General features: G+C 44.4%; 1 protein-coding gene and 1 pseudogene across 2 annotated transcripts; one reads left to right on the top strand and one right to left on the bottom strand.

Annotated features, from left to right (window-relative positions):
- The first annotated feature begins 290,319 nt into the window (after positions 1-290,319).
- Positions 290,320-792,132, top strand: KLHL1 (kelch like family member 1). 2 transcript variants are annotated; one of them, XM_074982860.1, is made up of 11 exons: positions 290,320-290,759; positions 441,792-441,974; positions 465,886-466,022; positions 501,752-501,948; positions 572,058-572,270; positions 662,442-662,628; positions 715,176-715,400; positions 742,235-742,397; positions 768,398-768,610; positions 786,777-786,948; positions 792,073-792,132. In XM_074982860.1, exons 1-11 carry the CDS (start codon positions 290,320-290,322, stop codon positions 792,130-792,132), a joined length of 2,190 nt encoding a protein of 729 aa, XP_074838961.1. The 2 variants fall into 2 exon arrangements, with proteins under 2 accessions (XP_074838961.1, XP_074838962.1); XM_074982861.1 differs by lacking the exon at positions 441,792-441,974.
- A 112,180-nt stretch (positions 792,133-904,312) lies between these two features.
- Positions 904,313-905,104, bottom strand: LOC142008209 (uncharacterized; annotated as a pseudogene).
- Between the last annotated feature and the right edge of the window lie 248,329 nt (positions 905,105-1,153,433).

The following is a 1,153,433-nucleotide window of genomic DNA, read 5'->3' as shown; positions in this document are numbered from 1 at the left end:
CATACCTTCCGGTCCAGCCCACTCCCACCCAGCCACGGACCAGGCTGCAAGCGCGGCGGGGCTCCCGGCCGGCCACGCCCAGTGCCGGGATATAGGGGCGAGGGGCCCGGGACGTGGCCCCCCCCTTGTATATAGTTGGACCCTGTTTTTTTGGTCCCCCCGTTTGCCCCGTCCCCCCCATGTAAATAGTTGTCCCCTTTATGCTCCCTGGTTTTCTTTTTATTATTTATGGCACACAGTTGTTTCTTTGGATTGTTTTATTTTTGTACATATTGCTTTTGTTGAACGTTTGTACCTAGTTTTCTGTTTGTGGTTCACATATTTATTTACATCCAAAAAAAAAAAAGGTTCGGAAAGAAAAAACAAAATTTATTTTCAGCCACAAGTGCGTGCTGTCATTTGTCCAGGACAAGTGGCGGGGGAGGGGGCGGTGGGGTGCTCCATGGTGTGGGCGTTGGGGCAGGAGTGTGGGGGAGGAAGGGGCGGGCAGTAGGGGGCCTGGGCAGAGTTCACCCCGCGGCCTGTTCGTCGAAGTGGGCCCGCAGGGCCTCCCGGACCCGGGTCCCCTCGGGGTCCACCTGCCGACTGGGGGCAGCAGGTGGCTGGACGTGTGCCCTGCCGGCCTCCGCAGCCCAGCCCTGGAGAAAGGTCTCCCCCTTGCTCTACACCGAATTGTGCAGGGCGCAGCAGGCACCCACAATCTGGAGGATGTTGTTGGGGCCCGCATCCAGGCGGGTCAGGAGACATCTCCAGCGTCCCTTCAGGCGGCCAAATGAGCGCTCCACCACCTGGCGCGCACGGTTCAGGCGCTGGTTGAAGCGCTCCTGGCTAGCGGAGAGATGGCCCGTGTAGGGGTGCATGAGCCACGGCCGGAGGGGGTAGGCCGCATCTGCGATGACGCAGAAGGGCATGGTGGTGTCCCCCAGAGGGATCTCCCACTGGGGGATATAGGTCCCTGCCTCCAGCCAGCGGCACAGGCCCGAGTTCCGGAAAACCCGGGCTTCGTGGGTGCTGCCAGGCCAGCCCACGTAAATGTCCTGGAAACATCCCCGGCTGTCCACCAAGGCCTGCAGGACGACTGAATGGTAGCCCTTGCGATTGAGGTATCGTCCGCCACTGTGATGTGGGGCGCGGATGGGGATGTGAGTCCCATCCAGAGCCCCGAAGCAGTTGGGGAAGCCCAGGGTGGCAAAGGCGGCGATGGTGGCATCTGGGTCCCCCAGCCTCACGAGCCTGTGCAGGAGCATGGCGTTGATGGCACGCACAACCTGCAGAGAAAGCACATGGGACGGCACCAATGAGGGGTGAGCAGGGTGTGCGTGGCCCTGCCCTGCCCTGCCCTACCCTGCTCTGGCCCCCCTGCCCTGGCCCCCCTGCCCTTCTCTGGCCTGCCCTGCCCTGCTCTGGCCCCCCTGCTCTGGCCCCCATGCCCTGCCCTGCCCTGCTCTGGCCCCCCTGCCCTGGCCCCCCTGCCCTGGCCTCCCCCCGTGGGTTCTCTTACCTCCATGAAGACAGCCCTGACGGTGGCCTTGCCGACACCAAACTGCTGTCCCACGGATCGGTAGCTGTCCGGAGTGGCCAGCTTCCAGACAGCGATGCCGACCCGTTTGTGCACTGTGAGGGCACGCCGCATGGCAGTGTCCTGGTGCCTGAGTGCGGGGGTGAGCCACTGGCACAGCTCCAGGAATGTCTGCTGGGTCATCTTGAAGTTCCTGAGCCAGTGGTCGTCGTCCCACTCCCCAAGCACCAGCCGCTCCCACCAGTCGGTGCTGGTGGTGTAGCTCCACAGCCGCCGGCGTGTGAGGCGGGGGGTGGAGCGGGGTGCTGCAGGGGTAGGGGTTGAGCCCTGCTGCCCTGGGGGCATCTCCTCCCCTGGGGCAAGGAGGTGCTCAGCTGCCTCCCACATAGCATGGGTCAGGGCAAGCCCTGCTCCTGCTGGGAGGGCTGGGTGGACCTCTAGCTGCTGCTGCTGCTGCTGGGGGTCCATGACTGCGGCGCCCGGGGTCTGTGTGCCTATGGCTCCTCAGACCGCGTGCTGTGCAGGCTGAGTGTGTCTGGGAGGGGCCCTTTAAGGGAGCGGCTAGCTGTTGCCCCAGAAGCGCTAGTCCGCCCTGTGACCCTGTGTGCAGCTGTGCCTGGCAGCCCTATTTCGATGTGTGCTACTTTGGCTTGTAGACGTTCCCTCTCTGCGCCTATTTCGATGTTGGGCTGCGCAACGTCGAAGTTGAACATCGACGTTGCCGGCCCTGGAGGACGTGTAGATGCTATTCATCGAAATAGCCTATTTCGATGTCGCAACATCGAAATAGACTACTTCGATGTAGGCTTCACATGTAGACTTAGCCTGTGTGAGATAAACTAGCTCTTGTAGGGTTCACTGTTATATATTCAGAATTATTTTCTTATCGTTAAGCAAAGTCAGGGAATATTTATTTAAGGTTGTCGTAGAAGAAACTGTGATTTCACCTTCTTCAGAAGAAATCACTTGACCTAATAAGCAAAAGATATATGGCTTTAAATATATAGCTGATGCTGTGATGGACGCTCATGTCTCTTCATCAATTTGTGACTGCCATGTACTATTTGTGTTTCATGGACAGCTAACAGATAATTCTGAGCCCTGCTGTCTTAAATTTATTTCAGTTGTCTTCTAAAAAGAGCCGTAAGGGTGGGAAGTAAAGAGTTCTATCAACATTAATCATATGTATAAGAAACCTCTGTCTTAAAAATTTGAATTATGGCATTAGTGAACAAAAGCCTGGCTGAGATTTTTTTGGTCCTCTTCTTTTTAAGCTACCAAAGCAGTGAAGCCTATCATTGTGTTATAGATTCTTTGGAATTGACTTTCCATTACACATTGTACCAAATTAGAGGCCCTTGTGCAATAACTGTATTTGATGTCACTGTTACAGGTTTATATTTTTACTCATAAATCAAATCTATTTTCTTCAGGGCAGGCTCTGGGGCACTAGTAAAGGAAAAAAAGCCTTGCCAAAGGTCAGCAAGAAAGTATATTGCTGTTATATGAGGAAATCTCCAGTGCTGTGATAGCCTTGTTAAAAAGTCAAAGCTATTACAAAAGTGATACTAGTTAATGTCTGTTATATTATATTTTTCAAATTATGTTCTCATGACATGTGACACTAGCTTCCTTATACCCACTGTAGTTTGATAAAGCATTCAGATAGATCTGTAACAAAAGTATAATTTGTATTCTTTAAAATATATAATGTTTTAACTGTTTATTAATATGTACATAGTTCTGTACCAGGAGCAGGCCACAGAACAAAACTGTGACTTAGTTCCATTTCCCTCCCCAGCTATTTTAGGTCAACCATAAAAACGTTGACATATTGTGGAGCCATGCAAGTGCCCATAGCAGTACCACTAACTTGTAGGTATAAATTGTCCCCAGTTGGAAATAGTTATGAATGAGGATGAAGTCATATAACTCAGTCCCCAGATGTACCATAGCATCATCAGTGATGGTGTTCTTGATGGCTTGTCCATCCTCGTGTGGAATATTGGTGTAGAGAGCTTCTATATTCATGGTGGAAAGGATGGTGTTTTGAGGAAGGTAAGTAAAGTTCTGTAGTTTCTTCAGAAAAACAGTGGTGTCTCTGAGACAGGTAGGAGTGCTGGTAGCATAGAGTCTGAGGAGAGAGTTAGCATAACAGGCTAGTGCTGCTGCAAGGGGCCAATATCTGAAATGACAGGATGCCCAGGGTTTCCAGGTTTATGGCTCTTGGGTAGCAAATAGAATAATTGTGGTCCCAAGGAGAGGCAGTGAGTTTCTTTAGCAGGTGGTGTAGTTTCTTCTGATATTCCTCAATGGGATCAGAGGAAAGAGGCCTGCAGAATGTGGTGTTGGAGAGTTACCTGGCCATCTCCTCTTCATAGTATGACTCATTCATGATGACTACAGCACCCCCTTTGTCAGACTCTTTGATTATACTGTCAGAGATGTTTTGGAGGCTGTGGATAGCATTGCATTCAGCATGGCTGAGGTTATGTGTCACAAGGTGATGTTTGTGCACAATGTCAACCTGTGCACATTTGCTGAAGTATTCAGTGTAGAAGACCAGACTGCATTATGATCATTACTATGCAGAATTCTTCTTGTGGTGTTGATAGGAGGGATTTAGTGGATCAGTGCAATGTTCATTGGTGTGTTTGAAGAATTCCCATGGACAGAGATGGCAAAAAAAGGCTTCCAGGTCAAACAGAAGTGTGCATGAGTGGTGGGGCAGAAAAAGAATCCCCCAGATAGGACTGACTCCTCTGCCAGGCTAAGTCTGTAACTGGAAAGATTAACAATGTTTTCCAGTGAGTTGGGACTGTCTAACACATAACTGTCGTTGCCTGTGGCAGGAAGGAGTTTAGATAGCTTATTGCCCTTTTTCTTCTGTGGGGAGGTAAAGTGAACATTGTAAACAGCTTGTCTTATGTTAATAAAGTCACGGTGATTTGAATAAGTCAGCTCAGCTGCCTCTGATTACTATCTCAACAACAGGAATAAAATTCTTTGCTGCAGTCCCTGGAAACTCTGGTATCATGGTAAGAAGTGTATAATAAATCCTGGACATAGATTAGATCTAGGCAAATCAGTGCAGAAGTTAGCATCATATAATTGCAGCTGGGGTACCAGATGTCATGCTTTCAAATACAATCAGCAAAACTAGTAACTTTTGCCTAAAGTAACTCCTAAGAGAACAAAACAAATACAAGTGTCAATTGTTCCAATTCTGCTACTTTTGTGCCTGTTGAATGAGGCAGAGGGAAACTGCCCATGTGTCCCTAGGACAGTGGTGTTCAACATATGCTCCACAGACCCCTGGCAGTCCATCAACAAGGTCTAACATTTCCAAAGGGATCCGCACCTCCATTCCAAGTGTTTTAGGGTCTTCAAATGAGAGAAGGTTGAAAACCATTGCCCTGTCATGGCAAGCTTCTACAGGATACACTGTGGTTCAAGAGTAGTGTCAGGAGCCCTGAGAGGGTTTGGTTAGAGTACACTCTGCTAGAGTTATCCCCAGACGAAAGCCAGTCAATTTAGTGAGACGTTAAAACACAAAACACAACTTTCAATAAGCTTGCCAGAAGTTTATCTCCTTCCAACTTATTCCCACAGCTGGTGAATGAAACGAATCCCGTTGTTCAATGGGAGGCACTCAGATACTACAGAGCGTCATATAAGCAGATGGATGCTAGGAAGTAGATCTCCATTTGCACTAGTCTTATTTAAAATATAACACAACTTTTTTTGTTTACTCTTTTAAAGGCTTTTATTTTTCTTTACCAGGTTTAATAAGAGGTTTAAAAGTTCCCAGTAAAACAGGAAGCTATATATGTCTAACCTTTTATTCTTTAGACCTTTAAAGGAAAAATCTTGCTGCAGGACTAATGTCAATGAGAGTTTTGCTTAAGTAATGACATTTATTGCTGAATCTCTCAATGATGTGGCAATGTATTCTTTTTGCAGAAGCTATCTTTGTTACAGTACTTGCTGATTTGAATCATTTCTTCTTTGCTTTCTATAAAATTGAAACACTGCCACAGAAAAACAAGACAAAATGGAATAGTTTGACTAATGGATACACATTGGAAGATTTGGTAATGAGGTAACCCAGACTGTCTGGCCAGTGACCAGAGGAGAATAGGCTGAAAGTACACTTCTGCAGCTAAGCAAAACACAAATATACCTAATAACATAAAATAAACCCTGTTTACTGGATTTAATTAATCACTACATTTCACTGTATAATCAGGAATATTGATTCCAGAAGAAAATTGCAACCCTTTGGAGTATTTATCTTTCCATCCACCTTCTGTCTCTTGTATTATACAAGTTGAATCTCTGAAATTTGGGACAATCTCTGGTCCAACAACATCCAAGGTCCAGCAACATCCAGAGAGCCACAGTGGCCATGAGCTGGGAGCAGCTGAGAGCCCTGGCCAGTTTGTGCAGTTGCAGCCAGGGCAGGTTTTTGAGGACTGGAAAGGTGACGGTGGCCCACGAGCTGCAGCCTGGGCTGAGGAATGGGAGCTGGGGCCAGAGCTGGGGCCAGGAAGCCAGTGGCTGCAGGGGAACAGAAGCCTTGGCTAGGGCTAAGCCTGGACACCTGGGTGCCTAAGAATAGGGCCAGTGGAGTCCCAGAGCTGATTTTGAGGGTGCCAAACCAGGGAAATCCAAACAGTACTTAAACTGTAAGCTCTAAGGGTCGGGACTTTACCTTTTCTTCAGGAGGTGAGTATATGTGTGTAGAATGTGTACAACATGAAGCGTAGATCTCATTTCTTGACTGGGGCATTCAGGGACTATTGCAATGCAAAGCATGATTTTGATTTTTCAAAACATTGAGAGTTGAGGGTTGTAGTCATCATCATCAATAACCATGGGCTCAGCGCCCATTGGTGTCTGATGCCTATCTCACTATTTCCTTGCATCTTTCCATATCCAGTGCAGAGTGGTTTAGTTTCTGTACACTAGCTCCACACCAATCTAGTATATTATCTATCCATTCTGTGTGGGGTCTGCCCCTCCTATTCGAAACATCCATTATGCCAAAGACTAGGGTCTTGATTTTTCGTTCGTCATTCATTCTGCAAATATGTCCAAATACTTGTAGCTTCCATTTCATAACCTTCTGCAGCAGGTTCTCTTTTGGCTGTATCTTCCTACATAATTCCTCATTGGTGACCTTCTGCATCCATCCTGTTTTCAGAATCTTTCTATAACAACTCCTTTCGAACACCAATATTCTTCTTTTTGAATCTTTTGTTATCACCCATGTCTTAATCCCTACAACATGCTGCTGAATACACACGTTTTCAAGACACCCAGCTTCGTTCTTAAGCTAATTGCTTTTCTTTTCCAGATCTTATCCGTCGCCTTCAAACTTGCTCTTGCTTTCGCTATTCTAGTCGCTATTTCCTTCTTACAGTCTAGATCATATGCTATGTTGCTCCCCAGATATGTGAACTTCTCTACATTTTCTAGTCAATACCATCCACGCTGATCTTCCTTCCTATTTTCTTATCTCCAAATACCAACAAGAGCCCTGGAAATGATAAGATCACGGGAGAGATGATCAAATATGGCGGAGAATGCATGATACAGGAAATACACTGACTATGTAATATAACATGGAAAGAAGGGAAGGCATCTAAGGAATGGACAAGATCTGTGTTAGTGACAATACCCAAAAAAGGAAGTACATTGGAGTGCAAGAACTACAGAACAATTGCGCTAAAGAGTCATCTAGGTAAGGTGCTGATTATGATACTGACTGAGAGATTAAGATCGCAGAGAGAAGAACATATATCAGATGAGCAAGGAGGCTTCAGAAAAGATAGAAGTACCATACAGCAGATACTGTCACTAAGACTGATAGCGGAGAAAGCTCGACAAAAGAAGAAAAATGTATACACTTGCTTTGTGGACTTCCAAAAGGCATTTGACAGTATAGATCAGAAAGTGACTTGTGCAGTGTTGCAGTCATATGGAGTGGATAGCAGACTAATACGGTTGTTGAAAGATATCAATGATAATGCAGAGGCAGAGGTGAGAAGTTGGTTTAAAATAAGTAGAGTTGTGGGTTGTTTTTTAGTACCAACATCTAGGGTAATTTTCAAGCCTATCTTTTCTAATCTTCCTGTTTAATGAGTGTGGAAATGCTTCAGGATCTGTCAGATTTTTTCATTAAGTACATGAATATACCCTATTGCATATATTTGAGATGTCCATTTGCATTGGTTCACTGAGTTCTTCAGCAATATATGAAGTAGCCAGCTGAAAGATCTTTCTGACCAGTATTCTATAACTCACTTTAAAGAAGGATGTTTTACACTAATTCTTATTTTTTGCTCTCTTGCCTTTTATGATAAGTACAATAAGTACTTTCTCAGATATTCTATCAATAATCATGCCACAGATCTTCAGAAAAATGTTTTGACATAACTAGTTTTTTTAATACAAATACCATTTACCCTTATCTCCAGAAATGTTCTCTTGTTACCTATGAATTCCCTTTCTTGCATCTGCTTTTACTTCCACCACTCCCAGGACATGCCAAAAAATGATTAGATGATCATTAGATGGTCCTGGACTACAGGAAGCTTGTTTCTGATTATTAGCTTACAGGAATAGGGAACTGTTTGAAGGCCCAAACAGGGAAGTTCAGGAAAAAAATCTTTGAGTATAGGTTATAGTTTTTTGATGATGTCTGCATTGGTTCCTGTGCAGGGAAACCACAATTAGAGATGTGAGGTCAGAGCGGCATTTATTTGTGTAATGAAGCAGATTCTCTCACATATTTGGCTTGTCCATTCCATGATGTGATCTACCTCTATAACATAAAGAGAAAGTAGATCACAGTACCCAAATACCCTGAGAGAACCTGCTTCAGTACAGCTTGTCTCTCACTAACCAAAGTGGCTCAGTAAAAGGAATTACTTCCCCCACATTGTCTCACTTTCAAAAATTGAAAATCAAATCCTACTGGGAAAAGAATATAAACTTTGGCAAGTCAAATGTAAAAGCAGGGCTTTTTTTGTGCCAGTAATTGCCAGTACTCAGTACCGGCACCTTGGCAGCCCTGGCCATGGGATTTGCTGAGTGGAGGTAGCGGGGAGCTGGCTGAATACCAGCACCTCTTTTTTCACAAAAAAACTCTGTAAAAGTATAACTACATGGGCCAAAAAATTATGTGAAGAGCATCTAGCAAAAACTATACAAACTAACAGCAAACAAACAAACAAAAAAGTTAAGTACACGAGACTCATTGGAGCCACGGGCTGATTAGCGTGCTAAAAAGTATTCAGGGAAGACAAGGTCACTGAGGAGAAAGTAAATACATTCTTTGCATCTGTCTTCACTGCTAAATAAGTGAGGGAGATTCCCACACCTGAGCCATTCTTTTTAGTTAGCAAATCTGGGAAGTATTCAAAATTGAGGCATCAATAGAACAGGTTTTGGAACAAATAGAGTTATAAATCACCTGGACAAGGAGGTATTCACCCAAGACTTCTCAAAGAACTCAGAAAAAAACCTAAGAATTTACTAATTTGTGCTATGTAACTTGGGGCACCTGGCATTGGCTACTGTTGGCAGACAGGATACTGGGCTAGATGGACCTTTGGTCTGACCCAGTATGGCTGTTCTTATGTTCTTATGATGAAGTGATCTGATGAAGTGAGTCTGCGCTCACAAAAGCTCATGCTCAAAACTTTTCTGTTAGTCTATATGGTGCCACAGGACCCTTCGTTGCTGTTACAGATCCAAACTAACACGGCTACCCCTCCGATAATGTCATTATATGAATCCAAGTTAGGACCACACTTTGAATACTGTCTGCAGTTCTGGTGTCCATATCTAAAAATATTAGAACTGGTAAAGCTAAAGAGAAGGGCAACAAAGTGATTGGCAGTATGAGAAACCTTCATATAAGAAGAGATTAAAAGACTAGTACTTTTCAGCTTCAATAAAAAGACATAACAAAGGGTAGAGATCTTAGAGGTCCATATAATCATGAATAATGTGTAGAAAGTGAATTGGGAAGTATTAAATTTCTCTTTCACCTAACACAAGAGTGCAGGATCACCAATGTAATTCATAGGTGGCAGACTTAAAACAAAGAAAAAAGTTCATACAACACACAGTCAATATGTGGAACTCATTGCCAGTTATATTGTGAAGTCCAAAATTATAACTTGGTGTAAAAAAAAGGAATTACATAAGTTCCTGGGGCATGTCTATCACTGGCTATTAAACAAAATTTTCTGAGATGGGACACCAGGTTCTAGGTGTCCCTAAGCATCTGAATATTGAGACAGAACAATAGATCAGGCTATAATTACATTGTTCTTTTTCTTTCCCTTTGAAGATTTCAGCATTGGACAGCATCAGAAGACAGATTATTGGGCTAGATGGACCATTGGTCTGAGCAACTAGGGCCACTGTTACGTTCTAACTGTTCATACTCTACTGGTGAAATGGTTCTCTCATTTTCACCTTATTTCTCTTGGGTCAACAATTGTCCACAGCCAATCACAGCATTGGACATATTACAGTAATCAGACCTGGAAAACTGACACAACAGCTTAATTAGCTAAATGATTTGTGAACAGGTGATTGCATACAGGAGGGAGTTTTGAGAAGGTTGCTTTCCACAAGAAGGATGAGCAAATCACAGGACCTCGGGGTCAATGGCAGTCTGGAATGTGTGTTTTTGTGCTTGGGGGTTACTTGTGACTGTGTACGGGGCTTGTTTGTTTGCTTGCGTGTGTTTGGAGATACATGTGGTGAGCTGTTTGTTTGTTTGAAAGACTGCATACTGAGGCTGCCAATTAGGGTTTGAAATCTAGAACTCTCTGATCAGAGGTCAGGCTGTAGTCGGGGGCAGGGCTACCAATCAGGAAGGCCAGATCCTATAAAGCCTGCTAGTAAGTGACAAGGGGAGCATACGAACAGGTGATTGCAAACAAGAGGGAGTTTTGATAAGGGAGTTGACAGGGGAGCTAGCTCCATTTTTTCATTGACTAGAACTTTTATACAAAAAACTATATCCCAAACTACCATGTCAAGATTGTCTGTTAATATTTTGATTTCTGAGTGCAGGTGATTTCAGTTTCAGTTACTGTGGCAGTTGAGAATGTGTGTCTGGGAGGGTTGGAACCTTTTTGATCCCTTGTTTCCTTGATTGCCTTTGATCAGCCTCAGGATCAGCTTTTCCCTCTGTGACTAGAGGGGGAGGTCTGAATGAGGTTTGCAAGTTTTAAAAGCCAGAGTTGGAGACATCAGGGGAGAAAAGTGGGCAGGGGGCTGCAGACAGGTCAGTTTTAAGAGGGAGTTTGATAGAGGGGTTCCACTACCATTAGGAAGACCCACAACACATGTGCCAGCATTGCTCCTGTCTCCTCCACCTGCACCTGCAGTCAGACAGACCTCCTGGCCAGAGATGCCTCTCCCAAGACCCTGGTGTGGTTTTGCAAGGACTGTGACTTGCAGTTCCCACCTACTGAAGTCCAGGCTGGGGAGAGCATCCAACATGGAAGGTGTCTTCTGACAAAAGCTCTCAAGAAGCAGGTGGTGGAGCTACAGGAAGAGGTAGCTAGGCTTAGGAGTATTAAACTCCATAAGCAATTCCTGGACAGTATTGAGACAGCTGAGGTTAAGATAGCTGCCCAACACAACAGAATGCTAGCACACCATCAGCGGAGGTTGAGATGGCTTGGGGGGACATTGGCAGCTGGTCACTTCTGGCAGCAGATAGTCCTCTACTTCTTCTCCCAACACTCCCACTGTGGCACTGGGAAATCATTATGCCATTCTGGATATGGGAGATACAGGAGGTAAGGAATCACCCCCTACAGGTGAATCAGAGAAGCCTTGTACCGCCAAGGCTGAGAGGTCTGCTGCCACCACTATGAGAACGGAATGTAGAGTAGTAGTGGTAGGAGACTCTTTTCTGAGGAGGACAGAGGCACCCATCTGTCACCCTGACATGTCATCCTGGGGGCGTATACTGCCTGCCAGAAGCCCATATCTGAGATGTTACAGATGCATTGTTGAGGATTATTGGGCCTACTGACTACTACCCCATGCTACTTATCCATGTGGGCATGAATGATACTGCAAGGTGTAACCTTGAGCAGATCAAGCATGACTACAGGGCTCTGGGAGTATGGGTGAAGAAGTTGGGAGTGCAGGTGATGTTCTCCTCAACCCTTCCTGTCCAGGGCAGGAGTCCAGGCAGAGACGGGTGCATTCTGGAGGTGAATGCCTGGCTGTGAGGATGGTGTCACCAGGACTGCTTTGGCTTCCTCTATCACAGGATGCTGTTCCATGAAGGAAAGGGAAGGATGTATTTGGATTGAGACTGGCTAAACTAGCGAGGAGGCCTTTAAAGTAGGTTCAATGGGGACAGGTGACCAAAGATCACAGGTAAGTAAAAAACCTGAAGACCTGCGAGTTGGGTTGAAAATAGGAGAGTTCATGGGCTATAATAGCAGAGAAAAAAGAGGGACTAGGCAGAACTGGGGGACAAAAGCAAGTCAGTATCTTAGATGCCTATATACAAATGCAAGAAGCATGGGTAATAGGCAGAAAGAAATTGAAATCCTAATAAATAAACACAACTATGACAGAACTGGTATCACAGAAACTTGGTAGGATAATATGCATGATTGGAATATTGGGGTAGAAGCATACAACTTACTCAGGAATTATAGGCATGGTAAACAAACAGGAGGTGTTGCCCTATATATCAAAAATGTGTGCACCTGGACTGAGGAGGAGATGGATGCAGGATACAGACATGTTGAGACTTTCTGGGTTAAGTTAAAAAGGGTAAAAAAACAAATGTGATGTCATGATAGGGGTCTACTACAGACCACCTAGCCAGGTAGAAGAGGTGGATGAGACTTTCTTGAAACAATTAACAAAATTATCCAAAGCATAGGACTTGGTGGTGATGGGGGACTTCAACTATCCAGACATATGTCGGGAAACTAACACAGTGAGACACAGAATATCCAGAAAATTTGTGGACTGCATGGATGACAATTTTTTTTTACTTCAGAAGGTGGAGAAAGCTACTGGGGGGAAGCAGTTTTAGATTTGATTTTAGCTAATAGGGAGGAACTCGTTGAGAATTTGAAAGCGGAAGGTAGCTTGGGAGAAAGTGACCATGACATCATAGCGTTCATGATTCCAAATAATAGGAGAAGGGAAAGGGAGAACAGCAAAATAGAGACAATGGATTTCAGAAAAGCAAATTTTGGTAAGCTGAGAAAGCTGGTAGGTAAGGTCCCATGGGAAGCAAGATTATGAGAAAAAAACAGCAGAGGAGAGTTGGCAGTTTTTCAAAAGGACATTATTAAGGTCCCCAAAACAAACTATACTTCTGCATAGGAAAGCTAAAAAGTATGGTAAAAGACTGCCTTGGCTTAGCCAGGAGATCTTGTATGATCTCAACATCAAAAAGGAGTCTTATAAAAAGTGGAAAGTAGAACAATTTACAAAAGATGTATATGAGCAAACAATGCATGTATTCAGGGGCAAGATTACAAAGGCCAAGGCACAGAACGAGCTCAGATTAGCTGGAGACATAACAGGGTAACAATAAGTTATTCTATAAATATATTAGAAGCCAGTGGAAGATCCAGGACAGGGTAGGTCCATTACTCAAAGAAGAGAGAGAAACAATATCAGGAAACTTGGAACTAGCAGAAGTGCTTAATGACTTCTTTATTTTGGTCTTCACCAAGAAGGCTAATGCAGAAATGCCTGATACAATGCATGCTAGCGGGAAGGGAGTAAGTTTAGAGGATAACATACATGAAGAACAAATTAAAAATTACTTCGAAAAATTAGATGTCTTCAGGTCACTAGGACCTGATGAAATGCATCCCAGAATACTTAAGGAGCTGATAGAGGAGGTTTCGGAGCCTTTAGCTATCATCTTTGAAAAGTCCTGGAAGTTGGGAGAGATTCCAGAAGACTGGAAAATGCAAACATAGTGCCCATCTATAAAAAGGGAAAAAAGAGCATCTCAGGAACAACAAACCAGTCAGTTTATCTTCTGTGCCAGGAAAGATAATGGAGAAAATACTTAAGGAATTCACCTGCAAACATCTGAACTAAAATAAGGTAATAGGTAACAGCCAGCATGGATTTGTAAAGAACAAATCATGCCAGACCAATCTGATAATTTTTTTAACAGGATAACAAGTCTTGTGGACATGGGAGAGGCGGTGGATGTGGTATGCCTAGACTTTAGTAAGGCATTTGACATGGTCTCACATGATCTTCTTATCAGTAAACTAAGCAAATACAATGGGGCCGCTATCAGGAGGATGAATAACTGACTGGATAACCATTCTCAGAGAATGGCTGCTGTTACAGATCCAGACTAACACAGCTACCCCTCCGATACATTCTCAGAGAGTAGTTATTAATTGTTCACAGTCACTCTGGAAGGACAAAACAAGTGGGGTTCTGCAGGGATTTGTTTTGGGACCAGTGCTATTCAATATCTTCATCAACAATTTAGATACTGGCATACAGAGTACACTTTTTGAGTTTGCAGATGATACCAAGCTGGGAGGAGTTGCAACTGCTTTGAAAGATAGGCTCATAATTCAGAATGATCTCGACTAATTGGTGAAATAGTGTGAGGTAAACAGGTTGAATTGTAATAGGGACAAATGCAAAGTACTCCACTTAGGAAGAAACAATCAGCTTCATACATATGGAATGGGAAGTGACTGTCTAGGAAGGAGTACAGTGGAAAGGGACTTAGGGTCATAGTGGACAACAAGCTAAATATATGTCAACAGTATGATGCTGTTGCAAGAAAAGCAAACATGATTCTGGGATGTATTAACAAGAGTACAGTGAGCAAGACATGAGAAGTCATTCTTCTGCTCTGCTCAGCACTCATTAGGCCTCAACTGGAGTATTGTGTCCAGTTCTGGGCATCGCATTCCAAGGAAGATGTGGAAGAAGTCCAGAGAAGAGTAACAGGAATGTTTAAAGGTCTAGAGAACATGAGCTATGAGAGAAGACTGAAAGAACTGGGCTTGTTTAGTTTAGAAAAGAGAAGATTTAGATGGGACATGATAGTGGTTTTCAAGTACCTCTAAGAGGGTTACAAGGAGGAGGGAGAAAAACTGTTCTTGTTCACCTCTGAGGATAGGACAAGGAGCAATGGGCTTAAACTGCAGCAAGGGAGGTTTAAATTAGACATTAGGAAAATCTTCCTAACTGTCAGGACGGTTAAACACTGCAATACGTTACCTGGGGAGGTTGTGGAATCTCCATCACTGGAGATATTTAAGCGCAGGTTAGATGTATGCTTTCCAGGAATGATCTGGATGGTGTTTGATGCTGCCAAGAGGGCAGGGAACTGGACTTGAAGACCTCTTGAGGTTCCTTCCAGTTCTAGTGTTCTATGATTCTATGAGTATTCCTGAACTCCCAGTCCCATGGAAAGTTTTAATTCTAGGCATTTAACTAAGTGAAACTTGTCAAAGCTGTCTTGTGGATGAATTTCTTTCAGACACAGGCCTTTAGTCTTTAAACAGCCAAAGAAAGCAGAACTCTCTTACAACCTTTCTTTACAGAGACACATCTCTTAATAAAGGCAAAAGCTTTCCTTAAAGACACAATAATGCAGAAATCAACTCCACTGAAGGACTCATTACTCCAAAATAACTTCCTGGCGGGGCCAATTCGTTTTCTTGTCATCATTCAGCAGCTCTGCTGTAGCACAACAGGAAGAAAAATTACAGCAAGGAGATAGAAAATCACTTCCCAATTAGAGTGAAATTCAGGCTTCAGTGAAATCAATGACAAAACTCCCATTGACTTCAATAGGGCCAAGATTTGACCTTCGGTCTTGTAATTGGCATCTGACTTGCCTTATAGATAGCTCAGCAGTGACACACCTTTATAAGTGTTTTGCACAGGCTACAGAATGAAACTGTGAATCAAAGCACTCCAGTACAAAAGAGAAAATCCAGTTTGGGAAACCTAATAAATGTGAGGCAGATGTTTCACAGTAAAGAAAATAACAGATTAAAGGGGTCTTGATGTTTTTGGAGACATGGCCTTAATGGATGATGAAGAGAAGTAAATTTCATTTCCCTCAGACTCAGGTTGGCAGGTAAGACTCAAAGGTGGGATCCTTGAAAAGTGTGTGGTGATAGACAGCAGATGATCTGCCATGCGGAGATCAAGAAGTATAAGTTAGAGGACTTTAAAAGGACATTAACATCTAAAATCTCCATTCTATTGTTGTACTGGTGATTGAGTAATCACACCATCTCACTGAAGCTATTGGGTGTGATATCTGCCTTCCACTGAGGCTAAATGGAACACTGAAACCTTATCTTTGTTTATTGACAGATGAAAGAATGGTGGGGTGCTTTGAAGGACAAGGCCACATGCCAACTTGAGGGACAACCTGAGGCCTCAAGGGGTTTTCCAGGTGTTCTGATAACAAACACAGGATTGATCATCTGTGTCTGTGTGTAGCCGCGTCTACACTAGTCGGCTATTTCGAAGTAGCTGTGCCAACTTAGAAATAGCGCCCGCCGCGTCTACACGTGCCGAGCACTATTTCGAAGTTGAAATCGACATAAGGCGGCGAGACGTCGAAGTCGCTATCCTCATGAGGAGATGGGAATAGCGCCCTACTTCGAAGTTGAACGTCGAAGTAGGGCACGTGTAGACGATCCGCGTCCCGCAACATCGAAATAGCGGGGTCCTCCATGGTGGCCATCAGCTGAGGGGTTGAGAGACGCTCTCTCCAGCCCCTGAGCTCTATGGTGGCAGTGTGCAGCGGCCCCTTAAAGCTCCCCACTCCCTTATTTCCTGTGCAGGAAGCTGAGAGCTCGTGCAGGCAGCAGCACTGCCACGTGCACAGCCTGCATGGACCTCAGCAGCCCCAGCCCACACCCTGCACCTCATGGTAGCCAGCCAGCCCCCCAAGCGCCCACAGGGTACCCCTCCCAAGGGGACTCAGGGCTCCCAGCCTGCCAGCCAGAGGGGGAAGAGGCAGTGGGGCCCGTCCTGGACGGAGGCCGAGATCCGGGACCTGTAGGGGCTCTGGGGCAAGGAGGATGTGCTCCAGGTAATGGGGAGCAAGAGGAGGAATGCGGATGCATTCGCTCGGCTGGCTGAGGGCCTGGCTGCCCAGGGTCACCCTGCCTGCACTCCTGACCACATCAGGAGTAAGGTGAAGGAGCTGCACCAGGGTTACGCCCAGGCTCGGGACGTGGCCAGCCGATCTGGGGCTGCCCCCACCACTTGCCTCTTTTACAGGGAGCTCAGGTCCATCCTGGGCCCCCGGCACACCTCCTCCCCCCCGGCCACTCTTGACACATCGGCCGATGAGCCCCAGCAGGCCCCAGAGACGGAGTCTGCCCGGGAGGCAAGCCCCGCACCCCAGGGCCCCCCCCAGGAGCCCACCCCTGGGATGCCGGAGGAGGAGGAGGGGGAGTCCTCCAGCGACGGGGGGGGGGGGGGGCGCTCCACATCGCCCTCCCATCCCACAGCTCCAGCAGGGCATCCGCCCAATGGGTGTCCCCTGAACGTGGGAGCGGACCATCAGGTATGTACCCCGCCCCCGGTGCACACCCCCGGGATTAAGGGGTGGGGACAAGAGACATGACCAGGGCCCTCCACATGCCCAGATGACCATGGCCCCAAGGACAGCAGTGGCATGTCCCTCAGAAGAGTGCATCAGCCCCTGCCCCCCAGCAGGACAGCACCATGCCCCATCCCTGGGGATGTGGGGGGAGTGGAACCTCGGGTCCCACGTGGGGGGGGACACCCATCAGCAGCAGCAGCATCTCCGGGGGATGGGGATGGGGAACCAGCAGCAGAGGGGTGGGAGGACAAAGGCCACGGGTCAGGGCCCAGACTAACGGCTGTCTCCAATCTTTTTCCCCCCCGTGTTCCACAGCGGCACTATCGGAGGGCCCGGAGAGCGCCGGCGAGGTGTCCGTGGTCCTGGAGAGCCCACTGGGGCCATCCCAGCAGGCCAGCCCCTCGGCGGAGCACAGACCAGCCCCAGGACGAGGCCGACAGAGGAGGAACCTCCCGCGGATGGCCACGGACCCCCAGCTGCTCACAACCCTCTGCCATCAGCTGGAGGTGTTGGAGTGGCTCCTGCGGGTGGAGGAGCAGCGGCTAGAGCTCCAGGAGCGAGAGCTGGCCTGGCGCCAGGAGGCTTGGGGGGCCTTCACGCACACATTCCACCAGACTGTGCAGCACCTGCCCCCCCCTGCCGCTTTGCCCACCGCTCTGCCCACCGCGCCACCCGCTGCTCCACCCACCGCTCCACCTGCCGTCCCTCCACCGTCTGCCACCCTGGGGCCTGACGTTGAGGGGGACCATGGGCCTGCAGACACTGGCCAGCCCTATTTGCTGGTTCTCCCGGCCCCCACCCAGCCTTGACCAGGGGTCTGGCCGAGACGTGGGTCATGCCCCCCCAACACCAGGCACTGGACAATAGGGTGCGGGGCCGAGGACGTTGTCCTCCCCTTTGGTACATATTCCCCCCTTGTTTGAAAATAGTTTTTGTTCTGCCCCCCCATGTACATAGTTCCCCCCTTCCTTCTGTTAATAATAATGTTGCACTATTTTGTTTCAAACAACATTTCCATTTATTTCAAAGAAAAGTGTGTGTGTGTGTGTGCTCTCGGGTGCTCTGTGGTGTGGGCATGGGGGCAGGGAGTGTTGTGGAGGATGGGAGGGTGCAGTGGGTGGCTCACCAGCAGCTGGCCCTGCCAGAGTTCACCCTGCAACCTGGTCAAAATGGGCCCACAGGGGCTCCTGGACCCGGATCCCCTCAGGGTTGACCTGGTGACTGGGGGCAGCGGGTGGCTGGACGTCGGCCCTGCCAGCCTCCACAGCCCAGCCCTGGAAGAAGGCCTCTCCCTTGCTCTCCACCAGGTTGTGGAGTGCGCTGCACGTGCCCACAACCTGGGGGATGTTGGTGAGGCCTGCATCCAGGCGGGTGAGGAGACACCTCCATCATCCTTTGAGGTGGCCGAAAGTGCGCTCGACCACCTGGCGCGCATGGTTCAACTGCATGTTGAATCGTTCCTGGCTGGCTGTGACATGGCCCATGTAGGGGTGCATGAGCCAGGGCCGGAGAGGGTACACCATGTCTGCGATGATGCAGAGGGGCAGGGTGGTATCCCCCACGGGTATCTCCCACTGGGGGATGTAGGTCCCCACCTCCAGCCGGCGGCACAGGCCCGAATTTCTGAACACCAGGGCGTCATGGGTGCTGCCAGGCCAGCCAACATAAGTGTCCAACAGGCAGCCCCGGCTGTCCACCAAGGCCTGCAGGACCACAGAATGGTATCCCTTCCTATCAAGGAAGTGTCCTCCGCTGTGCTCCGGGGCATGGATAGGGATATGGGTCCCATCCAGAGCCCCAAAGCAATTTGAGAAGCCCAGGCTGGCAAACCCCGCAATGGTGGCATCCGGGTCTCCAAGCCGCACGAGCCTGTGGAGGAGCAGGGCATTGATTGCGCGGACGACCTGCAGGGGAAGGACATGAGAGAGCACTGGTGAGCGGTGTGAAGGGTGTGTCTGGCCCTTCCCACAGGGCTCCCCCCGTCCCCACAGGGCTCCCTCCCTCCCCACAGGGCTCCCCCATCCGCACAGGGCTCCCCCATCCGCACAGGGCTCCCTCTCCCCATCCCCCTGGGTCCTCTTACCTCCACGAGGACAGCTCCAACGGTGGCCTTGCTCACGCCGAACTGCTGCCCTACAGATCGGTAGCTGTCTGGAGTGGCCAGCTTCCAGACAGCGATGCCGACCTGTTTCTCTACACTCAGGGCACATCGCATTGGGTGTCCTGGTGCCGTAAGGCAGGGGTGAGCCACTGTCAGAGCTCCAGGAATGTCTGCCGGCTCATCCGGAAGTTCTGGAGCCGGCGGTCGTTGTCCCACTCGCCGAGCACCAACCGCTCCCACCAGTCTGTGCTTGTGGGGTATCTCCACAGCCAGTGGCATGTTCGGCGGGGGGCGGGCGGGGAGGGTAGCAAGGTCTGGGGTTGCTTCCTCATCCCCTGGGGGCAGCTCCTCTTCTACAAATAAAAGATGGTCAGCTGCTTCCTGCATAGCACTGAGCAGGGCAGCCACTGGTCCTGCAGGGGCGGGTGTGGGGGCCTCTGGCTGCTGCTGCTACTGCTGCTGGGGGTCCATGCTGCTTCCACAGGGTGTGCGAGCTTGTGGCTCTGCAGACTGCATGCTGTGCAGGCTGAGTGTATCTGGGAGGGGCCCTTTAAGTCAGTGGCTAGCTGTTGCCCTGGAAATGCTAGTCCGCCCTGTGACCCTGTCTGCAGCTGTTCCTGGCACCCTTATTTCGATTTGGGCTGCTTTGGTGTGTAGACGCTCCCCTGCAGCGCCTACTTCGATGTAGTGCTGCCCAACATCGACGTTGAACGTCGATGGCACCAGCCCTGGAGGACATGTAGACGCTATTCATCGAAATAGCTTATTTTGATTTCGCTACATCGAAATAAGGTATTTCAAGGTAGGTTCCCAGTGTAGACGTAGCTTATGTCAGATAAACTGAAGAAACACCACAGAGGCAGACAGAAAGGCAGCAAAGAATGCAAGAAACATTTGCAGTGTGACCCTAAGAAAAGTTAAAAGAATTTTTGGGCAACATGCTAGCTGGAAAGAGGCTTGGGACTGGGAACAATTTGTTGATTGAATCCTGCTGCATTCATATAAACAGGACTTTACATGCTTTCTTTGTAAATAAACAGGAATGCATGAATGAAATACCTGGCTTCATCATCATTTTCTGCATCTAATAGAAAACAGACCCTTAATTTTGGCTAACTGCTTGGACCATAAGGAATAGCTCTATTTTCCAGGCAGCCAATATATATAAGGAGGGAGGATGAAATTCTTTCTAATGCATAAAGGATGACAAGGCTATTTTACCATGTAAGTTTTAAAGTGTTCAACAAATTGGTGTGCAGGCTTTTGGCAGCTCTCCACAAGAGTGGCAGCAGAGGGAAGGTTGGGAGAAGGGGACAGGACAGGCCCCTGCAGTGCTGGCAAAGAAGAGACACAACAAGCTCCTAGATTTTCCTGATGAAGTGGCTGTGCACCACCCTGACCCTCCCCACCCAACCTGCTGAGAACTGGTTTATGGGTGCCTCAGGCCCGGGTCCCACTCAGAGACACAGGCTACCCACACCCCACATACTGTTCTGTGTTGGCGATTAGTGCAGCTAGGCGCATGCGTGAAGGAGGTGACTCATTTCCATGTGAGGAGCAGGGATCCTAGCAACTCTGGGAGCTGCTCTGCTCTGACAGCTCCCACTTCCCATCCCCCTCTCAAGATACTCACTCTGCCTCCATTCTGCCTCTTGCCACACTCCCTGCTGTCTTTCACCCCTACTCCCAGGTCTTGTTCTGCTTCCTTTTTCCCTGCACAGCTCTGTTCCCTCTTTGTTCATCTGTGCTCTTCCCCACTCCCCCCCTCACCACTCCAGATAGTTTTCTGGGCAGACTCAAGTAAAATCCAGATCATGGATTATGGACTGGATGGTGAGTTGAGCCTGGCAGATGCAGCGTGGATGTGGCTCCATGAGTCTGTATCTGTGCAGGGCTCTGATGAGCTGAGCTCAGTGGGCATGAACTTTGTTGAAGCAAGTGCATGAGCAGCCTTAACAACTGAGACACAGATGAAGATTTTATTTCTATAGATTCTTTTCTATTCTTTGCAACAGCTTGGTGGACAATTTGAAGGGAAGTTAATTGGGCAGGAAGGATGCTGCCCTTTTTGCTAGCCATTTAAAATTTTAATGGTTTTACAACCTTACTCTCTGACTGATAACTAGGACAGAAAGGGACAGAAGAAAGAGGCTTTCAATATCACCATTAGTTCATAATAATCATTGATCACCCAGTCTTAGCACTATAAGAGAAGAAAAATAAATTAAACATTCCACAAACAGCCTTCCCCTCTACTAGAGTCACAAGCATCACAAGAAAACCACAACAAACCAGTGCAGATAACAAGCCACCATAAAATCTGCAACTCAATTCTGGAATCTTTTGAACCATCAATGCATCACTAGTGTAGTTGAGAAGAGTAATTAAGTGTGTGTCACTGTCCAAATTGCAGCAAAAGAAGGCAGTATCCTTTGCTGTACATCCTGCAGGTTGCACTGTTAATGTCATCACAATGATGCCCTTGTATACATTCTACAGATGGAATGAAACCCAACAGCATTAGAAGGAATGACAATAGTCTTATTCCCTCACCCAGCTTTGCATGCATAACTTCAAGAACCCATTGAAAATACAGAAGGTCAGAACCTAACAATATTACTACAGTTAGATATCCCTCTTTTTTTTTTCATTACCTAAGATATTTTGCAGCCAAGGTTTAATACAGACTATTGACATATGGCTGTGGCTAGAAAGAGAAGAGACTACATGGGGATAGTAAATATATATTACACATCCACTTTATATTACACACAGTACCCATAATTTGGTCTTTAGATTCACAAGTTTAATGATGTTGCTTGTGTTGTGCATATGTAGCGCCATGAAATTACTACTTAAATTTGCCTGAAGAAAATAGAACTAATTCTTTCATTCATTTCTTCCTCCTTTATTATCACTAAAGCACCCAACTGTCAGCTCTGTGTCATTTGCCTTTCCTATCCACTCAAGTGCAGAATAGCAGAAACAAAACAAAACAAAAATAACCACTGAAGTCTAATAAAAGGAGTTAACTCAGTGTGCACCGTGTATTTTACCTACCTCTGCAGAGGCCTCAGATAAAAAAAAAAGGCTCCCTGAAAACATTTTTTTCCTTATTGCTAACTTATCAAAACCTAATGACTTTATAGAAACAATTCAGCAAGGTGTAACAGGGTATAAAGTGAAAATTCCTGCTCAACCAGTGCTAACTATGGCTGCGTCTACACTATGAACTAAAAATGATTTTCTTAACATCGATTTATAAATGTTGGGTTTTATCAATTTGATTTTGAGCATCCTCACTTTCCCACATGCTCCTCACAAAATCAACTTATTGCTGCCACACACAAGTATCTTACATAGAGTACTGCAGTAGTATATTGATGGAACCTATCCCACAGTTCCCGGAGCCCCATAGCATTCTGTCTATTTTCACTGGTGCAGCATGGGAAAAAATGCTCCTCAAGTAGATGTGGGTGTCTGACAACATCTTCCCACATTCCTTTCCCCTCTTTCTCCTGACATGTTGAACAAACATCCCTGTTTCCAGACAGTGTCTGGCTTGTCTTTATAAGAGATGTGATTTTTATAACTGAGGAGAGGGGAAGGGTAGTAAAGCACTTTGGTATGGTTAGAAAAAAGATTTTGGGTTTCCCAACTGACAGGTTTTAGAAAAGAGGATGCCAAAGCATTGGATCTTTGCAGGCTTGGATCTGCATTTAGACCTCCTGGCAAAGAAGACCCTCAGAAGAAGAATTTGTTTAAGTAGACGTGGGTGCTACACTGAAACTGCAATGAATCGTTGAAATAGTTATGACTTGGATCAGCTAAAAGACCCCTGGTTACAGCCAGCCCCAAAAATTGTGACCGCCCAGGCAGACCAACCAGCTGCCCCTATTAACAGCATGCGTAGGCTTGGATCTAGGTTTGGACCTGCATCTGGATTTCGACCTGTTGGGAAAGGAGACCCTTAGAAGAAGAATATGTTTAAATAGACATGGGTGCTACACTGACTCTTCAAAGAATCATTGAAACAGTTCCAATTCGGAGAGGCTAGAAGACCCCAAACTATAGACAGCTCTGGAAACTGTGACTGCCAAGGGAGACTTCCCTTGGGTGGCTGAAAGACCCCCTACTACCTCCAGCCCTGACAATCATGACCACCGAGGGAGACTTCCCCGAGGGAGACCTCTCCATGGCAGTTAAAAAAAACCTGACTATATCTAGCCCCTTGTTCTTTGGCTAAAGCCCATCCAAAAATTTCCTCCCAGAGGACAGCCAAGCTAGTGACAAAGTATTTTCTTCTGTTGAACAAAAATTGCGACTGATTTGGGAGACTTCCGCTAGTGGCTACAGGACCTTCACCATATGAATCTGCCTGGAACCTTGAGCAGAATGTTATTTTATTAGTTCAGGGTCAAGCCACATGATGCAACTGGGCACGGAAAAGTTCCAGACTGTGTGGCACCTCCAGGGAGAGGGAAAAGAGGGAATGTGGGGGTCAGGACAAAATGTAAGTGGCTGAAATGAAGTCTCTCATCCAAGCATGACCCCCATGCCCAGACTAGCTGCCATGTGATGCAGGTGAGGGAAAGATCCAGAATGCATGGTGCCTCTCAGGGAGGGAAGGGAGGGGATGTGGGGAGCAGGAGAAAATATAAATAGCTGAAAAGAAGTTTGTCGTTCTAACAGACAAGCACAATCCCCAACCCTACCTGTCATGTGGTGTGTGTGGGAGTGGACAGCAGCTGGTTCCAGGCAGTGCAGAAAAAAAGGACAGCTAGCAGGGGTATACACAGAACCACACACCCCACAGCCACACTACGAGCAAACAAAAAGAAAGATTTTTCAGCATCTCATGACCCTACAGCCACGGGCTTCTAGGTGCCTGTAACAAGTCCAGAGACGCCCAGCCCCTTGGCCTAGGGCGGGCGGCAGCAAAAAGGGGGTTAGAGCACCAGCCCGTACTCAGTTCGGGTGGTCAGCGGCTCACCGCTACAACACCATACAGGCCCCAGCCCTCAACCGAGGGCGGGGCCGCAGTTCACAAGAGTTGTATAGTTCTGGGCCCAGCCCTCAGTCCAGGGCAGGGCAGCAGTTCACAGGTAATAGTACAACTCTAGGCCCAGCCCTCAGTCCAGGGTAGGGCAGCAGTCCCCAAGTACTAGCACAGTTCTGGGCCCAGCCCTTAGTTTGGGGCGGGGCAGCAACCCAAGGGTTTAAGTGCAGGCCCAGCCCTCAGTTTGGGGCAGGGCAGCAACACAAGGGTATAAACCCAAGCCCAGCCCTCAGTTTGGGGCGGGGCAGCAACACAAGGTTATAAACCCAAGCCCAGCCCTCAGTTTGGGGTGGGGCAGCAACACAAGGGCTTAAGCGCAGGCCCAGCACAGGCTGGCCCTGTCAAGGACGGGGGTAGGGAGTCGCAGGCCCTCCCACTCCACTGCGACCCAGCCCGGGGCCCTGGGGGTCGCTCACACGCAACTCCGGCAGTGGGGATCCAGACCGCAACACACTGCCTGTGGTTCATGAGCATCGTTCCCCGGGCCACTTCCTACCTCAACCTCTGCTGGAGGAAGGTCCCAGTCCATCTGGTCAAGGGGTCTCCCTAGGTCGGTCTCCTCCAGGTCATCCCCCTTCGGGGGCTCCGGCCAGTCGTCCATAACAATGTCATTAGGGTAGTCGGGCGGCGGTAATACAGGAGATCCGAGGCAATCCTGGGTCTGAGTGCTGTAAGGATCCGCTGGGACTCTGGGGCAGCCCGCTCCTGGGGCCTCTTCCAAGGCAAGGGGTCTCCGCCGGCGTGAAGGTCCTGGTAGGTCTGTGAAGTCCGGGTAGTCCCCTTGGGGCATATGGACCCGGGATTGCTCTGAGCCTCTGGGGGCTTGCTCCTCTGGCCTGGCTGGGCGGCAGCAGGCCCTCTCCCTTTGGTGCCGAGGAGCTCGTGCAGGCACGTCCTCCCTGCCCGGAGGCCCAGGCCCAAATGGGTCCTGAGTCCCGCCTTTGGCTCTTCTAGCCCTTGGCCCCGCCCTCTGAGGGGCGGGCCTCTGGTCTCCTGGCTCCGGCCCCGCCCACCAGGGCCTCTGCATAGTCTCCCCTGCCTCCAGGTCTGCAGGAGGCCATACTGACTCACTACAGTGCCAAATTCAAACAATCCTCCTGTTGCCTAATTCCTCCACACCTGGGAGCAGTGGAGATGGAAAACTGGAGAACTGTGGGGCATTTTGTGGCACATACGGGACATCCCTGAAGGCTAACAAATTCGATTTAAAGATATGATGCTTCCTCACTACCCTTCATTCAGAATTTTAAATTTGAACTGAATGCTTTACCCACCAGGTTACTACAACATTAGAATTTCGATATTATATTGATTTTGGTGCTCCATAAATCAAGCTAATGGAATATACATTGAAGACCGGCACTTGGAAAAACTGGGCTAAATGACTTACAATTGATATTAGCTCGTAGTGTAGACCTAGCTGTAAACTAAAAATAGTTCTTTTTAGTTACTGTATATAAAGTATGCTGCCCTAGCCTTCAGTACAGGGGCAGGAGATGGATGGCAGGAGATAAATCACTTGATCATTGTCTTCTGTTCTCCATCTCTGGGGCACCTGGCATTGGCCACTGTCGGCAGACGGGATACTGGGCTGGATGGACCTTTGGTCTGACCCAGTATGGCCATTCTTATGTTCTTATGTTCTTCTTATGTTGTGCTACTTTTCATAACAAGAATTTGCCCTAAGATTCATATTGCATATGGAGCTGATGCAGGAGCAAAAGGTTGTCTTGCAGATGTGGTATGTTTTTTGTTGGCTGATTTTGCACTTCTTCCTTACTCGAGAGCTATTAACACAGGCAAATACTGAGGGGTAGGTTAGTGCTACACACTGATTATTTTTCTCCCACTGAGCAGCAACTTACTCATCAAGCAGTCATTTTGTTCAGCCAGCGGGTTATTCTATGTGAGTACAGGGTGAGAAAGTCTCTTCATTTGTGGGCTAGTTTGCCCATTCTTTTCAAATACACTTCCTGCCTCTGTTCTAAATATAGACTTTATTTTTCAAATCTACAGAATTAGCAGGAAAAACAATGAGCTCAGTCCTTCTGTCATTACATGGTGGAGTTGAGTGTACACAATTGTTGGGTGAAGCCCTAACGTGCTTTTGAACTATGGAGTTTTTTCACAAGCATTTTCTACATGAGAGAACTCAGTGATATTTTACTCAGGATACTCAGGAAATCTGCACAAAGATGATGGCAGTTCAGTCTACTGTTTCTCAGAATTCCTCCTCATGACTCCATAGTAATGGGAACTGGATGATGAAAAGGAGAGATCCTTTTCGTCTTCCAATATTTACAAATTTGCAAATGGAAAACTTGATTAGTATTAGACACTTGTTTTAATGTATATTTTCCCTCAGGCTTATTACACAGGTAAACTGTCTTTCTAAAGTCATGACAAGTGTTAATTTCATAAGGATTCTGCCCTATCATAAGCACTGGGTCAATGATTTAGTGCTGTCAAGTAAGCATTTCATTATGGTCCTTATTTTCACACATTCCTGTGTATTCAGGCTCATCACAGTAAAAGAAAAGGCAGATAATGATTTCTCCAATTTATTACTGCATTTGTCTGGAGGCAATTTTCTGATTGAAATGACACTAAATCCACTGGGAAGTAGAAACTGTGGACCTTATAAATATGCAGCCATCACTTCTATGATCACCCTTTTGACGGTGCTGCTATAACTGTCATAATAATCAGGAGCTCAATGGAGAAAGAGTTTTCAGCTTTAAATTCCATGGAGAGTTCCTAGCTCCTCACCAAAACTGATATACATTTTAGTCATTCCAGAAGCTAAAAAAAAATTAATGCACCCACTGTTGCCAGTTGCTGTCAGCTAAGACTGCAGTTATCCACTTCAGAATGTCACAGTTAATATTTAAGAATCTAATATTGCTGCATATACTTCTGTGTATTATGTTAATGAAGATGATTTGGGCAAATTATTTTCTTTTGCTGTCTATCGGCTTCAGAGGGTGTGCTCCAGCATTCTCCTCTTTCTTTTTTCCTATTTAACAAAGAAAACAAATGTTATATATAGATAAAATCTCCAAGGGAATAATAGAAAAAATGACTTTCTGCTGCACAGACTACAAGCAACAATTTTCTGCTACCTGTAGGTTCATCACTAATAGATTTTTATTTATCTAACTACAATTTCTGTAAGCCAAGATCCTCAGACTCTACAAATAACATGCTGCAACCATCACACTGCACCTCCCTCAGTGAACATGGCTGGAGACAGGGAAAGCTATACACATTCTAGTTTCTGTTAACAAGAGTGTGAGTTGGTGAAGAAGGTGTCAACCAATCAGAAGTGACTGCAAGTTAAACATCTGTCCCTTTGCACTACATTTTGACAGCTAACTGGACAGGAGCACAGCTGGCTCTGTTATAAATCTGGTCTTGTACATGCCTTTCCTAAGGCATGCAAATTGACCAAGCCACTTCGGAACTAGGCAAACACTTGTTCCAAAAAGGAAAGCTGTTTGGAGGCTCATTAATAGATTTATCATTTGTCATACATACGAGAGCAAAACTTGAACAGGAACAGGGTCACTAGCACAGTATGTTTTCTGCTGTTTTGGTACTTGCTCCCCAGGATTTAAGTTTTGTGTTTGTGAGCTCTTTTCTGTGTGTCTGTAGGTTGGATTCTGAACAAAGTGTAGTTGTCGGTGACCATAGCTCACAGGCCTTGCTCTGTAGTCCACTGGTGAATGAGCAAGTTCCATCTCACCACAATGGCATACCTACAGAATCCCAGCAGAATATTTTAGTTCTTGAATCTGATGAGCATGGGTCTTGACTGGTTCACAGCTACTACGTAAACATGGCACCCAAACAGCAACTTGTCCATATAATTGTGTTTTCCTTGCTTGGTGTTGTTTCCCATGCTACTCCTGTTCCTAATCACCTGGTAACCCTGTCTTTGCCTGATATGTGACTCTGTTTTACCCTGGGATTCTGAACTCCTTGTATCTGACCTGGTATGACTTTTGCTCTGACTGGCTTAGCACCAATTAATCTTTTCCCCCAAGCTGAATCCCTAGAGTCAGAAAAAAGAGATGCTCAAAGGAGCATCAAAGTCCCATCAGAACATTTCAGCCTAAAGAAAACCATATGAGTTGGATATCTGACCTCTTTAAAGAGGAGCTAAGCCCAAAGAGCTCAGCAGGACACCCTTGATGATGATGTTTTGAATGTCTGCACATTATGTTGTTTATAGTTTCTCAATTGCACATCTCGAATAGGTTTGTAGGCAGAACCTGGAAGAGCACCATTTTTTCTCCAGCTTAATCCTTTAATCACAGAAGGAAGATTACTGTTTATACTGGCACCTTTTTGAGAAATATCTCAAACACAATTTCTACCCAGAAGCAGAAGTTATTCTGGGAAGTTTCCAATATCAGTCACAAATCCTTCACTTCCAGAGAGCGACTCAGTGGGAGTTCTGCCTGAATAAGAAAAAAACAGGCTTTGATCAAAATGTGTCTTCAAAAGACTAGACATTTATTTGCATTCAGGTTTTTCTTTTTCATTTGGTAGCTTTCTAATGCTGTTATCTGATTTCAGAAGATAAGGAGGAAGGAAAGCCAGAATTTAATGTCTCCGTACTCCCCTTTCCTCCCAGGCCGTTTCTACACAGGCCACGTCCTTCGGAAGTGGCATGCTAATACACGGAGCAAAAGATGCTAATGAGGCACATATGAAAATTCCCCTTGCCTCATTAGCATAACATCATGTGATTTGGAGTCTGGAAGATCATTCTTCTGGACTCCAAAACGCCAAGTAGAATCACGGCCACTGGGGGGCTTCCAGAGGGAAGTCCTCCTTCCGGAGGCCCCTTCTTCCCAAAAATTTTCGGGAAGAAGGGGCCTCCGGACGAAGGACTTCTTTCCACACGCCCCCCTGGGACCACACTTCTCCATGGCATTTTGGCGTCCAGAAGAATGGTCTTCTGGATTCCAAATCATGTGATGTTATGCTAATGAGGCGTGGGGATTTTGCATATGTGCATCATTAGCATCTTTCGCTCCATGTATTTGCATGCCACTTCCGAGGGGAAGTGGCCTGTGTAGAAACAGCCCCAGTGCCTACAATGTGCAGCATACACCAGTAAAGCAAAAGCAGTACAACTGAAAAAAATGTTACTGTCTGTCTCACGATAGAGTCAAACAAAATGAAAGAGTGTAGAGAGCAGGAAGTGATACCAAGGTCACACGTTCAATTGTAGAGCCAGGCGTAACACTGAACACACATTTTGCAATTCAACCTTCTGTTTCTCATTCTGAACTTCAAGTTGTAGCCTACACTTAGCTTAACTTAGTTGTAGTATGTGGTTCATGCTATAACTTATTGCATTATAGTGATAGACATTGAGAAGCCATGACAGTCTAGCTAACTGAGGCCTAGAAAGGCCTAAGCCTACCTAGCTTTCCTGTCAGTGGAAATGCAAGTAGCCTGCCAGTTAAACCCAGCATGAGACGTAGGAGGAAGCCTTGTGCTGGACATTTTCCCTAAGTAGGTTTAAGGTCAGACTAGTAACTGTGTGTGTATCGGTCTTTGCTATCTAGGACATGTCTCTGTATGCCTAAGTTTCCCCCCACCTAAAGGAAGAAATATGAAATTGTCCATTAGATTTGGGTTAAGGCCCCTTGACAGTATTTCCCCTTGGCCTTTTCTCAGAACTGGAAAACCTGTTAGGTTAAGATCATCAGAAAATATGGGATCTCAGCAGCTGTCAAAGATTCTATGAGGCCCTAATTTAGTCAGTATAGGGAAAATGGGCATAAAAAAAAACCTTGGTGTATGGGGAGAAAGGCGAAGCAAAGTGACGAAGAAATGTTCAATGCTGCGCTGTATTCAGCTGTGCCAGACAGATCTGCACCTTTGGGGTGTCTACCACCCCAATTCTATAATTCTCTGTCTCTTTCTCCATTCTTCCTCTCTCTCTGTTATTTCGTGATCATTGCTATCTTTCTGGAACACTGTTCTGTTTTTTCTTCCTTTTACGTAACTTCTGCAATAACTCTTTCCTGACTGATTAGTCTCAGTTTCTAGAGAGTTCAAAAGGAGTCAATGAGTATTGCATCCTGTTTACTTAGCACAGATTTAAACCATAAGTGCAGTTGGTAAAGCAGTAAGTACTGCTTTTGAAATATTGTGAAGTAAAATCTTCTAATTGTAACCCAAATACTGACCGTGTTATACACCTGTAGTTTGTATTGGTTAAGAGCTGCATATATATCATTATGCAGTTAAATAAACATACCAAAAGAGCTGCTAAAATTTATGGTCTGTGTAATCACTCGAAATCCCGAAAACTCACCTCTAGTCTGAGCCTGAGGCTCTGCCACAGATTTAACCATTAACTCCGAAGAGGTGCCAACCTATAACCTTCAACTCTAAGTCAGATTGGCAAGCCTTCCCAATCCATATCTCCATATATCCTACTACCTTTCACCTGGGTCAACATGATGAGAATTGGCTATCTTGTTTCTTCTCCTCTGTACTTTGATTCCTTCTACTGTGCAGCTTTTATTTCCTCTCTTCTCTGCTTAACTGGTGTTTGCTGTACATTTTAGGCACTGAAAGAAAAGTAGAGGCCAAAGACTTTAGCTGTAGTTGTGGATGAACCATAGAAAGGCCAGCCAACCTAAATTTGTGACTGGAGAATATGATGTCGATTCATTAGAGAACATAGTCAGAATTCAGAGGAGAGTTCACTGTAGCCATAACATTGTTATACATTGTCCAGATGTCTCCCTCACCTTTTAATTAGTTGGGGAGCTTCACAAATCTGAAGCAGGCTCTAACAAGTGATGGAATGAGTGTCTTAAAAACCTTAATATTATTTAAATCCAGTGTTTACTTTCTCTAGTTTTTTATTCATTTATGCACAGATTTGTTCTTCAATCTTAGAACACGTAGGAAAAAAAAGCAGGTAAGAATTTCCTCCCACGGACCCTTTTCACCATCAAATTTCAATTTTTTGGCAAAAATGTAAACCTAAGATTATCATCTGACAACCTTTGAGGAAAACTGGAAGTCTACATTTAGAAATGCTAGTACAGAACAGTACCTCATAAGGGTTATAGTTTAAGTCCCTCAAGCTTTTAACCTCATCTACAGCCCAGATTCCCTGGCTGGACTGCATGTCCTATAAAACATTCTTGTTTCTCCTCTTCCCAAGCCATCACAATTCATCATCTGTGGCTTCAGTTTATAGCAGAAAATGTGGTCTGGCTGCCCCAACCAGCCCTTGGAAGAGAATGGCAGCATGAAATATCTGAACTACAATTCTTTGGGGCACCTCATCAAAGTTTCTCTATTGCAATTTTTTCAGTTTTCTAGGAGAAAGGTCTGTTTTCAGACAGATATTCACTTTAACAAGAAAGTTTAAAAAAAGAAAAAAATCCATGACAGACAGGCAGTTCTCATGAAAGACTTAGTTTAGTCAAAACACAATTTTTAACATGTCCTAATGGCAATCTTCTGATATTATCTGCTTATAAGGTTTCAGGCACATTCCTTTCACAGCTGACATTAACTAGGTTTCTAAAGTGTTACTTTTCCAAGTGATGTTTAACTTACAGTAAATCTAAAACTAAGAGAAGTGTGCCAACTGCAAACATATCACTGCTCTGCTCCAGATGTAGGTTCCAGGTTCAATACACAGTAGATACATTCTTTTCCTGATTACATGAGCATGGATCAAGAGTAATTCCATTGAAGCAAATGGAATTATGTAAAGCTGATGAGATTCAGAATCAGAGGCCGTGTCTACACTGCAAAAATAACTTTGAAGTTGCTTACTTCGAAGTACAACTTCAAAGTAAGGAACTTCAGATTTGAGCGTCTACACACACCCTACTTTGCAATTAAACTTTGAAGTAGGTCACTACTCCATTCCTGAGCATGGAGTAAGGACTTTGATGTGGGGCTCCCTACTTTGAAGTTAACTTCCAAGAAAAGGAAAACGTGTGTAGACTCGCTGCTGGCTACATCAAAGTAGTGCATCACTTCTAAGTTAACTTCAAAGTTAGTTCTTTGTGTAGATACACTCAGTGTGGTTTTGCTGTCTCCTCTTTCTATCTCCTGGTGTTCTCAGACCTCACTGGTTTCCATGATTACTTAAATGAGCTTTCCACAAAATACTGTTCCTCAAATCACCAGTAGCTCGGATACAATACTCTCTAGCTGTGTGTACACGTGCACAAAATGTTGAAATAAGTGGTCCTCTTTCAAAAGAACAGGAGGAGCATCTGCACATGCAATACCTTCTTTTAAAAGAAAATTGAACGAATAGGGTGCAGACATTGAAATCTGAACTCTGATCCTGTATCAGGAAGACTGTCCCCTTTTGAAAAACTAAATCGAAAGAATACACATGTAGACACTCCATATTCCGCTTTTTCAAAAGAGAGGTCTGCCATGGTGCCAGTCAGCTGGAGTCGGGGGGCCACTCCAGCCGGCAGCAGTGTGGCTGTATTATCCCTCCATCTGGCCGCCATAAAGCAGCATGCACGCAAGAACCCCGTGAGAGGAAGCTGTGAGCGTGCTTGGAGCATCTTCCACACATGGCCCAGCCCCACACTTCCAGTGCCGAAACCATGGTCAGTAGCCAGCCCCTGTACAAGCCCTATGGCCCCCCCTCTGAGCCCCCGCAGGGCTCCCAGGTTTCTAGGGGAAGAAAAAAAGGGGCACCTTCCTGGACAGAGCAGGAACTGTGGAGCATCCTGGGCCTGTGGAAGGAGGAGGAGGTGCTCCATGAGATGGGGGTGAAGCAGTGCAATGTCACTGCCTGCAGCCACCTGGTTCAGGGCCTCCTCATGAGGGGTCACCTGGAGCGTACCTCAGAACAGGTACACTCCAAGGTGAAGGAGGAGAGGCAGGGCTCTATCCAGGCCAGGAACCAGGCCGGTCACTCCGGGGCAGCCCCAGCCACCTGTCTCTACTTCCAGGAGCTTGAGGGCATCCTAGAGCCCTGGGACAGCTTCTCACCTTCGCACTCCTGGACACATCTGCCAACAGGCCACATCTGGAGGCAGAAGAGCAGCCCGGATTAGGGTCTCAGGAGGGTGAGGGCACCACCAAGTGGTCGAGCAAGGAGGGGGACCTTGCCATCGACATCTCCTCCTGCTCATCCAGTCAGGCGACCACAGGCTGAGCATTCCCAGACGTCACCAAGGGACCCTCCAGTACATACATAGCAGGACATGCACCTGTTCCGTAGCATGGCATTGACACACCAGCCACACACAGGAACAGTGGTCCTGGGCCACACACATACCAGCCAACCATGGTATACAGCACCCTGTGGTGACCCACCAGTGATGCCCAGCGCCTACCCCCAGCAGACAGTGCCGCAAGCCTCACACTGGGTGACAGCCAGTCAATGCTGGACAGTACCCAGGGACCATGCACCACTGGCTGGGAAGGCCCACCCATGTGAGAGGCCCCCAGATGCATCGCCATCGGATGGGATGCCCAGCTTGTGGGGGGTGGGTTGGTGCCCCATGGGGGGCAAGTGTCTCAGAAGGGATTTGTCTCCCCATGAGGGGGTGGGTGAATCAGAAAGGGGGGTAGTGCCCTGTGGGAGGGTGGGTGTCTCAGGAGGGGGGTTAGTACCCTGTGGGGGGCCCTATAGGGGGGCCCCATGGGGGTGGGCCATGGCCAGACCTCCTCCTGGCTGTGGCACATTATTGACATGTTGTCCCCCACTCCATACAGCTGCACCATCCGTGGTCCAGGAGAACCCAGGGCTAACGCTCATCCCCGAGAGCCCCCCCAGCAGACATTGGAGGTGGCCAGGCACAACCCCACACCACGCATTGTCAGAGCTGCAGCCAGAGGGCCCACCACCAGGCCGAGGAGGACCCAGCAAGCCAGCACCAGGCTGAGGTGGCCGAGCAGCACGTGCAGCTTGCAGAGGCTGAGCTTGATTGGCAGAAGGTGGCATGGGAGAGACTGCTGCAAATGCTGGAGGACATTGGCCAGATGCTCCAGGAGCATGTGGCTAATGTTGCCTGCCTCCTGCCCCCCCCGGCAACTCCTCCCACCAAGCCTGTTCCCACTGCCCCTGCTCAGCCCCTCCCAGCCTTGCCTGCTGGTGCTCCCTGCTTCCTCCTCTCCTCACTAGGAACCCCACACCTGAGGAGACAGGGAACTCAGGAGCTGAAGCAGCTCATGGCCCACCACCCTTGCCCTGGAATGAGCCCTACCCTGCTCCTTCCAGATTAGGTGTCCCCCACCCCCCTCACACCTCCTCTCCCCACCTGTACATAGTTCAACACACTGTCCCATTCTTGATAAATGTTTATTTACCATACACCTGCTCATGCTGTGATCCTCAGGGAGGTATGGTGGGTGGCAGATGTGTGGGTGCAGTGCTGGTGGGGATGATGCTGCTGGGGATGGTGGGTGGTGGATGTGCATGGGGGTGGGGGTTGGTGCAGGTCACAGGCGGCCATGAACAAAGGCCTGCCAGGAGGCCTCCCTAATATGGTGGCCGTCCTGGTGGGCCTGGCAGATGGGTCAGTGCCTGGCTGCTCATAGCCAGAGACAGATGCAGAGCTCCCCCACTGGGGACATAAGCATTCTCCTTTCCCTCCACAACATTGTGGAGGATGCAACAGGGGCTCAACACTTGGGACACATTGAGGACCCCGACCTCCAACCACATGTGGAGGCACCTCCACTGCCCCTTTAGGGGCCTGAAGGCCCACTCCATCACATTGCAGGCTTGGCTGAAGTGCTGGATGAATGCCTCCGGGTGGGTCGAGGTGTCCCGTGCACAGCTGTATGAGCTACGGCTGCAGGGGTACACTGCATCTGCCACTATGCAGAGGAACATGGTGACATCCTGCCCCACTGTGATCTCCCACTGGGGGATAACATGCCAGCCACCATTCATCAGCAGAGCACAGAGTTCTGGAAGACCTGAGCATCGTGGGTGCGCCCGGCCCAGCCCCCGTAGATGTCTGTGAACTGGCCCCTAGCATCCACCAGGACCTGGAGCATCACTGAATGGTAGACCTTCCTGTTGACATACTGGCTGGTCCTGTGTGGCAGAGCATTGATGGGAATGTGTGTGCCATACATAGCGCTGACGCAGTTCAGGAAACCCAGGTCCTGGAAGCTTGTGACGGTGGTATCTGGACCCCCAGGAAGAAGACCCTGTGCAGCAGAATTTTGTTGATAGCTCTGCTTACCTGCATGGGGGAGAGGGAGACATGTTCTAGAGCAGGTGTGGTGTGCCGTCTCTCTCCCCCAACCCCAGCCCCATCCGGCCACCTGCCTCCTCCTGTCCTGTCCCCTGCCCCCACACCCAGTCCTGTCCTGCCCCATCCTGTCCTGCCCCCTCCTCCTACCTATGCTGCAGCCCTGTCTTTCCACCTCCTGTCCCGCCCCCTTCAGCCAGGGGTTCCCCTAGCACCAGCTCTCCACCCATCTGTGAGGGACATGGGACCCAGCCCTGCCATACCTCCATATGTACAGCCCTGATGGTGGCCTTGCTCAACCCGAACTGTTGTCTGATGGAGCTGTAGGAGTCCAGGGTGGCCAGTTTCCATATGGTGATTGCAACCCATTTCTCCAGGGGGAGAGTGGGCCAAATGCAGGTGTCCTGGTGCCAGAGTGAGAGGACAAGCCAGTGGCAGATCTCCTCACAAGTCTGCCTCAAGAGTTCTGCAGACACCTTTCCTTGTCCTACTCCCCCAGCACCAGGCTCTCCCGCCAGTTGGTTCTGCTGTGGTAGGTCCAGAGGAGCCAGGGCACCTGTGAGGGGGAACCCCCTGGTGCCCTGGGTGGGGACGGGGCCTGGATCCAAGTGGACCATCCAGCCACCCAAGCAGATCAGGTGCTGCTGTGGCAATGGTGCAGAGCACTGACAGCAGGGTCTCCAGGATGAGGGTGTCCTCCTGCAGGAGCTGCTACTGTGCCTCCATTATGGAGCACGAGTGGGCTCTGCTGGGCTGGGGACAGCTGGGCAGAACTCAGAGTGGAGAGTGAAAGGAGGGGCCCTTAACAAGAGCAGCTGGCTGCGGCCCCGGAAGGGATTGTCAGCCTTGGGACCCCAGCCACTGTGTTTCCTGCCTCCCTTCTTTCAAAGGAGGGCTTGGAGCCATGTGGAAGCTCCCTTTCAAAAGATCATGGCAGCGCTTCGAAAGGGCAGATCGACCTGTCAATCCAGTAAGGGTGTGCAGTCGCTCCTTTTCGATGGCCACTATTTCAACCACCGAACGTTGATTTTTGCCCTTGCAAAAGGGTGCTCGTGTAGACCCAGATTTAATGACCTGGTCAAAGGGGAACGATTTAGAAGATTTGGCAGCTCTTTAGCTTCTAGCAATTCCTCTCAAGTCACAGAACTTGATTCACTTAGCAGACTGCAGATGAACTATCAGAGAAAAATAGCATTCTTATCATAGAATCATAGAATGCTAGGACAGGAAGGAACCTTGAGAGGTCATCGAGTCCAGCCCCCTGCCCTCATGGCAGGACCAAGTACTGTCTAGACCATCCCTCAAAGACATTTATCTAAACTGTTTTTAAATGTCTCCAGAAATGGAGATTCCACAACTTCCCTAGGCAATTTATTCCAGAGTTTGACCGCCCTGACAGTTAGGAACTTTTTCCTAATGTCCAACCTAAACCTCCCTTGCTGCAGTTTAAGATCTTTGATTCTTGTTCTATCCTCAGAGGCCAAGACGACCAAGTTTTCTCCCTCCTCCTTATGACACCCTTTTAGATACTTGAAAACAGTTATCATGTCCCCACTTAATCTTCTTTTTTCCAAACTAAACAAGCCCAATTCTTTTAGCCTTTTTTCATAGGTCACATTCTCTAGACCTTTGATCATTCTTGTTGCTCTTTTCTGGACCCCTTCCAATTTCTCCACATCTTTCTTGAAATGCAGCACCCAGAACTGGACACAGTACTCCAACTGAGGCCTAACCAGCACAGAGTAGAGCAGAGATATGACTTATGTCTTGTTCACAGCACACCTGTTAATGTAGCGTCTTGTAACATTCCAGAAGAATACTTGCTCCCACTCAAATGTTGATAGGTATCAGCGGGGTAGCCATGTTAGTCTGCATCCACAAAAACAAAGAGAAGTCCTGTGACACCCTTATATTCTAACAGATAAACTGGAGCACAGACTTTCAGGGGCAAAGACCCACTTCGTCAAATGTTGATGTTTCTCCTTTTTTTTTGTTTCTTTTCCAGTCTTGGATGCAGACAGCTAGAAGAAGCTTGTTTGCTCAACTCTTGACCTCTTTTTCCAGCTTCAGACACAATCTTTCCAGAGGAAAGTTCTCCTATTTTGTTACTTACTCTTATTCACTGTCTAACAAGACATCTGTCCTTTTTTTCAGAGATTTCTCTGAGAGCAATTCTCTGCTTTAAGGTTTAATATCCAAATTCTATGCTCTCTAATGGCCTAAGAAATTCCACTCAAACCTAATTGGTAGCCCAGGTTTATGTCAGGGGATAATCTGATCCTACATGTCCCAAAACACCTCTAAGCTGATTCTGTCACTTCTTTTCCCAGATGGTTTTCTCGTCTATTTTCATTCACAACGAAGTAAGCCTACCCTAAGAAGAATAGGAAGGTGTTGCATAATGTTTTCTCAAGAGCGTAGGCTTCATGAAAAGAGTCACGTTAACTCATTCAATTAATCAATTTTTTGACAATCTTTTGTTTTTCGTTTTGTTGTGTGGGAAAGGGTTTATCCAGAAGTCTAAATATTAGTCTAGATTCACGTCATCAAAGATAAACCCACAGTCAAGTAGCACTTTAAAGACTAACAAAATAATTTATTAGATGATTAGTTTTCGTCGGGCAGACCCACTTCTTCAGATCTGGACTTATTTCCAGTACTGCACTAATGGCTTTATAATACAGAGATTAAAAAAAAATCTTTTTGGATCTCTGTATTACAAAACCGTCGGTGCTGCCCTGGAAATGTTAGATCTACAGACTCGAGGAAGTGGGCTGCCCCACGGAAGCTCATCGCTTCATATATTATTTTGCTAGTCTTTAAAGTGCTACATGATGGCTGGTTTGTTTTGTTAGAATGCAGACTAACACAGCTACCTCTCGGTTACAAATCATCAAAGGTGGAGTCGTCAACTTGGGGAGGAGAGTGTGGGATTTGGACGACAGTGCAGTTCTTCAATGAGTTTTCACTATAAAGGTCTGGTGCACCAGACCTTTTCCAATACTAAGCATGTGATCTACAAGTTGCTTCAGTTGCCTTTTGTCATTTTCCATTTGTACCGAAAATTTTCAGGAATCACCCATCTTAGAGGGCCAAGCGTACCGCAGGCTGTCATAGTGCTGTCTGCTGCTCACTGGAAAATAGGTCCCAAAGAGACAGCAGCAGACAGCACTATGAAAAGAATGAACCAAAAACAAAACAAACCAGGTGTACATGTAAAGGCCGGCATAAAGCATACAGGTTAGTACCTGTTTGTTTTTCTGCACTTTGACACAATTACTTGGACTTGCGTTGAAGTAACAAATGCCAAGGATTTGGAGCTGTATCATTGAAATTTGAAGTTTTTTAAAATTGAGGGTCCAATTTTCACCCATTTTTAATAGACAAATTAATTTGTCACACTTTAATTTGAGCTCTGTTTTAGCTACTTCATAAAAACACACTAATGTTCTTGAAAATAAGAACTAGTTCGAGATTCAAGTAGAATTTGGTAAACTTTGGTATATCACTTTCTAGCAGAGCAAGCTGAATTCTTGAGCTTATTTATTTGCTTCTTCCATCTTTAATACACAGATATGCATATTCATTTGTATGTTAATGAAAACATTAAGGCTTTTGTCTTCATTCTGTCTAATGGTATTAAAACAAACATGTTCCATCCTGCCATACAGAGAAAGAAACTGTTATGCATTGGAACAACAAAAGTTTAATGAATTCAATGTATAATTAAATATTAATAAGAAATTAGTTTATTTTTCTTCATATGAAAGTCAGTTGTTTCAGTTTTGCTAATGTCAAAAAGTCACAGAGGAGCTAAAAATCCTTGAGAAGAGTTGTAAAGGAAATTCAAAATCCTAAATTATACTTATTAGTATGTCAATACAAAGATTTCTTCTCTGGGGAAAGAGACAGTGTCATACATAGTTTGCAGGAAGATTTAAGCATATAATTCCTAATAGGCCGTGTCTACACGTGCCCCAAACTTCGAAATGGCCACGCAAATGGCCATTTCGAAGTTTACTAATGAAGCGCTGAAATGCATATTCAGCGCTTCATTAGCATGCGGGCGACCGCAGCACTTCGAAATTGGCACGGCTCGCCGCCGCGTGTCTTGTTCAGACGGGGCTCCTTTTCAAAAGGACACCGCCTACTTCAAAGTCCCCTTATTCTTATGAGCTCATGGGAATAAGGGGACTTCGAAGTAGGTGGGGTCCTTTCGAAAAGGAGCCCCGTCTGGACGAGATGCACAGCGGCAAGCCGCATCAATTTCGAAGCGTGGCAGCCGCCCGCATGCTAATGAAGCTCTGAATATGCATTTCAGTGCTTCATTAGTAAACTTCGAAATGGCCATTTGCGTGGCCATTTCGAAGTTTGGGACACGTGTAGACGTAGCCATACTGTATTAGCCGATGGCCAGGTAAATGAGTGGTCTGTGAGCCTAGTTACATCTGAGTCTTTGACTGCTATGACTGACAGTCCCTTTCAGCAGGCAGGCAGAATGTCTGACGGGTGCCCCAAAGATCCATCCGAGTCTTTAACTGCTAGGACAGGCAGTCCCTTCGCAGCAGGCAGCCAGTGTGGCTGACAGGTGCCCCAAATGTTGGTGCAGAGAGCTTATTTCACCCGAGCCTTTTAACTGCTAGGACAGACTGTCCCTTTGCAGAGGGCAGAAAGGGATGCTGATGGGTGTCCCAGGAGTCTGTCTCATGGAGGCGACACGACTCAGCGCTCAGCTTTTACTGCACCTTACCGCTGACCAGGCTGATATAGCCCAACGGCTGAGGTTCTTTGTTTTGTGTTTGGCTGAGTTACAGTAACTGGAAGGAGTCAGGCTGAAAGCTTAAATGGTTACTATTTATTAAAAGGCAGGAATAAGAATCTTAGTTGTTACAAGGTTATTGCTCTATCTTCTTAACTGCTAGTAGGATGATACATATGGTATACCAATTAGATTACAAGTGAAAGTTACACATTTGAAGACAAAGCACCTCAGTTTACAGAACTCTTACTATTAAATGTGCACAAAGTACATCACAGGTATAATTCTCACCCCTGTGTACTTCAACTCCGGCGTAGCCAGGTCTGTCACTCAATCCCTCAGGAAGAAAGATATGTGAGGAGGGTGTCCCCTGGGACCTCGGGAGGCAAAGACCTTACCCGACCGGCAGGTATAGGTAATTGGAGCTCAGTTAGAGTGGTCTGCCAGACCCTTCTTTGTACCCCTTGGGTTATGCACACTCTTCCTTATCTGTTAGATGCCAATTATGCTGGTTTGCCTTTTTTGATGCCACTTCTTACAAGACAGTTGCAATTTAATTTACACTTGTAAGATAAAGGTACCTAAATCACTAAGGCAGGACATTCTTTTGTAGGGGTGCGAGGTTCCTCTTTCTGGGATGATTCTCTGGGCATTCCAATTAACAATACCAGCCGAGGGCAATTTAAGGCCCTGTGGTCATCAGCTGGCTTGTTAGCCCTCTTATCTGTGTTCTTCCCGTTATCCAGGGTCATGATCGGGTCAGCACATCTTGTGTTCTTCAAGCATCAAAAGACTGTGCGTGAGATAAGCACATCTGTGCTTTCAAGCATTCTAAGATTGTCCTGTTTTCTTTTTTGTCCTTCGTGCTTTGAGGCACCTAAGAGGGGCAAGATGGAGTAAAGCAGGGGGATTCTGTCTGGCTACGTACTGATAGAAAGTCTAAATACCCCCACTATTACATTGTTTACCTTCTTTTTTCTCTTAAGGTACGGTATCAATTAAAGTTTCTTCTTGGGAGCCCTCCATAAGCCACAATTTCCATTGTATAGCCTCTTATCCAAAGTGCCTAAACCTATTAAAAACAATGGTCCACCCTTTTATTGCATGCACCAGCTGTAGCAGTACCTAACACCATTGCCTGTGACAGCAAATGGAAAGGGAGGGAAAAAAAGACAAAAAAACAGTGGCCAAATTGAAGTGCCAAGCAGTTTTCCCATTTACTTTTCTGGAGTTGAGATTTCTTCCATTGAGTGAAATTATATTCCTGTTGTTGACAGCGCTGTGTCAGAAGAAGGAATGTGATCTATTGGGAAAGACATGTGGTAGAAGGTAAAAGGTAAGCATTTTTTTTAAATTAAAAAGTCACAGAGTATAGAAACAAAGAGCAATGCATAGGCTTTAATCTTACAGGGTTAATATTTGATCTGCCCTCCCTCCTACATGAGTCTCTCTCCTGGGCCAGCTATGGGCTTTCAGAACTGCTGCTGCTATCACAGAATACCCAGTTGGACAAAAACTGCCAATTCATCCTGCCCTCCACTCAGAGACTAAACTAGTGCAATCTTAAGGTCAGACAGCTCTAAACTGAAATTCGTACAATATCCACATTCATAAAGAGAAAGAAAAAAATCAGTGTTCTGGGAATCTTTTGATTTATCCCCTCAGCTGTACTGCCCCAGACAATTCAAGGCAATAATTACATTCCCTGGTTTTGGTGTTATTTTGAGTGGGTTTTTGTTTGTTTGTTTCTTTGTTCCTTTCCCAGGTGCTCTTTGAGCCAACAGGATGACTTCAAATTCTAGCTATTCTATTGACAGCAAATAAGAATCATGTGCTCTCATTTCAATAAATCCTGTACACTGTACTTACCATATAGCTCACAAAAGGTGAAGCTGGGAATAAGTAATGCAGATTGCTCCAGAGAAGTGCTACTGATGTTTTTATACTCCACATCACACATTTCATTTATGCCACACTTAACAGAAAAGCCATTCAATAGAACCAAAAATAATGAATTCTCTAGCAGTCTCCTGCCCTGCCCTTTCATCTGCACCACTAAACTCTCTCTTGCTTCTTATAATTATTTTATACTGATCTCAATGAGAAAATTCTCTCTGTACTCCTTTCAGATCTTTCACTTTCCATTACTGTCTCCTTCTACTTTTCCATAGTTCTTCTTCTTCTGTTTTTGTTGTTGTTCCACATCTTATCAGAAGGGCCACACTGAGTCAAATCAATGGTCCCTCTAGTCCAGTATACTGTCTTCTGACCACAGGAAGAGGGAATGAAAAGAAAAGTCTGTTGAGCAATCCATCCCCAATCAGATTTTTTTCTGCATGAAGACATGGTTAAACACATATTGGCCATGGCTACACTAGCTACTGCCTTTCAGAAGGGGCAAGCTAATGAGTCACTTTGGCAGATGTTAATGAGACACTTCCATGAATATGCAGCACCTCATTAGCATAATGGCTGCCACAAGTGCTTTGAAAGAGCTGCTTTCAAAACGTACGCTTCCCGTGTAGACAGGCGCCTTTCAAAATGAGCCCATAATTTCAAAAGCCCCTTCTTTCCATTTGGTTTTGGGAGGAAAAGGGCTTTCAAAGTCTGTGGGGGTCCTTTCAAAAGACCCCTCTCTACATGGGCAGCATGTGTTTTGAAAGTGGCACTTTCGAAACGCATGTGGCTGCCATTATGTTAATAAGGCACTGCATATTTATGGTAGCTCCTCATTAGCATCTGCTGAAGTGGTTCATTAGCACGCCCCTTCCAAAAGGTGGGGGTTAGTTCAGCCATGGCCATTCAGTCTTCTAAAGCATCTCATTATTTTCCCAGTCAAATTTGTTGAGCTGCTTTTGGCTGAAGGTGTTGCTCAATTAGGAAACGTCCTTCACGGTTATGTTATTTTTTTAGGGTAGGTAGTCAAATCTAGCTCCTTGAGTTTTCCTATAATAGATATCTCTGATGTAACAGTATTTCTTATTGGATTCCAGGCTTCTGATACTCTGCACTGTCTTCAGAAATTTTAGTCTAAGATCAAAGGCTTTCTTCCTTAATGATTATAAATGTTCAGCTAAAATATTTAGAAATCACAGAAGTGGTGTACATGCTTCAAAACAAGGCTATATGGAAGCTATGGAAAGCCAGGAAGTTAAACTACTCCCTGCTCACTCACAGCTTTCACTATTTCAGGTATGAAGTGGCCTAAACCTAAGATAACAACGTCATTGGGAATTTTGCACTTGATCTCTATTAGCATGAGATAAGACCCCTTAAGGGCAACTTTTCAAAGGGCTTATAAAATGTACCCTTACATTTTTGAATCTACTTTGTGTGGTCACTGATGCATATAAGTGCAAGTGGTCAGTTAGTGATAGCTCTGTTTTATGTGTACACACATTTATTAGTGCAACAGCAAATGTTGGGCAAAAGTTGTCAGAAGCCTTTTATAATTCATTCTTTACAATTACTACATTCAGGGTAAGTCTACACTAGCCAGCTACTTTGAAGTAGCCAGCACAATGTCGAAAAGACATTGAAATTGACGTTAGGCGGCGAGACGTCAAAATCGCTATTCCAATCTGAAGATGTGAATAGTGCCCTACTTCAATGTTCAATGTCGAAGGAGGGCGTGTGTAGACAATCTGCATCCCGCTACTTCGAAATAGCAGGGTCCTCCATGGTGGCCATCAGCTGAGGGGTTGAGACGCTCTGTCCAACCCCTGTGGTGCTTTATGTTCCCCATGCGCAGCAGCCTTTACAGCACCCCAGACCCGGATTTCCTGTGCCAGAAAGCTGAGAGTGTGCAGGCAGCAGCACATGCACGTGCTAGCCCTGCATGCCCTTCGGAGGCCCCAAACTACCACCCACTACCCATGGCAATGAGTCAGCCACCTGAGCGCCCCCAGGACTCCCACCCTGAGGGGATCCAGGCACCCCCGGCAGCCAAATGGGGGGCATTCCTGGTCAGAGGCCGAGCTCCAAGACCTGCTGGGTCTCTGGGGTGAGGAGGAGGTGTTCCATGTAATGGGGAGCAAGCAGCAGAATGCAGAAGCTTTCGCCTGACTGGCCGAGGGCCTGGCCACCCAGGGTCACCCTGCCTGCCCTCCGGATCACATCCAGAGCAAGGTGAAGGAGTTGCGGCAGGGTTAAGCCTGGGCCCGGGACTTGGCCAGCCAGTCTGGGGCCGCCCTCACCACTTGCTACTATTACAGGGAGCTCAGGGTCATCCTGGGCCCCCAGGACACCTCCTTCCCCCCAGCCACCCTTGACACCACAGCTGGCGAGCCCCAGCTGGCCTCAGAGCTGGAGTCCGGCCCGGAGGCCAGCCCCACATCCCAGGGCACACCCGAGGAGCCCCCCCCTCTGAATGGTGGAGGAGGGGTCCAGCAGATAGGAGGGGAGGCTCCTCATGGACCTCCCCTCCCAGAACACCAGCCAGGCATCCACCCACTGGGGTTCCCCTGACCACGGCAATGGGCAATGGATGGTCAGGTACATACCCCACAGGGCATGCACCCCCGGGCCATGGGGCGGGGCCACCAAACGTGACTGGGAGCCCCACACACACCCAGCAGACCCTGGCCCGCAACTGCCCAGACACAGCATGTTCCGAGGATGGCGGCATGGCCATCAGCACCTGTCAGCACCCAAATCTGTGCCCTAACCCTGGGGGCGGAGGGACCATGCAATCAGGACACCCAATAGGGACGTCACACCCACTGACAGAGACAGAGACCCAGCACCCAAGAGGGAGGCGGGGGAACGGGCCATGGGCCAGGGCACAGTACTAACCTGAAGAACTAACTAAGAACTAACTAACTAAGAACCTGAGACCTGTGCTTGTTGGGGGGATGGTGTGCAGGCAGTGTGGATGGTGTGTAGGGGGTCCCTCCAGGGAAGGCCAGTGAGGTGCTCAGGGGTCTCCCTGATCAAAATGGGCCTGCAGGGCCTTGCGGACCCGTACCCCCTCGCAGTGGGACTGGCAACTGGGTGCGGTGGTCGGCTGGGGTAAGCCCATGCCGGCATCGACTGCCCACCCCTGGACGAAGGCCTCCCCCATTGCTCTCCACAATGTTGTGGAGCATGCAACACACACCCACAACCTGGGCGATGTTCTGGAGGCCGATGTTCAGACGGGCAGGAAGGCATCACCAATGGCCCTTCAGGCAGCCGAAGGTCCTCTCCACCACCTGGCAGGCATGGTTAAGGTGGGCGTTGGACTGCTCCTGGCTGGCGTTGAGGTGGCTGATGTACGGGTGTATGAGCCAGGGCTGGAGTGGGTAGGCCGCATCTGCCATGAGGCAGAGGGGCACGGTGGTGTCCCCCAGCGGGATCTCCCTCTGGGGGAAGTAGGTCCCTGTCTCCAGCTGGTGGCATAGGCCCGAGTTCCAGAATATGCGGGCATTGTGTGTGCAGCTGGGCCAGCCCATGTAGATATCCTGGAAGCTGCCCCAGCTGTCTACCATGGCCTGCAGGACCACGGAGTGGTAGCCCTTCTGGTTGATGTATGTTCCCCCACCGTGGTCTGGGGCATGTATGGGGATGTGGGTCTCGTCCACAGCCCCGAAGCAGTTCGGGAACCCCATGGCAGCAAATCTGGTGACAGCTGCGTCCAGGTCCCCAACTCAGATGACCCTCTGCAGCAGCATTGCATTGAGTGCACAGATTACCTGTGGGGAGGGAACACAAGCACCCATAAGGGTATGAAAGGTGCTCCAGGCTCCTCTCCCCAGGCACCCCTCTGGGCACCTCCCCGGGTACCCCCCCACCCAGCCTCTCCCTCCCCAGCACCCCTCCCTCTTCAGCCCCACACCCAGCCCCTCCTTCCCCAGCATCCCTCCCTCCCCAGCCCTACACTCAGCCCCTCCCTCCCGGGCACCCCTCCCTCCACAGCCCCCACAGCCCCACAGCCCCCCCAACCCTCAGTGGGTGCGTGCCCAGGCCTCCTTACCTCCATGACGACAGCCCCGACTGTGGCCTTTCCCACTCCAAACTGGTGTCCCACGGAGAGGTAACTGTCTGGAGTGGCCAGGTTCCAGACAGCTATTGCGACCTTCTTCTCCATGGGGAGGGCACGCCACATCTGTGTGTCCTGGTACCTCAGTGCAGAGGTTAGCCACTGCCAGAGCTCCAGAAACGTCTTCTGGTGCATGTGGAAGTTCTGCAGCCGCTAGTCTTCATCCCACTACCCCATGATCAGCTGCTCCCACCACTTGGAGTTGGTGGGGTAGCTCCAGAGGCAGCGGAGCACCTGGCGGGGGAGAAAGAGGGGACCCGGTGGTCCGGGGGTCCCCATCTGCCCCCTGGGAGGGCCCCCTCCCAGGAGCTCCTGGGTGGCCTCCCGTGCAGCACCTAGCAGGGCACTTGCTCCCTGGGTGACTACCTGGACAGCTTCCAGGTGCTGCTGCTGCTGCTGCTGCTGCTGGGGGTCCATAGCTGATGTGTCTCAGTCTGCGAGAGTGTGGTTAGTGCTCTGCAGACGTCATGCTGTGCAGGCCAGGTGTGTCAGGGAGGGGCCCTTTAAAGAAGTGGCTTGCTGTTGCTCAGAAGGGTTAGTCCAGCCTGTGACCCCATCCGTAGATTACATGATCCAGACAAAAGGAAGAAAGGTGAGCAGTAACATACAGACCCTTGATTTCAGAAGAGCAGACTTTGACTCCCTGAGAGAAAGGATGAACAGGATCCCTTGGGAAATGAAAATGAAGGGGAAAAGAGTTGAAGAGAATGGCAGTATTTTAAAGAACTCTTACTGAAGGCACAGGAACAAACAACCCCACTGCATAGTATGAAATGCATACATGGTAGGCAACCAGCTTGTCTTAACAGGGAAATCCTTGGTCAGCTTAAATTCAAAAAGGATGCACACAAGAAATGGAAATGTGGACAGTTGACGAAGGAGGAGTATAAAAATACGGCTGGAGAATGCCGGGCAGTAATCAGGAAAGTGAAAGCACAATTGGAATTGCAGCTGGCAAGGGATGTGAAGAGTAACAAGAAGGGTTTCTACAGGCAAGTGAACAATAAACAGGTTATCAGAGAAGGTGTGGTGCCATTACTGGATGAGGAAGGCAACTTAGTGACAGATGATGCAGGAAAAGCTGAAGTACTTAATTTTTTTTTGCCTCAGTCTTCACGGACAAAGTCAACTTCCACATGACGGGCCTAGACGACACAGTATGGGAAAGTGGAGGGGAGCCAACTGTGGGGAAGGAACAAGTTCTGAGATATCTAGAAAAACTAGATGTGCACAAGTCCATGGGTCTGGATTTAATGCACCCCAGAGTACTGAGGAAATTGGCAGAGGTCATTGCTGAATTTTTGGCCATTATCCTTGAAGACTCTTGGAGATCAGGGGAGATACCGGATGACTGGAAGAAGGCAAACGTAGTGATCATCTTTACAAAAGGAAAGAAGGACAATCCAGGGAACTATAGACCTGTCAGCCTTACCTCAATCCCTGGGAAAATAATGGAGGGAATCCTCAAGGAATACATTTTGGAGCACTTGGAAGAGGGGAAAGTGATCAAAAGTAGCCAACATGGATTCACCAGGGGCAAGTTCTCCCTGACTAATCTGATTAGCTTCTATGATGAGGTGACAGGCTCTGTGGACATGAGGAAGTCAGTGGATGTGATATAACTTGACTTCAGCAAGGCTTATGGTACGGTCTCCCACAACATTCTTGTCCATAAGTTAAGGAAATATGGATTGGGTCCTTGGACTATAAGATGGATAGAAAGCTGGCTTGATGGTTGGTCCCAACAGGTAGTGGTCAATGGCTTAATATCTGGATGGCAGTCTGTTTCAAGTGGAGTTCCACAAAGCTCGGTTCTGGGGCTGGTGTTATTCGACATTTTTATTAATGGCCTGGATGAGGGACTGGATTGCACCCTCAGCAAGTTTGCAGATGACACAAAACTATGAGGAGAGGTAGATTCGCTGGAGGGTAGAGAGAGAATCCAGAGGGACCTGGATAAATTGGAGGACTGGGCCAAAAGAAATCTGATGTGGTTCAATAAGGAGACATGTAGAGTCCTGCACGTGGGGCAGAAGAATCCCAAACATTGTTGCAGGTTGTGGACCGACTGGCTCAGCAGCAGTATGATAGAAAGGGACCTAGGGGTTATGGTGGATGAAAGGCTGGATATGAGTAAACAGTGTGCCTTTGTAGCCAAGAAGGCTAACGGCATACTAGGGTACATTAGGAGGAGCATTTCAAGCAGATCTAGAGAAGTAGTTATTCCTCTTTATTCAGCACTGGAGAAGTCACATCTGGAATATTGTGTCCAGTTTTGGGCCCCCCAGTATAAAAAGGATGTGGATTTACTGGAGCAGGTTCAATAAAAGCATTGGAATGCGCTGCCTAGAGAGGTGGTGGATGGAGGTTTTTAAGTCCCAGCTGGACAAGGTCCTAGCTGGGATGACTTAGTGGGGGGTGATCCTGCTTGAAGCAGGGGGCTGAACTAGATGACCTCCTGAGGTCCCTTCCAGCCCAGGGATTCTGTGATTCTGTGATTTCCTTCTGGTGCAGCTCCTTTCGCTGTTCCCCATCGCTACTTTAACGTTGAACGTCAACAGCACCAGCCCTGGAGGATGTGTAGATGATATGCATCGAGGTAGCCTATTTTGATGTTCTTACTTCAAAATAGGCTACTTCAACATAGTGTGCTAGGGTAGATGTAGCCTCAGTGTCCTGAAACCTCTCACAGCCATAGACAAAAGGGTTGCATTAAGGATGGAATTTTCTTTAAATTCCCACACCAAATAGTTCATTTGTTCTGCAAACTTGAAAATGCTAATCTTGCATGGGTAAATGTACTCAGTATACTATTCCGTATTATGGTAATATCTATAGACCACAGGCACTGATCAAGACCCCAACACATAAGGCACTGTAAAAACTGTACAAGGTGCTAGCTCATGCCCTAAGGAACTCACAAATGATGCATGTTTGCTACTTTATTTGTGCTCAAAGAAAAAATATCTGAGTAATTGGGCAGCAAAATGGCAAATGAAATTTAATGTGGGTAAGTGTAAGGTAACGCACATTGGAAAAAATAACCCAAATTACACGTACAACATGTTGGGGTCAAATTTAGCTACGACAGATCAGGAAAGGGATCTTGGAGTTCTAGTGGATAGTTCTCTGAAGACATCCACGCAGTGTGCAGCGGCAGTTAGTAAGGCAAATAGGATGTTAGGAATTATTAAAAAAGGGATCGATAATAAGACAAAAGATATCATACTTCCCCTATATAAAACTATGGTACGCCCACATCTTGAGTACTGCGTGCAGATGTGGTCTCCTCACCTCAAAAAAGATATATTGGCATTAGAAAAGGTTCAGAAAAGGGCGACTAAGATGATTAGCGGTTTGGAACGGGTCCCATATGGAGAGAGGCTACAGAGACTGGGACTTTTCAGTCTGGAAAAGAGGCAATTGAGGGGCAACATGATAGAGGTATATAAAATCATGAATGGTGTGGAGAAAGTGAATATAGAAAAATTATTTACCTTTTCCCATAATACAAGAACTAGGGGACACCAAATGAAATTGATGGGTAGTAGGTTCAAAACTAATAAAAGGAAATTTTTCTTCACACAGCGCACAGTCAACCTGTGGAACTCCTTGCCGGAGGAGGCTGTGAAGGCCAGGACTCTATTAGGGTTTAAAAAAAGAGCTTGATAAATTTTTGCAGGTTAGGTCCATAAATGGCTATTAGCCAGGGGTAAAGTATGGTGCCCTAGCCTTCAGTACAGGGGCAGGAGATGGATGGCAGGAGATAAATCACTTGATCATTGTCTTCTGTTCTCCTTCTCTGGGGCACCTGGCATTGGCCACTGTCAGCAGACGGGATACTGGGCTGGATGGACCTTTGGTCTGACCCAGTATGGCCATGCTTATGTTCTTATCTGCAATGCAAACATGGTTCCTGCAATTTATATTACAGAAAATATGTTTCAATGGATAATACCTCACACTAGGCTACATGTCTTAGGGAGAAAAGAGATTATGGTTGCACCTTGAGCATGTTGCATATATAAAAGGGAAAATGGCGACGCGCATATCTGTGAAAATTATTTGCCATTTGTTACACTTCATATTTTTGTCAGGGACTGCATCTTGCTTTGTTTACTCATGTACCATATACAATTACACACATTCTGTACCTTATTGCATTTTAAATAACTTATATTATTTTAATAAAGACTGAAAAATGATGAGAAATTCTGAAGAATAGAAAATGTAATAGACTTACCTTGGTACTACTTTACATGCAAGCATTTCCATTATGTGCCACCAAGTTCAGATCTCATTCATCATATCATACTATCAGACACTGTCAATTCTTCTTGAGTGATAAGTCTTTGATCACGTTATTTTTCCAGGAAGGGCCTCGATAATCTTAATCATTAGAGAAAAATCCTGTTGAATGGAGAGTAACAAAATATATCCAATTCACTTGCAGAAATGAACACTGAAATTCCCAAGATAGAAAGGGACACGTGAAATGAGGCCAAACCGAGCTGAGCCCGCAAAAGACACATTCAAGACTCAACACCTCTTTCTCTGTCCACCTGTGCCTAGTACGAGAATGTTCAAATTATTCCTAGGTAATAAACAGGAGACAGAATCCTAGCAAGGTTATTTAAGTTGCCCAATAAACGTGTTTAAAGCATGTCGTTCTAACATGCTGTATAGACGTTGAAGCACAAGACTTGTCTGAGTTTAGGCAGCTGAAATGCAGCTTATTGAATTCAATAAGGCAACAGATGAGCCAAACTGTACACTAGTAAAAGCAGGTCCCATAAGGCTGCTTGATGCACCTAACTCTAGTATTTTATACCCTTACACAAACAAGCCCAGTGTCAGAGGCAATTAGTTAGAGAATTATAAATCACTTTCCAAAGAGAAACCATTATCAGCAAGGAAAAACAGGTACAAAGGAGCTGGATCCCCAACTCCAAACAGTTCATTAACGCATTCCATAGAGCTCATCCTCCCAGCCATTCCCAAACAGGTCAAGGAAAGGACAGGCTCTTGTGTGCATGAAGAGGTAAGGGATGTGAAATGGTTTCTATATAAGATGGCTTCAACAGACATTTCCACCACCTGAGAAGATAGAAAGAGTTCCTGGATAGAAGAACATTCTTTAGATAATCCAGTTTCCTTCCTTTGGTCTTTCCTGGGGTCAAAGTATTATCGCTGTTTCGTACAAATGTAGAACATTTGTATTCCATAATATTTACATTGTGCAATTGTAATTAAGAATTATTGAACCACAAGCCTTTTCTCCAAAGTGGCATTTCTTTATGCATCAAACTTGATATAAAACACTCAAGTTAACTGCACACCTAGTTATACAACTCAAAGAATAAAGCACATATATACTTTAGGAAGAATGTAATATTAAAGAGGTGGTGACTGAAGAGGACAGGAAACTAGGGATAGGTCTAAGAGTAGAAGAGGTTTATGAAGGGACTTGATCATGGTTTATCAGTACCTACTTAAGGATAAGATTTCTAATAGTAGTTGATTAGAATGACTGTCTATGTCTATCATAGAATCATAGAACACTAGGATTGGAAGGGACCTCAACAGGCCATCGAGTCCATTGTTTATGTAGGTGACTCCCCAGAGAGGTGATGAAAAACACACTTTGTTATTAGCTTCCATAGCTATTTTGTGACAGCAGAAGAATACCTGACCAGGATACCTTAGTCTAATTACATTTTGGCTGTGTCTACATTACTACCTTCCTTCGAAGGAAGGATGGTCATGAGGCTGTTTGGAGTTTACTACTGAAGCGCTGCTGTGCATAGGCAGCACTTCATTAAGCAAATTCTCCCCCGCGGCAACTCCGAAGTTTTAAACTTTGAAGTACCAGCACGCATCTAGCCATGGCGCACCAGCTGGTACTTTGAAGTGCCAGGGTATCTTCAAAGTCCCCTTACGCCTCAAAATTTTGAGGCGTAAGGGGACTTCAGAGATGTCCCGGCACTTTGAAGTACCGGCAGGTGCACCTCAGCTAGACATGTGCCGGTACTTCAAAATTTAAAACTTCAGAGTTGCCGCAGGGCTGGGCGGTGGAATTTGCTTAATGAAGTGCTGCCTATGCATGCCAGCACTTCAGTAGTAAACTCCAAACAGCCTCATGACCATCCTTCCTTCGAAGGAAGGTGGTAATGTAGACACAGCCATTGCGTAGAGGAATGTACTATAGGGATTTATTGACATTTCTTACCCTGTTTCCCACAGGGCCAGAACCTGACAGTAGGGAAGGGAAAATTGCAGAAGGGGGTTAGCAAGGTTGGAGACAACTCTTAAGACTGAAGGAAGCAGAAGCGTGTTTGAAGTTATATGAGCTGTAGGAGGAGGATACAGGAGCTGGAGGGTAGGAGTTGAATGGAAGGAAGGGAAAGAGCTAGTGCTGAGGTGAATTAGAAATGAGGCTAGAGGGAGAGAAAACAGAAAGTCTAGGGGCAACACAAAGGACTATACATCACTATGGTATATTTCCCTGCACAGCCTGGACTCAAACCTTGGTATGCAGGTATCTACAGTCTTCTGTTCTCAGCCAACTGCTATGGAAAATAAGAACAAACTCTGCGTTTCATCCACCTATGGCAATGACCTACTTCTATTTATGCCAGAGAAGAAGGTTAAATTTCCCACTATAAACAAGACTTTCCCAGATCTCTATCCATTCTTTTAACTCTTTTCTAAGCTCTCCAGTATGTCCACCTGTAACAAGTCCAGAGACGCCCAGCCCCTTGGCCTAGGGCGGGCGGCAGCAAAAAGGGGTTAGAGCACCAGCCCGTACTCAGTTCGGGTGGTCAGCGGCTCACCGCTACAACACCATACAGGCCCCAGCCCTCAACCTAGAGCGGGGCCGGAGTTCACAAGAGTAGTATAGTTCTGGGCCCAGCCCTCAGTCCAGAGCAGGGCAGCAGTTCACAGGTAATAGTACAGTTCTAGGCCCGGCCCTCAGTTCAGGGTAGGGCAGCAGTCCCCAAGTACTAGCACAGTTCTGGGCCCAGCACTCAGTTTGGGGCGGGGCAGAAACACAAGGTTTAACCACAAGCCCAGCCCTCAGTTTGGGGCGGGGCAGCAACCCAAGGGTTTAAGTGCAGGCCCAGCACAGGCTGGCCCTGTCAAGGAGGGCGGGGGTAGGGGGTCGCAGGCCCTCTCACTCCACTGCGACCCGGCCCGGGGCCCTGGGGGTCGCTCACATGCAACCCCGGCAGTGGGGATCCAGACCATAACACACTGCCATTGGTTCATGAGCGTCGTTCCCCGGGCCACTTCCTACCTCACCCTGGCGGAAGGTCCCAGTCCATCTGGTCAAGGGGTCCCCCGAAGTCGGTCTCCTCCGGGTCATCCACCTTCGGGGGCTCCAGCCAGTCGTCCATAACAATGTCGTTAGGGTAGTCGGGCGGCGGTAATACAGGAGACGAGGCGCTCCTGGGCCTGAGTGCTGTAAGGATCTGCCGGGACTCTGGGGCAGCCCGCTCCTGGGGCCTCTTCCAAGGCGGGGGGTCTCCGCCGGCGTGAAGGTCCTGGTAGGTCTGGGAAGTCCGGGTAGTCCCCTTGGGGCATATGGACCCAGGATTGCTTGGAGCCTCTGGGGGCCTGCTCCTCTGGCCTGGCCGGGCGGCCGCAGGCCCTCTCCCTTTGGTGCCGAGGAGCTCGTGCAGGCACGTCCTCCCTGCCTGGAGGCCCAGGCCCGAATGGGTCCTGAGTCCCGCCTTTGGCTCTTCTAGCCCTTGGCCCCGCCCTCTGAGGGGCGGGCCTCTGGTCTCCTGGCTCCGGCCCCGCCCACCAGGGCCTCTGCATAGTCTCCCCTGCCTCCGGGTCTGCAGGAGGCCATACTGACTCACTACACCACCTTATTCCGAAATGTTGGTACCAGAATGGAACATAGTTTTCCAGTAATGGTCGCACTAACACCATATGCAGTAATAATACCGTAACCCCATTCCAGGTCAATGCTTCCATTTCATTCACCTCATGGACCACAGCATTTCACTGAGTGCTCACTTTAGTGAGATACCTACTGTAACCCCTGCAGCCTTCCTAGTGTCACTGTATTCCAGGACAGTTTCTCTCATTTTCTATGTGTGACATATATGTTCACTAAAACGTTGTGTCAGATCCTTAGTTGCTGGATATCATCAAAACCTCATTGAACTCACTTGAGTTATTCTGGTTTATAATAATAAATTACAATAAAGATGTTACCTTTTTATAATATGACTTGTAATAATCCCATATATGACTAATATGTTCTTCAGTTATTAAACTATACTCTGTAGCTGGGGCTCAACGTAGGTGATGTGCCCCTTTGGTGGGATGTGACATTTCAGAAGTGGGGGTGCAGCCTGATTGGCCTCCCTTGGCCACATTGCACTGTATGAACCCTCATATTCAATGTAGCTTAAGAGGTTCCAAGATGGTACCAGCCCTGTGGCTCTGGAGGCAGAGAACTTTCTGGAGAGTTGGCACAGAGGAGCAGGAGGAGCAAAGCCACTCAGCAGGCTCCAGCAGCCAGGCCCAGGCCTAGGCACTGCGGTATGGAGCAGAGCTAGCAGGGTGGGACAGGCATCTGTCGAGGCAGTGAGGGAGCAACTGGTCATACTTATTCATAGCAGGGCTGGTTGACAGTTACGGCACTCGTGACAAGAAGTGCCCTGCTCAGGGTGAGCAATGGCAGGAAACTTTAGGGGAACTTTGTTCCCTGGGCGGGTGCCTGTGCCTGTCACATGTGTTCTTTCAATGTCACGTGGCTTCTGGACCATGCTTGGTCTTGCAGGAACAAGCTGTGGAGCACCACACTGCAAGTGCTGCTCATCCTGATGGATGCAAGTTCACAGAGTGATTGCACCCCTCGGACAAAAGGCACCTAAAGGTCAAACCATCCTTTTATCTGGCCTGTCTAACGTGAAGCCCAAGTTAAAAAAAAAAACAAAAAAAACCAAGCCTGCTGACAGCTGAGTAACACTTCAGAATAATAGGCTGCTGTTGCAAACTAGTTAACTCTGACTGACGCCTGGGCCAGAAGCTGCCTGGGAAAAGAACACTCCCACAGAACCTCTCTCCCACTCTGCAGAAGGCAGATCAATTACCCTACAGTATCTCCTATTGGTTATTCAGGGATATCAGGAAGAATTTGCTTGTACCTTGTTGTTCGTCAGTATTCTGTATTGTTAAGACATATGTGTAACAAGCTTTTGATCCATCCATGTTGACTGGCTAAATTCTAGTCAAGACACAATACACCAGTTTAAAGACATGCTTTTAAACCCAGGCAAAATCCTGGGCAGAGACTCTTCATTTTATTTAAACCTGAATTGTGTTGGTTGGTTTATCAATAGAGTATTTACACAGGGGGTTTTACCAGATTAGTGGAAGGTTTCTCCAGTGTAGGTGTTACAGCATGTTGTTAGCAGTGTTGAATTCGTACTGAAAGAAGCACCAGGGTAAAGCAATTGTTTTACTTTCACAACTGATGCAACAAGCCCAAAGTGCTATAACTATGAATTGCCAAGACTAGATGGCTCGAGGCTCAGTCCTGGCAAACAGTGGCACAAATTAAGCATTTGTTGTTGGCAATATTCCCTCTAATCTTTTCCATCTGTGTCCAGATTATTTCCATCCATGTGTGGAGTAAACTTTTTCTGTGTACTGAGGTATGTGTGAAAGTGCACGCGCCAGTAGACGCTCAAATCTAGCTGTGGGAGCTCTGCTAATCAGGTGGGCAGCATTTGGCTATCTCCTAGGCATCTGCACAAACACATAGCTTACAGCAGAGGTGCACCAAGTGAGGAGTGCGGGAGTGTAGAGCGATTGGCCTCCCCCCCATGGCCTCCACTGCTTTGTCTGCAGATTCTACTGGCTCCCCCATCCTCTGCTGTCTCCACTCCCATGGCCTCCACTCCCATCGTTGCCAAGGGAGTGTGGTGTATCACTGCCAGGAGACCGCCACTCACTTGCAGGGCTTTAGACAGGTTGGAGAGCCCTGCTAATTGCAGGGACAAAAAGTGGGGCCAAATGTAAAAAATCTGCTCACCCCTGCTTTATAGGAATATTAAAAATAAAATATCATCAGTTTCCACAAGCTATATTTTCTTTGAAGGGTAGTATGTGAAGGTGACTTATGTGTCACTGCATAGAGAGTACCCTGCAGTTAGACAGTCCTTACTGTGGCTAAACTAAACGCCTGTCTAATTTCTGCATACAAAATTGCGGCATGACCCAGTGTAGTGCTAAATCTAAATAGCTACTGTGCCCATGACTGTGTGATCAACCAACATTTAAATATGTGTCTCTTGAAATTCCCCTTAGCAACATATGCGCAACTCTGCATTTTAAATTTTGGAAAGAAAGTATGGTAGGTACTATAAGCACATTGAAAATTGCAAATTGCACAGGTCAATAAAAAGCAGGGTTATGAATGCACAATGAAAAGCTATGAATAGGTTAGGAAATAAATTTCAACAAATATGTTCTGGGAAAATTAGGCAACGAGTTAGTCATTAGAATTATCTGAATTAATTATCTGTGAAAGTTCATGAAGGAAATAAACAAGAAATCAGGCTGGTTGATAAAGTGCTCTTAGAAAAAAGTGTGAGAGTGAAGGATGTGTTGTGATGAGCAGCTATTGATTAAAAAAATAAGGAATGTTTCTCAACATGTAGTAATACACATAGTAAACTGACTACATAGTTTAGAGCTATGTCAGTTTACATGAGCTGAGCATCTGACCTCCGGTGTCTGAAGAAAGGGAGAAGTAAGAAAAATGATCAAAGCATTAGTATTACACGGTGAATGCTGAAGAGTATCAGGAATATCAAAAAATATTTGAGCTGAATAAGACTGATAGGAAATCACTCAGAAGTTCAAGGCAAGTTCCAAACAAATAGGGTTGTTATTATTTTTTTTCAATAGAACTGGCAGGATAAAATATTGACTTATTTTTCTTCAAGTTTCCAAATGCTGCAAAAATGGGCAGTTTATTAGCTTTTATATTGACTGGCAGTACATTCTAAGCATTGATAGATTGTATAATATTTATCCGTCTTGTATACTGCTAACACAGCCACATCGGCTGGGTCTACATAGAAGGGTATTAACAGCAGCTTCATGCTAATGAGCAGTCTGACAATTGCAAATGGCCACTCTTTAGCATAACTGCACAGCTAATTAGCATAGGCATGCAAGATCACACTGGCAGCAGAGAGGTCGTGTAGATGTGCATCTGCCAGCAAAAACCCCCTCTGTCACCAGCCCCTTATGCCTGAATGTTTTCAGGCATAAGGAGCTGTGACAGAGTGAGTTTTGCCAGCAGAAGCAGGCTTCAAGGCCTGTTTACTGTGGGTAGTGAGATCTCACATGGCTATGCTAATTAGCAGTACGTTATGCTAATGAGCACCCTTTCACAATTGTGAGACTGCTTTTTAGCATGAAGCTGCCAGCAATACCCCTCCATGTAAACCCAGCCTTTGAGAGTGGTCAATGGACCCCTTATACAACTCAGCTTGACATGCGAGTAAGTAAGATATTTTGTGTTCTCTCATAATTTTGTAGCTTTTTCCATGTATATTAATTACAATCTCTCTCTCTTGCTCGCTCACTCACTCTCATTTTTGTTTAACTTGTGTATATAAAACATTAGAAACAATGTGCAAGTATATCAGTTCTCCTTTTCTTCTACTTTGCTGGTCTCTCTCACTAGTCTTAACAGATTTTCCTAGCTGCCAATGAGATAAAATGGTAATTGCACATTTTGTTGCTCAGAAAGTACTGAGTGAAGAACTAACCTAGTTCTCTCATGCTCAATCAAAGGAGCGAAATCTTTATCAGCATTTCTCACAGTGGGGGTCCTGATACAAAAAGAGGTTGCAGGGCTGTTGTTGGAGGGTGGTTACAAGATTACTACTATGAGTATGCTCCTATGGTTATGTCTAGATTGCTGAGAACTGGTAGCAAAAGACACACAAGTTGCACAATGCATTTGTGTATCTCCCGCTGACAGTTCTGTCGGAAGAAGCTTTCCTAACATTTGGCCCATCATCACAGGGCCAAATGTCAGGAAAACCCCTCTCTGCTGAGACATCTCTTCTTCCTCATGGAATAAGGTATACAGGGATGTCAACAGAATGCTTCCATCCAGCAGCTCTCTACCAACTGGTCTGCAGTCTGGACACATGTTCTGTTGACAAAACCCACTGTTGATAGAAGCTTTGTCTACAGAAGCCTGCAGTATAAACATAGCTCATGGAATGAAGATGACCAGGATGTCAACAGAACGCTCCTGAAGTAGCAGACTTCTATTGAGAGACCTCCGGGATACTGACAGAAGCCTGCAGTTTAGATATAGCCTACGAATATGTACCATAATTTGCTCTTACTTTGGGAGGGGAGCATCACAGACTAAAGTATTGTCAAGGGGGGCAGGCAAAAATAAATGTTAGGAACCCCAATCAATATTATAAAGATAAAATCAAGAGAGACTACTTTAATGTTGTTAGACTGGTGAACAATTTTTAGCAAATTATTCCCACATCTTTTTCTCGTTCCATTTTTCGTCAGGTCTACTCAAAACAAGTCAACGTGAGTGTTTTGTTTCCTATTACATCCTGCATGACAATGTTTCCTTGTACCACCCAAACAAAACTGATCTCTGTTGAAATATGAAAAGGACAGCAGGACTCATCCTTTAATCAGCAAGCAGAAGGGTCTGCTTTCTTTCCTAGACTACGTCTACACGTGCACGCTACATCGAAATAGCTTATTTCGATGTAGCGACATCGAAATAGTCTATTTCGATGAATAACGTCTACACATCCTCCAGGGCTGGCAACGTCGACGTTCAACTTCGACGTTGGGCAGCACCACATCGAAGTAGGCGCTGCGAGGGAACATCTACATGCCAAAGTAGCACACATCGAAATAAGGGTGCCAGGAACAGCTGCAGACAGGGTCACAGGCCAGACTCAACAGCAAGCCGCTCCCTTAAAGGGCCCCTCCCAGACACAGTTGCACTGAACAACACAAGATCCACAGAGCCAACAACTGGTTGCAGACCCTGTGCATGCAGCATGGATCCCCAGCTGCCGCAGCAGCAGCCAGAAGCCCTGGGCTAAGGGCTGCTGCACACAATGACCACAGAGCCCCGTAGGGGCTGGAGAGAGAGCGTCTCTCAACCCCTCAGCTGATGGCCGCCATGGCGAACCCCACTATTTCGATGTTGCGGGACGTGGATCGTCTACACGTGCCCTACTTCGACGTTCCACTTCGAAGTAGGACGCTATTCCCATCCCCTCATGGGGTTAGCGACTTCGACGTCTCACCACCTAATGTCGATTTCAACTTCGAAATAGCGCCCAACACGTGTAGCTGTGACGGGCGCTATTTCGAAGTTGGCGCCGCTACTTCGAAATAGCGTGCACGTGTAGACGCGGCCCTAGTGGAAGAATTCGGGAGACGTTGAATGAAATTACATGTTCTAAACAAGAGCAAAAGATGCCACCTGGTAAACCTAAGGGTATACCTACACTGCAATTGGGAGTTGTGACTACAGCCCATGCAGACATAGTCAAAATAGCTTTGATTTAATTAGGGCCAAACTAGATCAAATAATAATAATAATAGTAAGGCTGTGAAGCACAGGTAGCAGCAGGTCAAGTGTGCTGTGTCCATATTGCACCACAAACCAAGAGGCCCACTGATATCTGTTAATAAGTTTCAACTCACCTGACAGTATATTACAACTCATTGGCTACGTCTACACGTGCAGCCAACATCGAAATAGCTTATTTCGATGTTGCAACATCGAAATAGTCTATTTCGATGAATAACGTCCACACGTCCTCCAGGGCCGGCAACGTCGATGTTCAACTTCGACGTTGCTCAGCCCAACATCGAAATAGGCGCAGCAAGGGAACGTCTACACGTCAAAGTAGCACACATCGAAATAGGGATGCCAGGCACAGCTGCAGACAGGGTCACAGGGCGGACTCAACAGCCAGCCGCTCCCTTAAAGGGCCCCTCCCAGACACAGTTGCACTAAACAACACAAGATACACAGAGCTGACAACTGGTTGCAGACCCTGTGCCTGCAGCATAGATTCCCAGCTGCCGCAGCAGCAGCCAGAAGCCCTGGGCTAAGGGCTGCTGCCCACGGTGACCATAGAGCCCCGCAGGGGCTGGAGAGAGAGCATCTCTCAACCCCCCAGCTGATGGCCGCCATGGAGGACCCAGCAATTTCGACGTTGCGGGACGCGGATCGTCTACACGGTCCCTACTTCGACGTTCAACGTCGAAGTAGGGCGCTATTCCTATCTCCTCATGAGGTTAGCGACTTCGACGTCTCGCCGCCTAACGTCGAAGTTAACTTCGAAATAGCGCCCTACGCGTGTAGACGAGACGGGCGCTATTTTGAAGTTGGTGCCGCTACTTCGAAGTAGCGTGCACGTGTAGACACAGCTGTGATAACCTGTCTCTAGAAACTGTTATGAAATGGAAATCTAACAGCATACAGATAATTACTATTATTGTGTGATATAAGTATGAGGACAAATTCAAAATTACATACATAAGAAATCATTTTATCAAAGTGTGTCTGCCAGGCAGAGCAGGTTTCACCCCACCCTAGACAAAGAAATATGGTCCTTTCTCTCAGAACATATTTCTAAAGTACATTAAGAAACAGCAAGCAATTCATTTGCATAGAAAGTAAACAGGACCATAAAGTCAACAAGGGAAAGAGATAAACTCGCTGGCTGTGTCTACACAGGCACAAATCTTCAAAAGAGCCATATTTCAAAGATTACTAATGAGGCGCTGAATTGAATATTCAGTGCCTCAGTAGCATTAGGACGCTTCTGGCCGCGGCGCTTTGAAAGCACCGCTTTCGAAAGTGCATGGCTCAGCGCAGCTACACAGGGGTCCTTTTCGAAAGGACCCGCATCTTTTGAAATCCCCTTATTCCACTCAGTGAGCAGGGTAAGAGGATTTCGAAAGGTGTCGGGTCCTTTCGAAAAGGACCCGCATGTAGCCACGCCAAGCCGCATGTTTTCGAAAGCAGCACTTTCAAAGCGCTGTAGCTGGAAGCATCCTAATACTAATGAGGTGCTGAATATTCAGTTCAGCGCCTCATTAGTAATCTTCGACATGGCTATTATCATGGCTATTTGGAAGATTTGTGCTTCTGTAGACACAGCCTGGCTACGTCTACACTAGCCCCAAACTTCGAAATGGCCAAGCAAATGGCCATTTCGAAGTTTACTAAAGAAGCGCTGAAATGCATATTCAGCACTTCATTAGCATGTGGGCGGCCGCAGCACTTCGAAATTGACGCGCCTCACCGCCACGCAGCTCGTCCCAACGGGGCTCCTTTTCGAAAGGACCCCACCTACTTTGAAGTCCCCTTATTCCCATCAGGTCATGGGAATAAGGGGACTTCGAAGTAAGCAGGGTCCTTTTGAAAAGAAGCCCCGTCTGGACAAGCCGCACGGCGGCGAGGCGCATCAATTTCAAAGTGTCACATCCGCCCGCATGCTAATGAAGCACTGAATATGCATTTCAGCGCTTCATTAGTAAACTTCGAAATGTCCATTTGCGTGGCCATTTCGAAGTTTGGGGCTAGTGTAGACACGGCCCCTCTGGGTGCATCTACACTAGGGACTAACTTCAAAGTTAACTTCGAAGTTAGGCACTACATCAAAGTAGCCAGCAGAGAGTCTACACACATTTTTCCCTTACTTCAAAGTTAACTTCAAAGTAGAAAGCCCAACTTCGAAGTCCTTACTCCACTCCCAGGAATGGAATAGTGCTCTAATTTGAAGTTTAACTTTCAAGTAGGGTGAGTGGAGATGCTCATCTTCAGAACACTACTGCACCGCCCTTCTAGAAGAATGCTAGTGAATGAGAGTGAAAATTCAAATGAGGCATGGATTTACGTCTTGCACCTTATTTGCATACTCTCACATAATCTCACTTCCAGAAAAGCCTTTTCCAGAAGCAAAAACAACCGTGTAGATGGGGTTCCCTCCAAAGAACCCCCCTTTCTGGAAGAACCCTTATTCTTCTTCCAGAAGCAAGTTTGTAGTTGCAACTTAGAAGTTACTTCTGTAGTGTAGACACAGCTTCAGTATAACAGCAAAACAGGAGATGCAGAAAATAGATCAGTTTGCACTTTAGAAAACATGAGGGAGAAAATAAGCCAGTAAGGAGATTCCTGAACCATCATACTTCATGTTACCTTCCTCTCAGCATCAATGAACTTTACTCTGTGCAGGGAGATCTTCAGAAGAATTCATTTCAAACATTCACTGGCCTATACATGGGGAGGGAAAGAACCCCATGTGATCTTTCACGTAAAAAGACAAAGGAATCAAGCACTCTAGACTTTGTGGACAATCCTGATTGAAGAGGTGGTCCGCCATCTTGCTGAAAGGCAGACTGAAAAGAAGCTATCTTGAACAATGGCTGCAGCTTGTTTTGTTAGGTCTTAACCTCTAGAAAGGGGGTTTCTTTTTATTTCTTTGTTACTATTTCTACTTCTGTCATTTATACTTGGACTGACTTAAAATCCTTATTTCTTTATGACAAAGGATTTGATTTACTTTTAATCTAAATCACCCTAGTGCTGTGTTTGATTCAAAGTGAATATCAACTCTAGTCAATGTGTCAGGTTGCTGGGTACTGTATCTTTGGAGAAACAAACCAATCTTATTATCTGAATGATTCAGCAGGGGGTTGAACACTGAAGAGCACATGGTTTTAGGAAGATTCAGATCGTGGGGTGTTGTGGTGAGGTGTAACCAAAGTTAAAGGAGGACAGAATGTGGCAGCAGTCTACATGAGCACAGCCTGCTGGAAACAGAGCTGCTTAGTACACAGACACTAGAGCCACATCTACACTGCTCCGCCCTTCCAAAAGAAGAATGCTAATGAGTGAGAGTGAAAATTCAAATGAGGCAGAGATTTACATATATTGCACCTCATTTACATACTCTGACATGATCTCGCTTCCAGAAGAGCCTTCTCCAGAAGCAAAAGCAGTCATGTAGACAGGATTCCCTCAGAAGAACATGCCCCGCCCCCCCGGAAGGACCCTTCTTCTTCTTCCAGAAGTTGTTTTTTTTCTGAGGGTACCCCCATCTACACAGCTGTTTTTGCTACCAGAAAAGGCTCTTGTGGAAGTGAGATCACACAAGAGTATGCAAAAGAGGCATGAGATATGTGAATGTGTACCTCATTTGAATTTTTATCTCTCTCTTTACCATGCCCTTTTTGGAAGGGTGGTGCAGTGTAGATGCAGCCTAAAAGAATATTTGTAGGCTAGCTGGAAGTATCCAATGACAGTACAGCAGATGAGCTTGTTGAGGTGCTCAAAGTTAAAGTATAGGCAATAAACAGTGCCTCACTGGTCTGGCCAGCATCCCAAATTATGACATATGTAGCCAAAGTCCTGTGAATGCAGAGATAATTCAGGCTGCTGCAGCTTCCCTTCTCTAGTTCACTGTTAAAGCTGTATTTGATCTACCTAAAACAAAGCTAGCTTGGGTTTGACTATACATGCTGTGGTCTCCTGAAAGCAGGGAAGGTATAGCCCTAGATCCACTTTGGGTGACCCCAGTCAGACATATAGGCTCTTTCCTTCATGGACCAAGGAACCAAGTTTCCATTAGTCTCCCTTCCAACGGGCAGAATGCCTGTTCTCGCTAGCTCATTTCCTTCTTCTTAGTAAAAGCTGCTATCTGTCTTCTTGTTCTTCTACCCAAAGGAGTCAAGAACCACAGACTCCAAAAGCCCTCTCTTGTCTCACTATTTTTAGAGACTCAGATCTTTTCTACCGTGTGTTATAAAATGAAAAGTTTTGTCTTTCTATATTTTAAGGTTGAAATGTAATCCCAGAACAGTTGTATGTTAATTACGAGGCAACCTGAGTATAGCATTAAATGCCTTGATGCCATAATTGTTTTAATGTTGTTTTAAATTAGGAAAATATTTTGTATACTGGCAGAAGCAAATGGTGCCAATGAGAGACAGGGTACATGTAGGGCCACCCAGAGGGACAGGAAGTGGGTATGAGAGGGCACCTAACTGAATAATTAAAATTTTGGCAGGAGGATAGAGGAATTTGGTATACCTCTGAAGTGCTACCATGAGTCAAACTGAATAGCCCATGGGCCTACAGGAAGGCTCATCCAGCCCTGCACATCAGCCAACTCCCTCAGCAGATGCAGCTGCATTAGATATGGCCCCATGTCCAGCTTTTTAAAAATAGTCCTTAAACTGTTCTTTTGTCACTGAGGACTGGGACCTCCTTTCCATAATGGCTGCCCAATGGAGCATCTGAGAGCTGACTTGTTTTGTGAAGACTGAAACCAAAAAGATCATAGAGTTCTTTGGCTTTTTCCACATTAACTGTCAGTGGGTTGCACCCAGTCAGCTAGCTTCCCCTGACCTTCTTGTTTATAACACATCAGTAAAAATCCTTCTTTTTACTTTTCACATTGTTTCATAGTCACAACGCCAGTTGCTGTTTGATTCTTCTGACTGCACACCTACATGCTCAAAAAATATTTTTATACTCCTCCCTGGCCAAGTTTTCACTTCTCGTAAGCTTCCGTTTTGTGGTGAAGTTCATCAAAGATTTCTCTGTCAAGCCAAGCAAGTCACCTGCCATATTTACTGTTCTTTCATTGGGATGCTTTGCTCCTGCAATCTAAACAAGACTTCTTTAAAATACAGCCAGCTGTCTTGGACTTCTCTTCCCCTCATTTTATCCTCCTAGGAGATCCTGCCATCAGTTCCCTGTGAAAGTCAGTCTGCTTTTCTGTAGTCCAAGGAGCATACTCTGCTGCTCTCCTCTTTTCTTTTTGTCAGGATCCTGAACTTGACCACCTTGTGGTCCCTGATTCCTAGGCTCCCACTTACTTCTATTTATCCTACCCATTTTTCCCTGTTTGTGAGCAGCAGCTCAAAAGGAGCATGTCTCCTAATTGATTCCTCCAGCGCTTGCACCAGGAAGTTATCCCACCTGTCTTCAAAAACTACCTGGATTTTCTGTGAACTGCTGTATTGCTCTCCCAGCAGATGTAATGGTAATTGAGAACTGGAGTCTGTGATCTTGAAGCTTCTCTTTGTTGTGTAAAGAAAGCCTCATGAAAAATACGCTTACCTGAGGAGTATAGTTAAGATGATGTCATCCCCAGCATAAACACCACTAGAATAGTTCAGTTCACCTACTTACTTCTTCCTGGGGAAGGGTCTTATCTACACTGAAGGAAGACACCCTCCCATCAGTGTCAGTGTCAATAGTGGGGCAGCGCAGCTGTGCCATATGGCATTTCAAATGTAAAGTAATAGAGCACAGTAAGGTTGCCAAATTGATGAACTAGGAGGTGGTAGACACCATTTGTGACAGGACAAATTGGTCAGACTTATTATTCCACCCAGCCTCAGCCTTCTGCAGGGTAAAAGGTTTCTTCATTGCCATTCCTGCTTTATTGCTGAAAGGCAATAAAGGACATGATGTCCAATCTTGTGCTATTGTGCTCCCTCCCCTCCATTACTGGACAGTCAAGGGTTCCTCATTAGAGAAGCTTGGTCTGAAGTTGAACCTGAGGGTAGAACTTGGGATGTTGGAGGAGCTGGACTGGGGCTAAAGGGGGAATGATGGCAGAGCAGGGCTGGGGGCAGAGCAGGATGTGGGTGGACCTAGGCTGGGGGTGAAGTAGAGTTGTGACTGTGGTTGAAACTGATCAGGGGGCACAGCGGCACTCCCTTCACGCCGCTGTATGGGCTGGCCCAAGCCTCACCCTGTGCCCTTTGAATGATCCTCCATTCCTTATGAGATGTGGAGGAGGCATACCACACAGTCTGGGAACCAGGGAAGTCTGAGCAGCGTGGATGGATAGACTGATAATTATAAATACACTTGAGATAGAGAAGTAGTTTCTTATATGCCCAAATTATTAAGAACTGTGTACATGAGTGAGTGCTAGTGGAAATATACTTAACAAACACAGAAAAATAAACCACTTAACTTAGAAATCAGCTCATGTACTACTGTGTAGGAGGTTGCTGATTACTGACACATGCTAAATGACAATTTCCAGCCATACACTTTTCATTCACTGAATACCCATTAATCTCTTACGAGGCAGGTATGGGAGCCTGTGTCATTAAATATTATTTAGAGTTTGCATTTGTCTTAAAATTCAATTGTGATTTAAATGGCATCATATTACCCTATCCATCTACTGAATACAACGGCTTAGCCTTTTACTTCTAGCTTTAACTATTAAGGGTATTTTTGCCAGCAGACATCACATGCATCTTTACTTGCTTTCTTTATTACTATTCCTGCTAAAGTAATTTTATATTGTATTATTATGCATGGAACAAAATATAACACTTCTTCCTCCAAAGATCTCCAGTGGCTTGTGAAAGTTAATGGAGTTAGTGGTTGAATACTCTTATGAAGTTTTCCTTTGTTTACATATGAGGCACAAAACTAAGTGTAGGCCCCTCTGTACATGACAGCCTCCATATGCTGCTGTGTGCGGCAATGTGGCTCTAGAGACCACAACTCCCATGAAGCTTTCGGAGGAAGAAGGGGACTCTTTGGGCAAGGCTCGAAAGAGAAGAGGGTGTTCTCCTGTTGTTGGAGAGAGAATGCTGATTGAACAGACTGCTTCAAGGCAAGGGTGAAGTATCTCCCAGCCAGGAACTGCTTTGGGGATCTACTGGCTGCTAATGAGAGACCCTGCAGGAAAGGAGCTTGATCTGTGTGTGTTAGAGTGCTGCAGAGGCCAGTCAGAGGCCCTGTTCAGTTGGTTGCTTTGCCTGGATTGACACACAGAACCCTGCTCAAGCTGTCTGCAAGCCAGTGAACAAGAGATGCATGCCACCGCAAGCAACTGGAACTCTGATAATTAAGGAATGTACACTTTCAGATGGAGGAACTGAGGGCAGTGTATGTGCCAGTTATGTTTCATTTACTTCGGTGTATGTTGTTAATTGATTTCATTCATGTTTAGTTTGTAGCCCTGTCTCCTTAAGTTGTTAAATAAAAGTGTGTGTTCATGATTACTATACTACATATACTATATTATATACACTAGATATACTATACTATATACACTTACTATACTTACATATACTATTTATACTGTTTTGGAATTACATCCAGACTATAACTGAAATTAATTCCCTGGAGGTTTCCAAAGGCACACCATTAAGTGTGTACAGGGGCCAGCCAGGTGGAGCCACTGCCCTTTTTCAGACGTTTAGAAATCAGGGGTGGAAAGGGGATTCCCAACTACCAAATATCACCACTGGGACACTCAGGATGTCCTTTAATATAGAACCAATCAGGCACATAGACACACAACTGAGTGTGGCCTGCTCCTGAGTAATCCAAGAAGGAGAGAAATAAGTGACTTAAGCAATGTCAAACAAGAAATCCATATTAGTAGATCAAACATGTTGATTCTGAAACCATGCTTTCTCATGGGGATAGCATATTGGTTATTTATCTATTTAATGAGTATATTTCTAAAATAACTTCCAGTTTTAATGGTGCTAAGTGTCAGGAGATATTCCCTGTTCTTGGCAACCCAGTGAGAAAGTCAAACTTACAAACTAAAAATATTTCACTTCTTTTTTTCCCCATACACTCTTCCTATCTTTTTCTACTTGTCATGTATTTTGTTTGTTGTCCAGTAATGTCTGGTCAATTAATCCAGAAAATCACTTTTTGCCTTTTTTTCCTAATATCTCTCAATAGTTTAAAATATCAGCTATTAATTTTCCAAAGTTCTGACTGCCTCATTTGCACTCCTTCTGATGGAAGATAGGGAGAGACCGTTGTGTCACAATCTATAGCGCTGCAAAAAGAGGTACTGCAATAACACAGATCTGTTTTGAAGCTATTTAATCTAGAAGAGAGTCAACACAAATTATGTTTACTCTGAGCCTGCTGGTGGGTTGGGAGCAGTTGTAATGGACCTTCATCAAGTCACAGATTTCAAAAGTCGCTTATTTTAGAAAAGTCTAGATCCAGATTTGAATTTAACAGACTCTCTAAGATATGTAATCGTAGTTTAGAGTGACCATATTTGTACCAGCATTAATATGAGTTAACATTTTGAGTCACTTTTCTTCTAATAGAATGAGTAGCTTCTAGTTAACACATCCAAGCAGTCTCCAATAAGTAAAGGGTGGAAAAAATCTAGTCACAAGTGTATTTCAGATCTAGCAAATCTCTGCTTAAAATTATTCCCAGTGAGGGACACTCCTTAAGTGTATCACACCATCAGTGCTGAAAGCTTTCCTAATTTGAAAAAAAAATGTAGAATGCGGAGGGAGGAGAGGGAACCAGGGGAAGTTCATAGATTTAATATTTCATAAATCTTCATCCCTTGCACAGGGGGACTATTATCCACATTGTAACAATGGTGTGGAGTCAGCTGCATGAATGCAATTCCTGCCCTGAATACACAAAATCCTGGTTATTAAAACCATGCCATGCTAAAGAGAGAAGTCAACCTTGGATTATTTTTTTTAAAAAAAGATTTTCAAATGTGTTTGATTTTTTTTGACATTAGAATCTGAAAAAAAGTCCTATTCTGGCCCTACTGCAGTCAATGGGATAAAAAAAGCATTCAAGCTAGCATTGCACAGCTAGAAATAAATAAAAGATTTACTACTTTATTGTGTGTATTCTGCCCATAAGGTCTGTCTGATGGAAATCCCACTGCAATCAGTGGGAGTCTTCTGACTGACTCCAATAGACTTTGGGCTGAACTAAAAGACAGAAGCAAAATATCTACAATTCTACAGCAACATCTGTGCTTGTCCAGTTGGCACACTATACAGAGGCTGGCTGTGGATTCAACTGTAACTAACCTCTACTCATTTCCAAAGATTTACACTGATTGCTTCCCCATTTGCAAAGCAAATCCTAGTTGCTAAAGGTAACAATATGCATGTTTCTTGCAACCTTGGAGGGATCATCTCTTTTTGTGCAGTTCCTTGAAAGTCATTACATAAACTGCATTGTGCGACATATGTAACTGTGATCTTCTCCCTCCCTGCTCTCCAGTACAAAGTGGGTGCATGTTTCAGAGTCACAGCCTGATCGCAGGCACTCCAGTGTAAATCAGTGTGGCTATGTCTAGACTAGAAGGTTTTGTTGACAAAACACCTGTTTTGTCAACAAAACCCATGGAGCATCCAGATTCCCAAGAGGGTTCTGTTGACAGTAAATCAACAGAACACAGCCACAAGGAAGAACGTCTCTGTCAACAGAGATCTGTCAACAAAAAGCTGGTCTGGATGTTCTGGGGATGCCTTCTTCCAGGACACTGGGAAGCCCTGTCTGTTGTGTTTCCAGTTGGCCATTTTGCTGATAGAATGTCCAGGCAGTCTATCTGCTCTCTGTCAACAGAGTGGATTGTTCTTGCTGTCCTCTTTGGCGTTCTGGATATGATCTATCAACAGAAGTTTTGTCACAAAATACTTCTGTTGACAAAGTTTTGTCACTAAAATCTTCTGTCGACAAAGCATTGTAATCAAGGCATAGCCTGAGAAACTGGTGGAGTTAATTTGGATTTATACTGGGGTGACTTAATATGTAATCTGACTCAGTCTATTCACTATAACTTGGCAAGTTTTCCGAGGCATATAAATACCACACATTAAATTTCTGACCAGCTTGTGGATACTCAAGCAATATGTAAACTATTAGTTAGTGTGATGAATACAGAGGCTTCTTTTTGCTTGGAGTGCACAGTATCTAAACAGCATGACCCCCTCATGGGTTTTATAAATCCTATAGGCCGTGTCTACACGTGCACGCTACTTCGAAGTAGCGGCGCCAACTTCGAAATAGCACCCATCACGGCTACACGTGTTGGGCGCTATTTCGAAGTTGAAATCGACGTTAGGTGGTGAGACGTCGAAGTCGCTAACCCCATGAGGGGATGGGAATAGTGCCCTACTTCGAAGCTGAACGTCAAAGGAGGGCACGTGTAGACGATCTGTGTCCCGCAACATCGAAATAGCGGGGTCCGCCATGGCAGCCATCAGCTGAGGGGTTGAGAGACGCTTTCTCTCCAGCCCCTGAGGGGCTCTATGGTCATCGTGTGCAGCAGCCCTTAGCCCAGGGCTTCTGGCTGCTGCTGCTGCAGCTGGGGATCCATGCTGCATGCACAGGGTCTGCAACCAGTTGTCGGCTCTGTGGATCTTGTGTTGTTTAGTGCAACTGTATCTGGGAGGGGCCCTTTAAGGGAGCGGCTTGCTGTTGAGTCTGCCCTGTGACCCTGTCTGCAGCTGTTCCTGGCACCCTTATTTCAATGTGTGCTACTTTGGCGTGTAGACGTTCCCTCGCAGTGCCTATTTCGATATGGTGCTGCCCAACGTCGAAGTGGAACATCAATGTTGCCAGCCCTGGAGGACGTGTAGACGTTATTTGTTGCTACATCGAAATAAGCTATTTTGATGTAGCGTGCACGTGTAGACATAGCCATATTGACCATAGGCAGAAGGAAGAGGAGAATCTTGTCGGCTTTCAGATCATGAGGCTGACCAGATATGCCAGTTGTGGAGACATGCACCCAAGACTGGGACAAATAAAGAATCCAAGGCAAGCTATGAAAGAAGGAAGGAAGGAAGGAGAAGTGAGATAAGAAGGCAGAAATGCCTTACACAGTGGACGGGTGACAGCCCCACACCCGGTTACTTCTAAGACAATGACAGGAGAAAAAAGAAGATTGAAGTCCAAGGGCTGATTGACTCATTGTAAATTTTGATGATAGCCTGAGCTAATTTGACATTAGTAGAAGGAGACTAGTTAGGAGAAAGCTGCGGCCTCTAGAATCCACTCTGCTTCTGAAGTTATCTTCAGCTCTTCAGTATCCTCATCCATAATAGACTTGGCTCCTATTAGGAGTACTGCTTGGGTTGTCACCTACAGTGGAGCATCCATAGGGACACTATGCAAAGAAGAAGGGGAAGTTATCTTATAAGTTATCTTACTTATCTTGGGCTCCTCTACATTAGCCCCCCTCCTTCAAAGTTCCCTTACTCCCAAAATGCTTTGGAAGTAAGGGAACTTGGAAGTTGCATGGGTACTTCAAAGTGCTAGTGCTTTGAAGTTAGCAACTTGGAAGTTCATGTGGCAAGAATTATGCTAATGAGGTGCTAGACATTCAGCACACTTCACTGCTATTCACTGATTGGGCTCGTTAACGTGCCCTCTTCAAGGTAGTGGAAAACTACTGTAGACGAGTCCCTTGTGCAGTAAGGATGGTTCTTCAAGATGCATATATCTACCGGCGTTCCATGATCCACCCCCCTCGTCTTTACTTCAGAGTTCTTGTTAAGGTCTTTGCAATAGAGAAGGAACTCAGGGGAGTTCCCTTCCCCAACATGGTAGAAACACATCAAGGCAAACAGGTATGGTTTTAAATTTCTTTTAATTCTACTAATTTACAAAGAAAAATTGATTCTCAGCAACCTCTGAAATTCAACTCATTTGTACGGAGGGCTTGAGTCTCCAGATTCTCGTCTGGTACCCTGCAGAGGCACTAGGTGATTGTGTTCCAGTGTTATGTCTGTGTCAGTGCCTACTTAAGGCATAAGCAGCTAAGCTACAGCTTAAGGCCTCACAATACCAGGGGCTTCTAAAAAAGATAAAAATAACTCCATTTCAAATTGTATCAAAACCAATTGATAAATAAAGGAGATATGGGGAAAGAACAAGGTTCTCTCTACATATAGATATTTTTGTTTAGATGTGACAAAAATAGACACATTTGGCTACACAAATACCCTTACCGTTTGCTAATTGTTCATTATTGACAGGTGGGAGGCCAGGGCTGAAATATAAAAAAAAAATTGCACTTGTAAAATTAGTATTTCTACGAGTATGTATGTTATGAATCTCCTGAGGCAGCATTTTGGGTCCAGCAGTTACCAGTAAAATTCTGCCCTCACCTTCATAAATTATTTAAATAAATAATCTCACTGCTGATAAAATTGGGGAAAATGTGATACCAGAGATGGCAGTGTAATGAAGCCATCCTGCCAAGTTCATGTTTGTATGGGACGTGTCTGTTAGCCGGCGGCCAGGTAATGTGCGGTGAGGTACTCCCCTGGGTCCTAAACAACCCAGTTTTTTACTGTTAGAGCAGGCAGCTCCTAGCACACTCACCCACGGCCAGGCTGTAGTAACCAAACGGTTAAAGTTCTTTTGTTGTGCCGGCTGTGTTGCAGTGACAAAAGGGTTAACAAAATATTTAGGCTCAGAGCTTAACTAGTTACAAGTTTATTTAAGCTACAGTTATAAGCGTGCGGTTACAAAAGGCTATTGTTTACTTCTTATATGCTAGCAAAGTACAGGTGTTGACAAGTTACGTTACAATCCAATACAAAGATATCTGTTATCATCTAACACAATGATATCTTGGCACAATGACATCTAGTTACAGAGCTCTAATTCTTTAGCTGTGCACAAAAAAAGTCAGAGACCTAGCATGGGTGTATCTTACCCTCTCTGCGTCTCTCGATACCAGCGTAGCCAAGCTGGGTCGGTCACTCAATTCCGCGGAAAGACAAATACGAGGTTGGGCGTCCCCAGTAGTGGACCTCGGGAGGCAATCACCTGACCCGACCAGCAGGTAGTTGGTTGAAATGCACTCAAAGTTAGAGTTCTGCTGGACCCATCTTTTATACCCCTTTTGGGTTATGTATTCTCTTTCTTATCTATGGTGCCAGATCATACTGGTTTGTCTTTGTGACTCCAGTTTGTTACAAGGGCATTTCTACTTAGTTTGCACTTGTAAGACAAGAGATAAACAATTTAGGAGTACAGGACATTCTTTTGTGCGGGCGGGGCACGTCCCCTTCTGGGTGATTGTGTGTGCATCATATTGATCAATGCCAGCTGGGGTGATTTCTTGAGGGTTCACCCCCCTCTCTCATGTTGACAGTCTGGCCTGTTAGCCTTCTAGCTGTACTTTCTGCTTCTCAGGGTCACGATAAGCTAGCATATCTGGGCCTCAATGAGGGCATCAAAGACTGTGCTGTCAGCAGCCATTTCCATGCCCTGTGTGCTCCTCAGTGGGGGGGGGGCAACGAGCAAGCTGGCTTGTAAGCGGGAGACTCTGTCTGGCTACAGTGTCCTAGCAATGATCTCATGCAGAGCATCTTCCTTGGCTTGTAATAGCGAGAAGGCCCCAATGTTTTGTTTATGGTCCAGCACGCTCCCTTGATGCTCCTGTTTTAATTTGTTTTCTTAAAGGTTAGCATGTTCTCTCTTCTTTTGATCTTTGCATGTATACCATTGTGTATTATCCATAATAATGCATGACTGAGTTTGCAGGTGATAGTCTGAAGGACTTGGGTCCAGTGGATTTCGAGGAGGATAAGTTCTGTCTTCCCTCCATCAGTTCCAGAACCTTCACTTTATTGTTATAATATGGTAAAAGGAAAAAAAGGGGCAATTCATTGCCTCTTAGTGAAAATTAAATCAGAATAAACATTTGTAAGCTTATTTTATATATAAATTAAAATTTAATGAAAGTTTTTTTTCATTTATTCATACTAAAATAAGGGAACTTTTCCTTAATCATGGTGTAAACCAACTCTTTTCTGTGTTTCCTGTGAAAACATTAAGCTTTTGTGTTTATATATTCAATGTCCATTCTGTGAAAATAATGAATTCATTTTTATGATACAGGGACTCTTACACTTGACAGAGCTTAGGGCCAGAATGTCATAATTCAGCCCTTATCTGAGCTGAGGCCAAATACAAGCACAAGAAAAGCTAAGTACTGAATGCAGTCTTCCATGCTCAAGAATCTCAAGTACCATTTGTTCCAGCCTTTTTGCCCCTAAATCCACAATGCAGAAAAAGGGCAGTGACTGGATGATTCTGACGTATGCTTAAGGGTGATCCTGATCATACTAATAAGTTGTTTAGTTCTGTGTGTTTTCCTTTGCTGTCTTTCATCTGTTACTGACCAAATGACTAGGCAGTTCCCTGGACTCACTTCTTGCTCACCAAAATGAGGAATGATCCAGGCAACTTACATGAGTTAGCCCACAATACTAGTATTCTATGGATGTGCTGTTCATCTAGTAACATGTAAGATGTTATTTGATCCGGTATAGCAATAATTGAGCTTCACAGTCATTTAAATTCCTAAAAGAATTTGTATAACAAGAGAGGGGGATTGATTACAGAATTTTTATTGGCAGGGAATCAAAATAAATACAACTATGTACCAATATAAGACTGGCATTTGGCCAAATGTAAAACCCATAGATAAGCATGGATTTTAGATATTTAAAGAAGAAAGCCTCATATTTAGCCCAGCAAAATTACTGGGAGCCTACATCTCCACTGCAGCTAATAATTGCCTTTTGTACTATGCATAGCAGGTATAAGCCCCCACATTGCAATTGATTAACAGGTGGAAGGCAATGGAGGATCAATCACAGTAAAGCTGTGTCTACATGTGCACGCTACTTCGAAGTAGCGGCACTAACTTCAACATAGCGCCCGTCGCGGCTACACGCGTCGGGCGCTATTTCGAAGTTAACTTCGACGTTAGGCGGTGAGACGTCGAAGTCGCTAACCTCATGAGGGGATCGCAATAGCGCCCTACTTCGACGTTCAACGTCGAAGTAGGGAACGTGTAGACGATCCGCGTCCCGCAATGTCGAAATTGCCGGGTCCTCCATGGCGGCCATCAGCTGGGGGGTTGAGAGATGCTCTCTCTCCAGCCCCTGCGGGGCTCTATGGTCACCGTGGGCAGCAGCCCTTAGCCCAGGGTTTCTGGCTGCTGCTGCAGCAGCTGGGGATCCATGCTGCATGCACAGGGTCTGCAACCAGTTGTCGGCTCTGTGTATCTTGTGTTGTTTAGTGCAACTGTGTCTGGGAGGGGCCCTTTAAGGGAGCGGCTTGCTGTTGAGTCCGCCCTGTGACCCTGTCTGCAGCTGTGCCTGGCACCCTTATTTCGATGTGTGCTACTTTGGCATGTAGACGTTCCCTCGCAGCGCCTATTTCGATGTGGTGCCGCGCAACGTCGAAGTTGAACATCGACGTTGCCAGCCCTGGAGGATGTGTAGACGTTATTCATCGAAATAGCCTATTTTGATGTTGTTACATCGAAATAAGCTATTTCGATGTTGGCTTCACGTGTAGACGTAGCCTAAAAGTGTAAAAATCTTAGCCAAAGCCCAAATTACCTATGCTGTCCTCCCACTCCTACCTCCCCCTGCCCCTTGGCCTGGGAGTTGTGTCTGAAGTGTGAACGGAAGAGGTTCTTCATCTGGAGTGTTGCTGGATCCATGGCTGATGTAATGGTTTCCAGGAGCACATGTAACTTAGGCTGTGTCTATACTACAAGATAAAATCGATTTTAAGTCAGTTAGCCCGATGTTTCCCAGTGCCTGTCCACACTCTGAATTCCATTAGCTCGATTTAGGGAGCACTAAAATCGACATGATATCAAAATCCTAAAATTGCAGTAACCCGATGGGTGTAGCGTTCTACTTGAATTTAAGAATGCAAATGAAAGTTAGTGAGGATGCTGCATGTCTTTATGTTGAATTCATTAGCCTCCACAGATGTCCCATACGTGCCCCACAATGCACCACAGTTCTCTGCTCTAGCATCTTACATCTCCATTCCTGTCAAGTGCATCGGAATCAGGCAAAAGAATCGTTACAATTCGGCACCTGCAAGCCAATGGCAGTAGGGTCATGAGAAGCGAAAAAATCTTCTTTATTTTTCTTTGCTAGGAGCGCAGCTGTGGGGTCTGTGCTTCTGCACATACCCCTGCTAGGTGCCTTTTTTTTCTACACAGCCTGGCACCTGCAGCTGGCCCCCCTATACCATGTGCTAGATAGACTGTGGGTGGGAATCGTGCTAATCAGGCAGTATGAGAAACTTCTTTTCAGCAATTTACTTGTTGTCCTGAAACCCACATCCTTTCCCTTCCCTCCTGCTGGAGGCGACACATCCTCTGCCTTCCCCCCCGCCAGAGGCGACACACAGTCTGGAGCATTCCCACGCCCAGCCACATCACGTGGCTTTGCCCTGAACCAATAAAAGGATGTGCTGCGCAAGATGCCAGGCAGATCGTGCACAGTGAGGGTCAAGATTTTCAGGGGCTGAGTGTAGATGGGGCCTCTTTAGCTGTCCAGGGGACATCTCCCTTGGCAGTCATGATTTCAAGTGGCTGGCTATAGCTGGGCTCTTTTAGCTGAACAAGGGATGTTTCCTTCAGCAGTCATGATTTTCAGAGCCTGTCTGTAGCTGAAGCTCTTTTAGCCACCTGGAGAATGTCTCCCTCAGTGGTCATGATTTTGAGGGACTGACTGTAGCTGGGGATATTTTAGCCACATGGGGGATGTCTGCCTTGGTGGTCATGATTTTGAGGGGCTGGCTGTAGCTGGGGCTCTTTTAGCCACCCAGGGGGCATCTGCCTTGGTGGTCACAATTTTTAGGGCCTGGCTGTAGCAAGGGCTCTTTTAGCCACTGGGGGGCACATCCCCCTTGGCAGTCGCAATTTGGAGGGACCCGCTGTAGTTAGGGCCTTTTAGTGACCCGGGGGATGTCTCCCTTGGCAGTCATGATTTTGAGGGACTAGCTGTAGTATTATGCTTAAATGAAGCACAGGAGGTCTTTTATAGGGGAAAAGGCAGTACGCTGCATTTATTGAGACTATAACAGTACCATATGCTTTTCAGTCACACACACACACACACCATCCACACAGTCCCACCAAATGATGTTATAGTTACCAATCCAGAGCCTGGATCAATCTAGTGGCCAGCTAGACTGATAACAGACAGGGAGCAAGGCCTTGTCGGTCGTGGTCCGATGCTCTCCTGGAGTTGGTGGCAAGACAAAACCAAAGTCCCATGACAAAGCACCCTGCTTTTATAATCCTTTCCTCCATTGAGGTTTGCTGTGCCAGTCTGTGACTGATATGTTATCTTTTGATACCAATGGTTCTCAAAACATCTGCAAAAGGGTCATCCTGTAATCAATTGTCATTAAGGGTGCCTGCTCCACGCTTTAGAGTCATCAATCTGCCAATCCAATCACTTCTTGACTGGGGTATGCACTGATTTTCCTTCTCTGACACCGTGGAGTCTGTCTTCACCCACACTTTGCCCCTCCTTCCTTGGCCATCTGGCTCTGGGTATAACCTTCACACCTTTATCTCAACACAGACATACCACTGTTACACAGAAACAACTCTTACAAGGACTGTCAAAGAAAAGCAGAGTAAAGGCATTGTAAAACAATTAGGCTTTCTTCTTCAACATCATCCTGTAATCTCATTAACATAGACACAATACCAAACTGTCTCTTACTTACTTACTAAATTCACTGAACTCTAAAACAGGAGGCATATATTCAATTAAAGAACTTAATCAATAAAATCAATAAGTGTTACATGTGTTAATATGTTACCTTACATTGCTACCTTCTTAAGCTTAAAATTCAAAGTTTAAAAGAGACTAAAAGAGAATAAAACTTTCAACTCCAACAGTAACCAGGGCTCTTTTAGCCACCCATGGGACATCTCCCTCGGTGGCCATGATTTTGAGGTGCTGGCTGTAGCCAGGCATCTTACAGCTGCCCTGAAGCATACATGTCTCAATGAAGGGCATGTATTAACTATGCAGTTACCACAGTTGTTGAAATAAGACCTGCAGCAAGGAATATTCACGTCCTAAGGGTCTGCTTTTCCATGTGCAAACCTGGCTGTAGTCTGGGATCTTTTAGTCTGATGAATCATTCGCGTTTTAGTGCAACAATTGTGTCTACTTTCACATAAGGGTCTTCTTTTTCAGGTGGCCTATATCCAAATTCAGGTCTGAGAGAGGAACTCTGTGGGCAGTCATGATTTGCGTGGCTGTCAACTGCGTACCATTTTTAGCCGCAGAGGGCCATTCCTGATGATTCATTCGCATTTCAGTGTAACAACTGTGTCTACTTAAACATACTTAACATGGCAGGGGAAAGAGGGGAATGAAATGTGGGAAGATGGGGTCATATACCCACATCTACTTGTGGGGTCAGAATGCAACAGGGCTCGGAGAACTGTGGGATGAGTTCCCACTATACACAGCACTCAATTTAAGCTACGTGTGTGTGTCACCAATAAGTCGATTTTGTAGTGAGCATGTGGGAAGGTGAAGAGGCTCTAAATCGAATGGGTAAAACCCAGCATTAAATTACTGATTTGAATAAAATCAATTTTATCTCATAGTGTAGACACAGCCTCAGAGTATTCCACAGTCTGCTGAAAGCTGTGCCAGGGATCTTGGGGCCTCTGGGTGCTCTCGACTTCTGGGCCTCTGGGTACGATCTTTCCTCAGTGCTCATGTTCCACATTGAAAGCAGTACTGATGAAACCAAAATCTGCACTGTGGAGTTTATTTATTCACAATACTCAATGGCATAGGTGTACAAAACGTACAGTCATGAAAGTGTATTTAAACAGTTCATTAAATAAGTGGCCCTTTTAGGCTACATCTACACGTGCCCCAAACTTCAAAATGGCCACGCAAATGGCCATTTCAAAGTTTACTAATGAAGCGCTGAAATGCATATTCAGCGCTTCATTAGCATGCGGGCTGCCGTGGCACTTCGAAATTGACGCTCCTTGCCGCCGCTCAGGGTGTCCAGACGGGGCTCCTTTTTGAAAGGACCCCACCTACTTCGAAGTCCCCTTATTCCCATCTGCTCACAGGAATAAGGGGACTTCGAAGTAGGCGGGGTCCTTTCGAAAAGGAGCCCCGTCTGGACGCGCCGCGCGGCGGCGAGGCGCATCAATTTTGAAGCGCTGCGGCAGCCCGCATGCTAATGAAGCGCTGAATATGCATTTCAGCACTTCATTAGTAAACTTCAAAATGGCCATTTGCGTGGCCATTTCGAAGTTTGGGGCACGTGTAGACATAGCCCCAGTATATGTAGAAGATAGGTAAGTAAATTCTAAACAGCCAACTTCTTACCTTAGAACTGCAGTTATAGTGTTTCTTTCTAGGAGATAATTTGGGTGCAGGAGAGGACTCAAGCTTGGGGCAGAGTGTTGGAGTTCAGGAGAGGGTTGGAGCACAGGCAAGGGCATGGGGTCTAGGAGGGAGTTTGGGTGCAGGAGGAGATTCTGACTTGGGACAGGAGGTTGGGGTTCAGGAGGTAAGCAATTTCATGCTCCGGGCAGCACGTGCTTACTGGATGGTGGTGCAGCAGGTCTCAGCAGTTTTCTTGAATTCCATGGGCTCACACTGGTCCCAAGGCACTGCATTTAGCCGTATGGAATGGAAATCTATCTACCTCACAAGGAAGCTTGCACAAACTCAGACAGGTATCATTTTTCTCTCCAAATGCAAACGAATGGACATCACACCAAATGGACTAAAGGTGAAAAATCCTTTGCAATCTACATACTGCACAGACTACAGTGAGAGATTATGCCATACAGTCTTGAAGAAACTGAGGACCCACCTAATCAGCATCCTGTACAACAAACAGGAGAACATCAAAAAAGAGCTCTCAAATCTGGAGTCTTTCATAAAAATCCAACCTCAACACAAACTTCCACACCACTGAACTTTACTAAAATAAGACAGGAGATTTACATTAGACACTTCACTCTCTATAGAGGAAAAAGGACTGCAAGCTGTCTAAACTCCTGCCTGCCACACAGAGCCACAGCAGTGGTACCACTAACTCAACCAGCAATATCATCAATCTGTCCAGCTACACACTCAGCTCAGCAGAAGAGTCTGCTCTTTCTCGGGGACTCTCTTTTTGCCCCATCACCCACACAAACGTAATACATTTCTGCGGTGATGTGGACGCCTACTTTTGCCGTCTCAGACTCAAAGAATACTTTCAACACAACACTGACCAGCACACCATTACACAGACACCCTCCCAGCAGCACAAGAAGACTAACTCCACGTGGACTCCTCCTGAGGGTACAAATAACAGTCTGGACCTATATATAGAATGCTTTCGCTGACGCGCACAGGCAGAAATTGTGGAGAGACAGCATCGTTTGCCTCACAACCTCAGTTGTGCGGAATGCAATGCCATCCACAGCCTCAGAAACAACCCTGACAATATAATCAAAGAGGCAGATAAAGGAGGAGCTACTGTCATCATGAACAGGTCTGATTACCAGAAGGAGGCTTCCAGACAACTCTCCAATACCAAATTTTACAGGCTACTTTCCTCAGATCCCACCGAGGAATACACTAAGAAACTACTCCATCTGCTCAGGACACTCCCTACACAAGCACAAGAACAGATTTATACCAACACACCTCTAGAGCCCCATCCGGGGCTATTCTACCTACTACCCAAGATCCACAAACCTGGAAATCCTGGACACCCCATCATCTCAGGCATTGGTGCTCTCACTGAAGGACTGTCTGGTTGTGTGGACTCTGTCCTCAGACCCTATGCCACCAGCACTCCCAGATATCTCCGAGACACCAGTGACTTCCTGAGAAAACTACAAGACATTGATGACCTACCAGAAAACACTATCCTAGCCACCATGGATGTAGAGGCTCTCTATACCAACATCCCACACAAAGATGGAATAAATGCTCTCCAGAACAGTATCCCTGATGATGCTACAGCACATCTGATGGCTGAGCTCTGTAACTTTATCCTCACACACAACTATTTCAGGTTTGGCGACGACACATACCTTCAAATCAGCGGCACAGCTATGGGTACCTTCATGGCCCCTCAATATGCCAATATTTTCATGGCTGACCTGGAACAGCACTTCCTTAGCTCTCATCCACTAACAGCCCATCTCTACTTACGCTACATTGATGATATCTTCATCATCTGGACCCATGGGAAGGAGACTCTGGAGGAATTCCACCAGGACTTCAACAACTTTCACCCCAACATCAACTTCAGCCTGGAACAGTCCACACAGAAGATCCACTTCCTGGACACCACGGTGCTAATACACGATGGCCACATCAATACCACCCTGTACCGTAAACCCACTGACCACTACGCCTACCTTCATGCCTCCAGCTTCCATCCCAGACACACCACACGATCCATTGTCTACAGCCAAGCACTAAGATATAACCGCATTTGCTCCAACCCCTCCGACAGAGACAAACACCTACAGGATCTCTACCAAGCATTCTTGAAACTGCAATACCCACCTGAGGAAGTGAAAAAACAGATCAACAGAGCCAGACATGTGCCACGAAGCCTCTTACTACAGGACAAGCCCAAGAGAGAACCCAACAGAACACCACCAGCCATCACCTACAGTCCTCAGCTAAAACCTCTACAGAGCATCATCAGGGATTTACAGCCCATCCTGGACAATGATCCCCCTCTTTCACAGGCCTTGGGAGGCAGACCAGTCCTTGCCCACAGACAACCTGCCAACCTGAAGCAAATCCTAACCAGCAACTATACACCGGACCATAGTCATGCTAACTCAGGGACCCATCCGTGCAACAAACCTCATTGCCAGCTCTGCCCACATATCTACACCAGCAACACCACTACAGGACCTAACCAGATCAGCCACACCATCGTGGCTTCATTCAGCTGCACATCTACCAATATAATTTATGCCATCATGTGCCAGCAATGTTCCTCTGCTATACACATTGGACAAACTGGACAGTCTCTACGTAAAAGAATAAATGCACACAAATCAGACATCAGAAATGGAAATATACAAAAACCCATAGGAGAGTACTTCAATCTCCCAGGCCACACAGTAGCAGACTTAAAAGTAGCTATCCTACAGCAAAGAAATTTCAGGACCAGACTCCAAAGAGAAATTTCTGAGCTACAATTCATCTGCAAATTCGATGCCCTCAGCTCTGGCTTAAACAAAGACTGCGAATGGCTGGCTAAATACAGAAGCAGCTTCCCCTCCCTTGGTATTCACACCCCAGATCAACTGCTGGTAGTAAGCCTCACCCTTGCTGACTGAGCTAACCTTGTTATCTCCACCTTTGCTCTGGCTTATTTATACCTGGCCCTCCAGATTTCCAAGACCAGCATCTGATGAAGTGAGTCTGTGCTCACGAAAGCTCATGCTCAAAACTTTTCTGTTAGTCTATAAGGTGCCACAGGACCCCTCGTTGCTATTACTGGTCCCAGAAGCATCTGACTGCTGTCACATCTCTGCATGCCACTGTGGAGGGCGACAGCTTGTCTATGTGGGTTGACTGTACCTGCATGAGCCATCCCTGCAGCCCCCATTAGCTAGTTCCTGGTACGGGTGCTGGTGATGGGGACAGAATATGCAGCTACCTCCTCAGCTCAGCCAGGGGCCTGAGAGATAGGCTAGCTGACAGCTCCTTACAGGAGTTTTGTGGGACCATGACATGTAGGCAGCCTGCCTGCGCTCTTCAGCATTTGAATTTCTCCTGGGAGGGCCACACAAACATACAGATTACAGGAACACTCTTGGCCCGTTGGTCATGACTGATAGCTTGGTGACTACTGATATATAATTATATATGTATTTTTGTCAAATTTTCCTTAGCCAGAGACCCTGGGTTGCAGCCCCTAAAGCCGCTACATTAATCCAGCCATGCTGATATGATTGCAGAGCCATTGGCCATTATGTCTGAAAACTTGTGATGATCAGGGGAGGTTCCGAGCACTTGGAAGAAGACAAATATAATGTCTCTCTTCTAGAAAGGGGAGAAAGAGAATCTGAGGAAATACATGCCAATCAGCCTTACCTCAGCCCCTGGAAAAATCATGGAAAAATGGTTCTGTAAGGAACCCATTTTGAAACACTTGGACCGTGGCCACACTTGGCCAAAACTTCAAAATGGCCATTTGCATTGCCATTTCAAAGATTACTAATGAGGTGCTGAATTGAATATTCAGCACCTCATTAACATTGGGATGCTTCTGGCCATAGCGCTTCGAAAGACTACTTTCGAACATTCACAGTTCGGTGCAGCTACACGGGGGTCCTTTTCGAAAGGACCCCGCACCTTTCAAATCCCCTTATTCCCCTCATCTGAGAGGAATAAGCGGATTTTGAAAGGTGCGGGGTCCTTTCGAGAAGGACCCCTGTGTAGCTGCGCCAAGCCGTGAGCATTTGAAAGCAGTGCTTTTGAAACATCGCAGCCGGAAGCATCCTCATGCTAATGAGGTCCTGAATATTCAATTCAGTGTCTCATTAGTAATATTCAAAATAGCCATTTGCATGGCCATTTTGAAGTTTTGGCCAAGTGTGGCCACAGCCTTGGAGTAGAGGAAGATGATTAGGAATCTTCAACATGAATTCACCTTGGGCAAGTCAAGCCTGACCAGCCTAATTGCCTTCTATGATGAGACAATTACCTCTGTAGATGGACAGAAAGCTGACTAGATCATCAGGCTCAACAGGTAGTGATCAATGTCTCAATGTCTAGTTGAAAGCCAGAATCAAGCAGAGTGCCCCTGTGGTTAGTCCTGGAGCCATTTTTGTTCAACATCTTCATTAATGATCTCAGTGATGGGATGGATTGGACCCTCAGAAATTTTGTGGATGACAATAAGCTAGAGGGATACTGGATACACATACTGGAGGTAGGGGTAGGGATAATATTGACCCTACATAATTTAAATAAGGAGTTATATATTTTTGTAGAAATTATAGACTAATTTATTAAATTAAAAATTGTATTATATCTCTCATGTAATTTAATAAATTAATGTAAAATGTCTACGGAATATACTCTCTCCATTAAATGCTAGCAGAATTTTCTATAAGAAATATACTTCTGATAATCTTCTTTGAACTTACAATGCACTATTTATGCATTAAAATATATTCATATAAGCTGTGTCTACATGTGAATGCCCTTTTGAAAGGATGAAAATCAAAGTCCAGCAGTCAAAATAGCAGCCATCGAAAGGGAGCACCCGGTGCCATTTTTCAGGTTGGCACTTTGATCCGCTCTTTTGAAGTGTCGTCGAGGTCTTTCGAAAGAGAGCGTCCACATGGCTCCAAGCACTCTTTCAAAAGAAGGGAGGCAGGAAACGCCACAGACGGAGTCCCATGGCCAACAAGCCCTTCTGGGGCCACAGCCAGCAGCCTACTTTAAAGGGCCCCTCCCTCCACCTTCCCCTCTGCACGAGCTGAGTGCTGCCCAGCCTTTCCCAGCCCAGCAGAGACCTCTTGTGCCCACCATGGCTGCCCAGCGACAGCTCCTGCTAGAGGACGCCCTCATCATGGACGCCCTGCTGGCAGTGCTGTGCACCATTGCCGCAGCTGCACCCGAGCTCATTGGGTGGCTGGGCAGTCCCCACAGGGCCACGGGGCTCCTCCCCCCGGCGGCACCGCCGGGCACCCCCCAAGGTGTCCCAATGCCTCTGGACCCACCCCAGCAGCAGTGACTTGTGGGAGTGTGTCATGATAGGGGAGTGGGGCGAGGAAAGGTGGCTGTGGAACTTCTGCATGTCAAGGCAGATCTTCAACGAGATCTGCCACTGGCTTGCTGTGCACTCTGGCACCAGGACACCTGCATGCAGCCAGCCCTTGCCCTGGAGAAATGGGTTGCAACTGCCATATGGAAACCAGCCACGCTGGACTCCTACCACTCCATGGGACAGCAGTTCAGGGTGGGCAAGGCCACCATCGGGGCGGTACTTATGGAGGTAAAGTGGGGCCGGATGGGTGGTGGGGGCTGGGGCAAGGGGAACTCTTTGCTGCAAGTGTCCAGATGGGGCAGGGGCTGGATGGGTGGGGGGCAGGGGGCTGGACAGGGCGGGGTCTGGATGGGGTGGGGGCTGGAAGGGAGGGGGGCAGGGCCTGAGGTGGGGGGAGAAGGCTCCCATACCTGTACTAGAGCACATTCCCCCTTCCACCCCTGCAGGTCATCAGGGCCGTCAATGCTATGCTGCTCCATAGGGTCGTCCACCTGGGAGATCTGGACAACATCATCACCAGCTTCCAGGGCCTGGGCTTCCTGAACTATATTGGAGCTTTGGATGGTATGCACATCCCCATCTGCACCCCGCCACACAGTGCCAGCCAGTACATCAACCAAAAGGGCTACCACTCAGTGGTGCTCCAGGCCCTGGTGGATGTGAGGGGCTGGTTCTCCAACCTCTACGTGTGCTGGGCTGGCCGCACTCACGATGCCCGGGTCTTCCAGAACTTCGGCCTCTGCCAGCGCAGGGGGGCCAGCACCTTCATCCCCCAGCGGGAGATCCTGGTAACGGAGGACGTCATCATGCCGCTCTGCATGGTGGCAGATGCGGCATACCCACTGCAGTTGTGGCTCATGAGGCCGTACATGGGACACCTCGACCCCACCCAGGAGGCATTCAATGAGCGCCTCAACCATGCCCGCAACATGGTGGAGTGGGCCTTTGGGTGCCTCAAGGGGTAGTGGAGGTGCCTCCTTACAAGGTTGGAGGTCGGGCTCCTCTATGTGCCCCAGGTGGTGGGCGCCTGTTGCATCCTCCACAACATCACAGAGGGAAAGGGGGATGCTCATGTCCCCCGGGGGGGGCCCTATGGCCAGTGCCGTCTATGAGCAGCCGGGCATTGCCCCCATCTGCCAGGCCCACCGGGATGGCCACCGTACCTGGGAGGCCCTCAGGCAGGCCTTTGCCGGAGGCCACCTCTGACCCGCATGCACATCCATATCCCACACACATCTGCCACCCACCGTCCCCGCCACCCCCACCCCACCAGCACCTCACCCGCACATCCACCACCCACCGTCCGCCTGAGGAGCACAGCATGGAGTGGTGGTGAACAATAAAGAAACCTTTATCTAACTATTTTTGTTGGTAACTGTGTACAGGGGGGAAACCTAACTTGGAGCGGGGTGAGGCGCTCATTCCGAGGCAGGCGTGGTGGGCCGCGAGTGCTGTCGGCCCCTAGAGCCCCTGCCTCCCTGGGTGCAGGGTCCCCAGCAGGGAGGAGGGGGTGTGGGTAGCACTGGCAGTTATTGCCGGTGAGTGGGCCTGGTGGGGGCAGAGGGGGGCGGGCTCAGTGGGGGTGGAGGGCATGGGCTCAGTGGTGGCAGAGGGCGCGGGCTCGGTGGGGGCGGAGGGTACAGGCTTGGTTGGGAGGGCAGGCTCAAGGAGGGCGGGGGAGCAGGATCAGTGGGGGGAGCTTCCGGGGGGACCAGGAGGTAGGCAACAGTGGCTGTATGGTCACCGATGGCATGGCCAATGCCCTCCAAGGTGGACAGCAGCCTATCCCAGGCTGCCCTCCTCCACTCCATGTCGGCCTGGGTCAGCCTCAGGTGTTGCTCGGCCACCTCAGCCTGGCGCTGGCTGGCTGGGTCCTCCTCAGCCCGGCGGGGGGCCTTCTGGCCACGGCCCCAAAGGCATGTTGCCTGGGGTGGTGTCCGGACACCTTCGAGGGCTGTGGGCAGGTTCTCGGGGACGAGGGATGGTGCAGGGCTCTCCCGACCCATGGATAGTGAGGCTGTGTGGAGAGGAGGACAGCATGTCAGTAATGTGCACTGAATGGAGGGGACCTGTCTGTGGCCCACCCACCTGGACCCACTCCATGGGGTACCCACCCCTCCAAAGGACACTGACCCCCCAGGGGACACTGACCCACCCCCCATGGGCTGGGCATCCCAGCCTGGGAGTGCATCCAAGGTTCTCTCCTGCAGGTGTCCCTTCCCAGCCTGCAGTGTTCGGGCCCCAGGCACTGTCTGGCACTGACCGGCCACCACCCCTGTGCGGCTTGCGGCACTGCCCACTGAGGGTGGGTGATGGGTGTCACTGGTGTGCCGCCACGGGTTGCCGCATCCCATGTGGGGGTTGGCCTGGGTGCGGCCTGGGACCACCAGTCCTATGTGCAGACGACTAGTCATTGTGTCGTAGCAACCCTGTGGAGTAGGTGTGCGCTCCTTACTGTACTTACCGGAGGGTCCCTCGGTGACGTCTGGGGATGTCCAGATCCTGGTCGCCCAGCTGGAGTAGTGGGAGGGGATAACAATGGTGAGGTCCCCCTCCTCACTCAACCACTCGGTGGTCCCCTTGCCCTCCTGGGTTCCCAGTCTAGGCTGCTCCTCCTCCTCCTCCTCCAGCTGCAGCTCCTTGTCAGAGGTGTCCAGGAACACCGGGGGGTGGGGAGCTCTCCTGGGGCAGCAGGATGCCCCGGAGCTCCATGTAGAAGGAGCACCTCACAGGAGCTGCCCTGGAGCATCCGGCCTGGTCGCTGGCCCGGCCATAGCCCTGGCGCAGTTCTTTTACCTTGGACCATACCTGCTCCACGGTATTCTCCAAGTGGCCCCTGGTGTGGAGGCCCTGTGCCTGGGGCTGAAGGAAGAGGCATTCCACTGCTTGACCCCCATGTGGTGCAGGACCTCCTCGTCCTTCCACAGGCCAAGGAGGTCCCACAGCTCCTGCCCCATCCAGGAGGTGGCCAGTTTTTTTTCTCCCCCTGGGAGCCCTGTGGGGGATTGGGGGGGGGGGCTGTGGGGCTCGCGGGGGTGCTGGCTGCTGGCCATGCTGGTGCTGGAGCGTACAGCTGGAGCACATGCACAGGCTGCTCCTAGCACGCTGTAAGCTTCCTGCCACAGGTTTCCTGCATGCGTGCGGCTTTAAGGCAGCTGAACACAAGGAGCATAGAGTCCCACTGCTGCCAGCTGGAGCTGCTCCATGCTCCAGCTGACCAGCACTATGGCAGACCTGTATTTCGTGAGAGTGGACTGTGGTGTGTCCTTATGCGTACTCGTTTGATTTAGTATTTCAAAAGGGAGCACTCTTCCTGATACGGGATTGGGGTTCGGATTTCGAAGTCTGCTCCCCGTTGATTTGATTTTCTTTCAAAAGACAGGTTTACACGTGTGGACGCTCCTCCCACTCTTTCAAAAAAGGGCCACTTCTTTCGAATTTTTGTGCACATGTAGACACAGCTATAATGTACAATTATTTCTAAATTGGGTTTCAATATTTAACAATATTGTTTTAGGGAGGGATTCATTTGGAGAAAAAAAACCAACCCTCCTTCAGTAGAAAAGTCCAGTTTTGAACATTTCTGCTATCTTACCTAGATTTGCAGACTCTTTAGTCTACTGCATCTATTTTATAACTGCTCATCTTTTCCTTATTTTGGCAATATTGATCATATAAAACATCTTAATAATAAAGGAATAGTAAGTAGTAAAGAAAGATTCTGTCCAATACAGCCATTGAAAGAAGTCAAATAAATTCCATGGTCAGTGCATAATTCCATGCTTATTAATGCAAATTAAATCCCAGTTTCCAAAAATATTCGCCATCATAAGGCTTCTCCTTCATTTCACCTCTGTTTGCATCTGTCAATCTACATACTTCCTCCAATTAGGAATTCAGAAAAAAAAACATGTTGTAAAAGATATTCATTGAAAAGACACATACCCATACCGTGAGTGATGTTCAGGAAACCCAGAATAAAATAAATAATGTTGTATTTATATTTTACTGTATCTGCATGACATCAAAATGCCCTTGTCTGGAAAAAATATATAATTAACATGTAGAATATATTCAAGCAGGGGTATTCAGGAGACAGAGAGAATACATTCCAGGTACGGATCATTGATATTCACTTCCACTGACTCACTGCTCAGAAATACTCATGAAAATGATCCTCTTGAGCTTAGAAGATTTAACACAGGACTATTCTAAATTCTTAGGATAAAGGTAAAGCTTGATCTTTATGTGGCTATTTTGTTGCTCCATGCTTCTGTTCTGCCATTAGCATACTGGAAAGCCTTAGGTTATCACTTTCTGTTCCTCAGTTTTCAAACTGTATGAACTGGGCAATAATTTTCTATCATCTTTGAAAAATAATTTGAGAGCTGTGAACAGAAGTGTTAAATACTACGATGGCCCTCTGGTACCTGTCATTTGTACCTTTCTAAACTTAACCCCTCCACCGAAGAAAAGTCTGTGACTTCAGCTCTGTTCTTACATATGACAGTCAAGACAACAGGCAAAACAGGACAAAGGACCTGAGTTCCCCCATGCTCAGAGGTAGCTGTACAAGGAAGATCGAGAGACCTGTATGGACTAGAATCTATGGACCAAAATCTATAGCACGCCAAGGCCACTTTGCTTATGTGACAGAAAGTGACATTAAAGTGTTTTATTTATCTGTCTCTGTATCTATCCAACATACTCATTAAAGATAGCAGTAACGTCACATTAGAATGCAAAAATATCAAGAAAGGAGAACATTTCATCTACATGGGCAACACTATATTAGCCATAGGAGGCCTCCAGGATAGGAAACACATATGTGGCATTTACTAAACAATGCATGAAAATTGAAGCAATCCAGCACCAAAACAAACCTGATAATTTCAACTGAAGTCTAATCTCTGTGCTAACATAAATCTGTAGGAGTTGAAGATCAATTAAAACACTAGACAGGAAATTAGACATCTTCAAAAATAAGAGTCCATAAAAGATTCTGGGGATTGGTTGACAAAATTTTGTCACCAATTAAGAAATCTGAGAAATCTCCATCAAGCAGTTGGTTTCCACCAGAATCAGAAGGAAGTGCTGGGTATACCATGTCATGTACTCCAGATGCCAGCACATACACTTCCACACGAAATCATGTAGAAATCAATTGGTATGAAGAAATCGGGGCACACAAAAGAAAACTACGAAGAACCTTAAATGAGAAGGGCAGAAAGTTGATCCTGTCAGCATATATAGGGCAAACACAAGCAGCAACAAATGACAGAAGAGATAGGGCAGGACTGATTTCCACCATATGCAACAACTGTCCTCTCAAGGGAAGGATATATGTATATAGTTAACAGAATAAAGTTGAATGTAATTCCAAGGCTTTTCCCCCAACAATTTTGCTTATGGAGACTTTTGCATTTTGCTCAGTCTTTGCAAAGTTTCCCAGAAGACTATTGAGCTGGAAGATAATTCTCTCCAAAAGAGTTTTACATTTTTTAAATTTTTTGATACATTGAGCTACTCCGAATAGCATTAAAAAAAAAAAAAAGAATAACAACATTGGTAAAATATATGCAGTGTAACTCTGACTTTATCTCCTGTCTGCCAATATTATACTTTACCAACATTTGTAATTCACAAACTATTTAATGAATACATCTCTACTGGGAAAACATTATTATATTGATTCCCAGTCTCATAAAAGAACACTGTAAGCACAAGGCCATGCACTGCAAGTGATATTCCTGATGGAATTATAGACAGTATAGATTGAAATGAGCTGCTTTTCCCCTGCCATTCATAAATGGAAGGACTGCTGCCTCCTTTTCTTCCATAAAGCTTCACAAAATGAACCAATTCACCCACCACTAAATGGAATGTTAATTGGGCCTGGTTCCCGACTGCCTCACTTCAGTTTTACATTAGCACTATTTCAGTGAAACTGATGGAGTTACACCAAAGTATTCCTGAAGCCATCTGGTGCTGAATCTGGCCTGTTGTCTGTAATGCAGCTGTGTATGTATATATGCACACAGTGGGCAAATGGGCTTTTTCCATTGCACAGAAGAGATTCATTTTTATTAAATTTGTCACACTGCAAGTACATGCAAGCCATTTGTAATCTTTTCCTTGAAAATATGATAAGCAGTTCTAATTAGATGTATTATTTAATGCAAGGAATTCACTGTTAAGTTACTTCCAGCAAGGATTATTTTTTCCCTTGCACGGTTAACATTTTCTCTGCATTAACTCTAGTTTTAAAGCAGCTTTAAAAGCAAAGTTAAATCAGAAATCTTAAACTTCATATTCTGCACATAATAGCCTGAGTGGATAGTCTATGACTTTAATTATTTCAGTAACAAATAATATAATTGCTATATTTATTTTAACATGAGGTGTTCACTTATAAATGATAACAGTGCAAATCCAACACAGTTTTGAATCTCAAAACTGAGCAGAGACAATATGGATAGAAAAGAAAGGACAGGAGATTAGAAATTGATACAGCTATTAAAACAGCACAGGAGTTTGTGTTTTGTCTCTGTGGCTTAGCTCAATAAACATGGCACAACAAAGTTACAAAAAATGATTTCAGCATATAAAATTGGCATTCGAGTAAAGTACGACTCAGAAGAATGACATTTTATTATATTTACCTCAGTGGAAGAGCAGGAAAATGACAGTTTGTATTGATACGCTGCCATAAATGGTGACAAATGACAGGCAAAAAAGAATTCAGAAGGGAATGTATACAAATGGATAAACGAAATATTATGAATATTGGTGAAAATTTAATTACTGTGTATATCCCTGTAAAGAATATTTCTCTAAAAACAAGCATGTCTATTATAATTTAAAGCTTTTGTCAAATCCACACACACTAAGCAGAAAAGCAAGTACAGCTGTAAGCCTTAAAAGAGTTTTATTTATGCTTTGTTTGCTATCTGATAACAAAAAATAGTGTAATCTTCCTGTCTGTAGAAGATGAAATCAGAGAAGATAAATGTATATTTTTAAATCTCTCATTTAATAGACACAGTTACGTATTTGTTATTCCATTAACTAGATTAACAACTTATGGTATGAACATACCTCATTTATGACTTTTATTACTTGGTACATCTTGTGCATAGTAGTTGATAAATGGAGTAATAACCTGCTAGCAGTGCTGGGGCTGTCTATTCAGAATCACTTGAATTGCTTTTTTATCATTAATATTTAATAAATTAATTAATATGACCAAGTAACAGAATAAAAAACTTCCTCTACCTTATGATGTAGCAATGAAAAATTGCATTTTGGTCACTAACAATAAAATTACTAATACATGCATGAATTAGGCAACCTAATGAAAATAATGCAAAAAGTGCTTATACAGCAGTTGTTTGTAAATTCAGACACTTAAAATTAAATAAAAAATGACCCACACAAAACTTTTATACATATCAGTTACATTCTACACTGTCCAAGCCATTGCACTAAAAATGAAGATTTAATTTGTGTATTATTTTGATTAAATCTGGTGGGCTTATGCAAAATGTCAGTTGGCTAAACTAGTAATGTCTTTTGTTGAAAAGTTGCATCTGCAAAGACTATAAAGTGTCTTTGTATTCATTGGACTGCTGGACACAAAACCTGTAGTTCTCCCCAGCTCTTTGACATCCACACATAGCAGCTACGTCTACAGGTGAATGCTACATCGAAATAGCTTATTTCGATGTAGCAACATCAAAATAAGCTATTTCGATGACTAACGTCTACACGTCCTCCAGGGCTGGTGCCGTCGATGTTCAACGTCAACGTTGGGCAGCGCTACATTGAAGTAGGTGCTTCAGGGGAGCGTCTACACACCAAAGCGGCCCACATCGAAATAAGGTTGCCAGGAACAGCTGCAGACAGGGTCACAGGCCAGACTCAACAGCAAGCCGCTCCCTTAAAGGGCCCCTCCCAGACACACTTGCACTAAACAGCACAAGATCCACAGAGCCGACAACTGGTTGCAGACCCTGTGCATGCAGCATGGATCCCCAGCTGCAGCAGCAGCAGCCAGAAGCCCTGGGCTAAGGGCTGCTGCACACGGTGACCATAGAGCAACGCAGGGGCTGGAGAGAGCATCTCTCAACCCCTCCGCTGATGGCCGCCATGGTGGACCCTGCTATTTCGAAGTTGTGGGACGCGGATCGGCTACATGTGCCCTACTTCAATGTTCAACGTCGAAGTAGGGCGCTATTCCCATCTCCTCATGAGGATAGCGACTTCAACATCTCGCCGCCTTATGTCGATTTCAACTTCGAAATAGCGCTCGCCACGTGTAGACATGGCGGGCGCTATTTTGAAGTTGGCGCAGCTATTTTGAAGTAGCCGGCACATGTAGACGCGGCTAGGGTGTGATATGTTGGATCAAGCAGTCATGAAATGGATTATTGACTACCTGATCATGTAAATTTGCATGAAAGCTGGAGGTAAGCCACAGTGCACAGAACTAAATACTGATGTAGAAACAAAATCAATATCCTGACTTGAAGCCAGGGCATATAGGAAATATGCAGATGATTAACTTGATATAGGAAGGGGCACAGAATGAGCAAAGACGGCAGATTGACAAGCCTCCCCTGGCCAAAGTATATTGGCATACAATGTCTGAGACTGATATTGGCAAAAAAAAAAAAAAGATAGTGTAGCACATGGCATCTGTAAACAATACAACCCCACACACACATGCACACACAGTAAGGGACATATATACTTACTGTGCAGGTGGTTGATGCACTGAGATCGATCTTCCAGAGATTGATTTTGCCACGTCAGTGAAGATACAGCAAAATCGATCTCTCTGGGCTCGGCCATCAGCGCTAGACCAAAGAGCTCCGATCTACACCAGGGAACAAAGTCAATCCTGATACATCAGTCCTAGCTGCGCTAATGGTGTGACTAGAACTGCGTGTCTGGAATCGACTTTGATCCCTAGTATAGAGCAGGCATAAAGCTCTGGAGGTATGGAAGTTATGAAGGGTTGTCAGTGCAGATGCATATGAAGCAGCAGAGGAGCTAGCATTTGGGGAAGAAGATGGCACATGAACTGAATACCTTAGGGGCTGCATGTTTGGGTACTGCCCTGTTTACACCTGTATGCCTAATACATGTGAGCAGGGGAATGATGTCACTCTCTGCCAAGTGGGTATGTAGTGGTACTTAACCTCCAACAAGTTTAGTGAGGACAAACCAATTTCTTTTTCCATATGTCTACACAGTTGCTTTATTTCAAAATAAGCTGTTACAGAAGAGTTAGTCTGAGATAGCTTATTTTGAAATAACTGTGATACACACAAAATGCATTTCAAAATATCACTCAGTCATTTTGAAATACAGCATCTGCTTACATAGAGTCTATTTCAAAACAGAGCCATTGGACACATGATGGCTTATTCAAAATAGGCTCTCTTGCCTGTCTAAACAGGACCTATTCAGAAATAGCTACTTCAAAATCGGTTGAAATGGGCGCCGTTCTTCATAGAATGGGGTTTACCTATTTCAAAATAAGCCATCCACTATTTTGAAATTATTTCAAAAATAGCAGTTGTATTGTGTAAATGCTAGCAAAGTTATTTCGAAAAAAGCTACTGTTACCTTGAAATAACTTTGCGGTGTAGACATACTATTACTGTACTCCAGTCAGAGACTGAAAAAAAAAATTGTCCTCCACAATCTCTTCTAAGCACACAAAACTATTGCAGGATAAATGGAGTTAAGAGCTTATTCTGTGTGGGTGGCTACATCTGCATGGGAAACCTCGGTCGACAGAGGTAACTGGCGATAAAGAAACCATGACAATACTTCATCAACAGATTCCATCCACACACCAAAGTGGCTAGCAATAGGTGGCCGCTCTGTTGATGGAGAGCATCTACATGCATCCACCACTCTGTCAACAGAACTGGTCCCATAACCCCAGAAGCCAGGAGTGCATGGAAGGAAAGCCCTTCCTGGAACACAGCCTCCATGAGCCTCTGACCCATGCTACCTGCCCATGCCGAGGCTTGCCTACCTCTTGCAGGGAATGCTAAGTTCTTGTAGGGCCCCTTGCCATTTGTTAGAGATACTGCTCTTTCCAAAACTACTCTCTACCTTACTGACCACTCACCCTTCTGGATACCCCCCTCCCAACCACACACCCCTCCCTTACCAAACACTCCTCCGTCCTGCCTGATCCACACAGCCCCAAACCAACACCCCTTCACCTAACCTCCACCCTTCCCAACCTTAACCATGGCAGAGCAGCCCCTGGGTATGCCTGGGACCCCAGACCAGCTTCTGCTGGCCCTGCCACTGGTCATCATCGGACTCTACAACCACAGCTGCGTAGATGATGCCAAGAGACAGCCTTCAGAGCAGGCCCCTGACTATTTAATGCCACTGCTGCACTCACTCCCTCGGGTTACCAGATGGAGCTGTCAGCACCCCACCAACAACGGACAAAGAATTTCAGGATGCGTTCCTGAAACTGTGCAACAGGCTTGCCCCTGCACTGAGACATCATGACGTCAATTTGTGGCCATGGAGAAGAGGGTTGTGATCGCTGTCTGGAATCTGGCCACCCCCGACAGCTAGCACTCTGCAGATCACCAGTTCAGTGTCAGGGGGTCCACCACTGAGGTCATCATGATGTAGGTAAGGAAACCATCTGGCCACAGGCTGTGCAGAGTAGGAGCGGGGCAGAGGGGGAGGGGGACAGAGAACAGGGGAAGGGGGCAGGTGGACAGGAGGCAGAGGGAACAGGGGGCAGAGGGAGGGGGGACAGAGGGCAGAGAAACTTGGGGATCACAATAGCCCAGGGGCTCCATCCCCCACAGACTATCCTGGGTGTGTCTGGTCTCTCCCACCCACAGGTGGCATAAGCCATAAATGCCATCCTGCTGTGGAGGTTGGTGTGGATCAGCGGCATGGATGCCCTTGTTGCAACTTTGCCTGTATCAGCTTCCCCAACTGTTTTGGTTCAGCCCCTACGAACAGCCAGGTACCGTGGCTAGCCATCAGGTATATGCCAAGAGAGTCTGCACCCAGGAGGCACTGTGGGAGCTTCTCGCCCGTAGCCCCTGTAACCCTCCCCAGGTCACCTCTGGGGGCCATCCAGAGCCCACAGCTCTTCCAAACCACCACTGTCACCCCTTCCATCCCTCCGCAGAGCCCCCTTATCCAGACCCAAAAGGAAGCAGGTGGGTATGGCCTTAAAACAATCAAAGCTTTACATTAAAAAAAATGAAACCAATGAAACTAAATAATAGATAACTGTGAAAGACGTAAACCAACTAATAGTACAAAAATAAAAACCTTTATATGCACTATGTACACCTGCAAACTATATACATAACTCGGGGGTGGTTGGGATGGGGGGGCTCTGAACTGGGAGGGGGCACTGGGGAAGGGGTGGATGGCCTCAACCCGTGCTGGTCACAGGTTCCCCGTCTTCCTTGGGTCTGGGGGACAGGAGTACTGGGAGGTAGGGATGGGGAGGCAGCCCTGGAGTCAGGCTTGGCAGGAGGACTGGGGCCAGGGGACAGAAGGGGCATGGGCATGGGCTACCACCATTGCCCACCACAGGGCATATAATAGCACCTGGGGTATGGGCCCGGGGGCAGTGCGGATGGCAAGGGAGACATCTGTGGTGAGGTCAGGGGAGCAGCAGGGCTGTTGGGCCGTGGGCCAGCTGGGTCTAGACCAGGCCCAGGGTATGGTCCTCCCAGTCCAGTCACAGTTCTGAGGAGTGCACACAGGCCTGCAGCTGTTCCTGCTCCACCTGCAGCTGCTCCAGGTCCACTTGCAGCCACTTCTGGGCAATGGCATTCTGCTCCCAGACTGCAGCTGCCAATGCCCAGTGGCCGTCTTCTGCCAGGTGGCAATGGACCCTTGGACTTCAGGTGTGCACTGGGGGAGCAGTGACATGTGCTCCCTGGGCGACACTCATCCTAGTCCCACTGGCTTGGGCTCCTCACTGGGGTGGTCTGGCTGGATGGTGTCGCTGGCCTGGCCCCTGGATGGGGCAGCTGTAGGGTGGGAAGTAAGGGGAAGACTGGGGTCATATTGCTGCAAGACCCTGCAGCCCACTCCCCTTGAGCCCTGGGATGGATCCATCCAGGATGTATGCGCCCATGCCCCCTGGATGGTAGGCCATGTTAGATGGGTACAGTGTGGTGTCAAGGACACCAGCCTGACTACTGCCCTCAGTTGAGCCGGCCCCAGGGGCTGGTTCCCTTGGGGGAGGGAGCCAGCCATATAGTGGTTCCCATTTGTGTGCAGTGGGCATTCCAGGTGCAGCCAGAGCCTCCCCAGGCCTCCTTCTTCTGGCCTCTGCCTGTGGCTGCGCCCAATAGTGGGGAGCCCAGAGGTGGGGTGTGTGGGGTGACCGCATTTCCCTGGTAGATGGCTGCATCCCCCAAGATCCTAGGGTCAGGCAGCTTGTCACAGGGCTGTGAGTAGCCCAGCAGCCATGTCCAGGGCCAGCTGCAGGGTCCAGGTGGGATGCCCTGGTATTTGCATGGCACTGGTTCCAGAACCATGACATGGGTGCCTGGTGGGGCCATTTTGTCTGGACCATAGCTCACCCTGGCTCTCTCCTAGTGGGTGTATGCTCCCTGCAGGAGGGTTCAGCAGAGAGTGCCAGGAATAGGTCCAGGGACTCCTGTGCTGATGCTGTGGTGCTGCAGGGGCTGGAGGACAGGGGGATGGTCAACATGCCCTGGCTGGAGTTAGGGTCGGAGGCTGGGATGTCTTATGGCTCTGGGGACAATCCCAGGTCTGAGTTGAGGGCCTCACTGGTGGGTACCTCCTCACCAGCATCCACCATCTCCAGGCAAGGTAGTGTGTTATCTTCTGCCAGTGTGTGATGCAGGGCATCATAGCGGAGGCCGGAGGGCACCCCTGCTCCTAAGTGGTGCTGGGCATCCCAGGCCTGCATGTAGCCTAGACGTAACTCCTTGAGGTGCCTGTGCTGCAACAGGGCTCCAGTTCTGCAGCTGTAGCGGGGGGCGCTCTACAGCTTGGTGCTGGAGTCCAGGACAAACACCTTTTCCATCCAGAGGCTAGCAGGTCCCAGACCTCACCACTGGACCAAGGTGGTGCCCGCTTGCGAGTCGCACTGGCAGATTCCTGGTATGGCTTGTGGGGCTCCTGAGAGAGGCCAGAGCAGTCCGGGCAGCACGTGCCAAGTTTGTACAGGTTGGGGAGTGGCTGCTGAGGCATGAGACTGAGCACATGCTGGCAGTATGTGGACATGCCCCCAGCTTACTGCCTGGGGCTTCTTGTAGCCCTGTTGCTTTAAGCGCGGGTAGAAGCAGTAACCACAGAGTCCTGCAGGTTGTGGAAAGGGCATCTCCCTGCTACTGGTGCTGGCTGCCATGGAGGACCTGCTCTGGTGACAGAGCTGTCTACACGGGCACTCTGTTGACAAAGGACTGTCTACAGAGGCGTTATACCTGATCAGGGAGAGGTATAACACTGCTGACAGAACAGCTGCGTTTTGTCGACAGACAGTCAGTGCGTTAGCCATGTAGATGCTCGGGGTGTTCTGTTGACAGAGGGGCTCTTCTGTTGACAGAGGCAGCCTGTGTAGAGGCAGCCAGTATGTTTACACAGCCTAGAAAGCCCATGTCTGTGTGACTCATCCAGGCAGACTTAGTGTTTCTAAGCCTGTGTTTCAGCATCAAGGCTGTAACAGAAACCTCATCATCACAACCAGGTGGAGTGACTCTACTGCTCTACTTAGCCCTAAGTCAGAACTTCTGCTTCTTTAGAAGTATGTCATTGTATTCCAGTGTTCCTAGTGCCTTCATCAGGGCTTGGTCCTCAGTGAACTTATATGTCTGTCCCTCATGAGTTGACAGGAAGTGTTTTAAGTGATTTTAGTCTGGCAAGACATTCTGCACACTCCCTAAAGCCCCAGCCATCAATATGGCCCCTGACCCAGGGGAACAACTTCTCCACCTCACACTAATTCTTATTTTACCATTTGGAATCACACAGAACATCTGTGAAAGGCTGGTGGAGGTTTCAGTGGGGACTCCTAATGCAGTCAGATTACCTCTGCTTTAATTTGAACTCTAATTGAAGGCATTTATGGACAAAATACACACTCCATTACAGTTTCAACTAATAGCAGCCAAAGTTTTTGTTTGTTTGTTTGTTTGTTTGTTTTTGGATGGGGGGACTCCTTTGACAGGCAGTGTGGGAATGGCTGATTTTTAGGTGTGCTTTGCTAGACAGGAGGGTATGTGAAGCGGACGAAAACCAAAACCCCAGTTTGTACCCTACCAAACCCATAAACCGTGTATCCCTCCCATCCACATATTAGTGACCACAAATAGGGTGGCAGAAACTTGTCAGGCTCTGGCTTGGTACTTGCTTTGATAGTTCCTCTGCAGCAAGCTTCTCCCCAGATTTCCTCCGATTACAGGCCCAGGATGTTCTGTAGAAGGTAGGTAGTCCAGCAGTGTAGCCTCTTTGGTTAGCAGCCCGAGAAACAGGATTACTTCTCGACTTCTACTGGTGGCTGGCTCTCTTCTGGTAGTGCTTGGGCATGAGATACTGGGTACAAACATACCATCTCTACTCAGTGGATCTTCATACATCTATGTGGACTAAGTACTCACTACATTTTCCAGTACATGGTTCCTCATAAAAAAACCAGGATGTCCCCATAGGTGTAATTAAAATATTTGATTTTGAAGTACTCTTCAGTTGTAGTCTTCAGCCACTTGACACATTTCCTGCATTGTCCTGCTGTCTGGCTGATCCCAAGAGCCACCAGCCACTTAGCTACAGCTTCTTAAATATAATAATTTCTTGTGCCCTTACTGAAGTGAAATATCTTGCTTGCCTTACTCGGGATTTTAACCAGAATCTAGCTGTGTTCCTTTGGACAGATAGCATCATGGCCATGTGCAGGCTAACTGTGTTTCCACTTAAGGTGTCTGTGTGGAAATGAAAAGTTAAATGCCAAGCAGCTGCATTTAAACCAGGAGGTTGCTTCCAGTTCCTAGTTCCAGGGCTAGCATCAATTCATAGGCAGCCCTCACGCATGGGTTAGCTACCAAGCTCTTGTCAGAAGATGTACAGCAGAGGCCAATTCAAGCTGCATCAGGAAGCCAGCAAGGCATGGTCAGGTGCTGGGCTCCATAAAGATGGGATGCAAGTAGCAGAGTCAGAGTCAAGCTGGGATTAGAAGCTGGAGTTTGGAGTAAATAAATTCATTAGCTCAACTAGAGCTTCTATTGTTCTCTGATAACTTATTTATATTTTGTGACATTAACTTCTCCTGGCTGTATGTTTTTCCATGCCCTTTAAAGGTGACGCTGTGTTTTTTCCACGTCCTTTAAAGGTGAATTGATGTACCTTATAGTGAATGTCAAAATGTACAGTGGAGGTTTGACTAATAACTTGTTTACTAAAATATTATTACTTCAGTGCTGCATTCTACCGTGGTTTTGAGGTTCTAATATAAAAATAATAACCACTTCTGTGTAGCACCAGACTGCATCAATTATGAAATACTGGCACTTTGACAAGAATATGAGGCATCAGTGGAAATGCCTTTTCCTCATGGCATCTAAATTACATTGCATTTCTGCCAATAAAGTGGAAATAGCAAGAACAACTGCTTAGAAAGTTATGTACAAGGTTAAAATGCCTATCATAGGGGTGCCCAGATCTTGATCACAGGTTCTAGAAGCTAAATTATTATTAACATTAATAAAGACCCCGCTGAAAACATGCCACATCATTTGTCCACATGCATGTTTTATTTTCTTGCTTTAGATCACTGAGGCCAACAGACCAAAACCACTACTGGAGTTAAGTTACTTTTTTGAGGTGAAGTAGCTGGCTTTCTAAAGGTTCATACACTGCAGAAAAGCAATAATTAGAAAGGATCTCATAAGAAACAGGTATAAAGAGTTGCATTTATCTCTAACTTTACAGATAAGCAGGCATACAAAAATCCTTCTTTAGGAGATGCCATACTGGGCCATGTCTTCTTTCTCTGTGGACTTACTCCAGAAAAATCTAAAAAAGTCCTGGGGGTCTTTCCATTGACTTCACTGAGCCCTGTATAAGCAGACGGTCTCTGGCTATGTCTACACTAGCCAAAAACTTCAAAATGGCCATGCAAATGGCCATTTCGAAGTTTACTAATGAAGCAGATGGGAATAAGGGGACTTTGAAGTAGCCGGGATCCTTTTGAAAAGGAGCCCCATCTGGATGAGCTGCACAGCGGTGAGCCGCGTCAATTTCGAAATGCCGTGGCCGCCCGCATGCTAATGAGGTGCTGAATATGTATTTCAGTGCTTCATTAGTAAACTTTGAAATGGCCATTTGCATGGCAATTTCGAAGTTTTTGGCTAGTGTAGACACAGCCTCTATGATATGAAAGTATAGACTACTTTTCAAGACATGTAAGTCATTTTTATAGTTCTATGTTCTAAATCAGCTTTTCCTGCTATTGATTCATGGTTTTAGATACAGCAATGAGTCACAACTGGATATACATTAGTAGGCTATTGGCTGATGCCCTTGGTGGTAGAGTGCCTTCAAGCGCACCAACAGTGCCAGCTCATGAACAGCCTGGCATGACTTATCATTTCATCAAGTACTCTTCAAAGACTAGAGATTTTTTTTTTAAAGAAAAGAAAAATCTCTGTTTGAAATCTAAAAGGAACAGGCAGCCAAGCAAGAACACACATTCATTTAAAGCTCACAGTGAGAAAAAATAAGGTCAACAAAATAAGTAAATAAATAAATAAATGAGATGTTGCTAAACAAGGAGTAAAAAGAAATATTGTTATTGCTTTTTAATTAATAAATTGTTAACCTTCAGCCAACTGTTCAATCTCTGCCCTCATGCATGAAAGTAGGCCCTTTACAAACAAAATTAAAGAAACAACTGGTATGCCAGAGAACAAATGTCTGCATAAATGTGTCTTTAACAATAAAAACAGAAAACAAAACAAGTCAGGAAGTAACAGAAGCCCGGTCATATAAAAACTGATTAATAGAATCATTGGAGAATTAGAACAGCATAATTTCAACCCATTGGGATGATGTGTAGCTTAGAGCTGTTAACATGTTAGCTTAAAAGTCATACGAAGGAATATGGAGACACCAGAGAAATGAAACAAATGAAAACAAAAACCACAGGCTGTTGTCAAGGCTGATCCCCACTCTGACACTCCAAGTGCAGAAGGTGGGGGCCTGCAACAGACCTTAAAATACCTTGCTTTGATAGGCTCCTGCTTGAAAGCTTCCCCAGGTCACAGATTCCCTGGCCCTGGGAGGTAGCTGCCATCACCCAAGAGAGAAAACCCCTCTGTCAGACCCAGGAAGACACATTTCGGATGTCTTCCTGTGTGGGGCACAAGCTCTTACCCCTTCCTTCAGAGAGAGTGTGAAAACAAAGAGGAAGAAATTAAACTGAAATCTGATAGCTGACCTTTTGGTCTTGAGCATACCTATACACAGATTCTTCTGTAGGACACAGGAATCAAATCATTACCTCTTTGAAAAAGATGATTTAGTGAAAAACAAAAGAATTACACTTTAAAGCATTCTTGGTCACTAGGGCTACGTCTACACGTGCAGCCAACGTCGAAATAGCTTATTTCGATGTTGCGACATCAAAATAGTCTATTTCGATGAATAATGTCTACACGTCCTCCAGGGCCGGCAATGTCGATGTTCAACTTCGACATTGCTCAGCCCAACATCGAAATAGGCGCAGCGAGGGAACGTCTACACGTCAAAGTAGCACACATCGAAATAGGGATGCCAGGCACAGCTGCAGACAGGGTCACAGGGCGGACTCAACAGCAAGCCGCTCCCTTAAAGGGCCCCTCCCAGACACAGTTGCACTAAACAACACAAGATACACAGAGCTGACAACTGGTTGCAGACCCTGTGCCTGCAGCATAGATCCCCAGCTGCCGCAGAAGCAGCCAGAAGCCCTGGGCTAAGGGCTGCTGCCCACGGTGACCATAGAGCCCCGCAGGGGCTGGAGAGAGAGCATCTCTCAACCCCCCAGCTGATGGCCGCCATGGAGGACCCAGCAATTTCGACGTTGCGGGACGCGGATCGTCTACACGGTCCCTACTTCGACGTTGAACGTCGAAGTAGGGCGCTATTCCTATCTCCTCATGAGGTTAGCGACTTCGACGTCTCGCCGCCTAACGTTGAAGTTAACTTCGAAATAGCGCCTGACGCGTGTAGACTCGACGGGCGCTATTTCGAAGTTGGTGCTGCTACTTCGAAGTAGCATGCACGTGTAGACGCAGCTTAGGTGTTACAGAGCAACCAAAAAAAAAAAAAGTAGGTTAAAGCACATAGAATTACTTCCCTGGGATTCAGTTTAAAAGTTTCAGGATACAGGGGAATCAAACAGCCTAAGAAGTCCTGCACCAAACCCAAATTAAAAAACAAACAAACAAACAAAAAACTGACTGTATCTGAATAAGTAGTCACTTTCTATTTGCATATCTGTATACTCAGGTCTTCTTGTGGCCTGGGTATTTACGGAATTCCTTAAGCCTGCTCAGGGTTAAACACAAAAAAAGAACCCTCAGCGGGCAACTGCTTCAATTCATGAATCCCCCTCTCTCTTCCCACTGGTTCACCTGGCTGCTTGCCAACAGAGAACCCACTCTTTCTGGGCTTAACCCTTCACAAGCATTCGTTCCTGACACCTGTATGTCCAAGGTAGATAAAAATAGTAATTTTGGCAGTTAATGCCTGTCAAATCTCATTCTGATTATGCAAAACTATCAAAGGAAAAATATCACCAGCTAGTAAATGATGTAATTATTAGTGATAAAGAATAAATTACATTAGTGGAAATGTTCATTTTGCTTTTTTTAATACACAATAACAATGAATCAGTGAAGGGAATGAAGTAGGTACAAAACTGGATTTTAATAAATATATGAAAGTATCATACATTTGTATCATAAGCACCTTGGAGCACGGGCTGTTTTTCATTCTCTGGGAGAACAGTGCCTGGCTGATATGTAACTATTGCTGAAGCAAGTCTTTGTATCAGATGACCAGAAAATAGCTAATGCAATGCCTACTGAGGAAAAAGGGCTCTGCAAGTGACCCTGGCAGTTTCAAGCTAGTAAGCATAACTTCAATAACAGGAAAATCGGAAGAAATCATAGTAAAGAAAGGAATGATCAGACACACTAGTGAACTCCATTTGTTGAGAAACAATCAACATGGCTTTTGGAAAAATATGTCATGCCTCACCAGCCTATAAGAATTCTTTCAGAGTGCGAACAAGTACATAGGTAAGAGTTGATACAATGTCCTTGGATTTCAGGAAGCCTTTCACAAGGTCCCTGTGATAGGGTGTTCTCTTCACAGCAGTCCTGAAAGGGCGAAGGAAGCTGAGAATGGAATCAGTTAGTGAGATGGGGGAGCTGGAGAACAAACCCTGACTGGAAGATGGAGCTCAGCTGAGCCAGTGGGAAGCTGGCGACAGAAAGGACTGCAGTGAGCCAGTCTCTTGTTACCATCTGAGCATTGAGAGAAAAGGGGGGAAGTGAGGGAAAATTTGGATGTTTGCCTGCCTGGCGCTGAGGGAAGGGCATAGTTAGAAAAGAGAAGGTTAGAAAAGAACATAAGAATAGCCATACTGGGTCAGACCAGAGGTTCATGTAGATCAGTATCCTGTCTTCTGTTGGCAGCCAGTGCCAGATGCCACAGACGGAGTGAACAGAACAGATAATAATTGAGTGCTCCCTCTCCTGTCATCCATTTCCAGCCCCTGACAGAGGCTAGGGACACCCTTTCCCTTTTCTGAACCTTTCCTACCATCCTAGTTAATAGCCTTTGATGGACCTAACCTCCTGGAATTTACCTTGTTCTATTTTGAACCTTGTTAAAGTCCTGGTCTGCACAATATCCCTTGGCAAGGAGTTCCACGTATGTTCATGTAGGCATCCTTCAATCTACGTAGACTATGGATCGCGCCCTTCGTAGTTCGATTTGGGATCATCATTTGCAGCATCAACTGTGACTGTGAAGGCCCACACAAGAGTGACCATCCTTGCTGCATCTGTTGCATGTGTAATGGGTGTCTGGCTGGTCCTTACTGTGCTTTCTGTGGGCTCACTTCTCCTCTGCTAGCTGTCTGATCCTCATCTTGCCCTTCTGAAGGCCCTTGTGTAGTTCCTGCCTCCATCTGCTGCGATTGTCTGCCAGCTCCTCCCAGCTGTCTAGCTCGATGTCTAGCTCCCTGAGGTCCCTGTTGCAGACATCTTTGTAGTGCAATTGGGGGCGTCCAGGAGGTCTTTTGACAGAGGCTAGCTCATCATACAGGATACCTTTTGGGATCCTTCCATCATTCATCCTGTGGACGTGGCCAAGCCAGTGGAGCCGCCGCTGCCTGAGGAGGTTGTGCATGGTTGGGATTCCAGCTTGCTCAAGGACGGCGGTGTTGGGCACTCCATCCTTCCATGATATTCCAAGGATGCGCCTGAGGCAGCACGAGTGGAAGACGTTCAGCCTCTTTTCCTGGCAGGCGTACAGGGTCCAAGACTCACTGCTGTAAAGGAGGGTGCTGAGGATGCAGGCTCTGTAGACTTGCATTTTGGTGTGGGTGTATGACTTGATGTTATTCCACACTCTCTTGCTGAGTCTGGACAGAGTTGTGGCTGCTTTTCCGATCCTCCTGTTTAGCTCAGTCTCCAACGACAGGGTGTCAGTGATGGGCCGTGTCTACACTAGCCCCAAACTTCGAAATGGCCATGCAAATGCCCATTTTGAAGTTTATTAATGAAGCGCTGAAATGCATATTCAGCACCTCATTGGCATGCGGGCGGCAGCGGCACTTCGAAATTGATGTGCCTCACTGCCACGCAGCTCGTCCCAACGGGGCTCTTTTTCGAAAGGACCCCTCCTACTTCGAAATCCCCTTATTCCCATTAGCTCATAGGAATAAGGGGACTTCGAAGTAGGCAGGGTCCTTTTGAAAAGGAGCCCCGTCGGGATGACCTGGACGACGGCAAGGCACGTCAATTCGAAGTGCTGCGGCCACCTGCATGCTAATGAAGCGCTGAATATGCATTTCAGCGCTTCATTAATAGACTTCGAAATGGCCATTTGCATGGCCATTTCGAAGTTTGGGGCTAGTGTAGACGTAGCCATGGTGGACCCGAGGTAAACGAACTTGTGGATGACCTCGAACATGTAGTTGTCAATGCTGATTGATGGAGGTTCACCAATGTCCTGACCAAGTATGTTTGTCTTCTTTAGGCAGATGGAAAGCCCGAAGTCCTTGCATGCTTTGGAGAACTGATCCAGCAGTTTCTGAAGCTGGTCTTCTGTGTGTGACACTACAGCAGCATCATCTGCGAACAGCATATCTCTGATGAGGACTTCCCGCACCTTAGATTTCGCTTTCAGCTTTGCAAGATTAAACAGTTTCCCGTCAGATCTTGTGTGCAAAAAGATGCCCTCTGATGAAGAGCCAAAGGAGTGCTTCAGGAGGAGTGCGAAGAAGATCCCAAACAATGTCGGAGCAAGGACACATACTTGTTTGACGTCACTCCTGATGCTGAAAACATCCAATAATGTGCCATCATATTGGATGGTTCCTCTCATGTCTTCATGGAAAGACTGGATCATCTTGAGTAACCGTGGAGGACAGCCTATCCTGTGGAGCAGTTGGAACAGTCCATCCCTGCTGACCAAGTTGAAGGCCTTGGTCAGGTCGATGAAGGCTATATAGAGTGGTTTCCTCTGCTCCCTGCATTTCTCCTGCAGCTGCCTCAGAGAGAAGACCATGTCAACGGTAGATCTCCCTGCGCGGAATCCGCACTGTGATTCGGGATACACCCTCTCAGCAATCTTCTAGAGTCTGCCGAGGATGACGTGAGCTAACAGTTTACCAGTGATGCTTAGGAGGGAGATTCCATGGTAATTGTTGCAGTCGCTTCTGTCTCCTTTGTTCTTTTACAAGGTTACTATGTTAGCATTGTGCATATCTTGTGGAACCTCTCCCTCTCTTCAGCATAGGCACAGTAGCTCATGTAGGGGTTCCAGGAGGGTGTCCGTGGCACACGATTACCTCTGGTGGTATACCATCCTGGCCTGGGGCCTTTCCTACCACAATGCTGTCGATGGCTTTCTTCAGTTCATCCACAGTTGGTTCCTGATCCAGTTCATCCATTACTGGTAGGAGCTTGACGGCATTGAGGGTTGTATCAACAACAACGTTCTCACGTGAGTACAGCTTGGAGTAGTGCTCGACCCAGCGCTCCATCTGTTTGGCTTTGTCAGTGATGACTTCACCAGATTTGGATTTCAGAGGTGCCATCTTGTTCTGGGTGGGTTCTAATGCCTTCTTGATGCCCTCGTACATTCCCCTGAGATTACCAGAGTCAGCACTGGTCTGAATGCTGCTGCATAGCTCGAGCCAGTAGTTGTTGGCACAGCACCTGGCCATCTGCTGTACTGTTTTTCTGGCTGCTCTGAGTGCTTGCAGGCTACTCTGGCTCGGTGAGCATTTGTACTCCAGGAGTGCAGCACGCTTCTTTTCGATGACTGGAATCATCTCATCGGAGTTAGCTTTGAACCAGTCATTTGTGTTTCTAGCTCTTCTTCCAAACACCGACAAGGCCGTGTTGTAAATTGTATCCCTCAGATGCTGCCATATGGATGTCACATTGGCACCCCCAGGGCCGCTGCACAGATTCTCCTCAAGGGTCGCTTTGAACTTTTCGGCTCTCTCTGAGTTTGCCGTCTTTCTGGCATCAATGAGGGGCCTTCCAGTTGGTTTAGAGTGGTACAGCTTCTTGGGTCTCACCTTGAGTTTGGAGCAAACTAGTGAGTGATCTGTATCGCAGTTGGCACTATGATAGCTGCGTGTCAGACTGTGAAGACAAAGTCCCTTTTGTTAGCTTTAAACCTGCTACCCATTAATTTCATTTGCTGACCCCTGGCTCTTATGTTAAGGGAACAAATAACTTTTTCTTATTCTCGTTTTCCATACCTATGATGGTTTTATAGACCTCTTCCTGTACTCCCAGGACATCTCCAGCCCCTGGCCCGTGTGGGGGTCAGCCACTCACAGCAGATCCAGGGCAGGGCCTCAAGGGCTGTATGGCATGAAGGATTCAATGTCTCTCCATTTTGTCTCCCTTACAGCTGCACCATCAGAGGTCCAGGCCAGCTCCACCTCTCCACCAGGGCCAGCCATCCCCAGGGAGGAGCAGGAGCTGGAGCCAGAGCAGAGTGTGCCATCAGGACCACTGTTGCCAGGGCAGACCCATAGCTGGAGGGCCCATTTCTCGGGTGAGGAGTACCAGGGGACTCTCAAGCAGGTCGCTAACCTGATGGAGTGGCAGCTATGGGCTAATGAACCCTTGTGGGCCCAGGACTGGGAGTGGCAGGTGCAGTAATGGGACCAGATGATGCCCCACTGACAGTGGCATCTGGAGGGACCAGTTGGCCCAGCCACCTGCACCCACCAGCACTTTTGTCCCCACTCTCCCCACTGCACCACTTCCCTGACCCCTGCTCCCCTTGTCCCTGCTGCCATGCTCTTAATGGACATCACCCTGTATGTCCTGGACCTCACCTTGTGACTGATGGCCATGGCTGCTCCCCTATCCTCCAGGGTCCCCCACCATTCCTGACCCCAGTCCTCCAGGCCCCCACACCATACCTGCCCCCCTGTTCTGCAGCACCCCCACTCCACCCACCAAGCCTGACTCCACCACAACTCCCACCTATCCCTCCCCATGCTTCCATCCACATTCCAGCCCCGATGGGGACCCTGAATCTGTAATGAGAGGAGCTCCCATGACCAAGGTTGCTCAGGGTCCTGCTCACCCTCAGGATCATGCCTCCCTCCACCTCCCTGGACTTATGCCTCCCCATGCACTGTTCCATGCTCCCCTTTCAAGTTCAGATGCCCTCCCCCATCCCTAGCTCCCCCTTCTGCTATACATAGTTAAATTTTATTGCTCACTATAAATAGTTTCCGGTGACAACCTTTATTTTACATGTTTTTTCTATGTTGCAGTAAAACAGTTCTTGGTTCACCTCATATGCTTACCCTTTGTTGGAGAGGGTTTGGGAGCTGGGCAAAGGGAGGGGCTGTGGTGTGAACAAGGTGGAGCTGTGGGTCCAAGGTCTCCCTCTTTCTCGCTACAAAGTTGTGGAGGGCACAGAACACCCCCACAACTTGGGGAACATTCTGTTCTCTCACATCCAAGCAGGTGAGGAGATACCCTAACAATGCCTTCAGCTGCCAGAAGGCATACTCTACCTAGTTCCATGCCCAGCGGAAGCAGCAATTAAACAGTTCCTGGATGGGGTCCAAGTGGCCAGCATAGAAGATCAAAAGCCAGTGCATGAGAGTGTAGGTGGCATCCCCCACCAGGCACAATGACATGCCCACATCCCTGACAGCCAGCTCCCAGAGAAGGATGAAGGTGCCCTCCTCCATCCCCCAGAATAGTCTGGAGTTGCAGAACATACTGTGATCATGTGCCTGGCCCACCCACCTGATACACACATCAATGAACTGTCCCCAGTGATCAACCAAGGCCTGCAACATGATGGAGCAGTACCCCTTTCGACTGATGTACTGGCCTGCATGGCGCAAACTTATTGGTGCTGTCCAGTCCCTCTTCCAGATCATTAATAAAGATGTTGAACAACACCAGCTCCAGAACTGAGGCTTGTGGCACTCTGCTTGAAACCAACCGCCATACAGATATTGAGCCATTGGCCACTATCCCTTGGGCCCGACTGTCAAGCCAGCTTTCTATCCAACTTATAGTCCAAGGATCCAATCCATATTTTTTTAAACTTATGGGCAAGAATGTTGTGGGAGACTGTATCAAAAGCTTTTCTGAAGTCAAGTTGTGTTACATCCACTGACTTCCCCGTGTCCAAAGAGCCTGTTACCTCATCATTGAAGCTAATCAGATTGGTGAGGCACAACTTGCCCTTCATGAATTCATGTTGGCTACTTTTGATCACTTTCCCCTCTTCGAAGTGTGCCAAAATGGATTCCTTGATGGTCCCCTCCATTATTTCCCCAGGGATTGAGATAAAGCTGACCGGTCTATACCTGGATTGTCCTTTCCTTTTTTAAAGACAGGCACTACGTTTGCCTTTTTCCAGTCATCTGGGATCTCTCCCGATCTCCAAGAGTCTTCAAAGATTATGGCTAAAGGTTTGGAAATAACATCTGCCAGTTCCCTCAGTACCCTTGGGTGCATTAAATCCAGACCCACGGGTTTGTGTAGATCTAGTTTTTCTGGATAGCTCAGAACTTGTTCCATCCCTGCAGGGGGCTGCCCTCCACCTTTCCATACTGCATTGTCTAGCACCATTGTGTGGGAGTTGACTTTGTCCATGAAGACTGAGGCAAGAAAAGCATTGAGTACTTCAGCTCTTCTTACATCATCTCTGGCTGCCTTCTTATAAAGCTGCTAGCTGGTTAGGCCCATCTCAAAGCCTTTGCCTGCAATCTAATCAGCCCTTGAAGGTCCACCTGGAAAGAACAAAGCCCTCCCAATTCACACCTAGCAAACTTGTCAAACTGCCAGACACACTTTCCAACTGCCCCTTACTGTAAAACAAATGCTCAGACACACAGATAGAAATTCCACCCACCAGCTCACAACATAGTCCCGCAACTGCAACACTCACCTGAGCTCCTCTTGCATGCTTTCCCAGGCAGACTCTCTGTTAGCATCTCCTGTTCACTGCTTTAGTTAAGCCTTGAGCTGTATCCCCTTTTCTTGCCTTAAAAGACCTCTGTCCTTTGCCTCCTTTGTACATATGCATCCCTATACCTTCTTCCACATTGCCCCTTAAATCTTGAGTAGCCCCATCATGCATTCACCTAAAAGCTACCTTCTACTGGCTTACCTTCCACCATTTATCTCTGTTCTTCTCCATTGTTTGAGTATTGTGTGTATTATTATCTGCACGTGATAGCAACAGTTTTGGATTATAGTTACTGTAGAGATAATAAATTTAAAGATAAAATAGATATATAATGCAAGCCATGTATATAAGGATCAGATTCTGGCACATTTTTAAAATTACTGCTATGCAATCATAATAGGATAGGTAGGTTATAGGAGACAGCTAAAGGCAAGCAACTGAACCTGGAGGCATGTTTAGTTTATATTTTTAAGGAATTGACATGATTTGTTGACAAGAACCTCTGAGAAGATGTTTATAAAACAAAATTATTTTAAAAGACCGTTACAGCAAGTTGAATCTTACAAATTAATACTTTGAATAGCAAGATAAGTACAACAGTGCTATTATGCAACCTGAAATACATAATTCTTTGAGTACAATGGGTAAATTTGTCCTCTGAGTAATTCCATTGCACAGAACAAAAACTTCAGTAGCTGGAGAAATGTCTTTTAGCATTCATGGCCTATAGCAAGTCTCTGCACAATCTCAGATAGATGGTACATGCTAATATACTCAGTGAAATTCCACTCTATTACACAGCTTAACCAATTTAAACCTTATTCCTAAAGGCTAAGCACTAGAAAATGCTGAGCAACCTCAGTTCTCAATGACATCAGCTTATAGTTAATATTGGTTGAAAATGTGAAAGTTAAATCATAGTCTTACAGTTAATATTTGCACCATGCTGAATGATTCCAGAAAAAAATGCTGTTTATAACTGAAAATATAAATATTGTTAAGGTAAGACCTGAACTTAAAAGGTACAGAGGACTTTCTATAATGTGCTAAACAGCCTCAACTCTCACTGAAGTAAACGGCAGTTGAGAGCCCTCTGCACCTTGCAGAATCAGGCTTCAAATTGGCTGAAAGCTCAAGAGAGAAAGAACTACCTGTTAATTTGTGCTTTTCACCATCATTGAAGAATTGCCCGGTGGAACAAGGAAAAGAAGGGACCCTTGCATGTTTCCCACATCCTTTCATATACCTCTCCTTCTCCTCATCTCTTACCTCAACATTTCCCCCACCTTTGTAATGGGTTTAGTAGTCCACAGACTCCCACCTTGTGGGTGGAGTGGTTGATGTCAAGCAAGCAAATTGACTACTCCTTGATACAGCTTCTTTTCTTAATATGTGTCAAATGAAATCACTAAGCCTACATCTAGACTGCAGCTGTAGCTCGAAATAATGTATGCAATTTGCAAAACAAGTAGATTTCAAATAGCATCAATTATCTTGAGCTACCTTATTTCAAACTTGGTGCCATCCAAATAAGGGGCTATTTCAAGGATTCCACTACCCCTTTCATGACAAGGGGTAGCGGAAACAAAATGCCACACTTGAAATAGCGCCACAGTTTTGAGTGCGGCATGTAGCCCCAGTTTGCTATTTAGGATACATTTGCCCAGGCATAGGCTAAGAAATCAAGGAAGCCAGTAATCTCTAAATTGCACAATCATGTAAAGAAAGGCTATTCTGATATTAAAAACTTCTTTGCAAGCTGTCACAAAATACCAGAACAGCCAAAACATGAGCTCCCTGTGGGTCAACATACCACTCACAATGAGGAAAGACAAGTATGTGTTTGTCACAAAGGTAGTTAACAACTAATTATTTTCGCAAATAAGCTCAATGAAGCGTGGGATGCAAGCCAGCTTCAACAATAACTTGATGTTAGACGCAGTCACCAACATTCAATATTTTATCCCAAATATCAGATTATCCATATACTACAGCTTCAGCTTCTGAAATAGCTGATTACATGAGAATTTTAGCTTTCATTAAAAATGTCAACAAAATTTGAGAAGCGTCCACATCACATATGTGTTCTGTTGATAGTAAATACACAGAATGTGGTGCTTTTGTCAACAGCATTCTGCTTTTCCCCAGGAGGCAGAATGCCTCTGTCAACAGAATCTGTGTGACTGTATTGGAATTTTAAGTCAATTATGAAACCCATTTACGTTACCCTTGTATATAGTGGCACCAAACCTTGTCCTAGATAAGCCAAGTGAAGGGGTCTCATGAAACCTGGCAAAGCCCTGAATCTGTTTCTTGTTTGTCTGTGCTATGTGTGTCGGTGAAATTATGGATATTGGTTCTATAGCTATATTAGAAATGTTTTTGAGCCAAGAGTACACAATGGGAGGCATGATCTCCTCTGCAGCCAGGGTGATGGGCAAAACACAGGAACAGATTATCAGACATCCAATACATGTCTCAGGAATTTGGGACTGTCTCCTGGAATGCATGCAATGGCAGTTTGCCACACCAGCCTACCTGTGTCAGGTGACCATGACCCTCCAGTGCCTGATGGGAAGAAGAAAGGACATTTTTCCTCCCAAGAAAAAACTGTAACAGTGGCCCTGCCAAGGTCCATTTTGCTCTTTCAGTCCACACAATTTAAGCCTATCTGGAATGAGGGGCCCATACCGCAAAAGGATGCTTACTGAGACTTTCAATAATTCAGCTTATACCATCACTGGCCTGCATCAATAACTGTAATTGGTGTATGTAATGTATCATTTTCACAATTTCTCTCTCACCCTATTCTTTCTTTCTTAGTTGTAAAAACCTTTAGATTTTAGATCTGACAGATTGGCACATGTGGTGATTTGGGTAAGATCCAAGTATATATTGATCTGGGACTGTGGCTGGAACCTTTGGGGCCCAGAAGAATCTGTGTGGAATTGGTGAAATAGGTTTTAAGAACCTCTCACCTGAGTAGCAGGATGTTGGTCTGGGCATTTTGGAACAGGTGGAGAATCTGTGGGTTTATTTGTGTTGCTTTTGGCTGGCCAGTGGGGCTGGCAGAGGTACTTTAGTGGCTGGTTTGATTTGCCTTCTTGAGAAGGAAGTCAGTCTGGGCTGTAAGTGGCCCAGTTCTAAGCAAATATATGCAGGATTGGTTCCCTGAGCAGTGCCGGAAACCCCATCATAAAACAATCTGTCAACAGAAAGAAAGCAAGTGTGGATGCTCTGAGGGTGTGTGTGTGGGCGGTGGGGGAGGCTTTCTGCCAACAGAAAGGGCTTCTGGGACACCAGGCAGCTCTGTTTGCTGAGCTTCCATTTGTCCTTTTTGCCAAGAGAGCAGCTGGGCTGTCCAGCCACTCATGAAACAATAACAAAATGTTGCTTCAATGTTCGTGGCTGAAGACGTTAGGGAGATTTCCAGACCTAAGCCATCCTTTGTAGGGGACAAATCAGAGGGATTGTCCAAGATTTAGGTGTCATTAGAGAAGGTTTTGGAACTAATTTATAAACTTAACAGTAACAAGTCACCAGGACCAGATGGCATTCACCCAAGATCATAACATTGTCAGAAACATAGAAGAACATAATTTGATAGAATCATAGAACAATAGAGCTGGAAGAGACCTAAAAAAGCCATCAAGTCCAGCCCCTGCCCTAGGAAGGACTAAACCCATCAGATCAGCCCAGCCAGGAATTTGTCAAGGTGAGACTTAAACACCTTCAGGGATGGAAACTCCACTACTTCCCTGGGTAGACCATTCCAATGCTTCACCAACCTCCTAGTGAGAAAATTATTCCAAATGTTCAACCTGGACCTTCCCAACTTTAACTTGAGACCATTGTTCCATGTTCTGCCATTCGTGACCACTGTGAACAGCCTCTCTCCAGCCTCTTTGCAACCTCCCTTCAGTAAGTCGAAGGCTGTTATCAAATCCCCCCTCAGTCTTCTCTTCTGCAGACTAAACAGTCCCAATTCCCTCAGCCTTTCTTCACAGGTCATATGCTCCAGCCCCTAATTATTTTGGTCGCTCTCCGCTGGACCCTCTCCAGTGTATCCACATCTTTCCTATAACTGGGGGCTCAGAACTGGACACAGTACTCCAGATATGGCCTCACCAAAGCCAGATAAAGAGGAATAATCGCTTCTCTGGATCTACTGGCAATGCTCCTCTTGATGCAACTAAATAAGCCATTAGCCTTCTTGGTTACAATGGCACACTGTTGACTCATGTCCAGCTTCTCATCCGCTACAAATTCAGGTCATCTTCTGCAGAACTACTACTGAGCCAGTCGGACCCCAGCCTGTAACAATGCTTGGGATTCTTCTGGCCCAAGTGCAGGACTCTGCACTTGTCCTTATTGAACCTCATCAGATTTCTTGCAGCCCAGTCTTCCAATTTGTGTGATTCAGTCTGGACCCTATCCCTACCCTCCAGCATATCTACCTCTCCCCCTAGCTTGGTGTCATCCACCAAACTTGCTGAGGGTACAATCCAACCCCTCATCCAGGTCATTGATAAACATGTTGAACAGAACAGTACCCAGAACCAAACACTGGGACACTCCACTAGAAACTGACTGCCATCCTGACATCGAGCCGTTGATCACTACCTGCTGGGACCAACCTTCTAGAGAGCTTTCTATCCATCTTACCGTCCATTTATCCAATCCACATTCCTTTACCTTGCTGACAAGAATATTGTGGGAGACCGTATCAAAAGCTTTGCTAAAGTCAAGATAAATCACATCCATTGATTTTCCCCTAGCCACAGAGCCAGTTATCTCATTGCAGAAACTAATCAGATTGGTGAGGCATGACTTGCCCTTCATGAATACATGCTGACTATTCCTGATCACTCTCCCCTCCTCCAAGTGCCTGAAAATGACTTCCTTGAGGAGCCCCTCCATGATTTTTCCAGGGACTGATGTAAGACTGACTGATTTTTCTGGGGACTGATATAAGACTGACATGGTTTCTGTGAAAGAAAATCACGTCTTACTAATCTATTAGAGCTCCCTGAAGAGGTGAAAACATGTTGGCAAGGGAGGTCCAGTAGATACAGCATACTTAGATTTCCAGAAAGCCTTTGACAAGATCCCTCACCAGAGGCTCTTACATAAATTAAGCTGTCATGGGATAAGAGTGAAGACCCTTTCATGGCTTGAGAACAGGTTAAAAGATAGGAAACAAAGGGTAGGAATAAATGGTATATTTTCAGAATGGAGAGAGGTAACTAGTGGCATTCCCCAAGAGTCAGTTCTAGGACCAATCCTATTCAACTTATTCATAAATGATCTGGCAAGAGAAGTAAACTGTGATGTGGCAAAATTTACAGATAATACTAAACTGCTCAGGATAGTTAAGACCAGAGCAGACAGTAAAGAACTTTAAAAAAGGATCTCAGAAAACAGAGTGAGTGGGCAAGAAAATGGCAAATGAAATTTAATGTGGATAAAAGTAAAGTAAAGAGAGGTAGCTGAGTTAGCTTGTATCTTCAAAAACAACAAGAAGTCTTGTGGCACCTTATAAACTAACAGATTCTTTGGAGCAAAAGCTTTCATGGGCAAATATCTGCTGATGAAGTGGGTCTTTGCCCACAAAAGCTTATGCTCCAAAATATCTGTTAGTCTATAAGGTGCCACAGGACTTCTTGCTCTAATCAGGAAAGAGATCTCAGCATCATCATGGATAGTTCTCTGAAAACATTAATACAGTATACAATGGCAGTCAAAAACGCAAACAGGAGATAAGGAATCATTAAAAAAGGGATAGTCTCCATCTTATTATCTACCTTATTGCCCCTATAGAAAACCATGTTATGCTCACATCTTGATTGTTGTGTGCAGATGCGGTATCCTCATCTCAAAATAGATGTACACTCCTCCCTCTCTCTCTCTGAGCATAATTATTTCCCAACTTTGCACTCATAGGTGAAAAATCATAAGAGGGACACGAAATTCTCATTAAAATACACATGAAGTCTCTGATTGGTTCCTGGAGCTCAGCAAAGGACTTGCATCTGGTGGCACTGCTTTTGAAAGGTAAGTGAACCTTGGGTTTGGGGGTTGGAAAAGGTTAAAAGCTGGGGGCAGTTTGGGGCCATAAGGGGGAGGGAGGGTTAAAACCTAGTGGTCAGTTGGGTCCGTGGGGTAGGTGGGGGGTTCAGGCTGCTGAAGTTTGGGTGTGTGGTCAGGCAGGAGGCTGGGGTCAGGCTGCAGCAGGTTAGGTCTCCCGGGCTGGCAGGGAGGGGAGGCAGGGGTCAGGTTGCCACGGGGCCAGTCTGTGAGGCTGGTGGGAGGGGTTAAGGCTGCCATGGGTTGGGGCCATGGGGCTGGCTCAGGGGTCAGGCTGCTGCAGAGCTGGTCTGCAAGGCCAGCAGGGGAGGGGTCAGCCTGCCATGGGACTGGTGGAGGGCATGGGTCAGGCTGCCACAGGGCCAGCGGAGGGGGTGGTCAGGCTGCTGCGGGGCCGGCAGAGATGTGAGTGGGTTCAGGCTGCCGCGGGGCCATCAGAGGTCCAGGGGTGGCCGGTTAGGCTGCCGCAAGGCTGACGGGGGAGGTCAGGCTGCCGTGAGGCCAGCAGGGAGGTTTAGGCTGCTGCAGGTTGGGGCCACGGGGCAGGAAGCAGGGGTCAAGCGGCTGCGGGGCCAGCAGGGGCGGGGTGGTCTGGCTGCTGTGGGTTGGGGCCGCAGGGTTGGAGGGGGGTCAGACCAGGGAAGGTTGGAGCCACGGGGAGGGGATTAATCTCATATTAGCGGGGGGTGTACACTTGTAGAGTGAATTAAGGTAAGTAAATATGACCCTCATTAGTAAAGTACTCGTTTAACGAAGGATGAGTGTACTGGCATTAGAAAAGGTTCTGAACAGGGCAACTGAAATGATTAGGGAGTTTGGAGAAGGTCTCTTATTAAGAGAAATTAAAGAAACTAGGACTTTTCATTGTCAAAAAAGGAAACCAAGGGGAGTTATAATAGAGGTATGTAAAATTATGAGTGGTGTGAAGAAAGTGAACAAGGGAAAATATTTACATGTTTTCATAATATAACAACAGGGGACACCAAATGAAATTAATGGGCAGCAGGTTTAAAACAAGAGGTGCTTCTTTACACAGTGCACAGTCAACCTGTGGAACTCCTCGCCAGAGGAGGCTGTGAAGGTGGGGACTATAACAGATTGTAAGAAAAGAGCTCGATAAATTCATGGAGGTTCAGTCCTGTAATGGCTGTTAGCCAGGATGGGTAAGGAATGGAGTCTCTAACTTCTGTTTGTCAGAGGCTGGAGATGGATGGCAGGAGAGTGATCATTACTTGTTCAGTTCACTCTTTCTGGGGCACCTGGCATTGGCCACTGTTGACAGACAGGATACTGGGCTCGATGGAATTTTGGTCTGTCCCAATATGGATGTTCTTATATTCTTCAGGATTATTGTGTGTTGAAGAATTCTGCATGTTAATGAGTTAGTTTGTATGTGAATCTCAGGAGTTAGCCAATCCCTTGATGTACTTTGGGGCTTTGCTTATTTTGATGTGTGTGTATATATTGTATGTGTTGTTTTTCTTCTATTTCCTCCCCACTCCTTTTCTCCTAAATGAATATAATTGTAGTTCCATGTTACCAAGAATTGATTGCAGGTGGGGGAAAATGACCTGGAAAGGTGATCATACATATTTTAAATTCCCAGAACCAGAAGTGGTACAATTCTGGTGGTTAGCTAAGACAGTTTTATTTATTTTAGAAAATGAACAAGACAGGTTGAACCTGGTGTTTGCTTCTGCTGTTTGTACCTTGCAAAAGAAGAATCATACACACACACACACACACACACACACACACACACACATTGGATTCTCACATCTACAGCATGAAGGTCAATAGGGATGGGTAAACGAAAATATTCCTAAAAAGGTGGACACAAAAATAAACATAATTAGAAACAGCAGCAACTCATGGGTTCAGACAGAACTCAGTCCTAAACCAAAAAAATGTGTTATGTTGCATAAGCTCTGAAACAGACTCCAGAACACAGACAGATGGATTTCAACCAAGTGAAACCTGTGATAGTTTATTACTCCAAAACCCTTTAATCTCATAGTCGGCCAAGCAATGTTTTCTCAGATTGTGACTTTACCTATAATAGTGCAAAGATCATCTTGTTTTCTCATAATTTTGACCCCCCTCATCATTCTGTTTGCAACCATGAACTGGTTATCCTTTTCTAGAGCATGAAACATCAGTTACTTGTCTTCACTTTTATGGTCCTTCAAACCCTAGCACACCCTGGCTACTTCTACACGTGCCCCAAACTTCAAAATGGCCATGCAAATGGCCATTTCGAAGTTTACTAATGAAGCGCTGAAATGCATATTCAGCGCTTCATTAGCATGCGGGCGGCAGCGGCGCTTCGAAATTGACTCGCCTTGCCGCCGCGCGTCGCGTCCAGACAGGGCTCCTTTTCGAAAGGGCCCCGTCTACTTCGAAGTCCCCTTATTCCCATGAGCTGATGGGAATAAGGGGACTTCGAAGTAGACGGCGTCCTTTTGAAAAGGAGCCCCGTCGGGACGCGCCGCGCGGCGGCAAAGCGAGTCAATTTCGAAGCGCCGCTGCCGCCCGCATGCTAATGAAGCGCTGAATATGCATTTCAGCGCTTCATTAGTAAACTTCGAAATGGCCATTTGCATGGCCATTTCGAAGTTCGGGGCACGTGTAGACGTAGCCCCTATCTCCCTTAGACATCATTGAGAAGTTAACTGCTAACTCCTTTCTGCCAGTGTTGCTAGTGTTATTGCTCATTTGCTATATTTTCAAACTAAAATCTTTTTTGCTTTCTTCATGAATTTCAGATGCCCCTTGGAAACATCTGCAGATCCACCTTGCTGTCTTTTTTCCATCTTTCCTTTATGATGGTCTCCTCTGCCATGACAGAGTAAAAAAAAAAACCACTGCCACCAACAGCTAACCCCAGGCATGCACGCTGATGATCACTGTTGCAGCATTAGCTGGTGGTCCTCTGTTTATTGTACTCATTTGTTGCTGCTTGTCTTGTATGTAGATTATAAATTCTTTGAGAGGCAGATTATCTCATTGGTCTGTCTTTATGCAGTGCCTAGTAGATTGAGATTTTGATGCTTGACTGGGGCTCTGAGGTTCAACTGCAGTATAAATAATAATCATAATGAGGAAATCCTGGGTAGTTCACACAGTACTGTGCCTGTGAACTTCTGAGTAGGAGAAATCTTAGTTCCTCCCCTTCCCCCACCCACCACCCAGATGAGCAAGCCAGGCACACAGGTTAGTAAATACTGTTGCTATGTTTGTTTGTTTCCCCCTGCCCTCCACACACACACACACACACACACACAAGGTAGAGCAGTACAGGAACAGTGACACAATTTCTCCCAGGGCTATCACTAGCTTAGATCAAGGCTAGGAGTAAGAAGTATAGTCTATCTCAGCATGCACAGCTTTCTCTTCCTTAAGAACTCTCTTGTTTCACATGGAATGTGTTTTGTTAAATGGCCACATGTGTTTTGTTAAATGGCCACATGTGCATGCTTATGTATTTTCAACTTTTCAGTTCTAACCACAAGTTATAGTTTATCACCAAAGACAAACAATGAAGACATTCTCTCAGTGAAAACATGACAATCAGAAACCATTTGTTTTGGATCCAGTATTGTCCTATTGAAGTCAACAGGAGTTGACAAGACCTCACAGGAGTAGGATATGTCCCTGCAACAGCTAAATGCTAATATTTCTTACTGATTAGCTAACAAAATGTCAGTACATTACCAGAAGAATATAACTGAGTAAATCCTTAACGTATATATTGAACAAATCTAGAAAATGCTGAAGAATCCCTCAAAGAAAGTTAACTGTGTCAAAGCTATTGAAAGCCAGGTTGATGGGAACACAAAAGCTGCATCTACACTACAGCGCTCTTTTGAAAAAGGAGCTTCCAGAAGATATCCCCTGGAAGATCATCTTTTGAAAGAGCACATCTACACACACAGGATCCAGCCTTCAGTCTGCTCTTTAGAAAGGCTGCTCTGCGCTTTCGAAAGAGAGCATCTACACAGCTTTTTTGAGAGAATGGAGCAGGAAATACCAAGGATGGGGTCACATGGCAGACAAGCCCTTCTGGGGACCACAGCCAGCCAGTCCCTTAAAGGGCCCCTCCCAAGCACCCCTGCCCTGCACATGACAAGGCCATAAGCATCACAGAGCCTTTACAGGGACCACATGTCCAGCAATGCCCAATGGATGCCCACCAGCAACTTGTTGCACCAGAGATGGCCATCCTGGGTACTGTGGTCAGACAGTTGACCACGGTGGTCACAGCTGTCCTCCATCTACTTTGGTTGGCGAGGTCCACCCCAATCCGGGATCCCACCAGTGCCCCCACTCCCAAGTGTCCCAGCACATCTGGAGCCACCACAGAGTCTCTGGCTAGTGATGGGGGAGTGAGATGACACCAGATGGCTCCAGAATTTCAGAATGAGCAAGAGCACCTTCCTGGAGCTCTGCCACTTGCTCACCCCCACCCTCAGACACCAGGACTCTCTCATGTGGTCCACCCTCCCCCTCGAGAAGGGGATCACCGTTGCCATGTGGAAGCTGGCCACCCTGTATAGATACCAGTCTGTGGGGCATCAGTTCAGGGTGGGCAAAGCCACTGTTGGTACAGTCCTTGTGGAGATAAGGTATGCTTGGGTCACACACCTGCCATAGGTAGGGTTGAGGGGCTCCCAGGCAAGGAGGCCCTTGGCGGCAGGGGGAATGGGAATGGGGACATGGGGGAGGGGGCATGGCAGCAAGGGTATAGGGGAGGGAGCATGGGGGAAGGGGGTTGGGGTGGGAGCTGGGCACACCCTGTCACACTCACGAGAGAGCATGCCCTCCCTCCCATGCAGGTCATCTGCGTGATCAATGCTATGCTGTTCCACAGGGTCATCTGTGTGGGGGGATATGGATGCAGCCATCTCAGGATTCACCACAGTCAGCTTCCCAAATTGCTTTGGTGCCCTGGATGGGATGCACATCTCCATCCATGCCCTGGAACACAGGGCTTGCTACTACATAAACAGCAAAGGCAATCACTCGGTAGTGCTCTCGGCACTGGTGGATTTGGAGGGACAGTTCATGGGCATTTATGTGGGCTGGACACACAATTGGAACTCCAGCCTCTGCTGGCTCATGGAGGCTGGGATAAACATCCCCCAGCAAGAGCTCCCAGTCAGGGATGTCACCATGTCCCTCTGCATGGTGGTGGATGCTGCCTACCCCCTGCAGTCCTCGCTAATGCAGCCCTACACTGGCCACGCCGATTCCGCCCAGGACCTTTTCAATACCAGGCTCACCCAGTCCTACAACATGGCCGAGTGAGGGCCAGTTCAGCTGCATCCTCATGCACCTTGAGGTCAGGCTGCGGAACATCCCCCCAGTTGGCGGATGCCTGCTGCACCCTCTACAATATCGTGGAGGGCAAGGATGAGGCATTCATGCAGGGGTGTGCAGCTGAGTCCAGCCATGGGTACAAACAGCCAGCTGCAGCCCCAAGTTGCCAGGCCCATTGGGATGGGGTCTGTATTAGGGATGCTGTCTATGAAAGATTTACTCACAGGCCTCAACGACCCCCACTGACAGCCAACCCATGCAGACCTCACCCCCTGCACACACAGCCCTCACCATGAGCAAAGGACACAGGGTGGTGGAAAAATAAACTGTTTAACAAAAACATTAATGCTGGGATTCTTACAGTCAACAGAACTATTTACAGGGATGAACAGGGCAAACTATGTATATCATAGGGCTGGGGAAGGGGCTGGACAGCTCAAATGGTAGGAAACTCAACCTGTAGAGGGGAAGGTGATGGGGACCTCAACCGGGGAGGGGGGTGGGCATTAGTCCAGGGAAGGGGTGGATGGCCACGAGCCCTGTCGGCCCCAGGATCCCCTCCTACTCCAGTTCAGGGTCCCCAGTGGGGCTTGGATGGGGTGGGAAGCACACGGAGGTAGGGCCAGGGAAGGGCTTCAGGGAGGTGGACTCGATAAGGGGGATGGTGACAGAGTAGTGGGAGGCAGAAGGGCAGTGCAGGGGGACTAGGTGGCCAGGAGCTCCTACAGGACCCTGGTTATGTCCCTCAGGTTGGCCATGAGGTCTTCCCAGGCTACCCTCCACCAGGCCAGGCTGCCTCATACGGGCAGAAGTGTCACTTGGCCACCTCAGCCTGGCAGTGGATGTCATCATCATCCACTTACCACCACCATGCCTTCCTGCTGCAGGCCCGTCATGGTGCTCATGCAAGGGGTGACTGGGCCCTCTTCTCTGCCTCTGCCGGGTTGTCCAGACAACAGAGAGGATGGGGCTCTCCCAGCCTTCTTGTGGTGCAGCTGCAAAGATGGAGAGGAAGAGATGTTTGGCACCTCAGTCCGTCAGTACTGGCACAAGGCCACCCCACCTCTGATCCCCCACCCCCATGCAAAGGCACAGGGGCCATGGGGTATCACAAGCACTGAGGGGGTCGCCTCCCATATGAGGCTGGCCCCGGCTAAAGTCCAGACCCACACACTCCCTCGCTGAGCGTGCGACTCACTGTGCCATCCATGGGAGAGGGGGCTGAGCACTGGCAGCAGCCATTACAGCATGCCAGGAGCCATGGCCATCTGGAACGTCTGGCCCGGGTCCACTAGGTGTTTGGGTGGCCCACTGGTAGTTATGGTGCCCCACCCCACAAGCCAGAGGGTTAACCCCTCCAGATGCTTACTGATGGGTCCTTCACCAAGGTCTGGCAAAGCCCATCTGTCTGTCACCGGACTGGATGATCGTGAAGGGAGGTCCTCATCACTGGAGTCCTTGGCGGGTGTTTGGGTCAGTGTCTGGCAGAATCGGGCTGCCATGGGGTCTCTACTCCTCCTGGGCCTCAGGGTATGGTCCGTCCATTGCAGTGCCCAGGACGGCAGGTGGTGGCAAGGTGTCCTGGGGCCCAAGGAGGCTTCAGAGCTCCCAGTAGTAGGGACAGGTTGTCGGACCTGCCCCTGAACAGCTTGCTTCATCCTGGGCCTGGGCATAGCTCTTCCAGAGCTCCTTAACTTTGCTCCAAATTTGCTCCTATGTGTGGGCACGGTGTCCCTGGGTGGCCAGGCTGGTTGCAAGGCAGTTGAAGGCAGCTGCATTTCACCACTTGCCACCCATCTCCTGGAGGACCTCCTCCTCTTTCCACAGGCTGAGCAGGTCTCTGAGTTCCAGCTTGGTCCAAAAGGATGTCCTCTTTTTTGCTGGCTGGCTGGGCTCCTGCGAGCCCTCTGAGGCTCCTTGGGCTCCTGTGGAGGCTGGCTGCTGGCCATAGAGTTCAGTCGCAGTTGAGGGAGAAGCCCTGAGGGCAATAAGAAGGAGGCTTGTGCCTTTCTTGCCAGCATGCTCTCAGCTTTCTGCCATGGGGATTCTGTGTGGCCTTAAAAGCAGATGGACACAGGGGCTGCGTCTACACGTGCACGCTACTTCGAAGTAGCGGCAGTAACTTCGAAATAGCGCCCGTCACGTCTACACGTGTTGGGCGCTATTTCGAAGTTGAAATCGACGTTAGGCGGCGAGACGTCGAAGTCGCTAACCCCATGAGCGGATGGGAATAGCGCCCTACTTCGACGTTCAACATCGAAGTAGGGACGTGTAGACGATCCGCGTCCCGCAACATCGAAATAGCGGGGTCCTCCATGGCGGCCATCAGCTGGGGGGTTGAGAGATACTCTCTCTCCAGCCCTTGCGGGGCTCTGTGGTCACCGTGGGCAGCAGCCCTTAGCCCAGGGCTTCTGGCTGCTGCTGCTGCAGCTGGGGGTCCGTGCTGCATATACAGGGTCTGCAACTAGTTGTTGGCTCTGTGTATCTTGCACTGTTTAATGAAAGTGTGTCTGGGAGGGGCCCTTTAAGGGAGCGACTTGCTGTTGAGTCCGCCCCGTGACCCTGTCTGCAGCTGTGCCTGGCTCCCTTATTTCGATGTGTGCTACTTTGCCGTGTAGACGTTCCCTCGCTGTGCCTATTTCGATGTTGGGCTGAGCAACGTCGAAGTTGAACATCGACGTTGCCAGCCCTGGAGGACGTGTAGACGTTATTCATCGAAATAGCCTATTTCGATATCGCAACATCGAAATAAACTATTTCGAAGTTGGGTGCACGTGTAGACGTAGCCAGGGAGCCTAGAGCTCCGCTGTCTCCGGCCAGGGCATCTCTGAGCCCCAGCTGACTGGCACCATGGTAGACTTCTGTTTTGCAAGAGCAGCCTGTGGAGTGTCTACATGTTTGCTTCTGAAAGATTCTTTCGAAAGGGGACACTCCTCCTAATATGGGACCAGAGGAGCACTTTTGAGAGCTTCACCATCTTCTTTTGATTTTCTTTCCAAAGAGCACATTTGTGTGTAGACACTCCACGCACTCTTTTGAAAGAGGGACAGATTTCTGAATGTACTTGCTATTGTAGCTGGGGCTCACAAAAGGATGGCTTGAATGTCATATGAACATAAAGATCACTCCTGCTTTTATTTCAAATATTACAGTATTGACTTTGCTGAAAGATTCCTCATTCTGTAAAACTGAAATTGTCATTAATATGAATTGAAAAAAAAATCTCCATAAAAGCATTTTAGGATATATATATATAAAGGTTATCTGTAGCATCCACTATATTGATGTTATCTAATTGGAACCAAAGTAATTTAGAGTGATATGACAAGATCCCTGTTGGGCTTTGCAGAATGTGTTGTTTTCCCTTCCTTGGTCATGGGATGCAGTGCCAGGGATCAATATGTATTTAGCTGAGGGTAGCTTTGTCAAATTAATTGTTATCTGTGCTGCTATGGGAGAATTTTTTTTTTCATCTGGAAAGGTCTTATGGAGTGCCTTAAAGTTGGGTAAACTCCAAGCTAATCTTAGTTCTTCCTGGAAATCTCTTTAAATTGAGGTTGTGTAAAATGTGATGGATTCACTTCAAGCTGCCAGGTATTTTGAGATCTGAAGAAAGAGTAGAGAAGAAGTAGAAAGTGATAGACAATGGGATGGTGCAGATGTAGCTGGTATCTAATCTACTGATGACACTGAAGTTCAGGACCAAGAGTGATACTAGCAGCTGGCTGGCAGCTAATACAGAAAATGGAAGTTGTATGGAAATACTCCAATTCATATCATAGAGGAGTGGCAGTCACATTCTGTGTAAACTGCAATGCTTACACTTTCAGTGGAAATACAGTGGATAACTGTAACCTATTCAGGAGGTGATAAATGTGAATCACTGTGACCATATCCTCAAGAAGAAGTTGTCAAACTTGCTAACAAGCAGAAGTCAGAAGAAGAATGTTTTTTTGTCTTTGATGCTAACGATGAAATATTTTAGACAGAGTTCCCTAACAGTGCTTTCTAAACTAGCATTCCCACTGGTCAGATTTTCATGTGTACTGTAAACTACAAAGTAAAGTTTTAAAAAAACAATGTTATTAAGCAATAATCAGACATAGGTTCATATGCACTTTCACAGGGGTTGACGTGATTTAAGAAAAAGATTAAAAATATTTAGTTCTCAGTCTTAAGGGTTAAAATGTAAAGAATGGAACAATTTTATACAACAGCCTGTTCTAGCCTGGATAGCATATAGTAAAATAGAAAAAATGAAGACATCTAATTGCCATCTTCACCTATACAGTTAAAAGAAGTCTGCCATAAAAATTACATGTAATCAATATAAATGCAGCTATAAAAGGAATCACACATGGCACCCTGCAATTTAACTCTGTCTTTATTATTATTTAGTTCTAGTTTTGTATTTATAGTACACATAATGGCTGAATGCATTTTAAAACTAAGACAAAAAATAAAGCTGCTTTTTGACAGCTTTGGAATCAGCTACTTGTTTTTCTTAAATCTGCATTTAAATAAAGTTGTACTGGCTTAAGGTTGAATTGAGGAGGATCTGACATTGCTTTTAGCACAGTGAGGCTGCGTCTACACGTGCACGCTACTTCGAAGTAGCGGCAGTAACTTCGAAATAGCGCCCGTCACGTCTACACGTGTTGGGCGCTATTTCGAAGTTGAAATCGACGTTAGGCGGCGAGACGTCGAAGTCGCTAACCCCATGAGCGGATGGGAATAGCGCCCTACTTCGACGTTCAACATCGAAGTAGGGACGTGTAGACGATCCGCGTCCCGCAACATCGAAATAGCGGGGTCCTCCATGGCGGCCATCAGCTGGGGGGTTGAGAGATACTCTCTCTCCAGCCCTTGCGGGGCTCTGTGGTCACCATGGGCAGCAGCCCTTAGCCCAGGGCTTCTGGCTGCTGCTGCTGCAGCTGGGGATCCATGCTGCATATACAGGGTCTGCAACTAGTTGTTGGCTCTGTGTATCTTGCACTGTTTAATGAAAGTGTGTCTGGGAGGGGCCCTTTAAGGGAGCGACTTGCTGTTGAGTCCGCCCCGTGACCCTGTCTGCAGCTGTGCCTGGCTCCCTTATTTCGATGTGTGCTACTTTGCCGTGTAGACGTTCCCTCACTGTGCCTATTTCGATGTTGGGCTGAGCAACGTCGAAGTTGAACATCGACGTTGCCAGCCCTGGAGGACGTGTAGACGTTATTCATCGAAATAGCCTATTTCGATGTCGCAACATCGAAATAAGCTATTTCGAAGTTGGGTGCACGTGTAGACGTAGCCTGAGATAGCAGAGGCAGCCCTAAAATTAAGAGAAGAGTAATGTTTAATTATGTAAAGAAAAAACATCAGAGAAATAATACAAAATCAAAAGGGGCAAAATAACCAGGGGCAAATTAGCAGCCACTAACTGATTAAATGCAAAAAACCCTCAAAAACAAAAGTGCTTTTCAGATCACTTTGTCAATGGTTTTAAAAACGAGTGTTCTCCATTTAAAATTCACGTGCATTGAACATGATACATTTTATGTGAGAGAACTCTTTTTAATAAGTTGCTTCACTTCATTTCAATTCCCAAGTTCTCTTCCATCAGAAGATTATACAGTTCCATCCTATCTAATTTTGCATGCACTTTGAAGTCCCAGAAAGAGTTGGTGGGGATTAACGTTTGAGTCATGTACCCAACATTCTATATGACTACCTGCAGAGCATTTAGGTTTTCTGCACAAAATTTAATGGAAAAATAAGTGAGTTGAACAACAGGCAGTATCTGTGTATTTGACAACTGATTTCAGATATAAGTAGAAGAAAATAAAACGTGTAGCAACATATTTATCAACAATAAAATGAACCTCACTGGTGTCAAATGCATGGAGATTTGTTAGTTTGATAGCAAGGGAAGAAGAACTTCATTGTAATCAATGTTTATATGTGCATGATGATAGTCTTTGATAACAAAAACTTGTTTCTGAGAGCCACTATCCCTGTAGCAAATAAAAGGCTGAGGAATAAGGAGTCTTGCAGGTGTTAAGAGGTTCTGTTTTTTCTGGATGCAAACTCTTTTTAGCAGGCCTCCACAATCAACTGTTCGTAAATTTCCTCTTCCTCTCCTCTTAATGTTTTTATCTCACTCCTGTCAGAATTGAAATAAATTAATGAATGGAATGAACTGATTTACAATAAATAAAAACAACGAAACCAGCGCTTCATGTGCTAAACATAACAACTCAGTCACATTGCTTTTGTATTGAGAAACTTTGTTCCTATCCTTTGATGTTGGCTCTTTTTGGAATGTAATCCCTTCATATTTGTAAGCATCATATACACCTACGCCTCTATTCAGGTAATAGCATTCAGAAGAAACTTCATCAATTTTGATAGAAAATGGAAATGGAACTCTCAAAATATAAGACAAAATTTTGCAATTTGCACTGAATATCTTAACAAAGTATTCTGCACGTGTCATGTTTGCAGAACACCCACTGACATGAATAAATGTTCCCTTTATGGAAGAAAAATAATCAGATTATGATTAGAAATATGGATGAGGAAATTTTTGGACATGATATGATGAACAACACATAACATAATGACTTTAGTGTCATGCTTCAATACTTCAGCCATTCACCTGCAGGGGTTAGGAAGGAATTCCCTGTCCTTCTGCTCTCCTCTGATGTATAATTATAATCTTTTTGTTGTTCTTGTTTTCTCCAACATTCCTCTGAAGCATTAGGGATCTGCCGTGTCTAGAAATAGAATACCAGTTGGGTGCGGGGTGTGGCATGCTGAGCTATAACAGAACATCTTCTTTTGGATGTCTGGCTAATATGTTTTGCTCACATATGCAGGGCTCACTGATGGTCAGGTTTTTTTTTCTTGATCATATTGGCAGGATCTCATAGGATTTTCACCTTCCTCTGCAGTGTGGTATGTGTATTCCCAGGTATGGTAAGAATACTTCATTTACTCAATTATTTTCCATCTCAGAGGCCTGACATTGTTAATGTCTTGGTCTCGACTGTTCTGTCTGTGTCACTTTCCTGCTTAACTGTGGACAAACATGCTTTGGGGTAGCTGAAGTCATTAGGCTCAACATAAGGTTGTATGAGTGAAATTTAATTGCCTGTGATATGCAGATTGTCAGATTAAATTTTCTAATTATCCCTTTTGGACCTAGTATCTATGAAACAATAAAGAATTACAGACCTTATATCTACAATTCACATTCTCCTCTATAGAATGAGATCATGAACATGTCCTAAAATTTAATTGTTAACGATTTATCTTTTTCTCTCCTCTTTACATTTTCTTTTCACAACCACACAAGGCTACATATTGGTTAATTCTACATATTGTTAAACTATTAGCCAGTTCTAAAGGATGTCGAGATTGCAAGTCATGTATGGATTTATTTTAATTTTCAGCAAAAGGTAAGCTCTTTTTTGAAAAAAAAAATGTGTGACATCTGACTGTATTTTTAACCCTGGGGGAAAGACTGATTTTAGTGGGCAGGTATAGGATTTCAAAATGATGATTTGAGAACTTTTGGAATGCTAACAGAACACTGTATAGGCATCCCATGTGTGGGGCCCACATTCAGTTGTGAGGTAATGCAAGTGGGAAAAATTTCAAATGAGACCCAGTTATGCCAAAGCTGAATTGGGTCCATTGATTATTGAAAATTAATGATCTGGAATTGCTGAACTTGTTAATCAACTATATCTTGGTCTCTTTATTTAAGACATCTGGCCAAAACTCTTTTGCTGGGTCTACACTACAAAGTTCTGTGTACAGAAGTCCCTGTTGACAGAGTTTTGCGAACAGAACCTCTGGCTACAGAACACATCCCCACCTAATAGCAGCTCCCCTGCTGACACCTTCTGTTGACAGAGGGCAGCCAGACTGCCCAGGCTTCTGTCAAACGAACAGCCATCTGGAAGCTCTGCAAACAGGGCTGCAAGGTGAACTGGAAGCCCTTTCTGTTGACAGAAGGCTCCCTGGAATGTCTATGCTATTTTTCTGTCTACAGAATCTGTCTACAGAGGTGTTATGCCTTAAACTTTCAAGACATACCTCTGCTGGAAAAAGGTTGTGTTCTGTCGACAGATTCCAGACAGAACACATTTGTAGTGTGGGCACTTCCTAGGTTTGTTGACAGAAGGTCTCTTCTGCAGACAAAAGTTTGTAGTGTAGATCCAGCTTTTATAAGTAGCACAAAACCATGCTGAAACATTTACATGGAAAAAAATTAATATAAAAGTTTCTTATTAGTAAGTTTGAGAGCAATACACTCCAAGTTCAGACTTCTTAAAATAAATCAAATGTGTACTGCACATATGGACACGAAAAACTCTGCACCCAGGGTTCATAGTCAGTATAGCTTCTAAAAGAAACTTGGAAGTATTGGCAGAAAGCTTACATCACTAGTTTATCTGAAAAAAAATGAAGTGTAAATACTGATAATTATCTGCTTAATATCTGAATCACAGACTTTCACATCTCTTTCGCCCACATTGTTTGGGGTGTGTATTTCATTTCAATAACTGCTTTCTTGACAAACATAGAAAAGCCAAGTAATTGATTTCAGAGAAAAAGTTAAACAGAAAGAGACTAAATTGTCACAATTGTTAATGGCAATGTGCTATAACGAAGCATAGCAATTTGAATCTCAAGCAGTTTTAAAATGGAAACAATTATCTGGGTCTGATCTGAGCTAAATAGTATGTCATTTCTGATGCGTGCTGCATTGTACATTAAGGCCGCAATCCAGCAAAACACTTATGGCTTTAACTCCAACAGGCCTTAAGCACATTCTAAAAATTAAGTATGTAGTAAATTGATTTACCTCGATGAATCAGGGTCTGCAATACAATGAGAATTGAAAGTTTAAGGAAGTCCTGGACTCACTGATGTCAATGGCAGAAGTCTCACTGATGTCACCAAGGCCAGAATTTCATTTGGTTCATGTAGGACCTCAGCTATGTACTTGCAAAGTTCCATGGGTAAAAAATCTGCTCACATTAACTGTTGCTTATAGCCAATGGTAGCATATTTTAAATGAATTTAACATGAGTGCAACTTGTTTAAATTACTATAAATATGAAGTTGTTTATTGTGACCAGCCAAACTACAGAAAATATCCCCTCACATGACTATCTATGCCTCCCTCTATGCCACTTAAGGATTGTCTAAACAAGCAAAAGAATCACATTGCTTCCTTTACCAGCCTCTAGACTTTTACGTCTTCTGTCTGAAACACACATACATTTTGGCTATGTCTACACTAGCCCCAAACTTCGAAATGGCCATACAAATGGCCATTTAGAAGTTTACTAAAGAAGCGCTGAAATACATATTCAGCGCCTCATTAGCATGCGGGCAGCCGCGGCGATTCGAAATTGATGTGGCTCGCCGCCACTCAGCTCATTCAGATGGGGTGCTTTTTCCAAAGGACCCCGCCTACTTCAAAGTCCCCTTGTTCCCATCTGCTCATAGGAATAAGGGGACTTCGAAGTAGGTGGGGTCCTTTCGAAAAGGAGCCCTGTCTGGACGAGCCACGCGGCGGCAAGCCGCGTCAATTTTGAAGTGCTAAGGCCGCCCACATGCTAATGAGGCACTGAATATGTATTTCAGCACTTCATTAGTAAACTTCAAAATGGCCATTTGCATGGCCATTTCGAAGTTTGGGGCTAGTGTAGACACAGCCTTTATGTTGTACTGCGTGTGCACTATTTTCTAAGCCTTCTAGTTTAATCACTTTGATACCTCTTCATTTTGAGGGTCAAATTCTTCTTTCAGTTACACTGACATAAAGCAAAAATAACTCCACTGCCATATGATTTTGAGTTTTCTTTAGTACAACGTGATAATTTATCCCTGTATATTACATGTGAGTTTCTTTTACACAAAGGCTTCACCTCAGAATACTTAGGATGCCTGTTTAGGATTGGACAAGTCAGCACTTTTCAGCACATAATCATCTATAATTTTTTTCTTTCTTCTTTCTGCTTCAAATCTACAATATGCTTTGCAGACACTCTTACTCATTGCCTAGAGGTCTCCTGCTGTCCGTATGCTCTAGTTCTATAACTGCTCACACCTGCTCTTCCATTCACAAACTACTGACTCGCCTTTTCTCTTTGAAAATTGGAACTCTAGCCTCTATTTCCACAGGATGAGGACAAATCCTTCAAACAAGACAGCTCAATTGAGTAGAAAACCTTAGCTAAGCTGCTCTTACTATTGACTAGCTCTTTAAAACACTAGGTTACAAAAGTTTTGTTCAGTTCTATATCTTCTCCAAATTAACCTAATTCTTTCTATATATCTATTTCCATGAAATTATTATAACTTCTTAGTTAATCACTTGTGGCTAGATTGTGCCACCTTTACATAGGCCGTGTTTACACTAGCCCCAAACTTCGAAATGGCCACACAAATGGCCATTTCGAAGTTTAGTAATGAAGCGCTGAAATACATATTCAGTGCTTCATTAGCATGCGGGTGGCCACGGCACTTTGAAATTGATGCACCTCGCCGCCGCGCGGGTCGTCCCGACGGGGCTCCTTTTCGAAAGGACCCCACCTACTTCGAAGTCCCCTTATTCCCATCTGCTCATAGGAATAAGAGGACTTCGAAGTAGGCGGGATCCTTTTGAAAAGGAGCCCCGTTGGGACGAGCCACGCGGCGGGGAGGCACATCAATTTTGAAGTGCCACGGCCGCCCACATGCTAATGAAGCACTGAATATGTATTTCAGCGCTTCATTAGTAAACTTCGAAATGGCCATTTGCATGGCCATTTCAAAGTTTGGGGTTAGTGTAGACGTAGCCATAGAGTGATTATTACCCTTCTTTACAGCTAGCTCCACTAGTTTCAAAAGGACTAATCAGGGTAGATAATACTTTTCATTCCAGAATCCTTCTGAAATCTACAAATATATAGAAACAGGCAAAGTTCAAATAATTTTATATTTTCCCCAAATTCTGTAACCTTGCCTTCTTCTGATTATAAATAATTAATGCAAACTCCCAATACAGATATATGCTCCAAGTGCATGGTATATGTAATAAGAACACATATTTTTTTATTTATTCATGGCTGAGAATAGAGTTTAATTTAAAATAAATGTACTTAGTTGTAACACATTAATTTTATGTAGAATGTACAGACCCCTGGAAATTAAATATTAATAGCTGACAATGCAACAGCCATTTCCTTTTTTGGTGGCAGAGCTGGAAAGAAAGTAAAATTTAGCAAGTAGAGAATACCCCTTTTCCTGTGCCTTCCTGACTTCACTCCTGCATCTCTCACACAGATACTATGTAATGCAATGAAGCAAAATTAAATTATTCTCTAAATGGTCCCAGTTTCTCTCATATATGGCCTTTATCAGACTTTTCCATAGCTCTGATAGCATCATATCAAATAGGAAACCGAACAAAAATAACACATTCTGTTACAGAAATACAGCTGTGATTGGATAAGTACCTTCTATTTTAATTAATTTAGTATATGTGTATTTTAGGATACATTTCCTGCTGTATCTAATACACTGACTGTACATCCAATTTCCCATCGACTGCAGAAAGTCTCACTTTAACACAAAACCCACAACAATAGTTTTGTACAATAAAAGTGAATTCCTTATAGGAGAAAATATTTGTATTGATGTCAAAAGGAATCATATTAGGTATATGAGTTTTAAGGCAAGCCATAAAAAAATTTGGTCTGTAGCACTTTCTAAACATGTGGCAGCTTTGAGATTAATGAAGTGTGTTGATGTGCATTTGAACTTGACACATTTTGAAAAGTGCATCTGAATGTGCTTGGATTTGCAACTTCTCAGCAATGTTCTTTCTCATCCCTTCATGCTCCTGAGACCCCAAACTGCAGATATCAGCTCTCTAGCCTTTTTTTTTTTCCCCCTTTTTTGTTTCTCGTCAGAATAGTGGTTTACAATTTGGGGTGAAGTATCAGCTCTGCAGCTGCACTTAGTGCCCAATGCTGGAATTCAATGAAGGGATTCAATATCCTCATGGCATTGTTGCTGTAGGCTTTACACCATAATTAGAAGACTCACTACCTATGGTTATGCTAGAAACATCTGTTGACAGACATTTTTTTCAGAAGAGATTTTTTGACAAAACGTCTGTCAACAGAGTGTGGCAATACACTAAAGCAAATCGAAAAAGTGATCTGTTCTGTCAACAGAGAGCAGACTGCCTGGCCCTCACTTGACAGAATGGTGGGTCAGAAGCCCTATCTGTCAACAGAAAGTCCCCCCAGAGTGTCCATACAGCTTCCTTGTCAACAGAATCTGTTGACAAAGGCACTCTTCCTCATCTGGGAGAGGCAGAAGATTGTCAGCGAAAGGGCTGACTTTTGTCGACATACTGCTGACAGAAGCATTTTGTACGTGGATGCTCCACCAGCTTTGTTGACTAAACCAGGGTTTTGTCAACAAAACTCTCTAGAATATCCGTAGCCACTCTCCCCCACCACTCCCAAACAGCTGGAGTGGTTAATTCCCAAGCAAAGCTTATCAAAGATCTGGAAGAACTATGATGAGATTGGGAAGCCTCATGACCTCAGTTAAAGTGAATGAGATGGCAAATGATCACAGGGAAAGCAGAAGGATGGAAACAGGGCATATCACTCAATATAGAGGATGTCAGTCTGAATGTGTGCAGTACAAATCCACATACACCAAAACTGGAGTATCAGTACAGCAGCAGTAGAACCATATTTTTTCGATACAACAAAAACAGGTAAACGTAAGAAGCACAAGGCCATATTGAAAGAGTGGGTTCTGTCCCTAAGATCTATTATTTTCAATTGCTTTGTGTCGGTCTCATTAGGAGGAGCAGGATCCAATGCACCTGTGATTGAACACGTGCTGCCCAGTTGGATTTAAGGGAAGCTGTATGGGCCTTATAAAGACAGGAAGAAGGGAGGAGAAAAGGAAGATGGTGGGCCTGGTAAGAGGTACCTAGAGACTTGGGCTAAAGAAGCTCCACAGGGAGAAAACCCTGAGCAAGCACCACTTGAGAAAAGGGGGCACTATACATAATGTGCTGACAGAAGTTTATCCCCAGAGGAAGAGTGTGGAGAATTACCACCAGGCAAGGGCCTGGTGTCCAGTGAATGCACTGAGCAGCCTCATAGCAGAATACCCCATGAATGGGAGAATCAGAATCAGGACAGACTGCTATTGTCTCTGGACTCAAAGGTTTGGAATTAGATTAATTTTCTTGTCTGTAGGAGTGAAAGTGATTTTGTATCAATAATGAAGACCAGGTTGGGGATAAACATGGGTGAGACTGGTGTAATCCCTCACATGTGGAGAAATCAACGCACAAAAGATGCTGCAGTCTGCTCCTTGCCAGAATGGTATCGTATAGGGCTCGTTTCATGCTCTTTTACAAATTGTTACATGAACAAATCCCCTTTTCTTGGACTGAAGCCTGTTCAGCCACTGAGCGTATTGACAGTGCTCAACCATAAAGCATGGGTCTACTCTGAGAAATTAATTTTCAGTGACAGTGAGTTTTCTGTTCATTGGCTGTCAGAGATTCTCAAGGCAAATGAGTTTCACTGACAATTAAAAATATTTTTTCCTCCTAATTCTCAGTCCCATAAACTCAAACAGGGATCTGGACATCCAACCAGATTTGTTATTTTTTTGTGGGTTGCAGCTTTATCTATGCTTGTATATTATTTTAAACAAGTGCCTGTCTGAAGGGGTGCATGTACCCAAGCCACATGTTTCGAAACCAATTTCAAAAAGGGGTCAAATTTTGAAAGAGGCTGCAGAGCGTCTACACACACAACGGCCTCTTTCAGAATAGTTTTTGGCGAAAAGGGGCATGAATTTCAAAACCGCTCTTCACATACAATTTCAGGAAGAGTGACCCCTTTCAAAATCAAATTTCAAAATAGGGCACCTGTAGATGCTCTGGGGCCGCTATTTGGAAATAGTGGGGCTGCCATGGCGGTAGCCTCAGGTAACATGGAGATGCCCTAGCAAGCCCCACCGGGACTCTATGATCCCCAGGGCCAGCCTCTTCAAGCCACATGGCCCCAGAAACCCCATGCAAGATGCTGAGAGCACGCCCAGAGCTTCAGGAGCACAAGCTCTGCCTGGCAAAAGCCCCAGCAGCCCAGGCAGAGGTGCCACGCGGCCCACCAGCTGGATGGCAAGCCCCCCACACCCAGGGACCCCCAGGAGGCCCCCACCTCCCAGTCCGAGGAGTCAGCAGAGGAAAGCCAGGGCCAGAAGAGGAGAGGCCCCTCCTGGACAGAAGCTGAGGTTAAAGGAGGAGGAGGTGCTGTTGCACAGCATGAGGTGGCCCCATAATGCAGCAGCCTTCGAATGGCTGTCACTGGGGCCACCCCCAGCATACAGCCGATCCCAGGTCTGACCAAAGGTGAAGGAGCTGAGGCAGGTCTATCGATGAGCCAGGGACGTCTGCAGGTGATCAAGGGCAGGGGCCACCCTGAGGTGCCCACATTACCGGACACTAGAACAGCTCCTCGGCCTGAAGGATACCCCCGAGCCAGTAGCGGTGGTCGACACAGCTGGCCCTGAGACTGACATGGACACAGACCCGCACGACCAGCTGCTACCATCAGACCGGAGCAGAGTGGTGGAGCCAGGGAGCGGCTTGGAGGAGAAAGGACCCCTTGTCAGCCTTGGCACCTCTAGCCACGAGCCCTCAAGACTGGTGTCCCCTGATCTGTTCTCCAGAGCCCCAGGTAGGTAACGGGTGGACTGGGCAGCCCAGGGGGGTGGGGGCGGGGGAAACCTCATCCTGCATCCCCCAGCCATATCCCTGACCCAGGCCCGTCAGCATACAGCACCCGCACCCATGGACAGCACCCTGACGCCCCCCAAGCAGGAGGGGATGTGGAGGCCAGACCACAGCCAGCAGGCACCCCATGGATGCTGCCCCAGCGGCCATGCAGAACCCCACAGGGGGGTTGAGCTAGCAGACTCCACATTGAGGGGCAGTCAGCGGTATGGGGAGGTCATCTGGGGCCCCTGGGGCCAAGTGACAGCACTGATGGGTGGGCCCCTTCCCCTTGCATCTCCACAGACTCATCCTCTGGGACCTGGACCAGCCCTATCCCAGCTGCCAACTCACCAGTCCCACCATCCAATGGGGGTGGGTAACCCCCATCCCTGCCACCCAGGCCACTGCCCAGCCCCGGAGGGCTGGCCATTGTCATCGCATTGACCCAGAGGAGGTCGCAGTGGCCTATACTGTTGCTATCCAAGAGCAGACAGCCACCCTCCAGGAGTCGCTCCAGATGGAGTGGGAGGACAGGGCCTGGAAGAGGGAGGCCCGGGCCAAGACGGCCATGGGCCTCTGGCATCTTGCCCCCCTGGCTTCCCCCACTGCTCTCCCTGTTGCCTCTCCTGCCATCCCTCCTGATCCCCCTGCCACCCCTGTCCCCACTCCTGCTGCCCCCGAATTCACTGCCTTTATCCCACGCACCCTCTCCCCGATCACCCAGATCACCTTGGGCCACAGTCTGATCACCAGGGTGGTCGGGGGAGGCTTTCCCCTGCCCCGCCAGCACCTCAAACCCCACCAGCACCCCATCCCCCCCACCCAGTCCACCCAGTCCACCCAGTCCCCTAGCTCCTGTCTGAGCCTACCTCCCTATTCTGCCAGCCCCCTCCCAGACCTGATAGTGCACCCATACCCAGGGCAGCAGGGGGCCCCGTATCCACAGAGGTTCCACCCCTCCACCCCATGGAGGAATAGGCCAGTCTGTGCCTGTGGTCCCATGTACAGGTGTGTGCCCCCACCCCATTATGTACAGTTCTCCCCCAACCCCGCCATATTTACTTTTCAGTTAAGAAGACCCCACATCATTATGTTTTCAGGTGCAGTTTATTTACAAGTTTATCATTAGCTTCCATTTATTAAATCCTTTTATTGTGCACTCCAGTGTCCCCTGTGTGAGGGGGGCCATGCTGCGGGGTGGCCAAAGGGTGCCAGGTGGAGGTCAGTATGGCTCCTGCTCGAAGGCCTCCCAGACGCTAAAGCCATTGCAGTGTGTGTGGTGGCACAGAACCATGGGCAGCTGCTCATAGCCAGGACCACAGTCCACAGCCCATCCCAGCACAAAGTGCTCATCCTTGCCCTCTGCTATGTTGTGCAGCTCACAGTAAGCCATGACCATGCTGGGGACTTTGGGCAGGCTGATGTTCATCCGTGCATTCAAGCATCAAAAATGCCCCTTGAGGCATCCAAAGGCCTGCTCTACAGTATCGCAGGCATAGTTCAGATGGTTGTTAAAATGTCCTGGCTGGCAGTGGTGTGCCCTGTCTAGGGGTGCATCAGCCATGGCTGCAAAGTGTACAACTCATCGGCCACTACGTACAAATGTCACAGAACCATCCACGGGCATCAACGAGCACTTGGAGTACCACCAAGTGGTACCCCTTGCAGTTTACGTAGTTTTCCATGCTGTGGTACAGGGTGCAGATAGCTGTATGGGTGCCATTGAGTGTGACAAAGCATTTTGGGCAACCAATGGCTGCAAATCCCGCAATGGTGTTGTCCAAGTCACTGAAGTAGACAGCCCTCCACATGATGGTGTGACTGATGGTCTGGACCACTTGTGGAAGGGGAGAACTGACATGTGGGCCTGCACATCAGGGAGCCCTCTTCCCCTGCAGGCCCCCCACCCAGGGGCCCTCTGCCCCTTTCCCTGAAGAACCCCCACCCAAGGACCCCCCTTCCCCCTTCCTCTGCAGGGCCCCCCCACCCAGGGGCCTGCGCCTCCCTTCCCAGGGTAGGTGTGGGGCCCTGGTCTGACTTACCTCCAGGAGGACCGTTCCAATGGTGACCTTGCCCACCCCAATTGGTGCCCCACTGAATGGTGGCTGTCTGGAGTGGCCAGCTTCCAGATTGCGATCCCCAAACACTTCTCAATCGGGAGTGCCAGCCGCATGTGGGTGCTCATGTGCTGCAGGGCGGGTGTTAGCCACTGACACAGCTCCATGAATGTCTGGTTTGTCATTCTAAAGTTCTGGAGCCACCTTTCTTCCTCCTACTTGCCTAGTACCAGCCTCTCCCACCAGTCCCCGCTGCTGGGGTTGTTCCAGAGGTGATGTAGGGGGACAGGGAATGGGGAGCAGCAGTTGCCCTGTAGCCAGAGCCTGCAGGACCCCAGTGGGGGAGTTGGTGGGCCCCAGGGCTTCCACCATGCCCAGGATGGCAATCACCACCTGGGTCCTGGTGTGGGTGAAGGCATTAGCCTTGGGCAGCTGCTGTTGCTCCGTTCTCACCTACTGTTCTCAGAGGATGGACCCCACAGTCCTGCATGCTGCTCTGCAATGCTCTGTGTGTTCAGGGTGGGCGTGTTTAGGAGGGGACCTTTAAGGGATACGGTGGCTGTCGAACCCGGAAGGGCTTGTCGGCCATGTGAACCCATGCATGGTGTTTCCTGGTCTTCTGAAATAGAGGGCAGGTATGGCGATCTGATTTGTGTGTGCAGCTCCACTATTTCGTAACCCCTTATTTCTATTTTGATTTTTGATGTTTCCCCTTTTGAAATTTCTTTGTAGTGTAGACACAGCCAAGGTGAATATTTAAACCTACATCACTCTATGAGGCTATGTCTACACAGTGAGCACTAGCTCAGGATAAGGGATATCACAAAATAGCTTCCTCTCTCTGTGAAATGTGCCTATTGTCTCAAAACAGGAGAAGTACAAGGATGCCTTGAAATAGTGCTTTATTTCAGCATATGGTGCCATTTAGTCAGCACCACATGCCAAAATATCCTGTTTCAAAATCACATCAAAATGCCTTGAAATAAGCCACACAATTTGCATAGCACAAATTGTGTAGCTTATTCTGAGGTTAGGCTGTCTTGTAGACATAACCTGAGAGTTCAGTGCCCAAGATAGACAATAGGACAGTAGTTATCAATGGAGGGGAACCCCACAGAACATGGAATAAATAGTCTCTAGAGTAATTACTTTTATTAAGCAAGCAAACAATAAGCACACTGCAATATGGTAAAGGAAAAGAGAGACAAATATAGAATGCATAATATGTGCATAATGCATCCTACGTATTGTTGAAAAAAACCCAAAGTGTAAGTTTTCATCCTCAATCACAACATCCTTATCCCCACCAGGGGTTGTCATCTTGATGTCTCCCATCACCATGATAGGCAGACTTAGATAAAGTTTTATAAAGTGTTCGGATGACACAAGTGGGGTTCATAAATATTTCTGAAAGTTTATCCCCTTTTCCTTATATAGTCCAGAGGCAGCGAGAGGCCTGTTAAGTGGATGGTGACTTCTAACTCATGTGGCAGCGGCTCATAGCTTGAGCCTTTAAGGGTTCAGGTTCAATCCCACTTACAGAAGGCTCATGTGTATTGGCTTTAATCGTATTTGTCACATTCCATTATTGGGTGCCCTTTTTATAGGCTAACTCATTAATTCCCCTTATATATACATTAACATTTTTATCACCTTATCATCACAGAAACAGGAGTTATCTTAAAAAGTTTCTAACTTTTCACCTCAGCCATCAACCATCATCTTGTTTTGTCTGCTGATCTACAGTACACATTATTATCTAAACTCTGCAATCATAGAATCATAGAACAATAGAGCTGAAAGAGACCTAAAAAAAACATCAAGCCCAGCCCCCTGCCCTAAGCAGGACCAAACCCATCAGATCAGCCCAGTCAGGGCTTTGTTGAGGCAAGACTTAAACACCTCCAGGGATGAGGACTCCACTACTTCCCTGGGTAGACCATTCCTTTGCTTCACCATCCTCCTAATGAAAAAGTTTTTCCTAATGTTCAACCTGGACCTTCCCAACCACAACTTGAGACCATTGTTCTGTGTTCTGCAATCTGTGACCACTGTGAACAGCCTCTCTCCAGCCTCTTTGCAACCTCCCTGCAGTAAGTTGAAGGCTGTTATCAAGTCCCCCTTCAGTCTTCTCTTCTGCAGACTAAACAGTCCCAATTCACTCAACCTTTCTTCATAAGTCATATGCTCCAGCCCCCTAATTATTTTGGTCACCCTCCGCTGGACCCTGTCCTGTGTATCCACATCCTTCCTATAATTGGGGGCCCAGAACTGGACACAGTACTCCAAATGTGGCCTCACCAAAGCCAAATAAAGAGGAGCAATCACTTCTCCGGATCTACTGGCAATGCTTCTCTTGTTGCAACCTAATGGCCGTGTCTACACGTGCACGCTACTTCGAAGTAGCGGCGCCAACTTCAAAATAGCGCCCATCACGGCTACACGTGTTGGGCGCTATTTCGAAGTTGAAATCGACGTTAGGTGGCGAGACGTCGAAGTCACTAACCCCATGAGGGGATGGGAATAGCGCCCTACTTCGAAGTTGAACGTTGAAGGAGGGCACGTGTAGACAATCTGCGTCTCGCACCATCGAAATAGCGGGGTCCGCCATGGTGGCCATCAGCTGAGGGGTTGAGAGACGCTCTCTCTCCAGCCCCTGCAGGGCTCTATGGTCATAGTGTGCAGCAGCCCTTAGCCCAGGGCTTCTGGCTGCTGCTGCCGCAGCTGGGGATCCATGCTGCATGCACAGGGTCTGCAACCAGTTGTAGGCTCTGTGGATCTTGTGTTGTTCAGTGCAACTTTGTCTGGGAGGGGCCCTTTAAGGGAGTGGCTTGCTGTTGAGTCTGCCCTATGACCCTGTCTGCAGCTGTTCCTGGCACCCTTATTTCGATGTGTGCTACTTTGGCGTGTAGATGTTCCCTCGCAGCGCCTATTTCGATGTGGTGCTGCCCAACGTCGAAGTTGAACGTCGACGTTGCCAGCCCTGGAGGACGTGTAGATGTTATTCATCGAAATAGACTATTTTGAAATAAGCTATTTCGATGTAGCGTGCATGTGTAGACGTAGCCAATATGCCATTAGCCTTGGCTACAACGGCACACTGTTGACACTTGTCCAGCTTCTTGTCCACTACAACTCCCAGGTCCTTTTCTGCAGAGCTTCTACCAAGCCAGTTGGACCCCAGCCTGTAACAATGCTTGGGATTCTTCTGGCCCAAGTGCAGGACTCTGCATTTGTCCTTATTGAACCTCATCAGATTTCTTCCTCATCAGTCTTCCAATTTGTCTAAATCACTCTGGACCGTATCCCTATCCTCCAGCATACCTACCTCTCCCCCTATCTTAGTGTCATCTGCAAACTTGCTGAGGGTGCAATCCAACCCCTCATCTAGTTCATTGATAAATATGTTGAACAGAACAGGACCCAGAACTGAACCTTGGGGCACTCCACTAGAAACTGACCGCCATCCCGACATCGAGCTGTTGATCACTACATGCTGGGACAGACCTTCTAGCGAGCTTTCTATCCATCTTACCGTCCATTTATCCAATCCACATTCCTTTACCTTGTTGACAAGAATATTGTGGGAGACCCTATGAAAAGCTTTGCTAAAGTCAAGGTAAATCACATCCATTGATTTTCCCCTATCCACAGAGCCAGTTATCTCATTGCAGAAACTAATCAGATTGGTGAGGCATGACTTGCCCTTCATGAGTACATGCTGACTATTCCTGATCACTCTCCCCTCCTCCAAGTGCCTGAAAATGACTTCCTTGAGGAGCCCCTCCATGATTTTTCCAGGGACTGATGTAAGACTGACCTGCCTATAGCTCCCTGGATCATCCTTCTGCAAGTATGTTCAAGATATCAGCAACTTACTTTTGACAATTTATCCAAGGTAAAAAGATGTAAGTTTGCTAATCTACATATCTTAGTCCTGAGACCTGACAGACTTGTGCAACAACATTAAATATATCTGATACATTTTATCCTTGGCCACAGTATCACCTGGTAATAAAGGTTCTACAAGACAAATTATTTCCACACATACCTGTGGAATAAATTACATTATGTAAAATGATCGGCACTTCACACAAATGAAGTAGAATCTGATCTAGAAAATGTACAGCCTAGTTCACCCCTCTTAGCAGTGTTGGATTTGAGAGATTAAAAAAAAGTGAACAGTAAAGCTTATAATTTGCCTTTAAAGACAACAGAAAATATTTTGTATGCTGCCAGGGATCTAATTTGTTGAATGAGAAGGTGAATAAGGAACCACACCCAAAAAGTAGGTGAGGTATGATCTTGGATTTATTTCTGACTGTGAAAGAGAGAAGATTTGAGTTACACTGAGCTCTTGCTCAGAAGAGAAAATACAAGTCACTTTTATGGGTAGAAGTTCATTGTAAAGACTGCTCCAGGTCACTTGCAGCCAGAAGCATAGGGAATTGGCTACAATCCTTTCCAAATTCTTCAAGATCCAAACTCATTTGATCTGTAGATTTTTGGAGCTTACGTTTCTTACATTAATGGGAATAAGAGGTGCAAATTTTTCCCCAGAAGGATTCTGAGGAAGCAATTCAATTTTACTTAGATAGGCTCCCAAAAATTGGAAACATTTGCCTTCTGTTACTGACTGTAGAACCCAGTCCATCTGCATAGAAATAACACTGTTGCAGTTTATACTCTTCACCCACACATTTTTGGTCCCTTATATTAATGATGGGTAAAGCTGAGTCCATTCTTTTTACAATTATGCAACATCTTTGGTAACTGTATTACTGTTATTTTATTTTGATAGGTTTTCTTCACACCATTCATGAGCAATTAGCAAGTAGCAGAAGATGCTGTAGAAAGATTTTCTGAGAGCCAAAAAGCAAAGACATATTCTACTGTGTGTTTCTAGTTCTTACCAGGTACTTGCCTGCCAAAAAAATTCCACTTTTGTTATTGTATTATTGTCTTGTACGAATAGCTATATTTCACTGAATTATGATTTGGCTACATAACCTCAGGGCAACACATTCTTCTCCTAATAACCAATTTAATATCCTAGTGGTTGACAATGTGCCAACCTACTCTGGGTCCCGTGGGTGCGCGTGGGGTTTGATACAGCAGGGGGAGTCGGGTGGCCCAGGACCGACCACCCCACCACTATAACAGCCTTATATAGTGTAGCAGCAATATGTGCTTCAGTGTATCTACTTTGAAACCTAGGTTTCCACAGTATTATGAGTACCAGGAACAATAACAGTCCAGTTGTGAACACCACAATGCCCCGTGGCTGTTCTAAGTCCCAATTGTGGAAAAATCCTCCTCTGAGGTGCTTCATATGTCCCTGTACATGGGCTGTGGTGTCTGTGTGGTCCCTCTGCACCCTGACCAGATGGCCCAAGAAACCGAGCATTTAAATTAAAAAATCTGCTTTGTCAGCAGTGGTGACATGCTTCCCCTACAAACTCCAATAAAATCATCAAAGAATTTATTCAAAGTTCATTTGTTAATAGGTTTACAATAGGCCTTAGAATACTGTATAGGCAAAAGCATAGAGGGTAGCTGTTAGAAAATGACAGTTACAATTAATATTTGGCGGGCTATGAATATGTATGAAGTTATGGTTTGAAATGTTTCAAACTGATTGGTCAATTTAGAATCCTTATACATATGTAGTCGTCAAATGCCCCTTTGATACATTGTGGCACTGAGGAGGACCTAGCAGGCAGAAGTTGTCAAACAGGTCCACCCAGGCTGCATATATTCTGGGGAGCAGCCCTGCTTGGGACAGTGCAACGCCAACCCTGGAGAAGAGAAGATCAGAAGGAGGAAGACTGCAGCAAAGGACTGAGTTGAGAGCTGGACTTTGCCAGTGGCCGAACCATCGGGCGGAAGAGCCGAAGCTGAACCGTCGTGTCAGTCGTCGCTCGCTAGCCGCCGTGGGCCGCCGAAGAAAAGAAGAGAAGACCAGAAGAGCTCCAGCATCGAGAGCTAAAAATCACTGAAGGCTCCAGTGCTTCGCCTGGAGAGTTCGCCCGGCAGACCGCACCTTCCGGTGCCCTGCACGGGGGAACTGCAGCAGCAGCCCCGCCCTTTAAACCACCGACCCTTGCCTGGGCCGGTGGTTGAATTAAAGGCTGTTTTTCTCTTCCAAGGGGTTTTTTGTTAAACCAAGCCGGCCTTTTTCCCCTTGGCTTCTTTTTTCCTTCTTTCTGTCAGGCCTTGCGCGGCGCCGTACAAGCGCGCCTGTGCTGGCCATCACTTCCTAGCTCCTGTGCCAAGAGACCTGCAGGCCCAGCGCCTGGACACAGAGCGGGAAGAAAGAGGTATAAAAATACTGGTTAGAAATAGAAGTGATTAAGTTGTTGTAGAATATGAGTAAGCTAATGTGTATTTTTTATTGCTGCTGCTGTATTTTTGCATGCTGTTATATGTGCTAAGTGTTTGTATAGCAGACTATAGTATAGTGGGCTGGGACTTCCCCAGACTCTACTCATTGTGGCTTACATTCTGTAAACCCTGTATTCTAATACTTAATGTAAAACACAGGAGGCCAAATTCAACGGCCTAGCCTAAGAACAGTTCATGCAAATAGAAGACTAGAAAGGTTCATGTCTTGTTATTATTAAACTATATTAAATAACAGAGCTATTAGCTCCCCTCTGTATAGAAGGGTTGAGCGGCTAGGGATAACCCAATAAAGGGTAAACCCTGGTAAAACTTTAATCCCGTTTTGGGATAAAAAGGTCTGCAATAAAGGGCTGTTCATAAGAGGGCAGTCAAAATAGGCAGCACCTAAGGGGATAACCTCTCAGAAGGAAACCCCGCACTATTTTCAGGGCTCTCCCCTGCTAGGCCAGCAGGGCAACCCAATTAAATAAACGAGAGATAAATAGCTTAGCCAAAGGCAGGCAAATTTCTCTTATAAGAATAAGATCTGCTCCCCTGAGGTAGTCGGCCTAGGGTTGAGCAACCCAGCGAACCTAAGGAAGAGCTGGGGATAACTAAATAAATAAAGTATTAGCTCTGTTGTAATCTCTGCCCTTTCTAGCACAACAAGAAGACCATTCCCCTCGGTTCACTTTAGTGAGTGACAGGAAGGGGTTAGATAGATCATATTAATATCACTACATATTGTCTAAGGGCTAAACGCTGAAGAAGAATAAGAAATCCTGTGTTAGTGTTGGAATAGCAGAGGTAACCTTAGATTTGTAAGCTTGGATAGTAGTGTTCCACATATCCTCTTTTCTTGGCTCAAATAAATTCCCTTGTTTTTTGTTCAAGAATAAACTGGTCTGTCATTCTTTCCAGGGCAACTCGCTTAATTGCATTACGGTCCAGTCACACAACCTGAATAACCCCGTTGAGATCAGACCCATCGTGATACAGGGCAGGGTTGCGGGGTAAAAATCCTGGGAGCGCTGGGTAAAGGCCTTTAAGTCACTGGTGCTCCGGCCCGACAAGACTGATGCGTTATAATTTATTCATACATCACGCGGTCTTGCAGCTCCCATCACCAATAATTCTCTATACAGCCCCAGCTAGTCCAGCTAGTGGTATTTACCAATAGTGATTGATTCATTTATTCGTAACTACAATTACTTAACACTTGTCTTATATATATATTTTTATTTGGCATAGGCTAAACACTGGGTTACATATAGCTGTATATAATTGCATGTGACTTACCAATAACATCCAATGCTCCCACATCTCATGAACAACTACGTTACAGCGGCCCTTCAAGTCAGAGATACGGCTTGGGTGGGACCTTTCGTGGTGGTGACGTCCGTGTGATCAGGCCGGGCTCTGCTGTCTGGACTGGAAGTTGCTAGCCTCTGCCTCGTGTCCAGGAGCACACACCCTTGTCCCTGCTAAATCACGTTTTATACTGTTTCTTACTTGGGGGTTCAATACCTGGCCAATTAAAGCGTTTGTTACCTAATTTGGGCTTTCTGTCCTCCCGGCCTGTCAGAACATGTTACAAGATTTCCTCTGTCCTTGGTCATTTTCCGAACCTTCCCCCGGGACCCTCGGATGTTGCACAACCAAGATGTTCTCTTTGGGGGGCTTCTAGCTACTTGCCCCAGCTGTTCTCTTTGGGGACTTACTATCTGCTTGTCAGGATGTTCTCTTTGGGGACTCTCCAACTACTTGTCAACTTTCTGATTTCTTTCTCCTGGCCTGGCTTCAGATCTTCCCGCCGTTGTATGATAGCGTTCCAAGATGGAGTGTATGGTCATTCTGCCTTGCGAGTGAGGCCCGGCCACCAGGTGCTCGTGCTCCCACAGTGGTAAGCCTGTCTACATGGGGTTGGAAGCTTGAACCCCCTATGTACCAATTTTGTAGAATATACAGGATTAGCATTTTTCATAATATTTTACACAGATGTTTTCAGAACATTGGGTTGCAAAGCTTTTTCACAGTCGGTGTAATTATTTATTTATCCAACGTTATTACAGGAGTGCGTACCTCTTGAAGCACCTCCAATGCAAAACTATCCCAAGCCATTGAATTTACTGTATGGGTTAGAATGTGGAATTTAGGCAGGAACCTTGATTGTTTCATAAATTTCAAGAACATGGGACCATTGAGATCATTCAGTCTGATCTCCAGTATACCACAGAACTTCCTTAAAATAGTTCCTAAATTATTTTTTTTGGGAAAATAGAACATAGAACAGTCACTTGAGTGGAATTCCTTTCTGTAAATAACCTTTTTAGACTTTGAAAAAGCCTTCACCAGCATTGATAGAAACACTTTGGGGAAACTGCTGCAACACTGTGGCATCCTATCCAAAATTATTAACCTGGTCCATTTGACATATGAATCCTTGAGACGCCAAGTTGTTCACAATGGCATCTTGACAGAATCCGTCAGCATACTCTCAGGTGTGCAACAAGGGTGCCTATTGTCACCTTTTCTGTTCTTGATCACAATGGACTGGATTATGATCAGGACAACAGATGGCTATCAATGAGGCATTCAGTGGACAGTTTTCTAAAAGCTAGAGGACATTGATTTTGCTGACGATGTCTCCCTCCTTATACACTGACATGAAAGCATGGAAGAAAAGGTCACAACACTAGACAAAACTGCCTTGTGACTGGACTGGGCATTAGCAAGGAAAAGACCCAGAAAATGAGGATCATCCAGTTCAACAACAACAACACCACGCTAGAAGGGAATGACCTGGAATATGTGGAGGAGTTCACCTACTTGAAGAGTATTATGGGCAGAGATGGAAGAGCAGACAAGGATATCAATACCGGGATAGGGAAAGCAACAGCTGCATTCAAAACTCTTCATCCCATATGGAGTTCACAAATAATACCTGTGAAGGTGAAACTGTGGAACTTCAACACAAATGTGAACAGTGCTCTCTTGTATAGATGCAAAACCTGGTATACTAAAAAATCTTCAAATCACAAGGTACAGACTTTCATAAATAGATGCCTGAGACACATCCTTTGTATCTTTGTCACTAATAAGGAGCTTTGGAAGAGAACAGGAAAAGAACCACTCGATGTTCAAATCAAGATAAGAAAGTGGGGATGTCTAGGCCACATTTTCAGAAAACCATCATCCAGATTAGGCTGTCAAGCTCTTAAATGGAACTCTCACAGAAAATGCAAAAGAGGAAGACCTCAGACAATGTGGAGAAGCGCTGCTTAGATTAAAATACAACTGGGGTTCTCCTGGAGTCAGCTAGAAATTTTGTCCTGAGACAGAGTGAAGTGGCAGAGACTTGTAGATAACGTATGCTCCACACAGAGTTCAAGTCATCAAGCCAACTAAGTAAACTGTTCACTATTCCAAAATGTTCACCACCGAGGTTTTGTCTCAATGAAGTACAACCTTTTCTCATGTTACTACATGCAGGGGAGGTTGAAAAGCATGCAGCTTATGTTAGCCAATAGGCTGGTACAGAATGCTACCCACAGTGCACATTCCGTAGGCCAGTGCAGAGTGGTGAAGGGACGCATTGCGTAGGGAGTGATTTGCATATGAAGTACAAGAACTGCTATGGCATTCTGCCCTTTATGACTTGTGCAAGCTCTTGAATTCTAGACACCTTCCTGAAGCCCCTGCATAACCAACCAAGTACAGCACAACATAACTAATTCTTTAAGCTAATTTCAGACACCACTGAAATGCAGCCACGTCAGGGTTGAACCCAGGCTATTGTTCCACTCCAGCATATTATACCAAAGTTAGGAGAAGAAATGTGTATATGTACGTGTGTGTGTCTGTGTGTGTGTATGTATGAGAGAGAGAGAGTTCTGGTTTACTAAATGAATTGTCTTTAATGGTTTACAGTGCATACATAACATAATAATAAAAAAAATCCATACAGACATGGAGTCATTCTTGATGGCTCAGCGAGATACAAACTGAACTTCTATGCTCCCATCTAGTTCACTGTGTGCCAAGAGAATTTACACCCTCTGTTCTCTTTCAGTGTTTCTGTGGGATGGAAGGTAGAGGGCGGGGAATTTGCCATTAATTTCAATAATTGCTGGACTGAGCCCTGAATCAGTAAATCCCCAGGACTTTTTGCACACGCTTTTTCCTGTATGTCCTAGTTATCATCTGGGCCATGGAAGTCGAGTGCAAGTTAGTGCTCTTTTACTGCCACTTTCTCTTGTCACATTAGTATTTCTATTGCAATGTCTCTATAACAAGTGGCATATCAGGAGAACTCAAAGCAGACTCTGCCGTAATCTAGTCCATTATTTTCACTCACAAACATCAGAAAGGAAGCGACATTCCCCAGTACAGGCCCAAATAAACAATTCCTCCAATTCCTCTTCTACCACTGTTACTCCTTTACCCATGACACGAAAAAAAAACCAAAAACTTCCCTCCATATTGTACATATTGTAACTCTTAATGGGGACTGATGGGCACTGGTTCACTGGTTATGTTAGATTAGTGAGATAAGTGAATTCCAGAGCTGATGACCTTCTGTTGAGAAGGCCAGTTCAGCTGCCTCAGGAATGTAAAATCTGTATTCTGCAAGTTCAAACACTTCAGCCAATCTCCAGAGCCATGACAGCACAGGTTTCTGGGATAGCCACAGGAAACAAGCTCTACACATGAAAGCCAACACAATGAACTGCTCTCAGATGCAAAAAGAATGAGTGTAAAATGTTACTTCCTGATGATTCTGCTGATGAGGCAGACAGCCATCTGCTGCACCAGCTGAATCTTTTGAGTAGTCTGTGAATACTGTTCCATTTGTTACTGCATTGTATTAATCCAATCTCAAAGTCAGAAAGTTGATGATTCCTGCAGAGATCTGGCTTTGAAAGAAAAGATTTCAAACTCTATACCAGACATTGATGTTCATAGAGATCTTTGGCCACTTTCCATAACCAGTCAGAGGTCCAAGAGTACCATCAGAAGCACCATTCCCAGAATCTCAGGGTTCTTCCCTTAATTGCCTTTATCAGGATTCTTCTCTTAATTGTTTTATTGGATTAAACTTCAGATACCTCTGTTTCAGCCAGGAAATGAAGGAATAAAAAAGAATAAAACAACCTCTTATCGTAAGTTAAAACAACATAAAGATTTAATTGTGTCAGGAAAATGGGATGTGCCTGGAATGGGATTGCTTCTCAGAAAACCAGATAGAAAAGAAACAACTTCACCAAATCAAGTGCAATCCTCAAAGCTGGTATAACTGAGCAAATGTTGAAAGAAACTAATCAAGATGAATCAGAATAATAGGATGAACCTGAAATAAGATTGCTTTCCAATAAACCGTACAGAAAAGAGGGGAAAAAAGAGAGGAATTTGAAGTAATGCTCTTTTTAGCACAGCTAAATCAATGCTTAAGATTTGCAAGCTCGAAGAAAGCTTGATTATAAACTCGATAATAACTTGATTAAGACTTGATTATAAAACTTGGAGAACAACTTGATTATAGCCCTTTTTTATTTAAATATAGTGAATGGCAGTGCTTTTTTTGTGGCCGTACATGCCAGTACTACATACCTACACTTCTGCACCACTCTTCCCCGAGCTGGGGATCCAGCCAATGGGGCTGCCAGCAGGGCTTGACTCACAGCTGTGAGGCTGCAGGGTCCCCTGGCCCCTGGCTGGGGTTCCTGCTGGGCAGCCAGAGGGGCTTGGGGGCCCAGTTGGCTTCCAACCATGGGGCTGTACGGTCCCCTTGCTCTCAGCTGGGGTTTTCACAGCTGTGACACCAAAGTTAGGAGAAGATATGTGTGTACTTACATGAGTGTGTGTGTGTGTGACTGTCACTGGGGTTCCATGACCCAGCTGGCTTCCAGGTGTGGAGGTGCTGGACCCCCTTCTGGCCTCGCAGCAGTGCAGGGCTGGAGGACACAACCCTTGTTCCCTGTGGCAGAGTGCGGCCAAGAGCTGGAGCCCCCACTGTGGGCCCAGAGCTGGAGACACAGCCAGGCTGGCAACAGTGTGGGGCCAGAGCCAGATCCTCTGATGCAGGGCTGAAGCTGGAGGCCCTGGCAGCCCTATGAGAGTGCAGAGCCGCAGCCCCTTCCTGCCTATGAGCAGCATAGGCTGAAGCAGGAGCCCCAGACACAGTAACTCCACGGTGGGTCTGGGGGACAGGAAGCGTACTGGCTCCTGTTTTTTAGAAAAAAAAGCACTGGTGAATAATAAGAGTTTATAGGGATACTGAAAAATACACTTGATGGAATTCCCATTCATGAAAAAGTTACTAAAAATAAACAAGTGTACAGTGTACAATCCCTTTCTTAAGAAATCCAAACTAAAAATCAACTCCATAAAAATAATGCTATATTTTTGAAAAAATACATTGATTAGATAAAGCATGTACATTTTCCTTTTATTTCCAGCCCCCTTCAAAAAAAAGTAATTGAGTTGAAATAAAATTAAATGATGTTTCAAGAGAACTTTTACTTTGTTCACTTGAAAATTTTCAACAATCAAAATGAGTGTAGTGGCCTAAAAGCTGGCAATCGCAGGAAGATTCATACATCTGAGCAGATCCTGAGCTTCTTTATGACTCACCTATGTCTGACTTCTAGAAAAGCTTTTTGAAACATAAAAAGCCAATAGAAATTTTTACCAGATTACCTCAATATTAGTGTGTGGTGACCAGTCTGGCAAAAAGAGATCCTAAGATCTTGGGAATGCAAAGGTATTTATTGTCACCCATGTATCTGTTCAACTTAGATGTGCTATGTCCTCCTTGGCCATCTTTTCCACAGTTACACATACCAGAAAATAAATATGAGATATTGTCAGATACTGATATTTCAAAAGAACTGAAGGAATAAAATGAAAATTTAAACTGAAGTAAGTCAGCAGGACTGAATGGTATTAACCCAACATTTTTAAACAAAATGAAAAAAGTCTATAAAACAGTGTTTGAAAAACTGGATAGGTTTATAACTTGCCCAAAGTTTTGTTCTAGGCCATATATAGAGAAGTAAGTAGTCATGAAGAAAGTAAGTAGAGGGGAAACCTCTGTCAAGAATATTGAGCATGTTAAAAGAATATTTAATGGGAAAAGAAAGAGATAGATAATAAAAATGACTGTTTTTAACACTCAAGAGCTGTGTCTACACGTGCACGCTACTTCAAAGTAGCGGCACTAACTTCGAAATAGCGCCCGTCGCGGTTACACGCGTCGGGCGCTATTTCGAAGTTAACTTCGACGTTAGGCGGTGAGACGTCGAAGTCGCTAACCCCATGAGGGGATAGGAATAGTGCCCTACTTTGACGTTCAACGTCGAAGTAGGGACAGTGTAGACGATCCGCGTCCCACAACGTCGAAATTGCCGGGTCCTCCATGGCGGCCATCAGCTGGGGGGTTGAGAGACGCTCTCTCCAGCCCCTCAGCTCACTGGTGGCTGCCTGGAGCAGCCCCTTAAAGATCCCCTCCCCCTCCCTGCCTCTGCAGGAAGCTGAGGCAACGTGCAGGTTGCAGCCTGCACACGCGGGCAGCCTGCAGCACCCTCAGCCACCCACCCAGCGGCGATGGCTAGCCGGCAGCCCCCCCAGCGCCCCCAGGGGACCCCCCCCAAGGGGAGCCAGGGCAGCCAGGGCAGCCAGCCCAGCCAGAGGGGCAGCCAGTCTGGGAAGCGGCAGCGGGGCCCCTCCTGGACGGAGGCCGAGCTTCGGGACCTGCTGGGGCTCTGGAGTGAGGAGGAGGTGCTCCAGGTAATGGGGAGCAAGAGGCGGAATGCGGATGCGGATGCGTTCGCTCGGCTGGCCGACGGCCTGGCTGCCCGGGGTCACCCTGCCCGCACTCCTGACCACGTCAGGAGTAAGGTCAAGGAGCTGCGGCAGGGTTACTCCCGGGCCTGGGATTTGGCCAGCCGATCTGGGGCCGCCCCTGTCACTTGCCCCTTTTACAGGAAGCTCAGGGACATCCTGGGCTCCCAGCACACCTCCTCCCCTCCGGCCACCCTTGACACCTCGGCTGACGAGCCCCAGCAGGCCCTGCAGATGGAGTCCGCCCCGGAGGCAAGCCCCGCAACCCAGGGGCCCCCCCCGGAGGCCACCCCCGGGACATCGTGGCAGGAGGAGGAGGAGGAGGAGGAGGGGGGCTCCTCCTCCTCAAAATCCAGCCTGCAGATCCTCCTCCTGCCATCCTGGAGCAGCAGCAGGGCCTCCGACCCCCGGGGATCTCCGGACTGTGGGAGCGGACCCACAGGTAGGTACCCCTCTCTGGTGGACACCCCTGGGCTTGAGGGGCAGGGGTAAGAGATATGTGTCCTGGGCCCCCCACATGCTCACATGGCCATGGCCCCAAGGACACCAGGGCCATGGCCCTCACAGCACTGCAGCCATCAGCCCGTGCCCCCCCGCACCCCGCATGACAGTGCCATGCCCCATCCCCGGGCCAGGGGGGAGCGGAACCTCGAGGGGCCCCCGGGAGGAGGGGGTGGGACACCCCGCAGCAGCAGCATGTGATGGAGTGCGGGGAGTGCAAAAGGGAGACTCAGGCTACATATGAGCCACAAGAGCCGAATACCTCCCAGGGGCAAAGGAGGATCCTGGCGCTACAGCTGCCAGGTGACACCTCTGCCCTGAACCAACAGGAGGGAGGAGCCGAGCTGGCTTGGAATTGGGGGGCAAGGGCGGGGGCCACAGGTAGAGGCTAGGGGAAGGGAGAGCTGGTAAACAGCCAGCCTGAGGAGGGGGAAAGCTGCATCCCAGAGGGGCCCCCCTTGGGGTCTTCTCCCCACGACGGGTTGGAAGGACTGTCTCTTCCGACAGCTGGTGCTGTCACTCCTGCCAGAAACTGGCCATCTGTGGCCTTAGAAACCTCTCCTGCTCTCAGACCCTGCGGGGTGAAGTGAGAGTTGCTCCCACCAGGGGACGGGGTGCAGGCCGGGGGACCCCTGAACCCCATCCATCACAGCATCATCTCCCAGGGACGGAGATGGGGAACCTGCAGCACAGGGCGGGGGGGACAAAGGCCACGGCTCGGGGCCCACACTAACGCCTGTCTCCATTCTTCTTCCCCCCCTCCTCTTCTGTGTCCTGCACCTGCACCATCACAAGGACGGGAAGAGAGCGCCGGCGAGGCGTCAGTCGTCACGGAGAGCCCTCCGGGACCATCGCTCCAGGGCAGCCCCTCGGCCGAGGACCGACCGGCCCCGCGGCGAGCTAGACGGAGGGCCCCGCACCACCAACCACCACCGACGATGGACCCCCAGCTGCTGGCCATCCTCCGTCGGCAGCTGGAGGTCGCGGAGCAGCACCTCCAGCTGCAGGAGTGGGCGCTGGCCTGGCGCCAGGAGGCATGGGGGGCCTACATGCAGACATTTAACTGCCTGGTGGACTACCTGGCCCCCCATGCCGCGCCGGCCAAAACATCGCACGCCCTGCCCGCTCCTGCAGCCCCACCACCAGCTGCTCCGCCTGTCGCCGGCCCATCCGCCGTCACCCCGCCACCCACCCGCGAGGGCCAGAGCGCCGAGGAACCCCTGGAGCCACCTGACACTTGCCGGCCCTGATACCTTCCGGTCCAGCCCGCTCCCACCCAGCCGCGGACCAGGCTGCAAGCGTGGCGGGGCTCCCAGACGGCCACGCCCAGTGCCGGGCTATCGGGGCGAGGGGCCCTGGACGTGGCCCCCCCCTTTGTATATAGTTGCACCCTGTTTGTTTGGTCCCCCCGTTTGCCCCGTCCCCACCATGTAAATAGTTCTCCCCTTTATCCTCCCTGGTTTTCTTTTTATTATTTATTGCACACTGTTGTTTCTTTGCATAGTTTTATTGTTCTACATATTGCTTTTGTTGGACGTTTGTCCCTAGTTTTCTGTTTGTGGTTCACATATTTCTTTTTACATCCCAAAAAAAAAGGTTCTGAAAGACCAAAAAAAAGTTTACGTTCAGCCACAAGTGCGTGCTGTCATTTGTCCAGGACAAGTGTGGGGGGGGTGCTCCATGGTGTGGGCGTTGGGGCAGGAGTGTAGGGGAGGAAGGGGAGGGCAGTAGGGGGCCTGGGCAGAGTTCACCCTGCGGCCTGTTCGTCGAAGTGGGCCTGCAGGGCCTCCCGGACCCGGGTCCCCTCGGGGTCCGCCTGCCGACTGGGGGCAGCAGGTGGCTGGATGTGTGCCCTGCCGGCCTCCGCAGCCCAGCCCAGCCCAGGGATCTCCCGCTGGGGGATGTAGGTCCCCGCCTCCAGCCGGCGGCACAGGCCCGAGTTCCGGAAAACCCAGGCGTCGTGGGTGCTGCCAGGCCAGCCCACATAAATGTCCTGGAAACGTCCCCGGCTGTCCACCAAGGCCTGCAGGACGACAGAATGGTAGCCCTTGCGATTGAGGTATCGTCCGCCACTGTGATGCGGGGCGCGGATGGGGATGTGAGTCCCATCCAGAGCCCCGAAGCAGTTGGGGAAGCCCAGGGTGGCAAAGGCGGCGATGGTGGCATCTGGGTCCCCCAGCCTCACGAGCCTGTGCAGGAGCATGGCGTTGATGGCACGCACAACCTGCAGAGAAAGCACATGGGACGGCACCAATGAGGGGTGAGCACGGTGTGCGTGGCCCTGCCCTGCCCTGCCCTGGCCCCCCTGCCCTGCCCTGCCCTGGCCCCCCTGCTCTGGCCCCCCTGCCCTGCCCTAGCCCCCCTGCCCTGGCCTCCCCCCATGGGTTCGCTTACCTCCATGAAGACAGCCCCGACGGTGGCCTTTCCGACACCAAACTGCTGGCCCACGGATCGGTTGCTGTCCGGAGTGGCCAGCTTCCAGACAGCGATGCCGACCCATTTCTGCACCGTAAGGGCACGCCGCATGGCAGTGTCCTGGTGCCTGAGTGCGGGGGTGAGCCACTGGCACAGCTCCAGGAATGTCTGCCGGATCATCCTGAAGTTCCTGAGCCAGTGGTCGTCGTCCCACTCCCCAAGCACCAGCCGCTTCCACCAGTCGGTGCTGGTGGGGTAGCTCCACAGCCACCGGCGTGTGAGGCGGGGGGTGGAGTGGGGTGCTGCAGGGGTAGGGGTTGAGCCCTGCTGCCCTGGGGGCATCTCCTCCCTTGGGGCAAGGAGGCGCTCAGCTGCCTCCCACATGGCATGGGTCAGGGCAAGCCCTGCTCCTGCCGGGAGGGCTGGGTGGACCTCTAGCTGCTGCTGCTGCTGCTGCTGCTGCTGGGGGTCCATGACTGCGGCGCCCGGGGTCTGTGTGCCTATGGCTCCTCAGACTGCGTGCTGTGCAGGCTGAGTGTGTGTGGGAGGGGCCCTTTAAGGGAGCGGCTAGCTGTTGCCCCGGAAGCGCTAGTCCGCCCGGTGACCCTGTCTGCAGCTGTGCCTGGCATCCCTATTTTGATGTGTGCTACTTGGGTGTGTAGACGTTCCCTCGCTGCGCCTATTTCGATGTTGGGCTGCGCAACGTCGAAGTTGAACATCGACGTTGCCGGCCCTGGAGGACATGTAGACGCTATTCATCGAAATAGGCTATTTCGATGTCGCAACATTGAAATAGGTTACTTCGAAGTAGGCTTCACGTGTAGACGTAGCCAAGGAGGCAAATGGTGGGATGTACTTGTCATCTTCTATTAATTAGGCATGAAATTAAAGAAGGGCAAAATTTGCAGATTACAAAACAATTTAGATTAGTAACTGCTAAAAAGGAATTCTAAAATAACTAACCTAACAAATTGGACAAGCAAAGGATAGAAGATATTCATGTAAACAAATATAAGAGAATGTATTTTATCAGAATAAATGGAACTACTCACAAAAATTAATGTAGTGTAAAGTTCTGCAGGGAAATGACTTTGGCATTATTGGCTCAATGAAGCCATCTACTTAATACACCAAGAGGAAACAAAAGCAATCAAACAAATGAAAAACTCCCAGACAAAGAGGTTGTTGGGCCATATTAAAAATGTGAAATGCTCAATATATTCTAACCCCATTTTGTAAATCATTCCTACATTAACTTTACATAACAATCACTTTTGTTTCCACACTCAGCATGCCCATGACAAATAAGATATAGAAGAAGAAACAATATCAACAAAGATCATGAAAATAATTAGAATCATGGAGAAAACTTTACACTAGAAAAGATTTTAAAAGATTAGAATTATAGAAATTTCCTCAAATCCTATGCTTCCAGCATTCCTAGCTATCTCTGTGACACAGCTAATTTTCTGGGGAAACTACAGAACATCTAATTTTCCTGAAAACAACATCCTCGCTACCATGCGTGTAGAAGCTCCTTACACCATTGTTCTACATGAGGATGCACTACAAGCTGTCAGAAATACCAACTCCCATAATGCCATGGCACATCTAGTGGCTAAGCTATGTGACTTTGCCCTCACCCACAACTATTTCCAAACTGGGGACAATTTACACCTTCATGTCAGCGGCACTGATATGGACACCCACTTGGCCCCACAATATGCCAACATTTTTATGGTTGATCTAGAATGATGTTTCCTCAGATCCCGTCTCCTAGCACCTCTTCTCTAATTATGTTACATTTATCTTCATCCTGTGCACCCATGGTAAGGAGACCCTGAAGAATTCCACAGGGATTTCAACAATTTCCACCCCACCATCAACTTCAGCCAGGAGCATTCCATGCAAGAGATCTCCTTTCCTGGACACTGCAGCACAAATCAATGATGGTCACCTAAACACCACTCTATACCACACACTGACCACTTGTGACAGGGCAGTTGCCCTGCATTGGTATAGAAAGGATTAAAAACAGCTCTGGGAGAGTCCTGCCCCGGGAACCAATCAGAGGTAAGGCTTGTGGGAGCTAATCAGAGCCCAGGAGGGCGGTATGAAAGAAATGGCTGGCCAGGGTGTGAGCACACTTTTGGAAGGAGGGACTTAGCCACCTGCCAGAATTTGGTACCACAGATAGAACAGTGCTGGGGAAAGGCAGGGTGAGCCAGGGGAGCAATGGCCAGGCAAGCCGCAGGCTGCAGGGTCTATGACAAGGACTTAGGGCACTCGGGCAACAGAGAGGCAGCCAGAGCAGCAAAAGACAGCAGGTTCAACCCATTGCCCATGCAGAGCTACCATTTCAGACTGCAGTTTACCCCTGTGCTAAGACATCAGATGAAGACTGGCAGTGGGTCACTAAGGCAAAATGGGCATAGGAGGTTTGGGGTTCCCTGGCAGTGGAGGACCCCAAAGTGTGGGACACTGCAGTAAGACAGTAGCCTCAGGGAAAGGCTCTGTGATCCAGAAGGGATGTGAGTCTTGATAAAAGGCGGAGAACAAACTGATAGGCAACAGCAGGTTAGACACCAGCAAGAAGAGAGTACTCAGGAAGCTGGAAGACCTCATTCCCATGTGACCAGCAGGAGGCACAATAGTTGTGAGTTGTGCCAGTTAGACCACTGTTCTTACCAACAGGCCTCCAGCTTCTATCTAAGACACATCTTACCATTAATTGTTTACAGACAAGTCCTAAAACACAATGCCTGGGTCTACATGTGCCCCTTCCTTTCAAAAGAGGCATGTTAATGAGCAGTTTTGAAAGATGCTAATGAGGCACTGCAATGAATATGCAGCGCTTCATTAGCATAATGGCGGCCACTATGATTCGAAAGTGCGGCTTTTCGGATTGTGAGCTGCCCATGGAGACAGGACCTTCCGAAAGGACCCCCCCCTAATTTTCAAAAGCCCTTCTTACGATCACCAGATAGGAAGAAGGGCTTTTGAAAACTGGGGGGTCCTTAAGGAAGGTCCCGTCTCCATGGGTGGTGCACAATTCGAAAAGCCGCACTTTTGAATCGCCACAGCTGCCGTTATGCTAATGAGGCACTGCATATTCATTGCAGTGCCTCATTAGCACATTTCGAACCCGCTCATTAACATGCCCTTTTCGAGAGGAAGGGACACATGTAGACACAGGGAACAGCTTTTTGCTCCATTCCCACCAAGAGAGAGAAAAGCCTACACAATCTTTATCAAGCATTCTTAAAACTTAATTGCCGACCTTGGGAAGTAAAGAAACAGATTAACAGAGCCAAACACGTAACCAGAAGTCACCTACTTCATGATAGGCCCCGCAAGAAAAATAACAGAACATCACTTGACATCACCTACAGCCCTCAGCCTAAACTTCTCTAGTGCATTATTGACAATCTACAACCTATCCTGGAACATAATCTCTCACTCTTGCAGGCCAATCCTCCCCTACAGACAGCCACCCAACTTCATGACAATACTCACCAGCAGTCACACACCATACCCTAGAAACATGAACCCAGGAATCTATCCCTGCAACAAACCCCTTTGCCAACTCTATTCTGTCCACATATCTTTACAAGTGACGCCATCACAGGACCTAACCACATCAGTCACACCCTCAGAGTCTCGTACACCTGCACATGCACATATATATGGTGTCAAATACCAGCAATGCCCCTCTGCATTGGACAAAACAGACAGTCTTTTTGCCAAAGGATGAATGGACATCAATACAACATCAGAACTTTGAAAATGCACAAACTTGTAGGGGAACACTTTAACCTCCCTATATATTCAATAATGGATTTAAAAGTAGCATTCTTCTGCAGAAAATTTTTGCCACAAAATTACTGAGGAACATATCAGAATTGTAATTAATTTGCAAATTTGACACATTTAACTTAGGCCTGAACAGAGACTTAGCTATTTTATGCAATACAAGGGCAATTTTCCCACCTTTGATATTCACAGAGCTGAGACACATCCCATTTAACTTTATTGCTTTATCAAGTTGTCCCACTAGTAACAAACAACTCCCTTTTTTACGTTCTCCCTGCCTCCCTGTCATAGAAACCCTGGATTCTATTTTTTACTCCATTTTCATTTGACCAAGTGGCATGGAAGCTCAAGATCTAGTACATTTCTCAGTCTCTAAGGTGCTGCAGGACTGCTTGTTATTTGTAAAGCTACAGACTAACATAGCTATCCCCCTGAGATAAATTAGAAGTGACACAGCAGGGTAGAGCTGATCAAAAACACTTCTTTTTTCTTATAGAAAAATTCAAATAACCAAAAATTCAACCTTCATGGTTTTTCCTCTTCAAGAGGAAAAGCGGTGCATCATAGGAGTACCTGTCAATAGAGTCTATGGAAGATTTATTTCCACTGCAGAACCAGGCTCATAGAGGAGAATGGAAATGTCGGCACCTTTCAGTACCAAGCCCAGTTCCAACCAAGGGTGCTCAGCATCTCATAGAAGGCTCTCATTTTCATGCGATCAAGAGCTATAGCAGGATGACAAATTTACTATTAGACAGTCATATACAATGTATGTTATTTATTGGAGATAATGGGATGCCATAAGGACATTTTCCTTTTTCTTTGAGTGTGTTAGTTTAACAACATAATAAATTAACACATGTAAAGTATTTTTTGATATAATTAACCTTTAAAACAAGCTTTTTCTCAAAATGTCAAGATTTACTGTGTCTATTATAATGATTTATAGTTATTTTAATCTCATAAATAGGAAAATAATTGCTTTCACCCAAAATGTTGTATCCTCTAAAAAGATTTACAGTAAAATAATACTTGTCTGAAGCAGAGAAGTATGCTAATTAGAACAATACGTTGTCGCATACTTATCTGTTGAGTCCCTTGTTTATGTTCTTCATCCAGATACTTTAGCATTGTGTTATTCTTCAAGTTTAATTAATAGTGCCCTTGTACTGATGCAGCATCCTTGGAGGATTTCTTCATTTGTTGTTTTTTTCTTATTCCTGATTGGCAGATTTTCTGCTTTACCATCTGTCTGAATTCACAGCTACTGATAAGACATATTTCAAAGATGATGCCCGCCCATGACAAATTATATAAAAACAAATGTGCATTTCATTTGATTTGTTAATCCAGCACGATTGTTTCTGTGCATAATAGTAATATGTGGAAATAATAACAGGTTCAGTAACTGTGAAAATAATACACCCAGGACTATAACAATTATTGGAACCAATGCCAAACATATTCATTGTACACTCAATATTACCTTTAATGCAAATTACCCTAAAACTTAAAAAACAATGAATCATATTAGGTAAATTGAATTAAGCAATGTTGTTATGTAGATGAATGAAAAAAGACAGCTTTCATCATCCTATATGGTTTAAATGTATCTAATATTACTCACATTTTCAAAGCCAAGGTTTCTCATACCTTCACACACTTCAAATTGTGACAGGTTGGAGCAATTTTTGAAACTGATATAGGGCTAGATTCAATAAGAACTGCAGGGCCGGGCAAGTTTTCAATAATGTTGTGCAAATTATGGAACTGACTGCATTCAAAAAGCTAGTATGGTGACAGTAGTTTCTCTATTGCTACAGCGCTGACAGCAGGAGGTGGTGCACCATTATTGGTATAATGCTTCCTGGATATTAATCCAGCTGAAACTGCTCTATGCTGCATCATTTGCCATTTCAGTCCCCAAAGTAATCCTTTGTTGTCACTATCCAGTGCATGAGATGGGAGTGCAGCAACAGCCACTCTCCCACCCAAACATACCTCCCTCTGCCAATAGGCAATGCTGTGTACATGAGCTGGTTCTGGTATGCGTACACCCATACATAGGCAAGCAATTCATAGTTGACTGTTGCACAGATGCCAGGATGGAGGGAAAGAGCTCCTTATGACCCCCTGTAGTGAGTCAGTATGGCCTCCCGCAGACTCAGAGGCAGATGAGGCTGCGCAGAGGCCCTGGTGGGCGGGCCCGGAGCTAGGAAACCAGAGGCCCGCCCCTCAAAGGGCGGAGCCCAGGGCTAGAAGAGCCCATGGCGGGCCGCAGGGCTCATTAAAGGCTGGGCCTCCGGGCAGGGAGGACGCGCCTGCCCGAGCTCCCTGGCGCCAAGGGCAGAGGGCCTGTTGCCGCCCGGCCAGGCCGGAAGAGCAAGCCCCCAGCGGGTCCGAACAACCCCGGATCCAGATGCCCCAGGGGGACTACCCGGACTTCCCAGACCTGCCAGGACCTTCATGCCAGCAGAGATGCCCTGTCTTGGAAGAAGCCCCAGGAGTGGTCTGCCCCAGAGTCCCGGGGGACCCCTACAGCCCTCAGGCCCAGGATCGCCTTGGGTCCCCTGTGCTACCGCCGCCCGACTATCCCAATGACATTGACATGGGTGACTGGCCGGAGCCCCCGAAGGTGGATGACCTGGAGGAAACCGACCTAGAGGGACCCCCTGACCAGATGGACTGGGACCTTCCACCAGCGGAGGTAGAGGTAGGAAGTGGCCCGGGGAACGATGCTCCCGAACCCATGGCAGTGTGTTGCGGTCTGGATCCCCACTGCCGTGGTCGTGTGTGAGCGACCCCCAGGGCCCCGGGCCGGGTCGCAGTGGAGTGGGAGGGCCTGCGACCCCCCTACCCCCTCCTTGACAGGGCCAGCCTGTGCTGGGCCTGTGCTTAAACCTCCTTGTACTGCTGCCCTGCCCCAAACTGAGGGCTGGGCCTGTGCTTAAACCCTTGTGCTGGTGCCCCGCCCCAAACTGAGGACTGGGCCTGTGTTTAAACCCCTGTGCTGGTGCCCCGCCCCAAACTGAGGGCTGGCCCTGTGCTCAGACCTCTTGTGTTGCTGCCCCGCCCCAGACTGAGGGCTGGGCTGGAATTGTACTGCTATTGTGAACTGCTGCCCCGCCCTGGACTGAGGGCTGGGCCGGGCTTGTACTGCCATTGTGAACTCCTGCCCCGCCCTGGACTGAGGGCTGGGCTGGGATTGCACCGCTATTGTGAACTGCTGCCCTGCCCTGGACTGAGGGGCTGGGGCCTGTATTGTATTGTGGCAGTGAACTGCTAACTGCCCTGAACTGAGTGTGGGGCTGGTGTTCTAACCCCCTTTGGTTGCCGCCCGCCCTAGGCCAAGGGCTGGGCGTCTCAGGACTCTTTACACCCCCTTTCTCTACTCATATAGCTCAGATGTATTTTGTAGTTCATGGTATTCAGAGGCTTCTGCATTTCTTTGTTTGTTACATTACTTTTGTTTGTTGTATTATATATTTAATCTCATTTGTATAGACTGCAAATCTTTCTATATATGTCAGATAGATAGTCATGGAAATATTTCACACAATAGCCATATTTCACTAATTAATTCCTTGCACAGCACTGTGAAAACTTACTCTAAATGATTAATGGAAACTAGTATTCAGGTTAAGTTAGGATTGTGGAATATTATGTGAATAACTCATATACCTATGCAGGGTGGAACTCTTGAATACCTCCATGCAAATACTGAAATGCTCTAGCAAGGGGGTTGGGAGGGGAGAAGAGAGGAGATGAGTAATCATAATTTTTTCACTACAAAATTTTAGGGAAACAAATACAAAGAAATACACTTGGACACCATGAGCACAGTTACTCTAGCGAGTTTGTCGACAAAACTCAGTACTCCCACCGGCAGCTCTTTCGCCTCTCAGCCATGAAGTATAATGCTGCTGTTGACAAATTCTGTCAATTAAAAACTTGTATGGATGCTCTGAGGGACCTCCTCTCAACAGACAGGGCATCCAGAACAATGAGCAAGACTGTCTCCTGTGTTTCCAGGTGTCTGGTATGTTGAGAGAGCAGCTGGGCAGTCCAGCTGTTCTGTTGACAGAGCAGAGTGCTCTTTCGATTGGCTTTTATGTGTGGTCGCACTCTGTTAACAGAAGTTTCTTTGGGAAATCTCTTCAGATGGTGACTTCTGTTGACTGAGCACTGTAGTGTAACCATAGCCTTGAATTCCGAATGTTTGACAAAATGCACAGTGAGGTTATATTTGAAATGATGGAAAGTGAATGATTTATAATACTAGGTGGAAACTGGGGCAAGTAGAAAAAGTCCTGAGCAAGTTTCTCATACCTTGTCTATCAAAACTGCAGGTTGGGCTTGAAGAAATGTTCCTCCTAACTCAGTCCAGAGCCATACCAAAGAACAAAGGACTAGCTTCATAAGATGATTATTAGGTGTCTTGCTGCCTGGTGAAATCCTCAACTATTAGTTAAGCATTCAGGAATCCCATACAACACATGAGAAACAAGATGGATGAGATGATACCTGAAAGATCTGAAGAGCTCCATGTAGCTCATCTGTCTCACCAAAAGAAGTTAGACCAATAGAAGGTACCTCACCCACTTTATCTTTCCAAAATCCTGGGACCAGCACAGTGCCTGTGCATATGCCTAGGCCTTTCAGTTCATGCACATAGCATCCACAAGGGGGAGGAATTTTGTCTAGAGTAGATGTGAGCTTAAATGGCTCAGGCTATGGCTACAGTGCGAGATACACTTGATTTCCAATAAATTTGTTTTGTAACCTCATTCTTATGAATTCTAATGTAAGTGTCCACAAAGCTTCTTGAAATTCAGCCCACCATTTTTCTGTGTTGAGTTTCCACAACCCCATTGCCCTACACAAGTTCAGCAGCATGAGCAGTGCACTGTGGGTACTTATCCAACAGTGCCTTAACCCTGGTTGCTTGTGGGTGTTTCAGGTTTGAGTCCCAGAATGCAAAGCACTGTCCCAGAATTCAGAGCACCAAGTAACTGTGAAAATTAACTGGAGATCGTCACCATTTGCTGTGGCATTTTTTCCACTTCAACTCATAGCACACTTCTTTTCATCAACCACACTGGCTGTCACGCAATTTTGCTTCCAATTACAAATCCCAGTGGTGGTTCAGTATCATGATGATGATGGTGATGGTTTTGAAGAGGAAATCTCACAACTGTGGTCCAGGAACTCACAACTGCTGGCTGCCCTGGATGTATTGCTGAGAGTGGAGTGGTGGTTTTGGACTCATGAGACTAGTGCGCACTGGTGAGACCACATCGTTTTGGAGTCCTGGGATGACCAGCAGTGGCTGCAGAACTTTAGCATGTGCAAGTCGTCTTTTATGGAACTTTGTGATGTGCTGGCCCCCAACCTGCAAGCAGCAACACAAGAATGAGGCACGTTTTAACAGTTCAGAATAAAGTGGCAATTGCTCTGTGGAAGCTTGCTATGTCTGACAGTTACCAGTGAGTAGGAAATCAATTTGGAATGAGCAGGTCTACAGTGTGTGGTCTGTGGTGATGCAGGTGGCCCAAGCAATCTGTCAGCATCTCCTCAGGAAGACCATGACCCTGGGAGATAGAGATCGTGTATGGGTTTGCTGCCATGGGATTTCCTAACTGTGCTGAGGCAATAGATGGCATACACATCCCATCCTGGCCCCCAGCCACATGGCCTCTGAGTGTATAAACCAAAAAGAATACTTCTTCATGGTTTTGCAGGGGTTGGTAGAGCACAAAGTTTGCTTCACTGATATCAATGTTGGATGGTCAGGGCAGGTTCATGACCCATTCATCTTCCAGAATTCTGGGCTCTACAGAAGTCTCCTGGATGGGACATATTACCTAGACTGGAAAAAGCACAATTGGTAACATGGAGATGCCTACTGTAATATTGGGAGACCCTGATTACCCCCTGCTCCCTTGCCTTATGAAGCCTGACACAGGAGCCCTGGACCCCAGCAAGGAAAACTTCAATTACAGACTCAGCAAGTGCAGAATGGTGGTGGAATGCACCTTTGGCCATTTAAAAGTAAGGTTCAGATGCTTATTGACATGTTTGGACCTTTCTGAAACTAATGTCCCACTGTGATTACAATGTGTGTCATTTTGTATAACATTTGTGAATCCAGGTGGGAGCCTTTCCTGTCCATCTGGAATTCCAAAGCTGAGGTCATAGGTAGGGCTTACTCATAGCTACCTACACAACCATTCACCAATAACCACACTGAAGCAGCAATAAGGGACACTTTAAAACATAGCTTCACAAATTATCTGTAACACACATGCTACTGGTGCATTTCTCTGTCATAATACCAATAAATCAGACAGTGTCTTAATAAATGAATGCTTTTACTTGGTGGGAAGAGGTTAGGTTACTGTAAGTAGAATGCATGTGGTGGGCAGCTGTGCCTTCAGCCCACCCCCCTCAAAACCTGCCCATGTTCCCAGTGCCATGCATCCACTGCAGACCTGGACATAGCAGCAGGCAGCTGTGCCTTCAGCCCTCCTTCAAACCACCTGGTTCCATCATCCACACATCCACTACGGATCTGGGCATAGTGGTGGGCAGCTGTGCCTTCAGCCCTCCCCCAAAAACACCCGTGTTCCCTGTGGTGTGCAGCTGCTGCAGACCTGTGAGCAGCAGTGGGCAGCTGTGCTTTTAGCCCTCCCCCAACCTACCTGGTTCCTCACAATGATTTGTGTTCCCTACCACTCCTGCATGCCAAAAAAATCACACCAAGCTGAAAGGAATGATTTTATTTTGGTGGGAGAGGAGGGTTAAGTAGCAGGGTGCTTGCATAGCCTTTTGCAGTGGCCCTCGGGGCTAGAGTGGCAGGCTATCCTTGCTCTCCCTCCCCATGTTTGGGGACTGCGATGATGGGTGATTGGTGACCTCTGTTCAGGGACTCCAGGCAGTAGGGATCAGCTTTTGCAGTGCTGTGCTGGGAGTCCCTCTGCAGCTGCAGCAGGGAGCACAGGACCTCAATTTGTTCCAAAACTGCTGTTACAAGCTTTGCTGTGGCCTCACCCTGCTTTGCTGCTTGCTGTTGTGGAAATCATGCATTCTCGTTTGAAGGTCAGCTTGACTCTGATGCCACTGGGCTGTACTATGACACCACTGACCAGTGTCCTTTGTCAGCTTAGTTCATTCTGATTCATTACACTCCTTGTGCTTCTGGATGAGATCCTGCTTGAACCTTTCTCTCTTTCTCCCATTCTGAGTATGGCAGCTGGAAAGTGAAGATAAAAATGAAGATGCAGTTCACACAATGTGCTTTCAAATGGAATGAATGGGTCTCTGAGTCTGCTATCAGGGAAAGTTTCTTTTTGGAAGACCTCTAAAGACTTATTAAGGATGTGATTCTAAGCATGCATTGCACAATACATCAGTTATCATCACTTATCCAGCACATTTCTTTGTGGACGTGGCAAGCTATAAGCAGTTGTCTGCTATTTGGGGGGCAGGAGGAGGGCTGCAAAGCACAGGAAGCCTTTAGGTGTCCTGGGACAGGGCAGAGGATCCCTGTAAATTAAAAAGAAATTATTGGTGGACAAGGACAATGATAGAGGAGAGTCCAGCACAGTCTGCAACCCACATTGGGGGTGGAGAATGGAGCGCCTGCCAGCTGCTGCAGGAAAATATTAAAGAGCAGGAAACATGGTAAAAAAAAATCCAATGCAAATTTCCATGCTTCTGTATGTTGCCAAAGAAGACCTCACCCTCCTAAAACTAACCAATGTGGACAAAGAAGACCTGCTCATCCTGTGTGACCAGAAACCTGGAAAATTTGCTAAGAAGCTGTGTGGCACCATGACACCAGATCACCATCTGGTTGCTTGGTGTGGCAAGGTGTGCTACTGTGGAAGCTGCAACAAGTCAGGCCTGCCCAAGAACCTGAAAAAAACCCAGGTGTGACTGGTTGAGACCTTCAAGGAGACCTCCAAAAAGGAGAAGTGCTCCATCCCAAAAAACATTAACATGCTGTTCTGAGGGGCACAGATCCATAGCAACCCGTATCCATACTCAAACCTATACCTATACCCATACCCACTCACTCCCTCCTTCTAACATGCAGAATAAATACTCACCCAAACAGCTTGGTCCAGGCAATTTGAGGACCAGCATAGAGGGGACCGGTTTGGAGGTAACTGACATGAAGGGGACCAGTTCCAGGTCTGTAGTGAAGAGCTCTAGGCTGTCAGGAAGAACTTCCTTGGTCCCCTGCTCATTGTACCCTTCCTCCTCTCCATTGGCCTCTTCCCCCAGGGCACCCAGCTCCTCTCGGCTCACCCCGGCCTCTAGACCAGGGACTCCACAAGTGTTGTAACTCATGCCAGGCTCCGTGGTGGGGTCGCTTCCCATAAGCATGTAGAGCTCTTCATAACAGCAGCAGGTCTGTAGAGCTGCTTCTGACCACTGGTCGGCTTCTTAGACTTTTTTATAGGCCTGCTGGAGTTCTTTCACCTTCACCCAGAATTGCATAGAGTCCCATGAGTAACCCATGGTGGTCTTCTTGCATGACATCTTATCGAGCGACGTATTTCTCTTGGCCACCTGAAGTCTCTTCATCACTGATTGGTCTCCCCAAACTGCAAGAAGATCTAGAATCTCCTGATGTGTTCACATTGGAGCTCTCTTGTGAGTCTGAGAAGTACTAGGCAGAGCACTATCCTGAGTACTCATGATTGCAGGAGATGACTATTGATGCAATTGCTACTGATGTGGTGCAATGGCTACTGATGCGGTGTGATGCGATGGGCAAAGGAATTTTCATTATGGGTGCCCTTTATATTTGCAGGCCGCGGCACTGCTGAATTCAAATTCTAACTCAATAAAATATAAGCAGGCTTTCTGTGACCTTCTTCCTGCCCACCTTGATTAAGAGCAGAGGAGAAGGAAGCAGCTGTACCTGGAGGGTCACCATGCTGCTTTGTGGGATACATACAGAACACTTCTGGAGGCTAACAAATTTGAACTAAAGACACAGAGCTTCCACACTAGCATTTATTAGAAATTTTAAGTTCAAAATTGACGCTATACCTATCCATTAATATTGAAATTTCATTATAGGTATTAGGGCTCACTAAATCGAGCTAATGGTACTTACAGTGAAGAGAGCGACATTTTAATATCGAGCTAACTCCTTTAAATTTGATTTAAACTCATAGTGTAGTCACAGCCTCTGCAAGTGATCTGCAAAAGCCAATAAAGGAGGAAGATTCATAAGCACATCTGTAAATCTCATTACCTGATCATCTGCACCCCATTTGTTGCTTAAATACCTTTTGAAAATTTGGCCCTAAGAGACAGCACTCTTCCTCCGAAGGGCTACAGTCCAGCAAACATGGGAAGCAGGTATAATAAGGAAGGGGAGGTTCTGCCTCGTCTGGCATTGGCACTGCTACAGAGTTTATGCACAAGCCCTTGAAGCTTTGGCCCCTCTTCTACCCATAAACCAGCTGGAGACTAATCTTGTAGTGTACTTATCCATACCCTTTATTGTCAGTGTCATTTCCCAACACCTTCTGTGTGCAAAGTTTCAGACTTCTCAGCTCAGGGATTGCTAGCTTCTGCTGACACTGCTACAGCCCAGAGCCCAGACTGCTGGGCCTTCAGGGGAAGTTTTTGATTTATCGTGCCCCATGCGAACGCCACAGCAGCTAAGGAAGGACTATGTGATATTCAGCTTCCTGGGTTCATCAGTAATCTCCACAGAGTCCTCGGAGATTACTGATTAACCCAGGAAACTGAGTAGCACATACCCATTCCTCAGCTGCCCCAGAATCTGCAGGGAGGAGAGTCTGAGAGATGATTTTCTCTGGGTGGCTTGGGGCCTGGGAAACGGAGACATAGCAGAGCTACAGCTGGGCCAGGACTTCTCCAGGCAAGTGGGGGGTGTCTCAGGGCTCCAGCCATGGCAGACAGGAAGTGGCATTGGGACTTTTGCCCTGGGGTATCTCCAGGCACAGAGGGGACACAAGAATAAGAGGCAAAGCCAAGACTATCTCCCATAAAGAGGGCTCTACCGATCACCTATGTCAGCAAACCTCTGAAATATATGCCTGTGGCAGGCTCCTGGTCAGGAAGCCTGAACAAGACCCCTGTCACGTCAGCTCCAGCAGGAAAGGGTAATTGGAACTGGTTGAGTAAGCCCAAACCTGAGGGGTAAATGAGAAACAGTTGCTGGCCTCCTTAGCCAGGGAGAAATTAGAAAGGGAAGTGGAAGTGCCAGGGAGCAGAAGGCTGTGTTCCTCAGCTAGCAGTAGAAGCTTGTAATCCCTGTGCTGATAAGTCTGAAACTTTGTACATAGAAGGTGATGGGAACGGACACTGACAGTAAAGGGCATGGATAACTGAGACTACAAGATTAGTCTCCAGCTGATTTATGGACACAAAAGGGGCCAAATGTTCAGAGGCTTGTGCATAAACTCTATTACATGTGGGGACCTGTCTGGAATTCAAACCTAGCGAATGTGGTTGGTAGCCAGGGGATGGAGGAGACCATGCAATAGCTCATTAAGTAGTAAGAGGACATGCAGCAGGCTCTGCTAAACTGTTAGCTGTCCCACCAGGCTGAGAGACAGGCCTTACTAAACTGGCAGACAGAGGAACAACAAAGATTGAGAGACTTTGTCAGGGAGAAGAGCAGCGTGCAGCAGCATCTCCTGCAATGAGTGGTAAGTCCTGTGGAAGGAGATGGCACCCAGCCCTCTGGTTTGAGACTCTGCAGAATGGGTCTGGCAGATAACATTTGAGTGGCAAGCCATGAGTGCTAGATGGGAGAGGACATTCTAGGCCCTACACCTGGTTCCATACCTAGCAGAGGAGACTCAAACTGTATACATGGCTTTAAGCAATTAACCTAGCACCTTGAGCTATGAGATGGTGAGGGCAGCCATTCTACATTGGGTGAGCTTGGTGGCTGAAAATTATGATAGCAGGCTCACACCTCCTTCAACTGGAAAGAACCTTATCTAGTCCAGTCCCCTGCTTTCTCGGAGGGACCGAGAACCATTGCTGACATCTATATGCCCCAAATGGCCTTTTTAAGGATTGAACTCACACTGCTGAGTTTAAGAGACTGATGCTCAAACCACTGAGCTATACATCTCCCCTTTTACAAGTGCCAGTTTCAGTTATCCTGATGGATGGTGGCTGTGTGGGCCCAGACATTTATGAAGAGGCTTGTGGACTGGTCCACTTTCTGGCTGAAGCCCAAGGCACAAAGAGTGAGGAGAAAAAAGGGCAGACACACTTGCCCTTGAACAATCAATAGTTGCATGCTCTCCCCAAGAATATCCACATCTGGGTCTGATGTCACCGGTCCAACATGGTGGATGCAGCAGTCAAGTAGACAGACAAGAGCACAGAGGCAGATATTCCTTGGAATGGGTCATGACCTTATAAAGACAAAGAATTGGGAAGGAAACTGGGGGAACCCCATCCCAGGAAATCCCCAGAAAGGAAGGAGGCACTCTGAGGAGCACCTAGTGGGGCCAGCACAATAGTTTGCTGGCAGTGCAGGACGATGGGACAGAGAAAACAGGACTGCTGGGTATGGAATGTGGGTAGGCTGAATTTTGTGGCTGGACTCATGCTGGAGAATAGTAAAAAGGGCAGAAACTGGCTACCATCCTAGTGAGGGTTGGGAGGAAACCACAGATACCACCTCAGCTGTTCACTCATACACAGGGGGATGGTAAAACTACACTGGATGATTCCAGGTGCCCAGTTTTAACAAGAAGAGGGTCAGGGTGGTGGAGGGGTTGCTGTATCTGGTGGCGTTAGGTAAGGACTGAGGTCTGCAACCCAAAGAGAACAGGAGATCTACCCCAGAGAAAGGTGTGGAATCCCCTAGACTGGGGATCCACGGGGAAATAGAGGGGGAAAATCCTCATGGAGGTAAACAAGGGAACTCTACATAATAGAGTCCAAAGGGTGTAGACCAGAGGGAAGGATACATGGGGGAGATGGCCAGCCCAAGCCACTTGGAAGATCAGTCCACAACACAGTTCCCAGGGGAGGACACCAAGGCCTCAAGGGTCCCACACTAGAGGGTGACTGACCTGCAAACCCTTATCTAGAGTACAGCGGTATGGGGGGAGGCAGGCATGTGATTGGTGTGATAAGCTACAGGTGGAGGTAGAATTATGGGGGTGTCTTCCCCCAACTAATGTACTTTTTGTGGCTGATGTATTAAGGAAATTTCACCAGGGACCACCTGAAAAAGGGAGAGATCTTCCTCTGAGGGACTACATGAGCAGGGGGCATACAACAAAGCATTTCAGTTCAAATGAGACAATTAATGTATATATCCCACCTTCTTTTTCAGAAGCATATGCACAGTCTAAGGACTAAAATTTTTGTGAAGAAAATGACTAGACTAGAGTGTTTTGTCCACAGAATAGTCATTTTGTGGACAAAACCTGGGGAGCATCAAGCATCAAGATCACCAAGTGTGTTCTTTTGACAGTAAGTCAAGAGAAAGCAGTGCTTTTGTCAACAGCTCTACCCTGCTCCCCATAAGGTAAAACACCTCTGTCAACAGAGATCTGTTGACAAAATGGGGGTCTGGATGTTCCGGAGGGGTTGGGGGGAGGGCTTTTGTCAACAGAAAAGGCCTTAAAGTCACCTCACAGGTGACCTGGGGAACACCCTGTCCACAGCAATCAGTGATCTATGGTTCCTGCCTCCAGCCATTCTTAAAGCTGCAGGGAGCTTGGGAAATCCTGTAGCAGGATGCTGAGAGCATTCAAACAGCAGAGTAACACACAGCTGTGTCCCACACCCTCACAGCCGCTCCTGAACAGTTAGCGTTCCCTAGGGCTGAGCAGCAGGCAGCCTGTGACACTCCTTCCCTGGTCCCTGGAGGGGCCAGCCTGAGGGGGTTGCAGGAACCTCACCCGGGCAGCAAGAGGTGAGCCCCCTTCTGGACTATGGTCGAGGATCTGTGGGGGGAGGATGAGCCCTGCCAAGACCCCCAGGCAAAGCACCACAATACCCCCATCTACATCTGGATGGCCACTGTCCTCCCACAGAAGCATGGGGCAGGTGCAGATCAAGGTGAAGGAGCTTCATCAAAGTTATATTTGGGCCCAGGACACTGCCCAATGCTCAGTGGTAGGATACACCACCTGCCTCTATTACCTTGAGCTCCACATCATCTTTGGGAGGGGGGGCACATACCTGCCATGCAACAGCATGGACACAAAGATCCAGGCTCCTCCACTGTAGTGGGAGCCCCTACAGGAGGTGGAGGAGGAGGAGACCTCTGAGCCCCAAACCCCACTGGAGCCAAAGCTAGGCATGGGGTCAGAGGCCAGATACAGCCTCTTAATCATCCTCAAGCTGTTTCCCACTAGCCAGGCCATCTCCCAGGCATCTTCAGACCTAGGTGAAGGTCCCTGTGGTGAGTACACCACATCACACACCCCAGGCCATGGGAGGTGGTCACAAATGGGGCATGCTGTGAGCATTGCAGGTCTGGCTTAGGCAGGACCTTGTGCTGTCGTCCGTCCTGGTACATGGAACCATGTGCAAGATAGTGTGTGACACCCAGACCCACCAGACAGACTCTGGGCATGGGCGCCAGACTGCTGCCAGCCTCATGAGAGGCTGCACTAGCTCCAGGCCACAGCTGGAAGCAAGCTGGCAACAAGGATGCTGGCCTGACTCCAGACACATCACTCCAATGGATGGCACCATGAACCACAGCTGTGTGTGGGGGCGCCAGGGAGGGATAGGCTGCTCCTTGCTCACCTGCCACCCATGAGGGGACTCCTTTGGCTGGATACATACTTGGCTGCTAGCTCCTTGAGTGGGGGTGTGAGTGTTGTGTTCAGCCCAGTTGCAGCGGTACCATGTAGCCCTTGTGTGGCAGGGCCCATTCACCAGGACACTGCCTGTGCACCCAGGACTTTCCCATCCCTTGGCCCCATGGGGTGTTGGTTGCTCCACACAGGGGTGTAACCAGACAGAATCCCCCTGCTCTACTCCATCATGCCCCTCTTAGGTGCCTCAGAGCACAAAGTACAAAGGAAACAGCACAGTCTTAGACTGTCTGAAAGCACAGATCCGCTTATCTCAAGCACAGACTTTGATGCTTCAGAACACAGATGTGCTGCCTCATCATGACCCTGGACAAAAGAATACAGATAAGAGGGCTAACAGGCCAGCTGATGACCACTGGGCCTTAAACTGCCCTTGGCTGGTACTGATAATTTATACGCCTACATATCGTCCCAGAAAAGGAATCTTCCGCCCATACAAAAAGAATGTCCTGTCTTAATGATTTAGTTAACCTATCCTTTAAATCAGCTTCGGTACTCAATGACTGGAAGACAGCTAATGTAACCCCAATATTTAAAAAGGGCTCTAGAGGAGACCCTGGCAATTACAAGCTGTGTCTACACGTGCACGCTACTTCGAAGTAGCGGCACTAACTTCGAAATAGCACCCATCGCGGCTTTACGCGTCGGGCACTATTTCGAAGTTAACTTCGACGTTAGGCGGCGAGACGTCGAAGTCGCTAACCTCATGAGGGGATCGGAATAGCGCCCTACTTCGACGTTCAATGTCGAAGTAGGGACCGTGTAGACGATCCGCGTCCCGCAACGTCGAAATTGTGGGGTCCTCCATGGCAGCCATCAGCTGGGGGGTTGAGAGATGCTGTCTCTCCAGCCAGTGCGGGGCTCTATGGTCACCGTGTGCAGCAGCCTTTAGCCCAGGGCTTCTGGCTGCTGCTGCTGCAGCTGGGGATTCATGCTGCATGCACAGGTTCTGCAACTCGTTGTCGGCTCTGTGGATCTTGTGCTGTTTAGTGCAAGTGTGTCTGGGAGGGGCCCTTTAAGGGAGCGGCTGGCTGTTGAGTCCGCCCTGTGACCCTGTCTGCAGCTGTGCCTGGCACCCTTATTTCGATGTGTGCTACTGTGGCATGTAGACGTTCCCTCGCTGCGCCTATTTCGATGTGGTGCTGCTCAACGTCGATGTTGAACATCGACGTTGCCAGCCCTGGAGGACGTGTAGACGTTATTCATCGAAATAGCCTATTTCGATGTCGCCACATCGAAATAGGCTACTTCGATGTAGGCTTCACGTGTAGACGTAGCCACAGACCGGTAAGTCTAACGTCCATACCGAGCAAATTAGTAGAAACAATAGTAAAGAATAAAATTGTCAGACACTTAGAAGAACATGATTTGTTGGGCAAAAGTCAGCATGGTTTCTGTAGAGGGAAGTTGTGTCTTACTAATCTATTAGAGTTCTTTGAAGGGGTTAACAAACATGCAGACAGAGGGGATCCAGTGGACATAATATACTTAGATTTCCAGAAAGCCTTTGACAAGGTCCCTCACCACAGGCTCTTATGTAAATTAGGTGGTCATGGGATAGGAGGAAAGATCCTTTCATGGATTGGAAACTGGTTGAAAGACAGGAAACAAAGGGTTGGGATAAATGGTAAATTTTCACAATGGAGGGGGTAACTAGTGGTGTTCCCCAAGGGTCAATCCTGGGACAATTCCTGTTCAACTTGTTCATCAGTGATCTAGAGCATGGGGTAAGCAGTGAGGTGGCAAAGTTTGCAGATGATACCAAGCTGTTCAGGACAGTCAAAACCAAAGTAGATTGTGAAGAACTTCAAAAAGATCTCAGCAAACTGAGTAATTGGGCAGCAAAATGGCAAATGAAATTTAATGTGGGTAAGTGTAAGGTAATGCACATTGGGAAAAATAACCCCAATTATACATACAATGTGATGGGGCAAATTAGATACAACAGATCAGGAAAGGGATCTTGGAATTATAGTGCATAGTTCTCTGAAAACATCCACGCAGTGTGCAGCGGCAGTCAGTAAAGCAAATAGGATGTTAGGAATTATTAAAAAAGGGATAGATAATAAGACAAAAGATATCATACTTCCCCTATATAAAACTATGGTACGCCCACATCTTGAGTACTGCATGCAGATGTGCTCTCCTCACCTCAAAAAAGATATACTGGAGTTAGAAAAAGTTCAGAAAAGGGCAACTAAAATGATTAAGGGTTTGGAAAGGGTCCCATATGAGGAGAGGCTAGAGAGACTGGGACTTTTCAGTCTAGAAAAGAGGAGATTGAGGGGCGATATGACAGAGGTATATAAAATCATGAATGGTGTGGAGAAAGTGAATATTGAAAAGTTATTTACTTGTTCCCATAATATAAGAACTAGAGGACACCAAATGAAATTAATGGGTAGCAGGTTCAAAACTAATAAAAGAAAATTTTTCTTCAAACAGCGCACAGTCAACCCGTGGAACACCTTGCCGGAGGAGGCTGTGAAGTTCAGCACTCTAACAGAGTTTAAAATAGAGCTTGATAAATTTTTGGAGGTTAGGTCCATAAACGGCTATTAGCCAAGGGTAAAGTATGGTGCCCCTAGCCTTTAGTCAAAGGCTGGAGACAGATGGCAGGAGACAAATCGCTTGATCATTGTCCTCAGTCCACCTCCTCTGGGGCACCTGGCACTGGCCACTGTCGGCAGACAGGATACTGGGCTGGATGGACCTTTGGTCTGACCCAGTATGGCCGTTCTTATGTTCTTATGTTCTTATCTTACAAGTGTAAATTAAGTTGCAACTCCCTTGTAAGAACTGGTGTCACAAAGACGAACCAGTACAATTGGTACCTTTAGATAAGGACGAGTGTACGTGACCCAAGGGGTATAAAGAAGGGTCCAGCAGACCACTCTAACTGAGCTCCAATTACCTATACCTGACGGTTGGGTAAGGTCTTTGCCTCCCGAGGTCCCAGGGGACGCCTTCCTCGTACTGTTCTTCCTGAGGGATTCAGTGAACGACATTGGCTACGCCAGGAGTCGAAGGACACGGGGTGAGAATTATACCTGCAATGTATTTTGTGCACATTTAATAGTAAGAGCTCTTTAGGCTGAGGCTTCTGGGCCTCAAATGGGTAATTTTTCACTTGTAATCTAATTGACATGTCATATGTATCATCCTACTAGTAGTTAAGAAGATAGAGCAATAACCTTGTAACGATTAAGATTTTTGTTTCTGCTTTTAATAAATAGCAACCATTTAAGCTTTCAGCCTGACTCCTTCCAGTTACCGTAACTCGGCCGAACACAAAACAAAGAACCTCAGCCGTTGGGCTATATCAGCCTGGTCAGTGGTAAGGTGCAGTAAAAGCTGAGCGCTGAGTCGTGTCACCTCCATGTGACAGACTCCTGGGGCACCCGTCAGCCTCCCTGGCTGCCCGCTGAGAAGGGACAGTTTGTCCTGGCAGTTAAAGACTTGGGTGAAATAAGCTTTCTGCACCAACCTTTGGGGCATCCGTCAGCCACCCTGGCTGCCCACTGCGAAGGGACTACTGGTCTTAGCAGTTAAAGCCTCAGATGTAACTAGGCTCACAGACCACTCATTACCTGGCCATCGGCTAACAAGGGGGGTGGGCAGGGCCATAGGTGCTGCATTGCATGAATGACTTGCCATCTCTCCTCCTTGTCTCCACCTTGGGTTCATGGCCTCTTACCCCTCCATGTTTTGAGGGCCCCCAGTCCCTGCCCCAAGGCCCTCCCCTGCACTGTATGTAGTTCAAATACTTTTGCAGTTTGCTTTATTGTAAATAGCTTGTTATTACACTATTTCTTTTTGACACATTTTTCTTTGGTTAAGTAAAATAGTTACTTGTTTAACACACATGCATCCCTCTTTATTGAGCTAGGGTCAGGGAAGGAGAAGGGGTGAAGGGAGGGATCATGATGGGTGTGTGGTAGGGCTGTGGCCCTGAGGATACAGCTGGGGAGCCCTGGGGAGGGTTACTGGGGCCATCAAAGAAGGTCTCCCTCAGGGCCTTGTGGATCCACATCCTTTCCCAGTATGCCAGGCTACTCATAAGCATGGCCCTCACAGCCACTGTCCACCCCACAACCCTGTTGTGCAGGGCACAAGATGCCACCACAACTTGGGGGATGTTGTGATCCCCCCTACCCAGGAGAGTGAGCAAACACCTGAAGTGTGTCTTGAGGCAGCCAAAGTCACACTTGGCCTCCATTATAGCTCAGTTCATGTGTCCTCTGAATAGTTCCTGGCTGGGGTCTAGCTGGCCATTATAGAGCCCCATCAGCCACAGCATGAGAGAGTAGGCCACTTCCCCCATAATGCGAAGTGGCATTTGCACATCCCCAAACACCAGTTCATGGTCGGAGATGAATATGTCCACTTTCATCCTCCTGCACAGGCTGGAGTTGTGAAACATTGGAGTGTCGTTTGCCTGGCCTGACTACCCAATGTAAATGTCTGTGATCTCTCCACAGTGGTCGACCAGAGCCTGCAGCACTATTGAAAAGTATCCCTTGCACTATGCTCCAGGACACAGATCGTGATGTGAGTCTCATTGATGGGTCCAATGCAGTATGGGAACCCCAGAGTTGATGGCTGTCATGGCCTACAGAGGGAGAGCACTGAACATACACATTATGGACTGCGGGAGGGGGTCCAGGGGGGCTGCCCCCCTCCCATCTCCCCCCAAGCTCTTTAGTAGCCCCTGCCCGTATGAGGCCACCCCCCGCCTCTGGCAGTAGGGCTATGTAAGGGTGGGATGGCATAGTCCCCCAGGGATGGGGCTTCCCCCTTAACCCCACTGCTCACACCCTGACGCTACATCCTCAGGGTCCCCCGTGGGCAGGATGCCCACCCCTCTTCTCTGTGCATGGACTTCAGCTCAAGAGTGCCTTATCTCCATGAGGAGGGCCCCAACGGTGGACTTCCCCACACTGAACTGGTTGTCCACCAAGCAGTATCTGTTGGGGGCCGCGAGCTTCCAGAGGGCAAGTGTGACCCGCTTCTCCGGAGGGATGGCAGGCCACAGAAAGATGTCCTGTCTCCAGAGTGTGGGGTGAGCCAGGTACAGAGCTCCAGGAAGGTATCCTTCTGCATTTGGAAGTTCTGGAGACAGTGCTGGTCATCCCACTGCCCCATGACCTGCTGGTCCCACCAGTTGGAATTGGTGTGGTGCCTCCAGAGCCACCTGTGCACCCAGGGTAGGAAGGGCGGAGTGGGAGTATGTGTGACCATCCTACAGCCATGACAAGGTCCTCAAAGATGGTGAGGAAGAGGAGAACAGCTGTCAGGATGCAACAGGTACTGAATTACTTCTTTGTGGGGCCAGCACAAGCCCAGGGGCTGTTCTGGCACCTAGGCTCCCTGCAATGAGCTGTGTCTCCCAGAAAAAATCAAAGCCTTGCCCAATCTGTACTGTCCCTCAAGGAGGTAGACATGCCTGCAGCATGAGCAGGGAATGGGTGTCTGTGGGGGTAGTTTTAAGGGAGCATCTGCTGTGCTTCTGAGTGGCCATTTTGCCAGGTAGTCTGGCCACTCTCTGTCAACAGGGTGGTTTGCTCTTTCAATCCAATTTGCTGTCTGAACATGATCTGTCAGCAGAAGTTTTGTCACACAACAAAAGCTTCTCTCAACAAATCACTCTAATCTAGACATAGCCAAAAGCTCCTAGTGCAAATACTGGCCGCCCATTCCTGAACAGATGATATCTATGCAAGGTAACGCATGATGGTCATCCCACAAGGCAATGTGACTATAGGATTATTGTACAATTTCTACTGAAGGCTCAGTGCTATTGCTGCTTTTGATTATATACAACCCTTGTCAAAAGGAGAAAGGAATTGGCAGATGGGCCCACTGTTACTATTAGTATTAATGTAGTGACAAGTGGCTCTCCTCGTAGTCTAAGACCCCCATTATAATATGTCTTGTAGAAAAAAGAAGAAGAAAAAGACAAGGATCTTGTAATCTAAGACAAGAGACAGGTGGAGATAGACAAAGGGAAAGTACAAATAAACAAGGAGGCTATAATGGACAGCATGAGGAGGCAGTGGACTCTGCCTTCTCAAAAAATGTCAGTTTTTTGTTAGCATCACAGAAATTATAGACTTGAGGAATAACTGAATGTGAATAACAAGGTTGCTGTGTGGAGGTCTACAGGAGAACCGGCCTTCCAACCAAGCGGGATATACTGTGACAAAGAATGAAGGAGTTTGAAAGTATAACAAGGGGTCAGTCCAAGTTGGCATTGTGTGCTGATCTGAGATGATCATCATCAGCCTGACAGTGAATAAGAGATAGGGTAGGGTTTGTGGATGCATAGGAAAGTCCATATTTTAGAGATGTTATGAAGAAAAATATGGCACAATTTAGATTTAAATGAATGTGAGGACCTTGAGAGAGATCTGAGTGGAAAATGATGACTGAGTGACAGGCAGGATGGTGGTGGTGTCAGCCATGATGGAAGTATCTGCCAGTGCTTGTGAGGAGGAGATTAGAAGCTGTGTGTTAGCCATGTTTAGCTTGAGCTGGTGATAAACATCCATGGGAACTTTTCACATGGACATACTGAGATAGGCAGATTATGTCCTTTCATGCCTTATCTCCATGCTTCATGCACTGAGATACAGGGATCACCACAAAATACAGCTTCTTTACATGAAGGAGCATATTACTGGAATTCTGCACTGCAGAACCTTGCAAGGCCTTAGACCTTTCACATGCATATAAGGTTTGTGGGTGGAGAAATGCTTGAGTTCCAGTGAATCATACTAAAAACCTGTCACTGCTTAGCACGAGACAGGCAATAAAGTAAACATTGTAGATTACTCAAAATAGACATTACCTCTCATCTGCATGCCTAAGTACATATATGGCCCACGTTGCTACAGGATCTGAGCATCAATGAAGTATTTAAAAATAGGATTGGTTTTTCTTTCTCTTTCTTCCCACTCTACAGGTAAAATAGCTAAACTATAGTGTCCAGGGGTTTTTGTTTTGTTTTGGTTTGTGTTGTGTTGTGTTATGAGTGTATCTGAGTTCATGTGTGTGTGAAGGAATTGATAAAGAAATGCTAAATGGAAGAAGTGTGTTTGGAACAGTTTCCAAAGGTGTTAGTTTTATGTGATTATCTTATCTCTTAATGGAGTGAGTTCCACAGTCCAGGCCCAGCTCCAGGAAAACTTCTGTCCCTTCAATGCATGTGCCTCTATACATTGGTGAATAGTTTTATTGCTTCCTGAGATAGTGTTTTGGCTGGTGGGAGGATGCAGAGTCTGTAAGCGGCAGCCTCTGGGAAATGGCATGTGTGGTAAAGAGGAGGGATGTGGGGAGTAGTGAAGGCCTCACGGGGAGGAACAAGGACATGGAAGATAGTGGGCCTACAGAGGAACGGGGAGAGGAAAAGAGGAATTTGAAGACTCGATGAGGACAAGCTGAATAGGGAGAAGCAAAACAGGGGCAGGACCTGGGGCAGCAGGGGAACAGAATGTGGACAGGAGAAATGAACAAAAGAGGCAGAACAGTGCGATAGCCTCCCCCAGGGGAATCTTAACCTGCTGACCATGAATATGGCACTATATTTTTGGTTCAACTTGTGATGTTGTGCTACTCAGGAGTAAAGCCCCTCAGGAACTCTGTATTGGCCTGATTTAAATCGAGGACAGCAAGCTCTGTGGTCCACACAAAGAAAACCCACACCACAGGGACATCAGAGAATTCAGTTCTTCTCCCAGCAGCAATGTTGTCATAGGATGATTCTGAGGAAAGGCTGAGCCAGGAAGTGCATCTGAAGCTATCCTGGAGTTCCACACAATGACTTACGATAGGTGCATGGTTAGGCTGGGCCACAGATGGCTGGCTTGCTCTGAATCCACAAAATAAGTGAACGCTGTGTTACCAATAGTGAATAATTTGTCTACATTATTCTTCGGTGTTATGCAGTTTGATTTTTATCACAAGTTTGATTTATATATTTAGAAGCATTCCTGGCAAAACTGACATTGGTTGAGGGGTTTGAGGACAAGCAGCCTGTTATAATGGGGAGAAGTAGGCTAGAAAAGATTATATTTAGAATATATTTCTGTTAATGATGTTTAATGGGACAAATGAGAGATTTTCAGATAATATGCTATGATAGTCTTAAGAGAGATTACTTTAACTCTGGAGAATAACCCAATACAGGATTATTAATGGGACGCTCATACTGCCACATCTGCTATCTGTAATGCTCATCATGAATAGCTTTTTTCAAGTGCAATAAAACACAGACCAACAAATTCCCAAGATCAGATGAACGAGTCAGGTGTCTGGTATAGTCTTGTGTGGCAGAATAAAATCAAGAACTCAGGTATGAGGAAAATTATGAAATGAGGGAGTTTATGATACTTGTACAGTTCAGGATTAGCAATTAAGATAGAAAGAGCTCTTTGAAAGATGAGAGAGGGACATTTTTGTCCCTCTGTTCCATGTTCTGTAGGCTGAGTATATGCCACAGGGAAACATTATTTGTAGAGATTTTAGAAAGCATAGAGAAGTATAATATATGTTGAGGAGCTATTTATTCCATTAATTCCGATCCACTGAAAAGGGGGAGGCAAGACAACTTTTTTGTGAAGAAGAACATTGGTTTTCACAAAACTAGCAGAAAGACAATTTCAGACAAAAAATACAGAGTCCCACCCATTGAATTTTTTCACCTGGAAACAGCATGGAATTTACATATGGAATGTTATTCTCAGTGAGTGTTCAGCTTCCCCGTCAGCTTTGCCAGGTTTTCAGAGACATTAATTTGTCATCCCAGACTCTAGAAAAGAATATTTAATATTTAATATTTAATTCAGAGTTATGGGGAACAACTTATTTGATGAAGAAAAGCACTTGGAAATTCTTTAAATTAACTATCCCACCGTGCACCTATTGCTGCTTAGCTTCACCTTATTACTGAAAGAGCTTGCAAGAGACGAAAAGCCTTCATCATGTTTTCACTGGGTTTCCATAGAGGAAACACTGATGGAACATAGTTTGTTGTGTACTAGAGCAGATTTACCTCTAATAGGAGTAAGATTCTCCACAACTTCAGACTGCCAGATTCTGAGAGATGCTTTGTCTCTCTTGCACAGATCCTTCCTCCCTGTCCAGTTCACAGAATCCAATTTTCATCAAAGTATCTGCTACCTAGCATGACTCTTCCACTCAGCTCCAATCCCCCAGGAGTCCCTTCGGTGTCTAATTGCCACTTTAGGCACCACTGACATCCACAAAACTCTTTTTCAGCTGCTACTAATACTGTTTGCACCTAAAGTACCTCAGCACCTAAATTACTATCATAAAAGTACATTATATTTCAGCAGCTGGGCATGTGCTTAGTTTCCTTGCTCTTGACAACACAGAAATTTCGTGCCTAGGCTCCTAACTCAAAGGCTATGATTTCCACTAGGTGGCTACATACCTAAAACTTGCACCCTGTGTCTACATGTGCCCCTTCCTTTAGAAAAGGGCATGTTAATGAGTGTGTTCAAAAGATGCTAATGAGGCACTGCAATGAATATGTAGCGCCTCATTAGCATAACGGTGGCTGCAGAGATTCGAAAGTACAGCTTTTAAAATCGTGCGCCGCCCGTGGGGATGTGACCTTCCGAAAGGACCCCCCCCCAGTTTTTGAAAGCCCTTCTTCCAAACACCAGATAGGAAGAAGGACTTTCGCAAACTGTGGGGGGTCCTTTCGGGAGGTCCCGCCTCTATAGGCGGTTTGCAATTCAAAAAGCCTCACTTTTGAATCACTGCAGCCCCCATTATGCTAATGAGGAGCTACATATTCATTGCAGCGCCTCAGTGGCATCTTTTGAACTCGCTAGTTAACACACTCCTGTCAAAAGGAAGGGGCATGTGTAGACCCAGCCGCAGTGCCTAAATCACTTTGTGGATTTGGGCCTTTTCTTTTTCCCCTAAGGGCAGCCTATCCAAGACAGAACCTGCCAAGGGTCAGCCCAGCACTTGTGACACTAGTGCCAGGACCAGGTTCAGATCTCTTTTTTTTTTGACTGGATGGTGTGTTGCACAATGCTCCACTTTTAAAAGACATTTCTATACTATTATTTTATGAGAAATGCTGACTCTCTGAATTTAGTTGTAAAGGTCACCTATTCACAGTGATTGCAAAATTGCTGTGCGCAGTAACATCAAGAAAAGTGTGCTGATGCCAAATCTGTAAATGTCAAGTGAGCTGCTATTGGGATAAAAGAGTATCACTGTAATTGAAGATCTCTGCATAGTTATAAAAGAAACCAATTAGAAGATATTTATAATTTTTTCACCTGGAAGCAGCATGGAATTTACATATGGAATGTTATTCTCAGTGAGTGTTCAGCTTCCCAGCCAGCTTTGCCAGGTTTTCAGATACATTAATTTGTCATCCCAGACTCTAGACAAGAATATTTATCATGTTGAGATGCTGGTGTAGGAATGGGAAGAATGACATTTTTATATATCAGGCCAAACAATCCCTCTTTAGAGAAGCTATTCATCACTTTATTGATGCAACATTGCCCTAAGGACAGTTTCTTTGGTAACAGGAAGCTTATCCAAATATTATGGAATTTTTGTTTCATGAAGGGCTTCCAGAATGTCTTCTGTACAAACTCAGCTTACTTCATGTGGCTGTGATAGGAAGCTTGGCCAAATGAAGTAGACATTCCATAACAACCTCTTGGAGCACCTTCAAACTTTCCTAACTTTACTTTCCTAACATAAGGTCCCCCTTAGGCTTTGCCTAAAGACAGGTAATGCATGAAGAAAAGTAGTATCAGAGACCTTCATTTCAGTTTTTCATAGATATTTACCAAAAACTTCCCAGCTCTTCCTTACCCAGTTTCACACAACCATTAGAGAGCTCAAGTAGATGAAAGCACGATTATGTTAAGAAAATCAAATACATCACTTCATGTCAATGTCTTTACATTAATAATAAATAGTCTAAGTGTAAATATGAGCCTGTCTATTGAAGTAAAGCAATGTAGTGAAATGTGCACACATGCATGTGTATGCATATGTGTATAATAGTACAAAAAAGACATATGATTAAAGGAGTTGAAGCTGTATACAGGCAGAACTACTTAGAATATGACAAGAATGTAATTCATCTGAAGTAATATTACCATTTTAGTAGATCCAGTTTCCTACAGAATCCATAGCAGGACAATAAGAACTTTTAAACAACCCGATAAAACAATATCATGGCAGTCACTGACAATATATTAGTCGCTATAGTTCACAGAGGTTTACATAATAACAGAGTGGTGTTAGTCTGTACTCCAACAAAACAAAGCAGCAGAAATCTAGTACTTTAAAGATTAACAAAATGATTTATTCGGTGATGAGCTTTCATGGGACAGACTCATTTCATCAGATCAATCTAATGTCCAATACAGACTGACACTTATAAGCGCAGAGGACAAAAAAAAAATAAAAAAATAAAAAAAAAAACCTGGCAAAGAGCTTTACGTAGTTTTGTATACCTTGTATGTCTTGTAGTTACAGCTTTCTTTTTTAAAACTTTTATTTTAATTTTAGGATTCAGATCATTTGCAATGTTGAGTCATTCCAGGAACTGACAGTTTTCACTGGCAATCTTTTACAGGAAGGAGAAATTAACTTTGAGGAAAAAATAATTTTTTTGATTCCTATATTTTTCTACCTCATCTTCGTTGCTGGCTGTCCATTGTTGAAAACACACACTCTGTTAAGAATCTAATTATAGTAACAAACTTTTAACAAAATTTTTGGTAGTTTATAGTTTGGACATCTCTTTCACTATTTGTAGCCACGCTGCAGAAGGATTTTAAAGTATTTTCACAGGAGGGCATTTCTGAAGCGATTCACTTGTTACTGATTCAAAGTATTATAATAACAGTGAAATACTCTCTCTGCTGAATAACAGCATAAAAATAAAGTTATTCCAGGTTAATTTTATTTTTAAACCATGGGGTATATCTAATTCGTAATAAAAATGCATTCATTTTAAACTACTATTTTATAACTGCAATATCACATTTCAGTGAACAATTATAAAATAACTGCTTATTTTAGTCAGTTAAAACCACATGGCATTGGTTCATGGCTCATTACACATGCAAGGAAGGTATTTTTCCAATAAATGCTCATACGGTGTAACTAGTTATGTATCTAAAGTGGTGTGGTATTCTTTTTTAATTTTATTATGCTTTAAAATTCAGTTTTGTTCATTCAATTGAGTCTTTATAAGAGCAACGACCCGCACACTACATGAATGGGGAAATATAAATGGCACCCCATATGATCCTACAGCTATTCTTAAAAGACAATTATGGGGTCAATTCTGGCCCCTACCTAGGCCTCCATATACCATTCTGACAGTGTATAGGATCTGTACAAGAGCCACAGTTTATTGGGTGACTACCTTCCCAGCACAGGAGAAGCACAGGGCTGACACAAGGTCATGAGACCAGCTGTAAACGACATATGTCCAAAGCACTCAGTGCCAGTGGGATTCTGAGCACTCCCTGTAAAAACCCCTCCTAGGTAGGGAGAAAGCATAAGGCTGCAGACCGGTCCCCTAACAAACCAAACCCTTTGTTTGAGTCCTGTGACAGCCAGCGTCTATCAACAGGTGGCTGCGACCCAATAAATCAAATGGCTGATTTTTATGTGAACCAAATATATGGTAGGTTTCTTAATGGAAATTTACAATAGAGGATTCAGAGGGATATGCAAGAATAATTAAAACAAGTAGTAAATGGTATAATATCTCTTCCCAAACCCAAAAGGAAAAAAAGAGTAATTTTTGTCTGAGTCCAAATGATAAGGTAAAATAACCATAGTTTATAGCAACCTTCTTGCTAGTTCCCAGACAGTCGCTTAGGACCTCAATATCCTTTGCCTCATGGGGAGCCTCAGGAGAGGAACTCTGAGTGATCCCTTGTAGTCCTCCTCGGAGCTGATTGTAAGCAGTGGTCAGGGTGGCTGGTGCTTATCTCACTTGAGTCTCCTTAATGGCTGGAAATGTCCTCCATCAGGAGTCTGATGACCTGCAAAGGAAAACCCCACACACCTGGCTTCTAAGATGGGCAACCCCAAGCTGTACAGCTGTCAGCCTTTTATGCTCTCTAAGGCAAGAAACCCCTGTAAGAGAGACCCTGTACAATCTGCCCCTACTATGGAGACCCTGTAAAGATTTTCTGAGGTAACTCAGCTTCTCTGAGGTAAATCCAGTTTAAACTGGAACTCGTGTACCAATTTTTTTTTTTTTTGCCAAAGGCAGGAAAATCATAAACTGATAAACATAGGAAACATGACTTGGCATCCATTTTGTTTTACAAAATGGAGGACTGATAGACCAAACATTATTAACCAAACCTTAGGATTTTACCCCTAACACCCTTTAATGTAGTGCAGAGCAGCCTAGATGGGGTTACTATAAGGCTGGTGCATAACTGGCTGGATTATTGTTTTCAGAGAGTGGTTATTAATGGTTGACAGTTACACTGGAAGGGAATAACAACTAAGGTTCCACAGGGATCATTTTGGGACCAGTTCTATTTAATATCTTCCTAGATGATTTAGATGATGGCACAGTGTCTATACCTATAAAGTTTGTAGATGGTACCAAGCTGGGAGGGGTTGCAAGTGCTTTGCGGGGTAGGATCATAATTCAGAAGGATTTGGACAAAATGGAGAAATGGTCCGAGATAAATAGGAGAAGTTAAATAAGGACAAATGTGAAGTACTCCATAAGGAACAGGGGTATGCAAATTGTGGCTCCAGAGCCACATGTGGAGCGTTGAGGACTTCTTTGTGGCTGTCAATGTGACAATTGCAAAGTTAAAAAAAAAAACAAAAAAAAATCCTGATTATTTTCAATATTTTGGTGAATTTCTAAAAGCCCCACAATGAAGAACTAATATCTAAATAGCAAAAAAGGTTGGATAACACCCTCTTTAACGTGCACGTTGCCTTGTGGGATATGTGTGTGCACTGTTCTTAAAAGGGGGGTTACAAAAAGTATGGTTTGACATTATTTATCAAGGACCATTTTGTATTCACATGCATTGCAGCTTTTGAATTATTCCATTTTTTACTGAGTTTGAAAAAAATGGCGCTTGTTGCTCTTTGATTGTTGACCCCTGAGAAAGAACAATCATTTTCACACATACAAAATGGGAAGTGACTCTCTAGAAAACAGTACTGCCAAAAGGGATCTAGGGGTCATAGTGGACCACTAGTTAAATATGAGTCAACAGGATTCTGTGATGCATTCAAGGGAGTGTTATTAACAAGTTACAAGAAGTAATTCTTCCACTCTACTCTGCACTGGTTAGGTCTGAATTGGAGTATTGTGTAGACTTCTGGACACCACATTTCAAGAAAGATGTGGGGAAACTGGAGAGGGTCCTGAAAAGAGCAACAAAATGATTAAAGGTCTACAAAACATGACCTATGAGAAAAGACTGAAAGAACTGGGTTTGTTTAGTTTGGAAAGTAAAAGACTGAGAAGGGATATTGTCACAGTTTTCAAGTACCTAAAAGGGTCTGAGAAGGTGTAGGGAGAAAAACTGTTCTCCCTGACCTCTGATGATAGGACAAGAAGCAACGGGCTTAAATTGCAGCTCATGAGGTTTAGATTGGACATTAGGACAAACTTCCTAACTGTCAGGGTGGTTAAACGCTAGAATAAATTGTCTAGGGAAGTAGTGGAATCTCTATTACTGGAAATATTTAAAAACAGGTTTAATAAACATCTATTAGGTATGATCTGCATAGAGCCTGTTCCTGTAGTAAGGGTAGGGGGCTGGACATGATGACCTTTTGATGTCCCTTTCAGTTCTAGTATTCTATGATTTTACATAGAGGTGAGGACACTACCCAAAACTTTGATATACAACAAGATGTTTCTCAGGCTACCTACCAAAAAGCAGAAGACATGGCAAAAGTGAATTATCTTCTGTGCTATGCTCTGAGGAATCGCAGCATCAAAGCTTTCCCAGGCATGCATACAATAGCAAAATGAAGACTTCCATCACAATTAAATAAATCTAGAGTAAGGAACAATAAAATGTATTATTTCAATGACTAATAAAACCTATCCTATTGATAACATCCAAATGAATGTCCAATACACTCTGATACCATTAGTAACGTACAAAATGTTATTAATTCATGGCATGCTCTGGGGCACATTTCACATTTTGGAAGAAATTAAGCAGGATTTTTTGTCCTGTAGGTGTAATGTCATCTCCTATTAAGGCTGATATTTGGACACATCCTGTTTGTATTATTGTGAGATAGGAGGTTTTAAGTACATTGGTTAACCACAACATGGTCTTTTACTTTCCCATGGTTAGGTGGTTTGTTTGTCTCAATGACTCAGAGAAGGGTCACCCAAATTGGACAGGTCAAAGGGTAGAAACTAGATAAATTTGGATCACCTCTCCCTGAGGTAAAAGGAGTTGGCTTAAGTTTAACATCCCTATCCGTAAAAGCCAAAACCGACAGAAATATCTACAAAGAAATCTACAGCTACTCAAGTCTTGGGAGGAGCTAGTGGAAATAAGAACAAGATTTGGTAATTATAGCAGAACTATCAAGGCTGAAGAACTGCACTGTGTTGCAACAAAACAAAAAAGCAGTCAATAGCACTTTAAAGACAAACAAAATAATTTATTAGGTGGTGAGCTTTCGTGGGACAGACCCACTTCTTCAGACCATAGCCATGCCAGAACAGACTCAATATTTAAGGCACAAAGAACCAGAAATAGTAATCAAGGTTGCAACAGCTACTGAAAAGTATGGTTGTATAAAGCACTTTGAAAACTTGACCATCTCCTCATTTAAGAAAAGTGTTCTATGCAAAATAAAGAATACATGGTGATGAAGGATTTGCTGAAATAAGTTTGTGATGCACACATTATGCATGTCACCTGAAATGCTTCCCAGATAAATCTTTATCACGTACATGTCACATAGTTTAAAAGAAATAAAGAAGAAAACTGCCCTCCTCCATTTTACACTTCTTAAGAATTTTCCAATTTTTAGCATTGCCATTATTCAAACTCCCTCAGCCAATAAAATCAGGGTATTTTGATACTATTTGTGAAGTCCTAGTGGAGCCAGAGGAAAAAAAGTAAGTATTTTTAGTTAAATAGAAAAGGACTTTAGTTTTCACTGTGGACTAATAGCCAAATGCTCAATGTTTAGTGCCTTGTTCAACCAATTTTAGTTTATAACTGTGGACATGGATGAATAATAAACCCCTGGAAATAACTATTTATCTGTGAAAGCTGTGACTGTAAACTGCAAGAATCATTCTGCTTTGTTAGAGTTGTAAACTTTAAATGTATATTGAGAGAAGAAAATAAGTTTCACAAGATGATGATGACAAGTTAGAAATGGAAGATAGTAGATACAAACCAGAAACAGGAAAACCACTTAATAAATGGAGATTATAAACTGACTTTTCACAAAAAAATCTTATTTTTAATGAGAAAATGGAATTGTACATCAGATAGACACTTACACAATTATTATAAGGAATTTATGCAATGATAACATAAGCCAATTGTTTAAAATGTAGATATATACAAAATTACAAATAAACTTTTGGGCTGGGATTGAAGGACAATATCTGTTCCTTCAAATCAGTGGGAGTTTAGCCACTGACTTGAATAAGATTAGACTCAATCCTCAAAATGCATTTCACTTCAAAAATCACTTCATAAGATGGTATTGTATCTCTGTGTTTATTGTTTCTGAACTATAAATAAAACACATTTATTTTGTTAATAGAGAGATAATGTTTCTATCTGCCAGAACTGAATATTCTGCCTAGGATAGTAAACTCAGGCAATTTTTTCAGGGTCACATGTCATTACAAATTATATAGATTCTGCAGACCAAATTATGCCTTCATTTACATGTGTGCATATTATTTCAAGGGGGTTTGCAACTGTGGAAGTGAATATTGACTCTGACCTTGCAATTGAAAGTAAGAACCTTATGATTGGACCAGCACAGAATCCACTACAACCCATAGCATGAGTAATTAACTTTTCAAACACCAGTTTTCTGCCTTATTTCTCATCTGACTTTATCTTGCTTGAATTTTCAGCCATTGAGTATTTTTATGTCTTCGCCTGATAAATCACAGAGCTCAGCAATATCAGAATTAATTTTCCCAGCTAAGAACTTGTAGACAGAGAACAAGCCATTGCTTAATCTTCTGTTGAGAAAGTAGGAAAGCTAAGTAGACTGAACTTCTATGGCCTTTGACTATAAGGCATGGCTTGTAGACTTTTAATTATTCTCAAAGCACTTATCCGAATCCTTTCTGATTTTTCAACATCTGTGACATAGCATGAACACCGGCACTGAACAGAGTATAGCAGTTTCTGTCTTATTAATGTGACAGGCAAATGGAGCAGAGGAGATGTCAGCGAGCTTTATGGAATCTGAGTCCAAAGGGGTGCAGGAGCATCTCATGAAGTGGGTCTTTGACCACGAAAGTTTATGCTCCAAAATATCTGTTAGTCTATAAGGTGCCATGGGACTTCTTGTTGTTTTTGAAGATAGAGACTAACACGGCTACCTCTGATCCTGATTGTTAGAGAACTAGAACTGGATCCTGAGTTAACATAAACTCCTTAAAGTAACTCCTTTCACTTCAATGGAACTAAAACAGGACTGAGGTTTTACCCCATAAGTGATCCTACATAGAAAGGCACTTTTGTTTACAAAGTTTTTCTTTTTATTTTTCTTTCTTTCTTTTTTTTTCCTTTCAGTGCAATGTTGCTCAGATTAGAAATGAGAAAGTCTAACAGGTTTTACCCAGTAACACAGAGAAAAGCGTGCTAGTCTATATACTATCAAAACAAAAAAGCAGCCAAGTAGCTCTTTAAAGACTAACAAAATAATTTGTTAGGTGAGCTTTCATGGGACAGATCCACTTCTTAGCCATGTCTACACATGCACGCTACTTCGAAGTAGCGGCACTAACTTCGAAATAGCGCCCGTCACGGCTACACGTGCCGGGCGCTATTTCGAAGTTAACATCGACGTTAGGCGGTGAGACGTCGAAGCCGCTAACCCCATGAGGGGATAGGAATAGCGCCCTACTTCGACGTTCAACGTCGAAGTAGGGACCGTGTAGTCATTGCGCGTCCCGCAACATCGAAATTGCGGGGTCCGCCATGGCGGCCATCAGCTGAGGGGTTGAGAGACGCCCTCTCTCCAGCCCCTGCGGGGCTCTATGGTCACCGTGTGCAGCAGCCCTTAGCCCAGGGCTTCTGGCTGCTGCTGCTGCAGCTGGGGATCCATGCTGCATGCGCAGGGTCTGCAACCAGTTGTTGGCTCTGTGGATCTTGTGTTGTTTAGTGCAAGTGTGTCTGGGAGGGGCCCTTTAAGGGAGCAGCTTGCTGTTGGGTCCGCCCTGTGACCCTGTCTGCAGCTGTGCCTGGCACCCTTATTTCGATGTGTGCTACTTTGGCGTGTAGATGTTTCCTCGCAGCGCCTATTTCGATGTGGTGCTGCGCAACGTCGATGTTGAACGTCGACGTTGCCAGCCCTGGAGGACGTGTAGATGTTATTCATCGAAATAGCCTATAAGCCTATAAGAAATAGCCTATAAGAAATAAGCTACTTCGAAGTAGGCTTCACGTGTAGACGTAGCCCTTCAGACCAGAATTTGCTCTGGTATGGCTATGATCTGAAGAAGTGGGTCTGTCCCACGAAAGCTCACCTAATAAATTATTTTGTTAGTCTTTAAAGTGCTACTTGACCACTTTTTTGTTTTATTAGGTTTTACCCAGAATGTATAAGATTTTTCAGAGTAGGATCAAGACTTACCATAATATTAACTATGTGCTCTGGGATATTTTGGCGAAAGGAAATTCCTTATAATCCTTTTGCTTCACACATCTTAAAAAACTGAAAGCCAAGTAGAAGGATTATAGGAATCCTTTAACTGCATTTACCACACATGGGGATTTCTTCACCAATGAACTATTAGTAATTCATTTGGAATGATTAGTACTTCATTTTCAACAAAAAATGTAAAATGCATACATGGAATAATTAATTTACAGAATTTATTGCCAGAAGATTTCATTGCCTAGTAGTATCAGTGAGACCTAGATTGTAGTGGTATTCAAAAAAGTGTCAGACCTGTTTAAAGATATTGATAAGGTATACAATTATTATGTTATATTTTAGTGAAAAAAAATTGTTGCGTTAGTCATATCTACTCTCATACACCAGGGTATACATCTACTGATAACCAGATGGCAGATCATTCTATCGCTTTCCAATGTAAAATATCTTGCATCTTCCTCAGAAGCACCTGGTATTGTCAGAGACAGGATACAGAACTAGACAGGCCACTGGCTGGATCTGGTATAGTGCTTCTCCACCTATAATCCTAGCATGTGTTTGAAGAATAAATCTATGGTCCCAAACACTACCATTAAAAAATTGAAATGATAAATGTAGATGTCCATCAAGCAATGCTAGTGACAGGGAGAAGTGATGAAATTGGAAGCTTCATAATGGTACGTTTAAGGTCAGCCACTTGATTTTGAAGCTAGAACATAAAATTTCTAATTTGCTCTTTTGCTTGATTGTTTGGGCATCCTCTTGAAAATTATAAAAAGACAAACACTGTAAATACGGTATCTTGTGATCAGTTGTTGTAAATGGAGAGGTTGCAAGCCATGTAATTTTTATTTCTGTCATAATAAATCCCCTGCAAATGGATGTGTTTGCTTCCAAATGTCAGTAACTGTTTATATTAAGAATAACTCTCTCTATATTTTCCTCCCACATCCCACCCATACTTATTTAATCATACTTTAATCCTATAAATCCAGTATGTTACAGTTCTGCTTATGATTAGAAGAGTAGGCAATGCCAGTTAACTAGAGCTAAAATTCACATCAAATACCACTTTCAAGAGATGGTTCTCTTTGGAATGATAGTACTATAAATTATGATTAGCATGCTGAAGAGAAATTTTCACTTTCAAATACTTATTTGCTGAGTCTTACAGATCTGTGAGCCATTCTGCCATTGATAGGGATGTATGAAGATTTTGTAAGGAAATGAGCTTTTAATCCCAACCTTACATTACTTCTCAGGCTTGCTGAACAGTGTGCAGAGTTTCATAAACCTGGGACTGGCCCTAGTACCTATTCTGGGAAGTTGAGGGAGGACTAGGATTTGGTGTGGAACACATACAAAGTCTGTTTCAGTCACAGGCATTGACCCCATGGGTAAAAGTTAGCAGGTACTCAGCACTCACTATCAGCCAAGCTCCCCCTTCCACCAGTGTCTCTTGCCTGCTGGTGCCTCTGCCTCCACCCATTCCATCTCAGCACCTTCCACTTGCAGTTTCTTAGCATTTGGGACACTCAGGAAGGGCTTGGGGGAATATGAGGAAGAAGCAGGGCATGGGCAGGGGTTTGGGTAAACAGGTGAGCTGGGAGCAGGGCAGAGACAGAGCAGGGGTGGGGAGAAGCTGGGCAGAAGCCTGGGGCCAAGGGCCAAGGGGGGAGCAGGGAGGAGGGAAGGGTTGAGCACTCCCTGGCTAGATGGGAAGTCAGCACCCATGGTACTTTTGTCACTGAAGTCAATAGATACTGGCCCCTCGCAGACATTTGGGCTACAGGCATTTCTAATTTTGACTTACATCATGTGAGTGGATCAAATAAAGGCAGTCTAGCCTTTACTGGGACACATTTTATAACAGTTTTGTTCAAGTTATTTCTTGAAATTTTGTGACTGCTTGATCCCAAAAGAAACTAGAATTAAAATTCTGTTCTAAACTCCTGAGAAAGAGAATTTAAGGCAAACAATTCACTAAAACACCAGTGCTATGATCATCTCCCAAATTTGTCAGAATTCCTTTCATTATTATCCAATGTGATCCTTTTATATACTTTGGGCCAAACTTTTATTTATACTAGGTCCCTTTCCATACAATTCATGTAGAGATGGGTCCTTAAAGTATATAGCTATGTCTACACTACAAAGTTTTGTCAACAGAAGAGGCCGTGTATCGACAAAACTAGGGACTGTCCACACTACATATGAGTTGTGTCTAGAATCCATCAACAGAATGCAGCAGTTTTCCTGGCGGAGTTCTGTATTGAAAGTTTGAGGTATAGCATGTCTGTCGACAGAGTTTTTTGACAAGAAAAATAGTGTAAACACTCTTCTGTTGACAGAGATGTCCTCCCTGGTGTCACCCATCTGGGGCTGGGGGACACTCTGTCTACCTCAAGCACAGCTTTATGCTCTGCTCCTCCATCCAGCCTTAAAGATACAGCAGCCCTGGAAACTTCATACCAGGTGGTAGGAAGCAGGCGAGCAGCCCAGACAGCATGTGTGCTTGCAGCCTGTCCATAGCCACTCCCTGCAGACACTCCACAGCATTGGCAGCAGCCCAGCCCACCAGGGAGCAGGGAGAGGAGCTCCAGAGTACATCCCCAGCCAGGAGGAGGAATGCCCCAACCTGGACAGACCCTGAAGTCCAAGACCTGCTCAGCCTCTGGGCAGAGGGGACAGTCCTGCTGGACCTGGCAACCAAGAGGAGGAATGCCCCAGGCTACCGCCAGGTAGCCACAACCCTGGCAGACCAGGGATACTCAGCCTGGACCATGGAGCAGGTCCAGGAAAAAATTAAGGAACTTCAGCAGGGCTACACCCAAGCTCTGAATGACACCTGCCACTCAGGGTCAAAATTACCCAATCTGCCCCTGATACCAGGACCTACATGAGCTTCTTCAGGTGGAGCACACCTCCTCCCCTCTCGAGCTTCCTGGACACATCTGTGGACCCACTGTCCCTCCCGACCTGGAGTCCCACCAGGGGGAGCATCAGCTCAAGGTGAGGGTGACATTGCCACCCAGGCCAGCAAAAGGGCCCTGGCTATCAGCTGGGAGTTGGGCCCCTACTCCAGCTAGGACACCTCCAGGGCCTTGCTGGATCTTTTCAAGGTCCCTGCTGGTGAGTACCCCCTGGAGCACACACCCTGAGGCCTTGAGGGGCAGGAAGCAAGAGTAGGACATGCTGCAATCCCTAGTGGGCCAGTTTTGGTGGGATCCCACCCTGCAAACCTCACCCACCCTGCAAACCCAGCACCTGCACATGTGCTCAAGGCACCATGGTCCACCTTGTCCAACCATGCAGCTGCAGGACATAGGCACTAGCCCACTGCCAGTACCAGGGGAGGCTGACAAGGCCCCAGGGCCCCAAGAGGGGAGCCTGCCTGCTCTGACAAGTCTGGGAGTGGGACAGTCATATGGGCAATGGTCCAACCCCAGACACACCACCAGGGACCAGGACCCTCTACTTGCAGGCATGCCTGCAGGACTCAGGCAGAACCCAAACCCATAGACAGTGCCCCGGCTGCCTGTGTGTGGGAGTTGGGAGAGTGGGAGGGTCCTGGGGGCCAAGTGGGGGGAAGGACTTACTATCTTGTCTCCTTGTCTCCCCTCTAGCTGCACTGCCAGTGGACTGGGCCAGCCCTCACCTCTTCGATAGGGCCAGCCAGCCCCCAGGAGGAGTGAGAGCCAGAGCCAGGGCTGGATCCAGACCCAGAGCTGAGCACAGCTGCAGGACCACCTGCGCTGGGAAGGAAGTGCAGTGCCACAGTGGTTCAGGCAGGTCCATGGACAGAGGTCCTGTTGCTGGGTCAGGAAGGACCAGGGGCCCTCAGGCGGTTCACTGACATTGTGGAGCAGATGAGGGTTGGTGACATGCGGTGGGCAAGGGACTGGGAGTGGCACACACAGGCATGGGCCTAGCTGGTGTCTCACCTGGACAGTGCCACTGTCATCTGGCCCAGCCAACTGCATACTTGGCTTAATCTAATTCTTGACTCCCTCACCCCCCTTTCTGCCCCTCTAGTCTCTGATTTGCTCACCTTGATAATAATATTTTTCTGATTTGTCAACCTTGATTACTATCTTTGGTTCTCTGTGCCTTAAATATTGAGTCTGTTCTGCTATTGTTATGGTTTGAAGAAATGGGTCTGTCCCATGAAAGCTCATCTCCTAATAAGTTATTTTGTTAGTATTTAAAGTGCTACTAAACTACTTTTTTGTTTTGATAGTGTGTAGACTAGCACGGCTTCCTCTCTGTTACTACCAGAAGTTAAATTCCCTAATAGAAATTGCTAACATTGTAAAAAAGAGAAACAAGGGAAATAAGAGTGAAGGGGAGAAGTAGAATATGGAAACAAAGTGATCGGGGTGATGGTTGACAAAAATAATTTAAGTCAGAGGGGTAGCTGTGTTAGACTGTAGCTTCACAAAAAGCAAACAGTCCTGTATCACCTTAAAGACTAACAATTCATCAGATTTGGCCTTACCCATGAAAGCTCATTACCTAATAAATAAAATTGATAGTCTTTAAGGTGCGACAGGACTGCTTGTTCTTATAATTTGTCAGTTTCTGTTTCTTACTTATTCAATATTAAGTTGATATAGGGATAGGGAGAGTGGGAATGATAAGAGGTAGGTGAGTAAATAAGAGTAAAGGTGAGTAAATAAGAGCTATTATTTGGGGTGAGTTTTAAACTCACCAAAATGCACACATACCTCCAATGACTAGTACCACCTATCAGCCCTTCATCTTATCTGGGATATTGTTCTTTGCAAAATTTTTACCAATGTTGACATCTGTGCACAGAGTTAAGGTCTCAAGATTTCAGCATTCATATATTTATTGATTATTTAAAACTTTATTATAGATATTGTGTCCATGCTTACAATACATTAGGCATAGTCCAAATATGTAATGACACACAATCAATGACTTGAACTGTGCATAGTGTGAGAAAACAAGCAAGAATTTGAGGCTACAAAAGATAGAAAATAAAAAAAATAAAATATAAATGCAAAATAAAAAATAATAAAAAAGAGTCATCTTTTTTCTGTAATTATGAACCACTATCAACTAAGCTTTGACAAAGCTCTTGAAATCAGCCTAGAGAGCTAAACTGTCAGTTTCACAGTAGACATAGGTCTTGGAAATTAGAAAAGTCTGGTGTCCTCATGCAGCAATTCAGGGAATTCATTCCGTGTTTAAGATATGACATTAATGAATGTAATATGATGCTTGGTGGACAAATGGACAAATAGAGCTTTCAGGCCACAGAAATGCTGTGGTCTGATAAAAGATAAGAGTAGATGGGCAGGATGAAGGGGAAAGTTGCAGTATGTGTTATAGAATCATTTCACTACCCTTTCCCCCAGATTTCCAGTCCTGTGTACAAGGGTGTGAGCACAAATGCAAATATTTTGTAAACTCATGCAAATGTATTAAGGCTTGCTCACAAACCTTAAAGAATGGATAGCAAAAAGAAATACATCTTCTGACTTTAATGTTAGCAACTGACAAAAGGACTACCAAGACTTTGAGTTCTGGCTATATAATGTAAGCTAATACGGTTAAACAGCAACATCAATTAATGCATTATGGATGCTGTATGGTCATCACACTTCTTCTAATCATATTTTCATTTGCTCTACTCTTAATATAATTGGTTGCCGAGTGGAACACTGATATTAAAACTAATCTATTGGGAGAGGTACTTCCAGGAGTAAAACTAAAATCCTGACAAAGTGCACATCTCTTAGAAGACATGGTAGCAAAATATTTTCTGGCATTTGAATACTTCATTATATGAAGGCACCTTAATTATATTGGACCTGTTTAGCGCATACCTATAATAAATGTCCATTTTTATTTATATGATTAACTGATTTTACATTGCTGTATATTCCCTTCCAGATGAATTAATGCCTTTATACCTTAAATATAATATGCATGCTGCAATTATAGAGCTCAGTTTCTTTTATAATGCATTTTGCAGAGCTGACTGATAATTAAGTGACTTACTAGGCTGTGTTTTGAGATGGGCCACGCTGTATTACATCACTGTGCAGCTTAGGTCCATGGAACAATAGTTTCAGTCATTGTTTACTTTTCAGATTTAACCACAAACCTTTACATCAGAAGTCTAACAAGGTATAAAGGAACAGCTTAAGATATCTGCAGCTGCCTGGTTTCTGAGTTGTCTGACCTATCCAGAGGAAAGTTTGGACTACCATAGAAAGTAAAATGAAATCTTCCACAAAAGGGGAAATTCTTTGGGAAAGAGAGTTCTTACAAATGATCTTCCCACCCCCACTACACTGTAATGCCTTATCTATATCTATTTATCTCATGGCTCTGGCCTCACACTTTAAAAGTAATTCTACCTGAGTAGCTCCCAAATGGGAAGATTAGATCAGTTTGTCCTATAATTCATTAAAAATTATATAGCTCCTGGTAAGTTGGGATGCCTATCTCACTTATGATCCACTAACAGTTGGTGGAAGGCTTCCTTCCCTGAATATCTCCTTCTTGGTAAAGGGTTTTCTTTAATTTGGTATGAGCTTAGGCAGAGAGCTTTTATCCAGTGGCCTCCTCTCTTCTTCCTGAGTGATTTCCACAACAGAGAATTAGGACAGATTAAATTTTGACTATTACTTTTTAATATTCCTTCCATAGTTAACAGCCAGCTAGTGAGGGAAGAACTTGTCCCTCTCTTAAAAGTGCCACGGGTTTCTTAACTGTCTATTAATACAACTGATGAGAGCAGCTATATAGTCTGTGTGTAAGCGCTGCACAGTATTAGGCATGTGTTTAATGTTAAGCACAAGTTACATATTTTTGGAAAGCCGAAACCAGTAAAAATTCAGTCCTAGCTTACATAAGACATAAAGGCAGATACAGGCTGTGTCTACACTACAAGTTAAATTTGAAGTTAACTTTGAAGTAAGGGGCCTGCAGAGCGTCTACACACACTTTTCCTTACTTCTAAGTTAACATCGAAGTAAGGGAGGCTAACTTCGAAGTCACTACTCCATTCCTGGGACTGGAGTAGTGGCTTACTTCAACCTGTAACTTCAAAGTTAATGTGTGTAGATGATCTACACTCCTTACTTAGAAGTACGGAGTTCTCCAAGGAGGCTCCCCCCAGAGGATGGAGACAGTCTGGCCTAGCCCGGGCAGGGTTCTATGGTCCCTGCTGGCTGCCTTAAAGGAAGCAGCTCCCTGGCACCCCCAGGGAGGAAGCTGAGAGTGTGCCACAAGCAGGGGCAGCACGAGCTCTGCCCCGGACTGCCCCTGCTCGAAGCACCCACCAGCCTCTGCAGCCCCTACCCACCATGGCTGCATGGCAGGACCCCCCTCCCCCTCCAGGGGCTCCAGAGGAGGGGCCCCAGGAATCACAGGGCACAGGCAAGGGTGGTGCCAGGAGGGGGGAGGAGGAGGTCCTGTGGCAAGTTGGAACCCACCAGCACAATGCCAAGTCATTTGACTGGCTGCCCAGTGGTCTCGCCAACCGTGGACACCCCAACTGGCCCAGTTGCAGCATCCAAATTAAAGTAAAGGAGCTGAGCCAGGTATATATTAAGGCCCATGATGCTGCCAGCTGGTCGGGGCACAGCCCATCCACTGCCCCCACTACCAAGAGCTGCACAGGCTCCTGGGGTCAAGGGAGGTGGCCAGCCCAGAGCACGTAGTGGACACCTCCATTCCCCCTGTTCCCAGACAGCGGTGAGGAGGTGGGCCCCACCAGCCCCCCACGTGGAGACCAGCCCGCTGAGACTGAGGGTGATGACGGGGTGGCTCCAGGGATGAGACCCTCGTCGTCGCCCTCCCCTCTGGAACACCGAGCCGGGCATCATCCAGCTGGGCCTTACCCAAGCCCCAGGAGGTCACTGCCGATACACTTGGGGTGAGTGGGACATCGCAAGGGATGGGGACAGGGCCCCTCCCAGGATAGCCCCAGAGTCCACACGCCTGAGGATGGAGGTTGGGGGAGTATGGGCTGATCCTTGCCAAGTGAGAACCCCTGGACATCAGGGATCCCACGGGCCATTGGGTGGCAGGGAGGCAGGGCAGGGGGCAAGGGAGCTGGAGATCCAGCCTGCCCCCTCAACCCCGAGTCAGGAGCCAGCACTCACGGTCTGTCCTGCTGTCCCCTCCTGTCACCACAGGTCCCTCACCAGCCATCCATCCCTGAAGTCCTGAGCAGGCCATGGTTGCGGAAGGTCAGGAGGCTGCCCCATTCATCCAGCCCGAATGCCCCCACAGCTGTGGATGGGCCCTTGGAGATAGCAGTGGAGGGATGAGGAGGCAGCCACCAACGAGGTGGTCATGAGGGAGCTGACTGGCATGCTGTGGGAATGGCTGGAGGTGGAGCAGGACATGGCGGTGAGGCTGGACAACAGCATGGAAGCCATGCTACAGGCCTTGGCTGGCCCTCTCGCCCAGCCTCCCACCCCCTCACCAGCCCATCCTGTGGCCGCCCCTCCAGCCCCAGCTGCCCCTCCAGCCACCGCTCAACGTGTGGCCAACCTGTAGCCAGCTGAGTGGCTTGAGCTGGCCCGGTGGCTGCTGATGGAGGCAGGCACTCCTGGCCCAGCCCCAGTGGCCCCTCCTGTCTACCCCATGGGGGCAGAGCCCATGGCACCCTCACCCCAGCCCTACCTCCCCGTGGTCCTGGCCCTTTTACAGCCCCACAGGGAACCCCAGTCCTGGGGCGGCAGGGGCAGCCATGGCCAACATGACTCCAGGTCCCCCACGCCTCAGACCAACTGACCCAACCCCAGTTCCAGCCCCCCTCTCCAGTCCAGTCCCCCACCCAAACCCCTGCCTCCCCACTGCCAACCAGTCCCCCCGTGCACATGAAGGTTTCCACATTCTGTTCAGTATTGTATGTTAGTTTATTTCCCCCATTAAAGCTTCCCGTTCCCACCATAGCCCATGTCCATGGTGCTCCTTGGGGGGTGGTGTGGTGTGTGGCTGGGAGGGTCAGTACTGGCTCTGTGTGAAGGCCTGGCACAGGGCATCCCGGACCCTGACCCCATCCCACTGTGCCTCATGGTGTAGGGCAGCGGGCAGTTGCTCATAGCCGGCCCTCCCCAGTCCGCAGCCCAGCTGTGCATGATGGGCTCCCAGAGGCCCTCCACAAAGTTGTGGAGGGCACAGCAGGTGGCAATGACCATGGGGGCGTTCAGGAGGCTGACATCCAGCCTAGTGAGGAGGCACTGGAACCTCTTCTTTAGCCTCCCGAATGCCTGCTCGACTGTGCCCCTGGCATGGTTGAGGTGACCATTAAAGATGCCCTGGGCTGGCATGGTGTGGCCAGTATAGGGCCACATAAGCCACAGGTGCAGTGGGTATGTGGCGTCAGCCACGATGTGGGTGGAGGGGCATCGTGATGTCCCCAAGTGGGAGCTCCTACGGAGCTACATACATGCCCTCCTGCATCCGGCATCCCAGCCATGAATTCCAGAACACCTGGGTGATGTGGGCCATGCCTGGCCACCCCACTCACACATTCAGCAAATGGCTCCTCATGTCCACCAGGGCCTGTAGTACCACTGAGTGGTACCCCTTCCTGTTCATGTAGGCGCCCCCACTGTGGTCCGGAGCCCAGATCGCAATATGTGTCCTGTCCATGCCTCCAAAACAGTTGGGGAAGCCCTGGTCCATGAACCCAGCAAGGGTGGCATCCAGGTCCCCCAGGGTCACGACACGTTGCAGGACCACTGTGTTGATGGCTTGGATGACCTGTAGGGGGAAGAGGGGTATGTCCATGACCACCGGACTGGGGGCCTCATGCCCTCCACCAGGAGCCCTCCGCCTCCTGCCTGGTTGCCCCCTCCCCAAGGTAGGTTCATGGTGAGGGCTGGCCATACCTCCTTCCGCACTGTTCCAACGGTGGCTTTGCCTATGTCAAATTGGTGGCCGATGGATCTGTGGCTGTCGGGGGTGGCCAGCCGCCATAGTGTGATGGTCACCCTCTTCTGCACCGGGATCACTGGCCGCATACAGGTGTTCTGGTGCCGGAGGACTGGGGCAAGCCAATGGCAGAAGTCCTTGAATGTCTGCTGGGTCATCCTGAAATTCCTGAGCCACTGCTCATTGTCCCAGTCCTTCAGGACCAGCCAGTCCCACCATTCTGTACTGGTGGCATATGCCTACCAGCTCTGGATCAGGGGGGAACAAGGGAGGGGCAGGCTGAGCAGAACTGTGATAGCATCTTCCTTGCTGAGGTGGGGAGCTGGCATGGTCTCCCACTGTTCTGCTGTGTACATGCTGCTGCTGTCTTCAGGCTGTCAGCCTTGAGCACGTGTGGGCTGTGGGTGCTGGAAGTGGTTGGCTGGCTGGGAGCCCGGAAGAGTTTTTCAGCCATGCAACCCCACGCCTTTATCATTTCCTGTCTCCTTACTTCAAAGTAGGGAGTAGTTGTGTGTGGACGTTTAACTTCGAAGTAAGGGAAAGCCTCCTTCAAATAAGGGAGCATGCATTTTGTGTGTGGACGCTCTACTTTGAAGTTATTTTGTAGTGTAGACACAGCCATAATAAACTAGCAGATGCACCCAGCATTGCAGGGTAAATGAAATATTTTTTTTCAAATTAAAGGGAAAATGTACATGTTTATTTAAATAATGGTCTCATGCTTCATTTAAATAATGGGGCTTTGGGAAGGGTGTGTGGGGTGCAGAAGGTTTGTTTTAAGGGGCCTCAGGACACGCAGTTAGGTGTGTGGAGGGTTCAGGTCAAGGGGTGAAGGGTGCAAGATTGAGCGCAGGGACTGGGGGCAGATGACAGAGAGTGGAGAGCGCAGGTCTGGGTATGTGATGAGGCTTAAGGTGGGGTTAAGGGAGATGGGCAGGGGGCTCAGGGCTTGGAGCTGGGAGGTATGTGGGAAGCTTACCAGGGTGGTGCCCAGGACTGTTGATGTGGCCATGTCTCCCAGCACCCCTGCTTATCCCCAGGGAGAGGAATGGGTTAGTCTGCAGCTCCTGGCCTCTCCTTCCTGTCCTGGGGGGAGGAGACAGATTAGACTGTGGCTCTCTGGCCCCCTTCCTGTCCCCATGCAGAAGGGTGATTAGCTGGGCCTGTGGCCTCCAGCACCCCCAACACCTGTTTCAGAGAGGGGAGGTTTGGGGCACCTTGGCCTGTCCCTAAGAGAAGGTGGGGTTACAGTCCTTTGGCCTGTCTCCAGGGAGAGGCAGTTTGGGCCATGGCTCCCAGCCTGACTCCAGCTACAGCCCTGAAAGGTGGTGGGAGGGAGGATGTGCGGACTGGGGTTGGGCTGCAACAATGGGCCCAGACCTGGCTGTGGCCTGAGGCTGGGGCTCAGCCCTGGTGCTGGGCCTGGCCCCAGGGTGAGCCAGAATAGTTGACCAGCCCCCGCTCTGGGAGGCAGTGCAGAGGGGCTGTGGGGACCAGGGCTGGATTGTGACACTTAATACCCAGAGACCAGCTACTCCAAGATCGGCCCAAAAAAGCCAAGAACAGAACACCACTGGTTATCACCTACAGCCCCCAACTCAGACCACTGCAATGAATTATTAAAGACGTACAACCTATCCTTAATCAGGATGCCACACTCCACACTCCAGAAGGCCCTGGGTGACATGCCTGTTCTCTCCTACAGACAACCTCATGAGGATCCTCACTAACAGCCACAGTCTATACCCCAGGAATACCAGTCCTGGAACCTTTCCCTGCAACAAAGCCTGCTGCCAGCTTTGTCCACATATCTTCTCTGGAAATACCATCACTGGACCTAACCAGGTTACTCACAGAATCACGGGCAGTTTCTCATGCTCCTCTACTAACATCATATATGCCATCATGTGCCAACAATGCCCAGGTGCTTTGTATATGCGACAGACTTCTAACTCCCTTAGACAAAGGGTCAATGGGCACAAAACAGACATCAAAACACTCCAGATCCACAAACCAGTTAGTCAACATTTTAATGGAATGGGGCATTCTGTCAATGACCTCAAGGTATGTGTGTTACTAAAAAGGAATTATCGCACTGTTTTGGCAAGAGAAACAGCCGAGCTGGCTTTTATATTAAAATTCGGCATATTAACACATGGTTTAAATCGTGATGGGAACTTTCTGAGTCACTATAGGGGCTTGTCTGCATACTTGGCTCAATCTAATTCTTGACCTTCCCCCCCACCCCTCCACTCTCTGATTTGCTCACCTTGATTATCTTTTCTGATTTGTCCTCCTTGCTTACTGTTTTTGGTTCTCTGTGCCTTAAATATTGAGTCTGTTCTGGTCTGGCTATGGTCTGAAGAAGTGGGTCTGTCCCACGAAAGCTCACCTAATAAACCATTTTGCTAGTCTTTAAAGTGCTACTTGACTGCTTTTTGTTTTGATGGTGTATAGACTAGCACGGCTTCCTCTTTGTTACTAGTGAAGTCAGTACAATCTAAACTTTTGTTCAGACAATGACTTGCTTCTGATACTTCATGCGCTTTACGCTGAAATGTAAGTACAATATTTCTGTTGCAATTTGGTAGAAAGTCAGCAAGTTTTCAGTAATAGGCTTTGATATTTTTACATGGTTTTGGAAGTAAGCAGTTTTTAAGTAAAGTGTAACTTAAGTGGTATGCAAAGCAAATCTGACTCCTGAAAATTGCCTTAAGACCATATTTCTCAACTGGTGGTATGTGTACACTTAGGGGTACATGAGAGACATCTGGAGGATACTTGTATTTTATTCTATTTTTAAAGGGGTTCTTCATAAAAAAGGTTGAGAAACACTGATCTAGCTGATGAAATTTACATTTTGTAATAGTTATATAAAGGCAGTTACTGTAAGTCTCAACAGCCATTATGATGTTCAATATATAAAATACCCATGCTATTGCCTTTATTCCCCAGCAATCCACCTCCATTTGCTTTTTCTGTTGCACAGGGTAAGCAAGCCTTCTGTCACCAAGTACAGCTGCTGAAATAATCTCTGCTCAAACTGGCTCCCTGCATGCTAATCACGGTTTTTTTTTTTGGTTTTTTTTTATGCTAGTACATCTTTGGACAAAGCTTCTCTGCTCTCTGTTTTCTCTCTCTGAAAGGTCAAGATATTAAAGTTTGAGAAATAGGAGACTGAACATGCACAATTGCTGCTTTTCATAGTGTTCCTACATAACCTTTAAATATTCATAAGTGTTTTATGAAAGTTTGCAAAACCATAATCCCAACAGTTACTAAAATTCATATAAAATGTTATGGAGGTATACGCCATGCCTTTCTCAATTAAGATTGTAAATCTCCACGAATATTTCATCAAATATTTGATGAGTTGTTATATTGTAACAACTCATCAAATATTTGATGAAATATTCGTGGAGATTTACAATCTTAATTGAGAAAGGCATGGCATATACCTCCATAACATTTTATATGAATTTTATATACATGTGTGTGTGTGTATAATATTTTATAAATGATCATGAAGAGCTTATAAACTTCTCAGAACTGTTTAAAAATGAGAAAATACCTGTTTGTAAACTACTTGTTCCAAATCATATACCACTACAGTAGAACCTCAGACTTACAAACTGACCTGTCTGATTTGCAACCTCACATATGATATCAGGCAACAGCAGAGAGAAAATAAAATGAGTTCAAATATAGTACAATATAGTGTGTCAAATGTCAACTATTAAAAATAAGGGAAAAGCAGCATTTTTCTGTAGTAAATTTTCAAAGATGTGTTATAGAATCATAGAATCATAGAAGAGTAGGACTGGAAGGGACCTCGAGAGGCCATCGAGTTCAGCCTCCCGCCCTCATGGCAGGACCAAGCACTTTCTAGACCATCCCTGAAAGCCATCTATCTAACCTCTTCTTAAATAGCTCCAGTGATAGAGATTCTACCACCTCCCTTGGCAATTCGTTCCAGTGTTTGATCACCCTGACAGTTAGGAACTTTTTCCTAATGTCCAACCCGAACCTCCCCTGCTGCAATTTAAGTCCATTGCTTCTTGTCCTATCCTCAGAGGCAAGGAAGAACAAGTTCCCTCCCTCTGCCTTATGACACCCTTTTAGATACCTGAAAACTGCTATCATGTCCCCCCCTCAATCTTCTCTTTTCCAAACTAAACAAGCCCAATTCTTTCAGCCTTTCTTCATAGGTCATGTTCTCTAGACCTTTGATCATTCTCGTTGCTCTCTTCTGGATCCTCTCCAATTTCTCCACATCCTTCTTGAACTGCGGTGCCCAGAACTGGACACAATACTCCAGCTGAGGCCTAACCAGAGCAGAGTAGAGTGGGAGAATGACTTCTTGTGTCTTGTTCACAATACACCTGTTAATGCATCCTAGAATCATGTTTGCTTTTTTTGCAACAGCATCACACTGTTGACTCATATTTAGCTTGTGGTCCACTATAACCCCTAGATCCCTTTCTGCTGTACTCATTCCTAGGCAGTCCTTTCCCATTCTGTATGTGTGACACTGATTGTTCCTTCCTAAGTGGAGACTTTGCACTTGTCCTTATTAAACTTCATCCTGTTTACCTCAGCCCATTTCTCCAGTTTATCCAGATCCTTTTGAATATCCTTTTGTTATGTTAATATTTACTTATAAACTTTTGAAAGAACAACATTAAAGTTTACTTCAGAGTTACAAACATTTCAGCTACAGATAATTTCCATTCCTAAAGCGTTTGAAACTCTGAAGTCCTAGTGTAATGAAAATTAAAAATTCAGTTTTTCATTACAACTTCATGAAGACCACTGTTCAAAATCTGCAATATAATCAAATTTGCTTGACGAAATATGTAAGGTGGGGAAAAAAAAGAATGTTACATATTATACACTCCTGTAGTAAAACTGACAGGAGAGGAATAAAGAATTAATGAAACTCCACATAATTAACCTCAAGAGTATTCCTAAAAATATTCCTTTCAAAAGAGGTTTAGAGTAACAGGTTGCACAGTTTAACAGAGAGGGAAGTTCTATCAATTAGAGTTATGGAAATATAGGAATGTAGGGGAATTCAAAGGTCACCTAATCTAATCCCCTCCACAGCAGCAGGATTAAGTATTACCTAGACCATCCCTGACAGGTGTTTTTCTAACCTGTTCTTAAAACCCTCCAGTGATGGAGGTTTCACAATCTCCCTAGAATTTTTTTTTATCTTACCTGTCCTTGTAAATGGGACATTTTCCCTAATGTCTGACCTACATTTCTTCGAAATTTTGAGGAGCAAGATACTTCGAAGTACCCATGGTTAGACAGCTAGACTTCAAAATTGCCATGGGGGAGAATTTGCCTAATAAAGTGCTGCATATTCATTGCATTCATTAGTAATCTGACATCACCCTAATGCCCCTAATTCAAAGAAGGGGGCAAGTGTAGATGTAGTCTAAGCGTAATACTTTACATTGGTGCTTAGTGAATTTTACCTTCTTTACTTCAGACCATTTCTCCATGTTGCCAAGATTATTCTGAATTCTAATTCTGTCCTCTAAAGCACTTGTTGCCTCTTCCAGCTTGATATTATTCACAATTTTGTACCCTCTTACTATTTACTATGGAAAGTGTTTAGATTGTAAGCATTTTGGCACAGGCACCGTTTAGTATATTTTGTACTGCAGCTACCAGGGGAAGGGTCCTTGTCCACAACCGAAGTACCTAGAAATTATCTGCATACTAATAACTACAACAACAACACTCAGAATAGCTTATTTGTCACAGCACTACCCATGCCCAGAATCATGGCTTTCTTGGCTTCACTTCTGGATTCTTGGCCTGACTTTCCCCAGACTCCAGCATGCATCTTCCTGCTCATGTACAATGGGGGTAAAGAGGATTTTGTTCCTAGAAGAAAACATGAGTGCTGCTTCCTCTTCCTCCAGGCTTTTTACTCTATCTCGATGCATTTTTCCCACAAGAATGAAGGGAAGCAGCAAGCACTTAATTATGCCACTGTACCGCAAAAATATGCCACTGTATCCTAACCCTAACCCTCTAAATGCCTTGGAAAGCAAATGCCTGAGAAAAGTATGATGCATCAAATAGAATGGATTTATAACAAATGCCTCATCCACCTCTTCATTCCAGGTAGGTTGTCTGTTGTCTAACCATACCATAACATTATCCTTATTTTTTCCCTTGTATCCGTTACCCAGAGGCTTTCAATAAGTCTGCTTCCTATTTCCATCTCAACCGCAGTCCAAGAAAATACATTTTAATATAAAGGCAACACCTCGTCCCTTCTATCTGTCGGTCTTCCCTGCACAAGCTATACCCTTCTATACCAATCGTCCTGCTGTATTATGTCACCAAGGCTACATCTACAGTACATTCACCTTTCAGAAGAGGAATGAAAATGCAGCTGATCAGAAATGCAAAGGAGGTGCTATTTTGCATATTGTGCACCTCATTTGCATAATGAGGGCCACTCACTCTTCTGGAAGTGTTGTTTTCAGAAAAAAAATGGGTTCATTTGAAAGGAAACCCCACTTTCGAAATCACCCTTCTTTCTTGAAAAATATGAGGAAGAAGGATGCTTTCATAAGTGGGGTTTCCTTTTGAATGAACTCCATCTACATTGCTTGTTTTTTTTTCTGAAAACAATACTTCCAGAACAGCAAGTAGCCACTATTATGCAAATCAGGTGTATTGTATGCAAATTAGCACTAATTAGCATTTCTGATTGGCCGCATTTGCATTCCCCTTCCAAAAGGGTAAATGTAATATAGACGCAGCCCAAGTCTCCGTGATGTAAACTCAGTCACAGTTGTGTTCATTTACTAGCACTTTGAGTTCTTCCTGATTATTAATATGTAAAACAGACATACAATAATAGAATGCTCATTGAAGGTATTTTATTGATATATGACTTTAATTGTGCATTATTTATTTAATGTAGCCTTCAAGGATATTTTTATTTTATTTTTATTTCATTGTTTTATTTTAGTTTTGATCTTTATAGCGTTTGAGAGTCCAAAATGCTTCATTTTCACCCTGCCTCTGATCAGCTGGCAGATCTTTTTGTTACAAAAAGGATATATGGTTTATTTAAATAATTTCTGCTTTATTCATCTTTGAATCCAAGGAACTGTCCATCTAGAATAAGAGGCAAATAACTTTTTCTGTTACTTCTTTAACAAAAAAATGTAGAAAGTTAGCATATTTTAATACACAATTAAGAAATATTTTTCTTCAGAAATCATCTTTTTTCCAAGAAAGAGAGACGTTAATTCATAAATACTATTCTGGGGGCTATTTCATTTTAAGGCCAAAGAAAGAACTCATTTATTTCAGTGGGGGCTGGACTGGACCTAACTGGGAGGGGGAACCTCTGTCCTGTGAACTGGAAATGGTTCATCTGGACTAGGTACATGCAAGCCACCAGATGCCTTCTTTACTTGAGCATCCACAGACATGGAGCCCTGCAGCTCCCAATGGCAGTGGTTCACTGTTCTTGGCCAATGGGAGCTGTGGGAGATGGTAGCACAATCTGCACCACTTCCTGCAGCTCTCTGTGGCCTTTGGGAGCTGCAAGACTTGGTGCCTGTGGCTGCTCAAGAAACAAAACATCTTGCAGACTATCAGCAGTTCACCCTGACTACCTGTGTGTGGCCACTGCAATGGAAGTTCCCCCCTCTCTTTCTTCTCCTTCACCCTCCACACAATGTACCCTGTGGCAGGGAGAGGTGAGGTATGAGCCTGGAAGAAATCAGGATTCTGAGGTACCAGGAGGAAAAAAAAGATTTGAGATCCACTCCCTATGTCTGTGAGTGTATGGGATTGAATTTTTGCAAATCTGCCTAGTAGGGAGGAGTTAGAGAACCAGCACCACCCCTAGCTTTGCCAAGAATCCCGCACTGGCACCTCGAAAACCAAAAGAGGGCCAGGCTACTATTTTGAGGTGAAGGCTTGGCAGAGGTAGGAGCCACTCTCCTGACCTGATCTCCTCCTAAGATGACAGTTATCACTATCTAAATTAATGGGACTGGAAGTATCATTTAACCAGCTAAACCCAATTCATCCATCTCAGAGACAGAAACTTAACAGAAACACAGAATTCTTAGCCAATTACAGGAGATCTTCCTCAGAAGATGAGTGCTGCATTGAGCAGTCTCACTTCAAATTTGAAAATTGGGAGTGTTGGGATACGTAATCAGGAAAGAGATTTGACTAAGTTGTGTTCCTTTTTGCCAACTAACTTCCTTAAAGCCTGCCTTAGACATGTTTTATGAAACCAAGCTCATTAGATGCTTTGGTGAAACACTTCTGCAATACTGCAAGTTTTTTGGTATCAGATTGGCCCCGTCCCAAGACTAAATCTGGATGAAGTATTTAATAAACTGTTTGCTTATTTTAATATGAAACAAATCACCAAAAGGAGCTTAAGTTGTGTGCTGTGTTACAGGACATGCAAATACTGTAACATATTATGTCATCCAAAGGGCCGATAAAATCAGGTATTTAAAATGCATAGCAATGACAGCAAATTAAATCATATGTGCATTGTTTTTCTTTTTCATGGGTCACATTGGGATGTCCATAATGCAGACAAATGTCATAACAAATATAACTCAATCTTCTGTAATGCTTCACACTAAATATTGTAGAAAAGGAGGTATGGTGATAATCATTTTGCCTTTTTTATTCTAGATCTGGTTCTGAATATGTATCAATGGTGCATGCAGATTGCTTCTTTGGTTGTAATGAGATTTTAAATTATTTACATTGGCATATCGAGTTTTCATTTACAAGAGTACCCGCAAGAAGCAATCTCCTTTTCATTCAAATGTTGATAGATCAGATCCAGATGATGCAAACAGAGTAGTTTTACTGGAACAAGAAGAGCTATATTTCCGTTTTTTATTTTCATTTCCAAAAATGATAATGTCCTCTATCTTAGTGAGTGCTCTCTGAAGAAAAGTGGCACACCTGTATTTTATCTGTTAGTATTTGGCAAGGTTAAAGGAAAAAAGGAGCAGCAACAGCAGTGCAACATTTTGAAGGGAGTCTTCCACTCTGGGTGTACAGACTTGGGCTTCTAGGGCTCACACTATCAAGCTCAAAACAGGTCAATAGACAGCACTCTGAAGGGGCAGCTCGGGCTGGAGTTCAAACTATGAAACAGGGACACAATGCTATGACAATTTTATACCACTCAAGGGCTACGTCTACACGTGCCCCAAACTTCGAAATGGCCATGCAAATGGCCATTTCGAAGTTTACTAATGAAGCGCTGAAATGCATATTCAGCACTTCATTAGCATGCGGGCGGCAGCGGCGCTTCGAAATTGACGAGCCTTGCCGCCGCACGGCGCGTCCAGACGGGGCTCCTTTTCGAAAGCACGCCACCTACTTCGAAGTCCCCTTATTCCCGTGAGCTCATGGGAATAAGGGGACTTCGAAGAAGGTGGCGTCCTTTCGAAAAGGAGCCCCGTCTGGACGTGCCACGCGGCTGCAAGGCTCGTCAATTTCGAAGCGCCGCTGCCACCCGCATGCTAATGAAGCGCTGAATATGCATGTCAGCGCTTCATTAGTAAACTTCGAAATGGCCATTTGCATGGCCATTTCGAAGTTTGGGGCACGTGTAGACACAGCCATGGATTCCTAGTACTGTGGGGGCGGGCAGAGAGGGTAGGGGACTCCTATGAAGGCCAATTAAACCAGTTTTAGGTCTGTAACTAACAACTAACATGGTGCAAAACTGCCAAAACCCACCAAAAAATCTGGGCATGAAATATAAGCACCTGAGCTCACATATTGGCTATGGCTACACTACAGCTATCCTTCGAAAGAAGGTCTTCTGGAAAATCTCATCCAAAAAAACTTGAAAAAACTTCTCTTGAAAGAGCACGTCCATGCACAGAAAAAAGGTAGAAAAAGTCAGTTTGCTCTTTCGATACAGAGCATCCACACAACCCCTGCTCTTTCGAAAGAAAGGGCCAGAGATTGAAAAATCTGGCACCATGGCTGTTTCTACACATGCCACTTGTTCCAAAAGCAGCTTGCCAATGAACAGCCCAGAAAATGTTAATGAGGCACGGATGTAAATTTCCAGCACCTCATTAGCATACAGTCACATGATTTGGAGTCCGGAAGAAGCTCTTCCAGAGTCCAAAACAGCCATGTAGAAGTGCAGCCCCCAGGGATCTCCCTGAAGGAAATCCTCCTTCTGGAAGACCCGTCTTCCTAAAAATTTTCAGGAAGATGTGGCTTCCAGAATGAGGATTTCCTTCCAGGAGATCCCTGGGGACTGCACTTCTACACGTTTGTTTTGGTGTCTGGAAGAGCTTCTTCCAAACTCTGAATCATGTAACTGTATGCTAATGAGGTCCCAGAAATTTACATCCACACCTTATTAGCATTTTCCAGGCTGTTCATTTGCATACTGCTTTCAGAACAAGTGGCATGTGTAGAAATGGCTGATGAGTTCTGCTCTTTTGAAAAAAGGACCCCCGGGTTTGTATACACATTGTATACACATTTTTTCAAATAAGTCTTTTGGAAAATGGCACTTTTCCTCATCTGGGACAGGAAGTGGACCACTGGAAAAAGTAATGCATTCTTCCAACTTAATATCAAAACAACACATGTTGTGGGTAGATGCTTCATGGGATTTTTTGAAAGAGCCCAAGCTTTTTCAAAAAACTTACCAAGGTAGACATAGCCATGAGGTTCTAGTTCTCTGAACTTTGCTTGGTTTTAAAACTTATCAATTTTTTGAATGACATATATTCAAATACACAACTGTGAAAGGGTTAAACATTCTTCAAAATCATTCTTACTTGAGAAAAGTGATATTCTAAACTGAAGCTATCATGGCAGAGGACACATGCAGGTTTTATACAAATGATGGTGCCAGGTACAGAATTAACCCCAGTAGTGGTTTATTAGATCTCTCCATAATTTGTTCTGTATGACAAACAATTAGGGATACTGGAATAATTTCACAAAGTATTTCTGGTTGATACTCATTTTGTTTTGTTAACTTTAGGATGGTTTTGTTAGTATAGGTAAATAGATAGACAGATAATTTACTTTTACACATCTGTAAACTCAAATGGATCCTTTGTTTTAATATTTTTCCAACACGTTTTGTATATTTTAGTATACAGTATTCACTGTTAATATGTATGCCACAAATTCTATGAATATATCAATCCATAATGCAATATGAAAATATAATCATATCTGTTTATAAATATGTAGCATAATAATTGTAAACACTAGAAAACATAAATTAAATTAATTACTCTCAGATTGAGGTGGAATAATATAATAGACTATGTTAACAGTCAGAAAATACAGATACTGAAAATGAATTCTACTAATTACTCTCTAATATTGGCAGTAGGAGGAAACAATGTTAGAATAAGTATAAAAATATATCCAAGAACTTTTGCAATATTTCATTTTTCTCTTCTATATAGCCTCCATTTTGCCTTCATTCACTTGAATGCAACTTCAGGGAGTTGCTACTGTGCAAGTGTGGTGAAATTGGAACTAATTTGTTTATAAACTAATTACTATTCATTACAAGTATTGTTCATTTTAACTGTAGCTGTGGGTTGCTCAGAAAGACTGTATTTGGATTGTTTACAAATATTTTAATGAAGTAATATCTTTCTGAATATGAATCCAGACATTATTGTCTCTTAGAATACAGACATCCTTGAAATAACGCATTTTATAAGGGCATATTGTCTCCATCTAGCTCAATGGGTATTGACTCTGAAAACTAGTGATGAAACTATAACAACTAACTGTTAATAATATTGAAACAAAATACAGATGCTGCTCTTTATTATCCACTGCAGTACATTTTGTTCTTGATCAAAGTGAGGATAGGAACTTTTTTCACCTCTTTTCTCAAAATTAAGTGACTATATGCCACATGTCAAGTACAGAAAAATGGAAGGGAAGATAGGCTCTGATTTCAACAACAATCACCTTCATTGGATAGGGTTTTATTATTGTAGAGGCCATGCTATAATTCCAATAAACACCATTTGGTGAAAGTTCTAGCTGCACTTTCAGAAGCAGCAAACTCAAAAGTTACAAAAGAGATTTGTGCTGCATAGTTCTAATACTTTTCTAGAACTTCTTTTATTGACTTCCAGAGAGAAGAATATCCTTGTCTCCTCCCTGCACTGAATCTGTATCTACTGTGCAGCGTTCTGTCAACAGAAATCACTGTCGACAGACATTTCCCAACAGAACCTCTGTCTACAGGACACATCCACACCTGATGCAGGCTCCCTCTGTCGACTCCTTCTGTTGACAGAGAGCATCCACACACCCTGACTGCTCTGTGGACAGAGTGGGTTCTAATCACAAGGAAGTCACAGTTACATGGATGCTAAGCCCTTCCGGGAGCAACAGCCCAGCCTGCCCTTAAGGCCTCCCCAGGGATACTTTCCCTGCCCATGCAGAGGCTTGGAGGGTAGCAAAGCTAGTGCAGGGCTCCCAGGCTTACTGAGAGACACTTAGGACTTTCCAGTTAGCTATGCCTCCAGAGCAGCCCCTGGGCTTGCGCTGGCCACACCCATGGCTTCTGCAGCGTGTCATCCTTGCCTTCCTTCTCCTCCTCCTCCTCAGTAGGAGGGACGAGCCTGACCCCTCGCATGAGGAGAAAACCATCATCACTGCTGCCTTGCTGCGACAGCACCCACACCGCCAAGTCAGCAGGTGTGCCTGGGGCTGCACCACCAGCTCAGACTGGTGGGACTGGCTGGTGATGGGAGAGTGGGATGATCAGCACTGGATCCAGAATTTCTGCATGCGGAAGGACACACTTCTGGGGCTATGTGTCTGGCTCTCTCTCCTTCTCTGCAAGAAGGACATCCACCTCTGGTTTGCCATCCCCCTGCAGAAGAGGGTAGCCATCATCCTCTGGAAGCTGGCTACCCCTGACAGCTATTGATCTGTTGGAAACCAGCTTGGCATGGGGGAGGTCCACCATCGGCACCATCCTCATACAAGTAAGGCACTCACAGACTGCAGGCCCTGCCCAATGGGGTGAGGTGTCCCAGCCCAAGGGGACCACTGGGGAGCAGGGGCAGATGTGTGAGCGGGGGGGAATGGGAAGGGTGGAAGCCCCATCCCGAGGGCACCGTGGCATCCCACTCACTCATAGCCCTGCTGCCCAGGGGGTGACCTCCCAGGAGGGGGTGGGTTGAAGGGGATGGAGAACACCACGTGGCCAAGGGCCTGACCACACTTGTCACTAACCGGTGTGACCCACCTCCCCCCTCCCCCACAGGTTGTGAGGGTCTTCTACTCCCTGCTGCTGCGGAGCCTCATCTGTTTGCACAATATTGACACTGTGGTGGCCAGATTTGAGGCTCTGGGGTTCCCCAACTGATTCAGGGACATCAACGGGACCCATATTCCCATCCGTGCCCTGGACCACATTGCAGCTCAGTTCATCAATAGGAAAGGGTACCTGCTGCAGGCCCTGGTGGACCACCATGAGCACTCCACTGATGTGTACATCAGGTGGCTGCCTGGGCACACGATGCGAGGGTGTTCCAGAACTCCAGCTCCTTCATCTCCCACAAGCAACTGGCCCTCAGGGACGTGGACATGCATCTCTGCATGGTGGGGGAGGCTGCCTACCACCTAATGCCATGGCTCACGCAGCCCTGTACTGGACACCTGGACCCCACCCAGGAACTCTTCAATGTGCACCTGAACTGGGCCCATTTGCTCATGCAGCATGCCTTCAGCCATCTGAATATGTGGTTCCAGTGCTTGCTCTCACACTTGGATGTGTGGGGAGGGCAACATACCCCAAGTTGTGGGGGGCAGCTGTGCCCTCCACAAACTCTCGAGGGGAGAGAGGAACCTTGTTCCCACCGGGGTGCCTGCTGGCTGGCCATACCTATGAGGAGCCTGGCGCAGACCCCATTCACCAGGCACACCGAGACAGGCTGAGCATCTGGGAGGCCATACGGAAGCAATTCTTCCAGGGACACCAATAACCCTCTCCCTCTCATGGGGGGATTCAAGCCTGCTGGCCCACCCCTCCCCACCCTGACCCCTCCCTTTGCCCATCCAACCCTCCATGGCTGCTCCCCAATAACCAGAGACACTGGGGTTGTAAACAAATAAATCTTGACTTTTAACAGATGAATGTGTGTGCAAAAAAAAAACAGAAAAAGAACTATTTATGAAGTGTAGTGGTGCTGAACTACACACAATGAGGATGGGACTTGGAATGCCGTGAGGTGGGTCTCACCCTAGGCAGGGGGTAGTGGGCTATGACCCTACAGAGCTGTGTCTACACGTGCATGCTACTTCGAAGTAGCGGCACTAACTTCGAAATAGCGCCCGTCGTGGCTACACATGTCGGGCGCTATTTCGAAGTTAATTTCGACGTTAGGCGGCGAGACGTCGAAGTCGCTAACCTCATGAGGGGATCGGAATAGCGCCCTACTTCGACGTTCAATGTCGAAGTAGGGACCGTGTAGACGATCCGCGTCCCGCAACGTCGAAATTGTGGGGTCCTCCATGGCAGCCATCAGCTGGGGGGTTGAGAGACGCTGTCTCTCCAGCCTGTGCGGGGCTCTATGGTCACCGTGTGCAGCAGCCCTTAGCCCAGGGCTTCTGGCTGCTGCTGCTGCAGCGGGGGATTCATGCTGCATGCACAGGGTCTGCAACTCGTTGTCGGCTCTGTGGATCTTGTGGTGTTTAGTGCAAGTGTGTCTGGGAGGGGCCCTTTAAGGGAGCAGCTGGCTGTTGAGTCCGCCGTGTGACCCTGTCTGCAGCTGTGCCTGGCACCCTTATTTCGATGTGTGCTATTGTGGCGTGTAGACGTTCCCTCACTGCGCCTATTTCGATGTGGTGCTGCGCAACGTCGATGTTGAACATCGACGTTGCCAGCCCTGGAGGAAGTGTAGACGTCGCCACATCGAAATAGGCTACTTCGATGTAGGCTTCACGTGTAGACGTAGCCCAGGAGAGCAGGAACATTAGCAGCCCAGGCCAGAGGATCCCCTCCCACCAAGGGTTTGGAGTCCCTGTTGGGGCTGGGTAGGGGTCAGTGGCATGGGGAGGTGTGGGCAGCAAGGGGCCATGGTAGGGTCAGGCTCCACTGTAGGGGGCAAGGTGGTTGGGTGTGGCTGCAGGAGTGGGGGCTCTGTGGGGCAGGGGTTGGGATATGTCTGGGGGCAATGGGGGCACCTGAGGAGTAAGGGCCTGGACAGCAGGGGGAGGTCTGGTGGAGGAAGGGCAGCAGAGGCAGCTGGGATGAGGGAGTGGGGGCTGCAGGGGAGGGGGAGCAGTGGGGCAGGCAGGGGGGATGGGCACGGGTGGCTGGGCCAGCTGGTCCCGCCAGACAGCACTGGAGTTCTCCAGGAAGGACTTCAGCTTGTCCCATGCCTGCACCCGCCACTCTTGGTCCCTTGCCCACCGCACCTCATCAGCCCGCAGCCAACACTCCACAATGTCAGTGACCTGCCTAAGGGCCCCTTGGTCATCCTCAACCCAGTGAGGTGCCCTCCATCCACATGGCAGCCTGCACCATCATGGTGCTGCGCCGCGCCCCAGTACCGGTGTCTTGCGGCTGTGCCCAGCTCTGGCTCCAGGCCTGGCTTTGGCTCTGGCTCCTCCTGGTGGCTGGATGACTGGTCCCAGTGAAGAAGTGGGGTTGGCCTGGCCCAGCAACGGTTGAGGTGGAGTGGGGACAAACAGGTGAGATGGTAAGTCCTTCCCATCATGTGGCCCTCAGGGCCCTCCCACTGCCCCCTGCCTCCACATGCATGCGGCTCAGGGCACTGTTCATGGGTGTGAGTGCTGCCTGTGTTCTGCAGGCATGCCTGAGATTGGAGGGTTGCAATCCCCAGTGGTGTGTCTGGGGTTGGGCCCTTACCTGTGTGGCTGTCCCATCCGCTGCCACGTTGGGGCAGGTAGCCCCTACCCACCCCCACCCTGGGCTCTGTGGCCCTATCAGCCTCCATTGGGACTGACAGCAGCCCAGTGCCTGTGCCCTGCAGCTGCATGGTTGGGCTGGGTGGACCATGGTGTCTCGAGCACATGTGCAGGTGCTGGGTTCCCAGGGTGGGATCCTACCTGAGCTAGCCTAGTGAGGATCACAGCATGCCCCACCCTTGCCTGACCCACCCCACCCCCAGCTCAGGGTGTGTGCCCTGTGACGGACTCACCAACAGGACCTCAAAAAGGTCCAGAGAGGCCCAGGAGGTGTCCTGGCTGGAGGAGGGGCCTGACTCCAGGCTGATGGCCAGGGTCCCATCACTGGCCAGGGAGGTGGTGTTGCCCTCACCCTCAGGCTGCTGCTTCTCCTGATGGAACTCTGGATCTGTGGCAGGGAGACTTCCCCAGAGGTGTCCAGGAAGCTCATGGGGGTAGAAGTGTCCTTCACCTGAAGGAGGTCATGGAGCTCCCTATAATAGGGACAGCTGGGCCATCGAGCCCTCCAAGCATCAGGCATCATCCCAAGCCCAGGTATAGCCCTGCCAGAGTTCTTTTATTTTTGCTCGGACCTGTTCCATGGTCCAAGCAGGGTGTCCCTGATCTGCTGGGGCATTACAGATCTTGGCTGCCGGTTCTAGCAGTGCTGTGTCCTCTGCCCAGAGGCTTATGAGTTCTTGGACCTAGGGGTCTGTCCAGGATGGGGCATGCCTTCTTCTGGCCAGGGTGAGTCCAGGAGCTCCTCTCCCTGTTCCCTGGTGGGCCAGACTGCTGCCATCCCCATAGAGTGGCTGCAGGGAGTGGCTGTAGTCAGGCTGCTAGCACACTTAGAACATAAGAACATAAGAATGGCCATACTGGGTCAGACCAAAGGTCCCTCCAGCCCAGTATCCCGTCTGCCGACAGTGGCCAATGCCAGGTGCCCCACAGAAGGAGAACAGAAGACAATGATCAAGTGATTTATCTCCTGCCATCCATCTCTTGCCTTGTACTGAAGGCTAGGGAACCATACTTTACCCCTGGCTAATAGCCATTTATGGACCTAACCTGCAAAAATTTATCGAGCTCTTTCTTAAACCCTAATAGAGTCCTGGCCTTCACAGCCTCCTCCGGCAAGGAGTTCCACAGGTTGACTGTGCGCTGTGTGAAGAAAAATTTCCTTTTATTAGTTTTGAACCTACTACCCATCAATTTCATTTGGTGTCCCCTAGTTCTTGTATTATGGGAAAAGGTAAATAATTTTTCTATATTCACTTTCTCCACACCATTCATGATTTTATATACCTCTATCATATCACCCCTCAATCGCCTCTTTTCCAGACTGAAAAGTCCCAGTCTCTCTAGCCTCTTCCCATATGGTACCCGTTCCAAACCCTAATCATCTTAGTCACCCTTTTCTGAACCTTTTCTAATGCCAATATATCTTTTTTGAGGTGAGGAGACCACATCTGCACACAGTACTCAAGATGTGGGCGTACCATAGTTTTATATAGGGGAAGTATGATATCTTTTGTCTTATTATCTATCCCTTTTTTAATAATTCCTAACATCCTATTTGCTTTACTAACTGCCGCTGCGCACTGCGTGGATGTCTTCAGAGAACTATCCACTATAACTCCAAGATCCCTTTCCTGATCTGTCGTAGCTAAATTTGACCCCATCATGTTGTACGTGTAATTTGGGTTATTTTTTCCAATGTGCATTACCTTACATTTACCCACATTAAATTTCATTTGCCATTTTGCAGCCCAATCACTCAGTTTGCTGAGATCTTTTTGTAGTTCTTCACAATCCCTGGGGAACACCACTAGTCACCCCCCTCCATTGTGAAAAGTTACCATTTATTCCAACCCTTTGTTTTCTGTCTTTTAAAAAATTCCCGATCCATGAAAGGATCTTTCCTCCTATCCCATGACTGCCTAATTTACATAAAAGCCTTTGGTGTGGGACTGTGTCAAAGGCTTTCTGGAAATCTAGGTATATTATGTCCACTGGGTGCCCCTTGTCTGCATGTTTATTAACCCCTTCAAAGAATTCTAATAGATTAGTGAGACACGACTTCCCTCTGCAGAAACCATCCTGACTTTTGCCCAACAATTCGTGCTCTTCTACGTGCCTTGCAATTTTATTCTTTACTATTGTTTCTACTAATTTGGCTGGTACTGATGTTAGACTTATCGGTCTATAATTGCCAGGGTGTCCTCTGGAGCCTTTTTTAAATATTGGCGTTATATTGGCCATCTTCCAGTCATTGGGTACCGAAGCGGATTTAAAGGATAGGTTACAAACCACTGTTAATAACTCCGCAATTTCACATTTGAGTTCTTTCAGAACCCTTGGGTGAATACCATCTGGTCCTGGAGACTTGTTACTATTCAGCTTATCAATTAACTCCAAAACCTCCACTAATGTCACTTCAATCTGGGAAAGTTCCTCAGATTTGTCACCTAAAAAGGCTGGTTCAGATTTAGGAACCTCTGTAACATCCTCAGCCGTGAAGACTGAAGCAAAGAAATCATTTAATCGTTCCGCAATGGCACTTTCTTCCTTGATCGCTCCTTTCATATCTTTATCATCCAAGGGCCCCAGTGCTTCTTTAGCAGCCTTCCTGCTTCTAATGTATTTGAAAAACATTTTACTATCATTTTTTGAATTTTTGGCTAGCTGTTCCTCAAAATCTTTTTTGGCTTTTCTTACTACATTATGGCTACGTCTACACGTGAAGCCAACATCGAAATAGCTTATTTCGATGTTGCGACATCGAAATAGGCTATTTCGATGAATAACGTCTACACGTCCTCCAGGGCCGGCAACGTCGATGTTCAACTTCGACGTTGCTCAGCCCAACATCGAAATAGGCGCAGCGAGGGAACGTCTACACGTCAAAGTAGCACACATCGAAATAGGGATGCCAGGCACAGCTGCAGACAGGGTCACAGGGCGGACTCAACAGCCAGCCGCTCCCTTAAAGGGCCCCTCCCAGACACAGTTGCACTAAACAACACAGCTGCGTCTACACGTGCACGCTACTTCGAAGTAGCGGCACCAACTTCGAAATAGCGCCCCTCACGTCTACACGCGTCGGGCGCTATTTCGAAGTTAACTTCGACGTTAGGCGGCGAGACGTCGAAGTCGCTAACCTCATGAGGAGATAGGAATAGCGCCCTACTTCGACGTTCAACGTCGAAGTAGGGACAGTGTAGACAATCCGCGTCCCGCAACGTCGAAATTGACGGGTCCTCCATGGCGGCCATCAGCTGGGGGGTTGAGAGACGCTCTCTCCAGCCCCGCAGCTCACTGGTGGCCACGTGGAGCGGCCCCTTAAAGGGTCCCTCCCCCGCCCTCACTGCAGGAGGCTGAGGCAACGTGCAGGCTCCTGCCTGTACACGCGGCGGCGAGCCTGCACAGCCCTCAGCCCCTGACAGCAGCCATGGCTGCCCAACAGCCCCCCCAGCGCCCCCAGGGGACCTCCCCCAAGAGGAGCCACAGCAGCCAGAGCAGCCAGGGCAGCCAGAGGACCACGCAGTCTGGGAAGCGGCAGCGGGGCCCCTCTTGGACGGAGGCCGAGATGCGGGACCTGCTGGGGCTCTGGAGCGAGGAGGAGGTGCTCCAGGTAATGGGGAGCAAGAGGCGGAACGTGGATGCGTTCGCTCGGCTGGCCGATGGCCTGGCTGCCCGGGGTCACCCTGCCCGCACTCCGGACCATGTCCGGAGTAAGGTCAAGGAGCTGCGGCAGGGTTATGCCCGGGCCCGGGATGCGGCCAGCCGATCTGGGGCCGCCCCCGTCACTTGCCCCTTTTACAGGGAGCTCAGGGACATCCTGGGCTCCCGGCACACCTCCTCCCCTCCGGCCACCCTTGACACCTCGGCTGACGAGCCCCAGCAGGCCCTGCAGCCGGGCTCCGCCCCCGAGGTAAGCCCCACACCCCGGGGGTCCCCCCCGGAGGCCATCCCCGGGACATCACGGCAGGAGGAGGAGGAGGAGGAGGAGGGGGGCTCCTCCTCCACCGATTCCAGCCTGCAGATCCTCCTCCTGCCATCCCGGAGCAGCAGCAGGGCCTCCGACCCCCGGGGATCTCCGGACCGTGGGAGCGGACCCACAGGTAGGTACCCCTCTCTGGTGGACACCCCGGGGCTTGAGGGGCGGGGGGAACAAAGATGTGTCCAGGGCCCCCCACATGCTCACATGGCCATGGCCCCAAGGACACCAGGGCCATGGCCCTCACAGCACTGCAGCCATCAGCCCCTGACCCCCGCCACCCTGCATGACAGTGCCATGCCCCATCCCCGGGCCAGGGGGGAGCAGAACCTCGAGGGGCCCCCGGGCGGAGGGGGTCAGACACCCCGCAGCAGCAGCATGTGATGGAGTGGGGGGAGTGCCAAAGGGAGACTCAGGCTACATATGAGCCACCCGAGCCGAGGAGCTCCCAGGGCCAAAGGAGGATCCTGGCGCTACAGCTGGCAGGTGACACCTCTGCCCTGAACAAACAGGAGGGAGGAGCCGAGCTGGCTTGGAATTGGGGGGCGAGGGCAGGGGCCACAGGTAGAGGCTAGGGGAAGGGAGAGCTGGTAGGCAGCCAGCCAGAGGAGGGGGAAAGCTGCATCCCAGAGGGGCCCCCCTTGGGGTCTTCTCCCCACGACGGGTTGGAAGGACTGTCTCTTCCGACAGCTGGTGCTGTCACTCCTGCCAGAAAGTGGCCATCTGTGGCCTAAGAAACCTCTCCTGCTCTCAGACCCTGCGGGGTGAAGTGAGAGTCGCTCCCACCAGGGGACCGGCTGCAGGGCAGGGGGACCCCTGAACCCCATCCATCACAGCAGCATCTCCCGGGGACGGGGATGGGGAACCTGCAGCACAGGGCGGGGAGGACAAAGGCCACGGCTCGGGGCCCACACTAACGCCTGTCTCCATTCTTCTTTCCCCCCTCCTCTCCTGTGTCCTGCACCTGCACCTGCACCATCCGAAGGACCGGAAGAGAGCGCCGGCGAGGCATCGGTCGTCCCGGGGACCCCTCCGGGACCCTCGCTCCAGGGCAGCCCCTCAGCTGAGGAACGACCGGCCCCGCGGAGGGCCAGACGGCGGACCCTGCACCTGCTACCGGTGGCGGCCACAGACCCCCAGCTGCTGGCCATCCACCGCCGGCAGCTGGAGGTGTCGGAGCAGCACCTCCGGCTGCAGGAGCAGGCGCTGGCCTGGCGCAGAGGGGCATGGGGGGCCTTTCTAGATACCATCAATCGGCTGATTGATTCCCTGGCCCCCCATGCCGCGCCACCGCCCGCCATGCCCGCTCCTGCAGCCCCACCACCGGCTGCTCCAGCCGTCGCCGGGCCGTCCGCCGTCACCCCACCACCTCGCCGCGAGGGCCACCGCGCCGAGGGACCCCTGGAGCCACCCGTGACTCGCCGGCGCCGCTACCTTCCGGTGGAGCCCGCTCCCACCCAGCCGCGCACCAGACTGCAGGCCCGGCGGAGCTCCCGGCCGGGCACGCCCACTGCTGGGCTGTAGGGGCGAGGGGCCCAGGACGTGCCCCCCCCCTTGTTGGACAGACTTTGGGGACTGGGTGAGTGGTGTGGGTGTTTCCCCTGTTTGCCCCGTCCCCCCCTGTACATAGTTCTCCCCGTTCTCCTCCCTGCTTTTTGTTTTTCTTTTGATGGCGCACAGTGCTTTCATTTTTATTGTTGTACATAGTTTTATTTGTGCCCATCTTGGTTTTGTTGAACGTTTGTCCCTCCTTTTTGGTTTCTGTCTCACATATATATATTTTTTTATTTAAAAAAAAAAAAATTGTGAGGACAAAAAAAACATTTACGTTCACCCACAAGTTCGTGCTGTCATTTCTCCTGGACAAGTGGGGGGCGGCGGTGGGGTGCTCCATGGTGGTGTGGGCGTTGGGGCAGGAGTGTGGGGGAGGAAGGAGCGGGCAGTAGGGGGCCTGGGCACAGTTCACCCCACGGCCTGGTCGTCGAAGTGGGCCCGCAGGGCCTCCCGGACCCGGGTCCCCTCTGGGTCCACCTGCCGACTGGGGGCAGCAGGTGGCTGGAGGTGTGCCCTGCCGGCCTCGGCGGCCCAGCCCTGAAGAAAGCTCTCCCCCTTGCTCTCCACGAGGTTGTGCAGGGCGCAGCAGGCACCCACAATCTGGGGGATGTTGTTGGGGCTGGCATCCAGGCGGGTGAGGAGACATCGCCATTGTCCCTTAAGGTGGCCAAATGAGCGCTCCACCACCTGGCGCGCACGGTTCAGGCGCCCGTTGAAGTGCTCCTGGCTGGCGGAGAGGTGGCCCGTGTAGGGGCGCATGAGCCATGGCCGGAGGGGGTAGGCCGCATCCGCGATGATGCAGAAGGGCATGGTGGTGTCCCTCAGAGGGATCTCCTGCTGGGGGATGTAGGTCCCTGCCTCCAGCCGGCGGCACAGGCCCGAGTTGCGGAACACCCGGGCGTCGTGGGTGCTGCCAGGCCAGCCCACGTAAATGTCCTGGAGCCGTCCCCGGCTGTCCACCAAGGCCTGCAGGACGACTGAATGGTAGCCCTTCCGATTGACATATCGGCCTCCACTGTGGTCCGGGGCGCGGATGGGGATGTGAGTCCCATCCAGAGCCCCGAAGCAGTTGGGGAAGCCCAGGGTGGCAAAGGCGGCGACAGTGGCACGTGGGTCCCCCAGCCTCACGAGCCTGTGCAGGAGCATGGAGTTGATGGCACGCACGACCTGCAGAGAAAGCACATGGGACAGCCCCAATGAGGGGTGAGCAGGGTGTACATGGCCCTGCCCTGCCCTGCCCTGGCCCCCCTGCCCTGCTCTGCCCTGGCCCCCCTGGCCTGCTCTGTCCTGCCCTGCCCTGGCTCCCCTACCCTCCCCTGCCCTGCCCTGGCCCCCCTACCCTCCCCTACCCTGCCCTGGCCCCCCTGCCCTGCTCTGCCCTGGCCCCCCTGGCCTACTCTGCCCTGCCCTGCTCTGCCCTGGCCCCCCTGCTCTGCCCTGCCCTGGCCCCCCTGCCCTGCCCTGCCCTGGCTCCCCTGCCCTGCCCTGCCCTGGCTCCCCTGCCCTGCCCTGCTCTGCCCTGGCCCCCCTGCCCTGCCCTGCCCTGGCCCCCCTGCCCTGGCTCCCCTGCCCTGGCCCCCCTGCCCTGGCTCCCCTGCCCTGGCCCCCCTGCCCTGCTCTGCCCTGCCCTGGCCCCCCTGGCCTGCCCTGCCCTGGCTCCCCTGCCCTGCCCTGCTCTTCCCTGGCCCCCCTGCCCTGCCCTGCCCTGGCCCCCCTGCCCTGGCTCACCTGCCCTAGCCCCCCTGGCCTGCTCTGCCCTGCCCAGCCCTGCCCTGGCTCCCCTGCCCTGCCCTGCCCTGCCCTGCCCTGCCCTGCCCTGGCCCCCCTGGCCTGCCCTGGCCTCCCCCTGTGGGTTCTCTTACCTCCATGAACACAGCCCCGACGGTGGCCTTTCCGACGCCAAACTGCTGCCCCACGGATCGGTAGCTGTCCGGAGTGGCCAGCTTCCAGACAGCGATGCTGACCCGTTTCTCCACAGGGAGGGCACGCCACATGGCAGTGTCCCGGTGCCTGAGTGTGGGGCTGAGCCACTGGCACAGCTCCAGGAATGTCTGTCGGGTCATCCTGAAGTGGCGGACCCAGTGGTCGTCGTCCCACTCCCCAAGCACCAGCCGCTCCCACCAGTCGGTGCTGGTGGGGTAGCTCCACAGCCGCCGGCGTGTGAGGCGGGGGGTGGAGCAGGGTGCTGCAAGGGTAGGGGCTGAGCCCTGCTGCCCTGGGGGCATGTCCTCCCCTGGGGCAAGAAGGTGCTCAGCTGCCCCCAACATGACAAGAGCCAGGGCAAGCCCTGCTTCTGCCGGGAGGGCTGGGTGGACCTCTAGCTGCTGCTGCTGCTGCTGCTGGGGCTCCATGCCTGCGGCGCTCCGGGTCTGTGTGCCTATATGGCTCGTCAGACCGCGTGCTGTGCAGGCTGAGTGTATGTGGGAGGGGCCCTTTAAGGGAGCGGCTAGCTGTTGCCCCGGAAGCGCTAGTCCGCCCGTTGACCCTGTCCGCAGCTATGCCTGGCATCCCTATTTCGATGTGTGCTACTTTGATGTGTAGACGTTCCCTCACTGCGCCTATTTCGATGTCGGGCTGCGCAACGTCGAAGTTGAACATCGACGTTGCCGGCCCTGGAGGACGTGTAGACGTTATTCATCGAAATAGCCTATTTCGATGTCGCAACATCGAAATAAGCTACTTCGATGTAGGGTGCACGTGTAGACGTAGCCCACAAGATACACAGAGCTGACAACTGGTTGCAGACCCTGTGCCTGCAGCATAGACCCCCAGCTGCCGCAGAAGCAGCCAGAAGCCCTGGGCTAAGGGCTGCTGCCCACGGTGACCATAGAGCCCCGCAGGGGCTGGAGAGAGAGCATCTCTCAACCCCCCAGCTGATGGCCGCCATGGAGGACCCGTCAATTTCGACGTTGCGGGACGCGGATCGTCTACACGGTCCCTACTTCGACGTTGAACGTCGAAGTAGGGCGCTATTCCTATCTCCTCATGAGGTTAGCGACTTCGACGTCTCGCCGCCTAATGTCGAAGTTGGTGCCGCTACTTCGAAGTAGCGTGCACATGTAGACGCAGCTTTATTGTGTTTTTTTATTTGGGGTATACATTTAAGTTGGGCCTCTAGTATGTTGTCTTTAAACAGTTTCCATGCAGCTTCCAGGGATTTTAGTTTAGTTACTCTACCTTTTAGTTTCTGTTTAACTAGCTTCCTCATTTTAGTGTAATTCCCCTTTTTGAAATTAAATGCCAGAGTGTTTGACCACTTCGGTGTTCTTCCCAACACGGGAATATTAAAAGTTATTATATTGTGGTCACTATTTCCAAGTGGTCCAGTAACAGTTACCTCTTGGACCAGATCCTGCATTCCAGTCAGGACTAGATCGAGAATTGACTCTCCCCTTGTGGGTTCCTGTACTAGCTGCTCCAAGAAGCAGTCATTTAAGGCATCAAGAAATTTAATCTCTGAATCCCATCCTGAGGTGAGACGTACCCAGTCAATATGGGGATAATTGAAATCTCCTATTATTACTGTGTTTTTATTGTGATAGCCTCTTTAATCTCCCTTAACATTTCAGCATCACTATCACTGTCCTGGTTAGGTGGTCGGTAATATATTCCTAATGCCATATTCATATTAGAGGAATGAATTGTTATCCATAATGACTCTATGGAACATTTTGATTCCTTTAGGATTTTTGTTTCATTTGATTCTATATTATCCTTCACATATAGTACCACTCCACCACCCGCACGACCTGTTCTCTCTTTCCAATATACTTTATATCCCAGTATGATAGTGTCCCACTGATTGCCCTCATTCCACCATGTTTCTGTGATGCCTATTATGTCAACTTCCTCCTTTGATATGAGGCACTCCAGTTCACCCATCTTATTAGACAGACTCCTAGCATTTGTGTAAAAGCACTTTAAAAAACTACCACTATTTATATGTCCGCCTTTCACAGATGCCTTGGATTTTTTATATGCGATTGTTTCACATCTGATCTTGCCCATATATTATTTCCCACGTTCCCTATCTGACTAACTTCTAGGGAATCCCTATCTATGGAGCCTCGTGTAAGAGAAGTCTCCAGCCGATCCACATGCTCCCCCGCACCAATCGGCTTTCCCCCACCTCTTAGTTTAAAAACTGCTCTATGACCTTTTTAATGTTTAATGCCAGCAGTCTGGATCCACCTTGATTTAGGTGGAGCCCATCATTCCTATATAGGCTTCCCCTACCCCAAAAGTGTCCCCAGTTCCTAATAAATCTAAACCCCTCTTCCCTACACCATCGTCTCATCCACGCATTGAGACTCTGAAGTTCTGCCTGTCTATCTGGCCCTGCGCGTGGAACTGGAAGCATTTCAGAGAATGCCACCATAGACGTTCTGGATTTCAGTCTCTTTCCTAGTAACCTAAATTTGGCCTCCAGAACATCTCTTCTACCCTTCCCTATGTCATTGGTACCGACATGTACCACGACCACTGGCTCCTCCCCATCACTGCCCATAAGTCTGTCTAGATGCCTCGAGAGATCCGCAACCTTCGCACCAGGCAGGCAAGTCACCATACAGTTCTCCCGGTCATCACAAACCCAACTATCTATATTTCTAATGATCGAATCCCCCACTACTAAAACCTGCTTCTTCCTAACAGCTGGTGCTCCCTCCCCCAGAGAAGTATCCTCGGTGTGAGAGGATACCATAGCACCCTCTGGAAGGAGGGTCCCAACTATGGGATGGTTTCCCTCTGCTCCCATTGACTGCTCTCCTTCCCTGAGCCTTTCATCCTCCGTAACAGCATCAGGACTGTCAGATTGGAGGTGGGACAGCCCTACTATGTCCCGGAAAGTCTCATCAACAAACACCTCTGCCTTCCTTAGCTCCTCCAGTTCAGACACCCTGGCCTCCAAAGCACGCACTCGGTCTCTGGGGGGCAGGAGCTCCTTGCATCGAGCGCACACATACGCCACCCGCCCTCAGGGTAGGTAGTCATACATATTGCACTCAACACAATAAATAGGATAGCCCCCACTCTGCTGCTGGGCTTGTGCCTCCATTTCCTACTCCAATTATATATGAGGGTTTAATTAAATGTTTCAGATAGAGGTTGTTATAAAGGATTTAAGTTTAAGGGCAATAGAAATTCTTGCTGTATGGGCTGTTCTCATGCTTCCTCCTTCCTCGTATGGGGTTTCCAGGACTGCTGTACCTTTAAATCTGGCTAGAAGAGCAGAGCACAGAGCTCTGCTTGAGGTGGACAGAGCATCTCCTGGCCCCAGGTGGCCAACACCATGAAAGACTCCTCTATTGACAGAGGAGTGTCAACACTACTATTTTGTCAGCAGAATCTGTTGACAGAGGTGCTGTGCCTTGTACGATCAAGACAACTCTGCCAGGAAAACTGCTGCGTTCTGTTGACAGATTCTTGACAGAACACACTGTAGGGTGGACACTCCCTACTTTCACCAACAGAAGGCCTCTTCTGTCAACAAAATTTTGTAGCGTAGACACAGCTTCAGAGAAAACCGTCCTTTAAAACTCAATCTATGTAGGCTCATCTGTATTTCATTACAGCCACCTGGAAGTGCGTCTATAAATTGCCTCTGAATTCTAGCTGGGAACAGACTCCAGAAACCACAAGCTGTGGGGTACCATAGTGGAGCTTCCTATAGATATAACTGGGATGTGTCTGATGTGTTTATCTATTGTTGCTGATCTAGGTGCATAACTACCTGGAGATGGCTGGATCTATTTAAAAAATGCACTGCTATCATGGGGGAAGAATCCCCCTCCCCACATCCTTTCTCTCTCTTTTAGTGAATCTAAAAAGATTTCCAGGAAAGAATGACGATAGAGGGCAAATTTGCTTTGCTACCTCTTCTTGAGAAACTCTTATTTACATCCACTGGATTTGTGCTGTGGAATGAGGGCACTAATTTTGTAGACCAACAGCTCATGGTCCCTAATTAAAAGAACTATTCAGCTATTCAGCTGTTTCCATACAATGTGTGACATCCTAGTTCTGAGTCTTTTATTCTAAATTAAAGTTAGGAAGACATCTCATTTTTAATTAGTCCTTCCCATTTGGGAGATCATCTGATTTGACTTGCAGAATTAAAAAGTAAAATCATTTAAAAACTAGCAAGTGCATGTCCCTACCCCTAGGGTCTTACTATATTAAAAAAGTATCGTGTTAAGCTGGAAAAATATCAATGTTATTATTACTTTCAAGTGAGAACATCTGAAATTTGGGGAAAAGCATCACATTAAAGGAGTGATTTTGATATCTCTCTTGAACATTACTAAAGGGAAGGAAGTAGGCATGCAACTCTCTTGTTTATGCATAACATAAGAAACGCTCCCCCACACTTCCATCCACGCAGACTTTGTTTCAAATTCATATTATAGATAGTTCTGTGATCTTTACTGACAAATGAAAATGTATAGTGAATCAGTGTGCCTCTCAAAAATGCAAGTTTTTGCCACTTGATTTTATCTGATGATTCCCCTTTGTTGCCCTACCAGTAAACAGCAACTATAGTTTTAGCTGTATCTCTGTACAATCCATGGGACTGGTGTTGTGTGGCTAAATTTTCACATCATGTTACCCTTTTCCCCATATGCACATTGTTTGTCAACTCTGTGGTGTAAGTCATCTGTAACAGTCTCATCTGACTCTGTTAGAACAAATACTGACGATCTGTGTCCATATGGCATCTCTTCCACCTCAGGACTGGAACTGGCCAACAACTGTACTTCTAAACTTAGCCTGCCTAACCATTTGAGAATCAACACATTTTGATAAAAATCAAGGCAGCTATTCAATAGGTAAAATTGAACAGAAAAATATAATTTTGAATTATTTTATGAAAAAGAGACATTGGCTATGTCTACCCGTAGAAAAAAAACTTCTTAAGATCCATGCTAATAGCAAAATCGAAGAATACTAATGATGTGCTGAAATGAATACTCAGCACCTCATTAGCATGCCGCCAACCACGGCATTTCGAAAGCACTGTATTTTGCTCACGCATGGCTCGGCTACACATGGTCCTTTTCGAAATCAACCTGCAAACGTCGAAATCCCCTTTTTCCTATCAGCTGATAAGAAGAAGGGGATTTCAATGATTACAGGGTCCTTTCGAAAAGGACCCCTGTGTAGATGAGCCACACGTGAGTGAAATGGGGCACTACAGCCGAAGTGCTACAGCCGACGGCATGCTAATGAGGCACTGAATATTCATGCTCTATTTACTCACCCTTTATGAGTGTCTTTGTACCACGATCTTCCTGACATTCACTCCTGAATCTTCTCCTTCTCTGGAGGACACTAGATTCTGAACAGTTTTGTTTTCTCAGCAAGAATGCCACAAGCTTCCTTGTCCTTTTCAAAATCAAGATTTTATTAGCAACATGATCAAAACACAGATACAGTATCATATTCCACAATGCAGTGGACATATTAAAGGGGGACTTAATGAACACTTGGAGATTACATATTGTTGGTTACATAAATATTAGTTGTTCATTATTGGGCTTTTAGATGTTCACCATTTATTGAAAATAGTCAGGAGGATTTTTTTTAACTATGCAATTACCACATGGAGAGCCACAAAGAAGTCCTTAAAGAGATGCATGAGGCTCTGAAGCCACAGGTTGCAGACCCCTGAGCCAAGTCAAAAACTTCAAACATCTGTTGGGATATGACAAATAATACGAATGAATCTGATTAAATATTCTGCAGCCTTTGGGCTACTTAAGTCTTCTCCTTCTACTTAAAAAGCCCTATCTTGGGGCATCCCTTGCAGGAGACCATGCTGCCCCTTATGTATCTGTCGCTTACTGAGTCCTGAGCTTCTCTCAGCCAGAACATGACCTACTTAAATCTTCTTTTTATGACTTAGGTCCACCCCTCTGGGTGTGAACCAATTGGCTACTCATCTCTGCAGGTCAGAGCACATGACTTGCAAGTGAAGGGGGTTAAGTCTCGTCACAGATGATCGTGCTGATGTATAGACAAGAAGCATAAGTCGTATTTATGTTACACCTGCGGCAGATGGAGGACTTGAGCTCTGGGTTAATCAACTAATGAGTTTTTAAAGAAAAGTTGACCTCCTACACTGGGAAAAATAGTGTTTATAATCATGTTTATAATCATGTCAGCTACAGAATCATAGTTTCTAAGTTCAGAAGGAACCACTGTGATCATCTGGTTTGATCTCCTGTACAACAGAGGCCACAGAACTCTCCCAAGATAATAATCAGAGCATTTATTTTTAAATAAAATCCATTTTTTATTTAAAAGTGCCAATGATGAAGAATCCACTATAAATCTTGGTAAACTGTTTCACTGGTTAATGAATCTCACTGCTTAAAAACTAAACCTTGTTTCCAGCCTAAATTTGTCTACCTTCAGCTTGAAGCATTGGTTCACATTTACTTTTCTCTGTTAGACTGAAGAGCCCATTATCAAATATGTGTTCACTATGTAGATAATTCTTAACATTCTTTTTGTTAAGCTAAATAGATTGACTTCCTTGAATGTTCACTACAAGCATTTCCAGTCCATTAGTCATTCTCATTGTACTTCTCTGGCCCCTAAGCAATTTATCAACAACTGAGGACTTCAGAACTGGACACAGTATTCCAGCAGCAGTGGCACCAGTGACAGAAACAGAGATAAAAATAATATCTGCACTCCTACTTGACTTTCCCCTATTTACATATCTAAATATATTAAAAACTTTTGACTAAATGGTCACAGTGTTCTCTCACGTTAGACATGCTTGTTAACACTATTCATTATTTGACAATCTATTTTCCCCATCCAGATATGGCCCACATCACTACTTAGCTACAAAACTACCAAAAGCTGTAATATGGATCAGGGCAAATCTCTTCACAAGAACCACACAAAACATGTATTATATATCCCACAATTTTCAAATATTGTCAGTTCTCATATGAGTCTTCTGAGTAATACTGGCCTGATTCTGAGAAGTGCTGGGTATTCACAAACCTCTTTGACCTCAATGAGAATTGCAGGAGTCCAGAATGAAAATCAGACTTTTGTTTACCTTTCTGCTCTGTCAAATGTGGTACCACCCTAACCTAAATATCTTTTACAGCATCCTGAAAAAGTGAGAGAAAGCAAAGAACAGTCTCATAAAAAAACAATTATGTTCCAACATCCAAAAAGAATCATGCCAACAAAGAAGGCTACAAGAAGAAGGTTGAACAATGTATTAGAATAGCCAATTGTGCAAGAGTAACACATACATGTGCAGAAAATTCTGCAGAGATCAACAGAAACTAGGCGATTTCATCAAGGACAGTCTAATCCATCCCTGCACAAAACCAGGGGTATTTTCCTTTCCTAGTCATTGACAGTCATTTCCCTCCATAGTCATTGGTTGTGTCTACACTAGCACCCAACTTCGCAGGGAGCATAGTAAATAGGGTGTCAGGAGATTACTAATGAAGTGCTGCCATGCATATGCAGCACTTCATTAAGCTAATTCTCCTCCACAGCAACTTCAAAGCAGCATACTTTGAAGTGCAGTCTTGTGTTTTCCCGCGGCTAACCCGCTGGTACTTCAAAGTGCCCGGGTGACTTCAAAGTCCCTTCACTTCTCAAAATTTTGAGGAGTAAAAGGACTTTGAAGTAGCCCAGGCACTTTGAAGTACCAGCGGGTTAGCCGCGGCAAAACGCAAGCCGGCACTTCGAAGTTTGCTGCTTTGAAGTTGCCGCGGGGGAGAATTAGCTTAATGAAGTGCGGCATACGCACAGCAGCACTTCATTAGTAATCTCCCAACACTTTACTTACCATGTTGTCTTCGAAGTTGGCAGCTAGTGTAGACACAGCCATTGACAGTCATTTCATTAAAAGAAATGTGTAGGAATGAGAAAAATAATGAAAACAATTATGAGCAAGAAGGAACAGGAATATACAATGAAAATACATTTTATACTTAATATCGGCAAGATTGCTGTTAACTAATAACTCAGTTTTGCAAGAGATTGACCTAGAAACTGGATCAGATCCTCAGCTAATGTAAATAGGTATAGCTCCACTGAAATGAATGAACTTACACAATCTACACCAAATAAGGAGCATGTCTTTTTACTACTAATACAGCAACCAGTAATCATTTCCTCATGTCTAAACTGCAGTCTTCTGTTGGGAGATCGGAGGTCTCTCAGCAGAAGTCAGCCACGTCAGGAACATTCTGTCGATATCTCAGTCTTCCTCATTCATGAGGAAGAAGGTATGTCTTGGCAGAGGGGGTTTTCCTGACATTTTGCCCTGTGTGGTGTGCAATTTGTTTATCATTTGCTAACAGGTCTCAGCAATCTAGGTGCAGCCAAAAAGTCTGATTGCTAACACAGCAGGGTATGTTAACTTTATGTTTTCCATTTAAACTTGTCAGAAACATGGGAACTACTCTCCTTCCTGCACACACACGTACACACTCACACTCCTAGCTCCTCATGCATCTCCTGCACTGTATCTCAATAATAGGAAAGCCCCTCCCCCTTTTTTTCAATTAAAAAAAAACAAAACTTTTTTTAGTCATCTTTGGTTAAGACATTAATTTAACTTTCTCACCAATGCGAAAAATAAACACAATTTGAATGCAAATCCAAAGGAAAAAATCCTGCTGAGATGGTCTACAATTTAATTCTTGGCCCTGGGCAAGTAACCTGCTATCAAGATGACTCTTTCATCTGTGCACTTCAATGAACTCAAAGGAGGATGAGTCTATTTTTTAGAGAATTAATGGCTCCACAGTGTGAAACATCACCCTCTCAGAACACAAGAACCTCCTAACCTCCTATTCGACAAAGGGCTTGGTGCTGAAACATGCTGCACAGCCTGCTTGAACAGATGCTTATGTAAGTGAAGGTCCCTGGCCACCCGATTCCATTTCATGAACAATGTACAAATCACACACCATTCCTTGATTTGGTCTTTGCCAAGCACAGTAAACAAAGCACAGTAAACACCATGTCTGAGGACTGTTGTTGAGGGATTTCTCTCTGAAACAACAGATAATGTTTAAACCCAAATGAATGTCCACTAGTGAAACACTTAAGTTAATCTAACAAGTACTAAGGATATGTCTACACTACACACTTAAGTTGACCTATGTTATGTCAGCTTACAGACACCACAATAATTTCTGTGAAGGCTGATGTCCACACTGTGCTCCTTCTGTCCCTGGTGCATATCCTTCTCATGAGCACTTCCACTTACTGAAGATAGGCAGTGTGTAAGCTGAGAGCCAGTACACTTGGCTCCATGTTGTTCCCCACTGGGAGTCCAGTTGCCCTCCAGGATCATAGGGGCAGCTGCTTGGGCTTCTCGGCTCCCTAGGCATGGAGAGGAGATCTAAGTGGGGACAGGCTGACTGGGAGCAGTGAGCATATCTATTCACCTGTCTGAGCACAGAGCCCTGAAACTGATAACAGCCAAAAAAGCTGATGCAAGTAACTTAGTGTTTACAGAGACAATGTGTCATTCTAACTATATCAATATAAGTCCTATACCTCCCTTGGAGGTAGAGTCATTATGTTTGTGTAGTAGCATATTTACATTGGAGGGACAAGGTTATAGTGTACACTGGCCTAACTAGATCAAGGTAAACTGCATTATGGCAACCTAAATGTAATAGAGACTAGGCCGAATGATACTAATTAGCTGTAAACAACTGGAAACAGGCACTTCTTCCAGAAGCAAGATCTTGCAAGGATATGCTAATGAGGCATGAGATATTTTAATCCACACCTCATTAGCATCTTCCACTCTGCTCATTACCATGCCCTTCCAGAAGAGGGTGGTGGTGAGTGTAGATGCATCCTAGCAGACAATGTGAGAATATTCATTGATGAACCACACACAGAACTCTAATTCCAGCCAACAGTGGTAAGAAGAAACTGAGGGAGTGGGGTGCGTCAGAGGCATTTTATATAGCCAGGGGCATGACACAAGGCATGAGTGCCACCCTCCACTGGGTACTGCTAGGCAAAATTTTCTGGCTCTTGTGAACTAGGAGGGCACACATAGAAGTACAGTATATGGTTGCATCTACTTGTATAATTAAATACATCAGAATAAACTGTGATTGTTGCAGATCCTTTTGAACTCCCCCACTGGGTTCATTCAATGTCAGGACAAACATGTTGCCATACATTACAAAGCAATTCTTGCTTCTCAGACTGGCACCACTTTACGCTTCCTCCAAAAATAATTTGGTAATCCATATGAATAAAGAGCCATACTGCTCTTGAATATATAAGGTATTTATTCCCAAGGACATCCTACACCAAAAATAAAATAAAATAACAATTCCACACAAAATATTTTAAAATTCTTCAAGTTTCATTTTCCATTAAATAAATGCAGAGACTCCAGCACGGCAGTAGGAAGTGCATGCCGCTGGCTGCGTGAAAGTGAAAAATCATTTTGACCCCTCTTCCCCTGACCCCATCCCCCAGGCACAGAGTCAGTGTAAGCCTGCATTCATCCCTTATACAGTAAAGGGCCCTGGTCTACTCTGGGACCATCTGTGGCAGGTGCATCAAGTGTGGGTTGGGCCGGTCAATCCAGGCAGGATTTGAGTGTGAAGGAGCTCAGTGTGGAGATATCCAGGTACATGGTGAGATGGTTCTGTGCACAACAACCTGCATACACGCAGCTCAGTGGGGGCTGAACGTTTGTGTGGAACCTGATCACACAGAGACTTGTTGGAGATGAGATTCCAGGTGCAGTGGCATTTGGACTCTGCAACAGCTTCCAAGTGAAGATGGTTGGGGCTCAGCAGAGGGGTCTGGGTGTCACAACAGGGGGTCTGAGTGCTGGGGAAGTGGGCTTGGTGAAGTGAGGGTACAGTACAGCTTGTTGGGGGGCAACAGTGTGGGGTCTAGATGTGGGGGCTCAGGGTTTTCTAGGGGATGAGACTCATCAGGTTTGAGAGCAGGGAGCTCAGTGGGGGTGGATAGGGTGTGTGTGGGGGCAAATGCAGGGCTGAGGTTCAGTGGGGTGGGGTTCAGGTACCAAGGGCTGGGAGGGTCTGAAATGTACTGGGTGAGGCTTGGCAGGCATGCCTGTATACAGGAAATTTGGATGCATGAAGGTTGGGTGGATGGGGGAGGCCCATTTCCCCACCTCTGAAGAGTGATGGTGGCAGGAAGTAGGGGATGATGCTGAACTTCATGAAGCCGGGAAAGATTTCTACGGGTGGGACTAACAGCTGATCTCATCTTAGGGTAGATGTCCCTGGCTGAATTTTCTCATCCCTCTGGTAATTTACCCCTCTGCCAGTTACTCTAGATACCTGAAACAATGTACCTGCACTGCTAGAGAGCAGTGAATGAATGCTCCAGCAGCTTCTCTTTGCTTCCCTAACAGAAAGTCATTTTTCTGCAGGGAATCAATGAAATCTGTGGGGAGACATGAACTCTGTGCATGTGCAGTGGCACAGCATTCTCTCAGGAGAAGATATAACACAGGATTATGCCATGTAGAAATAAGGAAATGAATGTCTATATATAACCAAGCAAATCAGCTATAGTCCTCATGAGTTATCAGAAGTATGGTCTTGAGACAGAGAATTAAAACTTACATTTTTTGTAGAGAATAATACAAGTCTGAATAACAGTAGCTCTTTGGTATAAGCTATATGAAACTGCATTTAATAGGGCACATAGCTGTCCAACAATCTTTGAAAAAACAAAGTTCATTACCCTTCCAAAATGTTAGCTGGAGATGTAGAAAAAACAGGAATAAGCGGTTGTTCTAAATATTCGTTTTAACTGTTGGTAGATAAAACCCCTCTTCACAAACAGATGTGGGAAGGGCACAGGTGCTCATCTGTCATTGTCTTGTAATACAAAAATTTAAGAATAGCTCTGTCACTCCTACTTTCCCCCTTAAATCTTTCTTTCTTACACACACATTTCTCAAGGGCAGTATATCATATTATTTTCTGACTCTCTTTTCTCCAGAGTTTGAAGGTGACTGTTTACTTTCCTACATAGAGGAGGACAACAGATGTTCCATCTACTCTTCTTTCTTAAGCTCCAGACAGCTTGCATTTTTGTTGCTTCTATATATTCACATAGCTATATTATACACTCTACTAGCCATCTCTTTCACTTTGCAACTGAAGACTGCAATTTATAACTGAAGAGTTATAGCTTTTACAAACAAATATTAATACCCTCTGGCACCCTTAATAGGAAAAGCTCAGATCCTATGGGCTATGATTTTAACCCCTTATGATGAGAAGAGATTTTTCCTTGTCTTTTCTTTTGTATTGATTCAGCAAGGGGTTCTGTAAGGAAAAATAGAATGCGATCATGATGTTAAAGGCCATATCATAATGCAAACACACATGTGGGATGAAGTAAGACTGCATAAGCAACCTTAAATTCTGGCTTTCCCTAGCTTTTGAGCTCTTAACTTTTAAACCTTAATAGTCTTTTAAAGGATTTTTTTTTATCAGCAATGTCCTAGATTTTCAAAAAAACAAACAGAAAAAACACCACAAAAATGTTTATTATTGGCATTCCGTTGATGACTATTGACAGGTTATCTGAAAAGTTGGAAATTTTAGAGACACTGCACAGACATCGTAGCAATAGTAGGCTATCATCCTCCATATGGACCAGCACTAGATAGCACAAGACACTTTGCCACTGGTTTTCACTGCTGTCTGTGCATAGCTGATAAATGGTGTGGCTCATGACCTTGGGTTGGATTTCAGGTTTTCAGGAGGGGAGCATGTCCTAACTCTTACTTTTCAGATACTGATAAATTGTTTCCAAGAACAATTTTGACTGATATTTTCCAAAAAATTTAGTCTGAAGATTTCCAGCATGAAAAATTTAAATTTAATGGTTACATTTTAGGAAAGGTAGAAGCATTGAAAATAAGGATTTAATGGGAAGTGCTGCACAATTGTAATACCATGTGACCTGCTGCCAGCCCCAATAGAATAGAATAGAGGAGAAGACAATAGGCCTTGTCTACACACTCTTTTTGCACTGCCATATTTACATTGGTTAAAAAATGTACAATACCTTAGTATGGACACAGTTCTACTCCTACTATATATAGGTTCTTACATAATTATTGTTTATTTTAGTTTATGGAAATAAATCACTTCTACAGTGTTCTAACTTTGTCCACACCAGAGGTTTGTATCATTGCAACCATATTACAGGTTGAACCTCTCTAGTCAAGCACTCTTGGGTCCTAAAAGGTGCCACACTAGAAAGTTTGCCAAATCATGGGAGATCAATATTGTCTAGTAACATTACTAATACTTCTACTGCTTATTGGGCTCTCAGAAGACATTTAGGGGTACATCTGAGCTAAATAACAGCACAGAACACTGTGAGCGTGGTAGCTATAAACAAACTTTATGGGACCGTTGGAAACTTGGGCACACACATGATAAATAGACATCTGGCTAACTAAAATCATTCCAAGCCATGGATGTTGCCAGAACAGAGAGTGCTGGTCGAGAGAAGTTCAAGGCTTAGTTTCTGCAGACTAGCTCCACACCAATCTAATATATCATCTATCCATTCTCTGTGGGGTCTGCCTCTCCTATTCAACCCGTCCATTATGCTGAATACCAGGGTCTTGATTTTTCGTTCGTCCTTCCTTCTGCAAATATGCCCAAATAGTTGTAGCTTACGTTTTATAACCTTCTCCAGCAGGTTCTCTTTCGGCTGTATCTTTCCACATAATTCCTTATGGGTGTACTTCTGCATCCATCCTAGTCTCAGAATTTTTCTATAACAACTCCTTTTGAACTCCAACATTCTTTTCAAATCTTTCGTTATCACCCACGTCTCACATCCATACAACATGCTGCTGAATACATGCATTTTCAAGATGCTCAGCTTCGTTCTTAAGCGAATTGCTTTGCCTTTCTAGATCTTGCCCAATGCCTTCAAACTCACTCTTGCTTTCGCTATTCTAGTCTCTATATCCTTCTTACAGTTGAGATCATATGTTATGTTGCTCCCCAGATATGTGAACTTCTCTACATTTTCTAGTTCATTACCATCAACACTAATCTTCCTTCCTACTTCCTTATCTCCAAATACCATTTTTTTGTTTTATCAATGTTCATAATCAGTCTGTACCGCTTCCCTTCTTCATTTAACACCTGCACCATTTTCGCTAGCTTCCCCTCATCTTCCTCAATGATAAGTATATCATCCGCAAATCTCAAGTTGTTAATTCTTTTCCCGTGCACAGATACCCCTTCTACCTCTTCCTTGATCTTGTCCATCACTCTCTCCAGATGTGCGAAGAAGATACTTGGTGATATTGGATCTCCTTGTTTCACACCTCTACTTGTTTTAAACCAACTTCCCAACTCCCCGCATGTTCTCACCGCTGCCTCTGCATTATCATTGATATCTTTCAACAACCGTATCAGTCTGCTATCCACTCCATATGATTCCAGCACCACCCAAGTCACTTTCTGATCTATACTGTCAAATGCCTTTTGAAAATCGACGAAGAAAGTGTGTACATTCTTGTTCTTTCATCGAGCTTTTTCTGCTATCAGTCTTAATGCCAATATCTGCTGTATGGTACTTCTATCTTTTCTGAACCCTGCTTGCTCATCTGCTATATGTTCTTCTATCTGCTATCTTAGTCTCTCAGTCAGTATCATCACGAGCACCTTGCCTAGATGACTCATTAGGGCAATCGTTCTGTAGTTCTTGCACTCCAATGTATTTCCTTTCTTGGGTATTGTCACTAGCACAAATCTTGTCCATTCCTTAGGCACCTTCCCTTCTTTCCATGCTATATTACATCGTTGGTGTATTTCCTGAATCAGCTTTCTCTGCCATATTTGATCATCTCTCCCATGATTTTATCATTTCAAGGGCTCTTGTTGTTCTTTAGTCATTTAACTGCTTTTTCTACTTCCTCCTTCAAAATATCAGTCTCGATCTCAATGCTTGGGGGAGGTATCTCTCTCAATTCTTCAATCAATCTCTCTGAGACACTCGGGTCCAACTGTGCTTTGTATAGGTTGGCGCAATATCTTTTCCATCGCTGCACAATCTTCTTCCTGTTCAAGAGCACTTGTTCATTTTCATCTTTGATCGCCATCTGCTTCAGTTGCCATTTCCTATTAATATTCTTAATTGTCTTTTACACCTCCCTGGTCTTACATTCACCGTAATACCTCTCTATATCTTCACATTGCTCCTCTAACCATTTCTCCTTATCCTTTCTGGTTGCTTTCCTTACCTCATTGCATTTCACCCTATATTGCTGTTCTGCCATCTCAGAGACATCTCTTCTGATATTCAATGCTCTCTTCTCTTGAACCAAGTTCCGTGTCTCCTGGGTAATCCACTTCTTATTGATTTTTTCTTCTTCTGGAACAGTGTACTCAATTGCCTCTTCTATAGCAATGGCTATCCCTGCGACTCTCTTATCTCGGTGTTTTTCTGTGGTGATATTCTTAATCTTCTCTTTGAGCACTGCTCTGTATGCTTTCCCTGTTCCTTCCTCACGAAGCCCCGCTGCATCTCTTCTTTTCTTAACCTGTGTCTTACATTTTCTTTTGAGTTTTATCTTGATGTTTGCAATCACTAGACTGTCGTCTGAGTCTCTATCCACTCCTTGGAAAGCTCGGCACTGATGTACTGATGTTATCCATCTTCTTCTTACCAAAATCATACCTATCATGTTCTTGGACTTCCCATCATTCGATCATCACGTCCACTTCCTACAGTCCTTTTGTTGGAATCTCGTGTTGCAGATCACCATCTCATATTCTGTAGCAAAATCTAGTAGTTTGTCACCTTGTTTGTTTCTTTCTCCATATCCAGACCTTCATATGACTCTCTCCCAACCTTCATTATCTGTTCCAAGCTTCACATTACAATCTCCTCCCATGATCAACACATCTTTCTTCAGTATATCCTCCACCGTCTTGGCCAAGTCTTTATAGAATAGTCCAGTCTCTTCCTCCATACTCTCCGACATGGGTGGATAAAGCTGAATGATTGAGATGCTGAAAGGTTTTGGTTTGATTCTTGCTAGCATCATTCTTGCACTCACCAGTTTGTATCCTAATAATGCCTTTCTAACTGTTTTGCTAAGAAGGAATCCAACTCCTGCTTCATGCTTCATTTCATTTCCTGACCAAATGACTTTGCAACTGAATATCTCTCCTGATCCTGTCCAATGCATCTCTGCCAGTCCAAATTTATCTCATCAGTATTTCTCCATCTTCTTCCAAAGCAGCTCTAATTTTCCAGTTGCCCACAGTGTTTGGACGTTCCATGTTGCAATGGATAGCACATGTGTTAGTTGTAATTTTCTTTCGGTAGCCAACTTATCGACCCAGTCCTGATCGCTCGATTGGTATCCTGAACCTTGTTTATCCGGGCAATGTCCGAGCTGGCATCTTTTATCATTTAGTTGTACTGGCATCAAATTTCATTTGTATTGTTGTTTGACGGTCAATGCACTGACACACATCTGACCAACCTTCCTCCTTCATCCAGGCTTGGGACTGGTATGGAGCTCATAGAGGCTTCAAGGCGGAGTTCAGGCAATATTATATGATGTAAATAGATGAGAAAATAACAATAGCTCTATTTCTGCCACTGCTGAGCAAAGCAACAAAATAGCTTAAATTACACTAACCTTATACCACTGAAATCTCATTTGGACATGGATTTATCATGCATTAATTAGAAAACATAACTTGTTTATACTCACAAGTATATTATTAAGCACAACACAGCATAAAGTCCAGTGAACATATGGCAATTTCAAAAGCAGTACTGTCACAGAAACACATAACAGCTGTCATAGTTTGTTTATCTTATAATTAACTATCACTACATCATAACTATATAAACAGGATACTCAGCCAACAACATCATTATCTGAGCTCCAGTTTTTCTTTGAATCCCTTATAGTCTACAAGAGCTATTATTTTAAATGCATTGTTTAACTGCTTTTCATATAACGTAGGTACAGTGGGCCAAATCCTTTCCTGTTTTAACTCTACCAAAATAAAGGGATATTTAGCAGGGATGAATTTGGTCCCACGTATTTTATATTGTTTAAGTTTATACATAGTTTCTGGCACTGGTAATTAACTCTTGCTCTTTTGGTGAAGAGGTATTAAATTCAACAAGTGAGCTTACAGTGGCCTTAAAAGTACAACTTTCAAAATTACCTCTTATACATATTAAAGGCTAATCATTGTGCAAGTTAATAACTGCTATGTAAAACAGAGACATCCTAAAATGAGAAGAAATGTATCTTGGCAAGAGAATCAGTAACTGAAACACCTAACTAATAAAGTATTTTTGAGTAAGTACGAAATAGCATGTTAAAATTTAAATGCTAAAATTTTAAAATTTAAATGTTCTGGGGAAGATGGCAATGGCTAAAATAAATTGCCATGTTTTAAAAGGTTACTCTATATCCCTTGTCACTTGGTAAGTAATTTTGAAATACTGTGTGATCAAATAGCCTTCATGAAGCCTTTGATGCAAGTAAACAGAATAGAATATTTTAAAATAATTTGTTATTATTTGTTTTTATTTTCTTGTTGTTATTTTAGTATCAAATGGTGACATAATACTAATTTTCATGGTCAAGAATAAAAATGAATTAACTCTTAGTTTGACAAGATTATGTAAACTCACTGGCTGCACCTAAGTTTAGTGAATCAGAACTATTTTATCTCCAGGTGCCTATTTCACTAATAATTAGACCCATCAAAAGAAATGTCTTTACCCAATAAACTTGTCACTGATAAGTCAAATAAATGGCCTCCAGTATTTTTCAGATACTTAATATTTCAATTTATCATAGAATCGTGGAATGCTGAATTGGAATGGATATCAAGAGGTCCTCACGTCCAGGCCCCTGCACTCATGGTAGAACCAAGAACCATTTATATAATCTCTGACAGATGTTTGTCTACCCTGCTTTTAAAAATCTCCAATGATGGAGATTCCACAACCTCCCTAGGCAATTCATTCCAGAGCTTAACCACCTTGACAGTTAGGAAGATATTACTAATATCCACCTAAATCTCCCTTGTTGCAATTTAAGCCCATATCTTCTTGTTCTGTCACCAGAGGTTAAGGAGAATATTTTGCTTTCCTCCTCATAACAACCTTTAGGTATTTGAAAGCTGTTATCATGTCCTCTCTCAGCCTTCTCTTTTCCAAATTAAACAAACCCATTTTTTTAATCTTCCTTGGTCATATTTTTTAGATATTTAACCATTTTTGTTGCTCTTGTCTCTGGATCTTAAAATCATAGAATTCTAGAACCACACGGGAGCTCAAGACGTCATCAGGTACAAACGCATGCCTCATGACAGGACCAAGCACCATCTATATCTTCCCTGTAAGATATTTATCCAACCTCTTTTTAAATAACTACAATGATGGAGATTCTACAACCACCCTAGGCAATTTATTCCAGTACTTAACCACCCTTACAGTTGGGAAATCTTCCCTAATGTATAACCTAAACTTCACTTGCTGCATCTAAAGCCCATCACTTCTTGCCCTCTCATCAGAGGCAAGAGAGAATAATTGTTCTCCATCCTACTCGTAACACCCTTTTAAGTACTTGAAAGCTGCTATGATGTCTTCTGTCAGCCTTCTCTTTCCCAGTCTAAATAAACCCATTTTTTAATTCCTCATAGGTGATATTTTCCAGAATTTTAATCATTTAGTAATTCTTCTCTGCATCCTCTTCAATTTTTCCACATCTTTCTGAAAACGTGGTGCCCAGAATTGGGCACAGTACTCCAACTAAGATGTAATCATGGCAGAATAGAGCAGAAGAAATACTTCTTGCATCTTGTATCTTGCTCACAATGCTCCTGTTAATGCATTCCAGAATCATATTTGCTTTTTTTGCAACAGTGTCACCCTGTTGACTCATACATAGCTTATATTTCATTACGACACCTAGATCCCTTTTTAAAGTACTCCATCTTTGGGAGTCCCTTCCCATTTTGTATATGAAAAGCTGATTGTGCCTCCCTATGTGGTAGGGTGACAATATTCCCTATGCCAAATATAGGACACAGGTAAAATTGCACAGACTTCAGTGAGTTCAATGGCAATCAGATTTATGCACTACCTGCATTTAAAATAAAATTAAGGTTACTGAATACCCATTAACAATACATGTGACATTATTATAACTACAAATAATAGGTAAAAAAAAGTATATATACATATATATATATACACACACACACACAATTAAGAGGTTACTGCTCTTTAGGAGTGCCTGCCTTGTCCTCATCTCGCTGTCCTCCAGGGGAAGATGATTTTTGCAGACTGTCACATGAAACAGTTTTTCAAAGGATCCACTTGTTTTCATCAACCTCTCATAAAACTCAGCAGAATCTAGGTCAAAATTCACTTGCACAAACAAAATTGCCTTCATGGTAGAAACCGTGAGATGTGATTTTGAAGGTGAGCAAACTGCATTCACTTCTGAAAAGGTACATTTCACAGGGGCTATGGTGCTTGGCAAACACAAAGGCCATATCTACACTAGCCAAAAACTTCAAAGTGGCCATGCAAATGGCCATTTTGAAGTTTACTAAAGAAGCGGTGAAATACATATTCAGTGCCTCATTAGCATGCAGGTGGCCGTGGCACTTTGAAATTGATGCAGCTTGCCACCGCGCGGCTTGTCCAGACGGGGCTACTTTTCGAAAGGACCCCGACGACTTCGAAGTCCCCTTATCCCTATGAGCAGATAAGAATACGGGGACTTCAAAGTAGCCGGGGTCCTTTCAAAAAGGAGCCCCATCTGGACGAGCTGCGTGGCGGCGAGCCACATCAATTTCGAAGTGCTGCAGACGCCCGCATGCTAATGATGTGCTGAATATGTATTTCACTGCTTCATTAGTAAACTTCAAAATGGCCATTTGCATGGCTATTTCGAAGCTTTTGGCTAGTGTAGACGTAGCCAAAATGAATTCAACTGCCTTTGCCAGATTTGTCCATCTCTTAAAAAATATTCCTCCTTCTTTCAGAAATCAGTGTTTCCTGAGTGTTCCAGTCCGAGATTTCACAGGTTGTTATTGGTTTTGGATTTGTCCATTCACCAAAAGATTATTGTCATCTAACAAACTTAGGGTGGGACTTCTTGTGTGGCAAATGGCAAGACTGCTTTGTATGTCATTCCACATTGGCATGATTCTCAACAGGGCCTACTCAATTTTTTATGTGTTCTCAAAGGCAGATTTCCAGAGTTCCAAGTACAACAGAAGTGTTGAATAAATATTCTCATCTGCATTGTAAAATTCATGTTCATTAATTTCCCCACCCTCAATCAAAGATTGCAGCGGGATCTTTGTGCGTGATGTCCCAAATCTTTTTCTGTGCTTCTCTGCTAAATTATTTTGAAGGACACAAATATGCAGTGCAACTTCCATCACCAATGAGTCATTTTTCTCAGTTGCTTCCACTGTCTTCTGAAAGATGATTATTTGCTTAGCAGCAAAAGCAAGCCACAGTTTTGTGCAAGGGTCACTTGAGACTTTCTTGAATAGGATTGGACATTTGTCTTGAGCTCATAAAAATCAACAAAATTCTTTCTAGCACTGGTCCAACAGAGAGGAATTATGTATTACCATTCTCTAGAAATTTAGAATATTCAAAGGTTGACAAACTGGCAGAAACCTTTTGATTCTTCGACAGGAACTGTGTAAATGTAAAGTATTTATAAATTTCCAATTCAAAGGACTCCAAATCAATAGGGAGACAGTCAAAGTCAGCTGCTGTTTGCAGGAAATTATGAATGATGTGAGCAGCGCAATGAATACAAAAGATCTCTTTCCCTAGTTTGACTTGCAGTTTCCAACATGTGTTTTTCCTAGCACACTTAGCACCACCGAAATTTGTATTGGAGTTGTCTGCACAAAATCCAACAAGCTTTTCACTTAGGCCGTTTCTGCACAGGCCGCTTTCTTTGGGAGTGGCATGCTAATACACAGAGCAAAAGATGCTAATGAGGCGAGGATACAAATTCCCCGCACCTCATTAGCATAACATCACATGATTTGGAGTCCAGAAGACCGTTCTTCCGGACTCCAAAATGCCGTGTAGAAGCGCGGCCCCGGGGGGCCTTCCAGAAGGAAGTCCTCCTTTTGGAGGCCCCTTCTTCATGAACATTTTTGGGAAGAATGTTCCTTCCAGAAGCGCCCCCAAGGGGTGCACTTCTCCATGGCATTTTGGAGTCTGGAAGAACGGTCTTCCGGACTCCAAATCATGTGATGTTATGCTAATGAGGCGCGGATGTACTAATGAGGCACAGGGAATTTACATCTGAGCCTCATTAGCATCTTTTGCTCCGTGTATTAGCATGCCACTTCCAAAGGAAGTGGCCTGTGTAGAAACGGCCTTAGTCTATGTCCACACTAGCATTCCTCTTTCGAAAGAGGCTTGCAAATTAAGCAAATAAAAATGTAAATGAGGCACAAATTTACATAACTGGCAGCTTATTTGCATATTCTTCTTTATAAAAAACTTCTTGTGAAAGAAGAAAAGCAATGTGGAGGAGGCTCTTTTAGAACTAAACCCTATCGTCAAAAGAACCTTTCTTCCTATTTTTTTTCAGGAAGAAGGGTTCTTTCAAAGATAGGGTTTACTTTCGAAAAAGCTGTGTCTACCTTCCTTTTGTTCTTCCGAAAGATACTCTTTTGAAAGAATAATATGCAAATGAAGTGACAGATATATAAATCTGTTCCTCATTTGTATTTTCGATTTCCTTCATTTGGATGCCTATATTGAAAAAGTAATGCTAGTATAGACGTAGCCTAAGAGATTGTTTTTCAATCAATTGATACAGAAATTCACATCACACATCAGAAGTTTCACATGGTAGAGAAAAAAACTTGATAATATTTGTATGTATCCCTCTAACTGGATAAAAATAGCACACACGCACAGAGAATAGCTTTTGATTCTTTTTGTTTGATGCATCTATACTAAGTGTGATAAACGAGCACTTTTCCAAATTACACCGTAGTTCTTCTGTCGATATCGGAGGTAATACACTGCAAACTATTGCTTCAGATTTTGTATATGCAGATGAAAACTCAGGTTGGTAAACTATTTTTAATCAACTGTGAGGTACAAACACTAGATCTGGAACTATGTCTATGGTTCACAAAGTGGTAAACAAATGGTCCCTCATTTGCATGTAATTGATCAGCATCTGTGTTTTGCTTTACCAAAAATTCCAAAACACCTGGAGTTGCAAATTCAGTTAGTTCAGCACTCTTGTGGTTTTTTGTTTGAAGATGTTGAATAATGTCATAATGGCTACCAGAAGCAATTAAAAAATATGCTCCACTGTTTTAACTGACTGAAGAGTCCTTTTTCAAAAATTTAAACTGTTTTCATAGGTCATCATTAAAAGAACATACATGTTCTTTGTGACATTTTTAGTATATAGAGAGAATTTCACACCAAGCACTGATTCTGGTTCCTTACAGCTGCCATTGATACCTATCAGAAAATTGACCACAAAACCTTTTATTGTGAGCACAGTAAGATTTGGTTGTGTACATGTGTTACAACACTTCTATCCACTCCATGTTTACCCTTACTTTTGTTTCAGAAGAGCAGCCATTTTGTGAAATCCAGGGTCAAAGTAAGTTTTGTGGGCCTGGCACCAAATATATCTGTAAGTTCCCAGGAAGAATGAATGACAGATCAATACAGGGTTTGACACAACTGAAAATGTTTTACTTATCATATTTACAAGCTGCTGATGGAGGTGGCTACCAACAGGGTACCAACAATGGTAGCTGGAGTACAATTTATCATTGGTTTCACCTGAAAATAAAGATCTGGGAGAGAAATTAAATAAAATAGGAACCAGATATGTTCAAGTTTATATGTAAAATTGTCTCCTGATTGTCAATAAAGGTGATGTTTTCAAGAACATTGTTAGTGCCTTTTCTTCAGAACCTCGCAAAAGCAGTATATTGGTTCAGTCAGCAGCACATGCTAAAGCCATGAATTTTGTTTGCCTGACAACTTAGATTGGCTTAAAAATGATGACATGGTGTTTCAGATATGGAATACCATAACCCTGAGGACTCTGCCAGCTATGTAGTCGGGTCCTCCAGCCCTAAGGCTCTATGGATTGCGTGAACAAAACGGGTCAGGAGCTGAGGAGCAGCTTCAATCCCCTGTACCAGCAACCGAGGAAGGAACATGCTGGTGGCCAACTCTAGGGCACCAGACAGAGGAGCAGATGTCCCATGGCTCAAGCTCCTGCATCTGACCTGGCCAGGGAGCAGCAGAAGAAAGAGCTGTGGGGCTGTCCTCTGGACTACACTACACTTGCCTCTCTCCAAGGGGCAACATCCCAGTGAATCTCTGATTTTGGGAAACCTCTGCTTCCCGTCACCCAGCCCCTGCCTGCCTCCCCAGAGATGAGCTGCCTGGAAGTGGTGCAGAATTCTAGCCAGTCTTGGCCTGCTGTGTGGAGACAACTGTTATGGAGGGCTTGGCTGGGCCCTTCCAGGCAAATGTGTCTTGAGGAAACCTGCTGGGCACAGGCCTGGCTTGGCTGATTGCTCCATTCCCAAGGAGCTGGAGTGAGACCCCACTCCAGTACCAGCTCTGGCTATGCTGCTGGCTCAGCTTGGCAGACACAGTTACCACCCACCAGGGCTGGTGAATGCCTCCAGGAGGCAGCGTGTGAGGGAGTGGGTCTCCGGAAGCAGCATGGGGGAGGTGCTGGGATGTGAGGTGGCAGGAAAGAAGTGTGTGTTGGAGGACTAGGTAGCAGGGCAGTTGTGGTGGGGCTATGGGCATGGGTGATGTATAGGGTACTCTGCTTCTGGCTATAGGAAGTCTGGGGAGTACTGAGCAGGAGGGGCTATCCTATGGGGCATGGTATGGCCCTGCCTTTGAGGGAAAGGGGTATGCTGGCAGCACAGATCTGGGTGCCCAACTGGGGGTCTGACACCTGCCAGTTTATAAATAATGCCCTTGTATAGGGTTGGGTGGGGCAGGGCCACCCCTACCAAGTCCCTTTACCTCTAGCTGCACCTTGTTCTGGGGACTGACCTCCCTGAGTTGACCCTGTCTCTGAGCTGGGGCTGGACTTGATTGCTTTGTCTCCAGCTTAATGGGACAGCTGTCCCCAGAGCCCTGAAAGCCCTACCAGATCAGCTGGGTCCCACTTCCTGCATCCAGAGGAGGGAGGTGCCCAATTCCTTGTTGCTATGTAAAAGTCAATTATGTTTGGGGTCCAGTATAAGGACCCTCCCCAGATACTCAGCTAGGCCACAATAACATGTGATCCTGGGGGACAGGCACTGGCTGAGGTGGGGTCAGGGGAAGGACAAGAGGCCACTTTGTAAGGCTGCCCCCCAGAATACCACGTTTGGATCTGCTGCCATACAGTGAGGTCATATTGCTGAGGAGTGGAGGCTAGGGCAGCTGGTACAGACTGGCTGGGATGCGTAAATGTGGTGAAGTGTGTGTGGGGGGGTTAGTTCCCTTGTAAAGATTTTAGGGAGCTCTGTATTGCTGCATGTGATTTTTACTGCCCTATTGTAGCCAGTGTGCGTGCCTCAATTTACCAAATGCCCAAAAAGTGATGGGAATTTTGGGTGTGAATCTCACTGACTGAGGCTGTCCCAGAAGCCTCCCATGTAGACAATAATGGCCCATGCCCTTCATAACCTGAGCAGGGAGGTGTAACACCAAGTGCCCAGGAAGGAGAACAAAGAGAGAGGAGGGACTGGCCAGAGGGAGAAAGTAGGCTGCTGGGTGTGTGGGTCACTCTGGATTGGCTTGAAGTAGACGGAGGAGGGATCTTGGTCCTAGCCATCGGCCCCCCCTCACCCTAAGGTGGAATGTATTGACTGTCCTTGGTTCCTGGGCTGACAAGTCTCCTTCTAAGCTGTAACCCTGTCCAGCTGAGGCCTAATTAGCAGCCTCCCACCACACAGGAGGCTGAGCTCAGGGCTTCAGGGACAGGAGCTGTGAGGGTCAGAAAAAAAGCAGGGAGGCTGGTTGGGGAGCAGGTGAACTGAGCAGTGCAGCTGGCTGGAGATGTGAGCTGGGAGACGGACCATGAAGAAGTGGGGTCAGAACCTCTGGCCAGAGCTGTGCGCTGGGAAATGGAGCAGAGTGCTGGGGACCAGGAACTGGGCTGAAGGGTGAGGGAGCAGGGGGTGGACCAGGGCCTGGGGGGCCAGAGGATTGGGGTTTCTGGACCAGCACTGCCTGTTGCCACTGGAAGCCATAGGCATGCTCAGCATAGGACACTACTAATTTTGCCCCAAATATAATGGTGTCCGACACAGCTGAATTTGTTGCACATGCCTAAGGACAGCTCTGATGAAGAGGAACTAACCACAGAATTAAAAGTTAATGGTATCTGAGGTACAGATGATCATTTATAATGTGGAAGCAGAAAAATGTCGAGAATGGTAATATCTGTACTTGGTGCTTTAGTGTGGCCAATTTTGCAAAGCTGAAAACAATTTTGAGCCAAATCAGCTGGGAGGAAGAATTTAGTCAGAAAACATGTGAATGATAATTGGAATAATTTAAGAACACCTTACTGAATGCTTCCTGTAGTTTCCACTGGTTGATCCCTGCAGACATTTGTGTAAACAAACCATCTGGCGGCCTGCTAGTGTCTAACCCTGATGAGCCATGTGCAGTAGAGCACCCCAGAGGTTTCCCAACCTGCTATAAAATTTGGTTGATTACAGGTAATAATGTTGATGTGACATACTTTGACTTTTGTAAGTCACTTGTTTTGGTGTCGCATGACATTTTGATTAAAAAAGCTAGAATGATGTAAAATTGACATGGCATGCATAAAATGGATTAAAAACTGGCTGTTAGTTTTCCGACTGTAACTATAAATGAAGAATATCATCACATAGGTTTATTTCCAATGGGGTCCCCCTGCAATTGGTTTTTGACCCTGAATGATTTAATATTTTTATCAATGAACTGCAAAAAAAATACAATTCAATCCTGCTAATGTTGGAAGACCACAGGAAAATTTGGAGAGTGGTAGGGAATGAAGTAGGTGAACTTCTCCACACCTCCAGTTCATCCTCTCCCAATGTGATGGTGTTGATGCTGGACTGGTTGATCCTCATTGTCTTGTTCTTTCCCTTGTTAATGCGCAGTCCAGTCATTGCGGCAGTTTTGTCTAGTGTTGTGACCTTTTCTTCCATGATTTCATGTTGGTGTGAAAGGAGAGCAACATCATCAGCAAAATCAATGCCCTCTAACTATTTGAAAACTGTCCACTGAATGCCCCGTTGATGGCCATCTGTTGTCCTATTCATAATCCAATCCATTGTGATCAAGAACAGGAAAGGTGACAATAGGCACCCTTGTTGCACTCCTGACACTAAGCTGAAGATTTCTGTCAAGACACCAGTTTGAACAACTTGGCATGTTGAGGGTTCCTAAGATGAATGAATCAAGTTAATAATTTTGGATGGGATGCCACGGTGCTGAAGAGGTGGAGCATGAGATAAGGATATCAGTGCCAGGACAGGGAAAGCAACAGCTGCTTTCAAGACTCTCCACTCTGTATGGCGTTCACAAATAATATCTGCGAAGACCGAACTGCGGAGCTTCATCATAAACATGAAGAGTGTGCCCTTGTATGGATATGAAACCTGGCATACGAAAAAGTCTTAACATTACAGGCTACCAACATTCATAAACAGATGAACATCCTTCGCCTCAAATGGCAAGACTGTCACAGATGAGGAGCTTTGGAACAGAGCAGGACAAGCATCAATTGACATTCAAATCAAGAGAAGAAAGAGGGGTTGGCTAGGCCATACTCTCACAAAACCATCATCCAGCATCAAGCTCTCACATGCAACCCACAAGGAAAATGCAGAAAGAGGAAGACCTCAAACAACTTGAAGAAGATCTACTGAGACTGAAGGACAACAACTGGGGTACTCCTGGAGTCAACTAGAAGTTTTGTGCCAAGACAGAGTGAAGTGGAGGAGACTTGTACGTGACCTGTGCTCCACTTGTAGTACAAGGGTTACATAGTAGTAGTAGCAATAGGGAATGAAGAAGACAGGTCACTGATTCAGAGGAAACTGGAAACAAGGAAATAATAGGGCTGAACATGTGTACTCCATCACTCATGGTTTTTTAACAGAAGGTTAGACAAATACCTGTCAGGGATTGTCTAAAAAACATGATGTTTTGTCTTGCTTGAGTGCAGAGACCTATACTTGATGAACTCTTAAAGTTCCTTTTAAATTAAAATCATTACAGTTTAAATTTTTGAATCCTTCTTGCTAAAAATTCCTGTAACTTGAACTGCATTCTTTAAATTATATTAATAGTTGTAGTAGAAAAAAGTGAGAATCTGTAAATCTTTGAATGTCATGCCTCTGTTGAAATGGCATATGAAACCTAAATGACATGGCAAGATCCCAGGACATATGTAACACTTTGTCCTCCTATGCCAACTGATGTGAAGTATTCCCCATGTCCTCTCCTCCTTCTCCCGCCCATTCACACTCCTTGTTGGCTACATCTACACTACGGCAATCTGTTGACAGAAGTTACTGTCGGAAGAGATCTTCCTGCAAAACTTCTGTCAACAGATCACGTCAACACAGAAGAGTGGATCAAAAGACCAATATGCTCTGTGAACAGAAAGCAGCCAGACTGCCCAACCTGCTTGTGACAGAACAGCTGACTGGAAGATCAGCAAACAGGACTGCCCAGTGAGCTGGAAGCCCTGTTTGTTGACAGAGGGCCCCCTGGAGCATCTACATGACTTTTTGGGCCATCAGGAAACTGTCAACAAAGGTGTTATTCCTGAATAGAATGCAGAGAGACTCAGTGCTGCTGGTGGATGTGCTGGGTTTTGTCAACAGTCTGTTGACAAAGCGCATTTTGCAGTTAAGACGCTTCTTGGGTTTTTCTGACAAAAGCTCGGTTTTGTTAGACAAACCCTCTCATATAGACATAGCCAAAGTGAACAGACCTGTTCAAAAGTCAAAATTGTTTTAAGATTCATAAACCAGCCTCCACTAGGATCTCTCATCTCAAAAACAAAACAAAACAAAATTAAAAAAAAATTAACTAAGTGTCTCAGGTGAGCTGTATTAATGCACTTAACCACTGAACCCTATGTGGCTCATTAAAGCTAATGAACCTTAAATTTGTTGTTAAGAAAAGTAATTTTAAAAAAATCTGAAGAACTTTTTTAATTGATTGTACAAACAAAAAAGCTATGCCACAATGATTTTTCTTCAGTGATAAGCTGTAACATATAACACATAAGTACAATAAATACATCCATTTCAGGGTCCAGAAAATAATCAATTCCAGCAACATTTGCTGTAGTTAAAATGAAGATTATGAATGGACTTGGCTATACCATTTAAATTATAATTTACTTTTAAAATACACCCACTATAGACTACTTTTAGGAAGATTTTCCAGATATCTAATTTTTCTGTTCCATTTAGAGCCCTCATGCTGCTGCGTCTGGGTTCTTATTTACATTGATGTCAGATTGCAAGTGCTGCTTTCCCTTTTAATTACATGATTTCACACAGCAGGAAACTGTATCAGAATGTGAGTCTATTTGATATTTTGAAACATTCTTTAACAAAGGACATCGCTTGTTAACTTCCACTGTATTTCAAATAACTTTTATGATTAAACCACATAATCAATCTTGAGGTCAGATTTGAGGATTTATATAAACAGTTGTTTATATATAAATCTGACCGGTGAGGTTAGAAATAGACGTTTCTCACTGAACTCTTCTTCACAGAGAAATATTTTAATGGATGACTGGAGTTATTTTTTACCATATAACTAGAATTTGGTTGGAATAATGTCTAAATATGTCATAGCATAAGCAAACAAGCAGGCATGAAACACAAGACAAGATATAGTGGTAGAGGAATAGGTATTATAAGAATAAAAATATATGACTGTAAAGTAACCTTTATTACTTGCTTTTCTATTTAAACCAATAGAACAAAGAACACAAAGGAAAGGACAGGTGCTACTTAAACATAGTGACAAATAAAAAAGGCAGTCCAAACTTATTCTTCTTATAATGCCATTGATGTAAATCAAGTTACACTTGGGAAAAATCCGCTTCATATGTATATTTTATTCAGTGATTTTTCTTTGCCCTTTATCATAGTTGCATGCCAACTTACTTTCTAACAGCATTTTTAAAGGCTCTCACACAAAAATTAAATAGAAAGGAAGCACAAAGTGCTGAAAGATTTTGAAAATCTATACACTTTCTTTCTTTAGGTGAGATTTCCAGCTCCACTCCAGATCCTTTTCACCAGGTAAAATGCTGGAATGATATAAAATTACCCTTCAACCCTTGGATCCATCCAGCAATTAATTTATATGGTACTGTACAGAAGACAGCTTCAGACTGTCCTCTGAGAATACCTTTGGCTTTGGTTACACTACAGAAATCTTTTGAAGGAGGCCCTTCTGGAAGATCTCTTCTGAAAGAACTTCTTCCAAAGAGGGCATCCACACACCAAGAAGTGGCTCAAAAGAGTGACCTGCTCTTTTGAAAGAGAGCATCCACACAGGCCCTGCTCTTTCAAAAGAACGGACCAGGGATCAAAAAATCAGGTGCCATGAAGACTGCTCTTTTGAAAGAAGAGGAGGGCTTTAAACTAGGTTTGTCGGGGGAAGGTGACACAAGCTCTGATGTAAGTGGGGAAGGAGTGGGTTTCCTGGGTGAAGAGGAGAAAGTGGGCCAATCATCCCATTCTCTCAGATGCTGGTACACTAACGCCAGAAGCCTAGGGAACAAACAGGAAGAATTAGAGGCCCTGGCACAGTCAAAGTATGAGGTGGTTCGAATAACGGAGACTTGTGCCATGTCTACACTAGCCCCAAACTTCAAAATGGCTATGCAAATGGCCATTTCGAAGTTTACTAATGAAGCGCTGAAATGCATATTCAGCGCTTCATTAGCATGCGGGCGTCTGCAGCACTTCGAAATTGATGCGCCTCCCCGCCGCGCGGTTCGTCCCGACGGGGCTCCTTTTCGAAAGGAGCCCGCCTACTTCGAAGTTCCCTTATTCCCATCTGCTCATGGGAATAAGGGGACTTCGAAGTAGGCGGGCTCCTTTCGAAAAGGAGCGCCGTCGGGACGAGCCACATGGCGGCGAGGCACGTCAATTTCGAAGTGCCGCAGCCGCCCGCATGCTAATGAAGCGCTGAATATGCATTTCAGTGCTTCATTAGTAAACTTCGAAATGGCCATTTGCGTGGCCATTTCGAACTTTGGGGCTAGTGTAGACACGGCCTTGGTGGGACAATTCGCATAACTGGAGCACGGTCATGGTAGCTTATAAACTGTTGAGGAAGGACAGACGGGAGGAAAGGAGGAGTTGCACTCTGTGTGAGGGAGCAGTATGATTGCTCAGAGCTCCAGTATGAAGAAGGAGAAAATCCAGTTGAGTGTCTTTGGGTTAAACTTAGAAGTGGAAGTAACAGAGGTGATGTTGTAGTTGGTGTCTGCTATAGACCACCTGATCAGGGAGATGAGATAGATGAGGATTTCTACAGGCAGCTAAGTGAAGCTTCCAAATTACTGGCCCTGGTTCTCATGGGAGACTTTAATCATCTGGACATTTGTTGGGAGACTGATACCTCAGCACACAGACGATCCAGGAAGTTTCTGGAGAATGTTGGGGATAACTTCTTGGTACAAGTGCTGAAGGAACTGACCCAGGGTCATGTGCAACTTGACCTGCTGCCCACAAACAGGGAAGAACTAGAAGGAGAAACAGAAGTGGGAGGAAACCTGGGCTGCAGTGACCATGAGATCATAGATTTCAGGATCCAGACAAAAGGAAGAAAGGTGAGCAGTAACATACAGACTCTTGATTTCAAGAGAGCAGACTTTGACTCCCTGAGAGAATGGATGAGCAGGATCCCTTGGGAAATGAAGATGAAGGGGAAAAGAGTTGAAGAGAACTTCCATTATTTTAAAGAAGTCTTACTGAAGGCACAGGAACAAACCATTCCACTGCATAGTAAGAAATGCAAACATGGTAGGCAACCAGCTTGGCTTAACAGGGAAATCTTCAGTCAGCCTAAATTCAAAAAGGATGCATACAATAAATGGAAACACAGACAGATAACTAAGGAGGAGTATAAACATACGGCTAGAGATTGACAGGCAGTAAACAGGAAAGCAAAAGCACAATTGGAACTGCAGCTGGCAAGGGATGTGAAGAGTAACAAGAAGGGTTTCTACAGGCATGTTAACAATAAACGGGTTATCAGAGAAGGTTTGGGGCTGTTACTGGATGAGGGAGGTAACCTAGTGACAGTTGATGTAGGAAAAGCTGAAGTACTCAATGTTTTTTTTTGCCTCACTCTTCACGGACAAAGTAAACTTCCACATGACAGTCCCGGACGATGCAGTATGGGAAGGTGGAGGGCAGCCATCTGTGGGGAAGGAACAAGTTCTGAGCTATCTAGAAAAACTAGATGTACATGAGTCCATGGGTCTGGATTTAATGCACCCAAGGGTACTGAGGGAATTGGCAGAGGTCACTACTGAATCTTTGGCCATTATCCTTGAAGATTCTTCGAGATTGGGGGAGATACTAGATGACTGTAAGAAGGCAAACATAGTGCCCATCTTTGAAAAAGGAAAGAAGGACAATCCAGGGAACTGTAGACACGTCAGCCTTACCTCAATCCCTGGGAAAATAATGCAGGGAATCTTCAAGGAATCCATTCTGGAGCACTTGGAAAAGGGGAAAGTGATCGAAAGTAGCCAACATGGATTCACCAAGGGCAACTACTGCCTGACCAATCTGATTAGCTTCAATGATGAGGTAACAAGCTCTGCGGACATGGGGAAGTCAGTGGATGTGATATACCTTGACTTCAGCAAAGCTTTTGATACAGTCTCCCACAACATTCTTGTCCATAAGTTAAGGAAATATGGATTGGATACTTGGACAATAAGATGGATAGAAAACTGGCTTGATGGTCGGGCCCAATGGGTAGTGGTCAATGGCTCAATATCTGGATGGTGGTCAGTTTCAAGCGGAGTGCCGCAAGGCTCGGTTCTGGGGCCGGTGTTATTCAACATCTTTATTAATGACCTAGATGAGGGACTGGATTGCGCCCTCAGCAAGTTTGTGGATGACACAAAACTAGGGGTAGAGGTAGATATGTTGGAGGATAGAGAGAGAATCCAGAGTGACCAGGATAAAATGGAGGACTGGGCCAAAAGAAATCTGATGCAGTTCAACAAGGAGAAGTGTAGAGTCCTGCACCTAGGGCAGAAGAATCCCAAGCATTGTTACAGGCTGGGGACCGACTGGCTCAGTAGCAGTACAACAGAAAGGGACCTAGGGGTTATGGTGGATGAAAGGCTGTATATGAGTAAACAGTGTGCCCTTGTAGCCAAGAAGGCTAACAGCAAACTAGGGTGCCTTAGGAGGAGCATTTTGAGCAGAACTAGAGAAATAGTTATTCCCCTCTATTTGGCACTGGTGAGGCCACATCTTGAATACTGTGTTTAGTTTTTGGCCCCCCAGTATAAAAAGGATGTGGATTTGCTGGAGCAGGTTCAGTGAAGGGCAACAAAAATGATTAAGGGGCTGGAGCACAAGACCTATGAGGACAGGCTGAGGGATTTGGGCTTGTTTAGTTTACAGAAGAGAAGACAGCAGTGATTTAATAGCAGCCTTCAACATACTGAAGGCGAGCTCTAAAGAGGAGGGTGACAAACTGTTCTCAGTGGTGTCAGATGGCAGAACAAAGAGTAGTGGTCTGAAGTTGTGGAGGGAGAGCTGTAGGTTAGATATTAGGAAAAACTACTTCACCAGGCGGGTGGTGAAGCATTGGAATGCGTTGCCTAGAGAGGTGGTGGATTCTCCATCCCTTGAGGTTTTTAAGTTTCGCCTTGACAAAGTCCTGGTTTGGATGACTTAGTGGGGGCTGATCCTGGTTGAAGCAGGGGACTGGACTAGATGACCTCCTGAGGTCCCTTCCAGCCCTATGATTCTGTGAAGAGCCCCATGGAACATCTACACAGATTTTCTTTTGAAAGACGTTTTCAAAAGAAGGCATTCTTCTTGAAACAGGAGTGGAAGAGTGCTTTAAAAGCAGTGCTGCATTCTTTCAATTTACTTTCAAAAGAACACTTTTTTGTGTGTAGATGCTCCATGGGATCTTTTGAAAGAGCTCCCTTCTTTCAAAAAGTCTTTCAAAAGAACTTGCTAGTGTAGACACAGCCTCCATATGTACAGGCATAGACGGCAGGCAAGGGGTGGAACTGCATTTTGTAGCACTGCAGAGTTTGTGAGTGGCACTACTATGCATAGGAACGTGGGGAAAGTCTGCGATAAATTAATCCATAATGGGGAGGGCACAAATGTGGCTCCCCTTGGGCAATAAGTTCAGTGCTCTGCCTCTTTGTGATATGGCACAGAATGTTACTCTCAAATGGACTTGACCTCTTTATCCATTTCCTACTGTGCGTATTGAGCACCTTTGAAAATGTGGCCCTTTGTTGTTATTCCTTGGAATACAGTGAACAGAGAACTTGCAGTCTCTGGATTTTATGGGGATGCATATAAAGATTATTGAGATAGCAGTGCTGAACTTCGGTTTGTTAAATTGCTGGTTTTGTTATCTGATATTAGTAGAAATAATGTATGTTTTTAAATTACTTTGTATAATACAATTCTACCTTATTTCCTCAAGCTATTCTATTCATACAGTGGTCTCAGAAGTTAAAATACTCTCTTCTCACCAAACAGAAATGTCTTCATGGTACTAAATGTTAGTAATAGGCTAAATGTATACTTAATTTCGCCTCTCTGTAGATCCATAAAAACTATGTTATCACTGCATTGAGGTCCTCTACCTATTTAGGATTGTATCAGTAGCAACACATTTCAAATCTGATGTGCATGAAGTGTTCACCAATGTTCCTGTCAAGACTGTTCTATCCTATATTTTACAGCTCTATAAAGCCAATTTTCTACGCTTGTGGGTCCTTTTCTAAGTGCATAAGCCTTAGTGCACATTTTAACATAAGTAACCTTCAGAAATATAATTGCAATAAAAACACAGGCATCATAACAAAAATACAGACACAGTATGTCAAGTTTGGTTCCCTGTGCCTGCACTCCACATTGTCAACCATCTTCCTGCATATTTGTACATGTTCTATATATCAACCGATAGTATCTGAATGGCCAGAGACACTAAATAAGTACAGACTGAACTTCTCTAGTCAGGCACTCTCTAGTCAGGCAACGTGTAGTCTGGCATAATTTTAGTTAGTCAGATATACATTTATCAGTGTGGCCAAGTTTCCTGTGGTCCCATAAAGTTTCGTTACAGACAACAGCACTGGCTCTTGAGTGTTCTTTGCTGTTATTTATCTCTAATTTACCCCTAACTGTCTTCTTAGAGCCCAGTAAAGAGTAGAAGTGTTGGTCATGTTGCTAGACAATATTGACTTCCTCTGATTCAGCAAATTCTCTGGTTTGATACTGGTCAGGTCCCAAGGGTGCTGGACTTGAGAGGTTCATCCTGTATTATATCATTTTCTGCCTGACTTATTTTCTTTGGAATTGAATTCTTCATAAGGACATCCAAAAGAAATCTAAATTACAAGTTGTCTCAATAGAAACTGGATTAAGAAGAGAGAAAAAAATCACGTTAAAACAAAATGCATGCACATGTTTAATTTATATTCAGCAAATACTGAATTTAGATGGTTCAGCTTTGGTTAGTTGCAATGAAGAAACCTTCTCATAGCAGTATATCCTCACTGTGGATAGTGTTTTCTATTAAAACTCTACTTTTCACATGTAGTACTGATTATTCCTAGGCAAGCAGGAATATTAGCATTTGTTTCTTATATTAAATCTTAGTTTCTAATAAGTTTTGGAAATATGCAGTTTTGCATAATTGATGATGCAAAGCATGGGACTTACTTTCAATTTGGAGGATGTCATGGTTTAGATAACTGGTTATCAGATAATCAGGTTTACTTTTATATAGGTGTACACAGATAAAAAACTGTTAGTTTGATGGAATGTGTTTAAAAACTCAGGACGAATCATAAACTTATTATTAATAGCTATGTCTACACTAGAGCACATTTTTGAAAGGGTACCCTTAGAAAATGCAGAATTGAAAGACGCCCTTTCAAAAGATAGCATCCACACACAACCCAGGGCTGGCACTGCTGCTCTTCCCTTTTGAAAGGGTCATGCAGCCTTTCAAAAGGGGCCATCTGCTCTTTGGAAAAAGACGTCTATACTGTCCCAAGCTCTCTTTCAAAAGAAAGGGCCAGGAAATGCTGCAGACAGGTTTGCATGGCGGACAAGCCCACCCGGGGCTGCAGCCAGCCTTTCCTTTAAAGGGCCCCTCTCAAACATCCTCACCCTGCACAGCATGAGGCCTGTCATGCTGCCACAAGCCCTGCAGATGCAGTCCCCACAGGGCTACTCATGGAGCAGCAGCAGCTGGAGACCCTTCTGGATGCCACCAGCAGCGTTGTCACCCTGCTAGCCACAGCAGTGGTATCCACCCTGCACCTCATGCTGGGGGCCTCCCTCCCAGTTATAGCCGTGGACACCCTAGACCCACAGCTCCTTTGGTGCCCCCCCCCCGATGCTTCACCAACTCTGCAGCTAAACCACCAGCTCCGAGTGGAGCTCCTTGTCATGGGGGAGTGGGACAACGACTCTTGGCTCCAAAATTTCCAGATGAGGTGGCAGACCTTTCTGCAGCTATGCAAGCGGCCGTCCTCTGCCCTGAGACACAAGGACACCTGGACACTCCACCACCTCCACCTGGCACTGGATGGAGGCAGCAAGTTGAAGGTCCTCTGCAGCCCACCTCTGGCCCCTCCTGCAGCAGGGACACCCTGGTGCTGGCGCTGCCCAGACACCATCCCCCACTTCTGAGGGGCTGTCCAGGACCATGGAAGGTGCAAGTCTCTCCTGGCCCTCTGATGGTGCAGCTGCAAGAATGGGAGGGAAGAGAGAGACTGGGCGGCCATGGTGGTGGAGTGGGTCTCTGTAGCCCTAGGGGCAGTCCCCTTAGGCAGTCTGGCCCCACCCACTCCCTTCCCCTGGGAATAGGCCGCGGCACCATTCATGGGAGTGGATGCAGTCATGACACTGTTCCGAGGGTCCCAGCCTGGCTGGGCCTTGGCCAGCCAGGGTCTGCTGGGGAATGGGGGGGCCTGCAGGTGGGTACAGAACCCCTGCCATGTGATCTGGGTTGTGTGCCCTGTCGAGTATGTACCTGAGAGTCCATTGCAGAGGTCAGGGGATGCCCAGCTGGCTGATGCACCGCTGGAGGTGCAAACGGGAAGGTCTATGACCTGCTTGCCCTCCTCGCTCAATCACTAGGCAGCTGGTTCTGGCTCTGGTCCTGGTGTGGTCGGGCTAGCCGATGGTCCCAGCTCATCACTGCCCCCCAGCCTGGAGCTCCTCGGTAGACGTGCTGAGGACAGCAGGCAGGGAGGTGGTGTCCTGTGGTCCCAGGAGGCTCTGCAGCTCCTTGTAAAATGAGCACAAAGTGGACACTGCCCCAGACCAGCTGGCCAAGTCCCAAGCCCAGGCGTAGCCCTGCCTCAACTCCTTTACCTTGGTATTGACTTGGTGAGGAGTGTGGACAGTGTGGCCATGGGTACTCAGGCCCTTGGTCAGCCAGGCGAAAGTGGCCACATTCTGCTGCTTTGTGCCCATTTCACAAAAGACCTCCTCTTCCTGCCATAGGACCAAGAGGTCCCAGAGCTCATGCTCCATCCAGGAGGGACTTCTCTTTTTTCCCCCTTGGCTGGACTGCTGTGAGCCCTGGGTTTGCTCAGAGGTGGGGTCCTGGGCTTCCTGATATGGCTGGGTGCTGGCCATGCTGCTCTGGGAACTGCAGGGCGTCTTGCTGGGGCATGCAGGAGCACCACGTGCAATGGTTGCTGCCTGCACACTCTCAGCTTCCTGAAAGGGGGTTTCTGGGTCATGCAGCTTTAAGGACTTCTGCACACATGGACCATAGAGTCCCACAGACACTGGGCAGTATATCTCCTCATCCCAGCTGACTGGCACCATTGTGGACTCCACTCTTTTGAAAAAGCGGGCCGCAGAACATCTACATACATCTTTTTTTGAAAGAGCGTTTGAAAGGGAGGTCTTTTCCCATTCCAAGTTGGAAGAGCAGTTTTAAAAGCTGGAGCACGATCCTTTGATTTGCTTTTCAAAAGAGTGCATGACATGTGTAGATGCTCCGTGCTCTCTTTCGAAAAAGGGCCTCAAATTTCAAAACTGGTGGCTAGTGTAGATGAGGCTTACTTGTAACTTCCAATTATGTTGATTTCTTTTTGGAACTACATAGTTTAACGAAGGCTTTTTAGCAATAATAAATTACAGGACTAAGTTGGATAGAAGCACTTCTGTAATGAGATAATTTGGTTTGAGCACTGCCTAAGCATGAAAACCGATTCCAAAATGTTTTCAATACTGTGTTTGCTGACATGCTCTCTGATAGTGTAATCAAGGACAAATGATGACACAAATCAGTGAAAAACAAGGTTACTTATAATAACAAACACTCTATAGTTGGACTAGTATATCTACTATATACTTTAGAGTTTGTCTGTTTGTCTGTTTTATCAAGAACTCCTACTAATATGCAAGAGATATGACCACTAAATTAGGTATACAGCTTCCTTCGATCATAATTTAAAATTACATAAAGGTTTGGTTGTGCTAGAAATACAGGAAATGCATGGAATGGGATTGCTTCTCATAAACCAAAAGGAAAAGAGACAGAATCACTAAATCAAATACAGTCTGCAAAACTGATGTAACTGAGTGAATGCTGAAAGAAACTGAACCAAAATGAGCAGAAGAATAGGATGAACCTGTCAAAACAAAAAGCAGTCAAGTAGCACTCTTAAGACTGGCAAAATAATTTATTAGGTGAGCTTTCGTGGGACAGACTCACTTCTTCAGACCATAGCCAGTCTGAAGAAGTGGGTCTGTCCCACGAAAGCTCACCCAATAAATTATTTTGCTAGTATTTGAAGTGCTACTTGACTGCTTTTTGTTTTGATAGCATTGTGGTAAATCCGGTGGTAGACCCTTACATGGAAGCTTCCGGAGACTTCTAGAAGGACAGTATACTGAGATCTATTTGAAGGCTAGGGAGTGGGCGGGCACAGCCTGCCCACAACTAAAAGGCCCCTCTTAAAGGGAGAGGGAACCCATTAAAAAAAACATGGCCCCAACAAAGTACGGGGGACAACTAAACAGAAAACAGGGACGGGAGTGGAGGTCAAAGGTTTAAAATGAGGGAACCAGAAAGGGAAACCGAGCAGAGAACCCCGGACAGTGCCCACTGCCCCTCAAAGGTGTCGAGAGAGCCAGTGGACGCCACCCAAAGGAACTCTGCCCGGATTCGTGAGCGAAGAGCCGAACAGAAATAGGCCCCACAGTCACAGGCTTTCCCCCCGCCAGCCTCCTCTCCTGAGTGTTATAAATGGCTACCTTGGCCATAGCCACGAGGAGGCTCCTATTGGAGGTCCATGGAGTGGGCGGGTGCAGCCCGCCCACGACTAAAAGGCCTCTCTTAAAGGGAGAGGGAGCCCATTAAAAGACATGGCCCTAACAAAGTACGGGGGACAACTAAGGAGAAAACAGGGATGGGAGTGGAGGTCAAAGGTTTAAAACTAGGGAACCAGAAGGGGACACTGAGCAAAGAACCTTGGACAGCTCCCACTGCCCCTCGAAGGTGTCGAGAGAGCCAGTGGATGCCACCCAAAGGAACTTTGCCCGGATTCGTGAGCAGAGAGCGGAGCGGAAATAGGACCCACAGTCACAGGCCTCCCCCAAGGCCAGCCTCCTCTCCCGGGTGTTGTAAATGGCCACCTTGGCCGTGGCCAGGAGTAGGCTGACAAGGAGGTCCCGCGACTTAGTGGGGCCACGGATGGGGTGTGTCAGGATAAGAAGGTGTGGGGAAAAGTGCAGCCAGAATTTCAATAGAAGATTCTGGAGGAGCCGGAAGAGGGGCTGCAACCTGGCGCACTCAACGTAAATGTGTGCCAGGGTCTCCCTCATGCCGCAAAAGAAGCAAGTGTCGGGGAGGGGGGTGAACTGTGCCAGGTACACGCCCGTGCTCATCACCCCATGGAGGATTCTCCAGCCAATGTCCCCGGCAGGCTGCGGGACCAAGGTAGAATAAAGGCTGGCCCACCGGGGCTCCCCACCCTCCGAAGGTGGTAGAAGGTCCCGCCACTTGTGGTCTGGGCGGGACGTGAGGGTGGGGAAGTGGAGTGTGTGAAGCACGAGCATGTACGGGTGATGCCTGGGGGCAGTTCAAAAGGGGACCGGCTGCAAGGCGTGCAGCTGGCTGGCATGATGTGGGGGTGGGGTGCGGGGAGGCTCACGGAGCCGGGGGCCTACAGAGAGGTCTGGAGGGCCAGGAGTGAGAGGGGGGAGGGGTGCACCCTCTCGCAGGACCCAGCGTAGGTAGATGTGAGCAGCAGGTGGCAAGGGGCCTTCATCCAGTCTCCCCGGTCGTAGTCCAGGAGGTCTCCAACCCTGATGATTCCACTGAGGACCAGCCTCCGGCACACCACGGGGGACTCTGCTGCCTGCACACGGAGGTAGGGGTTGTGTAGCAGGGGCTCCGCGAGGAGGTCTTCCCCTGCAGCGGCCCTTAAGGAGCTGGAGACTGCGAGCAGCCGCCAGGTGCGGAGGAGGTCCTGGTGGAAGGCCAGCATCTCCAAGAGGTCTCGCGGATGGCCTCTCAAAGGCAAATAAAGGAGCTGCCGGTCTTATCGGAGCCCTCGGAAGTGACGGAGAAAAGCGTGCGCCAGCGTGCTCCACACCAGACTCTCTGCACTATTGCTGTTGAGGAGTCCCTGCAGGGCCCAGAGGAGGAAGACATGGACCTGAGTGTGGAGGCAGGTCAGGCCCTGTCCTCCCTCCTCTGGGGGGAGATGGAGAACCCCTGCAGGGACCCAGTGCAGTCCTGGCCAAAAGAACACCAGAACTACCTTCTGGAGGGCGGCCAGGAAACCCGGGGGTGAGACAAGGGTGTTGAGACAGGGCCAGAGCATGGACAGGACTAGTTGGTTAAGCACCAGTGCCCTCCCCCATAGGGAGAGGCACTGGAGCAGCCCCGCCCATCTCCGCAACCACTCAGCCACCCTGCCATCTAAATCCTGCCAGTTTTCTGGCGGAGAGGAGTGCGTGGCAGATAGAAAGACGCCCAGATAGGACAGCAGACCCACGCTCCACTGAATGGCCTGAAGCATGGGAGGGAGGCGGCCCGCCTGCCACCCAGCCCTGACCACCAGGCCAGAGCTCTTGACCCAGTTGACCTGGGTGGAGGACGCTGCCGAGTAAACAGCTTGGCAGACCTCCAACGGCGCCAGGTCTCCCAGGTCCTGGACCACGAGGAGTACGTCATGGGCGTACGCTGACAGAACCAGCCACAGCTCTGGCCCACGGAGCACCAACCCTGTCAACCTTTGTTGAAGGAGACAGAGGAAGGGCTCGATGGCCAGAGCGTAGAGCTGGCCTGACAGCGGGCAGCCTTGACGCACCCCTCGCCCGAAGCTGATCGGAGAGGTCAGGGTCCAGTTGAGCTTGACCAAACACTCTGAGGCAGCATACAGCACCAGGAGAAACCCGATGAAATGGGGTCCGAAGCCAAAGACCCGCAGAGTGCCCAGGAGATACCCGTGGTCCACCCTGTCAAACGCCTTCTCCTGATCCAGGGACAGGAGGGCGAACGACAGACCATCCCTACACCCGAGCTCCAAGAGATCCTGGACCAGATAAAGGTTGTCAAAGATGGTGTGGCCTGGGATGGTGTAGGTCTGGTAGGGGTGGACCACGTCCTGCAGCACAGACCCCAAGCGATGGGAGATGGCTTTAGCAATAATCTTGTAGTCTGTGCTGAGGAGCAAGATGGGACGCCGGTTCCGAAGGTCACGGGGGTCCCCCTTTTTGGGCAGCAGGGTGAGGACGGCCCGCCTGCATGACAGGGGGAGGACACCGCTTTGCAAGGACTCGGCCCAGATGCTGAGCAGGTCTGGGCCGAGGACATCCCAAAACATGCGGTAGAACTCCACGGTCAGCCCATCCATGCCAGGGGATTTGTTGGTGGGCATGAGACACAGGGCTTCCGAGAACTCAGCTACAGTGAGAAGAAGCTCTAGCCAGCCCCGGTCGCCTGTGCTGACTGAAGGGAGTTGGTCCCAAAGCACTCTGCAGGCGTCAGCGTCAGTCAGATCCAGGGAGAAAAGGGTGGCTTTGAAGGCGCGAGCCCTCTCGCGCATCTCCACCGGATCCGTAAGAGGGGTGCCGTCCTCCGCAAGGAGGCAGAGGATATGTTTCTTGGCACCTCTCTTTTTCTCCAGGGCATAGAAGAAGCGGGAGCCGCAGTCCATCTCCCGGAGTAGGTGGATCCGTGACCTCACAAAGGCCCTGTGTGCCCAAAGGGCGTTGAGGGCCCCGAGCTCCTCCCGCTTCTCCCGGTATGTGCCGCAGAGGGATGGATCTCTGGGGCTGGTGGCCAAGCGCCTCTCCAGCTCAAGAACCTTCCGCTCCAGCTGTCCTATCAACGCATCCCACCGCCGGCTGGCCCCCCCGGGCATAGTCGCGGCAGAAGATCCATGTGCACACCTTTCCCAGATCCCATCACCGCCGCGCCGAGGGAAAGGCGTGCTGTTGCCCACGCCAGGCCAGCCAGAACTCCCGGAAGGACGCCACGAAGCCCATATTCCCCATCAGGCTGTTGTTGAAGTGCCAGTAGGCCGACCCCCACTTCCCCGGAGAGAGAGAAGCCTTCATGGCCACCAGGTGGTGGTCCGAGAAAGGGGCCGGCCGCATACTGGAGGAGTGGGCCTGAGAGAGATGTTGCCAGGATATGTAGATGCGGTCCAACCAGGAGTGCATGGATTTGTGGTCCACTACCCGGACGTAGGGGAAGACGGTGTCCTCGTCCGGGTGGTGGCTGTGCCAGACGTCCACCAGGGAGCGATGATTGATGAGCTCCCTGAGGACTCCCGCAGCGGCCTGGCATTGCTCCATCCCCATACGGTCCTGCTCCTCAAGGGTGCAGTTAAAATCCCTGCCGAGGACCAGGCACTCGCAAGGATCGATGAAGTTGAGGAAGGCCGCTGCCTGCCGGAAGAAGGATGTTCTCTCCGGGCCAGATGTTGGGGCATAAACATTGATGAGGTGGAGTGGTAGCCCCTCCATCCATACCCGGAGATACAGCAGGTGGCCTGGAACAACCTCGATGCTCCCCAGCACCTTGGGCTGCAGGTCTGGGGAGAACAGGGTCGCTACCCCAGCCCGATGGGCTGAGAGGTGACTAAGATGGACCCCACCTCCCCACTCCAGCCACCAGCTGGCTTAGGCAGCCAGAGTCTCCTGTAAGAAGGTGACTGAGTACCCCCCCTCTCGGAGGAAGGAGAGCACACGGCACCCGCAGAGACCCGACCTCCAGCCCCTGGTGTTCAAGGTGGCAAAGATGATCGGCGGCATTTAGAGGGCTGGGGAGGATCCTCACCAGAGGGAACGCCAATGGTCCCCATGCGGCCGTGCAGCAAGCCGTGGCAGACGCCATAGATGATTAGAACATCACGGACGCCGCGGGCCCGTTGGTAGGCCACGGCGTCCCTCCTCTAGGTCCCCTTGCCCTCCTTTAGAAGGGCCCTCACGGACTCAAGGATGAAGTGAAAGTCACCCCAGCACTGGAGGGTGAGAGCTACTTTGTTCTTGGAGCCACGAACGTCCTCCAAGAACTCGCGCATCTTGTCCACCAGTGCGTGGGATGCCAGGGCCTCGGCGTCCCGAGTGCCCCTTGGCCTAGTATCTTTTTGGGCCCAACGGCCAGCAAGAAGGTTGGGGTGGGGGGCTGGGGCTTGGTTTTGGGAGGAGTAGGGGTGGTGGAGGGAGAGCAGCCCCAAAAGTGCTGGGAGAGGGCGAAGCAAAAGAGGCCTCCTGAGGGGTTGCAGCCTCGGGAGTGGTTATGAACAGACAGGGTCCAAGGGGGAGGGGCAGGAAGGAAAAGGATGGGGGCAGGAGGGGTAAAGTTTTTAGGGAAGGGGGAGGGGCCATGAGGGAAAGGGGGAGGTGGAGGAGGAGAAAGACGAGGAGGGAGGGAGGGTGGGGGAGGCGGCGGGGGGAGAGGGGGAGGGGGAGGGTCTGGAGGGGATAAGGGCACAGGTTCTGGAGCAAGGTATTGATTGGAATAGGGGGTGGGGGTGGGGACAGGGGCAGGGGCGTGAGTGGGGGCTAAGGTGGGAGTGGGGGTGGGAGTGCAAACAAGAGGGGTTTCAGGAGTGGGAGCTTTTCCAGGTGGTGAGAAGAGAGAGGGTGTAAAGGACAAGGTGCCAGTGCATTTGGCAGCAGGCACCGATGAGGTGGGAGGCTCAGCATTGGGGTTTTCGACTCCAGGATGGAAGGAAGAGCAAGGGGGGAACACAGATCCTCCCGGAGCATCCAGGGGCTGGGGAATTGCAGTTGGGAGCATGTCCCCAGCCAGGGGGGCGGTTGCACCCCGCGACATCCCTGAACAAGGAGGGGTAGTGGTCGGGGGATCGCCGGCAGGTGGGGAAAGTGAGGGGGACGGCTGAGTGTAGGCAGTTGGCCCGCAGGCTTCTAGTAGCAGGCCCGCTATGTCCACAGCAGCCGAGGTTAGGCCTAGGGCCTCGACCTCCTGTGAGAGAAGGGCGAGGCCGGGGCTCACCTCCTCCGGGCGCTCCGCGATGGTGGTCTGGGCGGTGGCTGGAGGGGTGTCGGAGGAGGGCACGGGCTCAGGACAGGCCTCCTCTGCCCCTTTGGACTTGGGCTCCGGGACAGAAGGCGTGGTATCCCCCATTGCCACCGCGGCGGCCTCAGTCACCCCCAGCAGATGGTCAGTAGCCGGGGGTTCAGCAGGTGGATCAGGGCTGGCGGCTCTCTTTAACGCCTTGCACGGCACATCCACCCCATCCTCCGACAGGGTGGAGTGCTGGGCATGTGCGTTTCTTTTTTTGCACTTCCCCCTTACTAGTAGCCAGTCCTCCAAAGAGGTGGGCTCGGTGGTAGAGGAGGAAGGACCAGGGGACGGAGGTAATGAGGAGGGAGGGAAGGAGAAGGAGGACAGGACAGCTAGGGAAAGGGACGGACCGCCCTGGGGTGGGCCCTGTCCAGGTCCTGTCGCCGGCCCTGCCTCCCTCTCCTCCACAGACCTGGCTTGAATGCCCGCTCAGACGCCAGCGCCTGCTTCTTCTTGCCATTTGCCATGTGCCTGGGTGTCTTCCAACGCCCGAGCAGAAATGGTTCCGTCCGGGGCAGGAAGAGGAGGGGCGGTCCCAGGGCCTGCCACGGTCGGGGTGTTGCCAGTCATGTGGCTGGAGCCCCCTGGCTCGGAGGAGGTCCCGGTCTCCCTTCTTTCGTGCCGGGCCAGGGAGCAATCCCTCTGGACATGCCCTGCCGCCCGACACACGAAGCACCGGGCCTTCCCCAAGGTGTAATAGACCTGGTACTGGGCCCCTTGATGAGGCACCAGTATAATCCCCTCCTGGGCCACCCTGCCCTGTGCTGTCGTTGGTGGCAGTTGGATTCGCGCCTGCCGGCGGAAGGAGAGCACGTGCCGTAGGGCAGGGTCTTTGCAGCCTAGGGGGAGGGGACTCAGGACCAACAAGGGCCGGCCCAGGGAGCTGAGGAAAGGCAGAAGGGTGGAACTGGGGAGGAAGGGAGGGAAGGAGGAGAAAATCACCCATACGCCCAGGTCCTCAAGTGGCTCCAGGGGCACGTGGACACCCCCGACCGCCAAGCCCCTCTCCACCGCCTCCTGCGCAGCAGCCTCCGACGCCAGGAAGAAGATGATCTTCCCGAACATTCGAGAGGCCGCCACCATGGCCACAGGCCCCACCACCTGCGCCAACGCCCGCATGTAGGTCTCGACGTGGGGCGAGGCAGACACTAGGAGGCAGCGGACTCTGTGCCTCCTCGTGCGGGTGGGGAATGGGCCGCGACTGTCGGGGATGGTATTCCGAGTGGAGGCAGAAGGAGCAGGATGCATGGTGACTGCCACTGCCTAGGCATACGAGCTGTGGGCCGGGGGATCAGAGCTCCCAGGATTGGTGGAGGGAACAGGGGGGTGGGAAGGAGGGGAAGCTGCAGCAGGTGTTTCGGCAGCTGGCGTGGAGGGCCCGGCTGTGGGAGGTTTGGCCTTCTGGGCAGGGCTCTTGCCCTTTTTTGGTCCCCTGGCCCTTCCTGCCCTTTCGGGGGGGTGGATTCGGGGCAGGGTTGCTGGAGGAGGGTGCCGTGGCGGAGGCAGCAGGAGCCCTGGAGCCCATGCCCGTGACCTCAACCAATGCAATGGCAAGATCCCCAGCAGCCCTGGACGAATGGGCCACCATTTCAAGGGTGGAAGGGGTAGTAGTGGAGGAAAGAGGGAGGGGGGCATCACCAGATGTCCCCCCGGTGGTTGTGGAGGTCATGATGAGGGGTGCAGGGCAAAGAGTTTTATAGAGGTAGGGCACTTTAAGAAGGAGTGGAGGAGGGGAGGAGGAAGGGAGGGAGGAAGTGGCTACCCCTCCCCCACTGGCCAGGCTGAGGACCTGGTCAGGTGGGGGTGGGGCAGGAGGAGAGAGGGAGGAAAGGGAATGCAAGAAGGCCACAACTCCCAGCACAAGATGGTAAACGGCTCTTACTACTGCACTGGGATGTTGGGGGGGGGGGTTCAATATATGTATGTGTGGGGAGATGAGTGTGAGAGAAGGGGAGGGACTCAGGCACCTAACAAACACAAAGAGATGGGGGACATAAAGGGAGGGGTAAGAAGGAGGGGTGGCAGAGCCAACCAGGAAGGGTAGGGGGGGTAGGGGAAAGGTGTGCCCACAGGTGCTTGAAGGAGGGCCCACAGCAGCTGCTGCTGCAGAGCCCCGCAGATGCAGGAACGAGGAAGGGGCAGATGGTTAGGATGGGGCCCAGTTGGAGAGGGCCCCGGTGGCAGCTGGGTGTTGTTGGGGGGTTAAAGGAGGCAGTGGCTGCAGGGGTGGGGCAGGGACCACACCCTAACACCCCACCCCCAACTATGCAGCCACCCCTCTAGAGCCCCAGCAGAGAGGGGGCCCCACCCAAATTCACCCTTCCCCAAACCACTCCACAGCAAGCTGTGGAGGGAAGCCCAGCAGCCACCCAAGAAAGCCCCTTACCTCCTCTGAAGCAGCAGGGATGCAGCAGCCAGTAGATGGTAAAGTGGGCCCCAGTAAGGGGCCAGCAAACTCCCCCGCAGAAGATGGAAAGGGGGGGTACCCCCTCCCTGCCAAAAGGCAGGGCAGCAGGAGCCCCCCCACACACCACCCACCCAGCAGTTCCAGAAAAAAACTAGCTGGGAGGGGTGGGGTGCGGGGGGAGAAGAAAGCAGCCTGCCCAGGGCAGGGAAGAGAAGCTGTCCCAGAAAGGGGGGCCAAAAGACAGCCCCAGGGGCGCCTGAAGCAGCCAAAGGCTGCCCACTCCCCAGCACCTCACCTCCCAACTGCAGGGCTCCCCAAATGGGATCCTCGCAGCAGCCCTGCAGCCTAGAGGACAGAGTGTTTCTGTTCCCTGCCTTGGCCCAGACCTTCAGTGGTCATATAGGCCCTGTGCTCCCTATAAAAGGCTCCCCATCTGGTAGCAGGGGGGAAGGTTTTGGGAGGAGCAGGAGCAGGAGCAGGAGCAGGAGCAGGAGCAGGAGCAGGAGCAGGAGCAGGAGCAGGAGCAGGAGCAGGAGCAAAAAGGTACTATGGGGAAGTGGTGGACGAAGTGGCCCAGGGTGAGGCTACTACTTTGGGGCAGGGGTAAAGGTCCTGCTGGTTGCCTCTTGTTCTCATAGGGACCCTGGGCTGGAGTCCAGGGTACAGGGTGGGTCTGGACTCCCCCCAACCTTCCCCCAAGGGATCTCTTTACTGGAGCACGCACGGGCCTGCAAGGGGACTGGTATTATTCTCCCTATACTGGTCCTGCCTATGAGGAGGATGGCTCGCTAAGCGGAGACGCCAGCCTTTGGAAGGGCCTAGGCAAAAGGGGGCCTCCAAGAGTCTCTGACGCAGCACAGATCTGCCAGGAAGCGCAGGGATCCACAGAGGCTGACAAGGGACTTTGTCACAGTATATAGACTAGCACAGCTCCCTCCCTGTTATTATTCAGGATGAACCTGAAATACGTTGCTTCTCAACGAACCTTATAGAAAAAAAACTAAAACAGATTTGAAATAGTGCTGTTTTGGAACAGCTAAATCATTTTTTAAGGTTTGAAAACTCCTATGTGGTAAAAGATAGGGCCACCAAATTTGGTACAGTGCTTCCTTATATAAAAACTTAAAGCAATGTAAGGGCTTGCTTGTGCCAAGAAAATGGGCTGCACCTAGAAAGGGATTGCTTCTCATGAAACCAAACACAGAAGAGACAGAAACATCAGATCAACTACTGTCCTCAAAATTAACATAACTCAGAGAATGTTGAAAGACACTAAGCCATGATGAGAGAGAACTTCATAAAAATAACACTGTGGCCATGTCTACACAAGCACAAATCTTCAAAATGGCCAAGGAAACAGCCATTTTGAAGATTACTAATGAGGCGCTGAAATGCATATTGAGCGCTTCATTAGCATGCCGCCAGCCACAGCTCTTCGAAATTGCCACGTTTGCTGCCGTGCAGCTTGTCCAGATGGAGGCCCTTTCCAAAAGGACCCCGTCAACTTTGAAATCCCCTTATTCCTATCAGCAGGAATAGGATTAGAGTTACGGTTAGGGTTAGGCTAGTGTAGATGTAGCCTGTATTATTAAAAAATCAGTCATTTTAGTAAAGCATGTGCATTTTCCTTTTATTTGTAAAACAGCCCCCCCCCCCTCAAAAATTAATTGAGTTAAGGACCTGAGCAACGCTGAATAAATCTGCTAGTACTCTAATAAACACTAGTGACAAGTGACTGTTTCCCCTAGAATTGGGGAGATATACTCCTCCTAAATTGCATCCTAGAAATATCCATATATGAATGTTGCAGGCAGATTTGCCATTCATAGGCAAGAAATGGATTTTTGTAAATGAATAAATAATTATCATCTGAGCTGGTACAGGTATTCTCAGAGAAGAGTTTGACAGCTCATGCTCAAGAAGGAGATTTGTGGAGCCAATGGAGCACCTGGATTATGAGACAGACCAACTTCTAATTCCCTTCTCTTGAAGGCTAAGCTTGAGTTTGGAAGGCAGAAGAACTGAAGCAAGTGAGCAGCTTGGAAGTAATGCTCAATATGTTGGATTTACTATGTGCAACTCCATCAGGCTATCTACTCCTCCCTCATGTTTTTGTTTCTCTTTTTGAGGGGCCAGAAATCTGGAAACTCAGTCTCACAAACTGTTATTGCTTACAGAAGCAGAGAAATAATGTTGGCATAAAGATTTTTTAATCAATTTAATTGCCTGACATATACAACATTTTTAGGTTGCTGCAGATTGAAAGAACATAGTAGCAGCAGCCTGCCTTCCATCTCATATATGTCATATACTGCTCTGTGATGCTGCTGACACGAGCAGTCTTCTTTCTAGAAAAAGAGAAGAAAATGTGATAGGGGCTCCAAACTATGCAAGTGGAAATACAAAATAATCATTTTCTTTAGAAATGAAAAAAAAGTTTGCAAATGTCCTTTTGAATATTTTTCTCTAAAAAATACCTACTGATATATCCTTAGTGCACCATCTTCCTCTAGTCTTTTTATTATCTGGTTTGATGTTTTCTTCTATCTGGAAACTTTTGTTTTCTTATCAAAACAAAAAGCAGTCAAGTAGCACTTTAAAGACTAGCAAAATGGTTTATTAGGTGAGCTAGTTTATCAGTTTACCTGTCTGATGACTGGCACTTCTTTCTTAAATTACTCCAAATATTTGCACTGTGCTTTAGTTTTGTCACACTGTAGAAGTTATTCTTTTCCTGTCATATGGCATTTCTAAATCAACGCTCTGGGATTATACTTAAATCTTGAGGTTTGAAAGCTGTTTTAATGTTTCTGGGATATGTAGATGGATCCCCCTTTCCACCACTGTTATGTATGAATGGGGGAAGCCTTCCTGGATGTGTCACATCATTTGTACCTCATCACAGATCATAATAATTCCCTGCCTATGGTGAAGGTACACTCGAAGGATTTCTTTAGTTGGTCAGGTCTTTATTTGGGATGACACAAGCAGCCTATATTTACCAGCAAGTGCTGGTAACTTTACAACTGGCCTGTAGCACAGATACATATATCCATTTGAGTAGAGTCTTTGTATGTTTGCAGATCTAGAGTGGCCAGGGTCATGTTATGCTCTTGCACTACAGCAGCATCTCACCTTATATTAGCTGGTCCAATATCTGGCAAAACTGGGAGCCATGGTATTAGTGTTGATTTGAGAGCCACTAGCAATCCTGGAAGTAGCATTAATGTCAGTGTCAATGACATTGGTGTGGGCGTTGTTGCAACAAACTGGTGTGACATGAATGGTAAAACTGCATTTAATCAGGACAGTATTTACCATAAATTCCATTTAATAAAATACAACTATCTTAAGACATGTATTTAAGTGGTGTTTAAACAGATGTTAAATAGGTCTGAAACTCTAACATCTATTCTTTAATATATAAGCTGTTAAACGAAAGGCTTATATTTCAGGATATTCAGTAGCCTTGGATGTCAGATGGTGGCTGCAACCAAAGGGCACCTAGGTTCTGATGGTATTAAGCCAAATATTTACAAATCATAGAAATTAGACGTGTAATGGAAACTTTCTTTCTTTCTTCTAAAGATAATTCCATGCAAATGTCTAGAAACGATACAATGTTGATTTTGAAAAATTAAGCATTTATTGATCAACAAAGAAAGAGTAAAGGCTACATGGTGAACTGAAAATCTTGCACATTTTACTTATACTTAATCTATACACTCCCTTTACCAAATTATATTAATTAAATAATACAATATAATCAAGCCACATTTGAAAAAAAAAACAGATTTAATAGTTTTAAAGTTATTAACATTTAAGACTGAATATTGAAGTTCTATTTCTAGATGATCTCCACTTGAAGATTGGGACAATAATCCTTGTGAGTTGGTCCAAAAAGAGTCAATATTAAATTATTGACTTTTCATTGAACGACATACTGGAAAAGATCCTAATCTGGAACCATTTCATTTATAAAAGATTTAGGTCCTGAAGTAAGACCAAGTAAGATCAACCCATTTACTTTTGTGATAAATAATTAACATGAAAATTAAAGAACATCGCTGTAATAGTTTTACTGAGTCTTCAGCATATATTTAGTTGCATTTTATAAATGTGGGTTATAATGTACATAGACTGTTTATTTGCTGCTTGCATTTTTAGGAGATGGAAATTAATTTCCAAAAATTAATAGTCAAAAATGTTTTCAAAGGAATATCACTGTTATATGTCATGTGTTCCATAATTAATTGCATTTTATAAGTGTAATTTTCCACTTATTCATTGTATCCAATTTTCAATGAAAAAATATAAACCAGACTCTCAAACATATGCTGCACCAACATTTTATCCAGCGATACAGAGTCAACAAAATGCTGTTATTAAGACAGTGATGTGTAAATATGGTCCTTCCCCTTTTAATCTTTCTTTCACAGCACAACATTCATGTTGATGAGCACTTAGCCAGGTTACAGACTACAGTGGGATGAGTCATACAAAATAAGTACACACAGGGCATATAAAATTTGAAAATTCAGTTTATTTTTTTTTCTCACTTTGGCACTGCAAAATCACAAAATCCAGCTGGAGTCTCAAAAGAGGTCAGAATCCTTCAAGAGATATGAAATATCAGTTCTTCTACAAATCTAATTCATACCTTTCTGCCTTATTTTCACCACCTTTTAACTTACCCAACTTACAGGGATGCAAAGGGTGGTAAAAATACTTCCATAATTACAAAGAACATGAGGAAATGACTGATTTCCTAAACTCCAAGAGGAAGCAAGAGATTGGTGAGCTATTACAACGTAGCAAACTATGCTTAAATTAGGAATTTACAGGGTTTCTTTTGTGATAGATCTCCACTTTAAGGCTATAGTTAGATTATAGTTGCTATTTCGGGACACAAATATAGCATGATACATTTGTATCCTGAAATAGCAGCTTACTGGCTACTCGCCATACTTGAAATAGCACAGCTATTTTGAGTGCAGTATTCCATTTCTGCCACCCTCATCGTGATAGAGGTAGTGGAAAACTCGAAATAGCCACTTATTTTGAACATCAGTGCCATTTGGATGGTACCAAGTCTGAAATAAGTTAACTCAACATAACTTATGCAAGTTGAAAGCACATGGTTGACTTGAACTCTTCCCCACAAAAGAACAAACAAGCAAAAATGTAAGCAAAAGACAGCTTCAAACAGTAATGTCTTGATAGTTGGGTCTGCACACCATAATCATACTATGAAATGTTAACAAAATGAACAATAAAAACAGACACACAAATATAAACAACATGTTTTTAGAGGCTGAACAGAAGTGGAAAAACAAATCAGACCCAGGAATTTCTGGAAAATTTTCTCTTCAGGAAAATATACCTTCTTATTACCAAAGGGCTATTAGCTAAAGCCCTCCATTGTCTATAACTCAAGCAACAACTCAAAACAACAACAACAACAACAAAACCCAAGCAAAGTGCAGAGGTATAGATTTCTGTTGCCAAATAGCACCTAGAGTAAGGGTGTGTGAATACACCTTCATTTGGAAGGTGAATTTGCCGCTAATGATAAACACCTACTGCATCTCCTCTAAAGGTAAAGGCATGGTAGGAATGTAAGAAAGGATTGTATCCAGTCGTATGTATGACAGCTCTTCACTTGGAAGCAGGATGGCCAAAATGCTGTTCCCAAAAGAAAATGTGAGGAGCCGAAGAAAATGACGAGAGACTTGCCTTCACCTTATAAGACTAACAGATATTTTGGAGCATAAGCTTTCATAGGCAAAGAGCCACTTCATCAGGTGCATGAGTAGGAGTTCTAGAGGAGGGTCTAAATATATAGGCTCATGAAAATAAGTGAGTCCCAGTGAAGAGGAGGGCCAGAGTTGACAAGGTCAGCTCAGTCACAGAGGATGTAGCCCATCATCAGTGGTTAATGTGTAGGTGTGAACATCAAGGCCACTTCCACATATGCCTCTTATGGTAATGAGTATCCCAGAAGATGCTAATGAGGTGCAGATATAAAAGTCCCATGCCTCATTAGCATATGGCCACGTGATTTGGAGCATGGAAGAAGCTCTTCTGAATTCCAAAATAGCCATGTAGATGCACAGCCCACGGGGATCCCCTGGAAGGAAACCTTCCTTCTGGCAGTCCCCTCTTTCTCAAAAGGTCCATTCAGTCATGGAGGATGTGGCCCATTATCATCAGCTAATGTGCAGGTGTGAACATCAAGAGAGGAGAAACCAGGTCAATTCAGCCAGGGAGGATACGACCCATTATCAGTAGCTACCATCAGTGGCTATTATCAGTGGTTGCTATCAGTAGCTACTGATAATGGGCCACATCCTCCCTGACTGAACTGACCTGGTTTCTCCTCTCTTGGGCCACTTCTACACATACCCCTTCCTATGGAAGGCGTATGGTAATGAGCAGCCCCAGAGGTGCTAATGAGGTGCAGATGTAAATTTCTGTACCTTATTAGCATATGGCCACGTGATTCAGAGTCTGGAAGAAACTCTTCCGGACTCCAAAATAGCTGTGTAGATGTGCAGCCCACGGGGATCCCTTGGAAGGAGAACCTACATCTGGCAGTCCCCTCTTTCTGAAAAGAGGAGGGCTCCTGGAAAGATTGTTTCCTTCTGGGGGATCCCTGCAGGCCACACATCTACACGGCTATTTTGGAATCCAGAGGAGCTTCTTCCATACTCTGAATCATGTGGCCATATGCTAATGAAGCATGGGTAATTTACATCTGTGCCTCATTAGCATATTCTGAGATGCTCATTACCATAAAAGACATGTGTAGAAGTGGCCTTGATGTTCACACCTACACATTAGCTACTGATAATGGGCCACATCCTCTGTGACTCAAATGACCGTGTCAACTCTGGCACCCCACTTGACTGGGATTCCCTCCTTTTCGCAAGCCTATAAATTTAGGCCCTCCTCCAGAACCCACACTTGTGCATCTGACAAAGCAGGTCTTTGCCCATGAAAGCTCATGCTCCAAAATATCTGCTGGTCTATAAGGTGCCACAGGACTTGTTGTTTTTGAAGATACAGACTAACTCAGCTACTCCTCTGATATCTATCTTCAGCTGGCCAGTTGAACATCCCATCTTGCTCAGCTGTCAGGCATTTAAGAGAGCTACAAAACTTATATCTTTCCCCTAATCATTTTTCTGTATCTAATATTTGGGGCACTTCCTGGATTTATCCCATTCATTTTAACCATACAGAATTTCTTAATATTTATCTTGTTCATGCTTTCAATAGTAAGAAAAAATAAAAGTTAATTTTTTGACAGTTGATTAAAACTTATTTGATTTTACTAGATCTGTAGTTTAATATAGTAACACATTGCAGAAGAAAAAGAGCATTTAGGAGCATACAACTTGCTAATGAAAGGCTTGATGTTTGCACTTTCCTCTTCATATTATTTTTCATACAACTGCAATTACAAGGGAAACAATTGCTTTTTAAGTCTGCAGACTCATTATTACAAGCTCTCTCAACTGTATTTCACATAATGTAGAGAAGAAACAAAATGATATGCATTTAACTGTTCCTTAAAACAAAGTAGCCTTATGCACCATGCATTTAATTCTACGTAGTGTCCTTCATAAAGCGTGTCGAGAAACACTTTATAAAGACTGTCATCTATGAATTAAAAATATTCAGATTAGATTAAAAGAAATCAAATGATTCAGCATCTCTGAATGTTTTTAAATTATGTGCCTATAAATAACTGTGGGTGGGAATATATACAATTAGAATATGTACAAATCTGGGCAGGCAAAATAATCCACAAGCTCCATTTCATCCATTCAGGAATGCAGAGATAACAAAAATACCACTTTCTGAACACAACACATCCACAGAAACCTGTGACAACAGAATTCCCAGGAATGTAATGAATTGTCAAGGTACTCAAGCAAAATACTTGAATTAGTTTCTCCCTTACCCCGTCACACAACTTCTTTCCCCCACCTGCCATGACTTCCCTATGTTCCTTCTGCCACATTCCAAGCTGCCCGCACTTAACTCCAAAGTATCTGCTTGTAGAGGGCAATTTTATAATCTTTCAGGGGTTCCAGATACTACAAATAGGTGATGCTGAATCAGTGCTTATGTTAGCTGTATTCCCTATATGACCTCATGGAGTGCTGCTGGTCCCTGGTAAGTGACCTGACATGGAGCGAGTTGTGGCCACTCTTTGACACTGCATCCAAAGATGAACCTCGATGATCATTAGCTCTATTCTTCTTTATTGTAATCTAAGCTTAACTACATGTATATACTGTAAACAAAAATATATGAATAACCTGTTTTGATGTATCTGATATTTTTCTTCACAGTGTTATATCACTTTCTTTTCCTGCAAAGAATTACACAGTTGTCAATAATCTATCAAACTTTATACATTTAAATGGAGTGCAAATTACTGTTTATAGATGATCAAGCACAATTAGAAAGATTAAAAGACAGATGTCTTTAATGTGACTCTGGACATTATGACCAATCAAGTAGGGTATCTAGGCTCACCTATCTCTCTCTCTCTATTTTTCCAGTAACATGCTTTCTCTATTTTTTTATGATTCAGCCAGCTTGTAGATAACAGCCTCAATTTTTCCTGTTGAATGCAAGGTTAGCCATCAACAACATCAAAATTTTTTGTGATTTCCTTTTGAGCGAGGTGCCTGGCAGTGATATCTTAAAGTGCCATTTAATCTAGTCTTCTCTGTTGTGGCCACGACAATGTCTGTTCTTTGCACTGCACATTGAAAGACCTTTGGCTGCTGTTTATCGAAATAATAAGAATTCATGAAGTTCTACTAGATTGTAAACTAAAACTACACTATCTTGTAGCACCAGTGGCAAAAACTGTCTCACATCAGCTTGTAGGTGTATTGTAGTTGTAGGTAGTCCATCATGTCTGACAATGAAGTCTTGAGCTTGCACAGGCTCATCGGTTGTGGACTCACATGTGATCATAGAATCATAGAACACTAGGACCAGAAGGGGCCTCGAGAGGCCATCGAGTCCAGTCCCCTGCCCCAACGGCAGGACCGACCACTATCTACACCATCCCTGATAGACATCTATCTAATCTGTTCTTAAATATCTCCAGCGAGGGAGATTCCACAACCTCCCTTGGCAACTTATTCCAGTACTTGACCACCCTGACAGTTAGGAACTTTTTCCTAATGTCCAACCTAAACTTCCCTTGCTGCAGCTTAAGTCCATTGCCTCTTGTTCTCTCCTCAGAGGCCAAGAAGAACAAGTTTTCTCCCTCCTCCTTATGACACCCTTTAAGATATCTGATAACCGCTATCATGTCCCCCCTCAATCTTCTTTTTTCCAAGCTAAACAAGCCCAATTCTTTCAGCCTTTCTTCATAAGTCATGTTCTCCAGACCTTTTATCATTCTAGTTGCTCTTCTCTGGACCTTCTCTAATTTCTCCACATCTTTCTTGAATTGGGGTGCCCAGAACTGGACACAATATTCCAGCTGAGGTCTAACCAGCGCAGAGTAGAGCGGTAGAATGATTTCTCGTGTCTTGTTCACAACACACCTGCTAATGCATCCCAGAATCATGTTTGCTTTTTTTGCAACAGCATCACACTGTTGACTCATATTTAACTTGTGATCTACTAGAACCCCTAGGTCCCTTTCTGCTGTACTCCTTCCTAGACCGTCTTTTCCCATTCTGTATGTGTGAAACAGATTATTCCTTTCTAAGTGCAGCACCTTACATTTATCTTTATTAAACTTCATCCTGTTTACTTCAGACCATTTCTCTAATTTATCTAGATCATTCTGAATTATGACCCTATCCTCCAAGGTAGTTGCAACCTCTCCCAGCTTGGTATCATCTGCAAACTTAATAAGCGTACTTTCTATGCCAATATCCAAATCATTAATGAAGATATTGAACAGAACTGGTCCCAAAACAGACCCCTGCGGAACCCCACTTGTTATGCTTTTCCAGCTGGATTGAGCACCATTAACAACTACTCTCTGGGTGCGATTAGCCAGCCAGTTATGCACCCACCTTATTGCAGCCCCATTTAAGTTGGACTTGCCTAGTTTGTCGATAAGAATATTATGCGAGACCGTATCAAATGCTTTACTAAAGTCTAGGTATACCACATCCACTGCTTCTCCCTTATCTACGAGTCTCGTTATCGTGTCAAAAAAAGCTATCAGGTTGGTTTGACATGATTTGTTTTTTACAAAACCATGCTGGCTGTTCCCTATCACTTTACTACCTTCCACATGCTTGCAGATCACTTCCTTAACTACCTGCTCCATTATCTTTCTTGGCACAGAAGTTAAGCTGACTGGCCTGTAATTTCCTGGGTTGTTCTTGTTCCCCTTTTTGTAGATGGGCACTATATTTGCCCTCTTCCAGTCTTCTGGAATCTCTCCTGTCTCCCATGACTTTCCAAAAATGAGAGCTAACAGCTCAGCTACCTCTTCTATCAGCTCCTTGAGGATTCTAGGATGCATTTCATCAGGCCCTGGTGACTTGCAGACATCTAATTTTTCCAAACGGTTTTTAACTTGTTCTTTTTTTATTTCAAAAACTAACTCTACCCCTTTTCCACCAGCATTCACTATGTCAGGCATTCCTTCAGACTTCTCTGTGAAGACCGAAACAAAGAAGTCATTAAGCATCTCTGCCATTTCCAAGTCCCCATTACTGTTTCTCCCTCCTCACTGAGCAATGGCCCTACCCTGTCCTTGGTCTTCCTCTTGTTTCTAATATATTTGTAAAAGGCCTTCTTGTTACCCTTTATGTGGCTGAGTCCAAGCTTTGAACGGCATGGGCGTTCACAGTGGAGGCAAGGGAATTGTCCTGGCTCTGTTTGTGCAGCTGCTGCTGTTGCCTTCTTCCTCTCACGAGCACCAATGAGGCTTACGCATCGCTGCTCTTCAAAGTTGCCATATGGATATCATACAAGAGCACACCAGTCTGTTTGGTCTTTTGCATGATGCTCTAGCTGATCTGGTTTTAAACCAATGTGAGCAATGTTGGCCTTCACGCAGTCTTTATACCTCTTGCGAGGCCTAACTTGATTCCTTTTGCCCTGGGAGAGTTCACCGTAGAGGAGTTGCTTAGGGATTCTTGACTCCTCCATTTGTATGTCATGCCCTGTCCAGCGAAGCTGGGCTTTCAGAATCATGGTGTTGATGCTTGTGTTTCCTGCTGTGTCCAGGACTTCCAGGTTAGTAACTCTGTCCTGCCATTGAATGTGCAGTGTTAACCTCAGGCTGCATGTGTGGAAGCGCTCCAGCAGTTTTATATGTTTTCTGTACAAGGTCTAGGTTTCACAGCCATACAGGAGTCTGGTCAGGACTACAGCCTTGTACACTTCAGATCAGCAGCTTCCTAGGAAACATCACCCTTTCCTCCCTGGTAAGAATCTAATCACAGCAACACATGATCAATCCCTTAAGACCAAATGGCTGCAACTCACTGTATATAAAATTGAATGTGAATGCAATACAGAGATTCATACACAATATAACTACCCATAAACTCAGTGAGTTATTCCACTATGAACACATGACTATGCTATGGGCTTGCCACTGGTTCACAGTGTTCAACTGCCACGTCAGGACTTGGTTCACGACCAACACAACTGCACACATCAGCTACAGCTATACTACAGTTATCTTTGGAAAGAAGCTCTGCTGGAAGATCTCTTCCGAAAAAACTTCTTTCAAAAGAGTGCGTCCACACACAAAAGAGTGGATGAAAAAAATCCATCCACTCTTTCACTGGAGAGCACGCACACAGCTCCCACTCTTTCAAAAGAGCAGAAGAGGGATTGAAAAATCTAGCACCATGAGGACTGCTTGTTCAAAAAAATGGCCTGTGGAGCAACTACACATGCCATTTTTGAACAAAGCTTTTGAAAGAAGAAACTCTTCCTGATCCAGGAGCAGAGCAGGCTTCCAGAAGAAGAACGATGTTCTTCTGATTTCGGATTGGAAGAACACATCTTGCATGTAGACGCCCTGCGTCTTGTTTCGAAAAAGGGCTGAATTTTCCAAAAGAATTTGCTAGCGTAGATGCAGCCATCTAGGACAATACAAATTGTAAAGCCCAAAATAAAACACATGAACCTTGAAATAAACAACTCAGAGACACAGTCAAAAGGGTTTTTAGTGGAATGAACTTCCACAAGAGTTTTAAGTTAATTCAGTATGACCCACTCTGATAATACCTTTCCACCACAACTGGAATGGTTTATGAAAAGAATACATATACCTGGGTAGATTTCCCTATGAACAGAAAAGAAATACAGGCACAAGACTGGATGAGAGACCCTGTCACCAGCACAAAATTTAGATATAAAGCCCGATAATGTGCATCTGAATGCAAAAGAGAGCTCTAAGTCTTGATCCTTGTATCATGTATTTTCATGTAACATGCATGAAGAATGAGCAACATGCCACTTCCACGTAAACTAAAGTAAAATGTTACCTAGCAAACTCTCCGATACTCATCCAAAATATGTGATAATGTGAAAAACAGAAAACGTAGAGAAGACGAAGTAATTTATTGTCACGGGGTAATCAGATGCAGAGGTAGTTAATTGAACAAAAAATGTAAATATGTATGTTAACCTTGCCCAACCCACATTTACAATACTGGGCAGATAACAGAAGCTTCCATTGACTTTGGGAGCTTATTATAGTGCGTGTTTTTGCAACATGACTTGTTCCTGAATAATTTCTCCAACGACTTAGGCACAAAGATGCTTTCCCTCCATTATCAGCCATGCTTGTCTTTTTTCTTTTCTTCATTAGCAAAACTAGTTATGGTCAATCTTAAAGAACTTTGAATCCGTTCATATGTAAAGTCTTCTACTGTACATCCCTTTTGTAATATCTCTAGGTCTCTGGTAGAGTACATAAATATGGCTTACTTGACGTAACTCTTGTAGTCAAAGTGGAGCATTAGTCATCTACAAGTCTCATCCACTTCACTCTGTCTTAGGACAAAACTTCTAGCTGACTCCAGGAGTATTCCAGTTTTTGTCATTCAGTCTCATTAGATCTTCTTCATGTTGTCTGAGGTCTTCCTCTTTTGTGTTCTCCTTGCAGGTTCCATGTGAGAGCTTGTTGGATTGTGCTGAATGATGGTTTTCTGAGAGTGTGGCCTAGCCATCCCTACTTTCTTCTCTTAATTTGTATGTCAAGTAGTTCTTGTCCTGCTCTGTTCCAAAGATCTTCATTTGTGACAAAATCTTGCCATTTGATTAGTAACAGAGAGAAAGCCATGCTAGTCTATATACTATCAAAACAAAAAAGCAGTAAAGTAGCACTTTAAAGACTAACAAAATAATTTATTAGGTGAGCTTTCGTGGGACAGACCCACTTCTTCAGACCATAGCCATACCAGAACACACTCAATATTTAAGACACGGAGAACCAAAAATAGTAATCAAGGTTGTGAAAGCAGAAAAAAAATATCAAGGTGAGCAAATCAGAGAGCAGAGGGGCTTGGGGGGAGTCAAGAATTAGGTTAAGCTAAGTAGGCAAAAGATTCCCGATAGTGTCCTACAAAATTTGCATCCCACTTCAAACCACGTGTTAATGTGTCAAATTTTGAATGGAGTGGGCCATTCTGTTAATGACTTAAGGGTTTGTGTCTTATTGAAGAAGAATTTTCACTTTGCTTTGGAAATGGAGACTGCTGAACTCTCTGTCATATTCAAATTCGGCATATTAACACGTGGTTTGAACTGGGATGCAAATTTTCTGGGACACTATAGGGGCTCTTTTGCATACTTGGCTTAATCTAATTCTTGACTTCCCCCACCCCGCCCCTCCGCTCTCTGATTTGCTCACCTTGATAATTTTTTTCTGATTTGTCAATCTTGATTACTAATTTTGGTTCTCTATGCCTTAAATATTGAGTGTGTTCTGGTATGGCTATGATCTGAAGAAGTGGGTCTGTCCCACGAAAGCTCATCTAATAAATTATTTTGTTAGTCTTTAAAGTGCTACTTTACTGCTTTTTTGTTTTGTCATTTGATGTGAAGGATATACCTCTGGCATCTGTTTATGAATGTCTGTAGCTTGTGATTTGAAGACTTTTTAGTACGCCAGGTCTCATCCACACAAGAACCCACTCTTCACATTTGTGTTGAAGGCCCACTGTTTTGTCTTAGCAGATATTATCTGCGAACTCCATATGGGACACACAGTTTTGAATACAGTTGTTGCTTTCCCTATCCTGATATTGATATCTTTGTTTGTTTCTCCCTCTCAGCCAATAATATTCCCTAAGTAGGTAAACTGCTCCACATTTTCCAGCTCATTTCCTTCCAGTGTGATGGTGTTGCAGTTGGACTGGCTGATACTCATTGTCTTGGTCTTTCCCTTGCTAATGCTCACTCCAGTAATTGTGGCAGTTTTGTCTAGTGTTGTGTGACCTTTTCTTCCATGCTTTCATGTTGGTGTGAAAGGAGAGCAACATCATCAGCAAAATCAATGCCCTCTAGCTGTTTGAAAACTCTCCACTGAGTGCCCTGTTGATGGCCATTTGTTGTGCTGCTCATAATCCAGTCCACTGTGATCAAGAATAGGATAAATGAAAATAGGCACCGTTGTCACAGTCCTGACAGTATGCTGAAGGATTCTGTCAAGACACATTGTGAACAACTTGACATGTCAAGGGTTCATACGTTGAATGAATCAGGTTAATAATTGTGGATGGGATGCCACAGTGTTGCAGCAGTATCCACAAGGTGTCTCTATCAACGCTGTCAAAGGCTTTTTCAAAATCTATGAAGTTTACATACAGGAAGGAGTTCCACTCAGGTGACTGTTCTGTGATCATTCTGAGAGTTGCTATTTGGTTAGCAGAAGATCTCTCACTTTGGAAGCCGGCCTGTTCTTCCCTCAACTGTCTATCAATTTCTGTCTTCATTCTCTCCAAGAGAATCCTGTTCAAATATATTTTTCACCAATTTCTTTCTGGTAGGTTTCCAGCTTTACAATACTAAGTCTACACAATATATGGCCTTGATAAGTTATTTTCTGCACACTAGTTTCCTCTACATAATAATATTTTAAAGGTATTTTGTATTTGTCTGGGCATATGATGATGTAGAGTGACACTTTGTCTTCCTTACATGAGAATGTCTAAAGGCACAATTTTATATGAAGCAGAAACACCACCAACAAAGACTTAAAAATGTAAGTAAAGGGAACTATTTTGACATAATTTTTTGCTTTGTGCTGGGACATTAACATGTTCCTGTATTATAACATGGGCTACTTCTTGCTTAATATAAAATGAGCAAGGTAATTTTGACACTGATGAATATGGAGCAAAGTAGCAAGCCTGTGTGGAATTTCCATCTCTACATGGTAAAAAATTACTTATCTCTGTTCGTAATTAAAATATACAGTGATCTGTATGGTGAGCTATACACTAGTAGATACCAAGACAAAAGGCAACACAGCCTGATTTGCATCCAACATTTGTACTCTGAGGAGCGGAGGATTCAAGTAACATAATCAGTACCTTCTAATTCTGTAAGCAAAACATTGACAACTTAGTTACAACAAAGCATTCAAGAACTTCCTATTTCACTATTGAGTTCAATGTCAGTGAAAGCATATACTTTGCTTAAAAATTTCTTTATAATTTTTCACATAGTTTGTGACAAAGCCTGATAGAATTTGTTACTTAAATAAAAAAAAAATCAGTGACTATGTCATTTTGTCAAGCTATGTTGGAAAGTTCTATTTAAAATAACATCTGAAAATATGGGTAGATTTGTTTACATAAATCATCCAAATTAGATTTATTGAGGTTTCCAAATGCAATAAACATATAGAAAAATATTACAGTGGAGTTGAGGTGATGATGTTTTAAAACCCATCAACTGTTTACATCACAGCAATCAAATAAATATTAATTATCAGATGTTGAGTACCTGTCTCTGAACTACGTAACATATTTGGTGACATACAATCCTGCTCAACTCCAGAGTGTTTTTTTCCCCCAAACTTTAGAGAACATGTTGTAAAAACAGTTATAAACAGAAAACTATCTGAAACTAATAGCACATTTTCATTTCAATTTTCTATGGACTGTTACCATGTGTTGAGGACATTTGGGGAACGCATATCTGACATTGATACCTTCACAAATAGTCTTGACACAAAATGTATGATGGCAAAGTTTCTAAAAGGATAAAGTTTTGTCTGTCTTATTACTTTTGGTACACGCTTTCCTCCACTAATCTCCCAATCGGGATGCATTTGGAGTTAAGATTTTGATAAAAATGATCTCAATCTCCTGTTCCATTTAAAGGATTTTTTAAATCTTTTTTTTTTTTAAACCACTGAATACTGAGAGCAAAATCAATGCACAAGGGACTTTGCAGTTCAGCTGTCATGGCATAAATCAATATTTAAAATGCATAGTAGTGATTTTTCTTCTGTTGAAAGTTAGGGCTTTGTGTCCTGCATTTCAGTTCTATTAAAATACATAAGTGTCTAAGCTAAAATAAAAACTCTGTCATTGACTTATAACTAGGTTTTACTAGCTCAATAATGATATAAAAGAGCAGTAATAGAACAGTAAATGTTTGACTTTTGCACTTTTCAGGATGATTACTCAAGCTGTCGCTTACTAAGTTAAGGAAACCATCTCTCTTCTTTTTCCACTTGTATTCACCAAGCCTTTGGTGTAATAGTCTTTTGAGGGCTCAGTAAAGAAGGGAAAAGCAGTCAAGTATCTGCAGGAAAACATACCCTTTTTATCATTGTTTCGAAAGAGAAAAACCTTTATTCTTCCAAACTAACTTCAACCAAGGAAATGCTCTGCAACTGTCCATTGTATTACCTACCGCCTTTCCTTATGCCTAAAGGGATTTATGAGCTAGAAGGTGAGGAAATCTAGCACAGTTCTGCCCGTTTCCCCCTCCTTGCCTTATCACCACGAAACCTGCCATTCTGTAATGATGTCCCAGTTACATAATGGCCTTTACATCACCTCTCCCGAGTGCCTAAGTACCCCTAAGCAAATTTCTCGGCTGTGAGTGACCCTCCCTGGGGCTCACCGCCCGAGTCCATTGCTGGGAGACAAAAGGTAAGAAGGAGCTGGGGGCAGTGCTATGCCTGTGTGCCAGGCAGCGGCCCTTCTCGCTCGTGTTTTCTCCCACTCCAAGCACAGGAGGCTCGGGAAGCCCCTCTGCCCGCCACCTTCCCCCAGCCGGCCCCCGCAGCCCTTGGAGTTCGCCCAGCCCGGCATCCCCGCGCGTTTGGGTACAGCGCCGCTGCTGCCTTTGTTGACGTCCCTTTCGGGCCGGGCAGCGGGCGCGCAGCCCCAGCGCAGAAGGCGGCCGGCAAGGGGACCCGCAGACTTACTTGCAGGAGGCAGGCGCCGGTGCACATCTGCGTCACTTGCGGGCTCGGGGGCGGCTCGGGGGGAGACGCCGAGATAGAGGGAAAATTGTACCGTGAGGACCTTGACAGCTTCCCAGGCGGGGGCGGGTGTCTTCCCCCTCCCCTGTCCCCCGGCCGCGTATATAACAGCGGCCCCGCTTGCTGCCTTCCCCAGCTCTCCGGCGTGGCTCGCCCGGCCGCCGCGCGCAGGGGCTCCCCCGGGGCGGAGAGGGACTGGACTCCGGCGGAGCGCGGCGAGGAGGAGGGAGACCCCCCCCCGCCCCCGCTCCTTGCAGGCGTTGTACCCCTGCTGCTGAGCCCGCTCGCGGCTGGCGCCCGTGACTCCGATTAGCGCCCCCCGCCTTCGCCAGCCGCTCGCCTGCCCCAGCCCCGGGCCGGGCTCCCAGCGCCGCGCTGTGCTGTGCGGGAGGGAGGGACGGAGAGAGGACGGCGCGGCGCGGCGCGTTGTGCAGCTGCCGGGGGCATCGGCTGAGAGGCGGGCTGGGCTCAGCAGCTCCGCGGGCGCCCTACTGCCTGGGCCCTTGTGCGCCTCGGGCTCCGCGTCTCGCCGCCCCGGCTGCATCCCCTTCCCGCCCAAAGCCGCGGCGGCGGCGGCGGCAGCGGCAGCATGTCGGGCTCGGGCCGGAAGGACTTTGACGTGAAGCACATCTTGCGCCTTCGCTGGAAACTGTTCAGCCACCCCTCGGCGCCCGCCGGGCCGGGCGGGGGCGGCTGCTTGCAGCCCGACGGCAGCTTCGAGCACTGGGGGCCCAGCCAGAGCCGCCTGGGGAAGAGCCAGGAGCGGAGCGGCAGCGCCTTCTGGAAGAAGCCCTCCTCCCCCGGCCCGCTGAACGGGACCCTGCTGCCCGCCAGCCGCCACGGGCTGGGCCAGCGCCCGGCGCCCAGGACCGTCTTCTACGTGCAGTCCCTGGAGGAGGCGGGCGGCCGCGGCGGGCCGGAGCTCACCCGCGAGCAGGAGAAGTCGCTGGTGCTGCAGGAGCTGAAGGAGGAGCCGGCGGGGGCCTCGGAGAGCAGCAGCCAGGCAACAGGTGAAGGATGTGGCCCCAGGTACAGTGAGTGACCCGCGCGGCGGGGCCCGTGGGGGCGGGGGCGGGGGCGGGGTTGATGCTGGCGGGGGCTGCCCGCGGGTTGTCGGCTTGTTGGGCGCGAGTTGTGTGGGGCTGAGCCTGGCCGGTCCGGGTGGAGGACTCTAGGCTGGGCTCAGCCGCACTGGGCTCCTCAGCGTGGGGGCTCCAGCCCTTGTGGACCCCGCATGCCTCGGGGTGAGTCACTGTCCCGCGCAGTGGCGCCTGGACCGCTTACACAGAGGAGTCTCCTCCGCAGCCTTAGCTGAGAGCTTCTCACTCACACTTGTAGAGGCGCCGGCACTAAGCTCCAGAGGTCCCAGTTGGATGCGCCTGTGGCTCCGCTGGGCTTTCAGCTGGGGCACTGCTTCCTCAGCTAGGGGAAGCATGTAACCCACACACCTAGCTGTGGGTCACTGTCCCTTGTAGTGGCACCTAGGCCACTTCACAGGGAAACAATAGGCGTCCTCTACAGCCTGGCCTGGGAGCCAGCTGGCCTTTTCCTCAAGCTTTGAAGTACCCGCACTGAGGTCCCAGGTTGGAATCTGCCTGTGGGCAGTTATATTTGCTCTTGTGTGACCAGGAGTGCCTGGGGTCCTGGCTTATGTCTGTCCTCTTTAACTTGATGGGCAAGGTAGATGTGCTGTCCCTCCCTTCCTCAAAAGGTTAGGGTCATGGGAAAGGTCAATCAAAACCAACTGACGGGGGGGAGGGAGGGTGGACTAACAATGTCATTGTGGAGGATTGAAATGGAAAAAAGACAAACAGCAACGAAGGGTCCTGTGGCACCTTAGGGACTAACAGAAATGTATGAGCATAAGTTTTTGTGGGCAACGAGCCACTTCGTCTTGCGTCTTTGCCCATGAAAGCTTATGCTCATACATTTCTGCTAGTCCCTAAGGTGCCACAGGACCCCTCCTTGCTTTTGCTGATCCAGACTAACACGACTACCCCTCTGATACTTTACAGCATACAGTATCTAAAAGTTGGATAGAAAAAAAGATGACCTGAAGCTATAGCTCTTTTTTTGCCCCCAATTTGTTAGCCACTTACTAAAGAATGTTGGCTCAGCATTTTCTCTTTCTATGAATCAATCTCTGTTACACTGCATAGGCAGGTCCGGTGAGATCATGGCATAAAGGGCAATGAGAAGCTGCCTTTCAAATAGAGAACTGTCCAGCTCAAAGAGAAAAAATCATTTTTCACCTAAGTACAAGTTAAGATAGTGGATTAGAAAGGGGATTTCAGGTCTGTGTTTTTCACAGTTTTTGCTGTTGTTCAAGGTATTTTGCTAATTTCTTATGGTAAGAAGAAGTGAAAAGTAAAATTAACAGTAAATTAATTAAGAGAGTGGAGTGTAATTCATGTTCATTGTAAAGGGGATAAGACTTTTTTTGGTTCAAATGAAGCTGAAGAGAAGGTCTCTGAGATCCATCACCACTGTATCTTTCCTCATTGTTTTAGTAACTTTCATTGTATTTCTTTGATCCATAATTTGTTTTTCTGTGGCAAGTAGATCTCCAGATTTACTTATAAACAGAGAGGCAAGTCCTAGTACTCTGTACCAAAGATCCTGTTCTCTGTATTGCAAATAACATTAAATATTTGAAGTGCAAAGACAACATTGTGTACGTTTTCTGGGATTCATATGATTGAAGATAAAACTTCATTTGACAGAAACTAGTGTAGAGTATGTAGGAGACTTTACAGGGGGAAGAAAAACATGTTCCGTCTACTTGAAAAAGTATTTTATAATTTTTATCCATTAGTGTAATTCATTTCTCAGTATCTACCTTGTTTAAATAAACATGGGCCATTCAGGGCATGAGTTAGAGTACTTTATTGAAGGAGAGGTCAGTGATGCTGGAATTTAATGTAACTTGGTGATTATCATTGAGAACATGTTGGGTGCTTAGAATTAAAGTTACAAATATTAGCAAGGTATATATTAAGAAAACCACCTATCTGTGCTACACATTAAAAGAATTAAATGACAGCTAGTTCTCTCTGCATGCATTTACTGTTAAGTGCATCATTGGTTTAAGGATCCTAAGAGATGGTTCATATTGACCAAAGAGAATTTGTTTTCCAGCCCACTGAATTTGAATAGAATTGCTCTGTCCATGAGAGTTGGTTTGATAAAATTGAGTTGCTCATTAGATATGCATTTTCTGAAATGAGGTATGTTTAATTATCATGTGCATTCTTGAATTCTCAGAGTTCATTGGTTCAATACTTTGTATTCATTGCTTCTTTAGTAACATACGCAGCCTTCCATTATTGCTATTGTGTTGTTTAATACAAATAATAAATTTGTTTTAAGTAGTTAAAATACTGAGATTTCAGAAGGGAAACAGTTTTATCAATAGAAAAAGAAAAACACTCTTTACAGAAAAGAAAAAAAATGATTAAAATAGATGTATTATAGAGAGGATTTTCGTAGGATAATTTGTTTTCAATACCATGTTGTGAGAGTATAAAGTATTGAAAAAACATTTTCCTGTGATACAATGTCATGGTCTTTTCTCTACTGACGTGTACTGTTCAGCACAGTGAGTCAAAGTTACTACATTCAAAAAACTTGGCATTTCGTTTACTGTTTAACATCTGGCTTGGGAGATACCGTGTGCTGCCAACAATCCCTGACCAGTTTAGTTTTGTTTTCTGTAGTATCTACACTTGCCGTAATGTAGTGTAAATTTTAGTGCTTGTGTACATCATTGTATCTGTAGGATATATGATCCATGATTCACTGTTGAATGACAACCTGATTCTCTCTAGGTCCGTGGCATGAATGCAGAACTGCTAACCATACACTAGTGTGTTTGGCCCGCTGAGTATGAAATTCTTCACATCTTTCATCTCTAGTGCCCATATTTTAATATGTGGTTCAAGAGTACTGTAGCACTTCAGAAGTTTTGAGTCTGGGAAATGAAATAGCAAACTTGTTTCGTACAAAAAAAAAAAGCAGCATCCAAGTGTTGAAATTGTTGGTGTACCTTTTGATGTTACTGCAAACAGATGGGAATGATGCTATTCCTAAAATGGTATATCTCACAGCAGCAATTTTAAGGAAGGTTAATATGTCTAAAAGTTTAAAGAAACAATGAAGAATAATGTGAGTGTAAACAAACATTATACCAGGAATAGGAAGGCAGTGTTTTTATGCGTGAGCCAAGGTATTATTCTACTTTGTATGAGTGAATATTAGTTATGTCTTCCCTTGAATTCTGATATCCATGCTCATGGGGTATAGAGAGATCTGTGTCTTGGTCCCTTCTGAGCATGAGTTTTACAGGCTGCCTCAGGGTGGAATAGTTTAAATCACCAAAAAAAAAAAAATCTATTTAAATCAGGTTACAAGAAACTGACGGGTTAGAAGACTGACTGTGCTTTGAGTGCACCTAATTTTCAGGTAAGCTTTTAACTCACTTGCGTGTACTTATGTTTCTTTGAGAAGACAAGTATAAAATGCGGTTCCCTTGGAAAAATGGACTTACGTGGAAGTAAAGTAGGTAATAGATTGACGGCTTCACCATTATGGTCTGTGGCCATGATGTTCCAAAATAAGAGGAATGTATTCTGTAATATAAAATAAGAAAATGTTACTGAGTGGCAAATGGCAGCTCTAGATTTCTCGTACTGCAGCTTTCTATATTAACTTGAGTAATAGATTCTAACTCTAGTTAACTAATTAAACGTATCATAAGGATTAGCTAAAGTGAACTTTTTTCTTTAGTAATAACCAACACATCAAACAGCTTGTGAATTCACTCCTCAAATCATACTTAGACTAAAAGACATAGAGAGAGCTTTTAAGAATGAAACATTGCAAAGTGAATCATCTAAATTACGAATTGGTTGATTCCACATCTTTTTCTCCCAGTAAACAGTTTTTCTTATGATGTTTCAATCTTGCAACTAGACCTCGCATCTCCTTCTGGCATCCCTTATAGTTGACACATCTTCCATTTTTTTACCCAAGGAGCAAAGTTCTTCAAACTTTTTTTTCAGTTACACCCTTACACTCTTACTCATTTAATTCCAGAACCTGGGACAGATTTCCTGTTGCAGAAGTGAGGGGGGAATATAGGAAGCTGCTCATGTGCACTAAATTATGTCTTTCCCTTTTCTTTCTAGTCCACTGCACTGTTCCTTTCTATGTTGCCTCTATCCTTTTCTATATATTGGCTCTCTGTCTTAAGACAATGAGTTAATTAACTCCTCTGTCATGCTTGGCCAAGGTTCACCATCATGTAAGCACAGAACAAAACCAATCCTATCCAGCTTATGTCTTTCTTCATTCGTGTTACTTTTTAGTCTGCTGAAAAACAGAAATTGAAAGCCCAGAACCTTGAAGAAATAAGAGTTGGTAGTTACGCTGGACAGGCTAAAGTCATAAATTCATTTTTATGTGACTGTAGGTGTATATGTATCATATTTGTGATGAGATTTAATTGTAACTGCTATTTTTAATTGAGAAATTTAGTGTTTGACTGATGATTTAAAATAAAAAAATTCTGATATAAGGAAAAAATCCAATTTAAAGAAAAAATACAATTTTTTTATTTTAAAAAATAATTGGTTTTTATTAATTGTGGGCTATTCAGCTGCCTGCCTATACTATGTTATTCTGAGCAGAGACAAATTGCCCAGGCATACCTGCTTGCTTTCTCTTCAAAGCTTGTTAATAGTATGATGGCCCTTGTTTATAGATAACACACAACTTTTCGTATGCAAACCTAATTTATTCTTAAGGTAAAAGAACTATTGAGAAACTGATTTAGGCTACGTCTACACGTGCACGCTACATCAAAATAGCTTATTTCGATGTAGCGACATCGAAATAGTCTATTCGATGAATAACGTCTACACGTCCTCCAGGGCTGGCAACGTCGACGTTCAACTTCGACGTTCGGCAGCACCACATCGAAATAGGAGCTGCGAGGGAACGTCTACACGCCAAAGTAGCACACATTGAAATAAGGGTGCCAGGAACAGCTGCAGACAGGGTCACAGGGCAGACTCAACAACAAGCCGCTCCCTTAAAGGGCCCCTCCCGGACACAGTTGCACTAAACAACACAAGATCCACAGAGCCGACAACTGGTTGCAGACCCTGTGCATGCAGCATGGATCCCCAGCTGCAGCAGCAGCAGCCAGAAGCCCTGGGCTAAGGGCTGCTGCACACGGTGACCATAGAGCCCCGCAGGGGCTGGAGAGAGAGCATCTCTCAACCCCTCAGCTGATGGCTGCCATGGCGGACCCCGCTATTTTGATGTTGCGGGACGCAGCTCGTCTACACGTGCCCTACTTCGACATTCAACTTCGAAGTAGGGTGCTATTCCCATCCCCTCATGGGGTTAGCGACTTTGACGTCTCGCTGCCTAACATCGATTTCAACTTTGAAATAGCGCCCAACACGTATAGCTGTGACGGGCGCTATTTCGAAGTTGGCGCCGCTACTTCGAAGTAGTGTGCGCGTGTAGACGCGGCCTTACAGTAATAACAGAACCTTATGAAAATGCTCATAAGCTTGCCAGATATCATTCCAGCTGTAAGATGGGGTCTGATAGAAGCAGTCCTTCAAAACCCCACAAGTCGGTTCTCTTCTGTGGCCACAAGTTCATACCATTTTCTACTCAGAACTATGGCTCAGTCTTATGAGTCTCAATAGGCCATGTCTTTCCAGCCTATCTCTAAAGACTGGGACCTACCTACCTTGGATGGTCCAGTCCATTGGTTGGATCAGGAAGAAAGCCTCAGCTAGTTTGAAACAAGGCTATTTATATAAAAAGAAGTCCTTTCTTTCTGTCTTGGTCCTTTCTGAACCCAGTTTTAACTAGTATATGTATATCTCTCCAGGAAGGTGGCTTTGAGGGTTTTTTATGAGGGAATTACATTAGTATCCCCCTCCTACTAGAGAAGATATACACAATTCCACAGTAATTCATGCACAATTGATTTTTTTTAATACACTGCACTTCAATTATATTAAATTTAATTCAACAGGGATTAATTGGATTTCATATATTTTATCTTAGTTCTATAAGGTTTGTCCAGGATATGGTTTGTGACAGTTCCCTTATATTGATGCGATAAGTCTGTGCTGACCGTTTTTAAAAGTACACCTTAGATTTGGAGCTCCATTTCCTTGATGATTCAGGACTCCTGGTACAGGCTCTGTATTTAGATCTGAGATAATGACTTCACTGTTTGGTGTTAATTATTTTAACTTCCAATATTAACTTTACTACTCTGTAATATATTGTGGAATGCATTTATGAAGGGCGTTGTACAAATGTCATTTTGATTGACTCATAAAAGGCACATTTCCTTGTGATCTGATTTTGTTCACTTGCAAAGAGCTATGTGGAGCTAACACCGTGAACACATATGTACTTTCATAAAGTTATATGGGCAGTCTCGTTGACGTGAATGACACTGCTTCAACAAATAAAGATGTTTGTGCACAAGATTTTGTGCAGGTTGGGCATCGTGTACTCTCAAAATTCTCTGTTTCTTGAATAACTACTATGGAAAACTTTAATTAAATAGATAAAACATGTGCATATACATTATGGTAAGATACTAGCTGATAAATGATTGTTTGATTTAGGATTCAGTCCTGGCTCAGAGGGGGCAATTGCCCCAGGGCTCAGCAGTTAAAAAGTCCCACAGCTCCTGACCACCACCAGCATTGGCCAGAGCCCTAGGTCCTTTAAATTGCTCCCACAGCACTACTTGTGCTTTTTGGATGATTTATTACCATAATAAACACACTGTTAAACAGAAGAATACTCACTAAAATTTATTAGATGTTTTTGGATGTTTTCTGCAATGTCAAATATATTGCTTTCAGTTACAGCACAAAATAAAAAGTTGAGATTGCTCACTTTATATTTTTTTACAAATATTTGAACTTATAAATCATAAGCAAAAGAAGCAGTATTTTTCAATTTACATCATATAAGTTCTGTAGTGCTATTGCCTTATAGTGAAAGAGTAACGCACAAATACAGATTATTACATAATTGCAGTCAAAAACAAACAAAAAAATTGAACTGTAGCCTCAGCAAGTCCACTCAGTTCTCCTGCTTATTCAGCCAATTGCTATGAGGAACAAGTTTGTTTATATTTATGGGAGATAATGTTTCCTGCTTCTTATTTAGAGTGTTACTTGAAAGTGAGAACAGACATTTGAATGGAATTTTTGTAGCTGGAATTGCAAGGTATTCAAGTGCTGGGTGTGCTAAACATTTGTATGATCCTTCATGCCACCATTGCAGAGGATAATGCTTTCATGCTGAGGATGCTCATTACAAAAATGCATTAATTAAATTTGTGATGGAACACTTTGGGGGAGAATTGTATGTCTTTTGCTCTATTTTAACCACATTCTGCCATATATTTCCTGTTAGTCTTGGATGTTGACAGAGTACATGTTATTCATTTAAAAACACTTTCACTGCATATTTGGCAAAACACAAAAGTACCAATGTGAGATTTCTAAAGATAGCTATAGCACTTGCCCTAAGGTTTAGGACTCTGAAGTGACTTCCAAAATCTGGGAAGGATGATATGTGGAATGTGCTTTCAGAAGTCTTAAAAGAGCAACACTCTGATGCAGAAATTACAGAAGCCAAATCACCAAAACAGAAAATCATCTTTCTTCTGGTGGCATCTGGTTAAAATGGACATGTGTTAGTTCACGCTGCTTTGGAGTGTTATTGAGCAGAACCTATTAGCATCATGGATGCACGTTCTCTGGAATAGAGGTTGAAATATGAAGTGGTATACAAATTTTAGTGCACCTGACATATAAATATCTTGTGACGCCAGCTACAATGTTCTCATGTTCAGTAGAAATTGTAACAATAAGCGGGCAGCATATTTCCTGCAAATGTAAACAAACTTGGTTGTTTGAGTGGACAAAAAATAGGACTGAATGTACTTGTAGTCTCTAAAGTTTTTACATTGTTTTATTTTTAGTGCATTTTTTGTACGTAATTCGACATTTGTAAGCTCAGGTTTCATGATGAAGAGTGTGCATTACCGTACTTGTATTAAGTGGACTGAAAAAAAATACTATTTCTGTTAATTGCTTGTCAGCCCTGGTTAACATATTAGTCTTTTCTGCCTCATCAAGAGCAGAAGATGAGCAATTAACAGCAGTTATTCCATATTTTGTTTTATGTTCATTATTCAATATGTAGCCCTAGACCTTATTTAAAACACACTATTGAAACCATTCTTTGAAGACAGAATTATTAATTTCCTCATGGTATTTTCTCTTGTTTCAATCACTAGTGTAGTGATTGCTTCACAAATATTAATTGTTTTGTCTTTAGAACATGTCTGTGAGGTGACAGGTGTTATCCCAGTTTTACAAGTGTGAGCTGAGGCACAGAGAGATAAAAGTGAAGAATAAATTAACTCATTTTAGGTGTGCAACTTGGGTCACTCAGGACATGTTTTTGAAGAACATTTAACATCTTGTATGTTCAAACCACATCTACCCTTGGCTTCATTTGAAGCTGTGAGCTGAATACTTCTATAAGTCAGAGATCAGGATCTCAAACCAAGTAGTTCTGCAAAGTTTGGTTTCAATTAGATGTCTGTCATTGTATAGAAACTCAGAGCTAAATGATGCATGAAAGTGTGTTAGACTTCACAGTGCATTGCACTGGTGGTCTTATTGTAGTATCTCCTAACTTTTTAATACTTGACTCTGTAGCTATAATAATGTTCATTCACTTATCTACAAGGTAAATCCTTGACTGGCTGATACATTCAGTCCAACTTCCTGTTCCTCTGGTTCCTGGACTCCTGCTTTGTCCCAGATCCTTGCTTCTGTGCCACTACTTCTGGCCAGGGACTTCATCTTTGCTTGATTTCTGACTCTAATACTGTCTCTGACTCTTGGCATGATCCCTAAATCTGTCTCTCTTTCTGTCTCTGTCTCAGATCTCTGGTTCCTAGCATCTGAATCTTGTTGTGACCACTAGGTATGACCACGAGGTTTAACATGCTTATATCCCAATTTAAACAATTTGCTCAGAGCATCAACCCCTCTAAATAAGGTGCAGCTGTGTATGGATCCAGCAGAGCTGTTCCCCCTCTCAAGGAGTACTAGTTCTCCATAAGCAAAATGACTTGCTTCCAGATAGACATCTGCTTAGTGAAAATTAAGTCCACCAATTTTATGCAGAAAACAATGCGCTTCAGGCATGGTCCACTGCATCACTCCTTAGGACATAACTGGGCATCTCTTATCAGAGTGCTACAGTGGGGATCATTGCAAATTTTGAGAGTTCATAAACCAATGTCACCTCTTGTTTTTGCTTCATCCTCACAGATGCTTATCTGACCAAGCGCAGGGATGCTGACTAGTCAGTCTGCTGGGTGGGAAGGCATTAGAATTAATCTCCATCCTGCTGGAGGCCAGCAGTGTAGTACTGTCTGGTTGTGATGCTTTCCAGTGTGCAATCTCAATCATCTTTGGTTTGGTGACCCAAGATGCACTTGCTCTGAAGAAGCCTACTTGCAGAAACTCTGATGGTGTCGGATACAGTTACCTGATATAGCATGCACTTCCATCAGCTCATATTAGACACAGAATGGAGTGAGGCAGATCAGCTGTTTTAGGTTTGATTGGACCTGATGGGTGAGATCAAGGACCTTTTGGCTAGAATTGAGATCTGAACAAATCTGGGCATGTTGATTAACCTTGTAATTGGAATTAATAATTGGCTGTATGAATGGGAATTAAGAAGATGAATGGCAGAAAATGGGATCACTGCTGTATGCTCCCATCAGTTGGGTCTCTCTGCACAAGGTGAACCTATACAGGTTGACCTGGCCAGCTGGCTGCTCATTCCCAAGAAAAAGGAATGCTGACAGTGTTTTAACCTGTGGTGATCTAAGTCATGGTGTTCACCTTATAGTTTTGGATCCTATGCATTTTAATTTTTAGCTTCTCTTTAACCACAAGTTGATCATGAATGTAGTTGGTCCAAATGGATGTCAGGTGGTAGTCAGCCCTCTGGGAATTAACAGGATGTTACCAGGGTGGTTTATCTGTGATCCACAGAGGACTCCACAGAGCAGTCTAATCCCGCTAACCTCTTGAGGACAAAGACACAGCCCTTTGTTCAAGGATTAATTGACAAAGAGTTATTCTTCAAAAACAGAATTTTTGTTTATTAAGAAAGAAGGGAGCACTTATAGAGTAATCGAGCGAGAGAGAAAGTAATATAGTATATAGTAAATAGTACAGAACAGTGGTATTATATTTAGAGATTACACAATAAAGCAGTTTGATAGAAATGCTCTTGTTTTATGGTTGTTACAATGTTGTAATACTAGCACTTTCTGACCCATTTTACATATGCATGAGACCCAGAAACAACATACATCATATAATACAACAGAAGTGGATTAAGAGACATAACTTGCTATAGTTACTGTCCATGATGATCTTTCATACGTATTGTCAAGGCTGTTCCCTACTCTGATATTCTGAGTGCAGAAGATGGGGGCCCACGAGGGACCTAAACAAGAGACCTTGCTTTTATAGGCTTCTGCTTAAAAACTTCCCAAGGTCACAGATTCCCTGACCTTTTTAGAACCCGGGAGGACACATTTGGGATGTCTCCCTGTAGGGTAACCCAAGTTCTTAACCCTCCCTTAGGAGAGAGCTTGAAAACAAAGAGGAGAACAGACTGCAATCTCTGATGGCTGACCTCTCAGTCATCTGGCATACAAACACACCCTCCTACAGGACTCAGGAATCAAATCTCCCACTTAAAAAGATGATTTTGTTAACGAAACAAAGAAGGTGTACTTGTTAACTACATTAGGTTCTTTGGTGTTATGGAACAAACTAAAAAGGTAGATTAAAACAAAAAATTACTTCCCTGAGATTCAGTTTAAAAGTTATGGTGTATGGTGAGGGCGTGTATCTGCTGATCTGAGAAGTCCCATAAGAAGTCCCTCCTCCAAAAAACCTGTTGACCATGCCTGACTAAAGATTAACTTTCTACTTACATATCTTTTATTCCAAGATTACTTTTGAGGCATGTATATTACTGAAATCTTCCAAGCCTGGTTTCAGATTTAAGACACTTTTGCGTCTCTCCTCTGGCTGCACAAAGGACATTCCCATCAGATAGCTTCTTCAGTTCAGAAATTCCCCTCTCTCTTCCCATTGGCTCACCTGGCTGCTTGCCATCACAGGATCCACTATCTCTGGGTTTAACCCTTTATAGGCCATTTAGTTAACTGAATATTTGGATTTCAGAAAAATAGTAGTAGCTCTCCCATTCATCATACATATCTATACAACCCTAGCAGAATGCTACGCTATTAATGATGGAACATACAGGGCTTTTATAAATATGCACGAAACAGAGAAAGTTACAATAAAAATAAATTTACTTAACTCTAACATTCTGTGGCCAGGCAGTCACAGAATGGGTGAGTTAGAACACTCAGAAATGCAAGTAATTACCTATCTCTGCCTTCAGATAGTTTTGGAGTGCTTTGGGCTGAAATTCTTGAATTTTGTTTGGCCTATATTCCTGGCTTGCTGTTGGATGTTTTTGTTTCTGTTTTCCATTTTCAGACTCTCTAACAGAAAATGATACTGGTGAACATGTTGGATTTTTAACTATAAACTATTATTAATTGTAATTTACCAAGTCATTCCTTGGTTGCTATTGGATGAGTTCATTTTAACCTTCCATATTGAGAATTGCCAATAAAAATTATAGTGGTGTCCATGTTGGATTTTTTATTGTATACCTTCATTAACTGTGAATTATTTAAAGTCTTAAATCTAAAACTATCTACAGTTTTATGCAAACCAAAAATCATCATACTGTCATCATCTTTTTAAAATTGATTAAAGAATATGAATATTTCAAAATTTTAAACCCACCAAAGTTTTTCCTTGCAAGCAGGTACATTCATTCACAGAATAACAGGATATTAGAACAGGAAGGGACCTCAGGAGGTCATCAAGTTCAGTCCCCTGCCCTCATGGTGGGACTGGGCGCTGTCTAGCTCATCTCAAATAGATGTTTATCTAATTTGATTTTAATATTTCCAATAATGGAGATTCCACAACCTTCCTGGGCAATTTATTTCAGTGTTTAACCACACTGACCATTCAGAAGATTTTCCTAATTTCCAACTTAAACTTCCTAGCTGCATTTTCAGCTCATTGCTTCTTGTCCTGTCATCAGAGGCTAAAGAGAATAATGTATCTCCTCCTTTCTTATACAGTAAACTCTTGTTTAACCACTATTTGATTAATTGACACACTCGAATAACCAGCATGGCTCACAGCTGGGCAGATCTAGTCAGCAGACACCGAGTGGGAACATAGAGATGTGGAGTCAACGCTGGGGTTTATGTGGAGAGAGGAAGAGCAACATCTTACCACCCTTTGTGTTTGCTGCTCATAGTGGTGATTCTGCAGTATATTACCCCTCCTCTTGGTACCTTTGCCTTTCCGTGTTCTGGAAGATCATTGGATTTTAGGCAATTCCCATTTTTTCTGGAAGAACCAAACCCAACCTTTGTTTAAGTTAGGGTAAGAGGAAGCCACACACCCAATTTGGTGGTCCTAGTTCTTACAGTTTAGGAGGAGTTTTGAACAAACAAACTCACAGAAGCACAGGAAGACATTCACTAAAATATCGATAGATAGACTGATAGACAGATAGATAGATTATATGGCAGTTATCGAAATAAATTGAAGTTAATTAAAAAAGAATAAACTGAAATAAAGGGTTTTCTTCCCACCTACCTGCTGTGCACTGTATTACCTCTCCTGAATCTAGGTTTAAATGTTGTGTTTGGTTCTGAAGGGTGAATGGAAGACTAGGACTCTTTGACCTAAGGAAATTACACTCAATTATTAGAAAGGGGAAGATTTATGTTCTGTATTTTCAGTGCCATTGTCCTTTTCTTGTCATCACATAATAACAGTGTCACACAAAGGTAATTCTATTTCTGGTCTATCAGAGGAAGCTTTGGGGTGATTTGAAGAGCCTATCTAATCATAACTTGAACAAGCTATTCCATCACAACCCTTCTTAGGTTATTCCAGAGCTAACATAGGATTCTGTCAATATTCTGTGCCAGGGGTCTGCAACCAAAATGGCATGAAGAATTTTTTTTTTCAAATTTAGTTACAATATCCATACTTTAAGATCCACAGTGCATGTGAATACAACCCAGTCCTTATTAAATAATGCCAAATCAGACTTTATGTAGCCTCCTTTTTAAGAACAGCGCACACACAATGATTTGTAACAGAAAGTTTAAGTTACTTTCACCCCTAGATTGTAGAGTAAATGAGGACAAGGAAAATGCTCCTCCTGGGGAAAGGTTCTTAGCTGGGAGGAACAATGTTCACATCAACTTCTAAACCCCCTCTCCCGCATTCCCAGGCTCTACCCACCCTTCAATCTGCAAACCCGCTGCTCATCTCCAAGCTTTACCAGCTTCAGCCCCCAAATCTGCTCCCTGTCCTCAAGCTTTACCCCTACATCCCACAAACTCGCCCCCCCTTTCCCAGGTTTAACTTCTCTTAGCCCCAAACCCTCCCCCCACCTAGGCTGAGCCCCTCTCACCCCAGGGTGAGTTAACCTTCCCTGAGGGTGTAATAAGATGAGGTTCCTGGGCACAGCTAGAGAACTCAGTCCAGGGTATCTATGCTTAAAATCCAGGCCACTCGAGGCTGGGCTTTACTTCTTGCTAAAGCAAATCTGACCAGACACAACAGTACTTCTGCCAGCCCTACCAGCCAGCCAGAAGCCACACAAGCAAACCGACACACTTTTCAGCTGTTATACTAGCCCAGTCCAACAACCCACAACTTAAGGTGAGAGGCTCTTAAGCCTGTTTCACCAAATACATACAGATTCTTCCAGACCTCAAAAAGCCCAGCACCAGGTCCCAGTCAATATATACTTGGATCTTACTCAAACAACATGCTCACCAATTCTTTAGACCTAATATCTAAAGATTTATTAACAGAAAAGGAAGAACAGGGTTAGAGAGAAGAATAGTAAAACAATACTTTACATGCATCACTCATAACTACAGATGCAGGCCAGCGATGTTATTTGCTGATTCTTGAAAGTCTCTGAAAGTTCATTTCAGTCATTGGAGCATTGTAGATCTGGCTCACTGGGGTCCACGTGCTGGCACATGGGCCCTCGGAGACAGCAAGAGAGAAGATCCAAGATGGACACTGCCAAATCCACATCATCTCTGTGAGGGATGGGCCCCCAATCCAGACAGGCTTAACTCATGAGGACTGAAGAACAAAGAAAGTACGTGCCAGGGCTCATCTTATGGCTTTTCATATATAAAGGGAAAATTCCATTCTTCTCCACAGGCCTTGGTCCACTCCCTGACCTGGTGGGTCTCTGTGCCAAGTTTCCATTCATTGCAGTCATGAGGGAAAATGCTACCATCACAAAAAGGGTGTTGGCGATCTGGGCCTTTGCTCAGTTTATTGCCCTGGCTGGGGTAGACCCCCATCTCCCTTTGTGAACCTCAGCACTGAAACATTTCTCACACAACTGCAGAGCTAAAATTTATAACTTTACATACATACATGATACAGACTTACGAGCAGAAAACATAGATTCAGGGCATTATCAGCTTTCGTTTGGCACCTCACATGGCACCCCAGCACAATGTTTGGGACCAATAGCCACATTGGATGTATAAAATGATTTCTAGACCCAACATAAAAGTCCACCTATGTGACAGAGGTCTAGCCAGCAGAACCACTGCCCCCCTGCCCTAGCAATGGGGGGACAAGAAACAGAAATGCCCACCATATGAACTCCATCCCAGCCTTTTAGGGGTGCTACCACAGACGAGCTCCTGGCTGGCCTGAGCAGGAGCAGCCACATCCTCAGGAGCTGGCAGTGCTGAGTTGTCCTGGGATGGGGTGTGGGCCTGACCAGACTGGCTGAACATACCAGCTGCCAGCAGAGTGGAGGCACTGGCTGCCTCAGAGGTGCAGTGAAAGCAGACCCAGGCTCTGTCCTGGAGGCAGCAAACTGGTGGGTCCCAGCTGGGCTGTACTGGGGGAAAACAGCTGGCACTCATGGCCCTGTACTCAATCCAGAAGGAGCAAGGCATTGCTCTGCTGCAGGGGCTGTCCACCCTAGGCAGTGTGCTGGCCATGCTGCCCTCCTGGCCAGTGCCGGACACAAGCTCTGCCGCTGCAAGAAAGGCCTTTCCAGGGGCTCTGCTCCTTTACCCGCACCTGGTGCTGGGGGACTCGCACCTCACTGGCACTGGGGGCTGAGGTGTTGGCTGGGCTGCGGCAGGGCCGGAAGCCACAAGAGGAGTCAGTGGCAGCAGCTCTCGTAGCCATAGGTTGCTGACCCCTGCTCCATGGGGTTAGGAAATCTGAAGGGAAGCTAGTGCAAAACGGCAAAAGGTCAAACAAAAAGAAGAATGGCCAAAAAGAGAACATATTTAAAAAATAACTCAACTAATATTAAATCCTGTCAATCATCACATGAAGCATAAGTGTTTTATTTTAAACCGGGTCTTAATAAATTGTAGAGTGCCCTCTATTATATTCTGTTTTCATTTTGGATGTACATTTTACGAAAGTCTGCCCTCGTACATGCTTTCTTCTTCTTCAATATTTTTAAATATAAAGTCTTAATTTTTTACATAAAAATAATTGAAAGGCACTCTATGTGCAGCTAACCAAATAGGTCCTGGAAAAATTTGTAATAAACAAAACACTTAGCATTAAACTCTTTTTTATATTTAAAGTGCTCTGGAATTTGAGCTCTTTTGCATTTAAGCTATTCTGGAATGAAGAACTACCACAGATGCAGCTGTTGTTAAATTGTAAGTACTGTACTCCATAGACACAGAAAAGACAATATTCAAAAACGCTTCCGCAGAAAGATCAAGAACTATTTATTCCATGTTTACATTAAAAAAAATATAGGCTGTGTATACACTACAAAAATACCTTTGAAGTTGAGCATCTACACACGCCCTACTTCAAAGTTAAACTTCAAAGTAGGGCACTACTCCATTCCTGGGCGTGGAGTAAGGACTTTGAAGTTGGGCTCCCTTTGAAGTAAGGGAAAAATGTGTGTAGACTCTCTGCTGGCTACTTAGATGTAGTCCCTAACTTTGAAGTTAACTTCAAAGTTAGTTCCTAGTGTAGATGCACCCATATGGTCTGTTGTGCTGCATGCCTCTAGTACTTTTATTTATTTTGTTTTGTTCTGAACTTCAATCAAAATAATTTAAAAAATGAAATGGTCACCATCACTAAATACAAAGAATAAATAATCCCAAAATAAAAATCTCAACAAAATAAACTAATTAAAAAGGTAAAATAAAAGGTGATGGGTAGCAGTACAAAATTATAGGATAAATATTCTATCAGAAAAACGTTTTATAGATCACAAAAATAATAGCCCAAATGCAAATCAATTATGCAAGATATATAATAATGTATTTTAATATATTTTAGCTGTAGTGAAATTAGCACTCAGGTTTTCTTTATAGTTGATATTTATATTTATATTTATAACTTATACTCAATCTTACTCTCATAGACATGGAGAATGTTTTGACTGTTATTAGCTGATACTGTATATTCAATAACATTATCTTAGATAGATTCAAACTGTTATCTTGTATAACTAGGCAATTAGTATGAAAATAAACATCCATGTTCAGATTTTTTCACAGAACCATACTCTCAACACCACTATATTCGTAAAAAGTTAATGTGCTACATTTCCAATATCATCATAGAGAGGAAGCTGTGCTAGTCTATACACTATCAAAACAAAAAGCAGTCAAGTAGCACTTTAAAGACTAGCAAAATAGTTTATTAGGTGAGCTTTCGTGGGACAGACCCACTTCTTCAGACCATAGCCAGACCAGAACAGATTTAAATATTGAGTCTTAAATATTCAGTCTGGTCTGGTCTGGCTATGGTCTGAAGAAGTGGGTCTGTCCCATGAAAGCTCACCTAATAAACTATTTTGCTCGTCTTTAAAGTGCTACTTGGCTGCTTTGTGTTCCAATATCATGTGATTTTTTTTTTTTTTTTGTCTTTTAAGTTTTCCTTCCATGGCTCATCTCCGAAGAACTTATTTCATCACCACAGAGCTTCTAATCAATCCAAGAAAGGTCTGTATGTGAACCATGATTCATATGGGAACTCCCAGAGACATCAGTGTGACAGGGAGTGCTGATCATACCACTGACACCCGCTTTCATGCTCTTCGGGACTCACCACCTTTCTTTCTTTCTTGCTGAGCCAGACCCTCTGTCATGATCATGAGGGATAGCCAGCAGCCTCGGAGTAAAAGGGTTAACCTCCTTCGCCAGGTAGGGTTGGCCTATAGGAATGTAGGTAAGAACAGAATGTTGGCTCCTCCCTTCTTCTGTTCTCTGTTCTTTCTTCTTTTTTCCAGCCATGAGGGAGAGAGACACAGAATATCTCTCTCCAAGAACAGCCCCTCCAATCTTTTGTAAGTAGGGTAAAGTTTAGATAGATCCATTAGGCTTTATTGTTTTATGGTCCGGGAAGTGGGATCTGATGTCTGTGCACTTTTTAGAAATGTTCTTTTACTCTCCTTGTAACTAAGTTCTAGGCCCATGGTGGAGACTCCCCATGTGTTTTACTTTGTGACTCTTCCATCTAGTCATAAAGCTTGCAACATGAATATTGTTGTAATAATAAAAGTTCTCTCTTTTTATTAACCTGGTATTGGTTAATGTTTGTGTCCTGGTTTTTACTTTTGGGGCTGAGATTTCCCAAGTAGTCTCTCCCTGGTTTCCTTATTATTACTTGGGTGGTGGCAGCGACTTTTATGCCCAAAATCTGAGGATTTTAGGATTTTTGGGGGGAAGTCTATACCAAAACCTGGTAGATAAGGTTTTGGAGGTACTTTTGCTGGCCCCCACTTCTGCATTTATCTTGCTAGAGTGGGGAAGGAGCCATGACATGGTGGCAGTGGTGGGATGGTCTGTGTCTGGCTAAAAGTTAACCTGTCTGCCCATCCCTGAGGCAGCACAGAAACAAAAGAAAAAAAAAAAACAAAGGGGAAAAGAAAAAAAAAGTTTCAAAGCTTGCAACACAAAAGAAAAACCTAACCTTCTGTCTGACCCTGCCTGAGGCAGCACAGAAAAACCTAACCTTCTGTCTGCCCCACCCTGAGGCAGAACAAAAACAAAGGGGAAAAAAGAAGAGAAAAAAATTGCAAAGCTTGCAGCACAAAAGAAAAACCTGTGTCCTTTTAAAAATCCTGGGTTCTCAACACTACTGCCACCATGTCATGGCTCCTTCCCCACTCTAGCAAGATAAATGCAGAAGTGGGGGCCAGCAAAAACTTTTATTATTACAACAATATTCGCGTTGCAAGCCTCATGACTAGATGGAAGAGTCACAAAGTAAAACACATGGGCAGTCTCCACCATGGGCCTAGAACTTAGTTATAAGGACTACTTCTACACTAGCCCCAAACTTCGAAATGGCCACACAAATGGCCATTTTGAAATTTACTAATGAAGCGCTGAAATGCATATTCAGCGCTTCATTAGCATGCAGGCAGCCGTGGCACTTCGAAATTGACGCGCCTCGCCGCTGCGCGTCTCATCCCAACTGGGCTTCTTTTCGAAAGGACCCCGCCTACTTTGAAGTCCCCTTATTCCCATCAGCTCATGGGAATAAGGGGACTTTGAAGTAGGCAGGGTCCTTTTGAAAAGGAGCCCCGTCGGGACGAGCCGCACAGAGGCGAGGCGTGTCAATTTCGAAGTGCCGCGGTTGCCTGCATGCTAATGAAGTGCTGAATATGCATTTCAGCGCTTCATTAGTAAACTTCAAAATGGCCATTTGCGTGGCCATTTCGAAGTCTGGGGCTAGTGTAGACACAGCGAAGGAGAGTAAAAGAACATTTCTAAAAAGGGCACAGACATCAGATCCCACTTCCCGAACCATAAAACAATAAAGCCTAATGGATCTATCTAAACTTTACCCTACTTACAGAAGATTGGAGGGGCTGTTCTTAGCGGGAGATATTCTGTGTCTCTCTCCCTCATGGCTGGAAAAAGGAAGAAAGAACAGAGAACAGAAGGAGGGAGGAGCCAACATTCAATTCTTACCTACATTTGTATAGGCCAACCCTACCTGGCAAAGGAGGCTAACCCTTTTACGCTGAGGCTGCTGGCTAACCCTCATGATCATGACACCCTCTGATTTCCCCCAGTCAAGATACAGAGTTGGAGTTACTACCCCCTGCCCCCAGCAGGACAATGTAGACACAGATTAAGCAGAGCTCTGGGTAAGTGCAGTTCGAGGGACAGCACATGGGAAATCAACCCCCAGAAGGGATCAAAAATGCAAATAGAACACCAATTTATCATTTGTGAAAAGAACTATGGCAGCGTTTGAAACATCTGACCCCAAATTCACCATATTCAATTACGTCTGCTATACAGTTTTTATCAAAAATTAGGGGTAACGAAATTGAAACGGATGAGTAAATGGTGTCCTTTGATGTCACTGCATTATTCGCATCCATTGACTTACAATTGGCCAAACAAACATGAAAAGAAGTTTTAAAGACTGACGAATCCCGTGTAACACAAACTATTGGTCAGAAGTCTTTAATGGATCTGGTCGATTTGTGTCTTAATACCAACTTTATATTTGATAGCCAGATATACAGGCAAGTCAAAGGAACTCCAATGGGATCACCACTTTCGGGGTTAATTGCAGAGGCAGTAATGCAACGCTTAGAACGGACTGCGCTACCAGCAATTAAACCAAGCGTTTGGTTATGCTGTGTAGCTGACACGTTTGTTACGATCGAACGTGCAGATGTAGAATGGGCGCACAGTGTTTTGAGTGATACAATTAAAGGCATCACATTTACCATTGAAAAGGAAAATAATTATAAACTTCCTTTCCTTGATGTACTGGTCAGTCGAAGTGAAACAGGGTACCTGGAAACATCAGTGTATAGAAAAGAAACACACACAGACCAAATTCTCAACTTCTTTAGTTATTATCCTGTCAGCCGTAAAAGAAGACGTGTAAGAACCCTCTTTGGGAGAATTAGTACACACTGTAGTACTGAATTGTCACATGAGTCGGAAGAGAAGTACCTCAGGAGTGTATTTAAATTGAATGGTTATCCAATTAACTTTATTAGAAGATGCTTATATAAGAAGCAAGAAACTACAATCATGGATCCCTCAGTTAAAAGAATAATGTTACCATATATTAGAAATATTTCTGAGATGACGTCACGATTATTAGAACCATTTGGGATTAAAATAGCACATAGACCAGTAAGTATGTTAAAGGATATTTTATTTAAACCAAAGGATGTGGTCAAGCATATGTATAAAACCAATATGAGTTATAAGATCCAATGTTTAAGTTGCTGTAAGTATTATATAGGACAAACAGGAAGAAAGCTAATTACCCGTATACAAGAACACCAGCTAGCTGTTAAACGACATGATCCCCTGTCACTAATTTCATTGCATGAGGACCACACTGGTCATAAGTTTGATTTTAGTAATGTGAAGGTAATAGGACAGGCTAGATCTAGGCAGGGAAGAGAATTTTTGGAAGCATGGATCTCTGGAAAGGAGGCAATTAATCGGCATATTGATTTAGATCTGGTGTTCGAACCCATGAGATTAAATGATAATAGAAGAAGAATGGCTAATAGGAGTGGGATTGTGTGCAGCCAGTCTCAAATTGAAGACACAAGTAACTAATTAAAGATCTAGTTTCTGATTCGGACCTCTTGCTCAAACTTAGACAATCAAAGGACTGCTAATCAGGGAGTGTTCAAGTGCAATTGGTCTTGAATAGAAGACACAAGTACCTAATTAAGAACCAGTCACTGATAAGATCTATGAGAAAGGACTATATCAACAACAGTTTGAAAAACTCTTACTAGGCACTGATGGTGTTACTCCTTTCAGTAAGGAAGCATCTGCAATTAAAGATTTTAAACCTGGCAAACCTTTTTAAAATTTTTAAATGGATCCTCCTGAGTTACCTGTTTTTATTTTCATTTTAAAAGGATTTGTCTTTCTTTGTACAAAAGACTTGCACAGGGAGGGCTCATTTGGTAAGCATTCTTGATCAATGAAAGGGAGATATGCACAGTGGTAGCCCTCCCCAGGTAATAACAATTTAAACTGGGCTTGATTATAAACAAAACAATATTTGTTAAGCAAAACAGTTGGATTTAAGTGGTTATAGATAAGAAGCAGATCAAACTCAATTACCAAATCAAACACAAGAGAAAATGCATAACTAATTTTGCCCCAAAAATCTGGTTACTTGTGAGTTCTTACCCTAAAAAGCTGCCTTTATATCATGTAAAATCTTCAGGTCAGAAATGTTCTTTTTCTGACCTGGATCTTCAGTAAAGTTCTCTGCCTCTCTTAGGCTGTGTCTACACTACTGCCTTCCTTCGAAGGAAGGATGGTAATTAGGGTGTTGGGAGTTTACTAAGGAAGTGGTGCCATGCATAGGCAGCACTTCATTAAGCAAATTCCCGCCCCCGTGGCATCTCCAAAGTTTTAAACTTCGAAGTACTGGCAAATGTCTAGCTGCGGCGCACTCACCGGTACTTCAAAGTGCTGGGGCAACTTCAAAGTCCCCCTTACTCCTCAAAACTCCTTTAAAACTTTGGAGTTGCCACGGGGTGTGTATGTGTGGAATTTGCTTAATGAAGTGCTGCCTATGAACTGCAGCACTTCATTAGTAAACTCCCAACACCCTAATTACCATCCTTCCTTTGAAGGAAAGTGGTAGTGTAGACAAATACTTACAGTATGTCAGGCAATTTCCAAGGCAGGCTGAAGACAAAAGATGGAGGAACCCCAGGGCCCTCTTTATACCTTTCCTCTGTGGAGGGAATTACATTATTCTCTTTAGCTGTGTCTACATGGACCCACACTTTTGGAAGGGGCATGCAAATGAGCGATATTGGAAATGCAAATGAGGCACAGATTTAAATATCTCATGCCTCATTTGTAGATCCCTACACGATCTGACTTCTGGAACAGTCAATTTCTGAAAAAAGGTAAGAAGAAAAGTGTTTTCCTTTCAAAGGAACCCTATCAACATGGCTGCTCTGGCTTCTGGAATTGGCTCTTCTGGAAGCCAGATCATGTGGTGATATTTCAATCATGCCTCATTTGCATTTCTGATCTCACTTATTTGCATGCCCTTCTAAAAGGGAGGGGCCAGTATAGATGCAGCTTTTGTGTAACAGTATCCTGCAAGATGGATGCAGTTGCATGAGTGAAATCCCTTCTCCCTATCCTTTTTTAGGCAATCAGCCATTGCCTACTCACTGGTTTAAACATAGAGGGTGTGTCTACGTTGCATTCCTCTTTCGAAAGAGGTATGCAAATGAGCTAAATTGAAAATGCCAATGAGGCATAAATTTACATATTTGGCACCTCGTTTGCATATTCTAATTTCAGAAGAGTTTCTTTTGAAAGAAGAAAGCCAGTGTAGATACTGTTCTTTCAAAAGTAAACCCCATCTTCGAAAGAATCCTTCTTCCAATTACTTTCGAAAGAGCATCGTCTACAGTGGCTTTCTTCTTTCGAAAGAAGCTCTTTTGAAATTAGAATATGCAAATGAGGCGCTAAATATGCAAATGTATACATCATTTACATTTTAAATTTACCTCATTTGCACGTCTCTTTCAAAAGAGGAATACAAGTGTAGACACACCAGACAGCAAAGTTCTTCAGATGTGGAATGCCCACCCTTTAAAGGCCCTTTGTTGACTGAGTACTGCTATCCTCTCACAATCCATAGTCCCACAATAAGGTAGCCACACCTCCTGTTCAGGTCTTCACAGAGAAGAACATTTGGAACACAAATATATAGACACTACTTATAACTTCTACTATAAAAATGATACATACACAAAAATAGAATTTATAGATCTAGCAGATTATGTCATTGAAAGTGATAGGTTGCAAGACATATTTTGTCCAAAGCGTTCCCGAGTTATGCCTATTTGTTTTTATAACCTCTTTTCCATAAATCATGGGAGGGTCCATCAATCACAATCACAATCCATCATAATCAGCAGGAGTTCTGCTCAGATTATACACTGATAAGACTCAAACACCTAAGAATTTCTTGAATGTTGAGTGTCAAGGAGGGAAGAGCTGAGGCAGGCACTTTTCCAGATCATAGATTCCGAAGAGACTACAGAGATCAAAATGGAGTATTAAAAGAAGATTGGTTTTAGGAGATGATCAATCACAAAACTGCTATAAACATTATTCGAGAGTGAATAATCTATTTATAAATTATTAGATGTATTGTATTTGTTCACACCTGAACATTTGCTTTTGTGAGGACAGAATAAATATACAGGAATACATTTATGTGCATATTTCCCCCCCAATTTCCAAGAGCATTTCCGCTTTTCTTTCAGCACTTCTCACCTAAGGATTCATAAAGCAAGTAAACTTTCAGCTGTGAGCAATGTTGCTGTGTGCTATTAAATATTGATTTACTTCATCCTCGATCACTACATAAACTAAATTTGGGATTTAACTAAAGCCATGATATGTTGAACCCTGACTTAGGAGAGTGGGACTCTGGAAGACAATTAAGCAGGTATATAAGTGCTTTCCAGAGGAAGGACACTTTTCTGAGCTAGGATGTATTCATTTAAACATACTATTTGAGGCAAAATTTATCATTTCCACTACTGTCTTCACTTGCTAACCAATGAAAGTCACCTGCCAAAATTTCAGAGCTACATATACAGACTTTTCAGGGCTACAAAGGACACACCTTCATTTAATTATTATTAAAATAATATTGGTATGTATTTATTTGCATTAGTATATTCAACTTACCATTGCATATTTGTTTTAAGGTTACCTGCAAATATGTTACTTGTGTGTGTTATCCAGGCATACTGCTATACTGCCATTCATTGGTCCAGAATATTCTGGAACCTGTCTTCAATGAAATGTTGAAATGTGCCATGGTCATTGGTTAATCTAAGATATTAGCAGGTTATATGCCCCTCAAAGATCCGATTGTGCGTGTAGCTGAGCAGCCCCCTCTGACTTTACCCAGGGTACATTCTGGGCAGATGCACAACTGTGTCCCCTCAATTCTCCAGCCTGGATTGCTTCTTACACTGTTTCCGTGTGAGAGCAACTGCTCCTGGTCTGCTCACACACCGCCATCAGCACTCCTAGCTATAGCCAGCCGCTCATAAATTACCTTGCAGGGCAACACAAGCAAACTCCTGGTGCCAGGCTTTTGTCCAGAAGTGTGGCTCTTATACTACCCAGCACCCTCTTGGGCAATTCTAGCTAAGACAAAGTCTATAATCTCATTAATAGAAAATTATATGAACAATCTCGTTATATCAAATTGAGTTTCCGTAACACTTCAATCCAAACATACACTAGTTTGGAGGAAACAATAAAACAAGTTTATTATCTGCAGAAAGACAGATGTGAATAATTTCAAATAATATGCATAAAAGTCGTAATTGATTGCAAAGAAATTACATTAATTCAAAACAAAGAGTTTATGTTGCCACATACTTACTGGCTGGATTTCTTTCAGCTAAAATCCCACCCCTAGTTTAGTGTTTCTTCTTTTTCTCCTTCAGGTTTGTTGATACCGTGTGCAGAGAGAAAGGGAGAAGTATATCTATTCCCCCTTCTTATAGATTTTTTTTTTTAATTTGAAAATCATCTGCAGCTGAGCCTCAGAAGACAGAAAATCTGTGGGGACAGGAACTTTCAGCTATTTCTTTGCCAAATTTATATTTCTCATTCAGACAATTTCTTCTGCTGAATAATACCCACTTAACTAGGTGATCGGCCATTTAATTTTGTCGACAACTGACTCAAGCATCAGTTTGCCTTTTGTTTTTGAGGAACTGCATTTCTAAACTTGTGGTAATGTCTTGCTAACATTATACTACCGAATCTTATAAATTTGCAGGGCAACAATGATTAGCAAATTATGAGTTTTCAGAAAGTATCTCTACAGGATGTACTTTATACAAAATCCATCATACTCTTGCAAAAGGTTGGAACACAAGCATACAGATTGTAACACACCCATGTGGTCCAACAGTTCAGGATTTAAAAACAGTAGGTTTGGTTTATATGGTCACCTCATTCAATGCTCAGAAGTTCATAAAAAGTTGGAGACTACCATCTTTTAAAGAGGAAGGAACTGAGGTGCAGGCATATTAATTAGATATTAAAGGAAGGAATTTGGGAACAAAAATATTAAATGACAGCAGGAGATTGATCAAACAGACTGTTGCAGAATCAAATTTGAACCCCAGATGTCCTGAGATCCAGATCTATGCAAGGCTCACCTGACAATCCTTTCCATCTCCTCATAAAATAAATATCATGCTAAAGTAATTTTTACCCACAGTTCTCACAAAAGGAATTCAGAGGAGGTTTGCATATTGCATCTCCTCTTATTTCAAAATTTAAATGGAAAAAAAACCCAACAACCTCATTTTCATGTTGCTTATTGTATTTGAATAAATGATGATCCACTATTGACTGTTTACTTATGGTTTTAAATATTATACTTTATGTTACATTTAATGAAGACATAATTAAGCTGGAAACAGAAGTAAGCCTCTCAAATTCTGCTTAGGTGTCTTTGTAGAAATGGAAAACATTCAGCATTAATTCAAACCCATACAACTAGTGAACAAAATTTGTGTTTGTTAGAGTTACATAATGTGACTTCCTGTCCCCACCCAGGTGTCTCTTATCTTGATTTTTTTTATTATCAGCTATTCAAATTAAGAGCAAAACCAAAAAACTGAAACAAACTACCACCAACAAAAGCTGCTTATTACATCATGTGGGTTGCTCTTCAGGGAGAGCTGTGAAAGTGGTGCTTTCTCCTCATGGCTTCTGTTGTCTTCCATAGTCTGGTGGCCAAAGTCTGATAGTCTGAGATGCTTCTCAAAGCATTTCTCCTTTCTGCGTGTTCTAGGTGATTATCCTTAGAATGACATAAAAACTCCAACATTATCATTGTATCAGCAAATAAAGTTTAAGAAACAAGAATTAACTTAAAAATATTAAAACTTAGGTTTGAGTTTTGAGAAGAACTAAAAATGCTTCAGACTGTTGTTTCAATAGCAACAAAGAAAATATCCAGCCTAATCTCACTACAAGTTGAAGTTGCAAAACTTCACTCAATGGGTTTTATTTTCTACCTTGCCTCTTTGTGTAATCAAAACAAAACCTTTTATGATACTTATTTTAAATCTTCCCCCACAGAAATTATTAGTGTTACTATTATTTTCTTTTTATGAGCATATTTAAATGGCAATGAAACAGCAGATGGTTTGTGCATTCTGTTCCATAGCCTACCAATATGCAGTTTGCAAATAGTTTAGAAAATCAGTACACCATGAAAAGATATTTTGATGTAAAAGAAGCATTAAATATCTCAATGTGTAAATTCTTCTCATCAGAGAATTCAGAACATATTAAACATATGAAAGGACAATGGGGAAGAAAGAATATTATTAACTGATTATTATTTGTCCTTTTTTTATATTTTGGTAGTGCCTAGAGGTATTAATTAAGATCAGGTCCATATTCTTTTAGGCACTATCAGGCTTATAAAAGATAGAAAATTCCGTAGAGAAAATAAACAATTTTTATAATCTGCTATATCCAGACCAAGAATTATGACATTAGGAATCACTTTTATAAATGTGTGAAAAAGTTAAAATAACCAAGCATGAAACCAGGAACATGACTTGAGAAAAGTTTTGACTATGCAGTTTTTTTTTTTCAAATATGTATATATTAATCATTTCAAAAAACACCTCAGCTTTCCTCAGATGTCATTAAAGGAATGAGGCAGTTACTGTAAACCCAACTATGCACACAAGTGCAACACAGGCTTTGTTCAGCTGTATATTGAAAAAAAAAAAAAAAAAGACAGGAGATGGTTGGGATACAATGGACAACTGCTTTTGGTCCAGGCAATCCAACCCAAAGCTCACAGGCCTGTGCCTAAACATCGCCCCAACTTACCTTTAATACCCAGAGACACAAGGACTCCAGGACACAGGGTAACCCTGGAGACTCCCAGTAACCACACCAATCATTTTAACAATATTCTGTTTTCTAGGCAGCAAGTTGGTTTGTACATACACTCAAACTGCACATCAGTGAATGCATGAGTTACACTGTATATGGATATGTAAATGTTACAGTGATAGCAATCACACATTTGCTTCAAAGATCCAGAGCTAGAGAGCTAGACTGTAGATGAATTAGTTATTAAAGTTAGTTTATTTGCTTTGAACCCTAGTAAGGATAGAGGTCACTTACTCCTCCCCGGTGGGGAAATCCGACAGAGACAAGATCAGCTCCACTCATTTGGCTGGCCGAAAGGAGGTTGTGGGTGAGGGAGGAGGTTGAAGAATAAGAAAAACTGGTATCAGGTAAGATAAGATAAAAAAAAAAAAAAGAAAAAAAAAGAAAGAAAAGTAGTTAGATAGTCCCTTTCAGGAAATCATGGAATTTGCAGCCTTTGTGTCTCTGTCTGGGGATTATATGCTTTTCTGATGTCACCTTTTGGTGTTTGCTCCCAAAATGCCAAAAATAGGCCCAATTTCAGAGGGGCACAACTGGTTGTCAGGGTTTCGGGAAGGGGTGGTCATGAATAGGCATGAGGTATGCCATGTCTCCCCGTGAATGAGCCTGTACTATGAACACCCACAGGCCCTGTGTCGACATGTGCCCCTTCCTTTTGAAAGGGGCATGTTAATGAGCAGGTTTGAAAAATGCTAATGAGGCGCTGCAATGAATATGCAGCACCTCATTAGCATAATATTGGCCACGGCGATTCAAAAGTGCTGATTTTTGAATCCTGCGCCTCCTGTGGAGACGGGACCTTTTGAAAGAACCCCCCGCCAGTTTTCGAAAGCCCTTCTTCTGATCACCAGATAGGAAGAAGGGCTTTTGAAAACTGAGGGGATCCTTTCGGAAAATCCCATCTCCACAGGCGGTGCTTGATTAGAAAAGCTGCACTTTTGAATTGCCGTGGCTGCCATTATGCTACTGAGGCTTTGCATATTCAGTGCAGTGCCTCATTAGCATCTTTCAAACCTGCTCATTAACATGCCTCTTTTGAAAGGAAGAGGAATGTGTAGACCCAGCCTCAATGTTCTATCATGACCCCAGAGTCAGTTCTATGTGATCAACAGAATGACTGTTACCTGCAAGAGGTCTTTGATGTTCCCCAGCATCTCTTGATTTGCTTGGAGATAACATGTAGCATGGGCTGATACATATGAAAAGGTCTGATCCAGGCAGATGTTGGCTTTTAACTGAACTCAGGGGATTCACGGCATTCTATTTCAAAGTGATTCATACAGGATATTGTTCCTGTAGGCTCTTGTATTGTCAGCATGATAGTGCAAAGTGAAAACAAGATACCACAATACCTTCCTTAAACTAGTATTCTCTCTAAATTAGCTCAGCAACTCTTTAGGCCTGCTACAGCCTTGACCAAGCTACTATAATACCAAACTAACTTTTAAGGTAGCTGGCTACAAACAAAATAATATATTTCTCATTTAAAAATAACAGTTACAATTAAATTTCCTCATAAACATGATAACACATACTTAAAGTCTCATAAAAATGAATTAAGAACTCTAGTCTGTCCAGCCTGACTACTTGCTCTTGCTTCTTGAAAGTTCTGGACTTTCAATTTCTGTTTCTCATCACACTAAAAATGAAGATTTGCAAAGAAACACACAAGCTGGATAGGGTTGGTTTTGTTCTGTGCTTATGTGATGGTGGACCTTGGCCAAGCATGGCAGACAACTTATTTAAGACATTGTCTAACAGATGGAGAGACAATAGACAGGAAAAGATGGAGGTAGCAGATAAAGGAACAGTGGAGAAGTCTGAAAAGAAAAAAAAGGAAGACATTATTCTGCACACATGAACTTCCTATAGTCGCATGGTAAAAAAGGAAAATGTGTCTACTGTAAGCAATGCAAGAAGATGATGCAGGGTCTAGTTGCAAGAATGAAACATCACCAGGAAAACTGTTTATTGGAAGAAAATGATATGGCTGAACATGCAGATATGGCTGAGTGATTCAATTGGTTAGTAACTTAAACAATTCACTTTCCAACTTTCTCCCTGCCTTTTACTATAAGGGTGATTTGATAAGTAAATTCCCAAGATGTTTGCTGTGTTGGCTGCTGCTCTTAAAAAAAAATAAAAATGAAAAAAGTGTAACTTAGCTAATCCTTACATCTTGTTTAATTAGTTAAACAGATTTAAAATCTGTCACTGAAGTATACAATACAAAGAACTGCAGTAAGAGAAATTTAGAGTTGCCAATGAATGCATGTCCCTTATTTTGGAACATTATAGCCATTGACGACCATGCCTCACACCACCCCCCCACAAAAGTGACTAATACAACTCCCACAGCCTGCTGCCCTTACTTTCATAGTGGGAGAGTCAGTGTGGCAAACCTAACACCACCCACCTTGTTGCCGCATTTTCTGACTTTGTTCCCCTCCTCTACTGCCACAAAACACCACCACTTTTTCCTGCAAGTTTGGATAATGGCCCAGTGTTTTCAGTGCGGAATAATCATTCTTTGATTTCTCTGTGCAGTACAGGGGCTAAGAAACTTATCTATAGAGTATGGCTACGTCTACACTAGCCAAAAACTTTGAAATAGCCATGCAAATGGCCATTTTGAAGTTTACTAATAAAGTGCTGAAATGCATATTCAGCGCCTCATTAGCATGTGGGCAGCTGCGGCACTTCGAAATTGACGAAGCTCACTGCCACGTGGCTCGTCCAGACGGGGCTCCTTTTCGAAAGGACCCTGGCTACTTTGAAGTCCCCATATTCCTATGAGCAGATGGAAATAAGGGGACTTCGAAGTAGCCGGGGTCCTTTCGAAAAGGAGCCCCCTCTGGACGAGCTGTGTGGTGGTGAGCTGCATCAATTTTGAAGTGGCGCAGCCGCCCTCATGCTAATGAGGCGCTGAATATGTATTTCAGCGCTTCATTAGTAAACTTCAAAATGGCCATTTGCGTGGCCATTTCGAAGTTTTTGGCTAGTGTAGACACGGCCTGTCTCATTTAAAAATCAGTCAGCCTGTTTATGCATTCAAATTTTGTTCTGTTTATTTGATAATTTGTAGTATATTGTGTACTTACAGTTTACTGCTTAGTTTTCATGTTCATGGCTTCAACAGACTGTGTCTGCTATACACAGAATAGTAACTAGTGTTCATCTTCATCATCAACTACAATGGGCTCAGTGCCCATTGGTATCTGATGCCTCCCTCACTATTTCCTTCCATTGTTCCCTGTCCAGTGTGGAATGACTTAGTTTCTGTAGACTAGCTCTGCACCAATCTACTGTATTATCTATCCATTCTCTGTGGGGTCTGCTTCTCCTATTCAAACCATCTATTATGTTGAATAGCAGGGTCTTGATTTTTCGTTTATTGTTCATTTTGCAGATACACCTGAATAGCTGTAACTTCCATTGTATAACCTTCTGTAGTAGATGCTCTTTCAGCTGTATCTTCCAATATAATTCCTTCTTAGTGACCTCTGCGTCCATCCTATTCACAGCATCTTTCTATAACAACTCCTCTCGAATGCCAATATCCTTTCTTCAGATCTTTTGTTATCACCCATGTCTCACACCTGTACAACATGCTGCTGAATGCACATGTTTTCAAGATGCTTAGTTTCATTCCGAAGTCAATTGCTTTGCTTTTTCCAGATCTTATCCATCGTCTTCCAACTCACTCTTGCTTTTGCTATTCTAGTCACTCTTTCCTTCTTACAGTCTAGATCATGTTATGTTGCTCCCAGATACATGAACCTCTCTAGGTTCTCTAGTTCGATCCTGTCTACAGTGATCTTCCTATTTATTTATCTCCAAATCCCATTGTTTTTGTTTTATCGATGTTCATAATCAATCCGTACTGCTTCCCTTCCTTTTTTTAGCACCTGCATCATTGGTGCTAGCTTCTCTTCATCTTCTTCAATGATAACTATATCATTCACAAACCTCAAGTTGTTGATTTTCAACCTATTCAATTAATCAAGGCTACCTGCAAGGTACAAGGAGTAGTCTGGCTGCAGCTGCCCTATGGCTGCACCACGTGGCTCTGGGTGGCATCTCGACCCTGGGGGATCCCCAGCAGCTGTGTGAGAGGTCAGGCCACTCTAGGGTTGCCAGAGTTTCAGAATGCTTATGCAGGACAATTCCGTACCATCCCCAAGATCCAGGCACCCCAACTCTATCCCAAACCCCCTGATCTTCCCTCCCCCACAGCCAGGCACCTCCTGCACCCCCACTCTAATCTCAGTCCTCTCCCTTCCCCCAGAGCCAGGCAACCCCAGTCCAGCCCCCAACTGTATATTCTGGTGACTTACTGGAGCTGGCACCAATGCAGCTGGGGACAGATCACTGCGCTGGACGTGCTGTGCCGGGATGGAGCCACCCATGCACAGGAAGCTTCAGGCCACAGGAGCTGCATGTGAGAAATGGCAGTGGCAGTGGCAGGGGGACCTTTTCTGCTGCTGCTGCACATTCACTTGTGGGACTTGTGTGCGGAGCTGCAGGAGGTAGCTCTTCCTGTGCTGCGTGCCCGGGGGCAGGGCAGGCACGCAGGTGGGTGGTGCGTGGCTGCCTGGCACAGGCTTAGGCTGTGACACATCTCTTAGCTGCCCTGGCCCGGCCATGCTCCCCACTCCCTGCCGGGACCTGCCACGCAGCCCCATGAGTGGGGCTCAGGACTGTAACAAAGGTGAGGGTGAGGGAGGCACTGGCCTGCGCCCCCTCAGCCCTGCACCTGAGTTGAGTGCCTCACTCGCCTCAGCCTTGTTATGGCCCTGTGCACATACACAGTATGCAGTTTTCAGTGGGTAATAACTTGATCTAATGAAGCCATATTATATGGGAACACACAAAAACACTTAGTTCAATCATTGCATTTTCATATGAAATATCAAATGTGTACCCTAGTCTTTTTTAGCTGTATGACTTATTTTAGAAAAGGTTGCAAGATGTATTCATAATTTAAAAAGTACATATTTTTCATTTTCCTCATTTAGATTCTAAACCAATGAAACTAATGTATTTCTATTCAAACTTAAAAAAAAATCTTTAGGCAAGAGACTAAGCCTGAAAAAAATAATCATCCTGAAAGTGAAAGTGTCGAAAAGTTTTGAGTGATTGAAAACATGGTTTCACGTGGGAAATCATTAAACTACCTTAACTGTTATACCATGGTTATTGCCAGTTCCATTGTAACAAATGAAAACACATCAGAAATATATACATAACACTATAGCAGAGTGTGTCAGAAAACACCTCTTTGATACATACATAGGTAATCTTATCTTCACAGCTGTGTATAATTTTCTGTAAATTAATCACTATCTTCTCTGAGCAAAAGCAATAACATTCTCTATACAATTCTGAAATATTTGAGTCACAGGATCCATAACTGTATGCGATATGGAGGGTAAAACTTCTGATCATCTCACTTGCTGTTTTAATCTATTTTTAAATATTTTGCATCTTTATTCTTTACTGTACTGTTATATTACAAGAAACTATAATATAATCACCTTAAATTTAAGCATGATATTGTAATCAGCTTATTATACACACTGGAAAAATAGCGTAAGCTCCTTCCTTTTTCTTACAAAGTTTTTTTAATATTACTTCATTTCTTCTTGCTCTAGGGTAAAACATCCGTCGTGTTCCAAGACTGCAAATGTTTTAAACAAAAGCTTTCTGTTCCATTTTTCTCCACTGTGTGTACACATTCTTGAGGCAGTAGTAGTATTGCATTAAATAGAGAAGCTTTACTTGCCTAGTGAAACCTTAGGCTTTAACTTAACTAATTTAGCAATTTCATTTGGCTAACTTGGGAGTTAAATGGAGAGAAGAATGTACTGAAAGGAAGAAAAGTGCAAATGTTGCCCATAGCTTGGAGGTGGCTACTTGGAAAAAGACTTTTCCTGTTTTCACAAGATTAATTCACTGGTGTGATCCCATTTGTAAACAAATGAGGAGCCTACAGAGTGATGAGTGTTTTGCAGAGCACACACCCTCACTCAGTAGTGTGTGCTATATTCTTAATCTTAAAATTTCACTGCTTGGACTTTTTCCAATTGTGCCACCATCTCAATGTTATTTAAATTGGTATATATTTTTTGTTGTAAAATTTTTTAAAGTTGGCTTATTGTATTACATATCATTTAGTACTGTGATTCTTTATGTCCTATTTACCTTTGATGGCTGCTAGGTATTTAAGAAACAGTAACCAACTTTAGATGGATATAATGTACAATAATCAGTGGCTGCTTAACAATTAGATTTAATTATTTTTGAATGACATTTTTATGTTGTGCTATCAACACTTTCGACCTTAAACTTTCTATGCATTTCCTTAATAGGATTTAGTGCTATTGGGTATTGAGCTATAGTAGTCTTACATCAAAAATACCATTATGGTTAAAAGCTTTAAATAAGGGTAAAAGATCAGTATCACTCTCCTGCTAAACCTTTTGGTACGTGCTATGCGCTGCCACTGTTTGACCTCTTCAAATTGCATTTTTTTGCAATTCTCTACACTGCATGGGAATTCATTTAACTAAACATACTGAAGCTTAGATTCTGGAATTTAAAAAGTATTCTTGAAGATCAGACTGTGTTAGAAAGGTTTAATTCAGGCAAAATGTGTTAGAGTAGATGCAAGGATATGAATTAACAGTAACCTATGAAGACTAATACTGTTGTATATAATCATGACTGTATATAACTTACAGTGGTTCCCTTAAATTCTAATTAAAATTTGCAAATGCATTAGTATTATTTATTTCACATAAGCCATTTTTCTAGTGTTTTGGAAATAATTATGTAGGTGTGTGGGAATGGAAGGCAACTTCAGAGGTTTGTCCAGTCCAGCAGGTCCTGAGGCATGACTAAAGCCATCATTAAATGTTTAGACTAAGAGCACATATTACAACTTAATTTCTTAATTCATTCATTCAGACAGTGTACCTGGATTGCAACAATGGATAATGCTGTAACATGCTGCTGTGTGGAAAGAAAATGGACCATTTGGTGACAATGAAGGTCGCAAATCAGGATCACATCCACCTTATGCTAGGCCAGTGGTTCCCAACCTTTTCCAGATTGTGACCCATTTTGACAGTGAAGTCAGACTTTGTGACCCATGGCAATTCAAAACCAGGAAATGGGGAGGGGGAAGTTCTCCCCTGGGATTTTTTTATTTTTTTTTTTATAAATCTCAATTCAACCCCACCCCGGCTTAAAACTTTTGCAGCCATAAAATGCCCCCCCCACCTACCTCACATGAGTGCCACTGCTGCCTCCCCCCCACTGCTGCTTGGCCAGGCAGCTGCCACCTCCTACGTGCAGCTCCCCCCAGTACTCCTACTCCCTTTCCCCACCTGCCCTGCCATGCTGAAATGGGACAGAGTTTAATTGTTTTAACAACTGGATCCCTCCTGCCAGCCATTAAACCAATTGAGTTCCATTTCAGTTCAGCAGGGCAGCGACTGGGAGCTGGAGGAGTGAGCAGTGGCAGTAGCAGGAATTGCAAATGGCTCCTTAAAGAGCCTCATGTGGCTTGGAGCCACCCACATGGTGACCCTTAGAAAATCTAATGGCAACCCATGTTTGGGTCCAAAACCGTAGGTTGGGGATCCCTGTACTAGACAAACATGCATCACAAACACACAGTAAGGATTGATTCTGAACAAGTAACAACTTACCTTTGAGCTGGAAAAGGCAGGAGGGTTGGAAATAGATACCATGAGCTCAGGGAATTGGCCAGTGAACTTACTGATGACAAGCAATAAGTGAGTTTTAAGATCTGTTTAAAAATAATAACGACAACAATAAAAACAAACAGACATCAGTGAGATGGGGTGGAATGTCTGTTACAGGTAGCTGGCAGAAAACAGGAAAAGGATGGACCTCCAAGATACATGCATGGAGATATACAACTCATAGAGGTGGGAAGGGACCTTGGGAGGTACTTGAGTCCAGTCCCCTGCCTTCTTGGCAGGATCAAGTGCCATTCCTGACAGATTATTTTTTTGTCCCTTTATTTGGCCCAAATCCCTTGGCCACCTCAAGGATGGAGCTCACAATCTTGGGTTTAGCAGGCGATGTGTGAACTACTGAGTTATCCCTCCCTGCCAATGAAAAAGGAGAGTAATTAAAGAAGGTCAGAACTTGCAATTATGACGTGAGGAAACAGGGGAATGTCTTCTGAGATCAAGAGAGTTAATTTCAGGGATAAGGCCACAGATTTTTGTCTTTTGTCTTTCATGATAAGGTGAAAGAGTTGTGTTTGCATATGTGGAGAATAGGGGTGAACTAGTTTTTGATCAGAATGAAGTTTGGTTATGAGTAATATTCTGAGGCTATAAATAAGGAAGTAGCATTAACTAAGATTTGATTATGGATGAATGAATGAGTCAGCCAATGTGGTAGAAAATGGGACTTACGTTGCAGAAGTGAATGTAGGCAGAATGCTGCAGTAGAAACGAGAATCTTTTGTTTAAGGACTTTGTGATTAAAAAAAAAAGAACAGTTAAAGGTAGATTTGTGCATATGATGGCCATCTTTTTGGTCAACACACCAGAGGTGTACTGGAGAACTCCAGAGGTTAAAACAAACTATGGCTACTTATGATTAAAACTGAACACCTAATAATTCTTATTTGCAAAATGGCACAGGGCAGGACTAGTAACACGCTGGTGATTTACAAGTGATTTACAAGTGCAGTAGACGCAATGCCAATAGGTGTTGAATTATTGATGCTAAATGATACAGCATGAAATAAATGGAGGGCTGAAAGTGATCTCAAGAAGTCACCTATTTTGGCCCCTTGCAGTGAGACGGCACTCAGTATAAACAGATCATTGCTGTTTTGTTTGGGGTTTTTTTTTTGTATCTTTGTGTGTTTGTTTGTTTGTTTGTTTTACTCACCTAAAATCCTCAGAAACTGAGGGCTCAACAGCCATCCTTGGAAGCCCATTCCCATGTTTGACTATACTTACATTTAGAAGTTTTACTATCTAATCCAAATCTCCCTTGCTGCAGATTAAAGACATTACTACTTGTTTGTCATGTCCACTGTAGGTACACAATTGATCACTCTTTATAGCAGTCCTTAACATGTTTGGAGATTATCAGGTTCCACTCAGTCTTATTTTCTCTACATTAAATATTCCTAATGTTAAACTTTTCCTCAGGTTTTCTAAACTTTCTACCATTTTTAAAACTAACTTCTGGCCCCTCTTTAGGTTGTCTCCACCTTTCTTCAAGTGTGTCATTGATAAACTGAATTCACTACTACAATTCTAAATAGATCAGAACAATATACGGATATTAACTCTTTTATCAACTGTGTTACATTGTTCATTTACTTTCAGTTTGGGATCCATGATAAACCCCACATTCTTGTCATCAATACTGCCACATAGACAGTTATTCCCAGTGTTTTTTGGTTAAAAAAAGAAGCGTGAGCCCTCCTCCCACCAGAGTTCCTGTACCTTGGGCTGCCAGTGGGGCTCCGTGCCCCAGCTGGCACCCAACCCCAAGGATACCAGGATTTCCCTTGCCCTGACCAGGGCCCTGGGGCTGGAGCTCCCAGTGGGGCTCCACACCACAGCTGGCTCCCAGCCCTGGTGCTGCTGAAGATTTTTTCTGGCTTGGCTGGCTATCTGGGGCTGCCCGTGGAGCTTCACACTCCTGCTGGCTCTCAGACCTAGGGTTGTCAGGGTTCCCCCCAGTCCTGGCTGTCTCCCGTCCTCCCAGCTCAGGATCCCAGCTGGGGCTGCTGAGGTGCCAATATAGTGTACTGGGCCATACCGTTACAAAAAAAACACTGGTTATTCCTCATTTTGTATTTGTAGCACCCCATTATTCAAGTCATTAAAACAAATGTTGTTGACTAAATACTTTTTCAGAGAAAGTGCTTTACAGCACAGAGACCCCAATATTTAAAGTTTTTTATGAACAATGTATGATCTTGCATATATCAGATGAGGACAGAATACCATGTGATCCAATTTCGTCTGACAGACTGACTTGCTCCATTGTTATTTATCATTCCACCAATTTTTATGTCTGCTATAAAATCATTGCTGGAAAAAATTGCATTTTCTTGTCAAAGTCAAGTGTCTGACAGAAGTCTGAGTATATTATGTCAGCAGTTACCTTTAACGATTAATCTTGTCCTCTCATGAAAGTTAATTTGTTTGCCACGACCATTTTTCACAAAATCATGTTGACTGACAGTAATTACGTTCAAATTATTAGATTTTTGTACATTACCATATTCCCATGATTTTGTCTGGGATTATCTTGAGGATAAGTGGTCTACAGCAGGGGTTCCCAACCTATGGATTGGAACCCAAACATGGATCATGATTAGATTTGTTAAGGGTCACCAGCAGCTTGGAACTGCATGTGGCTCTTAAAGGAGCCATTTGCAGCTCCTTAATGCTGCCACATCCAGCAGCTATCTCTATCAACAGAGAAGCAATTACGTATTACAAAGACAGTTTCTCTGTCTTTGACATTCATAGTCATCCTAGGCAAACCACTTAATAGACTCTCATAGTAAGTAATTTTGCCCCCTCCACTTCCCTGCTTGTGCCCCCCTCCTGTTTTATGTAGCTGATTTGTCAGTTTTCATTTTTTCATTTCATTTCCCTTCAGCCTCTCAGTATGACTTCCCCCCACTCTCTCCAGCCTCTGAGTGTGGGATTTAAGCTGGGGAAGAAGGGGTAAGGTGAGGGAGCAGTTTGGGAATTAGGGGTCTTTCACCCATGACAACTCAGATCCACTATAAAAATAAAATAATTAACTATAATAAACATAGTGCTATTATTTTATTATTTTGAATATATTTTCCCTTTTTCTATGAAATAACTACTATTAATATATAAACATAAGGAGGCACAATTTTATATTCTTGCCTCAGGCACAAAATTAGCTTGTTATGGCACTGCTCCCCCCAAGCCGCATTTTTGAATGGCCTTGGGTCACCAAGTCTTCCTGAATTGTCAGAATGGGTCCCTGTCTAGAAAAGGTTAGGAACAGGTGGTCTACAGTTATCTGATTATTCCCAATATTCCATGATTTCTTAAAAATTAACATTAATGTTTCAGAGAGATTTTATCTCAATTCTCTTGATACGAGAATGGGGAACTTCTGATGCACAGGATGCACAAGGTTCATCAGGGTTAGTTGCTGCCAGGCTGCCAGATTGTTTGTTTACTTGGGCATCTGCAGACATGGCTACTTGGAGCTCCCAGTGGCTGTGGTTTATTGTTCCTGGCCAATGGAAGCAGCACAGTCCAGGCCACCGCTTCCAAGATCTTCCTTTGGCCAGGAATTGTGACCTGCACCACTGGAAGCTTTGGGACTCTGTGGGTTGCCTCATGTGTTGTTCCATGCATCACCTCTTGCTTCTGAGAAGGGGAAGGTCACAGGGCTTCAGTCCTGTGGGGCGTACCTCCATGTTTCTGGAGGACTGGAGCCAAAGCTCTGAGCCTTGGCAAGTGCACCCTGGCTCTTAAACTTCTGAAGACTGTCATATATGGTTCAGCAGATCAGCAAGTTTGTTTAAATATTTCTTTTCAGTGAAACAAACTCAATTGTTTTCAGCTGTGCAAAATTGGACTTTTCTAAAGTACCAAATCTAGTTTTATTACTGATTGGGACTATTCTCTTTATGTGAAGAAAATGAAATTAGACTGGGATCAGGTGGGCAATCAGTTTTTAATTCAGTGACCAATTGAAGTTTATCTGTAAGAATCAAGTCTACTACAGCATTATCATCTGTTGATACTCTTTTATAATAGAATGGTCATCTGTGAGGTACAATTTTTAAACGTTTGACTCTACTGTAAACTAAAATGAGTTAGTGTTTTAAGAATATGATATACAAACTTAGGAGCAAAATATGCGTTTAAAACCCAACTGTAAATCTCAGAAAAAAATGTAAACTAATTGATATTGGAGCTATTTTAAGTACTAATCACCTGTTGTTATCGTTTAATGCTCTAAAAGTATATACTTTAGTTTTGCTTGCCTTCAATATTTCTATTGGCAGACATCCAAAAGATCCATATTTTGTTGCCTAAATGGGTTTATTAATAAAACGTTAAACTCTTTGCCTTTAAGGTGCCATTTTCCTGGCGTTATGGTCAAAAGGCTGCAGAATACTTGTTGGTAATGCTATCCTTTATTGGCAAGCTCATTGAAAATTTACAAAATGTCAACTAGCTTTATATGGCAGCTTGTTCTCTTGGAGCCTCTTTTACATTGACTGTTGCTTCCTCAAACCCCTCTTCCAGTTCTCTGCCACTTGTGGGGCCCAAGTCCAGGAAACCTTGCCAGTCCTGCTCATTTTGGTCTGGCAACTTTTTACCACTTGGGCAACAGCCTTCTTTCCATGTTCTCTGCTACTTCTCCTGCGCCCCCAATGGATCAAGTCCAATCCCTGGCTTTCTGTCCTCCACTCGCACTTCCTTCTGTACATGGACTTTCCCTATTTCCAAAGAATTGCTTCCTTGGTTTCCATGGTGCCTCTGCACCCATTTCTCCTCAGCTGAACCTCATTGTACTCTTCTTGTAAAATGAATAAGCCTCCCTTTACTTCCCAGATTATCTTTCACCTTATAGCTCTGAACCTCTTTTACCTGTGTTCTCACTGCAGCACCCCCCAATCTGCTGCTCTACTCCACTATTGTTTCCTGCAACAATTTCAATTGAGAGTCATTCTTGTGGAACATATTTTTTCATAATATAGGAGTAATCTTTTTGCTTGTTTTCCTTTTCTGTCTAAACTGACCTAAACTGACTAGGTCTGTTTCCTTTATCTTACAACTGAAGATATACAATCAACCAATGGAACTGCAGAGTTTTCAGGGTGGTTGTATTCCTCTCAGATTTGTTATATTTCCCAAAGTGTTGTGAGAGTGACTGAGAAAGTTAGGAAGAAAACTAATCAGTGCTATTTTTCTGATCTTAAGTGAAAAAAAAAACAGTTTGGGGGGCTTCTTTCCCACTGTGCTAAATTTTTCTGTGCTTGGCTAATCTCTGAGATCCTTGCTTATCTCATCTGTGGAGAGGAAAGGAAATAGCAGACCTCAAGAACTGAGCCCCTGTTGTTCTCACTAAGCATTTGATGGGATATAATAACAGACACAAATGCTGCTCCAACTTTTGTTAAAGCTGTTGTATCTTCCAGTCTTTATAAGATGAGGCCTTTTGTTCATAAGATTCTACAAAGAGTCAAATCTCCTTAGACAATGACCATTAAGATAATTTATCTTACTATTATTGGTATTTCTCTGATGGGTAAATTTTAATGCCCTGCATTTGACTTTATTGCCTGTCATATGAGTAATGTTTAGTTGCTTCTGAAATGCGTTTCTGGTTTTGAGTTATTGTAAAATATGTTTTCACTGTAGCTAAGAAAGAATGTGATTTTTCTTTCTCTAACCAATTTCATTTCCGGACTTGTCCATCAGCGGCAAAGGGAGGGGAACCAGGGGTTCAGCCTGTCAGTCCACAAGGCTCTGCAGCATCCGTTTGCTTCCTAAGAAGCCCCATTATGTCCTAGCACATTTCCATCTCAGGCTCAGGAGTCATTCTTCTGTCTGCTCTGTCATTTTCAATACAGTCTGCAATATTCATCCTCCAGGCTCTCTGGTAGTAGTCTGATGCAACAGTGGCTTGCAGGACCCTAAGTCCTCTTCTTTCTCCTTAAGTGTAATAGAGTGTGGAGGAGGAATCTTTCAAGGCACAATCTCAGTTGCTGCAGACACAAAAGCTTTGTCTACACGTGCACGCTACTTCAAAGTAGCGGCACTAACTTTGAAATAACGCCCGTCGCGGCTACATGCGTCGGGCGCTATTTCAAAGTTAACTTCGACGTTAGGCGGCAAGACGTTGAAGTCACTAACCTCATGAGGGGATCGGAATAGCGCCCTACTTCGACGTTCAACGTCGAAGTAGGGACCGTGTAGACGATCCGCGTCCCGCAATGTCGAAATTGCTGGGTCCTCCATGGCGGCCATCAGCTGGGGGGTTGAGAGACGCTCTCTCCAGCCCCTCAGCTCACTGGTGGCCGCGTGGAGCGGCCCCTTAAAGGTCCCCTCCCCCTCCCTTCCTCTGCAGGAAGCTGAGGGAACGTGCAGGCTGCAGCCTGCACACGTGGCCAGCCTGCACCACCCTCAGCCCCACACAGCTGCGATGGCTGGCCGGCAGCCCCCCCAGCGCCCCCAGGGGACCCCCCCCAAGGGAAGCCAGGGCAGCCAGGCTGGCAAGCGGCAGCGGGGCCCCTCCTGGATGGAGGCCGAGCTGCGGGACCTGCTGGGGCTCTGGAGCAAGGAGGAGGTGCTCCAGGTAATGGGGAGCAAGAGGCGGAACGCGGATGCGTTCGCTCGGCTGGCCGGCGGCCTGGCTGCCCGGGGTCACCCTGCCCGCACTCCTGACCACGTCAGGAGTAAGGTCAAGGAGCTGCGGCAGGGTTACTCCCGGGCCTGGGATGCGGCCAGCCGATCTGGGGCCGCCCCCATCACTTGCCGCTTTTACAGGGAGCTCAGGGACATCCTGGGCTCCCGGCACACCTCCTCCCCTCCGGCCACCCTTGACACCTCGGCTGACGAGCCCCAGCAGGCCCTGCAGCCGGAGTCCGCCCCGGAGGCAAGCCCCGCACGCCGGGGGCCCCCCCCGGAGGCCACCCCCGGGACATCGCGGCAGGAGGAGGAGGAGGAGGGGGGCTCCTCCTCCGCAGAATCCGGGCTGCAGATCCTCCTCCTGCCATCCCGGAGCAGCAGCAGGGCCTCCGCCCTCCGGGGATCTCCGGACCGTGGGAGCGGACCGACAGGTAGGTACCCCCCTCTGCTGGACACCCCTGGGCTTGAGGGGCGGGGGTAAGAGATATGTGTCTAGGGCCCCCCACATGCTCACATGGCCATGGCCCCAAGGACACCAGGGCCATGGCCCTCACAGCACTGCATCCATCAGCCCCTGCCCCCCCCCGACCCCGCATGACAGTGCCATGCCCCATCCCCGGGCCAGGGGAGAGCGGAACCTCGAGGGGCCCCCGGGAGGAGGGGGTGTGACACCCCGCAGCAGCAGCATGTGATGGAGTGGGGGGAGTGCCAAAGGGAGACTCAGGCTACATATGAGCACCAAGAGCCGAATAGCTCCCAGGGGCAAAGGAGGATCCTGGGGCTACAGCTGGCAGGTGACACCTCTGCCCTGAACTAACAAGAGGGAGGAGCCGAGCTGGCTTGGACTTGGGGGGCGAGGGTGGGGCCCACAGGTAGAGGCTAGGGGAAGGGAGAGCTGGAAGGCAGCCAGCCTGAGGAGGGGGAAAGCTGCATTCCCGAGGGGCACCCCTTGGGGTCTTCTCCCCACGACGGGTTGGAAGGACTGTCTCTTCCGACAGCTGGTGCTGTCACTCCTGGCAGAAACTGGGCATCTGTGGCCTAAGAAACCTCTGCTGCTCCTGCTCTCAGACCCTGCAGGGTGAAGTGAGAGTTGCTCCCACCAGGGGACGGGGTGCAGGGCAGGGGGACCCCTGATCCCCATCCATCAGAGCAGCATCTCCCGGGGACGGGGATGGGGAACCTGCAGCACAGGGCTGGGGGGACAAAGGCCACGGCTCGGGGCCCACAATAACGCCTGTCTCCATTCTTCTTCCCCCCCTCCTCTCCTGTGTCCTGCACCTGCACCATCAGAAGGACCGGAAGAGAGCGCCGGCGAGGCGTCAGTCGTCCCAGAGAGCCCTCCGGGACCATCGCTCCAGGGCAGCCCCTCGGCTGAGGACCGACCTGCCCCACGGCGGGCTGGACGGAGGACCCCGCGCCACCAACTGCCGACGGCGACGGACCCCCAGCTGCTGGCCATCCACTGTCGGCAGCTGGAGGTCGCGGAGCAGCACCTCCAGCTGCAGGAGCGGGCGCTGGCCTGGCGCCAGGAGGCATGGGGGGCCTACATGGACACATTTAACCGCCTAGTGGACTACCTGGCCCCCCCATGCTGCGCCGGCCGCAACATCGCCCGCCCTGCCTGCTCCTGCAGCCCCAACACCAGCTGCTCCGCCCGTCGCCGTCCCGTCCGCTGTCGCCCCGCCACCCACCGGTGAGGGCCGGAGCGCCGAGGGACCCCTGGAGCCACCTGACACTTGCCGGCCACCGTACCTTCTGGTCCAGCCCGCTCCCACCCAGCCACGGACCAGGCTGCGAGCGCGGCGGGGCTCCCGGCCGCCAACGCCCGGTGCCGGGCTATCGGGGCGAGGGGCCTGGGACGTGGCCCCCCCCTTGTATATAGTTGGACCCTGTTTTTTTCGGCCCCCAGTTTGCCCCGTCCCCCCCACGTAAATAGTTCTCCCCTTTATCCTCCCTGGTTTTCTTTTTATTACTGCGGACAGTTGTTTCTTTGTATTGTTTTATTTTTGTACATATTGCTTTTGTTCTACGTTTGTACATAGTTTTTGGTTTGTGGTTCACATATTTATTTACAATCATAAAAAAAAAGCTTCGGAAAGAAAAAAAAAGTTTACGTTCAGCCACAAGTGCATGCTGTCATTTGTCCAGGACAAGTGGGAGCGGGGGGCGGTGGGGTGCTCCCTGGTGTGGGCGTTGGGGCAGGAGTGTGGGGGAGGAAGGGGCGGGCAGTAGGGGGCCTGGGCAGAGTTCACCCCGCGGCCTGTTCATCGAAGTGGGCCCGCAGGGCCTCCCGGACCCGGGTCCCCTCGGGGTCCACCTGCCGACTGGGGGCAGCAGGTGGCTGGACGTCTGCCCTGCTGGCCTCCGCAGCCCAGCCCTGGAAAAAGGTCTCCCCCTTGCTCTCGACCAAATTGTGCAGGGCGCAGCAGGCACCCACAATCAGGGGGATGTTGTTGGGGCCCGCATCCAGGCGGGTCAGGAGACATCTCCAGCGTCCCTTCAGGCGGCCAAATGAGCGCTCCACCACCTGGCGCGCGTGGTTCAGGCGCTCGTTGAAGCGCTCCTGGCTAGCGGAGAGATGGCCCGTGTAGGGGTGCATGAGCCACGGCCGGAGGGGGTAGGCCGCATCTGCGATGACGCAGAAGGGCATGGTGGTGTCCCCCAGAGGGATCTCCCGCTGGGGGATGTAGGTCCCCGCCTCCAGCCGGCGGCACAGGCCCGAGTTCTGGAAAACCCGGGCGTCGTGGGTGCTGCCAGGCCAGCCCACGTAAATGTCCTGGAAACGTCCCCGGCTGTCCACCAAGGCCTGGAGGACGACAGAATGGTAGCCCTTTCAATTGAGGTATCGTCCTCCACTGTGATGCGGGGCGCGGATGGGGATGTGAGTCCCATCCAGAGCTCCGAAGCAGTTGGGGAAGCCCAGGGTGGCAAAGGCGGCGATGGTGGCATCTGGGTCCCCCAGCCTCACGAGCCTGTGCAGGAGCATGGTGTTGATGGCACGCACAACCTGCAGAGAAAGCACATGGGACAGCACCAATGAGGGGTGAGCAGGGTGTGTGTGGCCCTGCCCTGCCCTGCCCTGCCCTGCCCTGCTCTGCCCCCCCTGCCCTGCCCTGCCCTGCCCTGCCCTGCCCTACTCTGCTCTGGCCCCCCTGGCCTGCCCTGCCCTGGCCTGCCCTGCTCTGGCCCCCCTGCCTTGGCCCCCATGCCCTGCCCTGCCCTGGCCTCCCCTCCCCTGCCCTGCCCTCCCCCCGTGGGTTCGCTTACCTCCATGAAGACAGCCCCGACAGTGGCCTTGGTGACACCAAACTGCTGGCCCACGGATCGGTAGCTGTCTGGAGTGGCCAGCTTCCAGACAGCGATGCCGACCCGTTTCTGCACTGTGAGGGCACGCCGCATGGCGGTGTCCTGGTGCCTGAATGCGGGGGTGAGCCACTGGCACAGCTCCAGGAATGTCTGCCGGCTCATCCTGAAGTTCCTGAGCCAGCGGTCGTCGTCCCACTCCCCAAGCACCAGCCGCTCCCACCAGTCGGTGCTGGTGGGGTAGCTCCACAGCCGCCGGCGTGTGAGGCGGGGGTGGGGGCGAGGTGCTGCAGGGGTAGGGGTTGAGCCCTGCTGCCCTGGGGGCATCTCCTCCTCTGGGGCAAGGAGGTGCTCAGCTGCCTCCCGCATGGCACGGAGCAGGGCAAGCCCTGCTCCTGCCAGGAGGGCTGGATGGACCTCTAGCTGCTGCTGCTGCTGCTGCTGCTGCTGGGGGTCCATGACTGCGGCGCCCGGAGTCTGTGTGCCTATGGCTCCTCAGACCGCGTGCTGTGCAGGCTGAGTGTGTCTGGGAGGGGCCCTTTAAGGGAGTGGCTCGCTGTTGCCCCGGAAGCGCTAGTCCACCCGGTGACCCTGTCTGCAGCTGTGCCTGGCATCCCTATTTCGATGTGTGCTACTTGGCCGTGTAGACGTTCCCTCGCTGCGCCTATTTCGATGTTGGGCTGCGCAACGTCGAAGTTGAACATCGACGTTGCTGGCCCTGGAGGACGTGTAGACGCTATTCATCGAAATAGCCTATTTCGATGTCGCCACATCGAAATAGGCTACTTCGATGTAGGCTTCACGTGTAGACGTAGCCAAACACAGACATAACATTCTTACTCACAATGAAAGGGAAAAAGAAGGATTCAGAGCTCCCTTCCCTTGCTCTCCTATAGTTTTAAACAAGGCATGGTTATTGACATTTCTGGTTCAGGATATTTGTGTATTTTGCCACTCACCAGTCCACTCATGGTGCATATAGACCACCAGTGATGAAGGAAATAGAGAAAACTACTCAGTTGCATGAAAACAGAGGACATTCATGCTGAATACTGGCACTGTTTTCCTCCTGATGTCTCACAAAGTCAGAAAGAGCCCCCAATGGTAGTGTTACCCCAAGGCCACCCAGATCCACATTCTGCTAATCTGTTCATTGCAGTGTTGACTGCCAAAGTATTTGTCAAGTGACATGGTGATGTGTCCTACCATGAAAGAAAAAATAAGGTGTGCTGTCACAAGAAATATTTAGGAGAGTATTATGGAATATCTCCATGCAAGTTGCATTGACCTCTCTGGAGAATTCAAGGGACATCCCTGTGTGCATAAAGAAACTTCTCTATATGCCATCCTAACATTCCAGCCCTACACTGGCAAATTCTGCAAGGGAATGAAAAACAGATAGCAATACAGTATAACAAAGAAGTTGTGCTATTAACGCTTCTAATATGAATAAAAGTCAATAGCTGTGTCCTAAGTTGAGTGTGCCATGCCTGTAATGGGAAATATATTTACACACATACCTGAGGTTTCTTCCCCTGCCTTGGGATCTCTTACACAACTGCCCAGATGGACTGGACTTCGATTAAATCTCAAATAGGTCCTGGTTTGTGGCATAGCTGGATCCTCCAGTTGCAAGTTCTTCCTTCACCTCTTCTCTGTTCTTGGTGGATGCCTGTGACACTGATTTCTCAGACATATTTATGGTGATGTGAAGGGTAGTGGACTGGTGAGGCCTCCGCTAAGTATAGTGTGCAGCTCTTTGTAAAATGGGCAGTTCTGCATTAGATCAGGCTCCTGGTATGTCTGCTGCTGTTCCTTTGCTTTCACACATCTTTGCTGATCTCTTTCCAAACCTCCTTTTCCAAATGTCATGTGCAACCTGTTCACAGATGTCTACATTGCTGTTACTTGGTCTGTAGCTGTTTTTGTGTAGCCTCTTCTGCGCAAAGATCCAGGAGATCTAATGCTCCAAGATGAAGCACGCATGGAGTGTGCAGCTGAGGTGGTCAGCTGGGCAGTTGTGTACAACAGTGTGCCTCTGCGCTGGGCACTCAAGAGAAGGCATTTTAAAAATGTCGCAGAACTTTACAGGTGGGGAGGTCTTCTAGTCTCTGTGACTCTGAGCAGTAGAGCTCATAATTGTGGTTGGCAGTGTGCCCTCTAAGCTGTGAGCTTGGATGGTTGCCCAGGAGAGATTCAGATGCTGCCTAGCTGATTAGCAGATCACCCACAGCTGTCAGTAGCTGCCAGAATGTGTTTTAACAGGTGGTTCACATCTGCATGTGCCTTGGAAGTCAAGGGCGGCCTTGCATTCCGCTCCCAGGGATGTTTGTCTGAACAGGAGTCTGACATTCCTCACCTGAGATGGCAAAACACATCTTGCCCTTGGTTATTCAGCCCCCAGATCTCCTTACATGAACTGCTTTATTATCTCCTGAATAAGAAAGCTCCCAAAAATGTCTTTTTTGTTTGTGTTGCCAATAGACTGTGGGAATTTACAGTATTTACATGTCAGCACACGTCATACATGGGCACTTCTTTAAGAGCAAGAGACATTACTGTCTTGTCAATGTCTACTCAGTTATAAAGCAGTTTTTCAAAGCCTTTCTGATAAGCAGTGCCCCACACTGTGCTCTCCTTATTGCCCTGCTGTCTGGCTGCTCATCATAAGTGGCCAGGTGATCTGCCTCAGCCCTCCATCCTGGTATGAATATTTCCCCCTTACTTTCACATGTTATGGCACATACAGCAGGCTGCCACCATGAGGGGAATGTTGCTCTTCCTGAGATATAACCAACTTAGGAGATACCTGAACCTGGCTTTTAAATGGTCAAAGCACGTTCTCCTATAATTCTGCACTTGCTCAGACTTTAGTTAAACTGCTCCTTACTGCAGTCCAAGCTGCCTGTGCATGGCTTCATGAGCCAAGGGAGCAAACTGGATCTACCAGGAACATTATGGACATAGCCACATCTCCAATGGTGATTTTCTGCTCTGGGAAGAAAGTTCTATTTTGCAGCTTTCTGAACAGCTTTCAGCACAGTTCCTAAAGGTGCATGTGTCATGTGTCAGGCACCTTTCCTAATCATCCCATGTTGATGTCAGAGAAATAACCCTTGTGATCCACCAAAGCCTACGACACCATGAGATATGCCTTTTGGTTTATGTCCTCTGTGGCAAGGTGGTCTGGTGCCAGGATAGGCATGTGCATGCCATCTATTGCCTCACCACATTCACAAGGCACTCTTATTCAACTCAAATGTCCAAGTAACTTTTCAGCTCATAGGGAAAAGGGCCTTTGCCATTTTAGGACTGATATCTACTTTCTACCACCCTTACAATTGTCTCTGACTTAATCACAGCTTTTGCTTTTCAATGTTTCAATAATTACATAGCATTCCTATCACAATCAGTTTGAAATTATTTATCATTTTTTCCGCTTTGCTGTTCAACACGATTATGCTCATGTCTGTTATGTTCCTATATACTAAAATGAGAATCTCCCATGTTTTCTAGTATCTCTTCTCAGCTAACTGAGTAAAGGAGGTGGAATAACTGCAATTTTAGTTATAGTATCCTGTTTGGATCAAATGGTTACCCTTTGTGAAATGTTTCCACATCAAGCTTACACTGATACACTAGAAATCAATGAGACTGTTTTCCTGCATTCATTATGTCAATGAAACCATCCTAGTGCCAATGGCACTAGCACTTGCTGAAATAGATGACCTTATTTCATGATTATTCATTACTGTTATTTGTTTCCAGTACCCTCTACAATGGTCTAGGCACTGTACAAATATAAATGAAGGCAAAACACCTGCTGAAAGGACTAATCTAAAAGTGACAGGGTACAGGTAAGGGGCATGTCATGGAAATAAAGCAGCCAAAGTGATAAAAGTGCCATGTCCTGATATTTTGATAACAGATTTTTTTCATCAGTAATATGGACTTTGAGCAGCAACTGGGGAATCATCACATTATTAGTCCTATTAGTCTGCTAATTCGTGTAGATCTTGTTGGACAGATGAGCCTCTAGGTGAAGTTAGAATGCAGAGAGGATAGAAGACATGTATACTTGGGTTTTACATATGTAAGGATGCATGGAAAATGTATAATATGAAGGTCAGGGAGAAATCTATATTTGCTGCTTTGTTCTATGTCAGGAAAATGGGTACTTCATAGGACGGTTTTGAGGATAAAGGTTATGTAGTACTTAGATACTATGGTGAAGGGAGGCATAAAACATTAAACAGTACATGCATTATTTTGGTCACATTGCCATATAACCTATAAGAATTGGTCTTTAGCATGTTCTCCTGTCTTATTATTTCTTCTGCACATATTGCACCCCACAGTCTGCTTCTAACCTTGATCTTCCATTCCAAAGCAGCATTTCTGTGATGTGTGGTAGTTTAATTAAAGGGGCACAAAGATCTGCAATATTTAATGTAGTAATTTTTCATAAAGTTCATACTTGAATTTTAAGTTTGAAATGACAGTGTTCAAAAATGTTTGGTTAAGTCAACTTTGTACTTTTATGATAGTAAACTAGTCATTTTTTTCCATACAGAGAAATTGAATGTAACATTACTGGGAATTGCTATATGGCACTATTCCAGAAGGTCTTGCTAGCTCTATTTGGCTACAGTTACACTAGCAAGTTTTGCCAACAAAACCCCAGTTTTGTCAACAAAACTCCTGGAGTGTACACACACAAAATGCATTTTGTCAACGGTATTGGGACAATATACAGCACTTTTGCCCTCAGTGTTCTAAGTCAAAACTTTGATGCAGAACACTGCTGTCAACAGATTCTGTCGAAAAAAAATCTGTGTGGCTGCTCTGCAGGGGGCCTTCTCTTGACATACAGGGCATCCACAATAATGAGCAGCCCTGTCTGCCGTGCTTCCAGGTGCCTGTTTTGTTGAGAGAGCCGCCAAGCCGTCCAGCTGCTTTTTAGACAGTGCTGAACACTCTTGTGACTGTTTTTTGTGTGTGGCCATATTCTGTCAACAGAAGTCACTCTCAGGAGAGTTTTCCCGACAAAGCTTCTGTTGACAGAGAACTGTAGTGTAACTGTAGCTTGTGTTTTGAATTTGCTTTTGAAATAAGTGCTTATTAACTGTTGCGATACACTTAAAAAAAGCTGAGCATATGTCTAGTAAATTTTTTTCTGCTTGAGTCTGTCTCTAAGCATATTTTTCTCAGGTGTTATTGCTATTTTTGAATTATATTTAAACATGTAAACATTTGTACACTATGTAAAAATAGCACTGCAATGTTACATAAATGAACACATTTGAATTCTACTAGATGGAAGAAAAAAAGTAGACTCAAACATTCTCTAGAACCTGATAAAAAACAGAAAGCATCTTCAGAACAAATGGCTAGGTGTTAACAGACTCATGTGTAGTGCATTTATACAGATGAGAATCAAGTTTTCTTGCGCAGAGCAGCTAGGGTGCCCTGATGTTCTGTAGTACCCCGCTTTTTCCAAATTGTTTCAGCCTAAGCTCGCCCTTTATTCTACTCTGTAATACCCATCTCATGCCTATTTACAAAAGAAGGAATGTATATCCAATCTGATGAAAGCATCAGCCATCTAATGAGATCAACAGCTGTGCATAAAACAAAACAGAAGACATGTAGCACTTTAAAGGCTAACAAAATGATTTTTAGGTGATGAGCTTTCGTGGGACAGTCCCACTTCTTCGGATATATAGCATTTCCAGTCCAGATTCAGTTATATAGCACAGAGGTCCAAACAATTGCAGTAAAACTAACAAATCAAATACATGGAACTGAAGGGTGGGGGTGAGGGGTCGGGATAGTTAAGTGTCTTGCCTGAGATAATTACAAACATCAAAGAAAGGGAAGCAGTCTTTGTAATGTGTGGGATACTTTCTGTCTCTGGTTGCGCCAAGTGTTAATGTGTCGAATTTGAGTATGAACCCCAGTTCACAAATCTCCCTTTGTAATCTGCTTTTAAATTCTCTTTGTTGTAGGATGCATATTCTTAGGTCTTTAACAGAATGGCCCATTCCATTGAAATGCTCACTGACAGGCTTATGTGTACTGAGATTCCTCATTTCTGCTGTGTCCATTTATTCTTTGGCAACGTGTTTTTCCAGTTTGTCCAATGTGTATTGTAGAAGGGCATTGCTGGGACATGATTGCATATATAATATTGGTTGAGGTACAAGAGAATGAGCCCCTGATCTTGTAATTAATGTGGTTAGGTCCAGTGATGGTATGCCCGGAATAAATATGGGGACAAAGTTGGCAATGGGGTTTGTGGCAAGGAAAATTTTCAGGATTAATATTATTGTGGTGTAGACTTTGATTGATAGCGAGAATCTTCATTCGGTTAGGAGGTTGGCTATAGGAAAAAACAGGCCTGTCACCTAGGGCCGTCTGGAGTGTAGCATCATGGTCTAGAATAGCATGTAGGTTTTTAATGATGCATTGCAGGAGTTTGAGCGGGGGCCTATAGGTAATAACAAGCGGTGTTCTGTTACTGACCTCTTGGCCCTATCTTGAAATAAGTTGGTTTCTGGGTATTCGTCTGGCCCTGTCAGTTTTTTTTTTTTTACTCTTTATATTTTGAGAGAAGCCACCCGAAGGTGATATGGCATATGTCGAACAGAAAGATTGAGTCCCCTGGTCTTTCAGATGGACACAAGTAGTTAGTTTAATCAAAGAAATTAAAATGGCAAAAATGTACAGGAAGGAGGCTGGCTGAAACTGTTAAACACACAACCCCACAGTCTGCTTCTAACCTTGATTTTCCATTCCAAAGCAGCATTTCTGTGATGTGTGGTAGTTTAATTAAAGGGGCACAAAGGATTACAAGAAATGAGGGTGTGGAGTCAGGTTATATTTACCATTAAATATTTGTAAATTTTATGCATATTTTACATTAATTGTATTGCCGATATATCCTTTTATAATGAATTGTACCAGTGCTTAACAACCAGGTCTCAGGCTGGGCTGGCTATTAGCATCTGAATAAAATGGTGCATATTTTTTTGGAACACAGCATCTTATGTTCCAGAATGTCATAGTCCTTGTAAAACAAGTTTAATTTTAGGCCTTCGGGACTGTTCTCAATATGTGTGTAAACTGGTGCAGGATGTTTCTTCAGTATGCAGACATTTTGACCTAATAGTTCTGAGGTAGATGTGACCTGCTCCCCATAATAGAACATGAATATGGAAGTATATGTTTGATAATTTATGTGTCAACATTGGCAATCAAAATGATCAAGAAAGGAAGGGACTCTTAGCTGTATTGTATTAACCAGTATATCCTACATTTGAATAAGCTTTTGGTCTTATTCTTGCTGCATGGCATTTCCTGATTTTCTGGGGCAGCTATTTTACTGGTGGGATGAAGATAATCTCTACTCTGAGTGTCTCAGAAACAGAGAAAGGCAGATGAGAGAAGAAAGGGAGGTGTGCAGGAGCTGATGGAAATTTACAAATAAGGGAGGGGTGAAAAGGGTTGGTTTCTGTTGGTTTGACTTTTTCACAGAAAGGGAATGACCTTGCTCACTTTTCAGTTAACCAAAATATGGATATCTCATTCCCGGTTTTGAAAAGTGCTCAACATCTGCAGCTCCATATGAAGTTAATGCTATCTCTAAGTATCTCACACAGTGGTTATTTGGCATAGATTGCTATGGTTTCTGTCACATTTTATAGTAATATTAGGTGTTTGTAAGTGCTCCTGAAAAAAAACAAAAATCAAAAACAAAAGCAAAAACAAAAAAAAACACCAGACCTATTATGGTGTCATCACCTTTTTAATCAAGGAAAACATTTTTGTAATATTTGAACCTAAGCAAAGCAACTTTGAGAAGTCTGCAATGAAAATGACGGTAAACTAGAACAAAACTTATTTTACGATGGAAGAAGCAGGTAATGCAAAGTGCAAATAATAAATAGTACATCAGTATTTCTATGTTAGTAATTTAAAGTATTGTTAGGGATGTAAGAACATCCATACTGGGTCAGACCAAAGGTCCATCCAGCCCAGTAGCCTGTTCGCCAACAGTGGCCAGTGCCAGGTGCCTCAGAGGGGGTGGACCGAAGATAATGATCAAGCGATTTGTCTCCTGCCATCCATCTCCAGTCTCTGACAATCAGAGGCCAGGGATACCATTCCTACCTTTGGCTAATAGCCTTTTATGGACCTAACCTCCATGAATTTGTCTAGCTCTTTCCTAAATTCTGTTACAATCCTAGCCTTCACCATATCCTCTGGCAATGAGTTCCACAGGTTAACTCTGCTCTGAGTGACGAAGAACTTTGTTTTATTAGTTTTAAACCTGCTACCCGTTAATTTCATTTGCTGTCCTCTAGTTCTTATACTATGGGCACTAGTAAACAACTTCTCCTTTTTCACCCTCTCCACACCTTCATAATTTTACATACCTCTACCATGTCCCCCGCCCCAGTCTCCTCTTTTCTAAATTGAAAAGTCCCAATCTTTTCAGCCTCTCCTCATACGGGACCTGTTCCAAGCCCCCAATCATGTTAGTTTCCTTTTTCTGAACCTTTTCCAGTGCCAGGATATCTTTTTTTAGGTGAGGAGCATTTACGGCATTTACTTAACTGTGAAGTAAGATATGTAAACACTTCCTTTTCCTGAAGTGATGAGGGAACTAGGACACACAAAAACAGCATCTTATACTGTTGTCAGAGATCCTGAGCATCTTTAAATTACCATTGGTTCTCCTGGTGATGAGTGCTTCTGGAAATAAGGGGCATCATATCAGAAATGGGGAAGAAAACCTTGAGGTACCCAAGATCAGTGGGCTGAAAGTGACCAGTCAAACATCAAAACTCGAAATGGAACTCAGGTATCCTAACTGCCACTTTTATGATTTGACCATTAAATTTCCCAACTGAAGATTGTTCGGAAAGTTTGTATCAGGGTAAATTCATTACAACTCATATGTTTGTTGTTCTTTCTTTTACTACTTCATGCATTTACCAAAAATAATAATAATTACAAAAAGTCGGCTTCAAGAATATGGTGAGAGAGATTTTAAAGCACAATTGTCATAACATGTACATTTTGGTAGATAGATATTCATTTTTAAACTGTGCATAACAGGATCGAAGCCCTGGTCTTAATATTTTACAGACATAACCATATAAAATTTTAATACTGAAAGTAAAAATAATACATCAGCAGATGGTAGCTGCTAAATAAGAGTGTTTGAAAAGGTTTCTTAAGTACAGAGAAGAAAACATTAAAATAATTTGTGAATATTTCATTTAACAAGAAGCAGTTTCAATTAAAAGCTTCAGTTTTTTTGGCAAAAAGACCATTAAAAGATTCGGTATAGCATTTGGGAAAGGTTCTTCCATGAATAATAATGTAAAGTATGATAATAATACCAATCACAAAAGTACATGAAATGCTTGCTAGGCTTTGTTTTAAATATATTTCTTTGTAATGAATTAAAAATATAAGTAGTACAAAAGACATGTTCACCCTGAACAGATTATAAAGGCAGATAGAAAGGAATGCAATTTCATTTATGTACTTTAGTTTAATAAAGATATCTGAACACCCTATTTCAAATTGCAGTAGCTAAACTGATTTTAAATGATTTCAAAATGGCTGGAGGTTTTGACTGTTTGGTGATGATGCAGCAAAATTATTTGAAAACTGTGTTTAAAACTTGGCCCTCCGACATGATTTAATTAGGCCTGCTCTCTATACCAGAGATCCCTCTGTCAAGTGTTGTGGACTAAGGAGTCAAGATCTGCCCTACTAAAATGACCTCTTTGTAATCTTGAAAAGTTATGACCCACTTTGGCTGCGTCTACACGTGCACGCTACTTCGAAGTAGCGGCAGTAACTTCGAAATAGCGCCCGTCACGTCTACACGTGTTGGGCGCTATTTCGAAGTTGAAATCGACGTTAGGCGGCGAGACGTCGAAGTCGCTAACCCCATGAGCGGATGGGAATAGCGCCCTACTTCGACGTTCAACGTCGAAGTAGGGACAGTGTAGACGATCCGCGTCCCGCAACATCGAAATAGCGGGGTCCTCCATGGCGGCCATCAGCTGGGGGGTTGAGAGATACTCTCTCTCCAGCCCTTGCGGGGCTCTGTGGTCACCGTGGGCAGCAGCCCTTAGCCCAGGGCTTCTGGCTGCTGCTGCTGCAGCTGGGGGTCCGTGCTGCATATACAGGGTCTGCAACTAGTTGTTGGCTCTGTGTATCTTGCACTGTTTAATGAAAGTGTGTCTGGGAGGGGCCCTTTAAGGGAGCGACTTGCTGTTGAGTCCGCCCCGTGACCCTGTCTGCAGCTGTGCCTGGCTCCCTTATTTCGATGTGTGCTACTTTGCCGTGTAGACGTTCCCTCGCTGTGCCTATTTCGATGTTGGGCTGAGCAACGTCGAAGTTGAACATCGACGTTGCCAGCCCTGGAGGACGTGTAGACGTTATTCGTCGAAATAGCCTATTTCGATGTCGCAACATCGAAATAAGCTATTTCGAAGTTGGGTGCACGTGTAGACGTAGCCTTTGTGCCCCAGTTTTTTCATGAGGATAATGATATTTACTTGTAGTTGTAAAGACTTTGACATACATGTTCCTTATTCTAGTTTCTGAGCCTGCTCCTATTGATGAAGGAGATTTCTGCTTTACATTAGTATTATAGTTGCATGAAAATATAATGGTACTTGAAACCACAATTAAATCTGTAGTTTTCTTAGGGTTTTATTTTGTTTTGGCAACACTCCTTAGCTGCGTCTACATGGCTCCTCCCTTTCAGAAGGGCCATGTAAAGTCAGCCAATTGGAAATATAAATGAGGTGTGGATTAAAATATATCATGCCTCATTTGCATATTACCAAGTGAGCTGGTTTTGGAAGAGCCAATTCTGGACGCCAAAGCAGCCATGTGGACAGGGTTCCTTTGAAAGGAAATCCCCCTTTTTTCAAAAAGAAGGGTGCTTTCGAAAGGAGAGTTTCATTTTGAAGGAACCCCCCGTCCACATGGCTGCTTTGGCTTCTGGAAATGGCTCTTCTGGAAGCCAGATCACATGGAAATATGCAAATGAGGTTCAAGATACTTAAATCCATGCCTCATTTCCATTTCCAATCAGCTGTATTTGCATGTATCTTCTGAAAGGGAGATGCTGTGTAGATGCAGCTATTGAGTTCAAGCCCACAGAAAATGAAATTATAAAGAGGAGTCTCTTGAATCACTGCTCTTTGTCACACAGCTCTAGTTATAAATACAATATCTGAGAACACATTTCCATTTCTGATATTAATCTCAGCAAAGTTTTGTACAGTAAAAGGGGTGGGTGAAATCAGGAGGAGCTAGAACATGGATTCCATGTTCTTAAGAACCCTCTGTTCTCTTTGACCACTTGCTCTGCAGGGCAAAGAGCTGCAGGAGCAATTATGCCCTCTAAATGTGGCATGGTGGGATTATTCCTAAATTGTTTACAATTTTGGGCTGCCACTGAAATGCAAATTGAGAGAGATTTTATTGAATGTGAGCTTAAGGGAACCTCCTTTTGGTGAAGGATAATTATCTTTAATTAATATGTATTGTCGGTAAGCAGTTTCTACACACAGTTCTTGACAAAGGACAGATATTTCAAGTGATTCCTAACACCTATGTATTTTACATAGGTATTGTGAAATATATATTAATATTTCCAACTTCTTGCCCTGAATATAACCTTGTTCCTTTGAAGCTATCTTACCGCCCATAAAATATTTGATACGTTGAAAGGCTAAGACCACATCTGAGCCGCGTCTACGTGCGCCGGCTACTTCGAAGTAGCCATGCCAACTTCGAAATAGCGCCCTCCACGTCTACACGTGGCGAGCGCTATTTTGAAGTTGAAATCGACGTAAGGCGGCGAGACGTCGAAGTCACTATCCCCATCAGGGGATGGGAATAGTGCCCTACTTTGATGTTGAAGTCCCGCAACATCGAAAGAGCAGGGTCCACCATGGCGGCCATCAGCTGAGGGGTTGAGAGACGCTCTTTCCAGCCCCTGAGCTCTATGGTCGCCGTGTGCAGTGGCCCCTTAAAGCTCCCCGCCCCCTGCGTTCCTGTGCAGGAAGCTGAGAGCGCGTGCAGGCAGCAGCACTGCCACGCGGCCAGCCTGCACACCCCTCTGCAGCCCCTGTCCACCACCCCCGCAGTGATGGCCACCTGCCAGCCCCCGAAGTGCCCCCAGGGCACCCCCTCAAGGGGAGCCAGGGCTCCCAGGCAGCCAGCCAGCCTGGGAAAAGGCAGCGGGGCCCCTCCTGGATGGAGGCTGAGATCCGGGACATGCTGGGGCTCTGAGGTGAGGAGGAGGTACTCCAGGTAATGGGGAGCAAGAGGCGGAACGCGGATGCGTTCGCTTGGCTGGCCGAGGGCCTGGCTGCCCGGGGTCACCCTGCCTGCACTCCTGACCACATCAGGAGTAAGGTTAAGGAGCTGCGGCAGGGTTACACCTGGGCCTGGGATGCGGCCAGCCGATGTGGGGCCAACCCCCACTTGCCCCTTTTACAGGGAGCTCAGGGCCATCCTGGGCCCCTGGTACACCTCCTCCCCGCTGGCCACTCTTGACACTTTGGCCGACGAGCCCCAGCAGGCCCCGGAGGTGGAGTCCACCCCGGAGGCAAGCCCTGCACCCCAGAGGCCCCCCCAGGAGCCCACCCCTGGGATGCCGGAGGAGGAGGAGGGGGAATCCTCCTCCAGCAACGAGGGGCTCCACATCACCCTGCCGTCCTGGAGCTGCAGCAGGGTGTCTGCCCAGAGGGTGTCCCCCAAGTGTGGGAGCGGACCGTCAGGTATGTACCCCTCTGGTGCACACCCCCGGGGTTAAGGGGAGGGGACAAGAGACATGACCAGGGCCCTCCACATGCCCAGATGACCATGGCCCCAAGGACAGCAGTGGCATGTCCCTCAGAAGAGTGCACCAGCCCCTGCCCCCCAGCAGGACAGTGCCATGCCCCATCCCTGGGGATGGGGGGAGCGGAACCTAGGGTCCAGGGGGGGTGGGACACCCATCAGCAGCAGCAGCATCTCCCAGGGACAGGGATGGGGAACCAGCAGCAGAGGGGTAGGGGAACAAGGGCCACAGGTCGGGGCCCACACTAACGGCTGTCTCCACTCTTCTTCCTCCCTGTGTTCCACAGCTGCACCATCGGAGGGCCCAGAGAGCGCCGGCGAGGTCTCAGTGGTCCCAGAGAACCCACTGGGGCCATCCCAGCAGGTCAGCCCCTCGGTGGAGCACCAACCAGCCCCAGGATGAGGCTGGCAAAGGAGGAGCCACCAGAGGACGCCGACGGACCCCCAGCTGCTTGCAACCCTTCGGCTTCAGCTGGAGGTGTTGGAGAGGCACTTGCGGGTGGAGGAGCGGTGGCTGGAGCTCCAGGAGCGTGCACTGGCCTGGCGCCAGGAGGCATGGGGGGCCTTCATGCGCACGTTTGAGCGCACAGCGGAATACCTGGCCCCCCATGCCGCACTTCCCGCTGCTCCAACCACCGCTCCGACCGCCGTCCCACCACCGTCCGCCACCCTGGGGCCTTCCGCCGAGGGGGACCTGGGGCCTGCAGACACCCGCCGGCCGTTCCTGCCGGTTCGCCTGGCCCCCACCCAGCCTCAGCCAGGGCTCAGGCCGAGGCGAGGGTCGCGCCCTCCAACCCCGGGTGCTGGTCAGTAGAGGGGTGCGGGGCCGAGGACATGGCCCCCCTTCCCCCTTTGTACATATCTCCCATTATATTTGTGTATATAGTTTGTGTTAGACCCCTGTTCTTTTATGGTGCCTGCCCCCCCCATGTAAATAGTTCCCCCCTTTTGTTGTACTATATATATATATATATATATATATATATATATATATAGTGTATTAATAAGAGAATTCACTGTTTTTTGGTTTCAAAAACAACAGGTCCATTTTTATTTGCAAGAAAAGTTGGGGGTGTGCTCTTGGGTGCTCTGTGATGTGGGCGTGGGGGTAGGGAGTGTTGTGGAGGATGGGGGGATGCAGTGAGGGGCCTGCCAGCATTCACTCTGTGGCCTGGTCGAAATGGGCCCGCAGGGCCTCTCGGACCCGGATCCCCTCAGGGTCCACCTGCCAGCCTCCACAGCCCAGCCCTGGAAGAATGCCTCCCCCTTGCTCTCCACCAGGTTGTGGAGTGCATTGCACGCACCCACAACCTGGGGGATGTTGGTGGGGCCTGCATCAAGGTGGGTGAGGAGACACCTCCAGCGCCCTTTGAGGCGGCCAAAAGTGTGCTCAACCACCTGGCGTGCATGGTTCAAGCGCGTGTTGAAGCGCTCCTAGCTGGCTGAGAGATGGCCCGTGTAAGGGTGCATGAGGCAGGGCCGGAGGTGGTACGCCGCGTCTGCGACGATGCAGAGAGGCATGGTGGTGTCCCCCACAGGGATCTCCCGCTGGGGGGGATGTAGGTCCCCACCTCCAGCCGGCATCACAGGCCCGAATTCCTGAACACCTGGGCGTCGTGGGTGCTGCCAGGCCACCCAACATAAATGTCCAGGAAGTGGCCCCGGCTGTCCACCAAGGCCTGGAGGACCACCGAATGGTAGCCCTTCCTGTTCAGAAAGCGTCCTCCACTGTGCTCCGGAGCACGGATGGGGATATGGGTCCCATCCAGAGCCCCAAAGCAATTTGGGAAGCCCAGTCTGGCAAACCCCGTGATGGCAGCATCCGGGTCCCCAAGCTGCACGAGCCTGTGGAGGAGCAGGACATTGATGGCGCGGATGACCTGCAGGGGAAGGACATGGGAGAACACCAGTGAGGGGTGTGCTGGGTGTGTCTAGCCTGCCACCCCAGGGCTGCCCTCCACCCCAGGCCTCCCTCCCCCAGGGCTCCCTACCCCAGGGCTGCCCTCCACCCCAGGGCTCCCCCCACCCCTGGGTCCTCTTACCTCCATGAGGACAGCCCTGACGGTGGCCTTTCCCACGCCAAACTGCTGCCCCACGGATCTGTAGCTGTCCGGAGTGGCCAGCTTGCAGACAGCGATGCCGACCCGTTTCTCGACCATGAGGGCATGCTGCATGGAGGTGTCCTGGTGCCTCAGTGCAGGGGTGAGCCACTGGCAGAGCTCCAGGAGTGTCTACCGGCTCATGTGAAAGTTCTGGAGCCAGCGCTCGTTGTCCCACTCACCGAGCACCAGCCGCTCCCACCAGTCTGTGCTCATGGGGTAGCTCCACAGCCGGTGGTGTGTGCAGTGGGGGCGGGGGGGCGTCGGAGGGCAACAAGGTCTGGGGCTGCTTCCTCCTCCCCTGGGGGCAGCTCCTCTTCTGCGAATAGAAGGTGGTCAGCTGCCTCCTGCATAGCACTGAGCAGGGCAAGCACTGCTCCTGCAGGGGCGGGTGGGTGGACCTCTGGCTGCTGCTGCTGCTGCTGGTGGGGGTCCATACTGCTTCGCCGAGTTGTGCATGCCTGTGGCTCTGCACACCGCATGCTGTGCAGGCTGTGTGTGTCTGGGAGGGGCCCTTTAAGGGAGCGGCTAGCTGTTGCCCCGGAAGTGCTAGTTCGCCCTGTGACCCTGTCTGCAGCTGTTCCTGGCACCCTTATTTCGATGTGGGCCGCTTTGGCATGTAGACGCTCCCCTGCAGCGCCCACTTCGATGTAGTGCTGCCCAACGTCGACGTTGCATATCAACGGCACCAGCCCTGGAGAACTTGTAGAAGCTGTTCATCGAAATAGCTTATTTCGATGTAGCGAAATCGAAATAAGCTATTTCGATGTAGCATACACATGTAGATGTAGCTCTGATGTTGAACAATGGGTCAGTTCTTTGTCAGGAAATGTAATAGCTTGTTTCTGCTATATTCAGCAAATTGCAATTGTAGGATGAGCTTGAGCTATTGTAATTTAGAATAAAGCACAATAAGGCAGGAGGCTTTTAGCTCAATCTGTAGAGGCTTGTATACTAAGCTCTAGAGGTCCCAGGTCTGAGCCTGCCTGTAGGCAGCTACAGATGTGTTTAGAGAGGGTCCAGCAGTTGGCAACAAAAATGAATAGTGGACTGTGAGGAGAGGGTGAGGGATTGGGGCTTGTTTGGTCTGCAGAAGAGAAGAGCATTGTGGGGGAGAGAATTTGATATCATCCTTTCACTGTCTGAAGGGAGGTTTCAAAGAGAATGGAGAGAGGCTGTTATTTTCAGTGACCAGTGACAGAAAAAAGGAGCAGTGGGGGAGGTCTAGGCTGGATGGTAGGAAAAACTGTTTCACTAGGATAGTGGTTAAGCTATTCACCTAGAGAGATGGTAGAATTTCCATCTGTAAAAGTTTTTAAGTCCCAGCTTGACACAGTCCTGGCTGGGATGATGTAGCTAGGGTTGGTCCTGCTTTGGGCATGGGGCTGGACTCAATGACCTCCTGAGGTCTCATCCAGCCATTTGATTTTATGAAACCCATTTTAATAATAGTCTGTGGCATTAAAGTAACTACAAAATAACTATGATAAATAATACATATCCAGGCTGCATCTACACTATGAGATAAGTATAAATTTAAGGCAGTTAGCTCACTGTTACCACATGATGACTTCACTGTAAATACCATTAGCTCAATTTAGGAAGCAGGAATTTTAATATCATAATATTGTCGGTACCTGACAAAAGTTCTGTTAAAGGCCAGTGTGGAAGTGCAACATGTAAATGGAATTTATTAGCCTCCAGAGGTGTCCCGTATGTAACCCACAATGCCCCACGCTGCTCCGCTCTGTCTGCTGCTCTCCAGGTTTGCAGGAATAAGATAACAGGAAGACCGTGAATTTCACATCGGGACCAGGAAGCTTGTGGGGCTGTGGGGTCATGTTTGTGTGAGAGCCTGAGAAATGTTTTTTCTTTCTTTCTTTGCTATTAGACTGTAAGTGCATCTACAAATGGCCCCAGCATGGAGTTCATGGTTCTTTTATTTTTTTCTGCACCGCCTGGCACCAGCCATTGCCCCATCACAGCGCGTGGCAGCAAGACTGTTGTCGGGGTCGCACTTGAATAAGAAGCCAAGAAACTTCTCAGCAGTTTACATTTGTAGACAAACCCCCACCCTTCCCCACAGGTGCCATGCAGTTGGGGACTTTTCCACACTCAGCCACATCATGTGGGTAGCCCCCGGCCCAATAAAAGTATGTGACTGCTATTCAGTGCTGACAATGCTGCCAGACAGCACCATGTCCTGGCTTGCGTACAGTTAGGGCTCCAAGGGTGGGACAGATTTTGGGGGGCTTGCAGCCTCTGGGGGGAAATCTCCACTGGCAGCTAAGATATTCAGGGGGATTAATTCAACTAGCGCCCCCCACTGAAATACACCCGATCAAGGGATCCATAGTGCTTGCTGCTGCTGGGGGAAAGTCTCTCCCCTGTGGCTAAGATATATGGAGGGACTAATTCAACTGGCCTGCCCACTCATCCCCGCCCCATACCCCTAGGAAGGGACCAATGGGGATTACTGCCGCTGGGTGGGAAGTGTCCCTAATGGCTAAGATATTTGAGAGGACTAATTTAACTGGCCCCCCGCTGAACTCCCCCACACCCTTAGCAAGGAACTAGTGGAGATTGCTGCCTCTGGGTGGGAAGTCTCCCCCCATGGCTGACGTATTCAGGGGAACTACTTCAACTACTTGAAAATTTCAACTGGCTCTGCAGCCACAGACCATAATCTCTCCTTCCCAGCAATAATATTTTCGAGGGCTTGCTGTCCATTGCAGACACCTGCTGCTTTGATATTTCTGTTATAAAATCTTTTCTCTAACATTTCCTATCTTTCTTCATGCTTTGACCCCCCAAAACCACAGGGTGGAGGGCCAGTTGAGATTCCTGTGTCCATTATAAGTTCAGTGTATAAAATTTCACTGCCATTCCCTGTGTTCACAAAATCTCTGTAGTGAAAAGGGAAAACAAGGATCTTTTTTCCTAGACTGTTCTATCTGCTCTCTTCTAACTTTGAGAATACAGTCTGTCCCTGTGTTATTTTCAGGGATTGGATGGAATTATGGGACTGCAAACACCCAGTGGATGGCCAGTTGAAAACACAGCCTGTGCACAGAAGCCTTACAGTGCACTGGAAGGCCCACCCCCCACCCCTCAGCAACTCTCTTTTTTCGAAAACTTTCCTATCATTTAACTCTTCAAGCTATTCAGCGTCCTTGTATTATTTTTAGGGATTGGATGCAATCACTGGGCAGGAGGCGGGGAGTCACTGGGTAGCCCTTTGAAAATTTAGTTACAGAAGAAAGAGATTTCTATTAATTTTTTTGCCATCTCTGTGGATGCCCTGCTTTTCCTTCCTCCCAACAGGAAAAAAGGATGCTTGTTTAACACAGGAGGTGAATGAGGAAAATGCAACGTTAGGAAGATGATGTCAAAGACCAGGGAGCATACCCAGAATGCTAGGGAGATGAGGGAACTGTGGGATAGGTTCCCACAATGCACTACTGCAACAGTTGATGTTTGGCAGTTGTGTGTGGCAGCAATAAGTCAACGTTGTGAGGAGCATGTGGGGAGGTGAGGAAAGTCAAAATTCCAGAGTAACAAAATTAATATTAATAAATTTGATTTCTATCTCGTAGTGTAGATGAAGCTCTAGTGTACTTAAATTAGAATTAAAACATCTTTACTTAACCATTTAAAGAGGTGGGGTTTAACACATTAAGACTGAATGTCACTCCTAAATTAAATTCACAGTGTACAGTTGAGTAAAATCAATCAATAAATAAAGTGTACAGGAATACATTAAACTTAAATAGATGGCATTTACATTGCCACTGTTTACCCCAACTCAGAGGCTATGTCTACACTAGAAGTATCTGTCAACAGAAGTTACTGTCCACTGGGAAATCGCGGCAGAACCTCTGTCAACAGATTGCATCTATACACAACTTGCTCTGTTGACAGAGAACTGCCAGACTGCTCTGCGCTCTGGTGCCAGGAAGTGGAATGGCAGCTCTGCAAACAGCGCTGCCTGGCAGCTGGAAGCCCTCTTTGTCGATAGAAGCGTCTAACCTGCACTTCTGTTGACAATATCTGTCGAGAGATGCCTCAAATTTTGAGGGATAATACTGTCAAGGACAACACAGAGTTCTGTCGAGACTTTGTCGACAGAATGCTTTATGTAGACACTCCCTGAGTTACGTTGACAGAAGGCCCCTTCTGTCAACAAAACTCTCCAGTGTAGACCCAGCCATAGTGTTTGCTTATCTGGATTTCAAAGTTGCTGTCGCTTACGTGAGCATGCTTGAAGTTCTGCAGCTGGAGTAGAGACATGACTGTGCAGGGTCTGTGTGTCAGTCCAGTCAAGGTAGCATGCAGCACAAGCCCTCTGAACTGTAGCTGTCTAGTCCCAACAAATGCCAGTAGCTGTGGGTCCTGATTTACTGGAAAGACCACTCTGCCTGTCCTCAAACTCCATTTCTCTTTTGTGCTCCTTTATATGCAGTATTATCCCAAACGGCAGTCACAGTTACTCACAGTTCCTTTCTTGCAGGCCCTTCTCAATCAGCTCTGGGCACAGTGAGAGTCTTTCCCCCTTCAGAGAAAAATTACTAGAGAAACAACAATCTCTGTAGCTCCCTGCTTCATCGAAGTGCCAACAGGCTTTCAGCAGCATGCCCTAACTTCCCAGCAGTGGCTCCTGGTTTGGACAGAGTTGCACACTAGCAATCTCAGTCCTTTGTCCAAAATGCAGTCTATCACTTCCTCTCTGTGCTGTCTGAAAGAGAAGCAGGTTCTCTGTTTTTTTCCAGTTTATCAACGGAGTTGCACTCTTTCGCTATGGCTACACTAAAAGAATCTGTAAAAATACATTTCGCTTGGAAGAGATTTTCCGACAAAACATCTGTTGCGAGAGTGCGTCCATACACTAACGTGGATCAAAAGAGTGATCACCCTCCATAGTATTTATCTCTCTTTTATTTATAAACAGCAATCATATCTTCCCGCAGTATGCTTTTGATTAGGCTAAGCAAACCAAATTCTTCTAATCTTGTCCCAGAAAGTAGGTCTCCCATTCCTCTGATCATCCTAGTAATACCTGTTCCAATTTGAATTGGTCTTTCTTAAACATCGGGAACCAGAATTCAACACTGTGTCCTATACACGGCATGATGTGTGTCCTCCCTAGCCACCTGCTGGCCCACTACTCCAGCAGTTTCTCTGCCTCCATCCTTCCTCTTGTGCAGACTAAGTGGGGTCCAATGAAGTTGGATTCAGTGAAGTACAGATATATGAGTTCTCTCCTACACAAAGGGTAGGCGATCCACCTCAGGAGTACACTTTTTCACATAACATTGAGAAAGCAAGATCTAAACACAGACATTTTTAGCTGGAAAAAAATTAGCTGTGCTTAAGAAGAGTTTATATGTCCCCCCTCCTTGTGATTTAGTACACATGCCATATATGTAATCTAATATAAAATCTTTCTGGATTCTTCATAGTATGTACTCTTCTAAATAATGAACGTTTTTGTTTTCTTTTTATGAACAGGAAATTAGATGTGATTATATAATCCTCGAGATAGTACTTTAAATCTGGTCTATTATGTTTATGAAGTCTCTTTTATTCCCTTTAGTCAAAATAAAAACTATCAATAAAAGCAGTTAAGAATACAGGGAAATTACATCACTAAACATTCACACACACTTCAGGGATTTCTTCAGAACGTATTAAAGTAGATTTGAAAGGACATTGTGTGTGGTTTTGATCTCAAGTGGAAAAGCTGTTTTGTTAAATGAAAACAGGGAAATGTTAGTCACAGAACTCTTTATTTCCTCCACTGGTAATCACACAAAACAACAATTCCTAAAATTCATAACATTTCTAATCGCAGTTAACTTATGACTATCATGAACACAGGAACAAGTCCATATAAACTAGCCATTAAGTTTGCTTCAAATTACACAAAGATTTCTATCAGAGGAGTGAAATTCTGGACTAGCCTTCCACAGTGAGGGCAAAAATACCTGTACTGACTTTCTGACTTGTCTTGCATATGCCCCTCCTGCCCTCTCCCCGCACGGCCGTCCTCCCCCACCTCCCAAGTACCTACCAGGATATGGAAGAGAAATGAAAGAGAAGGAGTTCTGCATGTCACAGAGTGGGGAGTTGTCTTTCTGAGCTTTACCTCGGTTTGGATATGGCTTTTCCATTAGGAACTTGGATTGTCTCTGGGAGGAAGGTGCACTGTATTTTTTTTTAAGAAGTTGGTGAGGACAATCTAACCAATATTTTAGGGGAAAAATATAAACTATGTCTAGAACAATTATTGAAAAGTATGGAACGTATTCTCATTCTTTGTCGCATGTGTTGAGGTCTGAGCAAAAGCTTTTTGGAGTGAGTAGAAAAAGTCCCTTGGCTTTATATATTTTGGATCAGGCTTATTTACATTAATGGGAGTTATACACATGATGAGTGAAAAATGTATTATGATATATTTTTATTGCTTTAAAAGGGGGCATATAAAAGGCAATATTTAAATCAGTTAAACATTTTAAATATTTGTCTTCAAAATAATATAAAATCACAAACAATTGTAAGTCTGAATATGTGTAATTTTTGTCAATTTGTTCCTTAATTCATGAAATACTAGCAATATACTTCATGGAACTTGTATGTTTCCTGTTTTTTTGCTCAAATAAATCAATAAATAAGCTTCATACTACATAATATAAAATTGAATGATTCAGTTGTACATAGTAAAAACAGTTTCACAATTTCAGAACAGAAAAATTCCAGGTCTAAGAACCTCTGAATTTGTAGTTTTAGATTATTGAATAAGTGGTAAAGTATTAACTGGTTTTAATCTTCACAGATATACTATTGTATTGTAATGAAGTGACCCCTAATGTTACTGTTGTTAAAATTAGTAGAGAAACTTAACTGAGAGTAGGTTTATATCCCTGTTATCGTAAAATAGCGTACTATTTTTATAATGATGTGTATCTAAGTGTAACCAAATGGACTTGCTTAAAATGCACTGCAGAGAGGGAAATGTGATGCACAGCTCAAAGTATGTGATCCTTCCATATTTCTACTTTATTAGAATCTGCAGTTTGCTCTTTCTCAGATATTAGTCTTTTAAAATATTTTATCTTTTCACCTAGTACTATATTGCTGTTTCAGTACCAAAAGACGAAATGTAACTCAGCTGTGAATGCTCATTATTTCAAAATGATACTCCTCTGTACCAGCTGCACGATGCCATTTCAGGCCAGCTGAGGGCACAGTTTTTTTCAGAAGTGCAATCAGACTTCAATGGCTGTACATGTCAGGCAGACTCATGGGAATGATGTGGGAGGAAGCACTGAGCTTGCTCATTCACTTTCTCCTCATATTTTAATATATGTTCTGATCTTGCTCTAGAAATACATAATTCAACCATTTTAAAGGTACTGGCACTCACAGCTTCAGGACTCTTGTTCTGTTGTTGTTTTGGGTTTTTTATTTTTATTTTTATTTTTTTCTGGAGACCATGATATATATGCGGATATCGCTTGTGGTTGGCTTTCTCCTTTATTCAGCTTTCCCATATCTATTTTTGCATGATTAGATTGCTAATCCTGAAGGGAAGTCTGAAGTGGACCAATTTGGATGGAGGGAGAAGATATTTTTTTTGCTAAATTAAAAGGATCTTAAGGATTATCTGAATCCAATTCCATTATTTAAAGAATCATTTTTCTTTTTAAAAGAAAATCTCTGTGTGCATAGAACCCTGTACAGGTATACTTTTTATGCAATAAAATAAATGTTACCTATCTAGATATTTAAATGTGGCTACAGGCTACCTTTTCATGATGATAGACCTTGCAAAATCCGTGGATCAATGCAGGTAGTAATCTCTGTCTTCCACTCTTCTCAGATACAGACAGTAGCTTCAATTTGTATGTTCACTATATATAGCCCTCCCTTAATCACGACACAAACAAGGTTCATATATGTGTCCTATTAAAAGTAAGAAGACCCATTCAGGAAGGTACATGCCGAAATTTAAGCATGTCCTTGAATCCTATTGATTTAGGACTTAATTGCCTTTGCAGATCCAGGACTAAATAAGTTTTTCATCTACACCTCTCTTAAAGAATCTGAATAACAAAACTCTGATGTTTCTTCTGGACTGGATCCTCTGCCAGATAACACAAGCAAACCTTCCTTTGCTACCAAGAATAGCCAGTAACATTCATGAATGGACATACAGAAAATCAAGGGTTGCTTCCACACATGCCCCTTCCTGTGGAAGGGGCATGGTAATGAGCAGCCCAGAAAATGATGATGTAAATTTCCCACACCTCATTAGCATATGGCCACCAGGTTCAGAGTCCAGAAGAAGTTCATCTGGACTCTAAAATAGCTGTGAAGGAAATCCTCTTTTTGGAAGCCCCCTCTTCCTCGGAGGAAGGGACATGTGTAGTAGTGGCCAAGGAGAATTGAAAGTGCCAGTTGTGCTTCCACATGAGATACCTTTAGACAAGCAATGTTTAAAAAAGCAGCTAGTACATCATGAAGTATTTAGATTGTTGGTAATATTTGTACAGTCACCTAAATATACATAGTGCTTATGGAAAATTAAAAGTTCCTATCACAATATGTAAAGTTAAGGAACTGCATAGGTGTTTGTGAGTTTGAGACCTTCATGCTAAATCAAGGTTGGCTATTCTGGTGTGCAAAGAAGTGGGGAATACCATAAGTCATTCCTTTAGCATATCAAAACAAAGACCAGATGGAGTAGCAGCTCCCTTTGGACTCTTTGTGGAGCGCTCACAGAATTCCTGGTTCTCCACGTGTACCAAAAGTCCAGGACATTTTTTAAGAAGGATGCTTAATATAGGTGGGGACTTCTTGGTCAGGGAGTTCTGTAGCTACTAATTAAACATGATTCTTTGTATGTGTGTTTATGCTACAGTCGTTGCTAGCACTGCTGGCATGTAAAACTGCCTCAGAGTGATGGAAGAGAGGAAGAAAGTAAGACTATGGCATCACATCACCTCCATAATTTTCAACACAGAGATGAACACATTTCACTATCCTCAGACATGTAAAGGGTACACACTCAAGTTCTGTGGAGCTATGGAGGAACTGAGCACAATTCCTCCTAGGTCACTGATGAGGTTCAACAAGGACAAGTGCAGAATCTTGCACTTGGGATGGAAGAATCCCAAGCAGTTATGGGTTGGGGACTGACTGGCTAAGTAGCAGTGGAGCAGAAAAGGACCTGGGGATAAAAGTGGATGTGAAGCTGAAGTCAACATCTGATTAAGTGGGTCTTTGCCCAAGAAAGCTTATACTCCAAAAAATCTGTTATTTTTGTAAGGTGCCACAGGACTTCTCATTGTTTTTGTGGATACAGACTAACATGGCTTCCCCTCTGATTCAGTGTGCCCTTCTAGCCAAGAAGGCTAATAGCATATTGGGGTCCATTAGCAGATCTAGAAAAGTTATTGTTCTCCTTTATTCAGCACTGGTGAGGCCAGATCTGAAGTACTGCATCCAGTTCTGGATCCCCCACTATAGAAAAGATGGGGATGCATTGGAGAGGGTCCGGTAGAGGGAAACCAAAATGATTAGGGAGCTGAAGCACATGACCTATGAAGAAAGGCTGAGGGATTTGGGCTTTTTAGTTTACAGAAGAGAAGAATGAGAAGTGGTTTGATAGCACCTTTCATCTTCCTGAAGTGGGGTTCTAAAGAGGAGGGATAGAGGCTGTTTTCAGTAGTGACAGACAGAAGTACAAGGAGCGATGGTCACAAGTTACAGTGGGAGTGGTCTAGGTTGGATACTAGGAAAAACTATTTCACCAAGAGGGTGGTGAAGCACTGGAACAGATTACCTTGAAAGGTGGTGGAATCTCCATCCCTAGAAGTTTTTAAGCCCCAGCTGTACAAAGTCCTGTCTGGGATGATTTAATTAGACTTGTTTTTGCTTTGGGCAGGGAGCTGGACTCAATGACTTCCTGAAGTGTCTTCTAGCCCTAGGATTCTATGATTCTATGATACTGTGGTTATAGCCAGCACAGGACTGCCTGTTTCACCCAGTAGGGCCAACAGCCACTATGGGTCCTGGGCAAGATGGGAGGGCCACCAACTCTGTGCCTGGCAGGTGTGGGAACAGGGGAAGAAGGGATTGGGCAGTCAGCCTTCCTTCAGAGCCATTTGGAGTGGCAGAGCCATGCTGCCACTCCATTTCAAAGGGGCCTGGAGCACCAGGCCCCTTTGACTCATAGAATCATAGGGCTGGAAGAGACCTCAGGAGGTCACCTAGTCCAGCCCCTTGCTTCAAGCAGGATCAACCCCAACTAAGTCACCCCAGCCAGGACCTTGTCAAGCTGGGACTTAAAAACCTCTAGGGATGGAGAATCCACCACCTCTCTAGGCAACACGTTCCAGTGCTTCACCACCCTCCTGGTGAAATAGTTTTCCCTAATATTCAACCTACTCCTCTCCTTCTGTAACTTCAGACCATTGCTCCTTTTTCTGCCATCTGACACCACTGAGAACAGTTTCTCACCTTCTCATCTGCCTGTGCGTCTGAGCATTTGTTTTGCAGAGAGGGGAAGTTGGAAAGCATGTTTGGCAGTTTGTCAAGTTTGCAAGGTGTGAATTGGCAGAGCTTTGTTCCAGGTGGGCCTTCAAGGGCTGTTTAGACTGGAGGCAAAGGCTTTGAGCTGGGCCTAACCCGCTAGCAGCTTTATAAGAAGGCAGCCACAGCGAACCCTGTGAGCAGCGAACAAGAGCAGCTAACAGGGAGTTTGCCTGGGAAAGCATCCAAGGGGAGCTCAGGTGAGTATGGCATTTGGGGCGTTGCCGTTGTAAGCTTGTGGGCTGAATATCTGCCTGGCTGTGTCTACGCTACAAAAATAACTTTAAAGTTACATACTTCAAAATACAACTTCAAGGCAGAGCATCTGCACGTACCCTACTTCAAAGTTAAACTTCAAAGTAGGGCACTGCTCTAGTCGACTTCAAAACTGGGGGAAATGCATGTAGGCTCTGCTGGCTACTTAGATGTAGTGCCTAACTTAGAAATTAGCTCCTAGTGTAGACACACCATCTGTGTGTCTGAACATTTGTTTTGTTTTGCAGAGAGGGGCAGTTTGAATATCTACTTGTGTGCCCCACACCTTCTCTGATAACACACTTACTGTTAACATGCCTGTAGAAACCCTTCTTATTACCCTTCACATCCCTTGCCAGCTGCAGTTCCAATTGTGCTTTCACTTTCCTGATTACTCTGCGGCATTTTCCAGATATATGTTTATACTCCTCCTTAATCAACTGTCCACGTTTCCATTTCGTATACACATCCTTTTTTGAGTTCAAGCTCACCAAGGATTTCCCTGTTAAGCCAAGCTGGTTGCCTACCATATCTGCATTTCTTACTATGCAGCAGGATAGTTTGTTCCTGTGCCTTCAGTAAGGCTTCTTTAAAATAGTGCCAGTTCTCTTGAACTCTTTTCCCCTTCATCTTCATTTCCCAAGGGATCCTGCTCATCAGTTCTCCCAGGGAGTAGAAGTCTGCTCTTTTGAAATCAATTGAAGTCTGCTCCCCTACCTTCCATGACCATGCTCCAGTTATGCAAATCATCCCGCAAAGTCTCCATTATTCCAACCACCTAATACTTATTTGACTGTGCCAGGGACTCTAATTCTGCCTCTTTGTTCCCTAGGCATCTGGCATTTTCTCCTCTTTACCCAGGAAACCTACTTGATTGTTTGCTCCTCCTCCCCCACTTACCTCACGGCTTGTATCACCATCCCCTGATGAACCTAGTCTAAAGCCCTCCTCACTAGGTTTGCAAGCCTGCTCACAGAGATGCTCTTTCCTCTCTTCGTTAGGTGGATCCAATCTCTTCCCAGCAATCCCTGTTCACGAAAGAGAATCCCATGATCAACGAAACCAAATCCTTCTCTGTGACACCGCCTACACAGCCATGCATTTACGTCTGCAATTCGATGATCCTTACCCGGATCCCTTCCTTCCATAGAGAGGATGGACGAGAACACCACTTGTTCTCCATATTCCTTGATCTTCCTTCCTAGGGTTATGTAATCCACCATGATCTCATAAAGGTTGCTCTTGGCTGTATCATTGGTTCCTACATGGAGAAGAAGGAAGGGGTAATAGTCCACAGGTTTGATGATTTTTGGCAGATTCTGTAACATCCCGTATTCTTCTGACATTTTACATAATGTTGCCTAAAAACTGTCATATCCCATCTGAAGTTCAGTGCTCAGTCTGTTCATCTCACCAGTTAGTTGTCCATTTACAAGAGACTTTCCTTAAATCTTGTAGCAGATTTTCCTGGAACAAGTTACTTTGATTATATTTGCAAGCAGTAAAGTTATCGGTGAGGTCATTTATGACTAACTATTAAGAGTAATTTGAGTGAAGCAGACTGTAGATAAAAGCATGGAAGAATATGAAGTAAAAGAATTGATACTGCTTTAATCTAACAAGGGAAAATGGGAGAATAATATGCAGATTACTCAGAAAATAGTTTTCACCCTTAATTAAATGCATATGTGACTAAAATAGATGTCATATATATTTTATTTGGTAACTAATGCTGTAATAACTTAAACATAAGTTAAGGTTACTTGAAATTCCTAATCACCTTGCAGTGGAAGATTTCTGTGATTTTGTACTACTCTAAATGCAGACTCTTAAGAAAACACTGTTTTATTTTATAGGACAAAAATATTCAGATTTGTTTTCCAGTTTAAATCAATGTATTTGTCATTTTGTCAATGCTATTTTGCATGTTTTTTAAAAGTTGATTTCATTTTTTAAACATTTCAGAACTTGAAGTAAAATACTGTAATTAGAACTTACTGTAATCAGAACCATCCTAATTTCCATAAAAGATCTCTGAAAAGAAAGTGGTGGGGCAAATGGAAACGGGCCCTAATCTACTGTTGCGTATAAATCTGATCAGTTTGATATCTCATCTCCCTCTTTTCTCCATGTGTGTCTGACCCACAGTTTGGACTCTCCAAATTGACTTCAAATGTGTCTATATCTTTTGCCCTATTTATTATATCTTAGCTCCATCTGAATCTACCCATTTGAGACAGTATCATGGAATATATCCTTTTGTGGCTAAATTTGAAAAATTTTGTCAAATTATTATTCTTAGGAGATTTTGATGTGGAAAAAGTGGAATTTCTTCCAGAAGTGTTAACAAAAACAAATTGTTGCTAGTGTTGTTGCTTCTACAGAATCCCTTCTTACTTTCCTTAAGAGAATTACGATGAAGGCTTGTATTTCCAAATTCCTGGATCTTTAGTGCCATGTTTCTGAAGCAGAAAAGATAGTTTAATATTTTCCAGTTCTGCTGCCTATTAGAGCAGTCACCAAATAAGAGAACCACTGGCAGTGACACATAGAATGAAGGTTGTCTGACATTTCTCAGTGTAAGAGCTGACTTAACTCATTTGGCTGAAATTTTTCATATCAGGTTTCTGAAACAAACTGATTGTGTTTTGGAATATTTCCTCTTATCTGCACAATATTTCAGACTACAAATAGGAGTGGTAAGGTTTTTCTGGCAGTCAGAGTTTTCTTCATTTATCATTTCTGAGAGATCTCACTGAAACCAACAAACAAGTTTATTTTGTGTGTTTTGTAACGTGTGGAATCCATCCCATGGAGAGGCAAGTCAATGAGTCCATCTGTAGAGACAAAATAAGTGGGCCCTCAAAGACTCCCCTTTTCTCTGAATGCTCTCTGTCAGACAGATGCAAAGGAGGGTAAAGGAGCAAGAGATGTATGGGCACAATGGGAGTGCGGGGAAGCTGCCATACATCTGCAGAATGATTCTCACTGCAGGATTACTCCTATCTGAGGATAAAGGTAGGGAGTAGAGAGCAGCTGTTGACGTGTTTTAAGATGTACACCTGACCTCTCTTTATACTATCTTCAGTGTCTGCTCAAAGCACCTCTTTTATGTTCCTAACACAACTCACAGGTAGTTCAGTTGTGGGAAAGAACATGTTCCTTTCCTCCAGTCATCATGAACCCCTGTGATGAAAGAGTGGTAGATAATCTGCTAGAAAAAGAGGGAAAAAGAAAAAAAGAATAAAAACAGCAGAGATGGATATGAATGGGGAAGAGACCAAGTAGGGAAATGGAAAAAGAGAGTGTGGAAGGAACTGAGAGAGGGAAGGGAAAGGAAAGGAAAGGAAAAAAAAAGAAATAGAGAGGAGTCTGGAAAGAACTGAGAGGTATAAAATGGGAAAGGAAGAAAGGCAAGAGAGAGACAGAGAGAGAGAGAAAGAGACAAGAACAGAGGGAAATGTTGGAGAGAAAAACAAAATAGAAAAGAGAACCAGGAAATAAATAATGGAAGGCAAAACTTGCATAAATGAAGTGTGGAGGACGAATGAGGGGAGAAAAAACAAATAAGAAAAATACACAGGACTTCTGTTTTCAGAAAGTACCAGTTTATTTGAAACAAATGTCAGCAGCTGATGACATTGCGTGTATTGAGCGTATGATGACAATTAATACTCTCGAGATCATCACCTTGTCATGGTGAGTGGGCTTGTGTATTCCAATGAACCTGAGAGTAATGGTGCAGGGAGTCTCATGCTCCCAGCAGGGTCATCCATGGTGGCAAGATCGAGGGGAGAGGGGGTCCAGACAGAGAACGATCTTAAAAGTCCTCAAAAGCAGAACAGGCGGAGGATAGCAAAGGTAATGCTACAAAGTTGTGAAGGTGGATGAAGGCTGCAGTGGACAGGAGTTTTCTATCCGTCAAGAACCATGGGGCATCTGTAGTGCAACTGTCCCCCCATGTTAGAAGAAGACATACACAGGAGTCTTCAGCTGTGTACTACTCTCCTAAACATGAGCCCTACAGTCACTAGAGAGTGGTGACAGGAGCTGGAGTGTGAAATCTGGAAGCTTTTAGTCATGAATCAGCATGCAGGTGGTGGATTATGTATCAGTCGTTCTGTTTTTAGGACAAAGGCGGGAGAATGTTCTGGCTGCTACATCCACAACTGAGCAGCCCTATTTCAGATCCACTCTGCTCACCGCACATGGGAAGGGGGCTAGAAAAGGTGCCGTAAATATAGTCCACCTCAGTCCCCTGACTAGAAAACCATGTCCAGTGGGTTCACTTCCATGCAGTCAAAATTCATCGGTAAACTTTGGAACATGGAATATTTGGACTCTAATGGACGATCCAGACAGTGAGTGGCCCAAAAGATGCACGGCAATTATCACCCATCATTGGCGACAATTCAACATTGATATAACTGCCCTGCAGGACAAAAGGAGTACAGCTAAGAGAAGAAGGTGGAGGATGCATGTTTTTCTGGAAAGTAACCCCAAAGGAATAAAAATAAATTCATGGAGTAGGATTTGCCATAAAGAACGAACTATCAAAGATCCTATCTGAAGTCCCTGTTGGCATCAGTGACTATCTCATGACTCTCCACTTGAAGCTTGCCAAATACCAACAGGCAACTGTCATCAGTGCTTATGCACCAATTCTAGGCACCACAGATAATGTGAAGGAGAAGTTCTACACCCAATGCTAGGGTCAGAAGAGATGAGGATCTCTGGCAGACTACCACTGGGAAGGAAGGAGTTGGCAACAGCAACTCCAGTGGAGTGCTCCCCCTTACAAATTGTGTGGGACACGAGCTAGTCATTATGAATGCCCTCTTCTGCCAGAAAAACAAATTTAAGACGTCCTGGCAACATCCTTGATCGAAGCGCTGGCACCTCATGGACGATGTCCTCATCCACACTCGGGATCAACATGATGTCCTTCTCACATGTGCAATGACTAGTGCTGATGACTGCTGGACTGTTTACCACCGTATTTGATCCACAGTGGTGATTAGGATGGTCATGAAATTGAGAAGTCAGAGGAAATAGATCCGATGAAAGATCAATGTACAAGGCTTGAAGGACGCCATCAGATGAAGTGACTTCCAGATAGCGCTCCAGAGGAAGCTGCTGACAGTACACCCTGAAGATGTGGAAGAACACTGGCAGCAGTTGAAAAATTCAGTCATTGGAGAAACGATTGGCTACAACACCAGGAAGCATCAGGACTGATTTGATGAGAACAATGTGGAAGTTGAACGCTTGATTGCGGCAAAAAAGAAAGCCTTTAGGGCCTGACAAAGTGACATCAATTGCACAACATAAAGAGAAGTGCATGCCAAGGCCCAGGCAGAAGTCCAATGTAAAACAAGGACTCTGAAAAATCAGTGGTGGACCGAGAAGGCACGAGATCTCCAGCATCTTGCAGACATCAATGATACAAGAGGTTTCTTCCATGTTACCAAAGCTGTTTATGGATTGAGAAACCATGGAATCAACCCCCTGAAATCAAAGCATGGTACCCAGCTCTTGAAAGACAATGGAGCCATTACTTCGCACTGGGTGGAGCACTATAATGTGCTCTTGAACTCCCTGTCCATGGGGTCCTAGAATCCCTTGATCAAATCCCTCAGCAAGCACCTAGAAATTATCTTAGATCACTTCTACGCTGAGTGAGGTCCAAGCTGCCTTCAAAGTGATAAAGAGCAACAAGGCAACCGGACTAGATGGAATCCCCACCGAAGTCTTCAAAGAAGGTGGGCCAGAGCTCCACAAACAACTCCACTTCCTGATTCTCAAGATCTGGGGTAGGGAGAAGATGCCACAAGATTTCAGCAACATACTGACTGTCAATCTTTCAAGAAGGGTGACAAGTTGGAGTGTGGAAACTGTCATGCATCTCCCTCCTGGCAACAGCAAGGGCAGATCTCAGCTTGGATTCTTGCAAACTGACTCCTGCTACTCTCAGAAGAAATTCTCCCAGAATTCCAGTGTGGCTTCTGACTGTTCCAAGGAACAGTGGACATGATGTTTACGGCCCAGCAACTTCAAGAAAAATGTCATGAACACAACCAAGTTTATATATGAGTTTCATTGACCTAACCAAAGCATTCAACTCAGTCAATCGCAGTGCCCTGTGGATCAGCCTCTGAAAAATTCATTAGCATTTTAAGGCTGCTTCATGACAACATGACTGACACAGTATTGAGCAACAACAGATCCCAAAGTGACCCCTTTGAGGTCAAAAAGGGAGTCAAGCAAGGCTGCGTTATTGCCCCATCACAGTTCTGAATCCTCATCATCATGACCCTTCACCTCATTAGCTATGTCTACACTGGGATGCTACATCGACATAGCTTATTTCAATGTAGCGAAATCAAAATAAGCTATTTCGACGAATAACGTCCACACATCCTCCAGGGCTGGTGCCGTCGATGTTGTTGGACAGCACTACATCGAAATAGGCACTGCAGGGGAGTGTCTACACACCAAAGCGGCCCAAATCGAAATAAGGGTGCCAGGAACAGCTGCAGACAGGGTCACAGGGCGGACTAGCACTTCCGGAGCAACAGCAAGCCGCTCCCTTAAAGGGCCCCTCCCAGACACACTCAGCCTGCACAGCACACGGTCTGCAGAGCCATAGGCACGCACACCTCGGGCGATGCAGTCATGGACCCCCAGCAGCCAGAGGCCCACACACCCGCCCCTGCAGGAGCAGTGGTTGCCCTGCTCAGTGCCATGCAGGAGGCAGCTGACCATCTTTTATTTGAGGAAGATGAGCTGCCCCCAGGGGATGAGGAAGCAGCCCCAGACCTTGCTACCCTTCCAGCCTCCCCGCCCCGCCGCACACACTGCCGGCTGTGGAGATACCCCACAAGCACGGACTGGTGCTCGGCGAGAGGGACAACGACCGCTGGCTCCGGAACTTCCAAATGAGCCGGCAGACATTCCTGGAGCTCTGCCAGTGGCTCACCACTGCCTTACGGCACCAGGACACCCCCATACGACGTGCCCTCACTGTAGAGAAACGGATCGGCATCGCTGTCTGGAAGCTGGCCACTCCAGACAGCTACTGATCTGTAGGGCAGCAGTTTGGTGTGGGCAAGGCCATCATCGGGGCTGTCCTCATGGAGGTAAGAGGACCCAGGGAAGGGGGGGAGCCCGGGGGGAGGGAGGGAGCCCAGGGGGGAGGGCCAGAAACACCCTGCACACCCCTCACCAGTGCTATCTCATGTCCTTCCCCTGCAGGTCGTCTGCGCAATCAGTGCCCTGCTCCTCCACAGGCTCGTGTGGCTTGGGGACCCGGATGCTGCCATCATGGGGTTTGCCAGCCTGGGCTTCCCAAATTGCTTTGTGGCTCTAGATGGGACCCATATCCCCATCCGTGCCCCAGAATACCGCAGAGGATGGTTCCTGAATAGGAAGGGGTACCATTCAGTGGTCCTCCAGGCCTTGGTGGACAGCTGGGGCCGCCTCTTGGACATTTATGTTGGCTAGCCTGGCAGCACCCACGACGCCCGGGTGTTCAGAAATTCGGGCCTGTGATGCCGGCTGGAGGCGGGGACCTACATCCCCCAGCGGGAGATCCCTGTGGGGGACACCATCATGCCCCTCTGCCTCATCGCAGACGCGGCGTACGCCCTCTGGCCCTGGCTCATGCAACCCTACACGGGCCATGTCAGAGCCAGCGAGGAGCAGTTCAACACGTGCTTGAACCATGCGCGCCAGGTGGTTGAGCTCACTTTCGGCCACCTCAAAGGGCGCTGGAGGTGTCTCCTCACCCGCCTGGATGTAGGCCTCACCAACATCCCCCAGGTTGTGGGCGCGTGCAGCGCACTCCACAACCTGGTGGAGAGCAAGGGAGAGGCCTTCTTCCAGGGCTGGGCTGTGGAGGCTGGCAGGGCCGACGTGCAGCCACCCGCTGCCCCCAGTCGCCAGGTTGACCCTGAGGGGATCCAGGTCCGGGAGGCCCTGCAGGCCCATTTTGACCAGGCTGCGGGGTAAACACTGGCAGGGCCAGCTGCGGGTGAGCCACCCACTGCACCCCGCCATCCTCCACAACACTCCCTGCCCCCATGCCCACACCACAGAGAACCCGAGAGCACCCCCCCCACACGCTTCTGTGCAATAAATGGAATTTTTTTTTAAACAAAACCGTGCAACCTGTATTAATTATTAAAAGAAGACGGGGGGAACTATGTACATGGGGGGCAGGTACAAAACAGGGGTAGAACAAAAACTATTTACAAGGATGGGGGGAATATGTCCAAAAGACGGGGCCTTAGGTGGCAACGTCCTCGGCCACACCCCTCCTATTGTCCTGTATCTGGTGTGGGGGGGGCGCAACCCACATCTCGGCCGGAGGCCCTGTGGAGGCTGGGTGGGGGCTGGGAGAACCGGCAGATAGGGCCGGGCGGTGTGTGGAGGCCCATGGTACCCCTCGGCGGCAGGCCCCAGGACGGTGGATGGTGGAGGGACGGCGGGCGGAGCGGCGGGGGGGGCAAGTGCCGCGCAATGTCCTCGAAGGTGCGCATGAAGGCCCCCCAAGCCTCCTGGCGTCAGGCCAGCGCTCACTCCTGGAGATGGAGCCGCTGCTCCTCCACCTGCAGGCGCCACTCGGACATCTCCAGCTGACACCGGAGGGTGGCGAGCAGCTGAGGGTCCGTGGATGCCCGCGGATGGCTCCGCTGCTGTTGGGCTCATCCTGGGGCTGGTCCATGCTCCGCCAAGGGGCTGGCCTGGTGGGATGGCCCCGGTGGGCTGTCCGGGACCTCTGACACCGTGCCGGTGCTCTCCGGGCCCTCCGATGGTGCAGCTGCAGAACAGAGGGGGGAAGAAGAGTGGAGATAGCCGTTAGTCTGGGCCCTGACCCATGGCCCTTGTCCCCCCACCCCTCTGCTGCTGGTTCCCCATCCCCATCCCCCAGAGATGCTGCTGATGATGATGGGTGTCCAACCCCCGCCCCCATGGGGGACCCTAGGTTCTGCTCCCCCCATCCCCAGGGATGGGGCATGCGCTGTCCTGTTGGTGGGCAGGGGCTGATGGACTCTTCTGAGGGACATGCCACTGCTGTCCTCGGGGCCATGGTCATCTTGGTGTGTAGAGGGCCCTGATCATGTCTCTTGTTCCCTCCCCTTAACCCCGGGGGTGTGCACCAGGGTGGTACATACCTGACGGTCCGCTCCCACGGTTGGGGGATACCCATCGGGCAGACTCCCTGCTGGAGCTGCGGGAGGGGAGGGTGATTTGGAGCCCCCCATCACTGAAGGATTCCTCCTCCTCCTCTGGTGTCCCAGGGGTGGGCTCCTGGGGGGGGCCCTTGGGTGCTGGGCTGGCCTCCGGGGCGGACTCCATCTCCGAGCTTGCTGGGGCTCGTTGCCCGAGGTGTCAAGGGTGGCTGGCAGGGAGGAGGTGTACCGGGGGCCCAGGATGGCCATGAGCTCCCTGTAAAAGGGGCAAGCAGCGGGGGGCAGCCCCAGATCGGCTGGCCGTGTCCCGGGCCTGGACGTAACCCTGCCGCAGCTCCTTTACCTTACTCCCGACGTGGTCAGGAGTGCGGGCAGGGTGACCCCAGGCGGGCAGGCCCTCAGCCAGCTGAGCGAACACATCCGTGTTCCGCTTCTTGCTCCCCATTACCTGGAGCACCTCCTCCTCGCCCCAGAGCCCCAGCAGGTCCCAGATCTTGGCCTCCATCCAGGAGGGGCCCCACTGCCTCTTCTCCTGCTGGCTGCCAGGCTGGGAGCCCTGGATCCCCTTGGGGGGGTGCCCTGTTGGCGCGTGGGGGGCTGGCTAGATGCCATGGGTGCTGGGTGTTGGGCTGGGGCTGGTAAGGACGTGCAGGCTGGGCACGTGGCAGTACTGCTGCCTGCACGCGCTCTCAGCTTCCTGCACAGGAACTCAGGGGACGGAGAGCTTTAAGGGGCCACTGCACACGGCAACCATAGAGCTCAGGGGCTGGAGAGAGCGTCTGTCAACCCCTCAGCTGGTGGCCGCCATGGCAGACCCCGCTATTTTGATGTTGCAGGACACGGATTGTCTACACGTGCCCTACTTAGACGTTCAACGTGGAAGTAGGGCACTATTCCCATCTCCTGATGAGGATAACGACTTCGACGTCTTGCCGCCTTACATTGATTTCAACTTCGAAATAGCGCTCGGCACGTGTAGACGCGGCAGGTGCTATTTCGAAGTTCGTGTGGTTATTTCGAAATAGCTGGCTAGTGTAGATGCAGCTATTGATGCCAAGCTTCCAGATGGTGTGAAGATTGTGTATAGAATGAACAGGAAGCTTTTCAGTCTCAGGAGACTGGAGGCTGAAAGCAAGACCTCCACAACCTCGGTCATGGAGCTCTTTGTCCCACATCACTTCAGACAGTCTCTTGTGTTGGACAAGAAGACCAGGTAGGCCAGGGACTATTCACCAGCTAGAAAGATGGTGGTCCCCACACCTTGGTGTGTTGCTTGATGTGGCGCTCTAAGGACAGTTGGGGACCCCTTTCCCTAGTAACTCCAGTCTTAGGGGCGGAGAGCTGTCAAGTCCAGTCTCATTGTAGTCTCCAGTGCAGATTGTCCTGGAGAAGGACCTGTACCTCCTCTTCACACCATATATTTTCAAGGTCATGAGAGTGCTTAGTCAAATGATGGAGCGTGTGGCACTGGCTCCTGTGCAGGCACCGGCACAGTCTGTGGCCCTCACCCAGGCACCAATGCTGATTGTGGGGCATTATTTGACTCCTACTTTGGCTGTGTCCCAGCCAGAGGCATTATCAGTGGGACTTATGGCAGCACCAGTTTTGGTTGAGCACTGTGACAATCCCACCCTGGTGCAGTGTCACTTCCCATTTCCTCAGAACCATTCTCTAGCCCCATTGGACGTGACTGGTTCTGAGTATACCTTCGAGTCAGAGGCAGAGTCCTTTGTTTCCCACAGTGGCTGATACCTCTCCTGTTCTCAGCATAGCTCCTGGCACAGCCATTAGGATGCTCCCTGACCCCCCTGCCACCAACATCCCAAGAGCTAAGGCTACACTGTAGCCCTGTTTCGAAATAACTTACACAATACAGGCCATTGGGTCCTGTATACAGTAAAAGTGGGATATGTCGTTCAGTTCTCCACCTTCCCGCCCACTCCCTCCTCCCCTTTCCCGACCTCTTTAGGGCCCTTCTCATTAGCAGCTCCTCAGTCAGAAGGTACAGTCTCTCCTTCAACTGGGGGTGATAAAGTTGATCCCTCAGAAATTCAGGGGCAGGGCTTTTTATTGCCAGTAGTTTTTTATTCCCAAGGGAAAGGGCAGTCTCTAGGTTCATCATGGATTTTTTTATGAAAATATTTAAGTTCTGTATGGTTTCCCTGACCACCATCATTCCCTCAATAGATGTATGGGACAAATATGCCACCTTCTACAAGAAGGATGGATGCTTCCATATTTCCATCATTCCTGCCCACAGGAGGTTTCTCAGGTTCATTGTCAGCAGTGCCACTATCAATTCACAGTCCTCCTATTTGGCTTTGCCATGTTATCATGAGCACGAAGTGCATTGCTCTGGTGTCAGCATTTCTATCCAAGCAACTGACTCATCAAGGAGTGGTCCTATGAACAGGTCCCCCACCACGTGAAACTGACATTAGTGACATTTGCCAAACTATTCTGAATTTTTCCAAATCAAAACTTGTCCCAGAACAGCAAAACGATTTCATTAGGGCCCTCCTAGACTCTACACAAGCAAGAGCTTTCCTGTCCAAATCTCACTTCTGGAGTCTGATGGGAGTCTAATTCACACTCACCAAAGGTTCCCTACCTCTACTGCCAGAAACTGCATGAGGCTCCTGGGGCAGATGACAACTTCCATGTTAATAGTTCGGCACACTAGACTTTGTCTATGGCCTTGTCAAATCTGTTTTGCCCCATTTGTATGACCCATCATGAACCTGTTGGACAGTCTCGTCAGCCTCCTTACATTTGTTTTCTACTACCTAGGCTGGTGGTCACAGACCCAGGAGTTTTGTATACTTTCACCACCCCTCAACTCTTTCTGTCAGTGATGGGGAGTGCACATGGGTGAGTTCAACACTCAGGAGTCATAGTGTCCAAACAGAACTCTCATTGTACATCAAGATCAGGGGATTCAGGGCAATCCTCACCTGCCAGGTCTTTACCATCTACAGGGTTAGTGCATCACTGTGCTGATGGACAACACAGCTACAATATACAAACAGGGTGGTGCTCAGTTCTCTTCCCTTTATCTCCAAGTCCTCCACCTATTTGGGGCTCCTGTATCAAGCACCATATTCACCTGCAAATCTTCCACTTGCTGGGGACAGAACAAGATGGCCAACTGGTTCAGCTGCTTCTTCAATACCCACAAGTGGTTCCTCAGGTCAGATACTGCACTCTCCATTTTCCAGAAGTGGGTCTACCTCTACATGGACCTGTTCACAACAGAAAGTGCCACAGGTTCTACTTCTTTCAGAACTGCAGCTGTGGCTCTGTAGCAGATTCATTTCACATTTTGTGGTCAGATTACATGCTGTACCCATTCGTTTCCTTTAGTGGAGGAAGTCCTCCTCAAAATTCAGCAAAATAAGTGGACATCATCCTCATAGTGTCTGCATGGCCCTAGCATCACTGATTCACAATGCTGCTCAGTGCCACAGTAGGCGGCAAACCCATAGCCCTCCTCCTCTATCCTGACCTTCTCACCAAGAACCATGGCCAGATGCAATATCACAACCTCCAGTCCCTCCATCACATGGCATGCCATGGCTTAACCCAATGGAGTTTCAGATACCGTTGGGCAACAGAGATCCCTCTACTAGGGTAAAATACTTAGCCAAGTGGAAACACTTCTCCCTCTGGTTCTTCCAGAAGTACCTTCAACCTCAGGAGGTGGCCATGCCCTTGGGTTCTAGATTACCTTTTCCATCTAAGGCTCCAAGGGCTGGCTGTTTTATCCATTCTGGTCCACTTGGCTGCCATATCACCTTGCATCTTGGATGTGAAACAGATCCCTTTTTGCCTCTCCCACAGTAGGTCTCTTTCTTAAGAGGCTGGAAAAGTTATATTGCCAGGTCAAACATACTGTCCTTTAGTGGGACCTGAATTTGGTCCTAAACCAGCTCATGCCCTCTTCCCCCACTTTGAGGCCCTGGTCGCCTCCTCTTTGTCATACCTCTTTTGGAAGGTAGACTTCCTAATGGGCCATAGCCTCAGCCAGGTGGATTTCATGGTTTTGAGCCCTCACATCTGAACACCTGTATATGTATTTTTTTTGTTCTTTTTTTAACAAAGACAATGTACAACTTCATCTCTACCCACTCTTTCTGCCTAAGGTGGACTCCCATTTCCATTTTATTCAGAACATTTTTCTCTTTCCCTACATATCATGTATTCCCTAGCCTACTTTGAATGCACCAGCACACTTCATATTGCCCAAACTTTTTCGTAAAACAAAAAAGCAGTAAAGTAGCACTTTAAAGACTAACAAAATAATTTATTAGCTGAGCTTTCATGGGACAGACCCACTTCTTCAGACCAAGAAGAAGAAGAAGTGGTCTGAAGAAGTGGGTCTGTCCCACAAAAGCTCACCTGATAAATTAGTTTGTTAGTCTTTAAAGGTCTACTTCACTGCTTTTTTGTTTTGATAGTATATAGACTAGCACAGCTTTCTCTCTGTTACTATTTAACAAACTTTTTCTTGTGTTAGGAGAATGGATGAGGGGGTCTGCCCATTTCATCCCAGCACCTTGCTTCCTGGATCACAACCTGCATCAGCCAGGGTCCCAGCTCCAGCCCTACATGTTCACTTCATGAGGGCATGAGTTTCTACAACGGTATTCATCACACTAGATCCCATTCAGGACTTTTAGAGGGCAGTGATATGATCTTCCCCTCCCACATGTTTGCAGCGGTTTACACCATCATCCAACAGGCCTGGGATGATGTGGCATTGGGTAGAGTAGTCCTCTAGATGGCAGTATGTTGATCTCTGACCCCTCTGCCAGGTAGACTGCTTGCAAATAATCTATTGGACTGCACACAAGCAGTCACTTAAAGAAGAAAAAGAATGGGTACTTATCTTTTGTAACCATTCTTCAAGATATGTTGCTCATGTATGTTTCAAATCCCACCTAAAACCCCTCTGTCAGAAGGTCAGCAAGAAGAAACTGAGGGAGTGAAGCAGAACCCTGTATACTGCGTTATTCAGGCACCACTCCAGGGGGCTCTGCAGCTGATCCAACAGGTACCGCTCATGGAAGAAACTTACGATGATTGTGCACGTGGCACACAAGCACACATCTATTGGAATGAAAATGAGCAATATATCTTGAAGAACAATAGTTACAAAAGCTAAGTGACCATTTTTTCTCATTCAGTAGCTTCAGTGGATTTGTTTTAGTAATCAGTTCTTGTTCTCCTCTGATAATTTTCATGTTTTCTTTGTACCAAATCCTTTTACTTATTGTTTTCTGAAAATGTTAAATTTTGTTCTCATTTGTTTATCCCCCAGTTGATTTTGTTCAAGAGAGGTGCTCCCACTGACGTGAGCACAGATTTAATTATAATGCATCCAGTAAAACAAATATGCAGAGAGTAATGCCTTTATGTTTTTGCATATGTAAACTACTGTGATCCTGATACTGTTACATGAATTTTATATTTAGCCATCTCCAAATTTTGCTTGTGTGGCATTATAACATCTTAACTCTTACCCCCATAACAAAATAAAATGAAGTAAACATTTCAAATCAGTAAAACTATAAATAAGAAAAAATTGTAAGACAACATAAGACAACCTTTTTCTTCTTTTCCTCTAGGATAGTTGCAGGATATGATTGGCAAATAACATACTGGTGGTATGTTCTATTACTAGATTTCACCAAACCAATACCAAATGTTTTGCCATGAAACCACAGACAGTTCTATTAGGCCAGTGGTGTCCAGTTGAAATTTACTCAATAGCCATACCCCCACCACCACAGCCATGGTTTCCAAGGGGCCTCCCTCCTGCAGCCAGCCCCCTCCCCCGCAAGATCAGTCACATGGCACAAGCTGCACCGGGGCCAGAGTTACCACCACTGTGTGAGCCACACCAGGACTGGAGTCACCAGGGGCCAGAGCCACCATGGCCACATGAGTATGAAGTTTAATAAGGACAAATGCAAAGTGCTCCACTTAGGAAGGAACAGTCAGTGTCACACATACAGAATGGGAAAGGACTGCCTAGGAATGAGTACAGCAGAAAGGGATCTGGGGGTTATAGTGGACCACAAGCTAAATATGAGTCAACAGTGTGATGCTGTTGCAAAAAAAGCAAACATGATTCTAGGATGCATTAACAGGTGTGTTGTTAACAAGATACGAGAAGTCATTCTCCTGCTCTACTCTGCTCTGGTTAGGCCTCAGCTGGAGTATTGTGTCCAGTTCTGGGCACCGCAGTTCAGGAAGGATGTGGAGAAATTGGAGAGGGTCCAGAGGAGAGCAACGAGAATGATCAAAGGTCTAGAGAACATGACCTATGAAGAAAGGCTGAAAGAATTGGGCTTGTTTAGTTTGGAAAAGAGAAGATTGAGGGGGGACATGATAGCAGTTTTCAGGTATCTAAAAGGGTGTCATAAGGCAGAGGGAGGGAACTTGTTCTCCCTTGCCTCTGAGGATAGAAAAAGAGGCAATGGACTTAAATTGCAGCAGGGGAGGTTCAGGTTGGACATTAGGAAAAAGTTCCTAACTGTCAGGGTAATCAAACACTGGAACGAGTTGGCGAGGGAGGTGGTAGAATCTCCATCACTGGAGATAGTTAAGAGGTTAGATAGATGGCTTTCAGGGATGGTCTAGAAAGTGCTTGGTCCTGCCATGAGGGCAGGGGGCTAGACTCGATGGCCTCTCGAAGTCCCTTCCAGTCCTACTCTTCTATGATTCTATGATGGGGCCGGAACCACACTGCGGCTGGAGCTGCCATGTGAGATGCCCAGGGATGGAGCCATGCCTCGGCTGGTGGGGCACATGCGTGGAGCAGCCGGAGAAGTGCCCCATATGTGTGGCTCTCCCCAGTCACATTTGCCACACTACGCTGCCCTGTTTGCCACATCTGGCCAATGGTGGTGCATATTGGACACTGTGGCATTAGGCTCTCCAGCCCCTCTTTATCACTCAGACACACTGGACTTCATGATGAAGGGTTATTAAAAACAAAAATTACCTCACCTTAGGTTAGTCCCACCCCCAAGGAGCCAGGTCACTGGGAACTCAGGATTTCACATCAAAGGGACTGCTGTAGACATTTTTTTTCCTAGTAATTTAACCAAAGACATACTAACTTAAAAAAAACAATGAAAGATATTGGTGGGTTCTGTGTCTGGTGTTGTTTAGAACCTTTATTAATGACTTGGTTGTAAATATGGAGAGCCTGCTGGTGAAATTTGCACATGACACAAAGTTAGGGAAGTTGCCAAAGCTTTGGAAAAGATAGCTAAAATTCAGAGTGATCTTGGAGAAATAAATTGGAGAACTGGGCAATAGTGAACAAAATGAAATTCAACGAAGACTGGGAGACATCTGATTTGGTAGCACCACTTCTGAGAAGGATCTAGGACTTGCGGTGGATTGCAACCTGAACATAAGACAGAAATGCGATGCTATTGTAAAAACAAACAAACAGACAAACTAAATAAGATGCAATTTTAGATTCCATTAACTGAGGAATAGTATACAAATTCAGTGTTGAGTACTGCTTTGGAGTCACTTACAGCGTAGTACCCATCAGGACATTACAATAATAATAATAATAAGTTACTTAGCTTGTGAATTAACAATGGTTCTTTGAGACATGAGAACCTATGGGTGCTCCCACAGCCCCCCGTCATCCCTTCTACTTTGGAATTCTCTGTAGGGCTCTGCAGTGGTGAAGGAGGTGTGGGGCTTTGGCCTGTGCAGTGCTAGATAGCCTCTATGCAGATCACAAGGCAGGGAGAGCACATATGAGGGCTCAATGAACACTGCTACTACAAATCTCTGTTTAGGGGAGCAGGGGTGCAATACATGTGCAGTTGAAAACAGCGACACACGTCTCAAAACCATCATTGCTGAATAGCTTCCTCTTCTTTCCAGTTTTGCATATTTTATTTGTAAGGCAAAAGCAGCGTAGAGCAAACATACTAAAACTAATCAAAGAACCTACAGATGTGCGAGATCACTCCAATTGCAGCCTGGACTCTGGGAAGAGCAGCCCTTCAAACTCCACACAAGGTTTTCCTGTGTTTTCAAGTTCATCACACTCTGAAGAACACTCAGGAGTAGGAATCATTCATTTATCCAGTGTGACTCTTTGAAGAGAACATGAATAGGTAAAACAAAAAGGCTGTGTCTACAGTACAAAAAATAACTTCGAAGTTGCTTAAGTAAGCAACTTCGAAGATGAGCTTCTACACAATCCCTACTTCAAAGTTAAACTTCAAAGTAGGGCACTACTCCTTTTCTGGGAATGGAGTAAAGACTTCAAAGTTGGGCTTCCTACTTTGAAGTTAACTTCAAAGTAAGGGAAAAAAATGTGTGTAGACTCTCTGCTGGCTACTTCAAATAGTGCCTAACTTCGAAGTTAACTTCATAGTTAATTCCTAGTGTAGACAAACCCAAAGAGCAGTCCTTTAGCACCTTGAAAACTAACTATTATTTATTAGGTGATGAGCTTTCATGGGCCAGACCCACAGAAGTTCATCACCTAATAAATAAAGTTTATGAGCTTGTGTGTGTCTGGCCCACGAAAGCTCATCACCTAATAAGTAATATTGTTAGTGTTTAAGGTACTACACAACTGCATTGTTTTGTTTTGTGACTTTACATGCTAACATGGCTACCCATCTGAGACTATTCATGCATAGGTAATCAGCCATGTAATAGGTATTTGCTCAAAGTGAAACTTAAAAAGCCTGGATGTGAGGTGGATGCTTTGCATTCTGCTCAGTCTCAGTCATTTCCTAGGAAATTCACTTCACATCTATTGTTACCCAGTGTCCTTTGAATATTTTAATATCTTCCAAATATTGCATTAATTCTACTTTCATTTTGAGTAAGTTATAAATAAGTAGGACAGTGGAGAAGGAGGTAAGCAGTGAGGTGACAAAATTTGCAGGTGAAAAAAAAGCTGCTCAAAATAGCTGAGAACAAAGACTGTGAAGAGCTTCAAAACGCTCAAAAAATTAAGTGGCTAGCAAAGTGGCAAATAAACTTCAATGCTGATAAATGTAGAGTAAAGCACACTGAAAAAAATAATCCCAACCAAACACAAAATGATGGGGAGTAATTTAGTTATAACTACTCAAGAGAGAGATCTTGGAATCATAGTGTATAGTTTTCTGAAAACATACACTCAATGTGTAGCAGCAGTTAAAAAAGCAAACAGAATGTTAGTAATCGTTAAAAAGGGATAGAAAATAAGACAGAGAAAAACTTTTTGCTTCTATATAAATCCATGGTACTCCCACATCTTGAATACTGCATACAAATGAGGTTACCTCATCTAAAAAAAAGACATATAGGCATTGGAAAAGGTTCAGAAAAGGGCAACAAAAATGATTAGGGGACTTTTCATTTAAAAAAGAAAGAGGCTAAGGGGGATATGACAGAGGTTGGAGAGAATATAATAGCGGTTTATAAAATGATAGGTATGGAAAAAGTGAATAAGGAAAAAATATTGATTTGGTCCAATAATGTAAAAGTTAGGGGTCACCAAATGAACTTCATTGAATTCTAGGGCTGGAAGAGACCTCAGGAGGTCCTGGAATCCAGCTCCCTGCCCAAAGCAGGACTAATTAAATTATCCCAGCTTGGACTTTGTCAAGCTGGGACTTGATCTGATAAGGTGGCTAGTACTCTGTCCTGAGATGCACTTTCAAAACTCTGGTTTGGTTTGGTCAAGCCCTATTCCTGCCCTGGAAATAGCCAACATAGATGGCCAATAATTAAAGTTACACATTCTGAGGATGGCCTGTTTGTTGGCTTTTCTCAGCTGGAGGCCTCCTGCAGCTGTATAGCTTCCTTCTGAACAGACCCATGGGCTTAGCCTCCTTAGACATATGGGCTGGAGCCTATTGCTCCAGATGCACCTTCCCATTAACCACTAGGGAGCCTGGGTGTGGTGAGGAAAGAGGTACTTGTAGCCCATGGAAGGGACAAAGTACTTCCTCTCAGCTCAGTGTATTCTCCATCTAGTGTCCCATCACTAGCTATTGGAGACTTTTACTGCTAAGAATCATGAATTGGCTACATGACATTGTCCATAAACATATCAAGCTCAGTCTTGAAGCAAGTTAAGCTTTTTGCCCCAAATTCTTACTTTGGAAGGCAATTAAAAAACTTAATTCCTCTGATTGTTAGAAACCTTTGTCTAATTTCAAACCTAACTTGTTGATAGCCAGTTTATATCTATTTGTTTGTGTCTACATTGGCACTTAAATAGCTGATCTCCCTTCTTGGTATTTATCCCTTTGAGGGATTTATAGACAGCAATTATATTGCCCATCAGACTTCTTTCAGTTATGCTAAACAAGCAAAGTACTTTTAGTCTTTTTTCATAAGAGGAGTTTCTGTATCTTGGATCATTCTGGTAGTCCTTTTTTACACTTATTCCAGTTTGAATTCATTTTTATTAAACACAAGAGACCAGAATTACACACAGTATGCCAGCTGAGGTGTCACCAGTAGCTTGTATATTGGTGTTAACATTTCCCTATCTCTACTGGAAATACCGTGTCTGATTCCTCTTAGGACTGCGTTAGGATTTTTCACAGGTGCATCACTTTGATAGCTCATAGTCATTCTGTGATTGATCAATACTTATTTCTCCTATCACTTCCAACTGATACGCCACCAATTTATAGCTTTCATACTGTTTTCACTTTATTTTGTCGACTGCCTGTGATATCACTGCTGTGGGAGAGGGTACCATATTGCACTTGTTTGGTTCTTTCCTTTCTAAGAGACTCCCTTCCCCTTTGTTGGTTTTCAGTAATTTCCTGTCTTTCCTAAATTATATCTCCTGGGGCTCTATACTATTCTGGTCTGCCACTTCTTCTGTTGAAATCTATCTAAGCCCATTTGCCAGACAATGAAACTATTTCTGTTCTGACATCTCTAGTATGTGAATATCACGTAATACTCAATGGGCATTTTGATGAGAATAAGCTGTCTGAAATGGTGTTAGTGAGCTGTGGAGTACATCTACCAGCTGTGGTAGAGTTAATGATTGCCCTGACTACTGCAGGAAAATTTCTTGACTTTTTATCAAGAACCTTGCAATTTAAAGTGTTGTGTATCTTGTTGGTCATGAAATTCCCTACAGGCTCAGTGGCCAAAGTGTTGCAGTTCATCTACACCTACTGTAGTAAAGAGGTGCATTTTCTCTTTGTGACTTGAAAGTTTGATTATAGGAATGCACTCTATGGGGCTTTATAATATAACACAAAATCTTGCAGCAAGTCATTGGTTAGAGTTGTAGCTAGAATCTTGGTGTCCTGATTCCTTTTGTAAACTTTAGAAAACAATGGCTTATCTGATGCTGATACCTTCTATGTAAAACTCTGGGAATGATTTTTTGTTTGGAATTCTTCATATGTCCAAGTATGTGCTTTCCTTATTTAATGTGTCTCTCATTGCAGTATGTTTTGATCAATATTTATTTTGACTTGCACTCTAAAATATTCAATTTAAAATCAGACACAACTGTGCATTGTCCTGGAAAAAATATTGGTTTATGATTATATTTATTTTACATGTTTTGCGTTCATGAATTAAAATACTTAGATTTCAAATTCCTTTTAGTTAAATGTGTGTGTAAAATGCATAAAAATATGTATTATATATTTATATGCGTAAGTATAAATATAAATGGCTAACTACTGACTGAAAAGTCTGATAACAACAATATCTTACTTCATAATTTACTTCTCTCTCAGATTTTTTTCTCATGATGAGAACATTTTTCCTGGTACGGCTTTCCTGTGACTGGCCCTTTCAATTGGGCAGAGCCAAGTGGCTATAGCTCTTAAGTGGCTATGTTGCAGCCAGCTGCTGTTTATCTCTTTTTCCTAAGCATTTACTCTAGTTGTACTTTCTCCCCTATTTTCCCTTTCTTATGTCAGAGGGCAGCTACATTGTAACCAGCAGAGTACAGTAGGGTCTCGACATTTGCGAGAGTTCGGTGTTGAGAACCTTTGCGAATGATGAATTTCATGAATAGCATTTTTCTCCATGGAGGAGACAGAAATCTTGATGGAGGAATTGCATGCCCCACCCCCCATGCCCCATGGCAGCAGCATCTGGGGCTGAGCCCCTCCTTCTCTCCCTTAACAGAGGGATCACCTGGCCCCACTGCTGTCAAGGGTGAGAGAAGGAGCGTCTCAGCCCCAGCCACCACTCCCACAGTGGGGCCAGGCGATTCCCCTGCTCATGAATAATTGAACTTGTGAATGTTAAAGTCACAAATTTCACAACCTTATTGTATTATTTTACTATTTAATACACAATTCTTAGTTATGCAGGCTCACAAAAAATAAGATCAAGTTTTGGGTGCATGTATGCTTTGGTACAAGAGACCCAAATATTGTTCCCTCATAGCCAGCTGTGGAGTTCTGATACTTGTGTTGTAGGTAGGACAGAATGCAGGGAGCTCTTGTATGAGATAAGATGATCCCCTTTTTTTGTGAGTATCACAGACCATGGCCCAACTGTGTATGGACTTTCTTTGGGATCAGGTGCAAGGCTTTGTGGAGGTCCTCTGCCATGCTTCCCTCCTGAGCTCTGCTCCTCATTCCATGGGTTGTTACTAAGGTTGCAGAGTCTGTTTAGCCATTAGGCTGGATTTCTTGCAATGCAGTCACTAAACTCTCTCTGTGCCACCTGGATGTTGGGGGGATTAGGCTAAATTGCTAGGTTGAGTACAGGACTTGATCTGGACCAAAGTTAAGAGAATTTTTTTTAGGCTGAACTGAGGGGGATATATTTAAAAATAAGTATAGGATTATGTTCTAAAGGACTGGAAATCAAACTTTGTCAAGCTCCCTTCAGTTAACTGAGATTTTATAAGAGCTGCTTAATTAGGTCTAGTTTTCAGTTAGTAACTTGTAACTGAACCTTTGAAAACAACTGACATCTTTTGGCATAGTGAAAATGGGATTTTTACTTCAGGGTTTCCTATTTTGAATAGAAAGAAAAATTGCAGAACTGAAGAAAAGTTACAGATCAGGGATGGTAAGTAACTGTTTTGTAGCAGTGCTCATTATATTTGATAATCTATGAACTTTAAAAATGGGCTGTCAACAGCTGCATACTGAACCAGTGTGCTATCACTCAGAATCCTAAAATGATAGTAACCACTGACTCCGGTATTTGTAAAGGAGGAGAAAGGAGCATATGTCCAAAACAAACACTTTAAATGGTTTATCCAGGTAAATCACTAAGATACAATATAATATTTTCTTAATTTATTTTTAACCAAAAGATATTGTCAGTGGCCTCTGTGCATGTGGCACTTTCCTAGTAGTGTTTGACTGTGCTGTTAACCAAAGCAAGTAAAAATGAGCTTGTTATTAATATTTGTCCATAAGCATGTAAAATGCAGCAATATAGAGCATTTGTTCAGCTTCTAATTTAATAGCAGTGGGTATTATGAGCTTATCAATCAACCCTGCAGGTTACTCTTTTTACCAGCACTTCATTACAAAGCAGTCAAAATATATTCTTCCCAACATGTGGAGAAGACATCTGATGAGAAAAAACTAATAGGTGCTTCAAAGGATTTTGAACTAACTTATCATTCTCATTCTTAGTATGTTGTTGCCTGTGGACAAATAACCTTTTTTACTTTTTTTAACAGAAGTATTCAGATGGCACAAATTTATTGCCATGGAAAATAAATTCTTTGTTCCTTACTATTTAAATATTTGATTTCCCATAATAGTCAATGGAGTGTTATTAGTTAGTTTACAGTTTGTAATTGTATTAAGTTTTGGTAGCTCAAAAGAGTTAAAGAATGCTCTTTTCTGCTGTGAAACATTCCATATGAATTTAATGGTGAAAACTAGGTTTTTCTTTGTCTTATATCTAGGTATTTCTCAATTATTTTTCAAGGGCTCAGAATATAGTTTCAGAAACACTATTTCTTTATATCTACAATAAAATATTTTAATAGTCATACCAAACTACCTGTGAACATTGCAACTATTTGATAAGTTTAAGAAGATTTGAAAATAAATAATTCCCATCTGACAACTAGTAACATAATGTCTGGAGAGTGAGAATGAACGTGTGATGTGAGTATATAAGAACAACATGTAATGCTTAAATTTCTGACCCTGTAGTTTAATTTATGATTTGATCTGTCAAGAAGTAATACACCTAGACTACGTCTACACTACAGCAATCTTTCGAAAAAGTCCTTCCGGAAGATCTCTTCTGAAACAACTTCTTTCGAAAGGCTGCGTCCACACAAAAAAGCTGATCAAAAGTGTGATCTGCTCTTTCTGAAGAGAGTGTCCACACAGGACCCACTCTGTGGAAAGAGCGGGCCAGGGACAGAAAAACCAGGCGCCAAGAGGACTGCTTTTTCGAAAAAAAAAAAAAAAAAGGGGGCCTGCGAAGTCTCTACACAAATTTTCTTTCAAAAGAAGCTTTTGAAAGAAGGCACTCTTACTGAAACAGGAGTGGAAGAGTGCTTTCAAAGAGAGCACCACATTCTTTCAATTTAATTCCAAAAGAACACTTTTTGTGTGTAGATAGTGTGCTGGATATTTCATAAGAGCCCCTTCTTTTAAAAAATATTTAGAAAAAATTTCTAGTGTAGACACGGCCCTAGGGGCCAACCTTCAGAGTAGATGCCCATGAGGACTCTGAGTTAAATCTGAATGGAGTGATATTTTACTTAGACTTTCACAAATTTTCCTTAATCAAGAGAATACATTTCCCCTGCAAACTTTTATCCTGTGCTCTCAAAATGTATGAAATTATTCAATAAGTTATTTTCCTCACTTTCCTCTGCAAATATTTGCTTCAGTTATCTTGTCTCACACATATATTGGGACTAACACAGCTAGAAACCACTGCATATGCAGGAAAACAGGCCTTTTAGGGGTTCCCATTTTAATGTGTATGAGTTAGTATTGCATGGGACTTTTGAAAGTTATAATTATAAAAAAGTTTTTATTGCTGTATTATCCTTATCTGATAATAGATGTTACTGTGAGCTGTAATCATCCTGAACTTTATTTTTTTTTAAGTGAGAGCACTTGTGGTAAATTGTATCATGTTTGGATATGAAATAGAGAATGCCATAAGCAAAAATCATTGGAAATTAAGCTTTAGTCATTTGAGATGATCTAATATGTGTTTTAATATTGAATTATTACAATTATTGGAAATATGAGTGTTATGGCCCATTCAAACACTTAGAATAGTGTTTTACTGAAAATAAAAATGTGTCTGTCATGGAGTTAATTTCAATGGCATCCATGGAAAGGTTGTTGGTTTGCTTGGGTATGAGGCAGGAAGTATTGAGCTGTAACAGGTGATAGCTGTATGCTATGACTGAAGAAGAGGTAGAAAACAACAGTTTTGCATCTCTATGAATGGATGGATTATTTTGGGCACATACTAGAGACTTTAGGCAGGGGAAGGTCAGCAACATGGAGGTAGTCAGTTCTTTGCAGAGAATCAATAAGAAGCTTCTTGTAGCACTGAGGGTCCGCACACAATGGTTTGGCAACCAATGTATAACAAACATTTTCAGTATACTGACATGTTTAGCTCTGCATCACATTTAAAGTCTGACATACACCAGATCTCTGAGACATTATATCCATCAATAAGTAATGATATCATCACATTGATAGTTAAATATTGGATGGTCTTACCGCTGGATATAGTGGTTGAGCATATTCTGCCCTTCATTATAGCCTGTACAGGCTTCAGAAATAAACTCAAAAATCCTTATTGGCTTAAAAAAAAGGCGTACATTACTGTAGTATGTAATTGGAAATGCAATTGTCGTATTGTCATTTACACTTATGATAAATATACAGCTCTTATACCTTCATAAGTCTAAGTCATACTCTTGTTTAAAATGTGAAGTTAAATACACACTGCACTGCTTTAAGCTTTATGCTTAGACACTTTGGCTGTGTTCATACTGCACTGCCCTTCAGGAAAGGGCACGCTAATGAGTAAAGGGGAAACGTTCAAATGAGGCACAGATTTAAATATCTCATGCCTCATTTGCATATTCCCACAAGATCTCGCTTCCGGAAGAGCCATTTCTGGGAGCAGAAGATGCCATATAGATGGGGATCCTTTGGAAGGAGACCCCCCCCCTCTGGAAGAGCCTTTATTGCTCAAATGTTTGAAGAACAAGGATTCTTCCAGAAGTGGTGGTTTCCTTCCAAAGGAACCCTGTCTGTATAGCAACTTTTGTTTCTGGAAAAGGCTCTTCCGGAAGCAAGATCTTGCTGAAATATGCAAATGAGCTGTGAGGCATTTAAATCTGTGCCTCATTTGAACATTCCTCCTTCACTCATTAGCATGCCCCTTCTGGAGGGGCAGTGCAGTGTTGACATAGCATTTATTATGTAGTCATTGTCTTGTACATTAGAAGCAGAGAAAGGAAGATGATAGTTTGGTGCTATTTGTGCAGAGGGAAGTTTTTTTGAGTGTTGCACAGCAGAATGTTCTAATTAGTGTCTGTGAAATACGGAATGATATGTTAAGCTTGTGATTTTTTTTCTGTTTAATATATCTTCAGTTGAAAAATTACAAAACTATTTACTACTTTATACAGTGCAGTTTGTCTTCTTTAGTGTTTTGAGAGATGGATAACATATACACGTAGTAAAGGTCCTAGAACACATTTGCATTTGTTGAAAAACACTTAATAAGCTATAAAGCATCCTCATAGGCATCAGTTGATCTATTAAGTTTGCGTAAGTAAGATGCTCATGTGTGGAAAGAAAGTTGAAAATGAAAATGTCTCAAGTCAGCAGATATCCAAAGCCAACCAGCTGAGCTGTAATACTGTCAGACTGTCACATGGCTGTCCTCAAAAATTTGTAATATGGTACAATGTATTCAGATGGCAAAAACCTTTAATATGAATGGGTTTTATCAATCACAAAAAAGCAGAATTAATTACACTACCAAGATCTCACAACTATACAATATTTAAACTAGTAAATCCAGTATCAGTTTCACTGATGTAGAATTGTCCTGTCATTTTAGTGGTAGGTTGATGGTTCTGTCATTAACATCTCATTTCTACTTACTCTAGAGTGGCCAAAACAACTCTGTGGGAATATGTATACAAACCTAGCAAAATAACACGAACCAAATTTTTCAAGTAGGCGACGTTGTATGTCTGATGGAACAAATAAAAATTAAAAAAAAATGTTATGGGACACAATAATCTGGTGCATCCTCTATCACTAATGAGGCTGTTTTAAGGTGGACTGGACAGCCACTTAGGGATTTCCTCTGATAAAGGATATCCTAGTGCGCTTTGCTACTCTCCCACCATGCCCAAAAATAGACTCAGGCATGTATAGGGAAAAAGTGTTTGGAGTACGCTGCTTTGTGCCTATCTCTGAGTGCTACAATGGTCCTTCAGGAAGCATTGCAGATGGCCAAAAATTAAAGCTGAGTGCTGGCAGTTAAGATGGATCCAGGAATTATGCAAACACAGAGGTAGCATCATGTCATCATTGCCCTACTCCCCTTGGGCCTTGTGCCACCCAGGGTATGACCAGATATTAAGATTACAAGCCTGTTGTACTCGTTACATTGATGATTACAGTTAACCCTTGATTTAGCAGACCCCAATATAATGGACTTTGGAGATAACAGCCACTGTCTGCTTGTCACTGTCTCTACATCCTCCCCGTAAATAAATGCCAGAGACTCACCAGAGCTGCTGCTGGGGCTGGAGGAGCTGCCAGAATGGCTGGGGCTGCTAGGGCTGGAGGGGCTGTGGCAGGGGGCTGCAGTGGGGCGCAGGAGTTCTCCTAGAACAGCCCCGTATACGTGGAGCATGTCAGCACGCAGCTGCCACTGTCTCCAATGGCACTGAGCAAAAGCTGTGGTGTCGGAGGCTGCTGCCTGCTAGCAGGCTGGGGGCGGCAATGCTCTACCTTCATACAGGCAGCTCAGAGCCAGGGGCTGGGGGAGCTGCAGCGCTGAGAGCTGCAGGAGTTGGAAGGAGCCAGGCTGACATTCAGCTCCTCTCCCCAGCATCATCATACTGTATAACCATTCGGATATAATGGACTTCCAGCATTAATGGACACCTCTTCCTCCCTATGAGTCCATTAATTCGAGGGTTTACTGTAATTCCATTGCTGAAGTAGATAAGTAACTGTTCATAGCCTTGTGGTCCCAAAATATCTACATTGTGATAAGATCTGAATGACTGAAGTGTAATATTTCTTAATTTATCCTTCTGTACAGATATGAATTTAGTTACATCAGATTTTAGAAGTATTTCAATGTTGAATATTAATAACAGTTCTTTATGATCAGAACTTTGAAATGTTGAAGCGGTTGTAGAAAGGGTTGTTAAATTTAGGAGACATACACTGTTTATATCTAAAATAAACAAATGTTGATAAATATTCTAGAAGTAAATCCAAATAATCAGAAGGAAGCTCCTTTAATTATTTGTGTTTTAGTTTCTCTCTGTTCTGACTCTGGCTTCATATACCCAGAAATGAGTTTCTGAGAAGGAAGGGAGAAACATTAAAGGCATATTACTCTGAGAAGGCACAGTTTCATCATAGGTGCTGCTTTACATTAGGCAGCAGAACTGAAATATTTGTAAAGTGTCATTTATCTGCACCTAGTATGTATTCACCTAAAGATGCTTAAAAGAGTCCTGCTTAAATAATGTGATATATGGTTATATTAATTTTGCTTTGTAAGATAGTTTGGGTTTAATTCTGACTTTAGCATAGCCAAATGCTTAGCAGGTTAAGCACTCAATTGTATGGTACCATGACAGCATTTTATCTGAAGCGTGACTAAAATGTAATGCAAGTCACTTTTTAAAAAACATTGAGGTGTTGGGTCCACCACAGATTTTTTTTTCTTGAAGTCGTTTGATTGAAAGTACACAAGTGTACTATACCTCTCCATATTCATCTTCACCTTTCCAAAGAACATCACTTGGATTAGTGAAGAGAGGCTAATAAATCAAAATATCCACAGTTCACAAGTTATCCTTGAAGTAATTATAATTGGATATAATAGGTTTAATCCTATTTAACGTGTATAGCTGTGGGTCAAAAGAAATTCATTCTTTAGAATCATACAGTATTTTATCACAAATGTCTGGTGATTTTACTGCAATTTAAGAGATCATGTCACAAAGAATTCCTTTCAGATATTAACATTCAAACTTTCTCTTGAATCACACTTTTTCATGGATATTGGTCCCAATTGATTTTGTCTTTGTTATGCTATTGATTACACTTCGCAGTACTTTGAAGGACTTTCCTGTACCATGTAACAGAGTTATTCTGAAAGCTCTAGAAATGTGGTTCTTTTCTGAGCATTTGTCATGTCCACTTCATTCTGGGAGTGTGTGCTTTCCATATGCATTGGTACTAGAAGTTTTGCCTTCAGCAGTATCGGTAGGGGACCAATGCTGGCACCATCTAGAGTGTCATGCATACATTCTCGTGTCAGAGTGCTATCATCTTTCCCATCATTCCATTCAAGAAGTGTGTGTAGCATTCATTTATAGAGAGGCAATATATTTTCTGTCTTAATATTGATATCTTTCCTAATGATTTCCCAGCATTCTGTTAGCTCTTTGACTGCTGCTGCACATTGACTGGATGTTTTCTGAGAACTATCGACAAATGACAGTGATTGTTAGATGGTTAACTTCAGGATCTTGACCAATGGAAGAAAGTCGAGCGGCAAAATACAGACCTTGAACTTCAGAAAAATCAGAAATTAGACTGTGACTCCCTCAGGGAACTGATAAACAAGGTCCCTTGGAATTTTAACGTAAGGGGGAAAGGAGAGCTGGCTATATTTTAAAGAAACCTTGTTAAAGGGACAGGAATGAACAGAAATGAACCAGCCCAATGTACATTAAAAAAAAAGTAAATATAATAGGATATGTAGAGAAGAAGAAGAAGAAGAAGAGTGACCAGCTTGGATTAGCAGAGAAATCTTTGAGTTTATAAACAATAACAACACGAACAAAAAAAGAAACACAGTAAGTGGAAATTTGGACAGATGACTGGGGAAAAACATAAGGATATTGCTTGCATATGCAGCGTATAACCAAGAAGGCCAAAGCACAATTGGAGTTGCAGCTAGCAGGGGATGTGAAAGGAACCCATAAGGTTTCTACAGGCATGTTAGCAGTAAAAGGCTGGTCAAGGAAGTGTTGGACCCTTAGGCTGTGGCCACAGTTGGCCAAAACTTCGAAGTGGCTATGATGAGAGGAATAAGGGGATTTCAAAATGCGCGGGTCCTATGGAAAAGGACCCCCCCGTAGCCGCGCCAAGCCATGCACGTTCCAAGCAGTGCGGCTGGCAGCGTGCGAATGCTAATGGGGCACTGAATATTCAATTCACTGCCTCATTAGTATTCTTCGATTTGAACATTAGCATGGCCATTTCAAAGTTTTGGCCAAGCATGGCCACAGCCTTACTGAATGGGGGAGATGTTCTAATGACAAATGATGTGGAAAAAAGCTGAAGTAGATTTCTTTTTTTTTTTTTATTTGCCTCTGTCTTCACAGAGGAGGTCAATTACCATGGTGTTGTACTAGGCAGTACAGCATGGGAAGAAGCTGGGCAGCCCTCACTGGTGAAATACAGGTTAGGAGCTGTTTAGAAAAGGTGGACATACACAGATCCATGGGGTGGATCAAATGCATCTGAGGGAGTTGGCTGATATAATTGCAGAACCAGTGGCCATATCTTTGAAAACTCATGGGCTATGTCTATACTATACTATACTATTCTGTTGACAGAAGTTACTGTCAGATGGTATCTTCCAACAAAACAACTGTCAGCAGATCATGGCCACACACCAAAGCGGATCGCTTTTTCAGTTTGCTCTGTCAACAGAAAGCAGCCAGACTGCCTGGCTGATCTCTTGACAGAACAGCCCCCGGAACCCTATGAGACAGGGTTGCATATCCAGCAATCCCTTCCAGGAGCCCTGGCGAGATGCGTCCTTAAAAGCATGCTCCTCCAACACCCCTTCCTTGTCCAAGCTAAGGCTTGCATACCTCCACAAGGGACAGCACAGCCACTACAGTGGGGCTCACATGCTTTCTGAGACACAGTGCTTTACAGATAGCCATGGGCTGTGTCTACACGTGCCCCAAACTTTGAAATGGCCATGCAAATGGCCATTTTGAAGTTTACTAATGAAGCGCTGAAATGCATATTCAGTGCTTCATTAGCATGTGGGCAGCTGTGGCACTTCGAAATTGACGCGCCTCGCCGCCGCGCGTCTCGTCCAGACGGGGCTCCTTTTCGAAAGGACAACACCTACTTCAAAGTCTCCTTATTCCTATGAGCAGATGGGAATAAGGGGATTTTGAAGTAGGCGGGGTCCTTTCGAAAAGGAGCCCTGTCTGGATGAGCCGCGCGGCGGCGAGGCGCGTCAATTTCGAAGTGCCACAGCCACCCGCATGCTAATGAGGTGCTGAATATGTATTTCAGCGCTTCATTAGTAAACTTTGAAATGGCCGTTTGCATGGCCATTTCGAAGTTTGGGGCTAGTGTAGACACAGCCCACAAGGGCCAAAGGGAGAGCTTCTACCGCGGTCCCCAATGACCCTCCCCTGGGCACCCTGCAGCCCTACCGTGTCCCCACCACAACAACTCCCTGCACCCCCCACCTTTCCCTGACCCCTCACCAGTAAAGAGGGACATGGTAGTGGTGGTTGAATAACTTTTTTTACTTGAACAAGGATAAACATTTTGAATATAAACATTGAATAAAAGCTATTTACATACAGTGTGAAAACAGTCAACTACATACAGCAGTGGGGCTTGGGATGGTGTGGGAGACATCAGAACTTGGATGGGGGCTTGGACAGCGGTTGGGGGACATCAATCAATGGAAGAGATGGGGGGCCACAAACCTATGGGGAAGCAGGACCCTGAATGGTGTTGGCCTTGGAATCCCCTCCTGCCACCATTTCAGGGTCCCCGTTGGGGCTGGCTTGGGGCTGGGAGCACAGATGGGTATGGGGGTGGTGGGGCTGTGGCAGGGTCTGAGGTGGCAGGGTGAAGAGGGGGATCCTAGGGAGTGGGGAGGGGTAGGCATGACCCTCATCCATTGGCAAAAATTGAGGAGGGCTTGGGGGAGGGCTGGCAGGGCAGAGAAGCAGGGGTAGGGTGAGAGGAAACAGAGGTGACAGAAGAGTGTGGTCAGCAGCCATAGGTGGCTGGCCCAACAATGGGTTCTGCGCCCGCCACTCCTGATCCTGCACTTACCATTCCCAGTCATCCCCAGCCACTGCCACTCAAGGGAGTCAGTCAGCCTCCAGATGTTGGCAGTATGGGCCCTCTGGAGGTTGTCATCTGCCCAGTGACATCTCCTTTGGCCTCAGGCCTATCGTCTCAATAGAGGCAGGAGAGGTGCCAGCTCTCTCTGGTGCTGCCTTGAGGCTGGCTCACTCTGGTTTTGGGAAAAGCAGTCAAGTAGCACTTTAAGGACTAGCAAAATAGTTTATTAGGTGAGCTTTCGCGGGACAGATCCACTTCTTCAGACCATAGCCAGACCAGAACAGACTCAATATTTAAGACACAGAGAACCAAAAACAGTAAGCAAGGAGGACAAATCAGAAAAAGAAAATCAAGGTGAGCAAATCAGAGAGTGGAGGGGTGGGGGGGGGAAGATCAAGAATTAGATTGAGTCAAGTATGCAGATGAGCCCCTATAGGCCGTGTCTACACGTGCATGCTACTTCGAAGTAGCGGCGCCAACTTCGAAATAGCGCCCGTCACGGCTACACATGTTGGGCGCTATTTCGAAGTTGAAATCGACGTTAGGCGGCGAGACATCAAAGTCGCTAACCCCATGAGGGGATGGGAATAGCGTCCTACTTCGAAGTTGAACGTCGAAGTAGGGCACGTGTAGACGATCTGCATCCCGCAACATCGAAATAGTGGGGTCCGCCATGGCGGCCATCAGCTGAGGGGTTGAGAGACGCTCTCTCTCCAGCCCGTGCTGGGCTCTATGGTCATCGTGTGCAGCAGCCCTTAGCCCAGGGCTTCTGGCTGCTGCTGCGGCAGCTGGGGATCCATGCTGCATGCACAGGGTCTGCAACCAGTTGTCGGCTCTGTGGATCTTGTGTTGTTTAGTGCAAGTGTGTCTGGGAGGGGCCCTTTAAGGGAGCGGCTTGTTGTTGAGTCCGCCCTGTGACCCTGTCTGCAGCTGTTCCTGGCACCCTTATTTCGATGTGTGCTACTTTGGCGTGTAGACGTTCCCTCGCAGCGCCTATTTCGATGTGGTGCTGCCCAATGTCGAAGTTGAACGTCGACGTTGCCAGCCCTGGAGGACGTGTAGACGTTATTCATCGAAATAGCTTATTTCGATGTTGCTACATCAAAATAAGCTATTTCGATGTAGCGTGCACATGTAGACGTAGCCATAGTGACTCAGAAAGTTCCCATCACGATTTCAACCATGTGTTAATGTGCCGAATTTGAATATAACTGTCAGTTCATCCACTTATCTTTCTAAAACGGAGCGATAATTCCTCTTCAGTAACACACATACCTTTAGGTCATTGACAGAATGCCCCATTCCATTAAAATGTTGACTAACTGGTTTGTGGATGTGGAGTGTTTTGATGTTTGTTTTGTGCCTGTTGACCCTTTGTCTAAGGGAGTTAGAAGTCTGTCCAATATACAAAGCATCTGGTTATTGTTGGCACATGATGGCATATATGATGTTAGTAGAGGAGCATGAGAAAGTGGCCATGATTCTGTGAGTAACCTGGTTAGGTCCAGTGATGGTATTTCCAGAGAAGATATGTGGACAAAGCTGGCAGCGGGCTTTGTTGCAGGGAAGGGTTCCAGGACTGGTGTTCCTGGGGTATAGACTGTGGCTGTTAGTGAGGATCCTCATGAGGTTGGGAGGTTGTCTATAGGAGAGAATAGGCATGTTCTTCTCTGGTAATACCATCATGGATTGCTGTGGACAGGACATCACATAGGACAGCTGCCCGATGTCCTGGAGGCCTTTTCTGTTGACAGAGGCTCCTCCGCCCCCCCCGAAAATCCAGTCTGGTGTTCTGCCAAGAGAAGTGTTCTACCTCATGGGGGGATGGAAGAACACTTTCAACACAAGTGCCACATTCTGTTGATTTACTGTCAAGAGAATGCCTTGGTAACATGGATGCTCCCTTGGGTTTTGTCAACAAAATGCCAGTTTTGTCAATGAAACTGTCTAGTGTAGAAATAGCCATGTGAAACAGGAATGTCCTAGATGACTGGAAAAAAGACAAATGTAGTATCCATCTTTAAAAATAGGAAGGAGGAGCATCCAGGGAACTATAAATCAGTCAGCCTGACCCCAATCCTGGGAAAAGTTGTGGAGGGGATCCTCAAGGAATGCATTTTGAAGCGCTTGGAATAGAGGAAAGTGCTCATGAATAGTCAACATGGGTCTGCCAAAGTCAAATCAAGCATGACCAACCTGATTGCCTTCTAGCATGAGGTAACTGACACTGTGGATATGGGAAAGCTGGTGGACTAACTATATCTTGACTTTACCTTTTTGCTGTTACTTTTTCAGTCTTTAGCTAGCAGTTTTTTTGATTCTTGTTGGGCTATCATAATTTTTTTTATTCTTTATTTGACTTATGGATCTTTTTGTTATCCACATTAGGATTTAACTTCTGCTTTTTAATGGATGCATTTCTACCTGTCACTGTTAATTTTAGTTTCTGGTTTAACCCTGGTGGCTCTTTTTAGGTTCTATTACTATGCTTTAAAAAAACAAAAAAATGGGCATCTGCATTTAAGTTGGGACACTGTCATGGCATCTTTAAATTTTTCCATGAAACATGCAGGGATTTCCCTTGTTTCAAAAATGTATATTTTGATTTCTGTTTAACTAATTTGTTTTTCCTGTACCTCCATTTTTTAATGAAATGCTACAGGTGTAGTCTGCTGTGGTATTTTCTCCACCACAAGTATATTGAAGTGAATTACATTATGGTCACTATTACCCTGTGGTCCAGCTATATTAACCTGTTGGACAAGGTTCTTTGCTCACTGAGGACTAAATAAATAATTGTCTTTCCTCTTGTGGATACCAAGACCAGCTGCTTCAAGAAGCAGTTATTTAATGTGCCAAGAAACTTTATCTCTGCATCCCATCCATCTAGCTTGGGGTTGGCGGATGATGAGCTGACAACTCTGAATCCTTGTTTGATGTTTTAAGCACAGGATTCCCGTCCAAGGCAGCATTACCAGTTAACAAGGGAGAGGTAAAGCCAATCAAAGTTTTGTGTCAAAATCTCTCTTGCCTGCCCCCCATCTCCAAGTAGTTGGAGAGAAAGTGTTTCATCTTGTTTAAGGCATTTGAATACGTATATACATATCCTGTTCCAATCTCACTGGTGGTATCAGTAGCTCATAACTCTGATAGACATAGCCAACCAGAACTGACCCCTAAAAATAGGGAGCCAAAGAGTCTTGATCTCTTTGGCAGAAAAAAATACTCTATGTCCTGCCTCCAGTTAAAAGTGGCTAACTATCTGACCTTACTTGGCCATTGCAATTTTAACATTTGTCAGTCCATGGTCAAGTTTGCAGACTCAGTGCCAGAGGAGCGCAGAAAGAAGGTGCTGGCTTTTCTGTATGAGGACAGAGCTGTGGCAGGGCAGCTTCCCAAGTGGCCTCATATGTGGTGGACTCCACAGTCAAGACCATCGCTTCAGCCATTTCTAGGATGTGGGCATCCTGGTTGCAGGTATGAGTCTGTTGGTGGAGATTCAGCAGTCCTTCCAGGACCTCCCCTTTGATGGTGCATCACTGTTCATTGAACAAACAGACAGCAAGTTACACACTGTGAAAGACTTTCAAGCTGCCTTGCATGCACTGGGCCTTTACATGCTGGCATCCATGAGAAAGTCCAAATCCTGAATGGAGCCCTTCTTCCATACGGGAAAGAGCTCCAACCAATGGCATGTCTAACATCTGGCTTTTTTAGGTCATTTGAACTATATTTGTAACCAACCAGTTAATAATTAGGCATTTTGATGTTCTTCCACCCCATGTCTGGAATTCAGCATCTCTTTTTTATTTTTTTTTCCAATCACTTGTCTCCCTTTCTCCATGACTGGCCTCTGTACCACGAGAGGAGTGGATCTTCTGCACAGTAGCAGGACAATGTACACTCCAGTTTATTTGTACTCCTTCTACAGCCTCTCTCTTCTGCTTTTCAGGGACATGTGGAGCATTTGCTCCTTTACTAGGAATAAAGCCTTCTGCATGTTGGAGGCATGGCAAAAGTCCCTCTCACTTGAGGGGGAAAGAGTTTTAGCCCCTCTATTTTTAATCCCAAGAGTAAGGTCTATGTGTAACTGCCCTCAGGAAGGCTTGAACCTGGGACCTCTGGAGCTTAGTGCATGCACCTCTACAGTTTAAACTAAAAGGCAGCTTGTGCTCAGCTTAGGCAGTAAAGGGCTTGCTTGCTTTCTCTTGAAACAGTCTAACTGCCACTACACGGAACAGTGAACCACACATAGGTGTGTGGGTTACATATGCTCCACCCTCAACCTGCAGAGCTTCTTCTACATATATCTCAAAAAGTTGAAGCTCTGCATGGCCTCCCTGGCCTTCACAGCTCTCTCCCTGAAATTAGAAGGCTGGCATGCTGCCCTAGACCTGACAGACATTTGCTTTCACATATTGATACGTCACTCACAAGCTGTGTCTACACGTGCACGCTACTTCGAAGTAGCGGCACTAACTTCGAAATAGCGCCCGTCGCGGCTACATGCGTCGGGCACTATTTCGAAGTTAACTTCGACGTTAGGCGGTGAGACGTCGAAGTCGCTAACCTCATGAGGGGATCGGAATAGCGCCCTACTTCGACGTTCAACGTCGAAGTAGGGACCGTGTAGATGATCCGCGTCCCGCAACGTCGAAATTGCCGGGTCCTCCATGGCAGCCATCAGCTGGGGGGTTGAGAGATGCTCTCTCTCCAGCCCCTGCGGGGCTCTAAGGTCACCGTGGGCAGCAGCCCTTAGCCCAGGGCTTCTGGCTGCTGCTGCGGCAGCTGGGGATCCATGCTGCATGCACAGGGTCTGCAACCAGTTGTCGGCTCTGTGGATCTTGTGTTGTTTAGTGCAAGTGTGTCTGGGAGGGGCCCTTTAAGGGAGCGGCTTGCTGTTGAGTCCGCCCTGTGACCCTGTCTGCAGCTGTGCCTGGCACCCTTATTTCGATGTGTGCTACTTTGGCGTGTAGATGTACCCTCGCAGCGCCTATTTCGATGTGGTGCCGCGCAACGTCGAAGTTGAACATCGACGTTGCCAGCCCTGGAGGACGTGTAGACGTTATTCATCGAAATAGCCTATTTCGATGGTGCTACATCGAAATAAGCTATTTCGATGTTGGCTTCACGTGTAGACGTAGCCACAGAGACAGTTCCTATGTTTTGTATTTGTGACTTCCCACTACCAATTTGCAGTTCTCTTTTTTGGCCTAAAAATGCTTCCAAGGGTGTTTACAAAGTGCACATCAGGGGTTATTTAATTCAGATTTGGGGGTAAACAGATTTACCGGTACCTCATTAACTTGCTCATCAAAGGCTTCTCCAGGGTCCAGGTCCAACACCTTATTGAAATCTGGACCCTGTGAGACACTTTTCAAACTCTAGGCATCATCATAAAATCAATATTGGTCCCAGTCGAAAGGACAGAATATAGCAGAATGGTACTCTCCGAGCCAGAACATTTCTGCCAGAGACCAGGGTTGGGACAATATCAGATCTGACTGCCAGCATCACGGCCCATCTGTTCCACACTGTCGAGGTCTGTCTTGGACTGCTGGGGCACATGGCAGCATGCACATACATTGTCCAGCATGTGAGAATCAGTCTGCATCTCCTCCAGATGTTTCTGGCACTGGTATTTTTCCCAATCAGATGTTACTTGGACAGGTTCCTTAAAATCCAGCTGCAGATATTTACCACCTTGCAGTAGTGGTCCAGCCTGATTCTGATATTTAAATGTTTGTGGTTGTTATGCCTGTGGTCTGTGATCTCCCAGATTTCAGATAGCTATGACCTTAGTTGGGGAACACATCTCAATACACTCTAGGCTCATGGGTTATGGCCGTGAAAGGAGATCAGAGCCATCTGTCTGGGTTGTGGAGCATTCCTTCCACGATATAGTCTTGTGGTTCAGGTGTTGATGGACAACTTCATGTCCTGTGTCAACAGATGGGGGGAGCTCGTTTATCAGCTCTGTGCCTGGAGTCCGTCTAGTTTTTGTGTTTCTGCATTCAGTATGCAATTCACCTGGCAGACTTGTCATCAGTGTTATGAGTTCTGGTATGTGCAAGGCCCATCAAAGGTGCTATTGCACTTTCATTTGAACCAGACTTATCTTCCACCTATTGTTCTGCCCAAAACCTCATGACAATGAGAAGTATCTACAAAAGCTAGTTGTCAAGCACTCCTTGGCTTTATACTTGAAACACAATAAGCCTTTTCACAAATTTGCTCTGTTCTTTATTGGCAAGATGAAGGGCCATCCAGTGTCCTCTCAGATGATTTTGCCTTGGAGCACCACCTGCATCCATACTTATTACAAGCTGGTGGAGACACAGCTAGTTCAACAAGGACTCAGGTGTTTTTGGCTGCTTTTCAAGCACACACCCCTGACCAGGACACCTGCAGGACTGCAGCATGGTGCTTGGTATACACATTCTCAATGCAGCACCCAGCAAGCCAGCAGTGATGATGGATTTGTCAAAGCTGTATTGTGAAAGCTCACTGAGATCTTGGTCTGCACTAGAAAGTTGATTCAAGTGTCAGTCATACCACTTCCTATCTAATGCCACTTGTCACATTGATTGTTGCACTAAGTGCAATATTTAGCCCTACACAACTTATCAATATTTGAAACTGTACTTTGCAGTTAAATTTTCAGCTTTCCTGTCAGTTATCATTTGGAGTCACAAGCTGTTTTTTTTTTTTAAAGGGTGTGACGTGCTACTAACCCTGTGACATACCACTTGAAAAAAACAGTGGCTAACTTGTAATTTTTTTTCCCAAGGAATGCTGTATAGCACACATGCACATACACTATTTGAATGTATATGTAGCCCACTTAATTTTAATCGCAGAGGTACCTACTCAAATTCCATTTTACTGCAGAATAGTAAACACACAGGTTGTCTTATTACCAGTATCACTTCCACCTGCATATAATAATAAATAATATAAATATGCAAATATATACCTGTGGGCTGCCCATAACCTGAGTTTCTCCAGTTTGAAATAGATAACACAATGTAGTAAAGCTGCTCAAACAATACACATAACCTTCCAAGTATAAGAAAACAATTTGATTGAATTAAGATTCTTCATAAACCTAAACATAAGCATATCATTACACCAATATAGCATATACTATGTCAACAAAATGCTAGTATCAAATATATAGATTCTTCAGTACCAAAAGGTCACAAACCTTTTGTATGTAAACATGTTACTGATTTTGAATTTTTGTCACAATACCATATTAAGCTGAACAAACAGCAAGTTTCCTGTTCTTTGAACAGGCTGGCGTCTTTCTTTTGGTGTCTTCTTGATGTATTTAGTAAATGCAGGCCTTTGACCATCAGGTCTCAGGGCAGAGATCTTCATCTCCATCTGGTGTGGCTGCCTGCCTCTGTATATGGCTGTAATCACTAAGTTTGACACTTTAAAAAAAAATGGAGAATTCCATCTGCTGCTGAGGTGCCCTCCTAAGCGTATAGTCCCACAGACCATGACTTATGCTTTTTCCTGCTAATTCCAGATTAGCTGGAGTCAATGAATAGTTTCTCCACTCTTCTAGCAAACAAACAAACAAACAAATAACAACAGCACGATGAGCAATTGACTAATACTGTGTAAAGACATAGTCACAGAAGCATGGGCTTCACAGGGAGAAACTGAGTAACTGTACCAGCAAATATATTCCAATGTCAATATGCAGTTTTATTAATTTATCTGCCACCAACACATCTTTTGAGTGCACAAGTAGTCTTCTCCCTGTGAAAATTTGTTTCTTTATTGCATTATACCTGGAAAAGATACTGAATGAATCACACTGGCTAAAAGTTGAAGATCAAAAAAATGCACACTGGCAATGCATAGATTTTGAATAGAGTTATCAAACACTGGATCAGTTTTCTGTGGGTAGTAGTGGACTTTCTTTCAGTGATAAATTTTTAAAACAAGATTTGAAGTTTTTGTAAAAGACATGGTCTCGGACAGCAGTTGTAAAACTGTGGTTCAGGAGCCCAAAGTGGGACATTTTACAGTAATTACCAGCGGTTGGTGGCATTGCACTTGTTGGGCACCAAAGCTGAAGCCCAACTCCCCTAGACCTTGGCTGAAGTGAAATCTGAGCCCCACGACTTGGGGCCAAAGCCTAAGGGCTTCAGCTTGTGGTCATGGGTCTCCAGTTGTAGACTCCTTGGCTGAGGCTTTGCCTTCCCGCCGCAGGGAGCTGGGACTCAGGCTTTGGCTTTGGCCTCCCAACCTGGAGTGCTGGAGGGCTCAGGCTTTAGGTTCCCCTTGTGGGGGTCATGTAGTAAGTTTTGTTGTCAGAAGATCATGATGCTATGAAGTTTGAGAACCTGTGCTCTAGGAATTATTTTTGGGAAGTTCTGTGATTTGTGTTGTACTGAAGATCAGATGAGATAATCACAAAATTTTCTTTTGAATTTGGAAGCTTTAACATAACTATTATATCTTGATGAAAAAAAAATAGTTACCATAAAGGAATCAGAGCAATCTGTATGTCACTCTGTGAATTCACAATCCTTAGAGTGGCACAGATTCAATGTTCTTGATTGCTGGGTTTTATAGTTAGATCAGTTCTCCAAAGCATGCAAGGACTTTGGGCTCTCCATCAGCCTAGAGAAGACAAACGTACTCGGTCAGGATGTTGCTGAATCCCCATCAATCAGCATTGACAGCTATACGTTAGAGGCCGTCCACGAGTTCGTTTACCTCAGGTCCACCATCACTGACATCCTGTCCTTGGACACTGAGCTAAATAGGAGGATCAGAAAAGCGGCTGCAACTCTGTCCAGACTCAGCAAGGGAGTGTGGAATAACAACAAGCTGTACACTCACGCCAAAATGCAAGTCTACAGAGCCTGCATCCTCAGCACCCTCCTTTATGGCAGCGAGACTTGGACCCTGTATGCCCACCAGGAAAAGAGGCTAAACATCTTCCACTTGCGCTGCCTCAGGCGCATCCTTGGAATATCATGGAAGGACAGAGTGACCAACACCGCCGTCCTCGAGCAACCTGGAATCCCAACCATGCACACCCTCCTCAGGCAGCGTCGGCTCCGCTGGCTTGGCCACGTCCACAGGATGAATGATGGAAGGATTCCAAAAGACATCCTGTATGGTGAGCTAGCCTCTGGCAAAAGACCTCCCGGACGCCCCCAGTTGCGCTACAAAGATGTATGCAAGAGAGGCCTCAGAGAGGTAGACATTGAGCTGGACAACTGGGAAAAACTAGCAGATGACCGTGGCAGATGAAGGCAGGGGTTACACAAGGGCCTTCAGAAGGGCAAGATGAGGATCAGACAGCTAGCAGAGGAGAAGCGAGCACACAGAAAGTACACTAATGACTTGCCAGACACCCACCACATCTGCAAGAGATGCAGCAAGGACTGTCACTCTCATGTGGGTCTTCATAGTCACAGTAGATGCTGTAAATGAAGTCCTCAATTTAAACTATAAAGGGTGCGATCCATAGTCTATGCAGACTGAAGTATGCCTACTGCTGCCATATGTTAACTGATTCCTGGATGCTGTGATGCTATAGAATCAGGTGACCTAATCATCTGATATTAACCTCCATTGTGGACTGCTGCACTGTTGCATTGAGAGGTGAGGGGGAATGAAACAAAGGTTTCTCACCTTGTAAAAATTCTATATAAGCTGTGGAAGGAGAAAAAGAACTTCTGGAGCCAGTGTAAAAGATGCCTGGCCTATGAAGGACTCTGCCTCAACCATATCTAGGATGAATAATTATTATTTGTAGACAATTTCTTTAGTGAATCTAGCATTGTTTCCTTCCCTTGTATTATTTTCTTATTAATCTGTTTTTCCCTGTTTGACACCTCTTAAACCACTTAAAATACACCTTTCTGTAGTTCGTAAATCTATTTTTGGTTTACAATATTAAGCAGTTTTTGTCATTTCTAATGAGAGAAGAGGCAGTTGTACATAACTTCCTTCATAGTAAGGGAAAGGATGAATTTCATATAATTATAGGAGTTACTTTTATTCCAAAGAAAGTGGACATCCGGGTGTTGAAGGACTCTCTTAGGCACAGACTTCCCAGAACTAATCTCAGGGTATGTTTACACAGCAGCCTTACTCCAAAATAAGCCATATTGGCACGGCTTTTTCAATATAATGTTGTTACATGCAAAAATGCATTTTGAAATAGCAGTTTGCTATTTCAAAATATTTTGTCTTCACATACAGTACATCTTTCAAAAGACTTCTTGGCCGTGTCTACACTAGCCCAAAACTTCAAAATGACCATTTGCATGGCCATTTCAAAGTTTTGGACTCGTGTAGACATAGACCTTATGTCAAAAGAGATATTTCGAAATTAGTGCTGTTCCTTAGCTGTGTTTACATGTGCCCCCTCCTTTTGGAAGGAACACATTGATGAGGCAGTTCAGAAGATGCTAATCAGGCAGTGACATGAATATGCACTGCCTCATTAGCATAATGGCAGCTATGGAAGATTCGAAAGAGCCGCTTTTGGAACACATGCCGCCCATGTAGATGGTGGGGGGGGACTTTCGAAAGGACCCCCAGACTTTGAAAGCACTTTCTTCCCATTTGGTTTTAGGAAGAAGGGGTTTTTGAAGCCAGGGGGTCCTTTTGAAAGGCCCTCATCTACACAGGTGGTGTGCATTCCAAAAGTGGCACTTTCGAATTGCCCGCAGTTGCCATTATGCTAATGTTGTGCTACGTATTCATGTCAGCGCCTCATTAGCATCTTCCAAAGTGTCTCATTAACATGTCCCCTCTGAAAGGAAAGGGCATGTGTAGACACAGCTCTTGTCTTAACAGCACCTATTTAGAAATAGGAGCTATTCCTTGTAGAATAAGGGTTACCAACTTCAAAATAGCTCAGCCACTATTTCAAAATTATTTCAAAATATCAGTTGCTTTGTGTAAGTGTAAGGATAGCTTTTTCAAAATAACTGTGCTGTGCAGAGCTACCCTCAGGGTCTTTACCATTCTGCAGTTGGGTGTGGGCGTACCTTTTTTCTTGGATGGAAGAGGCTGGTCGGCCTAACGTAGCAAGACCACATAAACAAGACCAGGCTGGCAAAACAGGTGGGCTTAGTGTTATCTTCAAGACATCTTGGCTACATCTACATGTGCCCCAAACTTTGAAATGGCCACGCAAATGGCCATTTCGAAGTTTACTAATGAAGCGCGGAAAGGCCATGTGCTCAGGCTGGCCATGTGCTCAGGCTGCATGCCGAGTGGATGAGCGGTCATCAGAGGGAGGGGCTCTCTCAGGTAGGCCAGAGCTCTAAAGCCCTGCTGGCAAGCGACCAGGGAGCTTGCGACCGGGGGGTTGCGAACAGGGTGGTTGCTAACAGGAGGGAGTTTTGAGAGGGGCTCTCCTGGGGAAGGAGGGGGCAAACTACAGAACCTTTGGGTATGTGGCTCTCTGGAGGAATTAACATATGGAGCATCTGCAGAAAGGCCAAGCGTTTCCGCAGTTCTTTGTCCTCACTGATGGGCCATTAGGCCTGTCTGAGTTTTCCATTGTTGTGCCTGAAGCGTTAGCAGTGGGTATCAAATATTGTAGCATAGGTGAACTATAGATACATTAGTCAATATTCCTAACTTCAAATACCAAAATGATACATACATTCAAGTAGAATAATCATATTCAGTAATTTACAGAAAAGGAGTTCCTTGGATAAAGTACATCTCAATTAGGTTATATTCATATCATAAGCATGTATGATATACCTGAATTTTGTGTTTTCCAGACATTTACACATTTTGAATACACACAGTTGAATTGTGTGTACTATGTATAATTGTGATATCTAATATAAAAACAAACAAAATCCAATTTAGCATCTTCCTTACTCCCTTCTCTCTTTTCTCTCCAGAAACTCTCCACTGTCTCCGTAATCCCTCAGGCCATGGCTATACTAGCCCTGCCTTTCGAAAGGGGGATGCTAATAAGCTACTTTGGCAGATGCTAATGAGGCGCTGCCATGAATATGTAGCACCTCATTAGCATAATGGCAGCTGCACACGTTTCAAAAGTGCTGCTTTCAAAAGGCACACTGCTGGTGGGGACAGGGGCCTTTTGAAAGGATCCCCGGACTTTGAAAGCCCCTTCTTCCTATTTTATTTTGGGGTGAAGAGGCTGTCAAAATCCAGAGTGTCCTTTCTAAAGGCCCCTGTCTACACTGGCAGCATGCATTTCAAAAGTGGGACTTTTGAAACACACATGGCTGCTATTATGCTAATGAGGCACTGCATATTCATGGCAACTCCTCATTAGCATCTGCCACAGTGGCTCATTAACATGCCCCTTTCGAATGGCAGGGACTAGTGTAGCCACACCCTCAGTGTTATTTCCCCATAAAGCTGGCTTGCCCTTTCAGAAGTCTCTACTTTTTTTCACGTAACACAGGTTTGCATGTGCTAGGAATGTAGTATCCCGTTGGATTAGTCAAAAGGTTAAACATTTAGTTTAGCTGGTTAACTGATTAAACAGGGGTAGAGGGTGGCCCAGAGTACCAGGGGCTTATTTGTTTTGCTTCAGACCCCACTTGTAAATGATAATCACTTTAGGTAACCATTTAGGGTGAGGCTTACTTGTTAGCCGTTAACATCCCTGGCATGTGCTGACTCTAGTGACTATTCTTACAATGAGAACTGGGGAGAGGGGTGCATCTTTTTTGCATCTCTACACTGAGAGATTCATGTGTTCTGGATATTAGATATGGATCCAGGCATATACAGACCTATTAGATATGAGCAGCTGACACTCAGTGGGTAATGATGAATTTTTAATGTGACCTTTACTTTAATCAAGTGAGGTTGAGAGAAAATCCACAGCATTGCTAATAAACATAATTTTCACTGTGCTCTCTTTGTAGCCTTGTTTACTTATGTACATGCCCAGACAATCACTCTGAATGATGAGTGTGGGGTAGGAGTGTGGAAATCATAAAGGAATATTGTATTTCTGATAAACAGGTCAGGTACCACGTGCATGGCCCAAATCTTTTTCTAGTATCTGGAAAGATAATCTTGTCAGCAGCTCATAAGCTGTTTCTTCTAACAGAGGGTACTAAGGCAGATCATGCATAATGATATCCACTCATCCTTACCTTGAGGCTCAGATTTTCAGTCCTTTAAAAAACAAGGGCTGGTTATACAAGAAGTGCCAACATCCTAGGCTAATAGGAATCACTGAGGATGAAGAGAAATTATTTCAGCTTAGGAGGGTTAAAATCAGGGCTGTTTTCTCAGACCTTGTCAGAAAACGGAAACAAATCAACAAACAAAAAAGGCTTGGGGTCAGATCCCTATTTGGGGTCAGATCCCTAATTCAATATCACTTAGCTGATTGCGGGCACCTGCTATCCTGCATTCCTTGGGTTGCTAGGGGCCACTGGGACTCTGATGGAGTATTCTGCGGAAGGATCCCTCTTCTCTCCCTCTTGCTGTTGGAGCTGCCTTGGTCCCAGCTTGGTCTTTTTCTTACTCACAACCTGATGCGGGGGCAGTTTTGTAGTCTATGCATTTGGTTCCAAATACTGTACATGCAGAGTAAGGCAGGGAGGAACATCTCCAGTCCACCACCCATCCGTATCACTTCATGTATACCCTGCACTTTAATGCCAGTGCCCTACTCACACAGCAACCTTCCACCTAGTGTCACTAATCCCTTTATTTCACATGCTTTCTACTTGGCTGCACTGCCCCCACGCCTCTCAGAGCAAGACCTTTTACAGCTCATACATGCAATCTACTGGATACCACTTAACAAGCCATCATGAGCAGCACTGCCTTAGAGAGGATAGAATTTGACAGGTATCAAGTCCAAAAGTCGGTAAAGCTAGATCAGACCATTATTGCTAAATAAAATGGAACAATGAAACTTATGATAATATATGTGGAGGCTGTAGAAAGGGTAGATTTTATATTGTAAAAATTGTGAAATGGTCTGTAGGCGTATAGCTGCACAGCAAAGTTCTTCTTCGAGTGGTCCCCGTGGGTGCTCCACAATAGGTTTCGGGCTCACCCGCCGCTGCAGATTGGAATTCTTCTAGCAGTTTCTATTGGATCGCGCATGCGCCGATGCATGCCTCTCCCTTGCGCGCCCCCGGCCCCCGCCAGTTCCTTCTCAACCGCCATCAGCTGCAGACGGAATCTGCTCCGGCTAAAGCCAGAGACGGATAAGATAGTTGTTTTTATGTGTAGTTTGTTTGTTTTTGTCAGTATCAAAAAAAGAGAAGAGAAAGAAAGAGAATATTAGACAGCAGAAAGAAGAGGAACGAAGGAGAGGGGGCGGACAAGAAGGCTAGTTAAGCCGTCCACTGCCCCGCAGGCCGGTGAATGTTATTTTGGGTTAGAAAGCACTGATTAGTGGCTAAGTACCCTATTAACAGTAAAGACTCACCGCGATGGCCTCCTCGGGGTTTAAGAAGTGTGAGTCATGCCGCGAGGCTATGCCGGCCTCCGATGGGCATAGTGAATGCATTCGCTGCCTGGGAGAGTCACACGTTACCCAGAAGTGTTACCACTGCGCTAAGCTTACAGCCAGGGCCAGGAAAAACAGAGAGATGAGGCTCAAAATAATCTTGTTTGATAAGGTTCTCCAGCCGGAACCACTGGAGAAGCCTCACACAGAAGGGCCCTCTGGGTTGCATAAAAGGAAGGCAGCCTGTTTGACCCTCTCGGTGCAGAAGAGGAGGAAACTCTCCCCAGCTCGATCCTTGCTGGTGGGCCCAATGGGCAGGGTGAGCGGAACGCAAAGTCCCCAGCCGGGAGCTCATGAAAGCGGCAGCACAGCAGCGCACGTGGCAGAGGCTGAGCCTCTGATTACACAACAGGCGGCACAGAAGGCGCTGCAAGCGCCAGCGAGGCAAGCGCCGGAATTGGCGGCGCCGACGGCGCAGGGGCACCCAGCACGGAGCCTATCGGCGTCGGAGGAAGCTACCCACGTGGCACCGCCGCTGTGCTGAGCACGGCGCCGACAATGGGGCCGAGATCCCTGGCACGGGAAGGAGCGGCACCCACCCCGCAGGGGAGGGGCAAGGCAAAAACAAAAACTTGGCACCTCAGTCCATCTCCAGGCAGGGCCGTGCTGCCCTTATCTCCTAGTGCCCCCCCCCGCCCCGAGATACACACGCCACACCGACGGGCTGTAACTCCACAGCTTATTTAGGGCCTCCCTCTCCGTTCCTCCAACCAATTTTGCCGTGGCTTGGGCCATCTTCACCATTTCTGGGCACGGATCCCCTTGAGTACTATCACAAACCAGCTTCACCACTACCTATGTCGTCGCGGAGGTCCCGCTCTCCCAGACATCATGGGTACACTCCCCAATCGTAGTCCAGGTCTCCATCACTGGGCCTTTGCCCATGCTGCTATGGTTGTCCTCATCATGCTGAACACAGACATCGCAGGACATTCAAATAGCAGAGGTGCAGGAGAAGCATCATAAACTCCTGAAAAATTTGAGAACCCTGGCTTCATCTAAAATCGCTATCCCGCTGGATGAAGCCATTATGGAGTCAGCCACTAACATATGGCAGACCCCGGCCTCCATTCTGCCTACAAACAAGAGAGCGGATAAGAAGTACTTCGTCCCAGCCAAGGGCATGGAGTTCCTCTTTAGTCACCCGCAGCCCAATTCTTTGATGGTCGAATCGTCCCAGCAGAGGTCGAAGACATCTCAGTACAAGTCGGGGGGGTTGGATAAAGATGCTAAGAAGCTAGAGCTGTTTGGCAGGAAGGTATATTCCTCCTCTACCCTATTATTGAGAATGGCAAATTACGTGGCACATCTATCAAACCACAACTTTGACAATTACTCTAGACTCACTCCCCTCATGGATTCACTCCGGGAGGACAAGAAGCCAGTGTTAAAGGCGATTGTCTGAGAGGGCTATGTGGCGTCGTGGATGGGAGTCCAGATTGCCCTGGACGTGGCAGACACAGCGGCACTTTCAACAGCTGCAGAAGTGGTAATGCGTTGGGAATCCTGGCTCCAGAGGTCTGGTATCCCCAGGGACATGCAGGCGAAGATCGTGGATCTTCCCTTTGATAAGCAAAAGCTGTTTGCGGACTCAACCGACTCGGTCCTCCACTCCAGCAAAGACTCGAGGGCCACACTTAGGACCTTGGGTATTTATACTCCTCCATACAAGAAGAAGAAATTTTATCCTCAGCAAAGATGCTATGCTTACCAACCACAGCGTGCTCAATATCAGTGAGGCTACGACCAAGGGCGCCATCAACAGCAGCAGCAATATGGGACTCCCAGGCGACGTTCTCAACAAAGCCGTACACCCTTGGGGCAGGCCCAGAGACAGCAAGTTTGACAGGTATGTCGGGGGCTGCACTATCAACACCATCGCTCAATTTCACTCTCATCTCATGTTCCATCATCGCCTCAAACTGTTCCACTCCCAATGGCAAAAGATCACCACAGACAAATGGGTGCTAGAAATTATAGCCACGGGTTACACGATCCCTTTCCAGTCACTTCCACCGACGAAGCCTCCCACCAGGCCTCATCTCAGGGACGCTGCTCATGAGGCGAGGCTCAAGCAGGAGGTAGATCACCTCATGTTCATAGGGGTGGTGGAAAGAGTGCCGGAACAATTCCAAGGGAAAGGTTTTTACTCACACTACTTCCTAACAGAGAAGAAAACAGGAGGCTGGAGGCCGATCTTGGATCTATGGGGCCTCAACCGTTACTTGCGCAAGCAATGCTTTCAGATGATCACAGTTGCCTCCATACTTACATCACTGGACGATGGAGACCGGTTTGCAGCCCTCGACTTACAAGATGCTTACTTTCATATAACAATCCACCCGGCACACAGACGCTTCCTCCGCTTCACGGTTGGCAGGGAACATTTCCAGTACAGGGTTCTTCCGTTCGGCCTATCCTCGGCACCCAGAGTCTTTACCAAAACCCTGGTAGTGGTATCAGCCTACCTGCACAGACAGGGGGTGTTTATTTTCCCATATCTGGACGACTGTCTGCTGAAAGGGGCCTCAAAGGCAGAGGTCTTACGCATGATACACGTCACCGCGAACACGTTTACTTTGCTAGGCCTAGTTTATCAACCTCGCAAAGTCAAAGACCGAACTCACACAAGATATAGAGTTCATAGGGGCACGCATAAACTCTATCACAGCAAGAGTATACCTGCCTGACGCCCGCTTCCGCGCCATCAACTCCCTGGTGCAAGTCATGACGTACAGCCCCATGGTGGCGGTCCTAACGTGCCTGCAACTGTTGGGGCACATGGTGGCAGCGACGTTTGTGGTACAGAATGCCAGGTTACACATGCAAAGCCTGCAGCATTGGCTGGCGAGTGTTTACAAACCAGCATCCCACACTGTCCACAGGGTAGTGTCGCCCACGACGGAGGTGCGCAGATCCCTAGCGTGGTGTGAAAATCCCAAGAATCTGCTAGTGGGGGTGGCTTTTCACCAACCACAAATCTCTATCTTTCTTACTATTGACGCCTCCCACATAGGATGGGGAGCGCACATTGGCAGCAAGGTGACTCAAGGGCTATGGTCCCCTGCGGAACAGACACTGCACATAAACATACTGGAGCTCAGAGCAGTGTTCAATGCGTGCAGACATTTTCGAGATTACCTGCATGGCAAAGTAGTCGGGATCAATACCAACAATACCTCAACAATGTTCTACATCAGTTGACAAGGAGGGGCACGATCCCATGCGTTATGTGCGGAAGCAGTCCGATTGTGGAACTGGTGCATTGCCAACAACATAACGTTGAAAGCCTCGTACTTGTCGGGCGCTCACAACGTGAAGGCAGATCAGCTGAGCTGGCGCTTCGCACTCACGCATGAATGGCAGATCCACTCCAACCTGCTACGGTGGATATTTCGTACACGGGGGTTTCCCCAAGTCGATTTGTTTGCCACCTAGTACAACAAGAAGTGTCCCCAGTACTGCTCCAGAGCAAGAATAGGGCGGGGGTCCCTGGGGGACGCATTCATGATTTCATGGAAGGACCCTCTACTCTACGCGTTTCCCCCCACAATGCTTATCCAAAAGGTTCTGCAGAAAGCCAGAAGGGAGAGAGCTCGCATGATAACTCATAGTCCCAACTTGGGACCGGCAACAATGGTTTCCCTTGCTTCTGCGCATGTCGGATCGCGCACCACTTCCCCTACCGGTGGCGCCGGACTTACTCACGCAGGCTCAGGGGTCCATAGTGCACCCGCACCCTCAGGGTCTGCGCCTACAAGCATGGTTAATCCATGGCTCAGCGCCTTAGAGAGCATGTGTACAGAGGGAGTACAACAAGTCCTGGAGTGTAGCTGAAGGACCTCCACCAGGAGGACTTATGAACAGAAATGGACTTGATTTACAGCCTGGTGTTCCACCAAGCAGTTAGCTCCCCGTGACATTCCTATAACCATAATACTAGAATACCTATTGGACCTCAAACGAGATGGGCTTTCTCTATCCTTGCTAAAGGTCCACGTCGTTGGTATATCAGCTTTTTGGCATACAGAGGAAGGGCCCACTGTATTAGCCCACCCTATCGTCACAAGGTTCTTGAAGGGGCTGGTAAACCTTTACCCCCCTCGAAAACCGCTTCTGCCATCGTGGAATTTGGACTTTGTGCTCAGCACGCTATCGGGACCACCCTTCAAAACATTAGCCACGGTACCCCTCCGACTCCTTACGATGAAAACAACCTTCCTCCTTACGATTACGTCAGCCCGCAAGGTGAGCAAGCTCGCAGCAGTGATGGCAATGCCACCCTGCACAGTATTCTCAAAGGAGGCGGTAACCGTATGGTTACACCCAGCCTTCGTTTCAAAAGTTTCCTTGGAGTTCCATCTTAACGAACCAATAGTTTTACCCTCGTTTTACCCGAAGCCTCACAGCTCCAGCAAGGAGGCACGCCTACATCTCCTAGACGTGAGAAGGGCATTGGCCTTTTACATAGACAGAACTAAGTCCTTCCGAAAAACGGACAGGCTCCTAGTGTCTCTCGCTCCCAGGGCAAAAGGGGAAGGCCTCTCTTCACAGAGAATTTCAAAGCACATTGTGTCCTGTATAAAACTGTGCTACGAGCTTCGAAAGACCCCTTTGCTGGCCCCGCCTAGGGCTCACTCCACCAGGGTGGTGGCGGCGTCAACAGCCTTCTGCAAGGGCATCTCATTAAAAGACATCTGTAGAGCGGCGACCTGGTCATCCTATGACACCTTTGCCAAGCATTATGCCCTACATCGGGTATTCAAGGAGGATACCCGTCTTTCGACAGCATTCCTCTCAGGGGCAAGCTGCACATGAATTGATTACCCACCTCCTTACTTGGGTTACTGCTGGGTAGTCACCTATTGTGGAGCACCCACGGGGACCACTCGAAGAAGAAAGAGAAGTTACTCACCTGTAGTAACGATGGTTCTTCGAGATGTGTCCCCATGGGTGCTCCACCACCCGCCCATCCTCCCCGCTTCAGATCTCTGTCTGGTGTTTTTCAGGAGCATCCGAGGCGGTTGGTCAAGGAACTGGCAGGGACCGGATTGCGCACGTGGCTGGGGGCGCGCAAGGGAGCAGCGCGCGTTGGCGCATGCGCGATTCAATAGAAACTGCTAGAAGAATTCTGATCTGCGGCGCCGGGCGAGCCCAACACCTATTGTGGAGCACCCACGGGGACACATCTCGAAGAACCATCGTTACTACAGGTGAGTAACTTCTCTTTATTCAAAATAACTGTCATTATTTCAAAATAACTTTCCTAGCATCCAGCATCTACACAATGTGACCACTATTTCAAATTAATTTTAAAATAGCGGATACCTTATTTTGAAATAGATAAACCTCATTGCACAACAAATAGCACCTATTTTGAATAGCCATTTCAAAATAGAGCAAGAGATAAGCTTTCATGGGCCAAGACCCGCTTCGTCAAAATATCGTCTCCAAAATATCTGTTAGTCTATAAGGTGCCACAGGACTTCTTGTTCTTAAAGATAGACTAACATGGCTACCTCTCTGATATATTTCAAAATAGGTATTTCAAAATAGGATTTGTTTAGACAGCGAATAGAGCCTATTTCAAAACCAAGCCTTATTGCATCCAATGGCTCTATTTAGAAATATGCTCTGTTGTGTGCAGATACTATATTTTGAAATAGCTAAATGCTATTTCAAAATGCATTTTGTGTGTAGAAGTATTATTTTGAAATAAGCAATTCTGGAATATTTTTTCCGGAATAGCTTATTTTGAAATAATGCTGGTGTGTAGACATACTCTAGGTGAGCATGTCAGTAAGAGTATTAAGCTGTGTCTGAAGCAGTTTGTAAGATGTCAATGAGGTGCTGACAAGAATATGCAGCACCTCATTAGCATAATGGTGTCCAGGTGCAATTCAAAAGTGCTGCTTTTGCTACATACACCAACTGTGTAGACATGCCTTTCAAAAGGACCCCCCTGACTTTGAAAGCCCCTTCTTCCTATTTAGTTTTAGGAGGAGGGGACTTCTGAAGTCAGGGGGATGCTTTCGAAAGTCCCCGGCTACGTCTACACGTGAAGCCTACATCAAAATAGGCTATTTCGATGAATAACGTCTACACGTCCTCCAGGGCCGGCAACGTCGATGTTCAACTTCGACGTTGCGCAGCCCAACATCGAAATAGGCGCAGCGAGGGAACGTCTACACGCCAAAGTAGTACACGTCGAGATAGGGATGCCAGGCACAGCTGCAGACAGGGTCACAGGGCGGACTAGCGCTTCCGGGGCAACAGCTAGCCACTCCCTTAAAGGGCCCCTCCCAGACACACTCAGCCTGCACAGCACGCGGTCTGAGGAGCCATAGGCACACAGACCCCGGGCGACGCAGGCATGGACCCCCAGCAGCAGCAGCAGCAGCAGCAGCAGCAGCAGCAGCAGCAGCAGCAGCAGCAGCAGCCAGAGGTCCACCTAGCCCTCCCGGCAGGAGCAGGGCTTGCCCTGCTCCATGCCATGAGGGAGGCAGCTGAGCACCTCCTTGCTACACCGGAGAAGAAGCTGCCCCCAGGGCAGCAGGGCTCAACCCCCAACCCTGCAGCACCCCGCCCCCACCCCCGCCTCACATGCCAGCGGCTGTGGAGCTACCCCACCAGCACCGACTGGTGGGAGCGGCTGGTGCTTGGGGAGTGGGACGACGACCGCTGGCTCAGGAACTTCAGGATGAGCCGGCAGACATTTATGGAGCTGTGCCAGTGGCTCACCCCCGCACTCAGGCACCAGGACACTGCCATGTGGCGTACCCTCACAGTGGAGAAACGGGTCGGCATCGCTGTCTGGAAGCTGGCCACTCCCGACAGCTACCGATCCGTGGGGCAGCAGTTTGGTGTCGGCAAGGCCACCATCAGGGCTGTCCTCATGGAGGTAAGAGAACCCACGGGGGGAGGGCAGGGTAGAGGAGGGGGGCCCGGGCAGAGGAGGGCAGGGGAGGGGAGGGGAGGCCACGGCGGGGGAGGGCAGAGGAGGGCAGGGCAGGGGAAGGGGGCCCGGGCAGAGGAGGGCAGGGCAGGGCCACGCACACCCTGCTCACCCCTCATTGGTGCTGTCCCATGTGCTTTCTCTGCAGGTTGTGCGTGCCATCAACGCCATGCTCCTGCACAGGCTCGTGAGGCTGGGGGACCCAGATGCCACCATCGCGGCCTTTGCCACCCTGGGCTTCACCAACTGCTTCGGGGCTCTGGATGGGACTCACATCCCCATCTGCGCCCCACATCACAGTGGAGGACGATACCTGAATCGCAAGGGCTACCATTCTGTGGTCCTCCAGGCCTTGGTGGACAGCCGGGGACGTTTCCAGGACATTTATGTGGGCTGGCCTGGCAGCACCCACAACGCCCGGGTTTTCCGGAACTCGGGTCTGTGCCGCCGGCTGGAGGCGCGGACCTACATCCCCCCAGCGGGAGATCCCTCTGGGGGACACCACCATGCCCTTCTGCGTCATCGCAGATGCGGCATACCCCCTCCGGCCGTGGCTCATGCACCCCTACACGGGCCATCTCTCTGCTAGCCAGGAGCGCTTCAACGAGCGCCTGAACCATGCGCGCCAGGTGGTGGAGCGCTCATTTGGCTGCCTGAAGGGACGCTGGAGATGTCTCCTGACCCGCCTGGATGCGGGCCCCAACAACATCCCCCAGATTGTGGGTGCCTGCTGCGCCCTGCACAATTTGGTGGAGAGCAAGGGGGAGACCTTTTTCCAGGGCTGGGCTGCGGAGGCCGGCAGGGCAGACGTCCAGCCACCTGCTGCCCCCAGTCGGCAGGTGGACCCCGAAGGGACCTGAGTCCGGGAGGCCCTGCAGGCCCACTTCAATGATGAGGCCGCGGGGTGAACTCTGCCCAGGCCCCCCACTGCCCGCCCCTTCCTCCACCACACTCCTGCCCCAACTCCCACACCATGGAGCACCCCACCGTACCCCTCTCCCACTTTTACTGGACAAATGACAGCACACTCTTGTGGCTGAACTTAAACTTCTTTTTCTTTCAGAACTTCTTTTTTTAACTGTAAATATATGAAACAAGAACAAACTATATACAAACATGTGGAAACAAACTAATATGTACAAAAATAAAACAATACTAAGAAGCAACTGTCCTCATGAATAAAAAGAAAACCAGGGAGGATAAAGGGGAGAACTATTTACATGGGGGGGACGGGGCAAACGGGGGGCACCAAATAATAACTTTAAACTACATACAAGGGGGGGGGCCACGTCCCGGGCCCCTCGCCCCTATAGCCCGGCACTGGGCGTGGCCGGCCGGGAGCCTCACCGCGGTCGCAGCCCTGTCCAGGGCTGGCTGGGGGCGGGCCGGACCGGAAGATATGATGCCCAGCGAGTCTCAGGTGGCTCCAGGGGTCCCTCGGTGCTCCAGCCCTCGGCGGTGGGTGGCGGGGCGACGGCGGACGGGACGGCGACGGGCGGAGCAGCTGGTGGTGTGGCTGGTGGAGCAGGCAGGGCGGGCGCTGCGGTGGCTGGCGCGGCATGGGGGGCCAGGTAGTCCACCAGGCAGTTAAAAGTCTCCATGTAGGCCCCCCATGCCTCCTGGCGCCAGGCCTGCGCCCGCTCCTGCAGCTGTTGCTGCTGCTCCGCGACCTCCAGCTGCCGTCGGTGGATGGCCAGCAGCTGGGGGTCCGTCGCCTTCGGGTGTTGGTGGCGCGGGGTCCGCCGTCTAGCCCGCCATGGGGCCAGTCGGTCCTCGGCCGAGGGGCTGGCCTGGAGCGATGGTCCCGGAGAGCCCTCCGGGACCACTGAGGCCTCGCCGGCACTCTTTTCCGGTCCTTCTAATGGTGCAGGTGCGGGACACAGGAGAGGAGGCGGGGAAGAAGAATGGAGACAGGCGTTAGTGTGGGCCCCGAGCCGTGGCCTTTGTCCCCCCAGCCCTGTGCTTCAGGTTCCCCATCCCCGTGCCTGGGAGATGCTGCTGTGATGGATGGGGTTCAGGGGTCCCCCTGCCCTTCACCCCGTCCCCTGGTGGGAGCGACTCTCACTTCACCCCGCAGCGTCTGAGCGCAGGAGAGGTTTCTTAGGCCACAGATGCCCAATTTCTCCCAGGAGTGACAGCACCAGCTGTCGCAAGAGACAGTCCTTCCAACCCGTCGTGGGGAGAAGGCCCCAAGGGGGGCCCCTCTGGGATGCAGCTTTCCCCCTCCTCAGGCTGGCTGCCTTCCAGCTCTCCCTTCCCCTAGCCTCTACCTGTGGCCCCCGCCCTCCCCCCCAATTCCAAGCCAGCTCAGCTCCTCCCTCCTGTTTGTTCAGGGCAGAGGTGTCACCTGCCAGCTGTAGCCCCAGGATCCTCCTTTGCCCCTGGGAGCTATTCGGCTCTTGTTGCTCACATGTAGCCTGAGTGTCCCTTTTGCACTTCCCCCACTCCATCACATGCTGCTGCTGCGGGGTGTCCCACCCCCTCCTCCTGGGGGCCCCTCGAGGTTCCGCTCCCCCCTGGCCCGGGGATAGGGCATGGCACTGTCGTGCGGAGTGGCGGGGGGAGGGGCTGATGCAGTGCTGTGAGGGCCATGGCCCTGGTGTCCTTGGGGCCATGGCCATGTGAGCATGTGGGGGGCCCTGGACACATATCTATTACCCCCTGCCCCTCAAGCCCAGGGGTGTCCAGCAGAGGGGGGTACCTACCTGTCGGTCCGCTCCCACTGTACGGAGATCCCCGGGGGGCGGAGGCCCGGCTGCTGCTCCGGGATGGCAGGAGGAGGATCTGCAGCCCGGATTCTGCAGAGGAGGAGCCCCCCTCCTCCTCCTCCTCCTCCTCCTCCTCCTGCCGCGATGTCCCGGGGGTGGGCTCCGGATGGGGCCCCCGGGGTGCGGGGCTTACCTCTGGGGCGGACTCCGGCTGCAGGGCCTGCTGGGGCTCGTCGGCCGAAGTATCAAGGGTGGCTGGAGGGGAGGAGGTGTGCCGGGGGCCCAGGATGTCCCTGAGCTCCCTGTAAAAGGGCAAGTGACGGGCGCGGCCCCAGATCGGCTGGCCGCATCCCGGGCCCGGGAGTAACCCTGCCGCAGCTCCTTGACCTTACTCCTGACGTGATCAGGAGTGCGGGCAGGGTGACCCCGGGCAGCCAGGCCGTCGGCCAGCCGAGCGAACGTATCCGCCTTCCGCCTCTTTCTCCCCATTACCTGGAGCACCTCCTCCTCGCTCCAAAGCCCCAGCAGGTCCCGCAGCTCGGCCTCCGTCCAGGAGGGGCCCCGCTGCCGCTTGCCAGCCTGGCTGCCCCCCTGGCTGGGCTGGCTGCCCTGGCTCCCCTTGGGGGGGGTCCCCTGGGGGCGCTGGGGGCGGCTGCCGGGCAGCCATCGCAGCTGGGTGGGTGGCTGAGGAACGTGCAGGCTGGCCGCGTGTGTGGGCTGCCGCCTGCACGTTCCCTCAGCTTCCTGCACAGGAAGGGAGGGGGAGGGGACCTTTAAGGGGCTGCTCCATGCGGCCACCAATGAGCTGAGGGGCTGGAGAGAGCGTCTCTCAACCCCTCAGCTGATGGCCGCCATGGAGGACCCGGCAATTTCAACGTTGCAGGACGCGCAACGACTACACGGTCCCTACTTCGACCTTGAACGTCGAAGTAGGGCGCTATTCCTATCCCCTCATGGGGTTAGCGACTTCGACGTCTCGCCACCTAACTTCGAAGTTAACTTTGAAATAGCGCCCGATGCGTGTAGCCGTGACGGGCGCTATTTCGAAGTTAGTGCCGCTACTTCGAAGTAGCGTGCACGTGTAGACACGGCTTGTGTGTATTTAACTTTCATCTGTAGCTGCCTCATTTGCCTTATATTTGAAAACTTTCTGTTGCCTGTGCTCTCCAGGAATTAAAAAGCATTTGTTTGCAAACTGATGTATTCAATGAGATCAAAGAAAAACCTAGGTTACAGTCACAGTCAGTAAATCATTCATATGCTTAGATGTGTAACATAACCAGAGAGAAATGGTGGATACATTAACGGAAAGATTGATTTTAAAAAGAGATAAGAATTCTCTGAAGTAATAGGAGCATTATGTCCCATGAATGGTTGAAAAAGCAATGGATTCTCCATTCTTGGTACATAGGAGACGGAACAATCAAACAGGGAAACTCTGCAATCTTTTCACATTGAGAAGCACCACTCAGTGTCAATGCAGAAAGGATTGTTCAGCAGTTGGACAGAACAATGGAATGAGGATAGCTTAGCTGGTCTAGAAACTGTATTAATTAAATCAACAAAATGCCCATGTAAGGGTATTCTTGGACATGGTGTTAGATGAAGAAACTCCTGCATTTTGTTTCCCTTTGGGGGGGAAAAATGTTCTCTGAGTTTTCACAGATGACATGAACTTTGCTATAGAGGTCCATGAGATTAGAAAAAGAGCATTCAAGAGCTGGAATGAGTTCCAGGAAGAACAAGAAGACCAATTTTAGTGTAATGGGATTTTCTGATGAGGGCAGCTTTCAACATCTGAATGTGTTCTGGCTTGGAGAAAAAAAAATAAAATACAAGTAGCAAGAGGATCTAATTACATTTCCTGATTCTTTAAAAGAATGCCTTCATGTTTTAAAATGAAAAAAAACCCCTGAAAATGAAGATTAAACTTATAAAATTTCAAACTATGCTTTGGTATGTATGTAGAGACACATAATATTTGCTTTGCTGGGGTGGGTAACCTCTGGCACACTGGCCACAGGTGGTTTGTCAGGAGCAGCCAGATGATTTATTTACCTGAGAATACACATGCATGTTTGTTTGCAGTTCTGAGTGACCATGATTCACCGTTCAAGTCCAGTGAATGGTGCAAGGGAGCAGGTAACTCTGTATTCTTGTTGCAAAACAGTTGTGCCAGCTACTGTTCTGACTAAAGATTGAATTGAGTTTGAATGGGATTAACAAAAACTACAGAAAATATGTACTACTATTCTTGCCAGAGGGCTTTTGATGGATGACTAGGTCTTATGACTACCTCCTGTAAAAGAGTTCCAATAGAGAACAATTGGATGCACCACCCTTAGGGAGAAAGAACAAACATACCCAAAATTTTTTTGAAGGTATGAACATCTTTGGCTAACTACCTTTCCTATATGAAATTATATACTAAACATAATTGCCTGAACAGGCAATATTAACGTTTGAGCCTGTATGGTCCCATTGACATCCGTGGAGATGCTCAAGTGTAAAAGAGAGTAGAACTTGATAGTTCTAAATATATTATGGAAGAAAAATAAGAGCTAAGTCCTTTGGCTCTGTCAGTTATTTTCCTGAACAAGTGCACAGAAGTCACCTATTTCAAGCCGGGCCCAACAAGGAAAATAGCAGAAAACACTGGTTATCACCCACAGCCTACAGGTTAAACCACCCCAGTGCATCATTGACAATTTACAAACTATCTTAGAAAATGATCCCTCACACTCACAGACCTTAAGAGACAAGCCAGTCCTCATCTACAGACAGCCCCCCTCTTCTCCCCAGCCCATTTGAAGCAAATAGCCACCAGTAGCCACACCCCATACCACAGATGCATTTACCCAGGAGCCTATCCCTGCTACAAACCCCATTGCCAACTTTGTACACATATCTATACTAGTGACACCATCACAGTACCTAACCACATAAGCCACGGCATCAGGGACGCATACACCTGAACATACATGAATGTGATACGTGAAATTAAGTGCAGGAATGGTAATATGCATAAAACTATAGGGAACATATTAGCCTCCCTGAACTTTCAGTAATAGATTTAAAAGTAGCTATCCATCTACAAAAAAATGTTTGTCACCTGATACTGAGGGAGACATCTGAACTGGAGTTTGTTTACAAATTTCACACCATCAAGATAGTCTTGAATAAAGCACTTAACTGGTTAATGCACTACAAAGACAATTTCACTGCCTTTGATATTCATATTTCCACATCACGTACTGTGAACGAGGCAAAATTGGGCTTTTGTCGACAAAACTCACTGAGCACTCTGTCAAGAGTTTTTGACAAGCTCAGCTGTTCAGTCAGCAGCCTTATCCCTGTTCCCGGTCAGGTATAACACCTCTATCAACAGTGTGTGGTTGACAGAGTGCCCATGTAGACGCTTCTGTCAACAGAGAGGGCTTCTGGTTACCCAGGAAGCCCTGTTTGCAGAGATTCCAGTTAGCTGTTCTGTCAAGAGAGGGAGGGCAGTGTGGCTGCTCTCTGTTGACAGAGTGGCTTGCTCTTTCGATATGTTTTTGTGTGTAGATGCTATCTGTTGACAGATGTATGGCTGAGGTTTCTCTGTTGACAATGACCTCTGTTGAAAGGGGCTGCACATGTAGACGTGGCCATACAGCCTTCATTAACACTGGTCCTACAGTTGACAAGTAACTTTTACCCTGCATTCTATCATTTCCACTCCAAATCATCTGATTAAATGTTTTTTTTACCCACAAAATCTCATGACCTAATAAATTTGTTAGTCTCTAAAATGCCATAGGACTGCTATGTGTTTTTAATGTTACAGACTAACCCCTCTGAGGTACTTTATACCTTTAATTGTTTTCAATCTCTTTTTCCTTAGTTAAATTATTTAAAAATAATCATTAACCTACAGCCTGACATTACAGGAATACCAATTGCACATGCACATTACCAGAAGTGTTCCGATAACAAGGTCACTTGTGAATACAAGCATAAGAAATTTTTAACTGAATAAAAAGTTCTCATCTATCAATACTGGCAGAGGGGAAGGAAAATGATTACTGCCAAATTATTAACTATTAATTATTAATGTCTGAAAGAATGTTAAATGTATGAACTAGTCATCTCATTATACCAATATATATCAGCTGTGTCAAGAGATATTAACAATGAAGTCAAAATTTATAATTTTAAGAAGAAATTAGCTCTTTGAATAACTGATATTTTGCTCACTCTTTAGTATCAAGCACAGTCAATTTTGCAAGCATTACGCTTTAAAATTAAATCTGGTTAGTCAGTTTTGGCATTTTGGTTCACATTATTGAGGTGTTTTCGAACTGTCTATACATTGTCTTTTACTGAAATAAAGATGAATGTCATGTAATTTTGTCTGATTTAAACAAGAGAATTCAAACTAAGTTCTTTGATATGGTTTATATGAAACTGGAATTCAATGACAACAATCTGGGGTATGTGACACTGAATATCTTTAGATTATCTCTGCTAATTGTTGCGTGGGAATTAAAGTCTTTTGATAGCAATGGTCAAAATATTGCCAATAAATAGTTTTCTATCAGAAAATGCTGATTTAATGTAATTCAAACATTCTGTGGGAAAGATGAGATATTGTCAAAGCATATTTTGGTGACATTTAAGTAGTTCATTTTGACTTAAGTATTTTCAGTAAAATGTAGTTCATGTCCTTTGAGTTTATCCTTTTGAATTAGGTCATATAGAAAATCAAAAAAAAGTTTCATTCTTATTGTAAGCAAATGTTTTGATTTTTTGTGAATATTTCTGAGGTTTGAATTTTAGCCTCAAATCAAGATAAAAATAATCTTCAAAATCTTGTCTATTCCTAGGGTAGGGGAGTGTACAGAATCTTTTTCTTTTGTTTTTTGACCAGTTTCATTCTTTGCCTAATTCTGAGAGCTTGTTGGAAACCTTGTGACAAATCATTTTGCATAAGAAAATATTGGTGTTTTTTTTCTTTCAAAATGAAAATGTATAGGTTTGACAGAATTTTCAAGGGGAAGGTTTTTTAGCTCCAGTAAAGGAGATGGTGGCAGTGGGGAGAGACCCACCCAAGTATGTCTGGGCATGGGATGCTGCCCAATGCTCTTGGGCAGGACCACCATCATGCCCCTACTACAGGGAGCTGCAAACATCCTGAGGGGGGAACATCTCACCCCCTTGCCTGAACCTTAGCAACAGGCTCGAAGCTCCCCCAGAACAGCAGGAGCCCCCAGAGAAGGCAGAGGCAGCTGAGGCCCAGCCTCTGCTGGAGCTGGACTTGGAGGCCAGCAGCCTCATCCTCATGTTGGAGCCCGGTCCCTGGCAGCCAGGCCACATCCTGGGCATCCTCAGAGTTGGGCGAGGGTCCCTCTGGTGAGTAGCCTGTGAGTCACACACACCAGAGCGTGAGAGGAAAGCACGGGCAGGATGTGCTGCGAGCATCACTCGGCCATCGTGGGCGGGACCTCATGCTGTGGTCGCAGCATGTGGAACCACATGCAGTGGTGGTGTGTGCAACCCAGGCCTAGCAGACAGCCCTTCATGAGAGGGAGGGGAAGACTGTATTTTGCTTCACATGTGATTGAAAACAAATGTTGAAATATTTAAAAAATGCAAAACAAAATCCTTATTGTCCAGTCAGACCTATTGATGAGTCCTATGGCTCTGGCTTGGCTGAAAGTTCTGTTGCAGCTGTCAGTCTGGTAACATTTACAACCTGTTCAGGTACTTCCAAGTTGTTAACCAGACAACAGCCATACCTCACTCTTGGCTAAGGTGCTGCCCACTGACATGTTCTTTTGGAGGTCCGTGTTTATTAACACGGCACAGCTGTTTCAGTAAGTGTCTCTTTTTGGGGAAGAATTTATGTCTGCAATGGTGGCAGTTGTTGATCAGGAACACACTATGGTGCTTCTGAACTTTAGGCAATAATAAAAATAAAATACAGTATTTGTGCTCTCTTAACATTGTAGAATATTTTACAGAGGAAACAAGTCTTTTAAAAATATTTCTACTGAAAGTATCAGTTTATTTTGAAAACCATTACACCTCATAAACTCAGCTTCAGGGCTGGCTGCATATTTGGAAAACTTATTTCTTTTAGGATATGAATGTTATTTTAGAAAACAGATTTAGATAATCCAAAAATGAGAAGGTTATTAAAAACAGGACTTCTGACTTTAAATCCCACAGTCACTATTACAGGTCTTACAATTTGTCTGTCTGTGAACATTCTCTTTCTCAAGAGTGAAGGTATCTAAACTCTTCATCAGTGCTAATTAATTGCTCCTTTACTAGTGATGTGAGAAAATAAAGTGTAATTGTTCCCATTGTACTGATAAGGAATTGAGGCATGGACAGAACAAGGCCAGAAATTTTGGAGAAAAAAAGCTCACCTCTTTTGAAGATATCTCCATAAGTGTCACAATAGAAAGTTCTGAGTTCAGACCACTTTTTGATGTCTACATCACTAGCACTAGAACTGTTATGCATGGGATATTAGGGAAAATATGCTTTCTGCTTTTCAGCAAAAGAAACGTGTAGAATTCTTCTCCCCTCCTCTCAGAATAGATTCTGCCATGGAGTTGCTTAAATTACACTTTTTACCTACCAGAGGCCTCTGTGGCACCACAAGAGATGGAAGCTGCCTTACCACTGGAGAGAAAGCTGCACAAGCCAGGGACACATTTCAGCCTTGGTCCCAACCCTTGGGTTTGCATCTACACTATGAGATAAAGTCAATTGTATTGAAATCGATTTCTTAACACTAGGTTTTATCCTTTCAATTTTGAGCATCTTCACCTTCCCACATGCTCCCCACAAAATCAACTTACTGCTGCCACACACAAGTAGCTTAAATTGAGCTTAATTTGACTGTTGCAGCAGTGTGTTGTGGGAATCTATCCCACAGTTCCTTGAGCCCCTTTGCATTCTGGCCTCACAAGTAGATGTGGGTGTATGATGCCATCTTCCCACATTTCATTCCCCTCTTTCCCCTGCCATGTTAAGTATGTTTAAGTAAACATGCGTGCTACACTGAAACTAGAATGAATCATTCACAGTTATGGCTTCGGGGAGCTAAAAGACCCCAGCTACAGCCAGGTTTGTATCTGCAAAGAAAAAAGACCCTTATGACAAGAATATTCCCAGCTACAAGCCTTACTTCAAGAACTGTGATAATAGTATAGCTACAACATTGCCTTCGCTGAAACATGCATTGCTCAGGGTACCTAAAAGACCCCTGGCTATAGCCAGTTCCCCCCCAAAAATCGTGACATCTGACAGTCCTGAGAACCCTGACTACCCAGGGAGACCCACCACTTCTCCTATGAATAGCATGCCTGTGCTGTATTTTAGGCTTGGATATTGATTTAGGCCTTCTGGGAAAGAGGACTCTAAGTAGACACAGATCATCGTCATCATCATCAGTAATTGTGGGCTCAGTGCCCATTGTTGTCTGATGCCTCCGTCACTATTTCCTTCCATCTTTCCCTGTCCAGTGCAAGTGGCTTAGTTTCTGTAGACTAGCTCCGCACCAAGTATATCGTCTGTTCACTCTCTGTGGGGGTCTGCCTCTCCTATTTGAATCGTCCATTATGCTGAATACCAGGATCTTGAGTTTTCATTCATTGTTCATTCTGCAAATATGCCCAAATAGTTATAGCTTCCATTTTATAACCTTCTTCAGCAGGTTCTCTTTCAGATTTATTTTTCCATTTAATGCCTCATTGGTGACCTTCTGCATCTATCCTATTCTCAGAATCTTTCTGTAACAACTCGTTTCAAACATAAATATTCTTCTCTTCTAATCTTTCATTATCACCCATGTCTCACATCCGTACAACATGCTGCTGAATACACACGTTTTCAAGATGCTCAGCTTCATTCTTAAGCTAATCGCTTTGCTTTTCCAGATCTAATGCATCACCTTCAAACTTGCTCTTCCTTTCACTATTCTAGTTGCTATTTCCTTCTTACAGTCTAGATCATACATTAGGTTGCTCCCCAGATATGTGAACTTCTCTACATTTTCTAGTTCAATACCGTCCACATTGATCTTCCTTCCTATTTCCTTAGGTCCAAATACCATTGTTTTTGTTTTATCAATGTTTATAATCAGTCCGTACTGCTTCCCTTCTTCATTTAACACCTTCACCATTTTCACTAGCTTCTTCTTATCTTCTTCAATGATAACTATATCATCTGCAAACCTCAAGTTATTAATTCTTTTCCCTGGCAACAGATATCCCTTCTACCTCTTCCTTGATCTTGTCCATCGCTTTCTCCAGATGTGCAATGATGATACTTGGTGATATTGGATCTCCTTGTCTTGTACCTCTACTTGTTTTAAACCATCTTCCCAACTCCCCGCATGTTCTCACCACTGCCTCCGCATTTTCAGTGATGTCCTTCAACAACGGTATCAGTCTGCTATCCACTCCGTATGACTCCAACATCGCCCAAGTCACTTTCTGATCTATGCTGTCAAATGCCTTTTGAAAATCGATGAAGCAAGTGTATACATTCTTGTTCTTTGGTCAGGCTTTTTCTGCTATTAGTCTTAGAGCCAATATCTGCTGTATGGTTCTTCTATCTTTTCTGAACCCTGCTTGCTTGTCTGCTATATGTTCTTCTATCTGCGATCTTACTCAAATGAATCATCAGTAATGGCTTGGGACGGCTAAAAGACAGTATACTTTTGACAGCCATGAAAATTGTGACTGCAGATGAAGACCCTTTCAGTTGCCTGAATCTGGATTTAGGCCTCCTACAAAAAAAGACCCTCATGTTTAAGTAGATACGGTTGCTACACTGAAAACTCAAATGATTCATTGAAACAATTATGGCTCGGGGCAGATAAAAGAACCAAGCAGGGGCTGGGACCAGACTTGCTCTCCAGCGGATCATTGTTAAAGAATTTAAACTCTACTCAGTCCAATATGGCAGTCATTTCTTAGGCTCCCTCTCTGTAATTAACTCCTGGTTCCGCATTACTGATAGGCACAGAAGATGCCATTAAAAGGTGTTCGGGCAAACATTCAGTGTGTACTTAAATGTACATTTCTAAATTATGGATTGGGTGGAAGGGTTTTGCAGTTGTTGCAAGGATGAAGATTCTTTTTCTGAGGATCAGACCTCGCCTGGAAAAAGGGGCATTTTTTAACAGGGCGCAGGAATGAGGGAAATAAAATTTGGGAACATGTTATCAGATACCCACATCCACTTGCGGAGCATTCTTTTTCCCATGCTTTAGGCAGGGGGATGGACTTGATGACCTCCTGAGTTGCCTTCCAGCCGTAGGATTCTATGATTCTCTGTGCATGGGAAAGGAGGAGGAAAACACAGAAGTTTCCCCCTAGATCAATGAACTTGAAATTTCCTGCACAGTGCAGGTGATCTGCTGGGTAATTCCAGACATCTAATAATAAAGGTTCAGCTTGATTAAAGTGTCTCCTGTTCTTTCAGTACAACTGGACTATTTAGATTGGCCATTGGATATCCTTAAGTTTAAATGTTGTCTCATGATGACTAAGGAATGAGTTTGGTTACAAGTAGTTTGAGCCTCAAATTAGTTCCTGAAAGAAATTTAATTTTCAATTATACATTATGCAGATTTACCTGGAGTAAAGGAGTAGATGAACTTTGCAACCAGTAATCTTAGAAAAGTAGATCTGTACTTAACTTCATTGGGTGTGCATGCATATGTGTGTGTGAACATAGATAACAAAGATGTAACACAGTCTTTGAACAGCAAATAACTATTAATGTAACCTTCCAGAGAGGAAAATTTCCAAATATGTCACTTTGATTTAACATTCTGAATAACTTGGTTGTGATTAAATAAATTGATGACAAGTAAGCTGCATAAACTGCTGGCAGTGTATATAGTTATTACCATTGCTGGTGTCAGACTGGAAACCAAACCTTTGATCACAAACAAAACTACAATCATTGTGTTAGTATAAGCAAAAGTTTAGTAGCTGTATAAAATTCTTGTCTTCTTGAATTTCAGCAGGTAACCTCTGATATAGGTGATGGCTCTAGACAGACTGTTTTAGATGAGAAACTGCAGTCCCACAGATTAATGAACATAAAGCACCCTGTAAACAGTAGTTTAGGAAGAAATTTGTGTAAAGGGCTTTTTGTTTGCTTTTTTTTCTCTGCATGTAGAGTATTTATTATATGCCCCTTTTCCAATTATAACTAATACAATATAATATATAATATAATATTTAATATATATTTATTAAAGAAAAGTAAACATTTTATTTCTATAAAATATCTATTATAAAAGCTTAAAGTATAACATATTTTATACCAAATGAATCAGGTGGCAAATAACTGGATTTTTAGATGGCTGATCCCTTTATAAATTGGAAAAAAATAGAAAAAATATTATATACAAGAGGGCAAATAACTTGTTCCAATGACAGTGAGATGCTCTGATATATCCTGATTTAAGAGTTTTTCATCTGATGCCTGGGCTCTGGTTGGTGAACTGAAAAAGTGCATTCAAATTAGGTAGATAAAATGGGCAAGAATCTATCGTTAGTGTAAAATGGCAGTATTTAGTGTCCCGCCTTTTCTCCACCTCTGTTGCTATAAAATCTGAGCATCTATTTTACACAGGTATAAATATTTGCACTAGCTGAAAGGTAGTTGCATGTCACGCCATACCAATATTCATCCCATTTTACTTCAAATATCTTCCTCTTCTGTTCATTTTGAGCTTTTGCCTGTTGCACATTTTAAATACTGTTGTTTATTCTTTTCATGTTTGGCGATGAGCAACTAAATGGCTCCAGTGTCTCCATTTAATTGTTTAGAGAGAGCCAACAACACAGCTCTCTTCCATCTCTCTAGTAATTCTCCTGTTCCCTTTCTTGTTAGCTACAACCTACCAACAGCCTTTTTACTATATAAATCCCAGGTCTAGGTCTCCTATGCCATTATAGACACCTATTGAAAGTGCACCGGTGCAACTGCAGCTACAGTTCAAGAAGGATGCTTATAAACTGTAAATAATTAATGGAAGAGCAGCAAGAAGGATTAAAGGATTGTAAAACATGCCTTATAAAGTAAGCACAGCCTTCTGTGGGCTAACCAGATTGGCTGTGGCTACACTAGTCCCTCCTCCTCCTTTCAAAAGGGGGATGCTAATGAGCCGCTACGGCAGATGCTAGTGAGGCGCTGCCATGCATGTGCAGTCCCTCATTAGCATAATGGTGGCCGTGCACATTTCAAAAGTGCTGCTTTCGAAACGCACACCACTGGTGTACACGGGCCTTTTGAAAGGATCCCCCAGGTTTCAAAAGCCCCTTCTTCCCAAAATCAAATGGGAAGAAGGGGCTTTCAAAGTCCAGAGGTCCTTTCAAAAGGCAGCTGTCTACACCAGTGGTGTTAGGCTAATGAGGCACTGCATATGCATGACAGTGCCTCATTAGCATCTGCCAAAGTGCCTCATTAGCATCCCCCTTTTGAAAGTTGGGGGGGGGCTAGTGTAGCCACAGCCATTCTGAATATTTTAGTGAGATTTAAAAGTCACATATATTGATTTATATTTTAAGTTCACTTTTTTTCCATATGTGTTTTCCATAGGTATATTATCCATTTACACTTTTCTGTAAATTAAAAGGATGTTAAGTATCAGAGGGGTAGCCGTGTTAGTCTGAAGCCACAAAAACAATGAGAAGTCATCTGGCACCTTATAGACTAACAAATATATTGGAGCATAAGCTTTTGTGGGCAACGACCCAGTCCAATGCATCTGATGATGTGGATCTTTGCCTAAGAAAGCATATGCTCCAATATATCCGTTATTCTATAAGGTTCCACAGGACTTATTGTTTTTAAAGGGATGTTAACATATCTATGAAATGCTGATGAATCTAGATGTTTTGGGACAGTCTGCAAGCCCTATAAATTATTCTGATGGCCCATAGTTTGGGCAACCTGTCTCTTACAATGTTAGACTGAGCTCTTCATCCTATTGTAAAGCTTAATAAAGAAAGGGCTAAGAGGTGACTTGATTACAGTGTAAGTACATGTAAGGGGATCAAATAACAGGCTTTTCAATTTAGCTAAGAAAAGTATAATATAATCCAGTGCCTGGAAGCTGATAACAGGTAAATTTAGGCTGGAAATAAAGTATATGTTTCTGACTGAAGAAAATTAGTTATTGGAATAATTTCCTAAGTATCATGGTGGTCTGTGCATGGGTGATAACATTTAGCTTTCATGGTGGGATTTTTTCCCCTAAAAGAGGTGATCTAGGAGTTATTTTTGTGGGAAAAAATATGGTCTCTTATTTATGGTCACATCAGACCATGCCAATAGTCCTGTCAGGCCCTGGAATCTAGGACTTTTCCCAATACTAAAGATGCCCAGCTCTTTGTAACCTTTTCTCATAGGTTAGGTTTCCTTAACATTTATCATGTTTCCTGCCCTCCTCTGGTTGCTTATCCCTAAAATGGACATAATCCAGGTTCTCCCCCTCTATCGTCAAGTGTAGTGCCCAGATTTGAAGGAAAAAAAAAAAGTCCAGCTGTGGACTCACCAGTACTGAGCAAAGAAGGACAATTACCTCCAATGGTTTACATATGCTACTCCTGTTACTGTGCCCCAGAATTATTTTAGCCTTTTTTTTTTAAGCTTCATAGCATGGCTAATTCATTCAATTTGTTTTTTTTCTTTTTTGTTTTCTTTTTTGCAACTGCATAACATTGCTAATTTATTCAATTTGTCATTCACTATAACTCCCAGATCCTTTCCACCTAACTAGTTGTTCCCCATGTTGTGGATGTGAAGTTGATTTGTTTTTATTATTATTATTTCCTACATGTATTACTCTGCACTTATTTTTACTGCATTTTGTCTTTTGGATTTCAGAACAGTTATCTTATTTGGCAGGCGCTTTTGAATTATAATCCTGCCTCCCCAAGGTGCTTGCAGATACCCACCTGAGTTTGGTGTCCTCTGCAGATTTCATAAGTATGTTTCTAATTCAGTATCCAAATATTTCATCAATACTATTGAAATGCAAATATTGAATAGTACTGATTCCAGGATTGACCTCTGCTGGTTCCCACTAGATACACCCTCCCAGTCTGGCAGCAAACCGTTAATAACTACTGTTTGATTGCAGTCTTTAACTAGTCATGCACCATTTTTATAATTCTTTCATCTAGACCACAGTTTTTCTAATATACTTGCAAGAATGTCATGTAGGATGTTATTAAAAGCCTTACTAAAATCAAGATAGATTGTCTATTGGTTCCTCCCATCCACTAGGTCAGTAACTCTGTCAAAGAAAGAAATTAGGTTGGTTTGAAAATATTTGGTTTTTGTCAAATTCATGCTGACCATTCCTTAAAACTCTATTATCCTCTACATGCTTACAAATTGATTGTTTAATAATTTGTTCCAGAATCTTTCCAGGTGTTGAATTTAGGCTGACTGGTCTATAATTTCCTGGGTCCTCTGTTTTTTTTTTTCCCTCTTACAATAGGTACTATATTTGCCCTTTTAAAGTCCTCTGGGACATTGCCCATCTTTCATGAGTTCTCTGAGATAATTGCTAATGGTTCTGAGATTGCTTATTATAGTTCATGCATCTCTGGGTAGCTCTGTTTCAGGATTTCCTTTGAGAGCTCATCATCTACGTTAAATCCATCTCTCTCTTCCAAGGGGAATATTTTTCATTGACCCCTTCAGAATGGTGGGTGGTGGCAAAAGTCTAGCCCAGAGTGTATACAGACTGGCTTATTTATCTCCTGTGGTGGTACTTACATTCCTGAGGGGTTAGGGCAGCAGTTCCCAACTGTTTCAAGATGAGGAACCATTTTGAAAATTCAGGAAGACTTACTGACCCAAGGCAATTCAAAACAGGGTAGAATGTTTCTCCCCTGGGAAAAACACCCCACCATCTTAAATCCCTGTCAGATGCCCCCTCCAGCCACCCCCTACCACCCCACAGGCTTGCCAGATTTTTGGAAAACTTATGTGGGACAGGCAGAACCACCCACAGGATTCCCATTCCTGGCTGTCTGTCCAGTATAAGATTTCCAAAACCCAAGAGGGGGCAGACAGGTACCCTGCAGCCCCACAGAGTCTTGATAGAACTCTGCATTTGTCTCAACAGTGTCAACCCTCAAAATTTGAGGAATAGTGCTCTGTCAACAGTTATGTTGACAAAAGGGCAGTGCAGGCACTTCTGTTGACAGAGAGGGTTTCTGGTTCACTGGGCACCCCGTTTGCAGAACTTCCTGTCAGCCATTCTTTCGACAGGGCAGGGCCATCTGGTTGCTCTCTGTTGACAGATTGCTCTGTTGCTCTGCGTTTGTGTGTAGATGCACTCTGTCGAAAGATTAAAGGAATGGCTGTCTTACTGCAAAGGCATTTCCATTCCACCAGTACCCAAAGCACCCCGCCAACTGCTAGTACCCTCCATTTGTCACACTGCCAAGTTCCAGATGTGGAATTCAGTCATCTCCTCCCAGAAATAATATAATATAATATAATATAACATAATTAGCCAGACATACATATCTGAGGACAGTTTCACTTGGAAACCAGCTGTTCTGTCTATATCCTTCAGCTGCTCTCAGTTCAGTCTCACTCCTGACTTAGCCACTTTTGTGGTGTATCTCTTGAGCGTGAACTTGAGTTTTATTATGACTGACCTTCTTCTAGTGTGGACATCCTGCATCAATATTCTGAAATAACTGCTGATACAGATGTTATCATTCTGGTTTTCTGTCTGGTGAAACCCAAGTAATCTTATGGATCATTTTATGTGGAAAAATGTTACCACTTTTCACCAATCTGTTGACGGAACAAAAGTCAGTGAAGTGCTCTCCATTTTCATTCATGTTACATAGACTCTCTTTTTCCCATGGTCTGTTCTCTGCTTGTATTTATGCTTCCCATTTTTGCACTGAAATCGGCCATCAAAATCAATATATCCTTCTTTGCTTTCTGGTTCACAACACTTAGTAGTTTCTCATACAAGTCTGTTTTACATTCCTCAGCTGCTTCATTGGTTGGTAAATAACATTGCACAAATAGAACCTCCCACACTTTTGCGTAGAATCTGGCTGTGATGATGTGTGATGATACTGCTGTCCACTCTCTTGATAACATCAAACCCATGCCTTCTCTGCATGGTGCGTCTCATGTCCTGGGCAGATGAGAGATGCACCTGTTGCCAAGTGTTGCTGCCCATCTTGTCTCACACAAGCCCAGAACTGCAGGCTTGTACTGTTTCATCTCTGATTCAGTCTGTGCTGTCTTCTCCACTTGATACATAGTGAAAATATTCCTTGTCCCAAACTGGGTAGTTGTCCTGGGGGGAGAGAAGGGTCATCCGGGGGGCAGGTTCCTTTCAGCTTTCCTTACCATGCTTCATACTCAGTCTGAGTGGATTGCCAATTCCTCCCAAGACTTGTGTAGTTGTAGTGATCTTTGTAGCTTTTTTTTTCCAGATAGAGTTGTTAACCCTAAGACAACCCTTTTACCTAGGGGTGAGCTGATCCAGATTTGTCTGGTCTCTACCCTTTGACCTGTCCAGTTTGGGTGACCCTTCCAGGAGCTGTAGCTGTAGCTCCAGCTGGCATAGTGCTCCTGGTCCTTGAGACACACAGGCCACTTCATCACAACAATGAATGGACTATGAGGATACTGACAATTGATTCTGTTGATGATGTTACACTTCTTTCACATAGGCATGAAAGCATGGGAGAAAAGGTTACAACACTAAACAAAACTTCCTGGATAACTGGACTGAGTATTAACAATGGAAAGACCAATATAATGAGGTTCAACCAATCCAGCAAAGATGCCATTATGGTTGGGTGGGGATGACCTGGAAGATGTGGAGCAGTTCACCTACTTGGGGAGTATTATGAGCAGAGATGAAGGAACGGAAAAGGATATCAATGCCAGGATAGGGAAAGTAACAGCTGCATTCAAGAACTGCTGCTGGAAATGCTGGGGGCAGGCAGGCCAATCTTCCCTCCCCAAGGAGATGCTGCGGAGATGCTGAGGTCAGGAAGTGTGGCCTGCCTCCTTGAAGAAGATGCCCAGGCTGGTAACCATACCCCTCCCTCCCCACAAGAAGAACCAGTGCAGCCTGGCACGCCTGCCACATACTAGTGCCATCTTCACTGGTGCAGGCAGCCCCATTAAGCCCCCCACCCCCACCCCAGATCTCCCAGATATATTTTCCTTTTAATTAAAAAAGACTTCCCCAAAACATTAATATAATTAAGAACATGAACGACACTGGGTACATTTGCTAGTATTACTCATACTGGAAAATGTTGTGGGGTTCGTTGTTTTAGTGTAAATGACTTTATATTATCACCTTTATTTCATTATTTTTCATGTTTGGTATGAATGTTTTTCAGCTATAATATTTAAGAATATCAAATTTGTATAATGCTTGAGTAACTGTGTAACAAAACTGAGTGATATCCTTTCAGCCTCATCCAGTACTCAAGTCAAAACACAGTCTTGATCATTAGAGTTCCAGCAGAGTTGGGATGAATAGTTCCCCCTTCCTTCTGCTGATCATTGTACACAGAAGGATAGATGTATGTTTCTGCTCGATAAATATGATATTCCCCCTGGCTGTGGCCACACTAGCAGGTCATTTCAAAAGCAAATTCAGAATGAGGGGTGCTTTTTGAAATCAACTTCGAAATATAAAGGCATTCATTTCAAAGATGTTACTCCATTCCTGTGTTGGGATTAATGCCTCATTTCGATGTCGATTTGGAAATGAAATGTGTATAGTCGCTCCACCCGCTGCCATTTAAAAAATGAGAAGTCCTTTCCAGAGCCAGTCCATCCCCGGAGCACAGAGACACCCTGGCCAGTAACCAGAGATCTATGGCCTTAAACCTGTGGGGTCACTGAAGCCCTGTGCAGGAAGCTGAGAGTGTGCTGGCAGCCATAGGAGCACGTGCTCGCAGCTGCATACTCACCAGAGCCCCCCAGAATGGTAGAAAGGGATCCAGCTGGAGCCGTAGCAAGCAGACAAGACCCCCAGGAGACGCAGGGATATGAAGGTACCAGGTGGCACGGCCCCCAGGACCTTGGGCAACCACTGAAGAGGAGGAGCACCCTGTGGCTGGTGGCCTAGGTCTGGGACCTGCTGGCCATCTGGGGGACAAGGATGTCTTTCTGCAAATGGAGGGATGCAAGCAAAACGTGGCCATCTTTGCCTGCCTCACTGACAACCTGGCTGCAAAGGGGCACCCCTGCTGGATTCCTGACCAGGTCCATTCAAAAGTAAAGGAGCTGTGGCAGGGCTATGTGAAGGCAAAGGGCACAGCCTGGCAGTTGGAGGCAGCAGCCCCAACCTGCCCCTACTTCATGCAGTTCCACCAGCTGCTCGGCCCCAGGGAGGCCACCCCACTGGAGGAGACCCTGGACACCGTGTGGCCACAGGGGCAGGGCAAAGAACCACAGCCAGGACCCTCGACCATTCACCGATCCTGGGCCCTGAGCTGCCAGCTAACAACAGGGACGGTGATGGTGAGGGCAGGAGTGAGGGACCACTATACATAGCAGATCCTCATAGCAGAGGTTTCTGAGGGCACCAGCTGGGCCACCTCCACTCGGGCCTCTCCCGAACCACCTGAGGCACCCTAAGGTAAGACTGGGTGTGGGGTACCCCAAGTATGGGGGGGTGGTCCTCAACACTGCTGGCATGGGCCCAGGCATGTGGTCACAGGCCAGGGACCCAGGAATGGCTGTGATAGCTGTCTGGGGGCAGGACCATGCATGGGGGGCCTCCCCACGCTTGCGGGGTGTCCCTGCATGGGGCCATGGTCAGCCACATGGGACACATGCCTGGGGGGGGCAGATGAGCCCCACCAATGGCCCAGTGTGGACGGACCCCACAGCAGCCAGGCAGCCTCAGGGCCCCTCACCACAAACAAGGAAGGATGGTGGTGGGGACATGGCCACTGGCCCACTGTACCCATTCACATGATTGACAGGGTGCCACCCTCTCCCCTTATGTCTTCACACCCTCAACATCCACAAGCCACCCCAGTCCCTGGATGTGCCAGGGAGCCGTGCAGTGACCAAGGAAGGGGAAGGAGTGACACTCCCCCGCATGCCCCCCCCAGACTGAGCAGCATTCTGGATGGGCCCACTGCCGCAGATGACCCAATGAGCTGGCAGCAGCCCACATGGCCACATGGTGGGAGCAGAACTGTTTGCTGCAGGAATGTCTCTCCATGGAGCAGGCGGCCTGAGACTAGGTGGCAGGGGTACCCGGACAGCCTCACCCAGGCCTTTGTCAACTGCCTGACCCAGCCGCCTGCTCCATGGATGGCCTTTCCCACTGCCCCCCAACTCCTGCTCCCCTCTCTGCCCCTGTCCCCCTGCCCCTGTCCCTCCACCCCTCCTTCTTCCCCCAGGAGCTCGCATGGTGGCTGTGGATGGGTGGGCCTGTCCCATCCCTGGCTCCACTGCACCCGCCCCACAAGTCTGAACCTGCCCTACCTACCTGTTCTGCCCACGCCATCCCAGCCCTGCCATGGGCCCTGGACCTGGGGCGGTCATGGCACCAGGGGCTGCCATGTCTCACAGCCCACGACCCCAATGGATGACTGAGACCCCCCCACCCCCCAATGTAAATAGTTCACCCCTACCCCCCAGTGTAAATAGCATATAACAACATAGTTTTTCAACAACTAATGGTTACTTTTATTGAACAGTGTCCGTGTTGTGCCTCAGGTGGGGACGGTGAGAGAAGTCCTTGCATGCAGGGGTGCTGGGGGGTTGGAGACGGATGCAACAGCCCAGAGAGGGTTGTGTGGGGCAGGCCAGGGCCAGGTCTGGGGGGGGCAGGTGAAGGCCACAAGGAGGGCCTCCCACACGCACACCCCATCCTGGTGCACCTGGTGTCACGGGACTGTACCTGGCTGCTCATAGTGCTGCACAGCCTCAGCCTCCCAGTGTGCCACAAAGAGCTCCTGTTTGCTCTCCTTGAGGCTGTGGAGAGCACAGCAGGAGCCCATGACCACAGGCACATTGGGGAGGCCTACTTCCAGGAGTGGCAGCAGGCACCTGAAGAACGCCTTCAGATGCCCAAATGCCTGCTCCATCATGTTCCTGGCCTGATTGAGCTGGACGTTGTAGCAGTCCTGCTCTCAGTGGTGTGTCCCATGTAAGTGTGTATTTGTCAGGCCTGGAGAGGGTAGGCTGCAAAGCTACAATACATAGGGGCATGGTCATATCCCCCACCTGGAGTTCCCATGGGGGGATGTAGGTGCCATTGGCCATCCTGTGCCTGAGCCATGAGTTCCACAGGACATGGGCATCATGGGCCCTGCCTGACCAGCCCATGGATTTGTCCATAAACCATCTTCAGGTCTCCACAAGGGCTCGGAGGACAATGGAGTGGCACCCTTTCTGACTGATGTTACATCCTTGGCTATGTGGTGGGGCCTGGATGGCGATGTGGGTGCTGTCCAATGCACTCATGCAGTTGGGGAATCCCAGCTGCTGGAACCCAGCCATGGCAGCGTCCGTGTCCCCCACTCAGATAAGGTGGCGCAGGAGGATCCGTTGAAGACATCAACCTGCATGGGGTGGAATGTATGGGAACCTGTGCGGTGGCAAGCAGGGGGGATCCCCTCCCCGGGACACTCCTTGAGACCTCCCTTGGGGCTCCCTCCCTGGGACCCGCTCAGAACCACCTCCTCAGGACACCTGCCCTGGGCCCCACCGTGTGTGCATGGTCCCGGTTGACTTATCTCATGAAGGATGACCCTGACAGTGGCCTTTCCCACCCCAAATTGGTGGCCGACTGAACGGTCGCTGTCCAGACTGGCCAGCTTCCACACATGGATGCCCACTGTTTTCTCCAGTGGGAGTGCAGGCCACATGCGGGTATCCTGGTGGTGAAGTGCTGGTGCCAGCCAGCTCCATTAAGGTGGCCCAGGTCATCTGGATGTCGTGGAGCCACCGCTCGTCATCCCACTCCTCAAGGACAAGGTTGTTCCACCATTCCTTGCTAGTGGGGTACTGCCAGAGATGAGAGCGGGCCCAGGGAAGGGGGTGCTCAGGATGCACTGTGGGGGGGCGGGTGCAAGAGGGAGGCAATGTGGTGGTCAGCACAGAGCTTGAGGTGACACATTGCCAGGATGACCATCAGGCTGGAGATGATGTCCAGGACATCCCCATCTGTGAAGTGCTGTGGGTCCATGGCAGGCTGCAGGGTTGGGACTGAGCAGGGCTGTGCTGGTGCTGTGCTGGAGGTTGTGTGCTGCAAGCAGCCTGAGAACTCAGCATGTGCACGGTGGGGTGAGTGCTTGGGAGGGGTCCCTTAAGGGGGTGTCTGTCCAGTGCTCTTGGAGAGGCTTGCTGGCCGTTTGACCCTGCCCTCGCCATTTCCTGCCCCATTGTTTCGAAAGGGGGCTCTGGGCTGTGTAGCTGCTTCATTTCAAAATGACAGGGGATCTCTTTGATGTTGCAGATCGAAATGTCGATCTGCATTTTGTGTGTAGTCACTTCATTTTGGAGTGACTCACTTCAAAGGGATGGATAAGGATTACCCCTTTTGACATCACTTGCTAGTGTGGCCACAGCCTCTATGTGCAGTATAGGACACAATCAGTATTGTTCTGTCCCTAAGCAGCATTAGTTGGTTTCATTCTATTGAAGGGACATGTCTGACAATTCTACTTTGCATCACTTTTGTGTGTCTATGTTAGTGCATTTTCTAGGAGTTTAACCATCTGATAATGGTTTGGAGAAGTAGTCAGTACTTGGGCCTAGGTATTTACTTTAATTATGAACCCAAGTATGTGAAGTGAACAATAATTTATAAAATGTTGATGGGAAATGGTTCAAGAATGAAGAGATCACATTTTGCAAACAGACATGTGGGCCCAAAGAACAATTAACCCAAAATTGGTGTAACAGCAATTTAGCCTATTGGTGAACAAAATGATGAGGGGATGGGCTATTTAGACAATTGCCCCACTTTTGAGGCCCTTAAAATAAAAAGAACTGTGCAGAGGAAAATTGAGGATGAGCGATGCTGGCAAACTGAAAGATGGGAGACAGCAGGCATGAGCCTCATCATGATGGCTTCCACTCACACCATCTACTGGATCTTTGGTATCCAGAGTAACAATGTTGGGCCTTTGTTATCCTAATGATAATAATGAGTCTTCTCAAAAGATGGACCAAGATGACATGCTGTCTCCACAGGATCCAGTTAAATCCCAAACAACATGGGATATGAGACTTTGTGGTAACCCCCCACCATGTGTCCATTTCTTTGTCTTATTTTCTTTTTATCCCTCTTCTTTTTCCTTCTATGTAATATGAAATTGCCTTAGCTTGCTAAGACTGTATATTTTGCAATACAACTGCAAGACCAGAAATACAGCTAATACCAATGTGCAAAACAGACAGGCACTAATAAAATTTTGCTTGGTTTCAGACAAGCTGAAAAAAAATGTGTGTGTTGCGCTTGAGTTTTTGTAGCAGCAAGGTCAACACCAGAGAGCGATGTTACATTTTCTGTCCCTATTTGTCTCCTCTTTCCCCTTTTGTGTGCATGCTTTCTCTTTTTTTCCCCTTTACAAAATGAAATTGAACTTCTACAATTGAAACAAGAACTCCATCTCACCTCCGTTTGCTTCTTTCTCTCATTCTGCCTCCTCCTTTAATACTATTTAAAAGATTATGAAACAAGGTTGTTGCCTCTTTCCATAAAAGCTGTTTACAGAGAAAGGGAAAGTGAATAACAAATATGATTAAAATGAAAGCTTTCCTGAATACTTGACATTTCACATGTTTTAACTGTGTTTTCTTTTCTGTATCTTTAGTAAACCACACTGAGATTGTTAATAGCATGTTGGCTGTGGTACTAAAGTTTCTATTAGTAAAGTGAAGTTTCTGTATACCAAACTCAGAACCTTGCTTGAAACTCTTTAACACTGGACAGAGTGACAGTGTCATGTTAATGCTTTTGGTTCTTTGGGCTTTTATGTTCCATTTAACAGAATGAAACAACAGAGCTGTAGCTCTGCTCAGTTTTATCTTTTATCATATTCCACCTTATGTGGATTCTTTCTATTAATTGTTATGTGTAAGTTTTTTTTCTTTTTTCTTTTTAGATGTTGAGTTAAGCAAAATTAAATAAAAAGTATTTTATATGTTGATTCAGTTGAGAAGTATGTTCAGTAAAGTTCTGTCAGTTGTTTTCTAAAAATTCTTACTTTATATCAGGAAGTATAATTGGTTCAGGTTCACGTATATTGTTAAATATGGCTCAGTAGGGGAGGTGCTAAGCTTACTGTTTTCTGTGTTTTGAAACCTAGTAAGAACTGTGTGAAGTAATTCTTTTAGGCCAGCTCTACACACTGACTAGGCCTCATCAGGAGTTTTGTGTCCAGTTCTGGATACCACATTTCAATTAGAAGAAATTAGGAGAAGTCCAAAGAAGTACAACAAAAATGAAAGAAAACAAAACCTTTAAGAAAGACTGAAAGAATTGATATGTTTAGTCTGGAAAAGAGAAGACCAAGAATGCACATAAAAACAATTTTCAAGTACCAAAAAATTGTAATAAGGAACAGGGAGAAAAAAAATGTTCTCCTTAACCTCTGATGATAGGATGAGAAGTGATGGGTTTAAATTATGGCAAGGGAGGTTTAAGTTGGACATTAGGGAAAAACAAAACAAAACAAAAAACCAAAAACAAAACATTCCTAATTATCAGGGTGCTGAATAACTGGAATACATTAAAGGAGGAGGTGTGGAATCTCCATCATTGGAGATTTTTGAGAGTATCTGTTACATAAACACATGTTGGGAATGGTCTAAGTTAGGAGTCTGCAATCTGTGGCTCTGGAGCCACTTGAGGCCCTTTAAGGACTTCTTTATGGTTCTTGATGCTATAAAAGCAAAGGAAAAAAAACAGCATGATGATTTTAAAATTGAAAAGCTGTTTTAAAGTCTAAAAGCTCAACTATGAACAACTCCAGTCTAAATAGCAAACAATGTGTGATCTCCAAAAGTTGGATAACTCCCCCTTTTATATGTGCAGTGCATTGTGGAATGTTATACTGTCTGTGTTTTGATTGTGTTGCTAATAAAGTTTAACTTATATTCATTGTGGCTCTTGAAATATAGAGCTTTTTACTGAATTTGGGAAAAAAATGGCTCTTATTGCTCTTTTGGAGGCCAAATTCTGGTCTAAGATGTTTGGTCCAGCTATGAGAGTAGGAAACTAGACTTGATGACCTCTTAGGATCCCTTCCAAATGAACATTCTAGAATAGTCTGCAAGTTGTCTTACATTGTATTTTCTGCCAACCACTTCCCAAAGTCATCATGATATCCAAGAATCAATGTGTCATATGGAGCTTTTCTAGTTTTGCTCTCTTTTACCTGGCAACAAGAGGGGGATGTAGTAGAGAAATAGCACTGGATACTGTAAAATGTATTCTGAAAATATTAATAAAAATGGTAAATATATACAGAAAACCAGAAGTATTTTTAAGTTTTATAAGTGTAAAGAACAGTTGCAACCAGAGAAAAATAAACATTTTTTGAATGTGTTAGTGTTTATAAAAACTCTATTTCTGCTTTGACACATATTTTAATTACTTTCTTGATTTCAGTAAGATGTTTGCTGTTCTTGGGAATGGAAAACAAGCCTGTGTATTGTGCTGTTGACCTTTAAATAATGTCACTGGAATATTTTCATTAATCGATTAAACTTTTTCTTTGGAAAGGCTGTATCACTTATGTGTATCAATTATCGCTAATCACCATACATTATATTTAGCATTTTCCTTTTTGTGGTGTATATTCTTTGATTTTTATAGAAGTAATAATTTTTTACTTCAACTGGAAAAAAATACACTTTTCCAATGTTCCAGAAATAACAGTGGTTTTGTTAAACCATTGTTAGGCTATGTCTAGATTATAGTGCCTTGTTGGCAGAAGATTTTGTCAGAAGGTATTTTGCGACAAAATTTCTGTTGACAGATCACGACCAGACAGCACAGTGGATTGAAAAAGTGATCCACTCTGTTAAACAGAGAGTGGCTGGACTGCCCAGCCACTCTGTCAGCAAAACAGCCAATCAGAAGCACAGCAGACAGGATTGCATGGTGTTCTGGAAGCTCTTTCTGTCGACAGAAGGGCCCCCAGAACATCCAGACCGGCTTTTTGTCAACAGAAATCTGTCAGCAAAGGCATTCTTCCTCAGGGCAAGCAGGGTACAGCTGTCAACAAAAGTTCTGCCTTCTGGCAAGTTACTGTTGACAGAATTCCCTTGGGAATCAAGGTGCTCCATGGGTGTTGTCAACAAAATTGCTGTTGTGTGAACAAAACCCTCTTGTCTAGACATAGTCTTACACACGTTAGTTCTTTGTCTTTTTTGTGTTTCCAGTGATAGTAAGAAAACATGTATTGATTTATCTTTATCATCTGTGATTAAGTCTAGACAATAGATGACATTTCACAACTGTCTTTCCTTTATGTTCACAGGTTGTCAGCGACTGGACATCCCTTGACACCTGAATGTGATATGAACTCCAGTAGCTCTGAAGAGTTCTATCAGGCAGTACATCATGCTGAACAAACTTTCAGAAAGATGGAAAGCTACCTGAAACAACAACAACTCTGTGATGTTATCCTCATTGCTGGGAATCGTAGGATACCGGCACATAGGTAGGGCATAAAAACGTGCTATTGAAATGATTAAAAGAAACATCTGGTACCTGATTATCTTTGGACCTGTGCCTTGGAAAGTCACTTATGTACGTGCAAAATGGATGCAAAACTACCATTCTGATGTCTGTGCTTTACTTAATGCTAGGAATACTCTATTACTTGGACAGAATATCTTCATAATCGTGAAGTAATATGTGACTTACCAATTGATGATGCAGAGATATAATCTCTGTTCAAGTCCCCATCAGCATATATGAAAATGTCCCTGAGTTTTCCATCTCCTTCTTGTTGCTATTTCACCTTTCTTTGCTCCTGTTTCAGCATCTTCTTCTGATCTGGCTCCTCTTCTTCTAACCTCAGATATCTACATGAGCCTATATGCCAATTGTTAGCAAACTCCTCCACAATTTTACCCATTGAACTGACAATCATAGTCTCCCATCACTCTTCATGCTAACTGATTCAGCACCAGCATGTCCACCACCACTGAACACATACACCCTCCAGACATCCTGAGCCAGCGTGGGAATGGTAGTACTTAAACATAGCTGGGCTGTCCATATACTTTTCACTTGTAGGTGTGAATTGCACATGAGGAGAGACAATCACAGATGAATCTGTACTTCTCAACCATAGGTATGGGATTCCAATCCACTGGAATGGGCTCATACATACTGGATCCTGACCCAGAAGAATACTTATGGTTTGGTTATCATGTACAGTAAGGCACCACTAATTTATACCCACCTTAAAACTCTTTTCACTCTTAGCACTGTAAAAGGGCTTTAGAGTAAAAGAGTATGCAAGATGGGAAAAAAATCTCACTTAACATTTGACTCACATTTGGATTTCACAACAACAGCAAGAACAAAAAAAACAACAAAAGATATAGTCTCAGAAGGGTAGGTGTGTTAGTCTGTATCTTAGCAAAACAAAGCAATCTGAAGAAGTGGGTCTTTCCCATGTGAGCTCTTGACCCAATAAATAAAAGAAATAATGAAAGTATGGTCCCCCTTCAATAGACTGTTCATTTGCATCTGAGTTTGCAGCAGGAAGAGAAAACTTTCATAGTAGCTACTGCTAGTGGAGGACCAGCAACTACCACCTTGAAGCCTTATATTTCAGATTTCCTAGTTCCTTTACTCAGCATGAACTAATGAACTATATGTGGGTGGTATCCCATCAAAAATACAGAACTATAAAGAGAGAGGTAGAAGCCCTCTAAGTTATTTTTTACATTTTACAGGAGACAAATGAAATGATCTGGTCATGGTGAAGGGTTCTGTCCCACACAGCCAATAAAAGACTGCAAATGAGGCAGTGGGTATAAGAAAGAAAAAAATCTTGAATAATTTCCTTCTAAGCTAAGTTTTAGACTTTTAGATATGTGTTTTCACTTTCACTTGCTGATAACCATCTCTGGCTTTATTTTCTTTAACTCGGTACCACTTAATTCCTACCCATGTTATTAAACTTGTTTTGCTGTCATTATATATCATTAGTGCTGCGTAAGTTGAATAAAGTGTGTGCTTTTGTTATTGGAATATTATTGCATTGTTTCTGTAGAGGCAGCAAACCTCATATATATCTATCGGAGTCCTGTGAGTGTGATTGGACCCTTCAGGGAGGGCACATTTAGGACTGGAAAGCTACTAGGGTCAGCCTGCAAGGAGTATCCAAGTTGGTCAAAGCCAGGGTGAGGTTTGTGGTCTGTTGTCAAATTGTTCAGTCTGAAGCTCTGAAACAAAACTTCCCCATCACAAGGTTTATGGTGCAGATGTTGACCAAACCCCTTGTTGGCTGAGTTAATTCCAAATAGCACATCATCCAGTGCATTTTCTTGATGGTTTTAGATGCTTTACTAGATGATAGAGAAGTACTGGCAGAGGATTCTATTACTGGAAGGTCTTTAGTTAGTTCAGTGCCATCTTTCTTCTTGTTTTTTATTTTGAAGACAGATGTGCATATTTGTATTCATACTTGCCAGTGGTAAATTTGATTTCACATGTGTCATTCTGATTCTACAGCATATCTAAATCCCTTTGGAACTAGAAAACTATTCTAATAAATATAAAATTGACCATGAAATAAAATACAAAATCTTGTTTAAATTTACCAGGAAAGCTTCAGACAACCTTGTATATCATTTTTGCCTTCTCAGTTATCCACAGTCAAAGGCCCAAATGTGTTTCCCCCTGAAATGAATAGCAAAATGCTGTTAAATTAAATGGGAAGTGCCTCAGGCCCCCTTTGAAATCCCTTGTTTTGTTGTACAGGATAACGGTTCAGTGTTTTACAGATTCAGATAATTGTAACCCTCGCTTTCTGTGTAAGTGCAATATATGCATTGTCTGCCAATACAGTCAACATTTTTAATATTACAAAAATATTCTTTATATGTTATATGCTAAACGTAGAGATATCTAGACAGCTATCTATTTGGATACCTGTCTGTCTAGATGAATAGATGCATCATGTGAACACATGCACTTGCATGCACACAATTTATCTGAGCAAAGACACTAAACTCAGCCAAACCACAAGTGAGTTAAAATTCTTCTAATATTGGTCTGCATTTAAGGGGAGTGGGCTCATGTTTTTTTTTAATATATACCTGTAAAAAACAAGCTTGCAGACTACAGTATATGCTCAGTAGTTGCAAATTTTATAAACTGTTGATGACAGAAGAGCTTATATGTTCCTAAAATGTGGTGTGTATATCCGCATATCAAATAGAAAAGATACACACAGTCCTCCCTAAAAAGTCAGGCTGAAGTTGTTTGAATTATTTTGAATAATTTTATATCAGGTAACAAGCATTGGCACATTCTGGATATGCTGTGTTACAAATATATTTTGCAACAAATTAAAGTATTCAGAACTATAATCTAATAAATATTGGATTATTGGCAGCATCCATCTCTCTCTCTCTCTCTCTCTCTCTGTCTCTTTTCCTTATAAAAATGAAACTGAAGCAGTGCTTCTGTTTGACAGTCACTCAATAGCAAGTAGGATGTCTTCATGTCACCCTACTACTCATGAGTCCATTGATGGTTGATCAGCCCAATTCTGGAGCCACAGATCCTGTCACAGAAGAAGCAGGTGTTGGTAGCTGTTGGTGGGGCATGGGACAGTTTTTAATACTCTTTCTTCTTCTCCACCTGTCCTGGTCTGCACTTCAGAGGGATCTCTCAAATTGCGCCAACCCCTCACAGGTTATTATTCTCCACTGGGGATAGTATTGGACAAGGTTCTCCAAAGTGTCAGAAATGATGCTTTACTTTTTCATGTGGCCTTCACCAGGTTGTTATATCACTTCTGCTGGCACCCAATGCTCTGCTATCCTTCCTTCAACTCAGAAAACAGAATCTGTTTTGGGAGGAGCTGACCAGACATCCAAGCCATATGACCAGTCCAACAAAATTGTTGATGAATGATAATGGCTTCAATGATGGTCATGTTCTACTCTTCCAGGATGCTTATGTTCGTGCACCTATCCTTCCAAGAGATATTTAGGATTCTGCTGGGGCAACATTGATGATGTTGTCCAAGTGCCTTCAAATGGTGCTTGAGTGTTGTCCAATTTTATATGCATACAATAGCATTGGAACAGACAATGCATGGTATTCAAGGAGCTTTATCTTGGGATAGATGTCCCAGTTCTTGAAGACCCTTTGTCTCAGACAGGTGAAAGCAGATCTTGCATGGTCCAGATGATGCTGCATTTCCACATCATAAATATAGGGTGGTTGGTAGCATCCATCTCTCTCTCTCTCTCTCTCTCTCTCTTTTGCCTTATAGAAAAGCAAAGCAAGGCACTGAAATATACTAGTGTAAAACAAACTCCCTGAGAAGGAGCAGAAAATAGCCTTCCCTGTATTCTGAACTTTTACTGTATCTTACATGCTCAGGAAAGTAAAATCTTTTTTTTCTCCATTTTCCCCTCATTTATAACTATCTAGACAACCCAGATTAAAACAAAACACATTACTTTCATATGTTTATTTTATTATTATTATTATTATTATTAGTAGTAGTAGTAGTAGTAGTAATAAAACACCCATAACACTAATTAAATTCAGAATGAAAATAGGTTCTCATAGGAAGGCATTACTTCAAATTAAATGGAATAGATGTAAGGTAATGATCCTAGCATTGATTTCTTCTTGATCTTTGTGAATCCAACTTGTGGCCACTCTAGATGATATTCTCTGTTTTGTGTTTTATTCCTGGTAACATAATTATCCATCTTGATTATATATCTTGATTCTTTTTCATCATAACTCTTCCTGAGGTGGGAAAGCTGTTGCTGCTGCCCAGAGTCTCCAGTAACAGACCCACAGAGAGTAAGTGGCTGTCATGTAAATTTGCCATACACTGAGCAATGTTTCAAGAGTCATTCTTTGGGCTCTTTCCAAAGACGAAATATGTGATGCCAAAATAGAAAATCTTCTCTGATTTGAGCACATAATTCTTGTTATAGATGCTTCCCACTGCTCTGGTTTCTCAGGCAGCTTTGGCGTTAACATGCATGAGTGCTTTGCTGAATCTGGACCTGAGTATTTTATTTATATCTGAGCTGTATGGTGGCCTTTTTGACCGTGTTTTCTATCCCACCAAAAATACACAATGGATTTTCTGATGGATCTGCAGGAGGAGGAGAAGGAGGAGGAAGTACTCTGATGCTGCATGCTGTCATAGGTAGATGGTGCTCAGTATTATTGTCATAGCGACTGATGCTCCCTAGACAGACCACAGTTTCTGGTGTGGGGCTGTCAGCATGTAGCAAAGCCAGAAGAATCTCTGATTAATGGATTAATGCTAACATGATTGGCTGCTGTTCAAAAGGGCATGATGTTTCCATTTTAATTAGAGCGAATTGTAGATTCTTGGTAGAGGACTAAAGAAGTTGCCTCAAGGAATTGTGGGATACTGCTAGATGACTTGAGGGAGGTGAGTCAAACATGGCTGTGTCTACACTGCAAAGTAATAGGGCTTGGACACCGGGTCTCAGTTAACTCAAGTTTGGATGCTCCAGCCCTACAGGTTCCTGGGACGCTTTGTCCAAGCCTGGAATTAGCACAATGCTAATGTAAATACAAAGGTTCTTTGCCTTGATCCTGGGCTTGCAGACATGCCCTAAGGAATCAGTAACGTGCAAGGAGTACCATGTCTAAGAGACAAGTGCTGAATACACATCAGACCACAAACTTACAGGTATAGGCTCTGGTTGGTCCAAGTAACCACTCAGACTTGTGGCTAAAGTGAAGGGATGTCTTAATAGTGCTGGCAAGCAACATACATGTTTCAAGTACCTTAGATATTGTGGTTTAAGTGGCTCCAACTGAGTAACACAATAGTAGTTCTTATTTGTGTGCCTGGTGATGGTCAGGGACAGGCCAGTCAAGGATTAAGGCCATTCAAACTGACTGTCTGTGTTGCCCTCCCCCAATTCAAGCTTCTTTCAAAAGCGCATAGAGCTTGGAGGTTTCCAGGCCAGTCTCAGTTAGTGCTATGTCTCATTGGAGCTCACCTGCACTGCCTCTCTGTCCAGTCTTGCACCAGCAGTACTATCTGGCCATCACAACAAATGCCACACACTTTGCAGCTTCTGAACTGTCTGCTCTGTATCCAGCTCCTGAGTGTTTCTTTCTGCATCCACTTTCTCTGTTGTGATGGATGGGAGGGATACTACCCTTACCTGGACATCCCAGCATTCAGTTATAACTAAAATGCCTCTGAAGGATTAAACCCTGAAAATCTGCAGGAAGCATTGGCAAGGATTGGCAAGGTACCAGACAAACCAAAGGGAAGAGAGAAATTTTGGAACTGAAGCGGTGATCTGCTGCTGCAGTCTTTTGTGTGAGCAAAGGTAAGCTGAGCAAGATTAATTAAGTCAGGAACTAGGCATGGAGTTTTTCAGTAATACCCATACCTAGAGAGGAGTCTTGGAACAGCCAATATGTGACTAGCAAGAGAACGCTTAGTCAGAGATGCTCAGGCATTTATTTATTTGTCTTAATTTTGATTTGGTTTGTAGGAATTTTCAGGCTGATTTATGTATCCCTCTCCCCATCTGCTCCTGTACACTGTAACTTTTAAATTGAATCCCAGGGAAATAATTCTCTGTGTTCCCCCCCGCTCCAGTTGCTCTGTAACACCTGCCAACTGGACATACTTACCAAGTATATCTTTGTTTTGTTAACAACATCAACCTTTTAAAGATTGTGATCTGATTCTTGTGTCCTAGAAGGCACAAAGTTCTTTGTGCAATGCCTGTGACTGAAGGGTAATCTATTAAAAAAGTGCCACTTGTTTTTAGGCTCTCTCCTGAGGGAGGGTTAAGAGCTTGGAGCTAACCCCCAAACAGACATCCCAAGTGTGTCTTCCTGAGTTTTGGGACTTTTGTACTTGGGTGATGACAGGGTTTCTCCAGGGTCAGGAAATCTGTGACATTAGGGAGCTTTTTTTTTTATGAAAGATCCTTTAGTGGCAAGATACTTAAAAGTTATGTTAGGTCCCCACCTTCTGCACTCTAAGTATCAAAATGGGGATCAGCTTTCACAGTTGTTCTTGGCTTGCAAGTAAGTATCCACTGCTTCTACAGAAATACCCTTTTTTCTGTTTGTTTGTATGTTTGTTTTTTCCCCAAGGTCAGAATTATTCCTCTGGGACAGGAGAAAGAGGAGGGGATTGGTGTTAAGCAGTCTTCTGCTTAGCAGGTTCATCCTACTATTATTAGAAATATTTGCAACTGAAGCAGAGCATCAGTTAGCTCTGATGATAATTAAATGACCTTTAACCAAATTCTGCAGTGTTCCCCTGGATCAGTAATAAAGTATTTTTAAATCCCTCTTTAAATAATTGGGAATGATAAAAGTCCTAACACTTTAGTGCCTGTTTTTGAATACCAAATGTGGAAGACAGCCAATAAATAAACTTCCTATAATCAATTCTGTAAAAAGAAAAAAAAAAGCTGCAAATAAGTCCAAGAAAAAATCAATACTTGCAATAAATCTTTCGGATTTGCAAGGGAAGGGTCATTCCAAGCTTTAACCAAAATTTCTTTTATGCAATTTCCAGCTCTAAATGCAGACTGAAAGGGTAACACTGGTCATGATTGCAAAGAAATGACAGAATTTGACTTAGAACATTGTGTTTAAACTATACAAACACACACAAGTAAGGAATTTGGATGGAAAGAATTTACAATGGAGATAGGATTCATTAATCCACATTTAAATTCAATTAGGAAGGTCCTTGAAGCCAGTAAGGGTGGAATTATAATAAAAGAAACAAACTCATGTAATGTTTCTGGAAGAGGATGAGACTCTCAAGAGTAAATTTGGCTTTCACAGTGTTTGTGGTAACACTGATCTTGATTAAATCTAATTGTTTTTAGGGAAAAAAGATAAGTAATTTTATAGATCATACTGAATAAAGCTTCCTTATTTTCAAAGTCTTTAATATTTAAAATTTGAATTTATTTTTCTTTAATCGAAATTTCTGTTTACTTTCTACACCTGTATGGCTGTGTCTACACTACCACCTTCCTTCAAAGGCAGGACATCATTAAGCAAATTCCACCCCCCATGGCAACTTTGAAGTTTTAAACTTTGAAGTACCAGCACAAGTCTAGCTGCGGTTCACCCGCCAGTACTTTGAAGTGCCGGGGCAACTTCGAAGTCCATTTAATCCTCAAAATTTTCTGAGTTTTTGATTTGCTATGGCATGTTTGAATTTCTCTTTCCCTCTCCAGCTTCCCTAGAAGCTTCTGACATCCCTAGACATCTTATAAAACCACGTGCTTTTTATCTAGCTTATCATTTTGTTTATATATTTTTTCCTTGAATAAACATACCTGTCAATGGGCCTGAATGGTCAGGTTGATACTCCAGCTCACAGTTGAAGCAGTTTCTCAACCAGGGATATCTGTATCCTTGGGATTACACGGAGGTCTTCTAGGGGTACATTGACTCATTTAGGTACATGCCTAATTTTAAAACAGGCTATATAAAAACATTAGTAAAGTCAGTATAATATAAAAGTTCATTTAGGCAATAACTTGTTTCTACTGATTCATATACGTTAGGCTGAAATGTAAGTACAGTAGGGTCTCGACATTTGTGAATGCCACATTCGCAAAATCAATTGTTCACAAGTGGCCTCGCTTCCCTGGGGCTCTGGGGCTGAGAGTGCCGACGGCTGACACGGCTTCCCCAGGGATCTGGGTGGGGAGTGCTGGCAGCTGTTGCAGCTTTCCCAGGGCCAGGAATGGCAGTGGCTGCTGCAGCTTCCCCAGGGCTCCAGGTCCAGAGCACCAGCAGCCACCACTTCCCCAGGGCCCTGGGCAGGGAGTGCCAGCAGCCACCACTTCCCTGGGGCCCCAGGCATGAGGGCCAGCAGCTGCCACTTCCCCGGAGCCCTGGGTGGGGAGCGCCTGCAGCCATTGCTTCCCCGGGGCCCAAGGTGGGGAGTGCCGGCAGCCACTGCTTCTCAGGGCTCTGGGGCAGGAAGTGCTCGTGGATGCCGCTTCCCAGGGCTCCGAGCCCCGCCACCCCATTTGTGAAAGTCAGCATTCACAAGGGTTCTAAACACAGAACCCTCATGAATGTTGAGTCCCTACCGCACCATATTTCTATTCCAATTCATTTATTTAATAATAAGGTAGTAGAAATTCACCAAGTTTTTAGTAGTAGTCTTCTGTGATATTTGTGCATGTTTTTATAAGAAAGTAGTTTTTAAATGAAGTGTAACATGGTGGTATGCAAAACAAATGACTCCAGAAAAGGGTACAGAAGTCTGGAAGAGTTGAATGGCACTTGTTTCAAGACTGCAGGTTACCATAAGACCATGTTTCTCAATAAGTAGTACGCATACCCTTAGGGGTACATGAGAGAAGTCTTGGGGTACATATATATATATTTTTAAAAAGGGGCACTTTATAAAAATAGGTTGAGAAACATCAGATTAAAGTTTAGTCCACTGTATTTATTCTGCCCTTCCCCAAGTTGCTGGCAGCAGGGGCAAGAATAAGGATAAACACTACAGAATTATTAACCTTTAACAGCTAGAATAGCCAGGTATTAAAAAAGGTACTGATTTACTAGCCACCTGTCTCCTCATTCACTGTTTTTTTCTTCATCCAGTTTATAGTACAACTGAGAGGCCAGCCTCCTGAAACTGGGAAACTCCCAGTGGTTTGTTATTGTCAATTGTTTATGACCCTTACCAGCAGCTCCTGGTTCCAAGGTGCCAGTCTCTGTGTCCAAAATGAACTCAAGGGAAGAGAAAAGAGAAAGAAGCAGTCCAGACAGCCTCCCATTATACTGATCTGTCCTTCCTCAAAACACTGTTGGATCACTGTACCTCTGATAATAGGAAAGGCTTGGAGTTTTGGAAGGTTGGCAGACAGCAAGCACCCCAGTAGTGACCTGCAGTGCTTTTAAATAAAGTAGCGGCACTAACTTCGAAATAGCGCCCGTCACGGCTACACGCGTCTGGCGCTATTTCGAAGTTAACTTCGACGTTAGGTGGCGAGACGTCGAAGTCGCTAACCCCATGAGGGGATAGGAATAGCGCCCTACTTCGACGTTCAACGTCGAAGTAGGGACCGTGTAGTCATTGCGCGTCCCGCAACTTCGAAATAGTGGGGTCCGCCATGGCAGCCATCAGCTGAGGGGTTGAGAGATGCTCTCTCTTGAGCCCCTGCGGGGCTCTATGGTCACCGTGGGCAGCAGCCCTTAGCCCAGGGCTTCTGGCTGCTGCTGCCGCAGCTGGGGATCCATGCTGCATGCGCAGGGTCTGCAACCAGTTGTCGGCTCTGTGTATCTTGTGTTGTTTAGTGCAACTGTGTCTGGGAGGGGCCCTTTAAGGGAGTGGCTTGCTGTTGAGTCCGCCCTGTGACCCTGTCTGCAGCTGTGCCTGGCACCCTTATTTCGATGTGTGCTACTTTGGCGTGTAGACGTTCCCTCGCAGCGCCTATTTCGATGTGGTGCCGCGCAACATCGAAGTTGAACATCGACGTTGCCAGCCCTGGAGGACGTGTAGACGTTACTCATCGAAATAGCCTATTTCGATGTCACTACATCGAAATAAGCTATTTTGATGTAGCGTTCACGTGTAAACGTAGCCCTGGTCAGGGGTGCGGGCAGGGTGTATCTGTGTGCCCAGTCCTTTGGAAAGGTGGGCAAATGCAGCCACATTCAACTGCTTGCCCTCATCTCTCAGAGGACCTCCCCATCCTCCCAGAGGCCCAGGAGGTCATTTGAACTTTGTCTCAGTCTAGGAGAGAGCCCTTTTGGGGAGATTGAGGGGAGTGGCTAGGATCTGGGGCTCCTGGGGTGTCTGGTTGCTGGCCATGGCTGGAGATCAATGTTCTGGGGGATGGCCATGAGGTGTGCTGAATGCAGCTCATGGCTTTGCTGCCAGCAAGCTCTCAGCTTGCTGTCATGGGGTTTCTGTGTCTGTGCGGCTTTAAGGGTGGTCAGATGCAGAGATCATAGAGCCCTGCTGGCCAGCACCAATGGAGGACTCCTCTTTCGAAAGAGTGGTCCACCGAGCATCTACATATGTTCTCTTTTGAAAGAGTCTTTCAAAAGGGTACTCTTCCTAATACGGGACTGGAGGAGTGCTTTCAAAAGCAGCACCTTATTCTTTCAATTTCCTTGTGAAAGTGTGTTTTGTGTGGATGCTCCGCGTGCTATTTCAAAAGAGGACCAGGTTTTCCGAATTTACTTGCTAGTGTGGACGCAGTTCTTGAATTTGGCTTCCCTTTGAAAACAACTCTCCTGAGTTGCTAGGCTGCTTAGGTTTGGCACCTTGATGGGGACAGGGTGGGGAGCAGGAGTTGGTGTCACCCAAGCTCACTCAAAGTGCTCAGATGAGCTGGCACATTAAGTAGCTTGTGCAGATCTTTATATTACAGTAGTCCTTCTCCTTGCTTACTACACTGACATTTCTGATTTATTTTAATCAGATTTAGGTCAATATGTCTTTTATTTTACTAGTACTAGTTCATCCATTCATGATAGGGTGCATCATGATGCAAGACAAAACAATATTTCACAATCACTTTTACATCCTCAGAGCATTTCTGTAGGCAGCTGTATAAAAAAAGTTTCACATTTATTTTTGTAATGAATATTGTTCTTAGAAAATTCTAGACTAAGAGATATGCATGTTTCATGCACTATTTGGAATTGTTTGCTTTTGATATATTTAGGATTCCAAAAACATTTTTATTTAAGTTGTGTATCTTTGCATATATATTTTAGTTGTACATTTATAGCAGCAAAATTCAAAAAGGTGTGTTAGAGAATTTATCTTTCTTGCCTTCCTGTGAATCTGTTCACAAAAATGTTATTCTGGGTAGGTAGCTAATGTTTTGATTCATGTGCTGTATATCAGGGCATTTAAATGACAACTGCCTGATTTAAACTGCACAAACGGTAGCAATAAAAACAGCAGATGTTGGAGCAATCAAGCTGATTATTTAAAACAATGTATAAAGAGATGTAAATAAAACAGGAATTATAAGAGTACTGGCTTGTGAGTAGATATGCATTTTATCATGCCACCAACATTTTAACTTAAGCTATACAGAAAGTATCATGAGAAAGGTCAGATTTTTTCAGTTTGTAACTTTTTTGTGAACTGACAATTTTTAAAGCCATTTGTTTGTTTATTAAAAAGTCATTGAATAATTCTTGGTGGTTTAAAAATGACTGCAAATAGTTAAGATGTTTTGGTTGTTCAGATAAATCATGTTCTTCTTCGAGTGGTCCCCGTGGGTGCTCCACGGTAGGTGTCGGGCTCGCCCCGGCGCCGCAGCTCGGAAAATCTTCAGCAGTCTCCGTCGGGTTGCGCATGCACCGATGCGCGTCGGCTCTTCGTGCGCTTACGGTTACGTGCACGATCCGGTCCCCGCCAGTTCCTTCTCAACCGCCAACGGCTGCAGATGGAATCCTCTCCGTCTCCAACGCCCGAGACAGATAAATCCTTATTTTTTCTAGTGTTAATAGTTTTAACAGTTATAGTTAGCATTTCTATAGTTATTATAGTTAATCTCTCTGTTAAAGTTGTTTAAAACCTAAAGACTATCTTAGAACAGTAGCGGCTGCCTCTGGGCGGGCCCACCGCGTTTGTTGTCAGCCTTCAAAGGCCAACGGTTGTTTAACATCAACTAATAGACTGTTAAGTGCGCTATTAGCACATAAAGGACTCAGAGTTAAGTTTTAACAATGCCATCCCCTGGCTTTAAGAAGTGTGAATCTTGCCGGGAGGCCATGCCTGCTTCGGATGGCCATAGCAAATGCATACGGTGCCTCGGGGAGACACACGTTCCTCAGAAGTGCTCCCATTGTTCTAAGTTGACTAATAGAGCTAGAAAAGACAGAGAAATGAGGCTGAAGATGCTGTTAGTTGACAAAGCACTTCAGCCTGCCGCATTGGAGACAGTACATGTGGAAGGGTCTTCAGGAGCGCACAAGAGGAAGGCTGCCTCTTTGACCTCCTCTGCGCAGAAGAAAAGAAGAGCCTCACCTACTCGATCCCTGCCCCTGACTGTTGGGAGTGGGACGAGTGTAACAAAGGGCCCACGTACGCTGGCTTCCTCTACTGGTAAAGCCGTGGCGCATGCAACAACTCAAGGCCCTGCAGCGACTGGGGAGTCGGCACCGAGAGCCGTGCGGGCACTAATCAGCTCAGCACCGGCTACTGCGGCACCGATCGGGACTTCCCCAGAGGCACCGCAGACAGCGGCACTGAACACATTGGCACCGAAGACGACGGCACCCGGATCGCCGACACCGAGGACGATGGCACCGGGATCGGCGGCACCGAGGACGGCGGCACTGGGATCGGCAGCACCGGCGATGACGGCACCGGCGACGACGGCACCGACAGTAGCGGCACCAACAACAGTGGCACCGGGAGCAGTGGAAATCAGCATGACACCTGCTCCGGTACCAAGTTCACCAATAGGGCCACCCAAGAGGGTAGAGGCTAAAACGAAGACCAGGCACCACAGCCCCTCTCCTGAGGGAATTGCACTGCCTCTATCACCACGATCACCACCAGAGATTCGATGGGCAGCAACACCTTCAGCCTGCCACAGACGTCCTTCTCCTTTCCTTCAGAGCCCATCACAGGGATCTGCACGCTTTTCGCCAGCATCTAGCAGAGATCCCTACGAGTCTTCTCACAGAGGCTCTCCTCGCACGTCGGTATCATCTCGGAGGTCTCGTCATTCCAGGCACCACCCTTACATCCTTGGGTCATGGTCCAGGTCTCCATCGCCAGGCTCCTGTCCCTGTTGCTACGATCGCCATCATTATGCAGGGCGTCATCATAGGAGTTCGACGTCTCACTATGGATCCCCGTCGACTACTCCTCAACGCCAAGGTGTTCTGCTTCCACCTGGGGGAACACCACGGCTGCCCCAATCAGAGGCTGGGTCTAAGGACACTGAACTCAATGCGGCAGATACAGCGGCCCATGCCGTGGCCCCTGCAGTGGTAATGCGGAGAGAGTCATGGCTTCATACATCCGGCATTCCAAAGGAGTTGCAAGTCAAAATTGCAGACCTCCCCTTTGACAACATAAAATTGTTTGCTGAATTGACTGACTCAGTTCTACGCTCGAGCAAAGATTCCAGAGCGACGCTTCGGACCTTGGGGATATATACCCCACCGTTCAGAAGGAAGAAATTTTATCCTCAACAATGCCGTTGAAGAAGTGAAGTGCATCTGAAGAAGTGAGTTAACTCACGAAAGCTCATGCTCTAAACTTTTCTGTTAGTCTATAAGGTGCCACAGGACCCTTCGTTGCTGCTACAGATCCAGACTAACACGGCTACCCCTCTGATAAATGCCGTTATGGTTACCAACAACAACGTGCCCAATTTCAACGGGGGTATGATCAAAGGCGTCATCAACAAACACATTATAAAGGCCCTAGCACCGGCCTGAGCAGGGCAGCGCCCCCGCAAGGCAAAGTGCGAGACAGCAAGTTTGACGGGTATGTCGAGGGCAGCAAAGCCAAGACCGTACCTCAGTGCCTATCTCAGTACATGTTCCATCACCGACTCAAGCCATTCTACCCACAATGGGAAAGCATCACGTCGGACAAGTGGGTACTGGAGATTGTAAACACGGGATACACGATCCCCTTCCAGTCTTTACCTCCACCAAATCCTCCCACCGCACCTGTCCTCAGAGACCCCTCTCACCTACCGGAATTAAGGCGGGAGGTGGACCACCTGCTATTCATAGGGGTGGTGGAGAGGGTACCGGAACAGTTTCAAGGCAAAGGCTTCTACTCCAGGTATTTCCTGACAGAGAAGAAGACAGAGGGGTGGAGACCCATTTTGGATCTACGCGCACTGAACCAGTACCTACGCAAACAACGCTTCAAAATGACTACGATGGCTTCAATAATCACGGCACTAGACCAGGGCGATTGGTTTGCGGCCCTCGACTTGCAGGACGCGTATTTTCATATTGCGATTCAGCCAGCCCACAGGCGCTTCCTCCAGTTCCTTGTGGGTACAGATCATTTCCAGTACAGAGTCCTCCCATTCGGACTCTCTTCAGCACCCAGAGTTTTCACCAAGACCTTAGCGGTGGTGTCGGCATACCTACACAGACAGGGAGTTTTCATTTTCCCGTACCTGGACAATTGCCTGTTAAAGGGGACCTCCCGGGAGGAGGTACTACGGATGATACACATCACCACAAACACATTTACCTCACTGGGCCTCATCATCAATTTCTCAAAATCAAAGACCGACCCCACACAAAATATAGAGTTTATAGGGGCTCGAATAGACTCAGTCACGTCAAGCGTGTATTTACCCGAGGCACGTTTCCATGCCATCGAATCTCTCGTACAACTACTAACGTACACCCCACTGTTCCAGTTCTCACGTGCTTACAACTGTTGGGGCATATGGCAACCACCACGTTTGTGGTGCAAAACGCCAGGCTGCATATGCGAGGATTGCAGCATTGGTTGGCAACAGTATACAAACCCTCAATCCACAACGTCCACAAGATAGTGTCACTTACAACAGAGGCACGAAGCTCGCTAACATGGTGGGGAAACCCCAGGAATCTCCTGACAGGGGTGCCCTTCCGCCAACCGCAAATCACGGCGTTCATTACAACAGATGCCTCCCACATGGGATGGGGGGCTCACATGGATGACAAAACCACTCAAGGATTATGGTCCCCCACGGAGAAGACACTGCACATAAACATATTAGAGCTCAGGGCAGTGTTCAATGCATGCAGGCACTTTCTCAATTATCTGCGCGGAAAAGTAGTTGGCGTGAATACCGACAACACCACCACCATGTTTTATATAAACCGACGAGGGAGCCAGGTCTCGTACGCTTTGTGCAGAGGCGGTCCGTCTCTGGAACTGGTGCATCACCAACAATATAACTCTAAAGGCCTCATACCTACCGGGGATCCACAACGTCAAGGCGGACCAACTCAGCAGACACTTTGCGCCCACTCACGAGTGGCAGATCCGTCCAGATCTACTCCACCAAGTGTTCCGCAGATGGGGTTTTCCCAAAATCGACTTGTTCGCTACCCGAGAAAACAAGAGATGTCTCCAATACTGCTCCAGAGCGGGCATGGGACAGGGGTCTTTGGGGGACGCCTTCATGATCCCATGGAAGGGCCCTCTACTTTATGTGTTCCCTCCCACGACACTTATACACAAGGTCTTGGAGAAGACCAGAAGGGAGAAAGCACGCATGATACTCATAGTCCCAACATGGTACCGAAAACAGTGGTTCCCGTTGCTCTTGCGCATGGCTCAACATCAGCCATTTCTCCTACCAACAGTACTGGACATCCTGTCTCAGGCTCGGGGGTCAATACTGCTCCCGCACCCGAAGAGACTTCGGCTACAAGCCTGGCTAATCCATGGCTAAGCGCCCTAGAGACTACATGCTCAGAGGGAGTACAACAAGTCCTTGAATGTAGTCGGAGAACCTCCACCAGAAAGACTTATCAGCACAAATGGTTGCGTTTTTCCGAATGGTGTTCCTCCAGGCAACTAATATCCCGGGACGCCACCATACCTACGATTCTGGATTATTTGCTACAACTCAAACAAAATGGACTTTCGCTATCCTCTATAAAGGTGCATCTGGTGGCTATATCAGCGTTTCGGCATGAAAAGGATGGATCAGCCACATTTGCCCATCCTGTTGTCTCGCGTTTCCTAAAGGGGTTGGTGAATCTGTACCCCCCTTGGAAACCAATACCGCCGTCATGGAGTTTAGACCTAGTTCTGCACACCCTCTCTGGACCGCCCTTTGAACCATTGGATACGGTCCCCCTTCGACTACTTACTACTAAGACGACTTTCCTCCTGGAAATCACGTCAGCTCGCAGAGTGAGCGAGCTCACGGCCATAATGTCCACACCACCCTGCACGATTTTCTCAAAAGAAGCGGTGGTCTTACGATTACACCCAGCCTTCGTTCCGAAGGTCTCTTCAGACTTTCACATCAACGAACCAATAGTGCTGCCCTCGTTCTATCCTAAGCCTCACAACTCAAATGAAGAGGCACAGTTGCACTTACTTGACGTAAGAAGGGCACTGGCCTTCTACATTGATAGAACTAAACCTTTCCGGAAAACGGACACACTCCTGGTGTCCATTGCATCCAGGTCAAAAGGAGAAGCGCTACCTTCACAGAGGATTTCAAATCACATTGTGTCTTGCATAAGACTGTGTAACGAGATTCGCAAGACTCCTCTGCCAGTTCCGCCAAGAGCCCACTCTACTAGGGCAATGACGGCATCAACAGCCTTCTTCAAAGGCATCGCGCTGAGAGATATCTGCAGAGCAGTGACATGGTCTTCCTATGACACCTTCGCCAAGCACTACGCCATGCACAGGATGCTTGATGAGGATACACGCCTGTCGACAGCAGTCCTTTCACGGGCAAGCTGCGCATAAACCAGGTACCCACCTCCTTTTTCGGGGGGGGTTACTGCGGGGTAGTCACCTACTGTGGAGCACCCAGGGGGACCACTCGAAGAAGAAAGAGAAGTTACTCACCTGTGTAGTAACGATGGTTCTTCAAGATGTGTCCTCGTGGGTGCTCCACTACCCACCCGTTCCTCCCCACTTCGGAGCTCTGTTTGTGTGTTTTCAGGGGCGTCCAGAGCGGTTGATCAGGAACTGGCGGGGACCGGATCGCGCATGTGACCATAAGCGCACGAAGAGCCGATGCGCATCGGCGCATGCGCGACCCGACGGAGACTGCTGAAGATTTTCCGAGCTGTGGCGCCAGGGCGAGCCCGACACCTACTGTGGAGCACCCACGGGGACACATCTCGAAGAACCATCGTTACTACACAGGTGAGTAACTTCTCTTTTTTATTTTTCCCATATATTATGTAGCATAGTTTTTTTTTTACTTTCACCACTGTGAATTTCAAATCTTACAATAAATTATTAAATTCTAAATTTACTTGCAGTGAACAATTGAGCATTCATTTAGAAAACATTTGTTAGAATATAAATGAAAAGCAAATTCCAAAAGTGAGCAGATACCACTAAAGCAAATTCATTTGAAAAGTCAGTATTTGCTGAAAGTAAAATCATTCACTGTATTCATGTGTGTAGTCACATTTAATTCAGTCATTAAATACAACTTTTCATGGACACAAATGCTTATCGGATCAACACCTTTTATATTACCTAGCTCTCTCCTCCAGCTGTACACACAAATTTTCGGAAGCAGTTAAGGCTGTGATATAGTGACAATGTTTTTCCAAAAATCTTTTTGGAACAGTTTTTGAAGGCAGCGGAAAAGTAAGGGTGGCAATAACCTGATCCCTTTAAAATCACTATGTGACCACCTGGCTCTTCCTTTTGGATCATGAACCCCAATTTGAGACATACTAGTATCCCCCTCATGAAATTTGTATAGTATAAGCACACAAAAGACCAGATTTGACTGTCTGTCATGGTTTTTTTGTGGATGTGAATTTGGTAGGGTCCTAATTATGAGGGCACGTGTCCCAGGGTCCAATATGGGATTGAGAAAATTATGTGACTTCATCCCTAAGGGAGGTGATGTGTGAGACCCATGTTCAGAGGGAGATACACTTCAGATCAGGAGTTACTGTCAGCTAGTAAATATTACACTTCACTTGAGCAGTATCAGCAATAAGTTTTAAATTTTATGTTCATCTCCTCTGAAAGATTTAAATAGACTTGATTAGTGACTGATTATTGGCATATACTTTAAAAATGTGTCATTGCCATGCTATCTCTAAGATTTTCCCCCCTGAAGATGTAGATTTATGGCTAGATTTTGGACTTAGATGGAACCCTTAGTACAGGCTGGAACATAACTGCACAGCCAAAAAATAGCATAGGCTGAATCCTATGGTTTATGAATGCCCTTGTCCAGGTAATTGTCCTATCAGGGTGGCCCAGCTAAACCACCCAGTATACTGAAATCAATAACTATGACTATATCCATCCATGTTTTCTGAAAACATACACTCAATGTGCAGCAGCAGTCAAAAAAGCAAACAGAATGTTAGGAATCTTTAAAAAGGGACAGAGAATAAGACAAATAATATCTTATTGCCTCTATATAAATCCATGATATGCCCACATATTGAATACTGAGTGCAGATGGCATTGGAAAAAATTTAGGAAAGGGCAAGAAAAATTATCAGGGGTTTGGAATGGGTGCCATAGAAGAAAGATTCAAAAGACTGGGACTTCTCAGTTTAGAAAAGAAGAGAGTAAGTGGGATATGATAAAGTGTATACAATCATGACTGGTATGGAAAAAAGTGAATAAGGAAAAGTTATTTACTTGTTCCATAACATAAGGCCTAGGGGGTCACCCCATGAAAGTAATGGGTAGCAGGTTTTAAACTAACAAAAGATTTTCTTCACACAGTGCATCATAGGCATGTGGAACTCCTGGTGAGAGGAAGTTGTGAAGAACAGGACTTTAACAGGGTTTACGAAAGAGCTAGATACACTCATGGAAATTAGGTCCATCAATGGCTATTAGCCAGGATGGACAGGAGTGCTGTCCCTAGCTTCTGTTTATCAGACGTTGGAAAGGGTTAAGAGGAGAGGAGTCACTCACTGTTTTCTTCACTCCCTCTGGGGCTTTTGGCATTGGCTACTGTCAGAAGACAGGATACGAGCTAGATGGACCTTTGGTCTGACCCAGTATGGTTGTTTCTATGTTCTTATGTTCATCCCTCACCCATCTCTGCCAACTCACTAATATGGAGGAGAATGGGAAGATTTGGAGACATGGCTTCAGCTTCCCATCTAAATGTGCAGCAGAGAATGGGAAAGTTTTGGTGAGTAATGTGTTACTTTGCCTTGCATCGTATGTCAGCAAAACAAAGAAGCAGTCCTGTAGTACCTTGAAGACTAACACTTCTATTTATTAAATCATGAACTTTCATGGGTAAGACCCACTTCTTCAGGTTGGACCTCTGGGCTGACATTAAAGAAGGAGCTCTTCCACCCACTAAGCTATTTACATGCCTGACTCCAACATAGGGCTCAGAGCTGAGAATCCCAACCAGATATAGGTGCCAGACTGTACTCCCTAATGTGAGTGATACTTTATATACACATCCTTCATTGGCATCTTCTCTTAGGCATCTTAGATGGCTCTCAAGTTTGCATCTTGCTTTGCGAATCCTATTTTTAGGCACCTTTTTCCCTTCACTCAGTAGATAGTTCCATAGTTTTCATGTTTCAAAAAAGTTTCTTTGGTTCAGTAAATATTTTTTTTTCTGCAGCCCCATGTCCCTCATTAATGTGGGGGGGAATAGTGAAGGGTGGATGTGCAGGAGAGGTCATGGGAGTGGTGAGGGGTGGATGGATGTGGGAGGTCATGGTGAGGATAGGGTGGGGCCGTGCGCTGGAGAACCCTGCAGGGGTGCTTGGAGGAGGGTCACTGGGACCCATGAGTGAAGATCTCATGGAGGGCCTGCTGGATCTGCACCCTGTCATGATTGGCTTGGCGGTCAGGGGCTGCGACTGACTGTTCAGACCTGGAGCTGGCCTCAGCTGTCCACCCTGGGGAAGAAGATCTCCTGCTTGCCCTCCACAAAGTAGTGGCAGGCACAGCACACCCCCACAACCTGGGCGATATTGTGCACCCTGATGTCCAGGCAGATGAGAAGCACCTGAACAGTGCTTTAAGGTTTCAGAAAGCACACTCCACTGCATAACATGCCTGGATTAGGCAGCTGTTGAACAGCTCCTGGATGGGGTCTGGATGGCCTGTGTACAGCCACATGAGCCAGGGCTGAAGGGAGTAGGCCTCATCCCCCACCATGAACAAGGACATGGTGACATCCTAGACCATGAGCTCCCCTGGGGGGAGTTGTAGAAGATGCACAGGTCATGGGCCCAACCAGCCCATGTAAACATCCCCAATCAGCCACCAGTGCCTGCAGTATGACCAAGTGGTACCCCTTGTGGTTGATATAGCAGGCTGCGCTGTGGTCCAGGGCATGGATGGCAATGTGGCTGCCATCAGTGGTACTGAAGCAGTGAGGGAAGCTGAGGGTGCAAATCCATTGATGGCTACATCCAGGTCCCCAAAGTGGATGATCCTCTGGAGCAGGATGGTGTTGATTGCCCTCACAACTTGCAGGGGATGGAGAGTGGACACACTTGTGAGTGCATGAAGGGGTGCCCCGGCTCTGCTGGTCTCCCCAACCCCTCCTGGCGCGTTTCTCCCTACCTGAGTTCTCCACCCCTTCCCCCAACACGAGGCTGCCACTCTGGCAGTGGGCCTGTGTGGGGGTGGGGCATCATGGTCCCCTGGGACTAGGCCTCTCTGTCCCCCTACCCCAACCCCTCACACCGCCGACCCCAGTGCCTGAGGGTCCCCTTTGGCAGGAGCTCCCTACCCTCTCCTCATGCTAGGCTTGTGAGCTGAGTGTGCCTTACCTTCATGAGGACAGCCCCAGTTGTTGACTTGCCCACCCCAGATCACTGTCCCACAGAGCAGTAGCTGTCTGGGATGACCAGCTTCCAAACCATAATGTCTATGTGCTCCTTGAGGGGCAGGACAGGCCACATGTGGGTGGCATCAGAGAGTGGGGGCAAGCCAGCTGCAGAGCTCCAGGAACATCTCCTTCCTCATATGGAAGTTCTGGAGCCACTGCATGTAGTTCCCTCACCCATCACCAGCTGGTCCCACCAGTCAGAGCTTGTCAGGTAGCTCCAGATGTGGCTGATCATGTGGGTGAGGAGGTGGGCATGGCCAGGTCCCTGGGGGGTTGGGTTCATCAGCCCCTGCAGGGGGTCTCTGCCACCAGAGGAACTACAGTGTGAACACAGTGATGGTGGCCAGGAGCCCAACCAGGGCATGGCTGTGGTGCCAGCCCGGGAGCTGCTGTGGGGCCATAGCTGTAAGCTAACAGATTGTGATCCCTTCACTGGCTCTGCTTGGCTTTGGTCAGCTTGAGAGGCCTCAGCATGTGGAGGGTGGGGGTGTTTGGGAGGGGTCATTCAAGGGAGCACATGGCCAGAGCTCTCAGAAGGGCTTGTCAGACATTCAACCCCATCTGAGGTGTTTCCTGGCCCATTCTTTTGGAAGAAGGGCTGGGGATGTGAGGTCGCTTTCTATCAAAAGAGTGGATCGATTTTTCAATCCACTTTTTGTATGTGGCTGCAATCTTTCAAAAGAAGTTTTTTTGGAAGGGATCTTCCAAAAGAACTTCTTTTGAAGGACCGCTGTGGTGTAGCCCTGGGCAACGTGTTGCAAGTGAAAACAGGAACTTTTATATGGGTATTGTGAGTAGGTTGCAATTCCAGCTAATGCCTGGTACAATTAAGAAGTCAATCAACCTTGATTACATTCCTGTCCCCCAACTTTTTGTCTCTGTGAACCATCTTGGAGCTATCTGAAGAACAGAATGCAAAGATCTTGAAAAGAAGCAAAATTCATTAGTATATTCCCATGTCCAGAGCAATAGTTAGAAAATGTAAATGACATCCATGAGACAACTGACCTTTCTGCATGCCTCCAGGCCTAGATTTACAACTTCAGTCATGAGAGGTGCCGAAGGCAGCAGCTCACTATAAAATAATCTAGAACTTTGATATTTTCTTTAAAATATCCATTTGTAATATTGGATGTTCATGCAGCATGCATATGATTTAAAAAGTGTTACCTTTCAAATATAAACTTGATTAGGAGGTGATTTTTTTTCATTTGAATTTAATTTCCTTAATAAATATTAAGAGGAAGAACTTTTAGAATGCTGTAAATTATTGATATTTTCTAACACAGCTACTTTCATTATTAACTTATTACTCAAATGTTGCAGCACACTATTTTTAAAGAAATCCTAATGAGTCACTAGCCAAAATCTTGGCTTATTCATGTGAATGTGACAGTGTAGTTGGCTAATCCAAGTATCGTCTTCACATTGTCCTTGCTTGCCCTTAAAAAGTTTTGGCAAGAAAGACAAATAGCACTCCTGTCCTTCTCTGCTATGTTGTTTCCATTCGCTGCACTTCTGAGTTAAGTCAGGCATTTTCCCTTTATTTGGAAATTATATAAAACATATAATGTGTAACTATGTTATGAATGGTGAAAATTAGAGAAATTGTTCAGCTTTATTTAGCCAGTGCCTTTTTACACAGTATTTTTATCCATTGGAAGCCTATGATCCTGTGAGTAGCATTTTAGTGCAATAAAGTTTTCCTGTGAAGTTTAGCGAACCTTTTTTTTTGTTTAAATTAGCCATTACTTCAATATCTTATTGTCTAATTCACAACTAGAGTTTGAAATCGAAGACAATAAGAAATAAGAAACAATATGGCATTCATCACACAGGGACAAGGTTATGCTTTAGATGTTAGATTTAAATCAAAATGACTTGTCATCTACTACTTGAGAGAAGCTTCATATGACAGAATGTATGTATATGTCTTATTGTATTTAAAGGCCTGATTGAATAAGCGTGTAAATGTATCAGATCTGGATGTGGGTATTGGTACTGAATACACATCCTCATATGAGAGGAGTGAGCGTCTCCCAGGGCTGTTCCTGCCCCTTTAGCAGCTATGCACTTGTATATTGACTGTTCTGAGAATATCAGTCAAGGACTATTGTTACAGTTTACTAAAGTGTGTAGGACTTTTGTTTAGGTTCCGCCCAAAATATTTTCCGATTCTGTAATTTTCTTTAAGTGTCTGAGCCTGACAATGAGCCCACACATTTTTTTAGCATCTTAGTTTTATAAAAATAAAGTCCCCAGACAAACCAGCCATAGATGGTAGCAATTAGGCAGTGGATTTTCTAAACAGAGAGCATCTTAAATAAACACTTTGTTTGCACTAGATTTCAATGTGTTTTCTCATGTTTAATAGTACCTTGCAATACTAGTAATCCCACTGAAATCTAAATTGATATGTGTGGAGTTCAGATACTGCTTCTGTGAGTAGATACCACAATCAGGCCTTTTGGAAGATACTAATTTACCAGCCATTCTTATCTATGGTGCTAGTTTCTCTCATAATCTGGCTTTGACCCAAAATGGTGTAGGTCTTAACAAAAGTGACATCATTTCTAATACTGGCCTAAGAGTTAAAGACTGTAAACCAATTTGCCTGTTGTGCTTTTGGACTTCTTTACTTAGGCACCACTTGAGTTACACTGTGATGCAAAAACAAATTATAATGGGAAACAGTAGCCCACTTGTCATTTTATAACTACCTACAGATTTTAATGAAATAACATGGCTGCTTTGTTCTTAGAATAAAATTAACAGTTTCACAAAAAATGTGAGTGTTCTCAGTGTAAACATTTTAGAGCACTAATGGAAAAGGTAATTTAACTGACATCAATGTGATTTTTTTTATAGACTTGTTCTCAGTTCTGTCTCTGACTACTTTGCTGCAATGTTTACAAGTGATGTTTGTGAGGCCAAGCAAGAGGAGATCAAAATGGAAGGCATAGACCCTAATGCACTGTGGGATCTTGTTCAGTTTGCATACACAGGTACTGTAATATGTTCATTATATTCCCCAGAAAGAAAGATATTGACACTTTCCCTATGAGTTAACTGGAGATATATCTTATTTATTTTTCTTTATCGATATCAATTAAAAACCTTTCTTTAGCTGGGAGCAGCCAAGCCACTTGCCCTTTGGCCAGTCGTGGACCACAAACCAGCCAGAGACCTCTTCTTTGGTACAATCATCTGTGCTCTTGGGTGACAGCCTCAGTCATGGGCAGTGGGTATTGTAGTACCTCATCTGGCACTGCCCAGGCTCTTCTGGGGACAATGCTACAGCGCACACTGGCTCCCGGAGCCCTAGGGTAGTGGGGGGCTGCAGCCATGCCAACCAATGGAAGTCCAGAGCTCCAGGGCTGCACAATGCTGGGCTGGGGGGCTTGTGGTCCCATTGTGTGTGTGAGGGTGGGGGTGGGCAGAGGCCAGCACCGAAGTTGGGGCAGGGCCTCAGGTAGGGGTGGAGGGCATGGGGCAGCAAGTGCTTGCCTCGCCATGCTGTGGTATCGCCAACCAGCCATGATGTCAGTTCCCACCACCTTCTGTGTACAAAGTTCAGACCTGCAGCTTCAGGGACCACTAGCAAGGGAGCACAGACTCCTCCCTTTCATCCCCTTCTATTTTCCTTCCTGCCAGCCCTATGTAGCATCCTGGCTAATGAGGCCAGCTGCTATTCCCCATTTGCTCCTTAGTCTTTTGCTTACTTAGCCAGCTCCAATTAATCCTTCCTCCTGTGGCTGGCATGACAGAGGTCAGCTCATGCTCTCAAGCCAGTAGCCTGTCACACCATTTAAAATGTGTTTGGAATATTGAATGTCCTTCCGTTGTTTTATACATTATCATCTTGCACCTTAGACTGTGAACTCAAACTTCCAAATCCTAGTTAGGATAAGTCTTGGTGGAGAGTTGGAGACTCCAGGTAATGGCATTTTTAGATAGCTAATAAATGACATTCACTTAAATCAGCCAGCTGTGATCTAGTAAGGTATTTTCTATCACTTTTGGGAAGAGCACCATATACTGTATAACCTTAACACTCAGGTTCTTTAATGGACATATGAGGTCAGGGCATATGGCACTTCTTTAGAGTACAGGGGTGTCCTAATATCCTTGTCAAATTCCAGTTATGCAGCACCTTTTTCAAGATTTTCTTTTTGTCTGAATTGGATAAATCTCCATTTCCTGCCCTAGCCTTTCAGTGTGTTGTGTGGCATTTGTTCGTGTTACTTAACAGCTGTGTTTTTTTCTGAACAGCTGCTGTATTTCATTGCTGAGTTACATTAAATATCTATCTATCTATCTATCTCAATCACACTCTCACACAGAGAGACACACAAAAAACCTACCTTAAAAGAATGTTAAGGTTGCAAAGTCAAGCACCCAAAAGATGGGAAGTGCCAGAATTAAGGTATATATGTGACTTTAGTGTCCTGCTTTAAGTGTATGCATAAGACATAACCTTTAATCATGTGAATACGTGCTGGTTTTTTTCCTAACAGTATACCAGTCTTATTCAGTTACAGAATGAATGCTGCTGGTCACTGAATTTTTCCTTTGTTTTGTTTTTCCCCTCACTGTTCAATGTGGAGCCCCATGGAGCCCCAAGTAGCACTTTAAAGACTAGCAAAATAGTTTATTAGGTGAGCTTTTGTGGGACAGACCCACTTCTTCAAACCATAGCCAGACCAGAACAGACTCAGTATTTAAGGCACAGAGAACCAAAAACAGTAAGCAAGGAGGATAAATCAGAAAAAAAGATAATCAAGGTGAGCAAATCAGAGAGTGGAGGGGTGGGGGGGAAAGTCAAGAATTAGATTGAGCCAAGTATGCAGACGAGCCCCTATAGTGACTCAGAAAGTTCCCACCACGATTTAAACCATGTGTTAATGTGCCAAATTTGAATATAAAAGCCAGCTCGGCTGTTTCCCTTTCCAGAACGGTGCAATAATTCTTCTTCAGTAACGCACATACCTTTAGGTCATTGACAGAATGCCCCATTCCATTAAAATGTTGACTAACTGGTTTGTGGATCTGGAGTGTTTTGATGTCTGTTTTGTGCCCATTGACCCTTTGTCTAAGGGAGTTAGAAGTCTGTCCAATATACAAAGCATCTGGGCATTGTTGGCACATGAAGGCATATATGAATAGTAACAGAGAGGAAGCCGTGCTAGTCTATACACTATCAAAACAAAAAGCAGTCAAGTAGCACTTTAAAGACTAGCAAAATAGTTTATTAGGTCAGCTTTTGTGGGACAGACCCACTTCTTCAGACCATAGCCAGACCAGAACAGACTCAATATTTAAGACACAGAGAACGAAAAACAGTAAGCAAGGAGGACAAATCAGAAAAAGATAATCAAGGTGAGCAATCAGAGAGTGGAGGGGTGGGGGGGAAGGTCAAGAATCAAATTTTGCACATTAACACATGGTTTAAATCGTGATGGGAACTGTCTGAGTCATTATAGGGGCTCGTCTGCATACTTTTCTCAATCTAATTCTTGACCTTCCCCCCCACCCCTCCACTCTCTGATTTGCTCACCTTGATTATCTTTTTCTGATTTGTCCTCCTTGCTTACTGTTTTTGGTTCTCTGTGCCTTAAATATTGAGTCTGTTCTGGTCTGGCTATGGTCTGAAGAATTGGGTCTGTCCCACGAAAGCTCACCTAATCAACTATTTTGCTAGTCTTTCAAGTGCTACTTGCCTGCTTTTTGTTTTGATGGCATATATGATGTTAGTAGAGGAGCATGAGAAAGTGCCCGTGATTCTGTGAGTAACCTGGTTAGGTCCAGTGATGGTATTTCCAGAGAAGATATGTGGACAAAGCTGGCAGCGGGCTTTGTTGCAGGGAAAGGTTCCAGGACTGGTATTCCTGGGGTATAGACTGTGGCTGTTAGTGAGGATCCTCATGAGGTTGGGAGGTTGTCTGTAGGAGAGAACAGGCATGTCACCCTGGGCCTTCTGGAGTGTGGCATCCTGATTAAGGATAGGTTGTAGGTGTTCTGTTCTTGGCTTTTTTGGGCCGATCTTGGAGTAGCTGATCTCTGGGTATTCATCTGGCCCTGTCGATTTGTTTTTTTACTTCTCCTGGTGGGTAATTCAGGTTTATGAATATTTAGTAAAGTTCTTGTAGTTTTTGGTTTCTGTCAGTTGGATCAGAGCAAATGCGATTGTACCTAATAGCTTGGCTGTAAACAATGGATCTAGTCATGTGTGCAGGATGGAAACTAGAAGGGTGTAGATAAGTATAGCGATCAGTAGGTTTTCGGTACAGTGTGGTACTGATCAGGCCATCCTTGATTGGTACTGTAGTGTCCAGGAAATTTATCTCTTGCATGTTGTAATCAAGGCATAAGTTGATGGTGGGGTGTAGATTGTTAAAGTCTCTGTAGAATTCTTCTAGAGCCTCTGTACCATGGGTCCAAATCATAAAGATGTCATCAATGTATCTTAAGTAAAGGAGTGGTAATAGGGGACGAGAGCTGAGGAATCGTTGTTCCAGGTCAGCCATAAATATATTAGCATATTGTGGGGCCATGCGGGTGCCCATAGCATTTCCACTAATCTGGAGGTATAAATTGTCCCCAAAATGGAAATGATTGTGTGTGAGAACAAAGTTACAGAGTCAGACACCACATTGGCTGTGGTGGCATCAGGGATGGTATTCCTGATTGCTTGTAATCCGTCTTTATGTGGAATATTAGTGTACAGAGCCTCTACATCCATTGTGGCAAGGATGGCATTATCAGGAACTTTTCCGATGTTTTGTAATTTCCTCAGGAAGTCGGTGGTATCTTGGATATAGCTGGGAGCATTGGTGGCATAGGGTTGAGGAGGGAGTCCATATAACTGGATAGTCCGGTGGTAAGGGTGCCAATACCTGAAATGATAGGGCGTCCAGGGTTTCCAGGTTTGTGGATTTTGGGAAGTAAATAGAATAATCCAGGCTGCGGCTCAGATGGTGTGTCTGAGTGAATGAGGTCCCGAGTAGCAGCAGGGAGTTCCTTCAGTAGTTGTTGTAATTTCCTTTGGAATTCCAAAGTGGGATCAGTGGAGAGAGGTCTGTAAAATGTGGTGTTGGAGAGTTGTCTGGCTGCCTCCTGTTCATAGTCTGACTTTTTCAGGATGACAACAGCACCCCCTTTGTCATCTGGTGTGATTTTGATGTCTGGGTTATTTTTGAGACATTTGCTTGACATTTCCACTGAGGCCTGACAACCCCCTTTCCAAACAATCTCCTCTGGAGTATGCCAGGCTTTACTTTGTTTTGAAGGTTAACCATAAACGCACCCCAGTCTTTAAGTCTCTTTGAAGTGTAACCAATCTAGTGTCCAGCATCATCTCTACTGAATAGGTCACAGAAATACCACATTGGCTGTGCCAGTGTGAATGACCTACCTCAAGAGCAGCACCTTTTACAATAGCACCCCATGGAGATATATTTATAGTGAAAACAATCATATGTTTCTTCCAAAGAGGAAGATGCAAGAGTTTGTGAGTAAGGACAGAAACAGAGGGGGTTTACATGTAAAACAAAATCATACCATGATTCCTAGAAAGCAAACTGAGAAGGCCAAACACCAGTCTAAACTGGATTTATAACCTTAATTTCCTTGGCAGTATGTTAACCAGGGCTGGTTGTGATCTTATTTCCATGAATCCAAGCATACTGCCAGATTATTTCCTTGATGCAGGATAAAGGGTTGTCTTCCTTGCTTTTCTCTTGTATTTCCAAAATTAATTGTCATCCAATGCATGCAAACTCGAATTTTTCATTGTTTTATAACTTGGCCTAAGTTGTGCATTTTTGTCATGCAAACAACAGAAGACATATCCATACAGAAAACGGTAACCTTGCCTCATATTTCTAGCCCTCACACCAAAGGTTGGGGCTTCTAGAGGCTGGTGAATAAAACTGAAACTTTTTAGAAAAATTAAGCCTGGGGCACACAAATGATATGGAAAATTTCAGCTGAACAGTACAAATTTGGCAAAGGAGTGGGAAATGTCAAGCAAACCTGAGGATAACAGGTATTACCATCTCTGTTTACTAAACTAGCATATTAGAAATCAGATATGAGTGGAAAGGCAGATCCAAATTCTCTCAAACATTACGTAAGTTTAGCTCTGGATCTGAACTTTGAGGCTTGGGCACACCTCCATAAGCAGGGTCCAATCCTTGGTTCCAAAAACATTCTGACTTTCTAGAAAAGTGTACATAAATCAGGATTCCAACTCTACACCTTTGATCCATTTCAGGTGATAAGATATCATATGTTAAATGCTGGTAAATTGTCATTCACCATCTGAGTCAATTAACTTCAAGAATGACAAAATTTGTAAATGAAAGAAAATTATGCAAGATAGTTAAATCCCATGTAGACTGCAAAGAGCTACCAAATGATCTCTCAAAACTTGGTTACTGGGCAATAAAATAACAGAATCAATTTAATGTTGATAAAATCAAAGTAACACACATTTGAAAACATAACCCCAAGTATACATATAAAACAATGGCTGTAACCACTCAAGAAAGGGATCTGGGAGTTATTGTGGATGGTTGTCTGAAAACATCCACTCGATTTGCAGTGTGAGTCAAAAAAGCTTAACAATTTTGGGAATCATTAAGAAAGGGATAGATAATAAGATAAAAAGTATCATATTGCTTCTATATAAATTTGTGGTACGCCCACATCTTAATTACTTTGTGCAGATGTGGCTGTTCCATTTTAAAAATAGTTAAAAATATATTGTAATTGGAAAAGGTTCAGAAAATGGCAAGGAAAATTATTAGAGGTATGGAACAGCTTCTCTGTAAGGAGAGATTAATACGACTGGGACTTTTCATCTTGGAAAAGCGATGTCTAAGGGAGCGTCTCAATGAGATCTATAAAAACAAGACTGGCTAAGGAGCATATGGAAGGCAGTGCTATTTACTCCTCATAACACAGGAGCTTGGGGTCACCAAATGAAATAGGACACACATTTAAAACAAGCAAAACGAATTACTTCTTCACACAATGCAGTCAACCTGATGAACTCTTTCCCAGAGAATGTTGTGAGGGCCAAGACTATAACAGCATTCAAAAAAGCACGAGATAGAGTAATAGAGAATAAGTTGATCAATGGCCATTAGCCATGATGGGCAGGGAAGGTATTCCTAACCTCTTCTAGTGAGAAACTGGGAATGAGTGACAGTGAATGGATTACTTGAAGATAACCTATTCTGTACATCTGTGTCATCTGGCACTGGCCACTGTTGGAGGACAGAAAATACTGGGCTACGTGGACCTTTGTTCTGACCCATTACCACCATTCTTATGTTTTTATTTGTAATCAGTATTCTAGGGGAGTGGTGGGCAACCTGTTGACCACAAGTCACATGCAGACCCATCAGATTAAGCAGATTGTCAGACACAAGACATTTGCTTATGTTAGCCATCCATTAGCACCACACCCTGCAGCTCTCAGTGGCCATGACTCTTAGTTCTTGGCCAATGGGATTTGTGCAAAGTGGTAGCCAGCATGTCCCTGTGACACCTTCACTTTCAGGCACTACACGCACAGCACTCTTTACCCAGGAACAGAAAACTGGTGGCATGGAGAGCTGTGGGGATGGTGCCTCTAGGTGGTCAATGTCAGCAAAATGTCTTGTGGTCCACAATCATATTATCCTGATAGGCCTCATACAGCCCCAGAACTGCAAGTTGACCACCACTGTGATGGGGCAAACAAGTGCAAGGCATGAGGAAAGTTTGAAGTGTGAGCTTCCAGAAGAGACCACAAAAAGGACATCAGTATTTTGTAGAGTTACACCATTCTGGTGTCCTTACATCTACAATTTATAAACATACAAATTTCTTCTGTGGGATACACATAGTCCACGGTGCAGAGCAGGGGTGTCCAAACTTTTTTAATCGTGGGCCACATGGCAATTTTTACATGTTCCAGGTCTGAACACAAAATAGCCCCAAACAGCCCCCCCCAAGCCTTAAACCCCCCACAGACCCAAACCACACCCCAAACATCACAGCAGGGGCAGCTGCCTACTGCACTGAAATAAGAGGTTTCAGTTTAATTGGTTTAATGGCTGGATCCCTCCTGCTCTCTGTTTAACCAATTCAATTGAGTTCTACTCCAGTGCTTCTTGAACTTTTTATAAAGTAGCCCTTTAAAAATTGTAAGCACCCCAGTACGCACAATTTTCAGACACACAAAATCCCTAATCCTCCCCTGCCTTCCTCCAGAGCCAGGCACCCCCAGCCCTCCACTTTAACCCAGCCCCCTCTCCCCTCTCCAAAGCCAGGCAGCCCCAACCCTCTGCTTTAACCCAATCCCTCCTCTTTCCCTCCCGAGCCTGGCACCCCCAGTTCTCTGCTTTAATCCAATCCCCACTTCCATCCCCCAGAACCAGGCACCCCCTAATTCTCCTGCTTTAACCCAATCACCTCTCCCTTGCTGCAGAGCCAAGCATCCCCTTGCCCTATGATAATCCAATGCCTGCAACTCACCAGAGCCGCCACTGCCACCACCATCACCACTGCCACAGCACTCCTGCAGCTCTGAGCATTTTATTGCTCAAAGCGCCATAGAGCAGGGGTAGCTCTCAGTGCCCTGACATGCTGAAACAATAGGACTTAATTTAGTTGGTTTAATGGCCAATTAAATCAAGTGCTATGTTTTCAGGGTGGCAGGCAGAAGGAGTCAGGCACCAGTGGTGTGAGCTGCAAATGGCTTCTTAAAAAGCCACATGAAACTCAGAGCTACCCAGCTGCCTTTTAAAAATAGTGGTGTGGTTGGCAGCATGGGCCGGATAAAAAGGCTCCATGGGCCATGGGTTGGACACCCCTGGTATAGAGAAACAGTAAATCATTGTACTATCTATATTTGTCAGAATTTAGCCAAGGAGATCTCCATACTTATCACAGGATGTCTGACACCAAGAATTATGTTAATTTTGGATTTCGTTGCTGAGACAAAGTCTTTACCTGGAGGCTTTTGAGTGTTACAGTAAATTAATAATGATTAGGGGCTGATAGTATTCTTCAAAGAAACCAATCAGAACAGGAAAAAAAAGTGAGCTCACCCTACATACTACCTGCATAGCAATGCCCCCAGTTTTAAATAGGGGTAAACAATTATATAGCCTTGTTAAATTAAAGTAACCTGTTTGCCATTTTTACAATAATTTAGAATTTGGTGAAATTGTTTGCACTCTACAACACACTAAAAACAAAACAAAACAAGACAAAAGTACAAGTACTGTCACCAGATGCCTGAAAATCTGTATTTATATGTAAAAGATCAGCGATTGAGATAAAAACATACCACTATTGAATACAGGCTGCTCTCTTCAAATAAAGTACAAAAACCAAATAATGCTGCAACACCTGAAAACTGAACCTGCCCAAAACAAGCACTGAGATTGATAGCTACATCTGTCAAAAAGGGGGACAGCTGTCAGTTACATCCCATGATCAATAAAGAGATGCTTCTGTCTTAAACACAAGGCCTTGATTGGTCCTGGTATTTCTACTGATGTTCAGCTTCCTGCTAAAACTGTTTTTGACAGTAACAAATCCTTCTTTCTGAATTCTGCATGAGTCTGTCAAGGCCATGACTTTTTGGGCAGTGAAATCACTGGGGACTGCTGGGTGCTCAGCACTTTTGAAAATCAGAACACATATTTCTAAAAATTAAGAAATTTGCTCATACCTTGCACAAAGGCTGCATCTACATGGGCATCATCTGTTGACAGAATAGCTCTTTTGTTGACAAAACTTGCCAACTGTCTACACATCTAAAGTGCTCTTTCTAGAGATTGTGGACAAATCTCAGCTGTTCAGTTGGCAGCATTATCCCTGCTTCTGATCAGGAATGGTGCCTCTGTTGACAGTGTTTGTGTCAACAGAGTGCCTGTGTAGACACTTCTGTTGACAGAGAGGGCTTCCAGTTCCACATGGCAGCCCGGTTTGCAGAGCTACTGGTCAGCTATTCCGTGGAGAGGGCAGGTCTGGCTGCTGTCTATTCACAGAGTGGATTGCTCTTTCAATCTGCTTTTCCTTGTGTTGATCTGGAGTAAGATGGTAGTAAGCCTCCCCCTTGCTGACTGAGCTAACCTTGTTTTCCCCACCCTTGCTCTGGCTTATTTATACCTGGCCCCGCAGATTTCCATGACCAGCATCTGATGAAGTGAGTCTGTGCTCACGAAAGCTCATGCTCAAAACTTTTCTGTTAGTCTATGAGGTGCCACAGGACCCTTCGTTGCTGTTACAGATCTAGACTAACAAGGCTACCCCGCCGATACTTTACATTACTTTTTAATTTATAATTTGTCATGTTCTGCCAAGGAGTTCTAGAGCAGCTGCGTACCTTTTTTCAGTATTTTTACAAATCTTGATAATGAAATCCTGCAGGGGACAGGTTGGCCAGGAACATAAAATTTCAGTCTTTGACTTGTTAAATATTTATTAACCTCAAATCAAAATGCTACACTTCAGGTTTAGGATCTATTCTGTGCTTTCTGGAAGCTGTCCCATCTTCCTTAACTTAAGTGAATCTGTGGCCATTTCTTTGTAGTCTTGGCAAACAAGATTTTAATTTGCATTGGACATCTACCAAGTTTAAATACCAAGTGGTAAAATGAACAAATTATCTTAAAGATAAATCAGAAAAATGACAGTCTCCTATTTCCATTTGGGTCTATGGCTATTTAACTAAAATGAGCACACCATCAAATCTGTTTTTTAAGCTGTCTATGTATAAATGAAATGAGTGATTGAAATCCTTAGATCAAACAATTTTTGTGGAAGGGGAAGATACAAGAATCCAAGGAATAACTTTGGTAAGTTACATTTGTCCAGTGAAATAAGAGAAGAGTTCATGCTTTTCAGCTGGGCACTGACGATGCAGATTGTGATATTAACTTCTTCTAACCCCGATCCATGATTGATCAAGATATAATTTCTACAGTTAAAATGAGTTCTTTAATTTAATGATGTTATTATTTTCTGCATAAATGGACTTATGTTCCATTAACATAAACAGAGTATTTCATTACAAACACTGCAATCAGCATTACTGCCTTATGCCCTGTGTGATAGGGATAATTCTATCTCTTGAAATGGTACACATACACTTGACTTTGTAGACAGCTTTCATTCATAAGGAATGAAGGACAGAACCTTAACAACTGCAGTTCTTCAAGCAAACCTATGCACAACATTTGCTGAAGTATCCTAACTAAGAGCAGGCTATGATGTTGCATGATTTTGAAAGGTGCTGATTGTGTATTTGCAGTGTTACTGTCTCTTGACTTGCTGTTATTTTCCTGGTTTTTTAATTATGAATATTATCAGTCTAGCCAACACGTTGTTTTATTGTTAAATGTATTATTGTATTTAAAATAACTGCAGTGCTTGGATATAAAGTAAAAGCCCCCATTAAATTACCTTCACTGTGAATCTTCTGCACGGACAGACACTACTATTGTGAGATGCTGTGAAAATGTGCCATGTTCAGTGGTGCATAAGTAAATAAACTTCTAACAAATTTACAAATCAGAATTGAAAGGTTACTAAGAGAGCATCAAGTTCTGTACAGAACTGATAAGGCCATAACCTACATAAAGAGACCTATCCATCTAGGAGTAGTGCTAGACAGATGTGTAGGAGATTAATCTTCCAAAACAACAAGTCTTTAATGATAGTGAATTGTGTTAATATGGCTGTGAACAAGCAGTATCTGAAGCAAAATTAATTAAAATCTTAGTAAGTAATATGTACCCTTAAAATAGATCTCCCTTAGTGTATGAAAAAAATGAAGAAAATATATGGAAATATAACCTATAGTATTTGTATTTAGTAATTTTTTCACCAAGCAATTTAATTGAATAATTTAAATACATTTGGTACAAAAACCTATTTTAGAACACAGTCATTGTTCATTATTTAATGAACAATAATGGTGGTTAAACACTGGGATAAATTGCCTTGGGAGGTTATGGAATCTCCTTTACTGGAGATATTTAAGAGTAGGTTACATGGACATCTCTCAGGGGTGGTCTAGAAGGTGCTTGGTCCTGCTGTGAGGGCAGGGGATTGAACTCTGTAACCTCTCAAGATCCCTTCCAGGTCTAGTGTTCTATGATTCTGTGGTTCTATGATTTTATTATCTAAAATAAGATGAGTTTTCATTACAGATAAACTATATTATAGTTTTAATAGAACTGTGTAATTCAAATGATATGTATATGCAAAATCATTATGAAAATATTTCTGTAATTTTTATTTTTTCTGCAGAATTCCAATTACTCAGTCTTCAATTCATTAGCTTGTATTCAATTGGTTGCAGTTTTTAATGTTGGTGTTTTCTTCTACTATTTATGGCAATCATTCCTATTTAGGGGGAAAACAAGTTCCTAAAAGCAACATAACCTTTAACTTTTTATAAAATATATACTTGTCACAAAGAGAACGTAAAACTTTTAAGCTTGTTTTAAACTTAGAATTGATAGGTTTGATATTATTTAAACAGAAATTTTGGATGTGTTGTAGATGGGAGTATTCTGCATGTCATGTGATGTCATTAGATAATAATTTGTGTTATCTTTAAGCATAAGTTTTAAGTGAAGGGTAACTTCTGAGAATATCGCTAGACAATCTCCACATGTAAGAATGCTCTGAGAAGCAGAGTGGTTACATTGAATAAAGGCTAAACGCATTTTCCTGTAATCTAAAGATCTACATATTTTTTCTTAATTCTACACCTTCTGTCTCTGCATCTTATATGCAAACATAGTCTAGGCATTAACACTTGGTTAGATACATTGCTAACTCCATTTACCTGTGACTTTATTGTCTTTATTTCACAGACAATTGCCTATGAGCAATATTCTGGCTCTTTTATAGCTGGCCAGCTATCTTAAATGAAAAGGAGATATTACCATAGTAATTTGTCTATCTAGAATAACTGTGAATCCCACCAAGTATGGTGGAAAATGTTTTTTGACAAATTGTGCATTTATCTAAATGTGTATAGTATGTTGATCCCAGTATTCAAAAAAGTTTCTGTTTAAATTGGCCTAATCTTATAGGTTGTGTCTACACATGTCCCTCACTTTTGGAAGGGGTATTTAAATGATATGGGTTGGAACTGGTTAATAAGGTGCTCATATGAATATTCAACACCTCATTAGCATAATAGAACCCAGTTGCACTTCAAAAGTGCTGTTTTCAAAATGGAAACTGGCCATGTAGACGCGGGCACTTCAAAATAAACCCAGACTTTGAAATTCCCTTATTCCCAAAACACTGGGGAAAAGATTTTATGTGGGAGTGGAGGCATGTTCTCTGTAGGCTGAGCACTTGGGAAACCACCCAGGAGACTTTCAGGTACTATCCAGCTGATTAGCAAAGCATTCACAGCTACCCACAGAGGGTACCATTAGTGGTACACATCTGGAAGTGTCTTGGTGCACATAACAAAATTTATTCTGCCCATGCATGGAAAGAAATAGAGGGAACATTGGATTGAAGAGATATATAAGGCCTTATCTGGTACCTGTTCCAGCCTATAAGACTTGTGTTTTGATTCATTTGGAAGATAAAAATTGCCATGCTAGATGAAACCCAAGTGTGCACACTCTGGGATCCAGGGACAGACTGGATTTCAGAACTGAGATCAGACTCTGAACAAGTCATATCAGGATTGTATTCAGGTTGAGGAAGCAGGTCAAAGGCTGAAGACAGATTGCAGTGAGTTCATGGCTGTGTGTGTCAGGCGATGGGTGCAGGGTGGCAACTGGTCAGGGACATGTGTTGAGTAGGGTCAGGATGGGGCAAAGTAGTGCTCGTGCATAGACTACTAGCTCTAGCACAGCCAGTGAAATACTTTGGGAATAAGGTTGGGCATCTGACCCAGTCCCTGCCAATGAAGAGGTTACTGCAGCATGTCTGAAGCCTGAGGCATAGCAAACTCTGCTTGCAGGATGACTCCCTGCAGCTGAATCACTGCTGCACTTTACAAGCTGTGTTGAAGGGTGACTTTGGCTGTGGGTTTGCCTGACACAAGTTCTGTCTAGTTCAGTATCCCAGCTTTGACAAGAGTAATTAGAAGAGAAGGATAGGGACCATCCTTTATATCAAGTGATTTAGGGATTCTAAAAGCAGTTATGACCCTGATATGTTTTATCTATATCCTGTAAACTCTTTGGCTATGGTTACACTAGCAAGTTGTGCTGGCAAAACCCCAGTCTTGTGAACAAAACTCATGGAACGTGCACACGCAAAAGTAATTTTATCAACAGTATATGGACAAAACACACTTTTGCTGGCAGCATTCTGCCTCAAAGCTTTAAGCAACTCTGCTGTTGAAAGATTCTGTTGACAAAAAAGCTGTGTGGCCGTTCTTGTGGTGCCGTCTCTGGACAGACAGGACGTGCACAACAATGGGCAGCCTGTCTGCTGTGCTTCTGGGTACCTCTTTTGTTGAGAGAGCAACCAAGCAGTCTGACTACTTTGTTGACAGAGCTGAGCACTCTCCCCATTGGCTTTCGTGTGTGGCCACACTCTACTGACAGACATTTTGTAGGGAAAACTCTTCTGACAGTGACTTTTGGTTGACAGAGTGCTGTAGTGATAGTGCCTTTGATAGTAAATACAAGATACAAAAATTATAATGAAGGGGGGAAATATATGATCCAGATTTATTTCTGTCTGAATTTACAAGAAAAAAAACCTGAGTTTTACTTCTTATGTTAGGATTTAATTTGATCATTTGAAGTTAGCCTTATTACTACAGTACTAGTACCTTTTATAATGAGCTAGTACCTTTTATGATGAACGTGCATCTGAAGAAGTGGGTCTTTGCCCACAAAAGCTTACCCTCTAATAAATCTGTTAGGCTAAGGCTGCATCTACACTATGAGATAAAATCGATATATAATAAATTTGAATACTTAATCTCAATATTGAATTTGAATAAAGTGTCCACATAGCTCATTGATATTCGACCCACATTTTCTCCACATTGAATCTTTACATCCCTATTGCCCTGTGCAAGTTCAATAGCATGAGCACTGCATTATGGGTACCTATCCCACAGTGCCTTAGCCCCAGTTGCTTGTGGGTGTTTCCTGTTGGAATCTCAGAATTCCAAGCACTATCCCAGAATTCACTGCATCACTAACCATGCAAAAAAAGAACTGGAGAGTGTGCCATTCCCTGGTGCAGCATTCCAGCTCAAGCATGGATACATGAACACTCCGACTCATAGCATAGATCGTTTTGGCAGCCACAGCAAATGTCATGCAATTTGTCCTTAAATTCCAAAGCTCAATGATGCTTGGATATCGTCCTGGTGATGCTGCTGCTGATAATGATGATTATCAGGAGGAGGAGGAGGATGGTGGTTTGGACAAGCAACTTTGCCAACTGCTGTCCAAGAACTCAGAACTGGTGGCTGCCATGACTGCATTGCTGACAGTGGAGCGGCGATTTTGCATTTGAAAGACCAGCACACACTGGGGGATCACATAGTTTTGGAGTCCTGGGGCGACCATCAGTGGGTGCAGAACTTTTGCATGCACAAGTCCTCCTTTATGGAATTTCGTGATGCACTGGCGCTGACCCTGAAGCACATCAACACCAAAATGAGGCAAGCTTTAATGGTACAGAAGCAAGTGGCAATTGCACTGTGGAAGTTTGCAGCCCTCAACAGTTAGTGGTCCGTGGCAAATCAGTTTGGGGTGGGCAGATCTACAGTGGGGTCCATGGTGATGGAGATGGCCCATACAATCTGTAGGAATATCCTCAGGAAGACTGTGAATCTGGGAGATCTACAGGCCCTAGTGGATGGCTTTGCTGCTCAGGGCTCTCCTAACAGTAGTGGGGCAATAGATGGCACACACATCCCCATCATGACCCCAGCAAACCTGGCATCAGAGTATATTAATCAAAAGGGGTACATCTCCATGGTCATGCAGGGGTTGGTAGAGAACAAAGGTACCTCATCAAAGGCTCTTATGTAAATTAAGTTGTCATGGGATAAGAGGGAAGGTCCTGTCATGGATTGAGAACTGGTTAAAAGACAGGAAACAAAGGGGAGGCATAAATGGTAAATTTTCCAAATGGAGAGGGGTAACTAGTGGTGTCCCCCAAGGGTCAGTCCTAGGACCAATCCTGTTTAATTTATTCATAAATGATCTGGGGAAGGGAGTGAGCAGTGAGGTGGCAAAGTTTGCAGATGACAGTAAGCTGTTCAAGATAGTCAAGACAAAGGCAGACTGTGAAGAACTTCAAAAAGATCTCATCAAACTGAGTACTTGAGCAAAATGGCAAATGAAATTTAATGTGGATAAGTGTAAGGTATACAACTATATGTTAGAGGTCGTCCACGAGTTCGTTTACCTCGGGTCCACCATCACTGACACCCTGTCCTTGGACACTGAGCTAAATAGGAGGATCGGAAAAGCAGCCACAACTCTGTCCAGACTCAGCAAGAGAGTGTGGAATAACAACAAGCTGTACACTCACACCAAAATGCAAGTCTACAGAGCCTGCAGACTCAGCACCCTCCTTTATGGCAGTGAGACTTGGACCCTGTATGCCCGCCAGGGAAAGAGGCTGAACGTCTTCCACTTGCGCTGCCTCAGGCGCATCCTTGGAATATCATGGAAGGACAGAGTGACCAACACCGCCGTCCTCGAGCAAGCTGGAATCCCAACCATGCACACCCTCCTCAGGCAGCGTCGGCTCCGCTGGCTTGGTCATGTCCACAGGATGAATGACGGAAGGATTCCAAAAGACATCCTGTATGGTGAGCTAGCCTCTGGCAAAAGACCTCCCGGATGCCCCCAGCTGCACTACAAAGATGTCTGCAAGAGAGACCTCAGAGAGGTAGACATCGAGCTGGACAACTGGGAAGAACTAGCAGACGACCGCGGCAGATGAAGGCAGGGGTTACACAAGGGCCTTCAGAAGGGCGAGATGAAGATCAGACAGCTAGCAGAGGAGAAGCGAGCACACAGAAAGCACAATAAGGACTTGCCAGACACCCACTACATCTGCAAGAGAAGTCCTCAATTGAAACTTTAAAGGGCACGATCCATAGTGTATGCAGACTGAAGGATGCTTACTAAGTGTAAGGTAATGCACATTGGAAAAAAACAAACCCAACTATACTTAAAATATGATGGGGGCTAATTTATCTATAACTAATCAGGAAAGAGATCTTGGAGTTATCATGGATAGTTCCTTGAAAACATCCACACAGTCTGCAGAGGCAGTCAAAAAGGCAAATAGGATGTTAGGTATTAAAAAAAGAAAATAAGACAAGGGGTATCTTACTGCCCCTAAATAAATCTATGGTACGCCCACATCTTGAGTACTGTATACAGATGTAGTCTCCTCAGCTAAAGAAAGATATCCTGGTACTGGAAAAGGTTCAGAAAAGGGCAAGTAAAATGATTAGGGGCTTGGAACAGGTCCTGTATGAGGAAAGGCTAAAAAGATTGGAGCTTTTCAGTTTAGAGAAGAGGAGACTGAGCGGGGACATGAGAGAGGTATACAAAATTATGACAGGTGTGGAGAGGGTGAATAAGGAGAAGTTATTGACTTGTTCCCATAATACAAGAGCTAGAGGACAGCAAATGAAATTAAGGGGTAGCAGGTTTAAAACTAATAAAAGCAAGTTCTTCTTCACTCAGCACATAGTTAACCTGTGGAACTCCTTGCCAGAATTTAAGAAAGAGCTGGATAAATTCATGGAGATTAGGTCCACAAAAGGGACCTAATCTATCTGGAATTCTGAAGCAGAAGCAGTAGACAGGCTTACTCACAGCTGTCTACACTGCCATACACCAGTATTAATGCTCAGATTGCAGCAATAAGAGATGCTTTAATAAACAGCTTTATGATTGATCTATGACACACATGGTACCTAGGTATGTCTCTGCCATAATGCCAATAAATCAACCGTGCTGTAATGAATGAATGCTTTTACTTGGTGGGAAGGGGTTAAGTTGCAGTAAATAGAATGTGCTGCTCCTTCAGTGCTGCTCCCCCAACTCTCTTGGTTCCCTCAGCCACGAGTCTGTTGTAGATGAGGGAGTTTCACTGGGCAACTGTGCCTTCAGTGGCACTCACCCTCTCCCCACCTGCCCATTTTGATTTATGTTCCCTCCCGCTCCTGCAGGACAAGAAAGCATGCTGAGCTCAAATGAATGATTTTATTTTGCGGGGTAGGAGAGGTTCAAGTGGCTGGCAAAAGAAGCCTTCTCAAGGATGCTTGAATATCCTTTTGCAGTGGCCCTTGGGGCTGGAGTGGCAGGGTAGACTTACCCTCCCTCCCCACATGCAGGGGCCCCAATGACTTGGGGGTGGATGACCTCTCCTCAGGTGACTTGTGGGGACTGTGATGATGGTGGGTGGGTGCTCTCTCCTCAGTGGACTCTGGCCAGCAGGTATCAGCTGATGCCCTGCTGGGTTGGGAGTCCCTCTGCAGCTGCAGCAGGGAGTGCAGAAATTCCGTCTGCTCAGTAATGGCCTTTATGAGCTTTGCCGTGACCTCAGTCTGCTTTGCCACAACCTCACTCTCCTTTGTGTGGTGGGGAACAGAGTGCCTGCTGGCTGCTGCAACCAGTGTAAAGGGGCAGGAAGTCAGGCCTGCCCAAGAATCTCATGAAAAAAGTACAAGAGTGCCTGGATGAGACCTTTGAGGACATCTCCAAAAAGGAGAAGTGCTCCATCCCAACAAACATGAACACACTGTTCTGAGGGGCACAGAAGCACAGCTAGCAAACCTGTACCTATGCAAAACACTGTAGCTATACCCACCCCCAACCAATTTCTACCATGCAGAATAAAGACACATCCAAACTGCTTGCTCCAGAGGGCTTGGGGGCTGATATGGAGGTGACCGTCATGGAGGGGACTGCCGGGGAGGGTCCCGGTGTAGAGGGTCCTGGCATGAGGGGGACCAGTTCCAGGTCAATGGTGAACAGCTCCGGGCTGTCTGGAACAAATTCTTCTGTCCACTGCTCAGTGACCCCTTCCTACCTTCTGTTGCTCTCTTTCTCTGTGCTACCCTGGTTCTCTGGGCTCACCCTGAACTCCATACCAGGGCCTCCACAAGTGTCGTAATTCAGTCTGGGCTTCATAGTGGCGTCACTACCCATAAGCATGAGGAGCTGTTGATAATAGCAGCAGGTCTGTGGAGCCACCCCTGACCTCTAGTTGGCTTTCCGGACATTTTGATAGTCCTGAAGGAATTCTTTAACCTTCACCTGGGACTGCATAGAGTCTAGGGAGTAACCTTGGGCAGCCATCTTTTGTGCCATCTGATTATAGATGGCTGTGTTTCTCTTGGCCACTCAAAGTCTCTTCACCACTGATTGGTCTCCCCAAATGGCAATGAGATCCAGAATCTCCTGGTGGGTCCAAACTGGAGCTCTCTTGTGAGCCTGAGAAGTGCTAGTCAGATCAGTATCCTGATTGCTCATGATTCGAATAAAGGGCTACTGACAATTGCTACAGATGCGGTGCAACATGATGTGCAAAGGGTTTTTTTCATAATGGATGCCCTTTTTATTTGCAGGGCTGGGCTGTTAAATTCCAATTCAAATTTTAATGCAAATTCAAATTCTATCCAAACTTTGTGGGCTTACTTTGACTTTCTTCTTGCACACCTGACAGCAGGGCACACTGAAGCAGCCGTACTTGGAGAGTCACCACGTAGCTTTGTGGGATACATGCAGGACACTTCTGGAGGCTAACAAATTCAAATTAAGGACATGGTGCTTCCACACTTGTCTTGATTCAAGATTTTCAATTCAAAATAGACACTATACCCACCCCGTAATATCGATTTTCTGTAATAGGCATTATGGCTCAATAAACCAAGTTAACAGTGTTACATGTAAAGACAGTCACATTTTAATATCACACTAAAGCCTTCATATTTGAATTTATCTCATAATGTAGGTGCAGCCTATGTCTACATAGGCAGCCTCTGTCAACAAAATTGGGCTTTTGTCAACAAACTCACAGAACATGTACACAATTAAAGTGCTTTGTCGAGAGTTTGTTGGCAAAACTCAGCTGTTCATCTGGAAGTGTTATACCTCTTCCCGATAAGGTATAATGCTTCTGTCAATAGTGTTTTTTTCAACAGAGTGCCTGTGTTGACACTTTTGCTGACAGAGAGGGCTTCCAGTTCACCAGGCAGCCCTGTTTGCAGAGCTTCCAGTCAGCCATTCTGTCGAGAAAGGGCAGGGCAGTCCAGCTGCTCTATGTTCCCATATTGGCTTGCTCTTTTGAGTTGCTTTTATATGTAGACACAAACTGTCGACAGAGGTGCTGCCAAGGTTTCTCTGTCAACAGTGACCTCTGTTGACAGAGGCTGCCAGTGCAGACGTGGCCTTGGTCTATAAGGTGCCACAGGACTTCTTGCTTTTGCTGAAATTACAATAGAAAATGATTTATATAATATCTGGCAGGGGAGTAATAATGGCTGCATGCCATATTCTGATTAATCTGAAAATAAGACTTACTAGAATGCCTGTATTATCTCTCAGCTTCATCAGCAGCTTGCCAGAATACCTGTTGGTACAATCTCTTGAAGAATTTATAATACAACTGCATAGGTTATAGTACAACTGAAGTTTTAAAACATTAATTTGCAATCCTTGCACACCCAAAGGTCAGAGGATTTATTCTTCTCCTGAGCTTGTAGTTGATTCTGTATGGGTGGATTCCTATGAATGCTGGAAAGCTGTCCAAGAGTTCCTCTTCCCTCTTCCCTCAGAGGCAGTTGCATGATCATGGCCTGGAAAGGTAAGTATTTGAGCAGAAAATGTGTTTAAACCAATATAAGTTATTCAGAGAACAGGGCTAGCAAAGAAGGTAAGGGGCTACGGAATATTTATTCTGTAGTCATAAAGTCTTATATGACAAAGTAATACAAATTACATAAACATTCATTATAATGATGGAGCCTACAGGCTGACATTTTTATTTCTCCGTAATCAATGCATATACAATCTGACACAAATAAAACTTTAATTTAGAGTTGTGATTAGAAGCCATTAAACTTTCTATTGATTGTTTCCCATATATTTTTATTCATTTTAATTAATGTAATACAAAATGAGATTCTGAGCCTCAGTTAATTTGTTTTTAACTAGATTGGAGCAGTTGGTCAGGTACCTTATCGCATTTTGTAAAGCTGGTGAGGAAAAGGAAACATTAACTGAAAAAGAGTAGTCCCATTAAGAAATTTTGATTTCACAGATCTTACCAGATTGTCCAGAAATGCAGATCATTGTGTTGTGTTAACCGCCTGTATTTACTGAGCTCCTTTCAGCTTTCCTCTTTGACCATCCTGAGGTATTTGACATCACAGTAGAACTTTGGGCAAATGTGTTTTATTTTTTTAGATAGGATCCAAAGCATCATTTAAATAAGTGACTTAGTCACATAGGCTGTGTCTACACTAGCACCCTATTTTGAAGGGTGCATGGTAAGTAGGATGTCAGGAGATTATTAATGGAATGCTGTGGTGCATATGCAGCACTTCATTAAGCTAATTCTCCCCTGCAGCAACTTTGAAGTGTTAAACTTCCAAGTTCCGGCTTGCTCACCCGCCGGTACTTTGAAGTACCTGGGCAACTTCAAAGTCCCTTTACTCCTCAAAATTAGCTTCATTACATTGTTTCCATAATGTCGCTTTCATTAACTTTTATTGTTTATGCCTTTCTGAATCTATAAATTTCCCTGCACTATATTCCACTTTTCTCTGCTTCCCCCAAAAGTGCTGTGAGAGATGTTAACACCTGAAGACAGACAGAATGCTCCTGTCTTTCAGTCAGACATCATCTCTGTGTTCCGCCTACAGAAAATAAAGAGGGTATGAGCATGGGGGTGTTGCCGTGTTGAACAGATAGCAAGGATAACTCCCCTGATCAGTCTGTCCATGTTTAATAAGTGAGTGAACGACAGGAATGAACTGATGCAGAACTACAGAATGGCTTTTGTGGGTCATGGGACCAGAGGTTGCTACTGGGAGATTAGATAATGAGCAGGGGTAAATATCTCAAATTATGAGACTCCTTGTTCAAATGCTTTGGTGCGTGCAAAATTAGGTGTTTGCATGCATTCACATGAGCAAAACTATATTGGGTCGAGTACCTGTGTTGAGAGAGTCTTACATGTAATTGTGTCCACATGCCAATGTTTATATGAATGCAGGCCCTCTCAGAGGTCCAGACATTCCTGGGACATGTCCAGCATAGGCATCTAGCCATAATAAAAATAATAAAATGATGACACATGAAAACAAAATAAGCACCCCCCAAAAAGAGTTATCCTTTTTTTTCTAATCTAACAAGTGCTTTTCTTGTCTTTTTCTATGCAAATACACTAATCATTGAGGGATACACATTAAAAAGAAGCTGTGAAACTTGTCAAGTGCCACAAAAATTAACAAGGGTCTAAATTTCAGGTGTCCTTTGAGCTTGAGGCCAAAGCCAAATGTCCCTACTCCACGCGCCCCATCCATTGGCCCTGTGTGAATGGGTAGGTGCACAAGCATTCACACTTTAAGGATTCATGTTGTTTTACGGATAACCATTTTTATGTATAGAAGTCATCCAGTTAAGGAACACAAGCAATGCAATATTACTCTAGGTGACCATTCACAAAATGCAATTATGAATACCACGTATTTGAAGCATTCATTGTCTCAAGCTACTTATCAATTTGCAGCTGAAATATGTTGATATAATTTCTGTGTTGAATGTGTGAGTGTGTGTGTGTGTGTGTGTGTTTGCATGTGTATAAGCTTATTGATGTATAGTTTTATCACAAGATGGCTACATTTATCAAAGAAATTTTTGTCTCTAAATAGTTTGTTCATTTTTGTTTGTGTGTTTGTTTGTTTTTGTGGTGGGGGTTCAGTTTGTTTGTTTTTAATTAATACAGTGCCTTGAATTTCACCGATTGCTTCCATGGTTTTTGTTGTATGACGTGATTACAGTTGGATATAGGTGAGATGTTCAAGCAAATAGTTTTCTAATTTAATTGTCAGAAGTCCAGTGTCAGCTCATTCTATATGAAATATTCTGCGTCCTGGAATGCACCACTCCACTTTGGTCTGCTGGAGCTCAAGGCTATGTCCACACTAGTCAAAAACTTCAAAATTGCCGTCCAAATGGCCACTTTGAAGTTTACTAATGAAGCGCTGAAATACATATTCAGCGCCTCATTAGCATGCGGGCAGCCGTGGCACTTCGAAATTCTTATCTGTTCATAGGAATAAGGGGACTTTGAAGTAGCCAGGGTCCTTTCAAAAAGGAGCCCTATCTGGACGAGCCGTGCAGCAGCGAGCCACTTCAATTTCGAAGTGCTGCGGCCGCCCGCATCCTAATGAGGCGCTGAATATGTATTTCAGCGCTTCATTAGTAAACTTCAAAATGGCCATTTGCATGGCAATTTTGAAGTTTTTGGCTAGTGTAGAAATGGCCCAAGTGTGCAAGCCTTAACCGTTTTACACAAGAAGGGAAGAATTGTTTGAATTTAGGGTGATGATCAAAGGTTTTAGTCTTTTAGATGTTACTCCTATTTTGGAATTTCCTTAATATTTTTGCATATTCTCAGAGCTTTTGATGGGAACATTTTACCTGAATCTGGGGTGGAAAAAACTTCTTAGCTCCCTTTTATGTCAAGCCCTGATTGTGTTCAAAGAGAAGAAAGAGAGAAGGTCAAAAATTTTTACATTTCATACTATAACTAATGCATTTGTTTATATCAAAAATAAATATCATTTTACTGCTCTTTTGTTTTAAGATGCCAAGGTTTCTTGTTTTTTTTTTTTTTCAGAATTCCTCAACAGTAGATGGTAGAACTAAGTCTTATACATTTCTTTTTCCTTAATATGACAGTGAGCACAAATATTGTCTGTGGAAAGTCATGAAGTTCCCCTTCCTGGAGTGTTCCTGTGGTGCTCCACGTAAGGTGTCTTGGACACCTGCACTTAAATAGGAGATTTTTCAGCAGCAGTACCCCTGGCAGCAGTGAATGAATGGTACATGACTCATGCTTATAGAGGGCATTAATCAACGCATGCCATCTGACATGCCTCAGTTCTCTGTTCCTTTTCTACAGCCCTCAGCTTAGGTTGGTACCTCAGCAGCTCTGAGTCCACCTTCATTCAACCTCATTTTTTTCTACTCTAAACCTATTTTAGTTTACACCCATGCATCCTAATTAACTTCTAAAACAAAAACAAAACCATTTTGTTTTCCTCAATGCCCCTAGGCACCTATAACCAGCAAACATGCCTGACTCACTATGCTTTAAATGATGCTCATTGGCTGTCTATTCCCATCTCAGACAGCCACATACAATGCAATCATGCCTGGGTGTGGCATGTGTATCCCAAAAATGTGCCCACTGCAAAGAAACTTTGCACAAGATCTCTAAAAGCCTGGGATCTTCAACTGAAATTAATAGTCATTGAGAAGCCCCTTAGACCAGCATCAGACCCTGAGACTGGGCCCCTGCCAAGACAAACATCACCAGCAGCCACCTGTGACCAAGGGTGATCAAAAATACAGCTGGTGACAAAACATAGGATTCCAGCCTTGCCTTGTGGAGAACAGCCTAAGAAAAAGCATTTTGGGGTGAAAAAGACAGCCTCAGTACTGATGACACAGTCTGCTCTGTTCCAGACCTTGAGGCACTGGGCCCATCAGTCACTCAGATGGCTTGAGGGGAAAAGCCTAGAGACAAGCCTATCTCTGTCTCCAGGGTGAAGGCAAAGAAGCATACTACTAGTTTCACACATCTGGCACTGAAGACATCATTATCGACTGCTAACAAGCTACCACTGGTCAAATCAGCACTGGCACAGGCTGCTCTAGCACCTTTGCGATGGACCATGACAAGACTCCTGGGACCATGGGCTTTCAGAACTCCAGTACAATCACACACTACAGTACCAACTTTCGCAGTACTGCCACTGCAAACAACCCACTTGGACTTAGCGTTAACTTTTGTACCTAGCATGCCACTCTTTGGTACCAATGCTACTCCATTATGTCAGGTACCAAAAACGGTCACCACACCAGCTAGCTTGGTACCATCATATTTATCTGATGATTACTCAGAACTCAAACCAAAGCCATACGTTCCTCCGACACTCTTCCCCCAGGTAGCCCTCACAGACCTCACCAATACTAATGCAACAATGGCCACCATATTCCTGGATGCCTCCAGGACTGATGCCACAAACACGGACAAACTGGGACTCAACCTGGCCACACCACAATACACCTAACTGTACTCTGCATCACCCTCCTCTCATGCTGAACCAGAGAAGAATTAGATGACCAAGACAGGAACCTGAGCAGGACAACATCTTGCCAACTCATATCTCCTCCTTATCACCAGATGAGACAGTAATGCCCACCACCAACTGCAGGGGACAATGTCAAGTCCTTTCATGAACTTTTTAAAATTGCATCTGCCTCTTTAGAACTATCCTTGTCTGAGCTACCAAGCCCCAACATAAACTTACCAATATCCTACATGCCTCTCTATCCAGAAAGGTAGCCTTTCTGCTAAATGAAACCATCATGAACCCTGCCAAAGAAATACGGCAACCTACCACCTCAATACCATCCACCACTAAGAGGGCTGATAGAAAACATTATGTACCACCAAAAGGGGCAGAATGCATATTCACTCATCCCACTCCTAATTCTCTGGTGATTGAGGCTGTGTACCACAGGGCAAATAAACCCTGTTTGAGTCCACACCTTATGACAAGGGCTGGAGGAAATTAGATTTGTAGAGAAAAATTCCTACTCATCAGCATCCCTATATTTTCAAATTGCCAACTGTTATGCCCTCCTCACAAAATATACTTGCAATTTATTTGACAACATGAAATTTGTTATTGAAAATTTGCAAGAGGAACAAAAACATCAGTTTAAAGCCAATTTGGCAGAAGGCTTGCTCATGGCTAAAAGAGCTGTGGACGTGTCACTGGATTCCACAGACATGGCAGCCTGCTTATGGATACCTGCAGTCATGATGCACAGGGATTCCTGTCTTCATCTCTCTGGCTTTCCTCAGGAGATACAAAATAAAATTGAGGACCTCCCTTTGAAGGACAAAAACTCACAACTTCTATTGACAGTTCATTACATACACTAAAGGCCTCCTATATTACTCTAAAGACTTTAGGAATGTACATGCCACAAACCAAGAAAAAGCAAGGATGTTACTATACTCAGCATTTCTGTCCTTTGCCATTCCAACAACCACAGTCGTATGAGCAATGTAGGAGACAGAGACAACCCAGATGTTGACAGCAAGAACAATCTACATCACAACCATCAACGTCCCTTCAATCATTCTGAACCATTGATTGAGTGTTTGACAGATCTCCTCCATCAACAGCCCACAATTTATCAATGTTTCCACTGCTGACTTTTACTTTTTTACCACATCTGTCTCACCTGCTAGGTTCAGGACTCAAATATGTTGTTTCTTTATTGTTGAAAAGGAACCCCTACATATTGAACCCAACCCTAGTTACTACCAACTCCTCTGGGAAGAAGAGTTGTACATATAAGTAACAAAAGATGATAGAGTTCGGAGTAATATTAGTGATAAGGTTGTGAAATATGGATGACACAGAATCCCATATGCAATGTTCATGGTGGTGACTTGAATGCTACAATACATGAAATTGCCAAAGAGAAAGGAATCTGGTCTGCCTGGGTGTGTATCTTCAGGACGTTAGTATTTCATCCCTTAGATACAATAACACATCCCCTATAAATATTATCAATTCAATTAGATAAGAGAAGGAAGGTAAGACTGGGTGTGAGGAAAGGTTGTAAGCAGTGGAAACCCAGAAAGTATTTTGTTATATTGGACTAAACATTTCTATATCATCTGCGCTGTTATCACCTCACAGTGAAATCTACATCACCAGTCTCACTGGCTACAGTGGTACTGGACTGAGACTGTAGATTCTTACCTGCTGGAAAGTTCCCAGTGCACTGGCTTCAATGGGGTTATTCAGAATGCTTGAGTATTTGAAAGAATGGGTCCAAACATCCAACTATTTAAATGTTTGTTCATAGCTATAATTAAGAATGTGTGAAATGTAAGAACTTCAGAGTAAATTTTACATGAGCATACAAAATATACAAGCACAGACTTTTTAGATCATAAAGGTTTTTGGAGATCAACAAGGCCAGATATTAAAACTGATACAGCACTTGACATTAATCAAAAGGCCACTGTTTCAGTAATGGTGTACCATATTTATATGTTATTTCACAGTTCACTCTTTATCTTGTAATTGGAGTTCCACATCTCAGACAGCAATAAGTAGCAATAAGTAATGTTACATCATCGTAATGAAAATACTATTGGAAAATATTACCTAAATTATGGAATGCATATTGACCTTGCTGTTTAATATAATGCCACTATTAGATAACAGAAGATTAGTCACCTGTGCAGTAACTGACATTCTTTGAGATGGATGTCCCTGTGGGTTCTCCATGTAAGACGTCTCGGTGCCCTGCACTGATAATCTAAAATTTTTCAGCAGTGGTACCCATGGTAGTGGCACATATGTGGTATGTGTCCCATGTTTCTCATGGCTGTTAATTTTTACATGCTGCCCGCCATCCCTCAGTTCCTTCTCTAACACAGAAAAGTATCATAAATCTGAAGTAGAGGGATGGAGGGATGCATTGTGGAGCACCCACAAGTACACCTAGCTTGAAAAACATAATTTACTGCACAGGTAAGTAACCTCTTCTCCTTCAAGAAGTGTCCTTGCGGCTGCTCCACTTAAAGTGACTAAGACTGTGGTTTTCGTCCTGTGTGCCATGGCACACTGGTGTGCCATGAGAACTGTCCAAGTGTGCTGTGAAATTTTCTCACTTTCCCCTTGCTGTGGCTCTTTGCAGAGGGGAGAGGAAAAGCAAACTCTGCAGGACACAGTTTGCACTCGGAGCCTGCTGAAATGCTGCTTCCTGGCCCGAATGAGCTTGCAGGGGTGTCTCCCGCATTCTCTGCTGTGGGAACAGGCAGGGATTAAGTGAGGCAGGAGTCTGTTGGAGCTGGAATGTAGTTTAAATGCCATTTCCTGGTGCCAATGGGCTGGCTTGGAGGGGAGCCTGCGATCAGTTGTTACTCATTTATTTATCTTCCCTAGCGTGACGCTGAGCAGATTTTGAAAATGTGTCTCTGCTCTCTGTCTAAGGTATTCTGTGCTAGATTTGAAATATTAGTGCATATGATCCTTGTTTAGCTTGTTGTGTGCTCTACTATGTTCCAAACCTCTCTACTAATACTGTAACCACAGTAAATATATGTAAATGTGATATTTATAAGCAATTGAGTCAGCTGAAAAAGTGAGTGTGTTGTGGAATTGTTTGTCTCATTGAAGTGTGCCATGTTACTGAAAAGATTGGGAACCACTGGGCTAAGGACCAGTATCCTGTTGTCACTGGTAGGGCTCTAGAATATGATCTTGAAAAATGTGTAGGATGAACAGCCTGAAATAGATGTCTGCTGATGAGTGTTGCTCAGTTGCATAATGTTTTGTAAAAGTATATTGAGGTCCACATTGTTGCCTTAAAGATATCATCGACTGGGATGCCATGAAGGAATGAGCAGGTGGTGGTAGCAGCTGTGGTGGAGAGTTTGCATACCTCTTGTAGTATAGGTATGTTATTTAGTTCATAGCAAAGACTTAAAAACTGAGCTACCTATTTTGAGATCTTTTGCTTGGAAACTTGGTGTCCCTGTTGATATGAGCAGTCTGGGAGATTTTAAAAAAATATGTATTCTTAGCAGATGAAAAGTAAGAGCTCATCTGATATTGAGCGCATGGAATCATGTTCTGCATTCATATGTGGTTTGGGGGAAAAAACAGGTAGATATATTAGTTGATTCATGTGAAATGATGATGTGATTTTGGGGAAAAAATTGGATGTGGTCTCAATGTGACCTTGTCTTTTTGAAATAAGGTGGATCATCCATAACTGCTGCTGCTTCCCCCACTCTTCTGGCTGTAGTAAAGGCCATAAAAATGACACTTGCATTGAAAGACACCTCAATAAATATGTGGCCATAGGTTCAGATGGCTTACCCATAAGTGTCTGTAGTACCATATTTAAGTCCCGAGCTGGAGTGAGTAGTTTTACAGGTGGGAATGTAATTAAGGACTTTTATGAACTTTTTTTTATGACAGGATGTGTAAAAACTGTGCATCTGTCAATATTAGTGTGTCAAATGGAAATAGCAGCCAACTGTACTCGTACAGAGATGTTAGCTAGGCCCCGGTGTTTAAAATGTAAGATATAATCCAGAAGTCTCGGTATACTCATAGAATGAGAGAAGAGTGATTGTTGTATACACCATATCTGGAAACATTTCATTTTTGGGTAATAAGTTCTCCTTTTACTCATCTTCCTGGTGTTATTAGACTTATTGTGATCATTGTAGTTCTATTTCTGTTAACCCTGTAGAAACCAGGCTTTTGGTTGGAGCATCTTAAGAAGTGACTGGCTGAGTCAGTTGTTGCCATGAGGAACAAGAAGTGGAATTCAGCGAAGACATAGTAGAAGAGTTACAGACAATTGCATTAGAAATGGGTACCAGGTTTACCAAGGCCCTTGAGGTACAATTAGTGAGTTGTGCATCATCCAGTTGTACCTGGTGGATTACGCTGTGTAATATGGGATTGGGTAGAAACACATAAAGGAAGGCAGCATCCCACTTTATGGAGAATACAGCTTCCATGGATTTCTTCCTGAGTCTTGCTCAGGAGCAGTACTTCAGACATTTGGTATTGGTTGTTGTGGCAAACACATCTACAGTTGGAAAATGCCATTGTTGCAATATGGCATATAGCACTTGGGTCTCAATCTCCGATTTGTGATTTTGGTTGAACTGTCTGCTGAATGTATCTGCTAAGATGTTTTACTTCCCTGGAATATATACACTTGGGATATGTGATTATGCACCAATTCCAGACATGTATAACCTCTTTATACAGGTGGTAGGATTGTGCCCCACCTTGTTGACTGATGGCTTTCTCCTGGATTGTTAGAAATGTTCACAGGTTCTGTGTACTGCTCGTAGTTCTAGGATGTTTATATGGAGATGTGTGGTCCAGCATTCCTGTAAGGAGTACTGTGCCATGTGTGCTCTCCATCCTTAGAAGGATGTGTCCTGTATTATTGTAATTGTTGTGTCACGCTGGTTGAGAGGGATTCCTGTGCACACATTGGCTGGTTCTAGACACCATTTCAATGAAGGTTTTACTCTGAGGAGCATGCATATATTTTTTTGTTTATGGAGTGCCTGTGTGGCTTGTACCTTCCCTGTGTAGCCATCCTTGAAGGTGTTGCAAGTGTAGTCTTGAAAGTTTGACCACAAATGTTGTGGTGAACATGTGTCCCAAAAGCTGTGGGTATTCTCTTGCTGAAGAAGCTCCAAGTTGACATCACCACTTTTCAGGAGACGCGACTCGCAACTTCGGGATCCCTAAAGGAAAAGGACTACACCTTTTTCTGGCAGCGCAAAGCCCAAGAGGAACCCAGGGAGCACGGTGTTGGCTTTCCCATCAGAAACACCCTTCTGCAAATGGTGGAACTAGCCACGGGCGGATCAGAAAGACCCTTAAGGTCAAACTTCAAACCTACACTGGTCCCATCCACCTGATCAGTGTTTATGCTCCAACCCTGAACGCCACACCAGAAGCAAAGGACAAGTTCTATGATGAGCTCAGTGCTGCCATAGTGCAAATACCTGCTCGTGAACAATTGTACCTTCTGAGTGACTTCAGTGCAAGAGTTGGAGCCGATCGTGACTCATGGCTCTCTTGCCTAGGTCACTTCGGTGTGGGAAAAATGAATGACAATGGACAGCATCTCCTCTAACTTTGCACGTACCACAATGTGTGCATCACGAACACATTTTTCCAAACCAAGCCACAGCACAGAGTGTCATGGAGACACCGATGCTCGAAACACTGGCACCAATTAGACTTGGTTATCTCCAGATGCGACAACCTCAAAAACGTCCCCGACGCAGCTACCATAGTGCCGACTGTGATACAGATCATTTGCTAGTCTGCTCCAAGCTCAAGCTGAGACCCAAGAAGCTGCACCATTCTAAACCAACTGGAAGGCCCCTCATTGATGCCAGAAAGATGGTAAACTCAGAAAAAGCTGAAATGTTCAGAGAGACCCATGAGGAGAATCTGCACAGCAGCCCTGGGGGTGCTGATGCGACATCCAGATGGCAGAATCTGAGGGACACAATCTACAATATGGCCTTGTCAGTGTTTAGAAGAAGAGCTGGAAACACAAATGACTGGTTCAAAGCTAACTCCGATGAGATGATTTCAGTCATCAAAAAGAAGCGCGCTGCACTTCTGTAGTATAAACGCTCACCGAGTCAGAGTATCCAGCAAGCACTCAGAGCAGCCAGAAAAATAGTACAGCAGACAGCCAGGTGCTGTGCCAACAACTACTGGCTTAAGCTATGCAGCAATATCCAGACCAGTGCTGACTCTGGTAATCTCAGGGGAATGTACGAGGGCATAAAGAAGGCAATGGGACCCATCCAGAACAAGATGGCACCTCTGAAATCCAAATCTGGTGAAGTCTTCACTGACACAGCCAAACAGATGGAGCGATGGTTCGAGCACTACTCCGAACTATACTCATGCGAGAACACTGTGGTTGATACAGCCCTCAACGTTGTCGAGCTCCTGCCAGTCATGGACGAGATGGACGAGGAAGCAACTGTGGTCGAATTGAAGAAAGCTATTGACAGCTCTGCAGTAGGAAAGGCCCCAGGCCAGGATGGTATACCACCAGAGGTAATCAAGTGTGCCTTGGACACACTCCTGGAACTCATACATGAGCTGCTGTGCCTGTGCTGGAGAGAGGCTGAGGTTCCACAGGATATGTGGGATGCCAACATCGTAACCTTGTATAAGAACAAAGGAGACAGAAGTGACTGCAACAATTACCGTGGAATCTCCCTCCTAAGTATCACTGGTAAATTGTTTGCTCGTGTCATCCTCGGCAGACTCCAGAAGCTCACTGAGAGGGTGTATCCTGAATCCCAGTGCGGATTCCATGCCGAGAGACCTACCATTGACATGGTCTTCTCCCTGAGGCAGCTGCAGGAGAAATGCAGGGAGCAGAGGAAGCCAGTCTATGTTGCCTTCATTGACCTGACCAAGGCTTTCAACTCAGTCAGTAGGGATGGACTGTTTACATTGCTCCACAAGATAGGCTGTCCACCACGGCTACTCAAGAGGATCCAGTCTTTCCACAAAGACACGAGAGAAACCATGCAATACAACGGCACATCATCGGATGCCTTCAGCATCAGGAGTGGCATCAAACAAGGGTGAGTCCTTGCTCTGACATTGTTCGGGATCTTCTTTGCACTCCTCCTGAAGCATGCCTTTGGATCCTCAACAGAGGGCATCATTTTGTACACAAGATCTGACGGGAACCTGTTTAACCTTGCAAGGCTGAAGGCTTTGTCTAAGGTGTGGGAAGTGCTCATTAGAGACATTCTGTTCACAGACAACGCTGCTGTAGTGACACACACAGAAGGCCAACTTCAAAAACTGCTGGATCAGTTCTCTAAAGCATGCAAAGACTTCGGGCTTACCATCAGCCTAGAAAAGACAAATGTACTTGGTCAGGAGTTTTCTGAACCTCCATCAATCAGCATTGACAATTACACACTAGATGTCGTCCACAAGTTTACTTACCTTAGGTCCACCATCACCAACACCCTGTTGCTGGAGTCTGAGCTAAACAGGAGGATTGAAAATGCAGCCACAACTCTGTTCAGACTTAGCAAGAGAGTGTGGAACAACAATAAGCTGTACACTCACACCAAAATGCAAGTCCACAGAGCCTGCATCCTCAGCACCCTCCTCTACGGCAGCGAGTCTTGGACCTTGTACACCTGCCAGGAAAAGAGGCTGAATGTGTTCCACGTGCGCTGCCTCAGGCGCATTCTTGGGATATCATGGAAGGACAGAGTGCCCAACAATGCTATCCTCGTGCAAGCTGGAATTCCAACCATTCATACTCTCCTCAGGCGGCGGCGGCTCCGCTGGCTTGGTCATGTCCACAGGATGAATGATGGAAGGATCCCAAAAGACATCCTGTAGAGCGAGCTAGCCTCTGGCAAAAGACCTCCTGGATGCCCCAGTTGCGCTACAAAGACTTCTGTAAGAGGGACCTCAAGGAGGCAGACATCGACCCGGATAGTTGGGAACAGCTGGCAGATGACAACAGCAGCTGGAATTAGGAACTACACAAGGGCCTTCAGAAGGGCGAGATGAAGACCAGACAGCTGGCAGAGGAGAAGTGAGCACACAGAAAGGACAGCAAGGACCTGCCAGACACACACTATATATGCAGCAGATGTAGCAAGGACTGTCACTCTCATGTGGGCCTCCACAGTCACAGTCAATGCTGCAAATGACAATCTTAAATGGAGTTATGAAGGGCGCAATCCATAGTCTATGCACACTGAAGGATGCCTTGGATGGATGGATTCTCTTGCTGTGACTTGAGGGCTTTGCATGATTGTAGAATGATCTGTTTGAATGCTATAAAACAAGATGGTGGGAGCTTTGCTGTGGTCTGGATTATATCTAGATACCCCCATAAGAAGTTCAGCTGTTGAGAAGGTGAAAGGTGGGATTTTTGGAAGTTATTTGAAAACCTGTGTTGGTTAAGAACTTACTGTAGTTTGAGTCATGATAGTTGCCTCATTCGGTGAAGGTGCAACTATAAGGCAGTTGTTGAGGTCAGGAAATAACTTGATGCCTCATTTGCATAAATGGGCTGTTGAAACTTTGTATACCATTGTGAAAACTCTGGGTGCTATTGTGGCTCTGAACGGAAGGACTTAGTATTGATAATGTTTCTGACCCAGCGTAAATCTGAGAAACTTGGTATGTGCTGGATGTATAGGGACATGGAAGTAGGCATGCTGTAGAACCTGGGAAAATTACTCATTGCCTATGGATGCCTTTGTGAGGCAATACTTCCCCTCTCTCACACAAGCACAGAGTATGAATGTAGGAAAAAAAAAACGTTTAATGAACGGAGGGAAATCCCCTCACGTTAATTAGGACAAATGCCATAAACAGGGCTCATAAACATAAAACTGTGAGCAGAACACCCACCCCAGAATGCAGGGGGCATTGTCTTCTCCCTCATGTTCTTGAGATATACAATAAAAATATACAATATTTCTTGAGATATACAATAAAAATATACAATAAAAATACATGTTCTTGAGATATACAATAAAAAATACTTCTTTTACCGTGCCCCTCTGTGCTTCTCACTACGCCCCAGTAACTCTGGTTGTCTTGGAGGACCCAAGACAAATATACCCAGGAGGTGTATTTGGGTGAGTTCATCTCATACCTGGGACAGGGAGAGAGTATATTACTTCCACAGCCATCTGAACACTTTCTCTGGTTAGACATGCTGAAAGCCACCCCACCGCTTCCCAGCTCTGCTGCTGCCCCACCATTTGCCCCTCTCAGCATATCTGGCACTCTTGCCGCCATTTGGGATCCGGACAGTGGGGGCTTGCCCTGCTCCACTGTTCCAGCTGCAGAGAGGGGGTCAAGGGGCAGGGGCTTGCCCTGTTCCTTTCACCCAGCACTTCTGCCAGGCTCTCGAGTCAGTGTGTGGACCTGCCCTGCTCCACCTGCCTGGCACTGCAGCTGGGATTCGGAGATGGTGCATGGTGCTTGCTCTGCTGCATTTGCCTGGCGTGCTTGCTGGGGAGTGATATTGGGTTGTGGGGGATTGCAAGACCTTCAACCCCACTCCCCGGCTGCATCACTGCAGCAGTGCAAGACTCCTATGGGCTGACCTCACCCCTGAGTGGGAACCAGGCAGGTGGAGTGTGGTAAGCCCCATTGCCCTGATCCCGCTCCTCCATGGGAGTGCCAGTTGGATAGGGCTGGGCAAACCTCTGACTCTGGTTTGTGGATAGAGTGCTGGGCAGGGGGACAGCGAAGGTGTGGGTGTGCACTTTTCTTCCAGGGCCTCTGGCCAGAGTGGCTGTTGCTCCCCAAGAAGTTGGAAGGAGTGATGGGTGGCCCCCAACAGCTTGTACTCCTGCTTTCTTTTCATTGTCCACCCATCCTAATTCGAGGCCTACCGTGTTAGTCTGCCTTCACCACTGGTACACAGTCCTCCTCTGCCTCTTGCTTCTGTACTGCAACTTCTGTAGATCAGTTCCTTGAGGTTCCCCCCACCAGCTCTTCATGATTTTCAACTCTCAGTGACTGTGAGCTCCTAGCAGAGGAACTTAAACAGGCTGGGCAGAAACACCACATCCATAAGTGATTTCAGTTTTAGTGAACATTAACCCTAACTGAGCCTTACTTACTTCTGTTTTTTAAACAGTAAGTAGGGGAAGGTCACACAGTGTCTGGGTCTCTGATATATATCCCACCTCGTTGCATGGAACTCTGCTCAGCACCTCTGTCTTTCACAGGGGTCTGGAATTTGAGCTCTTGGCCTTAGTAAGCAAATACTTCTAAGTTAATGATGACCTTTCAGTCAGGATGGGCTAAGCACAGATCTGCTCCCCCATACTCATACAATGCCCAAAACATTGAAAACAACACGTCACTACCCCTGTATTTAGTAACCCAACACCAGTGAAAGTTGATCACTTTGGGCAACACAGCTCTGTCTGCTGAATGCCCATGCAGAGTAGGTGCGTTCATTTAATTACAGTCTGCTTCTAAATTCTGTTTTACTTCCCGATCTAACTGCCAGGGGAGAGCTCATTCACATCCTTTGTCCATATGTTTGGAAAAGTATTATAATTATTATTCTGAAAATCAGATTTTAATAATGCAAGATACTTCAAAGGTTAAGACGGCATATAATTTAGCAGACTTTCTTGAAGCCGTACTGATTCCATTGCATTAGCTTCAGATTTGACTGACCATGAAAATAGTTCGAAAGATCCTCCATGGCATCCCTACTTTTTCTCTCCATTCCACTTGGACTAAAAGTATCTGAGGTACAGTTTTCACTGGCATGGCTCCCTTATGTGTATGTGTGTGTATGCTTTCAAGTCTGAAAGTTATATTGGCCTAGCCTGAGGTTCTGTAAGAGCATGAAAGACTCTAACCTGAGCCTCAAGCATTTAATTTGCCAGATAGACATATTTTAGTGCTAGGCACAAATTTAAACATTCCCATTATGTGACCTTCCTTTACAACTGTCTGCAACCATTTAGTTCTGTTGCTGCTTGCAAATTGGCTGTTAATACCAAATGGAGAGTTAACTCTGATTCTCAGTATCAGAGGGGTATCCGCAAAAACAAGAAGTCCTGTGGTACCTCATAGACTAACAGATATATTGGAGCACAAGCTTTCATGGACAAAGACCCACTTAGTCAGATACTCTGATTCTCAGATGCACAAACTCAGGCTTCAGTAATAAATGTTTTGTGTTAAGGTTGACATGTGACCATTGTACGGCAGGATAGTGTTTATTTATTACTGGATTATTTGCTAAAATCTCTTTTGGTAATTATATTCTTATGTAGACATATACAGGTATATCTGTTTTTAATTGTATCTTAATCTCTTTTTCAGGTTGCTTGGAACTGAAGGAGGACACCATTGAAAATCTTCTGGCAGCTGCCTGCCTCCTCCAACTCCCACAAGTAGTAGAGGTTTGCTGCCATTTTCTAATGAAGCTTTTACATCCATCCAACTGCTTGGGAATACGCGCATTTGCTGATGCGCAAGGATGCACAGATCTTATGAAGGTGGCTCACAGCTACACCATGGTAAGGCAATTTCAGTATAGTTCAATTACACTAGTGTGAGTTACATACATTGTTTTAAGTATCTCACTGGCATTTGAGAGCCAAATTCTCTTGTCATTTCTCTTAATAGTGCCATTGGGGCTGCTTGGAAAGTGTGGTGAACTGGAATAAAGTCAACAGACTCTCACGCTGAATAGAGAACACATTGATTGCTAGGACACCATTCAGGACGTGCTGTAAATCGCACTAGAATATGGTGTTATTATGTTTATGTTTATACAGGGAAAATAAATCTTGAGGCCTCAAAATATTTCCACTAAGGGTTTCTGTTGTACCTGCTTTGGATATAGGAAAACTTTATACTTAATTATATTCTTTAGTGTGATTAAAAAAAATTGTTTTCAGCTTTTCTCTTCCCTCTCATGTGTGTTAATGATTAAATTGATCCTTTTAAAAAGTGTTACAGATTTTATATCATACAGTAATTTAAATGCAACTCACTACCACAAACAAGCTGGTATTGCATTAGCATTATTAGAAATTAATCAGAATCAGTGTAAAAAATGCTGCCTACTAAAATACTGGTATTTGTCAGTAGTCTTTTCATTCTGGTTTGCATCCATTAAGAACATCTGACCCATGAGATTAATATTAGGGCAGAGACAAGGTCACTGATCAACTCTAGAGATGATTGTCACTTCTGATAAAGACTGAAATTATTAGTGAAGAGGAAAGTTTTTGATTCAGCAGCTTGATTTCTCCAGCCAGTTCTTCATTTTAAAAGCATGCTTATTCTACTGCATGATCATTAAGTATCATATAAGTACACAGATTTTTTCAGGCTGATAATGTGGTTTGTATTATAATCATGTAAATATAAGGATGCTATTACAGAACTTTCTAAATATGTATTGAAACATCAGTGTCTTAGAATGTAAATTCCACAGGTCAAGAATCTGGAATTTATTTGTTTCGGATATTGGCCCTTGGAATAATCTACTGAAGATATGAAAACTAAATTCATTTAACTATAATTTGTTTTCTTGTCACACTTTCAGGGTTCCTGCTCCTCAAGTCATTAAGCAAACATTGAATTTCCTACAGTGGGAAAATTGCCCTAGAAAGGGACTTTAGGCCAATGAGGAAACTAATTGTAACTAATAAGCTCACCTTTATCTTAAGTTACTTTGTCTAGGTGGTAAACACTAGAAGTACATTTTGAAGGCCAGATTTTCAAAGCGAAGGACCAAGATGTATGTGTAATTTAATTGCATGTGTAACTATATTATTATGACTGGCTTTGCAGTCTTGATAAATATGCAAATGTATGCATGCCACAGAGTGCATTTTTCAGTATGAATAGATGATCCTCTAACCAATGGTATAATATCCTATACATGTCTAATTATTTGATACATGAAATGTATAATCACATTTTTGTATCATTGTTAAATCAGTTTTATTGCGAATAGTAATATATAAATCCTTTTCTATGGTATCATCTTATGTATTATTTTTGTTTGTCCATCTGTCTGTCTGGGCAAAGCTCTACCATATCCTGCCCCCAGCCTGCCTTGAGCACTGTGCCAGCCCCAGCCCCTGCCCCAGCCCCTCCCCCAGCCAGCGTGGGACCCAGCCCATTCCCCAGTTGAGCTTCTACCCTGGCTAGCACAGGGCCTGACCCAGACCCCTCCCCCAGCAATCCCCCCCAGACTGTGCCAGCCTCAGCCCCTTTCCCAGCCATCACAGGACCTGGCCCAGCCCCACCAATGGAGTGTCAGGGAAATTGTGGGCGCACTGCATTGGAGGGCAGACCAGACTTATAATGTATTATGAAAGTTTCTGACTCCAAGGCAGTGTTTATTTTTATTAAACCAAAATGTAATTTGAGGCATGAAGCATTATGAGAAACAGGTGAACTAACTTTCCTCTCATTAATTTTCTTAATTACAGAATCTAAGGAATTTCTTATATGACATACAGAACTGTCAAAATATCAAGTGTAAAACAAACAGTGGGGGAAAACCAGGGGGAAGGTTGGAAAGTACTCCAGACCGTCAAGGGTTTTTGAAAAGTTAAATAACACTTTTTTATTCTTTTTTTTCAAACTTCAGAAACATTGTGGATGCAAATGGATATTTATCCTTAAAAGTATATAATACCAACTCACTGAATCACAGCTCACTACATGGATACTTACAGAATATAGCAGTGGTAATGTGTATGCAATGTGTATGCAGCACTTCATAAGGCTAAATCTCCCCCACAGCAACTTTGAAGTGTGAAACTTCAAAGTGCCGGCTTGCATGTAGCCGTGGGTCAGCCATGGGTACTTTGAAGTCCCTATGCTACTTTGAAGTCCCTGGACTGATAGGAATAAGGGGATTTTGATGTTTGCAGGACCCATGTGTACACAAGCCATGCATGAACAACACACAGCACTTTTGAAGTGCCATGAATGGCAGCATGCTAATAAGGCACTGAATATTCATTTCAGTGCCTCACTAGTATTCTCTCATTTGGCCATTAGCATGGCCATTTTTAAGTTTTTTCCTAAGTGTAGATGTAGCCCTAGAGAAAGTGGAAGACGAAAGGATACCTTACGGAGGGCCAGTCTCACTGCAAATCTCTCCAAGGCTACGTCTACACGTGAAGCCTACATCAAAGTAGCTTATTTCGATGTTGCGACATCGAAATAGGCTATTTCGATGAATAGCGTCTACACGTCCTCCAGGGCCGGCAACGTCGATGTTCAACTTCGACGTTGCTCAGGCCAACATCGAAATAGGCGCAGCGAGGGAACATCTACATGCCCAAGGAGCACACATCGAAATAGGGATGCCAGGCACAGCTGCAGACAGGGTCAATGGGCGGACTAGCGCTTCCGGGGCAACAGCTAGCCGCTCCCTTAAAGGGCCCCTCCCACATACACTCAGCCTGCACAGCACGCGGTCTGAGGAGCCATAGGCACACAGACCCCGGGCACCACAGTCATGGACCCCCAGCAGCAGCAGCAGCAGCTAGAGGTCCACCCAGCCCTCCCGGCAGGAGCAGGGCTTGCCCTGACCCATGCCATGTGGGAGGCAGCTGAGCACCTCCTTGCCTCAGAGGAGGAGATGCCCCCAGGGCAGCAGGGCTCAACCCCTACACCTGCAGCACCCCGCTCCACCCCCCGCCTCACACGCTGGCAGCTGTGGAGCTACCCCACCAGCACCGACTGGTGGGAGCGGCTGGTGCTTGGGGAGTGGGACGACGACCACTGGCTCAGGAACTTCAGGATGACCTGGCAGACATTCCTGGAGCTGTGCCAGTGGCTCACCCCCGCACTCAGGCACCAGGACACTGCCATGCGGCGTGCCCTCACAGTGCAGAAACGGGTCGGCATCGCTGTCTGGAAGCTGGCCACTCCGGACAGCTACCGATCCGTGGAACAGCAGTTTGGTGTTGGAAAGGCCACCGTCGGGGCTGTCTTCATGGAGGTAAGAGGACCCACAGGGGGAGACCAGGGCAGGGCAGGGGGGCCAGAGCAGGGCAGGGGGGCCAGAGCAGGGGGGCCAGAGCAGGGCAGGCCAGGGCAGGGGGGCCAGAGCAGGCCAGGGCAGGGCAGGGCCGGGCCAGAGCAGGGCAGGGGGGCCAGGGCAGGGGGGCCAGAGCAGGGCAGGGGGACCAGAGCAGGGCAGGCCAGGGCAGGGCAGGGCAGGGCAGGGGGGCCAGAGCAGGGCAGGGGGGCCAGAGCAGGGCAGGGCAGGGGGGCCAGAGCAGGCCAGGGCAGGGCAGGGCCGGGCCAGAGCAGGGCAGGGGGGCCAAGCAGGGGGGCCAGAGCAGGGGGGCCAGAGCAGGGCAGGGCCACGCACACCCTGCTCACCCCTCATTGGGGCTGTCCCATGTGCTTTCTCTGCAGGTTGTGCGTGCCATCAACGCCAGGCTCCTGCACAGGCTCGTGAGGCTGGGGGACCCAGATGCCACCGTCGCCGCCTTTGCCACCCTGGGCTTCCCCAACTGCTTCGGGGCTCTGGATGGGACTCACATCCCCATCCACGCCCCGCATCACAGTGGCGGACGATACCTCAATCGAAAGGGCTACCATTCTGTCATCCTGCAGGCCTTGGTGGACAGCCGGGGACGTTTCCAGGACATTTACGTGGGCTGGCCTGGCAGCACCCACGACGCCCGGGTTTTCCGGAACTCGGTCCTGTGCCGCCGGCCGGAGGCGGGGACCTACATCCCCCAGCGGGAGATCCCTCTGGGGGACACCACCATGCCCTTCTGCGTCATCGCAGATGCGGCATACCCCCTCCGGCCGTGGCTCATGCACCCCTACACGGGCCATCTCTCTGCTAGCCAGGAGCGCTTCAACGAGCGCCTGAACCGTGCACGCCAGGTGGTGGAGCGCTCATTTGGCCGCCTCAAGGGACGCTGGAGATGTCTCCTGACCCGCCTGGATGCGGGCCCCAACAACATCCCCCAGATTGTGGGTGCCTGCTGCGCCCTGCACAACCTCGTGGAGAGCAAGGGGGAGACCTTTCTGCAGGGCTGGGCTGCGGAGGCCGGCAGGGCACACGTGCAGCCACCTGCTGCCCCCAGTCGGCAGGTGGACCCCGAGGGGACCCGGGTCTGGGAGGCCCTGTGGGCCCACTTCGATGAACAGGCCGCGGGGTGAACTCTGCCCAGGCCCCCTACTGCCCGCTCCTTCCTCCCCCACACTCCTGCCCCAACGCCCACACCATGGAGCACCCCACCGCCCCGCCCCCTTGTCCTGGACAAATGACAGCACGAACTTGTGGCTGAACGTAATTTTTTTTTTTCTGGCCGAACCTTTTTTTTGGGGTGTAAATAAATATGTGAAGCACAAACAGAAAACTAGGTACAAACGTTCAACCAAAGCAATATGTACACAAATAAAACAATCCAAAGAAACAACTGTGTGCCATAAATAATGAAAAGAAAACCAGGGAGGAGAAAGGGGAGAACTATTTACATGGGGGGGACGGGGCAAACGGGGGGACCAAAAAAACAGGGTCCAACTATATACAAGGGGGGGGCCACGTCCCGGGCCCCTCGCCCCTATAGCCCAGCACTGGGCGTGCCCGGCCGGGAGCCCTGCCGCGCTCGCAGCCTGGTCCGCGGCTGGGTGGGAGCGGGCTGGACCGGAAGGTATCGGGGCCGGCGAGTCTCAGGTGGCTCCAGGGGTCCCTCGGCGCTCTGGCCCTCGCGGGTGGGTGGTGGGGCGACGGCGGACGGGCCAGCGACAGGCGGAGCAGCTGGTGGTGGGGCTGCAGGAGCGGGCAGGGCGGGCGATGGGTCGGCCGGCGCGGCATGGGGGGCCAGGTAGTCCACGAGCCGGTTAAATGTCTGCATATAGGCCCCCCATGCCTCCTGGCGCCAGGCCAGCGCCCGCTCCTGCAGCTGGAGGTGCTGCTCCGAGACCTCCAGCTGCCGGAGGAGGATGGCCAGCAGCTGGGGGTCCGTCGCCGTCGGCGGTAGTAGGCGCAGGGTCCGCCGTCTAGCCCTCCGCGGGGCCGGTCGTTCCTCGGCCGAGGGGCTGCCCTGGAGCGATGGTCCCGGAGGGCTCTCCGGGACAACTGAGGCCTCGCCAGCGCTCTCTTCCGGTCCTTCTGATGGTGCAGGTGCAGGTGCAGGACACAGGAGAGGAGGGGGGAAAGAAGAATGGAGACAGGCGTTAGTGTGGGCCCCGAGCCGTGGCCTTTGTCCCCCCAGCCCTGTGCTGCAGGTTCCCCATCCCTGTCCCCGGGAGATGCTGCTGTGATGGATGAGGTTCAGGGGTCCCCCTGCCCTGCACTCCGTCCCCTGGTGGGAGCGACTCTCACTTCACCCCACAGGGTCTGAGAGCAGGAGAGGTTTCTTAGGCCACAGATGGCCAGTTTCTGGCAGGAGTGACAGCCCCAGCTGTCGGAAGAGACAGTCCTTCCAACCCGTCGTGGGGAGAAGACCCCAAGGGGGGCCCCTCTGGGATGCAGCTTTCCCCCTCCTCAGGCTGGCTGCCTACCAGCTCTCCCATCCCCTAGCCTCTACCTGTGGCCCCCGCCCTTGCCCCCCAATTCCAAGCCAGCTCGGCTCCTCCCTCCTGTTTGTTCAGGGCAGAGGTGCCACCTGCCAGCTGTAGCGCCAGGATCCTCCTTTGGCCCTGGGAGCTCTTCGGCTCTTGTGGCTCATATGTAGCCTGAGTCTCCCTATGGCACTCCCCCCACTCCATTACATGCTGCTGCTGTGGGGTGTCCCACCCACTCCGCCCGGGGGCCCCTCGAGGTTCCGCTCCCCCCTGGCCCAGAGATGGGGCATGGCACTGTCATGCAGGGTGTGGGGGGGCAGGGGCTGATGGCTGCAGTGCTGTGAGGGCCATGGCCCTGGTGTCCTTGGGGCCATGGCCATGTGAGCGTGTGGGGGGCCCTGGACACATCTCTGTTACCCCCCGCTCCTCAAGCCCAGGGGTGTCCACCAGAGAGGGGTACCTACCTGTGGGTCCGCTCCCACGGTCCGGAGATCCCCGGGGGTCGGAGGCCCTGCTGCTGCTCCGGGATGGCAGGAGGAGGATCTGCAGGCTGGATTCTGCGGAGGAGGAGCCCCCGTCCTCCTCCTCCTCCTCCTCCTCCTGCCGCGATGTCCCAGGGATGGCCTCCGGGGGGGGCCCCTGGGGTGCGGGGCTTGCCTCCGGGGCGGACTGCGGCTGCAGGGCCTGCTCGGGCTCGTCAGCCGAGGTGTCAAGGGTGGTCGGAGGGGAGGAGGTGTGCCGTGAGGGGCAAGTGACGGGGGGCGGCCCCAGATCGGCTGGTCACATCCTGGGCCCGGGCATAACCCTGCCGCAGCTCCTTCACCTTACTCCTCACATGATCAGGAGTGCGGGCAGGGTGACCCCGGGCAGCCAGGCCATCGGCCAGCTGAGCGAACGCATCCGCGTTCCGCCTCTTGCTCCCCATTACCTGGAGCACCTCCTCCTCGCTCCAGAGCCCCAGCAGGTCCCGCAGCTCGGCCTCCGTCCAGGAGGGGCCCCGCTGCCACTTCCCAGCCTGGCTGGCCCTCTGGCTGGGCTGGCTGCCCTGGCTCCCCTTGGGGGGGTCCCCTGGGGGCACTGGGGGGGCTGCCGGCTAGCCATCGCCGCTGGGTGGGTGGCTGAGGGTGCAGCAGGCTGCCCGCGTGTGCAGGCTGCAGCCTTCACGTTGCCTCAGCTTCCTGCAGAGGCAGGGAGGGGGAGGGGACCTTTAAGGGGCCGCTCCACGCGGCCACCAGTGAGCTGAGGGGCTGGAGAGAGCGTCTCTCAACCCCCCAGCTGATGGCCGCCATGGAGGACCCGGCAATTTCGACGTTGCGGGACGTGGATCGTCTACACTGTCCCTACATAGGGCGCTATTCCTATCCCCTCATGGGGTTAGCGACTTCGACGTCTCGCCGCCTAACGTCGAAGTTAACTTCGAAATAGCGCCCGACACATGTAGCCGCGACGGGCGCTATTTCGAAGTTAGTGCCGCTACTTTGAAGTAGCGTGCACGTGTAGACACAGCTCAAGTGTGCAATCACAGAGAGGTCGCTGTGTTAGTCTGTATCTTCACAAAACAAAAAATCAGTTGTAGCACTTTAAAAACTAACAAAATAAATAAATAAATAAATATGTTAGTTTTTAAAATGTTGTATGACAGCTCTTTTGTTTTACAAGTGTGCAGTAAGACTTGAAGAAGCCATGTACCTTGGATACGTCATGGGTAGGAACATAATGAAGCTCCAACTAAAAAAGTTAGGCTGTGGCCACACTTGGCCAAAATTTCAAAATGGCCATGCTGAGAGGAATAAGGGGATTTTGAAATACGTTGAGTCCTTTTGAAATAAAGAGATGCTAGGGCCATGAGGTTATTTCTGTCACTGCAGCCCTTCTACTTCAGAGTACAACTTAGGTCACTGAGCATGTGTGGCAAAAGTGATGTTTTGTCTGTGGTGCACTGCCTTGTGGCCCTAGTAGCCCAACCTCGTAGAATTGAGTGGGGGTAGTCACTCTATGACAAACTCAGGATGGCCAGCTGCAGGAGGGGCTGAGAAGGCAGGTATGTAAGCCCTAGAATGTTAAGGGCCCTCTTTTATATCAGCTGAGAAAGGATTACTTTAGATCAGTGAGGATCAGCTAAGAAGAGGTCAATGTAGATCAGCTGATAAGGGCTACAGGTGAATCTGGATCAGCTGAGGAGAAATCACTTCAGATAAATTAGAAATATCTCAGTCCAGTTAAAGGCTTCCTCAGACCTTTTTAAAGCCCCTCCCTTACCGAGAGCGGGAGAGTAGGAAAGAGGAGAGAGGCTGCTGGTTACTAGTCTACTGGCAGCAGGAAAGTAAACTTCTCTAGGAGGAGAAGCTGTGCTTCTTCACGCAGGGCAAACAGATAAGCCTGGGTGCCTGCCATGAGAAAGACTGTCTGTCCAGTGTAGAAGATAGGAGTTGATTTACCCATCTTGACAAAAGAAGAATTGCTGAGGTTGGTGAGACAAAGAAGGTGCCATGCCACACTACCCATATTTCTCTCAAAGCCACATATGAAGAGTAGACAATCCACACTAAATACTTTGGATATCCATAGGCATTTCACATTTATATCAACAGAATTAAATCAGTTTACAAGTCTCCAAAACTATTTCCCATCACCAATTAATCCAAAGGACACTTCGGGCTTGTCTACACTAGCTCCCTACTTAGAAGGGAGGATGGTAAGTGGGGTGTTGGGAGTTTATTAACAAAGTGCTGCCATGCATGTGCAGCACTTCATTAAGCAACCCTCACACACCCCGTGGCAACTCCAAAATTTTGAGGGGTAAAGGGACTTGGAAGTTGCCCAGGCACTTTGAAGTACCGGCAGGTGAGCCACAGCTACACATGATCTTCAAAGTTTAAAACTTCGGAGTTGCATTGGGGGGTTGGGGTGGAATTTGCTTAATGAAGTGCTGCATATGCAGCGCAGCACCTCGTTAATAATCTCCCAACACCCTGCTTACCATCCTTCCTTCGAAGTAGGGAGCTAGTGTAGACAAGCCCAAAGTACTCCAGTACAAGTAACAACAAATTCAGGGATCCACACATATACTACTTGGAATCTCTCATCACCAGTATCCTTTCTCAACAACATCTGCATTGTGGAAATTGGCAGACCCACAATCTGGACTTCACCCCAAACTTTTACACAGAACTCTGCATTGGTATGGCGCACATATTCTGATACAATGTTCATTCACATGGTGCTTTCATTCAGTATGATTTCAGTTCTGAAGCTCCTTCCATCCCCTCAAGGACACTGCTCTGACGTCACCTAAAGCGTAGCACCCACACTTGGGGAGAGAATCACAAGAAGAAGAGTTATGAGCTCAATTTTATTTATGTAGGCAGTGGCTTAAGTTGTTGTTGCCCACTTTATATTGTGACAGAACCTCTTTGGGACATGTGCCCCTGTGTATATTCCACTACCCAGCCATTGTTTTGATTACATAATGCTAACCTTGTATTGGCACAGGGTAGACAATCTCTTTCCTTCCTATCTGGGGGAAGCCTGTTTCACTGTATGTTTAAAGCATAGTATCAGCAAGTAGAGGATCAACCTCCCTGGTCCGGCATCCTTGAGACCTACACAGTCCAAGATCAAGGATTTTGCTGGATGAAGGGAAATCAGTGTCCCCCTATGGGCCTCTAGCTGCTGGCTCCAGGCCTCAGCCACCCCTCCCCACCTGCAGCTTGCCAGTGCTGTAGTTCCTGCCTGGATCTGGCTGCAGCTACCCCAGGCTGTGGCTTCCTGGCTAGCCATGGCCAAGAGCCTCTCCTTCCCAGCCTGGGCTGTCAGTTTCCCAGTCCTGGCCACTGCCCCCAGGGCAAGAGTTTCTTACTGCTGCTCCCAGGCTGGGCCTCTCTGGCTGCTGCTTGCCCCTCCCCCTCTTGCCGCCAACAAGGATGTGGCTTCCCAGCACTGAGTTCCAGCCACAGTTCTAGTGGGCCCCTCCTCCTCCCAACCCCAACTCTCTGTTCCTGGAAAAAGCCATGGTCTTGCCAGACTGTAGATGTTGCTGGACAAGAGAATGCCAGGATTCAGAGTTTCCTCATTAACACAGATTTCAGAGTTTCCTCATATTGTGTCAATATTTTATTTTGCAATCATATTTATTAAGATGTTACATTTTTATAATATAGTAATAGTATATATAATCAACTCCCTCATTTGCTAGGTGGATATTTTTATTGTCTTTTATGTAGATGTCATTAATTGTCTCCACTTGACAATCAGTTTGGTCAGACATGCAATTACACATTCTTCCTTCTAGGGAAGAATGGGCTCATTATTTGCCAAACGTATTTTAAGCCAATAATTATATCTCATATTTGTTATTCTTTGGCTGCATCTATACTACAAAATTACTTCGAAGTTAGAAACATTGAAGTAGAGTGTCTACACAAAAAAGCACCCCTCCCTTACTTCGAAGTAGGCTCCCTCTATTTCGAAGTAAAGCATCTACACAGCAATAGCACATGTTTGAAGTAAGGGGCCAGGAAATGATGTAGGCAGGGATCGTATGACCAAAAAGCCCTTCCGGGCTCGCAGCCAGCTGAACCCTTAAAGGACCCCTCCCAACACCCTCACCCTGCATGTGCTCAAGGGTGTCAGGCTGCACACAGCAGGGCAGACTGAATGTTGGAAAGCAAAGCTGCACACCATGCCTACCCAGATGCTCCTCGAGGAGGACCCCCTCAGCACTGTGGCCAGCCCGCTGGCCATGATGCTCACTGTGCTATTCCAGAAGTAGAGATGGGTCACCCGCACAGGCCCCACCCTCCAGGCCTTGGGCAGGGCCCTGCTGCCCCTCCCTCAGACCCTCTGATCCGGCGCCGATGGGCCTTCACCACCAGCACCAAATGATGGGACCGGCTGGTGCTGGGGAACTGAGACAATGAGTGGTGGCTGAGGAACTTCAGAATGACCTGGCAGACATTCAAGGACCTCTGCCACTGGCTTGCCTGAGTCCTCCAGCACCAGGACATCCGGATGTGGCCAGCACTCCCAGCACAGAAAAGGGTGGCAATTGCACTGTGGAGGCTGGCCAGACCCCGACAGCCACCGGTCCATCAGCCATGGAGTTGGCAAGGCCACCGTTGGAGTGGTGCTGATAGAGGTAAGCCTGGCCTACTTCACAGACCATGCTAGGGAGGGGGCTACTGGGCAGGGGGAAGGGGGTCCCTGGCAGAGAGGGGCAAAGGGGACGGCGGTCCCTCGTGGAGGGGAGGAAAGGGGAGGGGGCTTTGGTGGGGAGGGGGTAAAAGGGAGGAGGTCCTTGGCATGGAGGGGGGAAGGAGGAGGGGGCCCTGCCAGAGAGGGGCGATGTGGGGCCCTGCTGGGCAGAGGGGAACTGGGGTGGGGGGTCCTGGCAGGGAGGGAGCAAGGGTAAGGGGGCCCCCCAGTCTGGCATTCATGCACGTGTCTTCCTTCCCCCTCCCCCACCACAGGTCATCCGAGCCATCAACATGGTGATCCTGTGACGTGTCATCACCCTAGGGTACCTGGACACTGCCCTTGCTGGATTCTCAGAGCTGGGGTTCCCAAATTGATTTGGAGCCCTGGATGGGACACACATGGCAATCCAGGCCACGGACTACAGTGGGGGCACATACATTAACAGGAAGGGGTACCACTTGTTGGTACTCCAGACCCTAGTGGACATGAGAGGCCATTTCCTGACTGTGTGCATAGGGTGGCCGGGCTGGGCCCATGATGCCCAGGTGTTCTGGAATTCATGGCTAGGAAGCCAGATGCAGCAGGGCAAGTATGTCACCCAGTTGGAGCTCCCATTCAGGGACATCACGAGGCCCTCTGCATCATGCCCTTGCCACGTACCCACTGCACTTGTGGCTCATGCAGCCCTATACCGAATGTACCTCCCCGGCCCAGAACACCTTCAATGGCAGCCTCAACCATGCCAGGGGCACAGTAGAGCAAGCATTTGGGAGGCTGAAGGGGAAGTTTCAGAGCCTTCTCATGAGGCTGGATGTCAACCTCCCAAACATCCCCACAGTGGTGGCCAGGTGCTGTGTCCTCCACAATCTTGTGGAGGGAGGACTGGAGCCCTTCCTCCAGGACTGAGCTGCAGACCCAAGGGCCAGGTATGAAAAGCCATCTGCTGTCCCGTGCTGCCAGGCCCAGAGGGATGAGATCAGGGTCCAGGAAGACTTATGCCAGGCCTTTGTGCAGGGCCTTCTCTGGCCCTCCCAGCCACACTCCGACCACAGACCCGCCCCACTCCACCATTCCTCATGCTCCCCCACCAAACACACCTCCTTCCACTCACTCATTCACCACTCTCCCATCATGAACAAGGAACTCAGGGTTAGGGTGGGAATAATACACATATCTGTTGGACCAAACAAAACAGAATGTGTCAAACTGTGTACAGTGCACGGGGGAACCACTCTATTGAGGGGAAGCAGGGGTCTGAGTTGGGGGACCAAACTTGGAGGAGGGCTGGGTTGTGAGAGGGCTCAGTCACCTGGTGGTGTGGAGGACCAGGAGCCACAGCACCCACAGCTGCCTGTACTGCCTCAGGTCTGAGTGCCCCTGCAGAGGTGCGATGGGGCTGGGACCATGGGGAGGCAGGGATGAGGTGGGGGTGCAGCATGCTCAGCCTCTGAAGAGCATGCAGGAGGGCACTGGGGCTGGACAGGTGCACCTACTCTGGCCAGGAGCCACTGAGCCAGCTCAATGCGGGTGGCCAGGGACAGGTCCACCACAAGGTGGGCATCTTCTGGGGGGCACCTTCGGTGGGGGAAGCTGCGGGTTGAGCTGGCAATGGGGTGGGAGGATGGACGAGGGGATGCAGTCTGGGGCAGTGGGGTGGCTTCCCGGCTCCCTGTGGCTGTGGCCTGCTCAGCTGGGTTGTGATGGCTGCCCAATGGTGGACCTGAGGAGACAGAAGGAGACGGGGGTACAGCCCGTAAGTGCTGGGTCCCAAGTCAGGGGAGGGGTGGGCTGGGATCTCTGCTTCACTGGCCCCCTCCCTGCTCCCCTGCTGTGCAATGGCCCATGGGACCCTTGGGATCCCAGGTGCCTGGTGATGGTTGGGCCATGTTTGGTGCCCCTCCTCCTTCCCCAGGTCCAGCAGGGGACCTGTCCTTGGGCTCTGTAACATCCTGATCACCCTATATCTACCAGCTGCAACCTCCAGGAGCTTAGGCGAGGCTCGGGTGAACAAGGTTAGGCTGGTCGTCCTGGAGGGGAGGGCATTGCTGGAGCCCTTGTCATCGCCCTCGATCTCAGTGGGCTGGTCCCCATATGGGGGGCTGGTGGTGCCAGAGGGGCCCTCCTCCTCGTCAGTGTCTGCAGGCGGGGGAGGGGGGGTTGTGCTCCGAGCAGGTGCTTCGAGCAGCCACCTCCCTTAGCCTCAGGAGTCTATGCAGCTCCCTGCACTGGGGGCAGTGGGCAGGCCTTGCCCCTGACTGGATGGCAGCATCGTGGGCTTTGCAGTAGGCCTGCGTCAGCTACTTCACTTTGATCCACTCAAGCACAAGCCACCACAGCAGCATATCAGGAGCCCCCTACCCCCTCCCTGGAGGCCCTTGGGTGGCAAGACCAATGGCCAGTCTGTCATAGGTCTCCACATTCTGCTGCCAGGCACCTATTTGGCAAAGGACCTCCTCCTCAGCCCCTAGAGCAAGGAGGTCCTTGAGCTCCACCTCAGTCCAGGAGGGTCCCCTCTTGGCTTGCCCATTACCTGGGCACTGACAGCCCTCAGACTCGTCGTCCAGGGCTCCAGGGCGCAGGGAGGCACGAGCATCCTGCTGTGTTGCCATGGTGGCCGGATGGTGCAGGCAGTAGCTGGAGCTATGAGCAGGGGCAGTCCGAGCGGGAGCTTGTGCTGCCCCTGCTTGTGGCAAGCTCTCAGCTTCCTGCCTGGGGTTGCCGGGGAGCTGGTTCCTTTCAGGCAGCCAGCAGGGACCATAGAGCTGTGCCTGGGCTGTCCACAGTGTCTCCATGATCAGGGGTGGGGCACCACAATGGTGGACCCCCTTACTTCAAAGTAGTGTGTGCAGAACATCTACATACCACCTACTTTGAAGTTAAACTTTGAAGTAGGCAACTAATCCATTTCCAGGAGTGGAGTAATGACTTCAAAGTTAGTCTCCCTTACTTTGAATTTAACTTTGAAATAAGGAAAAGCGCATGTAGATGCTCTGCAGGCTACTTTGAAGTAACCCCTTACTTCGAAGTTAAATTCAAAGTTATTTTGTAGTGTAGACACAGCCTTTTTAACACCCCAAACATGTATTAAGTATATTGGGTATGTCACGTTTAACAAGAGTTGCTGGCATAGCAGAGTGAACCAACAATGAGCCTCTGTGTCACAAGTGCCCTACAACCTGCTTTCATCTGTTTGTGCCTATTAGCTTGAAGTACAAACATCACTGGAAGAATGATTTATCTGTTCTACATTCCCTTTGGCTAGACTTTCCTCTTTGCCCATTAGACTGTCTGAGCTCCTCTCTGTTCTTACCATTTTAGCCCCCAAACCTTTGTGCACACACCAGGTAGGTTACTTTAGAGACACCTGGGCGGTGTTATTTTATATTTCACTTGTGTGTGCTATACAGCTAAATTCTGAGATGGGCTATAAGATACTGTATGTTTTCAGTCACACTATCCTGTCTTGGAATACCACATCCCTTTTAGGGTTAAATTTCATTGGACATTTGATCAGTGTAAAGTAAAAGTACTGCCTTTTGGTGCTTTGTGTTCCTCTGTTTTCTTTTTGTTTGTTTTGTTTTCCTTTGTTCCTAGGCAGGGTCGCCTTATACTGTTCTCCATGCAGCACATGGGATGACAAAGCATTACATTTAATGTTTGCTGTGACTTCCATTATTGTGTTAGCTGTAGCACATTTGTATTTTTAAAGCACACAGTGAATCTCCAGATGTTCTTACTATCTGTAAGTAATGTGTTTACAAAATAAATTATTTTACAATGTGTACTGTAGGTAGAAAGTATAGAATTACAAAGTGCTTGTTGAAATTGAATGACATCTTGCACAAAATGGGTGAGCTCTAAGAGTATTTTTCTTTGGGTACATAATCCATAATAGAATACTCAAGGAACACAAGCAGCAGAACGCATCCCATTCATTTTTGTATGTATTGTATTATTATTTCTTGAAATGCCCTATTTTAAACTCTCCACCAGACAGCTAGATCTCTCTCACTTCAGAAGCAGGCTTGTTCTTCCCTGAGCTGTCTATGAATTTCCTCTTCGTTCTCTCCAAGAGAATCATATTGAACACTTTTCCTAGAAGAGGCAGTAACGTGATGACCCTCCAGTTCTTGCATTCCTTCAAGTTGCCTTTCTTTAGCAACTCTCAGACTGATCATAGAACAACTACTTGAATGGAACACCCCACCAGTAGATAATTTTATAGACTTTGAAAAAGCCTTAACAGTGTTAATAGACACCCCTAGGCATCCCATCAAAATCATTAACCTGATTCATTCAACATAGGCCAAGTTGTTTACAGTGGTATCTTGACAGAATCCTTCAGCATGCTGTCAGGAATATGACAAGGATGCCTATTGTAATCTTTCCTGTTCTTGATCACAGTGGATTGGATAACAGCAGGACAATAGATATCCATCAACTGGGCATTCAGCAGACATTCATTTTGCTGATGATGTCACCCCCTTTCACACCAACATGAAAGTATGGAAGAAAAGGTTGCAAGACTAGGCAAAACTGCCTCAATAGCTGGACTGAGGATTAACAATGGAAAGACCAAGGCAATGAGGATCAACCAGCCCAACAGCACCATCACATTGGGAGAGGATGAGCTGCAAGATGTGGAAAAGTTCACATGCTTGGGGAGTATTATGGGCAGAAACAGAGGAACAAACAGGGATATCAGTGCCAGGATACGAAAAGCAACAGCTGCATTCAAGATTCTTTGTCCCATATGGAGGTCAGAAATAACATCTGCAAAGATGAAACTGCAAATCTTCAACACAACGTGATGAATGTGCCCTTGTATAGATGTGAAACCTGGCAGACTAAGAAGTGTTCAGATCACAAGCTACAGACATTCATAAACAGATTCCTGAGGTACATCCTTTGCATCAAACAGCAAGACTTTGTCACAAATGAGCTTTTGAACAGAGTGGGACAAGAACTGCTTGACATTGAAATCAAGAGAAGAAAGTGGGGATGGTTAGGCTCTCTGAAAACCATCATCCAGCATAGGCCGTCAAGCTGTCACATGGAATCCACAAAGAAAACGCAAAAGAGGAAGACCTCGAACAATGTGGATGATATCTACTGAGACTGAAGGACAACAACTGGAGTACTCCTGGAGTCAGGTAGAAGTTTTATCTCATGACAGGGTGAAGTGAAGGAGACTTGTGGATGACATATGCTCCACTCAGGGTACAGGGTTTGAAGTTAAGTCAAGTCCAGGCAATTAGAAGCTAAGAGCTTAATAAATCCTACCATTCTGGCAAATGTGAAAACAAACTAATCATCTCACATAGTGACAGATAATGTTTCATTGAATGTAACTCACAATACTGAACCAGAGCTTGTCTAAATGTGTAATGCACTGTATTTTCAAAGCTCAGGACAAAATAAAGATAGTTATTCTTTTTAGTATAGTGTTTCAAAAGGTAACTTTTAAAGTATCTTTTCCTTTAGCACATACTGTACAATATAGGAAACAGAAGTCTTCATTGTTTACTTAGAACATTCTACTGCCAAACAAATATGGTTGATGAATACACACCCCACCTGAAGCTCTTCTCCAGTCTTTCAAAAGCATTCTGTTCATATGGCTGGATCAGGATTCCACTTGCCTTAAGGTTGAGAACCTGCAATCCAGCCGCCCCCAATCGGGTGTCCCAAGTTGTACCCGTCAGGCTATGCCTACACTGCAGCAAAAATTCTATTTTAAAGCAGTTTGATCCAATTTAAATTGTGACTCTTCACACAGCAAATACCATTAGTTCGATATTAAGGGGTGCTACAGCTGATATTCTTACTCCAACAACCCAAATGGGATTAATGGTAAATTTGAATGTAAGCATTCAGATTAATGGTAGTATGGAAACAGCTGTGATTTAAACCAGTTTTATTGGCCTCCAGAGGAATCCTGCATGAATCCAACAATGCCCCACAGTTGTCTGTTTTGGCTGCTTTCAGCTCTGATCCTCTCCAGGTACACAAGATTTGGCACCAGAAAGCCTGCAAATTTGGAATTCGAATTAATTTTCTTTCTGACCAGTGTGGGTAGCATACCTCAGTCATCCATTTCATCCAGCCATCATGAGTATTCAGAATTCTTGTCTGTATTCGAATTCTCATGAACAAATTGACATGGCACTCACCTGGGTGATTCCAGAGCACAAACACATTGTAGCATGGGGGCATGGCAGTTCCCTGGCACACTACTTGGCTCTATTATACAAAAGTAGTACGTGAAAGGAGTATTGCTCATTAGTTCAAATAGAAGGTGTTCTTTCAACAGAGGAAAAGCAGCTGAGTGACCAGTTTTCATAGTTCACTCACCTTTGGAAGCCAGCCTATTTGGTTTGGTTGGTTGGTTGGTTGGTTTTTTTTTCTTTTTTTGCCTGTGATTCCCTGCTTTTCCTTCTTTCCTTCTGAAAAAATAGCTGTTTGCTTTCCATGGGAGGGGAATGAAGGAAATGCAGTGTGGGAAGTTGACATCACATACCCACAACAACTTGAAGGGTATTTTTTTCCCATAGTGCACCAGAGAAAAAACCCAAAATGCTACGGGGCTGAGGAAGCTGTGGGATAGGTTTCCAAAATGCAATGCTTCAATAGTCGGTCTTTGTGATTTAGTGTGGCAGCACTAACTCAAATTTGTGAGGATTTGGTGGGGAGGTGAGGATCTTCAAATTGAAACTTATAAAACCCAGAGTTACAAAATCAAATTCAATAATTTCATGTTTATCTCATAGTACAGATGTAGCCTCAGTTACAAATCCTGATACCTAGAAAACCTAGCAGACTTGTCAGCTACATGCATGTCCCTTCCACAGCCTTTGAGTAATAACTATGCAGTGGCACAGAATCAGATTCTTCAAAACAGAATGAGTTATTTTGCCAAAAAAACACACAGCACTCAGAAAATTGATTTAAATTAACGAAGGCCAAGATTCTCACTTTGCTACCTACCTTGGGCATTCTTCCCAACTCCCTAGGTAGACATGACATAGTCTTCACTGCCCCCATTCTCTTCCAGACCAAATTGTAGCATCATTGCTGCAAATTTCTGACAGTCCATCAACCTGTTATCCTGCTGTTATCCTGCAGTAACTGATGACCCTTTTCCACCTCTCTTTAGGGTGGATGTTTCAGCTGGTCAGTGTCTTTTGCTTTCTAGTGTCTTATCTTGGGCAAAACAGCTATATCACTTTGGACTGGGTCTAACAAATCACCTCTTCACAGTTATAAACCTGACTATCAAATTTATATCTGCTGGGATGGTCAATATGTAGGCTACTGGTTTTTGGTTTTGGTTTTCTGCTTGATTTTTAAAACATCTCTTTTGATCTAACTCCATAACAAATAACCTATCATAACAAAAACAACAGAGGCATGTACAATATTCATACAAAATAGTACACATATTCCCAGTTCTCCACCTCATGCATCTCTATTGGGAGAAGCTGTTTCAAATACACTGATTAAGCATATCTCTTACTTTATATATGCTAATATTACAAATTGATTTGAATTTTTATATATGGGCATTTTTACCAGAGCTTAATGTGCTAGTTTGATGTAAACCACAGTCTCAGGACATAAGGAGTGAGGATGGCGAAGACAGGATATAGGGAGTTAAAAAACCTCAGTCACTCACCTCAGTAACTCAGAGACATAGATCAACAACTTCAGTGATGAAATATATGTATAACTAAAACCCATTTAATTTCAGGTAATAATAAATCAGTAAAACCATCTTTTTAGAGAGAAATGTAATAGCAGCCAACCTGTGCAAAAATGATCTTCAGCAAAATATAAAATCTAACTCAAATAGACATTTTATATTCATTACAATCTTTCTTCAGTGAGAAGACAGTGAGAGAAACACAGGAAAAAAATAGAATATTTGAGTAGTCAACATTCATAATGTTCTCTCTGACCAGATCTGGTTTTAAGCAGTCTTTATGGCATCAGAGGTGCGTCTACACGTGCACGCTACTTCGAAGTAGCGGCAGCAACTTCGACGTTAGGCGGCGAGACGTCAAAGTCGCTAACCTCATGAGGAGATAGGAATAGCGCCCTACTTCGACGTTGAACGTCGAAGTAGGGACCGTGTAGACGATCCGCGTCCCGCAACGTCGAAATTGCTGGGTCCTCCATGGCGGCCATCAGCTGGGGGGTTGAGAGATGCTCTCTCTCCAGCCCATGCGGGGCTCTATGGTCACCGTGGGCAGCAGCCCTTAGCCCAGGGCTTCTGGCTGCTTCTGCGGCAGCTGGGGATCTATGCTGCAGGCACAGGGTCTGCAACCAGTTGTCGGCTCTGTGGATCTTCTGTTGTTTAGTGCAACTGTGTCTGGGAGGGGCCCTTTAAAGGAGCGGCTGGCTGTTGAGTCCGCCCTGTGACCCTGTCTGCAGCTGTGCCTGGCATCCCTATTTCGATGTGTGCTACTTTGACGTGTAGATGTTCCCTCGCTGCGCCTATTTCGATGTTGGGCTGAGCAACGTCGAAGTTGAACATCGACGTTGCCGGCCCTGGAGAACGTGTAGACGTTATTCATCGAAATAGACTATTTCGATGTCGCAACATCGAAATAAGCTATTTCGATGTTGGCTGCACGTGTAGACGTAGCCCAGAGGAACACTTCATGTGAGAAGCTCAATTCTGTGGCTGAATCGATAACAGTGTTCATCAGGAATACATAATAAAACTTTTGAGAGTCACTTCATAAGAAATCTTTCTGTCCTGTCCACCTTTTTAAGCTCCTCATAAAACCCATCATATGTAGGTTCTTAATTTTACCTTCTTTTCCTGTATATTTAAAATTCATGTTTGGTCTTCTTTATAAATTCTGTTATATTAGATTATAGCCAACACCCAGCCCTGGAATGTGTCTGTATAGGTCTAACTTGGAAGTGAGAGCCAGGTCCTCCTGGCTGCTGCAGCTGCTTTGTACTTCATTGGCTTGCATACTTGAGTCATAAATATATTGTAACCAACATAGAGATCATTCCAATGTCAAGATAGTCCGCCAGTGGCATAAAAATGACATATGGGCTCTTATGCCAAGGATCAACTCTATTGTTATGCATCCAGATGTAAGAGGACTGAGTCGTAACCCTCCATGAACTATACTGTTTGTTGGTTGCTTTATTGTCTTGCTGTGGCTGTTGTAGCCTTGTGTTAGGTCATTCTGTTGCTTTATTGTCCTTCTGGGGCTGTTGCAGCCTTTGCTCATTTTGTACTGTGTTACAGTAGCCTAATCTGCACAGAGCAACAGAAGCATAAGCGTGTGTAAAGGTGAACTTTAAGCTGTTTTGTGCTCTGTGACACTGAGATACACCAAAGACTCTGACCTCCTGTCCTCAAAAGTTCTCTTTCTCTCTCTCTCTCATTATTCCTCTTCTTTCTGTCAAGTTTAGACTGTCTTTTGGATGTAGCCCAATGGGCCAGCTACACTGGCTAGAACAATATGATACTTACACTGAGGAGTTGGGAGCAGAAGTAAAATCTCTTCAGTCCACTAATTAACTTTCAATTTTGAAAATTGCTATTTTAATATGAAAGCTTTCTTTTTAAGCATTTTCTCTTACCCCAGGCATCAATAGGATAAACAAAGTGGGACAGTGGTGAAAATTCCTAAAAGAAAACAAGGTAAAGAATACTATCCACACAGAGAAGGAGAACCCTCTCCCCCCTCCACAGGCACACAATCTGCCCCATCCGTTCAGATTCAAACTTTTCCCATCTGACATACCTGCATGTTTGATTTTCTTAGTATTTGCTATATTATAGCAATTGAAGGCCCTGGGGAAAATATCCACAGTACAAAGAAGTGAAAAATAATCCAGTATAGCCAAAACTCTCAGACTACATCTACACTACAAAGTTATTCCAAGATAACAGCTGTTATTTCAAAGTAACTTTGCTAGTGTCTACACTGTGCATGTGGGATTTTGAAATAAATTTGAAATAGTGGGTACGTTATTTCAAAATCAGTAGTTCTCATTGCAGAAGGAATAATGCCTATTTTGAAATATATGTTTTGAAATAGGTGCTATTAAGACATGGAATAGCATGCTCTTTTGAAATAAGTTATAATGGTGCCCAATGGTACTATTTCAAAATAGCCCTATGTATCCAGAAATGCTACTTTGAAGTAACTGTGTGCATTTCAAAATGCATTTTGTGTGTAGCTGCATTATTTCAAATGTGTACTGTTACCACATTATATTCTTGGAGCATTCTACTCCAGCAGAGAGGTCTTAAGTAAGTATCGTTGGTTCTATGTAAGTGTACAGGTGAAGAGTGGTTGTTCAGGACCATTAAATTCCTGTGAAATAGGTTTTACATGCTTCCAATAATTGCATAACATGCATAACATAATTATGTATAACATATGCATAATAATTGCATAACATATTCTTTCTATAACAGAGTAACTCTGTTCAAGGGTATTTGTTTACTTAAGAAAGCAATAAGGTGATCCTTATTTTCTTCCCCTTCTTTCACCAGTACTGTTGATGCATCAGTGCATAATTCAAATATTTTGTCAATATCTGGATTTCTAGAATAGTTTTTTTCCTGCCAGGATTTTCTTCACTTTATCAAAACCTTTCTGCCAGGCTGCCATCCCCATGATGGGTTAGATTATTGGAGGAGTGTGTGTGTTTTTTTTCTTTTTTCTTTTTGTTTTTCTTTTGTTTTTAAACAAAGGTTTAAACACAGGTTTGTGAGGAGGCTTTTTAAACAGAGGTGTAGCATGGCGAGTTTAGTGGTTGGACTCCTAGGTTTGTAATGTGAGAGATGTGAGTTCAGCCCTTGAGGGGGACTTTGTCAAGGCTCTGGGACATGTTAGATTTTTTTTTTTTTTTGTTTTTAAATCTGTCTGGGTTGGTCATAGGTCCTGCTGTGAGTGCAGGGGACTGGACTTGATGACCTCTTAAGGTCTTTCCAGTTCTATAAGGTATGTATGTCTCCATATAAAAGGTCAGTGATTCAAAGATTTTCCAGGCCAGAAAGCATGGGGATCCTTATATTGACCTCCTGTATAGCACAGGCCATTAAATGTCTTCAAAATGAATTCTACAGCATATATGTTAAAAAAATCTATTCTTAAATTAAAAATTGTCAGTGATTGATAATCCACTATGACCTTTGGTAAATTGTTTCAGTGAGTAATTGCTCTAAACATTTAAAATGTATGCCTAAATTCCAGACTGAATTTCTAGCTTCAGCTACCAGCTATTGAACATGGTCCTTCCTACGCTATTCTGAAGATCCCATTACTAAATATTTGTTTCCCATTTACATGTTTATAGATTATGATCAAGTCACCCTTCTGATCTTCTCTTGTTAAAATAAACAGATTGAACCTTTGAATCTGACATTATCAGGCATGTTTTATAACTCTTTAATCATTCTCATAGCTGCTCTCTAAAACAACTTTAATTTGCCAACATCCTTCTTGAACCTTTGGCTCCAGAAATGGACATAATATTACATCAGTGGTTGCACCAGTGTTAAATATAGGGGTAAACTAACCTTTCAGCTTCTGTTCAAGATTCCTGTTTATGCATCACAGGATCGCATTAGCTTTTTTGGACACAAAGCTACATTGGGGGCTCATTTTCATCTGATTATCATTCACAACCTTTCATCTTTTACAGAGTCACCAATTCCCAGGACAGTCACCATTCTGTAAGTGTGATGTGTGCTGTTTACTCATAGGTGTGCCCATTAAAATTTAGCCAGATTAAAGCAAATGTTTTTTGCTTGTACCCATTTTACTTCATGATCCAGATCTTTATGAATCAGTCACATGTCCCTTTCATTGTTTACCAACAACTGCACTTTGTATAATCTACAAATTTTGTCCATGAGGATTTTATATGTTCTTTCACACCATTGATAAAAAAGTTAAACAGCATATGGACAAGAGTAGATCCTTGCAGAACTTATTTGATGATGACCACCCATTGATAGTTACATTTTAATACCCATTAGTTAGCCAATTTTAAATCAATTTAGGCTGTGTCTACACTAAAAAAATAAATTTGAAGTTGCTTACTTCAAAGTAAGCGAAGTAAGCAACTTCCAAGTTGAGCATCCAGACACACCCTACTTGGAAATTAATCTTCAAAGTAGGGCACTACTCCATTCCTGGGAATGGAGTAAGGACTTCAAAGTTGGGCTCCCTACTTTGAAGTTAACTTTGAAGTAAGCAAAAATGTGTGTAGACTCTCTGCTGGCTACTTTGATGTAGTGCCTAACTTCGAAGTTAACGTTGAAGTTAGTTCCTAGTGTAGACACACCCTTAATCTGTACCATGTTCATTTTACATCATTACAGGTTTTTTTAATTAAAAAGTACAATGCTGAGTCGAAGGCTTTGGAAAAGTCTTAAGATATTACATCTTTATTAACCAAGCTTGTGGTAAAAGACACAATGTCACGGATTTGCATGCAGAAACATATAATAATAATTAGCTATGCCTTTAAATGACCAATATTGCTTTTAGTTTTGAGGTATAAGCTAGCTAATGGTGGATTCCACAGTCAAGGAATCTGAGCAAATTTGGCTTCTGCATCTACAATATGATCTTAAATAAGCTGCCCCCTTCTTTGATTGGACACTTGAATGGTGAGACCTGTATCTTTAAGTCTCTGAAAGTTCCATTTGTTCTATACTCTCACCAGGATTTGCTGGAGATCACAAATGTCATCAATGTAGGCCTATGTAAAATCCTGCTGTCCGGTTAACATCTGATTTAATGACCCTTTGAAATATGGCTCCTACGTTAATTAACCCAAATGGCAACAGTTTAAGCTCAAAAAGTTCTGAACTGATAATGAATTCAGACTTTTTTTTTCTCTGTTGTGATCCTAAAATGTTATTTTATGGACAATTTAAGGTGTTAAGCCTGGCCTGTTGGAAAATATTTGCTGGTGACAATGGAAAAATCATAGTCATAACATCTTCGCTCTCAGTAATAACTCTTTGCATACATAAATACTCTCCAGTGTCAGGTACTGGGTGGAAAATCATAATGACATTCAGTCAGGAAGTCAACACGTTTTGCATTTTGTACCTGTATTACAGGGAGTAACACCAATCTCCTGAAGCAAGTGATGGGTCACAGATGTCAGAGTCATGCCATTCCTTTTAGTGGTGCTTGGCCATTTTATAAGGTTTTGTTGCTCAATTGTAGATTTTAAATCCTTCCTAAATCTGTGCATACATTCAGTCACTGTTTCCTGTTGTGCTTCAATGCAACCTCCCAGGAGTCTTGGAGATCCAGGGAATCCTGATTTTCTTCTCTACAAAAGGTAAAATGGGGGCAAACCATTGGGACATTACGGCTACGTCTACACGTGCAGCCAACATCGAAATAGCTTATTTCGATGTTGCGACATCGAAATAGTCTATTTCGATGAATAACGTCTACACGTCCTCCAGGGCCAGCAACGTCGATGTTCAACTTCGACGTTGCTCAGCCCAACATCGAAATAGGCGCAGCGAGGGAACGTCTACACGTCAAACTAGCACACATCGAAATAGGGATGCCAGGCACAGCTGCAGACAGGGTCACAGGGCGGACTCAACAGCAAGCCGCTCCTTTAAAGGGCCCCTCCCAGACACAGTTGCACTAAAGAACACAAGATACACAGAGCTGACAACTGGTTGCAGACCCTGTGCATGCAGCATAGATCCCCAGCTGCCGCAGAAGCAGCCAGAAGCCCTGGGCTAAGGGCTGCTGTCCACGGTGACCATAGAGTCCCGCAGGGGCTGGAGAGAGAGCATCTCTCAACCCCCCAGCTGATGGCCGCCATGGAGGACCCAGCAATTTCGACGTTGCGGGACGTGGATCGTCTACACGGTCCCTACTTCGACGTTGAACGTCGAAGTAGGGCGCTATTCCTATCTCCTCATGAGGTTAGCGACTTCGACGTCTCGCCGCCTAACGTCGAAGTTAACTTCGAAATAGCGCCCGACACGTGTAGACGCGACGGGCGCTATTTCGAAGTTGGTGCCGCTACTTCGAAGTAGCGTGCACGTGTAGACGCAGCTTACAGCTCCAGTGTTTCCACCATTCAAGCACTCTCCTCTGGACTATGCTAATTTTCTCTCAAAGTTTAGCAGTAGGTAAACCCAAATCCATAAGTATCTTTAAATAGTTCCTCTGTCATATCCATCCCCTGACGTTAGGTACTTAGAGCATTCAAAGCTGCAGTGTACTCCCATTTTACCTTAACCCCATCTGAGCACTTCAGGTAAAACAAAAAGGAAGTCCCACATGACAAAGGGTAGGGATTAAACTAGATGTGAGAGAAAGTGACTGAAGCAAATACTTAGCAGAGGAAAAAAAAGAATAACATGTGAACCTGGGTCTATACTTATCAATAGTTACCTTATATAAATGTTTTCCAACCAAAGTTCACTGTGTTGCAGAGCTGGCTTGTTTCTCAAGAAAAAGGATCTATGCATTCATGAAAGTTCCAAGGCCTTTAAGAGGTTTTCTCACTAAAAGAATGAACCCAGAGTGTTTTTTCCCTATGTTCCATTATACTGAGGCAGTCTTTTGCCATAGTCAAGGTGATCTCCTGCCTGTTATAATGTTCCATTTCACCTCCAAGTGGCTTTGATCATTTGAAGCTTTCTTTGATGGTTTTCAGTTGGCAGTTCTGAGATGCGGCAAGGGTAGACAACAGAAACTTGCAGTTTTTGAGTATTCACTGAGACATATTACCTCAATTTTCAGTACAAATACATTGTTCCATAATTACCCATACAAGGACAATTTCCCCACCTTTGATATTCTCAGGAATGAGACACACCCTGCTTAATTTACTTTATTAATTGATCCTGCTAGTGACAGGTAACTTCCCCGCCCCACATACCCCAACCATCTGCTATATAAACCCTGTATTGCCACTCCAAATCCTTCTGATGAAGTGGATTTACCTCATTACCTCATACATATGTAAGTGTCTAAGGTGCCAGAGGACTGCTTGCTATTCATTAAGTTAAAGCCTAACAAAGCTCCCCCTCTGAGACTTAGTACTTAGTGTGAGCAATCACTCCTAGTAGGATTTATGGCTACCATGGGACTCTGAAAACTGCTAGTTTTGTTTCCTACCAGTGGTGCAAAAAGACCAAAGTTCTTACTGGTATGGCAGGGAGCAGGGCACACCAGCTAAAGGGGAACATATGACCCAACACATGATCCCCCTAAGTGATTCTGCCCTGCCCCCAAACTGATTCCCCATGCTCTTCCTTTTCCCTTCCTGTACCTGAAGGGAGGTGGAACTAGGGGCATTATGGCACCTGAAGTAGTTGCTAGTAGTTCTGCACTATCAGTAGTTTCTCCAGCTACTGTAGCACTCTGAGCTCCAGCCCTCAGGCCCCAGCCCTGTATGCAGAGATACAGTACCCCAGTGGAGAAAGGGAGACTGGGAGTCTTTCTGGGTACTCTATACTGTATAGAATAATAACTTACAGTATGGTGCATCTGACAGTGCTGGCCCCCTTGCCACATTGTTACCAACAGACTGTATTACATTTGAAGGGACGTCCTTGTACAATATCTCACTAGAAAAGCACGAACAATTTCTGTGAGATGTTCTTATCTGCTCCTGGAATTTAAACGTTTGTACAAAGTAGAAGAAATGTAAAAAAAAGCGCATACTGGAAGACAAAATATAAATTTCACTCATGACTATATTTCTGCCAAGTATCTGGGACAAAGTGCAGAGGATGATATAGTGTCCAAGTGCTCCTTTTGTCCTTGCTAAAGCAAGGAGGGGTGTTGGATATTACACACCAATTTATAAACCAGCATTAGAATTCATTCTCAGAAAAGAAATAATTTGCTCACTGTTCCTGCTGAAATATATGGAAACCACAGTTATTTTCTGATAAATGTAAACAAATACTTGGCGTACTAATGGAGGAAATTAATGACTCAGATTGAAGATTGAAATAATTACAAGATAGGGTAAACAAGATATTTATTTTCTTCAACTTTTCCTCCATCTGCACAATTGTTTAGAAGAAAGAAAGCAACAGAATCTGTATATAAGACACAATGGGACAAAATATTTAGACTATGTCTACACTGCAAGATAATATCGATTTTAAATAATTTAACCTGATTTTGCCAAGTGCCTGTCTTCACTGTAAATTCATTAGCCCGATTTATGGTGCGCTAAAATTGGCATGATATCAATATCATAATATTGTAGTAACCTGATGGGTGTAGTGTTCAGGTCAAATTTCAAATTCTGAATGAAGGGTAGTGAGGAACTGCCATGTCTTTAAATTGAATTCACTAGCCTCCAGAGATGTCCTGTATGTGTCCCACAATGCCTTACCGTTTTCCAGTCTAGCTTCTTCCGTCTCCACTGCTCGCATATGCAAAAGAATTAGGCAACAGGAAGACCGTTTCAATTCAGCACATGGAAGCCCATGGCTGTAGGGTCAAGAGAGGCTGAAAAAATCTTCTTTTCTTTGCTATTAGCATGGCTGTGGGGTCTGTGGATCTGTGTCTAACTCTGCTAGCTGTTTTTCTTTTCCTGCACTGCCTGGCGCCAGCCCCCTCCCCCCCACCCCCAGCGCATGGCAGCTAGTCTGTGGGTGGGGTTTCCACTTGTGTAATAGGATAAGGAACTTCTTTTCAGCCATTTACATGTTGTCTTGCCCCCACATCCCATCCCTTCCCTCCCTGAGAGGCACCACGCATTCTGGAACTTTGTCTCACCTGCATCACATGGCAGCTAGTCTCTGGGTGGGGGCCGTGCTTGGACAAAAAACTTCTTTTCAGCCATTTGCATTTTGTCTTGACCCCCACATCTCCCCCCTACCCTCCCACCAGAGGCACCAAACAGTGTGGAACATTCGTGTGCCCATTCACATCACATGGCTTGACCCCGAACTAAAAAAAGGATGTGCTGCACAAAGTACTGGACAGCTTGCATGCGGTGAGGATCCTGTGGCGGGCCAGGGGAAGTCTCCCTTGGCAGACACAATTTTCAGTCAACAGAAGAAAATGCTTTGTCACTAGAGTGGCTGTCTTCTCAGAGCAAAAATTTTTGTATGGGCTTTATCCAGAGGCCAGGGGGCTGGCCATAGACAATGGTCTTTTTATCCATCCAAGGTAGATACTGTAAGTTATCCATAAGAGGGAAGTCTCCCTGGGTGATCATGATTTTTGGGGCTGGCGCTAGTCGTGAGTCTTTTATCCGTCCGAGGGAAGTCTCCCTTGGTGGAGACAATTTTCAGGGGCTGGCTATACTTGGGGGGTCTTTTATCTGTCCATGGGAAGTCTCTCTGGGTTGTCACAGTATTTGGGGCTGGCTGTTGTGGGTCTTTTATCCATTTGGGGGAAGTCTCCCTCAGCAGGCAAGGGATGGTTATAGTTAGGGGTCTTTCAGCCTCATGGGGGAAGTCTCCCATGGCAGTAATGATTTTTGGGGGCTGGCTATAGTTGTGTATGTTTCCCAAAGGCCATTGAAGGCAATGTAGGAGCTTTACAATTACCACAGTTCTCGAAGTAAGGCTTACAGAGACCGACAGAGCCATAACTGATTCTATGATATATTGCGTGTTCACTGTTGTGCTCATATCTACTACTTACACATGCATTTCCAGGTTTTGCAGGGGTTGCAAGGATGAACATTCTTGTTCTGAGGGTCTTCTTTGCCAGGTCTAAATATAGATCCAAGCCTGGGCATGCTGGTAATAGGGCAGGTGTTGGGTCCTGTCCTGGAGTGTCGGACAGCATCATGCATCCCAATGTGGCCTTACTAAAACTTCTTCACCTTTGCCAGGACTTCCTCTGGACTCCAAATCACATCATCATATGCAAATGAGGCACAGGAAATTTACATCCATGCCTCATTAGCATCTTCTGGGGTGCTCATCATCATGCCACTTCTAGAGGAAGAGGCGTGTGTAGACAAGACCTTATAGTCATAGTACTGCACTGAACCCTAAAATGGAGAGTTGTATGTAACATCTGATGATGGACGCATTTTATAAAACAAACAAACAAACATACAAACAAAAAACATTTATTATGATGATTTTTTTTCCTTCTGAAAAATCTTTCCACTGACTCAGGCCCAAATGTGATGCTTATTGAACAAACTATACTTTTTAAAAATTCTTTGAGGAATCAACACAGCTAAACAGTGTACAGAGAAAAAAATCATAAAAAGTTAAAATTTAGGTTTCTTGAAAATGATAGAGCAGCGTGTGCGTGTTTCTTAAAAAAAAGCCAAAAAAACCAAAATCAGATCCTTTATCATCAGTTGGACACATGGAATTCAGGTTGTTTACTGAGACCTTTCCAAAAATAAGGCAAGTTTCTGCCATCTAAGAATTAGTTAGTTGAGTTGATTTGTAACTTTAACTGGAAGAGACAAGGTAGATGAAGGTTCTTTTGTTAATTTGTTTTTGTTTTGTGTGTTTGTTTTTATCAGACCATTTTTTGTTGGTGAGAGAGACAAGCTTTTGAGCTACACAGTGCTCTTGTTCAGGTCAGTAGTTAGGAGAGTCACAAGAGCAATCTTGTTTTTAAGCTGTGACAGTCCTAACTAGAGAAGAAGCTGTATGTAGTTCAGTAGCTGGTCTCTCTCACAAGCAGAAGTTGGTCCAATAAAAAAATGTATTATTACATCTGCTTTGTCTCTCTGCGATCCTGAGACTGACATAACTACAGCAAGAATGGATACAATTTTATCTTGGAGTATTTTCTGACAAGTCATAAAAGATAAACTCTATTAATCTGACGAGGTTCAGAAAGTTCTATTAACATGCAAGAATGAAATAGACTTTCAATGGTTAGTAAGATGATTGCAAAATTCTGATTTCCCAGCAATTCATATGCACGTATCACAAGTTTGATACACACTTGATTGAATACATATTTAAATTGTATATTCGTATTTTTCTGAAATATGTTTTTCCAATCATTCACAATAATGGATGAAATTCTAGTGGAAATAATTGAAATAATTGATGACTTCTCAAATATTGTTATTAGGCTTCAGAGTTAACATTACACTGGGATGAAAGGGAAAATTCAGGTGTTTCATACAGCTTTTTAGCCTTTTTTTTTTCATCCTGAAGTATCAGAAAAGACAATCTTGTACTGACTCACATTCAGGAAGAGATTGTTACCTCCAGAAGGATTTGTATTGTTTCTTTACGATTAAAGCTTAAACTCTACAGAAAATAGTAGAACTAATTAAATTTAGGAGGAATTAACTCTGCACTGGAATATGGCATTTCTGAAAGGTATATGGAATGTTCAGGTTACAAACATTGCTGGGATGGTCCATGCAGATCCTTTGCTGAATAGCTATGCAGCTACGTTTTCTTTCCACTTTTGCCTTTTTCTGAGCTTCTTCCTTGCCCAGTTTAACTGACAGAGATGTAAATACTAGGCAAGGAGAAAAGACTCAAATGCATGTTTTAAAAAGTTCTCAAACGTATTGCCTGGGTGGTTCTTTCATAGACCTTGGGAGGAAATTTAAAGGTCCTAAAGTAGCATGCTCTCTAGAAAGATCAAAATGTGCTTTGAAGAATTAAAATACTTTTGAAACAGTACATGTGGAATAAAAATTAGTTAGAAATATGTAGGATGCTTAGTCCAAGAAGTTGTATATGAAATAAAGATTGAAAGAAAATTAGATGTTGAGATGAAATATCTAAAGGGCAAAATTTTGGGGTATCAGCCTTATTTTTACATGTTCACTCCTAGCACAATGGAGTCATTATTCATGATCGGGTTTCCTAGGTGCTAAATTAATAAATAATGATACAAAAAAAAACTTAAAGGGAGCCTTAAACACCCAATGGTGTCTAAAGTTGTGTCTACACTGGTCCTCTCCTTTTCGAGGGGGCATGTTAATGAGTTATTTAGGAAGAGGCTAGTAAGGTGCTGCCATGAATATGCAATGCCTCATTGGCATAATGATGGTCACGCGCAATTCAGAATTGTTGCTTTTGGAGTGCACGCTGCCCCTGTAGATGGGAGTCTTTCAAAAGGTTTTGGTTTTGGACAGAGTGCATTTCAAAAGCTCCCATTATATGTTCATGGCAGCACCTCATTAGCGTCTTCCAAAATACCCCATTAACATGCCCCCTTCGAAAGGAGGGGGGTAGTGTAGACACAGCCTAAGAGTGTTGCCAGTTTAAATAACTCATGTACTGCTCCAGTACGCTAAAATAATCCCCATTATCTAGTGGTTTTTTTGTTTTTGTTGTTGTTGTCTTTTTGTTTTTTGTAATTGAATTAGTTTTTGAAACTTCACTGAAGGTTATATTATTCAGGAACTACAGTAATTTTAAAAATTATACTTTTAAAAAGATTGCAATAACTTACTTTATGTTTACCTTCCACCTGTAATATATAGAGGCTGATAAGTAATGCTATTTTCAATAGTCATTTATATGTAAATTCATGAGAACTGATGATATAGTTTTTAAATAAAGAAGAGATGTTTCTTGAATTCAGATAATCTTATGGCAGGTATAGATCTTGTTAAAATGTCACTTCAGTCGTCAATGAGTCCTTTCCAACTGTATAAGGTATATTTTGTTTGCTGGACAAAAAATCAAAAACTAGTAAGTACAGTGAAATCTGAACAGATAGCAGAACAGAGAGCCAGTCTTGTTGGTCCGGTAAGATGCCAGTTATATCTCCCTTTTGTCAGTTTAGCTGGGTCTGTACTATGAGATAAAATAGATTTTAAGCCAGTGAGCCTGATTTTTCCCAATGTCTAACCTCCCTTTAAATTCCATTAGCTCAATTTATGGACCACTAAAATCTACATGATACAGAAATCCTAAAATTGTAGTAACATGAAAGTTGTAGCATTCAATTGGAATTTAAAATTCTGAGTGAAGGGCAGTAAGCATGTGACATGTCTTTAATTCGAATTCATTAGCCTCCACAGATGTCCCATATGTGCCCCAAAATGCACCAAGTTCTCCGCTCTGGCCTCTTACATCTCCACTGCTCTCAAATGCAGAGGAATTAGATAAGGGGACTGTTACAATTTGGCACCTGCAAGTCTGTGGCTGTAGGGTCATGAGAGGCTGAAAAATCTTATTTGTTTTTCCTTGCTAGGAGCTCAGCTGTGGGGTCCAGCTTCTGTATATATCAGCTTCTGTGTATATCCCTACTATCTGCCTTTTGCTCTGTGCTGCCTGGGACCAGCTGCTGGTCCCCCCATATCATGTGTCACCTCGGCTGTGGGTGGGGGTTTTTCTTGTCTGGTAGTATGAGAAACTTCTTTTCAGCCATCCACACGTTGTCCTGACACCCAGAACCCCTCCTTTCCCTTCTCTCAGAGGCGCCACACATTCTGGAATATTTCCATGCCCAGCTGCATCACATGTCTTGACCCTGAACTGATAAAAGGATGTGCTGCACAAGGTGCCAGGAATATTGCACATGGTGAGGGTCAAGATTTTCAGGGGCTGGCTGTAGCTAGGGATCTTGTAGCCATCCGGGGAACATCTCCCTCAGTGGTCACAATTTTCAGGGGCTGGCTGTGGCCAGTGATCTTTCAGCTGCCCGAGCCATACATGTCTCAATGAAGGCAATGTATCGGCTATATAATTACCACAGTTGTCGAAGTAAGGTTTCAGTGAGGAATATTCTTGTTCTGATGGTCATCTTTGACAGGTGCAATCCTGGCTGTAGTCTGGGGTCTTTTAGCCTGATGAATCATTCAGGTTTCAGTGCGGCAACTGTGTCTACTTAGACATAAAAGTCTTCTTTGGCAGGAGGCCTGAATCCAGATTCAGTTTCCTGAAAGGCCCTCCGTGGGTGGTCACAATTTTCATGGCTGTCAACAGTGTACTGTCTTTTAGTCACCCTGGCCCATTACTGATGAGTCAGTCAAGTTTCAGTGTAACAACCATGTCTTCTTAGACATAAGGGTCTTCTTTACCAGGTGTTCTAAATCCAGATTCAATATACTGAAAGGCCCTCCGTGGACAGTCACAGTTTTTGTGGCTGTCAACAGTGTCTGTCTTTTAGCTGCCCTTGCCCATTACTGATGATTCATTTGAGTTTCAGTATAACAACCATGTGTACCTAAGCATAGAGTCTTCTTTCATAAGTGGCCTAAATTCAGATTCAATGTCCTGAAAGGCCCTCCATGGATGATCACGATTTTCGTGGCTGCCAAAAGTGCACTGTCTTTTAGCTGCCCTGAGCTATTACTGGGGATTCATTCAAGTTTCAGTGTAGCACCTGTGTCTACTTAGAGTCCTCTTTCCCAGGAGCCATAAATCAAAATCAAATCCCAAAATAAAGCCTAGGCATGCTGTTTCAGTGTAGTGCCCATATCTACTTAAACATATTTAACATGGCAGGGGATAGAGGGGAATGAAGTGTGGGAAGATGGCATCATATACCCACATCTACTTGTGGGTCCTGAATGCAGCAGCACTCAATTTAAGCTACTTGAGTGTGGCAGCAGTAAGTTGATTTTGTGGGGAGCATGTGGGAAGGTGAAGATGCTCGAAATCAAATAGATAAAACCAAGCATTAAGAAATTAATTTTTGTAAAATCGATTTTATCCCTTAGTGTAGATTCAGCCCCTGATACTTTGCAGCTCAGAGGAATTTAATCAAGGAAAGCCGGGTGATAATACCACTGACAAACTCTTTGGATTTTCTACAGAGCAAATATCTCTAACTTGTGCCTGAAGTGTTTTCAGTGAGGATATACTCAATCTCCTTATTAATGCTTCTATTCAAGACCAAATTGGTTGATTCTGTCATCTTGGTTCCCCTTCCCCAGGTTACTTCATCTTAGAAGCCTTGAACAATGTCTATTAAAGGTCATTTTGATGAGAATTGCCCTAGAATTGATGGGCAAGTTTTCTTTACTTTAGGGCAGTGTTTCCCAAATGCTGTTCTGGAAGTGAAAATAAGGGTTCTGCAAGAAAATGATCAGGGGTCAACAATCTAAAGTGGAGCTGTTTGTGTTTCTAAGGAGTCATTTACTGACTCCTCTGTGGCTCCCTGCTCGACCACTTTAGTAGAACTAAATTTATTTGGTTTAACGGCCAGGAGGTCAGCGGGCGGTATTTGGCTGTTAAACCAAGTGAACGTAGTTCCAATATTTCAGCAGCAGCACGGCAGGGAGCTGCAGAGAGCCCCTCACTCGCAAAGTAGCTAGTGCGCATGCAATGGGGGTGGGGTGAGTGGAGCCAATGTCTATCCAGAAGGGAAGTCAGCTGGGTCCCATGGTTCCGGTGTCATCTCACATTTCATTGGCTGTGACTGGCCTCTCATATTGTCATAGGGCTGCCAATGAAACTGGGCTCTCAGGAATAGAGTTGGAGGAGCAGCGTTGTCAAAGGTAGGTTTGTCCACCATGTTGGGTGAGGTAACAGGAGGACCTAACTTGGGCAGAATTTGTTCAGGCAGGGTTAGGCTGGGGGACTCTTTGGGTGGATGAGTTAGTCCTGGGGGCCAGTTTGGGACTGAGGAGGGTTAATCTGGGGATGCGGGTGGGGGGGAGTGATTTGTGGCTGACAGGGGTTAAGCTGTGTATGACTATTATTAGGGGTCCCACAAAATTCTTTCGAGTTTAAAAGGATTCCATGGCCAAATAAAATTTGGAAACAGCGATTTAGGGATAACTTGTGCCCATGAGGAGTTTCACTCTTTTGAATCCCAATGTGTCCATTTTGTTGCATGTATCCTGCTTGTGGTTTTCTAACCCCTTTCAGTTACAATACCAGTGTCATGCTTTCTGCACTTACAGAATTTAGTGTTCTCTGTGTGTATTTCTGCCATAAAGCAGTACACTTAGTTTAAGGAGTTCCTTTTGTTCGGCACTACCTGTGCTTGTAGATGCTATAAAGCCCATAGTTGCCTGAATTTCGCTATCATGCAGGAATAGAAGGCACAGATTTCATCACTGTGCATGGCCACTCAGTACAAGGTTCTCCAGTTTGTAAATGAAGCAAAATACTCATTCATAAATGAGAAGAGTGACTTAAATCCTATAGCAGAATAGTTAGTTCTCAACAGAATAATGGCTGGGTTGAAGAAATAATGCATTGATATTTTCTGAGGTTGGTGAAATAAGATTTATATATGCTACATATGTGTTTAAATTAACATTGTTTTGATTTCGATGTGATTTTCTTCAACTGCTGCTCTTGTGCTCATAGCAGTGACAAAGAATATTTCCTTTACGAATAGCAAAAGGAATGGAAGGTTTAATTACAACTGAAAAGAACCATGCAAAATCAGTCCTTGCCTGAGGTGGAAACTAATATAATACTGGGTGTATATTACACTCATGATGAGGCAGGTAATTACCATGAAGAACAGTTCTCACAATTGTATTATATAACAATATAAAAATAGAAGTGAGTTCTGTCTTATTTTAATCAAGATTTGTCTTAAAAATAGATTTATGTGAGAAAGCAGGACAGAATGATTAATTTAAAAATGCTAGAGCATTAATCTGGTGAATATCTTAGATGCTGGGGTGAGTTTCTTTCTTCGCTCACAAACGTAATTGACTATATATTTAGAGAGTTTGTTTGTTTATCTGTTCATTTAATCAAGAAGTCCTCCCAAATGGTAAAAGCTAGGTCCGCCAAATTCAATATACAGCTCCCTCTTATCATAACTTAAAGCAGTGCAAGGTTTTGTGTTTGCCAGGAAAACAGGATGTGCCTGGAATGAGACTGCTTCTCATAAAACCAAACAGAAAAGAGACAGAATCACCAAATCAAGTGTAGTCCTCAAAACTGACATAGCTCAGTGGATGTTGAAAGGGACTGAACCAACATCAGCCAGAAAGGTAGGTTGAACCTGGAATAGGATTGTTCCTCAATAAATCATGCAGAAAAGAGATAGAATGGAGAAATTTGCTTAAAGATTGAAAACTACAAGAAAATGTTATTAGAAACCAAATTGACTGTAGCAATGTTTTGTTGTTGTTATAATCCAGCAAATGATAAGATTCTATTGGGAAAAATGTAAAAGCAATTGCACAATGAAATTACCATTTAAAATGATTACTAAAATATTTAAACAGAAAAAAATTAACACTCCCCTTTTAAGATATCCAAACTTAAAATTACCTTCATGAAAATAGCTCTGTAATTTTTTTGAAACATGCAGTAATTTAAATGATACATACACATTTTTCTTTTATTTTCCAAAGAAACCATTAATTAAGTACCCGAGCAACACAGGGTGAATCTCCTAATGCAATATAAAATGTACAATGTGTACAGTGTTTATTCAGTTAAGGTATCATTCTGTTGAAATATTTATATGGCAGACAATTCAACATGTTTAAGTCTGGGTTTTTTTAGGTAGGTAGGCATCCTTCAGTCTGCATAGACTATGGATTGCGCCCTTTAAAGTTTCAATTGAGGACTTCATTTACAGTGTCTATTGTGACTATGAAGACCCACATGAAAGTGACAGTTCTTGCTGCATCCCTTGCAGATGTAGTGGGTGTCTGGCAAGTCCTTATTGTGCTTTCTGTGCGCTCGCTTCTCCTCTGCTAACTGTCTGATCTTCATCTCGACCTTCTGAAGGCCCCTGTGTAACCCCTGCCTCCATCTGCCACAGTCGTCTGCTAGTTCTTCCCAGTTGTCCAGCTTGATGTCTACCTCTCTGAGGTCTCTCTTGCAGACATCTTTGTAATGCAACTGGGGGCGTCCGGGAGGTCTTCTGCCAGAGGCTAGCTCACCATACAGGATGTCTTTTGGAATCCTTCCATCATTCATCCTGTGGACGTGGCCAAGCCAGTGGAGCCGCCGCTGCCTGAGGAGGGTGTGCGTGGTTGGGATTCCAGCTTGCTCGAGGACGGCGGTGTTGGTCACTCTGTCCTTCCATGATATTCTAAGGATGCGCCTGAGGCAGCGCAAGTGGAAGACGTTCAGCCTCTTTTCCTGGAGGGCATAGAGGGTCCAAGTCTCGCTTCCATAAAGGAGGGTGCTGAGGATGCAGGCTCTGTAGACTTGCATTTTGGTGTGAGTGTACAGCTTGTTGTTATTCCACACTCTCTTGCTGAGTCTGGACAGAGTTGTGGCTGCTTTTCCGATCCTCCTATTTAGCTCAGTGTCCAAGGACAGGGTGTCAGTGATGGTGGACCCGAGGTGAACGAATTTGTGGACGACCTCTAACATATAGTTGTCAATGCTGATTGATGGGGATTCAGCAACATCCTGACTGAGTACGTTTGTCTTCTTTAGGCTGATGGTAAGCCCAAAGTCCTTGCACGCTTTGGAGAACTGATCCAGAAGCTTTTGAAGCTGGTCTTCTGTGTGAGACACTGCAGCAGCATCGTCTGTGAACAGCATGTCTCTGATGAGGACTTCTCGCACCTTAGACTTAGCTTTCAGCCTTGCAAGGTTAAACAGTTTCCCATCAGATCTTGTGTGCAGCAAGATGCCCTCTTGATCCAAAGGCATGCTTCAGGAGGAGTGCAAAGAAGATCCCGAACAATGTCAGAGCAAGCACGCATCCTTGTTTGACACCGCTCCTGATTCTGAAAGCATCCGATAATGCGCCGTCATATTGGATGGTTCCTCTCATGTCTTCGTGGAACGACTGGATCATCTTGAGTAACCGTGGAGGACAGCCTATTTTGTGGAGCAGTTTGAACAGACCATCCCTGCTGACCAAGTCAAAGGCCTTGGTCAGGTCGATGAAGGCTATGTATAGTGGCTTTCTCTGCTCCCTGCACTTCTCCTGCAGCTGCCTTAGAGAGAAGACCATGTCAACGGTAGACCTTTCTGCGTGGAATCCGCACTGCAATTCATGGTACACCCTCTCAGCAATCTTCTGGAGTCTGCCAAGGATGACACGAGTGAACAGTTTGCCAGTGACGCTTAGGAGGGAGATTCCATGGTAGTTGTTGCAGTCGCTTCTGTCTCCTTTGTTCTTATACAACGTTACAATGTTAGCGTCACGCATATCCTGTGGAACATCACCCTCTTTCCAGCACAGGCACAGTAGCTCATGTAGGGGTTCCAGGAGTGTGTCCGCAGCACATTTGATTACCTCTGGTGGTATACCAACCTGACCAGGGGCCTTTCCTGCTGCAGTGCTGTCAATGGCTCTCTTCAGCTCATCCACAGTTGGTTCTTGATCCAGTTTGTTCATTACTGGTAGGAGCTCAACGGCATTGACGGCTGCGTCAACCACAACGTTCTCGCGTGAGTACAGCTCGGAGTAGTGCTCAACCCAGCACGCCATCTGTTTGGCTTTGTCAGCAATGACTTCACCAGATTTGGATTTCAGAGGTGCCATCTTGTTCTAGGTGGGTCCTAATGCCTTCTTCATACCCTCATACATTCCTCTGAGATTACCAAAGTTGGCACAGGTCTGGATGCTGCTGCATAGCTGGAGCCAGTGGTTGTTGGCACAGCGCCTGGCTGTCTGCTGTACTGTTCTTCTGGCCTCTCTAAGTGCTTCCTGGGTACTCTGGCTCAGTGAGCGTTTGTACTCCAGGAGTGCAGCGTGCTTCTTTTCAATGATTGGAATCATCTCATCCGAGTTAGCTTCGAACCAGTCGTTCGTGTTTCTAGCTCTTCTTCCAAACACCGACAAGGCTGTGTTGTAAACTGTATCCCTCAGATGTTGTCATTTGGATGTTGCATCGGCGCCCCCAGGGCCGCTGCGCAGATTTTCCTGGACGGTCTCTCTGAACTTTTCAACTTTCTCCGAGTTTGCCGTCTTTCTGGCATCAATGTGGGGCCTTCCAGCAGGTTTAGAGCGATAGAGCTTCTTGGGTCCCAGCTTGAGCTTGGAGCAAACTAGTGAGTGATCTGTATCACAGTCAGCACTATGATAGCTGCGTGTCAGAAGGACGTTTTTGAGGTTATTACGCCTAGTTATGACCACATCTAGTTGATGCCAGTGCTTCGAGCGTGGGTGTCTCCACGACACTCTGTGCTGTGGCTTCGTTTGGAAGAATGTGTTTGTGATGTACAGATTGTGGTACGTGCACAGTTCAAGGAGACGCTGTCCATTGTCATTCATTTTTCCCACACCGAACTGTCCTAAGCAGGAAGGTCATGAGGCCCAATCAGCTCCAACTCTTGCATTGAAGTCTCCCAAATGTACAGTTGTTCACGAGCGGGTATTTGCACTACAGCAGCACTAAGCACGTCATAGAACTTGTCTTTTACTTCTGGTGTGGCGTACAGGGTTGGAGCATAAGCGCTGATCAGGTGGACAGAACCGGCTCAAGTTTGAAGCGTGATCCGAAGAAGTCTTTCTGATCCGCCCATGACTAAATCAACCATTTGTAGAAGGGTGTTGCTGACAGCAAAGCCAACACCATGTTCTCTGGGTTCTTCTTGGGCTTTACCCTGCCAGAAAAAGGTGTACTCCTTTTCCTTTAGAGATCCCGAATCTGCGAGTTGCATCTCTTGCAGTGACTCTTTCATTCTGTTGAAATATTTATATGGCAGACAATTCAACATGGTTAAGTCTGGTTTATTGTTGCACTAATATATGCATTTGAGATTCTATTTTAACCATTTTTGTACAGCCTTTATTTAAGACCCCAGCAATTTTAACCCATAATAGCAAATATTTTTTAATACTAAAACCAAGGCAACATGCTTCTATTAGATTTTTAACTGTCCCATCCCTTTTTCCTATCTCCTGATTCTCTCCCCCACTTCCTTTCTTATCTGTCAAGAAGGTTTTCATTAATCAGGTACATGTGTGACACAGAGGCACCCTGGCAGTTCAGTACTTTGTATCAGCTGCTCATATCTTGCCTCAAATGCTCACTATACCTAAACACATTTTTGTCATAATTTGTATCTAAAAAGAGTTGTGTAAGTATCATATAGGCTGTCTACCCTTGCATTCCTCTTTGCAAGGAGGAATACAAATGAGGAAAATCAAAATGAAAATGAGTCACTGATTTATATATCTCATGTTTCATTTGCATGATCTCTTTTTGGAAGAGATTTTTCCAAAAGAAAAAAAGCAGTGTAGATGGGGATCTTTCAAAAAAAACCCATCTTAAAAGAACCTTTCTTCTGATTTTCTTTCAGGAATAAGGGTTCTTTCCATGGTGGGGTTTAGTTTTGAAAGAGCCCTGTCTACAATGTTTTTTTTTTCCTTTCGAAAGAATGTCTTTCAAAAGGAGAATATGCAAATTAGGTGCCATGTATGTAAGTCATTGCTGCATTTGAATTTTTGATTTTCTTCATTTGCATGCATCTTTTGAAAGAGCAATGCAAGTGTAGACACAGTTAGAATGTATTTGCTTTCCTCACCAGCCTAGTAATCAAGCCAACACAAGGAAGGTATATAAAAAGCAATCAAATCCATCAACTGAACAAGTGGGGGATAAAGCTTCTTAACTATTACTAGGGGGTGTGGGTCTGTAAGTCTGCAAGGAAATCTCGAGTCTCCCTGGTGTCACAGCACCCACAAGTTTTTCCTGCTTTTTACGGCAGGGTCAATGATCTTGGGGAAGAATTACAGAGAGAGAGAGAAAAAGCAATTTGGGCATCCACCACTTCAGGGACTAAGGGGGCAGAAGTCTTGAAATCACATGTTAGATCCTTTTACCAAAGAGTTTGATGCCTTTGGGAACTGAGTACAGGAGATAAACCTGCTAAGGCAAAAACTTCATTTTGCTGTATTTTTTACTTTTTTTAATTTTAATTTGGTTTGTTTGTAACCATTTCTATCCTTATTTTTTTTTCTGATATAACTTAAGCTCCATGACTTTAGCTGTGTCTACACTAGCATTTCTCTTTCGAAAGAGGCATGTAAATCAGGGAAGTCAAACATGCAAATGAGGCACTTATTTCAACATCTGGCATCCCATCTGCATATTCTTCTTTCAGAAGTGCTTCTTTTGAAATAAGAAAAACAGCGTAGATGCAGCTCTTTTGAAAATAAACCCTGGTTTCGAAGGAACCCTTATTCCTATTTTTTTTTTTTTAAGGAATAAGGGTTCCTTCGAAAACAGGGTTTATTTTTGAAAGAGCCGCATCTACACTGCTTTTCTTATTTTGAAAGAAGCTCTTTCAAAAGAAGAGCATTGAAATGAGGTGCCAGATTTATAAATATGTGCCTCATTTACTTTTTCAATTTCCTGCATTTACATGCATCTTGTGAAAGAGGAATGCTAGTGTAAGTGTAACATTTTTGTTTTACCTGTAATATGCATCAGTTGAATGTGCTGATTGAAATAGTGTTTGTAAAATCATAGCTAAATTAACAAATTGATATTTGTGGCCTCTTCAAAGGAGAAGCAAACTGAATAACCTCTGTGAGAGTTCTAGGACAGGGCTGGACAAAACTTTTGGGGGAAATTTGGGACTGGGGTGTAAGGTGGTATCACTCTGTAAAACTGAATGGGTGGTAGAACCTGGAGTGTGACCTACATGCATATAGCCTGGCTGTTGGATCAGGGCTGTGAGTCATAACAGCATAGTATTTAAGGCATGCAAAACTGAAGGACAGATGGTGACTCAATCCCTTATCTGTTGGATTGAACTTCAAAGAGTCACAATATGACAGTTATGCCTTGCCAAACACAGTACTCATAATGACTTTATATAACATGCATTTTATATTTTATGTTGTTACTGTGAGAGAAAATAGGAAATATTTATAGATAAATACAACTATTTAAGATCCCACATTCAGTGCCCCACACTCTTTTTTTTAGATTGAGCTCTTAATCACATCTGTTAAGGTTGGCGTGATTGGTATGTGCTATAATTACAATTGTTCAATGCTCCCTTCCTCTTTACTTCTCATTTATAAGCAGATAACTTCACCACACTTCAGCCTTTTTTGACTGAAATGCTTCATTCTTGATGTTATTTCTGGAAAGTTTAAATAAAAGTAGTTCATCCATTTCCAAGCATGTGAATAAAAACTTCTCATTTTTTCAGTTTTGATTACATGTACAATCTAGGAAATTATATACAAAAATTATGCTAAATAAAAAGTAAGCTTATAAAGTCTAACAGTCAAAAGTTAGAAAATGACAGAATGAAGGCTATGTGTACAACCTGTATTCTTCCTGTTATGTTTATTCATTTTGATACAGCCTTAATTTACCTGATGACAGTCTATTTCTTCACAAGGCGGCTGCCGCATTTAGTCAACAGGATGAATCAGGGTTGAGTAGAGACATCCACAAACTACATTATTTGTGTAGTGCCCCATCAAAAAGGTGTGATTTCTCTGCTATTTAAGTCAACCCCTGCAAATAATAATACAGCTTGTCATATTTGAAGTATTCCTCTGCAGTTATGAAATTGGCTAAGATCTATTGTAATGTATACCAGCTATATTCAAATTTGTTCATTGAATGCAAAATAAATAAATGGAATGGCAGATAAAAGAACTTGAGTGGCACTCACATAAGCATGTGGAGTGGCATGGTATAGCAGTAATAATGGGAATATACAGGTTTTCTCCATGGTGCAGTAGCACAGTGCCACTGCCCTCATGCTCATTATTTCTGAGGGGGAGCTCACCTGTACATTCTTTCTCCTGCCCTGTAATCAAATATTTATCCGGTAAACAGCAGCAGCGGTGCTGAGGCTCTGTTAAAGGTGGTAGGAGCCTTTCTCCTTTTTTTCTGGTATTTCTGCACGAAGCCAAAAGCAACAGGAAGTGGTGGTGGCTCTGGAAGCTCCTACTGCCTCAGAAACCAAGAAAGAAGACCAGAAAGAAATGTTATTTACTGGTCCCAACCTAGGAGTTTAGAAGTTGGGAAAATGTATGTCAACGGTGCTGCTTTAGTGGCTTTTTACAGAATTCTGAGGGATGGGAAGAATGGAAAAGGAGGGGACATGCTCAAAATGTAAGAATCACCCTTTATCCAATGCTGAAAGACATTCCCAAGAGAAACAAATACAATTTTATTTAAAATGTAAGATAATACTTAGCATATATTGTGCTCTGTCAGAAACTAGATATTTTTAAAGAAACATCTATTTAAATATACTTAAACTGATTGTTCAAATATAGGTGAGACATCTTTACAATAACATAATGAACAACTGAATAATAGTTTGAACATGTGTAATGACAAAACAGCAGCCATGTAGCACTTTAAAGACTAACAAAATGATTTATTAGGTGATGAGCTTTTGTGGGACAATCAGATCAATCAGACAGTAGTAGGTCTGTTCCACAAAATTTCATCACATAGTAAATCATTTTGTTAGTCTTTAAAGTGCTACTTGACTGCTGGTGTGTTCTATTAAAATACAGATTAGCATAGCTACCTCTCTGTTACTGTGTATAATCACATGTAATTTGTAGTGATCATAGTGTAATCACACTATGGCTGTGTCTAGACTAGCCCCTAACTTTGAAGGGGGCATGGTAATTAGGGTGTTGGGAGATTACTAATGAAGTGCTGTGGTGCGTATGCAGCACTTCTTTAGGCTAAATCTCCCCTGCAGAAACTTCAAAGTGTGAAACTTCAAAGTGCCGGCATGCATGTAGCCACAGGAAAGGGACTTCAAAGTAGTGCAGGTACTTCAAAGTACCAGTGGCTGGCCGGTGGCTACACACAAGCTAGCACTTCAAAGTCACACTTTAAAGTTGCCGGGGGGGCAGGGGGGCTTAGCCTAATGGAGTGCTGCATATGCACCGCAGCACTTCATTAGTAATCTCTCAACACCCTAATTACCATGCCCCCCTTCAAAGCTGGGGGCTATTCTAGACACAGCCTATATGTTTCTTAACATAATTAATTATGGCTAGCAAAATGGTTAAAACAACTGATATTAGATAAAGTACCAATAAAAATAGCATTCTTTAAAATATGGACACTAAGTATATCTATCTGCATCCTATCTGCTCATAGGAATAAGGGGACTTCAGAGTAGCCGGAGTCCTTTCGAAAAGGAGCCCCATCTGGAAAAGCCGTGCGGCTGCGAGCCATGTCCATTTCAAAGTGCCATGGCTGCCCGCATGCTAATGAGGCGCTGAATATGTATTTCAACGCTTCATTAATAAACTTCAAAATGGCCATTTGCGTGGCCATTTCAAAGTTTTGGGCTAGTGTAGACACAGCCAACACATTATTTTGTTAGTCTTTAAAGTGCTACAGGAGTGCTGGTTTTTTTATGAAAAGGTTATTTTACTTCCATGTGGTTACAAAGATATCTGTGAACAGAATGTAGCTGATGTCTGATCTGCACAAGACTTGAAACGATATCTTGGAAGCATGAACTAATCCCTGAACCAGAACAGGATGTTAACTCCAAACTCTTTGCTCTGAGGGATTTTCTGTCATTGCCATCCCAGCCAAGGATCCTGTGCTTTGTAAGAGTGCAGTAGGTCTTGCCTTCCTGTGCATACACAATGTATCCTCTGGAGTACGTACTTGGGGGAGGTCCTTAGCTGCCTTTCTTGCCTGTCCAATGAGCAAGAAGAGGAAACTGCTGGTACTACTGGATCAGAAAGATGATGATTATTCCACATTCGTAGCTCATTCTTTGTGGTTTTAGTTGTCTACCAACACGAGTCAACCAAGGTTTCCCTCTTTTCCCTACTGCATTTGGGGGCCAACATTTTGTTTTGTTTTATTTTGTTGCTCTGAAGCATCAGGAATATTCATATCCACAGATGAGACTTATTGGATGGGGAGGGCCAGTCTTTTGAGGTGATACTATACTGAGCATTCTCTCTTTCTTGGGTGCTTGACTGGCTGGTTCTTGCTCAGATGTTCAGGGTCTAACTGATCCCCATGTCATAGTGATCTTAGAGGTTAGAAAGGGATTTTCCCCAAGTTACAGTGATCTTAGAGGTTATTTTCCTTTCTTTGCCTTTCCATAGGACATCTACCAGGTTTAATGAGTATATCTCACTTAGGTGTTTTCCTGCAATTATGGGGACCTTGTACACTGGTGACCCTAATTCCACCCTATTTTCCCGTGGTGGTACATAACAGCCTAAACTCTTGTTTAGTCCAATACATGGTTAAATTTTCAGTTTTGGGGATTAGTTTACATATGCTTGGTCATGTTGTCATCCTGTGATGTAGGAGGTCAGAGTAAATGATCTGGTGCACCTTTCTGATCATAAATGGGAGCAGGACCCCATGGGGTTATCATCATCATCACTAACCATGGGCTCAGCACACACTGGTGTCTGATGCCTCCTTCACTATTCCTTTCCATCTTTCCCTGTCTAGTTCAGAGTGGCTTAGTTTCTGTAGATTAGTTCTGCACCAATCTACTATATAATCTACCCATTCCCTGGGGTTCTGCCGCTCCTATTTGAACCATCCATTATGCCAAATACCAGGGTCTTGAGGGATAGAACCTGCAAGTGTAGGGTCTAAAGCCCTGTACTCTACCACATGAGCTAACTATGGTAGAGTGCAAGGCTTTAGACCCTACGCTCATAGGTTCTATCCCTCAGGCTAGCAACCTGGGTCTGTTGGCATTACACATAGATTTCTATGGGGGCAGTAAGATACTCCTTGTTTTATTATCTGTCCATCTTTTAATAATACCTAACATCCTATTTGCCTTTTTGATTGCCTCTGCACACTGTGTGGATATTTTCAAGGAACTATCCACGATAACTCCAAGATCTGTTTCCTGATTAGTCATAGCTAAATTAGCCCCCATCATATTGTAAATATAATTGGGGTTATTTTTTCCAAAGTTCATTACCTCACACTTATCCACATTACATTTCATTTGCCATTTTGTTGCCCAATCACTCAGTTTGATGAGATCTTTTTGAAGTTCTTCACGGTCTGCCTTTGTCTTGACTATCTTGAACAGTTTAGTGTCATCTGCAAACTTTGCCACCTCACTGCTCACCCCTTTCTCCAGATCATTTATGAATACATTGAACAGAATTGGTCCTAGGACTGACCCTTGGGGGGCACCACTAATTACCCCCTCCATTCGGAAAATTTACCATTTATGCCTACCCTCTGTTTCCTGTCTTTTAACCAGTTCTCACTCCATGAAAGGACCTTCCCTTTTATCCCATGACAACTTAATATACATAAGAGCCTTTGATAAAGTACTTTGTCAAAGGCTTTTTGGAAATGTAAGCATACTATATCCACTGGATCTACCCTGTCTGCATGTTTGTTAACCCCTTCAAAAAACTCTAATAGATCAGTAAGACATGATTTCCCTCTGCAGAAACCATGTTGACTTTTGCCCATCAAATTATCTTCTTCTACATGCCTGGCAATTTTATTCTTTACTGTTGTTTCAACTAATTTGCCTGGAACTGATGTTAAACTTACCTGTTTGTAATTGCCAGGGTCAACTCTAGAGCCCTTTTTAAATATTGGTGTCACATTAGCTATCTTCCAGTCATTAAGTACGGAAGCTCATCCAAAGGACAGGTTACAAACTAGTGTTAATTGTTCTACAATTTCCCATTTGAGTTCTTTTGGAACCCTTGGGTGAATGCCATCCGGTCCCGGTGACTTGTTAACGTTAAGTTTATCTATTTGTTCCAAAAACTCCTCTAATGAGACTTTAATCTGGGACAGTTCCACAGTTTCATTTCCCACAAAAAGCAGTGCAGGTTTGGGAATCTCCCCAACATCCTCAGCTGTGAAGACTGAAGCAAAGAAATCACTTAGTTTCTCTGCAATGGCTTTATCATCCTTGATTGCTCCTTTTGTATTTGGATCGTCTAGGGGATCCACTGGTTTTTTAGCAGGCTTCCTGCTTCTAATATATTTAAAAAATATTTTGTTATTACTTTTTGAGCTTTTGACTACTTGTTCCTTAAAATCTTTTTTGTCTTTCCTTATTACAATTTTACACTTAATTTGGTACTGTTTATATTCCTTTCTATTTACCTCACTAGGATTTGCCTTCCACTTTTTGAAAGATGCCTTTTTATCCCTCACTGCTTGTTTTACAGGGGTGTTAACCCATGGTGGCTCTTCTTTTAGTCTCTTAGTATGTTTTTTTTAATTTAGGGTATACATTTAAGTTAGGCCTCTATTATATTGTCTTTGAGAAGCTTCCATGCATCTTGCAGTGTTTTTGTTCTTGTTACTCTGGTTTTTAATTTCTGTTTAACTAACCTCCTCATTTTTGCATAATTCCCCCTTTTGAAATTAAATGCCAGAGTGTTGGACTGCTGAGGTGTTCTTCCCATCACTGGAATATTAAATGTTATTACATTATGATCACTAATCCCAAGCGGTCCTGTACAGTGACTTCGTGGACCACATCCTGCGCTTCTCTCAGTACTAAATCAAGAATTGCCCCTCCCCTTGTGGGTTCCCATACCAGCTGCTCCAAGAAGCAGTCTTTAACAGCATCAAGAAATCTTATTTCTGCATCTCGTCCTGATGTGACTTGTACCCAGTCAATATGGGGGTAATTGAAATCCCCCATTACTACTGAGTGTTTTATTTTTGTAGCCTCTGTAATCTCCCTAAGCATTTCAACATCACTATCACTGTCCTGATCAGGCAGTCGATAATATATCCCTACTGCTATATTCTTAGTAGAGCTTCGAATTACCATCCATAGTGATTCTAGGGAACATTTTGATTCATTTAAAATTTTATTTCATGTGATTCTACATTATCTTTCACATACAGTGCCATTCCACCACCCACACGGCCCATTCTATCCTTCCAATATATTTTATATCCTGGCATTATTATGTCCCATACATTGTCTTCGTTCCACCAGGTTTCCATGATTCCTATTATGCCTATTCTTCTTTTTGAATCTTTTGTTGTCATCCATGTCTCATGTCTGTACAATATGCTGCTGGAGACACATGTTTTCAAGATTGTCAGCTTCATTTCTAAGCTAATTGCTTTGCTTTTCCAGAGCTTATCCATTGCCTTCAAACTCGCTCTCACTTTCACTATTCTAGTCGTTATTTCCTTCTTCCTTCTTCTTAGATCATACATTATGCTGCTCCCCAAATATGTGAACTTCTCTTCTTTTTCTAGTCAATGCCATCTACACTGATATTCCTTCCCATTTCCATATCTCCAAATACCATTGTTTTTTGTTTTATCGATGTTCATAAGCAGTCTGTACCACTTCCCTTCTTTGTTTAGGCCCATGGGGTGGTGTAGTTTTTACAGGTGCTTGCATTGTGTTAATAGGATTGCGGAGACCTGTTCTCTCTAGGCATGATTTTTGGGGATACAATCTGCTTAGTGATGTTAATATAAATCTAATTATAGTTCACAGTAATTACTGACACAATTTATTTCAGTCTGAGTGCTTGTGTTTTGCTAACTAATGAATGGAACTGACGGAGAGATGTATTTTTTGCAAATGTATTTGTGTATGTCTATAGCTCCACAAGAAATGAACTGTGCACACAGTAGTGATTGGATTAACATAGTCTACTACGAAACCTCATGTAGGTCTATACCTGTCAGTTTTTTTTTCCTGCTCTAAAAACAATATTTTATGCCTGACAGAAGTACAATTGTTCACAAGGTGAACTTCTGCACAGTGCAGAGATTAATACAAGAACAATCTCACCCTGCAACCCTTTAGAATTGAGTTCTGGGCTAGTCAGTAACTGAGAGCTGTTTGCAGCTGTGGTAAGAATATTTCTTTTAGAAACAGAATCTTTGGATACTGTCATCGCTGTCAGACCATGGGTAAGAAAATGGCTTTTCTCAAGTATTCAGTCCTTCCTAAACGTGAGGAAGAATTTAGGAGATTCAGTTCTCCATTTTCTCAGAAGATTTCTTACATATATCATGCAGTTGTGCTTTTATTTATTCTAGCTACATCTGGGATTTTCAGGCTGTGAGCTACATGACCAAGTCAGAACCTATTTCATCATTAAATTAGTTGCACTGAAAGTGGCTGCTAGTGTTTTCTTTTACTTTCTAATAAATTAATCTAGATTGCAGATATTTAATTATATCTATTTCTATTGCACAATATGATAACTAATTGATTCCCATGTGCAGTGTCCATGGTCCAAAGGCTTTATTAGTTATGTACATGGAAATGGGTACATAACAGACAGACACTCACCTACAGGCAATTTTTGAAGCCTATCTACCCTGACACTGAAATACTAAAATTAACAAACAGTGGTTAACATGGATATACATTTGTAGGTCCAGATTCTCAGAACGCCTTAAGGCACTACCTGAAGATTTCTCTACCAGGAAGCTGGCATGTCAGGAGATGGCCACCTCCTATTTGGCTCCCCCCCCCCCACTGAAAGGGGTCACACCTGGGAGAGGGAGGGAGCCAGCATGCCATGCACTCTAGTGATTTCATCTGACAAATTGTTGTTTATGGAATATTTTGCACTGCTGTTAGTGGAAGCAGCTCTGAGGCCACTCAGACATGTGCCAGAGAACAATTCAGCCTCTAGTAACTCCCAGGAGTAGGTGACATGCCTCTTTCAGCCCCACCAGCTTCATTCGTTGTGTCTATTACTCCCTAAAACAAAACAAAACAAGACAAAACAAACACTCCCCCCAGCAACAATAAGGTAAGACACCAGCATCATCCCCACAAGTTAAAAAAAAATCCTTTTCTGGAGTCTTTATGTTTGTAAAACATTGTGGGTTCAATTCTGCAGTGAATGTGTATGAACAACTCCCATTGAAATAAACATGGTGTCAGTTGGCCAGATATGGGTATTCGTCTCTAAATAATATTGAACTGCACATTATACTTATTTTGGGTTTTTTTTTCCCTTCTGCGTTTCTCTGGACTATCAATTTATTTGTCACTTTTAATTATTGTGCACTAGAACTAGAAGTCAGTTGTAGATGTTTTCTTTCTAACATAACTCACCTGAAGCCATATGACTTCTATCCGCAACTACTATTGTCTTTAGAGGAAAAGATGAACAGGGCATGGTCTAGAAGTCTTTGCTGTTTGATGATGAAGATGTGTCATTTTTAATGTGAATGTAAGGAAGAAAGATGTTGGTGCGGGGGAGGAGAGGAAATAGGGAAAAGGAGAGAGTGAGAATTAAAGCATCTCCAAAAGTTGCAGGAAGTCTGTGCCTTTTGCTGCTTTCTTTATTTTTCCTGTGGATAGGAGAGGGAAGGTTAAAGTATGCTTAACTGTACTTAATTCATGATGCATAAGAATGGCACTGACAGTAAAAACAGAAACATTGTTGGATTTATTGCAAATTGATAAATACAGTAATGAAGATGGAGTGGAGGGAGGAAGATTTAATTGCTGTTCTTTTTTAATGATGTTAGCCAAATCTCTCCTTGGAAAAAATACCATTATTCAAGACATAATATCCTTTCTCTTTTAACATATAATAAACTGCCCTGTTGTGCCCAGTAAGTGATGAGGCAGCACTTGTCTAGTTAACTAGCACATAAGGGCAGTTAATTTGCAGGAAGAAATATTGTAGACTTTTTATGAATATATTCAAATTGAGCAGAGGTTATATTGGTTTTATGCTACTTTCTTATGCATGTGTGTTTAATGTTCTTGTTTTGATAGCACTAACTACTTTAGGGAACATTTCAGGAGGTTGATTAGTGTTTTTGTTTGTTACACTGCTGGGGGAGAGTGGAGACGGACTGTTGGTTCTCTCATTTATGAGTTTATCTATGTTCTTTGTAGAAGCTTTGTATCTTTTTGTGTAAGATAATTCCAAAACAGGTTATTCAATAAAAACTAAGTACAACTAGATTAACAAGGACAAATACATTGGTACAAGTGCAGAATTAGTTGCATATTAATACCAGGTCAAATATGTAGAGCAATATTTTAATTGTATTTTAATAAAACTTTGCCCTTCTATTGTATTTTAAGACATAGATCTTTTATTTACAATTTACATGAAAATCTCTATCTTAAAGATGCATTGTCTGCTTAGTAGCTTAATTACATAGAAGGAATTTCAGGCATTACACCAACAATGAACCCTGCAACCATTTGTTTTTGTAATGTGTGTGTGTGTTTGTGGAGTGGAAGAGATTAGGATATTCAAATTATTGTTTTCTTTCGTTTGTTTCTGTATGAAAAACACACGCAAACAGGAAGATTACAAAGTCATGGACCAAACCTGCAGACACCTGGAAGCTAGCTCCACAAAGGGTAGTTAGGCTCAGCATCACAACATCCAATATTATGTATCCTGCCTCTGAGGGCACCTCTGCACTGCCACTTACATTGATATAACTTAAGTGATTCTGGAGTGTGAAAAAGCCAGCACCACCCAAGCAACCCAAGTTACACCAATGTAAGTGCCAAGAGACACTGTCCTGCTGACATGGCTACTGTCTCTTGCGGAAGTGAAGTGACTATGCTGCCAGGCGAGTTCTCTTCCTTAGGCATAGTTTGTATTTATCAGATACATTACAATGGCACAGCCGTATTGATGCAGTTGACCACTGTAGCACTTCTAGTGTAGACTAGACCTGAATGGCATCTCAGTCCCCAAAGTGTTAGTAGTGATTGGTACAGTTTGAAGGTTTGGGAGAGCACATGATCACCCCATATATTACCTCTGAATCTGAAACAGAGGTGTTTGAACTGTGGGACATGCTTCCTATGGTCATGCACAGGAACACAGGGGAGAGCAATGAGCGATGCCAGGCAGCTCTGTCCAGTCTTGGTTGGCAGAGCCCAAGGAGGAAGCATCATCTGTACTCCCTGCCTCACCTCAATGGTGAGCAGATATCTTGGGGGCAAGTGACTTTTTTACCCCACCTCCCCATTCATCATAGAATCATAGACTCATAGGACACTAGAACTGGAAGGGACCTTCAGAGGTCATCAAGTCCAGTCACCTGCCCTCATGGCAGGACCAACCACCATCAGGACCATCCATGATAGATGTCTATCTAACTTGATCATAAATATCTCCAATGATGGAGATTTGGCAACCTCCCTAGGAAATGTATTCCAGAGTTTAACCACCTTGAGATTTAGGAAGTTTTTCCTAATGTCCAACATAAACCTCCATTGCTACAGTTTAAGCCCCTTGCTTCTTATCCTACCCTCAGAGGCCAAGGAGAACATTTTTTCCTTCCTCTTCCTTATAAACCTCTTTTAGGTACTTGAAAACTACTATCATGCCCCCTCTTGTAGTAGCATCCTTCAGTCTACGTAGACTATGGAATGCGCCCTTCGTAGTTCCGTTTGGCATCCTCATTAGCAGAGTTGGATATGACTGTGAAGACCCACACGAGAGTGACAGTCCTTGCTGCATCTGTTGCATATGTAATGGATGTCTGGCAGGTCCTTGCTGTGCTTTCTGTGGGCTCGCTTCTCCTTTGCTAGCTGTCTGATCCTCAACTCACCCTTTTGAAGGCCCTTGTATAGTTCCTGCCTCCATCTGCTGCGATCGTCTCCTCCCAGCTGTATGGCTTGATGTCTACTTCCCTGAGGTCTCTCTTGCAAACATCTTTGAAGTGCATCTGGGGGCGTCCAGGAGGTCTTTTGCCAGAGGCTAGCTTGCCATACAGGATGTCTTTTGGGATCCTTCCATCATTCATCCTGTGGACGTGGCCAAGCTAGTGGAGCCGCCACTCTGTTCTTCCATGATATTCCAAGGATGCGCCTGAGGCAGCGCAAGTGGAAGACGTTCAGCCTCTTTTCCTGGCAGGCGTACAGGGTCCAAATCTCGCTGCCATAAAGGAGGGTGCTGAGGATGCAGGCTCTGCAGACTTGCATTTTGGTGTGAATGTGCAGCTTGTTGTTATTCCACACTCTCTCACTGAGTCTGGACAGAGTTGTGGCTGCTTTTCTGATCCTCCTATTTAGCTCAGTGTCCAAGGACAGGGTGTGAGTGATGGTGGACCCGAGGTAAATGAACTCGTTGACGACCTCTAATGAACAGTTGTCAGTGCTGATTGATGGAGAATCAGCAATGTCCTGAGCAAGTACATTTGTCTTCTTTAGGCTGATGGAGAGCCCAAAGTCCTTGCATGCTTTGGAGAACTGATCCAGCAGCTTCTGAAGCTGGTCTTCTGTGTGTGACACGACAGCAGCGTCATCTGCAAACAGCATATCTCTGATGAGGACTTCCCACACCTTAGATTAAGCTTTCAGCCTTGCGAGATTAAACAGTTTCCCGTCAGATCTTGTGTGCAAAAAGATGCCCTGTGTTGAAGATCCAAAGGCGTTTAAGGAGGAGTGTGAAGAAGATCCCGAACAATGTCGGAGCAAGGACGCATCGTTGTTTGACGCCGCTCCTGATGCTGAAAGGATCCAATAATGTGCCATCGTATTGGACGGTTCCTCTCATGTCTTCATGGAAAGACTGGATCATCTTGAGTAACCGTGGTGGACAGCCTATCTTGCGGAGCAGTTTGAACAGACCATCCCTGCTGACCAAGTCAAAGGCCTTGGTTAGGTCGATGAAGGCAATATAAAGTGTCTTCCTCTGCTCCCTGCATTTCTCCTGCAGCTGCCTCAGAGAGAAGACCATGTTGACGGTAGATCTCTCTGCGCGGAATCCGCACTGTTATTCAGGATACACCCTCTCAGCAATCTTCTGGAGTCTGACGAGGATGACGCGAGCGAACAGTTCACCAGTGATGCTTAGGAGGGAGATTCCATGGTAATTGTTGCAGTTGCTTCTGTCTCCTTTGTTCTTATACAAGGTTATGATGTTAGCATCACGCATGTCCTGTGGAACCACTCCCTCTCTTCAGCACAGGCACAGTAGCTCATGTAGGGGTTCCAGGATAGTGTCTGTGGCACACTTGATTACCTCTGGTGTTATACCATCCTGGCCAGGGGCCTTTCCTACTGCACTGTTGTCAATAGCTTTCTTCAATTCATCCACAGTTGGTTCCTGGTCCAGTTCGTCCATTACTGGTAGGAGTTCGACGGCATCGAGGGCTGAGTCGACCACAATGTTCTCACGTGAGTACAGCTCGGAGTAGTGCTCAACCCAGTGCTCCATCTGTTTGGCTTTGTCAGTGATGACTTCACCAGATTTGGATTTCAGAGGTGCCATCTTGTTCTGGGTGGGCCCTAATGCCTTCTTGATGCTCTCGTATATTCCCCTGAGGTTACCAAAGTCAGCAATGGTCTGGATGCTGCTGCATAGCTCAAGCCAGTAGTTGTTGGCACAGTGCCTGGCCATCTGCTGTACTGTTTTTCTGGCTGCTCTGAGTGCTTACAGGGTATTCTGGCTCAGCGAACGTTTGTACTCCAGGAGCACAGCGTGCTTTTTTTTGGTGGCTGGAATCATCTCATCGGAGTTAGCTTTGAACTAGTCATTTGTGTTTCTAGGTCTTCTTCCAAACACTGACAAGGCCGTGTTGTACGTTGTATCCGTGAGATGCTGCCATCTGGATGTCACATCGGCACCCCCAGGGTTGCTGTGCAGATTCTCCTCAAGGGTCGCTCTGAACTTTTCAGCTCTCTCTGAGTTAGCCGTCTTTCTGGCATCGATGCAGGGCCTTCCAGCTCGTTTAGAGTGGTGCAGCTTCTTGGGAATCACCTTGAGTTTGGAGCAAACTAACGAGTGATCTGTATCTCAGTCAGCACTATGATAGCTGCGTGTCAGAAGGATGTTTTTGAGGTTATCACGTCTAGCAATGACCACGTCTAGTTGATGCCAGTGTTTTGAGTGTGGGTGTCTCCATGACACTCTGTGCTGTGGCTTGGTTTGGAAAAATGTGTTTGTGATGCACAGATTGTGGTACGTGCAAAGTTCGAGAAGACGCTGACCATTTTCCTTCATTTTTCCCACACCAAAGTGGCCTAGGCAGGAAGGCCACGAGTCACGATCGGCTCCAACTCTCGCATTGACGTCACCCAGAATGTACAGTTGTTCGCGAGCAGATACTTGCACTGTGGCAGCACTAAGCACGTCATAAAACTTGTCTTTTACTTCTGGTGCGGCGTACAGGGTTGGGGCGTAAGCGCTGATCAGGTGGACAGGACCAGAGTGAGTTTGAACTATGACCTGAAGGAGTCTTTCTGATCCACCCATGACTAATTCCACCATTTGTAGAAGGGTGTTACTGATGGCGAAGCCAACACCATGCTCCCTGGGTTCTTCTTGGCCTTTACCCTGCCAGAAAAAGGTGTAGTGCTTTTCCTTTAGAGATCCCGAATCTGCTAGACGTGTCTCTTGCAGAGCAGCAATGTCAGCTTGGAGCCTCTTCAGTTCCTCATCGATGACAGCGGTCTTTCGGGTGTCACTGATGTCCTGAAGATCTTCAATCAGACCTGTCAGCAAGGTCCGCATATTCCAGCAAGCAAGCTTAAAAAATTGATGGTTTCCTTTTCATGTTGATTTTCTTATTGGTTTACCTGGTGCTTGGATTTCAGGTCACTTGTCAGGTTTGGGAACCTTAAGCCTCATGCACCCAGTGAGGCAGGTGAACTGTGGTGGGACAGTAACCTATTGGCTGGGGGCTGCCCAGCTTGCGGCGGGCGGTGACTGTCCAGTGAGATGCGACGATCTCTCCCACCATTGGAGGCAACCCCTGGTGCTCGTTCTCTACACCAGTTGAGCAAGAGCTTATAACCGGTATCTGTTACCTTCCGTGTTGGTTCAGCGCTGTTAGCGATGCTGGAGTACCTCTCCAGGTGCGAGCTTGGGCAATTATTGGGACCCTGGGCTGCCCAGACACCAGTGTTCCCCTCTTGGCTTTACTGATATAGTCGAAAGGAGAGGATAACCTCTATGTCTGGTACCAGCTCAGCTGCAGGAGTTGCCGGGTCAATGCCAGAAGTTGGCAGAGAACCGCCTTAGGACTCCCCTCCGGGAGTCTGGGTTTTTCTGTCAGGGTTTACTCCCTTAGCCTTGCTCCTTTCCAAGATAACCCACAAGGCAGTGGCGCATAGAGAATGTGGGTACGGTCCCACTAACTCTTGCACCTCCCTGGCGCCACATGTCCCCAAAGCTCCTCGTGACTACCACCTTGCCTCCCCAGGACCCTCCTCTCCACCCCTCTGCCTCTCATCGGCTACCATCATCCCCCAGATCCTCCCTCCCTGTCCCCTTTTCCCCCATCCACTCCCATGTCTCCCGACTGCACCACACTGCCCCCTATCAGTTCTCATTGCCCCCAGGTTCCCCTTCCCCGGCCTCTCCGCATCTGACCACACGCTGCTGCAGCCCCACGTCTTCCAGGAAGGCGCCGATCTCGCAGCCCAGCCGCATCTTGGGTCCCAGCCAAAGCTACCAACTCTTCATCTGGCTACGGCTGTCCCTGGAGCCCCACAGATCTGGTGCGGCGCGTGCATGCAGGGAGTGCAGGACTGGGCCTGGAAGCTATGCAATCTAAGCCAGCACACCGCAAGCAGCCTCCGTGGGTGCTGCCATCCTCACAGCCGTACCAGGCGCCCCCAAACCACTTGCCCACCACTGACGTCCCTCGATCTTGCCCCCCCTGCCCCTCATGCTGCAGTGGGTCCCTCAGCTCCAGCCAGCAGTTGGGGATGATGCTGCCCCTTACACCTGAAGAAGCACTAGGTCCCTCTAAACTCCCCTCTCAAAACTCCCTCCTGTTAGCAACCACCCTGTTCGCAAGCACCCAGTCGCATAATCCCTGGTCACTTGCCAGCAAGGCTTTAGAGCTCTGGCCTACCTGAGAGAGCCCCTTCCTCTGACTACCACTCAGCCAATCGGCACGCAGCCTGAGCACATGGCCAGCCTGAGCACATGGCCTTTCAGACAAACAGACAGCTCAGCACTCCAAACACCAAATAAACAGACAAGCCCAGGCCCAGAATCCTCAAACCCAGGCACCCACACACTCCAGAGAGCCACTTACCCAAAGCTGCTGTAGTCTGCCCCCTCCTTCCCCAGGAGAGCCCCTCTCAAAACTCCCTCCTCTTAGTCTTCTCTTTTCTAAACAAACCCAGTTGTTTCAGTCTTCCCTCAGATCTCATGTTCTCTAGACCTTTATTAATTTTTTCCACCTCTTTGGACCTTTTCCAATTTCTCCACATCTTTCTTGAAATATAGTGCCCAGAATTGGACACAATACTCCAATTGAGGACTAATCAGCGCAAAGTAGAGTGGAAGAATGACTTCTCATATGTCTTTCTCACAGCACTCCTTTTGATGCATCACCTCTGCACATCCCCAAGTGTCCAATCTCATTATTCAATGCATAGAAAGATTTAGGTACCTAAGAGTGGTATTCAAAAATGCTACTACAATGAGTGGGGAGCCACCCAACCTAGCTTGTGAGAACTGTGGAGAAGAGGACCAGTGTCGAAAACCTGCCCCTCAAAAGAACTCAAGCAGCTGACTATGAGCTTGAGGAAAGTGCCTATCTAAGCATCCCATCCAAATCTGTCCTTTTTGGATTAAAAACAATAAATAAAGAAATAAAACCAGAGAAGTTCAGGTAATGCTGCCCATAAATGGTTAGGGCAGGGGTAGACAATTTTTTTATTTTGGTCCCCACTGTTTATCCCTGCAATTAGTAGAGCCTTCCCCAAACTGTCTAATGTAATCCAATTCAATGTAATCAATAAATATATAAATTTTGACATATGTAAGAAAATAAATACGTAGAAAGTAAAAGCTATTAATTGGTAATCTAAATGGGAATACACATTCCTGAAAACAGAGGCCAAGGATGGAGGGGGGAGACATAGCTCAGTGATTTGAGCATTGGCCTGCTAAATCCAGGGTTGTGAGCTCAATCTTTGAGGAGGCCATTTAGGAGTTGGGGCAAATAAATGTCAGGAATGGTAATCAGTCTTGCCAAGAGGGCAGGGGACTGGACTAGATGACCTCCCAAGGTCCCTTACAGTTCTAGGCAATGCATATCCCTAATTACATTTCAGCCTGTGGAACTCCTTGCCAGAGGAGACTGTGAAGGCTAGGACTATAACAGAATTTAAGAAAGAGATAGATAAATTCATGGATGTTAGGTCCATGAAGGCTATTAGCCAAGGGTAGGAATGGTGTCCCTGGCCTCTGATTGTCAGAGGCTGGAGATGGATGGCAGGAGACAAATCACTTGAGCATCATCTTCAGTCAACCCCTTTAGGGCACCTGGCACTGGTCACTGTCAGCAGACAGGCTACTGGGCTGGATGGACCTTTGGTCTGACCCACTGTGGCCATTCTTATGGAACATATTTCAACATTTTTAATGAGATAGATGAACCTAAGACCCAGCAGCTGATCATGCTGTGCCCCCCAATGAAATGTCATGCCCCCCAAGTGGCCTGTCCCCCACTTTGCACACCCCTGGGCTAGAGTACTCAGCTAGGATGGAGAGACACAATTTCAAATCCCTGTTGTGGCTTATTTGAAGAAGGAAGCTAAACTCAAATGTCCGAAATTCAGATGAATGTCCTAACTGCTGGACTCCAAGGAAAAAGGAGGATATCACCACCACATCTCTTCCCAAGCTGTGCCTTTTTCAGTTTGCTATCAGAAGGACATGCTTGTAGGCAGTGTTCAAAAACAGCTACCAGATCAGATGCTACAGGTGAGACTGGGTAGGAACACCTAGTTTCCCCCTGGGGTTCTGACAGGAGCAAAGCAACTTTGAAATGTAAGCAGAGTTGTGCATGCTGTGGTGCAATGTATTCACAGCTGGCACTGTCTTCATAGAATCAAAGAATCCGAGGGCTGGAAGGAACGGCAGGAGTCATCGAGTCTGCCCTGCTTCCTAAAGCAGGATCAACCTCAACTAAATCATCCCAGACATGACTATGTCAAGCTGGGACTTAAAAACCTCTAGGGATGGAAATTTCACCACCTTTCTAGGCAGTGCATTCCAGTGCTTCACCACCCTCCTGGTGAAAGTCTTTTTTTTCCCCCTAATATCCAACCTACACCTCTCCCTCTGTAGCTTCAGATCACTGCTTCTTGTTCTGCCATCTGTTACCACTGAGAACAGTCTCTCCCCATCCTCTTTAGAGCCCCCTTTCAGGAAGTTGAAAGCTGCTATCAAATTGCCCCCCAGTCTTCTCTTCTGCAAACTAAATAAACCTAAATCTATCTGCCTCTCCTAACAGATCATGTGCTCCAGCCCTTAATCATTTTTGTTGCCCTCTACTAAACCCTTTCCAATGTGTCCACATCTTTTCTGTACTGGAGGATCCAGAACTGGATACAATACTCAAGACGTGGCCTCACCAGCGCTGAGTACAGGAGAATAATAACCTCTCTAGATCTGCTGGAAATGATTCTCCTAATGCACTCCAATATACCATTAGACTTTTTGGCTACAAGGCCACACTGTTGACTAATAGCCAGCTTCTCATCCACTATAATCCCCAGATGCCTTTCTGCTGCACTGCTACTTAGCGAGTTGGTCCCCAGCCTGTAACAATGTTTGGAATTCTTCCCTCCCAAGTTGAAGACTCTGCACTTCTCCTTGTTGAAACTCAAATTTCTTTTGGCCCAATCTTCCAATTTGTCTAGGTCACTCTGGACCCTATTCCTGCCCTCTAATGTATGTACCTGACCACCTAGCTTTGTGGCATCTGGAAATTTGTTGAGTATACAATCCATCCCCTTATCCTGGTCATTAATAATGATGTTGAATAGTATTGGGCCTAGAACCAATCCTTGGGGCACTCCACTTGAATCCAACCACCAACCAGACATTTGAGACATTGACCACTACCCATTGGGCCCTTCTGTCAAGCCAGTTTTCTATCCGTCTTAAAGCCCATGTATCCAATCCATACTTCCTTAACTTATGGGCAGGAATATGGTGGGAGTCTGTATCAAAAGCTTTGTTAAAGTCAAGGTATATCACATCTATTGACTTCCTCATATGCACAAAGCCAGTTACCTCATCATAGAAGCTAATCAGATTGGTCAGGCATGATTTTCCCTGCGTGAATCCATGTTGACTATTATTGATCACTTTTCCCTCTTCCAAGTGCTCCAAAATGGATTCATTGAGGATCGCCTGCATGATCAGTCTATAGTTCCCTGGATAGCCCTTATTTCCTTTTTTTTAAAAAGATAGGGCACTACATTTCCCTTTTTCCAGTCATCCAGGATCTCTCCTGATCTCCATAAGTTTTCAAAGATAATGGCCAAAGGCTCTGCAATGACATCTGCCAGTGCCCTTAGTACCCTTGGATGCATTAAATCCAGACCCATGGATCTGTGTCCCACTAGCTTTTCTAAGTGCTTTTATACTGTCCTTTCCCCACTGAGGGCTGGCCACCTCCTTCCCATACTACATTGCCTAGTGCCAATATTCTCAACTAGCTTTTCACCCTCCATATACTGGAGCTCTGAGCAATAATACTACTCTCTCACATGCAGTACAACTCCTCCTTTTTTCCCCATCTGTCCTTCCTGAACAGTTTGTACCCTTCCATGACCGTGCTCCTTTTGAGTACCATCAATGGTATACATAACACACTTTCTTCTTTTGACTTACAGCTATGTAAATAAATAATATCAGGGACTAATTGTCTAGTGACAATGCAGCCGTAGCAATTATAGTGGAGGTCAAAAGACTGCTGTCCCACCTTGTTTTTTACAATAAGCCTTCCCATTAATAAAGGAGTTACACTGATGGATTTTAAAGGGAGTGAATAGAATGAGTCAACATGAGATGGGGCCTTGGGGAGGAGCAGGTAGTGAAGAACAAGCGATGAGATAATGATTCCTGAGTTCCTTTCCCACCACCCCAACACAAAATTGACCATGAGAAATTATTGCATGTTACAGTCAGTTGCTAGTATGAGATTACTGCTTGCTGTCATGCAACACCATAGACAAAGTAGAGCATAATGTCATTCCTTCAAAATATCCAATTTATACAACACGAATAAAACAAGAGTACCTGTCAGTTTAATCAATGTAATGTACACAATGACAAATGTTTTGCAATCTCACTTTACTGTGAAATTTGTCTTTTGGATTTCATATAGTACATTGATATATTTCCACCTTTAATTGAACAGCTTATAAGTGTTTTTATCAGGGCATAATAGCTTAATGTGAAAGCTTTTCAGTGACTTGCATTTTAACTATCCTTATTGAACAAAAAATAGTTCATTTCTGGTAACAGATGTTACAAAATGTGGAGCTATTTTGGTGGAAGAGATATTGTAGTCAGTAGTGCTGAGTATTGTAAGCCTTTCTGTGACTATTTTATGAGTTTTAGAACACCTTTGATGGCAAAACGATTGCTCCAATCTGAAGGTTGTTCTGGGGGGAAAGATGGGAGACTATTCTTAATTAAAATTAGGGTAACAAGGAAGAACTAAAAACGTTGCAGAGGGCCTGTAAAATACGTCTGGATTTAATAATTCACTCGAGTGCTCTTTATATTGTTAAGGAATAATTACCAAAACATTAATTTATAATGGGATTTTTGGAATCTCCTTGTAGTAGGAAAAATATTTTTTTTACCCCAGATTCAGTTTTGTATGGTCCCCGCACCCCATTTAAAATACATTCAATATTTCATAGACTCTTGGAATCCTAGGGCTGGAAGAGACCTCCGGAAGTCATCAAGTTCAGCCCCCTGCCCAAAGCAGGACCAACCTTAACTAAATCATCCCAGCTAGGACTTAGTCAAGCAAGGACTTAACTCTAGGTGTAAAGATTTCACCACCTTTCCATGTAACATATTCCAGTGCTTCACGGTCCTCTTAATGAAATAGAATGAAATATTTTTTTCTCCTAATATACAACCTAAACCTCCCGTAGTATAACTGGAGACCATTTCTCCTGGTTCTGCTGTCCATCACATTCCATCCTTTTTAGAACCACCCTGCTGGAAGTTGTAGGCTGCTGGCCAATCATCCCTTACTCTTCTCTTCTGCAGACTAAATAAGCCCAAATGCCTCAGCCTCTCCTTGTCGGTCATGTGCTCCAGCCCCCTAATCATTTTGGTTGCCTTCCACTGTACCCTCTCCAATTAATCCATATCCTTTTTATTTCCTAGAATCATAGTAAAATCATTCTAATTGGGACTCCTACTAAGGCTTCCAACATTATGTATGTAAATTAGGAAGTAGACTGGTGTGTTACGGAAGAGCATATGGTGCTACATTGTTTCTGAATGGCATGTAATTTCTTTTTGGCGAGAAATATATTTTCTAGAAGTGCTTTCTTATTATGAACATACATACTTTTCTATGCCAAGATGTATTATAAATGGAACATAAATGCTAAATCCTTTATACAGTTATGTTGTGCTCATTTTAAATTAATTGTTTTTATATTCAAATAGACCTAGGACTTGATAATATAAAATAGTTGTGGCTTTTTGTTTTATGTTTCACTCCTTTAAAAAACTGTAACTGAAATATATTCTCCAAAAGAAGCAGTTATTGCATTTGAGGGATATAGTTATCTATATTTTGAGATAAGTGACTAATGAAGACAGGGAGAAATCTTGTAAATCTCTGTAGTGTGGAAAATATGTTCAATAGATTTATGGAATAGAACATAATAATATGATTCCCCATGGTTAATTAGATACATTTTCATTTTAATGGCTGCTTATTTTTTAATTTAAATTTAATGTACAGGAATTTAATGTACAGGAATATGAAGACAACTTCACCATAATGCTGAGTTTCCAATTACCATTTTAACATTATATTAATTACAGTATGGATTAGCCATTTATGAAGGAAATTTATTTTAAAGTTATAGTTTTGCATATTCTGTGGGGTTTTTCTCCAATACCATTTCTGTTTTGCTTAGGCAGAACACCTTGTCCATTTCTGGGAGAAATCAATGCCAAAGCAGCATTCTCCATCCATGTATTGCCCATGTGCAACATGCGCTTTGCCTCATCTCTGCATTCCTCAAACATCTTGTCCACTGTTAGTGAATGGTTCCCGGGGTATTCTTTGTCTTATCTTGGCATTCTTAGACATTGTGGCTACATCTACACTACGGTGATACCTTGAAAGAAGTTCTATAAGAAGATCTGTTCTGACAAATCTTCTTTTGACAGATCACAGCCACACGCAAAAAAGAACTGAAAAATCAATCTGCTCCATCAATAGAGAGCAGCCACACAACCCCAGCCACTTTTTCAGAAGAACAAGCCCCAGAAACCCACAGACGGGTTTGCATGGCCAGCAAGCCCTTCTGCAATGTCCGGTCAGGCGCTCCTTTTAAGGGCCCCTCTCAAACACACCCTCCCTGTACATGCTGAAGCCTGCCTCAGAGCACAGCAGAGGCAGTGCAGGAACCAGAAGCTGCTAACCATGGACCCACAGCAGTCTCCCGGCCCCATGATGTGGTTGGCCACCCTACTGCCCACCCTCACACTGTCCTGACCCTGCCCAGACTTCTCCCAGGCTTCATGAACTTCATGTGCTGGCTGATGGCCATGGTTGGTGCCGAAATGCCAGCCCACCTGCCCCCTGCTCCTTCCCCGCCCCCCGTCATCCCCTTCTCCCCCTGCTGAGTCCAAGCCCCCTGCATCCCTTCCTTGATTGCAGCCACCCTCCATCTCTTCCAGTGGGACTGACCTTCCACTGGGGCTGAGGAGCCCCACCCCCTAGGGCCCAAACCACACCCCACCTGGGTGATCAGGTGAGTTTGGAGCTACCTGACCATTTTGGAGTGGTGGGATGGGCTGGTCATGGGTAAATGGGAAGACATGCATGGGCTCCAGACCTACTGCATGAGGAAGGAGATGTTTCTGGAGCCCTGCACATGGCTTACCCCCACCCTCCAATGCCAGTACACTCGCATGTAGCCCGTCCTCCCCACCCCCGCAAAAGAAGCATGTTGCCATTGTGGTGTATCATCTGGCCACCCTGGACAGCTACCAATCTGTGCAATACCAATTCAGGGTGGGCAAGCTGACCATTGCGGCTGTCCTCTTGGAGCTAAGTCACACTTAGGTCAAAGACCCTGCATGGGGAGGGGGCTCCTGGGCAAGGCATATCCTCAGGGGACCAAGCTGTCACACTCCCATATATGTTCACTGCCAGAGGGATGGTCTCATGGGAGTGGGGCTCCCAGAGGGCTCGGGAGGGGAAAGAGGTCTGGAAGGAGGCAGGGGAAGCTGCTGGGGCCCAGGGTCACCCCTGCATGCACTTATGAGTGTGTTCGCTCTCCATCACCATATGCCAAAATAAAGCACTATTTCGAGTCATCCCTGTATGCCTCAAGTAATGAGGTGTTCAGGGATTCAGGAATAGAGTGTCCATTATCTCAGAAGCTGTTTCAAGACAGCAGGACCACAGATGTTACCAGATCAGAAATTGTAGCTCAGAGGTTAGAAAGAAAATGGGGAGTGGCTGTGAGCCCTGCCTGGTGAGATCACAGTGACAGGGAGGCCGGCAACCCTGTGCAGGGGGTGCCAGGGGTTTGTGTCCCTCCTTCCAGCTCCCCTGCTGAGCCTGTAGCTGGAAGCTCAACTCCCTGGCTGGGGCTTGTGCTGACAGCTCAGCTCCCTGGGTGGGGCTGGTCCTGGTTCCCCAGCTGGGGCTGAAGCCACCTGCACAGTGGGGCCTGGCCCTGGTTCCCCAGCCAGGGATGGAGCTGGCCACCAAGGGGCCTGTGGAGCCAGGGACTGGCTGCAGATAAGAGAGCTGGTAGGGGTGGAGACAGCGGGGTGGCAAGGCTGGGGACCTCACTTCATCTTGCAAATTCCCTCATTCAAGACCGATCAGGTGCCGAGGGGCCTGGATGAGGGAGGTGGAGTGTGTCTACCCGGTTTTCAAAAAGGTCAAAAGATCATACTGAACTGTCCACTGTTAGACTGGAGGAAAGTTACTAGTAAAGTCCCTCAGGGATCAGTCTTCAGTCCAATCTTAACAATGCCATTCATGACCTTGGCAGAAAAAGCAGGAATGTGCTAATAAAGTTTGTGGGTGACACAAAGTTGGGAGGTATTCAAAGAATGGAGGAGGATTGCAATATCACACAATCTGTAGGACTGAAAACTTTGGTAATAGAAATGAGGTGAAATTTTAATAGTGCAATAGGTCATGGACTTAGGGATTAACTCCAAAGCTTTATTGCTTTTAAAAAGGTGTTTATCATATGAAAGTGACCGAAGAGGAGAAAGGCCTGGTACAATGGTTGATCACAGGAGGTCTATGATCATGGGTCGGGAACCTCTGGTCTGCAAGGTGGATGTGGTTCATTAAGTTTAGCCTCTGGCAGGCCATCAGATGATTGTGTACCTGAGTGCCTGCAGACATGGAGCCCCACATCTCCTAGTCGCTGCAGTTTACTTTTCCTAGCGAATCACAGCTTCAGGGATCACCATGGATTGGGACACTGCTTCCCACAGTTGCTGTTGGCCGAGAATGACAAACTTCAGCCACTGGGAGTTGCAGGGTTTCATACCTGCAGACACGCAGATAAACAACTGTCTGTTGGCCAGCCAGCAGCTAACCCTGATAAACCTCCTACAGCCAGCTTGGCAGAGGTTCCCCACTGCTGCAGCTGTGAAAAAGACTAATGGCATCCTAGGCTGCATCAGGCAAGATATTTTCAGCAGTCAAGTGCTAGGGAAGTGTTATTGCCGTTTTACAAGGCAATGGTAGCATTTCGTCTGGAATACTGTGTTCCATTCTGGTCTGCCATGCTTAAGAAAGATTAATATTCAAACTGGAATATGTGCAGAGAAGGGCTTATTAGAACAATCAGAGGACCAGAATACCTCTGTTACGATTGGAGGCTAGTTGTGCTTGGCGCATTCATCCTAACCAACTGAAGATGGAGGAGTAATATTACTGCTTTCTATAAAAAAAAACAGGGATAAATAAGAGACAGGCAGAGAAGTTGGTTAAATTAAACACTACTGCTGACTCCAGAGCAAATGGATATGATCAGTCCAGAAACAAGATTAGTCTTGAAATTCTTCCCCAGAGGAGTGAGGTTCTGTAACAACCATTCATGGGGATTTGTGGGGGCAAAACACCTAACCAGATTCATGATTGAGCTTGATAAATTTATGGAAGGGGTGGTTGATGAGACTGCCTACAATGTCACATGACTCATACGTGACTGCTAGTAGCAAATATTCCCCATGCTTGGAGATGTGGCTTTAGATGGGAAGAGGTGGCTTACTAAAGGGATTTGATCACAGGTGTTTGATAGGTGTATCTTGGCCACATGTTCAGGTTTCAATGATCACCATACTTGGGATTGGGAAGGAATCCCCTCCCACCCCTGGTCAGATTGGCAGAGACCCTGGGGAGAGGTTTTGACTTTTCCTGTATCAAGGGGTGATTGCTGGTTTAAACTACAGGAAATGGGTAGATTACGTGAAAACTGAAGTATTTAAATCATTATTTGAAATTTTCAGTGGTTCAGCCAGAGGTGATAAATCTATCATATAAGAGTGTGTGGGAGATTCTATATCTTATGATGTGCAGATCAGACTAGATCAGTGGTCACAAACCCATCCATCATGTTCAACTGGGTGATCCTTGGGACTCTCCCAGTTCATCATAATTTCTTGCAGGAAGGCAGACTTACTGATAAGCAGAGCTCCACAGCCAGCAGTCTATGCTCAGATGCTTCTCCTCCCACATCTCTCCCTCTTGCACGTGATCTTGGGAAGTACTCTCCTGGTGGCTGTGCAGAGTGAGAAGCTGAAAGGGGAACTGGTGTCCTGGTGTCTCCCTGCCACTGTATCTCATCTCCATGGAGCAGAGAAGAAGGAGGACAGCCTGAGTGTCTGGGACTCAGAGCACGCCCTGAGTGTGTAAGATCATTTGTGTTTCTTAAAGAGACAGAATACTTTCTTTCTTTCTTTCTTTCTTTCTTTGTTTCTTTCGTTCTTTCTTTCACACACACTCTCCCTGTCTCTCCCGCCCTCCATCCTTCTGCTCACACACCCCACCTCTGCAAAGAAGACAACAGAAGACATAGGCTGAGTCAGACAGGAGGACTGGGAGATCCTGTGGTCTAGGGAATACTCTGAATGGTGGGTGCCAGAGACAGTGTACTGGTTCTGAGATCTCCCCATCAACCAGCCTTCTCTCTCTCTCTCTCTCTCCCTCTCTCTCTCCCACATACACACACAGAGCGTTACATACACCATCTATTTCACACTCACCTCCCAACACATACAATGCAACAATACAAGTACATGCTTGTTTCAAGTCAACTTCAGTCTTCTTCATAATAGGGGTTAGATTTTATATTAAATTTATTGAAACTTCAAATAAGCTTTACTTACGAACCATTTTGATGAGAAACTATAGTGAAATTTCCAAGTTTTATGGTGTAATTTAAACATCCAAAAAAGTCAACTTGTGGTTAAATGTCTAAAAACTTCTTTTCCTTGATGTGTATGTCGGTACATGGGAGCTTATTCCCTTCAATGGAACTTAAAGACTTAAACCCCTGTAGTGGTTCAAAGAATTATAGATTCTGCAGAACAACCCAGCTGTCATCTCGCACTTTAAAGACTAACAAAATAGTTTATAAGGTGGTGAGTTTTCATGGGGGCAGACCCAGTTCCACAGGTCTGGAGATATAACATGTCCAGTATAGCACTGACAGTTTTGTAATACTGACATAAAAATATAATAAAAAACTGGCAAATTAGATACATAGAACTGAAGGAGGAGGGGAGGTGAAGGGTGCAAAATACTAAGAGTCCTGACTGAGATCATTACAAATATCAAAGGTAGAGAAACTGTCTTTCTAATGTATAAGGTAATTGTTATTTCTACTAATGTCGAGATTCAATGTTTAGAATTAGAGCATGAGCTCCAGTTCAAGTGTCTCCCTTTATATTCTGCTGTTAAAGTCTCTTTGTTGTAGGATGCATAATCTCAGGTCTTTAACAAAATGGCCCACTCCATTGAAATGCTCACTGACAGGTATATGTGTATTCAGATTCCTAATGTCTGGTCTGTGCCCATTAATTCTTGGTGAAGTGTTTTTCTAGTTTGTCCGGTATACATAGTAGAGGGACATTGCTGGCACCTAATGGTGTATAGAACATTGGTTGAAGTACAGGAGAATGAGCCCTTGATCTTGTACTTAACGTGATTAGGTCCAGAGATGGTATCTCCAGAATAAATATGTGGACAAAGTTGGCACTGGGGCTTCTTGCAAGGAAAAGTTTCAGGATTAGTATTACTGTGGTATGGCCTGTGGTTGCTAGTGAAAATTTTCCTGAAGTTAAATGGCTGTGTACAGGAGAGAACAGGCTTCTCACCTAGGGCCTCCAAGAGTGTAGTATCATATTCCAGCATAGGTTGTAGGTTTTTGATGATGCACAGCATGGATTTAAGCTGGGGTTATAGGTAATGAAAAGTGATGCTCTGTTATTGACCTTCTTGAGCCTATCTTGCAGTAGCTGGTTTCTGGGTATTCATCTGGCCCTGTCACTCTGTTTCATTTTTTGTTTGTTTGTTTGTTTGTTTTTGTTTTTTTTAACTTCTCCTGGTGGGCAATTAAGTTTTACAAATGCTTGGTAGAGATCTCGAAGTTTTCAGTCTCTGTCAGTAGGATCAGAACAGATGTGATTGTATCTAAGTGCTTGACTATAAGTGATGGTTCGTGTGGTGTATGCTGGATGGAAGTTGGAGGTGTGTGTAGGTAAGTGTAGCAGTCAGTGGGTTTCTGGTAGATGGTGGTGTTGATGCAGCCATCAGTGATTTATACTGTGGTATACAGAAACTAAGCCACACTGGACTGGATAGGGAAAGATGGAAGGAAATAGGGAGAGAGGCATCAGACACCAATGGGCACTAAGCCCACGGTTATTGATGATGATGATGATGATGATGATTCAGGAAATGTATTTCTCGTGTGAAATAGTCAAGGCTGAGATTGATGGTGGGGTGCAGGTTGTTAACATCTCTGTGGAATTATTCCAGAGTCTGTTTACCATGAGTTCAAATGATAAAGATGTCATCGATGTAGTGTAAATAAAGGAGAGGTAATAGGGGATGACAGCTGAGGAAACACTGTTCTAAGTCAGCCGTAAAAATATTAGCATACTGTGGGGCTATGCAGGTGCCCATAGCAGTGCTGCAAATCTAGAGGTATAGGTTGTCCCCATATTGGAAATAATAGTGGGTTAGAACAAAGTTACATGGGTCAGCCACCAGATTTGCCATGGTAGCATCAGGGATGGTGTTCCTGCTGCACTGTCCAGTTTCCCGGCTCCCCTGAGTGGCGGGCAGCCTGGATTCAGGTGCTAGCTCTCAGCCACTCAGAGTCGCATTAACCTGAGATTTGCACAACTTGAGTGCACACATCTCAGGGTTCTGCTGGAGCTTGACTCTTGTCTGTCGCCACTGACAGGAGCTGAGAAACTGACCAGGGAAGCAGCAGCACTGATCAGTTTTCTTTTTCCTGTGCGCAGCAGAGAGCTGGGAGCCAGGATTTCCTGGCTCCACCGAGAAATGCAAACTGACCCTTGAAGGCAAGACACGTGGGGGAGTACTGTGGTTAGAGTACTGAGCCTCTAGGGAGGCCAGCAGAGTTTTCCAGAGTTCCCTGGCTCCTCTGAGTAAATCAAAATTTGACATATGTGGGGTTGTGCAGGAATGCAACCTCCATGTAATTCGGATGTCTACTGTACAGCAGTCCTTCAAACAAAGTTCTTTCAGAAGATCTCTTCTGGAAAACCTCCTTTCAAAAGATCATGACCACACATAACAAAAAATGTGTTTTTTTCTTTATTTTTAAATACTTGATATACTCAATTGCTACAGTGATGAGACGTGTATGTGTGTTTGTGTGTGTGTGCAAATTGTCTTCTAAGATAATTTTTTTCTCTTTTTAACTTCCACAATTTCAGGTTGTTTATTGCTCTTTGTGGTCCTAACTGAGATCCATAATGTACCCACTGTCTTTGTATGCTGAATATATTCACATTTGAATGACAACTACTGTATAGCTTTATCTTCCTAACATTCTGTTTTTTTTTTTCCTCAAGGGTTGTATTAGGGTAAGTGTGAAGGTCATTGACTAATCTAGTTATTTTATTATTTTTTGTAGCTGTAACATCTGAATTAATTTTCCAGTTGGACTTACTCTAAAATACTTCTGTTTACATAGGAGAACATAATGGAAGTTATTAGAAATCAAGAGTTTTTACTACTGCCAGCAGAGGAATTACATAAACTTCTTGCTAGTGACGATGTGAATGTTCCTGATGAAGAAACTATTTTCCATGCCTTAATGATGTGGGTTAAATACGACACACCAAGAAGATGTAGTGATCTCAGTATGCTACTTGCCTATATCAGATTACCACTGCTTCCACCACAGGTAATGTATTCTATTTTTGTTTGCTTTATAAAGTGGCATATTATTATGAAAATAATTCATAATGTATTTTAATCAATTTTCTGATTGTTTAATATGGAATTCAAGGCACAGAATTCAAATTTTTCAGATAGTTTGGTGACAATTCCCTTATGTTCATAGTCTCTAGGTGAGAGTTCTCCATTCAGTTAACCTAGATTTTCCTAAGATAAGGGTTCATAATTATGGAAGGATTCACAATGGGTAAGTGGCTAAATCCAGATTTGGGGGCCACTGGCATTCATACAACTTCATTCAGCTAGTTTCCTCAGTAAGTTTCCAAGGTGCCTAAATATCATTTGTTTCTCTACAAGTACAGCTGCCTAAATTCTGACTTCACACAGTAGGCTGGTGCTTGACTCGCTGTGCACAAATTTGGCATTCACCCATCTGTCTTGCCTTCAAGGCGCAATCTGGTAGGCATGCTTTGAACAAGCTTAGCCCCAGATAAGTAATGACAAAGGCAGTGATGCCTTTCTCTGTCCCATTATAACCTTTACCAGTGTGATTAGAGTACTGAGCCTCTGGGGAGATGAACATTTAAGTCCTCCTTCTGCCTCATATGCAGTGGGGACTTCTACTTGGACTTCTCACCTCCTAGAAGAGTGCTTTAAACACTGAAGTACTTGATATTCAGCTGTAGGTTTCTCTGGCTCACCTGTTGGAGCTGTGCCACTGTGAATAAATACTTAATTCAACCCTCAGGATTTGTGTAGAATATTATCTCACTTGAACTTTACACAGGAGTTGTTAAATGTTTGTATGTTTGTATAGGTGTTGTAATTTATTCATTTGATTCTCGTATCTTGGACACCTGCCAAATATATGAAGTGAGCCAAGAAAAAGCCTATTTTAGTTATTTGTTGCCAAGTGATTGAATTCTGATTATTTTAAACTTTGACTCTTTGGGTTGTTATGCTCTTTACAGGTAGTTTTGACCAATACCTGCAGCTACCAATGATCATACCAGACATTATGTCTTCTTAGAACATTCAGCAGTCTTTTTATTTTAGCTGTATTTCCGAATGCATGTTACTATATTTTTTAATACTTAAAAGATTTTAACTAGGTTTTAATACAATAAAATCCAGAGTACTGCTTCCACAAAGCAACCCTAGGGGATTGGTGAAGGGACACTACAGTTTTTGGGTTAACTCTATAGAGAGGTTTTGGAACATGTTAGGGATAATCTTTGTTGCTTGAAGCTGATAAATGTACTATACCTTTGCTTTCCACTCATCTTCAAAGATAAAAGTTTTTCTTTTCTAAGAGTTGATAAGAAGAAAGTCATGTCTTATGCTGTCCCATGGAGACTTTAGTTTTGATGGTGATTGTTGGTTTATTAAAATGGAAATGAATGATGTAGACTCAATGTATGTTTTTCTCTTTGGCTACATCAACACTAGTGGCTTTTTTGACAAAACAGACATGTTATTGATATAACCTGCTGAGCGTCCACACTAAAAATGTGTTGTGTTGACCTGCTGTCAATAGAACTTGACACTTTTGTTGACAGCCTTCTGCCTCTCCCCGACAAGGCAGAATGCTTTTTTTGACAGAATCCATCAACAAAAGAGCTGTGTGGATGCTCCAGGGGCCCTCTGTTGACAGAGAGGGCTTCTGGGTCACCGGGCAGTGCTGTCTGCTGGGCTTCTGGTCAGCTGTTCTGTCGAGAGATGGCCAGGCAAGCCGCCACTCTTTGTCAACAGAGAGGATCACTTTTTCAATCCACTTTTGCATGTGGAGGCACTTTGTCAACAGAAGTGTAGATGCAGCCACCATGTGTAATGTAATATAAGATCAAAGCCTTTTTAAAAATCCTGTATGTGTTGTATTTCTTTTTTTTCAAGTCCAAAGTATAAATTTGTAGCTGAGTGATTTTAGTCTGTTAAGCATTAAGATTTTTAGAAAGTATAACAGGGTCACTTGAAACTAATGAGTGTAAAATAAGAATACAGATAATTGTTAAAAGCAACTTCTATATTTACAAATTTTTGGTGTTAAAAGGGACGCTGTCATATCAATTTTGCCTCCAAAATTAAATAAAATAAACAAACATTAATAATAAAAAAGAAAATACATAAACTACAAGAGAATGGTATTTTTTATCATTCCTGTAGTGTTTGTATAGCAGTTTATTCATAGCAGCCTTCTGTTAGTGTATGAGAACTCAGAAGGATTCAATGGGAAAAAGAGAAATTAAATATTTATTTAAAATATTTTTACTTTGCCTCTCTATTTCAAATATTCAAGATGGCTTACAATTATTTAAAAAACCCTACATCTCAATTGAAGGATCACACACACAAACACTAATAAAAGCCTGAGGAATACGTATAAATTAAAATAGAACAACTTGTCTAGTTAGTGAACTGTGAGTAATATTTTTTAAAAAATTATATTTTGAAATGTAATGTCAAAATGATGGAATATTAAATCCAGTGTGTAGTTGAAAGATGTTTATTCATCCTTGCAAATTACTTCAGAAATCTAAAATTCAAGTTGTAGATTATTACACATTATTATGGTTTTCTCCTCATAACTACAGAAGAGTAAAATCTGAATTTCCGTCCTATGGGCAATATTTCAATGTGTGTTTCCATCTCACAATAGGGCAAAACACTGAAGTAGCAACATTTTTCACATAATTAAATGTTAAGAATATTGTTTCTTACGGAATGAAAAGTTAAGGATAATTTTAATTTTTAAGTGTTGATTTTTGTTTGTTTTGCTTTGTTTAGAATCAATTTGACATTAAACTACATTGGTCTAAGGTGCTGTGGTGCCTTGGGGTTATTGTAGTTTGTGTGCCTTATGCCCTAATTCTTCCCTATGAGCTTGGTCACACTACATCTCCCATGGTGCACTACACGATTCAGTCAGAGGAAGCAGCATTTCATAAGATATGTATTCCAGTGAGGGAGCTTGGTCCATAGGAAAGAATAAGGCATGAGATACTTGAACTAGAACTGCCACTAGGCAATTTAATGTCAAACTAACTTGAAACATAATATTTTGGCTTATTTCAACAAATTGATATGTTTAGACTTGAGCCAAGCAAACCTGAAATAAAAATATTTTGTTTCATTCTTTCTCACTATCTCCAAGAGTTGATTTTTTTTTCCAGAATAAATCATTTAGACAGTTGTCATGATCATGAGGGTTAGCCAGCAGCCTGGGAGTAAAAGTGTTGACCTCCTTAGCCAGGTGGGGTTGGCCTATAGGAATGTAGGTAAGAATTGAATTTTGGCTCCTCCCTCTTCTGTTCTCTGCCTTCTTCTTCTTTCCAGCCATGAGGGGGAGAGAGACAGAATATCTTCCTCCAAGAACAGCCTCCCCCAATCTTCTGTAAGTAGGGTAAAGTTTAGATAGATCTGTTAGGCTTTATTGTTTTATGGTTCGGGAATTGGGATCTGATGTCTGTGCACTTTTTAGAAATGTTCTTTTATTGTCCTTGTAACTAAGTTCTAGGTCCATGGTGGAAACTCCCCATGTGTTTTACTTTGTGACTCTTCCATCTAGTCATAAGGCTTGCAACACGCATATTGTTGTAATAATAAAAGTTCTCTCTTTTTCTTTTTATTAACTTGGTCTTGGTTAATGTTTGGGTCCTGGTTTTTAATTTTGGGGCTGAGATTTCCCAAGTAGTCTCTCCCTGGTTTCCTTATTATTACGTGGGTGGTGGCAGCGAATTTTATCCTCAAAAATTTGAGGTTTTTAGGATTTTGGGGGGGGAGTTTATACCAAAACCTGGTAGATAAGGTTTTGGAGGTACTTTTGCTGGGCCCCACTTCTGCATTTATCTTGCTAGAGTGGGGAAGGAGCCATGACAACAGTGTATTTCCAACTGGCTGTACTCGTCACCAATAATAAGTAGTTTTAATTCACCATTACTGTTGATAGTACACAAGCCAGAAAAAAAAATCCAGCTCCCAGTCTCTAGTAAAAGGAAATAGAGCTATAAATGTTCATGACAAACTTGCTCATGCCTATTCATACCTTAAGTATCTTAAAATTAGAATGAGGTGAAGCTTTCTGAATTGGTGTTATTATTCTATATGTTCTGGCTGCCTTTTTGGCAGCAAAATGTCACTAAAAAGCAATAGGGTCAATATGACTAAAACTGAGGACTCTATGGGGAAAAATTAAACTACTTAAAAGGTCTTTGAGGGGTTCCTTGATCGAAAACATGTATAAATATTTAAATGAAACACAATAGACAATTGTTAGACCCCAAATTAATTGTTCAAGTGTTCCAGAATCAAATTGCTCTCTTTCTGAGGCAGCATTTTGATTTGGTTATATGACCCTTTTAGCATATTTATCTGAATAATTTTAGTGTTTATGTTGTTCAAAAAGGGCAATAAAGGAATCTTAAAGGTCAGTGAGACACAAGATTATATTTGCCTCATGTATATTTCAAGCTATCTTCCAGTACTTTGATTCTATAACTATATGATTAGGGAAAAAAATCCTGTCAGGCTGGTTAAGTACTGGAATAAATTGCCTAGATTGGTTGTAGAATCTTCTTCATTAGAGACATTTAAGAGCAGTTTGGATAAATATCTGACAGGAATGATATAGATGGTGTGCGGTCCTGCCATGATATTAGGGAATTGGACTTGGTCTCTTGAGTTCCCTTCCAGCTCAAGTGTTCTATGATTCTGTGAACCTCAAAAGAAGAACAAAATTGCTGCTATTATTGTTCATACATCATTTGCTAGGTGCTGTGGAATAAACTGCATAGGGAGTTTGTGGAATCAACATCGCTGTAGATTTTAAAGAGCTGGTTAGACAAATGCCTACCAGAGATGGTCTAGATAATATTTAGTCCTGTGTGGGTGCAGGAGGTTGTACTAGATGACCTCTCAAGGTCCCCTTTAGTCTTGTGGTTCTTTGATTCTGTCATTGCACTTGTCCAGCAACTGAATGTCCTTGAAGATAATACCTTCAAAATGATTTTTGTGGAAGCCTTCACTTCCTAAGAAAAGTTTCTGGGGAACTCACAATTGGTGTATACATTTTCTGTACTTGATGGATACTGTTGCTGGGGTGAAGACTCTTACTTCCATTAAACATACACATCACAGGTCTGAATGTATACATTGTTTGGATTTCATTGACTTGCACTTGGTCCAATTTTTGAGTAAGGGAAGTACTTTTTCTCAGGTGCCTGGTTACAGATATGTTGAAACCACTGATGCAGTAAAGGAATATTCCAGGTTTAACTCTGTCTACTGGGAATGCGGTATCTATTGAACTAGTGAACGGGAAGTAAGGAAAGGGGAAGAGGTTATATCTATTCCAGAGAATGAGACAGAAAATACATTTAAAATGTGCAAAGTATAAAAAATGGTATGTTTGAAACATGTCACCTATTTGCTTTGTTAGCACTAGTATGCCATTTGCTGCCACCTTGCTGTGTTTGTGACTTTTGTATTGTCGCTGTTTTATCTATCTATCTATCTATCTATCTATCTATCTGCTTGTCAGTTAGACCCCAACACAAGTGCTCTTCTTTTCAGTCTAGGGAAGTTTTAAGGGGTAGCTAGTGTCAGTCTGCCAGACACTTTGTTTACTGGGGTGCCCTCAATCATGGAGTCCCACAGCTCACAGTGTCCATTGTTTGCCTTTCCCTGGTGGCCTGACTTTGTGCTGCTTCCTGCAACTCCCATTGACCAGAAACAGCAAACTGCAGCTGCTGGGAGGGGCAAGCAGTCATGCCTGCAGATGCTTAGGTAAACAAACCTCCTCGCAGCCATTGGCTAACCCTTATGAACCCACTGCTGCCCTATACAGACTCTTCCCACATACAAATAAGGAAACTGAGTTCTCAGCAGCATGAAAAGGTAGGAGTGTTAATATACTTTAACTTCTGTTGCTGAGAGAGAAAAGCTTTTGAGCCACACTGAGCTCTTCTTCAGGTCTCAGAAAAGAACTCCCAGATTCAGAGCACTACGCAAGGAAGAAAAGATTGCTTAGCCTGAGTGTTTAGCACATTTTCCAGGTGGATGGCCCAGAAAGTCCTCCGCAATCATTGAACAAGAAGGAAGGTTGGTGGATACAGATTGTTGTAATATATTCAGTGTCTCAGTTCAGTCAATGACTTTTTGGTGTCTAGCAGAGTAATGAATTTAAGCTCCCAGTCATGTCTTTTGTAAGCATTACACAGTGTTCCTTTTAGGATGAGGAGTAATAGGTCAAATAAAAATCTCTGTATTGTATGAAAGTTTGTCTCTCTCACCAACAGAAATAAGTCGAATAAACTGTATTATCTCAACCATCTTCCCTCAGATCATGGGCAGTCCAGGAGGGTCAAGATGCCGGGTAAGAATATGATACTGCCAGTGGAACTGCCAGGTGCCTAAAACAATTGGAGCGTGACTCAAAGTGAGAGGTCCAGCCATCACCCCATGACTGGGCTCCCTCTCACCTCAGGAGGATGATATGGATGCCTGGCTGTTAATGTGCTTTTCTTATGGGCAGATATGACACAGAAAAAGGAAGTGCCCTTTTATGGCATGGAAATACGTCCGGAGCTGGACATCAGAAACCTAGGGAAAAAGACTCCCTAATTTGATTATATCAGTGATGGAGATAATTCAAGGACTTGTGCAGCCAGACAGTGGTCTGTGCCCCCATGATGAGAGCTGATGGTACTTCTAAGAGTACAATATGCCTGCCATGTAGCCATAGTGATATTAAAACATACCTCATCCAGTGTTTATAACTGACCGTGGAAGGCCATATTACAATGATAAAGTAGTCCTGTCAGAAAAATTAGCCTACCCCATAATCATAGGCTACAACTCACTTTTTTTTTCCCTGAAAATCATTAATATATGAGCCTGGTAGTGAGCAAGAAGTCAAGCCCATTGCAATACATAAACTCTGTTTTAACTGGTATTCAATCAACTGGTACTCTCGGATAACCAGCATTAACAATAAATACCACTAGGCGCTAACCTGGCACCTATGTTTTATCTTTCCAGGTGGCTGTGCTGCTCGCAGGCAGGAAAGAAATCCTGTCCCACCCAGAGCCATTGATGCCCCTTCCCCTTCTTAAGAAGGGAATGGTGCTGGGATGCGGGTGGGGTGCAAGGTGAGGCTGCTGAATTCACTGATCCCTGTCCCTCCCTGGGTCTGGGCTCCAGAGGCTCCAGAGCTGCTCAGCAACTGCTGCCGGTGGGAGTGAGAAAGGGGAGAGCATCATATGCCAGACCCCTGTGTGGCAGCTTGGATCAGGGTCTGATCCCCTGTGGGGGCTTACCCCTGTGAGAGGATGGCAGGAAGGGTGGCCAGAGCACAGGAAGCCAGCTCCCCTTCCCCATGCCACAGCATGGGCCAGGGCCTGAGCTGCTGGGAGCTTCTGAATCCCAGTGAGGAGTGCGAAGCAGGCTGCATGGCATGAGGCAGCACTCCAGGGGCAGGGCCGCTGAGGGCTTTGGGGAGGGAAGCGCTGTTGTAGAGCGGCCTCACTGTCGGAGAACTGGCAGTGAAAGGATGTATCTCTATTATCCATAACATTTTAACATCCGGCAATCTCCCAGGCCTGGGGCAGCTGGGTATGAAAGAGTTTACTTTAACCAGTTCCCTGGAGCTGGGGAGACCAATGGTCTTGAAGAGGGAGCATTCTAAGCAGCATGGCTGCCAGTCCCCAAGGAGAAAGAAGAGGCAAACAGTGAGAACTTGGCAGCTCTCCTGAAGGGTGGGAATTTCATACAAGAATAGATGAATGACGGATCTCAGCTGCAAATATGCATAAATGGTGCCTGTAAAGGGGGAACAAAGGTACTCCTAAGACCTCCCTGGTCTTTCTGCACTTGATTGAAGCTGTGTCTACACTACGAGGTAAAATCAAATTTATTAAAACTGATTTATTAACGCTGGGTTTTATCAATTTGATTTTTAGCATCCTCACATTACCACAGACTCTCCACAAAATCAACTTATTGCTGCCACAAAGTAGCTTAAATCGAGTGCTGCAGCAGTGGATTATGGAAACCTATGCCATAGTTCCCTGAGCCCTGTAGCATTCTGACTATTTTCACTGGTGCAGCATGAGAAAAAAATATCCTGCAAGTAGGTGTGGCTTTCTGTTGACATCTTCCCACATTTCATTCCTCTCTTTCCCCTGCCATGTTAAACAAACTTCCCTTTTTCCAGGAGTGGGGTCTGGCTTGCCTTTATAAGAGATGTGCTTTTAATAATTGAGGGGAGGGAAAGGGCAGTAAACCAGTCCCAAACTGACAGGTTTTTGAAAACGGGATGCAAAAGCATTGGATCTTTGCAGGCTTGGATCTCGATTTAGACCTCCTGGCAAAGAAGACCCTCAGAAGAGGAAGCCAGATAAAAGACCCCCAGCTACAGCCAGCCCCAAAAACTATGACCACCCAGGGAGACTCAGCTCCTGCCCCTATTAACAGTTTGGACCTGAGTCTGGATTTAGGCCTCCTGGAAAAGAAGAGCCTTAGAAGAAGAATGTTTAAGTAGACACAGGTGCTGTACTGAAACTGCAATGAATCATTGAAACAGTTACAGGTCAGAGCATCTAAAAGACCCCAGACTATAGCCAGCCCCAGAAAGCATGTGCACCAAAGGAGATTTCCTCCGGATGGCTAAAAGACCCCAGACTACAGCCAGGTATGGACCTGCCAAAAAAGACCCTCAGAACATGAATATTCTTTGCTGCAAGCCTTACTTAGAGAACTGCGGTAATTGTATAGCTACTACATTGTCTTTATTGAAACAGTTAAAGCCCCCTGCTACAGCCAGCCCCTTGGCCTTTGATTAAAGCCCATCCAAAAATTTCCTCTCAGAGGACAGCCATGCTAGTAACAAAGTATTTTCTTCTGTTGTCCAAAAATCCTGACTGACCAGAGAGACTTTCCCTGGCTAGCTACAGGACACTCACTTTTACCAAGCTGCCTGGCACCTTGCACAGCACATCATTCTATTGGTTCAGGGTCAAGTCATGTGACGGGCCTGGGCCCAGGAAAGTTGCAAGATTGTGTGGTGTCCGGGGGGAAGGGAGGGGATGTGGTGGTCAGGACAGAATGTAAGCAGCTGGAAAGAAGTTTCTTGTCCAAGCACGACCCCCACCCAGCCACAGACTAGCTGCCATGTGATGTGGGTGAGGGAAGTTTCAGAATGTGTGGCACCTTTCCGGGAGGGAAGGGAGGGGATGTGGGGGGCAAGACAACATGTAAATGACTGAAAAGAAGTTTCTTATCCTATCGTACAAGCTCAACCCCTACCCACAGTCTAGCAGTCACATGGTGTGGTGGGGCACCAGCTGGCACCAGGCAGCACAGAAAAAAAAAGGCAGCTAGCAGGGGTATAAAAAGAACCACAGACCCCACAGCTGTGCTCCTAGAAAAGAAAAAGTAGGAAGATTTTTCAGCCTCTCATGACCCTTCAGCCACGGTCTTTCAGGTCCTGAATTGAAACAGTCTTCCTGTTGCCTAGTTCCTCCACAGCTGAGAGCAGTGGAGAGGGAAGAGGCCAGAGCAGAGAACCGTGGGGCATTGTGGGGCACGTATGGGACATGTCTGGGGGTTAATTAATTCAATTTAATGACTGTGTGCTTCACTTGGAATTTTAAATTTGAACTGAACACTACATCAGTCAAGTTTCTGTGGTATTATAATATTGATATTATATCAATTTTAGTGTTCCACATATCAAGCTAATGGAATTTACAGTGAAGACAGGCACTTGGAAAAAATGGACTAAATGACTTAAAATTGATGTTATCTCTCAGTGTAGACACAGCCTGAGATACACTTTGAGAGGATTAGAGTGGACATGGTCAGACCCTTTAGAAATAACTGCATTGGAGCATCAGTATATATTATTGATTGTTAACTAGGCAACCAGGTTTTTAGAGGTTGTTCTTCATTTCACAAAAGCCACACCAATAGCTCCAGAGGTTTTTGGACTCTTCTTAAGCATGGGTTTTACCTGTGAAATGTGAACAAATCAGGTCAAGTCTCTGAAAACTGCAGTGTATCACCCTCAGACCAATGGCCTAGTAGAGCAGTTTAATAAGATCTGTCAATTTGAGTTGCTTTATGACTGTGAACCATGGGAAATTGGGGAATTGCTAAGAGAAGGTTGGGAAGAAGACATGGGAACCATAAATTCAAGTGTTGTGTTACAGACTTAAGGGAACATTAATGTGTTTGCAAAGGAGAAACTGAGAAGGGCCTAACACACACAGGAAAACAAATACTGAGACATGACTATGGGTTTTCCATTTTGGTGACCATGTCTTTCTGTGATTATCCTCCACTGAATATACATTAAGCCTCACAGTAAGGTCTATTTGAGGTGATCAAAATTAAAGGTCTGATGAATTATGAGATAAGACTACCTGGGAGGTCAAAAGACACCATGCCAATGTTCTCAAACTTTCAAAGATATGAGAGGCCATTCTGATAACTTCCTCTCCAAAAGAGCTTGAATTAGGGCCCTAAGTACTTAGCAGTCAGGATCTGGCAAAAGTACCAGCTGAGGGGTGAGGTGCTCTACCTTGCACAAAGAAAGCTGCTGCTCCAATTGATCAAGGACTTTGCAACTGAATGTAGTTGGGCCAACATAGTCAGGGAGATCCCTAGACCCAGGAGTCAGCAACTTTCGGCACATAACCCACCAAGATAATCCACTGGTGGGCCCCAAGGCAGTATGTTTACAATGAGTTTCCATAGGCATGCCCCCTCTCCAGTTCCCAGTGGCCATGGTTCACTGTTCCCAGCTTATGGGAGCTGCTGGAAGTGACATAGGCTTCGAGTATATGCTGGCCATGGCTTTTTGCAGCTCCCTTTGGCCAGGAAAAGTGAATCACAACCAGAGGGTAAGCAAAGCATCTGGAGGCCTGCCAGCAGCTAACCCTGATGAACCACGTGGAGCTGGCATGGCAGAGGTTCCCCATCCCAAGTACACCATTACATACATAAATACACATACAACAAAAAATTCTGTGGCACCTTATGGACTAACAGATATTTTGGAGCATGAGCTTTCATAGGCAAAGACCCACTTCATCAGATACATCTCATGGGTCTTTGACAACGAAAGCTTCTGCTCCAAAATATCTGTTAGTCTATAAGGTACCACAGGACTTGCTGGTTTTCAATATACAGACTAACTTGGCTACCCCTCTGATATAAATACACATATATTATGTTGGTACGTGTCACCAGGTAAGAAGGGCCCATGTTAATGCCAGTTTCTTTAATGGGATATTGAGCATGAAGACAGGACACTCCAGAATGGCCTTCCCCTTTTGAAGGTGGGAGATGTGAAAGGACACACCCCTTTCTATTAAAATATTGACCATACTGTGGTCTGGGATCCAGATGGGAATACGGGTCCCATCCAGGGCCCCAAAGCAGTTGGGGAAACCCAGACCAGTATCAAGGTCCATAAGGTGGACAACCCTCCACAGGAGGATGACATTGATAGCTCAGATGTCCTGCATGGGACAGAGGGCATGTGCACTGTAAATGCACATCAGGGTGCCCCTGCCTTTCCCCAGACCCCTCTCTTTTCCCCTTCCATATGCCCTCCCCTCTTACTTGCCCTGTCCCCTCCCTGGACCCCTCTCTGTGTCCCTCCCCCATCTCCAATGGTCACCATCTTCCAGGGGCCCCCATCCCCCAATGCAATGGGAATGTGACCCCAACATCACTTACCTCAAGCAGGAATACCCCGATGGTAACCTTGCTCACCCCGAACTGGTGGCCAACCGAGTGGTGGCTGTCCAGGGTGGCCAACTTCCAGGTTGTGATTGCCACACATTTCTCCAGGGGCAGCATGGGCCTCATCCACATGTCCTGGGGCTGAAGGATGTGGGGCAGGCAGTGGCACAGCTTGAGGAAGGTCTCCTTCCTCATGCGGAGGTTCTGGAGCCACTGCTCTTCATCCCACTCCCACACGACCTCTCGGGGTCCCACAACTTGGCACTGATGGGGTGGTGACACATGCACCAGATGGCACAAGGGATGGGGTGCAGGTGGTGCCCTGTGATGAGGGCCTGCAGGACCGGGACAGGGGAGTTGGACTCCGGAGGAGGAAGAGGGCTGTGGCAATTATTGTGGCCTGAACACATGCTGCTGCCATCCCTTCGAGGAGCTGTGTGGGATCCATTGGGTGCCCATGGAGTTGTGAGATCTCTCCAGGCACAGGGTCTGCATTGTTGTATATGCCAAACTGGCCCTCAGCGTGTGCAGGCCAGGGCGTTTTGGGAGGGGTCCATTAAGGGAGCAGCTGGGCTTTGTCCACCATGCGACTCCATCTGCAGCGTTTCCTGACTTGTTCTTTCGAAAGAGCTCCCAGGGCTGTGTGGATGCTCACTTTCAAAAGAGCACCACTCCCTTTTGAAAGACTGGATTGGTTGATTGATCTACCCTTTGGGTGCGTCTGCACTCCTTCGAAGCCTGTTCTTTCGAAAGGTGCCTTCTAGAAGCTTGCCTTTCAAAAGTGCCCTATAGCGTAGACACAGACTATATGTTTTTTTCTTATACAAATTAAAAATATTAATTATTCAGTAGCATCTATTCTTATTGTTAAGAACCAAGAAACATAATTGTTGTTAATTAATTATTTAATGCTCTTTGTGGCATGAACAAGTAGTAATTTTGTTTCCCTGATAATAATACTAACTATATAAAATACCTATTGCATGCTATTTTTTCATCAATACATCTAAAAATCTTCTACAAAGGGGGTCAGTGTCAGTAGTTCAGTCAGGGAATGTGGAAAGGATGACATGAGAAATATTTTCGACCTTCCAACATACTAGCATTTCACTCAGTGACCAGACACTCATACTGTAAGGTCTTTATTCATCAGAAAAAAATATAGCTGTAACTAAAGGACTCAAGGAAAATGCCAGCGGAATGATAGGAAAGTAATTAATATAAAAAGAGCAATCATAAATCACAATACCAAGATGTATACACTGTTACATAGTGAGGGTTTGGGATTTTTTAAAAATATTTCCTACATGAAGTTTCAGATAAAGGGAACATTGTCAAGATGACATATTAAAGGTCCATCTGTCACAAAAGTAGACTGTTCTTTTTTTTTTTAATCTCCCTGCACGATGCAGACAAATCTATCTTAGTGCATAATACTTTACATTTTTATAATACCATTCTTCTTACAAGCTCTTTGCACACAGTCAGTTCTCATTATAACCTCACATGGAAATATAAATTTTAATATTGGTACAAATGTAGAGATGAGGCTGGCTGGTTAAGGGACCCGATCTTGCCTTACTAGATAACAAGAAGACCTCTCCTTTAGACATTACTAGCTACTAGTTGTGTCAGTAAAGCATTAATCTCAATGAATCTACTCATGTGAGTAAAGTTGAACATGTCTGAGCTTTTGTGGTGTCTGGTTTTATCTGATTTACTCAAAGATATTTGAGTTGGGATCAGAACCCTGAGAAGACAGTTCCCAGCTGTCAGTCTTGTGTATAGATCAGATAATAGATTCATACATTCTAAAGCCAAATAAAGCACCATATCATTGTAATACGAATCAAAAGCCCTCTGGGGAACAGGAAGGTCAACATTAAGGACTAATCAGAGAACTTTGAGGAAGAAATTGATTTTCCTTTCTTTCAAATTGTCTTTTTTTTTTTAAAGCAAAACCTAAAACTGCCAGGGCTATTCCCAAATTGGAAAGATTGTTCTGAGAGCCTTCTAAAATGCCATTTTAAGATTGTAACTTACTTTTTAAGATACTTCATTTCAATTTCAAGGTACAGTGACAATCCTGGCAATATAGTCACTCTTTGTGTAATAGGATATCAAACAATATGATTCAGAATTCAGTGGAAAGAATTTAGGACAAACCAATCAAGTATTAACATATAAAAGGACAATTTCATGAAGGTGAAAATGATGTGTTGCCAAGGGAGTTTTAGTATTATTTTTTTCTCACTGTGATTTGTGTGAAGCCTTGTCTAAACCCACTAGGATTTTCTTGATTGAATTCATTATAAAAGTAAGAGGCACTTGAAAAACATAATAAAATATTTTCTGTTGAAATAAACAATCACAAAGTATGTGCATGAAATACTTCCATATTATACATATTCTGAATACTTAATGTTCTTTCTTCTGTATTTAACATATATATCTTAATTTCACGGGTATTAGAGGGGTAGACATGTTAGTCTATCCTCTAAAACAATGAGAAGTCCTGTGGCACCTTATAGACTAACAGATTTTTTGGAGCATAATCTTTTGTGGGCAAAGATGAAGTGGCAAGTAAGGCAAGATGGGGTCCCTTAACCAGCCAGCCTAATCTCTACATTTGTACCAATATTAAAATGTATATTTCCATGTGAGGTTATAATGAGAACTGACTGTGTGCAAAGAGCTTGTAAGAAGAACAGTATTATAAAAGTGCAAAGTATTATCCACTAACAGATAGATTTGTCTGCATTGTCTACAGTTCAGAAAAACAAAATCAAGGAATTTTGAGTACACACCCCAAAACCCTTTGATTTGATTTTGTTCAAATCTGTCTTGTTTTGCACATCTAATATAGAGATAAGGAGAAAGCCAAGGTTCAAGAAAATTTGTTTATTGTTTTTCTGAGTTTAATCATATTTGAAGAAATTCAGTGTGTGATGGGACATCTGCCCCAAATTAGCCCATGAAGGGTTAAAGCAAACCTTGGAAGGCTGCACAGGAGGCAGGCAGCCAGAAGAGAGCTTATAGTAATGCAGGGTGCTAGGAGTTTAGACTGTGCTGTGTAGGAAGGGCTTCTGAGCAGATCAGCACTAGTAATTCCCTAGAGCTCAAGGATGGAGGACCAGTTGCCTCAGAGAAGGAAGGAAGATAGCACCTGGGACAGAGCAGTGCTGGGCAGGACCAGTGGAGCAGGACTGAGTTCCTGGCTGCCTGTTGACAGGCTGTCACCCTGAGATAAGGGCAGAGAAGGTGCTAGGGAAGATGCAGAGAAGGTTGCAGGGTTGGAGGAGATGCAGGATATTGCTGTGCACTATAGGATCTATGTGCTAGGACCCAAAGTAGTGACAGGCCTGGGTCTCTCCCTCCCCTTTTGACACCACTCACCACTGAGGAGAAAGTTGCTTGACAGTGGATTATCAGTGGTCTGGAAGGGGGAGAACTGAATAATGTATGGCCAGAGAGCTGTGTTCAAAAGAAGATGCTCTGGACTTAGGTGCAAAATGGGTCATGAAGCAGAAGTGACAGTGATGAGAAGTCAGCTGTGAATGAGAAGCTGGACATGAGTCAACAGTGCAGCCAAGGAGGCTAATGGCATTTTGGGCTGTATTAGTAGGAGCATTGCCAGGAGATCTAGGGAAGGATTAGGAGGCTTGAGCACATGACTTATGAAAAGAGGCTAAGAGATTTAAGCTTATTTAGTCTACAGAAGAGAAGGGGATGGGGATTTGATAGCAGCCTTTAACTACCCAAAGGGAGATTACAAAGAAGACAGAGAGAGGTTGTTTTCAGTTGTAACAGATAACAGAACGTGGAGCTATGGTCTTATGTTGCGTGGGAGAGGTCTAGGTTGGACATTAGGAAAAACCATGTCACTAGGAGGGCGGTGAAGCACTTGAGTAGGCTGTCTACAGAGGTGTTGAGGTCTCCATTCCTACAGGTCTTTATGTCCTGGCTTGACAAAGCCCTGACTGATTGATTTAGTTGGGATTGGTCCTTCTTTGATCAGAGTGTCTGACTTAATGAACTCTTGAGGTCTCTTCCTACCCTGTGGTTCTATGAAGCAGAGCTAATTCCCATGACAGCCAGCAGGAGGCATTGAAAAGGTGAATTGCACTGTATCACACTCTGTATTTATGATAGAATTTGCTGTCAGGCTTTTGATTGAGGTAGTACATTAGTGTCTTAGAACCCCAGCAACTGTGTCATGGCCTTCAACTTTAGATTAATCTAAACCCTGAGTCCCAAATTGAATATTTGGGAATATCCAAACACTGAGGAAACACCTAAACTTAAGATTTTTGTTGACGAACTGGGGTTTTGTCAACAAAACTCATGGAGCATCTACACACAAAATGCATTTTGTCAACAGAAAATGTTGACAAAAAACATGTAGATTCTCCGGGGCGGGGTGGCTTTTGTTGACAGAACAGATGAAAAGATCGATCTGCTTTTATGCAATCTGTCTACAGAAGTTTTGTTGAAACATCTCTTTTGACAGTAACTCCTGTATACAGATGCTTCTAGTGTAGGCGTGGCCTGAGTCTGCAGCCTTCTAGAGGCTTGGATGTGAGGTTAAATATTATTTTGTTGGCGGTCCTTAGAAGACCGAGGATCCAAGTGGTAAATGTTTACCAGATGGTTAAGCGTTTGATTATCATCTACTGAAACATTCTGAAGGATTAGTGGAATATTATTACAATACATTAGCAATAAGCTTTAAAGCCTGGCATCTGGTCATTCTATCCCCTCACAGAATGCACTGGTTTACAGATAGCCTTTATCTGATGAAGCAATAAATGCAATATATAAAGCACTGGTGATGAATATGTCTTTTCTGGCCTGAGCCCACGTCCTTTGCAGTTAATGAAAAGAGCTTAATTGACTTCAGTGGGTGTTGGATCAGGCTCCAGTTGAGTAGCAGTGAGGCTACCTCTAGTATTTAAAGTTTGGGAGCCGAAGTTGTGAAGTTATTCAGGTGCCTAAAGATGGAGATATTTGCTTTCAGAAACAAAACAGTAAAAGTAACACACTTTTTCCCCTAGGAACACGGTGGGAGGTAGGCATCCGGGCACCTTGCAAAAATTCCTAGACATTAATCTTTATTGTTAGGTACTTTAATCCCTTTAAAGTCTGGCCTCTGGTGCTTTCTGAGTTGTATGAACATCCCTGATACTAACAATATTTTTGTGCTGTAAAAAAAGCTCCATGAATAGGGGTATCTCTTTGGGCTCTGAAAAAAGTTTGTGTGTATGTGTTTTTAGGATGAAGCCGTTGTTCAGGAATCAGGCCATAGGGCAATGCACAATCTAGTGATACTGAGGTCATACCTAATATGTCAAAAACTAAAAAATAAAAATAAAAATAAGTTGTGCTATCTCATCTCAGTTGGCCATGCATAGCCTCAATAAAGGCACATAATTAAATAAATCTCTCTTCAAATAATACTGTTCAGGAAATGGCAACTTCAAGAGCTCAAGTAACTTCCAAGAAAACAAAGTAATTTAAAATGAAAATGTCACTAGGCAAATAGTATTAAATTAATGTTTAATAAATGATTAATTTACAGAAATATTTAAGTTAAAACTTGGTCTTGTTCCACTAACCAGCTGTGCTCATGCTGAACATTTTTGTCCTGCTTAAGATAACAGAGGGATGGTGATACGGGAATGCTATTTAGCAGAATGTACAGCAGAGACACCATTCAATTTCTTTCTGGAGCACTTTTAATAAAATTATTTTGAAAGACTTGCTCCTGGTAGAATAATACCTTGTTTGAGAGTACAAAATGCATTGTGTGATCTTAAGGATTTGTATTAATTTGTACCTTTTTGGATAAGATGTAGAACTGCTTTCATGTCAGATGTCTTCTGGCACTGGTCTCAAGAGTAGAAGAGGACGGTCTAAATTCCACACTGAACAATTATAATAATCTCCTGCATACTGTAAATTCCATCTATAGTTTCAGATGAAAAAATTAGAGTTCTTGTCCTCCCTAAAAAGTAAATGTTATGAACCAATGCTTTGGCAGGACCCAGTTTGGGTGCTTTTTAATATCTTATTGGGCATGACTGAGAGTTTGAGATGCTGGTGTGATCACTAAGTCTACATCTACACGTACCCCACTTTGAAAGGAAATCCCAGTTTTGAAAGCACCCTTTTTCCCAGAAAAGTCGGGAAGGAGGCTGCTTTTGAAATCAGGATTTCCTTTTGGTGGAACCCCATCTACAGGCTAGTTTGCAATTGGAAAGCAGCACTTTCGACGATCCAGGTGGCTGCCATTATGAAAATGAGGCACTGAATATTCATATCAGTGCCTCATTAGTATTTTCACCTTGCTTCATTTACATGGGAGGGACATGTGTAGACGTAACCTGAGAATTTGTTTACCAAACATTTAACTGACCTTAATCCTGTAATTTGATATTACCCTCTCCTAACTTACCCAATAGGGATAACATTACTGAGATTGCAAAGAGAGGTATCTGTGTTTGTCTGTATCATCACAAAACAAACAAACAAACAAAAAAAAGTCTTGTAGCACCTTAAAGACTAACATTATTTATTAGGTGATAAATAATATTATTAGCCTTTAAGGAGCTACAGTACTTTTTTTTGTGATTATTGAGAAGGATGCATGAGAAAAATCTGGCAGAATCTGGAATCCTCCAATTTGTTCAGTCATTGTTAGTCTGTTTTCCAGCATGGACACAATAGCGATGGACCAGTTATCAAGTTTCATCATAGACTCATAGGACCAGCAGGGATCTCAGAAAATCTAGTCCAGTCCCTGCACACACAGCAGAACTAAGTGTTATATAGGACAAACCTGACAGATGTTTGTCTAACCTGCTCTTATTAACCTCAAGTGATGGAGTTTCCCCAATCACCCTAAGCAATTTAAGTTAGTTCTACAGAGCAAAGTTATTTTTAAAATAACAGCCCTCGTTTCAAAATAATTTTACTAGTGTCTATACAGTGCAACTACCATTTGGAAATACTGTCAAAATAGTGTTTGGTTTAGTTTGAAATAGGTAATCTTCATCCATGAGGAATACACCTATTTTGACCTTTTTCAAAATAGATATTTCAAAATAGGGTCTGTGTAGATAGCAAATTAAGACTATTTCAAAATAAGCCATAGTGCATTTGATGGCTCTGTTTCAAAATAGGCTCGGTTTTGTATAGATACCATATTTCATAATAGCTGAGGCTATTTCAAAAAACATTTTGTGTGTAGCAGCATTATTTCAAAATAAGTTCTTCTAGAATAGCATTTCTGGAATGCCTTTTTTCAAAACAAGGCTGCTGTGTAGACAAACTTATTCTACTCTTTTACTATCCTGAAAGGAAGTCCAACCTAAACCTCCCTTGAGCTACATCAATACTAAAGTGCTCTTCTGAAAGATGAGCTGCCAGAAGTTATCCCCTGGAAGATTGTCTTTCGAAAGAGCACATCCACACACAAAAAGTGGATCAAGCCTTTGATCCACTCTTTTGAAAGAGAGCATCCACACAGACATAGCCGCTCTTTCAAAAGAATGGAGTAGAAAACTCTGTAGGCCAGGTGAGCCAGATGCTTCCACAGGTCCACAGTTATGTCACAGAGGCTGGCACTGGAATCCTCCCAGGCTGCCCTCCACCAGTCCATGTCCACCTCCTCCATGTGAAGGTGCTGCTTGTCCACCTCTGCCTGGCAGTGGATGGCATTATTGTCCCTCAGCTGTCTCTGTGTCCTTCTGGTGTGGGCTTGTCATGGTGCTGGTGGGGAGTGTGTGCCTGGTCCCTCTTCTTCATCTCCAATTGGCTGTCTGGGATGATAGATGGGACAGGGCTCTCCCAGCCCTCTGACAGTGCAGCTGTATGGATGGAGAGGAAGATACAGATGTCATATCAATCCCCTAGTACCACCCTGAGTGCCATGGCCCTCCCTCCCTGTGGGCAGCAGCCCCCCACCCCCTTGTCGGCAGAAGCCCCCCCACCCCCATCCAATGGCATGGCATCCAGAGGTATTGCGGGTGCTGAGTGATCCCTGACCATATGGGGCAGGCCCTGGGCACAGTCTGGGCTTGTTCCCCCACCACATGTGAAGCTCACAGCATTGTCCGAGGGGGCAGGTGCTGAGTGTTGCTGGCAGACATTATGACATGCCGGTGGCCACGGCTCTCTAGGATGTGGCTGACCCAGGGCCACTGGGTGTGTGGGTGTCCCACTGGCGGCTGTGGCACCCCTCCCCTTGAGCTGGGGTGGGCACCCTGCTGCGTACTTACTTGAGGGACCCTCACCAAGGTCCAGAGATACCCAGCTGGCCATTGCCCTGATGGACAACCATGAAGGGAGGTCAATGATGATGTTTCTCTCCTCGATGGACCACTCTGTGTGGCTCCATTACTGGTTGCATTGTGCTGCCTTGGAGTCCCAGCTCCTCGTCAGCCTCGGGGTGCAGTTCATCCACCACGATATTGAGGATCTTGGGCAGCAGTAAGCTGTCCTGGGGTCCCAGGAGGCTCTGGAGCTCCCAGTAATAGGGGCATTTGCAGGACCTGCCTCTGACTGTCCAGCTTCTTCCTGGCCCTCCACATAGCCCTGCCAGAGCTCTTTTACCTTGCTTCCCATCTGCTCCTGGGTGTGAGCAGTGTATCCACAGATGGTCAGTCCAGTTCCCAGGTGGGCAACGGTGGCTGCATTTCACCGCTTGCCACCCATTTCCCTCAGGACCTCCTCCTCCTTCCACAGGCCAAGGAGGTCCCTGAGCTGTGGCTCACTCCAGGAGGGACCCCTTTTTTTGTCTGTGGCTAGCAAGGCTCCTATGAGCCCTGGGAGGGCTCTGAGAGGTTGGTTGGGTTGGGGCTTGGGGCTCTTGTGGAGGCTGGCTGCTGGCCATTTTTGGCTGTTGAAGTTTTAGGTGTGGCTGTGAGGGTGTGCAGTAGGAGGCTCAGGCCTTTGCTGCCAGCACACTTTCAGCTTCCTGCCACAGGGTTTTTGGGTCTCTGTGGCTTTAAACATGGCTGGACACAGGGAGCATAGAGCTCCACTGCTGTTGGCCAGGGCATCTCTGTGCCTCAGCTGGCCACCACCATGAAGGACTGCTCTTTCAAAATAGTGGCCTGTGGAGCACCTACATGCATTTTCTTTCAAAATTATCTTTCGAAAGAGGACACTCCTCCTATTATGGGACCAGAGGAGTGCTTTTGAAAGCAGTGCCATGTTCCTTCAATTTCCTTTTGAAAGAGTGAATTTTGCGTGTAGACACTCCCCATGCTCTTTTGATAAAGGGCCTTATTGTCCAAATGCATTTGTAAGTGTAGACACAGGTTTGGTGTAATTTAAGCCTACTACTTCTTGTACTATCCCCCAAGTTTAATAAGACAGTTTTTCTTCCTCCTCCTTGTAACAATCCTTTATGTACGTGAAAACTGTTATGTCTGCTCTCAGGTCTTCTCTTCTCCAGACTAAACAAATCCAAGTTTTCAATCTTCCTTCAAAGGACTTTTTTTCTATGCCTATAATAATCTTTACTGTTCTTCTCTGAACTTCCTCCAGTTTGCCCACATCGTCTCGAAAATGTGTTGCCCAGAACTGGACACAGTACTCCCACTGAAAGCATATCAGTGCTACATATATCAGAATGTTTTTTTTTTCCTAAGCAATCGTTTCCCATTTTGTATTTGTGCACGTGATTGTTCCTTCATAAATGGACTGCTTTGTGTTTGTCCTTATTAAATTTAATCCTATTTGCTTCAGACCATTTCTGTGGTTTATCCAGGTTAATTTTCATTTTATTCGTATCGTCCAATACACTTATAACCCTTCCCAGATTGGTATCACCACAAATATTATTGTTCAATGCCATTATATACATTTTTATGAAGATATTGAGCAGAATTGGGTCTAGAATTGATCCTCCAGGATCTCACCCAAGATGCCCTTCCAGCTTGAGTATGAACTACTAATAACTAGTCTGGAAACATTTTTTCCAACCAGTGATACACCCACTCCATAGTAGCTCCATGTAGGTTGTATTTCTGTAGTTTAAATTCTCTTTTCAGTGTTTGAATTCAGTTCCTGCTGGTTCTTTTAAATCTTTTTCTTTTAATATAATTGATGAAGGAGTTTTGTTGATTTGACTGCATGCTGTGGCAGGAGCCCATTAGGTTTTGAATGGCTCTGATTCTGACCTTTAAGAGAGATCATAGAGGTTATATTTTGTTCTCAGTACTTCATCATCAGAAATTACATTCGGTCATCTATCTTTTTCAATATTTATTGAGGTCTTGTAGAGCAGTTTTGACATAGTCTGTGTTGCCAGCAGAGAGGTAACATGCAGATGCAGTTGAGAAGACTAGTATTTGCTTTCTTTCTGCCTGGCTGAGATAGGGACTTGTGTGAGGCTCAGTCAGGACAAAGTGCAAGTGATGTTTTGTGGATTTGGGGAAAAAGATAGAGTTTTGACAGGAATTATGTCTCCTGACACCAATGACGGGTGGTCCAGATCCACCAAGAAGTTGAGAAATCAAGATTAAACCCTGTTTAAAGGAACTTCACAATTTTCGAGGTTATGTAAGCATACATTTCTTTTTTTTTTACAATTTTATATGGTTTAACTGAACATAAGTGTTATGGTTTTGCTGTTTATTTTCTTAGGCTATGTCTACACTAGAGGGTTTTGTTGAGAAACTGGCATTTTGTGGACAAAACATGGGGTGCATCCAGATTCCCAAGGTGTTCTGTCTACAGTAAGTCAACAGAATGCAACACTTTTGTCGACAGCGGTATTTAATTCCTCAGCTCGGTCTACACCAAAGAGTTTTGTCAACAAAAGGGGCCTTCTGTGGACATAATTCAGGGAACGTCCACCAATGAAAGCATTCTGCTGGCAGCTTCTTGACAGAACTCTGCATTTGCCTCGACAGTATTATCCCGCAAAAATGTGAAGCATAACAATCTTTCGACAGAGTACTGTCAACATACGTGCAGTGCAGACACCTCTGTCAACAGAGAAAGGGCTTCCGGTTGCTTGGTAGTCCTCTTTGCAGAGCTGCCATTCCACTTTCTGGCACCAGATAGCAATGCAGCCTGGCAGTTCTCTGTTGACAGAGCAAGTCGTGTGTAGATGCAATCTGTTGACAGAGGTTCTGTGGAGATTTCTCTGTTGACAGTAACTTCTATCGACAGATGCTTGTAGTGTAGACATAGCCCTCATGAGGCATAATGTCTCTGTCAACAGAGATTTGTCAAAAGAAAGCTAGTCTGGACTTTCCAGGGGGTCCTCTGTCAACAGACAGGGCTTTCAGGACCCCAGGCAGCCCTGTCTTCTTTGATTCCAGTTCGAAGTTTTGCCAATAATGTGGCTGGGCTGTCTGGGTGCTCTCTGTCAACAGAGCAGATTGTTCTTGTGATCCACGTGGCAGCATGACTGCGATCTGTTGACAGAAGATTTGTCAGAAGATATCTTCTGACAGAAAGTTCAGTCAACAAATTGCCATAATCTTGACAGATTTAGATTCAGCTGAAAACACTGATACCAAAGGATGTTGTTCAATGGAGAATCTGTTATATTTAATTTTTGCAGTATTTCATTTTTGATAATATGTAATTGTACATACACTTGGAGAAATATAAGTGGATAGCTTCTAAACATTGAAATATAAGTAAGAACAGTGGCTACAATGCCATAAATCAGTGTTTTCCAATTTTATTTGACACTAAAACCCTTTTAAACTCGAAAGAATTTTGCAGAATTCCTAATGGCAGTTTTACATCTGGAGCTGAAAAAGCAGACCACAAATAAGTTTAAGGATAACAGTAAATGCTAAATAAGGTCATGAGACAATATTTAGTTTAACTGCACATATTTAAAAACTAAAAGCATTTTTAACGTGTACCAAAAATAAAGCTAAAAACTAGTATGCATTATATTGGCCATTTTCAATGCAAAGAATCATAGAACATAGGACACTAGAACCGGAAGGGGCCTCGAGAGGCCATCGAGTCCAGTCCCCTGCCCCGATGGCAGGACCGACTACTATCTACACCATCCCTGATAGACATCTATCTAATCTGTTCTTAAATATCTCCAGCGAGGGAGATTCCACAACCTCCCTTGGCAATTTATTCCAGTACTTGACCACCCTGACAGTTAGGAACTTTTTCCTAATGTCCAACCTAAACTTCCCTTACTTCAGTTTAAGTCCATTGCTTCTTGTTCTCTCCTCAGAGGCCAAGAAGAATAAGTTTTCTCCCTCCTCCTTATGACACCCTTTAAGATATCTGAAAACCGCTATCATGCCCCCCCTCAATCTTCTTTTTTCCAAACTAAACAAGCCCAATTCTTTCAGCCTTTCTTCATAAGTCATGTTCTTTAGACCTTTAATCATTCTAGTTGCTCTTCTCTGGACCTTCTCTAATTTCTCCACATCTTTCTTGAATTGGGGTGCCCAGAACTGGACACAATATTCCAGCTGAGGTCTAACCAGCGCAGAGTAGAGCGGTAGAATGTTTTCTCGTGTCTTGTTCACAACACACCTGCTAATGCATCCCGGAATCATGTTTGCTTTTTTTGCAACAGCATCACACTGTTGACTCATATTTAACTTGTGATCTACTAGAACCCCTAGGTCCCTTTCTGCTGTACTCCTTCCTAGACCGTCTTTTCCCATTCTGTATGTGTGAAACAGATTATTCCTTCCTAAGTGCAGCACCTTACATTTATCTTTATTAAACTTCATCCTGTTTACTTCAGACCATTTCTCTAATTTATCTAGATCATTCTGAATTATGACCCTATCCTCCAAGGTAGTTGCAACCCCTCCCAGCTTGGTATGATCTACAAACTTAATAAGCGTACTTTCTATGCCAATATCCAAATCATTAATGAAGATATTGAACAGAACTGGTCCCAAAACAGACCCCTGTGGAACCCCACTTGTTATGCTTTTCCAGCTGGATTGAGCACCATTAACAACTACTCTCTGGGTGCGATTAGCCAGCCAGTTATGCACCCACCTTACTGCAGCGCAATTGAAGTTGGACTTGCCTAGTTTGTCGATAAGAATATTATGCGAGACCGTATCAAATGCTTTACTAAAGTCTAGGTATACCACATCCACTGCTTCTCCCTTATCTACGAATCTCGTTATTGTGTCAAAAAAAGCTATCAGGTTGGTTTGACATGATTTGTTTTTTACAAAACCATGCTGGCTGTTCCCTATCACTTTACTACCTTCCAAGTGCTTGCAGATGACTTCCTTAACTACCTGCTCCATTATCTTTCCTGGCACAGAAGTTAAGCTTACTGGCCTGTAATTTCCTGGGTTGTTCTTATTCCCCTTTTTGTAGATGGGCACTATATTTGCCCTCTTCCAGTCTTCTGGAATCTCTCCTGTCTCCCATGACTTTCCAAAAATGAGAGCTAACGGCTCAGCTACCTCTTCTATCAGCTCCTTGAGGATTCTAGGATGCATTTCTTCAGGCCCTGGTGACTTGCAGACATCTAATTTTTCCAAATGGTTTTTAACTTGTTCTTTTTTTATTTCAAAAACTAACTCTACCCCTTTTCCACCAGCATTCACTATGTCAGGCATTCCTTCAGATTTCTCTATGAAGACCGAAACAAAGAAGTCATTAAGCATCTCTGCCATTTCCAAGTTCCCCATTACTGTTTCTCCCTCCTCACTGAGCAATGGCCCTACCCTGTCCTTGGTCTTCCTCTTGTTTCTAATATATTTGTAAAAGGCCTTCTTGTTACCCTTTATGCCTGTAGCTAGTTGGAGCTCATTTTGTGCCTTAGCCCTTCTAATTTTACTCCTGCTTTTCTTCTTTTTTTGTTTTTTCTTCTTTTCTTGTCAAATTATTTTCATACAGTAGGGTCTCAAGATGCACAAACTTAATGTTTGCAAATTCAATTATTCACAAGTGGCCAAGTGGCCGCTTCACATGGGGCTCCAGGTAGAAGTGGTGGTAGCCACTGCTTTCCCCGGGGCCCCGGGCAGGACCGCCTTCAGCTGTCGCTTCCTCCATGGCCCCAGGCAGGAGCACCAGCAGCCACTGCCTCCGCTGGGGTCCTGGACAGAAGCACCGGCAGATGGGCTCCAGGTAGGAGCCATGTTCCCGAAATTCAACATTCGTGTGGGTTCTCAGCATGGAACCCTTACAAATGTTGAGACCCAACTGTCTTTGGTTTAATACTAGAAAATTGAATTTGGCATGGCATTCAGTTAATTTCTGTATTTCATTCTTGTTGCTGTGTAATTCAAGAACCCAGTTTCATGAAGATATGTGCTGGCAAAGGGTAACAACTGATGAAGTGCATATCTTGATAAAGCTGAATATTCTTGACATAAGCCACCCCAAAATGATCCATGCTCCTTGTGAGAGAGTACAGGGATTTAAAGTGGTATATAACAGGTGATCACACCCCTGAATGATGGCATGCACAGTGCTGAGTAGTGACATCATTGACACACTCTCTGGCTAAGCTGGTGTTACACAGGGACACATCATAGCAAACACAAATGAAAATTATTTTTAATAAAATTCACAGATGCTTAAAAATTATTGTTTTCAATCATAAAATGTTATTGTAATGGAATTTTCTTACAGAACCCTTGTTTTTTCTTTATGGAACCCCAGTGTTCCGCAGAACATCATTTTGGAAACATTACCTTAGGTAAAAGGCAGTTCCTTTCTCCTGAAAATACCCATTTTATTATTCATTACAAGATTCCAATCACCAGGTTACCTAGTGTAGAAAGAAAGATTGCACTTATAAAGAGAGCTAACGAATCCTCAAGTAACTCAGATAATTTATCTTAATCTTTGTAATTTTAGATCATGTTGCTATTTGAAATAATACATTCATTTCATACAGTTTTCATTACTCCTATTTAAAAGGTTAAACATATATTTATTAAAATTTGAATTAACATATTCTAAACATGAATTATTAAAATTTTCAGTAAAATATTTGGAAATTAAATAGCTCAATTATCAAGTCAAGGTCACAATCAAAAGCTAATCAATAAATCTAATAGTTAACTATTACAGCAGCTTAAATAATCAATTCATTGACTCATCAAATTAATATATTGGGTAATCAGACCATGAGAGAGCCATAACAGAGACTCCGTTATTAAGCCTGCATCAGGAGCTGCAGGAGACGTTCTGCTTAAATCTAATCGCCTTCCTTTGCCCCCCAGCAATTAAAAGATCCTTCCCCAAAGCAGTGCGATTGACTCAGCTAATTAAGAATATTTAGACCCTGACTAAGAATGATAACCTGAAGTCATAAAGCAAGGTATTCTTGAGGAAGTACAGAGAAAGAACAGTTTTTTAAATTAGCCCTCAATGCTGCACTGTTTCCCATTTAAACCACATGGTTGTTATGGAAACTGCCTTTCTTGTCTTCTTATTCCCATTCCCCCATGAGCATGCAAGTTTACCAATGTATTTCAGATTAGAGGATATTTTATTGGCTAGTGCTCAGATTTTACACTATTGTTCAGAAAACATTCTTCCTTTAACAAAAAAAATTCACAATGATCAAGGTCAGGACTAGGATTTAGGATTGGGAAATTGTTTCTGGTGCAATTTCCTAAAGTGATATGTGAACCTCTGTGTGTGCACACACAAGAACAGACTCCCTCAGTCCAGACATTTACACTTCAGAAGTGGTAGAGAAAAAGGATAATGGTGGGTGTCCCCAGTTGTGCTGGGGCAATTTTTGTAGTGGGGATGCTGAGAAATACTGAATCAAACTGTAAACGCTGTATATAATGGAAAGCACTTTCAAGCCAGGGGCACTGTAGCTTCCCCTGTTCCCCTAGTTTTAGCACCTCTGTGTGTCACTACTTAATAACAAAATAGAGCAAAAGAGTTTGAAATTCTGCTTTTTGGTCTTGTGATCTTCATCTCACATGTTGCTGGGCTTTTTCCACAGTTACTGGAAGCAGTTGATATAATGTATAGACAAGGATGTTTGACGCTAGAATGGGGGTCTTGTTCAGCAGAAAATCAGTCATCCTGGAGTAGAAGATAACTGAGGTTTCATCCTCTTCTGTCCAGGGATGGTCTGTGCAACAGGACTCAGAGAGGTGCCTTCTTCTCATGAAGTTAGTGAGCTGATAGAGCACACAGGCCTTCCATATGGTCTTCACTTTTACAGTGGCAACTCTCACTTTCCCTCACAGCTCCACATTCAGAGCTTTGAGACTAAGGGTGCATCTACACTAGCCAGCTACTTCGAAGTGGCTGGCACAACATCGAAATAGCACGTCGCGTCTACACGTGTCGCTAGTTCGACGTTGAAATCAACGTTAGGCGGCGAGATATCGAAATTGCTATTCCTATCCAAAGATGGGAATAGCACCCTACTTCGATGTTCAACAGCGAAGTAGGGCATGTGTAGACGATCCACGTCCCTCTATGTTGAAATAGCGCGGTCGTCCATGGTGCCCATCAGCTGAGGGGTTGAGAGACGCTCTGTCCAGCAGGGCTCTGTGGTCACCGCGTGCAGCAGCCCTTAGCCCAGGACTTCTGGCTGCTGCTGCTGCTGCAGCTGTGGCTCCATGCTGTGTGAACAGGGTCTGCAACCAGTTGTTGGCTCTGTGAACCTCGTGCTGTGCAGGCCGAGTGTGTCTGGGAGGGGCCCTTTAAGGGAGGGGCTTGCTCTTGCCCCAGAAGGGCTAGTCCAGCCTGTGACCCCATCCACAGGCTTTGCTGGCCCCTTATATCGACAGAGAGCGCTTATGTGTGTGGACGCTCTGCATTTCCTTCCAGGGCAGCTCCTATCGACGTTCCCCATCGCTACTTAGAAGTTGAATGTCAACACTACCAGCCCCAGAGGACGTGTAGATGATACGCATCAAAGTAGCCTATTTTGATGTTCTTACTTCGAAATAGGCTACTTTGACATAGGCCATGTCTACACTAGCCCCAAACTTCGAAATGGCCACGCAAATGGCCATTTCGAAGTTTACCAATGAAGCGCTGAAATGCATATTCATCTGTTCATTAGCATGCGGGCGGCTGCGGCACTTCAAAATTGATGCGTCTTGCTGCCGTGCGGCTCGTCGCGACGGGGCTCCTTTTCGAAAGGACCCCGCCTACTTCAAAGTCCCCTGATTCCCATGAGCCTATTTGTGTGGCCATTTCGAAGTTTGGGGCTAGTGTAGACGTAGCCATAGTGTGCTAGCATAGACGTAGGCTAAGTAGGTGGTCCAAAACTTTGACATGAAGCCTCTATGTGTTCCATGCCAGTGTCAAGCATGGATAAGGGAGGAAGGTTGGTCAGATGAGTGATGTTGTGCTGACTTGGAACAATACAAATGAAATCTGATTTCGGTATGACTAAATAATAAAAGATGCCAGCTTGGACATCACCCAGATAAACAAGGTTGATAGCACCAATTGAGCAATTGGGGTTGGGTCGATAAATTGGCTACAGAAAGAAAATTACAACCAACACATATACTATCAATTGAAAAGTGGAACATCTGAACACTGTGGGTGACTGGAAAAAGAGAGCTGCTTCAGAAGGAGATGGAGAGATACCGATGCAATATACTTGGACTGATGGAGATGTGTTGGATGGCACCAGGAGGATATGTACAGTTGCAAATTAATTTGATCAGGGATTGAAATGAAGCATGAGGCAGGAGTCAGATTCCTTCCTTGAAAGAGAGAGAGAGAGTAGTACCATTAGAATACAAATTAGTGAGTGAAAAAATGATGGTAGCAAGATTCAAAGCAAAACAACTCAACACCTCGTTCATTCAGGTCATTAAGTTATCCACCCACCACAAACAGTATGAAGGAAGATATTGAGCTATTCTACAAAGACTTGACAAACCCTCTGGAGGAGATACAGAAGAGAGACGTGTTAATCATCAGAAAATATAGGAAATTGAAGGTCATAACAGATAATGAAGGTTGGGAGAGAGTCATGGGAAGGTTTAGATATGGAGAAAGAAATGGATGAGGCAAGAAACTACTAGAGTTTGCTAGAGAGCACAAGATGGTGATCTGAAACACGAGATTCCAGCAAAAGGACTGTAGGAAGTGGAGATGGCAATTCAATGACAGGAAGTCCAAGAACATAATAGATATGATTTTGATAAGAAGATTGGTAGCGTCAGTACAGCACTGCTGACCTTTCCAAGGAGCTGATATAGATCTGGACCATAGTCTAGTGATCACAAACATCAAGATGAAACTCAAGAGAAGGTGTAAGACAGAGTTTAAGAAAAGAAGAGCCATGCTGAGGCTAGGAGAGGAAGAAATAGGGAATGCACACAGAACAGCATTTGAAGAGAAGATGAGGAATGCGACCACAGAGAAAGACCTAGATAGAAGAGTCAAAGGGATAGCCACAGTGCTAGAGAGGCAACTGAGCAGACTGTTCCAGAGGAAGAGAAGATCAATAAGAAGTGTATTACACAGGAGGCACAGAAGTTGGGTCAAGAGAAGAGAGCGTTGAAGATCAGAAGGGATGTTTCTGAGAGGGCGGAACAGCAATATACCATGAAATGCAGTGAGGTAAGGAAAGCAGCAAGAAAGGATAAGGCAAAATAATTAGAGGAGCAGTGTGAAGATATAGAGAGGTATTACAGTGAATGTAAGACTAAGGAAATGTATAAGAAGATTAAGAATATTAATAGGAAATGGCAGCCAAAGCAGATGGCTATCAAAATGAGAACAAAGAAATTCTCATGAACAAGGAGAAGATTTTGCAGCGATGGAAGAGATATTGCACTGATCTGTATGAAGCACAGTTGGACCCAAGTATCTCAGGGAGAGTGACTGAAGAGCTGAAAGAGATATCTCTGCTGAGCATCACGAGTAAAACCGATATTTTGAAGGAGGAAATAGAAAGAGCAGTGAAACAACAAAAAACCAAGAGCCCTTGAAATGATAAGATCATGGGAGAGATGATTAAATATGGCAGAGAAAGTATGATTCAGGAAATGCACCAACTGTGTAATACAGCATGGAATGAAGGAAAGGCACATAAGGAATGGACAAGGTCTGTGTAGTCACAATACACAGGAAAGGAAGTGCATTGGAATGCAAGAACTACAGAATTATTGCCCTGATGAGTCTTCTAGCCAAGGTGCTGATGAAGATACTGATGGAGAGTCTAAGATCACAGATAGAAGGACATCAGGCAGACAAGCAAGTAGGGTTCAGGAAAGATGGAAGTATCATACAGCAGATATTGGCGCTAAGATTGACAGTGGAGAAAGCTTGGTTAAAGAACAAGAACATCTACACTTGCTTCATCGATTTTCAGAAGGCATTTGACAGTATAAATAGGAAAGTGACTTGGATGGTATTGGAGTCATACAGAGTGCATTGCAGACTGATATGGTTGTTGAAGGATATCAATGACAATGTGGAGGCAGTAGTGAGAGTGTGTGGACCATTGGGAAGTTTGTTTAGAGCAAGTAGAGATACGAGAAAAGGAGATCCAACCTCACCAAATATCTTCATCATGTATCTAGAGAGAGATATGGACAAGATCAAGGAACAGATAGAAGGGATGTCTGTGCACAGGATAAGAATTAACAACTTGAGGTTCATGGATGATATAGTTTTCATTGAGGAAGATGAGGAGAAGCTAGTGAGAATGGTGCGGGTGCTAAATGAGGAAGAGAGCAGTAGGGACTGATTATGAACATCAATAAGGCAAAAATAATGGTATCTGGAGATAAAGAAATAGGAAGGAAGATCAGTGCAGATGGGCTTCAACTAGAGAATGTAGAGAAGTTTAAATATTAGGGGAGCAACATAACGTATGATCTAGACTGTAAGAAGGAAATAGCGACTAGAATAGTGAAAGCAAGAGCGAGTTTGAAAGCGATGGATAATATCTAGGAAAGCAAACTGATTATCTAAGAAATGAAGCTGAGCATCTTGATAATGTCTGTATTCAGCAGCATGTTGTACAGATTTGAGACATGGGTGATAACAAAAGATTCAAAAAGAAGAATATTGGTGTGGGAGAGGAGTTGTTACAGAAAGATCCTGAGATTAGGATGGCTGCAGAAGGTCACCAATGGGTACTTGTATAGGAAGATACAGAGGAAAGAACCTACTGCGGAAGGTTATATAATGCAAAATACAGCTATTTGGGCCTATTTACAGAATGAATGATTAATGAAAAATCAAGACCCTGGTATTCAGCATAATGGATGGTTTGAACAGGGAGGCAGACCCCACAGAAAATGGGGAGATGATATAGCAGATTGTTGTGAAGCTAGTCTACAGAAACTAAGCCACTCTGCACTGCACAGGGAAAGATGGAAGGAAATTGTGAGAGAGGCATCAGACACCAATGAGTGCTGAGCCCATGGTTTTTGTTGTTGATTATGATGATGATGACGATGATGATCTAAATATCTGGGGAAAATCAAATTTGGCACATTTTACTTTGATGTCTCTTTACAAAGTTCCCTTCTTGGCTTCCTGATGGTTGCTGTTTGTTAAAATTAAAAAGGCATGATTTCTGGTCCCTCAGAACCCCACCCCCACCCACTCCCCCCAAAGAAAACCCACGACCACCACCACCACCAACAACAACAACAACACAGGAGCTCTGCGGAGTCCACTCTGAGGAAGGTACCAACTGCCTTCCATCCAGCATAGAGTCAACATGGGGCATACAGTTAACATCAACATCTAGCATAGGCTTAAGCAGTTTATTAAAATTAGCTAATGGCTTAATCATCAATATATAGTCACATATTCATTCTCTGACCATAGTGGAAATAAATGTAATGAGCTGATAACAGTCTGTGACTTTCATGAAATGAATGAGGAAACTATGGAAGAAATCAGGGGGCCTCAGTAGACAGAGGTTAACATCTTATACCTATAAAACAAACCAGCAGTCATGTAGCACTCTAAAGACTAACAGAATAATATATTAGGTGATGAGCTTTTGTGGAACAAACCCACACTTCTTCAGATCAATAGCATTTCCAGTACAGGCTGACAGTTATATGGTCTGTTTTTATTTATATATATTTGGACCACTATGCAATATAGCTGTCAGACTGTACTGGAAATGCTATGGATGTGAAGTGGGTCTGTCTCACAAAAGCTCATCACCTATTATATTGTTTTGTAAATCTTTAAAGTGCTATATGACTGCTGGTTTGTTTTATTGGAATACAGACTAACACAGCTACCTCTGTTACCATTCAACTTATACCTAGTAACTTATTTAATCTAAAGCACTTGCTTTTACAATTGATGACAGGAAATTCCATTTAATATTAAACAATTACACTGTATGCCATTTTTTTTTTCTTTTCAGTTATGTCTCTTACACAGGGCATGTGTTTTACTACAGTTGATAAGTTACAAGAATATTATCACATACAATCAAAACAAAAAAGCAGTCCAGTAGCACTTTAAAGATTAACAAAATAATTTATTAGGTGATGAGCTTTCATTGGACAGACCCACTTCTTCAGACCATAGCCATACCAGAACACACTCAATATTTAAGGCACAGAGAACCAAAAATAGTAATCAAGGTTGTCAAATCAGAAAAATATATGAGTGAACTAGAAAATTACCATCCTGGCTCAAACCACATGTTAATGTGTTGAATTTGAATATAAAAGAGAGTTCAGCAGCCTCTCTTTCCAAACGGTTATGAAAATTCCTCTTTGGTAAAACACAGACTTTCAGGTCATGTACAGAATGGCCCACTGCAATAAGGTGCTGGCTGACAGGTTTGTGAATCAGGAGTGTTTTTATGTCTGTTTTATGCCCATTAATTCTTTGTCTAAGAGAGTTTGAAGTCTGTCCAGTATACAAAGCATGTGGCCATTGTTGGCACTTGATGGCATGTATGATGTTAGTTGAGGAACATGAGAATGTGCCCATGATTCTGTGAATAACCTGGTTAGGTCCAGTGATGGCATCTCCAGAATAGATATGTGGACAAAGCTGGCAACAGGCCTTGTTGCAAGGCAAAGTTCCAGGACTGGTGTTCCTGCGGTATAGACTGTGGTTGTGGGTGAGAATTCTTATAAGGTTGGGAGGTTGTCTGTAGGAGAGAATGGGCTTGTCACCAACGGCCTTCTGGAGTGTGGCATCCTGATTAAGGAAAGAGAGGCTGCTGCACTCTCTTTTATATTCAAATTTGACACATTAACACTTGGTTTGAGCTGGGATAGAAATTTTCTAGTTCATTATAGGGGCTCTTTTACATACTTTGCTTTATCTAATTCTTGACTTACCCCCAGCCCCCCCAACCCTTCTTCCCCTCTGCTCTCTGATTTGCAGACCTTGATAATATTTTTCTGGTTTGTCAACCTTGATTAATATTTTTGGTTCTCTGTGCCTTAAATATTGAGTCTGTTCTGGTATGTCTATGGTCTGAAGAAGTGGGTCTGTCCCACGAAAGCTCATCACCTAATAAATTATTTTGTTAGTCTGTAAACTGCTACTGGACTGCTTTCTTGTTCTGATAGTATATGGACTAGCTCGGCTATCTCTCTGTTAGTTATCACATACAGTGATCCTCCACAGGATCATAAGTACACTATTTTCAAGAGAAAACCCTGTTTGGAGGACAAGATCTTACAAAGCTTACCTGAACGTCTTTCAGTTTCGGTACTGACACATTGAAATTAACAGGGAATTTCATAGTTCTCAGCTATTGTTTCAAGTCATGTACTGAATGAAGAAGAGAACACTGCATTGTTTTATAGTCTCTTCAGATTTTTAAGCATAAAAGAAAACAAAAATTAAGAAGGGTCATAGTAGGTCAGACCAATTGTCCATCTAGCAATGTACTGTTTTCTGACAGTAGCCAGTGCAAGGCACATCAGAGGAAATGAACAAAACAGCAATTTTTGAGTGATCCATTCCTTGTCATCTAGACCTACCATATGACAGGCAAACACTAAGGCTGTGACCACACTAGCAGATCATTTTGAAAATTATTTCGAAATGAGGGGCAATTTCGAAATGAGCAGGAGAGCAACTACACAGCAATTGCTCATTTCGAAATTAATTTTGAAATTAAAAGGCGTTCATTTCAAAATGGCTATTCCACTCCCATGTTGGGAATAACGCCTCATTTCGATGTTAATTTCAAAATTAAATGTGTGTAGCTGCTCCCTGGCTGCCATTTCAAAATGAAAAGGCCTCCACAGAGCCGGCCCCTCCCACCAGCAGCCAGAGTTCTATGACTGTCAGCTGCGGGTGGCTTAAAGCTGCAGGGACACAGAAACCCTCTGCAGGAAGCTGAGAGTGTGCTGGTAGCCATAGAACATGAGGTGGCCAGATGACACTCCCTAACACCCCCAGAGAACAACACCCCACTGTGGCCAGACTGATGGCCAGCAGCCAAGACCCCCAGGGTCCCGGTGGAGCCAAGGGCTCCAGGCGGTGGGGCTCCCAGGGCTCTGGGCAGCCCCCAAAGTGGAGGGGGACCCTCTGCCTGGAACCTGAAGTTTGGGACCTGCTGACTGTCTGGGGGGAGGAGCACATCCTCCTCAAGATGGTGGGGTGGAAGAGAAACACAGACACCTTCGCCTGCCTCACCAGCAACCTCGTTGCAAGGGGCCACCCCCTCTGGACCCCCGACCAGGTCCGCTCCAAAGTCAAGGAGTTGCGGCAGGGCTATGCCCCAGCAAGGGATTCAGCCAGGCAGGCAGGCAGGGGCAGCATTGTCCACTTGCCCCTACTTCAGGGAGCTCCACCAGCTGCTGGGACCCAGGGAGGCTGCACCACCCAAGGAGAAGCTGGAGACAGTGGAGATGGAGGGGCAGGGTGAGGAGCCCCAGCCAGGACCCTCAATTCCCCCCTCCCCACTGCAGGCCCCGAAGTACGTGCTGGCACCAGAGACAGCAACAGTGGGAGCAAGGGACAGCTGTCCATTGCTGAGCCCTCCGAGGGCCCTAGCCCGGCTACCTCCACCCGGGCCTCCCCTGAACCACCCGAGCAACCCTGAGGTAGGACTGGGTATGGGGTGCCCTGGTCATGCGGGGAAGGTGGTGGTCCTGGTACGGGCCTGGGCACATGGCCACGGGCCTGGGCACACGGCCACAGGCCAGGGATCCAGGGACGGCCGTCATCGCTGCTGGTTGGGGCCCGCAAGGGGCCATGGGCTACCATGAGGGTCAGAAGCCTGGGAGGGCTGAGGCAACCACTCTAATGGCCCTGTGTTGACGGACCCCACAGAAAACGGGCCACCCCAGAACCCCTTACCACAAGTAGGGTGGGATGGCGGTGGGGACAAGGCTACTGGCCCATGGTACCCGAGCTCATGAATGATGGGGCACCACCCTCTCACCTTATAGCTTCACAGCCTCTGCATCTGCCAGCTGCCCCAGCCCCCTGGACAAGCCCAGAAGCCCTGCAGTAGCAGAGGAGGGCGAAGGGGTGACACCTCCCTGAACCGGGAGCCATGATGGGAGGAGCCACCGCCGCAGCTGGGCAGATGATCTGGCACCAGCCCACACGGCTGCATGGCGGGAGAAGAACTGCTTGCTGCGGCAATGGCTCTCCATGGAGCGGGCAGCCTGGGGCCGGGTGGCCAGGTATCTCGAAACCCTGACCCAGGCTGTCACCAACTGCCTGGCCTAGCTGCCTGCCCCATGGTTGGCCTTTCCCACAGCACCCCCTCTGCTCCAGCCCCCACTTCCTCCGCGGTCCCCTCCTCCTCCCCGACCCCTGCTCCACCGCAGTCTACCCCTGCTCCCCGCCACCCCCCCTTCCTCAGCTTCCCCTTCTTCCCCAGCCCCCCCATGCCCCTTCCACCCCCCCCTGCCCTTGCAGCTCTGCTTCCAGCCGACATGACCCCGGCTGAGCAGCAGGAGCTGGTGTGCTGGCTGTGCCCAGGTGAGCCCTGCCCGTCTGTGGCTATCCCCCCTCCCCACGAGTCTGAGCCCCCAGATACCCTGGTCCAGCCCTACCTGCCTGTTCCACCTGCCCCATCCCAGCCCCACTGTGGTCCCTGGAGCCGGGGCGGTCACGGCTCCAGGGGCTATCTTGGCTCCCAACCAGCTACTCTGACAGAGGATTGAGCCCCCCCACCTCCCCATGCATATAGTTCACCCCTGTCTCCAATGTAAATAGTTCACCCCCTCCGTAAATAGTACACGTTCTTTGTGTTCCAAAAATAGCAGTTGAATTTATTTAACGGTGCTATGTGTCCTGCTGTGCATGGGGGTGGCAAAGGGGGTGCTGGTGGGGCAGGTGTGAGAATGCGGGGGGGTTGTGTGGAGTGAGCCAGGCCAGGTCATGGGAGCCCTGGGGCAAAGGTCTCCCGGAGGGCCTCCCACATGTGCACCCCATCCCAGTGCACTTGGCAACATTGGGCCGCTCCTGGCTGCTCATAGTGCAGCCCAGCCTTGGCTGCCCAGTGTGCCACAAAGAGCTCCTGCTTGCTCTCCACAAGGTTGTGCAGTGCACAGCAGGTGCCCACGACCACAGGCATGCTGGGCAGGCCTACCTCCAGGGGCATCAGGAGGCACCTGAAACGTGCCTTCAGACGGCCGAATGCCCACTCCACGGTGTTCCTGGCCTGGTTGAAGTGGGCATTGAAGAGGTCCTGGCTCTCACTGGTGTGCCCATGTAGGGACACATTAGCCAGGCCTGGAGTGAGTAGGCAGCACCGGTGACGATGCAAAGGGGCATGGTCACATTCCCAATGGCAGCTCCTGTGGGGGGATGTAGGTGCCCTCTGCCATCCTGCAGCCAAGCCACGAGTTCCACAGGATGCAGGCATCGTGGGCCCTGCCCAGCCAGCCCACACAGATGTCCATGAAACATCCTCAGGCATCCATGAGGTCCTGGAGGACAACAGAGTGGTAGCCCTTTCAGTTGATGTACTGTCCTTGGCTGTGTGGTGGGGCCCAGATGGTGATGTGGGTGCTGTCCAATGCACTGATGCAGTTGGGGAATTCCAGCTGTTGGAAGTCGGCCATGGCAACGTCCACGTCCCCAAGGCGGATCAGGAGGTGCAGGAGGATCCTGTTGATGGCAGCGACAAGCTGTAGGGTAGTGGGCACAGGCGCCTGTGAGTGTGTGGTAGCATATGGGGGGCCCCCTCCCCAGGGCCTCACTCCCTGGGACCCCCCTCCCAGGGACCCCACTCCCCGGGGCCCCACACCTTGGGACTTCCCTCCCCTGGACCCTACTGTGGGTCTGTGGCCCTGGGTGACTTACCTCAAGGAGGACGACCCTGACAGTGGCCTTCCCCACCCTCAATTGGTGGCGAACCAAGTGGTTGCTCTCCAGGGTAGCCATCTTCGACAGCAATGGCCACTCATTTCTCCAGGGGGAGCGCGGACCTCATGTGGGTGTCCTGGTGGCGAAGTGCTGGTGCTAGCCAATGGCACAGCTCCATGAAGGTGACCCAAGTCATCTGGATGTTGTGGAGCCACTGGTTGTCATCCCACTCTCCTAGGACGATGTTGTCCCACCATTCCTCGCTGATGGGGTACTGCCAGAAGCGATGGCGAGGCTGGAACGGGGTGCTCCGAATGCACCATGGGGGGAGCCTGCAGGAGGCTGGCCATGTGTCGGGCAGCATGTAACCTCATATGGCATGCTGTCAGGATGGCCAACAGGCTGGCCATGATGTCCAAGGTGTCTCCGTCAGTGAAGTGCTGTAGGTCAATGGCCGGCAATGGTGTGGTGGCTAATCAAGGCTCGGCTGTGTGCTGTGCTGGCAGTCGCGTGCTGCAAGCAGCCAGGGTCCTCAGCATGTGCACGGGGGATATGTTTAGGAGGAGCCCTTTAAGGGGTTGGCTCACCTGTGCTCCAGGAAGGGCTTGTTGACCATTCAACACTGCCCTCGCCATTTTCTGCCCTGTTATTTTGAAATAAAGCTGTGGTTGTGTAGCCGCTCCATTTCAAAAGGACTGGGAGTCTTTTCGATGTTGTGGATTGCAACATCGATCTGCATTTCGTATGTAGTCACTTCCATGCCACTTATTTGGAAATAGCTTTTTTTGAAATAAAGGATAACGTTAAGCCATTTCGATGTCCCTCTCTAGTGTGGCCACAGCCTAAAAGTCAGTGAGAATGTAGGACCACATCCCTGACTATCTTGGCTAATATCCACAGAAGTACCTCTCCTCCGTGAACTTATTTTTTTTAACCCTCTTGTATTTTTGGCCTTCACAACATCGATTGCCAATCATTTCCACAGAATGACTGTATGTTGTGTGAAGAAATATTTCCTTTTGTTTTCTTAAATTTGGTGCCTATTAATTTTTAGGGTCACCTCTGGGTCTTGTGTGGTACGGGGGTGTAAATAATGTTTAAGTATTCACTTTCTTCACATCCTTCCTAATTTTATAGACCGCTATCATATCCCCCAGTAGTGGTCTCTTTTCCAAGCAGGAGTCTTCAATTCTTTTTTAAATTTAATCCCTTTGTGTAAATGCATTCAAAGTAGGGAATTAGATCACTGTATTTTGATATTCCTTATCATATAATCTAGTCCTTTTCTAACAGTCAATAATATTCTCTTGACTTTGACACTCACTCTACATTGGGCAGATGTTTTCAGAGAATTATCCACCATGACTCCAAGAGCTGTCTCTTGAGTGGTACAGTAAATTCTCTTTTAACTGGTAGTCATTCTACTGGAATTCTCGAAGAAGTGGTACCAGGCCCCATACCAGCACGTGGGCCTCCTCTGCCTCCTCCAGAGGACTGCACTGTTCACAGCCACCTCCCCATCCCACTCCTCTCTTACCCATAGGTCACATGGGGAGCAGAATCCAGCCATGGCCCACGGAGCGGTGCACGCTCAGGGGACCACAGCGATGGAACCCTCTGAGCCAGTGACCCGAGACAAGGCAGCCCTGCCAAGGGGGGTTGCTGTACTGTATGTGTGGGGGTGGACTTCTGTGGTTAGTGTGGGACCCTGAGGCCCCCATGAGCACCCCTGAGTGCATGGCTGCATTGAAGCTGGAGGTGGCTGCAGAGCAGTGCACTGACCTTGGAGCGGGGAAGCCCCACCATTTGGGTCAGGCGCAGTGGGAGCAGGAGCAGCACGGCATGGCCCCACCATGGGCTGCCCTTGAGAAAGTTGCTGGGGAAGGAAAAGGGCAGCCCTATGGTGCAGCTGGCAGTGGGAGAAGCTGCAGTGCCAGCTGAGCCACGAGCAAGAAGAGCTGCTGGCCCACCATGAGGCAGGGAAAAGGGAGCCAAGTGAGATCATCACACTGCAGCAGACACAGAGCCACGTCAGGGACCAGGGAACACACCTGTCCACCATCTGGCACATTTGAATATCTGGCAATTTCCCAGTCCAGGGGTGCTGGATATGAAAGAGGTTACTGTAATAGCTACTATAGATCCATCACTTTACAGATAGATAGATAGATAGAGTTGGGATTATGTTTTCCAGTGTGCATTTCTTTCACTTTACCACCCTCCTTTGTTGTAGCCCAGTTACCCTGTTCGGTGAGATCTCTTTGTAACTTTGTTCAGTCAGCTTTGAACTTAACTATCTAGAAGGGTTCTTTTGTCACACTGATATTTTGCCACCCCTTTCTTCACTCCTTTTATGAGTCATTTGTGACTATATAGAACAGCATAGGTCCCAGTACAGTTCCAGTGCCGCTTTCAAATTGTGCGCTGCCTGTGTAGATGCTGCCATTATGTTAATGAGGCACTGCATATTCATGGAGTGCCTCATTAGCATATCCCAAAGTGTCTCATTAGCATCCCCCTTTCGAAAGGCAGGGGCTAGTGTAGACATAGCCTATGTATCTGATACTTCTGTTCTTCAGCATAGTTTCAACCAATTTGCTTGATGCAGAAGTTATATTTATTTCTAAGATTGCCTCTGTAGCTTTGTGTTTGTTTGTTTGTTTTTGTTTGCTTTGTAATGGTTTTATATAAGCTATCCTTCAGTCATCTGATACAGAGGCTGATTTAAGTGATCGGTTACATATCACACTTAGTTCTGCCATTCATTTTTGAGTTTCCTTGCAGCTCTCAGGTGCATAACAACTGGTCCTGGTAATTCATTAAAATTTAATTTAGCACTTTACTCCAAAACTTCTTCCACTGACACATCCATCTGGGATAGTGGATAGTTCCTCAGATTTCTCAGTTAAAAAGAATATTTTAGCTGTGGGACTATCCCCAGCGTCTGCAGTGATGACCAATGTAGACAATTCATACAGCTTCTCTGCAATGACTTTAACAATTTTGACTGCACCTTTATCACCTCAGTCATTCAACCAATTGTTTAAGAAGTTTGACAGATTTGACAGGTTTCCTACTTTCAATATAGGTTTTGGTTTTTTAAGTTAGTTTTTGTCTTTTGCTAGTTTCTCGTTAAATTCTTGCTTGGTTTGCCTGATTATACTTTCCAACTCATCTTGCCAGAGTTTATGCTCCTTTTTATTTTCCTCTCTAGGGCTGTTTCTACACATGCCACTTTTTCCTAAAGTGACATGCTAGTAAAGGGCCCAAAATATGCTAATGAAGTGAATATGTAAATTCACAGTACCTCATTAGCATAAGGCCACATGATTTGGAGTCCGGAAGATGCTCTTCCGGACTCCAAAATGGTTTGTAGAAGCACGGCCCCTGGGGGGTCTTCCGGAAGGAAGTCCTCCTTCCAGAGGCCCCTTTTTCCCATAAATCATGTGACCTTATACTAATGAGACACCAGGAATTTACATACACACCTCATTAGCATACTTTGGGCCATTTATTAGCATGCCACTTTCTGTGTAGAAACAGCCTAGGATTTTACTTCAAATTTGTTTGTCCTTTTTGTTTTGTTTTGTTTTGTTTTGTTTTGTTTTGGGATTTTTTTTGGTCCTGTTACTAATTTTTTTTATTTGAGATATGCATTTAATTTTAGGCTTTATTATATTTTTTGCATGCATTTCATTCCTTTGACTGTTCCTTTTAATTTTCCTTTAACTATCCTCCTCATTTTTGTGTAGTTCCAATTTTTGAAGTTAAGAGCTACTGTGGTGGGTTTTATTGTATATGTTATCCTTTCCTGCCCACAAGTATGTTAAATTTAAGTACATTATGATTTCTCTTACCAAGTGGTAATAGCTTAGTTTGGCAGTTTAATGCTTTACATGTAGCATGCCTGTCTTTATCTTAATCTTTAGTACTAGAGTTTAAACATAATATTAATGGATTTAGCAAATATTCTGTTATGCAAAATATCGGTTTCCATTTTATACTATAGAGGGCTGCAAAGGGGTGGGAATTCCCCAGAATTCAAAGATAAGCAGTCGCCTTTGCATGAACTTCCCCCGCTCCACCTTTTCTTTCTATTAACCTTTAGAACCTCTAACATGCTTATCATTATGTAGATCTGAATGGGAGATGCCTGACTGAGAAATGGAGCCATTGCATTAAGCTTTCCTTCATTACCAATCAACTTACTAATAAAAATCTCTGCAATATTAATTGCTGTTTGAAAGAAAAAAGCAGGTTGAGGAAGGGGGGCTTCTGTAAGGAGGGTTTTCTTATGAAGATCCCTGCAGGCCACGCGTCCACACAGCTTTTTTGGAGTCTGGAAGAACTTTTTCCAGACTCTGAATCATATGGCCATATGCTAATGAGGCATGGGAAATTTACATCCATGCCTCATTGGCATATTCTGGGCTGCTCATTACTGTGCTGCTTCCAGAAGAAGTGGCATGTGTAGATACAGGCCTAGGTTTTTGGGATTTTTTCTCAGACTAATATGCATTTGAAAAAAAAAGGTGTAACTTAAAAACATAGCTCATAACATATTATTCAGATAAGCAATATTTACACTTCATTAGTTTAGTATTTGCTAATATGTTCTGTATAGGTTTGTATTGGATAATTTACTTTTTTCCAGCAAAAAAATTTATGTCTGTGGCTACCCTGCACAGTTAACCCATGTAATTAGTACCTCAGTACGGGAGTGTGGGTGTATCCCTGTCCAAGCATTCCCACAGCAAAGTCTGAGCAGTAGGATTGCATTTTTACTATTTCTGCATTCACCTGTGTGTCTTGGCACATTTACAATGATTCTTTATTTTCAAAGGGTATGGCTACACAGCAGTTATTCCAGAAGAGTTATTCCAGAACAGTGTATTTTTAAAATAATGCTGCTACAAACAAAGGCCATGGCTACACTACTCCTCCTTTTCGGAAGGGGCATGTAAATTATGGTAGTTCAAAATGCAAATGAGGCACATATATGAATATTCATGACCTCATTTGCATACCAGCAGCCACCCAGACCATCAAAAGTGCTGATTTTGAACTAAAAATAGCCTTGTAACCAGGAGTCCTTCGAAAGCGTGCCCCAATTTCAGAAGCAACCTTCTCCCCAAATATCAGCACCTCATTTGCATTTTTAAATGGCCATAATTTACATGCCCCTTCCAAAAGGGAGGGGTAGTGTAGCCATGGCCAAAATGAATTTCAAAATAGCACTTCATACTTAGCTATTTTGAAATACCCAATAGATTCTATTTCAAAATACAGCTATTTCTTGTTTTAAAATAGGCTTTATTTCCTATCTACACAGCCCCTATTTCAAAATAGCTGTTTCAAAATAGGCTGTAATAAGTGCTATTCCTTCTGGAATGATGTTTACCTACTTTGAAAAAAGCCAACCACTATTTCAAAATTATTTTGTATTTGCATTTTGCGAATGCTAGGAGAAATATTTCAAAATATTGGCTGTTATTTAGAAATAATTTGCTGTGTAGACATACCTAGGATTCTTTCTGTACCAATTGTGGGATTTTTTTTCCTTCCTTTGAGGGTAATTCTAGAAAAAAACATTGGAGCTGTATCAGCACTAATTTTGTTTATTTTCTCACTGCAAAATGTACAGAGTCCAGCCTGAGTTAGGGTGCAGTATGGGTTGTAATACAGTTCTGTCATATATCTAGCCATGTAAGCTACTCCATGCTTTAAAAACCTCCAAACAGGGACAGAGGAATTTCTGAGTGGACAGTAGGGGCTAAACCCTGGGTAAGAGCATGTGTTGTGTGCTGTGTAGACATAGCCTACGATGTACACTGAAATAAGTTTATATAAAAACAGTCCAGTGCTTGCCCTAAAGCAAACCAGACTGTAAGAACCACCTTTGAAACCCAAAGTCCCCTCCCACTGTTTCCTATGTAGAAGTAGCTTTCCTCAGCTTCTTTAGCTCTTCAGAGCCTCCACTTAAGGACACCTTGTACTAAAAGGGCTGATGTAGGCATCCTGACAATTATCAGAGATGTAGCAGTGTAGGTCTGTATCTGGAAAAGCAACGAGGAATCCTGTGACACCTAAAAGACTGACAGATTTCTTTTGGCATAAGCATTCATAGGCAAACACCCACTTTAACAGATGCATCCTGCAACTGATAGAAGATTTACATATGAGAAGAGACACCTGCCTCCTTCTTTCTAACACACACACACACACACACACACAAAAGTGACAGGGGACAATCTGACCTAGGGCTATAGGATGAAGTCCTAAACTAGGAAAAATAAGAAGTGTCTGATGTAAAACATTTAAACACCAAGGACTGGATTTTCAAAGAGGATTTAACTTTGTCTTATTCTGGGTACCTGCAACTTTCTGTGCAGGCATCTGCACATGTCACTTTGAAACAGTCGTCTGAGTAATGCTGTCAAAGTGTGGTGAAGAAATAACACTTACAAGTGGAAACCTCCTTTCTTCCAAGGACTCTGCTCTGGCAACATGTCGTTGTGTAAAGCATATTACAGAGGACATTTGGGAGCTACCTGAGAGGCTCTTTCCCAAAAGGCTGACTATACTTCTTCTGTGATACTCTCTGTTAATGACAGGTTGAGGACTGAGGAAATAAGTTTGAGACTGGAACTTCTGCCACCTGCATGCCATCACTTTGGGTTCATGCTAATCTAAAGCCCACCCAAGAGCTGCAGTTTCCCATTAAGTGAACTTCTCACTTGTCACTTGTGATGTTTGTTGACACGGGAATATTTATTTTTGTAATTAGCTCTAAAACCAACATGAGAGGAAATCAGCTATAAAAGACTTGTCAGAGGATGCCACCTTATGCAACTAGTATGCTACCAGTTGAAGATATGAGCTATATGATTCCCATTCTCTTGAATCAGTGTGAATTACTGATGCATTAAATAAATTGTTCAAAATCATCAGTAGTACAATTATCAAAGATATGCCCAACAGTACCCTTTAGCCCAGGGAAATTTACCAGTTGTCAAGAAGTGTGGACATATTAGAAATTAAGTTAAACTGAAGTTTAAACAGAATAGTAAAGTACAACAGGGGACCAGCTGTACAAAATAATACTGAGGATTTTAATAGATGGGCTCATTAAATTATAATCTTTAGGGAAGTGTTAATGCTGCGGAAATGATTTCAACACCACCATTTAATTACTTATCACAGATGCTACCAATGAATATTCTCAGTCCCAGTAGGTAGCTTTTTCATTTAAAAAAGAAAATTCTTCAGTTTTACAGAGTAAATAAGAAGCCTCAACCAATACTTTCTCTGCTCTAACGAAGGGTTAAAAGCACCACATTTTAGCATCACCCAGACAATGTTCTACCTCCAATTACTTTATTTTGTAATGAAATGATAAACTGGGGGCTTTTTTGGGAGGGGGGTATACTTCTTTTTTGTTTTGTTTTTGTCATTAAGAAACTGTTATGTGTACTGGTGATACTTTTAACACATGGAAAAAAGATTTGAAATGACAAATTATTTAGATGCTGCATATATTAAATATGGCATAAGGTTTAAAATAACATCAACGTTAACTGTGGGGAGCAGCTAGCCTTCGCAAAAGATATCATACTTGTAAAAGTAGGGTATAAAATGATCCACTGTAGCTTGGTTTAAAAGTGATATTCTTGAGACTTTTTTTTCTGATCAAGAAAATGTTTAGAGAGTCCACCCTGGTTGTAGTTTTTAGGTGCTTATGCAACATCTTACTAGAAATGATGGTACCTTTATAATGAGAGAGTGAAATTACACTGAAGATGAACTGCAATTTCACTGAGGTTATCTTGTTTGACAAGTAATTGCCCTTCATTCATTTAACTGAAGATTAACTTCATTAAAGCTTTTCTTCATATTATGACTATTTTCTGGGTACTCAGGTCTTTGAGTCCCCTTGTGACCACCATACCTCAAGTATGAGGAAGACTTGGTTTTTGCTTAACTGGAAGACATCCTGTGAGCCTTCCAAACATTCCTCTCTGGGGTGTGTCAGCCCTTAACTTGCCTTGCAAATTGATGACTGGTAAGTCCTAATCCCTGAGTGCACATGAAGCATTCCCCTCTAGTGTCTATTCTTTAAACCCTCACAGACTTTTGGAGGCAGGCCTGTCTTCTCCTATAGACAGCCTGCCAACCTTAAACAAAATCTCACCAGCAACTATAGACCACAACTCTCAACCTGGAACCAATCCGTGCAACAAACCTCGCTGCCAACTCTGCTCACATACCTACACCAGCGATATTGTCACAGGACCTAACATCAACCACAGTATGAGGGGCTCTTTCACCTGCACATCTACTAATATAATATATGCCATCATGTGCCAGCAATGCCCCACTGCAATTTACATTGGCCAAACTCGGCAGTCTGTGTGTAAAACAATAAATTGACATAAATCAGACCTCAGGAACGGTAACATACAAAAAACTGTAGGACAACACTACAATGTCCCTGAATACTCAGTAACAGATTTAAAAGTAGCAGTCCTACATAAAAAAAAAATCAAAAATAAAATGCAAAGAGAAATTTCAGAGCTGCAATTCATTTGCAAATTCAACGCCATCAACCAAGGATTGAACAGAGATTGTGAGTGGTTGGCCCATTACAAAAGCAGGTGTTCACACCTCCACATTAACTGCCAATAATGGGCCACATCCCCCCGACTGAACTGACTTTATTTCTTCTCTCTTCTCTTAATGTTAACAACTCCACATTACCTGTCAATAATGGCCCACAACCACCCTCACTGAATAGACCTTGTCAGCTCTGGCCCTCTTTAAATCCTCCTCTGAAACCTGCCCACTCATGCATTTGATGAAGTGGGTCTTTGCCCACGAAAGCTTACACTCCAAAATATTCACTAGTCTATAAGGTGCCTCGGAACTTCTTGTTGTTTTTGAAGATACAGACTAACTCAGCTACCTCTCTGATACTTGTCACAGAAATAGCAGGTCTGATGTCCCCAAGAGGGCACAGTATGCAGCAGCTTGTATGATTCTGTTCAGGATCACCTCCTTGTTTAATGCTGTTTGCAAAGATGTATTTATAGTGAAACCAGTAATAAGTTTATTATCAAGATTCAAAATTCAAGAGTCATTGAGTAAGGAAAATGAAAACAAAAGGCTTGCATATAAAACAAGACCACAACACATTTTCTGGAGACTAACTAACATTTACCTCTAACTTAACATTGACTAAACTTGCACTTAGCATAGCTTCCTGTCTAATGAAGTGTATCTTACCCAATTCTTTGGGAATATCTTCAACGAAGGCTGTTGTCATAACTGGAAATTCTGTCTAGTTATTTTCTAGTTACAAGATGGTGGGCTATCTTCTTTTTTCCCCCAAATATAGTCCAGCAAATCTTTGAAAAGTATCTCAAGATAAATTCTTCTCTCCTATTGTGTATTATTCCCTGTTGACTTCACATCTCTCTGCTAACTTGCCTAAATGAGCCTCCACTGGTTTGGCTGACAATACTGAATTTACATGGCAACATAAGAATCTGTTATAAGGCATCTAAGGCATCATAAGGCATCTAAGAACATATTTTTTTCAATATACATAGGTAAATTCATTTATAGTTCCAGTACACATATTTCATTGAAGGCATGACGTGACTTTCTTTGGTAAACGAGAATATCAAAGTCTAAGAGAAAAATTGCCATTATCCTATTTAAGGAGACACTCATAGAATAGAAGCAAGGTTGTGTGACTTAAGACACCAGGAACACAAATATTGAATTCTGTATTTTCAGTACAGGAAGTTATAAATAAAAATGCTTGGAAGTAATACCTATAATAAAAAGAGATTAGCTCAAAATCTTGATAAAACACAAATAACTAAAAGGCTGTGTCTACACGAGCCCCAAACTTTGAAATGGCCATGCAAATGGCCATTTCAAAGTTTACTAATGAAGCGCTGAAATGCATATTCAGCGCTTCATTAGCATATGGGCGGCCGCGGCTCTTCGAAATTGACGTGCCTCACCTCCGCGCATCTCCTGCCGACGGGGCTCCTTTTCGAAAGGACCCCACCTACTTCGAAGTCCCCTTATTCCCATGAGCTGATGGGAATAAGGGGACTTCAAAGTAGGCAGGGTCCTTTCGAAAAGGAGCCCCGTCAGGAGGAGACGCGCGGCGGCGAGGCGCATCAATTTCGAAGTGCCGCGGCCGCCCGCATGCTAATGAAGCGCTGAATAGGCATTTCAGTGTTTCATTAGTAAACTTCGAAATGGCCATTTGTGTGGCCATTTTGAAGTTTAGGGCTCGTGTAGACACGGCCAAAAAGATGCAGAATCCCTTCATGGACATTCTGCTAATTGGGAGTGAATGGGTGGATCATTTTAAAGGAGTCAAATGATTCCTTATAACTGTTTCCACACCTTCACTTTTAACAGAGACCATATATGAAAACTATTACATTAAAATATCCAAGCATAACAAGAAAAAACAGATTTAAACTTTCTATTAAAATTCAATTTAAGCTTGTGAGGGCTTCTAATTATAATATATTAAGATGGAGATTGGAGATAATTAGATTGGATTTTTCTCAATATATTCATTTGCTGGCAGAACTACCAGGCCTTTAAATAATATAGGAAAGATGGTGTTAGATAAAATGGATTTTGGCATGCACTTTGCACCTTAGATCTATACTTAATCAGTATGTGAGTAATAATGTATTGTTTGATCTTTAAATTCAAGGATGGGCTCAGACAGACATGGCAATTCAAGAAGGATGGACGGGAAGAGAGAGACTGGATGTCAGTCCCACACCCCAGCCCCAAGGGACATGCTCCCAAACCGCTATGGACAGCAGCCCCCACCACCAGTCCAAGGGACAGGGATGTTCCGGGATCCGTGGCATGAGTGCCCTGCACAGTGAGCCCTGCCGCACATAGACTCCACCGTGCCTTGGGAATAGGGCTGACCATTGAGAGTCCTCCCCACCAGATGTTCAGGCACAGTGGGTCCACATATGGGAGTCAGGTGAGCTGGGTGCAGCCCTAGCTCTTCCCAAATCCCTCCTACATGCATGTGGCCTGCAATGCTATCCACAGGGGTGGGTGTTTCCTGTCACTTCCAGTCATGCCCACATGCTGGAGTGCAGTCCTCGGTTCTGTGTCCGGGGTCATGCCATTGGCAAGGTGGCTGGCCTGCATCCATCTGTGGCAGGAGTGGGAACCCCCACGCATGCCCTGGGGTGTGTGACATACCAGGCACTTTCTGGAGGGTCCCTCAAAGATGTCCGGGGACGTCCTGCTGGAGGTTGCTTGGCTCGATGAACCCGAGGGAATGGCAATCACCAGGGTCCCATCAGATGACTCACCATCCAATGGGGCCTCTGTCTCCAGCTCCAGCTGCCTGGGCTGGATCAAGATTCCATAGCTGGTGCTGCCTCTTCCTTTGGCATTTCAGGGGGCTGCTTGGATGCTGTACCACAGAGGGTGCAGTGGGGTGGAGATGTCTTCACCCGCGAGGAGGCCATGCAGCTCCTTGTGAAAGGGGCAGGTGGCCAGCCATGCCTCCGAGCACCTGACCACATCTCTGTCACTGGTGCAACTCCTTAACTTTGGAGCACACCTGCTCCAATGTCCACACGTGGTGGTGTCTGTGGGCTGCGAGTCTGGTGGCCAGCCAACCACAGGGGGGACATTCCGCCTCTTCTACACTGTTGCCCTCAGGACCTCCTCATCTTCCCAGAGGCCCAGAAGGTCCCAGTGCTTGGGCTCAGTCCAGGAGGGGGCCCTTCTTTTTCTGCCTGGAGCAGGCTCCTGGGACCCTTTTGCTGGCTTCCTGGGAGCAGGGGGATCTGAGGGTTGCGGGGCATCTGGATCTTTCCCATAGTCGAGATCTGAACTGCAGGGGATGGCCACGGGGGTGTGGTGCTGCTGGGCTCAGAGACTTGCTGCCTCCATGCTCTCAGTTTCCTGCTGCAGGACCTCTGGGGCTCCCTGTGACTTTAAGGCAGCTGGACACAGGGAGCATAAAGATCTGATAGTGCTGGCCAGGGCATCTTCAGCTGGCCAGCACCATGGAGGACTCCTCTTTTGAACAAAGGGCCCCCTCAGCATCTACATGTGTCTTAAAAAAAAATAAAAAAAAACAAAACCTCACTAATGTATCTGTAGCCCATGAGCATAGAATGTAAATTATCATTATTGATTTTTTATCTGTTTAAATGTTATGTATTAATTGTTGATTGTACCCAGAAGTCCCATTCACACTGAATAATTATTTTGTTCCTGAGATGAGACATTGATTTTTTTCATCAATTTGAATTAATAGGAGCATCCATATATTTATTCTTGCATAGTGGTAACCATCAAGTATATTCTTAGTATTGTGGAATCTAGCTTTAAGGTCTGACTTAGGTTAAAAAGAAGTACTTAAGTTTTTGAATCAGGCTGTTGGTGAGAAAAAGACTAATGGTTTAAAATGCATTTCAGAGTTGGATCAAATACACAGGCTGTCCCCCAGACAATAAAGTATCTACCCAATTAACCTAAGATGAATATAACTGGAAACTAGCTGATCAACTGATTTTTTGCTGAGAAAGGTCAAATGAGGTGTTTTTGTTTTGTTTTAAGAAAACAGTGGAAATATTGGCAAAAGGAGAATATTGTATCAAGCCCTTAAGCTGACGCATATCCAGAACAGAAGCAACTAAAATCACTGCTTTTACTATCTGTCTACCTTGTTGATCTAAACATGTTCAGAAGAGATTAGGTAAAGATGGGGTGCTTAATGAGATTATTAAAGATCCATACATTATAGCTAATTTTTCCTGCCTAACAGAGAGAGGTCTGCCCCAGAGATTTTCTCTTTAAAACCTTTATAGATATTCATGACCCCATTCTCCTTAATGTTTGCATTCAAATCTATTTAACTGACACTGTTCAAAGAAATGTGTCAGACTTTGATCAGGGTAAGACTGAATAAATGTGTAATAATTATAGAGTCACTGCAATTTTGTGGTATTAAATAGTATAATATATTAGCCAACTGATTCCTTACAGTACAATGAATAGATGAATAAAAATGTGTTTATTCAGAGGTGAACACACTGTAATGTGAGTGATGCAAAGCATAATTTTTTGACTTTTGTTATCAGACTAAAAAGGAAGTATTCTAATAGCAGCCTTGTCCGCAGATATAGCTAGTACTTCTGATAGGCTTGATTCTGATAGTATCCTCCTATGCCTTAAGCATCATCTCTTATGATGGATCTCAGTCCACTATCATATTTTCCAGACATGAATATGGACCAATATGTTTTTGATTCTTCAGAAATATTTGTATGAAATACACAATGATAGACTTTCCTCCCATGTCCTGTTTGTGAACTTTTAACTTGTGTAGCATGGATATCAGTGGTAATTGATGACCACAACAAATGAAAATTCTAAACAATGTGCTAAATCTAACAATTCACAAAATAATTGCAGTACTTTTTTGGGAGGTGGGGGATGACAATACATCAAAGTGATTTAACAAAGTTTAGCTTTGAACACCTCAGAATTTAAAAGGTTTCATACTCTGTGTGTGTGAGAGAGAAATAGAGAGGGAGGATAGAATTTAATCTTTCAACCACCTCTACCTTTATCAGATCTCATGAGATAAACAGTGTCAATCTTGAGTTCCTGTCTGAGAGATTTCAGTGGAAAGTATAGCATTTGAAGAAAGTGCTTTTATTTCTGTAGGAGGTAGTCTTCCCTTTAAATTATTGTTGAGCCAATATCCCAGCGTGATTATGCTGCTGGAGATTGCCATCTTTGAGATGAAACATTAAATTGTGATTCAGCTTTAATTGTCACTAAGGCTTAAATAGTATTTTTCACAAGTGTGAATATTTTCAACTGGTTTTCTAGGTAAATTCCATTCTGAATAACACAATTGTGCCTATCTGATAATCCATAAAATATATTTGAATATTTTGGGGATAAAAGATAACATATAAACACTAGCTGATGATTAAAACCTGTTCTCTTTGTTTTGTAATAGTTCTGAAATCTTTGAATAGAAGGAAAGGTGTCTGTAATAAAACACCTGAAGATAACAGGCCATGCTATTCATTAGTCACCCTGGCATCTACTGAGATAGCAATACACCAGTGAATAGATAATATAGAAAGGTTTTGGAGAGTGCTGAGGACAACTTCCTGGTGCAGTTGCCATAGGAACCAACCTGGGATCATGCTCTTAATGATCTGTTGCTCATACACAAGGAAGAATTGATAGGGGAAGCAGAAGCAGGTGGCAACTTTGGCAGTAATGACCATGAGATGGTTGAGTTCAGGATCCTGCCAAAGGAAAGAAAAGAGAGCAGCAGAAAAGGACTTTAAAAAAGCAGGCTTTAACTCCCTGAGGAAACTGATGGGCAAGGTTTTAAAGAAGTCTTTTTGAGGTTGCAGGAACAAACCTCAATGTGCAGAGATAGCAACTGCTTGGCTTAACAGAGAGATCTTCTGTGAGCTTCAAAATAAAAAAGAAGTTTACAAGAAGTAGAAACTTGGAAAAATAATTAAGGAGGAATATAAAATGTTTGTTCAAGCATGCAAGTGTGTAATCAGGAAGGCCAACATTCAATTGGATCTGCAGCTTGCAAGAGATTTAAAAGCTAATCAGAAGGATTTTTATGTTAGCAACAAGAAATAGTTCAGGAAACCTAATGACAGATGATAAGGAAAAAGTCGAAATACACAATGTCGTTTTGGCCTCAGTCTTCACAGACAAGGTCAGCTCCCAGGCTGCTGTACTGGACAGCACAGCATGGGCAGGAGATGAACAACCTTCAGTAGTAACAGACTAGTCTAAGTCCCATACAGAGTATCTGAACATAGCAAAGGGTCAGATCAAGTGTATCTGAGGAGACTGAAAGAGTTGGCTGTGGAAACTGCAGTCATACAAACTTGTGCTTATTATGGGAGATCCTGGAGGGCTGGAAAAAAGGCAAATAGTGTGCCCATCATTAAAAAAGGAAAAACGAGGATATGGGGAACTACAGACTTGTCAGCCTTACCTCAATCCCAGGCAAAATCATGGAGCAGGCCCTCACTAAATATGTTTTGAAGGACTTGGAGGAGGGGAAGGTGATCAGGAATAGTCCACATGGATTCCACCACAGGCAAGTCTCGCCTAAGCAACCTTATTGCCTTCTATGATGATATATTTGGCTCTGTGGATATGGGGAAAGCAGTGGACATGGTATACTTTGATGTCAGCAAAACTTTTGGTAAGGTCTCCCACAGCATTCTTGCTAGCAGGTTAAAGAACTGTGGTTTGGATTCATAGAATATAAGCCAAATAGAAAACTGACTAGATAGTACAGTTCAACAGGTAGTGATCAATAGTTCAACATCCAATTGGCAGCAGGTATTAAGTGGAGTGCCCCAGAGATTGGGTTTTTTTGGGAGGTAAAGCTAAGTTGTTAGAGCACTCACCTTGTAAACCCCGTGTTGTGAGTTGGGTTGACAACAACTTGTCTTTGAGGGGACCTTCCAAGATTCTGGGCCAAGTTATATTTAGAGAAAATCTGTAAGGGATGGTAATAGGTCCTGCTGTGAGTGCAGGGGACTTGCCTCAATGACCTCTCAAGGTCCCTTCTAGTTCTATGAGATATGTCTGTCTCTGTGTTTCTGGGTCTGGTATTGTTTAACTTCTTCATTAACGATTGGGTGATGGGATGGATTGCATACTCAAGAGCTTTGCAGATAACACAGAGCAGTGGGAAGAAGTTGACATGCTGGAGGGTAGAGATAGGGTCCAGAGTGACCTAGACAAATAGGAGGATTGAGCCAAAACAAATCTGATGAAGTTCACCAAGGAGAAATGCAGATTCCTACACTTATGAAGGAAGAATCCCATATACTGCTACACACTGAGGACCAACTGGCTAATAGGCAGTTTTACAGAAAAGGACCTGAGGATTACAGTAGATGAGAAGCAGGATATGAGCCAATAGTGTGCCTTTGTTTCCAGAAAGATCAATGGAATATTGGGCTTCATTAATAGGAGCATTGCCAGCAGATTGAGGGAAGTGATTATTATTCTATATTCAGCGCTGGTGAGGCCACATCTGAAGTACTTCATCCAGTTCTGGGGTTTCCACTACAGAGAGAATGTGGACATAAGAACAAAAGAACAGCCATACTGTGTCAGACCATAGGTTCATCTAGCCCAGTATCCTGACTTCCAAGAGTGGCCAATGCATTGGCTGAGGTGTAATCAGGAAGGCCAAAGTGCAATTGGAGATACAGCTAGCAAGGGATTTAAAGAATAATAAGGAGGGTTTTTATGATGACCAGGTAAAATATGGGACCCATACTGAATGGGAAAGGAAACCTAATGATAGTTTATGTGGAAAAAGCTGAAGTACACAAGGCTTTTTTAGCCTCAGACTTCACAAACAAGGTCAGTTCCCAAACTGCTGCACTTAAATCCATGGACAAATTGAAAAGAGTCAAACAGAAGACAACAAAAATGATTGGTGGAATGGAACGCAACTTATGAGGAAAGGCTGGGTGGAAATGGGCTTATATACTACTGCAGAAGAGTAGAGTGAGGAGGGATTTGATACCAGCTTTCAAGTACCTGAAGCAGGGCTCAAAGAGGTTAGAGCCAGGTTGTCCTCACTGGTGGCAGATGACAGAACAAGGAGCAATGGTCTCAAGTTGTATGGGGAGGATTTATAGGTTGGATATAAGGAAACATTATTTTATGAGGGGCTTGTCAACACTTGCCCCCAGCTTCGAAGGGGATGTAATAATCAGGGCAATGGGAGATTACTAATTAAGTGCTGTAGTAAATTTGCAGTACTTCATTAAGCTAATTCTCCTCCATGGCAACTTCAAAGCATCAAACTTTGGAATGCTGGCATGCATGTAGATGTGGGCACTTCAAAGTGCTGGTGCTACTTCAAAGTCCCTCTACTCCTCAAAATTTTGTTCTGTCATCTGCCACCGTTGAGAACAGCCTGGCTCTATCCTTTTTGAGCCCAGCTTCAGGTAGTTGAAAGCCTTATGTACTTCATCTTTTTCGTTATCATCTATCATTAGGTTTCCTTTCCCATTCAGTAAGGGTCCTATACTTTACCTGAGCATCACAGAAAACCAAAATTGTGATGAGTAAAGGGACTTCGAAGTAGCACAGGAATTTCAAAGTTCCCTCAGCTACACACATGCTGGCACTTCAAAGTTTGATGCTTCAAAGTTGTCGTGGGGGTGAATTAGCCTGATGAAGAGCTGTGTATTCACCACAGCACTTCATTTGTAATCTCCCATTGCCCAGACTACGATGCACCCTTTGAAGCTGGGGCAAGTGTAGACCCAGCCTAGGAAGCTGCTAAAGCACTCAAATGGGTTGCTTGGGGAGGTGGTAGAAGCTCCATTCTGAGAGTTTTTAAGGCCAGGCTTGACAAAGTTGTGGCTGGAATGATTTATTTGGAGTTGGTCCTGCTCTGAGCAGTGGGTTGAACTAGATGACCTCTTGAGGCATCTCCCAAACTTTGTCTCATCCAATTGTATAATTATTTTAAGATTTTATGACCTTACACATTTTTTCAAAGTGAATGTGATTTCTACTGCCCACGTGACAGTCTTTAACTTTTTGATAATGGCGAACATAGGTAGTTCCATGGGGTATGTCTACACAGCAAAGTTATTTCAAAATAATTTCAAAATAATGGATGGGTTATTTCAAATTTGGTAAACTTCATTTTGGACATGTCTACACATCCCCTGCCTTTTAGAAGAGGTATTTAAATGACACCAAATGGAACTGGTTAACGAGACACTGATATGAATATTTAGTGCCTCATTAGCATAATGGGGGCCAGTTGCTCTTCAAAGGTGCTGCTTTCGAAACACAAACTGGATGTGTAGACATGGTCTCTTTGAAATAAATCCCTTATTCCCAATATTCACGGAAATATAATAGTCATTAAGCACCTCTGTCATAAGTTTCCTGATATTGTTTCTCCCTCTCCAGAGAGTAGTGGACCTACCCTATCCTTGGTTTTCTTCTTGATTCTAATATATGTATAGAATATCTTCTTCTTAACCTTTTTGTCTCTCGCTAGTTTCAACTCATTTTGTGCCTTTGCCTTTCTAATCTTGCCCCAGCATACGTGTATTGATTGCTTACCTTCATCCTTTGTAAATTCTCCTAGTTTCCACTTTTTATATTGTTCCTTTTTGATTTTGAGATCATGCAAGATCTCCTGGCTAAGCCAAGATGGTCTTTTACCATACTTTCTATCTTTCCTACGCTAGGGTTATTTCGAAATAAGATATTTCAGAATAACTTATTCAAAAATAATTCTGGTGTGTAGACACAGTATTTGAGATTAGAAATTAGTAATGTTTCCTGTGGGCTCTAATCCAAAGTAGGCTTTATTCTGGATTTTTTTTGAATAATAATTCAATGGGCTGTGTCTATACTACATTTCCTTTTGGCAGAGGAATTCAAATGAGGGAAAGCAAAAATGCAGATTAAGTGCTGATTTACATATCTCACACTTCATTTGCATAATCTTGTGCAATTGCGTTTCTGGAAGAGACTTTTCCAAAAGCAAAAACAGCCATGTAGATGGTGTTCCTTAGGAAAAAAAATCGAAAGAACAGTTACTCACCTTTTTATTTATTTTTTTTTTAGGAATAAGGGTTCTTTCAAAAATGCGTTTTGTTTTTCCAAATGAACCCCATCTACACGGATGTTTTTGCTTTCAGAAAAGTCTCTTCTGGAAGCATGATCATGTGAGATTATGCAAATGAAGTGTGAGATTTGTAAATCATCACTTTATTTGCATTTTTGCTCTCCCTAATTTTCATTCCTACTCTGAAAGGGGAATATAGTGTAGCTGTGGCCATGCTGTCCTTCCTGCCTTCCATATTCTTAAATGTTTTCTTAGAGTATCATAAAAACAGTGAATTTTGTACATATACTAAATGACAATACTACAGGTTGAACCCCTCTGGTCTGGCATCCTCTGGTTATGGCTTTTCCTGACCCAGGAGCTGCGTCTACACGTGCACGCTACTTCGAAGTAGCGGCACCAACTTCGACGTTAGGCGGCGAGACATCGAAGTCGCTAACCTCATGAGGAGATAGGAATAGCGCCCTACTTCAACGTTCAACGTCGAAGTAGGGACCGTGTAGATGATCCGCGTCCCGCAACGTCGAAATTGCTGGGTCCTCCATGGCGGCCATCAGCTGGGGGATTGAGAGATGCTCTCTCTCCAGCCCCTGCGGGGCTCTATGGTCACCGTGGGCAGCAGCCCTTAGCCCAGGGCTTCTGGCTGCTTCTGCGGCAGCTGGGGATCTATGCTGCAGGCACAGGGTCTGCAACCAGTTGTCAGCTCTGTGGATCTTGTGTTGTTTAGTGCAAGTGTGTCTGGGAGGGGCCCTTTAAGGGAGCGGCTTGCTGTTGAGTCCGCCCTGTGACCCTGTCTGCAGCTGTGCCTGGCATCCCTATTTCGATGTGTGCTACTTTGACGTGTAGACGTTCCCTCGCTGCGCCTATTTCGATGTTGGGCTGAGCAACGTCGAAGTTGAACATCGACGTTGCTGGCCCTGGAGGACGTGTAGACGTTATTCATCGAAATAGACTATTTCGATGTTGCCACATCAAAATAAGCTATTTCGATGTTGGCTGCACGTGTAGACGTAGCCAGGGAGTTTGCTGGACCAGGGAAGGTCAATGCCAGCGTCTCTGCTCCTGGAGACTGTCCACTAGGGCACTGGCCCTCTCTGCTCCACAGAGCATTACCCTCTTTTCCCCAGGGACTCTGCTGCCATCCCCAGTTGTAACAGGGGCCTGCTTCTGGCCACCTGCCCTCTGCTCCCTTGTCCTGCTGTTAGCACCACTGTTCCCTGTCCTACAATATTCCTGTGCTCAGCCCATCATTTTTTTTTCCTATTAGTATTCTAGCCCCAGACTGAGGATGTTTCCAGACTAGAGAAGTCCAGCTTAAGGAGGTTCAATTAGTATTATAAAAAGTAATTTACAAAAACAAGAATGCAGCTGTATTCAGTACATTATAGATGTCTCACTCTGCCATGGAATTGTGGGTACCAATACATACATTAAAATTGCTTATAAATGAAACAATAAGAAAAAGTGTAATTTTATACTACTACTAAGAAACTCCTATGTAATGTGGTCAAATCTAATATAATTTTAGAATGATTAAATTCATTTACCTGCAGTTTCAAACTTCACTATGTAACGTATGCAGAATATTATTAGAGGGTATCCTTATGGTTGTTTAAATACCTAATCTAAATATTGATATTCTGTTGTGGTTTTAAACCTTTGCTCTTGTGATTTTATGAATTTTGCTATAGTAACAGGTGACCATCAGGGTTATTTCACTATTTCCAACAGAAGACGCCATACAATTACCCTGGGTTTTTAAGTTAGCGAATCACCTACAAAATCAAAAGATCTTCTCATGGAAAGCTGATGCTGTGGCTGACAAAATCAGTGTTCTGTTGTTGAATCTCATTTGCAGATATCTCTGCTTTTCTCTCTTCCAAAAATATGTATTTAATTAACAAAGCAGTTAAGCTGGATGGTTAATTGGTAAACTGGCAAATGTTTTGATGAAATAAGCTACAATTTGCTCTAGCATATGAATTTCCGTACAATTTATTTATTCTAATTCATTTTTATAAAAATATTTTGAGCTTAGCCATGACACTTTGAGAAATACTAAAGTGATAATTTTGTTTGTAGAATTAATGAGGAGAAATAGATAGAAAGCAGTGCAAAGACAGAAAGACTAGATCAGGAAAAGAGGACAGAGAAGGAGCAGTTTTTTAAGGAAGAAAGGCTTGTGCAGGCAAGTTTCATAGAGAATGCAGAGGATACGATTTCCACACTTCGTGTGATGGGCAGGGTTCCCTCTATTTTTTTTTTCCATTTATGCTCAGAATAAATGTATTAAGTGCACCAGTGCATATGCGGGTGTGCCTCACCAGTAGAAACACGTTGCCCACTGTGGGTGGCTGAGGGCACTCTGTTAATCTTCTAGGTGACACCTAAAGCTCTCACGGGCAGCCACCCAAGTGCTCAGTTTACAGGAAATGCTGGTGAGAGGATATTAGCACCTTGATCAGACTGAGCTCAGCATAGGGCTAACCTTATATTAATATCAGCTGCTGTTGCTTCTTGTTAGTAGTAGGAATGCCATCTAGTCTGAAGGACCAGTATCTGTTCCAGGAGAGGCATTTGGTGGGGCTTCACCTTCAGCGTACTCTATCTGGAAAACTGGAGCACCTGCTCAGAGACTGGTTATGGAGAAATGACCTGGGGAGTTGGAGCATGTGTGGTGAATATTTTTTTTCTGGGGGTGGGGGAGGCAGGGGAAGGCAGATGGTGTGCAGCCTTTTTTCACTTAGAAGAGAGGGAAGAAAGGGGTTGTCTTTTCTCAGTGTTTACGTCCTTTCTGAGTTCTTCTTTCCATTGGAATGGAATGCTGTCTGCTCCCCTTGGTCATCCTGAATCTGAGAGTGAGCTCGCAAGAAATTATAGTCTACACAAGGGGTCAGCAACCCCCGGCACATGTGCCACTGGCACATGAGCCAATTTTCATTAACATGAGAGACAAGAGCTCAGCCTTGCCCCTCTTCCTCATTGCAGCTGTGAGCTTGCTCAAAGCCGTGCTGCCTGTGGATTAACAAAAGACTAGCTAATGCCAGAAACCAGCACTATCCAACTTTACTAAATGATGAAGCTCTGCATCTTAATTTATGTATTAATGAAGCTGTTGTGAGTAAAACTATTACTGACTTTAAGAAAGTATCACTGTCAATCGGACCATATATGGAGGTTAAAAGGTCAAATTTTAGCCCTCCGCCTCTGAAAGGTTGCTGTACCTTGGTCTACTCCATTTCCTTCAAGTACAAATTGCACCTATAAGAAAGGCTGAAGAGGGATTTGCTGGGACCCTGAACAAGGCGGGAGGGGTCCAACTCTATGCCCTCAGAAAGTGGGGGGGACTCAGGTAGAAGGGGTGGGGCTGTAGCTAGCTTTGGGGTGCCCAGAGGATGCTACATGAAGCTCTGGGGTCAATTTATACCTTCAACACACAACATTTTTGACACCAGCTTGATTTTAGCATTCTGGTCTTTTTAAATTTATTGAAGGAAAAAGAAACTGTAGGACATTCCCATCTAGTAATGTGGTTAATATGTATGCTAAATAGACTAATATTACGCTAATGAAAATTATATAAAATATCATTGTAATTAAAAAGTGTGAAAGAGATCAATTCAGCTTATTCACATATATTTCATTACCCTTTGGTTTATTTTAGTTAAGAACATCGATGTACAAATTCTGTTAGCACACAAATCAAACAGTGCATGACTGTGATGCGCATGCTGAAAGAATCCACTAAATATATATACCATTCAGTCTCAAAAATACATAATATTACAGTACAGGTTGAACCTCTCTTATCCAGCACCTTTGGGATCTTACTGGTGCCAGATGAGAGAATTTTCCAGACAACAGAAGGTCAATATTTTCTAGCATGTTACTAACACTTCCAAGGCTTACTGGGCTCTTAGAAACAGAGAGGGAGCCGTGTTAGTCTGTATTCTAACAAAAGAAACCAGCAGTCGTGTAGCACTTTAAAGACTAACAAAATAGTTTATTACTTGATGAGCTTTTGTGGGACAGACCCACTTCTTCAGATCAATAGCATTTCCAGTACAGACTGACAGTTATATAGCACAAAGGTCCAAAAATGAAATATATGTGTCTGAATTGTCAGTTTTTATTTAATTTTTGGACCTCTGCGCTATATAACTGTCAGTCTGTACTGAAAATGCTATAGAGCTGAAGAAGTGGGTCTGTTCCACGAAAGCTCATTACCTAATAAATTATTTTGTTAGTCTTTGAAGCGCAACATGACTGCTGGTTTGTTTTGTTGAGCTCATAGAAGACCTTTAGGGGTAAATTAAAGCTAAATAACAGCACACAGCACTGAGAGCCAGGACTGGTGGCTGTAAACAGTCATTATGTGACCACAGGAAACTTGGCCACACCCATGATAAATGGTTGTACAGCTAACTAAAATCAAGCTGGATTATGTATGTTGTCAGACAAGAGAATTCTGGATTAGAGAACTTCAACCTCAAGCATTTTTTTTCTTTCACAGCAAGCAGTCCTGTAGCACCTTGAACACCAACATTTTTATTTATTAGATAATGTGCTTTTGTGGGTAAGATCTACAGTAAATCTCTCAGCAAAGACTTGACTGAAGGGGGCCATAAATGAAAATGATCTTAAATGTCACAAAATCCTATCCTTTTGGCCTATCACCTTCAATCTCCAAAAAAGGTCTCTCTGACCCTCTGTGTGAGAGAATCAATGTCCCACTAATTGATCACGCCTTCAGCAATGCCACTATAAGTATCCAATAAGGGAATGTTTAAGACCAGCTATCTAAAGTGACATCAGAGTGATGGTAATGAATACCAAATTGTGAATGCAAGTGCTACTGGACTGCCTTTTTAATTTGGTATAATATAGACTAACACAACTGTCTCTCTGTTACTGGTGAACATAGTGTGTGAAAAATCCATTTGTTGAAATTTGTTCTCTTGAAACATTTGTCAAAAAAAAACTGAATAACAAATTACTACACACAAGGCTATTCCTGAACAGAACAGGAACAGAAAATATCAAACAAAACTTGTGGTACTAATAGGTTGCCCAGCTGTAATTGTGAATAGATATTTAATTTTACACATTGTGTTAAATATCCACAATGTTAAAATAGATATTGACAGAAAATTAAGTATACTTTCCTTGAATACTTCATCAAACTTACAGAGAAGATTTTAATTAAAGTGCTCAGAAAAGTTGCAAATGGAAAGAAAAGCTATGAAATGGAGCATAGGTTTACTAATCTTATTCTAAATAAATAAAATGCTGGTAGCTTTAAGATGAAAAATATTTTGCTTATCTGACAGGACAAGCCAAGCTGAATAATAGCACAATCAAAGTACCTGGAGCATGGAAAATAGGCCCATATGATATTACTCGTTAGTGACAACTGAACTTGGTTTCCTACTGCTTTAATTCATGTTTACCATTGATTTCCCAATGTAGGATTTCTAGATTTCTGAGTAGTTAAAAGACTTTATAGGTTTAAAAACATTCAAATTACCACTGATGCTACAGTGCTAATTTCCTCTGCATTTAACATAATTTTATTTGCAGACATACTGAATATTGCAACTTTCATTTGAATCACTTTTTTTCAATATATTTATATGGGCAGATAATATTTGCAAGCATATGAAAATACATCTTTCTACTTCTCAAAGATTGCCCAGTAAAATTAAAATAGGCCACTAAACGTAGATTTTGGTGTTATAGGTGTGAAAATTGATGGACAGGTCATTATTTTTTAATTTTCCAAAACAAAATTTCAAAATGCATGCTACATCCCATTATCCCTGTTTTATATATACTACTAGCTTTGTTATCCAGCATGCATGAGGAATGGGGGTGCCAGTTTATCAAATGTGCTGATTATTCAAGACACTTCAGCAAATGAAAAAATGTTTAAGAAATTACCTTACTTAACACTACACCTTTTAACACTATTAAGCTGGGTCTACACTCAAACAAAATAGGAAGAAGAGAGCTTTTGAAGATGTGATTTATTTTCAAAAGAACCCCGTCTGCACTGCTTTTTTTTCCTTTCAAAAGAATCTCTTCCAAAAAAGATTATGCAAATGAAGCATGAGATATGTAAATCAGTCCTCATTTGCACTTTTGATTTCCCTCATCTTCATTCCTCTTTTGAAAGAGGAATGCAAGGGTTGACGTAGCCTTCCAGAATAGTTTATTTTGAAATAAGGCTGCTGTGTAGACATACTCTAAGGGTACGTGTACATTACAGAGATCTTTCAAAAGAAGCTCTTCCAGAAGATCTCTTCTGAAAGAACTTTTTTGAAAGAGTGTGTCCACACATAAAAAAAGCGGATCAAAAGAGTGATCTGCTATTTTGAAAGAATGCATCCGCAAAGTCCCCACCCTTTTTGGAAGAATGGGCCAGGAATCCAAAAATCATGAGCCTGAGGACTGCTCTTTCGAAAAAAAGTTTCTGAGGAGTGTTTGCATGTTTTCTTTCAGAAGAAGCTTTCAAAAGGGGGCGCTCTTCCTGAAGCAGGAAAGGAAGAGCGATTTCAAAAGGAGCACTGCATTCTTTCAATTTACTTTTGAAAGAACACTTTTTGTGTGTAGATGCTCTGCAGGGATTTCTGAAAGAGCCCCCTTCTTTCAAAAAAATCTTTCAAAAGATCTTGCTAATGTAGAAACAGCCTAAGGGAGTGTCTACATGGCAAAGTTATTTCAGAATAATGGGCACTATGCAGCAAAACCACTATTTTGAAATAAAATGGCTTGTTTCAAACTCTGTAAACTTCATTCTTTGAGGAATAGCACCTATTCTGAAATAGGTATTTTGAAATAGGGGCTGTATAGTTAAGGAATACGGGCTATTTTGAAAAAAAATATTCCAGAATATCTTATTCTGAAGTAATGCTGTAGTGTAGACACGGTTATGTCAGATTGGAGCCTCTGGAAGTAGTGCATCCAGTGCTTCCAGGAGCTCTAACCCAAAATAGGCTCTACTATGTGTGGACACACTACATTTTGCTGATTCTGGAGCTTCCTTGGATTGTGGACAAATTATTCTGGACTATCTTATTTTGGAATAATAACTCCAGAATAAACTATTGTGGAATAACTCTGTAGTGTAGACATAACCGAAGAGGTAAAATGTTAAAATGGTGTTTTAAAATCTCACAGTTGTAACAATGAAATTCTTACCTTTATTCTTCCACTAGACTTACCTTCCAGATGTATTTCAGTGCGTTTCAGTGAAGTGTTTAAATTCCTTTATTTCATTCATATTAAACCTATTGGTTATGGTTACACTAGAAGCATTTGTCAATAGATGCTTCTATCAGAAGCGATTGACAAAACTCTGTTGACAGAGTGTGTCCATACACTAAAGAGGATCAAAAGAGTGATCCACTCTGTTTACAGAGAGTGGTTGGATTTCCCAGCCCTCTCTTGATGGAAGGGCAGACTGGAAGTTCAGCAAACAGAGCTGCCCAGTGAACCTGAAGCCCTCTCTGTTGACAGAAGGCCCTGCCAGAGTGTCAACACAGCTTTTATGTTGACAGAATCTGTTGACAAAGGTGCTCTTCCTCATCTGGGAGAGGCAGAAGGTTGTCAGTGAAAGTGCTGACTTTTGTTGACATACAGTCGACAAAACACACTTTGTGTGTCGCTGCTCCACCAGTTTTGTTAACGATACTGGAGTTTTGTTTACTAAACTCTCCAGTGTAGCCATAGCCATTGACTCACTACAGAGTTGCGATAAAGGTAACTGAGAATTCAGCTGAGAAAAGGATTCCTGGTTTGGCTTGAATTAAGTCCAAAAGTAATTGAAACAGAGAAGTACAGTATCACAAAGTAGCTGAGAAATCTCATGACACTGCCAGTCTGAAGAGTGTGAGCAATGCCTAGAAAGTAATAAACAGTTTTACTTCACTTAGCAACACTGGCAGTGGTCCTTGGAGAAGAGACAGATTATCAGAAGTTTCTGAGTATGACAAAGGTCAGAAATCTTTATTTCAGTGTGAATAAATTAGAATCCTAATTAAGCAGAAGTACTAACTATTAAGTATCACAGAGCTTAATATTATTCCCTGGGAAACATGCTGATTAACTGGATAACCTAATCAAGTACATCCTGATTAGTGGAAGTTTGCTGACTAGCCTGTTGTCATGGAGGAGACAGTAAGTACATAAAGGAAGGAAAAGAATACTGGAACTAGAGTAAATTCCTATTTGGCTTGATTTGCATTTTGTTTTCTCAATGCCACATTTTTATGATTTCATAAATAGTGTGGTTAATAGTATTGTATTTAAGAGATTTAACCCATTAAAATCAGGATATGTAGGGCTCAGTTAGAAACCATTCCAGGCACTAACACAACGGGGTGGAGTAAGGCAAAGGGAAGCTTACTACTTCACTTGCAGAGGTGAAAAGAAGTATGCAGTCAGCAACAGTCAATGGGCAGAGTCTTGTTATCACTTCCCACTTCTCAGTTCGTGCACCTTTGGCCCCCACCTGGCACCCAGCTCTCACTTGTGGCTCCAAGAAGCTGTAGCTTGCAGCGGCCACACCCTGATAAACCACTTCGACAGGCAGGCTAAACCAGGTGAAGGTAGCCGGCAAGTCTGAAACCTGTGGAGAGATAGGGAATTGCCTATCCCAGCATGCAAAGTCAGCCCTGGCAGATTGGACGGATCAGATCAACAGCAAGATCCAATGACCAGGAAGGCAGTTCTGCAATACTCTGTGGAGAGTGAAGGGTATGACAAGGCACCAAAGATGGCATGACCATCCTCTGCAGCCTAGGAAGTCCCAGCCATGACGACTTTTTGTATTACTGGAACCAGGTTTCTGAGGTCAAGAGAGTGGAACTGCCCCTGTGCAATGGATTTTCCACTTTAAACATTCTCCCGCACAGAGTGTTTGCACATTCTCATCACTTCTGTCTACCTCAAAGTTCTTCAGCGATGGCAGATGGGTGAAGCGACAGGTGGAGGTGACCCCTAGGTGTCATAGCTCTAAACCTGCACATAGGTGGCCGGTGGACTTTGGTCACTTGACTCTGATGCTAGGACGACAGAGGAGTTCGTCAGCATCCCAGGCAACTGAGCAGGCCTTTTTAGGAACAGCATTGCTCACCCTCAAAATGAGGGAGGGGACTAAAAAAGGTGTCCCAAAAATTGCTTGTCACAACTAAAATGGCCAGCATGCCGCAGCAGGCAGTTTTACCCTCACAGCACTCAAAAAACAGTGAAAAGAAAGATTATATTTGCAGCATGGAACGTTCGCACCCTCTTGGACAGGGAGAAAGCTATGAGGCCTGAGAGAATAATGGCTGTCATAGCAAGAGAACTGGCACATTATAACATTGACATAGCCACCGTGAGTGAAACCAGACTGGCAGAGGAAGGATCCATCTGCGAACCAAAAGGAGGTTACACCTTCTTCTGGAAAGGCAGTCAAGAAAATGAAGACAGAATCCATGGAGTGGGACTTGACATGAAGACATCACTTCTGCACCAGCTTCCTGACCTACCAACTTGCATCAGTGAGCGTCTGATCAAGCTCTCCTTCCCCCTCAACACGTCTCGCCGTGTTACAATCATCAGCGCTTATGCCCCCCCACACTGACTAGCAGCGATGAAGCAAAAGAAAGTTTCTATGAGGACCTTGACCAACTTGTGAAGCAACTCCTCCTAGTGACAAGCTTCTCCTGTTGGGTAACTTTAACGCCAGGGTCAGCAAGGACTGTAGGAACTGGAAAGGGGTGCTGGGGCATCATGGTGAATTGAACCTGGGCGTCTTGAAAACGTGTGTATTCAGCAGCATGTTGTACACATGTGAGACATGGGTGATAGTGAAAGATTCGAAAAGAAGAATATTGGAGTTCAAAAGGAGTTGTTATAGAAAGATTCTGACAATAGGATGGATGCAGAAGGTCACCAATGAGGAATTATATAGGAAGATACAGCCGAAAGAGAACCTGCTGCAGAAGGTTATAAAATGGAAGCTACAACTATTTGGACATATTTGCAGAATGAACGACGAACGAAAAATCAAGACCCTAGTATTCAGCATAATGGATGGTTCAAATATGAGAGGCAGACCCCACGGTCAGTGGATAGATGATATAGTAGATTGGTGTGGAGCTAGTCTACAGAAACTAAGCCACTCTGCGCTGGATAGGGAAAGATGGAAGGAAATAGTGAGAGAGGCATCAGACACCAGTGGGCGCTGAGCCCATGGCTATTGATGATGATGACTGCTTTGTAAAGAGTAGCAGAGAGATAGCTGTGCTAGTCTATATACTATCAAAACAAAAAAAGCAGTCCAGTAGCACTTTAAAGACTAACCGAATAATTTATTAGGTGGTGAGCTTTCGTGGGACAGACCCACTTCTTCACATCATAGCCATATGAGAACAGACTCAATATTTAAGGCATAGAGAATCAAAAATAGTAATCAAGGTTGACAAATCAGAAAAAATATTATCAAGGTGAGCAAATCAGAGAGCAGAGGGACAGAAGGGGTGTGTGTGTGTGTGTGTGTGTGTGTGTGTGTGTGTGAAGAATTAGATAAAGCCAAGTATGCATAAGAGCCCCTATAACAACCTGGAAAATTCCCATCCTGGTTCAAACCACATGTTAACATGTCATATTTGAATATAAAAGAGAGTTCAGCAGCCTCTCTTTCCAAACTGTTGTGAAAACACCTCTTCAGTAAGATACAAACTTTCAGGTCATGAACAGAATGGCCCACTCCGTTAAAGTGCTGGCTGACAGGTTTGTGAATCAGGAGTATTTTAATGTCTGTTTTATGCCCATTAATTCTTTGTCTAAGAGAATTTGAAGTTTGTCCAATATGCAAAGCATCTGAGCATTGTTGGCACATGATGGCATGTATGATGTTAGTTGAGGAACATGAAAATGTGCCCAGGATTCTGTGAATAAGTTGGTTAGGTCTAGTGATGGTATCTCCAGAAAAGATATGTGGACAAAATTGGCAATAGGCCTTGTTGAAAGGAAAAGTTCCAGGACTGGAGTTCCTGCGGTAGACTGTGGCTGTGGGTAAGAATCTTCATAAGGTTGGGAGGTTGTCTGAGAAGAGAACAGGCCTGTCACCCAGGGCCTTCTGGAGTGTGGCATCCTGATTAAGGATAGGTTGTAGGTCTTTAATAATGCATTGCGGTGATTTGAGTTGGGAGCTGTAGGTCATGACCAGTGGTGTTCTGGTCTTGGCTTGTTTGGGCCTATCTTGGAGTAGCTGGTCTCTGAGTATTCATCTGGCCCTGTCGATTTGTTTTATTTTCATTTCTCCTGGTGGGTAATTCAGGTTTATGAGTATTTGGTAAAGATCTTATGGTTTTCAGTCTCTGCCAGTAGGATCAGAGCAAATACGATTGTATCTAAGGGCTTGACTGTAAACAATGGATGTAGTTGTGTGTGCAGGATGGAAGCTAGAAGCATGTAGGTAAGTATAGCGATCAGTGGGTTTCCAGTAGAGTGTAGTAATGATCAGGCCATCCTTGATTTGTACTGCAGTGTCCAGGAAATGTATCTCTCACGTGGAATAGTCGAGGCATAAGATGATGGTGGGGTGCAGATTGTTAAAGTCTTGGTGGCATTCTTCTAGCATCTCTATACCATGGGTCCAAATCATAAAGATGTCATCAATGTATCATAAATAGAGGAGGTCTAATAGGGGATAAGAGCTGAGGAATCGTTGTTCCAGGTCAGCCATAAATATATTAGTATTTTGTGGAGCCATGCGGGTGCCCATAGCAGTTCCACTAATCTGGAGGTATAAATTGTCCCCAAATGGGAAATAATTATGGTTGAGAACAAAGTTACAGAGGTCAGACACCAAACTGGCTGTGGTGACATCAGGGATGGTATTGCTGATGGCTTGTAATCCCTCTTTGGCTACGTCTACACGTGCAGCCAACATCGAAATAGCTTATTTCGATGTTGCGACATCGAAATAGTCTATTTCGATGAATAACGTCTACACGTCCTCCAGGGCCAGCAACGTCGATGTTCAACTTCGACGTTGCTCAGCCCAACATCGAAATAGGCGCAGCGAGGGAACGTCTACACGTCAAAGTAGCACACATCGAAATAGGGATGCCAGGCACAGCTGCAGACAGGGTCACAGGGCGGACTCAACAGCAAGCCGCTCCCTTAAAGGGCCCCTCCCAGACACAGTTGCACTAAACAATACAAGATACACAGAGCTGACAACTGGTTGCAGACCCTGTGCCTGCAGCATAGATCCCCAGCTGCCGCAGAAGCAGCCAGAAGCCCTGGGCTAAGGGCTGCTGCCCACGGTGACCATAGAGCCCCGCAGGGGCTGGAGAGAGAGCATCTCTCAACCCCCCAGCTGATGGCCGCCATGGAGGACCCAGCAATTTCGACGTTGCGGGACGCGGATCGTCTACACGGTCCCTACTTCGACGTTGAACGTCGAAGTAGGGCGCTATTCCTATCTCCTCATGAGGTTAGCGACTTCGACGTCTCGCCACCTAACGTTGAAGTTAACTTCGAAATAGCGCCCGACGCGTCTACACGCGTCGGGCGCTATTTCGAAGTTGGTGCCGCTACTTCGAAGTAGCGTGCACGTGTAGACGCAGCTTTTGTGTGGAATGCAGAGCCTCTACATCCATGGTGGCAAGGATGGTGTTGTCAGGAACTTTTCCAATGATTTGTAATTTCCTCAGAAAGTCAGTGGTGTCTTGGAGATAGTTGAGAGTGCTGGTGGCATAGGGTATGAGGAGGGAGTCCATATAACTGGATAGTCTGGTGGTAAGGGTGCCAATACCCGAAATGATAGGGCGTCTGGGGTTTCCAGGTTTGTGGATTTTGGGAAGTAAATAGAATAATCCAGGATGGGGCTCAGACTGTGTGTCTGAGTGAATAAGGTCCCGAGTGGCAGCAGGGAGTTCCTTAAGTGGTTGTATTTCTTTTGGAATTCCAAAGTGGGATCAGTGGAGAAAGGTCTGTAAAATTTGGTTTTGGAGAGTTGTCTGTCTATCTCCTGTTCATAGACTTATTCATGATGACAACAACACCCCCTTTGTCAGCTGCTTTGATTATAATGTCTGGGTTATTTTTGAGACTCCGGACAGCATAGCGTTCAGCATAGTTGAGATTCTGTCTCATTTGGTATTGTTTGCATATAATGTCAGTCTGAGCGTGGTTGCAGAAGCGTTGTACATAGAAATCTGGACTTTCACTATGACTGTTGGGGGAGTCCACACAGAGTTCTTCTTCTTTAGGTGTTGGTAGAGGGTGTCGAGAGAGTCAGACTCTTGTTTGTAGGTGTGTTGGAAGAATTCCCTTAGATGGAGGCAGCGAAAGAAGGCTTCAGGGTCACCACAGAATTGTATTAAGTTGGTGGAGGAAGTGGGGCAGAAGCAAATACCCCTGGATAAGAGGGACTCTTCTGCTGGGCTAAGTTGGTAGCTGGAAAGGTTAACAGGATTGTTAGTTGAGCTGTTGTTGTTGTAGTTGTAGTATCCTGAGGTATGAAGTAATTTAGAAAATTTATTCTCTCTTCTTTTTTGTAGGAAGTGGAAGTGTGTTGTATAAATTTCTTGTCTAGAACAAGTAAAGCCTCATTCTGTGGGGTCTTTAAAAAGGGACAGAATGAAGCACAGTCCCAACACTGACTGCTTCGAAATGTAACTGCCCCATGGTGGCTTGTGGTAGGTGGCTTACCCTTATCAATGAGAAGTCGAGAAAACTTGATGAACAGCCTGCTCAAAAGCTTCAGTCTGCTGGGTGCTCTCAGAACGTGGTAACAAGGTCCATAATGCAGATGACTCAAACAATTTCTGTCACTGGGGAAAGAGACTTCTGAAAAATCGCCATTTGATTTCAATAGGAAGGGAATGAGGGCAATGCAATCTGGAAAGATGACATCACACACCCACAACTTGTGGGGCATTTCCCATAATGCACTAGCAAAAAACCCAGAATGCCATGGAGCTGAGGGAACTGTGGGATAGGTTCCCACAGGGCACAGCAGCAACAGTCAAAGTTTGGGTATTTAGTGAAGATGCACTAAGGCAACTTTGTGGGCAGCTGTGGATACTCAACTTTGACTTTATAAAATCCAGTGTTAAAGTCAACTTTAGTAAATTTGACTTTTTTTGTAGTGTAGATATAACCTGAGGTTTTTATCATCATCGACACCTGTTCTGAGCAAAAAGAATTATATTTGGAGAATAGCTAGGACTAGCTTTATTTTGTTATAAAATTTTATTGTGTAAGTACTGTGTAAAAGTGTAAAGAAAATAGATGTTTACAACTATTCATACATTTAGCTTTTTTTCTCTTTTTATAAAGGTCATTATATTCCACAAGATATTTCTCACTGGATACCAAAAATTCTAAAATACAAACACACTACACAATATTTAACCTCCAAATGAGATCTTCTTTTAAAAATGCTTTCACGTTTTCTGATAAAGGTGTTATATGTACACATTGTTTATAGTTACTGAAGTGCGTAACATTCTAAAAATTCCTAAACCACATCTCGTATACTTTCAGAGTTACTTAAATCAGTTTTCTTATTGATTTTTTTCTCTTTTCCTTGCTGTTCCTAATGCCATCATTTTACATGAGGCATGCAGACTTTAAAAAAGCCTTATACATTGGTGTACTGCTTTATAAAATATCCTACAAAGACTTGGTTTGGACTATGTCACCACTTCCTATAATAACATGTTTTACCTCAGGATGTATAGTAGAATACCTGCAATAACCAAACACATTATTAAATTATTTAACTGAATTAATATTCTGGAAAGTGAAAATACAGCTATATAAATGTTATAAAATGCACATCTGCAAGTGCTTTGAGAACCTTGCATGGAAGTATAAACAGTGTAAATTACTGTTATTAAATTAACTCATTTGTTTCCCCCTCCATTAAAAATGAAATTTTACTTCTGCCACCAATATAATAAGGCTTTTAAAACTATTTTAGCATGCTTTCCTGTCATACATAATATTTAAAAGTCTTGCACATAGGCTTAAAATGATTATTATGGTTCATTCAAGCTGCGTCTACACGTGCACGCTACTTCGAAGTAGCGGCACCAACTTCGACGTTAGGCGGCGAGACGTCGAAGTCGCTAACCTCATGAGGAGATAGGAATAGCGCCCTACTTCGACGTTCAACGTCGAAGTAGGAACCGTGTAGACGATCTGCGTCCCGCAACATCGAAATTGCTGGGTCCTCCATGGCGGCCATCAGCTGGGGGGTTGAGAGATGCTCTCTCTCCAGCCCCTGCGGGGCTCTATGGTCACTGTGGGCAGCAGCCCTTAGCTCAGGGCTTCTGGCTGCTTCTGCGGCAGCTGGGGATCTATGCTGCAGGCACAGGGTCTGCAACCACTTGTCAGCTCTGTGGATCTTGTGTTGTTTAGTGCAACTGTGTCTGGGAGGGGCCCTTTAAGGGAGCGGCTTGCTGTTGAGTCCGCCCTGTGACCCTGTCTGCAGCTGTGCCTGGCATCCCTATTTCGATGTGTGCTACTTTGACGTGTAGACGTTCCCTCGCTGCGCCTATTTCGATGTTGGGCTGAGCAACGTCGAAGTTGAACATCGACGTTGCCGGCCCTGGAGGACGTGTAGACGTTATTCATCGAAATAAGCTATTTCGATGTTGGCTGCACGTGTAGACGTAGCCTCAGATTGCTGACCAAATGCAGTTCCCCAGGCCCTTGTTAATGTGTCACCAGCTGAGCACCAAAAAAGTGGAGTGATGAGATGATAGGGTCAAGCCTGGTTTATTCTGGAAAACTAGGTTGGCACAACTATGGCTGTGGCCACACTTGGCCAAAATATGAAAATGGTCATTTCGAAGATTATTAATGAGGCGCTGAATTGAATATTCAGTGCCTCATTAGCATTAGGATACTTCCGGCCGGAGCACTTTGAAAGCACCGCTTTCTAACTCACAGGGTTTGTTATGGCTAGACGGGGGTCCTTCTCGAAAGGACCCCGCACATTTCAAAATCCCCTTATTCTCTCCACTGAGAGGAATAAGGGACTTTCAAAATGTTCAAGGTCCTTTTGAAAAGGACCCCTGTGTAGCTGCGCCAAGGCGCGAGTGTTCGAAAGCGGTGCTTTTGAAGCACTCTGGCCGGAAGCATCCTAATTCTAATGAGGTGCTGAATATTCAATTCAGTGCCTCATTAGTAATCTTCGAAATGGCCATTTGCATGGCCATTTCGAAGTTTTGGTCAAGTGTGGCCACAGCCTATGATATTCAGTGGTATTCAAAATTCACACCCTTGTGCAGCATAGGTAAATGCTCCTAAGTCCCCATGTAGACTGAGCTAAACTGATGGAACTATTTTGTTAACCAAGCTGTTGCCTCTTGTGGAGGTGAAGTAGCTACAATGGTGGATGAATGCCTTCTGTTTGCAAAGGTAATATCTACACCGAAGTGGTGCAATGGCACAGCTTTACCACTTCTATGCTTTAAATGTTGATAAGTCCTGAGTCTCATACATACTGGATTTTCTTCTGTTACAGAGGTTCCCCAGCCTTTACTACTGACTAAAGCACTGAATCGGGCAAAAACTTAAGTACATGTTTAAGACGACCCCTATTTTGGTTTAAATTGTAGGCATCTTCTGAAATCTCAAACTTCAATCTGATTTAAGTACTTGATTAAATGTTTTTATGAGTCAGAGCCTCCATTTGTATGGGGAATAAGAAGTAAGCTTGAATATAATTGAAAGAACAGAATGGACGGTTGTTGACAGGATCTTAAAAATATACTTAAAGCTAAGCCATTCAAGGTTTTCATAGTTAAAATATTTATTAATTTCAGTATTAGAGGAGAGAATACTGTGAGCAGTCTTGATATAACTTATGAAGATCCTTAATTTTCACTCTGTAAGTTTAACTGATAAAAAGTTATATTAGGGAATGCTGTTTTTAAATATGAGCTTTTAAGTAAGGAGAGAGAATCTGAAATTGCCAACAGGGAATTTGGAATAACAAGCATGTTTTGATACCTGATGCTTCCCAATACTAGTAGTAATGTACAGAAGAAAAATTAACTACCAACTCTCAAGATGCATGTTTCCTCAGTTCAGCTGTTTTGGCACTATGACCCTTGTTTATTTATATATTGCAAAAGGTGATCTTGCCGCTTTAAGTTCTTACTACAAAAGTTGTCAGATAACACAGAAATAGAAAATGGATCTCTATCTTTTTTTCTCTCTCTCTCACTCTCTCTCTCCCCACTGAGTTATGGGAAGCTGTGGCCAGCATTTCCCTGACGGGCCATGTGCCAAAGGTTGCCAACCCCGGTCCAATCAAAAATAACTTATTGTGGCTTCAAACAACTTTCCTGGGTGTCAATTTATACTAAGTACTCTCCAGCATTCATTATTTTCCTGACATTCAAGATATTTGCTTAATTTCATCCTGCTGCTCTTCAATTCATCTTCTTCTACACAATTCATTTTCCTTCATGGTAGTTTCACACTTCAGTGGTTATTTTTTATTTGTGTGGCAGTACAACCTCAGAGTCCCATCCCACAGATGAGGACTCTGAACTGCTAAAAGGTCCACAAATACAGAACATTAAGATAATTGATGTATTCCAATACCAGAAAGAGATCACTGTGACCATCTAATTCAACCTCTTGCAAAACACAGGCCATAGAATAGCCACAGAATAATTTCTAGAGGAAATCTTTTAAAATAACATTCAGTCTTGATTTTAAAATTGTCAGTGATGGAAAATCCAACATGACATTATGGCATTTCTCCCAAAATGTTAATTGCTCACACAGTTAAAGATGCATACCTGATTCATCATCTCAGTTTGTCCTGCTTCAATGTCCAGTCATTGGATTATGTTATATTTTACTCTGCTGTCCTGAAAAGCCCATAATTTAAACAAAATAAATTTTTCCCATGCAGCTATTTATAGGCCGTTATCAAGTCATGAAGTCTGTTTCTTAAATTAAATAGATTAGGCTCTTTTGAGTCTGTCAATTTAAGACACCTTGTCTTGTCTTTAATCGTTGTGGCTTTTCTCTGCATGCTCTCTAATTTATCAACCTCTTTTTTGAATTGTGGACATGACAACAGAACAGAGTATTGCAGCGGCAGTCATAATAGTGCCAAATTCAGAAGTAAAATAATGTTACATGACCAGTAAGTGAGTTATGCATCCTAGGATTGCATTAGTGTTTTTCACCATGACATTGCATTGAGAGCTCATATTCAACTGTGTATCCCTGATGATCCCAATATTCTTAAAAACTTCTAGACAATTACACTAAAGCTGGGTCAACGCTACAAAGTTCTGTCTACAGAAGTCATTGTTGACAGAGTTTTTTTGCCAACAGAACCTCTCTCTGCAGAACTCGTCCACACCTAATAGGGGCTCCCCGGCTGTGTCTACACTTGCATTCCTCTTTTGAAAGAGGAATGCATATGAGGGAAATTGAAAATGCAAATGAGGTGCAAACTTGCATATGTGGTACCTCATTTGCATATTCTTATTTTGAAATAGCTTCTTTTGAAAGAAGAAAACCAGTGTAGACACTGCTCTTTCAAAAGTAAACCCCATCTTCAAAAGAAGCCTTCTTCCCTTTTTTTATGAGAAGAAGGATTCTTTTGAAGATGGAGTTTACTTTCCAAAGAGCAGTGTCTACACTGGTTTTCTTCTTTCAAAAGAAGCTATTTTAAAATAAAAATATGCAAATGAGATGTCATATATTCAAATTTGCATCTCATTTGCATTTTCGATTTCCCTTATTTGCATACATCTTTTGAAAGAGGAATGCAAGTGTAGACACAGCCTCCCTGTTGATGCCCTCTCTCAACAGAGAGCAGCCAGACTGCCCAGCCTTCTGTTGACAGAAAAGCCAACTGGAGGGTTTGCAAACAGGGCTGCTGGATAATCTGGAAGCCCTCTCTGTTGACCATGTCTACACTACACCCCAGAATGTCTACACTATTTTTCTGTCTACAGAACCTACAGAGGCACTACGCCTCAAATTTCCAAGACATAACTCTGATGAGAAAAATGTTGTGTTCTGTCAACAGATTCTAGACAGAATGCATTTGTAGTGTGGACGCTCCCTAATTTTGTCAACAGAAGGCCTTCTCTCTAGAGAAAATTTGTAGTGTAGACACAGCTTTGCTGTTTAGGTGTTTGGGTTTATGCTTCTGAAATGAGGCCATGATGAAAATTAGGATCAAACTGGACCTTTAAAAGGATGTATGGATGTTGAGCACCCATCTGACTGTACCATGTCAACAGGTTGCTCAACTAGTTTTCCCCTGATGAAGAAACACCAAAGAGGTGGGCTTCAGAAGCTCATGCCCATGATACCCAAGTGGAACAAACTGGCTCCATGCAACTAGGGAAAGACTTCATATAATTCTCAAGGAAAGAAGATACCATGCAAAAGTGGTAGTGTATTGTTAGTGTATCTGACTGAAGGAGCCAGGTTTGAAGTTGAGAGAGAGAGAGAGAGAGAGAAATCTGTGAGTCTTCACCCCATAAAAGTGAAGAACACTCTAGGGAGGCCATTGCACTGATGTCTCCAACATGAGGTGAGGAGACCATTTGAAGTATTTGCTCCAGACTTATTATGAATTCCCAAGACTAAACAGAAGAGAAGGAAAGAATCCTAGAAGACGTTAGTGTCTAATGGCTACTGGAAGGAGCCATTATCCTGTCAGAAGTAGTAGTGGATAAAAAAGAGAAGGAAAAATTAAGGAAGCATTCGAAGATAGAAAAGGTGTGGAAAGAATGAAGGGATTGCCATGCCCTTTCTAGTAATAAAAAAGAGAAAGAGAGACCACAAACTCCATTCCATCATAGAAAATCCCCCAAGCCACACAATTTGGAAAGGGAGAGTACTGGCACCTTGAGGCAGAGAGAAGCCATGTAAAATGTTTGTAGTCCAGGGCCAGCCAGCCCCCATGGCACATGGTGCCTTGGGGGGCCAGCCCCCTAAAATTTTTGTGGCCCAAGCCATATCCCTAGCTCATGGTGCCTTGGGGAGGGGTCAGCCCTGGAGACTGTTGAGAAACCTGTTGACATGGTTTAATCAGTTGTGCACTGAGGGGCATGGGGGTGTGGCAGCCCTGTAAAATTTCTGACTCGGGGGCCAGTTCCCTGCCGCATGGTGTAAATTCCAGAGGTTTAAGCTTTTAAGAATGAGCCCTAGAAAATCTCAAAACAGTTCCTTGCAGGAAAGAAGCCTTTGCCTCATGCAGAACAGGACATTCCTCTATCTGGAAGCATGATCCACACTGCACAACTGCCATGTGTAGTGGTGGGGTGAGGGCTAGCCTGAGAGCCACATAGCACCTGGAGGAGGGGCTGCCACATACAAATAAGAAGTGTGGAAAAGAAGTTTCTCTGCCTCTCCGGCTATATCTTGTGCAGGGAAGAGGTCTTCACCCTGCTCAGGGAAGGACATGAAACTGTCTGTAAGCATGGTCCCCACAGCCCAGCTGCCACTTGGTGTGGTGTGGCAAGGGCTAGCCCACGAGGCAAAATGAGATCCTGGCTCCCCTCATGGCTCCATGAAAGGGCTCTGTTGAAACTCTGAGAAATCATGGCTAAATGCAATCAGCACACTGGCCAGAAAGAAAATGAATTCAAATTGCTGGACTTCCTGTTTCCTAGTTCTTGCATACCTGGAGGGCAGTGGAGGTGACAGAAACCAGAATGGACACTTTCAGAGGATTGTGGGATACACCTAGAGGCCAATAAAATTGATTTAACATCTCGGATGGAAATGTCTGAGGCAGGTTTTGGTATTCTGCTGAAGACCCCCTATATAAATCATAAAGTCTGGAGTAGGCCTGCAATGCTATAATTCAGAAACCCAGTTAGCATGAGTAGAAAGCTACCCCTGCTTGCCCCTGCCACCGGCTCCTCTCACTCACAAGTCTCAGGGAAGATCATACCACCTCGGACATCTTGGAGGTTGGAGGGCGGGATAGTTGACCCAGCAACCACTTTCCAAGAAGAAGCCATGCATGTGAGAGATAGGATATAGCACCATCCCATTTGCTGTCCCAGGCTGGTGCTCAAAACAAACATGTTATTACTCTATGCTGTTACTGTCTCTTTTGCTTTAATCCTCTAGATAATGCACCCCTAGATACACCCGTGTGAAGGCATCATTATTCCTAGAGACACATCATTAATCCAATTAGACACATAGATGTCATTAAATGTCTGCTTTGTTTAAGTAACTTGTTAAGGAAAAACACTTGTACTAGAGATAACGTGTTCTGTAAGCTATGGGCAGGGACACTCAGAAACCTTTTTAGATTATTGGCTTTTCATGCTGATTTTGTCTTGCTGCTAGAACCTATTCAGGCTTGGATAACACCCATCCTTTAGTGCTTGGATGACACCCATGCTTCTTTGCCCCTCCCCCCCGCCACCTATCAGCATCCTATATAATCAATTTTAACTTATTGTCTGGCAGTGCTCCACTGAGCCCTGATGGGCGAAGTGACACTCCACCAGTGCTGTGTGTAATAAACCCTCCTCCTTGCTTCATGGACAATGTCCAGACTTTGTTTCAACATAAAGTAACTCTGTTTCCAAACTAGCACTAATTTTTAAATTCAAACTTGGCATTACACCGCATCAGAGGGGGCCGGACAAGAAAGTCAATCTTAGCACCCATCAAAGTTGACCTAATGATATTTTCAGTGAAGACAGTCACGTTGTAAAATAGAGCTAACTGCCTTAAAATTGACTTTATGCTCTAGTGTAACAATAGCGGCAGTTTATTTTTTCAGAATATGTGGTATGCCCACTTGTGTATCTGAACAGGTTCTACAGCAATACTGGGAGACTTTCAGAGAAAAAAAAATCCTCTCCTAAGAGATTTTCAGATTTCTACGGATAGGGCCCTTGCAATCAATGCAAAAACTTTTGTTGTCTTTTAGCAAGAGTACAGTCAATCCTTAACTGAACATAGATTCACAGGGTTATATACAATGGCCATATAAAGTGTATTGAAGTGCTAATAATTTCATCAGGTATGATCTGATATAAGCATACAAATATTCCTGTTACATAACAACTTTGATGTGCTTTCTGAAGACATTAGAATAGTGTTTCCTCTTAACAGGCTTTGGGACAGGGAACCAGTAGCATAAGGGAAGGTAAACTGATAAGAAAAAAGAATCAGAACTTTTTTTTCTACTGCAGTTACCAAAGTCTGCATGTCAGCAAATCAGAGAGCAGAAGAGCCCCACTGAAACACCACTAAATCAAATCCTATCATTAAGAAACATGCGTTTTGATCTTTATTTTTTTCCCATACAGTCTGTTCTTCTCCTGCCTGCCTGTACTCAGAAGTTTTCAAATAGCTATCTCCTTAGTACAGTGCCACTGGCCCTTGGCTATATGGCACTTATGTTCTCAAATGCTACATACGGTTTAATTCAAGTCCTTCTGAACGATAACACTTCTTTTTGCAGTTGTTCTGTAACACAAAATAATTTTAGAAAGTCCAATGTCAGATGTGGTTTGCCCCCCTGCTAGTCCACTTCCAGGCAAAACAGGGTATTTAGTTCACAAAATTTCACATTTAACATCTTTTCAGCTACAGCTGCTGTAGCCAGCCCTCATGGGATGCTTGGGGCCAGGCCATGTTTTAACCTTTCCTTTGAAGATTTTCAAATTAAGAATTTAAATCAGTGATCTCCAAGGTGAATTTCAATTTCTTCAAATAATGGAGAATATACTGAAGAGAATAATAGAAATGAAATATAGAGAAGAGAAGCCATTCAGTCTCATGCGCACCATTTCAAATTTGGGGGGAGGATGCTAACTGTGATTGTAGGGATTACTTAGGCTACGAAAAGTCTAGGTTTCTTGTTTGGTTGTTTTGTTTTGTTTTTACGCTGACAGAAGCTCTATCTAATTCCTATATAAATAAAGAAAAATAAATATTAGATGCACTCAGCTCTAATACTGACAGGTTCTGATACCTGGTGGCAAGGTGTTTAAAGGAGGCTGGTTAAGTTCAAATTTTTATGTATAGTCTTTGTTACTAACTCTTGAATACAACAATTGAAACAGTTGTAGAAAAATCAATATAATGTTCTATCATTTAGGCAATATACTTTTTCCAGTTCACCCGGCATGGAATATATCATCTATCTTGTGGAAACATCTTACTATAGTAAGTACTCATGAGTTTATATTGCACTTGTCTGGGGCCTCTAAGAGATATTACGTTCTATGAAAAATAGTAGATTAGAAACTGACTTTAAACAGGAGTGAAACTGTCTCTTCCAAGTCAATTTTACTTTAGTATATGACAAAGATTAGTCATTTTCCATAAGACTCCACAATACTACAGTGACTGAGGTGTAGTTTTCACAAGTGTGTATTTTAAACCAAACACCAGAAAAAATCCGTATTTTAAACCTGAGGGGGAAAATGAGTCTTCTGAGCTACACCAAGACCATACAAGCAGGAAAGAGAATAAAACAGGTACAAGAGCTCTGGCAGCTCTTCTTCTTGAAGAAAAAAATGTTGAGTCAAATCTTTCAGTCCTTATTAAGATAAAATGTGTTTTTCTGTCCAGCACCTCCACTCAGAGATATTAACATATCCTGAATAACAATGCACTTCATAAGGAACTACCTGTGTCATCCTGTGTAGAGCTACTCTCAGGAGCATCAGAACCAGGATAAAAGCAGAGTGGGGGTTAGAAGGCCTGCCCTTCTCTTTCACCCTGCTCCTTGCACATCCTCTTGCCCTCGTGCTTCTCTTCTTACCGGGTGGCTCTTACCAGAGGAGGTAGGATCTCAGGGGTGAGGGAAGGAGAAGGGGCAGGGCCTCTGAAAGGGACCACGCCTTACTGCAAGGGGAATCTAAGGCCCACCTCAACTCCCACACACTAGCAGGGAGAGTGGCCACTAGCAGGGGCAGTGTCTTGCAACACAGGAGCTGATCACCTCATCAGTTTCCCCACCATGAAGCACAGAGTCCCATGCCCTGCCACAGCTGGAGCAGCCCAGCACTGAACCCCCTGCCCACTTGCCATTATTCCTCTTGCCACTCCCAGAGTGCCCTGGCTCAGCCTCAACCATGCTAAGAGGATCCACTACATTTCGGACGCACTTCCTGAGCTCCAAGCCAGCCCAAGCTGGAGCCTGACAGGGCCATGGGAGGGGCACCAAACATGCCACCCAAGCTCTGGAACTGCCTCACTGGGGACAGATGATTTTCCCACCCAGCCCAGGTGCTGCTATGATGAGAGAGAGAAGGGAGGAGTCCTTTGTCCTCACAGTAGTCCCAGAACACCCACCTTCACTCCAAACTTCACCCCTTGGCCAGAGCCCCAACACTTTGTCCCAACCCTGAGCCTTTCATTGCCCTCTCCACCCCAGAGCTTGCACCCCACGACCAGAGCCCTCACACCCCTGCACCCCAACCCTCTGTGCCGGGTGTGGACCCCTCACAAGCTCAGAACCCCTTCGTCCCACACCCACCACATTTATTTTGTAATGTTTACTAGTATGAAAGTGGTGCATCACCCTTCTGAGTTTCCATTGTAATGCGTGGGCTTACACATGTGTTCCATTTATGAGCTCAACTGTGAGAAATCAGCCAAAGTGTATAAAATATCACAATAACTTATACATTTTGGTGGGAAAAGATGCCAAAGGGAGATGAACTACATTTGTCCACAAATAAAAACACCTACTGATACAATTCAAGGACTTTTTTAAGATAATATATAAAGTGTGGCATTATAAATCAATACATCACAAATGGGGGCCAGGAATCAGGTCTACCTCTTCAATAAAATAGAGTAAACTCTGTTTCAACTGGCATTCAAATAACTGGACTAATTGAGCTAACTAAATAACTATTAACTGGCATTCCATCATGGCCCACAGCTATTCTGCTCTCCCGCCCACAGTGGCTCCTCATGCCACACAGCCATATGCTAAGCCACCCAGAGTGGATCCTGGCACAGGACGACCATGTGCCCAAAACAGCTCCTTGCGCTATGGACTTAGCCACATAGAGTGGCTCACACCACCCCACCACAGCGAGAATGGCTCCTCATGCAGCCATGCACCAAGCCTCGCAGAGCATATTGGCACCTCCAGCATATCTGGCATACTTGAATATCCAGCAACCTCCCAGTCCTGGGGTTGCTGGATATCAAAGCATTTACTGTAATGAGGGGATTATTCATTCTGCCTATCACTCTCCTTGTAGGGCCCTGAAAATATGACTTTTTTGTGGGATGTTGAGGGGGGGATCAAAAATAAGTTGTGTGCCAGCAATGTCTGACTATGTTGAGCTTCACCATCATGGCTGCAACTCCCACCATCTCCTGAGACCCTAGGATGTACCATCACACTGCTTGGCCCTTGTCATTCTGAGCCTGAAAGATCTCCTAGACAATCCAGGCCAGCCAGAGGGACCCAGATGACATTCCCACCTCCTGGTGGTTTGTCTAATTCCAAACCACAGTAGGGATCTGAGACTTTTCACATACGCAGTCTGTAGTACGTCATTTTCCTTCCATGCATGATTTTGATTTTTTTCTGTTTCTTGTCCTTTTTTTTTTTTTGCCTCATCTCAGACAGGACTGCGTGCTTTGCAACACTTCCATAAGTACGTGGTCAGAGACAGATAAATGTAGAGCCCTACGTGGTTTCATAGTGGTACAAATACACCAGATCTTAGAGTGGCTAATAAGGCATGTTCTGTACCTATGACGTTGCCCTCTGTTGCATTCCTGCTTCTCCATTTTAGTCCCCAGTGCTGCCACATATACAAGCGACATAGGTTTCCCTTTTCCTACTGTTTCAGAGCTCTTCTTAAAAGAGCAGAACAAGAGACAGGAAAAGGTGTTCTTTTCTGAGCTACCAGCACAGCTACTGTGGGCAGGAAGTAATTATTAGCACCAACCTGTGCACCAGCCATCTGCCCAGGACCACTCCCAAGTTCCTGATAACCAGCTGAAAAGGGAGCCCTAAATAAACCAACAACAAGCTGTTTTTAATTAAGACTACCAATAAAACTTACAGGAAATGTTTGACAACAAATTGTGAGCCCATTTTAGCCCAATTCAAGCATTGGTACATTTTGTAGACTTGGATAAAGGATGTTCATATATCTGCAAAATTGCCCCAGCAACTGCTTGTAAATTTCTCAGATGCACATCTCAAACATTTATGATGTTTATTTTCATTTTGTGGAGATAATGGGTTATGTTGCCTGAGAGAAGAAAATGAGGATCACAGAGGGAAGCTTCTTCCTCTCTCAATCTATCTATTTCCCTCTTTCTTTGTCCTTGGCAGAGGATGGAGGGGTTCCTAGTACAGATAGACAGACGTTCATCATAATTGAAACGAAAAGCAAACGTGCAAAGTTGGTTTGTCTACAGGTTACTTGAATCAAACTAAGGATGAAATCTGTAATCCCTTTTGGTTGAAATTAAACTTTCAGGGTTTACCCATTTAGATACTTACTAGGCTGAGGATTTGAAGTTAATGGATGATTGGGCTTTCAAATAAGCTATGTGGAGTTAGAATGATCTTGTTGATAGCAATTACGGCTCTATAGTTAGGTCTGGTATTGTGCATGGAATGTTTAACTGTGTATACTCTTTTGCTTATTTCAAAAATAAATCAAAGATATATGGTCATATTTAGTTGTAGAAACATCTGAACTCAGATTCGAGCAGTTTGACTTTGTCGTTCTGATTATTACACCTTCCATATGGAGAGAATCCATGTGGCTTGTGTAAAATGCCTCCCTCTCCTATCTGAGGCACAAAGTTACAGTTTTTGAGGATTCAGCTCAGCACAAACTGATGAATTTAGAATACATTTATTTTCTAGAAGACAGGAAACGAATCTATTTTATGAGAAAAACTATGACATCAGCTAATTTAGTTTCAGATATTCTACATGACACTTCTTGAAGATGTAATTTGCAGTGACAGAAACCTAATATTTGCTTTGCTGGGTTGTTCAATCAAAATTATGTTTTAATCTTCTGTATCTTGAAGAAACTTCTGCAGCATCATTGGCAGCTATAATTTCTAAATGTACAGTACAGTAAACTCATATCTAGCAGCCCCAGGACAGGAAGGTTGTTGGATATTCAAACATTCTGTATAATAGAGAGGTATAGATAGCAATGCAGAACATTAAAGAAAAACAAGATTGGATATTAAGAAACAAAAAATTATTCTGAGTACTTTATTTATGAACGACAATAATACTGTACACTGTAAACTGATACCATATTGCTGTATTTATTTGTATTTACTTTCACGATTCTTGTTCTTACAGAAAACATAACTAAAGCATAATTATGGTTAAAATGCCAGTTATCTGAGAGTTGTGAATAATAACATGCCAGATATGAAAGAGTTTGCTAGTCACTAAAACCTTTGATGCTAGGTCAGATTATTAGGAAATATACGAGTGAACCATTTGTGCTGTAGTTGTTAAATTTGTCATCCTATTTTGTTTCTAGTTGTCATATTTTTCATTTGGGAAAAACAGTTACACATAAAAGTTTATAACTTATGTTAGGTATCAGAATAAAAACAGCCAATATGCATTTAAAGTCTTGCTACTTTTGCAGTTATATCTAGTCTCAGAAAATATTTGCATTAATAATGAGAAAAAATCCTGAAATACAGGTAATACCAATAGCTTCTTACATGGATTCTTAAATGAGGAATACTCCGTACAAGCTAGTTTTCAAATACATTCAACTTAATAAGAGATCTAGGCTATGTCTACACTAGCCCCGCCTTTTGAAAGGGGGATGCTAATGAGACACGTTGGGATATGTTAATGAGGTGATGCCATGAACATGCAGCACCTCATTAGCATAATGCCAGCTGCACGTGCTTTGGAACTGCCGGTTTTGAAATGCATGCTGCCCGTGTAGTCGGAGGGCCTTTCGAAATGGACCCCTGATTTTGAAAGTTTCTTATTCCCAAAACCAAGTGGAAATAAGGGGCTTTCAAAATCAGGGGGTCATTTTGAAAGGCCCCGCAGCTACAAGGGCAGCATGCATTTCGAAACCGGCTGTTTTGAAGCGTGCGTGGCTGCCACTATGCTAATGAGGTGCTTCATATTCATGGTAGAGCCTCATTAGCATATTCCAAAGTGCCACATGACCATAACCCCTCTGAAAGGAGGGGCTAGGGTGGCCGTGGCCCTAGTGTTGCCTATCTTCGGGTAGCCCAGCTTTCCCAGTTTGTCGTCTTCTCCCTGGGTGATGAAAAGAAACTTCACTATGTAGAGAAGAGCAGGAGGAGCTTGTGTTGGCTGATAATGTCAAAGGGAGTGCATCCATTTCCGTATCCTTCTTTCTAGGGTAAAATCTTCCCATCCTCTGCCTCACTTTTCACCCAAAAGGAGAAGAAAGTGATTGCTAGAGTTAAACATTTAACATGAAGTATTTGTTTTGAAATAATTTAGTTTTCTTTTATATAGTAAATTGTACTTATAGAAAGGTTCATCAACATCCAGTGTACTACTGAGGGACATTATAGAGTTCAAAATAATTAAGCATCCTGCTCTCCACACATACACATCACAATAATGAAAACAAAAAGCAGTCAAGTAGCACTTTAAAGACTAGCAAAATGGTTTATTAGGTGAGCTTTCGTGGGACAGACCCACTTCTTCAAACCATAGCCAGACCAGAACAGACTCAATATTTAAGGCACAGAGAACCAAAAACGGTAAGCAAGGAGGACAAATCAGAAAAGGATAACAAAGGTGAGCAAATCAGAGAGTGGAGGGGTGGGGGGGAAGGTCAAGAATTAGATTGAGCCAAGTATGCAGACAAGCCCCTATAGTGACTCACCTTTATTATCTGTTTCTGATTTTTCCTCCTTGCTTACTGTTTTTCGTTCTCTGTGCCTTAAATATTGAGTCTGTTCTGGTCTGGCTATAGTCTGAAGAAGTGGGTCTGTCCCACGAAAGCTCACCTAATAAACAATTTTGCTAGTCTTTAAAGTGCTATTTGACTGCTTTTTGTTTTGATAGTGTATAGACTAACACGGCTTCCTCTTTGTTACTAATCACAATAATGAGTTATGCAAGGGAATTTCTACCATTAGCTGAGTTTCCAACTTAGAACATATAGTGGGAGAAGAATAAAACCCACAGGCTGCATCTCCAGTTGCCACTTCTTCTGGAAGAAGTGGCATGCTAATGAGTTAAACGGAAGATTCTCACGAGGCCTGGGTGGAAATTTTCCATGCCTTATTAGCATATCAGCACGTGGTTCAGAGTCCAGAAGAAGCTCTTCCGGACTCTGAATTACAAGTGGAGATGCACAGCCCACGGGGATCTTCCAGAAGGAAACCCTCTTTCCATTTGTACTTTGGAGTCTGAACTCTGGACCACGTGCTGATATGCTAATGAGGTGCAGAAAATTTGCATCCATGCCTCTTTAGCATCTTCCAGTTAGCAGCCACAAAAAGAAGAATATCTCTAACCTGTTTGGACTCTACAGCTATGTCTACACAGCAGCATTATTTTGTAATAAGCTATTCTGGAAGGCTGTGTCTACACTTGCATTCCTCTTTTGAAAGAGGCATGCAAATTATGGAAATTGAAAATGCAAATGAGGTGCAGATTTACCTATCTGGCACATCATTTGCATATTCTTTCAAAAGTGCTTCCCATAAATATGTACATATAATTCTGCACCTCATTTTCATTTTCGATTTCCCTCGTTTGCATTCCTCTTTGAACAGAGGAATGCAAGTGTAGACACAGCCCAGAGATGTCAAGGTTTTCTAGGGTTAAGCAAGATGTTCACAGTGGCTTAGTTTAGGTTAGACTTGAAGGGCTTGCTTCCTCAAGTTTCTACTAATTTTTGAAATTTAAGATTGTAAATAATTTGTATATATATGTTACCTGTTTTAATCTTGTAAGTAATTCCTTTTCCTATTAATTCATTGGTATGTAGGTTATTATAGGCTTGACTACAAGTGTTGTCTTTGATGTGAGATTTAAGGTATACTTTCGCTGGAGTAAGTTACTGGTCTTTTGCGGCTGGGGGTAACCATAATATTATGTGATTTTTGGTTTAAGGGATCATTTATCACAAAGGTATGCTTACCATTGTGACACAATAAATAATAGTTTCTACGGCCGTTTCTACACAGGCCACGTTCTTCAAAAGTGGCATGGTAATACTTGGCCCGAAATATGCTAATGAGGCGTGGATGCAAATTCCCCTCACCTCATTAGCATAATGTCACATGATTTGGAGTCCAGAAGACCATTCTTCTGGACTCCAAAATGCCATGTGGAAGCCTGGTCATCCTGAAGCTGCGCAGCCACTGGTCATCTGTCTGGTCCCCTAGCACAAGGCAGTCCCAGCTGTTGGTGCTGTTGGGAAAGCCCCAGTGTCCCAGATCACTGGGATGGGGCACAGCTGCTGCCCCTGTTAGAAGGCCTGCAGGAGGGGGCCTATGTGGCTGGTTCCTCAGCGTTTTAGATGGTATTATGCATATATAGAATATGAGTTAAGTAACATTTAGCACTTTCAAAATCTATATAAATTACATGTTCCCTTTGTGTTTGGAGGAAAATACCTTTATTGATTTTTAGATCACCAGTCACATCAAACGTGATGAAATCTCATCAGCCTCAGAATGGATGTTATCTTCTCTGGAAATGTGCCTTGTACTTAACAGGACACATTATATCATATGGTAGAGTTGTACACAATATGAAAATAATGATTTTCATATATTTGAGGATGAAACTGAACAATTGTTTTGTTGCACCTTTAGTAATGATTCTGTGTGAAATTTCTCCGGCAGTAACTTTATATCTGAACCAAATAACAGAATCCTGGAGGCATATTTTCAGCACATGCAGTTTATCATTTACATAACCTGAAGATCTTCCCCCAAAAGCAAAATTTCTACCAAACACTCCTCCTTGACTCTGGAATCATAATTATCTGAATCCCTCTCATGTTTCAAAGGGTGAACAAATAGGTTTTCTTTCCTACCCAAGCCAGTGGCACCTTGTTGCTCTCTCTTTAGCAAAAGAGAGAGAAATTAAATTTGCATTCATCTGATTGCACGATTCCTTTTGCAGTTTATGTTGCTTTTTTCTGAAGTTTAATGTCAGGTGCATGTTCTGTGTCCTTTTTCTCCCATTTTCTCTGAGTTCTGACCTCTTGACTTTCTAATTCTTTTACTATTATAATCTTTACAAAAATTAGCTCACTGTTCCTGCTTGCATAAAAAAACATTTATTCCAGAGCAGTTTATACATAATCAATCCATTGTTTCTAACCAGTTTTAATAGCCTGTTCTCTCCAAATTACTGGATTTTAACACTGGCATGTTTCTATTATTCTTTGAGAGGGAGAAAAAGACGAAGAGAAGAAAGTTGATGTGATAAACAGCATATAACAATCACTAGGATAGACATTTTTAAGAGGGCTGTACCTTTCAAGCAAGATGTATGAGTGTAAAAAGGAAAAGATTTGTTGCAGTCCCAGGAGCTTGCAATTTCTAAAACTAAAACACGCATGAGTAATGATGTGAGGATTTCCTTGCTTAATACTCATTTGTTAATTGACATAGTCAATTAATGGAAACATAAAATACATTTCAAAGATTTTGCAATTTGTTACCTTCTTTCTGGCTATCTACCCATTGTCTAAGATTGCAACACTTCTTATGCTCAATGGACCAAACAGCCAAAACTTACCCTTTGGGCAACTGTTCAGTAGAATTACATTAGCTCAGATATATAGAAACAGGTACTTAAATGGTGCCCCGTAACCCACAAACAGCAATATAAAATCACTACAGTAAATGTAGAGTAAACCTTGACTTCCCTAATTTCGGTTTTCTCAACATTGTTACTGTTCCCTGAATCTAAAGTTTTTATAGGAACCAAATTTCCATTTTTCTGAGTCTCCAATAATCAGAGGTTTACAAAGTCTTTAAACATTGCAATAATTGAATCTTACCTTTGTTAACTTATTCAAAGGGATACTTGTATTCTGTTATCTATTCTTTCATCTTCTAATGCATCTTTTGGTCCTGAGACAAGTGTGCTCAAAGACATCTTGGGGACAACTAAGACAAGGGACAGATATCTCAAATATGCTACTCAGTGCCCCCCCCCTTATAAAAATTTCTAGATCCTACCACACTAAAATATGTTTTTAAACTTACTTACTCATTTGGGCAAACAATTTCTTCAGGCATCTATTACCCATGGTTATTAATTGCAACTCCTGTTCTATTTTCAAGAGATGCAGTCATTTTATTAGTGTACATTGAGCAGAAAGTGGCATAGCTGTGTGCAGTGCTAAGTCAGATTGCTGCTTACATCTACAGCTGAAGCAGAAAAAATATCCAGAAAAGCCAGCAGAAACATTCAATTGAATAGCTAAATTATGTAACAGAAAATAATTACAGTGAATGTCTGTAAACCACAGTTTGGAATACTAGAGAATACTAACAAAGTGTAACCTACAAAGGCCACATCTACACCAGCAAGTTCTTTCAAAATAGTTTTCAAAAGAAGGGGCTGTTTCAAAATATCCAGCAGAACATCTACACACAAAAAGCATTCTTTCGAAATTAAGTAAAAAAACCACGTCTCTCCTTTCGAAAGCACTCTTCCACTCCTGTTTCAGGAAAATCACCTTCTTCTGAAAGCTTCTTTCGAAAGAAAATGTCTGTAAATGTTCTGTGGCAAAGAGCAATAATAGCGGCACCAGATTTTTCGATCCCTGACCCATTCTTTTGAAAGATTGGGTGCTGTGTGGACTCTCTCTTTCGAAAAAGCAGATCACTCTTTTGAACTCTTTTGATTTTTTGTGTGTAGATGCACTCTTTCTAAAGTTCTTTCAGAAGAGATCTTCCAGAAGGACTTCTTTCGAAAGATCACTGTCGTGTAGATGTAGCCAAAGTATATTGTCCCATCTAATGACATTGAGAGCACTTTTGCTGAGAATAATGAATCTGCTTTACAACCTTATCTAATGAGCAGCTGGCTTTTAGCTCATGTTCCAAGCTCCAACGATCCCAAGTCTGATGCCTTGTATGGAGACAAAAAGGCTCTGCTGGCCTTATAAAAGGATGTGAGCTAATAAGTATGTTTCTGATAATTTAAATATGAATGCTTTTTACCTACAATGGGAACCATTAGAAATAACATTTGTCCACTTACCATGCTGTGGTTTACAAGAGTGTTTCCCAAGTAGCAAATACCTCCCATATCTTTTATATTGTGAGCAAGTAGCTGTTCTAAATGTGTTTTCATGATTAACAAAGTATTGCCCATTTCTTGTATAAAACATTTGGAAATGGATGAGATTGACAGATGTTGTCTGCAACATGATGTTACATTTAGTGTTACTTTTGTAATCAATATTGTTATATTTCTGGTGTCTTTTCCTTTGCAAAGTGCTATTTATCCAGGATTACTGTGTGATTATTGATTCATGCTTCTGTCATTCACAGATATTGGCTGACCTAGAAAATCATGCACTTTTTAAGGATGACTTGGAATGTCAGAAACTCATTCTGGAAGCTATGAAATACCATCTTTTACCAGAAAGAAGAACTCTGATGCAAAGTCCAAGGACTAAACCTAGAAAATCTACAGTTGGAACACTGTATGCTGTTGGAGGAATGGACAACAACAAAGGTATTAGATGTTTGTTTGTTTTTGTTAGCTTGTTTGTTTCATTAAACAGTTTATGCTTTGGAGCTGTGGCTATATTCTGCCTGATGGCAAATAATGAAATAATTATATTCGACGGTTTTTGGTCTAATTCAGTTAGAAGTATATTTGAAGGTTTTTGGCCTGTAGAAACTCCACTAGTTTTCACAGGCAAAATGTGGCTCTCAGAGAGAATTTTCCATTTCTTACTGATGGGAAATGACTCATTTCCAACAAATGGATCTTGAAGTGCACCTAAATTTATGGTCATAAATATCACGTAAGACCTGGGAAATGATGTTTTGTATTCCACTGAGTACTATTTGAAAGTACTCTGCCCTAACACCGTCAAAACTGGTTCATCTCCTTTTATAAGGTACCACTTATAAATCTTTATTTTCAGTTGTTCACTTTTGAGACTAATAAAAATTTATCACCATTTTACACTATTTCATTTTATGAAGATTAAATTACTTCTTAATTGAGAAAATAAATGAAGTTCTACTGCCTTGTCTCATTATAAAAATTATACTTTCCAGAAATCATTTCATTTAAGTTGGAGAAATTAGAAAGCAATGAAAATTGGACCAGACTTACGGCACACGTTCCTATTCCATTATTCCTAGCTGGAGTAGTCCAGCAACCAGCCTGCTTTTGTCAAAGTAAACGCTTAAGAGCATCAAGGGAGCACCAAGAGGCAAGGGCTGGGACAGGTGGTAGTTCGATCCCAAGATCCAAATAAGAGCTTTTTAACTGCAGCAACTTCAATATACACTGTTCGAGCTGGAATCACCGTGGCTGCTAGCGCCAGACTTGCCCTCCAGTGGATCCTTGTTAAAGGATTTAAAGTGTACTCATTCCAATTACTTGAAAGAGTCCTGTCTTGTTATATTTTGTCAGTACTTCCTCGGATCAGAAGTAGGTAATTTGTGTGCCTGCTGCCTTTCTCGGATGTGGTAGCCAGATACAGCATGGATACCATCCCCCTTTCCAGCATCTTATCCCTCACACAAAAGGAGGGAGGTGGGGTCCTAACAATGGGACCAGGTTTGGAGCATGGAGAATTGATTGGAGCCCACATATAGCTGAAAGCGAGTAAGAAAGGAACAATAACCTGCATTATGTGGGTATTGCTGGATAGCTCCCAGATAAATTAAGTTTACAAAGTTATTACCTAAATAAACAAAATATTCCTCTATTGTCTTTTTTCCTGCATATTTGGGACAACAGTTATGCTTCTTCTAGAACAGAGTTTCTCAGACGTGTTTTCAACCCCTAAGTGGTTGATGCAGGGTGACACACAAAGGACATTTTGTAGGTTTTGATCAAAGTGATGCAATAATGTGAGAGACATGCAGAAAGGTGGGAAAAGAGAGGTTCTGAAAATATCTGAGAAGTGTAAGTGGATTAAGGAGGATATCAAATAGACTGTAAAAAGGCTCAGGAGAGATGTTCTTATCAGCTCTGGATATGTATATGTTTACACATATATTTACAAAAGTTGATTTTGAATATATGTATTTATATGTAGCTGTCAGCTATTGATTTGCATAGTAAATTCAGAGGCAGTAGAAAATATTGAAGTTTGACGTATATTTAAAAGTCACGAAGTCTTTGAATCCTAATTTAATTGTTCCCTAGAAATGTGTTTCTGCAAATTATGAATTTGGTAGCAGGAAAGCAAAGAAACCTTTGAAATGGCCTTGAAAGGACCTTTTGAATCCCATCTCTAATTAGATACTACAAGGTACACTTGGGGAGTGTGTGTGTGTGTGTGTGTGTGCGCGCACATGTTTTAAACACCTGCAGGATATAAATCCACAGCAATTTACTATGTTGCATATTAATGGTTTCCCTGGTTACAAATCTTCTGGACAATTCAGATTGTATGTTGATTTCTAGTCACATGACATTTAAGATGTAACCCAGAGGTGGGCAATAATTTTTGGTCAGGGGGACACTCCAGAATTTGTTAAGTGGTCAAGGGCTGCATGCTTCCGTGATATTAATGGAGGAGGTGTGGGATCTGGGATGGAGGTTCGGTGCATAAAGGAGACTGTGGGAAGGGACTGGCATGTAAGAGCGGGTGTGGGATCTGGCAGGGAGTGGAGAAGGGGGTTGTGACCTGGGGCAGAGGTGCAGTAGAGGATACAGGGACTTAGGTTTTTGACTTAGTGTAGCAGATTGGGGTGCATGGTCTGGGAGGTGGTTGTGATCTGGAGGAGGGGTGGAAGGATACAGGATCAGGGAAGGGGTATGAATGCAGGAGTGGGGGTGCAGAACTTGAAGCTGAGATGGAGCTGGGATGCAGGGGAGGGACAGAGGGCTAGGCAGGAGTCAGGGCCTGGGGTGCCAGAGACAGGCTCTAGCCAAGAGGCTTACCTGGGTGGCTCCCAGCCAACAGCCCAGCAGGTTCCTTAGTTAGAGTCTCTGTCCTCCATGCCCTGCACATGCTCAGAGCAGGTTCAGGAGCCATGTGTACTGTTCTGATTGCTCCAAGCCAGGGGAGGGGTACTTCATATGCTGCCTGTTGTGCAAACTGCCAACTTCTGTTGGCTCAAAAGTGACCAAAGGGAGATGCAAGATTTTGCTCGGTGCGGGGGCACAAAGCCATGCAGCCATTTTTTCTGGGGGGAGGTGAGACAGGAGGGGAGCTGGGTTCAGCAGCTTGGCAGCCCAAATTTGTCTGCGTGCTGTATTTTGCTTGGCCCTGGTACAACCTGTGCCTGCTTAGATATCGCAGTGGTTCACTAAAGATTTCCTCACAGTTGCAAATGTGTCTAATTCTTCAAGCTTGGCTAAAAATAAATGTTCGGAGTGGTGGGGAGGGCATGAAACCCCATTAAGGTACAACTGAGTATCTGTTGCTTTGCTCTACAAAGCTGTTTCTTTTGCATGTATCATTACATGAAAAGAATCAGAAAAAAGATGAAAACAAGTGAAAGTGGCATCAGTGCACGTAAACATGAGAGCAGGTTGTGTGTTTTGAGCAACTGATGTGACTTCATAAAGCAACTTTTAACCTTTCATCCGTATGATGATACTATCAGTGTATTTTCACCCCATCAAAGGTTTATGTGTGGAAGGGGAGTCATACTAATCTTCACTTTCTTCATGAAAATAATTGACTGTAACAGTGCACAGCTTGTTTACAAAGATGTACTTTAAAATGCCTGTGGCTGTTTCCCTCCGCAACTGAAACTGTTATTTAGATGAATTAGATGTACTAAGCAAGTAAGTAGTTCAGTAGCTGGCATATAACGAAGGAGGTTGGCCCTATGTACTACAAAATTATTTTAATGTTACCTCCTACACTATATAATAAAAGAGTAATATGGGCCAAAAACTTTATTTTGAAACCTCTGCTACAATTATTTTCTTCCTCATAAAAAGGGAACATTAAGCCCTATCAGTAAATGACTGGCATCATGAGTTAAAAAAACAAATCAATACTTCTACAGCATAGAAATATCTATAGAAATTATAAAAGAGCATATTTTATTGTATGTTAGCTCTCTTACTGAACAAAACTTCTATTTTCTCACATCCTACTCTAAAATATAGATGTTTTATCCAGATTTCAATGAAAAACTTATATGCATGTATGAAATTCATAGAGTCATAGAATCACGGAGCTGTATGGGATCTCAAAAGGTCATCAAGTCCAGCCCCTTGCCCCAACCAGGATCAACCCCAATGAAGTTATCCCAGCCATGAAGTCAAGCCAGGACTTCAAAAAACCTCCAGGGATGGAGATTCCAACACCTCCCTAGGCAACACATTCCAGTGCTTCGCCACCCTCCTAAAGAAGGAGTATTTCCTAATATCCAACCTACTCCTCTCCTTCTGTAAGTTCAGACCATTGCCCCTTGTTCTGCTGTCCATCATAATCGAGAAAAGTTTCTCTCCATACTTTTTAGAGCTCCCCTTCAGGAAGCTGAAGGCTGCTATTAAATCACCTGCCAACCTGCTCTTCTGAAAACTAAATGAGCCCAAATCCCTCAGCCTCTCCTCATAGGTCATATGCTCCAGCCCCTTAATAATTTTTGTAGCCCTCCACTGAACCTACTCCAGCACATCCACATCCATTCTATACTGAGGGACCCAAAACTCAACACAATACTCTAGATGTGGCCTCATCAGTGCCAAACAGAGGGGAACAACAACCTCTTTAGATCTGCTCAAAATGCTCCTTGTAATTCATCCCAATATGCCATTGGCCTTCTTGGTTACAAGGGCACACAGTTTACTCATATCCAGCCTTTCATCCTCTATAATCCCTAGGTCTCTTTCCTCTGTACTGCCTCTTAGAATAAGAATCCTTGGGATTTTTCAATCCCAGGTGCAGGACTCTACACTTCTCTTTGTTAAACCACATCAGATATCTTTTGGCCCAGTCTCCAATTTATCAGGTCGCTCCGGATCTTATCTCTCCCCTCCAGCATATCTACCTGTTACCCTAGCTTGTTGTCATCCACAGACTTGCTGAGTGTTCAATCCAGTCCCTCACCCAGATCATTAATAAAGATGTTGAACAACACTGTCCCCAGAACTAAGCCTTGGAGTACTCTACTTGAAACCAACCACCATCCAGATATTGAGCCATTGACCACTACCCCGACTGTCAAACCACCTTTCTATCCATCTTATAGTCCAAGGATCCAATCCATACTTTCCTAACTTATGGGCAAGAACGTTGTGGGAGACCGTATCAAAAGCTTTACTGAAGTCAAGGTATATCACATCCACTGACCGCCCCATGTCCACACAGCCAGTTACCTCATCATGGAAGCTAATCAGATTGGTCAGGCATGACTAGCCCTTGGTTAGTGGTTAGTCCATGTTGGCTACTTTTGATCACTTTCACCTCTTCCAAGTGCCCCAAAATGGATTTCTTGAGGATCCCTTACATTATTTTCCCAGGTACTGAGCTAAGGCTGACCGGTCTGTAGTTCCCTGTACTGCTCCTTACTTTTTTAAAGATGGACACTACATTTGCCTTTTTCTAATCATCCAGAATCTCTCCCAGTCTCCAAGAGTTTTCAAAGATAATGGTCAAAGGCTTGGCAACGACATCTGCCAATTCCCTCAGTACCCTTCGGTGTATTAAATCCAGACCCATGGATTTGTGTACATTTAGTTTTTTTCTAAGAGGCTGTTAAGTCATTCCTTCCCCACTGGTGTCTGCCCTCCATCTTCCCAAACTGCATTGTCTAGCACCATAGTGTGGGCACTGTCCTTGCATGTGAAGACTGAGGCAAAAAAAGCATTGAGTACTTCAGCTTTTCTGACATCATCTATCACTAGGTTACCTCTCTCATCGAGTGACTGCCCCACACCTTCCCTGATAACCCTCTTACTGTTACCATGCCTGTAGAAACCCTTCTTGTTACCCTTCACATCCCTTGCCAGTTGCAGTTCCAATTGTGCTCTTACTGTCCTGATTACTGCCTCACATTTTCCAGCCATATATTTATACTCCTCTTTAGTCATCTGTCCTAGTTTCCACTTCTTACATGCATCCTATTTGAGTTTAAGCTGACCAAGGATTTCCCTGTTAAGCCAAGCTGGTTGCCTCCCATATTTGTGTTTCTTGCTGTGCAGCAGGATTATTTGTTCTTGTGCCTTCAGCAAGACTTCTTTAAAATATTGACAGTTCTCTTGAACTCTTTTCCCCTTCATCTTTGTTTCCCAAGGGATCCTGCCCATTAGTACTCTCAGGCTATGTCTACACGTGCACGCTATATTGAAGTAGCTTATTTCGATGTAGCGACATTGAAATAGTCTATTTCGATGAATAAAGTCTACACGTCCTCCAGGGCTGGCAACGTCGGCATTCAACTTCGATGTTGGGCAGCACCACATCGAAATAGGCGCTGCGAGGGAATGTCTACACACCAAAGTAGCACACATGGAAATAAGGGTGCGAGGAACAGCTGCAGACAGGCTCAGAGGGCGGACTCAACAGCAAGCCACTCCCTTAAAGGGCCCCTCCCAGATACAGTTGCACTAAACAACACAAGATCCACAGAGCCGACAACTGGTTGCAGACCCTGTGCATGCAGCATGGATCCCCTGCTGCAGCAGCAGCAGCCAGAAGCCCTGGGCTAAGGGCTGCTGCACACGGTGACCATAGAGCCCCGCAGGGGCTGGAGAGAGCGTGTCTCTCAACCCCTCAGCTGATGGCCACCATGGCGGACCCCGCTATTTCGATGTTGCGGGACGCGGATTGTCTACACGTGCCCTATTTCGACTTTCAACTTCGAAGTAGGGCGCTATTTCCATCCCCTCATGGGGTTAGCGACTTCAATGTCTTGCCGCCTAACGTCGATTTCAACTTCGAAATAGCGCCCAACACGTGTAGCCGTGACGGGCGCTATTTCGAAGTTGGCACCACTACTTCGAAGTAGCATGCACGTGTAGACACGGCCTCAGGGAGTCAAAGTCTGCTTTTTTGAAATCAAGGGTCTGTATATTACTGCTCACCTTTCTTCCTTTTGTAAGGATCCTGAAATCTACCATCTCATGATCACTGCAGCCTAGGCTGTCACCCACTTCTATTTCTCCTTCTAGTTCTTCCCTGTTTGTGAGCAGGGAAACAAAGTCTATATATTGAAAAACAAGAGAACATCTTTGAAGAAAAAAAATAAGTTCAGTATCATTGGACACATGTATGGAAACAAAGAAAGTAATGTGGATCTTAGGGACATAAGTAGAACCAAATTTCATTAATCTTACCCTTAACTAGTGTCATTGATTGTGTGAGTCAGGCTAGCAAGATTAGGTCTCATTTTCTAGGTTCATGTGAGAAGGAGATACAAGACTGAAATAAATGCGTCTGAGTATAAGAGCTAGCATATATCTCTTTAGGGCTACGTCTACACGTGCAGCCAACATCGAAATAGCTTATTTCAATGTTGCGACATCGAAATAGTCTATTTCGATGAATAACGTCTACACGTCCTCCAGGGCCGGCAACGTCGATGTTCAACTTCGACGTTGCTCAGCCCAACATCGAAATAGGCGCAGCGAGGGAACGTCTACACGTCAAAGTAGCACACATCGAAATAGGGATGCCAGGCACAGCTGCAGACAGGGTCACAGGGCGGACTCAACAGCCAGCCGCTCCCTTAAAGGGCCCCTCCCAGACACAGTTGCACTAAACAACACAAGATACACAGAGCTGACAACTGGTTGCAGACCCTGTGCCTGCAGCATAGATCCCCAGCTGCCGCAGAAGCAGCCAGAAGCCCTGGGCTAAGGGCTGCTGCCCACGGTGACCATAGAGCCCCGCAGGGGCTGGAGAGAGAGCATCTCTCAACCCCCCAGCTGATGGCTGCCATGGAGGACCCAGCAATTTCGACGTTGCGGGACACGGATCGTCTACACGGTCCCTACTTCAACGTTGAACGTCGAAGTAGGGCACTATTCCTATCTCCTCATGAGGTTAGCGACTTCGACGTCTCGCCGCCTAACGTCGAAGTTGGTGCTGCTATTTCGAAGTAGCGTGCACGTGTAGACGCAGCTTAGGAGAGTAAAAAATATGTACTTATTATAGGGGTCTTAGAATCCCAAATGCAGAATACCATATGATATATCATGTCAGATAGTATATTATAAAATTATTAGGGGGAAATATCCTTGCTGAATAAAAGGAGATACTATAAATAATTGAATAGTGTTATAGAAAAGGCAGAATATTTACAGATCTCTGATCGAGTTTTCTAACATGCTTCACTTGTTCCAGCAGGTGCAGTATCAAGGGATTCTGTGAAACTGCAGGAAAAAAAGTAATACTATCAGAAGAACTGTGATTGAAATGTGTAAATATATGAAAGTCTTGGAACTAAAGTTTGGGGTTTTGAAGTGAACACAAGGAAAGACAAACTTAAAAATAACTCAATCAAGAATCACTCCTATAATAATCAGACAGGTTGGTAATGGAAACAGATAAAAAATCATCTCCTGAAACGATGGTTTCAAATGTATCTTTTCATGTAATCTAGATATCAAACATAATAATATCAACAAAATTACTTTTTGATTGGGAAGCATAGAAAATGCATTATCAGTGTGCACTAAATTAAATTAGAGAAAATAAATCTCCCATTACCATCTGTACTAGACAAATGTAAAAATCTATGGTATTAATCAGGGAAACTGCATTTTGGCTGAAATTCTGAGGTCCTCTTTCTCTTTGTATTTATTTAGCAAATTCCCATAGGCAGTATTCTGCATTCTGTATAACGCTTTTTTAATTATTAATCCATTTTCCTTTTAAGCTATATTCTTTCTCTGTAATAATGCTACAGTTGTATTATCTGACATGATATCAAAAGGATTTTATTATGCTCTGGGATTTCAAGACTCTTTAAAAGGCCAGTGTTTTGAATTGTTCTATATATGAAACACATGCTATATAGACTTTACTTATTTTGACCTTACAACTTGTTTCCATACATATAAAGACAAATTTTGTAAACAATTCCAGAACAAATATTGGTCATACTGTAAGCCTATGTCTACTTGAAAAGTTTTCCTAGCAAAACTGGGCTTCTGTTGTGAAAAAAACACGGAACATCTGCACACAAAATGTGCTTTGTCAACAGTTTGTTGGCAAAAACTGTCACATCCATCAACAGCATTCAGGTAGAATGTCTCTCTCAACAGTGTTCAGTCAATAAAACAGCTGTGCATATACTCCAGGGCCCTTTTGTTGACAGACGGGGCTTCCAGTTCACCTGGCAGCCTTGTTTGCTGAGCTTCTGGTGAGCTGTTCTGTCAAGACAGGGCCGGGCAGTCTGGCTGCTCTCTGTCGACATAGTGGATTGCTCTTTTGTTCTGCTTTTATGTATAGACACAATTAGTCAACAGAAGTTTTTCTGGGAAATCCCTTGTGACAGTCACTTCTGTTGACAGAGGACTCTCGTGTAGATGTGGCCTAAAAGTATAAGAAATATGTTTTTTCTATAATCATATTGAGAAGGCTGAAGCCTTCCTCTACAGCGACAACAAAAGAGCAGCATCCACGATTAACTGTAGCTACATCAGTCATATGCTCACATTCCATATAAATTTCATTAAAATAGTGTCACAACAGGCTGTTACGAGGGAGACCACATTCTAATGCCACCCTCTTTCAACAAATAAAATAAAGCAGACCTCAAGACAGAAAAAGAAAACTTAGTTAACAGCATTTTGTCTGGCAAGAAACTACTTATCAATAACTGAGAGTGTGGAATCCCCATTCTATGATGATTGTCTTCACTTTTCTACCGTTTTCTGTATGAAGCCTGTCTGGTTTGTAATTGTTTCTTTCTGCTGTATAATTATTTTTGCTAAGTGTAAATCAAATTAAGGTGGTGGGGGTATGATTGGTTAGGTAATTCTGTTACATTAGTTTATGACTGATTAGTAAAATTATAGTAAAATAATTGAACAGAACAAAGCAGCAGAAATGTAGCATATTAAAAACTAACAAAATGATTTCTTCCATGATGAGCTTTCGTGGGACAGTCCCTCTTCATCAGATCAATTTCATTTCAAATACAGACTGACATTTATAAGTACTGAAGACCAAAAAAAAAATCCAATAAAATCTGACAAATCAAATAGGATTGAAGGAAGGAGGCGAGGGGTGGGGGGATGTTAATTGTCCTGTCTGCGATAATTACAAGCATCAAAGCAAGGGAAGCAGTCCTTGTAATGCATGAGGTAATTGATGTCTGTGTTCATACCACGTGTTAATGTGCTGAATTTGAATATGAACTCTAACTCACAAATGTCTCACTCTAATCTTTTGTTAAATTCTTTTTGTTCCAGGACACAAATTCTAAGGTGTTTAACAGAATAGCCCACTCCACTGAAGTGTTCACTGACCAGCTTATGTGTATTGAGTTTCTTGATGTCTGCTTTGTGTCCTTTTATTCTTTGGTGAAAGTTTTGCCCAGTCTGTCCACTGTACATAGTGTCAGGGCATTGTTGGCACATAATGGCTACATCTACACGTGCCCCAAACTTCGAAATGGCCATGCAAATTCCCATGAGCTCGTGGGAATAAGGGGACTTCGAAGTAGGTGGCTTCCTTTCGAAAAGGAGCCCCGTCTGGACGCACCGCGCGGCGGCAAGGCGCGTCAATTTCGAAGCGCGGCTGCCGCCCACATGCTAATGAAGCACTGAATATGCATTTCAGCGCTTCATTAGTAAACTTCGAAATGGCCATTTGCATGGCCATTTCGAAGTTTGGGGCACGTGTAGACGTAGCCTATGGGGCCATGTGGGTGCCCATAGCAGTGCCACTAATCCGGAAGTGTAAGTTGTCCCCAGGTTGAAAATACACTCATCCCTTGCTGTTTCAGCACAATTGGTTCACAACATTCTGCTCATAAGAAAAACTCATAAGAGGGACACTGAATTCCCATTAAAATACTTGTAAAGGTCTCTGATTGGTTCCAAGTGCTCCTATGTCGGTGAAGAAGTGGCAGCAAGTGGTGCTGCTTTTGAAAGGTAAGTGAACCTTGGATGTGGGAGGTGGGTTGGAGAGAGTTAAAGGCTGGGGGCAGTTTGGGACCATGAGCAGGAAGGAGGATTAAAACCTAGCTGCGAGTTGGGTCCGTATTGCCAACGGAGGGTTGAGGCTGCTGCAGGTTGGATCTGTGCACCAGTGGGGGGGTCTGTGGGCTTGGCACGGAATGTGGGGTCAGGTTGCAGTGGGTCGGGGCCATGGAGACAGCAGGGAGATCAGGCTGTGTGCGGGGCATGCGGGGGTTTCAGGCTGCATCAGGTTGCATCTGCAGGGCCAGTGTGGGGGTCAGCCTGCTGTGGGTTGGAGCTTCAGAGCCAGTGGTGGGGCGGGGGGGTTAGGCTGCAATGGATTGGGGCTGTGGAGCCGGCACAAGGGGTCAGGCTGTGTCAGGTTGTGTCTGTGGGGCCAGCAGGGGTTCAGGATGCCGCAGGTTGGAGCCACGGAGCGGGGTAATGCTCGTATTAGCAGGGGGGGAGTTCACTTGTCCAGTGAACAAAGGTAGGCATATGTGTCCCTCATTTTAGTGAGTACTTGTAAGTAAAGTACGAGTTTAACAAGGGATGAGTGTAACTGTGGGAGAGAACAAACTCAGTACACATAAGCCGGTTAATGAACACTATAGTGGTGTGGGCCATTCTGTTAAAGACCTGAGAATTTGGGTAAGGGTGGAAGTTTAAATTAACAGGATCACATCTTGAGCCTTGGGGATTGGGTAAAGATGTGTGTGTCCCTGAAGGGATAAAGAAATTTGTGCTGGTAACATAACTACTCTTGGTAGAACTTTCAGAGTCTGCTGAAACTACTTGTCTAAGGCTGTGTCTACACTACAAGATAAAAATTGAATTTAAATCATTTAACTCGATTGCACCAAGTGCCTGTCTTCACTACAAATACCATTAGCTTGATTTATGGAACACTAACATAGATATAATATTGATGCCAGCTGCACCATGTGGCAGCTAGGCTGTGAGTGGGGGTCATGCCTGTATGAGAGTCTGAGAAACTTCTTTTCAGCTGTTTACATTGTGTCCTACCCCTCACATCCCGTCTGTTCCCTTCCCCAGGGGTGCCAGGCAGTCTGGAACTTTCCCATGCTCAGCCGCATCACGTGGCTTGACCCCCAACCAGTAAAAGGACATGCTGAACATGCTTCCAGGCAGCTTGCATGTGGTGAGGGTCCTGGACATGCCTGGGGGAAGTCTCCCTCAGTGGCCAAGATACTTGGGGGCTGGCAGCTATTTGGGGGCCTTGCAGCCATCCAAGGGGAAGTTTTCTTTGGTGCATAAGGTACTCAGGGGCCTTGCAGATGTCTGGGGATAGTCTCCTTTACCAGCTAAGATATTCAGGGGCTGGCAGTTATTCACCAGTCCAAGAATTTCACCTCTAGCAGCACAATATGAATACCCGCAGATATCCCTCTTAATCATGGCCCCAGTTCCAAAATCAACAAAATAGAACCAGAGTCCTATTCCATTATTCCTAGCTGGAGTAGTCCATCGACCTTCTTTTGTCAAAGTAAATGCTTAAGAGCGTCAAGGGAGCACCAAGTGGCAGGGACTGGGACAGGTGGTTGTTCGATCCCAAGATCCAAATAAGAGCTTTTTAACTGCAGCAACTTCAATGTACACTATTCGAGCTGGAATTACCATGGCTGCTGGCACCAGACTTGCCCTCTAGTGGATCCTCGTTAAAGGATTTAAAGTGCACTCATTCCAATTACAGGGTCTTGAAAGAGTCGTGCCTTGTTATATTTTGTCACTACCTCCTCGGATCAGAAGTGGGTTATTTCTGTGCCTGCTGCCTTTCATGGATGTAGTAGCCATTTCTCAGGCTCCCTCTCCAGAACTGAACCCTGATTCTCCATAGTCACCATGGTAGTCACAGGAAGTTCCATCGAAAGTTGGTATGGCAGACATTCAGTGTTGGTGGACATACATTTCTAGATTATGGGGTGTCAACAAACATATGTGACAGGGCAATATGTCAGTATGGGTTTGATCCAAAGGCCAATGGAGTAGCTCTAAAATTACCACAGTTAGCCAAGTAAGGCTTGGAGCGACCAAAGAAGCCATAACTGATTTAATGAGTCTTTCTCATTTTGAATGTAATGCCTGTGTAAAATTTGACATACATTTCTAGATTATGGAGCGTCAAGAAATAAATGTGACAGAGCAATACCTCTTTATGGGCTTCATACAAAGGCCACTGAAGTCAATTTATTAGCTCTAGAATTACATCAGTATGGGATTGATCCAAAGGCCATTGAAGTCAATAAGAGTCCCACTGATTTCAATGGGCTTTGCCTCAGGCCTTCGGTGACACAGAATTTCTTTTCAGAGTTATGGGTTAATCCATTCCAGATCACTGATGGGAAGACCTTCTTATGAAAAACATTCAAAATACTTTGTAATTAGAGTGACTGGCCTTTGAGAGAAATGTCTTGTGTTGAGGATCTTCTTTGCCAGGAGGTCTAAATCCAGATCCAAGCCCTAAGTCACAGTTCATTCTCCAAGTTGCTTGTAGAGAAGGAAAGCTATGAGATTCCTCCTATTCAGGGCAAATTGCAAAGCTGCACTATGCCACCTGAACTTCTGTTCTCAAACCCTCCCCTTCTGCATGGGTTCGAACATCCCATTTTGAAAACCTGTTGGTTAGTAAACTTGAAATCTTTTTTTCTAACCCTTCCTATCCACTTTCTTCATGCTGTGGCCATTGAGTCTAGGCCCTTGCACTCACAGCAGGACCTATCACCATCCTGGACAGGTTTTTGTTTAACTCTGTTTTGTCCACTATCCTTAAATGGCCTCATAAGGGTTTGAGCTCACAGTTATAGACTCAGTAAACAAATACTCTAACCACTTTGCTATCCTTCCCCTTTCTTATAAAGCAAATCACTTATACAAGCATGATCCTGCCAAGAAAAATTGATGTCCTCTTAACATGACAGAAGAATGAGGGAAATGAAATGTAGGACAATGTCAGATACCTGCAACCACTTGCAGGACATTTTTTTCCATGCTGCACCAGTGAAAATGTTCAGAATGTTACAGGGCTCAGGGAACTGTGGGATAGGCTCCCATAATACACTACTGCAACAGTCGATATTTGGTGACTTGTGTGTGGCAGCAATACGTCGAATTTGTGGGGAGCCCGTGGGAAGGTGAGGATGCTCAAATTTGAATTTATAAAACCCAATGTTAAAAAATCAAATTTAATAAAGTCGATTTTATCTCATACTGTAGACCCTACCTATGTAAAGTTTCTTCATTGCAGGACTGGGTCTTATGTCGTATTGTGTCCTTCCTCCGACTCTCCTGAGATCACATATGGAAAATCTCTTTCCTTTAAGCTGACTTCAGTTGAAGATTGCCCAGCAAAAATATATAAAAATCCCCATGATTTTGTTCAGAATGATCATTATAAACTTCTGCATCATCACATACCAAAAATGGTTTGATGGATAATTTTCTATAATTTAAAGTGCTCAGCTATTTTGAAGGAAAATTCCTAGCTCTTAATCTTAACTTTTCTTTATTTCATATTGGCTACATCCACACTGGCACAAAACTTCAAATGGCCATGCAAATGGCCAAAATTGAAGATTATTAATGAGGCACTGAACTGCACATTCAGTGCCTCATTAGCACGCCGCTGGCTGAGGCACTTCGAAATTGCTGCTTTTCACTCCTGTGCAGTTCATCCAGATAGGGGTCCTTTTCAAAAGGACCCCATCGACTTCAAAATCCCCTTATTCCTATCAGCTCATAGGAATAAGGGATTTCAAAGTTAGCGGGGTCCTTTCAAAAAGGACCCCCATCTGTAGGAGCCGTGCGGGAGCGAAACAAGCCAATTTCAAAGAGCCATGGCCAGCAGCATGCTAATGAGGTGCTGAATATGCATTTCAATGCCTCAATAGTAATCTTCAATTTGGCCATTTGCATGCCCATTTTGAAGTTTTGTGCCAGTGTGGACACGGCCATTATGTTGGGAATACCGATAGTGCAGTGATTAAGGCAGTTCCTTATAAAAGCATTAATTGGTGTGTGTCTCATATGTAAAGCTGGAATTTTTATTTCTTAAACTAATGTAGCATGCATATAGTTAAATCTAACCTCAGAATCTCATGGGCTACGTCTACACGTGAAGCCTACATTGAAATAGCTTATTTTGATGTAGCAACATCGAAATAGGCTATTTCGATGAATAACGTCTACACGTCCTCCAGGGCTGGCAACCTCGATGTTCAACTTCGACGTTGCGCAGCATCACATCGAAATAGGCGCTGCGAGGGAACGTCTACACACCAAAGTAGCACACATCGAAATAAGGGTGCCAGGCACAGCTGCAGACAGGGTCACAGGGCGGACTCAACAGCAAGCCGCTCCCTTAAAGGGCTCCTCCTAGACACAGTTGCGCTAAACAACACAAGATCCACAGAGCCGACAACTGGTTGCAGACCCTGTGCATGCAGCATGGATCCCCAGCTGCAGCAGCAGCAGCCAGAAGCCCTGGGCTAAGGGCTGCTGCCCACGGTGACCATAGAGCCCCGCAGGGGCTGGAGAGAGAGCGTCTTTCAACCCCTCAGCTGATGGTCGCCATGGCGGACCCCACTATTTCGAAGTTGCGGGACGCGCAATGACTACACGGTCCCTACTTCGACGTTGAACGTTGAAGTAGGGCACTATCCCCATCTCCTGATGAGGATAGTGACTTCGACGTCTCGCCGCCTAACGTCGAAGTTAACTTCGAAATAGCGCCCGACACGTGTAGCCGTGACGGGCGCTATTTCGAAGTTGGTGCCGCTACTTCGAAGTAGCGTGCACGTGTAGACACGGCTATGGAGTGTGCATATGTTCTCAAGCTACCAATTTTAAAATAATTTTCAAGGTTTTCAGGACAATTTAGTTCAAACTCTAATTACAAGGCATCACTCCTAGGTGACCTAGTATTGTTGGCCTTTCTAGAAAAATAGAGTTTCACTAAAAGTAATGTATTTATGTTTCTCTTATTACTGAGGACTTCCTCTCACAGACTGATTTTCCTATATGATAAAATATTGCAACAAGCTTCTGAATGGAAGTACTGAATTGCTCACTTCTAGCTATGCTATGGAAGAGCCAGCGTGCACATCATTACCTGGCAAGGACCAGCTTCCTTACAGACTGTCTGCATCATTAACATTGTTTGTTAAAACCAACAAGAAGTCCTGTGGCACCTTATAGACGAACAGACATTTTGGAGCATAAGCTTTAGTGGGCAAAGACCCGCTTCATCAGATGCACAACTCATTCAGATGCGTGACTCATGCATCTGATGAAGCGGGTCTTTGCCCATGAAAGCTTATGCTCCAAAACACCTGATAGTCTATAAGGTGCCACAGGGCTTCTGGTTGGTTTTGAAGATAGACTAACTCAGCTACCTCTCTGATACTGTTTGTTAAATGTTGTTAAATTACTTTCTGAATAATTAGAAAATTATGAAAGCCACATCTACGCTAGCCACTATTTTTTTGAAATTTCAAGCCCTTTTTCAAAAGGAAATGCTGAGTGGCTACACCTGCCACATGCTCTTTCAAAAGGAAAATTGAAAAAATGTGCCCCAGCTTTTGAAATCGCTCTTCCAGACTTGAAATAGGAAAAGCCCTCCCTTTTGAAAGGCTCTGTGTAAAGAAGACATGTGTAGATGCTCCATGACTCACTCTTTCGAAAGAGCTGTGTCTGCCCTGGCACTGGTCAGCTGGGACATGGAGATGTGCTGCCCAGCACCTGCAGAGCTGTACAGTCTGCGCATGCACAGCTCTTAAAGCTATACGGACCCAGAAATCCCATGGCAGGAAACTGAGTGTGTTCAGGCAGCAGCCTTCTCACATGCTGCCCCTGCCCACCCTGGTGAGACCCCCAGCAGCTCCTAGAGTGGGATGGCCAGCAGCCAGACAAGTCAGGAGCCCCAGGTTCCCACCTCCAACAGTGCCCAGGGCTTGCAGGGGTCCAGCCAGAGGTGGGGGGGAGGAAAATGATCCCCCTCCCAGATGGAGCATGAGCCCCAGGACCTCCTGGGCCTCTAGCAGGAGGAGGAGGTCCTCCAAGAAATGGGCATGAAGTGGTGGAATGCGGCCGCTTTCGCCCAGCTTGTCTAGGGCCCGACAACCCATGGCCACCCTGTTTGCACTCCTGACAAAGTCAGGAGCAAAGTGAAGGATTTACAGCAGGGTTATGCCCAGGCTCAGGAGTCGGCCAGCCGGTTGGGGGCAGTGCCCACTTCATGCCCATTTTATAAGGACCAGCAGAGCCTCCTGGGGCCCTGGGACACCACCTCTGCACACACCATATTCAACACCTCTGCCAAGGAGCCCCAGCCCAGGGACAGCGACGAGCTGGAACTGTTGGCCAGCCCCACCACACCAGGACTAGAGCCAGAGCCAGCTGCTGAGTGGTTGAGCAAGGAGGGTGAGGTGGTGATAGGCCTCCTCTCCTGCACCTCCACCTGTACCTCAGTCAGCTGGGCATTCCCCATCTTCAGTGATGGACCCTCAGGTATGTACCCAACAGGGCACATGCCCCGGATCACGGAGCAGGAGCTCTATACCCACAGAGGGCCCCCACAATCCCAGCAGACGCTGACGAGCCACAGTCCAGCTGGACTGTGGCCCTTGGGATGGCATCATGGCCAGTGGCCTTCAGCACCCACTCCCATGGATAATGCTGTGGCCTGCTCCCAGGGTGTGGGGGTAGTCAGGGCTAGACCACATGGGGGGCCTACCCCCAGAGGAATAGGAACCCCCTCTGCCACCATGGTCCCCCAGAGCCTCCCCACTGTTGGATGGGGGATGGGGCCCGCTGCCCATGGGGGATGAGAGGTGTGGCTCACAGGGCAGGGTCGGGACTCAAAGCCTGTCCCTCTCTACCCTCCCATTCTTGCAGCTGTGCAAGGAGCCAGGAGAGTCTTGCACCCTCCAGGGTGCTGGACATCTCTTTGGAGGCAAGAGAGAGCAAGCGACAGCGACTGGGCAGCACCACCACCAGCCCAAGGTATCCCCACTCCAGGAGGGGACAGAGGAGGGCCACAGAGGACCTCCAGTTTGTTGCCTCTATCCAGAGCCAGGTGGACGTGGCAGAGTGGTGCATCTGCAGGAGTGCGAGGCCACCTGGTGCCGGATGTCGTGGGAGGAGCTCGTGGGGACCCTCCAAGATGTGGCGGGCACTTTCAGGGAGCTCCTGGCCAAGGTGCTCCCTCCTGCTCCCCCCTGCTGCCCTTCCCACCACTGCCCCTGCTTCCCCCCAGCCACCCTTTGCCACCCACCCACTGCCACACCACCCACCGGCCCCCCAGGAGATGCCCCCAATGCGGCTGATCCCCCGGCTGAGGTGGACCTCCAGTCCTACCTCCACATCCTCCCCGCCCCATCCCAGCCCTGCCAGGCACTCCGAATCAGAGGAGGTGCAGATCCCAAGGACAGCATGGGTCGAGGCCCTCCACCCCACCCCACAGTAAGGACCCCCCATGAGGGCCACCCATGTCCCCTTCCCCATGTAAATAGATTGCCCCCTCTTCCCTCTGTAAATAGTTCTATGACTCTGTTATACACTCAAGTCAATGAGTACATGGTTTTGTTGTGAGAAATATAGTAGCTTATTTAGCCCACATCCCTGCATGCTGTGTAGTCATTGAGGAGGATGGAGGGCAATATGCAGGGGTAGAAGACAGTGTGCAGGGGTGGAGTGGCCTTGGCAGCTAGGGGTGGTGGCGAGCTGTGTGTAGCCTGGGCCAGATTCAGCTCCCCACCACTGCATGAAGACCTCCCCCAAACTCTGCACAATATTATGGAGGGTGCAGCAGGCGCCCACTGTCTGGGGGACATTCAGGAGGCCCACCTCTAGGTGTGCCAGGAGACAGCACCACTGACCCTTCAGACACCCAAAGGTGCTGTCCACCACATTGTGGGCACGGTTGGGCTGGGTTTTGAAGCACTAATGGCAGGGGTGGGGTGGCCCTTATAGGGCCGCATGAGCCAGGTCTGGATGGGATATGCAGCAACTACCACCATGCACAGGGACACCTTGTTATCCCCAAGAGGAATCTCCCTCTGGGGGGATGTAGGTCCCTGCTTCCATGCAGCGCCACAGCCCGGAGTTCCTGAAGATCCACACTTCCTGGGTGCAGCCAGGCCAGCCCACGTAAATGTCCTAGAACCAGCCCCTGCATCCACCATGGCCTGCAGCACCACCGAGTGGTACCCTTTCTGATTCATATATTGGCCTCTGCTGTGTTCTGGGACACAAATCAAAATAAGGGTCCCATCGAGGGCACCAAAACAGTTTGGGAACCTGAGCACTGCAAAGCCAACAGTGGCCTCATCCAGGTCCCTAACATGGATCACCCTCTGAAGGAGCATCATATTCAATGCACGAGCCAGCTGTATGGGAGGAGGACATATGCACCCATGAAGGTGTGCGGGGTGTGCCAGCCCCCCAGGTCCCCAGGCCTCGTGCTGTGCAAGAGAAGGGTGTGGGGGGGCCCTTTAAAGGACCAGCTGGCTGCAGCTCTGGATGGGTTTGTCTGACAGGTGACCCTATCCATCCTGTTTCTTGGCCCTTTCTTTCAGCAAAGAGCCTGGAACAGTGTTGAGGCTTTATTTTGAAAGTGCGAATGGACCCTTTCGAAAGTCCAGATACCCCTGCAAAACAGCAAATCAGCAGCACCAGCCCGGGCTCATGTGTGGATGCTGTGTTTTGAAAGTACATCTTTGGGTTCATCATTTTCTAAAGGTGTCCTTTCAAAAACACACTCTAGTGTAGGCATAGCTGAAGTGTTTTGTTTTAGTTAAAAAAATGTTATCATAAGCAAAACTGACTGTAAAGACCTCTAAAGTTTGTGGGATGAACATGGCTTGTAAGAATGAATGAACCAGTTATTCTAGATGTGGACAAATATAGTCCTTGAGACTGTTAAATCTAAGGCCACATTTATGCTTCATATTGCTGGAGCTGAATCTATCCAAGTTATTTATTACTTCAACAGTTACAGGGAAACAAGTGAGCCATTCCTTAATACAAGACATATTTCAAAACAAAATATTTCTTGTGATGAAACAGAAACTTGAAATATATTTTCAAAACAAAAAAGCAGTCAAGTAGCACTTTAAAGACTAACAAAATAATTTATTAGGTGAGCTTTCGTGGGACACCTAATAAATTATTTTGTTAGTCTTTAAAGTGCTACTTGACTGCTTTTTGTTTTGATGGTACATAGACTAGCACGCCTTTGTCTCTGTTACTACTGAAATATATTTGTAAGACTGTGAAGCTGATATGCTTTTGTTCCCTGAAATATCCAATAATTTCCCATTATTAGTATGTGTTCCAAGATCTATTACACCTTTATATCTTAAAAGAAGATCACATAGATCTTTAGGTCAATTATCAAGTGTCTGATAAGGAAGATGTTGTATCATTTTAGTGCTAACCAAAGGAGCATGGTAGGAAAAAAGAAGTTTGTTAAAATGCCTCTCTCACACAAATGTTTGTTTTGCTGCACACAGAAAAATGAATACTGTCTAATTTTAATGCATTTTAGCCTCCTTCAGATTCATTCCTGTGCTGCTGCTTTTCCATTCAAGCTTGATGGTTGTCTGTCTTGCATGAAGTGCGCATTCATGTGACCGTTCCCTTAATATTCATACTAGATATTTTCATATGAATCTGGCAAGATTATTGTCTAGTAATTAGAGGACACCTCTGGAAGACAGAACTGGGTCCAGGCTTTGGCAGTGCCGTAGTCAAATCCCCTATCACTTCTACATCTCAGTCTATCTGTAAAGCAATTGTAATCATTCTACACTCCTCTCTAACTTTAGTATTTTCAAATATAAAGTGTTATACACATTACATTCCTGGTTTAATTATGCAAAACATTAAAAAAATTATCTTCTCCCAAATCAACTATCTGGACATCTTATTCTCTTGTTCTAATTTACTCTTTACACCCCGAGTGAGGCTTTGAAAGGCCAAAGATTTATCATGTGATACATGCATTTTTTTCTGTTTTTTCTAAGTTCTTTTCTGGAGAAATCTTCTTCAATTATATGTTTTTATTTCTCAATTCTTGCAAAACTCATTCCCAATCAACAGTTGAATGACAGATATGTATTAGACAAATAAATGTATTCACCTCTTAAAATAAAAATTCTAGTGCACATAGGTAATTATGTCAGGTATTTCAAAAAAGCTTATTACCTTGGCTTCCATATTATTATTATTATTATTATTATTATTATTATTATTATTATTCCATGGTGTGTGCTCTCTCTTTTTCTTATAGATACACATTTAGAAAAAGTTTGATTTGCATATGTTTTAGAATAGGTTTTTGAAGCTTGCTTAAAAACAAATATTTAAGGATTAGAAATGAGGAAGACTGTGGGAAGGGTGGATGTCACATTTTAGAAGGATGACTGTGTGTGTATTTGTGGATCTCACCAAAGAAGAACATTTTCAGGAAGAAACAGAGTAATTAGAAAGAGAACATGATATACTGGTTTTAAGACTATTCCAGGTTTAGAGAGTCTTTTCTAATACAGCAGCTGATGAATCATGTGCCACTGAACTAATTCAGACTGAATCTTCTCATTAAGCCAAAATGGCTCCAATCAACTCTCAAACCTAGCATGCTATAGTCAGGCCAGTACTAAATAAACCACCACTCAGAACAACCACTGTGTCCAGGCACCCTGCAATATTATGTCTGTCAATTCCTGGGCAAGTCACTGGAGAAGCTTGATTATTTCATTTCCGCCTTCCCACTGCTACTCCCCAAACCATGTGATGCATTCCTATGTGTTCTGTACCCTGGTACTGTTGTGTCCCACTGATTATAATAATTCTGTGAAGTTTCTGATGTCTGTTATATAAATTTCATTATTTAATACAGGCATTCATATTCACCCAACTTCATACTTAGATTTGTCACCTTTATATATAAGCAACTTACGCAATGGGTGCATCTACACCTGGCACTACTTCAAAGTAGCCAGCAGAGAGTCTACACATATTTTCCCTTACTTCAAAGTTAACCTCAAAATAGGGAGCCCAGCTTCAAAGTCCTTACTTCATTCCTGTGAATGGAGCAGTGCCCTACTTTGAAGTTTAACTTTGAAGTAGGGTGTGTGTAGACACTCAACTTGGAAGTTGCTTACTTTGAAGTTGTACTTCAACGTAAGCAACTTTGAAGTTATGTGTGTAGTGTAGATACAGCCAATGTGTCAATATTTTGTTGGCTGCATTCATAAGGTGCATTTGAGTGGAACTTGTTCATTTGTCTGTTTCTCTTTAGTTCCTACCCATACTTTATAATTTTCTGTTTTCTTTTCTATAGTAGGATATAGAGTATTCTCTTTAACATATCTTACCTTAAGGAATGTCACTGTTAGAGCCATGTGATCCTCCAGACCTGTCACCTTTTCCCTAGCTCTTAATTTAAATGAATGAATAAACACAAATTTTAAGGAAGCCTCCTTTACATTCAACCCCTCTGGGATTCCCCGCGAAGTGAGCAACTGCTGATTCACTGGAATTCACAGACCTGCTAATGCCATGGCACCTGTGCATGACATGTTACTTATTTCACCACTGGATCAGCTTTTCATTTAGCATTTCACTTAGACAGGTTATCAGTGAAACCAAATAAATGCTTATTTAATAAAGGTTATAGACTTACATGATAGCAAACACTGGAAATAAATTATCACATTATGTATAAAATTGTATAATAACATGGACCCGAGAAGCTGGACATACTGAACTTGTTATTGTCATATATGGTAATATAGTTTGTCATTGTTTTTTCAGCCAGGCAAGCTATGATCCATTATCCATGAAACAAGCCTAACTCTCAGTTTATCTTCTTAGTGAGGGAAGAACATTAATATACCCTTAGCTATATCAGGACAATTCCTTATTCTTTCTCTGAAACAGAATAACCCCCCTTGATTGTCTTTGCCTGTGGCCTCCCTCTTTCTTTGACTGTGAAAGAAAAAGTGAAATGACTGGTGGTTCTCTCCTTGTTTTACCTAAAGGCACAGCTCAACCCATCTGCATAGACACTCCCGTTGAAACAGATATTAATGTAGTGGCTTGTTAAAATACAACCATCAACTTATTTTATGTAGAAGCTGAGACAGTTACTTTTAGAAGCCTTAGAATGTTTGTTTCATGAAAATATAGTTGCAGACCAGTCTATTTTAGTAATTGTCCGAGAAATACAATTTATCTTTGAACCAATACATATTATTTGGGGATTATTCCCTAGTAACATAATGTCTTATCTGAGGTACTCTATTTGGCGTACTCTTAGAATAGCTAAAGCATATATGTATGATTTATTTGGCATGCCAGGCAAAGTGCAGAAGAGATTAATCACAAATGATGATATAATATTGGTGCTGTTATTGCACAATGAGGTAGATCTTGGTTAATTACTTCACTACAGGAATATGAAATACACTTGTTAATGACTGATGAATGAAATATATATTTCTTTTAAAACCCCTTCTCAGTTAGTTTGCTATGATTATGATTATGATCTTTATTACAGGCTCTTTTTCACTCGTGCGAGTTTTAATATGTTCTCAAATTTACTCTCATAGACCATTTAGTACTTTAGTACAGTACTTCAATTAAAATGTGGCTTTCTGTTTCAAAAATGCCAGCTTCTAATGCATTCTGGTAGTTTGTTAGAACCTATTTTACATTTCAGTTCTGTTGAATTTTCAGTTTGATGGTTAAATGCTGAAAAATACTACTTCGGTCACTTTTTTGATTTTTAATGGAGAAGATGACCTGTAATGGTGCATTGTGAAGGGTACGCATCTTTCATATGTAAACACAGCAGAGCAGCTATAGCAGTTGCTATCAAGGTCAGAGTCTGGTTTGTTGTATTTCTGTTGTCTTTCCACCCTTCTTAATCCAGTCTGTAAAGGGGATAGATTTTTAGTGGGGGAGACGAATCACAATAATATATTCAGGAGCAAATTTATATTGAGTCAAGGAGATTACTACTATCAAAACCTATATTACAGAATATAGGCTCACTGTTATTTGTGTGTGTGTGTGTGTGTGTGTGTGTGTGCGCGTGTGTGTGTGTGTGTGTGTGTGTTTAAATATGAATATTAGTTCTGAACATTTTCTCTGTGGACGGCTGTTAAAGTCTCTTTTCTCCTGAACACACTCTCAAGTCTTTAACAGAATGGCCCACTCCATTAAAGTGCTGGCTGACAGTTTTGCAAAATTGGAGATTTTTGATGTCTGCTCTGTATCCATTCATTCTTTGGCCAAGAGTTGTTTGCAATTTGCCCAGCATACATAGTGTGCATATATATATATATATATATATATATATATATATATATATATATATATATATATATACACACATTATGTATGCTGGGCAAATTGCAAACACTCTTCACCGAAGAAGACATCAAAAGAGCAGACATCAAAAATCTCCAATTTAACAAACCTGTCAGCCAGCACTTTAAAGGAGTGGGCCATTCTGTTAAAGACTTGAGAGTGTGTTCAGGAGAAAAGAGACTTTAACAGCCGTCCACAGAGAAAATGTTTGGAACTAACATTCATTTTCAAATTCGACACATTAACACATGGTTTGAACAGAGGCAACAACTACGTGACCCATTATAAGAACTCTTTCACATACTTCGATGTTTGACCTAATACAACTTCCGCACCCCTCACCCCCCTCTTTCTGTTCTTCTATACGATTTGCCAGCCTTGATAACAATTTTTGGACCTTTGTGCTTTATATATTGAATCTGTTCTGGTAAGACTATAGATCTGAAGAAGAGGGTCTGTCCCATGAAAGCTCATCACCTAATAAATTATTTTGTTAGTCTTTAAAGTGCTACATGACTGCTTTTTTGTTTTGATATTATAATCTTAGATATTATAAGAAAATTAATTTGTTTGAAAATGTTGGGGAGCAGACTTAATTTAATACAGGGGGCATTTATGTTGAATTGACCCAAGGCATTTTCACACTAAATCCTTTTTCTTTTTCTTTCCGGCATTGGTTACTGCTGTTGAATCAGAGGTCCTTGAAGGGGTGCTGGAACGGGTTATTTTTGGGGGTGCTGAGAGCCATTGAACCATACTGTAAACCCTGTATAGGACAGAAGCCACTTTAAGCTTGGGATTCTAATAGGAAACCAGCTAGGGCTCCTTGAAAGAAAGCAAAGGCAACTATTTTGTAGATAACTAACCACTGACTAGCACACCATGTGGTGCCTATAAATCTCCATAAATCCTGGCCAGGACTTCCCAGTCATGGACTAGACTACCAGTGCTGACTACATTATAGGCAGGCTCCTTTAGTCAAATGTGCAACAAATCCCCATAGGATTCAACCAGATGACTGCAATTATTACTGAATTTGCTAGCCAGGAGGTTTTTTTCAGAAATCCAAGCCTACATGGCGGCAATCTTCTTTTGTTATTATTCTCTATAGCTACATCTACACTGGACAATTTTGCAGACAAAACTAGGGTTTTGTAGACAAAAGTGGCAGAGTGTCTGCACACAAAATACATTTTGTTGACAGAAATGTGTAGATGTTCCAGGGGGCGTTTTTGTCCCCAGAGCAAATCAGAAGGTCGATCTGCTTTTATGTATAGACAGGCTCTGTCAAAAAAAAGTTTTGTCAGAACATCTCTTCTGACAGTAACTTCTGTAGACAGATGCTTCTAGTGTAGACATAGCCTATGAGAGTTTTGCCAGTGCTGAGACTGCAGGATGAGGCCCAATGAAACATAAAGCTGAAACCTGCTAATATTAGAAAACTAAATAGTAGCCAACAAGAAGAAGAGATCTTTCACTTGCCACACAGAAACATGTGACTCCACACACTCATTTACGTATAACATATGCATTTTACATGAGTATATAAGACATTATAACACTGTGTCATAGTTTCTGAACTGATGGGGATTGCTGTTAAACTGTGTTTCCTTAGCAGATTTTGTTTTGTGTCTTTTCATCTGCCAAGGTAAATGGCAGTTGTGTACTGATTTTGTATCCTTTTTTGGAACACTTCAGAAAGCAAGTCCTTACCATCAAGTTAGAGAAGAGAACAGTGAACTCTTACCATCTTTACTGTGTATCTTTTTATCATTTTACAAACAAATTCTCATTGGTATCTGGTTCAGTGATCCAGTTCAGTCACATTGGTTCCCCTTCAACAGACTTGTCTTCAGTTTGACGTGTAATGTTGCAGCTCACTGGATCAAACTCATCAGCTTGTCCCTATGCACAGCACAGCTCTAAATCCTGAACAAAATGATATGAGAATATGTCTGTGACAAGGACAGCTATAGCACAATTAGCAGAAAGTATTACAGAAAAGAATGATAGAGGGATCCCACAGCAATAATCTTCAACTCCTTTTCCCCCTAACATTCTTCATTATTTCAAATGTTGAGGTCATTCTCACAGTGCTTGGGTAGTCTAGGAGAAGTAGGATATTCACACTGAAGCAATGGAAAAAATTTCTACAGACTTTTGTCTGGGCCAGAACTCAGAAAGATTAAGCTTTCCATTGGTTCTGCACATTTTCCTAAGAATGAGTATGTAAATATATTTTCTGTATGCTCTTGGATATTCTTGATATTATTTATTGACCTGTGCCTAATCCATTGAAAATATTTGATACCAACAGCTTTGATATGGAGGCTGTGTCTTGCTAGGTTTGACTTAGAACATAGAGTTAAGACTCCATCTTCTAACTACATTCTTTCATACATATTTAATATGACTTCTCTATATTTCACCTCTCTATGATTGTGCTCTTGCTCTCTAGGTATGCAAGGTGATGTGAATAAAAATAAGCATTGCACAAGACTGTGGTTTGACACAGTTCTAGCAAAGCAACAGAAGTTAATTGCAGGCAGAAAGAAGAAGCAATTGGAAGAATAATTGAAGGATGACTCTGGATTTTTTCTCACACCAAACCACAATTAGAGAATTCCAGCAACAAAAATGAAGCAACAGATGGGAATGTTGACAAACCAGTTGGATACATTGTGTAGTCAGGATAGTTGTTAAGCCTACTCTTGCTTATCAAAATAATGTATTTAAAAACAAAAAAGACTCAGAGGCATTCTGACCTCAATAAAAAGCAAACATTATAAAATAAGGTATTTTGCACTTTTCTATAGTGCCTTTCTCCTGAAGAATTCAAGGGGCTTCATGATCATTAATGAACTAAATCTCATAAGCTCCAAGTGGATATGTGATACACATGGAGATAATTTTATCCAGCACTAACACAGCCATTTTTAGTTTTGCAAAGAAATTCTACAATGTAGCAACGATTTCCATACCCAGTTGAATCAGAGGCAAAAATTAAGAAGGCAAAATGAAAATATTTGAATTTGAATGAGACATGATATTAAGGGTTAATAGCGCTACACTTAGGAATCTTTCCTTCAGAATCGTTGATACTCATACGCATCAGGGCTTTGGCTTTCAATGTCATCCCTAGCTAGCTCATCATTCTGAGATATCGAATCAGTATTTTGTTACAGAAAATATGGAACACTGAAGAGCTCCCACAAGACTGGAAACATAGCTACCTTATCAAACTTCCAAAGAAAGGCAACCTGAAAGAATGCAAGAGAAATTTACCTGCTTGGAGAGTATTATGGGCATAGATGGAAGAACAGATAAGAATATCTGTGCCAGGATAGGGAAAGCAACAGCTGCATTTGAAACTTTCCGTCACATATGGAGTTCACAAATAATATCTGTGAAGACAAAACTGTGGATCTTCAGCACAAATGTGAAGAGCGTGCTCTTGTATGGATGAGAGACCTGGCATACTAAAACTTAAAATCACAAGTTACAGACATTGATACACAAATGTTTGAGGTACATCCTTCATATCAAATGGCAAGACTTCAACACAAATGAGGAGCTTTGAAACAGAGCCGGATGAGAACCAATTGACACTGAAATCAAGAGAAGAAATTGGAGATGGCTAGGCCACGCTCAGCAAATCATCATAGTTCATCCAGCTCTCACATGGAACCTGCAAGAAAAACGCAAAAGATGAAGACCTTGGTCAACATGGAGAAGATCTACTGAGACTAAAGGACAACAACTGGGGTACTTCTGGAGCCAGCTGGTAGTTTTGTCCCAAGACAGAATGAAGCATAGGAGACTTGTAAAATACCTATATTCCATGTGGAGCACAAGGGTTAAGTAGTAGTAGTAGTAGTAGTAGTACTTCCTTACAGAAAAGAGTGTCACCTATTGATTCAATGACATTATTTCTAGCAGTAACTCTGGGATTTCTCAGAGATTTTTTGCCAAATACAGGCCTAGGTTAACCTGTTAGGTTCAGCAGGATCAAAGAAGGCAGTGGAATTGCTGAAGATTCTGTCCAAAGATCCTCATCAGAAATCAATCGCGTCATACCAAGATTGATACTAGTCCCACTTCAAAGCTCATTACCGAATAAATAAATTTGTTAGTCTTCAAGGTGCTACAGGACAATGCTATGTTTGGCTACTCTAAATTGGGAAACTTACATATCCACTAAAATCCTTTACATTTGCCAGGCATATTATGGAATCAGAGATTCATAGGCGACATCTGCACTAGCACACTACGTCAAAGTAGCCTATTTCAAAGTAAGAACATCAAAATAGGCTACTTCGATTTGTATCGTCTACACATCCTCCAGGGCCAGTGCCGTGACATTCAACATTGAAGTAGCGATGGAAAACGTTGAAAGGAGCCACCTCGGAAGGAAGTTCAGAGTGTCCACACACGCAAGCACTCCCCATCAAAATAAGGGGCCAGGAAAGCCTGCGGATGGGGTCACAGGCTGGACTAGCCCTTCTGGGTCAACAGCAAGCCACTCCTTCAAAGGGCCACTCCCAGACACACCCGGCCTGCACAGCACAAGGTCTGCAGAGCACTAGTCGTGCTCTCACAGACCAACGCACAGCAGCTATGGACTCCCAGCAGCAGCAGCAGCAGCTGGAAGCCCTCCAGGTAGTCACGCAAGGAGCAAGCCCCCTGCTAGGTGCTGCACGGGAGGCTGCCCAGCAGCTCCTGGCAGAGGAGCCCTCTCAGGGGGCAGACGGGGACACCCCGACCACCAGGCTCCCCTCTTCCTCCCCTGCTGTGTGCTCCACTGCCTCTGGAGCTACCCCACCAACTCTGAGTGGTGGGAGCAGCTGGTCATGGGGGAGTGGGATGATGAACAGTGGCTGCAGAACTTCTGCATACACCAGCAGAACTTCCTGGAGTGCTGCCAGGGGCTCACCTCCACACTGAGGCACCAGGACACACGGATGTGGCACGCCCTCCCTGTCAAGAAGAGGGTCGCAATAGCCATCTGGAAGCTGGCCATTCCAGACAGCTACTGCCCCGTGGGACACCAGTGTGAGTGGGAAAGGCCACAGTCGGGGCCATCGTCATGGAGATAAGGAGGCCTGGGTAAGCACCGACTTGGGGGGGTGAGGGGCTGGGGATGGGGGCTCGAGTGTGGGGCTGAAGAGGGAGGGGTGCTGGGGAGGGAAGGTTGCTAGGGAGGGAGGGGCTGGGTATGGGCCTGGGGAGGCAGGGGTGCCAGGGAGGGAGGGGCTGGGCAGAGGGGTACCGGGGGAGGGGCCTGAGGCACCCTGCACACCCTCATGGGTGCTTGTATTCCCTCCCCACAGGTGGTCCATTTGCTCAATGCCATGCTGCCCCAGAGGGTCATCTGACTTGGGGACCTGGACACAGCCATTGCTGGATTTGCCGCCATGGGGCTCCCAAACTGATTTGGGGCCCTGGACAGGACCCACATCCCCATCTGTGCCCCAGACCACAGCGGGGGAAGATACATCAACCACAGGGGCTACCACTCCGTGGTCCTGCAGGCCACGGTGGACAGATGGGGCACTTCCAGGATGTCTACGTGGGCTGGCCCAGCTGCACACACAACACCCACGTCTTCTGGAACTCGGGCCTGTGCCACCAGCTGGAGGCAGGGACCTATGTCCCCCACAGGCAGATCCTTCTGGGAGACACCACCATGCCCCTCTGCCTCATGGTGAACACGGCCTATGCCCTCCAGCCCTGGCTCATGCGCCTGTACACCGGCCACCTCAACACCAGCAAGAAGTGGTTCAACGCCCACCTGAACCATGCCCGCCAGGTAGTGGAGAGGACCTTCAGCTGCCTGAAGGGCCGCTGGCAGTGCCTCCTTGCCTGCCTGGACATCGACCTCCAGAACATCCCCCAGGTTGTGGGTGAGTGCTGCACGCTCCACAACATTGTCGAGAACAAGGGGGAGGCCTTCGTCCGGGGTGGGCAGTTGACTCTGGCAAGGGTTTCCCTCAGCCAGCCGCCGCACCCAGTCTTCAGGCCCACCATGGCTACGTCTACACGTGAAGCCTACATCGAAATAGCTTATTTCGATACACAGAGCTGACAACTGGTTGCAGACCCTGTGCCTGCCGCATGGATCCCCAGCTGCCGCAGGAGCAGCCAGAAGCCCTGGGCTAAGGGCTGCTGACCACGGTGACCATAGAACCCTGCAGGGGCTCGAGAGAGAGCGTCTCTCAACCCCTCAGCTGATGGTCGCCATGGCGGACCCCGCTATTTCGAAGTTGCGGGACGCGCAACAACTACACGGTCCCTACTTCGACGTTGAACGTCGAAGTAAGGCGCTATTCCTATCCCCTCATGGTGTTAGCGACTTCGACGTCTTGCCGCCTAACGTCAAAGTTAACTTTGAAATAGCGCCCGGCGCGTGTAGCCGTGACGGGCGCTATTTCGAAGTTAGTGCCGCTACTTCGAAGTAGCGTGCACGTGTAGACACGGCTCATGAGGGGGTACAGGTCCGCGAGGCCCTGCGGGCCCATTTTGATCAGGGAGACCCCTGAGCACCTCCCTGGTCTTCCCTGGAGGGCCCCCCCTACACCGCCCGCACTGCCTACACACTGCCTCCACTGCCCACACACCATCCCCGCAACAAGCACACATTTCAGGTTCATTGGAAAATAAAACTGTGAATTATTGAAAACTGGTAACTGTGTTATGTGCACAAGCAAAATTGCAACCAATATACAAAGGAGGACAATTATATACAAGGGGAACAACTATACACAAAGGAGACAACTGTATACAAATGGGGGCCCAGCGGATGGCTCGGCCATCAGCCCATCAGTCTGGGGTGGGTGTAGAGAAGCACGACTCCTGGCAGGTGTGAGTCACAACCCCCCCATTGTCCACAGTCAGCGGTGTGGCCAGCTGGGGACTGGGAGGACCGGCAGTTATGGCTGGGGTGCCTCCACCAGCTGGTCTTCAGCTCTAGGGGGCTTCAGTCCTGGGGGGCCTGGCAGGCAGCACAGCAGGTGGGGTGGCAGACGGCGATGAAGGAGGTGCAGCAGGTGGGGCGGCAGGGGGCATGGTAAGCAGCACAGCGGGGGCGAGGCAGCCGGGGGTGAGAGCCAGGCAACAGCCTCCCAGATTAACCTGGCTATGTCCCAGAATACCCCCATGAATTCCTGCCACGCTGCCCAGCGCTGGCTGGACTCCTCCCGGTCGAACTGGAGTCTCTCCTTGGCCACCTCCATCTGCCCTGGAGACCCGCTGGGAGCTGAGGGTCCACAGCAGCTATCCCCTGGGTCCGGCAGTGTTGTGACCATCCCGCTAGCCTTGGGGGTGTCCCAGGACACTGGTGGTGGCTGACCTCTGGCAGGCTCTTGGGGGCCACAGAGGGTGCCTAGCTGCCTGGGGCCTTGGATGGTGCAGCTGCAGAGAGGGAAAGAGGGAGGGGAAGGCTGTTAGTACTGTGCCCTGGCCCGTGGCCCGTTCCCCCCGCTTCCCCTTGGGTGCTGGGTCTTTGTCCCCGTCAGTGGGTGTGATGTCCCTGTTGGGTGTCCTCATTTCATGGTCCCTCCGCCCCTGGGGTTAGGGCACAGTGCTGTTCATGGGTGTGGGTGCTGACAGATGCTGATGGCCATGCCACCCTCCTGGGACCATGCTGTGGCTGGGCAGTTGCAGGTTGGGGTCCTCTGGGGGTGTGTGAGGCTCCCGGTCATGTCTGGTGCCCCCCGACCCATGACCTGGGGATGCGTTCCCTGTGGGGTATGCATCTGACCGTCCGTTTCCACGGTCGGGGGAACCACAATGGGTGGACGCCCAACTGGTGCTCTGGGAGGGGAGGTCTATGAGAAGCCCCCCCTCCTCGCTTCTGGACCTCTCCTCTGCTGTCCAGAGGGGGGGCTCCTCGGGAGGGCCCTGGGGTGCGGGGCTGGCCTCCAGGCCGGACTCCTGCTCCGAGGCCTGCTGGGGCTCATTGGCCATGGTGTCAAGGGTGGCCGGGGGGAGTAGCGGGATGTGGATCATCTACACACGTCCTACTTCGACGTTAAACATCGAAGTAGGGCGCTATTCCCATCTTCGGATAGGAATAGTGATTTTGACATCTCACTGCCTAATGTCGATTTCAATGTCGAAATAGCACAGTGCGCATGTAGACGTGACGCGTGCTATTTTGACATTGTGCCGGCTACTTCAAAGCAGCCGGCTATTGTAGACGCACCCATAATTGGGTGGGAAGAGATCTCAGGAGGTCGTTGAGCCCAACCCCCTGGTGATCATTGGCGATAGTATAAATAGGGCCTCAGACTGGAGAGTCATACCAATGAAATATTCCCAATTTATAAATAGATGTTTATCCAATAAACAACAGGAAACTTGGCCCCCACCAGAAATGGGTGCTTGTATCTATGAGCTGATACACTGAGCTGTGATATGGAACATGGACATGTCTGATTTCTAAAGGACATAAAAGTGTTGCACATTTTTGGTCTGCGTAAACCCTGCTATTGTGCTTCAGTGTAGCTTTGTTGAGAACAGTACTATTTATAGGTATCATTACAAAGAAATTCATCATTACAGTATAAACTGCTGTAATGCATCATGTCTGGTTATAGTGGTAGGGAATCTCTGGCCTGCAGATGACACATGGTTTGTCATTGTTAGCTGCTGGCAGGCTACCAGATCGTTGGTTTATATGAGTATCTGCAGGTACAGGGCCCCACAGTTCTCAGTGGCTGCAGCTCACTCTTACCAGCCAATGGGAGCTGATGGAAACTGATCCACCCCACACTGCTTCATGCATCCTATTGGCTGTGAACTGTGACCTGCAGCCACTGGGAGCTGCAAGCAACCATACCTGCAGATGCTTAAATAAGCAAAACATCTGGCAGATTGCCAGCAGGAAACCCTGATAAGTCACATGCAGCTGATGCACTAGAGACTCCATACTCCTCATATAATACCTATTACTCATTACAGAATAAAGAAAGAGAACTCCCAAGCCCCAAATTTTTGGACAGTTGCATAATTTTTAATAAAAAAATGTTACAAATCTAATGGCCCAAGATTTTTAGGTCGCAGATTTTTCTGAAATTAATAATTTTGCACATCTGAGAGCAAAAGTTGACACAGTTTCTTTTTAATATCATTATTATTAAACATTTATATTGTATTCATGATTATAGCAGTACCCAATAGCCTCTATTGGGATGAGGTCACCACTCCACAGGTTTCTACAAATACAGATAAAAGAAAATTCTTGCCACGTGAACTTCGAAGTCTTGAGAGTAAGGGAACTTTGAAGTTGAATGGGTACTTCAAAGTGCCTGCACCTACATGGCTTGTTGGTGCTTTGAAGTTAGCAAGAATTAGCATGCTTGGCAAGAATTATGCTAATGAGGTGCTGAATATGCAGCACAGCACCTCATGGCTATTCATGAATCTGGCTCTTTTACATGTCCCCTTCGAAGGAGGGGGCTAGTGTAGATGACCCTAAAGTGTTTTGTAATAAACGAGGAGGTGTACTGTGGCCCCTTAAAGACTTAGGAGTTTATTTGAACATAAGATTTGTAGACTGGAACACAGTTTGTTAGACTCAATGGTCCAAATTTGCTGAAGCAGACTAACACAGCTGCCCCTCTGATAAATGTATTGTGCTATGATAATTTATTGTGCTTTCAGCTCAGAGAACAGTGCCAACTCTAACAGTTTCTATTCGCTGTTGTGCAATGATGTGTATCATGTCTTTCATCCCTGGTCAGACACTGCAATTAAAATACCAAAGTCAAGGCTGCATCTACACTACAATATAAAATTGAATTCAAAGGAGTTGGCTAGACATTAAAATGTACGTATCCCACAACTACATGCTGCACCTGACTCCTAACTCCCTGCTACTAGCGGGAGCTGGGAAACTGACCAAGGCTGCTGTGCTGTCAATTTCCAGGTCCTGCATCTTGGGGAGCCAGGAAATTGACTAGGGCTGCTGTGCTGTCAGTTTCCTGGGTACCCCAAGCTGCAGCTTGTTCTTCTGTATGTATGACCCTAAATTCAGACATATTAACATGCATATTGTGTGTTCATTAAGGCTATGTTCACACTGTGCCCTTACCTTGAAATAAGATATGCAATAAGCACTATGCAAACTGCGTATTCTATTTTGAATAAATTTCAAAATAAGCTATTTGAGGATTTGGTGCTGTCTACACCGTACCAAATTTTGAAATAACTGGGCTATTTCAAGGGAGCCCTTACTTCTCCCACAAGAAGGGGCAGAAGTATGCCAAAATTGCTCACAAACTATTTTGAAAATATTTTGAAATGCTGGGCATGTTTCTTCAATGCAGAGTTACAATTTCAGAATACCTCAGTAAGTGATTCAGTGTGCTTTGTATCAATGAGCAATTCTCTTCATTATTTAGCACTCCTGAAATCTTTCTGTTATCTCAAAACTTGCCATGATAATTTTATGTTTTCTTCTGGTTCACTAACAAATAGCACACCTCCAAGTAGCTACAGTAATTAGATACATATTTTACCTATTTAACAAGGTCTCTATAGTTCTTGTTCTAGGGCAAGAGAAAACAATAATAAATATTGAGCAAGAACAGCTTATTTGCATCCAGGGCCTTTTCAAATATAATAGGTCAAAACAAATCAGTTTACAACTGTTCTCTCTTCCCAACTTTTTTTTTGTTTGTTTGTTCTGTTTTGTTTTGTTTGTTTTTTACAACCTGGATACAATACTTCTTTATAATTATGTTATAAGCTTTGGATTTACCCTCAGAATATTTATTGGAAGCATGAAATGATCTTAATGATTTTCTGGTTGCGAGTGACATTTTGTTTTTCTTTTAGTGACAGTCTTTTTTGTGTTCAATAGTTTAAAAGCATTGTAGGCAGGAAGTAAAATATTTTCCATATAGTTCACATAAGAGGTTTTCTAAACATTAGCAAGCCAAGGACCCCTGTTTTGATTTTAAAATTTTGGAGACCCCAAAACCCTCCACTCAGTCACTGCCTTAACCTTCCCTGATGTGATTGCCTTTTTCCAATGACATAGCCCTGTTCCTTCTATCTTCCTTTCCTTCACTGTGTTTTTTCTTCCACCCTCACTCACTTTCACAAGGGGAGTTTCCATGTGGGCTCCAGGAAGGAGTATGGGTGCAGGAGGAGGTGCAAGGTATTGGCCCTGGCTGCGTAGTGCTTACCTTGGACAGCTTCCAAATTGGCCAACACTTCTGTCTGGCAGCAGCTTCTAAGCAGGGGAGGGGCAGGAGGTCTCTACATGCTGGTGCTCTCTGCTGGCACCACACCTGCAACTCCCATTGGCTGCAATTTCTAGCCAACAGGGACTGTAGAGATGGTAATCGGGACAGTGGCAGCACACAGGGCAGGGGCTGATGGGATATGCCAGCTGCTTCCAGGAGCAGCGTGCTGCTAGAGTTGTAGCATACAGAAGGAGCTGGGAGGAGGTGGGAGGAGTTGATCAATGGAGCCTGTAAACACTCTGTGGTTTCCTCAGGGGCCTGCAGTGTTCCACAAAACCCACTTCGAGAATCATTGTTTTACATGACACAATGTGGCTTGAAGCTGAGAGAATATTATCAAAACTCTTTATTTTTTTCAGATTATTATTTCATTTTTTCATTCTGCCTACAAAGTTAGCACTTCTGGGAGCACTTACAATGCAGAAAAAGGAAAGGCATGTTCTGGGCTAGATTTTCAACTTCAAAATTCTTACCCATACATTCATAGGTAGTGGGTAATTCGTCCTCTGTGAAGTTGCAACATTATTCTGAGCCACCTCCATAGGAGAAACCTGAGGTGTTTGCAGGAAAGGATCTTGAGCATGTCTTAGGGACTTCTGTTGCCCTCATTATTGTGGTTTCTGAGCACTTTACAATCATTAATGCATTTATCCTCTTAACACCCACTGGAGTCACAGATGTACTCTTATCCCTATTTTACAGGTAAAACAGTTGAGTCACAGAGACAGGTTAACTTACTTGTCTGGGGTCAAACAGGAAGTCTGTGGCTCTTTAGGTTGAGGCTAAAACCCTAACAACTTGAGCATCTTTAATCTCCTTAATCATCTTCTCCAGTAAAATACAGTTATTAGTAGGTGAACAGGGATCAGCTCAAAAACGCTCTTGTTTGCCGATCATACAATCCCTATTCTCCCTCCATTCTGCTTCTTCTCCCAATCACATTCTGCTTCTCCCCATTTACTCTCTCACACCTTCCTTGCTCCATTTAGCTTCCTTTTCTCTACTTTCACCTCTCCTTTGCCAAATCACTCTTTTCTTCAGTCTTGTAATTCTTCTATGAGAAGTTATTAAAAATCCAAATATTGGTCATTGTTGCTGTTATCAATGAGGGATGGAAAAGAACTTTTTCAGGGGAAAATGTTATTCAAGTCCCAAATAATCTCCTCTTTGTAGTGGTGAAGAGCACAGTTGTTGGGTTTTTGTTGTTGTTTTTTGGAGAGCCAGGAGTAGCTGCAAAGGGGCTGAGAAGCAGAAGCAGAAGCAGAAGCAGAAGCAGAGCATGCAGGGAAACAGATGGGGAGAGAAACACAGGTAACCATGGTTGGCAAAAGCATATGAAATACTGAGTCCAGTAATTAATCAAACCATAGGGATTTGCATAACTTTAAAAATTGCCATTCAGTTGTGTGAAGCATTCCATTTAACGGCTATACACATTTATAATACAATAATACAATATTTTAAATAATGCTCAAACCAGTGTTATTAAACTATCATCTAGTATCTGCTAAGCACTTTGAAATGAAAAGACTTTCAAACAATTTTCAAAGCATCAAAATGTGATTTCTTAAATTACATCATAATGCACCATTGTCAAACTGAACATGGTCATGCTACTGGTCTGGTAGGTGATAACCATGATAATTCAAAACATCTATTTCACTTCTAACTTCTGATTTTAAATAGAATGGGGATGGGTAACTTATTTAACAATTGGAAATGTGTTTTTTTCTGTTTGTGAGCTATAAACAGATCATAATTTCCTCAAATTTATTCAACATACAGCTTGTCATAACACTTGCAAACTGAATTGCCCAAAAGTTAAATATCAAAGATGGGTTAATTGGGAATGAATGGTTAAATAAATCATACCACATGATCTCTGTTCTATGACTGAGTGAGCATGCAACCACTAAACATACATGCACTTGTGTGTTTAAATGCCATATTCACTAACATTTTCATTAAGCCCCATGCCCCACAGACAGAAGTCAAACTCCACTTCTGAGGATTGGCCCACTAAGTGTGGCCCGTCCTGCATGATGGGGATCAGGAAGTACAACCTCCACCCCCCTTACTCAGGGGGCCACATGGCCTGTCTAGTTTGGGGGTGCATAACCAAGAAGTCTGGGATGTGGGAACATGATCCTGAATGCTCCCCAAATGCATAACTTCTGGTAGAGGCATAGATATGCTTTCTCTGCCTCCAAGTGTACCAGCAGTTACTGCATTAATTAGCTTCACTAAGAAAATCACAGGCTTTTGTGAGAAAAATATCTCTCGTAAACTCACAGAGGAAAACAAGACTTTTATATTATCGAAACTTTTACAAGACTAATTAGGACTTCTTCTGTGATGTGGATAAAGAACATCTTCCTGGAGAGATACTGGATAAAGCCCCTATCATGCGCTGTCTACTTCAGGTCTCCTACCTCCTTCCTATCGTCATAGCAGCTGCTATGAGGAGTCTGCACACTGTCTCTATTGGAGGTCATGTAGATAGTTCATCAGACAGAAGGGTTGGCAGGTGACATGATGGCACAAAGGAAGGGGTGTTTCTTCTGAAAAACAAAACAAAAAACACATTTAAAAATAAATGAGGGAAAACCAGCTATTAGTATCAAAATACTGCTAGATGTAGAGAGCTGAAACTTCAAAACATAAATTTTATAAAAATGTTCATTTTAACATGACTGTCTTACATTGCTCGTTATGCACCATGATAATAGCCAGCTATAAAGTTATACATCAGTCATATTTGCACTCTGCGTGGCTGATTGATCTGGTGATATCACTAGCAGTTGCTCTTTGTAATAAGGGAAGAAATAATAACAATAATTATACCTATCATTTGCAGGGCACTTTTCATATATAGGTCTCAAAGAGCATCATAAGCTGTAATACATTTGTCCTTTGAACATTCCTGTCGAATAGGGAAGTCCTATTATCCCATTTTACAGATGGCAAACTGAGCACAGAAGGTTTGCCCACAGTCACGTTGGTAGTGTGTCACAGCATCGCTCTAATTTAATAGCATTAATATAGACATCTCCCTGAAAATGACTGAGCTCTCAGATTCAGCTTCCTGAGTTTTCAGAGGAAGTTTTGCAGTCCCTCACCTTTGGTTCTGTTCTACTGTAGCTTACTTACCTCGAGTTAGTAGTGGCTAACTTCATTTAGGCTATGTTGCAGTGTGGGGATGTCTAAAGGATGTAAGGGAGTTAAGCACGTTTATAGAAGCACACTCATTCTTTATGTCTCTAATCTTGTTTTCACTCCATAAAAATAAAAAATCCAAAGACAGCAACAGTCCTTGTATTCCCAAATTCTCTGTTTGCTTTTACACTATTTCATAAAAGATGTCACTATTAACAAGCTATGGAATAAAGAACATTCATTTTGTTCCCTACGTTGTTTTTATGGCAATGCTACAAAGGAATAATGATATAAGATAAAACATTGTATTAAGAATGAACATAAGAATGGCCATACTGGGTCAGACCAAAGGTCCATCAAGCCCAGCATCCCATCTGCCGACGGTGGCCAATGCCAGGTGCCCCAGAGAGGAGAACAGAAGACAAGTGATTTATCTCCTGCCATCCATCTCCTGCCCTTGTTATGAAGGCTAGGGCACCATACTTTATCCCTGGCTAATAGCCATTTATGGACCTGACCTGCAAAAATTTATCAAGCTCTTTTTTAAACCCTAATAGAGTCCTGGCCTTCACAGCCTCCTCGGGCAAGGAGTTCCACAGGTTGACTGTGCGCTGTGTGAAGAAAAATTTCCTTTTATTAGTTTTGAACCTACTACCCATCAATTTCATTTGGTGTCCCCTAGTTCTTGTATTATGGGAAAAGGTAAATAATTTTTCTATATTCACTTTCTCCACACCATTCATGATTTTATATACCTCTATCATATCGCCCCTCAATCGCCTCTTTTCCAAACTGAAAAGTCCCAGTCTCTCTAGCCTCTCCCCATATGGGACCCTTTCCAAGCCCCTAATCATCTTAGTCGCCCTTTTCTGAACCTTTTCTAATGCCAATATATCTTTTTTGAGGTGAGGAGACCACATCTGCACGCAGTACTCGAGATGTGGGCGTACCATAGTTTTATATAGGGGAAGTATGATATCTTTTGTCTTATTATCGATCCCTTTTTTAATAATTCCTAACATCCTATTTGCCTTACTAACTGCCGCTGCACACTGCGTGGATGTCTTCAGAGAACTATCCACTATAACTCCAAGATCCCTTTCCTGATCTGTCGTAGCTAAATTTGACCCCATCATGTAGTACGTGTAATTTGGGTTATTTTTTCCAACATGCATTACCTTACACTTACCCACATTAAATTTCATTTGCCATTTTGCTGCCCAATCACTCAGTTTGCTGAGATCGTTTTGTAGTTCTTCACAATCCCCTTTGCTTTTGACTGTCCTGAACAACTTGGTGTCATCTGCAAACTTTGCCACCTCACTGCTTACCTCATTTTCTAGATCATTGATGAACAAGTTGAACAGGATCGGTCCCAGGACTGAGCCCTGGGGAACACCACTAGTTACCCCCCTCCATTGTGAAAATTTACCATTTATTCCAACCCTTTGTTTTCTGTCTTTTAACCAATTCCCGATCCATGAAAGGACCTTTCCTCCTATCCCATGACCACCTAATTTACATAAAAGCCTTTGGTGTGGGACCGTGTCAAAGGCTTTCTGGAAATCTAGGTATATTATGTCCACTGGGTGCCCCTTGTCCGCATGTTTATTAACCCCTTCAAAGAATTCTAATAGATTAGACAGACATGACTTCCCTCTGCAGAAACCATGCTGACTTTTGCCCAACAATTCGTGCTCTTCTATGTGCCTTGCAATTTTACTCTTTACTAGTGTTTCTACTAATTTACCTGGTACTGATGTTAAACTTATCGGTCTATAATTGCCAGGATCTCCTCTAGAGCCTTTTTTAAATATTGGTGTTATATTGGCCGTCTTCCAGTCATTTGGTACCAAAGTGGATTTAAAGGATAGGTTACAAACCACTGTTAATAACTCCGCAATTTCACATTTGAGTTCTTTCAGAACCCTTGGGTGAATGCCATCTGGTCCTGGAGACTTGTTACTATTCAGCTTATCAATTAATTCCAAAACCTCCTCTAATGTCACTTCAATCTGAGTGAGTTCCTCAGATTTGTCGCCTAAAAAGGCTGGCTCAGATTTAGGAACCTCTGTAACATCTTCAGCCGTGAAGACTGAAGCAAAGAAATCATTTAATCGCTCCGCAATGGCACTGTCTTCCTTGATCGCTCCTTTTATATCTTTATCATCCAAGGGCCCCACTGCTTTTTTAGCAGGCTTCCTGCTTCTAATGTATTTAAAAAACATTTTACTATTGTTTTTTGAATTTTTGGCTAGCTGTTCCTCAAACTCTTTTTTGGCTTTTCTTACTACATTATGACAGTTAATTTGGGAGTGTTTATGTTCCTTTCTATTTTCCTCATTAGGATTTGACTTCCATTTTTTAAAAGTTGCCCTTTTCTCTCTCACTGCCTTTTTAACATGGCTGTTAAGCCATGGTGGTTCTTTGTTAGGTCTCTTACTGTGTTTTTTTATTTGGGGTATACATTTAAGTTGGGCCTCTAGTATAGTGTCTTTAAACAGTTTCCATGCAGCTTCCAGGGATTTTAGTTTAATTACTCTACCTTTTAGTTTCTGTTTAACTAGCTTCCTCATTTTAGTGTAATTCCCCTTTTTGAAATTAAATGCCAGAGTGTTTGACCGCTGCGGTGTTCTTCCCAACACAGGAATATTAAAAGTTATTATATTGTGGTCACTATTTCCAAGCGGTCCAGTAACAGTTACCTCTTGGACCAGATCCTGCGTTCCAGTCAAGACTAGATCGAGAATCGACTCTCCCCTTGTGGGTTCCTGTACTAGCTGCTCCAAGAAGCAGTCATTTAAGGCATCAAGAAATTTAATCTCTGAATCCCGTCCTGAGGTGACATGCACCCAATCAATATGGGGATAATTGAAATCTCCTATTATTACTGTGTTTTTTATTTTGATAGCCTCTCTAATCTCCCTTAACATTTCAGCATCACTATCACTGTCCTGGTTAGGTGGTCGGTAATATATTCCTAATGCCATATTCATATTAGAGGAATGAATTGTTATCCATAATGATTCTATGGAACATTTTGATTCCTTTAGGATTTTTACTTCATTTGATTCTATATTATCCTTCACATATAGTACCACTCCTCCACCCGCACGACCTGTTCTGTCTTTCCGATATAATTTATATCCCGGTATGATAGTGTCCCACTGATTGTCCTCATTCCACCATGTTTCTGAGATGCCTATTATGTCAACTTCCTCCTTTGATATGAGGTACTCCAGTTCACCCATCTTATTAGACAGACTCCTAGCATTAGTGTAAAAGCATGTTAGAAAACTACCACTATTTATATGTCCGCCTTTCACAGACGTGGTGGATTTTTTTATGCACGATTGTTTCACATCTGATCTTGCCCATATATTATTTCCCACGTTCCCTATCTGACTAACTTCTAGGGAATCCCTATCTATGGAGCCTCGTGTAAGAGAAGTCTCCGTCCGATCCAGGTGCTCCCCCGCACCAATCGGCTTTCCCCCACCTCTTAGTTTAAAAACTGCTCTATGTCCTTTTTAATGTTTAATGCCAGCAGTCTGGATCCACCTTGATTTAGGTGGAGCCCATCCTTCCTGTATAGGCTCCCCCTACCCCAAAAGTGTCCCCAGTTCCTAATAAATCTAAACCCCTCTTCCCTACACCATCGTCTCATCCACGCATTGAGACTCTGAAGTTCTGCCTGTCTATCTGGCCCTGCGCGTGGAACTGGAAGCATTTCAGAGAATGCCACCAAAGATGTTCTGGATTTCAGTCTCTTTCCTAGTAACCTAAATTTGGCCTCCAGAACATCTCTTCTACCCTTCCCTATGTCATTGGTACCAACATGTACCACGACGACCGGCTCCTCCCCAGCACTGCCCATAAGTCTGTCTAGATGCCTCGAGAGATCCGCAACCTTCGCACCAGGCAGGCAATTTTTGTCAATTCATATAAAATATAAAAAATAATAAAAAGTACTCTGGAGAGGAACAGTCTCCCATCTAAAGCCCTAAAATATGGTGTATGTCTTTTATGACTGTCTTAAATAGGACTTTTAAAATATTCTCCAGGCAGTTTGGTATGTCAATTTACCTTCTTGCTTTGCCCCTACTATGAAGCAAGTTGTTTGAGGATATTGTATGTCACGTAATCAGTGCAAAGCACTTATAGATTGCAGAATTGATAGAATAAATCGTCCTTGATGATCTGATTCAAGATTTTTAAGAAACTGGGGAGATAGTAGGTTTTAAAGATTCCAAAGGGACAGTCAACAGCAATATTATTTGAGTATAATTAACACATGGCTGATGTAAATGAGATCAGGCAGAAAGGGCATTGCTCATGATGAGTTCAGTAGTTTGGCCATGAGCACTGTGAGAAACATGAAAAAAGAGTGAAAATAAGGAAGTCAAAAGCAGAGAACATTGAAGGAAAGAAGATCAGTACATGTCTGCACTATGAGTATTAACTGAGTGGAAAAAGAGAAGAGTTAGGGATACAAAAAGGTTTGTTTCCTTTTGTACCCAGAAACAATTTTATAGCTATATTAATCACTGTTCATTTCTGTTCAATAAATTGGTAGTCTGCTTAACAGCAGCTTGGAGAAATTAAGCATGAGTAATTAATTTTAAGATTCCAGACATCAAATTAATGAAACTCGAAACAATATTTTAATAGAAAAGTTATATTTTGGAAGTTTTAAATACCAAATAAGCCCCTTAGTTCATTCCACAGAGCTGTTGGTGTGTAATTATCATAAAGGGGGTTATGCTCTAAACCCCAAAGGGATTACATGTCATAAAAACAATTTCTAGGTTCAAATTTCAAGCACTCTATGTATAATTTTCATTAGACTGGTCTCTATTTTTTAAAATAATGTGGAAAAATATGTAATTGCCCACACATGCTTGTAAAGCACGAGTCCACACACACACATGCTCAAAGCTTTGTACATGCAGACTCAGTACCATCAACATTAACTTTACTTTCAGCAGAACTAAGTAACATTCCTGATCCATTCCTGTTTGCTCCCTTTTCATTCAGATTGTAGCGATTGAGATAATATACCTCCTGCTCTCCGGCAGTGGAGAGGTGGCTGTAATCCCACAAAATTCACAGTCTTTGAAGGGTGAGGCTGTAATATCTAAGAATCTTTCCGGTAGTGCTTTGACTGTCCTGATATTCATGGTTCATTCTTACACTTATTGTCTCCCCAGTGGGAAAACTGTGTATTCACTTTGGTGTTTTAGTAGGACATTGGTTGATTTTGTTGCAATATACCAGAGTCCATTTTTTATATTAGCAATATCAAGGTGAAGAAATTCTCCTTGAAGGCCTCATCCAGGCACTCTTGCATTTTTTGCAACAGGTTTTTGGGCAGGCCTAACTTAGTGTGGCTTCCACAGTAGCACATATTGCCATGCCAGGCAAACAGACAGCAATCTGGTATCATGGGGGCACACAGCATTTTTGCAAATTTTCCAGGCCTGTGGTCCCACAGGATGAGCAGCTCTTCTTTTTGCTGTCTGTTATTTTTAGGAGGCTGATGTCTTCTTTGGCCACATGAAAAAGCACGGGAATTTGGATTGCATTTCTTTGCAATGCTCCCTGACCTTTTACATTTATCTGGAGCACATTGCCACACCAAGTGGCTGGTGGGCTCTCCTTCTCCCCCTTTACGCAGCTGGTAGGCTCTCTCTCCCTTCCTATTTCCTCCACATTTTCTTTCCCTTTCCAGGGATCGCTTCCCACCCAGCCATCCCTGCGGCTGGAATTGAACCCCTCTCCACCATTCCCCCTTAGCACATGGCTGTGGACCCTGCTAGTGCAAACCAGCATGTCCAGCACAGATGGGTTTGTCCTTCTTTTTGTGGACTTATCTTTCCTGCTTAGGGCTCCTCCTGCGACTGCCAAGAACATTTTTCCCCGGTTGTGCTGATGGGTAGAAAACTTATCTCCTTCCAGAATTTCTTTTCACTTTTCAGGGATCCCTGTCACCCTGCCATCCATACAGCTGGAATTGAACCCCAGTTCACCCTTGCCCCTCATCATGTGGCTGCCAGTCTCTGTGAACCCAGCTCCTTGTAGAGGATTGCTGAAAACATTTTTTCCTCTGCTTCAGGACACCGTCCTGATTCCCCACTACTTGAAAAGTGGAAAACTGCTTTCCATGTCCACAAGGAAATGGTCTGAATAAATGAGGACTTGTGCAATGCACACTTTGAATCCCATCCTTAAGAAACCTTAAGTGGCCTTGCAAAAAGAAAGTTTCACTGACAGTACAGACAGAGACCCATTCATTCAATTGGTAGTGTTTCATGTGAATTGTATCTAAATGTTGACCTTCACTTTTCAGCAGGCATCTTCAGCATGAGAGACAGGGCCAGGAAGCACAAAAAGTCCAAGCAGGATCTTATCCTGCAACACATGGAGCAGGCTCAAGCTGAAACCATTGAAAGCAAAAGACACACAGTATAGTGGTGGCAGAATATGCCTGAGTTACAGAGAGAGCAGTTGGTGCATGTAGTGTCTTTGTCCCACGGCACTTGCCTTTTCTAGGTGGTGCATGCCTCCACAGCTTGCCCCCTCAGCATCCAGCCAACCCTGGGTCCTGGGTAGAAGTGGAGGGGGTCAGGGCTGATATCTCAGCTGCCTGGTGCTATTTTGGAAAATAACCCTCCCTTCACCTCCATTCTTCTTCCCACAACATAACCCCCTCCCACGAAGTAAGAGCATTCTTTCTGTGACAGCCACAGTCTGATTTATTGGTTCACATTTGGTGGGGAGCACATATCATTTTGGGGAGTGGTGCATGGTATTAAACAGAGACATACAGTGCTATCACGTGTCTGGAAGTTCACTCATCAAGCTATGTTTCAAAGCATCCCTGATTGCTGTAGCCTTAGCATGGTTATTGGAGAATGGCCTTGTAGGCAGCTGCAAATTAGCCCTGCTCATGGTTCATCAACATCAACATCAACATCAATAACCGTGGGCTCAGCGCCCGTTGGTGTCTGATGCCTCTCTCACTATTTCCTTCCATCTTTCCCTATCCAGTTCAGAGCGGCTTAATTTCTGTAGACTAGCTCCGCATGAATTCACTACATCATCTATCCATTCTCTGTGGGGTCTGCCTCTCCTATTCGAACCATCCATTATGCCAAATACTAGGGTCTTGATTTTTCGTTCATCATTCATTCTGCAAATATGTCCAAATAGTTGTAGCTTCCGTTTTATAACCTTCTGTAGCAGGTTCTCTTTCGGCTGTATCTTTCTATATAATTCCTCATTGGTGACCTTCTGCATCCATCCTATGCGCAGAATCTTTCTATAACAACTCCTTTCAAACGCCAATATTCTTCTTTTTGAATCTTTTGTTATCACCCATGTCTCGCATCTGTACAACATGCTGCTGAATACACACGTTTTCAAGATGCCCAGGTTCGTTCTTAAGCTAATTGCTTTGCTTTTCCAGATCTTATCCATTGCCTTCAAACTCGCTCTTGCTTTCCCTATCCTAGTTGCTATTTCCTTCTTACAGTCTAGATCATATGTTATGTTGCTCCCCAAATATGCCATCAACACTGATCTTCCTTCCTATTTCCTTATCTCCAAATACCATTGTTTTTGTTTTAATGATGTTCATAATCAGTCCATACCACTTCCCTTCTTTGTTTAACACCTGCACCATTTTCACTAGCTTCTCCTCATCTTCCTCAATGATAACTATATCATCTGTGAATCTCAAGTTGTTAATTCTTTTCCTGTGCACAGATATCCCTTCTACCTCTTCCTTGATCTTGTCCATCGCTCTCTCCAGATGAAGATATTTGATGATATTGGATCTCCTTGTCTCATACCTCTACTTGTTTTAAACCAACTTCCCAACTCCCCGCATGTTCTCACTGCTGCCTCTGCATTATCATTGATATCTTTCAACAACCGTATCAGTCTGCTATCCACTCCATATAACTCCAACACTGCCCAAGTCACTTTCTGATCTGTACTGTCAAATGCCTTTTGAAAATCAATGAAGCAAGTGTATACGTTTTTGTTCTTTCGTGGAGCTTTCTCCGCTATCAGTCTAATTGCCAATATCTGCTGTATGGTACTTCTATCTTTTCTGAACCCTGGTTGCTTGTCTGCTATACGTTCTTCTATCGGTGATCTTAATCTCTCAGTCAGTATCATCCTCAGCACCTTACCTAGATGACTCATTAGGGAAATTGTTCTGTAGTTCTTGCACTCCATTGGACTTCCTTTCTTGGGTATTGTCACTAGCACAGATCTTGTCCATTCCTTAGGCACCTTCCCTTCTTTCCATGCTATATTACATGGTGTATTTCCTGAATCATGCTTTCTCTGCCATATTTGATCATCTCTCCTGTGATCTTATCATTTCCAGGGCTCTTGTTCTTTAGTCATTTCACTGCTTTTTCTACTTCCTTCTTTGAAATATCGGTCTTGCTCTCGATGCTCGGGGGAGATATCTCTCAGTTGTTCAATGAGTCTCTGTGAGACACTCAGGTTCAACTGTGCTTTGTATAGATTGGTGCAATATCTCATCAATCGCTGCACAATCTTCTCCCTGTTCCTGAGCACTATTTTGTTCTCATCTTTGATTGCCATCTGCTTCAGTTGCCATTTCCTATTAAAATTCCTAATTGTCTTATATGCCTCCCTGGTCTTACATTCACCATAATACCTCTCAATATCTTCACATTGCTCCTCTAATTATTTCTCCTTATCCTTTCTGGCTGCTATCCTTACCTCATTGCATTTCATCCTATATTGCTGTTCTGCCATCTCAGAAATATCTCTTCTGATCTTCAATGCTTTTTTCTCTTGAACCAACTTCAGTGTCTTCTGAGTAATTCACTTCTTATTGCTCTTTCCTTCTTCTGGAACAGTCTGCTCAATTGCCTCTTCTATAGCGATGGCTATCCCTGCGACTCTCTTATCTAGGTCTTTCTCTGTGGCGATATTCTTGAACTTCTCTTCGAGTGCTGTTCTGTGTGCATTCCCTATTTCTTCCTCACATAGCCTGGCCACATCTCGTCTTTTCTTAACCTGTGTCTTACATTTTCTTTTGAGTTTTATCTTGATGTTTGCGATCACTAGACTGCAGTCTGAGTCTATATCCGCTCCTTCGAAAGTTCGGCACTGCTGTACTGATGTTATCCATCTTCTTCTCAAAATCATATCTATCATGTTCTTGGACTTCCCTTCATTTGATCCCCATGTCCATTTCCTACAGTCCTTTTGTTGGAATCTCATGTTGCCAATCACCATCTCATGCTCTGTAGCAAACTCTAACAGTTTCTCACCTCGTTCGTTTCTTTCTCCATATCCCAACCTTTCCATGACTCTCTCCCAACCTTCATTATCTGTTCCAGCCTTCTCATTCCAATCTTGTGCGATGAGCAACACATCTTTCTTCACTATCTCCTCCGCTGTCTTTGTCAAGTCTTTATAGAATAGCTCAGTCTCTTCCTATGTACTGTCTGACGTGGGTGCATACACCTCAATGACTGAGATGTTGAACAGTTTTCTTCGAATCACGTGACCATCATTCTTGCACTCACCGGTTTGCATCCAAATAATGCTCTTCTAGCTGTTTTGCTAAGAAGGAGTCCAACTGCAGCTTCATGCTTCATTTCGTTTCCTGACCAAATGACTTTGCAACCACATACCTCTCCTGATCCCATCCAATGCATCTCTGCCAGTCCAAGTATATCACATCTGTATCTCTCCATTTGCTTCCAAAGCAGCTCTAATTTTCCAGTTGCCCACAGTGTTCAGATGTTCCATGTTCTGATGTATAACATAGGAGTTAGGTGTACGTTTCTTTTGGTAGCCAACTTATCGACCCAATCCTGAACGCTCATTTGCTATCGCGGACCTTGTTTATCTGGGCGACGTCAGAGCTGGCATCTTATAACATTTAGTTGTACTGGCATCAGATTTCATTTGTATTGTTGTTCGATGGTCAGCTCACCGACACACGTCTGACCAACCCTCCTCCTTCATCCAGGCTTGGGACTGGCATGGACATCTCAGTGGCTTCATGGCAGAGTTTGCTCATGGTTACAGCCTCAGAATTCCAGAAGTTCATAAAAGTCTCCTCCTGGATTTACAAATGTTATGCAAAATACAGCATGCTGTAATCACAGTGGGGACATTAGCTTCTGAAAGGTCCAAACAGGACAAGAGGCACCTGAACCTCACTTTTAAATGGCCAAAAGTGCATTCCACCATCATTCTGCACTTGCTGAGTCTGACACTGAAGTTATTCTGGCTGCAGATCTGGGCCCCTGTGTTGGATTTCATAGGCAAAGGAGCAGGGAATAAGCAGGGTCGCCCAATATTACAATAGGCACCTCCACATCGCCAATCTTGATTGTCCTGTATAGGAAAAAATGTCCCACCTAGAAGCTTTCTGTACAGCCCAGAATTTCTGAAGATGTGTGTGTCATGAACCTTCCCTGACTATCCCATATTGATGTCAGCAAAACAAACTTTGTGGTCTACCAATGCTTGCAACACCATTGAGAAGTACCCCTTTCAGTTTCTATACTCAGAGGCCAGGTGGGCTGGGACCATGATAGGGATGTGCCCTCCATCTATTGCCCCACTGCAGTTAGGAAACCCCAGGGTAGCAAAGCCATCCACTATGGCCTGTACATCTCCCAGGGTTACAGTCTTCCTGAAGAGATGCCAATAGAGTGTCCTGGCTACCTGCACCACCATGCCCCTGCCCCCATTGTAGATCTGCCCATCCCACATTGATTTGCCACTGACCGGTAACTGTTGGGCATTGCAAACTTCCAAAGAGTAATTGCCACTTGTGACCAGCACATCACAAAGTTCCATTCAAATGGACTTGCACTTCCAAAAGTTCTGCACCCACGGCTGGTCATCCCAGGACTCCAAAACGATGTGGTCCCACCTGTGTGGGCTGGTCTCACAAGTCCAAAACTACTGCTCCACTCTCAGTAATGCAGCCAGGGCAGCCAGCATTTGTGAGTTCTTAGACTGCAGCTGAGCAATTTCTTCTTCAAAATCATCATCATCATCATCTCCCTTTTCATTCAAAAGAAGAAGTGCGCAACAGTCCATGAAGTTGCTGGAACAGTGTATGCAATGACTTGAAGCATTTAAAGATCCATGATTGTGCTAGACCTGTGATGTTGAAAAGGGTGCAATCTCCTGTTCATTTTTGCACAGTTAGTGGGTGCTTTTAATTCTGGGACAGTGCTTTACATTCTGGGATAGTGACATCAAACACCCACAAGCAGCCATGGCAATTTTTCTTACACACAACTCATCACAACAAAACCCTCAGAATGCAACAGGGCAAAAGCACTATGGGATAGGTAACCACAATGCATTTTTCATACATTCAGACATGAATAAGGCCACAATGAGAGAGGGATAGCTCAGTGGTTTGAGCACTAGCCCTGTAAACCCTGAGTTGTGGGTTTAATTCTTGAAGCAGCCATTTTGGGATTGGGGACAAATAAACTTAAAAAAACAAATCTGGCATAGATAGTGCTTGGTCCAGCTGAGAGGGTAGAGGACTGGATTCAATAAGTTCTTGAGGGCCCATCCAGCTCTATGATATATATATATATATATATTAGGGGGGAAGGCTAGCCCTGCAGCTTGAGTGTTAACCTGCTAAACCCAGGTTTGTAAATTCAATCCTTAAGGAAGCCATTTAGGGATTGGGGCAAATAGATGTCAGGGATGGTGCTTAGCCCTGTCAAGAGGGCAGGGGAGTGGACTAGATAACCTTCCAAGGTCCCTTCCAGTTCTATGAGATGTATATCTCCAATTATTTTTAAGTCAAATTGGTGGGTCAAATTTCTAGAAGGTGTGAGGACACAAATTTGAATTCATAGGAACGAGGTTAAAAATTTAATTTATTACATGTTGAATTTGTCGCATAGTGTAGATGTAGCCTCTCTCTTCAGGAAGGACATGATCCAATTAATACATTCTCCTTGACTACTTCCACCTCTTTTAGGTGGGACAGCAATGCTTGAGATCGTCAGTGATAAAGGTCTGCAGAAGGGTCCAGAAGGATAGGAATGGATGTCTACCCAACATCCGTTTAGAGCTGGAGATCATCCATAGGTGCAACTAAAGCAATTTCCATCCCACACCCTGGTCTGACTCTTGACTATTTGGGTTCTAAGATATTAACATCAATCAGATTAGCATACACTTGGCCTATGGCCAGCTTCTGTCTGAATTTTCTTAAAAATAAAAGTCAATCAATCATTCATGGAACACAAGTATGATCGGACACTCAGATCAGAGATATAATAAAAAATTGTGTCAAACTTTAAAATTCAGTCAATATTAGAAAATAAGAAACAATGCAATTGACCAGAATGTAAAAATATATACTGGATCTGCCATCAACATTACAAAATATTTCAGCTGTAGTTTTAACTGCCAGATTGAAAACCCTTACATTAGAGTGCTATGTCAGTTCTAAAATCAATACAGGCACCATATAAAATACTCACTAGTAATGCAGACACAAATGTTTTTAACATCAGCAATGTTTGTTTTTTAATTTTTCATTCAATATGACAAGACAACTATATTAAAGCTCTCTCTGATCCGTGGATTAATATATTTATGCAACTCTCAATTTTAAATTAAGGTCTGCTGAAGAATTAAAAATGCTGAGTTAATTGAATGTGGAAATTAGTTCATATTTCTTATAGCTTCAGAAAACTAACAGGGGATTTAATATATCCCGTTGAACATCTACATTATTATTGCTCTATTAAACTTGGATACGAATTGAATTTAAATTACATCTGTTTTACTTCAATTAACAAAACTACTGCTTCCACAATGTTTGTTTTTGTTTAGTTCATTGCTTCTTCTGTTCCAAAGAATGAATGACTCCTGAAAAGATTATCTTCCAAAGAATTGTAACCTTTTTTTGCAGTCCAAATAAAATAAGACAGTGAAGCTTAATTGCAGAGGGTAATGATGTTGATTTTCTCTGTAGGGATACTTAATCATTAGAGATGAAGCATTATTAGATGTGTGAATGTGTATGAAATAAACACTGAATATGTACAGATTATATTAATTATTAAATATCTTTCCTACAGATAACTTTGAAATCATCTGTCATTTAGATGCTTGTGCTCTGGATTTAGATTGACCTCTCATATACACATATTTGAATTAAGGGAATACATTATTCTGTTATTCTCTTACTTAGTTAATTATGTTCCCTTTACCTCTGTGTTTCTTAGAAACACATTTATTGTAATTTTCATCTTTCCTTGTTATGTATCAGTTACTTTTAGCTTCAGAAGGTTCTTAACTTAGCTAATCATGGCAAGATTTCTAGTTATTTTATGTGTTTTCCTCTTTATAGCCTTTGGTGTGAGCTGTATAAGTAAAACAAATAACTGTATTCAGCAGGAAGTGTTGTGTGACATATAAATAAGTGCTTTAATACTGTTACTTGTAAGTCTCTAGTGCTAGGTCTAGATTGCAAGCTTCTGTCAGTAGCCCGGAGGTCTCCAGACAGAAGTCTGCCTCTCATTCCAGGAGGAAGAGGGCAGGTGTCAACAGAGGGTATTTTCCCAATCTTTGGCCCCATACTTATGGGCCACATGTCAAGAAAGCCTCTCACGACAGAACTGTCAGCAGGAGATATACAAATGCATTGCACAAAATTCGCACATCTTTTGCTGACAGATCTCTTCAATCTAGACATAGCCTAGGTGGTACTGAGTGATTTCATACTAAGTATGAAATAAACAAAAAATAGGGTTGAACTAAACAAATTTAAGAAAATATGGACTGAGACATGACTATTAACTTCCCATCTGTAATGAAAATACTACTTACTTTCACAGGTTTTTATGTGGGTTACTGAAAGAATATATTGAGGTTAGTGATCTTAGGTAGTTACAGCATGAACTGTTCATAAAGCAAGTAAATAATGTCATTCAGACTGCAGTGGCTGTTTGGTACTATTTCACTTCCAAGAAAAGTTGAATCAGTCATTCATTTTATGAATGTCTCTAACTGAGCAGAAAAAGTTTGATAACGCTAACAAAAGAAGCTAACAACTACTGTGAAGCTCTCACTTTTGGGGAACAGCAGGGTACTTGAAGCCTTAAACATTGAAAACATTATTTCGTTAATGTGTCTCAGCAGGTGCTACAACTATAGAGAAATATGATCTCAGGACAAATATATGGATTCAGGCTGGAGTGATGAATGGCAGGAGGCTGCAGTTTGGCGTGGCTGTCATTGATGACAAACTTTTTGTTATTGGAGGCCGGGATGGTTTAAAGACATTAAACACTGTTGAATGTTACAATCCAAAAAGCAAGGTTTGGACTGTCTTACCCCCAATGTCAACACATAGGCATGGTTTAGGTAAGAAATTTCAGTTTTAATGAGATATAATTTATTGTGGTAATGCGTAATTTGTGCTGTTAATGTTTGAAAATCTGAATAAAATATTATGGCTGTTCTTTCAAAAGTTTACAACTGAACCTTGGCTTAACCCATCTTTGCAACTTTACTATGTAAAAGAAAAATTTTGCTTTGCCTTTATTTTTAGTAGTTGACGTTTAAGACACATTTTACTGTATTTGATTTTTAAACAAATATTTATTTGTTCAGGCAGTCAGTGATTTCTGAGGTCTCTGCTGCTGCCTCATTGCATGCTTCCAGGTCCAAATGAGGTGTGTGGTTGACTGGCCATTTCATAAGTCTAGTGTTCATAACTCTGATATTCCTCTGTATGGCAATAGAATCGTTATAGAATCATGGAGTCTAGAAATGGAAAAGAATTGTTAGGTCATTTTGTCCATCCCTTCAGGGTGCTATTTGTATTATTGTCTGAATTTGAACTGTGTTTTCTGCAGAGAACTCTTTCTTCTATATCATCATCCTTTTAAATAACTTTGCCGTGGTTTTCTTGTGCTTTCTCAGTTAGAATACATGTGCATAATTTCATGCAGCCGGGTGAGGCTAGACTGACTACATGTGCATATTATTTGAGCGCAGATACTATCCAGTTCAAAATTTAATGGAACTAACTTTCTGAAATAATCAGTAAGTGACCTGTACTGAAGATAATCTGTTATTAAATTAGATCATTATTGTATCACACTGGATCAGAAATAGCGGTTTAGCAATGTAGTAAATGCCTTGTCACATAGCCACAGATATTGTGGACAACTAACCCTAATGGAAATAGTCTACTTTTTGATCAGGTGGGTCTCAGGTGAATCCACTTATTTCAGTGGAGTTACCCCAGATTTACACCAGTTTAACAGAACAGAATAGGTCCTGAGAATATAAGAAATTGACTAGCTAATCTAAGGGGTGGGAAACATCTGGCACACCAGCCACACACAGTTTATTAGGGCTAGCCACTGGCAGGCCATCCATTCATTTACATGAGTATCCATAGGCATGGTTATTCAAGGCTACCAGTTATCTGCTGTTTGCTGTTTTCAGCCAATGGGAGCTGCAAGAAGTGGCTATCTTTTTATTGGATCAACTTCTGTTAGTGTGGGAGGCATCCTTTCAAACTTACGCAGAACTTTTTTCATGTTTTCAGACATGAAGCACCTCCACTTCCAGGTGGGAGTCTTAACCCCCAGAATATAGTATCATTCTTACTTTCTCAGAGCAGCGTACACTGGATCAGCTTCACCAGGAGAAATTGAAGAAGTCCTCCATAAACATATCTCATAATGCAGTGATTGGCACACCGTTGTGAGTGACCCCTACTCCAATTTCTTTTCCCTCACAGGACAAAGGGGAAGTGCTTTCCCCACTTTTTGAGTGATATTTTACCACTGAGCTCAAATGATAAGATAGGCGCTAAGACCGCCTAAGTCTCTGGATCCAGGCCCTAAACCTTCCTCTCGGGCTACACTACAACAATCTGTCGACAGAAGTTACTGTCAGAAGAAATCTTCTGGCAAAACTTCTGTTGACAGATCACATCCACACAAAATCAGTTCTGATGACAGACAGCAGCTAGACTGCCCAGCCGCTCTCTTGACAGAATTGCAACTGGAAGCTCAGCAAACAGGGCTGCCCGGTGAATTGGAAGCCCCGTCTATTGACAGAGGGCTCTGCAGAGCGTATACATGGCTTTTTCTGTCCACAGAAACTGTTGACAAAGGCATTATTCCTCATCACGGAGAGGCACAACGCTCTTGGCAGAAGTACCAAGTTTTGTTGACAGATTTTTTACAAAATGCATTTTGTGTGTAGACACGCCCCAAGTTTTGTCAACAAAACTCTCTAGTGTCAGCATAGCCTCAGTGTTTACTACTTGACTAGGTTAGGCAGCTCCCACTTTGCTGGTTTTTGTGACTCCCATTCTTAGGCTTCTAACTCTTCTTGTGCATTGTATAGGGAGATTGGGCCTCTGGGTCGGTAGACTCGGCTACATAGAAGGATGCCTAAATTATGAGTATTGCAACACTGAGTCTAGATGCCATGTATTAATTTGAACGTTGATAAAATCTAAAAGGGAAATATCTGTGGTTTTGTCTAATTACTGAACCCAGCTGTTTTTATTCAAACATTAGAGCCAGAGGCTCAGCTGGTGTGAGTTTCATTAACCTCAATTGATTTATACAAGCTGAGGACCCAACTAATTAATAAGGAACTCTCTGGTAGGGTTTCTTTTTGGGGTAGTGGTTAGAAAAATTAAGACTGAGACTTAGGATATGTTTATGTATATATTGTATTGGGATTAGGCTTGGCAAAGATGAGTCCCATCACTGGAGAGCTGCTATGGCTATGGTGTAGCTGGAACATATTTTTGAAATTCCAGCTAGGCAGCAGCAGGGCATTTTAGTCTGACTTGATAAAATTAGTGTTATTACCCTCTCTAGAGATGAGAACATCTCTTTTCTCTAAAAACAAAAGGAAAATGAGTCTTATGGAATAGGTTTAAGAGTTTTGTTTATCACATTCATTATGCAGCAATCTTCAGCTGATTTCTTTTAGGGAAAATTCTGTTAAGTTAAATATTTTTCTGTGGGCTGAAATGAATTACATCCCCCCTTAAAAGCAATTTTTCCTCACCATTTCAATATCTCTGGCAATTTTTTTTCATAAAACACATTCCTTTACTACAAATTCCTATATTTTATGTCTACTTGAGTAATTGGTAGTTGATAATGCTAATGATTGTTTGATTCACTTCAAGAGAAGGTTCATTACATAAGGTTCTCAATAGCTGTTAACAATATTCTTTTTTTTCTTTCTTTTTATTAATGTAATTACAATCCATAAGTGAAGTCTGTCAATATTTGTACTGGATTATGTCTGCATGATGTGAAAACATAGTTTAAGCACTTATTTTCTCATCAGCAATTATTTAAAGAGCTCAACAGCGGTCACATCTTTGGAAGTGTGTATGACCCTTGCTCCTTATCCTATGTCAACAAAGAAAGATTATGAGCATGAACAAAATGATGTAAATTTAACCTTATGTTTTCATCAATGCAAATTGATGAAAAAAATAATTCTTTTATGGAATTCCATCCTACTGTCTCTTATGGAATTCCATCCTACTCTCTTGCCAAGTCTCAGGAAACATATTCTCATTTTTAAAAATTCTATAATGCTTTGGGGCTTGGCGAAAGACATCCCTCTGCTGCAGTCCGGAGCTTCTGTACAGGGCTTAATAGCCCTTGCATGGGGCTTAAAAAGACTTCCCCCTAACTTCTGGGCAGGGTCTAGTATGTTTTTGTTTTAGATGGGACCTGCTTCAAATTTGCTTAATTGTTTCTTATAGGTAGCTTCAATGAGCAGCAGTGATTACACCCACTGGCTTAAATTACATTTCTCCCAACCCACATCATCATCAATAACCATGGGCTCAGCGCCCATTGTTGTCTGATGCCTCTCTCACTATTTCCTTCCATCTTTCCCTATCCAGTGCAGAGTGGCTTAGTTTCTGTAGACTAGCTCCGCATCAATCTACTACATCATCTATCCATTCTCTGTGGGGTCTGCCTCTCCTATTCAAACCATCCATTATGCCGATTACTAGGGTCTTGATTTTTCATTCATTGTTCATTCCACAAATATGTCCAAATAGTTGTAGCTTCCATTTTATAACCTTCTGCAGCAGGTTCTCTTTCGGCTGTATCTTCCTATATAATTCCTCATCGGTGACCTTCTGCATCCATCCTATTCGCAGAATCTTTCTATAACAACTCCTTTCGAATGCCAGTATTCTTCTTTTCGAATCTTTTGTTATCACCCGTTTCACATCCATACAACATGCTGCCGAATATACAAGTTTTTAAGATGCCCAGGTTCGTTCTTAAGCTAATTGCTTCACTTTTCCAGATCTTATCCATCACCTTCAAATTCACTCTTGCTTTCGCTGTTCTAGGCGCTATTTCCTTCTTACCATCTAGATCATATGTTATGTTGCTCCCCAGATATGTGAACTTCTCTACATTCTCTAGTTCAATACCATTGACACTGGTCTTCCTTCCTATTTCCTTATCTCCAAATAGCATTGTTTTTGTTTTATCAATGTTCATAATCAGTCCGTACCACTTCCCTTCATTTAACACCCGCACTGTTTTCGCTAGCTTCTGCTCACAATATATTTTTTAAAAAAACTTTGCATAATAATCAAACTTTTGGAGAAAGAAATTGCAGATAAGACAGAGAAAATGTTGCTCTCCCCTATTCATAATTAGCTTTGTTATTTAACAAACACTTATTTTCTTATACTGTTGACGCAAACATTTAAACATATTTGATTAAGCATGTAGTAGAATCCCATTAAAGAAGGTGGGATTCAAGGACATGCTTGTGGGTTTTGCTTAACTGGGATTGTTTCTTGAACTGTGGCTAAGAAGAGAAGTGATTAAAAGCTGGAGGGGAGAGCTCAGACTTTTATTTTGCCAGAGTTTCTGATTCATTTATGAGCAATGAGAAGTTCAGTTTCTGGAAAGATGACCTGGAAGGAAAGAGGATGAGAAGCAGCCGGGGTTATATACCACATAAAAGTGAACAGAACAGAATGAGGTAATATGAAATTAACTGGCTATGAAGAGAATCTGTGTCTAAATTTGTGGACTTTTTTACAGTTTTGCTTTATTATAATTTCTATAATATATTTCCATCTCTGTTCATAACCTAAAAACTCCCTTGAAAGGGAAAAAAATGCCTTTTCTCACTCAAATGCTCCTGGCCCCATTTTAAATATAATTACTTGAGACTGATTTTAAATAGGACTAAACTGAAATTTGGATTCAAATGGGCTGAATCAATGGGCTGAATTTCAACCAAAATTTCAGGATTTGGCTTAAACTGAATAATTTTTCAAAAATCTGTTTTATGACTAATGAATAAGGAGAGATCTGGGACCTCTGTGCGATTTTCGTTCTATGCTTGATTTTGACAAATATATTCTTTACTTCATGGCCATTCATGGTGCTGCTCCAGATAGAACAAAGGTTTTTCCCACCTTCCAGAGAGCCACGTTATAGAAATTATAATTAAGCAAAACTGTAAAACAGTCCACAACTTTTAGATGCAGATTTTATTTCTCATATTAACTTCAGTAATCAATTAAAACAGATTTTATTATGGAGATGAATCTGAAGCCATGTCTACATTTAGTAAAAACTTCGAAATATCCATCATCATCATCATCATCATCATCATCAATAACCGTGGGCTCAGCGCCTGTTGGTGTCTGATGCCTCTCTCACTATTTCCTTCCATCTTTCCCTGTCCAGTGCGGAGTGGCTTAGTTTCTGTAGACCAGCTCTGCACCAATCTACTACATCATCTATCCATTCTCTGTGGGGTCTGCCTCTTCTATTCGAACCACTAATGGCCAAATAGAAGAATACTAATGAGGTGCTGAAATGCATATTCAGTGTCTCGTTAGCATGCTAGCAGCCATGGCACTTCGAAAGTGCCGTGGTCGAGTCCCACCAGCTCGTCTACACTAGAGTCCTTTTCGAAAGAACCCCACCAACATCAAAATCCTCTTATTCCTATGAACTCATAGATTCCTATGAGGGGATTCGTATGAGCTCATAGGAATAAGGGGATTTCGATGTTGGTATGGTCCTTTTGAAAAGGACCCTGGTGTAGATGAGCGTCACAGGAGTGAACCGCAGTACTGTGGAAGTGCTGTGGGCACCACCATGCTAATGAGGTGCTGCATATGCATTTCAGCACCTCATTAGTATTCTTCAATTTGTCTATTAGCATGGCCATTTTGAAGTTTTTACTAAGTGTAGACATATTCTGAATTAGCAGCAGCAGTGTTTTATTAGAGTTGAGGTCACTTAGATGTTTCCAGAATTATGTATGTGTGTGATTGGATGTTGAGAATAGAAGCATAAGTTTTTGGTGTATCTTTATTTTTATTGACATATTATGAAAACATCCAGAATATTTAGATCTATTCAAGATATATTAAAAATACAAAAGCATGTAGGAATCAGAAAAAACATAATCATTTAAATAAATATAAAATAAAGGCTTCAAGTTATTAATAGATTAAATATAGGGAATTAAGACAAGTGAAAAAACAAAACATTGCTGTTTAGTATTAGCATACCATTTTCTTCAGTCCATCATTAAGCTGTAGAAAAGAAACAATATAAAAAATTAGGTACTGTCAGTTACCAGAAATCTATTATGAATGAAAGAATGTTTAAAACTCAAATGTTTGCTGAAAAGAAAAAATAACACTTTATATTCAGTGTATTATTTTATGATGAAATGCCAAAATTCACAACTAATAACGTAGTCATTTCTGCAATTCAGTCATTAAAAAGATAGATATAAAATTCTAATAAAGCTGTTCAGTGGAGCAACAAATACAACAGAGCCCACTGAAACATATAAAGATCAAACCACAGATCTGAAACAGGTTGATACTGAGAGCCCATAATCAGGAACTGATTGAACATGAGAATTAAGCAGATTAAAAATAAAGTTTATGGGGTGAATATGGACACTGTTCTACTTAATATATCTTACGGGAAAGACTCTTTGCTGTCTGCAAAGAAGAAGAGTCCTGCAAAGCTTGTGAAGAAGAGAGTCAGTGAGACATTTTTAGCAAGGTATTCATAAGAAATAACACAAAGTCAATGAGCTCAAGGAATAAGCTAGGAAAACCATCCTGCTGGCAAATGAGGGGCATAGTTGAAAGATGCTGTTTGTCCAATAGTGAACACCCCAAGATCAGTACCAATGTTCTTTGTATCTAAAGTGGGTGGGGTAACTTTGAGGCGAATGGTAACCTAATTTTAGGTTTCTATTTTGAAAATTTTGGCCATACTTGTTAAGCAATGAAAATGACTTAGAGATTATCCAAGACCATCATGGGGTCTTGGGGGTTAGCACCAGATTTGCTGGGGCCTTGAGCAGTGTGGATGTACCTCAGCTCCTGGGCCCCAGAAGGGAAGGGGGTTCAGGCACAAGGGGCAAGGCTAGGAGCTAGCCTTCCCCAACCAGCCTCAGAGCTACCCATGCTTTACCTTGTGGGGCTCCAGCAGCAATTTAAAGAGCCTCTGCTTCTGCTGTGGTAGTGGGAGTGGTGGCCAGGAGTTGCGGTCCCTTTTACATTTCTGGGTATTAGGGCAGCTGTTACCTTCCCCCACTACACCCCCACCTCCCACTGATGGTTCTGCTGAAATATCAACATAGAACTTAATCAGAGAGTTCACAATCTGACTAGAAGAGAAGTCAACTGAGATTTCATTTTTATCTTAAATTTTATCACATGACATTAATTCAGCATATCCTCAGGCAAAGCACAAAGCATTGGAAAGCAGAAAAGTAAATCCAAATAAAAGCCTTGCTCCTGTACAAGCATGCCTGCATCCAGGTGGTTCTCACTTTTGTTTCATTCATAAAGAGTGATGTTGAATTCAGGTTGTGTTGAACCAGTGGCATTTTATTAAACCCTAAGGATGACACTCCTGGTGGCTAAAAACCTTTCCTGTTCCCCCGGTGTCCTGTTAATATTGGTTCCTCTAGGGAATTCGAAAATATCTTCCCTAGTGGATAAACATTTAAACATAAACTCTTTTTAAAAAATATGCCCTGATCTCCACCCTATTTCTCTTCAGCCAGAAGTTATTAGCACAAACTTGAGCTGGAGGCTCATCCTTATGAGAAACTCAATCCAGCTACGTAGATTTGGGGAAATTTTGATCTGCACGTCAGGCAGCCCTACTAGAAGAGATGCATCTCTTTGTTTCTCTCACTTATCCCTAAATCTAGCAAACTTGCTATGGAGCCTGCTCCCTGTCCGTGACTTTGGCCGTGTCTACGCTATCCAAAAACTTTGAAATGGCCATGCAAATGGCCATTTCGAAGTTTACTAATGAAGCGCTGAAATACATATTCAGCGCCTCATTAGCATGCGGGCGGCTGCGGCGCTTCGAAATTGACACGGCTCACTGCCGCGCGGCTCATCCAGATGGGGCTCCTTTTCAAAAGGACCCCACCTACTTCGACGTCCCCTTATTCCTATGAGAAGATGGGAATAAGGGGACTTCATAGTAGGCGGGGTTCTTTCGAAAAGGAGCCCCATCTGGACAAGCCGCGCAGCGGCGAGCTGCGTCAATTTCGAAGCACCACGGCTGCCCGCATGCTAATGAAGCGCTGAATAGGTATTTCAGCGCTTCATTAGTAAACTTCGAAATGGCCATTTGCATGGCCATTTCGAAGTTTTTGGCTAGTATAGACATAGCCTTTGAGTTCTGAATGTGTCTCCCTCTCTCTGTTAGGTGCTAATCTAGGCTCTCTCTGGGTGCTGTGTCTTTTTACTTGTCCATATTCAGCTCATCTTTCATTTGAAAATATTTCTGTTCTTTTGGTATTTTGTAGTCTTTTGCCCACCTTGCTCATATCAGTGTTGAATGACTGCAGCTGGATCTCACTTTCTGTAGCTTCTTTAATTTCCATCAGCTTTGGTGTTGAAACTGGACCATATGGATGTATTTATATATCCTCTGCCCAGGGCAAACACCAGTAAACATAGAATCATAGAATCACAGAACAATAGAGTTGGAAGAGACCTATAAAAGTCATCAAGTCCAGCCCCACGCTCTAAGCAGGACCAAACCCATCAGATCAGCCCAGCCATGGTTTGTCGAGGCAAGACTTAAACACCTCCAGGGATGGAGACTCCACTACTTCCCTGGGTAGACCATTCCAATGCTTCACCACCCTCCTCGTGAAAAAGTTTTTCCTAATGTTCAACCTGAACCTTCCCAACCACAACTTGAGACCATTGTTCTGTGTTCTGCCATCCAGGACCACTGTGAACAGCCTCTCTCCCACCTCTTTGCAACCTCCCTTCAGTAAGTTGAAGGCTGTTATCAAGCCCCTCCTCAGTCTTCTCTTCTGCAGGGTAAACAGTCCCAATTCCCTCAACCTTTCTTCATAAGTCATATGCTCCAGCCCCCTAATTATTTTGATTGCCCTCCACTGGGCCCTCTCCAGTGTATCCACATCCTTCCTATAACTGGGGCCCAGAACTGGACACAGTACTCCAGATGCAGCTTCACCAAAGCCGAATAAAGAGGAACAATCACTTCTTTGGATCTACTACCAACGCTCCTCTTGATGCAACCTAATATGCCATTAGCTTTCTTGGCTACAACGGCACACTCTTGACTCATGTCCAGCTTCTCATCCACTACAACTCCCAGGTCCTTTTCTGCAGAACTTCTACCGAGCCAGTCAGACCCCAGCCTGTAACAATGCTTGGGATTCTTCTGGCCCAAGTGCAGGACTCTGCACTTGTCCTTATTGAACCTCGTCAGATTTCTTGCAGCCAAGTCTTCCAATTTGTTTTAATCACTCTGGACCCTATCCCTACCCTCCAGTGTATCTACCTCTCCCCCTAGCTTAGTGTCATCCACAAACTTGCTGAGGGTGCAATCCAACCGCTCATCCAGGTCATCGATAAATACGTTGAACACAAAAGGACCCAGAACTGAACCTTGGGACACTCCACTAGAAACCAGCCACCATCCTGATATTGAGCCGTTGATCACTACCTGCTGGGCCTGACCTTCTAGCCAGCTGTCTATCCATCTTACCATCCATTTATCCAATCCACATTCCTTTAATTTGCTGACAAGAATATTGTGGGAGACAGTATCAAAAGCTTTGCTAAAGTCAAGATAAATCATATCCATTGATTTTCCCCTATCCACAGAGCCAGTTATCTCATCGTAGAAACTGATCAGATTGGTCAGGCATGACTTGCCCTTCATGAACCCATGCTGACTATTATTGATCACTTTCCCCTCCTTCAAGTGCCTCAAAATGATTTCCTTGAGGAGCCCCTCCATGATTTTTCCAGGGACTGATGTAAGAATCACCCTGGACAATATCTGATCTGTGTCTGGTAGCACAGGAGGCAGATCTGCATTTCCCGCAATTTATTTGGAGCACTGAGATGGGGCTTTGCCAAGACTGTGTCCAGGGATTGTGGTCCGACTGTATTATCAATCGGTGGCCCGGAGTGTGCCACAGTCACATACTCTTTTTCTGTTTGGGCATATTCCTGTTCCATCTCTGACAGGGTTTTAATGGCATAAGCAATCAGCTGCTCTTGCAAAAGAGCTCCACAGAGCCTTTTTTCTGGTGATTCACACTTGGCAGCCTGACTTGCTAAGGATATTGTTGCCTTTCAAGACCAGCAGTGCTTCAAGAAAGGAACATCCACTATTATTTATTTCAGCATGTCAAATACTTGCTATTGGGGATCTGCTTGTGAATATCCTATCTTGTGAACTGACGTGGGGTCTGCTGCTCACTCATGTGTGAACAGAATTTGGACAGAAAATATATCATTCCTCTGAAGCACTATACACCTGTCAGCCTCCACTGGCACTGGCATGTCTCTGACTGCCTTGGTTTTGCAGGGATCTTCTTTCAGTCCCTTTGCTGTGGTTAGTAGATGTTCAGCGTACATCATTTCATACAGTGTGAGTTTGATTTTATGTTCATGTGCCTGAATTACTTTAGAAAAGTTTGTTTTCTGTTCTGTGTTCATTAAGCATTGTGGGTTTCATTGCTTCATTCATTGTTTCAAAGCATTGCTCCTTTCACCTAGAATAAGGATGTCAACTACAATTATTTCAGCCCAGGTAGTCTTTCATGCAGAGTAATAAATCTTCTCTGGAATACCTCTGGTGCTGGATGTAAGCACATTGGAATATGCAGCCATCTGTAGCAACCAAATGGTACTGCCAAGGTTGACAGCATACTAGAGATTTTATCCAGGTCTATGTGCCAAAACTCATTCCTCACATTACAGACCATAAGATTTTGGCTTTGAAATGTTTTAGTATGTATTATCAGTTGTGGGTAGTAAATAGTCCAGGGTCTAGTTCTGTGTCTTTGAGTCTACAAAGAGGTGTCATTTGCCTCATAGCTTTTTTACCACTACCATGCTGCTTATGCAGGTTATACTAACTGCTACAGATGCTATAAGCCTCCTGCTTTGCAGACATCTGAGCTTCCTGCTTCCTGGATTGGCATTTTCCTTTGTTTACCTTCACAGTAAGCAAGTGTGTCATTTCACTTCAGCAAATTCACAGCTCTGATCATAGAATCATAGAACAACAGAGCTGGAAGAAACCTAAAAAAGCCATTGAGTCAAGCCCCCTGCTCTAAGCAGGACCAAACCCATCAGATCAGCTTGGCCAGGGCTTTGATGAGACGAGACTTAAACACCTCCAGGGATGGAGACTCAACTACTTCCCTGGGTAGACCATTCCAATGCTTCACCACCCTCCTAGTGAAAAAAAGTTTTTCCTAATGTTCAACCTGGACCTTCACCACCCTCCTAGTGAAAAAAAGTTTTTCCTAATGTTCAACCTGGACCTTTCCAACCGCAGCTTGCAATTGGGTTGCACAGGGTTTCAGTCACTGTCCCCCACCGAACCTACTTTAAAGCTCTCCTCACTAAGTTTTCAAGCCTACTTGCAAAAATGCTCCTTCCTCTCTTGGTTAGATGGACCCCATCTCTTCACAATAATCCTTGTGCCCAGAACAGCATCCCATGATCAAAGATTCCGAAGCCCTCTCTCCAACATCACCTGCGTAACCATGCATTTACTTCCTCAATTTGACGGTCCCTACCTAGCCCTTTCCCTTCAACAGGAGGGATGGATGAGAACACCACTTGCTCTCCAAATTCTTTGACCCTTCTTCCCAGTGCCACATAAACCGCAGTAACCTGCTCAAAGTCATTCTTGGCCATATCGTTAGTTCCCACATGCAGAAGTAGGAAGGGGTAGTATTCCGAAGGCTTGAGCAGTTTTGTAAGGCTCTCAGTCACATCGTGAATTCGAGCTCCTGGTAAACAGCACACCTCAGCTGCGTCTACACGTGCACGCTACTTCGAAGTAGCGGCACCAACTTCGAAATAGCGCCCGTCACGTCTACACGCGTCGGGCGCTATTTCGAAGTTAACTTCGACGTTAGGCGGCGAGACGTCGAAGTCGCTAACCTCATGAGGAGATAGGAATAGCGCCCTACTTCGACGTTCAACGTCGAAGTAGGGACCGTGTAGACGATCCGCGTCCTGCAACGTCGAAATTGCCGGGTCCTCCATGGCGGCCATCAGCTGCGGGGTTGAGAGATGCTCTCTCTCCAGCCCCTGCGGGGCTCTATGGTCACCGTGGGCAGCAGCCCTTAGCCCAGGGCTTCTGGCTGCTTCTGCGGCAGCTGGGGATCTATGCTGCAGGCACAGGGTCTGCAACCAGTTGTCAGCTCTGTGTATCTTGTGTTGTTTAGTGCAACTGTCTGGGAGGGGCCCTTTAAGGGAGCGGCTGGCTGTTGAGTCCGCCCTGTGATCCTGTCTGCAGCTGTGCCTGGCACCCTTATTTCGATGTGTGCTACTTTGACGTGTAGACGTTCCCTCGCTGCGCCTATTTCGATGTTGGGCTGAGCAACGTCGAAGTTGAACATCGACGTTGCCGGCCCTGGAGGACGTGTAGACGTTATTCATCGAAATAGCCTATTTCGATGTCGCAACATCGAAATAAGCTATTTCGATGTTGGGTGCACGTGTAGACGTAGCCCTCATGAGATTGCAGGTCCAGTCAGCAGATGGATGTTTCAGTCCCTCTTAGGAGGGAGTCCCCTACCACCACCACCCGTCTTTTTCTTCTGGGGGTGGTGGTCATTGAACCCACACCCCTAGGGCTACACATCCCCTGTCCTGCAGTAGAAGCAGTTCTACTGATCCTGCCTCAAAGTTCCAATAGCAAAAGATGATGCTGTGAATGCCAGCTGAACAAGTGAAACTTTATTCAACTCTGTGGACTACTCTTTTCTTGTGGTTGAGTTGCTTCAAACCTGACTCCTCTCATTTGCTGTTCCATTGGAGTTCCATTCAGAACAGTGCGTCAAGGGAATGTGCGCCAACTGACTTCAGTTCCACTGATCGTGATACTACTGTACCTGACTAAAAATAAGATTTTTTTAAAGCAATTGAGTATATATCTCTTCTCTGCTAACATTTGGTATAGCTCCTCTGAGGCTGTGTATACACTATCTCCCAATTTCAAAGGTAGCATGGGAAGTAGGGTGTCAGGAGATTATTAACAAACCGCTGCGGTGCATGTGCGGCACTTCATTAAGCTAATTCTACCCTATAGCAACTTCGAAGCAGCAAACTTCGAAGTGCCGGCTTGTGTGTAGCCGCGGCTAACCCGCCAGTACTTCAAAGTGCCTGGGCTACTTCGAAGTCCTTTTACTCCTCAAAATTTTGAGCAGTAAAGGGACTTTAAAGTAGCTCAGACACTTCAAAGTACCAGCGGGCTAGTCACAGCTCCACACAAGCCGGCACTTCGAAGTTTGCCACTTCGAAGTTGCCACAGGGGAGAATTGGCCTAATGAAGTTCTTCATATGCACCGCAGCACTTTGTTGATAATCTCCCGACACCCTACTTACCATACTCCCTTCGAAATTGGGAGATAGTGTAGATACAGCCTAACTGTGTTATTTGGGACTGAGCCTTGAGGGCTGAGCTTGTCAGAGAAACTCGACAGGGCACTGTGAAAGAGTGACCCAATGACCAATAAAAAACAGAAGGTTTTTAGATTAATTTTAAGGCAGTATTCCACATTTGATGCAGATCAGCTATTGATAAACAAGAGAACTCTCAGAAAGAAAGAGAATGTGATCAGAATCCTCCATGAGGGTTTGTCTTTGCTGCTTTTTGAACTTATGAAACTTCTGTCACATTAAGAGAATAACAGAGCATGTAATGAAGGGAATGTTGCTCATTCTGCAGGTCTCTCTTTGGTAGTACACAATGGAGGACCGACTGCTAAGTGTTCACTACACATGAATCGTTTTGCATGTAAAAATGATGAAGCACCATACAAAAATAAAGTCCACTCAAATCAGAGCAAACCAATATGTGTTTATGGTATTTTGCTTAATCTAAAATAAAAAGGTTTGTGTAATGAGCAGTTAGCAGCCTGTCTCCTGACAAAATTTATAACATATGCACACTCATGTACACTAACTGTAAATACATGAATAATCTTCCTGGCTGTACCAGTAGAATCAAGATAATCTGGCAAATACCATCCTTAAAATCTCCACTCTTAAATTTAATCAATTCTCCCACAAACATTCACTTCACCAGGGATTAATACTGGTAGAAGCAAAGAATGGGAGGAACAGTGTATGTCAATGTAGAGGAGCACGTCTTCTGGGCAGTTCTTTCCTTTAGATTTTTTGGGGGTCAGGATGTCACAGTACACCTCATGCTTTTCAGTAGTGTTACATGTCTCTGTGTTTTCATAGCAGCAAAAAGATACTTGTTAAATTATTGCTGTATTTTTATGCCAAAGTCACAAGAGAAATATTTCATTTCAACCTCCACTGTTCTACTGACAGAACAGCTGATCCTTTTAACATGTTTTATCTGAAATATTGATTTGTTTGTGTACTAGATTTTCATTTCATTTTTTAAGTTAGCATGTGTTGAATTATTACTCTAAACTTAGTCATAAAATACCTTTTCATTATTCATGCCCATGTTAAGCAGTAGATCACAATCCAATTCATGAAATACAAGCTAATCATGATAGTAACAGCTATAAGGATTTCTGATCCAGGTTCCCAGGGTGGTGTTATGGCAGAGAGAAGTATCGGGTGTCTCACTGACAAAACTGAACTGAAGATAACAAGAAGCACTGTTGTAAATCTCTTTGCCTTTAACACAGCTGTACAGTGATTGCTGGCCTTTGGGAAAGTGGGGGTTGTTTTCATAACTCATTCAATCAGCCTCAACCCCTTCATGAGGACAAATCTTAGCACCTTTCTTAGGACAAAGCATTTGCAACAACATCTTACTGAATGCTTGCTAAAACAATTAATGCTCCATTCTCCAATCCTTCAGCACATCAAACACTCTTCAAGCCCAATGGGAGTTTTATGTGCAGACCTCTTGCAGGGGTGAAGTCTGTAATGCTCCAAAAATCATACAGGGTCCCTCTGAATATTTTATGCCTTTTTAAGGTCATGTTTTCTGCAAATTACAAAAACATTAAATGTGCCTCCTTTTTATAATTTGAACCAAGCCACAGTTTAATGCATCACTGTTTTTCAGCCTGTTCAGACAGGTATTATGCAAGAGAGGTGGCTATAGATGTAAACAGGACCAGGATGAAGGCTGGGAATTGGAGGAAACAGAATTAGTGGAAATCAGTAAAATGTTGGAGAGGTCAGAAACTAACAATGGAAAATAAAAATGTGAGTGTGGTGCTTAGGGAGTTTTATCTTGAGACATATGCTCAAGTAAAAAAGAACAATATTCTTTGTGTTGGTCTGACTAACAGTCATCTAGTGTTCCTTTGCACTATGAATTAGTTACAATAATTCACCCCAGAAAGAGTTGTACTTCACCTGGGCAGATGGTAATTTCTTCCATGTAAAATTCTCCTTCAGATGTAATTTAAGAAGGCCATAGGAGAGCTAACTTTAGAAAGAATTATTTATCTTTCAGCATCCACAGCTATCTGTATAAGAATTAGGATAAACATAGTATTTGTAAATATTTGATTGTTTATGCACGTGAAGTACATTTTTAATCTGATCAACAGATGTGAAAGCAAGAGCATGTAAAAGAAATGAAAAAATTGCTTTTTGATATCTTTAGAAAAGCTTTTTAATAGTCCCATTCTAATTTTCCAGTATAAACCACTCAGATCCTATAGATCTCGTTAGCTAATTGAACATACCAGAAATTCTCTGTATACTTTACAGCAATGCCTTCCTGGAAGTAACACTAATAATCAAAGAGAAAGTACAAGTGACCTCTTATTGGAAAGTGTTCATGGCTAACTCTTCTTTACTTGAAAAATAGTATAGCTTGCCCTTTGAAAGATTTAAATACTGTGATACATGAGGGAAGGGAGGAAACAGATCTCATTTTTACTAGGAAATAAGATAATGTAAACAGAGCACTAAACATATCTGTTAAAAAATCAAAAAATTAAAATGAGAAGTTCCTTGAAGTCAGTCAGTACTTTGTTGTTACCGGGTAGCATCAAGTCAGGCAGCTGATGTTTCCTAATCCCAGAAACTGCCCAGAAATCAGGAGTACAAAACAGAAAAAAAAATATGGAGTTTAATACCTTTGCTTTTTGAGCAGAAGTTAAAACTAATTAACCAAAAAGTTTGTGAAGCTAGGCTATTGTCAGTTTTCTTTGAAAATATTTTGTTTTGTGTGCTGTGGAAGGGCCTCTTAACTTATCCCAAAATATATGGTGGATTTGGAGTGACAATGCTATAGACATCTTCATCTGCTGTATGTGTGTATATAAGAAGTTCTAAGAACAAATTAAAATTATTGAGAATTCTAGTCAGTGAAATGTGTCTTCTATATAAGTTACAGTCAGGTTTAGCGGAAAACTTTCCTCACTTTTAGTTACTATAAAATTGTTAAGTTTAATGTATTTAATTTTATATATATACTCATAACTGCTTACTGACAAGTAAGAATACAAACTCCCTGTCTCAATGAGTTTATGACTGAAGGGCCTGATACCACAAATAGTTTTATATGCATGTGTAGCTTTACACAAGTGCATGATTGCAGAAATGGGCCCAAGTAGTTAATTCAAGTGAGAACGAATGGAGGAGGTACACAGCAACTTGCAGAATTGGTCTTTTAATTTGGAAGAAAAAAAACCAATGAAAAAGCTAGATTATGGGGGCTGAAGAGGAAATAAGGAGCTCTAGTTAGGACACTGAGGCTGTGTCTACACTCCACAATTATTTGGAAATAACAGCCACTATTTCAAAATAACTACACGTGACTACACTACTTATGTGCTATTTTGAAATAAATTCAAAATAGCAGATCCATTACTCCAAAATTGGTAACCCTCCATGCAGGAGGAATGATGCCTATTTTGAAATAGGTGCTATTAAGGCATGGAGTAGTACTACCTCAAAGTAAGCCATAATGATGCCAAAAGCACTATTTTGAAATAGCACTATGTGTCTGGAAATGCTATTTTGAAATAGCCTGGTGCTATTTCAAAATGCATTTTTTGTGTAGCTGTGTTATTTCAAAACAAGGTATTTTGAAATAGCTTTCTCAAAATATCTTATTTTGAAATAAATGCGTAATATAGACATAGCCTGAAAAAAAGAATATTGGTTTTAGGAGAGTATTATTTTCCAATACTGATTTGGTTTTGCTTTTAGGAGAAAGGGCACTTGTGGGCTCAGGTGGTGCTATAGCAGAGATTATTGCTTGAAGACTTTCTTGTCTGTTTAATTTTGCAGTTTAATAACTTGCTTCATAATTTGATGAAGGTAATTGGTTAACACATTTCATTCATATTCATGGTTTCTATTATGGCATATTTTACGGCCATGCCCAAATGATTGTATTCCTTATTAGTGACACTTTTGTATCTGCAGTCAGTTGTTGAAGATACATAGAACAGATGCATTTTCTTAAATAAATGTCATTTTTAAGGTCAGGATTTCCATTTCTGCATTACTCCTTACTACAGATGTGGTTTTGCTGTATAATTAGAGCCTAAAGGATAAACATATTTAACAACAGATTACATTTTCTACCTGTAAAGTCCATTTCTGCATTTAAGTCATATGTATGGATTGTGCAAAAACTAAATTTAACATTACACTAAATCTGAGAAGTAGAGCTTGCAAACTTCAAGCAGCCTGATGCTGACCTTGCACTGCTTCTAAGATGATGTATATCTATTGACTGTAATCAAGATGTGTCAGAGAAGTAGCCGTGTTACTCTGTATCTTCAAGAAGAACAGGAATTCCTTTGGCACCTGTTATGACAGGCTAGTTGGATCATTTTAATTGACATGGTTTAGGTACCATCTCCCAGCATTGCACTGGAAACAGGCCCACCCATAGGGGCTGGGGAGGGTGAAGGAGACCGTTGCCCCTATCCCTAGCATTTCAAAGGGTCCTGGAGCACCATGCCCCTTTGAAATGCTGGTGTGGCACTGCTCTGGCTGCTTGCAGCTGTCAAGACATGTGGGAAGCAGCACTGCGATATGTATGGCATTGAGGGCTGACTTCCCTTGGCCTCAAGCCTTCCAGACATGTAGCCAGGCCCTGCTCCCACCTTTCTCTGGGGCCTCTGGCATCTGTTGGTGCTGCTGACTGGAAAGAATCTCTGTATTTCTGATATTGAATAAATGGGAGAAAGAGAATGGAAGCAAGGCTGAGGGTGAAAATTGTCAGGAAGAGAAGGGATGGAGTTGAAGAGTGATTTGGAGAGGGCTCAGTACCATTTAATGTTCCTCCAGGCACTTCAACCCACTTTTTGTTACAAAGATTAAACTGGTATCTGCTCAGTATTCCCAGTGTAATATGTTACATTAGAAAGTGTGCCTGAGGGAAGACAAACTGCCTCTGACAGGGTGGGCCAAAGGAGCAGAAAGTATCAGAGGGGTAGCCATGTTAGTCTGGATCTGCAAAAGCAACGGGGGGTCCTGTGGCACCTTATAGACTAACAGAAATGTATGAGCATAAGCTTTTGTGGGCAAAGACCCACTTTGTCAGATGCAGGAGAGGAAAGTGTTCCAACTAGCCCAAGGATCCTTTAAACGTAACCATTTGATGCAAAGGTATTCAACCACAGGGCTAAATAAGACAAGAGTCTAAAGACAAGGTGCATAGTCTATGCATAGGGCCAGATTCTTGGTTCTGTTCAGGCATAAGAAACAGGAATTCAGAACACGTTCACTTCCCTTTGTTGGGCATTTCCCCGTGCATGGAGGAGTCCAGCAAATTAGTATTAGCAGAACCAGCTTCACTCCTGAAGTCCATGGAGGGAGGGAAATGCTATGGAGGAAACAAAGTGAGGAAAACTGCTGTGCTCTGGCTCTGCCCAACAGGTACATGGTCCTTTGCATTTTTGGTCATTGGCAGACTCTCTCCTTCATGCAGTAGTGAGGAACCTTTGGCACAGAGGCTGCATGCAGTGTGTTAGGGCTAGCTGTTAGTGTGCTGCCAGACATTTTGTTTACCTGCGCGTTCACAGCCATAGCCACTCACGGCTCCCAGTGGCTATGGTTCCCCATTCCCACATTCCCAGTCAATGGAAGCTGTGGGAAGCAGTGTGGGCTGGAACACTGTCTTCCACAGCTTCCATTAGCTGGCAACAAGGAAAAGCTCAACTACTACTACCACTACTACTACCACCTATTAGTTTGAGCCCTAAGTAGAGAAGATTCTAATTCCCCCATAGCTGGCTACAAGGACCTTCCCCCAATCATTTTTAATTTTACCTGTTAGTAATCTTCTCTGTATGAACTGCACTGTACCCCAATTTAATGTGTGTGAATTTTCCCCACCCTCAATCCATCCACGTCCGCTTCTGAAAACTCAGCTATGCTATGATAAAATCCTCATGCCATGTGTGATTTGGCTGTACTATTGCTATTTGTACCTTAAGAGTGGAGGTAAGTTCATGGTGGTAGGGTTAGGGTGGTATTTTTAGTTAAAAAGCTGTTCTCAATTCTAGATCTGTAAAAAATATTGTTTATTATTAAGTGTAGGTCACTAGAAAGCAAGAAGGGAATGGAAGTCTTTTATTGGAATGTTTTGTTAATGTAACAGTCTGCAAAGTTCATTGATTAGATATTTTTAAAGGTTCTAGCTGGTCAATTTACAAAACTGTTTCTGTGTGATGAAGGGTGTGCATTTTATACGTGGTTCTTAAAGAAAATTATTGGCAATGTAATGGAATAAGGACATCTCTGAGGCAGGTAAGGGCAGGGGGGTTTAAGTAGTCAATTCTAGTTACACAAAATCAATTTTTCTACCAGAAGTAGGTCTGCTCAGTTAATAGCCAAAATGTACATTCATCCTGTTCAACAAGTTCTGCAGCCTCTTTCTGTAGGTTACACTTCCTAAAACTGGCACTTTCTGATCCAACAACCTCCCTTGTCTAGCAGGGCCAGGTATGTTCATGGCCCAGATAGCTAGGGCAGAGGGTAGCCAGCTGACATCCTCATGTGGGAAACTGCAGCTGGGGCCAGAGGCAGCATCTCTTCCACAGTCCTGCAGAGGACCTGGGTCAGAGCTCTGGTTTCCCCTGGCAGCCCTGCAGGATACTGAGGCCTTGTCCTCCAGCAGCCCCATCGGGGATTGGGCCTAGATCATTGGCTTCCCCCTGCAGCCTCGTGGGGGCCTGGTTCTGGAGCTTTTGCATCCCTTGGCAGCCCCCTGGAGTACTAGGGCCAGAATGCCGGTGTCTCCCAGAAGCCCCCTGGAGCCAGGGAGATAGGACTGGGGACTGGGGCCAAGAGTCTGGCTGTGGTGGTGATCCATGGCTGGAGAGCTGGGAAGGTGTGGCTGGAGTGCCAGTGGGGGGCATTAATCTCATTTGGGACCACTCAGGTCCCAAAGGTGCTGGACCAGGAAGGTGCCACCTGTAGTAACATCTTCAGAGCCAAGTGTCTTGAATGAGGTATTATTAGTAAATGGAAAGTGTTGTAACTGAGAAGTGTTGTTTCAATTAGTATTCATTTACTTAATCTACACATGTATTGCTAGTCTATGAATAGAAGATTCCTAACTGTGCTGGCAGTCCCATTTGTTTCAATTAATTATTTTGTTTTCATAATCTTTGCATGTACCTTTTTTTATTTATAGACTCTTCTGAAAGCTACACATTTAAAGATGCTGAGAGCCAATGTCTTAGACTATTTGAACCTTATGAAAGTTCCTTACCTTAGTAGTAATAATCCATACTTACATTTTTCATCTCTTTCGAAGGTGTCTCTCGATTCTGCTTGCATCTAGTCCAGATGTACTAAACAACTCCAGAAAAGTTTGCTGAAGCACAACAGAGATGATATTTTTCAAAATATACTGTGATGTAACCTTCATTTAAGAGAGATCTTAGGGTAGTTCACAATCAAATCAGAATTATATGTCCACTAAATTATCTCCATAAAGTTGTGTATCTAATTAATTATTCAAAGAAGTTTCTCTTATTTTCTGGCTGAATAAGCCATACTCAGTAAGAAAAAAAGATGATTTTACAGCATATTGGAAAGACTGAATAGTGAACATTTTCATTAAATAACTGCACAGTCATACTAAACTGGCAAAATTAAGTTTGTCTTGCATCTCTAACCTGGTGGTTGTAGTTGTTCGTTTAAAAGTGTGTGGCAGACATTTTGCTTTACATCTTGCTATATCAGGATGGAAAGGTTCCTTCCCCCTACTTCCAGTGGCTGGGAATGGCAAACTGTGGTCAATGGGAGCTGCAAGAGGTTGTACCCGTGTACGTAGAGGTAAATAAAGCATCCATTGGCCAGCCAGGGATTAAGCGTGGTGAACTGCGTGAACCTGTGGGCCACTTACTACTCACTCGTGAATTAAACCAAACCTCAGCATTGGTAACTTGTGACTGCGAGACAGATTTCAGCCACAGCCAAAACTAGTAGATCTACTGTCACTTGACATGACAGACTGTGTACATTGTAGCCAAAGGAAATGTGGCTTAGTGAGTCACAATTTGGCAATGCATTCAGGTTCCTAGATTTTAGGATCAGATGGGACCATTATGATGACCTAGTCCACTAGCCTACAACTAAAATAATGAGAAGAGCCATTTTTTTTTTCAAATTCAGTAACAAAATCAATACTTCAAGAGCCACACAGCATGTGAATACAAGACAGTCCTTAATAAATAACATCAAAGCACACTTTCTGTCACCCCCATTTTAAGAACTGTGCACACATTGATTTGTAAAAGTTAGAAAGTTGTCACCCCCATCTGTGGGCTTAACCCACCTCAGCCGCCAAATCTGCCCTCTAGCCCCAAATTTTACCCCCACATCCTTCCACCCGCCCCATGACAGTCTTAATCCTTGTCAGCCCCAAACCCGCCCTTCCACACCCAGGTTTAACCCCCATCAGCTGCATGCCGCTCCCCCTTCTCAGGTTTAGCCCCCTCAGCCCCAAGCCATCCCCCACCCCAAGGATTAACCTGCCTAAGGCCCAGACTCTGCTCCCCCATCCTCAGGATTAACTCACCTCAGTGTGCAGCTCCTCTGCAGCCACTGCCTCCTGCCTGCTGCTCCCTGCCGCCTCCTCCGCCTTCTTGGCGGAGCTGTGCGGCTCGGGCAGAGGCAGACTTGGCCGCCCCTACCTCCAGCTCTCCTGCAGGTTTAGCATTTCCCTCCAAATGCATCATGAGTGGCTCCCTGCCCTGCCTCAGTTTTCTTCTCCACGGCTCTCTGCCACAACTGACTGCTCAGTGGCACTGGAGGCTGCTGCCACTTAAACAACAAAACTAAATTCCGTTGATTTAATGTTGGGCAACTGAATTTAGGTTTTTTTTGTTTAAGTGGTGGCAGCCTCCAGAGCCACTGGAGGAGTCAGTAGCGGCAGCACTCGGAGCCACAAGTGCCTCCTAAAAGAGCCATATGTGACTCCAGAGCCGCAGGTTGCCGACCCCGATCTAGATCTTGGTTAAAAGACAGAAAACAAAGGGTGGGAATAAATGGCAAATTTTCACAATGGAGGGGGGTAACTAGTGGTGTTCCCCAGGGCTCAGTCCTGGGACCGATCCTGTTCAACTTGTTCATCAATGATCTGGAAAATGAGGTAAGCAGTGAGGTGGCAAAGTTTGCAGATGACACCAAGTTGTTCAGGACAGTCAAAACCAAAAGGGATTGTGAAGAACTACAAAAAGATCTCAGCAAACTGAGTGATTGGGCAGCAAAATGGCAAATGAAATTTAATGTGGGTAAGTGTAAGGTAATGCATGTTGGAAAAAATAACCCAAATTACACGTACTACATGATGGGGTCAAATTTAGCTACGACAGATCAGGAAAGGGATCTTGGAGTTATAGTGGATAGTTCTCTGAAGACATCCACGCAGTGTGCAGCGGCAGTTAGTAAGGCAAATAGGATGTTAGGAATTATTAAAAAAGGGATCGATAATAAGACAAAAGATATCATACTTCCCCTATATAAAACTATGGTACGCCCACATCTCGAGTACTGCGTGCAGATGTGGTCTCCTCACCTCAAAAAAGATATATTGGCATTAGAAAAGGTTCAGAAAAGGGCGACTAAGATGATTAGGGGCTTGGAAAGGGTCCCATATGGGGAGAGGCTAGAGAGACTGGGACTTTTCAGTTTGGAAAAGAGGCGATTGAGGGGCGATATGATAGAGGTATATAAAATCATGAATGGTGTGGAGAAAGTGAATATAGAAAAATTATTTACCTTTTCCCATAATACAAGAACTAGGGGACACCAAATGAAATTGATGGGTAGTGGGTTCAAAACTAATAAAAGGACATTTTTCTTCACACAGCGCACAGTCAACCTGTGGAACTCCTTGCCCGAGGCGGCTGTGAAGGCCAGGACTCTATTAGGGTTTAAAAAAGAGCTTGATAAATTTTTGCAGGTCAGGTCCATAAATGGCTATTAGCCAGGGATAAAGTATGGTGCCCTAGCCTTCATAACAAGGGCAGGAGATGGATGGCAGGAGATAAATCACTTGTCTTCTGTTCTCCTTCTCTGGGGCGCCTGGCATTGGCCACCGTCGGCAGATGGGATGCTGGGCTTGATGGACCTTTGGTCTGACCCAGTATGGCCATTCTTATGTTCTTATGTTCTTATGTTAGTCTGACTTCCTGTAGACCACAGACTGGGGATTTTCACCCAATAATGCTGAACGATAACCAATCTGATTCAAAGTTTTCAAGTTTCAAAATCCACCACGTTCCTTGTTAAACTGCTCCAGTGCTTAATTATCTGCAATATTTAAGAAGTTAGGCCATGTTTCTTGTCCTGAATGCATCAGTTTGCAAAATTGAAGTCATTGGATTTTGTTCTACCATTGTCAGCTACATTCAAGAGCCCTTTTTTGATCAGATATGTTCTCCCCATGTAAGTACTTCTTACACAGTTCAGAGAAACTGCACCCATATTTCCCATTGAATTCAGAGTGCTCCAGCAAGGACACCCACTCTCAGGCTTTTTGTTCTTTGGGTATTATCTTTCCAGGGTGATGCACACATCTCACACTCCCTTGGCTTGTGTATTTGGAAGCTGACCAGTTCCCTGGTTTCCATGAGTTATTCCCAGAAGTCTTGCTGAACAGACCTTCTTGCTTTTTCTTCAGAGACATGGCTACCCCTCTGATACTTAATATCTGTGTGTCTACCCACAGTTATCAATTATCACATAGTTCTTCTGCTGCTAACCAACTTTATTCTTAGGATGAAAGCAGTAGATGGAAAATATACTAACCTATGCACTTCTTAAGAAGTTTGTCAGAGATTATGCTCATCATGCCATCAAATCTCCTCTTTGATGCACATCTTGGATAAGCTGGGTGGGTAGACCTTAAGTCTGTAACTAAATCTTTTTTTCCAGACTGTCCATATTTCTTCTTTTCTGAATCTCCCCAGTACATTGCCAAAAGTATAGGAAGCTTTGCCAAGCATTTCTTAGGGTTCACACACTTTTCATTGAAAAATACAGACAAAAAACACCACAAAAAACAAACAAAAAAAAAAACAACCTTCTGTCATTCTGTACAATGTGTGAGCCCAATGTGCTTGCAGGGCATTTCTTGTATTAAATAGGTTTTGGCTTCATGCTGCTACCCTTGATGTGCAGATTTCTGGCCTAAAGGGCAGAATTTATCACTTTTTTCCTTTCATTTTAATCTAAGCAGAGGTAGGGTTTACTGTGTTGTTAGAAAGATCTACCATTTACTTTCACATTGCTTGTGACACTGCTTCTTTCATCTGTTTATTTATGCAAACCAATTTTTTTTTCAAGAGACTGTCTCAATCTGAAAAAACAAACCCAACAATCCCTTCTTCCTCCACTTCACCGCCCCCACACACACATTTGCAGGAAACGTATGCAGTCCCTCAAATTGTAATGAATGCAGTTTAATATCAAAACAATAATTGATGTCATATAGCTCGTGTGAGCTCAGATAAATCATTGTAATGTGAAATATTCTATTCATTGGACATGAATGACTCAGTTCATAAGTTAGAATATGACTTGGTATGTCACTCATTAGTTTGTCATGGTGCCCTGATAATTTCATGAAAAGGGACTAATCATAATGTATAGGATCTTTTCCCTGCAGTCTGAAGATGTAATTAGTTGAATTTTCCCATGAAAATACTAGCTTTGTATTTTTCTGGTTTTATTCCGTATGGTTAAATATGGAAAAAAGCAAAAGTGACGTATCTGTGGGTTAACATTCTCTATAAATACTACCAGGAGTCATTGTTTTACTGAAGGCTATTTCATTTCCAGTCTGGTTATATTACACAACTCCAGTCATTCACCTGTTTTTACTTTTCACCCACTGACATCCTAAAATGGAAAAATTAGCCACCTAAGTAGACCATTGGGTAAATTTTCAGGTCACACGCTTCTGCCAGCCCTGCTCATGTTGACTAATAATGTACTCTATTAATATCTCTATTGAACTCAAGTTACTTGCACACATTGTAGTGCTATCCATTAATATCCATGGGAATATTAATGGAGTAAGTTACTTCCCAGTGGGAGCAGAATTGGCGGAAGCTGGTACTCAATTAGTATCACATGCTAGTGGGATACAAATCGAAATCAGTCTGAATTGATCAATTGTGGATTTTGTTTATAATTAATGAGCTGTATGGGGGACATTAACATAATATATTTCAAAATTTTAAATAATCTGTTGTTTGCAGTGAATACTTTCATTCCTGTACAACCATGGGAAGAATTTATACAATACAGGATTCTATCGGTTCAAAATATTAAAATGCAGTGGGCCAGGACTGGACTGTTTCTTCTGAGGACACATTATGGGGAGAATTTGATGCCCCTCCAATGTAAATATAACAAGGTGGCAGATGTAAATACAGTTTTTTTTAATTGAGTTTGTTTGAGAGATGTTAATATTGCTCTCAAAAATAGAGTGGGTACTGAGGTGTCAAAATTCAAAGATAGAACAGATTAGTCAACTACAAAGAAGAGGGTGAAAAACACCAGCATGCTAACAAAATAAAGTGAATGGCAACATATTGCCAAATGATGTTCTATGTTGATAAATAGAAAGTAATGGACCATATGAAAACGGAGAGATGGGACAGAGGAGACTGCAGCAGAGAACCTTAGTAACAATTATTAGTGATGAGGAAATTTAGTCTGAAGTTTCTTGTGTTGTTGCTTTGGAATTATGAATCAAATCCCCAGGAAAGGAGTGATATGAGACACTAACTGAGGGTTGGTTTAAATTTTTCTACCATAACTGTTTTTTGTGGAAAGCTGGGTTTTTGACAAGATTAATTTCTTATTTAAAAGTGTCTAATTTCCTCAGAAAAATTCGTCTTTTCCTCAAAAAAAGAGGTTTTCAATAAAAAAATAGATATTTTCTACAGGAAACCATTTTGACCCATTCTCAGCCTTCTTTTTTTTTTAATTTATTCTTTTTGATGACAGGTTAAGGACTCAGCCTATTTGCAAGATAGCACAAAAAATAACACAAAGGTGGGAGTAGATGAGATGATTGCTATGCATCATATTCAACCAGGATTACAGGGACATACAGGGACTTCTTGACTTTGTTATGGTAAATATTTATTATGAATGTAGTTGTAAGAAAAATAAAACTCTACCTTTTATCTTCTCTCTTCTACTTTAGGTGTTACAGTACTTGAAGGGCCTATTTATGCAGTGGGTGGCCATGATGGATGGAGCTATTTAAACACGGTTGAGAGGTGGGACCCACAAAGTCAGCAGTGGACATTTGTGGCAAGTATGTCAATTGCCAGAAGCACGGTTGGAGTGGCTGCATTAAATGGCAAGTGAGTAGGGTGTTCTTGTTCTGTTGAAAGCACACCGTTCTATAGTAGTAAATATCTTTTAATATATTACATTTGAGAGTCTCATTGGATGTAAATGTAGGCACAGGGTTGTGGTCATTTGCACATTACCTTTTCCCATGTAACGCTGATAAACAGCAAATGTGTTCTCTCAGGTTTTCTTTATGTAATAAGTTCATGATTTACATTAAAGGTCTGAAAACATAGAACTGAAGTCTGCTGTGTATGTCATAATTCTAGGAGGCACAGGGCAACATTTTCAAAGACCTGGGCAGCACACGTTGTGAGTTTGCTGCTCTGATCTGTGTATGTCATATGCATGCTAGCTCTGTTCAGCTGAGTGAACTTAGCTATTGTTTTCTAATAACTAGCAACAGTGCGGTAGCCGTGTTAGTCTGTATTCTAACAAAACAAAACAACAGTCATGTAGCACTTTAAAGACTAACTAAATGATTTATTAGGTGATGAGCCTTTCTATAGATCTGAAGAAATGGGACAGAAAAAATTGGGAAGAAGGGTAATTTCATAAATGAGGCTTCCTTTTGCAGGAACCCCATCTACATGGCTAGTTAGCATTTCAAAAGCAGCACTGTCAATGCAGCAAGTGGCTGCCATTATGCAAATGAGTAACTGAATATTCATATCTGCATCTCCTTAGCATATTCAATCCTCTGCATTTACATGCCCCTTTCAAAAGGGAGGGGCAGTGTAGACACAGCCAGAGTGTTTAAATGGTTCACACCCAAATATCACCCTTTTCCCCATTTTGCTATTTTTAACAAACTTGCATACCTTTTTAATTCTGCACTAGAGAACAGTGTGGCCATAATTCAATCTGTTGGTTCAATAATGTCAGATATTATAGAGGCAAGACTTTAGCTAATATTAAATCAAATGAAGATCCATATGTATTTGAAAACTAGGTTTGTCTTCCCAAAATCTAAGCCAAATGAGAATATAATTGAACTCCTGTAAATCTTAAAGTACAAGCTACTTATGTAATAAAATTTGATTGTCTACCTGAATCATAATACTGAGTCATACTTAAAAATAAAGCAGCTACTCACTTACAGTCCTATCTGTGAGGCTACTATATAAGAAGAACGGGGGATCCCAAATATAAATCAGAGACTGTCTCATCACTTCCCAACTTCCTAAATTTTTAATGTCCTGAGATAACATACATTATCTCATAATGTGGATACTTTATCATCCTATCCTCCTAACACCCATCTAAATCAGTGAACAATTAGTCTACAATGACAAAGGCATACACTGACTGCAAAGCAGAACTTTTTTCTGTTAACTGGTAGCTTCAGCAAGAAGACCCCAAGTTTATCTTTTGCCTCCAGAAGCTTATGATCCCACGTTCAACTTCGACGTTCAACTTCGAAGTAGGGTGCTATTCCCATCCCCTCATGGGGTTAGTGACTTCGACGTCTCGCCGCCTAACGTCGATTTCAACTTCGAAATAGCGCCCAACATGTGTAGCCGTGACGGGTGCTATTTCGAAGTTGGCGCTGCTACTTCAAAGTAGCGTGCATGTGTAGACACGGCCAGAGTCTCTGTTCCCCCACCAAACACATTCCTAGGAAGTTTTCTCAGAACAGTGAAGATCCTTGTGATGCAATGTAGAGAAAACAGCATATATCTGCATACACCAATGTCTGGATTGTCATAAAAGAATAGAAGAATGGCTATCCTGGTCTGTCTAGCCCAGTATCCTGTGTTCTGGCAGTGGCCAATGCTGTAGGCTTCACAGGACATGACTACAACAGGGTGATATTGAGTAATATTTCTCTGCTGTCAGTTCTCAGTTTCTGGCAGCTGGAGGTTTATGGATACCCAGCGCATGTGATTATATTCCTACCCATCTTGGTTAATACCTGTTGATGGGCCTAGCCTCCATGAATCTATCCAGTTTTTTTATTTTATTTTTTTAAATCTAAAATATATTTTTGATCTTGACAGCATCCCGTAGCAACATGTTTCACAGATTGTGCCTTGGGTGACTAAGTACTTGTTTTAGCTTGTTTTAAAACCTGTCTGTTAATTTCATACTTCTCATGATCATATAGCTCCCATTTAGTCTTCTCTTCAATAACTGAACAGTGCCAATCTTTTTTATCTGTGCTTGTACGCAGGTTGTTTCTGTTGTCTTTCTCTTTACCTTTTAATGAATTATTCTGGGTTCCTCTTTCAGTCTACATTAGCTATTTATTAATCTGCATTTAAATATGTTTTTTATTGTGTGACATGCAGATGATCCAAAAACATTGAACTTACACCTTTCATAACAAAACAAATGTTATGCTGATGGGGAAAATAAAAGTAAAAAGATAAAGACAATATATTTTCTGCCAAAAGATTTCACTGTTAGAAACCACACAACTCAAAGAGATTCATGTTATTCTAACCAGTTGTATGACATGATTGCAAATGGAAGTCTGCTAGACTTTCCTGTGATATTATAGTGATTTTAATTGTCTTTTAAAATGATTCCTGATTTCCGAATTATATTTTGGAAAACGTTCATTCTGCATCACACCTGGTAAATGACTGTGTAGTTCATATTAAAACAAAAAAAAAAAGATGTGGTTTTTAATTATGTGTGTCTTTCATGGCACATCAATAATAAATGTCGCACTGCAGAAGGGAAAATACACAGCTGCTAACAGGATGTGCTGATTGACAGCTGCAGTACATCACAGAGGTACAGCAACCTGAGTGGCACCAGTAATGACTTCAGCACACCACAGGAACCAAAACCCTCACACAGTAACCATCTTCCACAACTGGGGAGAAAAAACCTTTGCCCTTTATCGATTCCTTCATACTCAAAGATGTGGTTTAGAGGACTTACCAGTTCTGCCTGCTGGTGTTATTTATATCAAATATCACAGATTATTAGTGATCACAGATAAATAAAGAAAAGCAAGGAATCTTTAAATCTTAACTTTTAAGAGTCAAACCACTTTTAACTTTCTTTCAAATTATATTTTTATTCCCCTGGGGTTCAGATAAATATAAACCTTTGCATTTGGACTTTCTCCTAAGGGTTTGTTTTGCTTCAAGAATTAAGGTGCCATCAAGATAGTTGCAGGTAAATGCTAGTCCTTATTTATGTTCAGCTGATTTTTACCCCTTTCTTCTGTCAGAGATCCAGCAATCAAATTATTATTTGTATTAAAGTAGTGCCTGAAGACCCAGACCAAGACCAGAACTTTATATACTTGTCACTAAATAATACACACAAGCAATAACCCTAAATAATGTGCAGCCGCAATAGATGACAAGGATGCACTGTTGTTATTCTCATGCATACTATGGGAAACCCTGGCACAGAGAGAAAATCATTTGCTTAAAGGCACACAGGAAGCCTGTGACAGAAACATATAATTGAACCCAGATTTTCTGAGTTGCAATTCAATGCCTCATCCATCGTTTTTCTTAATAGAGGTATAAAAAATAAGTTCCAAGAGCATTAGCTTTTGGTATCTGGAATCTGGATATTTATGATTCCTTTACATCACAGATTTAACCATTGTCCATTTCACTGTGGCTGTGTCTAGACTAGCCCCCAACTTTGAAGGGGACATGATAATCAGGGTGTCGGGAGATTACTAATGAAGTGCTGTGGTGCATATGCAGCACTTCGATAGGCTTAATTTCCCTGGGGTAACTTCTAAGTTTCACACTTTTTAATCTAAAGAGGCTGTCCAACATAAATCTGCATGTTCGTCTAACTCTTACGAATAATCATGATCAGATAGTGAGCAATTCTTTTCTCTGATGCTTGGTTGCAGTACATTCAATTTAGAGTAGATTCAACATCACATGAATTTTGCTGAAAGAATTTCTAAAGCAGATCATAATAATGCATTACAAAAAAAGCATTTCTCCATTTTCTCTCTACACCAGTCTTTGTTTGCAAATGTATTTTAAGTACTCTAACAAATCACTGTTTGCTGAGCAAATATTTAGTGACTGATTTAAATCAGTTGGAGTTTTGTGTATATTTGGTTAGGATTATTCAGGTCCATAAAATTGGCATTAATTGGTTTCATTTAGTCCTAGGTTTCCACAAATTTGATTATTGTCATTACACAAATTTTCAGCTATTTTTGGGAATGACAGAGGGTAGGGGAAATTTCAGCTCAAATGATTGACATCTGGCAAATGATAAGCAACTGAAAATGGTGGAGGGGAAATGTTGGAAAGTGTTGAGCAAGTTTAACAATATATATCACTCACTGTGCCACCTCTAATAAATGTGTGAGAAGGTGCAGTAGCACCTCTTCGATAGTGAGTACCAAGGGTTAACTTCTCTCTGCAAGTCCCTTGCACAGGTGGCCAGGTGAAGGGATGTAAGTGGTTGCCTCAGAGGCAGAGAAGAGAGAATGCTTTTGGGAAAGTACGGTGACATAATCAAAATGAAAGCAATGGCCTGAAGCCCTCACTGTGGAATTTTCCATTTGCTTTTCAGCTGATGGAGTGGAGCGTAGACACTCCAAATATTACAGATTTTTTTTTTATTTTCCTTTATTGTTATGCATCTTATCCCTAGAGGAAACCACCTTTTGCTGTTTGCTATTTTACCTTTTTTTTTAAATCTTTGCTTTAGTTTATAAACTATCACCTGTAAAATAATATTTGTTGCTACAGAGTGAGACCATTTGGCTTAGCATTCCTTGCAAACAAGAAATACGATATTTCATATAAATCTTTTGAATTTTTGTGGGAGAACAGGACCCAACTGTGCAAGGCTGCTGAATCCTTTATTGATTTGTAAGGAGAGCTATTTAGTAGAGAGGCCAAATGTTCCTTCTTAAAACAAAATAAGGCATTTTCATTGGGGCATAATGCGTTGGAAACTCTAATGTTTTGCTCAAAGAATTCCCTTTTGATTATCCATTCTGTGAGGGAGAATTCCTGAGGCCACAGGGTAGGGGGAGTTGATCAGAGAATATGACCCAGAAATTCTTCAGAGGCTTCTTGAATGCCTAGAGATTAGCTGGGCATTTTGAATGAAGAGTAGTCCTATGCATACAGCTTTCTGGGTTCTCCATGACGGAATGCATCCTTAAATGGTCATGTCTGCAGCTGTATTAACTTTCATGTAGATTTCCTCTTTTCACTGGGAAATTCTCTTCAAACAAATTCAGAAAGGTCACTGGTCCCTAGCTGTACATTCTCCACTTCCTGTGCTGCCTTGTAACCTACAAAGCCACAATTACCCTGACTGAGAATTGGCTTCATCATGCTAACGCGAGGTGAGAATGTCTATTACAGCCCCGTTTTTCCATTATTTTTTTTCTGAAGCTCAAAATGATCAGTTCCTAAGTAGGATTTAACTTTGTGTGTTGCATCTAGCTAGCCTAATGGCCTCTCAACCCCAACATTTCAGATGGGATGCAAATCAGATAAAAGCATGGGAAATTTAATGGGAAGTGTGTAAAATTATGTAAATTTAGGAGAAAATCCCCAAAACTATTTAAAGATATATTAGAATGGGAGGAGGAGGATCCAAGCACACTTTTGCATACGATTGAAAATAGTTCCTAGCTAGAGTTTGAGATAGCTCAAATGGATGTCCAACTACCACAGTCATTGGCACACCACTGTCCCAAGGGAGTATGATCTCTTTTCAGGTGAGCAAGAGTGATGCAATCATGGCTAGTCTGTGTTGGAATGTGTATCTATTTCAGCTATCAGTGGTGCCCCTTTTTAAAGTACTTGCAAATTGGGTGCCATTGTGCAATTCTTCTCAACCCCCAACCTATCCCACCTTGCATGTGCAAGCTATTTCGTAGCCCATATTCTGTGCATACTTGATGCTACTGTATTTCTGCTGCACCCTTATACCAACCAGCTTCTATTAGTAAAGAAAAGACTGTGTCCTAAAGAGGCAATTCCTTTGTAGGTACATTCTGAAATGGATAATGAAGTCTCTTTGGATTCTTATGTTTTTTAGATTTCCAGCCCTGATTCAAAGCATATATAAAGAATACAAATTCTAGAAGTTTACCAATACCTTTGTCACAATATTACCAGCAAAATCTGTTGGAGGGAGGGAAAAAAGATAAGATGGGGGATCAATCACCAGTTTAAGTTTAGGGTAGACTTGAGTGGACCGTGCTTGCCAAGGGGTAAGGTAAAGACCAACGAGCTGAGGAAAAAAAGTGGGGACATAAAGAAGGGAGAGGGAAGATTATACCTCAGACAAATCAGAAAAAAATTGATAAACTTCAGGTCAAAATGATAACTTTTTGTAGCCAGAGCTAAACTGAATCAAAGCTCTGGGCTTTAACAATCACTGGACAAAAATACAACTCTACCAGGAAGCCTCTTGGGATTCCATGACAGACCCAAGCCTGGATAAAGGAGGAGGGTTGGTCAGATGAGTGGCTAAGATTACTTGTCAGCGGACAAAGAAGAGAAAATCAGTGATAAAGTGGTTTTCATTTTCAAGAGCTTTATGCATATTAACTAATTTTCACAACATATGGAAACAGAGGCAGAAAGGCAAACTGGAACAAGCCTTACAATAGTTATCTTTCCTCCAGCAAAAACAAAACAAAACAAAAAAAAAACCCTTCTGGTCTCAATCAGGATTTTTGTCTCTGTAAAGGCTAATTAGCTAAGCGAGAACTACCAAAGTAGCTCATAACTAGTCAGGATTAGAACTCATATCAAATAAACTCTTATTCATTTGTAACACATTATTTTACTCTTCATTGTTACAGAGTTATAGGCCAAATATTTCTGTTTCTTTTTATGTCTATCAAAACCACCACTCTTTAATAAATGGAGCATTTATTAACTCCAGCTTTTGCTCAGACTCTCATTCCTCAAAAGGACAATTGATCACCCACCCGCTGCAGAGAAGAGGAGATGCTCATTGAAAATGTTAAAGTTGTAGAGTTTTCAGGAAGGCATGAGCGTGCGCGCATGTGTGTGTGTGTGTGTGTGTGTGTGTGTGTGTTTTAAAATGTTTCAGACAGCAAACCATACAATCAATGAGTCTTGAGCCAGAACAAGGCGGAATAGTGCTATCATCTAAAATTATTGATCTGATAACAGAGACAAATATCAGTAAAATAACACCATTACCTAGCACAAAACCATTTTGCAGTTGATTAACAATCTCCTGAGAAATAACAGTCTCACCTGATATGTTTGTTTACAAGGAAGGGGGTAGATATATATTCTTACTGTAACTCTGTAGTAAATTATTTGCTCATGGAGATGGAGCAGGTATTATGTTGGTATCTGTGGACCTGATATTAGAGTGGACTTTTCCAATGAATGGAGACCTCAGACATTAACTGGTTTTAGGGTAGGGGTTTTATACTCCCATTTATTGACAAGGGGCAATCATTTATGTTAAATAAGCCAAAAGAAGTCAAACCGAAGTCGCTCTGAGCTGTGCTAAGCTGGTATCTGTGGGAAATTACTCTCTGAATTTCCTGCAAAATATCAGTAAGTATATCTAAGATGTGAGGACAATTATTTTTTGAATATATATATATATATAATGTATTCTTTGTCCAGCTTTGTGTGTATTCTATCATCTTGAATATAAGAATATAAGAACAGCCATAGTGGGTCAGACCATAGGTGTATCAAGCCCAGTATCCTGTCTTCCAACAGTGGCCAATACCAGGTGCCCCAGAGTGAATGAACAGAACAGGTAATCATCGAGTGATCAATTCCCTGTTGCCCGCTTCAAGCCTCTGGCAAACAGAGGTTAGGGACACCCTCCATGCCCATCCTAGCTGATAGCTATGAATGGACCTATATTCAACAAATTTAGCTAGTTCTTTTTTAAACTCTGTTATAATCTTGGCCTTCAAAACATCCTCCAGCAAGGAGGTCCACAGGTTAACTGTATGTCGTGTGGAAAAAATATTTCCTATTGTTTGTTTTAAACCTGCTTCCTATTCATTTCACTTGGTGACCCCTAGTACCTGTGTTGTGAGGAGTAAATGAAATTTCCTTATTTACTTTCTCCACACCAGTCATGATTTTATATACCTCTATCATATCCCCCCTTAATTGTCTTTTTTCCAAGCTGAAAAGTCTGAGTCTTATTAATCTCTCCTCATATGGTAGATGGTCCATACACTTAATCATGTTTTGCCCTTTTCTGAACCTTTTCCAATTCTATGTCTTTTTTTTGAGATGGGGTGACCACATTTGCACACAGTATTCCAGATGTGGCTGTACCATGGATTTATATAGAGGTAATATAACATTTTCTACCTTATTATCTATTCCTTTCTTAATTATTCCCAACATTTTGTTAGCTTGTTTGACTGCTGATGCAGTTTGAGTGGATGTTTTCAGAGAACTATCCACAATGAGTCAAAGATCTCTTTCTTGAGTGGTAACAGCTAAGTCAGACCTCATCATTTTATATGTATAGTTGGGATTATTTTTTCCAATGTGCATTACTTTGCATTTATCAACATTGAATTTCATCTGCCATTTTGTTGCCCAAGCACCCAATTTATTAAGATCCTTTTGTAGCTCTTCACAGTCTGATTGGGACTTAACTATTTGGAGTAGTTTTGTGTCATCTGCAAATTTGCCATGTCCAGAGCCCTTTTTAAAGGTTCATGTCTCATTAGCTATCCTCCAGTCATCTGGAACGGAAGCTGATTTAAATGACAGGTGACAAACTACATTTAGTAGTTCTGCAATTTCATATTTGAGTTCCTTCAGAACTCTTGTGTGAATACCATCTGGTCCTGGTGACTTATTACTATTTAGTTTATCTGTTTGTTCCAAAACCTCTTCTAATGACACCTCAATTTGAGACAGTTCATCTGATTTGTTACCTGAAAAGAATTGCTCAGGTTTGGGAATCTCCCTCACATCCTCAGCCGTGAAGACTGATCCAAAGAAATCATTTAGTTTCTCTGCAATGGCCTTATGATCCTTGAGTGCTCCTTTAGCATCTCGATCATCCAGCAGTCCCCCTGGTTGTTTGGCAGGCTTCATGCTTCTGACATACTTTAAAAAAACTCTTTGGTTAGCTGTTCTTCAAATTCTTTTTTGGCCTTCCTAATTATATTTTTACAGTTCACTTGGTAGAGTTTATGTTCCTCTCCATTTTCTTCACTAGGATTTAACTTTCATTTTTTAAACAATGACTTTTTGTCTCTCACTGCCTCTTTTACTTTATTGTTTAACCATGGTGGCACTTTTTTGGTTATAAGCCCACCCCCTCGCTAAGGGCTCAGCGGTTGCTTTCCACCTTGCCTAGCAGGCTGCTAGGCTCAGCACATGGTCAGAATGTGGTCCTCCAAACAAACAGATAACACAACATCTTTCAGGCAGGAAGAGAGCACACTGCAACACAAAGACACATGCTACAGGCAGCAAACTTACCCCAAGGGTCATGTAATGACTCCTCCTTCGCCTGGAGGACTCCCTCGCAAAACTCCCCTGTTAGCTGCTCCTGTTTGCTAGTTCCTCTGGTTTGTTAGGGGCAGGCTTTATAAAGCCCTTCTCTGCCTCAGTAGCTCCACCCCCTCATTAACGGCTCAGGGGTCACTTTTTGACTAGCCAAGTAAGCTGCTAGGCTCAGCATATGGTCAGCCCACGGTACTACTGAAAAAAGGAGATATGACCCTAAATTGTGCACACAGGCATAACAATTAATAAACTATCTTGGCTCTATATTCTATCAAAGCGTTTGTGCTCCCTTATTAGCTGCATCAGAGCATCTCATGGCACACCTGAGTATGTGACATAGGTGGATAAAAATCACATACATGGTCCAACTTGAAAAGTTTTCAGTCCTGCAAATACTTAGAGACCATGGAGAGACATGAGGGAACAGGAGAACCTCTCATTTTTTATTTGCACATAGATTGTGTCTTTTTAATTTTTGAATTCAATTGAAATCAAAGAATATTCTCTTTTAATGCAGATAGCTCTAAAATCAACAGTGAACTTCATAATAACACAAATAGAATGTTGAACCGGTACGTTTGCAGCCATGCTAAATCTTTTACATGTATAGTAGAAAAGCTGGTTACTTGGAAGTAAATGAGAGATTAATCAAACTTCAGAGAAATCCAGATAAGGTAGAAATTCTAAAGCCTTTCCACCGGCTCCTGTTAAATACAGGGGGACTGCGACTGATTAGTTTAGTACAATGCGCGATTAACTTTTGTATAAATAGGAGGTCAAGGTAAAATGGTCCCTAGACAAGGATTAGCTGTCAATGGAAAAATATGTATCTCAGAGTCTGATACTGCTCCATTGAAGTCAAGGGCAACTGTTTCCCTGATCAAAAAAAAAAAGGGGGCAAAGAATCAAGTCCAAAAAAAGAAAAAAGCCCATTGCAAAACATACAGTTTGTGACATTTTTATTCCATGTTAATGTTTGTCCTTGAGATTAAATAAAAGATGCTGGACAGCGCTTGGTCATTTGTTTGTATGATCTTTGTAACTAACAATATATCAGAGCATGTTAAAATAAATGCTTTTACAGTTCTTTACTGACTGCTTGCTGTAAGCAGTGTGGTATTGTTATGATCTATGGTAGTTATTTTTACTACTAGTATTATTTTATATTACTATTGCTGTTGTTTTTTGATCATTTGTTTATCTGAAATATTATACTCAGAGCTTTCCAGTACACATAACAGATAGCCCCGATTGTAAGATCTTACAGTCCAAATATCAGGCAGATTGAATCTAGTGGTAGATACATATATATATATATAAAATTCCAATTTATTATTATTTTATTATCGCTATAGATCTCCTTTTCTGTGTGTCATCATCAGGGCCTTTTTTCCAGCAGAATGCAGCAGAACTGCGTTCTTTCACCTTTTTTCCCAGTGCTGCCATTTTAAAAAGGCAGCTGGGCTGCTGAGCCACATGTGGCTCTTTAAGCAGCCATCTGCAGCTCCTGCTGCTCAGCCTCCAGCTCCCTGCCTGCCAATCCTCCAGCCAAGATTCAATTTAATTGGTGTAACGGCTGGCAGGAGGTATCCAGCTCTTAAACCAATGAAATTGAGGCCTGTTCTCTCAGCATGGCAGGTCAGGGAACTGCCCCTGCTTCTGTGTAAGTGGAGGGAGCCAGAGCACTGGGGAGGGCCACACAGCTTTGCGGAAGTTTACATGGCGGCCAGTGAAGGAGCAGGCGTACATGGAGCTCCTTTTGAAATGTAAGTGAATCCTGAATTGAGAGAGGGCAGTTATGAGAGTTAAAGGCTGGGGGCAGGTTGGGGGCATGAAGTGGCAGGGGTTTAAGGCTGTGGTGGATTGGGGCAGAGGTGGATTGTGGGAGTTAAGGCTGCAGCAGGTTGGGGACGCTGTGGGGGTTAAAGGCTAGTGGCAGGTCAGGGCTGTGGGCAGGGCAGGGCGGGTTAAGTCTGCAGAGGATTTGGGCCACAAGGCAGTGTGGGTGGGGATAAGTCTGCAGGGGGGGTCAGGCCATGGGGCACCCCAGGGGCTGCTGTCTGGAATGGTAGCTGGGGAGCAACTCACCCAGGGGTGGCAGGAAGGGAGCAGCAGCCCCCTAGGAATGCAGATGCCTGGGGAGCACCTGTGTCTAGCAGGAGTGTCTGTTCCCCTTCATACCCTGAAGCCCCCTGACCCCCTATATCCTCTGGCAACAGCTCCCTACCTGGCCCCAGTACTTCCTGTCTCCAACTCTCTGCCTGGTGCCCGCCGCACAATTCTCCCAGCCCACAGGCTGCTCTACTCCATGCTGGTGCCCCACACCCGGTTCTCCATGTTCACAGCCCACCCTGTCCCCCACCTGCTCCATGCCCTACCTCCAACCCCTCCACACACTTCCCTGCCCCGACTCTCCATTTTGTGCCCACAGCCTACTCTGCCCCATCCCCCCCACTTCCCTTCTGCTCCATGCCCACAGCCCGCCCAACCCCACTTACTCCATGCCTGCTCCCCGCCCTCTTTCCTGTGCACAGTGCCCCTGTCCCCTAGCCACTGCTTCTGGGGGTCACCTCCCACTTCCTGGGAGCAGATTCCTGGCTGCGCAGCCACCCTTTCCCAGTGCACCTGGGTGCTGCGGGGAGTCACCACTTGGGTGCCCTGCAGGGCTGGAGGAGGCAGAGATCTGGCATGCTGTTGTAGGAGGTGTGAAGCACTTTTGATATACATGGCGCCATTTTCTTTTGGGAAGAAGGGGCTTTTGAAGTCCACGGGGTCCTTTCGAAAGGCCCCAGTCTACATGGGCAGTGTGCATTTCAAAAGTGGCACTTTCAAAACACACACGGATGCCATTATTCTAATGAGGTACTGCATATGCATTTCAGCACCTCATTAGCATATGCCAAAATCTCTCATTACCATGCCCTCTCTCATTACCATGTCCTCTTCCTGAATGGAGGGGGGCTACTGTAAAGGCAGCCCCGGAAAAAGAACAGATTTTCAAAAGAGACTGAGAATCAGATTTTCATTTGCTCAGAACTCTCCACTGGGGCCAGATTTTCAGCATGCATGACATCTGTTTGAACTCATAATTTTTAAGCAATCTGTACCAACAAGCCAAGGTCTTCTGCAAATGTGTCCACTTATTTTGGTACCTGTGTGGGAGCTAAATTCTTTTGAAAATGTGCCTTGATTATGGATGCTAAGCACTTGTGAAAATTCTTGCCATACTGGTGCAAGGCCTCACAAAAGTTAACATCTCATGTTGAATATAGGCTGAATTCATTGGGTAGATAATTTAAGAAATAAAGAAGGTGGTTGAGTCACCTTTAAATCAAAGGTAAGAATAAGATTTTTTAACTATTTGTGATTACACCAAAGTGAGAAGTTTTGAAAAACATGTAAACAATCACTCTCAGGGGATGTCCACACAGCATAGTTGTTTTGGAATAACAGCCATTTTTTAAAAAAAATAACTATCCTAGGCCATTTCTACACAGGCTACTTCCTTTGGAAGTGGCATGCTAATACACGGAGTGAAAGAAGCTAATGAGGTGCAGATGCAAATTCCCCATGCCTCATTAACATAATATCACAAGATTTGGAGTCCGGAAGACCATTCTTCAGGACTCCAAAACACCGTGTCGAAGTGTGGCCCCGAGGGCGCTTCTGGAAGGAAGTCCTTCTTCCAAAAAATTTTCAGGAAGAAGAGGCCTCCGGAAGAAGGACTTCCTTCTGGAAGCCCCCCCGGGGCCGTACTTCTACATGGCATTTTGGAGTCCTGAAGAACAGTCTTCCGGATTCCAAATCACGTGATGTTATGCTAATGAGGTGCGGGGAATTTGCATCCATGCCTCAATAGCATCTTTCACCCCATGTATTAGCATGCCACTTACAAAGGAAATGGCCTGTGTAGAAACGGCCCTAGTGTCTAGACAATGCAGCCACTATTTCAAAATAATTGCAGAACAGCAGTTGGCTTATTTTGAAATTGGTTAACCTCATAGCAAGAGTAATAGTGCCTATTTCAAAATAAGCCATAGTGCATCCAATGTCTCTATTTCAAAATAGGCTGTATTTTATGTAGACCCTGTATTTTGAAATTGCAAAGTGCTATTTCAAAATGCATTTTTTGTGTAGCAGCATTATTTCAAAATATACAATTCTGGAGTTGCTTATTTTGAAATAAAGCTGCTGTGTAGACATACCCTCAGTAGATAATTCAGTAGAGCTAGAAAAGACAGAATTTTGAAAGTGAAGAGGTCTCCTGAAATTTTACTGGAACACCAAAGAAAAGGCATCAAGAAGTGATATGCCACCTGGACCTCCTGTCGAACTCCTGGGAGCAATTTGCTAAAATTGTGTCGTTATATTGAAGAGACAGTTGAGATAATTTCCCTACCTCTGATAAAGTTCACCCACAAATCTGGGTACCGCTAAATCATCCATGCCAGAGACGATTTATCCCTTCGACTCAGTAAAAAAGTTCCTTTTGAAGAACAAATGCTTTGCCCTTGCTGTGGACAAAATGGTAAATATTTTTATAAAATTTCCCAGGGAGAGAAGCCAAAGAATCCTGTTCTTCCTCTACATGTACTTCACACACATGACCTGCTTCAAATTATCTGAGTGGACCATACAGTGTCATGGAACCTACCTGGCAATTCTTAGAGAAATAATGTAGATTCGTCCCTGCAGTTTACAGTAGAAGGTTGATTATCTGAATCCCTGGGGAACAGGGGTTGCCAGATAATTAGATTTTCTGTTTAGTTGATTGGAGCCACTGGCTCTCCTTGTTGACCATGGCAGAGGGCTGGCCCCATTCCTTATGGCTGGGGTGAGGGGTGGGGCAGCTGACCCCACAGCAGCTGCCCTAATTGCCAATTGACAGAGTGTGCTGGGTATCCAACTGCCGGATAACATGGCTTCCACTTTAATATTATTTTCAGTTGCGTTGCCTCCCGTGAGGTTTGATTGTCTGTTTAAATGGGAAATGAAATTAATAGATTTCCTAATTCCTCGCCATTCTTTTCTGAAGACACAGGTACCCCTGAGACACAGGGGATATTACGGGCTATTGGAAAATGCTTATGTGAGAGCCACTTGTTAAAATGTTGCCAGCACAAACCTTCTTCAAAGGGAAATTTCAAAGCAAGTAATTCCTCTTCAGGATGACTTGACTAGTAAATTGGGAACCTTCAAGAAACCCATTAACTTGTAACTTCTACTGACTTAAGTGTGTCTCTATTTTAGGAATTAATCCTGCTGCCTCTGCTCTGGCATAACTTCTGTGAAACTGGTGAATTAGGACTGCATTTCTTTTCAATTAATTAGGAATAATTCTGTATATTCATTGTTTGACTCTATTTGTTTGATCCTTTTAGAAGCTTAAAAATAAAATGTCTCTCTCATACAGTTGTCCCTTTTTCTGTGCTCCATGAGGGGAGATGAGCAGTGTCTTTCTTACCCTTTAAAACAACAGGACTCTCTGGTTTGCTACCTTGTCTGTGTGCTTTCATTACTGATTTTGCCAGTGATGTTCTGAGACTATGATTTGATTATAAAAGAATAGTTTCAGAGCTTACGACTAATTGTGCTTAGTTTCAGTATTTATCCAACTCAATATATATTTGCTTTAGCAGAATAGTATATGTACTAAGTGAAAAATCCTGTCTTTACTATTCCAAGCAAAGCACTACCAGTCCACCTGCACAAGGTAGAATACCACAGGTCAGTTTGGGACAATCAACTTCTCCTTTAACATCAGACCAACGTTTTCCAGAGTATAATAGCTGCCACATACTGTAGCAAAGTGCATATATCTAATGCTAAGCAAGCTTCTCTTTGGTGGTGCAGCAGTCAGTGGTCTATTGCATCTTAGAAATAAATTTCTCCCCTCTGCTATTTGGTAATTCCAGAGGTTTCTGGATCTCTCTTCCCCCATTATGTGTTCACACAGTTCAGGGCAGGATTTTTGTGGCCTATTGTGCCCTCAGTATCTCGCATAACTAGGTAGACAGATAGACGTGCTTGCATGCACTGCGACAGGTGGCACATATGGTCTGAAAATCAGTGTATTTCATAATGAAAGAGCTGAAACGAAGGGGTTCAGCAAGAGGCATAGCCATCTACTTAAGGTGCAGTTGCATATTGAGCATATTTGGATTTTTAATTGCATGGTTCAATTTAATAAATATATTTTCTTTTTAAGCAATTATTAAAGAAAATAGCTTTTAAAATATATTATCCACTTTATTTCTTGCAAATCAGACTGCTGAGAGATTTATGGTATTTGATTCTGGGTATTTTCTTTGGCTGTGTCTACACTAGCCCCAAACTTCGAAATGGCCAGGCAAATGTCATTTCAAAGTTTACTAATGAAGCGCTGAAATGCATATTTAGCGCTTCGTTAGCATGCGGGCAGCCACGGCACTTCGAAATTGATGCAACTCGCTGCCGCGCAGCTTGTCTCGACGGGGCTTCTTTTCGAAAGGACCCTGCCTACTTCGAAGTCCCCTTATTCCCAGGTGGTGGGAATAAGGGGACTTCGAAGTAGGCGGGGTCCTTTCGAAAAGGAGCCCTGTTGGGACGAGCCATGCGGCGGCGAGCCGTGTCAATTTCAAAGTGCCACGGCCGCCCGCATGCTAATGAAGCACTGAATATGCATTTCAGCTCTTCATTAGTAAACTTCGAAGTGGCCATTTCGAAGTTTGGGGCTAGTGTAGATGTAGCCTTTCTTTTTTAAAATTTCCTTTTTATTGAATGTTTGCAAATAAAATGCAAAGACAGCAAAACACAAATAACTGTCACAAAGCATCTGTAAAATATAAATTCCACCAAAGGGTAAAAATTATCATGCACCAATCTGAAGCAGTTTAAAGCATAATCAATCAAGTGAGAATAAAGGATCCATTAATGGATTGTATTCAGAGGAAACTAAACTCTTCTTACAATATGAAGCCCAAATGCAAATTCACAATCCAATGATTATAATAAATGTTCATATGAGTATGTGTATACAGATACATATTATGCATATGTGACTGTCTGCAAAGAGTATGCTATCATCTTTTGGTTAAGGCATTGGACTAAGATACAGGAGACTAATTTGGCTTGAGATTTCTTTGTAACCAACGCACTTGGTACTTCAGTTCTCCATCTGTAAAACTGGTTAACATTTGTTTTTTGTACTTAGATTGTAAACTCTTTGGGGCACAGGCTGAATCGTACCTTTTTGTGGGAGTATTTGTGTGCTACTGAAATTCAAATTAAAAATGGGAAGGTGACTATAGTAAAAGCTCAATTATCGGGCACCCAAATAACAGGCACATTATGTTAACCAGCATGTTGCAGAGCCATCTGACTGGCACATTTAATATCTTTTATCCCCAGTTCCCTGGGGGTGCTGGATAATAGAGCTTTTACTGTGTAGATAAAGCCCTTATGCAACTGAGCAAATAATTCATGAACATTTTTTAATTTTATACAGTTTTAATGAAATATTTCCACATAGAAATTTTATTATTGTTTCCCCACAGTTACCACCATTATTTGGCCAGCACACTACTCTTTAGCAGGGTTCAGTGAGAATTTACCTTCCCCAGTTATGCAAAAGAGAAGGAGAACGAATACCTCAGTCCTCTCCTCAGCACTATCTTGGGAGCCTAGCTTCAGTTACAGCACTAGGCTTACAGTCATGGTGCTCTGCAGGTCCTGTGACTGTGATTGTACCCGGGTGCACTCTAATACAGCATGGAGATAAGCACAACAGTAATGATTAAGCTGGTGGATGCAAATACAGGTTTCGTTTTTGTCTTCCCTCTGCCCCCTTCTCTATGCCAGGTAGAGGCAAGTACAATGAAGCTTTGCTTCAACTGAATAGCTGGAGCTGTTTAATCAGAGCCACACTGGTGCACTGTAAGCACTGTTTAAAGTAGCGCTTTGATTTCACACAAATTTTTAACTCCCACCTTTGAAAACCTTGGTTCAGATATTTAAAGCCTACTCTCCTATTTGCCTGCATAACAGGTAAATATCTAAATGCCTTAATTGAACTTACATGTGAAAACAGGGCTATGGTGGAAAATGTTTTGTAACCTATTGTTGCTCATTATAATCCACTTCTGCTAAACTGATAGAATTAGAGATTTGAAGAGAGTACATTAATACAAATCTATATTAGGCACTTCACTTTCAAATTGGAATCCCCCCGCCAACCTTAGCAGAATGACCGTAATGACCATAATAAAAAAAAAGTTTATAGTGACCTCAGACTTTAGTTACTTCAAACAACAGAAATCAGATGAAAAGGTAGGTGTGATAAGTTGGAGTTCACAGCCATTCTTTTAAGGGAAATATTATTTTTATTTTTTAATTTGTTAATTTTTCATTGTTGCCTTATTTGACATCCACTTCACATGTCTGGGAAGCAACATAACGTATGATCTAGACTGTATGAAGGACATAGTGACTAGAATAGCGAAAGCAAGAGTGAGTTTGAAGGAGATGGATAAGATCTGGAAAAGCAAAGCAATTAGCTTAGGAACAAAGCTGTGCATCTTGAAAATGTGTGCATTCAACAGCATGTTGTATGGATGTGAGACATGGGTGATAATGAAAGATTCAAAAAGAAGAATATTGGCGTTTGAAAGGAGTTGTTATAGAAAGATTCTGAGAATAGGATAGATGCAGAAGGCCACCAATGAGGAATTATATAGAAAGATACAGCCAAAAAAGAACCTGCTGCAGAAGGTTATAAAATGGAAGCTGCAACTATTTGGGCATATTTGCAGAATGAACAACAAATGAAAAATCAAGACCCAGGTATTCGGCATAATGGATGGTTCAAATCGGAGAGGCAGACCCCACAGAGAATGGGTAGATGATATACTAGATTGGTGCGGAGCTAGTCTGCAGAAACTAAGCCACACCGCACTGGACAGGGAAGGATGGAAGGAAATAGTGAGAGAGGCATCAGACAACAACGAGCACTGAGCCCATGGTTATTGATAATGATGATGATGATGATGATGACATGACAGATCAATGTAGGCTTACTCCCTTGCCTACGTGTGGTTCCATAAAAGGACGTATATTAAGCAATAGCTCAAAGTTCTGTGGATTCACTGAAGATTAGCGATAGCATTGTTCTTCCTTGTTCAGGACATCAGCTCAGTACCAAAGAAACATAACAGTAAATGCAAATTTAATGAGCTTGGAATTAATGGAGTGTTTAGAACAATAAAAGCTTCCAAAATGACTAATTGTTTCACTGCATGAAACTTTTGCATCCTAAATTGCTCGATGCTTGGACTATGAAATAGCCTTCCTTTCTATTAGTTACTCTTTGGAACTGTAGAAAAGGCAGCAGACTTTGAAAGGAGTCATATAAAAGTGCATGCAGCAGGGGTAATGCTATAAAAATGAAATCAGAATAATTTAATTATAGCAATTATTATAAGGGATTGATATTATTTTCATTTGTCTACCATAGTTACAAGCAGAACCAAAATGTTATTCAACAGCATTTTCATAATCAGAATTTGAAAACTGATTTTAGATTTTTTCCAGACCCTGTACACGTAAATCAGCTCTCACTGATACATTCATCATAAATACCAAAGACGAAAATTAGTGAACAGTACCTGCATATGTCATTTCCTGAAACTATCCCTGAGAACGTATTACATAGGTCAGACTCTCCACAAACTCAATGGCTATGTCTACACTAGCAACCCACTTTTGAAAGGTGGATGCTAATGAGACACTTCATGATATGCTAATGAAGTGCTGCAATGAATATGCAGTGCATCGTTAGCATAACAGCGGCCGCAGCACTTTGAAAGTGCCACTTTCGATCATGCATGGCTCGTCTACATGGGGTCCTTTTCGAAAGGACCCTGCACACTTTGAAACCCCCTCATTCATACAACCAAATTTGGTTATATGAATGAGCGTATTTCGAAGTGTGCGTGATCCTTTTGAAAAGGATCCAATGTAGATGAGCCGTGCATGATCTAAAGCAGCACTTTTAAAGTGCTGTGGATCCTGTTATGCTAATGAGTCACTGCATATTCATTGCAGTACCTCATTAGCATATCCTGAAGTGTCTCATTAGCATCCCCCTTTTGAAAAGGGGGTGCTAATGTTGACACAGCCCACCAGAAGCCTAAGAAAACAATCTTGGACTTTACAGTACAGGTTACACTTCTAAAACCAGCTCACTCTGGTCTGGCAACAGTCCTTGTATGGCAGGACTGGGGCACGAAAGCAAGTTGAGCCAATATCCTGGCAGCCCCACAGAGGTCCAGGGCCAGAGATGGTGTCCTCTGCTTGTCCCACATGGGGCCTGGTCCAGAGCACCAGCATCCCCCAGCAACTGCACGGGGCCAGGATGTCAGAGCCAGCCACAGCAGGAGGGCCAGGGATCTGCAGCCGGAGGGTCTACATGGGCAGTCAGAGTCCAAGGGACAATAACCCCCCCTGTTCCAGCAAAAACTCTCAGTCAGGACCACTGAGGTCCCAAGCATGCCAGACCAGGGAGGTGTATACCTGTAGTTTTTTTATGAAACATAAAAGCTACGTCTACACGTGCACGCTACATCGAAATAGCTTATTTCGATGTAGTGACATCGAAATAGTCTATTTCGATGAATAACGTCTACACATCCTCCAGGGCTGGCAACGTCGACGTTCAACTTCGACGTTGGGCGGCACCACATCGAAATAGGTGCTGCGAGGGAACGTCTACACGCCAAAGTAGCACACATCGAAATAAGGGTGCCAGGAACAGCTGCAGATAGGGTCACAGGGGCTGTGTCTACACGTGCACGCTACTTCGAAGTAGCGGCGCCAACTTCGAAATAGCACCAGTCACGGCTACACGTGTTGGGCGCTATTTCGAAGTTGAAATCGAAGTTAGGTGGTGAGACGTCGAAGTCGCCAACCCCATGAGGGGATGGGAATAGCACTCTACTTCGAAGTTGAATGTCAAAGTAGGGCACGTGTAGACGATCTGCGTCCCGCACCATTGAAATAGCGGTGTCCGCCATTGCGGCCATCAGCTGAGGGGTTGTGAGACGCTCTCTCTCCAGCCCCTGCGGGGCTCTATGGTCACCGTGGGCAGCAGCCCTTAGCCCAGGGCTTCTGGTTGCTGCTGCTGCAGCTGGGGATCCATGCTGCATGCACAGGGTCTGCAACCAGTTGTTGGCTCTGTGGATCTTGTGTTGTTTAGTGCAACTGTGTCTGGGAGGGGCCCTTTAAGGGAGCGGCTTGCTGTTGAGTCCGCCCTGTGACCCTGTCTGCAGCTGTTCCTGGCACCCTTATTTCGATGTGTGCTACTTTGGTGTGTAGATGTTCCCTCGCAGTGCCTATTTTGATGTGGTGCTGCCCAACGTCGAAGTTGAACGCCAACGTTGCCAGCCCTGGAGGACGTGTAGACGTTATTCATCGAAATAGACTATTTTGATGTCGCTACATCAAAATAAGCTATTTCGATGTAGTGTGCACGTGTAGACGTAGCCAGGGCGGACTCAACAGCAAGCTGCTCCCTTAAAGGGCCCCTCCCAGACACAGTTGCACTATACAACACAAGATCCACAGAGCCGACAACTGGTTGCAGACCTTGTGCATGCAGCATGGATCCCCAGCTGCAGCAGCAGCAGCCAGAAGCCCTGGGCTAAGGGCTGCTGCACACGGTGACCATAGAGCCCCGCAGGGGCTGGAGAGACAGCGTCTCTCAACCCCTCAGCTGATGGCCGCCATGGCGGACCCCACTATTTCGATGTTGCGGGACGCGGATCGTCTACACGTGCCCTACTTCGACGTTGAACGTCGAAGTAGGGCGCTATTCCCGTCCCCCCATGGGGTTAGTGGCTTCGACGTCTCGCCGCCTAACGTCGATTTCAACTTCAAAATAGCGCTCGCCATGTGTAGCCGTGACGGGCACTATTTCAAAGTTAGTGCCGCTACTTTGAAGTAGCGTGCACGTGTAGACACGGCTAAAGAGTGAAAATCTCTTGTGCCTTGCAGATTTAAGCTCCACAGTGAATGTAACTTGTAAAAATTGCTGCTAGAATGAGGAAGTGCCAAAAGCAGAAAGAAATAAGAAAAAAGTCATGTGACAAAGCCCCAAACTTGTCCCCCTTGTTTCCTGCACTACGTGGTAGTTTAGGTGTGGCCTCAGAGACTCACTGTTTCCCTGCTCTGCCTCCTGTTCTCACAGAGACCTTTGTTACAGCATCACTGAGCGATTCTCATCTTTGGCACAGTCCAAAATACATTTGTTGTGGGAGGAGACCCCCAGAGGTGCTTGGTCTCCTTCTGCTGTCTAGGGCTGCCCTCGAGTGCGGAGTGGTCTTGAGAGGAACCTGAACCCCTCCCACATGTACCGGGTTCCAGTCAAGGGACCCTAGGCAGCTGCAGCTGGAGGGGCTTCCCTCACTGGGCCTTCCTGGTGCAGCAAACTGCCTCCCTGAGCCACTCCCACCAGAAACTTCCCCAGTACCTTCGTCAGGTGGCTGCAACCCTCGCTTCTTGAGAGTCCTCCTTCCACACTCCTGCCTTCCTCTTCATCCGTCCTCTATTTCCTTCCCCTTGCTCACCTGAAGAAAACCCTTTTGAAGTGTTCCATAGGCCTTAATTATCCAGAGGTACTAAATTGGCAGGAGGTGCTAGTTTAGCCTGCTGCTGCCGGCTGACCCCAGATAAGCCTCAGTCTCTGAGAAACATAAAGGCTAACATCCAGCTACCAACATATCTACCTTCCATGAGGCTGTAGTTTGCTGCAGGCCACGGTCTATCACTTTCACAACAGTGATGGAAAATAACCCATCAGAATAAGTGACAGATGCCTCTAGAGCCTCCATGGGAGCAAGAAACCAAGCAGTTAGAATGGTGAGAAACCTAGCTTTTGTTGCACTGTATGAGTTGAACAACTGTCCTCAGCTTACCAGACATCAAATATATGTGACTAGGAAGAAAAAGAAGGAACAATGGAAAAAGCCATTTCTAAGAGATGCAGGGGCAAACAAGAAACATGGTTCTTGTGATGGGAAACTTGATACATAACAGGTGGCAGAAATATTGGGATGGTCTACTTAAGCCATGTCTACACTAGCCCAAATCTTATTTTGAAGATTACTAACGAGGTGCTGAAATACATATTCAGCTCCTCATTAGCATGCCGCTGGCCGTGGCACTTCGAAATTGCCATGGCTCGCTGCTGCGCCAGTTGTCCAGATGGGGCTCCTTTTCTAAAGGACCCCACCAACTTCGAAACCCCCTTATATGTAAGTATATAGACATTTTCCATTGCCTTGGACTTTTCTTCTTTCCAAACTGCGTCCATCAACTTCTCTCAAGACATTGACCATGGGTGCCATAACTTCGTTTGGACCTACTGTTTTTCTAGGTGCCATTTTCAGAAATGGAGCCTTAACGTTAGTTTCTGACATTTCAGTAGTTATTGGTTCACACAGCCATAGCATAGCATATAAAGTGGATAGGAATAAGGGTATTTTGAAGTTGGTAGGGTCCTTTCAAAAAGGAGCCCTGTCTGGTTGGGCCATGTGGCAGCGAGCTGCAGCAATTTTGAAGTTCTGTGGCCGGTGGCATGCTAATGAGGCACTGAATATATATTTCAGCACCTCATTAGTAATCTTCAAAATGGCCACTTGCATGGCCATTTTGAAGATTTGGGCTAGTGCAGATGTAGCCTTTGAGAGGAAAATCCTTTATATTCTATGCTATCATTGTGTGAACCAATAACTACCAACATGTCAAAAGCTGATGTTAAGGCTCCATTTCTGAAAATGGCACCTGGAAAAACAGTAGGCCCAAATGAAGTTATGGCACCCATGGCCAATGACTTGAGAAAACTTGATGGACACAGTTTGGAAAGAAGAAAAGTCTAAGGCAATGGAGAATGTCTATATACTTACATGCAAACTAAAGGTGATAGACACAACAATTCAAAGTACCAAATCAAATTGCTGTCCCTCTGCATGAAACTGTTAGGCTTGGATTATACTAGGGAGTTAAGGCAGTTGCAGATACACATTTTTAGCTATGGCAGTTGCATAGCTAGAATAGCCTTATCTGCAGTTGACTTACCTAGCCATCTACACAGAAGGAGATTGGTGGGGAAAATTCATGATATTGAGAAGTAGGTATTGACTGTCAACTCTAGATAGTTCTATTTCACACAACTCTACCAGGCACACAAAATTGAACTCTGGAAGCTTGACCCTGACTGGGTTGAACTTCCCCATAGAGTAAACACACCCTTAGAGAGAATCATTGATACTTGCATGTGTTGAATACTGGAGCTCATTCTGGGAAAGGAGTGGATTAGTTGTAGAAAAGGAAAAGGGATGAGGTATTGTATACACATTTGGTGAAAAAAGGAGAAATATTTGAAGGGAAACATCAGGCATAAGTGGGCTTTTCTCAGTTTGGATAAAACAAACTACTTCAGTGATTGTCAAGGCCTCCATTGCAATTCCTTGGGGTACTGAAGGACCTTGTTCAGATGAGGAGTTAGTAGGATGGTTCCATGACAAAGGTACAGATTCCCTTTTGTGCACTGGAGGATTTGTGATGAGGGGTGAGCTCCATCAAGAATCAATGATTATCCATTACTATTCAAAAGAGGTATGCAAATGAGGTCAATAGAAAATGCAAGCAAGGTGCATATGCAAATGATGTGCCAAATATGCAATTATACACCTTATTTGCATTTTCAATTTCCCTCATTTGCATACCTATTTTGAAAGAGGAATGCAAATGTAGACACAGTCATAGTGATGGACTTCATGGGTGCATCTACACTTGCATTCCTCTTTTGAAATAGGCACGCAAATGAGGGAATTTTACAATGCAAATGATGTGTACATTTATTTGCATATGGACACCTCATTTGCATATTCTTATTTCAAAAGAGCTCCTTTCGAAAGAAGAAAACCAGTGTAGACGTTGCTCTTTCGAAAGTAAACCCCATCTTTGAAAGAATTCTTCTTCCCTTTATTTAATGGGAGATAGGATTCTTTCGAAGGTGGGGTTTACTTTCAGAAGAGCAGCATCTACACAGGTTTTCTTCTTTTGAAAGAAGCCCTTTCAAAATAAGAATAGGCAAATAAGGTGCCAAATATGCAAATGCATACCTCATTTGCATTTTCAATTTCCCTCATTTGCATACCTCTTTCAAAAGAGGAATGCAAACTTAGATGCACCCCATAAGTAAACAAATTAAAATGGAAGATGGTACAGAGTCAAACTTTTTGGATAATATTATGCTAATTATGGTTAATGAGGAAGATTTGGTCCAGCAAAGTGCTGCCTGGAACAGGGAACTAACAAACCATGGTATCAAAAGGAATAAAGAAAAACAGAAATTACATGGGAACACCCATAAAACCAAAGAGAGCTGAATCAGTTCCTAAATTATGGTTCCACATTTGAGTTCCTTACAGGCTGGTTAATGACAAATGGAAAAATCAACAGCAAACTTCAGGGAATGCTACTGATAGTGGGGCTGTCTGGTGCAAGATAAGTGGAGTTATGTATGATCAACAAATACCAAAACTACTTACAGGACAACTGCACAAAACTTTGATAAGACCATCTCAACATGGGAGATGAAACAGAGGCATTTGTGAAGACCATTGATGGGCCACATGTGGAATGATCTCATCAGGAATGACACAAAGATCTAATGCATCAGAGACAAGCTGCAAGAGAAGAGGCTGAATTTCTGTGGCCATATGTAAAGGCAGTATAAAGAAAATGCTATTATGGAACTATTTGAAACTAGAGTCTGAGGGCAGGGAACAGCAGGTCTGGCAAGAAAATTGTGGACAGAGTGTATATGGGAAAGTGATGGTATTCCTTCTGCTTTTTGACTGGATAATTCATGTTTTTCTCTTCTAAACTGCATACGTCAACTTGTATAATATATATTTTTATTGTTTCAAAAATCCATTTTTCTTCCATTTATGTTCTAGAACATTCTCGAATTGCACAGTAGTTTCCACTATGATTGATTACTTCTGTCCTCCTCATCCCCTCCCATTTTCACCCTTTGCTTTGTCTATCCAGATTTTTTTGGTTCAGATTACAGAGAATGGTGAAGCACCTTCACTTTTCTTTGTCCCTGGACCTCCCTCACACACAGATGGTGGGCAACTGCACAGCAACCCTACTTATGTGGTTTAAAATCATGTGAGAAAAAAGTTCACTGAGGTTTCTGACCCATGAGCCAGAGAAAAGTAGTATTCATTTTTGATCTGAGAATTAAAGTGCCTACTCCCAAATAACTAATAGGAAATAGCTTCCATTCCACAGAACCTTGACAAAACATTAAATTGAATGTGAATTTGGCAATGGTACTAACATCAGCCTATTTTCCCACTGTGTTATACTTCTGTGAGCTTAACATTCTAGAGTCCCTTCATTTCAGACAACAGCTGAGAAAAGTAAACAAAACCTCTCTATTTTTAGTTTTGCTTGTCCAAGTTCTTGCTGTATTGAAATTTGCTTGTTATGGTTTTTTTTTTTTTCTTTAGGTTGTATTCAGTAGGAGGTCGTGATGGAAGTTCTTGTTTGAGTTCCATGGAGTATTATGATCCTCACACAAATAAATGGAATATGTGTGCTCCGATGTGTAAGAGAAGAGGAGGTGTAGGTGTAGCCACCTGTGATGGCTTTCTCTATGCAGTTGGAGGCCACGATGCTCCTGCTTCTAACCACTGCTCTCGACTGCTGGACTATGTAGAAAGGTATCCATTCAGTGTACAATCATGTGTGTTGTTTTGGAATGTAAAACAGGTTACAATTGTCTGTATCCTAAAAATTATTACTGTTAAGTGTTGAGGATTTTTGGATTTTTCAACTAAATAACAAGTGAAATCAACCAAATGTTATTAACTATATATAATCACCTTTTGCAATAACAAATATGAAACAAACAAGAGATGAGAGCATTGAAGATCAGAAGAGATGTTTCCAAGATGACGGAACAGCAGTATGGGGTGAAATGCAATGAGGTAAGGAAAGCAGTCGGAAAGGATAGAGAGAAATGGTTAGAGGAGCAAAGTAAAGATATAGAGAGGTATTATGGCGAATGTAAGACCGGGGGGTGTATAATATGATTAGGAATATTAATAGGAAATAGCAACCAAAGCAGATGGTGATCAAAGATGAGAATGAAGAAGTGCTTGTGAACAGGAGAAGATGGTGCAGCGGTGGACGAGATATTGCAATGATTTATACAAAGCACAGTTGGACCGGAGTGTCTCAGAGAGGCTGATAGAAGAACTGAAAGAGATATCTCCACTGAGCGTCAAGAGTAAGACCGATATTTCAAAGGAGGAAGTAGAAAAAGCAGTGAAACCACTGAAGAACAACAGGTGCCAGTAGTGGCACATTCTAACACAGAAGCAGAAATAAGGAGTGTTCTCAGTTCCACTAGAAACTCCTGTAGCTAAGGCTGAAATATTTTCTCATTGGACAAACAAGAGCTCTGTTTGGAAGCAAACCTAAAGTACCAAATTATATTTAGCTGTATTTAGCAATTTCTAAATTATAGGCAGGCAAGCAATGAAACAAAGCACATTGCACCATGGTGGTTCCTTCAGAAGGGCTGCTCTTGCCTGACCACAGACATAAGGATTGATATACTGTATTTACAGCATACAGCCTTCTTTATAACATAAACTTCTTTCTAACAGCAATTTATGTACTTTAAGATAGCTGTCGTGTCTTTCGTCATTCTTTTCTTCTCCAGATTAAATAAATCAGTCTTTCCTGATATCATGTTTCTAGATTTTTTTTATAACTTCTGTTGCATTCCTATGGATGTCCTCCAATTTGTCCACATCTTTTCTGAGTCATGGTGTCCAGAAATGGATGCAATATTCCAGCTGAGGCCTTATCAGTTCTGAGCAAAATGGAAGAATTACTTCCCATGTCTCGTTTTCAGCACTTATGCATCCTAGATTTAAGTTCACTTTTTTACAATAACATTATAGTGTTGATTCACATTTAGTTTGGGATCCACTATAACCCCAGATACATTCCTGTCAAGTTGCTTCCTATTTTTTGCATTTATATAATTCATGGAAGCCTACAACTGCAAGAGAGCTCAGGAGGTCCAACCACGTTCTCCAAACAGGGCCAACCCCAGCTAAATCATTCCATCCAGGCTTTTGTGCGGGTTGACCTTCAAAACCTTTAAGGAGGGGTATTCCATCACTTCCACAGATAACTTATTCCAGTTCTTCACCATTCTCCTAGTGACATAGTTTTCTTCTGAATTTCCAACCAACACCTCCCCAACCTCAACTTGAGCCCACTGCTTCTTGTTCTGTCATCTGTCACCACTGAGAACAGACTGGCTCCATCCTCTTTCAAATCCTCCTTCATGTAATTGAAGGCTACTATCAAATTCTCCCTCATTCTTCTCTTCAGTAGCCTAAAAGAGCCCATTTCCCTTAGCCTTTCCTCATAAGTCATGCACTGCACACACACCTCCCCCCCACCGATAATTTTTGTTTCCCTCTTTTGGATTGTCTCCAGTTTTTCCCCATCCTTTCTGTAGTGCGGGGAGGAGAGGTGTTCCTAAAACTGTGTGCAATACTGTAGCTGTAGCTTGACCAGTGCTGAAGAGAGGACAATAATAACTTCATTCAATCTTTTGGCAAGGCTACTATTCATGCCTCCCAATATCCAGGAGCCTTCTTGGCAATAAGGACACATTGTTAACTCATATGTAGCTTCTCATCTACTGTAATACCCAGGTACCTTTCTGCAGACAAGGCACTTAGCCTGTCAGTTCCAAGCCTGTACCAGTTCATGGTGTTCTTCCATTCTAAGTGTGGGGCTCTCCACTTTTTGTTGAAACTGATTAGATCTCTTTTGGCACAATCCTCAAATTTGCCTAGGTCACTCTGGAGCCTGTCTCTACCTTCCAACATAACCACCTCTCCCTAGCTTAGTGTCATCCACAAACTTGCTGAGGGCCCAATCCATCCCATCACTCAGATAATTCATGAAAATGTTCAACAAATCTGCTCCCAGGACTGACCCCGGGATGCTCTGCTTGATACCAGCTGTCAACTAGTTATCAAGCCATTGATCTCTACACATTGGCCCTGATAATTTAGCCAGCTTTCTATACACCATACAGTACACTCATCCCAGCCATACTTCCTTAACTTGCTGGCAAGAGTACATGGACAACTATCAAAACCTTTGTAGAAGTCAAGCTGTTTCAGGTTTTCTGTTTTCCCCATATCCACAGAGTCAGTCTTCTCATCCTATAAGTCAGTTAGGTTACTTAGGCATAACTTGCCGTTGGTGAATCTACGTCTACTCTGATCATCTTCTTTTCCTCCAACTGCCTCAAAACATATTCCTTGAGGGCCTGCTCTATGACTTTTCTGGTAAATGAGGTGAGACTGACCATCTGTAGTTCCCAGGATTCTTCTTCCCTTTTTGGGGGATGGGATGATAACTCAGTGGTTTGAGCAGTGGCCTGCTAAACCCAAGAGTGGGACCTCAATCCTTCAGGTTGCTATTTAAGGATTGGGGCAAATAGATATCAGGGCAGAGGCTTAGTCCTGCCAAGAGGGCAGGGAATGGACTACATGACCTCCTGAGGTCCCTTCCAGTTCTAGGAGATGTGTATCTCCAATTTTGTGTATGTCTGTATATGTATATTTGAAAGATGGGCAATGCATTTGTCTTCTTGCAATTGTCCAGGACATCCCCTGAACACCATGAATTTGCAAAGTGAATAGCCAGTGGTTCTACAATCATATCTGCCAACTCTCTAACCACCCTTGGATTCATTAGATCTGTTCCCATGAACTTGTGCACATCCAGGTTTTCTAAACAGCCTTTCATCTGTTTTTTTCATCACTGAGAGATACTCACCTCTTCCCCATAATGGCCGCCCAATTAGTAACCTGTTTTAGCTTCAGATATTACCCTGTTTACATAGATGTTCATTGTATTAATCATGTAAACATTACTAATCATTAGTTTACTTTCATGCTTTACTGAAAACATAACATCATTTTAAAAAAGAGCCACCATGGGTTAACACTCATGTAAAACAAGCAGTGAGGGTTAAGAAGGCATCTTTCAAAAGGCGGAAGGCAAATCCTAGTGAGGTAAATAAAAAGGAACATAAACACTGCCAAATTAAGTGTAAAACTGTAATAAGGAAAGCCAAAAATGATTATGAGGAACAGCTAGCCAGAAGCTCAAAAAGTAAAAACAAAATGTTTTTTAAATACATTAGAAGCAGGAAGCCTGCTAAAAAAACCAGTGGGTCCCCTAAGCGATACAAATACAAAAGGAGCAAGCAAGGATGATAAAGCCATTGTGGAGAGATTAAATGATTTCTTTGCTTCAGTCTTCATGGCTGAGGATGTTGGGGAGATTCCCAAATCTGCACCATTTTTTTGTGGGAAATGAAACTGAGGAACTGTCCTAAATTGAAGTGTCATTAGAGGAGGTTTTGGAACAAATAGATACACTTAATGTTAACAAATCACCGGGACCGGATGGCATTCATCCAAGGGTTCTGAAAGAACTGAAATGGGAAATTGCAGAACTGTTAACACTAGTTTGTAACCTGTCCGTTGGATCAGCTTCCGTACGTAATGACTGGAAGATAGCTAATGTGACACCAATATTTACAAAGGGCTGTAGAGGTGACCCTGGCAATAACAGACAGGTAAGTTGAACGTCAGTTCCAGGCAACTTAGTTGAAACAATAGTAAAGAATAAAATTGTCAGGCACGTAGAAGAACATAATTTGATGGGCAAAAGTCAACATGGTTTCTGCAGAGGGAAATCATATCTTACTAATCTGCTAGAGTTCTTTGAAGGGGTTAGCAAACATGCAGACAGGGGAGAGCCAGTGGATGTAGTATACTTAGATTTCCAGAAAGCCTTTCACAAGGTACCTCATCAAAGGCTCTTATGTAAATTAAGTTGTCATGGGATAAGAGGGAAGGTCCTTTCATGGATTGAGAACTGGTTCAAACACAGGAAACAAAGGGTAGGCATAAATGGTAATTTTTTCAAATGGAGAGGGATAACTAGTGGTGTCCCCCAAGGGTCAGTCCTAGGACCAATCCTGTATAATTTATTCATAAATGATCTGGGGAAGGGGGTGAGCAGTGAGGTGGCAAAGTTTGCAGATGACACTGAAGTGTTCAAGACAGTCAAGACAAAGGCAGACTGTGAAGAACTTCAAAAAGATCTCATCAGACTCAGTGATTGGGTAACAAAATGGCAAATGAAATTTAATGTGGACAAGTGTGAGGTAGTGCACGTTGGAAAAAATGACCCCAGCTATACTTACAGTATGATGGGGGCTAATTTAGCTGTAACTGATCAGGAAAGAGATCTTGGAATCATTGTGGATAGTTCCTTGAAAACATCCAGGCAGTGTACAGAGGCAGTCAAAAAGGCAAATAGGATGTTAGCAATTATTAAAAAAAGAGGGATAGAAAATAAGACAAGGAGTATCTTACTGCCCCTGTATAAATCTATGGAACACCCACACCTGCTACTAGCCACTGTCAGCAGACAGGCTACTGGGCTGGACGGACCTTTGGTCTGACCCAGTATGGCTGTTCTTATGTTCTTAAAGAACTGCCAATTCTTCTGAACTCTTTTTCCCCTTAAACTTCCTTCCATCTACCGAAAATACTGATATAAGTTTGCTAAAGTCTGTTAACCTTATTTTGTCTCTTTTTCCTTCCCATCTTTTCTGGGAACCACAATCTCTATCATTTCATCACCAGCTTCACCCAAACTTCCTTCCACTTTTAAACTATCAAACAGTTCCTCCCTATTCATCAAAATCCACCTCTTTTTCCCACCTATATTGCCTTTCTCAGTTAATTGCCTTTTCTGAGAAGGATGTAATTTAGATGGTGCCAGAGGCCATATACTGTACCTGAAATATGGCAATTTATGAAGTATATGTTAAATGTTTTAACCACAAGTTCTCATTGCCCACCTTTTAACTGCTTTGTAGTCCATAATAATATTCTCCTAATTAGGTAAAAAACAACTGTTTTTCATCTTCATTAAATTGCTGTCTAAAACTAAACATTGTTTGTGCTAACATCTTCTAACCATAATGACTTTATTTGTTCTATTGACTTCATTGGAACCACTCTTACAGGCAGTCCTGTTACTTGCCAGTACTGAGTGCCAGCACCTTGGCAGCCCCAGCCATGGGATTGGCTGGAGTGGGGTGTGGGGAGCTGGCTGACTACAGCACCTCTTTTTCTACACAAAAGGTACAGTAGTCCTCTGAGTTACATGAGGGTTGCTCTCTTCTGTACCCTCATATAACTCAAATTTCATGCAAGTTGAGGCAGAGCCAGGAACCAAGCATCAGCCTGGCTCCTGGCTCCCCTCAGCTTGTGGGAGCCCAGAAACTTACCACGGCACCACTGCTTGTCAGCTTCCTGTCTCCCAGAGTGACAGAGAGCCAGGAACAAGGTGTCAGCCTGGCTCCCAGCTTCTCTCCACTGGTGGGAGCCAAGAAGTTGACCAGTGCTGGTGCTCTGGTAAGTTTCCTGGCTCCCGCAAGCCCAGGAGAGCCAAAAGCCAGGCTGCCACCTGGTTCCCAGCTTCCCACCACTCTAGGAGTCAGATGCAGGTTCTCCCTGGCTTCCCCCAGCTGGGGGTGAGGGTTCTGGAGCAAGGAGCCAAAAGAGCAGCTGCACTCCCCAGCCCTCAGCCCCCAGCCCCTGGAAACCCCACAGCTTTGACTTGCACTTAACTAGCGTTAATGCAAGTTAAGCTCAAGTTGAAATCATGCATATCAGGGGTTTACTATATTGCTTATAAGCAAAGTGAGCTGGAAAAGAAAATACACACAGGGTAATGGCCAAAAACTGTTCATTTTGAACAGTCCTTCAAAGACTGTGTGGCTTTTCCTCCAAAAACAACATATCCCTTTATCTGATGTTCATTTTACAACCAAGTTTAGGAAGTGTGCATTGTTTCTTCACCTCCCAGAGGGCAACAGACTTTAATAGACTCTATGATACAGTATTTTCTTTTTGACTGCAAGGGTCAAGGTAAGTAGCTGAAAACTCATACAAGCTAAATATAAGTAGCATCATACTTTTTTTTTATTTTTTTTTTGTAATCAGGTAACCAGGGGCTAAATGTAATGCTTAGAATTCAATTCTGTCAACAAATCAGAAGTAAATAAAAGAGCTCTCTATTTGTAATTGCCTGGAAAATGCTTACATTTTTCCCTTAAAAATAGAGATGCATATTTCATTTGTAGCAACTTCATGTGCTGTAGGGCAAGGGGGAATACCATCAAAACTCCTGAATATATAAAAAGTAATCAGTTTGTAGCTGTCAAGGTGAAGCCAAGGACAAAGGCTGTTGAGCTTTTGCTCCTATTTTTAACAGCCCTGTATCCTGAAAATCACATATTTGTTAGCAAATGTTATTTAAAAATTGGTCAAAATAACCCCAAAATAATGTAACGTGTAACTGGAAAATATTAAGTATTTTATTACACTAATAATAATAACATATGTATTCTGTTATTTTCAGCTGAAAAAGATTAAAAGATGTGGGGGAACAAATGCAAAAAATATAGCTTTGTTTTCCTCTTTATTAATTGGGAAATCCCTCCCATACATACCAATGTCAGGATAATTGAAATTATGAGTTTGATCCATGGTTTCTGCTGAATAGAATTTAGCTTCATAATATAAAAAGCCTCAAACTTGATGCCATCAGAATTCTATACACTTCATAGAGTGATTTTTTTAAAAAAATGAATTTATGTGTTTTGACACTCTTTAGCCGCGTCTACACGTGCTGGCTACTTCGAAGTAGCGGCACCAACTTCGAAATAGCTCCCGTCATGGCTACACGTGTTGGGCGCTATTTCGAAGTTAACATCGACGTTAGGTGGTGAGATGTCGAAGCCGCTAACCCCATGAGGGGATGGGAATAGTGCCCTACTTCGACGTTTAACGTTGAAGTAGGGAACGTGTAGTCGTTGCGCATCCCGCAACTTTGAAATTGCGGGATCCTCCATGGCAGCCATCAGCTGAGGGGTTGAGAGACGCTCTCGCCAGCCCCAGAGCTCAATGGTGGCCGCGTGGAGCGATCCCTTAAAGCTCCCCACCCCCTCCCTTCCTGTGCAGGAAGCTGAGAGAGCCTGCAGGTAGCAGCAGTAACACGCGGCTAGCCTGCACGCTCCTCCGCAGCCACCCACACCCCCACCCAATGCAATGGATGCCCGGAAGCCCCCCCAGCGCCCCCAGGGGACCCCCCCAAGGGGAGCCAGGGCTCACAGCCCAGCAGCCAGGCGGGGAAGTGGCAGCGGGGCCCCTTCTTGACGGAGGCCGAGCTTCGGGACCTGCTGGGGCTCTGGAGCGAGGAGGAGGTGCTCCAGGTAATGGGTAGCAAGAGGCGGAACGCAGATGCTTTCGCTCGGCTGGCCGAGGGCCTGGCCGCCCGGGGTCACCCTGCCTGCACTCCGGATCATGTGCGCAGTAAAGTGAAGGAGCTGCGGCAGGCTTACGCCCGGGCCCGGGATGTGGCCGGCCGATCTGGGGCCGCCCCCGTCACTTGCCCCTTTTACAGGGAGCTCAGGGACATCCTGGGCCCCCGGCACACCTCCTCCCCTCCGGCCACTCTTGATACCTCGGCTGAGGAGCCCCAGCAGGCCCTGGAGGCGGAGTCCACCCTGGAGGCAAGCCCCGCACCCCGGGGGCCCCCCCCAGGAGCCCACCCCCGGGGCACCAGAGGAGGAGGAGAGGGACTCCTCCTCCAGTGACACCGGCCTCCAGATAATGATGCCGTCCTGGAGCTCCAGCCGGGCGTCTGCCCCCCGCGTGTCCCCCAACTGTGGGAGTGGACTGTCAGGTATGTACCCCCCTGGTGCACACCCCCGGGGTTGAGGGGCGGGGGTGATAGATATGGCCAGGGACCTCCACATGCCCAGATGACCATGGCCCCAAGGACAGCAGTGGCATTTCCCTCACAGGAGTGCATCAGCCCCTGCCCCCCAGCACGACAGTGCCATGCCCCATCCCCGGGGCTGGGGGAAGCGGAACCTCTAGGGTCCCCCGGGCGGAGGGGGTGGGACACCCAGCACCAGCAGCAGCAGCAGCATGTGATGGAGTGGGGGGAGTGCAAATGCGAGACTCAGGCTAGATATGAGAAACGAGCTGAATAGCTCCCAGTAGCTAAGGATGATCCTGGGGCTACAACTGGCAGGTTACACCTCTGCCCTGAACAAAGAGGAGGGAGGAGCTGAGCTGGGTTTGAATTGGGGGCGGCAGTTAGAGGCTAGGGGAAGGGAGAGCTGTAAGGCAGGCAGCCTGAGGAGGGGGAAAGGTACACCCCAGAGGGGCACCCCTCGGGGTCTTCTCCCCAGGACAGGTTGGAAGGACTGTCTCTGACTGCTGTACTGTCACTTCTGGGAGAAACTGGGCATCTGTTGCCTAATAAACCTCCTGTTGTACCTGCTGAGTTGAGAGTCACTCCTGCCAGCGGATGGGGTGCAGTGCAGGGGGACCCCTGAACCCCATCACAGCAGCATCTCCCGGGGACGGGGATGGGGAACCTGCAGCAGAGGGGTGGGGGACAAGGGCCACAGCTCGGGGCCCACACTAACGGCTGTCTCCACTCTTCTTTCCCCCCCTCCTGTGTTCCGCAGCTGCACCATCAGAAGGACCGGAGAGCACCGGTGAGGCGTCAGTGGTCCCGGAAAGCACTCCAGGGCCATCACTCCAGGCCAGCCCCTCGGTGGAGCAACGACCGGCCCCACAGCGGGGAAGATGGCGGACACAGCACCAACAGCCACCGGCGATGGACCCCCAGCTGCTGGCCCTGCACCGTCGGCAGCTGGAGGTCACCGAGCAGCGGCTGCGGGTGGAGGAATGCCGCCTCCACCTCCAGGAGCGGGCGCTGGCCTGGCGCCAGGAGGCATGAGGGGGGCAATGTGGACCCTCAACCGCATCACGGACTCCCTGGCCCCCCAGGCCGTGCCGGCCACCGCAGCGCCCGCCCTGCCTGCTCCAGCCACTGCTCCAGCCACTGCTCCAGCCGCTGCACCTTCTGCCGTCGCACCACCACCCGCCACCGACAACCATTCCACCGAGGGGGACCTGGGGCCAGCTGACACTCGCCAGCTGTATCTCCCGGTCTGCCCGGCCCCCAGCCAGCCCCGGCCAGGGCTGCGGCCGAGGCGGGGATCCCAGCCGCCAAACCCCAGCGCTGGACTGTAGGGGCGTGGGGCCCAGGACGTGCCCCCCCCTTTATATATATTCCCCCCAGTTTTAAGTTAGTTTTTTGCTGTAAATAGTTTGTATTTGTGACCCCTGTTTTACAATACTGATCCTTACCCCCCCATGTAAATAGTTCCCCCCTTCCTTGTCTTCCCCTTTCATGTTATCCCTGTTTTTATAATATATATATATATATATATAAGTTAGAATTTCCCTGTACATAGTTAGTCGTTGAGATAGTAATAATAAGAGTTCAAAAGATGTTTGATTTGACAAACAACTGTCTGCTTTTATTTTTACAAGAAAAGTGGTGAGGTGTGTGGTCTTGGGTGCTCTGTGGTGTGGGCGTAGGGGCAGGGAGTGTTGTGGAGGATGGGAGGGGGACAGTGGGGGGCCTGCCAGCGTTCACCCCATGGCCTCATTGAACTGGGCCCGCAGGGCCTCCCGGACCCGGGTCCCTTCGGGGTCCACCTGGCGACTGGGGGCAGCAGGTGGCTGCACATCAGCCCTGCCGGCCTCCACAGCCCAGCCCTGAAAGAAGGCCTCCCCCTTGCTCTCAACCAGGTTGTGTAGTGCGCTGCACGCACCCACAATCTGTGGGATGTTGGTGGGGCCCGCATCAAGGCGGGTGAGGAGACACCTCCAGCGCCCTTTGAGGCGGCCAAATGTGCTCTCCACCACCTGGCACTCGTGGTTCAGGTGCTGATTGAAGCGCTCCTGGCTGGCTGACAGATGGCCCGTATATGGGTGCATGAGCCAGGGCAGGAGTGGGTATGCCACATCTGCAATGACGCAGAGGGGCATGGTGGTGTCCCCCACAGGGATCTCCCGCTGGGGGATGCAGGTCCTCACCTCCAGCCGGCGGCACAGGCCCGAGTTCTGGAATACACGGGCGTCATGGGTGCTGCCAGGCCAGCCCACATAAATGTCCAGGAAACGGCCCCGGCTGTCCACCAAGGCCTGGAGGACCAATGTGTGGTAGCCTTTCCTGTTTATGTAGCATCCTCCACTGTGTTCCAGGGTGTGGATGGGGATGTGGGTCCCATCCAGAGCCCCGAAGTAATTGGGGAAGCCCAGCGTGGCAAAGCCCACGATGGCGGCATCCGGCTCCCCCAGCCTCACGAGCCTGTGGAGGAGCAGGGCGTTGATGGCGCGGACGACCTGCAGGGGAAGCACATGGGAGAGCACCAATGAGGGGTGTGCAGGGTGTGTGTGGCCCTCCCCTGCCAGGGCTCCCCTCCCCTCCTCTCCCCTCCCGTCCCCTGCCAGGGCCCCCCTCCCCTCCCCTGCCAGGGCTGCCTCCCCCTCCCCCCGTGGGTCCTCTTACCTCCATAAGGACAGCCGCGACGGTGGCCTTGCCGACGCCAAACTGCTGGCCCACGGATTGGTAGCTGTCTGGAGTGGCCAGCTTCCAGACAGTGATGCTGACCCATTTCTCCACTGGGAGGGCACACCGCATGGCGGTGTTCTGGTGCCTGAGTGTGGGGGTGAGCCACTGGCATAGCTCCAGAAATGTCTGCCAGCTCATCCAAAAGTTCTGGAGCCAGCGGTCATCGTCCCACTCTCCGAGCACCAGCCGCTCCCACCATTTGGTGCTGGTGGGGTAGCTACACAGCCGGCGGCGTGTGCGGGGGGGCGCTGCAGCGTTGGGGTTTGAGTCCTCCTCCCCTGCACGCAGCTCCTCCTCTGTGGCAAGGAGGTGCTCAGCTGCCTCCTGCATGGCATCGAGCAGGGCGAGCACTGTTCCTACAGGGGCGGCTGTGTGGACCTCTGGATGCTGCTGCTGCTGGGGGTCCATGACTGCGTCGCTCGAGGTGTGTGTGCCTATGGCTCTGCAGACCGCTTGCTGTGGAGGCTGCATGTGTCTGGGAGGGGCCCTTTAAGGGAGTGGCTAGCTGTTGCCCCGGAAGCGCTAGTCCGCCCTTTGACCCTGTCTGCAGCTGTTCCTGGCACCCTTATTTTGATGTGTGCTACTTTGGCTTGTAGACGTTCCCTCACAGCGCCTATTTCGATGTGGTGCTGCCCAACGTCGATGTTGAACGTCGACGTTGCCAGCCCTGGAGGACGTGTAGACGTTCATCGAAATAGCCTGTTTCGATGTCTCTACATCGAAATAAGCTACTTCGATGTACTGTTCACGTGTAGACGTAGTTTTTGTGAAGAAAATGGAGATTTGAATAAAGTGGGTGTGAGCAGGCTGGGCCAGAATATTTCTCATAGCAAATATAAGGAAAGTAGAAGAAACAGCTCCTGAAAGGAGTGGCATAGATAATAAAGGTGGATAAAATTTTCAGTAGTCCCTAAGGCCTAGATTCACATAGGTTCATAGGCACCTAATTGCGTGCTTAGTTGCCTGAGTCTTAGATTTAGGCACTAGTGCATATCACAATACACCCACTGATCTCTATGGTTGTCTAAACTCATTCAGTGCCTAAGATTCTTAAATAAAAAGTTCCCTGGGTGATTGTACTTCTGTCTCTGGGCATGGATGCAGCTGCCCCACTTTCAGAGTACAGGCTCCTATCTCTCATCTAACCTTCACAGTGGTTCACAAGTCAGGGAAAGGGAGGCTGCCTAACTTGCATGTGGGGCGTAATACAGTAGACATGCTCAGATGCTGCCTGGTGAATACCTCAAGTGAGTTCACGCACAGTAAGGAGATGGCAGAAGTTCTCACTCATAACATCCAGCCCAGTAGTTGGGGTAGTCGCCTGGCATGTGGGAGACCCACTTCAATTTCTCCTCTGCCTGATAAGATGAATGCATCTGGACAGGGCTCTGCAATCTAGTCGTTGGGCTCTGGGATATTTTGCTGTGGGGTTGACTCCATTTTTTCTATTTAAAGCTGTTCTCATTTGGATAAATAATTAGAGTCTGAAGCCCAAGGACAAGAGTCTGGATAGTCATCCTCAGCTTGGATGCTATCTGTCTTTCTCTCTGTCCCAAACAACTCTTTCAATATGTTTCTAGAATGCAAAGGTTTCAACAGGAGAGAATGAGGTTGCCCCACAGTAAGAATACACCAAAAACTGAGAATGATAGATTCCTGTTTAAATCATGTCTTCTCAACACTATGTGTGCTGCATGCTGGATCAGTACCCTTATCACTAGTCTAACACTGGTAAGGGATATGGTCCTCTTCCTCAATGCCCTGACATCCAACTTCATGCAAAAATTGTTTTTGTTGCCTAGCTCCAAACAAGATTCATGGCGGTGGATAACAACCAGAGACAAGCACCTCCCTGTAGCCCTGAGGGAGAGGCTAGGCTTCTGACATCTGCCTCTCCCTGACATTGCTGATTGGCTAGCTAGTTCACCTAGTGTGTTGAGTTTTGTGAATCCCCCTCTAAGTTGCCTACCTACCCCCACTGCTTGTGTAGGTGAACATACTCACCAAACTCTGCCTCTGTGAATCACAATGAAGCCTTGTGATTTTAACAGGCGCCTAAAGGATAGGTTTTGTGATACATAGGCTTCTGAATTTTTTAGTTATTTTTGAACATTTTATCTAGAGCTTATAAATCTAATAACAGACAAATTAGACCAGGATCCAGAAAGCTTACTTTTTTTACATTAGATCAGTCATCTTTCTTTCTTTCGTTCTTTTATTGCCTATCTTCTTTCTCTCATGCTCTTTTCTTTTTATATAGCCAGTATGGAATTTTCCCTATATTCTGATGAAATCAGTGTTGTGTGACTGATTTGATAGACTCTGCCCAACAAATCCATTTATGTTTAAAAAAAACAGCTCACATTTTTATAAACACTGAGGGATCACTTCTGATGCCCTTAGTCATGCTGATTAATATCTTACCATATGAGGAGTGCCATAGATCTCAATGGCATTACCCATGTAGAGTAGTGCTACTTAACATGAGTAATGGTGGCAATATAGAGCAAGAAGCATCTCCACACTTCTCAGACAAGCTTCAATAAACTTACTGGAGAGTTCAAGCTAATTTTAGGAAAATGGTTTCCAGTGTACTAGAAAAGAACCATTTCACTATTTTTTACAAAGGGACAAATACTTCCATTCTTAATTACTTTATACAGCATTGTGCTCTGTCCGTTTGTCTCCAAGGCTATGTCTAGATTACAGGGTTGTGTCAACAAAATCTCCATTTTGTTGATAAAACCTGCAGAGCATTCAGATTTCAAAGTGCATTCTGTCGACATTAAGTTGACAGAACGCAGCACTTTTGTTGACAGCTGCACCCCGCTTGCCAGAAGGAAGAAAGCTGCTGTTGACAGTGATCTGTTGACAAAATGCCAGTCTGGACATTCTGGGGGGGCCTTCTGTTGACAGAAAAAGCCTCTGGGCTGCTGTGCAGGTACCCTTCCGGATACCCTGTCCATAGCAAGCAACACTCTATGGTTCTGCCTCCGGTCATTCTTAAAGCTGCAGGGAGACCAGGAAACCCTGTGGCAGGAAGCTGAGAGTGTGCGAGCATCAGAGCTACCATCTGCAGTCACACACATGCCTTCACAGCTGCATATCAGTGAGTGCATAGTGAGATAGCCAAATGCAAGGCACCCCAGGACTCCACTGGGCCCACAAGAGAGCAAACTGAAGGATCCCAGGACTCATCCTGGGGCTCCAAGGGGCAGCCCTGCCCCTCTCCTGGAGTGGGGCTGAGCTTCAGGCACTTTTGGTCAAGTGATGGGAGGAGGAAACCCTCCAGGACCCCAAAGCCAGGAAGCAGAATGTTGAAATTTACTCCAGTGTGGCCACCACCCAAGCTCAATGGGGCCATCCCCACCACACCATGGAGCAGGTCTGGGCAAAAGTCAAAGAATTTCTCCAGGGCTACATCTGTCTTGGGATGCTGCCAGAAGCTCCAGGGCAAGACCAGCCCCCTGCCCATATTGTCAGGAGCTCTATCACATCCTGGGGGGATGGACACATCCCGCCCCCGTGCTGCAGCATCAGTACAGTGCTGGTGGCCCCCCACTGCAGCGGGAGTCTCTGCAGGAGGAGGAGGCAGCCCAGCCTCAACCCACACCAGAGCCAGAGCCAGAGCCAGAGCCTGACCCATACTTGAAGGCCAGCAGCCTCATGCTGATCTTGGACCCAGTCCCTGACAGCCAGGCCATCTCCTGGGCATCATCAGAACTGGGTGAGCTTCCTCTGGTGAGTAATCCTCATGTTACATGCCCCAGGGCATGGGGGATGGGCACAGATGGGGCATGCTGTGAGCATCACTCAGCCACCCTGGGTGGGACCTCACAATGTGGTCCCAGCATGTAGGACCATGTGCAGTGAGAGTGCATACCACACATATCTAGCAGACAGCCCATGGGCATGAATGGCATCCTGCTCCCAGCCTCATGGGAGGCTGGACAAGCCCAAGACCTTGAGGGGGTGCTCCCAGAAACTGCCATGCTTGGAAGTGGGCTAGCCACGAGGGTGCTGGTCTGACCCCAAATACACCGACTAGTGCAGCACCAAGCACACAAGCAAGCCTGTGGCTGTGCGACAGCATCCACTCCCACTGGCAGCACCACGATCTGTAGGTGTGCATGCAGGCTCACCCACCACTCATGAGAGGACCCTTCTGTGGCAGGACACCCCCTTGGCTGCTAGCCCATTGCTTGGAGGGGGCCACAGCAGTCAGCACGGTCCTGGAGGGACCGCAGATCTCCCATGCAGCAGGGCCCTCTGTGCAGTCCACACATGACTTTGTTCCCGAGACATCACCATCTCTTGGCCTGGGGGATGTTGATCACTGCTCACAGTGGCCATACAGGCTTCATTTCCTGAATGACTCGCTGTCTCTCCTCCTTTTCTTCCTTACAGCTGGACTCACACCAACCAAGGGCCGAGTCATGCCCGTCACATCACTAGGCTGAGCCCACAACTGAGGAGGGCCATTGGCAGGTGTATGAAGAGCTCCAGCAGAACCACATTGCAGCCCTGTGGGCCATCCAGGGCACAACAGAGTGCCGGCTCAGGGCCAACACGGAATGGCAGTCGTGGGCCTGGGACCAGCGCATGTCCTGCTTTGATGCAGTTACTGTGTCTGACAGGACATGATGGCCCAACCACCCATGGCTACCCCCAGGATTGTGCTCCCACTGGCCCTCTCACATGGCATCCTGAACCCCATCCTGATGCCCTGAGTGATAGCCATGGCCTGCTCCCCCAGCCCACCCAGAGCTTTCCACAGCCCCTACTACCCTTGTCCACCCTGACCCCACCAGACCTCCTCCTGGTCCCATCTCCAGCCCATGGCAGGAGGGGAACCCAAAGCAGACACCCCTCAGGGTCCTGCTCCCCCTAGCATTTTCAGTCCCCCATCCCATGTCCCAACCCCCTCACCCAAGGTCTGAGGCCCTCCACACCCTGTTCCAACTTTCACATCACTTTTTTGTAAATAGTTGTGAATGATACTGTATTTGTTTTGCACAGGTGTTTTTAAAGTAAAACCCATTTATTTGTTGACCACACCCACATCTGTTGTTAGTCTGTGGGGATTGATGGGGGTGTGGTGGTAAAGGGAGAAGTTGTGTTGGGGAATGGGTAGGGCTGTGGGCCTACAGGCCCCACTGGGGGTGTCCTGGGGAGGGCTACTGGGGTCCATGAGAGAAGTGCTCCCTCAGGGCATCCTGGATCCATAGCTCATCCTGATGGGCCAGGTGGATGGTGGCTCTGCCTGGCTGCTCACAGGCATGACCCTCATGGCTTGCGACTGCCTCTCATGCTGGGAGAAAGGCCTCACCATGTTTCTCCACATGTTGTACAGGGCACAACAAGCCACCACAACTTGGTGGATGTTGTGCTCCCCCATATCCAGGTGGGTGAGCAGGCACCTGAACCAAGCCTTGAGGTGGCTGAAGGTGCACTCGACCTGCATCCTGATGTGGTTCAGGAGGCATTGAACAGTTCGCATCTGCGGTCCAGCTAACTGGTGTAGGGCTTCATTAGCCATGACATCAGGGTGTAGGCAGCTTCCTCCATGATGCAGACAGACGTCTTCATGTCCAGGACCACCAGCTCACAGCAAGGGACAAAAGAGCCTATCTCCAGCCTCCGGCACAGGCCAGAGTTGCGGAACTCACAAGCATCATGTGCCCAGCCCACCTACCTGATATAAATATCCATGAACTGTCCATGGTGGTCAACCAGAGCCTGTAACACCATGGAGAAATAGCCCTGCTATGCTCTGGGGCACAGATTAGGATATGGGTCCCACTAAGGGCCCTCACACAGTTTGGGAACCCTAGGTAAGTGTATCCAGCCACACCATCATCAAGATCTTACAGATGGATGACCCACTGCAGCAGGATCATATTGATGGCTGTCACAACCTGCAGAGGGAGGCAACCAAATGCATACATTAAGGACTGAGGAAGGGAGTCTCTGTGCCTCAGGGGGGTCTCCAGCCCCCTCCCATCTCCCCACCCAGTTCTTCAGGAGCTTCCCCCTGCGATACCACTCCCCAGCAGCAGGTCTCTGCAAGGGTGTGATGGAACAGTCTCCCAGGGATGGGAATTCTCCTCCACCCCAACCCCACCCCTTTCTCCCCCCAACTCTGCTTCCCAAGGTTCCCCCTTTAGCAGGACACTCCTCCCCCATGCAGGGATGGCAGCCCAAATGTTTGTTACCTCCATGAGAAGGGCCTTGACGGAGGACTTCCCCATGCCAAACTGGTTGCCCACCAAGCAGTAGCAGTCAGGAGTGTTGAGTTTCAGAGGGTGATTGAAACCCGGTTTTCTGTGGGGATGGCAGGCCACAGCTAGGTGTCCTGTCTCCTGAGGGTGGGGGTGAGCCAATCACAGAGCTCCAAGAAGGTGGCCTTCTGCATTTGAATGTTCTGGAGACACTGCTGGTCATCCCACTGCTCCATGACCTTCTGGTCCCACCAGTCCAAATTGATGTTGTGCCTCCAGACCTGCCTGTGCCCTGGTGTCAGATGGATGCAAGTGTGAAAGTTCTGCAGCCAAGGCATCATCCTTGAAGGTTGTCTTGGGCTCTCCCTCCATAAGGAAGAGGAGGACAGCTGTCAGGAAGTTCAGCAGCTGCTGCTGCAACTCAGTGTGGGTCCACAAGAAGCCCAAGGGCATCTCCAATGGCATGGTTCTCAGGGACCAGCAAGACATGAAGCTCTGCACTAGCTGTGCTGTCCCTCAAGGGGGTAGGCATATCCACAGAAGGGGCAGGAAACGGGTGTCAGGTGCGGGAGTGTCTCTTTAAGCAAGAATGTTGCCAGGGTTCTCAGAAGGAACTGGTGACCTGTGACCTTGTCTGACTGTCTGACAGGGTTACAGGAGGCCATTTTGCCAATAAAGTAGCCAGGCAGTCTAGCCACTCTCTGTCAACAGAACAGATTACCCCTTCAATCTACCTTGTGGTCTGGACGTGATCTGTTGACAGAAGTTTTGTTGCAAGATGTCTTCCGACACAAACGTCTGCAAACAAATCCTTGCAAACTAGACATAGCTCAAGGGACTAATCACAGACTAAATTGCCATTCAACATATAAGTATCAGAATCTAGCATATACTTATTTTTTCTGCTCTGAAAAGACTGTTCATTGGAAGATTTGTAAACAAGTTGTTTATGAGTACAGATTTTTTGTAAGGGTAAACATGACTTAATACCTCGGTTTTCATTAAGTTTGCATCTTCCTTTCTTCTTGTTCAGATATGACCCAAAAACTGATACTTGGACAATGGTGGCTCCATTGAGTATGCCTCGAGATGCAGTTGGTGTCTGTCTTCTTGGTGATAAATTATATGCAGTGGGTGGATATGATGGCCAGACATATCTGAACACTATGGAATCATATGACCCTCAAACTAATGAATGGACGCAGGTACCTATAAACTCATTTTTCCCCACAATGTATTAACATTAGTAAGTAGCTGACATTACCCTAGCTGTATGTTCCACCAACCATTAGATAGAAGTTTTCCCAGAAGAAAGAGAAGAAAAATGTGTCTAGGAAACTAAGAGGAAATGGATAAAATAGGTACCCAAAATACTATAATTCTAATCAAGTTCTTTAAGCTGAATGATTTTCCATTGACATGCTATTTTCATGCTGAATTTTCAGTATGCTGGTTGAAATTTAATCTATAGTTGTTGAAAGTGGCTCTGGTGTTTTCTTTGGTGACAAATATGTCATTCCACTTTCTTGCTGGGAAAGCAGTTTATTTCCTTGATTTAGTATGCACTCTCTCATTCCATTACCTTAATGTAATGAACACCATGAAGTAGGCTGAATGCTGAAACATAAAACATTGTGACTTGGAATGTGGATTATACAGTTGTTGATACTGGGAGAAAAAAAGATGACAGCAGAAGGAACGTGGATTGGCATGGTTCATGATTGCTTGGAATGGTTTGGAGATACACAGCAATGACTTCCTAGTATATTTTTAAAGGCATTATTTCTTACTATTCTGTATCTTTGTGTCATCTCCTATTGCTAATGACTCCATACGTGTTGAACTATTAACTACACATCCTGTGATATGATAGGCCTATGTAAAAAGAGTGGGGTTTGTTTTTTTTTTGTTTGTTTTTTTTGCCATCGTGAGCAAGTGTCTTTTGTGGAAATTAGTCATCAGAAAGCTTTTGGATGTTTAGGTTTTTCTGTAGAAGCCACTATGACACTGCTAGCACACTGAGGCTACGTCTACACATGCAGCCAACATCGAAATAGTCTATTTCGATGAATAACGTCTACACGTCCTCCAGGGCCGGCAACGTCGATGTTCAACTTCGACGTTGCTCAGCCCAACATCGAAATAGGCGCAGCGAGGGAACGTCTACACGTCAAAGTAGCACACATCGAAATAGGGATGCCAGGCACAGCTGCAGACAGGGTCACAGGGCGGACTCAACAGCAAGCCGGTCCCTTAAAGGGCCCCTCCCAGACACAGTTGCACTAAACAACACAAGATACACAGAGCTGACAACTGGTTGCAGACCCTGTGCCTGCAGCATAGATCCCCAGCTGCCGCAGAAGCAGCCAGAAGCCCTGGGCTAAGGGCTGCTGCCCACGGTGACCATAGAGCCCCGCAGGGGCTGGAGAGAGAGCATCTCTCAACCCCCCAGCTGATGGCCGCCATGGAGGACCCAGCAATTTCGACGTTGTGGGACGCGGATCATCTACACGGTCCCTACTTCGACGTTGAACGTCGAAGTAGGGCGCTATTCCTATTTCCTCATGAGGTTAGTGACTTCGACGTCTCGCCGCCTAACGTCGAAGTTGGTGCCGCTACTTCGAAGTAGCGTGCACGTGTAGACGCAGCTTGAATGAACTAGCTAATCTTCCACAGGCCATGCAGTTGCAGCCCTACCCTGCTACAGTAACTTATTCTGTTTATAGGTTGAAATATCAAGCTCCAGCCCAATAGTACTTGCATAGGGAGCAAGAAGAAAGTGAGAAACAGTCAAAGCAGATTTTGAAACTAGTAACATTTACACATCTGACTCCTGCCTGCTTGGGAGCACACTGGAAACTCTCTGTACAATGTGGAAGGCTTAGTAACTCTTCACACACACACACACACACACACGAATCAGGTACTGCAGAAGTCTTGTGTAAACCCTCTGCAATGTGGGTTAACTTCACCCAGATGCCAGTGAATATATGTGAAAGATTATATAGTTATCTTGAGAAAACTTTGTCCTTATTAAGAGTGCCCTTACAAGTTGCTATCAAAGGCATGAGAAAAGTAGCACACAGTCTAATAGTCAAGCAAAATTAAATATTAAATGCTTTTTATTTTTCCCTTGATGGATTAATGATTTATGTGGTCAGTTCTATTAATCCTCCTGGAAATTTCAGACATAAATCCATTAGGATTAGATTATTCATTCATTATATCACCTTTCTTCATGCTGCATAGTATCTTTACTCTGAATGGGTTTATTGCTAAGTATCATAGATGTGAGAGAAAGCAGTAGAGTCTGGTCTTCAGCTAATAAGGCAGTAATAGACTTTAGTATGCTCTTGTAAAAAGGAACAGAGAACCAGCACTGACTCTGAACTGTATATTCTTTTGATTTGTCACAACAACATGTTTTAAAGTGTGAAGAAAAATTCCTGCTTTCAGCCATTTTGCATGCAACGTGACCACTAAGTATACAGTCACACTTCTTACTGCAGCCAAAACTCTGTAGAAGCAACCACAGAATGGCTATGTCTACACTAGAACAATCTGCATGCAGAAGTTACTGTCAGATGAGATGTTTCGACAAAACTTCTGTCGACAGATAACATCTACACATAAAATTGGATCGAGGGCCTCTCAGAACATCTACATGTCTTTTTTGTTGACAGTTTCTGTTGACAAAAAGCATCTTGTGTGCAAATGCTCCATGAGTTTTGTTGACAAAACCCCAATTTTGTCTACAAAACTCTCTAGTGTAGATGTAGCCAATGAGTGGCAGCTTCATGTTCTGCTTTCAGCTCCAGTAAGGATTTGTGGAGCCATATGTTCTCTTTGGCTGTGTTTACACTATAGGGGTTTTTTTTTCCAACAAAACGGGTGTCCTGTCAACAAAACCTGCAGTGCGTGCACACTGAAAATGTATTTTGTCAACATACTATCCACAGAACTCAGCACTTTTGTCGACAGCCTTCTGCCTCTCCACCACGAGGCAAAACGCCTTTCTTGACAGAATCTGTCAACCAGAAATCTATGTGGACGCTCTGGGGGGCTGTCTGTCAACAGACAGGGTTTCTGGGTCACCGGGCAGCCCTGTCTGCTGTGCTGTCAAGAAAGAGCTGGGTAATCCGGCCACTCACTGTTGACAGAGTGGATCGCTTTTTCAATTCGCTTTTGTGTGTGGACACACTCTGTCGAAAGAAGTTTTGTCGGAAGATCTCTTCCAATATTGACTTCTGTCAACAGATTGCTCTAGTGTAGATTAGCCCTAGTAATTCTGGAACATTTTTATACCACTAGCACCACAGGAAGAGAGTCTTTACTATAGAAGCCAAAGCTGTTCATTAGAATTCATCTTGCAAGAGAGGTGGAATATTTAGGATTCTGCTCTAGGCCCCCTTTACAAAGCTTATTTCCTCAAGGAAGAATGAGATTTTGGCCTGTGTCAGCTTTCAACATTCTAGTCTTTTCTTTGGTGTTGTGTCTCTTCATTGAGTTTTACCCTTAGTGACATTTGAGGATATATAATAGTTAAGAACTACACACAGGGATAAGAGGAATATATTTAATGTGATAGACATGTAAGGGTGCACTTCATTATCTACTCAGGAAAACTAGTTATAATAGCAATTATTCCCAACTATTGAAATTATAGTATATTTATGTGCAATAGTAACATTATGGCAAATCACGTAAAGGGTAATTTCCCTCATTCACACTGCACTGTAATTTTTTTAACTCTCTCAGTACCTTGAGCATGCCAAGTTAGATTTCAAAATGTATTTAAACAATAACTGTAGAGTACACAAAAATGTAATTTAAAAATCTCATGAAGTACTTTCCACACCTCACTTTTCAGTTTGGCCCTTTAACTGTAGTCCTTATCATTTGGCCCATGTTATATAGATGGTGAGATTAAATGATCACAATGGCCCATTCGGGCTTTGAATCTATTGTTTCATTCTGTCACAGTGAACATAGTGTCATGACTGGCCTGCTAATAATTGCCTCTTAAATACCATTGTCAGAGATTAAGGTGCGTGCTCAAGAATGATAGTTTTGCTTTGAGTTACTTGACTAAGAATCAAAAGGTCTGTCTTTAATTCTAGGGTGTAACATACATGCTGTGTATCCCTGGCAAATTCCCTATTATCACTGTACCTCACGCTCTCGCCTGTAAATATCTTTTTCTCTGACCATTTATCTATTTTAGCTATTTAGTTGTAAAGCTGATTCTGACACCTTTATTCATACAGCATAGCACTGCATTCCATCAAAGAATACTCATATCCTTGGGTTTGTTTGTACTACCCATTTAACTGGCAGAACAAGGTCTCAAGTGGACTCTCAAGTGTGCCCTAAAATCCTGCTACAGCATTTAAACAATTGAGATAACATACTGTTATAAAAATTTGAGGAAAGCACATATAGCAGAGGCTATGGGTCCTCACTGTGTATGTCGAGTATCGGAATTGTAGCCGTGTTAGTCTGGATCTGTAATAGCAACGAAGGGTCCTGTGGCACCTTACAGACTAACAGAAAAGTTTTGAGCATGAGCTTTCGTGAGCACAGACATTAAAACTTAACTTTTGCAATTACCACAGAAGTATTCCCGTCACTGTCTACCCTAAATACAGATACTGATATTGTAGATATCAATTTGTGACAGTTGGAGGAAAATGTAAATGTGTTACATTGTATTAAATCCCTTTCAAAAACAATTGAAAGCAAGTTAGTGCCATGGAAACTATTGCATGAAATAGATCTAAACTATGCAAAGCATTTTGAAAGGAATAAGAGAAAAGCAGTTAAACAAAAATAACCAGGAACTGGAGTTAGCACTTAAACTACAAAAAACTAGGATTTTTTTAAATAATTATTTATATTACTGTAGGACCTATAGTTTCCACCTGAGATGTAGGGGTCTGTACAGGAGACAAGAGATAATCCATGCCCCCCAAGCAATTTACAACAAAGCAGGTAAAAAGATTTGCCCAAAATCACATTGAAAATATATGGCAGAATCAAAAATCAAACTTAGAGCTGTGGAGTCACAGTCTAATGCCTAATCATAAAACTATTCTTCCTCCCTATCCTTTTTATAGTTTTACTGAGTACTGTATGATATAAGGATAGAAGGAAGTAGTTTGAAAATTACAGAACTCTGATATTAATTAATTGTGTATACTTTTTGTAATTCAGCTGCTGTTGATGTTGACAATACATACCACCTGAACAATACATACCACCAAAATACTTTTGCCATTTTTTGCATCACTTTCTGTTAATTTGCATCTTTTTATTTTGTTTTCATGCAGATGGCATCCCTAAATATTGGACGAGCTGGTGCCTGCATCGTAGTCATCAAGCAACCATGACTTTGTCACCACTGGTTTGGCTTTTACTGACTATGAAATGTCTATTTTTCTATCAGACAACAAGAATGATAACTTTGTGAAAACAAGCATTTTCATACTGAATATTCTGCTGATCTCAATCGTGAAGAATTTTGAAAATGGAGATTGAGTGGTTCAGCCCTGTGAAGTTATTAGGAACTGTTCACAGTTACTGAACAAGAAAAAAAATCAGTCTGTTAAAGGAGAAAATATATGCACACACCGAAGTAAGTTCAGGTACTTTTCTTGAGAACGTGTAGTGCTGAGCAGGATAATTGGAAGTACCAAGAGCTAGCTCTTCATAAGGAACAGAAGAGGTCTGAGAACAGTTTTCATGGAACAAAGAGGTTTGATTATGGAATCATCAAGGCACATTTAGTTACTTTATCAACTTTGGTTTCATTGAAAAGAAAAGTAGGTGTCATGTGATGTTTTTCTGTCAAGATATTATCTTCAGAGGGGTCATGGCTTTCCATTTAGACATCTGGTTAGACAAGGAGAGGAAATTAGTTCTTATTAAAGTCGAGAGGAAAGGTTAAAAGGTCTGAATATTTCAGCTCTCTTCCTTATTCCAAATGATTAAGCCTCTTTTCTACAGTTTGATGAGAAGTAAATGAAAAGCCAGAAATAATACAGTGATTATTTCAGTAACTTTGGACTGTTCTTACTTGTCAGATTTCGGAATTTCAGCAGAGATTTAATTGAAATCAAATCCTGAGAATTAGCACAAACTCAATGTGGAAAGAACAAGAATTTTAGCACAATTTGGAACTGTGTTGAGAAGAATATGAGTCAAAGGAAATGTCTCATAAATGTATTATAATCTTGCAATCAAATCAAGCATGTGTGCTCTGGTCACATTAAATGCTTTATGAATCTCCTACAAGTAGAAGCCCCTGGAAGTCTGTAAGACAGCTACTTCTATTCTAATGCATCTTTTAACCAATGAAACATGACTAGGCAATGGAAATTTCTTTTGGTCCAGTTTGACAGAAACCCGATTGCAGATAGACAAGAGAGAGAAAAAAAATCAGTTCATTTTCTTTTTTTTTTTCAAAACCCACACTCAGTGTGGCCTCATTCTAGATGCCATAAATCCTTCCATTTTATTGCTGAAAGTTATTCCAAGTAAGGGCTAGATTAGGAACATGTGCAAGTAGAATAAGACAATATTAGACCATCATGATCTGATAGATTCTGCATAGAAATTATACAAGACCCTAGTGTGCTTCCTATTAAAGTTGATCGATTACAGTAATAAGGCAATATCATGCTTTTGCGTCAGCAATAGTGCAGATCCTGGCATCTTCTAATTGCTCAGTTAGATCAGGTTAAAACCTCATGAAGGATGAGGATCTGAGAGACCATGGCATCACTGAAGACATGGGAACTGTGGGGAATGTCTCTACTGATAGAGAATAATCTTTTTCTCTGAACCAATGCAGCTCTATTAAGAAAAGAGTTTGTAGTTGAATTACTGAAGTTGCATAGTTCATAAATTCAGAATTAAACTGACCTGGTTTTTCATTAGCTGTTTTGAAGGCAACTCAAGCTGCAGACAAGACTGTTTAGTATTTGGTCAGAATGGAGACTTCTGAAACCACTGGGGTTGCCAAAACATTAGTCTTAGTGGCATGTGGTTTGAAGATGTATCCTTTCAATAAAAAAGAGTTATAGCAATAATTTAACTCCGTCACTGAAAGTGTGTCTATACAGCGCCATATTTCAAAATAAACTATTCCAGAAGATCTATTCTGGAAAAGTTTTTTTTTTTAAAATAACACTGCTATACACAGAGGCCGCGTCTACACTAGCCCCCGTCTTTCAGAAGGGACATGGTAATGAGGGATTTCATCAGATGTTAATGAGGTGCTTCCATGAATATGCAGTGCCTCATTAGCATAAAAGTGGCCACATGCTTTTCAAAAGTGCCACTTTCGACATGCATGCCACCATGTAGACAGGGGCCTTTCAAAAGAACCTCCCAGACTTCAGAAGAAGCTTCTTCCCAAAACCAAATGGGAAGAAGGCTCTTTCAAAATTAAGAGGTCCTTTTGAAAGGCCACTGTTTACACAGACAACATGTGTTTCGAAAGTGGCACTTTTGAAATGTGTGTAGCCTCCATTATGTTAATGAAATAGTGCATATTCATGACAGCACCTCATTAGCATCTGCTGAAATCCCTTATTACCATGCCCCTTCCAAAAGAGAGGAGTAGAGAAGACGTGGCCAAAATGAATTTTGAAACAGCACTTATCACCTATTTTGCAATAACTATTTTGAAATAGAAACTATTCCTTGTGAAGTTAGGTTTACCAGTTTCAAAATGAGTCAACCACTATTTTGAAATTATGTATTAATTATAATTATAGTGAAATTATTTCAAAATAATGGTTGCATTGTGTAGAAGCTAGGATAACCATTTTGCAATAATGGCTGTTATTTAGAAATAACTGTGCTGTATAGACATACCAGCTGCATCTACACTTCCCCCCCCACACTTTCTGAATGGGCATGGTATTAAGAGGAGCAGAAGAGGCAAATGAGGTGCAGGCTAAACGATCTCATGCCTCATTTGCATTTTCCCATGATATCTCACTTCCAGAAGATCCCCTTCCAGAAGCAAAAGCTGCTGTGTAGACGTGGCTCCTTTGGAAGGAAACAGGAGTCCTTCCAAAGGAAATCTTCCTTCCAGGAGACTCTTCTTCCACAAACATTTGTGGAAGAAGGGGCTTCTGGATGGGGGATTTCCTTTGAAAGGAACCCCATTTCCTTCTGAAGGAGCTCCATCTACACAGCAGCTTTCGCTTCTGGAAGGGGATCTTACGGAAGCAAGATCTTGTGGGAATATGCTAATGATGCATGAGATATTTTAATCCACACCTCATTTGCATCTTTCACTCCGCTCATTGTGATGTCCCTTCCAGAAGTGGGGGCAAGTGTAGGCACAGCCACCCTGAGTGACCTGACCCAATGTGAGTTTTGCTGTTTCCCAAATATATGGTACCTCAGGCCGACTTTCATATTAAGGCACAGGTGTGGGTTTGAACGTTGTGCTCTTTTCTGTCCTAATGTGAAAACAGTATCAAGTGTCTGAGTGTGAACCCCACACAAACATTTGAGTCTTGTATTAATAAGTCTCTGTACCAGACAAGGCCAAACAATGTTTAAAGGCAGTGCAGAATGAGAAACCTACAAGCTGAATTTTGATGGAATAAAACTGGATGGTTTTGTTTCTGGTTTTGTTTTTTCTTAATGGGATTACACTACCAGAAAGTTCCACCTTTAACTGGGACTTATATTGGGTAAAAGTGGCAGTCTGATATCTTCCCACACTTTTCGCCATCCAAAAAATAGATACATTCCATCTCTCTTCTTCTGCCAACTTCTTTCATTTTTCATCCAGCAGGGGTTAGGAGTCACAGTATGGCATAGTCATTGCCTTTTTCATAAGAAGAGGGGCCAGTGCTCTGCTTGCTCCTCACATTCAGCTCCCCAGCCAATCCTATGACTGAGGCTGCTGAGGTACCAGTACTCAGTACCAGCAAGTACTGGCACAAAAAAAAACACTGGGCATAGCTATCTAAACACTAAATCCTCTTATTATTTGAATTAAAAATATATAAGTGTTAAATGCATTATGGTCCAGCCACCAATTATACACCAAATGCGAGCAGTTTCCCTCCATTTTACTAGTCATATGAACAAAGACTTCACCTACCAGCAGGTTAAAGTGAAACTGATCTGTGCAATTGGCCTTCTCAGGGCCAGTAGATCACATAAATCAGAATTAAATCCTACATTTAGTGTTTACATAGGATATAACTTGTGTATAAAGCCTTTGCTGACCCATGGAACAGGAGTAAATTCCATCCTGAAGAATCCGAAATCTTAAATGAGGTTTTGAATTAACTCATTTTTTTCATAATATCTCAGTTCCCCTTACATGGTTCAATGAACTTGACACAGCTATATAACTGATGACATGGCTATGTGAAGAGAGGGTAGGGAACAACCAACTACAACAAGAAAGTAAAAAGTTTAATAATAATGTATAGATTATTCTTTGTAAAAACAGTTAATTTTCACTGACCGTAATAGGTAGAACATTATTAAAACAGATTTTTGTCATTAAAATCTGCATCTTAATCACTCAAATGTGCTTTTAAAACCTAAGAAAGTGATTTAAAAAAATGCAACTTGGAAGCTAAAAAAAAAAAAAAAAATTAAGTGCACCTATAGAGACAAATAGTCTTGGTAAAATTGTTTAAATTCAACATCTACCATTTCCTTCAACGTACATTATATGGAATTGCAATATGACTAGTATCCTTGAATATTAACCTTCAGAAAAGAATTACCATAAATTTACTCCAGATATGTTGAGATTTGTAGTGTAACTCTCCTTTGCTCATTTTTATCTCTGTTTTTTTCATAACCTTTTGTGCATTCCCTCTTTATTTTTCCATTATTTTGCCTTTTGTAATCACTCGGTATTTTCTCTACTTGGTTAAATATTCTCTCATCCAAAATTTCAAGCTTCCTTCACTGTTTCTTACTCATAACAAAGGAGGAGGGCTGTAATTTTTGATCTGTCTTCATTATATTTATACTTGTACAGAATCCATATACAGTGTAGATTAAAGGCCAAAAATGACTCACCCTCAGCTTCTGTATGTCAGTACATTTTGAGTTCTGAGTTGTTGCATAAATTTTATTGATAGAAGAGCGTGGGGGAGATTTTTTCAGAAGTTGTCAGTATTGGCTTAACTATGTTTTGCTGTGACTTAAAAGGGAACAGAGTTAAGCCAACATATAGGATATGTCTGCACTAGCCCACCCCTGCCCCATCGAAAGGGGGATGCTAATGAGGCACTTTGAGGTATGATAATGAGGCCCTGCAATGCATATGCTGTGCCTCATTAGCATAATGGCATCTGCGGTGCTTCAAAAGTGCCGCTTTCAATTGCGCACAGCTCGTCCACATGGTGTCCTTTTCAAAAGGACCCAGCGCACTTCTAAATACCCTTATTCCTATTTAGTTATAGGAATAAGGAGATTTCAAAGTGTGTGGGGTCCTTTCAAAAAGGACCCTATGTACACAAGCCATGCGTGATTGAAAGCAGGATTTTTGAAGCACTGTGGATGCCATTATGCTAATGAGGTGCTGCATATTCATTGCAGCGCCGCATTAGCATATCCCAAAGTGTTTCATTAGCATCCCCGAGTGTTTTTGAAACTTCATAGAATCATAGAACACTAGGACTGGAAGGGACCTCAAGAGGCCATCGAGTCCAGCCCCCTGCCCCAATGGCAGGACCAAGTACTATCTAAACCATCCCTGATAGACATCTATCTAACCGGTTCTTAAATAGCTCCAGCGATGGAGATTCCACAACCTCCCTTGGCAAGTTATTCCACTGTTTGACCACCCTGACAGTTAGGACCTTTTTCCTAATGTCCAACCTAAACCTCCCTTGCTGCAGTTTAAGCCCATTGCCTGTTGTTCTATCCTCAGAGGCCAAGAAGAACAAGTTTTCTCCTTCTTCCTTATGACTCCCTTTTAGAAACCTGAAAACCGCTATCATGTCTCCTCTCAATCTTCTCTTTTCCAAACTAAACAAGCCCAATTCGTTCAACCTTTTTTCATAGGTCACAGTCTCTAGACCTTTAATCATTCTTGTAGCTCTTTTCTGGACCCTCTCTATTTTCTCCACATCTTTTTTGAACTGAGGTGCCCAGAACTGGACACAATACTCCAGCTGACGCCTAACCAGTGCAGAGTAGAGCAGAAGAATGACTTGTCGTGTCTTGTTCACAACACACTTGTTAATGCATCCCAGAATCATGTTTGCTTTTTTTGCATCACACTGTTGACTCATAGTTATCTTGTGGTCCACTGTAATCCCTAGATCCCTTTTTGCTGTAGTCATTCCTAGACAGTCTCTCCCCATTCTATATGTGTGAAACTGATTGTTCCTTCCCAAGTGCAGCACTTTTCATTTCTCTTTATTAAACTTCATCCTGTTTACCTCAGACCATTTCTCCAATTTATCCAGATCATTTTGAATTATGACCCTATCCTCCAACACAGTTGCAACCCCTCCCAACTTGGTATCATCTGCAAACTTAATAAGCATAGTTTCTATGCCAATATCTAAATCATTGATGAAGACATTGAACAGAACCGGTCCTAACACAGACCCGTGCAGAACCCCACTTGTTATACTTTTCCAGCAGGATTGAGAACCATTAAGAACTACCCTCTGGGTACGGTTATCCAGCCAGTTATGCACCCACCTTATAATAGCCTCATCTAAATTATATTTGCCTAGGTTTTTTATAAGAATATCATGAGAGACCATATCAAATGCTTTACTAAAGGCTAGGTATACCACATCTACCGCTTCTCCCCGATCCACAAGGCTCATTATCCTATCAAAGAAAGCTATCAGATTAGTTTGACAAGGTTTATTCTTTACAAACCCATGTTGGCTGTTTCCTATTACCTTACCACCTTCCAAGTCCTTGCAGATGATTTCTTTAATTACCTGCTCCATTATCTTTCCTGGCACTGAAGTTAAGCTGACTGACCTGTAGTTTCCTGGGTTATTCTTATTCTCCTTTTTTATGGATGGGCACTATATTTGCCCTTTTCCAGTCTTCTGGAATCTCTCCTGTCTCCCATGATTTTCCAAAGATGATAGATAAAGGCTCAGATACCTCCTCTATCAGCTCCTTGAGTATTCTAGGGTGCATTTCATCAGGCCCTGGTGACTTGCAGACATCTAATTTTCCTAAGCGATTTTTAACTTGTTCTTTTTTTATTTCAATTACTAACCCTAACTCTTTCCCACTAGCATTCACTATGTTGGGCATTCTTTCATCAGACTTCTCAGTGAAGACCGAAACAAAGAAGTCATTAAGCATCTCTGCCATTTCCAAGTTCTCTGTTACTGTTTCTGCCTCGTCACTGAGCAATGGCCCTACCCTGTCCCTGGTCTTCCTCTTGTTTCTAATATATTTATAAAAACCCTTCTTGTTTCCCTTTATGCCTGTAGCTAGTTTGAGCTCATTTTGTGCCTTAGCCTTTCTAATCTTTCTCCTGCATTCTTGTGTTGTTTGCCTATATTCATCCTTTGTAATTTTTCCTTGTTTCCATTTTTTATACAATTCCTTTTTTATTTTGAGATCATGCAAGATCTCCTGGTTAAGCCAAGGTAGTCTTTTTCCATATTTTCTATCTTTCCTACACAGTGGGATAACTTGCTTTTGGGCCCTTAATAATGTCCCTTTGAAAAACTGCCAACTCTCCTCAGCTGTTTTCCCCTCAGTTTTGCTTCCCATGGGACCTTACCTACCAGCTCTCTGAGTTTACCAAAATCTGCCCTCCTGAAATCCATTATCTCTATTTTGCTGTTTTCTGTTCTACCCTTCCTTAGGATTGTGAACTGTATGATTTCATGATCACTTTCACCCAAGCTGCCTTCCACTTTCAGGTTCTCTACCAATTCCTCCTTATTTGTTGTAATCAAATCTAAAACATCTTCCCCCCGGTAGCTTTTTCAACCTTTTGGAATAAAAAATTGTCTCCAATACAATCCAAGAACTTACTGGATAGTCTGTGCCCCACTGTATTAGTTTCCCAACATATATCTGGATAGTTGAAGTCCCCGATCACCACCAAATCTAGGACTTGACTTTGTTAGTTGTTTAAAAAAAGCCTCATCTACCTCTTCCACCTGGCTAGGCGGCCTGTAGTAGACGCCTATCAGGACATCACCCTTGTTTTTTACCCCTTTTAGTCTAACCCAGAGACTTGCAACACGTGCATCTTCTACGTCCATCTCCACCTCAGTCCAAGTGTGTACATTTTTAATATATAGGGCAACACCTCCCCCGTTTCTTCCCTGTCTATCATTCCTAAGCAGGCTGTAACCTTTCAATGCCAACATTCCAATCATGTGTATTATCCCACTAAGTTTCTGTGATGCCAACGATGTCATAGTTATATTTATTTATTAGCACTTCCAGGTCTTCCTGCTTATTACCCATACTTCTTGCATTTGTATACAGGCATCTAAGACATTGATTTGATCTTGCCTCTCTGTTTTGCCCTGACCCTCTTTTTACTCTGACATTGTTGCCCATGCTGCCTCCCATTTCTGACCCATCACCCAGGTTTCCATGTTCTCCACTTACCTGTGGGATTTGCTCCCCAGCCCCCGTCGAACCTAGTTTAAAGCCCTCCTCACTAGGTTAGCCAGTCTGTGTCCAAATACGGTCTTTCCCCTCCTTGAAAGGTAAACACCATCTCTGCCCAGCAGTCCATCCTGGAATAGCATCCCGTGGTCAAGAAAGCCAAAGCCTTCCTGGTGACACCATCTTCGACTTTTGCCGTTGAGGTATAGAGTCCATACACCCCATAGCTATAGCTACTGCTATAGAGAGCGAGACACATTATTCTGAACGTATATTTATTTTTCAAACCAACTAGCCACACTCTAATTTTTGTTAGAAACCAAAGACAAGAACAGAGGGGTAGAGTGGGGGCAGGGTCTGGCACAGAGCTGAGGGTTGAGCCGAAAGCACCCTTAGCACAATGGAAAGCTGGTGCCTGTAGCTCCAGCCCCAGAGTTGGCACCTATGCGAGGAGCCACATATTAACTTCTGAAGAGCCACATGCAGCTCCAGAGCCAGATTGGCCACCCTTGTCATATTGCTACTGCCGGTGATGTGTGATGTAATTTTATCACATAAGAATGTCTAAAGGTCATATTGGATTGTAGTTATATTCTGAACATCTTTTATCAAGTACATTTTGGCTCAATTTGAACAGAAAATCTGTAAATTAAAATAACGAGCTGTACAGAAATGGCTAGGGAATACAACATGTATAATTTTATATTGGACATTTTATATTGGAGATTTTCAATTTTTATGGCATTTCACCATTTATTAATTGCTGAATCCTATCTCTTTAACACCATTAAAAAGTAAAATGATGATTTCTTCCTTTGACTATCTGTCAAAGTGTTAAAACTTTTTAAGTGGATATCAAGAGAGTTATCTAACTCATATTCATATTATAAGTACTAACACTAATTGACTTATATATGAAAGATTTATCGACTACCTTTGCAATTGTATAAAAGAAAACATACCTAAGAATATTTTATGTTCAGAACACTGAATCCATCAGTTATTTATTGTTTATACATGAATCCAAGTCAAACATATCTAAAGAAAAGCACTGTATTAGATTTACTAATTCTCTGCATTAGAGTCACTAATTTCCAGTTACTGTAAAATAAATAAATAACTGATTACCCAAAATAAATTTTTATGTTAATTCAATATGCCAAATCCCTCCCTTAGGTACATTCCAGTGAGTCTCATTTACTTCAGTAGGGCTACATCTACACTAGCACACTCCGTCAAAGTAGCCTATTTCAAAATAAGAACATCAAGATAGGCTACTTCGATGCGTATCGTCTACACGTCCTCCAGGGCTGGTGCCGTCGACATTCAATGTCAAAATCGTGAAGGGGCATGTTGAAAGGAGCCACCCCAGAAGGAAATGCGGAGTGCCCACACACACAAGCACTTCCCATCGAAATAAGGGGCCAGCAAAGCCTGCAGATGGGGTCACAGGCTGCACTAGCCCTTCTGGGTCAACAGCAAGCTGCTCCCTTAAAGGGCCCCTTCCAGATGCACTTGGCCTGCACAGCAGTAGAGTGGCAGAGCTGACAACCGGTTGCAGACCCCGTGAACGCAGCATGGACCCCCAGCTGTAGCAGCAGCAGCCAGAAGCCTTGGGCTAAGGGCTGCTGCACACGGCAACCATAGAGCACCACGGGGGCTGGACAGAGCGTCTCTCAACCCCTCAGCTGATGGTCGCCATGGAGGACCCCACTATTTTGACGTAGTGGGATATGGATCGTCTACACACGCCCTACTTCAATGTTGAACGTCGAAGAAGGGCACTATTACCATCTTCAGACAGGAATAGCGATTTTGACATCTCACCACCTAACATTGATTTCAACGTTGAAATAGCGCATGGTACGTGTAGACGTGATGCAAGCTATTTCAATGTTGTGCCGCTACTTCGAAGTAGCTGGCTAATGTAGACGCACACTAGGAGTGACTCACAAAAACTGTGGCCTGCAACTCTTATACCCTGCTTCCAGTGAATTCAACTCCAATTTATCTGCATTACCCTGTAGGTCACCCATGAATAGAGCAGTTCAGAAAGCATTACAATACACAATCTACAGATATTGGTATGTAAACCCACATTTTATTCTGACTACCTCAGTCTCTAGCAAAAATATTCTGAGGAGTCAATGTAGGTGGGTGAGTTGTGCACCTCTACTAAGGTTGTAGTCATGTCATAGTCAGACATATATGCTGCTGCTGCTGCTGCTTATTATTATTATTACTACTGTTATTATTAAGCAATTAAGCAATAGGAAATATATGTATGCGTTTATAGGGTATTTTTGATAGGATATAATCTACCTAAAGACTACAAACTTGAAATCTAATCCTTGGGGTAGGGAGAACCAGTAAGAGAGTTTCTCCAGGGTAGGCATGATTGTGGGAACAGGGCCTATAGCTATTTCCACTCCATTAATCCATGCTATTTCTCCACTAAAGGCACCTATCTCCTGCTATTAGCCCTGGATGTTCAAAATCAGAAACTGTTCATCGATCCTAAGTACAGGCAATTATAGTTGTTCCATTTTAGAGCCTGTATACCAAATTTTGAAAGAAATAAATCATTAGCGCTCAAGATTTGAACCACCGTCTCTAATACTTACATGTGAATATTTTTAATAAAGTGTCTGAAACAGGAATGCTGTTAAATCATAGTATAGTTTGGATAGATGCCAGAAAAAATGAGGTTTTCTTTCAACTTTCATGACATTTGATTAAATATTAATTATTTACAAAATGTAAAATACAGTGTTAAATGCAAATGATATATCACAATTAGATGACAACAATAGGTAATATATGAGGAACAATATAATGCAATTTTGAATATATATTAAATGGAATAAGTACATTAGAAACATAGATACATGGCTTCCAAAAGTCCATTGACTGAAAAATGTTTTTGTTTTCAACAGTACCAGTCAGATTTTAGAGGAATAACTTTCCAACCTTTTTTTTTTTTGGCTCATAAATGTATAGCCAAACACTATGCATTCTAGCGGTGCTGCATAAACAAAGCATGCCAAATAGGTATTTGACCTGGTTCTTTGATCACATCAGAAGGAAATTTAGTTATTTGTCCCATGGCTGTACTTAAAATCTCTAAAAAAGACAGCAATGAAGGGTCCTGTGGCACCTTATAGACTAACAGAAAAGTTTTGAGCATGAGCTTTCGTGAGCACAGACTTACTTCATCAGATGCTGGTCCTGGAAATCTGCAGGGCCAGGTATAAATAAGCCAGAGCAAGGGTGGGGATAACAAGGTTAGCTCAGTCAGCAAGGGTGAGGCTTACTACCAGCAGTTGATCTGGAGGTGTGAACGCCAAGGGAGGGGAAACTGCTTTTGTATTTAGCCAGCCATTCACAGTCTTTGTTTAAGCCTTAGCTGAGGGCGTCGAATTTGCAGATGAATTGTAGCTCAGAAATTTCTCTTTGGAGTCTGGTCCTGAAATTTCTTTGCTGTAGGATAGCTAATTTTAAGTCTGCTACTGTGTGGCCTGGGAGATTGAAGTGCTGTCCTACGGGTTTTTGTATATTGCCATTTCTGATATCTGATTTGTGTGCGTTTATTCTTTTCCGTAGAGACTGTCCAGTTTGTCCGATGTATCTTGCAGAGGGGCATTGCTGACACGTGATGGCATAAATTATATTGGTAGATGTGCAGCTGAATGAAGCCACGATGGTGTGGCTGATCTGGTTAGGTCCTGTAATGGTGTTGCTGGTGTAGATATGTGGGCAGAGCTGGCAACGAAGTTTGTTGCATGGATGGGTCCCTGAGTTAGAGTGACTGTGGTACGTTGTATAGTTGCTGGTTAGGATTTGCTTCAGGTTGGCAGGTTGTCTGTGGGCAAGGATTGGTCTGCCTCCCAAGGCCTGTGAAAGTGGGGGATCATTGTCCAGGATGGGTTGTAAATCCCTGATGATGCTCTGTAGAGGTTTTAGCTGAGGACTGTAGGTGATGGCTAGTGGTGTTCTGTTGGTTTCTCTCTTGGGCTTGTCCTGTAGTAAGAGGCTTCATGGCACATGTCTGGCTCTGTTGCTCTGTTTTTTCACTTCCTCGGGTGGGTATTGCAGTTTCAAGAATGCTTGTGGAGATCCTGTAGGTGTTTGTCTCTGTCGGAGGGGTTGGAGCAAATGCGGTTATATCTTAGTGCTTGGCTGTAGACAATGGATCGTGTGGTGTGTCTGGGATGGAAGCTGGAGGCATGACGGTAGGCGTAGCGGTCAGTTGGTTTACGGTACAGGGTGGTATTGATGTGGCCCTCGTGTATTAGCACCATGGTGTCCAGGAAGTGGATCTCCTGTGTGGACTGTTCCGGGCTGAGGTTGATGTTGGGGTGAAAGTTGTTGAAGTCCCAGTGGAATTCCTCCAGACTCTCCTTTCCCTAGGTCCAGATGATGAAGAAGTCATCAATGTAGCGTAAGTAGAGACGGGGTGTTAGTGGATGAGAGATAAGGAAGTGCTGTTCCAGGTCAGCCATGAAAACATTGGCATATTGAGGGGCCATGCGGGTACCCATAGCTGTGCCACTGATTTGAAGGTATATATCATCGCCAAATCTGAAATAGTTGTGTGTGAGGATAAAGTTACAGAAAAAAAAGACAGTTGCTCAAAATCCATTCTAGAAGTCTGGTAGGATGTTTTAAAAATTGTGACTGCTGAATTCTGAACATATTTTACACCCAATGATTCAAGTAAAATGAACAGAGTGATATGGACACAAACAATAGATGAGAATAGATTATTAACATATAAGTGTAATTTCAGAGATATCCTTGATTTAAAAAAAATAAATAACCAGGTAATGTCCACTCACACCAGTCTAATTTAAATAAGAAAAACAATAATTATTCTTCAGTGTTATTCTCAGCCTCTAATCTAAAGCATATCTAATTTCCGTAAACTTAAATTTCATTGCCAATCCTGTTACATAGTACTTCTGCGTAATGCCTGAAGGCTACATCCATTCAGGGGCACAAAAGCTACTGAAGGTCTCCAAAGATGAAGAACAACAGTGGTTCACTTATGCCAGGGAAAGATCAGTGATGGAGAGGTGAAGGATAGCATACAGCTGTTTGGCCCAGAATCATATGTATTTTGTATTCAAATAACCCTAAGTGGAACTGCACAGGAGTCTCAACTCTACTTTTGATCCTGGGTTGGAATAATAGTTGTACAAGGGTGGCGGAGCTGTCCACTCTTCATCCCCATAATTACTACATAGTTCTACTTACCAAGGGCTTGATCTTACAAGAAAAATTGCACATGTTCAGCAACTGTCATGATCAGGGCCACAACCTATTTGTTCAAGTTTTGTACAAGTCAGGAAACACACTTAAATTGGGAAACAGTCATCTGAGATGAGAGATACATTGTGCATGATATCTGAAAACACAATCACCTTCTGTTTAAGACTGATTTGATATGACCTAGGACATCTTGCAGAGGTTCTCCTGCAAGAGAGAAATTATCCTTTGTGTATCACCAGAGTAAGCAATTTGTTCAATAGGCAGATGCATGCTGCTCTTTAGAGGTTATAAGATATTCACCTGCAGTAATTTCCATTGCCTAATTATGGTGGGTCTTTTTTTTAGTAGTGCCATGGCTTTGAAAGAATGTGTCTATAGCATAATCATGTATTTCCAGTGTAGGGATGTGTCTGTATGAATGTACAGTGTGAGAACAGAGACTATCCAATAGTGGTATAAACATAGACCATATTCTTCCTGATTAAGAACAGGTTTTGGGCACGGTGCATGGAAAAATATGCACACCTTTAAATCTGAAAGCTTAGACTAACTAATGTCTACTGCATTCTTTTGTTTGAGACAAAGAAAGGGAGAAGAAGGTGTCCTCCTCACATATGCTGCGTCTATACTAGAGTGCTATTTCGAAAGGGTGCCTTTTAAAAGAGAGGAATCAAAAGATGCCCTTTAGAACTGGAGTGTCAACATAGGGACCAGGGCTGGTGCGTTGAAAGGGCCATCTGCCCTTTTGAAAGGGGTCAGCAAGCCCATCGAAAGAGAGCATCTACATGTACCCACGCCCTTTTTCAAAAGACGGGGCCAGGAACTGCTACATAGTGAACAGGGGTCACATAGTGGACAGGCCCTTCTGGGGCTGCAGCCATCGTCCCCATTAAAGGGCCCCTCTCACACACCCTTAGCCTTCACAGCACAAGGCCTGCAGAGCTGCTACCAGTCCCACAGACACAGTACCTGCCAGACAGAGCATGGACTAGCAGCAGCTGGAAACCCTGCTCTCTGCTGCCAGCAGAGTGGTTGCCCTGCTGGCCACAGCAGTGGTAGTGGCCCTGCAGCTGCTGTAGGAAGGGGCCCCACCAGGGTCAGATGGGGATTCCCCAGACCCTCATCTCCTTTGGCACCACCTCCTGGGTGCTCTGCCAGCTCTGGAGCTACCCCACCAGCTCAGAGTGGTGGGAGAACCTGGTCATGGAGGAGGGGGACAACAACCAGTGACTCCAGAATTTCCGGATGTGGTGGTAGACATTCCTGGAGCTCTGCCAGTGTCTGTCTCCTGTGCTGAGACATCAGGGCACCCAGATGTAGTGCACCCTTCCTGTTGAGAAGAGGGTCACCAGAGCTGTCTGGAAGCAGGCCGCTCCAGACAGCTACCGCTCCATGGGACACCAATTCAGTGTGGGCATATCCACAGTTGGGGCCATTGTGATGGAAGTAAGGAAGCCCAGGCCAAGCACCCACCAGGGGCTGGGGGTCCTAAACCCGCGGGTCCTGGAGGGGGCTGGATGGGGCACAGGACAAGGACAAGGAGCCCAGGTTGGGACCAGGGCAGGGCCTGCCACACCCTGCACACCGTCATGGGTGTTCCTGTCTCCCCCACTGCAGGTGGTGCACTCCCTCAAAGCGATGCTCCTACAGAGGGTGGTTCGCATCACAGGCTTCGATGTGCTTGGGTTCCCAAATTGCTTTGGGGCCTTCAGCGGGACCCACATACCCATCCAGGCCCTGGAGTACAGCAGAGGACAATATATAAATGGGAAAGGCTACCACTACGTGGCTCTGCAGGTCATGGTGGACAGCTGGGGCTGGTTCCAGGACATCTATGTGGGCTGGCCTCGCTGCACCTATGTCATGTGGGTTTTCAGCAGTTTGGGTCTGTGCTGCTGGCTGGAGGCAGGGACCTACATCCGCCAGAGGGAGATCCCACTGGGGGACACCACAGTGCCCCTCTTCCAGGTGGCTGATGCAGCATATCCACTCTAGCCCTGGCTCAGACCACCCCAACCCCAGCCAAGAGCAGTTTAACATCCAGCTCAACCACAGCCGCAACAGGGTTGACCAAACCTGCAGCCATCTCAAGGGCTGGTGGCGCTGCCTCCTGGCATGCCTGGAGGTGAGTGTCCTCAATGTCCCCCAGGTAGTGGGCACCTGCTGCACTCTGTACAATATTGTGGAGAGCAAGGGGAAGGCCTTTGTACAGGGGTGGGTGGACGAGGCTGGCACAGGCTAACCCCAGCTGGCCGCCTCACCTAGCCAGCCACCATCCCACCATGAGGGGATCCATGTATGTGAGGCCCTCAGCCAATACTTCGACCAGAGGCCTCAGTGAGCTCCACCCTGGCTACCCCCACCAGGTCCAACACACAAAGCCCCAGCATCCCATGCACCCCCCATTGCCACCCCACCACACACAGCTCCCTACCCCCCGTAAACTGCCCCCCCCCACCTCCTGCATGCCACCTATTCCACCAGGCACACAGCACAACAGGGATATGGGTGAAATAAACTGTTATTATTGAACACAATATGGAACTTTGTTTTCAAAATATGAAGAATGTAAGCATACAACTACTTACAGATAGGAGTGGGTGAACTATTTACAGGTGGGAGGGGGCCAATGATTTACAGGAGAAGCGGGGCATGGGAATCCTGCTTGGGGGGTGCTTACTGCAGCGTAGGGTGGAGGGCCTAGACCCACGGTGGCCCCAGGACCTGTGACCCCACCAGTCTGAGCTCCCTGATGGGCCTGGGAGCATTCTGGGAAGACGGGGAGGTAGGGGTGGGGGTTCACCACAGCTTGGTGATCGTCCCCAACCGGGGCCTCTCCAGTGGGGCTGGCAGAAGGGACAGGATGTGGTGCTGTGGGGGGAAAGCAAGAGGGGACAACCGGGCCAAGAGCTCCCTGAAGGTGCCAGCCACATACCTCAGGGTGCCCTTCAGTTCTGCCCAAGCCACTCGGCACAGGTGGCCTCACCCTCCTCCAGGCAAATGTGCCGCTCTGCTACCTCCACCTGCTGGCAGACAGACGTGGTGAGGTGGATGTCCTCTGCTGCTTGTCTTTGGCCCCTCCAGGAACAGGGTCACCCTGGCTCCACAGGTGGCACTGCCCGGTGCTCGTCCCATGCATCCAGGGGGTTGTCAGGCATACGTACAGTGTGAGGGTCTCCCAGCCCTCAGATGGTGCAGCTGCAAGTATAGGAGTGAAGAGAGGGACAGGCCATGAATACTGACCCCTGCTCCCCTGTTTTCCCATGGGCAGCAGGCCCCTCTCCTCTGTCTGATGATGGGGCAGCCCTGGAGGTCCATGGTGGCAGTCAGGGTCCCCGTCCTCCTGGGGATATCCCCCTTGTGCAATCCGGTTCCTGCCATCCCCTTTCCCCTGGAGGGGGCCACAATGCTATCCATAGGGGTGGGCACTGAAGACCACTGGCAGCCATGCTGCCCATCCTGAGGGCCACCGTACGGCTGGGTGGTGGCTGGCCAGGGTCCACTGGGAGCGTGGGAGACCCTTTGGTAAACATGCAGCCCCCACCCTGTGGCCTGGGCTGTGTGCCCTGTTGGATACATGCCTGACAGTCCACTGCTGAGGTCAGGGGATGCCCAGCTGGCTGATGCCCTGCTGGAGGTGCAGGAGGAGAGGTATATGCCCAGGTCCTCCTCCTTGCTGGACCAGTCCCTGGTCGAGGCTGGCTCCCTCTCCAGAACTGGTGGTGTGGGGCTGACTGCTGGTCCCACCTTCTGCTCCTTTTCTGGCTGAGGCTCTTCTGCCGAGCTGTCCAGGAGGCATGGCAGGGAGGAGGTGTCCCAGAGGCCCAGAATGCTCCTGAGCTTCCTGTAAGAGGGGCAGGCAGTGGGGGCCACCCCCCAACCAGCTGGCCAAGACCCAAGCCCAGGTGTAACCCTGCCACAACTCCTTTACCTTATTCCTGACCTGGTCAGGAGTGTGGGCAGGGTGACTCCTGGTAATCAGGCCCTCGGCCAGCCAGGCAAAGGCAGCTACGTTCCATCGCTTGCCCCCCAGCTGGACCCCTGGGAGCCCTGTGCATGCTCGGGCGGGTGAGACTCTTTAGTCCCTGGCTGTTGACCATGCTGCTTCAGGAACGCTGGGGGGGGGGTCTTGCTGATGCGTGCAGGGGCACCATGTGCGATTGCTGCTGCTCACATCTCTCAGCTTCCTGCAACAGGGTTTCTGGGTCCATGCAGCTTTAAGGGCTGCTGCACTCACAGACCATAGAGCCTTGCAGGCGCTGGGCAGCATGGAACCCCGTTGCAGAAACACCATTGCATGCCCAGTGTAGAGCTATAGTGACAAATGGAAAGCCATTTTTCATCTCTTAAAATCACTGTTATTGTTTATTGAGCACAGTAAGAAGAGTATTGTTAGACGCACAGATGATGCTGTGAATCCTACAGTGGGCACGGAGTCCTATGTCTGGCTGCTGTGTGAGCTACCGAGTCACTGAAATAACTGCGTGCTGAAGATTCAAAGACTCACACAATGAGTTTCTGAGATGAAACAGCACAGACAGTTAAATGAAAGATGTAGGCCTGAATCTGAGAAAGAGGAGAATATTTCATTTGTCTAGAGGGTTTTTTTTTTCAAGTTTTGTTTTACATGGGAATTGGAAGGAATGCAGGCTTATCATCTGACACCGCTCTTTCAAAAGTAGATCACATCTTTGAAAGAATCCTTCTTATAAAAAAGCTCTTGCGAAATAATACTATGCAAATGAGGTGCCAAATATGCAAATCTGCATTGCATTTGCATTTTCAATTTCCCTCATTTGCATACCTCTTTTGAAAGTGTAATGCAAGTGTAGACACAGCCCACAAACTAAGAATCATGAAAGTATGTTTTATGGAAGGAGAGTTCCAACGCACAGTGGCACTGTTTTTGCTCAAGGAGAAGGATATACACATACTATCCTGTCTTAAACAACCCTGAAAGGGATTTCACTCACAAGTTAACTCCGATCAGCTTTTACTATGAATAAAATCTGGTTCATTCTCTGTCACTAAACATGACTGTGATCTTTACAGGGCTTAGAGCTGTGTCTGAAATCAGGGTTTGGTGTGACATCACCTTGCTATACTTAGATGTGGCAGCAGTTTGCATCACACAAGAGCAAGTGTCTTGGAATTCTGTGGGACTGCATTTTCAGACGGACATTAGACACCTAAATCCATATTTATTAACTTCTGTTTGTATAGGGCCAACCATCAATATAATGTGTCCTGATTTTCACATATCAGAGGGGTAGCCATGTTAGCTTGTATCTGCAAAAACATCTAGAAGTCTTGCAACACCTTGTAGACCAACAGATTTATTGGAACATAAGCTTTCATGGCAAAGATCTACATTCATCTCATGAAGTGGGTCTTTGCCCATGAAAGCTTATGCTCCAATAAATGTTAGTCTACAAGATGCCACATGCCACAGGACTTCACTTGTTTTGTTGTTGTTGTTTTGTTTCTTCTGATTTTGAGAGAGATCGTGAACTGCAATTTCCAAATAAATAGCACAGATTGTGGGGGTGCTCCATGTCTGAAAATGAGGCACCCATATTAAAGCCTAACTCAATTTTCAGCTTGATTTAGTAGACCACCAAACTCTTTGATGTCTATAAATTTGTGTGCCAACTTGCTTGATTTATCTGAAACAGATTCAGGCCTCTGTTTTGGTTACATGTGGGTGGGGTGTCTGTATTACCTTTGCCATATAAGGAGCAAGGCTTACAGAATATTATTTCTACCTTGCTAATGCTACTTCCTGTGCTGGTGTATTGAAGTTAAGAAATCAAAACTTTGTGTAGTTGTAAACAACCTTTGAAATAATTGAACCAGATATACTGGTTAATTTTTTGTTGTTTTGATGTGAGCATCATCTGTCTCTGTCTTTTGATGGAACATTACTTTAATCCAAACAATAGAATTTGATATGTCGGGGATTTGTAGATTCTTGGCACCTTGGGAAAAAAATAGGCCATTTGTTTTGCCTACCTACATGAAGTTTTCGGTTCTTAATGTTTGTTTTCTGAGTTTAATAATTTGGGACCATATGTTTTATTTATATATTTATTAAATTATACTTTTTTAAAAAACACGCCATAGATTTGGATGATGTTTTACAGACAAGTAAAATGGCATGTTTATGTTATAAGAAATGTACAAGCTAAATGTAATTTATTTATAAATATGTTGTATGGCAGAAATTTAACTAAGCTGTTCACTTATTTTTAGCAGCCAAAATGGTTGCAGTTTGATACATAATGAAATAGCAACAAACAAGATGGAACCAAGATTGCCATTGTTTCTAACATTCTTGCATGATTGTGCACAAAATATATATCACATGAGGTTTTGTTCTTATTCAAACTATTACATGTAAAGAGTAACTCCACCAAACTTAATGGATTCACACTGGTTTAAGATTAGACTTGGTTCTGAAGCCATGTTTATATTACAGAAGCTACAGAGGCATAGCTACAGTACTGTGGCTCTGTCACGGGAGTATTGTTGTGAGATAGATGGTTTCTGCAGTTGTGAAAGGGGGTTTCCATTGCTGTAGTTAATCTGTCTCCTTGAGTGGCAGTGGCTAGATTGGTGGAAGAATTCTTGTAGAGCAACCTTCCTGTGTGTAAACAGTGGGTTATGTTGGCTTAACTATAGCACTTAGGGTGTGAATTTTTCAAATTTCTGAGTCACATAGCTAGTTTGATCTAATTTGTATACATAGACTAGGCCAAAACTGCAAGGGCAGAGCCCTGATTGGATAGCTCAAATTGCTATGGCTAGAAGTCTGATGCTAGTGGGACTACACAGTTGGTAGTCATTGTGGCCCTTGTAAGCATTGGCTCAACAGGGCCATAGTCATTCCTTTGTTGTTGCCAAATACGCTTTTCTCCATGTATGAACCTCACACTCCCCAGCACATGAACCCCAAATGTGACTGCCTTCTGCTTGGTTGAACTCCAGGGAAAGGGTTCTGAGCCCTCCCTGCGCATGTACCTAAGCAAGAGTGGTCATGAGTGTTGTCATGATAATTAACAATATATCTCAATCATGAGCCTTTTAATGCCACACAGTGCAAATGTCATTTATGCAGCTGTATTCTGGAGCTTTTTTCATGGACTTAATCTTCAGTTTTGGCGAGGGGTGGAGGTTAAACTAAATAAATGCATAAAAAATGCTATTATTGGGACTATCTTGGAATTCCGCAGACATACAACATGCTTACTGTGGTGGACAATTGAGGAGAAAAGTCACTACTTAGTGGTTTGGAATGTATAAGGAACATACTGTGAAAATGTACAGTAGAAATATGTTTGTAAATGATTCAAATCATCAGTGTTAAAATTTGCAATATTTGCAGACCAGTTTACAGAATGTTACTGTTTCCTATCATTGCTGTTATGTTTCAGACACCTATGTATAGGGTGTAAGTGGAGACTTGGAGCACAATGTTAAACTTTAGAAAACTGACTTCATTTGCTACAACTTGTTTTTAAAGAAATCTGAATCCTGAACATGTCACTGTGCAACAATAAATCTGCCTGTTTTGATGTTCTACTGGGGTAATTTTATAAAGTGAGTATGACAGTGTATTTAAGGGTTTGTGTTATTTTGTTTTTAACACATGCTCACTCTTTGCTTTCTTTACAGCACACCGGATGGAGTGTACAAAATATTTGGGAACCCTGAAACTATTAAAAGTTACATGTTTTATTTTTTTTTCTTTCTACGATCAGACAATTCAGACTACATCACCATAACATACATCATCCCCAGCAAGGCAATTTTGTTTTGCTTGTTTGTTTGTTTTACCGTTTAGCAACTATAATAATATGGTATAGACTTTTTTAGGGAATGTGTTTTGGTTTATTTTACATAAAATAAAGTGATGGCTGGGTGCACAGGTACATAGATTTTAAACACCATGGGTCAGAGCTCCCAAAATCATGATATATGATTAAAAACAAGGAGATTTTAAAAACAATGCAATTGTATGGAATTTTGTGTGTGATCATATGTTCGCCCGCCTCCTATCAGAGCACATTGCACCCCTGTGCAAGCACGCCTTCCTGGCTCACATTCCTCTCCAGGAGATCTGCAGAGCTGCAACATGGTCATCTCTTCAGACCTTCACATCACGCTACACTGTCATACATAAATCCAGGCACTGGCACAGTAGTGCTCAAGTCAACAACTTGTTAACTCTGCCCCCTCACCGCAAGTAAGGCTTGTGAATCACCTAATTGGAAATTATATGAGCAAGTACTTGAAGAAGAAAAAAAATGGTTACTTACCTTTTGTAACTTTTTCCTTTGAGATTTGTAACTTTTTCCTTTGAGATATGATGCTCATATCTATTCCATTCTGACCCTCCTTCCCTTCTGTTGGAGTAGCTGACAAAAAAGGAATTAAGATTCGCTCAGGTCATCAGACTCATAGGCTGTTTCTAAATATGCCACTTTCTCTGAAAGGGGCATGCTAATAAACTGCCCAAAATATGCTAATGGGGCATGGATGCAAACTCCCTGCACCTCATTAACGTAAGGTCACATGATTTGGAGTCTGGAAGATGCTCTTCCAGACTCCAAAACGCCATGTAGAAGCACGGCTCCCGTGGGGGTCTTCCAGAAGGAGGGGCCTCAGGAAGAAAGACTTCCTACTGGCAGACCCCCAGGGGCCACGTTTCTACACAGTGTTTTGGCGTCTGGAAGATCATCTTCTGGACTCTAAATCATATGACCTTATGCTAATGAGGTGCAGGGAATTTGCAGCTGTGCCTCATTAGCATATTTTGGGCTGTTTATTAGCATGCCACTTTCAGAAAAAGTGGCACTTGTAGAAACAGCCATAGTGTGCTGCATGAACCCGCTACAGTGGGTTCAACAGCCAACCCTTTGGATTACAGCTAGGGAAAAATTTTGCAACAGTCATGCATATGGCACATACACAACTAATTTGACTAGACGTGAGCAAAACAGCTTGAAAAAGAGAGCAGTTACAAAAGAGTAGGAAAATTGCAAGTTACAAAAATCATTCCTTTTAAAAATAAGAAATCTAAATGTTGTTATTCTTTGTTTTGTAGGGCGAGAAATGGAAATTTATACCATTGTATAAAGGGATAAGTTAATTATTAAAATTATAATTGAATACATAGAAAATGCACAGTAAATCTGTTTTTGAACATTTTAAAAGTGACACTTCTGCCTGCATATGAGCCTTCTTAGATTTCAGCAGGGCCAAGATTTCACCTAACACACTCAAACTGTTTTTATAAGTGTAAGGATATTAAATAAATTCTCAGTACACATTTTTGAAATCCTTTAGAGCATGCATTAAATATCATAGGAGTGGTGAAGGGTCCAGAAGGGTGGCTGTTAGGGATTTGTTTGTGATATATGTGGTCTGTAGTGGCTCCAAGAATGTGTGAGTGAATAGGAAGTTTTCTTTTTTATTTATACTGGTTTTGTAACTCTGTTATGTAAATTCATGAGGAAAACACTACAAACACATTGCATGTCACATGCATCTGATGAAGCAGGTCTTTACCCACAAAAGCTTATGCACCAAAAAAATCTCTTAGTCTATAAGGTGCCACAGGACTTCTCACACTTTCTGACTTTATTAAAGGATGACCATGAATGGATAAACATGTTTTAAAGTTCCCTGACGTTGAAAAATAAGGGGGTAAATATCCTAGAAGGATAACAAATTAGCTGTTGCTAGGAGAGTAAGAAATAATATTCCAAGAAATATAAAATAGGGAACGTTATCATTAGAAGAGGGTCAACCAAAGCTTATGTCCAGAATTTGATATACTTACTCTGAGTACTTCCTTACTTACTGAAAAATCCTATTGCAGTAAATAGGTGTACATATGAATATAAAACTCAGCAAGAGTCAGATTGTTACATTCTGACTCTCTCCCTATGGTATACTTCTTATTGTTTTCATTCCCTGCACATACACACACATCTACCATGTTGTGACACTGGATCCATATTCACAAGGAAATGGCAAACATGGGAGAACAGTTCAATTGTATATTATGGGTCACGTATGAGTGAGAAACTCAGTGAAGGCAATCCAAGCACAGTGGATGAGTTCTCAAGAGTTACTCAAGGTACTAACCATCTCCATGTCTTTGCATTATCTTTTCACTTTCATCTCTATCAGTTTAAATTTTTATTCCTTTGTCCGTCAGACTTTTTATCTGTGCAGAAAAGCATACTTTAAAAACAAAACAGAACAAAACAAAACAAAACAAAAAACAGGTGTAAAACTTGCTAGAACAGAGTCACGGTGACTTTCAGTTCTTCCTGGACATAGTCCTAGATAGAAATTTTTGATTTAATGCTATGACAGTTCACTAAACAGCTGAAGGAGAAAGATAAATGTTCCTTCTTCAGATGAGTCTGGTGATTTTGACATTGCTGGACATTAATTTTCCTAAAAGTGTCATTCACTGTGAGGACAAAAGAGGGACTGAACATTATAATTGTACTTTGACAAGAGCATATGACTTCTGGGATAGATTAACACTCGTATAGAGGATTTCAGTACTAGCTCTGATAATATTCTGAACTCTTATCCTTTTTAAAAAAAATTAGCATAAATATGGCATATGAAGGGCTCTGAAGAATCATTTCTCTCTGTCTTCTGGAGTATATAAAGATAGTGCATGCAAGATCATCTGGTCTTTCCACTTTGAAACTTTTCATTCCTATGCTTAAATATTTGGCCACAGATGCCAATACCACTGGTGGACTCTACATTTGTGAGTGGGCACAAGAGCAAAAATTCAGATAATGCCAGTTTCCTTAATCAATTTAATAGAGCAAGGGAAATAAGAACCTAATGTTGTACCTCTACTAGCTGCGAGGGAGTGAATAAATATTGTGGCCTTGACACTGAAACTAGTCAGATATTAAAAGAACACTTTTCGAAAATGCAGATTCATCAGAAATTTAAATTTGAAGAATGCAACTCGACATTTTAGACTTAGATGATTATGACAAGAGTTGAATGCCCTGCTCTATATCACTGGAACATATAAATTTAAAGGATAATTGACAAAAATGATTCCTTGATTGGAACGTACAGCATGAACTAACGTAATAAATCTACCTCATCACCAGTTTCTCTGATGCTTTGCAAAGGTAATTTCTCTGAGATTTGTAATCTCAGATTTGACAAGATCTTGAGGTACCAGTAATCTGGATGTTCTCAATATATCCATTTTTTGTGGATTCCTCCATTGTTATTCATAGTCTGAAGCATACAGAACAAACCAGAACCCTGATGAAATATGTATGAGACAAATGTTATATAGTATAAATAAGAAAGCAATCTGGGTTTTTTAACAATTCGTTTAATAGAAGAAGAATGAGACGGACTGTCAACACCATTTTTATTGCCAGTAATTTCTTTTTTCAAGATAGTATTTAGCATTCCAGCACTTCCACTGTGTTACTTTGATTGACAAATGTAACATTGAAAAGGAAGTTTGCTTTAAATTGTTTTTCAAAAAAAACCTAAACACAAAGGATTAATTTGTACAGTAGCAACATGTGTCTAGTGGATTATTCTTGGGACTAGGTTTTAAGAAATTTTGTTTCGGTCTCAGGTCATATCCACCACTGCTCTGCTACGCGACTGTGAGGAAAGCACAGCATTTCTCTATGTTTTCTTTTCTGTCCCCACTGAAATCTATTTGGAGTATAGTAACAGAGAGGGAGCCGTGCTAGTCTATATACTATCAAAACAAAAAGCAGTCAAGTAGCACTTTAAAGACGAGCAAAATAGTTTATTAGGTGAGCTTTCGTGGGACAGACCCACTTCTTCAGACCATAGCCAGACCAGAACAGACTCAATATTTAAGGCACAGAGAACCAAAAACAGTAAGCAAGGAGGACAAATCAGAAAAACATGATTAAGGTGAGCAAATGAGAGAGTGGAAAGGTGTGGGGGGAAGGTCAAGAATTAAATTAAGCCAAGTATGCAGATGAGCCCCTACAGTGACTCAGAAAATTCCCATCCCAATTCAAATCTCGTGTTAATGTGCTGAATTTGAATATAAAAACCAGCTCGGCTATTTCCCTTTGAATAGTGGTGCGGAAATTTTTTTTCAGTGACAAGCATACATTTAAGTCATTGACCGAATGGGCCACTCCATTAAAATGTTGACTAACTGGTTTGTGGATCTGGAGTGTTTTGATGTCTGTTTTGTGCCCATTAACCCTTTGTCTAAGGGAGTTAGAAGTCTGTCCAATATACAAAGCATCTGGGCATTGTTGGCACATGATGGCATATATGATGTCAGTTGAGGAGCATGAGAAAGTGCCCATAATTCTGTGAATAACCTGGTTAGGTCCAAAACAAAAAGCAGTCAAGTAGCACTTAAAAGACTAGCAAAATAATTTATTAGGTGAGCTTTCATGGGACAGACCCACTTCTTCAGACCACAGGCATCCTGATTAAGCATAGGTTGTAGGTCTTTAATAATTTGTTACAGTGGTTTGAGTTGGGGGCTGTAGGTGATGACCAGTGGTGTTCTGTTCTTGGCTTTTTTGGGCCGATCTTGGAGTAGCTGGTCTCTGGGTATTTGTCTGGCCTTGTCGATTTGTTTTTTTACTTCTCCTGGTGGGTAATTCAGGTTTATGAATATCAGGATGCCACACTACAGAAGGCCCTAGGTGACATGCCTGTTCTCTCCTACAGACAACCTCCCAACCTTATGAGGATCCTTACCAACAGCCACAGTCTATACCCCAGGAATACCAGTCCTGGAACCTTTCCTTGCAACAAAGCCTGCTGCCAGCTTTGTCCACATATCTTCTCTGGAAATACCATCACTGGACCTAACCAGGTTATTCACAGAATCACAGGCACTTTCTCATGCTCCTCAACTAACATCATATACACCACCACATGGCAACAATGCCCGGATGCTATGTATATTGGACAGACTTCTAACTCCCTTAGACAAAGGGTCAATGGGCACAAAACAGACATCAAAACACTCCAGATCCACAAGCCAGTTAGCCAACATTTTAATGGAATGAGGCATTCTGTCTACGACCTAAAGGTATGTGTGTTACTGAAGAAGAATTATCTCACCGTTCTGGAAAGGGAAACAGCCGAGCTGGCTTTTATATTCAAATTCAGCACATTAACATGTGGTTTGAACCAGGATGGGAATTTTCTGAGTCACTAGAGGGGCTCGTCTGCATACTTGGCTTAATCTAATTCTTGACCCTCCCCCTCCCCCCAAACCCTTCCGCTCTCTGATTTCTTCACCTTGATCTTTTTTTTTTCTGATTTGTCCTCCTTGATTAGTGTTTTTGGTTCTCTGTGCCTTAAATATTGAGTCTGTTCTGGTATGGCTATGGTCTGAAGAAGTGGGTCTGTTCCATGAAAGATGACCTAATAAATTATTTTGCTAGTGTAGGGTGCGAGAAGACTTTGTAACGGTCTCATGAGAGCAGTCTGACCCCTCTGTGAACTCTTAGAGGAATCATATACAGAAGCATGCTGCCAACAAACAAGAGATACCAGAACTGGTCTGTGCAAGGTGAAAGCTGCAAAACAACTCACATCACCTGCGAAACAAGCTGCACCTGCCAAAACTCCAAGGCTACGCTGGCAGTAGGCCACTAGAGATAGTGATAAGGAATGCATAGGCAATTTTAGGCAATTTTATGTTAATGGGCTCAGCTTATCAGCTAGTGTTAGGAGGCCTGTTACAGAGCCTCTCCCCGAGCGAAGCTCCAACGCGTCGGGTTTTCCCCCATGGGTGACTGCGGTGTCTCCGGGGCTCCCGCCGCGGGTGTCACGCGCTTTCAATAAACCAAATATAGCACTCGCCTTCTGGGTGCAGCCTCGTCTCTGGGGAACCCGAGCCTGGTTGGCTACAGCTAGTCTTTAAAGTGCTACTTGACTGCTTTTTATTTGGATTATAGATTCTTTAGGGCATGGACTGCCTCTTTGAGTATGAATGTGCTCAATTCCTAGTAAAAAAAAAAAGGTTCTTAACCCAGATGGGGTCTCTAAATGATATTATAACATAAATATATAATAAAGCCAAGACTGGAACTCTGATGAGTAAAGCTGAGCATCACCATCCACTCTTTCTAGCTGGCAGTTTATACTGTTCATGATATCAGTCTTGTAAGACAATTCAATGGATGGAAAAATGCAATGGAATATTTTCAAAGGGCACATGGTTACGTAAGTTTTTGTTAAGAAGTTGTATAATGTTTGTATCTAACATGACAGGCAAACATGGACATTATTTGGAAGCTTTTTTATTAGGTGCTTTTCTTTGTTGTATTTACAGAGGAACCCACACTGAAAATTAATAATAATAATAATAATAATAATAATAGTGTTACTCATTCCAGATCCCAGTTACCTCAGAACAGTATTCTGTTAAGTGACAGCCATTAAATAAAACATTGGGAAATATCAGTTCTAAAAATAAAGTCTATATACTTAAGCAAGTAGGTGGAAAATTCCAAATGACGAAGAAAAAGAGGAGTTGAAAAATCCAAGAGATGAATTGACAATAATGCATTTGACCAATTAATTTTTCCTATATATATATTCAGAACTTTTCCCTCCCCTCCCCTAGTTTGGTTCCCACAACCTCCAAAACACTCTGTAACTGACAAAACAAAAAGCAGTCAAGTAGCACTTTAAAGACGAGCAAAATAGTTTATTAGGTGAGCTTTTGTGGGACAGTCCCACTTCTTCAGACCATAGCCAGACCAGAACAGACTCAATATTTAAGGCGCAGAGAACCAAAAACAGTAAGCAAGGAGGACAAATCAGAAAAAGATAATCAAGGTGAGCAAATCAGAGAGTGGAGGGGTGGGAGAGAAGATCAAGAATTAGATTGAGCCAAGTATGCAGATAAGCCCCTATAGTGACTCAGAAAGTTCCCATCACGATTTAAACCATGTGTTAATGTGCCGAATTTGAATATAAATGTCAGTTCATCCACTTCTCTTTCTAAAGCGGAGCGAAAATGTCTCTTCAGTAACACACATACCTTGAGGTCATTGACACAATGCCCCATTCCATTAAATTTCTGTGAATGACCTTAAGGTATGTGTGTTACTGAAGAGACATTATCGCTTAGCTATTTAAAAATAATATTCCAGTAATTCAAAAATCTTTGCCAGCAGCGTGACATGCACTAAAACATTTCCACATGAACATGGACATGTATGTTAGGAAAGAATCTGCAAAGAAATATATTCCATCTTCAGAGCTGCTTGTATTATATGTTTTTACATAAGAATTGGCATATTGGAGTACACCAGAGGTCCATCTGGACTAGTCTCCTACCTCTGACTATGGCCAGCACCAGATGCTTTAGAGAACCGTGTAAAGAAATTCTGACATAATCTGACCCCAGCAGAGTCTGCTCCTATTCTCTAAGTCTATGCCAAGTGGATCACATGAATGATCTCTTCTGTTGATGGGTGACAGAACAGCCCACCAGAAGCATAGCAGACAGGGTTGCCCGGTGTCCCAAAAGCCCTGTCTGTTGACAGAGGGACCCCTGGGACATCCAGACCAGCTTTCTGTTGACAGATCTCTGTTGACAGAGGTGTTATGTGTCATAGGGAGTGGGATAAGACTGTCAACAAAAGTGCTGCACTCTGTCAATTTACTGTCGACAGAATGCCTTGGGAATCCAGACACTCCCTGGGGTTTGTCGACAAAACTGGCATTTTTTTGGCAAAACCCTCCAGTATAGACATAGCCTAAGAGTTTGAAATTCGCTTAAGTCAAGAGTCATGAAGTTCTGTATCTTTACTGAAACTTTTTACTGCTTAGTAGTTAAGATAGCTTTGTTATCCATGTAAATGTGCACTCCAACTGGGAATTTCAGCTGTTTGCTTCAATGTTACGAGCAAACACCAAAATATATTTTAAAAATATCCACATACGGTTGTTTTCACAGAAGCTTCGAAATGAACTTTGAATTAAATTAGGAGCACAGACAATAAAGATACCATAAACTATAACATTCATTATTGCTATTAATAAGACATTATCATAGGCATTCATGATGCTGGAACATACATGAACTAAGAATGTCAAATAACTTACTGTTCCAAAAGCTTGCAATATAATGGCAAGAGTAGATTTACTATACCACAGTTCTGTCCAGAACAAAACCATAGAGTGGCATATAGTGATCAAAGTAATATTCAATATGAATCAAGTGAATTTTTGGAAGGTTCCAGAGAACAATGAGGGAGGGAGCTTCATGTTAGAACACTGTCCATGGATGAATAATAAAGTACTTAAATTAAATTAAGAGAAATATCCAAATCTGGAGAAAGGTTGGCTTCAGTTTTCAAAACTGATAGATCAGTGATTTTAGGATGCTTGGTTTTTGGTTACCCGACCTCCGGTACCTTAAAAAACTGGATTTGCAGAGGGCAAATGCTCAAAACTACCTGAAAAATGAAGCTGCTTTGTGAGTTTCATATTGTTCATTCAAAAACTGAGACATTCAAAATAACTATCTCCCTTGAAATTTTAGGATATAATTTTAATAATGTAGTTCTATCTAGCTGAAATTGTGCAACCCCCCAAAATCATGAACCCTAAGCTAGGCAGTTTGCAGTCTAAATATCTGCATAAAACCTGTCACTGTATTGTTGGGAGAAAATGACCCTCAAAAACAATACTGTTTGTACGAAATCCTCCCATGCCCAATACAAAGGTCTGCAGATCCACTTGGGAAATCGTCATCATCATCATCCGCAGCAGCAGCAGCAGCAGCAGCAAACTAACAAGGAAGAAAATTGTAAATATCTGAATCTCTTTATTTGGAAATCAAGAAAAAAATATTTCCAAATCAAGCTTTCTCACAGGACTTCTTTTACACCCAGGGATGGAGCGCATACTATTTTGCTTTCAAAACTTTGGCTAAATTAATTGCTTAAGGCTAAAGAAAGAAGCAGTGACTGGCCTACTGACATGAACTGAACTCTGACCTGCAGACTCTTTGTCTCAAATGCATTCTTCCTAGGAAAAAGAGAACATTATGTTAGTGTTAGCCGGTGGCCGGGTAATGTGCGGTGAGGTACCAACTATGCCCTTGTTATCATCCAAGTTTAAAACTACAAGAGCAGAGAGCTCCTCACTGCAAGCAGCCAAGACAGGCTGACGGATTCCCCTGGGTCCTAAGCAACCCAGTTTTTTACTGTTAAAGGAGGCAGCTCCTAGCACTCTCACCCACGGCCAGGCTGTAGTAACCAAACGGTTAAAGTTCTTTTGTTGTGCCGGCTGTGTTGCAGTGACAAAAGGGTTAACAAAATGGTTAGGCTCAGAGCTTAACTAGTTACAAGTTTATTTAAGCTACAGTTATAAGCGTACGGTTACAAAAGGCTATTGTTTACTTCTTATATGCTAGCAAAGTACAGGTGTTAACAAGTTACGTTACAATCCAATACAAAGATATCTGTTACCATCTAACACAATGATATCTTGGCACAATGACATCTAGTTACAGAGCTCTAATTCTTTAGCTGTGCACAAAAAAAAAAGCCAGAGACCTAGCATGGGTGTATCTTACCCTCTCTGCATCTCTCGATACCAGCATAGCCAAGCCGGATCGGTCACTCAATGCCGCGGAAAGACGAATACGAGGTTGGGTGTCCCCAGTAGTGGACCTCGGGAGGCAATCACCTGACCCGACCAGCAGGAAGTTGGTTGAATGCACTCAAAGTTAGAGTTCTGCTGGACCCATCTTTTATACCCCTTTTGGGTTATGTATTCTCTTTCTTATCTATGGTGCCAGATCATAATGGTCTGTCTTTGTGACACCAGTTTGTTACAAGGGCATTTCTACTTAGTTTGAGATAAACAATTTAGGAGTACAGGACATTCTTTTGTGCGGGCGGGGCACGTCCCCTTCTGGGTGATTGTGTGTGTGCATCATATTGATCAATGCCAGCTGGGGTGATTTCTGAGGGTCCCCCCCGCCTCTTGTTGACAGTCTGGCCTGTTAGCCTTCCATCTGTACTTTCTGCTTCTCAGGGTCACGATAAGCTAGCATATCTGGGCCTCAATGAGGGCATCAAAGACTGTGCTGTCAGCAGCCATTTCCGTGCCCTGTGTGCTCCTCAGTGGGGGGGGGCAACGAGCAAGCTGGCTTGTAAGGGGGAAACTTTGTCTGGCTACAGTTAGTGAAATATTTAAAGTTCTTTGATAAATTCAGCCTGGCAGACTATTATTATTATTATTATTATTATTATTATTACTATTATTATTCTTTAGTGACATTTTCTTGACAAATTGAATTTTGTTTCAGGCAGTGTTCTTTTCCAAAGGTGGTTTGTTATTTTATTTTTTTTTTCAATGAATCAATAACAGAATGGTAGATTTCTGAGACCTACATGGTAGATACACATTCCATTTTATATTGGTCAGTGTGAATTTTTGTATTCGTAAAGTGAAATTATCAGAATCTGGATGATAAAAGGCTGCAATGCTAAAGAAATTATTTCTATGTTGGAAGTGAATTTTCCCTCGTTTGCCTTTGAAGCACATCACTGTTACTTCTAAAAATACAAAAATTGCATACCATTATTGCATATCATTTTGATGAAAAGAATAAATTCAGATGGGAACTCCACTGTAGCTGACAGTATACCAGAGACCAGAACCTAGGCTTATTTTGAAGCATTATCAAATAAGAACAAAAGACAATATAAGCTGCAAAGAGAGGGGAGTTGAGTTCATAAATTTGCCTCTGGCAAACCAAATGTTCACTTCAGATTTGCTATTGATTTGCCACAGAATGGAAATATAAAAGCTGGAAAAAATCTTTTATCATATTTTAATCCCTTTGGGAACTGATTATACCTAATATGATATCATCTGCTATTTGAGAGGGAGAGAATCGATTCTGGAAAGCATCAAACCCATTTGAACATTATTGAACTGAAATTTTCAGAAGCAAATCTTTTGCAGTTGAAGTGACACTGGAAACAAGGTTCCCTGTAGGCCCCAGTTATGATATAGTAGAACTGTGTTGTATAATTAGGACTTGACATGGCTTGGTTGCTAAAGCAAAGGGCAGAAAGCTGTGTGTGTTTTTCATATTGTACACTGTGTCTTGGGATATCCTCCTGCTAGGAATCCGAGGATGTAGGCGGATAGGCTCAACTATTCAAAAGAAAAAAAAAAGTACTACTAGTAGTACAAGTAGTACAGTGCTACTTGGTTTCAGACTCTCCTGTTACAACCCAGTTTCCAGGCAGAGATGTAAAATGGGAGGAAGGGTTCTGTGGAAGAAGGGGTTTACTTTGGAAAGAGCTGCATCTACACTGCGTTTTTTCTTTCAAACCCCACAATGGCCACATCCAGGTCCCTGAGCCACATGAGCCTGTGGAGCAGCAGAGCATTCAGTGTGTGGACCACCTGTGGGAGGAGGACATGAGCACCTGTGAGGGTTGTGCAGGGTGTGCCTGGCCCTCCCCCAGGGTCCCCCCTCCCCCTGCCCCCCCACGCCCCTCGGGTCCCCTTACCTCCATGACGACAGCCCTAACGGTGTCCTTGCCCACACCGAACTGCTGTCCTATGAATTGGTAGCTGTCTGGAGTGGCCAGCTTCCAGACAGCAATGCCAACCCTTTTCTCGACAGTGAGGGCACACCACATGGGAGTGTCCTGGTGCTGCAGGCCAGGGGTGAGCCACTGGCAGAGCTTGAGGAACATCTGCTGGCTCATCTGAAAATTCAGGAGCCTGCGGTTGTTGTCCCACTCCCCAAGCACCAGCTGCTCCCACCCCTCTGTGCTGGTGAGGTACCTCCATAGCTGGTGGTGCGCCCGGCGGGGGGAGGCCGGGAGGGCTACATGGTGGTCTGGGGTGGCTCCTTCATCCCCTGAGGACAGCTCATCTAGGAGATGCTGGGCAGCCTCCTCCATGGCACCAAGCAGGGTAGCCACTGCCCTGGGGGCGACTGTGTGGGCTTCTGGCTGCTGCTGCTGCTGCTGGGGGCCATGATGCATGCATAGGGTCTGCGAGTGGTTATGGGTTCTGCGGACCTGAGCTGTGCAGGCCAAGTGTGCCTGGGAAGGGCCCTTTAAGGGAGTGGGTTGCTGTTGCCCCGGAAGGGCTAGTCCACCCTGTGACCCTGTCCGCAGTCTCTCTTAGCCCCCTTATTCCGATTGGGGCTACTTTTCTGTGTAGAAGCTCCCCTGCGGGGCCTATTTCGATTTAGTGCTTTCCTACATCGACATTGAACGTCGACGGCATCAGCCCTAGAGGATGTGTGGACACTACGTGTCGAAACTGCTTATTTCGATTTCACTACATCAAAATAAGCTATTTTGATGTAGCATCCCAGTGTAGACATACCTTAAGTGTTACAGTTTTTAGTGCTGTTTAACAGCAACAGTGATGTCTGTTTAATAAAAATCACTTGTCAGAATAAACAAACCACATTAAAATTAAAGACCCAAGTGTTTTCAAATGACAGAAAAAAACACACAGTAGATAAAACTGTAGTGAAACGTGCAAGAATGGAGACATTACCATCATCACCCATGCAACCTAACCCCCAACCTACATTAAACAGCCCAGTTACAAAAGCTGGTTAAAAAATCTTAAACAGAACCATTTTCTGTCAGAAAATGACTTTGGTTGAAATTGTGATGCTTTGTGAAACAACATCTATTTCACTGATATTTCATTTTTCCCTGTAGAATGTATTTTTGCAGAGAATTTCAAATTTTGGAGGTTTGGCAGGGTAGAGTAGGCTTGGAGGCCCCCTGTTGGAAGCCTCATGGCCCTTCATCACATTGCCCCAGAAACCACAATTGAGCAGAAATAATTCTTCCATGCAGCCAAGTGGCTGCAAAGGAGCAATTCATGTGAGGGGCTGATGGACCTGCCAGTATGGGGCCAGAAGGGTCCTATGCAACGTATGTAGCATTCCAGAGTATTCAGTTGCTATGTGGAGCTTGAAGAGTGAAGGTTAGGTGACTGACTGGCTGGAAGAACAGCCCTGTGGAGAGTTCACTGAATGCACGATTGACGCCTAGGGAAGGCAACTGAAGACCAAGTGTCTGGCTGATGGGAAGACCATGGGAACCAGGAAAGAGGAACTGAAGGTCAGTGCAGGCAGGCTGAAACCCAGAAGTACTGAATACCAAACCTGGACACACCAGTGAAAATACTAAGATCTGTTTGGAGACTGAGCCCAAAGAGGCATGTTGAAACACTACCAGCTGCAGGCACCAAGATGGTCCCCAGCTCCATGATTGATGAAGACAGGGTTTCTGAGAAAAGTTTTAGAGCTATGACCCCATACCAGAGCCACGGTAAGAATTTTGACTGTATACCCCAGAAGAGGGGAGCAGTTTATGTGGTTTCGCTGGAAAACTGAGCCACCAAAGATTTTCCAATATATCAATGGTCAGCAACACCCAGCATAGGAACCAAGCATGGCATGCGAGTGGATTTTCATTGGCACACAAAGTGAGAGCATCCACCCTACCCCATACAGCTGGGAGCTTGCTCAAAGCCCTGCTGCCTGTGGAATACAGGCTTCCAACCACCACCTAAATGACAAAGTTCTGAATCTTAATTTATTTATTAATGAAGCTGTTGCAAGTAGGACTATTAGGCTGCGTCTACACGTGCACGCTACTTCGAAGTAGCGGCAGTAACTTCGAAATAGCGCCCGTCACGTCTACACGTGTTGGGCGCTATTTCGAAGTTGAAATCGACGTTAGGCGGCGAGACGTCGAAGTCGCTAACCCCATGAGCGGATGGGAATAGCGCCCTACTTCGACGTTCAACATCGAAGTAGGGACGTGTAGACGATCCGCGTCCCGCAACATCGAAATAGCGGGGTCCTCCATGGCGGCCATCAGCTGGGGGGTTGAGAGATACTCTCTCTCCAGCCCTTGCGGGGCTCTGTGGTCACCGTGGGCAGCAGCCCTTAGCCCAGGGCTTCTGGCTGCTGCTGCTGCAGCTGGGGGTCCGTGCTGCATATGCAGGGTCTGCAACTAGTTGTTGGCTCTGTGTATCTTGCACTGTTTAATGAAAGTGTGTCTGGGAGGGGCCCTTTAAGGGAGCGACTTGCTGTTGAGTCCGCCCCGTGACCCTGTCTGCAGCTGTGCCTGGCTCCCTTATTTCGATGTGTGCTACTTTGACGTGTAGACGTTCCCTCGCTGCGCCTATTTCGATGTCGGGCTGCGCAACGTCGAAGTTGAACATCGACGTTGCCAGCCCTGGAGGACGTGTAGACGTTATTCGTCGAAATAGACTATTTCGATGTCGCAACATCGAAATAAGCTATTGCGATGTTGGGTGCACGTGTAGACGTAGCCTTAGTGACTTAAAAAGTATCACCAGCACTCAGAGTGTACACTGAGGTCAAATTTCAGCACTGCAGCTTGGCAAAGTTGCTGACCCCTGCAAATGCCTCCTATTCCCGCTGTTCCCCCATGTCTTCTCTCCCTGCCCCCCTGACCCCACTGCCAACCAAGACCCAGCCCCAGACCGCCCCTCCACATCCTAACCCCCCCTTCTTCCCAGAACCCAGACAGCCCCAACAAGGGACCCAAATGTGAAGTGGAAGGGGATCCTGAGGCTAGTGCCACTCAGGGTCCTGCTGCCCGTGGGTTCACAGCACCTCTCTCTCCCATATTTTGAGCCCTACCCCCATGTCCCAAGTCCCTCTTCACCAAGTTTTGAGGCCCCCTACCCCATATCCCAAGCTCCCCCATCACCAGATTTTGAGTCCCTGCACCACTCCACATTCCCAGCCACCCTCTCCTCAACACATTATAAATTGTTCAATAAACCAGTTTTTTGTTTGACACACAAATGAGTGGCTTTACTACTCAGCGGTCAGGGAAAGGCAAAGGAGTGAAGGGAGGGGTCATGGTGGGGATAGGCTAGGGCTAAGACCCTGAGGGCCCTGATGAGGGTCTCTGGGAAGGATTACTGGAGTCCATGGGAAAAGCTGTCCCTCAGGGCTGCCCAGATCTGAACGCTGTCCCGATGGGCCTGGTGGATGAGAGCTGTGCTCAGCTGCTCTTAGGCTCTTGCACCTCACAGCCAGCGATTGCCTCCCACCTCAGGAAGAAGGCATTCCCCTTCCCCTCCATGATATTATTCAGGATATAGCAAGCTGCCACAATCTTACACTCCCCCATATTGCAGCTGGTCAGCAAGCATCTGAACTGTGCCTTGAGGCAGCCAAAGGCACACTCATTCTGCATCCTGACATAGTTCAGATGCACACTGAATTGTTCCCTACTAGGTTTGAGATGTCTGGTATACAGCTTCATCAGCCATGGTATGAGAGAGAAGGCTGCATTCCCCATGGTGCAGAATGGCATCAGCTTGTCCCCATCTGCCAGCTCATGATGGGGAATGAGTATGCCCACCTCCAGCTTCCAGCACAGTCTGGAATTGCAGAACACATGGGCATTGTTTGCCCTGACAAACGGCCTGACATAAATGTCCATGAACAGTCCATGGTGGTCAACTAGGGCCCACAGCACCATGGAGAAGTAATTCTTCCTGTTGATAAACTTGACTGTGAAGTGCTCTGGTGCATGGATCAGGATGTGGGCTCCATTGATGGCCCTAGCACAGTTTGAGAATCCCAGGGCAGAGAATTCAGCCACAATCTGGTGAAGGTCTCTCAGACAGATGACCCTCTGCAACAGGATTGAGTTGATGTCCCTCAGGAACTGCAGAGGAAGGCAAATTAACACACACCTCAGGGAAAGAAGGAGGGAGTGCCTGTGTGTCTGGGAGGTGCCCATCCCCTTCCCCCAAACTCTCCAAGAGTCCCCCTGTGAGGCCTCACCTCAGCAGCAGCTTTTCCCTACCCCACACTCTACTCCTTATACTTTCCAACCTCACTTCTGAAGGGTCCCCCTTTAGCAGGATGCCTCTGCCCCCATCCAGGGACTGCAGCCCAAAAGTTCATCACCTCCATCAGAAAGACCCCAGTGGTGGACTTCCCTATGTGAAACTCACCAGTAGCACTCAGAAGTAACTGGTTACCTGCAACCCTGTCTGATATGGTTCTGGGTGGCCATTTTGCCAAGAGAATGGCCCATTTGTCTGGCTGCTCTCTGTTGGGAGGGCGGATAGCTCTTCCAATGCACTTTTGTGTCTGGACACACTCTGTCAACAGAAGCTTTGTTGGAAGATATCTTCCTATAAAATCTTCTTTTGACAAAACCATGCAGTGTAGACATAGGCCCAGAGTATAAAGTGTAAGGGTAGATCATCTCCTGTACTGGAAACAATCACTTTGCTATCTATCTTTCACTCTCCTTAGATTTCATGGTATCATTCTTATCCTTGACTTGGAATCCTCAAATTTTCAGATAGTAATTCTTGTATGGTATGAACTATAATTGGGGATAATTAGAGAATTAAGGATATTACTGTTAAGATTTCATACAGGTCTTATCTTTCTGTTAGTCATTACCCAGAAATCCAAACATACTACAGTTACTGAATATTAACTTTTTATTTCTAATTACAGCTATCATAACTTTGTTATTGGTTCCTTCTTTGATTGCACCTGGAAGGCATATAAGCATTCTTTGCTTGTCAACATTCATGTCCCCCTAGGCTGCGTCTACACGTGCACGCTACTTCGAAGTAGCGGCAGTAACTTCGAAATAGCGCCCGTCACGTCTACACGTGTTGGGCGCTATTTCGAAGTTGAAATCGACGATAGGCGGCGAGACGTCGAAGTCGCTAACCCCATGAGCAGATGGGAATAGCGCCCTACTTCGACGTTCAACATCGAAGTAGGGACGTGTAGACGATCCGCGTCCCGCAACATCGAAATAGCGGGGTCCTCCATGGCGGCCATCAGCTGGGGGGTTGAGAGATACTCTCTCTCCAGCCCTTGCGGGGCTCTGTGGTCACCGTGGGCAGCAGCCCTTAGCCCAGGGCTTCTGGCTGCTGCTGCTGCAGCTGGGGGTCCGTGCTGCATATACAGGGTCTGCAACTAGTTGTTGGCTCTGTGTATCTTGCACTGTTTAATGAAAGTGTGTCTGGGAGGGGCCCTTTAAGGGAGCGGCTTGCTGTTGAGTCCGCCCCGTGACCCTGTCTGCAGCTGTGCCTGGCTCCCTTATTTCGATGTGTGCTACTTTGCCATGTAGACGTTCCCTCGCTGTGCCTATTTCGATGTTGGGCTGAGCAACGTCGAAGTTGAACATCGACGTTGCCAGCCCTGGAGGACGTGTAGACGTTATTCATCGAAATAGCCTATTTCGATGTCGCAACATCGAAATAAGCTATTTCGAAGTTGGGTGCACGTGTAGACGTAGCCCTAATGAGCTACCTTTCTCAAACTCCAAGAAATCTCACTCAATTTACAAGCTTTTTAGATTTTAACTTTTATCCCTACTCATCCCTTCAACTCCCAATGAAAACAACAGAATAACTCCCATTCATTTCAAAAGCCTTTCAGGCAGACCTCCAATTAAACTCATAACATCTTCCTCTCCCCAAACAATTTTAGATCACTCCTAGCATCCCTCAGCACCAAACAAGCTTGCATCCAGGAATTGGACTCACAGAGTCATCAAATGCCACATTCAAACTCACAGAATTCAGTGTCTGCTCAGTTTCTGATCACAAATTTCCTGGTTTGCAACTGTGTTCTAAGCTCATTTGGTAACAGATGAGTCACAATTCCTATGCTGCTTTATCTTTGCTCTTGGAAGATGGTTCCAAGAGCTGTGTCTACACGTGCACGCTACTTCGAAGTAGCGGCACTAACTTCGAAATAGCGCCCGTCGCGGCTACACGCGTCGGGCGCTATTTCGAAGTTAACTTCGACGTTAGGCGGCGAGACGTCAAAGTCGCTAACCTCATGAGGGGATCGGAATAGCGCCCTACTTCGACGTTCAACGTCGAAGTATGGACCGTGTAGACGATCCGCGTCCCGCAACGTCGAAATTGCCGGGTCCTCCATGGCGGCCATCAGCTGGGGGGTTGAGAGATGCTCTCTCTCCAGCCCCTGCGGGGCTCTACGGTCACCGTGGGCAGCAGCCCTTAGCCCAGGGCTTCTGGCTGCTGCTGCGGCAGCTGGGGATCCATGCTGCAGGCATAGGGTCTGCAACCAGTTGTCGGCTCTGTGGATCTTGTGGTGTTTAGTGCAACTGTGTCTGGGAGGGGCCCTTTAAGGGAGCGGCTTGCTGTTGAGTCCGCCCTGTAACCCTGTCTGCAGCTGTGCCTGGCACCCTTATTTCGATGTGTGCTACTTTGGCGTGTAGACGTACCCTCGCAGCGCCTATTTCGATGTGGTGCCGTGCAACCTCGAAGTTGAACATCGACGTTGCCAGCCCTGGAGGACTTGTAGACGTTATTCATCGAAATAGTCTATTTCGATGTTGCTACATCGAAATAAGCTATTTCGATGTTGGCTTCACGTGTAGACGTAGCCAATGAGTGGTAATTTATTGATGGACCTTTTTTAGCATTAAATTATTAATCCCCAAAACAGCTTAGCCACCAACTGGAGGTTGGAAGCAGGGTGTTATCATCTCTCCCCTACCTGCTCCAGTGAGCATAGCCACACTACGGCTGGGTCTACACATGCCCTTTCCTTTCGAAAGGGGTGTGTTAATGAGCAGGTTCGAAATATGCTCATGAGGCACTGCAATGAATATGCAGTGCCTCATTAGCATAACAGTGGCATAAAGTGAGGCTTTTCAAATCGTGCGCCGCCCATGGAGATGGGACCTTCCGAAAGGACCCCCCCCCCAGTTTTCGAAAGCCCTTCTTCCGATCACCAGATAGGAAGAAGGGCTTTCAAAAACTGGGTGGGGGGTCCTTTCGGAAGGTCCTGTCTCCACGGGTGGCGTGCGATTCGAAAAGCTGCACTTTCGAATTGCTGCGGCCGCCGTTATGCTAATGAGGTGCTGCATATTCATTGCAGCGCCTCATTAGCATATTTCGAACCTGCTCATTAACATGCCCCATTCGAAAAGAAGGGGCATGTGTAGACACAGCCTATATTTCTGTGTACTGGCATAGAGATAAGAAAGGGTGGGGGAGGGCTTTAAGCCCAACTGAGGGAGTATTATTGCTCTACTCCCCCTCCACACAACCAGTAGTTCAGTTTGATTTCCTGCTTTCCCAGAAAAAGTGAAGGTGCAAAGGCCCTACAGCTTTGGTCTGAATTATTAAATGAAAAGTCACGTGCGATATTTCCACTCTGATTTTCTCACTGTCCCTTGAATATATTCATGTAATTGACTGCAGTGCTTTCAGTCAGAATGAATAACTTTTCTCATTAGTCGTATCTCTGTTATTTACTATTGTGACCCAGATGGTCAATATCAGTTCCGTTCTGCACTGTGATGAACATTTTTAATTATCTGAAATATGAGTGAGCCTCAGTTACTATATTTCAAAAGTTAGAGACTTTTTTGTCAACTTCTTTTATTATTAGTGGGAACTGGGTGGGTTTTCTACTGTGAGACCTAAACCCTAGTGAGCTTAGCTGTAAACTTCTCCTTTTGCTGTTTCTTGTGCCAATTCTGGGAAAGCCTCCAGCACTCTCCTCTTGCCCACATACTAGGAAGAATCTTTGGAATCAACAGGCACTTAGAAGCTTGGGAAATGACTAACCTTCTATGTGAGCTTTACAATGATTTTCTGGAGTATTGAACTCTTCTAGGTCAATGGCTTGTAGGAATGTAACATGATGGGGGTGGAGGGGGATGTAAAGAGATGCTAAGCTAACGCTATGCTGTACTTACTGAACTGCACTTTTAAAGGGTCATATATTTTCACTTAGGCTACACGTACACTGCATTCTGTTTTCAGGAAGTGGAATGCAAATAAGTGAGTTTGAAAATGCAAATGAAGTGTGGATTTACATATCCTGTGCCTCATTTGCATATCTACATGTGATTGCACTTCTGGAAGAGGCTTTTCTGAAAGCAAACATAGCCATGTAAACAGGGTTCATTAAAAAACAAACCCCATTTTTGAAAGAATGCTTCTTTCTATTTTGTTTCTGGATGAAGGATTCTTTTGAAAAAGGGGTTTGTATTCAAAGGTACCCCATTTACATGGATGGTTTTGCTTCCGGAAAAGCCTCTTCCAGAAGCGCAATCATGTGAGAATATGCAAATGAGGCACAAGATATGTAGATACTTGCTTCATTTGCATTTTCGATCTTGCTCATCTGCATTCTTCTTCCGAAAGTGGAATACAGAGTAGCTGCAGCCTTCTTGTAAATCACTAGTGTAAATCATCTTCCTTCACTCCCATGGAAATATGCCAATTCACACTGTCCAAGGAGCTGCCTCTTCCATCATTCCACTTCATTTAAAAGATTTCATTGGTTCACATTGCCACAAGAATGACCCATTCATTCTCAGTTTTAATCTTTCTATGTATATTTGACAATAATATGTCAGTGTTTTGGAAAGTGAATGTTGTGTTTGTGTGCAATCTTGCTAGAATGTTTCTAAAGTAGAGCTGGCAGAATAGTTAAATAAAAGACCACACCAATTCACAGTTAAAAGTGCCAAGTTCCATACCACATGATTGCCAAGGTCAGGTGGTTTTACTTTACAAGTTTACAAACAACTACTGGCCACTGGTGAACGTATCTGAAAATCTAGAAAATTCCACAGATTTTAGCCTGAAGTCCCATTCAGCTGAAAATACAGTCTAGTCTTGGTTCCTGAACTCTATTTAAAATGTAGTCATTCAGTCTTAGAAACAAAACGATGCTATGTGATTTAGAGGACAGCAAGAATATCAAACAATTAATAAACAAGCCATAGCATTTTTTTTTGTTTTTGTTTTTGTTTTTGTTTGACTTGAGGTGCTCAGCAAATACACAAAAATACTGAATATAATCAAAGTAAATTAAGATCAATTCAAGAATATTTCTCTACTGAAACAGCAGGGTAAATAATAAGGCAAAATTCCGGTGTTAGTAATAGCCACATAGAATGAAAATTTATATCTTTTAATGTCAATGGGATTACTTATAAATTTATTTTCAAAATGCAGAAAAATAGCAGATCAGGCTCTTACTAAATGTTTGTGACAGCTCCAGATTAGGAAATAACCAATGGTAAATTTCCTGCTGAACTTTTTGGGTAGAATACAGCTTCAGGTAGCATGAAAATCTAAGGTTTATTGTTGTTTTTATTATATTTTATTACACAGTTCCAACTTTGCTTTGCCTTCCTTATACATATGCTTTTACATGTAGCTCCCTTTTTGTATATCCACTTTGTAGCAGCTCATTTACAATATTACAGCTACAATACTCATATTTGTCTTTTTACTCTTAAAACCTACTTTATCTTTGTAAACAGAAACACTATCTCTAGAAAACTAATTTAGCACTAAAATTTAAATAAAAAAAATCAATGTACACTTTTCTTTTCCATCACAGTTTTCCCAAGGTAAGCAAAAGTAGAAACACTATGTAGAAAGAGATAGTATAATATGCAGTCATTCTTTGTGTGAATTGTCCATTTCACTCCATACGGACTGAAACTCTATAATCTGGACTTCACTTGACTAGCAAAATCCATGGTCTGGGGCCCAAAGGTTTGTTGGTGCTGGTGCACCCACAGGGAAAAGCTGATGCCTTGCACTCAAAAATTCCTCCCCTACCATCCCAACCCTTCTGGAGTGCCACAAATAGGCAATGTGCGGCATTCAAGCTCAGTGAGGGAGGCTGAGAAATGTGGAAGAGCAGTGCTCAGAGGAGACGCAGGGCAATGGTGAAGGCCCAATGCCTGGCATCAGGAGTTGGGAGCCCAGCCCAGTAGGAGCTGTGCTTGGTTCCTGGCCTCCAGCCACAGAGCTCTGCAGCTGTCCCACCTCTTTCCCCGAGCATGCCCACCACCCTTGTCCTGTCAATGGCAGATGGTGACAGCAGAGGGGCTGGTGTTAACCTTTGCTGGCCCAGCAAATTCTCAAGGGTGCTGGACCAGAGATGTTCTACCTGTAGAAGCTCCATGTATAGAACAAGCAATCAGGCCTGTAAATTAGATTAATATTTCAAAAGGGACTAGTAAAAGTGTCACTTCATGTTAATTGTTTATGTCAAATTAATATCAGTTTGAATTCTTTCTATTGACTTCAGTAGGCTCTGCATTATGTCTTAAAAAAGAGAAGGGGTTCTATTCTACTAGTTTAAAAGCTTTGAACACAATGGCATATCTTATATTAACTTCAGTGGTCCAAGATCATGCCCTAAGTTAGCAAACAGTGAGCTATTTGTTGAAGCCAACAAGGAAAATGGAAGGGAATGATGCCAAGTCAAGAGATGTGTGGGGGATGAGAGTGGATGCTATTACAAAGGCTAATTTACTGGTTCCTTTAATGATAAACACACACATTCCACTAACAGCGTGCAGAACATGCAATATTACTTTAACGCAACCTGTATTCCATTCTAGTACTTTTGTTATCATTAGAAGTCAGTTGTTTCTCTCTCTTTTTTTTTTTTTTTTGTTTCCTTGGGTTTTGTTATTGAAAACAAGAAATTATAAAATGCATCATTCAGAATATTTGTTGTTTTTTACCTTTACGGGTGATGTGAAGAAAAGATTTCAAGCTTCTTGCTCTAAGAATATCTGTAACTTTCCAACAGCAGAGATTTATGAAAAAGATTTTCCTCATAATAACTCAGTTTCCTCGGATTTAGTTTTGGCTCCAGTAAACATTTCTGTCTTTTAATAAGATAACCTTAGCCCAATACATTTTATTCCTTGTATATTCTCTTTCTGATATCTGAAAATGACAGCTATTTTATTCTCTGTTCAATAACAAATCAAATAATGATGTTCCATTTTAAAATATCTTCTTAGCTTACTACTATTTTTATGATATTGTAATAGGTTTTCATATCATTGGAATTTCAGTTTTCAGAATGTATTTTGTATTGTCACTACTTGGAAATACTCTGTGTACATAGCTGGACCGATTTCAGTCCCATTTTATTATCTCCATTTCACGTTTATAGATTTTTCATTAATGTTCCTCCATTTCCTAAGCCTTCAAGACATCCTAAAAGGCAATTCTAGTGTTTAGATCAGGCATATACTTTAATGTACCTTGATATGAACTTACACTCTTTAAACATTAAATATTTTCCATTCCACTGCTATACAAACCTATTTGAAAATGGGGCCCATGAAATTTTCATGAACGTAACATAAAAGTCTGACCCCACTGAAGTCAATGCATGTTTTGTCATGATTTCATCAATAATAGCTGACTTCATGATTGTTCAATGTCCATAACTATGATTAGCAGCAGTTAAAATATGTATATCTTGGTGCGGTACGGTTAGTCCTAAAATAGTCACATTTGTCAAACAACAGTAACACCCTCTCTATTACATGTACATTATGAGTAGTAACAGAGAGAAAGCCGTGCTAGGGATGGGAATTTTCTGGGTCACTATAGGGGCTCATTTGCATACTTAACTTAATCTAATTCTTGACTCCCTCCCCCCCTTCTGCCCCTCTACTCTCTGATTTGCTCACCTTGATAACTTTTTTTCTTCTTTGTCCACCTTGATTACTGTTTTTGGTTCCCTGTGCCTTAAATATTGAGTCTGTTCTGGTATGGCTATGGTCTGAAGAAGTGGGTCTGTCCCACGAAAGCTCACCTAATAAATTATTTTGTTAGTCTTTGAAGTGCTTCTTGACTGCTTTTTTGTTTTGATGTGTATTATGAGGTATGGAATAACACGTGTATCTAATAGATGCTATCCCAAACACTATCAACACCACATAACCTTCAAAGATAGATACACTGTTCCAATAAAAAGAAACCTATTCAAGAAACTTCCACCCAATCACAATTAACTCAAACAAATATCCCTGCTGGCATTTCTGTGTAATCTCACTTTTTCTCCATGGTCCACTCAGGAGTAAGCATCACTCAGCTAATATGCCCAGGCTTCTTCTGTGGTTGACAGTAAAGTACATGCTGAAGATGCTAGTGGTAGTGTTGGATAAGTGGGGATCATCTATCCACCCCTCTGTTCCAATGCTTTTACTTGCACAGGGAATTAATCTTAGTAGTGCCCCCACCTGACTGTACCCTGTACACATTCATTTGCACAGATCACATCCTGGTGACAGGGAACACTGGCACATATGATTCCAAGGACAACTTTTCTGCAGATAGGACTTGTTTTAATCAGAGGTCAGTAATTCTGCAACCTGGTTAGAGGATAAAACTGCTTCATCTCTTCTTGCAATCAGAAAACCCTTTAGAGTCTTGTGACTACACCTGTTCCCCTGGAAACAACAAAGATGGTGGCTACTCACACTGCCTGCACTGCCGACCAACCATGGTCAGTTCTGGGCACAACAAGACACTTTGCCCTCCCTCCAGCAAAGCCACCAAGAGCGTCTGGGACTCCTTGAGTGCTCGAAGCCCCAGAAGACTCCCAGCAGCAGCTTGACTTAATCGCAGATGCATAAAGCAATAAAGGATTTCAGCTCATTTCCAAGAAGGAGCCTACTGCTTGATCTTCCTGCATCAACTAGAAGTGGAAGTGTCTCTCTCTCTCTTTCTCTCTCTCTCTTACCCACCCTCACACACACACACACACACACACCTTGGGTGTTATAGTTTCCAAGGCTGAATTGCAATGTTCAGGGTCTTCACACTTGAAACACATCCAATTAAGGTTTAAGAAACTGCAGGATCTCTAGCAGTGCAAACTATTTAGTCTGTGTAGAGTAATTGGTGGCCTAGGATCTTGGCAGCCTTTCTTTTAGTGAACTTCAAACCCTAGGCAGATGACCTGTCATAAGTGCATGCATCCCTTGGACAGTCATGTCTGAGGTGACCTATGCATGTCTACTCCCTGTTGAAGTTCAGAAAATGAATTTCCTTCACTCTGAAGTTTAAAACAAATAAATTGTTTTAAAGTATTTTCAGAGATTGAACAGATGAAATATATATTTCAAACATTTTGTGTATTTCTCTAGGGCTATGTCTACATGAGAAGAATCTATCCACAGAAATGACTATCCAAAGAGATTTCCTGGCAAAATTCTGTTGACAGGTTGTGTCTACACATAAAAGGAGATTGAAAGAGCAATCCGTTTTGTCAACAGAGAGCAGCCAGACTGCCCAGCCCTCTCTGAACAGAATGACTGACCTGAAGATCAGCAAACAGGGCTTCCCGGTGACCCTGGATGCATCTACATAGCTGTTATACCTGAATGAGATGACGTATAACTCTGTCAGTGGGTGTGCTGTGTTTTGTTGACAAACTGTCAAAAAAGCACATTTCACATGTAAACACTCCATGGTTTTTCCTGACAAAAGCCCAGTTTTGCTGTAAAAGCCTCTTGTGTAGATGTAGCCTAGGAGTTACATCATAAACAGCCCTAATGTATAATATTTATTTAGGAATGTATTATTTATACCTAAAATACTATTTAACACTGAATGAAACATCCCTTCAATGTGACTGTTCAACTCATGCTAAGATACTTGTCTTTGATTATAATTATAACATCCCTTGTCTCTTTTCATTGTTAAGTATCAGATATGCTCTTTAAAGCCTTTTGAATGCAAATAGATAGCTCATAATCAGAGGAGGTCTTTGATTAATGCACAATGAACTACTTAGCTGTTTTTAAGTTAAAATTATGGGTGTCATGGACAAAAATAGCTAATACAAGCAACTTTTAAATTGTCTTGAATTGTTAAAAATCCTCATTTTGAAAAATGAAATACTGTATTCATAATTATGAAAAAAACAGATATACTATTGGTGTTATTCTGCATTTATTTATTTATTTATTTATTTATTTATTCTTTTGTATCAATGCCAAAGTTTTAAGTGACAGAATAAATGTTTTTATAAAACTGTTAAAGTAAATCTGGAGATTTCAGATTTACTACATTGTAACAATTTCCACACATGGAAGCTTAAAAACAAATATAAATGTAAGGGCTTGAGTGTATAATTAAGTTGGGTAGAGAAAGGGGCATATCTATATATTTAGTCATACACTCACATTTTAACAATAATTAAACACTTCGGATGTGTCTACATGAGAAGCATTTGTCAATGGAAGTGACTGTAAAAGGGATTTCCTGCCAAAACTTCCGTCAACAGATTGCATCTGCACATAGAAGTGGATTGAAAGAGCAAGCTGCTCTGTCAACAGAGAGCAACCAGTTTGCCTGGCCCTCTCTTGACAGAACAGCTGACCAGAAGAGAAAAACTCTGAAACAGGGCTGCTCAGTGAACCAGAAGCCCTGTCTGTTGACATAAGGGCCCTGGCGTGTCTACATGGCTGTTTTCTCAACAGAACACTATTGCACGGCTTCCTCTCTGTTACTATCGAGAGATGTGTTATACCTAAATGGGTATATGTATAATGCTGCTGGTGGGCATGCTGGTTTTGTTGGGAAACCGCCAACAAGGCACATTTTGCATATAGATGCTCTGTGGTTTTTTCTGACAAAAGCCCGATTTTGCCGGGAAAAAAAAAATCTCATGTAGATGTAGACTTAGGCTTTGAGCCTGTTGTTGGACTCACATAGGCCTTACATGCATGTGGAGTCTCATGAAAATAACTAGGTACAAGAAGAAGTCCTGTGGCACCTAACAGCCAAACTGATATTTTGGAGCACAAGCTTTCATGGGCAAAGACCTGCTTTGACAGATGCATAAGTGGGGGTGGGGGTTCAGAAGAGGGTTTAAAGAGGGAGTCTCAGTCAAGGGGAGGGCCAGAGATGACACGGAGGATGTAGCCCATTATCAGCAGTTAATGTGGAGGTGTGAACATCAGGAGTGGAGAAACTGCTTTTGCAATGAGACAACCGCTCTTAGTCTCTGTTCAATCATTGGTTGATGGTGTCAAATTCACAAAAGAATTGCAGCTCTGAAGTTTGTCTTTGCAGTTTATTTTTGAAGATTTTTTTGTTGTAGGACTGCTACCTTTAAACCTGTTACTGAGTGTCCAGGAAGATTGAAGTGTTCTTCTACAGGTTTTTGTATGTTACCTTTCCTGATAACAGATTTATGTCCATTTATTCTTTTACATAGAGACTGAACAGTTTGGCCAGTGTAAATTGCACTGGCTACGTCTACACGTGCCCCAAACTTCGAAATGGCCATGCAAATGGCCATTTCGAAGTTTACTAATGAAGCGCTGAAATGCATATTCAGCGCTTCATTAGCATGCGGGCGGCAGCGGCACTTCGAAATTGACGCGCCTCGCTGCCACGCGGCGCGTCCAGACGGGGCTCCTTTTCGAAAGGATGCCGCCTACTTCGAAGTCCCCTTATTCCCATGAGCTCATGGGAATAAGGGGACTTCGAAGTAGGTGGGGCCTTTTCGAAAAGGAGCCCTGTCTGGACACGCCGCGCGGCGGCAAGGCGCGTCAATTTCGAAGCGCCGCTGCCGCCCGCATGCTATTGAAGCGCTGAATATGCATTTCAGCACTTCATTAGTAAACTTCGAAATGGCCATTTGCATGGCCATTTCGAAGTTTGAGGCACGTGTAGACACGGCCACTGGGGCATTGCTGGCACATGATGGCATATATTATATTAGTAGATGTGCAGGTGAAAGAGCCCTCGATGGTGTGGTTTATGTAGTTAGGTCCTGTGATGATGTGGTGTAGATATGTGAGCAGAGTTGGCACCCCTACAACAAACCTCCTTGCCAACTCTGCTCACATAACTACACCAGCAATATCATCACAGGACCTCTGCTCTTGATGTTCCCCCCTCCACATGAGCTACCGATAATGGGCCACATTCTCCCTTGCTGAACTGACTTGATCTCTCCTCTCATGATGTTTACCACTCCACATTAACTGCTGATAATGGGTCACATCCTCCATGTCAACTCTGGCCCACCCCTTGACTGAGACTCCCTCTTTAAACCCTCCTCTGGAACGCCCCCACTCATGCATCTGAAGAAGCAAGTCTTTGCCCATGAAAGCTTATGCTCCCAGATATCTGTTAGTTTATAAGGTGCCATAGGACTAGTTGTTTTTGAAGATACAGACTGACTCAGCTGCCTCTCTGATACTGGTACGGATATGTATGTACACACACGCATACACACCACCCAGTACTTCTATGCTCATTCAAAAGAAGAGCCCTGAGGAGCATCTACATATGTTTTCTTTTGGAAAAAGCTTTCAAAAGAAGGCATCCTTCCTGAAATGGCAGTGGAAGAGTACTTTTAAAAGGAGTGTTGCTTTCTTTTGATTTACTTTTGAACGAAAACTTTTTGCCTGTTTTTACACATGCCACTTTCCTCTGAATGTGGCAAGCTAATGAACAGCGCTAAATATGCTAATTAGGTGCAGATGCAAATTCCTGGTGCCTCATTAACATAAGGTCACGTGGTTTGGAGTCCGGAAGACATTCTTCCAGACTCCAAAACAACATGTAGAAGCGTGGCCCCCGGGGGGCGGGGGGTCTTCCAGAAGGAAGTCCTCAATCTGCAGGCCCCTTCTTCCCAAAAATTTTCAGGAAGAAGGGGCCTCTGGAAGGAGGACTTCCTTCCAGAAGACCCCCTGGGGGTCGCACTTGTACACATAGTTTTGGAGTCCGGAAGAATGTCTTCTGGACTCCAAACCACGTGACCTTATGCTAATGAGGCACCGGCAATTTGCATCTGCACCTCATTAGCATATCCAGAGGCTCTTTTGAAAGATCCCCCTTGTATGGAATAATCTTTTGAAAGAGTGTGTTAGAGTAGATGCAGCCTCAGAGTGTATTTGCAATAGAGCCATTGAACTTATTTTGAAATAGGCTCTGTTTCCTGTCTACACAGCCTCTATTTCAACATACCTTGTTTGAAATGAGTGTTATTCCTTGTGCAATGAGGTTAACCTATTTTGAAATAAGCCAACCACTATTTCAAAAGAATTTTGTAATATGGTTGCATTGTATAGATGATAGCAAAGTTATTTCAAAATAATGGCTATTATTTTGTAATAACTTTCCTGGGTAGACATACCATAGACTGAGATGATCATTTTAACCTACTTCATCGGCTAGGAAAAACAATTCCTTCATCCTCCTGATAACTTGTTCTTTCTCCCACAACTTTTCTTCTTAATATATTTTTCTCCTTTATGTAATCTTCTTTCCCTATTTCACATTCCTTTCTTGTTAACAGGTCGCTTTGTGGTCTGCTGAAAATTGAAATGAGGGAATGGGTTTCTGTAAGTCTGAGCAACATTAACATACATACATGAAAATTATTTTCAATTAAGAGCAATGGGAAGAGAAAAATTAGTCAAAACATTTTTTATAATTTTAAACAGTGTTATTATTTTGGTCTTTTACTTAAGTCAGGTTTTGGGAACATTTTTTCACTTTTTGTTATTTTTATGTAAATATTGGACTTTCTCTCAGCAAAAAGGAGGGGGAGGCTGAGGGGATGCATTTGCGGAGCTGGAGTTCCTAGGTTTCTCTTTTGATAATTATATTCATGTATGAGCTCCCTAAATATCCTCATTCAATGTCTCAGAAAATGCACCTGGGGTAGATTTTATCAGCTACAGTGTGCACAAGATACTTAGTATAATTATTAATGGGAATTATGCACAAACCTGGTAAGCATGGTACTTGACAAAGCACATAAAGGACTCCCACTTGCAGTTCATTGCACATTCCAAATCTCCTTGACTATTTGGCCGGTTTCCCATTGTTCTACATATCTTTTTTACCACCTCCCTACCTTTCAAATTCTGGAACTGATTCATCAGTAGTTGAGAAGCACAGCAGGAACTTTAAGAAACTGAATTTTAATGTGTTATATTGCCTCAGAAAAATCCCAGAGGATGAAACTCTTCAAAGCTGGATCACTACCAAAGACAAGAGAATAGAAATACTTCTGCTCACAAAATCAGTGTGTCAGACATTGGCTCAAGCAATAAGATACTGAAATAAAAGATTCCCTGGTAAACAGAAGCAAAAGAAAGAAAAACAAATGTTATTGGTAAAATTCTAGAGGCACATTGACAGCACTGTGGAGAAAATGCAGAACCAAAAGAACATTTCTCTTGAATCAAAAGCCCCAGAGAGGAAGTCAGTCAAGATAGTAAAGGAGAAAAAATTGCCAAAGAACCCCAAGGATTGCAGAAAGACTGATGGTGAAATGACTCTGAAAGATTCTCAAAAAAAGCCATTTGAAAAGCAGACCTCCTGAGCACCATTTAACGTAAGAGAACAAGATAAGGGTCTTTGAACATGAGTTCAAAGAAGTTCTGCAGAAGTGCAATAATATCTGAGAACTGAGAAGGGAAAATAAAAATGTTTATGTTAAGGAGCCCTGGATGGGTTTCCAAAGCCCTTGGTGAGGGATATATGTCCCTTTAAGTCCTCCAGAATGTAATCAGTGAACTCCAACACTTCTGGAAATTCAGTCTTCTCCACACACTGATAGGGTGAAGAGCAGGATATTAGGGTTTTGCTAATTTAAAAAAAAAATCTATAGTTTGATGTATATGTTTTTGTCCATTTGGAGGTAAATGTATGAAGCACTGGGTTCTTCCACTGTAAGATCTTTGTCACAAAAATGTCTTCATGTTGGCTGTGTCTACACATGCCCCTTCCTTTTGGAGGGGCCATGTTAATAAGGCAGTTTGGAAGATGCTAATGAATATGCAGCAGCTCTTTAGGGTAATGGCAACTGTGCATGATTTGAAAGTGCCATTTTCAAAATGCACACAGCCCATGTAGAAGGGGGCCTTTTGAAAGGACCTCCTGACTTTGAAAGCCCCTTCTTCCCAAAACCAAATAGGAAGAAGGGGTTTTCAAAGTCGGGGCGGAGTCCTTTCTAAAGGCCACATCTACATAGGTGGCATGTATTCTGAAAATAGCACTTTCAAATCATGCACAGCTGCCATTATGCTAATAAGGCACTTTCATATTCATCTCAAAACCTCATTAGCATCTTCTGAACTGCCTCATTAACATTCCCTCTCCTTTTGGAGGGGGCATGTGTAGACACAGCCATCATGTCTCATCTGTTTCCAACTGACCTCCCATTGTTTAACTAACAAATATTAAATATCAGAGGGGTAGCCGTGTTAGTCTGGATCTGTAGCAGCAACGAAGGGTCCTGTGGCACCTTATAGACTAACAGAAAAGTTTAGAGCATGAGCTTTCGTGAGTTAACTCACTTCTTCAGATGCTGGTCCAGCATCTGAAGAAGTGAGTTAACTCACGAAAGCTCATGCTCTAAATATTAAATAATAAGTTTAAAGAATGTAACTTAAAAAAAAGACCTCTAGTGCAGAAGTAATTGGGAAGACAAAATTTTATTTGTTGGATAGATTCTTTTAAAAAGAAGTACTGGTGGGTGTGCCAGTGAAAATTGGTTTTAATTCAACTAATTTCTGAGCCTTTTAAAAAATCACCCTTTGTGCATGCTCGGTAGCATTTAGCAGTGTGATACGACCATTCTCTGCTTGCTCTGCACAGGCATCTGTGCACTGAGTGCCACATTCTTTCACACAGGGAGGTCTGAGTTACCATTGCTGTGCTCATCCCAAGTAATATTCTGTTCAGCCACTTTCTGCTCCCAAATGGAAACAGGATGTAGGTATTCCACCAAGCGGTATGACCACACACATGCTTCTCTTGATTACTTGGAGTAAGTTTATGAGCCATTTTGCTTTTGTTAGGGATGCTGGAACTCGCCGAGTGGGTCGGTAACATTAAGTCTTCGTGATATAAATTGGTCCTGTTGGACACAGAGCAGCCCTGAATCATGTAAGGCATCGTAATAGTACTTTTTAAACCATGCAGTATATGAGAATCACTGGATTCTCCAGACAGGCATGGAGGAATAGCACAGGGCTTGGAAGAACTGCCTATGCCTTCTGCAAAGTCTTGTCTTCAAAAAATAAAAAGTAGTGTGTTCTTAAATCAAGTTAATCAACATGAGGTAAAATCTTAGTTAAGATAAAGTAGCTTGTAGTTTTCACACAAGTTTACATGTCGATGTTAAACCTGATCGCCTCTGTGGTTTTTAACTCAAGTTAAGAACACACATTTGCCTTAGGGAAAATACACCCTTAAAGGATTTAGCAAAGGCTGTAGTGACCCAAAAATACCCGTAGAGACATTGTAGTGCCTCAAGTATATTTTCCCCAGAGAATAACTGCTGGGAACATGCATTTAGCGCCATACAAATTATTTAGGGATCATGCCTTAAATCACAGCCTGCTCCAAAAAAGACCACTTAGAGATGTTATTCTATTTGCAAGATGAATCCTGATAAAACTTGAGGGAAACTGTTGACACAATGAAAAGTTTAAAAATACTTCATATGGCACAAATAAGGACTTCAGAACAGAAGCCCAGGAGAAATAGATGGGGTGTGAGAGAGAATCAAAGAGATTTAACATAAGGCATGTTTAAAGGAAAAGCAATAAAGACACACAAGATAAATGGAGAAACATGAGAAGAGAGATCTCATGCATGTCTAATCTATTTCTCTTTCAGTGAATTTGCAATAGAACAGAAACAAATTGGTCATTTTCTTTACCTCCAAGATATACTTGCATAAATTTAGAAAAAAAAACAAAACAAAAACAAAAAAGCAGGTAATCTGTCTCATAATAAGGGTGACACAATCTTTCTATGAATATTTAAAATTAATCACAATTAAGTCAACATAGAGGAGAAAGATGAGATGAAAGAGAAGAACAGATGATAGAACACAAAAAGGGTGGTGGTGGGGGGGCAGCAGAAATAATGTGCCAGCCTTTATCCCCCTTCCACAGGCCTCTTCTGTGGCAGTTCTCATGACAGAATATTCTCCTTAAGTTGTTCAAGTACTCTAACTCATAACATTATTTCCAGTTATATCATGACACCCTTTCTTCAATTAATAAGACTATTCTTATGCTTAGCATTTAAGCATGAGCTGCATTGCTTTTCTGGAATATGCCCAAAACACTTAACACCTAGGAGGAATAAGCCCAAAAATCTTTTATTGAAACTCATCTGTTCTTCAGTGTCATCAATCAAGTGAGTAGGGGCAGGTCTACAGCAGAATGTCAAATTAAGGTACACAACCCCAGCTATTTCAATTATGTAGCAGGAGTCAATGCACCTTAAGTCAGGCTTCTGCGTCATCTCCACTGTTGTAGGCTGATGGCAGCATTCGATCATGTAGATTTCCCTTACTCCTAATGAGGTGCAGGAGTATAGGCACTGATGTAGGCACCCTGTGATTTTGATTTAGCACATCCCTACCAGGTGCGCTAAACCGAACTCTGGAATATTGACCATGATAACGTTGATCTTTCCAGATGTGCAGATGTAACCAAAGGCTAATTACTATGTTTTTTTGCATGTTTTCAACTATAATACTTCGCCACCATGACTTAGTGATCTGAGATTGTACTGTTTTAACCCCTATTGATCCTAGCCTTGACCCTCCTCACTGTGCATCCACCCCTGTCACAACAAAATGCAGCCTGTAAACTCTTTGGTGAAGGATTATGTTGCTCCCATTTTATGTGTGTGTGTTTGTTTTGTTTTTTGGTTTTGTTTTGTTTCTGTGAAGTGAAAAACATGCTGTTGGTCAGAATAAAGTGATTAAGATCACCACCCTACTAGACACGTATTTATCCATTTCAATTATTTGCAATGTCAAAAAAGAGCTCTCTGAATCTGGAAAATTCCGTCATCTTTTCTGTACCTTCTTGTTGAGCCTCTTCTACCATTCAACCTCTATGAGAGCCTGACTTCATTCTCAGAATGTGAAGTAAATGCTAGTTGTGTATTTTAGTCACTTTTTACACTTAAAATGTGTTAATTTACTTTTTATTCCTATGACTAAATACACTTCACAGACAACAAGTGGTTCATAAATTCATGAATGCATAGGAGTCAGTAACACAGCTGCATAATGCTGCAGTTGTCTTTGAAACAGAGCACAGCATGCTTCAAATTACTTCTTAGGGATATTACAGTATAAGATCCAGCAGGAGGAATGACACTAAAGAGCCACCCCTTCCCTGGTTCTTCGCAGCTGAGCATGTGACCTTTGCATGCATCTTGAATTTTAAATAATATAGTTAATTAATCATTTTAAGTAGGTATCATTCCCAAATGTTTGAATGAGGTTTCTCTTTGGTTGAATTGTCAATATATGTTCTTGCTTCAAGCTTTCCAAGTGTGATGGATAATCAGATTACTAATCCTTTGGTGTATCAGAGACAAGTCTAGGACAACACATTCGTGTCCTGTTCCTTCCCATTAATCAAGTTCCATTTTTCACCCAAGCTATATGATCTCTTCCTTGGTGCCAGCTTGAGCCAACATCAGGGAAGTTGCACAAGGGATGCATGTGGCTTTATCGTATATTAAGTTATTACCCTACTTTGAATAAATGACTAGTGTAAAAACTGTAACCATCTGACACACATCTTACTCTTGAGAGTGAAGTTTGAAATACTCTAGCATATCATTTCCTTTCAGTGGAAGTTCTACACACCATTGTTCATAAGATCAGGATTTTTATTCAGTCTTGTGGTCATTGACTTGTATACAGTATATTATTATAAAATGAGAGTTGTCTGTCTGTCTGTCTGTCTGTTCCATTGTAGTCATGGACATTCCCTGGGGCTGTTGTGGTGCACACAAGGTTGTAGAGGAGTTGGTGCAGAGTAACTCCACCTCTGTGTCCACCGGTGATGTGCAGAGCCATGCTGAGGTCCCTGCCAAGTGTGCTGTGGGGTGATTCAGTGAGGAGCCCAAGTAGCCTTTGTTCATGCTCTGCCTTCTTTCTGACAGCACTGGGGAAATGGCTGCTGGCAGCAGGTCCCTCCTACCGATGAAAGAAGGAACAGTGCCCCCCCCCCCCCCCGCACCACTGTGGGAGTCTGAAGACACCTCCTAGAGTGGGGATGTGTCCCAGAGAAGGAGATGCACTACTTTGCTACTGGCCTCCCTCCTCCCCTCTATCTCTAGCTGTCCAGTGGCAGGATGAGGAGATGGTGTTCTAGAATATACCCGTTTGTCATGAAATACCAACAATTTCCCATCAGGCCAGCATCTGCAATGACTATAAAGAAAAGGCAGGAACAGATGCTAGAGAAATGTGGATATATTTACCTGGACCAGTTTTCAGTCATGGCCAGTTATATGGGGCTATGAGTTGGATAGGCAACCCAGGAAACCTCAAGATATACATGGATCAGCAACCTTTCCATAAGACTCCACGGTGGAACATACTAATTAGGTCTATGAGTGTGCTTAACCAAAATGTTGTTTATACAGAAGTGATACAGATGTAAGGAGTGCTTGTAGGAAAGATTGATGTAGTGTTTATATATGTGACAAAATAAAATTTGATTGAAAAACCAACAAGATGTATGTTGGCTTGCATATTAGAAACTACCATTTCTACCTGTGCAAGTAAGTACTTTGGCTGTAGCCCCCACCACAAAGGGTCAGCCCCTGCTAGTCATATATTATGTATGGAACTGAGGTTGTTGCTCACCCTGTAGATATTTGAATTGTGAGGGAGAGGCAGCAATGAATGGACTTTTGCACAATTATGGAGGGACAGTCCAATCACAATCCTTGTGCTCCTTGAAGCAAGGAGCAGAACAACCTCCTTCTGCAAGGAGCACTAGAATCACAAAGGGTACATGAACATTTCTTTCATTCCTCATTGGTCATCTGAGCTGACTCTTGCATTCTGAGGACACACTAATCACATTTCTAGGTGAATTCTCCCAGCTCTCCTGAAAACTTGCTTGCAGAAGAAACGTGGAATGCAGTGCCTCTGAAAACCCCAATACCTGCTGTGGCTTAAAACCACATTAGTAAAAAAAACAAATTGGAAACTGACACACATTGCAGGATCTTTACTATGTTCTACAATGAGTAAAATTATTGGTTTCTTAAATGTCTGTAACACCCTTATTTCACTGAAGAGGTTGATTTGGTTTGAAGACAGCTTGATCCTTTTTTTTTGTTTTTAATCAAACTTGCAGATAAACTACCCGGTGAGCTGTTACACTGAAGATGTTATTTTTAAATAACTTCAGTCACTTCCTTCACTGTTCAATGTTTCAGATACTTTTGACCATATAATAGTAAAGAAAATATCACAAAGCAAGTTGCATGTTTAATGGAATTGAATTTATATAGATTGTCATCAAATTTGTTAATATTTAGGGCCCAGTTATAGGTATTTGTTTAGAGAGAGAATACTGTGAGTGCCTATCATTTTAAATACATGTAAATATGAGAATGTATATATCCTTGCCAAGTGGAAGCTTCCACTTCATGCAGCTAACAGAGTGGGCTCCATTCTTAAAGGTGTATGCCCAGTTGAATCTGTTAGTCTTTAATGTGCTACAGGACTCCCTGTTGCTTTTGCTGCCACTGGCTAACCCTCGGAAACCACCTAACAGCCTAGTGAAACACATCATAAAATAGCTATAATTTTACTAGGTTCTTTAAATTTCAATTTCATTGTATTCTTAGAGGTGAAGATCTTAGAATCTGATCCAACAGATGCTGAAATCAATGGGCATGAATAATACAGTTCTGTTTGCTAAAGTGTTCCCATTTCAAAACAACTTTTTCACTTGTCCTTCACTTACAGTAACTTTCAACAAACAAATATTAAAATATCCATATCTCACTGCCCAAAAGCAAATTGTTTTGGAAAAAGTAAGTTTTGCACTGAGGTGTGCACTCCAAGTATGGATTAAAGATCTTTATTTGTGTGAATAATACAAAGTAATTTACCAAATTTACCATACTTATTCTTGGAGTCCAGAGGGAATTTTCTTAATATTCCACAAATGTATCTGTACATTAGTGAACGCATTGAGTCAATGGCAAAACTTTCATTTGCTTCAGCAAACTGAGGATTTCAGCCTCAATTTAAAATGAAATGTTTGTGTTGCAGTATCTATCTATCTATCTATCTACACACACCAGTTGCAAAGTCAGAACTTCGTATTATGGATTACAGTCAAATGCTGCAGCCTAACACGATATTTAAACAGCCTGATTAATATTTTCTTCCCCTCCCAATAGAGTTTCTTGTAAAAGAATCATGTCAGTAGTTCTCCTTCCCCAACAGAGAGAACCAAGGTAATCAAGACCCAAGAGCTTTCACAACAAATCATAAAGAAATCAAAAAGGGAGAAAAAAAAACCCTTCAACAATCCTCTACTTTTTCATTTAACTTTTAAACGATAATAAACATATAAATGGCCGATTTGCCTGAATAATTACTGGTGTGGGTTTATATCTGAATTTTAGCCCATATTATGTATACTTTCTCTCCCATCAGCCAATTATGAAATACAGTTTTATCCATGAGCTCTATTCTAATTTGGGTTATATTAGTGCACTATAATTTTACATGTACACACCTGCAAGAAAAGACACTAAGCAAAAATTGAAGCTGATTTGCTGAACAAATATAGTAAATTCAATTAAAATATATATTTGAATGCATCTAAGGAAATAGTTCAAACAAGTTTAAACGATTATGGAGTACATCACTTTTGGATCTTATGCATATAAAGAGTTTTCTGATCTGTCATTCTGATGATGTATGATTGAAATGATTACATAATTAATATAGCCACTGTAAGACAATTGCAACAAAGAATGTCATGAATTGTACAAAGAATGTCATGTCAGGTATGAATGGAAAAGTTACAATATGTCAAATAGGACTAATTTGTTTGTATGCATGTATGTTCTTTGTATCTGAAGTTGACCATGTACTAGTATTTATAATGTGGTTGTTTCAGTGGTAACATCCACAAGGCAATTTACATCCAGTATGGACATCCCATTCTGAATGAATTGTTCAAGCTGTTAGCCCATTAAGGAAAGCTTAGCTCTTACAATGAATGATGGAAAAAGCTCCTCTCTGACTGCGGAGCCTTCCTGAGAGCACTTTACCTAAAATGTGGGTAATGACTTTTCCTATGAGGCATCTTGCTTGCTCACATGACCCTGGAGTCCATCTTGTGCCTATTCTTTTCCACAAACTGTTCTGGGAGATTCGTTGGGGACAGTGAAGGACATGGAAGAGTGTACAAAAACCCTGGCAGCATGTCCATTTTCTCTCTTTCATGCTCTGATCTCTGACTTACACTTTAAGGACATTTCCAACCAATGGACTGAGGACCTTCCAATCTTCTGGAAGTTACCACATACTCTACAAACCAGCAGTTTACTTCATCAAGGCTTTAAACCTGATACCACAACTTTGTGTGTATGTATGTATTTGTCTTACTTGACTATTTTAATGTCTCTGCTTTCTTTTCTCTTATACCATTAAACTTTCGGATAACATTTTTTTGAAACAGTGTTATTGTTCTGATCCATGAAGCATTTTGACAATCACTGCTTAAATTTATTCTCTGTACAATACTTTTAAACACTTGTTCTCTGTAATTTATACCAGATATGTTCCATGAACCACTGCCATGTATTAAAGAATTTACTCTGCAAAGAGTTTGGGAAAATAGTTTGTATGTCATGTAAAATAAAGTTGTTTATAACAAATACATGCATTTATTTGCATAATGTTCCATTTTAAATAAGAAATAATGGGCATGCTTTCTGTAGAAAGTATGCTGAATTTACCCTCAGAAAATACAGGTACAACATCAGTAGTCTGGTACAGTCTGCTAGTTTGCCTGCTGCATACAGACATATCTATATATGTTAAAATGCATTTTTAACACTTCACTGTTTATCCTACTACAGGCACCAAAGAAGATGAAAGGAAAGTTTTTGAAGAAATATTTTTAAAGTCTATTCCAAAAAGTTAAAAACAAATCAATGATTCATTCGATAAAAGTCATAGTAGGAAAGAAAATAGAGGAATACTTTGTGTGAGTGACGGTACACCGTATCGCAAAAATCAATGGTTTCTTGTAAAGAAAGTACCCTTAGGGAGAGAAAGATACAAGGTATGCATAGAATACTAGCTACTGTATTTGACAACTCTGGAACTGATAATACAGTTCCTAATCCATGCCCCAGAGTGGTAAATAGCTCACTATTTTCAACATTTTTAATGAGCCATGGTGAATATATTACACTGTCTTCCCTAGTGAGCTGCTTCAGCCTTTTTACATGATGGACACTTTTAAATATTAATCGATTAATTCAGTATCTGTTTGGTTATTTTTAATTTTTGGTTATTTTGGTTATTCTTATTTTTAAGTAAGGTTAACCCCTTCATTGTCATATTGCTTTCTGGTTTCCCCTAAAGAAGTTTCCATCTGAACTTTATATTTTACTGCTGTTATAAGATATTTTGATAGGCTAGATTCAACTGGCTCCTGAAGAAATATTTTTTCTAAGATTGCTGCATTTACTAAATCACATATGAAAGATAGCTGAAAGTGAGAGTGTCACTTAGGCTATGTCTAGACTAGAGGGATTTGTCAGCAAACCAACCATTTTGTTGACAAAACCTGCATAGTGTCCAGATTCCCAAGGGTGTTCTGTTGACAGTAAGTTGACAGAATACAACACTTTTTGTCAACAGCTGTATCCCACTCACCAGAATGAAGAACGCTGCTGTTATGAGAGATTTATCAACAAAAAGTCAGTCTGAACATTCAGGGGTGGGGTTCTGTTGATGGAAGTGGCTTCCGGGACATGGGGCAACCCTGTCTGCTGCGCTTCCAGTTGGCTGTTTTGCTGCTAGATTGGCTGAGCAGCTTGGCCACTCTCTGTTGATAGAGCAGATTGCTCTTTCGATACACCCTGCAGTCTGGCAGTGATATCTTCTGACAAAAACTTCTGCTGCCAAATCCCTCTAGTCTAGACATAAGCATAGTGTACCTAATATGGCTGTGACTGGTCATATCCAAAATAGGTTGGAACTCCATCTGCTCACTAAACAAGCTTGAAAGACCTTGTAAGTTTTTGTGGCAGCATGTGGAATACTAAAACTTAACATTAGCGCAATACCAAGAATCAGAAAGATCTCTGTCATGCTAAGTCTCATCAAAACAAAAAGCAGTCAAGTAGCACTTTAAAGACTAGCAAAATAGTTTATTAGGTGAGCTTTCGTGGGACAAATCCACTTCTTCAGACCATAGCCAGACCAGAACAGACTCAATATTTAAGACACAGAGAACCAAAAACAATAAGCAAGGAGGACAAATCAGAAAAAGATAATCAAGGTGGGCAAATCAGAGAGTGGAGGGGTGAGGGGGAAGGTCAAGAATTAGATTGAGCCAAGGATGCAGACAAGCCCCTATAGTGACTCAGAAAGTTCCCATCACGATTGAAACCACATGTTAATGTGCTGAATTTGAATATAAAAGCCATCTCGGCTACTTCTCTTTCCAGAATGGTGCGATAATTCTTCTACAGTAACACACATACCTTTAGGTCATTGACAGAATGCCCCATTCCATTAAAATGTTGACTAACTGGTTTGTGGATCTGGAGTGTTTTGATGTCTGTTTTGTGCCCATTGACCCTTTGTCTAAGGGAGTTAGAAGTCTGTCCAATATACAAAGCATCTGGGCATTGTTGGCACATGATGACATATATCATGTTAGTAGAGGAGCATGAGAAAGTGTCCCTGATTCTGTGAGTAACCTGGTTAGGTCCAGTGATGATATTTCCAAAGAAGATATGTGGCCAAAGCTGGCAGCGGGCTTTGTTGCAGGGAAAGATTCCAGGACTGGTGTTCCTGGGGTACAGACTGTGTCTGTTAACCTTTCCTTGCAACAAAGCCCACTGCCAGCTTTGTCCACATATTTTCTCTGGAAATACCATCACTGGACCTAACCAGGTTACTCACAGAATCAGGGGCACTTTCTCATGCTCTTCTACTAACATGATATATGTCATCATGTGCCAACAATGCCCAGATGCTTTGTATATTGGACAGACTTCTAACTCCCTTAGACAAAGGGTCAATGGGCACAAAACAGACATCAAAACACTCCAGATCCACAAACCAGTTAGTCAACATTTTAATGGAGTGGGGCATTCTGTCAATGACCTAAAGGTATGTGTGTTACTGTAGAAGAATTATCGCACCGTTCTGGAAAGAGAAGCAGCCGAGCTGGCTTTTATATTCAAATTCGACACATTAACGAATGGTTTAAATCATGATGGGAACTTTCTGAGTCACTATAGGGGCCCGTCTGCATCCTTGGCTCAATCTAATTCTTGACCTTCCCCCTCACCCCTCCACTCTCTGATTTCCTCACCTTGATTATCTTTTTCTGATTTGTCCTCCTTGCTTACTGTTTTTGGATCTCTGTGTCTTAATATTGAGTCTGTTCTGGTGTGGCTATGGTCTGAAGAAGTGGGTCTGTCCCACGAAAGCTCACCTAATAAACTATTTTGCTCGTCTTTAAAGTGCTACTTGACTGCTTTTTGTTTTGATAGTGTATAGACTAGCACGGCTTCCTCTCTGTTACTATGTCTCATCAGTGTATCTACAAGGGAAAAAATAAATTCAAATGTCTGATTTCTAGATTGTACTCTGAATCAATCTGTTTCAGCAAATACTTGTAGATTTCTTCTCTTATTCTTTATCTGATATTTTTCTGTATGTATCTATTTTATACTAATACCTATCATGAAAATAAGTTCTTTTCATTATAAGATACAGTTATTTCACCAGAAGGGAAAATGTGAAAAAATATAATTGAGATAGATTCTATTTAAAGTGCTGCATCTCTCCAAAATCTGGGCTTAACAATTCAGTGTTTAAAGATCTTGAATGAAGTAGATAATCATTACTATGTTGCTTTACCTCTTATATCAAAAGCATACTCTTTTTTATCTATTTCACACAGCATGTTTAAGGGAGTACTTGGATGAGCCCCTCAGTTGGTGTAAAGCTAACCTTTAATTTTGCTTTTGCAATGGGTTTCAGATAATGGAATGTAGGTGTCCAATTACCTGACTGAATCTGCAAATCAAGTTATTTAGCTTTATTTTTCTGTAATTTAAATTGAAGCACATGGAATTTTCTGGTGTAATGCACTGTGGATAGTAAATAACATCATCAACAACAAGGTCATTGGAGAAAGAGGACCAACTCCTGTATTTCTCACCTTTCTGGTGATTGCTCTAACAGACTCATTACCATACTCTGTTATTATTCATTACCATACTGTCTGTTTAGTCTCATTATTCATCCTAAATGGAAGATCTTCAACAGGAGAGATGATGCAAGCCCTACAATAGAATAATCCATGCCCCAGGGCACTCAGTGTGAGAGGTAGCTGTTTTTTTATCAAATTCCCTTTTTACATCAATTGGAGGGGAACTTTAATGGAGACTCGCCAACATCATAGGTGACTACTTTAACCACTGGGCAGAAACCTACACAGGAGGCTGTTATTTTCCTTTCCCTATAATTTCTTACTCAAATGGTGCTGGCATCTAATGCCAGAATAGTTTCCATTTGAGAATCACAGGCAAAGGGATGTGCCTATCTCTTGGAGAGAGTAAGTGGATCTTTCCCATTGACTGGTTCATATAATGAACTGCATAGCTTGCTGGATTTCGTAAATCCCATCCTAAGGTGTTGATCTTTCCCCCTCCATTGTACAGGACCTGAGGTTCTTAAAGCAGGATTTATGAATCCCAGTGATTTTCTGGGCATCTAGAAGCTCTATTTGGCTATGCTCCAGGCCATCATGCCTATTTCCTTTGTGATTCTAGCTAATTTTGACATTTGTGTTTTAACAGTTATAAAGTTCTAGCATTTGAATACTCAGTGTCTACTGTGATTGTAATTATTGTCTGAGCCTCCTCCCTCCACATAGTTTGACACCCCAATTGTTTCCCACAACCGGGCAAGTCTAGACAGATAAAAATATTAAAAAGCATAAGTCCCATCATTTTGTGTGACTTTGAATATAGTTGATAAAATAGAAAAAAATTAAATATACATATTGGTATTATACACAGAAACTATAAAAAACCCCTAAAATGAAATTCTGCTACTTTTTTTAAGAAGCTATTTGTTATAGGTAGGGTGGTCACAAACATAAAAAAAACAGTTTGAGGTGCGCTGAATTTTTGGCTTATTTTGCTGACGGAAGAAAAACCAGGGTATGCTGAAATATTATTCTATTGCCATGTTCTCAGGTGCTCACTTCTCTGCTCTAAATTCAGAATGCATCCAATGCTATTAGCAACATTGTAATTGATTAAGTGACTGGAGGGCTTGTTGAATATCCCTTAAGAGGAATCTTCAAAAGTTTTCATGCTCTGTACCTCCTGCTGGGACAGATAATGGTCCAGCTTTGCAGCCAACAATTAGCATCATGAATATTGCTGAAACTCTTATTACATGTTGTCTCAGCAAACTGAGGGCAAAACTAAACTATGGTTATTAAAATGTTTAATAAAATGGTGTTGATAGCAATGACTGACACAAAGCTGCATTAGTAGCCTCTGCTTTTGTTTTAAAATGTTAAAATTTGGATTAAATTCTAAATAGTCAAAATGTAATTTTCACTATCACATGAAATACTTTGCTCTGTTTGCTTAATACTTAAAATTCTCAAACTGTAATTGCAATTTCACTTCTGAGAACATTGCATCTTCATTAGTATTAAAAGATTTAGCTAGAGCCTATTGAAATTAACAGTGAGCCTCTCAGATGATTTAATTGGCTGCTGGGACCATTCACCGACTGTACATACACTGGTGGGAGAGATTCACCTAATTATGAACACCTATGGTAAAATCCCAAAGAAGATAAGATAAGCTAAGCAATTGTTGCTGGTTTTTTTATTTTTTATTTTTTCCCAGATTCTCTTGAGATGATTGCAAATCATTTCGAGTTGAATAGAAACTGATAAACTTTCTATTGATTTTTTTACAGTACTTCTGAATTTTATAATCAGGACAATTTTCTATGAAATGCTACAGGACGCTTGAGAAAACCTGTAAGAACGTTTTATTTTTCTCTTCCTTAAGGGTTCCAGTAAGGGATCAGCCTGCACAAGGACTATATTTTCTGATATATGCACGTGTTTCTGGGACTAGCAGAAGAAATATCAGAATAAGCAGTACAGGTCAGACCTCCCTAGTCTGGCACCCTTAGCACTTGACCAGTGCCAAACCAGAGAATTTGTGCAACCATGGAAGGTCAATATTGTCCAGCAGAATTATCAAAACTTCCGCTGCTCAGAAAACATTCTGGGATTAATTGGATCTAAATAACAGTGCAGAACACTGAGACTGGTGGTGGTAAACAAACTTTATGGGACTGTAGGAATCTTGGCCACACACAGGACAAGTGGACATCCAACTAACTAAAAGCATGCTAGATCATAGCTATTGCTGGGCTAAAGAGGTTCAACCTGTAATATAAAGAAAATCATAGCAACAAAATCATTGTTATATTTTCTAAATGGCTTTATATCTTTCTTAGTTTAATTAGCACTATCTGAATGTTGGATCACACCATTGTTCCTTCTTGTCTCTTATGCAACCTACAGCAGCAATCAATAACTCATGTATGAAGTGAATGTAAGACTTATACCTTAGCTCCAACAATGTATTCGCTGTACTCAATTGTACGCTATTGCACAGGGTACATAGTTTTGGATACTTGGAAGAAATAAGAACACCAGGCCTCATCCTCAGCTGATATTAAATAAAAAAGGATTTATCCCTGGTCCATACTGCTAATCCAAATTACACAAGTTGAGGATCTGGAGGAGTATGAGTGTAAAATGAGAGTTTTGAGTATAAAAATATAAGTCAGAAAATAGGTAGGGCTTTTAAAAAAGCGGAATTGCAATGCTGCTGTTCTAGATATCATTGCCCTAGTCCCTTTCCCAAAGAACAGTAAGGTCTTGTCCCCAGCTACGAAGGACGCATGTTAATCAGGGTGATGGGAGATTACTAATGAAGTTCTGCGGTGACTGTGCAGCACTTCATTAGGCTAATTCTCCTCCCCAGGGCAACTTTGAAGTGTCAGACTTAAAAGTGCCAGCATGCCTGTAGCCACAGGAACTTTGAAGTGCCCATGCTACTTCAAAGTAACTTCACTCCTCAAAACTTTGAGAAAAAGGTTTAACACTTCGAACTTGCCATGGGGGAGAATTAGCCTAATGAAGTGCTGCATATTCACCACAGCATTTCATTAGTAATCTCCCATCACCCTGATTAACATGCCCCGTTTAAAGTTGGGGGTAAATGTAGACCCAGACTAAGGGTGCACAGTAAAGGCTCAACAATTGAGGCAAGTAATAAACCATGTACTCATGTAGTATATATATTTTAGTAGAAGTCAACTTCTGTTGTATCTCATCTGAACATTCAAAATCCACATGAACTCTACTCTTGAAATCCATGTTTGCAAAAATCTTTGATGCTGGATGAAGGGAATTAGTGCTATGAGGTACATGTTCCCAAGGGACGGGACCAACAAAAGCAATTTAGTAGAAATCATCAGTATAATTTTACACTAAAGGCATATATATGTTCTTCTGTTTGATTGTGACAGTACTTCAGGCATTTTGTTTTTAATCCTCCTGTACTTATTGATTTGGCATATGACAGAATTGGGCCTGGCTTTTGTAGACTGTCAGTTTCTTGCAGCTTTTTAAGTTGTGGTAGTGAAGATCAAACTCAGGGTGCGTGCCACAGACAGCTGAAATGTTGAGGGGACCAATTACTGGGAAAGACCAATCAATAATGGACACACATTTAAAACTCTTGTTAACTGAAGCATGTCTTATTCTAGAAGCAAACTGTCATTCTGACATTGACCTGTTGTACTGAGTAAGCTATTAAATATGTAACAAATTTGTGATAAAGATAAAGAGCCAGTTGAATGGATAATAACCTTGGAACTTGTGTGCTATAAGCATAGCTTATAGCTTCTCTGAAGACCTTTAGGACAGACCTTTTGAACAAAAATAGAATAAATTAACTGTTTTAGACGGTTAGTTGCTGCCAGGTGCATGGTGTAGTAACTGCCCAAATGGGTCCTACCTAACAAAAACTTAATTTTACAAAAGTAACTACTAAGTCAGTTATGCAACTCCTGCACTGCCTTTCCCCCAGCCAAATACAAATGAAACACAGGACTTGCTCTTAATTATTTTATTATTGTTAAATAAAGAAAGGAGATTAAGGATGTCAGTGTTTTGCAGGCAAAGGGAACTTTTGTAATTAAAGTGACACTAAAAGCATTGCAAGTGTGTTTTCTCTTAAAGTCAATTAAAAACAGTTTCTGTTGGCATACATTGGCAAATTATGTCTCAGTGGCCAGATACATACATAGTGAGACATCAGTGATATCACAAACAAAATCAAGACCTGTATCTGTTTATAATATTCAAGAGATTCAGAACAGTGTACAGGCTATAGGAATCCTTTTGACTACTCAGTGACTGTAGTCCTTTGATGGGTAAGACAAATTCAGGCCTTCACATGACTGCTTCTAACTGTTCAAGGTTTATTGTTTTTGTTTTCTTACAGAAGAGGGGGCAATCTGAACAGAATTTTCATGAGCTCTATAATTGCAGAGCAAAGGAGCTCTCTGGTAGGGGATTGTTGCATAAATGTCCAGTCTTCTGACAGCCATTTCATTTCTTTCTTTCTGTCTACATCTAACTAAAGAATGCTGGTATATACAGCCTCTCCCCTTTTCAGTCACTTCTGAAGACTTATTTCTCTGTTACTTACAACAAACGAGCCAATTTCTGCCTATGTATTCTTTCCATTAGTAATATTAACAATAGATTTGTAACACCTCATCTCTCTACATAGTTATTCTCTGTTCATATTATCCAAGATTAGGATTACCCTTAATTTAAAAGTAATCCTCATGTGAAAAAGAATTACTTAGCTATATAATTGTCTCCAGGTTTGGGGCTGCAGGAACCTGTCCAACACTCAAAGAATTCATTATGCTATCTTCTCTGAGTTAAATGACTCTTACATCAGAAACTTTTAAGTTACTTGTGTCAGGGGTCTTCACCTTTGTGTATTTTGGGAGGGGTCTACCACCTTTTTGGCACCATTACAATAATAATGAATCACCTGACAATATACTTCATCTTAAAATTAATATAAATACAAATAATATCATCATCATGATCTAGTCATAAACAATTACCTCCTCATTATAAAATGTATTGTAACAAAAAACATGGCCTTGTTCAATGCACTTGTTTATTCAAACACATTTGCATACACAAACAGGACATGAAGTACAACAGGCAGTTTTCTGACCCACAATAAGGCCTAGTTTACACTATGGAGCAAAGTCGATCCCAATTCTAGCTATGCTATTAGCGTAGCTAGAGTTGACGTATCAGGATCGACTTTATTCCCTTGTGTAAACCAGGACTCTTTGGGCTTGTGCTGACATCCCATACTCCATGCGGCAGCGTGTAGTGCCAGGGTTGATGGCCAAGACTAGGGAGATCGATTTTTGCCATGTCTTCACTGATGCATCAAAAACGATCTCTGGAAGATCGATCACAGCATGTCGAACTACCCACCCCATAAGTAAAAACATACCGTAAGATTTATAAACATGACTAGAAGTTGACGTCAGCTTAAAAGAATAGTGCCACCTAAAGCTGAAAATGCTATTTAAGTCAACCTTTACAATACCCTGGGTACATGACAAGAGGCTGAAATCTTACAAGCGAGAGACACAGATATGAGAAAAGTTAAAGAAAAAAGGTGCCTGGGAACAATTAAGGAATTGCTCTAACAAAATACAGAAAACTAAAAAGAACAAAAGAGAATTCAGAATGGGTGAACTTATCTCTGTGCAGACTTCCAGTGTAAAACTTTTGAACCAATTCAGTTTTGTTGAAAATAGGACTTCAGAGGATCTTGAGTAGTGCATAGTTTTTCCGCAATCTCTCTGAACAGGGCTAAATTTCACATCAAATTCTTTTAGTTTCATACAGGATGATATCACATAACGCATTCTTTGCAGCACACTGAAATCAAGTATTCCTCATCTGATGAAATTGATAGGCTGAATGACACCCTTCTAGTTTAGATTTACCAACCAGCTGTAGTATAAAGTCCGGTAGAGCTGTGCAGACTAATAATTTCTTTTCATGGAGGATTTTGAGATTTCAAATTTATTTTTATTCTGATTCCAAACAACAATAACCCCACAATTTTCCATTTAATGGAATTACCATATTTTGGTCAGATCTATTGCCCTTCAGTCAGAAAACTGGCAGCATGGCAGCTCTGGAGACCAGCCAAGGCCCTGGATAGCTGAGAAGGCAGGAAACCAGGCAGGTTTCTGATTACTTCAAAACCTGCTTGGCAGACAAGCTTCTGTTAGCAACTTGCCCAGTTTCCAGCAGAATGTTGTCAAAATCAACCATCCTGTGGAATATTTTGATTTCAACGTTTTTTTAAATGACATATTCTACTGAAAAATATTTGTCCTCAGATTGCATTAATTTTTGAATGGATTTATGTCTGGTATCTAAGATTGTTTTTCCCAGCTCTCCCCCTGCTCCTTCCTAGTCCTCTGCAATACCCTGCACAGCAATACTTTAATACTGAATTCTTAATCTGCTCAAAAGATATTTGCAGATATTTGCTGCCAGTAAATAGGTATCCAATAAGAATTTTTTTCCAGACAAAAGGATGTGGTAACTTGCTTTCTGTGTCCCATATGAAGGTTTGTAACCTCATCTGTAAGAAGCATTTCAAACAGGTCAGTTAGAACTGTAATTTGAATGAAGTGAATGGCTTTTCCTTCAGAGGAAATTCTGGAGCCTCAAGTTTTCACAGCAATTACAGGTCAATCTAACATTTCCATGGCAGCTTTGTGTCCTTAGTTTTATGTGCTCTCAATCTACAATACTTCTGTGGGCACCCATATGGCCCCACAGTTTGCCAACATTTTATGGCTGACCTGGAACGACGCTTACTCAGTTCTTGTCCCTTAGTGCCCCTCCTCTACCTGCACTACACTGGTAACATCTTCATCATCTGGACCCAAGGGAAGGAGGCTCTTGAAGAGTTCCACCATGATTTCAACAGTTTCTACCCCACCATCAACCTCAGCCTGGACCAGTCCACACAAGAGCTCCACTTCCTGGACACTATCATACAGATAAATGATGGTCACATAAATACAACCCTACACTGAAAACCCATGGACCACTATGCTTATCTACACTCCTCCAGCTTCCTTCCAGAACACACTACATGATCCATTGTATACTGCCAGGCACGGAGGTACAACCATTTTTGCTCTGATCCTTCAGACAGAGACAAACATCTACAAGACCTTTGTCAAGCATTTCTCAACCTACAATACCCACCTAAGGAAGTGAGGAAACAGACTGACAGAGCCAGATGTGTACCCAGAAGCCACCTGCTACAAGACAGGCCTTGCAAGGCATCCTTCAGTCTGCATAGACTATGGATCACGCCCTTTATAGTTTCAATTGAGGGCTTCATTTACAGCATCTACTGTGACTATGAAGACCCACACGAGAGTGACAGTCCATGCTGCATCTCTTGCAGATATGGTGGGTGTCTGGCAAGTCCTTAGTGTGCTTTCTGTGCGCTCGCTTCTCCTCTGCTAGCTGTCTGATCCTCATCTCGCCCTTCTGAAGGCCCTTGTGTAACCCCTGCCTCCATCTGCTGTGGTCATCTGCTAGTTCTTCCCAGTCGTCCAGCTCGATGTCTACCTCTCTGAGGTCTCCCTTGCAGACATCTTTGTAGCGCAAAACTGGGGGTGTCCAGGAGGTCTTTTGCCAGAGGCTAGCTCACCATACAGGATGTCTTTTGGAATCCTTCCATCATTCATTCTGTGGACATGGCCAAGCCAGCGGAGCCGATGCTGCCTGAGGAGGGTGTGCATGGTTGGGATTCCAGCTTGCTCGAGGACGGCGGTGTTGGTCACTCTGTCCTTCCATGATATTCCAAGGATGCGCCTGAGGCAGTGCAAGTGGAAGACGTTCAGCCTCTTTTCCTGGTGGGCATACAGGGTCCAAGTCTCGCTGCCATAAAGGAGGGTGCTGAGGATGCAGGCTCTGTAGACTTGCATTTTGGTGTGACTGTACAGCTTGTTGTTGTTCCACACTCTCTTGCTGAGTCTGGACAGAGTTGTGGCCATTTTTTCAATCCTCCTATTTAGCTCAGTGTCCAACGACAGGGTATCAGTGATGGTGGACCCAAGGTAAACGAACTCGTGGATGACCTCTAACATAAAGTTGTCAGTGCTGATTGATGGGGATTCAGCAATATCCTGACCTAGTATGTTTGTCTTCTTTAGGCTGATGGTAAGCCCAAAGTCCTTGCATGCTTTGGAGAACTGATCCAGCAGTTTTTGAAGCTGGTCTTCTGTGTGAGACACTACAGCAGCATCATCTGTGAACAGCATGTCTCTGATGAGGACTTCCCACACCCTAGACTTAGCTTTCAGCCTTGCAAGGTTAAACAGTTTCCCATCAGATCTTGTGTGCAGCAAGATGCCCTCTGTTGAAGATCCAAAGGCATGCTTCAGGAGGAGCACGAAGAAGATCCACAACAATGTCGGAGCAAGCACGCATCCTTGTTTGACGCCGCTCCTGATTCTGAAAGCATCCGATAATGCGCCGTCATATTGGATGGTTCCTCTCATGTCTTCGTGGAACGACTGGATCATCTTGAGTAACCGTGGAGGACAGCCTATCTTGTGGAGCAGTTTGAACAGACCATCCCTGCTGACCAAGTCGAAGGCCTTGGTCAGGTCATTGAAGGCTATGTAGAGTGGCTTCCTCTGCTCCCTGCACTTCTCCTGCAGCTGCCTTAGAGAGAAGACCATGTCAACGGTAGACCTCTCTGCGTGGAATCCACACTGGGATTCGGGGTACACCCTCTCAGCAATCTTCTGGAGTCTGCCAAGGATGACATGAGCGAACAGTTTACCAGTGACGCTTAGGAGGGAGATTCCATGGTAGTTGTTGCAGTCGCTTCTGTCTCATTTGTTCTTATACAATGTTACAATGTTAGTGTCGCGCATATCCTGTGGAACCTCACCCTCTTTCCAGCACAGGCACAGTAGCTCATGTAGGGGTTCCAGGAGTGTGTCTGTGGCACACTTGGTTACCTCTAGAGGTATACCATCCTGGCCAGGGGCCTTTCCTGCTGCAATGCTATTGATGGCTCTCTTCAGTTCATCCACAGTCGGTTCCTGATCCAGTTCGTCCATTAATGGTAGGAGCTCGACGGCATTGAGGGCTGCGTCAACCACAACGTTCTTGCGTGAGTACAGCTCGGAGTAGTGCTCAACCCAGTGCTCCATCTGTTTGACTTTGTCAGCGATGACTTCACCAGATTTGGATTTCAGAGGTTCCATCTTGTTCTGGGTGGGTCCTAATGCCTTCTTCATACCCTCATACATTCCTCTGAGATTACCAAAGCCAGAACAGGCCTGGATGCTGCTGCATAGCTGGAGCCAGTGGTTGTTGGCACAGCGCCTGGCTGTCTGCTGTACTGTTCTTCTGGACACTGTAAGTGCTTGCTGAGTACTCTGGCTCGATGAGCGTTTGTACTCCAGGAGTGCAACGCGCTTCTTTTCAATGACTGGAATCATCTCATCTGAGTTAGCTTCGAACCAGTCGTTCGTGTTTCCAGCTCTTCTTCCAAACACTGACAAGGCTGTGTTGTAAACTGTATCCCTCAGATGTTGCCATTTGGATGTCACATCAGCGCCCCCAGGGCTGCTACGCAGAATTTCCTGGAGGGTCTCTCCGAACTTTTCAGCTTTCTCCAAGTTTGCCGTCTTTCTGGCATCAATGCGGGGCCTTCCAGCAGGTTTAGAGTGGTACAGCTTCTTGGGTCTCAGCTTGAGCATGGAGCAACTAGCGAGTGATCTGTATCACAGTCAGCACTAAGATAGCTGCGTGTCAGAAGGACGTTTTTGAGGTTATTACGCCTAGTGATGACCACGTCTAGTTGATGCCAGTGCTTTGAGCGTGGGTGTCTCCACGACACTCTGTGCTGTGGCTTCGTTTGGAAGAATGTGTTTGTGATGCACAGATTGTGGTACGTGCACAGTTCAAGGAGACGCTGTCCACGGTCATTCATTTTTCCTACACCAAAGTGTCCTAAGCAGGAAGGCCATGAAGCCCAATCAGCTCCAACTCTTGCATTGAAGTCACCCAAGATGTACAGTTGTTCATGAGCAGGTATTTGCACTACAGCAGCAGTAAGCACGTCATAGAACTTGTCCTTTTCTTCTGGTGTGGCGTGCAGGGTTGGAGCATAAGCGCTGATCAGGTGGAAGGGACCGGCGCAAGTTTGAAGCGTGATCTGAAGAAGTCTTTTTGATCCACCCATGACTAATTCCACCGTTTGTAGAAGGGTGTTTCTGACAGCAAAGCCAACACCATGCTCTCTGGGTTCTTCTTGAGCTTTACCCTGCCAGAAAAATGTGTCGTCCTTTTCCTTTAGAGATCCTGAATCTGCGAGTTGCGTCTCTTGCAGTGCAGCATATCAGCTCGGAGCCTCTTCAGTTCCTCGTTGATGACAGAGGTCTTTCGGGTGTCACTGATGGCCTGAAAATCTTCAGTCAAGCCAGTCAGCTTGGTCCGCACATTCCAGCAAGCAAGCTTAAATGGTTGATGTTTCGCTTTTCTTGTTGATGTTCTTATTGGTTTGCCTGGTGCCCAAATTTCAGTCACTTGTCAGGTTCAGGAAACTTAAGCCTCACACACCCAGCGAGGCAGGTGAACTGTGGCGGGACAGTACCCTATTGGCTGGGGGCTGTCCAGCTTGAGGTGGGTGGTGACTGTCCAGTGAGATGCGAGGATCTCTCCCACCATCGAAGGCAACCCCTGGTGCTCGTTCTCTACGCCAATCGAGCAAGAGCTTATAATGGGCATCTGTTGCCTCCCTTGTTGATGCAACGCTGTTCAGCGACGCCGGAGTACCTCTCCGGGTGTGAGCCTAGGCACTTATTATGGAGACTCTGGGCTGCCCAGACACCAGTGTCCCCCTCTCGGCTTGACTGATATAGTACAAAGGAGAGGATAACCTCCACGTCTGGTACCAGCTCAGCTGCAGGAGTTGCTGGGACAGTGCCAGAAGTTGACATCGAACCGCCTTCGGACTCCACTCCGGGTTTTCTGTCAGGGTTTACTCCCTTAGCCTTGCTCCTTCCCAGGATAACCCACAAGGCAGTGGGGTGTGGAGAATGTGGTTAAGGATCCCACTACTTCTTACCTCCCTGTCACCACAAGTCACCATAGCTCCCTGTGGAGCAATGACCTCATATCCCCGGGACCCTCCTCCCCACCTTTTGCCCCCACCCCCCAGCTACCATCACCATAGGACCCTCCCCAACCCACTACCGCCATCTGCTCCCATGTCCGCCCTCCTCACTGCACTGGCCCCTCTCCCCCCAGCTGCTCTCAGTGCCCCCAGGTCTACCTTCCCCCATTGCTCTTCAGGCTCTTCTCTTCAGAGACTGCTTTTCTTGATAGTGCTGCCTTGCAGGTCACAGGTGGAACACCATATCTGAAAAGGACAAACACGGGGCTCCTCCCTTGGCGAACTCCCAGAGGTAAACTCCCTTCACTGTTAGCTGCTGCCCCCTGTTCGCTGAGAGCTTCCTTCTTTTAGGGATTGCTGCTAGACGGTTAGGCCTGGCTTAAAGCCTTGCCTCCAGTCTAATCAGCCCTTGAAGGCTCACCTGGCAGGAAACTGCCCCAGTTCACACCTTGCAAACTGCTCCTCTCTGCACCACACAAACTCAGGCACACAGGCAGCTGATCAAACTGCCCTTCTCTGCAAAGTAACATAGCTGCACAGACAGACAGACATTCACCCACCAGCTCACCACACAGCCTCCCAAATCCCACACTCACCCAAGCTTCTCTAGGATGCTTTGCCAAGAGGCAAACTCCCTTCCCTGTTAGCTGCTGCTCCCTGTTCACTGCTCACAGTGTTCGCTGAGAGCTCCCTTCCTATAGGGAGAGCTGCTAGCTGGTTAGGCCTGGCTCAAAGCCTTGCCTCCAGTCTAATCAGCCCTTGAAGGCTCACCTGGCAGGAAACTCCCCCAAGGCCTCTCAAGGAATGCAAGAGAAAACCACTGACTATCACATACAGCGCCTACCTAAGACCTCTCCAAGGCATCATCAGTGATCTGCAACCCATTCTGGATAATGATCCTTCACTCTCACACACCTTGGGAGGTAGGTCTGTCCTTGCCTATAGACAGCCTGCCAACCTTAAACAAATTCTCACCAGCAACTGTAGATCGCAACGTGGTAACTCTATACCTAGAGCCAATCCCTGTAACAAACCTCACTGCCAACTCAGCTCACATTTATGCCAGTGATAACATCACAGGAATTAACATCAACCATACCATCAGGGGCTCCTTTACCTGCACATCTACTAATATAATATATGTCATCAAGTGCCAGCCATGCCACTCTGCAATTTGCATTGGCCAGACTGGACAGTCTCTATGTAAAAAAATAAATGGACATAAATCAGACATCAGGAATGATAATTTATAAAAACCTGTGGTTGAAAACTTCAGTCTCCCCAGAAACTCAATAACAGATTTAAAAGAAGAAGTCCTAAAACAAAGATATTTCAAAAATCAAATGGAGAGCGAAATCTCTGGCTGCAATTTATTTGCAAATTTGACTCCAACAACCAAGGATTAAACAGAGACTGGGAGTGGCTGGCCCCTTACAAAAGCAGCTTCTCTGCCCTGGGTGTTACATCTCCACATTAGATTCTGACAATGGGCCACATCCCTCCCATCTGATCTGACTTGTTTTTTCCTCTTATAAGAACATAAGAACGGCCATACTGGGTCAGACCAAAGGTCCATCCAGCCCAGTATCCCATCTGCCAACAGTGGCCAATGCCAGGAGCCCCAGAGAAGGAAAACAGAAGACAATGATCAAGTGATTTATCTCCTGCCATCCATCTCCTGCCCTTGTACTGAAGGCTAGGGCACCATACTTTACCCCTGGCTAATAGCCATTTATGGACCTAACCTGCAAAAATTTATCGAGCTCTTTTTTAAACCCTAATAGAGTCCTGGCCTTCACAGCCTCCTCGGGCAAGGAGTTCCACAGGTTGACTGTGCGCTGTGTGAAGAAAAATTTCCTTTTATTAGTTTTGAACCTACTACCCATCAATTTCATTTGGTGTCCCCTAGTTCTTGTATTATGGGAAAAGGTAAATAATTTTTCTATATTCACTTTCTCCACACCATTCATGATTTTATATACCTATATCATATCGCCCCTCAATCGCCTCTTTTCCAGACTGAAAAGTCCCAGTCTCTCTAGCCTCTCCCCATATGGGACCCGTTCCAAACCCTAATCATCTTAGTCACCCTTTTCTGAACCTTTTCTAATGCCAATATATCTTTTTTGAGGTGAGGAGACCACATCTGCATGCAGTACTCAAGATGTGGGCGTACCATAGTTTTATATAGGGGAAGTATGATATCTTTTGTCTTATTATCTATCCCTTTTTTAATAATTCCTAACATCCTATTTGCTTTACTAACTGCCGCTGCACACTGCGTGGATGTCTTCAGAGAAGACATCTCTTTTGATGCATGCTACTGATAACGGGGCCATTTCCACCCTTACTGAAGAGACACCCTCAGCTCTGGCTCTCCCTTTTACTGGAACCCAACTCTTTAAATATCCCTCTGAACCCCACCCCACAACTCATGCATCGGATGAACAGGGTCTTTGCCCACGAAAGCTTATGCTCAAAAATATTTGTTAGTCTATAAGGTGCCATGAGACTTCTTGTTCTGGAAGACACAGACTAACACGGCTACCTCTCTGATACTTCAATATTGCCACATTTCTAACTTTGTTACTGCTGTCTACCAAATATACTTTTTCCCCCCTCATTCCTACCTTTTGACTTTGTTTTACCTATATCAGCACTCTCTTCTTTTTAATTACTATTGCATCCATGATTTTTCTCATTTTTCCTTTGATAATTCAATGTGACATCTATGCACGGCAGGTTTACAAAACAGACATATTCACACTTCTGTATATAAGTCCCTGTCTAATTACTTGTTACCAGAAATTTGCTGTAGAAAGTATAATTTTTTGTTTGTTTTTTTAAATCATGGAAAGGTTAACTAAAGTTGTTACATCAGAATATTTCACAAGTTATTTTACAATTCTTGTTATATATGTATATAAAAGGCTTTATTTTAAACAACAAGTCTTGTTTTGTGCATTTTCCCTTGCTTGTGATTTTGCTGTGATTGACTTGCAATGAAAAAAAAAAGTCTAAGCATCATCTTTTCATTCTTGTGCTGTAGCTAATGAAATATTTGTATTCTAACTTCACGGCTGCGTCTACTCTAGCTTTGTGTTTCACAATTAATTTTGAAAGGGGGCCCAATTTTGAAAGAGGTCACAGAGCACCCACAAGCTTAAACACCTCTTTTGAAATTGTTCTTGGTGAAAAGGGGCACATATTTTGAAATTGCTGTTCCCATCTGATTTTAGGAAGAGCGGCTCCTTTCAAAATTGAATTTTGAATAGGACATGTGTAGATGCTTCGGGGCTGCTATTTTGAAATAGTGGATCCTCCATGGTGGTGGCATCAGGGAGTGAGGAGAGACTCTGACAAGCCCCAGTGATGCTCTGTGGTGTCTGGGGCCAGTCTCTTCAAGTGCACAGCCGCGGAAACCCTGTGCAGGGAGCTGAGAGCGAGCCCAGAAATTCAGGAGCATGAGCTCTGCCTGGCATGTAATTTGACAGCAGTGCCGCTCAGCTCACCAGCTGGGTGGCGAGCTCCTCACACCGCGGGAGCCCCCAGAAGGACCCCTTCTCCTAGCCTGAGGGTTCACCAGAGGTAAGCCAGGGCCAGAAAAGGAGGGGTCACTTCCGGACAGAGGCCGAGATTTTAGGTTTCTAGGCCTCTGGGCAGAGGAGGATGTGCTGTTGCACAGCACCAGGCTTCCCCAAAATGCAGTGACCTTCAAAGAGCTATTGTTGGGACTGCAGCTGACCAAGTGCTCTCAAAAGTTGAAGAGGTGAGGCAGGCCTATAGCCGGGCCAGGGAAGCTTGCAGGTGATTGGGGACGGGGGCTGCCCAGAGGTGCCCACACTACTGCACACTGGACCAGTTTCTTGGCCTGAAGGATGCCCCCGAGCCAGTAGCCGTAGCTGACATGTCCAGACCCAACATGGACCCTGACACAGACCTGCACGACCATCCAAGACCATCAGGCCAGTCCGGGGTGGTGGACCCAGGGAGCAGCTCAGAGGACAAAAGCCCCCTCATCATTGCTGTCAGCTCTGGCAATTCCAGCCAGGCTCCCTCAAGACCGGTGTCCCTGGATCTGTTCTCCAAAGCTCCAGGTAGGCAATGGGTGGATCAGGCAGCCTGGGGGTGGAGGAGCCTCCCTGTCCTGCATACTCCAGCCACTTCCCAGACCAAGGTGTGGTGGCATCCAGTACCTGTGACTGGGGACAGTGTCCCAACCCTCCCGAGTGGGAAGGGATGCAGGGGCCACACCTCAGGTAGCGGGCGCCCCATAGATGCTGCCCCAGTGGCCACACAGTCACATCAGCAGATGCTGCATCGGGTGACAGTCAAGAGGATGGTGGGGGTGACCCAGCAGGGACCCTGCAGCCTGGCAGCAGCACTGATGGTTGGCCGCTGTCCCCCTTGTGTCTCCTCACCCTCGTCCTCTGAAGGCTGGACCAGTCCTGTCCCAGCCACTAGCACACCAGCCCCGCTATCTGATAGGGCCAGGGATCCCCTGTCCCTGCCATCCAGGCTGCTGCCCACCCAGCCAGGGAGGGCCTGCCATCACCATCACTTCAATCTGGAGGAGGCTGCAGCAACCCACACTGCTGCCATCTGGAAGCCAACATCTGTCCTCTGGGAGTGGCTCCAGATGAAGCAGGAGGACAGTCTGTGACAAGGTGGTCACAGCTCTCTGGCAGCTTGTCCCCCTGCCCACTGCACCTTCTGTCCCCGCATTCCGCTTCCTCTGCCCTAACCCCCCAACTTCTCCTTCCACCCCTACTGCCTCTGAACTCACAACCCATATTCCAGCCACCCAGGTCTCACAGAACTGCTGGCTCATCACTCATCACCAGTGCTGACCAAGGGGAGCCTGCCCCCCCTGCTTCTCCAGCACTCTGTCACTCCTCTGCCCCTCCCAGACCACCTGGTCCCACTGCCAGGGTAGTGCCCCCAGCCCCTGCCCAAGCCTACCTCCCCATCATTCTAGCCCCATCCCAGCCCCGATGGGGCCCCCACACCTGGGGTGGCAAGGGCCCCTGCACCCACTGAGAGTCCCACCTTTCCACCCCCATGAAGGACTAGGCCTACCTGTGCCCATGGCCCAGTCTACAGGTGCATGCCCCCACCCCTTTGTTCATAGTCCTCCCCTGTTCGCCCCCATATCTATCTCCCAGTTACAACAACCCCACACTGCTTTTTGTTCATGTACAGTTTATTTACATGTGTGTTGGTTATGTGATGTTCAATACTCCTTTGTATTGTGTGCCTGGTGTCCCCTGTGCGAGTGTGGGCCATGATGTGGGGTGGGTGCATGGGGAGCTGTGATGCGGGGTGGGTGTGGGCTCGAGGGTGCCAGGGGGAGGGTCAGTGAGGTTCGTGGTCAAAGGCCTCCTGGAGGTCCTCCTGGACCATAACTCCATCCCAGTGTTCCTGGAGGCAGGAAGCCACAGGCAGCTGCTCGTATCTGGGGCCACCATCCTCAGCTCTCTCCTGCAGAAAATGCTCATGCTTGTCCTCCACTACATTGTGCAGAGCACAACAGGCCGCGAACCACCATGGGGACTTTGGGCAGATTGACATCCAGCTGCTCATGGAGGCATCGGATGTTTCCCTTCAGACTTCTGAAGGCCCACTCCACGGTATAGCAGGAGTGGTTGAGGCAGTGATTAAAAGCATCCTGGCTGGTGGTGGTGTGCCCTGTGTAGGGATGCATCAGCCATGGCTGCAATGGGTATGCTCTGTTGGCCACTACATGTGGTGGCATTGAGGTGTCCACCACAGGGAGCTCCTGGGCAGGGACTTACGTGCCCTCCTCCAGGTGGTGCCTCAGCCAGAAGTTCCAGAATACCCGGGCATAATGGCCTCGCGCAGACTAGCCCACACAGATGTTGCTCAAATAGGCCCAGGCATCAACGAGGGCTTGCAGCACCACCAAGTGGTATCCCTTGGAGTTTATGTAGTTTATGCCCACGCTGTGGTCCAGGGCACGGAAGACTATGGGGATGCCATAGCGGGTGTCACAGCATTTAGGAAACCAATGGCCACAAATCCCACCACGGCATCATCTGGGTCCCCGAGGCAGATGGCCGTCCCCAGGATCACATGATTGATCGCCTGGACCACCTGTGGAGGGCATTGACATATGGGACTGCATGGTGGGAAGCCCCATGGCCCTCCATGCCCCCCCGCAGCAAGCCCCCCCACCTCCCTCCCCTGCAGGACCCCCCGCCCAGGGGCCCACTCACCCCTTCCCAGGGTGGGTGTGGGGCCCTGGCCTGGCTTATCAATAGAAGGATGTCTACAGTGGTGGTCTTGCCCACCCCAAATTGGTATCCCAGCAAACAGTGGCTGCCCGGGGTGGCCAGCTTCCACAGCGCGATCCCTATTGTCGACCAGGAGCATGGGCTGCAGGTGGGTGTCCATGTGCTGCAGTGTGTTTGTGAGCCACTGGAGGAGCTCCATGAATGTCTGCTTTGACATTTGGAAGTTCTGGAGCCACCGTTTGTCTTCCCACTGGCCCAGTACCAGCCTCTCCCACCAATCCCCGCTGCTGGGATGGCTACAGTGGCTCCATAGGGGACGGGGAACAGGGTGTGGTGGTTGCCCTGTGGCCAGGGCCTGCCAGACCCCAGTGGAGGGGTTTGTGGGCCACAGGGCTTCTACCATGACCAGGATGACCATGTCCATCTGGGCCTTGGTGTCTGGGAGGCATCAGCCTCGGGCAGCTGCTGGCACTCCATGCACAGTGACTTCCCCATAGCACAGTCCCTGCAGTGCTGTCTGCTGTTCTGCAGTGCTGTGTGTGTGCAGGGTGCGTGTGTTTGAGAGGGTCCTTTTAAGGGAGCTGCTGGCTGCGGGACCTAGAAGGGCTTGTCGGCCATGTGACCCTGTGCATGTGTTTCCTGCCTTGTTCTTTCAAAAGGGCTCATGTTGCTGTGTGGACACTCCCTTTTGAAAGACCAGGGGGTTCTTTCCAAATAGCAGACGGGCATGGTGATCTGCTTTGTGTGTGTGGCCATGTTATTTTGAAATCCCTTGTTTTGATATAGATTTTAGCATTCCGCCTTTTGAGATTTGTGTATACTGTAGACACAGCCCAATATTTATATCTAAATAATAATTTGCACATGTTTATAATTAATGTATATATTCTTGTAATCAAAATACTGGTGCTCTGATTAAGGTAAGTCTCTATAAATAAGGACAGGCATTATTCTTTCCTGTTTATATCCACAGAGAGATTCAGAGGTGTTCGTGAAAGCAGAATTCAGCTGGTGATTATCGTGATATATGGCCCCTTTCCATCTCAAGAGACAGTGGTTAGCAGTGTTGGTGAGGACCTATGGGCAGTATTTGAGTCTGCAGCTTATTTCTTGGCTTCTCTGTCCAATATTGGATTTGCACCGTCCACTGAAATAACCTCATGTCAGTCTATTTCCGAATTCTTGAGTCTGAGCTCTTTTCCTTCTAAGGCAAAGTTCTTTTGTGTGGATTGCACATATGCTATCAAAGGATGATGTGCCCTGTCATAGCAATCATCACCAGGTATTTTGATCTCATGATATAGATTCCCAGGATTTTGGACTGATGCTGAATTTTTTTCATGGTGTTTTTGCATGTATCCTTGAATCTCAGCTTTGGTCTTCCTCTTGTTCTCAATCCACATGACAGTTCACCGAACAGGATTTGTTTGGGAAGATGTTCATCACCCATTCTTCTCACATGACCAAGCCAATGTAGGCATCTGCTGTTGAGGATCGCTACGAGGCTGGGTGTGCCAGATCTTGACAGGACATCTGCATTTGAAACTTTATCTTGCCAGTTGATACTCATAATTCTGCAGAGGCAGAGAAGATGAAAGATGTTCAAATTTTCCTTCTGGTTTGAGTAGGTGGTCCATGCCTCAGAACCATATGGCAGGATACTCAATAGACATGGCTGGTAGACTGTATATTTGTTTTCATGGACAGATTAGGATTGTTCCATGCTTGTTCCATAAGTCTGCCAAAAATAGTGGCTGCCTTCCTGATTCTGATGTTCGGTTCTTTGTCCATGAATAGGTTTGTGGGTGACAGTAGATCCAAGGTAACAGAATTGTTGAACCACATCTAATGGGCTGTTATCCAGAATGACATTTGGTCACTGAGGTATACCTTGAGTGAATACAACAGTTTTTCATGCTTATGTCAAGGGAAAACAACTTGCAGGCTCTGGACAGAGAATCCCTCAATGACTATAGTGTGTCTTCATTATGAGCGATGAGAGCTGCATCATTTATGAAGAGAAGTTCCCTGATGAGGAATTTCTTGACTTTAGATTTGGCCTTGAGTCTTGCCAGGTTGTAGAGAGAGCCATCTAATTTGGTGTGTAGAAATGCATTGCTGCATGAATTTTGAAATGTGCAGTTTAGTAGAACTGAGAAGAATATACTGAAGATGGTAGGGGCAAGAACACACCTTTGTTTGATTCCGCTGTTCATTGCAAACTGTTCTGATGTAGATCCATCATATTACAGTGTTGCTTTCATGTTTTAATGAAATGATGTTATGAGCTTGAGTAGGGTTTGTGGGCAGCCAATCTTAGTTAATACTCTATATTCTTGATCTACTAAGGCCGCGTCTACACGTGCACACTACTTCGAAGTTGAAATCGACGTTAGGCGGCGAGATGTCGAAGTCGCTAACCCCATGAGGGGATGGGAATAGTGCCCTACTTCGAAGTTAAACATCGAAGTAGGGCACGTATAGACGATCCACGTCCCACAACATCAAAATAGCGAGGTCCGCCATGGCGGCCATCAGCTGAGGGGTTGAGAGACGCTCTCTCTCCAGCCGCTGTGGGGCTCTATGGTCACCGTGGGCAGCAGCCCTTAGCCCAGGGATTCTGGCTGCTGCTGCTGAAGCTGGGGATCCATGCTGCATGCACAGGGTCTGCAACCAGTTGTTGGTTCTGTGGATCTTGTGTTGTTTAGTGCACCTGTGTCTGGGAGGGGCCCTTTAAGGGAGCGGCTTGCTGTTGAGTCCGCCCTGTGACCCTGTCTGCAGCTGTTCGTGGCACCCTTATTTCGATGTGTGCTACTTTGGCGTGTAGACGTTCCCTCACAGCGCCTATTTCGATGTGGTGCTGCCCAACGTCGAAGTTGAACGTCGATGTTGCCAGCCCTGGAGGACGTGTAGACGTTATTCATCAAAATAGACTATTTTGATGTCGCTACATCGAAATAAGCTATTTCGATGTAGTGTGCACGTGTAGACGTAGCCTAAGTGTGTTATATGCCTTTGTTAATTCCACAAATGCAGTGAATAATGGCTTTCCTTGTTCTCTGCATTCCCCTGTAGTTGTTGGAGAGAGAAAATAATGTCCATTGCTGACATGCCAGCCCTGAAGCCACTTTGTGTCTGGATAGACTCAATCTGTGAGTCTTTGCAGGTGTTTGAGAATGGCATGGGTAAATGCTTTTCCTGTGATGCTCAGTAAGGAGATGACTCTGTAGTTGTTGCAGTCACCCTTGTCACCTTTGTTTTTATAGAGACTGATGCTTGCATCCTTCATGTCATGTGGGACATCTCCTGCACCCTAAAATTAGAGATACAATGATAGCCAACTACACAAAGGTAATTAATGTAGAATTTGGTACATTTAGCCTTCAAATTTGCTTTCTTTCTCTTATATCTCTTTGTTTCACTTCACTACCGCTTTGTGCCATGTCAGTCTCCTACTGCAATCTTAGCCTCCTCCCATGTCATTTTGAAAAAAAATCAGTTCTGTTTCTAATGTTTATTTTCATTTTGGTCTAGCTCAGTATTTCTCAGCTTTTTTTTTATATAACATATCCATTTTAAAAAATGTAAGTACTTCCTGACTTTTTTGCGTACCCTTAAGTGTATGCATACCACCAGTTAAGACCCATGGTCCTAAGGTAATCAGAGGTCTTGAAACCAGTGTCATTCACCCTTTCTAGATTACTGTACCCTTTTCAGGAGTCAGATTTGTTTTGCATACCATCAAGTTACACATCACTTACAAGTATTTACAAAAACATGCAAAAATACCACAGAAGACTACTACTTAAAATTGGCTGACTTTCACCCATCTTATTACCAAATAAATGAATTGGAATAGATATATTGTACTTACATTTCAGCATAAGGCATATGAAGCAATAGAAACAAATGATTGTCCAGATGACCCGTTAGATTGTACTGACTTTACTTATTTTTTTATAGCCTGTTGTAAAACTAGGCAAATATCTTGAGTCGATGTACCCACTGGAAGATCTCAGTGTAGCTTCAAGGATACCCCCAAGGATGTTTAACAATATGATTAAAACTGAGATATGTAGCAATTAATTTTAATTGTGATTTTGAGTTAATTGTATGAATTAACTTCAATTAACTGAAAGTACTAACCTAAACACACAATAGCGTATCTACAAGATATTGACATTATGTTATTTTTAACTCATGCTGGCAGAATGCGTCACGCTTTAGCAAGCAGAGTAGGTGTGGTCTGTGTCTCAATAAGTACATAATTTTAAACACTTGCAACATTTGTGTTTTGCCTGGGTCGATAGGCTGAATGATATGGCCAAATGGACATGATAAAGCTTCATCATCCTCTGATTTGGGACATTAGAGGACTTGCCTTTGGGAGATATCATTAAGTAATGCCTGATAGCGCATCATGGGAATCTTGCCACTGACTTGAGTGAGTACTGGATCAAAGACAGTGAAGCAGCTTACCCTTTCCTATTCTTGCTTTTTTGAGGGATTCGTCTGGAGATATTGTTATGTTCAAATATGCCCTTTATGGACAGATGTTGGATTTGGTAGAAAAGTGTGGATTTTTTTCCCATTTATCTATTGAATAGCACACTAAATTAGTATTTGGAAGACCTGTTTTCTATATCCCTTTACCACAAGCCTGTTGGGTGCTGATGTGCAAGTCACTTCACCTCTCTGCGTCAGTTTCCTTCAAGAAAATGTGGATAATGATATCGACCTCCTTTGAAAAGTACTTTCAGATCTAGTCATGAGAGATGACATGTAAAAGCTAAGTACAGTTATTATTATTATTGATGATGTGACTACCTTGCAATTCTTGGCAACCAATCACAACAATCCAGCACAATTTTGAGCACAAAGAAAAATGAGGAAAGCTGTCACAGTATTTTTGCTGTCATCTTTTTCAAATGGCAATCTGTCAAAGAAATTCTGTCACAAAATCTCATCACTTTTGTGAATGATTTAATAACTTGAAAAGGTTGATTTTTAGGGGAGAGGGAAGCTAATTAGATTTATGTTTTTCCAGCTTGAATGTCCAAAGTTGGACCCATATATGTTACTTCCTTTCTCATTTCTTTCTGCTTTCTCCATTCTCCTATTTTTAATCAATTGGACTCCATGAATATTCTACTTTTAAAACAAGGAAGCTGTATATTTAAACACTTTTCCGTTATGTATCCAAGTGTAGTTCCTAATTAAAAAAACATTTTGTTTGACGTGAACACTACCAGAAATATACTTGTAGCACAAAGCTGGTGGTGGCTTGGTATCATTCCATACATAGGCTATGTCAACACTACAAAGATCTTTCGAAAGAAGCCCTTCCACAAGATCTCTTCTGAAAGGACTTCTTTCAAAAGAGTGTGTCCACTCACAAAAGAACAGATCAAAAGAGTGATCTACTCTTTCAAAAGAGAAAGTCCACACAGCGCCATGCTCTCTCGAAAGAACGGGCCAGGGATTGAAAAATCAGGACTGTTATTTCAAAACAAAAGGCCGGCAAAACCTCTACGCACCTTTTCTTTCAAAAGAAGCTGCTCTTCCTGAAATGGGAAAGGAAGAGTGATTTCCAAAGAAGTGCTTTTGAATTTGCTTTTGAAAGAACACTTTTTGGGGGTAGATACTATGCAGAATCTTTAGAAAGAGCCCGCTTCTTTCAAAAAATCGTTCAAAAGAACTTGCTTGTGTAGATGTAGCCAGAGGGCTGAAACAGTGAATGTTGCAAATCACAGGTTAGAAATTTGCTTACTGTCAAAAACATCTCAGTAAAGGATGACTTCATTACCAAGAAGGCTACGTACACTAAAAAATTGACCGTTGGTCATACTAGATCACGTTCCCAGTAGGTGTAGAGTAATATATGTAACTTAGACTCAGTGAACTTTGAAAAAAAAATCTATTTCTCCTATGTAATCAGGTGTCTCAAGCATGAAAATTTGTTTTAGTGCCAAATTAAGAATACATATTCACTCTTCAAACAAGCATCAACACACAGTAAAATAAAAGCCTTTACCCTTGAGACTGTTGTCTACAGGGATTAAATTATTTTTTTGCACAAACTACTCTTCAACTTCTGAAAAAAGACCTATGTGTGAAAATTACAAACATTCAAATTATTTACAGCATCAAACTGTCTGATTAAGCTTGGTTTCTCAATGCTGGTGCTTCACACTGAAAAGGTTTGTAAGAATAGAATACTACAGTCACCTTTGAAAGTTAGTTCAAGATATTACCCATTACAGTGATATTCTCCATTCTAATCGCTCAGACAGTTGAAATCCTTCAAAATGAAATAAATCTTTTAAATGTAACCATGGAGGTCAAGTGAGTAAAATGGAAGGCTGGGAATTGACAGGCCTCTGTACTCTTCCGTCTCCTCCTGTACAGTGGAAGATTAGCATGTTTTATAGAACAATGAAATTGAGATATACATCTTCATTGTTATGTGGCACAATGCTTTTGGAAAATATAGATTGATGTAAAAGACAGTTTCATACAAAAAACAGTTAAATCTCCAGAGCAAAATGAGAAGGCAGACTAGGAATTTTTATGCAGATTAATGAAGAGGGTAAAATGACTAGAAAACTGATCACATGGGATTTCAGTTACCTGATGCTGGAAAGAATGAGGGATATGGCATAACCAGAAAGATAGCTTGTTTCTTCTGACTGCTTTTAGAAAAGTTGGCAAAATCAGAGGCGCTTTGAAAATCTTTTGAAAAGAAACAAAACCATATGATACTTCACATAAAATGGCTATTAAGTTTGCAGTAGACTGTACTTATCAGACTGTATTTGTTTCCTGTATAGTTTCCTATGTCCATGGGGAGTCATCCCAAAGGGAGTACAGACTGTGTTTTTGCCAAGACCCTACCCACGTGCTTCAGTTTGCAACTAGAGCTTGCTACCAAAGGCTATTTGGGAGACACTGAATCAAAGCACCAAGGAGAATGGTGGGCATAATCCATTCTCAGCCAGCATCAAACATTTTGACAGACCTGCTGACTAGCTCTAGCTGTCCCAGAACAGAAGGGTGTATGGGCACTCTTCCAACAACTTTTCAGGTTTTCAGTGGAGGCAGCCCCAGGGTTTCATTCTAGAAATTGACATATCTCGTGATGGAACAAACAACATATATGTGGTACCCATTTTAAAAAGCATAACTGAATCTTTACTAAGGTTTCAATAGGGGGGTTCACAGCTAGGTTTGCATTAGAGCTCCAGCATAACCCATAGTACAGTCTACATTGACTGCAGAGGTGCAGCTTTGTTTGTTTGATTTTTGTTTTCTTCAATAAATGAGCAATAGAAGCATTTTTTCATTGGTATACCTGCATCAATTGCTGAGGGATAGGGTGGCATAACCATGGTGTGTATATGCATTCAAAGTCAGTGTCTTAATTGACATATTTTAGGAAGTGACAGAAGCAAAGGTATCAGTTGCACAACAAAACTGTAACAGTATAACAAATATGGTTTTTCTATAACCATGTGAGAGGTATTTCTCTATGGCCCGAATGAAGAGCAGCAGCCATTAACTGTAGTGCTACAAGTCACATACAGTAACAGCAATGAAGGGTCCTGTGGCACCTTATAGACTAACAGAAAAGTTTTGAGCATGAGCTTTCGTGAGCACAGACTCACTTCATCAGATGCTGGTCCTGGAAATTTGCAGGGCCAGGTATAAATAAGCCAGAGCAAGGGTGGGGATAACAAGGTTAGCTCAGTCAGCAAGGGTGAGGCTTACTACCAGCAGCTGATCTGGAGGTGTGAACACCACAGGAGGGGAAGCTGCTTCTGTATTTAGCCAGCCATTCGCAGTCTTTGTTTAAGCCTGAGCTGAAGGCGTCGAATTTGCAGATGAATTGTAGCTCAGAAATTTCTCTTTTGGAGTCTGGTCCTGAAATTTCTTTGCTGTAGGATAGCTACTTTTAAGTCTGCTACTGTATGGCCTGGGAGATTGAAGTGCTCTCTTACGGGTTTTTGTATATTGCCATTTCTGATATCTGATTTGTGTGTGTTTATTCTTTTCCGTAGAGACTGTCCAGTTTGTCCGATGTATATAGCAGAGGGGCATTGCTGGCACATGATGGCATAAATTATATTGGTAGATGTGCAGCTGAATGAACCCATGATGGTGTGGCTGATCTGAGCTACAATTCATCTGCAAATTTGACGCCCTCAGCTCAGGCTTAAACAAAGACTGCGAATGGCTGGCTAAAAACAGAAGCAGCTTCCCCGCCCTTGGTGTTCACACCTCCAGATCAACTGCTGGTAGTAAGCCTCACCCTTGCTGACTGAGCTAACCTTGTTATCCCCACCCTTGCTCTGGCTTATTTATACCTGGTCCTGAAGATTTCCAAGACCAGCATCTGTGCTCATGAAAGCTCATGCTCAAAACTGTTCTGTTAGTCTCTAAGGTGCCACAGGACCCTTCGTTCCTGTTACAGATCCAGAGTAACACGGCTACCCCTCCGATACAAGTCACATGCTCGCATTCCATCTAAACTTCATTACAATAGTGCCACACCAGGTTGTTAAGAGGGAAAACAGATCCTAACTGTCACCAGGTAAAGAAACCAGATTTCAAGATGACTAAAGAAAACTTAGTTAACAGAATCCTGTCTGTCAAGAAACTATTTATCAATAACTGAAGTTGTGGAATTCCCATTCTATGATGATTGTCTTCCCTTTTCTACTGTTTTCTGTAAGAGCTCTGGTTGGTTTGTAATTGTTTCTTTCTGCTGTATAATTAATTTTGCTAGGTATTAATCAAATTAAGTTGATGGGGTATGATTGGTCAGATAATTCTGTTACATTAGGTTAGGGTTGTTTAGTAAAATTATTCTAAGATAATCAGTCAAACTATAGCTAAGCAGGACTCAAGTTTCACTACTTAAACTGGAATCCAAGAAACACATAAAGTCTTGTAGCACCTTAAAAGAGAATTTAAAAGAAAGATTGAAAAAAATAAATGAAAGCTGATGAATCAGCTGATTCTTTCTATCCTTTCTTTCTTTAAATTCTCTTTGTCTCAGTTATCAGTTATCAATAGTCTCCTGATATGAAGGAGTAGGTCTGTCCCATGAAAGCTCATTACATAACGTATTATATTGGTTGTCTTTAAGGTGCTATAAGGGTGTTTTGTTTTGTTTTGTTTTGTTGTGAAGATACAGCTACCTCTCTGGAGTCCAAGAAGGAAAACAGCAGAGAAGAAGAAGGAAGGAAGGAAAAAAAGAACAGCAGGAGGAACAAGGGAAACACGTGGAAGGACTCACCCCCAACACCAGAACTGCCAGACCCTGAGGTATGGAACAGGTGCTGCATACTCACAGGGCATTACACCCTTAGCCCTAGGAGTTGGGTAAAGATGGGAGTTTAAATTAACAGGGTCAGACCTTGAGCCCTGTGTGTGTCTGAAGTATTGAAGGGATAAATAAATTTATGCGGGTAACAAAACAAAAATACATCAAAAAACATTGAACATACACTGGTTTGTGTATGAAGCAATGTGTCAAGCAGAGAAATATAGATAATCACTGAAGAATTTTAAGGTGGCTGCCAGTGGCCTAGAGAAGTGAAATATTTGACTGCGATAAAAAGCAAAAGTTAGTCTAGTTCTAGTCGTGTCAATTCTAGTATATTAAATATACAAGATTGGTGAGGTAAAATCTTTTACTGGACCAATTTTTTCTGGTGAGACACAAATTTTCAAGCCACATAAAGTTGTTCTTCAGGTCACCTGAAGGAAGTAGAGACAGTCATTAGGCTGAAGAACACACCCTTAAAAAATTATGGCTTATTATGGACTTGATCAAATGCCCTTAACATTCAACAGTCTTTGCTAATCTTTCACTGTACAGTAGCTTTCTAACATTTGGAAAGACACTTCATAGATGATTGCATCAAGCTGCCCTGAATATCCTTACCTAGTGCTGTGTTAAAATGCTTATGAAAATTTTGGTGAAAATAGTGACACAATAAAGGACAATAAACCCATTTAATTTCCTTTTCTAACAACTATTACAGACTAATAGCCTGCAAAATGTAATTTTAAACAATGAAGCACAGGGAAGTTATTGGCATTCCAAAAAAGCATCTTACACCCTGATTTTAATTTTACTTCATTTAGGCAATACATTGATGTAAGTCAATTGAATTCAGTGGAATTATTCTGAGCTTACACCAGAGTAAATTGCCTCAGACTCTTACTTTTCGGTGCCTTGCACTTTCTACAGTTATATACAGCAATTCAGAGGCTTGCATACAGACTTATCAAATTTTGTAAACAGGTATTGCTAAACTGTAATAAAGTGAGGAGCAATTTAGAATCAAAGTCCTTTATTTTTAAAAATCCATAATTCAGAAAGGCCAAAGAATGTCTTCCTCTGATTTGCATTTACAGGCTGTTCCTTTTAGCAGCAAAATTAACTCTATTGGGACATTTGGTACTTTAACAGTTTATGAAAGATAGACAAGGATTTGTACTAAAGCTCTTTTGCAATCATGCACTGCCATCTGGTGGATATTTATAGTAGCAACCAGAGTGAGAAAATCTGTACCTCAAGTACTAGCATCTAATGATAAATTACTTTCTTTACTTATCCATAGTCAGTTCCTGCTGTTCTGAGTGAAAACAAGTGGGAAAAGTCCCAACAGAAAGAAAATTAGGTGAGACAGAAGTACCATACAGCACATATTGGCACTAATGCTGATAGCAGAGAAAGCTTGACGAAAGAAAAAGAATGTATACACTTGCTTCATCTATTTTCAGAAGGCATTTGACAGTATAGATCAGAAAGTCACTTGGGTTGTGTTGGAGTTGTATGGAGTGGAAAGCAGACTGATACAGTTGTTGAAGGGTATCAATGACAATGCAGAGGCAGCAGTGAGAACACGCGGGGAGTTGGGAAGTTGTTTAAAACAAGTAGAGGTACGAAACAAGGAGATGCAATACTGCCAAGTATCTTCATCACACATCTGGAGAGAGTGATGGACAAGATCAAAGAAGAGGTAGAACAGATATTTGTGCGTGGGAAAAGAATTAACAACTTGAGTTTCGTGTATGATATAGTCATCATTGAGAAACATGAGGAGAAGCTGGCAAAAACGGTACGGACTGATTATGAACATTGATAAAACAAAAACAATGGTATTTGGAGATAAGGAAATAGGAAGGAAGATCAGTGTAGATGGTATTGAACTAGAAATTGTAGAGAAGTTCACATATCTGGGGAGCAACATAACGTGTGATCTAGACTGTAAGAAGGAAATAGCGACTTGAATAGTGAAAGCATGAGCGAGTTTGAAGGCGGTGGATAACATCTGGAAAAGCAAAGTGATTAGCTTAGGAGCGAAGCTGAATGTCTTGAAAACGTATGTATTCAGCACCATGTTGTATGAATGTGAGACAAGGGTAATAGTGAAAGATTTGAAAAGAAGAATATCGGCATTTGAGAGGAGTTGTTATGGGAAGATTCTGAGAACAGGATGGATGCATAAGGTCACCAATGAGGAATTATATAGAAAAATGCAGCCAAAAGAGAACCTGCTGCAGAAGGTTATATAATAGGAGCCACAACTATTGGGCATATTTGCAGAATGGACGATGAATGAAAAATCAAGACCCTGGTATTCGGCATAATGGATGGTTCGAATAGAAGAGGCAGACCCCACAGACAATGGGTAGATGATATAGTAGGTCGGTGTGGAGCTAATCTACAGAAACTAAGCCATTCCGCACTGGACAGAGAAAGATGGAAGGGAATAGTGAGAGAGGCATCAGACATCAATGGGCGCTGAGCCCACAGTTATTGATGATGATGATGATGACCATGAAGATATCCTTTCAGTGTTCAGAGCATGTATGGGGTTCCGCTTGACTAAATATATCCTCTTCCAATCAGAATGAGAATGCTCTTCATGGAATTCTAACACCGTAATTTTCATTTTGACTATTCCTGTCAGCTCATTTTCTCTCTTGTTCCATTTCATATTGTTTCTCTCATTTTTGGCTGGATTCTTTAATTTTTATTTTAGTCTTTCTTCCTCCCATGTCCTTCTTCGTGACCACACCCCTTTTAAATTCTTGCTGGTCTTACATAGCAGATTTTCTTGACACAGCTGGGTCACCCACTTCTGCATGAACACAGACATTTTATTTCCCTTCTGTATGTTTTATAGGCTATGTTTTATTCCAGGTGAAGGGTTGGGCAACTGACAATGTCCTACAGGTTCCTGTTTCTCCACTTAATGTAATCAAAGAGTGGAGGCATTAGCTGTTCCTTTAATGTAAACACTGTGTCATTTGAAAGAAGCAAAGTAGATATAGGAAAGAATTGCTTATTGAATGCTTTGTGGAAAATGGCTTGTTAGCACCATGTGGAAGGACACAGACTGTAAAATGGCTCAGGAAAATTTTTATTGTAGTAGAAGCATCTTGATTGGATGTGTCTGGTAACAATTGTTTTTTCTTTTTAATTTTTTTTCTTGAAAATTCTGGCATCTGGGAGAATTTTAAAGCCACATGAGGCCAGAGTGATTTTTTTCTTCAAGTAATATGAAGGTTGATGCAAACTTTTGTATTCTTTGTATTCTTCTAGGTTAAAGAAAGAAATTTTTGAAAATTATTCTGATCTGTCAGAAGCAACTCCTGGAAAGATTAGAAAATATGATCCAGGCCATTGTCCTGCTTTAGTTAGAAAAGGAAGGACTTCATAGGACTTGAAAAGCACTCAGAAACATTAAGCCAAATCAGCACCTTCATCTTTAAAATAATCTTCTCTTTCATGGTAATATTTGGGAGATTTTCAGCTCTTAAATGACCATTAGGTTCTTAAATCCCATTAACTTTAAAATTGAAAATCTCTCCTTCTCATATTTCCATTCTAGACATATAAGTGAAGCCTATGGGGAAAATGGATACTCTGTACTGTTCCCTTTGACTAGAGTTACCATATATCCCAATTTGTATAGACCAGGTATAGTCTTGTTTTCAAGTCCTTTCCCAGCTATCCTTGCTTTTTTTTTCTTTTTTTTTGGCAAAAGTAGTCAGTTGTTGTTGTTTCTGACTTCATCTGTTGTGAAAAACCTATGGGACAAATGGGGAGGAACAGCTCAGGGGTTAGCCAGAGACTGCAGCCCTACCAAGGGGGTGATTAGGGCTGGGGAAGGAAGGCAGCATTCCATTGTGCAGGGGGCAGACACTGGTCCAGTGATTGATCAACAGGGGAAATAAACAGAAAGTCCCCAGTCAGTGGTTGAGCCATCTTGTGGGTTCAGAGCTACTGTAAGGGTAGAGATCAGGCCCATCATCGGGAGCTTGTGCAAGTAACTGGGGGTATTTTTTTCCCCTTTGGGAAATATGGTCACACTACAGTCAGCTGCAGCGCAAAGTGGATTGTTTGTTCTAGTTACACTTCTCATACAACTGGAAGTGACCTCGGGAGGTCATCAAGTCCAGTCCCCTGCCTGCTTGGCAGGGCCAAGCACCATCCCTGACAGATTTTTTTTTAAATCTATTTGCCCCAGGCCCCTAAATTGCCTCCTCAATGATTAAGCTGAGAACCCTGGGTTTTGCAGGCCAATGCTCAAGCCACTGAGCTATCCCTTCCCACTAATTCTCATTTTTTTAAAGTATGGTGGCCGTAACCTGCCACATTTGAGGCAGCACAGAGGAGAAAACTGTAGTTTATTTCTTCAGATAATGGGGGAAAAACCATACAAATGTGGTTATAGCTAAAGGTAATTGAAAGTTTCAAATTAGGTTTCATGGGAATGTTTGATATTTTGAAATATCCATTCATCTTAAATCAAAATGGAATTCTCAAATTAAAAAAAATGTTTCAGAAATATCAACATGACCTTATTGAAACAATTTGCTGTTAGGTATATTATATTATATTATATTATATTATGCTCCAATCCTATCAAAATGAAACATTTGATATTTTTTATTAAAATGTGAACTAAATTTATATGTTCCCCCCAAAAACACAATTAATGGAATAAGCATTTTCTTATGGAAAACTTCTGAAAGGAAAATTTTCAAACCAGTTATATATCCTTTACTTCACAGCTAGGTTTATAGTGGATTGTGATTATATTTCTGTTTCGGGAGGCATTATCAATTTAATGAATATTATAGATGAAACTGAGTTGAAAGTATGTAGCAAGATTAATCAATCATCATGTGGCTCTTTATTCAGGGTTGACCTGAGGAAAGGAAGCAATAGGACTCTTAAAACAAAAACCAGTTGCCCAGTTGTCATGTGGGAAAATTGTCAGCATTCCATCACTGAGCCTGCTTTTTCCAGGTTAATTTTCTGTAGAAACAACAAAGTCAATGTACAGTTAACAAATCTCCATCCATACCCGTTTTTAAGGCCAGGCTTGACAAAGCCCTGTCTGGAATGATTAGGTAGGGGTGGGTCCTGCTTTGAGGATGAAGTTGGACTAGATTATATCTTGAAGTCTTGTCCATCCCTAATCTTCTATAATTCTATGATTCTATATTCATGGTAACAAGCTTATCTCATCTTCAACCTTGGGTTCTTATAGGTCATAAGTAGTCCATCGTGTCCGATGATGATGTCTTGAGCTTGCACAGGCTCATCGGTTGTGGACTCGCATGTGGCTGAGGAGTCCAAGCTTTGAACAGCATGGGCATTCAAAGTGGGGGCAAGGGAATTGTCCTGGCTCTGTTGATGTGGCTGCTGCTGTTGCTTTCTTCCTCTCACGAGTACCTATGAGGTGTACACATCGCTGCTCTTCAAAGTTGTCATACGTGTGTCATATGAGAGCACACCAGCCTGTTCGGTCTTTTGCATGCTGCTCTAACTGATCTGGTTTTAATCCGGCATGAGCATTGTTGGCCTTTACACAGTCTTTATACCTCTTGCAAGGCCTACCTTAATTCCTTTTGCCCTGGGAGAGTTCACTGTAGAGGAGTTGCTTACAGATTCCTGACTCCTCCATTCATATGACGTGCCCTGTCCAGTGAAGCTGGGCTTTCAGAATCATGGCTTCGATGCTTGTGGTTCCTGCTCTGTCCAGGACTTCCAAGTTCATAACTCTGTCCTGCCATCGAATGTGCAGTATTGACCTCAGGCTGTGTGTGTGGAAGTGCTCCAGCAGTTTTACATGTTTTCTGTACAAGGTCCAGGTTTCACAGCCATACAGGAGACTGATCAGGACTACAGCCTTGTACACTTTCAGTTTAGTGGACTGTCGGATATTGTGCTGATACAACACTCGTGCTCTCAGACATCCTAGTGCCTAGCTGGCCTGGCAGATTCTGTTCTTCAAAACCCACAAATGTGGTTTGCCTGTAGCTGTAAGTTAGTAACAGTTAACAGTCATCAGAGGTAGCTGCTGGGAGGCTGCAAGACACTTTGTTTAACTGAGTGTCTGCAGGCAAGACCACTTGCAGCTCCTAGTTACCAGAGTATGCCATTACTGGCCAATGGGAACTGTTGGAAGCAGTACAGGCTGGGCCACTACTACCCCCAGGTACCATTGGCTGGGAATGATGAATGTTATCACTGGGAACTCTGGAGTGGAAACTTACGTTAAAAAAAAATCTTGCAGCCTTCTGGTGGCTAATCTTGACTAACTGCATGTAACACACAAGCTGGTGGTTTGCTAACTTTGATTTATTATGGTAGCGGGTTGGTATTACCAAATTGTACCTTAAATCACAGACACCCATACCAAGGGATTGTTCCCCCTAACAGTCACAATAGTAGAATTAGTAGGAGAGAGACTCACTATGAGAAATATTAGAATGACTATGAAAAATGTTAAGAAAACACATAGGCCGTGTCTACACGTGCCCCAAACTTCGAAATGGCCACGCAAATGGGCATTTCGAAGTTTGCTAATGAAGCGCTGAAATGCATATTCAGCGCTTCATTAGCATGCGGGCGGCAGCAGCGCTTCGAAATTGACGCGCCTTGCCACCGTGCGGCGCGTCCAGACAGGGCTCCTTTTCAAAAGGACGCCTCCTACTTCGAAGTCCCCTTATTCCCATGAGCTCATGAAAGCACGCAGCTTGGCGAGGCTACAGAGGTTTCCTTTTCAACTTTCCCTGTTCAGCTTAGTGGAATAAGGGGATTTTGAAAGGTGCAGGGTCCTTTCGAAAAGGACCCCTGTGTAGCCGCATGGAGCCACATGCTTTCAAAAGTGGTACTTCCAAAGCGCCACAGCCAGAAGCGTCCTAATGCTAATCTTTAGCATGAATTAGTAATCTTTAATTAGCAATCTTCAATATGGCCATCAGCATGGACATTTCAAAGATTTGTTCCTGTGTAGACACACTTTATGGCTACGTCTACATGTGCCCCAAACTTCGAAATGGCCACGCAAATGGCCATTTCGAACTTTACTAATGAAGCGCTGAAATGCATATTCAGCGCTTCATTAGCATGCAGGCAGCAGCGGCACTTCAAAATTGACGCGCCTTGCCGCCGCGCGGCACGTCCAGACGGGGCTCCTTTTCGAAAGGACGCCACCTACTTCGAAGTCCCCTTATTCCCATATTCTCATGAAAGCATGTGGCTCCACGCGGCTACACAGGGGTCCTTTTCGAAAGGACCCTGCACCTTTCAAAATCCCCTTATTCCACTAAGCTGAACAGGGAAAGTTGAAAAGGAAACCTCTGTAGCCTTGCCAAGCTGCGTGCTTTCAATAGCCAGAGGCATCCTAATGCTAAGGAGGCTCTGAATATTCAATTCAGTGCCTCATTAGTAATTTTGGAAATGGCCATTAGCATGGCCATTTCGAAAATTTGTGCCCGTGTAGACACACCCATAAAGAACAATAGCAATGACCGTAACATTCATAGGAAATCAATCATCCATATCCTAACAATTTCAATAAGCAGATAAAAAGCCAAAACATACACAGAAAACAACATAAAATAAAAGATGTCTAGCACCAATAATTACATATTCACAACCCAAGGAGACAGGTGTGTCTTTCAAGAAGAGATCATTTGTGGAAAACTTCCTGATGGATTCTTCCTTCCTAATTTACTGTGGGTAACACTTTTTATCCTGTTTTACAATCACAACTGTAACCTTTCTGGATATCCACGAGGGTTCGAAACCCCTTTTTCCCAACCTGCACTTCCACACTCCATTAATATTGAGGTTCATAGATTTTCATTGTCTATCCTCCTTGTTCCCCGAGTCCTCATTAACATCTACATAACGTAGACCCCAAGACAACTTACGGGCATTGCAAGATATCCCCTGATGTTACAAGCAAGCATTTTATGGTTGTGGCGGGCATACCGTGGCATATTTTCCCAGTCACCAATTAGCATATATTTTACAATGGTTTTGTATATGGTTCTGCTGAAAAGTGACAAGCCTCAGTCCTGGGGGCAGTGTTCCCACTAACATTTTCCATCCAGGTGCAGAACACATTTTATTATGGGCAGCAAGAGGTGCAGATGTGCATAACCAATAGAAACACATGGTGCCAGCAGTGGCTGGTGTGGGTGCTCTGCTAATCAGGTGGGTGGCACCTGAGTCTCTTTGGAACAGCTGCACAAGTGCTTAGCTTACACTGAACAGTGGCTGTGGGCCTTGTTTCACATACTTTACTTGTATATTGAACAAATTCTTACCAATAATTGTTGGTAGTCCGTCGTGTCCGATGATGACGTCTTATTACCAATTATATACGCTTATCGAGCCTATGCTAGCTCACGTATTCTTACATTTATACCTACAATTAAATATGTTAAACACACATTGACCCCATGTGAATTACCCACACAAAAGAAGTAACATATTTAATTGATTATGTAATATAACACTAGTTTAGGTGGTTCCAGGTCTAGAACGGATCCCTACCTCTCCCTATTTGTTACACATGGAGCCTTTGAGCCAAACTCAGGCTTTGTGGATCCCACTGGTGTTTCAGTGATTTTCTAGGCACCTAAAAGTTCAACACTGTGAAAATTAATATTACAAGGCCTAAGCTCTTTGTGGGTCTGAGCTCGAATCTGATCTGCATTGAAGTTGAGGGGTTTTACCCACAGTGATAATCAGATTAGAATGAATAAGCATTAGAAGGTGGCTTGTGAAGTAATTTTCTAAAAGTGAAAATTTACAAATTGGTTCCCTTGTGGTCAGTTTTAGCAGATGGGCCAAGTATTTTTTTGGTAGAGAGCTGTAGTCTTACCCCAACAGCGGGATCACCATATAAGAAGGAGCATGGATCAACATTCACGTCATACTCGCTATCAGTAGCTGACTGGGGCCAGGGAAGCTAACGATTTAAACAGCTGTGACGATTGGTGAAGAATTCTGGTCACTTGCCATCTCAGGCAAATTGCATGTAAGTCAAGAAGGCTTCATAAACCAAGCCTAAAGGATGCTTTTGCTGTAGCAGTTATAAGAATACTTCAGTTTCCAGAGCTCACAAATCTGACCCTCTATCCAAATATTGCATTCATTTTGCTAACTTATTTCCTGTCCTCAGATGTGCTAGTTGTTCCCTGATTCCTTTGGTCTTATTCAAGAGCCATACAACCTTCAAGACTTGCTTTCCTAGATCTAGCACTGCACTTAGAAAAAGGCCTGTGTCCCTTGGTTAGCAAACAGATTGGTAGATAATTTATTGTGGCATCAGTGATATTAATAACTGCTGCCTATTTATACATTTTATGATTATTTTTCTCTGCATTAGCATGCATTTGCTGTATCTAAACTTCTATTAACAATCCTGTGAATATTACACATGGGTAGAATGCAGAAACTTTTATGTCCACAAGAGTGAGCTCTTGTAAAAATATATAGTGTAGCTTTAAAAAGGAGCACAATTTACATATAGATAATGGAAATGTAATTCAGTATCTAATGTTTACTTTAATGATAATATTTCACTTTATAAAGAGATCCCTAGCTCAGTGTTTATCTGTTTGAGACCACGGAACACCAAACAATATTTTTTTTATGCAGAACACCTAAGAAAATTTGTTTTTAAAAAAAAAATTGTTGTCAGACCAAAACCAAAACCAATCAACCAACCAAACAAACAAAAACAAAAACAAAACAAAACAAAAAAAACACAACCCAAACATCAACATATACAGCAAGAAAAAATAAGTAATTTAATCAGGTATCATAGCAATAAAGAAGTAATATTGTATCTGGTTTTAATAACAGAAAATATGTACCATCAGAGTATGATATCCAGAAAGTGTCCGACATTCGCAGCACACCTGCGAGTCGTTCATGGAACACCAGTGTTCCGCAGAACATAGTTTAAGAAACACTGCCCTAGGCTGTTCATGGCTGGATGTGTTAGGCACTTAGCATGAGAGTGAGCATGTCCTGTGTTGAGGTGTGGGCTTTCAAATTACAGTCCAAGACCTGAGCAGTTGGCTCCCAAACAGCTAGCTCCTGGGGCAGTGAAATGGAGCATATAGCCAGTAACGTTTCTGCAAATAGGATTTGGGAGTGTAGCCACTGGATTTCTGTGCAAAATTTCCCTGCAGAGCTGTTGGCAACCACTCAGGAAATATCTCTGAATTCAGAGGCACTTTCCAGCAGTCTCCCCAGATCAATTTCTGTAGAACATGAGAGAAACAGAACTATTTCCGTCAGAAATCCAGCAGCTGTTCAGTGTCTTCCTCTGATAACTTCCTGCAGGAAGAGGAGAAACTTGTGCCTGTATAGAACTGAGTAGCAGAGCCTTACTTCGCCACACTGGTCCCTTCTAAAACTCTGAAATGCCACATGCAATAGACCTCTCTCCACCAGCCTTCTGTCAGTGGAGGGATCCCCTGCAAAGAGGAAATTCTTCAGTGCCCAGATTCTAAGTCTATGTTCTGCTTAGGGAGCTTAAAACAACCTTGTTAAATGAGATAATGTGGCTTTCTGTATTTATACATGGTTCTCTTTCCCTTTGATGCATGTGTTATATTCATTTTGATTCTGTTCCAAATGATGTCAAAGGCAAAATTCCAGCAATCTGAAGGGGCCTCTTATGTTTTAATTTCTAATGCTTGAAAATTTTACCACCTGCTTCATTTTGAATTGATTTTAAAAAAAATCTGTTTTTACAAACATTTTCATTTTTAATGTAATTACTTTCCCAATGTACTTGTCTTGAACCCAGATGGTACCTAAGATCTAAGCAGCTTTTCTTTAAATTCCTCCTTTTAAAGTTGCTCCAGTATGATAAATATTGAATTAAAATAACAACCTTTCATAGTAATAAAAATATCTCACCTTTTTGATCTCATTATTTTCTCCCATTCTTCCTCAAAAGCCAATCGCTTTCCATCTTTGAGTTGCTTTTCTTAAAATATCTATGACTTATTATTTAAAAAAAAATGTCCACTCTAAAAAACCTGTCCCCTTTTTTGATTCATTAGAAGTAGTGCCCTTCATCGACCATTCCAGTAGTGACCTGAGACAAATTGGATAAAAAAAATTCTTGCTCATGTTGGGACAGGGATGATATTTTGGGTAGTGCTGTTACCTGAGGTATTGTTATGACTATCTGGATTGACAAAGAATGGGATCTGTACTTGGTTCACATTTGATGAAATACAGATAATAATTTTGCATTTTACACTCTAGATTCAGTTTGGCAAATTAACATACATCTTTAACCATCAGAGCCCAAATTCAACCAGGTGCTAAATTGGATGAGTGAGCAAGCCTCTTGAGTTCACTGTGAATACTCATGTACTTAGAATTATGCATGTGTTGAACTGAGGCCTTAAATCTTGGAACATGTACAAGTAGAACTAAGTCTTTACCTCTGTTTTCTTCTTGAAAATGAAATTTCACCAGGCATATTATCTACAACAAAGGACAAAACACTATATAGAGACCACTAAATCTCACATATATGTATTATGTCCCCCAGCTTATAACTAACGTGATTATTTCTGTATCTCAGACACATTTCAAAGCTTGCAGTCTCTGTTTAGGTAACTCCTGTAATACTAATTAGTTGGAAAGTAGGCGAAACATGATAAAAAGGAAATTAAGAAGAATCTAAAATGATTAAGAAGAGTTAAAAACAGAATACATAATCTGTTTGGGCCAAAATTTACAAATGTGTGAACATACATTTGGGCACCTAAAACATATTTAAGCAGTCAAACAGAGGGCTGTTTTTCAAAGGTGCTCAGGACCTTGCAGCTCTTAGTGAACTGAGGGGAATATCTGTGGGCTTATCTTCTCTGTAAAATGATCACTTTTTCAAGTGCTTATCTACAGAGTTAAGTACCATATTTTTGTACTCCAGTCTGGCTGTTTTGAGAGGATAACCTTCCCCTGCTCCCATTACTTTCATTGATAAAAGCTCTGATTGTCCTCTCAAACTAGTTCGTCATGTTTACTCTTCAGTTCATTCAGATAGATGTAATTTGTTTTAATTTATGCTCCAGTTCTCAAAGCACTTAACCATGTTCTTAAATCCATTACTTTCAGCTTAAGCTCTCATCTCTGAAAATCAGGTCCTCTTAAGGAGGCTCAGGTAGGGTACCTAAAATCATTAGTCACTTTTGAACACATTGGTTTACATCTTCATGTAAGCTACATCTACACCAGAAGTGTCTGTCCACAGAAGTGGACAGCTCTGGAAGCAGGGCTGCCTGTTGAACTGGAAGCCCTCTCTGTCAACAGAAGTGTCTACACTGCACTTCTGTCAACAACGCTCTGTCCACAGAAGTGTTATTCCTCAAATTTTTGAGGGATAAAACTGTCGAGACAAATGCAGAGTTCTGTTGAAACTCTGTCAACGGAACACTTTATGGGTGCAGATGCTCTGAGTTATATTGACGGAAGACCCCTTCTGTTGACAAAACTCTCTACAGTAGATACAGCCTTACAGCTGGTCCAAGTAGATTAGGACTGTTTCTTTTATGCTTTGTTCCAAAACAGCATTTGAATTGGCCACCATTTAGGCTGCTGCTAAGGACAGTGTGACTACTATATTTAGGTGCCCATCAGATGAAACAATTTTGAAATGCTATTTTTCTCTTAAATTTTAGCACCCAACATTCCCCTTTCACTGTTGCTTCAGGAAACATTTTTCGTTTTCATTTTGTAATAGTACATTTGTTAATATAATTGGTCAGGATGCATCAGTGCCAAAAAAATTAAATGCATATGGATGTTGTTGCTAATATGTAGTTCACAGACATTTGAAAATAGATCTAATCTTCTAAACACCTACCAGCTTGCACACATTATTGTTTCATCCCATTTATTATCTGGATTCTAATATAGAATGTTGAATGTGCAGAAAATCGCATATTGATATTTGTAATACCTTTGAAAACTATGCGGGTAACAAAAACAGAGAGATGCATGCCACAAAAAGCCTGGAACATTAATTCTAAAAGGTAGGGCAAGCTCAGTTCTAGTTTTGTGACTTCTTTCTTGAGAATGAACCAAATTCAAATTCTGGCTCTTGAATAGCCAGAGATTTGAGAAAGTTTGGTTCCAGAGTCAGTTCTAAACTCTATAAATGGAATCTACACTCTATAAATGGTGGTACGAAACAATTCATGGTTCTTATCATCTCTTCTCAATGGTTGTATATTGGCTTCCTCCAACAATCAGAACTAGTAATTTGAGTTAGATGTTTCCTTGCAGAACATACCAGTTTCTTGGATATTTTATATGTACCCTTGTAGATGGAGGATTATTTCTTGTTTGGTCTCAATTTAAATGACTCAAGTCATGGCACTTCCACTACTTTAAGATCTCTCTATCTAATTAATATAAACTGACAGTTTGGAAATTTCTGCTGATTTTAATCTATATTGTCTTGATTTATACCCATCCTCCTAGTTTTTCTTTCTACTTTGAACCTCCCTCAACAATTCAAGAATAAGAATATTTAAGTACCATGTGTCATCTGCCTGCTGCATATAGCTATTGTGATACTACTGTGTTAGCACAGTGTTGTTACACATTGTAAACATGACCTACAGATGAGGGAAATAGTCACAAAGTCAAAGGCAGAGTGCAAATTTGGACCATTGGTGCCTTCTGTAAGCTTGGGACTGCTGTAAATTTGTAGCTATTGTACTCCCCTCTCCCAGTCACAGAGGCAGTGACAGGATGGATTTGATTGGTTAGCTACAATCATTCATCACTTGCCCACCTCATTCCAAAAAGACCCCTCCACAGAATGCACATTTCTATGAATACGCTGTGAGATCTCTGTGATGCTGCACCTCTATACATTTTATTGAAGTGTTTTTGAATATGGAAGTGCATAACTCAAATACACTTTGAGCAAAATCATGCATATCACCTATCACTGAAGAAGTTGTTAATTCCCTGAATGTGTATATTCTCTTTTTGTGCATGTTTAATTCTTGTATATGAAACTAGAATTATGTAGTATAAACCTGTTTCTTAATCCAGACTTTTTAATAGAAATCATTAGTGGTACTTAAAGAGTTTAATAACTTGGTGCTCAAACAATGATCCATAAATAGTCTTGTTTTTTGTGTAAACTTGGATTATGGCTGGTCCTCTGAAGATATGTGACCATGCCACCTGGTGCTAGAATCCACTTCAAATGTTCTACTTTTCCACAGCTATGAGGAGAATTGAACAAAGACCCTTGCCCTGGGAAAATTCTACATAAGAAATGGAAAGCAAACAATTGATTGTCTTTAATAGGCTTCACAGACTGAGCCCCACCCAAAAAAAGTACAAGAAAACACCTGGAAAGAAAAAGAAATCTAAGGACAGCAGTGGAGAGGAGTCAGAAAAAGGATCGATGCTGACCTGAAAAGAACTTTCCTGGAAACAAAAATGAGGGTGAGAGTATATTATTTGTAACAACTTCTATTAGGGTTGGTCTACACAGCAAAGTTATTTCAAAATAATTATCCTAGTATCTATATAACACAACCACTGTTTCAGGATAATTTTGAAATAGTGGTTTGCTTATTTCAAAATTGGTAAACCTCATTCTACAAGGAATCGCACCTATTTTGAAATAAGCCATAGTGCATCCAATGGCTCTATTTTCAAAATAGACTATTGCGTGTAAACACTGTATTTTGAAATAGCTAAGTGCTATTTTGAAATGCATGTTTTGTGCAGCTCTTCCAGAATAGCTTATTTTGGAATAAGGCTGGTACATACACATTAGGCTTAGCTGGCATGTTTTCTTTTATTTTAGCTTAATAACATATTTTAATCTCTCTGTTATTACTTGGAATGAATTAAATACTATGTTTATAGCTAATAACATAACTTTTGTTTATTATCAAACCCCAGGTAAATAATTGTTATGCAGGGGGAGGGGAAGGAGGGAGTAACAACTGCTGTGCATCTCTCTCCCATTGATAAAGGGGCAAACTTCTTATGAGTTCATTCTGTAAAAATTTTATGAATAGTGAGATGGATTTGTTTAGGGGTTTTGATCATATTGAGGTTGTGCTCCAGGGTGCTGTGTTAAGTCCCTGTGACTGAGCCTTCCCAGACATGAGCTGTTGTCAGTGTCTTTGTGACCCAACTTCTCACAGTCTCTTTAGATCATATCCCTGCACAATCTCATCTGCTGATTTTGCAGCAGAATTTCAGTAGTTTCAAAATTTCAGTAGTTTCATTTACGCAGTGATACGGAGACTCTGAGGGAAGAATTTCTAGAGGAGCTTCTTCCCTATGGATTGCCTCAAACTCAAGCAACCAGGAGCCATTTCTCCTACCATATATAACATATTAAATACTGTCTCCATGTATGTCCTTTGGTTTGCTGTCTAAACAACGTGAAAACACTACACCTCGGTCCAAGGTGCTGTGAATAGATGTTTAAGTTATCCGTGAGACATAATTTGTTTGTAAGTAGAAAAGCCATGTAAAGTATACCAATCTGCTGTTCTAGGAAGAGGAAATTCTGCCCTGTTCTTATAGTACCACATGAGTTCAACTTGCCTTTGCTGACTCCCGGCTACATTTTCCTGAATCTCATTCAAAGTCTGTAATTGCAAAGATTAAAAAAATAATGCCCGTTTACAGTGATTCTGAGCATTTTAAGCCAATAAAATTGTGTAAATGTGTTCATGTGTTTTCTACAGTACAAATACTTTGTATATGAAATTCGTACATCAGTGGTTTTAATTTTACTGATCATGCATAATTTTGCCTATTTTAATAACCATCAAAAGTTATTTGAACTCTGCTTCCTATACCTCATGTTGATTTATATGTAGATGTGAGTAGTATGAGTCAGTGCCCGTGAGAAAGTTTAAGGCAGCTACAAGTGAGAAATAATTCCCCAGAGCAATTAATGTAGTAGTTTCAAAGGCCAGATATGTTTTTCCACATAATTAACACAAAATAAAATTTTAATGCATATGCCTTAAGCATGTATGCATATTATTTAACGGTTATTTTGGTGAATGCATAACTAAGAAAACTTTCCAATGTGGTTTACTTGGCCCTTCCTCAGAACAAGGAGTTTTCGTATTGCAGAGAAGTTCTTATCAGAGTGAGCCAGAATAAAATATCTTATTATCTACCAAAATTCTTTCCAGAATGTTTTGCCAGTCAGATTTTGCTTTTAGTATATTCTTAGTGCTGTTAGACGCAGCATTTCATGGTGATCACTGAGAACAGTTGAGGAGTGAGTTATGTACAAGCCAAGGGTCAGGATCAGAATTCTGCATGACAAACACTTGACAAAAGTACTGAACTTAGATATGGACATGGGGGTGTGTGTGACATTGTGTCATTCAGTCATTCAACCATAAAATAGTACTTTGGCTAGGCCCCTGGAGGATGCATAACCTAGTGGCTAGGCCTCTGAAGAGGTGGACGGAAAGAGGGGAAAGTTGGTCCCTTTTCCCCCCTTGTGCTCCTGATCCAGCAACTCTGAGCCACTCACAGTCCAAGTCTTTAAAATTTGAGCAGGGCCCCAAGAGTCTAGATTTCCCTTAGTTGGGTTTCTCACTTGGTTCCTTCCCCTATTTGGCCCAGAAATGTAGGGTTGGGGGTTTACTTCCTTCTGTGTCTGCTGGGCAGGCAGACTGTGGTTTGGACCCTCAGACCACCAGACCAAGCTCCTGACTCTTTGTCAGTCAGCCCCAAAATTGAGCCAGACTCTTGCTTCCCTGACTCCCCCTGCTCCCCCACCCACAGGCCTGGCATTGCTTGCAGGTAATATGGGGCCAGGCTAGCTGGGTCCCCAGACTCCCTCACAAAGGTACATAATTTTCACACTGAAAGGATGTCTTAACTGAGCTTGGTAGAACAATGGAGAAAGCATACACACACCACTGACAACACAGCTAACATTTTGTTCTACAATAATCCTTTCATGTTGTTTGGATACTTTTAAAGCTGGTGAAAAAATTCTAATGATTTTCCATCTTTCAGGTTAGTCCATAACGGCAGTTTTATTTAGGAGGAGTAATTTATGGATAAAAGATAAACTGTAATTTCTCCACAACTCTTTGTATAATAAAGTAATATGAACATATTATTAATGAGAAATTGTGCGTATGCTGGTGATTGTTATATGAGAGAGGAAAATGATCTTACCTTGGTATGGTACAATGCATTTCTATGATTTAAACCAGGGGTGGGGATCTGGCCCAGAGCTTGCCAGGTTCTGGTCCCTGAGGCTCATGGCTCACCATGCCAGCATGTGGGGCCCCAAGCCTTGTGGGGCCAGAGTCAGGCAATCTGGGGCTGGATCTGGCCCCAGGGCTGTTTATGCTTAAAGCAAGCACACAAAATCTCTTCAGGGGGATAAGGCAACAAGCCACATTTATTGATAGTATGACAAAGTAGCATATGCTTTCACTCACACACATGCACAGGTCCTGTAGTTTCAAAACAAAAAAGCAGTCCAGTAGCACTTTAAAGACTAACACAATAATTTATTAGGTGATGAGCTTTCATGAGACAGACCCACTTCCTAGTTGTTGTAATTATCCATCTGTTGCTAGTTCCAAATTATTGATCAGATAAGCCAGGTGTAAGGAGCAGCAGCTGGGTTCAGTCCTTCAGCATCACAATTAATTCTTCTGCAAGGTAAGTTTATGTGACCCCTCCTGAGAGTAGTTCCTTGGTGAAAGGTCGTTATCAGTTCCCTATAAAGAGGTGCTTGCCACGAGCCTCAGAGTTCATCAACGTGCCCCATTCAGTCTTTTTTTTTTTTTATAATGGCCTTTAGCTTGATGGATAATTATTTGTTGGCCCTGGGCCACCAACCCCAGCTCTGGCCATCTGGTAATGTAGTGGCCTTCACAGTTACCTTTCTAAAAACATTCGCTGTCTCAATCACACATGTAATGCATTTACATAATTGCATCATGCAACAAGAAGGACAGACCCAAAGTACAGAGTCGTGTATGAAGGTTTCTCCCTAATGCTATTACCACCATCTATTATGATTTAACATCAGGATATACTAACGTGAAACAAAGCTGGAGCAAAGTTAACAAAGCTGCCCATTGCTTGGCTGAAGCCTATGTCTTGCACTTAATTAGTATTGCAACACGCATTCATTATTGATAACTAACTTATTGCTAACACAACTGTTCGGCTACAGACTCTGCCTGGTGGGGGCAGGAAGCAGCTCCCGGGTTCTGCATGTTGCCATCACTGCTCCCCATCCTGCACTGGAGAAAGAGCTGTGCAGTCGTACCTGGAGAGGCTTTCTCCCTGTCGCTCTGATTGGTGGTGGTGATGCCTGGGAGTGACATAGGAAAACCTCTCCAGGGAGTGCTTCTCTGTGCTGCTGTTGCCCCAGTTGGGTATGCGTGTGGTGGCAGTGTGTGGAGACATGTGGCCCCCATCACACAGACCCCCACCTCCAGCCTGCTCCTGCAACCTTCCCTACAAGACCCCACACCTGCTCCCTGGCAGCCCCTTCCTGCATCCTGAACCCTGAATCCAGCCTAGTTTTGGTTCCATCCCAGGTACCCAGAAGAATTAACCTGACCCGGGGGAAGTCCTGAACCTCAGCCTCATGTTTTCCACACCCCTGCCCATGAGGCTGGAGAGTGAGGGGAGTGAGGAGTATGAGAGGCCATGTCACTGAGGGTATTCTTTATTTTATTTTGCTTCTCATTTTTATGTGGCCTGACTGATTTTTCTGTGGATTAGTGTCTCATGACCCAAAAATGTTTCCTACCCCTGATTTAACACATTTATGTATTGGTGCCCTGAATAACAGTAGAACCTCTTTCAAATCGTATAAATAGGGGACCCATTGTCCCCTTATATTATGCATTTGCAAAGGCACAAGGGTGACGCACAAGGACTAGGTGGAGGCAGCATACAGAGCTGCCACATCTCCGAGGAGACTCTGCATCACAGCAGGGATGCTGGGGATGGGGGATGGAGTGGAACAATTGGCTTTTCAGCGAAGTGCTTTGTCCAGTTTGTCTGTTTGTAATTGCATTTTTGACAGTTCTTGTCTTGAGGGCAAGTGTTAAATATCTCAAAGAAATAGTCACTTCTCCACCTAATTTTAACTCAGTTTTTTCTGGTCAAGTACACAAGATTTTTTGTCTTGCTGGGAGCAAGTAGAATTTGTAGAGCCATCCTTTCTGTTTATGTAAGGAAGCTAGTGCTCTGCTTGATTTCTGTCATGATGTAACTTAGCATACTAATTTTATATAAATCCAGGGCATTGAAGTGATTTTTCATGTGCAGAGGAGTGTGGAACAGAGATGACTGCAGGTGTCATCCCTGCACTTGTGACTATATAAGTAATTTTAGAAGCACACACACACACTAACCAGTTCAATCTCTGTTTCCATCCCTGGAGGTCTCTGGATTGGAAAGATCTTTTCACGCTGAGTTCTCTAGTTATCTCCAGTTACCTGTTTCATCTAAATAAATTTACAGGATTTCACACCTTTTTTATTTACCATTGTAAAAGTCCACTTAGATGAGATGGGTGGCATGTGACATTGATTGGGAATCTCAGAAAAAAAATGGTATTTTCCAAACTGGTCAAGGCACTTTGAGAAAAAAAGTATATTCCCTAGAGCTAAAGTTTGCAAAGTGAGGGCCGGCCCCCCTCAGGCAGGTGTGACATTTCATGAGGGGCACAGCACGATTGGCTTCTGGGTCTCAGGTTCATCCCTTTCATTAAAAATGTTGAAATATGTATTGATGTTTGTGTATTCACATTCATATACCGATTAATAGTTTTTATGTTCTATATAGTTATTTTCTTACATGTGCCCAAAGGTCTTCATTCTTTTCATATGAACATAACCAACATTTCCATCAGTTTGGATTACATTACACAGGTTGGGGCCCTCCTGCTAATTGCAGAGGTGAAAAGTGGGGTCCGACATAAAAAATGTACTCACTTCTGCCCTAAAGTCCCTCTCCCTCCCTCCTGCCCAGCTTCCTTCTACAGATTTAAAGAAAACTACAGGGCTCCTTAATATGAGAACCTTACGTGAGCTTGGGAGCCTAAGATGCTCAGAACTCAACAGTAATCCTTGATGCCTGGCAGGGTCAGCCCTTTTTATCAGTAATACATTTTGTCCAATATACAGCTGTTAGTATACATTAATCTGAAGCTTCATCCTCACCACTGTTGCCAAAATGATTCTTAATATTTCACAAGAAATTAACAGCCTACTTAAAATACTTTAAATACTTTTAAAATACTGTTAATCATACTTGTAGGCCCCAGTTACACATGATAATTCACTAATGTTTTAAGTGTAACATATTTATGGAAGATAATTTATTTCTCTGCATGTAAGTAAATCTAATCTTATTAATATTATGAAGACAAATTAGAGTGCCATATTTCTTCATTATTTAAATGTGTATCTTCAGAATGGAAATAACCCCTCGAGCAATTACAAACTAAATGCTGTGTTTTTTAAATTAAAGACTGTCATCACTGGTGCACTGTCTGGTGAGGTTATTATTATGCTCCTTCATCTTGATTAAAAGTGACTATTGATCCTGCAAAGGCTAACTGCTAACTGCTCTGTTCTGTGTAACCCTAGCTCACTTCCATTTTTCTCTATTCCATTGTCTATTTCCTTTTTAAATAAGTTATCATGATGATATGGATGATCTGACCAACCAGTTGCCACTTCATAGTCTTTGAGAGGACTTTCACCTCATTTCCTCATCTTACTCAGGTGTGCTTGCTTTTCATTTCTCACCATGGGATATCAGGAGTTAAATAGTGAACTGTGAGCTGTCGTAATACGACTCTGGCTACGTCTACACTAGCCCCCTCCTTTGAAAGGGGGATGCTAATGAGACACTTTGGGATATGCTAATGAGATTCTGCAAAGAATATGCAGTGCCTCATTAGCATAATGGCAACCATGGCACTTCAAAAGGGGACTTCGAAGTGCGCAGGGTCCTTTCCAAAAGGACCCCATGTAGATGAAAGGGAGAGGCTAGTGTAGACATAGCCAATGTCATTAACTAGTTTGACTACAAGTTCTCATAACTGCATTACTGTTCCATTCCTCTGTAAAAAATACTGCATAGGCACTGGGACCACTGGCAGGAAAACTGGAAAGAAAACACATTGGCTAGAAGATAACACAGAGCACTGTCTTTATCTTTCTGTGTTTCACATTATCATTTGTAGCGTGTGCTCTGTTCCCTGAGGAAAGGAATTTGGAAATTTTAAAAGGGATAAGCCAAACTTAACTGTGGCAATTTTGAAGAAATCTCCCACATGGGCAAGTTATTTAGCAACTGTCATATATATATTTATGGAAAGGAAATATCAATAGAATGTAAGTCAGCTAAAAGCACATTCACCAAAATGTTCATATTGTATTGATGAATATTGTATAGATGAATTATAAATAGAATGGAACTAATGCAATGATACCAAATTTATAAAGTAGCAGTCTGATGCATCACAATGCACCTCCAGCAGGATTTTATTACTTCCTGGGATGAAGAATGCAGAAACTTAACATCTTTCAGTACATGTGCACTTTCTTGCCCAACAGACTTATCTGCATGCAGTTAATCTACCTTTGAGTATGCTGTTCTTCTAGCATACAAACTGGACCATTTTAAGTTGCCCCCCCTGCATTAAGTTCCTATATTTCCTGCTGAAGACCTTTCATATCCCAGATGGACTTATTACTTCCCAAGAAGTATATTGTTCAGTTCTTGGAGGGCTTTCTTTTCCTCATTGAGGGCTTCCTTTTCTTTTTGAAGGGCCTTGTTTGCCTCAAGGAGGGCCTTGTTCTCCTCACGAAGGGCATTTTTTTCCTCCTGGAGGGCTTTTCCTTCATTCTTAAGGGCCTCTTCTTCTTCCTGAAAAGATGTATCATCCTTCTGGAGAGCCTTAATCTGTTCTTGGAAGGCCTTGTTCTCCTCCCACAAGGCCATAATTTCTTCCTGAAGTGCCTTTTCCTCCATTTTGAAAGCTATTTCCTGTTCTTGGAGAGCCTTGATTTCTTCCCAAAGGGCTTTGTTCTGTTTTCGGAGGGCCTTTTCCTGGTTCTCAAGAACTGTTTTCTCTTCAAAGGAACCCATTTTCCTCTCCTGGAGAATCTTATTCTCTTCAGAAAGGGCTTTGTTCTCTTCCTGAAGTACTTGATTTTCCTTGTGAAACACCTTATTCTCCACACGGAAAGCCTTGTTCTCTTCCCGGAGGACATGATTCTCTTCCCGAAGGAACTGATTCTCCTTCCGGAGACACTGATTAAGCTGCATCTGGTGGGAGGAAGCGGGAGGAAGAGGGACACTGCTGCTCTTGTTTAAACACTTGTCATCCTTGAAATTAAGCATTTTGTTGCTTAGCTGCACTCTCTAGAGTATGGGCTGTAGTCTGAGATTTGTTCAAGCTCTTCGATCGTTAGATTGAAAATGGAGGTGATGGCTTTTCAAGCACCTCTGCAGCAGGTCATGGAACACAGAATTAAACATATAACATTTCGTTATGGAGTCCCCAGTGCAATAACGGTAAACATGATTTTTTACACTTAATATGGTATATCTTCTTTCAGTAACTCTATATGGAGTAAAATTATTTTAGGAAACTAAATTGTCTAATTATCCATTCATTAGAAGTAAGGGAACAGTCACTGTTTGGACAGTGTCTGGATAATGTAAGACCAGATTTTGTTTTCAGTGACACCAGTTTCACTCCAGACCAATTCTACTGCAGAGACAGACTTATGCATATCAAGAGGTAAGCAGAATTTAGCTTAGGCTGTGTCTACACATGCCCCTCCCTTTCAGAAGGGGCATGTTAATGAGGTGTTTCAGAACAGGTTAATATGGTGCTCACATGCATATTCAGCACCTCAGTAGCATAATGGTGGCCAGTTGCATTTTGAAAGTGCTGCTTTCAAAACACAGACTGGCTGTATCGAAGCAGGCACTTCAAAATAAGTGCCACACTTTGCAATTCCCTTATTCCCAAAACAAACTGGGAATAATGTAATTTCAAAGTGTGGGGTTTATTTTGAAGTGCCTGAGTTTATATAGCCAGTCTGCGTTTTGAAAGCAGCACTTTTGAAGCCCGATTGGCCACCATTATGCTAATGAGGTACTGAAAATGCATATCAGTGCCTCATTAACCTGTTTAAAAGTACCTCATTAACATGCTCCTTCTGAAAGTGAGAGGCATGCATAGACACAGACTTAGTGTTTCATTGCTGAGATTTATTAAAACCTACTTTAAATTAAGACAATATTTGCTTTTGTGTTCACACTCCAGTTTATGAATGATATAAATTTTGTTTATTAGAACACATACGAAAATAAAGTGAAAAATTTCATGTCCTATTGCATAAATATTTCTGCTTTATGCATTTTAAATACCATTATTTGTAATTCACTGTTAAATGGCATTGTCTTTAAGTAAAGGCAATACAGAATTTTAAATATATTAACTTATTAACTTTCCTAATTACTGTCATTCAAGCTATTGTACCTTTTATTTATCTGCATGTATCTTTCTTATATGTGAAGTTGAAAATATAAAATGTAAATCTGTTTATTAATTTAGGCCTTGTAAAGTGAGCCATTAGTGGTACTTAAAGGACTCAGTGGCCTGGTGTTTAAGGCAAAGGTCTGTGAATAGTGTTATTTTTAACCCTAAGCCCAGACTGTGGTTGGGCCTACAAAGACATATGACCATGATACTTGGTTCTGGAATCCATCCTGAATTTGGAATCTTCTGGGGGTGGGGGGTGAGGGAGAGGCAGAACTGAACAAAGAGTTCTCACCCTGGGGAAATTCTATTTAAGGAAGGAGAAGCAAACAATGACTGTATTTATCTGGATTTAGAGATTGTTACCCACCCCAAGAGGATACACAAAAGCAGGCCTGATGGCTTGAACACTTCTAGTTTGTGTAAGCAGTTTTTAATTTCTTCCTTCTCTGTTTTAGCATCTGATCCTACCTCATTTTCAGTGGCATTCATGACATTAGGGGTGTGTCTACACTTGCTTTCCTCTTTCGAAAGAGGCATGCAAATGAGGCAAATCAAAATGCAAATGATGTATAAATTTGCATATTCAGCATCTCATTTGCATGTTTTGATTTTGAAAGAGCTTCTTTCGAACAAGAAAGCCAGTGTAGATGCTGCTCTTTCACAAGTAAACCCCATGTTCAAAAGAATCCTTCTCCCATTAAATAAAAGGAAGAAGGATTCTTTCGAAGATGGGTTTACTTTTGAAAGAGCAGCATCTACAGTGGCTGTCTTCTTTCGAAAGAAGGCCTTTCAAATATAGAATATGCAAATAAGGTGCTGATATGCAAACATGTGCCTCATTTTCATTTTCAATTTACCTCATTTGCATACCTCTTTCGAAAGAGGAATGCAAGTGTAGACACACCCTAGGGCCACTTCTACACAGGCCAATTCCTTCAGAAGTGGCATGCTAATACAGGGAGAGAAAGATGCTAATGAGGCACAGTGCAAATTCCCTGTGCCTCGTTAGCATAACGTCACATGACTTGGAGTCGGGAAGATATTCTTCTGGACTCCAAAACGCTGTGTAGAAGCGTAGCCACCTGGGGGGCTTCCTTAAGTAAGTCCTTTTTCCAGAGGTCCCTTCTTCCTGAAAATTTTTTGGAAGAAGGGGGCTCTGGAAGGAGGACTTCCTTCCAGAAGCCGCCCCCCTCCCAGGGCCGTGCTTCTACATGGCGTTTTGGAGTCTGGAAGAACATCTTCTGGATTCCAAATCACGTGACGTTATGCTAACAAGACACAGGGAATTTGCACCATGCCTCATTAGCATCTTTCTCTCCCTGTATTAGCATGTCACTTCCGAAGGAAGTGGCCTGTGTAGAAACGGCCTAGGTGTCCAATCACCACCAATATTCATAGTGAAAACCAAAACAGAGAAGTCATTAAGCAGCTCTGTGATTTCCATATATTCTGTTATTATTTCCTCTTCCCAAGCTCGCTGACTAATGGTCCTGCCCTACCCTTGGACTTCCTCTTGCTTCTAATACATTTGTAGAATGTTTTCTTCTTACCCTTTATGTCTCCAGCTAGTTTGAACTTCGTTTGTCCCCTAGTTTTTCTAATTGTGTTCCTACATACTTATGTAATTTGTTTATATTCACCCTTTGCAAATTGGCCCAATTTCAATTTTTTGTAGGGCTCTATGATTTTTTAGACAATTGTTTAAACCAGGGTGGTCTCTTGCCATACTGCCTATCTTTCCTACACAGTAGGATACTTTGCTCATGTGCTCTTAATACTCTCTCTTTGAAATACAGCCAGCTCTTTGGAATTATTTATTTGCTCAGACTTGCTTCCTAGGGGTTCTTACCTACCCTCTACTTGCGGTTGCTAAATTCTGACATCTTGAAGGGCCATGTTTCTACAACCAGTGATAAAACATATGTTGCAAATAACAGTGCTTAATTTGTGACAAGGCTGATTTCCAGCATCTGTAGAGTTGGCTGTTCATAGGCCTGGAACTTCCAGGCTTGCTGCACCAGTTAATAATAATAGTAATAATAATAATAATAATGACAACAGTACCCTGAGTTATTTAAATACAAAAAAATTGTGTGAATTAACTAGACTAATTTCAATTTTGTCCATATGAAAATCTAAAATGTTAAGAATCTAATTTTCTTATGGAATGTCATGATATTGTCACGGTAATTAACCATGGAAATGTAAGAGAATCAAATGAAATGGATATCTAATCTCTGTCTGAGATTATCCTGTGATGTTTGGATTGGAATCCAAATATCCCCAGATTCCAAGGCTATTCTGACTGAGAGATATGGTTCAGGATTTGTAATCTCTACCCATGTGGCAGGTAGTGTTGAAAATGTAATCTCAAAGGGACAGCCTTCTCCATCAAGATCCCAGAACCACACATTGTCTCCCTAGATGTATGTTACTGTGGAACTGTGGAACACTGTCAAGTAAGGTTCAAGACTTTTGTTTCCATATTACCTGTAGTTTTTTGTAAGAATGGCATACGTTTATTTCACATAAGTTTGCTCCATGAACTTCCTGTATTATTTCTCTGGTTACCATCAGGCTTACTGCTTTTTTCTTGTTATTGCTGTGTTTCTGTACTATATTGTGTTGATCCTTTGCATATGAGAGACTTAACAAATCTGTATTAACTAATCATTCCCACTTATTATCATTTAATTTGTAAAGGTACTGTCCAACCCAAAAAATAACAAATTCTTAGCTGTCATATTCCATGAATGGAACCATACCAGATTAAACCATCTGAATATCTGCCTAAAATTTATGACAAAATTTAGAGCACAAATATTGCTTACCAATGTGCTGGTCTTGATTCAATGGCCATCTGATGTCTTCTTGTGACAAGCGCTCAAGCAGTCATGCTGAGTTATTGATAGTGATGTCATTTCCTAAAGGATAGCATAAGTGACACAATAATAAGTGACACTGGTAATCACTGACACTAGTGGTCTTCAGGGAAGGCATGACTATGGTATATAACCTCAGGAATTTGAAATAGGGAGCCACATAGCTTGAATTATTCATTCATTCTTTGCGGGTTTTTTATAATGATCTTCAGTATTTTGGCTGGATGCCCGTATGACTGTAGAGCCGAAACATAGTGATCTGACAACAGTTCCTGCAAATATCCTGAAAATGTGATTTTTTTCTGTTTGTATCATTCAAGTATTAATGTGAAGTGACCACATTGGTATGTGTGGAGTTATTCCAGATGTATACTTGTGTAATAAAATAATTTATTTCTATATACTTTTACACTTTCATTATTTGGCTAGTATTAATATTTTCAGATTTACAGCTACAGATAAAATAAAGCAAATGCATATGTTGAAAATAGATTGAATGGCAATATACTTGCTGTCTTCACTGCTCATACCTACAAACTCCTTGCCTTTCATGGTCATGATGTGCACAGTCCCAGCATTCCATGATAATCAGACCTCTTCTTTTTACATAGCATTATGAACCTTTAGTAATTTCAAAGCTTTGATGGAACTTTATGGCTGTCTACACTAGCTCCCAATTTCGAAGGGAGCATCGTAAGTAGGGTGTCAGGAGATTATTAATGCACAGATGTACAGTACCATCAACTTTGAAGTGCTGTCTTATGTGTAGCCATGGTGGAAAGGGACTTCGAAGTAGCCCAGGCACTTCAAAGTACCAGTGGGTTAGCTGTGGCTACACATAAGCAGGCATTTCAAAATTTAACACTTCGAAGGTGCTGGGTGGGGGGAGAACTAGCTCAATGAAGTGCTGCATATACACCACAGCACATTATTAATAATCTCCCGACACCCTACTTACTATGCTTCCTTCGAAGTTGGGAGCTAGAGTAGATATAGCCTATGAGTTTCATTCTAGTATTGGCTGATAGCAGAATCTTGCATCTCCTGCAACCTTTTGGGATCAAATGAACATTACACGACAGCTGCAGAATAAACTAGTTGCTAATATCTGTCAACTGACTGAGGCAATTAGTATTTTTCTAGTAATGATATATTTGCTGGGAATCTGTCTATGTTCCCATAGCTATAGGTCCCCAGCAAATGTATTGTGACTGAAAAAAACTAATATCTCCATATATCTGCATCTATATCTATCCAAAAAAAGGGATGGTGTGACAGTTTCAAGTCTGATGAGTTTAAAATGAGATTTGGGATTTTGTTTTGAATCAGTACTATACATAGCACATCATCTCTTTATGCTGTCACTAAGCTCCATATTACCAGGTAGGGGCCTGAAATATGCCACATGAAATGAAAAATAATCTCTGGAAATTGATACATACAATGTTCATTGAGGTTTTCCAGGATGATCTGTCCTTTGACTCCCTGAACCACTCACCTTCTCATGTAAAGAAAAAAGGTAGGCACAATAGACAGGCAATGTTCAAACCCAAAATGTTCAAACAAGCAGAAGTCCATGGGTCACTACTCTCTCCCAGCCCTTTCCCTTAATTTTCTTTCTCTAACTGATCAGGCATAAATTAATCTTTCCATCACAATCTGTAAAATAATTCTCAATATTCACAGCCCAATTGATTTGCTGCTTCTTTTCATTCATATTGACTTCTTTATTACAGATGCAGCTCCCATGGTGACCTATATTCTGAAGGTAAATAAACACAAAACAATGAATAGTAGTAAGTATTCCATTTCAGAATGTCTGTCTTAAAGAAATACTTACCATTTTGAAATGCAGGCTTACCCCATAGTTAAATGGCAGGAAAAAGTTGGCTGCGTTCATGTATGACAGAAGAAATACTCCAGAACCATTTTTTCCAGGAGGATTGGTCTGGCTTCTAAAGAAAAAATTCTATGGAGCCAGATCCTCCATTGGAATAAAACACCATAGTACCACTGAATTCCATATCAGTTTCAAGAGAATACTGTGCTCCTTCTTCCTTAAAGAAGTGTAGAGATGACTAAATTGATCTTCAGAAAGAAGAAAATTTAGTGTTATATTTGCCATCATTTTAAGATGAATTTTCAGTTGCAACCAGTTGGAACTTTTCCTTAAATGGTGGTAGTATATTGTGGGTCAATCAGGCTTCCAGTGTCAACCCTTGAGCAAGTTAAAAATGGGAGGGAGGCAAGATGGGGTCAGATGAAGAAAAGTAATATGTCCAACCCTGAAACATAAACATACTTAATATTACTACTCTAAATTGGTGAAATCAATGGGATTGCTCTAGCAAGTTAAGTGTGTTTCTGCTTGCAGGACTGAGGATTTAGGATTATAATTCCTATTACAGGTTGTGTAGAACACTATGCCTGGTTCTGATATACTGAGATCTAGGATTTGGGAGGGCAATATTTGTAAATTTAATTTAATTGTGAACATACTGTTAAAATAAATAAATCAAGTCTTCTAATATTACTTAAATATTTGGGGGAAAAGGCAGAAAAATAGTTAATATTTCCAGGAATGTGGAGTTGAGCATGCTTAGGGAAATGTACCATATTATAAAAGATTGTTATGCTAAGTTTGGAGTTGTGTAAGTTCAAGAACATTTATATTCACACTGACTGATCTTTTAGGTAAACCAGAGTTCATTCTTAAACTTAAAATCCTCACCAGCATATTTGGCACATCTGGAGTTTTTACTGCTTTCATGATTTTCTGCTGATGTGACCTATTTTTTAGGTCAATCAAACACACCTTTTTCTCTCTCCAAAGCTTAAGAAATTTATATTGTGGTTTCCAAGAGACTTAAAACCTGGACTAAGACAGATCTCTGCTCTACCTGCCATAGATTAGCTGGGTACCACTGGGAGCAAAAGTTGATGGTACTGTACATCTGTGCATCCAATTTTATGGCACTCAGCCACAAATCTCTTTTCTGCATGACCAATTGACTAATTATCGTACTTGGCCTTTTCCAGTCTCTTCAATTAATGCAATGAACAATTGCACATAGCAGCAGAGACCCATACAGAACAGAATCTGGGCCAAAATTAAGCTCTAAGTCCCAGAAGCACCTGTTACAAATACAAAGAGTCCAGATGGTCTGGTCTTTGTGGGGAAGTGTCAAGAATTGACTTATCTGTCTTTCTTACTTTGAATTTAGGGTCATAAACATGATCTTTTTGAAGCAGAAAACCAAACAAATACAGAGGAAAAAAAACTAGGATTCAAGGAGAAAACTCTTAATTTCTTTGGCTAAATCTTTGTAGTCCAGCAGAGCTCATTGTTATTACTTCATAAAGGTGCAAATAGGATCAGTCTATAATTATACAGGAGGTTTCAACATAATTAGATGGACTTATTTAAACACAGCTGTAAATCATAAAAACATGAACTATTTAGTGATTGCAAATTGCAGATTTTATAAATTAAAGCTTAAGTTTTCAAGCAATAATTTTGTTGTGTTTTCTTTTTCAGAAACACTAGAATATGCAACAGTATTACTCTGCTTTATATCTGCTTTTTATGATTATCATGTATTTCAAGTTACGACAAAGTTATTGTTGTATGTTCATTTCCTCTCCAGCAAAGAAGTGCTGTGTTTCTTTTGTTTTCTGTAAAAGTACAGAAAAAAATACATATGACAAGAAAATGTAACTTTGGAGCTTACTGCATTCATAATAAATATATTTTGAGTAATATTATGCCATCTTAATTTAGCATGTGCATTCATTATTTCCTACACGGTCACATCAGTTGCGGGAAGCAATACAGGACCTAATGGTGTGGTGTCACCCACTAGAAGCTAGCAACACAACCAGCAGGAGACATAGTAGCATAGGCCAAGTGTGGACATAAGCCCCATACAATGAAATGCCCATCCTTTTAATTGATGGTGGGGGACCACAGAGACCAGGAAACAATTCATAGAATCATAGAATACTAGGACTGGAAGGGACCCAAGTGACCATTGAGTCCAGCCCCCTGCCCTCATGGCAGGACCAAGTACTGTCTAAACCATCTGTGATAGACATCTATCTAACCTGTTCTTAAATATCTCCAGTGATGGAGATTCCATAACCTCCCTTGGCAATTTATTCCACTGTTTGACCACCCTGACAGTTAGGAACTTTTTCCTAATGTCCAACCTAAACCTTCTTTGCTGCAGTTTAAGTCCATTGCCTCTTGTTCTATCCTCAGAGGCCACAAAGAAAAAGTTTTCTCCCTCCTCTTTATGACACCCTTTTAGATACCTGAAAAAGCTATCATGTCACCCCTCAATCTTCTCTTTTCCATACTAAACAAGCCCATTTATTTCAGCTTTTCTTCATAGGTCACATTCTCTAGACCTTTAATGATTCTTGTCGCTCTTTTCTGGACCCTCTCTAATTTCTCCACATCTTTCTAGAACTGTGGAGCCCAGAACTGGACACAATACTCCAGATGAGGCCTAATCAGTGCAGAGTAGAGTGGAAGAATGACTTCTCGTGTCTTGTTCACAACACATCTGTTAATGCATCCCAGAATCATGTTTGCTTTTTTTGCAACAGAATCACACTGTTGACTCATATTTAGCTTGTGGTCCACATAGGAACTGTCCAAGCCTACACTGTCCAAGGTTCTCTTCTCCACTATAACCACTGTCCAAGTAAAAGTTCCTGTGCACCTAAGCATCTGCCTTCTGCAATGCACACTTCTGCCTCAGCAGACATCCAATACCTATGTCACTTCTAAGGCTGATTCTCATACCAAGTAAAGATAAGTGAGATGATACCTATATTGCTTCTGAGACCATTGTGATATTGCTGCACTTTTCATTTGAATATGGAAGCAATTTATGTTACCACTGTATGTAACTGGCACCATACTTTGTGCCAGGTGGACCAAGTGAGGTGTCTAATGAAAACTGGTAATACCCTGAGTCTGGTTATGCTACTTGTATACCTGTGCCATGTTTGCATGTGAAGTTATAGATATTAGGTCTATAGTTGTATTAAAAATGTTTTACTGATGAGATTCACAATAGGAGGTGTGAGGACCTCCCTCAGACAGGATGATGGACTAAACAAAGGCTCAGAAATCAAACACACATCTCAGGAATTTGTGGCTTGTCATCTGAAATGCAGCCAAAGGCAAAGTACCTCAGCAGCCCATCTGGTCAGTTAACCTGGTCTAAGCAATGGGACTGAGATCAGATGACCAAACATCCATTCCACGTACTATATAAATGGAATGGGATGTGCTGGCGAACTCAGCAACCAATAGCAGCCTGCCACAACAGCCCACTTGGTCAGGTGGCTGCATGGCCTATGGGAAGAAGAAAGGATTTTTCCCCTCCACATGAAAAACTATAAAGCTGGCAGTGGCCACCTTGGTTCCAGTGTTGCAGTCTCCTGTTCTCCAGTTTCCGTGAAATAAGACAACATAATCTGGGATCCCACCCCTTGATTTGGTGTGTTTTCAGAGACTTTCAAGAAATCAGCATATAACATCACTGGCTTGTATTAATAAATGTATTTGATGTAGGTACTGTATCACTTAATTTTTTTTTTTCTCTCTCACACTATTTTCTTTCTTTCTTCATAAACTTTTCAGTTTTAAATTCTAAAGGATTGGCACCATGTGCTGTTTTTGGCAAGATCCAAGTTTTTGTTGACCTCAGACAGTGGCTGGACCCTTTGAGGGCCGGAAGAATCTGTGTGGATTTGATGAAATAAGTTTAATAACCTCTCACATGGGTAAAAGGTGGCTGCTGATCTTGGCTTTCGAAGCATCCAGAAAATCTGTGAGTTTGTTTGTGTGGCTTCTGGCTAGCCAGTGCATCTGGCAGAGGTACGGACAGGGTTTTGGATTCACCACGCAGCCCTGTTTTCTGAACTTCTGGTTGGCCATTCTGTCAAGATAGTGCCAGTCAGTCTGGACGCTGTCTGTCAACGGAGTTGATTGCTCTTTTGATTTCCTTTTGTTTATGGCTGCAATCTGCCAACTGTAGTTTTACTGGAAGATCTCTTTCAACAGTAACTTCTGTTGACAGACCTCTATTGTGTAGACGTAGCCCTAGTGTTTAAGGTAGTCCCACAAGATGTGGAAGACGCCAGTTCAGTTCTATGAGGGGGCATAGTATATTCTATTATGGGCCTTTTTCAGTATCTCCTGTTGAAGCTGTTCCACTGTGTATTGAATAGTTGAATAATAATTGGTGTAACAAAAGACTGAGAAAAACTCTAGAGTGCAATAGTTAAAAGTGCTTACCTGGGAGGTGGGGAACTCTTGTTCAACTCCCTTCCTCTCATTGTGGAGAGAAGGGAATTTAATTGGTACCTCCCACTTTCCATGTAAGTTCCCTAACCACTGAGCTAAAGGTTTTAAGTGAGGCTGATGTCTCTCGATTATTGCAGTCTTTTACTGAACATTCCAGGGTAAGTATAAAGGAGGATTTGACAATGAAAGTGGAACACTGCTATCCCTCAATGCTTTCTCAGATGAAGTGTTGAAAGTCTCTTATTACTATATCTTGCCACAGGAGCCTTAGTAATAGAGTGAGGCCCCTTTATTCAAAGAGACACTTGAAATAGTGCTTTGTGAAAAATACATATAACACTCAGAAATGTATCAGTAGCTTATTATACTTAGAGCATACGGAAACTCCTTGAGTTGGTTTCTACTGTGCCAAATCCACATAACATGTCATGAATATTTTTCTCTACATAGTCAAAGTCAATTTGACCAGCATTAGGACAAGTATATACACAGATCACAACACACTTTGCAAATAAATCTCCAGATGACAGTCATTCCTCAGGTTTGCTTCGTAAGGATTTGGCTATATAACTCTACAATGAGTCTTTAACCTTCTTGATTGAGGAGCTTGCATGAAAGATAGTTTACCATTAAAAAAATCGGGTTTCAGGTTTTTATAAGACCAAGAACTCATTTAGCAACCTCCCATAAATCACAATCATTCTTGACAGCATATTATTGAAACATGGGGTTGCATATTTTGAAGTAATCTGTGTTTTATGTTTCATGCTGATTACATTTAAAGAACTGTTTTCATATGTTGCCTCTATTATTATATTCTCTGTTCCCTTGTCCCAATTTAGATTTCTTTGTTTTATTTTATTAACCAATGGGAAATAATATGTAGAAAATGTTCTAAAGGATTATAAAAGTGTTAAATACAAATTCCTCTACATATTGTCTTTTCAATTATTTTCTTATCAATTTTCCCCTTGTGTAACCTTAGAAACACTGTGGCTGGGTCTACACATGCCCCTTCCTTTCAGAAGGGGCATGTTAATGAGTGGGTTCGAAAGATGCTAATGAGGCATCATTAGCATAATGGCAGCCATGGCGATTCAAAAGTGCGGCTTTTCAAATTGCGCGCAGCCCATGGAGACGGGAACTTCCGAAAGGATGCCCCCTGAGTTTTCGAAAGCCCTTCTTCCTAGCTGGTGTTAGGAGGAAAGGCTTTCGAAAACTGGGAGGGGTCCTTTTGGAAGCTCCCGTCTCCACGGATGGCATGTAATTCGAAAAGCCGCACTTTCAAATTGCTGCAGCCACCATTACGCTAATGAGGCACTGCATATTCATTGCAGCACATTATTTTCATCTTTTGAACCCGCTCATTAATATGCCCCTTTCAAAAGGAAGGGGCACGTGTAGACACAGGGTATGGCTATGTCTATACTACCAGATAAATTCAAATTTATTAAAATCAATTTTGTAATGCTGGGTTTTATAAATTCAAATCTGACTATCCTCACCTCCTCACGAATTCCTCACAAAATCGACTTACTGCTGCTACACACAAACTTCGACTGTTGCCGCAGTGCATTGTGGGAACCTATCCTACAGTTCCCGCAGCCCCATAGCATTCAAGGTATTTTCACTAGTGCAGTATGGGAAAAATTCCCCGCCAGTGGTTGTGGGTATGTGATGTCATCTTTCCACATTGCATTGCCCTCATTCCCCTCCTGTGGAAAGCAAGCGACCATTTTTTCAGAAGCAAAGGAAAAGTAGGGAATCACAATGTCTATGTGCTCTGGGATCATCCCATATGTCCTTGTCACCTTATCTCCCTTGAAACCACAGTATAGTATGACCTTTCTTAAGAAAGCCTTCTGATAAAGAATTTACCAATAGAAAAAAAAAGATTGGAAAGGAAGCACCAACAAAGATTGCCAAATTAACTGAAATCTCTTGATTTTATAACTGAATTATCAAAGATTTTTGAGAGATCAGGAAACAGACATTTTTCTAAGTGAAATAAGTAAAAGTAGGGAATTACAGGTGAAGGAAAACCAAATTGGCTGGCATCAGAAGGTGCAGTGCGCCAGACAGCGGGTCTGCTATACAGACCTGTGATCACCCAGGAGTATGTGTCATTTCAACTGGCCCTCAAGCCACTTTCCTGTACCCTTAAATCCAAAACATAATCCCTGAAAATATTACAGGAACAACACAGAGCTTGAAGAAAGAGAATGATAGTAAAAGTTAGGAAAAAAGACATTTTTGATGCAAGATTTTTGCTTCCCACTACGCTACACAAATGTATCCCACACAGGGGATGGAGCTCGTTAAATTTCCATATGCATGGGTGGATGTATGGTGTGGGGTTGTTGATTGAAGGGCCAGTTGAAATGGTCTCTTCAGTGTTCCTCAGGCAAGGGGGTCAGCCACTGAAATCTTTGGCACTGTGCAGGGCATTGTGGGGGGAATCTGCCTTCTGGCAGCAGCAAGCCTCCAAAAATCTTTTCCGCTTTTGGAGTCCTCACTGGACGAAAGCCAGGACATGATGCTGCTTGGCAGCATGGTCCGCACTGAACAGCTGCTATGGGCTGCCTGGTGCTGAATTCAACTTCATGGCCTTCCCATCATGTGCACCTGAGAGCAAAGGATATGGAAGTGGCCAGAGTGGACAACTGTGGGGCATTGTGGAATATATACGGGACACCTCTGGCGTCTAATAAAGTCTTTTAAAAGACATGGCATTCTCATACTAGCCTTAATTCAAACCTCTAAATTCAAACTTGACACGACACCCAGTTGCTTCTTACGGTGTTGTAATATCGACCTTAGCACTTCCTGCAATCGACCGAATGGTATTTGCTGTGAAGATAGTGACATTTTAAAACCGAGCTAACTGCCTTAAATTCAGCTTTATCATGTAGGGTAGACATAGCCTAAGTCACCACTTCTGGCATTAAAGAAGCATATGTGATAATTGTCAACAGCAGACAATGAGCTAAATTTTCAACAATGCCTAACAAGCCTAATTTCTATTGACTTTCAAAAAACTAGGGCAATTAAAATGTTATTCATTAGTATATAATTGTCCCCCATTTTTCATACTTCAAAGCACACTCTACTCTGTGGAAAATGCTCTTTTCCTCCTTCCTTAACAATTTCCTAGGTCCTCCTAAGTAATTACTGGAAAGGCTGGCCTTTATAGGAACTTTCTTTCGAGCATGCCTGCCAGGAGTTGACTGTTAAATTCAGAAGAGTCAAAGAACTGTAGCTTTTGCATGCTAATTTTGTACCAAGTAGTGAAGTTTTATCTCTTCTTGGGAATAAACACCTGATTTTTTTAACAGTTTTCACTTTCTTTCTGCTGAGAAAATAATGAATGTTAAGTGTGGAGTTGGGTGCATTTATTCAGTTGGCCTAGTATGTTAGGAGCTGTGTCATCAAATCTCTGGGGAATTACGAATATATCATATAAAATACTGACTTAAGAGTGAATGTTGTTTAAATTAGTGGCTGATTTCTAATGAAGATTTGTGAATAAGCTGTGATACATGATCCTTTCTTGCAATGGGGTCAATAGGTTGCAATGCCAATTTTAAAATCATATGAACACAATATGTAAAAATAAAACTGTGGTGACATTAATATGTCAGTGTCCTGATGTGTTAAATTAGATGTATTTAATGCCTGTAGGCTTGTTTGGATAGTTTATGTTCCAGTATATTTGTTGTTGAAGGTGGTGTGAATAAGACTGTGAAGCCTTACTGAAGTAAGACAATTATGGTCGTGCTTTTTCTTTGCTAGGCCCAGATTTTGCAATGATACTTTGTATGCCTAAGTTTGTAGTATATTAATTAATTAACCTTAGGCTATTTTCTCCCTCTCAGCTGAGATGTAGTACTTTGCCTAGGTGTATAATTCAAGTTGCATAATTAATTCCCTTTTTCTCATATCTTTGTCAGTTTTTGAAGTTGCTTTCCCCAGAAGTACAACAGTCTGTGATTTTGACAGTGAGTTGAGGCTTTGATGGCTGCCTTTGTTTGCTATAGAGCTAACTATCTATAGCAAAAGACACAACAAGACAACTGTAAGAAAACTGAGTTTTGAAGAGAGGATCTAGAGCAGTGTTTCCCATTTTTATTTGGCCACAGAACCCTTTTAAACTCAAAAGAACTTTGCAGAACCCCATTCCCAGGCTCTTCCCCCTCAGCCCCTAAACCCGCCCCCACATCTCCAGGCTTTACCACCTCAGCCTGCAGGACCCACATGCAACCCCCGACCCTAATCTTTACCCCCTATACTCAGTCCTATACCAATACTCATGCCATTCCCCTATACCCAGGCTTACCACTCTCAGCCCCAAACCTGCCACCCCTATCACTGGGGTTAACCTGCCTCAGCCCCATACCAGCCCCTTGGGACTAACCTACCTGTGGTGCTGGGAGGCGAGCCTACACCAGGCAGCCACTTGTGCCCAGAGGAAGGAAGACTGTCATGGAGGTGTTCCGCTGGCAGAGTGAGCTGAGCCATGCCTACAAAAGGGGTGTGGCCACTCAGGTAGCGCGGCAAGTAAGGGGCTCTTTGCAGCTCCCTGCTCTGCCAAGACTGAAATAATGGAACTAAATTTAGTTGGTTTAATGACTGGATCCCTCCTGCTGCCCTGCCAGCCGTTAAATGAATTAAATTTAGTTCCACTGTTTCAGCAGCAGCATGGCAGGGAGCTGCGGAAGAGTCAGCTATTATAATGGAATTTCCTCACAAAACTCTTATTTTCACTTTGCAGACTCTGAGGATTCTGTGGAACACCCTTTGGGAAACACTGCTTTCAACAGCAGAAACTTCCTGAGGTGAGATTTGGCTTTGCTGAATTGCAGAGCACCTGTACATAACAATTACTCAACTGCTAATTTGAGCTCCTGTGTGTCCTTTGTTCTTGACTAGCCGAGTTCAGCATAATCAGACTAATACTCCAGGATTATAATAATAGTCCCTGGAATTGGAATTTCTTTACCATCCCTGCGAGAAGCTGTTTAAAATACATCTTCCTATCAAACTATTAATTTTAAAGAGGACATTATATAAGAAGATTTATTTGTGAAAAAGTTTTAGGAAGATTGATATCAATTGCTTTACTAAATAGGGTTACATTGCAGTCTATAATTGGTAGCCCAGCCATGACATACTAAATTGAAATAAACAAGTCACCTCTGTATCAAAGACATGTTATTAAATATTCTCTCTAAGACAATGTGTATGCTTTAGTCAATTTGTGTCTAGTGTAACAAAATTGATTACATTTAAAGCAGCTCAGAAGAGGAGTACCGGTCAGGATAGTCTATGATGTAGTATGAATTTTGAGCACCTTGCTCCACTAGGGCTACGTCTGCACTAGCACAAATCTTCAAAATGGCCATGCAAATGGTCATTTTGAAGATTAGTAATGAGGCACTGAAATGCATATTCAACACCTCTTTAGCATGCCGCCGGCCGTGGCTCTTCTAAATTGCCGCATTTCGCTGCTGCATGGCTTGTCCAGATGGGGGTCCTTTTTCAAAGGACCCCACCAACTTTGAAATCCCCTTATTCCTATCTGCTGAATAGGGGGATTTTGAAGTTGCTGGGGTCCTTTCGAAAAGGACTCCCTTCTGGACAAGCCATGCGGCAGCAAAACGCGGGCAATTTTGAAGAGCTGCGGCCGGCAGCGTGCTAATGAGGCGCTGAATATGCATTTCATCACCTGATTAGTAATCTTCAAAATGGCCATTTGAATGGCCATTTGGAAGATTTGTGCAGTGTAGCTATGGCTAGGTGTGTATGTCCTTTCTCCAGATCCTTTTTCACCTTGTACAACTTCTTCCTTTTCACAATATTTACATAACGTTTCATTTATATGACATATAGAACATTCAGATTTTGAGACTGGGCACCTTTCAGGGAATACTGTAGTGCATTATTCATGACTTATTGTTACAGTCTTCTCATTTTTTGCTACCCATATGCCAAGTTTGTTGTTGCAGCCACTTACATTTTTGAGTCTCTTTTCATTTTTTGTTCAACATCATTAAACTGCAATTTTTAAAACTTTGTGTTTCTATTGTTATTTTTTGGAGGTGGCTGAAATTCTTGACTGTTTTAGACTCCCCCTTCTGCTGTAGAATTAGATTGCATGTCATTTGCTTTGTCTTTCCCAGTGTAATTGCTAGTAAAATTGACTTGGGGTAGAATTTTCAAAAGCACCTAGGTGACTTAGCAATCTAAATCTGAATTCAGAATTTACATATGTACTTAACATAAAGAGCATGAGACTTGAGTTGTTGAATGCTTAAGTTCTTAAAAATTCAGATAGAGGCACCCAAATAACTGAAGCATTTTGCAAATCCCCCTTTCCTATTTATATTATTGAAAATTTTAAAGGCAATAAAAAACCTATAAAACCATTTTTGCTGTGCTAACTGTCTTTATAAACCCTGTTTTCCCCCTGCTTTATGTCACTTTTCTTCTGGTTTCCAGATAATCAAAATCATTTTTTTTATTTATTATTTAAAAATGGAAAAATTATGTGGATATTTGTGAAACCTAGTTGCCCCCAATTTTTAAACTATTTCCTGCTTACCAGCAATACTTGTGTTCAACTACACATAGCAATTAATGAATGCACTATTCAACTTGTACCATCTTACTGTGAATTAATCCTGTTTTCAAAGTTATGATTGTATATGGGCTACCACTGACTCTTATTTAGGTAGAAGACAATGAGTTAGAATCAAATCTGTTAGTCACATGTATCCGTAAGGTTTTAGGAATGTTAGGTTTTGTTTAAACTTCTTGGCTACGTCTACACTAGCTCAAATCTTCGAAATGGCAATGCAAACGGCCATTTTGAGGATTACTAATGAGGCACTGAAATACATATTCAGTGCCTTATTAGCATACTGGTGGCAGTGGCATTTTGAAATTGCTGTGGCTCGCTGCTGTGTAGCTTGTCCAGACGGGGATCCTTTTCAAAAGGACCCCGGGAACTTCAAAATCCCCTTATTCCTATCTGCTGATTGGAATAAGGAGATTTCGAAGTTGGAGGGGTCCTTTCGAAAAGGAGCCCCATCTGGACAAGCTGCGCAGCAGTGAGCCGCAGCAATTTCAAAATGCCACGGCCACCAGTATGCTAATGAGGCACTGAATGTGTATTTCAGTGCCTCATTAGTAATCTTCAAAATGGCCATTTGTATTGCCATTTCGAAGAATTGGGCTAGTGTAGACACAGCCCTTTAGGGTTGTACTCAAATACACAAGATTTGATTCACAACAGCATTATTCCAATTTCACATTGGTACAATACCACTGAAAAAGACAGATTTCACAAGTTGTGTACATACCAAGTCATAGAAAGTCAAAGGTGGGAAATGTACGTAAGAGGGACAGCACCCCAATGAAGGTCTATGGCTTATCTTCCATAGTAAAACCAAATGTTGCTACTAAGAATATTATTCTTGGGTGTTATTACAAGGAGATGATTGAAGTAACTTCGGGCCTTATACTAAGAAGCTGTGCAGCACCTTTCAAGAGATAACAACTAATCTGTATACTTCAGGGGAAGGAAGTGGGGGAGTTGTATTTTATATTTGTACTTCAAAGCTTCAAAAGAATATTAACATCAACACCTCTGACCTATTTTCCCGGATTGTTGGAAAGCACATTGGCATACTCAGTGGGTTCAGTGCTTTTACAATTCTGTGACATATTTTCCGATCAGCTTCAGTCACCAAAAGCATTGTTCTCATTCTCTTTAAAAACCTAGTCTTTTAAGAGGAGATATATTGACGGCATTATAGCAGGTCCACAACAGGCTATGTCTGATTATCAAGACTGATTGATAATTATCCAGATGCCTTAAAGTGATTAGCCTAAAAATAGATCTATTATCATTTGAAAATGGCATACATTTTGCTGATATGTCGTTATATGTTTCAGGAAAAATATTAATCCCCAGGTTGACCATATATGCTAATTAGCTATTTGGCATCATTTTTCCTCCTTATCTACAATCTACTTAATATAATTCTGAACAAGAAAAATAGGTTATCTAGTAATACATCCATCTCTTTTCTTAAGGGAATACCTGGAAATGCATCCTCAAAATTATATTGAAATCTTTAGCGGCATATAATTTGTGGAGAAGTTATTTAAGATACTGGAACAAAGCCCCAGGCTTGTCCTTGTCAGGTCCTACAGTATGTGGCAGTTTAAAATGCAGCCTCAGAGGCCTGCTGTGTCCCCTGCTTTGCCTTCTGCCCTCTCAGAAGCTTGGGTCAGAGCATCACTGAGCTATTCTCATTATCAGCTAGTCCAAAATACAGTCATTAGTGGAGGAGACCCTTCCCCTCTCTTAGGGGTGCCCAGCCTCCTCCTGCCCTCTAGGTCTGCCTTGGGGTGTGGGGCAATCTGGGGGGGAATCTGGACCGCTTCCACACAAACAGGGTTCTGGCCCAGGAATCCTAGGCAGCTGCAGCTGGAGGGGCTTCCCTACTTGCCCCCGCTCCCCTGGTGCAACAAACTGCCTCCCTGAGCCACTTCCACCAGACACTTCCCCACTACCTTCCTCAGGCAACTGCAGCCCCTCTCTTCTTGGGAGTCCTCTTTCCACAGTCCTTGTCCATCCTCTATCTCCTTCACCCCTGCTTACCTGGAGGAAACCCTTTTGAAGGGTTCCACAGGCTTTAATTGGCCACAGGTGCTAAATTGGCAGCAGGTGCTAGTTTAGCCTGCTGCTGCTAGATGACCCTGAGGAGCAGTGGGTACTGTCTGGGACTCTGCTCGGTATCCCCGTCTGGCTCCCATGTTTTAGCCCTTTGACCTTCACACCCATCCCTCTTTTCTTTTTAGTTGTCCCCTGTACTCACTTGGGGACTGTGTTTTTCCAGTGGATCCCCCTCCATCAAGGGAGGTCGTGCAGTTGTGGGTGGGCTCTGGCCACCCGCTCCCCCCGGCCTCCAATAGCCTAGATGATCCTGGATAAGCCTCACTCTCTGGGAAACATAAAGGCTCACACCCAGCTGCCAATACATCTCCCCTCCACTAGGCTGCTGTAACCAGCTGCAGGCCAGGGTCTATCACAATGCTTACATTAGGAAGCAGAGCAACAGTTGTTGACAATAAATCTTTATTTTACTTCCTGCACCTCATTTCTGCTCATTAGCAATGGTTTTACACCATTGTAACTTCAATAATTTCAGCAACGTTACTCAGGAGATTCTTGTCTTATTTATTCCTGTGTAAATATAAAGAATTGCTCGTTGTGGACAATAGAACTGCAGCAGTGCACCTAAGGCCAGAATCTAGTTCTTAAACATAAAGTGCTGGGAACGAAATTTTTCTCATTTAAAATATTTCATCTATTTTCTCCACTCAAGGAAGTGATGTAGAAAAGCAGTAGAACAATTAAATTGGTCCCTAGGAGGAAGATGATAAAAGTAATGTGTGGTTCTCTACATTTTTTCAGGTTTTGATCAACTTTGGTAAGGATGCATAAAATTGAACAAGTTGCAGATCTCAGTCCTATCATCAATTATAACATCTGGGCAGACCCACCGACAGTTGTGAGAAAAGGGAGCATTTGGCCTGGGATTTGGCATTTCAAAGTGGACTGGATCTCCCACCACCACTGCTCCTTTGGCAATGGTGGCATATGGAAAACTGGGCCCCTTTGAAGTTCCCTGAACCACTCTCCCATGGGAGAGAGGAGAGAAGGCCCAGTGCCAGGGTCTGGGTGGTGGAAAGGGTTGTCTACCCTAGGCCCTGATCCTTCTGCCCTTGGCCATGCCTTTTCCAGGGTCATGGAGCCAAGCCCCCATCCCACCTTTCCGCAGGGCCCATGGTGGCTGCCTGCTCTTCTGAATCTGGGGGCACCAACCTCTGTTTTAAACCTTAAACCGGATTAAGAACTTGAATCAGCATTAGGCTCCAGTCTTCTCTTTGCTACAGGCTTCTCAAAGCCCGCAGTTTCATTGTACCTTTCCCAAGGATTGAATGGTCTAATCACAATCTTATGCTGTGTACGACCATAAGATCATTGTATTTATAAAAAATCAGAATAAATTAATTATAAATAGTACAAAGCCAAATCTAGCCTTAATTAGGAAAGAACTAGATAAGGCACAATTGTGTGATCACAAGAAAACAAAGACACCTCTTAGCTTCAGTTTTTCATCATCATCAGGGATTTACAATCCATCCTGGACAATGATCCCCCGCTTTCACAGGCCTTGGGAGGCAGACCAGTCCTTGCCCACATACAACCTGCCAACCTGAAGCAAATCCTAACCAGCAACTATACACCGCACCACAGACACTTTAACTCAGGGACCCATCCATGCAACAAACCTCGTTGCCAGCTCTGCCCACGTATCTACACCAGCAACACCATTACAGGACCTAACCAGAGCAGCCACACCATCGTAGGTTCATTCAGCTGCACATCTACCAATATGATTTATGCCATCATGTGCCAGCAATGCCCCTCTGCTATATACATCAGACAAACTGGACAGTCTCTACGGAAAAGAATAAACGCACACAAATCAGATATCAGAAATGGCAATATACAAAAACCCATAAGAGAGCACTTCTATCTCCCAGGCCACACAGTAGCAGACTTAAAAGTAGCTATTCTATGGCAAAGAAATTTCAGGACCAGACTCCAAGGAGAAATTTCTGAACTACAATTCATCTGCAAATTCAACGCCCTCAGCTCAGGCTTAAACAAAGACTGCGAATGGCTGGCTAAATACAGAAGCAGCTTCCCCTCCCTTGGTGTTTACACCTCCAGATCAACTGCTGGTAGTAAGCCTCACCCTTGCTGACTGAGCTAACCTTGTTATCCCCACCCTTGCTCTGGCTTATTTATACCTGGCCCTGCAGATTTCCAAGACCAGCATCTGATGAAGTAAGTCTGTGCTCACGAAAGCTCATGCTCAAAACTTTTCCGTTAGTCTATAAGGTGCCACAGGACCCTTTGTTGCTATCCTCAATGTGTCACTTTCCCCCTTTTTGTACCCTGGAAAGTATTTGACGTAAGATGCATAACTTTACTCATTATCATATCAACCAGGAAAGCAGCTAAGACATTTACATCTTCAACAAAAATTGTACAGGTATATACAATATATTGGCATGGCTCACTAACTCTGTCCTGACACAGTCTGGAAAGGTACTAGCACATAAAATATGTATCTGTTTTTCTAGTTAAACCGTTTCAGTTCTTGTCTCCTACAGTTTAGCATTTCAAAAGTTTCTTTAAGATTGTGCAGGTATCAATTGACAAGTTATATCACCTTTATTTTTAGTAACAGCTGTCCCCCTCAAGTCTCTGTTCTTCTGCATTCGCTCGCTTAAAAAAAATCAACAAAGGTCAGTTTCTCTCTTTGTAGTGATTTTTAAAGTATTGTAGTGTGAGGTTATATCACTTCATAACTCGTAGTATAAAAAAATGAGTTTTGACAACTAGAGCCCACTCTGATGCATAGATATTGTGAATGCCACTGTAATGATGCACATACCTATAGTGATCAGGCTAACATGCAAATATTTTTCCTCATGGGATAAGCCAAACAGTTAAACTCTCAGCAAAAATCTTATAACATGCTCTGTTCTTGATATGTTACGATGCAGATATTACCCAAGCACTAACTAAAACATAAGCGTAGCACTGATTGCAGAGTTACATTGAATACTGAGCTGGATGACATTTAGATGTCTTTGAATGACTACCACTAAAAATGTACAAAATATACATGTTGTACGTTTAAAGAAAAATATCATCTCACGGCCATTCTTTTCTGAAATCACCCACAACATTTCTTATATTTCTTTCTGAACAGCTATTTTGCATCAGAACAAGGATGACTATTGTGTACTTCTGCATATCTTGTGAACCGATTATCCTTGGAAAGCCTTGTACAACAAACGTCTTATTTACCACATATACACTGGAAAACAATAAAGTTCACATAATAAAGATGGGGAGCCATAATTACAGGGTTATGTAAATGCTGTAGATGTTTTACTGTTCAACAAAAGCTTTCCTTTCTTTTACATTATGACATAATGCATGAAGTGGGCTTGAATGCTGGAGAATTTAAATATTAGTATTGTTACAGAAGGTCATTGCATCAGTTTTGACAAGGTTTCAATATATTTATCATTGGCCTTTGCAGCAGAGATAAATCTTTTTGCAAAAATATGTATTCCTGGTAACAAGACTCTCACGAAGTGGTATAAATTCTAAGTTCTAATATTATCTACTCATCACTAAATATATTTATCTTACTTTTCTTAGGAAATAACCATGTTACTATGTAGCTTGATAAAAACAAACAGTCCTATATCACCTGGGCTACGTCTACACGTGCACCCAACTTCGAAATAGTTTATTTCGATGTTGCGACATCGAAATAGGCTATTTCGATGAATAACGTCTACACGTCCTCCAGGGCTGGCAACGTCGATGTTCAACTTCGACGTTGCTCAGCCCAACATCGAAATAGGCACAGCGAGGGAACGTCTACACGCCAAAGTAGCACACATCGAAATAAGGGAGCCAGGCACAGCTGCAGACAGGGTCACGGGGCGGACTCAACAGCAAGTCGCTCCCTTAAAGGGCCCCTCCCAGACACACTTTCATTAAACAGTGCAAGATACACAGAGCCAACAACTAGTTGCAGACCCTGTATATGCAGCACGGACCCCCAGCTGCAGCAGCAGCAGCCAGAAGCCCTGGGCTAAGGGCTGCTGCCCACGCTGACCACAGAGCCCCGCAAGGGCTGGAGAGAGAGTATCTCTCAACCCCCCAGCTGATGGCCGCCATGGAGGACCCCGCTATTTCGATGTTGCGGGACGCGGATCGTCTACACGTCCCTACTTCGATGTTGAACGTCGAAGTAGGGCGCTATTCCCATCCCCTCATGGGGTTAGCGACTTCGACGTCTCGCCGCCTAACGTCGATTTCAACTTCGAAATAGCGCCCAACACGTGTAGACGTGACGGGCGCTATTTCGAAGTTACTGCCGCTACTTCGAAGTAGCGTGCACGTGTAGACGCAGCTCTGAAAGGCTAATAAATTACTATAGGTCTTATTATTACCTAATAAATACACTTGTTAGTCTTTAAGGCACTACAGGACTGTTTGGTTTTCTAAGGGAGTAAAAACTTTGGCCCAGATTTCAACAATGAGTTTTAAAAAAAGAGAGTTTTATATACCTTGATTTTTGGCTGCTGAACTTGAGATAACATAAAAGAGGCAAGTATTAGAGAGGTAGCTGTGTTAGTCTGTATCTTCGAGAACAACAAGAAGTCCTGTGGCACTTTGTAGACTAACAGATATTTTGGAGCATAAGCTTTTGTGGGCAAAGACCCACTTGCAGAGAAGCTCCTTTTGTAAGGTGTGAGCCACTCCCGGTCTCTGTTTAATCTTTGGTTAATGGGGTCAAATTTGCAAATAAATTGCAGCTCAGAGATTTCTCTCTCCATTTGATTTTTGAAATTTCTTTGTTTCAGGACTGCCACCCTTAAATCTGCTACTGAGTGTCCAGGGAGATTGACGTGTTCTCCCACAGGCTTCTGTACATTACCATTCCTGATGTCTGATTTACGTCCATTTATTCTTTTACATAGAGACTGTCCAGTTTGGCCAATGCAAATTGCAGTGGGGCATTGCTGACACATGATGGCATATATTATATTAGTAGAAGTGCAGGTAAAGGAGCCCTTGATGGTATGGTTGGTGTTAGGTCCTGTGATGATATCACTGGTCTACATATGTGAACAGAGTTGGCAGCGAGGACTGTTGCAGGGTCTGGTTCCAGGCCTAGAGTCACTGGTTTGTGATTTGTGGTGGCTGGTGAGGATTTTTAAGGTCGGCGTTGTGGGTGGGTATTGTGCAGATAAGCGATGGTCACATAAACACCACCCTATACGAAAAACCCATGGACCGCTATGCTTATCTACACACCTCCAGCTTCCATACAGGGCATACTACACAATCCATTGTATACAGCCAGGCACTAAGGTACAACCGTATTTGCTCTGATCCATCAGACAGAGACAAACATCTACACGACCTTTACCAAGCTTTCCTCAAACTACAATACCCACCTAAGGAAGTGATGAAACAGATTGACAGAGCCAGACAGGTACTCAGAAGCTACCTGCTACAAGACAGGCCTCACAAGGAAAACAAGAGAAGGCCGCTGACCACCACATACAACCCCCACCTAAGGCTTCTCCAATGCAGCATCACTGATCTGCAACCCGTCCTGAACAGCGATCTTTCACTCTCACAGACCTTGAGAGGCAGACCTTTCCTTGCCTACAGACAGTCTGCCAACCTTAAACACATGAAAGCTTATGCTTCAAAATATCTGTTAGTCTATAAGGTGCCACAGAACTTCTTGTTGTTCTTAAAAGAGGCAGATACTCACTCTGAAAATCAAACTTTTTTGAATTATCTCATGTTTGGCACCCAGATCTTGAGCTTTGTTTTCAAGCTCCAATGAACAACAGCAATAAAAGCCACAAAAAGTTGGAGGAGCTAATTCTGATAGGCTGGGTCTGCACTAGAGAGTTTTGTCAACAGAAGGGGCCTTCTGTTGACATAACTCAGGGAGCATCTACACACTTAGGTCATGGCTACCATTTGGTTTGGGAAAAAGGGGCTTTTGAAAACCAGGGGATCCTTTTTAAAGGCCCCGCCTACATCCGTGGTGTGCATTTTGAAAGCAGAACTTTCAAAACACAGGCGGCCATGATTATGCTAATGAGGCACTGAAGATGCACGGAAGCACCTCATTTATATCTGCCAAAGTGGCTCATTAGCATCCCCCTTTCGAAAGCAGGGTGCTAGTGTGGTCACGGCCTTAAGCATTCTGTCTACAGATTCTTGACAGAACTCTGCATTTGCCTTGACAGTATTATTCCTCCAAAATCTGAGGCATAACAAGCTTTTGATAGAGCACTGTCGACAGAAGTCTGGCAGTTCTTTGTCAACAGAACAGGTTGTGTGTAGATTTAATCTGTCGACAGAGGTTCTGTTGCGAGTTCTCTGTTGACAGTAACTTCTGTTGACAGATGCTTCTAGTGTAGACATAGCCATAGGAATCCCCATATCAGCTGATAGGAATGAGGGGATTTTGAAATCCCCTTCTGAAAAGGAACCTGTGTAGCCGAGCCATACGCAACCAAAAGCAGCACTTTTGAAGTGCCATGGCCAACAGCATGCTAATAAGGCATTGAATATTAATTTCAGCGCCTCATTAGTATCTTCCGATTTGGCCATCAGCACGGCCATTTTGAAATTTTGGCCAAGTGTGGCCACAGCCACAGTGTTTTGCACCTTGGATATTACTTTACTCCTGTACAAAGTGCATGTGAATAGTTAGCAGATCAGAATGGTAGAATTTTACAGTCAATGACACTTTAATATGCCAGGCAGTAGAGATTCAGGATATATGAAATGCCATTGAAATAAATGAGAGCTCTGGGGACTCAGTGTCTCTGAAAATTGGATCACTTGTATTTTAGGAGTTACAAAGAAATTCCCATATACTACTTAAGTAAACATTTATTTTCACTGACCTGTCATGTCATCTGTTTATGCTACAGATGTGGGGGAAATGAGGAACAGACAGATTACTGCAAATTCTTGGTAATTTCTTGACCTGAATTAAAGTTGAATGAAAAGATATCATGGTTGGAGCAATGTCTAAAGAAGAATCAAGCATGTATTGCATTGTAGTTATGTATTTATTTCTTCATTTTCCTTCCTGAAGTTATCACCTAGGGATTTGTGCTGTAGTGATTCAGATGTCATTTTTGTAGTTGGGAATGATGTCAAAGGTAGGATTTTACAAAGATGTGAACATTAATCTGATATGATTTTTCCATTGTATTTTACAGAAAATATTGAAAGTTATTGCAAGTATTTTTAAGACCCCAATCCATAATATGGGATTACTTGAGCTACTGTCACATGGAGTAAGTGCAGTTCATGAAAGCCCTTGCACTTGATACCCCTGGTCTGCCATTAACTTACATTAGAACATGACTGTTGAAATTGTTTTTCTTACGTAATGCCCTTGGTGGCTTTCAGTTTAAAAGGCAAGATCTTTCACTGGTTTTAATCTTGTGTGGTTATTTCTACCATTGAAAAGTATATGTTAAACATCACTTAATCAGAGCATAAATAGTTTACATTCACCTTCCACATGTGTAAATGGCTCTCCAAAGGTGCAAGGTAATGGAGAACCAGGCCCTGGAGTCTAAATTCAACCTTCGTGTGACTCTCGTTGAAGTTAATGAATTTTTGTAAAGATGAATTCCATTTTTATTTCTGGAAAATACAGTTTTATGAGGTTTAGATTGACTTTGTCTCAGCTCTTATTGATTCACTCTCAAATGTATTCTCTATTTCTTTCTTAGCAATACATAGAGTAGGTTAAACATAATCTTTTAAACCTTGGTACCTGTAGTGCACCTGTCACTAACAGCTTTGATGGAACATTTTCTATTAATGGATATAACTAATTAATTAGTTCATATGTATCCAGGACTATAAGAGGTGGGCTAAATAGATTAGAATAGCGTTTTTGAAATTATTGATGAGAAAAGGAAAGGCGAAAGCAGACACATTCATTGGAAGCCAGACTAAACACCATATATTTGTGTGTGGGCAGAGGGGGTGGGGGAAATTTTCTTCCAGGATAATAAAAGGCCTGAAAATATGCTAATGAGGCATGGATGTAAATTCCTGGCACCTCATTAACATAGGGTCACATGATTTGGAGTCCAGAAGAAGCTCTTTCGGACTCCAAAACAGCATGTAGTGGTGAGGCCCCCCGGGGAGCTTCCCAAAGGAGATTCTCCTTCCAGAGGCCCCTTCTTCCTGAAAATAAGGCTTATTGATAGTCCCAGCAGTGTCATGGCTGGATTTCCCTCTAGTGAACTAATTTTTAACTGATTTTTCTAAAAGGTTGTCCCTCCTCTTTCTTTCTCATACCTGGTAGTACTCAGTCTGACATATCATTAGATATAAATGAGTATTTTGTAATCAGGGTCATTTTGTTTAAAAAAAAAAAAAGAAGCTGGTACTCAGCCACCTTCCCCTAACAGGGCTTCCTGTTGCTGGGGTTACCAGCTCCACACCCCAACCAGCTCCCCACTGCAGTGCTGCCAGGGAGCCCACCTCCTGGCTGGGGTTCCCATGGTTGGGGCTGCTGTCCAGGCTGTTGGGGCTCTGGTTCCTATCCCACTGCTCCTCAGGGCTGGCTAGGGCTCTGGTGGCCCCACAGCTGGGAGCCAGTTGGGGTGTGCAACCCGCCAACAGTCCTAGCCTCAGGAGCCCCGTCAGGGGGAACTTTGATTTGTTATGTGGGAGGTCCCAGAGTACCAGCACCTACCTACATGAAAACAAAACAAAAGAAAAACAATAAACAACCCCCCACAAACCCAAAACCAAAACAACAACCCTGTTTGCAGTAATTGAACAGCATAAAAATAATGAATTCCTTGTGTACTGACATGATTATCTGCCTAAAGATATTTCATTTTTGTTTAGAACATAAGAATGGCCATACTGGGTCAGACCAAAGGTCCATCCAGCCCAGCATCCCATCTGCCGACGGTGGCCAATGCCAGGTGCCCCAGAGAAGGAGAACAGAAGACAATGATCAAGTGATTTATCTCCTGCCATCCATCTCTTGCCCTTGTTCTGAAGGCTAGGGCACCATACTTTATCCCTGGCTAATAGCCATTTATGGACCTAACCTGCAAAAATTTATCAAGCTCTTTTTTAAACCCTAATAGAGTCCTGGCCTTCACAGCCTCCTCGGGCAAGGAGTTCCACAGGTTGACTGTGCGCTGTGTGAAGAAAAATTTCCTTTTATTAGTTTTGAACCTACTACCCATCAATTTCATTTGGTGTCCCCTAGTTCTTGTATTATGGGAAAAGGTAAATAATTTTTCTATATTCACTTTCTCCACACCATTCATGATTTTATATACCTCTATCATATCGCCCCTCAATCACCTCTTTTCCAAACTGAAAAGTCCCAGTCTCTCTAGCCTCTCCCCATATGGGACCCGTTCCAAGCCCCTAATCATCTTAGTCGCCCTGTTTACATTAAAAGCAGTAATTTAAGAAAAAAAGATATGTAAGGGGACATGCTAAAAGCTAAGCAATTCTTTGTCACTCTCTTCCAGTCCAAAACATTAAGCAAAACAGAGTGGAAATTACTAACACAGGCTATGTCTACACTACAAGACAATATCAATTTTAAGTCAATTAGCTCAATTTTTCCAAATGCCTGTCCTACTGTAAATTCCATCAGCTCAATTTATGGAGCACTAAAATCACATAATATTGAAATCTTAATATCATAAGTAACCTCACAGGTGTAGCTTTCAGTCTGAATATAAAATTTCAAATGAAGGGTAGTGAGGATGTACCATGTCTTTAAATCAAATTCATTAGCCTCCAGACATGTCCCATATGTGTCTCACAATGCCCCACAGTTCTCCACTCTGGCTTCTTCCCTCTCCACTGCTCTCAGGTGAGGAGGAACTGGGCAACAGGAAGACCGTTACTATTCAGCACCTGGAAACCCGTGGCTGTAGGGTCATGAGACACTGAAAAATCTTGTTTCTTTTTGTTTGCTAGTAGTAGTGCAGCTATGAGGGCTGTGATTCTGTATGTACCCCTGCTGGGAGCCTTTTATTTCTGTGCTGCCTGTTGCCAGCTGCTGCACCCCCCTCCCTGCACACCATGTGGCAGCTAGGCTGTGGGTGGGGTCACCATGTGCTTGTCTGATAGGATGAGAAACTTCTTTTCAGCCATTTGCATTTTCTCCTGCACTCCACATCCCCTCGCTGCCCTCCCCGAGTGGTGCCACAGATTCTGGAAATTTCCCTCGCACGCATCTCATGACAGCAAGTCTGTGGATGGGAGTCTCACTTGGACAAGAAACTTCCTTTGAGCCATTTTATCCTGACCCCCACATCCCCTCCTTTTCCTCCCCCTGGAGGCGCCATGCAGTCTGTAACTTTCCTGCACCCAGCTGCATCATGTGGCTTGATCGCAAACCAATAAAAGGACTGCTGCATAGGGTGTCAGGCAGCCTGAGCACGATGAGGGTCATGATTTTCAGGTGCTGGTTGTAGCTGCTGGTCTTTTAGCCACCCAAGGGATTTCTCCCTCAGCGGTCATGATGTTTGGGTCCTGGATGTAGCTGGTGGTCTTTGAGCCACCTGGGGGCTTTCTCTCTTGACAGACATGATTTTCAGGGCTGTCTGTAGTGGGGGGTAATTTAGCTGCCTGAGGGATGTCTCCTTCAGTGGACATGATTTTTGGTCAAAAGAAGAAAATACTTTGTCACTAGAGTGGGTGTCCTCTTGGGCTTTATCCAAAGGCCAGAGGGCTGGCTATAGTCAGGGGTCTTTTAGCCACCCTAGGGAAGTCTCCCTTGGTAGTCATGATTTTCAGGTGCTGGCTGTAGCTGGGTGTCTTTTAGCTGCCCTGAGGAAGACGTGTTTCAATGAAGGCAATGTAGTAGCTATACAATTACTACAGTTCTCGAAATAAGGCTTGCAGTAAGGAATAGTTTTGTTCTGAGAGTCTTTTTTCGCTGGCTGTAGTCTGGGGTCTTTTAAACGTGTTCTTCTTCTAAGCGTCTTTTTTATGCAGGAGGACTAAATCCATATTCAGGTCCAAACATAATCAAAGGGTGTCCCTAGGTGCTCATGATTTTCAGAGCTGTCAGATGTCTGCTGTCTTTTAACCACCCCGAGCCATTACTGTTTCAATAATTCATTTGAGTATCAGTTTAGCAACTGTGTCTACTTAGGGTCCTCTCTTCCAGGAGACCTAAATCCAGATCCAGGTCTTAACACTATCCAAGCCTAGGCACATTGCTAATAGGGGCAGGTTCTGGGTCTCCTGGGGCCGTTATGATTTTTGGGGTTGGCAAACTTCTGCTGTCATTTAGCTGCCCCAAGCAGTTACTGTTTCAATGATTAATTTGAGTTTCAGTGTAGCACCTCTTCTTTGCCAGAAGGTCTAAATCCAGATCCAAGCTTCCAAAGATGCAGTGCTTTTGCATCCCATTCTCAAAAACCTGTTGGTTGGGACAGGTATACTAATGCTGTCCTCCCCCTAATTATTAAAAGCACATCTCCTATAAGGGCAGGCCAGACACCTGTCTAGAAAAAGGGATGTTTGTTTAACGTGGCAGAGGAAAGAGGGAAATGAAATGTGGGAAGATGTCATCAGATACCCACTTCTACTTGAATGGATTTTTTTTCCTATGCTGCACCAGTGAAAATAGCCAGGGTTTAGGGAACTGTGGAATAGGTTCCCACAATACACTGCTGCAGCACTTGATTTCAGCTTAATTTAAGCTACTTGTGTGTGGCAGCAATAAATCAATTTTGTGGGGAGCATGACGGAAGGTGAGGATGCTCAATACTGAATAGACAAAATGCAGCATTAAGAAATTGACTATAATAAATTTGATTTTAGCTTGTAGTGTAGACACAGCCACACACATCACTGTGAAATAAAAGGAGTCATACTGCCAAAATGTTCACTTCAAAATAAAATCTAACAGGCTAATCATTTCTTAAAAAAGAAAAAAAATGCATAAAATGTGAGTTATTTCAATAAAACCTGGTGGAATACAAAGCCAAATTATATGCACAATTATTTTATATGGGCAATTGAGCAAGTTTTAAAGGCCCATTGGCAATTGCTTATTCAATGAGGCATGGGACTCTGGACACTAACAAAAAATTCCCTACAGCTAATGGCCACTTGTGCTAGTAACTTGAATTGCTTGTATGAAACTATTTCCATTTATTTGCATTTATGCAATTACACCCTGGAGCAAAATCCATTATTGGAAATTGTAGCTTGGTATGACCACAAGCCATGACTTAGCCAAGAAGACAAGATAGAGAGTTTATTTCCTGTTAAAGAATGTAAAGATAATTCAAGAGGTAATAGAGTACCTGATACAAAATAGCACATGTAAACTAAAATAAAAAAAAACCCACTGATTCATGTAACTGAATATATTTGAAACTACTCCTATAGTGTATAGTATAGTGTATCATCTCCATATCAAAAGCTTTGCTGCAATCAAGGTATATCACATCCACTGCATTGCCCCTCTATACAGGCACCAGTTATCATAGAATGCATTCAGACGGGTGGCCTGAATGCCTTCTATAACTGTCTCCTTGACTTGCTCTAGGTGAATCTCTGTTGGCTGTTCCTAATCACCTTCCTTTTTTCAAGGCCGTGTCTACACTAGCCAAAAACTTCAAAATGGCCATGCAAATAGTTATTTTGAAGTTTACTAATGAAGCACCGAAATACATATTCAGCGCTTCATTAGTATGCGGGCGGCCGCGGCACTTCGAAATTGACACAGCTCGCTGCTGTGCGGCTGCTCCAGACAGGGCTTCTTTTCGAAAGGACCCCGGCTATTTCAAAGTCCCCTTATTCCTTTGAGCAGATGGGAATAAGGGGACTTTGAAGTAGGCAGGGTCCTTTCGAAAAGAAGCCCCGTCTGAATGAGCTGCGCGGTGGCAAACCATGTCAATTTCGAAGTGCCGCAGCCGCCCGCATGCTAATGAGTTGCTGAATATGTATTTCAGCACTTCATTAATAAACACTGAAATGTCCATTTGCATGGCCATTTCGAAGTTTTTGGCTAGTGTAGATGTAGCCTTAAAGAGAGTTGAGGACAATAATATTACTCCACCAGAAGTACCATTTAAATGAGGGTGATATCCCCCTTTTGATCTCTGAGTCCATAGACTATGGTAATGGATTATTGTAAAACAGGAACAGGATTTGCTATCTACTTAAGTGTCATTTCTAGATTTCTAATAGGATGCAGGTAAACAGGCACATGTAGCACTTGCTCTTTGATTCTGTGACAATACAGAGAAACAGGTTAAACATTCTAGTCCACTTAACAGAGCTTTGATAGCTATCTACAAAGAATGGTCATGTTAATAACTGCAATACTCTTTTGATACGCTCTTAAAGATTGTTTCCTGGTGACCCAGCTCATTAATTGTTTAATCTTTGCTGGCCTTGCATTACAGTTACTGGTGGGAAAATGTTAATGGTACTGTTTGTACAGATTTTTCAGACTGCATATGAAAAATATGTTCATTATCTGGTGGTACTTTCCAAGGCCTTGTTTACACTAATCCTCTTAGCACAAGTATAGGTTCTACCAGTAGCTGAGTACTTTGACCAGTATAGATTATTCTCATTCCCCACATTGAATAAGCTGCACAGGCTACAGCCAAACTTTGCTGATTACATGGATTTAAACCAAGAAAAGTCTTGTTAAAAATCATACCATTAATTGAAATGACTACGTTGGCAAAGGTTTCAAGGATGGACTAGCCTAATTTATAAAGAGAGTGGGGAAACAGTTTTAGAGGCCTTGGCATAGAAACACCAAGAAAGGTCTTTTTTTTAAAACTCTTGAGTTCTGGACAAAATTAAGAGAACCAGCTATAGCAATGTTACTGTATAACAATTTACATTGTAACAATTTTTATTATGACATTAAAGAAAGTTTTCCAAATCTGCAAGCTATATACATGTAGAGGATGAGTAGATAGGGGAAAGGGAGAGGACAAGGAGTGAGAAGGGGGTACAGTGGGGATATTAGAGTGGGGTACTTGGGAGGTGCGCTAGAGTCAGGAGTGTTTTCATGTGTACTGTTGAAGATACTTGGGGATGCTGGAAGGGGTACCTGCAGTCTCACTTTTGGGGTGAAGGAAATGTCAATCTCTCTCATGGGATAGGTGCAGGCCTGGGAAGCAGTGTCAGCTCTTCCTGTAGTACCAGGTACTGGGAGCTGGTGGGAGGCAACCTACAGGTTCAGGGAAGGGACCAGTTAAGACTCAAAGACAGCTCTTTCTGAGCTGCAATTTTCATCATTAAAAATCCTTAGACAGAGGGTAGAGGATCAAAAGAGTTAATGTTCAGAAAAACCCTTTCAGGTAGTCTCACTTTCTCATCACTGTTGTAGGTGAGGCTCATTCACCCTAATTAGGACTGATGTTACACTTTCAAAACTACCTCTCTGAAATACTCATCTCTGTGTATCTGACACTCTTTCACTTCAAGCATGTGGGGAAGTGAGTTGTATCTCATGGAAGTCTATGACTTAATAATTTGTTAGTCTTTAAGGTGTCAGCAGATTCCTTTTTGTTTCTACTGCATGGAGGAGAGGAAAGAAGCAGCATCTTCAACTGCAGATAGTAATCATTATGGCACAGTACAGAGGAAGGTGGTACTTGCTTGCAAATGCAGTGGTGCCTTATCTTAATACATTCATCAAGTAGGCCGACAAGAAAACCTATATCATTAATAGGTAATATTGTTTTCATGGGGTTCATCGCATAACAACCATATACTACATGTAAAAAAATCCTCTCAGGATCCTCAATTCCAGCAAGCCACTTGAAAAATAGTTATGTAAAATGTATACAATGCGTCACTGTAGCACAGAACAGATACATTCACAGAGTATCCTAATAACCTATTCATAAGTGAGGTAGATAGAGTTTGAGGCAAAAAATTGAATGTATGAGAGCAAGATCCACTTCAAAATTAGGATGAAGCAGTACCCCATAATTTTCCACGACTGACAGCAACTTTGCTGCTTCTATTCAAGTAATACTTACTAAGTACTTGGTGCTTCTCCCACGTAAGAGTCTTTGCCTTGAAGAGATTGCAATCAATATGTTGTGATGGAAAACAGAGACCTCCAAACTTCACTAAGGAGTATGGTAAATGGATTATGATTTACACATGCTATGAGGGATTTAACTGCACTATTCCATTATCTGGAATGTCAGGCATATGGCTATTCTCCCCTTATAACTCTTGAAAGACATTTTCCCGTGTGTGTAGTATATTGCGAATGACCATCCCAAGTGTTGTATCCAGTGATATTGTAGCTGTATTGGTCCCAGGATATTATTCAGACAAGATGGGTGAGGCAATACCTTTTACTGGACCAATTTCTCTTGCTCTAACCAATAGAAAATGGCCCAATGAAATGATCACCCCATCCACCTTGCTTCTCTATCATCACAAATATTTTACATCAACTCCTGTCATGAGCATTGTAAGAAACAGTGGGCATAATACTTGTTTTTTAAATACTGTACAAAAGTAATTGAACAAGTAGAAGAATTAAGAATACTAAGATAAAATATAAAGGACTTTTCCTTTCCAAATCAGACAATGCCATTCTTTAGTCACCAGTTTTTTGGGTCAAGTATGTCCACATCAGATCTATTCCCCAAATCCACCCTTCTGAAGCATTTAAGGTGCCACTTAACCCAAGGTCACAGTCTGCTTCCACTGAATACTAACTTGGTCTGAATTATTTAAAAAATGGACTAATACACAGGTGAAAGAATTTGGCCTTGAAGTGTGATTTTTTGTTTGTTTTCCACATGTACTGGGATCTGCTGAAGGTTTATTTCATTGTGGATAGGCTCTAAGTCCATGCATACACTGTAGCCGTAACATGAATTAACTTATGCAATTTGTTCAACTTGGTGCTGTCCAAATGGCACTGAAGTTCCAAATAAAGAGGCTATTTCAAAGTTTCCACTACCCCTGTCATGATGAGGGGCACCAGAACTGTAATACCATGCTTGAAATAGCACTAATATGAGCTGCTGTTTCAAGCATGGGGTTTACCATGGAATTGCTATTTCAAATGTATCCAGAAATAGCAACCACAGAGTAGCCATAGACTAAGTGTTTAAATGACTAACTCAGGTTTTTCCAGTTCATTCCAATAACACTTTGCTTTCCTCTTACTCTCATCTCTGCTCCTATTCTTTCTAAGTGTTTATTTTTTTCTCTGCTCACAATGACATGCACGACATCATCTGCTGGTATGAAAATTGGAATGAATAGCCTCTAATGGAAGAGCCATAGCATAAGTGAATTTTTTTGTAATATTTTAGGCTATTCTTCACATTTTACATTTCTGTCATGACAGCTTCATTTAAACCTTATGCAATATTTGGGGAAAATGGAAATAGGTTATCTTTATTTTTTAAATGATGAGACAGGACCAAAATCAGGGAAATGCATTCCCTGACTTCAAAATCATATTTTCAAGAAAAAAAAAGTAGACATACATAAAAAGTTGGAGACGTCATTTCAATTAGATAAATGAAAAATTAAATACAAGACATTACTTAGCTGTCAGTATTTACTTGAAATTCATCTTTCTCTGCTGCCTCTGCATATTCCACTTTCTATTTTTAAATGTTCCAAATAGTTATAATATTTTAACCCCTTGAATGAACAGTATGGAAACAATAGTATTAAATCTATAGCAATGACAGATGATATTAAAAGACAAATTCTCACTCTCCATATCAAAGGTTTTCATGATACATCTTGGAGTATACTTGACCACGCTTGAGGGCATATAAAAGGTACATATTTCCAACTGCAGGTTGAACCTCTCTAGTTTGGCTCCCTCAGGACCTGACTGGTACCAAACCAGAGAATTTTCCAAACCTCAGGAGGTCAGTATTGTCTATCAGCATTAAGAACACTTGAACTGCTTACTGGCCTCTTTGAGAAGTAAAGGGACTTCAAAGTACCCTGGTCACTTTGAAGTACCGGTGGGTGAGCCATGGCTAGATGTAAGCCAGTACTTCAAAGTTTAACATTGCAAAGGTGTAGCAGGGGGGGAATTTGCTTAATGAAGTGCTGCATATACACCGCAGCACTTCATTAATAAGCTCCCAACACCCTACTTACCATCCTCCCTTCGAAGTAGGGAGCTAGTGGAGACAAGACACAAGCGTGAGAAAGAATTTCAAAGGCTCACAGCCACTGGGGGCAAGTTTGCCTGGTGGCTAAGATTTTTGGTGGCTTACTGCCACCTGGGGGGACTATTTTCGGGCATTTCTGCTGTTGGGGGGAAATCTGCCCTGGCAGCTAGGATATTGTGGTGGGGGGACTACTTCAACTGGCTCCCCACCCTAAACCTTGAACATATATTTGGGGCCTTTCTACCACACAAGGGGAAGTCTCTCTTAGCAGCTAAAATATTCAGGGCTTGCTGCATCAGGGGGAAATCTCCCCCAGAAGCTAAGATATCTGGGGGCTTCTTGCTTCCGGGGGGAAGTCTTCCCAGTGGCTAATATATTTGGGGGACTGCTTCAACTTAACACCCCCACACACTATGCACCAACAAGGACCCATGGGGCTTGCTGCCACCAGGGGGAGGTCTCACTGCAGTGGCAAAGATATTCAGGGTCTTGCTGCCATGCAGGGGGAACTTTACCCTGGCAACTAAGATTTTCAGGGGAGCTAGAACATTTCAACTGACTCTGCAGCCATAGACCACGGCCCCCCTGCCACCAAAAATATTTTTGGTGGCTTGCTACCTATTGCAGACACGTGCTGCTTTTTGAAAAATCTTTGCTATTTCATTTATAAAATCTTTTCCCTAACCTTTCCTAACCTCTTTCTTCAGGCTTTGACTCTCCCAGAAACAGAGGAAATAGTGGGTGGAGAGCCAGCTGAGGACATAGACTGTGCACAGAAGCTGTACAATGACCTGGGAAGCCGAATATTCACCCCTCAGCAGCCCTCTTTTTTCAAAATCTTTACTATCAACTCTTTCTTCAAGCTTTTCATTGTCCCTATGTTATTTTCAGGGATGGAATACAATCATGGGAGGCGGGACAGTCAGTGGATGGCCAGTTGAGAAGACACACACTTGCTGATTTTTATGAAATTCTTGATAATTCAGTTGCAGAAGACAGAGATTTCTGTTAACTTTGCCACCTCTGTGGATGTCCTACTTTTTCTTCCTTCTGAGTGGAAAACTGAACATTTGCTTAATACAGGTGGGGAAATAAGGCAATGCAATGTGGAAAGATGATGTCAAAAACCAGCGAATATACCCAGAGTGCTGTGGGGCTGAGGGAACTGTGGGATAGGTTCCCACAATACACTACTGCAACAGTCGATGTTTGTCAATTGAGTGTGACAGCAATAAGTTGTCTTCGCGAGGAGCGCGTGGGGAGGTGAGGTAGTCAAAATTAAATTTATAAATTTCAGAGTTACAAAATTGATATTAATAAATTTGATTTTATCTTGTCGTGTAGACAGAACCACAGAAAGGGTAAAATATGGTACAATTACATTCTTCAAAATGGATTGTTTCTGCCTGGTTCTAAGCTATTAATCAACCCCCACCACCTTCCAGTTTAATGTGACCAGCTTTTGGTATTTGGACCTCAAAATCCCAGGATTGCTCATCAATATAAAAGAAATGTTATCTAAAATGACTGCTACAAGAATAGTCACAGGGAGGTAGCTGTGTCCCACAAATGCTCATCACCTAATAAATAATTTTGTTAGTTTTTAAAGTGTTGCAAGACTGAGTTTTTTGGTTACAAGAATGTTAAGGATGAAAAATCAAACACTTGGGCCATTTCTACACAGGCAAGATCTTCTGGAAGGACGGTGCCACCTTCCGAAATATCTGAGGAGCATCTACACATGCAAGATGCTCTTTCGGATTTCTTCCGGAAGAAGGTGCCCCCTCTTTTGGATTCTGTATTGCATTTCAGAATCAGAAAGAGGACCTTCTTCCGGCAGATTCTTCTGGAAGAAGGCATGTGTAGATGTTCCCAGACTGCTTCTTCCAAAAGGAGCAGTCCTCGGTGGCAGCAGGCTGCTGGAAAATGGGGCCACTCTAGGCACCCCCCAGTGAACCTCTATGGTCCCAGACCCTGTGGCAGGAAGGTGAGAGTGTGAGACAGGCAGCTCATGCAGAGCTGCCTGCCACACTCCCCGGAGGCCCTGCAGTGCCCAGAAAGTCCCAACCCACAGGGATGACTACCCGGCCATCACCCCGCACTGCCCAGGGGAGCCTCAGGAACCTGGACGAAGGGAGTCAGGACCCCATCCAGGTTCCAAAATGGAGGACCCCCTTCTGGACTGATCCAGAGCTCCAGGACCTCCTGGCGCTCAGGTGCGATGAAGAGGTACTCTGGGACACCAGAGGGCACCAGAGTAATGCCCCAGAGTTTGTCTGCCTCGCCCAGGGCCAGACTGCCACCCCCACCCCCCGGACACCAGAGCATGTCAGGTGCAAGGTGAAAGAGCTGTGGCAGGGGCACATGTGGGCCCAGGATAGTGCCCACAGATCCGGCTGTGCCCCTGCCAGCTGCGCCTTCTACCAGAAGCTGTGGGACATCCTGGCTGTGGACGACGCCTCCCCACCCCACATCACTGTGGAGACAGCTGCAACCAAGTTCTCTGCCACACTGGAGGAAGAGGACAAGGGACCCACCACTCTGGATGTCCTATCTGATGGGGATTCCACAGACGTATCCCTCATTATTGTGGTGCCCTCCACCGCCAGCAGCCAGGCACCCTTCAATCGGGCATCACCCAACATATATGAGGCCAGCTCGGGTAAGTGCACACAGTGGAAAAGCACAGTAGGGGGAGGGGGACACCTGGGCCCCAGCCCCAGGTCCCGAAGCCCTAAGGCCCATCCCGGGTCAGGGCCCAGGACATACCCATGCCTGTGAGCAACACCTGGCTCTCTCTCCTATGGAGAGACCACCGAGCGTGCTGAAGCCATCCCCCGGGCAGCAGAGCTGCATCCAGAACCCCCAAGGCTGAGTCCCACCCCCCAGCCCACAAGCCTGTTGCCAGGGTGGGTCATGGTGGCCTCCCCTGGCACTTGCCAGTCCCATGGGTTCATGGAGGGAGTAACCAGCTGGGGAGACTGGGGCCATGTCTTCCTCTACCCCCACCTTCTCTCTCTCTTAACAGAGGGACCATCTGAGGGCTGGGGCAGCCGGACGATGAGCCCAGGGCCTGTCAGCCTCATCCAGGCTGGAGGACCCAGCAGCCCACCAGCTGGACCCACAACAGCCCCTGCCGCACAGTTGCCATGGGTGCTCCAGACCCGATGCAGCCACTGCAAGGAGAAGGTCATGGCTTACACGGCGGCCCTCCACCAGCAGAATGTCCTCACCAAAAGACAGCTGGGCCTTGATGACGCTGAGCTGCAGTGGAGGCAGGACACATGAGGGGAGGTGGTGGAGATGCTCTGCACCATTTGCAGGGCCCTAGCAGGCCAGCCCCCAGCTTCCTCAGCTGCCCCCACCACAGTCCCCCCAGAGTTCCCCCTCGAGGCCCCCTGAGAGGTCTCCCCCAAGGCCCCTGCTACGACCCCCAAGCCCCTCCCTGCTGCCCCCTGCATTCCCCCCCCACTGGCCATCCCGCTGCTCCCATGCCCCCAGCCCATGACCCTGAGGCTGTGGCCACCCTACTGCCCCCGGGTCTGCCCGATGCTGTGCTGAGGGACCTTGCAGCATGGCTTGTGGCCATGGTGGGACGCATGGAGTGTCACCCAAGCCACAACCTGCCCCTCTCCAGCCCCTCTGCTGAGGCTGGGCCAGATGCTGACTGGCCCTACCAGCCGGTGCTTCCGGCCCCCATCAGTGCCCCACTGGGGACTGCGCACCCGGGGTGGGAGGGGTGCCCGTGGACACCAGAGATTGTGATCTTCCACCCTATCCCTTGATTAGGGCCCCCCAATATTCCTGCCCCAGTCCCCGTCCAGGTTAAGGTGCCCCTGTCCCTTTACCTCCATGCATATAGTTCAGTCCCTAGCAGGTTTTGGTTGCTATTTTTATTATTCACCATTTACATTGCTCACAGTTGTTAATGGTTGAGGGTTAAACATATGTTAGCATTCAGCACTCCTGTGTCCCTGATCACTGTGGGGGAGGGTGGGGGGCTGGGGGGTGCGGGGTGTGTGCATGTGTTTGTGTGTAGGAGGGCATGTGGGGAGGGGTGCAGGGGTTAGTAGTACCCTCAGCTGAATGCCTCCCAAAGCACGTCCCAGATCCAGAGCCCACCACAGTTGAGCCATAGGTCAAGGGCTGCAGCGGGCTGCTGGTAGTGCGGGGCCAGCTCCACCATCCAGCCCTGGGGCAGGGTCCCCTCATGTGCCTCAACGAGGTTTTGAAGCGCTCTGCAGGAGGCCACATCCTGTGGGACGTTCTCCACCCCCACATCGAGGCACATGAGGAGACACCTGAACTACGCCTTCAGATGACCGAAAGTGCACTTGATGGGATACCGGGCCCATGTGAGCTGGGCTTTAAACAGATCCCGGGAGGGTGTAGGGTGGTCCATGTATGGGCGCATCAACCAGGGCTGAAGTGGGTAGTCTGGGTCACCCACGAGGCAAAGATGCATCATGACATCCCCAATGGTATGCTCCCACCAGGGTAAAAATATCCTGGCCTCCATCCTGCAGAACAGGGCGGAATTCTGCAGGATCCGCGCATCATGTGCCCTGCCCTGCCAGCCGACATAAATGTCTGTGAACTTCCCATGGGCATCCACCACCGCCTGGAGCAAGATGTAGCGGTACCCCTTGTGGTTGAAGTATTGGCTGCCACTGTGTTCCAGAGCCCTGTTGGGGATATGTGTCCTGTTGATCACCTGGAAGCACTGGGGGAACCCAATCATGGCAAAGTCCTCAACGACTGCATCCAGGTCCCTGATGCTCACTAGCCGCCACACCAGCATGTGGCTGGTGGCCCTCATGACCTGCAGGGGAATGGGCGCACTCATAGGCAAATGCAGAGATGTCCCTGCCCCACTCCCCTTCCACACCCTCCCTCCCTACCAGGCCCCCTGCTGAGGGACCCTTCCGAGACTAGCCATGTGGTATCCCTTCAGGGCTAGGCCTGCCCGCCTCCTCAGCCCTACTCCCTCCCAGTTGGAGCTTGGTGTCCCCTGAGCCCGCTGGCCCCCTCCCTCAAGTGGGTGGGGCAGGGTCTGGGGCAGGGCTTACCTGGTAGCTGTCTGGGGCAGGGCTTACCTGGAGGACGATGGCCCCAATGGTGGATGTGCCCACCCCAAACTGCTGCCTGATGGATTGGTAGCTGTCCGGGGTGGCTAATTTCCAGATGACAATGGCCATGTGATTCTCCGGGGAGAGGGCCTGCCTCATCCAGGTATCCTGGCATAGCAGCTTGGGAGCGAGCCAGCTGCAGATCTCAAGGAAGGGCTCTTTCTTCATCCTCAGGTTCTGTAGACAGTGGTTGTTGTTTCAGTCCCCCATGACGACCCTGTCCCACCAGTCTGTGCTGATGGCATGGGTCCAGATATGCTGGAGTGGTCGGAGGGGACCCGGCAGGGGCAGTGGGCATGCAAGACCCATGGGCCTGGGCCTCTTCCTCCACAGGAGGCTGAGGAGGGTGGCCAAGAGAATGGCTATCATGTGGGTGAGGGCAAGCCTGCTGTCCTGCGGCCACTGGGGGTCCATGCCTGCTGGTCTGCAGGCACTGGACAGTGAGCTGGATCTGGCTGGCTGGGCACAGAGTTGGCTGGCCTCGGCAGCTTTTGCAGGGAGGGGCTGTTTGGGTGGGGCCCTTTAAGGGGCCATGTGGCTGGTGGCCCCAGAAGGGCTCCCTGGCTGTGAGACCCTGTCTGTGTGGTTTCCTGCCCTGTTCTTCCAGAAGAGTACCATTGCATGTGTAGATGCATTTTCCAGAAGAAGGGGTGGCTCTTTCGAGGTCCTGTTTGATGTGCAGATGCACTCTTCCAGAAGAAGATCTGTGTAGAAATGGCCTTCGAAACTCGTAAATGTCAGAATCAAGGTTGCTATTTAGAAGCATAATTAAACACCTCACCACAATGTACACGGACAAAGTTTTATGAAGAGCAAGTTTATACTCAACTGGCAATGAACTTCAGTTCCTAACTTTTGATTGCCAGACATTGCAAACTTAATATTCTTTTAGAGTAGTTTTTGGATGCAATTTCCATTTTATTTTATTTTGAAGTGAAAAAAAATCTAAAAAAATCCATCAGGTATGAAAAGAATGAAGAAGTTGTGTATTTTATTTATTTTTTTAATAAATACAATATAACCATCGGGTTACCTTTGTCATATTTTATTCCCTTAATAAATAGATTTAAATCAAAGGGCTTGATAAAGCAACCAAGCAGGCAAGTTAAAATAATGATAGAGATAAGAATCGTTGAGGAGACAAATGAGAAGATGTTTACTGGGGATACCACCCTTAAGTGGCTCCATCTAGGCTAAGGACAGTTTACTCTTCCAAAGTTTAACCCTAGGCTCACAGAAAGTTGATAAACCACTGTACAGCCTGGAGCCTAGAAAAGAGAGGAGGTATATTTGCTATAAGGGGGCATGCCCATGCAATGTCAGTGAGAATTGTCAAGCATTTAAGGACATAGAGATAATGCTGAGAGCAGGAGTCTGCTTCTCTCAGACAGAGACGGGGTTAGCTAGGCTGAGAGAAAGTTTCAGATGTTCACAGTGGAATATTAAGGTGTTGGTGAGGGGAGATATGCATACAAGATGCACCATTTTATTAACTATTTGCTGTGAACCTTGTGGTGAAGAAGAAATACAGTGAGGTCTCAGAGTATGCGAACCCAGAGTACGCAACCCCGCTCTTACACGTCTGACCCTGAGTCCGATTGTAAACCATGTACTGTGATTTCCAGTTCTGCTTAACTCACTTCCCCTACCCTGGCTTAACCTCCCTCAGCTCCACATGGCCCCTGAACAGCTCCCCCGCAGCTCCATTCACCACCTGCACACAGCTCCGGCTCACCCCCAAATGCCCACGCCTAGCTCTGGCTTACCACCACTCTCACATGGCTCCAGCCCAGTTTAAACTGCCTGCAAGCGGCTCTGGTTCAAACCGCCTCCTTCCCCCCGCCACCCCGTGATGCTCTGGTGCAACCCCCCTGTCGGCTCACAAGTTGCCTGCCTCCCTCCCCCAGTGACTCCAGTGCAACTCCCTTGGCTCACAAGCCACCTGCTCGTCCCCCTGTCCCGCATGGCTCCGGAGCAACCCCCTGCTGGCTTACAAGCCGCCCACCTCCCTTCCCACCCTCGTGGCTCCAGTGGAACCCCTTGGCTCACAAGCTGCCTGCCCAGCCAGCCAGCCACCCCCACCCCACATGGCTCTGGTACAACCCCCCTGCCAACTCACCACCCACGCATGGCTCTGGTTCTGGCTCAACTCCCTGTACCCCTGCAGCTCAGCTCACGACCCACTCTCAGCTCAGCTCAACTGCAGCACTAACCCACCCCAGGCTTAACCCTCCCCAGCTGCCACCCCCAGCCCAGGACTTATTTTTCTGCTGCTTCCCCAGCTGCAGAATATGTGTTCTGCCCAGGAAAAAAACAGACCCCCACTTATGCGAAATCTGGATATACACGAGGGTGCGTGGAATGGAACCCTCCATACTCTGAGACCTTACTGTATAGCTTTGGATTGAAAAAGCTGTATGTGAGTCACTTTAATTAGCCACTCTCACAATATTTGGGAGAAAAGGGTTTGCAGGTATGAAGCCCAGCTGGGCATGTTCAGTTAGCACTGCTGGGAAACAAGGTGGCTGCACCCAACTTGTGTGAGGTGCAGAAACCCAGACCTGTAACCAGAGAGGTACACTGTGAGGGGAGGAAATGGCTCCAAGCAATTGCTCATCCTTAAACTGTGACAATGTGGAGGCATATTGGCTGCAAATGTCATTTGTCAGTAGGGTTAGGACCTTTAGTACCATAGACTGGGCCTCTAACTCTTGAGCTGATAGAGTAACGACTAGTAACCATAGGTGATTATCATGTATGTCAGAGGTGGGCAATAACTGTCCCTCTGGCCAGGCATGGTTTGCCAGCATTAGCCCCTGGCAGAAAGATGGCACTTTGTCTACCTTCCTCTCTGCAGGTACCACAGGTTGCAGCTCCCCTTAGCTGTGGATTACTATTCTCTGCTAATCAGAGCTGCAGGAAGCAGTATGGGCCACATACTGCTTCCCAGAGATCCTATTGGCATTGAGCAGTGATCTGCGGTCAAAGGGAGCTGCAAGCAGCTGTACCTGAAGAGGGGCAGATAAACAAACACCAACAACCCTCCCAGGGCTAACTCTGAGGAAAGCCTCTGGCTCATTGCCCACCTCTGCCCTATGTGGACAAGCCACTAGGAAAAGCTAAATGGTACATTTTGCCAGTTACTTTTACAGCTACTTGCTGACTAGAGAGAAATGTACAGATTCAGGACTCTGGAGTTCAGTTCCAGAATCTGGAAGTTTGTTGGTCCTTGTACGGATTGGTTGTCAATACAAGAGAGATTTCTACTGCAGTCTCCTGGAGGGACCTCAGTTCTCCCATTCTGAGCACCCATTTTTCATACTGTGATTCTGTCTACACCTGCATCCACCACATGTTCAGAAAGTGTCCACTCTGTTTTCTCTTATTGCTCTCTGTCCCCTGGAAACTTACATGACCTGACTTTTCCATAGGTTACTAAGTTCCCTTTCTTCTCACTGGAATTAAAACATAACCTATATCCTGTGATTAAGAGAGTATCTGAAAAATATGCACCTTTACAATATTTTTATGATGTAATGAGAATGTGCAAAGAACCTGTGTGGGAGAATGTTTAAAGTGGAAAAGCTGTTGCACAGGGGCAATTCCACTCTCTCAACTTCAGAAGCCTGGTTCCAGTGACATGAATAGTCATCACATCTGGGACTTCCTAGGCTGCAGAGGATGACCATGCTGTCTTTGGTGCCTTGTCATACCCTTCACTCTCCACAGTCTGTTGCAGAACCGCCTTCCTGGTCTTTGGATCTTGCTGTTGATCTCATCCACCCAGTCCGCCGGGGCTGACTTTGCATACTGGGATAGGCAATTCCCTATCTCACCACAGGTTTTAGACCTGCTGGCTACCCTCACCTGGTTTAGCCTGCCTGTCAAAGTGGTTTATTGGGGTGTGCTGCTGCATGCTACAGCTTCTTGGAGCCACAGGTGAGAGCTGGGTGCCAGGTGGAGATCCAAGGTGCACAAACTGCCCCAAAGAGCCACAACAAGTCCCCACACCAGAGGTGCTACATGGACACCCCATACAACTTTAACCAGAACCCTAACCCTAACCCTAACCCATGACTGGCTTTGTTCTTTCAAATGGCGAGTCCTCAGATCCATTTGAGATATCCAATGGTGTTAAGCAAAGGTGCGTGCTGGCCCCAGTGTTATTCAACCTCTTCTTCATGGGCATCCTCAGCCATGCAGTTCGGAACCTGGACCATGGAGTCTGTATAAAATACAGACTTGATGGGTCACTTTTCGACCTTCGTTGTCTGAATGCTAAAACCAAGATGCTTCAGAGGCTCATCCTTGAAGCCCTTTTTGCTGATGACTGTGCACTTATGGCCCACAAGGAATCTGATCTCCAGCTCATCGTCAACAAGTTTGCTGATGCCACTCGCCTCTTTGGTTTGACCATCAGCCTAGGAAAGACCGAGGTACTGTTTCAACCTGCTCCAGGAGCTGCTGCTCTCCCTGCTTCAATCTTTATTGAAGGAACAGAGTTAGAAACAGTAGAGGAGTTCAAGTACCTTGGCAGTGTGATAGCCAATGATAGCTCCTTTGATAAAGAAATCAATGCCAGAATCTGCCAGGCCAGCTGGGCACTAGGACGTCTGAGAGCGCGAGTGTTGAATCAGCACAATATTCGACAGTCTACTAAACTGAGAGTGTGCAAGGCGGTAGTCCTGACCAATCTCCTGTATGGCTCTGAAACCTGGACTTTGTACAGAAAATATATAAAACTGCTAGAGCGCTTCCACACATGCAGCCTGAGGTCAATATCACACATTTGATAGCAGGACAGAGTTATGAACCTGGAAGTCCTGGACAGAGCAGGAACCACGAGCATTGAAGCCGTGATTCTGAAAGCCCAGATTTGCCGGACAGAGCACGTCATATGAATGGAGGAGTCAAGAATCCCTAAGCAACTCCTCTAAGGTGAACTCTCCCAGGGTAACAGCAATCAAGGTAGGCCTCATAAGAGATATAAAGACTGCGTGAAGGCCAACATTACTCATGTTGGCTTAAAACCAGATCAGCTAGAGCAACATGCGAAAGACTGAACAGGCTGGCGTGCTCTCGTACGACACGCATATGACAACTTTGAAGAGCAGTGACGCGCACACCTCATTGATGTTCATGAGAGGAAGAAAGCAACAGCAGCAGCTGCACCAACAGAGCCAGGACAATTCCCTTGCCCCCACTGTGAACGCCCATGCCGTTCAAAGCTTGGACTGCTCAGTGACATGCAAGTCTACAACCGATGAGCCTGTGCGAGCTCAAGACGTCATCAATGGACATGACGGACTACGTAAAATGATCTAATATTCAGCTTCTGGATAACTTTGTTTAATATTGTCATATGGTACAAAGTTACCCAGAAGATTAATATTAGATCATAAAAATATTGTAAAGGTTCATCTTTTTCAGATATTGTCTTAATCACAGGATAAAGATTATATTTTAATTCCATTGAGAATAAAGGGAATTTACTAACCTATGGAAAACTGGGAGTCCCTTGAGTGTGCAATATTATCATATGTTACCTCTTTCTTTCCATAATCTTAGGGAATCAGGTTATGTTCTGGTCACTTATGTCATCATTTTTTGTCTTCAAGACCTAAATAGCTAAATTAAATCTTGAAATTTCACCTACAGGTTCTTGCTTTTCAGCTTATTTTACTCATGTGCAATACATAGGTCTGTATTTCAAGGAACTATCTTATAGTTTATAACCCCTAAACAGTAACTCCAGCGTACATACAATAAATCTATATATGGCAACATAATCATAACATCACGTAATAAAACAACAATGAATTCATATAACTGACTACACCAGATAGCAAGTGTGGAAAATCAGGGGACAGGAGATAGGAGGTAATAGGTGGGGCTCTACCAAATTCTTTCTCCATTTTGGTTATGGACATTGGATTTTAAAAATAATAAATCTTCATTATTTAAATTATTTAAATCTGAAATTTCATGTGTTTTTGTAATTTGATTGTTGATGGGAATCTTTTGTTACCAGAACTAACGACAGATTAGTTTGAGATAAATGTAGATATTTGCAGTCTATACAACACATCGGTGTACTTTATTGTGAACAAATACACTTTTAACTGCACGTTATCCACAGGGCTAGCTCTTAAGATTCTGCTCTCCTACTCAAGTAACTATGTTGCCTGTTGTTGCCTACATAAACATCTGTGGGATATTTAATTTGTTGTTCTCAATATCTGGCTTACAGAGCTCCCCTGCTTGTGAAGAATTGTAAATGTTACTGTAGAGCTTGTTAATTTTGGTTCCTGGCAAAGTAATTCAAAAGCACAATTGTGCATATGTTAGAGTACGGGTGAGAACACTTTTTATATTTGGTCCCCACTTTTCACACCTGCAATTAGCAGGGTCCTCCAACCTGTATAATGTAATCCAAACCAATGGGAATTTGAGTCATAAAAAACAATTTTTAAAAAAAAAAAAACCTTTCCGCACCTGTAAGAAAGTAAGTCTGTAAGTGGTAAAATCTATATTAATCAGTATATAAATGTGAATACACATACATAAAAATAGCAATATATTTTAACATTTTTAATGAGATAGATAAGCCTAAGACCCAGCGGTCGATCATGCTGCACCCCTGCATGAAATCTCATGCTCCCTCCCAGCCCCTGCTTTGCGCACCCCTGTGCAGATTTACCCTTTTCTCCGTAGTTACCAATAGATACTGAGGTTTTGAAGGAAGTGCAAAGTTACATGTACAGCAAAATACATCTCTGGTGACTAATATGTTCAGAGGTGACCAGAGTAGGGAATTTAGGTGTAGGGGGTGAACTGGCCGCATGCCCCCCGCCCTGCTTTGTTCATGCCCTGCCTTCCTCTGCCCCTGCTTTGCCCACTGACTCTCTTTGCAGAAGCACCACACTGCTTCTGGTATGTGCAGGGCAATCCCCCTCCTCCCCTGGAGCAGCCCAGCCTAGGAGTAATGCAAGCTTTCACACCACAACACTCCAGGGTGAAGAGGTGTGGAATTTCCCTACACACACAGGAAGTGGCATGGCCCTAACAGTGGGTGTGGGTGGTGCCCAATGCTGAGGTTTTAAAAGTTCACTAAATCTTGTTTCTTTTCCTTTTCATTGTTAGCAGATGGGAACTTTCATTCTGCAGTAGTACCTATTTAGGACAGCCTTGTCTATAGTTATGGGTTACTTTAATGAATTACCCACTCCACACTGAGGCTGTGTCTACACTTGCGTTCCTCTTTTGAAAGAGGCATGGAAATGAGGGAAATTGAAAATGCAAATGAGGTTCAAATTTACATGTGTGTATATTCTTCTTTTGAAAGAACTTTTTTGAAAGAAGAAAAATGGTGTAGACACAGCTCTCTTGATATGAAACCTCATGTTTGAAAGACCACTTTTTCCCTTTTTTTATGGAAGAAGTGTTCTTTTGAAGATGGGGTTTACTTTTGAAAGAGCAGCATCTACACTGCTTTTCTTCTTTCGAAAGAAGCTCTATATCACAGGGCATCTGCTTCCAAGAATGCAGCTGTGGACACCTGCTGCTCCTTTTTGTGCATATGCATGCGGATGTGGATACAAATTTTGTTCCTAAAATCTTGCAAATTTGCAGATACTCATCTACACCTGCAGGTATCTAGATCTGTGGATGTGAATGTAGATATCTCCAGTTCATGTTTGCAGGTACAGATACAGATACAAATTATATATACATGCAGGGCTCTACTTATCCTAAATCCTAATTTTGGTAAGCTCAATATTTTACAGGTCTGAGAACTATAGGCACTGTATTAAAACATTAATTAACCATTCTATTTCAAATATATATCCCAAAGATACCAATAATCTTTCATCTTTAGACATAATATAAAGCAATACAGAACATAAAATACTGCATAGAAAAAGCCAAAGCTGAAAATGGTGTATATTTTGGAACAGGTTTTTAATTTCCATGAAACCTACTGATCCTTAGCCTTATAACCCAATCGTAACATATTTCCATTTTATCTTACATTGAGTTGTAATAACACAATGTATTTATGCAATTTTATTTTATGTTTGGACAAAAAACAAATCAAAGCAAATTGAATAAGTATAGCAAATTGGAATATGCCTATAATTAAAATACTAACTTTAGTGCTGCTACTACTCAGTGATTATTAACACAACATTTAGCTGTTATCTGTTACAGCTTCGCACAGCCATATTTGTATAAAGCATGCACACTTGATTATTTGTGTTGGCATACTCCTGTCTATGCTCATAAGAGTGGTTATGTTAATCTAAAATATGGTGCAGCATGGGTAGATATCCTGGTGTGTCCCATGCTGCAATCTGGTTCAATGATTCTGCAGGACACTTTCTCAGTGCTTTGTGAGATGCCACCAATTTACCCAAGAACTGCTGGGAGCTAGAATAAGGCTCCAGTGTCCTGGAACCCAGTACTACTAGCTTCTCTGTAGTTTTTGGGTCCACTTGGCCAAACAACAGCTCCAGAAATGTGGGGAACAGCAGTCACTGAACCCTGTGTAATCAAGTACTACCAGATGCCTCACCTATGGAAGTCCTGACTGTCAGAGCTTAGTGTATTCCTTGAGTGGCCCAGGCATTTTATGTTAAGCTTAGGTGAAAACACCTGAAGGCTGTGTGGGCACTAAGCAGGTCTTTGATTTGCTCTTGCAGACAAACTATGGTTCAGACCAGTGCACTTTCATGATACTTCGCCTTGTTCCTGGCCCCAGCCCTACTCTTAATACTTTACCTCACTTTTGGTCCTTGGTCATCTGCTGTACTCATGACTCCTCACCCTGCCTCTCTGCCACTAACCCAACTCCAGTTAATTCATTTGATTCCAACCTAGTGTGGCTCATCAACCTCAGCTCTCAGGTGATCTGGCATCATGACGCTAGCAGGGATGGCTGATTCTGACCTTGACCCTCTAGTCTGAATTTGGATCACCTGCCTTCCAACAAGGACCCAGCACCAACCTCCTGTAATTGGTGTCCTGATGAAAATGGTCAAGTTTCCATAATGCTATTTTCTCCATCCCATAATACTTTCCACATCAATTTTTATATTGATATCACCATGGCCTAATCAGGAAAGGTGCATGATACGCATATCTTTAAACACAAAAGAGTTTTAAAAAAAGCTGCAAATAGGGACGTTCATCCCTGCCTGGTATATTTCCCCCAGCAGTGTTAAACTACCAGAAATGATGGAAAATAGCCAATCTCTTGATCCTTTGGCTCATGAAGCCATACACTGGCCTCTTTGACAGCTGCAAAATGGCTCTTGGCTATGGTTTTGGTAAGTAAATGGGATACTGGCTCTGTTTATTCACCAGACTGGATCTCTGCAAATCAAATATCTCTATGGCTGTGGCCACGCTAGCCCCTCCTTTTGGAGGAGCTATGGTAATGTGGCACTTCTGAACATGCTAATGAAGGGCTGTCATGAATATGCAGTGCCTCATTAGCATAACGACAGCTGTGCGCACTTTGAAACTGCCGGTTTCAAAACGCTTGCTGCCTGTGTAGCTGGAGGCCTTTCGAAATGATTTCCTGATTTTGAAAGCCCCTCCCTCCCATTTGGTTTTGAGGTAATTTCAAAAGGCCCCTGGATACACAGACGGCGTGAGTTTCAAAACTGTCAGTTTCAAAGCTCACGTGGCCACTATTATACCAATGAGACACTTCATATTTATGGCAGAGCCTCATTAGCATATTCTGAAGTGCCACATTACCATAGTTCCTCCAAAAGGGGCGACTAGTGTGGCCACACCCTAATAGTGTAGTTGAATGTTGAGTGTTGTATAATATCTGTGAGGTGAAGGGAAGAAATGCTGCAACAAAAATGGAGTGATGAGGTGGAATGGGTATAGGAGAAGGCACTGTTTTCATAACAGTGGTGATTTTGGATGGTATGTCACATCTCAGGGTGCAAAGGCACAGCAAACACATGCTGTACTGGTGTTCCAAAGCCAGAATGCCACTAGCCTTTTACTTCTATGGTGAGAACAAAAGTAAATTAGATTTACATATATCACATCACGATAGAAGAAAATACATTATCCTTGTATCACATTTGTTGCTTACAACATTTAGTTACTCTTGAAAGTATGAATTCCCCTGTTGTGTTGATCAATCCTCCAGTCATATCTCTATATTGTCTTTATCACAATGGAATGTTAGGGATTGACTTCACTATGAAGTTAAATGGACATGTGGCAGTTTAGCTCAGCCTAACTATGAAGATGTTGACAATGAAGTGTTCTTTCCACCAGTTTAATTCTCCTGCTACACTGGCATAATAAAACCCTCTCAACAAAGGCTATGTCCACACTATGAAATAATATCCATTTTAAACCATGTAGCCTGATTTTACCATGTGCTTGTCTTCACTGTAAATTCCATTAGCTCAATTTATGAAGCACTAAAATGGACATAATATTAATATCATAAAATCATTGTAACCTGACAGGTGTAACATTCAGTTTGAATCTAAAATTCCGAATGAAGGGTACTGGGGAAGCACCACGTCTTTAAATTGAATTCATTAGCTCCCAGAGATGTCCCATATGAACCCCTCAATGCCTCACAGTTCTTTGCTCTGGCCTTTTCCATCTCCACTATTCTCAGGTGTGCAGGAATGAGACCATTTCAATTTGGCATCTGGAAGCCCAGGTCTGTATGGTCATGCTTGTATGAGAGGTTGAAAAATCTTCTTTCTTTCTTTGATATTAGTGCAGCTGTGGGGTCTGTGGTTCCATGTCTACCTCTGCTAGCTGTCTTCTTTTTCCTGAGCTCCCTGGCTACAGCTGCTGCCCCATGGTGCGGGTCCAGCAGCCACTCCGGGGGAAGTCTCCCTTAGTGGCTAAAAGATACTAGGGGGTTGGCAGCTATTCAGGGGCCTTGCAACAGCCTGGAGGAAGTGTTCCTCAGCAACTAAGATATTTGAGGTCTGGCAGCTATTTGGATGTCTTGCAGATCCCCAGTGGAAGTGTCCCTTGAAAGCTAAAGATACTTGAGGGCTGGCAGCTATTCAGGGGTCTTGCAGCCACCTGGGGGAAGTCTCCCTCCATGGTTAAGATATTTAGGGGCTGGAAGTTGCCTGGGTAAAGTCTCCGGCAGCTGTAATATTTGCAGGTCTTGTAGCTGCCCAGGGAGCTGGCTTAAGAGCATCAAGACCCCAGAGGCAGGGGCTGGTACCAGACTTGCCCTCCAATGGCTCATCTTTAAAGGATTTAAACTGTACTCAGTCCAATGTGGCAGCCATTTCTTAGTCTTCCTCTTCATAATTAAACCCTGATTCCCCATTACCCATAGGCACAGGTAGTGCCATCGAAAGTTGATGGGGCAGACATTTACTGTAACTCCAGTGTGTACTTAGATGTACATTTCCAGATTATGGATTGGGTGCAAGAGTTCAAATTATTGCTTTGAGGATCTGCTTTTCCAGGAGGTCTAAATACAGAGCCAAGACTTTCCTTTGGGCCTGCTGGGCACAGGGGCAGGTGGTGGGTCCTACCACAAGGTCTCATGGGCTCCCAATGGCTTTAAGAAGGGCCAGAGGCAGGCACCATATAGTACAGATTACTGTGGACAAAGTGTCCACTAGGGGAACCTGAAGATCTTTTCGATCGACAGAAGAGAAAACTGTCACTAGAGTGACTGTCCTATGAGACGAAATTTTTGTATGGCCTTGACCTAAAGGCCAATGGAGGCAATGTAGTAGCTTTACAATTACTACAGTTCTTCAAGTAAGGCTTGCAGTGACCAACCAAGCCATAACAGATTTGATGATCCATTGCATTTTCAGTATTTTGCCCATGTCTACTATTTACACATACATTTCCAGTTTTTTGGAGTGGGTACAAGGATAAAAATTCTTGTTCTGAGGATCTCCTTTGCCAGGAGGTCTAAACACAGATCCAAGCTTGGGCCTGCTGCTAATAGGGGCAGGTGATATATCCTGCCACAGAGTCACAGCCAGCATCTTGTGCCTGGATGTAGCCCTGCCGGACCTCCTTCACCTTCGCCTGGACTTCCTCCAATCTGCAGTGGGGGATGGCCTTGTTTCTCCAGTATGGTGGCCATCTGGTGTAGGCTTGGGAATTATGGTGCTTCACCTTGGGGTCTTGGAGTGTATCCTCCATGCTCCACAGGTTCAGGAGGGTCTTCATCTGTGGTCCAGTCCAATAGGGACCTGCTGCTTGGTGCCCCAGACTGGCTCATTGGACCACTCTGGATGATTCCTTGAGGGCCCAGGGAATCTTGGGCTCCCTCCTGGTGTGCCATGCTTACTATGGCAGGAGAAAGAGGAAATGAAATGCAGGAAATGAAATGTGGGAAGATGTCATCAGATACCCACAGCCACTTGCAGGGACATTTTTTTCACCAGTGAAAATACCCAGAATGCTATGGGACTCAGGGAGCTGTGGGATAGGTTCCCACAATACACTGTTGCAACAGTTGATTTTGGCAACTTGTATGCGGCAGCATCAAGGTGATTTTGTGGGGAGCATGTGGGAAGGTGAGGATGCTCAAAATCAAATTCATAAAACCCAGAGTTGGTAGATCAATTTTAATAAAGTCAGTTTTAGCTCATAGTCTAGACATAGCCAAGATTTGTAGAGCTTAAGACAATGTACTTAGAGTGTTATGTATGTCACAGTTAGGGGTCTCTCAGAGATGCCACACAAAGCCCCCTGTGACTGTTCCATTCACTGTTTTGAACTCTGCTGCCCTGCACACACATGCACAGGTATGTGTTCCTCCCCTTTTAAAGGTCTGGGAAGTTTTGAAATTGTTTTCCCTGGGTTTTAGGTTTGGAGACCTCACATGGAAGCTGGATGAGTTGGCTCTCTGAAGCAAATATGTTGCTTTCTGGTATAAATAGGAGTGGTAGAACTCCTGGGTCCCTAGGAAGAAGAGGCTGTGAAGGCTCAGCTCCACTACAACTACAGGAACTTGCTCTGGGCAGGGTGGAAAAGGGTATGAATGGGATAACATTGTAGCACCATGTTAAAAAAAATCAAAGAACTGCAACAGGCATAGCAGAAAGGAAGGGGGCAGATAATTGCTCTGGTGCGGAGCCACAGATATGCTGTTTCTACAAAATGGGATGTGAGGGCAGGATAGTGGCATATGGATGCGGGAAGTAGTCAGGGTTGGGGTCAGGGTGCTTGTCCTCATGCTATAGGAAGAGAAAGCAAGGTTTCAAGGACAAATTCAAAGAAATATAATGAAAACTTTCCTTGGGCAATTGAAAACGGATACCTGGCATTTGTTTTTTTCATATAGAAGTAAATTGTTTGGAGTAAAATTACTGATGGAGGGTGGGAGATAGGTAGAATTTTAATACACTTACTGTAGATTATTCATTAAAGCAAAGAGTTCCTTCTCCCGAGCAAGGTTTTTGTGCCAAAACAGTAATGAATTTTCAGGATATCTTTACTTAAATGAATATATGTTAAAATATATTTCAGCATTACATGGCTCTGTCTGCAGTTATGAAAAGCAAGTCAATGTCATGTGGGCCAATACTGAATTGCCATTACATTGCTCATATTCAGAAATGGAATGCACTTTTGTTATATGGACAGTATGACTAGAATCTCCTACTTCCACAATGATCATACATGCCCTATGGTATCCTTTGGACTCTCACCTCTGTCAAGGGAAAGAGAGAGGATGTCTCAAAAGCAATCAGGCTTTAGGAAAAAAAAATACTGTGCCAATGCATCCAATTTCAAGAACTTCTTTCGTCCCTCTGCACCTGTCACTATTTTCTCTGATATACTGTTTTGGATGTATTGTCTCATTTCTGTTTTGTAGTAGTGTTACTGAAATGCACTACAGCAGAATACGTCAGAGCTAGTCACTGCACGGCAATAATCAAACAAAAGGCTCAATTCCTTTTCTCTTTGGCTACGTCTACACTAGCATTCCTATTTTGAAAGAGACATGAAAAGGAAGGAAATCGAAAATGCAAATGAGGAACAGATTTACACATCTGCCACATCATTTGCATATTCTTCTTTCGAAAGAGCTTCTCCCAAAAGAAGAGCAGTGTAGACCTGGTTCTTTCGAAAGTAAACCCCATCTCTGAAAGAACCCTTCTTCCTATTTTTTTAGGAAGAAGGCTTCTTTCAAAGATTGGAATTACTTTAGAAATAGCCACATCTACACTGCTTTTCTTCTTTCAAAAGAAGCTCTTGCAGAGGAAGAATATGCAAATGAGGTGGCTTATATGTCAATTTGTGCCTCATTTGCATTTTCAATTTCCTTCATTTTCATGCCTCATTTGAAAGAGAAATGCTAGTGTACATGTAGTATTTGTACAATTGTACAAGTCCAGATAAAAAGAGATATCACTATGGGGAGAAAAGGGCACAGAATCCTAAGAGTTCTTTGAACACCTCATACTGCAGATAGCTGTCTGTGAGTTAAAGCATGCTACAAAAATCACTAGATAAAAATGAAAATAATCTTGATTGGAGATAAATGTCTATGTTCATTTCAATTCTGACAGAAACCTCCTCTGACTATATGAAGCTTAACTTGCAAAGAAGCAGCATTCCAGCACCTTCCTGCACTTTCTCCACACCCACATTCCAGGCATCTTCGGCTACGTCTACACGTGCATGCTACATCGAAGTAGCTAATTTCGAAGTAGAGACATCGAAATAGACTATTTCGATGAATAGCGTCTACACGTCCTCCAGGGCCGGCAACGTCGATGTTCAACTTTGACATTGCGCAGCCCAACATCGAAATAGGCGCAGCGAGGGAACGTCTACATGCCAAACTAGCACACATCGAAATAGGGATGCCAGGCACAGGTGCAGACAGGGTCACAGGGCGGACTAGCGCTTCTGGGGCAATAGCTAGCCGCTCCCTTAAAGGGCCCCTCCCAGACACACTCAGCCTGCACAGCATGGCTACGTCTACACGTGCACCCAACTTCGAAATAGCTTATTTCGATGTTGCGACATCGAAATAGGCTATTTCGATGAATAACGTCTACACGTCCTCCAGGGCTGGCAACGTCGATGTTCAACTTCGACGTTGCTCAGCCCAACATCGAAATAGGCACAGCGAGGGAACGTCTACACGCCAAAGTAGCACACATCGAAATAAGGGAGCCAGGCACAGCTGCAGACAGGGTCACGGGGCGGACTCAACAGCAAGTCGCTCCCTTAAAGGGCCCCTCCCAGACACACTTTCATTAAGCAGTGCAAGATACACAGAGCCAACAACTAGTTGCAGACCCTGTATATGCAGCACGGACCCCCAGCTGCAGCAGCAGCAGCCAGAAGCCCTGGGCTAAGGGCTGCTGCCCACGGTGACCACAGAGCCCCGCAAGGGCTGGAGAGAGAGTATCTCTTAACCCCCCAGCTGATGGCCGCCATGGAGGACCCCGCTATTTCGATGTTGCGGGACGCGGATCGTCTACACGTCCCTACTTCGATGTTGAACGTCGAAGTAGGGCGCTATTCCCATCCGCTCATGGGGTTAGCGACTTCGACGTCTCGCCGCCTAACGTCGATTTCAACTTCGAAATAGCGCCCAACACGTGTAGACGTGACGGGCGCTATTTCGAAGTTACTGCCGCTACTTTGAAGTAGCGTGCACGTGTAGACGCAGCCCATGCGGCCTGAGGAGCCATAGGCATACAGATCCCGGGCGCCACAGTCATGGACCCCCAGCAGCAGCAGCAGCCAGAGGTGCACCCAGCCCTCCTGGCAGGAGCAGGGCTTACCCTGCTCAGTGCCATGCGGGAGGCAGCTGAGCACCTCCTTGGTACACCGGAGGAGGAGCTGCCCCCAGGACAGCAGGGCTCAACCCCTAACCCTGCAGCACCCCGCCCCCCCCGCCTCACACGCCGGCGGCTGTGGAGCTACCCCACCAGCACCGACCGGTGGGAGCGGCTGGTGCTTGGGGAGTGGGATGACGACCGCTGGCTCAGGAACTTCAGGATGAGCCGGCAGACATTTCTGGAGCTGTGCCAGTGGCTCACCCCCGCACTCAGGCACCAGGACACCGCCATGCGGCGTGCCCTCACAGTGCAGAAATGGGTCAGCATTGCTGTCTGGAAGCTGGCCACTCCCGACAGCTACCGATCCGTGGTGCAGCAGTTTGGTGTCGGCAAGGCCACCGTCGGGGCTGTCTTCATGGAGGTAAGAGAACCCACGGGGGGAGGGCAGGGCAGGGGAGGGGGGCCCGGGCACAGGAGGGCAGGGGAGGAGGAGGGGAGGGGAGGCCAGGGCGGGGGAAGGCAGAGGAGGGCAGGGCAGGGCAGGGCCACGCACACCCTGCTCACCCCTCATTGGTGCTGTCCCATGTGCTTTCTCTGCAGGTTGTGCGTGCCATCAACGCCATGCTCCTGCACAGGCTCGTGAGGCTGGGGGACCCACATGCCACCATCGCGGACTTTGCCACCCTGGGCTTCCCCAACTGCTTCGGGGCTCTGGATGGGACTCACATCCCCATCCGCGCCCCGCATCACAGTGGAGGACGATACCTGAATCGAAAGGGCTACCATTCTGTCGTCCTCCAGGCTTTGGTGGACAGCCGGGGACGTTTCCAGGACATTTATGTGGGCTGGCCTGGCAGCACCCACGACGCCCGGGTTTTCCGGAACTCGGGCCTGTGCCGCCGGCTGGAGGCGGGGACCTACATACCCCAGCGGGAGATCCCTCTGGGGGACACCACCATGCCATTCTGCATCATCGCAGATGCGGCGTACCCCCTCTGGCCATGGCTCATGCACCCCTACACGGGACATCTCTCCACTAGCCAGGAGCGCTTCAACGAGCACCTGAACCATGCGCGCCAGGTGGTGGAGCGCTCATTTGGCCACCTGAAGGGACGCTGGAGATGTCTCCTGACCCGCCTGGATGCAGGCCCCAACAACATCCCCCAGATTGTGGGTGCCTGCTGCTCCCTGCACAATTTGGTAGAGAGCAAGGGGGACACCTTTTTCCAGGGCTGGGCTGCGGAGGCCGGCAGGGCAGACGTCCAGCCACCTGCTGCCCCCAGTCGGCAGGTGGACCCCGAGGGGACCCGGGTCCGGGAGGCCCTGCGGGCCCACTTTGATGAAGAGGCCGCGGGGTGAACTCTGCCCAGGCCCCCTACTGCCCACCCCTTCCTCCACCACACTCCTGCCCCAACGCCTACACCATGGAGCACCCCACCGCACCCCCCTCCCACTTTTCCTGGACAAATGACAGCACGCACTGGTGGCTGAACTTAAACTTCTTTTTGTTTCAGCACCTTTTTTTGGTAACTGTAAATATTTGAACCAAAAACAAGCTATGTACAAACGTGGAAAAAAACTAATATGTACAAAAATAAAACAATACAAAGAAACAAGTGTCCTCAATAATAAAAAGAAAACCAGGGAGGATAAAGGGGAGAACTATTTACATGGGGGGATGGGGCAAACGGGGGCGACAAATAATAACTTTAAACTATATACAAGGGGGGGGCCATGTCCCGGGTCCCTCGCCCCTATAGCCCGGCACTAGGCGTTGGCGGCCGGGAGCCCTGCCGCGGTCGCAGCCCTGTCCGGGGCAGGGTGGGGGCGGGCCGGACCGGAAGGTAGGATGGCCGGCAAGTCTCAGGTGGCTCCAGGGGTCCCTCGGCGGTGGATGGCGGGGCGATGGCGGACGGGACGGCGACGGGCGGAGCAGCTGGTGGTGGGGCTGGTGGAGCAGGCACGGCGGACGATGCAGCTGCCGGCGCGGCATGGGGGGCCAAGTAGTCCACCAAGCGGTTAAAAGTCTCCATGTAGGCCCCCCATGCCTCCTGGCACCAGGCCAGCGCCTGCTCCTGCAGCTGCAGCTGCTGCTCCGCGACCTTCAGCTGCCGACGGTGGATGGCCAGCAGCTGGGGGTCCGTCGCCTTTGGCTGTTGGTGGCGTGGGGTCCGCCGTCTAGCCCGCCGCGGGGCCGGTCGGTCCTCAGCCGAGGGGCTGGCCTGGATCGATGGTCCCAGAGGGTTCTCTGGGACGACTGAGGCCTCGCCGGCGCTCTCTTCCGGTCCTTCTGATGGTACAGGTGCGGGAAACAGGAGAGGAGGTGGGGAAGAAGAATGGAGACAGACATTAGTATGGGCCCTGAGCCATGGCCTTTGTCCCCCCAGCCCTGTGCTGCAGGTTCCCCATCCCCATCCCCGGGAGATGCTGCTGTGATGGATGGGGTTCAGGGGTCCCCTTGCCCTGCACCCCATCCCCTGGTGGGAGCGACTCTCACTTCACCCCGCGGGGTCTGAGAGCAGGAGAGGTTTCTTAGGCCACAGATGTCCAGTTTCTGGCAGGAGTGACAGCACCAGCTGTCGGAAGAGACAGTCCTTCCAACCCGTCGTAGGCAGAAGACCCCAAGGGGTGCCCCTCTGGGATGCAGCTTTCCCCCTCCTTAGGCTGGCTGCCTTCCAGCTCTCCCTTCCCCTAGCCTCTACCTGTGGCCCCCGCCCCAATTCCAAGCCAGCTCGGCTCCTCCCTCCTCTTTGTTCAGGGCAGAGGTGTCACCTGCCAGCTGTAGCCCCAGGATCATCCTTTGCCCCTGGGAGCTATTCAGCTTGTTGCTCATATCTAGCCTGAGTCTCCCTTTTGCACTCCCCCAACTCCATCACATGCTGCTGCTGCGGGGTGTCCCACCCCCTCCTCCCGGGGGCCCCTCGAGGTTCCACTCCCCCCTGCCCCGGGGATGGGGCATGGCACTGTCACGCGTGGTGGGGGTGGGGGGCAGGGCTGTGAGGGCCATGGCCCTGGTGTCCTTGGGGCCATGGCCATGTGAGCATGTGGGGGGCCCTGGACACATATCTATTACCCCCCGCCCCTCAAGGCCAGGGGTGTACACCAGAGGGGGGTACCTACCTGTCGGTCTGCTCCCACGGTCCGGAGATCTCCGGTGGGCGGAGGCCCTGCTGCTTCTCCGGGATGGCAGGAGGAGGATCTGCAGCCCGGATTCTGCAGAGGAGGAGCCCCCCACCTCCTCCTCCTCCTCCTCCTGCTGCGATGTCCCGGGGGTGGCATCCGGGGGGGGCCCCCAGGGTGCAGGGCTTGCCTCCGGGGCGGACTCCATCTGCAGGGCCTGCCTGGGCTCGTCGGCCAAGGTGTCTAGGGTGGCCGGAGGGGAGGAGGTGTGCCGGGGGCCTAGGATATCCCTGAGCTCCCTGTAAAAGGGGCAAGTGACGGGGGCGGCCCCAGATCGGCTGGCCACATCCCGGGCCCGGGAGTAACCCTGCCGCAGCTCCTTCACCTTACTCCTGACGTGGTCAGGAGTGCAGGCAGGGTGACCCCGGGCAGCCAGGCCATCGGCCAGCCGAGCAAACGCATCCGCGTTCCGCCTCTTGCTCCCCATTACCTGGAGCACCTCCTCCTTGCTCCAGAGCCCCAGCAGGTCCCACAGCTCGGCCTCTGTACAGGAGGGGCCCCGCTGCCGCTTCCCAGCCTGGCTGCCCTTCTGGCTGGGCTGTGAGCCCTGGCTCCCCTTGGGGGGGGTCCCCTGGGGGGGGCTTCCGGGCAGCCATTGAAGCTGGGTGGGGGGCTGAGGGAGGTGCAGGCTGTCCGCGTGTGCAGGCTGCCGCCTGCACGATCCCTCAGCTTCCTGCACAGGAAGGGAGCGGGAGGGGACCTTTAAGGGGCCGCTCCACGCGGCCACCATTGAGCTGAGGGGCTGGAGAGATCATCTATCAACCCCTCAGCTGATGGCCGCCATGGAGGACCCCGCAATTTCGACGTTGAGGGACGCGAAACGACTACACGGTCCCTACTTCGACGTTGAATGTCGAAGTAGGGTGCTATTCCGATCCCCTCATGGGTTAGCGACTTCGACATCTCGCCGCCTAACGTCGAAGTTAACTTCGAAATAGCGCCCGACGCTTGTAGCCGCGACGGGCGCTATTTCGAAGTTAGTGCCACTACTTCGAAGTAGCGTGCATGTGTAGACATGGCCTTCGTGGGCCACAGCAGTAACCAAGGCTTTCCACACTGTGAGTGGGCCACATGTACGCTCAGCTCTCAGAGACTTGCTGGTGTATGTTTGTGAAGTCCCTGTTCCTTCTTTTAAAGATACTTTCCCTGGAATGCATGCAGTTCACCTCAGCATTACATAGATATGTCTGTATGAGCGTGGGGAAAAAAAAAACTACTTAAGAAAAACTGAATTTATCTTTATTATTTTTCGTGTGATGGCTGCAGCTCATATTTACAACAGTACAGGTGCATGGGCATGTTCTCACAGAGCAATCACTACAAGATTCGCAGCACAGGGCAAACAATTCCAGGGTCAGCACGCTACAACACACATTACAGTGGCTGAGTGTTACAATGTTCCTTCAAGACGTCCCTGAGCTAGATAGTCCCCTGTTGTCCATCTGCCCCCCTCTTACACAGCCCCCTGTGTTCATAATCTACGTCACAATACTGAGAAGCCAAGCAGGGCCCTTGCTTTCTGAGAGAGGTGGCTGGCTTGTAAATTACCAAGGGAGTTGAAAAGTGCCTGGAAACTCAGCAGAATGGCTATAGAAAAATGGGATTGAGACACCCGCATCTTGTGATGCTGAACTGCCCCCATTAGGTATTGTAAACCCTTCCCAAATAACCCTGAAGCCAGATGCACAATGGAATAGCTACCCATGGGGCACTGCTAACTGTGCTGAAACAAGAGCCTGTACTGCAGAGAATCTCCACTGACACCAACAGTGTAGCGTGGAAATGCAACAGTGGTTTAACTATAGCAGTGGCTGTACACCAATGTAACTTGATTTAACTTTGTAGTATAGAAATGACCTTGATAGATAGTTAGAACAATGAAAGTATTGTGACAAAGGATGAAATCACTGGTGATTAAATTTAATGTTACAGTTAGTTTTCCTATGCTTTTTGTTTCAGTATATGAATATATGGATCTTGACCATGGTTTTATTCTCACTCACCTCTGATATATTTATCCCTTAATAATCAGAATGTGGTATTCTGATGGTTACTCACAGTTTTGTTGGTTTCAGCAAATATTAGTCTCATTATCGTGTATATTTTGCATGTCATACACATATGTAAGTATGCACACAAATAACTGTATCTGACATTTTAAAATAATGGAATAGTTATATATCTGAATTCCTAATATATAGATCTATATCACATCCCTCATCACAGTATCTGAACAGTGATACACAATTATTTATTAAAATTTTATGAGTTGAATGAAATTAGAAGGATTTTCCATTTGTGTTGATTAAACAAGTACAGAAGTTGAATGATTCATCAGAGCAATTATTTTCTGTAAATCTGAGTAGTTAGTACAAACCAAAGAGAAAAACTATTAGATTTTGGGCACTTAAAAAGGTTAGTTTCCACTGTTCAGAAAAGTGAGATGAGGTTTGTGTGGCAATCTAAGGAGATATGGCAGTTTCACTTTTTCATGGGTTGTGAGAAACTTTTTAAATACTTTTAAGTTATAATGAGACACTTTCAGACCTGGTGAAAATGAAATTGACTCCATTGGCTGACAGTTACATAAACTAAGTCTGAAATTGACTGTTTGAGTTTTTTCTTTATTTTGAGTTCATTTAGGCTGTGTTTACACATGCCACTTCTTCCAGAAGCGGCAAGGTAATGAGCAATTGGGAAGATGCTAATAAGGTGCAGATGTAAATTTTCTTTGCCTTATTAGTGTATGGCCACATGATTTGGAGTCCAGAAGAAGCTCTTCCGGACTTGAAAATACATGTGCGGATGCATGGCCCATGGGGATATTCCGGAAGGAGACCCTCAACAGAAGAGTGAGCTTCAGAAGGAGGCTTTCCTACTGTAAGATCCGTGTGGGCTGCAAGTCTGCACATGTATTATGGGGTTAGGAAGAGCTTCTTCAGGACTCCGAATCACATGGCCATATGTTAAGGCATGGGAAATTTACATTTGTACCTCATTAGCATCTTCCAGACTGCTCACTACCATACCGCTTCTAGAAGAAGCAGCATGTGTAGACATAGCCTGAGACTGTAAATAGGAAAAATAAAATTAAACTGCCTAGTTTTGTGAAACTGCTTATTGCATAGGCATTTTTAAGGAATGCCTAATCCTCAAACACTCTCCTTGTGAGCAGTTCTGAGTTTAGTTATACAACCAAAATAAAACAATGACATTACAGTTCCAAAAGATCATGCAGATATACTGCTGTTTGTTGTTAATTTTTCTCAAAGTTTTTATGACATTTAGATATCACCAAAAGTGTGTGTTACACCAAATTTTACTTTCTTTCTTTTTTGTTTGTTTTCGTTTTTTTTTTTTTTTTTTTTGGAATAAGCTTTGCATGGATTTGGGATTTGTTAAAAATCATCTCAACATTCCTTTAAATTTAGCACCCATACAGCTTTACTGCTGCTGTTTTTGAAATAGACAATATTATTACTTGAGAGAAAGATACATTCTTCTGTTTTTGGCACCATATATAATTTTCCTGTGGTTTCTTTGTAATTTATGTACTTCTTTTAAGATATGAAGAGTAGGTAGAGCCTGTTGCCGTGGAAGCAAATGAGGAACTGACAGAGAAGTCAGTTATATTTAAACTCAAGTTTGTTTCTTTCCATTTCTTTAGCAAAGTAGCTATTTTGAAGAATGTAATTATTTCCAGAAGAGCTCATGCTTAGAAACTGAAGTGTTCACAGCAGAGGTTTTTATAGCTTGCTGCTCTTTACCATGCACGTTCATATCTTGTTCTCTATGAAAAAAATGCAGCCCATTCTCCAAATTATTAACGTTCCCCTATCTTGTACTAAGCCCCATCGTGTCTGGATCATGTGCCATATGAAATCTCACTCTGTCATAAGATTAATCAACAAAATTGATTTCTAGTGGGGTGTGTATTATGTGGCTTCTTCAGCCTCAGGTCTTTTTAGACAGTTCCCCAGGAGGTATACCTTTCAAATTGTATGCCTAGGATTCAGTATGCTACCTGAAGGTGTCTGCTAGCACTTTCACATTGTCACATTTATCTTTTAAAGAAATTATGTAACAGCTCAATAATAATTGAAGAAATAACACAACATATTTCTTTACAATGTTAACCATTTGTGTGGTGACTGCATTCATCTCCCTTATAAGTTTGTGTGGTATAACTTGGAAGTCTATTGCATGAAATTCCTCTGATAAGGTCTTTTAACAATCTACCCTCCTGTCATACAATTAGGTGGTTTTCTGGTGCTGACTTTATCCCATCTTAACCACATTCTCTAGATATGGTCTTGCTGGAGTCCCTGAAACACCCTTCTCTTCCTGTGTTTCTTCCTCCATGCCCCTGACATTGTCATCTTCTTACAGCTCCAGCTCAGGATTCTTCTGTTGTAAAACCTTAAGACTTGGTCTACACTAAAGGAGTTACAGTGTGGAGATTGTCTGCAGAATGAAGGGGAAGCTTTTCAATCTCAGGAGGATGAAGGCTACAAGCAAGACCTCCCTGACCTCACTCATGGAGCTCCAGTATGCGGATGACAAGATGGTGCTGCTGTTTCTCCCACAGCCCTTCAGACCATTGTAAAAGTCTTCGCTGAAGCATGTGAGAATCTTGGTCTCACACTGAACATCAAAAAGACCAAGATGCTCCACCAACCTTCACCAATGGGACAATCTCATGCACCTTCCATTAAATCAGTGGAGAACTGCTGGAAGATGTGAAGCACTTCCCATACCTTGGAAATCATCCTTCTGCCAAATTCATCATTGATTCATTGTCCAGCTTTGTCTGAACTATGCAAGCTCTGTCTTTGCCTGCCTGAGTCAGCTCCCTGCATATCGTGTCATGGTTGTTCCAATGCTACTGTACACATGTGAAAACTGGACAACATATAAGCATCATTTGAAGGCACTTGAACAATATCAATGCTGCCTCAGAAGAGTTCTAAATATTTCTTAGGAGTATAGGCACATGAACATTAGTGTACTGGAAGAGTCATACATGACCAGCATTGAAACCATTATCATTCATCAACAACTTTGTTGGACTGGTCACATGGTTCAGAAGTCTGATCAGTGCCTCCCAAAACAGATTCTGTTTTCCTAATTAGAGGAAGGACAGAAGACCATTGGAGGGCAGTAGAAGTGATATAAGGACATTCTGAAGGCACACATGAAAAGTGTAACTCAGTGCTGCAAGGGAGATTAATATCATGCAGGGAAACACACCTGGGGGAGGGGAAGCAGAGGAGGGGATCCCAGTGGTCCCCTTCTTGCCAAAGGGCATTTGTCACTCACTCTCACCTCCCCTAAAGCCCTTCCACCAGCAGGCATAAACAGGAGTCCTCCCTATGGGGGTGCCATGAGTTCCAGTCCTGGGGTGTTCAGGACTTGGGCAGAAGGTGAGATGCCTTACCGCCATCCCATCTGTGGGACTGTGGCCTGGCTCGCATGTTCCCATGCCTACTCCTCCCTTGGCCATGGGTGTTGTAATGCTCCCCTGGGACATCTGTTTCCCCACTGGACAGTGTCCACTGCCTGGGCAACATAACATCTGTGCTTGAACCATATCACCAGCATCCGAACAAGACCTTTGGTCTTGGCTAAGATAGTGGTGCTGGGCATCATGTACTGGGTTGCCCATGATGACAACCCTCCTAACTTCTCTTCAGAGCTGGGCCAGCCACAATCAGGAACAATATTCTGAGAGAAAATGTCTTGCCTGCAGACCACCATGGAGGGCCTGGAGGAGGAGAGGGCAGGGTCCCGAGTGGATCAGGAGAACTGATGGGCCTCTTGGGACCACTTGATGCATGAGCAAGATACCATGGTCTTGGCAATGGAACACCTGAGCTGTGTCTACACGTGCATGCTACTTCAAAGTAGCGGCACTAACTTCGAAATAGCGCCCGTCACGGCTACACTTGTTGGGCGCTATTTCAATGTTAACATCGACGTTAGGAGGCGAGATGTCGAAGCCGCTAACCCCATGAGGGGAGGGAATAGCACCCTACTTTGACATTCAACGTTGAAGTAGGGAACGTGTAGTCATTGCGCGTCCCGCAACATCGAAATTGCGGGGTCCTCCATGGCAGCCATCAGCTGAAGGGTTGAGAGACGCTCTCTCCAGCCCCTCAGCTCAATGGTGGCCGCGTGGAGCGGTCCCTTAAAGGGCCCCACACCCTCCTTTCCTGTGCAGGAAGCTGAGGGAATGTGCAGGCGGCAGCCCAGACACGCGGCCAGCCTGCACGTCTCTGAGCACCACAGACACGCACCCCAGCTGTGATGGCCGCACGGCAGCCCCCCCAGCGCCCTCAGGGGACCCCCCCCCAAGGGCAGCCAGGGCAGCCAGCTCTCCCAGGCAGGCAGCCAGGCTGGGAAGCGGCAGCGAGACCCCTCCTGGACGGAGGCTGAGTTTCGTGACCTGCTGGGGCTCTGGAGCGAGGAGGAGGTGCTCCAGGTAATGGGGAGCAAGAGGCGGAACGCGGATGCATTCACTTGGCTGGCCGAGGGCCTGGCCATCCGGGGTCACCCTGCCCGCACGCCGGATCATGTACGCAGTAAAGTGAAGAAGCTGCAGCAGGGTTACGCCCGGGTCCAGGATGCGGCTGGCCGATCTGGGGCTGCCCCCGTCACTTGCCCCTTTCACAGGGAGCTCAGGGACATCCTGGGCCCCCGGCACACCTCCTCCCCTCCGGCCACTCTTGATACCTCGGCTGAGGAGCCCCAGCAGGCCCCGGAGCTGGAGTCCGCCCTGGAGGTAAGCCCCGCACTCCAGGGCCGCCCCCTGGAGGCCACCCCCGGGGCACCGGAGCAGGAAGAGGAGGAAGAGGAGGAGGGGGAGGGGGACTCCTCCTCTACTGACACCGGCCTGCACATCCTCCTGCCATCCCGGAGCAGCAGCCGGGCATCCACCCCCCGGGTGTCACCCAACCGTGGGAGTGGACCTACAGGTATGTACCCCCCCCGGTGTACACCCCCGGGGTTGAGGGGCGGGGGTAATAGATATGTGGCCAGGGCCCTCCACATGCCCAGATGGCCATGGCCCAAAGGACAGCAGTGCCATGTCCCTCACAGGAGTTCATCAGCCCCTGTCCCCCCACCCCAGCACGACAGTGCCATGCCCCATCCCCGGGGCAGAGGGGAGCGGAACCTCTACGGTCCCATGGGAGGAGGGGGAGGGGTTGGGACACCCCCCAGCAGCAGCAGCAGCAGAAGCAGCAGCATGTGATGGAGTGGGGGGACTGCAAATGCGAGTCTCAGGCTAGATATGAGCAACCAGCTGAATAGCTCCCAGTGTCTAAGGATGATCCTGGGGCTACAACTGGCAGGTTACACCTCTGCCCTGGACAAAGAGGAAGGAGGAGCCAAGCTGGCTTTGAATCGGGGGCCACAGGTAGAGGCTAGGGGAAGGGAGAGCTGGAAGGCAGCCAGCCTGAGGAGGGGGAAAGCTACACCCCAGAGGGGCACCCCTCGGGGTCTTCTCCCCAGGATGGGTTAGAAGGACTGTCTCTGACTGCTGTACTGTCACTTCTGGGAGAAACTGGGCATCTGTTGCCTCAGACACCTCTCCTGTCAGAGACCCTACTGAGTGAAGTGAGAGTCACTCCCGTCGGGGGACGGCGTGCAGTGCAGGGGGACCCTTGAACCCCATCACAGCAGCATCTCCCGGGGACAGGGATGGGGAACCTCCAGCACAGGGGTGGGGGGACAAGGGCCACGGCTCAGGGCCCACAGTAACGGCTGTCTCCACTCTTCTTCCCCCTGTCCTCCTGTGTTCCGCAGCTGCACCATCAGAAGGACCGGAGAGCGCCGGCGAGGCTTCAGTGGTCCCGGAATCCTCTCTGGGGCCATCGCTCCAGGCCAGCCCCTCGGCAGAGGACCGACCGGCCCCAAGGCGGGCTAGACAGCAGACCCAGCACCAGCCGCCGGCAACGGAGCCCCAGCTGTTGGCCCTCCACCGCCAGCAGGTGGAGGTCACAGAGCAGCGCCTGCGGGTGGAGCAACGCCGCCTCCACCTCCAGGAGTGGGCGCTGGCCTGGCGCCAAGAGGCATGGGGGGGCCTAGATGGAGACATTCAATCGCATACAGGACTACCTGGCCCCCCATGCCGCCCCGGCCGCCGCTGTGCCCGCCCTGACTGCTCTACCCGCTGCCCCACCCGCTGCTCTGTACGTCGCCGCGCCGTCCGCCGTCGCCCCGCCACCCGCCACCGAGGGCCGTTCTGCTGAGGGAGACCTGGGGCCAGCTGACACTCGCCAGCTGTATCTGCCGGTCCGCCTGGCCCCCAGCCAGCCCCGGACAGGGCTGCGGCCGAGGCGGGGCTCCTGGCCGCCCACCCCCAGTGCCGGACTATTGGGGCGTGGGGCCCAGGATGTGCCCCCCCCGTATATAGTTGGTATTTATTTATTTGTGCCCCCCATTTGCCCAGTCCCACCCCCATGTAAATAGTTCTCCCCTTCCTTGTTATCCCTGTTTTTTTTTTGTTAATATATACGTACACTTTTCATATTTAAGTTAGTTAGAAGTTCCTGTATATAGTTTGTATTAGTTAGTTATAGAACAGAGTTGAAAGTAAACCAGTTTGATTTCACAAACAAGTGTCTGCTTTTATTTGTCCAGGAAAAGTGGGTGGGTGTGTGCTGTTGGGTGCTCCGTGGTGTGGGCGTAGGGGCAGGGAGTGTTGTGGAGGATGTGGGGAGGGGCACAGTGGGGGGCCTGGCAGCATTCACCCTGCGGCCTCATTGAAGTGGGCCCTCAGGGCCTCCCGGACCCGGGTCCCTTCGGGGTCCACCTGGCGACTGGGGGCAGCGGGTGGCTGCACGTCGCCCCTGCCGGCCTCCACAGCCCAGCCCTGAAAAAAGGCCTCCCATTTGCTCTCCACCAGATTGTGTAGGGCACTGCACGCACCCACAGTCTGGGGGATGTTGGTGGGGCCTGCATCCAGGCGCGTCAGGAGACATCTCCAGTGCCCTTTGAGGCGGCCAAATGAGCGCTCCACCACCTGGCACGCGTGGTTCAGGTGCTGGTTGAAGCGCTCCTGGCTGGCAGAGAGATGGCCCATGTACGGGTGCATGAGCCACGGCCGGAGGGGGTATGCCGCATCTGCGATGACGCAGAGGGGCATGGTGGTGTCCCCCACAGGGATCTCCCACTGGGGGATGTAGGTCCCCGCCTCCAGCCAGCGGCACAGGCCTGAGTTCCGGAAAACCAGGGCGTCATGGGTGCTGCCAGGCCAGCCCACATAAATGTCCTGGAAACGTCCCCGGCTGTCCACCAAGGCCTGGAGGACCACTGAGTGGTAGCCATTCCGGTTTATGTAGCGTCCTCCACTGTGCACCGGGGCCCTGGATGGGGAAGTGAGTCCCATCCAGAGTCCTGAAGCAATTGGGGAAGCCCAGGGTGGCAAAGCCTGCGATGGTGGCATCCGGGTCCCCCAGCCTCAAGAGCCTGTGGAGGAGCATGGCGTTGATGGTGCGCACGACCTGCAGAGAAAGCACATGGGACAGCACCAATGAGGTGTGAGCAGGGTGTGTGTGGCCCTCCCCTGCCAGGGCCCCCCTGCCTTGCCCTGCCCTGCCTGCCTCCCCCCATCCCCCCGTGAGTCCTCTTACCTCCATAAGGACAGCCCCGACGGTGGCCTTGCCGACGCCAAACTGTTGTCCCATGGATCGGTAGCTGTCTGGAGTGGCCAGCTTCCAGACAGCGATGCCGACCCGTTTCTCCACAGGGAGGGCACGCCGCATGGCAGTGTCCTGGTGCCTGAGTGTGGGGGTGAGCCACTGGCATAGCTCCATAAATGTCTGCCAGCTCATTCTAAAGTTCCTGAGCCAGCGGTCGTCATCCCACTCCCCAAGCACAAGCCGCTCCCACCAGTCGGTGCTGGTGGGGTAGCTCCACAGGTGGCGGCGTGTGAGGCAGGGGCGGGGGTCGGGGTGCTGCAGGGTTGGGGGTTGAGTCCTCCTCCCCTGCGGGCCGCTCCTCCTCCTGTGTGGCAAGGAGGTGCTCAGCTGCCTCCCGCATGGCATGGAGCAGGGTGAGCCCTGCTCCTGCAGGGGCGGATGGGTGGACCACTGGCTGCTGCTGCTGCTGCTGCTGCTGCTGCTGCTGCTGGGAATCCATGACTGCATCGCCCGAGGTCTGCGTGCCTATGGCTCTGCAGACCGTGTGCTGTGCAGGCTGAGTGTGTCTGGGAGGGGCCCTTTAAGGGAGCGGCTAGCTGTTGCCCCGGAAGCGCTAGCCTGCCCTGTGACCCTGTCTGCAGCTGTGCCTGGCACCCCTATTTCGGTGTGTGCTACTTTGGCATGTAGACGTTCCCTCGCTGTGCCTATTTCGATGTGGTGCTGTGCAACGTCGATGTTGAACGTCGACGTTGCCAGCCCTGGAGGACGTGTAGGCTACGTCTACACGTGCACCCAACTTCGAAATAGCTTATTTCGATGTTGCGACATCGAAATAGGCTATTTCGATGAATAACGTCTACACGTCCTCCAGGGCTGGCAACGTCGATGTTCAACTTCGACGTTGCTCAGCCCAACATCGAAATAGGCACAACGAGGGAACGTCTACACGGCAAAGTAGCACACATCGAAATAAGGGAGCCAGGCACAGCTGCAGACAGGGTCACAGGGCGGACTCAACAGCAAGCCGCTCCCTTAAAGGGCCCCTCCCAGACACACTTTCATTAAACAGTGCAAGATACACAGAGCCAACAACTAGTTGCAGACCCTGTATATGCAGCACGGACCCCCAGCTGCAGCAGCAGCAGCCAGAAGCCCTGGGCTAAGGGCTGCTGCCCACGGTGACCACAGAGCCCCGCACGGGCTGGAGAGAGAGTATCTCTCAACCCCCCAGCTGATGGCCGCCATGGAGGACCCCGCTATTTCGATGTTGCGGGACGCGGATCGTCTACACGTCCCTACTTCGATGTTGAACGTCGAAGTAGGGCGCTATTCCCATCCGCTCATGGGGATAGCGACTTCGACGTCTCGCCGCCTAACGTCGATTTCAACTTCGAAATAGCGCCCAACACGTGTAGACGTGACGGGCGCTATTTCGAAGTTACTGCCGCTACTTCGAAGTAGCGTGCACGTGTAGACGCAGCCGTAGATGTTATTCATTGAAATAGCCTATTTCGATGTCGCCACATCAAAATAGGCTACTTCGATGTAGGCTTCACCTGTAGACGTAGCTCTGGTGTCCTGTATGGAACCAGCCATGTCCCTGACCCCCTGCCTTTCCTTCTCAGTTTCCATAAATGTTGGTGGGGTTGCATAGCATGGGTCATCAAGACCCCCAAACTGCCACAACCTCCCTACCACCTGGAGGCACGTAGGGCTTGTAGTCCCATTTCTAAGCCCCCCTCACTCATCAAGGTTCCTGTCCCCTGCCCTACTCTATTTTATATCTCCCCAGTAAATATTATGTTTTGGTCCAGAAAGTGATCTTTATTGTCTGTTCTGTGGGGGAGAGGGGAGGAAATGGTGTGAAGGGACAGCAGAGGAAAAGAGATGTGGGGGATGAAAGGCACACATGGGAAAACAGGAACCCCTTGTGAAGAGGCACAGGAGAGAATCTTAGAGGTGATCCTGCAGAAAACTGTCTGTCAAGACCTCCCTTGTGAACAAATACCCTTCATGTTATCTGTGTATGGCACCGGTGTCCTGCTTCTCATATATCCTAGCCAGATGATCTGTATCCACTCCCCAGACTAGGAGGAAAACTCCCCCTTGCTCTCACACAGGTTGTAGAGCACACAACAGGCTGCCAGCACAAAGGACATGATGCAGTCTCTGAGGATCAAGCAGTTAAGGCAAAACCAGAACCTCCCCTTGGGACAACTGAACATGCATTTCCCCACCATTAGGCATCTCCTCAGCCTGACATTGAAGTCCTCCTTGCTAGTCCAGGGTGCTTGTATAGGGCTTCATGAGCCAGGGAAGCAAGGCATGTAGGCTGTGTTGCCTAGAATGATTATGGGCATGTCTGCCTCCCTGCCTCTGATGATGCAGTTGGGGAAGAAGGTTGCTGCATGCATATTCTGGAACAGGCAGCAGTTCCAGAAGATGCATGCCTTGTGAACCTTTCCCAGGCATCCTTCACTGATGTTTATGAGCTGGCCCTTGTGGTACATGATGGCCTGAAGCACCATAGCAAAGTAACTCTTGTGATTGATATTGGGCAGGGCTTAGCATGGTGATGTGCATGCTGTCAATCCCCCCACCCCACACATACCCAATTACAAAAGCCCATGACAGCAAAGCCATCCATGACAGTGTCCACATTTCCCAGAGTGAGGACCATGTGCAGTAGTACCTGGTTGATGGCATGGCATGCATAACCTTGACAATGGATTTCCTCACACTGAACTGGTCCCTAATAAAGCAGTAGCTCTCCAGCATGGGGAGCTTCCACAAGACAATGATGATACATTTCAGCATGGGGATGATGGGTCTCATGCACGTGTTCTATTACCTCAGGTCAGGGTGAACCACTTACAGAGCTCCGGGAAGGTGGTGTTTGGCATGTAGAAGTTCCACAGACACTGCTGATCATGTCATCCCTGCAAGATGATGTAGTCCCACCAGGCAGAGCTGGAGTCATGGTGTCAGACGTGGCACTCCGTGGTGTGCAGGGGATTGAGGGTACCGTGCAGCAGCAGAGGCACCAGGACCTTGGTGAGTGGGTCTGGCTGGTCCTTGTTGTTGTCCGACTGCAGCAATATGAGGGTGGCTTAAAGGAAGTGTGCCATGAGATGCAGCATGAAGCCCATGAGCCTGGCAGTGGCTTGCAGCCACTCTGACTCCATGTTATGTGTATTGCAGTTTCTGCAAGGGCAGCCAGAGCACAAGGCTGCAGGTGCCCAGTTCATCCCTATTATGTTTATGAAGGGGAAGATAGTGGTGGAATGACTGGTGAATAACTATTCAGAGCAGCTTCTCTGATCAAACAGCCATAGCAAATATGTGCTGTGGTGCCCTCCCAGAAGTTCTTCCAGGTGCTTTAATCCAAAATAATATCTACTGTGTGTGGATGCTCTATTTCAGAATAAGTTTTGCTTATTCTGGGGCATCCCTGTAGCGTGAATGGCTGTGACTACACTGCTCCTCCTTTTTGGAAGTGGCATGCAAATGTTTCTGATCAGAAATGCAAATGAGGGATGGATTTAACTATCTCATGCCTCATTTGCATACTCATGCAGGATCTCAGTTCTAGAAGATCTGATTTCTAAAGCCAAAACAGCTGTGTAGATGGGGTTCATTCAAAATGAAACTTTGCTTTCAAAAGAACCTGTCTCCCTAATTTTTTTCAGGAACAGAGCTGCTTTTGAAAATGGGGTTTCCTTTCACATGAACCCCATCTACACAGCTGTTGTGGCTTTTGAAATCAGCTCTTCTGGAATTGAGATCTGGCATGAGTATGGAAATAAGGTATGAGATATTTAAATCCATGTCTCATTTGCATTTGTGATCAGCCTCATTTGCATGCACAATCCAAAAGGGAGGGGCAGTGTAGCCACAGCTGACATGTTATTCTGGAATAATTTATTTCAGAATAATAAACCTGGAATAAACTATTCCAGAATAACCTTGTAGAGTAAACATACCCTAAGACACATATCTCTGCTGTCCATAGGGGTTTCTTTTTGGTTTTCTGGCGTGCCTATGATTTTGCCTCACTAGCTGTCTATTGTCCACTGGCATCTGCCGTAATTCTTGTTTTCCAGGTTGCATCACTCTAGTTTTAGTCCAGAACTTTTCCTCCTTCATTAATCATGTATACTCATTTTGGCTTCAGTTCTCCTTTGGACCTACTATATTAAAACACTTGTCTCTTTTTTTTTTTGTTTTTTGCTTTGTACCTTACCAAGGAAAACTCCTGAGTATCCAATCTGCTACAGCCTTCTGATTGTCTTTATTGTCCATCTTATCTATCTTCTGTCTGGACTAGAATTTAGGCATTCTGAGGCAATGTTCTTGTGCTCGAATAGTTTTCACTTTTTTCAACAGTTTTAGTAGTTGTTGTGACTGGTTTCCCTCTCATGTTGTTTAAGGGTACCAGAACTAGGATGTTATACAATCAAACCACCATTTCTTACTGACCTTCCAGAAATCTCCTGAAACAAACTGTGGTCCATTATTAGACCATTCAATATTCAGCATCCCACACTGTGCAAACTTCTATTATTTTCTGTATGACAATTCTGGATAATGCGGGTACAGTGATCCACAGCCAATGGAATGCATGAGTGGCCGCACCTGAAAGATGCACAGGTAAATATAGCATTTCACAGTCTTCCAGGGGCTAATCTTAATGAACCGTGTCCAGACTGCAGACCACTTATTGCCCATCCCTGGTCTGGAACCATCTTGGGTACATTACCTTGGAATATAAGGGGTTCTATTTAGAATGGGAACCTTCTCTAGCCTATCATTTACACCCTAGAATGCTTACTTGTGTTGATTAGTGCACTCCAAAGATGCGGGTTAATGTCTCAGCTTTATCAAATATTGAAACTCTCAGATAGATGGTTGCCAACTTTGTTAAGTAAGTTGACCATTCCCAGGAATTTCTGGATTCTTTTAATATTGCCGTGTCTTAAATTTCCCTAGTTGATCCCATTTTTCAGACTTCACTTTCATGACTTTGGAGATAATGGCTACGTCTACACGTGAAGCCTACTTCGAAGTAGCTTATTTCGATGTAGCGACATCGAAATAGCCTATTTCGATGAATAACGTCTACACGTCCTCCAGGGCTGGCAACGTCAATGTTCAACTTTGACGTTGCGCAGCACCACATAGAAATAGGCGCAGCAAGGGAATGTCTACATGCCAAAGTAGCACACATCGAAATAGGGATGCCAGGCACAGCTGCAGACAGGGTCACAGGGCGGATTAGCGCTTCCGGGGAAACAGCTAGCCGCTCCCTTAAAGGGCCCCTCCCAGACACACTCAGCCTGCACAGCACGCGGTCTGCAGAGCCATAGGCACACGGACCTCGGGCGACGCAGGCATGGACCCCCAGCAGCAGCAGCAGCAGCAGCAGCCGCCAGAGGTCCACCCAGTCCTCCCGGCAGGAGCAGGGCTTGCCCTGCTCCATGCCATGCGGGAGGCAGCTGAGCACCTCCTTGCCATGCCGGAGAAGGAGTGGCCCCCAGGGGAGCAGGGCTCAACCCCCAACCCTGCAGCACCCCGCCCCCCCGCCTCAGATGCCGCCGCATGTGGAGCTACCCCACAAGCACTGACTGGTGGGAGCGGCTGGTGCTTGAGGAGTGGGATGCCGACCACTGGCTCAGGAACTTCAGGATGAGCCAGCAGACATTCATGGAGCTGTGCCAGTGGCTCACCCCCGCACTCAGGCACCAGGACACTGCCATACGGCGTGCCCTCCCTGTGGAGAAACGGGTTGGCATTGCTGTCTGGAAGCTGGCCACTCCAGACAGCTACCGATCCGTGGGACAGCAGTTTGGCGTCGGCAAGGCCACCGTCGGGGCTGTCCTTATGGAGGTAAGAGGACCCACGGGGGGGGGAAGGCAGGGGGGCCCTGGCAGGGCAGGGCAGGGCAGGGGAGGGGAGGGCAGGGCTGGGCAGGGGAGGGGAGGGCAGGGGAGGGCAGGGCTGGGGAGGGGAGGGCAGGGCAGGGCTGGGCAGGACTGGGCCACGCATACCCTGCTCACCCCTCATTGGTGCTCTCCCATGTGCTTTCCCTGCAGGTCGTGCGTGCCATCAACGCCATGCTCCTCCACAGGCTCATGAGGCTGGGGGACCCAGATGCCACCATTGCAGGCTTTGCCACGCTGGGCTTCCCCAATTGCTTCGGGGCTCTGGATGGGACTCACTTCCCCATCCACGCCCCGCAACACAGTGGAGGACGGTACATCAACCACAAGGGCTACCACTCAGTGGTCCTCCAGGCCTTGGTGGACAGCCGGGGACGTTTCCAGGACGTTTATGTGGGCTGGCCTGGCAGCACCCATGACGCCCGGGTTTTCCGGAACTCGGGCCTGTGCCGCTGGCTGGAGGCGGGGATCTACATCCCCCAGTGGGAGATCCCTGTGGGGGACACCACCATGCCCCTCTGCGTCATCGCAGATACGGCATACCCCCTCCGGCCCTGGTTCATGCACCCGTATATAGGCCATCTCTCTGCCAGCCAGGAGCGCTTCAACCAGCACCTGAACCACACGTGCCAGGTGGTGGAGCGCTCATTTGGCCACCTCAAAGGGCGCTGGAGATGTCTCCTGACCCGCCTGGATGCGGGACCCAACAACATCCCCCCAGATTGTGGATGCCTGCTGCGCCCTGCACAATTTGGTGGAGAGCAAGGGGGAGGCCTTTTTTCAGGGCTGGGCTGTGGAAGCCGGCAGGGGCGACGTGCAGCCACCCGCTGCCACCAGTCGCCAGGTGGACCCCGAAGGGACCCGGGTCCGGGAGGCCCTGCGGGCCCACTTCGAGGAGGCCACGGGGTGAACTCTGCCAGGCCCCCCACTGCGCCCCCCCCTTCCTCCACAACACTCCCTTCCCCTACGCCCACACCACGGAGCTCCCAACAGCACACCCCCCGCCACTTCTCCTGTATAAATGACAGCACGCACTTGTGGCTATAATTAAACTGTTTTTTCTTTTAGGACTGTTTTTTTGTAACTATAATTAAAACAAGAACAGACTATATACAAGACGTCGTTAACAAAACTAATCTGTACAAATAAAACAATAATAATAAAAAAGTTTGCATATAATAATATGGGTCTGTTGTTCAATAAAAAGAAAACCAGGGATGATAAGGAAGGGGAGAACTATTTACATGGGGGGGACGGGGCAAAGGGGGGCATAAATATAATTGAAAAGGTCCATCTTCATTCTTTTTTGGAAAATAACTATATACTGGGGGGGGCACGTCCCGGGCCCCACGCCCCTAAAGTCCAGCACTGGGGGTGGGCGGCCGGGAGCCCCGCCTCGACTGCAGCTGGCTGGGGGCCGGGTGGACCGGAAGATATGTCCAGCGAGTCTCAGCTGGCCCCAGGTGTCCCTTGGCGGTCCAGCCCTCAGTGGTGGGTGGCAGGGCGACGGCGGACGGGACGGCGACATGCGGAGCAGCAGGTGGTGCGGCGGGTGGAGCAGGCAGGGCGGGCGCTGCGGCGGCCAGTGCAGCATGGGGGGCCAAGTAGTCCACCAGGCGGTTGAATGTGTCCATGTAGGCCCCCCATGCCTCTTGGCGCCAGGCCAGCACCCGCTCCTGCAGCTCCAGGAGGCATTGCTCCACCCGCAGGCGCTGCTCTGCAACCTCCAGCTGCCGACAATGGATGGCCAGCAGCTGGGGGTCCGTCGCTGTCTGGTGTTGTTGTGGGGTCTGCCATCCAGCCCGCGGTGGGGCCGGTCGGTCCTCTGCCGAGGGGCTTGCCTGGAGCGATGGCCCCGGAGGGGTCTCCGGGACCACTGAGGCCTCGCCGGCGCTCTCTTCCAGTCCTTCCGATGGTGCAGCTATGGAACACAGGAGGAGGGGGGGAAGAAGAATGGAGACAGGCATTAGTGTGGGCCCCGAGCCGTGGCCCTTGTCCCCCCACCCCTGTGCTGCAGGTTCCCCATCCCCGTCCCCGGGAGATGCTGCTGTGATGGATGGGGTTCAGGGGTCCCCCTGCACTGCACCCCATCCCCTGGCGGGAGTGACTCTCACTTCACTCAGCAGGGTCTGACAGGAGAGGTTTCTTAGGCCACAGATGGCCAGTTTCTGGCAGGAGTGACAGCACAGCAGTCAGAGACAGTCCTTCCAACCCATCCTGGGGAAAAGACCCCAAGGGGTGCCCCTCTGGGTTATAGCTTGCCCCGTCCTCAGGCTGGCTGCCTTCCAGCTCTCCCTTCCCCTAGCCTCTACCTGCGGCCCCCGCCCCAATTCAAAGCCAGCTTGGCTCCTCCCTCCTCTTTGTTCAGGGCAGAGGTGTCACCTGCCAGCTGTAGCCCCAGGATCATCCTTTGCCCCTGGGAGCTATTCAGCTTGTTGCTCATATCTAGCCTGAGTCTCCCTTTTGCACTCCCCCCACTCCATCACATGCTGCTGCTGCTGCTGCTGTGGGGTGTCCCACCCCCTCCTCCCGGGGGCCCCTCGAGGTTCCTCTCCCCCCTGCCCCGGGGATGGGGCATGGCACTGCCATGCTGGGGTGGGGGGCAGAGGCTGATACACTCCTGTGAGGGAAATGGCCCTGCTGTCCTTGGGGCCATGGCCATGTGGGCATGTGGGGGGCCCTGGGCACATATCTATTACCCCCGCCCCTCACCCCCGGGGGTGTACACCAGAGGGGGGTACATACCTGTCGGTCCACTCCCACGGTCTGGAGATCCCCGGGGGGCAGACCCCCGACTGCTGCTCCGGGAGGGCAGGAGGAGGATCTGCAGCCCGGACTCTGCAGAGGAGGAGCCCCCGTCCTCCTTCTCCTTCTCCTCCTTCTGCCACGATGGCCTGGGGCTGGGCTCCAGGGGGGGCCCCCGGGGTGCAGGGCTTCCCTCCAGGGCGGACTCCAGCTGCAGGGCCTGCTGGGGCTCGTTGGTCGAGGTATCAAGGGTGGCAGGAGGGGAGGATGTGTGCCGGGGCCCAGGATGTCCCTGAGCTCCCTGTAAAAGGGGCAAGTGACGGGGGCGGCCCCAGATCGGCCGGCCGCATCCTGGGCCTGGGCATAACCCTGCCGCAGCTCCTTAACCTTAGTCCTGACGTGGTCAGGAGTGCGGCAGGGTGACCCTGGGCAGCCAGGCCCTCGGCCAGCTGAGTGAACGCATCCACGTTCTGCCTCTTGCTCCCCATTACCTGGAGCACCTCCTCCTCGCTCCAGAGCCCCAGCAGGTCCCGCAACTCGGCCTCCGTCCAGGAGGGGTCCTGCTGCCGCTTCCCAGCCTGGCTGCCTGCCTGGATGGCCTGGCTGCTCTGGCTCCCCTTGGGGGGGGGTCCTCTGGGGGCGCTGGGGGGGCTGCCGGGCAGCCATGGCAGGTGCTGGCCCTGTTCTGGGTGGCTGAGGGACGTGCAGGCTGGTTGCGTGTCTGGGCTGCTGCCTGCACGTTCCCTCAGCTTTCTGCACAGGAAGGGAGGGGGAGGGGACCTTTAAGGTGCCGCTCCACACGGCCACCATTGAGCTGAGGGGCTGGAAAGAGCGTCTCTCAACCCCTCAGCTGATGGCCGCCATGAAGGACCCCGCAATTTCGATGTTGTGGGACGCACAACGACTACACGATGCCTACTTCGACACTGAACGTCGAAGTGGGGCGCTATTCCCATCCCCTCATGGGGTTAGCGGCTTCGACGTCTCGCCGCCTAACGTCTATGTTAACTTCGAAATAGAGCCCGACACGTGTAGCCGTGACGGGCGCTATTTCGAAGTTAGTGCCGCTACTTCGAAGTAGCGTGCACGTGTAGACACGGCTAATAAAAGCCCAGTATATGCTGTGTTGTTTACTCTCAATCTAAACGTGTTTAAAGTCAGTTTAATATGCTCTTTTTCCTAAAACACTGTGAAATTTTTTGTAATTTGTAATCCTACAATCAAAAAATTAGTAAGGCCTGCAAGTCATGATCTCATTGTGCTTATACTGGATTCTTATCCTCTCCTTCTATCAGCGCAGCATTGGCTATTACCTGGATTCCTGCCAACTCCTTTGTAATTTGGATCAATATGTTCTGAAACATTTTTGGTGCTGGATTAATTCCCATTGGTATTCTTAACTGTCAGCATCATGCAAATGGCATTTCAGAGGTTGTCAAGTAACTGGATTCTTCATTCATTTTGATGTTCCAGATTATTTTTTACAATTTACACTGTAAAAAAGTCTTGCTTTACATATATATTTTTAATATGTCCTCAACTGTAGGAAGAAGGAATTAGTTCCATTTTAACAAAGCTTCGAAAGGCTTTGAATGTACATGTTTTTAGTTTTCCAACTTGTTTTCTTCCCAACGGATAGCTGCATGGCCAGTCAGTTCCCTTCTCTGTCAGCTGTATAATTCCACTATTCTGTAGACATTGCAGTTCATCTTCCAATGGGTGATGGAATAAAATTCACATTTTTTTGGCAATTTAACTGGCTTCATACTACTATTTAATCTTCATTTTATAAATGCAACTTGATGGTCCATGTCCCAGAAACATGTCTGTACTTCCACGTCATCTACTGGACTCAGGTAAAACCAGCCAAGATCTCTACGGTCAGCCTGCTATCCAATTCCTTTCTGTGCTGGTACTGCAGTTTTATCATGTTCATGTCTTGGACAGCCTTGCTGCCCAGAAGTGGTACCACTTTCTCATCTATGACCAAAAAGTCCAGTCTATGTTTATTTTTATATATTTCCTTGGATTATTTTAATTTCAGTTTTACATACCTTCATGAACTAAAATATATGATTGTTCATTGATAACAGTTGGTGAATCTCTTCTAACTGTAAATCTGGGTTCATCAGGCTGATCAAGGTAGTGTTATAACTTGCTCTGCAAATTAATTGAAATTATATTACCTTAGTCCCAAGTAACATAGCTATAAACAGCTATTTCTGGTGTTTATTAGGGGCCTCTTGCACTGTGTTTACCAGCTATTTGGTCAACGACACAAAGCCCTCAGACTTAGTGTTGCTCTTTTCATTTATTTTATGGCTTATGTTAGATTTGCTTTCTTCTCTTCAGGAAACGTTTGGGGGCAAAAAGATCTCATTTGTCAGAGATACTTCATTTTTTTTATCATAAGCTGAACACTTCTTTCTATCTTACATGATTTTCCCCTAACTATTTGCCTGTTTCTATAGTGTTGTCATCTGTTGATGTTGTTTATGATATTGATTTCTTATATATTGCATTGACATTATGCTAGTGTTATTCTTTTGGATCCTATAACCAAATATGAAGGTCTGATAGTTCAGTTGCCTGCTTCTATTATTATCCTACTTTTGTGTACTTCATTCACTTCGTTTTTTCTTCAGAATATTTTCTTTGGAGTCATGTTTCCCTTACATATGCAAGTCCTGCACTGGGGCCAGGAGGAAAGATACTATATGCAACCTCCATTCAGAATTGTCCTGAAGGTTTGGGCTTCCCAAGCCAGTGAACCTTCAGAGATCCAAGTAGGTTCCGTGCCTTTAAACCAGTTTTTTGTTCCCTTCTGGACTCTAGGAGTTGTTCTGCCAGGGACTCATTCTTTGTCTTAAACTCTTCTACTCCAAGTGGTGCACAGGTCAGTCTCCTCCACTTCACTCTGTCTCAGGAGAAAACTTCTACCTGACTCCAGGAGAACCACAGTTGTTTCCCACCTCTGACCTGGATTAGGCAGTGGGTAGAGAAGGAAGTTAGGGTATGTGGATCTGTTCATGGGACAGGTCTGCTCTGGCACTGTGGACAGGGTGGGCAACCACAACTCAGGGCTTCAGCCGCCTAGATTCCAGTTTCAGGGGCACCATGGCTCCTGGCTTCGGCTCTCAGCTTCTGCTGGACATGGAAGGTGACAGAGCTCAGGCTATCAGTCTTGTGGCAAGGAAGCACCAAGGCTTGGTTTCTGGGTTCCAGCCATGGGTCCCACAGTCCCCATGAAAGGACTTGAACCCCCATCACCAGGGGCTGCAGTTCTTCATTTGAGAACCAGTGATCTAAACTACTGTCTGAGAGAACAGCTGGTTGCTCCACAAATAGCAAAGGGACCACAGTTGCTCTTGTGAACTATTGATTTTGAAGGCAATGCTCGGGTACAACTCAGAGCACTGACTGGGCTATAATTCTAATTCACATATACATCACTGTAGTAAATATAGCTGAAGAGAGGGATTTGAAAGTGCAGCTGTCAATTTTTAAATAAGCAGAAAAACTGCAAGAACCATAAATAATGTTAATTACTAAGTGTACTAATACTTTCATTAGCAAACTATAATTAGAAAATCATTACAAACAATTTTTCAGGCATATTATATAAGTCTATTTTGAAATTCTGCAAATATTACCAAAGATTTAATTGTATTTAGTCACATGTACTGTTATTACATTGCTATTCTTATAAAGATAGTGTGCTCTAGCCATAAAAGCTGTTGTCTTTCTGTCACTGCTAAAGTTTAATGCAGGGATGGGGAGCCTCCAACCCACACGCGATTCATCAAGGTGAGCTGCTGGTGGGCGCTAGATACTTTTTTTCCCTGACTATCCATAGGTACAGAGCCCTGCAGCTCCCAGAGGCTGTGATTCACCTGTCCAGGCTAATGTAAGCTGCGGGAAGCAGTGGTCTGGCCTGCACCACTCCGGCAGCAATTGGCTGGGAATGGTGTATTACAACCACTGGTTACAAATGGCTATTCCTCTGAATACGTAGGTGACCAGAGCATCTCACAGCCTGCTAATGACTAATCCTGTGGAACTGCATGCAGCTGGTGTGCTGGAGCCTTCCCCACCCCTGGTTTTAATGGCACATCTGGTACTGAGTTTTCAGTTAAAGCCATGGACAAACCTTTAGAATTCCTGTGTGACTACAGATCATAGAATCATAGCACCCTAGGGTTGGAAGAGTCATTGAGGACAACCCCTTGCTGAAAACAGGATCAATCCAAACTAAATCATGCCAACTAGGGCTTTGCCAAGCTGGGACTTACAAACCTCTGGGGATGGAGATTCCACCACCTCTCTTACTAATCCATTCCAGTGCTTCCTAAGCAAACAGGAATAAGGGAATTTCGAAGTGTGCAGGGTCCTTTGAAAAAGGACCCCAGGTAGATAAGCTGGGTGCGATCAAAAGCAACACTTTCAAAGTGCCGCAACCACCATTATGCTAATGAGGTACTGCATATTCATTGCAGCACCTTGTTAGCATATTCCGAAGTGTCTCATTAGCTTCCCCCTTTTTGAAAGGGAATGCTAGTGTAGACCCAGCCTATCTGTTATTATTTCTCCTTCTTCATTGAGCAATGGGCCTACACTGTCCTGGATCATCTTCTTGTTTCTCCTATATAAGTAGAATGTTTTTTTTGTTACTCTTTATATCTCCAATTAGTTGGAGCTTTTTTTTTACCTCCGTCTTCTGTTTTTTCCCTACATACTTGGATATCTGCTTATGGTCATCCTTTGTAATAATAATCACTTAATAATCACTTTTTGCATGGTTCTTTTTTTAATTTTTAGATCTTTCATCATCCTCTGGTTAAGCCATGATGGTCATTTTCCATTCTGCCCATCTTTCCTATGCTGTGGAATAGGTTGCTTTTGTGCCCTTAATTATGACTTTTTGAAAAATTGCCAACTCTCTTCAATTATTACTCCCTTTAGATTTGCTTCCCAGGGGAACATTATGTAGTTTGGTCTACAAAAGTCAGGTTTCATTGACAAAACAGGGGAGGCGTACACACAACAAAACTCCCCTGCTGATTTATATTTTCTGCTACAGAGACATAATAAAAATATCTCAACAAGTGTTATGTAGTTTTTCTTGTGGCACAGTTATAACAATGTAGAAACTGTACTTGCTTGTGTGATTCTAAATGGCATCTAGGAGATGCTCCATAATCACCATCATGACCACTGAGATAAGCAGTTTCTACTCTGCTGCCCTGCAACTGGGTATATTCACAAATATCCCCTATCCCTTTCCATCCCTGTAAACTTTTGAAATTCCATTTCCTGTTTGCCCAGCATTGACAGCTCACATTACACCTTCCCAGTTGACAGCAAAGAGGACTCCTGCATGCAGTACTCCAGAGCCCCTGGATCTGTTGGAAATCTAAGGAGACAAGGCTGTGTGATGAGAGCGCCAATCTAGCCATATCAACTTTGACACCTATTAGCAGATTGCTTATAGCACGGATGAGAACAGGCACCAAAAAGAACACACAACAATGCTGTGTTAACATCAAGGAGATTAGGGAGACCTATCAGAACGGAAAAGAGGCCAACTGTTGCTCTGCTCTGGTGTCAAAAACTTACTACTTCTATGCAGTATCCTCAAACCTGAGGATGAAGAGGTAGATGAGGAGGTCACGATGGAGGATAATGTGAGACAGATGACAAACTCATCCGACGATGTGGTAAGCCAGGACATGTTTTTGGCTCACGAGGAGCCTAGTCAGTCCCAGAAGTCTGCTTTTGGCATTCCTAAAGAGGACAGGGAACTATGATAAATGACATTTTTTTTTCTTTGATAGTTCTGGGTTACAGGAGGCAGTGATCCTTTTATCTTGTTACATGTAGCACATGCGAGAAAGGATCAAAATAAAAATACAAGGAATCACTCCCATGATTTGTCTGGCCAACAATTGATCACATTTACCTCTACTCCTAATTTCGGCTCTCCGCAAACTTTTCTTTTCAGGAACCCAAAAAGAAGGGCTGGGATAATTAGTCCATACCTTTATTATTTTGTTACCCAGTTAGACCTAATTTCTAGCACACCTGGTTTGCTTCACTCATTTTTCTCCTCATGCTTCTTTTGCTTAATAGGCACGATATTAATACAGTCCTTGAATTATATTGGTGGAACTTGGTTTATTTTTAAACTAGTCTTTCTGTCTCCCTTTTATACTTTATCCGTCAGCATTGGCTTTTATGGTTTACTGTGACATTTAATGAAAATTAAGTTTCACTCCCTTTTTACAACTAAAAACACAATTACAGTAAATCTGCCAGCCCAATTATTATATCAGCAGACCGTATGTAGAAAATAGTCGATGGAAGTTGCATTCCTGCTCCATCTTTCCAATTACTCTCTCATTTGTGTTGCGTGTGTTTCACAATATCTGCACTACAGTGGCTGGTTTTCAGTAAAGATGCCAATAATTTCATATCCTATAACCCTGGCAGAAACTCAGCAGTTTTGCTTTGTGTTCTCTTTCTGTCCCTAACCACAAGATCCTGGACAAGGAGTTCAGCTGCACGTACTATATATTTAATATACTGACACGGGGGGTAAAATAATCTCCTTTCTTGGAGAAGTGTGACAAAAGGGGGAAACATTAATTTATGATTTATTTTATTTTATCATTACAAGGTAAGTTTTGACAGATCTGGGTTATCTCTGGCTTAGGACCTCGGATGAAATCTTGTGGATTTAGAAACATTCATAGGCAGGGCTGAGGCTTTCTGAGACTTTGCCTCTTGGCAGAATAGGCAGTGACTCCCTGGGTGCTCAAGCACAGAATGAGTGGGTGCTTAGCCAGCAGCAAGCTCCCTTCTCCCGCCCTCCCAGTATCTCCTATCACCTCTCCCCCAGCACCTCCCTTCTGGTGCAATCAGATGTTCTGCAGAAGGTGCTGGAGGGGCAGGGAGGGGAGTGGAGGAGTAGGAAGGAGGCACACTTGAAGGAGAGGGCAGCACTGGGTGGCAGGAAGTAGACTGGGTCTTGGAGGAGAGAGGTAGGTGGAGATAGGGCCCGAAGTGGAGGGTGAAGCAATCCTGGGGTCCAAAGGAAGCAGGTGCCTGTGCTTGACAGCATGATTTATGACAGGTCCCCGCTGCTGTTGGCTCACTGCCTGTGCTTGCATGTTTTCTCCAAAATCTCAGACTACAGAGTGGGAGCTAGTGGTGACACTCTGCAGTTGCCATGTCTTCTAAAAACTCACAGTGGTTGTTTGGAACTCACGAATATATTATTTTCTGGGTGAGAGAGAAAACAGTGGGCAGACATATTCATCATACATCCCAGTCTAACGTATATATAATATTAAATGTTACAAAATTAGTAAAAAGCAAGTGCTAAGATAAGTGCATGTAAATTTAATGACCCATGTTACTTTAAAATTGCCCCCTTGTATGTTGATCTTGTTCATCAAATGAAACAGAGATCTTGTACAGAAAGCTATCTGATCTTGTAACTGTTGTGTATGCACCACTTCTTTTATACATTTTATACCAGAAATTAGGGCTTTCAACTTGAATGTGGGAGACTCAGCCGTGATGGGATTCACTTATGCCCTCTGTCAGGGGTGCAGAAGGGATTGTATTTTTATCTGCCACACTGGCTATGTCTACACTAGCCCAAAACCTTGAAACAGCCATGCAAATGGCCATTTCGAAGTTTACTAATGAAGCGCTGAAATACATATTCAGCGCTTCATTAGAATGCGGGCGGCCACAGCACTTCGAAATTGGTGCGGCTTGTCCAGACAGGACTCCTTTTCGAAAGGACCCCACCTACTTCAAAGTCCCCTTATTTCCATCTGCTCATAGGAATAAGGGGATTTGGAAGTAGCTGGGGTCCTTTCGAAAAGGAGCCCCATCTGGACAAGCCATGTGGTGGTGAGCCATGTCAATTTCGAAGTGCCGCGGCTGCCCACATGCTAATGAGGTGCTGAATATGTATCTCATTTGCATGGCCATTTCACAGTTTTTGGCTAGTGTAGACATGGCCATTGTAAGCAATGGATTAACCATTTAGCTATGGGATATTCTGATATACGTCTCTCTTCTGTTGAAACTGTACCATTTGGAATAAACACATTTTAATTAGGCCAAAATAAGGTACAGAGTGAATTCTATAGTCTGGAGGTAATATCCCATGGTCAAATCCCTGCTCCAATGACTACTTAATCTGTAGTCATGCACTGTGAAATATCTTGAACAAGAAGTTTTCCACATTCTGATCTAGAGCTTCAAGGACTGCAGTAAAGTTTATACTGCCACTACCACTACCTTCTCCTCTGTCTCCGCCAACTGTTTTGTTGCTTTTGCCCTTTGAAACTATCTAGAAATGTGTTTGGTTGAACAAAACATTTTTGTTCCATTCAAAATTTATTTTTTTTATTTCACTGAATATTTATGGATTTTTTGCATTGGTTCAACCTGATCTGAATGTCATCTTTCTCTCCAGAAGGAAAATGGACATTGTACCCATGGGACTGACAGTGAAAAACCCATTACAATCAACATACTACACTGATCTGAATGTTTGTCTTTTTTTTTTTTTTGGGTGGGGGTAGGGGACAACCAGCAAACTGAAAAATCAGTTATTCATCTAATTCTAGTTCTAACAGCCCTTTTATTATCTTGCCACATGCATATTAATTTTACCCTAGTACAACTGCAATATGACAGAGCAGTGAAATTACTCTTGAATTACAGCAACAAAAGAGGAGAACCAGATCTCTATCTTTAAAATTATATAACTCTTGGACAGATAGGTTCCTTTTCATGAAACTTGCAATTTAAGATTTTCAGGAAGGGAGGGCCTTTCTTTTCTTTGCCAAAGCGAAGAAAATAGGCAGTCCAATCATTGTAAATTTTATTGCTTAAAACGATGTAAACCCATTGCATATACCATATGCCAATGTCTTATCTTAAATATTTTCTAATTGTTTTTCTTGGTGACTTCAAGAGTAAAATGCACTTTACTAGGACGGCTAATACAAACAGAAAACTGGAGAATATTGTAGAACTGAGAAGGTGAGACTTGGAAACTGCTCCGTACCAGTGTTCTCTACACTGAGCACTTGGGCAGCTGCCCAGGAGAGATTCAGGTGCTGCCCAACTAACTAGTAGAGTGCCCACCGCCACCCACAGTGGGAAACATGTGTTTCTAGTGGAGATGAACATCCACACATGCTTTGGTGCACATAACAAAATTTATTTTGTCCATGGATGGAACATAATTAGCGGGAGCACTGCTCCCTACATAGAATTCCCTTTTCCCCATCTTTTGTGAGTTATGCTCTCAAATTTACTGATATAGATCTCAATGCATAAATGGCTGCTTAGGTGTTTATTCTAGAATAATATTTAAGAGTAAAAGTGATCAATCTGATTAATTCAATTGCCTAAAAATGATTTTAGTTCCGTTAAAAAATCAAGTACACAATTATATGTCAATTTCATGTCTACATCGTGAAATAATTTCAAAGTCACTGTCTCAGAAAGAAATACTGGTAAAGAGCGCTTCACCCATTCATATCCGTCATCTTCTGCCCCAGGTAATATTTTCTTGGGTAAATGTCTTGCGGTATAAAGCTCTCCTTAGAGAATTCTGAGTGCTTGTGAATTCAGTAACACTGACAGAGGTTACAGATGCAAATATTCTCAGGTGATTATAATTTATTGCCTATCAGGTACTATAACCTACTTTGGAAGACATTTTGGAAGGGCAATCAATTATGGCAGACACCTTCGTATGATCTGCATACAAAATGCAAAATGGTCAAAATACTATTACAAGACCCGAAGTTATCTCTGTTTTTAGAGGCCTTAAGTAGTCAGGGACTGGAAGAATACAAAGATCCAAAACACTGAGTAAAAGCTGCAAAGAAAATAAATCTGTTACAATAAAGTTGCAGCATTTTAATTAACTGAAGGGTCATGTCCAGCTTATTATTGGGAACACTTGTAAATTACGTAGTATATGCATTTCTGTGACATTCATAACAGTAGTCATTGGAATTGGTAGATGCTATCCATTGCCATTTTAACAATGACCTTAACCTTAAGAGTGGCCCAGGTTAGGTGGCTTTGCCAGGAAAAAGATTATATTCCTATTAGAATTCCCAAACTTTGCTTGTTTATTTCATCATCACAGGATCTGAACACTTCATAATTAGGTCTATCACATTACCTGTAGAAGACTGATAGCCTGTCCTCCTCTCCTATTAAGTTAGTTTCTTTTGAGGATAGAATATAAGAAACAGATTCCATAAGTGTGATCTCATTATTAGACCACCATTTAATGAAATGCTTTTAAAACAAACATCTGATGGTGCACTCTGAAGGCCCAGATTAATGTATTGTTTGCTTTCTTCAGTATTTATGGGTCCTTCGCTGATATTGTTCTTTTATCTTTCACAATGAGGTAGAGCATGGGTGAGCCAACTTTTTGAACTGGGCCCCACTTTTCATACAGGCAGTCAGAATCCCCTCCCCACTGCAATCATTATTGTCATATAAAACAAAACAAAACAAAAAAACAAAAACCCTTTCAGCATGTGTAAGAAAATAATTATGTAGAATGTAAACATACATAACAACAGTAACATGCCAATCAAGCTGTACCCCTCCATGAAATTTCATGCCCCCACCAAGGTAGGTTCCCTCCATTTTGCACACACCTGAAGTACAGGCTAAAGTGGGGCTCCCATAGCTAAAGTTGCTCAGTTGAGCACAGCCCAAATGTGGTGGGGGAGAATAAAGAGGTAATTAGGGCTACAGTCAATTCAAGCTCTCTCTCTTGATCCACTCTGTGGAAATAGTAGCTGTCAGTACCTTCTGGGACCCCCATCTTAGGTATGCTCTTAAAGGGCCCCCCACGGACATCCATTCCCAGCCCATGATGAGGCTGCCTACCTTGTAGAGAGACAGCACAGCAGCTACTGCAGGGCTCCTGTACTTTCTGTGCGAATTTGATCTTTCCAGATAACCATGTGCCAGAGCTGGGCTTGCACTGGACCCAATCACAGCTTCTTGAGGTGCTGCTCACCCTGATCACAGCGACGCTGCACCTGCCACTGGTTTCAAGGATCATACCCTCTGTGCCCCAAGGCCTCACCTGCACTTGCTCCCTGGGTTATCAAGTGGGTTTGGAAGCACAGCACCACTTCAGACTGTTGGGACCAGCTTATTATGGGGCAGTGGGATGACCAGCTCCAGAATTTCGGAATGAGAAAGGACATCTTTCTGGAGCCGTGCACCTGGCTCACCCCCGCCCACCACAGCCTGGACACCCGGATGTGGCCTGCCTTCCCTGTAGCAAAGTGGGTCACCATTTTCATATGGAAGCTCACCACGCCAGACAGCTAGTGCTCCATAGGGAACCAGTTTGATCTGGAGAAGTCCACTGTTGGGGACGTCCTCATGCATGTAAGACACTATCAGGCTGCAGGCCCTGCGGTGGCAGGGGGATGCACAAGGGGGACCCTCAGGGAGCATGGTTGGGCATGCAAGGGGTGGAACAGGGGAAGCCCTGTCCCCAGGGGATCTGTGCCATCCTGCCCGCACATAGATCTGCTGCCGGGGAGGAGGGCCTGCTGCACAGGTGGGGTGACCAGAGTGGTCAGGGGGAGGGGACAGGAGAAAGCAGGGGACCCTGCTGGGGCCCAGGGACTCCTTCCTTCAGTACCTGATGTGTGTGACTGTCATCAACATGCTCCTGCTGCAGGGGTCATCCACTTCACAGACCTGGAATCTGTTGTGGCCAGCTTCGCCACACTGGGGTTCCCCAGCTGATTTGAGGTCTTCAGTGGGATCCGCATCCTCATCCATGTCCTGGACCACAGCAGGGCCCTGTTCATCAACTGCAAGGCATGTCACTGCATTGTGCTGCAGAGAAGACCTGGTAGACCACTGGGGGAAGTTCCTTGAAGTTTATGTTGGGTGGGGAGGCAGGGCACATGATGCACGGGTGTTCCACAATTCTGGCACCTATGTCCCCCACCAGGAGCTGATGGTTGAGGACATGAACATGCCACTGTGCATTACAGGGGACACTGCCTATCCCCTCATGCCCTGGCTCATGAGCCGTACATGGGCCACCTGAACCCAAGCCAGGAGGTCTTTAATGCTTGCCTAAACCAGGCACAGAACCAGGTTGAGTGTGCCTTTGGCTGTCTCAATGCATATTTTAGGTGCCCTCTGACATGGCTGGGTGTGGGGGAGCACAATGTCCCCCAAGCAGTAGCTGCATACTGTGCCTTCCACAACTGCTATGGGTTTGGGGCCCCATCAGGGCTGGGTTGGGGCCAGGAGAATGGACAGGTACAGGGGCAGTGAGACTGTAGCAGAGTATGTCTTGGCAAGGGGAGCAAAGGGTCCTGGGGAGCAAGGAGGGTTGGTATGGAGGTGGGGCCTGGAGAGCAGGGGGAGCCAGCCATGGACATCGTCCACTGCAGCAGCATGCCTGGGGGCAGGGCATTGGGCATGGGAAGAGCAGGGGAAGGGGTGGGGGGAGCAGGGGCAGGTGGGGGAATTGGGGTGGCAGCCACAGGTGCCTGAGGCAACAGGTCCTGACAGATGGTGGTGGCAGCATCAAAGTGTGCCATCAGTTGGCCCCAGGACTGGGTCTGTCACTCCTGTTTCCCATGCCCACCACTCCTGGTTATTCTGTAGCCACCGCGCCAGGAGGTTGGTGAGCCAGAGGGCAGTGGTTTTTAACCTTATCCTGCACTTGCTCCCTGGTGCAACCAGGGTAGCCCTGGATGGCAAGGCTGGTGGCCAGCTAGGCATATGCTGCCTTGTTGTGCCTCTTTATAGAGGGGTCCAACGGGATCTCCTCCTTGGCCCAGGAGATGAGGAAGTCCTTTAACTCTTCATTTTGTGCCTGGGGGGAGCTCTTGGGGGCCACTCTAGAGGCTCTCTGTAGGGCCCTGAGGGGGTTGTAAGGTGGCTGGCTTATTGCCATATCATTCACCTCGAGTATAAGGAGTGGCTGTGGAGCTTGGAGACAATCAGCATGCTGTAGGACTGCTTCCCCACCGTTCATTTCCTGCCACAGGGTTTCCGGGGCTCCATGCACCTTTAAGATTGATTGGAGGCAGGGAGCATAGAGCTGTGATTGCTGTATACAGGGCTTCTCCTCGGACCAGCTGTCTTGCACCATGAAGGACCTATCTGCTGACAGAAGCCCTCCCTACCCCTGCCCCGAACTCCATGGACCATCCATGCTGCCTTTCTCTTGACAGATTCTGTCAAGAAATGTTTTCTACCCCGTGGGGAAAAGGCAGAACTCTATTAATGGAACTGTTGCTTTCTGTCAATTTACTGTAGACAGAACGCATCTGTAGCGTGCATGCTTTGCAAATTTTGTTGACACAGTGTCAGTTTTTGTTGACTAAACTCTCTAGTTTAGATGTATCTTACAGGTTAAATCTGCCTGAAAGAGATGGGTAGGTAATTGGCCCAGCTAAGCTGTACCTCCTTTGCTGCTACATACTAATCCAGCTACCCTGGTACATATACTACAAGTTAAATCTCTCTCGTCCAGCTCCCACAGGGCCTGACCAATGCCAAATTAAAGAATTTGCTGGACCACACTATTAGCACTTCCACTGCTTACTGGGCTGTTAGAGGACATTTAAGGTAAATTACAGTGAAATAATAGCACAGAACACTGACAGCCAGCACTAGTGGCTGTAAACAAAATTTATGGGACCACATGAAATAGCTACATCCATGATAAGTAGTTGTCTAGCTAAGTAAAATCATACTGGATTACAAATGCTGCCAGACAACACAGCTCCAGATTAGGGAGGTTCAACATGTAATGCTAGCTCAGTGAGAGATAGCACAAATATGTATACATGAGCACAGAGTCACACCTCTAGTTTGCAGTGTAGACATAGCTAGAGGCCATTGAGGTAGTTTAGGGGAAAAAATCAAACTTCTTTCAATTATCTTCATCAAAATTGACCAATTTGTGATTGGTGAATCTGTCTCAAGCACATTTTAGAAATAGTGAGAAAGAATGTATATCACTAATGAGGAGAAACTAATGCTTATAAAAATAAAGATATACACATTTAAAGCTTATTACTTAATAAATAAAACTTAATAGTTTTAAGGTGCTACAGAACTGCTTATTCATTTGTTTTTTTTTTTATGAAGCTACCCCTCTGAGACATTTCTGACTGTCCTTGGAGTTGCAAACACTCATGATTTTATTGTCTCTTGTTACTTTAAGAAAGCTGATATTCTCATCTAGTCACTTGATTTCAGAAACTAAGGCTTTAAGAACAAATAATAAAAACATCAACAAGTACAACTATACACTCATCCCTCACTATACGAGCACAATTGGATCCCAACTTTCTGCTCGTTAGCAAAAACTTGTAAGAGGGACACTGTAGGTAGTCCGTCATATCCGATGATGTCTTGAGTTTGCAGTCTCATCGGTTGTGGACTTGCATGTGGCTGGGGAGTCCAAGCTTTGAATGGCATGGGTGTTCACAGTGGAGGCAAGGGAATTGTCCTGGCTCTGTTGGTGTGGCTGCTGCTGTTGCTTTCTTCCTCTCACAAACATCAATGAGATGTATGCATCACTGCTCTTCAGAGTTGTCATACGCATGTCGTACGAGAGCACGCCAGCCTGTTTGGTCTTTTGCATGCTGCTCTAGCTGATCTGGTTTTAAACCAGCACGAGCAATGTTGGCCTTCACGCAGTCTTTATATCTCTTGTGAGGCCAACTTTGATTTCTTCTGCCCTGAGAGAGTTCACCGTAGAGGTGTTGCTTAGGGATTCTTGACTCCTCCATTTGTATGACATGCGCTGTCCAGCGAAGCTGGGCTTTCAGAATCATGGCTTTGATGCTCGTGGTTCCTGCTCTGTCAAGGACTTCCAGGTTCCTAACTCTGTCCTGCCATCGAATGTGCAGTATTGACCTCAGGCTGCGTGTGTGGAAGTGCTCCAGCAGTTTTATAGGTACAAGGTCCAAGTTTCACAGCCATACAGGAGACTGTTCAGGACTACAGCCTTGTACATTTCAGTTTAGTAGATTGTTGGACATTGTGCTGATTCAACACTCGCACTCTCAGACGTCCTAGTGCCTGGCTGGCCTGGCAGATTCTGGCATTGATTTCTTTGTCAAGCGAGCCATCACTGGCTATCACACTGCCAAGGTACTTGAACTCCTCTACTGTTTTTAACTCTGTTCCTTCAATAAAGATTAAAGCGGGGAGAGCAGCAGCTCCTGGAGCAGGTTGAGACAGTATCTCGGTCTTTCCTAGGCTGATGGTCAAACCAAAGAGGAAAGTGGTGTCAGAAAACTTGTTGACGATGAGCTGGAGATCAGATTCCTTGTGTGCCATAAGTGCACAGTCGTCGGCAAAAAGGGCTTCAAGGATAAGCCTCTCAAGAGTCTTGGTTTTAGCATTCAGACGACAAAGATTGAAAAGTGACCCCTCAAGTCCGTATTTTACATAGACTCCATGGTCCAGGAAGAGGGACACTAAATCACCATTAAAATACATATAAGAGTCTGATTGGTTCCTAGTGCTCCTAACTCCGCGAAGGAATGGCAGAATGTGGCACGAATTTTGAAAGGTAAGTGAACCTTGGTTTTGGGGGGTATGGTGGGGACGGTTAAAGGCTGGGGGAGGTTTGGTGCCATGACTAGGAGGGAGGGTTAAAACCTGGAGGCAGGTTGGCTCCATGGGGTAGGCAGGTTGGGTCTGTGGGTGGGGGGGGCAGGCAGACAGCAGGGTGGGGTGGGGTGAGTTTCAGGCTGCTTCAGGGCCCGTGGGGTGGGCGTGGAGGTTATGCTGCAACAGTTTGAGGTCTGCAGGTCTGGTGGGAGGGTTAAGGCTATGGGGGTTTGGGGTCCGTGGGGTCAGCAGGGGTGGGATTAAGGCTGCAGCAGTTTGGGTGTGTGGGGCTGGCAGGAGGAGGTCAGGCTGAGGTGGTTTAGGTGTGCAGGGCTGATGGTGGGTTCAGGCTGCGGTGGGTTGGAGCCTCAGGGAGGGGGTTAGGCACGTATTAGCAGGGAGGAGTTCACTCATCCCTGAACAGAGGCAAGTATATGTGTCCCTCGTTTTAGAATGTACTTGTAAGTAAAGTACTCTTTTAACAAGGGAAGAATGTGCTTTTAGTTTGTATGGCTGCACAGGAAAGCTTTGAAAGATTCAAACATCACTAGGCAAATAAAAAGAAGTGAGAATGTATTTGGAAAATATCAGGATTTTTAGCACAACTCGTGTTTCAGGGGAGCCTGGATCATGATTTTTTCTTTTGTATGCTCATAACCTTAAACCCCCATATGTCTTGTGGGCTGGGGGAAGGGATCCACAGAAAATAGAGTTGCAATGAAAAAAAATTCTCTCCTGTCAGACAAGAGGGATTTTAAGGCTCCAGGAGAGCACACACGTCAGCTAGCAGTAGATCCGTAGGGCAGGCCTGTTTATTTCTGTTGCATAATGTTGACAGTCAGGGAACAATAAATCTGAGGAAGAATAATGAGCTGGATCATTCAATGTGAATTTGATGGATGCTGAAAAAAGTGGTCTCCAGCATTACATAAGTGAAAGTTGTTTAATTTTTTATTGTACACATGAATAAATCTGTAAAATGATTGCACGTTGCCAGTCATATAAACTCAGCCTAAGGTATATACTGAATGCTTCTTTTGTGTAGGGTCTTCCCTCTGCCCCCTACCCTGTATCCCCGGCTATGCATATATATCACAGAACACTTTTGAGATAGATGTTATACCTCATCAGTGGGTGCATCTACACTAGGAACTAAGTTCAAAGTAACTTCAAAGTAACTTCAAAGTCAGGTGCTACTTCGAAGTAGCCTGCAGAGAGTCTGCACATATTTTACCTTACTCCAAATTTCACTTCAAAGTAAGGGAGCCCAACTTTGAAGTACTTACTGCATTCCAGGCAATAGAGTAGTGCCCTGGTTCCAAGTTTAACTTAAAAGTAGGGTGTGTGTAGACACTCAGCTTAGAAGTCTGTTACTTTAAAGTTGTGCTTGGAAGTAAGCAACTTTGAAGTTATTTTTGTAATGTAGACACAGCCTGGATGAGTTATAATGCTGACGGCAGATGTGCCAAGTTTTGTCTACAGCCTGTCAAAAAAGTGCATTTTGCATGTGGATGCTCCACAGCTTTTTGGATGTAAGCTCAGTTTTGCCAGAAAACACATTTTGTGTAGACATAGCCTGTGAGAATTAGTTAGAAATCCAATCAGCTTCAACAGATCTGGACAATGCCTACAGAAAATAAAAGGAAACTCTGGTTTGTTTAACTCAGAATAGAAAATTAAACTCTGCAAAGCACTAGTCAGAGCACTTGTAAAAGTGAAGCAGAAACTTTGGTTTCTCAACTCACTGGAAAAAGATCTCCCCAGTGTTCTTACTGGGCCATTTAGAGAAACAAACAAAATATTTCTGAGTGAAATGAAACCTGAACAATGATTCAATTATGTGATGTCCACTGTTTATGTTAAGCATATTGCTTTTAACTGTTCACTCTGCTCTTTGGTTTCCTTTCTTGTTTACCCTTCATAGTTACCTGTTACTAAATCTGAAAAGGAGAGATGACCATTTATTTCTTAAATACCTCAGGCTTAATTTTTGATTTTTTTTTGGTTACCTTCACAAACCTGGACAGCTTTCTGAAACAAGCATCACTAGAACAGTCCTTTAAAATGCCATAGATGTATCACAAAACAATTTAACTCAGGTTAAACCAGGTGAGAGTAGCCAGAAGGTCTGAAAACTGTGGTGAGATAGGGAATTGCCTATCCCAGCATGCAAAGTGGGCCCCAGAGGACTGGGCGGATGAGATCAACAGCAAGATCCAAAGACCAGGAAGGCAGTTCTGCAACACTCTGTGGAGAGTGAAGGGTATGACTGACAAGGCACCAAAGATGGCATGGCCATCCACTGCAGCCTAGGAAGTCCCAGCCGTGACGACTTTTCATACCACTGGAACCAGGCTTCTGAGTTCGAGAGAGTGGAACTGTCCCTGTGCAACAGCTTTTCCACTTTAAACATTCTCCTGCACAGGTTCTTTGAACATTCTCATCACTTCTGTCAAACTCAAAGTCCTATGGCGATGGCAGAGGGCCGAAGCGACAGGTGGAGGTGATCACTGGGAGTCAAAGCTCCAAACCTGCACGTAGGTGGCCTGTGGACTTTGGTTGCTCGACTCTGACCCCGAGACTACAGATGAGTTAGGCAGCATCCCAGGTGACTGAGCAGGCCTTTTTAGGAACAGCACTGCTCACTCTCAAAGTGAGGGAGGGGACTAGAAAAGGTGTCCCAAAAATTGCTTGTTCCATCCAAAATGGCCAGCATGCTGCAGCTGGCAGTTTTACCCTGACAGTGGTTGAAAAACAGTGAAAAGAAAGATGATATTTGCAGCCTGGAATGTTCACACACTCTTGGACAAGGAGAATGCTATGAGCTGTTAGAGAAGAACGGCCCACATAGCAAGAGAACTGGTACGTTATAACATTGACATAGCTGCCCTGAGCAAGATCAGACTGGAAGAGGAAGGATCCTTCTGTGAACCAAAAGGAGGTTACACCTTCTTCTGGAAAGGCAGGCCAGAAAATGAAGACAAAATCCAAGGAGTGGGACTTGGCATGAAGACATCACTTCTGCACCAGCTTCCTGACCTACCAATTTGCATCAGTGAGCATCTGATCAAGCTCTACTTTCACCTGAACACCTCTCACCACATTACAGTCATCAGCGCTTACGCCCCCCACACTGACTAGCAGCGATGAAGCAAAAGAAAGTTTCTATGAGGACCTTGACCACCTTGTGAAAGAAACTCCTTCTAATGACAAGCTTCTCCTGTTGGGTGACTTCAACACCAGAGTTGGCAAGGACTGTAGGACCTGGAAAGGGGTGCTGGGGCACCATGGTGTTGGTAACATGAATTCCAATGGCCGCCTTCTGCTGAGCTTGTGTGCAGAAAATGACCTGACAATTACCAACACTCTCTTCAGGCAAGATGATAAATACAAGAGCACATGGATGTACCCGAGGTCAACACAGTGGCGCCTGATTGACTATGTCATCAGTCACAGACAAGACATTCGAAATGTTAAGATCACCAGGGCCATGTGGGGAGCTGAGCGCTGGACTGATCATAGACTCGTTGGATCAGTCCTTATGGTGCACATCACACCACAGCACTGCAAGAAGCTCAAGGTTGTCAGACTCTTCTTCAGCATTGGGAAGCTGCAACGTACTGGTCATTGTGAGAAATTTGCAGCCCGCCTTTACTAAGTGCTGATGTCCCATGGACCTCTCACTGGAGACCCAACACAAAAGTGGGACCAGTTCAAAACCCTGGTGATGGAGTCAGCCAAGTCAACACTAGGACTGAAAAAGAGAGTTCAACAAGACTGGTTTGATGAAAATGACGAGGCCATCATGAAGATCTTACAGGAAAAACAGAACGTATTTCTGCTATGGGAAAACAATCAGTTCTCAATCTCCAAACATGAACACCTCCAGAGCCAGGCATAAACAACACTTCACAAAACGCAAGATGAGTGGTGGGAGAGTAAAGATGATGAAGTCCAATACTACGCTGACACCAAGAACTCCAAGATGTTCTTCAGAGCTGTCAAAGCTATATATGGACCTTCAAAGCCAAGTACGACACCTCTCATGTCTGCAGATGGCATGACACTTCTGAGGGAGAAGAACAGCATCAGCAATAGGTGGAGAGAGGACTTCAGCAATCTTCTCAACAGACCCTCCATTGTCAACCCTGTGGCCCTCAACCAGATCCCTCAGAAACCCACAATAGACAGTCTTGACCTGCCTCTTACAATGGATGAGGTCAAAAAGCCAATCAGCTAGACCAGCCCTGGCAAAGCCCCTGGGATGGACGGTATCCCTGCTGAAATTTTCAAAGCAGCAGGACCAGTGTCACTTGAAGCCTTTCACAACATCTTGATCAGCATCTGGGAAGAAGAAGACATGCCCAAAGACTTTAAGGATACCACAGTCGTCTCTCTCTTCTAGAACAAGGGCAACAAAGCTGTCTGTGAAAATTACCAGGGCATCTACCTTCTCTGTACTGCTGGGAAGATCTTGGCTCGAGTCATCCTCAACCGTCTGATCACCAGCATCTCAGGGGAGAAACTACCAGAGGCACAGTGTGGTTTTCGCCCAAGCTGCAGCACCATTGACATGATCTTTGCTGTTTGTCAGGTCCAGGAAAAGTGCCTAGAGCAGAACTTGGATCTATATGCTGTCTATATGCACCTGACCAAGGTGTTTGACACCGTCAACGGAGAAGCCCTGTGAATTATCCTGTCAAAACTTAGCTGCCCAATAAGATTCATTAACCTCATATGCCTGTTCTACGATGACATGACTGTCTATGTTCTTTCAAATAGCGAGTCCTCAGATCCATTTCAGATATCCAATGGTGTGAGGAAAGGGTGCATGCTTGCCCCAGTGTTTTTATTAACTTGTGTAAGGTCCACATAAAACCAGATTTTAACATTAGTATCATCCCCAATCCTATCCTGCAATCCAGTCAGGGGATTCTTCTAATCAGGAAGTAACTTCCATATTTCCATTCTATTTGACTTTGCTTTGTCTGTCTTTCCCAGCAAACATATAAGGATGTGGTGTGAAGCTCTGAAAGCAAAAATGGGTTGCCAATGATACCGGTTTTAGTTGGTGGCCTCCTGACACCTCGCCTAGCTCCATGAAGATGTGTGGATCCATCTCCTGTATAGCTTGCTTTTTGCCATTATTTTATTATCTTTTCTTTATTAAGTTTAATGCTTCTATTGCTGACAACTCTACAAGGAAGCTGATATTCCTTATACTACAGATATTATCTGTTGCAAAACTTTCTGCTATTTCTTCTGTTTCCCTAGGAACTGTCCATTTACATCCAATGAATTGTTATTTTTCTCTCAGAGAATATTTTTGGGTGTTTGCAAATCTCCATCTCAGCATCAGTCATAATTTTTAATGGAACTGTAGTGACTGCTGCTACCAGAATCAATTTTAAATTTAAGATTACAACCATTTAAACCAGTGGTTTTCAACTCCCCCTCCTTTCATTATTTGCAGACCCTTAAAATTTTGAATGGCTATATGTTATACTATATACACTCTATACACTCATCCCTCGCTGTATGAGCACAATTGGTCCCTAACTTTTTGCTCGTAGGTGAAAACTCATAAGAGGGTCACTACATTCCCATTAAAATACATGTAAAATTCTCTGATTGGTTCCAAGTGCTTGGAGTGGCAACAGGTGGCACTACTTTTGAAAAGTAAGTGAACCTGTGATTGCGAGGGGGTTAAAGGCTGGGGGCAGTTTGGGGCCAGGAGTGGGAGGGATGGTGGGTTAAAACTTGTAGGCGGCTCAGGTGGAGATGGCAGCTTGCTTCTCCTGGATGCAGCAGAGGTACCAGGGACAGTGCGGTGGTTTGGGGAGTTTGAAATGGGATAGGGTGGGTATTGGGAGCAGGTGCGGGGGTGTTGTGTGGGGAGCTGTGGGCTGAGGGAATGTTGGGACTTGGCAGGGGGAGTGGGGGGCTGCAGGTCTCCCTGTGCCCCAGCCAGGGACCCCACGGCTGGCTTGGCACCAGCTGCGGGGCTGCCACTCTTGCCGCTCCGCCCCACCCCCCATGCCAGGGACCCTGCGGCTGGAGTGGAGCCAGCTGCAGGGCTGTCAGACTTGCCACCTCCCTGCTGGGGACCTTGCAGGGCTGCTGGACTCGCCTTCTCCCCCCGCCACCACAGCCTGGGACCCCTCGGCTGGAGCAGAGCCAGCCACGGGGCTGCCAGTCTCTAACCCCCTGCCAGGGATCCAGTGTCTGGCACGAAGCCAGCTGAGTGGCTGCTAGTCTTGCAGCCCTGCAGCTGGCTCATATTAGTGGGGGAAGTTCACTCATCTCGTGAACATTGGTAGGTATGTGTCTCCCTCATTTTAGTGAGTACTTGTAAGTAAAAGTACTTGTTAAACAAGGGATGAGCGTACTGCATTCTGTCTCATTCCTGCTGAAGGGTTCACAGGTCTCCACTTGGTTTTTCACTTTCTTAATTTACTGAACCTTCTGGCATTCTGAAAATCTCTTGGCCTCTCTTTACTCCTGTCATCACACAGGGTAAGGACATAAACACAGAGCCAGACCATAAGCCACAACTTCCTGACCATTAGGTTCCAACACTTCAGCCCCTCTGTGCAACCCATTTTGGTTCTCCCTAGTAACTGGGGAGATCCAAGGACTTTGTAACCACTCTGTGGTATTGGCTAGGGTTTCTCTACCACATTAAGCTCCTATGGAAGTGGAAAAGCTTACATTTCAAAGTCTGCTTCACTTTCTTGTGTGTGTAAAATTCAGTGGACACAAATGGGGCTGGCCATATAAACCTTTATATTTAAACTTTGACTTTATGTAACCTTTAATTGTCATTAAACATTGGCAACTGAGGTCTTATCTACAAACTGGCCGTGTCTACACGAGCCCCAAACTTTGAAATGGCCACGCAAATGGCCATTTCAAAGTTTACTAATGAAGTGCTGAAATGCATATTCAGAGCTTCATTAGCATGCGGGCGGCTGCAGCCCTTTGAAATTGACATGCCTCACCACTGTGCGTCTCATCCAGACGGGGCTCCTTTTCGAAAGGACCCCGCCTACTTCGAAGTCCCCTTATTCCCATGAGCTGATGGGAATAAGGGGACTTCGAAGTAGGTGGGGTCCTTTCGAAAAGGAGCCCCATCTGGACGAGACGCGAGGCGGCAAGGCGCGTCAATTTCGAAGTGCCGCAGCCGCCCGCATACTAATGAAGCACTGAATATGCATTTTAATGCTTCATTAGTAAACTTCGAAATGGCCATTTGCGTGGCCATTTCGAAGTTTGGGGCTCATGTAAACGTAGCCACTCATTTTTGTTTGTAATGGTATATTGGTTCTTTGTGGTGGGGGGTATGTACTTGTTTGTTTATTTGTTTGTTTCTTTGTTTTGACAATTATGCACATGCTTAACTATCTGAGCTGTAGGTAGTACCATTGAACTAAACCAATTCAGTGAGAATAATTTTTCCTAAATGTCGTAATTGTTTTAAAAAAAACACTTTAAGTTCATACTCCAAGTTTTTAGTGGACTCTCAGTCAATTTTCACTTCTCACACTTTAGGGGCTTCTTTGTTAGAAGCATCTTTTAAAGTTTAGACTTATGAAGTGAGAAATAGTTATAAACAGAGATATCTTAAAACGTGTACAACTAAGAGACTTATTTAGAAATTTATTCTGAGAACTCAATCAGAGTATTATGTTTTGGGAGAATCTATTGAATTATTCATGCATATATTTATAAGATTTAATACCTGTTCAACTCATCCTTCACATGATAGTTGCATCTCATCTGGGACTATGGAGACAAAATTATAGCATCTCCATAGTATTGCAGCAGAAAGCTTATTTCAGGCAAAAATCTCTACCATAGAAACAACCATTTTAACAAAAATAAAACATCATCATGGTTCAAAATAAATAATTAAATAAATAAATAAATGCTCTTTATAGGAGAGTGAACTTAGTTCAAAATGTATAAGCTCCTGGGCAGGGACTAACTATGTCTGAGACATTGGCTTGCTGGGTGACTGTGGGCTAATCATTTCTCTTCTCTGCCAAATATCTCCATTCTGACACCCTTTGACTTAAATATTTCAGTTCCAAACTCTTTGGGGAACTGCTTTGGGGAAGCCCCTACTACAGTTCTATACCACCTCACACAATGAGGCCCCAAACTCTGTAGGCAAGAACAGCAATGAAATAATATATATTTTAGAAACAAACCATTTCCAAAACCAGCATCTGGAACCTAAACTTTCTCACAGTGCCCCATTAACACATATTGCATAAATAAAGCAGATTGCTGCTTCCCCAGGTTAGCTGCTAATGCAAGGAGTGAAGGGAATATCATAAACATGAACATTTAGGATACAATTGGAAAGGAAAATCATACATACTTATTTTTATGCTCTTCATTTTAAATCCATGGCAGAACAAAGACTATGTCATTGTTAATTTTATTTTACATTTTCAGTTTGTTTCAGAACAAATATTTTTAATTTCTAACTTTAACTTGAGTATATAGCATTGTTCATTAGGCCTTCTGTACAATAGATTTATGATGCATGTACCCAAATCATCTTCAACAGACAAACAGAAAGATAATTGCAGGCAGTATTAGCAATAGTGCTTTGGAAAGACAAGTAGAATAAGCTGGCTTCCTTTTTCTTCCATCCTGTTTATCAGCTGAGCTTGTCTGTGCAGTGTTTTTGTTTTTATTTTTAGGGGTGTCTGCCAATGTGTTGTTGATTCTGAGTAGTAGTAGTAGGCATCCTTCAGTCTGCATAGACTATGGATCATGCCCTTTATAGTTTCAATTGAGGACTTCATTTACAGCGTCTATTGTGACTATGAAGACCCACACGAGAGTGACAGTCCTTGCTGCATCTCTTGCAGATGTAGTGGGTGTTTGGCAAATCCTTATTGTGCTTTCTGTGCGCTCGCTTCTCCTCTGCTAGCTGTCTAATCCTCACCTCACCTTTCTGAAGGCCCTTCTGTAACCCCCGCCTCCATCTGCTGCAGTCGTCTGCTAGTTCTTCCCAGTTGTTCAGCTCGATGTCTACCTCTCTGAGGTCTCTCGTGCAGACATCTTTGTAGCGCAACTGGGGGCGTCCGGGAGGTCTTTTGCCAGAGGCTAGCTCACCATACAGGATGTCTTTTGGAATCCTTCCATCATTCATCCTGTGGACGTGGCCAAGTCAGCAGAGCCGACGCTGCCTGAGGAGGGTGTGCATGGTTGGGATTCCAGCTTGCTCGAGGACGGCGGTGTTGGTCACTCTGTCTTTCCATGATATTCCAAGGATGCGCCTGAGGCAGCGCAAGTGGAAGACTTTCAGCCTCTTTTCCTGGCGGGCATACAGGGTCCAAGTCTCGCTGCCATAAAGGAGGGTGCTGAGGATGCAGGCTCTGTAGACTTGTTGATTCTGAATATCGCTACTAAACCACTCAGCATAGCAATAGCTAGATATGAATGAGTTAAAATATGTGCCCTAAACAGTGTGCTTGTTTCTTTAATTTATCTTTTAGGAAACTAGCAAATTCTTGGAAGGTCATGTCTGAGAAGCTCCTGCTTCCCTTTCCCTCCAAGATTTGTTCACTTAACATGCCTAGCCTTTCACTCCTCTTCATTCCAACTCTCATCCTCATGCTGGAAAGAGGAGAAAGCAAGTTGCTTTTAGAGAATAGGCCGCCCTTGAGGAAAACCAGCTATGAAAAATCAGCAGTGGAACAAGAGACCTGGTCATCATCTGTATGAAGCCAGATGGTAAGTGTAATGTTTCCATCTGCTCAGGGTCATTTTCTTGGAGGATATCCCAGCGTGGTCCACTAAACAGACAGAATGATCCTGTTCCAGATATTGTTGTATATGAGATATTCAATGCTGACTGCTTTCTGACTCTGAGCATGTTGTCGGAGAACTCAAAATTCCATCTTTTCTTATGTATCATCATGACAGCTAAGATTAGCTAATATACCTCCATGCATGTCACCAGGTTGTAATGCTAAGAGCTAGAGACTGGAAACTTTAGGTGGGCACTAAGATCTGGAATTTCTTAACTCCCTAAAACAGACATTGCTTGCACTCTTTGACCTTCAGAGTTGAGTTTAAAGCCTACTTACCAAACTGTGTGAAGTATTAATTTTGTGGTATGTCCATGCACTTACAATTTAACACTGGTATCATAGAACATTTAGATTTAGTTTAGCAACTGTGTGTATAAATAAATATAGATGTAGAAATGTATACTTATAGCTATGTATGTATGCCATAAACATATTCATGAATACAAGGACAAATGTGAAGGGCATATTTTAGAAAAGCATTCTGGTTAGGGGTATTGACTACTGACCTATTTGTTGGGAGATCTAGCCATGTGTTTATTACAGAGAAGAGAATATTGTATGCTGATCACCTGAGGGAAAAGTCCTGGCAAACATGTTCATAGTTTTCTATTATGTGGTCTTGGGTTTTACATGGATACCAGAGTTCAAGTCAATTTTACAAATTTGCAGATGATAGAGAAAGCTGTAGAGAACAGGAAGGATCAAAGCTTGACTTCATCTTTGAGCATACATTAGTGGTTACTGCACGTTAAATACATCAAATGCGCATTCAAAAGGCTTGCTGTACCTCCCAACTAGCCTCTTTATTTTGCACTTCTATCTTCTCTACCCATCATTCTTGAAATTTGGGCCTACTCTTTCTCATTTATAATGTTTGAAAAGTGTCTATTTAAATTTTTGACCAGTTTTTGTACCTGTTTGTGATACTGATTTGGCTATTTATGGAATGCATCTAATGTTAGAAAATTACAACTTGTTATGGAAAATGTTAAAATTTAAACTTTGAAGTCCCTGGGTTATATTTATATTTAATTTCCCATCCTCCTATATACAGGCTTAGTCTAAATATCTGAATACTAATAAGTCACAATAAGAATTTTAAATGCTGCTTTGATATTACTTCTAAGGCTTACATGGCTATATACATAATAGAAAACTAGCACGTCATTGTATTTCAGAGAAAATATTTTCTACTAGAACATAATTGTATTTCAGAGGAAATATCTTTCTTATTCTTATTCTCTCAATCTTACTGATAGGAAAGAGCCTCACACACTGTACTTATCCAAAGTTTAGATTATTATACAAATGTTCATTTAATAGATACCTTTCCTCTTGCATGGATATTGCTTATTTTTAGCAGTAGACTTCTGTTTTTACGTGAGATGTGTGGGAGAGAACGGGAGGAAATGACATCAGAGATGTCTGACTCATTCCAAGGCTGTAGCTTCCTTGAGCAAACTCTGAAAAAACTGAACTGACAAAAATTGTCTGGGACAGAAATTTGAAGTGGAAAGAGGATTTCTTTTAAATCTAGACTAACAGAAATTGTTACACAGACTCTAAAACAGTGTTTCTCTGGGTAATACCTGTGACCAAATTTTGATTCAGGAAGAAATACAAAGATTACATGGGCGTAAGGGAATTCAACATTCCCCTCACCTCCATTGTTCTAACATGTTATCAGTTTCTAGTATTGCTTTATAATGGCAAAGGCTTGAAAATAGGCAGGGAGGAGATGCATGTTAACATCACTGATGTGATTATTGCCTGTGGAAATTTTGCTCCCACTTGGCCAACATATAGGTCTTTGACAAATTTTAGCTCACTCAAGCTCAGTAGTCTTCAGGTAGTCAGCTTAATTTTCAAAAAAAAATCTGTCTTCAGTGAGCATGCGCCAACCTGAAGTAGTGGAGGCTGAGAAGGTTTTTCCTTGCATTTGCTTCTCATGGTTGCCAGCAGTGTCTATATATTCTTCCACAAATAGCTGTGTAACCCATTGGCAAATTATGTCTAATCTTCCTCTAGCAGCTAATCCTTAGAGGAAAGCAGCTTGCTACTGCTACCAATTTCTGTTAACTCAAGTGGTAGAAATCTATTGCATGAATCTACAGGTCCAAATTGCACAGATGACCCAGATGTCTGATCAACATGATTTCATGTAGTAGATTTTTAATCCCAGGTTTTTTAAAGAAGGTTTTATGTTTTTAAAGTTACATTAAAAGAACATTAAGGTTGCAATGTGAAGAACCTAAAAGGTAGACAAAAATTAAATACAGTTAAAGGAACTCAGGAAAACAATTCATGCCCTTTTCTGTGTACATTATTATATACACTTTAATTACATGATCACATGCTATATTTGATCACATGCTATATTTTTGCACAAGACCCCTTCTTCTGAGTGCAAAGAACTGATGAGGCTCTGTGAGCAAATGTTTAGTATTTTTGATTTTCAATATATGGCTGAAGGCCTTATTTAATGTACACTAGGTAAAGATGTCTCTGAACACAGCATTATCGATTTCATTGTGGGAATGTCTATGGTGCTTATCATTTGCTATCTGAATGTTTCGCAAGCATTAATTAATTAATTAATACCTCTCTGATGTGAAGAGTTGGTATGATCTGCATTTTAGCGATGGGGAACTGAGGCACAGAGAGATTAAAATAAAAAAATCACTAATTTTGTATGCTCACTTTGAGTAATGGATTATTTGCCATGTCTACACAGGAAGCTTCTGTTGACAGATCGCAGCTACACACCAAAGCCGCCCAGGACAGTGATCCCCTCACTAGGCAGAAAGTGGCCACATGCACCAGCTGCTCTGTAGACAGAATCATCCCCTCTATAAACAGAACCAGCCCATAACCCAGAAGAAATGGACTTGTAGAGAGAGATCCAGGTTTTACCAAACCGCTGCCATGCCAGAGGATCTGCCACACTTGCCTTGGCCCAAGGACCAGCTCACGCTTGCCCTGCCATTCACGATCATAGATCTTGTCCACTGCATCTGGGAGGATGACCCCGACAGGCAGCCTGCAGAGCAAGCCCATGGCACCCCAGTGCCCGAGTTGCCCTCACCCCCTCAGGTGCCCATGCGGGTCTTGTGGTGGTACCCCTTCAGCCCTGATACATGGGAATGCCTGGTCATGGGTTACCAGGGGGACCAGCTATGGACCCAGAATTTCTGGATGTGCAAGGAGACCTTCCTCAAATTTTGTGCAACTGGATCACCCGTGCCGTCCGATGACATGACACCAACATGTGGACTGCCATTCCTCTTGGGAAGTGAGTTGCAGGCATTCTGTGGAAGACTGCCACCCCTGACAGCTACCACTCTGTGGCCACCAATTCAGCATGGGGAGGGCTACTGTCAAGGCCATACTAATGTAGGTAAGGCACTAATGGGCTGCAGGCTGTGCCCGTGGGAAGAGGGTAAAGAGGAGGGAGGGGCCCCAGAACACAGTGCCACCCCATACATAAATAGGAAGGGCTACGACTCCACTGTTGTGCAGGCCCCGGTGAGCCACCAAGGATAATTCCTCAGTGTCTACATTGGGTAGTAGGGCCAGAGCCATGATGCAAGTGTTGTTCAGAACTCTTGCTTGCTCAGGAGGAGGGAGCTGGGCACCTGTGTCCCCCACTGGGAGCTGACCACTGGGGACATGCAGATGACCCTGTGCATTGTTGGCAGTGTGGCATACCCACTCCTTCTATGGCTAATGAGGGCCTACACTGAGCACCTGGAACCCGCCCAGGAGCAATTCAATGCCCAGCTGGCATGGGCACGGAACCCCATGGAGCTCACCTTCAGGCACCTAACGGGGAGATTCCAGTGCCTCCTAACCATCTGGATGTGGAGGAGCAGAATGTCACCCATGTCATGGGTGCCTGTTGCGCCCTCCATAATCCGGTGGAATGCAAGGGGAGGACTTTCTCCAGGGGTGGTAGCTGTAGCGTTGTGGCCCCTATGAATAGCCAGGTGCTGTATTCAGCTACCAAGCACACACAGAAGGGCTGCGCATGCAGGAGACCTTGCAGGAGTATTTTGCCCACAGCCCCCTTTAACCCTTCCCAGGTCACCTACATGAACTCCCCTGCCACATGTCAGCAGCCCTTCCACCTCCCTACTATCACCCTTTCCCCCATCACAGAATCACAGAATCACAGGGCTGGAAGGGACCTCAGGAGGTCATCTAGTCCAGCCCCCTGCTTCAAGCAGGATCAACCCCTACTAAGTCATCCCAGCCAGGACCTTGTCCAGCTGGGACTTAAAAACCTCAAGGGATGGAGAATCCACCACCTCTCTAGGCAACGCATTCCAATGCTTCACCACCCACCTGGTGAACTAGTTTTTCCTAATACCTAACCTACACCTTTTCCTCTTCAACTTCTGATCATTACTCCTTGCTCTGCCATCTGACACCCCTGAGAACAGTTTCTCACCCTCCTTTTTAGAGCTCCCTTTCAGGAAGTTGAAGGCTGCTATTAAATCACCTCTAATTCTTCTCTTCTGTAAACTAAACAAGTCCAGATCCCTCAGCCTATCCTCATAGGTCTTGTGCTCCAACCCCTTAACCATTTTTGTTGCCCTTCACTGAACCTGCTTCAGCAAATCCACATCCTTTTTATACTGGGGAGCCCAAAACTGGACACAATATTCCAGATGTGGCCTCACCAGTGCTGAATAAAGGGGAATAACTACTTCTCTATATCTGCTCGAAATGTTCCTCCTAATGCACCCCAGTATGCCATTAGCTTGCTTGGCTACAAGGGCACACTGTTTATCCATATCCAGCCTTTCATCCACCATAACCCCTAGGTCCCTTTCCATCGTACAGCTTCTGAGCCAGTTGGTCCCCAGCCTGTAACAATGTTTGGGATTCTTCCACTCCAGGTGCAGGACTCCACATTTCTCCTTGTTGAACCAAATCAGATTTCTTTTGGCCCAGTCCTCCAATTTATCCAGGTTACTCTGGATTCTCTCTCTACCCTCCAATGTATCTACCTCTCCCCCTAGTTTTGTGTCATCCGCAAACTTGCTGATGGTGCAATCCAGTCCCTCATCCAGGTCATTAATAAAGATGTTGAATAACACCGGCCCCAGAACCGAGCCTTGCAGGACTCTGCTTGAAACAGACCACCATCCAGATATTGAGCCATTGACCACTACCCGTTGGGACTAACCATCAAGCCAGCTTTCTATCCATCTTATAGTCCAAGGATCCAATCCATATTGCCTTAACTTATGGATAAGAATGTTGTGGGAGACGGTATCAACATCCTTGCTGAAGTCAAGATATATCACATCCACTGACTTCCCCATGTTCACAGAGCTTGTTACCTCGTCATAGAAGCTAATAAGATTGGTCAGGCAGGACTTGCTCCTGGTGAATCCATGTTGGCTACTTTTGATCACTTTCCCCTCTTCCAAGTGCTTCAAAATGGATTCCTTGAGGAATCCCTCCATTATTTTCCCTGGGAATGAGGTAAGGCTGACAGATCTAGAGTTCCCTGGATTGTCCTTCTTTCCTTTTTTAAAGATGGGCACAATGTTTGCCTTCTTCCAGTCATCTGGTATCTCCCTCGATCTCCAAGAGTCTTCAAGGATAATGGCCAAAGGTTCAGCAATGACCTCTGCCAATTCCCTCAGTACCCTGGGGTGCATTAAATCCAGACCCATGTACTTGTGCACATCTACTTTTTCTAGGTAGCTCAGAACTTGTTCCTTCCCCATAGATGGCTGCCCTCCAGCTTCCCATACTGCATCATCTAGGACCATCATGGGGAAGCTGACTTTGTCCATGAAGACTGAGGCAAAAAAAAGCATCGAGTACTTAAGCTTTTCCTGCAGCGTTTGTCATGAGGTTACCTCCCTCATCCGGTAATGGCCCCACACCTTCTCTGATAACCTGTTTATTGTTCACATGTCTGTAGAAACCCTTCTTGTTACTCTTCACATCCCTTGCCAGCTGCAGTTCCAATTGTGCTTTCGCTTTCCTGATTACTGCCCGGCATTCTCCACCCGTATGTTTATACTCCTCCTTAGTCAACTGTCCACGTTTCCATTTCTTGTATGCATCCTTTTTAAATTTAAGCTGACTAAGGATTTCCCTGTTAAGCCAAGCTGGTTGCCTACCATGTTTGCATTTCTTACTATGCAGAGGGATTGTTTGTTCCTGTGCCTTCAGTAAGACTTCTTTAAAATACTTCCAGTTCTCTTCAACTCTTTTCCTCTTCATCTTCGTTTCCCAAGGGATCCTGCTCATCCAAGCTGTGTCTACACGTGCACGCTACTTCGAAGTAGCGGCACTAACTTCGAAATAGCGCCCGTCGTGGCTACACGCGTTGGGCACTATTTCGAAGTTAACTTCGACATTAGGCGGCGAGAAGTCGAAGTCGCTAACCTCATGAGGGGATCGGAATAACACCCTACTTCGACGTTCAACGTCGAAGTAGGGACTGTGTAGACGATCCGCGTCCCGCAACGTCGAAATTGCCGGGTCCTCCATGGCGGCCATCAGCTGAGGGGTTGAGAGATGCTCTCTCTCCAGCCCCTGCGGGGCTCTATGGTCACCGTGGGCAGCAGCCCTTAGCCCAGGGCTTCTGGCTGCTGCTGCGGCAGCTGGGGATCCATGCTGCATGCACAGGGTCTGCAACCAGTTGTCGGCTCTGTGGATCTTGTGTTGTTTAGTGCAACTGTGTCTGGGAGGGGCCCTTTAAGGGAGCGGCTTGCTGTTGAGTCCGCCCTGTGACCCTGTCTGCAGCTGTGCCTGGCAACCTTATTTCGATGTGTGCTACTTTGGCGTGTAGACGTTCCCTCGCAGTACCTATTTTGATGTGGTGCCGCGCAATGTCGAAGTTGAACATCGACGTTGCCAGCCCTGGAGGACGTGTAGACGTTGTTGCTACATCGAAATAAGCTATTTCGATGTTGGCTTCATGTGTAGACGTAGCCCCAGTCTCCTAGGGAGTCAAAGTCTGCTCTTCTGAAATCAAGGCTCTGTATGTTACTGCTCACTCTTCTTCCTTTCATCCAGATCCTGAAATTTATGATCTCATGGTCGCTGCAGCCCAGGTTCCCTCCAACTTCTATTTCTTCTACTAGTTCTTCCCTCCTTGTGAGCAGCAGGTCAAGTTGCACATAGCCCGTGGTCAGTTTCTTCAGCACTTGTACCAAGAAGTTATCCCCAGCATTCTTCAAAAGCTTCCTGGATTGTCTGTGTGCTTATGTATTGGTCTCCCAACAAATGTCCGGGTGATTAAAGTCTCCCATGAGAACCAGGGCCTGTGATTTTGAAGCTTCACTTAGCTGCCTGAAGAAAGCCTCATCTATCTCCTCTCCGTGATCTGGTGGTCTATAACAGACACCAACTACAACATCATCTCTGTTATTTCCACCTCTAAGCTTAACTCAAAGACACTCTACTGGATTTTCTCCTTCCTCATACTGGCTCTCTGAGCAATCATACTGCTCCATCACATGCAGCGCAACTCCTCCTCCTTTTCTCCCCGTCTGTCCTTCCTAAACAATTTATAACCTTCCATGACCGTGCTCCAGTTATGTGAATCGTCCTGCCAAGTCTCCCTTATTCCAAACACCTCATACTTGTGTGACTGTGCCAGGGCCTCTAATTCTTCCTGTTTGTTCCCCAGGCTTCTGGCATTAGTGTACAAGTATCTTAGAGAAGGGGCTGATTGGCCCACTTTGTCCTCTTCACTCAGGAAACCCTCTTGATTGTTCCCTCCTCCTTCCCCACTTACCTCCGGGCTTGTGTCACCTTCTCCCGACAAACCTAGTTTAAAGCCCTCCTCACTAGGTTTGCAAGCCTGCCTGCAAAGATGCTCTTTCCTCTTTTAGTGAGATGGATCCCGTCTCTTCTCAGCAATCCCTGTTCGCGAAACAGAATCCCATGGTCAAAGAAACCAAATCCTTCCCTGCTACACCACCTATGCAACCACACATTTACCTCTGTGATTCGACGATCCCTCTGCGGACCCCTTCCTTCCACAGGGAGGATAGACTAGAAGACCACCTGTGCTCCATATTCTTTGATCTTTCTCCCGAGGGTTAAGTAGTCTGCCGTGATCTCATCAACATTGTTCTTGGTTCCTACATGAAGAAGTAGGATGGGGTAATAGTTTACCCATTGAAGAATTTTTGGCAGCGACTCTGTAGTATCCCGAATTCTAGCTCCAGGCAAGCAGCAAACTTGCTGGGATTCTAGGTCTGGGAGGCAGATGGATGACTCCATCCCTCTTAGGAGGGAGTCCCCGACCACCACCACTCGTCTTTTTCTCTTAGGGGTGGTGGTCATAGAACTCCTATCCCTAGGACTGCGCATCCCATGCCTTCTAAACTGTAGGGACTCTTTCAGATACCTCCCAGGGATTGTATCAGCTCCAATTATCTCTGCCGTATCACCTGTAGAGAGAGGCTGAAAGCGGTTACTTAACTCCACTGGAATTGGAGAGACTGGAACTGGTTTTCTGCTCGTGGAGGTTGTAGCGCCCCCTAGGGTTCGGGCGGTCCGCAGGAGGAGCCTGATAGGGAAGGGCCCGAGACATTACAATTGGGGTTTCCAAAGTATGACTAATATAATGAATAGAATTATGCCCACCAGGAAAACCACAACTCTCTGAGGGGTCTCTAGGTTCCAGTAATTATCTGGAATAGGCCAGGGGTTAGGATGGGTTATATTCATTGACCCCCTACCTTTTGTTGTAATAATGACAAAGTCTGATTCTTTAGAAATGACACTTGTATTGTTCAATAAGTAGATAAACTATTCAAGATAATAAGCAGTTTACAATTCTTTATTTCCTTACTCCTACTTATACAGTTATGTTTCCCAGCTATTTAACTCTACTTTCTATATTACTAAGCAACTTCTATGGTTAACAACTTATACTATTAGAATTACTAAACCTTTTCTATAACTATGAACTGAAACTTATCACTCTATTACATGTATGCTTATAACCTTATACTTACAAGTCCTATGATAATTAGTAGAAACATTACGTGTTGCTGTGGATTCGGTTATGAGGCCTGAGTTGCGCCTGGAGTTCCAGGGGAGGTGGTCAGACAGGTGATCAGTCTGCTTGACCGGCGCTTGGAGATACGTGTGCTGCTACCTCCTCGAGCACTGGTAGGGCAGGGTCTTTTATACCCTTGCGAACCGCCCCCTCCTCTCATGAAAGTGGGGTGATTTTGATAAACCAATTAGGGAAACAATTTAGGTGACGTGCTTGGTTGCTACCTGAATTCACTTTTTTAAGGTTAGAGCCTGAGATTTAGGCGCGAAAGTTTGGCGCGAATAACTTTGATATTCTGCCTGACAACAGGATGTGGTTTGTGGTCCAGTCAGAGTGTGTGGCAATGCCTGCCTCGTGAGCATGGCCTGGTCAAATGCAGACACTTGCTTAACAGAGGTAACATGCTTCCAGTTCTCCTCCTCATTTTGGGTAGCCTGCTGTTCCTGCAGTACTATCTGTTGCCTCCTATCCAGAAAGTCTTCACCCTCTCTGATGGACCTGAGGGTTGATATTTGTTCCTCAAGTCCTTTAACCTTCTCTTCTAAAATGGCTACCAGCTTACACTTGCTACAGAGAAAATCCTTTCTGTTTTTCAGAAGAAAGACATCCCACCTCTCTGACTCTCCCCCATCCCACCTCTCTGACTCTCACCCAGTTAGGAAGATGCAATGGAGGTCATAAAAGAATGCCCTTTACTATGCAAAAGAAAATGGTGTGCAAAACATTCGATAACTTTCTACACACCAAAACCAAACAAAACAAAAAACAAAAAAAAAACAAAAAAGGCCAAAACTCTGTGTAAAAATAGAGATCTCTGTGTCAACTATGTACACATGCAAATTGTCTAACAATATGGGGGTGGTTCGGAAGCAGGTGCATGTGAACAGGGAGGGGGGCACAACTGCAGGGAGGCGTAGACAGTCACGAGCAACTCTGATTGCAGGATTCCCATCCCCTCTAGGTCCAATGTCCCCCCAGGGCTGGGAAGGGGCTGGGATAATAGGGAGGTATGGCTGGGGGACAGCTCTGGGGTCGGGCTTGGAAGGGGGTGCAGAGGGTGTGTGGGTATGGGGTATGTATGCTGCCCACCACAGGGCATGCAGAAGCACCTGGGATGTGGGCTCAGAGGCAGCATGGATGAGAGGTGGGATATTAGTATCAGGGGAAAGAGGATGGCAGGGGCCACAGGCGTGGTGCACCAGGCCAGCCAGGCCTCCACCAGGTCCAGGGCACGATCCTTCCTATACTGCCACAGTTCTGAGACCCACAGCCAGTCCCAGTGCCACTCTCCCTTCCCCTCCCTCTGCAGCCACTCCCAGGCAATGCTGTTCTGTTCCCAGATTGCAGCTGCCAACACCCAATGGAAATTGTCTTCTGGCTGGCAAAGGGCCCTCAGGCTGTTGGTGCGCCTCAGGGATGGTGAGGTGCCCTCCCTCTGCGGCTCTGGTCCTAGTCCCATTGGCTCTGGTTCCTCCTTGGGGCTGCCTGGCTGGATGGCAGGGCTGGCCTGGACCTCAGATGGTGGAGCTGCAGGGAGAGAAGTGGGAAAAATGAGTCCTTCCCGCAGCACAAGCCCTGTGGCCCAACCTCCCCCAATGAGTGGCAGCTCCCACTCCTGGGCCACGGGATTGGTCTTTATGGGGTGTGCACTCCCCTGCCCCCTGAATGGTGGGCCCTGCTGCACAAGGACACTGTGGTGTCATAGGCACTAACCCAAATGTAGGCCCTGTTGGGCAGGTCTGAGGGACCGGTTCCCTGGAAGGTGGGGGCGGCCATGGTGCAGTCTCTAACTGGGTAGCAGTCAGGCCAGGTGCAGCCAGGGTCTACCCTGGGCCTCCCACATGCATGTAGCTTGAAGGGCTGTCCAGGGGAATGGGTTCTGCCCATTGCCTGTGGGCATTCCCAGTGGTAGAGAGTCACAGTCCAAGGCTTGGGGAAGAAGGGGCTTCTGGAGGGACAGTTTCCTTCCAAAAGATCCCCATGGGCCACACATCTACATGTGTACTTCAGAGTCTGGGAGAGCTTCTTCCAAACTCTGAACCAGGTGCCAATATGCTAATGAGGCATGGAGAGTTTGCATATATGCCTTATTAGCATCTTCTGGTTCGCTCGTTAACATGCCACTTCTGGAAGAAGCAGCACATGGAGACACAGACTATCATTCTTGTTAGGAACATTCCTGAGGTGGGTGTGCATCAGACCATTCAATGCTGTCAATATTTGTGAACTCCCTGAGCTTCACCCAAGGTGAAAATTTAATATGTTGGGGAGGGAAGGGGATCAGGTCTCAAAGCATCTCTTGATTTTCTGTCTTTGGGGTCTTGATTTTCTGTCTTTCTGTCTTTGTAGGTCTTCATATCCATCATTCCACCTACTAGTTTGTTCCAATATTTACTTTTCCATATAAGCCACAAAAACTCACAGAATAAATTGTTTTGCTAGTCTTTAAAGTGCTACTTTACTGCTTTTTTGTTTCCATATAAACTGTGTCACCTTATTTCTATTTCAGCTTGTTTGGCTTTGTCATTAACTTACAGCTATTGATTCTTTTTTAGACTAAGAGCTACTTTGGAACATAGTGTTTTCTTCCCGTGGAATACTTATACCTACCATTACATTTCCTCTTGAGAGTTTTTTTTTTTTTTTGATAGTCTTAGACTGGTCAGTCTCCGAGAGTTTCATTTTTCATGTCCTTGGATTATTTTTGTGGCTCTTCTCTGCACCCTATCCAATTTCTCAGATGCTTCTTACAGAAACTTAAAGTTAGTGAAGCATATCATCTCATGAATAACAGTATTTGTTTCACATTGCAACACATTATTTGGTGGATAGTCATTTTCTCCTGAATGAGGGATGCTTAATAATCTTGATATGAGAGGAGAGCATACACCTGTATGCTCACTTAGAAAAATGCTGCTTGTGGCAATTAGAATAATTATTCAATGGTTAATATTCGCTCAACTATTAAATGAAATTAGTTCTATTGAAGTAATGATAGCAATCCAGACCATCTTATGAGTCTGTCAGAGGACCTACATTATATTAAAGAAGACAAATGATACATGCTTACAGTATTTGAACTGAGAGATTGTGAGGACATGGAAGAGCTTTTGGCAGTGGGAACAATGAAAGAAGGACAAAAATATCTGTATTATCTTGGCAATTTCTAGAAAAATCCATAGGTTTTTCACTGACTACTGTGGTTCGATTATTTTATTTTATTTTTATTTTTTTTAAAGATATGCAACTGTTGAAGTGCACTGCAATTTTGTATGTGCTCACCTTGTCAGGGCAATTGCAAGTTGCAAATTTATATAATAATTATATCTAGTTAGGTAACCTTGGCTTTCACATGTGAGCCTCAGGCACTGAGATGGCAGTTAAAATTTTGATAATTTGAATAAATCACCTCACAGAAAACAAACAGGCTGTTTTATCTATCCTATCCTAAGACACAACTAGATGGCTCAGATAATCAGAGTAGTGAAATGGCACAACATTTCTGTTTTATAAAGAGAAGACCCTGAGTCTGTGGCCACTCTGGAGGTGCTATGGTAACATGACACTTTGGAATATGCTAATGAGATGCTGCCATGAATAAGCAGTGACTCATTAGCATATTCTGAATTGCTATATTACCATAGCCCCTCCGAAAGGAGGCGCTAATGTGTCCACAGCCTGAGTGTAAAGACATTTCTAACAGTTTAATTTAAAAAAAAATTCTTCCAAAAGTCAAAATGGTCTGTAAAAGATTAAGAAATTCTCTTATTTGTATCTTTCCCTATTAGTGTCATCGCATTTTCAATTATGAAACTGTCCCCAGCTGTTTCTGTCTTGATTGAATTACTCATCTAACAATTTGCTAAAAGGAGAGAATCTGTTATGCAGATCTATTTACATATGCACCCAGTAATGACTCCTTTCATTATTTTAGAGTGTTACCATATTTGTTGTTTAACAAAGCAATACTACGTTTTCTTGTTGTCTTCTTTAGATATGGGCCAGAACCTTGTAATGAAATGGCCTGAGAGTGTTCAGATTCAAATGTCCCAGACCAGAATTTATCTTTTATTGGCAAGATGTGGATGCTAGATGTAGTTCACACCCCACAGATCTTCTGGAAGAAGCCAGTGTTCTTCCGGAACAGCTGACACATGTAAGCGCCGCCATAGAGCCTATTTCAAAATACAGCCATTGCATCCACTATGGCTTATTTCAAAATGGGCTCTATTTCCTGGGACATCATCTACACTACAGTCCCCTTTTTGAAATGCAAATGAGTGAGATTGGAAATTCAAATGAAGCACAGATTTGTATATATTGTGCCTCATTAGCATATTCTTGCACATTCTCACTTCCAGAAGATCGTTTTCCGGAAGCAAATGCAGCTATGTAAATGGGTTTCCCGGACCAGAATTTCTCTTTTATTGGCTAGATGTGAATGCCAAACAAGTAAGTGTGTTTTTGTAGTTTACAAGTGGGAAAAATGTAAGTGCTCAATATTTCAACACCCTTAAATCCAAATCTGAGCTCCAAATGAGTCTTTGAAACCTAGTTTAAAATCTGAACTGTATTTTAGCAGTTATTTCAAAATAACTTTTCTAGTGTCTCCACAGCGCAATTGCTATTTTGAAATAATTATGAAATGGCAGTTAGATTATTTTGAAATAGGTAAACCTCATTCTGGCTATGTCTACACTACAGAGATCTTTCTTAAAAAGCCCTTCCAGAAGATCTCTTCTGAAAGAATGTCTTTTGAAAGAGTGCGTCCACCCACAAAAGAGCAGATCAAAAAAGTGATCTGTTCTTTCAAAAGAGAGCTCCCACACAGCCCTTGTTCTTTTCAAAGAATAGACTAGGGATCAAAAAGTCAGACTCCATGAGGACTGCTCTTTGCAAGAAAGGTCCCCGGAGCATCTACACATGTATTCTTTCAAAAGAAGCCTTTGAAAGGGGAGCTGTTCCTGAAATGAGAAAGGATGAGTGATTTAGAAAGGAATGCCTCATTCTTTCGATTTACTTTCAAAAGAACACCTTTTCTGTGTACACACGCTACTGGATTTTTCAAAAGATCCCCCTTCTTTTAAGAACTCTTTCATAAGAACTTGCTAGTGTAGACACAGCCTCTATGAGGAAGTGTGCATATTTTTGAATAGCTATTTCAAAATAGGTGCTGTTAAGACAGACTGCGTCTACACTACAATCCCCTTTGGAAAAGGGAATGCAAATGAATGAGATCAGAAATGAAAATAAGGCACGGATTTACACATTTCATGTCTCATTTGCATATTCTTGCACAATCTTGCTTCCGGAACAGCCTTTTACAGAAGCAAAAACAACTGTTTAGATGGGGTTCCTTTAAAAATAAACCCTGTTTTTGAAAGAACACACATATGCAAGGCACTCTTCTGGAAGGAATCCAGAAGAACGCACTGCTTCTTCTGGATTCCTAATGCAGGGTCTGTAGCAAGAATAGCACCTTCTTCCAGAAAGCACATGTAGATGTTCACAGACCACTTCTTCCCGAAGAATCAGTCCACCATAGCAGCTCCCTGCTGAAGCCTGGAGACAGTCTAGCAAGCCCCTGGGGGCTCTATAGCACCTTGTTCCAGCAGCACTTAAAGCTGCAAGGACCCAGCAACCCCGGATCAGGACACAGGGGCTGTGGAAGCTGGCAGCACATGCTGGGCTGCAGCACCTAGACTACTGCCACCGCTGCAGCGACGGCCAGCACCTGGAAGGCCAGCAGCCAGCCCCACCCCCATGTCTCCCAGGGCAGCCCTGGGGACTCAGATGATGGCAGCCTGGAGGGGGAGCAGCCACAGAAAAGGAAGGCCCCAGCCTGGACTGAGCCAGAGCTGCAAGACCTCCTCACATTCTGACATGAGGAAGAGGTGCTGAAGGACACCACAGGGCACTGCAGGAGTGCCCACCCTGCACCCACCTGGCCACAGCCCTGGCTGCCCATGTCCGTCCTGCCCAGACTGCAGACCAGGTCCAGTGGAAGGTAAAAGAACTATGGCAGGGCTATGTGTGGGCCAGGGACAGCAGCTGCTCAGCAAGGTGTCCCTACCACCGGGAGCTCCAGGACATCTTTGCAGGGGATGACACATCTCCACCTTGCCACCTCATGGACACAGCAGCCACAGACACACAAGAGGGGGAGGAAGGGGGCTGCTTTGATGAAGCTGGGGAGGAGGGTAAGCCCAGCATCCAGCCCCAGGGACCCTCAGAGGACTCCTCCCATGAGGGGTGCATGGTCATAGCCATGGCCTCAGCCTCAAGCAGCCAGGACACCTCTAGCTGGGTATCACCGGACATATATGAGGTCACCCCAGGTAAGTGTGTGACATGCATGGAGCTTCCCCAAGTGGGAGAACATACAGGCCCCTCTACCATGTTCCCCCTTGATGCCCCACACCAGAGTGCACCCTGGGGCTGAAGCAATCTGCAGGGCATCCCACTCCCCCCCCACAACCCCTGAACATGCAGATTCACAATGGGGGGACCCCAGGGAACACAGCCACACCCAGCCTACCCACTCCCCATGCAGGAAGCTCTGTGTGCCCAACCACACCCTCCACACCTGGTGCCCCTTTCCCAGGCAGAGCCCTTCACGGGTGGCAGCATCTCCAAGGTGAGGGGCTGCGAAGGCCACCATGAATGGGCCATGGGTCTGCGCTATGATGGCATCTCTTCCATCTGGCCTGGAAGGAGGTGCTTGGAGGGGGCAGAGGACTGCCACATGGGGCTTTGCTGGGGCCTTAATCCCTTTTTTCTATCCTGCCTTGTCTTACAGCAGCTGCATCCCGGGGACAGGAGAGGCACCAGAAGAGCACAGGGCCTGAAAGCAGTGTCCAGGCCAGAGGTGGGGGAAGTTCCCCAGGCAGGTCACGACCTTCATGAGCAGCTGCAGCCCGGCAGTCACGGAGGGTTCATTGCCAGGGCCTGGCGGAGGAGGCAGCAGCATACACAGCCACCCTCCACCACTAAAAGAGCATGACAGAGAGGTGCCTGGCCCTGGAGGTGGAGGACCTGCGGTGGCATCAGGATATAGGGTGGAGGTGGTGGGGATGCTCCGCCAGGTGTGCAGGGCCCTTGTGGCACTCCCCCGAGCCCCGCTGCTGCCCCATGCAGCCCCTCCTCCCACAGCTGCCCCTGCACACCCTCCTCTCACTGGCTCTGCCACCCCCACTGTCCCCCTGCCCCACCTGCTGCCCCTGAGGCCTGAGCCATCTCCACCCCTGGGGCCCTAGCTGCCTTCCTTCACCAAGGACTTCCTGCAACAGCTGTGCAAGACCTTAGGTCCTGGCTTCTGGCAACAGTGTGCCCCATGGCAGGCCCCCTGCACTGGGAACTTTCCCACCCCACTGAAGCTGTGCCACAGGCTGCCCACCACTACTTTCCTATGCTCTCTGCCCCATCGGGGCCCTGATGGGGGCCATGCACCCAGAGTGGGAGAGGCAGCTGTGGGCACCGGGGCTCACAGCTCCCGACCCCATTCTTTGAGTAGGGGGTCCCTCCCCTCCCATCCCCTTCTCCACCTAGGTTGCTACACACCTGCTGCCCAGGTCCCCCTGCCCCCCAGAAATAGTTGACCCCAGTCCTTTGTTTTATAGCAAACCGTGTTTTATTGTTTGTAGGCTACATTTTCTAATGTTTGTCTATTTTCATATATATTGTTTGTTTGGCATCCCCTATATCCCTGTTCATTGGAGGGGTTGAGGGAGGGCTGTGCTGGGGACCCAGCTCAGAGCTCCCCATGGGTGAAGGCCTTTGGAGGGCCTCCCAGATGTAGACTCCATCCCGATGGAGCTGCCATTTCAGGGTCATGGGTTGCTGTCCCTATCTCTGCAGCAGCAGGGCTGTCTAGCCATGGTGCTATGTCACCTCACACACCTCAATGAAGTTGTGGAAAGTGCAGCAGGCAGCCAAGACCTGCAGGATGTTCTCCACCCACCACATGGAGGTGCACGAGGAAGCATCTGAACCTTGCCTTCAGGTGCCCAAAGGCACACTCCAAGGGGTTCCAGGCACATCCCAGCTGGGCAGTGAAGAGATCCTAGGATGGGGTCAGATGTTCCATACATGGGAACAGCAGCCATGGCTTCAGGGGCTATGCCAGGTTAGCGACGAGGCACAGTGGGATGGCGATGTCACCAACAAGTTCCCATTGGGCGACGTACATGCCCGCTTCCATCTGGTGGCACAGAGAGGTGTTCCTAAAGATGTGAGCATCGTGTGCCCAGCTCGTCCAGCTCACATAGATATTTGTGAACCAGCCCCTAGCATCCACCACCACCTGGAGCACGATTGAGTGGTTCCCCTTGTGGTTGACATATTGTCTGTCATGGTGGTCCAGGGCCCTGATGAGCATATGGGTGCCATCCACTGCCCCAAAGCACTGGGGGAACCCCAGCTTGGCAAAGCCCTCCACAATCACGTTGAGGTCCCCGAGGTGCATGAGCCACTGCAAGAGCAAATCGTTGATAGCCCTCACGACCTGTAAGGGACAGAGAACATGGATGCTCATGGGTGTGCCTGGGGTACCCCAGGCTTGTCCCTGGCCTTCCCCTCCCTCTCTCTGTCCCTCCTTCCCTATGCCCCCGCAGCAGAATGCCTCTCTGGGAGTGGGCTGGTGTATGTTTCAAGCATTGGGGTCCTCTTTGGTGGCTTCCCTGACCCCTGGGACCAGATGCCCCCTCCGTGAACCCCTGGGTCGCTGTTGCCCAACATCCCCCTCCCTGCTCCCCGAGCTGGGCTGGGGCCTGGCATGTGGGTTACCTCCAGTACGATGACCCTGACGGTGGACTTGCCCACCCCAAATTGCTGCCCCACGGAGCGGTAGCTATCCGGGGTGGCCAACTTCCAGATGGTGATGGCTAAGCACGTCTTCCCTGGGAGGGCTAGCTGCATCTCCATGTCCTGGTGGCGAAGCAGGGGAGCCAGCCAGGCACAGATCTCACAGAACATGCCCTTCTGCATGTGGAGGTTCTACTGCCACCATTTGTCGCCCCACTCTGCCATGACCACCCAGTCTAACCAGTCACTGCTCACAGGGTGGTCCGCGCAGGGGGGTGGGCTGTTGGGGCCTCGCAGGTGTGGGGTGGGTCAGGGCCCTTGGAGCTCACACTTCGTTTCTGCAGCAGGCCGAGGAGGGTGGCTAGAAGTCTCCCCAGCACCCTTGTCCGGGTGAGCCTGTAGTGCTGCAGGACCTCAGGGGAGATGGCAAGCTGCACTGTGGGCAGCATGACGGGTCTCAGTAGCTTGTGCAGAGAGAGGCTGTTGGGGAGGGGCCCTTTAGCAGGAGGCGTGACCAGTGTCCTGGAAGGGCTCTGTGGCCTTGTGACCCCATCTGAGGTGTTTCCTGAACTGTTCTTCTGGAAGATCATCCAAGCATGTGTGGACGTGATCTTCTGGAAAACCAAGCAGCTCTTTCAGACACTGCTTTGTGTGTAGACACTCTCTTCCAGAAGATGATCTTCCTGAAGAAAGTTTCTGGAAGATCCCCTTCAGAAAGATCTGACAAGTGTAGACACAGGCTATGGCTTCCGGTAGTGGCATGCTAGTGAGCTATCTGGAAGATCCTAATGAGGCCCGGATGCAAATTTTCCATGCTTCATTAGCATATTCTGTTTCGTGGTTTATTACCAAAATTGTGGGGAAGAAGGGGCTTCCAGGAGGAGGGTTCCCTTCCAGAAGATCCCCACAGGCCACATGTCTGCACATGTACTTTGGAGTTTGGAAGAGCTTCTTCTGGACTCTGAACCATGTGCCAATATGCTAATGAGACGTGGAAAATTTATATCCATGCTTCATTAGCATCTTCCGGATAGCTGATTAGTGTGCTGTTTCCCGGAAGAAGTGACACATGTAGATGCAGATTATGTGTGTGAATGCTATATTTGGAAACAACTGAGAGCTATTTCAAAATGCATCATTGTCTGTAGCAGCCTTATTCTGGAAAAGTTTATTTTGGAATAAGGCTGTGATGTAGACATACATTTAGACTAATTCAATCTTCTCCTGTGACAACCTGCCTTTGTGAAAAAATAATATATTATTATTTGTCATTGGCAAAGCAATACTATTTTTAAAAAGGTTGGATTTCATACTGATAGGCATACGATTATAAAGAGGAAATTTTGAAGGGCACCGTGTCCTTCAATCAAACCTTTTCAATCCTTAAAAATCATAGTTTGCTTTTACTGAGATAGACAGAGTAATGCTGCTTCTTAAACTAAATTCTACCCACTTTCATTATCAGGTAATAAACCATGAAATAGTTTTCGGAATATAATCAGTTAAGCAACTCTGATTTAACATTTGGAGTTAAGACTATAGGAAGGCAAAGGCCATTCTATAATATGTAGAAATATTCCATTCCTTTGGCCTAATTTAGTTTGTCATACAGGTAAATCAGGTCAAACTGTAAATGTCAAATTCTTTTTAAAAGCCTGGAACCTGTCCTCTGGGCAGTAGGCTAGTTCTAGTTAGTGGACCTTACTCGTCCAGTAAAATATTGTGGCTTTCCTTTTAAATATATGGTATTGTTTAACCAATGTAATTGTATCTTATTTTTGACACAAAAATGTTTAGAAGTGAGATTTTTTGACCAAATTCCACAATGTGAAATAAATTTTAAAAGTCATGGGCTATGTTTACACTTGCCCTCAGCTTCGAAGGAGGCACAGTAATCAAGAGGATGGGAGATTGCTAATGTAGCACTGCAGTGAATATGCAGCAGTTCATTAGGCTAATTCTCCCCCACGGCAATTTTGAAGTGCCAGACTTCAAAGTGTCGGCATGTCGTGTAGCCGTGAGCACTTTGAAGTGCCTACACTACTTGGAAGTGCCTTTACTTCCCAAATTTTGAGGAGTAAAGGCACTTGGAAGTAGCTTGGGCACTACTAAGTGCCTGCAGCTACATAGCATGCTGGCATTTCGAAGCTTAACACTTCAAAGTTGCTGTGGGGGAGAATTAGCCTTAGGAAGTGCTGCATATGCATAGCAGCGTTTCATTAGCAATGTCCCATCAGATGGATTAGCATACCTCCTTCAAAGTGGCAGGGAAAGGTAGATATAGCCCTGTAGTCTAATTCTAATCTAGCACCTCTGAAATATAGTGTGCCAATTAAAAAAAATCATGGCTGGATCTACACGTGTCCCTTCCTTTCGAAAGGGGCATGTTAATGAGCAGGTTCGAAATATGTTAAGGAGGTGCTGTAATGAATATGCAGTGCCTCATTAGCATAATTGCAGCTGTGGTGATTCAAAAGTGTGGCTTTTTGAATCGTGCACCGCCAGTGGAGACGGGACCTTCCGAAAGGACCCACCCCAGTTTTTTGAAAGCACTTCTTCCTATCTGGGATGCATTGTTCCCTGTGAGTTGAGAACTTTCACATGCCTGGATGCACATAACAAAATTCATTCTGCCCATGGATAGAAAAAAATCTAGGGAACACTGGAGGGATGACTTAATGTTGCTCATTCCTATGGCCAGAGATTCTGGTTTGCTTCCCCACATGGCAATTTCCATCCATCCATGCTGTAAGCTGTAGCTTGTTATAAAAGGGCTAGTGGATAATATGCTATAACTTGATTTCCCAGTTTGGCTGTATTTGTAGTCAGTTTCTTAGATTTAAACACTGTTAAAAGAAACCGCATTGTATTAATAATTGAAAGGGGCCGCCAGAGAATCATTTATTCCAGGCTTCCCTGTTCCCTGCCAGGTGGAACATGTCCATCCAAGGTTAGATATCATTAGCTTTCACTGGAGAGTGGCCTGCAAGTCATATAGGAGACATATACTTACTGAACATTGGCTGCAGCTGGTGACTGGCAACAGTCTAAAAAAATCCTGTCAGAAATGGGTCTGTAAAGGGAAAGATCAAATCACATTGCATGGCAAAGTAAAGGAGAATTGGACAGAATGTAGAACTAGGAGGACTGTCTTTCTTGTCTGAGCATTGCACATAGTCAATATTTGGGCTAGAGGGGTGTGTTTGCATTAAAGGTTGAATATCTCAGTGATTAAAATATTGTTGCAAGATATATATCACACTTGAAGCAAAAAAGAAAAAGAAAAGTGTGGGAGAGAAAAAAGTGGGTTAAGCAGCCTAACCTAAATTCTTAATTCCCCAAATGAGAATTGGACGAATGTCATTTGTCTGAGTTTATCCTCAACTATACGATTGAATCTTGGTGACTATCCCAGAGGAGCAGTACTCATAGACCCTTACATCAGCTTTCTTTAGTACATCATGAACACTATGATAATATAATGCCGGGTGCTCAATCTAAAGTTATAGACAGTAATGAACAGGGACGGTCAGTTAGTTCACACTGTGACAAGGTGCCTTGAGGTTAAGTTTTCTTAAAAGCGACTATGTTGATGCTTGTTTTAATAGAGTAGATTGCTTGTTCAGACTGATTATAAATCTGAAGTTCTGAATTCCAGAAAGCATTCTAAATTTTGGTCAAACTAACTAAAAGGTCCTGAGAAGAGAAACTTAAAATGAAGCAATTTGTGCAGACAATAGTAATTTTAAAACCAACACATACAAATGAAAAAGAAAACACAGGTCAAACCATTAAGTAAACATCATTAATCTTTAACTAATTTTTTTTTGTTGTGAGGCAAGAACTTAAGCACAGGGAGCAAAAGTGCAAAAAATATTAACTCCAGTAGATGGCAGCCTTATACTGTGAATCGTCTGGATAAAGTTTCTATTATCACTATCTACATACTCATCTTGGTATTGTTAAATATTTATTTCTATATGGCAAAACAAATAGGTAACATGAAAAATCCAGTCTGTTTGATACAGCATTTACATAGAGAAACAAGTGGTAAGGGATTGTTGTAGGGCAGAGGCACCGCATCCCCTCTTGGGGTGTGACTGAGTAATTAAAGTCACAGTGGTAGGGCAAGGTTATTCTAGTCTTAACAGCTAGTCTGTGTCTACACTGGCACAAATCTTTGAAATAGCCATGCTAATGGCCATTTCGAAGATTACTAATGAGGTGCTGAAATGAATATTCAGTGCCTCTTTAGCATTAGCACGTTTTTGGCTGTGGCGCTTCGAAAGCATCGCTTTCGAAAGCCTGCAGCACAGCTACACAGGAGTCCTTTTAGAAAGGACCCTGCACATTTCAAAATCCCATAATTCCCCTCAGATGAAGGGATTAAGGGGATTTCAAAATGTGAAAAGGACGCCTGTGTATCCACGCCATGCTGCTCTGTGGCTGGTTGAAAGCGGTGTTTTCAAAGTGCCATGGCCAGAGTGTGCTAATGCTAATGAGGTGCTGAACGTTCAATTCAGCACCTCGTTAGTAATCTTTGAAATGGCCACTAGCATGGCTGTTTTGAAGATTTGTGCCAGTGTAGACACGGCCCTGGAGTCAGTGTTGTGTCCTCTAGATTCAGACAGTGCTACCCAATGGCTAGAGTCTATTTAGCAGCCCCTTGGTGCAGGGTAGTGTGATCCAATGGACAAAGTTTAAACAGAAGCCCCTGTTTGTAGGACAATGCGGCCCAATTGCCAAAGTCTATAAGGCAGCCCCAAAATGCAGGGCAGTGTGTCCCAATGGCCAATACCCAAGGGGGAGGAAGGAGCTGCTATGAGGGGGTTGGTGTGCCAGGTGGGGAGGCTTGCTTGAGGGTGGAGCCAGGCCAATCTGATTCCACTGAATCTCAATCCTTCGCCCAGAAAAATGGTAGTGTGGTCTGCAATTGGGTCAGTGGGGACTCCCACCTAAACATGCTGGACTCACCTGGGTGAGAGGTACCACTCACAAGCTCTCCCTAGGTCACATCTTACCACACTTCCAGGCATTCCTGGGCTCCTCAGTGTGAATGTTTCCCTGCAGCTCCATTGGCCGTAGCCCTCCGGGAGGGCTATCGGGGTCTTGAGTTCATGCAAGCAAAGCCCGTGGCAGCTCTGCAACTAAAGCCTCTGCCCAGGAGCCTGCCCCTGGGGTGGTCAGCCCTGAATGAGCCAAGCTGCTCCCTTTTATATTGAGTGTCTGGCTCAAGCTTGCCCAGCAGGGCTATCAGGATGTGGCCACAACCCGTGCAGGACAGTGCAGGACAGGTGTTCCCTCTCACAGGTATATGTCACCAGAAGAGTTGTCATCTTTGTCTTTAGCCTGCTGCTCAACCATTACACCCAGGGCTCAATCAGTATGTTTTGATTTTAACATAAAATTTGAATCTAAGTTTGCACATCCTAGATGTACTCTTTACTCTACTGGATGTGGTCTGTGTTGCACAGCAGAAATCAACATTGTAAATGTCATAGGTGAAAGGCGAATCATGTGTTTACTGATGGAAATATCTTAATATTAGACTTTAAAACAGTGGGAGGGCAATTGGGGCTTTTTGTTTTAAAAGCACAATACTACAAATCCACTTGAAATCAGGTCAGCTTTGTTCAAAATGTAACAAGGCAGTGAAGAGAGTAGCAACTGTCTTCCAGATTTTTAACCACTGTTCTGGCAATCCAGTGATCACAGTTCATACGAAAGGCAGTAGAATGAAATGCTGTATATTTTTGATCTGTTAATAAAGCTCACAATCAGCAGCCAGCAGTCAATTAGCGTGCCGACGGATTGTGTCCAAAATGATTCCTGCAGACCTCCACTGATCAAGAGATGCAGCTTCAGCACATCTCCTCCATCACCTTGTGAAGTTTGTAATCCAGGAGTAGAGAAATGGAATGCTATCACTATACAACAATAATTGCAGTCTTTGAGCATTTATGACTGAGGAAGCTAGGATGAAAGATGGCATGTATTACAAAATAAATGAGAATTCAAAAGGATCTGGATAAACTGGAGAAATGGGCTGAGGTAAACAGGATGAAGTTTAATACGGACAAATGCAAAGTGCTCCACTTAGGAAGAAACAATCAGTGTTACACATACAGAATGGGAAAGGACTGCCTAGGAATGAGTACAGCAGAAAGGGATCTGGGGGTTATAGTGGACCACAAGCTAAATATGAGTCAACAGTGTGATGCTGTTGCAAAAAAGGCAAACATGATTCTAGGATGCATTAACAGGTGTGTTGTGAACAAGACACGAGAAGTCATTCTCCCGCTCTACTCTGCGCTGGTTAGGCCTCAGCTGGAGTATTGTGCCAAGTTCTGGGCACCGCAGTTCAGGAAGGATGTGGAGAAATTGGAGAGGGTCCAGAGGAGAGCAACGAGAATGATCAAAGGTCTAGAGAATATGACCTATGAAGAAAGGCTGAAAGAATTGGGCTTGTTTAGTTTGGAAAAGAGAAGATTGAGGGGGGACATGATAGCAGTTTTCAGGTATCTAAAAGGGTGTCATAAGGCAGAGGGAGGGAACTTGTTCTTCCTTGCCTCTGAGGATAGAACAAGAGGCAATGGACTGAAATAGCAGCAGGGGAGGTTCAGGTTGGACATTAGGAAAAAGTTCCTAACTGTCAGGGTGATCAAACACTGGAACGAATTGCCAAGAGAGGTGGTAGAATCTCCATCACTGGAGCTATTTAAGAAGAGGTTAGATAGATGGCTTTTAGGGATGGTCTAGAAAGTGCTTGGTCCTGCCATGAGGGCAGGGGGCTGGACTCGATGGCCTCTCAAGGTCCCTTCCAGTCCTACTCTTCTATGATTCTATGATTCTATGAATCCTGAATCTGATGATCTACAAATATCCACCCAATACAGATTTACCCTCCCCCCAAGGTTTTTAATCCTAATATTTTTTCTTTAAAATATGAAATCTACTTAACTATTTAGCTATGTTTCTCTTTCTATCATTATGCAAGTGATATTATTACAACAGTTCAACAAAACATAGGTTTTTGACGTGTGTGTCTACTTTCAAATACCTGGTATCATGCCCATTTGGAGTTTGACAGCAGAGCCTTTACAGAGTCCCACCTTAAGCTACAGCAGTAATGCTGCCAGAGCCCTGTGATGGCTTTTTCCAGCATGCTTGGTGTCCGCTGTAGGGATAAAAAGGACTAGAAACTGCTGCTGAGGGCAACAAAGAGACACCTGCAAGGCATTATTTGGACAAACAGTTTGCTGGGTCAGTGATGTACCAAGGCTGTGCGAGCTCTCAGTAGGAGGGAAAAACCTGCCAATCTAGTTTTAGATTCAGATTTTTTTTTTTTTAAGTTTGGGAGGTGAAGGAGATGCAGAAAATCTCCGGTAATTTCTCATTAATCTTTCTCTCCCCACAGAGAGGTTTTGAAATTTTGTGAAATAGTTGAGTGTGTAAGATTGTTCCAGCCCTGCAGACGTGCATCCAGAGTGGCAGAGCCAGTTGTTGAGATGTCACAGGACAACAGACATTTATTTTAATGAGACATTTCTTGTTTTAGAAGGCCAGTCTACCTTCTCTACACTATTCATTTTACATACTTCTCTTGTGCCCTCTTATTTTCTTTCCTCTCAAAGTTAATATTCACCATTGTTTTTTATAGTGTTTTTCCATGCCCTTAATTACTGGTAGCGTACACCTCTGGGCCTCCTCTAAATCTTAAAGTTCTGCTGGGATTATCTGAACTGACTTCCTATGTGGCACAGGCCAGAGAAGTTCCCCAAAATGATATCTAGACCAGAACTTTTATAAAATCATGAAGCCTTTGGTTAAAATTTCTCAGTGATGATGAATCCACGGTGTTTTTTGATAAATTCTTCCAATGTTAATTGTCCATGCTAGCCGCGTCTACACGTGCCGGCTACTTCGAAGTAGCCGCTCCAACGTCGAAATAGCGCCCGCCATGTCTACATGTGGCAAGCACTATTTCGAAGTTGAAATCGACATAAGATGGCGAGACGTCGAAGTCGCTATCCCCAACAGGAGATGGGAATAGCGCCCTACTTTGACATTCAACGTCGAAGTAGGGCATGTGTAGATGATCTACGTCCTGCAACATCAAAATAGCGGGGTCCGCCATGGCAGCCATCAGCTGAGGGGTTGAGAGACGCTCTCTCTCCAGCCCCTGCGGGGCTCTATGGTCACCGTGTGCAGCAGCCCTTAGCCCAGGGCTTCTGGCTGCTGCTGCTGCAGCTGGGGATCCATGCTTCATGCACAGGGTCTGCAACCAGTTGTCGGCTCTGTGGATCTTGTGCTGTTTAGTGCAAGTGTGTCTGGGAGGGGCCCTTTAAGGGAGCAGCTAGCTGTTGTCCGGGAAGTGCTAGTCCGCCCTGTGACCCTGTCTGCAGCTGTTCCTGGCACCCTTATTTCGATGTGGGCCGCTTTGGCGTGTAGACCCTCACCTGCAGCACCTACTTCGATGTGGTGCTGCCCAACATCGACGTTGAACGTCGACGGCACCAGCCCTGGAGGATGTGTAGACGCTATTCATCGAAATAGCTTATTTCGATTTCACTACATCGAAATAAGTTATTTCGATGTAGCATACACGTGTAGATGTAGATGTTGTGAAATATTACACCTTGTTGCCAGTCAAAATTTGTCTATATTTCCTAAAACCAAATAGGAAGAAGGAGCTTTTGAAGTCAGGAGTCTTTTCAAAAAGCCCACTTCTATACAGGTGGCGGTGTTCTGAAAGTGTCACTTTCTAATAGCACGTGGCTGCCATTATGCTAATAAGGCACCGCATATTCATGTCAGTGCCTCATTAACATCTTCTGAAGCGCCTCATTAACATGCCCCCTACGAAAAGAGGGGGCTCATGTAGTCACAGCTCTAGAAGCTTCTTTCAAAACATTTTGAGGAGTAAAGGCACTTCAAAGTAGTGTGGAGGAGAATTAGCCTAATTAAGTGCTACGTATTCACTGCAGAACTTCATTAGTAATCCCCTGTCACCCTGATTAATATGCCTCCTTCGAAGTTGGGGGCGAGTTTAGACAAGCCCCAATACTATTCCAATTCCATTTGAAATTATCCTTGCAAATAAGAGGCTGTCTATGGGTACTGCAAAATTTCATCAGCCAGGGATTTCTCTGTATTGGCTGCATGATTTTTTGTTTGTTTGTTTGTTTTGTGAATTTGCTTCCTTTTGCTATTTACAAGAAAGATATAATACAACATTGAACGTACTACATTCTATGTCTTTTAAGTATTTATATGTCACCATTACTCAAATTTCTGAGTGCTGGACAATTGTAATGCATTTCTTTGCAACACTCTAAAATATACAGATAACAAACCGAGGCACAAAGACAATGTGATTTGTCTAAGATCACGTAGCAGTCTGTGGTAAAGTAGGGAACTGAAGTATCCTGAGTCCTAGACTAGCATCCTAACACCACTAAACTATGCTTCTTCTCTTACAGAGTGTATCTAGATACTATATTATTTGGCTCTCAATAAATATTAGTGAACAACTAATGGAGGGCCCAAGTGCCACCTTACGTTCTCTGCAATAATACAAAAACGGTATGTTAGATATCTGAGCATCTGCACAGATATGTCTTTTTTTTCTTTAAGTATCAGTCATGCTTGTTGATTTTAGGATTGTGTTATTTATTGGGTAAGTTAATGTGAGAAATATTCTAGGTTTTATGGATTCTAGCTTTCAGCTCTGCACGTGTTTCCTAGAACATCTTGTATCTGACTTAGTGTTTTCTGCTCTTAAAAGATATTTTTATTATATCTCCATTGAACACATGAATGTAGTCTGTCATGGAGTATTCTATGAACAAGAATATAAGTAAGAACAAGTCAATGTATTAAGTTTTGATTAAAAACTTGTAGCCTACATCTATGCTAGAGAGCTTTGCCAAGAGAACCAGGATTTTGTCAACAAAACTCACAGAGCATCCACATCCAAAATGTGTTTTGTCAACAGTATGCCAACAAAATTTGGCACTTTCACTTACAGTCTTCTGCCTGTCCCCCACGAGGCAGAATGCCTTTCTCAGCAGAGTCTGTCAACAAAAAAGCCGTGTGGGTGCTCCAGGGGCCCCTCTGCCAACAAATAGGGCTTCTGGGTCATCCTGTCTCCTGTGCTTCTGGTCAGTTGTTCTGGCGAGGAGAGGGCTGAGCAGTCCAGACACTCTCTGTTGACAGAGTGGGTCATTTTTCGATCCACTTTTGTGTGTGGCTGCACTCTATTGACAGAAGTTTTGTCGGAAGATCTCTTCCCATAGTGACTCCTGTTGACAGATCACTGTAGGTGTAGTGATAAGAATTAAAACTTTTGGTTTCATTTAAACTTGGTGAGCCAGCTATGTAAAACTTAGACTTGTGTTAACTTCTAAACCCAACCAGGCTCTGAGCTCAGTCTGAACCTGAAAATCAGAAGATTCACTGGAAACCGAGAGTGTTGAGAATGTAAAAGAATCTCATGTCTCATTGCAAAATAAAAAAATAAGCCCTTTTCTAATGATAATTATATTTTTGAAAAAAAAACATCCAGGGGGTAAGAAATACACGAATAGCCCTTTTTAAAGCGAAAGTTTACATTACATTTTAATAAACTGGTCAGTGGTCTGCATTTGAATCAATACAAAATGATTCTCTCACAGTCTATCAGTGAAGGATGATTGGACAGAGTCAATAATTTTGTGATGTTTTAGAAAGTAGTGTAAGTAATGGAAGAGGTCATAGTAGTCCTCCCATCTTCTGCTTCAGACAGTACTATACAATTTCTGCAAATGTTTCCAGAGGAATGACATTGTCTTTGTGGTAGGATGTAAAAAGTTCCTAAATCTGGACCTGTACAGAAGTTTTAAAAAATAAATTCAAAGATTCCTGGTATTTTTAAGGGCTCTGAGTGATAACTTTGCTGTCCTGCTCCAGTGCAGCTTGGATGGCTTTACAATCATCATATGACAACCACTGCATACAGTGTCCCTTTGGTCATCCATATTAGGCTGTATAACTCTTTTGCCTCAGTGGAAGGGAAAGTGTCTGTATAGCAGTGAGATATAAAAAAAACTTCATCATCATGGACTTGTGAGTGGTGCAGTACTCATTAGTGGCAAAATGATTTTAGGAACGGATCTGAGATTTTCTTTTAAAAAAAATGTGTGGGGCCTGTTTGCTATCCTTGCACCTGTTAGGCTGGGTACCAGGTTACAGAGTCCAAATAAGTGGAGCCCAGAGGAAGTCATAAAATAAGATGTTCAGGTTACCAACTGCAACTTTTGCATACCTAATCTTGAGATGGTAAGGAGGCATTATAAGTCTCTTTCTGGCAGTGTATGTGGGACTTTAGGTGGAAACTCAGCTTCCCATTCCCACAGGGATAGAGGTCCTATTTTGTAGCCCTGTGGGACTATGAACATTTGGGCTTAAAATCATGACACTTCTAAGCTACGTCTACACGTGAAGCCTACTTCGAAGTAGCCTATTTCGATGTGGAGACATCAAAATAGGCTATTTCGATGAATAACGTCTACACGTCCTCCAGGGCTGGCAACGTCGACGTTCAACATCGACGTTGCGCAGCACCACATCGAAATAGGCGCTGCGAGGGAACGTCTACATGCCAAAGTAGCACACATCGAAATAAGGGTGCCAGGCACAGCTGCAGACAGGGTCACAGGGCGGACTCAACAGCAAGCCGCTCCCTTAAAGGGTCCCTCCCAGACACAGTTGCACTAAACAACACAAGATCCACAGAGCCGACAACTGGTTGCAGACCCTGTGCATGCAGCATGGATCCCCAGCTGCCGCAGCAGCAGCCAGAAGCCCTGGGCTAAGGGCTGCTGCACACGGTGACCATAGAGCCCCGCCGGGGCTGGAGAGAGAGTGTCTCTCAACCCCTCAGCTGATGGCCACCATGGCGGACCCCGCTATTTCGATGTTGCGGGACACGGATCGTCTACAAGTGCCCTACTTCGATGTTTAAATTTGAAGTAGGGCGCTATTCCCATCCCCTCATGGGGTTAGCGGCTTCGACGTCTCGCTGCCTAACGTTGATGTTAACGTCGAAATAGCGCCCAACACGTGTAGCCATGACGGGCACTATTTCGAAGTTAGTGCCGCTACTTCGAAGTAGAGTGCACGTGTAGACACGGCTCTACATATAGAAAAAACTTGTATGGCCCAAAACTGATTATTACCTGTCCTATTCCTTTGGCTGAGGTAATTGATTTTTATACTATTATTATTTCAGTTCTGATAGTGCCCATATATCTCAGTCAGGTCCAATTCTGCACTGCATAAATATTCTTGCAGTCGGACCTCTATGCCACACAATCTATTCTTTTCTCCATGGGGTGCTGGGACTATGAAGAGCCTCTCTGCTGTCAGTGAGATTCTATTCTGGTGGACCCCAAGGTAATGACTGGAGAGAGAAATGCCACCAAAATAATTACCATTTTGTATTAATTATATTTTTACAAACAAAACTGTAGAAATATGTAATATGGATCAACAGTATCTAATTACCTACACCGTATTCCTAATTAGTTGAAATTAAAAGAATAAAAAAAGTGCATCCAGTGGAGAGCTGCATCCGAGAACAATCTCTTGGACAGGTTGCGAGGCTATCTGAGGTATGCTTGATATTACAATCCACTAGGGTTTAGATTTTATCTTCCCAGTAATATTGTTTTGATTATGATAATATTTCAGTGACCCTGTATGTATGAGTATTCCTGTATACAAAGTCCTTTCCTGCAATAGCCTGAGGGATGAGGCAAAAATGGTTGGGAAAGAAGTATACACATGGGAAAATAAGGTTAGTGTCAGCACTGGAGAGAAAAGAGAGTGAAGAATGCCTTTCATGGAGGGGAAGGAAGATCATAAAAAAGGTCACTTTTCTGAAGTTTCTTGGGTTGCTGCTATGTTAGAATAAGAGCTAGGGAAGGAATTAGTTAGATGTGATTTGTTCCATTTGGCTGAAAAGTGCAACTGTGTAAAACAGGAGAATTCTGAAAACTATTAACATAAGTCTTTGTGCAGAGGGTCCTGATGTGCATAGAACACTTCATCCCCAATGCAGTCACCTCTACAGGAAAGCAGTACAGTTGTATGACAGCAAAGAACCATAAAACGCAAAAAGTGGAAGCAGAAAATGAATAATGCTATATTTGATTAAAACGAAAGAGAGAATGTTTAGATAGGCTCCATGTAATTACCAGTATTGGAATTCAGCCAAAAAAAGACAAGGACAGGTATCATAGGGTCTTTAATTACCACAGGTGGTGAGGACCTAGGTCTCAACTTAAAGACAGCAATTCCATATCTCAGTGTTCATTATGAGCATGTCAAAGTACAGATTCAAAAGTAATCACACATTGAATAACTATTCCCATTGCCATCAAACTCTGGATTTTTTCATCGATCCAGTCTAGTTTTGTTTCCTGTGGCCACTTATTTCTTCTTAAATCTTCAACCAATAAGTGTAGATATTACAAACTGGAGCTAAAAGATTCCTGTGGTTTCTCTAGCAAGGTTATATTAGATAGAAATTATCTCAGGTCTTTTGCTAGATAGAAAGCACAGCAAGCCATGGCTCTTGCTTTAGATTGGACAGCCATTTCTACATTTTACTTTTATATCTGTGGTTATCTGCAACAGGAGGAAAACTCATGGTAATCAGATCTTTACTTCCTGATTATCCATGATTTTCATACTGCTGGGATGATTATATAGTTGTTGTTGCCTAGATTCACCTGGTTTTGATTGGCTCTGCAGGATACTGGTCATTTTATATAAAAGCCAAAGCTTCATCACTTAAAGTGCCATCAAATGACTTGATTATTCTTTTATATCAGGATGTGAATAAGAGAAGGCAGATGTCAGCACCATCTCAGGGGTAGCTCTGGGAGGAACTGTAACTCAATTAGGTATCTTGGATGAAAGAATCCTCAATTTTCCTATTTCAGACTGGACCAAATGGTGGGATTCTGCTGACTCTGAAAAATAATAACCTATCTATCTTTGATGTCAATGCATGCTAAATAAATTAAATGTCGCGTGTATCATAAAACTTAAGTTAGCATTTGTCCATCAGATGTATTTTGCTCTCCTCTGAAATCACTGTTGGAAGAGATTTCCTGACAAAACTTCTGCCAACAGAATACAGCCACACACACAAGCCAATGGGAAGAGCACTGGGCTCTGTTGACAGAGCGGCCAGACTGCCTAGCTGCTCCCTTGACAAAACAAACACCTGGAAACACAGCACACACGACTGCCCATTGGCAGAAAGGAGAAGGCCCCCCGGAGAATCCCCACAGCTTTGTTAGAATTTTGCCTCATGGCTGAGAGGCAGAATGCCGCTGGTGAAATTGCTGAGCTTTGTCAACAAACTGTCATCTAGGTCAGCTCTGGCAGATTTCCTCTTTGAGCAACATGAATTTGAGTATATATTTATGGATATAGCCAAACCAAGCAATGATGAAAAACTAAAATAACAATAAAAATATGGGGCAGAAAGGAGGCATGTTAAATTTGAAATGCAGGATAGACAGACATCTAAAATAACATCTAAAAAGTGTAGATTGCTATTTTCTGTGCAGCTCTCAATAGTGCAGAAATATATAAACTGTTCTAGACACTCACACCTCACATCTGGGCATATTGTCTGACCAGCTCCTCTCCCTTCATCCACATCTCTGAGCTATGTCCAAATCTTGCTGTTTCAGTTTTTTCTGTTTTTAAGATTTTACTCTTTCTGGTTGCCCAGGCTGCCTTTTCTCTTATTCAGACCTTTGCCACCTTAGCCATGTCTACACTGGTGAGTGCGTTTGAAATTTCAGGCCCTCTTTCGAAAGGCAGTGCAGAGTGTCGACGCACACAGTGCGCTCTTTCGAAAGGAAAATTGAAGGAATGCGCCCCAGCTTTCGAAAGCGCTCTTCCTAATTGGCAACAGGAAAAGCCCTCCCCTGCCACTTTCAAAAGGTTCTTTTGAAAGAAAATGTGTGCAGACACTCCTCGACTTGCTCTTTCGAAAGGGCAGGTCCACCATGGTGCTGGCCAGTTGGGATGAGGAGATGTGCTGCCCAATGCTTGCAGGGCTCTATGATCCATGCATGCAGCAGCCCTTAAAGCTTCATGGACCCAGAAACCCTGTTGCAGGAAGCTGAGAGTGTGCAGGCAGTAGCCATTGTATGTGCTGCCCCTGCACAGCCCTGAGAGAACCCCAGCAGCTCCAGATGCACCATGGCCAGTACCCAGGCATGCAAGGAGCTCCAGGACCCTCCCCCTAAGCATGCCCAGAGCTCTCAGGCATCCAGCCAGTTAGTGAAAAAGCAAACCCCTCAGGACTGAGCATGAGCTCAGGGACCTCCTGGGCCTCTGGTAGGAGAAGGAGGCCCTCCAGCAAATGGGCACAAAATGGCAGAACACAGCCACTTTTGCCTGGCTGGCCGATGGCCTGTCAACCCGGGGCTACCCTTTCAGTACTCCTGACCAAGTCAGGAGTGAAGATAAGCAGCAGCAGCAGGGATAAGACTGGGCCAGGGACTCAGCCAGACAATCAGGGGCAGCGCACACTTCCTTTCCCTTTCATAAGAAGCTGCAGAGTCTCTTTGGGCCCAGGAACACCATCTTCCCGCTTGCAGTCCTGAGCACCACCACCAAGGAGCTCCCGCTTCCCCTGGGGATGACTAGGAGCCAGAACCATGGCCAGCCCTACCACACCATGCCCAGAGATGGAGACAGAGACAGCTCTAGTGTGGTCCAGTGAGGAGTGTGAGTTGGTCATGAAGCTCCTCTCCCACTCCTCCAGCCGTGACTCTGCCAACTGGGCATCCAGCTTGTCAGTGGACCCTCTGGACACAGCGTGGGGGCTCCATACCCACCAGAGGGTCCCGCACATGCCCTGCAAACCCTGGCAGGCCAGTGGCCTTCAGCATCCACTCTCATGGATATCACTACAGCCCACTCCCAGGGGATGAGGTGGGTGGGGCTGGCCCGCACCACTAGTTCATCTGCCTCCTGGATCCCCCAGGTTCCCCCTGCCATTGGATGGGGGATGGGGACCTGCTGTCTATGGGCAGGATGTGGGGTGTGACCCACAGGGCAGAGGTTTGGGAGTCACAGCCTGTCCCTCTTTTCTCTTCCATTTCTGCAGCTGCACTATCAGACAGCCAGGAGAGCCTCACACCCTCTGTGGTCCTGAACAGAGCCCCAGAGCCAGGAGAAGGTGATAGGGCAGCCCCACAACCAGCTCCAGGGTATCCCTGCTCCAGGAGGAGCCAGAGGTGGAGCGTTGAGGATGTGCACCTCACCGCCTCCATCTGGTGCCAGGTCACGGAGCTGTGCCTCTGTCTGGAGGAGGCTGAGGTGACCTGGCAGTGGGCAGCCTGGGGGGAACTGATGGAGACCCTCAGGGATGTGGCAGGCACTTTCTGGGACCTCCTGGTCTTGCTTCCCCTTCCTGCTGCCCCTCTTCCTGCCCCTCCCACTGCTCCTCCATCTATAACCCCACTACCAGCCCCCATGGAGAGGCCTCCATTGCAGCCAATTCCCCTGCTGAGGTGAGCCTCCGGCCCTAACCTTCCCCATCCTCTCTGCACCATCCCAGCCCTCCCAGGGACGCCAAATCAGGGGAGGTTTCCAATCCAGGGGATGACGTGGCTTCAGGCACTTTGCCCCTTCCCTGAAATAAGCACCCCCCATGAGGTGCATCCTTGTCCCCTGCCCTAATGTAAATTGTTGGCCTCCCTTCCCCCCATGTATAAGCTTATATGGTTCTGTTTTATGTTCATGTTAATAACTGCAGTTTTGTTAAACAGAATATAATTTATTTTCCACACATTCACTCTGTGTTCTGTGCTTGAGAGAGGAGGGAAGTGTTCTGGGGAAGAGGAGTGTGCGGGGGACCTGCTGTGGGTGGCTGGGGTAGTGATCAGTGGGGGTCCTGAGCAAAGTGCTCAAGCAGTGCCTCCTGTATATGGACTCTGTCCCAGTGGATCTGGTGGCTAGTGATGGCAGCTGGATGTGGTAGCTTGACCCAGGCTCGGCTGCCCACCCCTGCATGAATGCCTTCCACTTACTCTCCACACTATTATGGAGGATGCAGCAGGTGCCCACCACCTGGGGGACCTTCAGGAGGCATGCCAGGAAACACAGCCACCAGCCCTTCAACCACTCAAAGGTGTGCTCCACCATGTTTTGAGTGTGGTTAAGACAGGAGTTGAAGAACTCCTGGCTGGGATTGGGGTGGCCCATATAGGGATGCATGAAACAGGCCTGGAGGGGATAGGCAACATCTGCCACCATTCACAGGGGCACAATGGTGTCCTTGAGCAAGACTTCCCACTGGGGGAAGTAAGTCCCTGCCTCCATACAGTTGCACAGCCCAGGGTTTCAAAACACCCACACATCATGGGTGCAGCCAGTCCGGCCCACATAAATGTCCTGGGAACAGCCCCTGCTGTCCACCAGGGCCTGGACACCATGGAGTGGTACCACTTCCTCTTTATATATTGCCCCCCTTTGGCTGTGTCTACACGACCACCCTTATTCGAAGGAAGGATGGTAAGTAGGGTGTTGGGAGTTTACTAATGAAGTGCTGCACTGCATACACAGCACTTCATTAAGCAAATTCCCCCCGTGACAACGAAGTTTTAAACTTTGAAGTAACAACTCATGTCTAGCTGCAGCTCACCTGCCAGTACTTCCAAGTACTGGGGCAGTTCCAGTACCAAAACAGTTCAGGACCTTGAGCACTGCAAAGCCCGTGATGGCCATGTCCAGGTCCCCTACATAGATCACTCTTTGCAGGAGCATGGTGTTCAATGTCCGAAATACCTTCATGAGATGGAGGACACATACGCCCATGTGGGTCTGTGGGGAGTGCCAGACCCCTCCTGGCCCCTCCTGCATCCCAGGTCTCTCCTAGTCCCCAGCCCCTCCCAGCTCCTGGTCCCAATGGGCCCCCTTTCCTGGGATCTGCCTGTCCCTGGTGGGTGTATGGTGCACGCTTGCCTTACCTCCATGACAACAGTCCGAACTGTGGCCTTGCCCACACCAAATTGGTGACCCATGGAGTGGTAGCTATCAGGAGTGGGCAGTTTCCAGACAACCATTGCAACCCTCTTTTCAACTGTAAGGGAACACTGCATCCAGGTTTTCTGATGCTAAAACACAGGATCTAGCCACAGGCAGAGCACCAGGAACATCTGCCACTTCATCCAAAAACTCTGGAGCCACTTGTCATCATTCTATTCCCCCAAGGGCAGGCGCTCTCACCAACTGGAGCTAGTGGGGTAGCTCCAGAGTTGGCAGAGAACTTGGGAAGTAGGACCCTGGAGGAGTTGTGGGTCCAGTGGTTCCATGTCCATGCCATGGGGGCAGCTTCCAGCAGGAGACGGAGGGCAGCCTCCACTGCTGAGGACATCAGGGCGACCACACCGCAGGCAACTGCCAGAAGCCACGGCAGCTGCTGCTCCTGCTGGTCCATATTGTCCTGTCTGCACTGGCATCTGCTGTGTTCATGGCAGCTTCACAAGTCTTGTGCTGTGCAGGGCAAGACTTTTGAGCAAGGGCCCTTTAAGGGGAAGACTGGCTGCAGCCCCAGAAGGGGTTGTCCACCATGATACTCCATCCGCAGCATTTCCTGGCCCTTTCTTTCCAAAGGGCACTTGGAACAGTGTAGACATTCTCCTTTGAAAGAGTGGGTTGTCCTTTTGAAAGGTCAGATTGGGAACCCCATCCTCTGCTTGGTTGTGGATGCTGTACTCCAGAAGAACATCTTTTGATTGGTCATTTTTGAAAGGGGGTCTTTTGACATCTCGCTATTGTGTAGACCTAGGTCTTGTGTCCTGGCTTCTGTACTTTAAGTCCTCTTTGGCCTTGAGACCTGTTGTATTGCCACAACCATATCCATTCAAAGCTTTGCAGCTTACTGACTTGTACATGCTGAGCACATGAACCCCTTCTATGTCTCTTCTTTTCCTATGTATCCTTGTTTAAGGCCTTTACGACTCCTCATGTTTTATCCTTTCCCATTGGAAATGCACTAGATTACTAGACCATTGACCTTTGCACTTCCAATGATGCCTATGTTGATCCCCATTTTTTTCTTTAGCACCTTCAAATGCTACCCCTATGCATAGGAAGGTAAATTCCTCAACGCAATTCATAAAGCTTTCACTTTATCCTCTTCAAAGTCCCCCACTTAATGTCACTTCTACGATGATGCCTACACATCCCTTCATTCCAGTATTGGTTAGGCAAAAGGCAAGATAAGACTCCTGCCTTTTTGCTTAACTCTATTAATTTTATTACTTCAAAACCTGCAACTCATTTTCTGTTTCATTTAACTGTTGCATTCTTTCTAACAGCTGCACAGTAAGGCTATGTCTACACTCCAGTGATCTTTAAAAAGCAGTTCTTCTGGAAGATGTTGTCGAAAAAAAACAAAAAAAAAAACCAACTTATTTTAAAAGAGCACGTTCACACACAGAAAAGTGGATGAAAAGACTGATCCGCTCTTTCGATAGACAGCATCCACACAGCCCGTACTCTTTCAAAAGAATGGGCCCAGGATCAAAAAATCCAGCACCCTGTGGACTGCCCTTTCCGAAAAGGGCCCACACAGCATCTACGCATGGTTTTCTTATTTTTTTCAAATGAAGCTCTCAAAAGAAGGTTCTTTTCCTGATCTGGGGTTGGAAGAGGGGTTCCAGATGAAGAAGAGCTGTGTTCTTTCAAGTTTGGATAGAAAGAACACATTTTGTTTGTTCTTTTGGAAGAGGGCTAGATTTTCTGAAAGAACTTGCTAGTGTAGATGCAGCCTAAGGGTATGTCTACACAGCAGCCTTATTTTGAAATAAATTATTCTGGAAGAGATATTCCAGAATAGTTTATTTCAAAATAACTCTGTTACAAACAAAATGCATTTTGAAATCGAGCATTTACACACATTAGAGCTAATTTCGAAATAGAGCCATTGGACGCAGTATGGCTTATTTCGAAATAAGCACTATTCCCTGTCTACACAACCCCTATGTCAAAATAATTATTTTTGAAATAGGTGTTGTTCCTCGTGGAATGAGGTTTGCCTATTTTGAAATAAGCCAACTGCTATTTCAAAATTATTTAGAAATAGCAGTTGTGTTGTGTAGATGCTAGCAACGTCATTTTGAAATAATGGCCCTATTCTTCACTGTGTCACACAAGCACAGAGTTAAACAGAAAAGTAGGGTTCCTGGGTAAACATCCGACAAAATCTACAAACCACCACTGAAATGGGTGGATCATTGTAAAGCAAGGCCATAAGTCAACAAGGGATGGACAAGTATGTTCCTATTACATGGGGAATTTACAATATAATACAAGTATAGGTGGATAAATTGAACGAGTGAAGTTTCTGTCCTAAATTCACATAGGAAACAAGTGGCAGAAAGAGGAATAAAACAAAGGAGTCTTGACTTCAATTTCTATGCATTAATCATGAAGAAACACTCCTTTCAAACTATATTGCAAAAACTGACAGATTGATTACAAACTCTTTTTTCTAAACATTGACTTTTATCAATATTAAGCCACTCTTTAATTTTGTCATGACAAAAACATAGTCTGCTCTATGTTTTTGATAAAGTATAAATAAAATTCATTAACAGAACTTGGAAATATTAAGCAGATAATTCTTAAAGAAGACCAAAGTTTATGAAATTGAAAATAAAAAGCCTCTTTAAAACATAGTGGTATTTAAAATAGCTAAATAACACCTGTGCATAACATTTGTGCAGTATTGCTATTTTACCATTTGTTTTTCTTGGATCTAATGCCATCATCCATATCCCCAGAAGATGTCAATGCAAGTCTACATGAGACTACATTACTCTGTCAAAACTTTAGTAAATCAGATAGTGGAGATACTAAGGCTATGGTTATGAAATTAAGGCAAAATGAAATGATGTCAGTGCAAGTCCATGGAGACCACATTATCATGTCAAAACAAAAGGAAATGCTATGTAAGTTATATTGCTGTTAATAAAGTAAATAATTTAAAACACAGAGACAGTAGTGATGAAAAATTCCCCATCATTTACATCCTAGGGACCCTGGTTGTGGGTACATGCATAAAGACAACCCTGCTAATTGTCTATTTCAGGTAATCTTCTCAGAAGATTGAAGAGAACTGGTATTTGAGAGGCTGACTTTACAGATAGTGGTCCCATTAATTCCCCTGGGCCTACTTGCATAATCTGTTCCTCAGTGACCAGAAAAGCAAGTTCTGCTGTCTCCACCCACTAAAAATATATTTTGTTGGGAAGGGGTGACATTAAGAACAGCTCCAGGAAAGGGGGCACAGGGTACATTGATACTTAGTAATGAATTTCAGCTGATTTAATCAGTTCAGGTATACCCTAATTCTTTCATATTATGAGGCATCTCTAAGGGTCATGTAAGATATCAATGAAAAGGTCATAACTCACTATTTAGAAAGAGCATTGCCTAATGTTGGTGCAAATAGCTGAAGCAAGATTATGGATATGAACTGGAATTATAATTCTTATAATTCATTACCAGGGCCTGCCCCTTGGTGGTGAGGTAGGGGCAGGAGTGGCAGGTGTCTATGGCAGGAGGCAGGTTCAGGAGCAACTGGTGCCTGTGTGGAGGCATCAACATGAAGCCCTGTGTCAGGTGAGCTCCTGGCTTGGTAAAATAGCCAATCTGGCCCCCACAGTGGGCTGGGAGTGGAAGGATCTCTCTGGTGTGGGAGGGAGTAACCAGCACTAAATGCACAGGATGAGTGAGACTTACCAGTGGTGGCTCTGTGGGCATAGGCTCAGAGCAGCAGAAGAAAAGAGCACATGTGGCCTAGGTTTTATGACAACTCTGAACAGCAGAGCCCTGGCCAGACCCCTGGCCTGGCTGTGGACCAGTCGCTGCTGGCTTCCAGCTTTGCTAGTGGCCCTCTGTAGCCAGAATTTGCAGTCCCTCCTCCTGGCTGGTGGGAAGGGTGCACCCAGCTGAGACATGGTGTATGGGCAGCCAACCTACTCAGCGAGGAGGGTAAAGTGGGGAATGGGGTTTCTCTGGGTGGTGCACACTAAACCCCTCACAGGAGACTGGTAAGAGCCCTAGAGGGTGTGCACTTTCTTCCCTCCATATTCCCACCAACACTGATCAATAAAGTGCTCCACCTGGCACTCTGGGTGGCCCTCCCTGAACCCCTCCTCCTTCAGTGGCTCTCCCTCCATCCCTCATCCCACAGGCACAAATCACCCCTTGCTCCCCTCCTGCCATAAGCGACAATCACCCCGAACCTTGTCCAGCAACAGGCATCAGTTGCCCCCGTCCACCTCCTGCCACAGTCACCATGCTCCCCTCATGCCACAGGCAACAGGTTTCTAGGGTTCCAGGGTTCACACTGACTGCAGTGGGACACATGAGGAGATGGGCTGGTGGCAAGCCTGGATGGGGTGGAGTTGCACTCAGGGAGCTAGTGGAAGGGGCTGGGGACAGAAGGAGGGAGCATAGAGGTGTAGTAGAAAGAGGGGGAAGCAGGAAGGGCTTCCAGGGCTGCTGTCAGCAGGGGCACACAAAGGAATGTTCACACTGACTACAGTGAGATGTGCTATGAAATGGGCTGGTGGCAAGCCGGGGGGTGCAGTCAGTGGGGCAATGGAAGGGATGAGACCGCAGAGGTTTAGTCCTGGGGAATGCTCACACTGGCTACAGTGGGAAGCATGAGGAGATGGGCTGGCAGTGAGCCGTGGGGGCTGCAGTCATGGGGGCAGTGGGTGGGGCTTGGAATGGGGGAGGGAGCACAGACGTGTAGTGGGAAGAGGGGAGAGTTTATGGGGCTGCAGTTGCGTGGGGCAGGGCATGTTCACTCTGACTACAGTGGCATGGACAGACAGATGGATAGAAGGACAGACAGATGGACTGACACTTCTCCTTGTATAATAGTATGGATTTGCCAGCCAAGTAGAAGTTACCCAACTGAGCTGAAAGGAATGTACTCTCTCCAGGTGCATCTACACTAGGAACTAACTTTGAAGTTAACTTTGAAGTTAGGCACTACTTCAAAGTAGCCAGCAGAGTCTACACACATTTTCAAAGTTAACTTTGAACTAAGGGAGACCAGCTTCGAAGTCCTTACTCCATTCCCAGGAAGTTTAACTTCAAAGTAGGGTATGTGTAAATGCTCAACTTCAAAGTTATTTTTGTAGTGTAGGCACAGCCTCCATGTAGGAGTCCACAGTTCTTTGTAGGACAATGAGAATGCATTTACTTAGCAGTGGGGGTAGGTATAGCTCTGTGGTTTGAGCATTGGCCTACTAAACCCAGGGTTATGAGCTCGGTAGTTGAGGGTGGGGGCATTTAAATTTGTTACCTTTGTTACCCTTGCTGAGGTAGGGAGCAGTCTGAGGGGAAGGAGCCAGTCCCCACCTACTCATTTCAGGTTCTGGTCCAGGGACCCTGGATGGTTGCTACTGAGTCAGGGGAGAGATAGCTAAATGGTTTGAGCATTGGCCTGCTAAACCCAGGTTTGTGAGTTGAGTCCCTGAAGGAGACCATTTAGGGATTGGAGGAAATAGATGTCAGGGATGGTGCTTGGTCCTGCTGACAGGGTGGGGGACTGGACTAGGTGGCTTCTTGAGGTCCCTTTCACTTCTAGGAGATATAGATCTCTAATTATACATAATACTTTCATATATAAAAAGCACATATATACATCTATCAACTTAAGAGCCATCATAAAAAATATGTGGAAAGGATTTTAACTTGATTGAAGTTTAGTTTATTAAACACTTTCTAGTGACTAAAATGTATCTTTATTTCTCTTGCTACAATTTATGACTTTAATCCTTATACCTGCATGCACCCGAAATATATATCTTTGGAATTAAATTACCTTTTTCTAATCTCAACTACTCCAGTGCTGTATTGCAACTGAAACATTCAATAATATCAGCAAAAGTTACAAATGGTTGCCTGTTGACTTTTTAAAGGATAAATAGACCTTCTTATTCTGCTGATTATTCAAGGACAGGGCTGGACATTTCAGAAAACATGTTTTGGGAGAAATGGAAAGTGTGGAGTCACCTTCTCTGTCTGACATTTCAGGCCAGCTCCTGGATACAAAGTGTTGGAGCCAGGCTACTCAATACACAGCTGTGGAGTGCACACTTGTATGTAGAGTTCATAGTTGTTACTGAGGCACAGAGCTGCAGTGGCAAAAATATTAAGGTGTTTAAGGTTTACAGGTTAAGAGATGATACAACTCTATCCTGATGTTGATTGCACCTCAGAGTGTGACAGGGGGTATTGTTAAAACATGAAATCCAAAACAACCACCAGACCTATCTGGGTCTAAGAAAGTTGAAAAGACATGAATTCAGACTTAATTTTAAGTGTCAGACTTTGGCTGGCTGCCACAGCACTCAAAGGTAGTTTACTGGAAACATGACAGATGTTTGTTCTACCTGACTCTCCAAGCACAGTTCAATAGTAACAGAGAGTCTGTAGGTTCTATTGGAAGCAAGTCTAAGGGGGAAAAACGAGGGAAGGCATATGGCAGTTTTTCAAAGAGACATTATTAAGGCAAGAAGAGCAAACTATCCTTCTGCATAAGAAAGATAAGTATGGCAAAAGACCAGCCTAGAGTAAAGGAGTCCTACTAAAAATGGAAACTTAGTAAAATTAGAAAAAAAATGAATGTAAAAAAATCATACATATATGTAGGGACAAAATTAGAAAGGCTAAGACACAAAACAAGATCAAACTAGCTAGAGATAAGGATACATTCTACAAGTACATTAGGAACAAGAGAAAGATCAAGGGCAGGGTAGACTTGTTCCTCAATGTAGGAGAAAAACACATACGTGGCAGAGGTACTAAATGACTTCTTCGTTTTGGTTTTCACCAAGAAGATTGGTGGCGATTGGGCATCTAATAGAGTGAATACCAATGAAAATGAGATAGAACTGGAGGCTGAAATATGGGGGAGAAAGTTAAAAATTATTTAGACTAATCAAGTCACCAGGACCTAATGTAATGCATTGTAGAACTCAAAAGGAGCTGAATGAGGAGATATCTGAGTCATTATCAATTGTCCTTGAAAGGTCCTAGAAGATAGGGGAGATTTCATAAGAATGGAAAAGGGCAAATATAGTCCCTACCTGTTAAAAGGGAAATCAGGGCAAACCAGGGAATTACAGACAAGGCAGCATAATTTCTGCACACAATGGCTGTGTCTACATGGGCACATATCTTCGAAATAGCCATATTTTGAAGATTACTAATGAGACGCTGAATTGAATATTCAGCTCCTCATTAGCATTAGGATGTTTCCGGCCGTGGCGCTTCAAAAGCGCCGCTTTCAAAAGCGCGCGGCTCGGCGCGGCTACATGGGGGTCCTTTTTGAAAGGACACACACCTTTTGAAATCCCCTTATTATGATCAGCGCCTCATTGATAATGTTCAAAATGGACATTAGCATGGCCATTTCGAAGATTTGTGCCTGTGTAGACATACCCAATAAGATTAAATGAAGCAAATAAGCAAATAATCACTTGGCAAATATTTAAAAGATACAGTAAATCCTTTCGTATCCAGCAGCCCCAGGACCAGGAGGTTGCTGGATGTTCAAATATGCCAGAAAACAAAGCTCAGCTCCCCATGCCTCACCAGCACCGGCTCCTGCTCAGCCACTGCCCCATTACTTTGTTGTGGAGTCTGCACATGGCCTCACTGCATGTGAAGCCACTCGCAGGGCTTGCACATGGCTATGTGAACAGCTGCTTTGGGTGGCATGAACTAGGTGGCAGAATGGAGGAACTGACTGGCCACACACATGCAGCATGGAGGGATGTGGGGCAAGAGCTGGGTGGGCCAGCCCATGAGAGTGGGAGTGATGTGGGAAAAGCCAGCAGATTAAGAAGGGGAAGTAGCTGGGGCAGGATGGAATTCCAGTTAATTGAAAATTCTGGTTGTCTGAATACTGATTAAAACAGAGTTTAGTGTAATAAGGAGATAGGTGACAATCAGCATGGATTTTTCAAGAACAAGTCATGTCAAACCAACCTGATAGCTTTTTTTGACAGGGTAACAGGTATTGTAGATGGAGGAAAAAGGTATATGTGATATATGTGATAAGGCTTTTGATAATGTCTTCCATCACCTTCTCATAAATGTGTCAACTATATAAGATTATTGTAAAAAAATAGTAAAATTGTAAGAATTGTAACAAACAAACAAACCCTACATCATTCTTGAATGCATTAGCAGGAATGTTGCAAGCAACACACAATTCATTCTTTTGCACTACTCCATGCTGAGTAGCCCTCATTTGGAGTATTGTGTTCAATTGTGGGCACCACATCTCAGGAAAGATGGGGACAAATTAGAAAAGGTCCAACGAAGAGTAACAAAAATGATTAAAGGGCTAGGAAACATGACATATGATGACTTTGAAAAAATAGGGTTTGCTTAGTCTGGAAAAGAGAAGACTGAGAAGGGAAGTTATAGCAGTTTTCAAATACATAAAAGTCTGTTGCAAGGGAAGAGAGAACACTTGTTAGCTCATTAACCTCTGAATAGGACAAGAAGCAATGGGCTCAACTTTTGTCAAGAAAAGTTTAGATTGGACAGTAGGAAAAAAATTCTTAAATGTAAAGGTAGCTGAACTCTAGAATAACTGTCTATGGAGGTTGTGGAATCTCCATTATTAAAAATTTTTAAAAGGAGCTGAGAAAAGCAGCTTTCAACAAACATGTAGATGGTGCTTGATCCTTCCATGACTTTAGGGGGACTGGACCAGATGGCTTCTCAAGATCTCTTCCAGTTTTAGAAGCCCAAGCAGGAGGGCTGTTTCCCACATAAAGGGAAATAGAGATGTAGTTATCTTGAAACTGTGACAATTTTAACTGACACATTCTTATACTTCTCTTCTAGGCCACACCTCCATGCTTACCCAGCACATGTCAAACTACATGGTTTCTAAAACCATCTAATTTCCCCAGTTTAAAGCAGCAGCACATTCCTCAAATGGTGATGGGGTAAAGTGGTGCAAGCTTGAGAATGGACTCTGAAACTACTAAATAATAGTGATTAATCACAAACTATTTATTTTTAAATGAGAACTCGAATAATAGGTTTGGGGATTGATTTCCCCATTAGATTAATGTTTTAAAGACATTTTTTCCTCATTGAAGTTACTCCATTTGTAAGACTAATGATTTGGATATTTTTCACATTTTAGCGTATAAGACAGATAGATAAATTCTTCACAACATTCATGCCTTAACAGAGAAACAAATAAGTAAATTCACTCCACTCTAAGGGCATGATCAGAACTTTTTAGAAGCTTTGGTCACAAATACAGTTTTTTATCCATAATATTTATGCCCCCTAATTTATTCATAGCTAATTTCTTTCAGTAAACCTTACTATCCAACACATTAGGGTCTACAACTTTTCAAGGTTCATTAATGCTGGATTGAAAGACATAATTATAGAATTGCCATATTTTGATTAAAATATATACTTTTAAAAGGCCAGATGTACTGAATTTAATGATCTGCTCTTGAAATTCTTATGTTGTGTGAGCTGTTTGATTGAAATTAAGCTGGAAAGAATAAATTTTCTTAAGTCAACTTTAAAAATACCTCACAAACAAAAGGCTCATAAAATAGAGGGACTTTTAAACGAAGCTGAATTTATTTTTAACCTTACAGAATTTTACCATTTTAATGCTTGGTGAGAACATGGCACCATACTGGCTGTGTCATCTTGTAGCCCTCTTGTTAACATTCCCTTTTTCAGGTCTTCTAGAGAGATTTAAAAAAACAAAAAACAAACAACGGATCAACATCAGTAAAGCTGCTTCTTAAAGTACTGAGCTATATAACAAATGCATTTAAGTGCATCTTGGGTCAATGTGTGTAGGGCACAGAAATGTAGTGACAGCTTAACTTCCACGATCACATTTCCTATTGATTGTATTGTGTATTCTTGTGGCTTGTTGGAAAGGCACTTCATTGTTATATTAGATGGCTAGCCTTAAATCTTGGGCACATGGGCTGCTTGAGACCCATGCCACCTGCCAACATGCACATTTCACTGCAGTGTTCTATTTCCATGCATACTTTATTATCATAATATTTGTTCAGTATCATCTCAGGACATTTAATAGGCTAAACTTAATAAACAGAAACAAAAGATTACAGCCCGATTAAAAAAACACCCATAAGCCTGGCAGGTGTAGTTATAAAATGTTTTTAAAGGGCATTGAATCAGTGTCTCTTTTATTTTTTCTGAAGCTTAATATGTATTGATTAAACATCCCCCACACATGCGTAAAACAGCAGACTTCTTGAAAATTTTTGAGTTCTCAGTTTCCAGAGTGGAACAGAACAAAGTGCTATGGCATGGTGCTTTTAAACCCAGTAGAAAAATCCAGAGTACCCAATAACTCTTGATTTACAACAGTCAGAGGTGGGAATATTTTAAGGCTAAATTTTCAGTTTATGTGGAACTGTCGCCAGAAGATTCCCATTATGAATAGTGGGAGCTGCTAGTAGGGGGTGGGAAACTCTAGGGACTGATTAGGTAAAGCTCTGAAAAAAGAGACACTGGGACCCTTTATAAGAACTCTTCTCTGAAGCTGACTGTTCATCTGGTTGCAGTGCTTCCTTCAGCATGAGGACTTTGCCATCCAGCTGGACCCTGGCACCCTGTTGTTGACTTTCTCCCTTTGATATGTGTGATAAGTTTCAGATAGCCTTTCTCCTCTACCAACAATAGCTTCTTGTCATCTTCCAGGACTCCCTTTGTGATCCCACTCATCCCCTTTCTTCTCAGGGCTGCACAAGGAAAAGATGCCTCTACCTCCAGTTAGGATGTGCCATGGTGGGGAGAGGTGCCTTTCCCCACTACCCCGGTATGGAACAGCAATGGCAGGACCTGCCATGGTCAGGAGAGGTACTTCATCCAGCCACCTGCCCCAGTGTGGGCCTGCCCTGGACATGCTTCAGCCCAGTGAGAGGTACCGTTACTGCAGCTCTAGCCCAGGCCAGCCATGGACCTGTCATGGCCAGAGATAAAAATGTGCCTGCTGTGGCCCCAACCCAGACATGGTACAGACCTGCTGCACTTGGGAAAGAGGCATCTCCCTCCGATCCTTGGTATTGCTATGTAGCGAAAGAGATGGGAGGAGTCTTCTATCTCTGCTGTAGACCCCAGGCAACGTGCACCTCAAACCATTTATTCTTGGACCCACCCCAGAGCCTACAATGCAGCCAGGACCCTGTACCTCAACGCTTTGCTCCAGACCTGCGCCTTTCCCCACACTCTGGAACCCTCGGTCGCATCCTTACCACTTGAATTTAGTTATTTGCCCTAATATAGAAGTGGTGTGTGAAACAATAAAGTTCATTCAACTCATGTGTAGAAAATAATAGACAGAACATTAGTCTCTGCCCTACAGATCTTCAAATCTGAAAGAAAAAAGAATGATGAAAGACAGTTCAAAGGATCCTTCTGGGGATGGATCACTTGCTGATTACCTGTTCTGTTCATTCTCTCTGGAGCTTCTGGCATTGGCCACTGTTGGAAGACAGGGTACTTGGCTAGACAGAGCCTTGGTTTGACTCATTATGGGTGTTCTTATGAGGATGCAAAAGAAGATGTGGTGCAATTGAACTAGGACAATCATATCGGAAACTGTATTTTTTAATTTGGGTGGGGCACGATTACTTTAGCAGTGAAGGAAGCCAGAGAAAAGAAGGTTTTATGGAGGACACTGGGATGTTCCAAGAACACCAGACAAAGAGTGAAGCTGGAGAGGGAGGGTACTTGGAAAGAAAGAAAGGAAAAAAAAGAGGAATGTGGTGTATTTAGATTGATGACATAACATCCCAAAGATATTTTGAAGCATGAGACTGACATGGAGGGCTGTCTGGAGGAGGACAGGAATGGAGATATCTACCTGAGTCAGCGGTATAATGCGTGTAAGTCAAAGCCATGTGCATAGATAAGCTTGCCTATGAAAGAATATAACTGTACTGAAGGATAAAACTGTCTTCTTTCATCACCAGGTTATTTATTTCAAATGTAAATCATTTAGGTTAGAACTGTAACATGAAATCATATTTTCACTTTTAGTGTAATTTGTTTCAATTTCAGTCCTCTTTCTCCTCAGTAAACTTCAGCATCCAAGAATCAGCTGTCATATGAAAATGTACACGATTACTGACATCTCACTTGTGAGCTACAACACACTATAATTACAAAATTTAAGTTTGAGACCTCGCAACAGTATGACTACTGAGTACAACATCATTTTCTTTTTAATTAGAACAGTACATTACTGGGTTCACCTGCACTGATTTTCATTTCAGCTTTGCTCATTATTTGACCTAAAACCTGACAAAAACATCTTTACGGAATGTTGACTAAATGAAGACATTTGATTTTTGTTGTTGGAAATGTATCATTTTTTGGTGTGCTTTTTAAGACAAGCAATGTAGTAGCAAGCCACTATACTGTTTTGTAGGCAGCTGTTCCTTTTTTCAAAGCCTTTCTCTAGCTTCAAAACTAAATAAACCACAGATTTCTTTTCCTTCTTATCTTTCAATTTATCATTTTAAAATGTTTCTGCTTTATTTCTGGCCCCATTTTGGCTGCAAGGACCACATCATTCTTCTTACTACTGCACAGCATCCTATCTCTTCACTTCTACATTAACATCAGGTGGTAAGAGATGTAGCACAATATTGCTTTTGATGTATTAATGGTGAAATCCTGTCCTCCTTACTCAGTGAAAACTGCCTTTGACTTCAGTGAGAGTTCTGACTGAGTGAGGAGAACAGAACTTTTGCTACAAACAAGGAAGCAAAATTAATTCCAGGTCTCAGAAATTTCTCAAAAGAAGGATTTTTCTTTCCCCCAATTAGTTTAGATTACATTACTGCTGAGAAGGATCTTTATTGTAGACTAAGAACATGTGCCATTCTGTCTTTGATAATCACAATCAGGTCACCTCTATTAATTATTCCCATTGTCCCCAGCCACAGTAAGTTCTACAGGTCTTCTGATATTTTCCGGTACTTAGACAGGGCTAGATTATTTTCCTGCTGTATGTGGCCAGACAACAAAGGTGACAGTAAGAAAAAAACACTAGCCCTAGCTCAGCTGCTTCTAGTTGTTCCCATGGTATGGGAGAAACCCACTGAAAGGGCTCATAGACTGTGTGGAATCATGACTCTATTCTCTAACCACTAATCTGCTTTTAGTCTTTTAAAAAAATGTCCTCACTGCTTCTTAACTTCTCAAATTTTAGGAAGCTTGTCAGAGTAGATTAATTCAGCTTCCCTTGAATTAGTGGAAAATATGTAGGATGTAGTCTATTTTGGTCCTAAATACCTATATTTTGAAAAAGAACTAGAGGCATCTGAAGAGCACCTCCCATCCACAAAATGCTCTTGAATTACACTATTTATATTGGAATCATTGCATGATTAGCACACATCATTTGGTAAAAACAAAAAGCAGTCGAGTAGCACTTTAAAGACTAACAAAATAATTTATTAGGTGTCAAGCTTTTGTGGAACAGACCCACTTCTTCAGACCATAGCCATACCAGAACAGACTCAATATTTAAGGCACAGAGAACCAAAAGTAATAATCAAGGTGGACAAATCAGAAACAAAAATATCAAGGTGAGCAAATCAGAGAGTAGAGGGACAGAAGGGGGAAGAGGGGAGTCAAGAATTAGATTAAGCCAAGTATGCAAACAAGCCCCTATAATGACCCAGAAAATTCCCATCCCGATTCGTTAATGTGTTGAATATGAATATAAAAGAGAGTTCAGCAGCCTCTCTTTCAAGAGCGTTGTGAAAATTCGTCTTCAGTAAGACGCAAACTTTTAAGTCATTAACAGAATGGCCCCCTCCATTAAAATGCTGGCTGACCAGTTTGTGTATCAGGAGTGTTTTTATGTATGTTTTGTGCCCATTAATTCTTTGTGTAAGAGAGTTTGAAGTCTGTCCAATATACAAAGCATCTGGACATTGTTGGCACATGATGGCATATATGATGTTAGCTGAGGAACATGAGAATGTACCCGTGATTCTGTGAATAACCGGGTTAGGTCCAGTGATGGTATCTCCAGAATGGATATGTAGACAAAACTTTGTTGCACGGAAAACTTCCCTGACTGGTGTTCCTGCAGTATAGACTGTGATTGTGGGTAAGAATCCTCATAAGATTGGGAGGTTGTCTGTAGGAGAGAACAGGTATGTTACCTAGGGCCTTCTGGAGTGTGGCATCCTGATCAAGGATAGCTTCTAGGTCTTTAATAATGCATTGTAGTGGTTTGAGTTGGGGGCTGTAGGTAATGACCAGTGGTGTTCTGTTCTATGCTTTTTTGGGCATATCTTGGAGTAGCTGGTTTCTGGGTATTTGTCTGGCCTTGTCGATTTGTTTTTTTATTTGTCCTGGTGGGTAATTCAGGTTTATGAATATTTGATAAAGATCTTGTAGTTTTTGGTCTCTGTCAGTATAATTTGGTAAATTGTACAGAAAATGTGGGTGTGTGACAACACATATTTTCGGCTACGTCTACACGTGCAGCCAACATCGAAATAGCTTATTTCGATGTTGTGACATCGAAATAGTCTATTTCGATGAATAACGTCTACACGTCCTCCAGGGCCGGCAACGTCGATGTTCAACTTCGACGTTGCTCAGCCCAACATCGAAATAGGCGCAGCGAGGGAACGTCTACACGTCAAAGTAGCACACATCGAAATAGGGATGCCAGGCACAGCTGCAGACAGGGTCACAGGGCGGACTCAACAGCAAGCCGCTCCCTTAAAGGGCCCCTCCCAGACACAGTTGCACTAAACAACACAAGATCCACAGAGCTGACAACTGGTTGCAGACCCTGTGCCTGCAGCATAGATCCCCAGCTGCCGCAGAAGCAGCCAGAAGCCCTGAGCTAAGGGCTGCTGCCCACAGTGACCATAGAGCCCCGCAGGGGCTGGAGAGAGAGCATCTCTCAAGCCCCCAGCTGATGGCCGCCATGGAGGACCCAGCAATTTCGACGTTGCGGGACGCGGATCGTCTACACGGTCCCTACTTCGACGTTGAACGTCGAAGTAGGGCGCTATTCCTATCTCCTCATGAGGTTAGCGACTTCGACGTCTCGCCGCCTAATGTCGAAGTTAACTTCGAAATAGCGCCCAACGCGTGTAGACGCGGCGGGTGCTATTTCGAAGTTGGTGCCGCTACTTCGAAGTAGCGTGCACGTGTAGACGCAGCCTTCATGCATACCACTAGTGTCTTTTATATATGATGAGATTTCTACGTATCAGTTATTCTTTTTCCTGACTGGAATAATTTTACCACTTTAAAAAAGCCAAATTCCTCTGTTTTCCTTGGCCAATTCATTTGGGAATCTGCTAATCTCATTGCAGAAGAGGGAAGGTTCCATATTAAAGTGGCATTTGGGTAAACTGATAACGCATGCCTTGCCAGGGAAATTACTCAAAACATTTTAGTTAAGCTATGTGGGGTCCATGGTGCCTTAGCCTTAGCCTTAGCCTTTAGTAAGAGAAGATACAACAACTGAGAAGAGAGCCATATGGTATTCCTCTGTCCAATAAATAGCTTCAGCATGGTGCAGAAGATGGCCTGTACCCCTGTACTTAGACTTAAAGGCTACGTCTACACGTGCACCCAACTTCGAAATAGCTTATTTCGATGTTGCGACATCGAAATAGGCTATTTCGATGAATAACGTCTACACGTCCTCCAGGGCTGGCAACGTCGATGTTCAACTTCGACGTTGCTCAGCCCAACATCGAAATAGGCACAGCGAGGGAACGTCTACACGCCAAAGTAGCACACATCGAAATAAGGGAGCCAGGCACAGCTGCAGACAGGGTCACGGGGCGGACTCAACAGCAAGTCGCTCCCTTAAAGGGCCCCTCCCAGACACACTTTCATTAAACAGTGCAAGATACACAGAGCCAACAACTAGTTGCAGACCCTGTATATGCAGCACGGACCCCCAGCTGCAGCAGCAGAAGCCAGAAGCCCTGGGCTAAGGGCTGCTGCCCACGGTGACCACAGAGCCCCGCAAGGGCTGGAGAGAGAGTATCTCTCAACCCCCCAGCTGATGGCCGCCATGGAGGACCCCGCTATTTCGATGTTGCGGGACGCGGATCGTCTACACGTCCCTACTTCGATGTTGAACGTCGAAGTAGGGCGCTATTCCCATCCCCTCATGGGGTTAGCGACTTCGACGTCTCGCCGCCTAACGTCGATTTCAACTTCGAAATAGCGCCCAACACGTGTAGACGTGACGGGCGCTATTTCGAAGTTACTGCCGCTACTTCGAAGTAGCGTGCACGTGTAGACGCAGCCAAAGTGTCTTTTCTTCACAGACATGAGAAACCTTGACCCCACAATCAGAGCAATGAAGACTCCATGACTTCAGGAAACAGGAAGGCCCCTGCCTTCTCCCTTCTCCCTATCTGTTTATTTATTCATCTATTTTATTTGTCACACTTTACCTAGAAATCGCATGCAGTCAAAGGAAGCATTGTGGCCAATAACACTCACTAGTATTTGGCTTTATTTAAAAAGTTAAATTACTGTAAGTTACGTGAATAACACTTACAAAGTTACCCAAGCTGAAATTGACCTTGACAGCTTTAAACAGGGCAATCTTTCCATAAGAATAAACAGATTTTGAACAATTTCTCCCATCTATTAGGCACAAGGAGACATTTTGTCAACATCAGACATGTATATTCCTCTTCCTGGTTTTTTTTATTCCCCCTTGCAGAAATATTTATTGAGGACAATGCTGATGAAATCCCACTCTATTTCTGTATCAATTCTTTCATATCTCTCTCCTCTCATATTTGAACTCAGTCAGGCAGCACTGGATCTTGTTCCAAATCCATAGCTCTGTCAATTCCTGCTCAAAGCATCTAGTTCCACAGACAAACGATTAGCATGTATTGACCTTCAGCATCAGTAATTTAATCTGTTGGGCTCCAAAATTGATTATTCTCAGTTTGGCATATGAGGAACTAGAGAGAGTTCTTTCCCCAACAGTGTGCACTGAGCAGAAGCAGCAGCACTTAAGACATATTCACCTGATTCAAATGCTTTGTAGGATGCATTCACACAACAGAAGTGTAGATTTTTCCAGCATATGGTTGATATCTAGAGGTGTTGCTAATGCTTGGTAAAATGTTTCTTTGCTCTTTAGGCTAATTCTTGTTCTCAAACCACACATGCACTTCTCCCTCTGAAGTGTAACTGAGAACAGAATTCTCTCCTCCATGATTAGGAGAAAAATATCAATAATTAAACTGATAAAAAGAACATGTACATGGTAGAAACAGAGGATTAAAAAAACAAGACAGACTGGGAGAAAGTTTGAAGTTTAAGTGTTTTAACACTTTCTTCCTACGTCCTCTAAAGGATTTCTTATGGCAAACCACACAGAAGGTATTTTCAAAACATATGTGAATTCCGTGCTACCAAACTTTCTTAGCAAAATGCCTCGTGTTCAGTTGCTTTGAGTGAAATTGCACTCTAAAAGTGCACTGGAAAGGGTAAGTAATAACTGAGTTAACCCTGTTATAAGAGTTGCATACACCCAACTGTGAGCTGTGGGAGGTTTTCTGCTTAAAAATACATTTTTAAAAGCATCTTTAAAAACATTTTAAAAAGCATCTGTGAAAAGACAGTTCCTTCTCTGAAATTACCAGACAAGTCTGCAATGATTTTGATGACTTCCTGTTCACCTTTTTCCAGGGCAACACATATTTGTGTTCACTTTCTCCTGCAGCCAAAGTCTCCCATTGGGATCAGGACTCTATGCCAGCTATCGAAATCCTGCTCTGAGAAGCTTGCAATCAAAGATTCAGCTACACTTTTTGCTGATGTGTGATTTTTCAGTAATGCAAGGAGTAGGCATGTGCATAAAAAGTCTGCAGAAATGAGACATAAAGAAATGTAACAAACAATAAGAAGAAATACGGAAATTATACTTCTCAACCTCATAGGGGTATTGTGAGGATAAATAGAGTAAAGATTGTACAGGATTCAGATATTATCCTAATGGGGGCCATCTAAGTATAATAGACAGGAGATAAAAATAAAATTGCACTCCTAAGATAACTATTGCATGGTTCGATAGTTCAGCTAAGAGCCCGTAACTGAGGGCAGGGATGGGACACAGAAATGTGCAAGATGAGACCAGCTCTCTTCTCCCTCCTCACTCAGCTACAAGAGAAAACAACTATTTTTAGCCAAGCAGTTCTTAAGAAGAAACTGGGGGAAAAGAATTTCAGCAGAAATCAGCACATTTTATAGCACTTTCTTCAGATTTCTTTAATGAGACCCAGGTTAACTCTTTACCCAACCAAAATTTCAGCACAATGAGCACTGCTCATGTGGTGAAACATGAAAATGAAAAAGCACATTGCTCTCCCATTATTTCCCCTTTTCCCCATTTACTCTAAATTTGCCTCTTTAATGTGATTTGCAGTATTTTCCCCTTTGCAAACAGCTCTTTGGTGAACAAAGAATGCTTTTCACATCTGGAAGAGACTGACACTGCATCAGACAAAAATATCTGTTTTGCCTTTCCTATCAAAAATGCAACATTTTTAAAGCTCAAAAGAAATGACAAATTACAGATGAATTTCACATCGGACTTTTCAATGAGTAAACGTGATAAAAGGTGAAAGTTTAGCCTGCAAATGTTATGAAATGCCATCATTAACATCACCTGTGCATGTGTTCCCTCTGTGTGTTGTCACGGCTCTGTGCAGATTGGCAGTACAGTGCACCTCCCCAGATAACCCTCCCCACAACCATAGAATCATATAAGGGATAAAGACCAAACCAAGTTTGTTGTCAGTAAAGCATGGTCCTAGTCCCAGCTCAGTGGTTATAAGAACACTAACACATATATGCTCATTTCAGTAGACCATCTCAGTCAGTGACAACATATTCAACTGCCCCCTAAACCATACAAAAACAAGCCCTTTTTACACCTTTATTCACAGCTCAAGACAGGTTATTCTGTCACTATTCAACTAGAAACAAGTTACACATTGCTCCTGAAGTATCAGGGTGCCACCTTCTGATAAATTTGAGTGCCAATCATTACTGTAGTGAGTCAGTATGGCCCCCTGCCGACTCAGAGGCAGAGGAGGCTGCGCAGAGGCCCTGGTGGGCAGGCCCAGAGCCAGAACACCAGAGGCCCGCCCCTCAGAGGGCGGGGCCCAGGGCTAGAAAGGCCAAGGGCAGGTCTCGGGACCCATTAAAGCCTGGGCCTCTGGGCAGGGAGGACGCGCCTGCACGAGCTCCCCGGCGCCAAGGGCAGAGGGCCTGTCGCCGCCTGGCCAAGCCGGAGGAGCCAGCCCCCAGCAGCTCCGAACAACTCTGGATCCAGATGCCCCAGGGGGACTACCCGGACTTCCCAGACCTGCCAGGACCCTCACGCCGGCGGAGACCCCCCGCTTTGGAAGAAGCCCCAGGAGCGGCCTGCCCCAGAGTCCCGGCGGACCCCTGCAGCCCACTGGCCCAGGGTCGCCTAGGGCCCACCATGCTACCGCCGCCCGACTATCCTAATGATGTTGACATGAGCGACTGGCCGGAGCCCCCGAAGGTGGACGATTTGGAGGAGACTGACCCCGCAGGACCCCCTGACCAGATGGATAGGGACCTTCCACAAGTGGAGGTAGAGGTAGGAAGTGGCCCGGGGAACGACACTCCTGAACCCACGGCAGTGTGTTGCGGCCTGGATCCCCACTGCCGTGGTCGTGTGTAAGCGACCCCCAGGGCCCCGGGCCGGGTCGCAGTGGAGTGGGTGGGCCTGCGACCCCCTACCCCCTCCTTGACAGGGCCAGCCCATGCTGGGCCTGTGCTCAAACCTGTGTGCTGTTGCCCCACCCCAAACTGAGGGCTGGGCCCATGCTCAAACCCTTGTGTTGCTGCCCCGCCCTGGACTGAGGGCTGGGCCTGTATTGTATTGTAACGGTGAACTGCTGAGCACCCCGAACTGAGTGCGGGGCTGGTGTTCTAACCTTTTTTTGGTTGCTGCCCGCCCTAGGCTGAGGGCTGGGCGTCTCGGGACTCTTACAATTACCTTGTACCTCCTGGTCTGATCAAAACATAACTCTGTTATGACATCATGCTCTCATCCTGACTCTATCCTTAGCATGGGTCAATATATTCTGGCTATCTATGTCTGTGTCTACACTACAGAAATAATCTTGACATTGCTTACTTCAAAGTAAGCATAACTTCGAAGTAAGCTACATCCACCTAGAGCATCTACACACACTCTACTTCAAAGTTAAACTTTGAAGTAGGGCACTACTCCATTCCCAGGAATGGAGTAAGAACTTCAGAGATGGGTCCCCTACTTAAAAGTTAACTTAGGAAGTAAGGGAAAATGTGTGTGGACTCTCTGCTGGCTACTTCAATGTAGTGCCTAACTTCAAAATTAATTTCAAAGTTAGTTTCTAATATAGATGCACCCTATGGATAGCGTGTTAACATCAAAATGTTTCCAAACAGTATTCTGGTACCAGCTTCGACTGTGTTTACATAACTTGTTCCAAGTATCTCTTAGGAGTCCATGTTTTCAATATCGGACCTTTTTGCCAGCTTCTAGCTGTGTCTACACGTGCACGCTACTTCAAAGTAGCAGCACTAACTTCGAAATAGCGCCCGTCACGGCTACACGCGTCGGGCGCTATTTCGAAGTTAACTTCGACGTTAGGCGGTGAGACGTCGAAGTCGCTAACCCCATGAGGGGATAGGAATAGCGCCCTACTTCGACGTTCAATGTCGAAGTAGGGGCAGTGTAGACGATCCGCGTCCCGCAACGTCAAAATTGCTGGGTCCTCCATGGCGGCCATCAGCTGGGGGGTTGAGAGACGCTCTCTCCAGCCCCTCAGCTCACTGGTGGCCACGTGGAGCGGCCCCTTAAAGGTCCCCTCCCCCTCCCTGCCTCTGCAGGAAGCTGAGGGAACGTGCAGGCTGCAGCCTGCACACGCGGCCAGCCTGCATCACCCTCAGCTGCAGAGAGCTGCGATGGCCGCCCGGCAGCCCCCCCAGCGCCCCCAGGGGACACCCCTCAAGGGGAGCCAGGGCAGCCAGCCCAGCCAGAGGGGCAGCCAGGCTGGGAAGCAGCAGCGGGGCCCCTCCTGGATGGAGGCCAAACTGCGGGACCTGCTGGGGCTCTGGAGCGAGGAGGAGGTGCTCCAGGTAATGGGGAGCAAGAGGCGGAATGCGGATACGTTCGCTCGGCTGGCCGACGGCCTGGCTGCCCGGGGTCACCCTGCCCGCACTCCTGACCACGTTAGGAGTAAGGTGAAGGAGCTGTGGCAGGGTTACTCCCGGGCCCGGGATGCGGCCAGCCGATCTGGGGCCGCCCCCGTCACTTGCCCCTTTTACAGGGAGCTCAGGGACATCCTGGGCTCCCGGCACACCTCCTCCCCTCCGGCCACCCTTGACACCTTGGCTGATGAGCCCCAGCAGGCCCTGCAGACGGAGTCCTCCCCAGAGGCCATCCCCGGGACATCGTGGCAGGAGGAGGAGGAGGAGGAGGAGGGGGGCTCCTCCTCCGCAGAATCCAGCCTGCAGATCCTCCTCCTGCCATCCCGGAGCAGCAGCAGGGCCTCTGACCCCCGGGGATCTCCGGACCGTGGGAGCGGACCCACAGGTAGGTACCCCTCTCTGGTGGACACCCCTGGGCTTGAGGGGCGGGGGTAAGAGATATGTGTCCTGGGCCCCCCACATGCTCACATGGCCATGGCCCCAAGGACACCAGGGCCATGGCCCTCACAGCACTGCAGCCATCAGCTCGTGCCCCCCCCTACCCCTCATGACAGTGCCATGCCCCATCCCCGGGCCAGGGGGGAGCGGAACCTCGAGGGGCCCCCGGGAGGAGGGGGTGGGACACCCCGCAGCAGCAGCATGTGATGGAGTGGGGGGAGTGCCAAAGGGAGACTCAGGCTACATATGAGCCACAAGAGCCGAAGAGCTCCCAGGGCCAAAGGAGGATCCTGGTGCTACAGCTGGCAGGTGACACCTCTGCCCTGAACAAACAGGAGGGAGGAGCCGAGCTGGCTTGGAATTGGGGGGCGAGGGCGGGGGCCACAGGTAGAGGCTAGGGGAAGGGAGAGCTGGTAGGCAGCCAGCCTGAGGAGGGGGAAAGCTGCATCCCAGAGGGGCCCCCCTTGGGGTCTTCTCCCCACGATGGGTTGGAAGGACTCTCTCTTCTGACAGCTGGTGCTGTCATTCCTGCCAGACACTGGCCATCTGTGGCCTAAGAAATCTCTCCTGCTCTCAGACCCTGCGGGGTGAAGTGAGAGTTGCTGCCACCAGGGGACGGGGTGCAGGGCAGGGGGACCCCTGAACCCCATCCATCACAGCAGCACCTCCCGGGGACAGGGATGGGGAACCTGCAGCACAGGGCTGGGGGGACAAAGGTCACGGCTCGGGGCCCACACTAACGCCTGTCTCCATTCTTCTTCCCCCACTCCTCTCCTGTGTCCTGCACCTGCACCATCAGAAGGACCGGAAGAGAGCGCCGGCGAGGCGTCAGTCGTCCCGGAAAGGCCTCCGGGACCATCGCTCCAGGGCAGCCCCTCAGCTGAGGACCGACCGGCCCCGCGGCGGGCTAGACGGCAGACCCCGCGCCTACAACCGCCGCCGGCGACGGACCCCAGCTGCTGGCCATCCTCCGTCGGCATCTGGAGGTCGCGGAGCAGCACCTCCAGCTGCAGGAGCGGGCGCTGGCCTGGCGCCAGGAGGCATGGGGGGCCTACATGCAGACATTTAACCGCCTGGTGTACTACCTGGCCCCTCAAGCCGCGCCGGCCAACCCATCGCCCGCCCTGCCCTCTCCTGCAGCCCCACCACCAGCTGCTCCGCCCGTCGCCGGCCCGTCCGCCATCGCCCCGCCACCCACCCGCGAGGGCCAGAGCACCGAGGGACCCCTGGAGCCACCTGACACTCCCCGGCCCCCATACCTTCTGGTCCAGCCCGCTCCCACCCAGCCACAGACCAGGCTGCAAGCGCGGCGGGGCTCCCGGCCGGCCACGCCCAGTGCCGGGCTATAGGGGCGAGGGGCCCGGGACGTGGCCCCCCCCTTGTGTATAGTTGGACCCTGTTTTTTTGGTCCCCCCGTTTGCCCCATCCCCCCCATGTAAATAGTTCTCCCCTTTATCCTCCCTGGTTTTCTTTTTATTATTTATGGCACACAGTTGTTTCTTTGGATTGTTTTATTTTTGTACATATTGCTTTTGTGCAACGTTTGTACCTAGTTTTCTGTTTCTGGTTCACATATTTATTTACATCCAAAAAAAAAAAGGTTCGGAAAGAAAAAAAAAAATTACGTTCAGCCACAAGTGCGTGCTGTCATTTGTCCAGGACAAGTGTGGGGGGGGTGGGGGGGTGCTCCATGGTGTGGGCTTTGGGGCAGGAGTGTGGGGGAGGAAGGGGCAGGCAGTAGGGGGCCTGGGCAGAGTTCACCCCGCGGCTTGTTCATCGAAGTGGGCCCGCAGGGCCTCCCGGACCCGGGTCCCCTCGGGGTCCACCTGCCGACTGGGGGCAGCAGGTGGCTGGACGTGTGCCCTGCCGGCCTCCGCAGCCCAGGCCTGGAGAAAGGTCTCCCCCTTGCTCTCGACCAAATTGTGCAGGGCGCAGCAGGCACCCACAATCTGGGGGATGTTGTTGGGGCCCACATCCAGGCGGGTCAGGAGACATCTCCAGCGTCCCTTCAGGCGGCCAAATGAGCGCTCCACCACCTGGCGCGCACGGGTCAGGCGCTCGTTGAAGCACTCCTGGCTAGCGGAGAGATGGCCCGTGTTGGGGTGCATGAGCCACGGCTGGAGGGGGTAGGCCGCATCTGCGATGACGCAGAAGGGCATGGTGGTGTCCCCTAGAGGGATCTCCCGCTGGGGGATGTAGGTCACCACCTCCAGCTGGCGGCACAGGCCCGAGTTCCGGAAAACCTGGGTGTCGTGGGTGCTGCCAGGCCAGCCCACGTAAATGTCCTGGAAATGTCCCCGGCTGTCCACCAAGGCCTGGAGGACGACAGAATGGTAGCCCTTGCGATTGAGGTATCGTCCGCCACTGTGATGCGGGGCGCGGATGAGGATGTGAGTCCCATCCAGAGCCCCGAAGCAGTTGGGGAAGCCCAGGGTGGCAAAGGCGGCGATGGTGGCATGTGGGTCCCCCAGCCTCACGAGCCTGTGCAGGAGCATGGCATTGATAGCACGCACAACCTACAGAGAAAGCACATGGGACGGCACCAATGAGGGGTGAGCAGGGTGTGCGTGGCCCTGCCCTGCCCTGCCCTGCCCTGGCCCCCCTGCCCTGGCCTCCCCCCGTGGGTTCGCTTACCTCCATGAAGACAGCCCTGACGGTGGCCTTGCCGACACCAAACTGCTGTCCCACGGATCGGTAGCTGTCCGGAGTGGCCAGCTTCCAGACAGCGATGCCAACCCGTTTCTGCACTGTGAGGGCACGCCGCATGGCAGTGTCCTGGTGCCTGAGTGAGGGGGTGAGCCACTGGCACAGCTCCAGGAATGTCTGCTGGGTCATCCTGAAGTTCCTGAGCCAGTGGTCGTCGTCCCACTCCCCAAGCACCAGCCGCTCCCACCAGTCGGTGCTGGTGGGGTAGCTGCACAGCCGCCAGCGTGTGAGGCGGGGGGTGGAGCAGGGTGCTGCAGGGGTAGGGGTTGAGCCCTGCTGCCCTGGGGGCATTTCCTCCCCTGGGGCAAGGAGGTGCTCAGCTGCCTCCCACATGGCATGGGTCAGGGCAAACCCTGCTCCTGCCGGGAGGGCTGGGTGGACCTCTAGCTGCTGCTGCTGCTGCTGCTGCTGCTGCTGCTGCTGCTGGGGGTCCATGACTGCGGCGCCCGGGGTCTGTGTGCCTATGGCTCCTCAGACCGCGTGCTGTGCAGGCTGAGTGTGTCTGGGAGGGGCCCTTTAAGGGAGCGGCTAGCTGTTGCCCCGGAAGCGCTAGTCCGCCCTATGACCCTGTGTGCAGCTGTGCCTGGCAGCCCTATTTCGATGTGTGCTACTTTGGCATGTAGACGTTCCCTCGCTGCACCTATTTTGATGTTGGGCTGCGCGACGTCGAAGTTGAACATCGACGTTGCCGGCCCTGGAGGACGTGTAGACGGTATTCATCGAAATAGCCTATTTCGATGTCGCAACATCGAAATAGACTACTTCGATGTAAGCTTCACATGTAGACGTAGCCTCTGTGAGCAGGGCTTGCCTCTTGCTCACAGCTCATCTTTACTTTATATTAACTGAGTCTTGACTGTATTGGCCTCTGCCTCAGGCTTCACAGCAGCCTGTGATATGAGGGTTTAGGTTTTTGGCCCTCTTCTTACTACATCTTCCCACCTTTTAGAATCATTGAATCATAGAAAGCTAGGGTTGGAAGGGACTTCAGGAGGTAACAGAGTCCAGCCCCCTGCTTCAAGCAGCATCAACCCCCAACTAAGTCACCCTAGCCAGGACCTTGTCAAGCCAAAACTTAAAAACCTCTAGGGATGGAGATTCCACCACCTTTCTAGGCCATGCAGTGATTCACCACCCTCCTGGTGAAGTAGTTTTTCCTAATATCCAACCTGCTCCTCTCCTTCTTTAACTTCAGACCTCTGCTCCTTGTTCTGCCATCTGTCACCACTAAGAACAGTTTCTCTCCATCCACTTTATAGCTCCTGTTCAGGAAATTGGAGGCTGCTGTTAAATCACACTTCAGTCTTCTCTTCTGCAAACTAAACAAGACCAAATCTCTCAGCCTTTCCTCATAGGTCATGTCCTCCAGCCCCTTAATCATTTTAGTTGCTCACCACTGAACCTGCTCTAGCACATCCACATCCTTTCTATACTGGGCAGCCCAAAACTGGATGCAATACTCCAGATGTGGCCTCACCAGTGCTGAATAGAGGGGGAAACTACTTCTCTAGATCTGCTCTAAAGGGTCTTCCTAATGCACCCTAATATGTTGTTATCCTTCTTGGCTTCAAGGGCAAACTGTTTAGTCATATCCAGCCTTTCATTCACCATAATCCCTATGTCCTTTTCTGCTGTACTGCTGCTTAGCCAGTAAGACCCCACAAGTGCAGAACTCTACACTTCTCCTTGTTGAACCACATCAGATTTCTTTTGGCACAATTTCCAATTTATCCAGGTCACTCTGGATCCTATCTCCACCCACCAAGCTATCCCCCTCTTCCCCCAGCTTGGTACCATCCACAAACTTGCTGAGGGTGCAATCCAGTCCCTCATCTAGCTTATTAATTAAGATGTTGAACAACACCGCCCCCAGAACTGATCCTTGGGGCACCCCATTTGAAACTGACTACCATCCAGATATGGAGGCACTGTCCACTACCCTTTGGGCCTGACCATCAAGCCAGCTTTCTATGCATCTTATAGTCCATGTAGCTAATCCATACTTCCTTGACCTATGGGCTAGAATGTTGTGGGATACTCTATCAGAAGCTGAGCTAATGTCAAGAAACGTCACATCCAATGACTTTTCCATGTCCGCAGAGCCTGTTACCTCAGCATAGAAGCTAATCAGATTGGTCAGGCATGACTTGCCCTTGGTGAATCCATGTTGACTACTCTTGATTACATTCCCCTCTTCTAAGTGCTCCAAAACGGATCCCCTCCATTATTTTCCCAGGGTCTGAGGTAAGGCTGACTGGTCTATAGTTCCTTGGATTGTTCTTCCTTCCTATTTTACAGATGGGAACTACATTTGCCTTTTTTCCAATCATCCGGGATCTCTCTCCAGCTGTGTCTACACGTGCACGCTACTTCAAAGTAGCGGCACTAACTTCGAAATAGTGCCCGTCGCGGCTAGATGCGTCGGGCGCTATTACGAAGTTAACTTCGACGTTAGGAGGTGAGACGTCGAAGTCGCTAACCTCATGAGGGGATGGGAATAGCGCCCTACTTCGACGTTCAACGTTGAAGTAGGGACCGTGTAGACCCGCAACGTCTACACGGTAGACGCAACGTCGAAATTGCTGGGTCCTCCATGGCGGCCATCAGCTGGGGGGTTGAGAGATGCTCTCTCTCCAGCCCCTGCGGGGCTCTATGGTCACCGTGGGCAGCAGCCCTTAGCCCAGGGCTTCTGGCTGCTGCTGCCGCAGCTGGGGATCCATGCTGCATGCACAGGGTCTGCAACCAGTTGTCGGCTCTGTGTATCTTGTGTTGTTTAGTGCAACTGTGTCTGGGAGGGGCCCTTTAAGGGAGTGGCTTGCTGTTGAGTCCGCCCTGTGACCCTGTCTGCAGCTGTGCCTGGCACCCTTATTTCGATGTGTGCTACTTTGGCGTGTAGACGTACCCTCGCAGCGCCTATTTCGATGTGGTGCCGCGCACGTCGAAGTTGAACATCGACGTTGCCAGCCCTGGAGGACGTGTAGACGTTATTCATCGAAATAGTCTATTTCGATGTTGCTACATCGAAATAAGCTATTTCGATGTTGGCTTCACGTGTAGACGTAGCCTCAATGTCCAAAGCTATGTCTATACAGGGATGCTACCTTGAAATAGCTTATTTCGATGTAGCGAAATCGAAATAAGCTATTTCGATGAATAGCATCTACACGTCCTCCAGGGCTGGTGCCATCAATGTTCGATGTCGATGTTGGGCAGCACTACATTGAAGTAGGCGCTGTAGGGGAGCGTCTACACACCAAGGCTACGTCTACACGTGCACCCAACTTCGAAATAGCTTATTTCGATGTTGCGACATCGAAATAGGCTATTTCGATGAATAACGTCTACACGTCCTCCAGGGCTGGCAACGTCGATGTTCAACTTCGACGTTGCTCAGCCCAACATCGAAATAGGCACAGCGAGGGAACGTCTACACGGCAAAGTAGCACACATCGAAATAAGGGAGCCAGGCACAGCTGCAGACAGGGTCACGGGGCGGACTCAACAGCAAGTCGCTCCCTTAAAGGGCCCCTCCCAGACACACTTTCATTAAACAGTGCAAGATACACAGAGCCAACAACTAGTTGCAGACCCTGTATATGCAGCACGGACCCCCAGCTGCAGCAGCAGCAGCCAGAAGCCCTGGGCTAAGGGCTGCTGCCCACGGTGACCACAGAGCCCCGCAAGGGCTGGAGAGAGAGTATCTCTCAACCCCCCAGCTGATGGCCGCCATGGAGGACCCCGCTATTTCGATGTTGCGGGACGCGGATCGTCTACACGTCCCTACTTCGATGTTGAACGTCGAAGTAGGGCGCTATTCCCATCCCCTCATGGGGTTAGCGACTTCGACGTCTCGCCGCCTAACGTCGATTTCAACTTCGAAATAGCGCCCAACACGTGTAGACGTGACGGGCGCTATTTCGAAGTTACTGCCGCTACTTCGAAGTAGCGTGCACGTGTAGACGCAGCCCAAAGCGGCCCACATCAAAATAAGGGTGCCAGAAACAGCTGCAGACAGGGTCACAGGGTGGACTACCACTTCCGGGGAAACAGCAAGCTGCTCCCTTAAAGGGCCCCTCCCAGACACACTTGCACTAAACAACACAAGATCCACAGAGCCGACAACTGGTTGCAGACTCTGTGCATGCAGCATGGATCCCCAGCTGCAGCAGCAGCAGCCAGAAGCCCTGGGCTAAGGGCTGCTGCACACGGTGACCATAGAGCCCCGCAGGGGCTGGAGAGAGCATCTTTCAACCCTTCAGCTGATGGCCACCATGGCGGACCCCGCTATTTCGATGTTGCGGGACGTGGATCGTCTACATGTGCCCTACTTCAACGTTCAACGTTGAAGTAGGGCGCTATTCCCATCTCCTGTTGGGGATAGCGACTTCGACATCTCGCTGCCTTACGTTAATTTCAACTTCAAAATAGAGCTTGCCACGTGTAGACGTCGTGGGCGCTATTTCGAAGCTGGCACAGCTACTTCGAAGTAGCCGGCTCGTGTAGACGTGGCTCAAGTGTCTTCAAAGATAATGGTTAAAGATTTGGTAATGGCATCTGTCAATTCCCTCAGTACACTTGGGTGCATTAAATCCAGACCCATGCATTTGTGTACATCTAGTTTTTCCAAGTACCTCTTAACCCGTTTCTTCCTCCCCAAGGGCTGCCCTCCACCTTCACATACAGCATTGTCTAGCACCGTAGTATGGGAGCTGTCTTTGTGAAGACTGAAGCAAAAGAACCATTGAGTACTTCAGCTTTTCTTTGATATAACTGGGAGAAGTTATATATATATATATATATATTTAAGTTAATTTTACAAATGCCTGGTAGTGATCTTGAAGTTTTTGGTCTCCGTCAGAAGGACTGGAGTAGCTGCAGTTGTATCTAAGGGCTTGACTATAAACGATGGATCATGAGATGTGTCCTAAATGGAAACTGGAGGTATGTAGGTTAGTGTAGGGGTCAGTGGGTTTCCAGTACATAGTAGTATCAATTTGGCCATCATTGGCTTGTACCTTGGTGTCCAGGAAATGGATTTCTTATGTGAAATGGTCAAGGTTGAGACTGATGATGGGGTGCAGGTTGTTAAAATCTCTGTGGAATTCTTCGAGAATTCTTCATGGGTCCAAATGATAAACCTATTATCAATGTAGAATAAGTAAAGGAGGGGTAATAGGGAACAAGAGCTGAGGAAACATTGATCCATGGCAGCAATAAAAATGTTAGCATATTGTGGGGCCATGTGTGTGCCCATAGCAGTGCCACCTATCTGCAGGTATAAGTTATCCCCAAATCAGATATAGTTGTGGGTGAGAACAAATTTACATAGTTCAACCACCAGATTTGCCATGGCTACCTCTGGGATGGTGTTCCTAATTGTTTGTAGTCCATCTCATGTGGAATATTGGCGTAGAGAGCTTCTACATCCATGACGGCAAGGATAGTATTATCAGGAATGATAAAGTTAACCACCCTTCCCACCATGGATGCAGAAGCGGGTCTTCTTGGAGTTGGGTTGCTTACTCCATGTGTTATGCATCAGTTCTCATTACCCTGCTTAATATTGCTTTTTCCAATTGAAATTCTTTTTATTCATTCCTCTGTGTTCATGTTGCAGCTCCTGTTTTATAATATGCTTTATGAAATGTTCATTTTTTCCTTCATCTGATTTCCCAGTCCACTGAAAGTATTGTTTGTTATTTTTATCTTCTACATACTAACTTGTCTTTTTCTGACAAGTGCCAGTCTAGATCTCAACTCAAGTTTAACCAGACCCTGGTTTTTGTTGTATGTTTTATGGTTACAATGCAGTGGACCTGTTTCATTTTTTTAATTTTTCTAGGGCCACCTTTTTTGATTTCTGTCCCCATTCTTCAGGCATGGGTTAGCTACCTGAAGCCTGCTATTGACCACCATTATGTATAAGAGGGGACAGCACATCTCTTTTTGGTAGGTTACTTGCAGCTGTTTCCAGTGTTTAATCTTTGCCCTAGCCTTAGAAATTACATTACACATTTCTTCCCCACTATATTTTTTAAAATCCACATAGACCTCTTTTTCTAGCAACAGTCATGCCCATACCTTGGCAAACTCTGTTGGGATTTTTAGGGAGGGACTAAATGGGGACACTTGCTCATGTCTTTCCGTCATGTTAGATCACAATTTTTACAGCAGACAGCTCACCTATTCATGAGATTACTATTTGGAGTTACTAATGTCATCAGCCGTTGATAACGCTTTGTTAGTTCTTATCAGAGGTTTGGCTGCATGTGTGTGATGCCCTTTGAGTGCTACCCAAGCGCTGCACAGATAGTTAGCACAGCAAACTCCAAGAGAACTCCCAATGACCGCAAAACGAGGTAAGTGGCGAAGGCTCCAGGCTAAGTATATTGTCAATGAAGCACAGCCCTAATGTTTCAGCTCAATGGTTACATGTACACTAACTCATGTACAGCTATTACAATGAACCAGCTCAGTCAGTGGTTGGGGTTTCTACTAGCCCTAGGCTGGACAAAGACAGCACCTTTCATAGACACTTTTATATGCAGATAAAAACAAGATATGCAACTCTCCCAATGTGTCTGGGTGCTACCTATTGCCCTGTATCTGCTGGTTCACTACGCTGTCATCTTGACTCTATCCTTAGCATCAATCAGTATGTTCTTGTGATCTATGAGGACTGTGTTTGTCCCAAGATGTTTCCTAATGGGGTGTTCTGAAATCATCCTGAAATGCATTTCCATGATTTATGCCTAGTACTGCTTAAATATGAGGGTTTCTTGCCAGATTCTGTGAGCTGGGCATGCCTTGTATACACAGCTCAGTTTTGCTTTTTTATTAGCAAGGTACTTGCTACTTTTGCTTATGCCTGTTGCCTCACACCAGCCCTGTGATATGTGTGCTCGTGCTTTAGGCGCTCATAGTACATTCACGAAAACTTTTGTCCACGTGGACCAGTTCTTTGCCCCTTTCCTCCTGCCTACTTTAATTTTAAAGGTATCAAGCGCTGTCTACATTAAACATTCACAGCTTAATTTCCAACTACAGATAAAACAAGTCATACACTCAAAAACCTGTGGTGGGAATTTTCCACTGAGAGCAACTGAAAGAGCAGGTTCCATATGTGCATACAGATGTAGGGCTCCAAATTGCATCAGCTCTGCATTAGAATAGGCACACAAATGCTTTGATATATGACCAGAAAAGGTAGAATTTGTGGACACAATGTGTCCAATAGTACCTTCACTACTGTTTAAAAGAAAAAACATGATGTGGTATCAATTAATATTTCTCATGGGAGAGATACATTGGGTGCTTGTAGCAGTAAAAGCAAAAAGATAAGCAGTCTGCTTGGATTTGCTTAAATCATGCCTTCATCATGTCCTAAACTTGTCAAGGCCTGTGTGCAAACTGCTGGCTCAGGATAGTTGGAAGAGGAATGTTGTTATATGGGGTTAAATTTAAATAGGCAGCAACTGGATATAAAGTATAATATTTTCTTACCTATTTAATTAGCATAAGTACATTTTAATATCTAATGAAGACCTCATGTATGTAAATAGACAAGGAAAATTATAGTCACAGAAATGCAGTACATTCATTTAAAGCACAAAATTGTCACCCTAATAATTTGCAAAATTCAAACAGAAAATGAGACAGTCTAGGAGAAACAGAAAACAGAGACTACAGAATGCAGTGACTTTGCCTCCTTTCCATAAAGAGGTTTGAAAACAACTGCCAGGATAGCAAAGACTGACAAATCTAGTGCATTCATTGGATTTATTGGGATATTGGCAGAGGTATAGATGCTTGTAAGGACTGAAAGGACCTAGCTACCTGATAAAGTCACATATCTCTGCTCTAAACACTTTAAAAATGTTGTTCATTGACCATTTCTTTGTTATTTTCTCCAAAACATTCCGACCATCCCCATCTCTCAATTTCAGGGACTGGCTCTGTCTTAGGAAAGGTTTTAGGTTTGATAGATACATGTCTAACAGTGTGATCATTTGCATGTAACTGGTATTAAAAGATAGCATTAATATGTACCCTTTCAGTCTGTCAGACAAACTGTTCCTCTGATTCCTACAGTAGTGTCAAAACTGGACCTGGCTATTAAACATGGAATAGTGGCTACTGTAGTGCAGTCACCTACACAGTAAGTCCATACTTATAAAGCCTGATTCTCCTCTCTGGTTCCAGTGTGGAGTGGATATAAAATGCTACTACACAAGTTTGGTAGTATTTTACTCTCATTTTGCCCATGCAAGACAAGAGAAGCAAACCTTTCATGTGGAACAAAGATGTGTATGTCATAGCCTTACAATGTGCTTGACAGTGATACATAATTACCCTCTGTACATACCTATATAGTTCAGATTAGAAGATGCTGTCTTTGGTAAAGTTACACTTTTTTTCAAGGAGAAAGCCCCAGGAAATAACTATGGCTTTCCTATGTGTTTGTTAAAATTTGCTACCCATGCTAATGTTCTTGATTTTAAGTATAGGTTGTACTTCGCTCATCCAGTACCCTTGGGACCTGAGTGGTCCTAACTGAGGGGATTTGCAGGACAAAGGGAGGTCAGGCCGGTTGCCTGGAGGAGGTGGTGCATTTGAAGGGCTCCCACAGAGCACTGATAGGCTTCGCCCAGTCAGGCAGGGGTCCCCGCATCTGTGGGACTACCAGAAGGGTCTCCATATACCAGCTGGATCCTCACTGTGGGGTTGCTGGGGTTCCCGGTGCTGCGTCTCTCTTCCCCACTCCCTGCAGCCATTAATAACTACTCTCTGCGTACCGTTATCCTGCCAGTTGTTCACCCACCTTATAGTAGCCCCATCTAAGTTGTATTTGAGTAGTTTATTGATAAGTATATTATGTGAGACCATGTCATATGCTTTACTGAAGTCTAGGTATATCACATCCACCGCTTCTCCCTTATCCACAAGGCTCGTTATTCTATCAAAGAAAGCTATTAGATTGGTTTGACATGATCTGTTTTTAACAAAACCATGCTGGCTGTTCCCTGTCACCTTACCACCTTCCAATTGCTTGCAGATGAATTCTTTAATGACCTGCTCCATTATCTTTCCTGGCACAGAAGTTAAGCTGACTGACCTGTAGTTTCCCGGGTTATTCTTGTTCCCCTTTTTATCTGTTGAAAAGAAACAGCAAACTGCATCCACTGGGAGCTGCCGAGCTCCATGCCTGGGTACGCTCAGTTAGACAAGCCATCTGGCAGCTCTCCAGCTACTAACCCTAATAAACTGAATGCAGCCTATGGGCCAGAGGTTCAGCACCTCCCCACCACCCACATAGGGAGGAGAGCAGCCTTCCACCAGGAGAATCCTTTTCTTTCTGCTGCCATGAGGCATGCTGCAGATTGCCTTTCCGCCCCCTCTCTCACTAGAAAAGGAAGGGGCTTGTTTGTTCATTTTAAAGGTCTCAGGTGTCCCTCAGTTGACTGGAGGTAACCTCTTTTTAGCTCATGGGGAAAAGATCATCTTTCTTTCTAGGGTTGATGTGCCTACCTTCCAACGCTTTTTTCATCTGTTCAATCTTATTTGTCACACTGTTGAGGCACCGACAACGTGTTCAGTGCTGTATAAGACAGAAAAGAGATAGTTCATTCCCCAGCTATCAGTGGAAATAACTCTCAAAATAATTAGTGTGCCCACTCTAAATAATTTGCATATTGTAAATTAGTGTGTCTTTTACTAACTGAATTTATTATTAATGGATAAATGCTAGCACACACACAATAGTCTGTTTACTGGCTTGTTTGTCATCTTTAGGGGTATTATGCATGCAGTTTCATAGTAAGGTAATATGTTAAATCCAAGACCTCTTGCAGCTCGAGGAAAAGCTGCCTTCCAAATGTCACTGCACAGTAGTCCCTTGAGTTATTCAAGGGTTGCATTCCCATGGACCCTTGCATAACTCAAATTTCACATATGTCATGGGGGTGGCTTTTTTCCCCCAGAAGAACGCATGTTCTGCAGCTGGGGCACCTGGGGCTCCTTTGAAAGGGTAAGTCCTGGAGGTGTGGGGGTGGGAGGGGGAAGTTTGGGAGGGTTCAGCCTGGCGATGGGTTGGGCCATGGAAGGGGGGCAGGACAGTTAAGCCTGAAGTGTGTTGGAGATGCAGAGAGGCAGGGGTGGAGTTGAGCCAGAGCTGCATGTGGTGGGGGGGCGATTGAAGCAGGGTGGCAGCACTGCGCTAGACCCACATGCGGGAGTGTGAGCTGGAGCTGTGCTCGGGTACTGAGCCAGGTCATGGGGGTTTGAACTGGGGATGTAGGAGGGGGGTTTGAAGTGGGGTGGGGTTGAGCCAAAGCTGCACATGGAGGGTTTGAACCAGGGCAGGGGCAGGGTTGAGCTGGAGTCATGCTCAGGTGGTGAGCCAGAAGGGGGTTTGAACTGAGGGGGTTGAACTGGAGACATGCCTGAGGGGTGGTGAGCCAAAGCCAGAGCCGGGTGCAGGAGTGAAGACATGCACGGGTGGTAAATGGGGCTGGGGAGGGTTGAACCAGGGCTGGGGGAGACAGCATTTTGAGTTGTGCTTAACTTGCATTAAAGAGAGTTAAGCGCAACTCAACGTGCGTATTTGGAGGGTTTACTGTATAATTTGAGCTCCTAACAATAATCTTTAGCTCCCTTTACTCATAGATCTACTAAAATACCTTACAGAGTGTCATTACCCCCTATATGCAGGGGAAATTGGGGCACAGAAGTGACATGAATGGGGCTAGTTCACTCAGCATGCCTATGAAGAGCAGAAATAAAGGTCTTTTGACAGATCTCCTTGATAAGTGCTCTGATTTCTGGGTCACATTGCCTTGCTAGTCTATCTATCTATCTATCTATCTATCTGTCTATCTTAGAGTGTGTCTGTTTGTCTGTCTGTCTTTCTGTTTATCTGTTGGTGCTCCATTTGTTCAAGAACTCCTTTTACATTGTAAGAGCCACGACCATGAAATGTGGTATGCGACATCCTCTTACCTTACTGAAACCAAGGTCAGGGTTTGGCTGTGTCTGGAAAGTGCAAATGTCTGAAACCCTAACTCTGGTACCCCCACCCTTGGCCTCAGGTCAAAAACTCTGGCCCCAGCCCTGCTCCTGCAGTTCTCACTTGGGCTGTGGAAAACCAACAAACCTCCATCCCCACGACACTTTTTGCCAGAGTCAAGGAAAGGTGGTATATCCCCCGCACTTCTCTCCAGGGTTATGAAAAAGTGACATGGCCCCACCCCCGCTGTGGTCTGATCCCCACCTCTCACTGGAGCCTGAGAAAAGTGGTAAGACCCTGCCTTTGCCACTGCACTTCCAACCACAGTCAGGGAAAAGTGACATGAGCCCAGCTCCACCCTCCACATCTCAATGGGGCCTGGAAAGACCACCATGGCTCCAGCCCCTGCAGCTCTCACTGGGGCTGGGGAAAAGCACTGAGGCAGGGGTAGGTACCCCCCACCCCTCATAATAAGGAGCCCAGCCCCAGACTTCCCCCTACGTTACTTAAATACACAGCCAATGATGGGTAAATGTGATAGTAGTATGTAATCGGATGTGTAAGTCCCACGTTTCTGACATTCAGCATGTCTGTGGTGAGACAGGTGTCTTGCTCTTGAGCTACAAGTAGGTTAGATGTGGCCTTCCAAATAAGTGGTATGTAAGACCTTCATAGAGGCATGGCCACATACTCTGCATAACCCTCTTTTTCCTTTCAGGATTATTTTAAGAATGTTGAACAGAACTTTTAGCAATAGTATTTGGACTTTTCCCGGTCTAGCTGAATATCTAGCTGCATACCTTTGTTGCCATTGGTTTAATTTTACAGATCTACTGTCAGCAGCAAATTAAAATCAATGGGCAAAATCCTTAGCTGGTGCAAACTATATCTTAATTGCCTTCTATTTACTTGCCACGGCAGAGGATCTGACCTCATACATTTCAAAAATATATAAAGAAGCTATAAATAACTTTATATTCATAAATAAGTGTCAATATTCTGAAATTGAATTTAATAGACTGTCTTGGCATCTTCCAAGAGTAAAAGCAAATATTTTGCCATTGGGAAGGTAGGAGTCTCCTGCACCCATGGCTATAAGCCTCTTGCTTGTAGCCCCCAAGAGAAAGAGATTAATGTCTATAAATGTATCGTTAGCAAATTATTTAATATGGTACTTTCTGCAACTGGGGCTACTGTAAATCAGGAATGAAATTCCATATAAGAGGAAAAACACTTCTCTGGCAAATTAGTTTAAGAAGAAAAAGGTGTCCTTTTTGAAGCTGGGGTGTTAGAATAAGTCTGAGAGAGTAGTGTAAGTCAGCAGAGTTCAGGCAAAGTAGTGAAAGTACGTGATTGTTGACACGTATTATAGGGCTCTGTAAATTTATCTCACAGCTATTACAGCCCATATTTCTGCTGCTGCTGCCACCATTTTGATGCCTGAGCTTTTCAAACAAGATTGCAAAGTACTGTTTTATGATGAGAAACATATATTTTCCTCTCTATTCTCAAAAATACTACTTTAAGATTTGTTTAATCTTCCCCAAACATTTTGCATTCGGACAGATACTAAGCCTTGAAGTATGTAACTCAAACATTTTTAGAAAAGTAGTTATGGAAAAGAGAATAGAATGGAAGCATCTACAATATTTGGGATTAATACCTCTTCTGCCCTCCTCCTCAAAATGGTGTGTGCCTAAACAATGCACAGAATAGCACTCCTTAACACTATATTCAATAGAAAAAAATAGGAAAAATGAACTTTACCTTGAATTTTCAAATAAATTATGAACCTTACTTATGTTAATAATGCAGGGCTACTCATAAATGTTGCATCATCCGTGAGCACATATATGCATGCCATGAAAATGTCATGAGACAATTTCACAATCCTCTTACCCTGCTTTTGAAAATGGACCTAAGCAGAAGAATTACATAAATATTTTATTATGACAGGAATCATTCTAGAAAAAGAATAAAGTAGGGTCAGAAGCAAATTTGTAATGGAAGCAAATTGTCCAGAAAGTGTTCAAACCACGTATATTAGTATAAAAATTCAAGGGCTAGGTGGACCCATAGGCCCCGATTCTCAGCTGCTGTAAAGTGGAATAATTGTATAAGTTTTCAAGAGAGCGATTTCAATTTACAGCGACTGGGAATCTGGCCCCGAAAGATGAATTTATAAACAGGATTTACCCAAGAGTTATTTTTTAGGATTATTCTTCAAAGATAAAAACCCAGGATGTAGCCTAGTGGTTTGAATATGAGACTTAGGCCATGTCTACACTAGCCAAAAACTTCAAAATGGCCATGCAAATGGCCATTTCAAAGTTTACTAATGAAGCTCTGAAATACATATTCAGCGCCTCATTAGCATGCGGGTGGCAGCGGTACTTCAAAATTGACGCAGCTCGCCGCTGCGCGGCTTGTCCAGATGTGGCTCCTTTTCTAAAGGATCCCGGCTACTTCGAAGTCCCCTTATTCCTCTGAGAAGATGGGAATAAGGGGACTTCGAAGTAGCCGGGGTCCTTTTGAAAAGGATCCCAGTCTGGACGAGCCGCGCGGCAGCAAGCCGTGTCAATTTCGAAGTGCTGCTGCCACCCGCATGCTAATGAGGCGCTGAATATATATTTCAGCGCTTCATTAGTAAACTTAAAAATGGCCATTTGCATGGCCATTTCGAAGTTTTTGGCTAGTGTAGACATAGCCTTAGAGATGAAACTCCTTATTAAATCTGACATTGAATAGCCCTGTAGCCCGTGGGAACTCATTTTAACTTCTTTTCCTTTATTTTCACCATCTGCATAATGGACAAAAATGGAACTGATGAGAATTGTTTGTTAAAAACAAAACACCCATCCAAAACTTTAAATTGAATATCACTAGTTAATGGATATTATGAAAGAAATGATAAACATCTAAGGTGTGACAAAATACTGAGATCTAATTTAAAGGACCCCTCCAACATTTTGTCCACATATAATAACAAATAACAAAAGCTTAACAAATGGTTATGCTCTGCAATGTATTAAATGTACCAGACATCATTGTTTCAGGGACAACGTAGCACCTATACCAAATTGGCACAACTGACATAATAGTTTGGATACACATCATTATGTGGAAAATCAGCAAAAATTCCACCATTGAAAAATTTGCCTTTGTGTGTGTGGTTGGAGGGGGTTACTTCTATTGTGAAGAATCAAGTTCTACTTAATTCATATGTATGGTATATCTATGTTGAACAACAGGAGAGAAATAATTTCTTTCTCTGCTGGAAGCTATGAATTGGATGCTCAGCCAGGAGGATCAGCTAGAGGAAGAGGTAAGAAAGCTTCATTCATCCTAACATCCTGTCTCCTCAAAGCCTGCTCCATGTGGTGGAGACAAGGCACCAGTCAAAAGATTTTTTTTTTCCAGCCTGGGATGAGGAAATGTTTCTTTTGGAGACAAATAAAAAAGACGCACAGAACCCTTGAACAAGTGGGGAAAATGGGGAACCCTGCTGTGAGGGAGAGGAGAACTGTGTGTGTGACAAATCTGAAGACTGTTGTATAAATTTATGAATGGCTTATGGAAGATTGGATTCTATTCCATGAGGGAATGTCACCACAGCTTTTCCAGGAACTTAAAAAAAAAAAAAAGGTATGTGTAGGGGTGATTAAGGTAAATCACTAAGGCTAGTGTTACGCTCACCTCTAGTGCCAGCAGCTTGATGCTAATGAGCAGTCTCACATATGCAAAATGGCTGCTAGTGTGCATATTTGAGTGGCTCATTTGCTTATCCACAGCAGAAAACAAGCAATGACGATGTGGTTCTGCTGGTAAAACCCCCTCTGTTGCCAGCCCCTTATCCCTGGACAAAATCAGGGATAATGGACTGCCAGCAAATGGGGCTTTTGCCACCAGAACCACATCTTCAGGTGCTTGTTTTCCTGATGTGAATCTGCAATATGAATATGCAGTCATTTTGCATTTTTGAGACTGCTCATTTGCATCAAAATGCCGGCACTAGGGGTGAGTGTAGCACTAGCCTGAGACTGGAAACAACTCCAGAGTTCTACACCCACTTTAGGTGGTTTGCATTCATTGAGTAGGCTGGGTTTTCAAGAGACTAGGACACATTGGACAGAAGACTTCTGTCTGAGGGGAGTGATAATCCTAGCTGAAGGACTGGAAAGACCTTGGCCTACTGGGTCCCCCCTCCATAAGACTCCTGCATGAGCTCTGGTAAGTTTTACCTTGTATATAGGATCTTTTGTTGTTTTTTATGTTTTCTTTGTCAAGCATTTGCCTTAAACATAAATATATTTTTGTATGAGACGGTGCTTTGTTGGTTGGTCATGTACATACTGTGGTAACCCAAGAAGATAGGTTACCCACAGATGCTAGACATCTGCCAGATCAGCTGCTGAAATTGCAGCAAAGTGCAGAGGAATGGCAAGCCTATGACCCTGTCCTAGAGAAAGAGATGTGTCTTTGCCCAAGAGTTGTGATGACTAGGAAGACTGAAACCTTTAAGTAGGTACCCTCCAGGAGGGAAGTCAAAGGTGCAATTAACTTTTAAGTTCTGTCCTATATGGTGGTGGTGAGTGTCATCTATCATAGTCATGAGTTGCCGGTAAACTGCCAAACGCTGTGAAAGCAAGTATCGTAAACAAAAAGGAAAGCAGAGAAAGGCTGGGTGTTCCTCTGACTGATGATGCGGGGTGGCTTCTGCAGATATTACAGTGTCTGATTGGGACTGGGCAACTTTAAAATCCCCTAGTCAGAAAGGAATGGAAAAAGGGCTCCTATTGTGAAATAAGTGAAATCTAGAGGCCCAATATTTGTCCAGGCACTCCTGGAGTGGACCACAGAGGGCAGAAATACAGGCACACACCCTTAAAACTTTGTGAAAGTGGCACACAGAGCCTCTAGTGTGGGGGAAAGGTAAAAATGGAGGACATGGATAAAAATGGAAATCAGGGTCCAGAGAGAGCTGCTGCATGGGGCACGTAAAGGGCACTTCATGGGAGGGGAAATGGGAGCACAAAACCCCTTCTAGTAGCTTTCTTCCATTCCCACTTGATCCTTGAGCCCCTCTGGGTCCTGGGCCATAAGTTTTAAGAGACGCTTTCATGGACTCAGCAGAATAGGTCTATGTGGTTTCAGGGGGTCTCAATTTTTATTCCTTTATTTTGTTTTTCGCCATGCCATACAGTCAAAGGCCTGTGATTTTGAATTGTGTTTGTATTAGAATTCTTTGGAGCATACTTTGTGCAGTTACACATTTTTATAGATTTAATAATGAAAAAAAATACATTTAAACAATCTATTTTCTTTCCTGGAGCTGTATAGAAAATGAAGTATTAACCCAGATCGCCATTTAATCTTGACTACTGCTTGAAGGCATTTTTTAAAAAAGAGTTTTCCTTCCCTTCTATGAAAAAAAAGACTAGACCATTGTATGAGACCTGGGGGCAATAGAAACAGTGTTTGTGTAATGGAGGAGAAAGGAAGCTAGGCAGGTGACCAACAGCAGATAGAAAACATTTGTATGGAATGTGACCAGTATGGTTTTAAGACACTTAAACGTAATGAAAACAGACACATTTTACAATGTGCTTGGGGGATAACTTGTCTTCTCATGCAGTTTAATTTGAATCTGTAATAATCACACAACCAGAGCTAAGGTGTAGAACTCCAACAGAATAGGAATCTCTAAATTAAAGCCTGTAACTTACACTAGGAAATACACTATTTTGTCAGTGGAGCAGCCAGCCGTTCTGGCTTTTGTTCTAGTTCTGCTGTTGGCTGGAAAAATTTTAGTCTAGACTAGGGCAACAGCACCTGTACTTCCCTCAGTGGCCCAGCAAGGGCAACCACTTCTGGGTTTCAAGCTCCTTAGCTGATGGCTTTTTGGGTGAAGAGCAGCATTTCTCTCCCTTCTAGAGGGTATTTCTGGGTTGCAGTTTCCTGCTTTCACTGTGTTATTCTCAGCATAGGCAGGTTATCTAAGAATACCTATTTGCTATCTCTTCAGAGACAACAATTGTAATTGTTACTGTTATATGGTACCACACAACACTTCCAATGCAAGCTTAATTTTAAGATAAAAAGCATTACAGTGAAAACAATAAAAAGAGCAAACAATCCTACACACACATTAATAAACTTAAAGCAGTCAAGTAGCACTTTAAAGACTAGCAAAATAGTTTATTAGGTGAGCTTTTGTGGGACAGACCCACTTCTTCAGACCATAGCCAGACCAGAACAGACTCAATATTTAAGGCACAGAGAACCAAAAACAGTAAGCAAGGAGGACAAATCAGAAAAAGATAATCAAGGTGAGCAAATCAGAGAGTGGAGGGGTGGGGGGGAAGGTCAAGAATTAGATTGAGCCAAGTCTGCATACATCTAATTCTTGACCTTCCCCCCACCCCTCCACTCTCTGGTTTGCTCACCTTGATCATCTTTTTCTGATTTGTCCTCCTTGCTTACTGTTTTTGGTTCTCTGTGCCTTAAATATTGAGTCTGTTCTGGTCTGGCTATGGTCTGAAGAAGTGGGTCTATCCCACGAAAGCTCACCTAATAAACCATTTTGCTAGTCTTTAAAATGCCACTTGACTGCTTTTTGTTTTGATAGTGTATAGACTAGCACAGCTTCCTCTCTGTTATTAATAAACTTACTGTATCCTTAAACATATGTATTCACATGAAGAGTTTTTCAAATCTCAGGATTCCTTGAGGTTAGGTGGAATTCACAGTTCCATCTCACAACACATACTGGCTGAATCTACGTTAACAAGTTCTTCTGAAAGAACTGGCAGAGTGTCTACACACAAAATCAAAAGAATGCGGCACTCCTTTTGAAATCACCCTTTCTTTCCTGTTTCAGGAAAAGCACCCCCTTTTGAAAGCTTCTTTAAAAAGAAAATGTGTGCAGACTCTCTGCAGGCCAATTTTTTCCAAAGAGCAGTCCTCATGAGGCCTGTTTTTCAATTACCGGCCCGTTCTTTCAAAAGAGTGGGAGCTATGTGGATACTCGCTTTTGAAAGAACAGATCACTCCTGCTCTTGTTGCCAAGGAGGATAATGGCATGTTGGGCTTCATAAGTAGGAACATTGACAGTACACTCATCCTTTGTTAAACAAGTACTTCACTTACAAGTACTCGCTTAAATGAGGCACACAAATACTTTGTTCACTAGACGAGTGAACTCCCCCTGCTAACACGAACCTAACTCCCCTCCCTGTGGCTCCAACCTGTCAAAGTTTGACCCCCACTGCCAACCTGACAGCCCCAACACGCCGCAGATTGACCCCCTGCCAGTTCTGCAGCCCCGAACCCTGGCAACCTGACACCCCTGCCGGCCCCACACCCCAACCTGCCACAGCCTGACCTCACTGCCGGCCCCGTGGCCCCAACCCACTGCAGCCTTGACCCCCCCTCCACTGTCCCTGCACACCCCAAACTCCTGCAGCCTAACCCCACACCCACCACACGGAGCCAACCTGAAGCAGCCTGAACTCCCTGCCCATCCTCCCTCAACCCAATCTACCACCAGGTTTTAACCCTCCCTCCTGCTCATGGCCCAAAACTGCTCCCAGCTTTTAACTCTTCCTAACCCCCAAACCCAAGGTAAACTTACCTTTTAAAAGCAGCACCACTTTCCGCCACTCGTTGGCCAAGTTAGGAGCACTAGGAACCAAACAGAGATGTTTACATGTATTTTAATGTTAATTTAGTATCCCCCTTATGAGTTTTCACCTATGAGCAGAAAGTTGGGAACCAACTGTGCTCGTGTAGCGAGGGACAAGTGTAGATCAAGGCAAATACAATTTAGATTGGGCTACTATAAGGTGGGTGAATAACTGGCTGGATAACCATTCTCAGAGAGCATTTATTAATGATTCACAAGCATACTGAAATGGCATAACAAATAAGGTTCCGCAGAGGTCTGTTTTGGGACAGGTTCTATTCAATATCTTCATCAATGATTTAGATATTGGTGTAGAGAGTACGATTACGAAGTTTGCAGATGATACCAGGCTGGGAGGGGTTATAACTACTCTGGAGGATAGGGTCAGAATTCAAAATGATCTGGGCAAACTGGAGAAATGGTCTGAGGTAAAATGGATGAAGTTTAATAAGGACTATTGAAAAGTACTCTACTTAGGAAGGAACAATCATCTTCATACATGAAAAATGGGAAGTGACTGTCCAGGAAGGATTACTGAGAAGGGATTTAGGGATCGTAGTTGACCACAAGCTAAACATGAGTCAGCAGTGTGACACTGTTGCAAAAAAAAAGCAAACGTGATTTTGGGATGCATTAGCAGGAGTTTTGTGAGCACGGCACGAGAGGTCATTCTTCTGCTCTACTCTGCACTGATTAAGCCTCTACTGGAGTACTGTGTCCAGTTCTGGGCACCACTTTTCTCTTGACATAAAGTTGCTATGTGATGCAAAACAAGATCACCCTTCCAGTAGTTCTTTTTTCAGTTATTTAAAAGCAATAAAGTGCACACATAGTAAAAGACCTATATTCAACTCATTAAATTATAAATAAACTTTACAACTGTTAAAATTCTACTGGTTTATTGTAATTAAGGTAATCGGAATCAGTTAGTCAATTATATATTTTATATTGAGATTTATATTATTATGTACTATTATTATTGTGAATAAAAATAAACAGTGAAAATGTATTCATTGTTCTACAATATCATGATCTGAAAGTGGAAGAATGTGACTCTTCTTCCAGAAGCCCTCTTCTGCTCCTGAATCAGGAAGAGTAACTACTTTTGAATGCTTCCTTCATAAAAAAGCTTGTGTAGATGCTCCATGGGCCCTTTTTTCAACAGAGCAGTCCTCATAGTGCCAGATTTTTCAATTCCTGGCCTGTTCTTTTGAAGGAGCGGGGGCTATGTGGGTGCTCTCTATCAAAAGGGTGAATCAATCTTTCAATCCACATTTTTGTGTGTAGATGAGCTCTGTTGAAAGATAGTTCAGAAGAGGGGTCTAGAGACAGGGTCATGCACAGCTTCTCATGGGCCTGGACTCAGGCCAGCCTGAGAGTAGTTCTGGGCTTTTGGTCTACTCTGCCCACTGACACCCAACTGTGACTAAGAGTGAGAGAAGAGACTCAGTAAAGTGATATTTGTCTATTGAACATGGACACTGGTGAAAGAATTAATGACCTAGCGCCAAAGATCTTATGAGAGTTGCTACTTTCATCATTCATTGTTGCTGTGTTCCTTTCACCTGCCTCCAGCTACAAAGGTGTTCTTGGTTTTTATACAGACTCAGAGGCAGTGAGTGAGAAATATTGCCTCTTAGAGAATCTGGAGTATGTGTTTAGTGATTCTAAGAGACACTCCAACCTATTTGAAACTTGCCCTTGTTGTTATAAATGCAAAGAATAACATATATGTAAAAAGTAGGTTCTGTCCCACATGGGCTATGTCTACATGTGCATGCTACATCGAAATAGCTTATTTCGATGTAGCGACATCGAAATAGTCTATTTCGATGAATAACGGCTACACATCCTCCAGGGCTGGCAACGTCGACATTGGGCAGCACCACATCGAAATAGGCGCTGCGAGGGAACGTCTACACGCCAAAGTAGCACACATCGAAATAAGGGTGCCAGGAACAGCTGCAGACAGGGTCACAGGGCGGACTCAACAGCAAGCCACTCCCTTAAAGGGCCCCTCCCAGACACAGTTGCACTAAACAACACAAGATCCACAGAGCTGACAACTGGTTGCAGACCCTGTGCATGCAGCATGGATCCCCAGCTGCGGCAGCAGCAGCCAGAAGCCCTGGGCTAAGGGCTGCTGCACACGATGACCATAGAGCCCCACAGGAGCTGGAGAGAGAGTGTCTCTCAACCCCTCAGCTGATGGCCACCATGGCGGACCCCGCTATTTCGATGTTGCGGGAAGCAGATCGTCTACACGTGCCCTACTTCGACGTTCAACTTCGAAGTAGGGCGCTATTCCCATCCCCTCATGGGGTTAGCGACTTCGTCGTCTCTCCACCTAACGTCGATTTCAACTTCAAAATAGCGCCCAACACATGTAGCCGTGACGGGTGCTATTTCGAAGTTGGCGCTGCTACTTCGAAGTAGCGTGCACGTGTAGACACGGCCATGCTTAGGTAGCTCCTTGATCCTGAGACTGGCCATTCCCCTGGAATAACTGACAGCAATGTATGGGCTACACTAATTTCTTTTTTGGCAGTCAGAAGTGTGAGTTGTCACAATTATGCACTATGCCACCAAAAATGCCTTTTTTAGTAGGATGGTCCACCCTTGGCAGATGATGATAGTTTTGGAGTTGGCACTGTTTGTTTTATACTGAGCTGTTGGGGCACACTTGGGGATTTGAGCCACTGTTCCCTGATGTACATACCCCTATCTAATACAAAATAATCCTCTTTAACCATTTCTGTCTTTCCCATCTAGCTTATGTTTAAACAAACTAAATTGCTTTAGAAAAAGTAACAAGCATATCTAAAATAAATGTTAAAATAAGACTTATCTTACCCTTCCTAACCTTCCTTCAGTAGGCATCCTTCAGTCTGCATAGACTATGGATCGCACCCTTTAAAGTTTCAATTGAGGACTTCATTTACAGCATCTATTGTGACTATAAAGACCCACACGAGAGTGACAGTCCTTGCTGCATCTCTTGCAGATGTAGTGGGTGTCTGGCAAGTCCTTATTGTGCTTTCTGTGCACTCACTTCTCCTCTGCTAGCTGTCTGATCTTCAACTCGCCCTTCTGAAGGCCCTTTTGTAACCCCTGCCTCCATCTGCTGCGGTCGTCTGCTAGTTCTTCCCAGTTGTCCAGCTTGATGTCTACCTCTCTGAGGTCTCTCTTGCAGACATCTTTGTAACGCAACTGGGGGTGTCCAGGAGGTCTTTTGCCAGAAGCTAGCTCACCATACAGGATGTCTTTTGGAATCCTTCCATCATTCATTCTGTGGACGTGGCCAAGCCAGCGGAGCCGATGCTGCCTGAGGAGGGTGTGCATGGTTGGGATTCCAGCTTGCTCGAGGACGGCGGTGTTGGTCACTCTGTCCTTCCATGATATTCCAAGGATGTGCCTGAGGCAGCGCAAGTGGAAGACATTCAGCCTCTTTTCCTGGCGGGCATACAGGGTCCAAGTCTCGCTGCCATAAAGGAGGGTGCTGAGGATGCAGGCTCTGTAGACTTGCATTTTGGTGTGAGGGTACAGCTTGTTGTTATTCCACACTCTCTTGCTGAGTCTGGACAGAGTTGTGGCCGCTTTTCTGATCCTCCTATTTAGCTCAGTGTCCAACGACAGGGTGTCAGTGATGGTGGACCCGAGGTAAATGAACTTGTGGACGACCTCTAACATATAGGTGTCAATGCTGATTGATGGGGATTCAGCAACATCCTGACTGAGTACGTTCGTCTTCTTTAAGCTGATGGTAAGCCCAAAGTCCTTGCACGCTTTGGAGAACTGATCCATCAGTTTTTGAAGCTGGTCTTCTGTGTGAGACACTACAGCAGCATTGTCTGCAAACAGCATGTCTCTGATGAGGACTTCTCGCACCTTAGACTTAGCTTTCAGCCTTGCAAGTTTAAACAGTTTTCCGTCAGATCTTGTGTGCAACAAGATGCCCTCTGTTGAAGATCCAAAGGCATGCTTCAGAAGGAGCGCGAAGAAGATCCCAAACAATGTCAGAGCAAGCACGCATCCTTGTTTGATGCCGCTCCTGATTCTGAAAGCATCTGATAATGCGCTGTCATATTGGATGGTTCCTCTCATGTCTTCGTGGAACGACTGGACCATCTTGAGTAACCGTGGAGGACAGCCTATCTAGTGGAGTAGTTTGAACAGACTATCCCTGCTGACCAAGTCAAAAGCCTTGGTCAAGTCGATGAAAGCTATGTAGAGTGGCTTTCTCTGCTCCCTGCACTTCTCCTGCAGCTGCCTTAGAGAGGAGACCATGTCAACAGTAGACCTCTCTGTGTGTCTCTAACCTTCCTTTATCCAATAGCTTAAGGTTGGTTTTATTTTTTTTCCTTCTTGTCAGCTACAGTGCTAATTTGTCAAAGACACAGTGCAAGGGAAAGCACAATTCAAAAGCAAACTTGGGGATGCATTCATCTCATTTTAAGAATCAAAATGGATTTTCTTCAGGTTATCTGATATCTGGAAATGAATTCCAAGGCTTTGTGGGTAGATTCTTTTTAAATGCTCTATCCATGTTCCAGTTCAAATCTTGATGCCACCTGGCATCACATGTGGCAGTCTGTACAATGTGCACATAAGCTTCACTCAAGCAAAAATCCTCTTAATACTAATGACTTTGCTAATCAGAAAAAGAAGAAATTCAGAGATGAGTGATGACAATTCTTAGGGTCATGGAAAAAATGTCATATGATAAAATGACTAAAACACTCGTATTGTTTACCTTAGAAAGGAGATGAATAAGTGGGGACGTAGGAAACATACATGATGAATTGTACAGAGAGGGTAGATCAAGGGTTTTTTTTTCCCCCTTTACTCACAATACAAGAAAAAAGAAACAATGATTTCAGGAGGTCAAGTAGTTCATATTAAAAATGTTTTGGAAGGAACTTACATCCTGTCTCCATTCTTAGGCCAATATTTAACAATTGGGGTTCTGAATATGAGATTTATGAAGGTAGGTCGAGTCAGTCTGCTGACTTGGGCATTCCACAAGTTTTCCTTAACAGAACAGAATATATATTGGACTTAACCATGGGTGGGATCCATTGGGAAGAAATTCCTGTGGGAAGGAAGATGAGCAATTTAGCCCTCTAGAGTTAGCTGAGATATTGAAAGAGACCATTTTATGGCAGCCCCAGATATTCCTGAACTATTCTCTAAAACGTCTATAATTTCTATTTCGACAACTCCAGTGTATATAAGTTTATGGCCTTCTATGGAAAGGAACCACATACTAACTCATGTGGCCTCCTTATTACCTTCAGTAATTATAGACTTATGCATCTAATTTTTATTTAGTTCATCAAGTATAAACAGTTTTATAGTATTCCAGGGTAAACAGTAATTTCCTGTGTCTGCAAATGTGAATAAATCCATATTAGTTAAATTTAAACAGAATATTATTTAGGTAATGGAAGACATGTTACAAATAGTCTTGTTTCTGTGAGAAATGAAAAAAAGCTTTCCTAATATAATTTATAAGTCCTAATTTCAAAAGGTATTTGTAATATCTAACACTTACATGACAGAGGCAGTCTGTAGCTCTTTTCTGTCCAAATTATCTCCCAAAGGGAATATTTGGGGTCCCTTTTACCCCTCACTTTTGTCACAGGTTTTACAGCAATACCCTTTTGTTAATAATATAAAGTGTGAGGCAAAGAACTAAAGGAAGAAAGTGACCTAAGCCGTTGAATTACCATATAGCACATGTCAGTAACATCATACCTTGGAGAATGTAGGTGCCTGACTCCATTTTTTTTTCTCTCTGATTTGCAGAGGACAAGTGAAACACAATTTTACTGTATGTTAGAAGAATTCTACAATTTGCATATATGTTTCAAACAACTTTTTAATAGTAGTGAAAATGAGTCACAAGGTTTTGTTGATTTTCATCTTTATTTGATTCTTTTGTCTTTATTTCACATCTTGCATGTCAAAAGATTTTTAACTAAAGTTTCATAAACAGCTTGTGAATCAAGAGTGCTGCCTGTAATCAAGGAAATGCATTGCACAGTATAATTGACTTAAAACAAATGAAAAGAAATTGAATTTACCTTATTGAATTTATGTAAAGTAGTTAAATTTACCTAAATCTGGGTAGTTACAATATGGCACATTTTGCACAGCAGAAATTTCATCTGGTCCCCAGATGCCATTTATTCTAGATTTTGCATATATTTTATCTTCTAATCTAGTCTTTTGAAGTATCGTGTTTCACAGAGTTGATTACATGCAGTTTGGAGCCAGTGCATGTAAAATCAATTCCAGTACATGAGTGGTGATATTTTTCCTACCATTTTTTTGCAGCGGAGAGCTGTGCTATACATTGTGCTCTTGACACTGAAATTAAATAAAACAAGCAAATAACTCAACTGAGGTGAGGTGACAGAATGATGATATAATTTCGTAGAGGGTCCAGATTGTACATAAAAACCAGACCATGTACACTGATAGTCAACATTGTAATTAAAGAGTACCCAAATTTGGTGCAACTCACACAAGGAGACAAAGTTAAAGATAATGTAGTATGAGTTATTGTGAAAAATATACTGGCCTCTGCAAATGATACTAGATTAGATTAAAAGTGTGAAACGTGATCCATACAAAAGAAACTTAGCTCATAGGCATATCCCAAACCACATGTCCAGTGGGTTTCTATCTAAAATGGTGTATTGATGTCAGTGGGCTAGAGTTTGGTGACCCTTACGTGAGGATAAAACAGTTATAGTTGCAGCTGAGGAATATTTTTAGATAAATATTCACCAGAAATGAAGTTTATAATTCATAATGGGGAAAATATTGAAAGTGATAATAATTCTGCTTTGGTGGATGAGGCATCTAAGATATAAATGACAGAATGACAAAATCACAGAATCATAGGGCTGGAAAGGACCTCAGGAGGTCATCTAGTTCAGCCCCCTGCTTCAAGCAGGATCAACCCCTACGAAGTCATCCCAGCCAGGACCTTGTTCAGCTGGGACTTAAAAATCTCGAGGGATGGATAATCCAACATCTTTCTAGGCAACGCATTGCAATGCTTCACCACCCTCCTGGTGAAGCAGTTTTTCCTAATATATAACCTACACCTCTCCCTCTTCAACTTCAGACCATTACTCCTTGTTCTGCCATCTGACAGCACTGAGAAACATTTCTCACCATTCTCTTTAGAGCTCCCCTTCAGGAAGTTGAAAGCTGCTATTAAATCACCCCTAAATCTTCTCTTCTGTAAACTAAACAAACCCAAATCCTTCAGCATATCATCACAGGTCTTGTGCTCCAGTGCCTTAATAGTTTTTGTTGCCCTCTGCTGAACCAACTCCAGCAAGTCCACATCTTTTTTATACTGGGGGTCCAAAACTGGACACAATATTCAAGATATCAGAGAGGTAGCCGTGTTATTCGGTCGTTTCGAGAACAAGAAGTCTTGTGACACCTTATAGACTAACAGATAATGTTCAAGATGTGGCCTCACCAGTGCCAAATGGAGGGGAATAACTACTTCTCTAGATCTGCTCAAAATGCTCCTCCTAATGCACCCTAGTATGCCGTTAGCCTTCTTGGCGACAAGGGCACACTGTTTACTCATATCCAGCCTTTTATCCACCATAACCCGTAGTTCCCTTTCCATTGTACTGCTGCGAAGCCAGTAAGTCCCCAGCCTATAACAATGCCTGGGATTCTTCTGCCCCAGGTGCAGGACACTACACTTCTCCTTGTTGAACCAAATCAGATTTCTTTTGGCCCAGTCCTCCAATTTATCCAGGTCACTCTGGGTTCTCTCTTTACCTTCCAATGTATTGACCTCTCCCCTCCTTTTGTGTCATCCACAAACTTGCTGAGGGTCCAATCCAGTCCCTCATCCAGGTCATTAATAAAGATGTTGAATAACTCCGGCCCCAGAACTGAGCCTTGCACTCCACTTGAAACCAACCGCCATCCAGATATTGAGCCATTGACCTCTACCTGTTGGGCCCAACCATCAAGCCAGCTTTCTATCCATCTTATAGTTCACGGATCCAATCCATATTTCCTTAACTTATGGACAAGAATGTTGTGGGAGACTGTATCAAAAGCTTTGCCGAAGTCAAGGTATATCACATCCACTGACTTCCCAACGTTCACAGAGCTTGTTACCTTGCCATAGAAGCTAATCAGATTGGTCAGTCAGGACTTGCCCCTCATGCATCCATGTTGGCTACTTTTGATCACTTTCCCCTCTTCCAAGTGCTCCAAAATGGGTTCCTTGAGGATTCCCTCCATTACTTTCCCAGGAGCTGAGGTAAGGCTGACTGGTCTATAGTTCCCTGGATTGTCCTTCTCTCCTTTTTTAAAGATGGGCACTTATTTTGCCTTTTTCCAGACATCCAGTATCTCCCCCAACATCCAAGGGTCTTCAAAGATAATGGCCAAAGGTTCAGCAATGACCTCTGCAATTCCCTCAGTACTCTTGTCTGCTTTAAATCCTGAACAATGGATTTATGTACATCCAGTTTTTCTAGATAGCTCAGAACTTGTTCCTTCCCCATAGATGGCTGCCCTCCACTTTCCTATACTGCATTGTCGAGGACCATCATTTGGAAGTTGACTTTGTCTGTGAAGACTGAGGCAAAAAAGGCATTGAGTACTTCAGCTTTTTCTGCACTAGGTTACCTCCCTCATCCAGTAAAAGCCCTACACCTTCTCTGATAACCTGTTTATTGTTCACATGCCGGTAGAAACCCTTCTTATTACTCTTCACATCCCTTGCCAGCTGCCATTCCAATTGGTCTTTCATTTTCCTGATTACTGCCCTGCATTCTCCAGCCGTATGTTTACACTCCTCCTTAGTCAACTGTCCACTTTTCCATTTCTTGTATGCATCCTTTTTGAATTTAAGCTGATTAAGGATTTCAATCTTAAGCCAAGCTGGTTGCCTACCATGTTTGCATTTCTTACTATGCAGCGGGATGGTTTGTTCCTGTGCCTTCAGTATGACTTCTTTAGAATACTGCCAGTTGTCTTGAACTCTTTTCCCATTCATCTTCATTTCCCACGGGATCCTGCTCATCCATTCTCTCAGGGAGTCAAAGTCTGCTCTTCTGAAATCAAGGTCAGTATGTTACTGCTCACCTTTCCTCCTTTTCTCAGTAGGTGTCCTTCAGTCTGCATAGACTATGCATTGCGCCCTTTATAGTTTCAATTGAGGGCTTCATTTACAGCATCTACTGTGACTATGAAGACCCACAGGAGAGTGACAGTCCTTGCTGCATCTCTTGCAGATGTGGTGTGTGTCTGGCAAGTCCTTATTGTGCTTTCTGTGTGCTCGCTTCTCCTCTGTTAGCTGTCTGATCCTCATCTCGTCCTTCTGAAGGCCCTTGTGTAACCCCTGCCTTCATGTGCCGCGGTTGTCTGCTAGATCTTCCCAGTTGTCCAGCTCGATGTCTACTTCTCTGAGGTCTCTCTTGTAGACATCTTTGTAGCGCAACTGGGGGCGTCCAGGAGGTCTTTTGCCAGAAGCTAGCTCACCATACAGGATGTCTTTTGGAATCCTTCCATCATTCATCCTGCGGACGTGGCCAAGCCAGTGGAGCTGACCCTGCCTGAGGAGGGTGTGCATGGTTGGGATTCCAGCTTGCTTGAGGACGGCAGTGTTGGTCACTCTGTCCTTCCATGATATTCCAAGGGTGTGCCTGAGGCAGTGCAAGTGGAAGACATTCAGCCTCTTTTCCTGGCGGGCATACAGGGTCCAAGTCTTGCTGCCATAAAGGAGGATGCTGAGGATGCAGGCTCTAAAGACTTGCATTTTGGTGTGAGTGTACAGCTTGTTTTTATTCCACACTCTCTTGCTGAGTCTGGACAGAGTTGTGGCCGCTTTTCTGATCCTCCTATTTAGCTCAGTGTCCAACGACAGGGTGTCAGTGATGGTGGACCTGAGGTAAATGAACTTGTGGACGACCTCTAACGTATAGTTGTCAATGCTGACTGATGGAGATTCAGCAACATCCTGACCGAGTATGTTTGTCTTCTTTAGGCTGATGGTAAGCCCAAAGTCCTTGCATGCTTTAGAGAACTGATCCAGCAGTTTTTGAAGCTGGTCTTCTGTGTGAGACACTACAGCAGCATTGTCTGCGAACAGCATGTCTCTGATGAGGACTTCCCACACCTTAGACTTAGCTTTCATCCTTGCAGGATTAAACAGTTTCCCATCAGATCTTGTGTGCAACAAGATGCCCTCTGTTGAAGATGCAAAGGCATGCTTCAGGAGGAGTGCAAAGAAGATCCCGAACAATGTCGGAGCAAGCACGCCTCCTTGTTTGACGCCGCTCCTGATTCTGAAAGCATCCGATAATGCGCCGTCATATTGGATGGTTCCTCTCATGTCTTCGTGGAATGACTGGATCATCTTAAGTAACCGTGGAGGACAGCCTATCTTGTGGAGCAGTTTGAACAGACCATCCCTGCTGTCAAAGGCCTTGGTCAGGTCGATAAAGGCTATTTAGAGTGGCTTCCTCTGCTCCCTGCATTTCTCCTGCAGCTGCCTTAGAGAGAAGACCATGTCAACGGTAGACCTCTCTGCGTGGAATCCACACTGGGATTCGGGGTACACCTTCTCAGCAATCTTCTGGAATCTGCCAAGGATGACGCGAGCAAACAGTTTACCAGTGATGCTTAGGAGGGTGATTCCACGGTAATTGTTGCAGTCGCTTCTGTCTCCTTTGTTATTACACAATGTTACAATGTTCGCATCGCGCATTTCCTGTGGAACCTCACCCTCTTTCCAGCACAGGCACAGTAGCTCATGTAGGGGTTGCAGGAGCATGTCTGCAGCACACTTGATAACCTCTGGTGGTATACCATCCTGGCCAGGGGCCTTTCCTGCTGCCATGCTGTCGATGGCTCTCTTTAGTTCATCCACAGTCAGTTCCTGATCCAGTTCGTCGATTACTGGTAGGGGCTTAATGGCATCGAGGGCTGCGTCAACCACAACGTTCTCACGTGAGTACAGCTTGAAGTAGTGCTCAACCCAGCGCTCCATCTGTTTGGCTTTGTCAGCGATGACTTCACCAGATATGGATTGCAGAGGTTTCATCTTGTTCTGGGTGGGTCCTAATGCCTTCTTCATACCCTCGTACATTCCTCTGAGATTACCAAAGCCAGCACAGGTCTGGATGCTGCTGCATAGCTGGAGCCAGTGGTTATTGGCACAGCGCCTGGCTGTCTGCTGTACTGTTCTTCTGGCCTCTCTAAGTGCTTGCTGGGTACTCTGGCTCGGTGAGCATTTGTACTCCATAAGTGCAGCATGCTTCTTTTCAATGACTGTAATCATCTAATCGGAGTTAGCTTCGAACCAGTCGTTCGTGTTTCTAGCTTTTCTTCCAAACACCGACAAGGCTGTGTTGTAAACTGTATCCCTCAGATGTTGCCATTTGGATGTCAGATCGGCGCCCCAAGGGCCGCTGCGCAGATTTTCCTGGAGGGTTTCTCTGAGCTTTTCAGCTTTCTCCTAGTTTGCCGTCTTTCTGGTGTCAATGCGGGGCCTTCCATCAGGTTTAGAGTGGTACAGCTTCTTGGGTCTCAGCTTGATCTTGGAGCAAACTAGTGAGTGATCTGTATCACAGTCAGCACTATGATAGCTGCGTGTCAAAAGGATGTTTTTGAGGTTATTACGCCTAGTGATGACCATGTCTAGTTGATGCCAGTGCTTCGAGCGTGGGCGTCACCACGACACTCTGTGCTGTGGCTTCATTTGGAAGAATGTGTTTGTGATACACAGATTGTGGTACGTGCACAGTTCAAGGAGACACTGTCCACTGTCATTCATTTTTCCAACACCGAAGTGTCCGAAGCAGGAAGGCCATGAGGCCCAATCAGCTCCAACTCTTGCATTGAAGTCACCCAAGATGTACAGTTGTTCACGAGCAGGTATTAGCACTACAGCAGCACTAAGCACGTCATAGAACTTGTCTTTTTCTTCTGGTGTGGCGTGCAGGGTTGGAGCATAAGCGCTAATCAGGTGGACGGGACTGGCGCAAGTTTGAAGCATGATCTGAAGAAGTCTTTCTGATCCACCCATGACTAATTCCACCATTTGTAGAAGGGTGTTTCTGACAGCAAAGCCAACACCATGCTCTCTGGGTTCTTCTTAGGCTTTACCCTTCCAGAAGAAGGTGTAGTCCTTTTCCGTTAGAGATCCCGAATCTGCGAGTCGCATCTCTTGCAGTGCAGCAATATCAACTCGGAGCCTCTTCAGTTCCACGTTGATGACAGCGGTCTTGCAGGTGTCACTGATGGCCTGAAGATCTTCAGTCAAGCCGATCAGCATGGTCCACACATTCCAGCAAGCAAGCTTAAATTGTTGATGTTTCTCATTTCTTGTTGATTTTCTTATTGGTTTGCCTGGTGCCCAAATTTCAGTCACTTGTCAGGTTCAGGAACCTTAAGCCTCACGCACCCAGCGAGGCAGGTGAACTGTGGTGGGACAGTACCCTATTGGCCGGGGGCTGCCCAGCTTGAGGCGGGCGGTGACTGTCCAGTGAGATGCCAAGATGTCTCCCACCGTTGAAGGCAACCCCTGGCACTCGTTCTCTATGCCAATTGAGCAAGAGCTTATAACCGATATTTGTTGCCTCCCGTGTTGATGCAACGCTGTTCAGCAATGCCAGAGCTTGCGACCCGGGGGTTGCGAACAGGGTGGTTGCTAACAGGAGGCAGTTTTGAGAGGGGAGTTTAGAGGGGGAGCTTAGAGGGAGCTAAGGGACCCGCTGCAGCATGAGGAGCGGGGGGGGGGGCCGAGATCAATGGATGTCAGTGGTGGGCAAGTGGTTTGGGGGCATCTGGTATGGCTGTGAGGATGGCAGCACCCACAGAGGCTGCTTGCGGCGTGCTGGCTCAGATTGCATGGCTTCCAGACCCAGTCTTGCACTTCCTGTATGTATGCACTGCACCAGATCTGTGGGGCTCCGAGGACAGCCGTAGCCAGATGAAGAGTTAGTAGCTTTGGGTGGGGCTCAGGGTGCAGCTGAGCAGCGAACAGGGGGCAGCAGCTAACAGGGAAGGGAGTTTGCCTCTGGGCAAAGCATCCTAGAGGAGCTTGGGTGAGTGTGGGATTTGGGGGGGCTGTGTGGTGAGCTGGTGGGTGAATGTCTGTCTGTCTGGGCAGCTATGTTACTTTGCAGAGAAGGGCAGTTTGATCAGCTGCCTGTTTGCCAGAGTTTGTGTGGTGCAGAGAGGAGCAGTTTGCAAGGGATGAATTGGGGGAGTTTCCTGCCAGGTGAGCCTTCAAGGGCTGATTAGACTGGAGGCAAGGCTTTGAGCCAGGCCTAACCAGCTAGCAGCTCTCCCTATAAGAAGGGAGCTCTCAGCGAACAGGGGGCAGCAGCTAACAGGGAAGGGAGTTTGCGTCTGGGAGTTCGCCGAGGGAGGAGCCTCATGTTTGTTGTCCTGTTCAGGTATGGTGCTCCACCTGTGCCCTGCAAGGCAGCACTATAAAAAAAAAAGCAGTCTCTGAAGAGAAGAGCCTGAAGAGTGATAGTGGAAGGTGGACCTGGGGGCACTGAGAGCAGATGGCGGGAGAGGGGCCAGTGCAGTGAGGAGGGCAGACATGGGAGCAGATGGGGGTAGTGGGTTGGGGAGGGTCCTACGGTGATGGTAGCTGCGGGGGGGCAAATGGTGGAGAGGAGGGTCCCAGGGATATGAGGTAATTGCTCCACAGGGAGCTATGGTGACTCGTGGTGACAGGGAGGTATGAAGTAGTGGGATCCTTAACCACATTCTCCACACCCCACTGCCTTGTGGGTTATCCTGGGAAGGAGCAAGGCTAAGGGAGTAAACCCTGACAGAAAATCTGGAGTGGAGTACGAAGGTGGTTCGGTGTCAACTTCTGGCACTGTCCCGGCAACTCCTGCAGCTGAGCTGGTACCAGACGTGGAGGTTGTCCTCTCCTTTGGACTATATCAGTAAAGCTGAAAGGGGGACACTGGTGTCTGGGCAGCCCAGAGTCTCCATAATAAGTGCCCAGGCTCGCACCCGGAGAGGTACTCCAGCATCTTCCTTTTCTCAGGATCCTGAAATCTACAATCTCAGGGTCACTGCAGCCCAGGTTTCCTTCCACTTCTATTTCTCCTACTAGTTCTTCCCTGTTTGTGAGCAGCAGGTCAAGTTTCGCACAGCCCCTGGTCATTTCCTTTAGCACTTCTACCAAGAAGTTATCCCCAACATTCTCCAAAAACTTCCTGGATTGTCTGTGTGCTGGTGTATTGTCTCCCAACAAATGTCTGGATGATTAAAGTCTCCCATGAAAACCAGGGCCTGTGATTTGGAAGCTTCACTTAGCTGCCTGAAGAAAGCCTCATTTATGTCATCTCCCTGATCTGGCGGTTTATAGCAGACACCAACTACAACATCACCTCTGTTATTTCCACCTCTAAGCTTAACCCAAAGACACTCAACTGGATTTTCTCCTTCCTCATACTGAAGCTCTGAGCAATCATACTGCTCCCTCATGTAGAGCGCAACTCCTCCTCCTTTTCTCCCATCTGTCCTTCCTAAACAGTTTATACGTTTCCATGACCATGCTCCAGTTATGTGAATCATCCCACCAAGTCTCTGTTATTCCAACCACCTCATACTTCTTTGACTGTGCCAGGGCCTCTCATTCTTTCTGTTTGTTCCCCAGGCTTCTGGCATTCGAGTACAAGCATGTTAGAGAAGGGGCCAATTGGCCCACTTTCTCCTATTCACCCAGGAAACCCATTTGATTGTTCCCTCCTCCTTCCCAACTTATCTCATGGCTTGTGTCACCTTCTTCTAATGAACCTAATTTAAAGCCCTCCTCACTAGGTTTGCAAGCCTCCCCACAAAGATGCTCTTTCCTTTCTTTGTGAGGTGGATCCCATCTCTTCCCAGCAATCCCTGTTCATGAAAGAGAATCCCATGACAAAGTTCATAACACTGTTCTACTGGCTAGTTAATTATTTATATAAAGTGCTTCCTTATCAATAAAAGCAACTGGGAAAGACAAACCCAGAATAACCCATATACCAGTTTTCATAGCCCAGACTAATGTTCAATATGGGAGATCCACATGCAAATCCCCTCTTCACTTCCTATAGAGAGGGAAACTGAAAGGGTCTGTTGTGATAATGGGACCTAGAAATTTGCTTTAATTGTGACTTGAGTGGTAAAATGTGAATAGAAATTCATGAATTGTCACAGCAACTTGTAAAAATAATGGTGTGTTGGGAAAATGCAGTAGAGAATCAAAATGGTAGAAATACAGTAAACTCTTTCACATCTGGCATTCTATTATCCAGAATTCCCAGATAACTGGCATTTTAGCCATAAGTAAATTTTAATCATGTTTTCCATAAGTACAGTATAGTGAGAGTCAATACAAATAAATACAGCAAATACAGTAAAAGTTTTCAGTGTACAATACTACTGTTGTTGTTAAATAAAGTACTATGCAAACATTTCTGTTTATTTTTTAATATCTAATCTTGTTTTTCTTTAATGTTGTGCATTGCTAGGTATACCTCTCTAGTATCCATAATATTGGAATATCCAGCAACCTTCCTGTCCCAGGGTTGCCGGACAAAGAAGAGTTTGCTGTAGTGTTAACAAAAAAGCCTAGTGATAGGACTGTTAAAAATCGGAGATGATAAACAATAGAAAAGTCAAAGAAAAGACTGTCAAACAAGTTTTCTTGCTAATAAAATTTTTTAGTAGTTGAGGAGAAAGGGATTGTGGTCTGTGGGCATTCAAATGCTTTAACATGTTTCCTTCTATAGCTTTAATAAAAGATTAAAGAGATATATAATGGTTTATTTGCCATGGTACGAAGCTGAGTGAGGTCTCTATATACACTACTTTGAACATTGTTTAACTCTGTTTAATGTCAAATGGTGACAGGATCATGGTAACATCTTTGACTCTTGGGATGTATTTAGTCCATCTAATTTAATACAATATGTTTTCACATTCCTGGAGAGTACACTGTTCACGAGGCAAAATGGTAGGTGGAAGTCTTGCCCTGCTTTTGTTTGGTTTGACCTGAAATTATTTTTTTCTTTAGTTGCTGAAATTTTTGGTTTTTTTTTCTTCTCCAAAGGCCTGGGAACGGTGAGAAATAATCAGATGTCCACTTCTGTGTGGAAAGAGAAAGGAATCTGTCTTCTTTGTGTGATATACAAGAACACTAGCAGGACTGCAGTTGTGTGAGAACAAAGAGCAATGATACCATTGAAATGCTTCCCATGAGGATGGAAGAGTTTGCTAAGAGAGGGGAAAAATAGGTGGCCAGGGGAAATCAGGCCAACTACATATAAAGACAGTGTGCTGGTCCCCTCTCATTGTGTTGCAGGTCTGTCTTAAGATACTGGTTAATATAAAAGTTCCTCAGGGCAAGGCTATAAAGAGGCCATCTGCTTATTTGTGGCACATACATTATAAAGTATAAGGAAGGGCCACTAGAATTAATGTAGATCTGGATAAGACATGAATAGACCTGGTACAATATATTTTATAACCATTTTGTGTTATACTTTATCTTTTACATGTATCCAGAATAAAAAGTATTCAATATTACTGTACATTTGTTTAAAAGAACATTTAAAAATCATCTGGTCAGATTAGTTTCTAATGTTGTTCCTTGTATCTGAGGGTGATTTGGCACATTTAGTATACCATGCACTTGTGGTACCTATGTCTATACTATTATAAAAAGGAGAGCTATCTGTCTGTCTGTCCATCTGTCCATCCCACTGCAGTCAGCGTGAACGTTCCTCACCCCCCAACTGAAACATCCGCAGCCCCTCCTCCTTTCCCTCCCCCTTTTCCAGCTACATCTCAGTGCTCCCTCCCCATCCCTGCCCCTCCACTGCCCCCTCAAACACAGCTCCCCCCAGCTCATTGTCAGTCCACCTACTCATGCATCCCACTGTAGTCTGTGTGAACATTCCTCAGAGCTACACCCCTGTGATCTCTCCCCACTTTCCCAGCCTCTCCCACTGCCTCCCTGACTGACAGCCCCCTCACCATGGCTCACCATTAGCCCGTATTCTCACGCATCACATTGTAGTCAGTATGAATATTCCCTGAGGCTGCAACTCTGTGCCCCTGCCATCTCCATCACCGCCCACTGCCCCACAATGCAGCCCCAACAGCCTCTTCCCCTTTCCCCTCTTTCTGCTACATCTGTGTGACCCCTTCCCATGTCCCCAGCCCCTCCCATTGCCCTCCCCAACTATAGCCCCCCAGCTCACCACCATCCTCTCTCCTCACTCAACCACTGACAGGTGGGAACATTCTAGAACATTCCAAAACATTCTAGAATAATCTAGCACTTAGTAGATTAGAAGGCTGTCCACTGTGGAGTGAGCATGCAGTTGATGTTTGAGTGTTATAGAGAAAAGAACAGTGATATCTCAGTGATAAATCTGAGTTACTGTGATTGTGATCACTAACTAATGCAGTAATGGGTACGGGTGAGTCAAGTACTGGAAGTGATATGATTTTGGGATGTAAAGGAACTTTGAAGTAGCATGGCCACTTCAAAGTGCCCATGGCTACATACATGCCGACACTTTGAAGTTTCACACTTCGAAATTGCCACAGGACAGAATTAGCCTAATGAAGTGCCACATATTCATAGCAGTACTTCGTTAGTAATCTCCCAACAGCCTGATTACCATGCCCCCTTCGAAGTTCAGAGCAAGTGTAGACATAGCCTAAGTCTGCTAAAGATCTATAAAACATCAAATACTTTTCAAGCTATTATGAAAACAGGTACCTAGTTTACGTTTCATTTTATAAAACAGTAAATAAAGTGTTTGAGGAAAAGATGACATTCTTTATGGACAATCATTAGGATCTATAGTTCAAATTATTTTTGAATATGTGTTACCTTTAAATGTTAAATATTGATAATATAGACAGACATAATGCTTTTTATCCTTTTAGGTTTACAGTATTAGAATAACATGAATTTCAAATAATCTTTAACAAAGAAATATGCTGTCAAATGATCTCACTGACATCAGAACGAAAAAAGAGGAAAAAATGTGGACAAGCTGATAGTGACTTCCCACAGCCTGATCCTTTAGGGATGAACTGGTTCTATTACAGACTGATTACTCTGTCATTCACTATAGCCTATCTTGGCTGTTGCTGTCATGTTTGGTCTTTGACATTAACAGTAATATTAGCACCAGCACTGACTGTCACAATGCCAACCAGAACCTGGAAAGATACCACTGAATTTACACTGATAAAATTAAATTTAAGACAGGCCTTTAAGTTTGTGCCTGTAGGCAATGATTCTCAGTACAGACCCAGGGAAGGATATTGAATTCCATCTGGAACGTGAAACGTAAGTGTCATATTGGATGCCCCTAGCCAAAGTCATTGAGATACATAGATAAATTGCATGATCTGTTCATTGTATTATCAGATTATATCACATTAAAATACAAGTAAATCTATAAGACTGAAGGCATTTTTTGCCTAAAACAGACAGATATTCTTCAGTTTAGTCCATGTGCATTTTTCCTGTCTACGATCATTTATATAAATGCTCATATCCATTGCACATGATGAAACTGGCAAATAATAAATATATATGATTTATAGTACATTATCTTGCTTAATGTGTTTGTCTCCTGTAGAAGGTCAAAGTGAAGCAAGTCAACATTGTTATAGAGTTGTAAGAAAAACTGGTTGCATCACTGGTAGTTTTAGGAGGTTTTGGAGCTGAAGATTTTGGTTGTGGCGAATGACTTTTTGTGCTGGGGAGGGGGGTGAATAATAAAAGTAACATTAAAATAATCTCTGCTACATAATTCCATGTCTGACAACCTTTTCATTGCAGCAGAAGATTTACCTGGCATTGCTCATGTCCTTTACTCAAATAAGTTTCGTTTTCCTTCATTTAAATCATCGTTCTGGGGTGGGGTTGGGGAGGATGGTTCAGTATGCAGCCTTCCCCAGGGATAGTGGACAATCCAAGCCTTCTCACACCAGAGCAGCTTGGGGCCAGGTGAGAAATGCCTGTCCATGTCCAGCTCCATCAGGCACAGCTGGGGGAAGAGTGCATGTCCCCCAAATAGGGGACAGACCCCTACACAGACAATGAGGCATGCAGACAGACAAACTCTCTGAAACATATTGGCTACGTTTACGCTATCCCAAAACTTCGAAATGGCCATGCAAATGGCCATTTTGAAGTTTACTAATGAAGCGCTGAAATGCATATTGAGCGCCTCATTAGAATGCCGGCGACCAAGGCACTTTGAAATTGAATGGCCATTTCGAAGTTCTGGGATAATGTAGACACAGCCATTGTAAATAGCTGTCTCTTTCTCCACCTTTTCCCCCGCTGGCCAAATTGGGTTATAGCTGCCCCAGTCCCCATCTCTGGTCCCTTGCTTTCTCCTGTGAATATTTTGCAGTATAACTGTCCCGCCTATAAGACCCCTCTCTTTCCATTTCATGAGAAACAATCAAATTCCAGGCACATCCCATTGTCCAGGAACATCCAACTCCTCACCTTGTTTTAAGTTATGGTAAGAGGAAACTGCATAGCAAATTTCATGATACTAGATCTTACCATTTAGGAGGAGTTCTTGAACAAACAGACTCACAGCTGAACAGCTAGACACACGATGTTTCTAAAATATATAGTAGATGTCAGACATTTGAAAATCTGCTTTAAAAGACTATGCACTGTCCTGTGGTGCATATATATGTATTCATTCTTATTCAGTAAGAAGAAATTTGCCCCCTAAATAAATAGAGATTAACTATTATTAAAGAAAGATCTCTACCTCTTGTTTGTTTATGTCTGTATTAAAAACAGCTGAGTGGACCATTCGGGAAATTAGTTTCAATCCAGTATTGGGAGGGAAAAAAACTACTTTGAACTTTTCCTCAGGGTATTAATACATAGTAAGAAAAATCCTTGCTGTCAGGATTCTCACAGTCCAGGTCAACTGACTAAAGATCTAATGTCTGAAGCTATAGGGCCAAAAATAGCATTGAAGATATTCTTGTTGAGATGGAGGTCAGGCTATGAGACCATTGTCAAATCTCAGCTCCCGGCCTCCAGCCCAAATGGTAATGGCTACGCTGCGATTTTTAGCTCCATAACATGAGTTTCTCAAGCCTGAGTCAGTTGACTTGGGCTATGAAATTAATTCCTGTGGGTTTTTTCCAAGTGTAAATATACCCACAGTTTTCGGATGGGGTTTGAATAAATATATCTCCATCTGCACACTCCCTCATGGACATTTATATGTCTTCCCTCTCCCCAAACTCTGTTTCTTTCTATGTAACTTTAAAAAAAAATCACTCAGGTCATTTTGTGCTGAAAAGCTTGAAGATCAAAGGAAAAAAAAGGAGAATGGATTATATATTTGTCAAACTACACTGCAGCAAAGCTTACAATTTTGCTTGTTCTCTTAGGAGAGAATATAACTTCAGTGGAGGACGTCATGCAAGATTTACCTATTAATAGCAACAATCATTTCTCTTGGAACTCGCTAGGTTGGCCAGTGGTGGCAGCAGGCCTTCTACATTCAGTGAACTCTCTCAGAATTTGACCTTTCCAGAGATGGTTAGAATAGATGATCAAATGGCATCTCCTGGTCTTAAAACATGAATCTATTAAATACTTTGCCCCTCTTTTTAAGACCTTTCATAGAAATCATAATATGAGAATTGTATCATTTTGTTTTGAATGGTCAAAAACTACAAAAATAACACATTTTCCAAGCCATATAATTCAAAGATAGAGATGAGCTCCAGCTCCTCCAAAAATTCTGCTTTGTTCTAATGCAAGAGTACAGAATAGAGATTTATTTAAAAAGTTATAGGGTTTATAAGTAAGTTAAGGTCAAAATAGGATTCACAGCAGAAACTCAGTCGCTTTCTGAATTCAGGAGGCACTCATAGTATACAGATATTAAATATTTTTGTCCCCAATTTATTGTTGGGACAGATGCAATGCTATGAAAACAAATAATCAAAGACTGTTATGTTAACTTTATACATGTTATATGTGTTGTTCTGAGCTGACTATTGATTGGGTGAGCTCAATAATTGAGCTAAAGCAACTAACACCCCTGGAGGTAATTAATGCAACCCCCCAAATAAGATACCAAATCTGTAGAAATTTCATCCTCCATCTCCACTGAAGAAAAGGCCCACAGACTGAAGTGACCTTATTCAAATTCTTACCACATGAGAGACTTCTAACTGTGTAAAACATCAGCCCTGGCCCGGGAAGGTGACCATTCACATGTGATCCAAGGACTGTGAGCAGACATGGGCCCTGTACAGGACCTGGAGTATTTTAAAAGATGCCAGAATCTCCATGTGGATGAAGGATAACCAATTGGTAAGCTAGGAAACCATATATGATGTTTATCAATTCTATGGTACATTTTCTGTGACATGCTTTTGTGCTAGGTAACTTTTGTAGAGCTGGTTGGTAAACTCATTTCCCCTGAAAGAACAGAAATACAATGGGTCAGACGTATGACTCACTGAGGAATCATGAGAAGCACATCCCAATTTGAACAGGTATTGCAGCACCATACAATCTTCTTTTTTATTACCAACAGCTATTCATAGGCATTGACTTCCGGAGTTCTCAGGGGATGCTTGACCCAAACCCTGCCCCAGGCTCTGCCCCCACTGAATGCCTTCCCCCAAGTCCCCATTCCTATCTTTTCTCATCCCTGTGACTTCCCCGCTCTGCCTCTTGCTGTCCTTCTCTTTTCTCCCTAGCCCTGTGTTTCCTGCATGCCACTGTAGAGCTGAGCATAGCAGGCAAGAGGCACTGGGAGTGAGAGGGAGGAGCTAATGTGCATGGCTACAGACAGGGAGGAGGAGGAGAAGGAGGAGGAGGAGAGGAACTTACCTACCAGGATGCCAGTCAATGCTGCGCACGCACTATTGTTTCCTATGAGTGTTCCAGCCTGCGAGCATGCACTGATTTGGCACCTCTAGCTCTGCCTTCATCTCACCACTGCCACTTATTCCTAATTGTTGTTCTTTGACCTCTGTCTTAAATAATAACCTTATTGAAAGGTGCTGAGTCCCACCAATTGTGATTACAGTTAGTATAAGTGTGGAATGTACCGAACACTTCCCTCTCTGAATCATGAATTTAGTTTGTCACTATTTAGGATCAGGGAGCAAGTCTTTCATTTGGCAAAGATATATGCCCTTGGAACTGTAGCTCAAAAAGTTCTTCCTTGTTGTTTTCTGACTTGTTGTTTTTCTGAACATCAATTTGGAGTCTTCTGGGAGCAAATAAAAGGATTCTTGTGAGCAGAAACTCCTTCACTCTCACATCAGACATTAACCTTGGGCTTTGTCTGTGAAGGGTTCTCTGGTACATGATGTAATTAAACTGGTGCAGCTGCACAGGTGCAAAGGCCCTAGATTAGACACTGCCATGGTTTAAACTATGGTTTATTTTATAGGAAGTGAGATGGCTTCAGCAGAAAATATTGGGATATTCTGATGGGGGAATCTCTCATAGTCTCATGCAGTGGTTCTCAATCTCATCTCACAGAGGCACCCTCCTAACAGCAAAAATTACTACGTGACCCCAAGAAGGGGACTGAATACCATACCAGTCTGAGCCCTACCGCCTTGCAGGGAGGCTAAAGCTGAACTCCAAAGGTTTCTGCCGTGAGCAGAGGGCATGTAACCTTAAGTTTGGGAGGTGAGTCTTTGGCTTCAGAGTTTCTGGCTCTCAGGACCAACACCAGCTTTGGCAACCCCAGTATAATGGGTTCTGACACACCCCCAGGGCCTCACCCACAGTTTGAGAACCCCTGGACCAGTGGTAAAATCTCTATGGGACTTCTGTATGAAAATTTGTCCATCTTTCCCCAGGTAACTTCGCTGACTCAGTTCCTCTCCATAGAGCTTTGTGACACTATAGCCGCGTCTACACGTGCCAGCTACTTCGAAGTATCTGTGCCAACTTCGAAATTGTGCCTGCCACTTCTACACGTGGTGAGCGCTATTTCAAAGTTGAAATCAACGTAAGGTGGCGAGACGTCGAAGTCGCTATCTCCATCAGGAGATGGGAATAGCGCCCTACTTCGACGTTGAACGTCGAAGTAGGGCACGTGTAGATGATCCGTGTCCCGCAACATTGAAATAGCGGGGTCCGCCATGGCGGCCATCAGCTGAGGGGTTGAGAGACGCTCTCTCCGGCCCCTGAGCTCTATGGTCACCATGTGCAGCAGCCCCTTAAAGCCCCCCGCCCCCTGCATTCCTGTGCAGGAAGCTGAGAGCGCGTGCAGGTGGCAGCACTGCCACGCAGCCAGCCTGCATGCCCGCAGCAGCCCCAATCCACCATCCTGCACTGATGGCCGCTCACGAGCCCCCCAAGCACCCCCAGGGCACCCCCTGCAAGGGGAGCTAGGGCTCCCAGCCAGCCAGCCAGCCAGGGAAGAGGCAGCAGGGCCCCTCCTGGATGGAGGCTGAGATCCGGGACCTGCTGGGGCTCTGGGGCGAGGAGGAGGTGCTCCAGCTAATGGGGAGCAAGAGGTGGAACGCGGATGCATTCGCTCAGCTGGCCAAGGGCCTGGGTGCCCGGGATCACCCTGCCCACACTCCTGACCACGTCAGGAGTAAGGTTAAGGAGCTGCAGCAGGGTTAAACCCGGGCCCGGGATGCGGCCAGCCGATCTGGTGCCGCCCCCATCACTTGCCCCTTTTACAGGGAGCTCTGGTCCATCCTGGGCCCCCAGTACACCTCCTTCCCCCGGCCACTCTTGACACCTCGGCCGACAAGCCCAAGTAGGCCCCAGAGACGAAGTCTGCCCTGGAGGCAAGCCCTGCACACCAGCCCCCCCCCGCCCCCAGGAGCCCACCCCTAGGATGCTGGAGGAGGAGGAGGGGGACTCCTCCAGCGACAGGGGGCTCCGGATCACCATCCTGTCCGGAGCTCCAGCAGGGTGTCCACCCAGACGGTGTCCCCCAAGCATGGGAGCGGACCGTCAGGTATGTACCCCCCCCGTGCACACCCCCGGGGTTAAGGTGGGGGGGGGGGGCAAGAGACATGACCAGGGCCCTCCACATGCCCAGATGACCATGGCCCCAAGGACAGCAGTGAGATGTCCCTCAGAAAAGTGCATCCGCCCCTGCCCCCCAGCAGGACAGTGCCATGCCCCATCCCTGGGGATGGGGGAAGCGGAACCTAGGGTCCCCCGGGGGGAGGGGGTGGGACACCCATCATCATCAGCAGCATCTCCCGGGGATGGGGATGGGGAATCAGCAGCAGAGGGGTGGGGGGACAAGGGCCATGGGTCAGGGCCCACACTAACGGCTGTCTCCACTCTTCTCCCCCCCGTGTTCCTCAGCTGCACCATCGGAGGCCCTGGAGAGTGCCAGCGAGGTGTCCATGGTCCCAGCAAGCCCACCGGGTCCCTCCCAGCAGGCCAGCCCCTCGGCGGAGCACCGACCAGCCCCAGGACAGGGCCGACAGCGGAGCCACCTGTGGACGGCCACAGACCCCAAGCTGCTTGCGACCCTCTGGCGTCAACTGGAGGTGTCGGAGCGGTGCCGGCGGGTGGAGAAGCGGAGGCTGGAGCTCCAAGAATAAGCGCTGGCCTGGCACCAGGAGGCATCGGGGGCCTTCATGCGCACATTCGAGCGCATAGCGGAACACCTGGCCCCCCATGCCGCACCACCCGCCACTCTGCCTGCCGCTCCGACCGCCGTCCCACCACCGTCCATCACCCTGGGGCCTGCAGACACCTGCTGGCCGTATCTGCCAGTTCGCCCGGCCCCCACCCAGCCTCGGCCAGGGCTCCGGCTGAGGCGAGGGTCACGCCCTCCAACCCTGGGCGCCGGACAGTAGGGGTGCAGGGCCGAGGATGTGGCCCCCCCTCCCCCTTTGTACATATCCCCCATTATTTGTATATAGTTTGTGTTGGACCCCTGTTCTGTTATGGTACCTGCCCCCCATATAAATAGTCCCCCACCTTTTTTTCTATATATGTATATTGTATTAATAAGACATTTCACTGTTTGGTTTCAAAAAACAGGTCCATTTATTTGCAAGAAAAGTGTGGGGGGGTGCTCTTGGGTGCTCTGTGGTGTGGGCGTGGGGGCAGGGAGTGTTGTGGAGGATGGGAGGGTGCAGTGGGTGGCCTGCAAATGTTCACCCCGCAGCCTCGTTAAAATGGGCCCGCAGGGCCTCCCAGACCCAGATCCCCTCGGGGTCCACCTGGCGACTGGGGGCAGCGGGTGGCTGCACGTCGGCCCTGCCAGCCTCCACAGCCCAGCCCTGGAAGAAGGCCTCACCGTTGCTCTCCACCAGGTTGTGGAGTGTGCTGCACGTGCCCACAACCTGGGGGAAGTTGGGGAGGCCTGCATCCAGGTGTGTGAGGAGACACCTCCAGCGCCCTTTGAGGTGGCCGAAAGTGCGCTTGACCACCTGGCGCACATGGTTCAAGCGTGTGTTGAACCGCTCCTGGCTGGCTGTGAGATGACCCGTGTAAGGGTGCATGAGCCAGCGCCGGAGGAGGTACGCCGTGTCTGCGATGAAGCAGAGGGGCATGGTGGTGTCCCCCAGAGGGATCTCCTGCTGGGAGATGTAGGTCCCCGCCTCCAGCCAGCGGCACAGGCCCGAATTTCTGAAGACCCGGGGGTTGTGGGTGCTGCCAGGCCAGCCAACATAAATGTCCAGGAAGCGGACCCGGCTGTCCACCAAGGCCTGGAGGACCACTGAATGGTTGCTCTTCCTCTTGAGGAAGTGTCCTCCACTGTGCTCCGGGGCACAAATGGGGATATGGGTCCCATCCACAGCCCCAAAGCAATTTGGGAAGCCCAGGCTGACAAACCCCGTGATGGCAGCATCCGGGTCCCCAAGCCGCAAGAGCCTGTGGAGGAGCAGGGTGTTGATTGCATGGATGGCCTGCAGGGGAAGGACATGAGAGAGCACCAGTGAGGGGTGTGCAGGGTGTGTCTGGCCCTCCACCCCAGGGCTCCCACCTCCGAGGGCTTCCCCTCCCAGGGCTCCCCCGCCGGGTCCTTTTACCTTCATGAGGACAGCCCCGACGGTGGCCTTGCCCACGCTGAACTGCTGCCCTACGGATCGGTAGCTGTCTGGAGTGGCTAGCTTCCAGACAGCAATGCCGACCCATTTGTCGACCGTGAGGGCACGTCGCATGGAGGTGTCCTGGTGCCGTAAGGCAGGGGTGAACCACTGGCAGAGCTCCAGGAATGTCTGCCGGCTCATGCGGAAATTCTGGAGCCGGCAGTCATTGTCCCACTTGCCGAGCACCAGCCGCTCCCACCAGTCGGTGCTCGTGGGGTAGCTCCACAGACGGCGGCGTGTGCAGCGGGGACGGGGGGTTGGAGGGCAGCAAGGTCTGGGGCTGCTTCCTCATCCCCTGGGGGCAGCTCCTCTTCCACAAATAAAAGGTGGTCCGCTGCCTCCTGCATAGCATTGAGCAGGGCAAGCACTGCTCCTGCAGGGGCGGGTGTGTGGACCTCTGGCTGCTGCTGCTGCTGCTGCTGCTGCTGGGGGTCCATACTGCTTCGATGAGGTGTGCGTGCCTGTGGCTCTGCAGACCGCATGCTGTGCAGGCTGAGTGTGTCTGGGAGGGGGCCTTTAAGGGAGCAGCTTGCTGTTGCCCCGGAAATGCTAGTCCGCCCTGCGACCCTGTCTGCAGCTGTTCCTGGAACCCTTATTTTGATGTGGGCCGCTTTGGCGTGTAGACACTCCCCTGCAGCACCTACTTCGATGTAGTGCTGCCCAACGTCGATGTTGAATGTCCACGGCACCAGCCCTGGAGGACGCGTAGACACTATTCATCGAAATAGCTTATTTCGATTTTGCTACATCAAAAGAAGCTATTTCGACGTAGCGTCCCCGTGTAGACGTAGCTTATATGGCCGCTGTTTTGGATAGATTTCCATCTGCTAATCAAAAATTGCTATATCTTGGTGTTACTACCATAGTTCCTCTGGCTGATTTTACAGTAGAGCTTTTCTGTCATAAATACATTGCTATAATTGTACATGTTTAATTTTTTTCTAGAAGTAACCAAATAGAACAAGAGAACAGGGCAATATTGGAAGAAAACCATAATGAAAATCTGACAGGACAGCAACTTTCAGTCTATTTTTTTTCCAAGTGAAAGTTTAAATTCTGAAAGGACTATTTCTGGCAAAAAGATTTTTAATTTAATCTCAGTAATAGGAAAAAAAAGATTTAGCTACAGATGAACCTTTGAACTTAACACAGTATGATCTGTTGAGAAATTGAATAATTATAATGTAACTGAGAATTTTTTGAAAGCTATATGCTTTCAAATCCCACAAGTGATATCTCATTTTCAAGTTGGTATCTACTAATTAAAGCATCTCCTGTCTTAAGGAATTTAACCTTCTTGACACAAGGAATCATAGGCTTCAAAGAAAGGAGAAAAACACGTCTTTAAAAATGAAAACTCAATAGCAAAAGCTTTTTAAAACATACTTAGGTGAAGGGACTAAAAATAGGGTGATTCTACTACAGGCCTAGATTATTATTGTTTCATCTTCTTGCCTTTGCCTTTGCCAGCCAGTAGCAGGTATGCAGGTGTTCAAAACCTTGTAGTTCAGCTTTCTCATGAAAGAGGAATTAGTGATGTGTGTCACAGTTCAGGGCAACTGCACTTGTATTTCCCCCTCATGGTCCACCAAGGGCATCCAGGGGTTTTTCAAGACTGTCCAGTTCAGTGGCTATACTGTTATATTCTCGTTAAACCAGGCAGCCTAACCAGGCAATCCTAATTTCTTTAGTGCCTATAAATCAAGTAATTACCCATATTTGCAGCACAACTCTTCTAAGCAAATACATTTATTCTTAAGATGCAAGAATTACAAAAATAAAACGTTAAAAAACAATAAAAAAGCTACAGCAAAACTTTCAAGCTTATTGGAGATCATCTGCAACTCCAACAGGAGATCTAGAAGATAATCCTTTACGCCCCACAAAGGGGATTTCTGTGATTAAAGCTTCTGTGGCTAAAACAACTTTTCCTCAAAACTAGCATGAACATGAATATATTAATTTATCCATCCTTTGCATTTAAGCTTGTCCCCATGTAACATGGTGATCACTAGGGCATGGTTTCAACAAGCTATGTTGTTGTATATCTGCAGGTGGTACATTTGTGTCTACCTCCTCCTCAATATTTTCTGATAAACCTATTTAACATTCAAAACAAAAAAACAGTCCTGTAGCACTTTAAAGACTAACAGAATAATTTATTAGGTGATGAGCTTTCATGGGACAGACCCACTTCTTGGTTTGTCCCATGAAAGCTCATCATCTAATGAATTGTTAGTCTTTAAAGTGCTACTGGACTGCTTTTTGTTTTGATAGTATATAGACGAGCATGGCTATCTCTCTGTTACTATTTAACATCGTTTGCTCCAAAAATTATTCTTGTCTGGTACTTTGCTTTAGACAGTCTAGTGTCCTGTAATATAATGCTTTTGTCTTATGTTTGTTGTTAGGATGAATGTTCCACTGTGGAATGGTGTTGGTAGATACTGGATGATGGTACTTCAGGAGATATTTGTATATTTATATATAATGATGATTTTTAAAAGATGCTACATTTTAGCAATCAGCTTCTTGAAGTGTACCTTGCATATTAATGATTCTCAGTGAATGGAAGATTATTCCATAGATAATAATCCTATAACTGTTCCTTCCAATGCTGGAATTCATGATACTACTGGATGCTTGATGGTGGAAGAATAATATGGAATGAACTGAGCTACTGTATGTTGAATATGATTTGATAAATTTTGCAGAATTTCTGTATACTTTATAAATATTTTATGTGTGATTCATTTACCAAAGTCCAGGAAATTGTAAGTGTGATACAAAAATTGTGTAATGCGAAAATAGTGTTAAGGTAAATTTCTTAAGATCTGAAGAAATTTGTACATCATTATCTACTACAGAGGAATGAAAATTAAAAGGTTTAAAAAGCCAGGTGAAGGAGAGAGGTTAGATTAGACACAGAAGAAATAGATTCTAACTGAGTGATCTCTTTAAGTTTGCATTCTCAAATGCTTTTTGATACTAGCAAAATGTGTGCCGCAATAAAATAATTAAGTAGATCTACAACACATGAATGAACATAAATCAGAAATCATTCACTCCAATGAAATTTATACAGCATGAAAATTCACTTAAGCATTACAGAAATTGATCGTTTATACGGTACAATTTCTGTTCCAAAATTTGAAATATATATGTTAATCGACATATCTAACTACTATAAATAAACTTACACTTTAATCAGTGGAGTACTGGAGTCACATAGGCTGCATCTATACTACTGAGTTTTGTAGACAAAACTTGTGGAGCTTCTACACAGAAAATGTGTTTTGTTGAAAGAAACTGTTGACAAAAAATGCCATATAGACACTCGAGGGGCCCTTTTGTCAAGAGAGTAGATCAAAAGATCGATTCACTTTTGTGTCTGTGTCTACACTAGAGAGTATTGTCAACAGAAGGGGCCTTCTGTTGACATAATTCATGGAGCATGCTTACACACAAAGCGTTCTGTTGACAAAGTCTCAACAGAACTCTGCATTTGGCTCGACGGTGCTATCCCTCGAAAATTTGAGGAATAATGCTTCTGTCAAAGTGTCGACAGAAAGAGGCTGTTTCTACACAGGCCACTTCCTTCGGAAGTGGTGTGCTAATACATGGAGCAAAAGATTCTAATGAGGAGTGGATGCAAATTCCCCGTGCCTCATTAGCATAATGTCACATGATTTGGAGTCCAGAAGATCGTTCTTCTGGACTCCAAAATGCCGTGTAGAAGTACAACTCCTGGGGCCGGCGGCTTCCAGAAGGAAGTGCTTCTTCTGGAGGCCCCTTCTTCCCAAAGTTTTCAGGAAGAAGGGGCCTCTGACAGAAGGACTTCTTCCGGAAGCCCCCGTGGGGCCGCTCTTCTACATGGCGTTTTGGAGTCCAGAAGAACGGTCTTCCAGACTCCAAATAACATGACGTTATGCTAATGAGGTTCAAGGACTTTGCATCCATGCCTCATTAGCATCTTTTGTTCTGTGTATTAGCATGCCACTTCTGAAGGAAGTGGCCTGTGTAGAAACAGCCAGAGTGTGCAGTTGCCACGCAGCCCAGTTTGCAAAGCTGCCATTCCACTTCCTTTCACCAGAGGGCAGTGCAGTCTGGCAATTCTGGATCAACAGAACACAGCTCTATCTCTGTGACAGAGCAAGTTGTGTGTAGCAGCAAGCTGTCGACAGAGGTTCTGTTGAGATTTCTCTGATGACTGAAACTTTTCAGCAACAGTGACCCTGCATCTCATACTCTTCCCTCTCTCTGAAGAGTAACTGCTAGACTGCCAATGCATCTCAGGAGAGGGTAAATGTTCCTGGCTGCCTGATCCGTTGAATGACTCCACAAGGAGCTCCAGATCCTCAGCTTTCTTAAATAATTTCATTCTCTGGGTTAAGTCCTCTTCCTGCTGCTCTAGGGCTTGTGATGGTGGAGGTGGTGATACCTCCAAGAATAGGGCCCAGCTTTTTACACAAATGGAAGGTTTGCAGTGCAACACTAGAACTAAAGTTTACTAGTAGTAGTAGTAGTAGGCATCCTTCAGTCTGCATAGACTATGGATCGCGCCCTTTAAAGTTTCAATTGAGGACTTCATTTACAGCGTCTGTTGTGACTATAAAGACCCACACTAGAGTGATAAAGTTTACTACCCTCACCATATGGTATGCCTGCCTCACCCCCTTTATCTTTATTCTACACTGCAGCATGTCCCAATTACAGCCCTCTTTGCAAACGCCTCGAGAAATGTGACCAGATTTAGGGTTAAGCACAGCGGGCAGGGGTTGCATGGACTACTCTCCCCAAATAGTGATCATATCCAACAGCTCCATAATGGTTCAAACAGAAATGTTATTTGTTGCAGTAGCTAACCAGGGTCATCTGGGAAGATGTGGTGATATCTCTCCACATCAAGCCAGTAAGCAGAAAGTGGAATTTAACATTCCTGGGGGTTGCAAGTACAAGGGACCAATATTTTTACGTGGCTTCAGAGAATTCAAACAGTTGACCAACATGGCCAGCATGGGCATAGTGAGACACATCCTGGTAATTAGAGATTGTGTGGTGTCTACACTGGCTTTTTGTTGACAATAAAGGGAAGGAAAAATAAAAAGGTTCTTATGGAGATGGAAGTATTTTATTTCTGAAACTGGCCAATTTTCCTTACATATGTTGCATCAAAGTGTGTATCCTCACATTCTTTTGTATCCAAAAGAGCTTTTGGCATCAAAACTTGTTAGTGTAGAAAAGGTTTTAGAGTGTCACATCTAATACAATGTGAAACAGATTGTTTAGCATAAGAAGTTAATATATATGGGTTCATTCTAGTTGATGTAGCTTCACCATTTTTTCAACTCTGTGAAGGTCAGATGCTTATCTCCCTAACCAATAGATGTATTGATGCAATAAAAGATGTGATCTCAGCTACCTTGGTTCCGAGAGTTAAAAGTTACAATCAAAGCAGGAAATACAAGAAAGCTTCAATGTAACATTAATGACTGTTGATAATTCACTTTTTTCACTATTTATATAGAACTGCATCTTTTGAGTACCAGTCATGGAGTAGATCCCAATTATGCTACATGTTGTACAAACACAAATCAATAGGTTCCTGCCCCAAAGATCTTGAACCTAAATATAAAATGAGACAACACAAGATTTCATACAGATGGGGGAACAAAAAGGAACAATATGAAAAAAATGTAGAGTTACGTACCTAAATTCTCTTGACATATAATGGGAGTTATGTGTCTAGTCTATTTACATGCTCATGAAAGTCCCACTAGATGACTGAATCTCTGTGTTCCTAAACATATTTTTAAATGTGATCCTAAAAATTACATCCATGTCTCAGGGGTCACATGTTTTATTTTATTTTTTCCCCAAGCAACTGTTTCTTTTTGCACAATGTGCTCATGAAGGTCTTTTAATAAGCATTCAGGACCTGGAAGGCTCATTGCAAGGGGAGCATTCCTAAATACTATCCTTTCTTTTACCCGACATAGTGCCTATACCCATTTGCATGTTACCTTACATTGAATTGGCCTAAGGAGATCGAGTGACATGACTAGTTCATAAATATCACCATGCGGAATTAACATTTAATAATAGGTCTCCAATCTAGCAGAGAAAGTTGTAACAGGAACAACAGCTGGACTTTGAAGCTAGTCAAATTCAGACTGGAAATAAAGTATACAATTTTAACTGTAAGCCTAATTACGTATTGGAACAATTTAGAAGGATCAAGGTGAATACTTTATCACTCAGATTTTTAAATCAAAATTGCATTTTTTAAAGAGGTGTTCTGGGAAGTATTTTCAGAAGGTTCTATGGTCTGTGTTATAAGGTAGGTCAGATTAAATTATCACAATCATTCCACCTGGTCTTTGTGTATCTCAAATCCCTCCAGTCCTAGTGGCTGCTTTAATTTTTGCCTGGATGCCTATATTTCTGGCAGACTGAAGCTGCTGGTGCTCAGTGGCAGTCCATAGAAGATCTAGATCTGTTATAAGGGACAGCTTTAAGCATACCAAAATTATATCCATTATTTTGTAAATATCATTAAATAATTCTAGTAAGTATAATTCACCTTTACAAAATCATTACTAGTTTGTCCCTGATGCATTAGGTTAATTTAGATACTTTATGACTCAAACATTAATGTATTTTTTTTGTTTTCTTTTATAACTTTCTCACAGTAGCAAGGTAAAGCTCTTCAGACTATAATTCCTTGGATCATCATTGGCACCCTTTGAAAAGGAAGTATAAGTTTGGCAACACTCCCAGCCACTGGAATAATAGCTTTTTAATGGTGAGGGGTTTGATCCTGTTTCTCTGATCAATGGCAAAATTCCCATTACATTCAATGGAAACAGAATCTGGTCTTAATTGTATCATTTCATTAGTAGCACAGCTCATTGGTTCCTTGGCTCCTACAGAACTCTTGGATGAATGCCATCTGTGCTTTATGACTTATTGCAATTTAGTTTTCAAGTTATGCCATTGTCTTCATCTAGTTTATGATACGTTCATTTCTCCCCACATTTTTTCAAATGTGCCTTGTGTACAAAATGGTGTCTATAATGCTTCTAGTCTAGATTCAATTCAAACCTTGTACAATAATGGTGAGATTTACTATCCTGGGTTCCCAGCCTTTTTTATTTTGTTTTTGTTTTGGGTTATGAAGCATTTTAAAGTCCTTAAAATTAAAATAATGTAGGAAGCCTCACAGCATGCCTGCAAATGTGTCTGTGGTATTTACAATGAGAAGTCCTGTGGCACCCTATAGGCTAACAGATTTTTTTGGATCATAGCTTTGGTTGGTAAAGACCCATTTCCTCAGATGCATGTCTGTGGCATCTGTGATGTGAGACATATCGTCTGAATAGATAGCCAGTTACTAAATAAGATCTCGAAAATCTGTCCTTTATGTAGTGAAACTAGATTATTTAATTTAAAAATAAAGGAGTATTCAAATACTATTCAATACAGAGAAAACATGAAGGTCACCAAAAAACAAGGAACTTATTCCCTTGGGAAGCTGACTGTTATTAAATATAAGGGAACAGTGGTCTAAAGGAAGTCTGTCAATCAGGGCAGTCATCTTGGAGGGAGACTCAGAGGCAGATGCCATTGACTGAAAACAAAGAGGTGGTGTTTTCATGTTTGCTACTGTTTGGACCATGAAGTTGAGGGAAGAAAATCTTGAACAGTCAATGAAGTTAGGAAAAATGGTAATTTTCAGATTAGGATGAGAATCTTCTTCAATCCCTCCTGCCTGACGTGGAAGTTAGGTGTCTTGGTGACTTTCCTCCAGTCGTCTAGCTATCCTCATTATTACAATTATTATGATTATGGTTATGATTTAGGTATCATGTCACAGGAGAGTTTTAAGGAAAAAAAATTAAGGAAAATAATGTAATGACCATACAGATTTTTTCAGGGTGTTTGTAACCATCTAACATTTCAAGATCAATGGAAACGGGCTCCAGCTATCTAATGTGAGTTTTAGCTTGCGGAACTAATGTATTCTAACATATTGGTGTCATAATCTGTGGCTAAAATTGTCATGTAATATCTCAGTGGAAAATTAATAACACAATAGTGATAAATATCTATTGTGGAAAATGTGTAGATTAGTACTACATTAAAGCCTCACCATCTATTTGGGACAGGGATCAAATCAGATAATTCAGCACCAGATAAACTGGACAATGGAAAAATGTGATACTGCATTGCCATCTAGTGGCTACTTCTAGTCCCCTGAGTACTGTGTGTTCAACAAATATAGAGAGCTGGTCAAGGGTGGGTTGGATAAATGAGAGTCTACTGTACATGTGGTGTATGCATGTTCCCTGCTATTATGATTTAAAGTCTGTGTTGGCATAAAGTAGAACAAGTCTGCCCAGGTCTTCAACACATGTGAAGTAGGGTTGACCAGTGACAGTGGGATTGCAATATGGATATGCAGTACAGAGAGCCCTCAAAGATCATAAGAAAGTTGGTGGAGTCAATGTGTCCAGCTCACAAAGGACTGTGAATTTGTTTTTTTGTGAACTGCATGGTTGTCAGGCAAGGACAATGAATGTGCAAGGCTAAACAAAAGCATCAGACAATCAAGTAGGAAAAGATGACCACTTAACAGTCTCTACTGGGAGGAAGGTGACAACCACAGCAGCCTTCATGCCTGTTCAGGCAATGTCAATGACTTTGAGGGAGATATTTTTCAAAGGGATGTTGGACTATTAAGGCAGGAGTAGAGAAGCCCTAGGTGGTCCATAGCTTGAGGGACTCACAAGGCTGGAGAGCATGAGATCAAAGAAAGATCAAAGAAAGATGAGTCCTTCAAGACAAATGGGGTTGAAGTGACTAGAAATCAAATATAGGTGAGAAACCATCTTAAGAAAAAATGTTTTACATTGTTTTAGTCAAAGAATTGTATTCCTCCTTTTGTTTGTTTTGTAAGCCTAACTAGCTTGTGTTCTTTCCACCTTGTATCACTTAACCTATGGCTTTTCTTTAATTAACTTGTTTTATCTTTTTACTACAAACTGATTCAGTACTTTGATTAAAATATAATTTGCTAACTCCAGTAAGATGGTAATATGCTAATGCACTGTTTCTTTAAAAGGGACAGAAAATTTAGTATATTTGCTAAGTGTGCTGGGAGGGGTGTGTACGCTTCAGACAACTTTGTAAAAATTCAGAACTCTAAGTGTGAAGGGTGTCACCCTGTCAGGACTGCCTCCCTACTCTGACACTGCAAGTGCAGAACATGGCGGGGCAGGGAGGAAGAAGCTGCAAAAACCTTCAAAATACCTTGCCTTCACAGGCCCTGTTTAAAAAAAGTTCCAAAAGGTCAAAGATTCCCTGATCCTGAGTTGGTAGACTGCCTGCACCCAAGTTAGAAAAAAACCCTTTAACTCAGGAAGACACACTTGGAATGTCTCCCTGTGGAGTAAACCCCAAACCTTAACCCTTCCTTAGGAGAGAGCTTGGAAACTAACAGCTGTAATCTGATAGCTGATCTTGTTTTAGGTCGGCATTCACATAGGCACTGTCTAGAACACAGAAATAAAAATCACTGTATAAAAAAAAAAGAATTTATTCACAGAAACAAAAGATGGAAAAATACCAATAAAGTAAATAAGCCTGCGTAGTTGTTAAATGTAATACAATAACTCAAAGCATTCCAGGGATTCGGCTTAGAAGTTACAGAGTACAGGGGGAAAAATCAACACAGCCTGAGAAGTTTCAAACTAGTTCCAGAAATAAACATAGCCGGCTCATGTCTAATTAAACATTTCCTTTCTACTCACATACCCATGCTCTGATTATGACATGGCCAGGATATTTATTGGATTCATTCCAACTGCTTAAGAGCAATTACTTCTCTCTGTCTCCTCTGCATCAGCCACACAAAGATCCCTCAGACTGCAATTGTTCTCAGTTTAAAAGAATTTCTCTTCCTCCAATTGGCTTACCTTGTGGTCCACAACAGAGAAAGTTCTCTAAGAGTTAACCTGAATTCCTTCATAACACACCCTACAAAAGTGCAAGAGACCAGAGTGGCTCTATTGCATTGATTGCTTGGAATCAAAGTGCCAAAACAGAGCTGCAAAGCATGTGGGCATAGAATCATAGAATCCAAGAGCTGGAAGGGACCTGTCATGATCATGAGGGTTAGCCAGAAGCCTGGGAGTAAAAGGGTTAACCTCCTTAGCCGGGTGGGGTTGGCCTATAGGAATGTAGGTAAGAATTTAATTTTTTGGCTCCTTCCTTTTTCTGTCCTCTGTTGCTTCTTCTTCTTTCCAGCCATGAGGGAGACAGACACAGATATCTCCCTCCAAGAACAGGCCCTCCAATCTTCTGTAAGTACGGTAAAGTTTAGATAAGTCCATTAGGCTTTATTGTTTTATGGTTTGGGAGGTGGGATCTGATGTCTGTGCACTTTTTAGAAATGTTCTTTTACTCTCCTTGTAACTAAGTTCCATGCCCATGGTGGAGACTCCCCGTGTGTTTTACTTTGTGACTCTTCCATCTAGTCATGAGGCTTGCAATATGAATATTGTTGTAATAATAAAAGTTCTCTCTTTTTCTTTTTATTAACCTGGTATTGGTTAATGTTTGTGTCCTGCTTTTTTTTTTACTTTTGGGGCTGAGATTTCCCAAGTAGTCTCTCCCTGGTTTCCTTATTATTACTTGGGCAGTGGCAGTGAATTTTATCCCCAAAATCTAAGGTTTTTAGGATATTTGGGGAGGAAGTTTATACCAAAAACTGGTAGATAAGGTTTTGGAGGTACTTTTGCTGGCCCCCACTTCTGCATTTGTTTTGCTAGAATCGGGAAGGAGCCATGACAACCTTTGGAGGTTACCTAGTCCAGCCCCCTGTCTAAAGCAGGATAAACGCTAACTAAATCCTCTCAGCCAGGACTTTGTCAAGCTGGGACTTAAAAACCTCGTGGGATGGAGACTTCACCACCTCTCTAGGTAAAGCATTCCAATGCTTCTCCACCCTTCCGGTTAAATAGATTTTTCCTAGTATCCAACCCATAACTCTCCCTCTGTAACTTCAAACCACTGCTCCTTTTTCTGCCATCTGTCACTATTGAGAACAGCTTCTCTCCATTCTCTTTAGAGCCCCCTTCAGGAAGCTGAAGGCTGCTATCAAATCACCCCTCATTCTTCTGCAAACTAAATAACCCTAAATCCATCAGCCGCTCCTCATATGTTATGTGCTTCACCCTCCTAACAATTTTTGTTGCCCTCCACTGAGCCCTCTACTGAGCCAGCTCCAATGCATCCACATCCTTTCTATACTGTGAGGCCAAGAACTGGGCACATATCACATGCTTATCTCTTGAACAGCAACATAATATTTAAAGGCATGCAGGTTTACAGGATATTCAAAGACAAACCCTCTCACTATTCTGGATTGTACCCAGGAACATCACAGAATGTAAAGGTTATTGTAGGAAAAATATATAAAGGTCCATTTTTGGGAAATGTGGCACGCATTTATATTGTTATTGGGTCAATATTGCAATGGTGCGTATCAGTTAAGTTGATGAATGATAAGATATTGAAGGCTTTAAAAGTGAAGACAATAGTTTTGGCCTATGTCAAAGAGGAGAGACAGTGAAAGGATGCTAAGAAGAGTGATCAGGTTGAAAGCAGATGAGCTGGAAAGATTATTTCTATAGCAGGATTTCAAATGAATTTATAGAAGCCAAGATTGCACTTGCTCAAACCAGAAAAGGGGAAATAGTCATGCAGTAGTTGTGATGTCCAGTAACCAAGGGTAATGTAAATGCTTCATTTCTTGGATAAAGAGGAAAGTTGTAATCTTGGTGATATATATGGAAAAAAAATAAACCTGGCCTGGCTGTGTGGATTTAGAGAGAGAAGATGATGAGGTGTGTAAAAGGTGAAGCTGAGATCATGCACATTGTCACATTGGATGATGCTGGTATTGTCTTTAATAGCTAATATAGGAAAAAAGTCTTTGCAAGAAGGAAGATCAAAATCTGAGCCTTCTGTATGTTGATGTCTGACAATTAAAAAAAAACAGAGCTGCTTTCAGATTCTGGTAGTTACCTGTTCTTTTACCTTGCATCTCCTGATGCAGCAAAATGTCTTTCAAACCCCCAAGAAGAAATACAGAGTTTAGATTGATTAATGCTTTTGAAAATTACTGAAAATTTTAATCTGCAGTCCCTTAATCAATGATTGAAAACACATTTTTGGAAATGGATAGTCTCCTTTATTTCAAAACAAGACCTGTTAATTTCTACCAATAGTTACCTCACAGATATGGTTTATACTTATAAATTGTGGATTGTATTTATTTCTCTCTTCATATGTTAATAAGCAAAGGAAAGTGTACTGCTCACTGCCATCTCAAAGCAGCAGAATAGTCTGCTTTTATAATTTATTTTCCTCTCACTGAAACTGCAAAACTTCAGTGGATGAGAATTTTGTGTATGATCAATAATGTAGCTAAAAATTGTACTGGAAATATGATTAGGTAAATTAACAGCACCCATTTTAAGGACTCTTTCCAAACAGTGGCTCCAGGTTAAGTGAGAATCAGGCTCAAAGCCATTACTTGCTTTAGTCTCTGGAATTCTATTTTGGAAAAGTTCCAGCAACACCCGACATAAAACAATCCTCTCCAAACTGAAACTTGAAACAAATATTTGCTCTTGTGTGTTAATCAGACCAAAGTCAGCATAAAATATCTCCTCTGCACTGATACTTTGATTGCGTGTTGACTATTTTCCCAAAAGTTTCTGACTTGGGATGAGAAACATATAAAAAACTCTAAGTGACTTACTCAGATATGTGGGTGTTTTGATGCCTACTGAAGAATTATTTATCATGTTACAAACAATAAAACAAATTTGGCTTTTTAACCCATCTCAGCAAGACTTCTTTAATTTCAGCTTCATCTAATTTGCATACATTATTTTTATCTTTCATAAACAGCCAAGTTGCAACACCATGCCAGTGAATGAGTCTTTTCTTATATTACAGTTTAATTTCTTATTTAGTATCCTTGTTAAATTATACTTCTGAACAAAACTGTCAACTATTCTCTCAGTTGACCTGAGTGTTGCATTCTGAATGATTGAAGATGAAAGCAGCCTGAAGCCATTGTTTAAACATCACCTTAAACTTCTTTGTCTGAAATGTAAATGGTTAGGCAGACTTCTAACTGAGCAAGATTGAAGGCTGTAGGCAATAACAAGATTCTGACATGCACCCCCTGAAAATATAAGATGCAAGAAGCCAAGTGAGATTCCTTTTATCTCAAGACTTTGCTTTAGGAGAAGCTTGACAGTATATTTAGAGTGCTCTGTGTTGGCAATCAAAATGCCCCCAGTTTCAGGGAACTGAAAACAGGGCAATATCAAGAGGGAGTATTTCCCTTTGGAATTTTTCTCCATTCCTATGAAAAAAAACCTCAAGTGTTTTCACCTTGGAGACACGTTTATGCAAAACCCTGCTGTTGCCTTGGAGGTGCTTTGATGGGGCTTGTAGAATAAAAGCCAGGATATTGAACTAAAATTATATAATGATGATAATATAATAGGATGGTAATAACCCTCCTTCTCCAGTAAATTTAGCTTAGTGAAGATCTCAGCATTTCTTGTGAAACATGGAGAAATGAATGCTCGAGGCAATTTCCTCTTTGATAGGCTTTTCTGTGCTACCAGCAGGTAACCCATGTATTCAGGGGGCTATCTGATGCCCCCCCTGCACAATTTCAGCAGGCAAGCAAGATTTCCATACTTGAGGGCTCGTGTGTGTGCACATGTGTATAAATCAATCAATCAATCTATCAATAAATAAATAAATATAGTCAGAAAAAAACCACACACACAAACCTTTTTTTTTTTTTGAAAAAATCCTCAAAGCATTCACACAGCCAGGCAGGATAATTTGAGATAAGAGGGCTTGTCCCTCAAAATAATTACTCCAGCTACGTGAATAATTTTTGCTGACCCTCTCCCCACTTTCACGATTAAAAAGAAATGTGTGTGAAAAAAGCACAGCTATTATAGACTCATGTGAAGTCTCCTTTTGCAATGCTCTAACTGTGAATTGTGGGTGTAAATGAGAATGCTCTATTTTGTAATACTGTGGCTGCATGGATATAATTTTGTAGCATTACTTATTTAGACATTAGAATGTCAAAATGAGTAATGTCAAAATAAAATAAATTCAAATTAAAAAACCTTCAGTCTCCATCCAAGACTCCAAAGCAAGCACGAAAAGAACATGTCAATACACACAAAGCAAGCTTCTAGATTACACAGAAAAGGCTCATTTCACAATACACTTTCACTGAATATCGCTTATGTACTAGGGAGAGTGACACATCTTTATGCCAATATGGAATACGATAATGAAGACAAAACAGAGACAAATTACTTCAGTGTTGATTCTTTTTAAAATAAATAGGAGATGGACTATAGTGAGAGTAAATGCAGACATCCCATATATATATAAATGCAAGATATTGCAGATAGATAGATAGATAGATATCAAAATTTTCAGAAAAAGTCAGTGCAAATACACTCATGAGAGGAAAAGCAGATAGTTCACAAATACAATGCAGAACGTCACACAGCTAAAGATGTTCCTAAGTAAAATATTGAGTCTCTTCTGGTCTGGCTATGGTCTGAAGAAGTGGGTCTTTCCCACGAAAGCTCACCTAATAAATTATTTTGCTAGTCTTTAAAGTGCTACTTGACTGCTTTTTCTTTTGAGAGTGTATAGACTAGCACGGCTCCCTCTCTGTTAATATTCCTGTGTTTCTTCTCAATTTAATTTTCAATTGGCCATCAGTCATTTTTGCTACAGAAAATAAAATATTAAAAATATGTCCTCATTACAAACAGTGAAGTACTGTAATTTAAACTAGTGAAATTCAATTTGCAGCTCTTTATAGAGGTGTAGTGAAGAGCACAGCAGCTTACAGGAGGCAGACATCAGTGAATACATACTTGCAAAATGGCACCAAGTACACTGCAATCATCTATATTTAAGGCATTTCTAATGTGTTTATCACCTTAGTTTTAGGTGACAAATAGATGCAAATTGTTTCACATTTAAACACGTCTTGTGAGGCTGGACTCAGAAAGAAAGTTTTACTTTTATCACTCTGCATTCACAGGTTACAAGTAGAGAAATAAGATAAAAACTTTAATTCCCATGATGAAAGTTGCAATGTAACACTACTTCTTTCCTTACAATTCATAATGATAGCACGCAAGAACACAAAGAGGGAGGCTGGGGGAGAAAACAAGCTGCTTCCTAAAGCATCATGGAACTACTCACCCCATCCCGCCTTAAGCCAGTTCTTTCCGAATCGCCAGATGGGTTTTCAAGCAAACCCCAAACTCTTCAAACTGGCCATTTCTTTAACAACTAATCACAAGAAATGAAAACATATTTCCACCCTCCTCCTGCCCCTCCCCATGGCATCCATACCTTTCATACTCTTTGGCAAAGCAATAGAGAGGGAGCTGTGAGAGTCTATATACTATCAAAACAGAAAGCAGTCAAGTATCACTTTAAAGACTAACAAAATAATTTATAAAGTGAGCTTTCGTGGGATAGACCCACCAAAAGTGAAGTGGGTCTGTCCCACAAAAGCTCACCTAATAAATTATTTTGTTAGTCTTTAAAGTGCTACTTGACTGCTTTTTTGTTTTAGCGAAGCAGAATATCCATGGTAGTGCACAGACCCCAAAGGAACCAGTTGTGTGGTCCATGCCAGCCTCTGCCCACTCACCCTCAATACACATACGTGGACCCAGCCAGAAAGCTGTCAGAAGTACTGGACAAGAACAGCTTAGCCTAGGAATGAGCAAACTTTTTACTTCAGGTCCCACTTTTTGTGCCTGCAATTAGCAGCCCTTCACAAGTAGTCTAATATAATCCAAATCACTGGAAATTTCAGTTATGTTCATATTGAAAAAAAAAGACAAAAACAAACCCTTTTTATCCTGAGAAAAAATAAGTATGTAGAATCTAAGAGCGTTATTAATCAGCTCATAAATGTGAATACACACACATAAACACAATAATGCATTTCAACTTTTTTAATGAGATGGATGAGCCTAAGACCCATCAGCTGATCATGCTGCACGCCCCACAGAGGAAATCTCATACCCCCCAGTGAGGATCTGCCCCCCACTTTGTGCACCCCTGGCTTAGCCTCCAGTTGCTTTTAAAGGACAATTTGGGCACCATCAGTGACTCCCAAGTGCCAGCAGGGCAGTCAGAATATTAGTGACAGAAGGCTATTAGGGCGTCTTAGTCATAGCTGGGTAAATGGACTTACAGGGTGGAAGTATTCGCTCTGGACCAGTTATTGTCCAAGTCCATTCAATTTACTGTCTTCCAGTTCTTCCCAACCTTCCTCTGTGGCCAGTGTCTTCTTGCTACTGCTCATGTGGGGCTGGTGCAGCCAAGGTGTTGCCTGGTGAGCAGCATGTTCTAAGGAGATGGCATGGTCCCTGGATTTTATTTTTTTTTCAAAGTTTCTTTTCTGATTGCATACTTTATTACAAAGCCCCTTAGCCTGAATACAGAGTGAGGCACCCTCCCCCACTATCACATTCTTACATTAATACTTTTCAGTTCCAAAACAGTCCTCAAGTTACACAATCACAGTCAGTGCTTAAACTGAACGCATATATTCAGGGCTGGGCTGGTAGTGAGCCAGGCTTTATTCTGTTTATATAGAACCTTACAAAGCTTATTCATTTCTAACTTACACGGTGTCACACATTGAGGTTTTCATAACATTTTGGATTTATGAGAAGTATAACAGGGTCAGTCAGAACTCAAGGTGAAACTAGCAAATGTTTATAAAGCTGTATGAATTACAAATGAGTTAGTTAGAGTTGTCGGATGACTCTATCAGACCTCTTTGGTTCATTTGGGTTGTGCATGTGGGATTGAAAGAAGACACATACTGTGAAAACAGAAAAGAGATGGAAAAAGATTTTTCTCCTTTATTCACACTTAACATTTAAATAAACACATGTAGCAGAAATTGATATTTTCTCTCTTAGGTTTTCTTTTTTCATTGTTTTGTACAGTCACAAGTTCGTTTGGATATGAATTGCTGTAAATGGCATTTTGATAGGCATGAGGAAGAGGAGAAATATGAAAAGAGAAGAAAAAGAGCTAAGAGATGTAAATGAACAGGAGGCTGTAACAGATGCAGCCAGAACAGAGAAAGATAGTTGGAATGAGTGCATCATTTGTATTCATGGATGACAATTTATATGACACATGTGTCCATGGAAAAGACTACATGACTGCTCAGTAGATGGCTATAATAAATTTGGGATTTTTTGTTTGTTTAATGCAAAAATCCATGGAAACTTGTCCAGAGCCTGAATTTACCCTAGGAAGTTTGATGCATCTCTAGGGATCACAGCACTTGAGTATTACAAAAGGAAGTGGGTTTTAATGTCTTAGCAATAGTTGTCTACCTAATTACTTAAAAAAGTTTAAATACAAATGATCTGTCTCCCATGCTAGGGATAATTCATTTAATGCTTGGGTGATTTTACTAGGAAGCTGCAGCAAGTGCAGAAGCTATCAGGCTGTAATTCTCACAGACCGAGGTGGCCCAAATAAGATTTATGTGCTGGTAGCACAGGGTGACCACTATACTTTACAAGTTATCCTGCAAAAGGCTATTTGGAGCAAGAAAAGGAATTAAAGGGAGCAACCGTTCACTTTGGTGTCTGTGCATATATGTGTCTACTAGAACTTGAACAAATCTGATTTAGTCACACTTTGACTCGCTCATTATATTTGCTTCACTACCGACTTTTGATTTACATAAATGTTCACTACAATTTTAATTGCATTTTCCTTCATATTACATTTTACTGCTGCAATCTATGACTGTAATTGAAAGGGAATTAATTTTTAATCAGAGAGATTTTATGTGTAAAAATATGTATCATTTTAACGTGACAAAAATGTACTGTATTGGATAGATCTACGGACATGAAAATGCAGAGATGGTAACTGAAATATATTAGCATGGTGGATGAATGTGCCTCTATATATACATATAAAAGTCATAGTTTTCTTGGCTTTATATAGTACCTGTTTGCAAAAAATATTTAACCCTCAATTTTTAAACTGAAAATAGAGTGTTCTTATATACCAGGAATTACAGCAGTATTGAAATCTGTGTGTTACATAGATTGATGATTTAAAGGACCAATCCCACAGTCTATCGAGATCTCTAAACTCAGAAAGGATATGGCAAATGCAACATAATACAGCACAAATGTGGCTAATGTGCTAAACTGCAAATGAAACAGCATGGTTTCACCACAGGTATCCAAATACTTGTCTTATCAGCTGTCTCCTTGTAGACACTTCACCATTTACTTTGAGGCTGCATCTAGATTCAGTCCAGCTGCTGGCAGCATGATGTAAATGAGGGTTCACAAAATTGCAAATAGCCGCTGTGGCAGGGCCAGGGCAGAGGGCCCTTTCAGAAGAAGAGAAAGGCAACCCAAACTGGCAGAAGGAACTACGGAGTACAAGCAGGGCAAACACAAGCACCTGGGTTGGAGCTGTCTCAGCCAAATTGAGGCCACTGACTCCATTACTGTCTTAATAAGAGGCCTTTAAAAACCCTTGAGAGTTGGAAGGGTGAGGAGGTAGAGCAGAGGAGGAGGTTGGAGGGAAAATGGAAAGCAAGAGGAGCAAAAAAACAGAGGCTTGAGAGGAAGGCAGACGCAGGAACAGCTGGGTGAGGAAGGTCTGGGTCTGAGGAGGAGGGTCTGGGATCCTGACCACACAGACATCTTGCAAGCCCAAACACCATGGGTAAGGGGTGAGAGAGACTGAACCTGGCTGTGGTCGAGGTAAGAGGGGACCTTGCCACACCACTCAATTGCATATTGACAACAGAAAACAAGCAGTGTAGACATGGTTCTGCTGACAAAACCCCCCACTGTTGCCAGTCCTTTATCCCTGATTTTTGCTTCTCTGTTGCAGATGAACATTTAAAGCCATCCTGACCCATTCTTCCCTCTCCAATACCAGGAGCCCTTGAACAATTCCAGGCAGGGGGACGTAGCCAGTGAGCCAAGGGAACTCGCTTCAGCGTGCACACTTGTGTGTGTGTATGGGAATGCACTTGGACTCCCTTCCCCTAAATATAGCAGTCAAACTATTCCTGTGAGTAGGGACTCTGAACTCCCTGCACACTATGCATGGATGCTCAACACTGGTCCAATATAGGGAGAGTACCAGGAGGAGCAACTCCTGGGTACATGTTTCATCACAGTCAATCATCCAAAAACCCCACAGAAGTGATCCAATATTCCAGTTTACAGTTAGGGAAAGAAGCCAAAGAGGAACCAGTCTTCATTTGCTGTCACCTGCTCCTTTCCCATCTGCTACAACAGTGCTCTCTGTACAGATCCCAGCTGTTTTTTGCTGTATGTGTGGAGGAGTGAGTTACACTCTAGAAGCTCCAAGGCATGCTCTTATCTAATAAGACATGAGCTGTATTCATCACATAGAAATAGAAAATGAAGGGAAACAAGAGTTACCAGTTACTGCCCCCAGCAAACTGAGGAAATTGACTGTGCATCAAACACCCACCCTGCACACTGCTGTAGAGCAAGGTGAAAAATAGCCTGTACAAATCGGCCAATTTTTTTTAATAAACCTTATGGAATTCTTTCTTCCCCATATAAAACTGTACAGTTTTATTTCCAGATACTAATCATCCAACCTTCAGGCTTTCAGAAGTTGGATCACACAAGCTATGCATGAAAGCAACAGGATTGTTGATGCTGGCCCATCTTCTCCAGGCTATTATGAAAGTTTGCAAACAAAGGCTACGTCTACACGTGCAGCCAACATCGAAATAGCTTATTTCGATGTTGTGACATCGAAATAGTCTATTTCGATGAATAACGTCTACACGTCCTCCAGGGCCGGCAACGTCGATGTTCAACTTCGACGTTGCTCAGCCCAACATCGAAATAGGCGCAGCGAGGGAACGTCTACACGTCAAAGTAGCACACATCGAAATAGGGATGCCAGGCACAGCTGCAGACAGGGTCACAGGGCGGACTCAACAGCAAGCCGCTCCCTTAAAGGGCCCCTCCCAGACACAGTTGCACTAAACAACACAAGATCCACAGAGCTGACAACTGGTTGCAGACCCTGTGCCTGCAGCATAGATCCCCAGCTGCCGCAGAAGCAGCCAGAAGCCCTGGGCTAAGGGCTGCTGCCCACGGTGACCATAGAGCCCCGCAGGGGCTGGAGAGAGAGCATCTCTCAACCCCCCAGCTGATGGCCGCCATGGAGGACCCAGCAATTTCGACGTTGCGGGACGCGGATCGTCTACACGGTCCCTACTTCGACGCTGAACGTCGAAGTAGGGCGCTATTCCTATCTTCTCATGAGGTTAGCGACTTCGACGTCTTGCCGCCTAACGTCGAAGTTGGTGCCGCTACTTCGAAGTAGCGTGCACGTGTAGACGCAGCTAAAAAGAGTTAATTAGAACATGGAGATACAGTTTTTGCTGGGCTATATCAGCAGTGTCCCTCCTTTTCAGCCTGACACCTACAACATATTATTTCAAAATGTACAGGGACCATAATCAATACTATTGGCCAGATTCTTTGGCATTCTCTGATCTTCTTCAGCACTCTGAAAAATCAAAGGCAGTGAAAACCACCTTCCCCTCTGGTATCTGTCAGCACCTCAGGTGGATCAGTGCCCAGGGGTGTACTGCCGGTATATTTGGCTTCTACTGCTTCATTATCACGGCCCCTCTGGTATGGCACATATCAGTGTGCAACATAATGTGTTGACAGTCAAGAGAAGGAGAATGGCTGGTACCTTGTACAAACATCACTCTGTTTATATATAGCTGGAACAGGATATATGGTGACAAGGTTTCCACAAATGTGAGAACAAACAATCAAGCATGGTTCTGTGACTGAGGAGGTCTGGGACCAATTCCCATTTCTGCCGCAGTTTTGCTGGATAAACTTGGGCAAATCGCTTTACTTGTCTCTGACATCAGTTTCCAATTTATAAAATGGATATAACCTTACTTTGTCTGAGCTACCAAGGTGCTTTAGGACTAATTAATTGTTTCTGAGGTGCTCAGATACTGTGGTGATGGTGACCTTAGAACAAGCTAGACAAATGGGTACTTTTCAGCCTTTATTCTGAAATTGTCAATAATTGGTGATCTGTGCTTCTGTTCGCTAGGAACTAAATGGAGACAATCAACTCATGTTAGACCACTGAACAACAATAATATTAGATTTTTTAAGCTGGCTTACTCACAAGAAAATATGCTTTTTAGGACCCCTGTCTTATATTCATGTGTATGTATTCAGGTTGTTTCTTCATAGTTGTACATGCACTTCTGTTGCTCTTTTGATGTTGAAACATTGTAACATTCATCAAAGGCCACACAAATCTTTCCCTTCTTTTTACTTGTGTCACAGAGGAATTTTAACAAGAGGTGCAAGAGTAGTTCATATATTCATCTCTGCTGAAAAGGAATTGTCCTAATTTAAAGGTAATGTTCCTTTTGCATGTATTGATTTAAAAAGTAACTTTTTAATCACATCAGGTCATATGCTTAACAGTGTAATTTATTTATTCGATACCAATCCTCACCTCTCAGTGCTCCTTCCTTTTGCCTTCTCAGGATGTTTGGTATAATTTGTTTCTAAATGTCTAATATATCATTAAAATACTCTTTCAGCTTCATCCCCTTTCATTTCTTTAAAGATGGAAATTGTTTAGGGTTCCAAAGGCACTGGAAGGCTTTTGAGCATTTCTTTAATTGATATTCATCTTTTGACTTTATAAAAGTCTGTCAGAAGAGCTGGGTTGTTTTACTCAGAGGGGCAATTAATATGAAACCAGGTGAATGGAAATTTTAGCTGCAATTCATTAATATATTGTTAAGTAATTATTTTTAAATGATCTTTGTACAGGCATGACAGCATGAGTTTCTGACAGCTGTAAACAGAGACGGGCGCAGCATCCCACACATTCTCCCTGAAAGAGTTTTTTCAGTGCTTTATGCAAATAGCCTGACCCTCTGGCTGCTGCACATTCTTCAAACAGACACCTACCTTCAAAAGTGACAGCAAACAATAATGTGACAAACGAGCATGCCGTCTGCACATGTGCAACATCCTTTACCTAGAATATTCGGATGGGATCGAGTTAGAATGACCTCTGTGACAAGGACACTGTAATCAAAGGAGCTAGAATAGGGGAAAGTAACTCTGGTGGGTACTAAGTTCTAATTTAATGGCTTCTCAGGTTAGGCCGCCTCTTCATCATTCTGTCTACTATGTTTGTTATAAGTCTTGTCTTATACAGCTCCATTGTCTTCACTGAATGAATACTAACATATATTTCATGATGCTCAACCTGGGTGAAAAAAGATGAAAAAACGTCTCCTATTGTAACATGATTCATCTGTAGATAGACAGAATAAAACTTTAATGAATATTGACATTGAAATTGGAGATGCTTTTTCTTAGTGTTTGCTTTAGCATGCCATGAAGTTTAGCCTTGCTTGGTAATTGATTTTTTTTTTCTTTTTAAAGTAAGAAGATAAATTGTCCACCTCTATTTTTTTTATTGATGTGAGAATTATGTAGGGAAAGCATAATCAAATCTTTCCAACTGTCTTTGGGTAACAGGTAGCATATAAATGAGTTGTTTCCCATGTGCTTCTACAAAAGAATGCAACAAGCACCCTGTGAGAACTTTATGGTCTCTTAATTGCAACAATCAAATTTAAGAAAGCACCATAGGGTACTTTTTCAATCTGCTTGACAGGCTTTTGGCAAAAAAACGTTGAACAAAAAAAAATCAATATAAGCACAATATGAAATCAAAACCACCAAAAGGCATGAACAGCAGAACTTAAAATATGTGCATTTAGCAGTAGGTCTTTCTATGAAGAAAAAAATAATAAAAAAACCTATTGAATGACATTAGTTTCCTATGTACACACACAGTCATAAAAATCATAAAGCAAAATTCAATTATTGCACACTTAGATATTTCTTTGAGCCAGACATTTACAAAATAAACATTAGCAATAAAATTAAATGAGACTATGTAATATAGGTATATAATTAATACCTAGCCTACTTACTGTTGTCATGATGATCAAGATGCAAGAGTGGGAGTCAGAATATTCAAGTTATATTTCAAGTTCTAAATACTGCATGGCTAGGGCTTTTTTTGTGGGCTTTTTTTGGTGGAGAGAGAGACCATGTACAATTCTATACCGAGTTAGCTTGCACAATTATAACATCTGAATGTATAAATCAGTTGTTCATACAAATGCATATTTAATAAAGTAAACCATTTATCATTATGGCTATGTCTACAAGTAGAGAAAACTTTGAAATAGCCATGCTAATGACCATTTCAAATAATACTAACGAGGCCCTGAAATGCATATTCAGTGCCTCATTAGCATGCTGCCGGCCAGGGCACTTCAAAATTGACACTTTTCACTCCCACGTAGCTCATCCAAATGGGGTTCCTTTTTGAAAGGACGAGCCTTGTGGGGGCGAAAAGCAGCAATTTTGAAGTGCCGAAGCCAACGGCATGCTAATGAGGTGGTCAATATGCATTTCAGCACCTCATTAGTATTCTTTGAAATGGCCATTGGCATGGCTATTTTGAAGTTTTCTATATGTGGAGACATGGCCTGTTAAAAATGATTAGTAAGTTCATTTGAAATGAAAACAGGAGTAGAAAATAATGGATATCTGCCAAATATTAACCAAGTTATAATGGACATTTAAAATTGGGAATAAAAGCAATGGAGTGGTAAATGTAATTTTAGCAAGTGGAATAGCTTCATTTTAAATTGCATTAAGTGAAAAACACTTTAGCTGCGTCTACACGTGCACGCTACTTCGAAGTAGCGGCACCAACTTCGAAATAGCGCCCGTCGCGTCTACACACGTTGGGCGCTATTTCGAAGTTAACTTCGACGTTAGGCGGCGAGACGTCGAAGTCGCTAACCTCATGAGGAGATAGGAATAGCGCCCTACTTCGACGTTCAACGTCAAAGTAGGGACCGTGTAGACGATCCGCATCCCGCAACGTCGAAATTGCTGGGTCCTCCATGGCGGCCATCAGCTGGGGGGTTGAGAGATGCTCTCTCTCCAGCCCCTGCGGGGCTCTATGGTCACCGTGGGCAGCAGCCCTTAGCCCAGGGCTTCTGGCTGCTTCTGCGGCAACTGGGGATCTATGCTGCAGGCACAGGGTCTGCAACCAGTTCTCAGCTCTGTGTATCTTGTGTTGTTTAGTGCAACTGTGTCTGGGAGGGGCCCTTTAAGGGAGCGGCTTGCTGTTGAGTCTGCCCTGTGACCCTGTCTGCAGCTGTGCCTGGCATCCCTATTTCGATGTGTGCTACTTTGACATGTAGACGTTCCCTCGCTGCGCCTATTTCGATGTTGGGCTGAGCAACGTCGAAGTAGAACATCGACGTTGCTGGCCCTGGAGGACGTGTAGACGTTATTCATCGAAATAGACTATTTCGATGTTGGCTGCACGTGTAGACGTAGCCTTTATGAGGTATAAGTTAAATTATAATTAAAGGCGGGGGGGGATGATTCCAGATTCTTCATTCTGGAATTGACATGGAATTGACGTGAATTTGACATGCTTGGTTTTAATTTGGTTTCCATGCATGTTAATGATAAACTATGGGAAAAATCTTAAAAAAGATATATTTGTCCTGTGAGCTCTGACATAGTGATGTTCCAAACCATTAAAGTGAAATACCCACCCATAGTGTCTATCTGAACTGTATGATACCTTCATTGCTGGCACAGCTCATTTAGACCCTGCTTATATGCACTCTTACTCGGTCCCATTTCCATCTCTCTCTTTTTTTCATTTATTCAACGTCTCTCTTATCTTTCCAAATTAGAATCATAGAGCCTTTAAGAGGTCATCTAGCCCAAACCCCTGCTCAAAGGACCAGTCCCAACTAAATCACTCCAACAAGGGTTTTGTGAAGCTGAGATTTAAAAATCCCTACCTATGGAGGTTTCTTTGCCTCTCCACATAACTCATTCCCAAGCTTCATCACTCTCCTAGTGAAATGTTTTTTTCTTATTATCCAACCTAGACTTCTCCCACTGTAACTTGATATCAATGTCCCTTGTTCTGCCTCAACCAAGAACAGCCTGGCTCCATCCTCTTTGGAATCCTCCTTAAGGCATTTGAAGGCTGCTGTCAGATTTCCCCTCATTATTCTCTTTTGCAGGCTAAATGAGATCCATAATTTACTAATTCTCCATGAAGTTCATTGCTTCCTCTCCCAGGCTCCGTACCATTCCATCACGCTCCTTTTCATTTGTTCTTTTATTACTTCTTCACATCATCTTCTATGACTTTGGGGACGTGTGTATGAGAGAGAAATGTAAGACAGAGTGAGTGAGGAAGGAGGGGGCAGTGCTTATATGGGTCCTTCATCCTCTGACTCACCTTTGTAAGAACAGCAGCTGTGGGACGAGGCAAAGCTCCTGAAAGTTCCTCTGAGTGTCAGGCACAGGTTAGATTCCCAGTGTTGCTAGTTCCCACCATTTCAGCATCATGAGTCAGCCTTCAAAATGAAAAGATTTTCTTAAGAATACAGCAAGGTCACGACATTTGCAAATTCAACATTTGATAATTCAATTCATGGATACCAGTCTTCCCTGTGTGGTACTGGCAGAAGACAGTGTCTCACCAGGCCCCTCCATCGTGGGTCCACTGAATCCCCCTGCCAGCTGTCACTCCCTCCTGAAGCAGCCTGAATGAAGCCACTTCCTAAGGAAGGCCACCCCCCTGCGAGGCTCCTCCCCAGGATGCACTCCCAATATAGTGGCTGAAGCACAGGGACCACATCAATTTCATTCCCCCCAAACACTTCCTATTCTGGGGACTCAGCTTGGTGGAAGTGCACCATCAATCTGCGCATGCTGGTGTTCCAGGGACATACTGTACTGCCATTGGGAACATCTCCGTTGCGAGTGAGTGGTGGGGACAGCACAAGGCATTCTCATGTACTAGGCCTGTGGCTCCATGATGAACAGCTCTGCATGCAAGTGGGACAGTCAGGAGTGGGGCTACTTTCAGTTACCATCTCTGGGCCATGGGCAGGAGGTAAAAGGATATATGTCAAATTCAACACTCACAAGTGTTCTCAGCACTGAACCCTTGTTAATCTTCCGACCCTACTGTAAGGAGATTTAAATAAAAAAAAGAAATGGAAAATGAGGTTCCTTTTCTTTATCATCTGTCATTTGGGTTTTAGAATACCCTGGTTGCCAAGCTTTATTCTGCAATCTTAAAGTGAAACATTTAAGAGTTATCTTTTATAAGAGACTAAACTCTCACATAATCCCTTGACTCCAGGCCCTGTTGCTTTAGAAAAAAGCACTAGATATAACAAGATGCTCAATAAAATAAGAACATAAGAACATAAGAATGGCCATACTGGGTCAGACCAAAGGTCCATCGAGCCCAGTATCCCATCTGCCGACAGTGGCTAATGCCAGGTGCCCCAGAGAAGGAGAACAGAAGACAATGATCAAGTGATTTATCTCCTGCCATCCATCTCCTGCCCTTGTACTGAAGGCTAGGGCACCATACTTTACCCCTGGCTAATAGCCATTTATGGACCTAACCTGCAAACATTTATCAAGCTCTTTTTTAAACCCTAATAGAGTCCTGGCCTTCACAGCCTCCTCCGGCAAGGAGTTCCACAGGTTGACTGTGCACTGTGTGAAGAAAAATTTCCTTTTTTTTAGTTTTGAACCTACTACCCATCAATTTCATTTGGTGTCCCCTAGTTCTTGGATTATGGGAAAGGTAAATATTTTTTCTATATTCACTTTCTCCACACCATTCATGATTTTATATGCCTGTATCATATCGCCCCTCAATCGCCTCTTTTCCAGACTGAAAAGTCCCAGTCTCGCTAGCCTCTCCTCATATGGGACCCGTTCCAAACCCCTAATCATCTTAGTCGCCCTTTTCTGAACCTTTTCTAATGCCAATATATCTTTTTTGAGGTGAGGAGACCACATCTGCATGCAGTACTCAAGATGTGGGTGTACCATAGTTTTATACAGGGGAAGTATGATATCTTTTGTCTTATTATCTATCCCTTTTTTAATAATTCCTAACATCCTATTTGCTTTACTAACTGCCGCTGCACACTACATGGATGTCTTCAGAGAACTATCCACTATAACTCCAAGATCCTTTTCCTGATCTGTCGTAGCTAAATTTGACCCCATCATGTTGTACGTGTAATTTGGGTTATTTTTTCCAATGTGCATTACCTTACACTTACCCACATTGAATTTCATTTGCCATTTTGCTGCCCAATCACTCAGTTTGCTGAGATCTTTTTGTAGTTCTTCACAATCCCTTTTGGTTTTGACTGTCCTAAACAACTTGGTGTCATCTGCAAACTTTGCCACCTCACTTTCTAGATCATTGATGAACAAGTTGAACAGGATCGGTCCCAGGACTGATCCCTGGGGAACACCACTAGTTACCTCCCTCCATTGTGAAAATTTACCATTTATTCCAACCCTTTGTTTTCTGTCTTTTAACCAATTCCCAATCCATGAAAGGATCTTTCCTCCTATCCCATGACCGCCCATTTTACATAAATTTACATAAAAGCCTTTGGTGTGGGACCGTGTCAAAGGCTTTCTGGAAATCTAGGTATATTATGTCCACTGGGTGCCCCTTGCCCGCATGTTTATTAACCCCTTCAAAGAATTCTAATAGATTAGTTAGACACGACTTCCCTCTGCAGAAACCATGCTGACTTTTGCCCAACAATTCGTGCTCTTCTACGTACCTTGCAATTTTATTCTTTACTATTGTTTCTACTAATTTGCCTGGTACTGATGTTAGACTTATCGGTCTATAATTGCCAGGGTCTCCTCTGGAGCCTTTTTAAAATATTGGCGTTATATTGGCCATCTTCCAGTCATTGGGTACCGAAGCGGATTTAAAGGATAGGTTACAAACCACTGTTAATGACACCGCAATGTCACATTTGAGTTCTTTCAGAACCCTTAGGTGAATACCGTCTGGTCCTGGAGACTTGTTACTATTCAGCTTATCAATTAACTCCAAAACCTCCTCTAATGTCACTTCAATCTGGGAAAGTTCCTCAGATTTGTCACCTAAAAAGGCTGGCTCAGATATAGGAACCTCTGTAACATCCTCAGCCGTGAAGACTGAAGCAAAGAAATCATTTAATTGCTCCGCAATGGCACTGTCTTCCTTGATCGCTCCTTTTATATCTTTATCGTCCAAGGGCCCCACTGCTTTTTTAGCAGGCTTTCTGCTTCTAATGTATTTAAAAAACATTTTACTATCGTTTTTTGAATTTTTGGCTATCTGCTCCTCAAAATCTTTTTTGGCTTTTCTTACTACATTATGACACTTAATTTGGGAGTGTTTATGTTCCTTTCTATTTTCCTCACTAGGATTTGACTTCCGCTTTTTAAAAGCTGCCCTTTTCTCTCTCACTGCCTTTTTAACATGGCTGTTAAGCCATGGTGGTTCTTTGTTAGGTCTCTTACTGTGTTTTTTTTATTTGGGGTATACATTTAAGTTGGGCCTCTAGTATGGTGTCTTTAAACAGTTTCCATGCAGCTTCCAGGGATTTTAGTTTAGTTACTCTACCTTTTAGTTTCTGTTTAACTAGCTTCCTCATTTTAGTGTAATTCCCCTTTTTGAAATTAAATGCCAGAGTGTTTGACCGTTGCGGTGTTCTTCCCAACACAGGAATATTAAAAGTTATTATATTGTGGTCACTATTTCCAAGCGGTCCAGTAACAGTTACCTCTTGGACCAGATCCTGCATTCCAGTCAGGACTAGATCGAGAATTGACTCTCCCCTTGTGGGTTCCTGTACTAGCTGCTCCAAGAAGCAGTCATTTAAGGCATCAAGAAATTTAATCTCTGAATCCTGTCCTGAGGTGACATGTACCCAATCAATATGGGGATAATTGAAATCTCCTATTATTACTGTGTTTTTATTGTGATAGCCTCTTTAATCTCCCTTAACATTTCAGCATCACTATCACTGTCCTGTTCAGGTGGTCGGTAATATATTCCTAATGCCATATTCATATTAGAGGAATGAATTGTTATCCATAATGATTCTATGGAACATTTTGATTCTTTTAGGATTTTTGTTTCATTTGATTCTATATTGTCCTTCACATATAGTAGCACTCCGCCACCCGCAAGACCTGTTCTGTCTTTACGATATGATTTATATCCCGGTATGATATTGTCCCACTGATTGTCTTCATTCCACCATGTTTCTGTGATGCCTATTATGGCAACTTCCTCCTTTGATATGAGGTACTCCAGTTCACCCATCTTATTAGACAGACTCCTAGCATTTGTGTAAAAGCACTTTAAAAAACTACCACTATTTATATGTCCGCCTTTCACAGACACCTTGGATTTTTTTTAAATGAGATTGTTTCACATCTGATCTTGCACATATATTATTTCCCACGTTCCCTATCTGACTAACTTCTAGGGAATCCCTATCTATGGAGCCTCCTGTAAGAGAAGTCTCCGTCCGATCCACGTGCTGCCCCGCACCAATCGGCTTTCCCCCACCTCTTAGTTTAAAAACTGCTCTACGACCTTTTTAATGTTTAATGCCAGCAGTCTGGATCCACCTTGATTTAGGTGGAGCCCATCATTCCTGTATAGGCTCCCCCTACCCCAAAAGTGTCCCCAGTTCCTAATAAATCTAAACCCCTACACCATCGTCTCATCCACGCATTGAGACTCTGAAGTTCTGCCTCTCTATCTGGCCCTGCACGTGGAACTGGAAGCATTTCAGAGAATGCCACCATAGATGTTCTGGATTTCAGTCTCTTTCCTAGTAACCTAAATTTGGCCTCCAGAACATCTCTTCTACCCTTCCCTATGTCATTGGTACCGACATGTACCGCGACCACCAGCTCCTCCCCAGCACTGCCCATAAGTCTGTCTAGATGCCTCGAGAGATCCGCAACCTTCACACCAGGCAGGCAAGTCACCATACGGTTCTCCCGGTCATCACAACCCAACTATCTATATTTCTAATGATCAAATCCCCCACTACTAAAACCTGCTTCTTCCTAACAGCTGGTGCTCCCTACCCCGGAGAAGTATCCTCGGCATGAGAGGATACCATAGCACCCTCTGGAAGGAGGGTCCCAACTATGGGATGGTTTCCCTCTGCTCCCATTGACTGCTCTCCTTCCTTGAGCCTTTCATCCTCTGTAACAGCATCAGGACTGTCAGATTGGAGGTGGGACAGCGCTACTATGTCCCGGAAAGTCTCATCAACAAACACCTATGTCTTTCTTAGCTCCTCCAGTTCAGCCACCCTGTCCTCCAAAGCACACACTCGGTCTCTGAGGGCCAGGAGCTCCTTGTATCGAGCGCACACATACACCACCCGCCCGCAGGGTAGGTAGTCATACATATTGCACTCGACACAATAAACAGGATAGCCCCCACTCTGCTGCTGGGCTTCTGCCTCCATTTCCTACTCTAATTATATATGAGGGTTTAATTAAATGTTTCAGATAGAGGTTGTTATAAAGGATTTAAGTTTACAGGCAATAGAAGTCACTGGCTCCCTCCAAGCTCCCCCTGTCAACTCGCCTCTGAAAACTCCCTCCTGTTAGCACTCACCCTGTTGGCAAGCACCCAGTCGCAAAGCTCCCTGGTCGCTTACTAGCAGGGTTTAAGTGCTCGGCCTCCCTGATAGCTCCTCCCTCTGCCTACAGCTCAGCCAATCAGCACACGGTGTTTCAATTCAAACCTAATCAAGACTCACAGCTTCCAACTGCCTACCTGAGCACACGGCCTTTCAATCATGAGCATTAGCAGGGCTGAAACAAAACAAAACACAAGCAAAGAATTAAAACCTGATGAATGAGCTACAGGCTAAGAAAGTGCAAAATGGTTTCAATTGGTAAAGAAAGATTTGAAAATTCATGATCTATTGGTGGTCAGCTCATTGAATACGTTGATTTGTTCATGTCTATTCTTATTAATAGCACTGGATAATAAACATTTGTAACAGAACTAACTGGAAATACGTTTTCCTCTGAACTACTTTAGTGTTGTGACTCCTGCATACTGCCAGGCCAGCTGAGGGGGAGGTGAGAAGGGACAAGGCATGCGGTTGCACAGAGACCTGCTGTTTTAAAGGTGCCCAGAGCTCCTGGATGTCACCACTGCCACAGTAGCAGAGGGGAAGTCCTAGGCCCCCTTGAAACACTGCAGAAGCCCTGCTTTGCCACTCCATTAAGCTTTGAGGGCTGGAGGAGAGGGCCGAGCACTGTGGTCCAGGTGTCACTAAGAACCCTCAGCCCCTTCTGCCTCTTCTGCCCAAGACTCCACCCCTTCTGGATGGTGCAGAAGGGTGCTGCCCTCTCCCTCTCTCCCTGCACGCATACACCTTCCCTAGACCCACAGTGGTGGTCATCCTCTCTGCATGATGCAAAATGAGCAGTAGATGGATCAGAGAGAGCGAGAGAGAGAAAGTAATTTGGAGATGAGAATGGTGCAGGAAAAGTATTTTTTTTTGTATAGCAGGCCTTATTCTGCTTCAAATGATAGGTTCCAGTAATAAAATATTTAATGGTACCTCACATAATAGTTGGTCCAGTGACACAGTTGTGCATAGAAAACTGCTACAAAGAATAGTTAGAAGGCAATTTAATTCTAGGTGAATTTCTGAATCTCTTGTTTCAATTCAGTTCAATTCATTTAGTATTCACATTAGTAGTAGTAGTAGCATCCTTCAGTCTTCACATTAGCAGCTATTAAATGCCTATCATGTGTCAGAGAATTTATATTTAATTTAATCCAAATGTTACCCAGTCTGCAGCAGTGAAAAAAAAAACTGCTAGTCTACTTTGGGCAACATTGTACAGTCAACAAAAATCTCCAAAGAAGTCTAATTGCATTAAACAAATTGTGACATTTATCAACATGGAAAGGTATTGAGATAGACATTCCATTCTGTGACTCACGGTTATTTTATTAAGTGAGTAAATAAATTGCAAGGGATTAAGGAAGTTAAATTCCATTACAGATATATACAGTTGTTTAGAGTGCTTTAGACAACAAATCTTCTTGTTTCTTTTGGTGTATACAATCTATTTTGTCACATTACACTCTCAGCTGTTGGAGTTAGTATTACAGAGAAGAGCCCCAAGACCCACGAAGTGATCTGGGGAAGACAGAGACTCAAACTAGCTCCTCAGTACTAAAGAGTGGATACAGATAATCTATCTAGTTCGGTTTTAGTGGCTTTGCTGTCACTTTAGAAGAGTACTGATGCTGCTGTCAGGGATGTTTGAAGGATAAAAATATTTAGGGTATGACTACACTAGGAACTAATTTTGAAATTAACTTCAAAGGTAGGCAGCACTTTGAAGTAGCCAGCAGAGAGTCAACAAACACACATTTTCCCTTACTTTGAAGTAGGGAGCCCAACTTCGAAGCCTTTACTCCATTCCCGGGAATGAAGTAGTGCCCTACTTCGAAGTTTAACTTCAAAGTAGGGTGTGTGTGTAGACACTCAACTTTAAAGTTGCTTCATTCAAAATTGTACTTCAAAGTAAGCAACTTCAAAGCTATTTTTGTAGTCTAGACACAGTTAGTGTAAGATTATTGCTTCCCCTTGATGACTCCTACCTTTTTATTTGAGTTTGAGCCATTTTTTCCTGCAACTTAACTTACTGAATATAGATATTAAATGTACGTGCCTGGTGTAGGGCCTGTCAATTAATGATATTGATGATGATTTTGAATTCTACTGTTGCCAATTCTGACAGTTTTCTCATAAGTCTCTTGATATTTGGTGTGTGTATCTTTTATAATGGCACAGCTTCTTTAATTTGATTACATGAGACTCTTACATTTATTTTAATAAAACTAAGTTTATAGCCTTCTTGGTTGCAGAGATAGGTTGAAAAAATCCTATGGGTTCAAATGTGAAGAACATAACTGGAATTCAACATCCAATGCTAAATCTCAATGTTTTTGAATTCTTTGGGTTGGCAATACTGATACAATACCTTCAAGATACAGGCATTTCTTATTATATTGGTATAGCTTGTGCATAGAGGCACATATGCATGAAGGGATTTAGGTGCCTAAATCCGAGATGTAGTCCCTCCTGTGATCCACAGAAGACCCTTTATGTGCCAGACTAACTCTGTAAGCACCTAAGTTTATTCAAAAGCTAAATTTCTGTTTTGAAAATCCTGCAGGTGCCTAAGTTTCTTCCTCTGCCTCAAGCAGGTATTTGGGCAATTATCTCATGCATACACCCTAGGGTGATTCTTAAAATAGGTATTCCTATGTAATTCCTACAAGTAATCTTACCTGAACCAGTAGGCATACTGTAAGCACAATTAACTCCAAACTAAATAGTCAGGAAAAGCTACTCATATTGAATGAAGAAGATCCTGATTCAGTTCTCCACTCTGCCTGAGAAGGATTGTGAACAGAGGCACCTAAACTATCATGTGAGTGCCTTAATCATTGAGGTATAAAATATTCTGATGTGAGCCTCAGTCTCTTTTGTTCTAGCTTGTATTAATAATTAGATATTATTTTGGTGAGAGAAAAGTAAGACCGACACTATAGTCTGGGCTATTCTGTGTGAAAAATTGTAGGTTAGGCACCTAAAGCATTTAACTAGAGGAGTGGGTTTGTCAGATGGTCATCTCAGAGTTTGGGACGTACCAGAGTCCTGGGTTTAGATGCCTAACTCTGAGAGGGAGATGGGACTTAGTCCATGCCTTAGGCTAGGTCTACACTAGGCACTTAAATTGATTTTAAGGGACTTAGTTTGATTTTTTAAATCAACAGTCTTCACCACAACTCTCAATAGGTCAATTTAAAGGGGCTCTAGGGTTGACGTTTGTACTGCTGAATTCACTTGGAGTAACTCCTAAAAATTGATTTTCCAATGTCAACTTTTATGAGTGCAGATGGCAGCATTATTAAAATTGATTTTATTATCCTCCAAAACTATCCCACAATGCTCTTTGACATGTCCTTTCTTGTCATCACTTCACCTCTGCTGCTCTCCCGGTGAGCAAGAAGTATGCGGTAATCAGCTCGGGAACTTTGAATTCATTCCCTTTCCTCTATGGTCAGCATGGTGAGCAGACATCAGGAGCACACATCTGCAGCACTCCTAGTAGCCATGAGTTCCCCAGGTCACAAAAGAGCCCCAGCATAGAGCCATCAGGTAATCCTGGACCTCATCACAGTGTGGGAGAAGGAGCTACTTTCATACATCTTAAAGCCAGCAGAAGAAATGTCAATATTTATGCAAAGATATCTCAAGGCATGATTCAGAAAGGGTACACCTGGGATGCTCAGCAGTGTCATCATAAAATCAAGGGACTGAGGTAAAATTATCAAAAGAAGAGATAAACTAATGATCGGTCTGGGGCAGCTCCCCAGAAATGCCATTATTATGATGAGCTTCATGCTATTCTGGAGATAGACAAACCCTCTTTCCCCCCAAAAAACGCATGGACTCCTCAGTATGTGTTGCTCAGCTGGATTATGAAGTGGGATCTTAGCTGTTGGATGAGGAAGAAGTGGACCACAGCAGGGTGCAAGCAAGTGCAGAAGCTGATCCTGAAAGACAGAACCTGTTTCTGGACTTGGAGCCTGTCCCTTCATCCCAGGAGAAGGCTTCAGAGGCAAGCCAGGAAGCTGGAGAGGGCATTTTTAGTGAGTATCATTTTTTTAACACTGACAATAGTATGGTGTAATTGTGGAGTGAACAGTCTATGACCATTTCCCTTAGAAAAGAATATTTCTGGTAATGGAGTGCTTATTCTGTCTGGACATCTCACTGAAGGTCTTAGACAGGCACTTTTGGATTCTTCTCCTGAGATTTTTGGGGAGACCTGAGTTGTTCCTGCTTCCACAGTAAGACACCTTACCATGCCACATCATGTGTAAGTAACCTGAAATCATGGTCCCACAAAGCATTCTTGCAAATTTTCCATCATTGTACCTGAACAGAACAAGCAATCTTTCCTTATCCCTTTGTCTTATTCTGAGAAGTCTGATGCCTTCTCTGGCAACCTAGGATGCATGGGAAGTTTTGTGATTCACTAATGATATTTTGGCTGTGGCCCACCCAGTGCAGAGCAAAACTCATGCAGCCTGACTCAGCTGGTGGGTGATCAGACCCTGCCCTGTTTCACATATGCACTTGCATTGACTTGTAATGATTTTTTAAATCCTGGCACAGCCTACTTTAAAATCCAGGAACTGCTTTAAGAAGCCTATGCAGCAGGCCTCCATTTTTGCCATGAACCAAAGACAGCTTACCATTGTGTTCCTGGTAACCTCAGATGCAGAAGAGCTTGAATCATTCTGTTTAGAGTTATTCATTCTTCAGCCTTGAGAGTCCTCAGAGTGACCTAGCCATAGCAATATGTTCTTCCATACAGACAGACAGCCATTCATTCTGGTAGTATGATCATTGTTCTGAGTAAAGATAAAAATGTTGCTATTGATAGAATCATAGAATCATAGAAGAGTAGGACTGGAAGGGACCTTGAGAGGCCATCGAGTCCAGCCCCCTGCCCTCATGGCAGGACCAAGCACTTTCTAGACCATCCCTGAAAGCCATCTATCTAACCTCTTCTTAAATAGCTCCAGTGATGGAGATTCTACCACCTCCCTTGGCAATTCGTTCCAGTGTTTGATCACCCTGACAGTTAGGAACTTTTTCCTAATGTCCAACCTGAACCTCCCCTGCTGCTATTTCAGTCCATTGCCTCTTGTTCTATCCTCAGAGGCAAGGAAGAACAAGTTCCCTCACTCTGCCTTATGACACCCTTTTAAATACCTGAAAACTGCTATAATGTCCCCCCTCAATCTTCTCTTTTCCAAACTAAACAAGCCCAATTCTTTCAGCCTTTCTTCATAGGTCATGTTCTCTAGACCTTTGATCATTCTCGTTGCTCTCCTCTGGACCCTCTCCAATTTCGCCACATTCTTCCTGAACTGCAGTGCCCAGAACTTGGCACAATACTCCAGCTGAGGCCTAACCAGCGCAGAGTAGAGCAGGAGAATGACTTCTCGTGTCTTGTTCACAACACACCTGTTAATGCATCCTAGAATCATGTTTGCCTTTTTCGCAACAGCATCACACCGTTGACTCATATTTAGCTTGTGGTCCACTATTACCCCCAGATCCCTTTCTGCTGTACTCATTCCTAGGCAGTCCTTTCCCATTCTGTATGTGTGACACTAATTGTTTCTTCCTAAGTTGAGCACTTTGCATTTGTCCTTATTAAACTTCATCCTGTTTACCTCAGCCCATTTCTCCAGTTTATCCAGATCCTTTTGAATTATGACCCTATCCTCCAAAGAAGTTGCAACCCCTCCCAGCTTGGTATCATCTGCAAACTTTATAAGTGTACTTTCTATGTCAATATCTAAATCGTTAATGCAGATATTGAACAGAACCGGTCCTAAAACAGACCCCTGTGGAATCCCACTAGTTATACTTTTCCAGCAGGACTGAAAACCATTAATAACTACTCTCTGGGTATGGTTATCCAGCCAGTTGTTCACCCACCTTATAGTAGCCCCATCTAAGTTGTATTTGCGTAGTTTATTGATAAGTATATTATGTGAGACCTTGTCAAATGCTTTACTGAAGTCTAGGTATACCACATCCACTGCTTCTCCCTTATCCACAAAGCTCGTTATTCTATCAAAGAAAGCTATTAGATTGGTTTGACATGATCCATTGTTAACAAAACCATGCTGGCCCCTATCACCTTACCACCTTCCAAATGCTTGCAGATGATTTCTTTAATTACCTGCTCCGTTATCTTTCGTGGCACAGAAGTTAAGCTGACTGGCCTGTAGTTTCCTGGGTTATTCTTGTTCCCCTTTTTATAAATGGGTACTATATTTGCCCTTTTCTAGTCTTCTGGAATCTCTTCCGTCTCCCATGATTTTCCAAAAATGATTGCTAAAGGCTCAGATACATCTTCTATCAGCTCCTTGAGGATTCTAGGATGCATTTCATCAGGCCCCGGTGATTTGCAGACTTCTAATTTTTCTAAGTAAATTTTAATTTGTTCTTTTCTTATTTCAACTTCTAAACCTACCCCTTTTTGATAATACCCTTAACATTTCAACTTTTTTTTATGTGGTAAATGACCTTGGAAACAGGAGTCAGAGGAGTAGAGGTACCTGTGCCCCAGAATTGAGGTTGTCACAAATATGGAGGAAGAAGAAGACATATCAGGAAATGATGGCAGATTATTTTGAAGTGGCAAGAAGAGTAAAAGAGGAGCTGAGAAACTGGAAGAGAACCATAGCAGACAATCTGTCTAAAATGCATGCTTCAGTTCTGTCAATAGTGAACAGGCAGATGGAGATCACAGAAGCAACACTTAAAAATCAAACTGTACACAACCTGTGCAAAACATGCCCCATTACATGCCACCCTTTCCATATTAATTTCCCTCACCTGATGGGGGCTCTGTATCCTCCAGCCACTCCAGGCTTCACCATTATATGCCATTCTTTCCACATTCATTCTCCTCCCTTGCTCTGGGCTCTGTATCTTCTGGCCACTCTGGGTCCCCATTTCAGACCTCCCACCGCATAATTATTCTCCTCCACAATCAAGGCTGTGCATCCCCTGTTCAATTTATGCCACCCCTTTCATACTCCTGTTTCTGCATATTCTTTCCCCTCCCCTTGTCAGGGCCCCAGAATGAGATCCCTGCACTCTGCTCCCATGGAATCACCCACCAGCAGAAGGCTAACATTCCAGCAACCTTGAGTTTATTATTCTTTTGTTTTCCCTATACCCATCACTCTGCCATTAGGCCCCCTAGAAAACAAGCATTGTAGGCTGGAAAAAAGAAAGTTTTGTCTATTAGTTAGCATGCTTTGGGTTCCATGCTTTAGAGTCTGGTGTGATGGTGATGGGTTCTCAAGCAATTGGAGACAAGGAAAGCAAGGAAGGCATAAGAGGCAAAGAAACAGCATGTGTGTCAAGGGAACACTAGTTAATGGCAGAAGATTCAGGACCCTTCATGCTCATTCATAAACTTGGTTTTCAAGGCATTTCTGATTTTCCTTGCCTCTTTCTGTGCTTTCCTGTTTGCCCTTGTTTCCAGTTCCTGATATTTACTAGCCAGGAGATCTGCCTCTGCCCCCAAGACTGGCAAGAAATTCTCCCCTTCCACCTCAAAAATGTTATGATGGATACAACAGGGCCCTGAGGTCAGAAGGCCCCTGAATCTGGTTTTTAAATGGCCAAAGGCAGATTCTACCACCATTCTGCAACTGCTCAGTTTATAGTTGAAGAGCTCCTTACTGGCATCCAGGGTGCTTCATAAGCCAAAGGAAGAAGGGGTAAGCAGAGTCACCAAGAATCACTATGGCATTTCCATGTCTCCAATTCCTAAAAATTTGCATGTCATGCACCTTTCCCGACCACCCCACAATGATGTTGGTGAAACAACCTTTGTGATCCACCAATGCCTGCAATATGATACAGATATACCCCCTGTGGTTAATGTACTCTAAGGCCGTGTGGTCCAGTGCCAGTATGGGGGTGGCCGCACTGCATTTAGGGAACCCTTTGGCAGCAAATCTGTCCACTATGTTCTTCACATTCCCCAGAATCACTGTCTTTCACAGGAAAAGCTTGGTGATCACCTTGGTTACCTAGATGACAACAAACCCCACTGGAGATTTGCCCACTCCAAATTGATTGACCACTGACTGGTAGGTGTCTGTCATTGCAAACTTCCATATAGCAATTGTCACACACTTCTCAACTGTAAAAGCAGGTCTCATTGTGGTATCACGGCACTCCACGGTGGGAGACAGCACTTCACAAAGTTCCATGCCAGTAGCCTTATGCATGTGGAAGTTTTGCAGCCACATGTATTCCCTCTTTCCCCCTGTTA

This window comes from Carettochelys insculpta, chromosome 1 (genome assembly GCF_033958435.1).
Source record: "Carettochelys insculpta isolate YL-2023 chromosome 1, ASM3395843v1, whole genome shotgun sequence".
NCBI lineage: Eukaryota > Metazoa > Chordata > Testudines > Carettochelyidae > Carettochelys > Carettochelys insculpta.
This window is presented reverse-complemented; position numbering and strand designations above follow the sequence as displayed.

Bases quoted from the DNA above. Each gene is read 5' to 3' on its own strand.
- KLHL1 (XM_074982860.1), top strand. From the start codon at position 290,320: ATGTCGGGCTCGGGCCGGAAGGACTTTGACGTGAAGCACATCTTGCGC. The intron at 441,975-465,885 runs GTAGGGCATAAA...TTTTTTTTATAG, and splicing joins CGTAGGATACCGGCACATAG to ACTTGTTCTCAGTTCTGTCT. The intron at 572,271-662,441 runs GTAATGTATTCT...TGTCATTCACAG, and splicing joins TACCACTGCTTCCACCACAG to ATATTGGCTGACCTAGAAAA.